General features: G+C 47.3%; 67 protein-coding genes, 2 long non-coding RNA genes and 27 other non-coding genes across 169 annotated transcripts; 46 read left to right on the top strand and 50 right to left on the bottom strand.

The window, feature by feature from the left end:
• Window positions 1-21,972: 21,972 nt before the first annotated feature.
• On the bottom strand, window positions 21,973-25,765 carry LOC120953403 (uncharacterized). The gene is made up of 5 exons (XR_007451920.1): window positions 25,346-25,765; window positions 24,961-25,285; window positions 24,758-24,899; window positions 22,278-24,632; window positions 21,973-22,198 (listed from the first exon to the last, which is right to left on the bottom strand). It is a non-coding gene; the product is annotated as an uncharacterized LOC120953403 (long non-coding RNA).
• An 11,631-nt stretch (window positions 25,766-37,396) lies between these two features.
• Window positions 37,397-41,957, bottom strand: LOC120948403 (hypoxia up-regulated protein 1). Of its 2 annotated transcripts, XM_040364675.2 has the most exons (4): window positions 41,726-41,957; window positions 41,478-41,640; window positions 41,003-41,356; window positions 37,397-40,927 (listed from the first exon to the last, which is right to left on the bottom strand). In XM_040364675.2, the coding sequence occupies exons 3-4, from the start codon at window positions 41,347-41,349 to the stop codon at window positions 38,344-38,346; spliced, it is 2,931 nt and encodes a 976-aa protein (XP_040220609.2). In that variant the 5' UTR covers window positions 41,350-41,356; window positions 41,478-41,640; window positions 41,726-41,957; the 3' UTR covers window positions 37,397-38,343. The 2 variants fall into 2 exon arrangements, with proteins under 2 accessions (XP_040220609.2, XP_040220611.2); XM_040364677.2 differs by lacking the exon at window positions 41,726-41,957 and having other exon boundaries at window positions 41,478-41,719.
• A 2,099-nt stretch (window positions 41,958-44,056) lies between these two features.
• On the bottom strand, window positions 44,057-365,471 carry LOC120948316 (dendritic arbor reduction protein 1). Of its 2 annotated transcripts, XM_049605909.1 has the most exons (3): window positions 365,454-365,471; window positions 52,617-52,970; window positions 44,057-50,845 (listed from the first exon to the last, which is right to left on the bottom strand). In XM_049605909.1, the coding sequence occupies exons 1-3, from the start codon at window positions 365,462-365,464 to the stop codon at window positions 49,471-49,473; spliced, it is 1,740 nt and encodes a 579-aa protein (XP_049461866.1). In that variant the 5' UTR covers window positions 365,465-365,471; the 3' UTR covers window positions 44,057-49,470. The 2 variants fall into 2 exon arrangements, with proteins under 2 accessions (XP_049461866.1, XP_040220452.2); XM_040364518.2 differs by lacking the exon at window positions 365,454-365,471 and having other exon boundaries at window positions 52,617-54,383.
• Window positions 60,904-60,976, bottom strand: Trnar-acg (transfer RNA arginine (anticodon ACG)). Its single transcript has one exon. It is a non-coding gene; the product is annotated as a tRNA-Arg (tRNA).
• On the top strand, window positions 67,555-67,626 carry Trnad-guc (transfer RNA aspartic acid (anticodon GUC)). Its single transcript has one exon. It is a non-coding gene; the product is annotated as a tRNA-Asp (tRNA).
• On the top strand, window positions 79,278-79,359 carry Trnas-aga (transfer RNA serine (anticodon AGA)). The gene has a single exon. It is a non-coding gene; the product is annotated as a tRNA-Ser (tRNA).
• On the top strand, window positions 108,974-109,046 carry Trnar-acg (transfer RNA arginine (anticodon ACG)). Its single transcript has one exon. It is a non-coding gene; the product is annotated as a tRNA-Arg (tRNA).
• Trnaa-ugc (transfer RNA alanine (anticodon UGC)) lies at window positions 124,600-124,671 on the top strand. The gene has a single exon. It is a non-coding gene; the product is annotated as a tRNA-Ala (tRNA).
• On the top strand, window positions 132,901-132,982 carry Trnas-aga (transfer RNA serine (anticodon AGA)). Its single transcript has one exon. It is a non-coding gene; the product is annotated as a tRNA-Ser (tRNA).
• On the top strand, window positions 136,624-136,705 carry Trnas-aga (transfer RNA serine (anticodon AGA)). Its single transcript has one exon. It is a non-coding gene; the product is annotated as a tRNA-Ser (tRNA).
• Trnaq-uug (transfer RNA glutamine (anticodon UUG)) lies at window positions 146,744-146,815 on the bottom strand. Its single transcript has one exon. It is a non-coding gene; the product is annotated as a tRNA-Gln (tRNA).
• Trnas-uga (transfer RNA serine (anticodon UGA)) lies at window positions 151,651-151,732 on the bottom strand. Its single transcript has one exon. It is a non-coding gene; the product is annotated as a tRNA-Ser (tRNA).
• Window positions 152,708-152,781, bottom strand: Trnat-agu (transfer RNA threonine (anticodon AGU)). The gene has a single exon. It is a non-coding gene; the product is annotated as a tRNA-Thr (tRNA).
• Trnap-ugg (transfer RNA proline (anticodon UGG)) lies at window positions 156,025-156,096 on the top strand. Its single transcript has one exon. It is a non-coding gene; the product is annotated as a tRNA-Pro (tRNA).
• On the top strand, window positions 160,863-160,935 carry Trnaa-agc (transfer RNA alanine (anticodon AGC)). Its single transcript has one exon. It is a non-coding gene; the product is annotated as a tRNA-Ala (tRNA).
• Trnap-ugg (transfer RNA proline (anticodon UGG)) lies at window positions 161,373-161,444 on the bottom strand. The gene has a single exon. It is a non-coding gene; the product is annotated as a tRNA-Pro (tRNA).
• Window positions 162,157-162,228, bottom strand: Trnap-ugg (transfer RNA proline (anticodon UGG)). Its single transcript has one exon. It is a non-coding gene; the product is annotated as a tRNA-Pro (tRNA).
• On the bottom strand, window positions 162,970-163,042 carry Trnaa-agc (transfer RNA alanine (anticodon AGC)). The gene has a single exon. It is a non-coding gene; the product is annotated as a tRNA-Ala (tRNA).
• Window positions 203,467-203,548, top strand: Trnas-uga (transfer RNA serine (anticodon UGA)). The gene has a single exon. It is a non-coding gene; the product is annotated as a tRNA-Ser (tRNA).
• Trnat-agu (transfer RNA threonine (anticodon AGU)) lies at window positions 204,480-204,553 on the top strand. The gene has a single exon. It is a non-coding gene; the product is annotated as a tRNA-Thr (tRNA).
• Window positions 205,364-205,437, bottom strand: Trnat-agu (transfer RNA threonine (anticodon AGU)). Its single transcript has one exon. It is a non-coding gene; the product is annotated as a tRNA-Thr (tRNA).
• Trnat-agu (transfer RNA threonine (anticodon AGU)) lies at window positions 206,559-206,632 on the top strand. The gene has a single exon. It is a non-coding gene; the product is annotated as a tRNA-Thr (tRNA).
• Window positions 217,004-217,076, bottom strand: Trnar-acg (transfer RNA arginine (anticodon ACG)). The gene has a single exon. It is a non-coding gene; the product is annotated as a tRNA-Arg (tRNA).
• Window positions 217,780-217,851, bottom strand: Trnae-uuc (transfer RNA glutamic acid (anticodon UUC)). The gene has a single exon. It is a non-coding gene; the product is annotated as a tRNA-Glu (tRNA).
• Window positions 218,562-218,633, bottom strand: Trnaa-ugc (transfer RNA alanine (anticodon UGC)). Its single transcript has one exon. It is a non-coding gene; the product is annotated as a tRNA-Ala (tRNA).
• Trnaa-ugc (transfer RNA alanine (anticodon UGC)) lies at window positions 219,328-219,399 on the top strand. Its single transcript has one exon. It is a non-coding gene; the product is annotated as a tRNA-Ala (tRNA).
• On the bottom strand, window positions 219,620-219,699 carry Trnal-uag (transfer RNA leucine (anticodon UAG)). Its single transcript has one exon. It is a non-coding gene; the product is annotated as a tRNA-Leu (tRNA).
• On the top strand, window positions 220,216-221,657 carry LOC120948324 (N-glycosylase/DNA lyase). Its single transcript, XM_040364537.2, has 3 exons — window positions 220,216-220,388; window positions 220,459-220,932; window positions 221,029-221,657. Exons 1-3 carry the CDS (start codon window positions 220,300-220,302, stop codon window positions 221,606-221,608), a joined length of 1,143 nt encoding a protein of 380 aa, XP_040220471.2. The 5' UTR covers window positions 220,216-220,299; the 3' UTR covers window positions 221,609-221,657.
• On the bottom strand, window positions 221,625-237,045 carry LOC120948322 (uncharacterized). Of its 4 annotated transcripts, none has more exons than XM_040364531.2 (7): window positions 236,842-237,045; window positions 231,168-231,501; window positions 228,446-228,987; window positions 224,593-227,777; window positions 223,307-223,735; window positions 222,276-222,956; window positions 221,625-222,181 (listed from the first exon to the last, which is right to left on the bottom strand). In XM_040364531.2, exons 2-7 carry the CDS (start codon window positions 231,275-231,277, stop codon window positions 221,957-221,959), a joined length of 5,172 nt encoding a protein of 1,723 aa, XP_040220465.2. In that variant the 5' UTR covers window positions 231,278-231,501; window positions 236,842-237,045; the 3' UTR covers window positions 221,625-221,956. The 4 variants fall into 4 exon arrangements, with proteins under 4 accessions (XP_040220465.2, XP_040220466.2, XP_040220469.2 ...); XM_040364532.2 differs by having other exon boundaries at window positions 236,818-237,045; XM_040364535.2 differs by lacking the exon at window positions 236,842-237,045 and adding an exon at window positions 232,614-233,756 and having other exon boundaries at window positions 231,168-231,330.
• On the bottom strand, window positions 239,271-268,365 carry LOC120948452 (ATP-binding cassette sub-family G member 1-like). Of its 6 annotated transcripts, none has more exons than XM_040364789.2 (9): window positions 268,089-268,365; window positions 264,817-265,829; window positions 252,814-253,411; window positions 245,177-245,306; window positions 244,892-245,097; window positions 244,219-244,793; window positions 243,321-244,133; window positions 243,132-243,232; window positions 239,271-243,059 (listed from the first exon to the last, which is right to left on the bottom strand). In XM_040364789.2, the coding sequence occupies exons 3-9, from the start codon at window positions 253,317-253,319 to the stop codon at window positions 242,559-242,561; spliced, it is 2,832 nt and encodes a 943-aa protein (XP_040220723.2). In that variant the 5' UTR covers window positions 253,320-253,411; window positions 264,817-265,829; window positions 268,089-268,365; the 3' UTR covers window positions 239,271-242,558. The 6 variants fall into 6 exon arrangements, with proteins under 6 accessions (XP_040220723.2, XP_040220717.2, XP_040220719.2 ...); XM_040364783.2 differs by having other exon boundaries at window positions 268,079-268,365; XM_040364785.2 differs by having other exon boundaries at window positions 268,075-268,365.
• LOC120950271 (dnaJ homolog subfamily B member 14-like) lies at window positions 275,483-277,491 on the top strand. Its single transcript, XM_040368175.2, has 2 exons — window positions 275,483-275,594; window positions 275,661-277,491. The coding sequence occupies exon 2, from the start codon at window positions 276,038-276,040 to the stop codon at window positions 277,193-277,195; it is 1,158 nt and encodes a 385-aa protein (XP_040224109.2). The 5' UTR covers window positions 275,483-275,594; window positions 275,661-276,037; the 3' UTR covers window positions 277,196-277,491.
• On the bottom strand, window positions 278,938-281,744 carry LOC120952502 (cytochrome P450 4d2-like). The gene is made up of 4 exons (XM_040371862.2): window positions 281,486-281,744; window positions 280,310-280,763; window positions 279,664-280,226; window positions 278,938-279,587 (listed from the first exon to the last, which is right to left on the bottom strand). The coding sequence occupies exons 1-4, from the start codon at window positions 281,643-281,645 to the stop codon at window positions 279,247-279,249; spliced, it is 1,518 nt and encodes a 505-aa protein (XP_040227796.2). The 5' UTR covers window positions 281,646-281,744; the 3' UTR covers window positions 278,938-279,246.
• LOC120950864 (FMRFamide receptor-like) lies at window positions 286,480-352,267 on the bottom strand. 4 transcript variants are annotated; one of them, XM_049605911.1, is made up of 4 exons: window positions 352,199-352,267; window positions 348,828-349,305; window positions 320,809-320,890; window positions 286,480-289,292 (listed from the first exon to the last, which is right to left on the bottom strand). In XM_049605911.1, exon 4 carries the CDS (start codon window positions 288,904-288,906, stop codon window positions 287,425-287,427), a length of 1,482 nt encoding a protein of 493 aa, XP_049461868.1. In that variant the 5' UTR covers window positions 288,907-289,292; window positions 320,809-320,890; window positions 348,828-349,305; window positions 352,199-352,267; the 3' UTR covers window positions 286,480-287,424. The 4 variants fall into 4 exon arrangements, with proteins under 4 accessions (XP_049461868.1, XP_049461869.1, XP_049461867.1 ...); XM_049605912.1 differs by having other exon boundaries at window positions 352,103-352,260; XM_049605910.1 differs by having other exon boundaries at window positions 351,985-352,260.
• LOC120949615 (endochitinase-like) lies at window positions 356,136-358,670 on the top strand. The gene is made up of 2 exons (XM_040367020.2): window positions 356,136-356,790; window positions 356,870-358,670. Exons 1-2 carry the CDS (start codon window positions 356,213-356,215, stop codon window positions 357,423-357,425), a joined length of 1,134 nt encoding a protein of 377 aa, XP_040222954.2. The 5' UTR covers window positions 356,136-356,212; the 3' UTR covers window positions 357,426-358,670.
• Window positions 365,472-381,349: 15,878 nt separating the features above from the next.
• LOC120950217 (uncharacterized) lies at window positions 381,350-386,225 on the top strand. Its single transcript, XM_040368078.2, has 4 exons — window positions 381,350-382,160; window positions 382,229-383,123; window positions 384,394-385,133; window positions 385,200-386,225. Exons 1-4 carry the CDS (start codon window positions 381,529-381,531, stop codon window positions 386,098-386,100), a joined length of 3,168 nt encoding a protein of 1,055 aa, XP_040224012.2. The 5' UTR covers window positions 381,350-381,528; the 3' UTR covers window positions 386,101-386,225.
• A 304-nt stretch (window positions 386,226-386,529) lies between these two features.
• Window positions 386,530-388,880, top strand: LOC120951683 (cytochrome P450 4d2-like). Its single transcript, XM_040370511.2, has 2 exons — window positions 386,530-387,188; window positions 387,269-388,880. The coding sequence occupies exons 1-2, from the start codon at window positions 386,542-386,544 to the stop codon at window positions 388,143-388,145; spliced, it is 1,524 nt and encodes a 507-aa protein (XP_040226445.2). The 5' UTR covers window positions 386,530-386,541; the 3' UTR covers window positions 388,146-388,880.
• A 720-nt stretch (window positions 388,881-389,600) lies between these two features.
• On the bottom strand, window positions 389,601-390,484 carry LOC120950220 (39S ribosomal protein L17, mitochondrial). The gene has a single exon (XM_040368083.2). It carries the CDS (start codon window positions 390,331-390,333, stop codon window positions 389,749-389,751), a length of 585 nt encoding a protein of 194 aa, XP_040224017.2. The 5' UTR covers window positions 390,334-390,484; the 3' UTR covers window positions 389,601-389,748.
• Window positions 390,485-390,868: 384 nt separating this feature from the next.
• Window positions 390,869-456,956, top strand: LOC120950205 (homeotic protein female sterile). Of its 9 annotated transcripts, none has more exons than XR_005751109.2 (8): window positions 390,869-390,964; window positions 391,666-392,139; window positions 400,965-401,467; window positions 408,250-412,289; window positions 425,232-425,408; window positions 446,939-447,122; window positions 447,477-447,848; window positions 453,860-453,950. XR_005751109.2 is itself a non-coding variant. In XM_040368056.2 (8 exons), exons 3-7 carry the CDS (start codon window positions 401,170-401,172, stop codon window positions 447,842-447,844), a joined length of 4,725 nt encoding a protein of 1,574 aa, XP_040223990.2. In that variant the 5' UTR covers window positions 390,869-390,964; window positions 391,666-392,139; window positions 400,965-401,169; the 3' UTR covers window positions 447,845-447,848; window positions 453,860-453,975. The 9 variants fall into 9 exon arrangements, 8 of the variants coding, with proteins under 8 accessions (XP_040223990.2, XP_040223985.2, XP_040223988.2 ...); XM_040368056.2 differs by having other exon boundaries at window positions 447,819-447,848; window positions 453,860-453,975; XM_040368051.2 differs by lacking the exon at window positions 447,477-447,848 and having other exon boundaries at window positions 453,860-456,956.
• LOC120950218 (uncharacterized) lies at window positions 413,218-418,574 on the bottom strand. 2 transcript variants are annotated; one of them, XM_040368081.2, is made up of 2 exons: window positions 413,734-418,574; window positions 413,218-413,610 (listed from the first exon to the last, which is right to left on the bottom strand). In XM_040368081.2, exon 1 carries the CDS (start codon window positions 414,709-414,711, stop codon window positions 413,860-413,862), a length of 852 nt encoding a protein of 283 aa, XP_040224015.2. In that variant the 5' UTR covers window positions 414,712-418,574; the 3' UTR covers window positions 413,218-413,610; window positions 413,734-413,859. The 2 variants fall into 2 exon arrangements, with proteins under 2 accessions (XP_040224015.2, XP_040224013.2); XM_040368079.2 differs by having other exon boundaries at window positions 413,218-413,613.
• Window positions 456,577-457,996, bottom strand: LOC120950219 (uncharacterized). The gene has a single exon (XM_040368082.2). The coding sequence runs from the start codon at window positions 457,747-457,749 to the stop codon at window positions 457,060-457,062; it is 690 nt and encodes a 229-aa protein (XP_040224016.1). The 5' UTR covers window positions 457,750-457,996; the 3' UTR covers window positions 456,577-457,059.
• Window positions 457,997-458,179: 183 nt separating this feature from the next.
• LOC120950206 (dual specificity mitogen-activated protein kinase kinase hemipterous-like) lies at window positions 458,180-467,754 on the top strand. Of its 3 annotated transcripts, none has more exons than XM_040368060.2 (9): window positions 458,180-458,753; window positions 458,837-459,069; window positions 459,162-459,569; window positions 459,643-460,082; window positions 461,563-462,434; window positions 462,507-463,202; window positions 464,149-464,551; window positions 464,661-464,747; window positions 464,826-467,754. In XM_040368060.2, exons 1-9 carry the CDS (start codon window positions 458,519-458,521, stop codon window positions 464,968-464,970), a joined length of 3,519 nt encoding a protein of 1,172 aa, XP_040223994.2. In that variant the 5' UTR covers window positions 458,180-458,518; the 3' UTR covers window positions 464,971-467,754. The 3 variants fall into 3 exon arrangements, with proteins under 3 accessions (XP_040223994.2, XP_040223995.2, XP_040223996.2); XM_040368061.2 differs by having other exon boundaries at window positions 464,170-464,551; XM_040368062.2 differs by having other exon boundaries at window positions 464,227-464,551.
• A 469-nt stretch (window positions 467,755-468,223) lies between these two features.
• LOC120950215 (b(0,+)-type amino acid transporter 1) lies at window positions 468,224-493,363 on the bottom strand. 3 transcript variants are annotated; one of them, XM_040368074.2, is made up of 11 exons: window positions 493,230-493,363; window positions 481,110-481,235; window positions 480,288-480,407; window positions 480,100-480,201; window positions 477,123-477,365; window positions 475,171-475,441; window positions 474,866-475,093; window positions 474,707-474,803; window positions 471,505-471,654; window positions 471,256-471,424; window positions 468,224-470,629 (listed from the first exon to the last, which is right to left on the bottom strand). In XM_040368074.2, the coding sequence occupies exons 1-11, from the start codon at window positions 493,267-493,269 to the stop codon at window positions 470,559-470,561; spliced, it is 1,617 nt and encodes a 538-aa protein (XP_040224008.1). In that variant the 5' UTR covers window positions 493,270-493,363; the 3' UTR covers window positions 468,224-470,558. The 3 variants fall into 3 exon arrangements, with proteins under 3 accessions (XP_040224008.1, XP_040224007.1, XP_040224009.1); XM_040368073.2 differs by lacking the exon at window positions 493,230-493,363 and adding an exon at window positions 483,105-483,757; XM_040368075.2 differs by lacking the exon at window positions 493,230-493,363 and adding an exon at window positions 482,798-482,952.
• Window positions 493,364-494,168: 805 nt separating this feature from the next.
• LOC120950207 (RNA-binding protein RO60-like) lies at window positions 494,169-501,600 on the bottom strand. Of its 2 annotated transcripts, XM_040368064.2 has the most exons (7): window positions 501,509-501,600; window positions 501,328-501,350; window positions 500,599-501,164; window positions 499,496-500,516; window positions 499,055-499,418; window positions 498,800-498,971; window positions 494,169-498,731 (listed from the first exon to the last, which is right to left on the bottom strand). In XM_040368064.2, exons 3-6 carry the CDS (start codon window positions 500,941-500,943, stop codon window positions 498,827-498,829), a joined length of 1,875 nt encoding a protein of 624 aa, XP_040223998.2. In that variant the 5' UTR covers window positions 500,944-501,164; window positions 501,328-501,350; window positions 501,509-501,600; the 3' UTR covers window positions 494,169-498,731; window positions 498,800-498,826. The 2 variants fall into 2 exon arrangements, with proteins under 2 accessions (XP_040223998.2, XP_049462065.1); XM_049606108.1 differs by lacking the exons at window positions 501,328-501,350; window positions 501,509-501,600 and having other exon boundaries at window positions 500,599-501,317.
• Window positions 501,601-502,410: 810 nt separating this feature from the next.
• On the bottom strand, window positions 502,411-505,901 carry LOC120950216 (nucleolar complex protein 4 homolog A). Of its 2 annotated transcripts, XM_040368077.2 has the most exons (5): window positions 505,646-505,901; window positions 505,237-505,363; window positions 503,963-505,113; window positions 503,746-503,892; window positions 502,411-503,635 (listed from the first exon to the last, which is right to left on the bottom strand). In XM_040368077.2, the coding sequence occupies exons 1-4, from the start codon at window positions 505,784-505,786 to the stop codon at window positions 503,773-503,775; spliced, it is 1,539 nt and encodes a 512-aa protein (XP_040224011.1). In that variant the 5' UTR covers window positions 505,787-505,901; the 3' UTR covers window positions 502,411-503,635; window positions 503,746-503,772. The 2 variants fall into 2 exon arrangements, with proteins under 2 accessions (XP_040224011.1, XP_040224010.1); XM_040368076.2 differs by having other exon boundaries at window positions 502,411-503,892.
• A 334-nt stretch (window positions 505,902-506,235) lies between these two features.
• On the bottom strand, window positions 506,236-506,962 carry LOC120953276 (uncharacterized protein C1orf131 homolog). Its single transcript, XM_040373072.2, has one exon. It carries the CDS (start codon window positions 506,865-506,867, stop codon window positions 506,256-506,258), a length of 612 nt encoding a protein of 203 aa, XP_040229006.2. The 5' UTR covers window positions 506,868-506,962; the 3' UTR covers window positions 506,236-506,255.
• A 130-nt stretch (window positions 506,963-507,092) lies between these two features.
• LOC120953274 (serine-rich adhesin for platelets) lies at window positions 507,093-512,611 on the bottom strand. Its single transcript, XM_040373071.2, has 9 exons — window positions 511,492-512,611; window positions 511,078-511,244; window positions 510,616-510,769; window positions 510,271-510,536; window positions 509,825-510,194; window positions 509,541-509,744; window positions 509,340-509,459; window positions 509,077-509,256; window positions 507,093-508,998 (listed from the first exon to the last, which is right to left on the bottom strand). Exons 1-9 carry the CDS (start codon window positions 511,586-511,588, stop codon window positions 508,667-508,669), a joined length of 1,890 nt encoding a protein of 629 aa, XP_040229005.2. The 5' UTR covers window positions 511,589-512,611; the 3' UTR covers window positions 507,093-508,666.
• Window positions 512,612-515,371: 2,760 nt separating this feature from the next.
• LOC120953277 (ras-related protein Rap1) lies at window positions 515,372-548,089 on the bottom strand. Of its 4 annotated transcripts, none has more exons than XM_040373074.2 (6): window positions 547,901-548,089; window positions 539,046-539,395; window positions 517,260-517,367; window positions 517,028-517,156; window positions 516,774-516,926; window positions 515,372-516,689 (listed from the first exon to the last, which is right to left on the bottom strand). In XM_040373074.2, exons 2-6 carry the CDS (start codon window positions 539,118-539,120, stop codon window positions 516,600-516,602), a joined length of 555 nt encoding a protein of 184 aa, XP_040229008.1. In that variant the 5' UTR covers window positions 539,121-539,395; window positions 547,901-548,089; the 3' UTR covers window positions 515,372-516,599. The 4 variants fall into 4 exon arrangements, with proteins under 4 accessions (XP_040229008.1, XP_040229007.1, XP_049462645.1 ...); XM_040373073.2 differs by having other exon boundaries at window positions 547,667-548,089; XM_049606688.1 differs by lacking the exon at window positions 547,901-548,089 and adding an exon at window positions 547,550-547,636.
• Window positions 548,090-548,757: 668 nt separating this feature from the next.
• Window positions 548,758-566,525, bottom strand: LOC120947570 (mucin-19). 12 transcript variants are annotated; one of them, XM_040363002.2, is made up of 12 exons: window positions 565,333-565,892; window positions 563,915-564,854; window positions 559,797-563,839; window positions 557,181-557,311; window positions 556,461-557,071; window positions 553,595-554,100; window positions 553,034-553,501; window positions 552,747-552,938; window positions 552,158-552,671; window positions 551,857-552,082; window positions 551,578-551,772; window positions 548,758-551,505 (listed from the first exon to the last, which is right to left on the bottom strand). In XM_040363002.2, exons 2-12 carry the CDS (start codon window positions 564,107-564,109, stop codon window positions 551,096-551,098), a joined length of 7,491 nt encoding a protein of 2,496 aa, XP_040218936.2. In that variant the 5' UTR covers window positions 564,110-564,854; window positions 565,333-565,892; the 3' UTR covers window positions 548,758-551,095. The 12 variants fall into 12 exon arrangements, with proteins under 12 accessions (XP_040218936.2, XP_040218935.2, XP_049462643.1 ...); XM_040363001.2 differs by having other exon boundaries at window positions 563,912-564,854; XM_049606686.1 differs by lacking the exon at window positions 565,333-565,892 and adding an exon at window positions 566,317-566,525 and having other exon boundaries at window positions 559,797-564,854.
• Window positions 566,526-566,919: 394 nt separating this feature from the next.
• Window positions 566,920-567,930, top strand: LOC120950156 (N-alpha-acetyltransferase 20). The gene is made up of 4 exons (XM_040367967.2): window positions 566,920-567,120; window positions 567,210-567,325; window positions 567,399-567,528; window positions 567,623-567,930. The coding sequence occupies exons 1-4, from the start codon at window positions 567,068-567,070 to the stop codon at window positions 567,843-567,845; spliced, it is 522 nt and encodes a 173-aa protein (XP_040223901.1). The 5' UTR covers window positions 566,920-567,067; the 3' UTR covers window positions 567,846-567,930.
• On the bottom strand, window positions 567,889-570,280 carry LOC120950155 (protein crooked neck). The gene is made up of 2 exons (XM_040367966.2): window positions 570,147-570,280; window positions 567,889-570,076 (listed from the first exon to the last, which is right to left on the bottom strand). Exons 1-2 carry the CDS (start codon window positions 570,180-570,182, stop codon window positions 567,950-567,952), a joined length of 2,163 nt encoding a protein of 720 aa, XP_040223900.1. The 5' UTR covers window positions 570,183-570,280; the 3' UTR covers window positions 567,889-567,949.
• Window positions 570,281-575,583: 5,303 nt separating this feature from the next.
• LOC120953434 (protein giant) lies at window positions 575,584-578,905 on the bottom strand. Its single transcript, XM_049605128.1, has one exon. The coding sequence runs from the start codon at window positions 577,354-577,356 to the stop codon at window positions 575,896-575,898; it is 1,461 nt and encodes a 486-aa protein (XP_049461085.1). The 5' UTR covers window positions 577,357-578,905; the 3' UTR covers window positions 575,584-575,895.
• Window positions 578,906-592,471: 13,566 nt separating this feature from the next.
• On the bottom strand, window positions 592,472-621,914 carry LOC120948108 (40S ribosomal protein S12, mitochondrial). Of its 3 annotated transcripts, XM_040364102.2 has the most exons (3): window positions 621,789-621,914; window positions 621,668-621,723; window positions 592,472-592,996 (listed from the first exon to the last, which is right to left on the bottom strand). In XM_040364102.2, exons 2-3 carry the CDS (start codon window positions 621,717-621,719, stop codon window positions 592,635-592,637), a joined length of 414 nt encoding a protein of 137 aa, XP_040220036.1. In that variant the 5' UTR covers window positions 621,720-621,723; window positions 621,789-621,914; the 3' UTR covers window positions 592,472-592,634. The 3 variants fall into 3 exon arrangements, with proteins under 3 accessions (XP_040220036.1, XP_040220038.1, XP_040220037.1); XM_040364104.2 differs by lacking the exons at window positions 621,668-621,723; window positions 621,789-621,914 and adding an exon at window positions 609,790-609,884; XM_040364103.2 differs by lacking the exons at window positions 621,668-621,723; window positions 621,789-621,914 and adding an exon at window positions 599,618-599,709.
• Window positions 596,728-600,042, top strand: LOC120951184 (aminopeptidase N-like). The gene is made up of 4 exons (XM_049607309.1): window positions 596,728-597,811; window positions 597,889-598,229; window positions 598,296-599,559; window positions 599,636-600,042. Exons 1-4 carry the CDS (start codon window positions 596,769-596,771, stop codon window positions 599,862-599,864), a joined length of 2,877 nt encoding a protein of 958 aa, XP_049463266.1. The 5' UTR covers window positions 596,728-596,768; the 3' UTR covers window positions 599,865-600,042.
• On the top strand, window positions 600,229-603,235 carry LOC120948104 (aminopeptidase N-like). The gene is made up of 2 exons (XM_040364098.2): window positions 600,229-601,609; window positions 601,692-603,235. The coding sequence occupies exons 1-2, from the start codon at window positions 600,262-600,264 to the stop codon at window positions 603,161-603,163; spliced, it is 2,820 nt and encodes a 939-aa protein (XP_040220032.2). The 5' UTR covers window positions 600,229-600,261; the 3' UTR covers window positions 603,164-603,235.
• Window positions 603,893-607,341, top strand: LOC120948102 (aminopeptidase N-like). The gene is made up of 2 exons (XM_040364096.2): window positions 603,893-605,043; window positions 605,430-607,341. Exons 1-2 carry the CDS (start codon window positions 604,007-604,009, stop codon window positions 607,264-607,266), a joined length of 2,874 nt encoding a protein of 957 aa, XP_040220030.2. The 5' UTR covers window positions 603,893-604,006; the 3' UTR covers window positions 607,267-607,341.
• On the bottom strand, window positions 609,946-620,763 carry LOC120948106 (E3 ubiquitin-protein ligase NRDP1). Of its 2 annotated transcripts, none has more exons than XM_040364101.2 (5): window positions 620,656-620,763; window positions 611,937-612,411; window positions 610,401-610,988; window positions 610,152-610,317; window positions 609,946-610,059 (listed from the first exon to the last, which is right to left on the bottom strand). In XM_040364101.2, exons 2-5 carry the CDS (start codon window positions 612,024-612,026, stop codon window positions 609,956-609,958), a joined length of 948 nt encoding a protein of 315 aa, XP_040220035.1. In that variant the 5' UTR covers window positions 612,027-612,411; window positions 620,656-620,763; the 3' UTR covers window positions 609,946-609,955. The 2 variants fall into 2 exon arrangements, with proteins under 2 accessions (XP_040220035.1, XP_040220034.1); XM_040364100.2 differs by having other exon boundaries at window positions 620,443-620,726.
• A 761-nt stretch (window positions 621,915-622,675) lies between the features above and the next one.
• On the top strand, window positions 622,676-634,846 carry LOC120948105 (protein elav). 6 transcript variants are annotated; one of them, XR_005750922.2, is made up of 4 exons: window positions 622,676-623,185; window positions 623,747-625,508; window positions 626,406-626,631; window positions 627,288-634,846. XR_005750922.2 is itself a non-coding variant. In XM_049607897.1 (3 exons), exons 2-3 carry the CDS (start codon window positions 624,325-624,327, stop codon window positions 627,298-627,300), a joined length of 1,197 nt encoding a protein of 398 aa, XP_049463854.1. In that variant the 5' UTR covers window positions 622,679-622,990; window positions 623,747-624,324; the 3' UTR covers window positions 627,301-634,846. The 6 variants fall into 6 exon arrangements, 2 of the variants coding, with proteins under 2 accessions (XP_049463855.1, XP_049463854.1); XR_005750921.2 differs by having other exon boundaries at window positions 622,676-622,990; XR_005750924.2 differs by having other exon boundaries at window positions 622,676-622,990; window positions 624,233-625,508.
• Window positions 634,847-650,083: 15,237 nt separating this feature from the next.
• On the bottom strand, window positions 650,084-653,691 carry LOC120951466 (fumarate hydratase, mitochondrial-like). 3 transcript variants are annotated; one of them, XM_040370223.2, is made up of 3 exons: window positions 653,463-653,691; window positions 650,544-651,687; window positions 650,084-650,466 (listed from the first exon to the last, which is right to left on the bottom strand). In XM_040370223.2, the coding sequence occupies exons 1-3, from the start codon at window positions 653,565-653,567 to the stop codon at window positions 650,204-650,206; spliced, it is 1,512 nt and encodes a 503-aa protein (XP_040226157.2). In that variant the 5' UTR covers window positions 653,568-653,691; the 3' UTR covers window positions 650,084-650,203. The 3 variants fall into 3 exon arrangements, with proteins under 3 accessions (XP_040226157.2, XP_049462571.1, XP_040226158.2); XM_049606614.1 differs by lacking the exon at window positions 653,463-653,691 and adding an exon at window positions 652,604-652,639; XM_040370224.2 differs by lacking the exon at window positions 653,463-653,691 and adding an exon at window positions 652,182-652,410.
• A 75-nt stretch (window positions 653,692-653,766) lies between these two features.
• On the top strand, window positions 653,767-656,026 carry LOC120951467 (telomerase Cajal body protein 1 homolog). Its single transcript, XM_040370225.2, has one exon. The coding sequence runs from the start codon at window positions 653,857-653,859 to the stop codon at window positions 655,165-655,167; it is 1,311 nt and encodes a 436-aa protein (XP_040226159.2). The 5' UTR covers window positions 653,767-653,856; the 3' UTR covers window positions 655,168-656,026.
• Window positions 655,191-671,918, bottom strand: LOC120951464 (uncharacterized). Of its 11 annotated transcripts, none has more exons than XM_040370220.2 (11): window positions 671,773-671,918; window positions 668,935-669,642; window positions 662,002-662,198; window positions 661,713-661,902; window positions 661,048-661,358; window positions 660,914-660,975; window positions 659,471-659,887; window positions 659,070-659,200; window positions 658,568-658,983; window positions 657,393-657,895; window positions 655,191-657,313 (listed from the first exon to the last, which is right to left on the bottom strand). In XM_040370220.2, the coding sequence occupies exons 3-10, from the start codon at window positions 662,185-662,187 to the stop codon at window positions 657,449-657,451; spliced, it is 2,160 nt and encodes a 719-aa protein (XP_040226154.2). In that variant the 5' UTR covers window positions 662,188-662,198; window positions 668,935-669,642; window positions 671,773-671,918; the 3' UTR covers window positions 655,191-657,313; window positions 657,393-657,448. The 11 variants fall into 11 exon arrangements, with proteins under 11 accessions (XP_040226154.2, XP_040226153.2, XP_040226149.2 ...); XM_040370219.2 differs by having other exon boundaries at window positions 657,385-657,895; XM_040370215.2 differs by having other exon boundaries at window positions 657,389-657,895; window positions 671,773-671,917.
• Window positions 671,919-672,244: 326 nt separating this feature from the next.
• LOC120951474 (biogenesis of lysosome-related organelles complex 1 subunit 1) lies at window positions 672,245-673,219 on the bottom strand. Its single transcript, XM_040370235.2, has 4 exons — window positions 673,053-673,219; window positions 672,905-672,977; window positions 672,707-672,839; window positions 672,245-672,634 (listed from the first exon to the last, which is right to left on the bottom strand). The coding sequence occupies exons 1-4, from the start codon at window positions 673,111-673,113 to the stop codon at window positions 672,533-672,535; spliced, it is 369 nt and encodes a 122-aa protein (XP_040226169.1). The 5' UTR covers window positions 673,114-673,219; the 3' UTR covers window positions 672,245-672,532.
• A 116-nt stretch (window positions 673,220-673,335) lies between these two features.
• On the bottom strand, window positions 673,336-677,753 carry LOC120951465 (alpha-(1,6)-fucosyltransferase). Its single transcript, XM_040370222.2, has 3 exons — window positions 675,239-677,753; window positions 675,005-675,158; window positions 673,336-674,923 (listed from the first exon to the last, which is right to left on the bottom strand). Exons 1-3 carry the CDS (start codon window positions 676,354-676,356, stop codon window positions 674,435-674,437), a joined length of 1,761 nt encoding a protein of 586 aa, XP_040226156.1. The 5' UTR covers window positions 676,357-677,753; the 3' UTR covers window positions 673,336-674,434.
• Window positions 677,754-678,795: 1,042 nt separating this feature from the next.
• LOC120951475 (uncharacterized) lies at window positions 678,796-679,919 on the top strand. Its single transcript, XR_005751192.2, has 2 exons — window positions 678,796-679,185; window positions 679,285-679,919. It is a non-coding gene; the product is annotated as an uncharacterized LOC120951475 (long non-coding RNA).
• Window positions 679,920-680,283: 364 nt separating this feature from the next.
• On the bottom strand, window positions 680,284-691,887 carry LOC120951470 (arrestin domain-containing protein 3-like). 3 transcript variants are annotated; one of them, XM_040370229.2, is made up of 4 exons: window positions 691,553-691,887; window positions 681,870-682,013; window positions 680,937-681,755; window positions 680,284-680,856 (listed from the first exon to the last, which is right to left on the bottom strand). In XM_040370229.2, exons 1-4 carry the CDS (start codon window positions 691,587-691,589, stop codon window positions 680,675-680,677), a joined length of 1,182 nt encoding a protein of 393 aa, XP_040226163.1. In that variant the 5' UTR covers window positions 691,590-691,887; the 3' UTR covers window positions 680,284-680,674. The 3 variants fall into 3 exon arrangements, with proteins under 3 accessions (XP_040226163.1, XP_040226164.1, XP_040226162.1); XM_040370230.2 differs by lacking the exon at window positions 691,553-691,887 and adding an exon at window positions 683,951-684,046; XM_040370228.2 differs by lacking the exon at window positions 691,553-691,887 and adding an exon at window positions 682,851-683,935.
• Window positions 684,277-685,996, top strand: LOC120951471 (arrestin domain-containing protein 3-like). Its single transcript, XM_040370232.2, has 3 exons — window positions 684,277-684,519; window positions 684,605-685,582; window positions 685,702-685,996. The coding sequence occupies exons 1-3, from the start codon at window positions 684,399-684,401 to the stop codon at window positions 685,821-685,823; spliced, it is 1,221 nt and encodes a 406-aa protein (XP_040226166.2). The 5' UTR covers window positions 684,277-684,398; the 3' UTR covers window positions 685,824-685,996.
• LOC120951472 (arrestin domain-containing protein 3-like) lies at window positions 686,925-689,283 on the top strand. Its single transcript, XM_040370233.2, has 3 exons — window positions 686,925-687,242; window positions 687,331-688,215; window positions 688,298-689,283. Exons 1-3 carry the CDS (start codon window positions 687,125-687,127, stop codon window positions 688,453-688,455), a joined length of 1,161 nt encoding a protein of 386 aa, XP_040226167.2. The 5' UTR covers window positions 686,925-687,124; the 3' UTR covers window positions 688,456-689,283.
• LOC120951468 (arrestin domain-containing protein 3-like) lies at window positions 689,869-694,642 on the top strand. 2 transcript variants are annotated; one of them, XM_040370227.2, is made up of 4 exons: window positions 689,869-690,147; window positions 690,252-690,422; window positions 691,942-692,940; window positions 693,024-694,642. In XM_040370227.2, exons 2-4 carry the CDS (start codon window positions 690,308-690,310, stop codon window positions 693,179-693,181), a joined length of 1,272 nt encoding a protein of 423 aa, XP_040226161.1. In that variant the 5' UTR covers window positions 689,869-690,147; window positions 690,252-690,307; the 3' UTR covers window positions 693,182-694,642. The 2 variants fall into 2 exon arrangements, with proteins under 2 accessions (XP_040226161.1, XP_040226160.1); XM_040370226.2 differs by having other exon boundaries at window positions 689,869-690,422.
• A 779-nt stretch (window positions 694,643-695,421) lies between these two features.
• Window positions 695,422-711,402, bottom strand: LOC120951463 (jmjC domain-containing histone demethylation protein 1). Of its 4 annotated transcripts, none has more exons than XM_040370213.2 (5): window positions 711,078-711,402; window positions 708,040-708,939; window positions 702,568-702,728; window positions 698,447-700,631; window positions 695,422-698,366 (listed from the first exon to the last, which is right to left on the bottom strand). In XM_040370213.2, the coding sequence occupies exons 2-5, from the start codon at window positions 708,091-708,093 to the stop codon at window positions 696,657-696,659; spliced, it is 4,110 nt and encodes a 1,369-aa protein (XP_040226147.2). In that variant the 5' UTR covers window positions 708,094-708,939; window positions 711,078-711,402; the 3' UTR covers window positions 695,422-696,656. The 4 variants fall into 4 exon arrangements, with proteins under 4 accessions (XP_040226147.2, XP_040226144.2, XP_040226146.2 ...); XM_040370210.2 differs by having other exon boundaries at window positions 711,074-711,402; XM_040370212.2 differs by having other exon boundaries at window positions 711,070-711,402.
• Window positions 711,403-711,529: 127 nt separating this feature from the next.
• LOC120951473 (uncharacterized) lies at window positions 711,530-713,088 on the bottom strand. Its single transcript, XM_040370234.2, has 3 exons — window positions 712,777-713,088; window positions 712,435-712,698; window positions 711,530-712,356 (listed from the first exon to the last, which is right to left on the bottom strand). The coding sequence occupies exons 1-3, from the start codon at window positions 712,833-712,835 to the stop codon at window positions 711,747-711,749; spliced, it is 933 nt and encodes a 310-aa protein (XP_040226168.2). The 5' UTR covers window positions 712,836-713,088; the 3' UTR covers window positions 711,530-711,746.
• Window positions 713,089-713,395: 307 nt separating this feature from the next.
• On the top strand, window positions 713,396-717,086 carry LOC120950479 (centromere protein J). The gene is made up of 2 exons (XM_040368545.2): window positions 713,396-716,464; window positions 716,538-717,086. The coding sequence occupies exons 1-2, from the start codon at window positions 713,580-713,582 to the stop codon at window positions 716,875-716,877; spliced, it is 3,225 nt and encodes a 1,074-aa protein (XP_040224479.2). The 5' UTR covers window positions 713,396-713,579; the 3' UTR covers window positions 716,878-717,086.
• Window positions 716,948-718,204, bottom strand: LOC120950480 (39S ribosomal protein L44, mitochondrial). The gene has a single exon (XM_040368546.2). It carries the CDS (start codon window positions 718,090-718,092, stop codon window positions 717,103-717,105), a length of 990 nt encoding a protein of 329 aa, XP_040224480.2. The 5' UTR covers window positions 718,093-718,204; the 3' UTR covers window positions 716,948-717,102.
• A 568-nt stretch (window positions 718,205-718,772) lies between these two features.
• LOC120953445 (fatty acid synthase) lies at window positions 718,773-726,920 on the bottom strand. Its single transcript, XM_040373357.2, has 5 exons — window positions 726,277-726,920; window positions 723,975-726,181; window positions 721,316-723,893; window positions 720,892-721,241; window positions 718,773-720,804 (listed from the first exon to the last, which is right to left on the bottom strand). Exons 1-5 carry the CDS (start codon window positions 726,541-726,543, stop codon window positions 719,043-719,045), a joined length of 7,164 nt encoding a protein of 2,387 aa, XP_040229291.2. The 5' UTR covers window positions 726,544-726,920; the 3' UTR covers window positions 718,773-719,042.
• A 1,304-nt stretch (window positions 726,921-728,224) lies between these two features.
• Window positions 728,225-730,255, bottom strand: LOC120953447 (DET1 homolog). The gene has a single exon (XM_040373360.2). It carries the CDS (start codon window positions 730,060-730,062, stop codon window positions 728,323-728,325), a length of 1,740 nt encoding a protein of 579 aa, XP_040229294.2. The 5' UTR covers window positions 730,063-730,255; the 3' UTR covers window positions 728,225-728,322.
• A 98-nt stretch (window positions 730,256-730,353) lies between these two features.
• On the top strand, window positions 730,354-734,294 carry LOC120953446 (uncharacterized). The gene is made up of 2 exons (XM_040373359.2): window positions 730,354-730,658; window positions 730,737-734,294. Exons 1-2 carry the CDS (start codon window positions 730,567-730,569, stop codon window positions 734,011-734,013), a joined length of 3,369 nt encoding a protein of 1,122 aa, XP_040229293.2. The 5' UTR covers window positions 730,354-730,566; the 3' UTR covers window positions 734,014-734,294.
• On the bottom strand, window positions 734,069-738,330 carry LOC120953448 (GTP-binding protein Rheb homolog). Its single transcript, XM_040373361.2, has 5 exons — window positions 737,466-738,330; window positions 736,822-736,893; window positions 736,533-736,740; window positions 736,336-736,465; window positions 734,069-736,260 (listed from the first exon to the last, which is right to left on the bottom strand). The coding sequence occupies exons 1-5, from the start codon at window positions 737,512-737,514 to the stop codon at window positions 736,171-736,173; spliced, it is 549 nt and encodes a 182-aa protein (XP_040229295.1). The 5' UTR covers window positions 737,515-738,330; the 3' UTR covers window positions 734,069-736,170.
• A 583-nt stretch (window positions 738,331-738,913) lies between these two features.
• LOC120961320 (malate dehydrogenase, mitochondrial) lies at window positions 738,914-740,912 on the top strand. Its single transcript, XM_040385025.2, has 2 exons — window positions 738,914-739,115; window positions 739,555-740,912. Exons 1-2 carry the CDS (start codon window positions 739,050-739,052, stop codon window positions 740,500-740,502), a joined length of 1,014 nt encoding a protein of 337 aa, XP_040240959.1. The 5' UTR covers window positions 738,914-739,049; the 3' UTR covers window positions 740,503-740,912.
• Window positions 740,913-741,471: 559 nt separating this feature from the next.
• LOC120961315 (zinc finger RNA-binding protein 2) lies at window positions 741,472-752,634 on the top strand. Of its 2 annotated transcripts, none has more exons than XM_040385019.2 (8): window positions 741,472-741,907; window positions 743,545-743,696; window positions 743,821-745,683; window positions 745,765-745,992; window positions 748,742-748,848; window positions 750,046-750,141; window positions 750,222-750,573; window positions 750,663-752,634. In XM_040385019.2, exons 1-8 carry the CDS (start codon window positions 741,858-741,860, stop codon window positions 750,779-750,781), a joined length of 2,967 nt encoding a protein of 988 aa, XP_040240953.2. In that variant the 5' UTR covers window positions 741,472-741,857; the 3' UTR covers window positions 750,782-752,634. The 2 variants fall into 2 exon arrangements, with proteins under 2 accessions (XP_040240953.2, XP_040240952.2); XM_040385018.2 differs by lacking the exon at window positions 741,472-741,907 and adding an exon at window positions 742,388-742,555.
• A 187-nt stretch (window positions 752,635-752,821) lies between these two features.
• On the bottom strand, window positions 752,822-754,674 carry LOC120961318 (tigger transposable element-derived protein 4-like). The gene is made up of 2 exons (XM_040385022.2): window positions 753,902-754,674; window positions 752,822-753,834 (listed from the first exon to the last, which is right to left on the bottom strand). Exons 1-2 carry the CDS (start codon window positions 754,599-754,601, stop codon window positions 752,843-752,845), a joined length of 1,692 nt encoding a protein of 563 aa, XP_040240956.2. The 5' UTR covers window positions 754,602-754,674; the 3' UTR covers window positions 752,822-752,842.
• A 338-nt stretch (window positions 754,675-755,012) lies between these two features.
• Window positions 755,013-763,595, top strand: LOC120961314 (uncharacterized). 2 transcript variants are annotated; one of them, XM_049606604.1, is made up of 6 exons: window positions 755,013-759,379; window positions 759,452-759,695; window positions 759,891-760,172; window positions 760,247-760,627; window positions 760,702-760,818; window positions 760,894-763,595. In XM_049606604.1, exons 1-6 carry the CDS (start codon window positions 755,496-755,498, stop codon window positions 761,020-761,022), a joined length of 5,037 nt encoding a protein of 1,678 aa, XP_049462561.1. In that variant the 5' UTR covers window positions 755,013-755,495; the 3' UTR covers window positions 761,023-763,595. The 2 variants fall into 2 exon arrangements, with proteins under 2 accessions (XP_049462561.1, XP_040240950.2); XM_040385016.2 differs by having other exon boundaries at window positions 759,452-759,665.
• Window positions 763,596-763,701: 106 nt separating this feature from the next.
• On the top strand, window positions 763,702-767,785 carry LOC120961317 (dihydroxyacetone phosphate acyltransferase). 2 transcript variants are annotated; one of them, XM_040385021.2, is made up of 4 exons: window positions 763,702-764,644; window positions 765,062-765,345; window positions 765,423-767,170; window positions 767,260-767,785. In XM_040385021.2, the coding sequence occupies exons 2-4, from the start codon at window positions 765,073-765,075 to the stop codon at window positions 767,393-767,395; spliced, it is 2,157 nt and encodes a 718-aa protein (XP_040240955.2). In that variant the 5' UTR covers window positions 763,702-764,644; window positions 765,062-765,072; the 3' UTR covers window positions 767,396-767,785. The 2 variants fall into 2 exon arrangements, with proteins under 2 accessions (XP_040240955.2, XP_049462570.1); XM_049606613.1 differs by lacking the exon at window positions 763,702-764,644 and adding an exon at window positions 764,656-764,987.
• A 371-nt stretch (window positions 767,786-768,156) lies between these two features.
• LOC120961316 (ribosomal protein S6 kinase delta-1) lies at window positions 768,157-771,591 on the top strand. The gene is made up of 3 exons (XM_040385020.2): window positions 768,157-768,599; window positions 768,718-770,663; window positions 770,741-771,591. Exons 1-3 carry the CDS (start codon window positions 768,492-768,494, stop codon window positions 771,186-771,188), a joined length of 2,502 nt encoding a protein of 833 aa, XP_040240954.2. The 5' UTR covers window positions 768,157-768,491; the 3' UTR covers window positions 771,189-771,591.
• On the bottom strand, window positions 771,384-773,033 carry LOC120961321 (40S ribosomal protein S3). The gene is made up of 3 exons (XM_040385027.2): window positions 772,899-773,033; window positions 772,194-772,390; window positions 771,384-772,102 (listed from the first exon to the last, which is right to left on the bottom strand). Exons 1-3 carry the CDS (start codon window positions 772,926-772,928, stop codon window positions 771,595-771,597), a joined length of 735 nt encoding a protein of 244 aa, XP_040240961.1. The 5' UTR covers window positions 772,929-773,033; the 3' UTR covers window positions 771,384-771,594.
• Window positions 773,034-773,569: 536 nt separating this feature from the next.
• On the top strand, window positions 773,570-774,652 carry LOC120961322 (60S ribosomal protein L6). The gene has a single exon (XM_040385028.2). It carries the CDS (start codon window positions 773,630-773,632, stop codon window positions 774,440-774,442), a length of 813 nt encoding a protein of 270 aa, XP_040240962.1. The 5' UTR covers window positions 773,570-773,629; the 3' UTR covers window positions 774,443-774,652.
• Window positions 774,457-776,301, bottom strand: LOC120951695 (odorant receptor 85c-like). Its single transcript, XM_049606618.1, has 3 exons — window positions 775,276-776,301; window positions 775,030-775,185; window positions 774,457-774,945 (listed from the first exon to the last, which is right to left on the bottom strand). Exons 1-3 carry the CDS (start codon window positions 776,242-776,244, stop codon window positions 774,871-774,873), a joined length of 1,200 nt encoding a protein of 399 aa, XP_049462575.1. The 5' UTR covers window positions 776,245-776,301; the 3' UTR covers window positions 774,457-774,870.
• A 1,205-nt stretch (window positions 776,302-777,506) lies between these two features.
• LOC120961319 (glycine receptor subunit alpha-3-like) lies at window positions 777,507-785,594 on the top strand. Its single transcript, XM_040385023.2, has 5 exons — window positions 777,507-778,586; window positions 781,960-782,045; window positions 782,180-782,634; window positions 782,751-782,986; window positions 783,083-785,594. Exons 2-5 carry the CDS (start codon window positions 781,969-781,971, stop codon window positions 783,644-783,646), a joined length of 1,332 nt encoding a protein of 443 aa, XP_040240957.1. The 5' UTR covers window positions 777,507-778,586; window positions 781,960-781,968; the 3' UTR covers window positions 783,647-785,594.
• A 988-nt stretch (window positions 785,595-786,582) lies between these two features.
• LOC120950517 (hsp90 co-chaperone Cdc37) lies at window positions 786,583-788,651 on the top strand. The gene is made up of 2 exons (XM_040368623.2): window positions 786,583-786,814; window positions 786,959-788,651. Exons 1-2 carry the CDS (start codon window positions 786,782-786,784, stop codon window positions 788,102-788,104), a joined length of 1,179 nt encoding a protein of 392 aa, XP_040224557.2. The 5' UTR covers window positions 786,583-786,781; the 3' UTR covers window positions 788,105-788,651.
• A 531-nt stretch (window positions 788,652-789,182) lies between these two features.
• On the top strand, window positions 789,183-791,125 carry LOC120953193 (gustatory and odorant receptor 24). Its single transcript, XM_040372937.2, has 3 exons — window positions 789,183-789,720; window positions 789,810-790,841; window positions 790,921-791,125. Exons 1-3 carry the CDS (start codon window positions 789,346-789,348, stop codon window positions 791,026-791,028), a joined length of 1,515 nt encoding a protein of 504 aa, XP_040228871.2. The 5' UTR covers window positions 789,183-789,345; the 3' UTR covers window positions 791,029-791,125.
• Window positions 791,126-797,123: 5,998 nt separating this feature from the next.
• LOC120948956 (uncharacterized) lies at window positions 797,124-853,486 on the top strand. Of its 3 annotated transcripts, none has more exons than XM_040365840.2 (14): window positions 797,124-797,866; window positions 802,268-803,280; window positions 838,642-838,873; window positions 838,975-839,134; window positions 841,685-841,718; window positions 845,146-845,293; window positions 845,744-846,873; window positions 846,953-847,053; window positions 847,134-847,383; window positions 847,461-847,587; window positions 847,674-847,920; window positions 847,994-848,453; window positions 848,743-849,155; window positions 849,231-853,486. In XM_040365840.2, the coding sequence occupies exons 3-14, from the start codon at window positions 838,691-838,693 to the stop codon at window positions 851,525-851,527; spliced, it is 5,550 nt and encodes a 1,849-aa protein (XP_040221774.2). In that variant the 5' UTR covers window positions 797,124-797,866; window positions 802,268-803,280; window positions 838,642-838,690; the 3' UTR covers window positions 851,528-853,486. The 3 variants fall into 3 exon arrangements, with proteins under 3 accessions (XP_040221774.2, XP_040221776.2, XP_040221777.2); XM_040365842.2 differs by having other exon boundaries at window positions 848,752-849,155; XM_040365843.2 differs by lacking the exons at window positions 797,124-797,866; window positions 802,268-803,280; window positions 838,642-838,873; window positions 838,975-839,134 and adding an exon at window positions 841,192-841,480.
• Window positions 853,487-854,338: 852 nt separating this feature from the next.
• LOC120951648 (protein male-specific lethal-3) lies at window positions 854,339-856,728 on the top strand. Its single transcript, XM_040370455.2, has 4 exons — window positions 854,339-854,957; window positions 855,032-855,210; window positions 855,299-855,468; window positions 855,550-856,728. Exons 1-4 carry the CDS (start codon window positions 854,850-854,852, stop codon window positions 856,608-856,610), a joined length of 1,518 nt encoding a protein of 505 aa, XP_040226389.2. The 5' UTR covers window positions 854,339-854,849; the 3' UTR covers window positions 856,611-856,728.
• Window positions 856,729-856,861: 133 nt separating this feature from the next.
• LOC120949050 (microfibrillar-associated protein 1) lies at window positions 856,862-858,732 on the top strand. Its single transcript, XM_040366021.2, has 4 exons — window positions 856,862-857,037; window positions 857,131-857,284; window positions 857,350-858,108; window positions 858,188-858,732. The coding sequence occupies exons 1-4, from the start codon at window positions 856,968-856,970 to the stop codon at window positions 858,621-858,623; spliced, it is 1,419 nt and encodes a 472-aa protein (XP_040221955.1). The 5' UTR covers window positions 856,862-856,967; the 3' UTR covers window positions 858,624-858,732.
• A 5-nt stretch (window positions 858,733-858,737) lies between these two features.
• LOC120949052 (uncharacterized) lies at window positions 858,738-862,685 on the bottom strand. The gene is made up of 3 exons (XM_040366023.2): window positions 861,348-862,685; window positions 858,926-859,096; window positions 858,738-858,850 (listed from the first exon to the last, which is right to left on the bottom strand). The coding sequence occupies exons 1-3, from the start codon at window positions 862,251-862,253 to the stop codon at window positions 858,755-858,757; spliced, it is 1,173 nt and encodes a 390-aa protein (XP_040221957.2). The 5' UTR covers window positions 862,254-862,685; the 3' UTR covers window positions 858,738-858,754.
• On the top strand, window positions 859,315-861,302 carry LOC120949051 (protein disulfide-isomerase A6 homolog). Its single transcript, XM_040366022.2, has one exon. It carries the CDS (start codon window positions 859,602-859,604, stop codon window positions 860,937-860,939), a length of 1,338 nt encoding a protein of 445 aa, XP_040221956.2. The 5' UTR covers window positions 859,315-859,601; the 3' UTR covers window positions 860,940-861,302.
• Window positions 862,378-862,449, bottom strand: Trnad-guc (transfer RNA aspartic acid (anticodon GUC)). Its single transcript has one exon. It is a non-coding gene; the product is annotated as a tRNA-Asp (tRNA).
• A 143-nt stretch (window positions 862,686-862,828) lies between the features above and the next one.
• On the bottom strand, window positions 862,829-862,900 carry Trnad-guc (transfer RNA aspartic acid (anticodon GUC)). The gene has a single exon. It is a non-coding gene; the product is annotated as a tRNA-Asp (tRNA).
• A 142-nt stretch (window positions 862,901-863,042) lies between these two features.
• Trnad-guc (transfer RNA aspartic acid (anticodon GUC)) lies at window positions 863,043-863,114 on the top strand. Its single transcript has one exon. It is a non-coding gene; the product is annotated as a tRNA-Asp (tRNA).
• A 2,656-nt stretch (window positions 863,115-865,770) lies between these two features.
• On the top strand, window positions 865,771-868,932 carry LOC120950758 (putative sodium-coupled neutral amino acid transporter 10). Its single transcript, XM_040369036.2, has 4 exons — window positions 865,771-865,999; window positions 866,077-866,194; window positions 866,261-866,660; window positions 866,737-868,932. Exons 1-4 carry the CDS (start codon window positions 865,913-865,915, stop codon window positions 868,652-868,654), a joined length of 2,523 nt encoding a protein of 840 aa, XP_040224970.2. The 5' UTR covers window positions 865,771-865,912; the 3' UTR covers window positions 868,655-868,932.
• Window positions 868,933-947,216: the final 78,284 nt, after the last annotated feature.

Raw genomic sequence — 947,216 nt, forward strand, 5'->3', positions numbered from 1 at the left:
CATTCACCTATTGCATTGGCACTTCGGTCTCTCTATCTCTCTCTCTCTCTCTCTCTCTCTCTCTCTCTCTCTCTCTCTCTCTCTCTCTCTTTCTTTCTCTTCGCCTCCTGTTGGAGATGAAAAATTCAACAAAATTACGCCGTATATTAATCATGCTTCCAACAGCCTCAACAACAGCGACAACAAATGCCGAACCAGGCAGCAAACCTCACACAACCGGGTGTCGTTTATGGACTTCTGACCTGCTGTTGGCTCCCTATATTCCTCTCCCTCCCTTGAAAGAGGTGAACATGTGTACTTGCTAGCCGTTCCACCAAACCGACAGGCATAGGCAGGATGCGCATCCAATGCGGGTGCACGTGTGCTAGCGGGCGAAAACATTCATCATAATTGTGTCATCATTAAAATTGTGTCAATCAATCGTGCGCACCTAGTGACGGTAGGCCTGCTGCGAACTATTCTGGCCTGCTATTTAGTCGTACTTGGGCGTAGCAGCTCAAAACTAAAGCTTTTGCGCTAAGATCCCAAGGGCTTGTCATTTCCATCGCATTACAGCGTTGGCCACCAATCCCTTCGAATTCGTATCTCTCATGTTCACTTTACCTTGACAATTATGTTTTTCTGTGATTTCCTGAGTTACTTCATAGCCAATGCACAATTTGCCACACACTGTGTATGAATCTTTTGTGCATAAATCACAAAAGAAGCATTCCCTGCCAACTAGTTCTAATTGGCCATCCTAACGGAACGATACCGGGCCATGTCCCGACGACGTGATCTATCGTGATCAGGCAAACAAGAGAGAGAGAGAGAGAGATAACTAGAATAGAATGATGAAGTATTGTTACCAACAAAAATACATTGTGCTTGTGCTGTTTACCTCGTCTTGAATGCAGGTTCATCCTACATTTTTCCGTCCAAACTTCATCCCGATTTGCAGCGTGTACAATGCATTCATAATTATTCAGCTAATTTTTCTGAATACATTTTACCCTTGAAGGTATCGTCCCTCGTTGCTAACACTCTTGGGTCGGAGGTTTTTGTAAGTAAGGTAATATCCGTTAACACCGAGCACATCCGAGTTACATTCTCACTGTACATAGATCGAAACAATGTACTGCTTACCTTCTGCTACTTACGGTTCAACAATTTTTATCCACACCAATGAGAACTGGCATACAGGATGATGTGGACGAGAAAAGCTAAAACAAATGTTGAGTCCCATTTGGGAGGTGCCTGCATCGGTGCCGCGTTTCATTCGGCTTGAAGTAATCGGGAATCCACTAAGAAAAAAATGTCTTTCGAAAAACAAACTTTTACCATTCTCACGAGGATTCACTAAGCACAGGGGCGCGAGCAAAAGCACACATTTTTGTGTATGCCATCGGGAAGCCATCCCGAAGTAGTGCAACTGTTGCAACGATCAATGAAGCAAATGCGTTATATCAAACACTGTAACGGGTGCAAGATACATCGTATGGATGAGCAACTAATCAGATGTTTCATCCGTAGCTTTTACTCTTCACATTCATAATCACCGTTGAGATGGAACCCTTTCAATTACAAACCAGAAACATACATTTCAGTTTCCTTACCGTTTTCCTTGCCGTTCTTTTCAAACGAATTGTCAATTATGTCATCCTTATTGTTATAATTTGCAAAATTGGCATTGGATTGCAATTGAAAAGATAATACCCGTGTATAACGACCTCCTTCATCTGGTTTTGGTCATTTTTTTACCTATGGAGAGAGTTATTATACACGCTAAAATACAAAACTTTTCTGAAAGAAATAGAAGAAATTTTTAGGCGCTAACTTTGAAGTAGTAAATAAAAACCTTCAAGGCGACTTACTATTTATCAAGCTGCAATTGAGCAAGCTAATACAACCAAACATATTTTTTTTTTGCATTTTTTTAAATGCATAACAAATATTACCATTGCTAGTAATGATTCCGGTCTCGTAGTACAGCCGTCAACTCGTACGACTTAACAACATGCCCGTCATGGGTTCGATCCCCAAATAGACCGTGCCGCCATACTGCGCTTCCGTCAATCAATCAGTGAAGCCTTCTCAACCAAGTAAACTATCTGTAAATCTTATTTAAATAATCATCAAAAAATTTATAGAGGTTACGCATCAGCCCGATCATTCAATATTACACAACAAAACCCCAGACGAACAAAATCTACATTTTCCAACGAACGACCATGCGCCTCCATCATAATGGATCAGTAACCAAAACACCGACCCCCAAACCTAATAAAGCCTCTGAACCTGCCATTGAGAAGAAAAAAACAAGTGTAAGATGATACAATCGAGGGAAAGGTATAAAACCCTACACGCGTACAAAAAAGGCATTGAAAAAATCTACCTAGCAACAACCGACAATAAACAGCATGTGTGAAAAATAACTTTCCCTAAGCCGACCCTGATATGAAGTTTTCTTTTACCGTCCCTGCAGCCTGCTGGGCTATTTTTTGTTTTCCTCTAACAGTCCCGGTTTTTGATTCCATCTCCCCCAGGAACCTTCCTGTCGTGGTGGGATTTTTGAGCTGTTCATGGGAAACTCCATACCCTCGCGCTAGTTATCACTTAGCCCACAAGGTTTGCCTTTCCCATCCCATGCACGGTCCTGCTGGGATGGGCCACGCGAGGTCAGAGCGTACGGTCGACCGCTCGCACTAAGCTGCTGAACAAATAAAAGCTTTGCAGGCCGTTTTTCTTTTTTTTCTTTTTTAGGTTTGGTACGGCAGTTTTAGGTGCAATCTGGGAAGGAGATGTTAAAATGATGCCGGCAGCGGAAGTCTGTGCACAATTTATCTGTTTTTTTTTTAAGTGAATCGCTCATAGCGGGGGTGTTTTTTCCCTTTTTTTTTTGCTTTCATTCATCACACTATTGAGCGGGTAAACGTTTCCCTTTTATTCTTTAAACCCGTGGACTCGACCCGTCTGCAGGCGCGGGAAAATATTTACAAAAAAAACTGCGCATGAAGAATAGCGTAGCGACTACGCACACACACACTTGTTCGTTATGAATCGAAGTTCCATGTGATAAGCTACGAGCTTGTGTGAAAGTAATCGTTCTATATGTGGGAACAAAAGGGGGGGGGGGGCGGGGAGAGTTTAAGCGGCCTTTTTTCCTTATTTGCCCTGTTACGGAAACACTATGCGCTGTCCCTAAAAGCGTCTCAATTGGTAGTCATCAAATTCTCACTTCACGATCCAACCACATTCACGACCACCGTTTCGTTTGATAAAGGATGACCCAAACTACCTTGTACGGGCCCTCCCCGGAACGATTCAATCCCTTGCTTACCGAAGGGCAAATGGAGTGTTATTTTTGCTTAACATTGAGAAGCATCGAGGGGACCGCTGGTTACACTACAGCACCTTCGAAGTAATGCGCGGGATTTGTTCTACCCCTTCGTTCTACCCATTTTCTGCTGATATTTTGCCCATATGAGTGTGTGGAATTATGATGCGAGGTAAATTGAAAAAAAAAATACAGCTCCAAATTTATAACACCCTATGCCCTATTCACCCCATCGTGAACACGGCAGGCAAGCAGAGCAACGACGAAAGGTGCTATTATAAATTGGACCTTATATCCCATTAAATTTCACCTTTACCATACGCTAAAACCAACATCGCTACCACCAAAAATACAACCCACCATGCCAAGGCAAGCCCAGGGAGGATAAAGTTTAATAAACATGCATCATAAAATCACTCGCCAGGCAGTCAGCGTTGGCGAGCGCATTCATACGGTTGCTTTGTAGCCTGCTAGGGTGGCCTTTAGTTGCGATTTGTGTTGGCAAACGGTGCTTCCGGAAACGGAGGTACGATCCCTATTGCCCTGCCTAGCCTTGCCAAAGCGGTAAGAAATAGACTGGTGAGTGCATTTGTAAACCGAACAGGACAATAAATTGCACGTTTCTTGCCCTGGGCTGCTTTTCGTGTAATGTTTAGCTTACCAAAGGCTTAAGCAAATTCTTACTTGAGAACAATCATGATCTGAACAGATATAACATGCTCATTTTAGTTACTGTTATTGAAGCATATTACAACATTTACTGGACAAACCTGGAAGCAGGAAAAGATTAGATTGGCTCCTGGAACTACTTTGTAGCAAAGAACAGTCAACCAACCTTCCCGACAACTCTTACAACCAACTTGAGATTTAATCTTTCCCCTTCAGTAACCCAGTCACGCATCATCCATCTGCACTGCAATTGATCCATCTGCAGACAGCTCCGCCGGGCGCTTACACGACTTCCCCTGCTTAAGCGACACCCGATAAAAAAAATCACGCCAAAAAAGCAAAGCTCACACCCGAACACTCCAAGTACTGCCGATAAAGACACTTCCTTGCGACACGCTTGCCAGCCCGCAAGAAATCACCTGCACTCCTTAAGCCACCCTACTAGCGGGCTACACATCGCATTCTACACTACTAGCCGAGCCGAGCCGGGCAAGGAAACCGCAACAGCGGTACCCCCTCCCACAAGCCTTCGTTGCTCATATTAAATCATAATGCTCTTTTTTACGACTCTCCACGGGCCCACGGACTGGGAAATGAGCGGTGGCAAAACAGGAAGGGCGGGGCGAAATTACTGCAACCAACCGGTCCAAGCGGTACGTCAACGTTTCGCGTCGACATCGTCACCGGTTTCATAACTCATATTAATGCAATACCGGCAGTATTTTAACTCACGTGTCCTTGTGTGCTGACGCTTTTCTTTTTTGCCGTTTTTTTTTTTTGTTTTTGTTCACAAGTTCCTTAGTGTGGTTTTGGGGGAGAGATGTTTTTTTTTTGCGCCTTCCTGGTAGCCCTGTCTAAATTCGCTAGGTGCGGATAACCACTCATATTCCGTGGCATGAAACCATGGGACGCTCAAAACCAGTGCCCGGGCTGGTTGAAAAGTCATTGGAAGAGAGGATTCGGTAGCTTTGGAGGGCGCACAAGCAATGTATCACTTTTATCATGACCAGATACGATATATTAGCTACATTTTGTTGGGCGAATTGCATATCATCAGGCGCTTTCGAGTAGTTACGATCAATTCATGAAATGACTAGAAAAGCTGAGTTTGTTGGATGCTTTACTTTATGTTTTATCTTGCGATTCTTGCATTTTGTGACCCAACAAACACTATCTTTCCACCCGTACAGCCGTGGCAAGGTTTTTTTTTGTAATGTAAGACATACTTATAAAATTCTTAAACACGACTAATTTCTGACTCACTAAAACAATTCAATAAATTGAAAGAGAACTCTTTGGAGCTGTACCATCAGTTCGCTTTATATTCCACAAACACTTCGGCTAGCGTGCCGAATTCATCGGTGATGCATTTGGTGACCCTGCTTCCGGTGTCCTCGGAAGCGTCATGGGGAGGCTCTACTAAATTGCAGATTTTGGAACAGCGCGAGAAAGCATACCGAAAAGGGACTGTTTAGCTGCCCCTTTTTTTCCCCGCTCATTCGGTATCTGTATCTCGCTCTTTCTCGCTCTCTCTCTCTCTCTCTCTCTCTCTCTCTCTCTCTCTCTCTCTCTCTCTCCGTCTCTCGTCTACATTCGATTAGTCTTTGCACCCCTGGGGGGAGCGGCGGAAGCAGCGGCAACTAGGTGGGGGGAAAAATCCTGACACCGTCCTAAATGAATAAACGCGGCAGACAGGCGGTACGGACGGTACACGGTTGAACCGCACGCGCCACCTATGACCCCTCCGGGGTTGCGACCGTTTGCTCAAGTGCGAAAATGTCATCACCTTCGCCCGCGATGCCACACCAGAAGGAGTCAACCCAAGCCGTGTGTATAGCTCTTCTGGGAAATAACTGGGAATTTTCGTTACCCACCACCGCACCCTGCAGCGGGATCTAAATATGAAACCGTTTCTTGGTGCTTGTTTATGCCCTCGTTTCGCTAACCTCCTACTCACACTCACTCACATACACACACCATCACAACCGACCTAGTGTCGTCCATCGTGCAAAACATGTACCGAGCAGCCCTGCTTTCCCTTCCTACCAGAGGAGCACCTTGCGCCAGAAGTTTATTTCGGCCACACCGAATCACACTAGGTTTTATGGGTGCTTCGAGTGTCATTCGTTGCTCGCCCGGGCGTGTACGAGGAGCAAGAGAGAGAGAGAGAGAGAGAGAGAGAGAGAGAGAGAGAGAGAAAGAACCCTCGGGAGCCCACCCATACTTGTCGTAATTCTGTACTTTTGGTCCTTCGACCACGAAACTGGGGAGACAAAAAAACAGTGCATGGATGTGGAAGGAAAGCACCACAAGAAGAAGACCGGTGTCGCTTTATCTTCTTCGCGGGATGAACTTGCGCCAGAACAAATTGTCTACTTTCGGGTGAACCCTCGCCACGCTGCGCACTTTACCTTCCCTCAGTTGTTTCAGAGGAACGCAACAAAAGCAACAGCAACAAAAAACATTGGAAACTCAAACCCAAACTTGGGACGTGGCAGCTCAGATGAAACTAAGTGAGAAACAAAATTTGTATGTGTTTTAATGTTGCTCGCTGCTCACGCTCGCGCGCAAGCCGATATCCAAAGATGGAAAGTACGTATGAGAGACACACTATGTGTTTGTTTGTGTGTGCGCGCGTGTGTGTGTGTCTAAGGTCCCAATTGTGGGATAAGAATGTCACGGCAGAAGAATTATGTTCCATTATGGACTCGCCGGTCTGCGAGGGTCACACACACACACACACAAACACATACCGGTGCGGAGAAAACCCGTCACCGCCTGAATCGACCCCGAGTTGGAGGTAAGCTGATACGGAGTTAAATGAAATTGAACCGAAGTTAAGCAATGAACATTTCCAGCAGGAGCAATGGAAACTAAATTGAATATAAAACTTGTGCACGCAGCCGTTCTGTTACAAGTGTGATAAGGCCAGAGTGGCAGAGCGTTTTCTGTGTGATGTCGTAACTCTCCTCCCCAGCCGTGATGAAACTCAATTGTACATGAGTTAGTCTGCCCGAGCAGCTAGCTCGCTTGTGGGAACTTTGGTAATGTGTTTTTTTTTTTTGTTCTTTTACATTCGTTAATTTTCCCTTACACCCGTACAGTGGTAGAAAAGCACAACGTGCAGCGGCCACGATGAGCTCGTGTTCTTTTTAGGAACGAATTAAATATTAAAACCTAAAAGCTATTAACGCTCATCGAGCTGTACAGTTGCACATCCCTCCATCCGACGTTCGCATTGCAGCCCGGCACTCCACGTCCAGCGCATGGCCAGGAGTGTTGCAAGCCCGCAACTCGAACCAGTGCGTAAGTACGCCGGCGGCGTACGCACATTCCACCGATTCCGGGAGTTCGCTCGCGGAAGCTTTCGCGAAAACTTTGCCGGTTTACACAACCTGCCAATTCAATTTCGGAAATCCACATTCACAAACGCTTGACGGTGTGCAGGAAGCACACCCGAACCATTGCGCGCTCGTACCATCACTCACAGGCACCACAGCTATGCTTGACGGCACACCCGAACGCAACTGTTTCCGCCCGGTTTCGCCTCAGCACCACGTGCACGAAAGCTAGCTCCGGGCGGTGGCCGGGCCGCTCCGTAATGGGGTGTAATTGGTACTTTGACTTTCACGACCGCAATCACCAATGCTGCAAACCTCCATTACGAGGATACGCGCTTCGTTAGGTGTTTATTTTCCCTCCAGCGCACACCGCTAATTTTAATGCACAAACAGCTCTCTCCCTCTCTCTCTCTCCCTTTGTCTTTGATGTTGTTTTGCCAAATTCCGGCACGAGATTCGATGGCACTTTGTTCGGCGGGGGAGATTTGTTTGCCTGCCGCATGCGAGAGAAGGGAGCTTGCTTCTGCTGTTGGTTGCATGAAATTGGTTGCACATTTCGGAGTAGTAAACATCAAATGTTTTCATAATTTATTAAAGGTCACCATCATGAACATCTCGAAATAAATACAAGGCTCAAAAATAACTAACAGTAACCTTATTATTGCTGTTTGACAGATTGCAGACTTTTGGATCGCATTTGGATAGCAAATTCATCAAAACTATTTCAATTTCATCGGCTAGTCGATAAGCTCATAGATAGGATCAAAAATCCTTCTGAGCATCTTCCTGTCGAATGCGGCTAGGAGGGTTTCGTCAGATTTGGACAGTGACCAGTTCTCAGAGGCATACGTGAGTATTGGGCACTATAAAGGTGCAATAAAGTCCCGGCTTTGTCCGCCGCGACAAATTCTCTGAGGTGAACTACTTTCTCAGGCCACAGGGGTTGGCAGTCAGCATCCCCAGCTGTAGATGGTACTGACCTTTGACCCGAGATAGGAGAGTTTTGGCCGTCCTCCCAATGTGCGTTCTTCTATCCGTACGTCGCCTCTACGAATGTTTACATTTGTTAGTAGGGCCGCTGATGCGCTGAGTAATGTCTTTGCTTGGTGTTGCGGGTCCCGGTAAACAATGACGTTCGGATTGTTTACAACCTTCAACTTCGTTTCGGAGGGTAGGGTTTAAAAACTCGTCCGCTTATTCTGGTGTTCACCGATCAAGAGAGTGATCAAGCGAGCCCGGATAATCGTGATTTCTGTTCTAATCTTCCACTAACGACTTGTCACTTCACGCGTTTACCATAGAAAGCTGAGTTCCTTTTGGGGTATCCTAACACCTCGTATATCTGAGAGATCAATCCAAGGTTCTTAGTCGCCAGCTCAATATAAGAGAGATTCTCGATTCTCGATATTCTCGATTATTCTATACAGGAAATCCGTAGATCAATGATCTTCATATCATCGGTGTATACCAGGGGCCTCCAAACTTTTCAGCTCGCGGGCCGCATTGGTTCAAAAATAACTATGTTGAGGGCCATATGACGCTACTTTTAGCTGATGAGTGAACGTTTAAATCTCGTTTTTATAACAATATACTAACGATACTTGTACAGCTTCGAGTTACTAAAGTTTGATTTTTGTCTAAGAAAAGTAAAAAATACAATTTTATTTGTAAAAGTCAAAATAACGTAATATTTATTTTAACTCTGGCAAAGTCATCGTGGGCCGCATTATAAGCTCTTGAGGGCCGCATGCGGCCCGCGGGCTGTAGTTTGGAGACTCCTGGTGTATAACATCAGCGGTATCTGGATTGACTTAAATGGCTCCCGATAGGATAGGACAATACTAGAAAGGAATCTGGTATAAAACCTGTAAAACAATATATAAATCATGAAGAAAGCTGAAAAATAGTTTAACTACAAAATGAAACCTTAAAGATCGACATCAATACAATCATACATTTCACTTTGTTTGAGGAGCGCACAAAGAACCTGATCTAAAATCCTCTTCTGTTGTGTCATGTTACGAATGTTTTTTTTTTTAAGATACTGTACAGGAATAGCTGCACATTCTGAATAGTTCCTCATCAGACAACAGAGACATTAAACGCATCAAATGTATTTCCATTCCTACCGATAACTGACCGTAAGCTTAATTTTTGCGCCTTAGTCTCCAATCCACCTTTATTCCCGTTCCGTCATACCAATTTTCCAGACCAAGCGAAGGGACGTTTACCACACACTGCTCAACATAGTTAAAGAGAGCAAGCAGAAAAGCACACCCGGACACACATAATAATTTCTCCCACGTAATGGTCACACAAATGGGCACTTTCACACCGTTTTTCCGCTCGACGGAAAAGCCGTACTATTGTCCAGCCCGTGCAACCAGCCCTTTACACCCTGCTCAACAGGTATTGCCACCTTTACGCTTCGGCGTACGATTGCTTGCTCATGGCGGAGGTAAAGAATCCGCTGGGTTTGTAATGCACGCACACACAAAAACGTTTCAAAAGCCCCCCCCCCCCCCCCCATTTCAAAAGCTGTTTTCTTTTGATGGGACACTTCTTCCCATCCCAACAAAGGTACCCCGTCGTCGTTGCCTCATCGCAAGCAAGCGGGGATACGACCGAGACACCATTTCTCGGATGTAAGCTGCAAGAAGAAAAAGTTCTGCTTCCGATACTCCACAACTCTTGCTTTACCACCTCACCTTTCTCGTCTCTCGTCAGTTGTACAGTCTTCCTGAGCTTTTTCCCGGCGGGGGATAGATGGGTGTCTCCTGCCCGGCACCACCCGACGGTACGGTGTGGTTCTGGGAGTTTAAGTGCTGCTGATGGCGGTCTGATGGCGGTCAGAGAGCTTTTAAGAGGTTTTGCTCACCCAGGGACCCACGCCGGTACCAGCAGTTTCCGTGTGCGACCCACCTTACCCGAAAGGCGGGCCGACGACGACTGACAGGCTAATGGAACTCACTGATTACGGTGGCAATTGGCTGAGATGAGATTGCAGCGCAAAACTGTTTTGATCTCACCTGACGACTCCCACCCGCTGGTTCCGATGGACAGCCGTCCCCCCGTCCCCCCACAGGGGTAGCAGCCGGATGAGCAAAAGGGAAACGAGAAGTTTCTTGTTCAACTTTTCATCCATTTTTTTACCTACTCTCCTGTTTGTGTTCATCCTCCTTCTGCCTGCCTGTCCTTTTCCTTCCCACCTAGCTGCCAGCAACCCCAACTGGCCAACTTTTAACCGACCACATACTGTGTGGCCTGCTGCGACGTAACCGGATCGGAAAGGTGAAGCGAACCAAAGCCCGGATGAGCCCATTTGCTCCTATTAGTTTCATTTAACTAGAAAGCGATGGAATTGGCAGGATGGTAATGCGTCGGGAAGGAAGAATGCACAACCAGACAACCGGGGCCGTGGACCCGCGCTGCGCTTGGTACTTTACTCATCGAACGAGGTTGCAAATCACTGTCACCGACCAGTGCCACTGGATCGCGCTTCCCGAACCGTGGAGGAAGGGATGGCAAACTTTGCATATTTGCGGCAAAGAAACGGCACGGCAATGGGACGGCACTGATGCGGGATCAGCTGATGCGCCCGTGGCACACTTGGTAATGGTAATGGTAGCTGTGTCTGTGCCTGTCTCTGTGACATAGCTTGCGGGGGGATGATTAAAAATGATTCCACGTTCTTTTGGTTTTTGAGCACAACAAGAGCTCCCTAGCAATCCTTCCAAAGCCATCACGCTGGAAGTTGCGCTAGTTTTACCGTCGCTGCCGCTAAATTTCAGCTATACGATGTTAGCTTTCGATTGAATACTTCAATTTTTGTCACTGAAATTCCTATTTTGTATCTTTTAGTCAGCAATGTTTGCCTCTATTCATGATAAACTATCTAGAGGTTTGGCCTTAAAACGAGAGCCTTAATACAAATGTCTCTAATTCAATCTTTTTATTGAGATTTTTAATGCTGTATTAAAACGGCATTATTTATACATGGAAACACTTTATCCAGAAGACTTCATTGAAACACTCCAATTTGACATATCAATTGTAATATAGATGTATAAAATACGTTATATACAGTCATCTTATACACAGTTATACACAGTTCTGTTGTCAGTGTTTGTAGCAATACCGCACTGATACGGGTATGGTCTGACGCCTCTCGAAGGCTAATATAGGATCTCCATACCCTACTCCGACTCAATACGTCCACGGCGTACAGAACGGTAACATATTTCTCCAAATATCTGAGCTTGGGTATACGGGGAAACCCAACCCCTTGGGAAGATGGGCTATATGGCTAAATTGAGCGGGGGGGGGATGACCAGCGTCTGTTCTCCATGTTAGGGGCGGCTGGTTGCCCCTTCTGTCCTGGCATCCTACGGGACTTTAATCAGCTAGGATGCGTAGGCCCTACGACGATACTGGAGGTTAGGGGAGAGGCCTTGCAAGCCACCCCTGGAAAAACATAAACGCAACGAAAGGAAACCAAAGAATTTCGAACCGGACCAACCGATACCGACCCACGCAACCGAACAAGGCAAACGATTGGAAACTCGGAACATGGAACTGCAGATCTCTCACAGCACCCGGAAGTACCCGCATTCTTTCGGACGAGGTGAGGGCCCGTGGCTTCGGAATAGTAGCACTTCAGGAGACGCGCTGGAAAGGAGTGACGGAGCGCCCCTATCGTAGCGATTGCACGATCTACCAAAGCGGTGGTGAAAAGCATGAACTCGGTACGGCGTTCCTGGTCATAGGTGAGATGCGAAAGCGAGTGATCGGGTGGTGGCCGATCAATGAACGGATGTGCAGGTTGAGGATTCGTGGCAGGTTCTTCAACCTGAGCATCATAAATGTGCATAGTCCGCACCTTGGAAGCACCGATGACGATAAAGACAATTATTATACGCAGTTGGAGAGGGAGTACGACCGCTGTCCACAACACGACGTTAAAATTGTCATCGGGGATTTTAATGCTCAGGTCGGACGGGAGGAGGCATTTAAACCGACGATAGGAAGTTTCAGTGCCCACCGGCTGACCAACGACAACGGGCTTCGGCTCGTAAACTTCGCCTCCTCCAAGCACATGAACATTCGCAGCACCTTCTTCCAGCACGCACCTCGCTTCAGTTACACCTGGAGATCACCGCAGCAAACACTTTCCCAGATCGACCACGTTCTCATCGATGGAAGGCACTTCTCGGACATAATCGACGTAAGGACCTATAGAGGAGCAAACGTCGACTCAGACCATTTTTTGGTTATGGTTAAGTTACGCCAGAAACTGTGCGTGGCCAACAAACTGCGCTATCAGCCCACCCCAAGGCTCAACACAGACCGGCTGAAACAAGCTGTTGTGGCGAGGGACTTCGCAATCGCGCTTGGGGAAGCGCTGCCGGAGGACACCACTACCGAGGCGATGTCTCTCAATGACCACTGGCGCATGGTGGAGCAAGCCATCAGCAGCACGGCCGAGCGAACAATTGGCCGCGTGACCCATAACCAGAGGAAGGAATGGTTTGATGATGAGTGCAGGCGAGCACTCTCCGAGAAGAACGCCGCGCGGACCCGCATGCTCCAGCGCGAGACCCGGCAGAACGTGGAAGACTACAGACGACTGAGAAGGCAGCAGACCCTACTCTTCCAGGACAAGAGGCGCGGCTTCGAAGAGTCGGACGAGCAACTCATGCAGCAGCTATCCCAGTCGGGGGAAACTCGTAAGTTCTACAGGATGCTGAATGCGGCACGGAGCGGTTTTACTCCCATGACCGCTATATGCCGCAGTGAGGAGGGAGATATCCTGTCGGACGAGCGAGAGGTGATCGACAGATGGAAGTGCTACTTCGACAGACACCTGAACGGAGCAGATACCAGAGCAGACGCAGGAAGCAGAGGAGAGCAACCCTACGACAGCCAGCATGACAATGACGAAGTGCCCCCGCCATCTTTGGACGAAGTCATCAGCGCCATCAAACAGCTGAAATGTAACAAGTCAGCTGGCAGCGATGGTCTGGTGGCCGAACTGTTCAAGATGGGTCCGGAGAGGCTTGCCGTCATCATGCATCGGCTGATTGTTAGGATTTGGGATCAGGAAGAACTACCGGACGAGTGGAAACTGGGTGTCATACACCCAGTGTACAAAAAGGGCGACAGGCTGGACTGTGCTAACTTCCGGGCCATCACAGTCCTGAATGCTGCCTACAAGATCCTGTCCCGAATACTCTTCTGCAGACTTTCGCCTCTTGCTACAGATTTCGTCGGCAGCTATCAAGCTGGATTTGTTGGAGGCAAATCAACTACCGACCAAATCTTTACTCTACGGCAAATCCTCCAGAAATGCCGAGAGCACCAGATCCCTACGCACCACCTGTTCATCGACTTCAAGGCGGCATACGATACCATAGATCGGACCGAACTATGGAACACCATGCAGCAGCACAGATTCCCTGGGAAGCTGGTACGACTGTTGCGGGCCACTATGGACGGGGTGCAGTGCAAGGTGAGAGTGAGAAACATGCTGTCAGAAGCGTTCGAATCTCACCGGGGTCTGAGGCAAGGGGATGGACTCTCCTGTTTGCTGTTCAACATCGCTCTGGAAGGTGTCATGCGAAGCGCGGGCTTCGACATCCGGGGCACGATTTTCACCCGAACTCTCCAATTCCTTGGCTTCGCGGATGACATCGACATCATCGGGCGAACATCTGCGGCGGTGTGCGAGGCGTACACCCGACTGAAACGCGAAGCCGCTAGGATTGGATTGAGGATCAATGCGACGAAGACAAAGTACCTGCTTGCCGGGGGCTCTGACCGTGATAGAGCCCGACTCGGAAGCAGAGTATCAGTTGACGGCGACGATCTCGAGGTGGTAGAGGAGTTCTGCTACCTTGGCACGATCGTAACTTCGGACAACAACGTAAGCAGCGAAATCCGAAGGCGCATTGTTCAGGGAAATCGTGCCTACTACGGGCTCCACAAACTCCTGCGATCCAGAAGACTCCAGCAACACACGAAATGCGCGATATATCGCACACTGATACGTCCGGTGGTCCTCTACGGGTACGAGTCCTGGACTTTACTGACGGAGGACGCCAATGCACTCGCCATTTTCGAACGGCGGGTGCTAAGGACTATCTTTGGCGGTGTGTGCGAGCACGGCGTGTGGAGAAGGAGGATGAACCACGAGCTAGCTGAGCTGTTTGGCGGTGCAGACATCCTGACGGTCATCAAAGCCGGAAGGATACGCTGGCTGGGGCACGTGATGAGGATGCCGGACTCATGCCCCACCAGGAAGGTGCTCGTCAGCGACCCGTTCGGCACGAGGCGTAGAGGAGCACAGCGAGCTCGCTGGCTGGATCAGGTGGAGTCGCACCTGTCGGAAATCGGATGCAACCGTGGTTGGAGGACTGCAGCCCAGGACCGAGTTTCCTGGAAACGAATTGGCGACCTGGCCATGTCTACGAGACGTGCTCATTGAGCAGGCCAAGAAGAAGAAGAAGACACAGTCATCTAGAGGCAACTCAGTTATTGAGGTTAGTGTTGAACTTTCTCTGGTATTTTGCAAAGGATTTAGATGGTTTAATGATACCATTCCGGTAAATCGTGACTGAAAAATCGATTATTTTGATAAATCTATTTTGATTCTACATTGTTTGAAAAATCATCAGGATTTAACAAAAAAAATATATACATATCTAATAACGCTGTTAATGACTACATAAATACGAAATTATTATTTTTTCAACACAATCTTTATCAATGTTACCGATTTACTGAAACTCATTACATATAGGCCCTATTTTCTTATTTTTAAATAATGTTTTTTTTTAACCATAGTGCCATTATAAGTAAACAAAGCGGGCATGTTCCTATAGTGGTTAAAGTGATAAAATCAGTAAAACAGAACATTATAGTTCTAATTTCCTGTAAGTAATTAACCAAACAAAGGGCAACATTTGCACATGTAACCGAGTGAAAATCCACTTCAATTCAAGTGCACCCTTCCAGATCTGGGTTGACTTTGGTCATTACACAGTGCAATACAGTCAATAATTTCATCAATCAAAATAATGCATTTCTCACAGTTAAATTCGGTATTATGGTGGTAATATGAAAACAGGGTCAAAACTAAGTTGATATTATATCCAGTTTTTCACGTATCTTTAACTACTACCACAATAGGAACACACAGGAACCATGGCACAATTATAGGTACAACGAACAAGTCACAAAAATCTGTATTTTTTTGTAAAGTTGTAGAGTATGATGGTAAAAATGGTTGTGGTTGGGAAGATATAACATATTTAAATTGCTATGTGTTAAAATATTTAAATTTTTATCTGCTTTATACTTCAAATTTATTAAAACACAACTGTACCACTACAAATTGCACCACTATTGGTACACTTAAATCATCAATAACAATATTGACTTCGGCTCAAAAGCTGAATGACCCATAAAAGGACAACACATGACACAAGCTGTCCAAAGTTAGTCCTTCGAAGACCAAAATTCCGCATTCCATTAGCGGCTAAATTTGGACTTTGCCAACCCGATTTGGTATCGTAAAGGCTAAATTAAGTGCTAAAGACCACATTCCATAGGCGTAACATTTCAAGTCCTTACTTTTTCCACCAAGAATGCAGCTCAAAAAGCCTTAAAATTAAGCGTTTTGAACTCTTCAACTTGCTCGTTTAGCTATCAAACAAATACTTCACATTTCTATAAAACTATAACACACGCTTGTTATCGCAAAAGCATCATTCGAGAGCAAACCGTTTCTTGCAAGCGACCTAATCCTCACTGCCAACCAGTTATCCTCATTTGCGTTCTTGCTGGTGCCAGCCAATTAACTTGGACACAACAAACCAGCCAGCAAAAAGTCACTCGCTGATACAACAAATAGAGCGCTCCCTCTCTCTCTCTCTCTCTCTCTCTCTCTCTCTCTCTCTCTCTCTCTCTCTCTCTCTCTCCCCGGTTGAAATTACTCAAACCATAGCGCATCAAGCATCATGAATGCCCCTAAATAGACAGCGTAAAAGCTGTGAAGCATGCAGTAAAACACAGAACGACGGGAACGCGCGTACTCATACAAAACAACAAATACACACACACACACACATACACGTATGTGTTTCCCTACCCCTTCCGTGGGGTGGTGCCGGGGCAGGGGCTGATAGTGGAAATACTTGTTAAGTAAATTGTACCATGAATAAGTAATCCACTAGCCAGCATAATGGGCACCGTCCGCTCGAGCGGCATACAAGCGGCACCAGCTCTTCCACTCATGTTTGCTTGCCGAGCGTGACCGCCATCCTTTTGCATGCCCATTACCCATGCCCGTTGCGTTGCCTTTTTTTTTGTCCTTCTTTCTTTCCGTCGCAAATGTACAACACCGAGTGAAACAACGCAACGTCGGAGCGATGGGAGAGGCCCGTGCACGCATCGAAGCGCCCAAGCGCCCAGGTCCCAAGTGCGTGTTGACTCTACCGGGGGTTTCCACGATTCAACACTTCCCTCCTGTCCCGGCCTTACACCGACCCTAGGCGCGCTGTGCCCACCATTTTCATTGCATTTCCTATTCATCGAAAGTGCCGTCGAAAGACAAAACGCAACAAGCCGTGCTCCAACACCCCGACCGTTCGTTTTCTATGGCGTTTTTTGTCCCCTTCTTTTGCTCCTTTAACCAAACCCATTGAGCTGGCGGCTGTGTGGCCCACCGCCACGCTGTCACCGCACGGACAGCAACACACAACCGTTGGCCGTTCACCAGCCAGCTCGGGAGCCTCTCTCCTCTCTTCGCCGACTGTCGCGTATGTCGCGCTCATCCCGTGTTTTAGCTCGCGACGCCCGGTGGGAGTGGTGTGTGCGATCGGTAGCATTCCTAACCTATCTTTCTATTTATACCTCTCCTCCCATCTACCCGAATTGAGGTCACTGCCAATACGGCGGCGGCTGTCCCGCTTTTTCCCCCCCGGCTGCCTTCGCAGCTTTGTTGGCTCGAACCGGTTGAGTTTGAAAAGCTCCACTCTGCTCCGAGCTTTCCTGCTGCTTGTCGAACGGTTTCAGTGGCATCCGTCGTCGTTGGCTTTCGCGCGCGGGGACTTGGACGATACACGACGAGCACGACGGCGAGCGCGCGCATGCCCAATGGCACCCTACGGCATTGAGGGAAGGTTTCGGTTCGGACGCTCGGTCGAAAGCAAACGCCTTCGGTGGCTGGGACGAAAATCGAAAACCAAACACCCGCACACACACACACACACAGCGCCCAATAAACCGATTGAACCGATTCAACGTTCTAATGGAAAGCGAAGCATTGGGCGAGGGTTTATGTTGACGGCGTTGAAAACACACCAGAAAAAACACCACCCCCATCATGCTCCTCGCGGTGTCTTACGTTCGTTTGCATTTATTTATCGCTCTTCTCTCATTTCCGCCACAGGTCGCACGAGGGTGGGTGCGCGGCAATGGAACCCGGTGCCGATGATGGAAAAACAACCCCCGTCCGATTGGGTGTGTAGCGCTTGTTGCGCTTCCTTATCCCGCGCCGTAATGGAGTAAAAAATAACCCCCCTCATTCAGAGCTGCCAGACATCCATCTTGGTTTGATTTCGGGACTCAATCGAATCAGCCGATGAAGCGGATGGAGTAAAAAGGGAGAGAGAGAAAGACACACACACACACACACACACAGAAAACAGATGCAAAATTCAATGGCTAGGGGGAAAATAGGAAGGAAGTTGAGCGGTGTAGGTCAATGTATCGATTATGTGGCCCAGGTCCGGGTTAAAATTCGTGCTCTAGGTCGCGCCCCAAACACTCCCGCCCCGTACAACAGGGCAGGGTAAGCGATATCCCCTCCCTATCTCCCACCTTCCTCCCCCACGGTCAAAGTGAGGGTTGGGAAATGATGTTTCCGAGCGAGAGGCCAATTTTTTTTTTATGCAAATGACTTTTTCGCGGAAATCGAATTCGGATGGACTGCGACAGCAACGGCAAAAGCGCCCTGCCCCCTTGGCCGTCTTGTCGCTGTTGGGGTTTAAATTTTAAGCTTCCATCATCGGTTGAACGGTTTCCTAGTGTTCGATGTTTTTGTGTTTGTATTGCCTGTGCTTACGGGAAACAATACTTAATCGCAGCCACCAATGGGAGCGGGTCGTCTCCATGGTTACTACACGTGCAGCGGATCAGTCCCAGGGAGCGTTGCTCGGGAAATGTGTTTCTTCTTGTTTGGAGGGATGTCATTGGCCTTCCCAAAGTGGCGACGGCTTACGATGAGTTCAAGTGAGTCAATAATAACAATATCGTTTTGCTGTTTTCAAGCCGCATTTGTATGAAAAAAATAATAAGGTAGGTGTTGCAACAGTTTGGAGGGAAGTGTACTTTATACTACTTCATTCCGTGTTTGCCTTTTAATTGCATCTCAGCAATGCTTTGATCTAGCTTTAGCACAAAATTGTTCTGAGTCATTCACTTATTAGGGGGAAATGGGGCAAAATGAGCATGCGGAGCAAAATGGGCACCCTTGATTTAAGCATTAGCCGGTATCGCGAAGCATTTTGGTTTAAACGAGTCCGTTTGTCGGTCATTCATGTTAAAATAAACGATCATCAAAACAGTTAAGTCAGCTGTTCAGTCAACGAATTAAGATTATGTAGAGAAATAATGTAATTTTTACCGATTCGAAAAGAAGCTTCAAGTAATGTTACAGTTGTTTGTCCAGTCATGATATGCCAGAGTTTTACATGGCATATTTTAAAATATATCGTATTTCTATCGTAAATTAAATCAATATTCGTAACTTGTCTAAACAAGTTGAATTATGACAAATGAAGAACCATAGAAAATTACAAATGCTTCACTTGGGGCCAAATGGGCGGTTGGTTTTAACATACGGCGCTTGATGAGGCTATGGTTTGTCAAAACAATCATAACAGGCACAGCTAAAAAAAATCTATTTCATCGATTGAAACGTTTAAAAAGTTTTTTTTTAATCTTGACAATATATTTTTGAACAAATTTGAAGGGCTCTTCTGAACAGCTAATCAAAAATTAGTAACCCCACGTGTCAAAATAATATCACGTGAAACATCATCTTTTATTTTATACTTTTCTTCGTATGTTTAATCCACAGATAAATGGTGGAGGCATAGAATAATGTAAGAATAGCTGTGTTTGGTGGAAAAATCAAATGAATATGCATTAATCAGCTTAACATGCCCATTTTGCCCCGCCCTCCCCTACTGGTTTATGAGTCTATTGATAAGCTCCACAATAGATCCAGATCACAATGCACAAAGAGGTTTATTAATTGCCCTTATATGTAGCACAATTTTGATGAGGAATTTTATTAAACGTAAAAAAAAAGTATGACCCTTTCCATAATTCTGATCGGCGTGGCATCACAATTATCGTACAAAGTGTAATCAGGATAATGCACCCGGAACGCTGAAGTGAGTCCTCATCCTCCGGAACCACCATCTTCATTACAATACCGGCTGCACAATAGAATGGATTGCACAAATACATCTCGACCCATTGCGTCCTCTCGTCCTGCCACAGAGGACAGTCAACAAAGCCGCACGCAAGACGCAGTCGCTTAAGCCCTGGTAAACACTTAGCACGCTGCTTAACTGTAAACAATGCAAAGCAAAGCCCCATCGGCCCTGATCTGCCGCCAACGATTCCTCATTTACAAAGCCCTCTGAAGAGGTGTGGCGCCGATCTACACCCTTTCACTCCGAGGGAGGCTGCACAAAAACACAAAACACTTGCACAAGCTACAGCAGTCAGGAGAAGATTGTTACAGATTGCTTTTGCATTTGCGTTCAGGCATGGGGGGGGGGGGATGTGGAAGAGTTGACCCGTTCCATTTCATCGGAAGTTGTTCAAAGATGTCGACTGCAGCGACAGGGCAAGAACAAAGTAACGCACCAAACCACGCGGTACGTCCCGGGGATAGCGCTAGACGATGGAAAGCGAGAGCAGAGAAAGAGAAAAAACGACTAAAGAATAGCAAACTACACACACACACACACACACACACGTACAAGCGCGCGCGCGTCGCCTCAAGGAAGGTGAAAGAGCAAAAAGTGCCTTCCTGCGGCCTGTCAATAAATCAACCCTTCCCCGAAACCCGGATGGTGGTTGATGCCCCGCCGCACGAGGGAAGGATTATTTATTCCCTTTCACCGGGTATGCTCCCTTGCCACACGTGTGTTTGTGTGCGAGCGAGTGTATGTGTGTGTGTACCAACCATCCCACGGTCGCGTCCCGCGCTCCTTGCCGAGACGACGCAGGTTTCGCAGGTAAAGTTAGCATAAAAGCGAGCGTGTTCTGCCGGCGGCCGAGAGGCCACTTCACTTCTGTCTCGGGCTCACTTTGTCATCAAGTTATGCTTTTATGCCTTCAAGAAACTAGCTCCACGTCAGAAACATTCCTTGCCTCTCAGTCGGCCGGCAAAATCGACACATTCGTAGAGAACAAACAAAAACCACGCACACACACGCGCAAGCAGGAAAAAAGGTTCAAGCAGTGCAGCAACATTAACATCATAGGAATCATACAGGAGTACATCGAAGGCGACTAGCAACCCAAGAGGTGGAAAATTTATTCAACGCCTCTGCATCGACTGCCGGAAACACACACACACACACACACACACACACCATCGCCCTCGATTTACGTACACACCTGCGCGCACGCTGACGCTTGCCGAGACACGGCAGCAAAGTCATTATGAATTTTTGCCTACGGTTTGCCGATTTTTTGATGATTGTGATTAAATTTGCATAATTCTGCATCTCCGGTCGGGACGAGCGCGGTCACGCTCGGGGGTGGTTGGCCGTATCTGTATCCGGCATGCGGTTTTTCCCGTGCTGGCGGCTGTTGGTGGCAAATCGGGGAGGCACCGTGTTACCGTCAGTAGCATCGATTGATCGTTTTGCTTTCAATTGCCTTCCATGTGCTATATTTTGCATTACATTTGTCTGTGCTCTTGAGACGCTTTGCCTTCGTAATGTGCTTGAAATGGGCGGGTTCTGTTGCTGGTAGGTAGGTGTTTTACTTAACATTTTGCTCGTGGCGTACGCTTCGCACTGATTAACAGTCGCTCTACCTTTTTCGTCGGTTTCTTCAATGTCCTTATCTCCTCGATTTATACTACATCTTTTATCTCTTTTGTTCGGATTTTTTTGCAAAGTAGGGTAAATGTAACTACAAATTGTGGGGAAAGAGCTAATATAAATATCTACAAATGCAACGATTTGATGTACTAAAGTGTGATGTACGCTTCTACACCCCTGATCACTAGCGCGTGAACATTTCAAGTAGGTGACGAACCAAAAAGATAAACTGCTCGAATTAAGAACAATGAACACCTGAGCCAAATGAATATTGAACACACTGCATGTAGTGATGGGAAAAATGAATCTCAGAAGGGATTCGAATCTTCAAATCCCAATCCTGGATGAGATTCGAATCTTTGAATCCCAATCCCAATGTAGTACAGCGTTTTATTCTAGTTTGCAGCGGGAAGGGGGGGGGGGGGTGGAATTAGTTAAAGCTGGAATAAAAGATCATTCTGTTTTACTCCAAATTATTTAACTTTGCAGTACTTACATCATGATTAGTACAGATCCCCGAGATACGCGGACCTTTATTCAATATCAAGTCAGAAAAATTTATCTAGTGTCTATAACTTCTCATTAAATGCTACATTACACGAACATTTGCTATATTTTGACTGAAAACTGTGTGAATCGTCTTCCCAAATTAGAGATACGTGGTTTCTTTCGTTCCCACGAATCTTCTTCGTCAATTGAATCTTCGAATCTTCCGAATCCTGAATCACTAACTGCATGATCTAACGATGAAATAAGGATGAAATCATTAAGCATAGCATATTCTAAACATATCAAGTACAAAAGAAATTCTAATCTTACCATAAGCCGCTGTAGAATGCACCAAACATTCGCTGAACGAAAAAGGTTACTTCTTCTAAATTCTTGAACGGAAAGTATATACTGAAGAGAAATAAAGAGAATTTTGTAAAGTGAAATGAAGTCTAAAGTTACTGAAATAAATCGGACTTCTGAAAGTTACATCAAGTGAAAGTCCGCTTCGACGGAAACAAATTGACAACGTTATAAAGGCCAACTGTAGCATATTACAATAGTATAAGCACGAAAAAATCCACTCTTTCCAAACTAACTGGTCATGTGTGTTCATCTTCTTTTCCAGAACAACTTCAACGATACGATGAAATCCCATTGATTCAATTCCACAGTTCGTCTAAAAGCGTTCAGTTCAGGTATAAGATTTACCTCTAAAAATACACTTCCAGAAGTTTTCGTCCACTTGCAGGATTCCCAGAATGTTTCCCGTATCTAGGAGGATTGTTACGATTGTTCAATTACTAGGAAGCACGTGTAGGATCATAGGAGTGTATGTGGGTTTGATTTTTTTCAAACAATGTGCTCCAACGTATCGAAGGAAGTAAGCATCAAATGCCAGCGCTACCGTACATTGTATGCCAGTTTCTTATGTATTGTCTTTCCTCTTGATCCGCACAGCAACCGCGCTAAGCTTGAAATTCTTCAATTGCGTACTCCTTTTCGCAATTAGCAATTAGTACAGACAACACATGAAGCAACTTGTACACTAAATAGTAATGCTTACTATGTATTCATCTTGCTCTACAAAAACATATACAAACTCTGTGGGAAATTTAAAAATTTTCTCTAACATTACTGTCAACCAACAATACTGATCAATGCAAAGCTCCACAGCAAAGAACCCAGAACAGTTCATCAGCCTTGACCGTGCTTTGTTCTTTGAACATGTTTGCTACATTGAACTTGTTTTATATGCGCTTGTTAAGGCTTTTAAGTAGGACCCCAATTTCGTTGTAAGGCTTACGCTTACACTTGAACATCTCTTGAGCTATCTAATTCCATCTCTTAAGGAGCAGACGCCACCAACGCTACAACCAACACACACCCTAACACTCGAGCAGATGCTTTAGTAATTGAGCAACACGTGCCATCATAATAATACTACTTTGCCATTATTCTTCCACATTCCCTTTTGCGAATACTACATCTCAAAGGAATTAGCTGGCACCGTACATGCAGAGCCGTTTTGTTTTTTGTTTTGTTCCTAATCCATTCAAAACGATATAAATAATTTCATAGTCCACTTTATTCGAAACGATTTGCTTACACAACGATTACCCCTGAGAAAGTGGAGCAACGTAACAACCATCCTGGCGGACCCTTCGCACCGGAAAGTGTGCGAGATTACAGCGTAATCGGCAGCAAAAGAGGCAGCTTATTGGCAGAAATGCGTTTTTTTTCTCCTGCTGTAAACTGCCTGAGCACGGGACAGCCGAACAAATCGATTGTCGACCGGTGATTACGCTCATGCCATCATTACCGTGCCGCAGTAAAGTGGCCCAGGTTTGTAAGATCACACAGAGTTCATCGCGCTCGTTGTTGGTGACTTACTTTGCGCGATATCGCGGTATATACAGTAACAGGGGAAACTCCGCTTTCCTTTCACCATACCGAAAAGCAGCGTTGAAAGTGCAGGAAACGGCTTTATAAAGCACGCGTAGGAAGGAGCCAACAACAGCAACAAAAAAACAGGCATTTTTATCCTTCCGGTGTGTCGAGGCAACACACGCGCGCTTACAGTGAAATTGGAAAATTCACTCATTGATTCAGTGCTGCTTTCCGCGTGCACAGCCCCGGCTACAATGGGTTTTGGGAATGGGTGGTGGGATCAAAGCAAAAATTGCTTATCACAATCCCGCTGAAGGTGGATGCTCTTCGCCCGCTCCACAGTTTACCTTCTTCATTTTTTTTCCACAAACCCCGAAACCTTCAAGAAGGATTAATCTAACGACCGGCGAACGGTGGCACACACACACATCTCCTGCCACTGCACACCGTGTGCCCCAAAGGTGGATTGCCGTGGCTTTGGCGAACCATTGATTGAACGGAAATTGTGCCCGAATCGCAGATTAGCTATCACGGCCGTACGGCCAACGCGGGGACGATGCGAATTTTGCACCGTACTCCAAGGGGGCGGGAGAGGGGGAGGGGGGCGGTTGGCGGCTTTCCCAAACACCTCCTCCCGGTCTCCGCTATCACAACATCACAACCAGGTCGCAGCAGCAGCCAGCAGCATTATTCAAAAGCAAAACTTCCGCTCCGTAATCGAAAACGCCAAAGCTCGCCTCCGGACACCGGGTGGCACACCTAACCTTACCAGGCACGATCCTGGGTACGCTGGGGCTGGGAAATAAAAAGAAAACATCGCGGGACGCACCCAACACAGCACACAAACGCCCGCACAACAACATCAACAACTGGATTACTTTTGAATGAGATTTGCGCTCCATACGGTTACCCATCGTTACCTTTTTTGGGGCGGCTACTTTCTTCTTACTCGTCCTCTTCTTCTTCGTCTTCTTCGCCTTCTTCTTTTGCTCGCTATCTAGGCGACCTCCATCATTAGCGAACAATTGAACGGCGGCAGGCTCAGACGGGGAGGTGTATGCCCTGGGCCGGTGAAAATGTATGCAAATTAGATGTTGCTTTGGCAACGACAGTGGCATGGTACCTCTTTTACGTTGTATTTTTGCTTTTTCCGACCACAAATGACAAATGAACGAGTGGCATATAACGAGCAAATCGGGAGAATGTGCCGAATTGATGAGAACGGGTGCACGATAAGGCGAACAAAAAGGGGTTTCTTTTTCTTTTTTTGGTTTAATGGATCAAAATGGTAGCAAATGGTTTTCGCTAGCGAGTGGTTAGAAGGATGGTTTGGTCCGTTGGGTAGATGAAGCCGTCCAAAGGAACAATCGTGTCTTGCCAAGCTGAATGAAATTGATTACGTGCAACGGTTCATCACAGTGGAGCTTGGTGCAGATTCTAAAGTAGTGCTGTGAAAAGAGTTATTGTAATTGTTGCTCGGAATTATGATATTATAATGTATTTCTTACAATGTTTTCCGCGTGAAAAGTGAACGAGGATCCCAACTCTCTCACACTGCTACGGCGTTACAATCATCACCTATCGCTAATAGTAAAGGCCAATTACAGGCTTTCCTACGGTAGGTTTGGCAAAGGTTGCTGATTGTGTTTGGCGCTTGTGGTGACACTGCTCGCTAGAGAGTAAGCTGCACAGATCAACGTTTCACCGCGCGGCTACATCTGACAGGCACAGCTATAGGGTTGGGGGTAAAGATACAACTTCCACTTTCGAAATTCACTTAAAAACAACATCTTCTCAAGCAGAACATTCCTAATTCCTAATTGGAAGAAATGATGAATTATTTACTGAAAATTGCGGAAATACTTAATATTTAAGTCATTTTATGGATTTAGTTGATATTTGTACACGTTATTTGTTTACATTGCACATTAGCTGGTTGCTGTGATGCGTTATCTGACAGACATTTCACCTGTCAAATAGTTCATTTTGCTGTATATTTCACCACCGTGTAGCCGCGCGGTAACGATTCCATTGCGTTTGATAGGAGAGCAAATATTATTGCTTAAATTTATGTTTATGGTAATCTGTTGGAATTTTAGTTTATATAACTAATATTTCGAACATGAATTCAAATTAGAAAGCGCATAGGAATTGGTAGGAACTAAACTACACTTTATAGATTAAACTGCTTGACTAATTTGAACTGCACGAAATGAACTGCTCGAACTACACGAATGAACCTTGTAATGTATTATGTAATGAACTATGGGACAAATGTATTTAACTGAAATTTTGCGTAAAGGTCCCATGAATTAGTTCACTTTTAAACAAATCAGTAGTAACCTGCACAAAACGATCGACTGCTCTTTTTAGAATGGCGCCTATTGTATGTTATGCAAACAAATTCTACAATAAAGACACAGCATCTGTTAGTCCAATCCAAAAACATACGATTTTGTATGTTTTTGGTGCTAAAACGCTAGTTGATTGTTAATAAAAAAAAAAGGTGGAACAAATATATTTTCTCAACAAAGTTATGAATTAGGAATCTATTAAAATATGTTAAAATGAGTTTTGATAATTTTTTGAATCAATTTACTAAGCAAAACCAAAGTGTCCCGAATGGAATGTTGATTTTGAACAAAACACACGTTTTAGGTTTTTCTTGTCCAGCCCAAACAGTTTTTTTTAGTTCTTGCCCTATTCTTTTCTTGGAGTCAAAAGAAGCTTAACTTGAAGACGAAGCTTTTACGCTAAAGTCAGAATAAGATATCGTGCGAAACGTGCCAGGATCAAGCTGACAAACTTCAATAACAGTTGTAAACTGTCATTATATATTTAACAACAAGAAAAAAACTGCAGCGTTTACTGCCATTATCTTTCAAGTAATGATTTGCAGCCAACGTTCAAGCACCTACTTTAAACAGACACACCCCTTGACACTTGCTTTCGGAAAAAGGCAAATGGCAAAAGAAAACCGCTCCCAGCGATGCAGCTACAAATCTGAAAAGCTTCCCGCGACCATTTGGACAACCCCTCTGCAAATCGCTTCAAATTCAAACGGCGCAAATACTTAAACGGTCCCACCGAATTCCCTCCCCTCGGCCGTCTAACGTCGCCGCGATGGCAACCGACCTTCGGCACGTACCGACTGGGTGGAGCGTACCCCGTTTGCATGCTACGCCCGCCGGAAGGACACTTAACACGCTCATCAACTTACCGCGCAACCTCTGTGTGCTGCCCTCGGTCAGTCCCTTCCAACCACTACCCGTGGCTCACAGAATGAATCGTCTCTCATAGAATGAACATCAACCTGTGTGCAATGATGATGCCGCTGCAAGCATCCAAGCACGGGATGGACGGGAAATTGCTTCAAATCATGTTACCTTTGTCGGAATGAGGGGAGGCAGACTGGGGCAATGGAGCTAAGAGGTCATCTTTTTCGGTTGCAACACTTCTAACAAATCGATTACGATCTTTGCGTCCGCACTGGTAGCTGGCGGCAGTGCGTTCAGCGCAGTGTTATTGCAACGTTACAGTCGTTTTGGTTCATGTTGAAGATAAACAATCACTAAATTCAATATAAATGTGTATAAATACACTCAACTATCGCTAAAATCCTCTTTTTTCTGATAACGTGCCCATTCATGAATCGCTCATAAAAGCCACAATGCCATTTAATAGACTACACAATTCGACCCTAACTCGATCGCACATCCCACACTCTTCTAATAAAATCTGCTTAAAAGCACACTTTTTAACCGTTTCTAATTATTTTGATAGGACGGCAAATAGCAGCTTTTTACCCAGCAGCCATCAGCCTTCCAGACCTTTCATGTCATTTCAAAACCCGTCCGAAGCGTCGGTCTGTATTGCATGCTTTACCACCGAGCAGCTGAAGGGCCATTCTTCACCCCATTCGCCCCACTACCCACCCATGGGACAGAGGGGGAGAAAGAGAGCGCGCGCGGTCTAACAGTCCTTCGTAGAAAAGCTGGCCATGCGATGCGAAATTGTCCATTTAATTTCTCCCGTAACTGCCACACATGCACGGCATGTGCAGCTGGGCCCACGTGCTGCCAACGGAGACCTGGCCGGTCTGCTTGCCGGCCTGGCAAGATGAAAGCATGGTCGGCTCGGTGCACTCAAGCGTACCTTCGTGGAACTGGATGGTGGGTTTTAAAATTAGTTTGCCAATCGCCGACGCACTTGGGAAGAGTCGGCCAAGTCGGTAGTCGGTATCGTTTTTACATCGTCACAAGAAATGCATGCAAACTATTAACATAGATTAGCTAAATAAAGCTCAAACGTTTTAAAGTGTGACCTTTGTCAAGTACTAGTTTGTTATATCCTACTTTCAAAAAAAAAACCTTTTCTACATCATCATTTCCTCTTCAGGTGCCACCGAGACATAATTCAAATCCAAAATGAAGCTCTTGACAGAACTGCTGGCGCTTCGCTTTACGCCCCGTGCTGCTGCTAATTCACTAATCAGCAAACCCTCCAAAACGTCCACCTGCCAGCCCAAACAGAAATCCGATTGACGGCCGAACACTTTCACCGGCGAACTGTGCGATTGCGATTGACGTCTGTGAATTTCCCCTGGAAATGAGCGCAGAGACGCAGTCCGGCACACGGCATAGCAAAGTGTCACTTGGGTCGCACCTCTCTACCTGCCACCAATGGGGCATTAATTTTCAATTCAATATATAATCACGAACGCTGCCCGGGACGGGACGGCGTCGGCCATGTCGGAAGCCGGGCAGCGGAACGGAACAGATCCGGCTCGCTCATTAGGATACCTTTCGGGCCCGGGCGGATGGCGCACGTGACCGGGTCGAGCAGCGGCGAAACTTTCGCCAAAACAGGCAATCGGCAAAAGTTGTCACCCAGCAGAGCCCAGCAAAACCGACCACTACCTCCCTCCCTCTCGGCCCGCAGCAGCGGCGAAAACTGCCGGGGAAAAGGGAATTGCGCGTCAATAATTCGGCTCCTTCAACTTCCAAAGTCAAACTTTGTCCCACGCGCTGCAGGGCAGGCACGAGACGGGTCCGAGCTGCCGAGCTGCTGCTGCGAGAAGTATTCGAAGTCAAGTTAATTAAATTTTAAAACTTTATCAACCGCAACTGGCTGCGGAAATGCTGCGGGCAGCGATTGCTGTGAGCGCAGTGTGCTGCTGTCCACCACGGCAACGACAACGCCTCAACGCACCTTTGTACTGTCCGGACTGTCCGGCAACCGGGCGGACGCACTGGGGAATTTGGTCATGTGAGGCTCGTACTGTCCAACCGCCAACAAACCACGCATAAAATGTGGCCAGAGCGCGTAAATATTTTAACAAACTATCGGTTGTATTAATTGTTATTTAGTTACTTCTCTGTTCATACACACACACACAGCCAAAGGAGAGAGAGCGCGCGCGCGCAAGCGGTATCTTGGAAGAACAGACCAAGTTTCGGGGCCCTTTATTCAGCATCTTCCCGGCCGGCTGGTGTTCCGCAGCCGAACGCGCCACAAACTTCTCAATTGCTTCAATAGACCTCATTAGACGCCGGGATGCCGCGTGACACGAGCGTGACTTCCCACAAGGGACAAGGCACCAGTGACAGCAGGCACCGGGACCGGGCTGGGTGCGGCTTGGCAGCGGATTTCGGTGGGATTTCTGCCACCAGTTACCCGCCGGTATATCGAACGGAAAGCGTCGCCTGGTGTGTTGATGATGATGATTTCTCACCGCGCCAGGGAATCCTCCAAGGGACGCCAGCCACATACACACAACAGCAACTCACCACCAGCTTCGCAATGAGAGTGAGAATAGCAGCGGAATCGGATTTGCCGAATGGCGTGTTTCTGCCGACAAGAAGTGCGCGGTCCTTCGCGATTCGAAACACGTATATCTCATTTTTGGGGAAAGTCTCCGATTGTTGTATTGTTGTTACTATTGTTGCTACAACGGTTGCTTTCTGCTCCGATACGGCTGTGCCCGTTTCCCGTTGGTTGCATCCTGCACAGACCTTTAGCCCGAAATTGGTTTATTTAATTTCCGTAGGCGTCTCCGCTTTCGTGTCGTGTTTCGTGCGAGAGAGCGTAGGAGAGAATGTTACAATTAATCTGGGCTGCGGTGCCATTTTCTTTCCCTGCGTGGGCGGGTGGACGTTTGTTGGGCTTTAGTAGGGTAAGCAGGAGCAGAATAGTAAAAAAGGAAGGATGAATAAGGTTATGTTTTTCATCCCAATAAATTCTCTTCCTTGAAGATGCCGTTCTTTTGAAGATTGTACAGATTCTGTCGTTCAAGCATGTCAGAATCTGCTCAATAGCTCATATTTGTACTATTCCATATAAGGGGATGAATTAAACGTCAAACAGAGACACGAATTTTGTGTTATCCAGTAACGTGTAAGGGAGATCTTGCACAACAGACCAAAACGTATTCAAGGAAGGGTAAACGGCCGCTTAAGACCCCAAGGTTATCAAAAAAAAACACAGCTCAACCCCACGCTCACAAACACACGTTCTTATCTCTATCCAGATGAGAATCTTTCCTTCAAACAACCTTCCTTTACGTTGGACACTTCTGCTGGGCCAAAAGATCAGTAAAATATGGCCAGTATCCTAACTTGCAAAGACTTTTTCGAAGAAGACTTTCAATCTCCTTTCACTACCCTGAATGTCTGAAGAAGATCTTCTGAGGAAGAGAAGTTCCAGAGAAACAGATGATCATACACAACTTTTACATGACGATCGGTGATGCTCAGGGCAATACAAATACAACTTCCAGACATCTCAGGCTTCGCAGTTATTGATTTCACACCTGTCTCTAGAGCGTTGCGGTTAGTGCACAGTTCTTAACTTCCTTTAGCTTCCCTTCATATACCGTAAGTCGATGCGTAAATACTCATTCAACATAAAGCCCGGGGGACATTGTCCGTACTCGCTAGTGTAATTTCGTTTTTCACTAGCGCATCTGGTGGTGGCTGACCGAAGCATTTTGCCAAAGAATTTGGAGCTGCTTCATAAAATATGTTGTTTTTCCATTTTCTTTTTTACTTAAACTCTGAACTGGAAAAGCTTTGTAATTGATTGATACATATTCGCCATATGTAGTGCAAGTATTTCAGCCATTATCGCATCGAAAAATTATGAAAATAAAACTTAATTTTGAGATCCGGCATGACCTCGATGATAAAAAAAGTTTCCACCAGCCGCCGCCAGATGCGCTAGTGAAAATCGAAATTACACTAGCGAGTACGGACAATGTCCCCTGGCCTTAACGCCATCATGGCCATCATCTTGATAGTCTTATTGGCCCGTAATATTTTCATTAGCTCTCACGAATTCTTCCGAACTTGTAAACGTGTTTGTCGCATTCCAAACACTTCTTCTACCAAATATTCTCGCGAGTTTACCTTTTTCTGGTCGCTTTCTTCTCCCGAAATCCTTCCCACTAGACTATCGTTTGCCTCCGATCTCACGCTAACCGCAGACACCGGTTTCCGAGGCCGTAAATAATTTATGCTGATCCGTTTATTTAACATCATGAAACATAATATATTATCTGCGCTGGATTTGCATTCTGTCGGTGTTGGTGTGTTCATGAGAAGAGATTTCTTCTACATTCTAACCGAACAGAAACCGAGAATGACGGTGAGGGGGGGGAGGGGAGGAAACAGCCATACATTCCGTAGAGAATGTTTGCGATGATACTATCAGCATGTGAAGCTGCTCTACACCATGGACCGGAGCCCTTCCCAAGCACCAAGATGGGTGGCATCGGCAACAACAAGGAAGCATCAAACAAACCCCCCCCCCCCCTCCCTCACGGAACGATTCTGTTCTTTCTGTTCGGAGTTTACTTTTTTCTCGGCGTGCACGTATAGGTATAAAAGAAGCGTACACCGTTTGTGGTTTTTACTTCCTTTTTTCCCAGCATCCCAACACCCACCCAACACTAATAGCGCCACTCTTTGCCCCCCCCCCTCCGGTTACCTATTGTGAAAAACGCCACCGTGCTTTGCCTCGGGAAGTCTCAACCAACCCACACCCCAACTCCGAACCGCCCGGACCCTCCGGAGCATGAGCGGCGGGGCGAAAAACTTTGCGCCACGAAACTTTGCTCCATCGCGGAAAACCGTTTCCAAACTGACGATCATCATCACCACCATCATGACCGTCATGCTTCCAAGCCCTTCTCTTTTGGTGGGAATCAGGTGGAGAGGGAGGTGCTAATGATATGCTTGGGGATTATATGGGGGAAAAGCAGCGGTGGCGTGCGGTAGAGCGAGCGGATATCGGAGCCGCATTGTTTATGGAAGATTTTTAACTTTTATGCTTTCACTCACAGGGTTTTTTTGCCCACACCCCTCCTCCGCACACACACTGGCATGACGAGGACGCTACGTAAAGTAACCCACGCTGAAAATCCGCTTCCCGCTAAGCAGCGGCCCTAATCTCGGAACGGGCGGGACTAAAACTGATAATCCCGGTTTCGGTTGCCCCGTTCCTCGTAAGGGAGAGGGGAGTTGCATGGGTTTAAAAGTTCGAACGCTTAACGGCATCCGCCGTGTGTCCAGTTACTTTAAAGGTGTGCAGCTTTATTTCCTTTAATATCCCTTCCCCGGTACGGTAGCTTTAAAGGCACAGTGTGCCACAAAGCGCACGAAAAGGAAACAAAGCAACATTGTATGTGTTAATTGCACGAATTATGTTGTGTGAAGTGATAACGGGTTTGATTCATTCTTTCCCCCTTTTCCCATGCTTCCAAATATACTTGTAATTTGGCAAAAGGAGCTCGAAATCGCTCCGTTCAACGCAATGTTTTGCTGTGAACTGTATAGAAATTTCTAACATGTAGCATAGCCATTTTTTTCTTTAACTTTTTTACGACGAAACTCCCTTTTATAAAGCACTTATCGCCGAAGGGGATTTGCGAGTGTTTGCAACGAACTAACAACGAAAACCCTTTAATACGGGGGGAGCTTAAACCCGTTTATGGGTGTATATGTAACAATGCTAGAGGGCACTGGGAATGTTGAAACTGCGCTGCTAAGTAATGTGTAATTTAAGACATTACTCAATAAAAGATTATGTATTTTAAGAGCATCGGGGAGACTACTAGGCGTGAGACACATTTTTAAATGATTGTAGTACATCATGATAATCATTTAAAATTGGCATGGTCATGAGCTGGATATGAAGACACAAACATACTGAATGTCTGGAGTTTGAAGCTGTCCGTGAGGAGAACCATAACGGTAATTGGCAATCAACTACAATTAATGACAACAACTTGGTATATCAAAAATTAATATCTGAGTTAAGATAATTTCAGCAATTTTTCAATTAATTCATCAGATATAGTGTTGGGTTTGATGAATCTTTCATTGAGATTCGTTCATATGAATCTTCAATGATTGCGTGAAGTCAATCACGAGTCGAATCTTCAAAGATTCATGAATCTCTAAAGATTCACCAATCTTCATAGATTCATGAATCTTGAAAGATTCACTAATCTGTAAATATTAATGATTCTCCAAGGCTTCATGAATCTGTTCAGATTCATGAATCTATAAGCTTCATAAGTCTATTAAGATTTATTTATCTCCAGAGATTCATTAATTTTTAGAGATGTATTCATTATTTTTCCAATCCTACCTAAACCATGCCCGTCGTGGGTTCAAGCATTGCATTAACCGTCTCCCCGTAGCAAAACAAACTATCCAGCTGCGTGCTACTTTCCAAGAAGTCTCGAAAGCCTGTATTGGCTGGCATGACCACGTAGGTTGTTATGCCAAGAAGAAGTATAGAAAAAACTCCTGCTTTATGAATTTTTAAGATTTATGAATCCCTAGAGATATGTTAATCATTCGAGATCTAAGAATCTTTTGAGATTCGTGAGTTTTTGAGCATTTATGAATATATGAACATTCATGTATATTAGAGATTCATGAATCTTCCCAACCGAGACTCAAATTCATTGAATCATTCCAAAGATTCATTCAGATTCATGATTCTGAATCAGATTTACCCAACACTAATCAGATCCCAATGGTGAGGCATAAAGAGAGTTTTTTCACTATTAAATTCACATTACAGTGAAGCACCGTTTATCCGGCCTTATCGTGACTAGACTTCGGCCGGATAGTCGATAACGAGTCAAAGGAATATATTTTATCACAAATTATAGCTTTTTTTACATTTACTAAACTCTTTTTAGGTAAAACCTAGCCAGTTTTTATTAACTTTATGTTTTTCCAATGAGAATATTTGATATGTGTCATGAATTATAGCGTTTTTGGTGATGACATTGTGCTGTGACAACTATTTTTTTTTTTTTTTTTCAGATATCCTCAGCACACAATGTCATGCTTTTATTGAATTATCATTTCTCAACAGAACGGATAAACGGACAGCCGGATAAAAGGTACCCCGATAATCGGCGTTCCACTGTACTTTGTTTAACAATTTGAATTTTTTGTCCATTTTTTGTAATACAAAATAAAAGAACAATGAATATTGGAATGCATTGGTATGAATAGACACAACATTCATAATATTGTAGTGTGGTGGTACACAGATTTGTGGTACCCGACCAGGAGCTTCATAACAAACACATCAACAATGCATGTTTGCTATCAAGCAGGAACTCCTTCTGACTGCATGATGCTGTCAGAAGAACATTACATTCATTCTACATGACATAAGACCTTTCATAGGGCATTATTCCTACATTACTCCAGATTTTGATACAATATCTTCTTCTTCTTTTTTCTACGTCTTCTATCTACTTCAATATGTCAGCAGAGCTGTACGACCTGTACCAATACGGCGAGCATTTGTGTACAAACAACTTAACCCACCTCCAAAAACTGCTACTCCCTGGTGACCCGTAGTATATTTGGACATTAATTTACCGGTCACATTTCTTCCCTGTTCAGTGTCCACAAAGAATTCCACCATATTTTATCCCAGCCCTTGCCTCTCTCCATGACCATTCTAATAAAATTAACAGCAGCAGCACCGTAAATAACAAACTCGCACATAAATAATCATACACGAAAAGCTTACCGCCCGAAGCTACACCGTAGAGCGCATATTAAAATCAATTTGCACCAGCAATGAAAGCAAAACCATACGGAGCGCAGGAGTACGGGCCGTTGACATAAGATAGGCAACTCCCATTCGCTACTCGCCCCAGCTTCACATCTCATCAGGTTCTGGGGCGAATTAAAACCATTACGCAGTGATTTCCGCATCCGAAAAATCCCCTTCCACCACCAGCACCACCGCGGGCAACAAGATGTTCCCTCAACGGCTATCAACGGGGCCTTAAAAATGATGACATCGGCAAAGGACTTCTCCTTTAGCGGGCTGCGGAACCTGGGAGACAGAAGAAGCGCCCAGGGCCATTAATCAACCGACGACGAGGACGAAGACGACGTTCGACGCACTTCATGCGCTGGTGTAATGGTAAAAGTTTAACGATGAATTATGTCAAAATAGACTCATCCCGAAGGGGTGGGTGAAGATGGACGCACACATACGGTTACATACCGCTCCTTCGCTATCTCCATTTTCGCCAGCATCCAGGCTGGCGCATGATGCCCAGGGCTCATAGGCAGGAAAGATCAAAATAGTTTGACGTGTCGGTTTTAATCTCCTTTCATCTTTTCTCGAACGGCGTACACAGCGTTCGTTCGATTTTGTGAGTCTTGCAATTTTTCATCCACTTTCGTCAAACACTTTGGATTGGTAGCGGGAGTGGGCACACATAAAAAAGCAGTCCCTGACGGTAAGCCCCCTATCGTGCAAAGATGCAGAGAGCTTTTCCTAGCCAGCAATAGGATATGCGGGAGGTACGGCGTGGAAGAAAAGTCAATTTAAAAGTGAAACGAAAATGTGACAGAACAGAAATCCTACCGTTCCACAGTAATGCCCGGCGTCGTATCGATGCCTCGTGGCAATGTGGCGCAGCAGTGTGAGCAGTTGTATGGGAAAGTTTTTTTTCTCTCCCTCTCACCTGCTAGTTGCCACATTGGTTGTGCCTTTTGGGAAAGCTAAAGTTTGCATTTTCGCTTTATGCTCCGCAATACTTGCCGAAGGAATAAGTTTGAGAACAAAGTTCAAAATTTGATCATGCCTGTCAAGCGGCAGTGGAACTAAAAAACTCACTGGTTGTTCCGGCGATCAACCAACTTTCGGCTGCTGGCGGAAATATGGACCTCTGGTTAAGGAATGTCGGACAGATCGAGCGGACCATTTAAGAAGAGAAGGTAACTCCTAGTACGGTATTTTTACATGTGTAAAAGCTAATTTGTCTCCTACATTGATGCTGAAGTTATGAAAACGTGTGGTCTGATAAGGCCAGAACACAATTGGCTAGAACATATACTTGTACATGGATCAGCCAACAAAAAATCTTTAGTATGCTCGACCCTAGTTGGCTGCTTCCCATCCATGTAGGTTCTGAAACTCCGACAGACTCTTTTGGAAGCACGAGTCGAGCATGCTCATAACATACATCAGCATTCGTATCCTACCGGATTTCATCACCGTCAGAATGTCCGATAAGGCGTACATCTCCGCATGCTCATGGTACATCCTTCGCCACCACACTCCATGCTCGAACATACCACAAAAGAGCATTTACATCCTCCACCGGGATGATTCAAGACTCAGCGGTGGATCTAACGGTAGGCAGACTAGACGGTCGCCTGGGGCCCCGCCGATTTAGGCCCATCACCCCTTGCCACCTCAGTTTGGGCCTAACACGCCTCCTGTCCACAAGGAGACGGTCTATAAAGACGTTACGGACTGGGTCGTCCGTTTCGATGCGTACAACATTGCCAGCCCACCGGAGCCTTGCGAGCTTGATACACTGCACGACAGTGAGGTCGCCGTACATCTCGTATAGCTCGTCGTTATAACGACTCCTCCATTGTCCTTCCGCACATACGGGGTCAAGTATCCTTCTGAGCATCTTCCTCTCGAACGCGGCTAGGAGGGTTTCGTCAGATTTTGACAGTGTCCATGTTTCAGAGGCGTATGTGAGTACCGGTGCTATAGACACTATATAGTCCCAGCTTTGTCCGTCGCGATACGCTCCAGTTCCACTGTCTTCAAATTTTGAAGGGCCCTGCTGAAGTTTCTTCGTTTTCGAAGGCAAAATTACCACGTTTGAACCGAGCAAACCTCTTGCTGACACGACGTTCGTTCCGCAAAAGAATCTCTCTTTCTCTCTTGTTGGCCTGCTCGCGATAGAGCACGTTGTCGTGACATGGCCCAGTCTACAATCATTCTCCAGGATGATCGATCCCTGGCTGGGGCGTCCCATCTTTGCAGACACCCGAATTCCGCCTGGTCTCGCTTCACCTGATCTAGCCATAGAGTTCGCCGTGCTCCCCTGCAACTCATACCGAACTGGGGATCGCTTTCGAACACCTTCTTGGTGATCCGCCAGAGCATGGGCACCCTTTAACTTCCACTAAAATACATACATAAAATACATTAATTTCTTTCAACAAAACATAGTGATAAAAATAAACCAACAAAAACACTCACCCTGACGTTTACCGTACGATCCTTAAGTTCGCTATACTTTATCACCAATTGTCCGGCTAACGTTCAGTTTTCACGCTACCCTACGTCCGCGTGCAGCGTGCGCTTAATGTAAGGTTCTGTTCTGTTCTGTGCTGTTGTTTTTTTTCCTATTCCTTCTGCTCCTGCTAGTAGTAGTAGTAGTAGTAGTAGTACTAAGTTTGCCTCTTTGTGTAGGCCGTAAAAGATTGCACCAACCGAAGGACGAAATCAAAACAAGCGACCACATCTCTTTCCTTTTCGCAGCGTTAAACCACTATTACACCTATTGCCTACAAGGCGCTCAAACCGTCGTCGGTTTTGATTCAGTTCAATGCAATGTCAGTTCCTAGTTCTCGCCCGATATCGGGACGAGTGTCTGTGTGTCGTGGCCTATCCTCGTACGGGTATGAACTATTTTTTTTTCTTCTATTAACTACTACTTCAGGGCCTAATCACCAGTTTGGATTTTAGAAACTCCCTTTCACATCCTCTTGTTTCTAAATGTCTTTCTCTCGCACACATCTCTCCTCGTCATAAGCAAACGCAAAGGAATGGTTTTCATAGTCGTCATAGTTGAGCAGCCCTACGGTGCATTTCTTCTCTACGCTCTCTACTACGGCGCACACTTTTTGCTAATGAATGAAAATAAATACAGAGGGGTAAGGGAGTCAGTACCGCGGACAGCAACCAAATCTTGTCTTGCCGCGCACATTTCGGGATCGGGAACGGAGGGAAGGCATGTGGAGTTTTATCTTCTGTTGCGTTTTTGTTTGTTGGGTGTGTGTTTAGAAACTGTGAATACATATGGGCTCTATGGGAAGGTGAGCTGAAATGAAGCTGTGACGGGTGCTTCGGTGAGATGAGTGCTAAACCAGTGTGTCCGAATTGTGCTATCAATCCTTCACCCGTTCCCCCTATTTCGCTGTTGTCTCTACAGCTCCGTATGATCGCCGCTCTCGCCTGTACGGTCCTGCTGCGTTGCGGTCGGATCGATCGTGGCGCCCTCTTCCGTTTCGTCCGCATCCTTTTCGGGTGTCTGCTCCAGCACCGGTTCCGAGCCGGGCAGCTCCTCGCTGGACGGTGCTTCCTCCTTCTGCTCGCCCTCCTTCTTGCCGGCGGTCGTTTTTTCCGGCTTCGGTGGCGGTGTCGGTTTCACCTTCGGGCGCCACAGCTTCAGCTTGTTCACCAGATACTTCACCTCGCGGTCGAGCAGACCCATCCGATCGGTAATGTCCTTCACCGTCAGCCGTACCGGCGCGTTGCGGGCGAGCTTCTCCTGCTCGGCCACCTCCGTATCGCGCCACTCGATCGTGCTGCGGATCGCCTTCTCGAGCGTTTCAATCTCCACCGCGGTGAACACGTCCTTTTCCGGGTTGGTGTCCTTGGTGAGGTTGCGCGCGCTGCGCAGGAACCCTTCCGAACCGTTGATCATCTGCTTCAGCGCGTTCAGCGCGATCGGCCGCTCCTGGTGCTCCCAGTGGCGGGCGTACACCTCGTTCGCGACGCCCCGCAGCTCCTCCAGCTTGGTTTCGTACGTTTCCGCATCCGCGTCGGACCCGTCCTCGTACAGCCATTCGGAAATTTCTCCGCACCGTTTGCGGATCGTCTCGATCTCGGTCTCGGTCGCGCACGACGCGTACTCCTGCTCGTCCAGCTTCACCTGCGCATCGATCACGTAGCTTTCCAGCGCGTTCAGGGCCGTCTCGCGGCGCTGCTTCGCCTTGGCCACCTGGTCCAGCGCGGACAGCCGCTTGGCCGACGCGTCGAACAGCTCGCCGTCGAGCGGCACCACGTACGCGAGCTCCACCTTCGACGGGATCGGCTCTTTGAGCGTGACAATCTTTGGTTTCACGGTGGCATTCTTCGCTTCCGTGCCTTCGTCCGCTGCCTTTTTATCCGCCGGCTCACCCGCTTCCGGCTTGGCGTCCTTCGCTCCACCGTCAGCCTCTTTGTCCTTTCCGGATTGCTTCTTGCCCTCCTGCTGCTGCTGCTGCTGCTGCTCCTCCTCCGCCGACTCTTTTCCCTCCTTTCCACTGGCCGGCTCTTCCTCGTCCTTCGCTTCCGCGCCGCCCTCGGTCGGTGGTTTCTCTTCCGCCGGCTTGTCCGCGCTGTCGCCCGAGAACAGTTTGCTGATCGTGTTGCCAATCTTCTGGAACGTGCTTTCGTCCTCGTCCTCCTCCTCCTTGGTGACCGTCTTTTCCAGCACCAGCTCGACGTTGGCCAGCGAGAAGATGCCCGAATCGTCCAGCAGGAAGTGCGCCTTGATGCCCTTCGACTCCACATTCTCCGCCACACTCGCCTTCAGCCGCTTGGCCACCTCGCTCAGCTGCACGCGGGCCAGATCGGGCGAGCCGAGCGTTTCCGTGTCACCCTTCAGCACCGCATCCAGCTCCGCGTACTGCACGGTAAACTCAAAGTCGTCCGTGTGCTTGTTGAACGTGATCACCTTCTTCTGCGGGTACGAGTTCATCGAGCCGAAGAGCGTGCGGCGCACCTGGCGCGTCGCCCCGCTCTCGCCCTCCCGGTCGAACACGACCTGGATCGGGAACAGGACCGCGTCCTTCGTGATGAACTTCTTCACCTTGAAGCCGGTGGCCAGATCGGCCGCCCGGTACACCGCCCCCATGCAGGCGGCCTCGTCCGCGTTCAGGTTCTTCGCCAGCTCCTGCCCGATGTGGGTGCGCAGTATGTCCTGCACCTTCGGCACGCGCGTATTACCCCCGAACAGTACCACCTGGTTGATGACGTCCAGCGCCAAACCGGACACGGCCAGCGCCTTGTCGAGCGGGGCCGTCACCCGCTCGTACAGATCCTTGCAGAGCTCCTCGAACTGTTCGCGCTTCACCAGCAGCCGGAAGTCCTGCTCGTCCAGCAGGCCCTCGATCTGCGCGTAGTGTTCCGTGTTGGCGCTCAGCACGTTCTTCAGCCGGCCCGCCTCCTTGAACAGCTTCGCCATCGCGCGCGGATTGGTGAACACGTCCGTCTTCGTCTTGCCCATCTTGTTGAACTCACGGCCCAGGTAGTCACGCAGCCGCACCTGCATCTCCAGCCCGCCGAGCGTCCGGTCGTACCCGACGCCGAGCACCTGCACGACCGGGTGCGTTTCGCGCGTCGCCTTATCTTTCACCAGCTGGTAGCTGACGACCGCGGCGGACGTTTTGTACGCACCCATATCGTAGAACAGGAAGTACTGGGCCGTTTCGTTGATTTCCTTCCGCCGGAAGATGCCGTAGTTGAGCGCCACCGCCGTGTAGTCGTTGATCAGCTGCAGCACCTTCAGGTTCGCCAGCCGGGCGGCCGCCACCAGCGCGGTCCGTTCCGCCTGCCCGTAAAACCCGGGCACAATGAGCACACACTCCGTAATCAGCTGGCCGGTGCTGTCCTCTGCGTAGCTCTTTGCCACCTGCAGCAGCTGCGCGATCAGTTCCTCGATCGTGTACTGCTCCTCGCCCGACCGGAACACGACCGTGCGCCGGACCGGATCGGCCACGATGTCGTAGTATGGGAAGCGTTTGCTGCAAGCAAACAAACGTCATTAGCAGGAGCGCCCACCACCCAGCACTGGTATACCTCTCCCCCACTCTACTCACCGGTACAGATCCACCATCGGATTGTCGACCGTTTTGCCGAGCAGATCGGTCAGGTAGCCGAAGCTGTTCGAGGGAAACCGAACGCCCAGCGTCTGAGCGTCCTCGCCAAACACGCGATCCCCGTTCCGGAACGCGATGGTGGTCGGCGTTTTCCGCTTCGACTCCTTGTTCAGCGCGATCTCCATCGGGACGCCGGGCGATACGACACCGACCTTCATCCACTCGCTGCCGAGATCCACCGACATGACGGCGGCACTGTTGGCAAGCGTCGCGAACAGGGCCACCACCATCGGCAGCACGATCAGCAGCATTCTCCCATCCGACGGCAACCAGTGACGTGTACCCATGGCTACCCTGCGGGGTGGTGCGGGACAAACGAAAAGAAACGAACCGGAAACGTGTCAGTAGCTCGCGGGGTTTGCCGAAACCGGCAATGAAACTTTGCACCCGCGTAAGGTGAAAGTGGCCAAATTACCTTCTTTTCACCCGGCCCCGCACAGCAGCCGTTAGTCCAGGGTTAGGGCGCTTCGGCAAAATGCTGACCTACACACACACGTACGTACGCAAATCGATTCCACCCCGATACTGCCAAGAAGCTGCCACCTGGCTGCGGTGCGTTTTGATCAATGAGACGAGAGCTGAAATCGAATCGAAATCCAGACCGTCGTCGTTTTACCGTTCCTGCTGCTCCCGGGGGTGTGTGAACTGATGGCGTGGACTTACCGCGTTGTGGCACGTACGGACCTCAAGCTTCAAAATCGCACACCGGTACACCCGTGAGCGACACTGCTGCAACAGCGACAGGCACACAAAAAAAAATATTCACCGTTCGTTTTCACTGACGTGGTCCTTCCTTGACGGCATTGCCGAGTTGTTGTTTACGTTGTCAGTGTGCGTGTGCGGATTCCAGCACAGCGGTTTAGCGAAAACAGTTTGCTATCCTTTTTACCCTTCGGGCGCCGCATTCAAAATAAGCGAAAAAATTCAGAATAATTATTCTCACCTATAGCAATGCGTTACTTTACAATTTTAAGTTAAAAACTTGATAAAGTATTATTTTACAAACGGCGGCTGTCATTTGGTGTCTTATTTTGACCAATTCACTGCTGTCAAGTGCTCACTATGCACTCAGAACCGAACAGTATGAGCAAGCGAGAAAAAACTATACCGGTGAGATGAGAGAAAGAGATGCAATTGAAATCGAGTTTACACTACCGGACAGCATTGTTCGACAGCAACTCACAGCTGTTTTGCTCAAAACAAGTGACAGCACACGGCGGTTGTGCGAGGATTTAAAAACAAAACACATTTTTGGGACTTTTTCAAACGTTTTATCGGTTTAATATAAAGCAAAAAAAATCATTTATTCGTAATAATATGTTCCATGTTCATAAAAGGGAAAATTTAACGCAAATCAAGATGCAGAAAGCACTCATGGGTTCATACAACCGGATTGTTTTCGCCCGAACGCCACTGACAGCATTGCATTTGAAATGACCGTTTTCGGGATGCTGTGAGAAATTACAATCATTTTCTAATATTTTTTTAAGTCGTTTTAATTTTTTTTTTCATATTTTTTTAAAATATCATACTACTACCTTTGACAATAAATTGAATTAATTATATGATAGAGCGAAGATGTAGGTTTTTACTAATGGCCAGTATTAATGGCTAGCGTGTAGAGCTCTTACACTGTCGGACGTATTCCTATCCCCATTCGGATCAGTCTACAATCCTTGCGTTATTGTCAATCATTAGTCGAATATAGGTGAACATATTCCCCCCATACAACAACAATGTGTACATTTCTCAATTTTCAATCCAAACTTCCAGCAATCGTTAATCGTAAGGAACAAAGGAACGAACGTTAAACAATTTAATTACCGTGTTGGCCATGTTTGCCAGCGCATCCTGTCTCCGCGCGCAAAAAAAACTTGAGCAACCCTCAACCCCTCGGCCACCCGCACTCGACCAATAATCGAACCACAACACCGCACCTTCTTCAGGGTACGGTATGCGCACTCACCCTGTCGCAGGCGACTATTTTTAGCACAACTCACCCTCACCGCGTCCCTTTTCGACGACTTTTCAGCGCAAAACCACACATAGCGCGCTGAAAATAGATCCTTCCACTTCGATGGACATCTACAGACCCAGCCCACTACCCACCCAGCCACCCACCCGCCAACCGCTTCCCGTGATCGTGACCTTTGACGCGTTTCGTGTTCCAATACGGAAGGAAGTAAATCGTTCACCTGATAAGGAGTTTCCTTCTAAACCGCACCGCAAAATCCCACGCAATACGCAACCGAAAGAACGTTCCGGTAAGCGCTGGGAAGGAAGCTCGTGGGACTCGAAAGCGAAAGAAAGAAAAACATCAAGAGAGTGGGTAAGAGAAGAGAGTCGAAGTTCGTTCCTTCCACCGACTTCACGATCCAATCCAAGGCGGCGTATCTAAAAATACAACCCACTGGAATAAAATATATGACGCGAACCGCGCACCATCGCAGTATCCTAAGATGGTTTTGCTAATTTCTTCGTCGAAAAGCTTTCGTTTTAACCTCCCCTTTTTGCGTCGGTTGGTGGTAGTACGTCATACTGCGTACTAATTTCGGCGTTGCGCCCTTCTGGGTTGAGCTCAATTTGGACTCGATTTGATGCGTATTAATAAATCAGTGGAACATGTTTTCTTTCACTTTTCCCCCCTTTTTGGTATCGAAACCCACACAATACAGCAATGAAATGACACAACCAGTTTTGTTTTTAATATGTTTTTTTTTTTTTCATTTTCTTCTATTTCATTATAATAATAAGTCAAAGGAGTTTATACACTTTATGGATGAATGCTCTACTTCCCGGGTAAAGGGGAGGGGGAAAAACGGAGGAAAAACAATCGTCCCTACGGTTAAATACAAACGTCTGTGACGCTTGTGCGCGGTGTTCAGAGAGAGAGAGAGAAGCAAGGAAGGAAAGCCACGATTTAGAAGGGATTTTCTTTTCCCATTTGTGTGTGTTTTTTTGTTGTTGTTTTTTTTTTTCTCACGCAATTAGGATTGGTTTTGTTCTTATCTAGCTTTCCTCCACCCTGCTTACACCCAAATGCAATTTGCTTTTGCTCATACACGCGCGCACCTCCTCGTCCGTCCTACCTACTTGCTTCCCTCTCGCAAACCGCTTCGTTCATGTGTGTTTCGTGTTGTTTGCTTGTTTAATTAATAGTATCTTTTCATTTTTTGTTTTGATTTTATCCGTTTTCTTTTTTTCTCTGCTCCTTCCTTCCCTTCCTTCTTATTTATTATGCGTTTGTTGTGTTATCAACTGTCGCCATCTGCTCTTCTTTCACATTTTCAGCACATTTTCTTTGCCATTTTCTGTTTTGTATATTATAAGTGACGTTTTTTTTTTCTTATGTTTTTTTGTTTGTATGTTTTTATTTAACGCTATGCAGTAAGTGTTCACACTGTCTTGCTTTTTTTTGGAGGGGGAAGAGGAGAGGGGAGATGACCCCGCACACACATTTGCATACTGCGTTACTTCACCCGCTCGATACACGCACACACGCACGCACACCGGTTTATGGTCCTTTATTCCATTATGCCAAACGTTGCTTTCTTCGGCTCGTTTTTCGGTTATCGGTCTTCTCACCACCCCCCCACCCATCCCCCCCCCCCCGCCGAGCAGTGTCTTTCATTGTATTGTATGCACTTTTATTTTCCATCTCGCCTGCTACGATGAGAATGCACAGTGTTAAGAGTCACTTGCTGCTTCTGCTTAACGGCTAATATCACAGTTTTTGTTTACTTTCATTTCTTATCTTCCCTCCCCGTTATAATTTTGTTGATGTTTTGTTGTTGTTGTTGTTTTCTTCTCTTTTGCATATTTTCTTTTTTCTCTCTCTCATTCTCTCTCTTTCTTACGTTTTTTGCTTTTTGTTCTGGGTTTGTTTGTTTGCTTTCCTATATCCTTTTTTTTGTTTTTTTGTTTGTTTTGCATGTTCCTATATAGTTTATAGTACTTGGTATGACTGTTTAACCACGGTTGAACCACGTTTTAAAACGATTTCCGTTCGATTTAGTCGTAACAGCTTTGTTTGTTGCTTTCCCAACCCTCTCCACCGTGCGGACCGTGGATGTTTGTTTCGTTAGGAAAGAGGCCACTTCTCGATTGCGAATGCATTTTTCTTGCTGCTGTGTTACTATATACTGCTGCTGTTGCTTTTTTCCTCTCCCCCTGTTCCCTTTCTTTTTTTCTTGTATAAAGAGAGTATTTGTTCCTGATGTTTCATCTTTGTGTCCGTGTATGCATGTGCACTTGTTTCGATTCTCTACTCTATTAATGTACTCCCCCCCCCCCCCTACTCAGTTTCTACTGTTTTTCACTACTTGATCTATATGACTTTTTTTTTTACAATGCTGCTTCCATGCTTTTTTTCCCCTTCTTCTGTTTTACATTATTATTTGTGTGTGCTGTTTTCTTACATATTAAGGGGGGGCGAGCGGGGGGTCAATATTTCGTTAATCTAGCTTGTGTAGGTATGGATGCAAGAGTGCTTCGATTTGTCTGCTAAAAAGTGCCAAAACCGAAGCCGGAACATTCTGCCCGCGAGTGTTAACGAGAGTGTGTATGTGTGTGACTCGGCACGGTCTTGCCGTGAGATGTCGCACCTCCTTCTCCACCTGTCTTGGTACCTTCATTGGTAGGTTCGGTTGCAACCAACGCTACTTCTTCTCTTCTCTAACTACTTTAGTGCGCATTGTAAGAGTTGGCCTATAAGCGTTTTCACGTTTATATTCTTAAGAGCGATATTGTTGTTGCTGTTTTTTTCTATTTTCTTTGTTTTTTTTTCATCCATCGGCACAATTGTTTTGCTTTGTTTGTTTGTTTGTTTCTGTACGCCATGTTTACATACGTTTTACACCCTTTTCTTGCTTAACGTACACAACTTTCTTTGATTAACTTTTGTTTTGTTTTGTTTAGTTGCTTCTTCTTGCTTTCACACATTGCTTCCAATTGGTTTGTAATTGTTTTGGTTTCAGTTTACCTGCCCTCCATCTCCTACTTTAACTGCTTCAAGATTCCAATCGTGACGCCTTGTTTTATTATTTTTTTGGCCACAGTAATATTCAATCGACACATGGGAAGAAGATAAGATACGAACAAAAAACACCCGAAACCGAGACAAATGGAAACATCAACAATTCGGTGGCGCTTCTTTGTAGCAAACACTACGAACAGGGGAAAAAAGCACATCTGAAATAGCACAAAAGCGCTACGGAAAAGTTCGTTTGAAAAATGAAACGAAACCAAGCAAGCAAAAAAAAAAAACTTGAAACAAACTTATGCACCCAACAGCAGCCCAGCACCTGGTTGGCTGGAGTAGCTTTGTAACCACCCTTCCGCGTTCGCCCGTCTCGATAGCGAATAAAGAGGCAAAAGCGAAAGCAACAGGAAAATAAGATGGAAAATCAAATCACAAAAAAAAAAACTGGAGAGTAGGGGAAAAGTGAGAGAGAGAGAGAGAAGAAAGGGAACAGCAGTAGCAACAGCAACCAAATCAATCGAAAAACATTCAAAAGCTCTACCGCGTTGTGCGCTCAAAACAGTGGTTGGAAAGAAAATAAAGGCAGCACGAACGGAGGATTGGGGGAAGGAGGGGTAGTCTACTCCCTCCACACCTCCCGTCTCTGAAGGCAAAAGGGGTAGTGGGTAAAGAAAAACAACCACCAGAGGAAAAGAGTGAGAAAACTTTCAACTCAACCCCGAGGGACCGACGAAAGCACCGCACTGCTAAAAGGGAATGCAGCGGGGAGGTGGGAGCTGGAGGGGAGGGGGAAAAACAACGGGTGAAAAATTTGATACGTTACGAATTACACACACACACACACACACACACATAGACACAGACTGAGCCCCACACAGCAAACGGTACATTATCTTCTTCGCGTTACGCGTCCATCCCTGCCGTGTCTTGGCGTTTTTTCCCTTATTCTTCTTCTTCTTCTTTTTCTAGGGCAAGGGAGGGGGAGGGGAGGTTTTGCCACCCGCCGATGTTGGAATTCGTTTTCCACTGGTGGAAAAGGGGATTCGCTCCGCTGAATCATTTGAAGCGGGGAGGGAAGCGGTAAGCTTTGAAGTGGTGTACTATCACTGACCAACTTGGGAGAGAGACAGAGAGAGAGAGCATAAAGGACTGACAAAGGGAGATAGAAAAGGAGAGAGAGAGAGAAAGAGAGACAGAGAGAGAGAGAGATAAAAAAGAAACCATTCATGCAACACGTGCCATTCGTAGCTGTTGGTTTGAGCTTTTCGAAGTTTCTGGTGATGCAAAAGTTTGCAGAAAAGAAAAAAAAACACCTTCAAAGCCTGGGCACGTACATGGGGAGCGACCAACATTGTATGGTGTGCGCGCAAAGAGAGAAAAAAAAACAACACAAATCGAGCAGTAGTGTAATTGCTGCTCCTTCTGCGGGTGGACACACAACTAGCCACAACCGATACAGCGAGAAACGGCTAGAAGCGTCCCCGCGCGCCCTCTAAGTCTCTAAGTAACCTTACGGCGGCTCCAGAAGCGTTTCCCCGTCAGATGGAGCCACCACAGCCACTCAGCAAGCAACACATTGGCAGGCATCATGGGCACACACACCGTCGCAGCGCATAATAATCGCAGCCACGGTCGGCCCGAGCGCTGCGAGTGTGCGATTTAAATCTGAGTTTTTCCTTTTCCTTACTTCTGCTCTGCTGTGTCTATGGGTGTGTGTGTGTGTCTACCACCACCGCCGTACCAGCGTTCACCGAGGTGCCACTTTCACTTATTTTATGTCTCACTTTGGCCCCCTACCACCTACCAGTGCACAGCGCGCGGCACCTGAGCGCGCGCGCGCCGCCAAGCCGTTGTTGCGTGATGACCGTTAGACGATCTCAAAAAAAAAAAGGGAGGGGGAAGGTAAGGGAAAGAAACAGCCATGGAAGGGGAAACATGTGCGGCTGCTTTAGTCTGGGCTGGCCGTTTGTGGACGGCCTTTATGAAGAAGATCTGCCGGAAACGAATTCCAGCACTGTGTGTTCCACTGTGTGTGTGTGTGTTTGGGAAGAGGCGTAATGGACTAGGAGGAGAGGAGGCATCCGTGAAGTGGCGGAGGAGCGAAAAATCGGGTCAGAAAACTTCTACCAGAGCTTGTTGGAGCCCTTTTTTTACTGGTGAGCTACTTGGTGCTATGTCTCTTTGTTTGCACATTAGTAAATATTTGCACATAATTTGATTGCCTCCCGTTTTGCATGAGAGAGAGAGAGATCAACAGCAACACACGCGTTAAAGTAGTGTGTGTGTTTGTGTATTTCTGTTGCCTACTGCGATTGCACACGCCACACATTGCTGCGCATTATTAACCGTCGTTTTTGTGGCGCCCTAAAGCTTACGCGAATCCAACTTCGCGCAAACACACATCTTCTGTGTGGATGATAGGCTTCACAAGCTGTGTGTGTGTTTTCGGGTTGTTTGTTAACAGCTAACCCAGGAATTTTCGCAGTGAGAAGAGGGGGGGGGGGATTTGGTGGAGATAAAATGGAGGAGATGGTTGAATGAAATCGAATTCATACTAAAATTAGGACAAAGATCAGACAGCGCATAAATACACTTTAAAACAAAGCTAGTCCCAACAAACCCTTCCTGCCCTGGCAAGAAAGCTTTCGGTTTGTACGCTCTTTCTCCCTATCTCTCTCTCTCTCTCTAGGCCATGAAGAACGGTCGAGTAGGAGGAAAAGGAGAGGATGCGGTCATGAATGATCGTTTTGGTGGTAGGAAGCAAATTAAATGATCTTTAAAAAAGGGGGGGGGGGGGGCTTTCCTAAACAAAACAAAAAAACTTTGCTAAACTTGGCGCTAAACAATAATAATAATAATAATAATAATAATAATAATAAAAATATTTATAATAATAATATTAATAATAATAAAAATTGGTCTAATTACCGACGGTCGCCGTCGTTTGGTGCCTGGGTATGTGTGTGTGTATGTGTGGGTACCATTACGGTGGCCACCAAACTCTCCTTACTTTTTTGCTTTGTTTCGTAGTCTGCCCACTGCCGCAACCACGGTGTCTGTCTATCCTTCTTTCCATCTTTTGCGCGCGTCACCTCCTCTTGGCGCTTATCATTGCGCTACCTACCAGCTGGAGGAGGAAGTGAGGGGAAGCGCAAAAGTGAAATCAATTTCCCGTTCCGAGAGAGAGAGAGAGAGAGCGTGCGCGCAGTTTTGGGGGAGGGTAAATAAATTAAGAATTACGTTCGCGTGTTTATCGCGCTGAATGGAGTAGACGGGAGAGTGAGAAGGTGAGAGGGCCGATAGTGGCCACACCACTAACCACTGAAGTAACCCCTCACACACACACACACACACACACACACACATAGGCAACCAGAGCATCCACGACGACGACGCCGCCGACTTCACGGCCGATGGTGGCCTACTTTCAAGTTTCCAGCGACGTAACGACGAGATTGTGGAACACGCTGGCCCCGCCGTCCGGGCCGCCCATCAGCATGGCCGCCTGGCCGCAGGAATCGACGGCACCGCCCGCTCCGACGCCGACCCCGCCACCGCCCACTACCGTCCCCTGGCAGGAGGCGGGGCCGACGCTGGCGGACGGGCCGTTCCCACTGCCGGCGGCACTGCCGGCCACAACACCGCAGCAGCCCATCATCGCCGTGCCGGTTGCGTTGCCGGTGGCGGCAGCGGCCGCCGCTGCCGCTGCCGCTGCGGCTGCCGCCGCCCCAGCCGCCGACGTCGCGGCGACGACGGCCGCCGCCGCCATCGCCCCGCCATTGCTGACGCCCAGCCGGAGCGCGTCCATGATCACCTCGAACTCCTTCTGGTGGTGATGGTGCACCTGGTAGTCGAACCCGGCCAGATCCGGCAGCGGATGGAACGGGTGCAGGAACGGGTGGGAGAAGGAGTGCAACTGCTGCTGCTGCTGACTTTGGTGCTGCTCGAGCAGGTCGCCAATCTTTGGTCGTTTCGGTGAGATACAGTCGGCGGCGGCGGCGACGGCCACTGCTGCAGCGTCGCCAGCGCTGGTGCGCTGCTGCTGCTGCTGCTCGTCCTCCACCCGGCGCTCCTCGGTCGCCGGCGGACAGTCGTCGATGCCGGTCAGCAGCCGGCCGGCGCTCGGGAAGTAGATCTGGGACAGGGCTTCCCGCACCAGCCGGTCGCTGTCGTCGTCGTCGATCGAGGCGAACTTGCGCTTGCGCGACACCATCGCCTGCTCGAGCTGCTCCGCGCCCTGCGTGATCTCCGGGTCGACCAGCGGCATGGCCGCGTCCAGCGCGCACAGCTCCCGGTCGAGCGTCTCGAGATCGGCCTCGACCGACGAGGCGGCCGCCGGCTTGCGCTGGCTGACCGGGCTGGACGGGGGCCGGTCGGCCGCGCCGTCCGAACCGCCGTTCGATTCCGGCGCGGCGGCGGCGGTGGTGGTGGTGGTGGAACCATTGGACATGATTGGCGACTGGGCCAACCGCTGGTGCAGGGCCTGCAGGTGCTGGTGGTGGCTGAGGTGGTTGTGGTGGTGCTGCGAGGCGAGGTTGTGGTTGTGCTGCAGCTGGCAGTTGTTGTTCATGTTTTCATTGTTGTGCACGAACTCGCCCAGCTCGTCGTGATGGTGGCGATGGTGATGGTGGTGGTGATGATGATGGTGGTGATGATGCAGATGGCTGCCATTGGTGTTGTTGTTGCTGCTGCTGATGTTGTTGTTGTTGTTGTTGGCATTGGTAATGTTGTTGTTGTTGTTGATGCAGTCCTCCGACGAGACGTCGTCCTCGTCGAGCTGCTTTCTGCTGCTGTCAGTGGATCTGTGGGTAGGATGGGGAGGGGAGAAAGAGAAAAAAGAACAGAAAAATTAGATTGAACTCTCTACGAGCGAAACGACGTAAGCAAAACCCAACCAAACGCAGCTGACGTAGAAAGAAAAAAACCCCTACATGACCAGAAATAGAACTGCGAGGAAAACCCCTGCTGCTGTTGTTGTTGTGATAAAAAAAAACCCTCCACAAAACGGGTGTTGAAGCTCTGCAAACAAAACCCCAACCCCCCGCGTGTGACGTTGTATGCTAATGTCAATCGGTGACGTCACTGAAACGATGGCAGCGGCGGCGCCTACTACGCGAATGAGATACGGTGGGAACGAGTTCATATTCCTCTCTGTGTGTGAGTGTGTTGGTTTGGCAGACGAGGGGTAGAACCACCCCTCAGGCAAAGAGTGCGGAAAAGGTACACAGCGTATGTGTGTATGTGTGTGTGCCGATATGAATTGCCGATTGATAGTGTACACTTATTGTAAGCTCACTACTACTACCACTACCATATCACCATGACGCGTTGTTTGTGCTGTATTGGTTGGCGATGTACGACGAGCACACCACCTTGTGCGTGATTTCTAATCTTACCCCAAATAGCACACTCAAAATACGTCACCACTGTACGCGCGACGTCATCAATCCCCCCTCCGCCCGCTGAGTGTCCCTGCGTTAAGTATCGTTGGGGCGTGTGTAGGGAAATCTGGTCTAAAATTAGCCAACGAGTGATTTTTTAGCAAACGGTTTTTGTTTGTTTCTGGTACAGAGCACGGCACGATTGCCGATTGCAAGCGGCAGCATGTCAATAAGAGCATGGCGAACAGAAACCACCATACGCGCACATCTTGTGGGTGGGTTTTCCACGGTACTTTCCGGGAGACGGTCGGACTTGGTTGTGCTTGGTTGAATGTTTAACACCAAAAAAGCCACAACGCCAACATAAATCCCTGTGACACGGAAGCAAACCGATCAAACACACACACACACACGCGAGTGGTGAACTCGAAACTTTAAACAATGTTTTTTGCTTTTTTTTTTGTGCGGAAAAACTGTTCCATCATTTGGGGCTCGTCGCTTGCATCCTCGGACCGCCGAAAATGGAGGCGCCGCCGCGGTCTGTTGCGGTGGTAATAAACAATATCGTGCTTTTCTTTTAAATGGACCACAAACCACCTCACAAACACACATGCACACACACACACGCTCGAGAGCATGAAAATTCTCCCAACGAATTGCTCTCCTCCAAAACACTTTTAATTCACTCTCCGTTCTGTCTCTCTCTCTCGCTCCGTCTCACGCACTGGCATAAAACCGTTATGCTTGCTCACTGTCGCCTTTTGGGTTTCTCCCTTCCTTACTATCACCCTCTCTTTCTGGACCACTCTCTCTCTCTCTCTCCGTCTCGCTCGCTCGCTTTGCATGCGTACTTATGTACGCACAAACTTTTTTACACATCACACAGCGGTCGAGCGTGCACGTAATTTTCACCCCCTCTCGCCCAAACCCCTGCTTATCTCACCCTCCACTATATACCAAGGTGTAGTAGCACAATGTCTATTTAATTTCTTTTTTTTTGTTTTTCGTTTGCTTCCCGACACAACGCACGCAACCCGTACAACACGCACACAGTGGGAGAGGACACTTGACCACACAAACACACGATATTTCCTTTCTTTTTTGGGTGGTTTAAAAAGGCAAAAACAAAACAAAAACACCAACAAAGCACCAACAAACCCATCAAACACTACAAATGCAAATAATTACTCACTTGGCGAGATTGGAGAGCATCAGCAGCTTGTGCTGCTTCTCGCGCCGTATGTCGTCGGTGAGGCGCGAGTACGTGTTGTTGATGCACACCGAGCGGCGCAGATTGCGCTCCGAGTCCTTGATGCGCTCCAGCTTGTGCACGCACAGCTGCAGTATCCGCTTGCGCACCTCGCGCTGCTTCAGCTGGGGCGAGATCATCGGCACCTTCGGCCGGTTGCGGCGGATCGGCGGCGACGAGTGGGGCGGCCCAAACATGTCCGAGTCGTCCTCGGCCACGGTGGACGTACTGTTCGTTGGCAGGGTCATGGTGAGATCAGAGGAGCGCACGAAACGAACGAACAGACCGGGGGTACAGCTACTCCAAAGGGAGCCGCTTTGACAGCACTGTAAGGTTTGTGCTACGTTCACTAACAATTGTCACACACACACATGCACACAGACACACACACGGTGAATGAGAGCACCGATTGTCACCACAGTGTTGCGAGGAGTGGAAAATGCAGATTTCGCTTTCTTTTTTCCTTTTCCTTTTTTTTGTTGCTGCACAAAGACACACGAACACACGTTACGCACTCGTTATCTAGTTCACGCTCTAAATTCTCACTCACTTTCCGATGCACGCGCACAACGGCGAAACACTACACTGCGTTACTTAGGAGCGCGAGCGCGATGTGTTACTAGGGGTGACGACGTTACGCAGCGTTACACACGTGGGCTTTCTTTCTTGGCCTTTCTTTTCTCGCAGCGGGTTGTGCTCGGGCAGGCTCGGGCAATTTGCTGCACGTTGCACTTTTTTTAGGAACGCACACACACACATACACAAGACGCACTACAGGCACGCGTAACCACAGGTAGCGGAAAACTCGTTTCTGTCGCCGTCGATCGAAATGCCGTCGACGACCTTGCCCCGCGCAAAGTAGGTGCAGGCCGCGCTGGAAGGGACGGAGCTACTTTAAAAGTCACTCCAAACGCACACACACACACACACACGACTTTGTTGGAATGGTGGCTCTACTGTTGGCCGTTAGGAAGCTCCTAGGACAACACCGTGCTTGTGCTGGCCACTGTACGAAGTAAAGAGTACACTAGCACACCAATCGCACTTACTGGTTTCGTTGGCACGTGCGAACGAGCGTACGAGCGGGGAAGTGTAAGAGCGACACCAAATTGACACGCGACCGTTGTTCCTTCTTGGTTCGAGTTCACCCCGCACTACAGCAACTTTAAGTCGTCGGTGCCCTCCAACGAACTATGTTTATCTTTATGTTACGCTGCCACTGATCTGGTTTCTGTGCTGTTTTACACCATCTTATTCCTTTATTTTTGATTTTGGCAGATTGCGTTCACTTCACTGCGACGGGAAGGATAATTAATTGATAGAACACCTTTCGCGTTCGCTTTCCGTCCGTAAGGATTATTCTTTTTTTTTCTTCTTTTATCGACCACACACACACACACACACTGCACCGTTCACTGGCACTATTATTTAATGTCTTGTGTTGTACATCAAGCGGTGTTTAACACTATCTCTCTCCACTGTATGTCTTGCTGAACGACCGTGCAATCCTGGGTGATACTGCATGCGACCACGCGTGTGCTGCACGCTCGAACGCCGGAACGAAAATGAAGCGAGTGTCCCCGAGCGACCGGGAACGCACCGTTTGCGAGCAGCACCAGACGACGGACCGCACCGTGTGTGTGCGCGCCACCGCTCGGGCCTCTGTGTGAAGCGCGGCTGCAAGCTCGCGCCGTGTGCCTGCCCGTGCTCCAGCGCCAAAGCGAGAGAGAGAGAGAGAGCGCGCGCGCGCGCGCGAGCACACACTCGTGAGTGACCCGATTGGTGTCGCGCGCGCCGTCCGTCATTCTACATCGTTTACAGTGTGTGTACAGCGCGCGTGTACGGAAGCAAAAACGGGGCCGGTCACTCACGCGCCAATCCGTGTACGGATAGAGGCTATCGTGTACGTATATGAACGCACACACATGTACACTGCTCGTGAAGGAAGCGGATTTTCGGAATCAGCTGTGCGGGTGCCGTACGCTAAAAGCGAGTGAGAGAGAGAGAGAACGACAGAGTAAGTGAGAAGCAGTGTGAGCGTTTTTTTGTGAGTACGATTGGAGCAAAATGGCTACAGCAGGGTGAGTGTGCCGGCGGGTGTACGGGAGGGACCGAGAGTGGTAGTCGATTCTTTTGTTTCTTTATTATGTAAAAAAAAAAAACCGATATCGTTCACCACGTCTCGCTCCTTCCGGCGCTTCCTTGCTGCTCTGCTCCTCGTTTCTTCTCACCGCACCGTAATCCAATGAAATTGTGTCTCGAGCGGAGGCAGCACTCTGTGCGCTCTGCTCACTATGCGTAGTGATGAGCTGTGAGCGGTGCGGCTAGCTCACCCGATGGCCGTAGTGACGGAGAGAGGAAAAGCATTTATCGTAGCAGGGCAGCGATTGATGGGATTTGCTGTTTTCTTTTTCCGCCTGTTGTCCTCTTTCGTGTGCTCCTCTTTACAGTGTCGATATGCTGGTGTTTTTTTTTCCTCTCGCTCTCTTGTTGTTGCTGTTTTCACCCCTCCGTGCTGGTGCAAAATATGTTTAGGGGAGCGCAACGCACCACCACCGTGGGGGTCGTTCGGTATCAATTTACCGTCATCCCCTCTCATCAGTGCACACAGAGATACACACACATACACACACACGCAGACAGGCTACTAAACAAAGCGCGGCCACTGTGGTCCTACCGAAAGAGGAAATAAAAAAATAGCCAAGACACAATAAAACCATCCCCAACCAGACACACACACACACACACACACACAACCGTGTGCCGTGCCGTTTATCTCACACCCTGTGTGCAACGTGCAGGGAAACCAAAAAAAAAAAAAAAAGAAGTAAAACAACTCGCAACGCAGCAGTGCAACACGGTTGTGTGTGCATTTGCAAACCGATTTCTACCCCCTCCATTACAGCCCTCGTTCTACCCACGAACGCACGGGGGCAGCACCGAGCGAACAATATTTAAAACTCAAGGGGGAAAAAATGCCTCCAACCCCGCTCTAAGCCATGCCACCACCCCCGGGTTCAGTCGAAGGTCTCGCGTATCGGCTGCGCGAGCAACCCGTGAAGATGGTTGATGACGACGACGACGACGCTGATGATGATGATGATGATGACGCTGAGGATCGTGAGCGGGTGATGATGGATGGATGGATCGGGGGTTCACTCTCATCGTGCGGGGAGCGGAGGGGGCAAGGGGTAGGGCGGTAGGTTGGGTTGCCCAGCCCGTGCGCGTTTAGCGCTCGCGGAAATTAAGCTACGCGTACGCGCAGCAAGCGGAAAATCATCAGGGGAAACTCGTTGCTTGCTCGTGGCAAAAGCGAAACGAAAACGATAACTCGCCGCCGGACGGGGGCCGACACACTTGCTTTGACAGCTTCATGCGTGTGGGTAAGTGTGCAGCATGCAAATGTAGTGCGAATTTCCACCACGGTGCGAAAACCAACGGTGGTGGAATCCTCCCATGCAACCAGAGCACGTTGGTACTCTGACGGCTAATGTGTTTATCTGTATGTTGGTTCAATTTTGTTGCCTATTGTACATTCCATTTACCCACTTCTCTCTTTACCTCTCTCTTCTTCTTTGTTTAAATACCGATATACACGGCGTCTGTCGTGCTCTGGCACGTCTGTTCTGGTGCTAAAGTTCAATCATTCTTAGGCTTCTTCGCTCTTTCGCCACCGAGAACGACCGGCACAAGGGTAGCGACGGGAAACAGCTGTCCTGGCCAGGTCGAAGACGCACCCGAAAAGACGCGGAGAATCGGAGAAGAGAACCGTAACGACAGCCACACCGCTACAGTAGAAGAAGAACGAGGAGCAAACAAATCACAAACACTCCCGAGGGCTGCCGAGGAGTGGGAAACCGAGACGAGAATGAGGTGGTAATGGATGGACATTCTGGCATTTCTTTTTCTCTCTCTCTCTCTTGCTCTTTCAAAGCACAACATTTGAACCCGTTTTCTCACGCACACACACACACACCGAGCGCACGCGTTCGAGCTAAGGGTCCGTGCGTGAACATGTGAGCGCGCGCGATGTGTACGTTGGGTGCGTGCTACCGCGAGCATATGTTAATGATTTGTTATCACCCGCCCCATACACACACACACACGCACACTCGGGAACACAACTGTTGGCGGTGGCAGTTGGCGTTAAATGCGGATCATACGGCGCACTTAAAGCGAGAGAGAAGCTCATTAGCAGCGCGTCTCACGCCATCGCCATGGCAAACACTGCCTTTTTAGGGGCTGAGTGTGGCCGATTTCGTTTTCGCAAGCGAATTGTAGCTCTCTGGAAGCGTTATCAAATCGTGTGTATCAAATCTTACAATGCAAAAGGCAGGAGTCGTTCGGGACACTTACTGCGGACACTTACAGCCGGAAAGGACACAACGAGGATAAGCACGTATCGATGTGTGCCGCTGGGGGACTATGCTTTTCCCAACCTGTCTGCACCACGACGCAACGGAGAAAATTGTATAAATTGTATAAAAAAGCTTCATGAGGGGCATGGGGAAATGCTTCCCACACCACCCCCATCGTGTCAATGTTTCGCTCGCAACGATAGTACGCGAAGAGTTGGCGCTGTAAGTTGCCGTAGTAGTAGGCGCTGAGTCTTTTTACTCTATCTTCGGGAGAAAGAGAGACAAAGACAAGTGCGTGTGAGTGCGATTGGTGAACAAAATCACACTCCCTGTCTTCGTACTATCGGTTTGGGGTGTGTTTGTGTGTGTGGGCCATACTTTCCACACACTCTACCTCTCTACACAAGAAGGACTTCCCGTTTTCCAGGCATCGAAGGATATTGTTTTTTTTTTTTAATTCTCACCCACTGCTTTTCCTCTTTTCTTTATGCCAACTCAACACGCAACACACATCCTACCTCTTCTCGCCCCCCCCCCCCCCCCACAAAAAAACCTAAGCCGCATAACTTTACATACAAACACACACACAGCCACAGACAGGCTTAAAGATCGAGCCACTATGCGAAATGGATGGGGAACGAAAAATAAAATCCCCCCATCACAAAAAAAAATGCTTGCGTGTGGTAAAGGCACGTACGCCAACCAACCCACTTCGCTCCGCGTGATGGTCGTGGCGGTGGCGCTATTTGCTGCGTGTTGCCATCGCCGAAAAGCTCAATTTTGCACAGTATTTCAGGGTTGATATAAGATAGTACACAGAGCATAAGACGACAAAGTAAAGTTTTCATTATGATAAAGTAATGATAAAACAAAAAACTCGAGACAAAACACATCCACGCAGCTACAGGAGTGTTAAAGGGTATTGGTTATTCTCCAAAAAATAAAGGTTTCCTTTTAAAATTTAAAGGTTTGCCCCATTGCTAAACCTTCGTTCTCAAATCCACGCTAATTGCAGTTTAATGCTCAACCATTTTTATTGCTCCGTGTCACCCGCTAAAGCTTGCTCTTTTCATAATCAAACCGTTTAAAGTTCTGTTCCCGGTACCGATTCCAATAAAAAGTTGCTACCTTCAATACCCTCATCGGATTTCCTCCCGTCCTGCGATTGAGCGTCTTGTTTGTTTCTCCCTTTACAACAAACACACAGTCAAACATGGACAGAATTTGCCTTCAAAATCCCTAACATAAGGGCTCATTGTTGCATTTCCGTACCTTTTTCTTCCGTCACCGAGGGACGCAAATGGACAATTTATCGCGAGAGAGAGAGAGAGAGTGAGAGAGTGAGAGAGATTACAGTGTGTCCCTCGTGAATGATCCTTTCAAACTCGCGTGACTCAACGGCCTTTGCTTCGGCAAACGTCAACGGCAAATGGGTAAAACACCGACCCGACCAGGCGTCGCTAGCAGGGTAGAAGGGAAATTTCGCCGTAGCGCTAGAACACCCACCCCACAGTCTGACCGACCGACCCGGGTCTGTGAATCATCGATCGACGAGAACGATCATGTTGTGTGTGTGCCTGGTGTGTGGTGTTTCCCCGTTGCGGCCCGGGTACCGGGTCCACCGGGTCCGGGGAATACTGACTCTGACTAATGCCGTATAGAGTGTATGCCCGCTGAACAGAACGAGCCGAGATGCGCAGCCGTCTCAGTCCCATCATCGATCGTACGGGTCGTTGTCAACAAGATAACAACGCGAAGCGTGCATGAGTAATGCGCGCGCGCGCCACATACCATCGGTGAAGGTGAATTAAACCTGTTTTAGCAAGGATTAAACCGTTCCGATTGTCCCTTTAACTAAATTCTCTGTAGGACAATTAAAGAACGAAACATCAATTGCTCTGTATTCGATTGGTTTAAAAGGCTTGGCACTGCACACTATTGTAAAACATACTTGTACGTAGGCTTGCTGCAGCTCTATCGCCAGCACAGGTATTGGTAGGGATACCGATAGTTTCACGCATCACGCCAAGGAAGGCACAAACAAACAAACAAATTTCCCTTTGAATGAAGTGGCCCATCCATTAAAACCGTCACAAAAAATAAAGAGTGACGTTATCGGACGCGTTTCCGGGCACAAATTGGCGTGGCAAAGGATCGTTCAGTCGGGGGACGCGTGGACAACAACGTAAAACCGTCGAATGGAGCAAACAAAAGGCAACACACACACACACACACACACACACACACACACTGCAAGAAGTATTTTCATTTCCTGTGGCCGCACCATTCCGTTGGTGGGAAGGTATTCTCGAGGCCAGCAGTAGGAGAAATGGTAAAGGATTGCTTTCCACCATCTACAGCAAAAGGGAAGGTGTGGCTCGCCCCACTTTTAACGGTGCTTGCTGTTGTGAGTGTGTGAGTGTGTTTGAGCATTAGGGAAGGTCAGCAAAGAGGGAGGAGGAGGAGGGGGGGGAGGTATAGCTGACCCTTAACGTAATTTTTTATGAACGAACCAGTTTGTTGACTTGTTGAAACATTCAAAAATTCAAAAATTTAAAAACATAAACATTAATCGATGTATTAAACAAGCTAGCATGAAAGGGCCAACAGAAATTGCGTCAAACACGGTAGTTAGCTGTTGGATAGCCAAACAACCCTCCCTCCACCAGCCCCATAACGTCACCGAGAAACAGGAGCAAAATTCCTCGGATTTGGAGTGTTTAGTTGACAACACACACACATACACACACACACACACACAAGGGGAAAAAGCAAACAAACAGCCACCAATTCCGTACCGAATGTGCGGCATAGAAGCAAAACGAACCCTTACCACCACCCAACAAACCCTTCTGGCGCGATGGGTGTAAGGGTAGTGGGGTGTGGGTAAGTTTTACGTGTTTTACGTGTGTGTAGAGGTAGTGGTGAGCCACAACACGCGGCAACAAATGGTTCGCGGCGTTCGGCGGCCACGGCGGCATTCGCATATGTAGATCAATGTCAAATAATATATGAAGCGTTTTTTTTTCTCTATTTCTCTCTCTCTCTCTCTTCAGGTTATGTGTCAGACCCGCCGCCACGGTGACGATGACGGCGATGATGATGATGATGCGGATGACGGCGATTGAATGCGACAACGGAGACGGGGTGGGTGGAAGGTTTTTTTTTGTTGTTGTTTTGCGCGACACGATACTATTGGTTTGACGTAAGCTTGGCCTCGGTTTTGGCTCGGATCTGTGCAGAGGAGGATTTCGCTTCTACTGTTGCACAGTGTTGTGTCTGTGTGTTTCTTCTCTCATTAATGCTAATTTTATTGCTCTCTCACTCACTCTCCGAAACTCACTCTCTCTCTTTCTCTCTAAACATCGAAAAAGAGGGTGATTGTGGCTGGGACTCACTGGCTCAAACCAACGAGAAACAGCAACAGTAACACCCCTCTACTGTGGCGCAGTTTTGGGGTGGAAGACGAGTAGAAGAGAGCGAGCAAACTACCCCTGTGGCAACTTGGTGAGTGAGTGGGAAGGGGGGAGTGGTCTTCGAACACTTACCTACCGTTACCGTTGATGTTGCGCCGCGCTGGCCGGTTTGGTCTACATCGAGTGCGAAGGTGAAGCAGACACAATTGAATAAGGTCGTTAGCGTTTGCCTCCAGTCACTGTTATGGAGAGCAGGAGGAGGAGGGGGGAGAGTAGGGGGTCTAGTGCTACTACCTCGGGGCTCTGTTTCGGCTCTTGTTTTCTGCGTACCATTTAAAGAAGTCTGCTTCAATTATGAGGGTTAAAGAAAACGTTTGCAAATCAAAAAAAGAGAAGAAAATCAAACGATCTTAACTGACGTGTTAATACACAACAACAAAAAAGTTTCGAAGCGAGCGATCCTGCCAGGAGTCGAACCTGGAATCTTCTGATCCGTAGTCAGACGCGTTATCCATTGCGCCACAGGACCCGTTGTAACCGCTGCACGCTAGCAAGCCATTTGATCCGCCAACCAACCAACATTACACGACGCACAACATGCGTTACAAATGCCACTGCGCGACCACTAGTTGGTGGGGGGGAGGGGGAACACCCCACCACACCAGCAAATTAGCTTAGGCGCAGATCGCACATCACACACGCATGCCCAAGCGGCCGTTGCGTAGCCAGCCAAAGCCAAACGAGAGAGAGAGAGAGATGGTGGAGGGTGACTTTTTTAATTGAACGGACGGACCTGGCTGCTCAAAATGCTTAATTTGTGCCGTTTCTTGTGTGCGCAGCAGTGCAGCAACATCGTCGTCCACATGTGTGATGGAATCGGAGAAACGCTCGCGCGCGCATACACGCATCACACTTTGCGATTGCAGCAAAAACACACGGTGCACGCGCGTCGGCAATGCAAAATGCGCCGTCTTTCGTGCGGTGGCTGGCGCTCAACACATATTCTCACAAACACAAACACACACACACACATCATCGAACGATGTTAAGGGGGGTGAAGGTAGATGGATCGTTTGCAATGTGCCCTCCGGGCCGCGGAGAGGTTTTGGGCTCTCTTCTCGGGCCCGTTTGCGAGTTGATTCTCGATCGATGCAAGCGGAAAGGCGGGCTCCGTTGAATAGCAAAGAAAGAAAAAAAAACCAAAAACACCCCAAGCGAGCTGCATATAACTGGTGAACCCCGCGGTGGGTGGGTGTGTGTGTGTGTGGTGCAGCAGCCGCGCGCCACGCTCGTTGCACTCTCGCCCAACGGGGAACAGCACACGGGGCCGCTTTAAGTGCAAAAGAAGCAATAAGCGTGTGCCATTTTGTTGTTGCTGTTGTTGTTGTTGTTGTTGTTATTGGGTTGCTTGCTGTCATTTATTTTTGTGTGTGGTAAAATGTTGGGCTACGCGGTGTTAATCCCGAAGGTCAGGAATGCCTGTACAAATAGTCATTGGCTCTTTTTCATTCCCTTCTAGCCTAACGTTTTCCTTCCTTCTGCTGACCGATTATTCTTGCCTGCTTCAATTATGTGAACTGGCCAATGCCAATGACATTGTTTTGGCTCTTAAAGGCTCACAATTTGTTTTTTTTTTAATAAATAAAGCTCAGTTACTACTTCGGACCTTGTTATCATGCATTACCTAAACATGATTAAATATGATAAAGTTATTACAATCTTACCCCATTACCTCGCCATCGTCCTCATTATTGCTCTATCAAGTAACATTCAAAAATGCAAAAATAAATTAAACCCTTTTCAATTACTATTTACTATGCTATTTCAGCTTACTTCTAGCGTACCTTAAACCAATTCCACAAATTAAGCCAAAGGATACAACTATGCCCAGCTGTCCCGCCAACCACACATACAACCTCTCATCCAGTTACGTGATGTACGTGTAGCTTGGCGGTGCCAATGAACGAATCCACTACGACATTGTAGTTTTGATGCTTGTTGCTTTTTGCCCCTCTTTCCCCATGCAGCGACTCTTGTTGTTGTTGCATCGAAGTAGTTGCACTCTATCGGCAAAAGCTCTCACGTTGGGGTGAATGGGTGTTATGAAGGGTTTTGATTTTTGTTGTTATGATTTGTGATGCCTGCAGGTCACTTTATGTGTTGCTGAAATAAATGGCGACGACAACAACAGCAACAAGATATAATTGAAGGCGATCCATCCGAATTATTACGATTCATTTTTAAAAGCAATGTTTGTAAACTGTTTTTTGTTGTTGTTCAGAAAGTCAGTGTCGCTTGTTGGGCTACTACAATCAATGATTAATTTGTAATAAGTATCGGATTTTACAGAATTTTCTCCCAAACTTTCCACTGCTCACTTGCTGTAAGGTTTTATAGGCTGCGCTTAACCCGCAATCATTATGGCACAGCGTGTACGTAGATTCCGTTGCATTTTCATGCACAATGTTACCAACACCCAACCACCCACCACCACCACGATGTGCCACGATTCCCGAGGCTCACACACACACTCACACACCGGCGACTGATTGATTATTGATAGGTGTTTAATAAATAATCAAGTGCACTGCACAAAACTGTACACACTCCATGTGCACAAAACAAAAACGGAGACACACATATATACATGCTGCTACAAAAGCACACAGGAGAGAATTGAAAAAAAAACACACACACACACACACCTGAACCGCGTGAAAAGCTCATTCACAACGTACACCACCCTACGGGCAGGCTGGGAAATTGTGTATTTTCTGCATGGCTTTTCCATCCTAACCCTTCCACTTCCTATCATACTCCCATAACGCCTGCCCCTTCTCCACTCCCACATATGCTATTGATTTTTGCATCACCACCACCACCCACTGGGAGCGACGACGAGACGGCGATGGAGTTTTTTTTTGCATTTTGGGGTTTACCTCATCGGGTGGAGTGGGTTTTTTTTCTCTGTGTTTTTTCCCGTTTTCCAACTCATTGTTGGTTTGTCACGTACGGGGTTTAACTTTTCTTCATGTTTTTGTTGTCGTTGTTTTGGTTCGGAAAGCCAAGCGCGGATTGTTTGGTCAAATAGATCGAGGATGGCGAAACAGATGCAAACGATTAGGGGGGGTTAGGAGCGTTCTTAATGCTAAACGGTACCGACAGTGCACTGTAGGGATGCACTGAAAGTGTGTTTCAACTCTCAAGCCGCGTCCCAAAACCAGTTTCATTTTGCTAAAAACAAACAATTTGTATTGAAATAGTAAAGTTTTTAGGCATACTTTACTTATTTCCACTGCTTAATGCTACTGTTTTGGAGCTTATGGCAGTTTTCTGATCGTCCTCTTGTAATCCTTTCCTGTACAATAAACCTTTATACATAAGCAGTAACTGTTGTAAAAGCTAAATGAAGTCTTTCTTTTTTTCTTTTTTTTTCCAGAGAAAGTCAGTCAACTCATCTTGCTTTCTGTTAGAACTGTTTGCACAACCCCCTATTTCCATGGTCTGCGAATAATAATAATAAAAAATTAAAAGTACACAATTGCTTCCAAGTTGTGGATAAACTTTAGTTCACCTTTTCCCCATGGTTCTCGACAACAAAGGCAGAGGTTCTCCATTGTTCCTGATTCCATAGCTTTTGTTTCCGGTGCTCTATGTGCTATTGTGAGTTATCCTTTTATATTAGCTGTTGTTGTTTTCCTCCTATTTCTACTACTTTGTCTGTTTGTCGAAATTAGCGTAAGCGACAACTGGTTGTAGTTTATATGCCCGTTGGGGCTTGATACTAACAAACTGCTTTTGTGCCATTCGCACTCGTAGTAGCAGTAGCACTGCGCATAACTCCAAATGCAAACAATGCATCCCGTATTTCAGTTCTCCCGTTTGTGCGAACATTGATTTCCGTTTTGTTTTCCCGAGACTTCCGGTTAGGTGAACGTTTCAAGCTTTGGTTGAAAACTGTGTGTGAGTGTGTGTGTGTGTGTGCTAGGAAAAAAATCCTTGAATACAGTACCAAGTGTTGAAGACTTGTTCTTATTTCCACCATTTTCTCCGACTCATCTCCTTCCCGCAATGGCTAGGACAATGGGCAAACATCATAATCCAATCAGCGAAAGAATCACTCACCTGGACGCACCAACCTCACCTGAAAGAGGACAGTGTGTGTGTATATGTGTGTGCTGCAACGACGATGATGATTTAGGTCAGCCGCCTTAGCAACATTCGATCACTCCAGGATCCTCGTGCACAATGACATCCGGAGGTAGCGGTGGTAGGCGAGGAGCTATAGGAACCATTGGATTGAGAGTACGGCGAGCCCACACAATGCCAACACGGCACGAGGAATTCATTATTTGATTAGAAGCGAAACTAATCGTGATTAATAATATCTGGTGGTCTGGCAAGTCCGGTTCACGACTCCGCCTGTTCCGACTGGCCGAGTGCACACGTGTGAGAAGTACCTGTGGCTTTGGACACTCCTGTCACTCCTGCAAGTTTCATGTGTTCATTAGTTCTCACCAAATGCGCGTCGTCGATGGGTAGAGGGTGGTGGATTAATAGCGTGTGTTGTGTCTACTACAGCCGCATTAGTTGGAGGCATCCGGGTGGAGGGATGTTGGAGTAGTATCGGGCTAGGCTAACCACCACATACAAAGACACAAACACACACATACACACAAAGCCGCCACAGAAAAACCGATCATAAATCATTGTCCAGCTGCGGCGGAATGGAAAGCGTCGAGCGTGTGCTGAGAGGGAAACTTCAAAGCGTTTGCAAAGCTCGCGCACACGGAAGCAACTACCGTTTTTTTTTTTCCACTACCGGAGGGGGCAAGACCGTTGATTATGACGTTTCGGTTTTGCATATAGACACTTCACGGAAGGAACGGAGGGAAGCAGATGTGTAGGTCAACCTTGCGAAACCTTTTCAAACCTAGCTGAATTTCCTTTTTATTTGCATTCTTTATCGATGGGCAATTGATGCGAGAGTCCAGCAGAAGCGTGAAGGGAAAGGGGAATAATAATTGTACTGATAAAACCCGCTACCCCGTCCCGATATTACAAGCTCAACATCTTCATTATTGATAAACGCTAACACCACTCCAACACCGAACCAGTAAACAAAGGCGGGATATCTTTCCAGCTAAAACCACTGCGAACGATACACACTCTGTCAACGTGTTTATTTATCCTGTTTCTTCTATTTCGTGTTTTCTGTTTCCTTATTTCGTCCGCCCGCTTAAAATACAAACAGCACGGGATGACGGGAGCGGGGACCGGCCCTTCGAGCACTGAATGCCAACCGTTTAGCAGTGAGCGGCAGGAAAGGAGGAAAGGTGATATTTTATTAACAAAACAAAGCCGAAAGTGCGGCATCGTTCACTTGATTCAACACCGGATCAGCCCGTTCCGGTTAGCCGTCGTGTGGCCTGTTGGAAATGGGGTAACATGCCGACACAGTCAAACATGCGTACACACACACACACACAGTGTTGGACGCATACGATAGGGGAGTAATATTCGAATAATCCTCCTAGCTCTCTCGCGGCACGGAAAAAGCAGGGTTTTTACTCTTTTCAAACCATTTTCATCCCCTCGAATGAAGGGTACTGACCAAAAAAAAAGAGAAAAAAAACCCTCTCCGTATCTTGATAGTATCCGGATGGAATTGATATTTTTGCCTGACAGTTCGTGTGTGCTGCTCCACACACACACACACACACACACTCCATAAAACATCGCTTCGCAACGTTTATCGCTTTTCCTCCAGCACGAACGATCGACGAAAAGGCGTGAGAAGCGCGGTACGCGTGAGTTTTAGCTCACTTTTGCTCTCAACTCCGCGCTCAACTCGCGCGCGCTGTGCTTCCTTCTCATAGCGCCCCTCCTAACCCATTTAAGACAGAGCGGGACAGCGCAATCACCACCAACACAACTGCTGCTGTTTCGTTGCATAGAAAACAATTTATTTTATGAGCTTTTTGGCTTCGCTGAGCCATTTAATATGCTTTATCTGTTTCAACACCGATATTCTCTTCCTCGTCTCTTCCTCTCTACCAACGGACGGGCGGGTTGGAAGCTTGTGGACGGTTCTCCACCCTCTCCCTCCTCCTTCCCCAATAACGTCCCTTTTTTCTGTATTGAGGGGGGGGGGGTTTATTTACGCGTTCAAACCGCGTTCTCCCTTCCATTTCCATTTCCGCGGTTTGATCACGAACGACAGCAACGAACTACCATCTCGCGCCATCGGTTCGCCTGCTAACGGTTGTTCGACTCGAGACCAGGCCAGGGAGCAATGAAAGTAAGCAATGTATAAAAAAAACACACACACACACTCATAGTCAACCACAACGACTCCGATTTGGGCGCTGATGGTGTGATGTTGGATGTGTATTTTACATTGAGATTTGTTTCCTCCCGTTTTGTTGCTTTTCCTACGCCCTTTCCTACACCGCCACAGTGGATAGGGAACAATAATTCTCCAAACAAAATTGTCTACATCTTGGGAAGCTGCTAATCGACACAATACAGCTCTGCTACACAAAGTTGGTTATCGCTTTTAAATCAACTCTTGTTTTTTCTCTCCGTCTTTTCCCATGCAACATACGCACCCGCGCGTCAGGGTGGTGGCGCACTTGTTTGGGGCCCTGGTAAGCGCAGTGAATTATGCGCGCCCGTTCTTTGTAATCATATCACCACCTACCCTCCCACAACACCCCGAGGTTGGCCCTTTCCGTGGTTCCACTCCCTGTAAACGTCTAAAGAGTTGCCACCTTGCTCGTTTCTTGCAGCCCGCGTAGTAGTCCAGAGCGCACTCTCTCTCTCTCTCTCTTCCGCCGCCGCTGCGGTGTGTTTATATTTGCCAAGCAAACAATCTCGTTTGTTCGTGCGCGCTTGTCGGCGCGATGCTAAATGGTCAGGCCGGTCAGGGTGGATTCCGTCGAGAGTTGGTTGGTTGGTGTAAAGGGGGATGTGAAGATCAGAAATAGAGCAGAAGAGGCGCAGCGTCATCGCGGTGTATCAAATGGCAGCGTTAGAAACAACACACGCCTTAGATGATTTTGTGATCTCGCATCTAATCTTTAATGCGAGCGCTCCTCTCACATGTCCTCGATAGTATAGTGGTCAGTATCCCCGCCTGTCACGCGGGAGACCGGGGTTCGATTCCCCGTCGGGGAGGCAGACTCTTTTTTGTGTGTGCCACTGTGTGCAGTAATGGAAACCATATAACTCCGTGCAGGCTTAATTTGAAGTTCTCACAATTTAGGGAGCTTATCGTTGTAATATTTTATTTTGCAAAATAATGATAAAACATCATGGCGTTCTTCAAACAGAACGAAATCAAACCCCCTACGGGAAGCTTCTTTATCTCACGTACACAATAATCTATCAGCTCTCTATGCCCCTTTAACACACTTCCCAAGAAGTCAGTGCTCTACCGATCCCAGTACGGGTTACACAACATCCAAGCGTGATATTAAATTTGCACGGAAATTTACCAAAACTCATGGCCAAAGTCGCTACTGCTCCGGGCCATTTCGCGAAGGCAAGTTGGGTCCACCACCAACTCACCTTCACGATACACTTCCTCCTTTCGATGGTAAAGTTTCGAGAAAGGCTGGCTGGTTGCTGCTGCTACTACGGTCAATCAACTTTTGTGTCTGTTGGGTGGTTGCGCAGCTACTGGGCGAATTTTAACTATTTTCCGCTGTAGTCACTGTAATTTGCTTCCGGTTTTACGGTGAACCGGTGATTCTAGGAACATGAGGTCGATTGTTGTGCTAAACATCATGCTGCTAAACATCATGCAGGAAGAACGCAATCGATGATAGAATCTCTACCAAAGAGATGTAGCTGCTTGAGAGAGGTTTTTGCTAATTCATTAACACTCTGGAAGGTAATAGGCTGCTAGTGCTTGTATTATCACACCATCACAATCTTAGCAAAACGCCTTCGAGAAATGAACCAGTGTTGGCAATAATGATGCAATATTCGAAAGTAACCCGTAAACCAATCGTGCTTCCACGTGTGAGTAGCATTCTCTTTTCTCGTCTGTTAAAATTGTGATACACTGTTCTTAATCATTTAATCATTGAGTTAAAAAACGTTGTCAGGAAGATTTTCCGCTCACTTTCTATCGATTGTTTTGCCTCAGTCGCACGTACAATGCGCATGGAGCAATGAAACATAGACTACCTAACCGGAAGGCTTCATAGACGATGGGCAATTATTTGCTGCAAAAAAATAAGGATATCGATTGAATGAAGTTGCCAACACACGAAAGGTAGACACAAGTATGCCCGAAAATCGACCAAATCATGCACGCAATCCTTGCCGACGCCCGACGACAGCAAGCGGCAGCCAAACACACCTGTCAAACTCGTTCCGTTTTCGCAAATGTGGTTCTCGTCCGGGCGGTTCGGGTGCTCGAGATAACCGTGTACCGTGTATCATGATGAGCCGCTTCTGACAGGTTGAGGTTTTACATTGAATTTTGTATTTTTTTCTTCCTTCCTGACAGACTCGGCTGTCAATGGTGCGGCAAGGGGACAGATGTTTGTCAGCTTTACCACCAGCCACAGAGAGAATCGCCAAACGCGTGCCGACCAGGACGCGGTGTTTAACAAGCTAAACGCCCTTTAAATTGCTCCGATCGTTTGTGTACAGGGATGTGATGCATTTGATGTGATGTGTGATATGCTTTCGACGGGAGAAAAAACATCTTCGTTCGATATTTTAATCGATGAATTAGCTCAATCTTACACTGATTGTATTGCAATTATTTGATTAAAGGGTTTGCTTTGTCAACAACTCGCTGGAATACTTATTGAAGACTACACACAACAATCAATTATCAGTTAAAATACATTTACTTCTTAATTGAACTTACCTCACGAAGAAGAGAGTGTATTTAAACGTCAAATAGAGGCCCATTCCATCCCTACGCTTCGTTTGCAATAATTGAAAGCAATCTGCTTGTTTTAATCATCGTCCCAACGGAGTCCTCTCGCGAAGTTACAATGACCTGCTGGTCAGCGTACCCTTCCGGTGGCAGTTCCCCGGGTGAGTTGTGTGGGTGAGCCATCCCCATCATCAAACCCTTGTCGCAAAAACGGTGGCAACACACAAACCTTCCCCCAAAGGCTAAACCCGCCTTTTTCTTGGCGTTTTTTTCCATTTTTCTCGCTTTCTGCTCGCCTTATCAGTCAAACAAGCGCGAGCAAACCGAAAACGCTCGAACCGCGATAAGCGCGATTGCCACCAGCCGAACAAGGGAGAAGAAACCGGAGAAGCCGGGCCCAGCTCTAGATTGCGGTTTGGTGCGATGGGGACGCTGATAGGGAAGGCACCAACCGCGCGCGAGGCGATACACGAGAAGAAGTTGCCTCGTCCGTAAGTGGATTAAGCTACTGAGTGTGAATATATGGAAACAAATCGGAAGCAAATCATTTCACCATTCAATTAACGCTTGTCCTTGTTTTACACCCATTTACACACGTTCACAAACACCGGAACATCGGGTACGGCAGCTTAAATGGTTGATTTTAATTAGCGTCAGCTTTATTCCTCTCCCATCGTTCCTGTTGTGCTGTTGATCCCTTTTTATCAATTTGTGTGATAAAAAAACGATGACATCCTCATTTCCAGCGACGAAATATTATTCAAATCCCGTCCCAACGACCAACGGGGAGCATTGATCCTTTCGATTGGTCTACCGTTTGACTCATCGGCTAAATACTTTGAGCCATCTGCCATCATCCTCCCCCGGGGGACGGTGCGTTGACAGCACTAATCTCTTGCTGTGCAAAGGATCAACTGATTCATCGATAACCGATAGGCACTGAGCACGGGAACGGGAAAGATTAGGCCTGTTAAAGGTTTGTTGTGTGCGCACCTCCCCGTACGGCCCGGAAGAAAGGTTTTGCTTTAAGATATGCAAAAACTGTCAGCAGAAATTAGTTCCAGTGGGATGGTACGGTCGATTAGGTTCAACTTAATATTGATCGGCTAAAGCTGCTGCTGTTGTCTGGGAGGGAGAAAGCTCAAACTTCCCGGTTAAGGCCAAAGATTAGAATACTGCAGTGTCAGATTTTATTTCCCAGGTTTTAAAACATTCTCTTCCAACCGTGGAAGCTGCTCCAACATTCATCCTGATTGCCTTTCCGATTTAAAACGCATTGCCATTTTACGCTTCTCGTCTCTCTGCAGCAAATGGCACACAACAAAATCCAGCACACACACACGCACATTTCATTGCATTCACATGTTTCCCACCATCCCCCATTTAGCAAAGGATAATTTATAAAGGCCCCATTACTTTGCCAGCTTTTGTTAGAACGTCGGCTCTCCTTCCCCAATGATGGGGCTTCTTCAAACTTGCCTCCCCGGAGTCGGCTTTTGCACGCCGTTGGCTTAATTACTTCCATGCCGACCCACCCGAGGACCCACCAACGCGCGCGCGGTGTGGTTTTCCAAGTAAATCACCGTCGTAATGAAGTTCACTTTGTGCGGGAGTAGTGTAGTCGAAGCGAGACGAAGAGGATGCTGTCCCACCGCGCATCGCACGGTGCGGGGTTTGTGATTCGCTCTTTAATTTACTGCGAAGGAGAAATCGGCACCAAGGAAAGGCACAAATGCAAATTCCTTCCCTTCGGCTTTGGCTGGCTACTCGTACATTGCAGCGCATTTCATCCCTTAAAGGACAGCCACAATGGTGGGAGGAGAGGAGGAGGTGGTAGTACTCGGCGATGATGGCCGTGGACGAGCGATAAGAAAGGGACTGACACGCGAACATAAAACGCTTCCAGAAAGCGCGCGTAAATACTGGCGCGCAATGTTGGCAAAGTGTGAAGCCAGCAGTGTGAGAATCGGAGATGGAACACTTTACAGAGCGAGAGAAAGAGACCGTGAACCTGGTGGAGAGTAATTTTTGCCATCGTACTAGTAGAAAACAACAAAAAAAAAACCATCCGCACCACCAGTCCCTCTATACAACCAATCGACCGACCGGGGAACGTCACGGGGACGGCTGGGAGTCACAATTGGAGTCGATGAATAATTTAATCGATTTCATAAGTGGCAACAGATTGCCCCAGAGCAGCGACAGAAGCAGTAGCGTGGCGAACGAAACGGCAACGGAGCGAGAGAGAGAGAGCGAGACAGAAAGCAGCAATTGAGAAAAAGAAAGAGAGAAAGAGAGCGAGTGTGAGTGAGAGAATTTTACGTGTACGTGAGTACGTGAGTTGGTTCAGCAAGAGGGAACGGGCGCATGGAAAGGGAAGTGATGTTGATTGCCATGGAAACGCCTAACTCTGCCTGTGAGCGGAGCGGTTTTCCTCTGTGTGTGGAAATTAAAACCACCCCCTAAGCGCAGCACAACCCCAAGCCCCCCATACACACACGCACGCAGCATCCGTTACGTTTGGGGTTGGAGCGTGGACCGTTCTCGCGTGTAAGAGGCCAGGCCAGGCCGACGACGGTGTTGGAAACGGTGAGGTATTTTGCGAACGAGAGAAACACGACCGACACTCGCCGTACGATAAGGTCCAATTCTGTGGACAAGGGGAGGGTGCACTTGAAGGTAGCTCAGTGTGTATCAATCGATGTGAACAAGCGAAAAGAGCAAGAAAGAGAGAGAGAGAGAGAGAAAGAGCGACAAAACCGGAGAGAAGTAAAGAAAAAGACGAACCAAAGCGCAATACTTTGAATGGAAACGGAACCGAGCAAAACGAAAAAAACGAGCCCTTCTTCTTCCACTGACAGCCGAAAAGACCGGAAAAAAGTGCAAGCAGTACTGGCCACAGGGCAGGGGTGGCAGCCGTAGTAACACAAGCGTTAGAGGGGGCCTTGCTCCCGAGCGGAGTGTGTTCGAAAGCGCCTCGACTTGATGCGTTCGCTTCGCTCACGGCACGGCAAGCAGCGGACGTACACATCACTCACCCATATACCCACACACACACACACACACACACACACACATGGGAAGGTGTTTGGTGAAGATTTCCGTTCCGCTAAAAGGAAAAACTGTACCTACACAGCACAACACTGTCGTGAGAATCACTTTTCTACGCCTCGCGCGCTCGCGCCAGGCAGCAAGCAAACGAGCCTAATCCACTTTTCGGCCACACAAAAGGTATTAGCTGCCAAGAAGTGGGCAAAAGCACGACACCTATATGTGTGCGATGCTCGATATTTGCAAGACACACGCAGAACACATGCACACACACACACGCATACACAACCACAACACGGTTCAGATTTTGGTTGTTTGTATGCGAGGAACGACGCAAAACCATTCCCGCTGGCCTGTTGTAGGAGTAAATAATAATAGCGTCGTCATCATTGATTACGATGACGCATTATGTTGCTGTTGGTTTTGCTCCTCAAAAAAACCCCTATCAAAACCCTGTAGCAGACTGTTGGTTGCTTGCGGTGCAGCAACGCAAACGGTGGCCAATTTCTTGATTTGAAGCAGGGGAAGACACAGCCACAGCCACCACCAGATAGCCCAACCCAATTTCCAATGCTTTGGACTACATTTATATGATTCTCTACCCTTCCCAGTTCACCGTTCCACACTCACAGGGTGAGTTTGCGTTAGTAACAGCGACGTTTTGACACCCACAGTCGGCCTTCATGTGCAGAGGTGCAAGAGGTGTTCCGAACATTGTAGAAGACAGCAAGCACTGGCAACACAGAATCAATCCCTTTGCCAGGGATTTGTGCAAGGAACCAGGGTTTCACTTACAAACACCTTCTTCCACAGGCGCTTCATCCGTTCAAATCCGTTCCAAATCAATGCGCGTTCTTCTCTCGCATCGATGAATGTCACCGTCAAAGCATGTTTCGAGTGGGGGGGCCCTGTCTGAAAGGCCGCCCTCCGTCTAGAAGAGGAATGTGACGAGCGCCGACCGTACCCTTCACCCAGGGGGCCGTTGGCAACCTTCAAGCAACCGACACGCCAACCACCATTCCAAAGCATCCCTCAGCGAGAAAGTGAAACCCCAAGGGGAGAGGCAAAACAGACACTATTGCGCACGGTAAATCGGATGAGCTGTGGCCACCGAAGACTACCACCAAAAAAGAGTGTTTTGCAATATGTGTGTATGTTTTTTTCTCTTCTTATTTCTTTCCCTTGCCCTCTTCATCTACTGACGCTCTCCCTTTGCGAGCTATTTTTTGAAAGTCCAGCTTATTCCGCGTCGCATTACTTCGGTGTTGCGGTGGCTTTCACGACACACGACTACACAGTGCGCATTTTCAATCTAGCCGGGCGTGATAAGGGAACCTGTGCGCGGGCGCTCGACTGTCCATCGATACCGCCCCGCCGTTCGAGATGTAGTCCGATTAGTGAGCCACTGTGACGCTTTGTTTTTCAAACATTCTTGGGCGCACTCTCGTATGTGTGTGTGGCTATATGTGTGTATGTGTGCGTTTGATAGAGAGTGAGCGGAGCTTGACCATGACGTACCGTTGGTCTCTCTCACCGTGGCTCTACTTCTCAGCTGTCCGGTGGAATGTCAACGCCATTGATCACCTCGATCGTTTCACTTTTCCACGGCGATCATTGTTTAACTTTCTTTTTCTTCTCCAGCGTCTTCTCTTTCTCTCGCCAGTTTCCTTTCTCTCTCTCTCTCTCACACACACACACAAACTTTCTGCATGTCGTGGCGTACTTGTTTCAATTAACACTGAAACCATCTAGCCTGGCCACATGTCTGGCTTGGAAGAGGATGGAATTTTACCTATTAGAAGGGCAGGTAGTCTGCTGTTGCTGCTGCTGCTGCTGCTGCAATCATGTAGGCGCGAGCGCACTCACACACACCGAAAGCTCATGACGTAATTACGGGCAACGTCGGGGTGAACCTTTCGGGACAGACTGTGGGTCAGGTATACACACACACACACACACATACATAGATGCCTTCCGTTTGCCTGCACTGCGTGTATGCTGTTGCAGCAACAGGTTCCTGCAAAATCCACGATCATCCCTGTGGGAAACACAACGCGTATGCAGAGCGAGACTTTTAAAATGGCCCCTGTTTGCCGTTTCGATCCGGCTCGAAGGACCATCTTCGTCGAGCGGAGATAACGATCGGGTATGTGGTTTGTTGGTTATATTGCGACCGCGCGACGCTGACGCTGAGCGTTTTGCTTATGACCGTAGTCTTAACAACATAATATTTGTCCTTCCCTTCCCTGTTTACCACACCTCTCACGCCGGTAGGGGTCGGCAGAGGGTAGGACAGTTCGTCAGCAAGCGTCAGCATTTGCTGACGTCAAAGAGCTGCCGTGGCTGCCTTGCTAATTGAGGCGCGAATATTACGCGCCTCACTGCGAACGGAACGGTCGGCGGGTATTAAAAAGGGTCAGGAAATCAATCAGCGTGACTGCTTCCAAGGCGCTACCCTCTGATTTGACTGCGTCTGGAGGAGTTTTTTTGTTTAATGATAATTGTATGGAAAGCAATTACAGGTACGGTGGAATGGTTTGTAAACAAGATCTTGAAAGTGACTTTATTTTTGTCTTTAAAGAAGATAAACAAATTAATATTAATCCCTAATCCATCAATACACTTTGACTTGGCAGTTTGTTCCATTCTTTCATAAAATCAAATCTCTTTTGTGTTACATTAAGACATAAATAAGCGCATCTAACCATCCAGCCAAACGCTCACAAATCCAAACAAACGTGGGCAGATTCCTCGTTTTTGCCACGAAAGTATGCATTATCGAGTCCATTCCCCAGCCGCCAGCCCTCCGCTTGCCCTCGGTTAGGACAAGGCCGAACGCGGAAAACGACCGGGGCGGCCAGGTCGAGCCGCCGTCGTCGATTTGAGTGCCACGAGCGAATGTGGTGGCGCCGCGCGTACAAGACGACGTTGGCCCCTACTGGGGCGACTACTTAACGGCCTCGAAACGGTCGCTTGAAACTGGATTCATCGCCGCACGGTATGTGTGTGTGTGTGTGGAAACAGCGAATGGCGTGGAGCGCGAGTCGGAGCGAACAGCTTTTTGGGAAGGTGTTTGTTGAGCGTTCCGACCCAGCATGGCGCTCCAGCCGCTCGCGAGCGACCCAGCAGACCAGATGTGTGCAGTAGTGTATTTTTTTTTTTTTTTGGGGGGTCTTGAGCGCTCGGACAAGCCGCCTCCAACGGTTGTGGTATATGTAGGTCAATACTCTCGGTCAACCGTGTCGCGCTTAGGAGCGCCAACGCCGGTGAGGCCTCGGGGACGGAAAGCCGTTCTCGCTGCTGCGCTGTACCAGCCTGTGAGGGAGTGAAGCCGAGGCCGCTTTTTTAGGGGGTGGTGTAACATTTTTGTCTCATTTTTATTGTCCCCCCCTCCCCGGCGCTCTCCACGTCTCGCCCGTTCGGTGGCTCAATTGTTGGTTGGCACGCATTGTTTTCTATCCTCACAGAGAGGCTTATTGCGGGTAAGCCGAGTGCATGCGAGTTGGCCGTTCTCGTTCGCGACTCAATTGTATCGTTTGTGAAGCGCAGGCAGCGCTGTATGCGTACAGAACAAACGCGTACAGAACAAAAGTTAGCAGAAGCACAACCAGTAGCTTACGCGTATTACCATTTTCCGATAGTGCCTGTAATCGCTTAATCCAGCTGTCATTGGAAAGCATTTAATGGCTTGCGGTGGATAGGGGATGAGCATGTCAACCGATTATGACCTTCTTTAGCAAATCCATGAGGACGGGTAGCTTCTTAGCCAAAATACTAACGAAAACACGCAATCAGGCTCCGGGTGAGAACGTTTACTCGCATTCAATTGACCCACTAACATCAGGATTCGCAAGTGAAGGTCCCCCCCCCCCCCCTGTTGCCACCAATTCGAGCCTTTCTACGTAGTACAGCCGTGGTTCTATCAGTTTCTATCTCCACACACTCTTTGCTACAACGCAAATAGAAGTGAAACGCGATTTCCCGTTTCGTTCGTTCGTTTTGCGCGCTGCCTTTGTGGCCCTTTTGTGAATCGAATTACGCTGCGCATAATTTTCCCATTTATTCGTCCCTTTCGAAAGGGACGTCACCCTCACTTCCGGACTAGGTTTTATAGATTAGGGGGGGAGGGGGAGGAAAGGAGAGGGAGTGCTGTCCGCAAAAGAAAATCCGCATTCGTGCCCGCAATCGGTATCCCTTCGGGGAGTTTGAACATACATTTTCAGTGGCAGCAGTTGCAGACGGGGGAAGTTGAAATCTTGGGGTCGGGGAAGGATACAATTGCGCATTTGATTTGTGTGCGCTTCATGAGGATTTTTCTACGGCATTGGATATTTACCGCTAATATCGCAACAGAATCTTGTTTGCTTGACAGGTTGTTTGTGGAACAACACATTAAACATTAAATGTAAAAACTAAACTCAAAATGAAGTAATATATTAAACTTCAATAAAAAAGGAAGGGCCATCACATTAACAATTAACAGGCCTAAAACGCCATGCCACAACCCTGTCGTCCATCATCGAGAATGGCCATATTTGTTACTGCGCGCGAAAGTCACTCGACGCGTACCTGGATGGACGGTTGCGGGCGTGATTACACTACGCAAAAATGGAAGAACGCCACCACCATTCGCTCACTCTCTCGGTCGTTCTCTTTCCTTTCACTGGTAACATTCCTTCGCCTGTACGTGATCGCACATTAGCACCATCGCTCTCGGGTGTCGCTGACTGATCACTTTCTCTCTCGCTGCCAACGGCTTATCAGCTGCCATTGCTGTCGCGTGTGACGCCATGATCATCGCCAGCCCTAGCCACCATTGTGAATGCATCTTTGCCGGCGTTAACGAACGCGTGAGAGAGAGAGAGCGAGATGAAGAGCCGCGAAAGAGAAGCAAAATGCGAATGGCGTGCTTGTGAAAAAAAGCGCTCGAAGGCAGACCGATTGATCGTCTTTGATTGATTAGCCCGTGTTGATTGAATGACGATAGCGTAATAACAAAAAAAGAAGCAACATATCAGCACTACATAGCGCACACAATCGCACACCAATCTAATCGAGTTGTGATGCGAACTAATACCTTCACACCTGGACTAGCGGTATATTTTTTTATTGTGAATGTGTGTGGTATGTAGTGGTGTGTAGTGGTTGTGCTTTTTATTGCTTTTTTCTTCTACTGTTCACTACTGAACACAACACAGCTGTGTTAGTGCGCTTGCCTTAGCACAAACTGTGGCACGAACAAAAGCACACGCCGCTCTATTGCTTTGCCGTACAAGGAGGGTCCCAAGAGTCTTAGCGCTTCAGTGGTGTGTGCCATACAGGGAGTTTCTTTTTTCCCCTTCCTCCCCCCTTCGCCACTGCATTTCCCACCTTCCTTCCACTTTTCCCCTGTGCGGGTCTTCTCCCTGTTTTTAGGGTAGGTGGAGGAGAATTAGTAACGCGATAGATGTGTGCCTATGCGCCGTCCAACCATTTACCCATCTCAGCATCCATCCATTTTCGCTTTCGATTTCTAACCATTTTCCACCACGGTGCATCGGGGTGGAAAATTCCACTCCCACCGAGGGAGAAGGGACCATCTCCCCCTTTGCGCTGAACAACGGAGAGCTTGAACCATCTTCACAAAACCGTTTCCGTATGGAAGCAGCGCGCTTTTCTGCTCCATCGATGCGCCAGCGTGTTTGTGTTTGTATGTGTGTCGCACACAGCAAAACACAATCATACCGTACTGTTTCCCTGCAGCGGTGCAGGGGATGTTGTACTGGAGCTGTGATTGGTTACTGTTTGATTGGCCTTTTTTATGCGCTCGCATACTATCCCGGGTGTGTAGCAAACGGACGATAAGCAGTGGCGAAGGCGAAAACCTTTTTTTTTTTATCGCAGAATGCGTTTAATTTATGAGCTTTGATTTCATACCACATGATAGTGAATTATTTGCCGAAACAGCGTTGGTGGTAAGATTGTGTGATTAGAATGTTTGTAATCTAACACGAGTAAGCTTGTTCACTGTTAGTATCAACGAAACAGTAAGGTAAACATTTGCACTCATCGTGCGGATTTGAAAATAGAGTTTTGAAAGGGAAAACATCGTTCAATCATATTTACAGATTTCAACCAAATTCATATGGATTACAGACAGCTTCGTATTCCAGACATTCATGATAGTTTTATTTAATTTCTTTGTATTTTGACCCTGACCATGCCACTTTTAAAATTTTAGATGATTGCCATGATGTACTAGAATCAATTAAAAATGTGTCTGATCCCTAGTAATCCCTGATGACACAGTAAATACATATTTGTTAGTAAAAAATATATCTATTTCGCAAAGATATTATTCGGTTCTATGCTTCCACGAACACAAGAGAAAAGCAGCACCCAAACCCCGTTATTTCTGTCGGTCTAGGAGACTCCTACACACAGAATTGAATATTTAGAACATAAAATAAGATATACTAAAAAAAGTGTAGCGTGAGTGTGAATTTGAATAGAATAGACGAAATTTTGAGGTTGTCCGGAATTCGAATCAAAACGTCTGTAATTTGAAACATGAGTCCGGAATATGAATCAAAATATTGTTGTATTTTCATGAATTTTTGCAATTTTTAGAGTTATATTTTTCTCAAATGTAGAAGATTTGCTTTAATAAGGTGAGTTATGCATGGGTTTGACCGATAATAATTGAATTAGTAAGAAAATGTTACATGTTAAAAATGTCGTATGTAAAACGTCTTAATTCGAAGCAAAACGCTATCAAACTGTACGAAAACCAGCAGATTGATTTGCCTGGCGAGCATTGGAAAGTAAAGACGAAAGAGAGCACGATTGTTTCAAATCGTTTAGGTCACTCCTATTGGTTCACCTTCGTTCACAACAAGCAGTCGTGGCCGAGCGGTTAAGGCGTCTGACTAGAAATCAGATTCCCTCTGGGAGCGTAGGTTCGAATCCTACCGACTGCGAATAATTAACTTTAGAAAGAGTTTAAAGAGATTATGATAAAAGTGTATCATGAAATCTCTCTCTTTCTTTTTTTCACTGTGAATATTTTTGTACACTATTAAACGAACCAACTAGCATCGTTCAGCTAAAGCGACAGCCCATTGCTTTTGCAACAATGTTGCTCAAAAAGAACAAAACACCATCAGTTTATCGATACAAACATAACCATTTTCCATCATCGTTTTCATGCCTAGGTGAAGAAAAATAAGCAACAAAAAAAACTTCTCATTACCACCGCAGAGCATCGATCGGCTATCACAATCAACAGTTTTGCAACGAACCAGCTGCATACGTATGCACACGATCGAAACGCATCAAATTGCACACAGTTCGGTAAGGCTAACGTGGGAAGGGCATGGAGGACATGGGGGTAACGGAGAGCGGAGAAGCAAAAGAGCGAACAAATTGAGTGACCGTTTGCCGTTTGATGCGCATCGCGATTAAAAAACCATCCAATATCGTCACCCTACCACAACCACCTCTACTAGAGACCCGGATAGGCGCGGATCGTCGACGATCGCGCGTTAGCATGAGGAGGTGAGTGGGAGGGAGGGCCTCATCAGTGCTCTGGTAAGCATGGCTGCATGCTTTTTTTGTTTGCTGCCACCACTTTTTTTTCTTCACTTCTCATTTTCATTTCCTTCTCGTTTGCAGCACCGACTAGCACCACCTTGCATAGCTGCAACGGAGTGTATATCTCTTGCGAGATGTACAGGTAACAAACAGCCTACTACACAGGGGCTGCACTCGGGATGGTCAGACCCTAAAACCCCCGTGTGGAGCAGCAGTAGCATTGGGGCATGGCGCAAGCTGACAGAAAAGAAAAGTAAATCATGGCACGTTTGAGGCAAACGAGGCAACAAAACCCCTTGCAAAGATGCAAACAACGAAGCGAGTGAGAGACCGACAGAGAGCAACAGCCGAATGAGAGAGATAGAGAGAGAGAGAGAGAGAGAGAGAGAGAGAGAGAGAGAGAGAGAGAGAAAGAGCGTATCCGTGCTAAAGAGGACGCAAAAAAGAAAACGGCCTACCAAAGGGAACCAAAGGGAAAAGAAAAACGGAGCATCGGAGTGTTGTGCTCCGATTACGATCGCAAGATCAGCAAGAAATAAATAAATAAATCGTCATCTCCCGCACTCAGCCGCCTCCCTCTGCGCCACACCCCCTCCCCCCCCAACCCTCATTACAGGGGGAGGAAATCGGAACTCTTTGGACAGGGTTCTCTCTCTTCTCACTCTCTTAAAATCGTGGCAAACGTTATGCGATGGCGCACTCTCTCGCTCTCTCTCTCTGTGCTTACTTTTTGGCCTCGAGTGTGCCACCGTCACATACAGTGTGTGCTGAACACAACACCACCACTACTGCACACGGGCGCAACCATCAGCAAAAAGGGGGAGAAGAAGGTTGTGCGTATGCTGGGCGTGAGATTGTGCTATTTTTTGCCCTCACAAATCCACCCCTCCATTTTCTGCCCTCCGATTTAAACACTGTATGTGTGTGTGTGTGTGTGTGTGTGTGTGTGTGTGTGTGTGCGTATGTCGCCAATTCGACGGGCCACTTTCGGGTTGCGCAACTGTTCGGTAGTCGGCGGGTTTTGCGATGCACGCATCGTCTCTCCCCCCCCCCCTCTCCCCCCCCCCCTCTCCCCCCACCTTGTCTGTGTGCTCTCCAGCTGCACGTGAAGCTGTCACACCTTTCGAGGGGAGGCGGGTGCTGCACCCACCAGCAGCAGCAGCCAGATCACCTGGCGGCTGAGCTGGTGCGCGCTCAGAGTGTCTGTTCTTGGCGAGGTCATAACGCTGGCGGCGGCGGTGTGTGTGTGTGTGTGTGTACGCGGAAGGCAGGCAGCAGCAAAAACTAGTGAGAACGCGTGCGCGCACAACTGAGCGGCAGCACGCGATCGCGCACGGCTCGTGAAGGTTTTTGATGGGTTCGAGGGCTAAAGTCATGAAGTCGATACTGCTCCCACTGCTCCCCTGCTCCTCGAGAGTGCCATTGAGACGGAACAGCCTCCACACCCAGCCTGGTGCCTCGTGTAATCACGTAATCCACTGCTCACGATCGGACAGTTTGTCGCACGTGTTTGCAATGGGGGGATTTTTTATTTTTTTGTTTTACAAACTTCAACTGTTTTCTATTCGGAATTAAGAATTTTATCGCCTGCGAGAGTGTGCTGTTGTGTTTGCGCATCTGTGCGCCAGCAAAAGCGTCTGGCTTCGGCTGTACGCATTCAAAGTTAGGATCCATCTTCCGAAAGTGAAACTTTGCCCGTTTAATTGCAGCTACGCCACAAACCCGCAAAACCCGCAAACGGAGCTACTTCTCTTTTTTTTTTGCTAAATTTAATCTTCACACGCGTGTGCATCTTCCTGCAGCCCCTGCAAGCACGCTTGGACGCTTCCCCCCCTTTGGACCGGGCTCTTTTCTCCCCGTTGAAGCTTCACTTTCTCGGGTGTTTTTTGTTGTTGTATTTTTCGTCACTGTTTTTCGTCGCCTCCACTGTTTGCTGCGCCGTGCTTAGGAGAGAGAGAGAAATAAACCACCGGCACACAGCGAGCAACAAGCGGCGCAGGCAGGCAGACAACAACGGCCTGTTTTGCTCAATCGCGGAAAAGAAAATGCAAAACCCAACAAACGGCCCAACACTGATTTGAATGAAACGAAACCCACACCTCTCCTCGCCATCCCCCCTTCCCAAGAGCTCCGTTGTGTGTGTGTGCGTGTGTGATGGTATGCAATACTAAAGACACACACATTGGGCTGGCGGCACCAACAGGCACGGGGCGGCCGATTGCAAAGCGAGAGAAGCAAAAATGAAGATGCGTCAGATGAGTTGCAAATGTATGTATGCCTCCCGATCCATCTTCGGCAGGGTGAAGATGCAGTTTGAGCCATTGATGAGACGGGGGTGAGATGGGAGGGCAGAAGATGCAGAAACAAAAAGTGAATGTTTCAGATGTGCCTCTCGCATGCGAAGCAGGGGGTACCAATTGCAATAGAAGCAGCTGGCGGGCAACGGGTCGCAAACGGAGCCAAAGTATATCGAACGGGTATCGGGCTACACACAGCCCCCCCCCCATCCCCTTCCCCCGCTCTCGTAAAAACCCACACCATCCACTCCTCTACTAGGGAAGAGACCGTCTTTTCTTTTGTGCATTGTGAAAGCTTCGCTTGTGGCGCACTGAGGGCGCGCTCACGTACACCATCAGCGAGGTGGGACGCTGTACGAGCGATTTCGTAACTATCCACGAGCCGCGAGAACCACCGCCAAAAGGGGGGGGGGGGGGGGGGGAAACACAATAACGCGGAATGCAAAGTGCAGAGCCGCCCACACCGCGAGTGCGTTTGAGCAGGCAGGAAACGCTAAAAGGAGGTCATGGTGCAGTGCATCAATGGCTAAAGCGAAGAGGAGGAGTACTGATGCAGTCATGATGCCTCCAAAAAGTGGGAAATCAGCATGAGCTTGTGCCCAAATGGATGTCATAATAGCGAATAAATGTTCTTGTAACCCAAAAGTCACATCCTTGCATCGCCCATCATACTCGCCCATTGCCACCACCCAAAACCCACGGAGCGGGAGGTGGTAATTGGTCACACTTTCACGAGCTTGACCGACAGAGAGCCACGAATAGGACGGAGGGCATTTTAGGGGGAAGGGGGAATGCATTTCCCACGCTTTTCTCACTTTCTCCTGCGATGCTCCGATCAGAGAAGCTCGCTTGGTCGATTTTCGTTTCGGTTACTAGCGCCATTTCCAGCTCATCTCATCATTCACAGTAAAAAGATTAATCATTTTCCACCCATTAATGAGCAGTGCCGCTACTTGCTACTTGGAGATTTAAGCCGTCCAACAGTTTATTGGAGGTAGAAACAGCCAATCACCCGGCCCGAGGATGTTCACGGCGGTGAAGTTGTCACCTGCAGCAACTGCGCCGCCTCATAGAGCAAATCAACATTCCTCATTGAGAAGGAATCATTGGCCGCACGAAAGATTCCTCAAGATTGCTGACGGCTTCCGCGTATTGTTCCGAGTACGTTACATGGATTTGCAAACAGCAACGATGATGATGATGATGATGATGACGATCTTTGTTTCACCACACAACGCAACCGGCCCGGCGTCTTCTTCACGGTGTGATACGCCTCCGAACGGCATGGCTGCATCGGTTGCTCTGGAGAGGGTGTTTGGTGTGCTTTGCTGCTGGCTTCCTTTTCTCTTTCGTTCGCTGCCCTACCCCCCCGGTAGGCGCAGATTCAGTCACGTGTAGCTAACGCTAAACAGTTAAACGAGCGCACTTGACTGGTTGTGGATGGATGCAAGGAGGGGACGGAAGAGACTGTCTAGCACACTAACGGAGGTTTGGTTTGGAATGGACTGCCGCTACTACTACTACTACTACCACCACTGACGAGTAGCTTTCTGCTGGTCAGCGAGACGGGCAGAGACACTGGCCAACTGGCCGTGTGGTGCGCGTCTGGAGTTGGAAACAATTTTTTGGACCTTCAATTTCTCCGCCCAGAAATTTAGGGCATGCGATTCTCTCACGCGGTTTTATAAATCGTGGAACCATGCTCGAACGGGAGGAAAAAAAACACTATTTAAATGCGCTCATCATGAAAAGGCTCATTTACTCTTGACTCTATCCATCATTCATCGTTCGATCGCATTCCATATCTTCAGACATTGCTCGTCTTGGAAGCAGCATCATTTGTTCTACCGCCTATGGCAAAGAAGACACGGGAGCTCCTCAATTGCTCGCGCAGGAAGAGGCACTTGACACTTGGCCTCCTCGGACACACACACACACACACACAGCCACCGGAAACCAAGTTGACAGGCTATTTTTCACGATGCTTTCACTCACAGCACAACGAAGCGGATGGTGCAAGAGTGTGAGCGGGAGCGAAGCTGTGAAGAAGCTTGTTGTCATCCTGCTGCTAGACGACGCTGATGCTCGCTGCAGCTCTGCCCTCTTCACCTGTGCCGCCCGGGACCGTCGTCGTCAAGTGACAAATGGAGTCACTGCTACTGACGTATGACGATAATAATGACGCACTGATACGGTGTGCAGCGCCGTTGACGTCGTCACTGTGCCTGCCCCCGATGGGTTTGGTGTCTTCGAGTGTATCAATTGCACATTTTGCCACCCTGTTCCTTCCTCCGCTGCTTCCTCCAGGGTTTTCCTCCCTTCGGCGGGATGATGTTTGTGTGATTCTGTTTGTTTGCCATCCTCCTGATCGGGCTGAATTGCGTTCCACAGCGTTTGCAAGCTGTGTTGGTGGTGTGGTATCGGCGGACAGCTTTCACTCTTCAAAGTCGGACACATTGATGGGTCGTGGTTTGGTTGCTTTGGATACTATTTTTGGCTGCTTATATGCTCTGAAAGCTTCTTATGGACTAAACGATTTTATGTAAGAAGACAGCGAATGCGAATACATAAGAGATTATTCTGCCTCTTCTTCTTCTTCTTCTTTTGGCCTGCCTGTACCACTAGTGGGCTTAGCTTTCAGTGACTTATTCATTACCTATAGCGGGATAGTCAGGAATCCATGACCAAGTCGTAACATAAGTGATTTTAGTATTCTAGCAATTCTTGCAGAAATATTTCCGCTGAGGATCAACATTTTTCTTTGCTGTCAACATTTTACTGCTTAATTTAACAACGAGCATACATCAAGCACATCAATTGGTTCCCGGTTTGCAAACGGATAAAGAAACCCCCCGATTTATTGCCTCGCAACTCCAACGAAACGTTAAATCTTCTCCACAAGCCACCTCTCCTGGTGCCAATTCCAAGCGCACCGTGGAGCCGCGGTACGAGCCGCTTGCTTTCGCCGCATTTTCCGCAAGTGCGCATTCTGCGTTTAACCCTGCGCCCCCGGTCCCATGTGTAGCAGCCACCGGCCACCAGCACCACCAGATACCCGGTACCAAGTGGCCGAGGGCCCGTGCGTGTTGTGCATTAATTTTCATTGAATTTCACGCATCGAGTCACGCGCAACGATTGTCTGTGAGCGCACACTGGCGGTGCACCGTTGCTTGCAAGCGCAAGCAAGTGCTCACCTTCCCTCCCCCTCCTAGTGATTGCTAGCTGCACATACACCCCCGTTCGCTTGGCTTTGTCGTGGTGTCTGTATTAGTTTTTCCACCGCCAGCGTTCGTCTCCGTCACTCACTTAGGGCACTTCTTCACGTGCACCGCGAGCGCGCCCGCTGAGCGTTCCCCCTTGCGGATGTATCGGTGGCGGTCTATTTCTGAATGTATCACATTCTTCAGTGGCGAGACCACACTTCAATGCTGAACCGGGCGCGGAAAGAGCAAGGGGAATAATATTGTGATCGGAGCAGGCAGCAACCAACACGGCTTGCCGCCGAGCGGGTGCCAAATGATGACGATGCGTGGTGAAGCATGACGCGATGACCGTTTCGAACCGTCGTTCGCACCGAACATTGAACATTGATTAAACATGAGAGGAAAAGGGTAATCAGAGAAGAGTAATTTGAACAAAGCTAAACCGAAAGAGCAATACAAGTTTATGTAGAATTGTTATTTTTTATATCTGTGATTAGAACACACGTAATCATTACGAATCGGAAGGAAACAACCTATTAATATCCTGATTGATTTGAAAACAAATCCAAATCATTGCTGACTGAACACTGATACACCAAGCAGTAGATAAAATACACTGATTAGACTCTTTGTCGGAGCGGTCTTTATCTCTGAGATTAGTTCTTCCTAAACCGTTCTAATCACAACAGAAGATTCTACAGACGCTCCTGTACACCTCTGTGCGGAATGGCCGAGAGATAGAGATAGAGTGAAAGAGAGAAACAGAAGAGCCGATCCTTCAACACCCCAACAGCCCAGCGAGCGAAGGGCATCGATGCGCGGCCACAGGGGTGCATGAACACAAACACACAAATTAACTTAATTTACGATCATTTCTCGGTAGAGAGCCTCTTGCTTGCGCTTCCTCGCAATCGAACCCTCTACCAAACTCATAAGCGGTCGACTCTCTCTCTCTTTTTCTCTCCCTCTCGTTCTCTTTGTATGACGCTTCTTCCCCATCTGTGCAGTAGTAGGTTGCATCTTCAACTCGGTGCATCGACTTGCAATTGGAAACCTGTGCCGGTGGTGCTTGTGTATAGACACATCTGCCGCAAAGACACGGTACGTACACTGCTTATCTGCTCGTGCCTCTGTTTCTGTCTATGAACGTCTTCGAACCCCACACACACACACACACACTTTCTTTGGGCGTTGTGCTGTGCTGCAGCCTGTGTAGAAAGAGCGGGGCCCTGTGTGGCATATTTTCACCACACCATCATGACGATGTAGGAATGGCGACCGGGCCAGGGGCGCAACACAGAAACGAACACACTAACAGAGGACGGTCGTGGTGTTGAGCTGGTAATTTATGCAGGAAACAAGGGCGACTAAATAGATATTTGGGAGGGTTTTTTGTGTGCGATGTTTTTTGGAAACGTGAGACCCAAACAGCCGAAACCAACGTCCGCCGGATCGCTGCACTGATCGCGTTCGCTAAGCATTTGTCTTAATCGATTTAAATTATGTCATCACCATCATCATCATAAACAGCGCAAGCGTCACCAACAAACAACTCTAGCATGAATTTCAAACAAGCTTTTGTCTCTGTTTCGGGCCGCAGGTTACAAGTTGTGATAGTTTTGTCCACACGAAAAAGAAGTGAAATACGAAGCTAACGAAGCTTTTTAAAAACTGATTAGTTGTACAATGATCATCCCATTTCAACACAACACACCCAGTGCGTAGCTAACCGTATTTTATGATCGTGCTGTGCTGTGCGAAGGATCTTCTTCGAATGTCATATTTGTTTATTGTACTTTTTATCTTTTCTTTCTTTTGCTTCCTCACATTCTGGAATCATCCTTGGGTTGGTTTTTTTTATTTTACTTTTCTGTGTTATTGTTTATGTTGAAGGCGGTTTGTCCGTTAACCTTCTCCACTGTGTTTATGGGTCTATTTTGAAGGTTTTGCGTGATGGCTTTGGGAATAGAGCAAGCAATAGAGCAGTTTCTACGTATCTTTCTTCTTTAAATTGGAAGCTTCTGGAGCAGAGAAAACGGCGCTCAAAAATTAAACAGGCGGGAAAGAAGCGTCAGTTGTGTGGTTCTTGCCGAGCGTTCATCTGCGTTGAAAACTCATGCCATCATGCATTCAGATTGTGGCATCCCTTGTAACACCAACTAATAAGTACAAAGAAAATCGATCCCTTTTTGAAACCAGTTTGAAGAGTACATATGCACCTGTTTTCCCATCAAGACATCATGCTCTCCAAACACACTCACAATCTCATATCTTATCATCTTACCAGAGTGATGCTTTTTCCATACGAAAAACTCTACCCTTATCTTTCATTTGTGAAGATTACAAAACAAATCTGTTACCGATAACGCTTTCTCGAATGATTACACTCCTTCGAGAGCAGTGAACACTATTGGACATGCTGCAAAGTGAGATAAACCTATGCGCTCTTCGTCCAGATGCAAGAGGAAACACAGCAAGCCGGCACAAAGCAGGAACTAATGGGCCACGCTTTGTAAGTTCACGCTGTCGATTGAAGACAACGTACACAAAAGCGAAACAGAAACGAACGGAAGCATTCCAGCAATGTAGCCTTTGCGTGTCCTTCTATTACACCGTCATCCCTACCCGACCGAACCGAGATAAAAACTCCGATGACGACGTGTATGATGAGCACACACAGAACCTACCCAGCGTGTTTGTTGCTTCAAAGCCCGATTGACTTTGCTGTCTCAATTTCTCTATTACCCGGGCACTAATATTTATGACCCCGGTCATAATTTCTTTCCTCTGTGGGAGGGTCCCCGTTGCCCTGCTTCATCGGAAGAACGAACATCTGCATCTTTGGGCCTGCACCGTAGCAGAAAAAGGCAAAAGCGTCCTTCTGCTACGGCTGTTGTGTGTATACGCGTGGTCAACGTGTTTGTGGTTGTCAGTGCGTTGACAGTCTTTGTGTGATCTTTCTTCCGATATACCTCGAGCCGGGAAGTCGTCCTTGCAGTCCCAGCGCTTGTGGACACACGGCGCACAGGGAAGCGAATCGTGCAGTGGAAGGGTTTCGGTTTTCCATCTTGGAAAAACGTGACAGACCTGCGCGACGCTCCGACCACTGTCTGTGTACCCCGTGCGCCTGTCCTCTGTCGATTATTGATTGTGCGACAAATGGAAAGATCCTGTACTCGTCGTCCTGTCCTCGTTTTTTGTGTTTTTTGTTCGAAACGAACGAGAAGGATTGCAAGAGAAAATTGCTTCACCACCGTTGGCCGTTCGTTTTGCTCCTATCACCGTTTTCCTACATCTACTTCTACAAGCACGCACGAACAACGGCAGAAAGTGAGAAAGACATACAAAAACCAACCCCTACTGCTGCTGCTAACCATCCAGGACTGTAAAAGGCTTTGTGTTTTTCCTCGTTTCTTTGTTTTTTACCCCCTTCTTCCTTTGCTGCTTACACGCCCCGTAGAACGTGGAAGGAAATTGCAACCCCGGAGTGAACCCCGGGGCAAGGAAGCAAGGTAATGGACGGCGAAGGACACAAACTGTGTCCTTTACGCTTTTTCCTTCCCCCGACCTTTCCGAGCTCCATCTTCCAGCCGCAACTGTTGATCATAACTCGGGCCAGACCTCCCCCCGCTCCCCACAATTCCGTGCTCGATGGCCATGGCGTACGGTGCAAAAGCTGAAGTGTATCAATCCGGTCGCCACGCAGCGGAGCGCAAGGGTTACAACGGACTGTGCTGTACACTGCCCCAGCAAAGGAGACACAACCCACCGAACGAGTGTCTGAGTGGTCTGAGTGTACGTGTTCATCCCCCTTTTCAAGCCGTGGCGACCGGATGTTCAAGCCAGCATCAAGTGAAAAGGATGGAAGCGTAATGTGATTCCGTGTACCATTCCGGAAGGCACCCGGAAGAAATGTGTCAAAACGATGGAATTGCTTTTAGCGGAGCGGCTAATGGAGAGGAAATGAACGACCCCATACGGCTGGACATTGCTGATGTGTGTGTGTGTGTGTGTGCTGCCTTGCAAAACACATCGACGCATTTTGACACCGATTGCGGTGCGTCGATGGGGCATTCCATTCCGACTGCATACAACAACAAAATGCGACCCACAAAAGTGCTCGTTGAGTCCTCAACACAAAACAAAAACCACACGAACCTTACGGTATTTGGTTAAATTTTTGCACCTGGGTTGGCACCGCCACGGGAACATTCTTTTCCCAAACATTGGCGTTCTCAAAAACCTCCCACCCCGATCGCCGCTGTTTGTGTGTGGAATGTGTTGCTGCTGTCCTCTAGTGATTCACTTCTCACTAATGAATGTAACCGAAAAGTCTTTATCTACAGCCAACGAGCGTAGCCAGTGTGTCGTCCTGGAGCGAGTAGATTCCACCCAGACACCAGACAGCCGCTGCCGGCTGCCTTTCTTTTGCTCCCTGTCCCGTCCCAATGTGCTTCAGGATCTTCAGCACAGCTGCAACACAGATGCCCGGACCGGACGGGTGATAGCTGCAGGAAAATCCGAACGGCACGCGGAACGAACCCACCACCTGAGCGAATGGCGAGGCGAACCTAGACGGCGAAAAAGCACGTAATAAAATCGACCCCGCCAGCATCGGCTCAGTGATGTCCAGGCTCGTCGAACTGGCTTGCTGCATAACCGATTTGAACCTCTACCGTTCACACACACACACCCAGCACAGCCTGAAGCATTTTCGATGGTGCTACGGTACATGGTGTGGAAAACATACCATGGAAAGGTACACGCGAATTGAGCGTGATTTTGTTTTTTTCCCCCCTTAGCCCGCTGGTATCGTCGTGGTTGCGAAGCATTGAGTGGACCTTCGTTCCAGTCAGCGCGGCCTTAGCCGCCGTGAACCGATTTACCGTGTGCCTTCCGTCGTGGACGGCCGTTTAACGGCCAGACGATTGCGCACAGTGTGGTACGAAGCAGTAGCACATTTACAAAAACAAAACAAAAAGCCATCCAGACGATATTCTGGCCGATATTCTGGAGCAAGCTTTCTGCAACAATTATTGCAATTGCAAAGACAGACACAGTTGCAGCTGCAGCAGTGTGCATTTCGGTTGGCAGACACTGTCCACGCTCATGCTATGCCGTCGTCGGCGTACGTACACATCAGCGTATGCCGATTTGCACGCAGACCAAAGAGGCCAAGGGATGCGGGGACAAGCGCAAGCCCCGATGAAAGAGGCACACCGTGACAGTGGATGTAAATTGCTTTTCAAGCTACGCTCGCAGCCGTTTGCAGTTTGCACTTCCCCTTTTTAGCTCATTCCCATCGGCGGGCTGCCGGGCTGGCGTAAAGCGAAAGACAAGTTGAGCCTGAACCGCACTGACGACTGACTGGTGTATTATGACGTCTAGAACCGTGTCGTGTGCGAACGGTCGTGGGACGGATGGGAAGGGTTTGCGAGAGGGGGGAAATAGATAAAGAATGCCGACAGTAGCAGAACGAACACGGCGCGAACGGACGGACGGACCCCGCGCGACTGGACTGGTTGAAGCCCGCGGAACGGAGCTGGCGGAGGACACACTATCTATGCTCCGTTCGGTGTTTGCCACACAAGAACAAGATAAGGCACGCATCGTGCATGGTCAGGGAAGGGGGAGGGGGTCTGCTGATGGAAGGAATTCTTTGCGCTGTATACGCTAACGACTGCTGTTTTGCGATTTGTGGATGATGTTTAAGGGGGGCGCGAAAGCGTCCGAAAAAGCTTCCCAATGGTTTGTGTAAATTCCCTACAACTGTTATATAGGAATGTGCAAAAAAACAAGCTCTGCACTCACACACACACTTGACACATGCACACCCGAAACGAAGAAATTGTGCAACTGCTGCAGGCAAGCAAATAGCAAAGGCACCACACTGCACCACCATCTACCTAGAGAGCAAATTTAATTATTGTAATTTTATTTACATGTCATTTATTCAGCGCCTTCCAAGAGCCTACGATACCGCGTTTCCTAGCTACCTGTCCGTCAAATCGGCATGGAGTATACAGGCGAGTATACGCCTGCCAGCGATGCTCCCGCCTACCAGTTCCATCGGAACGGTCACTGGGAGCGACCATCGAGAATGGATCATCGTTGTCGTCCTTCACCGCAAGAAGACGAACGGACAGACATGCAGCATTCGGGAAGCACAATTACCTCATCGAACGGACTGCCATGGGTCTTAGAGTCGGTTGGAGGACAGTACATGGGTACCCCTCATTGCCACCCGGTTGAAGGTTGCTGCCGTTGCCTTACACACGCACAAACGGCCGGCTAGCGCTTGACGATCGACCGTGTGCGATGGCCTCCGGAAGAACTTTGCGTGTGTAAATCTTCACTCGGGGAATACCCCGATCGTCCACCAGACAGTGGTAAATCGCTTACACTTCTCGTTCGGCTAGGAAGTAGTGTGTACTACTTGCCGTATCAAAACTTTGCCGATCGTTTGGGGGAGCTTACGCAGGTTTACAATCAAACCAGCGACCAAGTCAACGGCTCTCGTTTTGCCACCTTTACTCTCACATTTGACATCCCTTGTTGCCTTAGCCTAGTTGGGAGACGAGGGTGCGTACACGCGCCTGCTGCAACCTTCGGTCAATTGCCCAACAAGAGATTGCCTGTTTTCGGACACTCACCCACATGCTCACGTAATGGTCAGTGCCAGAAAGACCCACGGACCCGTGTACGGTGTACGGGGCCGGCTATGTTGAACACCTTTTAATAACCTAAATTTCGTTTTCAAGCTCCATTGCTGCTCACACAAGCAATCAAACCTGTCCCGGTACCGGCTGGAGTGGAGCTTTGGTACAGAGAATTTGGGGTTTCAACTATGATCGTATCGCTGTCTCGCGCACTCTTGTTCGATATTTCTCGTCTCGTTTGTTATGTTGATATACCTAAGATCCCAGGTAGTTCAGAATTCTATTCATATATCCAAACTTTTATTGAAGTGTTTGATATCATAACACTGATTGGAACAAACCATAGTCGAGCTCTGCGTTTAATGGACGAAACTACGATAACGACCAGGACAATATTCCAATGATTTTATTATTATAAAAGGTTACGTTTCCATATCTTGATATCAATTCCATCTCATTCATAATAACATGTAAAACAGTAGCATTACAATTGTCGCTAACAAACGCCACCCTACACAAGCGAACGACAGCAACCATCCGTTAAACGGTTGTTCGCTTTCCCACATTCTCGAAACCATTTTCCACCTTTGCTTCTTCTGCATTTCCTCCTCTCTGTCTCGCTTGTGAAACGCACCACACCCCGTGTACCACTGCGTGTGTGCGATGAGTATATCTATTTTCATCTAAATTGAGTGCGTATTTGAGGCAATTTGCACCCAGCCGAACTGCGTTGACGGTACACACACACAACACCAGTGCATTCCAGCGCGTACCCTTGTGCCATTGTGCACCCCCGTTTAGCTGGTTTTCCCATATCTTCATCCACTTCGCCCTTTATCGATCGTTCGTTCCTTTTCTCTCACGCCTTTCCGGCAGCCATCGCTGAGTGAGCAGCGCCAGATCTTGATCGCCGGCTGTGTAATGCGGATGATCGCGATTGAACGGAGTGCGACCGGCGCGAGCAAGGTGTACCCAACCGTGTCAAATTGAACCATTCAGTGAGTGAGAGAAGCGGGAGAGCATGAGAGAAGAAGGTGAGAAAATGTGGCAAGGAAAATGTGACACATAAAGTGCATGTTTAATGGATAATTTTAATAAACAATTTAAAGTTCCCGAGCAAGCATTGATCCATTCCATTGACCGTTCCCTCTTTTGCGTCTCTTCGGCGAACTAAGAACTTCCCGACTCCAAACTCAACCGAACAGCACCAACTGGCTTCCCATTCCGACCTCACAACAGCAGCAAAAAATCTCACTCCCAAAAAGAGGCCATACAAAAAGGGATTCAAACGGCACACACCGGTGGTGATGGTGGTGGTGGTGGTGGTGCATATATTTGCCGTATATTCCTGCTTATCCTTCGTCTGGTTTGGTTTGGGCGAGCTGCTGTTTTGTTGTTCTGTGTTTTTCCATTCTGTTGTTTTGCGCTGTAGCACCTCTTCTCCCCACTACCAGGATATACCGTGGCCGGCCGCCGGGCAGTTCAGCCGGTCGGCTTCATCCGGCTCGGGAGTGAAGAACGAAAAAAAAAAACAACACGAAACACCGGAGGAATCTGACATGCCAACCAGGACCGGCAGGAGCAGTGCCGAGAGCTTGTCTGTGTGTGCTCAGTTCAAGATTTTTTGTTTTATTGCACTATTGCTTCCAAATCTTCAAAATCTTCCATCGGTTTCTCCCTTTCGGTGTACCGTGTGTGTGTGTGTATGTACAACGATGATTCTGGTTGCTGTCCGCAGCATATCAGTCACAGATACAGAAACCTTTCCGAAAGCCCGCTTCTTCTGCTACCAGGGGCCGGCAATAAACCAACGGCCCGGGGGAAAGGGAAAAGCACAAACACACACACACACATACACAGAGAGTGCACAGTGCCCTGAGTATGTGGTACGTTGTTGCTTTTCCCTTGCACAGGGAAACCGTATGTGAAGGAATGATCCGAACACTTGCCTTTCGCATTCACTCTGGGGTGCAGAGTGAGTGTGCAGAGAGTCGTTAACAGGGGGTTGTTTTCGGTAGAGCGTTCCATCGCTCGCCGTACGCTCTCCGTACGGGCTCTGGGAAAAATGGAATCCATGGCGGCCCTCTGTTTTTGCAAACCACCAAGAAGACGGTGGCATAATATTTATCCCTTGTTTGTTGCTTGTATTTATTATTTTCTTCCCCTCCGCTCTCAGTCACAGTGTGCAACCACCGCAGGTTATTCAGCCGCGTACGTGCACTGCTCTCTCGTAGGGAAGTAAGCGAACACACGGTACATGGGACAGAAATCGCTTGAACCCATTTAAACGTAACTGCAGGCTGTAGAGATTACTACTACTACCGGCTGCATCGTACATCAGAGGCTGAGAGCGTTGGTTGGCGTGGCAAGGGCACTTGGCATGAAGATGCAGCAGCAAAAGCAGCAGTTGTGCAGGAGATAATTTCAGCTTAACGATTTACCAACGTCAAAAAACCATAAATCAGTGACAAAAAGCTGCTACGAACTTAACTAAGGAGTGAAAGGATAACGGCGGGAACAGTAAAAGAACTTAAAAAAGCAAAAATTAAAACATTGCTCACTCCCAATTTTACATTACATTTCGGGTTTTACTTCATTATTTGTTTACAAGGCCAACAACAGCTTTGGACACTTTTGTGCTGGATTTAACACGCGCACACAGTACACACGCAGGTTACATTTTGTTTTGTCAGCACCAGCGAAATGGGAAGGATGTAAAAGGATGTAAAATCTTCTCATAAAAAAACACTCCTTTGCACCAAATGCTTTCTACACACCAATTGGCCTTCCCAAGCCATTATCCTTCGGTTCGGCTGCCACAACACCCTCAGGACAGGACAAACACGCACCGTGTGTCGACACACGGAAAGTCTGCCGGGACGGAGAGAGCGACAGTATGGCAATTTCGAAACGGGCACGGACACGGGCAGTAATTCTATTACCATGAAAATATCAACCCCTTTCACGCTCACCCGAACGCGAGACCGTGTGAGACCGGCATGAGTTGATTTGTTTTCCCTTTCTTCCTTCCTTGCTTTTGGGCATGGTGGCTCTCCCTTTCCACTCACTTTAAGGGTGTGCTGTTCGATTGCAAATAAACGCTAGCGGATTCGTAGCATAAACCACCGGAACCTACCGTTTCGACTTCTGCTCACTCTTGCTGCTTGCTCCGGTGCTTCTCACCACCAGTTTTTTTGAATCCAGTGGCCCAGAGGCTTCCCTGCACGAGCCCAGGCACAGTGGGAGAGAGAGAGAGAATAAAAAATTGCCCGAAAGAGAGATCCGAAGGGAGGTCCAAAAACCATCAAGCGGAAGATATCCCGAGAAAGAGGGTCACCGTTTTGCTAGTTTATTATTGTTATTGTTTTATTTCTTCTTCACCACGCACACACACTCACACACCCCTCTGGTAAGCTTGTCTTGCGTCTGCATGGCAATGCTCGCACACATAGATGCTCGGCACGTTTTGCCCCATGATCAACAACAACAACAACCACAACAACATCGATGGCAACTCCGACGACGCAACAACGTGCGCGAGGCCCGCTCCACTTTGGTCCGTTGAACGCATTCAAAGCCACCCTTGATGGTGTGCTTGCTCACTCTAACCACCAACGAGAAACGCGCACTGACCTCTCTGTCTCGCTCATTTCTACTTCTTTTGATGCGTTTGTTCGGGCCCTGTGTTCCAACTAAAAACTAAAAAAAAAACACACACGCATTTGGTGCCTTCTGCCGCCTGCCGATGAATGCAATCTTCTTGTGCTTCCGTAAATGTTTTAAATTTTTATTAATGCTCTTGTCTCTTCGGCAAGCCCGTACCCGCTCGTACCGAGGGGTTGCGACCATCAGCAAGCGAGAGGAGTGCACTTTTTGACTGTACACGTGCAGTCCTGTTCGCCCTCTGGAAGCGAAAGCCCCCGATGCAGCCGATGCGTCGATAAGCGCCAATAAGCCCGTCCGGGAGAGGTCCGGGTTTAATTGGGCGTGATTAGAGCTTTGTGCGAAACATTATGATTTAATTTTATCCGAAACCATGAAAGGACAGGGGAAAGATAAGCGAAGGGTTAAACGTTGTGAGCCGGTAGCTAATGATTAATGCATATTACGTGCGTTGGACGCTAATAAACGTATCTCAAATGTTTGTTGATAGGGGCTATTATTAAGACATTGGCGTCTAAAGAGGAGCTTTAATACTAATACCAACATGTATGTAAGTTTTCACGTTGTTGGTTAGACTATTTTTAGTCTCCACGATGCCAATAGACATAAGCTTCCCAAACGGTGGGTTTGTGTTGTACAAACACCGAATGGTAAATCAATATACGTTCACCGCATCGTTTATTAAAACCATACCCACAGACCTGAACGGTTTTCTGTGGATCTTAACTGTGCTCTTCCATCGGCATTCCCAACCGCCGGGTTGGGCACCCAGTACGCGCCCAGCTAAAAACTGCCCCTCTCCGCAGTCACGGGACGTTTGCGATCGTCTCTCATTGCCAATTCCGTCCACCACCATCGGACGTCATCGACACCGACAAACCTTAACCTTAACTGCTCCGAAGAAACCCTCTCTCTGCCAGCTTCGTCTCATAAAAGCCAGCTTCTTTTGCATATTTTATTAATTTACGATTTCTCACTCCGCTGTAAATCAGTCGAAAGCGCGCACACACACACATACACAGAAACACTCCAATCTTTGGCGATCTTTCGGTACGGCGACGTCCTTTAATTCATAACAACCCGCCCTCGAAGTGAGTTTGAGGTTGGCTGGATGTGGCGACAAATGGGGCACGGAATGGGGGCGCGGGTGAACGCAACAAACCACCTACCTCCCGGCCGATGGTGTTTGGTCAGATTCGTCGAGTTCCGTTTCATCAACCGGTTAAATACGCTTAAACAAAGTGGCGAGGGCATAGCACCGTTTTGCACCACCCCTCCACCGGGGGCCCACACCTTTCGCAGACTGGGCCAGAGAGGGAGAGAGAGAGTGTGTGTGTATGTGTGCGTTTGTGTGCGAGAGAGCAAGCCAGCGCTACCTAGGCCCCATCCCTATGGGACTGCCATATTCTGCCCGGTTTTGCTGCGGAAGTTCTCATTGCAAAGGCCTTTGGCGGTATCGTGCGGCGAGGGGGTTGAACACACACACACACACCCTGCGAGGAGGGGAAGCTAGCGGGAGTGGTGAAGCATTCGCATAAACGGTACGGCGAGATTCGTTAATACACAACACACACAGAGGGGTTGAATGAAGTGTTTCCAGCGCAAAAAGGGTGAAAGAAATGGTGAGAGAGAGAGAGCGCGCACAAAAGAGAGGGAGCAATAGAGAAAGGGGTAGAAGAAGTTCTTGGTGGTTTTTATGAGCTTGCTAACCTCATTCTGGAACCGTGATTGGAGGGTGTTTTAGGGCATATCAGCTAATAATGGGAAGGGGGTTCAGCGTTTTTGTGTGTTCGGTGAGCCTGCCTGTGGATTTTCACAGCCCCCGAAACACTGCTGCAATTGTCGAAACTGTTGTGTTTCGATGCGTTTGTTCGAGGTTCGAGATTATAGACACTACCCCGATTTATTCGCACTTTAATGTGTAACTTTTTAATGAAACTTAAACTGTACATCAACGGACACCGGCGTTGTCTTCCACTCGCATGACTTGATGGGATAACATCAGAAGTAAAACACACACACACAAAATGAATCAATTCAGTGAGTCAATAAATAACCTCTCCCCTCGCGACCCTTGCGCTTCCCACCTTCCGGGGGTTGTTTTTGTATCATAAAAGCTACCCTTTATCTTAAAACTTCCCATCCCCGGTTCATTCTTTTGCTCCTATCAATCGTCTAGCAAAAACGCAAAAAAGGCACCCCAACAAAACACAGCCTATCCCCGATTGGAGCATCATCCCTTGCATTCCAGTTCCTATTTTACCTTCTTCTTTTTTTTTTGCAACAACGAAAATAAAAACCTTCCAATCGTCCGCGCAACGAAACACTCAAATTGTGCTCCAAACACCCCTTAGACATCCATTTGCTTGTCGGCAAACGAGGGCGCGAGGGAGAGAGAGAGAGAGCTGGGGGAAGGCCAAAACGATTGCCGTTCGGTTCGTGTGTCATTCCAGCGCCGTTCGTCGTCGTCGTATGCGTCGGTGCACCGTGTGCTTTGTTTCAAAATTCTTGCACCATCAGCGAAGCAACTCCCCCCTTCCCCCCAAAACTATATTCGAAAGGGAGAGGGAGACACATGGGGCTGTGGTCTGCAAGTCAGCCAACCAGTCAGCCAGAGACACGAGCGCCATCTCCAGCATAGAGCCGCCGCCACACTTTTATTTGTTTGGTGCATTCTCGACCACCGTTGTCGGCAGCTAGTAGATCATTTCCACTCCAACACTCGCGCGAGGTCTCTCTCTCGAATGTCTCGAACGTGCGATGGGTGGGAGGGAAGGTGGGAGGTGGGAATAACAAAAATAGGGGGAGCCTCGCCCTGGGGGCCCTGTGGCAAAAGACAGACCGCGCGAAGAGTTACGCCAGCTAACCACCGCCACCGCCGCCAGCCAACACAACGCGTAGCTATACACACACACTTGTTACTGGGCCTACGAGCTGCTGGTAGTGGTGCAGGGCTTGGATGAGGGTTAGGGTAATGCCACAGAGTGCGGTAACAAACGGTCGTATGAAAAGGACTGGGTGACTGAAGGGGGAGAGGGAAGCAAATCGGGAGGAAATCGTGTATGTATAGGAGGGAGTGTGAGAGGTAGAGTTTCTGTGTGAGCGAGAAGCAACGAAAAATGAGGAGACGAATTCAAACAAAAAAAAACACACGAATGCAGTGGGCAAACAGTTGCTATCGGTTTGCTGCGAGACGGGACAGCGCGATTTGGCTGTGAGGCGCGCACGATGGGTTTTGATGGTGGACAAAGCATACTTCAGAGCAGCATTGGGAGATATTTTTATTTATTTACTTATTAGTTTGTAAAGCCATCTTGACAAGACTGGTCTACATAATTGTTAACAGATTTTCAAAAATTCGGAATAATGTCAGACTTAACTAGCTCACAAGTTACAAAGTAGAAACAAAGCAGTTACGCCTCATGATCATAACACTGAGTAACACTGACTCACAGTTTCATGAAATCATTGTACCAGTCTCTCCCCGTTTCAAATAAACCCAACCACGATCGATAAGATGCGCGTATGTCCACACCGAGAGTCCATAGTGCAAAAACGCACCAAATGAACCACCAGAGACAGACAGCGCGAGAGAGAGAGAGAGCCGCGAAACCACCAGGAACTGCGAGGGCACACGTACGTTTCGATACATTCGCTTTGTTGTTCGTCAGTCAGTCCTCCGCGTCCGCTGCTCCACCCTCCTCCCCCTTCCCCTCCCCCCCCCTCTCCCACTTACGAACATATTCCCCAACAATACCGTCTCGGCCCTTCCAACGAGCAGCACCAAACTCCCTGCGTCGAGCTGCACGCCTCACGATAGGAAGCGCTGCAAAGCGTCAAGCCAACATAGAAGCACGAGCGAAAGGCCACCATGGAGCCGCGAGCTGACATACACAAACAACAACGACGACCAACAATAAAAAAACCCCAAACTGAACACAAAATCCATGGCAAAAAAGTGCAACGTGTGTTCAGTCAGTGTGAGCGCGTTTTTAATCGGGCAGTGGAGTGGTGGGAAATCTAACGCCCAATACAGCGGTGTACTGCTCGCGGATTAAGCAGAGTGGATTAAATAAACAAATCCACCGGTGAGATGATGCAAAGGATGACAGGCGATGAGAGAGCATTAGAGGTGTAAATTAGCGTTAGAAGTCAAAGAGGTCGCTTGAAGATAATGTCCCCCAGGGAAGTAGATATCAATCCTTGTTTTTTTTTGAGACTTTAAACACTTACAGCTTGCCTACACTTCATCCATTAGGATAGGAAGCTCCTGTTGTGTCCAATGCTCTGCATTCCGGGGAAGAAATAGCAAAGAATAACTATTACAATTTCTCATTCTTCTCTCATGACGCTACATTCAACATAACGGAGTGGGGGGCAGAGAGACCGGTAATCATAATTTCACCTAGACAACAGCAAAAAGGCGGATGTCGAAGTCATTAGGTAATGACTGCCAAAGAAACAGACATGGCAATGGCATGTCGCTAAACCATGTCTAGCACCCATTAACCGCCCCGAGTGGGAAGCAGGAGCGGGTTTGGGAATGGGATTTTGCACCCAGAACGATGGGAACAATAACATGTCGTTGCATGCTGTCTCCTTCTCTCTCTATCCAGGCTCGCAATTCCATTCTAAGGCACGCCAAGGCTTGCGGTACTTGCGGGACTTGGAAGACCGTTCTGTATCGTTCGTCTCCTAATTTCTGCATAATTATTGCCCCCCCCCCCCCCACGGCTGGGCTGTGGGTGTCAGCGTCAGGTGTCACTGACCAGCCATGTGGGCTTAACCACTGGTTAAAGGCGCGCCCTCGTCATCATCATCATCCGTTGTATCATCTACGATAAGTCCCTCGCAGTTGGCAAATCCGGTAGCAAACCTTCACAGAACGCCACACACGCCACGCCACGCCAGCATTAAGAAGTGGGCAATTTCTGTTCTCTTCCACCCCGGCACCATCCAGTTCGAGCTTGTGCACACACACACACACACACACACACGCGCACACACCCTTTTTTCTGCGTTGATTTGCCGCCCCAAAAGCACCCACCATGCCAGTCCCCCGTCCTTTTGTTTCGCTTGCAAAACTAACTTACTGACTTGTCTGTGGAGCGCCGACCGGGGGCGCCCGCTGGCGTCAATGACTTGCCAGCCGCGTGTCGACGGTTCCGTTTTCAGATATTCTACCTTTGCTGCGCGATGTGTTGTGTTCCTGCCCCTGTTTTACGCCACCACCACCACCACTAACAGCAACAACGGTCAAAAGGAAAAAGGGAGAGAACCTTCCACAGAAGCGCACCGAAAAACGAAAAGGGGAAGGATAGTACAAACGGACAGCAAGCAACAGCGGTGGCGGTGGTGGTACTACGATAATTAACTGTAATTAAAACTCAATTCCTATGCCCGACTGGCCGCCGCGACTGGCCCAGGCTGCATGTAGTGCAGCAGAGCAGGGCCCGCTTACTAACGGCGAAGCAGGGGTTCCTTCTTGCAGACAACTTCCCACCCATTGCACACCGCAGCGTTTTGCAGCGCAGCGGAAGTGCCTGATCGCAGGCGAGGCGGTGAAGAAAAACAACAACGGAAGCAAAAACGGCTTGTTGCGGTAGGTGATGGTTTTGCACCGGCACCACCCCGTGAGCAGCGGGGCGAAACCGAAACGAAACGTGAAAAAAACGGAAAAACCTTAAACTAACGGGAGGTAGCGTGGGTTCGGGGGTGGTGGGTTTATCTGCTTTTCCGAAAATCGCTTCAAAGCTCACACCACACATCGGAAAAGCTACAAAATGTTTTGCTCGGAAGAAATTAAAAAACACACACACACACATCGTCAAGCAAGTACAAATTACTTCGAATGAGAACTTAATCTTCGTAAGGTGCAAATTAATGATGGACTATGCGTGAACCATTGGAGATGGAGCAGGGCATTCATATCAAGATAAAGTAATTAAATTTGTTTGTTTTTCGGAACCATTTTAGCATGGAAATGAATGCAAGGCCCCGTTTTTCGGGTAGGGTTTAAATGAAGAGCGCTCTTACTGGAATGTGGTTGTGGCTTTTGCGCTTGACGGCGGCGCATCGATGTAATCAGTCCGTTAGCACCAATCTCAGGCATAAAACCTTCTGGCCAAAAACTACTTCTCAAAAGCTATGAACCGCTCAAACCGACACGGTCGCTCGGTTGAATGGTTTTGATTGGAGGTGACACATGAAGAAACTCATTGCCTAGGCACAAAGTTTCGGGCGCCACGTGACCCGTTCCGTGGGTGGACAGAGAGAGAGAGAGATGCGAAGGCTTAAATAAAGTTTGCAAAAGTGAGTTTGCATCTTCAAGCTCTCCTATTTGTTGTGATTGATTTAGTACGGTGAACTAATTTCCGTTTTTGAAGGAGAGAACTACGTGAAAGACATCCTTTTACACAATTCCAATCGAAATCGAATGTATCAGGCAAATAAACACACATATAAACATAGACACAGACTGGTGTGTGTGTCCTTTGAAGCGCACCGTATGCCAGCAGCTACCCTTTCCGGGCAATAAGGCAAGTGTTAACCAGGAGATTATATGATCCCTCTTGGCTAAGCACCCCATAATTAAGGGTTTGGATGGAGAGAGGGAGAGAGACAAAAACAGAAATCCTTCGTTGGCAAACAACGGATCACGGGCACACAAAGGTTCTCTTCTGTATCTCCACGCTCTTCCCTCTTACCTTGCCCTCCCTCTTACCTTACCATCGCTCTTGTTCACTCTCTCTCTCTCTATGCATCTCTGCAGTAGTAAACGACCGGCATTTTCCTCGTGGTAGCTCATGCGCATGCGCTCCGAGAGGAAAAAGCTCATGGGAAGCCGGACATAGAAAGGAAGGAGGAGGGTTGTGATGATGGTGGGAAAAAAAAACTACACCACACACCCCAGGATACGGTTTTCCGGTAAAGTTAAAGGAAGGACAAACCTTTTGATGGCATCCGTACCAGAATCTTTCCTCTCAGAGGATCGTATTCAAAGAAGGGAGGGATGTTTTTTTTAAATATATTCTCCACATTGCTGCTGCTACTTCTCGCTACGCTGTGTTTATAAGGCTGAGCAAAATTTCAGTAAAGTAATCGAAGGAATAGACTGAAACGAGGACACACATCCACACACGAACACAAAAACGTGAAGGAAAACGTGTGTGCTTCGTTTAGGTACGTGGTGTACCGAAGAGAAGGATTGCTATTCCGTCAGCCAGCAAGCATAGCACATTGTGCACACCTAAAGGATTCGATATTCATACCTTTCATCCACTCTCTCTCTCTCTCTCTTTCTATCTCTCTTCTGCTCTCCTCTGTCTCATTGCGGAAATGGTTAAACTAAACGTAAATCTTGCATGGGGTGCTCTTTATTCAAAAGCCCTACTTTCTTCCAGTCTTAGAACTCCTGTTCCTCATCTTTCTCCCATTTGTGTGTATGTGTGTGTATGTGTTTCCTCGTCCCTTCCAGCGCCTGTCACCGTGGGCTTATGTCAACCGGGTGGTAGCCTCCCCCTTGGTTGGTGTATGCTTTATTAACCACTGAATAAGTTATCACTTTATTGCAGGAATTTAATCAACTGAACTTTGCCTTTCAGCCCACACACGCTTGCCGGTGCACACACACACATACACACACACATGTGCGCGGTACAAGTGATTGAAAGCATCATTTCCTTCAGGAAGGTGGCCATTTATGAAAGCGCGGCAAACCTGCGCCCCTTCTGCAACGTACACGCTTCATCCACGCTTCAGGATGCGCTTTTCCGCCGTGCGGTGAGCATGATGCTTTTGTAATGCTTCTTTCTACCCCCCAAAAACTGCCAACGATTGTGGGTGGAAACAATGCTGACTCTCGATGTGGAAAATTGAACCACACTGTGGTATAAACACACAGCCCGGGAGGAAAGCTGATGGAAGGTTGAAGTGTTCGTATCCTTCGCTTTCAAAGTAGGGGCGCAAAAGGTTTTATTGATTGTGTCCTGTGTGTGTGTGTGCGTGTGTGATTTGCCTATTCATAATTTAGCGTCAATCAAAGTTTTTCGGTATTCCGAGTGCTCATTCTCCATCGCCACCAGTCCATTCGGCTCCGGACAAGTGGACTCGGGAGACAAATGCTGTCATCTGCCGCTGTTGCCTGTTTAAGCGCGTTTGGTTGTGGGGACATGTTCACCAAGCGACAGCAGCAGCAGCAGCTGGCCAAGTGGTTTAAAATTTCCAATTAACTGCAAACACCTCCCACCAACCCACCACGGGACCGGACTGGGACACCGATCGGACGGATTTGGCAATAAAATGAATGAGACACCTTCCTTTGCTAACCGAGTTCCGTTTTACAGGACGCTGTAAAGACAGAGTGGCGTGGCGTGCCACCTGTGCGGTGGGAGGAAATTACGTGACAGCGTTCGGTTTTCTTGATTTCTTGAGCTATCCGCTGGTTCAGGAGGGAAGGAGCGGGAGCTGTATTATGTTGTGTAGTGAAAGTTTTGTGCATAAATTAGAACATTTGCATTTTACGAGTGATTTCAGTGCTTTGATCGAGCCATGGGAGGTTTGCAGACTTTCTTTATCATGACAGAAGACATTTTAATGTGTATAAATAATTATCTTCTTTGTCATGTTTTCGGATAAAAACTTCTACAAAGCATCTACGTTTACGTGGGAATAAAAATCAATTTTTGAAGTGATACCGGGCGTCATAGTGCGATATACGAACTATATACAGGGTTTACCGGTCCAATAAACAACTGTCCCAAATTCGTCTCTTGATCTATTCACCTCTGTCTACCACTTGTTCACACGTCAGATGAACTACACAGTCCAATTGAATGCACAATCGTCGATTTTAATTGCACAACTGTCAAATTGCGCACGGTCCAAGATCTTCACTATCTTGCAGGCAGATCTTGCAGATGGCAGAATACGGACATAACACATGCAATATCGACGCAATGAGCTTTTTTGAATCCCCGGCCAAACTGATAAGGCTAGTTAGAATGACTATGATCAATGTCATTTGCCAGGTGAAGGTGGATGAAAAACTCGCAGGGCCTTTTGTTACGCGGTCTGCGCCTGGGGGACAGGGTTAGAGAGGGCCATTCGTGACTCGAGGGTGGAGACCACGGGAACCATCCTCTATAAGTCATCCCAGATCCTGGCATACGCTGATGATATAGACATCATTGATCTGCGGCTGTCCTATGTAGCAGAAGCCTACCAATGTTTCGAGCAGGCGGCAGAGAACCTTGGATTGCAGATGAACGAGGCAAAAACCAAACTGACAGTGGAAACCTCAGCGACCCTACCAATAACAAATCCAAACTTACGTAGGCGTGACGTACAGATAGAAGAATGCACTTTTGAAGTCGTCCAAGAAATAATCTATCTCGGTTCAAAGGTCAGTAACGATGGAAAGCATGGAAGCTGAGTGATGCGCAAGGATGCTCATCGCCAACCAGCCATTCTACAGTCTGAGAAAGCAATTCACCTCAAAGATCCTGTCGCAACGGACGAAGATATGACTATACAGGGTTTTCAATGATATTATTGACGTGTTCAGCGAGTTGTTGATTCGTTCGGGCATATAATTGACACTTTCAGCGAGATATTGAATTGTTCGGAAGCAGGCGTTGACAAGTTGGGCGATACTATAGAGCTGTCACTTTCGTACCCCTTGGACTGCAGCTTGGATCATTCTCATCAGAAGGTAAACAAACGGTTTTCGTAAAAATATGTTTGTTTTAACTAATTCATGTATTAAACAGCTTGGGGAATGATTATTAGCTACTTTTAGGACTTTTAAGAATGAAAAATTGAACCCTGCGGCACAGTGTGTAAACAAAACAAATGACAGCACTACAGAATCGCTGAACATGTCAACGTCTGCTTACGAACAATTCAATATCTCGCTGAAAGTGTCAATTATATGCCCGAACGAATCAACAACTCGCTGAACATGTCAATAATATCATTGAAAACCCTGTAAAACACCTATTTAGTACCGGTACACGCATACGGTTATAGCGCCGGTTAAGTAAGTAAGTAAGCTTACACTAACTGAGGTGTCTATTCAAAATGATAAATGTTAAAAACATGTGGACAGGTTTTTATTGGACTGGTAAACCCTGTTATTGTCAAAGTAGTAAGAACTGTGTACAGAAAAGCATATTTTGGGGTTATGTTTCAGAATTTTCCTGATTCTTTTGGCTTACATGTCGAGTTATTTCTAACTTCTTGTTGTACATATTCTTCTTGCCCAAAATATGCACTCTCTTCCATCACACTCCGGTCCTTCGAATCACTATCACCACATGCTTATCATAATTTATCAATTTCATTTCAACAATTTAATCAACACATCTCCTCGATCGCCTACTATCCGGTACGGATAATGATCCATTGTGTGTTACCTTTACCTTGCCGCGATTATTCTTCAAGCGTTAAAGTGGGAGAAGAAGCAACAAACAAAACAATCCGAACAAAAACGAAAAAAAAAACAACAACAGCAACCAAACCGGACATGAACTTTGGCCACGGAAGCAACCCCACTACTGCTGCTGCTGCTTCTCGCACACAAAGAAACATGCTGCGCCGTGAGAGCGTGTGTGCACGGCGTCACGTACACTGGCTGGGCCCCCTTCTCCTCTTTGTACGAGACAGCGGCCGCTCACAGACTCATGTTGCTTCCGTCCGACATTGCGGACGGCTGGCCCTTTCGCCTTCGATTACCGTTACACCCGTTTCAGCGGGCCGATGGGAGGGGAGGCAAATTCTTCTTCTGCAGCCCAATAATTGCATACAATAGAGCGAGAGTGAAGAGGAGGGCAAACATTATCCATTACACCACAGCGCCACAGCTAACCCACTGAGAGAGGTATGTCTCAAAAGGGTTGGTTTGGTATTTTATTCAGCTTCTGTCTACCCTACTGGCGGCTGTTCGTTTACAGTTCTTTTCGTTTGCGCTGCGTATGGGGCGTGCTTGGAGTGGATTGTTCATTAATTTCAGCCACAAAATTTAACTGAGTGTATACTTTATCCTTTGCATGGTTTTTAACTCATAAAAAGGGACACGATCATGTTGATTGGAACATGTTCAACTATTCATAGACACCAATCAGCCAATTGAGACAGAGAAAACATAAGAACTATCTGCTCACCGTACCACAACGAGCATGGTAGGAGAGATAGTATTACAATGGAAAACGGTAACTACAGAACTTGAGAAAAGAAAGATTAAAACAAATTGAGTAGCTAAAGCCACTAAAAAACCCAACCACTGTGTCACTGGCTTTATGTCATATCAATGGGCGCTTTTGAAATGCAAACTTTGCCCCCTCTTTCGCTCTCCCTTCAGCCCGCTCGTTTCAGCCCGAGCACAATGGGCTGGGCGAAGGTGGTTCGGTTGAAAGGAAGCATGCCAACCATATTATGCACGTACTTTTGCAACGTAAGTACAACGGAGCCTAGGAAAGCAAAAGCCTCGCGGCTGAACTGCTCTCATTCTTGCTCCCCACCCTTGAACAATGTCACCGGTGTGTGTATGTGTGTGTGTTTATTCAGAAAAAGGAGCTTTCCCGTGTCCTGTGTCTGCTTCTGTGGATATGGTTTGCTGCTGAAGAAAACTGAACGGCACTCACTGTTGCGAACGGACGCTTGCTTGCAAGATGAAGCCGTCGCGAACGGTGCCACGTTTCGGAACCGAGGGCCCGAAACGAGACAAGCGCGGTGAAGCGGGCCCGTATGCTGGGGTTTGTGAATGTATTTGCATACATTTTCCTATCCACCCACGAGTGCGCGCGCGAAATGCCCTTGGCCAGTGCCGGTTGCGGGCCGTTTTTCTTTCCGTGGGCAAATAATTGTAAAGACGAATCCGCAACGAAAGGTAACACGGGCTATGTTTACCGAGCCCGGTGGTCAATTTACAAATGTGTCGCCGCCTACCCATCATCAATGGTCGTCAATGGTGAATGGAATGAGTGATTCGAATAGTTTCTTTCAATACCAAAACAAAACTACTAACCCAGTTTTTTTTGGAAAAAAATCAACAAAACAAACAAATATAACATCAACTGAATCTTATACACTTTCTAGCGGTTTTCGTATGCGTTAGTGTTCATTTTCTTACAAAAGTGTACTCCCGAGAGTGATTTGGAAGTTTCCCCCCTTCACTACCCAAAAACCCTACTCCTATCGATGAAGACAGATGACAGCAAAATTGAAAAAGGACCAGCACCGAAGAAATCGATACTGGGCGCGCGCGCGATGTTGGAGTTCGGGTCCTTTCCTACGCAGAGCGCTCCATGGCTTCGACGAGTCAGCTGACATTGACATAAATTCGACGAATCGAACGTTTTGTGTGTGTTCTGTGCCATCCTGTCCCGTCCCACCGTTACAGCCCACTTCATCCCTTCGTGGGGGAGGGGTGTAAGATGTGTGAGGGTGGTGGAAAATGTGTGATTTATGGTGCTACTTTACTGCTCCCTTCCTTATCGAAACGGTGGTGGTGGTGTTGGGGCTATGGAGGTGAAATCAATTCAACCAACTTTTTTGTCTGCACTCGTTTTGGAGAGATTTGTTTTTCCGTACTTTCCGCCTTCATGCTGTAAGGATAGTGGGGAAGAGCGTTGCTCGATACAGGCCACGATTTTGCCTTCCTCTACAACGTACACTGTAAGTGTAGCACCATAAGGAAAAGGATTACAGGGAGCTGTGTTCAATGTTAAACTCAAAGGCTCGAAGTACATAATGACACTCTTTCTTTTGATCAGTTGTATTGTGAAGGAGTTATTGAACAAAGTGAAATAATAAAAAAAGAAAAAAAAAGAATTAAAAATATTGAACACTATTGAAATTAATGACATATTTCGGTGATATTCAAACAATCGGTTAAATTAATGAATGTAAGTATCTGAACAATAAATTGTAACACAATAAATACTACGTTCAGTATTTTAATGTACTTGAAAGAAATTTCAGAAATTGCCTATTGCGTCTGAACGAATGAGAGGACAAGGAAATGTGCAACAACGAGTAAAGCCAAAGCGGAAAAAAGAAAACATCCAAAGAAAGAGGATAGAATAAACAAAGAATCGAAGAACACAAACGAAGCAGAAAATTACAAACAAACGATTCTCAAACGCATCAGAATACTTGCTAACACTCCCTTTCCCAACGGGTCCTGTGGCGCAATGAATAACGCGTCTGACTACGGATCAGAAGATTCCAGGTTCGACTCCTGGCAGGATCGCTCGACGAGATTCTTTTTTCCTGCCTATGTTATTACATACTCAACAACACAAACTTCTGTTTTACGTCTTCAACACACGCTGCCTACTCACGGCACCCCCCACCCGCTAGTAACACCAATTAAGCTGTGATCCACAGCCCTTCGCTTGCAGTGCGAAACGTCATCCGCAACAAACAAAGCATGCCCGCCCGGGCACGGTCAACCGTGTGGTGAGACGAGCACTGCGCACGCGTAAACAAATTAAATACCCTGCCTTTCTACCATCTTGCCCACCCGAAAGACGCCCTCCCGTGTGTTTGCGGCACGTGTAACGGGGTGTTGTGCGCTGCCACCGTCTCCAGATAGTGTGTTTGGAGCAGCGTTAGCCATTGAAGGGGGTTGTGTTTCGTACGTACCGACCATGGAGTGGATGGAAAAGAATTTATGTGTATATATTTAACGCTGGCGACAACTAGAGTCAGAATGAAGTTGAGTGTGTGTGGAAGGGGGGGGGGATGACACACAGTCCCGAACTTAGTTGGTTGCGCAGTGGCAAACACACACACAGCACTGATAATAATAAAATCGAGAAAAATGTGCCCATCGCATGCAATTCCCATTGGGAAGGTTGTTTTTGTAGCAGCACACGATTCTCGTTGGGTTTTCTTGTTTGGTTTCCGATCTTGGTCGTTGGTGCGACCTCACGCAAAGCACTGAACCAGTTAATGGTTGAGCCGAGCGAAGGAGAAAGAGAGAGAGAGAGAGAGAGAGAGAGATAAAGCGAAAGGGTAAGCAGCATAAAGCTGTAGCTTTCTGTTACCACTCTGTTAGGGGTTCGATTGTCGATGCGAAATGAACACGAGAGCGATGCGATAAGGAGCACACCGGGGTCGATACAGATATCGGGGATACGTGAGAAGGTTTTGCTGTAAGAATGGAGCACACAATAATTCTCCTTAAAGAGACTGTTATTTGATATTATTTCGGATAGAACGATCCATTGCCATCGGTGAGGGAACGGAACTTCCAACTCGCCAAAAACAAACAGAACAAACAAGCTCTAGCGAGACACACAGCAGAACCTTCCCGTGTTATACTAATTTAAATTAATCACTCTTGTTGTTGTTGTGTCTTTTTCCCCCTTTGTGCACGGCTTTACCAAATGCCACACCGTTCCGTTGAAATGTGTTGAAATCACTCTTTTTGGTGTGTCCATTCCGTCCGAGATCGCGGCCTTCGCGAGTGCAGGAAATCATCGGCAAACATGGCAAAACATGCCACCATCACCACCACCACCGTTGGATGCAGCAGCAGTACTCCACAGCCTTGACCTCTTCCCTCGCCTTCGCCGGATTTGTTCACCTTCTCTGCGAGTGAGTAGATGCGCTTTACCAGCTCCTGTCGTCTCATGGGGCTCACTGCCGCCCCTCCCCCCCATCGGCTGCCCTCTCTACACTGTTCCAGTGAGTGCCATTCTCTCGCTCTCTTTTGGGTTTTACTTCTTTTTTGTTTTGTTTCGTTGTCACACTACACGTGCTACACGTGTCAGGTTCTATTTTAGCCAAACCTGAAAAATGTGACGTTTTTTTTCACTGCCGATAATTTCTGACGAACGTATCTCTCGTGCCGTAGTACCGTACGAGGTGACGGGGGAGGTTGAGCACCGATAGGTGGGTGGAGCGCACGATAGAAACCTGCAGTGACAGGGGGTTGTATGCCACGGGCGGTCACACTGCTGTGTGCATTGTGTGCGCGCGTATTTGGCCGCCTCGTCGCGTATCGCGCGCGCATCGATCACGGAAACGTGCGAAAGATTCGCGACACGTGACCGCGCGTTGAAACTGCGCTGTGGATGAGGTGCGGTAGGATGGGACTGGTTGAGAGGACCCCCCCCCCCCTCCGCAAGGGAGGATGTCAGCCAAACAAAACAACTCAAACTGTGCGCAGAGGAAGAGAGAGAAAAAAAGCAGAGGTAAGAGGGAGCTATCCACTGCGTTTTGGTGAGATGAACGTGAGCCAACTGTATCTCAACTTGTCTCATCAATATTCAGCACCGAGCAGAAAGGGAATTCCCAATTCTCCCCTCTCGGACACTATTTGTGCAGCAAATCATAGCAGAAAGAGACATAACTGTAGTAAGAATTTGCATATTTTAATCGCAAAAATTATATTATTTCATCCTAAAGCACAGAATACATTATTAACCCTTCACCCGTTGTAAGTAGCACACAACCGCACACGATACTGCGTGCGAGCGACAATTATGCTACTGATTACGCCACTTTGCAAAGCACCTCCTTCTCCCTTGGCACCAACACTCTCACCCAACCGAAACCGCCCGAAAGTCGCAAAGTCACAATTTCGATTGTGGCGCGTGCCTTTACCGCGACCAGTTTGCCACGTTAAACACACACACACACACGCTCATTGGCTGGCACAAGCAGCATTCGCGAAGGCATACGATCCCCGCTCGATCAACCCTTCACGCGCTAACACGCGCTGCTCCTTCTTGATCTCTCGGGAGTGCAAAAACAGCGGCCAAACCATCGAGCGAGACGCCGAGCGCGTTGTCGCTATTCTCACAGCCTCTAAAACTTCGCTTCTTCTTTCATCCGTGCAAGTGTGTGTGTGTGTGTCTGTGTGTTTTTTTTGCGCTGCTGTTTTTGCACGATCGCCGTTCAGCTGTGTGTGCCGCGAGTCGTAGCGCAGCAAGCTCTGTGGCCCTGCAAGGTCCTCTCCTCCTCCCTGCAACCACCGTAGATCCCCCCCCTCCCACCCCCCATTACCCTTTTGAGTAGCACACAGCTGCAGCCCTGAAACGAAAAGGGAAGAAGGAAAATCGCGCAAGCACGCGCTAGCAAGCGAGCGCGCGCGCACATACATCGCCAACGCTGCTGTATTGGTGAGTGAGCGGGCGGGCGCGCGCGCGAAACACGATAAAACAAAGGAACGCTTTGTGTCTCGGTGAGCCGGCGATGGGGCGGGAGGGTTTTCGGAACGAAAATCGATTGAATAACGGCAGTGGCTGTGTGCGGGGGGGGGGGGGGGGGGGAGTATCTTGAGCGAAGGGCGTACGGCGCACGGAAGTATACATCGCCGTGCAAGAGCATCCCAGGAACGAATGGGGCGGGTAAGGGTAATGATTAATTTTATTTATGAGCTGAGGGGTTGAGAAGTAGGGACGGGGTAGTGTTTTTTTTTTGTATTATTTCTGCTTCATCTTAGCTTCATCTATTTGATGGTAACGATACAAAGTAGATTTTATTTGATTTGTTGTCGTAAAACAAGTCGACATAGTGATATCATTGAACACACTACAGTCACCGGTAACAGCTTAATAACATCTGTATAAGGGTCAACTGTGAATATCCAAGGCATAGGTTCGAAAGTCTAAATTCAGGATTCATCTTTCAATACATGTATACGTTACATTTACATTTTAAAGTACATTGCCTTATGGGGCGCACTTTTACAGGGTTTCCCACGATTTATTGATCGGGTTTTTGATTCGTTCCCATAATTTGTTGGTATCGTCCGAATGGATTTTAATACAATTGAACCAAAAAATTCTGGGAAATGCCCAAAAAAATGTGGTTACATATCAAAAAATATTTGGGAAGCAACCAAAAAATAATGGGAATAAATCGTGGTGAACCCTGTATTTAATATAAGATTTTGTTAAGGGTTTTTTTTATATGGAAAACAATCAATCAAAACTGAATTCCTCACATCATAGCCAATTGTTAGGATTCTATCACCATGATAAAATTACAGACGAGTAGTCCAAAACGGGACCTTAATTTCTTTCCTAATAAAATTAGTTCTGTGTGAAAAATAACTCTTAATTGATTTATTTCATATTTACTTTTTCTTTATTGTCAATTCTGTTCTTAGTTCTTAGTATCCAATTTACTATGTTAGATGTAACAAAGCCAAGTTTTGCTCATAATTTCGTTACAGTGTTGTAAAGACTTCCCCCGTCTGCCATGTACTTTTGAGTGGATAATGTAACCCATTGGTATTATTCTCTCATTTTGCCACAAGTGTTTTCCGACACTCACTAACTCTTTGTGCGTAATTACAAACAAAGCTCAGTTCAAGCACAAAATGCTCACTGAAAAGGCCCATTTTATTCGAGCCACGCGTTTTTTCCAAGCAATTGTTACCACTAAAATGTAACCCAAAACTAAAACATAGGACAGACCATTTTGCTCAGTAGAAAATCAACCATAACACGTTACATTCAACAGCTACTATTTTCACATGAAAATCTTCACCGGCAACAAAGCGCAACTTGAAGCACACCTTCACACCCGCAAGGAAGGAGGAGAAGGGTAGCCCGTTTGATCTGAACCACCGCTACACCTAAACACTTTACTTATAACCTACAAATTAAACCCTCCTCTCCGAAAGCGGCCGAAACCCTCGAACCAGCGGAAAGTAACAACGTTCGCCAATGTGCTGGCGGTTTTTTTCCCCCCTCCACACGTTTTCTGTCCCTTTGCTGGAGGTTTCGGGAAGTTGTTCAACCGTCCTGCACACACACACACATACACACGGGGAGCAATGCTGCCCCATTCTTATGGATCAAAGGGAAAGGCAGTACGTGAGCTGGCGTCAAGTGGTTGTTACGAACTTTCGGTCCCCACTTCGTGCTGTTTGGGCAAAGAGAGTGAGTGTGTGTGTGTGTTTAACGTGAAGGGGTGGTTTAAGTACAGGTGAAATGATAGGCGACATAATACACACACACAGCACAGCACAGCCTCAAGCATAACCTCTGATAAGAGCGGCCGCCGCCGTCAGTGCAGGTGGAAAATTGGCGATGGTTCCACACCAAAAGCGAGATTCGTTCGCTTTCTCGTTCGACTCTGGTACGACTGAGATGCAAGAGCGTGGCGATTCGTTGTGTTTCAATTACGTCACAGGCTGTTGTTTGGTTACCCCGGATTGGGGGTTGATAACAGCGGAAACTGCAGGATGGAAGGACACTATCCCAACCGTAAGGGTAACTCCCGAATGATGGTTTAATTGTGTATCAAAATCCAACGTGCGCTTTTTGAGCATATCAATATGCGCTCCCAGTAAGCGGCATAAAGCTGGCACTAATTTACTTTTCCACACATACTGTAAACCCTCCCTCAAGTGTCGTACCTCACCTTCCCCCCAAAGCGTCAAGGGAAAGCTTTGTCGACGGGCGAAACCTAAGCGACACAACAAACCATAACCACCGTCAAGGAAAATGCAATCAACTTGAAGTACCCTAACAAGCGCTGACAACAAACGCTGCGGGTGTCGGAGGAAGGTGGGAAAATAAAGTGCACCACCACCCAAAAAAAAAAAAAAAACCTACCAACATGAGCCCGCGCGCACAGTGGACCACGAGCTACGGCGGAAAAGCGATCGAGCATGAGAGCGAAAGCCCCCACGACAGCACCGCGAGAGAGCGAGAAGCGATTGTCTTTGGTCACCGGCGGGTGGTGTGGGGCGCGGCTGGCGGCAACGCAAGCACCCCGGCGACACAAAGGAAAGTAAAATGGGACACACAGCGGCGTTGGAGAATTTTTGGGAGCGAACGGTAAAACTCGGTCGGTCGGCTGTGTGTGTGCGGACGTGTCAAGATGACCTGAATACGCGAGTTTTCGCTAAGAGCGAAGAGAGTCTTTTGCGATTGAATATGATTGTTGTTGTTACTGTTGTTGATCGAACATTGCACACTATTGAGCCGATCTCTGCGTGCCAGTAAGTAAACAAAACAAACACACATTAATCCTCAAAAACACACACAAATGTTGAATCTCGTTCAGCACAGCAGCATAAGCGCGCAAAGGTGAAGCACGGTGCGGAGCGCTCGCGTGAGACACACACACGCACACACACACGATCGCATGCACGCTCTGTCCGTTTTCATTTGTACGACCTTCACCCTGACCAATAAACTCGTCTGAGCGACCTGAGCGGTGGCAAAAGCGGGACGGCAGCAGCGCACGATGAAACGCCGCGAGCGAGAAAACAAACGCATTCGCGTTGCCGCGCTACAACGCAACATTCGCTCCGCGCGCGCGCGCCACCGTTGCGCGCCCGTACGCGTCTCTCACCCCACACAGGCGCGCGTTGAGAAACCATATGATTGCGAGGACAGGAACATTTACTCCCACACACACAACTGCAGGCCCGCAGCCAGCTTTTCGCCGCTTTTCACTCGACTTCCGTTTGGGCCAAAAGGTAATCAACCACCGTGAAAGGGTGAAAGGGGAGGGAGGTGGTGGTTCAAAACACCTTCCCTGACCTTTGTTGTCTTTCAATTCCACCAGACGGGGAGGAGGGTTCGATCAATTGCGCCAAACGCACACACACGGCGCGTTTGGCTTCTTATCGCACGGGCAGTTGCAGGTTGTCGCATGTCGGCCGGGGTTGACCGATAACCGTGCGCCCTTAATCGCAACATTCGTTCCGAGCGATAACAGCGCCATGTGTGCCAAACTGCCCCCCCCCCCCCCCTCCCCATCCCACGCACAGTGACCATCATCGTTGCCGTGGGGGAAATCCACACATAATAAACTAACACCACAATCGGTGGCAAATCAAGACGCCGCTCACCGCTCCGTGGTCCGACACGTTCGTGTCTGGGTAAGTGAGTGTGTGTGTGTGTGTGTGTGTGTGTGTGTGTGTGTGTGTGTGTGTGTGTGTGTGTGTGTGTGAGTGCTTTGTCGATCATACGGTTTGGTGTGCCGTGGAGGGGGAGGTGGAGTACGTGGACGGAGCCGATCGACACTCGAGGCCATTATATTTGTGTGTTGAATAATGCTGACTCGGGTGGGCTGGTTTTATGCAACATGAAGGATACACACAAAACTTTTGTGGTAATTTATTTTCTAAACTTTTTACTGTAGAAAACCTGTTGAAATTGGTAAATTGGAATGCCGTTTTATGAACTGGAATAAAGGAATTTATACATTTCTATGTTAAATATGATAAAGTCCGTGTATCTAAATGTTGTCGCTAAATGTTGCTTCTAAGGCATACATTTCTGACAGTGCGCATCAATGTTTGACTGTAATGCATCAATTCGTGTCTGTAAGACAACAGTTTTGCTGCTGAAGCAATCACAATAAATTTACAAGGTATACCTATTTCGAGAGATTCTTTTTTCCCTTCCAAAACTTCCAAAATTGAGACATAACAATTGTTTTATTTCTATCAATTAGTTTATTATCTTTTAAACAATAATTCAATTTGCAACGCACGGTTTAAGATAATACTTAAAATTTTGTAAATAAAACGATTGACTTACAATCAAATTTTACAGCTTTAGAGACAAAAATTTATGTGTTAGAGGCAAAAATTGAGACACGTTGTCAAAAATTGATACCTTAGAGGCAAGCCTAGGTGTTGTACTTGCAAAATTAGAGCATCAACGACTGTAAAACAGATAATACGTTGCCCTTTGTAAAAGCCTTTTCTTCCTGAATAAATAACACAATAAAATAAGTAAACCAATGGATTGGAATCAATCCGATCAATATTAGATAACAGATAAGCTAGTTATATGTTTTATAAAGCTTTATAAAGCAAAACGGTCCAATTCCCACCAACCGACGTTCACAGCAAAAGTGATCAATTTAGAACCAATAAGCTTGTATGGATAAAAGGAAAAATCTTGTTACATTGTACTTAGAGATGTAAGCTGAAGCTTACTCATCATGCTTTAAAAATACAACCAGCAAACTATTATAAGCAGTGCATTAAACTTTTATGGACGCCGTGTTTTATGGGGTAATATTTCATCCAACTACTTGGTGCAAACTGTTCAGCGTTCTGTTCAGCTAATTAGAAAATTAATATGATGTTCTTTTTTTCTAAAAACAGAAGAAAAACATTATTTAACTAGTAACTGATTGTACCAACGTCCCACTCCCGAAAAGTGTTGTAATGTTTAGAAATATAACTATGACTCACCCAACCTTACATCAAAGCATCAACAAAGACAGGTGAAGCCTGTGATTGGCAAAGTTTTTAATTATTATTAATCTATTAAAATTAGCTATTGGTGTGCACACTTCACAAGGGCACAAATCCCAACGCTGGAAAACTATAAACCGGCGCGTCGTAAGGGCGAAAAAGAAGGTTGTCCGCTTCTCGCTTCTTCCCAAAACCGGCCCAACAGATGATGCGCCTCGCTGAAGGGTAGAGAGGAGTAAGGGGATCACTTTCAACAACTGTGATGCGGAAACCGGGTGGTGGCAGGCATCGCGAACCCACCGCGGACAGGTGTGTGAGGCCGTCCCTGCCGAGATAGCGATAGTGTGTGAGCGAGAGTCAAGTAAGCAGCGGAGAGAAAGAGATAGAGGGCGAGAAGCGCTGTGTTGCTTTTTTATTTTCCAGGTCTAGGCCGGTCGATGCCGCATCCGTGGCCATCACATCCCCTGACCGGTCGCGTCCAGTCGCGATCGCCATCGCTAGTTCCGGATTGGGTATACGGCGGCGGCGTCGTCATCTTGTCATACGGATATTTTGTTTTCCTACACCACCCCTTCTACTGCTGTGTCGGTAGGGGAAGAAGAAGAAGAAGAAGCATAAAAAACCACCCCAATCTGCTCACGCGGACTGTGCGGAGACTCCTCACTCACTCACAACCAGATCCGTGGCTCAGTCGCACGCACACGCACACACACGCCCGGACCATATGGGTGACGAGCGGTGTAAAGTGAGTGTACGCGGTGAAGGCTGCACGAAATGAACTGCATTGAACTGAACCTTCCCTTGCTCCGGGTACGCTGTCCCCCATCACTCACCCCCCTTGCACCAGAAACTGCTCCCCCCCCCCCCTTCCCCTTACTCGGATCTTCGGAGAGACGCGAAAAGTAAAAACAAAACACACAAAAAAAGGTCAACCTATATTGCGACGCCGTCGCAGAGTGCGCGCGGACCAAAAGTTGTCCTTGACGGACAATCAGCGGCGGTGGCGGTTGGCGGTTGTGGGTTGAGATGATGGCGCGCCGAACACAACCGAATGCCACGGCCTTTTTGACAGTGTGTCAGTGTGCGTCGTGGTCGCCGTCGTCATCAATCGGTGCTTCATTGCACGTGGCCAGCGTGGTTGCGTTGCGGAGGACGCGGGCTGTGGTGGTTTACCACCTCAAACAACGCAGATAATACCCTACTTGTTAGTGTGCCAGGGCCGCGTACGCCAAAACAGTAAAACCCGAAGAAAGGTGACCCCGGGGCTCGGGAAAAGTGGAAAAGATTCTCCACAAGACGGCACCGAGCAACTGTTTTCGCTTCTTCAGGAGCAACAGCAGCAGCAGCAGCAACACGATTGAGGTCAAACTTCAAACACACACACACACCCGGAGGGAATGATGCATCACTGAAAAGGGTGCTCTACCAGCAACGGATCGTCTTAATCTTAACGCGCTGAAGCTGACTAATACTGCGGGTGACGCGCAGCACTCCGAAAAGCTCCCCCAGGCCGAGACGACGCGTTTTGCAGCTCGACCATGACCTGATTCTACCGCTCGGAACAGGGTTGGACAAACAAACGTTGATATGCACCGGTAGTGGGATGGGAGCTAGCTGCCCTGCACACCTCCCCGGTGTCGTGAAAGTGTCTCGTTTGCGTGTCTTTGTGCAGAGCGCGCTGGGTGGGAAGAAATAATTTGAACTGTTTACACCGTTTGTGCATCATTTATCGGCAAGCAAAGTTGTGAGGCGAATGTGTCAAACACAAGCGAAAGATAAAGGCGACGGGTCCCTGTTTCCTTCTACTGCAACACACACACACCTGGCAGTGTTTTCTGAGATCTTGTTTTTGTACAGAAATCGTCCAAAGGGGTCCTACGAAGCCTAAGCAAAGTTAATAATTTGATCCCTTGCGTCTTGGTAGCAGTTTCCAAAGTGCACTCACACACACACACTCGTACAGGTAGGTTGGGAAGGGAACGTACCAACAGCATAATACGCAACCCATAGTGCAACAACGCGGAATAATATCGTTATGAAATGCACAATGAAAAGCAAAAGGCAAAATCAGCAGCACCAGCAGCACCAGACTGGCCACGTCTTACCGTCTTACGCGTGAACACGCACCAACACACACAGCAACATCTGTTCCGTTTTTTGTCCTTCTTCCCAGCTGACGCGACGCGGGAAACGGTTACATTTTCTTCGCCTGTGTGTCCTGGGGCCGTACCCCGATGGTTTGACAGTGCTGTTTGTGGGGGGTACTACTGTGAGACGCAGACAGACGAACGGGGAAAGGTTGTTGTTCCCTGTTGCGCTGCGCTTTCACCTCGGTGTGTGAGTGTGTGAGTGCGTAAGCCTGCCTGCACGCGGACACATGGGAACAATTTCCTTCTATTTGGCGTTTATATGATTGCAATTTTCGCTCACATTGAACGCAGAAGCAATAAGGTGGTGGACCTTTTTTTTAACATAAACACGGCACAGCTACCAGCTGGACAAACTGTGCATACCGATGATGTATGTAAACGGGTGCCGGAGCTGTGGATGGGAATTTTGACACATATCTTTTGACAGAAAGTCAATGAAATGATGACGTTTAGTGATGGTTAATATCTTGAATGGCTTCCAAATTCTCCTATTAATCCCTAAAGTCCGGATTACACTTACAGTGTAATTGAGCGTGAAATTTTAAGGTTTTTCTGCTATATTTCGTTAAATATTCATCAGAATACGGTTTTTTTTTTATTCAGAAAGAACGGCTTCGGCCGTATTGCTTAATGTTAGGGTATAATCATACAATTCAAATGATTGCGAGACATTTCCTTCTCGCAATTATGGAAGGACACCTTATTCCGGGTGTGCTTGGACAGTGCAGATATTATCCAATCCAAGTCCAATTCGTGGCAGGGGTCGAGATCGTGTTGTACGTTGTCATCCGGCGTACTTGTCCGGGTCATCATATGGATAGTCTTGGAGTTTTCGAAATATCCATTGCAGGTTCGATCCATTCCGTTTTGAACATTCCAGTAAGCGTCCAGTCCAGTAAGTCTTTATGAAGTTTAGCTTCCAACGCTTTCGAGTGACGGTATGCATCTAGCATGTTTTTAGGAACCTTTTTTTACGAAGGACCTTGTCCTAGCCCTTGGCGAGGATCTATATGCCGGGATCGAGAGTTGAAATCTTTGCAAGGACCTCATCCATGCAAAGATCTATCAGAATACGGTTTATCGTACACCAAAAGAAAGGATATTTAATTCCCTTGAATTGTTTACAAAGAATCATAAGGAAATGCATTTATTTCATTACCTCAATATGCTTTACAGTCTAAATAGTTGGGGAACTGAATATCCTTTCTGTTGGTGTACGATAAGCCATTTAAAAAAAATTAAAAACCACAATTTAAATTCACTTTCACTCAAGGTCTAAGGCGACTCTTATCTTATATACTCTTTGTTTGCATCGGAAATATCATACTTGAACATTATGAAATTTGCCTATATTTGCCTAAATGTTATAAAATATCTTTAAAGTTTTAAAGCATTAATTTTCTATTACGTTTCACACCCGTCAAAATCCCCATCTAAGTGGTAATGATTAATGATTCTTTCCCATTAAAAAAAACCCATATAAATAGTAAAAAAAAAAACAAAATTTTAAACACCATAAAAAGCACATCATACGCCTAAACAGTTTAACAGTGCGCCTCAAGAAAGATGCTCTTAACGCTCGCGAGTTTTTGCATTAGTTAATTAAAAGTTGTACACGCACACACACGCATGAAACGACATCCAAATAGCAAACAATAACAAAAAACTAACCGACATAAAACGTCCACAAAAGGGCCACCAACCTTTGCGCTTTTTGTGCTGCTTTTGTGAACAACAAATAATAATAAATGCCCCAATCGGGTTTAATACACACTCACAGACACCTGTTCAGGACAGTAACAGGATGAAACCGATCAATGTTCGACAGGATGGGGAGGGGAAGAGAAGCGAGCAAAAAAAAACAACCACAATCCTGCCACCCCACGGTCCAAAAGCGGCCAACGGGCAGACGCGCAAACGAAACAAATGGAAATGTATGTGACTGGTTCTGCTGCTGCTGCTGCTGCCACCACCCATAAGCTTTTGTTTGCCACCACAAATTGCAACACAAACACGGGGACACATACACATAAGCTTCACGCGAAAACCCGACACAGATTAAAAAAGCCGTGCTTTTTTGTGCTGTTTTTTGTTTTTCCTCCGCAAGCGACACCTTTGCACGATATGCTCTCGTCGAGTGGCAATGTGTTGTGTGGGCAAGGGTAGTTGACTCGATGGGCTGGGGGGAAAAAGCGTACAAGGGGTTAATTCCGATTTTTTGTTATTTAAATTTGTTGGCGTTTAGTTTTTTAAGCGCTAAACAATTACTTACAGGGATTGTTGAATAAAAAAACAGACCCGAAACGATTTAACATCGACCTTTGGTTTCGACGTTGCAACAGAGAGGAAACCCTACAACAGTAGCGTCTTCACAAAAAGCATACCCGAAACTTGTCAATTTGGGAATTGCCAAGCAAGAGATGTCCCTCACACTCATAACCACACACAACAACACTTATCGCATGGGAAACGGTAAACTGTCGACGTTATTCCCACACAACTCGCTGTGAGCCTTCTTCCCCTTATCAGCCGCTGAGAAGAGGAGAAGGGAAGGAGGGTTTCGGGTTTTCGCGGGCTTCATCAGCGCAAACAAAACGAGAAAGCACGCACATACGGAGCTACTAATGCGCTTATCTACCGAATGGCGTTGGTGCTAATCGTAGTGTACGCTTCTTCGCTGTACATTGTTGCATGCGCGTGCATCATCCAACGCCTAGTAGTGGATGTTCATGTTGCCACCGGTTTCGGAAGCTTGGCTGAGCCTCTTGGTACGCTGATTCGAAGCATCACAACACATACGCCGAAGCCGAACGTGTAGAGGTTTGAGCAATTCATGCTGTTCTCTCGTCCGATCAGTGCCGATAGGTCCTTGGTAAGATCATTTTCACGTCTCCTTTTCTTGCCTTTGCCTTCTTCATTTCTTGCTGTCTAGAACGATCACCTGCGCTCCAGTTCTGTAAACGAATGAGTTCCAAACACAATACTGCTGCATTCAAGAAGTTTCGTTCGAAAAAAAAACACACACACACAGCTATAGGAAGCTGTGCAAAGGCACAGAGGGAAAGCCAAAAGGTCCCTTTCGTCAGGCGCAAGCATTACTTTCTCTATTCTACCGTTTCACCTCCCAGCCTTTAAACACAGGTATGATGAAAAGGCTAAGCCCATAATCCACTGTATAGTGAGCGATTCATCTCATCTCGCATCTTGATTGCGGACAAAGAAAGAACCAAACCAAATCACCATCCTTTATTGCACGTTCAGCTCAGTTCAGGGAAGAATTTTTATTAACAAATTAATGATAAAGTATTGTAGTTCACCTACTCTTTGTCTTACGGCAAGATAATCGCCTGCGAAACGTGAGCGCCACCGAACACTGGCAACAACAAAAACCGGGCCCTACCAACCGCGTCTCGGGCACAAGCGGTTCGCGTGAAGTGATTTAAATTATGCTGTCATGCTTATCGTCTCACCAGGCCCGTAAACCACACCACCCCGCGGGGAGGAGGACATAGCATAAGCCGCTTTTTACTCGCCATCGCGCTCTGTTTTCATCCAGCTCGAGGATGGCTTTTATTTGTTTGCGCGACTCCGCGCTCTCGTACGACTTCAGAGGGCCCCACGGCCTGTGTTGCGTCGTTGTAACGCTCCCGAGGTGTGTATGTGTGAGAGGGAGAGAAGCTGCTTTGATGCCGCTGGTATGTCCCTCTTTGGGTTTGTTTCACTCCGTCTGGTCGTAGAAGCCTCCCCGGCATCTTCGCCAGCGCACACACACCCCGCGGAGATAAGCTCATGTTTTTTTTTTAAATGTTTTTTCGTTCGGGATAATCGACATCGACGATACATACTCTGCGAGAGTATGCTGCCGCCGCTACCAACGGAGAGAACAATCTGTGTGTGTACGTGAGCAAGAGACTCATCTCCTTGTTTCAATGGCGCGATTCATCAACGGCGTGTTTTGCTGCGTTTGATGCCGCTTGTGCGTGTTTGTGTGTGAATGATGCCAGAGGGGGATGATGATGATGATGATGATTGGAATAATAATATCAAACCCCGAACGGAAGCATGACTATATGCCGGTTTTGAATTAGTTTGTGTGTGTATGTGTGTTTTTGGTAGAAGGTGCAAAGGGAAAACGGAATGAAAAATAATACAATAAACCAAAATCGAAACAACACGGATCGAACGAATAGGGTGAGCGAACATACCGAGGAGTATGGAAAGAAATGCATCTTTAACTGCGAGCTAAACGCTATTCTCACCGGTGCAATCGCATGTGTACCGCAAAACGTCGTTTGAAGAGGGTAAAAGCCCCGAAAAGGACGCACACATACACATAGAGAAGGGCAGGCGCGCATGGATCAATGGTTTTCTTTTTCTTTTGCCCCAGCGTATATGGCGGGTTCGTCGTCACGCGGTCGTTGTTGTGCGGGTCGGACGGAATTTCCGGCGTAACTGCTCTCCTTTTGCCTTTTGCCGCGTGCGGTGCGCTGTTGGAGCAGCCAGTTAGCGTTCGTTGGATAGGTCATGAAAGTCTCAAAAAACCCACTCCAGATCTATGACCCCCATCGGAAGCGTGTTTTTTTTTTTGGTTTCGATTGTGAAAAAGGTTAGCGAGCTGGCGGGCTGGAATATAAGCGAAAGGAATAAAGCGGGACCAAATACTGCTGCTTTATGCTTAATCCTGACTGATGTAATGGCGATGATGTCTTCCACGCCCTCCCCGAGTTGTACGACCAGTGCTTACGTGTGCTTACATTCGGCTGGTACGCGTAATCTCAGTGCTCTCCATCACCTCACCTGCGCATCGATCTCTGGGATATTCTGGGTTCATCCCCTCCTGTTGCTTTCCGTTTTTGGCTCTCCATCGCACCATGCAACTGCACCGAACACCGACCGAATCTCTCTCCACAGACCAAGGCCTCATCGATGCCCCAGGGAATGGGCTGGTTGTATGGCAAGCGAAACGACCGAAGCTGGAACACAAATAACAACACCAAACGTACACTGAGAGGAAGCAGCAAAAACAGGGGGAGAGCAATTGCGGGGTGAGGGCGACGGCCCAGGGAGAAAATGTGTTAAAAGATCAACAACATCTGCGAGGGTCAGTCTGGTTGGCGACGAACGACTTTACCTCTAACCGTTTTCCAGCTCGCTTCCCCCACCCCTTACCCAAAGTACGTCACTGCCATCCGCCCAAGCCGCCGCGCGCATTATCGTGCTCATTTTGTGCCTCCTTTTTGCTTTTGTTGCTGGAACAGGAAGCACATATAGCGCACTTCGTTTGACGCACTTGAACCGTGGAGTTATTTGCAAAATAATAATAAAAACACTTCTTTGAGGTGAGCGAGTACGAGAGAGGGAGAGAGAGAGAGAAAAAGATCGCTCAATAAGTGAGAATGAGATCGTTGCCTTCCCCGCGCACTAGAGCTCACCCGTACGCTATTAAGCCGCCTTCTCACATCGGCGGGGATATAGCTCAGTGGTAGAGCGTTCGCTTTGCATGTGAAAGGCCCCGGGTTCGATCCCCGGTATCTCCAGCGAGAAGAGCTTCTTTTTTACATGCTCTACCCACACACACTATGCCATCGAGAACTTCATCCAGTTGGCTCCTCCAGGAGAGGGTATCAAAAACGGGACACAGTTGCGTCACCACAACAGGTCAAGGGAAGAGGAATCGTACGCGACAACACCTGCGTGTGCAACGAGAACTCTGTGAGGACACTCACTTCACACAGGAGATCCGGTTTATTACCCTCGTCGCTGTGTGGCAACACTGGGATCTGGAAGTTCAGCCCCGATCGATGTGTGTAGGAGGAGGTGTTGCTATCCTTTGCTTCCTCTCCCTTGCGTTTTTTTTTTTGATTAATGATCGTCCAATCCCGGGCAGAAGCTGGAACCTCTTTCGTCGTCTTAGTCGCCGCTGTGGCCGTTGTCGGTTCTTGACCAAACCGGCAACCGGTTGGGATTCGCGAAGAAGTTATAAACGCAATTAAGTCACACGGGCCGATGGAGAGTCACCGCCACCTCCCTCCCTCATCAACCCTCCTCCGCCCGGGGCTTGTCTTCGCCTTGTCCTCGCGACTCCATAAACAAGGGCGACTGTGTACTGCCTGCGCGCTGGCTCGGTTCGGTTTACAGCCTGTTTCTGTGCATTCTCATCGAAACGGTTGAATGAACTTCAGCGACCCGACCCGGCAAGGAGGGAATAAAAACCACGTAATATTGAATGGGAGAGTTACAGTGGGCAGGGGGTGTTTTTTGTGTGTAGTTGTGTGTTAAATTTTGTTAAGGTCATTTTTCGTCCCGGCAGCGATTGAGTCCAAAAAGTCAAGTTTATAGCAAATGATTAATTATGTGATTATGTTTCCGGTAGGTGGACCCCGCTAGTTTAAATGTCTCTCTTTCTGTTCAGAGAACCGTACCGTAGAGCTAACAATTTTAGTGGCAAAAATGGCTTCCCTAAACCGTCACAAACCTTCACACAGCTCCATATGGGACGAATGCCGCTAGCTGATGGTTGCCCTGCCGGCTAGAAGCAGCCAACAAACCGTGCCAGAGCTCGCGCCTACACACACGCAAAAGGTGAACGAGAGCGCATGGAAAGGGAACTTGACGAGCGGCAGACGAAAGAACCCAACCGACGACAAATAAGACGACAGGAGCAAGCCACCGCCGCCGCCGACGGGTACTGGCCCAGAAAGTTTGAACAGCAGGTCCGGATGGTCGTTGCCACCTGAAGGGTGTTTCTTTTTGCTTCCACTATCTCTCTTTATTGTGCTCGCTGCTCCGCGATGGCTTGTGGAAGTGAAAAAAGATACCTTCTTCCCGAGTGAGCGGAAATCAAACAAAACTTCCCCAAAAAAAAAATGTACAAAAGCACCTACAACAGTTGTGCAGGGATACGGTGGTGCTCAACAAATGAATCAAATAAACAGACACACAGCCACACAAACACAAACACCCGCACAGTATATGTTTCACTCGTTTCAAGATACAGTCCACGTAGCACGTGGAGTACACCATATGCTGGCTAAGGGTTTATTTCACGCTGGAGAAGGAACTTGATAGGCGTGCAACAGGAAGAAAAGCGGACGTGTATGCCTGCCACCAAGTATTATTGCTATTAACTTATTTTGGTTATGGTTTTTTGAGGGTTTCTTTTGACACATTGACACATACAGATGTCTGACTGACGAATTTGAAAGAAGTTTAATGTACGTAAAGAATTGTTCTCATACTGTTTTGTTATGCTTTTATAATCGGTTACACTTGTGAACTCGTTTCACTATTTATCGAAAGACGTGGAATGTATAACGTGTTCCTTTTGCCCGAAAAAATTAGATCAGAATCGAAGTTCAAGTCGCTATTAGGTTCCTATTTGTACTTAACAATAGTTCATTGTTGGTTGGAGTATGGGAAACTATCGTTTGTGAAATTAAAAAGGATAATTGTAAAAAGTAATAGGGCAAAATGAGCAAACCCGCTTTGTACAGGCAAGACTTCATTCCTTCAGACTTCAGTTGATGCATTCCACTTAAAATTTGGTGTTTTATGCATAACTTTGACCATTCTCAAGTATAAAGAAATACATGAAGCAAAGATAATTAAGTATAGCATGTTTGAAATGTTAGACTGCAGTAGAATTTCGAATGATTTTATTCCACATGCATAGTATGTCTTGCTACTCATGAAATTACATTATGATCTCAAAGGTGATGGTTTTTTTGCTACATTTTTGCTAAAATATAACAGCTAAAGTATGATGACCTTCTGTTCAACTAAAGTAAGCGGGACCAAATACTGCTGCTTGAGAACCACAACCAAATGCTCTGAAAGGTTATCTATCGAAAAAATCAATCTAGCTTGATAAGTGGACAAGTTATTGGAAAAAGAGTACGAATATGTTGATTGTATTTGCTGCTCCCTTCATTGTATACAGGTGTCCCCCGAGCTACGACTGTATTTGGGACCGAAAAAATGTCCCAAAACAAGGCGTAAGTCGAAAAAGTCGTATGTCGAATATCTATGAATATAAAGTTTATAACCGAAGTTGAAGAGTTGGAATTTATAATATCGTGTATTTTATTTAAAATAATGTTCGATAATGTAATAATTATATGTAATAATAAACTGTACACAATATAGATATTCAAGATAGGGCAGTTGTGGAATCTTTGGAAATGTGTGTATAACGGTTATCAGCGCAGATATTCCAAAAAATACATCAATTTCTTGTAGATGACAACTTTTAACTGTCAAAATCAAAATCGTCGTATCTGCGAATCGTCGTAACTCGAGGAGGTCGTAACTCGGGGGACGCCTGTACACAGATGCTGCGCCACTATTCCCTCTTTATGAAACTGTCGAAGTGCTGATATGCTCATATGTACAGTGCATATCTTCCTTCTTCTATTTGGCGTAACCGTCCTACGCGGACTGCCAGGCCTATTTTTATTATTCAGGCTTTCGAGACTTAATTCCTTACCACGTACCAGCCGGATAAATAAAGTCAATCCTTGCTACGGGGAGACGGTCCTCCATTCTAGATTTGAACCCATGACGGGCATGCTAATAAGTCGTACGAGTTGACGACTGTACCACGGGATCGCGTCAACAAAATACAGTGTAGTGCATATATCAACTATAATTTTGTAGATACAGTGATGGTTAGTCTAACTTAAACACACGGAAAATACGGAAAAATGTAGCACACCCAAACATAGTCAATCGATAGCCATGCGGAGTCAAACGTTGGCAAAGAATCAAGACCGAATGGTATTTAACATTTACACCGTGCCACCTTCCATAATCCAGCATCAATTCCAGCGATCTCAATTAAATCCAAACCATCGCCAACCACCATCATATCTCCCCTTTCCCATGCGTGTGAAAATACGTGAGCAGAAGCGGCATTCGCCGAGCGCTAGACAGCGGCAAAATAAGTGGTTTTTAGTACACGTAATAGCACAATACACCCACCACCCCCTTCCAACCAGCCCATCCTTAGCAGCATGTGACTGTGTGCGTGCCTGTGTTTGATGCCGTGCTGACAATCATGCTCGTTTCCGTCTCACCATAAATTTGCATCCCGTCTAATGTGCCCGCGGACGACGCGTCCAGAATTGCATTTTGCATCGTGTTTGTATGGGTGTGTGTATGTGTGTGTGTGTGCATACGGCACACTAACGAATGGTGCTCCCAGTGTCCCGCATATATCCTTACGAGCGGCGTTACGGTACCAGCACCAGGCGAGGTCCTTTGTTCCGCAAAAGCGAACCACACCACACTCGGCAGGATAGATTTTCGATTCGCAGTAGGCCGGTTGCGTAAGCGAGAGCGAGAGAGAGAGAGTTACCCTCGATTGTACGATGTTGTTTGCACTTCCTTTATCCCGATGGTGCTCCGAAACGGCCTGCCAGCCAGCCAGCAACCAGCCAGTGGAAAATGTTCATCTTTTCCCGGCTTTCCGACCCACGATCAAAATCTCCTGTGCCACCTCCACTCATCCTTGCGCCCGTTCCGGTTTCTACAAAACAGCTAAATATTCGTATCGAACACGTTTTCACAGCACCCGCTCTACGCTCCTACTACAACGTCCCAAGAGAGAGAGAGAGAGAGAGAGATAGTGAACGAAACGAAGCGAACGAGCGAGCAGGAGCAAAATGGAGAGACGGAGCGGTAAAGTCCGAGATGCGTGTGATATTTCATCCGACAACGGTTTGAAGTTGGCTAGATTTTGCAGTCGCTTCACGTTCACTCCGCCCCGCTTGGGCACCCGCCTGTTTCTACGTCCCCCCAGCCCGCACACGGTCCCCTCGCTGCACACAGTGATTCTCTCTTGAAACCTTTGAACTTCCTCTTCCTTTCGAGCGCCTGTAAGCAACTTTATGCAAACGACACAAGCCAAAAAGGAACAAAAACAAAAAGACACGTACAGGTAAAATGAAGTATATGTCACTTTGAAAATGGCAGTACATAGTGGGAGAAATCTTCCCGTGAACACTTTTCTAGCACAATATTCAAAGTCATTAAAGTTTAAGTAGTTTAAGTTGTCGATGATTGAACGAGTGGAAAAGTGTACAACAATCTGGAACTAGTTTCGTGACAAAGATGCTCCTGCTCGTCAATATCAAATCAAACACCATCATTGATCAATCTCATCTCAGAGCTTTGCTTTGCTCTCTCACACTCTCTCTCCCTCTTTATCGCTCCTTTTCATCCCTTATTTTCTTCGTTCCTCTTCCCATTTTCAGGACCACCACCGGACCCCCCCCCCCCCTCCTCCCTCAACAGCTTTGGCAGCTTTTCAACGCCGAAATTGTCATAAAAATTGCTCATCGGAGCCAACATTAAACGGTGTGTTGTAGGCGTTGTTTTTTTGGTTCTTTTCTGTACACTTCTCTTTCCTCGTTTGTGTTGGTGGGAAGGAACTTTGCGTTTCAATGTTGCCTTGAGATGGAATGTTTTTTGTTTGTGTCCTGTTCCCTTCTCTTCCTTTTTGTTCTGCTTTACCAAATACAGTGGTGCAGTCGGTGGTTGTTAATCTTTCGTAAAGGTTGTGGGGTGATGTTTTATGCGAAGAAGAATGATCTTTAACAGTGAGGACGCTGGGTATACGAAAAAGACAATCAATTATAAGAGTTTTAAATGGCCAATTAAATATTGGATCAAGACAATCGAGATCTGCTAGACGTCACGCGGTGAATTTTATTAATTGCAACAAATATTGCTTATAAATTATAATACAAAAGCCGCGTGTTTTAACTAATTTTTTGTGCCACAAACTCTTAACACGAAAAACACGCATACTAAAGAAATGGCAATTGTCACTTGCGCAAAGTACCGGAACTATGGGAGAATTGTTATTGAACGCACCCCAACCCAACTCCTCTAATTTGCGCGCCTGTCGGTGCATCATAATCCAACAAAACGCGCCAAAGCGAAAGAATACCAATTAAATAATCAATTCAAATCGCCTAATGGGCAATACACACACATACAAACACATGCTGGTACGTCTGGGATTGATGCGGAGTGGTGCGCCATCGAAGACACCGGAAGATGCCGGTGGAAGCAGGCAAAACGGCTCAGTTTCGGAAGAACATAAAAGCCAAATCAACCGTTGAGCAGCAGGGGCAGCAGAAAGGGGCGAAGGGTGATACAAATAATTATCCCCCTTCGACGAGGAAAAGTAAATAAGAGAGCGCATCATCTACTGCTTGGCCAAGGCAAGCTCCTCCACCGGAAAGTGGGTAGATCTCCACACGCTTGTTCCCGCTCACACATATACGCGAGCGTGGTCGTTCTGAGGCGGTGTTGGTTGGTTCGTTGTTTCGGAAGGAAGTCGTCTCACCGCGGTGAGCAAAAAGGATGAATGAGCAACAGTGAGCGCGGTGTTGTATGTTTTTTTCCACTTCACAGAAACACAAAGAAGGGCACGTTTCGAATCAAATTTACGATTTAGTTTGGGGTTACTTTCGTTTTTTTTTGCAGTATCGCGTTACTGAAATGATTAATAAAGTGGCAAAGCTTATTCAAATGATGGTTAAATGCTTATTTTATTATTTATTTTTAGTAAAAGTCAACTGCAATGAACCCAATCGCATTTTGATCTATTCAAATGATCACTTGTCAAAATGTTATAAAACTACTTTCAACTATTACGATTACTTTAATTAAAAACAAGCACATGCTGAAGCACTTATAACCTATGACCTTTATCAATAATGAACCCATTGGATTATTATTTTGTCCATAAACTATCACGCATCCCTGGCTTTGATCCCGTGTCTCTCCGTATCAAACGCCCCATCAGCGGTGTCGGATGGAAACGTGTTCCGATTTCGGGGAACCGATTTGCTAAATCATATTCCCTTACTCCGTAAAACACATACACACACACGCAAAGCGACACACATGTACGACACGACACATGAGGCAAAAGTGCCGAATTGTCTTCTGTTCGGCCAAACCATGAGCGAGAGACCCAGGCGGACCCCCCGTTGCCCGTTTGCATTAATTTATCAATTCTAAGCGCTAAAGTGTAAACTTATGGGCCTGAAAAAAACGCTCCCAACATCCCCCAACAGCAGCAGTACCCAACCAGATTGATCCAAAAAAAGGCCTCTCTCACACACACATTGTGCTCTCTCTCTCTCTATTTCTCAGTCTCTTGCGCTCTCGCTCGCTTGTTTCTATCGTCTTTTGCTGTGCTGTGGAAAAAGCGGGGAAGCCTGTGGCATTCGGATGACCGTAACGTAATCACTTCCAATTTTACTGCTCCATCCCCTCGCCTGCTGTTCCCTCCCAATGGACAGAAGCATGCCAATCCGACAAACTCCCTTTTTGCCGTTCGGCAAAAGAGAAGTTTTCACTACACCGCAGCGCGCACACACCACCGTGTTTTGTTCCCTTCTATTCTCGGGACGGCGGTGTGTCCGTCTTCTCCCGCTGGCTTTCCCTTCCACCCAACATGTCATCACAATTCGAGCACTCGAAACACACACACACACACACACACGGTGGATATGCGGGCGAGCGGGCAGGCGCGAACGGAACAACGCCAAACATGTTCCTTCCCCTTCTTGTGCTGGCGGTTGGTTATGTGAGCAGCGGGGCGGCGTTCTCGACGACCGAGGTGGAAGTGGTTCCAAGCTTTTCATCTCTCACTTACTCCACGTGGTTTTGGGTAAAATCGAAGCGAAGTTTTCTTCGTAATCGGAAGAGAGGAATCGATGCCGGCTGATCCCGTTTGGGAAGGTTCAAAACCGTACGAGACGCTTTTTAGCCAAACGGCAACCGGCCGGGTAGGTAGGTTCAGGGCACAGCGGCTACACCATCCGGGAGCCGATGCGTGTACACATACACACACCGGCCCGTGTGTGTTCCTCTGCTTGTGAACCTTCCTTTATCATGAACCTCAATTTATTCTTTCCCGTTTTGCCCTCCTCCATTGCACATTAAAAAGCTGGAAGGTATGGCAAACGGACAAAGCACCAAAGGGAAGAAGTGTTTGCAATTTGTACAATTTTTCGAATAGTTTCATAAATGCCTAGGAAAGTATCAGACAAACAGCTTCTAATATGCTCTTCAATGTTTTTTTTCTGTAAGGTTGAAGTATTGTAGGAACCTGTTGAGAATCAACCGGGAAATGTATGTCGTTCTATAATGAATGGAAATAATATGATGTAATTAAACAATTCAAAAAGTAGTACGATAACTCCCAATCGATTCCCAATCGAGCGCAAAAATCGGGTCTTCGAGCTATTTCTCTTAAACTGGCGCCTCAAACTTGCTTTAACTTCACCAGTTTAAAGGAATTTTAGAGCAAGTCCTTTAAAATCGACTGTGATGTGGCTATTTGGTTGGTATCTTCTTTGTTCTTTGGAGAAAAAAAACCTTCCCAATTCTTATCATTGGTCGTGTAGCCATTTTATACTAATAAAACACCTTATTTTCACAAAATTTCGCCGCCCGAAATGTGACTTCTTTGTTCGCCAGCTATCAAAGCAAATGAATGTAAAAAACAAATGGGCGACCATCATCATCCGAGAGAAGAAGATCACAAACACGCACATAGTTTATCACACACAAATCTACAATTGCTGGTGTTTCGAGAAGCATTCGAGCAGATCATGATTAAAAATTTGGAACAAATGTCAATTGGGTTTGGATCAAACAATGAAATAGCTAAAAGAACGAGATTGAACAGTTTCCTTGGCTCTCAAATAACAGCGGAATCGTCTCATTTTCCTGCCCATCACCAAGCAGTCGTGGCCGAGCGGTTAAGGCGTCTGACTAGAAATCAGATTCCCTCTGGGAGCGTAGGTTCGAATCCTACCGACTGCGAAAAATGATATCCGAGGAAAAGAGAAAAATGTAGAGTCTCTTCTTCTTTTTCTCTATTACTCTCAATTAATAAATAAACAAAATTAACTGGAGAGATTTTTATCTGCAAACAAAACAAAAGCCTTTATTTATTGTGCAGAGGAAAAGAATCAATCAAACAAACCAAAATCCCTTCCTGATACGTGCGCAACCACCTCACGACGCTTACCTACAAAAAAAAGGAAAACGTTTGCACAACACCACGCGTTGTCACATTCGCGTGCCACCCAACAACGACACTACTATGCACGATGACAGTCATCTCACGGTCGGTCGTGGTGGAAAAATAGGAAAAATCAACATCAACGCAGCCCTCAGAAAAGAGCCTCTATATAAATTTCTCTCTTTCCCTCTCTCTCTCACTCTCTGTCTCTCCCTGGACCGTTTATTTCCTCTCTTTCACTCGTGCATGCGCGCACCCTCTCTGTGGTGTTGATTTCTTGTCCGCTGGCTGGTGGTACACACACTGTGTGTTTGGAAAAAGAGGGAAAAAGTGCAAAAAGTCAAAATCGAGGAGACATACAGCACCACCACACCACACTGCCTGTAGCTCGGCAGTCTGCGTCCACGACAGCGGGGCATAGTCTTGGGGTGGGGTGAACCCCAAGAAAATCGCGCATCGAGAGACTCCCCCCCCCCCACATTCATCCCTATTCAACCACCATTCTCCTCCCTTCTATCATGCTTGTTTGCGCCCGCCGCGTTCTCTCCTTTTCTCATTTGCTTAACGATTACGTGACCTACCGAAATTATGTGACTTCGTGGCAATAAATGGGAGTTTTTTGTGTTTGTTGGTGGCTCTGGTGTGTTTGCCCCGCTTTTACTCTCTGTGCTGGTCGGTGTCTTTTCTTGGGTTTCTTCGGCGGGCCTGCCAAATGGTACGGACAGCGTGAAGAAGCAGCAGAGACAGCATTTAGTACACACTGCCACTATCATCAGCCCACCCGCGTACGTACGCACCTAACACACACTCCGACACATTTCCGATGTGGCCTTTGTATTCTTGGTTCTCGATTCGATGATTCGTTCACAAGTTAGGTGAGTGGGGTGGAAGGGCCACTTGGGTTTAGGTTACCGTTCCGCACCGTTAAAAAATGGCAAATTGAATAAGCGAATCAGCTGCTGGCTGGCCGATTTGCACCCGTGTGTTCATCGCAGTGAGAAAAAAAAAACAGGGTAGCATTCCACCCAACCCGTTGCTTGTCTCTATCACGGCCGCTTCTCTCTGCATTGCTCTCACCGGTGAAATGAGGGGGGTTAACGCGAGGCGGAAGTCGGTCGGATGCGTAATGCTGTGCGGATCGGGTGCGCGCGATCATGACCGTGGGCATAACTAATCAATCGTGCCGAGGGGGGAAGGAAATTTAGCAAAGAGAGAGAGAGAGAGAGAGAGAGAGAGAGAGAGAGAGAGAGAGAGAAAGAGAAAAGAGCACAGGCAATAATGTGGTGTGTTTTATTGGAATTTAATTTGCAACCAGTGTGTAGCCGATTCAACACTGAACATACCACCAACCACCACCACCTCCCCCCAGACCGCACGTTATCTCTCGGAAGGGCACACCTTCGCTACACACGCACCTGATCCGCGACGTGACTAGACGCGACACAAACGCGTACGCACTTGAACTCCGCTCCGCAGCTCTGGAGGCCGAGCGCATAAATACACACTCGGACGCTTGTTGTTGCGCGATGTTTGCCACACGCCACAAAATGCTGCCGTGTGTGTGTGTGTTGTTATCTTGTATGTGCGCTTCTCTGGCTCAACTTTCCCCCTTGGGGATGACAAGGCAAGTAGTAGTGTTGGGTTTTGGTGTTGGTGGTGGTGGTAGTACTACCACAGCCGACGGATTTCAGTTATTTTTTCGTGGCGGAAGATGGAATCAGAAGAGAACGAAAAGGTTGCTTAGGAATTTTACATTGCAGTCGTCAAATTACATAAAAAAATGAATCCTTATCGATAAATGATGACCACTTCTTAGGACATTTTTCGAATGTAACATTTTCTTACTAATATAAAATTAATCGGTCGTAATTCACTGTACTGTAGTAAGCATTTTAAATTTGTGAAAAACATAAAGAGTTCCAATACTTTTACCCGAAACATTGCAATAAACCATGAAATTGCAACAGTATTTTGATTCATATTCCGGACAGTTTCAAGTTTCCAAATTATGGACGTTTTGATACCAACTCAGAACAGCCTGGAAATGTTGTACACACATACACACACATACTATAACACACACAGATTTTTAGTTTCTAAATTATTGTTACGTCTGTATACTAAATTCTGAGTTCTGGAATAAATATATGTTTTTGTGAATATTAGTGCATAATATTATAAAACGCTGATGTTTTCACGTTGGTAGTAATCTCCACAACAAATTCCAAGGTACTTGAATGGGACCGGACCAGATTTACAGAAATTATCGAAAGAGAAAACGCACCGGCGTCGGTTTTAATAAAAACGGCTAAGAATGCCTCCAGTGATGAACTGACCGCTAGAAAATATGTATTTCTCGTGACATCAGAGCCTACTAGTGCCCCACTTCAAACACATTTTAAAATTGATTCTAGTACATCATGGCAATCATTAAAAAACGGCATGGCTAGTGACCGGAAGTGTAGACATTTCATACAAACATGCTGAATGTCCGAAGTTTGAAGCTGTCCGTAGTCGGCATCGAAACGATATCTGAGTAACTTGGGGAAAAAGACGAACGGAACTGCCGAACTGCGCTTCAAACGAGGAAAAGGTGACAAAGAAAGTTATCGATTGGTGTGTGCACAATGCATAGACAAAAAGTTAATGACTGACCAAAGCAGGTTAGACCCATTTTCACCCCAAAAGGATAATGGCATTTTAAACGGTCTACCTTCTACAGACAAGTTAGCGATTCAGTACCGGACAATGTTTCCCAATAAACAAAAACTCCTTTTTTCGCATGCTAATTCAATCGCATAAGAAGTAATATCTAGTTTTGCCTTTCTATTCTTAAACTTCAACACGCACACACGCACACCCACCAGTTCTTTATGGAGATTTAATTACGCAGCATCGAGAATCAGCAATCCCACAGATGCTACGCACAGAAGAAGCGCTTCCGTTTTTTGTCCCTACCGAACAGTGCGTCGTAGTTCCTAGGTACTATTGCCCCAACTGCCGCCCAAAAGCAGTGCGTTTCCATCCGTCCTTTTGCAGTCGGGTGAGAGGTGTGAGCGCGTTATACCGCCCCGCATTGACGTAACAGCAACGTCACCATCACCGTTGTCGTCGTCATCATTGAACGACCGACGGGAGGAGGGGGAGGTTTGCAAACGCACACACCGATGCGCAGAAAGGTCGCTCGAAAGAACAAGTACTGGGGCGCAAGATTAGGAGGAAAAAAATACTGCCACGTGCTAGGGGAAGGGTATTTGAGGGGGTGAGAAAGGGATGCGTGTTGCTATGGTGGTTGGCTGCAGCAGGGTTGCTTCGGGGTGTGCGGAAAGAAGAGCGGAAGCGTTGTTTGTTTTGCAATGGCAACTTTTCGAGCCTTTGCGAAGGTGTGAGTTGAGCGAAGAGAGTTTTTAAATGCCACTAGACGCCCTCTCCGCAAGCAGCAGTCGTGGCCGAGCGGTTAAGGCGTCTGACTAGAAATCAGATTCCCTCTGGGAGCGTAGGTTCGAATCCTACCGGCTGCGCACCTCCTTTTTGCCGAAAGTGGTGGTAATTCGGCTTTCGATAATTTCCCTTTTTTCATCGAAAATTGCCAGCGTGTCAAGTCAATTTATATAGTTTGCCAATCCAATTAATATCGTTATAAAGTTTGCAATGCTGTTTTCAACTGCAACTACCTTGTAAAGCACCTAAACATTAAGAACAAATCCATTATTCAGATAGGCAATTTCCAACTAAAGTTTATCATTCTCCTGTCGAAAATTTTCGCCACCATTGACATCCACATTTACCAAGTGCGCAAAAGTAGTACGTTTTGCAAAGAAGGTTGCTTTACACACACATACAGCTTGAATATGATGTAGCCTTAAGTTACATACACTCCCTAGTAAATTATTCCAATATTGCAAGTTTCCATTATCAATATGAGACAGTTGGTGTATAGAGAGAAACCCTCCTGACGGTCCAACACAACATACACACACAGGTGGACTACTTTTCGTAAGACCGTCACACGAACAACCCCCCCCCCCCCCCTCCTCCTGTCTGTCTTTGTATTTCCCTTGTCAACCTCAACAGTTCGCATGCACAATACGCCGTGCTTGTGGCCCTTTGTGCGGTGAGCTGCCTGCCAGCACAGCACTATCATTACTTTAGCTTCTTGTTTTGCGTGATTAAAACCCAAACTTACCACCTCGAGAGAGAGAGAGAGCGTGGTGGTTGGAGCGAGAGGGCACAGACGAAGCAGACTTGGGCCGCCACAGTACAGCATAAGCTCGCGCAGCGCACAACAAACGCACGCCACAGCAAGGGCATCCCCATTCCCTAATCGGGGCTTCAGGCAAAACCAACGGTCGCGTCATCAAACAGAATTACCTTTCCACCATGCTCTCCCTTTGCCATTCATCTTAACCCTTCCGCTTCCACCCCCCCTTACGTACGGTTTTCCCATTTTCTGTCCGATCCCGAAATGCAGCAGGCAAAGAAACGCAAACCGTCGCGACAGGGGGAAAAGGGTGCGGAGAGGTTGAAGAGGCGCGCGCGCGAATTCCGTCACCCACGACGAGAGCAGGAATTCCCCTTCACGATACACACACACACACACGCACGCACGCACACTGCGAAATCACCTGCACGCAAAGAAGGAAGCGCGAAGAGCAGCAAACAAGAAGGAAGCAAAATGAAGTGTCGAAGGAAATCGCTCAGCTGGTTTCGGTTTCACTGCGTTTGCGGTTTCTGCTGCTGAAGTGTGCGTGTGTGCGACTGTGTGTGTGTGTGTGTGCGCACCGTTTGCCTGTGTGCGTGCCCCTCACGCACACTGCCGAACCAGTCCAGTCCACCGGCAAGTGGTGGTTTGCTGGTGTGCGTTGTGAGTGCCTTCGCCGCGCGGCTGTGTGCGTGCGTTCGGTTCGCTCAGCTGATTCCGCAGCCGCTCACGGCGTGAGAGGAGCGAACGTGAGTGACGCGCGTGCAAACGGTACCATACCCGCGTGAACAGGGTAGCAATAGCAACAGCAGCAGTAGCAACAGCACGATATTTACTAGTATTTACCACCACTACCAACCCTCCCCCGCGCTCCGGCGCAAACCAATCCGACCCTTGTTGATTTCCTTTTCTTGTAAGGAGAGTCGTTTTTTTTACACTCACTCACTCTCTCTCTCTCTCTCGCTCTGACTGCCCATTGCTCTTTCCAACTCACCACTGTGCGTTCCGTCCCGCTTCCACCTGTGTCTGTCTGTGTCTTTTGCTACTAATGCAACGTGCGGCGTCGAGGTTGGCCACCGAAACCGAGGTTCTGTGTTGCAACGCTGTTTGTCGGCGTTCACCTTCGATGCCGTGTGCCTGCGCGCCAGGGTCTACCCAACCGACCCCCAAGCCAACCCACCGCAGCAATCACGCGCGTCCACCTCGGCTAAAGAACCGCGCCAAAGCAAGGGAACGAATGGGGCCGATTGGTACAAATGGCGAAATTGGCCAGGAATATGATTGAGCTTTGAAGAGCATTGTGTGTGTTTGTGTTCATTATCATAAGCCCACGGAGCTACCCCTTTTCCAGTGCCGCCACAGTATCAAGAAGACGAGAGGAAAGAAGCGAAATTGGAGAGAAAAAAAAGGACCAACCAAGGGAAGTTCCGAGAAATACGTTGCACGTTAGAGAAAGGAAGCTGAGAAGTTGGTTTCAAAACCAGCAAAACGAGGAAACGAACCTAGACGCCGGCAGATGATTCTTCCTTGTCTTTGTTTTCTTTGTTCCTTCTATTGTTTCGCTCATTTCGCCATGCTTTTTCGCTCCATTTTACATCCTATGTCCATATTTTACAATGACATCGTTTTCCATTGTGCGCGCTACAACTGTCATCGTTTCCCTATCGAGCTCTCCTGCTAGATCGAATTGTGCTCTCTCTCTCTTCCTCTAATTCTCATCAATTTGTTATACTCTCTCGCTTCTCTAAATGCGCTCTCCAAATTACGCGCTCTTTCGGCGTTTCGAGTACCGTGCGCACTTTTAATAGTCTCTCCCAGAGCTCCCCCTCCCACCCAACCCGTGCCGACGATTTCATCCAACTTCGCTCTCTTAAACTACCCCTCCCCTCTAACCCCTCCCTTCGCTCCGTTATATCACACCCCTTCAGTTACACACACTCAGTGTGTCCACAACTTTGTAACTTTCACCTTCACCTCGTTGTTCTTCGGTCGGGCGCGGGCGCACACAAACACGCACACACACACACACCATGGCCCTCTGTGCGTGTGGTGAGCCGCGCTGCGCTGTATGGAAGGAACACACCGTCACCCGCAATGGGTAGGTGACGATGACAAATAACGGATAACGACGGTGCGTCCGAGCCAGCGCGGCCGGGTAGGGGTGTTGTGGAGCAGTAGGTTTCAGAAAATTTTCATTAATTTTCCTCCCTCCCCCCTAAACCCGTGGACCCCCTGGGGCTTGCTGGGCGACGCTGCTGCTGCTGCTGCACTGAGCGCAAATCGGTTGGTCGGAGCAGGTTTCGCAGCAGATAGATTCCGTTTCTATTGCCGGTCTCTCGCTCCCCGCACATCGCGTATCATATCGCCCCAATGGTGGTGCTGCTGCTCTACTAATACTGCTGCTGCTGCTAGTAGACGCTGGAGAGGCGCTTTGCCAGGCAGCGCTGCGCTGGTGGTGGCGGTGTAGTTGCCCTTCGGAAAAGGGAAAATTCGTTTCAAGGGTCGATGGCGATTGCAAAACGTTGTAAAGCGAGGCGTCGCCCGTTTGCTTTGCCCCATTCTCTCGCCTGCCGTGATCGGCGGTGGTGCCGAAAGCTGCCGCCGTGACGGAGGTAGCGCGGGCGTGGTTGGGGTTGGCTTTACTGCAAGCGTTAGAAGGCCGTGGAGCGAGTGATAGAACTCGAAGCAAGACATTGAAGGCAACAAACATGTTTCCGTTACTTGAATGTATTTTTTTTTTTTTGTTTTGGGGAGGAATTAAAAGTGGTTCTTTGCTACCCAAAAAACAAAAAAAAGTTCTTCCAAACGGACAGATTTGTTCAAATTTTGATGATAAAACAAAATCAAAATTTAATGCCCTAAAGCCTCATATTGACTGTACGGAGCATAGGCACCACCGACACCACCAACAAACGCAGCCAAGCACCCGCCGCTCGAAGGTTCATAAACGCTGACAAGGGCCCATCATCATCATCGTCATCATCATCCTTACCAGCAACGGTGTGTAGCCCCGCGCCTTCCACTACACTACTACGGCCGGCTTTTCCCATCGTAAAAACGGTGGAACGAAACACACCATCATAAAGCCGTGTAACGGAACGGTTGTACACGGCCGGGTATGATTTTACGATTTTCATCGCACTTTTATATATCGCTGCGCTGCGTCTCCACTTCTGCTCCCGTCGACGACAATCGAGCGGATTTAAATGTGTGGCCGGGGGGAGGGGTGTAGAACATTTACCAAGCATTGGCAACCGCTGGTAGCACACTCTTTTCCTACCTTTCTTGGCGTTGGCCGGGGCTGATTAAAACAAATTAGTGATGGTAGGGTTAGAAGGTGGCATGTGTTACAGTGAGTGAGTGTGTGAGTGCTGGGTCTGGTTACAAGTGATTATTCTTCTTAAACCATTTCACTCCGTTAGCCACTGTGCACACTTTAAGAAGACGTTTTGACGTTATTAAGAAGACGTTTTGACGTTTCCCTTCCCGTACGGAAGCATTTCAACCGTTTTAATTAGCAAACGTGTGGGGCAGAGCAAACAGCTTAATACAAGACGGGGGGGCCATAGTATGCATGATGATAAGGTGTCGCTTTGAGAAAGATACATAGATATAAGCAGTTGAAATAATTAAAAGGCTGACGACCACTAGAGGGATACATTTAAAGGGTGCTTTTGGTTATGGCTAGACAACAAACGTGAAAAAGTTAAAGCTCCTGAACATAGAATGTGTTAGCAGGTGTGAAGGCAGTGCCCGGCAGCTAAAATCATAGGAATGATGAATGCTCGAATCCCAAGAATTATTAATTAATTATTATTTAATACGTCATGTAACAAATATGGCCTGAATCACGCATTAGTTAACCATTCTTAAGACTAAGAGTACTTGAACCTCAACAAAGCTTTACCAGATAGTATTGATTGAACACTAAAAAAATGAAATGCATTGATCAAAATATCCTATTTCTATCCAGCATTGCGTTAAACTAACTTTAACATACCCAAAACAAATGCATATGATTCATAAGAACATTCGAATCTCCAAACAATATAGTTAATAACGATTAGACTTTTATCTCATTTTGTCTACTAATATCTTTAATTGGCTCTTAGCGGCCCAAGACGCACAGCCTTAAGTCCAAAAAAATCAGCTTTCATAAATCACCATCAAAGCGGCAGAGCGTGTCCTCTTCCCTCACCGTCACCTAGTATATCCTTGCCGGAATCAAAAGGTCCAACAGATTCTCACTGTATGGATGAAAACGGATTGTATCGTGCGTTTGCTTCGATTCTTTTCATCGTCACGATCTAAAATATATTCCACCAAACTCCCATCAACTCCCATCAAAACCCGTTCCCATTCAGATGTTTGAACATCCCAATCATCATCGGCTGGCTTGTTTGCTCAGCCAACGGGCTCTGGAAAAGCTCTAAAGGTAGTGCGCTCTGTCGCTGTCTTGAGCGTTGTGGATATGCATGAGAAGAACCTCCGGGTTGAATGGAACACGCCGTCACACGATTAACGAACGGAAACCCCGACAAAGAACGCCAACCAAACAACAATCATTGGCAACAATCGACAGCAACACAACAAATCGAACAAGAAACGCACACACACACACACTGATGGATGGACAAGAGTGACCTCCATTTGTGGCTCATCTGCCGCCCAGCAAACGAAACCTATGGGGAGAGCAGAAAAAGGAGCAGAATGATACACACGGCACCAGCCGTACTTTATTCGAGCCAATTTCGTACGCTTTCCTTCCCGTCCAACCGTTCTCGTACCGTAAGAAAAGCCTTTGCGGGAGAGCAGATTAGTGGGATGAAAAATTGCCCATGGTCCAGATCTCAGCTCAGCGCCCGAACGGACGTTAAGTTTCCAGTGGCGGGTAGGGTACGAGCCAACAAAACCTTCCCTAAAACACTTTGCTTTCAGAGGACGAATGCATGACGAATTCGGCTGTAAGGCGGCGGCGTATCAGCAAAAAGGGAAGCCAAAGTAAGAAGTCATTTCGTTGATTTCGGAACCGAACAAAAACGACCTGGGTTTTATTACACATGCCACTAGGAACATAAAACAAGCTTAAACTCAACCTTCCATCGATTTCGTGGATCATTCGTTGATGTGTGTGTGTGTATGATTGTATGGATAGCAGTCATTGAAAGGAATGTTTGACGCTGTCTTGCCTGATACATTTTCATCACTCCACACGCCGGATGATCCCACGGTTCGCGCACCCATCTTCTACCGAAAATGCTCCAAAACAACGTGCGACGGCAGGTGGCGCGCGCGCGCGCTCACACGCTCTTCTCTCCATCGGCGTCGGCGTCGCTGGGCAATGAAAAATGATCAACGATCGGCTGGGGCCGGGCAGCAAAACGGCAGCATAAATCGGGATGGGAAAAACATCTCAAGTATGCCGCACCGCCGTGTCCAGCCTTTGTTGGGCTTCCAGTGGCCGGAGCCGATTCTTGGCCGTACACCCCAACGACCTCGAGTCGTCTGCCAGTTATGGGCTGCGAGAATTTCATTGATCATGCCACTCAACTACACCTTAACGGTGGTTCTTTTGCTTCCTCTGTCTCTCTTTCTCTCTCTCTCACACATACATTCACTTTACACATTCTTGAGGGATCTATGTGTCTGACTGTACTGTTCTAGTTTTGCCACCCCGGGTCCGGAGGGTTCTGGTAATTTTTCTTAGAATTGGCCATCAACACCACCAGCAAATGGACAAAGCCGGACCGCAAACGGAACGAAAACATTCATTAGCTCAGTCAAGCATCTTTGCCGAATGTTGTACACCTTTTTAGTGCTTGTTCTCGTTGTCCCAACAAGAAGGATAACAATTCTGCAATATGCGGCTAGGTAGTATTAGTGAAATCTTCAATAGATTGCAATATCAAAATGAGTTTGTTTCATCCATCTAATGCTTTGAACCTTTTGCTCCTTGGAAATGGTTTTAAGCTTTGAAGTTGCAAAGTTTGTATACTAACGTGTATTTTATGTTTTTTTGAATTGAAACTATTAACCATTACACAGATTCTAACTAATTAGAAGCCATTTCATTAACCTACAATCTACACCATCTCTGTATTTGTCTGCTTTGAATCAATGTCCAATTCAAAGGTGCAATTTAGTTGCTCGTTATTTCTTTCCCTCATCCTTTCCTTCTACTCCATCCTTGCCATTTGTGGCCTGTGTTGTACCGTGGAGTAATGTATTTACCTTGTGTTTATCGAGTTTTTACTTTTTTCGTTTTTACCCGTGTGAATTTTAGGTAATTTCGTATAGATTTCTGTAATTTATATTAAAAATCTTTTTTTCAAAAGTTTACATACAGTCGTTGCCGCCAAATGTGCGCTCTAATACATCAATTTTTGACTAAAGCACCCATATTTATCTGTAAGTCAACAATTTTGTACTCTTGTAGCTTTTTTGCCTGGGGAGATATTTGAGCAGACTTATGAAAACTTTAATTTGACATTTCCTAAATCAAAGCAAACTTTCCTATATCCTAAAATACTTAAATATATAGATAAATACACAAACACAATATTATATTTCTAACGAGACTATGATTCACTACAATAGTTTCCAATTATGTCGATGTCGTACAACTAGATGTTGTTTTGTAAACGATTCGTTCAAAGTTTTCAAAACAATGATCTTATTATTCATAAAATGTCATCATTTTCAATCATTAAGAGCAAACAGTTTTACCTCAAAATGAATACTCTAAGATGTTTTTAATTCTAAGCAAGCATTTCTAATCAATAAGTTGAAACGCCATTAATCAAAGCGTTTTACCCGTTACATTTGGCATCCTCCAAATTTTAGTCTAGCAAACTAGAAAGGTAATCTAGCAACTAGGATCTGATGAAAAATGTACTCGAATTCCGTATGTACTCGATGTAAAAACCCTAATTTACCCGTGAAAATAACGTCCATTTATTCCCGAAATTGAAAATACCCGTTTTGGTACATCCCTGGTTGTGGCCGGTGCACTGGTGGCCATCATGATCATCATTTAAAGGGTTTCTATTGCACGAAACGTGGTTTGATGCACTGGACCACCCCGGTCGACCGAAGCGAGACGATGGTACGGCAATCATTCGACACCGAAAACATCCAAAGGATGTGCGACCTACGCGAGAAGGGTATCCGATTGCTAGGGCTATGGCAGCAAAACGCCGCTAAATGGCGATAAAATCTTTTGTTCCCATTACCTTTACCCCTTCTCTTCGGCTTTGCTTTGATCGGGATCATTCTCATCGTCGCCAAAACGTTGCTCGCCAAAGAGAGAACACACCCAGACGCATGCAAACACAAACACACATGCAGAAAGAATCGAAAAAAACAAAAACCGGCCACAACATTTTATAAACGCAAGGGAGGACTGAGCAGAACACATAAACTATTCTATCGAAACGATGCTAAAGCGTAACGCGTAATAAGCAAAGCAGCAGCAACCGTAGCCACAAACATGTAAAATGGCATTAAGAATTGAAGCCGAAAGAGTAATGAAAAACGACACAGACGAATGGAGAAGAGGAACAACAGTAACAACAACAACAACAACGAAATACACAAATAAATACACACACGCAAAGGCAAAACAAGCGGCGAAACAAATGCATGAAAGGAGGACGCACATCAAACGCTCAAGATGAGGAGCGCGCAGACAGAGGGAGCGAACACCGTGAGTTGAGCTTAGGGTGAGCAAGCGTGATGAGCGTGAGACGATCCTCCTCCTCCTGCTCATGTCGATCAATCTCACACAGAGAGACGAACGCCAGAAACGATGACCCGCTGTATCAAAGACGGGCGCACGTTCGTTGCCTTCTTCCCTTTGGACAAAAGGCAGGAGGGGGGAGGAGGCACGGCCTGTTGTTCTACTTGTTCTCCCATTCCGGTGCAAGATTAATTTTCATCGAACTTACCGAAAGATGGACAGACAGGGGGAGAAGGAAAGCCACCAACCGTGGGTACGAAAGACGACCGGAAGAAACAGCCCGAGAAGAGAGGTGGCAAAAACGTACAAACGAACGAAACTGAATGAGAGAGAAAGAGAGAAGGGAAGAGCAGGATCACAGAGAAAAAAAGATCGCGCGCCCAAACGCGTGCAGCACACACATATGCAGCAGCCGCAGAGGCAGAGGGACCCCGGCGATGTGAATGACCCCGATGGATTCGGTTGACGGTGTGTGATCCTTCTTTTACGTCTGGGCGCGTCCTTCAATAGGGGTTAAAATCGACTGCAGCTCAAGCCCGCCAAGTGTGAGGAGGTACGGGAGAGTTCTTTTTTTCCCTCCTCCTTTCGTTCAGTCCGGACATCACAGACCTACCAAAACCGAGGACCCTCGCCTTTGGATTTTGGTTTTTTTTGGACTGTGTCTTCTCCCGCTCCTTACACATGTGAACGATCTTGTGTCCTCATCTTCCAAGGTGCTGCAAGCACAGGGCCAAGGGTAAAGATCTTCGGCTCGCTGTTCGGCCGTGAGAGGTCTCCGGCGCATCTGCCATCGACGGTTCGTCCTCCGGCAGCATGCAACCACAGTCAACCAGCCCAAACAGTAAGGGAAGAGTATCGAATGACGATTGTGGTGTTGTGCGTGTACATGTAGTGCCCAAACGATTGCTGTTCCTGGGCATGGAACAGTTCTTTAGCTCAAGAAGGAAAGAAACAAAAAGGCTCCGATTTTCGGATGCGAACGAACGTTCTGAATTGGTCGAAATGGCGGGAGATTAATTATTCCGGGAATACCTGAAGAAATCCCGCAGAAGCTGAGCGGAGCGTTGTGATCGACCGATGCATGCTTTGGGGAAGGTAGATTATACTTGGCTAGTGTGTGTGTGTGTGGCACATACCACAACAGAGTCGACCGTTTTGGAATGAACTATATGAATGTTCTTTGTCAAAAGTAAAGCAGTCTAGAGCTTAAGTTAATTTTATCTGGTGATTCTTGAAAAAATAAAACAAAAATAATATTCAAATAATATTAATAACTGAAATCTACCCCTAATATATTATTCGTCTAATTCGTTACTTTCGTTACGATAATTAGTCATAATCGTTACGAAATATTACTTAGCGCGACTGTCACTGTTAAATGTTAGATAATGTTATAACCAACCGTAGTATGTGTTTGTTTATTTGAGAACAAACCTGTGTGAATATAAGTGGTTTTTCTTTTTTTCTTTGACTATTTATATTTCTTACCTTTTTTGTTACACTCATTAGTAATATTTTTTAACATGCACCTCTATATTAAAAAGGTGTACTTTATAAAGCTTCTATCTAGCGCAGCTATATAATCTTCTGGGGGCACACACCACCATCCAATCACCGCAAAGGTTCCACCGAGATTTGAACTCGGATCGCAGGATTCAAAGTCCTGAGTGCTAACCATTACACCATGGAACCGACGTGCTTGTTCCAGCATCTGGAATCACCTGTTGTGGTAAGGTGGTAAGCAAACCCCTTCTCCATAGTTTATCCAACTGCACATAGCCAGTCGGTTTTGCTTGTTGTTGTTTTCGCTTAATTACCTACGCATTACAGCTCGTTTAGGCCACAGTCGTTCGCCCCAAACCAGGTAAAAAGTAGATGAAACACATCTACCTCAATGAGCCCGATACAATTTGCACCTTTTTCTTTCCTACCACAATGTACATACAGGAAGGGGGATTGGGATTGAATTGTACACGCAGGTGTGATGAATGAAATCGAGACCAAAAAAAGCGGTTTGCGGTTGCAAGCTTTTAGCTGAGTGGGTTAGTTTTTTTTTTTTTTGTGGGCAAAGTTTGGACGAAATGCTCAAAGTCCAAAGCTCATTAAACAGTGACAATTTGTACATCGATTTTATTGGTTTCAGTGAGAAAACTGTGCTTGGAAATTAATTTAGTAAATTGAACTAGTCAAACCCCGCACAAAAAAGGCCAATTTGGGTGATGTGATTTGAATCGGAATGACTTACACATACTGTTCTATCTTTTAGGGGAGTGAGGAGCACGAGTTAATTCTCCTGAGAATCATAATCATTTTGTTACAACAACATATTTAACCTTATCATCATCGAATCGACGGCCCACTTACAATAAGAGCTGTTTAATGAACTCAATTGAAACCTTTTAAACACATTCTAACGCCCCTACGATACGATCCACTCACACGCAAAACTTCAACACAAATCAGATGCTCACAGAATTAAATCATACGTACACATAATACCAGCAGCTACACTAATACTTTCATCAATTCAATTCTTTTGAGTAGAAGCAGCGAACGAGCAGAGAGAACCAGCGAAGCACACACAAAAAACCCCTAATTTCAAAGCGCTAACCAAAAATTCAACTCGAGGATAAAATACAAACACACACACACACACTTACTCCCTGAACATCCCATCATCAGCAAAAACCGTTTTTCCTTTCGGCTCGTGAACCAAAACGCAAAGTGTGGCAGCAAAAAAAGGGGTCTCACTTTTTTCCTCCTTTTGCAACCAAAATGGAACAACGAAGTGAAAAAAAGGTAAGGTTGATGTGAATTCGAGCATGTTTCTCCTCTCCCAGGCGAAACAACACACACACACACCGTGGGTGATGGCAAATACCATAAAATCCGACTGCCATAATCGAGTTTATCCTTCTTGTCGTGTCGACGACGTATGTAAACCAAACGCGCTCACACACATCTACGCAAGACCGACAGGCGACAGGCGTCGTAGCCAGTGATGCGAACCTTTGAAGGGATCGGTTGGTCAGGATAGCAAAAAAAAATTGAACCAAGTGACAGTACAGTTGGCGGGGAGAGGGAGTGCACCACAGTACGGTGGTATGTTAAACAATGTCCTCGCCTAGGTTGAAACCGGGTGGTGGAGTTGTGCTGGGTAGACTCCTCTCCTGACGTTGATGACGATTATGATGATGATGGTGCTGATGGTGAGAATGATTGGGTTGAGATGATTGTCCGCAAGGTGGGAAGAATTGATTGCGGACAACAGCACAGCGCAGGTAAGGTGAATGGGTGTTAGCCAAAGCCTGCCGTAAGCCAAACAGACCGCGCAAGAAAGCAACCAAACCATATCATTGAGGCACGTGTCTATGGCAAAGGGAAAGTATAAGCATTTTTTATGTTTTGTTTGTTGCAAAATTGTAGACCAAAATGATGCTTTAAAATGTTTATCTTTTGTCTAATGCTCATTGATATTGATATAGGAAAGGCAGACATCCCATCACTCCTACATTTAACTTCTTTCTCGGTTCATTTATTAAAGGGATAGCGCATTAATGATGGCAAACATAGAACCTGGGAACACTTCAAACCCCTCCGCATTCCTCCGCTTTCGAGTGGCAACATATTGGCTCAAAATTAATAACCGAATGCAGGAAGAACCCAAAGGATGTATGCAAATAGTCGAGCAATCATTTTCAACCAGCAACCACCGCCGTCGCCGCCGCCGATCTTCCGCTTAAATGTATCCCACCACGACAAGCCCACGCAGGATTCGTTGGGTGCTTTTAGCTTTAATTGGAAAAAAGTGTAATGAATACCAAAATGCCCAAACTACCCCCGTCCTCGTCCTAAAGGAGGGGTGGCGAAGGGTGACAGGCGGGAACGAACGAACGAACGAACGAACCCAGCGAAGCACCAGGTTCCAAAAAGGGGCTTTAGAAAATCGACCCACAATAAAACACACAACATAATATGCCATCATTTTGCCACTCTCGAGACTCTAAGCGGTGGTACGGCCGTACTCCTTCCCCTCCCCAGCACCCGATGCTGTTGCGTTCTGCCATGCTGCGGCGACCCACCGTGGCATTTATGCTCGCGCGTACGTGATAGAAATCACGTTTCCCAGTGCAGTTTTCAACAATCCTCCCGTAGCGTGTGCGTCGAACGACCGAGAGAAAGAGAGAGAGAGGGAAAGCATGCTATTCTTGTACTCTTTCACTCGTTACAAATCGATCCATATGCTGGCGTTGTTACTGCTGCTGCTGTTGCTGCTGCTGCCCGCCGATGACGGTTAGAAGCGATGGTTTTTGTTACTCGATGGCACTTTTCTCCTGCCCTTCCATGTCCATTCCGTCTGAGTGTATGTGTGTGTGTGTGCGCTTGGGAGAAGCAGTTGGGTGAACGATTTTTCAATAAACTTCCTTGCTTTAATGTCTATCCGCACGTGAACGAGTGGGAGAAAGCTTACAATCTCCTCTATCTCTCTCTTTTATACCTCATAGCTTCTAATGCAAAGGACGCTTGGATGTCATCCCTCCAACGCAAACGAGTCGAAAAGCCTTCGATGAGCGCGTACCGAGCGAAGAACGCGCGTTCTTTTCTATCCTGTTCACTCGCCAACCAAATTTCCTATCTCTCTCTCTCTCTCTTTTTCGCATATCTCAGCACTCATTTCACTATCGCTCTCTTTCTCACTCTCATTCACAAGGACTCGGAACGAAAGGACAGCGCAGAGACAGACAGGACAGACAAGTGACAAGGGATGGTGGCTTGTTGGATTCTTGCTTCTAGGCAGATTTCTACCGTCTCCGGGCACAAACCTCGAAACGAAATGCACCAAACATGCAAGGGGCGAACGACGATGAGCACGAAAGCGGATGCGCAGCAAGGGTACACAACACACAAATGTATCTACACAAATAAACATATGCGAATGACACCACCATGCTGCTCACTCATACATCGTGGTTTTGCTAAAGCCTGATCCTCCAAGAGGTGTCTCGTGGCTTTCCGAACCACCAAACAGCAACAGGACCATCACCACCGCATCTCACTGTTTCCCTGCGTTCGCCTGCGTTCCGTTCGTTGACCTTTTTTTTCCTTCGTGTTGCTTCATGTCGGGGTACCGGCCTCCAGTGAACCTCTTGTGCCTATATTTCAGGCACGGCCAAAGGGTCGAGTGGTTAGTGTTCCTGGGCAGTGAGGCAAATCAGGCAATTGGTTCGGGTGTGGAACCGCCGCCGGAACTTCATCTCGATTACTGACCATAAGGATGTTAATCCTCATCTTTTTATGGAATATTTTTTAACCTTTTCCAAACAAATTTGCGCTTGAAAGTGAACAACTGTGGTCCATTGGCCAACCCACTTCTTTGTAACAAGAATCAAGCGATAATCAATAATGCATTCCACTTAAACTTGTTATATTTCCCCCCATTTATCGTATTCTATCCAAATCTCTCAACCATCAACTAATTCCGCTTAGCGTACGAGCTTTTTAATAAGAATGGACAAGCAATATGAAAGTTTGCTGTCAAAAATTCCCACTTAACTGCTCACCGTTTCCGGGCGATCCGGCCCGGGTTGCATCACAGCCCGGGGACGGACGGGTTCCAGTAAATCAGTCCAGAAGCACGGGAAATAGCTCCCGGATCAAGTTCCTTCGAAGCATCCTTGAACAGTAGTAGCACTTTCAACGCCTTCAAAAAGCGACTAGAAAAACGTGACGTGCGGGCAGAAATCGTCATAAATACATCCCACGCGCTCTCATGGAAGATTGTTCCGCCGCTTTTGGTATGACCTGCGGCACACACCGTGAATCCACCGCCAACAACATCCTTTCGGAAACATTCGCGAATAATTCTGTGAATGTGTATGTGTGTGTGCAGGTAGGACGTGCGTAGGATGGCACAACGTGCAAACAGTCGCGGGGGCAGCGTTGGGCAGCGCTTCACGTTTATTTTTCCCTGGCGCGTTAGTGTTGGTAGGCGTTGTTGTTGTGTGGGTCATGATAGAATCGTCCTGTGCGTGGGTTTTCGCCTTAGTAGTATTGAACGTAGAAATGTGCGTTCGAAGAAATGTGGTGTAGAAGGGACGAGAACGATGCTTGTGCCTTCCGGAAATGTCAAAACACATTTACGATGAACTTTCCGCTCACGGTGGGAAAATGTCGCTTCGCGACGATTGAATGAAGCAGTGTGCGGAACGACGGCGGCATTGAACCCGCGCGCCCGTCCGTTGCTAGGGGAGATAAATGCAAATGTTTTTTTTTTTTGCTTTGGAGATTAAACTCTCCATTTAACTACTGTGTCCGGTGTAGGTGTGAGAATGGGTACGTACCTTGATAGCAATTAGAGATGGAATTCACGGAGGGATGGTATCGAATATCGTCATTCCTAGGAAGTCAAATGAGTGGAAAGGTTGTTACTATTCTGTCTTAATTGTTGCTAACGTTTTTAATTCTTCCTTACAACTAAAAAACAGTCGTTGAAACACTTCCCACATCTCAACCAACTTTCTCGCAGACGCTGTAGACAGGATTCGAACCTGTGCGGGTAGAACCCAATGGATTTCAAGTCCATCTCCTTAACCGCTCGGACACCACAGCTGTTGTGACAGACAGCCATCTGGAACGAAGGGGGAAACTCCAGACTTTGTTGTGGAAAATGAGCCACTCATGGAAAATGTGCGTTCTTAGCTACAGTTCAGGCCCAGCTGTACAAATATTAGTTAGGATTACATTGTGTCTACTTCATGGCAAAATGGAAATGGTTTGTTCACCAATAGCAGAGCCAGTTACTAGTTCTGAGTAGGTATAGTATCGGTTCCTAGACATAGGAAGGTTTGCTAATCGTTTCTTGACACAGACTGATACTGGTATATTTTCTGAATAAAGTATAGCTAAAATAGGGAAATATGCCAGGACCAGTAGAAGCTCAGGAGCAGTCAAAGGGCCTCTGTGGATTATGTATCAATTCTAGGACCGGTATGCGTTTAGGATCATTTACAACACCAAATAGGATTCAGAATCAATTACATGTCCTGCATGAGATTAGGAGCCATTTCATGACCCATAGAGATTCAAGATCTAATTCAGATTCTGTATAGATTCTGTATCAATTGAGAATGAATTCCTTAGCCGGTAATGGTCAGAAACAGTTTAACTTAAGTATTGCAAAATTAAATACTCAAATTTTATTTAAAATTAAATTATTATAAGTAATTCATGATATCAGAGTTAAATCACGAACGTGCTGAAGATAAGCTTGATTTGGAAGAAAAAAATGGTTGTACTTTATTTGAAAAAGAACATCTTATAAAGAATCAACTACAAAAATGCACAACCACTCTATCAATAGCAGAGAAGTAGAATTGTAGTGTAATTGAAATAAATTCACTCCTTAATTTCATATAAATTAACTCTCTAATTATACGGAATTTGTTGTTCTCTTTATGTTTGTTGTTTCTGTTGTTGCTACTTGCAAATGGCGTGTATAAATGCAATGATGGACGTTGAAAGCTCACAATAAATAATGATTTCCCCCTGAGAAGCGTTCTAAAACGAACTTTTACGGGGACTTGAAGGCTCCGGCGAGATTCGAACTCACGATCTCCTGTTTACTAGACAGGCGCTTTAACCAACTAAGCCACGGCGCCTCGTTGAGAAGCACACAACACATTTCACCTCAAAACATGCCAACACCATTTAGACCAAATCTTCAATAAAACAAGCAGTATAAACGGTATCTTTGTCCTTTCACTAGACACCGCACTCCATTGAATTTCAGCAGAGTGCCCCTCTCTCGAAATGAATATGCCGAAAAAAAAACAAAAAAATAAAATAAACCACCCTAAATGCATTTCAGTGCTACCAGCAGCACAGGCCTGTAAACACTCACAGACACAGAGAAAACACACTTAGCGTCGTGCGGTGCGGTGTTTGTATGTGTGTACAGTTGGTCGATGGCCTACTTTTATGCGTGCAGTGGCAACAAATCAAAAGAGCTCCCCCCAGTAGTGGCAGTCTCCGGGACACTTTGCTATTACAAGACGCGCGATCAACACATACACCCTCCTCTGCCCGAAAAAAAAGTTGAATCTCTGCTCCACTGTAGACGTTTTAGGCCGTTTTGGTTTCGATTCGATCGATTCTAAACAACATGCTGCTCTCTGCACGCGCACCACTACTTCCTGTTATGCAGTGTCGCGGGCACGGAACAGAACATCCAGCAAACGACGACGATAAACAAAGCATGGGGCGTGTACACACCCTCCTTAAGACTGTCTGACCCCTAGACTGCATCTGCTGGTGTTCGGTTGCGTGTCCACCAATCGCTACTAAGTGGCCGATAGCACAGCTTGTCGTATACACATGGCTGGTGATGGTGTGTATAGTTTCCTGTCTCGCGCAGTTGGGAAATATTAATCACTTCCCATCAATCCCACCGATCAATAGAGACGAAATGCGCTACAGGGTTTAATCTCGTTCCGATTTAAATTTTCCCAATTTTCGTGTGATAGTTTTAAGTTTGGACAGCATGGCAACACACAAACAAATCAGTGCCCAACCCGCACCACAACAACGACCATCGTGATACCATCGAGTGAGGGTTTTGTTTTCGCTTTCCAGTAGCACGCTACTACTACCACAGCTGGGAGGGAGAAATGATGGAAACGAAGAAATGAAAATGAATTCCAGTCGCGGCCGCTCTAGCTGCCGGAGAAAGTAGGTGAGATCGTACTTGATCGCCGGCACTCGCGGTATGATGCAACACTGCTGCCGTCTGCTGGATGGGTGGGTTGGTGCATGATATAGTGTTCGCAAAACAGTGCTGCTAGAAAGGCCTTTTTGTCTGTCTGTCTGTCTGTGCCCTTGTCGTTTGCTAGCCTGCACTTTAAACCGCGGGGGTGTAATTAATATTTGCCGCGATGAGGCAGCCCGGTACACACATGCACACACAAACACACACTGGGGCACGCATTCATCGGGTGGTCTCGTTTCCTTTTATATAGCAAAAACCATTGCGCAATGTTGCTGCCACTCGTGAACGGATGATTGTGGGATGAAAAATAGGGCTGAAGAGTATGTTGCTCGATAGTTCAATTAAAGTTTGCTGAAGGAGTACTGAGTTTTCTGCACAGAAATCTGATATTAAGGTAGTTTCATTTATTCAAACAGTCTTGTTCTTTCTGCCACAGTCATTGCCTTTGATAAAATAGATTTAATGATTCATTCATTACTGCAAAATATACGAAACCAAGATAATGAAGCATATAATGCTTTGAACGTTCTACTAGAATAAGGTTTCAAATGATTTATTTCATGATTTATCTCGTCTACAATTAAAAACAACAATAACGGCCAAGATATTTGCAAAACTACTGTGCCAAATATTAACTTTACCATCTACTTCATGAGCCATTGCAGATTAATTATAAAAGTAGCTTCTAATCATTCTAATCATTCTAATCAGTAATAAGCAGTTTGATGACTTTATCAAATCTTCCTTGCTTCAAAAGCACATATCGAACCATACTGGGCGCAAATCAACTAAACGATTTTAACGCTGCAGCCTAAGACACAAACACTCCCGGTAACTAATATCTACCCAAATTTCACATTAAATAAACCTCTACCCGTGCATACGCCGCTAGGGACGGTTTTTGCACCATGTTTAATAATACATTTGTGCCTTTCCTTTCGCTTCGGCCACGAAGGGCGCAACACAGCACAACCGCAGCAGCAGCGATGATGCTGCTCTCGACAAAACGAACCAAAGCAGACGCCACTTTCTCGAGTTATCTATTTCCCTCCTCCTGCTTCCCCAAGCCCACCACCCACGGTTCGCTGGCTGGCTTTCTCGCGACCCACCATAACCATCACCTACTAACAGCAACAACTCCTCCCTCCCGACAGTGCGTTTCGGCGGGGGCTCTGTTGCCCTTCTGCCTTGTTGCAATCTTATTTTATCGTTTATCTTTGCGCTGTTCCTTGTGCACCTCGCGTTCCGAGCGCGAAACGTCTTCAACAGTGGGGCAGAGCGGAGGAGAGCACACACAACAATCTTTTTCGCTTGCCGCTTGCCTTTTCCGCACCATTCCAGTAGGGAGGTTCTTTTTTTCTTTCTTGGTTGCTTTATGATTCCACAACGCAACGCCCTTCCACCGACATGCTTCGCGCGACCGAAAAAATCGCCACCGACCGACTGGAGAGAGGAAGAAGGAATGGAGTAATTTTATTTAACGGAAAATTAACAAACACGACACGACCCGACGAGCGGGCTTCATTGGGCGGCAAAGAGACAGAGAGATTAGGTGAGATACAGCACAGCACATGGCTCAACATCGCGCAGCTTCCGTCAATGCATATCTGTGCCCGGAATATGGCCAGCTGTTGGGGCGGCTGTTACGGTATTGCTTCATTTAAATTAACCATCACCACACACACCTTCGTCCATCCCCTCTACCCTCTCACTGTACAGGTCCCTCGCTTCGTGCCCCGGTGTAAACGAGGGCACACAAAGTCAATAGGTTGTGACGGGGGGAGCGCGCGCGTTTATTCCGTCCCAGCCAGCATTGCTTGGCCAACCGAAGAGCAACGCACACACACACACACACACACACACACACACACACACACACACACACCAAATGTTCTCTATTGTTTTATCAGTTGCTCATTAAATTAACCACGACACGATTGGCATTGAATGACAGCGGAAAGGTTCGCGAGTGCACGGCTTCCTTGTCGTATGCCTCCCACCGCCCTTTCGCGGCGTTTGGTGGGTTTGATGGAGGGAAAAAAGCTTTATCTCTAGGCATGGTGAAAGTGTGTCATCAATCAGTGTACGATCGTGAGTCGATATTTTTGTTGGGGTCTTTTAATTCTCAACGGCAGGTGGCTCAATGGTCTAGGGGTATGATTCTCGCTTTGGGTGCGAGAGGTCCCGGGTTCAAATCCCGGTTGAGCCCGTGAAAACCGCATCCTTTTTAGGTAAGCACGTTACATGATGCAAATTTTAACACTCTCTGCTACAGGAAGGAATAACCACCGTGATCATCGTCCAGTTGTGTTTGGTTCTGTTGTCACCTGCCCTTTCATCATCGGTGAGTGAACTTAATTAGTTGATAAACAAATGAGGTATTTAAAAGTCACCTGAAAGGGAAAGTAAGTGTCCTTTCGTATTTGCATTATGTTGCATTATTGCAGCAATCCTCCGAGTGTCGTCCCCGCAGCAATCCAATGATGATGAAGTTAAAGACTTGTTTCCCTTTCCAATGTTGAATGTTTGTTCTATATCTGATTGCACAACAGTGTTTGTTTATTCACTCACAACAGGCAATGACAGTACAATCCAAGATCCATTATTATAGAATAATGCCTTTTTTATAATATGTACATTATCTAACAAATAGGCAAAATGGTTATAAAGAAAACCTTCTCCTGCAGCACAGTACTTGTACTTGAAGCATAAGAATTTTAAATTGTCGGTTGATTTCAAATTAGGAACCGTTTATCAAAGCATTTGTTATGACTTCCTTATTATTATCGTACCACGACACTTGATTGTTCGGAAACGTATCTGAACATGGTGCAAAATGCGCAAACAGTTAGTCGGCATGAGTGGTGAGCGAGACCCACCGCACGAGTAGCGAGGGCCCCAAACCTGGCCTAGTACAAATAATGTTGAGGCTTATGGTAAAATGACTCAGAAGAACTCCTTCTAAACTGCCCTGAAACAAGGCATGCTTATAATTGTGTCTGAGTTGTCTTTTTCAATATAAGACTTCGCACGATGTTCAATTCTTGCTGTTTACTTAGCTTTAACAAGTAAAAAGAATAGAAAACTTCAGCAAAATCAATACAAACTTACACAAAGTAGCATCGAAATGAAGACATACAAATCGCAACATCAATTACATACACATAATTTGCTCCCCAATAACTGAACAATGGAAATCATTCCCAACTATCGTTGTCCCATCGAACAATAATAAAATAAAAAAAAAAACACGCTTCACTAACGCTTCAATGAAAAACGTTCCATTTATCCTGGCCCTCACTCGTAAACGGTAAAGCCACTCTCGAGGCACATTCAAACACGACCAATAAAAAAGGGCGAAGGATGCGGGGATGATGCTTCCGGAGCATCTACCGGTCCCGACTTGACCCGACACGACCGGATGGGAAGAAAATCAAGTTATCCAACCGTTCCAACACGCCTCCGACCTCGCCCTGATCATCCTTTAACGCAGCGCGATTCACCACCATCCCCGCTAGTCACACCCTTCGCCCTTTTCCCCTTTCCCGAAACAACCGACCAGGCTGCTCCATTTACGGTGTGAAAATTCATGCTCCTGGCGAGTGTGAATGTGTGTGTGTGTGTGTGGGTATGTGCGGTAACGGTGGATGCCTTCGGGCGATAGGGGATATACACAATGTACCACCACGCTCACTCGCTCGCTCGCTTGATTTGCAGCCCCATCCTTTTCCGCACAGAACCAATCTCAAAGACTCGGTCGTTTTATTGGCTTTTCCATCTCTCTCTCTCTCTCTTTCGGTGCAACATACATACACGCTTCCATCCACAATCCACAATTCGGCCGACCAAAAACATTGCGAACGCTTGTGAAGCACTCCGGTAATCCTGGCGGGTTTTCCGGTTTTAAGGATGCTTTACCGCGCCGCCCTTTTTCGCTCACTTCCTTTTACGGATTTTTCGCCCGTTTTCGCTCCCCCCCCCCCCTCCCCCCCCCCCCCCCCCCCCCCGAACCGTCGCTTCCATCATCGCCACCGTACACCGATGAAATGTGAATCCGTTTCGATTGGGCGTTAATTTATTGATCCCCCCGTTCGGGCGAGCGAAAACACATGCGCCCGGCGGTATGTGTGTGTGTGTGTGTGTGGGGAGCGAAGGAAGAACATGTGGTCGTTTTCCACCACAATGTGCACCCGTGTGCCTGTTTAATGTGAGTGGGATGTGACATTTTACCAAACGGTCTCACGGACCTTATCAACTGATTATGGGGCACGCCATAATCGGACACTAAATGATGTGGATTGTGTGGGCAAGTGTGGCTTTGCCAAGCGAAAAGGTGATACCCATACCGGAAATTGAGTGGGCGATTGAATGGTGGAAGGTGGTGGGTGGGAGAGAAGGAGTGTATTTCGAACAACACAACATAACCTACCACGATAAGTGTGGGTGTCTGTGTTCGGGGAGTTGGAAATGTCGAGTTTTCCGTGTCCGGGAACGAGGGAATCTAGATTTTTCCACTCAGTGCTTGTTTCCCGACTGTTTGCCAGTGTTATTTTATCTCTTTTTGACCTTCTTCCTATCTCTTTCTATCTCTCTCTCTCTCTCTTTCTCTCTCTCTCTCTCTCTTTCTCTCTCTTTCTCCCTCTTTCTCTCTCTTTCTCTCTTTTTCTCTCTCTTTCTATCTCCCTTTCTATCTTTCTTTCTATCTCTTTCTCTCTTTCTCTCTTTTTCTTTCTCTCTCTTTCTCTTTCTTTTCTCTCTCTCTCTCTCTCTTACTCTCTTCCCCTCTTGAGTTTTTAATTATTATGACCAGATGTTAAAAGAAACAAAGAATTGAAATGGCAACGAAATTCCGGGAATAAAAATATGCAAAACAGCCTCACACTGCAAAAGGTCACTTCATTAAGAAATGGGAGGAAACTTATTCAACGCAAATGTCCTATCAACATAAATGAATAGACGATCCAGCCAAAGGTGTCAAGAAACTGCAGCTAAACTTGGGAGAATAATGTAAATCACAAGCTAAAAATAGATAAAAACCACTACCTTCATGATAAATTTGAAGTTCTGTTTGTAAATATGAAATACTTTTAGACCATATTCATTCCGAACCAAACAGCGGACAATTAGACCCTTCATTCACGGAAGGATAACCAACCACGATGTCCTCTCATCGCTGTTACACACCCGCCACGATTGATTAGTGTGCGACAACGCGCGCCAAACCGCGCTCGCAAGTTCGAAACACCTCCACCGCGCACGGCAAAAGGCACGGCAAATAAAGACACACACAAAACCACCAGAAAGAGCCGCTGCGTTCGCCCCGCAAACCCCACCACCAAAGTGGGTCCATTAACGGGAAAAAGGTCTTTGCCGAACTTCCGCAAGCAAGCGGAGGACGAACAACAGCAAAGGCAAAAGAGCACGAAGAGCCGAAAAGCAAAACACCAGAAGCCCATCGCAACATCTTCTCGCCGGCAGCCACCAAAAGAACCTTAATCTGCTCTTCCTGCAAAATTCTCCTCCCTCTCGTTCTTCCCACCCTTGTGTGGTGGTTGGTGTTTTCGTTCACTTCCACACTTTGACCGTTGGCGTTGTTCGGTCGGAAAAGCGCGTTGAAGAAGCGCGCGCCCCGAAAAATTGGCCCATCATCATCCGCCACCGGTTTACCGTTTTTGGTGGCTCTCTCACACGCCCGGAGTAGTAGTAAGAGGGGTTTCAGCCTCCATGGCAGCACCCCTTCTCTCCCCTTCCTTTCCCACCAAAAAAAGCACGCCGCGCCCGCAAACAGGTTCAATGAAATATTTCAACGTTCACAAACGTTGCGGCTCCTCACCCGTCGGTCGGTCGATTGCCCTTCTGCGGCACGCACACACATGCACACACATACGCCCCTACCATTCACCTATCGATTCCGAACCGACCACCGTCACGGGGCCGGTAAAGAATGCGTACAAGCATTTCGGTTCGGTGGGATTTCTCTGTTTGTAATTTATTTCTTTCATACCAATCGATGAAGAAGACGCCTCGAATTGGCCACTTTTGTGGTTTTGGGAGAGATCGAGGGAGGGTAGTAGTGGGTGTGCGGTTGCGAAGGAGCAAATGCTTTTGACCGCGGACTGTTTCGCTAGGGCGGTGGACGCTGAAGAAGCGGAAGAAGCGGAACGCGCCGTAAGATTGACTTTGTGTTCCTTTGCCGGCCCAGGGCTGGGGCGTTTCGTTGGATCCGTACCTTCTGGCCTTCCGGTAGTGTGTCCGGCATCGATAATGATGCTTCAATACTCGCACGATTACACACACCCCCAGCAGCTTCCATTACACTCTGCTGGTGTGCCGTTATCGGGCCCGATGCGTTGCCGCCCCGGACATTCTTGGCACCGTGAGAGAATAGCAACCACCAAACGGGGAAGGAGGAACTAATAATGGGCAACATAGACAATCTGAAGCATGAATAAGAGGTGCGCTTGCTGTGCTGGAGCTCGACGAACAGCTGGAGGGAGGAAAGTGGGTGGTGATTATGCAAAAGCAAAAACCACACATTTGTCATCCCTCCCCCCGTATCAATCAGCATTGCACATACGCACACACAACACACACAGCCAAACAGTTTCCTTACGGACACACAGTCTCATTGCCAAATGACTGTAATCATACACTCTCGTAGCAAACCCGGTCGACGTCTCTGCTGAATACATTAATTAACAGATCGTGTAGCAGAATTGTCGACAGCGCATCAAACGGATCATACATAATAGCTCTACCCCACCCCACCGTTTGGCAGCAGTAAAGCATGCAATCAGTCTGTGTTTTGTGTCATCCAACCCTAAGGGCAGGGGGATTGTTGCGTTAAATGACGGATTAAGGGAAAGCATCCGGTTTGGTGTTGGTTGTGAATGTATGCCAGCTGCCAGCATGAAACCCATGCTATGTAGGGCTGAGGTAGATTTTCTAGAGCATTGAGAGCCCTTCACTCACCACGGGGGTGTAGCTCAGATGGTAGAGCGCTCGCTTAGCATGTGAGAGGTACCGGGATCGATACCCGGCATCTCCAACCGACCTTTTTTGCTTCTTTCGTATGTATTCCTTTTGGTAACACCATTAAAAGTATAGATAAAAACATTACATTTTAACTTATAAGATAATAAAACATGGCTAATCGATGCTATTACAGTCTATTCGTTCTAACTGCCTTATTATCTATGTCCATGTTAATTCATCTGTACTTAAAGAAACGAATTAAAAGCCAAAACAAGGAATTCACTGCTTTAAACTATCATCAACTGCTTTAAACTATCATCAACTGCTGCGAATAGACTAAGTCTGAATTAATATATGCAATGGAAGAAGCAAAACACAACAATTGTATAAATAACCGTGGAGTTTTCTCCTAAGAAAAAATGTGAACACTCAATACACGTCTCTTACTCAAAGCATTCAAATCAAAAAGACTACCAACAACAGTAAGCTAGCTGCAGCAAAAGAACTTCAGGGCTCAACCGGGATTTGAACCCGGGACCTCTCGCACCCAAAGCGAGAATCATACCCCTAGACCATTGAGCCACATGTCTCTAACGCCATTTCAAAGCTCTTCTTATATACAGGCCGTTAGACTCACCTCTAACAATTGAGTATTACGAGACATTAAGAGTACGAAACACCCTATTCAGATGATATCTGTCACATAAAGAAATTATCGATCACATAATAAAGTGTTTGGTGCAGTAACAAAGCATCAAATCATCGACCATTTGATACAATCTAACCGATTCATACTATAATATCACTTCTTTTTGTTGTAATCAACATCGTCTTTCGGAGAATGCCATACTTAGGCTTTGCTTTTTGCACGGAAGGTTCAAAACATTGAAGGTTCATGTTTCGTTAAAGAATCATTGGCGGTATCAATGTGCGATGTATCTCACAATTCGCGTGTTCTACTATTCATTGTATATTTTCATAAAGTATGTGTGCACCCTTAGATAATCTTACGACTGTCCCAAATTAGAATAATTCTTTTGCTATCACCTCGGGCTCCTAATTAATGTTCGCAGTCACCAGAGCTTGATAAACATAGCAGTTTAAAATAATTATGAAGAAAAAATCATTCAAATGTTTCCTTGTCAAGCGATTTTAATTACAATTCACATTCAGCTATGAGGATACCAAAACAGATTTTCCGTCGATATCAATTGTTCATCTTTAGCAAACAAACATGTTCATAATAAAAAGTAGTACCACTACAAACGCGTAAGTGCAACAAAAAAGAAATCGCGGGCTCAACCGGGATTTGAACCCGGGACCTCTCGCACCCAAAGCGAGAATCATACCCCTAGACCATTGAGCCACGTGGTTGAAGAGATTTCATTTTCTTTTTTAAATCAAATCATGCTTTCCAAACGAGGCCAATCATTGCCTCCTATGGAAGCAGATAATATCGATTGGAAACAAAGCAAAGATACACACTACTTATCCACACTCCAACCGAACAAAGGCAATTCATTTGCTCGATTTCAATCGTTTCCAGTTTCAGACTGTTAGTTTCAAGGCAAGGTAAATATCAGTGAAAAACAGCATCGTTTTATATACTAATGAGTGAAATTGCTAAAAGAAGGGTTGTATGCAAATGTGAAACAATCTCCCCTAATCTTTATTCTTTAATTGGATTCATTGGATTCGACGGAACCCTTTGAAACACTATTGTATATTAACATTAGCATATACAATTATACAGCTATCTAAGAGAGTTTTGATACTTCAGAATTTTTTTAGTGAACACTACACACTACCAAGTGTTTTAGGCGTTTGTGTAAAAATTGCTAAAAATTGTTTAATGAAACATTCCAACGAGATGAACTTTGGGGTAATAATGTATTTGGAATGCATAATAACGCTAAATTGAAGCAATGTCATATTATGTACTTCGTAAGAGTATGTACTTATGGTAAATGTCTGTTGGAGTTGAAGTGAAACCAATCAAAATTACTGGTTCGGTAGTTTTAGTGACAATAAAGTGTATGATGTAGTTAAGTAATATAGCCAAACATATCTCATCACACAGGTCGAAGAAATAAACAAAAATATCGACTGGAGATGCCGGGTATCGATCCCGGTACCTCTCACATGCTAAGCGAGCGCTCTACCATCTGAGCTACACCCCCTTGTGTCTACCTCACCGTCTACTCTTCATTATAAACACACTTACATCACTCAGATTTGCTCGCAGTGTCACCCCGTCACATTAAACATTGCTTTAACCACCCTCCAACCAACCTAAGCATATTTACCGTTTATCAGCAGTTGTAGTACACTCTTTGCCCTGTTGCACTCCCCACGACTCAGTGCCACGCCGCTTCCGATACGCCGATGAAGCGATAAAAGATACCGACCACCACCACAACACCTCTCTCCTCTATATCTCGATAGAGTTCAGAGCAGCAAAAAGAGTCTGACGAGAGGGGGTTCATCGTACTTTGGTGAAATACAGCCGACCAGGGGGAAGCAAAAAGAAAAGGGAACTCGAATCCCATACTCTACATTCGGGTTTTTCTCATCTTTCTCGCTCTCTCTCTCTCTTTATTCCATCCAAGCTGATTTGAAACATCACCGGCAACCAACTGGGCGCTCAGAGCGTCCTCCACCACTCTTCTAACACGACGACGCCGCATTCAACATCGCCCCAAAGCAGCGCTCTTGAAGCGCATGAACCGGCGTCGTCGTTTGTTGGTTTGCTTCTGATGCTGTAGCAGCAGCTGTAGCTGATGGAGGATGATGCTCACAGCACACGTACAGTACGTGTGTACCGTCCATACCAAGGGATACAGCACCGCGCTGAGACAGGACGGTGTCAGGGCGGCGCCGCGGGGTCGGTTTTGTTGGAGGACCGTTCCGTTCGTTCGTTCTTTGGTTTCAACATCGGGCAAGAATTGTACAACATCGTCTTGATGTTGGCGAACGCGCACATCCCATCGCATTTTGTTCGCCACCACTCTGGATTGGTGGCGGGCAGGGTTGGAATTTCTCTCCGTGCACACAGCAGCAGCAGCAGCAGCAGCAGCAGCAGCAGCATATTCGACGGAAATGAGGGCAGCATTTTTTATGCATTGAGTTGACCCTTTGCACTGGGCGTCGGGGGAGGTGGCGTACGCGGTTGGGTCTGTTAAGCAGTGCGGGCCAAGCGAGCGAAGGCAAGCACACGACCGTAAAGCAGTAGCATAGAGAATTGATATTTCACCGCGTTTTTCCCTCCGTAACTTTGCGCTCGCTTCCGTGTGGAAGTCAACGATTTACACCATGACGATGGGTGATGATGATGCTGAGGTTTGGGCCTTGAGGCGGCCGCCACCAGAAGACCGTCCAGGTGGGAAGAAGGTGGACGCTTCGCATCTTCAAACATTTCGCCCTTCTCTCCCTCTCACCGGCACACAATTTTCGTCCGGGGAGTTAATTTTGATTTGTGAAGTGAAACTCATTAATTTTGGTTTAACATTTTGACAAACGAACTACCCGGAGTCTTCATCAGAGGGGTTTGTGAGAAGCGTTGTGGCTCCGAACTATGTTCAAACCAGGAGCTTCACCGTTCTCGGAAGGATGCTCCGCACAACCACCGACGCCACACGGCGGCACACACAGGTGGTGATGAAAAATTAGTTTTGCCATGATTTGGAGTAAACAGAAACGTTCCACGCCCGAACGGGATTTATCAAGATAAGCGTCAAAGTTTTCACATTTGTGACGTGAATAATGATGCCCATCACCCCACTACTATCATGATACTCACACCAAAGAAGAGCTTCATGCTAATGACACACTAATCAAACGACTGTGAAAAAGATTAAATAATTTCAAATACTATCAAAATTGCACATCATGCCAACATGAAGCATCTCGGCTGGCATTTTAGTTAACCGTTACATGACACTTTTTAACCTTTTTTTATTAACTCTCGCACTGTGAAGTGAATAATTGATTTATTCCAATTGATAAGCTGCCAAAGACTGACCAACGTGAGCCATCAGCCAATGCAACAGGTTCCACGAACTGTACGAAAATTACAACCCACATGTACAGCTCCACCCTTGGCAGGTGCCGGTTAATTATATTCAAAACAGAAGAAGCATAAAATGACCCTCCATCAAAACAATTGATCGATGGATGACGGAAGAAACAGGCGAAGGAAATCGGAAAAAAAGACCAAAAGCACCCGAGCCAGCCGGTTAATTTAATAATACACCTTTCAGATATTTGGCGTTCGCTAATTTCCTAACGGTGCTTTTCTCAACCGTTCTCAAGTAGTTTCCATTTCATCTGCGGTCAGAAGCTCATCACTCATCGGCCACATATTGCGTGAATATTGCAAACAAGCAAAAAGAGCTACGCACATCACCCAACACATTGTCTAACCCAAACAACTGGGATACCAAACTCATGCTGAGCGTGAACGTTGAAGCTCACTAACCAATCTCACCCCGAGTTGGCGACCTCATCCTCCTGTGTCTTGTGCTCCAATAGCACAACTCACGATAAAAAGCACCTGGAACCGTAAGCAAAAGCTACAGAGACGCGGCAAGTAGGGGCTGCGAAAAACTAAAAAATAATAACAAAAAAATGCTAACTGTACTTAATGCTTGGCGATGTAATAACTCTTCAAGCGATGGTTTGGTTTACCTTTTGCTTTCTTCTTCCTCTCCTCCCCATCTTTCTTCATCTTCACCACTTCTCATCAGACCTTACAAACCGATCAAACCTCTCTCGCACAGTCAAGCCCCGCTGTGTTTGTGTGTCTGTGGTGACTTACAAAAGCCCTGCGAAAGGGTTTGAACCACGCGCGGCCCATTCCCGTTTGTTGCCGCCCTTTTGTGTTTTGTTCCGCATTGCACGTCGCGCGTTCGCGCTGCATTGCTGATTGTCGTCATAGTTACCGCACACACGCTACCTCGCGCGGGGTTTTTTTTTTCTTTCTTTTATAAAAAGCCGCTACCGAGCAATAAAAAAGAGACTGGGAGCAATATATAGAAAGAGAGAGAGAAAGACAAAAGACAGCCATGGAGCACAGGTGAGAGAAGGAAAGCTCACACGTGAAGCTGTCCGCGACGAGATGATGATGCTAATGATGATGATGATGCCCGCTGTTTAATCTCCCTTTGGCTTCTGTACGTTTGCATCACCTGATGGTTTATCTTCCTGCTCGGTGGAAGGGGGTAGATTACTGTGATTACTCATTCTTATCATCCGTTTAAATTGCATTGAGTGGAAGGTAAAGGGAAGCATTTAGAATTCACATCGGAATGTTTGTCTTTGCTCTGTAGCGAAGGTTTTTTGTACAATCCAATTCTGCAGATTTGGTGAACGTTGTTACACTTTACAGGTAGATGATAGCATCTTCTTCTTCTTCTTTGGCTCAACAACCGTTGTCGGTCAAGGTCTGTGTCTGTACCACTTGTGGGCTTGGCTTTCAGTGACTAATTGATTTCCCCCCATAGCAGGATAGTCAATCCTACGTATGGCGGCACGGTCTATTTGGGGATTGAACCCATGACGGGCATGTTGTTAAGTCGTACGAGTTGACGACTGTACTACGAGACCGGCTATGATGATAGCAAATGTAATGTTAATTTCGATTACTTACCTTTTGGTTTCTTGGACTGCATCTAAGCCAAAATCTGCAAGCAATGGTTTTCTATTTGTATTCTACTTTCCTGTTTTGATTCCAAACATAGCTTCTCATAGCTCACATTTGTGTAACGTGTGAAGCATGAATAGTAATATATTCCGACGCTAGAGCGCGCACGTCCCAAAACCAAAACGACTCGGCCCAATGCTAATTGGAAAAGTACACAGACACGCCTCTTTCACTCGGAAGCGCCACTAACGTGCTAAATGATGCACCGGCAACACATCTGTCGGTTATTCTCACCTCTGCAACAGCAACAACAACCGCACACTGCAGGAATGTGTTTTCAGGAATTCATCCCTCACCGTAACGCAAGCTTCTGACCAGCCTAAAAAAAGCAAGCACCAAATCGATCGCAACAGATATTCAAGCATTTAGTGATTGAATTTCTCAAACTGGTGCAACTGAAGCAAACCATTTCTTTCCAAATTAAACTCATATGCTTTCCACCAGTGAGTTGAGTTCGTTCCTCAGCATGATCCTGCCGATTGGACATGAAAAAAACGATTATTACACCATTCAAAGTAGGATAAATCAGAATTCAATCGTATATTTCACAAACCCAACCGTTCGAAAATTGTCCGCGACCCGTAACTGGGCGAAATCAATCGACAGCAGCGCACATATAACGCACAACCAAATACATACGTTAACACCTCCAAATCCATGGACATGGGCAGCACTCCTCAACGACCGGGGGGGGGGGGGGGGGGGGGGGTTAATTAACGAGAGACCAGAGAGCATCGGGAGCATCCACCTACATGTGCGCGCGGACTATTGCAAAAGCTTCCAAATCCACCAGATGATGCCGATGTGCGGCTTCACGTCATGCACCGTGGGATGACCGTAATATCGCCGTCGAGTAGCCAGTCATTTCGGTATCCCCTCACCATCATCACTCACCCACCGGTATGACCGCGTACGACCGGTGCACCCCGCCGCAATCCGGGCAGACAATGCAGTTCGAGAGAAAGGGTATTAGTTGCGAAAACGGTTCGAACAAGTTGAGCACAACGTACTACGACAAAGGCGACGGAGGGAGGACATACAACACACCACCCAGGACACACACACAAATTGGAAGGCCATCGGGGTCGTTACTGAGCAGCAAACCGCATATTTCAGCTGCCCGGGGTTGAAGCACACGGCTTGAAGGTGAAATGGAAAACGTCAGTTCCTGCTGCTGCTAATGTGCTATACTAAAATAACCCAACCACACAGACACACACACACGGACAGGGTGAAATGCACAAATTATCAACCAACACGCACGTACGCTCGTTCTGGCGTCTCGTTTTGAAGGAGCGGCTCTGCAAGCGGGTTTGGTTTTAGCTGGAATCAGTAGACCACAATGCATACATAAGCAGCACAGACACACAAACAAAACGCAATAACTGCGCAAAGTTTGAGTAAGATGGAGGAGGAGGGGAGGGGGGGGGGCAGGAGGTCCGCTTGCTGCAAGTACATTATTTGAAAAACGTGATACGTGCACTTTGTGCATTGCAATACACAGCCAGCCAGAGCGAGATTAGCATACTACGAGATGAGCTTTATGGGCGGAAAAGCTATAACGATGTTGCATGTAAAGTTTGAACTTTAATGCAGACTGTTGGATATTAAATATTGTTCCATAAACAAAAACCCTCTTAACTTGAGCCGACCTTGTTAAAATCATATTAAATCAATATACGAAACTGCTTCTCATAAAAAAGTTATTTTGGTGCTAATATATAAGTCAATGACAAACTAAACACATCAACTATCCCACACTAAACACACCCAATCAATCAAAATGATGCACAGCTCAATGACACAAGCAACGTAGCGACAAACAAACGTTCAATAATTAATCAATGACAGCCCGAATTAGTCAACGGAGTGCTTTAAAACGCTCGTTGTTCAAATAAGGGACCCTCTACCTACATTCGACATTGACCTACCCCCTTACCGGTGCTCTCCGAAGTTTTACTAACAACCGAGCGGTGAAAATCTTCCCCTTTTCCCATGGCCCACCACAGCCACACCAAAGGGGGGAAAAGGATGGGCACAAAGCGATCCCGCTTGCAAAGGAAGGCAAGAAAACAGAACGACTGCACAACGACCAACAGAAAGTCAACCTGGTCGCCGCGTGCCAAATAAATTACTTTGCTTATTCACTTTCTTCCCCTCTTTTCTATCCCTCTTTCTCTTCCAGTCTGGGCCGGGGCTGTAAACTTTAATTCACTCTTGCAGGTGGATCGTGGCGCCCCCATCCGATGCCATGGCAAACCCCATTCGCTCACCACAGCACACCATGGAAAGGGGATACACACCATAACCAGCCCGAACCGCAAACCCGATGGGGGATTGAAAGTCGTTTGAAGAAGGTCAGAATGGAGATTTTGGACACAAAATGGCGACTCCACAGGGTCGGGTTTTGCTTTTTCATTGGAGTGCAGGGGCGCTGTGGTGCAAAGTGATACCAGGTAAGGGCTGAGCAGTAAGAAAGGGGTTAAGCAACGAAAGCAATGTTTAGTGGCACGAGACACAGCACACACGAAGCAGTTGGTCGAGAATGTTTGAGAAAACATTAAATATGTACACCCACACCGTATACACACATCCACACACACAAATACATATGCTTATTCTTTATCCTTTTTGGCAAAGAACGGTACTGCTGCCAGTGCCCAATAAAAAGAGAAGCAAACAAGCAAAAGTGGAAGGTTCGCTTCTTGGTGATCCTGGCTGTAATCCTGAAGTGTGTCCCTCCGCTCCATCCACAAAAATTCCATCCCTCTCACGGTCTTCCTCCTCTTTTATTTTCTGTTGCTGTCTCACCTTCCCAGAGCATCCGTCCCGTACTGGCTGGCTGGAATGGCTTGATGAAAGGATCGAAATACAACGACCAGAAGCGTCAATTTGCGGAAATGAGCTTGATTTTGTTAACACACGCGAGAAAAGCCTCCGGTCCTCGATCCAACACATCATCATTATTCCTTTCTCGCTCTCTCTGTCTCTCTGTCTCTCTCTCTCTCACACACACACTTGCTCCCTTTTATTCTCTCTCTCTCTCTCTCTTTTTTTGCAGTAGCACGCCATCCCGGAAATGGAATCGAATAGGAAAGGATCCTGCTATTGAGCGAAAAGAGAGAAAATAAAGCTAAAATGTGTACACCTGCACTAGAGTGAGCGAGAGAAGCTACGTTTGTGAGAGAGAAAGAGAGAGAGAGAGAGAGAGGGAGAGAGTAAGAACGGGAAATTGGGGACGGGTGGGGAAAATCATTTTCATCATATTGAGAGATTCCGTTCGGTAACGACAAAGAGGTACTACAGGCCCGTCGGTCGTGCTGGATTTTCCCTCTGCTTTGCGTCGCTTCATCCCCCCCCCCCTCCCACAGAGCATGCTTTTCTGAGTTGGCAGGGAGGACAAGTTTACGCAACAAAAGCGACGGTTTTCGGGAGGGCATACACGATACGCAACCAAGGACAATGAATGTAGGTGGGCAGGGCGGTGTTTCCATAACAGTGTATAGGGAGGGGGCGCAAAAGTGAGCAACAGACGGCACAAAACCCGACAAAGCGAGACGCAAGATCGCAAGAAGCCAAAAGCATGCTGTGAAAGCGTTCGCTTTTTTGTTTTGTTTTGCTTTTTGTGTTGTGTTGCGTGCAGAGCATGGTTTGCTTGTTCCGTTCGCTATATTGCTCGCATATTTCACGGGCCCGTTTATATGTCCTCCATCCCGTATGTACCTCCTCTTTCCGCGCCGGTCCACGGTGGTGTAGCAGTGTGCGGCGGGACCGGTTAGTAATTCTCTTCCTGTCCGAAAAGCGCCCGGGCTTGTTGATTATCGTTTCACGTAAGCGTGGCAATACGGTGGCAATAAAACAGGCAGATACAAGCACCTCTATATGCATGTGTTTGTGTGTGTGTATGTGTGCATCCTTTCACCATTGCCACAATGCTGCTGCCGGCGGGAAAGTACAGGCAATGTATCAAATTAGTTGCATATTGTTTGAAGTCGCGGGCAACTTAAACCTGCGGCCATACCACAACCGGAGGGAGTAGTTTGTTTGCAATTCAATTACGATTATAGTATCGTTAAAAACGATAAACGAATTTAATGTTCCCCCTCCCCCTATCGCCGGCAGCGTTGTAGGGCAAAGAGGGTGTGCGCTTGGGATGGCGTCAATCAATGGAGACGCCTGGTGGTTGATTCACCAAGCCACACACCGTTGGGTGTGTAAGCGTTTTGTTTCAAACAATCCTGCAACGACCGCGGACGTAACCAGAATGCCGGTGCTTCAAGCATTGCCCGGTTCTATGTTGTCTCTTTTCGTCGCTACATAGGGATAGCGCACTACCTCCACCTGATCACAAGTAGCGCCGCGCTCCCGTGTCTCTCGTTTTTCTTCCTAGTGGTTGTGTGTGCACAGGATGAGACCGTTCCAAAACGCCCGAAAAGACGGCCACATAACACAGGGCCACTCACCCATCCCTTCCTAATCACATCAATAAACGAAACCGGAACACGATAGGAAAATAAAAACCGATCGATGGTGGCATTATTGTTGTGATTGGGGGACCACAAACCAAAACTAAAAACGAACAAAAAACACCACTACCGGTAAAGGCGTCCGTCCTTCTAGTTTTTTTTTGCGGACGTGGAAAGTTTGCGGCAGCAACACGAGTGTGTCCCATATCGATGGCAGATAAGGCAGCAGGAGCGGCAGCAGAGCATCGCCACGAAGGGAAAGCTAAAAATCTTTTCACGCGAAAAAAAACGCAAAAGTGTTAAAGCATTTTTCGCCCGGTTGGGTAGGGGCTAGGGGGTACACGGAGAAAGCACAGTTTTTCACACACACACACACACAGTAGAGCGTAAAAAGAAGAAGAATAATAAGAAAAGGAAGAAGAAGAATAATAAGAATAAGAAGAAGAAGAAGAAGAAAAAGAAAAGGAAGAAGAATAATAAGAATAAGAAGAAAAAGAAAAAGAAAAGGAAGAAGAAGAACAAGAAGAAGAAGAGCACAATACAAAACGGACCAAGAAAGCGCACGGAAAATGGTGTGTCCTTGCATTCTTGCTAGACAAGCGGCACAACAAGGTTGGATCTAGCAGCAGAATGTCCTTTCAGAATGGTGGGCAGTACAACGCGCGCCGGTGTACTATTTGGGATTGCGAGAAAAAAATAATCGTAAAATGTTCAATTATTTTGATAGCAAACACTTGCATCTTTTTCACTTGTGATGCTTTTAATTGTATAACCTTGTTTTGCGGATTGTGTGTTTTGTTTTTTAAGGTCTAGTTATTTGTTTTATAAAATACAGCCATTTCATTATCTATAGTTCCAACCGGTTCCTTCGTTCGTGCAGTTGAAAAACGGTTCAGTCCCAGGGAGAACCTGGTGCCGCGGAACGCTCCGTATCTTCCCTTCGTTCTCGTGCTGGAAAATTGATTCCGAAGCCTTTGTACGCTCTGTGGTCCTGCCCCACAGGAACGGTTGGTTCGTTTGCGTTGAAGCCCGTAACTTCTCTGTATCATTCCCCGATTTCTTAACCCCGATTGGGACAGTCAGGAGCCGCGTGGACGAACTTGTTGCCCACCACATGGCTGCCGGAGGAGTGATTGAAAACATATCTTGAAAGAGAATAAGTGAATTGGTGTTTTGTTTTTACCATTCGAGCACCACAAGTTGTATAATTGTTCAAGCGACATTTAGGTTATGTGAGCTTGTTGAAGTTTGTGGTAAACGTACGAGTTGGTGGGCTTGAAACATTTCAAATTAAAACGGCACGTTTAATGGGATAAATTAATGCACACACACCGTCCAATTGTCGCACAGTAAGCTTCAATTAAAAAGCAAAACAAAAAAAAACCATTAACTATGCCATCGCCACCGGACGCTAGAAAAATTTGAAGAATCTTTCCCCTCTATCTTTCCTCGGATGTGTTGTTTCACGGTGTGCAAACCCCGCAAACAAGCCGGCACACGAAAGTAACAGAAAACCTTCACTTTGCACGTGCAGTTGGTCGCGTGCACAAACCACCCATCACGCGCGCGCACCGTACAAAGACGTTTGCTTCGAGTGGAATAAAAGAAATGGCTACTCTTTCCCTTCTTCTTGTGCTTCTCTCTCTCTACGCAGCCTGTGCTTCGAGAGCCGAGGGCACTCCTTTAACCTGCCGCCCCAAACAAAATAAAATTAAAAAAAAAACGCCACAGCACCGGGTTTCGCATTGCTCCCATTACACCATTGCCATTTCCTCCCCCCACCTCCCCCCCCCCATCACCCCATCCCCCCGGAGGCCGAGGAAAAGGAATCATAAATCTTCATTACATTTCCGGCCCAAAGGATCACTCAGGTCGATGTTGTTGGGGTGGCGCGTTGAGGCGAGGCGAACGTGGCGAGGATGATTTTCCTAGTTTCATCTTCTCCGTTCGGCACACAACCACGCACCAACACATCGGCAAAAACGTCACTTCGATTTTCTCTGCCCTGAACCACTACTACCGGCTTCCCATGCACCTACACTTCCTTTACACGGGGAATTGATCCCGATGGGGAGAGAGAGAGAAAGAGTGAGATACAGAGCGAAGTGAGTGAGTGAGGTAAGCGCGCTCGGTACGGTGGCGTCATATGTCTTATTTCGTTTACGTTTTGTCGGAAAAGCTTTTTTTTATTCTTCGTAGCTTCATCGCTACCCGGCACAAAAAGGACAACATGGAATCCAATTTTGGTTTTCCATCGCTGTTTTACTTTCTACGGAGTTTTTTTTTTTTTTGCTTCATTTAGATGCCTTTAGCGCATAGGTGCTGAATGGGAAAGGTTTTTTTTTCCATACGAACAAGTGGACAGACAAGACACCATTGAACCTAAATCTACCACACACACACACACACACAAAGACTTGGTTGTAGAAAGCAAGGCAATCTTTTACACACCCGAAATGAATGTTCTTGCACATACTAGAGTGTAGGTGAGGGGGAGTTGTTTTCCAATTTTGCTTTTCACCTTTTTGTGTGCAGTCGGTGGCGAGATGACCGCTCGGAGCAGTTTATGTTGTTTCGCTAGTGGTAAGGGACCGGAAGGATGTGGATGGGGATGAATGCCGGTTCACGCTTGACCCTTTTGTTTGCGGGAGGATGTAATTTGGTCGTTTGATTCGAACCCCATCGCTAGTTAATCGGGTATCAAACGCTGTCAGTCATAGCATGGTGGCCTTGGGCAAGAAAAGGCTCACAGCTAATTATTCAATAAAATGGAGCAAATGGAAGTGAAGGAGGAAAGTTTACTTAACAAAAAATAAGTATGAGAGTAATGCAAATTTTCACTAGAAATACCTCTTAAAACATGCAGTAATCTTCCTAATACTGTGTAAAAATGTTTAAAGATAAGACTGAAAGAACAATTTATGTATATTTCCACTTTGTGGGACTACCGGGCTTTGCAATAAGAGCGCGTTTAACTTACCGACGCTCGTGTCGATCAAAACCGTGCTAAATGGGTGTGATGGGAAAAGTGATAGCTAATTCGAAGGGAAAGTTATTGCAGAAAATTCATCCAAAACGAATTGTGACTCGCAGCTTTCAAGGGAAATCCCACCCGAGAACGCCGACCACCGAGGTCCAATAAACGCCCCCCCGAGCAGATAGTTCAATGCAATAAATGAGACCCAATCATGCCAAAACGTTCTACCGGCGAATGGCATGGAGGGGCGAAACAACCACGTGCCTTTTTCGCAGGAAGCCCAAGATACATTGTATATTAGTTTTTTTTTTTTATTATTTCGGTTCACAGTTTAGTTTCGACACAGAAAAGGGAAACAGTGGACGGGGAGCTATAATTTAACCACGCTTGGCACGGTATACGGTCACCACTTCAACAACCTGGGCATAAAGATGTTTTGAGCAGATAAAGCAGGGAAGGGAAAAGGGAAACATCGAAACCTGAAAGGTAGCTCAACAACGGCAAGCAAAACAAACAACAAAAAAGACGGCAGAGTTACTTTGTCAGCAACTTTGTACACGCTTGTTTCTGGTGGCTCGGTTGATGTTTGCCCGTAAAGCTCGACCCGTTTTTGTTTTCTTTCACACTCCTTTGCAGCACGGAAGCACACACACACAGGCTAATATGACATTTGGCTGAAAAGCTTTCCCACAAAATGAGTTTTTTTTTTCTCCCTGCTTTCTATTACTACCCTGTCACTCTTTCAGTGTAACAGTCTCTCTCACTCTCGCTAGTAGTTTGCGCTGGCTCACGCGAAAGGGTGAGTGGCTTGCCGGTGAAACCCCATGCTACACACACATCCACAACTTCCACACAGGGAAGCTTAACAGCACATGAGAAGTCCTTTGCTTCCGTCATTTGTAATGACCAAAAAGGAACCGCTTAACGTATCGAAGAGCTTCTGTGCCCATCACGAAAACTCTGTAGCATTTTTTTTACACCTTAGCTTACATTATTTTCATACACGGTAGTTGCAGTAGGGATATGGAGCCGAGCAATTGCTTGTCGTAGCGCGTCAAGACAAAATGCATCCTAAAATCAAGCCTAAGTATTGGTTGAACTTCCTCCAGTACTAGGGTTACACATCGCCGGCACACAGAAGGTTATGGTGTAAGTATTTGCATGATGAACTGTACCATTGGGTTGCAGGGAATATTTATATGCAAATATGAAAATTAAAACATCAAAAATGATGTATTACAACAAAAAAGCAAAACTCGATAAGTCGGCTTATGCACAGTGAAACAATTCCACCTCTAACACAGTATCAAATCCATTAAAAATTTGAAACGTAAGCAGATGAACCCTGCAATACGATATAATCCCTTTCTAGTCTCGCTTATTTCTCTCCCTCTCTTTCTACCCTGCCGCACGGAAGGAAGAAAAGTCAACTTCAAACAAATATTGAACGCGCCAGAGAGCAGAAGCACGGAAAAGCAGTAAGGCAGCGCGCGCCCGTAGTCTCCTATTTCCACCCTTGCCACGATGGAAGAATGTTTAAAGTGCGGAAAGATACATGCACACAAACACCTACACTAAAAGCACACATACACTCACCCACACACACACACCCCGACACTACAGCGGGTTTGCATGTTTCCATTTTCCGACGACACAAAGGAACCGCCGCCGCTGCTGGATCGGCCCGTCTATGTGTGTGTATATGTGTGTGTGTGTGCATGTAGCACAGGCGACCTGGTGCCACAAAGCAAAACCATTCCCATTTCTATTCAATGCCCCCCCCCCCCTCCCCTCTCCCAACCTGTGAGTAGCAGTGGGCAGAGTGGGTGGCGATGCAAAATTTGCTGAGAACATGCCGAGAATGGGCCGATGAAATTATACAAATCAGTTGCAAAGCGGAAGGGAAGGCGTGGATGGGTGGCTGGCTGCTACACTAGACCCGCACAGCGGAAGAGGAAAATGGAAAACTTTTTGTCCATAAAACAGTAACGGAGCGGGAGCAGCAGCAACAGAAAGGGGATTGGCAAAAGCGATAGAGAGAGAGAGACCCGGGGGGCCCGAGACGGTGTACGTAAATTGAAGAAAGTTTGCCAGAGGGCTCTCCCGAAAGGGATAGAGATTAAATCAGGCACCCGAGAGCCGAGAGTGAAAAAGATAGCAAGAGGGAATGAAACAACGATATCCCTGGTAAGGAAAGTGGTAGAAAGAGAGCAAATCTTTACGAAATGTGATTGTGGTTTGGTGGCCCCACGCTGCACGGTAAGGTGGAAAATGGTGGCTTGCACAGGAGTAGTAGATGTTGCCCGCAGAAGAGGCGATCTTTTATCGTACACGTACGTGCCACCCCCGTCCTGGAGGCTCGACTTTTGCTAGCACATTCTAGCAGCGGCGACGAGAAGAGGCCGGCCGAGTTTTGGTCCTTCGAGCCGGAGAATGATCTCCGCCTAATGGTGGTTCCATTTCCCGGTAGAGGTCGCTAATAAAGTAGCGTTTTATCAACACCATTACCGGAGCGCGTTCGGGCAAACTAGGTTTCCACACCAGTTGTGGGATGACGATGTCGTTCGATTGGAGCAAGGGTTTGGTCATCAAACCAACGGGTTTCGGGTGATATTAGAGTTGACATCGTACGCTTCACGATTAATGTCCCCCGCCCGCCCAATCCGAACGGTAGCGGATGGTTAAATTAATCGAACGTGCGACACATGATTGTCGGATTAGATAACCCCCCCCCCCCTCCCACCTGCATATCAGATGCTAACAACAATAGAGATCACAACGAAAATACGATCACGGGTAATACTTTCATTAGTATTGCTGCTTCCCCCTCACTTGTTACTTGCTGGACCCTTAGTTTTAGTTTCAAAATTGATAATATTGATTTTATCCGATTATAAAGCCATAGAACGTCAAAGCCCCAATGCAGAGGGGATGAAACTAAACGCGGCAAAAAAGGGAACCAACCCCACATACACACACACATACAGTGGCACAACTTTTCACCCACTTTACACCATCGATACCAGCAACCGACCCAGACATATCGCATATGGGAAAAGTTTGTTCCCTACCATCGAAAAACGCCCGAATGTAAGCGGATAAAGAGGAAAATCGACACCCCCAACCATCGCCGGCCGAAAGGTACACGCGCGCGTAACAGGCAATGCAAATGGTTGATGGCGATTAAAGTAACGGGGAGTAGTGTTTACAAACGAACCAACCAAAAAGGAAAAAAAAACAACACGCCACAGGGGCGGGCAAAAAAGGAGAGACGGAAAAGCAATTTCCATTTCATACACTTTCCAAGTGCCGTGTGCCGCTCTCCGTATGTGTGCTGCATTACATATTCATTTCGGTTCGGTTTATGCGCTTCAAAGGCCCTCAACCTTAGACACCCAAAGGGACACTTTTGTTTGCTCTCTCACTCTCTCTCTCTATCTCTCTGTATCCCTCTATCGCATCTTTCTTGAGCATCTTTCTTTCGTGCCTTTACATCGGTGGAAGCCCGTCCCTACGGAAGCCAGGATAAGGGAGGCAAAAACATACCTTTTTCATGAACTTCGATTGATAGTAAAACTTGAAGCTATCACACTGCTAATACCGCGCCAGTGGCTCGTTTGCAGTTGGACATAAGCCTCTCCTCCCCATTCCCCTCAACATCCCGATAGTGGTGCGGGTCGGGATGCTATGAGCAGCAGCAAAAACTTCATCACTGCAGCGCTCAATTGCTACATAAAATCGATCCCAACTCGCCTGATACTGTTGTAGCAGCAGCAGCAGCAGCATGCACAGTGATCAATCTGCTCTGATTTTCAAGCGTCAAGTCACCCAGGCTGGCCGTTGCGACACGTTCCACAGGAAGGGGGCTGATTCCCGACCTGTGATCTCGCCGTCTCTCTAGCCAGGACCAACCCGGGGGGAGGGTTGTTCCACCTATTCGCAGCAGCAGCGCACCCACAGACAGGCCAAACAAAGAAGAGCGGCGCGCGGCCATGCGTTGTGTGCCGTCCGTGTGTGCTTGGGGGACGGGAGCAAAAATCAATGATTTATTATCCGCAATCCGTCGAGGTTTTTCAGCCAGCTTTCAGAAACGGCAAATGGAGCCATACCTTGGGTGTGTTTGTGCGTATGTGTGCGCGTTTGTTTGTGTTGGCTATAACGTTTGATCCTTTGCGCTAGGCTGACAAAACAAAATGAGGTTCTGCTTTTGTGTGCCGCCAGGTATGGGTAAGTGTGTGTGTGTGTGAGCGTGGAAGGTACAAACGAGACTCTTTATGGACTGGTGCGTCAGGTGTAAAATACACTGCCCCCTTACGGGTGTGGAAGCAGTGAAAGTGAAGGCACTTTCGTACAAACAACCAGGCGCTTCCATCGAGTCCATCGCTTTTTGGACTGAAAGCACACACTGCTGCTGCTGCTGCTGCGGCACTATACCATACTATTTCCACCGAAGCCTGAAAATAGCTAATTAATTTGATTTTGATTCGAACAACACACACACACGTCACAGTAAAGCGGCAATTATAGTTTCAGGCTGAAAATAGTAACCGAAGTCAACATTTTGCACACGTGGCGCGCGCATTACTGCACATACACACACACACACGCACACCCCTCCCCGAATATAAACTCTCATTTGTTCAACTAAGCACCGAAAAGCACAGACCCAAGTGGGTGTTCGCTTCAAAAGCTCCCGAAGCACCGCGTTCCGTTTCACCTCGTGCATCGTCGTCGGCGTCGGGTCGTCTCCACCAACGCTTCCCTTCCTTGGGACCACAAACGGTTTGATGATTTATGACGTAAATCTTCTGTGCGTGTGTGTGTGTGTGTGTCTGCGACCCGAGGCTGCCCCGTGTGTACCACCAAAACAGCAACGACAAACCCACTTGCGTACTGTTTCGGTAGCGTGGTGGCGAGCCTACCACCACCACCGTTGACACTTGATTAATTACCGAGACTTATCGTGTCGATTTCGTTGTCACTGTGTTGTTGTTTGACCTGGAAGAGTGATCCCGGCCGTACCGGTAGGCATGGAAGGAGTGTTCGCGCGATGCTGTTGTTGGTTTTTGGAGTTTTTTTTTCCTTTCTATCTTTCTTTTGGCCATTGTCGATTCGGTGCCATCGTTGCCGCTTACGCTCTCTTTGATCAACGTTTGCCTTTCTGTACCGACCGAGAAGAGATGGTTAGCTCCCTCTGGCCCACACCCAAAGGTGCAGGAGAAGTCCCGGCGAAGGTGGCGGGGCTTCGCTGAAGTGTACGCGTTTGTGCAAAAAGGGCGTAAATAAAATGCTTCCCGAAAGTTGATAACACTGTGTAGTGCTGACTGGATTTTTCGGTACGGTGGCTTTACTGGTTGAAAAATCGATTCGTTTTATATATTGTTCCTGCTCATGCCATGGTTTTGGGGAGGGAGGGACGGAAGGAGGGAGGAGAGAGCGGGGGGTGAAGAACGTTCTAAACGGGCACACACACACAAACAAATCTCTACACGCAACCAACTATTCAAGTAATGGTCTGTTTCATTACCGTTCCAGTTCAACGCACAGACACGCACGCACTGACGAACACATATGCCGGTAATAGAAAGGAAGCCGAAGCTGCTAGACAACTGTGTTGCAGCAAACACAGGATATTCATCAACGTCCTGCGCCAATGCCACACGCCAGCCGCCCCTCCCTGTTCAGGAAATGTAAATATTTTGCTAAACTGTCCAAAAAGTGCCGTTTGGAAAATCTAATTTCCAACCCCAAACCGGGGTACCACGAGCACGTTCCCGAGTGGCATCGAAGGGCAACTCCTTTGGCATGCTCACCTGTTTTCCATGTGTGTGTGTGTGTGTGTGTGTGCAAAACAGGGGGAAAAACGTGTGTGTGAAAACCGTTTCATTCGAAATCCTGCACTCCTAGACACAGTAGGACCTTACCCACCGATGGGAAGGGGAGGACCGGGATGACAGGGAAAACACATTTGAAAAGCACATCATGTCACACGCACATACCCATGCACACCTGCACAACCAGCTTTCCAGCTTGTACCAGAGGCAAGCTCCGCTTCATCCCGGTTCAAAAGCAAAGGGCTATTTCGAGGACGACTCCATTTCCGAAATGTCGAGATTTTTCGAGAGCTGAGACTTGAGCGCTGTCGCCCTACTGTTCCCGGATTTTCAACATTGCTGCCTCGTTCCACGGCGTGAGTGGTTGGCAAACTTGTGGTGGGCACGGGCGACGGGCCATCCTGACTTCGGCTGCTGATCCGCATCCACCCTATTTGGCCCTGTCCAACCAAAACCGGCAGCAGAACAGAACAGAAGTGGCAAGCCAAAAATTGTTCCCCTGTCGGAAGTACGGTTGATGAAAGCGAGTCTCCCCGCCGCCCGATGCCCGAGTAATCTAAAGCATGACGATGGTGGCACAACGATTGAAAAGTGCATGGAAAAGCTAATCGATATATACATTTTTTTTTAATTTCTGACTTCAATTTCAACAGTTCTCGCTTACCAAGGACACAAAAAAACAATTGCTGAAGTGACGCTCTAAAACGAAGCAAAAAACTTCTCCATTGACATTGACGACTCCTCAACTTTTCCATCGATGATTGAGTTGACCCGCTCGGTGCACAAAGGCACAGTAAACACCACAGTCGCGTCGATGGTACGTCCAACAGTTCGTCTGCTTGTTGCAAGCAGAATGTTCACGAGCAAACGTCAACGCGGCGGACGAGTAATGGTAGTGCGCGACAGCAAGGATAACGCGGCAGCGGCTGTAATCAAACACTTGACAAAACCCAAACCCCCCCGCCCGAAAAAAGAAATCCGCGGGGACACATCTTTTCATACGCGGCGAAGTGAATAGTATGCGCGTTCCATAAACCCGGTGTACCCCGTTGTACGACGATCGGAGAATGGCATTGCCGGAATAGGCTGAGAGTACCGGCCACTTGAGAGCGAACGCAGCAAATATTCGCTACGTGATGAGGCCTATTCTTTGAGGCCTGAAGGAGAAGATATTAAAAATTAAATATTAGAAACATATCTTTGGCGAGCTTGGAAGCTTTATAGGATTTTTCGAAAATGATTTCAATAACGTGTGGATTAATGAATATTTACTTTGTTATAGCTATAGAAGCTATAGATAGATAATGTATTTTTGTAAACATCCCGTGAAAGGTAATGATTTAGGCTTGCAAAATAAATCTACGACGCAGCCTTACTTTAGTTATCCGGAATACTCGCCATGGCGGATGAAGACATGCGTTTAGGCATGTGTTTAAGTTCTATCTTTGATATTTATAAATTCCTCCTCAGTATTCGCGGCAAAATAGTTGGGCTGGAGCTTTTGCATCATGTTGGTCCAGCATGAGACACAGATGAAACACAGCTGGAGGAATGTTGGAACGCTTCGTTCACTAGGGTGTTAAATTCCCCCGTTTCATTGCCTGAAAAGATCCTTTTGAGATGTGGCGTCATTGCTTGCCGCTGCGAAGCCAGTGGACGCGATTTCTGCTTCTTGATATGGTTTTGTTCCTGTTTCCCAGCTACTTTTTCACTGTTTGACCGGTTGCATCGAGCTCCCGGTCAAGCGAACGCAGCAGTATACCGATTTTTATCACGGTCTTCATTTTCAGCATCATTTGGAGCTTCTTGTCGCTCAAGTTTGTCGGCCATTTGGGACTGGGGTTTCTCTCGATGCACTGATTGTTGCTTAATAGTACCAATATGTTGTAGATGCCGGAAGAGGCTTATACGACGTCCACAAACTACCCACGGACAAACTGCGACTCCCTGGGAAATTGATCCGGCTGTTAGAGGCCACCATGAACGGGGTGCAGTGCAGGTGAGAGTGTCGAACTTGTTGTCGAAATCGTTCAAATCTCACAGGCGTCTGAGGCAAGGTGACGGACTCTCCTGTCTGCCCTTCAACATCCCCATGGAAGGTGTCATTCGATGCGCGGGGCTAGACCACGACATCCGTGGCACGATCCTCTACCGATCTTTCCAAATTCTTGGCTTCGCGGATGACATTGGCATCATCGGCAAGACGACAGCGATGTTGTGTGAGGCGTACACCCGACTCAAACGGGGAGCAGCAAGCATTAGATTGAGAATCAATGCGACGAAGACGAAGGAGATTCAGACCATCTGAGAGCAAGTGTATAAGTTGACGGCGGCAATCCCGAGGTAGTAAAGGAGTTCTGGTATCTTGGGACGGTTGTTACTACGGACAACGACATCAGCAGCGAAATCCGGAGACGCATTGTGCAGGGGAATCGGGCATACTATGGGCTTCACCGACTGCTGAGATCCAGAAAACTTCGAGACCGCACGAAATGTGAGAAAGCATGCATGCGAAATGATTTGTTACGATTTTAGTTCAAAAATTGTCCATCAGATACATACAAAAAGGCAATGTGTCTTTTCAACCACCGTGATAATATCCCTTTAATATCAAGCTTCGTCATACGACACATCGTCTACAACAAATTCATTTCAATCTTTCAGTCAAACCCTAATCCCTAGTCAATTCCTTCTCATTTCGACTTGACCCAAATTTCGCCTTTGATTAAAGCACTCAATATGCGGCAAGGATTAAGTCACCTGGCTGGAGTTCCATGTAAACCAACCAGGTCGGAGTGCTTACAGTGCAAATGATCCATTTAATCAACAAAATAGCGCACGAACGAACAAATATGGGGACGGGGGCCGCATCAGGTTACACAACTGCACGCAACTATCTAATTTTATACAACTCGCTAAACGGGGACCGGCTCCACCACAGACAGGGTCACACTTTTATCTGCCTCGCGTGCGAAATGTAAATAGAACAAGAACGAGAGAACGAGAGCGAACAAACGCAAAATGCAACAAACCTTTCGTTCCCCGATGACATTAGTTATGCGTGGACAAAAAGGGCTGCTGGTGGAGGAGTGAAGGGAAGCAAAGGAAACCCGCTCTTTAAACACAAATAAAGCAAAACAGCAGCAGCCAAACATACACTCATTCGCGTAGGAACGCGGGAGCAGCCGCACTCAGATGAAAATGGGATGTGAGCGCGTGAGTGAGTGCGAACCACTACAAGGAGAGCGAGAGAGAGAGAGAGCAAAGGCGCGCGCCCGCGTGTACGGCGATGTAATTGACGATAAAATTAATTCGAATGCCTTCGAATGCGGTGGCGTGTAGGGGACACGGCTTCTAATTATACAATTAATACGCGAGTACGGTTCTGAACCAGCAAGGCGAGCGCCAACCACCGGCTGAAGGTGAGAGCAAATGAAGCAACGCGAGCTGGCCACGAGAAACCCGCGAGATGGATGTTTGGTAGATCCAATTTCGCTGTACGACGATATTAAAACCATCATAAATTAACCTTTAGCACCTAGCAGAGAACTAAACACTTCAAACTTTGACTCGGCGATCAGTAAAACAAGCAAGAAACCGAGTGAATCCATCATACGTTTTTATTTCCGTCGTGAGATGAGGGACAGAGAGAGGGAGAGAGAGAGAAACACGAAAAAAAGGCGAACGAAAGGTAAGTGTTATTCTATTTGTCACTCCGTTTAGTGGTTTAATTTGTCACCGGGTGTCAAAGCCGGCCGGGCCATGATTTAAACACATCTGTCAGGTTTGTCGCACCGAAATGACGACAACGACGACGAGAACGTTGGACATGTCGACGCAAAAATGGGGAGTCTTTGTCCCCAGTAGGAACGACTACTGAGGGATGATGATGAAGAAGATGATGAAATGTTTTGAGAAACTGAACCCGAACTGCAGCTTGCCCCGTTGGAGATTTATGTTTTAAAAGTCGAGCCTCTCTTCCCTTGAGCAAAGCAAATTATTACACAAAAATGGTGTGATAAATTGCTTCGACTGCTATCTTTTCATATCGTCCGTTGAAGGCCAATTAACAGAAGCATTTTGCCGTACAAAGCACGACTAAATGCAGTAGCGAATCATATCAAACTTCCTGTCAGAATTCGATTCCTGTCAACAGTTTTACAATTACCGTTTTACCATTTAACCAAGAATGCGAGGAATCAATTACGAGAATATAAAAAAAACACGAGAACAAAAGAAGCTAATCGTTCGCCGATTAGCGCATAAGCGACAACAACGGATGGTGCCGGATTTTACGCAAAACAGCAAAAGGATCTCAACATTATTCCCCCGCGATTCCTCAAAAAGCGAAGGAGACGAAAGAGAGGAGGAAGTAGAAAAAGCACACACAATGAACCTGACAGGGGCGAGCCCTTCAACACTAGAAGCAAGGGGATGACTTTCGTTTCACCCCGCGGGTTTCACCAACAGCACCACCACCACTGTGTTTCCGCTCTCCTCATCAAAATTAAAGTCGGTACACCAAGGAGAGCCAGCCAGAGTATTACCGAACATATTATTTTATCATTTAACAGCACGGCATGGCTCGAATGAAATCGGAAAATGCCGGTGAGCGGAAGAGACAGAGAGAGAGACAGAGAGAGAGAGAGAGAGAGCGCGTCCGGAAAAATGACAAAGAGAACGCGTGGTTTGCAATAAAACAACAAACAGATTCACACCGCCGCAGCTTCGATTGCAGAGAGTGAGAAAGGCTGTGTGCGTGAGTCTGAGATCCCTCACGCACACACCGTACAGGAGCTCACACACACTTTAAAAGGAGCATGCCGGAGCTCACTAACACACTTTCCAGTTTTGGGGCACTCACACACACACACAAACGCTCCGTTTAGCTCACATTTTTGGCCCTTTCCCGTCGTACCCTTCCCTTCCTTCGAACAAAACGTCAAAAACGGATAAATTCCGAACAAAAAAATCTCACTTCACGCGTTGTTCACGGTGTAATTTCTCTCTCCCTCTCTCTCTCTGAAGCACTTTCTCACCTTTTGGCTTGCCTTCAGCGTACAAAGCAAACAAGGAGAGGAGAAGCAGCAGCGGCACGGCCGCAACAACAACAAAAGTGCGCCATGTGTAAATATTTAATGAACCGAATTGATACCACACGCTCCAACTCGAGAACGCGTAGTTAGCGCTACACGGCGGGAGCGCGCTGCGTTAAAGGGTGCGTGAAGGGTGCTGCCAATGATGGTGTGTGATCGACTTTTGGCCGCTTCACAAATGTAACCAATTATGCGCCAACGGAGGGGGGGAGGGGGGGGGGGGTGGTTTTCGTCGAAACGCACTCGCATCCATCGCATACCCCCCGCGGGGAAGGGCTCGAATGGTGAGGAGGTGGCGGATGACCCTTAATGTTAGCTTCTTACGTTGCTGGTGGTGGCGAGATGTTTTTTTCCCCACAATCAAACATTATGTCCAACGAGCGATTAGTAGTTCTTAATGCGAAGCCGTTGCTGATGTGTGTACGTTCGTCATATTTTTGCAGAAATCTGGCGACTCATACGCCTGCCGCTTACCAGCCGCCAACTGGATTAACTGGTTGAATCATAAGTGTTTACCAAACAAACAGGAGCGATTCCGGGGACTAGAAATAGTTGGGGAGATTTTAAATCGGAAGCACGATGCACATTGAATTATACTTTGCAATTGTTGAAAATGCACGACTCATCGCATCGTGATTAATAGAGGAAGCTATTATGGGGTTGCTCCAGTTATAAAGGGACTCATGGTTGTTGGAACCATATTCAAAGTTACATTAAAACTGCTCTCGGATAATATATTATGACACAACACAATCAGACAACTATTAAACATGCCAATAAGCAATACAACATAAACGGGGAAATTAAAATCGATATTACTTCCTGTTCTTTTCTCCCTTTTATGAAGAGCATAGCAAAGCCAAAACAAAAAACAAAACACAACCTTAGCACGGTAATTCCAATGTGGCTTCTTCCTAAGCAGCAATCGTTCCGGGTGAGAAAGTACCCCAATATCTTCCCCACTACTAGTTATCGTATTTCCACAACACGATTGTAAATATAGAGACATCACGCTCTACTACACACCGGTGGGGTGGGGTAACAACATAAGCAGTACTTGTCAGTACTACCCCTCCCCGGGTGCAGTTATTGCCGAAACATTAGAAAGACATCTTGCGTGCACATTCGTTAAAATCAATTCGAAAATCGAAATAACTATTGCTCCGCACTTACCATCAGGGTGAAACATTGAACCTTCCTTCTGCGATGCAGCAACAAGGGGTCGTGTGTGTGTGTGTGTGTGTGTGTATTTGTGTGTATCAGATGCGTCCGATGAAGAAGGAGGAAAGAAAGCGATAAAAGAACTGTTCCGGAGTGTATTTGTGCGCACTTCTTGCCTAACACCACCAAAAGCGTACGTAGCAACAGGAGCGGTGAAAGAAGGGCGAGAGAGAGAAAAAAAAACCATGTCAAACACTCATCAGAGAGCACCTACAGTACACCATGAGGGGGAAAACTAGGCAAAGAAACGAAACGAAAACGAAAAAAAAAGACAGAAATGAACATGCACACATTGATGAAGCGGAAACCGTGCCTCACGGAAACGCTTCACACCACTGTCTTTTGGGGCGGCGTGTGTGTTGAAGTTTGGAAGTGGAATCGGGTTCCGATCGTAAAACGGAGCGGATTTATGTTTTGAGTTTTCCCCCCTCACTCCCCACCCCTTCAAATACATCAACTAACGGGGGTGTGGGGGGGGGGGGGGGAATATTTAATGATAAATCTGTAAAACGATGGTACGGTAGTAAAACATTTTTCCGAGACTACCAACCAACTACCAACTGGGAGACTCATTTGCTAGCTTCAAACCTCCCGTGGCCTCGGCTTTAAAGGTCTCGATTCTTTGGATTTGATATGCCAACAGTGAAATAAAGCTAAGCACTCCTTGGGTAGTTCCTTTCCCCCAATGCCAGACGCCCTATGATACGGGGATCCCTCCCCGTACAATGAATAACGAAATATAAATTAACTTTATTTACCAAAAAAAAGGTCATTCCAGTGAGGAAAATAAATAACGATGGAGATACGGAGGGAAGAGAGAGAGAGAGAGAGAGAGAGAGAGAGCGAGAGACAGATCAAACCTGGACAGATGTCTCTACACACACAACCGCTCAAAACACACGCTCGGAGGACACGAAAGATCAGTAGAACTTTACCCCCGTGAACGTGTCAATCGCGGTGTTCATGCTCACTCGCTCGCTGAAGTTATTTCTATTTGACGGGTTTACACACCACACACTATTTTGATCGCCCACTTTACGAACGATTAACGCATGCACGGACACCGAGAACCAAGAACGGGGTGGAGGAAACAGATAATCAAACAGACGCATAAAAAGCGAAGAATTAAAAGCGAGCAACAAAAAAAAAGCAACAGAAAAAGGCGAGAAAGAAAACTTGGAAAACGAAACTCGAAACGAATCGATGAATAAAATTATCTTTTAACCGTGCAATCATCGTCACAAAACCGCAAGCAGAAAGAAAAACGTATGCACAAGCATGGGGCTGAGGGGTGAGAATGATAGTTGAGAGTGTGTGTGATGTGAACTTGCAAATCGAGGATGATTCGGAGATTGGTTTAATTCGGTGAAGCTAATTTCCATTGCGAGGAAGTGCACATTGACCGCTGTGGAACAGGGGGTGTGTACGGTCATGCACACATGTTGAACGTTTGTCTCGGGGTACCAGATGTCGTTGGATGCGTGATTTTAATTGTACAACGTTGTAAAGATGATGACAGAGCCCGACCGAGGGAATGAGATAGATAGAGAGAGAGAGCTGTGGTATTTTTCTAATTAAATTGACTACATCATGAAGATGAAAGACTTTACGTTATTAAAAAAAAAACTGTTTTTGCTTCCAGTACAGCACCGATCTATCATCCATCGATAAATGAATAAACTGATTATTATTTCAGGTAACTCCATCAGTCCTCCGGTTAAACCGGTTTAATTGAAGTTAATTTTAAATCGAATATTTACCTGCCATTTGCAATCGCTCGAATTGTACAAATTTCAACATAATACCAATAGCAATTAAATCAGTAATAAAGGTCGTGGTACGCGCTAAACCAATAAACACAACATGTTACCAATTCCCCATTAAATATAATAAACATGTCAGACACAGCCTTCCATACTCATATCATTCCCCCCCTCAATCATGTTATAAGCGATTGAAAACTAAGCATTTTAAAATCAATTTCATATGAATACACACACACACACAGACACACATACCATTTGCTCCCTCCCCTGCATAGCAAACCTTCTTCCCGCGTTGAAAAGGTAGCGGAACCGACGACCAACATCATACACAAATCTCACACTAACCGTCGCTTTCAGCCGTCTTCTCTCGGTCTTCTTAAAACTTGCAACCATTTACACGGTCAGAAGAGAGTGAGAGAGAGCGGAGAAAGAGGTCGTGGCAACATCACACGCCAGCAAAGGAAGCGCACTTGAGAATTCCTTCCACCCGAAAGTTGAGCGAGAAAAACCTTCCCTTTTTTTTGTTTTGTTTGTTCCAACATCTTTTACCATTCCGCCGTTCGCCTAATCGTGTGGGAAAAGCGGAATGACAAAGCCACATACCCTTCCGCACCCCATCAGGCCTTCATTTTCGTGCCTTGCCACAATCCTTGCCATCCCTTTCTGCTGCTGGTGCTGCTGCTGTGTGCACAATACACTGTTTCGAGCTCAAAAGGGGAAGAGCATAAAATCCCGATAAAAAATAAAACACGAGTACATGGTAAGCTTGTAACACACGCAGCAGCAGCAGCATCCAACATTACCACCAACAAAAACGCCAACACACTCATACAGCACACAGGCAGCTCGACACTCCATTTGATATTCCAAACAAGATTATGTTTTATGAGCTGCACCACACACACACACACACACAATGCACACCTCGCAACCGGTAGCCGGCGACGAGCACAACGCATTCCTCCAGCATTCCTCCGGGCAGGTCCGGTCAGCATCCCACATCCACTCAACATCATCATTCCCATTACGGAAAAATGATGATTGCTCTCTCTCTCTCTCTCTCTCTCTCTCTCTCTCTCGCTCTCTCTTTCGCCTGTTTTCCCCCATTCACAGAAGCGACAGAAAGTGAGATAGAAATATGAGAAATATGGAATGGAATGGAAACATTTCTCACCTCACCGAATCCTTCGCGTTGCTCGTCGCTCACTGTCTCTCGTTCGTGATTTCGTCGCCGCCGATGTTTCGCCGAAGTTGTGGGTGGAACGGAGCGAGGTCAGTACAGTGAAGTGGATCCATTTAATGCTTTCTCGCCCCTAGAAGGACCAAACTTTACAGCATAATTTTGTAGGACGTGTGTGTGTTTGAAAGTTAATTGGATAGAAAGACTTAAAACAATGGATTGGAGAGTATCGGATGGAATTTGACTTGTTTTTTTCAGTTTTCTATTTTTATGTCGTTTTAGACAAGAAGGTTAACACCACAACCTATAGGTATATCTTGCCAAATAGCTCGACATCCAGAATTTGAATTGAAATGGTCTCGGAATGTACGAGTAAGTATTGACAAAGGTATCCAAATAGACCCCATATGTAATGATCTAAAAGCTGCCTTCGACAATGTATCTATTGATATACTGATAGCAACACAAGAAAGGCGGTCATTAGTTAACGTTTAAAAAGCACATGGAAGACATTATCAGCAGAGCCAATAGGACCTTAAGTTTAGTGCGGAAAATGACGAAATAGTCTAATGATCCTTTGTGTATCACAACACTTTTTGACAGTCTAGTTAAAAGTGTAGAAGAATATGGATCAATTGGTAGTGGTGGTGCTGTCCCGTATACTGACCGCTAGATTAAACAGGCCTTGAAATTGATAAAAAAAAACTGACTCATTTCAAAGAGTGACACATTACCTAATAACACAATATATTTCATTGTTAGGTGTAGAATCGAAGAAAGAGAAGCACCGCGAAAAGGCTATAACCAACAGGAATTATGCAGCAAATGAGCAGATGTCATCAAGGCCACGACCGTTTTATATATTCAATGCAGGAGTTGATTTCCGCACATATTAACTACCATTAGTGAAGGTCTGCGCTACATTAATAAGTAAGAGATCACGGTATCTTGTTAAATAAATTAATATAATGAAATACCGAATTGCTTATATCTTACACAGGTAAAACTAACGAAATATATCTGTATTTAAGGTTGTCCTGTAGCCGGATCTTACAATGCTGAACGGGTACTATTCGTCCCTACGTAGCACGAATGACCTGTTATCCCATTTCTTTTAGGACTCATTACAAGTTTAGTATGCCTGTTTAAATAATCCAGAATATGAGCCATCGTTGAGAGTGTAATAATTCGTCTAACAATGCTCATGATAAGTGGCAGGTCCAAATGAAACCGCCAAAGGGACAATACTTCATAAAATTAATATAAAAAAAATCTGTACCTCTTTTAAAACATAACCACTTAACAATTAAGAAGTTAATCTAAAAGAAAAGGCTCACACTATACAAAACAATGAACAGGTCAGAAGAAAGCACGCTAATCCTTACTTTTCTTAACTGCCACAAAAAAAAACAGGCACAAAGTACACGGAAATGAGAAAAAAAGGGACAGCAGCTCAACGTGCCGGATGGTTTCAATTTGATTAGAAACGAATTAATCTCCATCAGGAGGTATATGCGTGTGATTAACGCTGCCACTGCTGCTGCTTCTTCTTTTTAATGACCTTTTGTGGCAACAAAACGCACTAGAAAAGTCAAACAAACCCGAATAAAAAAAAAACTCGTCCTTAAAATAGTAATACGCAAAAAAACAACCTCCCCGCTCAAAACGCAAAACCCCACCCTTAGGGTGAGTAATAAATATTGACAGCCAGAAGTTGTGGAAAATGTGGAGCGCGATGATTATTAATTTACGTTCCTCTCGATTACACTGTTCCGCGTTTCGGTTCGCGCGTACACTTCCGTCGTCTTCCTTGCATCGTAGAGATCCTTTGCAGTGGTTAAGATCATCCCAGGTGTCTCTTTCGTTGGAAACTTTATCTCCCTCTCTTTCGGTCTTCCACGTCATTTAAAGGGTCCTTTTGGGGTGGACACAGTACGCGAACATTAGAATATCGTTCACTTGCTACAGAGTCTGCTCTGTCGCTTGAGCTCTCCTCAATATCAGCGACGGACAGAAGGCAGGAGCAGCAGCTCATTTTCCGCCTTGTCCACAGTCCGGTGTGTACGTTTTTGTTAGAAAATTAACATCCATCCATTTGCTCCAGCTTTCAGCCGTGCGCCTGCTCGGGATTAATCGACAAATTGGGGAAGGATACATGGGTGGCCCAGGGGGGAAATGGGCTTCGTTTCTCGGAAGGACCGGGTCCATGGTTTAACCGGAAGCAAAGATTAGGTCAACCGTAGTAATGTTGGCGGGCACGTTAGGAAGAGAAAGAAAATAAAGGAAAATCCCGACGTGAAAAAGCCAAAAGTTGAGAAAGGGAACCTCGGAATGTAGATTTGTTATCATCATGAACGTCATCATCATCGTCATTATTATCATTACTGTGAAGCGTCATTAGGTAAATGGTGTAACTGTAGGAATAATAATAATAATAATAATAATTGTGTCGTTTGCACTCCCCTCACTCCCCTCACTTTCCATTCTTGTTTTCCTTTCAAAATAGACACACACACACACACACAGACAGAGAGAACTAATTTTCCACCAATTCGATTTCAAAGAACCATTTTTTCCACCACCAAGGGGAGAGGACCCGCAGATCCCAGACGAAAGACGTTTTGCAAATTTCGTTACAATATTTGTCAACTTCCGGTCACACCACATAACGGGTCGCAGAGGGTTTATTTTCTTCTTTTTTGTGTATTAAGTATTTCTTATGTGGATTAAGAGGAAGCGCACACAAAGAAAGAAGAAAAGGTGGCGCGCGGGTGGTGTGCGAGAAGGATTCGTATAACGATTACGGAGGCTCCGGGTGTTCGCAGAAGGTTTCCACTGCCACCAACGCTGCTTTTGCTAAATTATGTAAACTTGGGGCAGCTTTTTAGGAAAATTGTTTTCAAAAAAAAAAAAAACAACCAAACATCCTTCTAGTTTTTTAATCTCGGTACGTGAAGCAAAAACAAACAAAAGCCACACCGAGCCACTGCCAGCACCCTTAGACTCAGACAAAGAAGTTGCTGCTGCAGCAGTGTGTGTGTGTGTGTGTATATGTTTGCATACGCTTGGTGAATAATTTAATCAAGTCAATGCTGTACGAGAGAGAACAGTCACAATGTGTTTTTTCTTTCTAATTCAACTCGCATGATTTGAAATCGAACAATAATGAAGGCTGGTTGAAAGGACTGGCAGATTCAAAACGACAACAAAAACTCCTTTCATGTTACAATCTCATCATATTCTCTCCACAACATCCCTCCGTCATGTCGGTCCGTCCTCAGCCAGCACTAAACGGTGGAAAATCATCCCCCAGCAGCAGTAACAGGACACAACTCACAAGTACTCAAACTCGAAACTTCCCTCCGCAGCGAAAACAAAGGGCTGCTACGTTTCACCGTTTGTTTTGCAATCATTTCGACCACGTCCGGGCTGCCGGGCGGGAAGTATTCCATTGCATCGTTGTTTGTTCATTGATTTTCCCGCTGTTCACCCGCATAGCACCCGCGCAAAAGCTTGATAGAGAGAAGCATAGGGGGAGAAAAAAAACATTCCTATCCACTCCGGTCTCAAGGGTATGCTAAACTTCAACCCAATCCCCGCACTTATGATTACAACCCTTACCAGTATACAATCTTTTAGAGCGTTAGTCAAAATCAAACCAAGGCGGATCCACTTTTTCCCAGCAACAGGATACAACGCATCGTGAAATTCGTCGTTTGCTTTGATTTCTGTAAGTATGTTGTTTGTGTTTTTGTATTTTTCATGTAGGGGAAGATAGGTAAAGACGGACACGGCTGTAAAGATAGACACTTCACATACACACATACTAAAAGTAATTATCGAATAACTCAACAATGTAGCATCAGAACTGAATGGAATGGGTCATATTCATGAACAAAACAAATTTTCATTCATGCGCACCCTTGTGGATCTAATTTATCTACTACGGATCTTGAGTTCTGTAACTGGTTTTGTTTATATTTTGACCTTGTTATTAAATGAATTAGTTGTCGTGATTATTCAGATAAAAACTGGTGAAAGAACAATGGCAATGGAAGCATTAAAAAATTATTTTCTGATGGCTTAAACATCCTGAATCCAAAGTGGGAAAGATGAAACACCGATTTATATTTTTTTTGTTTACTTTTCATGCCAGTTCAAAAGAAGAAAATGCATTGATACGACATCATTCCGAAACAGATAAGAGCTTCTATTGAGTTACAGTTGATTTAAAAATTTGAATTTTGACTTGGTGGAAAAAATGGCCTCAAGGACCTAGCAACAAATCCACCCAACTTGCTGAGGTCATTGGCTTTTGTGACTTCCTGATAGGAAGTCCTAAGCTAATACGAAGTCCTAAGCTGACGTTGTTTATAAGCTGAAGCAACGTCAACTGAAAAGTCCTGTATTTCAATAATGCCTCAGATTCTGTCTTCAACGATGTGTTTGAAGCGATGCTTACAATTCCTAAATTCACGACTGAACGAACTGCCGATGCAAATGACCAAGAAATTGTTATGCACCTACCAAGTAGTAAAAAGCAATTGGTAATGCAAAACTATAGTAAAACTCTTCAATTTGCAAAAATTTCTACAGATGTCTTACTCTTTGTAATGTCCATCATTGCCATAGCATTAGGCTTCTTCCCCGTAGGATAAGACAGACTATCCGAACATTCTAATAAACTATGTTTTTAATTAATAATAAAAGCAAAAAATATGGTAGAAACTTAAAACTTTAAACATATTTCCTGCTGAAAATAAAAATTTCACATTGGGTGTGCACATGTTCACGGTCCCTGTATGTATGTATCCATAGATTTTAAATATTTTCCTTAATGTATCCGTCTTTACCCACCTTCCTCTAGATCGATAGAGACTGGCTGTATCTTCTCCGTTCTATTGCACGGTATGCAAATCACGCATCAGTGCAATGGCAGTAGTGTGTCTACACGGTACGAAGAGCAATCAAACGTTAGAAGAGGAAAAAAAACCCTCACACACTCATCCGGTCCACGCCATAACGAATAGTATTACATTGAGTTCTACAAACGTCGCCACCCGATGCTGGCAACAATGACGAAGACGAAGACCAAAGCAACATAATTTTAGCTCCCCATAGGGCATTTATCCGTAGCGGCAGATAGTGTGGCTACAATCGCAAAAGAAGATGTTATTTCAATTCGTGTAATGGAGTGGGAGATTTTCAAATAATACTTTTTTTGCGCAATGGTTTCGCACATCATACACTGAAAGATCTTTCCACACTGTAGGAGGGTTGCGTTTTATAGTCAAAATACAATTACAAATCATCGCATAGCCATGGATGTCTCGGAAAAAGCAATCCCCTTTGCCAGTGCCATACAATCCAAGCGCTGAGAGTGCGGTGCTGCCACAAGACAGCAAACAAGGGGAAAAAAGAAGCGGATTATGATTTCAACATCCCTTATTCTATTCATCCTGTCGGAAAAAAACGCGCGTCTAGAACTGGCCCCGACCGAGCGATCAGGAAGTCGTAGCCTTTTTGGGGGTAATCAAACTAGGGCCATAATTTCAACAGATATATCATTTCGGTTCCGCCGTTTTCTCTTTGTTCGTTTCTCCTCCCGCATGTATGTTTGGATCCAAGAAAAAGGCAATCCGTTGCCAAAATTTCAATGTTTGTTTGTACACACTCGGGCGGCAGCCTTATTGCAGTGGAGGGTAGTTCCGAGACGGAGTACGAAATCATATCCTTAGAATTGGCAGCGAAGAAGCAACAATCTGTTACTGCTAATGTCAGCTACAGCAACCCTGTCATTTTCGGTGTCCTTGCGCGCCGCACAGCGCGCGATTATCATCATCCACACTGTCGTCTTCATCTCAGAGCCTGACCTCGAGTGAACTGTGCTTTGTAGCGGCAGTGCCCCCAAAGCGAGCAATCTGTTGATAATAGGAGCTAAGATGTATGCTTGTCTTTCGGCTTCCAGCGAATGTCACAACGCCAAGAACGGCTTATTTCGATCAATTTTTATTGGTTTAAAATAGCAAAACTATCAACTTCAAAAAGCTCCAACTATTCTCTTACACTTCCTGATCCATATCAAACAGAAAAACGGAATCCATATCACCCGTGCGTCGATTTCAGCTGCAGCACCACAAGCACTCAGGTGGAAGGTAAATGCTTATCAAATTCTTTCGCTTCGTCTAGCCGCCTCGAACTAATCGTTAAATGGCTTGTCAAACTCAGTGTGTGCAGTTCTCCGCGTACCGAGACCGATGGTATAGGGGTTTGCTGGTTTGGCTTTCTATTTTCAAGCGACAAGCCTTCAAGCATCGTCTAAAGATCGGAATTGGTCGTGTACAGCCCGCACACGGTGTGGTATGGATCGGAATCGGCTGCACCAGTTGCCGAACGTATTGCAAGCAGGGAGAAGGGAGACAATATTGAGCCGCTTCCGTTACCTTTCACTTGCACACGCGTCTGGGATGTTACGACACAATACGAAGTACTGTGCTATGTGAAAACATCTGGATGTGAACAATTTGAGAATGAATTAAATGTACCAGCAAGATAACTAGCACTATTACTGTTCTTCAATCTGATTGAGAAGGCTTCCAGAAAACCGAAAATCAACTTCGGCTAAATCCATCCCAGAGGCATTTCTTTGCATCTGAACTTAAAAGAACAAGCAACTCCAGACGCTCGATAACACAAACATATACTCATTTGCACACGTCATAAACATGGCTAATCTATTGAGTTCCACATCACCGTCAGCACTCGGAGCCCTTTTGCCTAGAGAATGGTCCAATAATTAGTTAGTGAAATGGTAGTACGTTCTGTCAGTTATAACAAATAAAACTGATATCCTATCAAACCCGGCGACTCGGTGTAGCAGTACCAATTCCAGACTCGTTCGCTTTCATAATCCGCCCATCGAATTCACCCGCTATTACACACTACTACTCTCCTCTATCTCTCTATCTCTGTCTCACTTTGGTGTATGCCACAAACTCCAATAGAAAACACACACACACATATATATTGTCGTCCTCATCATGACGAGTAGTTTGCGATTACTTCAACGCCGTGGGGCCACTCCACCAGGGAAGGGAGTAAAACCGCCCATCCACCAACCCACCCAGACAAAGTGAGTGCTGGATCCTTCCTCTACCCTCCATCGAACCCTTTACGCCTCCATTTCCGATGAAAATGTGTGGAAATAAAATAGATCCTCTTGCCCGTGTGACGGCCTCCCTTTTTAGGTCTGTACTGGATCGGGTGAGTTCATGTAACTGCTTCATGTTGGAAAATTGCGAACAAAAACACACATAAGTTTAAGCTTGTTTTTCTTCTTCCCTTGGGAAGTTCTTCCAGTACTGGTAGGCGTTTGGGTCATCGGTGTTGCCGCAGTTTGCCAAAACAGTTTAAATCACGATGGGTAAGGACTTCGAACGGCTCCTTTTTGCTGTCGCTGAGTAAGGACGTTTCACACTGGGACGCACCGTGAATCCTCAGCCGCCACAGTGAAAAACGAGACGCGTTCCCTCTGCTTAGCCCGTTCAGTTTTTCAACAAAAAGTGAAATGGATAAAAATTCGAGAAAGCACATCGATTATACCATTCATTCTTCAACTGTAACAAATTTAGCGTACGAAGAAGTTGTCCAGATGTTGTTAGCCTTAAATTTTGCACCACACTGTTGTTGGCGGACGATTGGACAATCTTTAGCCTATCGTACACCGTCGCCATACGCCAGTCGTCTAGTCCTGAAAGGATCGCACGCAGTTCGGATGGGTAAACGCTCCTCTTCCTGATCCGAACGAACCGCCGTATCGCAGAGACTGGCGTCGCTAGTGCCGAGGCTACTGGTTGTTGTTACTCCAAGTTTTCCATTTTCTTCCTAATAGCACTCCCTCTCCATTGCTCCATCATTTGCCATCCATCCCTCCTCAAAACCCCGGCGGGGGCGTCCTCCATCATCGACATTCTGTTGCGTCGGCTCCATCGTTAGAGCATCGTTGGGCTGCCGTACCGTACACACACCACAGACACTGGCAAAAGGCAATGACAGTGTGGGAGAGATTGTGGGTGTGCGTGTGGGGGTGGTTTTCGGTATTTTGCTCCCGATGTTGTTGGTCCCTCTTCTTGCCGTTCCTTTGTTCTGTGTCGTGCTTGGTGTGCCTCTCCGCATTCCCATCGTTGTAAGGTGGAAGGTCACTACTGTGTTAGACAACATGAAAATGGCCGGACGGGCAAAAGCAAGGCTGAAACAGTAGCACCAGCAACAGCAGCAGCAGTATGAATTTGCGCCCATGGTTTGGTAGATTTTCATTTATTTTCACAAGCATATTTGCAACTAAATCATCGTCTGTCTGCCTGCCCCTTTTGCCGTGTGCTGTCTGTTTCCGTTCTGCTGCTAGGCATCTCGCTTCGGGTTAAATGGATAACAACAGCCAATTGTTGGGGGTTGTTGTTTTTGGTTTTGTTTTGTTGCTGACAAACGGCTTTGCTTGAGAAAAGCTGGCCGATATTGAGGAGCTAAACCCAGTCGAAATGATATGAGAATTGAATCTGCAAAATGCTATAAACTTGTCAATCACAAAAAAACGTGATGTAAATGCAAATTATAATTATATTTTAAACTCACTTCAATCGAGAGAAATACTTCTTCCTTCATTGTCTTTAGCACTTGCGCCTTTTCCACCTGGCCGCAATTTCCATACCGTACCATTTAACCATGTTTCTATTAATTTCACACCGATCCGACCCACAACGGGGCAGGAAAAATTCAATATCCCGTTAAACAAAATCATGTGCGCGAATTTCGCCTTAAACGCTTTCCCTCCACAATCCACTACCTTCACACCCGCATACAACATTCAACCAAAAAGCCAAAGTATCACGCAATCATGTTTACTTGTACTTGTATGTCCTCTGAAGAACCCTTTTTTTTGCTGAAGCTGAAGCGGTTTTTTGTCGCCGTCGTCGTCGTTATTTTACGCCTCTGTCCCTTGAGCAGCATAGCAGCAACGCGGTCGGGTCAAATATGGTAAGAAAATTGGAGTTGGAAATTTTTGCCCTTCAACTGCCACCCGGAGCAAAACAATGCAACGAAACCATACCCTTCCTCATTTTACATCAACACACTGACAATAAAGGGACGTGCTTCTGGTGGCATTTTTGGATTTTTAGTACCCACGGACATCCTCCTCGCAAGGGTGTCAGTTTTTGGCTCCTCCCCCTAGAGCACTGAGTGTGCCGTCGATTGGCGTTTTCCGGAAGAACCGGAACAACCAACCACCCGGAGTGGATTGTCCTTAAGAGCCGATTGTCGGGGAGCCGGACGGGCCCTGGGTAAACGTTCTTTTCACAGGAAGCACTGTTTGTCTTTTGGTTGTTAAGTGAAGAGAACGGGTAAAATCTTCCCTTGATTATCGGCTGTAATTAGAAGTACAAGTGTATCGAAAGGTTCAATTCGGTTTGATTTGTTTGCTATTTGAACGACTGCAATGAAGCACGAACGCCAAGCAATGAATAATTTGGGCAACAATTGTTTAATTCATAATAAATTGCTGGGTTTATTTAACAGTCAAAAGTCAATGTGAGCTCCATAAGTAATTAAAAAGACAAAGCAACGAAACTAATACATTTTGTCATCCCCTAAAGTCTCCACATTATAATCTTTCCTGTTCATTCACAACTGAAAGGCGACGACAAAAAGGGAAATACCTTCCCGCACCCCGTAAGTTCCGGACGTCGAGGAAAACTTCGAACAAAGAAAAATCAATGATGCTTCTTGATGCCCCCCCTTCATACCGCCAAAATGGCTAAAAATAAAAGTCCAACTATGCGATGTAAACAAAGCAAAACGTGTCCATAAATACTCCACCACTAGGCGAACTTGGTCCAACGGTGGTGGAAGTATTAAAAATAGTTCCCATCTGTGAGAGTGTGTCTGCGTGAGTGTGTCTGCGTGTGTGTATGTGTGTGTATATTGAAAAGGAGTTGTTTTGTTTTAGGTTTTGTTTCTCTCCATTGCGAGTAAAGCGACACACCAGAAGGAACGGAAATGAATGAGAGAGCATATTCAGTTCCACCCACCTTTTGGCACATGCGGATATATTTAACACGCTATCGGTTTGAGCGGGCGGTTTTTTTTTCACACGGCTACTGTGAAAGATACATTTTCCTAAAAATATATTCCACAGAAAAGTTTAGCCTGGCTGATTAGCGCACATTTTCTAACCTCAGGAGAGATAACAACAATTGGCATGATTTGTTACCTGTTCGTCTCCTCCTGACGCTTCCTTTCTGCCAAAACACGCTTCAGAGCAGATGAAAATCAGCTCCAAAATATGCGCGGGGCAAAGGAAAGCGTTAAACTTCACACGGTACCGGAACATTTTTTGGAAAGTCGAAAATTTGCCAACACACAAAGTAACAAAATTGGTGGCAGCATTTTTTCACCATTCTCAAGAGACCAAAAAAAAACAATAACAATAATAATAGGATAAATGACTGCAAGCTATCTTCACCGCTACCTCGTTTCCTACCGAACGGGAACGAAACAGAACGCATTCAACCTCCCCTGCAGCAATACAAACACGCAAATCTCAAACCGACCAACCCGCGTGGAAGAGAAAATTGCGACTTACGTTGAACAAAAAAAAAAACCCGATGAACATCAACCGCTTCTCGGGAATCTTCTCTCCCCCTGCCTGGATGGGCTGTGGAAAATCATGATTAAGTAAAATAGAAACAGAACTCCGCCACCACCACCACCTCAGCACGTGCGCACAAACACGTACGCACGCACCATAGATATTAGGGCGGGCCGTTCATCAAACCCAGCACAGGAGCGCGTAAAGACAAGACAAGAGTTTTTATGGTCGAAACAATTCATCACAGCGGAAAAGTTTTCAACAAAAAGAAGAAGAAGTAAAAGCAAAGTTTTTCCTTCCTTATCCCATGTTGGAGGTAATGTTGCGAGTGGGGGGAGGGGGGCATGGGGGCTGTTGATTAAGCTGGAATGTTGGTAACAACAATGACAACAACAAAAATGAAGAAAAAAACACTGACGTCCTCTTGGAGATGGTGGTACTTGAGAGAATTTGATGTCTCAAAATCCGTCCAACACAAGGAGATTTGATGTGTATAAGGGATACGAGGCGCGTACACGGCAAACTGTCACATCAAACGCATGTGGTGAGACAGGGCTACAACCAAACAGGAAGGGAGAATTATCATGAAACAATAACGGGGGTAGTGCAACAAACAATTAAAGCTACTTAGCTTCAACTTTTATGCTTGTGAAGTGAACTTCACTTGCAAAGATCCGTGATTGAGAGATGTTGAAACACACATGACAGGCTACCGATTACAATAGCCGTCATCACAACAATTATATTTCTTGTCACGGTGGTGCATGCTTCTTGGTGTGCAAACCTTAGAACATAGACGCCAGGCATTGCGGGCTACTTTGGTCACGAAAATCTACTTTTTTATGCTCCTGATTGACCTCTCAGGTAACGTGAACTGTCAATACCTACGTTCCCAAGATCTACACATTCCTATAATCTGCCAATAACGCAAATGATAAAAAGCTTCAACAAATACCAAAGGTTCTTTGACTTCAACATTAGTATAAACCAGTTCAAAAAACAATTGCCTTTATTTCCTCATTAATTGTGCTGTAGCTAAGTTTGTAGATAAATTAAGGCTTTATTATATAAGTAAAAGTGTCCCAGCAACCCTATGCAAGATACAAAATGACAAATAAAAAAATAAACAAATAAATATACATCCAGTATTAAATCGGCAGTGTATTTATTTTCCGTAAAGTAACTATAAACGTGAATATATGCAAAAATGCAATGAAAATGTCTCAGAACACAATTTTGAAATTAAAATATGCTCATTTGTTATTCGTATGTACGAAGTTGCCCATCATTTCGTTGCACTTTTATCCCAAAATCTCAACACTTTTCGGCAGTACGATAGTTTTTCAAAAATTGTCGAAGAAATACTGCAGTCCTTGACGATAATTAAAACAGTTAAAAAATTTTACAGCCTATATGGAATAAAAGCAAATAGAAACGTTCTACTTTACTTATCTCCCTTTCTCGCCTTCTACATAAAACCAAAAAAACAATACCGATCGATATCAGTGTACAAAGCATAACAAACAAAATTGATGCTTGTGTACCCATCCGCACCGGAAGCGGGAGGGCACACGGAAGCCGTGTGAGTGGCTGCACCACCGCAGCAAACCCAACTGCTGCACATCACCTCCCCTTTCCGCCCTCTTTTGCACCGCAACGCAATCCAACAGACGGACAACACTTCGACATTGACCTTTTTACCGTTGCTTAAGATAGTTTGCTTCGATTAGAGCTCGAACGGAACGGAAGACAACTCTCGTCCGACGGTGCTGTGTGACAGGAAGTATCCATCGATTCCTCAACTCCGTGCGGGCGGCGTTTCTGGTTTCTGCCCAGTACCAGAACAACAAATGCACATTGGCGCTTGCACCACCGTACACACCACACACCATCATCGAGCGTCTCAACCGATTCCACCAACCCCGGAGAGAACACCGAGAGAATGCACTTCTGTCAAGATGCAAATGAGCCAAAATAAGTAATGACACGCACGGAAAACAAATCGAACAGCGCACGATAGAAGAGACAAACAACAATTCCACACACACACACGCCAAATACTGAAAAGGGGCGACGAAAAGGGCAGTAGGGAAGCATTAATCTTACTGTCGTTTCGTGTGTGCATGTGTGTGTCTCGATGGTCGGGGGATATGATGTGGCGTCACACGTGTGCGTGTGTGTGTGTCGATGGAGACAAGGAGCCCCCTGGTTCGGGAGGTTATGTTTATGAGCGCTATAAAAATCGTCACCGAGTCGTCGCCTTTCGTTGTTCAACGCGGCGCGCTGGAGGGAAAAACGAAGACAAATTATTGTGGCACGGCTGCTGGTAAGCGAGGCAGCAGCAAAGGGGAATGGCCCCCGTTTGGGCGGGGGTCGAATAAATTAGATACAATCGCGTATCAAAGCGCGCCCGCGCACTCGACGGGGTTACACATGGGGTTTTGAAACCGTTTCTTCACGCTCAAAAAAAATTAAAACAAACAGAAAAATGGACAGCCATACGTTGCGACGATGTAAACCACTTGGGAGTGTAACATTAAATCTGGCATTGGGCTAGATCAATCACAATCGATCAACATGCATTTAGAGATTGTTCAATCGACTTTGAAAACGAATAGTGATGGGATACCTTTTTCCACGTGTCTAGACACGTGTAGCAGTTAGCAGACATGAGAAATTTGAGTTTGTAATATATACAAACAAAATACTAACAATATTGAAAACGCTATTAAAAGTGATGAAATGACTTTCAAACTATAGCCTGGAAGCAAAACGATCAATCTCGGACGCGCAAGATGTTGTTTACCCAGCTAGTGGAAGATTTCTAAGAATGGTGACGTATTTTCTCTCTCTCTCTCTCTCTCTCTCTCTCTCTCTCTCTCTCTCTCCCTTGTTCTCTCCGGTACGGCGTTTCTTATCTAAAACACATCCTACAAATGGTCCGAGCGATGAAACGACGAGCGCATAATTACGCTTCTCCCTTTTACTTTCACCCTCCTTCCACTCGCTCCTAACCCCCCCCCCCCCCCCACCCCCCATCCCATCCCTCGCGGACACATAATCGTTTACGCTTTATCATTTTTCCGCCCGGTCAAATCGGACGCGCACTCAATCAATTAGGGATGAGAATGGGAAAACGATAAACGCGAGCGTGCTTTTTCCTTCCGCTCTCGTCCTGCCTACCCCTTCTCGCTGGTGCTAGTAGCTGGACGGAAAATTAACATTTTTATCCCTTGCCGTCCATGTCGTCCCCTCCCTTTCTCGACAGAGACTCTCGCTTCTTCTTGTCAAACACCACCCCTCCTTCGATTCGGTGGATTTCATTTGAACGTTCTTCTCTCCCATATGCCCATCATCCATCCCCTTATTTGTCGCGTAACTTTACGCGGCGCCGAGATGTGACCTTTTTCCCGCGACATTATTCCCCCTTCAACGCCTGCTAAACGAGCGAGAGCGAGAGATAGAGACAAGCAGAACGATATGGTTTAAAAGCACGGTGGAGAGCACGGGAACGAAAAACGAATGAGAAAACAAGAACAGGAGGAGAAGACGGGGATGAACAACATTCAAGCACGCTTGAAATTAATTTTACGCTACACAACTACACGCCTCCGGCTTCAGCCACGTGCTAGGAATGAAATTCGACCGCTGGCTAAGCCATATTGCAAACAACGCACAAAAAGTTTGTATAGTGCATTGAGTGCCTGCTCTCACATCTGCTGTGGTGTCCGAGCGGTTAAGGAGATGGACTTGAAATCCATTGGGTTCTACCCGCACAGGTTCGAATCCTGTCTACAGCGTACTTTCTCCTTTTTTATCGAGTTCGACATTCACAATGCTATTCTTCTTCGCCTTCACTGGCCGCCGCCCTTTAACGCTCGTTTTGCTTGGTTGCCGTTGGCTTTATTCTCTGTTGCAATGTGGTATAATATTAACATTGACAACATGTAGATAACATTTTGCATTTGCAAATACATTTGCTGTATGCGTCGCTCAATATTAAATACTTCCGCAAAATTTCATCTTTGTCTCCCATCGTTTCAACGCAACAAGAACACGCCGACAAAAATGGGTGAGGGGTTACCCTCATCCTCAGTGCTCATTTTCATATCGGATTATTTATGCTCCGTCAAAGCCGTTCTTTCTGAATAAAAAAAAAAAAATTTATGCTCCGTACGTGCTTGGTCCCCTCGTGCTTAGCAAGAAATCGATATTTGGCATGCAAGCAAAAACACACACACACAAGCACCAAATGATAAGAAGCCCAACTTTTTATTTCAATCTAGTTGTTTTAAGACATTCATAATTCTGCTTTGCTTTGCGTTAAAAGTATCACCACTATCTCTGCCTATCTCTCTATCCCTTCATTCCAAACATATATTCATTTCACGTCACGCACCAACAACAATTGGTTGATTAGAGAGATCCAAATAGAGCTCTTATTTACTTTATTGAATGGTATAATGCTCCTATGCCGAAGGAATTACGAATTACCGCACACAACGCCAACAGAACAAGCATCGCAATGAAGTTCCCCATCGCACAAACGCAATATCCATAAGGAGATCGTTTCGTATACGAAGCATAGCGTAATCGGAGGGGAAGAGCCGCCCTTCTATCATTCCACACAAGTTGGTGTGCGTGTTTATCATCGCATGGCGACTCGAAACATTCTAATCAATGTCGTATGCACTGCTACTATACGCCATTATATTTCACTCACGCACACATGGCGCCGTGGCTTAGTTGGTTAAAGCGCCTGTCTAGTAAACAGGAGATCGTGAGTTCGAATCTCGCCGGAGCCTATCACAGAACAACTATCAGGGTCTGTGAGAACTTTTTTAATACAATACTACGTTATGATATGACACACGAGGTATCTCATTTACAGGGTTTCCCACGATTTATTGGTCAGTTCCCATGATTTTTTGGTGCGTTCCCACGATTTTTTGGTCGTATCCCATAGATTTTTGGTTTGTTCCCATAATTTATTGGTATTTTCCGATTGGATATCAATACAATTGCACCAAAAAATTCTGGGAAACGACCAAAAAATCGTGGGAACGCACCAAACAAACATGGGAACCCACCAAAAATTGATGGGAACCAACCAATAAATCGTGGGAAACCCTGTATTCTTCTCCCCTATTTTTCAAACATGCTGAGAGCTGGTCTGGCTGACCAATTTTCCTATCGAACTAATACAGTCAACTTGTACATCTACCAAACACATCCGAGAACATACGTTTTACCATCTATATTGTCTACATTTCCCACACTCATTACTTGCAAACATAAAAGCAAATATTTCCATGACATTATATCGCCCATAAATTTGCTAAATAACAATAACTTACTCCTTAAATCTAAACAAAGCCCTACATGGATATGCATGTTGTTCACATCAAAATGTATCTATATGCTTTGTCAAACAATTTTTTCCGTAAGGAGAAGCCATCGACAATCTAACGCATATACTGTCCGTAAATCGTATAAATGAAAATCAAATTCACCCGATTTCTTTTCGGTTTAATTACTTAACTTAAAAACGAGCCACAAAATGAAGCTGTACAAAAAAAAAAGTTTTACAGAGCGATCATCAATTGTGACACTCTAGGCTCCGGCGAGATTCGAACTCACGATCTCCTGTTTACTAGACAGGCGCTTTAACCAACTAAGCCACGGCGCCAGGCATCTCCTTTCAGCACCAACTCATTATTTGAATATAACCTCACTTCATGCATGTTGCGCCTAAAGACCTGCTTCACCGCACCACTAGCCCAAATGTCACACAACGATCCACATTTTCACTATTCATAGATTTTTTTTCTTTCTTGATCGCTGATGTTGTTTGAATAAGAATCTAAGTCTAGAGCACCATCGGAAAAATGAGATTAATTATATATTTGCTACTCGACCTCGTGTAGTTTGTTAGTGTTGTTATTTAAGCATTATTGTTACTCCTCATAAAAATCTCTACACATATAAAAATCCCGTGTCACGGTGTTTGTTGCCAGCACCCTCCGCGAAACTGCTGGATCAATATCAGCGAAACTTTGCGCACACCTTATGATGGCATCTAAATAGATTTTAAAACTTACAATATTTTCAGATGTTACGCTTTAAATTAATTGCAATTTTCTATCTCCCATACATAGAACAAGATTGTTTATGTTGTTGTATGCAGCACTTTGAGACTCGGTGCGTAGCCGTTTACGATGTTGTCTCAAATATCCCAATCAGCAAGCAAAGCAGAGATGGTATATGTTATTATTCTATTTGGAATGTGGAACTAGGTTTACCGGGCCAGTTAGTTTTATATCAAATAGCTTTTCACAAAACAAGTTCGTAGTGTGATGAATGAGTCACTAGAACCGATTAAATCCGTTATGCGATAGTATTATTTATTTATACAGTTTAAACATATACGAAAATACACAGAAACAACGCTTCGGGTTTACAATTGATAGCAACCTGAACACCAACAAACTCGGACAAGCCAAGAATGTATATTAGCGGCGATGAGGTAGCCATCAGTTAACGTTTTGTGAATTGTACATAACCACAATCCGTACAATCAAAATGAAACAACCATCCCCTCGCTTATTTACGCACCTCAAACACAACGCATGTAAACAAAAACAACAATCCGAACATGTTATATGACTAATTTACCATTTATGTATTGGTTGCTTGAGTACCTCATCGAAAATTTTGTATTTTGTCATACCCTTGAAGCAACGCAATTCGCTTCCAGCAGGTCGAAGTACACAACACAAAATGCAGTTTATTTCTCCCCTGCACACAACTGGCGCCGTGGCTTAGTTGGTTAAAGCGCCTGTCTAGTAAACAGGAGATCGTGAGTTCGAATCTCGCCGGAGCCTATCGCCATCCCGCACTGCCGTGTGAGAGATGGCGAGTAACTTTTTATTTCTTAAATATCAATAAACATTACTAATCGTTCTAATCCAGGTATCTTCAACACTTTTGAAACATTTTTTCTTTTGGATGAAGTATTACACTTCCAAACAGTATTACTCTTACGAAAACTCTTATATTCCCCCAGCTCTCCAGTAACGTCACAACTTTCATCAAATTCCCTTGTGCTTGAAGAAATTAATTCAATACTATTGATCCAACTTATCACGTCGCCGACCCGGGTTAAACACCCGGTCGTACCCACTTTAACCGTCTGCGACCTCACCCCAACAATGTGTGCGTGTGTGTGTTTGTTATGTAGGTGTATACGTGTTGAATGGTTGGTTTTAATCATGCTCGAGCACAACAACTTGAGAAAGGACACACTGCAAGCGACCGTATCGTAGGACAGTAACACCAATAACCTAGAAAAATCCACAGCTGCTGAACCGTTTTTGCTCACTCTTAGCGGAATGTCGGGCATCAGTAGCACGAGCATACACTGAAGTCCTTTTCATCCCCTAACGTCTCCTACTCCATCCTCAGCTTGCCATCCTCCTGTGTTAGAGCAAGAAACAAATTCTAACACTTTTTCTATTATTTTTTGTTTTTTTTTTTTGTACACCATCGTCTGCCGGTTGAGAAGGTCATGCAACGGTGACGAACAGATCTCGGTGAGCGAGGCGCAGCGTTCGATGCAGCAGAGGAGAAAAGCTTGGCAGAACTTTTGCCCAGTGATGCTGCGCTGCCGCCAGGGGAAGGTCCACAGGGTACACCGCAGGGTGGATGGATGATGGTGGTGCGGAGAAGAACGTGGTCGTTGCTTTGAAACGAGATCGTCCAAACGGAAACAGGTCTTGCCATTGCTCGCTCGCCGCCCATCGTTGCTGGGATGGGATTTGGTTTCGCAGACTTTAGAGAGAGCGGGTGAACAAACCAGACGGCAAAAGCCCGACCGAACCCCGAAACTGAACAGTCTCCGAAGCATCGCTTAGCGCTAACGCTAACTAACAGGATGAAGACGACGGGAAGCAAGTGTCTGCCAGTGGGGACAACAAACCAGACAGAGGTGAGTCCTCTAGCATAAACCCAAAGGAAGGAAGCTGCTTTTCCGAGGGAACGCGAACGGCTCTGTGTTCCAAAAAAGCAAAAAGAAAATTAAACGATATCCGCCGTTGTTGTGTGCAGGTGAGAGAAGATGGATACAGTTCTTCAAACAGAGGACAAGAGTGTTGTTGTTGGTTCAGGATTTCATTTGACTGACACGACAACGATACACAAGTAACACGAGATGGATGATGCTGCCTGCCCAGATGGAGGATTGCATCCCCAGCAGCACAGCAGCAAGAACAGCATGGAAACATGTTGAAGAACAACAACTCTCCTCGCGTGTGTGTGGTGTGCAACCCTCGCGCACCTGTTGTAGTGGCGCGTTGGATTTTTTGTTGCTGTAAGTTTTGAGTTCATTCTGGCATCCCTTCGTCCCAGACTGCGCATTTTCGATGAAATGATGTCAATTACATTATGTATCGTGTTGGTACATTCACCGTACAGAAAACGGAGAGCTGGATTTGTGGTCGAACAGATGGGAGCAGTTTGAAAGCTGATGAACGACACAAACTCAGAGAACCCATTATTCCCATTTCAAAACCGTTCGAAAAATGGCTCACCAATAACGTGTTCAGTTTACATACTTTTGGCTGACACTCGTTGATATTGAGGATTAATGAAATGCTCTACACAACAGCCAACTCAACGTACAAAGGGAAGTTAGAAATCGTCCCAGAACATTGTACAAATTCGAAAGAGAGTAGAGAAAAATCCTGAAATATTAGTCAGCCATGGTACTACAAAACCGAGCACCGTGATTGAAAAGTCAACGATATGGAGGTATCTTTCCTTCAAATAAAAGATGGGAAGGGAAATCCCACAAGTCAAGAAATTATAAGAGTTTGCAGGTATCAAAACAACATTGGCACGATGGCATTAAAGCTGATCCTAAATATAGTTAATGCTGCATAACCCATAGTGTATGCTTACTTAAAGTGCAATACCTTAATCAATGAATAGTTGAGCAACATTATGAATGATGACATTAGTTCGTTTTCGAATTTAAAGCACTTTCTTACATAACCTTGATAGATGTTGGTGTTGATAATATTATTTAAATGTAAAAAAAAGTTCACTTGTACTATTCTTTTCACTGCGTTGAACAGCCAGATATACCTATTACCAACTGTTACCCTGAATAAACCCCCCCCCCCCCCTCCTCTCGGACACCTCCCATTGACAGAGTCCTCTGTTCAAGAGTCCTTCACTGAATGAAATTGTGTGGAAATTGTAATAGCTGTAAACCTTGACAATACTCTTCTCCTACGGGTCACACACACACCATCCCTTCGCAGCAAAAGGCGAGCAATCAAATTTAACAAGAAATTTCACACATCCGATCCGAGTGCTTTCTCTCAACCCTAACAATACAATTTCCCAAACATAAAACTACCCCCTCGCTTTTTGTTCCGTCATCGTGAAATCCTTTGAAAGGACTGTCCCTTCAACCCTGACTCATAGGATCTGCCTTCACCCTTAGTGTAAATTGTCTATGTCGGCATTTTCATCCTTTCTTATCGTTGGGGAGTTTTCTCGAGGTTTTTTTTGCACCGTTTTTGTCACCAACAATTGCATAATACGCTTCACCATGTCTTGTGTGAGTGTGATCTTCCCAAAAAAAAAAACGAGGGAAACAACCATCGTAATCAACCAAGTTACTTACCCGCTATAAAACAGGATTTCGGCACGGCCCCTTGTCGCTTCTGCCGGTACCGGTACGGCCAACGTACTGAAGGGCAGCAGTAGAAAGTAGCACCTAAAACGAGACTTAACATCACTAATCAACATTCGTCGTGGGAAAAGTTAAGATGCGGTACGCGTCCAAAAGCTCCCCCATAAGCCCTCCCCAGCTTACTACCAAACACCCGAAATGGACAATTGAGTTCAAAAAGGGATATCAACATCCCGCGCCATTGATGGGAGGGGGGAGGAAATCACGTGAAAACTATACTACCATTACACTGCCGAATGGTGACACCCAATGGAATTTAGTAGCAAAAGAGGGAAGATTGTCAAACGCTCGTTTATCCCTTCGCTAGTGGCAACAAAGCGCAGGACAACAATGCAGAAGAAAGGGATGTGTTTGAGATATCATCCGTGTGAGCTGCAGCCCGTCTCCGGAAGCTGGATGGCTTGTACACGCACGTTCTGTGTGTGTTTGTGTGTTTTTGGCCATAAATCTTGCTCGCATTAACCCGATTCCAAACCCCAAATGATGGTTCTCTCTTTGGTGTCCCTGCTACATCCATTGGACACATGTTACATGTCACGTTCTTGGTCTGTTGTGGCCATGCTTATCATTTCGATACGTGTAATCGATGCCGGCGTGTACAGTTGCAACCGAATGGCTACGGCAACGAACGGTAGCATCCTTCTGCCCTCATCAGTACATCCAATCACCTGCTGGCGACGTTGCATACATCCAGCCCGAGCCGAGCGCTTTTCACTTCATTTCTCAGTGAAGATTTTGGTCAACTTCCAATGTCACAGCGAATGACCATCTGGCAGCGGGGCCTATAGCTTCCCGGAGTTGCAAACGAGTGTCGGCACATCTTCCTGCCACTCTGCACCAATTAACCATCCACCACAAGCACCACCCCGCCCGTCAATACAACAGGTGTGATTGAGTGCATCGCCTAGCAACCGTTCTTAAATGCACCTAAAACGAAAAGAAGCAACAAAGCAACTGTTGAAAATTGTCCCTTTTTGTTTGGGCCAGTGGACACGATGCTCGGAGCAATCATACCTTTCACACCCTCTCTCGCCAGGCCGGCGGGTGTGTGTGTGTGTGTGTGTGTGTGTGTGTGTGTGTGTGTGTGTGTGTGTGTGTGTGTGTGTGTGTGTGTGTGTGTGTGTGTGTGTGTGTGTGTGTGTGTGTGTGTGTGTGTGTGTGTCTGTGTGTGTGTGTGTATGCGCCGTACCTCAAAGCGGCAGAAGAACGAATGCGTCATAATTAACGGCCCGGCTGGCGTGTGCCCTCGAAGAACCAGAGCAGCGCAAGAACAACAACAAGCATGCAAATTATGGCGGAGCTGGTGTGCCGGGAGCACCGGGACCATCGACAGGGAAGTGTGACGCACGCAAGCCTTCTACCGATGACCGATCGACGACGACTACGATGACAGCTTGCTAATGAGACGGTTTGGAAGGGTTTAATTGAGATTACTTACACACTTTTCAATTATGTCCTCCGGTCGGAAGATCGATGCTGGACAGATGATGATGTGCGAAACACTTGCCCGTGCCGGGAAGCTTGCAGAATTGTTCAATTGTGGACAACTACACGCACAAGAACATGCAACTTCTACCTGTGATAGAAAACAGACTTTTTACTACAAATATACAAGCTAATACACCGCGAATCGAACAAATCTGTGACTATTCTATCACACGCTATGTTTTCCCATCGTTGGCTGTAGATCCAGACCTGTTTTAATGAATAATTTTCCTCCAAATGAAGACCGTTTGGAAGCACAAATATTCAAACCAACTGTGTGGACGCCTTTGCACAATGACAGCTCCGGTTGAATCAACACAATCAATTGTTAGCAACTGTCAACCGGGGTGCGTCTGTAGTGGTGCGATGATCCGAGGGGAAGTAATCGAGTAGTCACAGTTCGATTGTCTATTAGTTTGTGAAAACGCGTTCCTCTTCCGGCTTGGGTATTGTTGTGGTCACGAAGTGGAAGGCTCCCTTTATTCGGCGTTAAGAACGTATGCAGCCACTGAGTGACTGATGAGCGGTTAGCAGACGAGAGAGCGCCAGACGCTCGTGGGACACCGTCGGGAACGCAAGGGCTGATCGTGTAATAAAGTATTGTGTATTGTTTATTACGTGTTCGGTGTAAATATAAACTGTGTATACTCTCGGCCATCCGAACACAACAGTGGCGACGAGGAAAACAAAATAGACTTTTGGGAGTTTTTTTTCGAGTAAAGTTTACGTGTTATGCGTGTGTCAGTCATTGCTATAACTCTCGTGCTAGCGTCGCGCGTGTGTATGTGCGTCGCGTGATCGTGCCGCGTCTCGGGTCGTATTTAATTTGTTTTATCGGGTGTTCTGTGCGTACTGCAACAATTCCTTCGTTACGGAAGCGGAGAAGAATGAACAGCCCAGGAGATCAGCCCCCATCGGAAGAGCAGCGTCGAGCATCGCAAAAATTGGTACAGCGTTCCCGGTGCAGCAAGTATGCCGCAGCAGCCGCAGCAGCCATCATTAGTAGCAGTGCCACCAAATCTACAAAGTGCAATGCCCTCAGCATACCAGAATCCAGCGCCATCGCAGAATTTTGTTGAAGGGTCATCGCACCAAGCAGCGTCATCGCACCAAGCAACGTCATCGCACCAAGCAGCGTCATCGGAGCAAATGATGCAACTGATCATTTTAATGCAGAAACAGATAAGCCAACTCACATTAATGCAAAATAATTCGGCAACTGCCAAGCCCCCAGAAAATGTATTAACTTCCGCACCTTTTGCAGAGCAAGTACTCGATTCTTTATCGCACCACATAAAGGAGTTCCACTACGAGGAGGAAGCAAAAATGACCTTTGCTTCGTGGTTTGCTCGATATGAGGATTTGTTTGAACGAGATGCTTCAAGGCTGGATGATAGCGCAAAAGTGCGGCTCCTCATAAGAAAACTGGGCGCAGCAGAATATGAAAGATATGCCAATTTCATATTGCCAAAGAGTTGTCGTGATTTTTCGTTCAGCGAAACGATAAAAAAGCTGTCATCGTTATTCGGAGTGAAAGAGTCATTGTTGCATAGGCGTTATAAATGCTTGAACCTAATGAAACGACGTAGCGAAGATTATCTGGCATATTCTTGTCGTGTGAATCGAGCCTGTGTAGATTTTGAAATTGGAAAATTAACTGAAGAACAGTTCAAGTGTCTGATATACGTATGCGGACTGCGGGACGAAGAAGACGTCGAGATTCGAACACGTCTACTTGGAAAGATCGACGACCGAAACGACACAACACTGGAAAGTTTAACAGCAGACTGCCAGCGTATTTTGAACTTAAAAAAAGACAGTGCTATGATCGAGAAAGCAGCAACCGAACAAGTTTTCGCTGTGCAAAAGAAAACTGACGAACCAAAGTTTTCTGAGCGCCAAAATTTCCAGAGCAGAAAGCACGAATATAAGCGTCCTCAAACCCTACCTGGAAGAAATTGCTGGCTTTGTGGAAAAAATCATTGGGCGCGTGATTGTCCTTTTAAGTCGAATGTGTGTCGTGTCTGTAAGAAAAAGGGTCATAGAGACGGTTACTGTCCAAAACCGAAACGTTATTCAGATAGCCCAACATACAGAAACAAGTTTTCATCACGAGTGGTTTCGGTGAATACAACTAATGTTCAGCAAAGGCGAAAATATATCAATATTTTTATAAATAATGTAAGCACTCGATTGCAGTTCGACACAGGATCTGATATAACGATCATTAATCGAAACGTATGGCAACGTCTTGGAAAGCCTGAACTAAAACGAACAGTTAGCGCAAGAACAGCATCAGGAAGCGGACTCTTTCTGTTAGGAGAGTTTGAAGCGAATGTTACCATCGGAAGCGTAACTCATGTGGCTACTTTAAGAGTAGCACCGGCAGACATACTATTGCTCGGAACAGACTTAATAGACCTGTTCGCACTTGGTTCTACCCCCATGGATGCTTTTTGTAGGCATATTTCATCTGAGGATTACTCTAAGACGGTTGAGCGGAGATTTCAAGAGGTCTTCAACGGCATGGGTCTGTGCACAAAGGCTAGTGTAAAACTGCAGCTGAAGGAAAACGTTCGTCCAGTATTTTGCCCAAAGCGACCGGTAGCTTATGCAGTACAGGAGTTAGTCGACAAGGAACTCGATCGACTAGAGCAGATGAGCATAATATCTCCAACGGATTACTCTGAATGGGCAGCACCTATCGTCGTCGTCCGCAAGGCAAACGGCAGCATTCGGCTTTGCGGGGACTACTCAACTGGACTAAACGACGCGTTGCAGCAACATGAGTATCCTTTACCATTACCTGAAGATATCTTCGCTAGACTATCGCAATGCAAAATATTTAGCAAAATTGATCTATCCGATGCTTTCTTACAGGTAGAAATCGACCCTGCCTACCGATCTTTACTCACCATCAATACGCATCGAGGTTTATTCACCTACAATAGATTGCCGCCTGGTATTAAGATTGCTCCAGCAGCGTTCCAGCAGCTTATCGACACAATGCTGGCTGGTGTAAAAGGAGTGTCATGTTACATGGACGACATCATTGTCGGAGGAGCCACTGAACAAGAGCATGAAGCGAATTTAATGGCAGTTTTGAAAAGAATTCAAGAGTATGGATTCAGCATTCGATCGGAAAAATGCGCTTTTAAGGTTCAGCAACTAAGATATTTGGGTTACATCATCGACACCCACGGATTGCGCCCCGATCCAGCGAAGATCGATGTCATAAAAAGGCTTCCTGAACCAACAGATGTGAGCGGCGTCCGATCCTTTCTAGGAGCCATAAATTATTATGCCAGATTTGTCCCAAACATGAGAGAGTTGCGATATCCACTGGATAACTTATTGAAAACAAATGCACAATTTCGATGGACCGCCGATTGTAAAAGAGCGTTTGAAAGATTTAAATCCCTGCTATCATCGAACTTGTTGTTAACGCATTATGATCCAAGGCATAAAATAATAGTATCGGCAGATGCATCATCAATAGGTATTGGTGCCACTATTAGCCACATGTTTCCCAATGGTACCATACGTGTGGTTCAACATGCCTCTAGAGCACTTACAAAAACAGAAGAAGGATATAGTCAAATAGATCGTGAAGGACTGGCAATCATCTTCGCGGTAACGAAATTCCACAAGATGATATTTGGAAGGCGTTTCCAGCTTCAGACAGATCATCGTCCACTACTGCGGATCTTTGGGTCGAAAAAAGGGATCCCAGTCTACACTGCCAACCGCTTGCAGCGTTTTGCGCTCACGCTATTGTCATACGATTTCGGCATTGAATATGTACGCACCGAATCATTCGGAAATGCCGATGTACTCTCCAGGCTAATTAACAAGCATGATAAACCGGATGAGGATTGTGTAATCGCTTCTGTTGCACTAGAGATGGATGTAAAGTCTATTGCAACAAGCGCTTTAGTTACGTTTCCCTTGAGTTTTAGAGAGGTCGCTCGAGAAACGAATCGTGATCCTATAGCAAGGAAGTTGCATCACTATATAAAAAACGGGTGGCCACGTAACATTGCCCTTGGCGCAGATTCATCTCGTTATCACAGCAGGAAGGAGGACTATTCAACGGTGGAAGGATGTATTTTGGTCGGAGAGAGAGTGTTAATACCAGAGAAACTACGCAAGCAATGTCTGTCCCAGCTTCATCGAGGACATCCTGGTATCCAGCGCATGAAGGCGATTGCGCGTAGCTATGTGTTTTGGCCGTCGTTAAATGAAGACATCATCGATCTCGTCAGTAATTGCCATTCATGTGCTCTGGCAGCAAAATCTCCTGCTCATGCTGATCCTTTGCCGTGGCCGAAGACAACAACGCCATGGGAGCGTGTCCATGTGGACTACGCGGGCCCAATAGATGGAGACTATTTTTTGGTAGTAGTCGATGCGCATACTAAGTGGCCAGAGATCATCCGGACGGCTAGTATCACAGCCCGTATAACCGTTAGCATCTTGAGAGGGTTGTTCGCGCGTTTCGGTATGCCAACGACACTGGTGAGCGACAATGGCACACAATTCACCAGCGGTGAGTTTTCAGAGTTCTGTTTGAGTAATGGTGTGCATCACATTACGTCTGCCCCGTTTCATCCGCAATCGAACGGGCAGGCAGAAAGATTCGTAGATACGTTTAAGCGCTCGTTAACCAAGATAAGAGTAGGAGGAGCACCGCTGCAGGAAGCACTGGACCTATTCCTACAGACATATCGAACCACGCCAAACCCTCAGTTAGAGCAAAACAAAACACCTGCTGAAGTTATGTTTGGACGACCTATACGAACGTGTTTTGATTTACTCCGTCCCCCAAGGAAAATTCAACATGACTTTAGAGAAGGGAATGAAAGATCGTTCGAGCGTGATGACCTTGTCTATGCTAAGGCGTATAGTAGGAACAATTGGCATTGGGTTCCAGGAAGAGTGATTCGGAAACGTGGAAATGTTACCTACGAGGTACTGACTGGTCATCGCAGCGTCATTAGACACATTAATCAACTGAAAAGGCGTGGACCATTCAGCAGCCCGGGTCCCATGACGGAACGTTTCAATCCATTACCGTTGGATGTATTATTGGATTCCTGGAGCATACCCGTTACACCATCAGTGCTCCCAGATGTTTATCCAACACAACTTGCACCGCCAGTGGCGACTCCAACTGAGCCGCCATCTCTTCCCCCACATCGATCCATTCCTCAGCATCAACGTTCACCACGTCGCTCTTCTCGGTCTAGAAGAGCTCCACGTCGGTTCGATCCGTACCTACGCTATTAAAAAGGGGGAGATGTTGTGGTCACGAAGTGGAAGGCTCCCTTTATTCGGCGTTAAGAACGTATGCAGCCACTGAGTGACTGATGAGCGGTTAGCAGACGAGAGAGCGCCAGACGCTCGTGGGACACCGTCGGGAACGCAAGGGCTGATCGTGTAATAAAGTATTGTGTATTGTTTATTACGTGTTCGGTGTAAATATAAACTGTGTATACTCTCGGCCATCCGAACACAACAGGTATAGTTTAATTGTGTACTTTCTGATGCATAATTTGCATTTACTCATATGTGAAATGTTTGTTTGAGGCACGGATAAACCCTTCAACAGTTTCATTTAGCAAATTCGCGAATGCTTGATCAAAAAAACAGCGTCGTTTTCGGTATTTACTTGAGATGCGCGCGCGTGTTGTTTGTGTGTGTTTGTGGTAGACGGCTGAAAAGAGAATGATTATCACAAGATGGCGTTTCATTCGCAAAACTAACGGAAAATCATGCGTGTGCAATCAAATAAGAACGAAGATTATCGCTGAAAGAATCAAGCCATATTGAGTTTTCAGCATTTGTTTGGACTGGTGTTATAAAAATGCTGTCTGATGAGAGATGGTGCTTCGGTATCAAAATGCCGGGTTGTACAGAACAGTTGTTACTTAAAGTGTTCAATAAAAGGAAAAAAGTAAACAGCAATGTGAATTCATGTGCGTGTATAAGTAAAAAAGATTTTCGGGTGCGATCCTGCCAGGAGTCGAACCTGGAATCTTCTGATCCGTAGTCAGACGCGTTATCCATTGCGCCACAGGACCCGGTTAATCAGTGGGCAATGGCAACCGTACATAAATAGCTTCTATGTCACATCGATGAGCTGTATGCGTCTTAGGTAAGTGTATAGGTCAGGGGTGTCTAAACTTCTTATTTCGGGTGTCGCATTGCTTTGCAAATAACATTGTTGATGGTTATTTTGACGTTATCTTTAGCTGATAGATAAACTTTAAAATCTTATGTTGATACAACATTATTCTACTGTTTTAAGACATCTCATTTTTATAGCTTTATATTATAAATGCTTGATTTTTGTCTTTTAAAAGTACAAAAAAAAATTAATGCAAATTGAACAAAAATAACTTTATTTTAACTTTTACAAAGGACTGCGGTCCTTACTTTTGCGACCCCTGTTAAAGAATGTAGTAACATCCAAGAATTTAATTTCAGGTTATAGGCAGTCTTACTATAGAGATTTTGAGTTTTTCAACCATATATTCATCGCTTTAAGTTTTTCAGGTCTAAATCATACTATTATGTCAATACGTTGGTATCAGATTACCCTTTGCTCTTGCACGGCATTGAAGCAGTGCACAATGTTTAAAGCATGTCGTTGCCTAATCCTATTTCCTATATCTAACAAGCTGAGCTTGAAAGGTCTCTAGACTGGCGGAGAAAAATGTGTCGAGTGCTAGAGGGCTCGGAACACGCAAAATATGGTTTGGATTGATGAGAAACAAAAAGTCTTTCCCATACCGGGAATCGAACCCGGGCCTACTGGGTGAAAGCCAGTTATCCTAGCCACTAGACCATATGGGAGGCATGTGAGAGAGCAAGTGTACCGTGTACAAATTTCCAAGAGTAATCGGGCATTAGATGTATTTTGGTTGACTAGTACATCAATACTACTCATTACTTACTTACGTTTACGTTGCAGCAATCTTTCTTTTGAGGCTTAAAGTCTCTTTATTGATCATGTACAACTGCAACTGTGATCTGAAAAGTGATCTAAATTTCAATAAAAAATAACTTCTTCACTCACAAGAGGCCCATCATTATTGTCAATCATTTTCCTAACTTTTGTTTAACAATTAATTGAATAAACTCATACAAATAACAAAATCGGTGTTACTCTAGATTAGCGATCGGCAAAGTACGGCTCGTAAGCTCTTTGAGGCTCTTTGCTGTCTAGAGGCTGCTCTTTGCCGTTCGTATATTTCATTGAACGTTTGAACGTTTTTTCTCATGAATTATCGATTTGGCTCTTGACGTAGAACTGTACGAGCAATTTTGTAGAATTTGACTCTTTTTATCGCAATGATCACCGACCCCTGCTCTAGATAATTAAAAGCCTGAAACACTAACATAAACATGGCAGGGCCAAGTTGGAGCTGTTGAAGAGTTAGTTTGCTTAAATGTGTTATACTAACCCAAGCAAAACTAGTAGCGTTAATACACTGCTGCACAAAATGTTGCAAAAGAATGGTGTGTGTCTGTAAAGAGACGACGACAAGACAAAAAAGTGTTTCTGGAGATGCCGGGGATCGAACCCGGGGCCTTTCACATGCAAAGCGAACGCTCTACCACTGAGCTACATCCCCTGTTGTAGGGGCAGGTCTTAGAGGCTATTTTGTCCTATCTGTGTGTTTGTGAACATTAAGTCGAAGGACCAATTAAACACATGTCACGTTTATTCTTAGCGGAATCCAAAGAGATATTTGTAGTATGATCGAATGTTGTAAACTTGTTTAGTTTTTAGATAATTAATAATATGATGCGTCGTCTTTAAAAAATGCGATTTTCTTTTTGATTTTAACAATAATGCTAATGTTTCAACAAGGTCATGTCACTAGAAAGTGTAGAAAGCTATGAGATATTTCTAGTAGAGATGAAAAGCATTTAGAATTTACGATATGAATTGAAGAACTATTGCTATAGTAGAGATACTTGTGCAATACACATTGCATAATTACCGCTAACGTGGTAATATTGTTAATTAAAACGTAAGACTAGAGTTATGGACATTCATAGGAATCATTGTTATTCTTTTTTTAATCAGAAGGGACGGCTTTGCATTGTTATCCATTGAACGAGAAATCAACAATTACAATTACAATTACAATTACAATTACAATTACAATATAACAAAAAAGATAGTTGTTGTTTTTCTGCTTTGTTTTGTTTTCAAGTTGGTTCATTGCAGTGCTGTTATCAGTATCAGCTGGAATTAGCAATGAAATAGATAAGAAATGGATAGGCCACCGGAGTGTGGATATATGAGGGGTAAAGTGTGAGGGGGATATAGCTCAGTGGTAGAGCGTTCGCTTTGCATGTGAAAGGCCCCGGGTTCGATCCCCGGTATCTCCAGCAAGCTTTCTATTTTTTATAATTTAATGTCTGGAGGAAGGGATACTTAAAACTGAAAAAGCAATTGTTATGAATGCTGCTTGTCTGAATAAAGAAGAGTCAACAAAGTAGCTATCTGCATAACTGCTTAGTAATGTGGATGATCCGGAATTAGAGAGGGGCCAACGCGATTTGCTTTAGCGATGTTTTTAGTAAAGTTGGTGGTCGCAAAAAAGCGTTTTGACAGCGGTGGGATTCGAACCCACGCCATTTCTGACTGGTGCCTAAAACCAGCGCCTTAGACCACTCGGCCACGCTGCCTTCTGCTGAGTGAGGGAGATTGTACGTATTTAAACGGGCTAGTATCAATTAGAACGAAATTTCAAGGATAAATCAATCTTTCAATTAAGTTTTTATTAGTTCTATCCGGTAACCTTAAAAACAATAGTTTTTGTTGTTATTTTAAACACAATATAACATTTACCTTTAGCTGCCCACTGCAATCTCAACGTAGCACAGTATGTAAGTTTTAGTACAGTGGTCTGTAAAATTATTATGTAGGGAAATTATACGAACCGTACTTAGATTATAAGTTTCTGCGATGAACATTTTTGTATTTCAATTTTTTAAATGAAAACGTTCAACTAACTCGATCTATTTCTGGTACAGCAGCACAGATTTGTACAGTTATTCAAAGAAACAAATCGTATAACAGTTTTTGGCTTTCATACTGGGTGGAACAGTGTGCAGTACGCACATTGACAAGGAAAGCAACCCTGCACAAAAAGACCTCCGTCAAATGACATTTGAACAAGTGCGCGCGTAAACAACAAGTCAGAGCAAAATGTTGTGTTTTGCATCGAAATCAACGTTTGCGTGGTAAAAATTTCTGATGATAGTACATAATCCTCTGGCAAGATAATGGCCGCCACTATCAAGTGGCGATCGTTACTTTGCGATTACAATCAACTGCAGCTAAAGGCCACCCTACTAGGAGGACAGAGCTTCCGGTAAGCATCATCTCCGGCGAACTGTTGTCTTCGGATTTTCAATAAACCCTGCCTGTACACGTTTTTGTAGCTGGAAAAATTTTAAACCTACCGCATTGGACCAGCATGAAACCGAATTCATTGGCGTGTTTGCCAACATCGTGTGGGTGTTACGACAAACGGAGCGCGAGCTACAGTACCGTATCGTCGGTGAGCAGCCGTACCCGAACAAAGCGAACAGAGACGTAACAAAATCACCCATCCCCGAGCCGCAGCAGCCCCCGGGCAATGTGCGAAACCTTGCCGAAGTGCGCTTGAAGGTGGCCGAACCGTCCGAGTATGCCACCGGGGGAGAGTTGTTGTATCCGGCCAGCTATTACGAACAGCTGCTGCGCATCTACTTCCGCCTAGACGTAGACCTCGAGCAGCAGTACCAGCAATGGATCCAGTGCCACGAACACTTTGCCACCAGTGCGGCCAAATTCTATGCCGTCCGGCAGCTGGATCAGGATCCGGTGGAGAATCTGTTCTGCTTCATCTGTTCGCAGAACAATAACATCGCACGGTGAGCACACAAACGAGAGCAGAACGCTTTGTGCTGAGCGCCCCCTTCCAATGGTTAATGTCACCATTCTTGTACTCATCCTTTCGTTCGGTTTAGCATCTCGGACATGGTGGAAAAGCTTTGCCGCAACTATGGGGAGAAAATCTGCGAACACGAAGGTACCTGCTACTACAATTTCCCATCGGTGAGCTCGCTCGCTGACCCCACAGTAGAGGGGCAGCTGCGCGAGCTCGGCTTCGGCTACCGGGCCAAATACATTCAACGGTCGGCGGAGAAAATTCTTCAGCTCGGCGATCTGGAATGGTTCCGGCAGCTCTGCCAGCTTGATTACAAAGCGGCTCACAAGGAGCTGGTGTCGCTGCCCGGCATCGGGCCGAAGGTGGCCGACTGCATCTGTCTTATGTCGCTGGGGCACCTGCAGGCCATACCGGTCGATACGCACGTGTTTCAGCTAGCGAAACATTACCTGCCGGCGCTGAACATATCGAAGAACGTGACCGATCGGCAGTACGTCACGGTGGCGGACAAGTTTCGCGAGGTTTATGGGCCTTACGCGGGCTGGGCCCAGACGGTGCTGTTCTGTTCCGATCTGCGCCAGTTTCGCGAACGTACCAAGCGCAACGGGAAGCGTGAGAATTCTTCCAAGCTGAAGAAAAAGCGCAAAAAGAAAGGCTAAAGAATGGGCAAGATGATACGTTTAAAAATGACACTTGTTTTATTGAATACTTAGTACTATTTAAAACTCTTCCATACAAAGGTAACCTAACGTTTAGGAACGTACGATTTTCTAAAACATTATTTGTCTTTTGTTGTAAAAAAATGCATCAAATGCACAAAAGCGATCTTTCCCCACCCCGTAACAATCTCTCTAGCTTCTTCCTCTTCCCACTTTTTATCTATCTATATTATCATCCTCACTTTGTTGTATGTATTAGGTGCATCTCTCTGTGTGTAACCGCGGAATCGAACGCGGAAACTAGAATACTGGCATAGACCACTGCCGGCCATGGCGGCATGCACGGAACTACGGTTCCGAATCGTTCGGCGGTGGAAACGGTGCATTCTCCTCGTAGATCATCACCAGCTTGCTGTACTTCATGTTGCGCTTGTTCACTTTGGCTTTGTCCTTGGTGTCGCAGTCGTCGCTGCTGCTGCCGGAGGTCGCCTCGCTCAGCGACAGCTTCGCCGACAGGCCCTCCAGCTCGAGATCCAGGTACAGCTGACCCAGCTGATCGTTTACCAGGATGGGCTGTCGCGGAAGAAAACGGTAAAAGGGAAAATACTCTTGCGTGTAAGCATCATTGATTGGTATGGTACTGTTTGTGCGCTGCGTGCATCATTACCTGGCTGATTTTTTTCAACGCCAAATTATCCGAATCCAGCAGCTCCTTGAGCGACCGTTCGTTAATTTGATACCGATAGATGAGATCCTTTGTCTGGCAGACGTTATCGAGCCAGGGCGGATTGGGGCGCCGCTTGGCACCGCTGGGCCGCACCAGCGTGCCCGTACCGTCGCCCGCCCCACTCCCATTGCCGCCCCGGTCACGCGCAGCCTGATTGCCGGACCCGTCGCCATCCACGTGCATCCGGTTGGTGGTGGACGTGGCATTGTTCGAACCACTCTCCCAGCACATCTCGCTCGATTCTTTCCGCTCCGCACCGTTCTGTCCCTCGGACGAGTTGTCCGTCTTCAGGAAGCTCGAGTAGAAGCTGGAAAAGCTGGACTCGTCCATATCGTCGCTGACCTCGCCCAGTCCGACGACGCCGCCACCGCCACCACCTCCTCCATCGCGATCACCACCGTTGTTGCCGGCCGTGCCACCGATCCCGGTGCCCATCGGGAGCTTATCCACCTGGCCGGAGCCGGTGCGCCGTGTGCCAGCGCCATTCACCCGCCGGTCAATGCCGGACGCGGTCGTATCGCAGTGCTTGTCGTGCACCTCGTCCAGCGCACAGTCCGTGCAGTCGACGTTGGAGATGAGCGGTGAATCGGTGAGATCCTTCTTGGATGATTCCGAAAAAGCCTGCGGAAGACGGAGAGCACACAACACGGGAGAACATGAGAAGAGGGGGGCAGGAATGTGCTGCTTTTGTGTGCCGCGTATGAGACGACTTGTCACCACTACTCTAGTTATGAGTAAAGTTGTAAAAAATCTGGATTCAAATCCACGCACTAAGCAAACTAAGCGGCCGCGCGGGACCCAAAAAAAGGGACCCACTCCCGCTCCTAATTAATTTTGCTTCTCAATCCTTCTCTTGTTTAGAATTCCTCTTACTATTTCTCGCTCAACACTACAAAAAGGCCTACATTCGTGTGATCGCTTAGGGCCTTCACTCGTGTTAATCCGCCACTGCACACCACTACACTACTCACCCGATTGACGACGATCGAAGCGGACGCGATGCTGCCCAATGCCGAACCCGGTTCCGCTTTGACCGAAGTGGCCTGCGAGGACGGACGCTGGAAGGGTGTTTGCGATTGGGAACCGCTACCGGCCGACGGTGGCACGGTCATGTGTGCCGGATGTTTGCCACCACCACTGCCAGCGTTGGTCGGCACACCTGGCACCTCGGCTGATTGTGCGGAAGGCTGACCGCCGGTCGCCGGTTGTCCGAGACCGACCGCCATCCCGCCGGGGGCTGCTGGCCCGGGACCGCCAGTCGACGTGGTGTGGCCGGGCTGGGGTTGAAGTCGTTGTGCCTGTTGCTGCTGTTGTTGCTGTCGTTGTTGTTGTTGCTGCTGCTGCTGCTGTTGCTGCTGCTGCTGCTGTTGCTGCTGTTGCTGGTGCTGCTGGTGTTGATGCTACGGGGAAGGGATGGCATATGAAGAAATGGGGATTAGTGCAAGGATCTTGGGACGTTTCAACGGTTGCCTTTACGACGCCCCGGGGTCCACAAAACCCACGGTCTCGGACAGGGGAAAGATCAATGCAAGTGCGCCAATGTCATCCGCAGCACAGTACTCAGCAGCAGTACCAAGCGACGAACCCGACCAAATCTGCACCTAAAGAGGGGAAAAATCACCAGTGAACCGAATCCACGATTCTGAAATTCTGCATACCCCTGTTGCCGATGCTGCTCCTAGAAAATAGAAACAGTTCGTACAGATATTTCACCCGAGAGTGTAGTGTCTGCAATGAGTGTTCTACAGCACTCTCCCCGGGCCTCTCCTACACACCGTTTGAGAGTCCCGGCCTAAGCATCCTTAAATGTATGTAGCGACCATCGCCTGCGCGCCACGAAGCGAAAGTGCGCTCCTCATCAGGATTGTTTTTACCTCATATTCTCGTACGCAATTTGATACGCGGGGCGGGGTGGCCGCTTCCTCCCCGTTTTTTGACGTCCCCATCCGTCCCCACGAAACTGGTTGGATGCCGGAAGCAACCCAGGCAGCAGGAGGCAACCACTTGTGGGCTGGCGGCCCTCTTGGCGCCCACCTCTTGCCGTGACACACGTGTCGGGGGAGGTGATGATGGTGGTGGTGGTGGTGGTTGTTGTTGATGTTGTTGTTGTTTGTTGTTTGTTGTTGTTGATGATGAAGAGCATGTGTGCGTGTGTGTGTGTTTGTGTGCGTATGGTTTTGTGTGAACTTGTGTGAATGTGTGTGTGTATGTGTGTCACTTTGGTTTCGCTTTTGTTTCACTACCCCGGGCCACTTACATTTCGGGTGTCACTGTCAAGCCCGCACGGTGGTGGAAGCGGCTGGTAAGGCATCGCGTGGTACATCATCGGCGGGTACAGGAGCGACTGCTGGTGGTAGAGCTGCGGATGCGGATACATGACACCGGCCGCCATGTACGGTACGGTGATCGGGGCGGGCTGGGGTGCGGCCGTTGCGGCCGCCGCCGCCGCCGGGATGTAGTACAGGGTGGGAAATATGCTGTGCGATGGTACGAAGCTGGCGGCACTGGAACCGGCCCCGGCCGACGCTTGCATCGTCGTGACGCTCACGCTGAACGGTGGCCAGAGGTCGCCGGTGCGCCCGGTCAGGCTGCTGCCGGTGGTGTGTGCTCCCCCGTACGCCATCTGGGGCGCCAGTATCGAGGGTGTCGTGAAGGTGGAGCGTTGGTTGCTCCCACCGGCGAGGAGGCTTTCGCCCGCGACGGTCGACTGCACCGGACCGTTGTTGTGGTACGGGCTTTGGTACGGATACTGCTGCTGCTGGCTAGGCGCGGGATGGGAAAGGTGCTGGTGCTGCTGGTGCTGCTGCTGCTGCTGATGCTGTTGATGATGGAGCAGCTGCTGCTGTTGGAGGTGGGTTTGCATCCCTCCGCCCGTCTGCTGCAGTGCGGCCGACCCCTGGCCTTGTAGTGCGTGATGGTACTGCAGCTGTTGCGAGACGTGCTGCGTCTTGTAGTGCATGTGCATGTTCGTTTGCTGGTAAAGCTGCTGCTGCTGTTGCTGCTGTTGCTGCTGCAGTTGCTGTTGCTGCTGTTGAGCTTGCTGTTGTTGCTGCTGCTGCTGCTGCTGCTGCTGCTGCTGTTGGAGCTGCTGGTGTTGCTGCTGTATCAGCAGCTGCTGCTGCAAGGCGTGTGGCGCCACCGGGCCCATCTTCTGCTGCTGCTGCTGCTGCAGCATCGCGGAGCAACCGCCCCCGTCCGGGTTGTGCTGGTGCTTGATCGTTTTGTGTGCGTCCCCCTCCCAGGAGTGGGACGAGCCCCGCTTGACCCCGTGCCCGACCGCGCCGCCCCCGTACCCGGCTTTGTCCGGGGGGCCCTTCTTGTTCTTGTCGGTGCCGCGCGCCACCATCCGCGCCTCCCGGTGCTTCTTCAGCATCACCTTCTGCATGTCCTCGTTGTGCTTGCAGAGCAGCTCCTCCGTCAGCGTCGGCGGCTGGAAGCTGCCCCCGCCGCCGGACGACGTGCCCGTCCCGCCCGTCCCGCCCGTGTTGCTGGTCGTGTTGGTCGTGCTGTCCATCTGCGCGTTGCTTTCGGAGCTAAAATTTCCCGCCGACCCGCCGCTGCCCCCGCCGCCGCTCGCACTAAACCCGCGCTGGTTGGGGCTGACCGCGTGCGACTGCTGCTCGTCCCCGATCGTTTCCGTGTTCGTGCCGCCGGACGAGTCCATCTTCATCTGCTCCTCGATGTTCATGGCCGGCCGGCTGTCGAAGAACCGCTGCAGGTTCTCGTTGTAGTTCAGCTGGTTGTAGCTCGGCGGCGTCTCCGACGAGCTCTTGCTGTCGAAGTACTCGTGGTGGGGCGATATCTCGCCCAGCATCACCGAGTCCCGCTCCGAGAACGTAAAGTCCGACTCGTTCAGCAGGTTCAGCTTGAGCTCCGGCTGGGCCACCTCGTCCATCAGCTCCTCCATGAACGAGGCGAGCGCCTTGCATCGCTTCGACACCTCCTGCTTCACCATGTCGGACGGCTTGGCGACCGGTTCCTTCAGCAGACGCAGTATCTGCTCCTCCACCATCTTCGCCTCCTTGAGCGTGTCGTCGGAGAATTGGTTCTGCGTCTGGCAGTAGAACGGCGACACGGCAAACACGTCCGCTATCGACGGCCCCTGCAGGATGCGATGGTGCCCGATCACAAACTCCAGCTCGCGCGACCACGGATTCACGAAGCTGGTCCACTCGGTGCTCAGCACGATGTAGCACCCGTTGTTCACCAGAAACCGGTACGGCTGGCTGACAAACGAAGCCCCGGCCGTCTGCCCCTTCACCATGACCGTTTCGTACGCCTTGCGCAGGATCGGCATATCGTCCGGATGGTACAGCTCCATGACGGAGCGCCCTAGAATGTCCTGCGGCAGGTAGCCGATCGATTCGACCGAATTGCCATCGACGTAGCTCAGCACCCCGGACGTGGTGTGGCGCGTGCTAAACTTTAGGTCCCGCTCGCACAGCGACTCGTTCGGCTCCTTGTACACGCTCTTGACCGGGGTGGCCGAGATGATGAGCAGTATGCTGCGGCCGCTCATGATCTCCGCATTCTCCGCCGGTGCCTCGCGGAACGTCAGCACCAGCCGGTACGGTTCGTAGTTGACCGTCGTTTTGGTAACGCCAAAGCCGGCCGTCTTGAGCCCCCGGTACTTGCGCAGCATCACGTACAGTGAGTTTTTCTGGTCCTTCTGGCCGCTTTTCGATTCGCCGAGCGGCACCACCACCTTGGACGTGATCTGGCTCGCAAACGTGGCTCGATCCTTCGGGTGCACAAAGTCGATAAACGATCGGCCGAGCCACATGTCCTTGGGGAAGCCGAGGCTGTGCGTAATGCTCGGCGTGGTGAACAGCACGACCCCGTCGTGCATCGAGATAACACAGCAGAAGCCATCCTCCACGTCCGGCTTGTTGGTGCGCGGAGTGTTTGATTGTGGTTGGGCTTGCTGTTGTTGTTGTTGCTGCTGCTGCTGCTGCTGCTGCGGCTGCTGTTGGGGTTGCAGGTGCTGCTTATCCAGCGGCTGCTGCTGTTGATGATGTGGCTGTTGGGCAGAGTGCTGCTGTGGCACATGCTTTTGGTTCGCCAGCGATGGATCCTGCATGGAGGAATGCTGCTGCTTGGGATGTTGATGGGCGCCATGGTGATGATGATGATGCTGCGTTTGCTTCTGTTGGCATTGATTTAACCCACCGTGATGCTGTTGCTGTTGCTGCTGTTGGTGTTGTTGCTGCTGCTGCTGCTGCTGTACCACTCCCAGCAGTGTGCCACTGCTGGACACGGTGCCAGTTCTTAGTCCGGCACCGGTCGCGATCGAGTTCACGATCGAGGCTACACCGGCTGGTAGTGGCGCCGGCCCAGGCAGAATGCTTTGCGCGACCAGACTCTTCTGCCGACCGTCATGCGTTCCACCACCACCCGCACGATGCAGCTGTTCCTGCGACAGGTGTTTGCGGTCATCTTTAGCTGCAAGGACACATTAGGGAAGGACAACATACAGTGTGTTAGTAAGCGTTCAATTGAACCAGCATATTTGGTATGTGTGGACTAGTGCTGGGGGAATCTGATTCAGATTCAGATTGATGAGATCTTCATGGGTCAAAGATTCATTAGTCTTTTGATTCAAATTGAATCTGGAACGATTCTTGAATAAAACGATTCTCAAGATTCTATCTCTCAAAAGATACATGAAATCTCAATGAAGATCTCAGATGATACATGCATCTCAAAAGCTCACGAATCTCTACGGATTGAATAATGTCAAAAGATTTATAGAGCTTGCTCTACGGATTTATGAATTTCGAAAGATTTATAGAGCTTGAGCTTCTTCCTTTTCTTCTTGGCGTAACGACCTACGTGGTCCTACCAGCTTATTCAGGAATTGCGACTATTTAGCAAGTAACAAGCAGCCGGATAGAATTGTCCTTGCTACGAATATATGGTCAAGGCGAGGCTTTTGAACCCACGACGGGCATATTGTTAGGTCGTGCGAGTTAACCAATGTTCCATGAATCTCTACAGATTGATGAATCTTTAGGGATTCATGAATTTTTGGAGTTTCGATTCGAAGATTTAAGCGAATAAATCCCAACGAAAGATTCATGAAACACAACACTAGTGTGGACTGGACTTACTGTTTTCTTCATTAATAATCTGCGCCACGGCGGCTGCGGCCGCCACCTCCACGCTGACCAGCTCGGCTGTCCCATTGCCCCCGGTGACCGGGCCCAGCTCGTGATGCTCATTCGACTCGCCACCGTGGCTCGCCGACTGCATTCCTCCAGCTCCGGCACCAACGGCACCCAGCTCGCCCGATACGCTGGCGACGGAGGAATTGCCGGTGGTCGTTTCCATTGGTTCTGGCTCACCGCAGCCACCGGCTGCCAGCGTCTGCTGCTCGACATCGCTGACGGCGTTCGCGTTGGCAACCGTGCCGGCTGCGTTTGGTGCCGTGCCGGCCGTAACGCCACCGGGACCGGCGGAACCGTTCGGTGCCGGTACGGTGCCACTGTCGGTGGACGTCTTTAGCTTCTTCTTCTTGCGCTCCTTGTCCTTGGTGCGCTTGGCTGCCGCCTGGGGCAGCGGCGCAATGCTGCTGGCCTGCGTAGACGCCTTGCCGCCGTAACCGCTGCTGCCGGACGAGTTGCTGCCACTGTGGCGTGACTTGGAGCTGCCGCTGAAAAGAGGGAACGTTAAATGTCAAGCACGGTTAGCAACGTTGGTTTGGGAGTGCAAAATGGGTTCCGGAAAAAATCGAGCGAAGGTGTAATTTGTGAATGATTTTTGCGGAATGCTTTTTTTTGCTCAGAAAAGAAAACGACATTTCAAAGCGGGGAGTTTAATGAAGCGAATTGAACAAGAAACACCTAAGAAAATTGCATTTGAATGATGGTGCTATGAAATGGGGTTTTAGGTAAAGAAAGTGTCCTCCCCTGTTTCTAATTTGTTTCATGCGCACGTCATTTCGCGTTAACGTATTTAAAAGTTAACTTTGGGAAATCTTCATCGCAATCGTGTCACATCTAGCGATTGCGGGTGGCGTTTGCGCGGCACCAAACACATGCAATACGCGTCCTTCTCTAAAGAGCGGAGCAGAGCAAAAACTTCGTCAACGCCACAACACGTGACACGAGTCCCGTGGAAACGGGCTTCCGAAACGTGTCTGCCAGAGGCGTTAGGGGCTGCTTGATGGGTCTTTTTTTATTTACGAAAGCTGGATGCTCTGCTGCTGTTAATACGTTTTGTTTTTTTGGTGAATGATGGTGTGTTTGTACCAGTTGTTGTCACCCATGTCATTACGCTGCTGGTGCTGCTCTCTTACATACAAAAGTGTTTCTGCTCGGCTTTTGAAAATAAAGTATGTGTTTCGACAGTCATTTTTAGTTAAGCCTTCCATGTTAAACAAAATAAAACCTTTTCTTTCTAATTGCTCGCTTGCATGATTTACGTAATTAATACTAAAATATAACGAGGTTCCATACTGGAAAATGGAACTTTCCCAGAACTCGTGTGTAATTCAAGAACTGAGAAATAACACAAGGCTTCACAAGGATTTTGCAGTGTTTGCTTAAATTTGTTGCAATTGTTTTACGATTTGACCGTTCATTAATATTTTCGTTGAATTGGTTGAAAGTTTTTGTTGCAAAAAATGGAAAACTATTAAAACGCACCAAGTACTGTAACGAAACATGTGACAGATGAAATGTAACGCCTCGTAACGCCTCTAGTTGTGGATATTGATAAGCGTTATTTTTCGGTTATCATTTCGTTTTCGTTACTGTGATTCTTCGGTGTGTATGGCCTCGGTCTTTAAGTTTTAACTTAAACCAAGATGTGTGTATGTGTAGTGTTTGAAATTTGATTTTATTGATATTTTCAAAAGACATCATGTTTTAAACATGAAAGCCATTATCCAAAATGCACAGAAAAAAAAAACTTTACAATGCTTTATAATACTTGTGTTATTTTATAATACATGACAGAGTGCATTTTTTCCTGAAGCTTTCTGTTGTTTCTATGTACTCTGAACTCTAGTTTAGCTTGAGCTTCTGCTTGAACTTCTGTGAAATCATTTCGATGCCCTTTTGCCACCTCCAAGAATTAAAGCAATTTGAATATAGGATAACGGATAGCATTATGTAAAGAGCAAAGCTAAACATATAAGAGCCTTTCAGTGACTTATTGATTACGCATAGCAGAATAGTCACTCCTACGTATGGGGGCACGGTTCTTTCACAAGAAAAATAATTTAAAAAAAAACTGAAAGGTGGCGCCCTCTGGATGCCCAACACCGCAGATAACTAAAGGCCAGGCTACATTGATCGTACTCTCTGGTGTAATTTTGATTTTCACTAGCGCATCTGGCGGCGGCTGGTGGAAGCTTTTTTTGGTCATCGAGGGAATGGTCGTGCCGGATCTCAAAATTAAGTAGTTTTTCCATCGTTTTTTGCCATGAAAATGGATGCAATGCGTGCAAGACATGTGCATCTACCTTTTACAAAACTTTTCTCGTCCAAATTAAGTTAAAAACATGGAAAAAATACATATTTTCTGAAGCGGCTTCAAATTGTTTGGAAAAATGCTTCGGTCAGCCGCCGCCAGGTACGCTAGTGAACATCAAAATTACACCAGAAAGTACGATCAATGTAGCCCGGCCTTAAGAAATCACGTTAGCGATAAAACTAGGGTCAATATTGTACTATAAATATATAAAAAAAAGTTTGACATAAAACAGAAATGCCCGCGCATTGCTCTCAGGTGGACCACTCAGGTGCATTCCCCGCAGACGTGTTATGCAAATGCTATTACTTTACAGTAAAAGCTCAAGATACACATTTCAAGCAAAGATCGACTCACCTCCTTTGCGACTGGCTGTTGCTGCAACTGTTGGAGTAAGCGGAATCGGACACCTTGGTGTTGTGCGTCGAGTCCGCACCCTCAAGGTTCTCCATGCCGGTGGTGGACATTTTGTGTGCTGCCCTGATCAGGCGATTTCTATTGCTTGCACTATCGTTTCTTCCTGAAAATAAAAATCACTGCTCACTCACTAGTGTAAAATTACACTAGAGTTATGTGTTTGTCGTAAGCGTACGACCACTTCGCACTCGGGATTGTACGGTACACTGTTAAACATTAAAACGCACTGCACTGCACCTCGGCACGCGGCTACCGTATGTCTGGTTCTGCTTAGCTATATTAGAAAAGGGTTGGGTACGATAGGAACAAGAATAGCCACACAGATTGGTTTGATTAGTTGAGCGTTTTAACGGCAACGAATGGAGGAAAAGGCATCTGAAGTGTTTCTTCCACAGAGTAAGCACACTTTCATTAAACACTGAGTGCATACATTGCAGGATGCTTTCCGGCGCTTTAAAGTGATTGAGCGATTCTCCAATAAGGTCCATTTTTCTACCACAACACACCCACACAATCAGCACACAAGCGCAGACACAGCAATGTACGTTTTCTGTGTGCACTCTTTGATTAGAAGATGGGGCGGACGTATCAGGAAGTAGTGTAATGTGTGTAGTGCTCTACCTAGATCACACAGGAAACACGTGAACACGACACGACTTATTCACTGTTCTGTTGATGTTTTTAGTTTTGCAACACATTTGAAATATATTTTATCACAAATTTAAACGATTAACCTTCACACTGATTGCACCAACGTCGCGAACGCTTTGCGTGTGCCACCTGTTGTAACTATCACAAACGAACAAAAGCCACCTTTTTTCCACTCTATACCGCATACCGCATCCGAACAAACGCGATAGCAGAGCCCCCAGCGCAATTGCACTAGCGCTAGCAGCACTTTTATTTGCATTTGCCGCTGTACAACACACTTGATCGGTGGTGGTGGTGGTGGTGATGATGATAGTGTGTCTGTTTCCAGCTGTATGGGTGCGTGGTGCGGCGTCATTCGCGCATCGTTCTCACATGTCGCGGCATGTGCCGTCGCCGTTGTTTACCGCTGTCCGAGGTTACCCTCGCTCGCGCGCTAGTCCTCTAGTGCACCGTTGCGCCACCGTGATGCGCGATGATGGCGGCTGAGAGTAGAGAGGTGATAGTGCTGGATGTTTGTTGGGCGGGCGGCGGCTGGCGACCATTACAGAATCGCAGGTGAATTGCGTTTGATTTTCTTGCCCCAGGTCATAGGAGCTTTGGTGTTGGCCCAGTGCAGTGGCGAATGTATTTTTAATGTTGCATAAAAGCTGGCTTGTTTTAAAGCCGTTACAGATATGTTGCTTTTACAGAAATGGTTTATTTCTTTTTGTTGTTTTTTTTTTGTGGTAAACTTACTCAAATTACAATATAGCACATGCTGATGTATAATAATGGCTGTGCTATCTGGATTGTATTCACTTGAAAACTAAGCTAGAAAATTGCACCCAGGATACACTTTGCTTTGAGGGTGCTGAATGCACATCCGTTACGGCCACTGTACGACCGTTGACTAGTTTCTAGGCAGGCAATACTGCCTTTCGATTGCTGCCAGAGAAGCTCACTAGAGGGAGAGGGTGGTATGCGTAAGCGGCAAACGTTCATCATCATAACACACACACACACATATCAAACTCTAAGCTGCTTCTCTTTTCCCTTTTTTGTCCGGATCACCCAGGAATGGAGCAAATTTGCCCTCGATTTTGCTGACCAAAGTGTACAACGCGGGGGCTCTTCCGTTCCTTCTCTACCCTGGGGACTTACTGCAGTTGAAAGAAAAAAAACCCTCACACACATACACACACACAGAGAGCCACGGTGTACAAAATGAAAGTCCAGCCGGGTGAAGTGTAGAACTTGGGGAGGGAACGATGGGAACAGCATGGCGTAGAACGTGTGAGCGAGCGATTGCAAACAGCGCGCCGGGGCTAGCGTTACGCATACCTCCTCACGGTGTAAGACACTTAGTGAGCCTATAGCAGCACACACGATCGATTACGTGGTATGGTAAGCACCCCGTCCAACACCATCCCTCGGTGTGTGTGCTGAGTGGGGGGTAGCTGAAGGGTCCGGTAGTGGTGGGGGTAGTCTCCATAAAAACACACCCTATACCACCACCACCACCGCCACCGGTGTCTTTCATTGTCATGCACCGGAAAGTCACATGTTGCACCACGAGAGTGTCGTAACGGGCGGCCATTGTTAGGCCCGAACACAGACACCGGTAGTTGTGTTGGTGTGCTGCAGGGCGCACAGGCCAGAACGCCAGCCCATGTTCTAATGGAAGATCGGTTGGAAGATGTGCGATTAAGTAGCGATTTCAAGTTCAGCTGATCGACCCAAACGGAGCGTTACGGGGGGAGCGTCCCTCAAGCCACATAACGTAACGCATAACGAGTTACAATAGATGTTGTGATGTCTTTAGCAAAGGACTTTTACAGGGTTTTCCTGGAGTTCTCATAGCTGTGGGACACTTTATTGATTCTTTCTTAAGTGAAATGAACCTAATGTAAAGGGGAATAGGACTCTGTAGCACCCTTGCTGGACAAATCCAAAAGAAATTTCCTGTCCGGATTCCTGTCCAAAAAGGGTGCCATAGAGTCCAATTTCCAACATATGCAGTTCGCTTCCCATAAGAAAGAGTCAAGGAAGTGTCCCACAACAATGAAAACCCCTGGAAAACCCTGTATAGCACCATTGTTGGACTTATCCAATAGGAATTTCCAAGGAGCCTGTCTAATTTCCATCACATGAAATTCACTTCACATAACAAAGAGTTAACGAAGTGTCCCACAACTATGAGAACCCCTGGAAACCCTGTGTAAAACTAGCTTGTTTATGGCATGATGTTATGCGAAACAGTGCCGAAGATGGTGAGTTTTCTCGAGAGCACTCATCTGTTCCCAAAAATTGTACAAAAGTCTGTCCTCCATTCTCCACTACCACTTCAGCAATACACAAATGTGTCCTGGATAGGAATAACCTGTTCTGAAGTAAGTGTGGTTCACTATTTCGGCCTAGATCTTGAAATAAATCAATTGAAAGTTTCTTCAATGAATCCACCTGAATCCAGCATGTCGATTGTGTCCTTGCGTTTAAAATAGTGCCGCTACATCTTCGTCTCGGTTCGATGAAAACATTCTTCACCGTCAGTCGAATGAAATTGTATGCAAACAATGTGGCAATGGTAGCCCTCCCTTCTGCTGTTTTTGTTTTACCCGCAGGCCCAGATCCCTGCTTGCTTGTGTAGACAATTTTCTCGGGGCCGAGCCGCAACGCTGTCCCTTTGCGTTTCCGTGCGCTCCACACCAGGCTTCTCCATTTGCACCGAGCTTTTCCGACCTCCCCTTACCCCCGTATGGTGCGTCGTTCTATCGCTTTTCCTCGTAATCTGAGTCTATGCTCTGTTCCGCGACCCTTCTCCGTTCCCCCCGTGGCGCGTCGTTAGGTAACGTAGCGTTGGTTGGAAAACGTGCGCGTAAAGCTATAGCTGTGTACCGCTACTCACCACACCACTTTTTTCCACTCTGTGCCTGCAAGTGATGCATGTAGCAAGAGTGGGTAGGTTATAAACTTGGTCAGTATCTCACACACACACACCCACGTATGTATGATTTCACGTCCCATCTAGGGATCCGGGAGGAGAGCACAATTGGAACACTTGAACATGCCAAGGGTAATTTTACCGATTTTGTCGATACAGCTCGTGATGCTGTAGTGGTGTGGCTGGGTACAGTGTTATGAACGCTATCATACCCGCTGTGTCCAACTTTCCAACACGCATGGCGGAGGTCGATTGGGGGTGGAATTATGCCACAAATGCGTAGCTATCTAACATTGTATCCGGTGGGTTGTTTTCCTTGCTCCTTGCTTGGAAGGGCGTAATGTCCGGCAGGAGGAAGTCGAAAAGTGTCGTTCTATTTTGAAACATCATGAAAGCGAAAAGTTGAACAAACAATTGTAGCCGACCGTGTATTGCTATTGTTGAAAGTAAAAGCGCAGCGCAAGGGATGAGATATAAATAGCCAACGGTGTGCGGTCTGAAATGATGATGTGACATGATGTCTCAGCCAGTAATGGGTTTAGCTTGATATCAAAACTGGACAGAAAAGAACAAAGATCGCATTAGAATGCAGCCACGATCGGTCCATCGGCTGTGAGCGACGACCTTTTTTCCGCTATCAACCATAGCGACCTTTAGCGGGATGGTCGAGTGGTAGAAGGATATGTAAATCCATCACTGCCCTTATATACTTTATGAGCTGCTGTTGGCTTGGAGACGCCTCGGCATCTTATTTTCGGTTCCATCACGACACGGACGTCATACAATGGCACGCAGCATCCCCTCACTCGTCCCAAAAGGGACGATGTCAGGCTACGCACGACTGTAGTCAGCGTACGTTCCGCTTTTTATATTTAAATGTATAAATCGTTTGCGCATTTGGAAGGATCGATGTGCTCACGTCCCTCATAACCGTCATCAAAAAGAATGTCGAATTTCACACACACCACCATCTTTTTGAATGATCGGTGGGAGAGTCCACCGTTGGAGAGCAGGGGATAGTTGTCCCGTGTCAAACCTCACAATGCAAATGCACACAGCGTCTACCACCAGCGTTTTGGGGGCCGAGCCCGGGAGAAGAGCGTTGGTGGAGCCCGAGGTGTGTGCTCATTTGAAATTCAACCAACCGAGCGAATCCTTAGGGCAATGGTGCAGCAGCAGCAGCAGCAGCGACAGCAGATCATCGTTGATCTTGCCGTCCATGATCGTTGGAATGTTCTAGACACAAACTCCTGCTCCCTGCGGCATTCCAAGCTCTTTCTCTCTCTCTCTCTCTCTCTCTCTCTCTCTCTCTCTAGAGTGATTTACAACAACTGTGAAGCGACGTCAATGGTGTGAAATGTGCTTAACGACTGTCTTTGGAGCTCGCGTCACACGGTTTCTGTGGCTGATGATGCTTCCGCAAAAGCAGTAAATGCCATTACACTTCTCAAGCACACGACGACATGGCGTTGGAATCACTGCTCAATTAACCGTTTCACGGCACGGGGCTCGACCGAACACTTGAACACTGCGGCACACACGGAACCAGACGCTTTGTGCGAGGAAATGAAATCCCGTTTCTAAGGATTCGCATTCGACGCGCGCTTACGCAGTTGCGCGATGGGTGTGCTGATACGTTACTGCATGCTTAAAGTCACAAACAGGACGCCAAACTCCTTTTTCCATCAATGGCTGAAGCCTTGCGGGGAAGTTGATTAGGAATGGTAATTACAACGAAAGGATGGGCTAATGTTTAATAAACGTCCCCAGCGCTGCCAAGACACACCGATGGGGGTTTCATGGCTCTTTTTCAGGTCAAAAGGTGGAGATTTAATTTGCTTCTTATGTTGGTTTTATCACACACAAACACTTAATGAATTTTCATTTCACCACACCATTTTCCACGCACTTCAAATTGCCATTGAATCGGCTCTTTTTGTGTTACGGTATGGTACTTAATATTAAGAAAAACTTCCCGTTTTATTCAATTTAAAAAATCACAAACACACACACACGTACAAGCACTCGCACACCTATCCCTACCGGGTGTATCTATGGTGTGTAATGGTCTTCTAAACCACAAACGTCGAACGAACGACTAACGCGCGCACACGGCTATTAATCAGCGAGAGAGCGGGCTGAAAACCGATCCGTTCCGGACGACTGTTGACAACGGACTGATCGTAGACCGGGCCGTCCGTCCGCCGGTTCCATCATAATCTCTCGGGGCTGTGCTGAAAGGTTTTCCTTCGCTGTTTGTTTTCTTTCCCTACCCCCGCGTTGCCGGTGCTTTCACGTGTCAAACCTTGTCGCTTCGCGTGCAGGAGAGCGAGCTGAGCGAGCGGGCGGTGGGCGGATTGGCTGCCCCTACCCAGTAGTTAAGCTTCGAAAGGGGACCTCTCACTACCTTGCCCACTTCTCCCACTCCCCCACTCTGTTTGGTGTTTGGAATGGTGGTAGCCGACAAATGAATCGGTTGGTGTTCATTCTGTTTCAGTGCGATGACTACTATATCAATTTGTGTAGCATTAGAGCAGGGGGCAATCGTGGGTTGCGCACATACGAGCGTAGTTGCAAGTGGTTTGACAAACCTGCCGCAATGGTAGCAAGAAAATGAACATCCCTGCCGTGAGCAATGAACTTGTGCCGGTGTGTGTGTGTGTGTCGGGTTTCCCGGTTTGGTGGAAAATTTACCAAGTAGAGTGGGTTTGGTAGCGTGTCTGTTAGAAAAGGACTTCTTGGCCGTTACCCACCGTCGCCTTTCTGTTGCACGTTCAAGTGGAGAAGGAGGCGGATTTGGAAGGTTGGTTACGTATTGGACGGTATTAATTTTGTTATGTCTTCTTCGTGTGGTGTTGTTTGGTAAAGAAACGAAAAAGACACACAAAAAAAAACGGAAGAGCCGTTGGTGTGTGTTTATGGTGGCGGTTTCGTTCTCCAGCGGTAAGACAAAATTGCGGGGGGGGGGGGGGGTTTGCTCGGTCTGTCACCGATATTCACGTCTGTTGCAACGTGACCGGTAAAACGAACCGCGACCGGGATGGGTTCATTTTGTGTTGCTCTTCGCACTGGAGGTGCTCGGATGTGCTACTCTTCACACACGCACATGGGGGTTCGGATGTGCTGGAGTGTGCATATTTTGCCGACAGGGTGGGAGGGTGAGAGCTGATGTCGTTGCTGAATCGGTGTCGTGAATGGGGCAGCGTTTTAATTTGTACCGAGAAAAAAAATATTTGACGTTTTTGGGGCAGAAAAAATGCAATAGAGCGCTATCGCAGTACTGATAATTACTCTTCGATCGCTCCCAATGTAACAGGAGTTGAATTATGTTGTGTAATAAAATTAAAACCGAACAAACGGTATATGGTGGGTGGTTTAATTGCAGGTTTCAGTAGTGAAAAGGTTAATATGTTAGGAAATTATTTGATTCATTTTCTTGCGTTCCAACTTAACTTGGGTGATGCCGTATTGCGTGCAGTTGGGATGGTTTAATGAATTCCATTTAGTCAGTTTCGAGCATACAAAGACTTGATTCATTGGAGATTTGAAGGTTTTGATTGGTACAGTTGTGTTGCATTCAAAGCAATATGAATGAATTTCGAAAAATTTAAAATTTTCAATATCATTAAAAAGGTGAATAGTTTAGGTGAATAAATTTGTTTCGCAAAATTCGTTTTTTTTAAGTTTATCGTGTGTCTGGCCCATACAATACACTCAACATTGCATTTTTTTTTACCTATTAAAACCACTTATTTATTCGATGTATTGCATCATTGAAAAGCCGATTCTGTGGTCTGATAATTGTTATAATTCAAAATGTTATTATACATCGATTTGACGTTTAATTTCCATCATTTCTTCTAAATGATTTTCAACACTTACAATTTCAACGAGTAATGTGATCCGGATGAGTGACGCCAGGGAAAACCCGATATAAACATACCGTTAAAGTGTTGAATATCATGCTGAAGAAATTAAAATAATATTTATGATGAAAATGAAATATCATAGTAATGTGGAATAACTTTTTGCACGCGCCGAAACTGATTTGGAATTGGAGTTAATTTCCAATGTCAACAACATTTTTCATTGCTTGCGAGATGTTTTTCAACAAATGTCAATGTTGTATTTGCAATACAAATATTTTGCAATTCTTTCGTATGATTTTCAACACATCACAAGCTGGTTTTGAGTTTGACAGTTCTTTATTATGTGTTGAAAATCATGTGGATGAATTGAAATTGTATTGTGATGCAAACACATGTGACAGCTGTTGAAAAACATCTTGCAAGTGATGAATAACGCTGTGCACATTGGAGATTGGCTTGGAAACCCCTGTAAAGCCAGGATTGCCATTTTGGTTTACCTATAATGTCTAAAATTCGGTATTCACAACAAACATACGTTATTTCTTTCAAACTGTGGCAAAAATGTGAAAACGCCATTAAAACGAAAAGACCACACTCATCGCGATTGTTTCAAAATTTGGGTTCTTTATTTTGTCCATCCCATCATCCCGTTGTTGTTGTATGTTTTTTTCTTCCTTTCCATACCTTCCCAAACCCTAGTGCCCTACAATGTGTTCCTAATATGATGCTCCTAGAAATCCTAAACGCACGAGCGACAGAAAATGTGACACGCGTGTGTACTGATCGTGAGAGCAAATGCGCCTCGCGACGCCGCGTCCTTATCCGTTATTTTCCGTTCCGGTTTCAGAATCCCTTTTCGTCGCCCAAAACCTCTCGTGCACTTTATAACTTGTTTGGTTGGTGAAATCACTTATCACTTATCACACGCAGAAATGGTTTCCCCTTTTTTGCATTGCTACACATACTTCTTTCTGTTTATAGCGCCTTTGTTGCTAGCTTTCGTGCCTCGCGGCAGTAACCTCGGACACAAACTGCCGGGCGCTTGCGCTTCGTGCTTGGAGAATTCATAAAATAAATTACTTTCCTTTAAACATGCTCACACTGGTTCCCTATCACCGTGGTTTTTCTTCTTCTGTTTTCAAATTAGGACACTAAACGACTCCCCGCACGTACACACGGGACAGCTCGCATAACTAATTATCAGCTTAAAATTAGATATTGTACATATGTGTAAGAGTGGTAAAACTACGTAGCATGTGGATAGGCAACTTAAAGCACAAAATATCCAAAGTTTCGCGTGCGTACCATACGGGGGACGATGTTATATAGGTTGAGTAACCCGTACCCGAATCAGAGTCGGTTTCGCGAAAAGATTGTTGTTGATTCTTTAGCTAATGAAAAATAATATCACTTAAAATGCTGACCGTACGGATAGCTACTCAGAGCAGGGGTATAGTTCTGCTCTGCGCAAAAAGATTATATAAAGTAATACGTTTGATAGTGCAAAAAAGCAAAATGGCTTCGTTTCGAAGAACTTTTTTCCTCTCCCCGTACACTCGTAAACATCACACCTTTTGCAGAGCAAACGCAAGTGCACAGGAAAATACTATTAACGTTGATTGATATCGCAAACAGAGAGGAAATAATTAAAGACGAATATAAACGATTCCGAAAGGGGAACAAAGGTCTTTTCTCCCGACGACACATTCCTATCCTACCGTTCCTCGGTTGCTCTACACGCACACTTCGATGGCTCACCCAACCCTCGTTACTTTTCAGCTGTGTTGAAAACCCCTGCCAAATTGCGTCTCTTTTTGCAGTCGGTTCGTTTAAATTTCAATTCCCGAATATTCTGCCGCACCTACCTACACGCCCACGCACGCCCACACGCACACGCTGGGACTTACATACTAAACTAAAGTGGCGTGCCCTTTTCCTATGTTTCTATGTCGGGCGGGAAAAAACAACATGATTCATTCATTGGCTGATATCGTCCAGCTGCTGCCGCCGCTGGCTCCTAATGTGTGGGTTGCGCTGTGGTCTCGCTTTTCTTATTACGTTTGGTTCTTTTTATGCGTACGATCTCTGTTTTGCTACTTTTCTTGCGTAGTTGTGTATGTTTTTGTTGCTGTTTTTTTTGTTGCCGCAAATCGCAAACACCTTAAAAAGAAAGAAATAAAGTTAGGAAAGAAAACGTTTCCTTTCTATAGCACGGACGTTTTTGATGTGATTTTCTTTTACCGAACTGAAATTTTGTGTTAATTTTGTTTCTTAACCATTTCGAAGAAGAAAACAAAAGTTATCTTTTCTTTAGTTTTTCGCTTTGTTTTGCATTCTTCTTCACCTTCTTAATGATTTTCCGCAATCAAGTAACGATTTTGTTTGTTTTCCTAATTCCATCATTTAATTATATTTGCTTGTCTCATTTTTTGCCGAATTGTGTAAAAGTAAAACTTTTTTTTTTACTAAAATTTGCACTAAACTATGTACCGGATAACTAACTTCTTTTTGCACCTCCTCTTGTTGTTTACTATATCGGGTTCCTTCGCTTTTATCTTTTCGCTCTTGCTCTCTCTCTCACTCTCTCGTGCTCCCTCTTTCTCTCTTTCTCGCAATCGTTTGTTTCATCTATATGCTACGCTGTTCTATATACGGTTTTGGTTGCCTATACGAGCGGATTCAAAAAACTTTCTATCCCACCTTATATGCATAAATGTGTTTTGTTTTCGTTTCATTTTTTTTATTTTTGTTTTCTTTGTAACTTTTTTGTTTTGTTCGGGGACTCACCGCTTATGTGATTTGTGTGTTCTTTATGGTTTTATGGTTTCCTCTTTCTTCTTGATTATACGATGTTTGTGTGTGTGTGTGTTTTGTTTTACTATACTTTTGTTTCTAGTAATGCTTGCATGCTATTATTAAGCGCTTTGCGTACGGTTTGACTTTTGCTTTCCCCACTTCACGTCACGCTTCAGAACCGGGGGGAGGTATAAATACTACTGTAATACTTTCTTTTTAAAGGACATCGATTAATGTGACTGCGCGACTGCTTCTAAATGTGTGTAGCCGTTATGGGGTTTGAAAGAGAGAAAGAGTGAGCATGGGTATGTGTATGTGAATGTTTGGGTGTGTTATGTGATTGGTCTGTTTTGTATGGTCTGTTGTACAACAGGGTTGAACATTCGCTATTTAGCCGCCCTAACCATCCCTCTTTTCCTCTATTGCTTGCTATATTGCACTACCGGGAAAAGAAGGGATATTGTCGTCTGCTGGAGGTGCGACAATGCGATACGTTACATAGAGCACGAGCTTCTGTCAGTTAAAATATACATCTAGAGTAGGAAAAGACTTTGCCTTGCTAAAATGGAGACGGGTTGTGTAACGGAGCTGGAAAAGAAACACTCCCACAGCATCCTGGCCCCATGCACAGGCTAATAATAGACAGAGTGGTGCAGAGCGGAGGTGACCCAGATGCACTGTCGCTAGTCTGTCGGTAAATACAAGTACAAAACCGAAGGCGTAAGATCCACCTTCGCTTCCTGCTTCCTTCACGGTGAAAGGCTGTGGTGTGTGTGTTTGTGTGTGTGTGTTGTGTAAGGTTGATGTCGCTCGGGGCGCTACTTTGGCTACTTCCGTTTCAAGTCGGTAGATCGGCGGGGCAAGAACAGCAATATGGGCAGGCAAGCAAGCAACACGTGGTGGTTTTAGCGGTGGTGAGCGAGCTGGCGAGCAGTGTTTAGGGTGCGGGGCCATGGGTACTCCCAACGGTATCCTTCCGTGGAGCACTTGTCCCCTTAGTGCTGGATGATGTGATTTGTTTTACGGTTTGCTCTCTGTCCAGGGGCTTTGGTATCGAGTTGGAGGGGGAGGGGGGGAGCGATTGCGGTTTAACGTTTAACGGATGGAATGCAGTTTCCAGCGCAGCACAAAGTACGCGATGACGCGCAGCGCGATAAAGAAGCCGAACAGGGCGGTGGCATCGATCCAGTACTCCGCGTTATCCATCGACATCTCCTCGAGGAACTTCTTCGGGCTGCGGAAGTGGCAGTAGATTTCGGTGCAGGCTAGCTTCTCCCGCTCAATCCCGTACACCGACACCATCGCGCCCTCGAACCCGTACCGCACGTAGCTGACGTACGTGACCCACTGCAGGTAGCTCGGGATGACGTCGAAGTTGACGAAGAACCCGGAGAACAGGATGATCGGGATGGTGGAGACCGGGCCGAGAAAGACGCCCGTTTCCACGCTCATGCCGGCACCGATCAGCAGCCCGAGGCTTTGGGCGACGAGCGAGGTGAGGATGCAGATCAGCACGAACATGCCCACCCGCTTCGGGTCCATCGGCTGGGAGGTGAGATAGTACACGACGATCACGTACACGCTGGTGAACAGTACCTGTAAGGTGGGAAGTGGATGAGACTGCGCCGTTCAGGCAGCGACAATGTCACAGTATGTAGCAAACCTTACCTGAAATGGAAGATCTGCGATCGTTTTGGCGAAGTAGAACGACTTGAGCGAGTACCAGTAGTTGAGATGCTCCCGCACAAACACAGCCATTTCCGTGGGAACTGAGGAGTGAAGTGGGACAACAAGCAGATAGGATAGGTTAGTTCGGTCGTTAGTATGGTCTTCGACCCGACCTCCCTCCACACTTACAGGTAAGTATCGTCGGCATCATGGCGGTGAACATGGTGAACATCGTGGTGAAGAAGATGCACCCGGCATTGCTCATAATTTTCGACGCGTCGTTCCCGATGTCGTAATAGATCATGCCGATGATCGCGCCGACGATCACGTGCGACAGCAGCCGCATCTGCGTGAGCGTTTGATCGCGCATGATCGTGATCATGGTGCGCTTGAGCAGTATCCAGAACTGCATCCAGCCCGAGGTGGGAAAGCCGGCCTGCTTCTTCGGCACCGTTATGCTGACGCTTTCGGTCGAGTCGAGCAGTGAGGTGGTGCAGGTCGCCTTGCAACCGGGCTGCGTTTGGGCCGGCCCGGCTGGCGGTACCACCACGGCCGGCAGCAGTGGGCCGGTTGCATCGGACGACGGGTTGACCGATGCACCCGTCGCACCGACAGCGGTCGTAGCGGTGGTGGTGGTGGTGGTCGTGGACTGGGAAGCGGCAGAAGCCGCTTCTGCCCCATTGCCAAGCATTGGTTTCCGGTCCGTACCGCCCGCCGGTTGTTTGCTTTCATTGTTCAGCTGTGCCTCGGGTGCTGCGGCGTTGCCGGCCGGGGGCATACTGATGGCCGTGTAGTCGCCAGTGCTGACGACCGTTTTCAGCAGCGCCAGCTCATCCTCCCGCTCGGTCGCACCGGGTGCCGTGCCGTCCAGCGATACGTTCTTGTTGGAGGTGCTCTTGCTTTGCGCGAGCGGTTGATTGTAGTTGTTGCATTTGCCGTTGTTCACCGCGGTCACCAGCTTGCTGTTCCAGTCGCCATGCTCCCCGCACGCCACCTCCATCACTGGGAAAAAAAGGGAAGCAGGAAGAGCCGGTTATTATCATTTGGGCAACGCACGCATAGCAATTGCAAGCGAATTACGAATTACCATAGTTAGCCGGATTGTGATAGCTCGGACACTCGAGCCCGAGCGAGGCCAGAAACGGTACCAGCCCGTTCACGCGCCCCTGATAGATGCACTGTCCCTCCGCCAGCACGTACAGATTGTCGAACAGCTCGAATATCCGGGCGGAGGGCTGGTGGATGGTGCAGACGATCGTGCGGCCGCCGCGCGCCAGCGACTTCAGCAGGGCGATCAGCTGCGAGCAGGTGGAACTGTCCAGCCCGCTCGTCGGCTCGTCGAAGAACATGACCGGCGGGTTGTTGACGAGCTCGAGCGCAATCGACAGCCGCTTGCGCTGGCCGCCGGACAGGTTGAGCGTGAGCGTGCTGGCCGCATCGAGCAGCCCGAGCGTTTCGATGATCTCCTCCACGACGGCCCGCTTCGCCGAGACGGAAATATCCTTGCCGAGCTTCAGGTTGGCCGACACCATCATCGCCTCGCGCACGGTCAGGTAGGGCAGCAGCCGATCGTCCTGCATGATGTAGCAGGACAGCTTGCGGAACTTGCGCAGGTTGCGCTCCTTGCCGTTGATCAGCACCGAACCGCTGAGATGCGACGTTCTGCAATGTTTGGGGTTGTGAATGTTTTGGAAGCAAAAGATATGAGTCCTGGCATTTAAGCGCCCGAGAAGCTAAAGGGGTCAAAGCGAAGTTCTTACTTGTAGCCGGCGAGAATGTTCATGAGTGTGCTTTTGCCAGCACCGGACGGTCCCATGATGGCGGTCAGCTCCCCGGAGCGGAACTTCCCGTTGATGCCTTTCAGTATGGTTTTGTAGCCTCGCTTGTGCCCCTCGGACACCGAGTACGACATGTCCATGAACTGGATGTCGATCGGAGGTCTCTTTGGTAAATGCGTGAGTGATACCTGATAGCCCGGAGCGAAAGTTACGAAAAGATTAGCTTGATCGAGCGAGTAGAGGGGTAGAGTGTCTATCATCGCTTACCATTGGCTTTTTCTGTCCATTTCCATCGCTGTTGTTCAGTACCTTGCGCACCAGCCCGTGCGCCAGATTCGAGTCCTTCGTCTGTCCGTTTGTCATGATGGCTCCGTTGCAGAGAGCGCTTTGGGAGTTCCTGGAGAAGGGAAAAAGGAAAAAAAAAAACAAAAACAAAACCGTAATGAGCGATTAGTTTGATGAATCTTCGATGCAAACCGTGTTTGTTAAAACATGGAAAAGCAAACCCTCTAAAAGCTTTGTTGTGTATTTTGCTTCACGCTTAACGGGTGCGTTATAATGTGAACCTCATAAATGGAGTTGAAACTCTCCTCCCGGTAACCGGTTGCAGGCACCAGCCCGATGAGAGTTTAATGAGCATCAACAATTAGTGTGTATAATATAGGAGGCAAAAAGCACACTTGCCAAGCGTCAATTAATTCGTCATGCCGGGGCGGCAGAACACTCCCGGCATATTAGGGTGCTTAATCTCGATTACCCAGTTCGCCCTGGCCCTCCCCCCCCCCTCTCCCCTTCAATTTTCTGTGGCGTACAGTAACGGTGACGAATTGGACTCATAATAATTAATACAAAAAAAAACCTCCCGCAGGTTTTGGGGGTGTTGAAAAGGAGGCCCATTAGAATTCATTTGGGCGTCGGCAGAAATTGCGTAAACTTTGCGTTTTATCGTCGCGCTTCGAGGCGACACACAATGGAGGATATTTTCATTGCTAATGATTTTTATTCGAATTCTCCACCGGGAAGGGAAGTTTCCTTGCCCTGTGCTAACCTGTTTACGGGCGCGAAAAAGCCGGCCAAAGCATGGTCGGGCATGGTGGTAGCCATCCATAATGCGATCGTTTGTGTGTGTCGCCGTAAGCCCGTTTAGACGGGCATAAATTACAACTCGCTTTCGTCGTTTTCGGCGGGTGGAATGATTTGTATAACGCTTTAACGGTAGGTTTTTCCTCCTCCCGACCTGACGCTGTGAACTGGCACTGGTATGGACCGCAAATCTTTGCTATGGATGCCTTTCGTTACGCAAACAGGCTGACTTCCTACTTTACGGTCTAGCGGAGACGGAGTCACAACAACAAAAATGGATCCTAGCCACGCGACACACTACCGAAACATCGATCTAATTATAAGAGGTAGAGTTTGGTTTGCCCTCTGTCTGTTTGTGTTCGATGTTATGGTAAGCATATGCCAGTAGCGGGGTGGTATACATTATGCTTTGAAAGCTCTGTCTCACTGCCCGTGCGCAGGTTGAGGAGAAGCTTTGCCGTGCGGCGATGGTTAGAATGTTTCCTTATTAATGGTAAGAAAACGATAGAAAGCAAAACATAACTAGAAAGTAATAAATCGATTTCCACCTTCAGCACGCGCGCTCACCCGAAAGGATGTGTGGGTCCCCAGTGGATGAGGTAGAAACATTGAGTGGAAATTTTAATTAACATTATGCCACCGTCCTTCATACCCTGTCAAACTTTTGCCCATCACACCGGGAGGTGGTACGCGTGTGTGTGTGTCCCTGTAGTAATGCGGGAGAGGTGGAATCGTGACCGGAGGCGATTAAATTTCTCCATCCCGAATTCGTTTCACAGCGGATGGACGATTCCGGTCAGCTGGTGTCACACGTCAGTGCAGTTAGCAGAAGCAGGATCATGTATCATGCTTATCCACGCGTTACCAACAGTGACATCATTTCTAATTAGTGTATTTACATAAACACTGCGGCGTTTTTGTTGGATACGATGGGGTCATACCAGAGGACTACTTCACTCGACTTCTCGGAACAGTGTAACAAGCGCTAATTCTTGATTCAGATAGGATGTTTGTTAACATCTAGATGTTTGTACGCGTATTTCCAGATGCTCTGAAGTAGCTCATTAACCCAAAAACTACAAAACAGGAGCATCAACCACAACGTTACACAAGCTCACTTTCAGAATACAACTGTTTTTTTTTCCCACCAACCATTCACCTCACCATAGTTCGGACGGGAGCGTCATTCCGTTTCTTTGTATTTCCCCGCGCGGGTTCGAAATGCCTCAAGAACCGTTTCCGTCGCCTAGCTCTACCTAACGCCACTACAGTCCACACCTTAAAACGGCCAATGGTACACTAAAAGGCAGAGATCGTGCAGCAGGACGCGTCCTGCCGTTTGCTGCTGCTGCTGCTGCTGATAACCATCGACCGCATATTGGGGCATTGTTGGTACTGCGCTAATCGCTCGGCAGCAATTTCTGATTACTTATTGTCGTGGACGGCTAACTCCCCTGCCCGATCACCTGACGGGAACGATGGAGGAGGCGTCAATCAGCAATGAATGGATACTTCCTTGAGCACCTCCAGACCTTCAGAGGCTCTTGGAGATATGTGAAACGGTTTGAAAACGCGATTTTCGCATCACCGTTTTCGAGGAGGTGATGTCAAACGAAATGAATCGATTTGTTAGTGGCAACAAAAAAGCAACGAGGAAGTCCACCGGTCCACCAGGTGGAATGATGATGTGTAAATTCCACCAAAGGGACTCGTGCTGGTGGCTCGGTGCTGTCTCTGGAACCACTGGACCGGGCGCGGTGGGTTTAATGTCATTGCAAGAAGGCCCGTTGATAAGAAGCCGCTTAAAGTTCGCTCACATTACTCAATCGATTGAAATAGAAGACTGAACAATCCAAGACGACGGCTAAGGTTAGGCAACCGAGGAACAGCAAAGCAAAGCACTCGGCATAAAAAACAAAGTCCAAATGTGACCCTCACACGACCACGACCGTGACATGCATTGGAATTACACCAGCAGGACCCGGTAGCTCCGCGGGGTGCGTCACTCAGTGGGATTGTTTTTGGGGTTTGTAAAGCTGCGTGCTTTAATAATGTTTTACTTTTTGGCTTTTTTTTTACTATCGCTCGCGAGCGATTAAAAATTTCCGGTATTCGTTGTTTATGCGTTGCCCTAGGTTTGCCGTCTAGCTCGGTACACATGCACTTCTAACCGAACAAACGTGTTCAAACGTGGAGAGGGGGGGTTTGAGAAGAATGCCGAATTTTAAAAATAAAACCACACCAAGTGACCGACCGTATCGCACCTTCCGCCACGAGGAGCGGGGTGTTCCGGGGGGCCGTTGATGCACTGTACAACTGACGAGCAAAACGAGGAAAAAAAGAGCAAATGAACGGATCGCAACGCCAGTGAACCAACCGACCAGGCGATCGATGGCATGCTGTTTCTTATTTTAATTCTGAAGTATTGTTTTGGGTAGGTTGTGGTTCCTCGCTGTGGTGTGCCATGTACCGTGAAAAGGGAGGAAAAATGGCAAGAAACCCTGAATTGTTTTTGATCGTGTAACGGGGGAAACCAGGTGCTCGATCTGGGTTCATATTGGGTTGTTTACAGTACAATTGAAATGAAACGGTTTTTGGTTAGTTCTTGGTACATATGCTGTATATTGCCCGTAGGAGGTGATTGAAAAAAAGAAGAAGAAAGATATTTGTTTACCTAAAAAATACGCAGATTAGAAATGCTATTGCTTAACGATAAAGTATGGCTACAATAATTAGCCACTAGTCAATACTGGTTGGGTGAATCATTCAACATTCTGTTGCAACTCGTTAAGCAAACAATTAAAAATGAAAACATGCGTAATTTTTATTTGAAATATTGCTTCATGTAAATATTGAAATATTGATACATATTGAAATCATTTAAACAGGGAAAATAACACGAAATTGACGCACTGAGGCTCCTCGATAAACGAACACTAAGCGGGTACGTTTGGCGTAGAAAGTGAGTTCCGTTTTTTTAGGGCAAAGCGCTCAATCGACCTTCCCCGCCGCGAGTAGCATTGACCCGCAGCTTGAGGAACGTGATGGAAATCGTGGACCTTTGCCGTCACGTACCACCCTGGGTGTGTAGGTTTTGGTATGAAGGGGTAGTCTGTTGTGTAGCAAGACATAACATGCTAAACGCATTTGGGTGTCAGCTGGAGGTGCGTACGTCCAATCGGTGTTGATATTTACGTACCCTTTCCAACCCAACCAAGCAGCAGCAGCAGCAGCAGCAGCTTTTCAAACAAATCCTACCCCAGTTCCCAAATTGGGTTAGTCAACCCAGCGGGCAGAGTGTGAGGACATAGCAGTGTGCACTACTTTCTTATCAAATGCACGCACCCAAACACATTATCGTCTGGCACACACACACACCAACACTAGAAATGAGTCAGGGTCAAACTACCTCTTCACCCAGACGGTCGTCGGATGGTTTTTGAAGTTCTTCATGCTGCCCGCATCCGACCCGGAATCGCACCGGTTGGCGTAAAAGTTTAGGTTGTAGTGGTTGTCGCAGCTCAGCTGATAGATCGTCGTCCCTTCGACCGTGTCGTCCAGATCTTCCAGGCTGCTGCATCCCGACGGTGGTAATGCTCCTAATCGGAACGCCGATCCACCCCCGGGCGAAGTTGGACGTACGCAAATGAGTGCGGGCAGCTCACGCACCGAACCGTCCGCTGGTGTTCCACTGTGAGGATGCTCCATGGCGTCGACAGCCACTTCCATGTCCATGTGGTCGATCGCACTTTCAATGTTCACACAACACAACACTTCAACAGAGCACCACCGATCAGCTGGAACCGTTCTAACATACTGTGGTTGCTGCAAAGATTCGATCTGGCGTCCGGGTTCTGTCGCCCGAGATCATGAGTCCATCGTTCACATTGGACTCGATCGCACTCAATTAGGCTCGAGGGCAAGTGGGTGTGTGTGTTGAGTGTTTTTGTTTTAGTGTTTGTGCTGGTCTGGGAAGCAAAGAACTGTTCGTGTGATTTCTCCCGGCAGTGAAAACTACGGCTTCGATTAGTTGTGCCGCATTGGCGTACACGAACCGGGAAGATGTGGTACTGTTTTCAACAGCAGCGAAGAAGAAGTTAACCGAAGTAAAATGAAGCAAGGAATAAGCGAAGGAAGTGCTTCGATAGCTCACCGAGAGCTTCCCTTTGGGGTGGCCCAGCCGGTGCAAAGTAATTGACTTCTGATGGACACACATCACCTTTGGTTTGCTTGATGGCGGTGCATCGCGCGTCAACGGTGTGACACCGTGCCGTGTGTTGGTTTGTTGGAGTCAATTAAACTCAATTTAGATTTAATTTCCTATCGGTGTCCCCGGGTGCGCTGACGACGCGTGTGGGTGGTGGATGGTTGATAGAGCATAGTGCTTCTTGCAGTGGTGCCGGCTAGTGGAGCCAACGGCATACACACCGCACCCAAAAGAGGAACCGCAACGGCTTCAAAGTTCGTACCAAGGTGCACAAAAAAACATCGTTGCATCATAGGTGTGTGATTGTTTGGTTTTAAGTGAGAGTTTGTTATGGCACAAGGTGGTCTGGTAACTTTTAATTGAATAAATATATAGCTGAAGTTTAGATAACGTAGTTAGCGTGATATCATTAAACAGATGATGTTCTTATCTGACAACTGGACAAGTAATTAACGTATCAAAATGGGCATATCAAAGTCTCATCCAACAAAAGCTGCTGTATTGTGATGCCCTACAAAAGTATGTAATTAACGGAAAGAATGTGTCAAAAAGAGCTGTAATAAACGTTTTTGCACGTGCGACTAAATCATATTTTTCCCCCATTGATCGTGCTTATAGCTCTCAACAGCACAACTCAATAGAGATGAGAAAACTTAAGTTTACCTCAAAGTTATGATGCATTTATACGCCGTTGGCTTTCCTGCATTTCCGCCCACTTTCCTTCTTTCCCTATCAGTTTATGCAGTGTTCGCCAAATGACGTGAAAACCTTTGCTTCAACCCATTTCCCAACCCGCCCCGTACACGACTGCACCGTGCACCGTTAGTCGGGACACGATTGCACTCTAAATTAAATTGCAGCATCACCGCTTCCACCGTCATCACCGGTACAATTTCCGGGATATTATTGCGACCATCGGCCGTGCACTTGCAGAGTCACACATGCACACGGCGCCAGCCCCGCACTGCTCGGATCAGAACGAGTACAATCGAATTAAGCGCATCCCCACATTCCCAACGACCTTCCTGGCAAGCGACACAGCGTGCCTAGCAATGTGTCTACCACCATTGAAGGAATCGTGGTCTCAGTTTCAATCGAGTTTCTTCGCTTTGTAGAAACTTCCTGAATGCGTCATCGGTTCTGGACGGACACGTATTAGCTTGTTGTCCAGTCGCGCTGGCTTTTTTCTCTCCCAGCGGTGGAGTTAACTCAGTGTGTCAAGATTTGCATTTTTGTGCTGTTTGGGACTTATGGTTTGTGTGCAATGGCGGCAAAACATGGCGGCATCTATGCAGTGCGGCACCAGGCGTATCCTTCGTGACGGAATTGCATACGCATAGCCCAACATTTAGGAACTATCATGGCTTCATTTTATTTTTGTGATAAAACAAACGGATGAAAATGACATTTTACATCCAGAGTGATGCTTTACATGATGACACAGTGATGATCCACAGTGATACGAATTGCATGAAATCTGCTTTCAAGTAAAATGTGAAGGAAGAAACAGCCTTTCCGTCGATGGCGTCCTGCTCCCAAACTGATGCCGCAGCCCTTGAAGACTTGCCGGACTAACGGGTGCTTTATGTTCGACCGCCGTCACAGAATGTCTTAGCTTGGATACAAGGTGGGCTATTTCCTAGCATATTGACGGTGTGCCTTCATTATCGCTTGCTCTTGTTCTTCCACCTCGAAAGAAAAGGCGAACAAAAAATGGAAATGCTTGGTGAATAATTAAGCGCTAGAGAAAATCTATGTCCCTTTGCGGCAGGATTGTCTTATACCTTATTGCCTGCAAATAGTAAAACGGATTGCGCCACTGATTCCCCAGTACTCTGATGACCGATGCGATGCTATGCTATGCTTTGACTTAACCAAGCTCAAAGTAAGGGAAGTAAAAATCAATCCCAATGGATTCGTTTGAGCAATGAAAAGTTATTACTGTTTATTTTGAAAACTGTAAAGCTACTGCCGCTGATGCATTGCAGACACACAGCTATGAAACTATGTGGGGAAACTATTTTCATCGATCTGCACAAAAAAACGCGGCATTTCTGATGGTCTGTTATTCTCCCTATACAAACACACATTGATTTCCATCCGAGGGAGGCTATAGTGTGAGAAACACTGGAGGCAAATAAGTGTAAACACTGTAGGCTGTACGTGGAAAGAATTGGGTAACTGTGAACATTGGCGTACATGTGTGCTGGCAATTTGTTTTGGTAAATTCTGAATAGCGGCTGCTGGAGCCGACATCTTTTGTAAATAAGGAAAGCATCTTTCATGATTATCATCTTATGCAATATTTGTGCTTTGCAGCTATCTTATCGCAGGGATTTGAGTGTATCGCTTATTTGATGTACGTCTTAATCTCTGCAAGCACTTCACCTGATACAGTGGTTTACATCAGGGTCTACTACCACGGCAGGTAGTGCACTAGGGGCGCATGACTCTATCCCTTGCAGTAGGTCAAGAGCAGCGCTAGATAAAGTACGAAGCTTTAAAGTATGACCTTTGTCAGCCATATTGCATCATCTTCAGCAGATAATCCCACAAAACGCTGCACTACTATCTTCAGCAATCCTCCCATTTGGCATGTTTGTTGTTTGCTTACCCGATTGTCCCGTTCTTTAGATTATCAACCAGCGTCGGTGGGGATTTGCAGCGCACGTTTTGCGTGAGCGAATTGTACGCCACCGCCTGCAGGTCACTGCTGTTGGAGGCGTTCAGAATGTTGCAGAAGCTGGGCACGTGCCCGGGTGCGCTGGCTCCAGTGCCTGGGGCTGCTGTCGCTGTCGACGCGGCCGCTGCCGGTACGATGATCGGATGCACCGCAACGTGTGGTGATATGAGCGGGGCCGATGCGGCCAACGATGCGTTAATGTCCACGACCGACACCTCCGTCAGGCTGTCCGTGGGATGGTGCTGCTGCTGGTGATGATGGTGATGGTGATGGTGCAGATGCTGCTGGGAGTTGGACTGCTGCTGCTGCTGGAGTGATGCCGGTGATGGATGAGAATGCTGTCGCAGCGGATTGTGTGGGTGACCGTGGGTATGACCTATGCTTCCGAGCATAGCACTGTCACTGTTTGTTTTGCCGGTCATCATACCGCTGTCCATCGTGCTGACCGGGCGAGGCGATCGCCACTACACCACCCGCACCGTGCGGCTATCCTTCCAGGATGCTTCACTGGGAGAAGACGTAACGCAGACTGTAACGAAGCGATAGAGAAATATCATTTAATTAAAAAAAATAGAACAGAAAAAGCTTTAAAGCATCGTGTGTGTGGTTTAGTTGTGAACCGCAAAGCTACTCGACTGATGGGCGTATTAATGTAGCGTAACGGTAGCTGCCAGCTGAGGCTCTGTTTATTTAACCGCACGTGCGATTTATGTTAAATTATGCACCACGCCAATAACCAATCACATTGAAAGGATTTTGACGATAAGCATAATCGATCCGCTTTACCCGCTAGGTGAACATGTGTCATAATCAAATATCAATAAACACAGTACTTTGATGTGGGTTTGTTGTTCTTCTATCTGCTGCTTTGTTATAGCAAATTGCAATTATCAAATTGCGTTACTTTAATTCCTGCAGTAAGTAAGAAGGAATGTAGGGGTTTTCAGTTTCGAATGTAAACGTTACTATTCACCGTGTGCATGATGCTAATCTACATCAATCTGATATTTCATTTCCATAATCATAATTTTTAATTTCTGCAGCATGATTTTCAATACGTCTCAAACTGGATTGAATTGAAGAGTTCTTTGTGATGTGTTGAAAATCGTGTGTAAAAACTGAAATTTCATTACAGGGTTTTCCAAGTCACTTTCGAATGTGCACATATTTATTCACCGCATCCTAGATGTTTTTCAAAAGCTGTCAAATGATTTCTTCTTCTTCTTCTTTGGCTCAACAACCGTTGTCGGTCAAGGCCTGCCTCTTGTGGGTTTGGCTTTCAGTGACTAATTGATTTCCCCCCATAGCAGGATAGTCAAATCCTACGTATGGCGGCACGGTCTATTTGGGGCTTGAACCCATGATGGGCATGTTGTTAAGTCGTACGAGTTGACGACTGTACTACGAGACCGGCCTGATTTATTTGCTTCAAAATGAAATTTCAGTTTCAACACATGATTTTCAACACATAAAAAAACTGTCAAACTCAATCCAGTAGTGTTGAAAACCATGGTGAAGAAATTAAAATGTTTTATGATGGAAATGATATACCAGATTGATGTGGATTAACATCTTGCATGCGGTAAATAACAATGTTTACATTTGAAAGTGACATGGAAAACCCTGAAGAAATTAAAAAAAAAAAATTACGATGGAAATGAAACGTCCAATCGATGTGGAATAACATTTTGCACGCGGTGAATAACGATGTTTACATTCGAAACTGACTTGGATAACCCTGTAATGAAGTGCATATTCGAAACTGACCTGGAAAACCCTCTAATCCCGGCGAGTGCTACTGCTCCAATTTCCATGACAGAACAGAAATGAGCATCTTCTACAATATGCCTTACGTCTTATTGAAAGCCAAAGAATATTGTTGTAAAAGGCAGCCTCAGCGGGTTCTCGACTAAGCCTGATCGTTAATGTTTCAAAGCCAACTTTCTTTCCCTCACGCGGTGGGGAGGGGCTTAGTAAGTTCTCCGCACAAACTGCACGTCCGTGTTGAAAGAAATCCAATCACACTGGAAACCACCAGTTGGAAGCAAATGTTAGTAGTTTTAACTTTTCGTCTCTTCCACCGGATCCGCAAAGCCTTGACCCCTGGCACCACGGTACGCAGGAAAGGGGAACTTTATTGCAGCGACAAGTTTTCGATGCAATTTCTCTTTGCCTCTGCTCCAGGATCTCCACACAGCGGGTGCGTGGTGTAAGCAGCATGGTGGCAGCTGACAGTGCGAGTGTGTGGGCGGTATGGTGCGACCGTGTTTTACACACTTTGAAACATGAAGCAATGCCTTCCGCCATTTTTGTTTTGTGTCACAGGCGAAGTTTAGTCAAAGGCGAGAGTTGCAGAAAGAGAACAGGAAACAGTTCGTGATAACGGTGGAGAGCAGCTATGTTTAGGAGGTTCTTGTTGCCTGCTGTGTGTTCGAAAGACGCTGTGAATATGCCCCCCTTTGGGGGTTTACATGCCCATTTTGAGTCAAGTGTCCTTCAGCGTCCGATTGTCGGTTCAGCCAGCATTACAAATGTGGACACAATATAGAAAAGTGATGAAACAAAAAAAAATCATACATTCCGGTAGGCAAAACGGCTCTCCACACATTCTCATTCGCACACATAAGGGCGGAAGGAAACCGGGGTGCTGAACATTGTAGTCGTGCTGGGCGTTTGTTTCGCGTTCTCCTCATTGCGTGAGACGACGTGCGCTTTTGGAGGTCCAGTTTGGAGCCCGGCCGGAAATGCTATCCATTTTACAGAACAAGACAGACCGTGCTTGTGTTGCCGTTCTGTTGCAAACGCGATCACCTTTCCGAGCGGTGCAAACGGAAGGAAATGTGAGCACGGGAAGGGGTAGGTGGCGTGTTGAAGAAGTTGGGCAGGGCAGTAGCTTCAGGGAAGAGGGCGAGAGGGAGCATTATTTGCATATCGATTTGTGTTTTTTTGTTAGACACTGTAATGCGGCCCCGACTTGGAAGCATTCCCACCGGAGGTGCACAAAAAGGGCGATGGAGCTCTGGTAGCGGTCGTTTGTGGACATGTTCCCCATTACACAAAAGGTTCACGAGCACACACGTCAACTCCCCAGCCACCGACCGTAGAAAGACCTTCAGGTGAAATAGTTTTCCAAAACAGTGACATCTGAAAACCGTGTGCTTTGGTACCCAAATGGTGTGTTTAGAACTATTCTAAGAGCAAAATGACTCCAGCCGTTATGCATGCAACAACGTAAGAGAGAGAGAGGATGCATGTTGTTTTCCTACACACACACACACACACACATACACACACACACACACACACACACACACACACACACACACACACGCGCACACACACACACACACACACACACACACACACACACACACACACACACACACACACACACACACACACACACACACACACACACACACACACACATACACATACACATACACATACACACACACACACACACACACACACACACAGATGTGTGGTGCCAAGAATGTACGCCACCGATGCATCCGCTGCATGCAACCGGGCGGCACTTTATTATGCCGTCTAGTTTGCCGATCTGCTATTCATAGAAGCTCATAAAAGCGTATGTCGTTTGGTCGTACGTTCGGTTGGGTAGCGCCTTTTTTTTGTTGGTGCCAACTTCCAACCGGCGCTTGGTCGCGAAGGACAAAAAGAACCCGCACACAAAGTTGAACCAGTCAGCCTCCCGCAGGTCCTTGAACATTGAACTTCAAAACGAATTTTTAGTCGGCTTCGATCGTTAAACCATAGAGAGAGAGAGAGAAGGAGAGAGCGCCCACTCCGGTAGTCGAACTCAAACTAAGGATGGAATATTTTAGCAGGTCCTCCTGCAACCGGATTGCCTGGCGGAAGGGAAGAGCATAGGAGAGCCAGAAGCGGGTTTAAATTCTTTGTTTGCCGATTCGTTCTATTCTTTAACGGTATTGCTAAAGTTTTGCTTTAGAACATGCACATACACACGCTTTGAAAGGAAAACGTATCGGTTCGATCATCCGGAAGATCATCGGAAAAACGACGGGACGGGTGGCCGTACCTGGCCGAAGGGAAACCGGAGCTGACTGACACTGGGTGACAGTGATAAATTTAATAGCGCCGGTTAGACCAACCGACAGCTATCCGCCCCGAGATAGCAGTTTGCCTTCCGTGTTCTGGTTGCTGCTGCCTGCCGCCCTTTACCGTCCCCCTACCAGAGGCTTTACCCAGAAATGGGAAACGTTTGATGACACTTTGCCACTGGCCCAAGAGCGCTGGTGCCATTAAAGCTATGGGTTGGTGTGTGTGTTTTTTTGTTTGTTTGTTTATTTGTTGTACCGTAGCATCGTGCGGCACCAACATGGAAAGATGCTAAAACCGGCATCGAAAGGTGGGAAAAACAGCAGACGCGGAACGTGAAGCACAAAGCGGATGCTTGTGCGAGCGAAGAGTTTGATACAAAAAAAACATGTTTTCAAAAGGAGGAAACCCCTGAAATTGACGTTGGTTAGTGTCACTTTACCCCAAACTGAGGTTGGTGAAAATGGGGTTTGGACACAGCGAGTTTGTGCCCTATCATCAGTTGGACAGTTCCTGTGTGCTCGACCTGTGGCTGCCGATAAAAAGCTAATCGAGGCGTACGATTGAAAGCGGGGATTGGTGGTGTTGTTAATTTTTTAAAAGGTATGCTCGTTTACATTCTCCGCATTCCTTGTTGGCACTGATTTCCTTTCGGTGTGAAAATGAAAGGTTAAATTGATTCTCTGTTCTTCTACATCACGGTACGAAACAGAGCGGAGGATTGTTCCGAGCAGCGTGTTGACGAAGAAACGCGATACTATTTAGAAATGGATGAGCTGAGTTTGAGGTTGAGGTTTGCGAGTTGAGGAAAACGAACAAGCTAGGACGTGCTTAGCTTTAACTGCAGAAAATGTAGCCTCATTCCGGGTTACTTTGCAAATGAATTCAGATTTTTGGTAAAATTCACGCTTGGCTCCAGTTTTCTGGTGATTGAAAATGAGTTAAAGTCACTCGACTCGCGAAACAGTGGGCGAAACAACCACACTAGTGATGGGTAAAGTAGGCAAAAATCTGGAATCGACTCAGATCCGACTCCGATTAATTCGGAATCGACTCCGGAAGATAGGTCCGCCCTGCATCATCCGGAGCCGTTCGGAGTCGTCCGGAATCATCCAGAAACACCCGGAGTCGTCTGAAGCCGTCCGGAGTCGTTCGAAGTCGTTCGGGGTCGTCCGGAGTCGTTTGGAGTCGTTCGGAGTCGTTCGGAGTCGTTCGGAGTCGTCCGGAATCGTTCGGAGTCGTTCGGAGTCGGAGTCTTCCGGAGTCGTTCGGAGTCGTACGGAGTCGTCTAGATTCATCCGGAATCGGCTACAGACAGTGTCATCCAGAGTCATCTGGAGTCGGCCGAGGTCGGCCTTTGAAACAAAGGCCTGTATAAGAAGTGCACGCGCAAAGTGAAAGACAAAAAACACAACGAAAGGAAAGGTCTGATCATACGCACAAAGGCTCCTGTTGACTCCGACCAACTCCGATTCCGGTCGACTCCGAATGACTCCGGACGACTCCGGACAACTCAGACTCCGATCGACTCCGAACGACTCTGAACGACGCCGAACGACTACGAATGACTCCGACGACTCCGGACGACTACCGACGACTCCAAACGACTCCGACTCCGGGCGGATCTAGTTGTTCCATTTTGCCGGTGTCGGAATCGGACTAACAATAGTTGGAGTCGGATCGGAGTCGTGGGTGCGCTCCAGAGAGCACATCACTAAACCACACTTCCACTTTTCCCTGTCTCCTCGGAATAAAGCTTTCCAATTTCTGCACATTTTGCCATTCATTGAAGTTCATTTGAGAGTGCCCTTGAGAGCGTTATCCACGAGCCCCCCCCTCACCCGCCAGCAGATACACGCGCGCCGCACCCACAAGCCGGCAAAACCCAACGGAAAACAAAGAATCGTAAGCAGCCGCCTCTTCCTGCCAACGCCATTGCGCCACAGCATGATGGTAGCACCCAACCAGCACCAACCACCAACATGGACGATAAACTCTCGCGCGCCCCGTTCGGCCGGTTTGGTTCCTGGTGCACCGAGTGCAGCTGCACTCGTAGATCGGGGGTTTTTTGTTCCTGCCCAGCTGTGTCTGAGCCATTTTATCGGTTCGCTCTGTGTGTGTCTTGTTCTCCATTTGCTACGCTTGCAGCACATAGGATGGGGACCCAATTCCACTGGTACGGTTAAAAAAGTGCACACAGCAAAGAGTGGCGTTGCGCTTCGGGTCGGTTTGGGTCGGGGCACAAGGATGGAGGCTGCATGTTAGTCACACGATACGGACGGGGAGTGTACATTCGCTTCCGTTACGCTGTACAACGGAACACAAACACACACACAGACACCCGGGGCAGCTTAGAAACGAAACCAACACAACCCGGCCAACAGAAAAGTGTTACGCTTTTGAATCATTAACGTTTCGCGAAGCAAGTAATTTGTTTCGCGTCCTTCCACTTCTGCTTTGGTATGGCAGTGAAGAAAAAAAGCTCTCACTGTACTGTACCATGCAGGTGGAGGGGAAAGTGTGGGCTTGAGAGGTTTGCACTTGAACTACGGAGGCGGACAGAGCAGATGTTGTGGTGTGTTCTCTCTCTCTTTTTTGCAATTTATATCGTATCCTAAGCTTTACATCGTGCTTCGTGTGCTCTTCTCCGCTTCTCGCCATTCGTCGTATCGCATATTTTTAGCAACCATAATCCTGCAAAGTGCATTCATCTGCATTTGATTCATAGTTTTGGGAAAGTTTTGTTTCAGTTTGATCCTCTCCTGTTGTAGTTTCAGCTTTTCGGTGCAATTGGCACACAAAAAAGTGCACCGAAGTGCAAGGGAAAACAATTATGGAATGTGCTAGTGGGGAGTGGCTAGTTGATGCATGAAAAATGCAAAGCAATAATCCACGCCCTATCTGCCATGCTTGACACTCACTATCGTGTGCCCAGTAAACAGGACACCGCGACGACAAGCCAGAAATCCAACACGCCGTGCCGGAGATCGATTGCATTCAAACAACGGTAGCAAACCGTTTCCTGCCGCGAGCACAAAACAGTTGTGCGATTTTCCCATGATTTGTACCGGCGTACCGTATTTCATCGGAAACGGATGTCTGGGTCTAAGTGGGGATGGATTCGATTGATAGTGGTTAGAGGGTACAGGAAGAAATATGATGCACACGCCGCACGGTAGCTGAACCGAGCAGTGTAGGGGGGAGCTGCGGTTGGTGGTGGAGCAATCAATGGGCAAATTGTTGACTAATCGTTTGTTGAGGTAGGCTAACAAAGCTCGTGATGTGTGCCATACCGCCGGCATGACTAAGTTCGCAAATATTCGTTCAATCTCTCCGCTAGTTGATCGTTGAAATATTATGCGATTGGTTGTGTGCTCGTCTGGGATTTGGGAGGAATTTATTTTCTGACTTCATACTTTGCTTAGTGGCTTAGTTCAGTATCCGCTTCTTTTATTACAAATATATTTATTTGCATTTGTTATTTTTTACATACATTAGCAATAATAGTATAAACGAATTTAAAGCCATTTGGTTTAATCATCGTAACATGACCATTTTATCTATTAGAACCTTAGAATTATAACATTGAAGAAGCAGCATGGGTGTCTTCGAGTATCCTAAGCCCTACAAATCGTATCCTCATGCCCAATACATTGCTTATTAAAATCCTTCCCAGGGTTTCCCTACAATGGTTTCCGAGAAATCGTAATTGACCTTTACCAGTGTTTTAGGTTCCCATTGCAAACCCTCAAAGCTCGGGTGGGTTGTTGGCGAAAGAAATCTTATATCACACCCGAGGACATCTTTTAATTACGCAACGCAAAACGCAAGCAATCTGATGCTCCCGGGAGTGTCCCCTCCACCGCCACCAATCACCGGTGGGCTTAGAGGAGAACGAACAGGAAAATTAACGAACAGAAGCTCGCTGTGAGCAGACTACAGACAGATACAGAACGAAAAACCTCATGTAACGAGCCAACGAGGCAAGAAGTTCCTGCCAACGTGCTCTCGCCTCTAACGGTTACGTTAAAAATGGTCCTCGTGCAAAAGTCATCGGCCCCACACCCCCACCCACCCACGGAACCGGAGCCGCCGCTTGCACATTAAACCGGGAAGCCATTTCGGAACGATAATCGAAGGAAACGCCACAATGGCAATGGGAATTACGTAAAAAAAATAAAAAAATAAAGATGCTAACCTTGCTGCCACGAGGCGACGGTCGAGAAACCCGTACAGGAAAAGCGTTCTTTGCTTATGAACGTTAGGAGGGGCCCAAGGTAAGAGGTTTCTTCGGAGCTGCGCTCTGCTGCTCAAGTGCAAGTGTACTTAGGACTGGAGAAGGTGGCACAAAAAAAAGTGTCAGGCTGTCTCAGACTCGGGCGTAACAGGGAAAAGCGAAATAAGCGCGTAAGCGACCAACGGAAAGCAAAAGTGCGAGCGACGGATTAGCGAGTGGAGGAATTTCGCGCCCGTGCCAGTGACACACGATAGCACAACTGTGTTTCCTGTGGCGTTAAGGTGTCCGCTCTGCTAAACAATGCTCAATCAGTGGAGGGTTCTTTCGACATATACCGTAGGCGGACAGACTGGCGTGAAAAGACGGGGGTGGCATGTACCGTGAGGGCATAATAATTGCACGTTAGCTTCGCCCATCCATCTATATCTAGCCCGCTGGTGCTCGGTGCTTGGACGTTCTTCTGGACGGTGGATGAATGGTCAATAAAGCAAGACAAACCTCTCGTACCGGTCGTTGCAATATCGTTGCCGATAAATCAACCGCAATGGCCACCATTGAGCGTCGATGAATTTGCTATACTGCAGCACTGTGTGTGTCTGTGTGTGTGTGTGGCAAAAAATCGGACAGCTTTATCTGCCGCCGTGTGGTTGTGCTGTTCTCCTATCGATTATCAAATCAATCACGGCGAGAATGGCGTAGAGCGTGGATTTGCTTCATGTACTCCACTTCCTTCTAGGCATGCATATCTGTTGCCCCCGATCCCTTTTGAAGGGGGTTGTGGATAGGCGCCTGTTGTTAAATGGTCTATGAGTTGCCCAATTTTAGTGCGCACCCGCAGGATGGTTGGAAGGCAAAAATCATCAAAATTGATTAAACTCCATCCATGGGCGAGAGCATAGTGATCGTTCGATAGACATTAATATCATCACAACTTTCTTAATTCCGTTAGGCAGTGTTGTGGTTTCTGAGGGAATGTATTTAATCTGAGCTATTTTATTTCAATATTTGCTAACAACATATGCATCAGCCATGTAATGATGGTTCATTTGACATATTTCACCACCTAACACTACTACAAAGCTGTCGTTTTTCAAGGTATTTTTTCCTATCTTTGATTACTCTAATGCATGCTTGGAATCCTCCGTGTTATATTGTGCTGTTAAACTTGTTTATCTTGTTAAATGCTACTATATGGGTGGATTGATATTACTATAATCATTTCTACTGGATACTGATTCAACGAATTCAATCGATAATAACATCAAATATGAAATTCTTGGAAATCCTTTCCTAAACCCTAAAAAAGTCATTCGTCAATTCCAACGTGGTTCTATAATCGATTTCCCACCCTTTTTTGTATGATTGCTATGTATATGCTACTACTAGAGTTGTCTGTTCTGCGAAAACAACAGATTCAGATGCTTGTTGAACTGATTTTTTTTCCGAAACAACAAACATTTCATCGTGCGAGACCGTTCAAATCACCTCCCAATCATTACGCACGTTACTAGGCACACCTGGTGTCCTGGTGCAGCAGTTCCTCTTCCGTGTTTTGTTGCTTATCGATATCAGCTACCACCCAAACATTGGCCGACCGCCATGTGCTGCTTCTCTCGGTGCGCGACGCGGCTCGATAACAGCCGATAACAGTAACAATCACTCTTGCACACGAGCTTAGGGGCCCCTAGGACACACATCACACCTGGCGCACAAGGTATTCCCTGATTTGTGACGCACCTGTGCCGGTCGTGCCATGGTACGGCGCACTTATTTTTAGCGATAGCTCAGTGCACGGTGCACTCGCGGAGCCGGTCAAAGGTTCTGGGGGCTCGCTACGGTGTGCGGTCATTGATGGCGGTAGTACTGGCCGGGTTCTTATCGGTCCATTGACATCGAACGCACTTGTGTGTTTGGCTGCTATCTGGCCTATTATCTTGGTGCACGGTTTTTGTGTTTGATTTTAGATAATAACTTGTGTTGGGAGAAAAAGGACGCCGCAAGAGGTTGGTTGTTGATTTACTGCGATTACATACACACGCACACATATAAACACCGATCATTACGCTGATAATCGTTAAGTGCGATTGCACTGAATTGTTTGAAGAAAGAAGCAAAAAACGAAGCGCAACTAATGATACAGTGCTGCGTAGATAAGATGTACCGGATTCCCTATTCCGCCGAATCTTCGGTGGCGGTCAGTGCGACAACAGGTGTGCTAAAAGTAGGTTACTTATCGCTAACCCGAGCAACCTGAGTTGAAAGTCCTACTCGAGCGTCGTGATATGCGTGAGATGGATTAGCTTAGCGAGCGTTGATAGCAAGCATTTACCAAAGTATTCGTTGCTTTTTCGATTATTGCTGATATAGGTTTCAAGGCCGATCGTGACATAACGCTGGCTAAGAGTTACGACCATCCATTTACGGTCATCGACTCGTGCAAACTGATTGAGGAACAAAGTGCTTCGAACAGCTTCTATCGTTTGATATTGAAACAGATTTAAATGGAATCCAGCTGTGCGCAGAACAAAGCAGAACATCAAAACACATTGATTGGCCATCTTCATTTCGATAGTTCTGAACCGGTTTTTGCGACTTTTTGCGACTGTCCCACCGCTCCCAAATGATTCATTCGTTCGGCGGTGTCTTGATTGGTAAAGGTGACTAGCAAACGAACCCATCACACACTGCCGGGGCTTCACGAACTTACCGGTCATTGTGGCGTTCGTTAATTCCCCGTTCGGCGTTTTGGGGCAATAAAACAGAAAGTTCTCCGCTCCGCCGTGATGGATAGTGAACAGTCGAAACTGTGCAAATAAAGTTTTGGAAGCTTTTAGCTTTCTGCCGCATACATCTTCGTAAGGCATTCGTGCGATGCACGAGATCGGTCGCCTGTTTTCGCCGCCGCAAACAATCGGAACAAAAAAGTGAAATGATGGGAAGAAAATTGTTCCCAAGATGACTCATTCGTCCCGCTGAGATGTGGAGGGGGTTTGGAGGGTTTGAAATGAAATTGCAATAAGCGTAACAATAAGCTACGCTAGGCAGAAGCTGAGCTGGAGACTCCATGATTGAGTCACTATTTGAACGCGCAGGACAATCAGAGGTGGTACATACCTCCCTGCTGTCGGCGTAAGAGTTGATGAGCTTCTTGGAAGAAATACATTGATTAAGGATGGAATTGATTTTATCTGCTATGATCATCTTCTTGACCTGAAAGTGCTTAAATGCTAGAAAACCCAACGTACAGAATGTCTGCTCCCTTTTTGTTGTCTGTCGCTCGAAATGGCAGAATCTGGTAAGTCATCAGATCACATAATCGAATGGCCAGTTAATGTTACGTAGGACGGTTCCGAGATTAGCATCGAATCTTATCAGAAGGCGACGCAACTACGATTTGGGTAGTTTAGTTAACACCGAAGGAAAATATCTACTCGAAAAAGGAATGCCTACTTCCAATCTGCTATAGATGGAGTGTCCTCGCACACGTGCGACAGTTCTCAATGTCCATTTAATTAGGTACATGTTAGACATGTTACATTTCATTATTGCTTCCCATCCCTAATTCCAATCGAGTTCCCTATTCCGAGAAATATAGCAACAAAACCCAAACTTACCTTATAGCAGGAATCCTCAGCTAGCAAAAGGAATCTGGTGTTCGGAAATACACAGGAAAAGGAAGCGTTCCGAAATACACAATCCTTCTTTCGACTGAATCGCTGAATTCCAAACCAACCAGACGGGTGGTGGTGATGGTGGTGCGAAAAGCGCTTTTCCCCCGCGTGTTCGGTGGTTTCCAGGCGCAGCTTTGGCGATTCCCGTTTCCCCGTCCACTAACCTCCAAATAGGCCTGCACACACCTACGCACCACCTCGTTTTACCGGGTAGCTAGCTAACTAATACTGCTGAATAATAAATCGCGTAGCACGGAGTTTTCCCTTCACTTTTATTTCCTTGCTTATTGCTAGCGTAGGTTTTGTTTCTCCACTTCGGGTGGGCGGATTGCTGGCAGTTACCACTGGGTCACTAGCTGACAACACAGCCCGCACGCACATACACGCACACAACCTCCTTGCTGCACAGAGGAAAAAAGGACACTCGCGCATGTGTTTGCGTTGCCGCCGGTACACCGCACCATACACACCAAATGCACCAAAAACCTACACCACCGAGGACGATGCGAGCGGAGTTTTTGTTTTTCTTCCTGTGGTTGTGTTATTAAGCACTTTCTCCTATTTTTAGGTTTTGCGCTGATTTATGGAAAAGGATGCTTCTGGCGTGCTGCGAGCGAACCTGTCATACGGGGAGCACAAGGACGGCAGCACGTTTACCAAGCGTCGTCACCCATTCATATACACTTCGCAACAGGGCTGGGTGGCTGCGGTATGTATGACACACTTTACGATAATTTGCATACACCTCTTGTATGCCACCACTACACTACACTTCCACACACACACATGCACACTCTGTCGGTTGTTTTTACATAGTTTTTTGCATCCTTTGCTGGAATTGCTCGCACCAGTTAACTAAAAACTGAACCCCGAACGTCGATCAACTTTTCATTTTCAATCAGATCGCACACAGCTGCAGCTAACTCACGTGAACTTTTGGCAATGAACTGCAAAACCTATGGGAAATGATGAGGGAAAACAAGAAATAGTTGAACGATTGTTGGTGGCTGCGAAACTCTAAATCCGTAACTAACAAGGAACGCGACCACTTTTTGACAGATCGAATACGTCATGCTGTTGTTGTTGTTGTATCCTTACAAACTGTACACCTGTGTACAGATGCTGACGCCGATGACGATGATGATGATGATGATTCACATAAATTTATGGGAATACATCACGCAAGATATCAGATGGAGATTCGGGACGCTTTCGAAGGAATATTTTTGTGGTCTGAGGCCGTCGGATTGGCTGTCAAAATCGAAATCGTTGCTTTCTGGGGTCCAACATTTCGGGGGAGCGCTTGTTCAAACCACCGTGGACCGATTTTTGCTCGCTCCAAGTTATGAAACTGGTCGCTCTCTTGCGGGTGTTCTCTCTTCGTTTTGGAAGAACTAGCTTCATATCATACATTATCTAGAATCTAGATTTAAATGATCATTTCAACCTGCACGATATGCCCAACTTTCCCAAAACTATGGAATTGTACTCAACGAACTTATTACTAACTTAAACTTTGATGTTCCTCAAACAAAATTTGCAATCGTTTTGACAGCTCCTAAATGAGAGAGAGAGCGAGCGCGTTTGCTTAAGATATGTATGGAAACTACGGGGGATCACAGCTGATGGGAGGTGGGCACAATCGGTAGAAGGAAGCTCGGGACACGTCTTCCCATCATTGCCACCGTTTGCGCAGAGTGGCAGTATCGTTTGTATGCGCTCTCGCTTCATTCCGTTTGCGGTTAGGTACGCAAAGAGTGATTTGTTTTACATCCATCTCGCTTTTACCGAGAGTAAAGAGTTCATCTTTTTTCCGTGAGCTAAATCCGCTCCTCTACTACGGCTGCCTAGCAAAGAGACGCATTCTCACGAAACAACACAAAAAACCAACAAATCGGTCACACATGGATCACAAATTCTTCATCTTTTGATGCCACTGTGATGTAGAACATTTCCAACTAGTAGGGGGTTTTAACCACTCAAGATAGGATTCCCTCTAGAGGTCACTAGAATTGCACACGAACACGCACACACACTCACACACTGTCCCTAAAAGAACCCAGGTCGTAGCAGAGTACGAAAATTGTTGGAAATTGTAAAGAGCATCCTTTCTTCTTCCTTTTCCTACGCAAGGGGATGATGGAAAGGAACACAACTCTCTCCGAGGTTTGAAAAGAGAGAAGATACCCCTTTTTTAAGAGAGCAAAACTCTAACGCAAACTGAAACCATGCCGCGAGAACGCCTGCTTTGTTGTTGTTTTTCAACCCCAGCGGGTTGCTCTGGGAGATGGCCGTAGGAGCATTAGCCCAGCATGGTTAGGGAAGGAAAAAAATGGGGGAAAGCGTATGGAAAAAGAGGGGGTCGATTCGAGTTCGAAAAGCAGATGTTTTTCGACATCCAATCCCAACCAGCAGCTGATGAGCCGGTTTACGGCGGTGGGTGTGGGTGTACTGAAGGAGAGAAATAGAGTGTGTGAGTGTGTATGTTTGTGTTTGAGTGAGATAGAGGGTGGGAATGGGACCAAGCAAACGAAACCCCAGAAGATGTGGATACTTGCAAGACAAAAAGAATGGTTTAGACTGCGTTTCTATTTCTCATTTTTCGCTTCAAAAGAATCGTCAATCAAAACGGATGTTTGTTCACAATAGCTCTAGCTTGTAGTGCACACCTTTAGGTTTTGTCGAAAAAAAAACGGGTTCATTCAATATCAAATCGATGCCATTAAACTCCTTCCACGAACAGAGGGGTACACCGATGAGGGATGGGAGGCCAATGCTGGCCAACGGGAAATGCACTGTTGCGTGCAGCAAAGTATACAGGCGTCGCGCTAATGTGTCTTGCAGCGTCTGCATCCATCAGCCCCCGTTCCCCGCACAGTAGTCACTCGCGACGAGCTACGGCTGGAGGCCAAAACTCAGCGAAAGAAGCGAAAATGCGTTTGTACAGGGAAGGGCTTGTTCCCGAAACACGAACCAAACTGCGTCGCACAAAAATCCATTTCTTCGATGTAGGGTTTTAGAAGAGAGCAAGGGTTTTTCTTTCTTGCGCACACCGTAACCAACGCACACTGCTAGAGCATTGCAAAACGCTTTTCACAATAGAAGACGACGACGACGACGCACCGACGGAAAGGAGAAAGCACACACTTGCACGCACGAAACTTCCCTCCCGAGTGGGATAGAAAAGAGAAAGACACACACACACCGACACGCACCGTGAGATGATCACAACCGTTTACACTGTGGGTTGGGGTGGCGGGGCGGGCTGGGCGGAAGGTTGGCTTTTTGTTGTTGTTGTTGTTGTGGTGATGGTTATGAACTCTTCCTGCTCTTCGGGGCCCGTGTGTGACTGTTTGTGGTACACGCTTGTTTGCCGTGCGTTAGATGGGCTCCGGGGGTTTAGAGACTGGCTGCGCGCACCGAGACAAACACACACGCCCGTTGTGTACCGAGACGAGAATGCGAGACTGAAACTTTTACCCCCGTGGTGCACACGCCTGGACGCAAGGTTCGCGAGCGCTCGCTCACTCGCTCGCTCATCCGCGCACAACAACGCGCGCGTGCACCCGCGAGAGCAATTTTTGCGCGAGAGCACGCCAATAGGAGCGAATGCGAAAAAGAGAGCGAGCACAAAACGCGTTCGGATACGCGCATGTGGAACGCGGGCTCTCTCCCTCTCTCTCTTTCTCTGCTTTGTGTGATTTCACCCTTCGGGTAATAGGGGTTGCAGAGCAGATGGGAATGGGGCGAATGCGCTCCCGTCATCATCGGCACCGTCATCACTGACATTAGTAGCATGCAAAACAAGCGTTTCGGGGAGCACTATGTGTGTGTGTGTGTGTGTGTCTGTGTGCGGTATGGAGCAGAAACAGACAGACTCTGAGGGGAAGGGTGCGTTTCGTGACCTACCGAATAGAGCAAAAAAAAAGAGGAAGAAATGAAACGAGATTCGTGGTAGCTAAACTTCTAACGAGCCGACCGGCCACTTTTAGGTGGATATCACCTGCGGATATCGTCACTTTCGGAAGAGCCAGCCATGGGAGCTGTGATGGTGTGTCATAGGAAGGTTTGCTTTTTGCGTTGACATCTTGAGCAACATGCACCACTAGGATGAGTTTGTTTTTACTTAATTTTAAAATAATTAAATACACCAAATGTGTTTCATCTTTTAAGACAAAACACGTTGAAGAGAATGCAATTTGTTAATGCTATCACACGACTAAATCAATGCATCACAGTTGTAAAACTAATACAGCCCTTCAAAACAGAGACCAGAGCCCTCTGGTCTGGTTCGGATGCAACGCGATCCCGGTGCAGCAAACGTACGGAATAAAGGTGAAGAAACTTAAACGCAAATACGCACAGCCGCCCGCCACGCGAGACAAAGCAAGAGAAGCCAGTCGCAGGCATTGCATGGTGTCCCATAAGCGTGTTGCAGAAGGTTGTGTTTTTTTCTGTTGGCCCGTATTGCCATACCATCTCACTGGATCTCATCCCCCGTAGCCGAGCTAGCGAAGGGCGAATCTCTCATTCTGTTGCACCGCTCCAGTGCCACCTTCGCCCGAAGGACAAAGAATTCCATCCATCCCGTGTTGGTCGGGTTGGAGTTCAACGATCTCACCGTGTGTTTGTGTGTGTGAATGTGAAGTTTAAGCTCCCGTCGATACGAAAGTCTCGGTTGCAATTGCACCGAAGCACGAGAGCAGCAGGGCTGGCAGGAGCTACAGGAGAGGTAGGCAAGGATGCAACGAAAAAGATAAACTTTCGAGGTGGGATTTAACGTAAACTTTTCCCGCATGATAAACTGGCTTGCGTATTGAGGTCATCAGTTTGTGTAATGCATAAATTCGGCATGGAATTTTGCAGCGAACGGCACAAGTTCTTGCACTTTGTTTTACTCTGTTTATCACGTGCAGTTGGGGCGTAATGTTTTTAGTTTTTTGTTTAAAGTCCAGAACAATATAAATGGCTTTCCGACTGTCTAAAGAGATAAAGAGATTATAGAATCCTCTTATCTTTTATTAGCCAGATTGCTTAGTTGTGAAATTCACAAAAAGGGTCTTGGAAAACGAAAGCTGTGCGCAATTGGTAATATGTTTTCTCATTCTACTAACGATAATCTTAACACTAACAACTTCTTATGCAATGTTTATTTCCTAAAAATAAAAGGATCGAAAACAAAACAAAACTGCGTAGACAAACTTTGGACACTGTAACATATCAAAGGGCAAACGTTAAAAACAGCATCAAAGAAACACGAAACAGCGGACTTGGGGTTTTAATTTTACCTTTGTTTACATAACATTCGCTTAGCGTAATTCGAAAGTATCCCCCTCGGAACTCGAGCAAGTTGCGTAAGGCACGAGAACTAAGGAAACTTACTTATTATGATGTGTCCTTTTCGCAATGAATAAAAAAACATGGATACTTCACTTCCAAACTCCATCCTACGCGTGATATTAATAACAACAAACAATTCCACTGACTGATGCATCCTCCCACGTGTACAGTTTTTTTTGTTGTTGCTGGAGACAGGACCTTAGATAATAATAAACATTGCATTGGAAAATATCTGTTAAGTAACGTGTATATCTGGCCTTCAGCTGGAGAAAACACACACACACCTTTTTCCTCGTGCTTGTGATTACGTGCATCAGGATGTGGTTGGGACAGCTTTTAGACACAGGTTATCGCTCTGGAGTGGCACTTCTTTCGGTGTTTGCCTTGGTTTGAACTCATCTGTGTCTGTCACATGCTAATCCAGATGGACCAGTGGGCCTGATCATTCCTCTGTTATTGTGGTGACGGCATTGCATCATTTCGTGCAATGCTTTTTATGCTTTGAGCACATGAAAAGGAGGCTCGGCTATCCGGTATGCTGCTGAACTTACTAACACGTGTTGTGCAATATTGCTTCGATTTAACGGGAAGCTATTTTCCAATCGATCTGTATCATGAGAGTTTTCAGAGGAGCTTTATTAGCTATAACAAAAGCGTATGGTCTTGTTTTGATTTACCCTACTTTACTTGGAACTGCACACATGGCTGATCAATGTGCGTAGTAATCGTCCAACTGTGTTCTAAGTACTTGCCCTCAATTCCATCCCAAAGCTAGCTCACTTTCATCTTACCCTAGACACCCTGGCACCCTTGTACGATTGCTACACGAATCGCTAGCTTAGTTCCCAGCTCAGGGTCAATTTACTTAGCACGCGCGAAGGGCTTTGCGTACGGGGTTGGGTTGACTGATTTGCTACTCGGCAGGCAATTTGGAGCTGCTACGAAAAGTGATACCAACGATCACCGGCCCGAGAGCGTTGCCAACTAAGAAGAGAGCTCTGACCTCAATCTGCGACGGCGATAGTAGAAGCTTAGGAGGAGGAGGAGGGTTGTGTTTGACGTTAATTTTTGGTCCACGTTCACGCCATACGCATACAACCGGAGACGGTTTTGTGGTGATAAAAGGGCGAACGCTGCCGATCAAAGTCCACACGATCGCGGTACGGTGGTACGGTTCAACTTCGATGCAACGCTCTTTGTGTGTGTTTTGTTTGGAGCAGTCGTTGGTGGAGCTGCCAAGATACTGCTGCATGATGGGCGGTTTTAAAAAAGAAAGATACGTTTTAATGACCTCGATTGAGGTAAAATTAAAAAAAAAATGTTTTCCAGTAATAGAACGCAGTGTGACTAACTATTCTTTTGAAAAAATCAAGATAAATTAAGTTTAAGGGCAGTTATAGATGATGCAACCGTATTAACGTGCACAATTTCACTATTACATGTGAAATGAAAGCATGATGAAATCGTTGTTAAACTCTTGTTTAATCCTTACGTGGCGTCGTACAAGTTCGAAGTCAAGCAAAGAAGCCACGGATAAGCGGCGGTACAAAATTAAAACATGAAACTTTCCTTCTTCTACCAGTAGAAACCTTTCTTCCTGATTACCCAATATACACCACTCCCAAAATACACAACTCTCTGCAATACAGGGAAAAAATAAACGCTACAAAACAGCACAAACTCCCGAACCTGTCATTCGTAACTGACCACAGCGCTGCTTCCTCATCAGAATGGACTTAGAAGAGTAAACAGCTCAACAAAAATAAAATAAAAAGAGAGTATCGTTTCATAACGACGCCGCCCCATCCTTAGCGAATGCTGGCGGAGGTTTGCTTAGAGTGGATAACGCCTGGCCGTTCTCCATTAGCAAAGGGTACAAACGTGGAGACCACCTTTGCGTCATCTTCTAAGCCGACGACTTCATCAGGCTTCCGGGTGGAGGGTTTTTTTTTCTCAGTCGCAGTGTGCTTCAACAACAACTACAGGGGCAAAAAACCATTCATTCCGCACTCATTCGTGACAGTATGACCTCTAGGCCCGGGACGTTAGTATCGCCTCCTATCTCTAGTCTGTTTGCACTGGGATTTGAAAACGATAGAGGGAGAGGGAAACAAGAGAGAGAGGAAATAAATAAAACTAAAATCCATGAAGATGACGCTAGCAAAGATGGGGAAAAAATTGCACATCCTACCACCTAAGCAAACCCCCCCCCCCCTCCCCTTCATCCCCGTAAACGTTTGCCGGGGATGAAATCAGCTGAATCACGACGGCTCTACCCAGAAGATTGCCTTCCTCTGGCTTATAATCGCTTGTTCTAGCAGTTTTGTTTTTGTTCTTCTTTCTGTTGCTCCGCGGTGGTGCCCCCGGGGGTTAGTTCTTTGTCTCGATCGATTGCGTGCCTCACTGGGTGAATTGCTAGGAGTGAGGAGGAAGTAGTAGGTTGCAATGCGTTTAGTTAGTGATGTGGAAAAAGTACAGATAAACTAGCCAACGAGGAACTTACTGATGGTCGGCCGGTTGTGTTTGTGACCGTCCAGTGCAGAGTGTGTGGGATGATGATTACGTTAGAAATTCTATTAATTTCACCCTACTGCTGGAGGAAACGTAACACATTGATGGGGGGGAGAAGAGCGCCGGCTTGGTGTTTGATTCGTGACGGATGTACAGGGTGGGAAACATTATGAGAGGGAACCGATTAAACAAAGTGAACGTGTGTCAAAGTAGGCAGCAGCGGCTTATGGAAATGCGTCCATGTGTGAACGGGATGGCCAATGTATGGTAGCAGTGAGAAGCAGGAAAGAGCATTAAAGAGAAGGGCGTGCGAGAGAGACATAGAAGCAAACCAGTGTGGTGAGTTAGGGTGCGTTTGCTGGTGCGTTCGGTACAAGTGTACTTGGAACAGCTGATTGCTCGCTTCAGGGATTCCCCGTTTCTCGGTGCAGCTGTACCGAGCTGCCATTGAATCATTTCGACCGGCTGTTAGCTGGTGGTGTGAACGAGAGGTGGAACCATGGTTGTACGGAGATGGGGTGAAAAAGATAGAACAACAGTAGAAAAGCTGGCAGCAAATTCGTGCAATAGGGAAGGAAAATATGGTTTGAAAGAGCACACACACTGATTCTCTCTTTCAATGATTGCTCGGTGCATGTGTACCGAATGGCACCAAACCATCGAGTTCATGATGATGATGATGAATAAAGGTCAGTTAGGTTGGCACGAAAGATGATTAGTTTGTTCTTCTTATAAGTTATGTTAAGTATTTAAGCCAGTGCGCTCCAACATTTTTAGGACCACGGACCAGTTGTGTATGAAAATACATATACCGTGGCGCACATACATGAAGAGCATATATTTTGTAGACTTTTTTCAAAGCTTTTTGATCGAAAATATGCTTCAATATTATTCCTGACATTCCTGTTGAAAATGTAAACTTTAATGTGAAAAAAATAACGATATGTTATTTGTTTAATTTCATTTCGTTAATCAATATCCGCCATCAAGGCTAAATTACGCAGACTTAAAACTAATTAATAACTAACAAACAAACAAAATCATTTTTGATATACTAAGCTTAAATAAACTAAGCCTGACTCACCAAAAAAATAAAAGAACAAAAAAAAACACAGGTAGAGCGCAGAGATTAACATAAACTTAGAGACAAAATAGAGAGGAAAGGAAACTAAGAAGAAGAATTAATGAAATTAGAAGAAAGAAGACGGTTATGGAAAGAGTTAAGAGAGGAATCGAAATCAAAGAGATAGTAAAAGTGGTTTAACAGCCTGAAACAGGATAGAAGAGGATCATTGAAAGTTTAAAGTGTATGGCGTGTTTCAATTGACAGAGGATCAAGTGGAAGAAGAGAACGCGAGGGAACATATGATAAACGAGAGTAAATCGGGAGAATCAGCTGAAAGCAGTATACCACCAATAAAATATGCTTGAAACACTTCTGAGATTGTTGCGACCAAGAATTTTGCGACCAAGAATTTTACGACCAAGAATTTTGCGACCAAGAACTTTGCGACCAACAATTTTGCAACCAAGAATTGTCGTCCAAGAACTTTGCGACCAAGAACTTTGCGACCAAGAACTTTGCGACCAAGAACTTTACGACCAAGAACTTTGCGGTAAAGAATTTTGCGACCAAGAACTTTGCCACCAAGATTTTTGGAAAGAAGAAAAAATGGAAACAACGGATTTTTATTTTCTTTTTAAGTTCACATTTACAGTGTAGACCTCAATGGTCAGCAAACTAGGAGCAGACATCGTAGATACCATTTGTAAGTTTTGCAGTAGACACCGTAAACGAAATGGCACAAAACAACCAGAGTGGCCAGAAATACTTCAATTCCCTACAATTTTCATATGTAGGGCAAGGTGTTATAAATGACAAGGTGAAGTTGTTCAGAGCAAAATGACATTTCTCGACTTGACATTTCTCCTCCGGGGGCTCTGGTATAAAAATCGGGGAGGGCTGGTGCGGGGTAATGAAATTTGTATGCAGAGAGTGACAGATGTCCCCCACAATGTCGCCCAGCAAAAGCGATAAAAATCAACCTTCTAAATACATTATCCTTGATGTAGGGTTTGAAGAAAGGCCTGTGTAGGAACGAGGTCAAGTAATGTCGAACTATTTGACAAATAAAATAGCCATAAGTGCGTTACAGGCAGTTTGATATCTAAGAGCCCTTTACGATTCAAATATCAATTGTGATAAAAATGATTAATTAGTCTGATCGTCAGAAGAAAATTGTAAATTGGTTACTGAATGTTTCACCAAATATATTGATGCTACTTTTAATAATAATGGTTGTAGGGTTTGATCAAGGTGTATGGATATTAGGAGGTGAAGTGCTTCAGAGCAAATTGACATTTCACGACTTGACATAACAATACTGGGGGCTCCGGTATAAAAATCGGGAATGGCTGGAGGGGGGTATAGAAAATTGTATGCGATTTGACATAACAATACTCAATGATGGCGCCCGGCAAACGCGCTAATAATTCACCTCCTCAATAAATACACCTTGGGGTTTGATGACTTTTCCAGTGCTTTCTGCTGTCAAAAGACATCCAAGATGACCAAACCGATTTTGGCTAATACTAGACCTCGTTCCTACACAGTCCTTAGTTTGAAGGAAAAATCTCAATTTTTTTAATCATTTAGCACCCCCCCTCCCTCCCGCTAAACACTTCTTTTTCTAAGTTAGTTTTGAGTTTTAACCTACCGAAAACTACAGATAAAATGTTGGCGCTCCTACCGAAATCTGCCAAAATAATCTGGCCACACTGAAAACACTCATCTCTTGTTTACTTGTCACAATTCCATTGGAACAGAAATTGTTATCCTCTGCTGTAAAAGTATTTTAATAGCTCTAATTGTATGAACACACTCGAAAGGTGCCGATAAAAACAGTCAACTAATTTCAGTATTGTTTGTCTCAAAGGTACGTGGTGCGTTGCAGGCAGGTTTCGCTTCACCCAGCGAAACAAAAACTGGAGTGTGTTTGCTCATGTGATCCAGTGGCAGAGGAACACAATGACGACATAGCCCGTTGTAACTGATGTAATTGATATCGATTTTTGGCTGTCCGTGTTCAGTTTCACACGGGGGATTGTTTGCATGTGACGAATGCTTATGCGAGGCGAGCCACTGGATTACGGACACGTGTAAATCTCCTCTAGTCACGTTTGAAAGGCAAACACGGCTCGTATCGTGACGGACCCATCGCTCACATCGAACCAATCACGGAGAGGCAAAACATCGTCCCCGAAGTTGCTACACGTCTGCAAAACCTGAGCTAGAAGTGGCAGGCCCGTAATCATGGAGGTGAACAAGGATGAAGCGAAGCGGTGTATCGAGCTGGCAACGGCCGCCCTCAAGATGGGCAATCTGGAAAAGGCGGAAAAGTTGCTGAAAAAATCACAAAACCTCTATCCCTTGGCTCAGGCGGAAGAGCTGCTGAAGCGTGTAAAAGCGGCAGGAACTGGCCCCTCGGCCGGCAGTGCAGCCGGAGGAACCGGAGGCGGGTCCACAAATGGGCCATCCGCCGCCCGCAGACGCCCGGTCCATCGGGAGGAGGAGAAACCGGCCGAACCAAAGCTTAACGTTGACTACACTCAGGAGCAAGCGAACGCGGTCAAACGCGTGCAAAAGTGTAAGGACTTTTACGAGGTGTTGGGCGTCACGCAGGAGGCAACCGATTCGGAGATTAAAAAGTGCTACAAAAAGCACGCGCTGCAGCTGCACCCGGACAAGAACAAGGCGCCCGGTGCGATGGAAGCATTTAAATCGCTCGGCAACGCGGTAGAGACGCTGACCGATCCGCAAAAGCGAAAAGCGTACGATCTGTACCGTACCACGGGCGGGGGGCCAGCCGGTACGCGGGCGCGCGCATCGAACGGTGGCTACACGTACGGCCAGAATGGGTTCAACTTCCAGTCGGACTTCGATACGGGCATAAATCCGAACGATCTGTTCAACATGTTCTTCGGCGGCGGTTTTCCGCAGCAGCAGCAGCAGCACACGCAGCACCATTACTATCGGGCGCGGGCCGGCCGCGGCTCACAGTACGACGACCGGAACGTTAGCCAGCCGAGCCTGATCTTTGGGCTGATCCTGTGCTTCGTCGTCGTATCGCTGCTGTCGACGTTCTTCGCGTCCGATCCGGTGTACAGCTTGCAGCAGACGGGCAAATTTGCGGTCGAACGGCGCACGCTGAATCTGAAGATACCGTACTACGTGAAGAACAACTTCCTGAGCGAGTATCAGGGCACGCTGGCCCGGCTCGAACACTCGGTGGAGGAAGAGTACGTGACGTACATGAAGCGAGCCTGCAGCAATGAGCGCACCTATCGGGACGCGATGATTGGGCGGGCGAAGAGCTTCGGCAGCCGGGCACAGTTCCAGCAGGCCCAGCAGATAAAGATGCCGTCGTGTGAAGCACTGTACCGGTTGGGCATTGGGGTGGTACAGTATTGAGGCGGGCTGGAAGGATAATCATGCTGCCAGGGTTGCGAAAGTACTATCTATCTCTATAGATGGCTTAGCCAGTTTTTAGGATATTAATTTTTTTTTGTCTACATGGTGCTTTGTTCCAAAGGTCGCCGAATTGGTTGTATGAGTTCGTTTTCTCAGTGAGCTCAAGTCATCAGTACCGCTGTAAGAAGCACACAGTTGTAGGACCACACTATTTGTCTGCCGGGTTTGTTCGGATTGGTTATTATTTTTTTATTGGTATCGTCATTTCAATAAACATAAATTGACAGTAAGAAGAATCAATGCTTTATTCATATAAATTCGTGCAGTTCGTCTAAAAAAACTTTACTAGGAGGCAAAGCGTTTGTCTTCAGCCATGAAATCAGACATGAAATCAGTCTAAAACGAAGATAAATGAAGTAATTTAGCTTTCCAATCACGAATAATCCCACTTTGCTGTGAGCAATGCCGTTTGCACCATTAGGATATTGTGAACTTGTTATGCACTTCGTACTGCTTTCATGCTGAATGATGATAGTACGCTATGCTAGCGATACAAGCAAATCGGATTTCAGTGTTCCCCCCTAAAACCAAGATTATCTTTCTCCGAGTGTCCCTTACCACCGACAACACATCTCTCAATAGACAAAGGGTCTTTAAATAAGTTATCTTCATTCCTCGACCCTTTGTCCGTCTCGCTAGCTAGCGATAGTTTGCCTCTTTTATTGGTTATCATTTTTACGATCCCCACTTCCCAGGCACGATCGCAGACGGCAGATGAGTTATAGCTTCCAATTTTCTTCCGCTTAATGTGTGTGTGTGTATGTTTTTGATCACGGAAGAAATGATGAATCGCGGTCCCCGGTCCGGCACTCTTGTTTCATGGTCCAGCTCGAATACCGATCGTTGCTTCCGAATCGAACGGAATGAAACATGCCAACCCATGTGGTGATGTTGTTGTCGTAAGTCAAACTCGTAAATTCAGCTCTGCCCCTTCTGACACGTGCTCTAACCGCGCGCGGTGCTGCTGGATGTAGGTACCGCGGACACACTCACAAACAGAGTCATTTGAAATGTTTATGGGAAAGCGTAATTTATTGCAGACGTTGCCTTGCGTACGTGTGTGTCCTGTGTGTATGCAGATGTAGTAGTACGTTTTGATGCTTCTACCAGAACACCACCCGATGGCGGTGCATTAATTTATGAACTTCCCAATGAACTTCCACGCCACTAATGGGGGGGTGCCCGCCACTTCCTGCTGGTCGCGCAAGTAATTACGTTAATGCTGGAGCTAATTAATTTTTCACACCCGAAGCAGAAGCCCCCCCCCCCCCCACAACGGCACGGCAAGGTGGATTTCGATTTTCGCGAATTGATTGAAAGTGATGGGATTTATTGTCATCTAGGGAAGCAGTGCGCGCGGTCCCGTCCATGCTCTGGGTGTGTGTGTGTGTGTCGTTTGGCGTTAAATGGTTAATTGAATGTTGTCCATATCACGCGGACCACTTTGCAGCCCTCGCTTGTGATGGTTTGCTTTCGTCCGCGCAAGCATCCGTTGCCATGGCGGAGTGAGACATTAAATTTATTAATCATCATTTTTATTGATTGGATCTGGCCGAAATGGAGGGCTGGTGAGAAGCGGGATGAGGTTGGATTTTTTTTTCTTTTTCGGTGGCATCCCGAAACTTGTCACCGTGCGCGAAGCCGAAAAGCCGGACCCATAATTGATATAAAGCGATAATCAATCATGCTTCAAGGACAAAGGAAACGCACGGGATGTGACGCTACCCGGCCGGAACCCGCAGAGAGAGCACACAATCTGGTGGTTTTGCGTTAGCGGTTTGCCGGCGGCAAAGCATGCGTCAGATGGGCATTTGATGGGAATTGATTGTGCGTTCGGTCTCGGTTCGCTTCGGTTGGATTACAGTTGATTCGATCGGGACGTCGATCTGACGATTTCAGCACCCCATGTTTGTTTCGTTGTTTATTTGCACACAAAAAAAGGTAAAAAAATACACACACACATGCACTACATCCTATCGACAGTCTTCGCTCTACTCGCGTAGCACAATTTTCACCGGAATGCCAATGTCCGGACGCAGCACCAGATCCGTCTTGACGCGCAGCTTGCCCAGCGATTCGCCCGGCAGGATGCGATAGTTGGCGATCAGCTTGATCAGCGTAACCTTCATCTCCATCAGCGCGTACCGCTGGCCGATGCAGTTGCGCGCCCCGATGCTGAACGGCAGATAGTCGAACGGGCCGCGCTTCGACTCAGCGTCCTCCGCAAAGCGGGACGGATCGAACTGGTTCGGGTTGGGGTAGATCTCCGGATTGCGGTGGATCACGTAGATCGGCACGAGGACGTTCTGTCCCGCCGGAACTGTGGTCCCATCTGTGGAGGGAAATGAATTCAGGGGGAGCTTATTGAAGGGAAAGTTAAAGGCAAATGAGGTGTCCCATTTACTCACTCAGCTCCAAGTCTTCCACCAGCGCCCGCCCAATAATGCCGACGGGTGGATACATCCGCAGCCCTTCCTTCACCACCAGATCCAGATACTTGAACTCCTGCAGGTTCTGGTAGGTAAGCTCGGCCGTTTTGTGATCCTTGCCGAGGATCGATACGATCTCCTCGTACACGCGCTCCTGCACGTCCGGGTTGCGGGCCAGCTCGTAGATCGTGAACGAGATGCCGCTCGTCGTCGTGTCGTGGCCCTCGAACATGAACGTGTCAACCTCCTCGCGGATGTCCAGATTGCTCAGCGGCTTACCCTCAACCGTGACGTTCAGCAGCAGATCCAGAAAGGTGAGCTTGCGCTTGGAGTAAAGGTTTTCCTCGTTCAAATCGAACGCCACATTTTGTGCCTTCTCCTTGGCGAGCTGTTCGCGCCGGCTTCGTATCACGTTGTCGGTGAACGCGTGCAGCTGCTTGATGACCCTGCGCTGCTCCCAGGCGTTCGGGTGGAACAAGTTGTACAGCGTTGGGTACGGTCCAACGATGCTGATCGTGCGCAGCAGCACCAGCACGGCCATTCTGGGGAATTATTCCGCGTTGTGTATTAGAGAAGTGAGATGATCTTGACAAAAAAAAGCCATGATTCGCGATTCGCTACTTACCGCTTCACGTTCTGCACGTACTGATTGTCCGGATTGTGCTGTGCGTCCACCGTCGTACCCATGGACGTTTCGCAGATGCTGTCCAGCGCCATCAGCGTGACGTAGTCGTAAATGTCAAACTCCTTGCCGCCGACGTGCTTGCGCAGCAGCTGCACCATCGTGTCCGTTTCCGTGTTGAACACGCGCACGAACTGTTCCAGTATCTTGAAGTGGAACGTCGGTGTGATGATCTTGCGCCGCTGGAACCACTTCTCGCCGCTCGCGATCAGCAGGCCGGTGCCGAGCCAGGGCTCGATGAACTGGTACAGCAGCGCTTTCTCCGTCTGCTTTGCCAGCAGCACCTTCTCCACGTTTTTGCGGCTCGTCATCATGAGGATGGTCCAGTTAAACAGGGACCACATCATGTAGTCCTGTCCATGCGTTTGATGCAGCTCCACCACCTTCTCAAAAACGCCTACGTGAGGGAAAAGAGAAGTAGGAGGCAGAAGATAGAGGGGAGGGGCATGACCGATCAGTTATTTTGGCTAGCACTAGTGGCTTAGTAGCTTTACCACCTTTGCCCTTTTCCCTGTCGCACGCGATAAATTGCCATTGTGTGGTGATAAACACCGCACAAATCCCTACGCAGGGGGGCGCTGGCGTCCGTGGGTGTTTACACGCCGTTCCCATCGATAACGGAACGTGACGGGACGAAAATCAACAATCACAGACGATTAAAGGGTGTAAGCGCCTAGGCAGGGGTCGATGGTTACAGGGCTTTCCAGGGGCTCTCATAGTTGTGGGACAGTTCCTAGACTCTTTCCCATTGGAAGTGAACTTCGTACGTTGGAAATTTAACTCTATGGCACCGTTTTTGGACAGGCTCGTTGGAAATTACTATTGGATTTGTCCAACAAGGGTGCTAGAGAGTCCAATTCCCATTACAATAAGTTCATTTCATGCAGGAAAGAGTCAGTAAAGCTATGACAACTCCTGGAAAACCCTGTAAGCCTACTTGTGAACTTGTGCAAAGGAAATAGGTTGAAACGGGCAGTTCGCATGGAAGGCTCTGGAGCTTGCACCACAACATAAGGTTATACAAAGTCCTTTAAAATATCTTCATTATTCATTCCCTTCATGATCTGAGCAACTGTTTTCTACTGCTATATTTAAAATTCTGCTTCCCAGCCTACTTACCGGGTATATCCAACCAGGCAAACTGCAGCAAATTACCAACGACCGGCAGCGGCTTCGGTCCCGGGAAGTGTTTGTTAATCTTTTGCAGCTTCTTCCGCTCGATCAGATGGCTGATCAGCAGATACACGACGCCCGCTATTAGCAAAGCTTGCAGGATCATTATGCTGCAGCTAATTACGCTCTGGAACAGATACACTGCTGTCTATCGCCGATCACGACCTGCACGGTCAACCACTGTGTACACTACTAACCGGCCCCATCCAGCCGGTAGCCATAGTGTTTGCGTGTGCGTCGTGCCATTATCGAATCTTATCAATGAAATTAAAGACTTATCGCTAAAATTTCTGCTAAAATCCAGCACTCTAGGGGGGGAACGACACTTTGGGGTGGGGGGTAGAGTTGTAAATTTTGGGCAAAACAGTGGATTACGATAAGGTGACGAATTGTGCTAGTGTTGGTGACGGAAAGGTGCGTCAATTTTTTTTGTTTATCATGATTGAAGTTTCTATTTTGATTACGGCACCCGGCAGTTATCTCACGCGCTATATTTATGGTCATTAAATCGTAATCACATCGAACGGCACTGTGCCCGAAAATGTGGAGCAATGAACTGTGGTGAGATGGGATCATTTTGGGTACAAATGGACGAGACTTAAGTTTTGAAAAGTGTCCAATTTATTCAATTAAATGTGTTTCCGTGTTGTTTCTTCTTATTCTTCTTCTTCTTCTTCTTCTTCTTCTTCTTCTTCTTCTTCTTCTTCTTCAAAACACAAAGCAATTTCTCATTAGTGCTGTACTGTGTAAATTGTACAGAAAACTTCACCCTGAGCACCCTGAGATTGAAAGCTAAAGAAACGACGACCATACACGACATTTTAACCCAGAGATGTCAAACTGATGGCCCGCGGGTATGATGAAACTAAGCTTTCAATTCCGCACAGTTTTAGTAAAATGAATAAAAATCGATGAAAATTATGTTACAACGCTTTCCGATGATTATTTTTTTGTTAGCTACTTATATTTTATGAACAATTCTTTAAAAAAACAACTCACGATTTAGTATCAACCTCATAAAAAATCGTGAAGGGCTTACTCATATTTATGAAGTTTTGGAATTACATTACTTTTTTATTGTTAAGCCATCAATCAAGTCACAGTTCTATAAGAAAAAGACAAATTAACAAAATCATTCAACCAACAAGAATTTGGCAATTTGGCATATTGTTCAGGAAAAAACTGCAAAACTTATAGAAATCAGAAGAGATCAGATGTCGGCACAAACACGTGTTACTTTTGACAGGATGTCACCAACGATCTCAAGACTTCCATTAGGCATCCTACCAAGACCAATGTGAATAAATTAACTACAGGCTTATGATACTGATTTTGGTCGAACCTTTCTATGGCGATTGACAGAAAAGGAATAACGGGTACTAATGACTTGTGTGAGACCGTCTACTGCTGTGTAAAATGAAGATCTTAACTGGACTGAACGACCTGTTGTAAGTTACTTTAGACAGCATCAAAACTTCAACGCTAGCTCAAAAACATTGATAATCAAAATGATACTGATATCAACTTTACAACAATTGAAAACAATCTGCTACAACTATATATTTTTTTACTTTTTTACATTAAGGTTTTATCTTTTGTAACGTAACTATCATCCCAAAATGAAATGCAAAGAACAGCTAAGGATCTGATTTTTGTATCATATAATATCATGCAAAAACTAGGCCGTGGCCCGAGCTACTATTTTCAGTGGCATTTTCGCCCGCGGAGTCAAATGAGTTTGACATCGCTGTTCTAGCTCGAACTTTGTTACGTTTTAAATTAGTTGCAAAAACCTAAGTTCTATACCACAAAAACCAAAGCATGACCAAGCCTGCCTCACCGAAAGGGAAAAGAACCCCACAAACGAATGCGTCACTCAATTAAAATGAGGTGCCGGGTTCTGTACAACTCAGCTCAAAGTGCAACCAAAGGTAGTACTGTTTAGCAGCTACATGCCCCTGAGTAAATGCAAAGTATCTGTCTGGCCGGAGTGCTCCAAATGTTCCGAGCCGCTGCTTTTAGTGCTTTGGTTTGGTTGGGAAAGTTTAGTCGGCGAAGTAATTTCCATTTTCCAGGTAACTTACTTAATCGATTGTGTAGCTGGTCCGGTTGCAAGGAGCGGGAAGCGTGCCAAGCGCATCCTTGACAGGGCATCCCGAACCCCGTAATGGGGCGGGTAGGACGGACTCGTTTGGGGCACGAAAATAGCGCCGCACTGTGCGAGTGTTGCAGAAACTGGAAATGCAGCTGTAATTAATCAGTCGGACCTGCGCAGCGTGGGACACTCGAAAAACGTAGACATTTTAAGGCGAAAAATGGTTCGAGATGGTGGTGTTGGCGCTTTTGATTGGAATCATGTCGCTCGGAACACGCACCACTCGAAGCTTTTTCCTCTTACATAGATACCTTCGGATTAAGAAAAACTATGAATTTCGTTTGGTTTCTTTTTTTTCTCGGAAATAGTTTTTGTTTGTGTTTCCGGCAAGGGATGTTTTATTTTCGATAGTGTTTTTAGTGCTTTTTTTAAAGTTCTCGTTTTTTTCAAACAATTTAAACAACGGTACCGTTGATTGGTAGGGAAGGGAATTTGTGTCGGTTCAATTCATTCTATCTATTCCCCTGTTTTGAATCTTGCTTTGTAGATGAGAGTGTTTTTTTACTTCTCTTTTTTGTGGTTGAGGAAATTTGAAATAAATATTTTGCAGATTGTTTTTTTTTGTTTTTACACACACACCAACTTATATACATTACCAAAGAATTCTTCTCCTTCCTATCAATAAACATCTTTTAAAAAGCAACAGTAATAGATACAGCAGGATTGAGTGGTGTGATTTATCTCGTTTCCATGTGTGTGTGTGTGTGTGTGTGTGTGTGTGTGTGTGTGTGTGTGTGTGTGTGTGTGTGTGTGTGTGTGTGTATTATTTTCCTTCTCCATGTTTCTAGGTTTGATCGTTTTGCTTTTCTTATCTCGTTACATGACTATTTTGATTTTGGTCTTTTCGCTTGTTTTCCTTAATATCGTCGCCTCTAGAGAGCGCCTTTCTTGCTCGATCGCTTGGTTTTGTTTTCTTAAGCTACTTGTCTTATCAACAACTGTACTTAGGGGGGGGGGATGATTTTCTAATTATCCTTTCTAAAAGATCTCTACCTCTGCACGGTTCGCTGCTACTCCTTCACTGTGGCCTCTCCGGGCGAAGAAAGGGACTGTGTATGTACAATAGGGTCAACAATATTTACAGTAATAGAAACTATCCACTGCAATGAATACATTTCCACTACACGATAGTAACCTTTTTTTTTTGCCACCGCACTTAGCTAATTGAATAGTTTTCATATTTTCGAATTTGAAGTGTGTCTGTGTGTGTTTGGGTGTGTGTGTGTGTGTGTGTGTGTGTGTGTGTGTGTGTTTTATCTGCTCAGGCGTTTGATTTCTAGTGATTTCCTTTTCTCCTATCACCTTTCGCATTTTACCCCACGGAACCGCCACAAACAATTTGCTTCGCAGCATCGCACAGCTGCATAGTTGAAGGTTTGCAGTTTAAAGCAAAAGGTGTGCTAAAGTGGGTTTTGCATCAGCACATATCACGGACGCAAATGGCAACCAAACCGGGGGTGGGTGAAGTTTTGGGTAAACAAAGTGAAAACTCATCTTATCCTACCACTAACTTATGTGATACCGTTTGCACTCAATGCTCGGGCTGATACAGTTTGCTGGAACTACAGTAAACTAATGAGGTAGACATTAACATACTACAAAACTAAACGGAAACAAATGCAACCTACCTATGCGCTACGCAATCGATCATATTGGCGCCACTAATGCGCATTGAGCAGCAGTGCTCAGGGATTTGATTAGCTCTTTTTTCACTTTTTTCTATAGGAACGATTGCAAGTGTGTTGCTATGAAATCAACTCGCAAGCGTACACAGGAAACTTGATCGTTTTTGCGCACTAGAAAGCATCAACTAAGCATAATCACTCGAAATATTCGTCCCATTCTTAGCCCCACTTAGCTTCGCAAAACGTGCAAAAAAATGAAATCAAAATTAATAATCTGATTTTTACTTCCAAGCGAACACTTCACGAGTATCATTACCACTTACTGGCAATGGTCGGTGACAAATTGTTCCCCACCGTTCGCTTGGTTAGATTAAATTCTGAACGCCAAACGGCGTTCAGCCAACTTTAGCTTGCTCAGCTCCGTGTCGACGAGGCAAACAAAATGAATAACACGAAGCGAAATTAAAAACACAAACAAAAAAGAAACAATCTCATTCACAGCACGACACGAAGCCCGCATCCTTTGCGGGGTGGTAAAGGACAGGATAAAAACGCAGGACCTCAACATGTTGAGCGTTGAAAGCAACCGGAAGAGAGATGGTTGTTGCAGCTCCGTTGGAGATATCTCCCACTGATCGCATTTGGTGATGGCTGATGGAGGATTAAAAGTTTTCCTTCTCCCCCTATCACGTGAAACAATCGAGCGAATCAAGAGCCAAAGCCAAAGAAAATGGTTCGTTGAATGTCGAACAGACTTTTTCGTTTGCCGGCTTTCGGTATTTTTATGCTTTCGTGTGAGATTTGATATAGACCAAACATTGGCTGGAGCTGGACCAACGTTCCATTCTATCCCCTTTATGTTAGCCTCACAAGGGAAAAGAAACGACGGCAACGATAATATAGTGCAGACAGGAAGCTCTAGCGAAGGAAAAAAGTAATTTAGAACGGCAATTAGAAAGACGTTTGGTGGTGGTGATGAAATCGGTATTTTCTTTTTTGACTGGGTGAGTGAGACTCGAAGAGAAGAATAACAAATCGTCCATTTCCTGCTGCTGCTGCTGCTGCTGCAGGAAGAAAGCGTAACAAGCGAACGGGAACGTCCAAGAGTAATTTGAGCTACGCAAACAAATTGGGAATTGATGAGCAGATAAAACATCGCATTGGCTACTGGAATACAGTTGGACTGGACTCTTGACTTCGAATGATTTTGGCTAGATAAATTCCAATTTGAAAACGCTGCAAAAAGCGAAAGAAAATTGAACCACGAGTAATAAAGCTACCCGAATGAACGATTCACCCATTTTTTCACGCATAGTGGAAGGATCATCCAATCTTTTCAAGCATTCTGCAAAATTCCACACCAGACGCACTTCGTCTCCGCTTCCGCAAAACTGTGCCAAAGTTTATCTATCAAATAATCACCGTTCGCCAGCATCAGCTCACGTTGGACTGCACCACCGTTGAATAGCTTCCATTATAAAGAGAAAAACCTCATTCCAAACCCAACCCCTCCAAGTTCGATTAGTACCGTTCGTCAGGAGGATGTGCCACGGATTGCAGGACGTGCGCCTCATTAATCACAATTAAGCTGCGCGCCAAAAGGCGCTGAAGTGGAACGCGCTATCAAGGGTTGAAAAATGAGACGAGCACTGTGAAAATGCTGTGCACGCGCATTATGGAGTGCTCCAAAGCACGAGTGCTCCCGGGTGGATAGCAAACGAAAGGAAAACTGAGGTGTACTAATTATCATTCGTTTTGTTCGCTCTTTTGCCTTTCCTCGCAAACGTGTACCGGTTGCGTTAAAATTGTCAGTGCGACTTTCGCCACTTTGAGGCGGATATTTCATCACGTGCTGGGATTGTTCGCAATTGATGACTCAAAAACCTGTACGTCTATCCTTTCGCTCTAACACCACTGCTTCCAACTGTTTTGGGACGAATAGCACACAAAAAACACAAAACAAATACATAAAAAAGCTTCTTCCCTTTCAAACGGGGCAGCTGGCCCACGCGCGGGGGGGCTCGCTTCTCGCTAGGCGTACGGCTACAGATTAAAGCTCGAAACCTCAGTGCTGGTGTGGTGGCGCCCGGCATGCCCGGCAAACTCTAGAACCCGGACGAGGCCATCATGATGCCCCCGTGCGTGCCGTTCTCCCGCGCGCTCCAGTCCGGAAACATCGAGCTGCTGCGCGTGATCGTCGGCGGCTGGGCCAGGCGGGGCAGCGTTTCCCGCGCCGGGTAGTAGACGATCGGGCCGGGCGACGGGGCCCGGGTGCTGCGGACCGTCGTGCGGATCGTGCGCATGCTACAGTTGCTCAGCTTGGTCGAGGTGCTGCGCGTGGTGCCGACGCGCTGAAACCGGCCCGAGTTCCGGTTGCTGGCGTCTCCGTTCGAGAAGGAGCTGTCGTCGTGTATAAGACCGTCGTCCGGTGACTGGCGGCCGCGGGGTTTGCAAAAAAGCAGCAGAAAGATGCGCTTGAACTTCTCGCCGAAGATGACGTAGATGAAGAAGTTGACGCTCGAGTTGATCGTGACGAGCAGGTTCGACACCTTCACCATGTACTCGATGATCACGCTGTAGAACGCCTCGACGATGTTGATCATCATCGCGGGCAGGTTGCAGAGCAGAAAGACGATCACCACGCAGATCAGCATGGTCGCGAGACCGATCTCGCGCTTCTCCGACCGGGACAGCCGCTGGCGCTCCTTGTTCGCCCGGCGCACCTGCCGGTAGATCATCAGGTTGAAGAACGAGATCAAGCTGAACGGCAGGAAGTAGACGAAGATCATGTACAGCCAGTGGATGTACACCTTGATGTACGTCTCGTTCGTGCGCATGTCGGACGCTTTGACGCAGTAGATCGTCAGCCCGGTGTCCGGGTGGGTGGAGGAGATCAGCGTCACCTCCCAGAACCGGGGCAGATTGTACAGGATCGAGAAGACCAGTATGCCGACCACGTACAGCCGGGCCCGGCCGTACGTGCAGAGGGCGCGCGCCCGCAGCGGATGGCAGACGGCCACGTACCGCTCGAGCGTGACCGTGAGCGTCAGGTAGACGCTCGCCGTCTGGGCGATCATCGCCAGCGGGTAGACGACGAGCGAAATCTTCGGAAAGATCTGATAGTGATAGTAGTACAGGTAGCCGGTGTGCGGGTAGATCGCGCACAGGCCAAAGATCAGCACGGAGGTAAGGATCAGCACCGTATCACAGCGGGCCAGCCCGATCAGCAGGTAGTTGATGCTGGAGCGCATCTGCGGCCGGGACAGGATGACCATCGAGAAGATGTTGCCGAGGATGCCGATCAGCGCGACGATGTTCATCACCACACCGCTGATCCAGAACTCGAACTCCACCAGCAGCTCGTTGGGCAGGTAGTCGTCGTAGCAGGACACGACCGTCAGCACGCTCTCGTTCGTGGCGCCGACCATCCGCGCGGTCAGGTTGCCGACCAGCGCGGACTCCTCGCCCGGGCTGCTGGGGCCGGTGCCGCCAATGCCGCTGCCGAGGCCGACGCCGCCGCCGCTGCTGCTGCTCCCATTGCCAAGCAGTAGGTGCCGCACCTCATAGTCCAGGCTCGACGCGTTCATTGTGAGCGCTCCGTGTGCGATGCCGCGCGCATTGACGCTTGCGTTGTATGTGCTCTGGCGCGGTTTTTTTCGTTTCGTTACTGTCCACTGCACCAAGTGCACGGTTTCTAATAGTTTCTACACTGTGCGTTTCGGGAGAACTCTGTCACTGGGCGGCACGAGACAGTTCGTTCCATACCGCGGGCGTTCGATGGTACACCTTGCTTTTCTCCTTCTCCTTTTCTGATGCTCTTTTCACTGGCTGTTTGAGTATGGTAAAAAAACACACAAACACACACACAATTTCACTGTGTCCGTGCAACCGTGGTGAAGTACAGGTCCAACCACCAGCAGAGCCCTTCCAGTGGCAATCTGTTCGCTGTCCCCCTCATGACGGCGGTGGTGCGCTGCGGGAGAGATGAAACGGGAAAAATGCTATAAGTGTACATCATCTATCGGGGGGATCAAGCGAGCTGATGGTAGAGAAAAAGCGACTGTTTGCTTTATGCGACGGAAAATTATGGAATTAAACAAGCGTAAAATTGAAACCTTTTTTCCCGAAACAAAAAAAACAGCATCCATTTCTGTCCTGTCGTTATTGCGCGAGCTTTGTGTCAGTTTTTTTGCTCGTCCTTATATCGTACGACTTGTTTAAACATTGTCCTTCAAGCTCTCAGACCCTCCCCCATGAGTGCAAAATGGGACGGAACGTGTCACTCGACTGGGTACTCTGGCCCGCTCTCTGGACGCTGCTTAAAAGCACCCCAGCACACTGGCGTGTTGTGTGAGCAACCGTGACCATCATACCGAGCGCGTGCAGAGGACTCAGCTGTCGGGCTCAAAAGTATGACCATGAATACAATGAATTTGCAACGAATGTGAAGTGTGTTTACAGTGCATCGAACGAAATCGACCACCGCAATCCTTTTTGGCGGAAATGTGTGGAAAACTTCCATTTTTCGCTGACGCCAATAGTACAAGCGTGTGGATGTATGTGTTTGTGCGTGTGGTTGATAAATCCTTGCTAAAGTACCAGCAGCAGCTCCGACTTGCATAATAATGCGGCGTCCACATAATGATGATTGTGTTCCTGGGTTTTTTTTTGTTTTGTAACGCTTAACCTCATTGCATGAGCATTGCTCGACGGTTAAAAAAATTATAAATTTCGAAAGTCAGATGAATAAAATCAAGCTGCTCAGAATAATGCATGAGCTGTGCGATTTTTGCTTGATTTTTATGGCTGCAAGCAACCGAATTGGGTCGGGTTTCGCGGGGTTTCATGTTTCATGCTTGTTCCGTGGATTATTTCAGACTCGTGTTGTCCTGCACACCCAGCACATATCCAGCACATTACGCGCCGTGTTCTGTTCTGTGCTTCCATCACAATTTTTTGTCAGCCCCTTTGGTCGCTCAAAATGCATCTCATTACGCGCAGTTTTCAGGCGAACTTGCACGGGTGGGACAAGTGCGTCTTTAACGGCTACAAAAAGTGTACTAAAAATAAATGCAAACAAACGCAACGGAGCCGTCGCGCACTGGTGACGGAAAGCGAAACCCGCGAGCACCCCCCCTCCTCTCATCAGCATGGAAAGCATGCAGGAAGGAGGCGGGAACATTAGACGGGAAAAAACACACTTGTGCTTAAGCGGCACTTTAGCACCCTTTGTAGCATTGCGCGCCCACTACAAAGCGCCCAGTTTTGTCATCTTCCATTGCCCCCCGGGAATGGGAGTGGGTGTGTGTGTGTGGGTGGGTGGGTGGGTGGTGGTAGGGCCTCGTCGCGATGATGAGGATGTTTATTGTCGGTGAGAAAATGTCCAGCAAGCAAGTACGGGGCACGCTTGATCCGGGGCGGGAAGTCTACCATTTCCGGTTGCTGCAACTGCCCGGTGCAGGAACTGGTGTCGTAAATGATGATAGAGTAAGCGGCCAGGGTCGTTACCACTTTGCGGGCAAGGGAAGGAGATGCGATGGGTGAAAGGTTGCAAATATCTCTACGCTGCTGTGGTGGCTCGTTCATTTCTTATCCGACGCGTTAATGAGCGGTAAAGTAGGGAGCTTTCGCTGCTTAGCTTCTGGTATGATGTTCCGCGTTAGCCGATGTGTTGAAAGTGTCGGTCGTGTGTGTGCGAATGTTTAAATATATTCTTTTGGTACGCCTACTATTCCAATAGAGTTGGTATTGTTCAGAATCACTCTAAAATCCAATTGGTCAGATTCCAATCCAAATCCAATCCAATTGATTTTGTTTGTCTGTGTAAAAACGATTGTTTAATTTGCCTGTGCATCAAAAATATCTAAATTATTAAACAAAAAAAAAACCCAAAACAACCAACAGAACCTACATTAAACAGCAATCTTCAACCGTTTGTGGAAAATGTAATTAAAAAAAAAAAAAACGACGAAAAACCGTGCACCATTCACCAATGCAAAATTTAATGAGCAACTACAGTTAATGGGCTATTATGGCAGGCATTATTGCAGAACAAAAAACTTAGCCGTAGCCGAATAATACGCTTACAGGTGCAGGGCTGCTATCCACCCCTTGCCTACTGTCTAATTCACCTTTTTTATGGTGAAATTCCTGCAAATAGCATTGCATTGCCTTAAACAGAATCGCAGCAGAATGGGGAGGGGGGAATGGAAGGAATCTTTCATTCACCCAAAAGCACGCCGGTATTGTGTTTAACTTTCGCTGCCCCTTGCGCTAGCTGCTTTGTGCTCGGTGCCAGCATGAATGCCTGCCGGCCAGACAGTGCGCCGACAGTTGGTGCCGCTTGGTACGAAGTTTGCTGTTGTAATTTTATTGTTTCAGTCCCGTGCAGTGCCGTGCGTGAACAACGGGACGAACGGGCACCGCGTGTAAAACCTGCCCTTGCCCGCGGAAAATGATGCTGAGCAATTGCTCGTCTGCTGTCTGATTGTTGTTGACGCGCACATCACTCGGGCCGGAGGAGATGGTGGCAAAAGGGGAAAATAAAAACTGTCATAATGCTTTCTGCGGAAAGAGAAACTGGCGGAAAGCGAGAGGCACGACACAAGTGGCGAGCTGACGCTTTCGGTGCAAATTTGCATCCCTGGCAGGTGATTAAAGAACGAGCGCGGAAAATAATTAAAAAATGTCTTCCCCGAGAGGAATTTCATAAGCGAAACGCTCTGAACTCTGAAGCAGCCTCTTGCAGCGTCGTATGCTGGAAGCATTGTGAGGAAATGTTTTTTTATAACGTTATTGTTTCATCGAATTGTTCCGGCAGCAGTAGTTTGGTTTTGTAGCAATAAGATTACGAACTATTTCTCGCACCATTTTGTAACTTAACAAACAATTTCAAATGCAACAATGGACGTGTTACGCGCTTGCTGCATCAAATCATACTGCTACGGCATAAGTTTTCGCGATGAAACCGGACGAAAGATGCAATTTTCTGCACCAGTTAGTTTGGATTGCTCTGTGAAACAAATCTTATTAGATGCAACATTTGAAGTTTGCATGTTTCGGCTTAATTTAATTAGCTGTCCTGTTTAACATCAAGCCATAATGGAGAGCACTAAATGAAGGGAGTAATTTTCTACCTTCACCTACATTGGAAACAATTTCCTCCGCCTTATCAACTATTTTGTAGCATCGATAACGAGCTACATAAAAGCGGCTAACAGCAACATTTAAACGTGTCAAACGGTGAAATTATCGTGGGAAATATTAAAATGCAATGTATGGATACATTGTATGCAAGCTTTCAGCCTGGCGTTTGACCGGATGCAGTACAATGAAGAGGAGTTAATGAGTGCGCTCTACACGAAGCGCTGCTTTGAAGTTTGATTTCATTTGACTGACGGGAATTGGTTATGCAGAATTAGTAAACCCAGGGCAACTAGAATTGCAGTGTAGTGGTCAAATATGTCGGATCAATGTCAAAATACACTTTCAGATCAGATTTGTAACATTTATTGTTAAATGCGGTTTTACAAATATTTATAAAACATCAAAGAAACTTGGCATTTTTTGTCAAATATTGTGCATTTCTGCCGCATAATCCGTTATATTATTTTCTATAAGAATAACTTTATAGTGTTTTGAATTTTTTTAAACGCAATTTAAAATATGTTGACTGATTCCGTTCAAAGTGAATGGATGTCTTTGGTAAAGCGCCAAAAATTGTGCATCCCAAAATAAGATTTATTTTACTCTGTTAACCATGTTGTATCCATTAAGCTGTTTATTTTCAATAAAAGCTTGCAATTACAGTTTAACTTTTCGTAATTTTGAACTTTTTGTACAAACAAAACACGAATTTTTATCGACTGTTTCTTAAATTGAACTAATGAAGTGGTTCGATTCTATCTTATTACATAAAATGCAAGGCCTTTTTCAAACCTCATCATTATTTTTAGCGAATCGTGCCTATTTTCGGCACTAATTCGTCTTGCTCTGTAAAATATTCTGCGAAGAGTTTAAATAGCTTTAAAAATCAGTATTTTTTTATTACTCGTGTTTTTTTTCTGTCTAAAACAAATGATGATGTTTTTTAAACACATATGATGTATACTAGACCAACATAACATGATTATTGTGTTTTTACCCATATCTAATATATGAAATACGTTAGCTGTTCTCTTTAATTATGCATCAATTGGCAAAGTACTCTTTTACATAAGCATTGTTCAGAAGAACTTCACTTATTTGTAATATTTAATAATAAAGGGAATGAGGAATAGATTTTTCATGCTACTGTGTAAAATGTCAGTTTTGTTATCCATTTAGTAAAACATAATGGAGACGCCTGGTACCTAGTACTTTATTTAAAAAGATTGATAAATATCGTTTGTTGACCTTTCCACAGCTACATTAAATTACTCAAAATGTTGTTTAATTTTTAAACCCTACCATCAGCTCAAAATCAAAATTCCAACTAATAATGAAACAAAGCGACCATCATTGCCTTGCTGCAACGTTGAAAGCAAACCAAACCCGCCCGATGCAGCTCCACAACAATGTACCACATCAAATGAGACCGCGGTGTGTAAGATTGAATTACATTCTACCATTTTCTTGCCAATGCATAGTACATTTTCGTTCCGATGCGCTGTAGCTGTGAAATACGGGTGGGCTTCAGTGAATCCCGCTACACAACACGGATGGATAAACTTTGATCTCGCAACCCATAATCAATCCAAACAACGCATAATGAATCGTACGTACATGCGGCCCCTCGACGGGGCTTTTACAATACGCATGTAAAAGGTATTGAATTGCGCACGGTCCAGGGTTGAAACGATTCGATTCAACGATGACCTCCGATCAGGCAGGCTGACAAGGGCGGCAGGGCGTACGCTTGGGATGCGAACCATCATCCTTATTTTAATTTCGTTTCGACGGGTATTCTTTACGGTGGGATTGGCTTTATAGCGTGCACGCCTCGACGGGTGCTCGACGGGTCCGCTAGCCCGGAACCGGATGATCCTCATCGATCCACGACCGTTGCCGTGACGATACACTGGATGATTGTGAGGGTATGTGCTGATTGTGTATCGAAATGAATACGATCCAACCTACCTTCAGGGGGGACTTGCCGGCTTACGGGCGAGCATTTGTGCCGGTTTGGTAGGAAATTCCAGTATTTGCATGCAAATAATCTCACGACGTTCGCCACGGAACACACGTACATGGTGGGTGGGTGTGTGTGTGTTCCTGCTAACCTTATCTTCGTTCGAAACCGTGTCTTTCTTCCACTTACAGCCGGCTCAAAGATTGCTTGCCTATCGCGTGTACCATTATACATGCCAGGGGGGGTGAGGCGATAAATTTGCCCTCTTTTCCCTCCAAGGACTCTCAGGCGTCTTGAAAGAAAAAAAAAACACACACACACAAGAGTAGGCGAAGGACCTGTTCGGGTCGGAAGTTTACAGCCGGAAGTGCCTCTGAAATATTGATCGTGAAAATGTTTGATGCCGGTGTGATGGGCTGAGCACAGTACGTGGAACAAGAAGAAATTTACCGAGAAAGCGTAAAGAAGCGTAGAGCATTTGCCAACATTGCCCCATCATTACCGCCGCCACAGTGACAGTCAGAGTTCAGTCGCATCACGGGGCTCCGCGTGACAAATGAGGTTATGTGTTTGGGGTGTGAATCGAGAGGCAAGAAGAAAAAAAAGGATTCGGCTCTTCGGGTGAATCAGTTCAAATCGACACTCCTGGAAGCGTTTGAGCACGCCGGGAGGGGTGACACTCGGTCCTGTCACTCTCGTCCCCCGACCGCTGGTGGTGGTGAAAAAACCAAACACACTTCGGGTTTGCTGTTCGCACTCGAACGCGCTGCTGCTGTTCCCTTTACCATTCAAGATGCATACATTATTTTCGTTACATTATTGGTTCGTGAGTGACAGCTTTAACAGGGGCTCTTGTGCGGAGAGAAAAAAAGGAAAACTACAAAAAAGGTTAAAGTTTCCTCCCTCGCAGCCACTTGTTGAACGTAGCACGAGTGCCTTGCCCGGCATCATCAAATCTGAGTGGGCTTTACACGTGTTTTGCCGTTACATTCGGTGCGGTTTTTCCCATTGAAAAGGAATGGTTTCTGTTGCGTATTTTTATCTGCCAAACCCTTTCTGCAGTGCTTTCGTGCTATAGAAAATGTTAAATTTATGCCATCAAGCTCAGCTCAACCCCCTAACAAGCTAGCGCGCTGAGATGTGCGGCTGCGGTGGTTATTGCTTCGATTGGTTCAATAATGCATGCACGCTGGAATTGAATTCGTTAACACGCTCGCACTCTAGCTTGGCGTGATTCTGCTGCTGCCTGCCTGCTTGCTTGTCTCCCGCGTCCGATCGGCCTGGGCACATCCTTGTAGGCTTCCCCGATTCTTGTTACACATTTTTGTAGTGGGCTACACAAGTGGAGTGGGAAGCAAGTGATAAATTCAATACATTTAACAGCAAACACGCGTGGGGGTAGCACACTGCGGTTTACTCGACAATTGGGTATGTGCATTTTATTGAAGAATTATTTCCACCCGGCAACGATGTTGTGCAAATAATTGCACTCGTTAAGACGTGTGTGATTACCATTTGCGGGGTACATAATTTACATAAAGCGCACAATAACGAGGTAATTTTTCCTGCCGTTTTCCTTTACAGTTAATGTTACCAAAATGGTTCTATTTGTGTAATTGATCGCTATTCATTAGCATACAATCGTAGTATAGTTCAGCAGGTGTGGCCGTTGTGGGTTGCCAACAGATAAATACAAAGCATCGATTTATGTTCTATTATAAATAGACAAGTACAGGAAGTAAGAGAAGAACCGACACAACGATAAGCCACTTAGTCTGTAGTTTGACATCGTATTGTAGAAAGCAAAATCATGTTCCGCACCCGAACAAGTTGGCATCGCGGACAAAAAAAAAGCAGCAGCAGCAGCACCTTGAAACTACACAGAAGGCAAGTTAGCAAACACGTTATGTGCGCATCGAAGGCAAAAAAAAACAAAGCTACCGTGCCAAACTTTGGCCGTGGATGAAAAATGGAGATTGAAGAAATACATGAACTAAGCATATTTCCGTCGTTGGTTCCGATACACGCGCTGGTTCTATCGTTGTAGCCACCCATCGTGGCAGCTGTGGCCTGCAAGCGGTGGGATCAGGATTAGGGCCAGAAGGTGGAACGCGCGGAAAACGGACGATGTGTACAACACAGTGCAGCATGTGCAGGTATTAAGAAACTGGTAGCTTCCAAAAAGCACGGCTACATCGAAAGCTGTTTCGGTGGATAATTCTTTCCACTAACAGCTTGCAAGCAGGGGGAAGGTCCTTCGATAGTGGGTGTGTGTTTTTATTTCTTTTTTTTTCTTGCACGGTTCCGAACTTTTCGGTGCTGTCATGTCATTTTAAACAACCACCCGGGACCTGGGGGGGACAGGACACACATCCTGACGGTTTCATATCGCGGTCAGAGCAACAGCACGCTGTGTCACACGAGCGGATCTATGCAAGAATGTGAAACAAGCATGCCTCTTCGATGGTTTTGGCATTGTTTCGGCCCGCAGCTAGTGCTGAGCGGGAAAACGGGGAGGATGTGTATGTGTCCGGGGGTTCTTTGGTTGGAATATGTATGCCCAGCACTTGGTTCGCCGAACTGCCATGCACTCTGTTGGTCTATTGAATTTCAACTTGGCAGCTGAGGGAACACTCCCGAGGATAAGGAGATCGATTAGAGCGAAACATCGGTTTTCGGGAGGGAAGCGGTACATGCGCTGCATGTAGCCATTCCCAGCGCCCAACATGGATTGGAGGGGGGGGGGGGGAATAAAAGTACAAAGCAACCGATTACCAACTGTGCCTATTTTGTTGCGGGGGGGTTTTTTATCGTTTCTCAGTACAGTTTTGCATATCTTCCAGCTTCGAGCTTGTACTACTACGTTCCAGGAGCAGCATGTTGTCGCACACCACTCACTTGTTAAGCGAACTCAAACCGCCCGGAACAAAAACGGCTTGCTCAAAAAAAAAAAGTAAAAACGAAGTAAAACAACCAATGGACCCGCTACCTCACACACACACACACATGTCTGCTAGTGAAAACAAATAAAAGACGGCCGTTCCGGGGGAAAGCAAAGAATTTATTTGGAATTTACGATGCAGCTACTGCTAGTCACGCGGCGACGGGATGAAGGGCGATTGTTACCGTTTCAAAAGCCACCGTCCCTAAATTTGCTTTCCACAGCATAAAAAGGGAAGCGAACGCGCTTTCATGCGCGGCTTTGTTCGCGTCGTTGTACCGTTCTGCCCGTTGTGTGCGTTGGGCGCAGGAGGAAGTGAAACAAGGGAAAATTATTGAATATTTTTGCACGGTAAAATATGCAACATTCAGCGAAGCTTTGGAATACTTTCGCTGGTACTGTCGGTTGGTGGTAGCATAGTGTTTTGAACCGATCAGTCTGACGTAGTCGATGCAGTACGGACAGGAGTATATAACAGTTTATTGTAAATTGATGATGATATTTTGCAGAGTAGTGGAAACTGTTGGTAATGTAAAATGTTAAGGTACTTTTGTTGTGTTATTAAAGTAGTTTTATTGATATTTCATGTCATTACGCAGTCGAACTAACAGGAGCCATAGTGTTTAAAAACTAAGCGAAACGTTATATCTACGCACAATTCAACTTCTAAAGTCGCTTGTAACGTTTGTTTTCCCGTGCATATTTAACGCACAGCAGACTTTACAAAACTGATCAGATTTGAGTCTTAAGCAGACTAGCTTAAAAGCTTTTCCATTAGTGTGAAGGTGTACTACACAGTAAAAACGTAGCATCCGCTGTAGCTCATTTAAAATGAATCGCTCACTTCTTTGATGGCTCACGGGTGAGAGCATCTGGGAGGAAAGAAGCAAATGTTATAAATTGATTTATTCCCGTTTTGTCGTTCCTTTGTGTGTGTTGTTTGTTCTTAAATTGTTCATTTGAAGGTCTATATTTATATTTTAAAATATTTTTTTTTTTTCGTTAACTAAGCCTCTACGTCAAGCAATTTTAAAGCAAATACTTGATTTGTTTGAAATGTAGCAACAGCAAAAAAAAAAACATTCTTTTAATAGAAAATTATTGATGTCGCCTTTCATCGGATGCGGGAATGAAATTGTCATCGACACTTGCACTCAATAGAAGAACACCCGCGGAGTTTGATATCGTTCATTATCTCGATCTCGACGCTCTCGACTCCATTTTTTTGTTGTTGTTGCAGACACCGTCATTGGCAGACCGATGAAAGCGACGCCAGCGGTGGAGGGGGGGGCGATCATTTTTCTTCCTCGAAAAAGTGACACAAAATATTCATTAATCAAAGCTCGCAGCGGGGAGCGGTCGTGGTAGCTGCTTCATGGAATGTCCTTTCCACTTTGCGTTTATCGGCCTTCCTTGGGTTTTTTTTTTTCTTTTCTCCTGTCTGTCGACAAGTATGCTGTCGCACGACAGGCATCTGTGTAAAAGATGGTTTGGAGGGATCGTTTTTGACGAGAAGCATCAGAGACATCGGCTCGCGACTGTGCAACGCTCACAACGCTCAAGCCTAATCGCAAGCAAATGAGTTGTCCGATTGCCATGGATATAGGACAACAGCTGGAAGTAGCAAAAAAAAAACTTGCTTTTGCAAGTGTAGTAATTTTATAGCCACTTTTCTGACGAATGACCCCAGCCGCACGGGTGCGTTACTTCGGAGTTTGTGCCGTTCGACACAATCAAGAAAGAAAATTTGACAATATTAAAAATAGACGAAATACCTTCGACTTTCGGTTGTCCCACTTTTAGGCAAAGAGAGTCTGTTTCACTTTATTCAAAACATTCCATTTTTCCATCCCGAAGCTTGTCCTGCTGTCAGATGCCACCGGCGGCCGCATTGAATCATGGACAGCGATTAATGTATCCCTTTTTCATGCCACACTTTGGGCCCAAAGTCCATCGACCCGCGGCACATTAAATGTTTCCTTTTTCTTGCGAGACGCGCTTTGAGGCTTCAAATGCCTTCAAAATGCCACGCTGCTAAAGTGGTGTCCACAGCTTTACACCCCCGGTTTGATATGAATTATTCAACCATAAACTAGCAGACCAAGCTGACAGTGTGGCGTGCTGGAAAGCTTATCCTATCATGCCATGCTGTGTCAGTGTTTCTCATCATCACTTTAAATGTAAACGCTCGATAAGTGAGCATATTTTACGGTAAAAAAACATAAACAACCGTTTACGTTTGCATTCGCTTGAACTTCACGAACATGATTTGCAATTCATTAGCTGTACATCGTGTTTTACAATTAGAAAAGCAAAGGATGTTGTTAACAAACGAGCTGAAAACTTGAAAAGGCAGCGGTGGGTCTGCAAAAATGAAAATAGCAAAGAAATAGAACCGCGTTCTCTTGTGATGGTCGCTTAATCACTTATGCTATTCAGCAAATGACACGCACAGTTTACGACTGGCGGCAGCGAATAGACGCTTGGGTTCGTTTGGCTCAAACAGTGGAATGAAGATGCCGGTCGATACCGGCAGCTGCTATGGGTGGGCCTCGAACGGAGCGTATCGCTTTTCATGCTGTCATCGTGAGCATCCAAATCACGCTCTTTCTCTCTGGAAGTATGCCGCCGGCCCGGCTTTGAGCGTGAGCCAAATACATTCCAGACACGCAGTGGATGTGCCCGGTGGCATCATTCGAGGGTGAGGCGTGTGTGTGTCGATCATATGTGGCACCCTGTGGAACCGCACTGATTGAATTATTAGCAAATGCTCTCCGGTGGATCATTAAGGCGGACGTTTATGGATACGACAGACGAGCGCTTTGCGCTAAATGGAGCTGGACCTGGCGTGCAGCTGATTTAATGACTTATGGGATGGACTGATTGGTTGCTATGTCATGGGAATGTGAACGGGGTGTGCTTATGGTACAATGTTGAATAAATGTTGATCTGTAAGGGTATGCATGTCGATGACCGAGAGTATCTATGCACAAATGCTATTTTCTTTCTGTTATTGCGTCTTGTATAGTTTGAAATTGTATAAAAATACAGTTAACAGTTTAAAAGGTGTGCATCCTGAACGAATCTTGATGTATACTAAACATTGACTCTTCCAATTCGTGTCATTAAAATAGCAGCATTCTCTAAATATCTATGTCAGCTAGTCTTTGCTCAATATTACAAATGCAAAACTTTCCTTCGCTTGAATTCTTTCACTCCAACAAAGGTGTCCATTCAAGCGATGACAGTGTGCTTGCAATGAAATGTAAAAAAATTAAACAAACTTTTTCACTATAACTCCACTCTTCCTTCCATCGAGCACCAGTGCGCCATCGTAGTTTCGTGCACACTTATCAGATGAACCCATTTGCCAGTGTACCTGTACACCGCCACACTTCACCGATGCAGTGCTTGTAAGTTGAGACGATACTGAAAATCTGTGTTAAATTGTCTTCAAACCCCCCCGCACTCCCTTTTGCTCATCCCGTTACCCACGCTCAGCACCCACCAAAAGGAATTTAATTTAGTAAAAAGGTACCCAGCATCTTAGCTATCGGTGAAAGGCTCCATGGGGACCCATATTAGTGATGGTTCCGTTCCGGCTGTGCCGAGTGGTGCCCGTGGTGCGCTAGACCGGCGACGTTCCCGGCGGTGAACATGGTGGTAGGAGCTTTTTTGCATACTTTTCGCCGTGCGAACAGCACTTCAGAGAGGAATTAAAGATCGTGTTTTACAAAATGTCAGCAACCTGAGGCGCATTTCGGGGTCGGGACACACGGGCGGAAGCGAGCGTCACACTAATATGTGTAACATAGATTTTGATACGACGAGTCGTCTTGAAACATACCGCGTGCACACACACACATATCACACATAGAAGCTCTCGTATGAATATTACATTGGAAGACAATAATCGGTAAAAAAGTTGTCCTTGTCGAAACTTTTCGCCAGACAAAACGTCGTTGTGCGGGTCGTGACGGCGACGAGACAGAGTTTGTCGACTCTTGCCGAAAACAGGTAATGTCTGTTTTAATGCGTGTCTGATTGGAGTTTGGCGAGCTCGAACGGGGAACTGGGGTGGCAAACAGTCCTGCTCTTTGTTTGACTTTCGATTTCTTTGCCAGCGTGTGGGGCCACTCAATAGACAATATGTTGGTAGGAGGGAAATGAAAATCGTTCAAACAGAAAAGCAACAAAACGAAACCAACCAAGAGGAAACGTTCTCAAGTGCAGAGGCTGTTCAATTCAATAATTTAATTTCAAATGCTACGAAAGAAAAGACCAACGCGCAGTTTGTTGACGTTTGGCACTGGAAAATATTTATTTACTGCTTCAGCTTCATCGACGTGCTGAATTGTTTCGAGTAATCGAACTAAAACGCGCTCAATACCGATTTTCGATGAGACAAATATTGAACTGCTGTTATGCTCCATTTAAGAACCGGAGCTGTATCCCCTGTTCCCCGCTGCTGACGAGGACAGTGAATCGTATCGGCACGTTTCGGTATTATTCATCTCACGATTTTCCAACCATTCACTTACACAAAGATACACACACACGCACATGCCCACAAGCTGCCAGTCGAACCTGCTCTGAAAGCGCAATCACGCATTCGCTTGCCAAAATCAATTTATTTACGATCGTGTCAACTTGAAGTGAGGTTAATTTTTGGGAAGCGAGCGTGACTAGCAACTAACTACACCGAACGGTGGTGCTTAATGCATTACCATTTAGTGGAAATATGCCGGTGTGCGCATATTCACGCCATTTGACACTTCAATTGAATTATCGTTTGGTTGTTGTTTTGAGGGGGGGGGCTGGTACGATTTGCGAAAAATGTGCCACCGCTGTACGCTGGCAGCGGGCAAATCACCAATCGATGCAATCACGAACGGAGGTGGCAAAAACGTCTTTCACACTTCTTTCACACCAGCCAAACCAAAGCGACAGTGGCTGGTGTACACCGTTTTCGGAAATGGCATGAAACTTTAATTACGTTCCGGTGCAGAAACCGTCGATACATAAACGTTGCGGGAATAATTTAACGACTCTGCAGCGAAACGTGTGTCCCAGCGGGTGGAAATGGTTGTGAAGCGACCATTCATCTAGCTGTGCTTGCGCTAGCTACTGCGGGATCGATTGAACGCTGATTCGATCGCTATGATTAAGATCTACGAGCGGTTTCGTTTCATGGTGCGTTTACTGCCCCATCAGATGGCGCCACTGTCCCTTGTGACCGAAATGCCACAACCGTAGCCGGCATCTTAGCCATGGCGGCAGGAAAGAAGACGCACGGTCGACCAGCCCTGACGACGATGCAGACGATGCCATCTCTGCTCGCAATGGCATTTACGTGCGTGACGGAGATAAATGGCAATGGGAAAAACGTGCGCCACTTCGGTTCGGTACTTCCGTTAAATTGTAGCCTCAAAAAAAACAAAAAAGCACGACAAGACGGAAAGTCCATTTCTACACTGAGCAGTAGTGGCAGCCGCCACACCGCTTCCTACACACTGGTTTCTGTTTTTAGTGGTTAATTTAGAATTTCTACGACTACGCTTCGGGGCGTAGCAGGAAGGAAGAGGGAACGGTTTGCATGGGTCAGTTTAGTGACCGTGTGCTGGCGTCGGTGCAAAATGGAAGTTGAGTCGAGAGCAGACGGCACCCAGCCGGCCGTTAATTGCATAATGAAGTTTCGCTTCTTTAAAAGACGCTTCCCATTTGCGCTACGAATGCGGACGAACGAATGCTCCACTGTGGCGCGGGCTTGAACTCTCCCACTGGATGGTATTATAATCTCAGCCTGTGGCCTGTAGCAAACGAATGTAGCTTCGGTAGCAAAAAGAAACATCACAAAATAGCCACCAAAGTAAAGCACATCTACTACCCCTTGCCACTGTGGGGCATCCATTTCAATTACATCCTTTTAGCGTGTCCATTCTGCAGAGCGATGTGTCTCGGGGCGTGTGTGTGTGTATACTAGCATACTGCTACTGCCAGCTGTGTGTGTGATTTTACTAATTAAATTAACTTTCAACGTTGTTTGCCTACTGCGGAAGCGTCGGGGAAGCGTGCTGGGTGGAGGTGGTGGTCAATATTTATTTCGATCGTCACAGCCATCGCCCGGCGGGAAAATCGGCAATTAAGCTTACTTTGAATGGTTCTGGTTGCTGTTTGTTTATCGTGTGGGTTTTTTCCCCCTATGTTCAATCCAATGGTGTTAGACTTGAATTGAAGCTGCAAGCAGGTTGCGCTGAAAGAGTTTGTGTGGGAATGTGCGTGAACATGGTCGGTTGTCGTTTGTACATCCTCGTTGGCATAAACAGCGATTGAATGTATTTAGCAATTGGACATGGGCGTTTGCTTCAGACACGGTTTGATGCATTGGTAGATTATGCAGTTTTTTTTGTGTAAATACAAAAAGGACTTATTGCGTTCAATCGATTATTTTGATGATATTTATTATTTAAGCTTGTCATGACTTTTTCTTCTCACACCTACAAATAATCTTATTGGAAACCGGTCCGCACGGGAATCGATTGCAATCGATCTTGTAGTGAGCCCACGCGCCTATTAAACAGACCACCACACCTGGCATGAGTACTTACACATACATTTCCATTAAAAGCTACCATCTATATGACGCTTTAAGCTTAAAGGAGCACATTTACAGCTTTCAATGCGCCTTGCTTCCGCTTTTGACACCGACATGACCTGCGGATCGATAAAATTGTCAGCTTATCAAAGGTAACCTTCCGGGAATGGAAAGATAATTTGGAAAAGTTTTGACATTAGCCATGCTCATCGCTCGGGCTTCTATCCAGGTGTACAAGTGGACTAACGATACCGGGATGTCTTTCTCCCATCAACACCTGTCAGTTTCATGCGCGCTTCAACCGGCTTGTTTTAGCAGGGCAAAACCGTAGTACTGCTACTGCAGCATACTGTTTTCACGTTCATCTTTCTCAAATTGGGAACCTATGCTAATTCTGTCAATTTTCACGATCCTCCATCAAGCGAACCCTAGCCAGCCAGCACCCTCCGTTACTGTGGCACAGTAAGGCATCAAGTATCTTTTGTGTCAGGAGCACATTGTTGGAGCAATTCTTCACCAAAAGCATTCGCTGGAATGTTACAGTTCATGGGTTTTTGATCCTGCTACTTGACGAGATAGTTACGAGATAGCTTTTTGTATACAAACACACACACACACAGACACAAACGATAAGCAACATGATTTCTGAACCTTTTTTTGCCGGAATGGATGAGCTTGCGATGGTAATGCGACACAAGCTGCATGCTACGGTAGTTCCGGTGGCTGGTAGCATATACACTGAAGTGTATCTGTGCAGCTAGAACCGTAAATATTCGGTCGAGCGCTTTTCGCTCGTATGGTAAATGTGATGAAAAAAGAACAAGTCAGTGTTGTGCGTTTAGTATGCTTAGTTTGCTTTGTCTTGCCTTCGTTTTAAGTGTACTATCAATCGCAGCGGAAACGACCACTGCCACTCTTGGTTCGTTCGCTGGTAAAGCATTCTAAGGAAGGGGAAAAACACAATGAAATGCCCAACCATTATCCGCAACTTAAAAACGTTACATTTCAAACGAAAGTTACATTCGAAAATTGAATTTCCTCACCAACAAAGCCCGTGGAAAACGTTACGCGTTCCCTTACACTGTTCTGGGGGCCCCCTGGCAAGGCACAACCAAACGCACAAATAGGCAATTATCATTTTGATTGCAGTTAATCCATTTCGGTTGTGCGGAGAGGCCGGGCAAGCAAATGGAACCAGCCAACCGATGACGGTCGAAATAATAAATACCGAAAGTGGATGTGTTTTGTTAGGGGACGATAAATTTGCTTCCACTTCTTCCACTTTTGCGCTCTCGGGGCAAGTTTGGATCGGAAATCGGATGACGTTCGGCGATGATAATGACAATCATAAATTTCACTACCCCTCCCCCCCCCCCCACCCGTTCCAACGTAATTATTGCATGGCATCAGGGGCCAGGTTCGGAGCCCTTTGGGAGCCGTGCTGCACACAGGCTTGGGTTAGATTTCTCGGGAACCGAGCAGTTAGGAGATGGAACGGAACCTCTACGCGAAGAACTTTGCGTACCGGGCACAATGGGAAACGATACTGGCCATAAATCTGTTGCTTAAGGGTGATGCACAGATTTCATTATTGCGGCATGTAAATGTAAATTAGGGCAATCGCAATTGATTGTTAAATAAAATTTTCAAATTATTTTGAATTACGCACTTTTGAATGAAATTTCAATTTCATAAGCTTAGGTTTTTTTTCCCCCAACAATTGGTTTGCTTTGCAAGCATCGGCAGGATTTGCATGGGACATTTTCTATCGTTCTGCTTCGCAACGGGAATCGCTCATAGTGAATGTAAGCTTTGATTTTGTAATTAGCCAGTTCCAGTGGTAATTTGAAAAACCGGGGTTTTGGGGAACTCCAAAGCACTGCTGCTGGCACCGGCTGTAATTGACACTTGTTCCGATGTTTCGAAGAAATCGAATGCCGATTAGCGTGTGCGCCTCGCAGGTTTCACAAGGGCCTTGGAACGGTGGTGATGGTCGCGTTTATATTTCCATTTATTCTGTCGCTTCTCGGAATGCTTCCAAATACCCACCAAATGGATTTAGCTGAGTTTGGGTATCGAAAACGGAACAGAAAGCAGACAAGTCTTAATATAGCAAATTTATAAATTGATGGAAATTAAATGCAATTTTCAGAGCAATCTTCACCGAGAAAGGGACACATCGATGGCATACGGTACAATCACTTTTTCAGAGTTGCATTTTTTCAACAACTTTTTGGTTATTTTTTTTTGTATTTTTTAAACACCGCAAGAACTCACACAACGACTGGCAACGTGAATTGCGGAAGAGAAGTTGCCGACGTGGGCAATAAAATTTCAATCTGCATTTCTTCTGGTAGGATTTACGTTCCTGTTACTTTTTTTTCGGATGGATTTGCCAACTCTACGATTGCGGGACGGAGTTGTTTGCGTCAGATAAAATAACTCTGGCTTTTTTCTCTTTCTCCAATTCGCTATTGAACGGCTCACTGTCAGATGGATGATGGGCGCGGTTTGTGCGAACGCCAGCGGCAATGAAAGGATTATGGATTTTTATGCGAACAGATTATCTGGTAGCAGCCAGGGGGTTCTTGGAAGGTTTTATCTCCTCTTTGCCGGAAAAGAAATCAATGACGGTTCGATTCGAGAGTGCCACTCATGAATTAAATGATCATGAGATGGTTTACGATTTACGCGGCATTGATTCGGGGGTAAATGTTGGACCGACCGGCGTTGCAAGTTCGGCGAAAGTTCAGTGAAAAGAGATTGTATTTTTAGAGCAAACCGATCGTCCGCTGGTCTGGTTTTAGACTAAATTTGACGGTTTCTAGGAGTTATGATTGGCAAAAGTGTGCTCATTGCCATTGATAAGCGTCATAAGCGTCATCATTTATCGGCAGTGTGTTCACAAACACATACATTACTGTGAAGAAATGTAAGTTTGATGCGGTTAAAGCTGAACATTTAATGTATGATTATAAGAGCGACTGTGTCGCTGCTCCACGCGAATAAAGAAGCCATAATGTGCCACATGTTAAGCGAATTATGGTGACCCTTTAGCAAAGTGTCGCACTATTGATAATACCATTGTAAAACCCCTCATATCAATACCTCGTGGCACCGATAAGCTTCAATGCTGCTCTCCGGTCGGTGCATTTCCAGCGACTTTGAGTGTTACAAGCGCCCGGGCTCTACGTGACGTGTGCTGTTTGCATTCCGGATCGTGAACCACCGTTTCACCATTTGGAACCCTTCCAATCAGCGACACGGCACACGATAATCGGACCATTGTAAAGTGAGTTGATACATTTGCTAAACGTGCCCTTCGGGCTAAAGACCTCACGAGAAGGAGGATTATCCCTTACAGCAGGGTTTTATGCAACGCCAATGTAATATCACCGGCGGTAAGAAAAGATCTTTCCCACACCGGCACTGTGGAATTCTGAAGGGGAAAAGCAGGGGCCAAGGAAAAGAACAATGTGTGAGGTTAATGCATAGGGCACGGTAGCCCGGTGGCGGCGGCACGTCGGCAAGGGCTAGATGTAAAACATCCGCGACCACACCACGCAGTAGCACTAATCCTCTCTAGCCAACGCTTCCTAACCGCCCTTTCCCGGGCCTTAGCAGTACACGCTTTCGCAGAAGTGGAATTTGTGCGATATCTTAGCGGGGGTGCTTTAAGACTCATCCACTCCTGCCAGGAACGCAGCGGAGAGGAAAAGGAGAACGAAAAAAACACACTCCTCTTCGAAGAATGCTACGGTGCTTTGGGTAATCCTGCACAGCACAGTGCGCTGCGAGGGAATTCACAACGGGGTTCTAGCGTGTACGGCGAGCGCCCTAAGCAATGGGGGGAGGAGCGGATCTGATGGAACAAAATGAAGGGATAAAGAGATTAAACTCCGACCGCCGGAAGCATTATCTACAGGCCGTTCAAGCTGCTGGACAGTTGTGGAGCGGGGCGGGAAGCGTAGAGTGGAAGGTAGAGCTTGAGTACGTTTGCATGGCTTTTTGGCTGGCAGAGAGAAGCAAGGAGAGCTAATGACTGGCTGTGGAAAGGTAGAAAGTCTGTTGCTTTCACCGGCAAGTGGATTAATGGAGACGCCTGGTCGGTGGCAAATCGTCGGGTACGAGCCTGATGTGTGATTGAATTCGTACCATCGGGATGATGTTATGGGTTTGCATTATTATGCATTGAATGCGGAGTTTGATTTCGTCGGTATACTTTAAGTATGTAAAACAAATCAATTCAATTATATTTAGCGGCAATATCGAAACTTGTCCAATTATACTTTTACTTACAGTCGTTGTCCTTAAATATTGGCTCTAACTGATCTATTTTTGATATTAATGCATCCATTTTTTAACAGGGCGCATTAACTTTTGTCTCTAAGTCATGAATTTTTGACTTCTTCTTCTTCTTCTTCTTCTTTGGTTCAACAACCGTTATCGGTCAAGGCCTGCCTGTACCACTAGTGGGGGCTTTGGCTTTCAGTGACTGATTGATTTCCGCCCATAGCAGGATAGTCAATCCTACGTATGGCGGCACGGTGACGGGGAATTTTTGACTAAAGTCGCTTTATTTACAATTTTTTTTTGTAATATCTGAAACTGTGTGTTCCGAAATTATTCAACTGAAGTTAAGTAATTATTCATTTAATTGATAGCATTTAAATTATAGAAATTGTCAATTTTGTAAGTTGCAATGTAGTGAAACAAAAAAAGGTATGTATTTTCAGGTGTAAACAATGTCTTGATAATTTATTAAATTTCATTTGTTTTTTTTTTTCACCAAACGACTGTATTCAAACCATTTTCATACTGTTTCTTTTCCATACCGAATGGTAAGTGTAACGTTGACAACAAGGAAGTTATAAGCAGAATCAAATGTACCTTTTTTTGTTCGACATTTTGTCGATATCTTCAGTCACTTTGTTCTGTTATAAGCTTCCGCTAAACAATACACACCAATCACGTCGTGATATTCACGAACAAAAGGACAATGCTGAGAAATTCCCAACAAAAAAGTAGATCCAATCAGTACGGGCGCTTTATCAAACACTGCTGGCGGAAATTAAAATGCCCAATCAAGTTCATCAGCTGCTTCTAAACTTTCCCTTCACCTTCTGGAAGGAATCAAAATGCAGTAAAAAAAAAAAGACAATTCCTTTATTCTACTTACACCCTTAACCGCTAAACAACACGCGCCGCAAAAGGGACCAATATTTGCCCGTGCGTAAGCCGATCATTTGCATCTTGACACGTTTGCTGTTGTCTTACGCGGCAGTGTCGCTGGCGGTCTTTCCACGGAACACCACGGCAGGAAAAGGTTCGCCCTGGTAAATGGCGCGAGCACACTGGTGACAAAATGATATGAATGGTAACGAAGCGGAACAGATTTGCCTCTTCGCGGGAAGACAGATACGGTTGATGGCGAAAGATGCGCTGCCTATTTGCGTTATTTTTCTTCTTTCTTCTCGGTACCTCGTGTCGGGAAGTTAAAGGTAAAAATAATAATCACCTGTCTTGTTCGGTAAAAATCGTGTTCTGCTTCTTTCGGGGGGGTTGACGGATCGTTTGGAGTAATTTTGGCAGTTGACACTCACACACACACACACAAAAACATACCCTAATACCCTGCGAAAACGCGGAAACGTAAGCATTCCATCCGGCATGGTGTGATAAATGGTCGAACGAATGAAATTACACAGAGACAAGCGCAAATAAATATTCAATTTTGGTGCGTTCCAATGGCGGAGACAGCGTGCAGAAGGCAGAGGAGCGAACGAATGCGGATGTAGCTCGATTTATTTACATTCCATTTCCGGTCCCTGTTTGTCACCGTTTTGTCGCACGGAGATGATGGGGCGGATGTTGCGGCGGTGAGGTTTGGATTCTGGCAGTAGCCACGTGCGGTAGGTAAGGCGGGGTGCGATGTTGTGTTTTCGAAGGAAAAATGAGACCGTTGTTTCGGTGTGAGCGCAGATAAGGACGAGATTTTGACGCCCTTTCAATACCTTCAAGTTGAAAAGGTACCGGGGACCGACACGTGCTTGAAGGGGAGCGTTTTGATTGATGAGCCAAATGGGAAGGCAAATTAATATCGAAGGGCTGATTTTAATTGGTTTTTAGTCCTAGGGGTTTCAAAGAACAAAGGTTGAGACGACGTAATGCTTGATGGGAAGGATATAATGTAGAAAAATACCTACTCTTCTGCTTTGTTGTTTGTTAAATTATTTTCCCTGTCCTAGTTGTTGGACTTTATATGCAAGTGCTAATTGATTACTCATTTCTTTCAGTCTTGTGCGTACCGAAGGATGTAAATGAAGGATCTAAATAAAGCATTGGCAACAATTTGTACCCCTGTCTTTACGTTTACTCAACCAAAAGCCGTAAACTTTTTTGTTTTCAAATTGCGAATCCAACCTCCCAACTTCGATCACGCATCACGGAATCACCGGCATCGTTTAAAGTTATGATACCCGGTTTTCAATTAGCAAAAGAATTCAAATTCATTGGAACGGTTTGAGCTGGCACAGCAATGGCGCGGTCTGCGACCAGACGCTGTTTCACTCGAAACACGGCTTCGTGATCGTAATGAAGCGAAGCAATTAAAATTCAATCACCTATGAAAAGGAAAACTTTTGCTGGAAGTTTCTTTTGGCCCCCGCCGAACCGCCGAACGGAACGTGACGATAATGGGGATGGGGTAATTTTCGCGCAAAGACCGCATTTTTGCCACGGAGTGTGTGAGAGAGGGTGTTTTTTTTTATTGGCGCTCTTTGCTCTCTTGTAAAATTCAGTTCAAGTTGTACAGTGCTGAAAGGATGATCTTCGTACGCGCTATGGAAGTGTGCGCGCTTAACTGTCCCTTTCTGTGCGCCCTGCTGGTGGTCGATTGCATTCACGCGGCATCGTGCAAGTATCGTGCGTACCACCGAAAGTTTTGATGTGTTAAATTTGTGCATTGAACTACACACACACACACACACTCACCGTGTCCGTGATACTGGCGTCGGTTTGGTGTACGCCAGAGGGTAGCTGGAGCGTGTTCTGCGACACATCCGGCACAGCGTACCGGAACAAAATCAATCTGATCGAAAGCATCCCAACACACCCGGTAGAGGGATGCGATATGTCAGAGCGTCAGCACCTCGCCTCGACGGCAAGGTGGTTGGGAAGTACATGCGCTGCGAGCGACGAGAAAATATTCAATTTTCTTACCAAACTGCTGTTGGGGTAGAATATCGCATTTCATCACCATCATCATCATCGTCGTCGTCGTCGGCGTCGTCGTTGCCATCGTTGTGATCGTCGTGGTAGGCGAAGAGGAAGAAGGATGTGAGTGCATCCTGTCGCGGTGTTATCGCAAAGCATTTCAATATTTTGTGGCGTGCGGTGTTGCGGAAAGCCAAACGGAACGATGACACGGTGGAGCCGACCGGAAAAAAAGGCGCGAGCTTGGCAAATGCAGAACAAATTGCATTTTCATCATCAGCTCGAGGCAACCACTGATAAGGTTGAACGTTTCAAGCGCGGCAAAGCGTTCGTTTCTGCTATCGATCGAGTGAAATCTCGCCTCGACAGTGTCTTTTTTTTGCTTGAATTTAGTAGCGCCGACTCGGGTACGAAACCGATTCGGAATGGGCAGAATGGCACATCAAACAAAAGTGTACGATTTTTGTTTGTACGGGTTGTCTTGCCTCCGTTTACCCATCAATGTCGATCGATTTTGTTTCAAGCTTCCTCCAAGATTTTGGTTCTCACAAGGAAATAATATATTCGCCATGTGTCCTGTCCTGTGCTGTCCGCCGCTGCACAAACAGCTAGCCAAAATAAAGGAACGATTTTCTTCCCCGCAATGGGAGCTACTCTATGCCAGCGAGCATCAATGTGTGTGGTATGCTGGTCTGCATAATGCTGTCCCCTCCCAAAATGATACATCCCCAAATGTCCCCTAAACGGTGTGACCGAGGGGGGGAGGAGGAGGGGGAAGGGGGGGATACATTAGATCCGGTGCTTTGCCAAAGGCTACACGATTGTTGACAGCGCACAACACAAGGGTACACAGCAAACAAACGGGTGAAAGGGGGACCCTCGGAAGAGACCCCCCACTCGATGGCCGGTGGTGCCGGTCGGGTGCGCTCCGTGTAATGTGTTTTTCGGTGCTCTATTTGTTTATTTGATTCTCTACGCTTGGCAGCTGATGTTGAAGGATGGTAAGGGTCGAAATCGAAATGAGCAAAACAAAAATCATCATCCGTTAAGGGTAGAACTGTACGTGTGCGCTTAACCGGATGGAACAAAAGGGCATTTTGGGGGGGGGGGGGGGGGGGGGGGGGGGTTGAATGCTGAACTGTTGGGATCGGCTGTGACAGTGGTAATGAGCCGATAGCCGCAAGCCATGTGTACTCAGGACGAGAAATAATAAACACGTTGGTCCACAGCACGTTAGAGGAAAAAGATGATAACTCTTAATTTTTTGCAACATAAGTCTAAAATACTTTTCTGTAAGCAGCATTGTGGGCCTAACAAAACCTTTCATTACATCAAAAATCCATTTCATGTAATAAAACTCACCGAAATTCAATAAAAAAAAATTCAGCTCAACCCATGCAAAGTTTGGGTAAGTGAGTAATTGATTACAATTTTACGCTTGTACGCTTGCTTAATAAAAATTCGCTTAATCAAAAAAACATTTCGCTGTGATTGAGACTCGTCGCCGCCCGTTTCTGTACGGCGAGGAGCAGAGAATAATAATTTTAAAGCTCTCGACCGATCGACCGTTGCGTGCCAGTCGTAAAGGCGAAGGAATGTTGGTTAATTTTATGCTTCCCTTGCGAACGGGCGCGCGCTATGGCATTATGAGCAACGATGGTCAAATATTTTACAAGCGATAAATCGAACCAACTGCGCCACGGCTGCGACTAGAGCGCTGTGAGAAATAAAAACATCCTCCCTCCCCCCAAAAAAACAAAATCTCGGCAGGAGCGGAAAATCTGTACCACAACTTCTGGCTGATTGATGGGAAGATGATTTATTGAGTTTCGCTCGCAGCGCGACCCACACGCCACCACCAGCGCACAGCACACAACGCACACAGCTCGCAGCACACGAATCCGCAACTGGCGGATAGGAGATTACGATTGATTGCATTTCTTATGGGATTTTTGGCTGCTCGCGTGGCCCACGTTTCCAAGGGTTCGTCGGTTACCCTGGCCACGGCGGAGCTCATTCACACACATACACACGACCCAGCAAACTATCGATTCGATTCGAAAGGATGCTTCATTGTCTCCGAGCTGTTTATTTATGTACGCCTGGGTGTAGGCGCTTGCAGATCGGGGGCGTAATGAGCGGAACCGGGTGTGTGTGTGTGTGCATACAGCACGGAGCCTAAAAATGGCATTTCTTGTGCTCGTGACCGATCCCTGCCCGAAAAAGGGCACGGAAGGATTAGTGCGGCATTTTGGCACCATCGCTCGGTCGAAGCGTGATGGCTGGTGATGGAATGGGCAGGAGCAGCAAATACAATTCCATGACCACATTCCAGCCCGAGTGTGCTTGAACCAGAACCAGTTCGCCCCTGCGTGCGTGCGTGGTGATGATCGGCAAGCGAAAGACAAAGACAAATGTGGAAGCCGATTCTCCCTTTTTTGATTTGCCGATATTTCCCTTCGAACCGTTGGCATGCAGGGAATGTGCGAGAAGCGATGCAGCCAGCACCATGCGCACAATCGGAGTGTCAATTTTATTGGTACACATCCGTGCGGCGAAGCTTGGCGCTGAATGCCAGCAACACCTCAATTGGCATTCAGTGGGAAGATAGGAAGGATGTTTTTGTTGTTTCTCTTTTTTTTGCGTCGGGAGGAGGTTCGTCTTTTCCCTCTTCACTTTGCCGGCTGCGGGCAAAGCGGGCAAAGCGCGGAGGAATGGAAGCTTTTGTTGCTTTATTTGATTGCTTCGGGCAGCGGAGATTAGCTTCGTTGATGGCATTTCTTTCTCCCGTGCGTTTGCTATTGTGGTGCTGAATGGGTGTCGTAGATACCGCACCACGGTGCTAAAAAGGGGAGAAAACAACCGCGCAAAACCTCACAAACAAAGAGCTTTCCGAGCCTGTGCGACTTCCATCGTTTTGACTAACATTAGCAACCCCGGGGTTAGCCCGGTCCCCGGACGGTATGTATTATCCTGTCACCTCGTAACCTTTCGTGTGCCGTGCGCACTTCTCGGTGGGTATTGCAACGAATTGAACCAATTTGTGCACCCGACGAACACACACACACCCGGGCTGTGGGGTTAGAGTGTAAGCCACACTGGCACGGGAAATATCCATTTCCCATCGTTTGCGTTCGGCAAGGTAAGACACAAATCCGGTCAGCACTGGATGGCAGTAGCGCACTCGGTTGTGTTGGGGGATTTTTTTTCTCTTATTTTCGTCTGTGCAAAATTATAGAAACTTCTCGCACTGGGCGGCTACAACTTGCTTCCGATGGATTGGCGGGGAGGATATAGGGAAGGTTGGATCCCATTAGAATCGGAAACAATTTACATTCGTTTGCATACGCGCCAACTTGCTGCGTGAAACGTGAAAATGTGCAAACACGCGCAAGACATCATGGGGTGGTGCCGTTTATGAGCATGAAGGTGGTAACCGTTGCCGTTGGAGCCTTGAATGGTATGCGAAATTGAACCGAATGAGTTATTTATGGCGTGATGGGTGTTTAAAAGTGAAACAGCAATGCCACTTTGTGGCACTTCAATGCGTTCTTGGGTATGGTTTAAATTTTAAAGTGAATCTTAAATTACATCATTTGAGGTTTCTATTTCAATGTTGCAGACTGTTTTGAAGACCTTGCAATATATTGTAATATAAGTGAATAAATAATAATAATAATATCAACTTAAATATTCACCAATCCATAAAGCTGATCATCGGGATGAATGCGTCACCTGATAATGGGATTGCAAACAATCACATAATTTACAGGCAAAAATTTCCATTACAAGCTTCATTACCATGAGACATAACTCAGGCGCAAATTATGATTCACCTGACTGTAATTAATTATTCCAAGCGCGACAACACCACACAACACTGCTGGTTCTGGGGTTTGATCCACTGTTATCTTATACAATCCGAAGCAAATCGATCTATTGGAATATATTTACACGGTCGCAAGTACACACGGATGGGGGCCTCTCGCACACAGCAAAACGTGATTTATTAAATGTCAACCAGCTCACCCACGGTCGATTGGTCCAATCCAAATAATGCTTGCATTTGCTGCCACCAGCGTGGGAGGAGAGGAGGGGGGGGGGGGGGCAAAAAGTAATGATCCATTAACAAGGTCTGTAGGGTATGGAATGAATAATTAGCAAAAGAAAGTTATCGAAATAATGGTGGATTATTTCAAAAGACGAAAATAACTTATCTATAGTGTTCATAAGTGTATGGCCGTATAGTTGGCCTCGGCACTAACTTAAGTTCAACTATTCGCCGAATATAAAAGAAGCAATTTGTTTTAGAAGTTTAATGTCGACAAATGGATATCTTCAATTTATTCAAGTTATGAAACTTTTTCAAGTTATAGCATTCATTGAAATTTCTCAATAAGATGAGGATCATTGTAACTGTAGATCAGGCGCGAAAACCCGCGGTCTCCTAGAGTTCAACTTGGTGCATACATATTATACATATCCAGCATTGGATGTGCATAAAACACACATACAGAGCCTTCAGGCAAGTCGGATCATAATATCTTTGATGGTTTTACAGATCCAAGAATCCAAGCATTTTTAAAGCTTTGCTAGAGGAGTGTTGGTAGCGACGATTGAAACTCAATTTACTGTTTAAGATAATTGCTATGTCACGTATCTCATTGCTACGTTGAACTATTGAACCTGATAGCTTGTAAGAAAAGTCAATAATCTTCTCTGATCTATGAAATGTTATGACCTCACACTTTTCGATAGAAATACAGAGATCATTTTTAACACACCTATCACAGAAATCTTCATGGATAGATTGCAATGTCAAGCAGTCAGTGTACGAGGAGACATGCAAAATCAGCATACATCATGGCAGGAATCTTCAGGTATCACAGATGTTAAGTCGTTAACATAGAGAGAACATCATAATGTACAAAGAGGCTTCCTTGTCTCCAAGACCAGTGGTACTTCCAAAAAGCCTGAAATAGTAGTAGGCAGCAGACATTTTTGAGGCAGAATCCTTGTTGTTTGGTACTAATAACATACAAACAGCTGTTCATAAGTTATTTGTGTACAATCGTTTTCGCGTAGGTACTTTTCAAATCAAATGTATGATGATTTCCAAGCAAAGCAAACATATTATTAATTTGCTCTTTTTAGTTCAAAGATCAAATGCAGCCTTTTGTACGTCCCCTATAGTGGGTATCAAATAAACATAGCGACATGCTCATGTGATAATACGAAACATGCTGCAATTATGCAGTCGGCGACTAGAAACATACTCAGTTCAAATGAATACAAATATTGCAATTGTTTCAGCTTCCATCTGTGGTTCCACGCATGTGGTGGGCAAATTAAAACAAACTGGCTCTTTCGTCTAATCCAATGAATATACATCTATACCAAGTTGAAACAAATATCGATCAAGTGGCGTAAAAAAAACGATACCTCGAAACACATCCAATTACCTATATTGAACGACTTTGCCACGTGTGTATGTTACTGTTTTTTTTTATTTGTTAATCGCTCTCCATCGCATTTATGTAGAAAACAAAGCTGTTAAACCTTGTTTTGTTGGTGCTCTCGGTCTCACTCTCTAGCTCTATCTCATTTTTAAAAGCGAATAAAGCAGATCAATTGACGTGAAAGCTTGCCGACCTTTCCCGTACGCAATAATTGAACTCGCCGTTCCATTATGCATATCGAACCCGCCGGTGTGGTACCACCCGTGTCAAAACACATGCATGCAACAAAACAAAAAGCGACGTAAAAAATCCCCGATTAGAAGTGCGTGCGTTGAGGTGGTTGGCATGTTGGCTGCGGGTATGCAATGTTGGCGTGTGTGCTGTACTACAGTGCCCCAGTACTTCAGCGACACGGCAACATACATCAAATATTTGTCCAACGTCCATTAAACGCTCTGTGACAGCGCATACGGTGAAGTACTTGCGGTGCGCTTAAATGCGTGTTTTAGAAGCTGTGCCAAAATTTCGTGTGTGTGTGTGTGTAGCTGCCAGACCGTAATGGGAAAGAACCATGCACGCGGAGCGGTAGGGCTAGATATATAGATCATCCTTCTAGTTTTGAAGGTGATGGATCCACCATCAGGGCCATTACCCGTTTCGCTCGATCACGCGTAGAATTTCGGTGGACCTGGGGGAGAAGGTGAATCGGGAAGCGGTGCGAGAACCAACTCATCAGCGGTCGAGCAAATAGAGGCACTATTAATATACCGCGGATCGGGGCCCTGCTCATGTCATGTTTGGCCCCCCTTGGATGGGACCGAGAGTTTGAATTACGGACGAATGGAGCGCATACCGTCCTAGACGATTAGTTTTAGAACGGCCCTGTGCCGGTGATGAACCGCGGACCAACACACACACACACACGCTATTCCTGCCGATGGTGGCGGCCCATGCAACTCTTGTGCATACTCGTGTGCGCAACGCTCTGTCGGCTGGGTTTCGTCCATCTAAACAGTAGCGTTTGATACGCAGTCGATCGGGAAGGCGACTGCGCTGATGCTGCAAGGGAAAACAAACATTTGTGACACGTAGAAACAACACATCTCACAGGGTGGATTAATTACACGTGATGGCGCTTAGAGCAATCAGGGTTATGTTGTGCTAGAATTGTACTAAAAGCATTACTTAATAGGCACGTGTCGATTATGTTTCCGAGTGCATTAGTATGTATTTTTATTGACTCTATAGGAGAAAAAAAATGTGTTTAAAAATAAATAAAAACTACTTAAAACTTGCTCGGTTGTTTGTGTATTCATCTCATGAATCATCGTAGCGCAAACAAGATGAAACATGCAAACATGAGCTTTGACGGCTTCTTAAACAACAACAAGCAATCAAATTGCCAACAGGCTACTCATTACGGTGCTCGTACCAATGTACGAGATAGTTTCATGCTTCTCTTCGCAAACAAACCAATTTTAAAGTTTTTGAGGTCACGGGTTCAACTGGCCGGTGGGGAAAAGTGCGAGGTGAAGGTTTTCTTTTATGCTGTCTCGACGCATCAGTGAACCGAACGGCGGGTAAATGCAATGCATTGCAAACGGACGAGCATCTGTTATCGGAAGAATCAAGACTAGCGGGCAGAATTTCTTGCACAGTTTCATCCAAACCAACTTCCAATCCATCTTGCTAACGAATCGTGAACCGCAAAGAATGGAGCGGATCCCGTACAGAAGTTTGCTATTAATTTGCTCTATGAGAAACAGTTGCGGAATAGAACAAAAAGACTTTTCTCCTCCCACCAATAAGGCAAGGATTGACCTTCGCAAAAGGGAAGTAGTAAACTGTACCAGACGTGCGAGGAAAACAACCAGCAACGTGGAAACTTTTGTCTGGCGAAAAACTAGTGTAGCTTTTTTTTTTTTGAACGTTTCGAGTAGAGTTCCAGCTCAACAAAAAAGGATAAAACTATACAGCGAAAAAACAACAAACTAGACGGTGTGAGGATGAATGTAATCAGTGGCAAACGGAAACCAATGGAAACCGTGATGATCATTTAATTAACGAAAGTGAATTCGCCAACTCGCCGCGCCGCTCCCGCTCTGGCTCGGGAATAAACAAAGCTGAAGCAAACGAGGCGGCGGCGAATGCGAATTTCTGCGCCAATCCAAACCTCACACAGTTTAACAATAAACAAACAGCTCGTGCAAAGAGCATTGCGGGCAAAACACTATTCCCACTATTGCTGTGCTGGGAGCGTTTCTTGCGTGGCGCAGTTCTTTGCTGAGCGTCGCCGGGCTGGATTGATGCGATGTGGCGTGGCGATTCAGTCTGGGGCGAAGGATTTATCAGTGAATTTTAACCACTTCCTGAATGCGGAAACACGAAATGCCAAAAGAAAACGCCACAAACAAAGGCTATGTTTATTCAGGCAGGCAGGCAGCACAACGAGGAGTGGCTCTTATTAGCTGACCGTTCAATGTAAACCCGCCCAAGAACACGCTTGCTGGCGGCGTGAGAGAAATGACGGAGGGTTAGGGAAAACAAAAACTACAGCCAAGCGTGTCGAGTGAGTAAAATGAAACCCAACCAAAAAAAGGTCCGGTTTTAAATGGTGAGGGTAAAAAAAAGTAGAAAAATACATCCAGCACACGCCATCAAACAAAAACCCCTAACCGTCGATGGAGAAGCCTGGTGGCTTGTGGCGAGCGCACAAATAAAAGAAAACAACATCATAATCTCTTCATCTTCTTCGGGAGTAATTTCGTGCGACGTACTACGGCGACAGCGCACCGTAAAAGTAGAACTAAAAAATGGAACGCACACACAAAAAAAATACTCTCAAACACACGCACTGCTGTCACTGCTAGCTGCGGATAGCGTTACTGGCGCTGCGGTACTAAGCTGCAAGGTTCTGATAAATTCTGTTTGGTGTGTGAGCGAGTGAGCGGGGAAAGCAGCAGCATTATTATAATTTTTCGGTTTTAATTTCTTCATTCCAGCACACACCGCTGTCGCAATGTTCCATTTCTCTCACTAATGGAATAGCTTTGTTTGTGCGTTTCTTTTTTGCTGCCGCTACGCTGCCACGGCCACGGCTGCTATTGGGGGGTACGGGGCCGGGTGGGGATGGGTGCAAAAGAAGATTAGTGTCCGCCCATCCTTTCTAATGATTGCGTTCCAGTACGCGTTCGTGCTGTTATTACTGCTGCAACACTTTCAAGTAGTACAAAGTTTAGTTTCTTTTTTCGGGGAGTATCCGCAATATTCGTGCTAGTGCGTGGGGATTTTGGGGTTGCGTGGAAGGAAGGATAAGCACACGCAAAACGAAACGCAAATCCTACCAAAAGCGCAGGTTGCGTGCGACGGTCGTTCGCTAATCCGGGCTAAATTTATATGCAAAAATGTTCCCTAACCTTCAGGAAGCTTCAGCAAAGCCTAAAAAACGTGTTCAAAAATTTGTTGTGGATTGAGTGTGTTGATTGAAAATTTGAGTGTAGAAATGTTCAGAGCAATAATCCTCTGGATGGGTATATTTCTGGCTAATTAAATTGTTTGCTCAATGCTCACAGTACAGTGCATAGTTCGGGAGCAAATATCTGTCACTAAACTAAGTACTAACTCATTTCACTAACGCTAACGACTCAACAACTAGTTTTTGCTAGAGCAATGAAGTTATTCAATTATTCACACTGAAAAGCTACATTTACGGAGGCGTAAGGCGCGAAAAGTGCAATAAATTTGAAACCTGTCACCGAATATGGTGCGGTTTCTCCAACCAGGACGAAGCAGGACAGTCTACAGCAAATTTAACTGTACACAGTCGTTTTGTTTTTGTTCAGTTTTAGGCTCCAAACTGTAGCTTGGGAATGTGGATTCCTTCTTTGCCATTTGAAAAATGTGTGCAACATGCTGCTGTTTGAGTAATTCAATTTTCAGCATTTTTCCCTTTTTATGCTTGTTTTTTTTTTCTTAGCTTCACATTCACTGGCACACGTCCAACAATACCGGCAACAGTATGTTGCTGCGTTGATTCATGCGCAATGGGACGTTTTTCCTCGAATGTGTGCTCCTGTCTAAGAACAGGCTGGCAGAGTGGCAGGAGAATGTATCTGATCTTCGCTGTGTTATGATTTTCGTCTATTGATGTTGAACACTCGCGAGACTTACCTACGAATTGCACCGGGTGCGGCTGGGTGTCTGCAAGCCTACAAGGCGAAGACGAATCGAATGCGAACCAGGGTTTCAATACCTGTATTTGAAAAAAGGGGGAGAAAAAAGCATAGTACCAGTAAGAACGCTGTTAATGGTGGTTTCGAGAATTGTTTGTCGTAAAAATGCGCATCACGATAGGCTTCCCTTGCTTTCCGAGAAGAACTTAGATGGACGCATTTTTGGCAGCTGCCATGCGATAGATTTCGATGAACATGAATTTCACATACGGGAATTAAAACATTCTACGGCGTGTTTCTAGATGCAATTACCGATTCGTGGTAGCTTTCAACGCATCGCAGTTCGCAGAATATGGTACGACATTTAATGAAAACATCATTGGGGTGTTTAACATTGAGATTGGTTTTCAATACAAGGTTTCCCACGATTTACTGGTTGGTTCCCATCAATTTTTGGTCCAATTGTATTGATATCCAATCAGAAAATACCAAAAAAATATGGGAACGAACCAAAAATCTATGGGATACATAAAAAATCATATGAACTGACCAATAAATCGTGAGAAACCCTGTAAAAACACTTTTTGTAAAATAAAATATAGTAAAGTGTGCAGCTGTACGTGCTGCAAACTTCTCCTTCCCTAGCTTCCATTTAAACCCGATATTAAAATAATGCCATTCATAGGTATTGGAAATGTATGCGATGGAAGTAATGTGAATGAATCAAATGAAACCCGTATTCACCACACCAAGGAAAACCATCGGATTGAGAAATTGATTTTTTCCAAGCGAATAGACGGCAGCCTAAAGCGCCGCTTTTACGTGCAATAAATTTCCAACCATAGTTGGAGTTTGCACTTCCCCGGCGCCATCTATTCATTGCACCTTAAACACATTTCGTTTGTATTTCTTTTTATCCGCCACCAATACCAATGGGCAAAAGTGTGACACCTGAAATTTAGCGCTCTTCCATTGGCCGCTCGCTTAAGTAGCACCGTACCCGACCCCGTACGACCGAAAGCGACACAAAATGAGTCATCATAAAGTAGGGAAATTTACGAGATGCCTCCGCCCAAGTGGCACCGCACACGAAGAAGTGCAAAACAAAGTGGGCGCCCGCGCGCGCGCTGCCCAACTCTTACCCTATTACACACAAGGGCGCGCTGTGACGGTTGCTTGCCTGCTTGCCAGTGCGAATCGAATAAAATGTACACTTTAAAGCGTGCTGCGGGCTTCCGAAAGCTTTCGCGACTATGGCACTGTGTGTCTGTGTGTAGCACACACGCTCTAGGGTGTAGCGTATCATTTTGGGCATCCATTGCCCCATTGTCCTAACCCTAAAGCATATGTCCGGACCCCCGGATGCTTCGGACCGGGGGTTCGGGCACGGGTGCTGAAAGTTCGCATCCGCTCGGACGGCTTGCCAAGCTTGCTGGCACTGAGCTGCTTTCCCCGAATGCGCCAAAGCGCTCGGTCATATCTGTTCCACTAATGGTGAAATATATATCTATCCGGAGATCAGGCGAATGTCCCGTTCCTGTTAGTTCGTTTCCAGCAAGACGGGGCTTCCCGGCACTATTACCGGCTTGCATTGTGTCCGCCGTGGGGTTTTGGGGCGGAGGTTGTGCCGGGGATTTTGCGTCATCGAGTGAGCGCGCTTTGAAACATGCCTCCGGAATGCGTTGTATTTCATGTGATTGCTCACCATGGTTGGGTTCGGGTTTTTGTGCGAAACGGAGCGCACCAACGTGCCCATGCTTCAGCACATAATTCGCACAGAGAGCGCCTTGCGTTCCTGCAGCAAGACTTACGGAGCTCAGTAAACGGAAGAACAAAAAGCTCTGTGCTTCCGAGGAAATGCAACCATCGCAATTTGTGGCTTCTGCAGGGTTGAATACTGGCAAACCGAAACGAGTGAAGAATTGAATTGTGTGCGGGTTTTTTTTTTTTGTTGTTCTTTGCGGTATCGGTTCAGGGAAGGGCAAAAAAAGAAGATCAGATCTCTTTGGCACCCACCATGACCGTTGTAAAACAAAAGAGCAATTGAAAATGGGACGGTTGAAAAGGTTGCAAAATGCTCTTCACATTATAGACGATGGGTAAAAGTAGATGGGTATTAAATGCTTCTTACATCGTTTTTGTGTTAAGTGCAGCAGTTGAAGCATGTTGAACAAATATGCTCCAACTCCAATTGTTGCGCGATGTCATCGTTTGCAATTGGTAAACATCGTTCGGCATACTTTTTAAATAGCTCGTCGTTTTTTAATTGCTGATGGCTGATGTTAGTTTATCCCTTTTAAGCTTATTAACATGAATTGCAAGCATCGTTGACATTGGTTTTTGCTAGTTTAAGTAGTGTTTTATGCTATAATAGAAACAAATATAAAACAAAAGTTATCCTTGAATAAGTTAACAAAAAAAGTAGTTCACCATTGAATACGCTCTCCGTCCATGATGACGCACAATGAGATTGCATCACCATAATCTCGCTTCACAACTTCAACTCCAGTGCGCTGCAATATGTTCTGGTTGAGTGCAATTGCTCACGATCTGCTTTGATCTTGGCCAGTGCAATGCCATCAGCAAACCACTCGGCTCCGATTAGCTAGTTGGAGGTACAGTGAGGTAAGAAAAAAGTTCTAAAAACCTGCCACTCAAGCGGGTTATCATCTCTCCTCTGATCTGCATCGCTTTCAAAAAAAGAACAACCGGGTACGAGGAATTTGCGAGTCCCGTTTTCTGTTCGTTTTTTATTATTGTTTTTTTCGTTATCTCTTTTTCCGCCCTCATAATAATCCATAATCTACGTACGACGGCACGAGAGGCACAGCCAAAAAAAAAAAAGACATTGTAACTGTAATTCCTATTGTACAATTGCCACACAATTCTATTTTACTCTCTCGCCCCCATTCGTGGCTGCCTTCGTGTGTAGCTGGGAAATCACATTTCTGCCACATCGGCGCGCTAATGGCACTCCGGTGCCGTTATTTTGCCCTTCGCCGAGCGGAAAAATATAATCCTTATCTGTTGCCGCTGGCGTTTTCCCGTTGGGCACCAAATGCAGAAGCAAAGTGAAGCTCTGTCCCCCCCTCTGCCAACAAGGCTCCCATGGAGTGTCTTAGTGAAAAAAAAAGATGCAAAAGCAAGCGAAACCATCGCCCCAGTAAAAAGGCTATGGGAGTTCCGGCCATAGGGCGCACCAAGAACGCAAGCTCACGCATAAAAGAAATATTAAATTTTACAAGATTGACATTGATGTGTCCTTTTTTCGCCATTGGTGCCACGTGTTCCTACCATATTCTATACCCACCCGGTACCCGTCGCTGCGCGCACTGGCTTGCTTACTTTGCTTGCTTACACACCTCTCCGTGGAGGTTGATAATTTGCTTCGAAGCGCTTTTCCTGGAACGCGGGATTCTATGTCAGGTCGATTTTACTTCCTCGCCACCTTCTGGGGCAGCGTTGCAAAGAGGAGTTTGATAAAGTCGAATGCGCTGTACCTTCCGGCGGCGTGGCTTTTTGAGTAATGCTCTTACGAAGTCGCACAACTTCCAACCCTGCATGTGTGTGTGCGTGTGTGTGCGTTCTTCACGTCACTTGCAAAAGGATTGGATTGAAAAATTAGCTGTCAGTTCATGCTGGAAGGCACACGGGTTACACCTACTTACCCGTGGCGTATCTTTCAGCTTCTCACTAATCTACGAAGCCAGCGTACGTCATTCCGAGCTTCATTAGTTTTGCTTGCACGAAAACAAACTAATGCCAGTTTAAACCGTTCAATGGGATGGGAGTTCACAAAGGATCCGATTCACATTCACGGGACCGGTTGCCTTCGACCCTGTGTGACCAATAATGCTTGCGAAACCCTTTCTTCAATAGCCAGACAGTCCTTGCAAAAGGTTCACACACCAGCAGCCGGACCGGAGCGAATGGCATTTGTTAGCACGAAGGGTATTTTATTCAGTCCCCGAGCGCTGTTTCGAATTCATCCCACTCGCATCGTGCTATCGCATGGCTGTAATCGTACGTAGAATCATTGTGAACCGATTACAGTGACCCACCGGTTTCCAGTGAAACCATTCTTGAGTTAGGTTAAATTGATTGGCAAACGAATAAGGCCGGATCGTAATGGGATATTGGACACCTGGGAAATGGAGCAGGTTTTTATACCAGACGCACCCCGGTAGGATCGTTGGGATGAGCAGAATGCGACACTTATTGGCAAGGCTTCTATATCATTTGGAAGAATCACAGGTGTGAAGAATTAGCAAATAAACCAACCTGGAGCGTTGTGCTGGACAAGGTTCAATTTAAGGCAGGAAATTTGGTACTAAAAACATTTCGCAGTTTTCATAGAAAATAATCGATAATGAAACTTTTCTCGTTTCAAAGATGATTATTTTCCAAGAATGAATCTTTTTTATATACTACAGCCCCTGGAACTGGTAAAGAAATGTAATTTTAAACTGTTTCCTTGATCATTTTTAGGAAACGGATACTCAATACCTGCGAAGTATTTTCAAAGATATAATTTCAGAGGATTCCACGAAAAAAAAATTTTACAAATTGAAGATTAATTCAACTGTACAGAAGATTTGTAAAGATGCTTCTTTCGCTCTTAATTGACCACTCGCCGGACTCGCAGCGGGAAACCTCGTCTTTTTCTCCATCCAAAAGTCGATCTATGTTGATGGGAATTCCAAGCGAAAAGAAGCCTAGACGATGTAGAATCGTAAGTGAAACCAAAATCCATCCAACGCTCAAGTGTCCATCTGTGGCGGTAGTGGATTTTACGTTACCTCATCCGCTCGAAGGCTAATCCGACGGATCCGGAGCTTCCAATTGCTTGGAGTTTGGCCGCACATTACTCCCGGGATGAGTTTGCTGACGACTGAAAACCATCAAACGCTTCATCTTTGCGGGTAGGGCTCAGGCACAATATTGCCTCCAAGTAAAAGGAACCGACGCACAACAAAAAAGGAAAGATGCTACGTTCTCGATTGGCATACCCACGGAAGCGGATGTAAGCGAATAAGGCGGGAGTTCGCCGTTCTGCGATTGTCGGCCAGTCCGCTAAAAGGGCAGCATAGCTTCCAGGGCAGAGGATATCGAATGCTTCCCAAAAAACGGGGGGAATAAAACCTCCTTCAACCCACCGGACGGTAATCCTTTCATAAAAAGCCACAGTTGATGATTATTGTCTGGGCAGGTCAGAGTCTGAGGATCAATTTCTTGCTGACACAAGGCCAATTTGTTCGGTAGGGATGTGAGCCGCAACTATCGCACACAAATGGGCAGTCTGTTTTTACCTTTCCGTTGTTCACCTGCTCACTACAAATCGTATATTTATTTACCCGTGGCAATTACGCGGTGGGCAATTTGTACCAGCACTGAAGCGCATGCTACACATTTTACTTACACACCAGCGACATCGACTCTCTACTTTATTGCCGTTTCATTTTCCACTAAGAGAAAACGCTTTCCTTTTTGTGACAGATTTTAGTTTTGTGTTTTTGTAGGCAAACGTGTCTTGCAACATGACTGCAAACCCGGAAAGGATGCTCATAACATCGAGCGAGCGACAAAAAAAAACGTAATGGTTGCAATAAATCATGCTTCTCTTATTCATCACCACCGGATGAAATGAATTCGTTTGCAGCCTTTTTAGATCTTTGTGCCTTTTTGCGGAGAAGACAAAAAAAAAGTTAATCTCACTAAGATATCATAGACCGGGCCCGTCATCTAGCCCATCTGTTATCTCGCAACGTCGGGTGTGCGGGTTTCGGGGTTCCGGGAAATGTGTCCAATAAAATGGCACCACCAACACCAGTACCAACTGGAGAACGATTGTGCAGATTACACACAGTGTGTTGCGCAAAGAGGGGTACACGGTCACTACCGGTCATCCGATCCGGTGACAACCAGCTGAAAAACGTCGTTTGACACACACTCACACAACTGCCGTGTCTTCCGTGGGAGCTTTTCATGAGCGGGATGTCGGCAAGCTCTCATTTGTTTGACTTCTGCTGTCCTTTATCTTAACTGCCGTTTGGCAGAGCGGCACCTACCTACGAGCATCTTAGCCACACACACACACACTCACACACACACACGGCAGGCAGATTATGGAAATTCGTTTCGAAACGGTGTCACATGGGACAGATAAAGTGTTATAAGTGGATCTTCCCGCTATCCGAAACCTGTGGCATATGGTTTTTTTTTTATTCTTCCTCTTATCGTACCTCTATCTCCAAAGCTTCCCGAAACCCGGATCCGATGCCACTTTGGCCCCGTATATAGCACGCCTGGATTAAATCAGGATTTAAGCGTACCCAAGGCAACCCCGTCTTGAAGGGTCTCTCCACCAGCAGCGCGGAGAGTTTTTTTTTTTTTGGAAGGCAATGTAGTTGGAATTGTTATTGGATTTGAACCCATTTGGCGTTGCTCTTTCTTCTTTTCCCCTTTTTGTTACGGGAAAGTGACTTTAGATGCGGAAGTTAAGCGACGCAGCAGTGAAGTTTTGTGTGCGAAAGTTTGCCGCTTATCCTATGCCGCTCTTAGTGTCCTTCGTACCGTTTCCTGCGAAGAAAGTTTATCTGCCTCAACCATCATTGTGGATGTGTGTGAAGTGTGTGAGTGTGTGTGTGTGAGAGAGAGAGAGAGAGAGATAGAGTATGTGTGTGAAACCGAACCATCGAAGCACCAACATCGCGTGCTGAAGATGAAGCGATGACAACCGGAAAGAAACTGAGAATAGCAAGAAAAGGATAATTTCGCCCGCAACGGGCTACGGGCCATCCGGAATAGCCAACGGCAGGCAAGTTGTTTGTTCCAAATTTCGGTCGAATTGTTTTTATGGGCGATTCCGAAGTTTTGCTAAGAAAAGGGATCCCAAACCGAGCCCGCTGGCGTTCGGTTTTGGGCTGGCAAAAGCGTCTCCACCACGACCAAAGCCCGAACCGATTAGCTCTGGGCAATTGTTTTTCGGGGGCGACATTTCGTACTCTATTTCAACTCCTCCGCCCATTTCGTTTCCCCCCGGGGTTATAGGAACGAGTTGATGTTCGGTTGTTCAAATAGAGGTAATTTGAGGCGGGAGGGGGTGAAATTATACTTCAAATTTCTTAACGTCACGAACTACCAGTGCCCTCTCGCTCCGGGGGTGGTGGATCATCGTCGAGGGCTAATAGCTTTCCGGGAGTGTGGTTTATGATCGATATCGCTGAAACTGGTCGATGGGTAAATAGCTCACATCGAGTCATCAAATCAACGACTTACATTGGAAAATGGCATCAGCCACGCTAGGTGCGCGGAGGGCACCTTACCAGGAAAGCCTCACCGATCGCAGCCCTGCCCAAGGCCATACCGTGACGAAGTGAAATGTTATTGCTTTGTTGTTGATTTGCCCCACTGTGGCGGGGGTGTCCTGCACACACTGAAGGTAATGGATTCCTGAATGCTGAAAATACACACGTTGCATGCTTGCCAGAGCCCCGGTCCCCGGTGAGGTGAGTGATTGGTGGATTGCATTGCGCGTACGTACGCCCCGAAGGGATTGGCTACGTGATTGAAATGATTTTTTACTACCAATTTGCTGGGTGAGTGTTTCCTAGCGACTTCGCGGGAGTTTCACCTGCACAGGCAGGCAGAAAGGTGCAATCAAATTTAAAGTTTGGCCTGTTTTTATGGATTGCAAACAGTTTACCGTTAGCATGATATGTTTGCGTTTGGAGAGCCGACCATGTGCAGGGTGTCCTTTGGTTAATGCATCGGAAATATTGGAAATACAATGTTCTTCCATTTATCATAACAATTTTTCCATATTCTCCTTGAACATCGTGTGTTATCAATAACAATAATAAAACATGAAATATGAAAAGGATGTGAAACATTGTTTGCTGATCGCTTGCAACAATTATTATTCAATGTTAACAGAGCTTTAATATCTAGCCATTGAATGCAAGCATAACCATGTTCGTGTTAATCGTTCTTCATGCTCTGTTCACCTGCGCCGGTGCGCCGGGAAACAAAGAAGCGCAAATTGAACCATAACATTTGGGCAAATGAAAAACGAACACGAGGAACGCCTGCCCATGCAGCACCCATCGGTCAGTTCGCGCGTACGTAAACAGTAATTGGTGATATTAATTATGCTTTTGGCGGTTCTTTCACCACTTTCAACCCTGTTATCTATCCACGGGATCCATTGATCGATTGTTTGATTTTATTTTTTTTAACCAAATGATTGCACTGATGCCGTGCACCTGTGGACCCCGTTCTTGTGTGCGTACCTGTGCACAAGTATAGGGGTGTGCGATAGAGCGCATCGGAACAAATCATGCGCACCTGTGTTATCCGGTTTTGCAAACATAATTATTAAACGATCGCCATTAAAGCGGAAAGATTTCCCTATTGAAGAGTTTTTCTGCTCCCCTTTTCCTTCCTCTACCATTCTGTCGACCAGGTGTCGCTTGAGGTGCAGGTAAACGTGTTTGCAAACATGTGTTGCGCCCAGTTGCGGTGCAATTGAACTTCGGCGCACAATGGGAATGCGGATGCAACCGAGCGGACTAGGACTTAATGCACAACAATCTGATGAGCGAAAATGTTGTAAAATCATCAAAAGATTTATTTTGTAAAACAAAACACAAAATAAAAGGGATAATAATGGTTCTACAACACACTTTGCTAACATTTTCATCGTAAAATAAAATTCAATTTTGCATTGTTTTGTCCTACGCTACGCCCACTGCCCATCGTCAATGACCGCTCTGCTGAAATCGATGGAATCGGAGCAAATATCCTCTGGGCTGCTTTCAAGCGCATTTCCGGCCATGACCCGGACACAGCCCGGATGCACGATGCACAGCCGCCCAGCCGTGGCGCCCAGTGGACAACGATGCACGTGAAAGAGCGTTATGAATTTTCATCATGTCGCCAGGGGAGATTGTGCTGAAACGTCCAAGTTCCTGCTGGAACACCGAGTCTGCGGATCTATTTTGCCGAAACGCATAAATATTTTTCAATTTGCCCCAACATGTTGACGCTGCGTGGTGTGCACTTCTTTCCCTTTTCCTAATGGGCGGAGGCGGAGATACGGCGAGACAGAATCGTCCGTACGGGCGTGCGAACGGTCTTGATCGAATCGGGAATCAATCTGCCGTTTGGGCCCCTTTGCTGTGGGCTGTATGGTTCAATGATTTCGGCACTACGGTTCCGTCATTCCGTCACACGGACACTTCCCGGTGTAGTGGAGGGGGGGGGAGAGGGATGAAATGGGTCGGTGTTCGGTGTTGATTGGTCCGAGTGTCCGGTACACAGACAAAATGATATTAAATTTCGGAACGATGCTTCTCGTCGCCGACTCGTTTCGCCAATCGGGCTGGACTGGACAACCAGCACGCCGCTTGGTCGATGGTGCACAGACAGAAGCAACAAACCGGCCAAGTGTGTAAGAATTGACCGAAATTGGTAAATGAAATAATGCCATCCCACTTGAGCTGGATGGGTGATGAGTGATGTGTTACGTTTCGGCATTGCTTTTAGGGCCGTGCTGTGCGGTAAGTGCTAAAGAGTTACGCTATTCGTTACCGATTCTTTGCGCTCAGACGGAGGGGGGTGAGGAGGTGTTTTGTGATTCGTTTAAGGGCAGCTGCAACAGTTGAAGTGATGAGTAGAGCCTAAGTGACACATTCTTTCACTCGTTTAGTGTCAATCTAGCGGCACGGCAAGTTTGTAGCAAGATTGGCACGATGCAGTACGGTAAGTATGGGTCGTCCCTTCCTGTTGTTCGCCGGTGCGGTACATTTGCTGAGGGTTTGAATACAGTTGAGGGTTTGCATGATCGTAATCAAACGCATCAGTTATGCGGGAGTCGACGAATTGGTGAAAATGAACCATACACAACTACTGATGAGCTTCAAAACCTATTCAAACTACTCGATGAGGCAATGCTTTCGCAACTTAACATTACTTTATAATCCATGCTTTATGTGAGCAAAAGTTGAACAGTAATGTACACCACCGTCCCAGACCAAATTGGCTTCGGTCGCTCTGTCATCGGGCAACTCAGCACAAAAAACTACAAAAAGCAAAAGAAAAAAAATCACTTTAAAGTTTTCGCCCACGTGTCCCTGCAATACGACCAGCATAAGCAAACATCATAAATCTTTGTTCGGGGAACTTCGTTTTTGTAAAATTACTCACCCGCGCCCTGTCCATCTCCGCATTTCCGCTTCCGTCCCACTTTGCACCGCACTTTGGCGCTCCAACGACGGCCCCTATTGTAGAACCCGCCCGGGGCTGTAGTTGTCCTCGGGCTAGAAAGTTGCATACCACGATGACTCAATTAAACTTTTGTTCATCTCGCCGCATCTTTTTGTTCGCTCGATAATTTACCTGCGCCCAGCGCTACAGCACCGACAGGCGACAGGCGGGAACGTCAGCTTCAGCGTGTTCTAAAGAGTTTGTGGAAGGTGGGTTCTTTTTTTTACTATATTTTTTTTTTGCTTTTTACACCCCTTCCATAAGAAACTCCACCGCAAGCCGTTCGGCAACGTTACACGCCTGAGCGAAGCGAAGTAGTTAGCGGGAGTAGTGTGCAAAGAAACAAAGCGTGCTTCTTACCCGGGACACGATCCCTAAGCGATCCTCACTCATGGGTAAATGTAATAAGACTGGCGCATTGGGGTCGGGTGGGAAGGGTGAGTGAGGGGCATTGTACACAAAACCGAAGAGCGGTGGAAATATTTCATCTTCACACATGAATTATTTCGTCATTTTTCATTCGACGCTGGTGAAAAATGATCGTGCGGGAAGAGATGGTACCAGGGGTGGCGCGGGAGCAGCCGGGACAGGCAAGCGAGAACCACGCCGTATCAATTTCACTTCACAATGTTTTTGCCCCGTCTCCCCCCCCCCCCCGCCGCGTCAAAGGAGCGAAAGAGCGAAAACCCCGAGGCCAAAAGTCAAACCAAGGAGAGTTGGCAAGGGAGTAACCTCACTGCGCCGGGTGCGCCCCTCGGGGGAAAACGTTTACATTTTTCGTGATAAACTCTGGCTTACGTTACGTTTTCATCACCAAGGGTGATGCCGTTCTGTTTTGTTTGTTGCTAGCGCCGGTACAATCCAATCTCGACTAGCGCCGGAGGGGAATTTCACCCTTGGCACCGAGCGCCATTTGCTCCAGTGGCCCAGTGGCGCTGTGGGAATAGGTGGGTACGCCCTTTCAGTACGCCGAACACGTTGAACCCGAAACCTGCTCCTGGAGCTGGACCAATCACCCCACCACGGTCCACCACGGTCCACTCTTGCCGCCAAAACTTGCTCACCCAAAAGAAAAGAAGAGAAAAAAACCACCGCTTGTTCTCGACCTAATGATTATTTTATAGTCCTCTAAAGATTTGCCAACGGTACCGTCTTGTGCTTATTGCTTCGTTAGTTTACCCATGCCACTCTCACTCCCGGTGCACCGCCTGGCAGCGGGTGTGGAAATCATTATCGAGATAGTTTGCCGTTGATAAAATTGGTCCACTTTTCTCTAATTTCGCTCCGTAGTCCTTGGCAGCGTCGCACCGTCGTTTATCTGCGTTGATCGTGTCCGAAAGCACAAGAAACGCAAACGGCTCCCTCCTATACAGCACCGTCGAACTTTCCACAGACCAAACACGGTGCGCCGGGAGTCCGAAATGTCACGACCGTGCATGCGGTCACGTGCGACCGTATGCAATCGAGTTCGTGCAGCAATTCGTGCTGAGGCGAAAGATTATGCTCTCGAAACCGCAACTGGGAGGAAGCTTTTCCGTTCTATCCTTAAACGAATATTTGCAACGCGTGCGCCAACGGATTCGGCATGCATTAAGACCGATGCGATGGGAAACCACCGAAACGACCGATGCCTTGAGAAATCAGATCCCCTTAGCGAGATATAAACATTGATTAACGTTTTGCCGTCATTTCAGTCGCGTCGCGTTTGGTGCCCGACTCGAACAAGCAAACGAGCAAGTAAACACACCTTTTGTGTGGGAAATTCATTCAGCGGCAAACCCTTAAGATAACGCTGCCGGAGCAGCTTGAGGCGGAGGTTCGGGATGGTTTGGTTCAGGTTGTTTTGCAGGTGACGTTCAGTGCCACTGATGGTGACACTTCTCACGCCATCTCCATTATTTGTGCGCGTTTCGTGCAAAACGTCCTCTGACGGGTGCTTGATGGGCGCTAAGCTGGGGAAAATTCTGCTGCAGCTCGCTGGCTTATGCCGCTAAAAGAGTGTATGTGTATGTGCGTGTTTTTGTGTGTAGTGAAATGTAGCCAGCCAAATGGATAAAGGATTAAAAAGTTGTGCTACGCGGCTGAGCCAGCGTCAGCCAACGCGCGCTGAGATGGAGAAACTTTAATTCAATATTTACCAACTTTTGAATTTAATTCTATTGCTGCATGGCTGCGAGCGATAGTTGGATAGACGGTATATAGTTGGACCGTGCCAGTTGAAGGCGTTGGTTGAAGCCGTAAGAGTGCGGCATGTTTGCGCGATTGCTTGCTGTGCTGGAAGCTACAATATGGTTATGAGGTTCGTCATTTAAATAGGAAGAGGTAAGAAGTAAAATATGATAATTAACGGATATTTGCTTGGTTTAGTGTTGACAATGTTAAATCTCTCTATGTTTCACGTGTCTGATTAAAATGATCAGTAGAGTGATCTATAGGCAGAGAAAAAGTTAATTACTAGTTGCGAGCGTTTGCTACATGCGCAATGTTCTCAGACGAACCAAGGGTAATTCAAAGCTTAATTTGCAATAGACTATTTTATCAAACTTTAGTAGTTAACCGTCTGGCTGTTTTGGATCCTACTCGAATCTTGGATATTACGGTATGCCACTACTATCGCAACCACAAAGCGCAGCTTTTCTTTAGGTTATTTATTTATTTAGTAGTTATTTGTTTAGGTTATGTATTTATTTATTTAGTTTCTTTAGGTTATTTATTTATTTAGTCCAATTCCTCTGCGAATATTTGCTGTAAAGCTCGATAATTTTTTTAAGATGTTTATGTGGTGAAGGCTTGATTTTTATACTTATCGAATCGCGTGTATGTAAGCTAACTGTAAGGGGAAAACATCAAAAGACCCAATTCTCGCTAGACTTACATCATAGGCTCGTGCCTAAGTATTTATTTGTAATTCCTCTCCAATGTCTTTACCAAGTTTATACCAAGCCTGCATATAAATCGTTCTTGTAATGTTTAATGATCATTCCATTTACAAAATGACAGCAGACATAGTACAGACGGGTAGTATCCATTGTGGCTTTAAATGGTAGTCCTTGTAACAATGACAGGCATACACATACTACGAGCGTATGATTTACAAATCATACATCTCTTCAGTACTGTCAAGCTCCCTCAATTACTTGCTCAATTTATCTAGCCGATACTATCGGACCACCCAGTCGAGTTGGCCATAAACCAGTGGCGTTACCGAGTCACATTGTTACCGTTACGGCTGAGAACTGCATCGTCCTGAAATGCCAATGCCAAACGAGATTTTATATCTACACGGGAGATGCAGACCCCAACACACACACACAAAAAAAAAGAATCCCAATGATCTCCCACCGTTCCGGTGTCATGTACACCACCGGCTTACGTGTGTTATTTTTGTAACATTTTACAGTTCCGCGCGGAACATCAGGGGACCTACCTTCGTCCCGTTCCCTCTGGTGATGATTTCAATCCTCTTTACACAGTCGATCAACGCAAAGATCACCCGTGTGTGTATGTGTGTGTGTGTGTGTGTGTGTGTGTGTGTGTGTGTGTGTGTGTGTGTGTGTGTGTGTTTGTGTGTGAACGTTTGCACTTGGTCGCATCTGTTTCCACTAAAGTGAAGCCGTGCATATACACATATACACACACCACCCATGGATTTCACTCGCCGATCTCTACCGCTCACCAGCTTGACAGTGCTTTTATGGCCGCGTGTGGGGGTACGGTGACGACAATGACAACAACAACAACAACCACTACAATACCAACAACAACAGGGCGACAGGGCCGGCCCCAAAAAACCACCTTGAGTGAGGATGGATGAACCTGTGACGAAAACCTGTCACTTGGTGTGCGACATTGCGCGAGTCTCCCGCGCGACCGAATGCGGGTGAACGCCTGGGACCGAGTCGGGTGAAAATGATTGCCCTCTGTAAGCAAAAAAAAAACGTGTAAAAACGATGCCATGGTCGCTTGCTTTGGGTTACAAAAAGGTGATATTCCGATGCCGTTGGTTGGTAGTGGTGTGTGAATGGTTAAAAATCCGTGTGAAAAACTAACCAATTCGCGACGCCCACCTTTGCACGGCTCGCGCGCTGCGTATTTTCTTCCGATTCATTCTTGTCAGAGTATGCATTTACCCTGTTTTTCCCCTTTTGCACCTCATCTGGTTGCGATGAGTGCGCACGGAAATGAGATCGAAAAGAAGCGAATGATGATGATGATGATGATGGAGAATTATTGCGCAAAAGGAACACGTGGCAATCTTCATCTTGCGACGCTCCATTTGGTTGATGGTGGATTTGCAAAACAACGCGGACCCATCTTACCTGCCCCGCGACCCCGCACATCGATCGGTATTGCATTTAGCGGAAATGAAAAATGTGTTGTGCGTATACAAGAATAAAACACAACAACAAATGAACAACAACAATATGGTGGTACAGTTTGAGTGGTTCCTCCTTATCCGAATGGGAGAGATGCACAGCGGAAGCGGATCTGTGAGAGGTAATTTGATATTTTTCCTTGCCGTATGTGCCGGTGTGTATGTGTGTGCTTCGTTTAAATAAATACGCCAACTGACAGTAGAAACATCAGGGGCTTCCGGACTGTGGGCTGTGTTTTATCGCGCAGCCCACCTCCCCCATAAACCGTGCGGTACAAGATGTTTTATTTATTCATTTTGTGGACCGCTTTTCTCGGAAGCGGAGAAACTTTTTGCCATTTGCCATAAGCGCACAGCACGAGTCACGGCAGTGTTCTCTTTTTTTTGTGCGGCCTCCGTTTCCGGTTTCGAGTGTAAACGCATGTGTGACAAAATAATTCAGTGCAAGCAATCTGGCCCAGGGTGAAGGGTAGGAGGGAAGCCAAAAAAAGGGAAAACACCAAAAAACCACCATACGATGTTTACATCCATTTTTTGGGCTGGGGTACCGCTGGGAATGGGTCGAATGATGAAAATGAAGTGAATCTTTTGCCTCGCCGATTTATTTGATTGAGTAATGCGATAGGGAGGTCTGTCTGTTTTTGTGACATTTTGATTTGCGAGCGTCGTCGTGTCAGTACGTGGTGCTGTTGTTGAAGATTGGTATTTTCTCGCGCACCAAATATTGGCAGGTGAGAATGGAAATGATTGGTCCTGTCTGTCCAGTGCGTAGGTAGCGTTGTCATCTTATCGTGTGTAAGCATCGTTGGTCAACTGCCAGAGCGCAAGAGTGGTATTGTCTGTTTTGTGATGAATTTTGGGGCGTACGATAGTAAAGCCACTGAAGTATGTCCCTAGTAGATGTTGCTACTACGTTCCAAGAACTGTACAAGGTTCGCGTACAAGGAAAGGAATGCGAGAATTCGTGTGGTGGTGTTGTGTAGCTGATCACTATCATACTTTGCTCAAGAACTGCTAATAAGTCGTAACTGTTTAGCTGCTTTGAAGTAGAACCGGTCGGAGATGGATGGAAATAGATGGAATTCCAAACATACGATTTCTACGAATTGCTGTATAATTATGAAGCTTCTATGATTTGGGTGGAACGAAACATGCCATTGTTTGGTGGAGATGAATAATAGGCCAAACCAAGCATGACATGTGGATGTTTAGGTGCTCAGATTGAAGGTGTGTACGTACAGTACAATTTAATTAACGCGTCAAGTGGTACTCCAACAGTTTTCGCTCCATTTTATCGCCCCATTAGAACATCATCGTTATTAAATATCATTTAAATGTGATTACATTAAGAGTTGCCCTGTTTTCAATAAATGAAAAATCATTTTCCACCGTAAACTCCTTTCCGAGCATGCTAAATGTGAGATGAATGAGCACATCAAAGGCAAACTTTATTTGCCACTTGATTCTGTTTGTTTATTTCTGCAACCATTCAGCAATCAACCAACTCCATAACACACGCTCACACACACTTCCGAAGTGCTTTTAACTGAATTCATTCAATAAATACAGAAGGCTAAGCAAAGCATGAGGCACTCCGCTTTCATCAGCTCATAATGCTGTTTGTTTGGAGTAAATTTTAAACGATCACTACATCACTTAGCCGTTTTTGTTGTCCTTAATGGACCAGCTCGGAGCGTCGGTGCAAACGGTGGAGAGAGGGGGGGGGGGGGGGGGGGTTGAAGAAAGTGAACGATGGCGATATGGAAAGAATAACGTTCTCGCAATTGAAGTTGTACGTATTTTCCAACGTATAAAACATCCTTGCCACCCCTTGCCCCCGTGGCTGTGTGTGTGTGTGTAACGCGTCCATTGGAGCGACCGTGTACACATCATATATAATATAATGACAGTGGCTTTTCTCTTCCCGTTTCTCCCTGCTAGTTAGGGAGTTGGGTGGTGGTGGTGCACGATGATGGTCTCTATAATGGCGAATGTGATAAAGTTTCTCCCATTTTGTCATCAATAAAGTGTACCGGACGCTCCGTGCACGCCTCTCACTCGCTCGCTTGTTGCGTCTCGCTTGTTGCGAACGTGTGGCAGTGCTGCGGCACGTTTTCCCTGTTTAGAAAACTTTCGTTTTCTGCCTTTGCTAGGGGGTTTCGATCGAGACGCAAACGGGTCCGATTTTCTTTATGAAGCTTTACGCTAAGGAAGGATGTTTGCGGATGGTTAATGCGTTTTTTTTGCTTCTTCATATTGGTCGCTTCAAGCTCGGCAAGTTCATGCTGTTGAACTAACCTTCCTGTCGTCGGGCAGTGAACGAGATTGTTTGCACTTCTGTACAGCAAAGTAGTAGTGGTTGGACAGATGATTGGTTCGTTTACTCGATAAAAAAGTTGATTAATGGATGAGAAGAGAATCTCTCCATAAATTACGCCACTATATTTCTTTGCAATTAAGTTAATGAAATATTTATTTAAAAAGGGCTCCCTGGACTGGCGGAACATCCTCTGAACACATTTATAAAATAGTTATAATGAGTGTTCGATGTACGTTTCTGTTTATTTTTTCTCGATATTGCCTTTCTTTGCCGTACCCAGAAGCCTCTGAATGAAATGGGAACAGCCGTTGTCTAAAGGGTGGTAGGGCACGGCTAACAAGCAATCGTATACCGATAGCGTTCAATTACAGCATTTCCCCTTACAGCTCCCACGTGGTGGTGGAGTAAGCAAAACGGAGCAAGCTTATAGTAAGATTTATAGCACTGTGGCCACCGCCCACATTTGTCCAATCCTTTTTCTCCCATTCCGATAAAACCTCGTTACCGCCCGCAGCACACGAACGGTTGCCAGGAGTTGAAAAGTGCACTAGGTAATTGAAAGGATGCACCCATCGGAAGGTTACATTGTCTCGACCCATGCGACGTGTGTGAACTTTGCAGAACGTCGTATTAAAACACTTCTGCAAGGCTGGGCGTTCTGGGGTGGAGTTTCTTTGCGGAAGAGTTTTAACCTTTGCTCCTGCATTGCTGCGTAACCCTTCCGCAAAGATAACGCTCGGGCAATGGCATGACAGATAAGGGCACATACCACCATTCCAGGGAATCTGTACAGCAATGGCTTTAATGTTTATCGATACGCACCGATGAAGTAAGGGTAGCTAGACCGCACACAATCGGCAATGCTAAACGTATAAATAAGAAGCAAATCCTTGCGCAGCTGCCATTCGGCCAGCGGTCGAAAGGGGCTGCTAGTCTAGCCGCAAATAAACAATGTTTTACATTGCCTTTTACAGTGTGCGTGTGGTTTTGCATGGAAATGCATAAAAGCAGGAAACTTTTTCTCGGGAGACAAGCACAAGGGGACGCTGCACACCACATGGCACATGTGGTGGTGATAGCTCGCAACAGCTGAAGAAAAGTAATTTACAACATGTAATAATGCTTGTAGTTTTGAAGCAAAAGTTCTTCCTGCAAACAACTACGCATCGGGCCAGTCTATGTTGTACGGTGAGAAAGCGTCCTACGGCGCACCAAGAAGCGATGGCAAACACACAGGAGAACATTTCCGAAGCGCCTTGTTTTACATGCTAATTACTGCGGGCTGTGTACCAGTAGTTTGCAGTGCAAGCGTCTGTAGAAATGGTCATCTTTTTCCTCGAATTTAAATTGAATTTATAGTCTTTTGCGATGGTTTCTCAGGAAGAAAAGAGCACAACCAAGCACCACGAATGTGGAATAGCTCAGCTAGAAATTCTCCTACTTTGAAGAAACAGTAGTGGCCTGCTGCAAAAGTTGCACACCCTAATTGTCACGCCTCAGAAAGTTAAACAAAACTCTTTTAATTGGCAACTTACATGGTACGGTTCGGAAGTAGTTCATTGATTCTCCCCCCCAAAACAGGACGGAATACAGTGTAGCAGTTTGGGACGATGATGCGTAACCCACTAATTGGCTCAAGTATGTATGCAGTCGTAGTTTTATCGCATGAATGATTGGCCCGTGGGATAGAGGTCTCGGAACACACACACACACACAAAAAAGCGCGCTGCCACCCGCACTAATCTGTGCGCTGTCACTCCGGAGGCCAGTTTCACCACAAGAGATTAGCACAGAAATTACATGTGTGCGGTGAGGGAGTGTGCACTACGAGACGGCAATGAATGGATCTGATGACCTGCTTACCTTTCCCTCATCCCCCTCACACTCCGATCATTCTTGGACCCTTCACATCCCAGAGTACTGAGTTCTTTACTTGTCCACACGACTTTTGCTTTCGTTGTGTGGTTGCGTCAACTCGTGGAACCAGATCGTGGCCAACCGTTGGCAAACCGTCTGTGTTGACCGGCAGAAGTAAACCATACTGTTGTTTTGCACGTTGTCGTCACACACACACACACACACACACACACCCGAATGGATGACCTGCCCTTGTCAACGGTGCGTAATTGATGGCGTAATCATATGTGAGGGAGGGGTAAGCAGCTACGTTGCGGGAACGGTTTGGGAACGGGATCAGAAAGAAGCGTCCTGTGGGGCGGGTATCGTTTGGCACCGGAGCGACCGTACGTCCCTTGGGTAGAATCAACCGCCTTGTAATGGCAACGGTAGAAGCTTTACCAGCTTCGCTACGTAATTGATGACTGTTGCAGTTTCGGGGAGATGATTTCAAAAGAAGGATCAACCTCGGGATAATGTTTGGTTCCGTATATGCTTTATCGAGATAGCTATATCTATCTATAATCTTGAGGTGAGGAATCAATGGTATAGTAATTTCAAAATATCATGTTTTTAAGAAAGCGTTGTGCAGTAACTGGAGTTAACACTTAATGGCAATAATACCAGACGTGGATCGATTTTTTATGTGGTTTATCACATGTATCAAGGACAATGAGGTCTCGCTGTACTGACGTGCACGTTGCACTGTCAAAGACGAAGAATATTGTATTCAGCTCAGTAACATCGTATGTTTAAATTAGCATCTAATTGGAGTAAGCTCGGTGTACATGAATAATAATGTTCAGCGGTTCACTGTAATCTTTTCTCTTGCATTTAATTGCCACAGCAAGATACGGTAGAAAAGTTCTAACTCGATAACGAGCACATCTCATCTGGGCCACAGAAAAGTTTGTCCCCAAATTGGCACATCTCACTCATAATAGAGTAAACCAGATGACAGTGCCAGTCGTTCATGCAGTATCTCCCGATGGGGGTTCATAGCTCTGCTCTTTCAGTTGCCAGTGCTGCCGATATTTTTACGGGTAGAAGAATTTATTTCATTCGCCATTTGACGCTAGCGTCACAGGGGAATAGATAGAGCAAACCATCCAGAGTATAGAGACACTCCAAGGGGAATAAATTGTACCCCAGCACCGGGTCTCCCTTTGCTTAATACGATGCAATTCTTTGCGTATTCCATTCGTTTTTCCGTCGTTCACAGCATACGACCCTGCGCTGATCAATCACGCCACTATCGTCATTGAATCTGTGTGTTATTTGAACCTTATTACATATGCAACAGCGCTTGACGCATGCAAGCACAGTGCGGGCAAGCAGTGGTATCGCGGCTAGCATTCCGATAGCACCATTTTCCACGATCGATGGTGGTGTGCATCGTATGCAAACATTTGCATCCTAATGCAAATCAATCGCCAACAGGCACGTCCTTAGGGTTAGGGACTTTATGTACCAGCGAGCAAGTACGCGGTAGCTTCATCTCAGCCCTTCTTGGTGGATTTAACCCTTGTGGAAGCGGAAAATGTGCACAAAAAGAATCAATCCGTTGCAAAACGCTGACACACTGAGTGGATTCGCTGAAAGTGCCACTGTGCCAAAAACGGTCGCTAACGCATCTCTCGTGCGAGGTGGCTGGCTTCTTTCGGTTCCCCCTTTGGGAGTGTAGTTTGGTGAACCTTTTCCCCACTGCACGAAATGTTCAAATTTGTTCTTGTGGAGGGTGTTTTTTTTCATTTTTATAAAAGTGTAAAATAGCAAAGGAATCTTACCACTCCACTCTCCATCTCGGGAATGTTTTACCTTTTATGGAGGTCTGGGTGAAAGGTGAAACACGTGGTGCATGTGTGTGTGTGTGTGCCATGGACAGCTTAATAAATTTAGCCACCGGCGTACCGTAATCCGGCTGGAGCTATAAACGCGAACAGGGTTCCCTAAATTTCGTTTCGGTCGTTCCTCAAACAGCGTTTCTCGTTCTCGCTCGCTGTCGAAAAGGCAGAAGCACAACTCCTGCCCCTAAAATGTTGGTTCGTTCTTTCTGTGTAGCTTTGTGGTTCCTTTTCTTTCTTTTGAAGCAACCCCACAGTCGTAGTAGATCAGCTTTTATACCGGCAGACAGCAGTACAGAAACAAAACTCGCCGTAAACGATGCGTGCAAGGTGCGACGGAACGGAGAGTAGTGAAAATTACGACCTTCCCATTGGCCGGTTCCGGTAACGCGCGGGCTGCCCCTACCGTGCCTGGAGGTGGTGCCGGATGGTGTGAAAATCTGGCTGATGATAGCAAATAATAGCGATCAAACGAGGGCGGCACGTTTTGTAGATCTTTGGACCATTCTGGATCGATTTGCGTCGTCTCTGTTTGTTTTTTTTTTCTTTATTCAGCTAAAGCTTATGTTGCTGTGCGGGCTCGTACGCAACAAAACTCTCCGCCTGCGGCAAGGGATGTTTAAGGTGAACGTTTTTCCTTTTATCTGTCCACTTGATTTACTGACCTTAACCGAAGGGCTCATGAAAGGATGTTGATTTTTAGCGGAGGCTTAATACTACATGCTTATCCATTGATATTAGGTTCGTCGTCTGGTGTTTATTTTCTCCTCCCTATTCCTATTCCAACTCTCCTGCGTTACCCTCCTACACGTGCTGGAGCGGAAAGTCTTTATTCGTTTAAAAGCGAGCAGAGAGCGTCTGGGTTAGTATGTGGTTAGTACGGTGAGCTGGGGACCACGTTATGGCTCGCTGTCCTTCCGGGCAGGCGGCGGTCTGCAAAAATTAACGACCCGTGGCGGCGGTACACCCACCGAAACCAACCAAAAACAAACCATTTGGAGAGCAAAAAAACAGGGCCAGCAGGAGTGTTTTCCGAGAGCTGTAAAAATTCGTTTGAATAGAAGCCCTCACATCAGTCAGTCTGTGTGGTTTTTTCTTTGTCCGGGGAGCCCATTTCCTTCCCAGCACACAAGATTGATCTCGGCAGTGCTGGCGGATGTTTAGTTGCAAAACCGCGCTGCTTGGCTGCTTCCGGCGGGATGGAGCCAGCGTTCTTCAAACCTTTGCCATGGTACCATGGACGGAAAGGTTTTTAACCCTCCCAAAGCGGCAATGGTGGCGCTTTAGTGTGTAAGTAAACATTCGGGTAAAGGTGGGTAGATTTTGGGTACTGTGTAGGAAGATGTTTTACGAGCAAGTGTTTTGTTGTCTATAGTTGGTTGTAGTTTAACTAAAAACGATGAATCTTTGACGAATTTTGCAGGTAGTTATAACAAGAATTGATACATCAGCTAAGCTCTACAGCGCAACAAAGGAACGTTGAAGTACCAGTCTCACTGGTACATGTGCATACTATTGAAGAGCTAATGTGCTTGCTGTCCGAAATAAAGCAGACAACATTTATCTTCCCTGATCTTGCTGTGTAGTTATTCGCTTTGGGTTGAATGTCTAACCACAACCTTTCGGAACCTCCACTACGCCATGTTCGTTCTCTGGGCTCTCTGGGCGCGACGGGCAAACAAGCAAACAATTTAACCAACGCCGCCACCGTGGAATGGAATTTGCAAAAACTTTCACTGCCAAAGGATTGCGAGGGTTTTTGGCGCACCGGGGCTGAATGTTTGCTTGCGCAAGGCCACTGAGTCCGGTCGTGAATGGAACGTTTGTTTGAATAAAAAGCATGGCATCGGTATGGAATTTAACAACATTATCCTGCCCTGCCGTGGATAATCGTTCATCCCGTCTGGTGCAACATCAATAACGCCATCAAGCATATTAAATCATTTAATGTTTCGGAGAACGTCAAACGATTGCAGTGGAATAATTATGCCCATTGTTGACCATCTTTTATCGTTTTTGTATTGATTTTATATCGTTGCAGGTATAAAGTTGAGCCTTCTATCAAACCAAATCCCTTCCAGGAAAGCTTAATTACTTTTAAACGTTTATGGTTCATGCTTATATTTGTATAGATCGGCTCAAGTAGTAAGAATTTTCACCCAAAACTCTGCTCGAAGTTCGAATCAAGCGAAGGATGCGAAAAATTAATAAGTTTGATTTGCGCCCACGCCCAATATTGTGCATAATGTGCTTGAGATTATGCAAAGCAGCATGTTGTTTCGTCTTGCCAGATGCCGCTGTGATTGAAAACGAAGCGGCATAATAAAACAAGCTTGCTAGCCAAGGATTAGAATAGGCTGTAAAACATCCTGCCCGTTACGGTAGAAAGCTTTTTCTAATAATCTTTTTTGCATAATTTCTAAGCAGCAAGTTTGGGAGAAAAGGGAAAGGTTCTAAGGTGCGCAAGATTTTTTTTAGCAATAAAACTTTGCTCAATCAAAACTACCGATGAAAGGGGGGAGTAACTTTGCTTGCCTGGTATGGTCAAGTTTCAACCAATGGCAAAGGTTTCCCCTACAAACTGGTGAACTGTATTAGCCTCTATTGGTACTTCATGTGAAAGTTTTGCCTGCATTGGTCTGAGAGGCAGAAAGCATTTAAAAGTTAGTTCCGGTTAAAAATTAGAATGTTTATTCTTCTATCCAAGGATGCTACTAAGCAGAAGATGTGTGTTAATAGTGCAGTACGGCTTTAGCAAGAGCTCAAAAATTAATGCACTGGAACTATGAATTTCAAATCATCAACAATTCGCTTTCAATTCATTCACGATGATTCTTCACCAAATCATTCTTTACCAAAACAACAAAGTAATTTATAAATTCGTGCCCATCTTAAACTGATTCACTAGTTTTTATTTCCAATTGATTGGCTACACTTCGTACAGTAGTCAGCTTATGGAACTTACTGTACCCTTTCCGATGCAAATATTGTGCACTCTTTGTAAGCAGCTTAGTGATGCTTAAGAATCAAATGCAAATGCACTTCCTACAGACCAGTGCAGTCCCACTTTTTTCATTATCACAGCGACAACAGTTTTGCATAAGCTACGAGCGGAACAGCACACGAACTAATTGATTCCACAAAGTAATTGAAGTTAGAAAACTATCTGCCAGTCGTTACCCATTTTCGATGGCTTCGCATCTCAACGAAACAACAAACTCTGACGAAACAAATGAATTATGGATGGGCATTTAATGTCGACCTTTCGGAGGGCTGCGTTTTCTAACCACAGCACACTGACTACTATCGACCCACGTGGTCCTGTTATTAGACCGCGAAAGGTCGAAAACAAAAGTCATCCCTTACGGGCAAATCAGCTTTCCGGTGTTATCGCATTTCAGACGGGGATAGAACGTCCTTAAATCCTGGCATTGATCCTCGGAAGTGTGGAAGAATGTCCCGTCCGTTGCGTAAACAGTCGAACATCAACAGCCAGCTGTGATTGATGAACGGAAACCACACAAACGGAGCAGAAAATGTTACAGTGTCGTTTCTAATTAGAAATTTCGCGGTATTGTCAAATGCTAAATTGGCTGGATGTGTTGTTGTTAGCGCAAACAGTTCGCTTTTTTGTTGGTTCGAGCAAATGGACAGGAAGACAGACTGGAGGACGGACAAGCTTGATGTAAGCCGGTGGTTACCGCCGTTGGAAAGGAATAAAACTCAAGTAGCATTCTTGAACGTTTTTTTAGAGCAGACCCTCAATCGTTCCTCCTTTTGGTGTGGACCGTAGTGCTTTACTTTGTGGAAGTTTTTGTGTGGTATTATGGTTGTTTGACAGACTTCCTTTTTTTGTACCATCCCTAGGATGCTGCTTTGTTATGCTTCGTCTGTAAACCACTCGAACCGGATTAGAAGCAATTAGGGATATCCTTTTTTCATCGAACAGCGGATGGTTTTCGAACGGTTTTACGCTGTTTTTCTTTAACGCTTTGCGAATCGAGCGAAGAGGATTGCGGTGGTTAGCGATTCTAAAAGAAAAAACTCAATAATCATCTACTAATTTGTGGCTGTTTGAGCTGTGTTTGGGTTGTCCAAAACCTTTGTACTTTTTGGTGGTTTGGAATGTTTTAACTGAGGAAGTCTTCACAGCGCCCACTCGTGGGTGGTTTCTGATAAGCCTGTAAAAAGAGTCTAAGCACCAAAGATGAACTTCATTACTATTTATGTAAAACTGAATCTACACCAACCCTTACAGGAACATAATTTTAGGCAATAACAGATTCAATTTAAAGGATTTGTTTCTCATTCCGGTTTACAACCCTTAATGCTTCGAGCTTGAACGTGCTGAAATGTCCTAATCCCATCACATTCTTTGCAAATAATTGCAAACAATCTAATTCGCTGAAATGTGCGGTAGCATCGGAGCAAATGTTAAAGTACAGCTTACAAACATTAGACACAAAAAAGTAAGTCCACATGCACGCAGTCACGCAATTACATGGAACTCAACCGCAACATCGTTAATTACTTTCAACCGCCCGGTACAAACGTGGTCAAATCACAAGGCTAATCACATCACTCGACGTGAGTGTCTATCTGAAATGGCGGAAAATTAATTACGCCAAATTTCCCGCGGCAACATATTTGCGTGAGTCTTTGTGTGTGTGTGTGTGTGTGTGTGTGTGTGTGTGTGTGTGTGTGTGTGTGTGTGTGTGTGTGTGTGTTTTGGGACGAGTAGGGCGAGTACGAAATAGAAGAAGAAGTGAAAATGTATGTAGCCTCCAGTGCCTGGAAGCAGTCGTGTGGTCGGTTGTTGCGGACTCGTCACTAAATTGCCACAGTGAACGAGAAGCGAACGAGCGCGCAATGCCGATGGAAGTAACCCGCAAATGATGTCACAAATGATTTGTTTGCATGCACCTGTGCACTTTTACAACCCCTCTTTGATGGAAACTAACGAACGGGGTTTATCATCGGTCCCATCAGCTGCCGTGCCGTCCTTTAATGGTAGTGCCCTGCTGCGGTCGAACAGATCGTTAGGCAAGCCGTGAATTGGCGTTAGCATCGTTACATACGGCCACAAACACGACGCTCCAGACACGATAATCGCCCTACACCCTACACCTCAGCCTGTGCTTGCAAGCCAATCTACGATGCTTCGATCAAAAAGTTAGACCGCTTGACAAATTTGCCAATAATACTTAGCTAACAAAGCGGAACGGCGTTTATTACCGCACGCAGGAAATGACTCCGGAAATGTTTCCTTTCTCCTAATAATATTGGTTAGTTTTCTTTTTTTTTCATTCCACTCTGGATATTCTTGTCCCTATAACGATAAAGATAAAGCGAAAGCGGTACGTGCTAACTCACGCTTCAAGCTTCAAGTTCTACAAGTCGTTCGCGGTCCCTGTTGGTCGTGTGTTTGCTACCCGCCGAAGGTGAAAGTCGCTTTGATTTACCCTTCTTTTTATTGCATTCTTATCAGCGATCTTTGCTTTAAGGATTTCGCCGCTTGCTTTGTGTCTGTGTCTGATGGAGGGGGAAGAGAAGTTTTATTTACTCAAAAACTCGAAACAAACCGAAAACTCTTTTGGGCCATCTGTAAACTTGCAAGTGGTCAGGAAAGTTTGCCAATCGTTCTAGAGTTTCGGTAATTTTTCTTCTTTTTTTTTGGTTTTTTGTTCTTTGTTATGTTTTTTTTTTTCGATTTCTCGCTCACATACACACACACCTTTTATTGGTATTTGAAAAAAATAAAATGAAATTACCAACTGGGAAAGATTTGTTGTTTGGTGGCCTTAAGACGATCAATTTTGCTGTAGGTTTAAACTGATTGTTCAGGGACACAGAACGCGAAACACTCCATCGAATAAACAGTATGTGTTTTATTTCATAAGACGTGAGTGGCGCCATAAGGAATTCCCATAAACAAGATATATGGAGAAGTGTAAAGGTTTAATTGGATACGATTTAACCAAATGATTATGTGTCAACACAGCTAAGATGAAAGTGAGTGTAGATAAAATCGAATATGCTCAAGGTGCGCTTTCCTTCCGTCAAACGATTGTCAAAACAATTCAAAGCATGGAGGCTTCCGTTCGGCTTGTGTACCTTTAGCTTGTTACACTCCTGCTCGAAGAACGACTATCATCTAGACCAAGAGTGCCAAAGAGTAAATAAAAAAAATAAAGAAAACGAATGCCGTCAGCATAAAATACAGCCACTATTTATAGATAAATCATTCTTCCGAATATAATGTCGCGTCAAGTGGTTGAGAACGTGAACAACCTGGCGTCTCCATTGGTATGGGTGCGAAACTTATCAAAGCATTTCGGTGGGGTTTGGTTTTATTTTGAGCGTGGCAATCAAAATACTTAAATGGTAGTTATTTGGTGTTTGGTTTTTGCTTTCTATGAAATTTATGATTCTTTTGTGGTACTTCAATACTTGTTTTTAGAGGTGTATGCCTTAGGTGTAATGGTATATCGTGTCGTTCAGTTCAAGTTCATTTTATGCGTGTGTTTGCTATATGGAATGGACAAGACAATTGTTTCAATCCAGGTGTTACCTTAATGAGAAATTGAGCTTAATTTGTATAGATATGTTGTACCATACAAACTTTAAAATACAAATGATGGCATCTTTGAGAACAAGGGTCTGGCGAATTTTAAGACAGCCAAGTGTAGAACCCTGTTTGAGAGAGGTTGCTTTTTAACATTTGTTTTTTTAAATTCAGCCAATATTTATTCAACCTTACAAAAAAGAAGAAATATCAACAAAAAAAGACAAAAAACACACACTATCTACGGTTACCATCGCGGGCGCTATCTAAAGGTCGCTTTCTGCCTTGCTACATTATCTTAATGGCATTGCAATTCACCCTATGCAGAAGCCTTCTTTTTACCCTAATTAACGGCAGCCTGCGAAGGGAAAAGATGTTGCCGAGCAGGGTTCAAAAATGTGTGTGAAATGTTTGTTGCAGCAACCAAAACAAGCACCAAAAATTTCATAAAACCGTTTCGCTCAAAAACCAACCCTTCCGGGCAGAAATGCGAGAAGCGATAACCGAAACGCAGTGTGAGATAATCATTTCTTTCATTTGTAAGTCGCACCCAGATTTTTAACCCCGTTTGTGTTTTCTCTCCGTTTTGCAGTTAATGGATGGACTGTGTGAAGATGAAGCCAGCTGCGGCACTCCGGGCAATTCCGCTCAGGTAAGTGGAGATGTTATCCATCCTCTGTTGCTGATGTTTAACCTTTGCCTAATTATGATATTTTTTGTTCTTGTTTGAAATCAACTCGTAATAACTTACCTGTTCGTTGCCGTCGTTTCGGTTCGGGTGGTTTGTATTTTCATTTCTTTAGAGCTGATTGGGCGCTTGTTGGGGAGGTGGCGATCCAAGCTGCTTCCAAAATGATGAAAAGCACGGCAAGTTAGCAAGAAGACACTTTTGCCTGCTTCACGCGTAACGCATTTTTCGGTTTTTTTATCGCTCTTCCGCTTCTACTATACAGGCAGACACTCTAACAAACACACTTTGCTCAATGGGCTTAAATTTATGATTATTATCACTCGTTTTTATTAAGTACGCGCACAGAACACAGATTCAATTTTTTGCAGCAGTGCTCCCCCTCTAGCTGGCAAATCACTTGTTACATCGTGGCTGATTTATGGTTGATTAGTAATTCAGGGCAGGCATTTGCTGCGGACATTTTGACACAAACACACACACACGCGCACACACAGTGTCAAAACCGTGGTACACAACGGAAGCCAAAACAACTGCTAGACTGGAAAGACGTAAGAGAAAGATGAAATAGAACGGAGTGGCGTGTGAATTTGACGAAGTGTTTCCTTTTACAGCAAACTGAAATAAAACGGGCTCATAACCAGTGCTGTCCCATTCAATCGTTCCATTCGTTCCATTCGATCGTTTGTACACATTGCGTTTGTAAATCTTTAATTGACGCGGCACATCATTAGCTACCAACAAGGACAGTGTATCGGGCAAATGGCAACACTTTTACGAGCCTTTCGAGCAGCTGGTGCCAGCCAAGCATGTTTCGATGCTGCGGTTTCGCTTTCGCATTTCGAGCCACGGCCACGAACTGCCGCGGCCTGTGGCCTAACGAGCAAAAGTTAGCTCATTGAACAGTATCGCACACTAGCCGGCGCTGCCTGATGGGAGAAATTCGAACCATTCGAACGCACTCACGAACACGACTATGCCAATACTGCGTCTTCCTTCATCCTGCTCTTCCCATCGGCAAACGACCGACACTTCCGGGAGATGGGAGCTATTTCACTGCACCAGCACACTGGAGGACACTACTTTTTTAATTAAAACTACACCACAAACAGCAATCATCGGCCTCGGGCCCGATCATCGTCTCCGGCTCGCAACTTCACGACACACCATCGGACGGGGTTCTTCAATGCCGCCCCGTAGCAAAGATATTGCGATCGTGGATTGGATTTGCAACCTAAACTAACTCGCTGGTGTCGGGTTGTAAATAGTTAGGGCTTGCACGGCCAAACTGAAAGTAGTAGGATTTAATCATAAGCTCTTTTTTCCACCGCATTAAACCCACTTCGTGAATCTATCCCTTTACTACCGGATCCCATTCCTTTTCGTGTTCATTCCCTTAAGCCGAGAAAGGGATATCCATTCCGGCCGATTAGCTAGCGGCCAATTGCGTCCCCTCGATACTTTCTGAATGAAACAATAACACTCGATACACACGGGGGTGCCGTTGGTGAGAGGAATCGGTGACAATTAATTCGTCTGTTTTGTTCGTGAGCTTTGCTTTTCTCTGTACGATTATGTGTGCGCCTCCGCTCCACATCAAGGGCAAAACTATAACTCGATGGTTATGGGTTTGTTGATGTTCTGTTGTTACTGACACTTGTATTTATATCCGTTGCTCGTTTGTTGACTGCCATTTCGTTTTTTTTTTTTGTTTGGTTTTGTTCGCTCGTATTTCACGATATGTTTGTGCTGCAGTGGATTTTTATTTTCACCCAAAACCAAACTCATTCTTCATGTTATTTTTTATTTTTACTTTCGTTTTCTCTGCTTCTTTTTTTAACTCTCGGCAATTGTTTACATGTTATTAGCAGATTGTTTCATTGCTTTTTGATGTTTTTTTTTGTGTGAAACCACGCGAGATATTTTGAGCTTTTCATCTTTTAAACACATCACTCAAATCGTTTCCCGCTTGTTATTGGCCATGAATATCGTTTGGATTGAGGAGCATCGTTTCACACCGCAAATCACTGTGTTTTTTCTGCATTTCTGCTCGCCCCACCCCCCAAAAGATCACACCAAAGATAACGTATTCATCGCAAGGACAAATGCAAACCATCCAAGTATCGGGGAGCGCTCACCGTTTGCTAATTATTTTTATTCATCATCCACATCGTACCAGATAGCAAGAGCAAGAGCAACAGCATTTGCCATCGGTTGGCGAGTAGCAGCGTGCGACACTTTTGAAGGAAATTAAACAAAACGAAGAAAAATAAAACACGCACACACACGCAAATTAAAAATCGAAACGAAAAGGAAAGGTTAAGGATCAGCAAGAGCGGCAGCAAAAGGGGCACAAAAATAGAGACTAATATTGAAGGAACGAAAAAAAAACACACACACACACACACACACACACACAGAACGTTTGTATAAATGCAAACACACCAATATATTACTACACAGTGTTACAATTCGCGGCGCTTTGACACGCCCAGCTAAAAATAGTTGATTTTTTCACATCGCGCCTCATATTTACACAGCAAAGGAGGATCCCTTTTGGGATGATTTAAAATTACGCGAAAATAATAAAAAAGAACACCCCCAAGAGCACCAGCACTGTGCAGATCAAAAGGAAGTTGATTTCGAATTCCACCGATGGTAGAGTAACTGGCAATCAAACTAATCACTCGTTTGCATACTTCACTGGGCAATGAATCAATAAAAGTGTTGATTATGTTTCGCTCTTTCTCTCTCTGCTCTCGCTCTGGTATCCCGCTTTTTAAACATACGTTCGATAACGAACGGAGTAAAAGCTAAACCATGTGACGGGCGGATTAGTTGGGAAATTTCTAAAAACACACATTCCGCCCGACGGACACTGACCGAACGACGGACACTCGGATGACATTTCCCGGGAGGGGGAGCGGAAGGAGGCGGCGGACGTTGATCGAAAGCGTTCTAGGGCAAGGAGCAGTAAATCACACAATGTTATGTCACCGTCACTGCTTCGATCGAACGTATCAACCGCGGTACGCGGGCAATCATGACGATGATCACAAGGCGGCAAATTGATCACTTTCTTGTTTCCGGTTCTGCTTTTTTGCTTGTTTCATTTTTTTTTTAAATTTCATTTCACATCCAAATTTGCCACAGCACCAAGCCCATACTTATAAATTTAAATATACACTCAGACGGTATTCTCCGCACGGGACTAGCAAACCTTTCTATCTAACACACACGACGAACAAGCGGGCCACTGTCATGGTCAGGTTTTCTTCGCCTCCGCCAACGGCAACGCCTTTCTTTCACCTCCCTCAACAACTAAGCAATTCTCTGACCCAGTCGGTACGTCAGCAGCTGGCAAGTGATCGTGTCCGTAGCCGCCAGTATGTTTGTCGTTATTTATTTTTTTCTTCCTAATTTGTGACACGCACCACCACCGAACGGGGCAGCACACGGTAATATCCGATCCGTCCGCACCGTAGCGCGTTGGTAAGAAAACTGGGGCGCTCACGGTGCTAGAGTGCGGTTTGAAATTCAAAAAGGGCACTCACCGGGCGCCGCCACTTGGTGAACGCGGTCCGCGCTGAGTGCCCACTTCGGATGAGTGGGAGAGCGAGTGTTCGGGTTTAATTTTACCAACCAGCTGATGAACCAGCGCGCGTTTCGTTGCTTTTTTATCATGCACAAAACGATCACTGTTTTGGGTGGGGGGGGGGGGGGGGGTGATTCGAAATGGGCTGCTGCCGGTTCGTCTAGTTTGTTTGCTACGAGGCCGCAAGCGAAAGCGTCGTGATCAATGCGACGTGATAGCGGAATGGATAGGGCAGCATTTGAAAACGTGAAACATAAAAACAAATTCGTTACTACACACAGAAACCGGCAGCGCAACCCAGCGATGATGTGGGGCACGTGGCTGTTTATTTTTCTGTTGATCAGCTACGATCGGTTCGCCTTTGCGGAACGATTAATTTGAGGTTTTTTTTTTCGTCGTCTCATTGTGTGGTGGGAGGCTGTGGTTTGGAGAGTCTGTTTTCGTTCGACATCGTTTATCGACTAGTAGCGGAAGCTTGCTTATATTGTTGGAAATGGAAAACAAACATATATTCTAGACATTTTACGTCATCCTGCATTAAAATAGATTATTTTTCGATGTGGGTAGATTGAAATGTACTACAAGCGAATAAAAAAAAACTTTTTTTAAGTTACATAAGTTACATAAAACTAAAGACGAACATGTTCTAGTTCTTGTGTTGGCCGCACAGAACAGAATATAATAATTAGACATTCTAGAGATCTGTTTAAAATACGTTGATTAAAAAAGAGCACTGTGTAATTTCAAACCATGTCGCTAACCCTGCAGCAAGCTTTGCTTATTCTGTTCCATCTACGCATCCCCCAACTTGCTGCCCCAGATCAGACACTCACCAGTGTAAACAAACGGCCACTCAAACCGACGACTCCGCGTGAGTGTCGTGTTCATTTTCGTCCGCTTCGTGTTTGCGTGAGTGCACGACAATTTTCGCGCGCATTTTGTTGAAGAAGAACCGCGTGGTGTGCAGCGTTTTGGATTTCGTGTCAACAAGCATCTGAAACATGTATAAAATTAGTAGTTTGTAGTAGTTTTTGCACGTAAATGGATTAATCTGACTGAGATATACTAAATGCATGAGCTTATGGGTTGGGAATAGATTGTTTGACGCGGAACAAGCGGGAGTAATTTTCTAATTAAGCACTCGACATAATTGTTAAGAATGGAACCATAAAAAGTACCCCTTCATAACGAGTCTTTCGTATACCGAGTAAATCTAAATGCTCAGCAAATACCTCTCTTAACCAGTAAAATCTCGAATTACTAATAATATCGTTTGTGTTTCTGATGCAATTTTTGCTTCCGATTTTTCCGAATTTTCATTATTGCTCAGTCAAATGAGTTTCAAAACTAAGAATCATTTAATATAAAACTTTTGCCAGGAGAACAATAGCGTCGCAAATATTAGTATTATGAAGACATTTTTCAGTTTTCCCAATGCATATATGCATTTATACCAACTTATTTTGGGTCCTGGAACCAATTTTTTTTATATTTTGATAAAATATATGAAAAAGCGTCCGTCCCTCGCCTTATGTTTTTTTTTTTTTTGCAAAACGAGTAAGTCAGATTTTATTCCGGATTTAATTCTGGAACGGATTGACGGTCGTTATGCGGGGTTGCACTGTATTAATAAAGCTAACAGCATTCAACGATTATTTACATTTTATTTTAATCAAATTTCTATGAACATATTACATCATTTTGAATTTTACTGATTAGACAAATGACACAAAATTCGAACCGTCACTTCAGCTTTCATCAAAACAAACTAACCGGTACTATCTACAAATTAGTCTAGCTACGATGACCTCTAAACTTTCGCTGTCCGTTATAATCTGACCATATGCCACCCATACTGGACGATAACACTCGATTAGCTGAAGCTGGCAATCGCCATTCAGTTGCTTTTGAGACGTTCTAACGTTCGGTTGTAGGTTAGGCTGTTCTGCCTTGTCTAGAACGATGTGTTGGGCTTTTACCGGGTTTATCCTTACTGTGCTAGCAGCTTCCAAGGTCTTCGTTGAGGCCGAACGTGTTGTGTGCTCCTTCACGAGTGGAGCGGTGTACAGAAGGGGCGAGTATGCGTTCCAAATGACAGACATACCAGTTTCACTGTGTACCCACGTCGTCTACGATCGTTTGGCAATTGATTTGTATTCTAAAGACACTCCGTACTTCACTCTCACCAATCCCGACGCCGATGAGCCGTTCGATGAATTTGAAAAGTTCTCCGCACTAAAGCGAACCAACCCGCAGTTGAAGTTGATCATTTGTCTGCGCAGTATATTTATCGCTCAAGTTGCGTCGGAACCAGACCAAAGAAGAGCTCTTATAGAAAGGCTCGTCCAGTTCATGTCAACGTATAACTTGGATGGTGTTGAACTGTTTTGGGCTGATGAAAGGTTCAAATCTGAGGAATCGCTCTACCTTTTATTAGAGGAGGTTAAGAGTGGCTTCCGGGCAGCCAATTATCCAACGTGGGAGGTGACCATACTCATTGATATCGACCATCGCGGTCTCGATCATGCACGGTTGTGTAGGTGAGTGACATGGTTTTTAATTGAGACAGTGTAAATCTGTGAAAAGTGAAGCTGCTGTCTGACAGTTTGATTGTTTTAGGCATCCTGACTTCGTACACATTGTAGGTGCGGGTGAGCGTAATCCAAAATATCACAACAAAAATACGAAACCGTCCGCCAACGCATTGATCAATATAGATGGCAAGACAAATTTTACTCTGGACGGTGCCCTGCAGCACTGGATCGATAAAGGCTGTCCTGCTCAAAAGATCGTACTTGGGGTGACGTTTATAGCACAAGTCTTCAAATTGGAGAAACCGTTTTTTAGACCTAACTTTTATGTTAAAGACTTAAGAACATTCTGCACCCTAACGGAGGATAGACCGTCTTGCTCTTACATAGAGCTGTGTCCGTCGTTTAATAAAGGCGATTGGACGATGGGCTGGGACGATACGGCAGGACTGGCACCGCACGCGTTCAGTTCCAGTTGGTGGATAGCTTACGAGAATGAGGCTTCAGTTGGCCGAAAGGGTGAGATCGCGCGAGAGAAAGGTTTGGCTGGGGTGTACGCTGTCACACTGGACATGGACGACTATCGGGGCAAGTGCGGGACTGTGTACCCGTTGATGAAATCATTGAGCGGTTCATTTAGGAAGAAGGCAAAGAATTAATTAACACTGTTTGTATTATTGGAAGTGATAGAAATTCATGTTCAACCAACAATACATAAACGGTTGATTAAACGATTCAATAAATGCAAATGCAGCATCAAACTATGATATCAACGCTTTGCTTCTTGCTGTTTATTTAGTACCATAATTAATTTACTAATAATATGGCCTCAACATATAGCTTCAATTTTTACTTTTCAAAGTCCCTTACTGACGGAAAATTTGAATAATTCCTCCTTTTTTTGTACAACAATTTTAAATTGTGCTACAGGATTGGCTCAAATATTATCAAAAGAAAAAATCTAGGTGAGTTCCTAATTGTTACTCATTGCTTTTTTGCTTTAAAATAAAAAGAAAACATAAATCTTCTTTCTTTTATAAAACGTAGAGTACAGGAATATGAAAGAAAAACACGAAACAACACATAATTCGAGTCATGTGAATACACTTGAAATGTCATCAAAACAAACAAACCGGTACTATCTACAAATTAGTCTAGCTACGATGACCTCTAAACTTTCGCCATACTTTATAATCTAAACATTTGCCACCCATCCTGAATGATAACACACGGCACGATTAGGCGATGCTGGCAATTGCCATTCAGTTGCTTTTCAGACGTTCGAAAGTACAGTTGTAACAGGTCCTGGTCAATCTAGAACCATGTGTAAGGTTTTTGCCGGGGTAGTGCTTATTGTACTGGCAGTTTTCAACGTCTTCGTTGAGGCCGAACGTGTTGTGTGCAGTTTCTCAAGATCAGCAGCAGATAGAACGGGCGAATATGCGTTCGAAATTACGGACATACCAATTTCACTCTGCACCCATTTCGTCTACGATAGTCTACAATTGGGAATCGCAGTCCATTCGGACGACACTCCGAACATCCTGCTCGTCAATCGCGACGCGGCGGTTGGTGGTTGGCGAAAGTTCGCCGCACTAAAAAGCATCAAACCAGAGTTGAAACTGTTAATCAGCATTCGCAATCCATCAATTGCTCAAGTCGCTTCGGAATCCCACTTACGTAAAGAACTGATAGAAGTACTGATCGAGTATATGGCAGAGTATAAACTGGATGGTGTTGAACTGTTTTGGGCTGGGTATGGAATACAATCTGAGCATTCACTCTACCTGCTGGTAGAGGAGCTCAAGAGCAGCTTCCAGGCAGCCGGCCATTCGACGTGGGAAGTGACCATACTCGTAGAAATCGATCACGAGGGAATCGATCATGCACGGTTGGGTAGGTGAGTGACATAGTTTTTAGTTGAGATAGCATACGGCTGTGTGTAGTGGAGCGTCTGTCTAGAATTTCCATCTTTTCAGGCTACTTGACTACGTACATATTGCAGGCGCGGGCGAGCGTAAACCAAAGTATGGCAACAATAGCACGATGCCGTCCGCCAACGCGTTGTTCGATGTAGATGACCAGACAAATATGACCTTGAATGATGCGTTGCAATACTGGATCGATAAAGGCTGTCCGGCGGACAAGATTGTGCTTGGTGTGGTCTTCATTGCACAAGTCTTCCAATTGAAAAAACCGAATACCGTTAAAACGCCAATGACATACTGCACTGTTCCGGAAGATGGACCGTTTTGCGCTTACATTGAGATGTGTCAGAAGTTTAATGAAAGCGATTGGACGATGGGCTGGGACGATACGGCAGGTCTGGCACCGCACGCATTTCAGACCGATTATTGGGCAGCTTACGAGAATGAGGCCTCGGTAGGCCGGAAGGGTGAAATCGCGCGAGAGAAAGGTTTGGCCGGGGTGTATGCTGTCGCGCTAGATTTGGACGACTATCGGGGCAAGTGTGGGCCCGCCTACCCGTTGTTGAAATCGTTGTGCGGTTCATACAGACAGAAGGCAAACAATTAATTAAAATGAAATAAAAAGAATGTTCGTGTGCTTGGTAATGGTGCAATGTGGGTACAGATGTCGATACGATTCGTTAAAAGTTTCAGCAAATGCAAAGAAATCATCCTTAATTTAATCAATACTATTAATTCATTCAAAAGAATGCATGAATTCTTCTTTCTTCTTTGGCTCAACAACCGATGTCGGTCAAGGCCTGCCTGTACCCACTTGTGGGCTTGGCTTTCAGGGACTAATTGATTCCCCCCCATAGCAGGATAGTCAGTCCTACGTATGGCGGCGCGGTCTATTTGGGGATTGAACCCATGACGGGCATGTTGTTAAGTCGTACGAGTTGACGACTGTACTACGAGATCGGCCAATGCATGAATACATAACTGCAATTTGCACTCCTCTAATTAGATGCTTGATGGACTCTTTCGTTTGATTTATGTGACGTTCAATAATCAATAATCATTTATACTCAGTCATCGTCGCTTAAAGAGTACTGTTTACAGCAACACCGAAAAAAATCTCCTGCACTGAGCCATGATAAGGATGGCCCACCAACTGGACAAAGAGCAGCATAAGTTTGAACGACAGCAAACAAAAAAAACCGTTTCCCTTCCCAAATGGTGGCAATACTTATCGCAACGAAACACATAAACAAACACTCCTTACCTCGTCCCATTGACTCGTCCCACATTTTCACCCTTGAAAAACATACGCTGATGAATCGTCCGTGACGGCGGAGCGCTGCAAGGACGGGTCCAACTGCCGAAATCGCTACCGTCTTTCTTCACCACTACCAACACCACCACCAGTACGTGCGGATATGAATGAACTAAGACACAAACAATGAATGAGCCCCAGACCATAAGAGGGGAAGGTCGACATGCTGTCGCGAATGTTGAACGGCGCGTTACGCTACGCGCCAAACTTTTTGGCAAATTGCCATAAAGAATGTGCGACTTTGAGCGGGTGCGAGCGGGTTTCGGTTTCGGTGGGGAAGGGTGGGTTGTACACTGCGAGCTACTGCGAGACCATGGATGGGGTCATCGCCATACGAGATTCGCATCTTTCTTGGACGCACGCTGCTGCTGCTGCTTCCACTGATGTTTAGGAAAGATGAGTGAGTTCTCCCTACTGTGCGAGGCCGCTGTTTGGTGTGCTGTTCGCGTTGTGAAGTTTCTGGGTCACAGTATTTGGGACCGGACTCGGTTTTGGGGGTTTGTGTTTGATAAAAAGAAAGTCTTTGAGCTGAGTACGAACGAAGCGTGTGGCGAGAAGCAATGCAAAGGAAGCTTCCGCATCTTGCTGCCGCAGTTCACTTATCGTTCGAATATGGAAAATGTAACTCCATAAATAACAACGGCGGCATACATGCTCGCCTAAATGCAATCGATTCTGCCAGATAACACGACTGACTTACATTCACACACAGACACAAACACACACACACACACAAACAGAAACATACACACACTAAAATTAGAAGCCAAAAGAGCATCTAAGTAGCATCGTTGCTTCAACGCTCGGCGAAGGCGGGAACAAGTTTTGCCTTGCTGCTGACATAGATAAATATATTCATTTGTTAACACACTGTTTAGCATAAGGCAGAGACGCAGCGGACGGTCGAGTCTGGCGACTGTAATGAGGTTCATTTGTGAGTATTTCGTCGTGGTTGTCTATCTTACACTTTTTTTCTCGCTGCCTGATTTTGATGGAATAGAAGCAGCAGTGTGATGATAACCGAGCAGTATGATCCTTGGAGAAACTGCTGATATAATAAGAAAAATTCATCATTTATGTTGCTCTAATTGGAGCAGAGATTTTGGAGGTTGATGATGACAAAAACAAAAAGCTTAAACTGTTTCAAAGGGATTGGCACAATGAGCAGTAGCAGTTTCGTTGAACGGGGCTTCTATGAACGCCTTTTGCATGTTTAGTGCATGCCAAACGGGATGGAACACAAAACTCACTGAAAGGGCAGAGCGTTTCTGGAAATACATAAACCTCTTTGGAGTTGTATTTCTGTCGATGGCGGGTGTGACACCGTGGACAAGAGCCTGCTACACAAACCTCCACCCATAGCGAGATCCATTGGCTTCCGAGAAACCCACAAACAGTGCATTTGTTTGTGCATATCTATATTTGATCAGTTCGCTCGGTGGTGCATCGGGCCGGTGACGCAGAAAGTGCAGTTGTAACATCTTCACGGGACGGTGTGCAAAGTAGGAGGCAACATTCAAATAGAATGCAAACAAGGTAACCGCTTCGCTGCACGGTACATTTTGCTTGGGACAATTTCCCAGCGCTACAAAACACTACCGAACACGAGCGGTTATCAATTTCCTTGCCCGGCTAGAGTGTCACTAGGGATTGGACAAAAGGGAATGCTACGGATAGTGTATGGTAAAACCGATCGCCCACGTACACAGTGTATCTCGATGTTGTTACCATTTTTTTCCTAGCACCAAAGACAATTGTATCATGTGCCATTAATGCTATACCTTAGAGAGGTTCTTTCTTTCTTCTGGATGGAAACTTACTCTGCAGTTATAATATTGAAGAGTTGTTTATTTATTAAGATTTGTGTTACTTCTGAGTTATGACTCCTTCAGAATCGCATATAGAACATGATATCACAAATAGATAGTCAATAAGCTTATACTAGATTTCAATCTAGGTGCAAAACCGGCACATGCTGTCTTCCCATAATGCTGTATATCAGAAAACCGTCTTCAAGATTACCATCATGATGCCGTTTAGAGGCTTTCGATATCCTGTTGTTGCTCCTGTACATCGAAAGGCACAAGCAGGGCAGGATATATGACAAGGGTCATACATACATAGACACACAAAATACATCGCAATCCCACACAATACGGTGTCGGCTTCCAACCGTCCCCAACCATGCCGTTTACGTGCTTCCCTTTGCGAATTTAATGTACCCAAACCCCGCTCACCCAAAACATGCAACTGCAGAGCGAAGGGAAACGACAAAGACGATGACATTGTTTTGCTTCTCACGTATGCCGAACTGTGCGGAATGCAGTGCTTCTAAAATGCATAGAATCCTACCCTCCACCACTAGCGCACCGTCCATCGCAACTAGAACATTGCTTTGCAAACAATCCCACCGAAGCCTCACCGTACTTCTTCTCCCTTAAATCGCTTCGTGTTCGCAATCTTAAGCAGCAACGTCCATATCCTGCTTAGGTCCTTCTTTCCCGCACTAATCCTTCTGTTCTCACTCCACTAACGCTCCACTGCGTGAGTGTGTTGCTCCAATCTGCTCCTACGGCACGTATCATTTCGAACCGCGGGCGCGACTGCACGCTCACGCTATTTTTGCAAACATCCTTGCTCCGGTTCGTTTAAACGTTCTCATCCATTAGTGCACCACGGTCCACGGCCCGGTGGATGCAGGGGTTAAAAAGGAAACAGTCATCTTTAGTGCATCAATTCTCTGCTTCCCTCCCACCCACGCTAATCTACTTGACGATGCCTTTTTCACTTTGCCCACTCACAGCAGGGCGGCTAGATGGCGGCTCATTTTGTCATGCCTAAGCTAGCAACACGCCAACGCGAACGCGTCTTTTTTTTACTTTTTCTTTAGCACGTTACCACCCAATGTGCATCATCCCCAAGTAAGGCACACTGGTGCTGTTCGGTCATGCGGTAGGTTTAAACAACATCCGTCAATGGAAGTGAGCTCCCACACAAGCGCGCGCGACCGCATCGGAATCAAAGCTACGTCATCAAAGTTTTATCCTCTAACTCTCTCTCTCTTTCTCTCTCTCTCTCTCTCTCTCTCTCTCTCTCTCTCAGACACACACACACACTCTCTTTGTGTGTACTTCTAAAAGTGCAAAATGTTTCCGGTTTCTATTAAAACCTTCAACACAAAGAGGCAAGCAAGCAAACAGCTGCAGCTGCAGTATCTTCTTAAGAACTGTCCCCTGCCAGGGATGGTACGCTGGTGGCCGTGGTCACGAGCACATTGATAACTCCATGACAGAGTAATTAAAACTCGACCCCGTCATCGTCAGCCCTCGGCGGCAATGGGGCGGCCACCGCGAAAGGCAGCTGATGTGAAAATTTCTCTTCCCTTTCTTAAACACCAGAACACACGAGGGGCACCACGTGCCACGCGAGAGTGGGTGCAGGAGAATGCCATTATAATGTTTTGATGGAAAAATCACACTGTGAGGTTTTTTTTCGCTCCTTTTTTTTTTTGGTCATGCACACGTTTCCGTGCTGATGCCACACTGAAGGGGTTATAATTAAAAGGCATGTGCTTGCTGTTTGGGTGAAAGCAGGGAGTTACTTACAGCGATCATTGTATATGTGTCGCGTGTGGTTACGGGTGTGTTTGTTACCGCTATGATATTTTTAATGCGGTTTTTTGCTGGTGTGGTGTGGAGCTTGTATTCGCACAGGAAATGGATACTTGTGGTTACTGTACAGGTAATTTGATATAAGCTCTTGTGGCAATTATGCTATCCTACGATTAGCTCAATTAATGCTGCTGACATTGGAGTATGATCAAAGTGTAATGAAACTAAGCGAAGGAATATCTAATTACAAAACCCAGTGCAGCGATACCTGTTGTAGTTTACAATGTTGTGGCACTGCTTAACATAGAGTGGAAATCTCAACTAAACGCTTTTTAAAATTGCATTGATGAGCTTTCGTTTTTATACGTAAAAAGGAAATGAATGGCAAGAATGACATTCTATCCACGTGCGCTTATTGTGCATAATGAACTCATTTTTTGATCTCTCTCTCCCCCGGAGGAATAAATTCTCTTGAGAAATATGGGTAATGTAACGCGACGTTCCACACTCCTTCCCTGTTTGTTCCATTCCCGTTCGCTCGCATCGAAAGCGGGGAGGAAACACGTGCTACACCCGAAATAAAGCCTTTTCCCACACTGTCTCCAATTTACAATCCGTCACCATCGCAGCGTCTTCCGTTGGCGCTTTATCTTTTCCCACGCTCCCCATGCACGATGGCACACACACATACACGCGCTCGGGCATAAGGTTAAGATTAGCTTCCTAATAATGACGCTCATTAGTCACCACTAAGTAGGCTGCCTGGTCGTGCTGCTGGTGGTGCTGGTGAGAAGGAAAGTGTGTAGAAGGAGAGTGGGAAAATAAATCCTTCCCACAGCAACGCCAAGCAACGCCCACTTGTGACGTCACAGAGAGAGAGAGAGAGAGGACGAAAGTACGTGCCGGGAAAGTGTATGGTGGGGGGGTGGGGGGGAAAGGCAGTGGTGTTTGTGACCTTACTTGCCGTGACGTCCGCTGTCATCAAGGTCGCGAGAGACCGGGAAACATGAAAATCAACAATGTGAAAAGCATATTGCGTGAAGGAAATCTTTAAAAAGCATTATTTTTCGCCCTGCCTTGTTTATGTTTTCACTTTTGCTTCACTTCCCGGTTTCTGGTGTTTTATTTTTGTTGTTGACATCTTTCATGGAAGATTGTCATGAGTAGTTAATTCAATATTTGTCTGCCAACATAGTGAAGTAAGAAAAAAAGACGGAACGATGCGCTCGGAATTGAACCATTCCTGCGTCCTGTTGGGCAAGCTGATAAATGTATTCCAGACGTGTCCTAGCAGGCGTACACTAAAGCGCCATTCCATTGCCACCCAGGACGCCGGTGGCAACGTACCCACTCTTCACCTTCGTTTGTTTGCGGAGCTATTTTCCTGTCCATTCTTGAACAAGCGGCCAAAGCTTTCGGCCCGTCAACTCCGTCAAGGACGTGGTTGGGAGCGTCGTTCAGCCTCCATCGAGCTCAGCCGGCCAATCCAGCTTTCGGAAAGCAATTTCGAAGCTTTATTTTTTGTGCTCCCAACGTTTGGAGTGCATCGGGCTCGGGAAAGGCGGCCTGAAGCTTGTCTAACTTTTGACAAGTGTTCGGACAGATACGCACGGCGGATGGAAAGTTGATTGAGGTTAGGTGTAATATGATTTTGTCATGTCGCTTCTTTTTTTTTTTTTGGTGTGTGCTCAAGTGTAGTGGTAGTAGGCGGCAAACGGCTACAGGATGATGACGAGGGACCAAAAGCAGATGTGTTTGTTTATTTCTTTGTCGAGGTTTTTTGGTATGTTTTTTTTCCAGTACCTCGTCTTCACCTTTTCAATGTCAATGTCAATTTTTACATTGCATTCGCTACAGTTTGCTAAATTTAGAAAAGTTCACTATGGTATGTAATGTCTTTTGAACGCTTGTTATATTGCTCTTCTACTGAATTGTAGTGATCATTCTCAGTCATGTTTAAATTATATGTTAAATTATTGTTTTGTTTTATTATAATTAATTATAATGTTGTAGTTTTCAAATATTTTCTTTATTTTCAACCCATGCAAAACCTCTTTCTTTTCACCTGCCTTAGATTCAACTTCGTATTTATGTGACATTATAACTTTGTTCTGTTTTACACATGGAAACATGTAACAAGATAGGCAACAGACAATGCACAACGTTAAAAAATGAACGATTGATGGTTTCATAAATAATAAAACCAAACCCGTCAGTGACGTACATGATGATTCCGGAGCTTCCCCAAAAATAAAAGATAGCGTATTGAGTGCCTCGCAGCCCAGCAATGCTGTGCTTCATCTTTGCTTTTCGCGCATTGGATAATTTTTCAAACTTCCCCACAGCGAACAAAGAAGGATTGACACACCACTTAGTACCGACACATCCGTGTGAAAGGTTATCAACTTTCTCCCAACGGCCAGCTTATCCCCTTCCCCCATCGTAGCTACTCATGCGAACGATAATCTCCGAACGGCGCAGAACCGACGGTCCGATTTTTGCGTCACCCAAAAGACGGGGGTGAAGAACGCGATAAAAGTGAAAGTGATATCAATTCCTATATTTCTAGACTGCTTCCCTTTTTTTTCATTTTCCGGGAAAACGGAGACGTTACGATTACGATCCCAGCGCCCGGAAGCTAACGGCAAGAGAGCTGAGCAAAAGTTACAAGCTTTAGTTCGGGAGTGTGGGAAGAGGCAAAACATTGTCCTTCACTTCAGTACCCCGTGCAATGAATCATGGAAAAAGTTCTAGTTAGCCACTCCGTTGTCCCACGCAGACACCACCACTCACACACGCTTTCACACTTCCTGGCGTGAAAAATGAGATATTCCGGTAGCGCAGGAAGCAGCGGCGGCGGCGGGAAGTAGCACAGGGTCTGTGCACAGTCCAGCAGCGAGGCAAGGAATGCCGAGCGAAGCATTAAGCTTTGCCACAATTTATGACCATATTTCACGAATCCTTTCCCTTTTTCTTACGCGCTCTCTCCCACTCTGGGAGAGGGATGGGTTGTGAATTGTAGTAAAAGTAAAAGTTTCAGTATCGCACGTAAGCAATTTGACGGCGACAACAACGTGCGCACCAAAGATGGGGTGACGGTGGTCCGCGTGTGCGCGCCAAGCATATAAATCAATTCCGGCCGATCGAGCGCACCGGAAGCGAGATTCCGTTTCCTACTGCGTCGTCAACGTCGTCGTCGTGGATGCGCCACGGGGGGAGGCTGAAATATGGCTGCATCATCGGCTTTGATGGGGTCAGCTGAACGGCAAAATTGGGACAGATTTGTCGGTCATCATTGCTTCGGGCGATCGATTTCCAATCGACTCGGACCCGGCACTGAACGCATCGAATCGGCCTGGCCTCAGAACAGGTTCTAACCGGTTGATTAAAGTTTTCGGCCGGCGTTATTGAAAGCGTGACCCGAAAAAATGAGCTTTCCGGGAGGCACGTGCGTCGGGCGGTATAATGTAAGCCGCCCAAGACAGGTTTGCTGGCATTCCAACGTGGCCCGCCACCGTGGCCCACTTTAAGCGCCGGAATGAGCAGCGCAGCTGGCTAGAGCGTCGCCTAACTCGCTGAAGGGGGTTTTGTTGTAAGGCGTTGTGTCTTAATATGTCTATTAAAAGAAAAGAAAGAAAAAAAGAGGTTCCACCCTAACTGCCGTTCCATCTTAATGGGCATTTAAACGTCCGCGTTGAACACCCCGAACACCAACTCCATTAGCTGCAGCGAATGGAAAACCAAAACGCTGGCTCAACACATAACTGCCCCGCTGCTCGTGCAGGGTTTGACGGCAGCACTTTATGTTTTATCCCCAGATGATGTGTTTATTGTAAAGTGGGGTGTTTGAAGTTGCATTCAAACTGGAAAGGTACATCCGAAAAGTTTGCACAATGCCAAGTGTGCGAGAGAAGGGTCCAAATGAAGTGAGAATGACCTCTCGGAAGAGTTCATCAGTGCGAAGAGAATCGTAGCAAAGGCATCAAAAAGATATTAAAACACGCTCAAACTGCAATAAAACAAACACACGAGGGTGCAGCGCCGTGGGTACGTTCAACTTTCCCTGAAACATTGAACTTTCCAGTGTAAGTGTTTCCTTCAATTGCGCTCTACCGTGGCGCTTGCTCCATCATTGTTGAGTAAAACTATTCAGTAAACTTAACTTACCATTTGTGTTCTAAATTCTTCTTGACTGATCTTGATGCCGCTCGCTTTAAACTACTGCCATTTATAAGGGAGACGGAATTTTATTACCTAGAAAAACAAGCGCCAAAAAAACGGAAACAGATATCGTCCGCTAGAACGAAGGGAAACGTAATTTTCACGACCTGCTTTGCTCCCAGCCCAGCTCTACACTCAAATGACTTCCCATCAATCGTCCTACTGCTGCCGTCGGGGAGTGGGACGAGCGTGGCAAGGTTTATGATGGAAGTGTTACCGGGCGAAAGTTGAACTTTTCACTCCATAAAGCTTTCCTTCGTGGGTGAGTCAGTTAGGCCACGCCAGTCAGGGTTTGAGTTATGGACTTCTTTTCCTGCTGAGCGTAGCCGTATCCTTTGAAGTTTGACCGGAAGCAAAAGAAGTCTTTCCCAAGCAGGAGATAATGCATACACACATACAAAGCCATATACGCCAGGGTAAACAAACTAGGTCAGCCGGATGGTTTGTTATCAATCATATGTTACGCCTTCGCCACCAAAGTTTGTAGGAGTACGGGAAGGTACAAAGACAACGGACACGATCGAGAGACAGGTTTCAGACGTTTTGGGCAGGCTGTCCGTCAACCGGCCCACGCATTTGGTATACACAAACAAACATACACATACGATAAACTCAGTAAGCCTCAAAGTTGAACCGGTCAGCGTACGGCTGGATGCTTAGCGCCCACAGCCCAATGGTGTCCAAACAGATCCATATCAACCAACGGTGGTAACACCTTACCATGCCGGGGCAATGGCAGAAGAGATATCACCGTCGTCAACACCGACACGTGCCTCGGGAATGGTTTCGTGCGCTTGATTGATTCTTTTTCGCTCGAAAATCTAACCGGGCAATGGCATTGGGGGAGTCGTAGGTAAATGATTTAACCAACCCACAACCTATCACAACGTCCATAAAAAGCTCTTACACGATGCTTTGGAGCTGATATTTTGGAACTTGGCACTGTGTCTACACAGTGATTACAGTGATTTCGCTTGCTGGAAGAAGCCTTGCCTGTTGATGGTGATGTAAATCCAAGCAAACAACAGGTGCGCATTACACGCCCCAAATGCGAGAAGTCTTTAGCCGTACACTGGAAAAGCGTTTGTGGTCAGTGAGCGGGTTGATTGATTTGTGGCGCGATCTGGCCTCTCTCCAGCTTGTCTGTGTAGATTTAAATGTGGCTATGATGTAATGGTAAAATCTTACGCACTCGGCATTTGGGATTGATTTGGAAGAACCTTTACAATAACTCCGTACATGAGAAGATCCGAACAACGAATGGGTTGGGTGGGAGGAAAACCGCAAATAACACGGCCGGCCGACCCGTACATAGATACAGCTTCACCCTCGAAGCAAAGCGTTGACATTTCGTTTGAAGTTGCGTGCGTAGATTACGGGGCTGTGGGTGCAGATGCTGCGGTCTCAAAAAGTCGATGAAGCGATTTATTTTCGTCTTACCTCTCTCGGTTTTCTACCCCGTACAGCCGGAGTACGAGGAGCCGTGTAAGGTAAACTCCATCTGTGTGCCCTTTTGCCGTTTGCGTGCCGAGGTTGTAGATTGATGAGGGTTCATTTATCATGGAGCGAGAAGCCGTGACGATGACGGTGTTGTTGTCGTAAGATTTCCTTCAATGAGAGGCTACCGTTTCGACTTCTCGATTGGGAAGATAATTTCGATTTTCAACACGAAACCCGGGGCTTTGCGGGGTTTTCCCGGAGAATTTCAGAGCATGGCTTAACGGTTTGCTAAACGATGCCGAAATCATGCTGCGGTCTAATGCCAACACGCCCGCTGTGGAGTGTATTGTAGTCGCTAGTCTTTTGGAGGACTCAAATCTCCCCTTGGCTGCACGGTCGTTTCTGCAGGTTAGCTGGCTTCCAATTAGACCGTACATAAGCGCCACGTGACTTTCGACGAAACCACGTGGTAGCAAACCGCTTGGACCGTGCCGGATCATTCGACCACCTGTTACTAACCGGTGACGGTGAGAATATCAATAAATATGTCTCGCTTTGTATATTCGTGTGAAGCAAGCAGATGGTGTGAACAGGCAGCAGCAGCAACATGCAAATGCTTTTTCCGTCCTATGTTGGCGAGGGGAGCAAGGTTGCCCTTCCTTGAGGTCGCTTGCGTAAAGAACCGCCTGCCCTGGGACCGTAGTGGACATTCATCACACAGTGGCATCGGGAAAGGCAGTCAAAAAGCTGTTGGAGAAATTTATTATACCACAAGGTGCGTGATGGCACGAGAATTGCACCCTCACTACCCGGCCCTAGTTGCTCCAGATGGGTTTAGCTTCCTCGAGTATTATTTATCGAAAGGGCACCGAAACTGGCCCGGGAGTGGGTCGTTTTGATTCGTTATGTAAATGTTTTGAAATGGATATGGGGTAGGTTTTTTATGGCGCTAGTTTCTTTTTTATTGCCTCAACTCAGCTGCAGTACTGATGGGTGCAATACATAAAAAAGGGGGTTTGGACGGGCGTGTTCAAAGGCACGTGAATGGGAGTTATTAATTAAGCCCTTTTAGTGTAAAGAGAGAAAGTAGAACGATTAATTTTAAGTAGGACTTTGCTTGGAGGGCCTAGAGTGGAGCTGATTGAGTGTCTAGTCAGCCATTTGAATCTTTAAAACTTGTCGATAGAAACCTATTTCTTTGGTTAATTAGCTAAATTTCATAAAACTTCAGTTAACAAATATCAAAGTCTAGTCAACTGGATCGAATAAGTTCCATGTAGATGACCCTCGCCAACACCTATGAAGAAACCGGGGAGAAACCAGAAGCCTAAGACAATCATAAATGATTGGACCGAATTCCAAATACGTGTGCCGATCAATTCATCTATTGCTTGGGTGACCTTTCAAGTCGTTGTGCTTGAGAAACTGGTTCGAATATTAATTTCCTTCAGCTCACCATGTCGTCCAGCAGTAAGGGACGTAAAGGGAGCAGGGAACTTCACCAAACTTATCTCCGATGTCTCCAAGCGCTTGATAAACTATCTGTCCGTCAAAGCTGCACGTGGTGGAACCATTTGGTCCTCCGCAGTCGGGTAACGAGATTGTGGTTTAGGCTGTGAGACTGTGGGCATTTGGGGTGCTTTCCAAAGGCACACGATCGTACACGATCGGGCGGAGCAGGCTTACGCTTTTCTCCTGCTTTGCAGATAACTTTGCACCACTCAACACGCTGCCGCCTTTTGTGCCACTGGGCTGACGGTTCGCCGACCGGCCGCAACTAACGACAAAAGCCACAAATTAATTTTACAAATCCAAACACACCCCAGCAGCAGATCCTGCTGCTGCTGCTACGTTGCTCTGTGGTTTAAAGCATCCCAAACTCCATCGATGGTGTTTCTCACAATCCGAGAGATCCACTTTTCAGCACTGTTCTAATGAGAACCGGAAAAGCCGCTTCACACACACACTCTGCCGAGCTGCACATGCTTCATTTCACAGCATTCAAGCGCGCTGTCGGAAACGCGCTTAAAAGCTAGCTTCCTGCGTATTCTGGTTAGCTCGCGGCTCGCGGTAGAAAGGAGAGATCCCACAGCAGACGGCACGGTGCGCCATGGTATGGCGTGCTATCGCGATGGTGATGGTGAAGATGATGAATCTCCTTCCATTTCCGACACTTCCGCACCAGAGCATGAGGTTTTGCGCCGAAAGTGGAATTATTTTAAGGACGCGAGAAGTTCTCCATTTAAACAACTGGGAACAAAATTGCGAGCAAAACGCTCCCAACCGAGTTTCCTTGCATGTCATAACCATCCTCCAAGACAGTGTCAGTGTGTGAAGTTTAGCTTGTGGTACAAGTGGATTAAGATGATGAAGAATTCATAATGCATGCATTTTCAACACACTAGCTGGTTCAATTGAATGCATGAGTCTGGTGTGTCGACACTACAGGTATGTATGTCGGTGCATGTACTGAGTACCATGTACAATACAACCACGACTTCCCTCTTAGTCATGTGGGCAAACGATGTGGGCTTTCACTGAATAAGCGATGCGCTTGGGTGACAAAGCAGCCAGAACAAAAGCATTGGTTGTGTGCTTTACCAATAAAGAAAACAGACACTAACAAATTGCCTTTGAAAGGAAATTTCCAGGACACATTTGACGTCTGTGTTTATATAGATGAGCATAACATACCGTACTGCATCTGTTGCTGGAAATTCTAAAAATAAAATACCAAAAAAAAAACACACTGTACAATCAAAATAAATAGGATCCTGTCCATCAGTGGTTTCTTTGGTATCTATGAATACGAAATAAGTCACGGGATGGTGCATCGCGATGGAAAAGGCGAACAAAACTCTCACACTCACAAAACGACATACTGCTCAACTGCCACTGCTCAAAAGATGATACAAGCATAGGATTTTCAGAAATATAGCTTCTTGTGATACTTTTTGTAAGTTTTTTTTTTTGTCTTTTTGTCGCTCCATGGCTCGTACTTCTCTGTCTCAGAACGGCAAGGCAATGGAAGCATTCACATGAAACGTCTGCTTCCTGGAAGCACATTGAGTTTAGGACCTTCTGCCACTTCAGAACTTGTTGACCGTGCGGTTCCTTTGCAAAAGGAACAAAAAGCTCACACATACACAGAGAGAGAGAGAGAAAGAGAGAGAGAGAGAAAGCGTGAAGACAAACAGCGCAGCGTAGACGAAGGACTAACTTTCTTGGTCACGAATTTTCTCCTAATCCTTGGCGATGCCAAATTTTCATTCGATTGCATTCGATTCTCTGTGTCTGACGCTGGCGGCTTGCATGAAAGCCACTTTGCTCAGCAAACACTACGGTGCTTTATATCCACAGAAATGGGGATGATCTTTGATAGTTTGAATTATGAAGTTTGTGGTTTTGATTTGTCCCAATGTTCTGTGCCCACTAACTAATGACGAATGGTCTCGCAAGCGAATGTCTTTAGTAGGTTTGAGAGCTTTATCCGGTGGTTAAACATTATCGGAAAAGCTTTCGATTGCATGCGACACACACACACAAACACAGAGAAAACTTATTTTTTTGTATAAAAATCTACAGCTATCGAAAAACGAAGGAGCACGGCAAAGGCGTACCAATATCTCTATTCTTATCTCAAGGGTTCCCATAATCCCACCAACAGTTCCACTTTTCGTTAAATTGTCAATCCGACAATATCGGCAAGGGATTTACTGTTTAAATTGCATTGTTCCGGTTTTACGTTGCAATAGCAATAGCAATGGCGTTGTCAGTGTCATGCTTGAATGCAGCTAGAAAAAAAACTAAGAGAGGAAAAAATCAAAACCACAATGCACCCGGAAACTACATCCTTCGACCTCGAAGCGAACTAACGAAGGAAGAGAGAGAGAGAGAGAGTGTGTGTGTGTGTGGGTGTAAATTGGTAAAAAGTGGTTCCATCGGGTTTGAGCATTCAAGGGCTGCCAAGAATTGGTAGGAAATTACAAAACGAATGTGAGTGAAAATGTAGAAAAATAATGTACAGAAACAACGTATCTGTTCAGTTTTTTTTCGCCATAAATGCAACGTGTAACTAAACAGAAAGATTCATCTTAGCTGAATGATTATGTTTTTATTTTCTTTCGTTCGGTGGAAGTTTCAAGCTTTCCAGTTATCTGGCCATTTGGACTATTTTACTACTGAAAACAATCAGTTTTCCTATTTATTTATTATTTGTTGTTAAGTATAATAAGTTTAAAGATTATTCATACTACGAAGGCTTTTCCTTTATCACTTCACAAACAATAGTGTTGGATTTTGGGTGTATATAGTAAATATTTTGAATATGATTTCAAATTAGAAAACAAAAATGAATTAGAAGCTACTAAACAACAGTATACAGATTAAACTACTTGACTCATTTAGACTGCTTGAAGTTAACTGCTCGAACTACACGAATGAACTTTGTAATGAATTATGCAATGAACTATGGGACAAATGAATATATAGTTGCGATTAAGGTGTACCGTTCTCTTATCAAACTTAAACTCCGTTTATATATCATTTCAGTATTTTCCTATACCTTTAACATTAAATACTCTGAAATTTCATCATTAACAAATTATTAGCTCTACGCAACATTATTACATCTAACGTACACGTACATCAAAGCTAATATCCATCATTTTATTGGTTGGTTCCCGTAGTTTTTTGGGCTCGTCTTATGATTTTTTCATCGTTTCCCATAGATTTTCAAGTTTGTTCGTTTGATTTATTGGTATCGTTCCATTGGACAACAATACAATTCAACCGAGCAATCTGGGAATCATCAAAAAATCATGAGAATACACAAAAAATGGGAAGCAACCAAAAATTTACAGGAAATAACCGTAATAACCGTAACCCTTAGGAAACCCTGTAACTGCTTTCTTCAAAGATTTGAGATTAAAGATTCCTGTACAGTTCAAAGATGTGGTTCAACATGTCAACAGGTGCGACGTAAGCCACACAAGAGCGCTCACCTTGCACAGCACCGTTGGCATGTAAGGCGGAACCTATTGCAGCTTCAAAAATCCAATAAGCAAGCAATTAATTTAATCAATTATGCTTCATCATCAGTACACCCATGTGCTTGAAACGGGCCACTTAAAACCGTACACCAGAGCAACAGCAGCAGCAAATCGGATGCTGGTATGTTCTGTGCATTTTTTTCCTTGCTGCCCTTTCTCCCACTTTCTGCCACTGCTACTGTCTACGGCAAATCGATATCCACAGTGTGCATTCCACACCTCACCCTACGCTGCACGTGCTTTTGCGCCCACCGGGCAAATTGGGAAAGGAAATTAAATTGCTTTTAATTCGATTCTCCACAAACACTCTCTCCTCTACGGGATAACGGTGCTACTCACGGGCGCATCGCGAAATTGCTTACACATTGCGCGCCAATACGCCCAACTTTGTTGTGAAGACATTTGCCATGGCTTTGCACACTCCTGAAGAGTACGAACGTAAAACGTACCGTCTTTTGCAACGATCACACCAGTCAAGGAACGTCAAGGTACGGAATGGAAACTAGTGCAAGGATGGGGCCAGCTGCTTTTTACTTTCATTGCATCAGCGCAAACTGCCAGCGCGAATTGACGATGAAAAATCAACATAAGCAAGCAATAAAGTTATTACATTCACACACACACACACACACACTTGCGAGACGAAACAGAACAGTTGTGAGTCTACACCAGAGTGATGAAAAATGGCAGCAATAGCTTCCCGTCATTGTGACGATGGTAATCTTATTTTCGTTCCCCATACTTCCCGCAAGGGAGGAACCCCCAACATTACCATTGAACTGTCGCGGGTCGGATGAGAAATTTCGAACTCGAACAAGTGACGGTTCCAATGTTGACTCCTGCTCTATGATCGCGTCAAATGTGGTTCAATAATTGCACTTTATACAGGAAATGAAGCGAAATGGAAACGCTGAACAGGCAAACCAATTTCTTTTTGGCGCATAAAAGCTGATTTATTTTGCAAAAAGGTGAAATGAAATTGTGAAAGAAGATTGTGGCAACGGCAATGGCAAGCAGCAGTAGCAGTTTGATGGAACGATTGCTAAGCATTGATCGTTTGATCGCGTTTTCATCATAGCTTCTTGAAGAATGTGAAGTCCTTGAAGTGTAGAGGAAGAAGCAGTTCTTAATATATACCACAATAATTGAATTGAATTGAATAGAAACATGTTTAAAAGGAAGTTTGATTTAAATTCACAATGTCCTTGCTTCGAGCCATAATCAAACAAGTCAAAAACTATACAAAATCTGCTCTGGTGTTTCATATTTCTACTCATCTCGTTCGCAAAAGATAAGCTGAAAGGTGTGACAGCCTTTCGGCTAATGTTTACAAGTCAACCCTCTTCTTTTTGACTACTGCTGCCCCTGCACCAGCTCATCGCCCATTCAACCGGTTAATTAAACAAGTTGTGACACAGGTCCATCAGCAAAGCCTGTCTTCCGCGCTAGATATCGGTCACCCAGCAGCCCCGTGTACCCCTAAAGTGGTGCTCATTTTGTTCAAACGGCAAATGCTTATCCGTTTCGGTACAGCACCCCCAGTGTCACCCTTCCCGAGCATTCCCGCCGCCGTGGCTTTCCACGAAATTTCGTTAGTTGACCATGAAAACAAATCGGTTCCAATTAAACCTAACCCTTTTTTTCCTCGCCTCCATTACATCCATGCTCCCTCGCCGGTTCCTTCCATTTCGGGCTGTCACAAAACCAACAGTTAATTGGGGTTTAATTGTGACAACATAGCCGTTACAGTGTTTGCACGCGAGAGTTTGTTCCTTTTTTGTGCTGATGTGCTGAGCTGCTGCTTTGTCAAAGCTGGTGGCATCCGTGGGGCCGTTTCTGTATGGTCTGCGAGATGGCTTCATGCTGTGAGAAGGACTGCCAAGGGACAGTATGGCGACAGCCGACCATAAAGCAAATGAAACACACAATGTGCAAAAGAGAGATGGCGGCAGGGAAGTTTTGGTAAAAGTTTACCCAATTAAACTACGGAGGAGAAAAATGGGAGGGCATGGAAAAAAAATCTACCATTCGAGATGTGTTACAAAAAGTTATAATGAAAAGGTGTCTAAGATTTCGCCAAATCATTAAACACTGTTTGCGTGTTAGATTACCTTCGATCGCTTGGCAGTTGCCTACCGTTTGACCTTTCGCAACCTCGATCCTTCCGGCTGTATCTTTTCTGGCAAACTTTTCACCACATCATCAATGGATTGGCGTTACCAACACAAACCCGTACACGTGATAACGACTGCTTTATTAACGCAACCTGTAAGCTATGCAAAGTTGCGACCATCCCCTTACCAGCATAACCATCATAAGGGATGTTTTTTTTTTGTTTTCACATCCAAATGACGGAACAGACCGGGTGGAAACGAATGAGAAGCGAAAAAGGCGCCTACGACAAGGATGAACGCATTTTGACGGGCGTCTAGGGTGCGATAAAATGGTCCTAGCCGCCAGTGTGCCTCGTCCCGCCTGTGTCAGCAATGAGCCTACGGTGAAACGAGCCCGCCGGGGAAGGGGAAGCTGTATCGTAATAAGCATCAAGCATAACGGAGATCTGCTGAGATCTGGCATGGAGCGCGCACACTCGAACAGCACGTACATTTTTTCCACACTCATGGTTTTGTTGTGTCAATGCTTTAGATGTGTCTGTGCCGCGTTTTTAGCATGAATAGACCGCATCGATTCGATTGAACGGAGGTACCAGTGCGGCAATTCTTTATCTCTATCGTCGCTTCAAGGTCGGAAGTTCGGCTTAAAAGGAGCGCAGCTGAAGGACAGTGGATGAAATAAATGCAATAAATATTCATCATGGATGAGAATATTGGATGTTTGTAACACAAATTTCAATGTCGTTGCTGTCAATCGAAACACAATGATTAAAACTTCGGTGAACACTTCATATACATGTATGTACAAATTAAAATTATTCAAAATATATGAAAGACAATATGTGGGTAAAGAAAATGGAATAGAGAGCTGGTGAAAACTTAACAAAAAGCGTAGAAAAAAAAACGAATAAATGACGATTATTTGACGTCGTGACTGATGGAAGCAAATAATAAAGAACAGAAGAGAACAAACTATAGAACGAATAGAATTACGAAAGAGAAAATCATGACACTCACATTAAAGTTATGTTGAGTGTTTAGAATGAGATCTAAAAAGAAGTTAAAATCAGTGAGTAAGGGCTTTCAAAAAACAGGAACTAAAAGATGTTATATTAAGTGATAAATATAATGAAACATGTCAAAGAAGAAAAGTAGAAAGAGGAAGTAGGCATAACACGTTTGGGGAAATAAATCTTAATTAATACCAAGAAAGTCTTAAATAAATACTGAAAGAAAGAACATAACTACTGAAAAACTAGTAAAAGTTAAATGATATAAAAAAGATACAAATAATGTTAAGTTATGTTGAACAGCAAAAAGCGTGAGAGCTAGAGAAGCTAGCGAAAGTCTAAGCAAAATATGTCAAAGATAGTATAAGAGAAGGAACGAAAATTGATCATGAATCAAATTTAAAACATAAAAATATGTTCGACATTGGATTAAAAACTTATCAAGCGTTTACTAAACCATCAACCACTGTAAATTGAGCCAGCGTACAAGAACGTCTACCCAAAACTCATCCACCGTACACGAATCATTTACAGCTCATTTGAATGGTATATTGTCTGTTCCGGTTTTTTTCTTCCATAATTCCATTTATTATACCAGCATCTTTCCACCGTCTCGGATCGATTTTATTATGCTGACGGGAAGCTTATTCTCGCTAGCATTCTTGAAGGCGATCGGAACAATCGGAATCTTTGTTGGACCTTGAAGAAAAAAGCCACAAGAAAGCAAAACAGTACGTCAAAAGGCAAAACTTTAGCTAAATATTGAAGAAACCTCGCCCGGCCCTCGGTTGATGCTTCTAGGACCTTCCACGGCCGCCGTTTTTATCGGTTCAGTATTTCATTGCCATCCTCCTGATTGGTGCAGGCTTTACGTGAACGGATAACGCAGGACGATGACGCAGGACGGATCGGTTTTGTGCTTTCCTTCCTTCAGCGTCAAACTAATGATGAACGAGTACGCCAGAGGCGCCAAAGGTGTGGTGGTGCGGGTGGATCTATTGAAAATATGCAAACATGTAACGTACAATTTTTGCACCCTTAGCAGGGAACGAAATAGCTTCGCTCTTCTTGTCCACCATTCAATGGGCCGCCGCGCGTCCTCGCTTGCCACTTAAACTTTTGGACGCTTGGCAATGTTTTTTCCCCCCGCTCAAAAGGTGAGGCAAAAAGGTTGAAATGGCTTTTTTCATTAAAAGTAAGTTTCAACTTACCGCAACAAGAATGTTGGACGAGAAGTTGTTGGGCGCGTGATGCTTTGTGTGTGCCTAGAAGAACCGTAATGTCTTAAGGGATGGATCGATTATTATTGTTAGCGAGGGGTGATTGGATTGGAGCAAAAGTTTCTGATCGCTTACGGGGAAACGCACCTTTCAGTCTCCTATCCATTCTGCCGTTGAGATGGCTTTTAATTATTTGCGTGCTTTGGCTTTGCCTGGCGCGGCTAGACACGGTGCGTAACGACCTGACACCAAACTTCAAGCAGCTCGTGCCAAAACAGACAACAGGCTGTGTTGTACCTCGTCTGTCTGCCCGCTAGTGAAGCAAAAAGGCAGGATGGCAGTAATAAGATTACGGAGCCTAAGCCACAGGACAAACTCTCCCCCCATGCTTACCCGTGCTTGGTGATGAGCGGGATTAGCTCGTGAAGCGCACCGAAGATGTTCACGCGCCGTGCTCGAGATTGGAGCGAAGCGTGCCCTTGCGCTTGAAGGAATCAATAATTTGATTTGTTTGCTAAATTACATTCGGTTGTGCTTTATCCGGCTAGGTATACGCACTAACTCGTACCCAGACAACAGCGTCGCCAGCGCTTCCACGGAATTTCAAATCCGTTTTCTTTATCAGATTGCTGGTATTGTTGTTAGCTGGATGTAGGTTTTTTGCTGCTGTTGTTTTGCTTGCCTATCTTGCATACCTTGCCCGTTCTCAAAGGAAAGGATCGGTTTCGGAATTACCACTGCCCCGAGTATCAGCCTTCAATCTATTCGAGTCCCCATCTAGCGTCAGTGTCCCATTAAATAGATCCACGAGAGCAGGAATTAAACGTGACATCAAAGGAGACGGATAAGCTTCGTCTGTCATTCGATCGGGAGGTGTGCGAATCGTGTGGAGCTCGAGCCAGCTGTCCACTAGAAAAAAAGGGAACAAGTCTGGGCCAGTTTCTGGAAATCGGTAAATTTGTTATTTGATTGTTTTCGTCGCTCCCGGACTGCCGAAGCCCTGTCAACCGTGATACGCAACGGTCCCCAACGCCTACGGTTGTCTTTCGTGAAGGTATGACTTTGATTTTTAGGTTTGCACGCCGTCCCGGTGGCACTCGTGTTGAATAATTAGTTTTCTGAAGAGGAGGACGTGCCCTTTCGGACACCTGGTGTGGTTGGGGATTCGCCCTTCTGGGGATAAGCTAGCTAGAAAGGTGTGCGGTACCGTAATTCGGTTAAAAATACGATTCAATTTGTCATTTCAAATGTGGCGCTAAATCGTTTTTATTGCCATTTGCTTGGCCATATGGTTTGCCCCTTCCACTTGCAGGCAAAACACGCACAGTAAGGCTGCGAAATAAGTTCGCAAATGGTTTGCCACCGTTTTTCGAGGAATGATTTATCAGCGCTATTGAACTCACTGCTAATATTTGCCATATTTTCCACTCAATTACCTTATTAGCACCATCGATCAAACACTATCCTCTCGGAATCCTTCACCGAAGGATCACCGGAACCGGCTGGTTTGGGGTTGGAGCCGTGCCACGGGTGGACGAGATGGTCGAAACTTCAACCCCATAAACACCTGACCAACATCGAACACTCGCGTTCTCCTCGTTGGTTGTGGTGCATACATTTTATCCATCCTCCACCTTCGATACCTTCGAGCCACCGTGGGCCAACGAAGATGATCGAAGACAATTGAGAACCCAGTTTTCCTGACGCTTCCACGCTTCGGCCTTGATGGGCTGGGGCAGATAAATCAAACACAAACAACCCAACAGAGACAGGGCTTCTTCTGCTTCCATCACCTCACCCATACTCTCATTTCCAAAGACGAACGGAATCCTGATTTACGGCGATTCTGTCCACCAACAAAGACGCCACCTGCTCGTACCGTGTGACTAGGGTAGCCAGGTATGTTGTGCTAAGGACATCATCGTCCTGGTGTATATTCCGCTGCGGTGTTTCGCCGTGTCTGTGCTTGTGTGTTATCTTGTCCGCTTTCTGTTCGAATTATTGGCGGTTGATGTTATAAATTATAATCAAAGCTTTCCAAGCAATCCAGCTCCAGCCAGCCAGCTAGCCAGCCACTGAGCCAGCCAAGGCGGCCCGAAATGTAACGCCTGGAATGGTGGTGTCTTTGAACGTCGAGGAGCCATCCCGGTGGCGATAACTAAGACTGTATACACAAATACACCAGCGGCCGCCGTTCGATACACAGGTATTCATCATCGACGTCGGTGCAGTAGAAGTAGCAGTGGCAGAGGCTTTTCGATGCTCCAGCCCATTGTTTATGGGCTCAGATTGCGGCTCGCTTTTCGATGATTCGATAAATAATTGCAATAAATTCTGGCACGCGGCACGCTACCCTCCGCACCATTCATCCACCAACAGTGTCCGGACGTCCGGCGCTTATATCGTTAAAATCAGCGTTTCTTCCCCCTTTCGCCTAGGTCCGATGGAACGGCGTGTACACCGGCTTGGCTAACCGATCTATTGGATGGATGTTTGCTTCGCGCCGAAATATCACGCACTGTACATTGCCAGCCGGATTGCCAGAGGGCAAAGACTTCTCAGAAAAGTGGCTCTTTCGACAGCAATTCATCTAGGGCAATCCGCAACCGCGCCGGTGTTGAAATCGACACAAATCGCTTCACTGCAATGCCTTCATGCGTCACAAAGCGAACAACAAATTCATAACCGTACCCTGTATCTTGTATCCGTTTTAGGGTGAAACAATAAATATTCTATGCTTGCAAAGGGGAAATATCGAGTATAACAGGAGTAACACAATAAAATCACATCCCATCCGATGAGCGATGAGGGCATCGCATTTGGAGGGGCTTTTTTATTGATTTTTCCTACCTTCTTACCTTTAGGCGGAAGTGATTTTTGGTAGTTACTGTGTACCCATACGATACACTCCCAAACAACACACACACTCACATAATCTCGAATCTTCAATCTTTCGGATGATTTGATAAATAAAACATTCATCTGCAAAGAGTGGAGTGGCGTCTCCTTTTTTTGGGTGGATCGGCAAACAGACTTTAACAAATGGATGAATTCCTGGATCTTTATTAAGTATGGAAAAAGATAATAAAAAAAGCATTGTACTGGGGGACACCGTTCGTGTACCGTGAGCGGACAAAGATATACTTTGTCCTATTCACACATTTCTTTTATTCAAATATAAAATATCCAATGCTGCACAATATTGGAGTTCCCGAAGGATGTATGCTCTCCCGATAGTAAATAATTCCGTTCCTTAGATTCTATATGATTTGTCTCAGAATTTCGCTACAAAAAACAACCTTGCAAGTTTAAGCTGTACAGGTTTCGAACTCGGTTTCACTTTCTTTCCTTATTATAAAACGTATAGCAATAGATATGATTGTTTGCATGGCCTTTTACTGGTGCAAATACCAATGCCTTGTCCAGCGGAAGTAAAAATTGCAGTCAATTTCTCTACTTACATCTCTACCTACCCATCACATCAACCTTCTTTTTCTCTTGCTATCGTCAGTACCATTTCAATGATTGTTCATATTGTTGTCATACAATAAGAAGGCAAGTAAGCAGGATTCATGTCAAGATACACTTCCGGTTCTGTTATAGCGAATAGCGATACCGTATGTATATTTGATACAGAATTCTAATGCGATGCAGGATTGTTATAAAAGCACAAAATTGCAATAACGAATTATTCACGTGATAAGAACTGTCGCCGTTTTAAGATACAACTAATAAATAAACCCTCATATATCGCGTCGTCGAATTTTAGTAATTTTATTTAATTTTAATATGAATTTAATTGAAAAAATGTATTCAAATCATTTCTACTACGCGAATAATTGTGTAACTGCTGCTTCTATTGTTATTCACCTGATTAAATTATACTCTATTGAAGCGATCTTGTGTAAATTATGACTGTAATGACTGTAAATTAAGCAAAAAGTTATGCATTTTTTCTGTAAGTTTTGGAAACGCTATGCATGACATGCGTACTGGCAAGCAAGATATAGTATCGGAGTGAATAGTTTAATTTGAAATAGCTATTTTTTTGTTTGTTGCAGCTTTAGTTACGTATGCTACCAAATTTAACAAATGATCATTTCATGTAAAGAAATATCATTTCATCATCCAAGATTTCAAACGATTCGACGATAACGCAACACGTTTTAATCCATTGAATGGACTATCGTACTCATAGTTCAGCGTTTCTCAATACATGATGAGCAAAGCTGTTAATTTAAACTTCATTGTTAATACGTTCAAGAAAATTATGAAAAATATCACAATGAATTTATTTCCCTCACTTTTGTAAATACATTGTGTTTAGAGTTCGTGTAATATAAATAATCAAAAATACACATCAATCCAACAAACCACACCTAACAACTGCTGACCTAATCTATGCCTGTTTTGGAACATTCCAAAACAACATATATGCTACCCGATTACACACACACCATCCCCAAAAAAACTGCGCTGTATTGGTTAGATGCGCCGCTACAGACACACACGCAACCAGATAGCAGTACGCCCGGTTTATTATATCGACGGGCACGGCAAACCGCAGTGTCAGTGTTGTGTTTGGTGTGGAACGGCAGCAGTGGTAATAGCAGGTGCCGATGACCGACAGCGCCCGTCTAGCGCTTGGGCTAAGGAATTACATCACGACGCACTTGAGCGCTACAGCCATTCTCTTCCTAATCGCGTGTGCCCTTGACAGTGATCAAGATGTTTCTAGTGCTACTGACGACGCTTCTCGGTATTGCCGTTACCTGGATGGTTGTTACCATCATCCGGAACCGTGCTACCGTAGCTAAGCTTAAGAAGCAGCTTCATAATTTCACCGTCATTCCGGCAATTCCGGTTCTTGGTTCGGCGTACCTCTTCAAAGATCCGACACCCGAAGGCATCTTCCAAACTTTTACCGGGTTCCATAGACAGTTTGGCAGGAATCTCATTACCCAGAGTCTGTTCAACTTTCCTTCCATGCAAGTATGTGATCCGAAAGTGATCGAGCAGATCATGCAAGCGCGCACGATTGAAAAGACGATCATTTACGACTTCATGGTGCCATGGCTTGGAACGGGATTGGTTGTATCTACTGGCACGAAGTGGGCGCAGCGTAGGAAGATCATTACGCCGACGTTTCACTTCAAGATACTGGAAGACTTCCTCGTCATCATGAACCATCAGACGGATGTGCTGATCGAGAAGCTGAAACAAAACGCGAATAGCACGGATTTCGATATTTACGAGCATGTGACGTACTGTGCGTTGGACATCATCTCAGAATCTGCCATGGGCGTGAAGCTGAACACGCAGCAGCAACCCAACTCGGAGTATGTGATGGCAGTGAAAGAGTAAGCTACTATATACACTGAACATGAAGTGCACAAAATGTTTTACAATTTCCCTTGACATGTTTCAGAATATCAGATATCATCCTGAAGCGTCTATTCTCCTTCCTACGCGAGTACAAGTGGGCCTTCCAGTTCACCAAATCCCACCGCCGTCAGGAAGAACTAGTAAAGATTGTACATGATTTTGCTCATAATGTGATAAGCGAACGCAAGAAGCAGCTACAGGACGAACGAGAACAACAGCTCACACAGGAAAAGCTTGAGGAAGAGGACGTCTACGGCAAGCGTCGGATGACTCTGCTAGACCTCCTGCTAAACGTCACGATCGACGGAAAACCCCTCTCCGATTCGGACATCCGAGAGGAGGTTGATACGTTCATGTTTGCGGGTCACGATACGACCACCTCCTGTATTAGCTTTGCCGCGTACTATCTCTCTCGTGACGCTACCGTCCAGCAGCGTGTGTACGATGAGATTCTCGCTATCGTGGGCCCGGATGCCAAAACTCAAGAGCTTACCTACGGCACACTGCAAGAACTGAAGTACCTTGAGATGGTGATAAAGGAGACGTTGCGAATGAACCCATCCGTTCCGATCATAGGACGCCGATCGGCCGGTGATATGCTTATCGATGGTGTTACCATTCCGAAGGGAATGGATTTCGGTATTCTTATCTACGCGCTGCACAACGATCCAGAGCTGTACCCCGAACCGGCCCGTTTCGATCCGGAGCGGTTCAGTGAGGAAGCTTCGGAAAAGCGACAGCCCTACAGCTACATTCCATTCAGTGTCGGCGCTCGTAACTGTATCGGACAGCGGTATGCGATGCTCGAGGTGAAGACTATGCTCGTAAAGCTGGTGGCCAACTATCGATTCTTGCCGTGTGAAGAAAGTAATAAGCTGCGTATCAAAACAGACATGACGCTGAAGCCGGTGAATGGTACGTTTGTTAAGATTGTCCCAAGATAAGGGTGGTTGAAATCGCTCAATGGGTAACGTACGATAAGATACGATTAGGGTAGGAGTTAATCATTGGTAGGCGAAATCCACTTGTGTCGATAAACATGCTATGTTGGAGCCAATCCGGAAATGATTTATATAAAAGAATAAATACATTATTGTATACACTTCGTTTTTGTTTTCCTTTCGGTGTTAAACAGAATGATAATAAAACGATATCTGATGTATAATATGAAAATATCACAGAGCGAGCTGATCACTTGCAGCTGCTGTTTAAATACGGGCTGAACATCTAAAGAGCCAAATGGATACAATTCATAACATAACACCTTTCCTCATGATGGCCGTATTGCGGACAAGAATTATAGTTTGGTTTAAGCATAATACCTTTCCACATTTTCATAGAGTTTCTGCTTAAACAAACTAGGTTTATGCTTTTCAAAATTTTCGAAACTATCTATTGACTGCCAGGCTATGCACTTATTAGGAGTTTAAGAGTTATTTTGGCCGAAAGGACTAGTCTTATGTATATTCGTAAAGCACTATTGTACAAAAACTATTTCATATCTGATTGCGTCAGATCGTTATTGAAATCCATAAAGTATCGCCCCAGCAGCGGTCCCGTGGTACAGTCGTCAGCTCGCACGACTTTACATCAAGTCCGTAGTGGGTTCAAGCCTATAATCCCACCGTAGCAAAGGACTGAATATTCGGCTGTGGGGTACTAAATAAAGTCTCGAAAACCTATGGTTATAAATAGACCAGCGCATGTCCACCTAGGACAATTTACAATTTTATCATCCAAAGCACAGATTTGTTTTTTAAACCTATTAAACTCTCAATGTTTTAAGGAGCATACAAACAGGTTGTCTAGTTGAACAAAAATGCCTAATTTACCTGCAAAGCAATAACCAAATTGAATGTTTAGTGCTGAATACCATCATTCTTCACCGATGTATACTTCTATTTATCACAAAAATGATATTGCGTAAAATTTTACAATCCATACAAGAGAACGGATGCATGACTCGGTCCGAAGCCAATTAACCACGCTAATTGGGATTTGTCTGTATGCTGTAACATTTCGAAACAAATTCTATGCTCCCAACCATACACGCATACACTGACGAAATCAGCTGAATTGATTTGAGCACACCAAAACATAGAAACACACACAACACACATCAGCGTTTACCGAAACACTTTATTGACGGGCTCAGCTAACCGTGGAGTCAGTGTGGTGTTTGATGTCCAATGGTGAGCGTGTCCGTGACGGTTGCCGGCGCCCGGTTTCGTGCTTATCGATTTGACTAAAAACTTACATCACGGAACATTTTCCCACGATTCTGTGCGAGCGTGCGTGACCTTGAATTCGATCACGATGTTTCTGGTTCTTCTAACAACGTTTTTCGGCATCGCCATCACCTGGCTGGCTGTAACCATCATGCGGAACCGTGCTACCGTGTCGAAACTCAAGAAACAGCTTCCCCACTTTACGGTTATTCCAGCGATTCCGGTGCTTGGCTCGGCGTATCACTTCAAAGATCCGACACCCGAAGGTATCTTCAATACCTTTACCGGGTTTCATAAGCAGTACGGCAGGAATCTAATTGCCCAGGGTCTGTTTAACGTCCCTTCAATGCAGATCACTGACCCGAAGGTGATCGAGCAGATCATGCAGGCGCGCACGATTGAAAAGACAATCATTTACGACTTTATGATACCCTGGCTTGGGACGGGATTGGCAATATCGACCGGTGCGAAGTGGGCCCAGCGTAGGAAGATCATTACGCCGACGTTTCACTTCAAGATACTGGAAGACTTCCTCGTCATCATGAACCATCAGACGGATGTGCTGATCGAGAAGCTGAAACAGAACGCGAATAGCACGGATTTCGATATTTACGAGCATGTGACGTACTGTGCGTTGGACATCATCTCAGAATCTGCCATGGGCGTGAAGCTGAACACGCAGCAGCAACCCAACTCGGAGTATGTGATGGCAGTGAAAGAGTAAGCATCGAATGACTCAATATAAAGTACGAAAAATATTTTACAATTTTCTGTAACATCTTTTAGAGTATCAGATATCATCCTGAAGCGTCTATTCTCCTTCTTACGCGAGTACAAGTGGGCCTTCCAGTTCACCAAAGCCCATCGTCGTCAGGAAGAGCTGGTTAAGATCATTCATAGTTTCGCGTATCAGGTGATCAGCGAACGCAAGAAGCAACTGGAAGACGAACGAGAACGGAAACGGACACAGGAAAAGCTTGAGGAAGAGGACGTCTACGGCAAGCGTCGGATGACTCTGCTAGACCTCCTGCTAAACGTCACGATCGACGGAAAACCCCTCTCCGATTCGGACATCCGAGAGGAGGTTGATACGTTCATGTTTGCGGGTCACGATACGACCACCTCCTGTATCAGCTTTGCCGCGTACTATCTCTCTCGTGACCCTACCGTCCAGCAGCGTGTGTACGATGAGATTCTCGCTATCGTGGGCCCGGATGCCAAAACTCAAGAGCTTACCTACGGCACACTGCAAGAACTGAAGTACCTTGACATGGTGATAAAGGAAACGCTTCGGATCAATCCATCCGTACCGATCATAGGACGCCGATCGGCCGGTGATATGGCTATCGATGGTGTTACCATTCCGAAGGGAATGGATTTCGGTATTCTTATCTACGCGCTGCACAACGATCCAGAGCTGTACCCCGAACCGGCCCGTTTCGATCCGGAGCGGTTCAGTGAGGAAGCTTCGGAAAAGCGACAGCCCTACAGCTACATTCCATTCAGTGTCGGTGCTCGAAACTGTATTGGACAGCGGTATGCGATGCTGGAGATCAAAACGGTGCTCGTGAAGCTGGTGGCCAACTATCGATTGCTGCCCTGCGATGAACGTAATAAGCTGCGCATCAAAACGGACATGACGCTGAAGCCGGTGGACGGTTCTTTTATTAAAATTGTCCCTAGATAGAGGCTTTCCAGATTAAGAAATACGTAACATGGAATATGGGGAAAAATACAGACCAAAAATTTTACACTAAATAGTTAAACTAAATAAAGAAATTGAAGTTACTTCTAGGTAGCATTGTCTTAGTATAGTCCAATCTTGCAAGAGATTGTAATAGAAAAATAAAGTAGAAATTCATTACGAACTGAACCCTCCATGCGTTTAACATTGCGGAAGCGATCGATGGTAAAAATGTGCGGATTAACGGATTAACGCGTCATTGCGTTGTCTGCTGTTGCCTTTCCTTCTATCACTTCTAGCGATAACCACCGCTCACCACCACCGAGCGACCAAACTGACCTGAAGATGCAAGTGAAGATAATGCTATAATCACTGCACAGAAAATGCATAAATGCGGCTCCGTGCAGATGCAAATTTCAGTGTGATTGCCCCACACGCCCTGCAATGGCGGTCAGTGTGTTGCTCCTGTTCCTGCTAGCCACCGTGCTCCTACTCTCAGCTCTTTACATCGCACTAAAGGTCGTCCGGAACCGGAACCGGGCTGTAGCGCTGCTCAAACAGTTATCCAACTTCCGTGCCCTGCCGTCGGTGCCACTGTTCGGCAGTGCACACCTCTTTCTGGACACCACACCGGACGGCACGCTGCGCACGATAGTGGACTGCCATCAACGGTACGGCCGGAATCTCCTACTGCAGGAGCTTGGCAACGAGTTCAAGCTGCTCACGTGTGATCCGCGCGTCATCGAGCAGGTCCTGCAGGCGAAAACCATTGTGAAATCGAACTTTTATCGATTTCTGCTACCATGGATCGGATTGAGCAGTGTGGTGGTCAGTGGACACCGGTGGCACAACCGACGGAAGGTGATCAATCCGGGCTTTAACTACCGGATGCTACAGGGGTTTCTGTCCACGATGGACGCACAGGCGGCTGTGCTGGTGGCAAAGCTGGCACCGCACGCAGGCGGTCCGGCCATTGACGTGAACGAGCCGTTGCGTTGCATGGCGATGGACATTATCTGCGAGACGGCGATGGGTGTCCGTTTGGGTTGTCAGTCGAATCCGGCTGTTCCGTTCTTCAAGGACTGTGAAGAGTAAGAGGCGGTGACACGTGTGTGTGGGCGTTAGCCGGGACTCATCTTTATAGCTTATTCTGAATTTCTTCCCACTTCAGATTGCTTGACTTGATATACAAACGCATCTTTAACCCGCTGCTTACGTATGATTTGGTGTACGCATGCACCAGGGCAGGGCGTCGTGCAAATGCCACCATACGGGCGTTGCACCAATTTACCCGTTCCGTGATTCGTGAGCGCGTGAAACAAATGCAAGCCGTCATCCCAAACTCCCAACAGCCCGCCCCGGAAGAGTCGCAGGAACAGAAACACCGTAGCACGTTTCTGGATCTGCTACTGCAAACACGCCTCGCAGGTGACGAACTGCTGTCCGACGATGATATCCGGGGCGAGGTGAACACCTTCATGTTTGCGGGCCATGAAACCGTCACGTCCTGTTTGAGCTTTACCCTGTACTACCTGTCTCGCTATCCGGACGTTCAGCAGCGTCTGTACGAGGAAATCGAGACGATGGCCAGGGCGCCCGAGTTGACGTACGGCGCGCTGATGGAGCTGAAGTACACCGAGCTGGTCATCAGGGAAACGCTACGGTTGAACCCATCGGTACCGATGATTGGCAGAATGGCGGCCGGTGATATGGAGATCGATGGCGTCACGATACCGACCGGTACGGAAGTGATGCTTAACATCTACGTGATGCAGAACGATCCACAATACTACCCGGACGCGGACCAGTTCCGGCCGGAACGGTTTCTGCAAGAGCCACCACCGTACAGCTATCTGCCGTTCAGCACGGGCGTACGGTCGTGCATTGGGCAGCGGTTTGCGATGCTGGAAATGAAAACGGTGCTGGTGCGGTTGCTGTCCCGCTTCCGGTTTGTCCCGTGCGGCGAGGAGAACGCGCTACAGGTGAAGGCTAACCTTACGCTCAAACCGTACCACGGGGCGTTCGTCAAGCTGGTGGACAGGCATTAGACATTAGAGGCAATAGCAATAGCACACGAACCACATTTTGACGAACGTTGTCCATCACCGGGATGGTTGCTTGCCGTTCCATATGGTGTGCTCTAAATCGTGCGTTGGCTGTATTTTAGTGCCCAGGCTGAGTTATGAATGTATGCCCCATCATAATTATGAGACCGTTGCACTTTGTCATAACCGTCGGTCCTCCTCCCCCATCCCCGATGGTGGCTATTGTTGCGGTCTTGTTGGCTGTCTGGTCTGGTTGGCGTCATCCAAAGTCGAGACGAACGAGAGCTGATGGGCACAATTGTCCACCACTCCCGCCCGGTTGTAATCAAATGCGAACATCAAGTACAGACAACTCGCTTTCGGCACATTACGCTCCCAGGACTAGCACCGCCAAACGTCCATCCTCCATCCCACGTGTCTGTGCGTTTGCTTCAATCCAAAAACGAATGCCAAAAGGACAACGGTTCGTCTCCATTTTTTTTTGGGGGGGAATGAGTGGCCCGTTTGTTAAATTGATATCTTGCGGACTTTTTATGAACTCTATCATTCAGGATGTTTTCCCGTCATGTCCTCTTCCTTCTTTTCTTCCCCTCACCCTTGCTTGGCACTGAACGAGGAGTCTATTTACGTGCGTTATGGGTGCAATTTCCGGCAACCTGACATGCTCCGGGGTGGGAAGGCCACGCGTGGACCAAATATAATGAACTGAACATAAAAATGTTGATTGCATGCACAATATTTCCTCTTTTTTTTTGGTGTTTATAGGATGACTCCACGAAACCAACAGTATACTTTGGCGGAGAAGAGAGCAACAAAAAATCACGTTACAGCGTGACGGAAACTTTTTTCCCTTCGCTTTTCAGTATCCAACTTGCCGCCAACGCGCACCGCGTTGAGTATGTGTTGCCTCTTAGGACGGATGGGAAAATTTATGATCAATCAAGCAAGAAACAAGAAGAAGAGGAAAGAAACACTCCCCGCGTCAGCGCATAGCAAAACGCCGCAGCAGCATCTCTTTAACGCCATTCTGCGCCTACGCGGAAGGACCAATTTGCCCGGCCCCGTTGCGCTCAATCCCATCCTCCAGCGGGGATCATGTTACATCCAATTTATTTCATCCCCCTCCGCGTGTTTATCCCATCCCAGTGTGGGAAACCGCAGCATCTACCATCCCCCTCCGCTGACCCGTGAATGTCCTTTCCAATTTGGGGAAACGCACCAGCGAAACAATATCCTTGACACAGATTCGATTGTGTGTCTTCTGTTTGTGTGGTCGATTCGATGGGGTTGTCCCGTGTGTGTGTGTGTGTGTGTGTGTGTGTGTTTGTACCCTACACGCCTATGCGATTGCGTTTCGCGTCCCTAGATAGTGATTGTATGTAATCCTAGCAGCATCCACAACCCGCGCGGAGGAAAAAATCAATAACGGAGCATAACTACCTACGACACCATACTGCATTTGGTTTGAGCGAATGCGAGCAAAACTCGTCGATGCTCGCGCGCCCTTCCTTTTTAAGGGAAGTTTTTTATTATTATTTTCCGTGCGCCACTCTACTTTAACTCTAAACAAATGAATGATACTCTATTCTATGTACACGTGGGAAAACTAAACTGCCTTTGGTTGCTCCCCGCTGCCAGGGACCGCTGTCTCCGTGCCGATCTGTGCCGCTATCTCCGCATACTTCTCCCGCCGGTAGTCCTTCTTCGCCTCGTCCATCAGCACGTTGTGCAGCAGGTTCCGGTTGTTGGACTGGTTGGGCAGCAGCGCCGGGTACGGGTTGCCCCGGAGCTCCAGCACCGCCCGCTTCCGGTACCAGCCCGGGTACTCCTTGGGGGCTTTGTACATACGCGTGGCGGACACCTTGTACTCCTCGAACCGGGGCACCAGCACCTTGAACAGTTTGTGCACCAGCTGCTTCTCCAGCAGCCAGTAGTCGGCCATCTCCATCGTCGGCTTGTGGCAGTCGCCGTGCCGGATCGCGTCCGAGATGAGCCGCTCCGCGTAGCCGCGCGCCTCGTCCGCCCGCTGGTAGTTGAGTTCGATGCGCTCGTGCTTCACCAGTGCCGTCACCGTTTTGCGCAGCTTGGCCAGCCGGCCCTCCGGTCCGTCGATGTTTTTGAGGTTGCGGTGCCGCGGACGGACCGCAATTCGCAGCTGCGACATCAGCTTCGTTACTTCCGCCTGATTCATCGCGAATGGATCGATGCCAAAGCACTTTACTTAATAAGAGAAAATGCACCAATATCCCGGCATTCGGTACTGTTGTTACTCAATCAAAACACACCACATTTCTTTCGCCCGGCTCACGGGCCTCGTTGACAGATCAGCTGTCAAACGCACAGCTGCGCACACACACACACCACAATGGTAGGTCTGTCAGTGGGACGCTTTTTTTGCTTCGCTTTGTACACATTAATTATTTGAAGCTTTTTACGATAATTTGCTTATGAAGGTTCGTGTGTTTACCAGTTTTGTGTGAATTGCATCATGAGCAGTGTAGCACTTAAACTAAATCCGAATAAAAAGCAGTAAAGAACATTGCTGTACCCAAAACAAAACACATCAAATCCATCCGTTGGCCAAAAGTCTACTCACTCTAATCCCATAGTGCAGCACGCAAGCGCTAGCGGTACTCTTCTCGCACGCAGCAGCACGGCTATCGCTCGGCTTCTCACTCTCGCCAACAGTAGAGTCTACCGCTGGCTCCACGAAACGCGAAGCCTGCCGCATGTCTTCCTAATGTTTTCTAATTCAAAAGTTACCAAGCCGCGAACCAGCAACAGTGTGGTGTGCGTCGCCAGTGTTATTCGCTTCTGTAAACGTATGTGCCCTGTAGTGTCGGTATTGTTGTGTAGTGTGTGTGTGCGTGGATGTGAAGAAGGATCAGCAGTGCAAGGCTCGCGCGTGGCTCATGTTAATAGCAACTTAAAAGATTATCAAATTTGATTGTTTTTATATTGTATTCGCTTACTTCAACTATTCATCCTTTGCTGCACATTTCCACACACACACACGTACACACTTGTACACACGCAATCACGTTCTCCCTCTCTCTTGGTGTATCTGTGCGTCCATCTCTCTTTCGCTCGCTTGCTTTGTGCAACGGGGTCCTCGGCTGTGTGTGTGTGTGTGCGTGTCGCGTTCTGTCCGTGATTCGAAACCGGTCAGTCGCCTGGCCAATTCCAGTTCTGCGTTCGTTGCTCGATGGTCCAGCGTGTCGGCCGCGCACACAGCCTCCGTGGAGACAGAACAAACAGAAAATTTCTCTCCCCGTGCTTTGACCCCCTCCCCCCCTATTCCGGAGTAGAACGTCCGAACGCAGGGAGTTGTGCATCCGGTGGTGGTGATGGTGCTGCGCTGCGCGCTGTGGTTTGCTTGTGCCACGGAAAACGTATCGATCCACGCGTGTGTACCGGGGAAGGAGTGCGTTTCTTTTGTGTACGCGGGGCCAAGTTTTTGTTGCATCTCCAATAAAAAAGTTTAATACAAAGGTGTTTTTTTTTGGTTGTTTTGGGTGTACAGTGAATGCACACACGCACACATCCACAAGGGTGGCGGAGGATGTGATGGGAATGTGTTGAAATCTAAAAGTAAAGATCCCAGTGCTGGAGTGAGTGAGTGAGACAGTGAAGTATCAACGTTCTGCGCAACCCCTTTTTGTTGTGTGGTGCCGCAGCGCCAGCGGAGAGAGTGTGTGAAAGAAGTGTTTCTATTCTGTGTACGAGAGTGAGGAAAAGCCGTGAAGACGTGTTTTTCCAGCCAACCAGCAACGTGTGTGTTTGTTGACGTGTACTACCCAGGGCAACAACAGGAGTAAACGATTCAGACGCCCAAGAAAAGCGGCTCCAATATATACTATTGCTTGACGCGCGGGTAGAGAAATCCGAAAAGTGTTCCTGCTGCTGCTTGTACTTGCACGAAAGGACGACAGAGGAAGCGAGGAAGCAATCCAACAATAGCACTGCCTACTGCGTGTGTGTGCACCTTGTGCGACCTGTAAGTGTATCCTTTCTTTCTTGCTGTGTGTTTGTGTGCTTGTAGCCCTTCCAACCCCCCAAAAGGGTTATACTACATGTCCGGGATTGTTGTTCTGATTAGAAGCTTGTGTTTTTGTGTGTCTGTTTGCCTGTGTGTATACGACACACACGCGCGGGTGCCATTTATGTGACGCCTGCCCCAACGTCCGTTAGCAGCACAGACAACCACCATAGAGCCAAGCCAATGGAAAAGGGGGCAAAATAGTGCGAAAGCTGTCACCTTTTTTCCGCTGGTTTCTTCTTCTTCTTGTTCTTCTGATGCTACTGGTGTCTTGGGGCTATTCCGGGTTGCACTTGTTTTAATAGACCCATAAGTATGCAGGGCATACTTATCCACGCACACCCACTAGCGCGGCCAGATGAGAAAGAAAGAGAGGCAAAAGGAAAACGATGCGATGTTAAATCTTCATCCGCTTTATGGCTTGAGAAAATGCTCTAAAGGTGTGTTGGGAAAGCTAACCCGCGCGCTCGTGTGTGTGCCTGTGTGTACCTTAAGTGGGCTGGGAATGAGCGCTCGGGAAGAAAATGCAACACTTTTATTAGAATCGACCCACAAAAAAAAAAGAAAAGACGGAGATTTGAAAACTTAGACGCTTTTATTCAACGTGTACCACGTCTTGTGCAGAACAGACAGGTTTTCTTATGAAGAGGGTTTATTTACGCAATGAAGTGAACGATGACAGATGTAGCAGCACGCGTTGGTCATGCTCTTTTTCAACCCTTTTACAGTGTCCAGACAAAACAAGAACATGGAACGGCCACGCCGAAATCACCGGAAGAGAGAGAGAGAGTCCCCGGGGAGGGAGCAAAGAACCGAAACGACGGAGGCGGGGGCCGCCAATATGCGTGTGCGGCGTGTAGAACACACAATGCAACTCACAACACAAAACCCTCACGCACACGTGGTGGAGTTGGTTGGGGGAGGAGTTGAAGGCAGCGAGGTGAAGCGAGACTAGTTTGGAATCCATCCCAGCAGCCATCGACCCGCGCGGGCACGACGCTCTCTTCCTCCCTTTGTGTGTGGCCGCGCGCGCGCTCTTGCGTGTGTGTGCAGCAAGATGAAAGAGGAAAGCGCGCGCGCGAGAGAAAGAAAGGGAAAGAAAGTGCGCTATTTAGAACGAACGCACGCAATGCGAACGGGAAGCAGGTGTGCGCGAGCGAGAGGAAGGAGCGGTTTAAGCGCTTGATGATGAGTTTTATCCGCCATCGATGATGCTGCTCTCCCTCCGGCGGATACACACCTGTGCGTCCGTGCCGGTGGAAGGGAGATGGCTAGAGGGGGCGGAAGGTTTTTGACGGGATGGAAGAAATTTGCGTGCGAGAGCGAGAGAGAGAGAGAGAGATGCGCTTTTTGTGTGTGTGCTGGGTAGAGGATTTTCCATTCGACCAGCACCGCAGGTAGTACTGAGCCATTAGAACACAGCCACGAATTGGGCAGGAAAATTAGACGACTCCAGACACACTCACACACACACACCCCCACACACACACAATTTACAAGTGCCGGGTTTTTCCTCCACAAGCGCGCGCTAGTATGTGTGGCTGTAACTTGAAGCAGATGCGTGTGTTGGTGAGCCTCCCAGCGAGAAGTGCGCTGAACCCCTCCTGTGTGCGCCATGATGCAAATGCTGTTGTGTTCGATCCAGTTTCTGGTTTGCGTGTGCGTGTGTGTGTGTTGGTAGGCCGTCGAGCGGGAGGGGGGAATAGGGCGCGCGGGGTCCGCAAAAGAGTTGTTTGAACTCTTCAGCTGCTGCGCTGTTGTTGCTGGCTTTTGTTGCTGTTGTTGGTTTCGTGCAATGCTTCGCTGCGCCGTGGAGCGCGCTCTCTCGCTCTCTCTCTCTCTCTCGTGCGCCCTTGCTTGTCGCCCGTTCGGGAATGGGATGCTCTTGCTCTTTCGCGCCTCATGCTGCTGCTGCTGCTCTGTTGTGATCGAACTCGGACTGACACGGCGGCAGCACTTGTTGTGTTTTCCCTTTTTTTCTTTCTTCGTTTTCTTTTCATCAACAAACCGCCCTGTCCAATCCCCCCCCCCCCCCCCCTTGCCACCCACAATACAACCGACCGACCCTTCTATTGCGTGCGATTTTCCACACACACCCAGTATGTGCTCCTTTCCACGCACCCCCCCCCCCCTTCCCTCCCCACCACCACTCTTTCCCTTTTTGCTGTCGATACCGCAGAGCCGGCGCATACACACAAAACACACGGCGGCGGCATGTTTTTCCACCGCACGCTTTTCGTTTGTTGTACACCTGTGTGTGCGTGTGTGTGTGTGGGGGTTGGTGTGTGTTACGAACTTTTGACAGCTTTTTCCCAGCACGCACACGCCATCGCTGTTGTTGGTGGATACGTTTGCTTCTGTGTTTGGTGTGATATTGTTTGCCCACCACCAAACCCACCACCCCCTGGGAGTCGCTACACTTCCTGCCTGTGTTTGGTGTGCTGTTTCGTACGTGTTTGTTTCATTTTCCACCAATGTGGCGTGTGGCTGGGAGGGTGATTCGGTTGTAGAACGGGCCGAGTTTCCCAGCTGGGCGGGGGTGGTAAATCAACACACCCATTTTCCGCTTGCCTTTGGCTCCACCGCCCTTGACAGAGGCTCCGGAAGCAACGAAATGGTGCGATTGTCACTGTTTCGTGACCTCAATGGACAAAAATCGATCGAACCATTTTTTCACCACCTCCGCCAAATGTTGCCAGTTGGAGCGAAGTCGTCCAAACCTAGCCCGATGGCTGGAGCGGTCATTTTGATTTATCTTATCAACCGAACGTGGCCATCATGATTGACAGACGCGGCATGATTTTTCGGGGCCGCCAAATGCGCGCACCCCGGTCGATTGATAACGCGTTCGGCTCTGATAATGCGTTCAATAAACATAAAACACAGACGGCCGTGTCAGCCACAGCCATGCAGCTCGCAGGTGACCCGGACAACGCGGCATTCCTTCGTGATGAAGGAGAGAAGCGAAAGAAATGTTTCTTTTTCGCATGAAAGATGAAAGAAGATCCCTGAAAAGAAGCTGTTAGAAACGTTAGACGTTGCATTCGTCGCTTCCCTGTACCAGTTAGGATTCGCTGTACCCACATCACCCGAGAAGTTCTTTTGTTATTCATGTGTTCTTTTTATTGATTTTTTGTTTGCCCGCTTATCGCTTATCGGAATGATAACACGTGGCGGCTGAAATTGATTAGAGAGACCCGAGACAGCTGCGTAACAGCGGGGTGCAGGTTCCCGGAAGTGTAGGACGTAGGTGTGACGTGTGAACGAACACAGACAGCAGTTCCAGGGGGATATTTCGATGAGAAGGATGAATCATCGCCGACACCTGTTTATTGGTGCCAAAGGGTTAATGTTGCAAGGATTCATATTGAGCGAAGTTCCGCTGGTCCAGTACGTACTTGAAAGGGTCTAATAGAAGTTCTCTTTCGCTGTTTTTCTATGTTAGGATCTTGGGACATTTAAATGCTGCATTTTAAATGTTCCTTAATTAACGATTGCATTTAAAAATGGCTGGCTGGCTGTAGAAATAAAAAAACACGACAGATAATTTATTTCAATGAGCGCCCTTTGAAAGGTAATTTTTCAAGCTTATTAGCAAAAATATATTTACGACCTTGCGAAGTGCCTTTTGTCAGTTATTCAGAATTTCCTCACCATGGTGGAGACATGCGTGTAGGCATTTTTTCTTAGATCTACCTTGGATTGGTATCAATTCCTCCTCAGTTCTTGCGACAAAATTGTTGGAGTAGAGCTTCTGCATCATGTTTTGTCCAGAAAATGTTGATGTTTGTTGGAGGATATTGGACCGGTTCACGGCCTAGGATGTCATATCGAACTTCCACCGAAAGTCGCCTTAAAATGATCGCACTGAGTGTTGGCGTTATTGCTTGCCAGTGGACGCGATTTCTGCTTCCTGATATGTTTGCTCATGTTTTCCAAGTACTTTGTCACTGTTCAACCAGTTGCATCATCTTCCCGGCCAAGCAAACGCATCGATGTAGCGGCTTTTCCCTCAGTCTTCATCGTCAGCTTCCTTTGGAGCTTTTTGTCGGAGCCGTCAGGGCCATTCGGAACTGGGCTTTCTTTCGATGCACTGATTGTTGTCGAATTTGGTGCCGAGATGTTGTAGACGCCGTAAAAGGCTTATACGACGTCCACAAACTGCCGCACGGAGTTCGTTTTAGACGAAGTTGCTTCACCCTTTTTGCAATCATGGTAAGAGTTCGACTGATAGTGGTTGTCCGTTCAAATTTTGTCTGCTGACTCTTGGGATACTATTATTGCAATGAACGTTTCGTTAGTGCGGATAATTCCATAAAAAAATTGACAATTTTTGATATTTTTTTTCAAACGCCTATAAATATTTATATGGAAAAAATGGAGTTCAAACAAGACCGAACGAATACTACAGTAAAATACTTTCTTGTTATATTGTAGCTGGAGTGCAGTTGAGTTAAGCCAAGTTAGAGCCTATTACCTAAACTCTGCGAAAGATTATTTATCACTTTCACTACTAATTAATCATACCGTCTCCGGAAAGCAGGTACAGTAGAGCCCCTCTTCTGTTCCCAATTGGTTGTTGCTGTGGAATGCTGGAATGTAATTGATTTAGTTTTTCCTTTCTGCACCATAGCGTACTCACACCTACCTAAAACCCCCCCACCCCCCCACCCCACTCAAATTGAATCAGCCCATTACGTTACGCCTGGTTCAGTGACTTGTCCATCCTAATGACCGGCAAGATTATCAATTAGGGACGGTGTGTTGGTGGTAGTGGTACATCTTCGCACCCTTTCTACGCCAGCGAGAAGAAGGCAATAAAGTACAAAACAAGCCCCCCCCTCCCAAAAAAAAACCGGAGAAGGGAAATAAAGGAAACGTATCATCGAGCCCTAATGAAACAGCGAATAATCGGTGGATAATATACCCCTCCCCCATCCCACCGGTGGACGGTGGAAATTGATTCCCATTGGGTTTGTGTTTTGTTTGTTGGCCTTTTTTGTTGTTTTTCGCTTGCTCATTACTTTCCTTACGTATTATGAAACAGATTAAGAGAACCGCTCCGCCCCCCTCCCCTCCACCCATCCACGGACACACACACTCGCTCACACTTGATATGGGCTCGAACAAAAAAAGTGAAGTCTGTCTCACCCTCGAGGAAAGCACCAACCACCCCTTCACACCGTTTTTTGGTGTGGGTCTGGGGTGGGCGGCCTGGGTGCTACGTTTTTTTTTTCTTTCTTTTTTTGTATCGCTTCCATCCACCCAATCGCCCATGCAGTAGCAGAACATATTTGTTACGCATGAAATCGCGCATAAACACCTTTACCCGAGCGGGTGAGGGTACTTCTATCTTCTTCGTTTTTTTGCCGCCGGTTTTTTGTCTCGCTTTTTTTTTAAGCCAATAAACTGACCGAGTTGCCGGGGGTGCCCTTTTGCACACAAGGGTGCGTGTCCGGTGCGCTGGCACTGTTTGCCGCCTTGCTGGAGTATGTATGCCCGTCGAGTGGCCATCCAACTGCGAATTGTTGTGAGGAGAGCCGGTGCAGGTGAAAGTACTCTTTGCAAGCCGGGGATGGCGTGCGAGGCGAAGGAAGAGAAGCGTGTGGAGTAGCGCCACCAAACTGTCCTTGAAAATATTTAACCCAAAAAACATCGGAGAGCCGGTTTTTCAGCCAAGTCGTCGAGATGTTGAGAAGGGAAAAGGTTTGAAATTAGCGCGAATCGCGCGCTCAAGCCGCCTGTTTATGCTGACGTGCCATTTTGTTGTTTTGCTTACAAACCGGTCAATGAACGCCGCCACCACCACCACCACCACTGTAAGAGTTGCCCGCCACTACAGCCCTATTGTGTTGAGAAAATGGAAAACAAAAATTCCAATCCACTCTAGCAGCAAAAAATAAATAAACCGGGCTGTACGAAGGGAGGATGCTTTGGTGTGTGACACATTCCAACCGAAGCACCATCGGTGGGCTCATTTTCTGTGTCATCGCACCCCGTCGTTGGCCACTTATCGGACACAAGGGGCAGGGGGTTTGGCATTTGAAATGGTGGAGTAAAGTAGGCAACAACAAAAAACCGTAGTACAAATGATGTTGTAGATCGGCAGCGTACGATAAGCCCCCCCCCCCCCCGCGCCGGCTGGACAGTGACAACACCCAAAATGGTTCCATTTTTTTCTGCCGAATTTTCGGTGCTCGATCGAGTGACATTGTTCTATAAACGATTTTCCCTTCGCCACTTCAATCTACCGACGGTTGTTACGAGTCGTCGAAGGCACTATTTGAAGTGTACCAGCGTCCACAATGGTCGTTGGTTGGTTGTCAATATTGCTTTTTTGTCGATTATGACTTTTTCCTCACACGTCTTTTGTATCAGATTGTCGGGTTTAGTCTGTTTTTTTAGTCTTCAGTAGGTAAATTTGAATTTGATTTTGAGTATTGGATGCAACTGACACATGTGGGCTGGTTGACCCAATCGAAAAAGCTGCTAAACCGTGCCAATGGTTATTTAAGGATATTTTTTTCTGCTACCACTTTACTTCCGCATTACGTTTGCTTAGTGTGTTTCACTGATTTTCTATTTGGTTCTTCTATGAGGAAAATTTTTCCATCAGTTTTCAATCTCTTAGGCACTACAATGGATTAGAGCAGCGGGCGGCAAACCGTTGAGTTAAAGGACCAAATTAAGCAATTGATCCAGAACCGCGGGCCAGAAGAATGCACTGTTTGCATTTTTTAAATATTTCCTCTTAAATGATTATATTATAAAACTTAAAAGAATTATCAAAAAAACATGAATAGGCAATAATTTCAAGCAATACGATTGGTGATAGTGTTGTGTTGCTGCGATCATATCACCCAAGGTTTAAAAAAATGGTAATTCCTATCACAAAAACTAATTGTACAAAATTATTAGTTAAGAATCGGCAACAGAGTGCACAAAAGCAGCAGCGTGATCAGTCAAAACAAAAAAGCAAGAGCAATATTGCTTCTTCGCATGGCGCAAAAATGATTGGAGCTATTCTGGCGATGATTTAAAAGCCTTTACGATTGAACAATAATCGAGTAGTAATTATCAAAATGTTTTAAGTAGCAAAGCCATTCCTCCTGAATAAAACAAATTGCTTTGCGGACAAATAATGCCATGTCAGACAAATTGATAACTGATTCCTTATGAACAAGCTATTATACAGTCGTTGTACTCATAAAAACAACAATCATACGGGGATTTTGACCATAATGGTAAGCCCACCAATCCATATTACGATAATACAAGTTGAAAGACGGTGTGCAATGTCATACCAAAACGAAGTTCAGTGATTTCAATAGATTCTTCTCATCTTTCAAAATCAGGTTAATCCTTTGGTGGGCTGGATTGAATGTGATGGCGGCCCGCCGGACTTTACCGCTGGATTAGTTCATATGAAAACCCATCTCTAAACTATCCTCCCAATCGATCGAGCAAAATTCGTCAAATAAAACAAATCTACTTTGTGCGATTTGCCTAAAAACCCATCGCCACCCTCGGTCTAACTTTCTCCCGCGAAAGCCATCACCTTTTTTTTTTGGGGGGATGGGAGGAGGCTAATTCGTACTTTCCAAGCGGGAAATTCCCTTCCCAAATTGCATTTGTTTTGGTTTTTTTTTTGTTTCACCTATTTCGACCGACGTCCAAACCCACCCACGCCCCGCGGGAATGGTGGAAACGTAAAGCAGCAACCTGCTCGATGATGATGCTGATGAAACTGTTTCCTGTTTTCCAAAGCACCACTGCTGCTGAAAGCTATCACTCGAAGCTTTTCTTAATGAACGGAACCGTTTAAAATATTCCGAAACATCCGGGAAGCGGAGGAGGAAGCGACGTCCACCCACTGGCTGCAATTGCCATCACCGATGACCGACCCTCCCGCCCCCTTTAAGCTATGGCATATCACATTTCACTGCGGGAAATTGGACCAGCAAACAACAACAACAACAGCAACTAATCTGTGTTCTACTCTCGCGTACTCCGCCAGCAAGGCTGCAGCAGGAACCTGCGGATAGAAGGGGGGACTCTCGCTCCGATTTTTAGTAGAAAATAATGACATATTTACATTTGAATGGTTGCAATGCGCCCGGCAGGGGACTGGGGCAGAGGTACAGAGTGAAGAGAGTGTACCACGGTGTACCCCGCCACTTGTGGATGCTGTTGATACGATTATTATTGTACCTTTCTCACGGTTTCATCGAGTGAAAATAGAGGCACTAGTCGGGGCACGCCTCTCTTCCCCGTGGCGTGTGTTAGTTGTTGGTGGCTCGTGCAGCTGGGAAAGAGATCAGATTGAAGGGAGGGGGTGGGGGAGGGGTGGGGGGTAGAGCAAAGAGAATATATTTCAAACAGTGTCAGCCGCACCAAAGTAATTAAGTTTAGGAAAAGCTCGGAAGAGTACAGCAATGAAATTGAAAAAAAACTAGACTTAGTGAAATCAACCCGTCAACAGCGCAGCATTAGCAATAGCTGAAGGGAATGGAACAACGGTGAGCGGGAACTGGGGGGTGGTATGTTTGTGTGTGTGTGTGTAATAGCCGGGACACAAGCACAAACGTTAAAATCAACAACAGCCACCGGGGGATGGGTACGCCGGCGCTACAATTAACCTATTTGCTTGAGACTCTGCCCGTCCGTGTGCTTTTTTTTCTTTAAATGTGAAATGAACCATAAATTAATCGCAAATTTCAATAAACCACCACACCTAATCTAATTGACATTTTCTTCCTCTAATATTTACCCATTACAAACAGCGCTCGTCATTTGCAAGGAACACGGATTTCGCGGTCGCAATCCAGTCGTCGCTACGCCCGCCCAGAGAACGGAGAAGGCGAAAGGATCGATCCTCGTCCTGCTACAGGACGCAGGAGGAGGTGGAGAGGAGAAAAACAAGAAGCCGCGTGGTAGCCGCGTGCCGCACATCCTGCCCTGCGCTGCTGCACTGGCAACACCAGCAGCATGATGGCCGATACGTCCACCAGCAACGGTGGTGTGGCCGCCGGGTCGGCCTCGGTGGTGGGCGGTGGCAGCGGCGGCGCCCTCGACCCGAACGTCATCCCCCAGTGGAAGAAGGAGCTGATCCAGCGGCGCAAGAACCTGGCCAAAACGATCGGTGCCGTCGCGACACAGGTGCACGATTCGGCGTCGACCGTGGCGGCGGCCATCTCGGCTTCCGCCTCGTCGCCGGTGCTGGCCCACCCGCGCACACCGACCGGCGGGTTCCCCGTGGGCAGTCCGTTCTATGCCGGAACGAAAGGTAAAAAAAAACGCTGGCAAATTGTTCAATCTTAATTTATTTGGGTTAATGGTCGTATGTATGTATCCATGTGTGTGATATTACATGTAAATAGAACCATTTTTGGTGGGTCATATTCGTTCTGAAATTTCTTCGTTATAAATCCATGTTTTCCCTCGATATGATAACGCCTCGAAATGGTGTAACAATTTATAATGACGTTTAAGTTAACTTTTAAATGTTTTCACTATTTCGAATTAGTTTGAAAGTTTGGGATTGATAAAAGCGTTATTTAAGTAACATTTAGGTTCTCAATTCAAAAGTTAAGCTCAGAATTTGGAAAGAATTAACGATTTGCATACTTAGTGCAATAAACATATTTTGTGTTGTTCTTCAAAGGGCTACATTAAAATGATTGAAATGAAATCATTTTGTTTGTTAATTGATGTGATCGATTGCATAATTTTTCGTTTTAAAATGATACATGCTTCCAGTTCCATGAGACTGCAATTCATATTCACTTGTTCACTTGTTCCAAAATACTGAGTACTTCACCTCTGATTGAGATTAACGTTATCGGTCCACTACAAACGATGACCGACCAGCAAAAAACCTCTCACCACACCGCAATGAGCTCATCGATTCGTAGACAAACATTAAATCATACATGGTTGGCTTTTGCGCTACTTCCCTTCTCGTGCATAATGTGTGTTGAATTGGGGGGGGGGGGGGGGTTTGGATGCTGCTTGCAATTACATGACAATACTTCGTGCCTGTCTCTGGCCCCCATTATTATCTCTGTGGAGACTAGTGGTGTGCTGCCTGCAGTGCAGCCACGACTCCGTTCCGAATCCGGTTATTTGAAGTAAGATTTTGACTCTGGTAAAGTTACGGCTCCGGAGTCGTGTGGAGTCGTCCGGGGGCATTTCATTTCACGGTGTTTTTTTCTTTATTCATTTTGCTTGTGCATTTTTTAAACACGCTCCGGACGACTCCGAACAATGCTGGACGATTCCGGACGACTCTGAACGACTCCGGACGATTCTGGACGATTCCGGCCGACTCTAGAAGACTTTGAACGTCTCTGGACAATTTCAAACGATTCCGACTCCGGAAGACTCCGGACGACTCCAGATGATTCTGGTTGACTCCGGATGACTCCGGACGACTCCAAACGTTTCCGACTCCGGTCGGACTCCGGACAACTCCAAACAATTTAGACTCCGCACGACTCTGGACGACTCCTGATGATTACGGACAACTCCAAACGATTCCGAATTCGGACGACTCCGGACGACTCCTGATGATTCCGGACAACTCCAAACGATTCCGAATTCGGACGACTCCGGACGATTCCGACTCTGGACGACTTCGACTCCGACTCCGGTCGATTCCCGCCAACTCCAAACGACCTCAACTCCGCACGACTCTGGACGACTACAGACGATTCCGGATGACTCCAGACGATTCCGGATGACTCCAGACGACTCCGGGCAATTCCGAACAGCTCCAGACGATTCGAAACGGCTCCGGATATTGCTGGGCGGATCTACCTTCCGGAACCGTTTCCGACATTTTCGGAGTCGGATCGGAGTTGTCTCCGGATTTTTGCCAACGCTACCCATCGCTGGCAGAAACCATTCACCAGCAAGCTGCTGCTGCACTGACTCATGCATGTGTCGATAATGTATTGCCTGCAGTAATACCTGTTTTATTTTTGCTCCACTCCAACTTTCTACCACCAACCCTTTTACTTCTCTGTCGCCTGTTAAGCCCTTTTTGCGAAGTGACTGCGCCGCCAAACTATTGATCCTTTGCAAGGGCTCGCTTTGCTTTCGGAGGCAAGAGACAAGAGTGAGGTAAGGGGGTCGGGAAGGGCGAGTGTCGCGCAAGTGTAACACAACGACACACAGCGGGCCGTATACGGGGTAGTGATAAGAATCCGTCACATCATGTTTGTTTTTGCTCTTCTCCCGGGTGGCGGCTTAGCGGCGATTATCTTATCGAGCGGGGCGAAAGGGCTCACTTGGATGTAGGTTCGCTTCATTGCCTCCTCGGCTAAGCGCACATTATTATCAGATCCTCCCGGTAGCGGTTCTAACCCTAGGTTTGTAAACTTGCGCGTGATAGCGGTGTGTTGATCCAAGGGTCGGGGTGGGTGGTACATTTCTGCCAGCATCGTGAGTTTTTAGATCAAGTGCGGCTACTACACGTTGTTGAATGGATTTACTGTACCTATTTAATTCCTTTTTTTGCGTAAAGTCCTACGCGGTTTAAAAGCGCAGCCTATTACAGGCTTTTGAAACTTACCTCGGTCCTATTCAACCTTGTAGGAGCCGACGCATCGATCGAATAGACCACTGGAGCGCTGCAATGTTTCAATGTTACTTGTTTATAACAATCCAGAATCCTGCCCTTGTACCTGTTCCAACTATCGGTCCCCTCACAATCCTTAAATCAACTATCGCAACAACTCAGAGATTAACCTTTTAAACAAAACTAATTAGGAAGTGTTCTGTGTCTGCTAACAACTGGCGTCCTTCACATACTCCCCGTCCGTCTCTGAAACCGCATACACGCCTCGTGTGTGTACGATCGTGCCTAAAAAAGCGTTTCATTTCATTGAGCGCGCGCACTAAACGTGTCGTCGATTTGTTTCAATTTACTTCTGGCGACCTAGGCGAACCGGTGTGCAATTCCCGCCCCGTTGCAAAATGTCGTCGAAATGTCTTCGTCGCCGTCACGACGGTGGCTTCGACCTTCGCACGTACCAAAACACATATGAGTGGCGGCATGGCGCGATGTCCAACCGAACAGCATTGGCTCTGGGGGGAGGGGGGGCGCACTCCGGCTGGTTCAATTCTACATTTTTCCGTTTGTTTTCTTTTTGCTGCTGTACTTGGATAAATAAACAAAGAGAGGCAGCGAAACTCAGGTGGACGGCGGTCGAATGGACCCCCCGTTCCCTCCGATTGCCTTCGGATAGAAAGTACGAAATGGAATTTGCGCTTGCTTTGACTTCGAGCTTGCAATTAAATTTGGAGCTCGGCTTTTCCGCCACCACACGGTGCTCTCCGTCGTCAACTCACTTCACTGTTGGTAATTGATTATGCATTTTTTGGAACAATGTTGTGTATATGTGCGTGTGTGCTTTTTTGTGTGTTTGGTTTGCGTTCGAGAGTCGCTGCTTTTCGATGGTTTTTGGTTTTAGCTTTTGTTGTGCAGCGCGCGCAGCCCGACAGCATTAGCGATCTTTTTTTTTCTTTATTTTTTACTGCTGTTGGTACATTAGGTTTATGGCGGTGAGCGCAATGGTGTGCCACATTAGTATAGCAGGATATCTTTCATGTGGTGTGTGGTGTGACGGTGGGGGCGCACGCTCATTAATTAGATGTGTTGGGTGGACTGGTGACCAGGGGCAAACTCGCGTCATCAAGTGTCAAGCGCACGTGGGGAGGGAGGCACAGGGAGGCACTGGTAGGGAAAAATCCAAAGTTCTTCTGCTGAGTGTGATGAAAAATTCATTAGCAGTGGGAGCCTTCCGAGTATCAGTGTCACGGGGAGCTTCATTAAAATTCTGGGAAGAGCGGTGTGCTGCTCTGGCATGGCCAATTTAGTACACGAAGAGGTGTGTTATTTGTTTTAAAGTAAATTAAATTAAGCCACACTTAACCCATTAGTTGGGAGTAACTGTCGTTGGTAGTTTGGAGTGTAATTTTTCTTGTTTTTTTTTTACTGAATTCTTACCAGTCCATTGTTGCTTTTTGTCTCCACTTCGACGCAGATTTCTTCTATTTGTCATGTTTGTCAATTGTTTCATAAAAACATGTCTCTTTTTCCTTCGGACTTTCTGTTTAACAATAGAAATCTTAAAGAAAAATAAATTTCATTCGCATTGCGTTACTTTCAGTTGATTCAATCCAATTGATCTTGCGTTAAATTGATTCTTTTTTGTCATCCTTTCCATCTCGTCAGATGCATAAAACCAAACCAAACCACCTTAAAGACAACCTGTCCCGGTTTTGTTTGATTTCGAGAGTCGCAATGTGTGGACCGCGCATGCTTAGAGAGCTCTCTAACGCCAGCCCCATGCAATAAAAGCAAAAACCTATCACAAAACCAATGCAAATTGGTTGGGGCATGCAAATGCTCTCCACTCTGCGTGTGTAGTGTGTGGCAATCGGCATTTTTTTTGTTTTCGCCGCTGTCATTGTATGTTGTGACAGAAAAAAAAGCAAGCAGCAGTCTGCATGGGCGCGCAGATGATTGGTGAAGCAGGGAAAACGAGGGGGGATTAGTTTTATTTGTTATGCAGCGTTTCGCGAGACGCGTTCATATGCAAATGTGTGTGGACGCGATAGGATGTGCCATGTGTGTTACGATTGTGGAACACCAGTGACCGGGGGGACCAATTGTCGAACCGAAGAAAACGATGTGATGACGAGATATTTCCACTTTATTTTGTTATTTTAAAACCTTTAAAACTGTGCCAGTGATCAACGGAAAGCAAGAGAGACACATTCAGAGAAAGAATGTTTGTGATGCGTGTTTGGGTCGCTGCCGTAGCATTTCTACACACTTTTTCCTTCAAATCTCAATCGATGCCCGCTGTTCAATGGTGCAAAAAATAGTGTACTAAAGTTGGCATTCAACGACGAAAGCATTGTATTCCGGGTAAAAGGGAGCTACGGCTTACCATCACACACACATACACACTTATGCATACATTGGAGCAACAACAACAAAAAAGCACATAAACTCACGCGATTAATCGGATGTTTATTTGTTTGGTTCTGTTGCTCTTTTTTTCGTTTGCATTAAAAAAAAGTCTGCGTGCGCAGTTTTTGTCGTCTTGGTGCTGGTTGGTTTGGAAAGCTGCGTTATTTGCCGCTGCGTAAGCAAAATTGTCCATTTTGCCCATATTTCCAGCGCTTTTGCTGAGCTGTCCATCGCACCTTTGTACAGTTATGGTAACCATTGTTCATAGGTTTATCGAAATGCTTTAATTTAAAATAAGATAATAAAATGTGGAGCTTCTTTTAATTGCGTTTCTAATAAACGGTGCCTTTCAAGCAGCGAACACACATGGTGCAATTGAACGGTGCATCATTTGAAACGTGATCATCTCCTACTTGCTTGAAACACTATGTAAATGGGATAATCAAGAAGGAAAATCAGTCCCAGATAGTGCCGGACTGCTGAGCTAAATGTTATGTAGTATTACGTTAGTTGTCTAGCAGCTCACCGCCTATTTTCCATTGCCATCTTTTCTTAGGACGTTTGTTTTTTCATCGTGCCTTACACAAAGCCCTAGGCTATTAGATGGACATAGCGAACGATCCCTTAATGTGTTTACATTCAATCTAAAAATAAAAGAAGTAAAAATACGACGCAAAACACTATATATATATACAAAAACTCTTCTGGTTTCCCTATCGTTGAAATCGTTCGAGTGAAGTTGAGCGATCATAACAAACCCAATAACATTACACAACCAACGATAAATTATTCACTCAGAGTTGCGAAATTTTGGTTCTATTCTTCTCACTGGGAAAACAACGTGTGCCTACCCTTCCGTTCTGTGTTCATTACCCCAGCGGTGGCGAAAAACTCATTCATTCTGGCGCTCGTTCTGGAGATCGCTTCAATGAACCTGTGCTCCCCAGAGCGCCCCCCACACAGCATCGCCACCGCACAGTGTCGTGCTGCCCTATGCTGCCAAAGCCAATGAACTCAACCAGCGGTACTTTGATTTATGTTTTGATTTCATTTCTCTCGCTCATGCGCGCTTGTGCTGGAGATGTCTTGCTCACGCGTCTGCCCAGGTGCACACGATCTCGTCGTTCTGCTTCAGCGGGTTTTGAACGAACGTTCGCAATGGAGCAACGCCGATCGTGTGCTATAAAACGTTAATCCTCATGCCGGCTTCATTATGGCAAATTGTTCGTTAAAATATTTTTGTTTTATTATTTTGATCATCTTATTGGATTTCATCATCCTATTGGATTTCATGGATTTTTTTCAATGGGAATAACAAATTCCAATAGTAACCTAGTAACCAGATGTTAATGTCTAACTTTTTTCTGTATTTTATGCCATAAAACAGAGAAATTAATTGTTTTATGAAATAAGCGTATTAAGTAATACATCTCAGACATAATGTGTATGCTTCAATGGACTTCCAATATTCACTAATAAATGTACAGCACAAGCTACGTTATCAAATCGAGTGTAAAACATGGAACTTAACGAAGAAATTCATTTGTTTGTGGTTTGTGTCTCGGCTAGTTTATAGCAAACTCCAACACCCCGTGTTCATCATGGTTTTGCCCTGTAACTAATCATTCATTGTTGTTTATTTTCCTCTTCCCCTATCCGTCACCCTGTGGCATTCGGCAATGTGTACATTACTCACACACCGCGCACTCTCTCCCCCTCCTCACTCTGCACGTCGCGCCACGTCGTGTAACAAACTGTACTGTTATCAACACTTCATCCAACCAACGTACCACCAAACGGGGGTCGGGCCTCCCTACATTAATATCTTTATCCAACTACAACTGTGTGATGGTGGTGGTTCTGCTGGCGATTGTGTGATCACTAATACCATCATGCCCCCTAACGCTCCACGTTATGTGTTGCACTTTACTTGCGATCATCTGGTGTTGTGTATGCTCGTCCGTCGCTCGCTCTACCGTTCGCACACGCAATGGAATTTGTTTATTTCCTTGATTGCCCTACCCTACACAACCCTTCCAACGTTATGTTCATTCCATTCAATGTGTGTGTGTGTGTACATGTAGAAAATCAACCCACAAACACAAGCACCCCGCTCGATGGTACAGTGCCCGACAGCGAAACTGAGCACGATAGCCACGGCACCGCAGTGCCAGCGATAGACAGCAGTAATGATTCCCTTCCACCTTCCGTTAATGCTCACACAGCAGCAGCAGCAGCAGCAGCTGTAACATCCCCCACAACAGCCCCCGGATCGTTCATGGGAGTTCATTTCGCGGCGAATGAACATCTGCAGCAGCAGCACCACCAACACCAGCAGCAGGCGCGCGGCGTCGGCAGTAGTAGTGTTGGTGTGCTGCGTGCCAGCGAAGCCGTAGCAGTGGTGGTGCAGCCGTCCTCGTCGGCAAGTGGATCATCGCCAACGTCGGTCCCGACGGCTAACGGAGCTCATTCGCATTCCAATGCCGGTTCGGAACACAGCGGCAGTAGTGCTGCCATCGCAACGAACCGCACGGGCTCCTCCGGCACCAATAGCAGCGTGATCGTCGAGCGTGAAAGTTCGTCCACCGTGTGCAGTAGTGGCGGTCCAGGTACGCATACGACCAGTGGCATTGGCAGTGGCAGCAGCAGCAGCACCAGCGTCAAATCATTAGTGTCCGGTGCGAACGGTTCAGCGCAGCAGCAGCAGCAGCACGGTAACGTGAGGGAGGGCGGCGTCGCAGCCAGGAAGATGGTCGCAGCCACGGCCGCGGAGGAGATCGTCGTCGTCTACGAAAAGAGTTCCGTGCTCGGTGGCCTGGCAGATGCAACTGGCGGTGGTGGTGGCGGCATCGGCGGTGGCGGCGTTGGCGCGGGCGGTATCACTGCGCTCAGCGATGCCGGTGAGGAGCTAAAGTACGGGCCCGGTATCGTGTCACGGTTGCGCTGCCGCTACCTGAGTCTGGCCCTGCGCCAGTCCGTCGCGAAGCAGCGCCCGTCGCTGAACAGTATGCGCCGTGCGACCAGCCTCAACAACCTGCTGGACGAGGAGAGCGAAGATCTGAGCGAACGGGAACAGTCGATCGGCAGCGAGGGTACGGGCCACGGTGGTGGACCGCAGCAACAGCAGCAGCAGCAGCAGCAGAAGAAATATCAATCGCAGAATTATCACTACCAACACCACCAACAGCAGCAGCAGCATCGCGAACAGTACGCCAACGGAAACGGCAACAATCATAACCATAACCATCAGCAGCAGCAGCAGCTTCATCCAACGGTAGTTCTGCAGCCACCGTACCAGAAGCAGCCGCAGCACCATTTCGCCCCGAAACAACAGCCGTGGATTCAGCAGCAGCTGCACAAGGAGGAGGAGGGTGGTGGTGGTGCGGTCAAGACGGCACCGTTTCTGCGCGGCGTGCAAAACAGTTATACGCGAGCGAGCCGCCAGGTGGAGAAGAAGAACGAGTACAATCGCTACACCAAGCATCATCGCGGTGCTGGCGGTGCCGACGCGGTCCTGCTCAAGCGTGCTCGCTCAGTCGAGGCTCTGGTGCGCTACGATCACAAGGCCTGGGAGCGGGACGGCGTTAGCCCAGTCGTCGGACCAGCAGCAGCAGCAGCAGTAACAACAACGGCAGCAGCAGCAGCAGCAGTCGCAGCAGCTCCAACGCCGGCGGCCCTTGCCGTGTCGCCCACTGCCGAGGTGGGCAGCAATGTGATCATACTGGACGAGATCGCACAGGCACCGACGACAGCACAGGCGACAGTACTGCCAGCTGGCGGTGGCAGCGAGGGGCTCGCTACGACCAACGGTATTTCCAGTTCGGTCTCACCGACCGCCACGATGCTGATGAACGGTGGCAAGGGTAGTGGCGCCGCTGGTGGCGGCGCTGCTGCCACACCGACCGAGCTGACGCTGCTGGTCAGCGATTGCGTGACGATCGAGGAGAAGATCATCAACGGGCGCGAGAAGGGCGACCCGAAACCGAAGCGGCTGACCTCGATCATCGACGCTGACGAGCGGCCACCGCCGGACGTGGTCAAGCAGACGATGAAGATCTTCGAGGCGAACGCGAACCGGCGCGGTGGGCGCGGCGTTAACGGGTCCACCAATGGTGGTTCCGACGTGGCGACCAAGGTGGCCAGCTACCGATCGATCATCATCTCCGGGTCGGCGACGGCCGGTGCCACCACGGCGGCGGCTGCCGTCGGGCCGGGCGAGAAACCACCCATCACCCATCCGAAGCCACCGCTCAGTCCCAAAAAGCCAAATATCATGCCGCGCACCGCTAGTCCGAAGCAGCAGCAGCAGCAGCCGCATCAGGTCACCGCCGCTAAGCCTCCGCCAACTCCCAAATCGCTCGAAGCTGTCAACAACCTCAAGAATGCACCGTCGACGGCAGCAGCACCAATCGTCGCCGTCAAAAACAATAACAAAGTACCAATCGGTGGAGGAGGAAGCGGTGCGACGAGTGAGTCAACACCACCGTCTCCACCGGCCCGCAGTAAACATACGGCCGCAGCCGCAGCTGCCGCCGCCGCAGCACTCAACGGTGTTGGTGTTGGTGTCGCCGTCTCGAAGAACATGCAAAGCGACGACGACGGTACGCAATCTGCCGACCCGACGGCGGACGCGAAGACGACGAACGCACTCAAGAACGGCGTAGGTACGGTGCGCGATCACCACCAACACCACGACAGCAGCAGCAACGGCACGACACAGACAGCGGCAGCCGTAACGCCATCGGCTAAGCAGTCGGCTCCAGGGTCAGACGGTGGCAACGGCGGCAGTGGCCACCAACACAAGCACAACGGCAATACAGCACTGGAGGCAGCAGCAGTACCGAGCGCCGCGTCATCGCCGACGACGGGAATTTGCGATTCGCCTTCGATCCAGCAGCTCACGACCAAGCTCGGCAGTCTACATCTGGCGACCTCTACGCCGACTGGCGCTGCGAACGGATCCGCCGTCTCGGTACAGGATCGCCGTAACCTCGAGTACGTAACGAGCGACGAGGAGGAGGAGGACGACGACGACGACGAAGACGTCGAAGAAGGAGAGGGCGACAACGTGGACGGTGAGAACGAGCGTGGACGGCGCAACAACAGCTCCCGGTCCTACCAGGTCAATCCCGAATCGAGCGAGAGCGAGGACGCACGCGACGGTGCGGCCAGTGGTGGCAGCGAGAACGACGCGGACGACGACGAAGAAGCTGAACTCGACGACGACGACGAGCGTTCGGTGCGGAAGATTTCACGCACCGCGATGGAGAACATTGCCCGCGCCGGCACTACGACGCAGTTCCGATTCAATGGCGCTGTCAAATCGTACCTGCCCGGCGGTGCGATGGGGAAGCCCGCCGCTCCCGCTCCGAGCACCAAGGCACCCGCGCCCCCGATCCCGATGTCCCGCGAGAGTCTCGCCGGCAAGGCTAACGGTGCTTCCACAGCAGCAGCAGCGGTCCAGGCGATCGAGGTCAGCGGGCGCCTGCCGCCAGAGGGCGCCGCAAACAACAGTGTAAATGGTGTCGGTGGTGGTGGCAGTGCAAAACAACATAGCAGTGGTTCTACCGGTGCGCTATTGCAGCAGGGCGGCGGTGGCTACGTTGGCTCGTCCACGGCACCATCGCCACCTTCCCTGACGCGGCGCGAGATCGAGAAGAATCAAATCAATCGCGAAAAGAGTGGTGAACCCGCGGTGCCAGCAGCAGCGGCATCATCCGGCACCAATAGCATTAACGGTAGTGTGGCCAGCAGTGGTGGTGTGCAAGTGGCAAGTGCGAATAATAATAATAATAATGCTAACAACGCGAATCCTAGTGGTGCGAGTGGTGGTGGTGGTGGTGGTGCGAAACAGACCAGTGCCGTCGACAGTACCACGTCGTTTGTGGCCAAATGGGGTACCGGTGGGATGGTGGGGAGCGGTGTAGCGGCGGTGGCCACTGCTGGACAGTCGTCGCCCCTGGCCGGGCTGGTGCCGGTGCGCAAAAAGACGAAACCGCCGCCGAGCCACCAGCAGGAGGGCACCAACACGATGGTGTTCAACTTTAGCGACCGCAAGGACGTGCCGGACTATATCGAGAACGATGGTGTCATCATCCGGCCACGCCCGAGAGAGCTGCCCAAGGTAAGTGTGCCCTTTCCGATGCGATTGAACCCGACTCTGTGTGTGTGTGTTAGTGTGCGTGCGATATGGGGGCACTGGCGGGGCCCACGCAATATCCTGTGCCCATGTGTGGTGATAAAGGGCGGCGTTGGATGGATTCACTCAATCACAGCCCAGTGGGCCGACTCACTGAATAGATGGGGAGAGTCAGTGGGCGATAAGGGATCGGGCTCTGGTATCTTATCGACCCTAATTTCTTTCCCCCCTTTCGCAGTGCTTAATTCGGCAACATTCATGCTATGGATGTATGTATGATTGCGACCGCCGTGTATGCGTGTTCTGGCGAGTGGTGCTCATAACTCAGTTCAATGTCGCGGAGCTGCACCTTGTTTGACTAACGCGGTGATTCATAGCGCGAACGTGTTCACCGGAAACAATATCCCCCCCCCCCCTCAGACAGGCTGTGAACTCGTAGAATGGCGGCATTAGATTATGGTTCGAACGCTGAGATTTCGCGATGGTCATGATAGCAACACATGCAGTGTGATGTGTGTGTGCGTGTGTTTTTTTTAACGGTCTTGGATTGACTGGCGACCACCCAGGTATGCTGGTCGAATGATCTGCTTCGGACTGGAAACTACAGGATCTCTCTCACTACTCTGCTCTCAAGGTGTTTATTGATTGCTGAGATGCTCTGGACAGAAATAGACATTCACGATTGTTGTGTTAGCCAGAATAGAATTATCAACAGCACAGGGACAGCTCAGAATTATCAGAGATGATGGAAATAAACAACTGTGAAACTGGTAATAATCTGGTGCAGTATTGCCACCATTTTACTCACCTGGCATGATATTATGGGACGTTTTTCTTTCCCAAAAGATGGCACAGTTAAGATGTCTCCTTATTAATGTGAAAAAAGTTAAAAAATGATTAAGAACCTAACACATAAGAGTTGTAAAAATGTATGCTTCTCTTGAAATCCATTGCAATAGCTGATCGTAACAAAATATTTCAAACATTCTGGTGACTAATTGAATTCCGTCTACCCTATGAACGAAATGCGAAACCCGTAAGGTTATTGGAAATCGTATCCAAAAATGTTAGAGGTCATTGGATGCAATAGATCGTCAGTGCCGAAATGAGTTTGCACAGTACAAAAAAATAGTTCCAAACAAATTTGATCCACTCGGATCGGAAGGAGATTTTTCAAAGCTTTGACCCAACTGAGATGCCTGCCGAAGATGGTGGGTTTTTTTCTTCGCGCGTTATGCATCAAGAAGTCATCAGCTCAGCCTTTTTTCCGCTACCGCACTTCCCGGATGTGTGTTGGGCTTTCTGTCTGCTGAGAAATTACCGCAGAAAAGATCGACACAAAATCAAACGATTTAAATGAAGCCTGACAGACTGACGTGAAGGTTGTCCGTATAGCTACTGAACAACACTCCCACCACAGTACACTTACCGCGCGTTGTTTTCGAACCTACCGCATCGATGGCCATATGTGGACTTCAGTCACGGTCAGTCACTAATATCCACTCTCAACAGATCAATCGACGGTATAATTTGGATGGCGATGACAAGTCACACTTCACAGCGGAGGCCTCGATTGCCGTGCCCGTTTGGCTACTGGGCCCGAGCAGAGGGCCTGCTTCAGTTGTTCCGATGCCGACGGGCTTGGGGGCGAAGAACCCGCCCGGTGCGCTTTTTCGTACTCCTTGATGGTGTTTCTGAGCTGGATCGCTTTCTCCAGCAGATAGTGGAAGCGGCCACACACGCCGCAGCCTTCGCTACGTTTACCTTCCAGCTCCGCGCCGTCGATCGACTGCTGCGAAGCACGAGAACTCTCCGGCGGTGGTGGCGTCAGCTCCGCCATCTCGACCGTGTTGCGTTCCGGCTCCTCTTCTCCACCGGCGCACGAGAACATATCCTCCGTGGAAACGGTTTTCCGTACCGGCGGCAGGTGTTCCTGGTCGCTGGAGTTCGCTTCATCCTGCTGCCCGTCCGGCGATGGCTGCATTTCGTGCGCCTCGAGTTCCTGCCAGGTGAAGTGTATCACACGCATCGGAAAGGTCGGCTCGTGCCGACACTCCGGGCAGCAGTGGCTTCGCATCGTCCAGTTCACGATGCACCGCTCGTGGAAGATGTGCCCGCACGTGGTGGCGTAGATGCGCCCACTGTCCAGCGAATCCCAGCAGATGGTGCAGATGACATCCATGTCCTTCTTGACGGGCGGAGTTGCGGCAGCGTCTCTGGGATTAAACGCGGGAATGGGTGGCTTTTTTGCGGCCTGAAGAATGTCTACTGAGAACATGCAGAAAAAAAACCCAAACCTGTGTTGCTGTGTTCTTGGGTTACTTGGATTATGCAAGTTACAACCGTCACGACGCGATTGTTTACTGGCAGCGCAGAAGTGTAAACAATTGTCAAGATGATTTTGCATTGTGGTGTGATTTGCAGTGCCTAACGTTCGATAAACCGCGTCACGATCAAGATCGATCGTTTGATTAAGGGTCCTGCTGCACGGGACAGTGTCAAAGGTTTCCCAGTACACGCTCCCTTCTACACACACTGTGTAGCAAATGCAAATGTCAAACCATTCCGGGCGTTGTTGCCCCACTGGGTGTGCACTTTTCTCGTGAGGCAAACGTTGAACGTCACCTGCAAACCACTTCCCCTTTCGATGGGCCTTAAACACACTCAAGCAACCCGAGAGCGTGGAGCGATAGATGCTGCGGGCACCTCCTGTGCATCGTTCCGTCACGATTCATCATCATCCGCAAGAATTGTGTTGAGGTTGCCCACTACTGTCGTGCACGACTTTGAGGGGAGAGGGAAGGCGACTAGCATAAGTAGCTGGAAGGAGAAGACCTTTCCGGAGACACCATCGCCAATGGCAACCGCAACACCGCTGGGCGAGTTGTGAAATATGATCTTTACCTTTTTCATGTCTTTCGAAAAGTCAGAACGAAACAGTAAAGAGGCCGTTAAGAGAGAGAGAGGGGATCTTCACATTCCATGACCCAGCGCTGTTTTGAATCGCTGGTCCATTGACGTGCCCAATTTGCATTTCAGATTTTCTGCACACATTCCGTGAAATGTTTTTTTTCTGTCTCTCTCATGCCTGGTTATGGTTGAGTTCTAGCTGCGGCTCTCGATGCGTTTCGGCGTATCATTCATGCGTATCGGCCCCTCGACGTCGCTTAACCAATAAGTTATTCCAGTCACCAGACGGCGGCATGAAAACTATCGAAATGAATAATGTATTCATTCAAGCCGCATGTGAAGAGGTGCGTCTTTGTTTTTGTGCGTTGCGAAGTTGATCGTCAATCTGCAACGGGGTATGCGGGTCGTTTGAACATCGCACCGTTGCGTGCGTTAGAATTTAAATATTTCAAAAACGGCAGTGAAACGGCTTCACGACGAGGCGTTTTGTGCCTAACAGTTTCACTTTCGTTCGATAACTTTGTGGCTAATTTTTTGTTCAGCATGAAAGCCAAAGATGGAATTGTGTTTTTGCCTGTCATCATGTGTGGATTACTCACAGTTTTAACGATAAGCATGGCACAACCTTGGATTTTCCCGGATGAACGCAATTTTTTGTTTATCATCACCAACGGAGAGCCGGGTCGCTTTGTGCCTGTCAACTGACTTTGTGCTGCAGTTCACTGTAGGGCTATTTTTTACTGTCGATATGCATTTTATCGTACGTTCGAGCCACATGCAGGAAGTGTTGAGAAGAAGATAAAATATATTTTAGTAAAACAAGACATCACGTGACAGATCTGCCTGTTGCTGCTTCTATGGCTTATTCTTCGCCTGGATACACAAGCGTTACTAAGATGGTTGTACAGAAGCTTGTGACTTAACCCCCCCTTAATTGGCGTGTGAGTAATGAGCAAACAAAACCCCTTCGCACACCATCATGACGCATCGAATGCTCTGTTGTGTTCTGCGGCAGTTCGATGACTTATCGAGACGCTTTCCTCCGTTCTGTGCAATAGATTGCCCCGTTTCCGCTTCAGTGTGGGCAAACAGAGAAGAAAATCACCAAGTGTGTAATTAAAGCCGATTCTCCGGATCGTGTACGGAACAGATTTTCTACTCCTAGAACTGCTAAAAACACAATTCGCTCCGGAGATAAAATAGCGCCACGTTCTTTACGTGACTCACCGTGTTTGGTTTGACGTAGATCATAATTGTATTTTTAATTGAGTTTTCCGATTTTTTTTCCACAAATTCAATTAATGGATAACTAAAACGTAGCACTTCAAATACGAGTTTCCTGTTTTTTTTTTTTGCACACTGCTATCGTTCTGTACAACGCTGTAATGTGATGGAGCATAAGGTGCCATGCGTTTAATTACTCAACAACGTGTGTGTTTACTATCAGGCTTCGCCAAATGATCGTGTAGCTCATGTGCGTGGGTAAAGTGTGCCGGCAGGAGATAAATGTGTCCACGGCAAATAGTCTCGCCTGGTTGTTTGGCAATAAAAGATATGCTAGTCATAAATATTGTACATGCAAACGAACGTATTGGCCAAACATGCGCTCACCTGTGAAGAGAAATGAGTTGGGAAAAACGCCACCACTTCGACATGAATAAACATACAAACGGTAGGACTTACAACCTGTCTGTAACCCAGAATGTTGTAAAACGGGTAGAGTTGTTACCTACCCTATTCCCATTCCCAATCTGCTATGCAATCACACTTACCATCATCAGGTCCAATTGACGAAGCAAATGGCGCAGTGCACTCACCGCCCATTATTTGTAGGGCGTGGATAGGGTGATAAAGTGCCAAACCCCAAAATGTACTCCCAAATGACAGAGCGAGTAGAGCGGAGTGGTGAGATGATTAGGTTAGCACCTGTTACTGTATAATCAAGCCAGACAGACAGGCTGATTAGCACAGTTAGGGTACACCTTTGGCCCTTTTACTTTGGGTATGAATTAGAAAGTGCCCAGTGGATTTTTGTTGCTGTTGTTGTTGTGTACATTCGGCAAAGGAAAGGCACTCTGGTTCGGGTTCGGTGGGTAATGAATGTAGCATGAAAAATATGTTAAATGTCGTGTGTACAGAAACCTGTTGTACCTTCCGAAACAACCCATCCTTCCCAGCAAGCCAGAACGTCCGTTGAGATATAGGTACTATGACACACATTCTTTCCATCCAATGTGGGTCATCTCGTCGAGTACACATGCGCGCACGCTTCTTACCACGCTGCTCAACTCACGATGCTCTTGAGCAGTGAAAATGCTTGCTTAATCTAATGTTCACCGTGGCAGTTGTTATAGCTCCTTTCCTTAACAAACTTTCCACCACAGCAACGAAAACAATCGATCGCTTCCCGATCTTGGCGGATTGTAATCGCCACTGCTCTCTCTCTCTCTCTATCCCTCTCTCCAGAGCCTTCTTGGGTGCGTTGTGCTGGCTCGGGAAAAGTGGGCCCATCTTCTCGTGTTTTAATTCCACTCCACACGCAAACCGGCCGAATCTTCCCCAATCTCTTGCGGCGGCGGCGGCCGTTTACCTTAGGGCTGAAGATGCGCACTTCTCCGGTCCGTGATTGAATGCTGTGAAAATAAACTCTCCGTTTCTGGTGCTCGGGTGCCTTTTTCCTCAGTCAGTACCAGTACACTTGTGTGCAAACCAGAGGGTAGTGGAAGGAAGTTACGGCGTTGATTTTTTTTCCCGAGATCGATAACCGAAAATGAGCACTCAAATCTGACTTGCGATTATCTTTCTTCATCTTGCTCGCCGATGTAATGCCTTCTTCTTCTGGAAGATGGGGCCGGAGATGATCGGGGGAGCCCAAACCTACGTCAGATCATATCAGTTTGGGTGTGTCGGTGTGTTGATGGGGCTTCCATTACCATAGGAAGGAACTCCAACAATGAGCGAGAGGGCGAGAACTACTGTTCCATACTCCGAACCGGAAGTCAGCGAAGGGGTGGCTATCTCCTTCCCGAGTAGGACGTTGCTTTTGCGCCCGGCAACGATGAACCAGCGGCACCGGCAGCATCTCTAATATCCCGTTTCCTTTTACTTCGTTTGCTGTTTTGGGGTCAAGTGGTGAATGGTTTGCAAATTGGCAACTTTGCATCCGCTGATTTTATGGCGCTCTGCGCTGTGTGTGCAAATATAAAATTTTGACATCGGGAGAAATGACGCTGCTTGGTGTGTGTGTATGTTGGGAAAGTGCGGGAAATTAAACGATGCTAAGCGGGAGCGGTAACAAAGTCATCTGAACGTGCTTTTACTAATGACGTGCTCACTGTGAGCGATGGACAAACTTCTGATGCTTTTGGGATGATCTACTCACCTTCAGCAGAGGATTGTATTCATGTAATTAGAATTTAAATCTTTAACCTCCCCATGTTGGGGGGGGGGGGGGGGGGGGGGGGATCGCCTTGTTACCTACCGGACTGGGAAGATGAAGCTTCCTTGGCCCTTTATCAGTTGCTTACATTCGACTCTCAGTATTTGATCTTCGCAGTAGGACTATCAGCCTTGGTATTAGCCCTTCACTTTGGTGTACTTTAGCACAACACTCTTACAAACAAAAAGGTCCCCGGTGTGTCGCCGTGCTCTGTTGTTTGTGGTGGGGCGAAAATTAAGTTGTTGCCGAGCGTGCGGCAGACAAAGAGACCAACCGGCGGTTGCTTCAAACCTGTTCTTGTTACGGGTACCGGGGGCAACATTCGAATCCGGTTAGCGAAAGATTCTAGTGCAGTGCAAAGGCCAATCTCTACCAAGAGAGACCGGAGGCTGGTCGTCGGCACTCTTTTTTTTGCAACAGTCGCGAGCAGCTGGGGAACTACTGTGGATTCTGTGGATTCTGAGTCAAGGGGGGAGGCTGTGTGTGCGGGCTGGTTTGTTTTATAAGTTCGATGGAGCTGTCACTATTCGCGAGCTTCAAGGACAACGCGAGGTACGGTCGCTTGTCTCGCGAAGCACTTTTTTGGGCTGTCTCCACGCCCTGTTCGTCTGGAGCAGCTTTGCTTCAATTTAATTGAAATTTTGAGACTGGGAATTTCGAGGACATCAAGCTCTTCCAGATCCTCAGCACAGGACTACTTTCAAACCGACTTCTTGGCATTGTTTTTTTTTTACAATTATACACACCATTCTTGGACATTCCCGAGCAACGAAATCGAATGTGCAAGCGTGCTGTTTGTTTTCGCATTTGCCATAATTATAGATTCCACTGCAACAAAGTTGCTTTCTCGATGTCTTATCGCGACAAAGTGCTTCTGAACTCTTGTTCTTTGGTGTTTTTTTTTTTGTCCTTTCAACACGTATTTCCTTTCCCGCCACGCCACGATTCGTAACAATGTATTACGCTGTCCATATATTGCGCAAACCAGTATCGATTCCGAGGAAAGTGCACTGGTTTGTTTGTGTGGTGTACCGTCTGCCTCCTAAAATGGAACATAACTTCCCCTGTGCTGTGAAGCTTTTCTTCAAAGGCCTACATTACGTACAGTGGATTGTTCCCTGCGATTACGTGACATTGTCACATAAAAAAGGGCCTGTAGACCACCGGCCCAGGCCAGGGAAATTCAATGCCACCTTCACCAGTTCAGCTGTGTCACGCCTGACGGGGCCCTTGTTCGATGTGTGTACAGCGGAGTTATGAGCGAGTATGCAACCGCGTATGGTGGCCCTAGTATAGTAGCAGTACAGCCGAAAGGAAGCTATTGCCGCAATTGTGTGTGTCCGCAGTGATTTCAGTCCTTCCGGTTGACGATTCGTGTGCGCCACCGCTGCCTGGTGGGTGGCGGTCGCCGTTACGCACTATAATCTTCCAACCAGCCGAATGTACATACACAGGGCGGGGCGCACTAGCCTGGGTGGGTGAAATATTATTATGAAATTTTGGAATTAGTTACGCATCGATTGTGGCGCTCCACGCGCGCCTGCATGCCTCTGGAAAAGAGAGGCAGGGCGAGCGATGTTTTCCTCCCGGCACCGGGGGCTGCAAAAGCGATGTTGTTTAACAAACCAGGTAATAATGATGTGTACTGGTCGAAGTTGTCGAACTCTCAGTCGCGAAGTCATTCGCTTCACCGCGGCCTGTCTTTGTGCAACTTCAATTGGTGTGGGGGGAGAGAGCTCCACTGAAAGAAACCCTAGCAAAACAACGATATCCGATCTCTGCCCTCTGACGGGGGGAGGGATGAGCTCACATTCGCCCTGGGGCTGTGGGTCAGTCCAAGCTGTAACTGCAGCAGCCTGTCTGATTTCGCCTCTACACCCGCTGGAGGTGCTGGAGGTGCAAATTTCTATCCAATAAAGAAGTAAAGAAGCGACGTGCGTTGCATATAATACGTGGGGAAGATATTTTGCCCTTTTGTGCAGCTTCTGGGCGATGTGAAAAAGGCGGAAACGCTCTCATGAAGCGAAAAAAACACCGATCACTGCGGAGAGAGATATACGGCACAGCAAAGGAAGCGCACTGACTCACACATCATCATCGACAGCGGGCGGGGTGTGTGTGTGGGTACGCATGGCTCTTTGTTCAGTGCAACCGGTTCGAAAAGGGTTTAACACAGTCGCTAGGCTCACCAACACCCAGCCGATGGGTAATAGAAGAAGAGAGCCGGAGTGGATGACGGGGGGAGGGTCGCGAACTGCCTTGAACTTATTTCATATCGGTGGCGCGGCGTGTTGGCACCGTGGACAGGGGTGAGCATAAACTGCAGGAAGGTGGAAGAAGAGATGCTTTGTTGGAAATTGCGGGGCAAAAGTGAGTTTTTACGAGACACAAAGAGATGCTGGTTTTAATGATGTGCTTAGAGATGAATTATTGAAAATTTCAAAAAAGTTTTCAAACGGAATTTGTTTGTTTCTCTTGTGCAATTTCCTTTCTTTGATTGTTAAGCATATTCAATAAAATCAAAAATAAGGTATGGAGTATATTTGTCTGTATATTTTTTTATAATTATTAACTTTTCGCTTAACAGCAAAAATACTCGAACTATAGTTTAGACAGTGCGCTTGCTTTGCTGAATAATGCTTGCCGATCTAAATCCCGTTTTTTTGTCATTACTTAAGCCAACCAGCGCCAACCGGTTGACAGTTCATACTGCTCCATACGCAATTATTGCGTGAGCAAACAACCGCACGCACACACATACAAAATGTGCACCGCCATTGTAATAACGGGCGGCACTGCCTTTGGCAACCTTTGTACCACTTAGTCAGAACGACGGAGAAGAAGGGTATGTTCGTTGCCATTGCTCTTCCCGGTTTGCCTACCGTCCCCATCATCATCCATCCATGTAACCTGCCTGGGTCCACAACGCGACACGCTAATGATCAGGTACTCACAACGCACGCTGATCCGCGATCGGCTGAGCGCGAGAGAGGACAATGACATCTACGTGATCGCGAGGGCTTTTCTACACTCCCCCCCCTCCCCAGGGGCGGCTTATCGTATTCGTGCAGATCTTGTTAAATGTGTCGCCGCCACGATCAGGCCCCACAAACGCACGTGGAAAACACGCAAAACAAATTCGAGGTCGGCATTTTGCCACTTCCATTTGAGGTGATTAGAGGGAAAGATACAGATTCGTCATCCGGTTTGACGTTTAGCCGGAATTGGATTGAGTACCGCTACCATGTCAACGACCTCTGCTTAACGACCCACACATTCCATTGTGTGGGGGACGAGTAGAGGGCGCATTATTTGAAATTTGAAGTATCAAAAATGGTCCTTCGAACCGGATTTCATTAACAAATGCACTATTTCAAGCGATAACCGATAACTCTGAACCATAAGTTGTAATCAGAAGCTGTGTAGAAAAACCAACCGTACAGAAAACAATCAACCGACAATCACGGAATCCATTAGTTTACATTATCGTGCACCACTCACTTCTTTCCACAGCCGAGGAAGCGACATCTTCCTGCCGATTCTCCCTCTACATTGAGACAATACGGCAATACTCTCATCCCTATTCGCGTCTAGGCTATTTATTATGCGCTATCGGGCACTTTCGCACCATTTGGTACCAAACGGGAGATGTCCCACAGGGGCTGGTTTCTTGACAGCCGAACATACAAGACGCGGACGCGCGCGCGCGGCATCCATTAGTCACGTCCGTTTGTGTGACCGGTCGGTCCACTACGACGCGTGCAAAAGGGAAACAAGAAAAAGGCAATGCAAAAGTACATCGCTCAATTGGCAAGGGCTGCTAGGGATTCGCCCACGTTTCCTTATCCTCGCCATATTTAACTCATTGCTTACGTCCGTATGGGGGCTTTATTGCACTGCAATCTCATTCGGACGATTTCATCTTCCACTCGTGCGTGTTTGTGCGACCTAATAGCTAGCTCTGAAGGAGTCTAGCGGAGCTTCAAGTGGTGGCATCGTCCAAAATCCTCGTGCTCCAAAGTGGATCCGATCGCGTGCCAGCTACAATTTGCGTCTTTGCAACATCCAATTTGTATGTGTCCTTATCGTTGTGGTCCAGAACAGGGCGGTCAAGGCGGCAACCACAGCAAACCAGAATAGAATACACCCGAACGCAGGAGGGAAGCCATTTGCAGACAGAAATAGTGTCACGTGAGACTATTTGTTGTAGGGCAAAAGAAATAGACGCACCCCAACACATTGGACACACTTCGGTTTCCATTCGTTGGAATGTAGCAGAAACGTAACACTGCCGAAGTGACCACTGTTAGTGTCGCTTTACTTGGTGTAGTGGCAAAAACTTGAAAAAAAAAGGTTAACAGGGTTACGCGATGGAATGCATCGGAGCACGAATCGATCGATCACATACTGCAGGCACAAAGGAACGGGTGAGGCGTAGTTTTGTTCGCCTTCCGCCTAAACTTGAAGGTGTCATAGGAAATGCTGCCGCTCTCGCACGCGTCGTACCATTAGTTGGAATGGAAGTTTTACGCCAATGAATATTAATTGCTCCATTGCGCCATCCAATGCATAAGGCGGGGAAACCTTCACAACAACACCGCGCTTTCACTTACGCCCAAGTCGGGTGTATATGTATACACATATTCGCAACTCCAAAATGTGTTGATGATGTGTTGTTGCTGTTCACGCTTGTTAGACAAATATGGCCGAGGAGCGTTTGGGTCTCGATCGATTCTGTCCAATGTTTGTTCGTCGCTTGTCGCGTTTCCAAACTTCAAATTGATCGAGTTGGTGTGAATATACGTTTCGAGGGTGGTGGAATATATGCATTGGACCCCCCCAGTTTTATGACGTTCCCGTTCTAGGGCCATAAAAATGATAATAAACTCGTTTCATCGCACTCGTACAATGGAGGACTGTAAAGTTTTCGCGCCGTTGCCCGACGCACTACCCAGTTACACTTCCATTGAACACGGTTATTGTAATCATTTGTACATTTGAACCGCTTGTTACGTTTGGTTACGTTCGTCGTTACGTTCGTGTTAAATTCTGGTACAGTTTCTTTTTTTTTGTGTACAAGTGTTCCGGTTCGATTGCGGTGTTTCTTCTTACTCAAACATGTTGTGTGTATGTGTGTCTTTTTAAACAGATTTTACGCTGTATCCGTAAAGCCAACAAAACCTTGAATGTCGTCTTAATTAAAGCAATACTCAGTCGCTTCTTTACCGATTGGTCTCTCTCTCTCTATCTCTCTCTTGATGGCATAATTAGATTGATAATTATTCTCGCAATTGCCCGCGAGTATATGGGGAACCGTTTCTTCTTTAAGCTAATGCAAACCGAAGGAGATGTTATGAAGCCGCTACCGTCCGTATTACACAAATAACCTTCAATGGTTTGATGATTCAATTCAAAAATGACCATTCTTTGTGAAGTATTGCATTCGGAAAGAAGTAAACAATTTGTATATTGGTACTGTGGGGTGGCCTCTGATGGCTTTGCAATGTTGGTTTCCGGTTTACCGGTAAAATCGAACTGATCTCTACTCTCCATCATTAGCGAGAAGATGGTAGATAAGATGTAGCAGCTTCAGGGTAGTTGTTCCAATCGAAATGAATTTTGACAATTTACCACTTCTTTTTTCCTGTGCTTCAGTTCATTAGTTTTGTCAATTAAGATGTTTTGCTGAGTGCTATCTTTATTTTAACGGCACAGTGTCATCATTTTTTTCACTTTTTGCTCTTTATCTTGCTCGCGCTATCCCTCTCAACCTCGTATCCAAGCCCGCTGTGCCTTGGTTTAGCAATTTAATTTCATTTTAATTAAAAGTCATTTTAATTTTCCTTTTATTTTTCGCCTCACAAAAATGCGCATTCCCCGTCCGTGTGACAGCTACAGTGCCATCGAATCCCCAAGAATCCTCCCCCCGTCATCAAAAAATAAAGAAGCGTTCCATTAAAATGTGCGAATCATTCCCAATGACCGGAAGCAACGACACGAAAACACGAACAGTTCGAGAGGGCGAAAAAGCTTCCCGCCCCAATTCCTCCCCACCATGTCACTGAAAGCGTTAAAAGGCGATTCTGGAACCATTTCCGGGCGCATGTTCCACGAAAACAACACGATCTGACAGGGATCGCCCAAATGGATAAACTGTTTGGGGATTACAGGGAGATGGAATGGGACGTAGGGAGCCAGCGGCGTGTGCCCCCAAACCACACCCGTGACCTCAATTTTATTCGCACGGGGGTCCGCGCTAATTGCTGTTTGATAACTTTTGCTAGAATTTCTAATTTACTCACGGGTTGTTGGTGCCGCAAGGTTTTTCTTTCACCTTTACTTTGTTTCGCGCGCGCCGAGCACTCGATCACAACACCAGCCAGCCCTTCTCGGATGTTGGACAGTGTAATTTGTTGTCAAGTCAGGGGGGGGGGGCGAACTCACACACTTTTATTCGAATTCTTGTTTAGCAAAAAATAAAATAAAATAAAACACCGCTACTATCCCTTAGTGCTTTGAGAAAATACTAATGTCTTTTTTTCTTCGGTTTTTGTCTACTTTCTTCCTTCCTCGTACAGCCTGGCGAGTCCGGTTTCGTGGTGTTGGGTGACCTAACCCTGGAAACGTCGACCGATCCGGACGATGCGTGGGCCGCCGGTCCGCCATCGCCGTGCAACGGTGAATTCGCCAACGCCTACATCGTGATCAATGGCAAATCGAGCATGAGAAACAAGACTAGTAGAAGTAATAATAAGGTAAGTTACACTTTTTGGCTATCGCCCCGTTTTGAAATCCAATTAGTAGCGATTTATGAGCAAGTTTATTGGGGGAAAAAGCAGCCCAAAAAGTTGTTGGTCGTTAAGAGTTTTGGGCAAGCGATTGAGGCGTTGTGGGAAGGAGTTGTTACAACGGCTAAGACAGTCCAACGCCTAGCGACAAGCCCTTCAAATTGTGGATTTTAATGCAAAGGCAATTTGAAAATGAATATTACAAGCATTTTTAGCATGCACATGTGTTAATTGTCTAAAAGACGTGTCATAATTAATATTGAATATGATGTGGTCTAATTCATTTCAAATTTGAAAGCAATCTAATGATTTACATTTGAACATGACCTGAGTTCCAGTGTGACTCACTGCTAAATAGGCAACGGGTTCGTCGTTTAACCTTGCACAACTGTTTAATTTTCTCTTATCATTAATAATTTCGCATCTAGTAAATATAAACAAACGTAAAATTCGCACACCCAAACACAGACACACACACACCCTATCCGAAGGTTGTGCCTTTTTCCTCGCAGGTTTCTATACAATATTTTGCCAATAGCTATGGATTGTTGTGTCAACAAGAAGCAGGACCGTTTGCTGCTATCGCTCTCATTTTCTCCTCAAACAAACGTTTCTAATGGTAAATATTTCTGCTCGTTTTGCAAACAGCGCTTTCAAGAGCTCAAATGCTCCTCTCCTACCCCTCGCTGCAGCTTCATGTTCATCCCCCATTGCACTCGGGTGATTGGATGGCTTTTCAGCACTCTCTCGCTGCGCGATCACGTGCATGTGTGTGAGACGCTGGCAAACATAACCTCCCACCGTTTTGCGTCGTGCCCCTGTCCTCTCCTGATAAGCGCCGGGGTCTGGTTACCATGTCTGCTTCCCGGTGTGTGCACGTAAACGCACTCAAGCTCACTCTCTGTCTCGCACACACATACATTTGCTGCAAGTGATTTGAGATTTGGCGTGCAAATCGTACAGCCAAAGTGAAATTTTTCACCATTCTCACTCCCGGTTTTCGCGAACGTGGCACAGCACAAAACGCTTGGTACCGCCGACGGAAAAGCCATTGCTCGATGGTGGTAGTTGGTGGCCTCCGAGGAAAGGAAAACCAAAGCACCCCAAAGACGCGTGGCGGCGGGTTTGCTACGGTGGAAACCAAAATCAGCAGTGGAGGCAAACAGTGGTGTGAATGTTTGAGCATACATTTGAGTGGGTTAGCCACTTCTGGTGAGTGTGTGTGAGCGAACGGGGCTATACTAAGCGGCTAAGGAGCAAGAGAGGTGGGGTTTTGGGTGGAAAATTGTAACACCCATCGTGCGCTGATGCTTCCCATCTTCCGCTGATGAGAAGAGCCCATCTGCTGTTGGCGCTGATGCTTCCAACATTTGCCGTTTTCAAACCGCTTCAGCACGCATCTGCAGACGCTCTTCCGATGACGGCACCGATCAGGGTGCAAAACCCCTGTGTGTGTATATGGAGTAGGAAGCGAGAAGAAGATAGGAACTGGAAACTGGTTGGGAAAAAGCCAACCACGCTCATCATAACCGTCGATCGCGCAGGCAACTCTCCAGCGCTCTCTTGTCTGGAGATGAAGATGGTTTTACTTAATGAATGTTGCGCCGCCGTTTTTCCACACAGCCGAGATCCCAGGCCTGGCTGTCTCTGTGTGCGTCTATTTTTAGGTGTGCGTGCGTCTGTTAGACCTGTATTTTACCAGCACAGCAGTTGTGTGTAGGGGCTGCATAAGAGCTATGCAATGCCCCAGCCGCGTGTAAAATTCCGTTTCCTTATGTCGGCGTTCGGATTTTCCCTCCCGTTCGGGGTCCGCACATATGGCAGCAAATGTAGTGTAACGAAGACGACTTCCCCGCGAGTTGACGTTCACTGTCGGTGGATTTTGGGCTTGCAAGGAAAGCGAATCGCAGTGGGAGTTTGGGGAAAATGTTGCGGCACCATTTATCCTCGATGGCGATGGCAGTGAAGCTCTGGAGCGAAAAGTTGGACACTGGCATTAGAAGAGCCGCTTGGACAAAATTGGAATCGCCGCTAAAAGGTACAGATGGGGGGGAGCTTTGGGACAGTAGTTCGGCGATGCTTCCAAGGCCACCGCCAGAAGCCAGAAGGAATGGAAGATGCAAATAAATGATTAGGCTTCGGTAGCGTATCGTTGGTAGTTACTGGTGTTTAATGGCAAAGAATAAATTAATAGTATCCAATGGCAGCAGTTTTCTTTTCTTTGGCCCGTTTGCCCACGAGACATTTTGGTAGAATTTATGGCGCACTCTTTATCAGATAGTGAAACAATTGCCATAAATAAGCAGCGATTTAAATGGTTTATTTTTAAGATTAGGAAAGGAAAATGAGAATTAGAAATCAGTTTCTTTGGCTCTGCGAAGGTTAATTATGTTAACTGGAGTTTGAGCAGAACACGAAAAGTAATATTATGAGGTTGGGTGACTCGAAATCAGTCCAAAATATTGATTCGTTTGCTAGCAGATCATTACTAACCATTCCTCCATTCTTTAATTGGTTTTGTTCCTTGTCCATTTCACGTCACGAATCAAACAAATACACTTCTGTGCTTGTGCAAACACGATTGCAGCATCATTCATCTTACTTAACATTCGTGCAGTAGAGATGCACTTGACAGTTTGCTTGTCCGAGTGCGATTCGATTGACATCGAACGCTGGCAAATACTTGCCGCGCATTTCCCAGTATTTGACCACGGTTGACGGTCATCTATCGGCAGTAAAATCTGTGTAAAGCCACAAAAGACTAATGAACTGCGGCGACGGCAGCAACCACTAGCGTTTGGCAAGCTTATTATACATACCAGCAAAACATTTCAGGCTGGTGGGAGCTTAGAGAGGCAAATCCTTCTCTAAACAGTGTTTTCAATTTCTCCTTCAAGAGAGCAATTATTGCCCACCGCCCGCGCTGAGCTGCCGGCAATGGAACGTTACGTCGTGAAGTGTACTGCAACCACACACACACACACACACTTGCACACCGTACCATCTGCTCTTGCGTGTCTGCCCGTGTCTCCGGTGCGATGAACATCTTCGCGAAGCAGAAATAATGTCCAACGCGCCCCGAGGTCGTTCCATCTTGATCGATAGTCCACGGGCTTTGGCGCGTGGACATCTTGGCGTTGGAAGCTGCAGAGAGAAATCCTCTTCGCCCTGCGTCTGTTTGTTTAGCAATTTTCCATCTTTGGTGATCGGATCGAGTGGCCGACACGTGGCTGAGTGCATCTGTCTGCAAAAGGAAGCCCAGAGCGACCCGGACCGGAGGAGTGGCCTGCTGAAGGTATTTGATCCTTGATGGCCCCCGAACCGGTTAACAACTTGTCAATTGAAAACCGATCAACGCTTTATGGCGATGACATTACCCGGGTGAAACTCTTGCACCCACCACCGGCCACGATTGCTTTATTTATTTTATTGGAAAGTGATCGCACAGTGAGCAGTCTTGCCTTTTCAGCACTGGCTTTTATTGATACGATTTAATGGATATTAGTTAAATCTGATACTGCTTTGATTGTCCCATCGTGTCTTGCACCGGCCAAACTGAATGTGAAATTTATGTTGTTATCTCCTCGTTAGACTCATGACAACTCACGCCGTTCCGAGTGCAACTGCGCAGCGGGCAGAACACTGGGATTAAAATTGCAAAAGCCCGCATGTCCGGAAACAGTGACTCGTTTCCCCATATCGTATTCCCATTTGTGTATCAAGGTCCGTTTGGCAACCGCGATGAGTCGTGTTTCAGTGCAACAGGTTTAAACGATTACCGAAGTTAAATCGCGCTCCGTAAACTCCGAACCGACGCATGGTTGCAATATAAATTTAAAATTATTTTCCCGATAAGATCTATGTTCTGAATTGGAATAAAAGCGTACAGAGTACAGTTTGAGGGATGAGGATGAAATAGCCTTGTGAATTCATAACCAGCACTGGCGTTAAAAGCGTTACAAGTGTTTGATTTTAACATATTCAACCTAAAATATAAATATCATTAAGGTACAAACATTAATCATTAAAGCTGTAAATGATTTATTCATGTTGCCATGTGATGTTTTCCATGCATCAAAGACTATCTAATTATGCTCGCGATAAACTCGTTTACGAATGAAACCACCACTAAACAAACGCATTTAAAACAGGCTGATAACAACACGGTTCGTATGCTGGCGGCCCTACAGAGAGCTCATCTTCGTTTCGACATCGGTGTGCTCTTAATGCTCGATATCGAAAAGCTAATCCCTTCAGTGAAAGTGATGATACCGTTCAGAGGCTTCGTGCGCTGATGCGCCTACTTTACAGTTGCATCGTGGCATTCACCAGCACTGAGTTGATGCACCGGATTATTGTAAATCAAAATCAGGTTTTTGATGTCGCGAGCCGCCTTATCCAAACTAAAAAGTCGCGCGTTTGGGTTCAATCGTCACGGATGGGCTGTCGCAGATTTATCTTATGTTTAAGCAGCAATCATTAGTTTAAATAATGTTGGCTTAAACTGTTTCTTACTTAATTGGCAATTTATTTTAATTTCCATGGATCACTACTACCCTGATAGGAAAGCTTCATAAGACCATTCTTCCCTCTAAAGTTAAGATATTTTTCTCGGCGTGGAATGAGCTTAAAATTGCTGCTAAATTTCATGCAGAAGAGTGTTTTTTTAAAATAAATAAATAAAGGGAAGTACCAGTATCTCGTCACATCTATACATCCAACAGACGGCTGCTACCAGCCAAACCGGCAAATTAGTGCAATTGTTACCGTTCGATGGCGGCAGTGGAGAACATACTTACGAAATGCACGTGCACACTACTAGGCAGGGGCGTGTAGTAAATCAACAACCACCACCCGCATCCCGCTCTCTGCGAAGAAAGGTGGAAGTTCGTGCATACGATGAAATAACACACATTAATGCTGCACGCGCGCGCGCGCCTGCTGCACATATGCTTCGGGGGTGTGCGTGTGCAAAGCAAAACATAGGAAGCCCGATGGATACACCACACCCGACCCCCGGTGACGCGCTGTGTAACAATGTTGCTGGGAAAATGCCGCCAAAGCAAAGCAAAGCGCACGCGGCCGGCGCATATACGTGCATATGCTGTTAATTCACCTTCTGCAAAGGGGGAACGATCCGATATTGAGCGTTAATTTTGTTGCAAACCTCTTCCCCCCCAGGAGTTCAATTGAGCTCGCAGGGCTGGGGCGGGCGTTTTTCTTTCGCCAGCCTCGCATCAGCCTTCCCCGTTAACACAAGACACATCACCCCGCTCGGCGGGACAGTGTTTTGGGGGAGTGCGAACTACTCACCGTCCGCCTTGCGCGTCTTTCTTTCCCAAGACATGGGGTACTATTCCACCCCAGACGGAAAGACAGCAGACGGACGGTTTTGTGGTGTGTTAACCCGCTAGCGCAGCTTGGATGGGCTCGGTGCGTGCGAGCTTCGGCAAAGAAAAAGCACACGATGATTACGAACGAATTTTCACGACGTTTTCCGTCTTCCCTCGCCGTATCTTACCATCAGGCATAAGCTGCTTCTTTTGGGAGCTGGGGCTGAATTTTCCATCGCGTTAAATTGCTCTCTTAAAGCATTGTAGAGAGGCTGGTGAAAATGGTCGAAATCGAACCACTAAATAGTGTTTGTTGAGTGCGTCTGTGTGTATGCATGTTTGGGGGTATTTGTGATGCGGAAACGGTGGAATCTGCAACAGCATCTGTTCGTTCAAGACCAAAGAGTTGCGAAGACAGAAGCGGCAGTAGGTGTGTAATTTGTAATGTTTCCGAAACAGCCACTCGCCAATAGCAATAGCAGTGGATCAGATAATATCATTGAGTATATAGTCGTATCAACAGATCGTTAGCGATAATCGATCAGATCACCGATCGGCCGGTCATCGTTCAGGTGAAAGTGTTCGAATGACGTTTTCCTTCACTGAAGCCGCATTTTCCCCGACGCGGCGCAAGAGTTCGAAGGGTTTATGTTGGGCTGGGCTTCATCTAATGTGATTGATTGCATCATGGCAATGATTGCTTTTGGTTAATATCAGTCGCGCGCTCCCCTAGTTTGCGATTTTCTCACCTTCAAACTGAGCAATCGAACAAAAAAGTAAATCCGACCATTGCGCAAGCGCTTGGACGAAAATGTAAAGGTTCCGCGTAGACTTCAGACCGAGCACCACCACCGAGCACACAATGGTGTGTAGCATGACTGCAATTGGGTAATAGAAAAACCTGCATATTGATTGCTGTGGTAATCGGTTGTCTGCAGCACAACTTGGCAGCTTGTCTTTTCTGGTTGCAAAAAAAATGGCGGAAGGAGTGGTAAATATTGTACAAGAAATTGTGTGACTGAACGAGGCCTACTTTTGCGCACTTAACCTATTCGGGCGGAGAGTTAAGAACTGCCGAACGTATCATTCTTATACTCACCCACTCAGCCTTAAGAGCGAGAGCCTAAAGTCATAATGGAGCATCAGTGCAACAAACTGTAAACGCCACAAGAATGAGGTCACGAAACAGCTTTCATATTCGAAATCTGATCTAACCTACAAGAGCTTGTGGATCGAGCAGATCAGACACCAGAAACACGATCACCCAGCAATAACCACGAGAATGAGAAAGCCACATTCTTGCCCACTGCGCATGCATGGCGTGCTTGAGCGATGGGGTACATCACCCTCGTCTCATCACCGCTCCTCTTCCCAAAGGGACAGTTAAATCAGGTTTTGGTTCACCCAGCAAAACCCAACCACAGGGAACTAGGTCGAAGACGAGGACGCACCTCTGTGCGTGCTGGAATGGGCGAGAGAAGCAACACTAAAAAACAAACCCTCTAGTTGCCCTACGTGCAGAGAGAGAGAGAGAGAGAGAGAGAGAGAGAGAGAGAGAGAGAGAGAGATGTATACAAGGGGACAACAATCCGTTCATCGCGAATCATCACTAAGCGAAGAATTAACTCTCCTTTCACCCCGCATGTTACGCATGCCCAAGAGGAAATGTCGCTTAACTCGTTTGAGTGTGTGTCCCATGTGGGGGCTCTGTGTACAGTATTGTTAAATGGTGCTCACTTGTTTTCCGCCTCGATTAGTCGGATGTGCTGCCGCGTCCACCCCGCTACTTGTCCCTGTCCCCGGTGGGGGGGGAAGTATCTTCTACCGATGGCGTAATTTCTGGCCAACTGCTGCTCCCCGGGAAGCCGGTGTGCTGTGTCCAGTCAGATGGAACAGTGCGGTGAGTAAGGGAGAGAGCACCACAAGCACGTGCGTGTGGGACAGAGAAGAACCCCCCAACCCGATTGCTGCCACGTGTTGTTGGGGTGCGGATCGAAAGCAAAAGGCACGCAACCGAGGGGAAAAAGCACCTCGATCGCGTTCGAGAAAGGGTTTTACAACAACAAAAACAAAAGCCAGACGCAAGAAGAAGGTCACTCTGTCGGTGGTGGTAAGCCTCCTCGCCACGCTAACGGGAATGTGATCTGCTACATTTTCATTACCAAACCGAAGAAGCATGGGCAAGAAAGAAAGAGTCAAATCTCTCCCCAAAGGCGAAGGCACGCATCGCCACTGACTCTTGCGCGTCAATCCGGTGGAAGCCAATGTGCCGGGAGAAAGTCAGTCAGAAGGGGATTGTGGGGAGGCGAATGTTGGGCGAGTCGAAGAACGAACGTCTGTAAGCTGATCGCGCGATCTTGAAGACTGTAGAATGAGGGGAAAGATCGTTTTAACCAGCGTTGCTTCCTGGTCTGTGATCGTGTACCTTTCGGGTGAAATCATACCCATGGCTCAAACAAGCTCTGCAGCCCTGTGTGGGTGTGTTTGTGTCTGTTTGGTGCTACGAATAAATACGATCCTCTCACACGCACACACAAACAACTGTTTCGAAAGAGAGAACTTGGAATAAACTCCCTACGAACGGAAGAAGTCAATCAATTCCTGCGGGTCTTCCAGCCCAGAACCCGTTGCACATTTCGTTTGCACATGAAACATTGCCCGCCTATATATGTGTGTGTGTGTCCCAGATGCTGGAAGTTAAGCAATGAGTCAAAAATGAAAAATAATCTCCACAGCGAAACACACACACACAAGCCAGCCCCATTTACATTTGTGCAGCATTTCGCGGTTTGGCGACCTCCGGAGGGCCCCAACTGTTGTTCTGGTTTCGACAGCGGCGCGGCTAACTGTACTTTATCTTTCTACTTGCCAGTTCCATGTTTCGCTGTCTTTTTAGGGCTGAGCAGTGGTGGTGTTGGTGGTGGATCATCTTGGCTTCTTGCTGCTAATAGCAGAGGGAGCAAATTTAATAGCGTGCACCCATTTACGCGCAACGCGCAATAATCTTGACCAGATGGTCGCGAATCGGGATGGCTTGGTAGTATGGATGGCGTCGGCTCGTTGTCTCTTTCTTGCAGAGAAGGGAAATTGCCGTCCTGTCTTCTTCAATGTTTCAAACATGGACTAGACTGGCGCTTTAATGCTAAATAATCACTTCTTATTTTAAAGCTGTTATCAATTATGAAGAAAACTGGGATACTTTCTGACCTTCATTATGTGACATAATGGGACATACACAAAAAGATTTATTACTATACGTAGAGAATTAGAATCAAGATGTCTTTAATTAATTTCTAAAATACTAGAAATAGTTAAAACAAGTTAAATAAGCCTTCAACAATTGTCCAACAGAACTGAAAATGTGAAGAATCAAGCATAAATTAAAGTGACCGTATAATAAGTTTTAACTGTAAAAAATCCCATAAATGCACCGTCAATAGCATACAGTGGCAGGCAGCACCACCATCAAGCCCTGCAAAATTAAAGCACTTTATCAGTGTCCATAACAACAGTTAACTGCCCAGCGCCGCACGATGTGATGAATTACTTAAACGTGTGCGGTTCTGCTTCAAAAGAACGCGCGCCAGCAACAACAAAAAAAAAACATTTTAAATTCGTGTGACAAAAAAAGTGATTCATTTACGGAAGGAAATTGATAGCAACAGAGTGGCAAAACATGGCCGAAAAAATGAGGAAGTGGAAAGCTGACGAAGCAACAGCAGCAGCAGAACTTCGCGTAGTGCAAGAATAACAAAACGAGAACAAGACGTAGAACCACAAAGGGACCAACAAAAAAGTTAAACACACAGCCTTACCTACTAGTATGGCGTAACGGGTGGTCAAATTTGGATTCCGCGAAGGATGATGGGTAGAGCGCGTCATCTGACACGCGTTAATTCGTGTGCTATTTTTTCCTCAGCGTCCATTCGCACATTTATCAACATGTGCTCCTTTCTGTGGCCATTCGTGTGTGTGTAGGATGCTCGCAGCAGAACGGGTTACGAAAACCCTTCTTTTTTCTCTAGCCTTAGTGGTCATGCTGCTGGTCATGCATTTTTATCCACGTCATATTTCAAATGCTCCATGCTGCCGGAACACACTGCTGGATGGAAAAGTGCAGCGAGAGAGAGAGAGAAGGGAGCCTGAAATATATTTAAAGCTCTTCGGTTTTTTTCGTTCGCGCCATGCTCAAAAAAGAGAATTTATATTACTTCATTATCAAACAAGCTGCGGGGCGATTTGTTGTTCCGGTAGTACCACCTGTATTTACACAGTTCAATCATATTTTCGTTCACTGGTTCTTGCGTAATGGGTTTTGACGGTCTATTTTTAAGCTTTAAAAATCAACACGAGAAGCTTTGCATCAATCTGGTATGTTTGTGTGTTAATGGAACATCGAAAAACATGTAACCCGGTGGACGGTGGTAATGTGCAAACTGCATCCTCCCCATACTTCTTCACGTACGCCGAAAACGAATTGCGGAAGCACATGCGGTGCAGCGCACATGCCCCTTTCTTGTCCACTTCCCTCAAACGCTGCCCCCCGTCCCTCCAAAATATCCCAACTGCCCCGCGGAAGTGATGATGGATCCACACCAGATGCAAATGTGTGATGCAAGCACAGCGCAGCGGGTGTGAAAGACGGCAAAATGGTATTCAAAAAATCGCTACCGAAAGCAAACATACGTACCACGCAAAAGTGCGATTAATTTAACACAAACAGTATCGTACGTTTTTCGATTACATAAATTAATTGTGGCTTAATTTGTTTAAAGGGTTGGCCGGTGCACGACGGCTGACGCCCTGGGGGAGAAAGTCGGTGAATTTTTGCCTTGTCTTGTGCCCTCTACTGAATCCCCGTTCCGTAAGAGTGGCAGGTTTGGTGCCGAAAGAATTGGGCCTTTCTATTTGTGTTGCATAAATTCGACTGCAAACGCCATTTGTAACGATACGGTGTGATTGTATGCCAACTTGAGACGCTATTATTATGTGCCAACCTATCAAAGTATAGCTTTCCATCTCATGTCTTTTCACACTTTTCTTTTGACTTTTCACTAACAAACGCAGAGCTCAGGTTTTTTTCCGGTAAAATGGGTCAACAGCCGTCCTGTAACCTGTAGTCTGATTACTATACTTAATCACCATGCTCTTGATCATTGGGTTCACAAAATTTGCCTTCAATTGTGCATCTCCTGCATGTGCACGTGCTTTGGCAGTAAAATATCAGAATCAAATGTGTAGTAGCGTCTGTTGCTAACAGCATCTGCTCTGCATTTCGAGGCCATTCACATCCCATAATGCACGCAATCAAAACGTGAAACCAACAGTGCTTCACATGCTGCAATACTGCATGAGCGTAATGAACACCGAAGAACAACGAGAAAATTCCTTTTTTATGATGGGTTGTTTGACATTCTGCTGCCACGTTGCCACGTATATGGGCACGTGATGGATGCGATGGAGAGAAAGAACATTATGTGTTTGCGTAATGTATGTGTGGTGGAATTCTCTGCTCGTCGTGTATGTGGAAACACATTAATCAAGGAGGAGGGCGAGCACAATTTTATGACTTTACAATGTGCTGTACAAAATGATGCATTGTCGTCATCTTCCTTCGGCCTCTCCTTATTCTGAACGGAGCGTTTTGGGTTGCACCAGCAGAAGCAGTCCTTCTCGCAGAACGACGAAGCACACACGAGACTGGATGCAAATAATAAACCCATGTTCATACACACTTGCTGGTTAGACGGAGGCTGGAACGAAGCTGGCTGTAGTAAAGTGCAGTCAAAATCACTCGCCTCGTTTGATCCATTATGCAGATGATGTAAAGTTGCAGTGTACAACATTCCCTCCCGAGCTATCCAAGAGTCGGCAAACCATTTCGTTACTCTACCTCGGTGTGCGCGCTATGCTAATGATAATGAGCTTGGCAACCGTTGGAAAGTTACAAAATCGATCGTAATGACATTCTAACGCCAGTTTCTAACGGATGGATACTTGACAAAATTATACGTTTCGAAACTATCCAATCCTTTTATAGCCATAACTTTGAAGTAAATCCCGTTCCGCCGTTTCGAGAAGGGAAACAGACCACCGACCAGATGATAAAACTTCCCAGAAACTGCTCCCGTGCACTCAACGCAGGTCCACTAAACAAATTTTATACACTGCAAAACCTAGATGTTCCAACCACGGGATCACTTGTGCGTCATCGTTCAGTAACACCCGCATTTTGAAAAAGGGTGGCATATTTTTGCATAATATTTGGAGCTCTTGCTGCTCGGTGACAAAGTTCAGCCAAGTTCAGTGATCTACGCTCCCAAGCTGTTTCGGCACTCAGACCAGAACACACTGAAACGCAAGGTCAAATGTCAGTAACGAAGCAGAGGCGGACGACGGGGTGTGTTGTTCATGTTCTCATCGTTGGGTTCTGATAAAATCAACTCCTACGAGAAGATGACAGGCCAGGGAACGTCGAACACCAGAGGTCACACCTTCTCTTTTTTTATTTCACATTCATGTTCCCGTGTGCCGTTCTTCACGTTTTCCATGAGAATTCGACCCCGGGAAGGGTTTGTCCGTTGCATTGGGTTTGTTTCCCTCCTGTTGGGAAGATTTTGGTGGGAGTGTTGGCATTCCTTGGCGGCAGTGGCTGGCCCAAGCCCATGTGAGAATTCTCAGTAATGGGAATTGCTTTATTTTTTCCGTCCCACCCGTTGACACAAAGTGGATGGAAATGTTTTCATTATAGTGTCAAAAATGCTCTTTGGATTTTGGAAGAAATTGGGACAGGAAAATGTTTTAGTTAACTTCATTGCTTTTGGGCCATCCTTCGCACAGAAGGTGAGAGACGGCGAGTGTTGTTTGAATGTTATGTGGATGCAATTCTTTGGAAATTCTTCCGCAACTCTTCAGAATGGGTTTTTAAGCTGTATGGGAGTAGAAAATGGTATAATGAAAAGATGCGTGCCAGCCATTAATGTCATATATCTGTAACTAAGATCTTAACGCTGTTGTCGCTGCTCTTAGTTTCGGTCAGGCGTCTTGTACACGTGAAGCATGTTAGTTAATTTATCTGAAAGGTAGCAATAGGATTTATTGCGTAGAAATTTCTTCAGATATCTTCATCAACGAAGATGTCTGCTAAAATAAATATGATACTTCAAGCTCAACGCATATGTCAAACGTGTATCATCCCATGAAATAGGTCGATATGTTTGATTAACATGAACAAAGTTCCATAAGAAAAGCCCATGTAGTGGGCATGCGGTGGAGAATGACATCAGATCTCTAAACAGAAAAGCAGGTGGTAGTGACTGAGGTCAAGACCACACCGCAATCATATGTATTCGGTTAATAAACTATAAACCCATCCCGATACGATACGTGCGTTTATTTTCGGCTTCTGTCCAAAACTGTCAAACCTACACAAACCCCTTCACAAACCCGGTCGGCATCATTCAGACACTTCGTCCGTTATGGCCTTGAGACCTCCAGGCGTCCAGTGGGCCTCTTTTCGAGTAGGAAGACAACTTATTAAGTGGCAATAATCCGTGGTTCTGTAGTGCTTCGAATGTACAGAAAAGGTTCTCGCCAACGCCTCCTATATTTGTTGTCTGCTGGAATCGTGAAGTCGATCAAGTGCTTCGTGCTTCAAGGTCTTTAATTAAGATATGAGATTAGCAGCGCCTTGAAAAACTATTACTCGTGCGCTTTGACAGTAAAGATCTGCTTGCCTGGTGAAGGAGCTAATTATGGTTAAATTTATGGCCCGTTGAGTGAGTTTAATTATTGATCAGTGAGCCTACTGAAGGTCTGGAAGCCTCTTTAATACATCCATTCACAGCTTTAGGTCGTATGCTTTTTAATGCCTAGATACGCTTTAAAACACACATACACTGCTTGGTGCAGTTATTCTAGACAATATTCCATCAATATGAATATTCCTGCAAAGTCATCAATTATCCTACTTCTACTTTATTGCGTCCCACGCCAACCATAATATGCTGATGACATCAAAACCTGCGAATGACATCATCGAAAAATGTAACGACACAAATTGGATCATTGGAAAAAGCGTTCCGTTTGGTTTCTCCATCGGTCCGTTGTGTTTGATTTGTTCGTTGACTTTCCCAGCCTGCTGTTGACTTTGCTTGACAGTGGGGAGGGCAGACACGGCAGTCGCGTACAGACGTACAATGCCATAAAACCTGAAACACATACAATTGTCACACCTGTTCTGCTTTTTGGCGTAGCAGTAGCAGCATGCCCAAACCAACGAAACATCGACGTCTCTTGCTCGCGTAAGGCTCCAGCTAACCACAGCCCAAGCTGTCGAAACGGCAGGAAGTGACGGAGCTGGCTAGGTTTCATTACGACTCTTAGTAGCTTGTACTCTACTGCTCCATTATTGATTGGAGAGTCAGTCTACCATTTATATCCCCCCGCCTTGCGTTATGCACATTATGCTGGGCAGCAACAAAGGGACCGGGATTGCTGAGCTCATGCAAATCATTTGGCGGCGGAGTGCGTCGTCGAGCCACTTCGCGAAGCTTCGGGGCGGGGCTCAATTTGCGTGACGGGCACGAAAATTGCTCTATTTGCAAAAACGAAACGTTTCGTCGCATTTTTGCCACGGCGAACGTGTCTGCTTTGGAGTTTAGGACCGCGGCCGGTGTGACACCTTTCTGTTGTTTTACTACAGCAATACTCTACCACAACCAGTGTCGTGTGGCTGGCGGCATCATTATGATGACGATGATTGGGGGGGGGGGGGAACTGGCCGAAGGCATGCAAATGTCAACACAAAAGCAAAACAACCCCTTCAAAGTACACCGGAAAACTTACTGGGCGATGCAGTTTTGTCTCGTTTTCCTGGGGGAAAGTGGTGTCGTAGACTGGTTTTCCGCCATCCATCTTATGATTGCTTTTGCGCTTTGCTGTGTGTTTGTGTGTGTGTGCGTGTCAGTCGCAACTGTCACCACGTGTCTTTTTCTTCCGCAAAAAATGAACTAAAAAACAATTCAGAGGGGAAAAACAAACCACAAAAAGTCAACCAAATCACACCCGGACGAGCAAAAGCAGCATGTACGGGGCCAGTGTGCTTTCGCATATGCAAATGTTTGCAAAAAGAGAGTTTTATTTTGTTTTCCCTTCTTCTTTTTGAGTGGAAGAAAAAGGAAAGACTTTTTTAATTTGACTGTGATGAGACGTGGGGTGTTTTTTGTTTTGTGAGTTTTAAATTTGCATTCACGTGATTAGGGGTTGCGGAAGAGTGTGGAGTACGTTTCAAAATCGACACAAAAGGTACATTCATCCTGTCGTTGTCATTGTGCTGTCGATTTTGGCTGCATTTGTTTCTGTTCTAAGGCACTGCACTCCTATCTCGTCCTTTCCTTTGATCACATCGCCGTGTGGGTTTCCTTCAGACCTGCGAAACAAAGGGTGTCATGCGCGTTAAGTGCAAATGCAAAGCTCCCCACTGCCAGCGGGCTAGTTTCGTGCCGAAACCCTACGATGCACTACCGTGTCGTCCACGACGAACTGCACTCAACCATAACCGAGCAATCGAGTAATCGAGGAAGAAGAAGGTCCCCGAAGGGTCTTCACTTCTTGAAGGGCACACACACACACAGATCAAGTGGAAGGGGAAGTTAAAGGGGGGCACAGCGTGTCCGTACTCACGGAGAATACATTTGATATGTGGTAATAATGGGTACGCTGCATGGGGCATTGTGCTGCACCAGCAAAAGCATTTATCATGCAGTCGCCTCGCTTTCGAAGCAGCTACAACTTCGTTGATAATTGCGGTAAGCTTGAGGTACGATGGAATGGCCAGGGACTGGCCGTATGGAGGTGGTTGTGTGACAAACGCGCTTTAAATTGAATTGCATTTGGAGGTCGCTTCCAGCGGATTGCAAAATTGGTAGAACGTAGTTGAGAAAGGCCGTTAAGAAATGAAAATTGCCATAGAAATACTGCGTTGCAAAGAAGCTTAATAGTAGAACTAAAAACTCTATGTAAACCAACAAACAGTTTTGAAAATCATTTTAAAAATATTCCTCATAAAATGAATTTTTACTGCCTGTGAGATGGCAACATGAAACTCACAGATGAATCACTCTCTCAGTGTAGACTTACTTCTACGAACGCTTTTCAAACGCCACTTCATGCCATGTTGCCCATTTTAGCATACATTCAAGTGCATCACTTACTCGTTACTGTTTCCCCTGTTTTATTTCGCACAAAGCACTAGACAACACCGCCCGGGACAACTCCCACTTGCTGCCCGTTTTTCGTTCGGTTCATTGCTTTCGCTAAATTCTACAGCAAACAGTATCCAACGAACCTATGCGTCATTATGTGTTCCATTTAGGGAGATGGTGGAGTTCTACTGCTCGAACGACGGCTCCCTCCTTATTTTTATAACACACTACATGCGCCAGCAATGCGAAACCAATGCGCGCCTGCAACCATTTAAAGCCCCTTTTCTTATCAACCCGAACCACACTGCTTCAAGAAGCGTGCAAGGTGAGGTGTGAGGGCCGCGCGAATGGCAATGAATGCTTAGGCTGCAGCAGTTGCATTCGCTTTCATTCGGTAGGCGACCCATTGTTGCTTCCTTCAAGGGGGAGCCCGGCTACGTGTTTCCCGGTGAGGTTTGACTTGACTGGCGTCGGTCGTGGTCGTTACAATTTCGCAAACATGCATTGAAATTGGATTGCAGCAGGGCACGTGCTGCTATGGCACCTTTACACTGGTGGCTCTGAAGTATGCTGAGCGATCGAGGTGGAAAAGCGTCATGCTGTTACGATTCGATCGAACAAACCAGGTGGTTGCCTTTGATACATTGACCAGCTGCTAACCCAATGTCCTTAGTGGCTCTTGATTAAAAATCTGCGGTACCTTTGCTTCCCTCTTACGACTGAAATATCATTCTAGTAGGACGGGCAAACAAACAGGTATATTTTGAGCAAATAGCCAATCCAACACGTTGGACACGTTGTTTGGTATTTCGCGCCACAGAAAGTGACATCAGAGACCAGCCTGGACAGTTCAACAAACTTTCGCACCCAGCGCATCACGAAATTCGTGGCGGGGTTACTACAAAACACGCCCGCCTAGTTGTACTTACCAATTTTTCGATTACGTCAACGTTCATCCTTAATGGCCGTGTGAGTGGAATATGAATGAAAGTCGCAAACGAAGTGCAAATGCGTTAAAATAAATACCCATCGAAATACCAACAAAATATGCCCCCGCTTTGCCCACTTTTTGTTATGTGCATTTATGTTGGGAAAGTTACACTTTGCGGACAGGAGGAGGTTGTGTGTTGGCAATGTAATCGCAACCACTTTCATTTTCCGATCGGTCGTGTGATGAATAGAGATTTGGGGTTTTGCACGTTCCGCCGTCCGTGGGTTACAGTGCAATCGAATTGATTGCGCCATCTCTTACTTTTCGTACCTCTATTCCACCAGTATCAGTGTTCAGCAGCGAGGGCAGGGGTGTGCGGCTGTTGGTTGCGGGTTACGGGTTGTAATAGAGAAGCAGTTTGTAGTACAGATAGCGAGTGCGCAAACGTTCCGATTCCACTTGAACTGTCACAATAGATATCGTCGACCGGGTGGACAAATCGATGCACTTAAGTAATGTCATGGTGCACGGGTGCAGTCCACTCACTCACAACAGCACACGGCTGCATTTGCAGATCAATGGTTTACCCCTTTCTTCCCTGTTTGTTTAGTGCCTCCCCTTTCGTCGCTCTCTTCGCTGCTGGTCGTGATTGAAATCCACTTTTTAAAGTTTTGCTGAACTCTGTCCGCGTGACCAAGCTGCGGGAGCGGGCTTTACTGTGCAGAATCGTATAAATTGTAAAGGAAACACGCTCCCGAGCAGAAAGGTTAGGAGGCACAGGGGAGAGGCGTAAGGCGTAGTCACGTAAGGCGTCGATCCGCGTATACACAACAGCAAATGTGCAAAAACCCCACTGGTTCGAGTTGCGTCAATCGCTCGATCGTGCCTGGGTTGGGAAAATATGGAGTGTCAGAAGAGATTACCATTCTTGCAGGTTGCTGGTGTAGTACGGGACAACAGGAGGAGGATCACATCTAGTGAAGTTGTTTGACCTGTTGTCCACTGGATGGAAATGGATTGCTATGGTATTAAATTGCAGCCATGCGGATCGTTATGAAGGTGTAAAATGTACTGTGATTGGGGTGTGGTGCAGCTGGTTTACTTTTCAATTTTGAAATGCTCTGTTTGTTTGCAAGAAGTTCCCTGTTCAGAATTCAGAATACAATGATTCTTATACAACCAATGAAGAATTATCGTACTACTGTTTCATTTGATAAAATATACCTGAAGGTTGTCCAAAATCTGCTTATTAAATGTAAGTTCAGTCTGATTTATTCATTTCCAAAATGCTATTGCTCCAAAATGCACACTGTATACCGTACACTCGAAATAATTAACGTTCTACTTCAAAATGTGTCGCAACCTCTTACATAAATGCCCTTATTTAATTTCAGTGGAAAAGATGAATAGAGAGCGTTTCCCTTTCGATCTTCCATTTCATGCTATTTTTTCAATTGATCCACCGTTCCACCCTGCATAACTCGTGTTCTATTGAATGATTTGTATGCACTTGCTAGTAGGATTTGTCATCTTGAGAAAAGCAGATTCTTGCCCATAAAACCCCCATCATCATGCTGGCCATTCGTTTCAAAATCAATTCATTCATTTCAGCAAAGAAATCTTATTGATGAGTTCAGCTGTAGTAAGTGTGTGTGCTCACCCGTTTGTCAGGACCCCATTGAACTCTGAAGACGCATCCGAGTCTAGCTGGGAGGTTGTTTTCTAAGAAGATTTTACCGCCATTCACCCAATGCTCGCACCCGGAGCATGCGAAGGAGAATACCGTAGAACAGAATCTGCCTCAAATTGCTGTTCTTGATTGGTTTCCATTTGAATTTTATTTTCCACCCAACTCCCCTTCCCCTTTCGAGGAGAGGGAATGGACGCTAACGAAACCAAATGCCCCCGGGGAGCATAATACCCGTTACATCGGTTCGGTTTTTGTGGTGTGCAAACGGGGTGGTGTGTACACCGATTGACCAAATTGACTTCCAGAGGCACTTTGAGCGTGAACGAGCAGCGCGCGGGTAAAGTGGCACTCATTTGCTCAGAGTGCTTCTAATGTATGCAATCCAATTCGAATATGCTGCTGCACACACATAGCCAGGCGCGCAGTCCTCGATTGAGCTCGATTTTGTTTATTGAGCATCGGTGTGGTGGTCGTAAAGTCAATTATTTTTGCACTTCCGTTTGCAGGAATATTTTACTCTCGGTCGGTTTGCCTAAGAATGCTTTCTAAGTATAATCAATCATTTTCCGGACAATAACGAGAGAGAAAGAGAGAAAGAGAAAAAGACAAACAGAGCTTCTGCAAAAGCTTTTATTAGCTTAGCGTTAGTTTCGGAGAGAAATAAATTTAGGGGCTATAAATTATAATAATAATTGCTAATATTCTGTCAGCAAGCTGCACAGATTTGAAAATGTGCTCTCAAACGTCAATAAAACTGCATCCCCAACATTCTCAACCGCTCTTTGTTTCACTTCCAAAACGTGGCCGGTTTCTGCTATGGCTGCCGGAAACGGGAACATCGCACGAGAGCGTCAGAGAGTGAGTTATGTGTCCTTCCTCATAAACCATCCTAAATTATGCATTTTAATTCCGGTGAAGTATCACTGACAAATAGCCGTCGCCCTGTCTTTGCACTGTATAGTGGAAAAGTCAAGCTGGATCAACACCGGAAGCAGAAGACACAGAGAGAGAGAAAAAAACAAATCAAGTAAAAGGTCATATATTATCCGCACACACAACTACTCACTGAAGAGGAGACGTACTCTAACGCGCACACGCTTTTCTGGCGCAAATGATAAAGTGAATCAAGCGTGTGATGCTGCGTGCGAGGAGGAGAAGAAAGTACTAACGCAGCAGCAGCACCACCACCACGCCCAACAAGGGGGGCGTAAACGAAAACAGTGAAAACAATATAGTAAACAGTGGTAAATTATGTTTTGATAGGTCATAAGCACCCGCTGCTGCAAGGGATGATGGGAAGAAGGTAGAGGAAACATAATCTCTACATTGACACTATTTTCCATCCACAACTCTATACATGCAACCCAATTATGCTGTACACTTCCTATACTGAAAAAAACACGCTCCGCCGAGTGCCGAGACTCATGAAGAGCTGTGATGTGATTTTTCTTGCGCCGCCGCTGCTGGCCTGGCGGAAGTGACCACACAATAACGCAACACAGCCAGTCACACTCACGCACACACACACACTCGACACTATCGGTGGGTTAGCTGTGGATTGTGTGAGGGTGGGGTACCACTGTTTTTTTTTTTTTGCACCCCAATCACCCACCACCCACCCAATGGAGTTGGAACTGGGAAGTGGGTGATAGTTGGATGTGTTTTTTTTCTTTTGTTGCTTCCTTTTCATATGCTGTTTATTGTTGTTTTTCTCGCTCTCTCTCTCTCTCTCTCTGGGCAGAGAAGAGAAACGGGTGGAACCAGCGCCTGGCGCAGCTGGTGGAGGCTTTGGGGGAGCCATTTTGACGCATGGTGGACTCGTTTGTATTTTCCAGCGGCAACCGAACACGCGCGCCTCGGTCTGTGGGCCACACTGCATGCTTGCTTTCCCTACTTCTGTTTTCCACCAATTTTCATCACCACCACCACCACCATCGAGCTTCTCGCCTAGCGCTCTTTTGCGCCTACTCGGACGGCACCACCATCCCCGTTGTTTGGGTCGGTCCCCCCCACCCCCCTTCTCCAGTAGACAACACTAATTGTTTTGGGGCTTCCGAGAGCATGTTGGTAATGCATGCCCCGTGTGTGTATCTCGGCACTCGGTCTTTCCAATGGCTAACGCTGTAACCATCTCACTCTCAACGCTGCGCCGCGCTCGCGGGTAAGCGTGTAATGAGAAGGCAAGCTTTTGCTCGGTATTGTTGCTGCTACCCCCGGTGTGGTGTTGTAATTTTTACTTTTCGCGACCCACATTCAATCATCAGGCAAAAAAGCAGCGATAGACAACAATCTGCCATTGCCCCTCGTTCATCCTCTAGCCCCTGTGGTAGGCGCCAATATGAATGCTCGCTCGCGCACACACAATAAAAACTTCCTTCCTATCGCTGGTGTGCTTTTGCGTTTTTTTTATGTTGTTGTTGTTACCACTCTATGTGTCTCTGAAATCCGCTGTGCCTGCCGCTCGTCCTAAGTTTTGGGTTTTGGTGCGTTGGTTTGAATTTTGTTAGTGCCCCAATTGTCGGTCATTTCGGCCACTCGGGCAATCCGACGCTGAACGTTTCGATGTGTGCGCTGCCGATGTGAAATTGATACCGGGTACAGTGCGATACCCTCAGCGGCCACAACGATGGCTGTGTACACGTTAAAGTATACAGCATTTGCAAGCTTCTGGTGCGGTTGTGCATGTGTGGTGTCATTGTAAATTTACGATCCCCTGGATTTATCACTCTCACCCCCCCCCCCCTTTGTCGTTTTGTGTAAACAATCCATGTGCCGGGTGGCGTGGGTCAGCAGTAATTAATAGTTCAGTTTCTGTTGCATTGCTCTGTTTGCCCTGCCGGGGATTGTTTCGATACGATTGCTTTGGTTTAGTGTTTAATTGCTGTAAAATCAATAGGACGGCTACACCTCAATAATACGAACGATATAATTAATGTTTGCTGTTTGGGTTTTAGTGCACGTGAGCTCAACGCGAACCAACGCGAAAGCGTTTTCCACCCTCTAAATGTGATACAAGGTTTTCCATGAGTTATCATAGTTGTGGGACACTTCCTAAACTCTTTCTTATGGGAAGTGAGCTTCATATGATGGAAATTGGACTACATGGCACCCTTTTTGAACAGGCTCCTTTAAAATTCTTATTTGATTACAACAAGGGTGCTATAGAGTCCAATTCCCATTACATTAAGTTGATTTCAAGTAAGAAGGAGGCAACAAGCACAGGGGTCCCACAGCTATGAGAACTCCTGGAAAACCCCGTAAAACTTGCGTACCATCATAGATCACTATTTCAAAACTTATCTAAATTTTCCTTTTCTCTGCTTTTTTCCCATTTACAGTTCAAAATTCAGTTCGACGATTCGCTTACCTCCACGTACGAGTACCCGTCGGAAACGTCGCTGCTGGAGGAGACGAACGGGTTCGACGGTGTGGACAACGGGACGGACACGAACGGTGCCAGCGCCTTCGCCGACAACGGGCTCCTTTCGCACACGAACAAACTCCTCTCCTCGGTGCCACTTGGTAAGTGTCCGACACCTTCCCATCCCACCAACCGGCCGCCGGTCCACGAACCCTGCTTCCCGCCGAATCCTTCCCGCGTGCTCCAACACGATCCGATCGTTCCGATCGCTCGGATCGGGCAAGCAATAGGCTAAGTCTCACGGGTACACCTGTGTACATCGTTTATCATTATAATAATCATCATCATCATCATCGTCACATGCTCTTTTAGGCAGTAATAGTTGATTTAACATTACCCGTAACAGAAACCGAACAACAAATCCCGTTAAATTGTTTCTCTCTCCACCCTCTCTTTCTCTCTCTCTTTCTCTCGTCCTCTGTTTCCCTTCTCTCGATTATGTCCTGTCACAAAAGTATCCTGCTCCTTTCGCTCCTAGAGTGCGGCTCCCTGGCATGTCTTTACGGACAAACGCACACACACACACACACACCCATACCCACAAAACTCCTCTGCATGTCCTTCCGTAGCAGCTGTAGATCCGCTTCTCCTCCCGTAAGATCCTCCATCTCACCCGTAGAGTAGTAGCCAGACGAGTGTCGTCGTGTCCAGTAACACTTTTGTGCGTTCGTAATTTCGTTTCTACGCTGCTAAACGGCCGTTTGCGTAAACTGTCGGCACTTACTTGCGCGCACCCGAATACTGCCCTACCACCACCACCACCACCCACTCACACTCCTTCCAACCACCATCGCTAGACATTCATTCTGGGATAACGTCGTGATTCGGTAAGCAAATGAGCATAACAAGCACAAACACACACTTAAACATCTGTACTATTGTAACATTCTTATTACACGCTTTAGGTAGAATAGTAACTTTTAGTTTATTCGTTCTTTTCGTTCAGTTTGGAAGAAATAATTGTTTGTTAAGAGTGAGCATCACATTGGATTTGTGTTTGTGTTTAAGTTGTTTTGGATATCAAGATGCGCTGCTTTTTAGTTGTTTTGATAGGTTAAGAGATTGGCCCATGAACTCTCAAGTTCACAAGGCGTTAATGTAATCCAGAATTTGAAATTAATTGTCCAACATATTTAAGATGAAGTAGATGTACGATCGTATGATTAAAATGGTTTATTAACTATCTCTTTATTGCCCCGATAGAACGCCACTCTTACCCCTTACTACCGAGGTAACGTTTAGTTTGCTTCCGGTTTTTGGAGTAAACAATAACGAACACATAAACATGTTCCCAAAATAGAAGCAAACGAAACAAAACTCGATTTTTACTCGAGCATTTTATGTGGCAGTATACCATTTGCTATATTGATTAACGTAAATAAATAACTAAAATATTCTGAAAGTATTTCGGTTTCGTTTTATTCTTATTCTGTTCTACGTGCGAGTGGTACAAAGAACATTCAAATGTGTGCACTCCTAGACGTTTTCTCCAGTAGGATAAAGGTTTTTGCTATAGCTTGAGGTGTTTGGTTGGTTGTCAGAATGTTTCATCTTCCTTTACTGCCATCAGATATGTGGCACGCCATCAGGAACAGCTTCACTTGCACGGTCGCGTCTCGCTGGACAGCCAGCGGCCGCCACCAGCACACACAAAGCGATCATCCGATGATCATCCAGTGCTTATATTCCTTGTGAGAGAGTGGGCTCAATTAATTGCACAACCGCGAGATCCGTATCCCGGGAGCGCGACAGCCCATCCAACCGAAGCTGCTTCCTCCATTGGATGACCGCACACCAAGTGATATTGCAATATTGCATCAGCTGTAATTCGATCCGAAATTTGAGACTGATTGGAACGAAAGAAAGAAGCTGCACAGTACCGTGCTATAACAATGACGGAACCACCCACCACCTATCTATTTGCCTGGCTGTCGTCCGCCCGTCTGTCCGAGATCATCTCCCACCAATATTGGGTTTGGTGGCGAATGTGTCTCGTAAACGAAAATGAAACTTTTATCAGCCCTCCGGTCTGCGGAACTGCGGCCTGCATTTTATTAGTGCAATTGCACCGCCTGCTCGCGCAGTGTGATGCAATCGTAGGTATGTGTGTGCGATCGCTTGCAAACAGAAATTTGGTTGGTGTTTTTTTCTGTCATCACCATCACCGTGTGTGCACCAGCTTGACGTCAACGTCTTTCTTTGTTTTGATTATTATCGTTTCCAATTTTGGCTGCTGACGGTTCAGGTTATTAACTAGTTTTGCGCAGTAGGTGAAGATGTGAAAGAAATTAAAGAGAGAAAGTGCATCCAAAAGGAAGCGCCAATGCATGGTTTTCTTTACGCAATCTGTTTAACGAAAATGTTAATTGTGATGGTTTGTTATGGGTTTGATCAGGAGAAGAAGAAAAAAGATCACTAGGCAACAAGGAGAGGTACTAAAATACCTAGGGGATGGCACATTGTAGTCTGATCACCTGCTGACATATTATTTCGCACGTTGTATGCATGCCAACTGGAATGGTCTTCACCCCCCAAAAAAAACTGGGTTAATGAGCGCAAAATGCGTGTCCAGCACTGCACGGTGGCCACTTCGTTAGGAAGACCGACCGGCCAAACCCGACGGCCGTAAGCTCCGGAACAACGAATGTGTCGGTTAAGCCCGGCCAACTGGGTAGGGAAATGTGTGTGAGTGTGTGTCTTTTTTCCACCCCTATTCGCTATGCCGGGAGAAACAAAATTAGCAAAGAAAAGTCTCATGGAGTGAAAAAAAAGAGACATTCACTGGTCTGTCCGTGTGTGTGTTTCTTTTCTTTCACTTTAAACATTGGCAACAAAACCACGTGAAAGCTTTACGGGCACGTCTACTTGCCGAGTAGAAGCTGTCCCGCACCCAGCCCGTGAAAACTACTGTTTCGCTGTGGTCTTTTGCCGGTTCAGGTTGAGGTTTGCTATGCTATGACAATCGGCACAGGGCACAGTCAGCGCTAAATTATCCACCTCGAGACGGTCGTTCGGGTTGCCGTGCCCCGGGTACTTAAGCGAAGGAAATCGTTCTTCGTTGCTTCCGCCCAAGCGGTCGCCCAACGAGTGGCCCAAAAGCTCTCGGCGTGTGTGTAACATTGACAGGAAGCCCGAGGGTAAGATTGTTGGTGTGTCGCCAAAGCGGAAACAGACCGGATACTTGTTAGTGAGGCTTCCCTTCGACGCACCGCCCGAACACCTCCGACGCCGGGACCATGGCGACACGGTGGGATAGGAGTTCTTTCCTCCATTGCAACCTCGCAACCTTGACGCGTGACGCGTGTGTTGTCTAGGCTGTACTGTGTTCTGTGTTGCATAGCATTTCGGTGACTCATCATTAGCACGTCGCGACCAATATCTCATTAACCAAGGTCCTATTGGTCTCTCTCCTTAACACGGGGATTCCTTTGTCGCCTAGAATATGATGGCTGTCAATCTAAACAGTAAGATGCTTATCGTGCAAAGTTTGCGTGTAAAAACTCATTCAATCTACCTCTTTCCCTTTGATGTAACTGATTTCATTATTTATATCTCTCTCTCACTCTGGAAAGGTTTTTTGTATAAACTCCTAGGTCCATTTGGTACGTCGCATGATCGAGCAGCTTAAAACTACGATTAGATTGAAACAGTAACGAATTGCCCATTAGCAACACATTACCACCAAGACAAACGGAGCTAATTTTCGCCATCATCCAAAGCACGAGCTGTAAATAGTTTGCCTTCACGGTATGCCCATTTGCCAAGTGCTGCTACTGCTGCTGCTGATGCTGCCGGCATGCATCCATGTCCAGCTTTTGCTGCATTTCACTCCCAACAAGGCGGGCCACCACACGAGACACATCGAAAGCTCGCTCACCGGCTCGCCGTCTGTTTGGGAAAATGGAGGATGATGATGCAGTGTGTGAGCTGGGGAGGAAATATGGTCCGGCATTTTAATTGAGCCCTATGTGTGCAGGCGCAGTTTGTTTTTACTCTCCTTGGATCGCGTCGTTGTCTAGCCCATCTTTGGGCGCTGGTGCTGCTGTTGCTGCTGCTTTTGCTCGGTGAGGTCGGTGGCATGCGATCGCGCTGAACGTGTTTGTTTAATTTTCACTTGCATTGGCCAACATCGTCGTCCGCAGCCGCGCTTAGACAGTGAAAATAAAGTATTAGTTGAGAAAGGGAAAAGCACACACACACACACCAAAGTATCGCTTTCCATCGGGAAGTTGGTTAGTTTTGTGTGTATCGCAAAGTACGCGCAGCACAACAACATATCAGAGCCAATCGAGAATGGCGGCGAATACACGGGTGTGTGCTAGGCACGGTGATCGTGTGCGTTTTCTACAACCTTTTGCGCACAACTAAGCTGCAGCAGCTACCGCGCTTTGATCACATATTTGTCATATGGAAAGAGCGCTGCTTGTCATAAAAGTTAGCCAGCAGGCACGCTTGAATGGACGACTCATCAGCAGGTTTGAGGGCAAGGCCACGTCCAAGCAGTGCAGCTTACGGCTTTCACCGGAGAAAATTTCCGTTTCATCTGACCCCCGGACGGGTGTGTATCACAGCATGACAAAACCACAAGAGCAAGGAAAATAGAACGGGATGCATGATGCATGAAGCGACCCCGTGCAGCTCTCCCACCATCTTCTCTGGCCCCACTCGGTTGTGCCTAATTGGTCCCGGTGGCCGAGGAGAGGAGGGGCGAGGGCATTGAAAGAGCTAGAAAACCAACCAAAAAAAAAGAGCTCAAAACGGTACCTTTCCACCAACCGAACGCACGCGGGGCAAGATCATCCCGATCGGTGTTCGATAAATTATGGCTCCACATATTGTGTGTGTGTGTGTGTGTGTGTGTGTGTGTGGGTATTTCACCCCAAAAAAGTACCGTAAATCACTCCGCTTTCCTCCCGATTCTGGTACGCATGAGAAGAGGAGCTGGAAGAGCAAGAGGAAGCTACATTAACATCACCCTTGTGCGCCACACCTCACAACGCGCCGGCAAACTAACATCAGCTTCAGCCACCCACCGTTGTGGAAGCTTTTTCGGAGTTGTAGCTTGTTTGTTCGTATGTGTGTGTGTGTATGTGTGACCGATTGATGATCACTCAGCTGGAAACGGTGATGTTGCTGGCAAACTTCTTCGATGAGGCGGGGCGTAGGGGAGTATGTGTGTCGTGCCCGTTGTTTTGAGGTTAGAAGCAGGTGATTTATCGCATTATTGTGATTGATGTTGCTCCTAACGTGTGTTGCAGTGCTTTGGAATATCATACACTCACACACGAGCTCGCGATTGTGTAAAATTAATCGAACAATATGTCACAAATAAAACGAGCATTGATATCACCCACATCAGCGACATTACGTGTTAATATAATATCCTATCTCTATTCTAAATGACCAAATCAGAAGAGGATTAGTTGTATCAGTAACAGGAAAGGTTTAAATTAGATCTTAATCGTTTGCTAGATCTCAAGGCCCGGTGGTCTGTTGGATAGGTGCAACGAATTCTGCAAGACCGGACAAGATTGATTCTCTTCTGAACCACGGCCGATGTGAATGTCAGATCATACATGATATAATTAATAATTGATAATCTTGTAAGACAATGAAAAAAAAGATAAAGATGGTTTAATGAACATGTTTTCCTGGCCCAAATGTAACTATTTTATCTCATAGTAGTTCTGCTACAATGCATCCCATCGCCTCTCCTGTGTTTTCAATTCATATAGGGGAAACGATCTTGATGCTACTTTTCATGAACATTCTGCTAGTAGTAGCGCTGGGTTGCAAAATATGCCATCCCCCCTCTCTCTCTCTCTCTCTCTCTCTCTCTCTCTCTCTCTCGCTCTCTCTCTCTCTCTCCCTCTCTCTCTCTCTCTTGTGCATCACCTGCGAATCATGATTAAGCACACGTTGGCCATAACGCGCCCTGCCTTTCTAAGCTAATTTCTCCTTCTTGCTGCTGTTGCTCTTCCTTCCTCCCAACATCAACCAAGCTCAGCCTTACCTTGCACACGCTGCTGCGCGCTGCGTTGTCAATCACAAACGCACCGTTTCGCGCGCATACCTTCGGGAATAATGCCCCAGCGAAGAATTTGCTTCTGTGTTCTTTTACTCATACCTGACCTCTTTCCCACACGCTGCCAACGCGTTGTACGCGCGCATCTTCAGCTGTCCTGAAGCGCCAACAACAGCACGGTCACGACCAAAGCATTCCGGGCCTGGCTGGCCACCGTCGCCCGGTGGTGGTGGTGCCTACTGCTGCGCCGCCGCGACTGGTGAAAGCGAGCCAAACTAACCAACAGACAGTAACAGTAACAGGGCCAGCAGCAGCATCAGCACCAACTACTACCACCACCACCACAGCGGTGCGGCATGAAAATTGGTGGGCTCAGCAGAGAGCACGCAACCGCCATCCGCACCGCAACCATCATCCTCAGTACCTTCACCACCAGCCCCTGCGCCAGCATCGTCCAGTTGGTGGCCCGGTGGTGGTAGCGGCACCGTTCGTGCTGCGTGCTCCCGAAACGACCGTGTACTTCCGGACGGTTCGTCAGAAACCGCGGTCTACACTAACTACCACCACGCGGCTAGTCGTTCTTCCAATCGGCAATGAATCGATTGTTTAGAAGCAACGGGCGCCGAACGCGCGTGTGTGTTGGAGTTGTCTTTCGTTGTCTTGCGCATCTTGAAATGAGTTAGATTCTTTTTTTCTCTTGTTTTGCTAATTTTATTTTATTTGTATCAAACCTTCACAATTAGTACATCTTTATACTAATTACACTTTTCTTTTCCCATTCCACTCTCTCTCTCTCTCTCACATCGTTTGCAGGTTCTGCACCGTTCGCTAGCTATACCCCAGTTAAAGCCGCCATAGACACGACCTTCGAGCTGGGTGTGACCCGTACACCGTCCCCGTCGGCAGCAAGTACGGCCAGCAGCACAGGCTCGAACGGAAGCCTTACCTCCGCCTCGAACCACAGCAGCAATAGTCATCATTCCGCCACATCCGCCTCATCCTCCGCCAGCAGTGAGAAGAAGCAGCATTTGCCGCACACTGTACCGAACGGTCATCACCATCCGGTGGACCGATCGAACAGCAACGGTCTGCACAGCAGCAACGGCCATAGCGGATCACCGGACGGTGGTGCCACCCTGCTCCTGAACGGCGGAACCGGCGCAGCCGACGGCGATGCGCTGTTCAATGGGGCAACGGGCGAACCGGAAAGCATTCAGTACCTTAAGCCGGCCTCGGACGAACAGACGGTTAACTGGAGCCAGGGCACGCGCGTTACGGATCTGCTGTTCTAGGGCAGGCACACACCTTCGCACACAGGGTCCAGCACACACACACACACACACACATACATTTTGTACAGAGTTTATGCTTTAGTTTTTAGTTGAATCGAGCTGCAGACGACAGCACACACACACACAGTGTAATAGTGTAGCGCGAGGACAAGCATAGCGGCTCCTCCATCAAGCGAAGATCGCAGATCGCCACATCCGGTTCTCTGTCGGTTTTGTGTGCCGAAACGATACATATACATAGTTTCTTTTGGGGTTTTTTTTTTCATTGGCAAAAGTCGACTTGGAGCAGCGCTCGTGTCGTTGCTTTCCCGGGATGTAAACAGTTTCAGTCTAATAATTGCAAATTTTCCACCATTTTAAGTCCATTTGCTGTGTGTCCCAAACTGCTGGGGCGCACGGGACATGTGGGCGTGTGTCGCTTAGCAGTTGTACTCTTTTGTAGTGGTCTGTAATTGAACATATAACGTGAAAAACATTCCATTTATTGCAGTTTAATGAATTTTTCTCTTTCTTTTCTGGATTATTGTGTTTGGAGTTAGATCTACACATCCCTACTGAAAGAGAGGATGAACACGTGTGTATCCGTGTGCCGTCAAAAAAGAAGTGGCCAAAAATCACACACACACAAACACACACCATCCACACAATGAACTTCCTTCTTTAGTCACCCTCCGTTGTGACATCATTATATGAACTAATTAGAGAGATTGGGAGAGCGAGAATACAGAAATTATAGACACACTGTTACGCTTGTGCATAGCGATCGAGGACGATGTGTTGCATGATCGTTTTCCAGCTGCCCGTCGCTTAGAACGAGGAACAACGCAAAGCAAAAGTCAAAGGGAAAAATACTAAAGTTAAAAACACACATTCCTCGGATATCGGTAGCTGCCTGTGCCCGGGTACATTTAGTAGTCGTACGCACGACGTCTTTTCTTCTCCTTTTTGGTTTGCTGCTTTGCGGAAAGCGAAAAGAGAGAAAGAGAGAGCCATGCAAAAATGCAAAACAAAAAAAACGAATAAACACACAGCTTAGCACGAAACACTGCAACACTATTGTGATTGGTCGTATCGCCCTGTTTTACGATAAGAAAGCGGCAAACGCTTAAGGGCGGAGGTAAGATAAAGAGCGTGTAGCGTTTCCTTCGTAGAAGTGAGAGCAAAACAAGAGTTTAGAAAGGATGTAAGAAGTACTATTGCTACACTATCACTACTCGTAACTCGTATTACTGCTATCATTATATTATAACTATTATTATTGTGAAAATTTATACGGAAAGGGAAGGAAGTTGCGCAAACCAGCTCGATGTTGCCGTGCGCCAATGATGGAAATGATTGATGTCTCTGCGATAGGCAGGTTAGGTTAAGGGTTTTGCTCTTTTTTAAGGATTGGAAATGTATAGAACACAGCGAAAAGAAGTATGCGCCAAAATGTATGGAACCGCTTTGGGACATAAAAAAACACACACACACACGCGCACGCTAATATGCAATATCTGGTAACAGTGCAGATGAAAAGAAAGGAAAGGAACGCAGAAAAAAACAGACCGCAAACATCAGCTTCGTGTGCATCATCATGCTGCTGTGTTGCGCTTACCTATTTGATGCCACAATTATCCATATTACATTTTACATTGCAACGCTTACGGTGCGATATTTGTGTGGTTTTTGTTAACGTACGTGGATTTAAAAAAAAAGGAGAGTAAAAATGGGCTTCGGAAACGATATGATAAGAGGACGATCCCCTCTCCACGATCGACACGTGCGTGCAGTGGTAGTGTAATGTGTGTGGGCGCGCCCTTTTTAGCAGTTAGCAGCAGCAGCAGCAGCAGCAGCAACAGTAGTAGTAGTAGCACCGTTTTGCATATGAACATGTGATTAAGCTTAGGAATTAGAAAAGACAAGTGACGGAGAGGGAGTTTTCGTATTTGTTCGTTGACTTGCAAACCGTTGCTAACACGACCAACGAGACACACACTGGGCGTCTCTGATGATGATCGGTGCTAGTTGTAACACAGACACACACACACACACACATGCCTGCAGTACTGGAATTGAAGCCACGGAAGGAAAGGGAAGAGAGAAGCGAGCATTAAGTACTACCGAAAACACTGCCGGACCAACACCAAGGTGTGGGGTCTGCCGAAGTAATGCTACCCCAAGCCCACCGCCAAAAGTAAGCCTGCTGCTGCCTCTACGACGACGTGTTGTGATAGAGTAGTGAAGACGCTTTTTAAAGGGGGGGGAGTTTTTTTCTCCCTCGGTTTTCGCTTATCAGTGTTCTTGGTCGTCTCCCTCCCTCTTCTACCATACAACTCATATTCCACTCGTATTCGTAGTAGTATGCTAAGAAATTACACTACAATTTTAAGGAAGTGCTCCCCATCCCCGTCTCCTCCATTTAATAGCGGAGAGATGGGTCGCGTGTGTGAAGTAGTGTAATACCTTCCGAGATTGGCGGGAAAACGGAATGTTTCGTTCTAGTGTTGTCGCCACTTCCCGCTCCTCCTTCCGCAAATTCCTTAGCCGTTCGTTCATAGCGTATTTTTACACATATACAATGCATATAAAACGTATACAAAATAAACCTATCGACAAGACAGTCTTAATGCATTTTATGTAAAAAGTGTATTTGTTGCAGACGTGGAACGCGGGAGTTTGAAAGAATCTTCCGGGGAGTACTTAACGAATGCGTAAAGGAATGGCGCTTTTCATGTGTTGTTACACATCCCCACTATTATCATCATCATCATGTTCAGCATCCATCGGTTCGCCCTTGATGTTGCGATTTTGCACCAGTTCCTCTCCATTTAATGTCCCCGTTATGCGGCGGCTAGGCACACTGCCCTCCGCTAGGTGCATATTCAGTGCCTCCTCGTACGTCATGTTGACTTCCCACTTCTTTCTACCGTCCGGTTGCCGGGTCTCATCGCCCGAACTGTTCCGTTCGCTCGCCGCAGACGACTGGTGGTCCTGCTGTTCGCGGGCGTCTTGCTCCTTTGCGGTGATGAATATTCGCTTCATCCGCAGCACCTTATCCGTACTGCCCACGTGCCGGTACAGGTCTTTGATGTTGTTCTCGAACACCGGATCCAGATCCGCCGTCGCTTTGGCATCCTTTTCGAAGAACACGTTCGTGCCGAAGGCGAAGTCCGTTGTGCCCTGGTACACCTCGTCGTTCACCTGGATCACGGGATGTTCGGAATCGATTCCGACCACCTTGATGTGGAGGTTCGGATCGTCCACGTCCAGGCATATGTCGAAATCGGCCAGCAGCGTAATTTCCTCCTCGTAAAGATCGTCGTCGTCGGTACTGGCTTTCGAGGAGCCGGCCCGTGGCTGTGTGTGTGAATCGACCTCCATCTTTATCTCGGACAGTATGGATCGGGCCGTACCGCTGGTTCTATGCATTTTGAAGTTGTTTGTGCTTTTATTTTAGTCTTATTACTACAGAATTAACAGAATATTCGTGAACGAGCACGGAAAGTGCTATTTTGTGTGATTGTTTGTTTACGTTTGTCGCTGTTTTGCAAACACCCGGTCAACGGTCAGCTGTTTATAAGCTACGCTCCAATACTTTGATTTTCCACTGTTCGCGTCATGTGGTAGTTTTTTCACTGGGAATTGCCGTCCTCGAACAATGGACGATTCTCACTTATTTAATTATTCATTTTACTGTTGGTGAGACAAAACAGCTAAAATCACATTTAATTTTTTTATAAAGAAAACATTGGCTATGTTTGTAAGATTTTCATTTTCTTCACATTTATTTCATTCCCTTGTCATGTGCATGTCCACGGGCGCGCCCAGCCCTTCGACTTTGACTTCGCAATGACAGCTACGAAACATCATTGTGTAGAAAAAAAAGGAAAAGAACAAGAAAAGTATATTTATCATATATTTTCGGGTGAAAATCTTTCCTGCTCCCAAAAACGCCATCAATTTCTCCGTGCAGGGTCGGGATTGTGCTTGCGAAACTGCGCCCCGTAAGCCTCAGATGCGGAGTGCCGTGGTGCAGTGAATGCAGTGAGGAGCGCCGCTGGTTTCGTGCCTTTTTCCTCCTCCAACGGGAACGGGGTTGTTCGCTTCGGGTGCTTTGTTTACCCGCCCGTGTTCCGACGTGAGCTCCTCGACTTTGGCCGTTGGTGCCGCCGGGACCAGCAACCCGGACGGAAAGTCAATGCTACCGACGGGTACGCATCCGGCCACCGCACCGTCCGACGGCAGAGCTAGCGAGGTCGGAAAGAACGGTAGCACCACCGCCACCATGTCCGGCAGTTCGATCGACAACCGCATCACGATGATGGAACAGATGATCCAGAATCCCCGTTCCACGCCTTCCCTGTCCCTGCCGATCTCGACGCAGCCGCCAGCGAATCGCTTCAATCGCACCGGAAGCGGTGGCATGGGTGGACGTAAGTGCCGGCGATAACACTGACTCAGCCGTACCCTTCTCCCCTGCTGAACGCCGTCTCTCTCTCACACACTTTTCTTCCAGCCAACCGACCGTCGTTGGGATTGAATCTGCCCATTGTCTCCGGGACGCGGCGGAGTGAATCGGAACTCAAGTTCCAGAAGATCGTAGACAAGAGCGGGCTGCTGAAGATTAACGACAAGATCTACCGTACGCAGCTCAGCGACCTGGAGGATTTGGGCGAACTTGGGAACGGAACCAGCGGGCATGTCGTGAAGATGCGACACAATCCGAGTGGAGCCATCATTGCTGTAAAGGTAGGGAATCTGCCCCAGTGGCGTGTTCGGTGCGAAACATACCCATGCTCGATATTCATTCTTCTCCTTCCTCCTCCTCCACCCCTTCCCAGCAAATGAGACGCACCGGAAACGACGAAGAAAACAAACGAATCATAATGGATCTGGACGTGGTGCTGAAGTCGGAAAACTGCAAGTACATCGTCAAGTGTCTCGGTTGCTTTATCACCGATGCGGACGTGTGGATCTGCATGGAGCTGATGACGACGTGCTTCGACAAGCTGCAGAAAAAGTCCAAAAAACCGGTACCGGAGGAAATCCTCGGCAAGGTAACGGTGGCAACGGTGCGCGCGCTGGCCTACCTCAAGGACAACCACCGGGTCATCCACCGGGACGTGAAGCCCTCGAACATCCTGATCGACGACCGGGGCAACATAAAGCTGTGCGATTTCGGCATCAGCGGCCGTTTGGTGGACTCGAATGCCCGTACCCGTTCGGCCGGGTGTGCTGCATACATGGCGGTAAGACAGGGTAGTCGGCTCGCTTGCTCTATTGCCTCCATTCACTAACCTCTGCTGGACCTTTTTTTTGCAGCCGGAACGAATCGATCCAGCTAAAACGGTGTACGACATCCGGGCCGACGTGTGGTCGCTCGGCATCACGCTGGTCGAGCTGGCTACGGGCGTCTTTCCCTATCGTGGCTGTGTGACCGACTTCGAGGTGCTGACGCAGGTGCTCACCTCTAACCCGCCCCGGCTGCCCGAGGATCAGAACTTTAGTCCGGAGTTTCGCGACTTTGTGCAGCTGTGCCTGCAGAAGGACTATCAGGCACGGCCCAAGTATCCGGACCTGCTGCGGCACGCGTTCCTGCAGCGGGCCGAGCACGACACCACGATCAACGTGGGCGAATGGTTCCGCAATGTGGCGGTTAACTGCGGCATTCAGCTGACCAGCACGCCGCCACCACCGACCGCCGGATCGTCCGCTTCCGTCAGCTCACCCCCAACCTGGACCGCGTCGTCGGAACAAACCAGGTAAGCGAACGCTGCGCGGCCACCCTTCCTTGCTATTTTCCTTGCCAATTTTGGTTTCTCAAACTATGATACACAATTGATGTGTTCCAACATGATGTACACGGTGCCTCAACTCTCCTGGAGGAAGTTGTACCCTTACGCGGAGGTTTGATGCGTTCGCCTCACTCAATTTTTTCCCCGGCTTGTCTCAAAAATAGCCGTTACAAGCGAGTTGTGCACTCTGTATGCTCTCTAATATTTTCACCTCCACAGCGACTGATTTAGGTGTGATCTTTTTCTTTGTTTGTTTGGATTGTATGAAGTTTGTTAGTGTGAGTTTTTCACCGTCCTACACGATTGTTTCACTTTCCCTTAACGATTTCTGCAAAGATACACTAATCTTTACCACCACTGCTTTCCCGTAAAATTTAGAATGATTGGATCATCTTTTTCTCTTAATCCAAGCAAGCATATCCAATCTGTTTGGACGTTTTTCTCGCAGATCCCTCCTCTACCCCTCCTACCCCAGTGTGATGTCACGTTACTTTGCGTTCCGTTTTGCGTTTTTTGTCTGTCTGTTTGCTGTTTGTTTGTTTTAAAACTTGATTTTTCTTATTTGTAGGTAACTATTTCTTTAGTAATTTTTAAGTTGTTCTATGAGTAAGTATACCACACTATCAACAACACTTACGATCACGAATATTATACATGCGTCCTTAACGTCCTTTCGCCTTGCTATTCGACATCACACGCTCACTATCTGTGCACTGATTACATCCAACACAAACACACGCGTACCTGCAGGCATACAAACACTTACACACACACACGCACACAGACATAAAGAGACTAGCTGCTTGCCACCTTCCTGCACGATTCTTCTAAAAGCTTCTTACTCGCTCTATATGCAACTCTCACTTTCTCTCTTTCTCTCTGTTTGTTATACATTTATGTTGCTTTAACTTGTCGGAATGAGTGTCTTTAGTTGTAATCCTACCAAAACCCATGAGCTGACAATACATAATTCGTCTCATTACGTGCATGCTACAGACCCGTTACTAACCCGAAGCTTAGCTATTTGAAGTAGAGTAAAGTGTTTGTACCATGCTAGTTGTAGTCGTTCCCTGTACTTTATCGAAAGCAGGAGGGTTAGTCTTCATTTCGAAAGACGCTGTACAGCTTGCATTCTCCAGAAAAGGCATTTCAACGGTTGCGTAGCCGTACCGTATACAATCCACCTGTACATTTTAGAACCATACCAGCAGGGACAGTTGCATCACCAGTTGCTCTAGTAACTGTACATATCAATGTGGGTCGATTTAAGTGTCGTGTTGCTCCTCCTCTGCGCTAGTTTCACTTATCCTATCCTTTTCTCTTTCTCTTCTTCTCTTTCTCTTCCCCTGCTCCTGCCTCTTCCCTCTTCATCTATGTTATAACTACTCTTTCTTTCATCATCCCGCCTGCTGCGTGCGTGCGGTGGCGTCGGCACCCCCCATTGAAGAATACCGACCCCGCTCGGAAGCTTGACGGAAGTAGTCCAGGCGCAGTCGAACCAGCAAAAGCAAACCATCGCCATCGCCGCCTCGTCGATCCCGATCAAGTCAACCGCGACCATCCTATCCCCCCACATTGCCAACGAAGCACCTAGCAACCTGAGCGACCTGCAGCAGCGGTCGCAGCACGAGCTCAACCAGCAACAGCAGCTGCTCCAGAGCAAACTTAGCAACATTAGCCTAGCGTCCTCGTCGTCCTCCACCTCGGCAGCAGCAGCAGCAGCGGCGGCGGCAGGATCCACACCGGTACCAGCATCCTCCTACACGCCTACCTCGTCTTCCTCAGCGGCGGGGGCGGGTGCGTTCGATACACGCCGCTCGCCCTCCCCGCAGGCCTACTATCTAGCGAAAATGCAGCCAAAAAGTGCCATTACTAGCACCAGCGTACCGATCGCGTCGGGCGGTGGGCCGGCCTTCGAACGCAACGGTTCGCTCGAACCGGCCCGAAAGTACAAACACTCGCCGTTCCTGTCGCGCCGCACCGCCTCCGAGTATGGGAACGGCAGCCCGAAGAAGGAATCGACGCTGAGCAGTTTGGGGCAGAGCATCTTCAAAAACCTGACCACATCACCGTTCGCCCAGCGGAAATCGCTTCCGCCCGGCGAGTCGAAGCTTGCCTATCCGCCCCCGGCCTCCCCCTCGCCGATGCCCGTAGCGTCCGCGACGATCTATGCGAATGGTGGCGGCGGTGGAGGGGCCGGTGCCGGTGGTATGGGCAGCAGTCCTTCCTCGCCGCTGCTGCTGCTCCGGAAGGCACACCACGACGGTTCGGAAACGGAAACGCAGTATAAACATCTGCACGGCAACACTAGTCCAATTGGTGAGTGGACGAACAAGATATCCTCCTGGCTGTGTACCCGCGCTGTAACACTTTTTTCTCACTTTTTTGCAGTTCTTCAGCGATTCTACCACCAACAGAATCAACTGAAAGAGCAACAAAGAGAGGCGCTGCAGCAGCATCATCACCACCACCAACAGCAGCAGCAGCAGCAGCAGCAACAGCAGCAAGTGATTTACGGGTACTCCTCACCATCGCCGATACCCTCGGCAAGCGAAGCGTCACCCCGGCCAATCCGCTACAGTCCGCTACCCTCCCATCGGACCGTACATCATGGGGTGCATCCGGTGCTGAGCAACACCGGCGGCACCACCACCCTTCACCAAAGCGCCATCCCGCTCTACAAGCATCACGAACCGGCGGCTCCGCTAGCACCATCGCAACCTTCCGGGATTCCGGTGTACCAGCAGCAAACCACCGCCAGTCCCAAGCACAAATCCTCCTCCTTCTTTAACACGTTCAGCCGTGGCATGAAGAGCGGTGGTCGGGGCGATAAGGTGATCGATCGGGGTGGCACCGCCGCACCACCGACCATGATGAGTGGTGCTACCGATCGGTCGCTGTATGCCGGCACTACCACCACCAACACCAGTCACCAAACAGCACTGTACCAACATCATCATCAGGGGCAGCCTAATACATCGTCGATGCTGCATCGGCACGGTGCACTCGGTGGAATTAGCAACGGAGGAGGAGGAGGAGGAGGAGGAGCAGGGCTTGCAATGCCGGAAGGCAGCAAAGAAGATGCAGGTAACGTGATTCCCACCGCTTCGTATACACATGTTGCTCCTCTTTCTGCACCATTGCTACAGATGCCGCTTACCGTTAGGCTTCGTAGTGTGGCTTGCTACGTTTGCGGCAAAAGGTCGATAGAGAGTTGGGAAGGTATGTGCGTGACGTTCGCCATACACCTTAGCAACCATCCACCTTTACCCTTTGAACGTCCTGAACCGATTGTTGGATGATGGGTGAAGGGTGTATGGTAGATCGATTACCACTACACGGTTTTCATAGATGTGGGACACTTCCTTGACTCTTTCTTATGGGAAGTGAACTTCCTGTGATGGAAATTGGACTCCGGCACCCTTATTGGACAGGCTGCTTGGAAATTCCTATTGGATTAATCCAACAAGGATCCGATTCCTTCTACATTAAGTGCATTTCACATAAGAAAGAGTCAAAAAAGTGTCTTGGAATACCATGTAAGCCGGCTCGTCGACCTTTTTCCGCTCAAACCGCTCACTCCACTCACTGCACACTCATTCGGAATGCATTCATTTAGTTTATTTGTTTTGTTTTTTCTTCTTCTATCTCGTTTTATTTATCTGTTTGCATCGTTATGTTATGCACTTGCTCGCGCCATGCTGCTCTCGCTCGCCTATTGCGCCGCGCCCGCGATCATTTCGTACGTGGCCAATCGTTGTTGTTGTTGTTGTTGTTGATTATCATTTGCGCTTTTTTCTGTACCCACGGTTGGCCAACTTTCATCTTGCACACTCGTCCGACGTTTAATGCACCATAATTCGTTTAATGCAACACAACAAACCTGCTGCGCTGCACCACATCCACCACTGTGTGTGCGCATGTGTGTGTGTGTGCGTGTATTTTTGCTCATCTGTTTTGCTCGGGGCTCGGGGAATCTGGCCCTATGCCACGTGGGCCAAACAACCGAATCCACAAACAACACAACACACAGGCTGGTTCAATTCCTTTGCAGATATCAAGCGAAAGTTTGCCTCATTCGTGAAGCTAAACCTCAGCAACAATGTTACAGGAGCGAGCGGGACGGGCACGACCACTGCCGGCGACAGGCTAACCCTGAAGGAGAAACATCTACAGCAGCAACAGCTGCTGCAGCAGCAGCAACAGTTTCTATTGCAACAGCAGCAGCAGCAGCAGCAGCATTATGCGTCGTCGAACCCTTTCGATGGTATGACGGCGGGTGGGATGGGTGGGATGTATGGTGCCGGACCGTACCCTTCCGGTGGGTCGTCCACAGCGTCGATAGTACAACCTCCTTCCGCCATACCGCAGCTGGCACATGTGCTCAACAGTCCGGCGACTGATCGGCGCCACCGCAGCCCAGATCCACCGCCCAGGTGAGTCTACGCACGCTCATGTTTGGATTGGCCGCGGAGTGGTTTCTTGTATTTAAAAGATTATCCCAAACCGCTAAACCACCTCTTCAATCGCTTCTTCTGTTTGTAGGTTAAATCGTGGTCAATCGCCACTGCTACTTCAGCGTAAACTGGAACAGCTCGGTCACACCGGCTCACCGCTGATGAATAGAAGGCCGTAAGTATTGCTTCTTTATGCACAGAACATGACAAACCACTTACCACTTACCGCTTTTGGCCCTGCTCTGTTTCGTAGATTCAACTCTACCTCCCCGTCACCTCCCCTGCCGCCGCGGCGCGCGTCGGAAAGTGCTCCCGGTTCGCCGCAACACTTGCGGGCCCGCATCAACTACACCCCGGAACCGCACCGGCGTCCCTATCACACGACGATCGAGCAATGAGTGGGACTGCAAATCCTGGCCATGTGATCGATGTACACCTTTCTGGAGTAGTGGGACAGGCTGGAGAACCCGATGATGGTGCTGCTTTATTCGGACGGACAGAAGTTTGGCTGCTGAGCTTCCCCTCCGCCCTCCTAGCTGCTGCCATTATGCTGCTTTTCAAAGGTAAAAAGGCAAACCGAAAGGAGAAGAACTGACATTGAAAAAAAACGGCTCTCTGTCTCCCGTTTATACTACACACCCTTGCTAAGAAACAATTGTACCAAAACGCGCTCTAGTTAAGTAGTAAGGCGAAGGATGCTCACATACATACAAACAATTACGCTGCCTCTCAGGTATATATAGGATGGAAACAAATTTGTGCGAAAAAAAAACAAACACACTCACGAAATGTCGAAAATCGAATAGAGAGAAGAGAAGCGGACGAAGAAACAACACGAAAGACAACAGCATGAAAACAAAGCAAAAAACGAACAAACAACTCGAACGAACCCAACCACTTCGCCACGTGGGAGAGAATGGAGCTGACGAAGGTGGTGTTGGGAGGTATGTAAACAGTTCGCAAAAAAAAAAAACAAAAAACGAAGCCACCACAGCGCCCATTTACCCCATTGGTAGTAGCAAAAACAAAGCAACCGTAGCTAGAACACGCGAACATTTTGGTGGCGCAAAACCCGCTTTGCGCTATTACGCTTGCAAATGCGCCACAGCTGACAGGTGGCGATCGCGCACCGTCACAATGCATGCGCTACGTTTGTAGTTTATATAGGATACAAAAAAGCGTGTTTATCGAATTGGGAACGAAGTAAGGACAATTCCTATCGCTTTCCTTGCGGCCGATCGCCCATCGCCGCACCATTACCACCACTACCAACCACCCATTAGTACCTGCGCGCGTGTAATTACGCTTGAGCCCGGTGTGGTTATTGTGTTGTTTAAAGTTTGGACACCACCCAATAATGGTGTATCGTTCAGCTTGGAGCTTTCGAGATTTTACCAACGAGACCTTTTTCGATGGTCTGCTTTTTTTTGTTTGTTTTGTTTTTAACATTTATTTTCCTTTGCGGTCCTTTGCGCACGTGAGGATTGTGGCAGGGGAATTATACTCCGTTTGCCTTCCCCTCTTGCTAGCTGTGTGTTTCCTTACTTTTTGCCCGTTTGCTTGTTGCGGTCCGCTTTTGCAGTGTTTCCAAATTCTATCATTACCTCACTACAAATCGTATGATAATCAAAAACAAACAACAAACAAAAAATCGCAATCCGCAGCTCTAAAACAAATGAAACTGTAGTCAATAGCTATATTTACGCAATTGTGCGCTCTTGGGTCCGAAGTGTCCTTCATCATCAATCACGTCGCTTGTACACAATTACACAGAAACACACGCACACACTTGCGGCTATGTTACAATTGTGCAATTAAAGCCTCCCCGGGGTGGGTGTTAAATTTGTAAGAAAACTGTAGTAGAAAAATAGCACAGCTTGTACACATGGCCAACGCAGCGAATCGTTCATCGTCCACACATGTGATGATCGTCCTCCTCCTACTAGGATTGATGAGCGATTGTGTTGTAGTAGCGGTTGCTAAGGTTTCCTCTCCGTTCGCACAGGCTTTGTGCCACTGGCTGCTGCTCGCCAAGACACAGGCGAGCGAAATCGGTAAAGACGACGCGCCAGCGCCTTTCTTGGCCTGCTGTGTGTTACCTTCTGCTGTTTCTTTGACAACGTTTTGTAAAAACGAACCAAGTCAAGTAATGAATGGATAATGGGGGAGCAAAACCCAAAAACCAAAAACACACACACACACACACATATATATAACACACATATAACATTTTGTACAATAGTACCGCATTGCTTTGCTTTCTCACCTTGCATACAAATTACTTACTCACCCCCTATACCTTTTTCCTATACTTCTGTAAAACTGCTACAACAAACATATATAAAGCAAGAGAGTAAGGGGGAAAATCCCCCTCCCCCCAGGAAATAAAGCCAAGACAAAACAAAGCAAGAAATTGAACATGTGTGGAAACGCAAAACGATTAAACTATGGACAGAAAGGAAAGGATAGCTCGGGGTGACCCACGGGGTGACGACGATGGCGGTGGCGAATGTGTTATCAAAACGACGACGAAACGAGAAGAAAAAAAAAACAGAGCGAGAAAAATAGTCATCTATTATTATAATTATTATTATCTAAACGAAATACTATTATTATTATTATTATTAATATTATTATTATTATTATTATGAAATATTGCAACAACAAGCAACAAGATGGAGAAAAAAAAAACGAAACAAAACGTGTGGAGAGACTACTACCATTAGCTCTCACTAGCACAGCAACGAAGGGGCCGCGCAGTGCAGAGTGTGGTAGGACGATTATTTATAAAGGAAAAAAAAGAAAACCACACACACATACACACGCACATAGACAGACAGACTCCGATGGACACACACACACACAAGCAAACCAACATGGCACACTTTTCCATGCGACAGAGTATGTGAGTTTAGATAGAAGCAGCAAAAAGGGAATGTTGAAAACGAAAGATTGGATTGCAATAGTGAATGTCTCTCTCTCTATCTCTCTCTTTCGCTCTATGTTGGTACAGTGTGATGGGTTTGTGTGTGTGTTTGTGTAAGAGAGAGGGAGAGAGAGAGAGAGAGAGAGAGAGGAAGAGAGAGAGAGAGAGAGAGAGAGAGAGAGAGAGAGAGAGAGAGAGAGAGGGAGAGAGAGAGAGAGAGAGGGAGAGAGAGAGAGAGAGAGAGAGAGAGAGAGAGAGGTGGTTTCGTAGCGCTCCTTAGTGGAAAGAGTAATTAAACAGAGAAGGATAGCGAGAGGAGGGACAGAGACATGTAAAATAGGGAAGAAGGAACAGACGAGTGTGCGGAAAAAGCAGAAAGTAGGAGAAAATAAAATGGAAGAATGAGAACAGACAACAACAACAACAACAAAGAAAGGAATTCGTTTTTTTAAGTACTTAGTGATCTCTTAGTGCTACCTACACAAACTAACGTCCGTTTCGGATGGGATGTTGCGCTGGGTTGGCTTGCCATTGCCACACCTCATTATTTCCCTCCGCCATTTTTTTTTCTATATATAAATAACGTCTCTTTATTTCATCAATTTTCCAAAAACTCAAAAAAGAACTACTCGTTAACAGAAAATAATTATCATCATCAGCATCGTCATTTACACTAATCACTTCTTGGTTTTTCCCCTCTCGCAACCATCACTTTCCGTATTACAACACATCCACCACACACACACAGACTCTTCGGGGGGTTGGTTTCCCCTCCCCTTTCTTTTCCCTTTTCTTTTAGCCACTTGTAACGCTCCTTTGCTTCAAATATTCAAAAAGGGAAGGCGGATTGTTTGATAAATTAATGATTGTATATGGGTTTGATTCCTTTTCTTTTTGGTTATCTTTAGTGTCACGTTTCCTCTCCTTCGCTCATGCTTTTTCTCTCCCCCTTCTAGCTGCTTTCTCTCGCGCAGCAAAAGCTTTCTCCCCCCTTTCCCCCCACCTCTGCATCAAAATCCAAATTTCCGTTCCGTTTTGGTGTTGTTTTGTTCTTTGGTTTTGCTACCGCTGTCGTTTTCTACCCCAAACTACTTTCCTCCCGGTGTCTCCGCGTGTGTGTGTTTTGCATCTTTAAGAAACAAAAGCCCCGGGAACTCCAACAGAAAAAAAACCAGCTCTCATTAACGATATTCAATATTTGGAGCTTGTAAGCCAAGATGAGTTTTAAGCACAAAGGAACTCCTCCAATCAAAGGCATTCGAGGGGGGTACATTTTGTGTTTGTGTGTTTGCTTCCGAGATCCTTCGGTGCGGAATGATAGCTCCGTTGGTGCACCGATCGAATCCAAACAAACACACACACACACACAGCATTCCAAACTGCCCTTTTTTCTTCCCTTTCGCAGCATTGGTGGGAGGGCACGTGCTCATCATCGACTCCTGCACTAAGCCGATGACAGAAAATGGTCGTTTCACTCTGGTCCATCATCACATCTGGAGTGAACTCCACACAAAAAAAAACGCCAAAAATAAAACACTAAACACAAAAACGACCATTCGGGAATGATCCGTGCAGCTTTCATAAAGAGAGAGAGAGAGAGTAAAAAGGTTAATTGTGTGTTCGTCGTCCCCCTCTTATTGCATGATTTCTTGATCTTCTCCTTTACCAACTAAATGTAACCTCTGCGCCTTCGTGATAGTGCTGTCTTTATCGTTGTCCTTAAAAACAAAAAACAAAACCAAACAAACGAGTCTTTTGTGGGGTGAAAGCAACTTTTAAAAACACACAAAAACTCCCTTGAAAGCAACTCCGAAAAGTTCTGTTTTACCCGGTGGGATTTCAAATCGAAATTTCCCACCGTAAATGTTTGGCAACGCGTACAGCAGTCGGTTACAACTGTGGTTTGACCCCTGCTTTTCCCCCCAGCAGCTAAAAGAACTCCACTTTTACTGGCGAAAGAAAGAAAGCTTCCTCTAAAGGCCGGGCTACATTGATCGTACTCTCTGGTGTAATTTTGATTTTCACTAGCGCATCTGGCGGCGGCTGACCGAAGCATTTTTCCAAACAACTTGGAGCCGCTTCAGAAAATATGTTATTTTTCCATGTTTTTTACCTTAACTGGACTGGAAAAGCTTTGTAATTGATAGATGAATATGTTGTGCAAGTATTTCAGCCGTTTTCGCATCGAAAAACGGCGAAAAAACTAATTAATTTTGAGATCCGGCACGACCATTCCCTTGAAGATGAAAAAATGCTTCCACCAGCCGCCGCCAGATGCGCTAGTGAAAATCAAAATTACACCTGCGAGTACGGTCAATGTAGCCCGGCCTTAACATCTTCCCGAAACCTATGCTGTTCCCAACCAGTTCAATAAACACTGGATCGTTCCATCATCATCATCGTCACGCTACGTTGCTCCAATAGTGTATAAAGCGAAAGCCATCAATGGTTATTGCCTTCGGGTAGTCTTCACCAGCATCATCAGCATAATCATGGGAGAAGGTATACAGTACGACAGAGTCCATTATTGCTATGTTTTTGTTGCGAATAAATTGCCCATATTGCTCGCGCACACGCACACGCGTATTCCACGCGACGTTGCGCCATTGTCACGCCCAGGAAGAAGCGCCTGAAAGGTTAAGTATGTAGCGCATACACAAACACACACACATATATATAAACTACTGCTGCTGCTGCTGCTGCTGCTGCTGCTGCTGCTGCTGCTGATAGGACGTCGGCTGCTGCTGCTGCCGTTGCTACTACTAGAAAACTACTACTAACATAGCTAAGTATTACTAATGTCACGATCGCAATTGGGGGGGCGGGTGTACCACGCGCAAACACGCGGGAGAAAGTTATGCGCTAGTCGTAGTAGTAGTAGCAGGAGTAGTGAGTGGATGCAAGTTCGTTGGCGATTATAGATAGACGACTTGTTGTTGTTTTGTGCCATTTTGCTGCTGCATTGGATGCATTGAGCAGTGTTGGGAGTTTCTTTTTGTCTGTTGCCCCGGTCTATATGGTGGCGGCGGGGGTGGCGGGTGGTAGTGGTGGTATCCAATCCTAGTCAAACATTGCCATCGACGTCGTGGGCACCACCTCAAACAGCATTTGGAAGAAGAGGGTAACGTTGTCTGCAACAAAAAAAGGTGGAAGAAAAACACGTTAATTTTGCTTTCTTTTATTAAACGAAACAGGTAATTATTTTCCCCCAATGCACACGAATAAAGGTGAAACAACGAAGAAAACAACTTTAAGTAGGCGTCGCTTAAGCGGCACAGTAAAAAAATTAAAATAAAAAAAAAACACGCGTTGAACGTTGCCTAGCAACGCATCGCAAGTAGCACCGCCGTCATTTTCCGCCATTTTCTCATCATTTAATTTCTACACCTGCTGCTGCTGCTGCATTATTTGGGCATGGCACAATTGGCACGGTGGCATGTTGCTTTCCCTCGGTTTGTGCAAAAAAAAAAAAAAAAAACAGTGCAACACACAAACCGGCCCCTTCAACTTGTGCCTTTAAAAAGTCACGAGAGAGGCAAGAGGGGAAGGGTTTAATAATTTTTGCACCGACACACAATAACCTTCACGCGATGATTGCGGTGGGGAAATTGGTTGAGGAAATGGAGGGGAGCGGATGGGGGGGGAGGGGGAAAGACCGGACGGGAAGCAGAATTCTAGAGCTGTGAGAGTATAGTGGCTATTTTTAAAATCACACCTTTCCTTCCCCACCGTAAGCCACCGTAAACTGTCCACTTACCCATGAACTTTGGATGGTAGCCGTAGTGCACGAAGGGTACGTAGAAGATCAGCCCAGCCAGTATGAACAGCACTGCGTACAGGTACTCGATTTGCGGCTTCTCGATGATGGGAGCCGCCACAAGGTAGCCGGAAATGACCATAACCAAAATTGGAATGATAAGTGGGACCTGTTCGAGAGGGAATGGACGAGAAGAGAGAGAGAGTGAAAGGTCTGTGAGTGACGGCAACCAGGAGCGGATCGACTTACTTTGTAGGGTCGGGGGTAGTTCGGTTTGGTGTAGCGCATCACGATCAGGGCGACCATGGCGCCACCGTAGAAGATCCAGGCGGTGAAGCTGAAGAAGTCGATCAGCGAATCGATCGTACCGTACAGCACCATCGCACCGGCAATAAGCGACTGTTGGGGAAGAGAGAGAGAGAGAGGGGTATAAAAAAAATGAGAAATTTTACTTTGAGAATTGAATTTTTACTCAAAATTTTCGAATAAAACTGAACTCCTGTGTCGCATGCTCTCCTGGTACCCGGCTGATCGAAAAATCGGTCAGAAATTTTCGATAAAAAGAAATTGTTCCCCGTCGAGCTTCTCAGTGCGATGCTCTCCTGTTACTTGCAGCACACCGAACGATACGAAAATTTGTGAACATGAAATGTGATAAATGTAGCCCGCTCTATCTCATACTCTCCTGTTACTTTGTGTTTGACCAGGATTAAAAATGCGACATTGTGACTTGAAAATGTTGCCTCCTGTGTCGCATGATCTCCTGTTACGCAAGAGGGACCTTTTGGGATGGTTAAGTATCAGTTCCAGGACCGTTGTGGTTTCATGAGCAGTTCCAGGACCAGTTTGGGTTTAGTATCAGATCCATGATCGGTATGGGTTCATGAGCAGTTCTAGGACCGCTATGGGTTCATGATCGGTTCCAGGACCGGTGTGGGTTTAGTATCAGTTCCAGGATCGGTATGGGTTCATGAGCAGTTCCAGGACCGGTATGGGTTCATGAGCAGTTCCAGGACCGGTGTGGGTTTAGTATCAGTTCCAGGATCGGTATGGGTTCATGAGCAGTTCCAGGACCGGTTTGGGTTTAGTATCAGTTCCAGGATCGGTATGGGTTCATGAGCAGTTCCAGGACCGGTTTGGGTTTAGTATCAGTTCCAGGATCGGTGTGGGTTTAGTATCAGTTCCAGGATCGGTATGGGTTCATGAGCAGTTCCAGGACCGGTTTGGGTTTAGTATCAGTTCCAGGATCGGTATGGGTTCATGAGCAGTTCCAGGACCGGTATGGGTTCATGAGCAGTTCCAGGACCGGTGTGGGTTTAGTATCAGTTCTAGGACCGCTATGGGTTCATGATCGGTTCCAGGACCGGTGTGGGTTTAGTATCAGTTCCAGGATCGGTATGGGTTCATGAGCAGTTCCAGGACCGGTATGGGTTCATGAGCAGTTCCAGGACCGGTGTGGGTTTAGTATCAGTTCCAGGATCGGTATGGGTTCATGAGCAGTTCCAGGACCGGGCTGGGTTTAGTATCAGTTCCAGGATCGGTATGGGTTCATGAGCAGTTCTAGGACCGCTATGGGTTCATGATCGGTTCCAGGACCGGTGTGGGTTTAGTATCAGTTCCAGGATCGGTATGGGTTCATGAGCAGTTCCAGGACCGGTTTGGGTTTAGTATCAGTTCCAGGATCGGTATGGGTTCATGAGCAGTTCTAGGACCGCTATGGGTTCATGCTCGGTTCCAGGACCGGTGTGGGTTTAGTATCAGTTCCAGGATCAGTATGGGTTCATGAGCAGTTCCAGGACCGGTTTGGGTTTAGTATCAGTTCCAGGATCGGTATGGGTTCATGAGCAGTTCTAGGACCGCTATGGGTTCATGATCGGTTCCAGGACCGGTGTGGGTTTAGTATCAGTTCCTGGTTCAGTATGGGTTCATGAACAGTTCCAGGACCGGTATTAGTTTAGTATCAGTTCTAGGATCGATATGGGTTCATGAGCAGTTCCAGGACCGGTCTGGGTTCATGTGCAGTTCCAGGACCGGTGTGAGTTTAGTATCAGTTCCAGGATCGGTATGGGTTCATGAGCAGTTCCAGGACCGGTTTGGGTTTAGTATCAGTACCAGGATCGGTATGGGTTCATGAGCAGTTCTAGGACCGCTATGGGTTCATGATCGGTTCCAGGACCGGTGTGGGTTTAGTATCAGTTCCTGGTTCGGTATGGGTTCATGAGCAGTTCCAGGACCGGTGTGGGTTTAGTATCAGTTCCAGGATCGGTATGGGTTCATGAGCAGTTCCAGGACCGGTTTGGGTTTAGTATCAGTTCCAGGATCGGTATGGGTTCATGAGCAGTTCTAGGACCGCTATGGGTTCATGATCGGTTCCAGGACCGGTGTGGGTTTAGTATCAGTTCCAGGATCGGTATGGGTTCATGAGCAGTTCCAGGACCGGTATGGGTTCATGAGCAGTTCCAGGACCGGTGTGGGTTTAGTATCAGTTCCAGGATCGGTATGGGTTCATGAGCAGTTCCAGGACCGGGTTGGGTTTAGTATCAGTTCCAGGATCGGTATGGGTTCATGAGCAGTTCTAGGACCGCTATGGGTTCATGATCGGTTCCAGGACCGGTGTGGGTTTAGTATCAGTTCCAGGATCGGTATGGGTTCATGAGCAGTTCCAGGACCGGTTTGGGTTTAGTATCAGTTCCAGGATCGGTATGGGTTCATGAGCAGTTCTAGGACCGCTATGGGTTCATGCTCGGTTCCAGGACCGGTGTGGGTTTAGTATCAGTTCCAGGATCGGTATGGGTTCATGAGCAGTTCCAGGACCGGTTTGGGTTTAGTATCAGTTCCAGGATCGGTATGGGTTCATGAGCAGTTCTAGGACCGCTATGGGTTCATGATCGGTTCCAGGACCGGTGTGGGTTTAGTATCAGTTCCTGGTTCAGTATGGGTTCATGAACAGTTCCAGGACCGGTATTAGTTTAGTATCAGTTCCAGGATCGATATGGGTTCATGAGCAGTTCCAGGACCGGTCTGGGTTCATGTGCAGTTCCAGGACCGGTGTGAGTTTAGTATCAGTTCCAGGATCGGTATGGGTTCATGAGCAGTTCCAGGACCGGTTTGGGTTTAGTATCAGTTCCAGGATCGGTATGGGTTCATGAGCAGTTCTAGGACCGCTATGGGTTCATGATCGGTTCCAGGACCGGTGTGGGTTTAGTATCAGTTCCTGGTTCGGTATGGGTTCATGAGCAGTTCCAGGACCGGTGTGGGTTTAGTATCAGTTCCAGGATCGGTATGGGTTCATGAGCAGTTCCAGGACCGGTTTGGGTTTAGTATCAGATCCAGGATCGGTATGGGTTCATGAGCAGTTCTAGGACCGGTATGGGTTCAGTATTAGTTCCAGCGTACTACATTTTGTACTCTTCAACGATTGTACGTCTACTCAATCTGCACCATTACTTACGTGAAAGATTAGCCCAGGCGCCGGTGTTAGACGACGAACGTGCACGTAGGACAGTATGTCCAGCAGGTGGCCCTCGCGGCTGGCAGCAAAGCACAGTCTGTGAAGAGAAAACACCAATGTCAGCACCTGTACAGCTTGATCAGAGCGGCTTCAACCTACCGTCCCGCCGCAAACAGCGTGCCGTTCGCACTGCCAAACGTACTGATGGTGACGCTCAGCGGCATCAGCCACGCCATCACGCCCAGTATGCGGTTGCCGAACGTGACCGCGACCGCTTCCGACTCGATCATCTCCGTCGGCGACATGGCGGCCAGGTAGGAGACGTTGATCAGCGCGTAGCACAGCGTCACCAGCGGGATGCCGATGATGATCGAGCGGGGAAGATTTCTGCAGGTGAAGAAAAACCAAGGTTACGACATCGGCACGAGAAGGGAAAAAGCTACCTCCTCCTCCTCCGTACGTACTTGCTCGGATTCTGGATCTCCTCCGTCACGTAGTTCAGATTGTTCCAACCGTCGTACGCCCACAGGCCGGTGTAGAAAGCGGTCGCGATCGCACCCAGCGACGGCGTAGTGCCGCTAAATGCATTCTGCAGATGCTGCGTGTTGCCCTGGCACAGCTTGTACGCACCGCCACAGATCACGATCAGCACCGCGATCAGCTTCGCCGACGTAAACACGTTCTGCACGGCCATGCCCAGGTTCACGCTGTAGCAATTCACGAACAGGATGCTCACTGAGAGATCGCGACGGGGGGGGGGGGGGGGGAAGGTACGTCGATCGGGCGAACATGAAAAGGGGGGTAAGCGGAACGGAAAGGCTCGATTAGCGACCAGCTCGGACGACTTCCCTTTTGCTGCACGTGTGCACACACACGATAAGCCCGCTCGGAGACGACGCGACGTTTGCTGAGGATGAGTTGAGTGTTTTGGTTTTCGACTTTTTCTCCCACTCCTCTCCTCTATGAATTAATGTGTTGTGAACGTGTGTGTGTGTGTGTGTGTGTGTGTGTGTGTGTGTGTGTGTGTTTGTTTGCAACAAAATAATAACAGTAGAAGGGAGGGTTTTAGCAACAAGGACGCCAGAGAGTCGTTTAAAAACAAAACGGTGCAACAAAAGATTAATGAGATGAGGCGGTGATGATGCGAGTCTTGGGTCTGATCTGCTGTGTTGTGATTCAAAATAGAAATAAATTCACTTCTGCACTTCTGAGCTCGAAAGAAATTCACTAAAAAAACATCAAATTGCGTCATTGACCTGATAAAAAAAAAACAGTTTTCTTAATCAGTTAAAGTTAAATCACAAAAAGAAGTTGCTCAATTAAATGTTCCAAATTTCACACGAATGTAGAAAATGTCCTTTTTGCGCTTAAAACGAAATACATTTGTTAAAACAAAGAAAAACTCGATTTCCATTTGACAATCCACAATTGTTAGGCAATGCACCAATTAGTAAGCAATGAAAACCACATCTTGAAAGCTTTACTTCACTTGTTCCTACTTGTTGCCGGATAGATGATGGATGGTGATGATGGCGAGCATGATGGCAAATGAAAACTGAGCAAAAGAAGCATTTCGCCCCTCCGTTCTATTCCTCCCGTTCGGTATTAACCCGCGTTTGTTCCGGGTCAAAGGTGGCTGGCAGGAAGGATCGACGTACGCATGCACTCGAGCTAGAGCAAGAGCCACACCAAACACGAGAGATAACACACACACAGAGGCGTGGACGATCCAGGATGTGGCTGTGGATGACCGTTGGTCCTCTCCCCTGCCCTCCACCCCATTTTTGCGCGGAAGGGGGGGGGGGGGTGCACGTACCAGATGCTCGGCGGATTCTACAAGAAGAGAATACTTTAAAGCAGCAGAGTCAAGATGGTCGCAGAGAAGACCTTCCGTCGATCACAGCACGGGCGTGCGCTTTCTCTCTCTCTCTCTCTCTGTTCGCTCTCTGTTTGGTGGACTCTGTAAGTCACGCTCATGCGGTGTGTCCTTACTCCGTGCTCAGTGCTCCACATTGGCACCCCCCCGCAGGACTGCCGGATCGGCCTCACGAACATAATGTCTGTGCCCGTGTCCGATGCTCTGGAATGGAATGGGAACGGTTCTACACACACGGCTCTACACAACAAGCAACCGAAAAACGGAAGGCAACAGAACGAACCGAAACGAAACGGATTGCGCGCGCGCACGCACACACACACGGGCGCAATTCCCGGAAGGCGAAGGATGGGTGCCGGGAACGAGCGCGCCAAAACAATCAGCTGTGACAGTGTAACGCGAGAGCAGCCGCTCTCATGTCTCTGTACTCTTAATCTCTCTGTTTCTTTCTCTCTCTCTCTCTCTCTCTCTCTCTCTTTCTCTCTCTGTCCTGCTCAGGTCGGTCGGTATTGGACGGCCAGCGTCCCGTCGCGCACTTACCGATCGCAAGGATCGCAACCATCTTCACCACGCTCAGCGGCGGATCGCACTCGGACACGAACGCCTCGACCGCGTACTGCGCGAACGACAGGCAGATGATCGCCATCTGGGACGGCTTCAGCACCAGCGTCGACACCCACGAGAACAGGAAGGCGGGCCAGGCCCCGAACGCGTCCATAAAGTATGCCCATTCTGCTCCGGACGAAGTATTCATCGTGCCTAACTCAGCGTACGCCAATGCACCTGGTGTGGAGGGAATGCAACAAAAAAAAAAACAGCGTGATAAAGAGGTGAAGAGAGGGTGTAGGTAAAAGTATTCATTTTGTTTTAATATCTAATGGTTGGGTGGATGTATGGTTGCGTGAGTGTGCGTGTGTGTGTGTCGTTGATTGCCTGCACCATGTCTTACCGGCCGTTTGGCAGTGCGACAAGTGCACATGCTTCCGCTGTTCGCCGATTTAATTACTGTCAGCGACGCGTTCAAGCGGGGTAAAAAGTTCCCAAACGATGCCATTTTGTCCCTTTTTGTGGCCGTGTTTGTGGCCCGGGCAATCGGTAACTTTGGCTCGTTCGTTTTAATAGCGTAACCAGAGTGGCAGTTTCGAAATGGAGTTATGGGCCGTTTAGCTATTCGTATGTTAATATGCCGTGCTCACGTGTATCACCACCTTCGCGTTGATCTTTGAGGCTTGAATTAAGCAAGAATTATTACATTTTTATAGCCACCGTTGTGTGCAGTCAGCATCTGCAAAGAGCTTTATTTAATCCCGTTTAATTTGTAGTTTAATGTATGCGAAAACTGGGCAACTTATTACACATGCCCATTCAAATATTTCCTCCAATCGAAGGTTGCATTGCATTACCAATTCCGGCAACAAAACATAACGAAGAGCGATAGAGATAAGTAGCTGGTGGTGCATAAATTAAACGAGCTTCCTCAACTTTCCGAGCACGTCTTTGACAACTTTCCCGGACAACATGTCCAAAATTGGGACCAAGTTTTTGATCCTTTGCTGAGGCGCAACTTTTCCAACTAGCGTGCGCATGTACTTCGCTTTCGGCCCGAATGTTATCGAACTTACTTGCCGACGCAAAGCTTCTCTCTCTCCCACTGTACCCAAAAGTTCAAAGTGCTTTACTACAGAACAGCGGGAGGGGAAAAAATGTCCCACGCCTTCACACATCAATCAGAGAAACATGGGCCTTGCAAGGATTATATGTATATATAGACCCGCACAACACTCTTTTTGCAATTTATTGCACTAATCTCGTCACGCTGTTTCGAGGCAACTCGAAGGGATCGAGTGAAGGCAGCACCCCTGTGGTGCTTCTTGATTTGCAGCCCCACATGATACTACGTCACAACCCCGTGTTACAGCTCGTTCGCTATTAATAAGCCCCTTTTCTCTTCGTTACTGCTGGTTCGGCTAGGCAAATCCGGGAACGAACCCCCGGCAAGTGGCAAGTGTTGATCGTTTGCAAATTCATGTCTCATCGTAAATTTATTTGTAAACATTTACTGTAACGATTGTGATAGAAAAATTTTGAGCCACGACCATTTGGCAGTTGAAAAGAGAGAAACTTTGCGTTCTGCTTTGATCGAGGCGTGTTTTTTTTGTAATTTAATGCACAATTGGTATTAAAATTGTCTTCATTTTAATCTTGCATTTGATAAAAGTAGATTATTTACATAATAACACTTTAGTGAATGTTAAAACGCACCATTATTTTAAAATCAAATATCTTTATATTGCAATAGTTTATAAAAGACTAGGCGTCTCCATGTTGCTGAACCAATCTTTTAAAAATATAAATGAATTAACATTTAATAAAAAAAAAGTTTCGGTACATTTAAATTTACAGTATATAAACTTTTCATCTCATTGCATATGATAAATAAGCTGCAAAGATAAAATAAAAATAACTCCTTTCAAAAGCTTGCTACTGACGTGCCTGTTTATACCGCCCGTTGTGATGGTGTTGTACAAACATCGTTAAGTGTCAAATTTACGTATTCCCCCAAACCGACCGAAGACGAGCCCACCCCGTCGTTCGTGTGAAAAACTGTTCCGCTCATTGAGGAAATTTAAATAAGGCGTAAAAATAATGCATCACATTCTAGAAGGAACCGCAACCGCAAGATTTATCACACTCCCTCCTTCATACGAACCGCGGAGGAAATGATCGTCACAATTCACCACACCAGCCCCATGGCACTCTCGCACCGGCCACATTTCGCATCCATCTTGCGTTGATAGCGCAAAGTCGTCCACCGTTTGACCCTGCGTGTGTGTGTGTCGATGATTTGGCCTTCTTTTTCTTGCTGTGACCGTTTTTGCGAATAAAAGATATCGGCTGCTGTTGTTTTAAAAGGCGCTATTTTTAGCTGCAATTATATCCCGTGTGGCGTGTCACACAACGATACGACTCGAGCTGGCGCGTTCTTTAATGCAACAATTCCCTGCGTTCCCTTGCGAGTTGCATCACTACCGATCTGCGACAGGTTGATCGATAAGCGTCAACACAGTGAAGCATGGATCGGAACAAAACGGACATAACGATCACCTGACGACCCCATTGGGAGGGAATGGACCGAATGGACAGAAGCGGGCGCACTCAGCGGTGAGGCAAGTGACGCACGTACGTACGTGACAGCCGGCAAGCCAAGTGATTCTGTTGTATTCCTCTCGGATGTCGCCTGCTTTCCTGCGCCCTGCAATTACTGTTCCCAATTCTTTGAGCGGCCATTTAGGGAGGCTTTTTAAGGGGAAGAAGCAGATAATTTTCGCACGATTTCAAACGAACGATCCCATGTTTTGGTAAATTGTTTGACAGTCTGTCAACTGCCTATGGTTTCGCGCATGATGACGCAAACAACCGACGGTCTAAACTGGTCACAAGAATAGTGTAGGGAGGTCACAAGAATAGTGTTGTGAGTTGAGAAATGAGTTTTCATGCAAAACGGGGTAGTACTTACCTAACAACGAGAGCAATCCACAGGCCATCCAAATGATAAAGCTCACACCAATGGAACCAGTTCGCACCAGTAAACCAGATGGCGACACGAAAATTCCGGACCCTGGAAGGAAGGCAAGGCATTAGCGTATCAGACGGAAGCATTCGACGCCATCGTCGCAGACCACCGCCACAACTACAACCACTTACCAATCATGGTACCGACAATTAAAGCAACCCCACTGAAGAGTCCCACCCGTCTCTTGAGGTGAATAGCGTCGTTCTGCGCTGAGCCCGGCCCCTCCAACGCGTCCCGCATCCCCCCGGTCCCTGGAAAAGACAGAGAGAGAGAGCGTGGAAATTATGTTAAATAGCAGTTGGTGGGTACACTCGTGGTGAATGTTTGATTTCGAACAACTTTCGCAAAGATCGATGAGAACTATTTTGAATGGCGAACAGTACTTTGATCCTACTTTACTACTTACATCTTTGGGGTGCAATGAAATACGGAGAACTATTTTTGAACATTTACTGCTGCTACGTGTACATTTGTAAACAAAACGATAAACGTCTCGGAAAAACATAGCAAAAATAGTTTCAAACATTCCAAAAATAGTTTTCTTGCTAACAAATTAGAGCCAGCCGCCCATCCAAAACAGCACTCAGGATCCGGATCTTGTTAAGTGGTACGGCGGAAATCGTTCAAACTTTATCCTTCCCCAATTAAAAACAGAGAAACACACCACGCAGGGCGGAATGCAACGAGTTTGCCGGTAAGATAATCTTCGCGATGCCGCTGGAGCTGTACCGGAAACACACTGAAGTTCATGGCCATTACGCTGCTTGAATGAGCACGGCATTCATCCTGTGCCCTCGCTCGCTCGCTCGCTCAACAGTTTTTCCCATCATTTACACACCATTAAGCAAATTTCCGTGCGCGGCACGACGAGCCATCAAGCAGGATGGATCCCTAATCTCGGATCGCGAATCTTGCGCGATACTACCGCAAAGTGCCCTCCACCCCCCACTTACCTGATGAGTCGGTCTCTGCCGTTTCGGACGTCCCTCGCCCGAGAGTCCCGTTGAGCTGCGCTGTTCCGTCCCCGATGCGGGAATTCCAGTCTGTCTTTGATACATCTTTAATTGATCCACTGTGTCCTGTGGACGGGAGAGCGGAGAAAAGAAAAGATTTAACGGTTAGTGAGGATAAGGAAAGTCTCATATGAACCGTACGCGCCCATCGTTGCGCAGTAACACAGTCATCGCAGCTAATCGAACACGGTGACAAAGGATGCAACATTCCTGCCATGCGACATCAATCTTTCAATCGAAACGGACGAAACCGAACAGCCAAACACAGGAGACGGTCGAAGCCACGATCTGGGGACGTGTTTTCATGTTAATTATGGCACATGTGCTTGATGGGTGCTAATTAATTTGCCCGAAGGATATATTTAACAGACTCACGGATGCCACCACATCCGTCGAAGCCACTTGAAACCGGTTTCCGTAAATCATCATCTCGTCGTCTCGCCATCGTCGGCGCGCGGTGCGGCGGGAAGGGGTTCTCGTGTTTGAGCGATCAATCCACACACACACACACACACACACACAAACAGCACACCAAAATTGATCTTAACGAGTCCCAATCGGTTCACACACAATCGTGGGACGGGCGAACGCGTTATTATTTGCCATCAAATTGGAACTGGCGGACGCGCTGTGCCGGGACGATGAACTTTGCCGGGTATGTATTATGCCTCCAGCATCACTGCTCGCAGGAGGATCAAACGCGGCTCAAACGTCACTCCAACAGCATACATTTCGATCGGTCGAACGGGTAAATAAATTAACCATTTGCCTACTCCTAAACACGCCACAACCAACATCATTGGGCGGAACACGATTAGAGTCGCAGCTGGGAGTAGCAACAAACACATTATAGTCTTTTGCTAAATATCAACCCGTCGGCGCATGAGCACGTTTTATGCTGGTGCTATGGAAGGGGAGCACTACTGCGTACGTTCATCTTGTTTTTGTTTTCATTGGCATGATTCACACTACGTTGGCGAGCCGTAATCTCACGATCGAAACCATCACCACCACCACCACCACCGGCCATGAAGGATGGCCTTGAACCATTTGTTATTCTTCATTTATTTCGCGTCACCTACGCAATAGTATTGAGAAAATTCTTTTTTTAGGCATTTAGTTTCGATTTTGCTTTAAAAATATTGAAAACGCGAAATGCCGCATGGAGGCGCCTAGTACTTAACGGTCTATGGCACCTCCAGACGCATAAGCTTATTTCACCCTGACCCCACGGACACTGTCCCACTTTTTGTTAAAAGGTAGACAGACAGGCAGAGGGAGAGAGTGAGATCGACCTCGTTTACACAACGCACGCCGGCATATTACATTAGGTGACCGCTCAAGGAACGAGGAAGACAATGGACGCGCGCTGTGTGTTATATCACCAGAAGCACCACCACGTCCCAGATGGCTGGTTGGTAAACGGAATGGTACACCAACACCCAACCGAAACGTAAACACACATATACACACACACAGAGGAAGAGGATTCAGATAATAATCACCAAAACCACCCTGAATCGCAGTTGGAATAGTGTTCCGTTTATCGTATGTGCGGAAGAAGATAAATAGATCATACACAGACACACACACACACACACACAAAGGGACACACCAACGAAGCATACCAGACACAAAATGGAGCTCAACGACTGTGCACGATTTTCACACTCCTGTCCTAATGGACGTACATCCATCATCGCCCGATCGGTTTCGTCGCAATTGGCAATTGTTTCAGCCGCCAGCTCACGCGAGCCGATCGCGACCGGACGGACAGACGAACGGACGTTTGGCTGTTTGGTTGAACCGCCCGGCTATTTTAGTCCATTCTTAACCTAACAGCCGGCTAGTAGGGCAAACACCACCCGAACCACGGCTCCCGCAGAAGCGAACGCGTCCCCGGGGGATGCGAGAAAGTCGATGGAAAACACGCACCTGCATAGCCGTTAGTGCACTGTGTGGGAGTTCCCGTACCGGCCGCCTGTAGCTGATGTGCGTTGCGCCCTCCGGCATCGTGGTCTGACGCTGCCGAGAAGAGCTGAGAGATTGAGCTGCGCATGGCATGAGCGTCCGGGAGCGAATTGGCTATCCGACGGGTGTGTTGGTCGGCCGTGATCGCGCGGGCAGAATGATGGTGTGGGGATGCTGTGTGATGTCGTTTTGTTTGGTGCGGTCGGTCAAACAAATAGGTTTACTACTTGCACACACACACACACTACACACGGACAAACATTCAACGAGACACGCAACGGAAACACTTTGTCGGTACCGAGCACGACCACGTGGCGCAGCAATTATCCGTCTCTAGTCGAGCGGCAAGACACGTACTACACACACACACGCACACACACAAGAAAGAGACAGGGACATATACGCATACACTCCACAAACAGTCAGTGATTGGCGATCACTCCCTTCTCCCCTGTACCTTTCCAATAGAGAAAGGAACCGATCGTAGCCGAACTTCCTAAAAAGCTTCAAAAACGGACGAACGCTTGCCCAGGATCCCCGAAAACCTTGATCTAGCTCCGGTCGGGTACGAACTTTAACTGAAAAGATTTCTCAGCCGCGATTTTCGTTTTTATAGACCAGGCGGTCGTTCGGGCTGCTCGGAATGAGATCGTCCCCAAAATCCCGAGCAAGACAGAGAGAGATAAAGAAAGAGAGAGAGAGGGGGAGAGAAAGCGAACACACGAAGGAGAGCAACCCGAGACAGAATCGTCACACTCACAGCCCGAAACGGTACCGAGATGGTGCCATCGCCACCCGGCTGCACGGTTCGCCAAACTATTCCGCAGAATTGCCAAACAAGAGGCGCACGGAACAACGGTTGTGTTCGTGTGTGTGGTTGTGGGATAAGAAGTATTTGAACTTCCCCCTCGCAGAAACCTTTAGCCAGTGGCGGGATTTGTGGCGAGTTCAGTGGATTTCAATCGGTCAAAAATAGCCTGACTTGTCTGAGAGCGCGACACCGCACACCGTGTGCCGTGCGCTGTGGCTCTCCGTGCAAACACGATCATGTGGCGCCAGTACGTGGCGGTGTGCGCGTGTGGGGATCTCGCTCCCGTTCCCTCTGCCCTCCTTCCTGCCCCGGCCAGACTAGTCTCGCAGGGGCGTGAGAGATGCATCCGCAGGTGCAGCAACAAGCATTACACGCACCACGCTTCAACCAGCGAAAGGTTGAACACACACAAAAAAAGCAAACCCCACACCTGACGCACACGTCATCGGGGTAGAGTATTTGCTCGTTAGCAAGTACCGGCCACAATCGATGTGTGAATAGCCTACGCTCCCCCCAAACACACACCCACACACCCACACACACACACAAGCTGGTACACTACGAGCAAGAGACATTTTAACAAATCAAGTCGACAGCAGTAAACACGCTTAATATTGTTAAACAAACTGATGATGATGATATTTTGCGACCGCGATCATACGTTTACACCGTATCACATGACGGCATATTAGCTTAATGTTAATGGTAAATAAACAACGTGACATGATCATCAGCGATCATCAAACTGGCTGGGGCCATGCCTGCATCTATAGCGTCTCGTGTTTGTATTGCTTTTGACATGAATTGCTGCTTTTGTGTGATTTCCCTCAACAGAACAGAAAACCGCCTAAATGTATGCAAAATGCAGCACAAAGTTATCTTTTCAATGATTCCTTTTGCAAAAAATAGCAGTAGCTATGCTATTCTTCTCAGTTTTGCTTTTACCACTTCACTGTGCCCAATACAAACCACCTCCTGTCCCGTTTCAAAGCATCACACTCCGATGCGTGCAATCAATTGCTCGTAACACGTTATGGCACCTGTCAAATTCGGTCGCCCCAATGGCGCCCATAACAATCCCGTAGCATGGAAGCAAATTGCTCGTAAAAGGTCACTCTAAAAGCCACCAACCTCCAACCAACCCCAGGGATGCTCTGGCATAATTGATACCGTCAGTAGCGCAACAGATTCGATTCGCTTGGTGAGTAGTGACCGTCGGTATCTGCCCTCGTCGATGTTATCATGCTTCTGCAGTCAACCAGGGATTACAAAATGGATGGAAAGAGCACTTTACCCCGTCAACCTACTCCGGCGACTGGCTCCTGGTCGTCTTTCCGGTTCTTTTTTTTGTTGGTTGCCGGCCAGATGTCAAACCGATTTCAACACCTCTCAGTGAAGCCGGTTCGGTCCGGCGCCTGCAGCATCCTCGCAGCGGGTTAACCGGTGTGTGTGTGTGTGTGTGTGTGTGTGAGTCAGCTTGTGACCGTAGGTCAGCACCAGCTACGCAGGCAACAACGGGCAAACCGAGTAAGCCCGTCCTAAACAAGCAATCGGCCCGTTCTAAACGCACTACACCGTTGCTTTTCTTTCTTTTGTGGGCCACCACCACCACCAGAAGTCACCGTGCCACACATATCCGGTGCACATGAATTAATGAACCCGTCACACCCTTTCGCATAGCATCGGTGGAGGTGTTTGGGGGAAAGAATTTCATTCCTATCGTGCTGTAACAAAATCGTATGTGTCGGTTTGTGTGTGTGTGTGTGTGTGTGTGTGTGTGTGTGTGTGTGTGTGTGTGTGTGTGTGTGTGTGGCGATACTTTTCCCTCAGTTTAACGTATCTTGCGGGGATTTGGACCGGAATGTTCGGACAGCTCATGCTCTGCTCACGCTATGGGAGAGTTCGACCGTGCGTATCTCGTCTATTTTGGGAACCTCGTGACCTACCGCTGCCTCGCCTGGTCGCTTACCCACGATTCCGCTTGTCCGCATCCCCCTCGACATTGGCCTTCTTCCGTTCTTTCCAAGGTTTTACCACCAAGCCGCACCATCGTTCCCCCCCCCCCCTTCCCCACGAAAGACACACTTTCTTACAATTTCACGCAAGATAACAAAAATGTTTGGGGGAGAAACGGGGGAAAAGATCCTCATCATCACCAACACCAGCGAGCAGCTGAATGAAAAATGATCTTCGGACGCATTTGTCACGCCCAAAAGGTTTGTAAGCTTCAGCCCGACGGTAGGCGGATGATTGTGTACTAATGTTTCCCTTTTAACTGTCTGTTTTTATTCCCCTTCGGGTAATGGACACGATCCCTACGATTCATCTTGCAGCACCGCGTGTTGAACGTTCAAAATTCAACTCGTGATTCGGTTGATTGTCCGCTCCCATCCGTCAGAATCATCAAATTCTCGGGGGGAGGGTGAGGGGACGAAAACGCAATCCGCTAGATGCATTCCTCCGAGGTTCGAAGTGCTATTTTCTTCCCCCAATTAATGATTGTCGTCAAAAAAGGGACTGAATTGTCATGTTTATTTTTTTTTTATTATTTTCGGTTTCTCCTCTTTGCTTGCCGCGTCCTTTCGCCGATCTGGTGTTGAATGCACATGACGGATGGGAATAGGCCTGGTACGGGTGTCTAGTAAGTGCCAAGAGTAATTATAAAATTAATCCATCAACCGGGGCTGGTTACGGGCTGCGGGTAAAGCCGCCCATTCCAACCGGTACATCCATTAACACCGCTGCACACATTGATGGGACACAACAATACAGCGCGATCCGATTCAATCGTAATCATCATCTTGTTGGCTCTGTTCTGGTGCGCACACACACATAAAAACGCCATTATCCAAGTGTTTTGTTTTGCGAACCGTTTTTCCGCCCAAAGTCGCTAGAATGAAACAAACGGCGTCATTCAGGCGCAACGCAGCGTGTGTTGTTATTTTATATTTGCGGCTCGCTCGATCGTCACCAGCTATCCCGCCGAACGGTTTGCGGAGCGGTTGGCAAACATCACGAAAAAAAAAAACAACAATTAAAGTACACGCTCTGCCCCTTACTGGATTGATTTACGATAGTTTTCACTTCTGGCAAAGGTAAGGGAGAAAAGCACCGGGGATTTGGTAATGAAATGGCTTACAAAGTCAATATCTGACGTCACATGCCATCGGAAACACACACACACGTACAGCACCATGTGGTTCTACCGCAGCTCGAGTCATAAACTATAAATATCGCCGTTTCCAATCACGCTGATAGTGCTAGTAGTGTTTAATAATATTCTAATTAAGGAAAGCGGCGTTGCCCCATCGCATTCAAAACTTTTCCCCCCCTTTACGTGAACGCCAACAATGACACACACACACACACACACATGCATGGAGTGTCCTTTTGTTGTCATTGAGCATTCTCACAAGCTTACATCGCAATTTGCCAGCTGTAAGGCACGCTGCTGCTGCTGCGATGCGTAGAATAAAACTTTCGCTCGGCGAACGTGCGGTCACAGGCCGAGGATATAGGCAATGCAAAACGTGCTAGAAGCATTCCATACATTACAGCTCGTTTCCGGGTGCGCTGGTTGAAAGCACTGGAGCCAAACAACGATTGAAAGAGCGAGAGGTCGCTCCTAGCTGAGAGCAAATCAGAGCGGCGCTAGAATAGAATGGCGGTTTCGATTTCCATTGACACAGGGCAAGCGCAGGCAGAGAAACCCCGGCAGTCCCCGGTTCAGTGTCCTTGAAGCGTCGATCCGGACATGCTCCTGCACGGCAAGCACTACCACGTGGAACCGGCCATCGCGATACGCCGGCGAGTGTGCAGAAGGGGGCGATACGCGTTCGGCAGACCGAACGAGGCGTGCACGTGGAAGCGGCGCCGAAGCAAGCAAACACATTCCGAAAGGATAACAATTCCATTCGGTACACCGGTCGTTCGGCAAGATGAACGGAAGGATGGGAATGAGAGGGGATGGGAAGGAGGAGGGCAAAACTCACTTCTCACATTCTCATTCTCTCCCGCGAGCTCTTTCCATTTCTCTCGATACAAGGGAGAGTTCGTGAATGTGCTCTTGACGGCGCAAGTCCACAGAGAGAACGTGAGGAAAAGCACAAGAGCGGTGAATTTGGTTTGCCGAAGCTCTTTCTCACCGCTCACCGCTCACCGAGGCGGGCGGCTGGCTCGCGGTTCTCACTTCTCACTTCCTGTCGTGACGGATGGAGGCGCCCATTCCGCTTGGACCGAAGTGGAAACCGTTTGGAGCCGTTTCGTAGAGGAAGGAATGCAATTTCTTTTTTTTACACTCGAACGCACACGCACAATAGGGTTTGTTGTAGGGTCGCTCGTAGTGAAATTGAAATCCAGGATCATACTTTGTGTATTTTTGTGCGTAATTGTTCACCGACAATACAAATGGACTGTTTTTTTTTCTGTGAATTCATAAGATTCTTCTGTGTTACGATTTTACATTTCCGTTTTTTACATGATGCTCAAAGCCACCACCACGAGACTCGAAATGACGCAGTTCATTATCTACCAACGAGTAACGGCTTTTGTTCCCATTGCAGAATCATCATTTTTAAAAGAGTTTCATTTACAAAACTGCAATATGGGAAATATTTTAAGTGACTTTCACAAAGTAATCATAATTGAAGCAGACGCTGTTAACAGGCTAATTCGATTGTTTTACAACACCCGCCAGACATTCCGCATGGATCCGGTACCAGCAGCTCCGCCTCGTCCGCCATTGCGAACGATCGATTTAATTGGATTAGGATTTTTGCACATCTCCATCGTCCGTACACGAAAATCGAATAGCTTTTCCCACTGTAGTGTGCTGAGGCTCGGTGCGATGTGAAGCTTTGGTAGCCTTCGGTACCATAAGGCTAGTGGACAGGAGCGAGTCCCTGCTGGCGCTAACACAATTTACAAATTCGTAGAATCATTGATTGGGAGAAATTTAATTGCGCGGTGCAACATAAAGGGAAAATACAAATGAAATATAATGCTTCTGTTGCATGGAAACACGTGAAATATGATTCCACTGCATACCATGGACATCTGTGTGTGTGTGTGTGTGTGTGTGTGTGTGTGTGTGTGTGTCACGAATAACATACGCCGTTTTGCGACTCATGGCTCATGACCAATTAAGTGGCATTACTTTCATCTCGCGGAAATGCAATTGCACCGGCCCCGAAATCTGACACCTGTCACACCCTCTTTCCCCTCCCATGCTGCATCGAACTCGAGATGAGGAGCGACATTTTGCACTCGTTGTGGGAGAAACTGTGATGAATGGAGCCATGCCGGTTGGCACAACCACACAAAACAACCTGTTTCACACATAATTTGTCGTTCGCTTTTCTCGCATCCTTCCGCATTATGCCTCTCATCCACTTCACTCTTTGCCTGGCTTCCGGTAGCAACGGAAATGTGCAATATACGCTCTATTCATACAGCTGAGTGTGTTCCCCCCGTTTTTTTTAAGACAGTTTTTCCCATTTCACGTCAGTCAGAAGCATTCCACGTTCCAGGTTGCGTCCAATAAAATGTCATTCTAGCGCACCAGAAAACACATGCCGGAACGTCGCTTCTTGACTTGCCATGTATAAGAAAAGAAGAAAAAAAAAACGTCCCGAGAATGTTCAATTAATGGTCAGTTCGGTGGCAAGAAACCTTGCACCTTTTACTGACGATAAGGAAGCTGACGAGGCATTCCGTTGCACGTAATGTGGAACAAAAACGTCACCACAGACATGATAGATGGAAGACATGAGGGGTAGCTTTCTTGAGCTCGTTCAGCTTTCAAATTGGCGTGACATAGAGAAGAAGAAAAAACGGGGGGGAAAGAGGACACACAGCCCCCTCCAGTTTTACACACCATTGCATCCAATCAGATAAATTCATTGCGCGTTCGTCTCTCATTTCGTGCCAGTAAAGAGTTATGGCTTGAAATGCGTTATGCAACACACACCATCAAACACACACACACACGCACACACATACTACGCGGTCGAGAGCTGTGACCGTCCGCAGACGATTGCCATTCTGTAAGCCAGTGTCTGGATGGCAGAGATTTGCTGCGACTACATTTTCGCCCAGCCACAATCAAGTGGAGTGAAATGATGTTGCGCAGGCGTCTATTGACAAAGCGACAACAACCCCCGACAACCACGACTCGGGGCATGGGAAGGCGAGGAAAGGATAAAGCAACTCGTCAATGCTTGTTCGGTGCGCATCAAAGAGTCGACAATGGGTTGCTCATAAAGCGAAAAAGTTAAGTCATTTGAATACACAAAACCAAACGCACTTCGTTTTAATGCTCCGTCGAGTTGTTTGTCTCCATGTTGATGCGTTTTTTTTTTGTTTTGCTTTCCTAGACAAACGGGCGCTAAAGCAAAGTGCCTTGGATAATTTATGTTCTTTCCATTACAAACTGCAGAAGGAATGATGATGATGATAAATGATTTATCAGGTTCAAGATCAAGTACACAAGCCGGCCAATGGAAAGCTCACGTTGAAAGTCGCACACGGGCGGTTTGTGTCGCAAAAGCTTGGCCACGTGTTGGCTCTTACATGGCCAACCATTAGCGCACACATTAGCAAACCGGTGGTGTTGATGGAGATTTACTGACCATCCCGTGACTGGCGCCACGCTATCGCATAAATACGATCTCTACGACACACAAACTGGATGTTATTCAGGTTCACGGTTTAGCAAACGGTATGAGAATGAAAGCGAACAAAAAACCACATAACCTCACCCCCCTGCTTTCGGGCCATTTGACGCCATTTGACAATCGTGTTCGTCGTCGAGCGTTTTGCGTCGATTGGAACCAATTAGTTTTAATTGAACGTCAATTGAGCTAAACGCGGTTCGGAAAGCTGCGCATGCTGGACCATTTGGCATAACGGCCGCCATGGTTTCTGTGTTCGCCTGGTTCTTCCTGGTCATTCTTATTCCGGTTTGGGAGCAGATTTATGGCGAGCGAAATCTCGGGAGGGTAGTGGATCGGGACAGTGTCGCGACAGAGTTGCAAAGAAAGCACGCAAGGGGGGGGGGGGGGGGTACAGTAATATCGTGATTGGTTCTCAATAAGTGTGTTGTCTGCCCCAGTTTCGCCCCCGACCTGTACAACCAATCTGGCGATGGACATTAATCTTAAAAAGCGGAGAGGATTACAGTGTCAGTATAGGTCATATTTCACGTAGCGAATAATGAAAATGGTAATACGCTCCTCCAGAACAATTTGCAGAAAATAATCGTTTCCGAATGCTTCAGGGTGTGCAGTCCTTGCTAGAGCACGTATTCGCTCGTCCAAAATGTGCAAAAACAAACCATGAAACGTGCTTGCCTCGAGTCGCCCAAGGTGTAGAGAGGAACGACTTACATCGTTGCACACACTGCTGGAACCGCGCGACGTTGCCTCACACGGGGTGCCATTTAATGGCAAACAAGAACCTGCCCGCTTGGCAGCTGTATTGCTTCTCACTGGCGGATTTGTGCCGGATTTATGATAGGCAAATCAGATATCACTAATACGTAAGCAAATGTCAAGATTAGAGCGTGTGTTAGGAGAGATTACACAAGGAGGAATCTACGTGAAATTACATTTCTGATTTTGTGGAAAACTAATAGATGAAACGTGAAGAAGGAGCGCGTTGTCAGGTAGTCAATAGACACTTTTACATACATTTTGCAAGCTTTCCGTACAGCTAAAGCGAACCATAAGCTAATCAACCTTGTCACAAACCTTTCAGAAGCTATTGTTATTCCCGTTGTCATCCTACATTCGTCCCTAATAGTAAGCATTTCCCATCAATGAGACCCATAGCAACCAGTTTTGCGTGCGACGAACCGCCCGCACAATCCATTCATCAGTTCCGCGCCAATTGATCCTGCCAATGGTGCGTGGTCCGAGCGGTCACTACTACTTTGGGGGGGGCGTCATAGAATTGCAAGATGGCGGCGGTGCCTGAATACCGAGTGGCGGCAACAGCATTCCAATCATCAAGCACACACTTAATTGATGCTGCCCGTTCAGCCCAGCCAGCTCCACACCGCTCAAAACCTTGACCTACATATCTTGGGGGCACTTTTTGTGGGGCCAGCTAGATCGTCGGATCTAGCATTTGGCAAACACCAAAATGGCGCGTTTTCTTGCCGTAGTAACTGATCCCCCCTCTCCCCCACGCTTTGTAGCGGGAACTAATTTCAATCCATCAGTGCAATTACCAACCATTTCCATTACTTTCGGAAGCTGTTCCACGCTGATCATAATGTGGTGCGGGGGACCAAACCCAATCCGGGGAACGCTTTTCCACGAGGTCGAGTGAAGGTCGCTCTAGAACCGAGCGGCGACAGTTGCATTCGTTGGGTAAGGCCATGTAAGGAAGGAGGATTACACCGCCACATGAAGACCCCCCCCCCCCTCACCGGTGCTAGTGGAGCGTGGCGGAGGAGCGACAAAAACGTGGTGGAAAACGCTTCTCAAAGCGCTTCTCAGCCAAAGGCAGTGAGACGTTGGGATCGCTTCTCACTTCACCGACTATCCTCGGGTGTGAGTGTGTGTTGCTCCCTTCTCGCTACACATTTTTCACCAAATCCACCCACCACCCGCCCAGCGCCTATGTGTGTTTAACCTCACAAATCTGCTACCACACTGAGGAAGCAAAAAAAAATAAAGCCATACCGCCTTACACCGCCTTGCGTCATTATCGAAAGGGCACCCCGCAAAAATTGGTTTACGGCCGGCTTTTTTTTAGAGCAGACCACGCGGGTTCAGCTACATCACCGCTGCCGATCGGCGCTAATTGATGGAGCAAACCGGCGGTCCGCCACAGCAGCACGGCGGCAGTCAGTTTCGTGACGGGTGTCTTCGCTTTTTTATTTCGCTTGCAGTCCGTCACGCGCCCACAGAAAAGACGTCGCACGATGACGTCAAGGAGGAACAGCAGTTCGGCTTGGCCCGGGGGCAACGGAACGACGACGAACCGATGGATTTCTCTAAACTAGCATATTTCAACGCCCACTTTTGCAAAGCAATTCGAATGATGCAATCGAACGCCAAGCCGAGACACACACACACACACACACACTTGGTCCGACGATTACACACCGCTTTTGCACCTGTTCGCGCGCCGAGGTTGGGAGCGATGGGCGTCTACCAGGAGGTAACGCCACGCCACTCAAGGAGTGTTTGCTAATTTACACATTTCGATACAACAATGCCACTACACTACACTACACTACCCCCTCTCTTGCTCCCTGCCCCTTTACTTACCGTTTCCAAATTGATTTGTTTGAAAAGCATGCTGAAACATGTCTTGCACTCGATCACTTTCGATGTCTTTACTCTCATGTCACTCGGCACGGACTGAATGAGCTCGCAGCGCGGAAAAGTGCCGATTATATACTCGGAGCCTACTGAGCGGTTACATACGGCTTCTGCTCGCCTGCTCAGCGCTTCTCTGCCACTCTCTGGACGGCTCCACAGACGCGGCACGGCACACACTCACACCGAGATCATCATCCTCAGCCTACTCAGTTCACCGTTGGCTCGCTGTCGCTCTCACTATGAGGCTCACATTGGGGAGAGTGAACGAACACAGAGCAAGTTAATTGCGCAGAATCGCTCCTCCAGCGCTCCATCGTGCGCGAGAGGACGAAGGACGGGAGGTGCAAGTGAACGGGGGCCACGGTTTCCGTTATTAGGCTTACCCCACACCCCCACCTCCAGCACGCAATTCATTCAGTAATCCGAACGGTGTATTTGCCTTTCTCGCTTTTCGGGTCGGACGGCACAGAGCAGTGTGTTCTCACGTCCCGCTCACGCGTGTGTTTATCTCAGCGACTTGGGCTATCAGAAGCAGCCCTCCTCTGCCGCCGATTCGCGCGAAAACCCTTGCTCCGGTCAAGTGTGTTTGTGCTGACGATTCCTCCTTACGGCTCGTGAGCAAACACACTTCACAGAAGCGTTAGTTTCCTTTTTTACTCGGCTGCGGCAGGTTTACCACGCAATGAATGCACTCGAAAAGATCCCGTCTCGGAAGGAAATGTCGGGGAAGGTTAATGTTTGCAAGCTAACGCAGAGCATTCCTAACTTTACTGTCAGGATTTGATAAGCAAAAGTAAAGTACAAATTATTATGCTAGTATAAAACATTTAAATACATTCTTTCAAAACTTTCCACGTCCAATAAAACGAGCCCAAACTCTGGCGATTTGCTTTTGAGGGTTTGAATTTGTATAAAGCCCAATGTTGTTGTTTTTTTATTATTGTTTTTTGTTCGTTTATCGTAAACTGGTTTTCGTACAAAAATAACATTGTTTTTTTTCTTTTCCTCCATTTTTGGTGGTCTGTTTGACTGGTTTTCTTTTAGTTTGTTTGTTTTTTTTTTTTTGTTGGTTTGCCTTTGTTTAATTTTCTTAACGATTTCAGTTCATTTTTTCTTTTTGTTAGTTCTGACATACTTTCATCGCTTCAAAAATATTAACTATCTCGAGAGGTTATGGCATTTTGTGTTGCTTCATTATCCTTTCGCACGTGTTTCGGGTGCGCAGGGTTAATTTTATTTGCCTAGATATTGCTAGCCAATAGTAGTTTGTAGCAGAGAGTAAGCTATCAAAATGATTCGATTCTTGGTTTAAGGCTACTGTAAAAATTAAAGATTCATATAACGCGGTGGAGCAAAATTAGCAAATTTGCTTCTTCCATCCACATAAAGCACATACTTTTGCAGCCTCGTGCGTGTGAATGTCCTTGTGAATGGTATACGCAAAAGGATCAAATCAGTATACGCCTCGCAGGGAGCGGTTTGAGAGAGAGAGAGAGCGCGAAGAAATAGAAGCACTTAAACGCTTAAAGTAAACATTACATTTAAATATTATTTTCAGCTTCATTTTACTAACCATCTAAATCTTCAATGTGCCAAATTAACTCTAAACAAAAGAAAATTAATCATTCAAACATGGAGAAATCATCGATTCGATTTTCGGTTTAATTTTCCTCCCTTGTTTCTATTATGGTTTGTGTGTTTGAATTGGTCAGTTTTTAGAGCTGTTCACTGTTTCATAAGATTCTTACATTCCTATTCATCGCTCATCCCGATTTGTTTTGTGATAGACGCGGAGTCCTTTGTGACGTGTATGTGGTGCTGGGTATATGAACATTTTTGACCAAATTTCAGTCTTCTTCCAACGTGATGAGCTTTTATGAACAGGTGACGCCTGGCAAATCATACCTGCATATAATTGTACAGTCGTAGCTGGATAGTGTGTGTGTGTGTTCTTCGCTTCGAAAAGGTCGCTTGAATTATCACTTAAAATATGTAATATCAAAACAAAAAACTCATTTCCACAGAGCAACAATAAAACAAGTATGTTTTAGGGATTTCATAACGGGGTTGCTTCCACTTCCTATGTCACTACAATAAAGGTTTAAGCGTTTTCAGGTTGTCTGGTTTTACCATATGATAGGCATGCCTATATTTAAATACTTTCGTGTGCAGTGAGTGGAGAGAAATCGAATATGCTCGAAAAAACGATATTTATCTGTATTGATTTCTGTTCTCGGCGTAACCGCGGGGGGCGAATAGTAATCTCTTTCCTTCGCTGATAAATCAAAGCATAACGCGATCATGGATAGGCTATTTTGCTTTCATTTAGAATTTGTTTGATGCTGCTTCAAAAATATCACCATGCCTAAATCCTTCGATTTGGATTTCGCAATTAATTATTGTTCTATTTAGTTTTCGAATGCAAAAGGTAATTTAACATTTGCTGGTTACTTTCTCCTTTTCCACTTTCTCCTTCTTTTTTTTTTGCTAAATGTTGTATCGGATTTTCCTTTTTAAGTCCGTTTTTGGAGCTCGGAACCGTTTTAGTTGGCTATCTTTTTTTTTGTAGTTGCGTTTTATCACATTCATACAGGGTACAGAGAAATAGAGAGACAGAGCGCGCGCGACGGATAGGGTCTAAGAGTGGGCGAGCGGCCAGCATATAGCTCACGGAGTACGAATAATAAAATGTTGCTCTTACGTTTAAATTCGTGCCTGCTGTACAGTTCTAATTTACATAGTTATCATCAAGGTATACCCGTCTTTTAGTGTTGTGTAATTTTCGTTCGCTGCAAATTTGTGCATCCGGTGCAACGGAAATGGTGTAAAACGAGCTGCCAGAGGGGTACATTTTACATCACCAAATATTGTACACGAACAAACGAAAATTTACATCCTTTGGTTTTACTTTAAACGCTTAAACAGTCTTCTTTTGTTGCGTGGCTTTGTTCGAAACAGAACAAACAAACGGCATTATTGTAACGAATAGCCTGTGTTGCCGGTCTATTTGATACTATCTCACATTCTCGCATTGAACGCTTTTTATCAACTTTTTTGTTGCGCTTGTTTTGTTGCTCTACAAATACTAATAAAACAATACTTGTCGCTATACTTCCGGTCCGCTCGGCCCAACCCTACACCGTACTTGGCAGATGATGATTGGTTTTACCATTGTTATTTTTTTTTGTATCACTATGATTATGATTAAGTCGCTTTCTCTTGTAGTATTGGGTGTGTGTGAACGATTTCAACGTGTTTCACTGGCCATTAATACGATAAAAATGTAAAACATAACAATACACGCCCTTTCAACCATTTCCTCCGGTAGTGTTTCGTTTGATTTGATTGTTTTCGTTTAACAAAATTAGTATCAACCATAGAAAGCGTCTTTGCAGCGGCAGTTTGTGAAGTGCGATTGACTTATTTGTTTCCTTCTTCCAAATTATGATGCTTTCGTTATTTTTCGTGCCATGTTTCGTTTTCATTAATGTACGTTTATGTTGTACTCAATTGAACAAAATTCATCACTACACTGCTGCATGTGTGCCGTTTTTTCATCTCCTTTGATTTGGATATCGTTTAACGGCTGAACGGAATAGTACATAGTACATGGGTTGATATTTTTCAATCTGTTGTTTTGAGATTCGGCTCTAAAACATTATTTAAGAAGCACTTTTTATCGTTTTTTTTATCGTAAACTGTAGCCCAGTTTGGTTTGTTTTAGACCTCGGATTTATGTTCTATTTGCATGTTGCATCTACATACAAAAAAACCTTATGATATCCTACATGAATGCGCCAATAATCTCACAAATTCAAGGGGTTTTCATTCAATTATTACGATCTTAATTCTATTAGAACATTGGATTATTATAAGAGTTGCGTTATTGTTTGAAGAAAAATTTAAAAATTGTAACTATTACATAAATGTAAAAAAAAGAATGAAACATGTCAATTCTAGCAAAAACATACTTTAACAGTGAAGAATACGTAATATAGAACAGTTTACGTGGGAAAAATGGTCGGTAAATTTTTACCATTCTTGTGGATCACAGCATATTATCAATTATTGTATAATTTGATTGAATTCGTTTTGCAAGGTTGGGTATTTTGCTTAGAATTTCATTCCATATGTTCGCTCTCACGATACAAAACCATTACCACTTGTGATTTGTGTTTGTTTTTTGGATTATTTTAAGTCGTTACTTTCTAATTTTCCCTTACATCTAACTAGCCGATCAGTAGAGGAACTAACACATAATTAGTGAATGAATAATAAACACGACAAAAGGAAAGGTGTTCAGCGGAGGTTTGTGCAGGGTTTTGGTGATGTATGCACAGGTTAAGATTGTTTAAACGGGATGCTCATATACGTGATAGCGACGCATTCAACAGACAAACCTATTGTCTTACATTCTAACAGCTAACACACCTCACACGTCCTACACATAATGAGAGAACGTTGAATACTATTCTATCACCATTAATACACACAACATACGCATAGGTGATTTAAGAGGAGCTTAATAAGAGTAAGCAGTTGAAAGCAAATAAACTTTGTTCGAAACATAAATAAACGCTTTCGACCGATGCACACCTTTGACCCATTAACATATGTGTCTATGGATAAACTCACTCAATCTTTTGTTCTATTTGTGTAGACTGGCGGTACCAACCGGCCTCGTGTAATGTGACGATATGGATAGTTCTTTAATAGCATGTCCTTATTAGACATAGTTCAATAACTGACTAGGTAAACAGTTTCATGAAAATGGAAATTATTCAAAAATATTGTACGCAGAGTAAACATAGCCACCAGAACATCGGGATGTGTAGATTGTTGGTGAACAATTCTACGAAAACAATCAAAAGTAACTCATAATTCAATTCAATTCGAAGAAAAATATAGGAAATTATGCAGATTTTAACAATAATATCTGAATTATTCAATTCAACTCTAATAAATGTAAATAGGAAGATAGACCGTGTATTTTTTTTTGCGAACATGATCCAGTTGGACTCAGATTTCAACGAATATATACTTCATAAAAGAAATACAACTAATACCTAATTTATGTTTTAAGGCCAATTCCAAAGATTTGCCATTTGAATGACACAGATCGCACATAATGACGGTAAAACATTAACCCAATTCAACTCAATATAATCTTGGACGATGAAGATTTCAAAACCAAATAAACAGATCAACAGATAAAGATTCTTCGCGTACCGAAGATTGAGAAGAAAAAAGTATTAAAAGGAGCATTTGAACTTAGACATTAACCGAAATTTAATAACCGAATAACGTAAAATTAAACCAATAGAAATTCAGAATTATTGAGTTTCTCAATAACACTTAAATATAGTAAATATAGTACAAGTGGCGCTTAAGGCTCTTCCTGTACGATATCGACGACCATACACGAGCATGTTTTGCCGTGAAATGGAACTTGAATGAAAGAAGAAAAAACAGATTGTTGTGGGCGAGGGAGAGGGTGTGCTTACAGCATGACATACCATATCCATTCCGTTGCTCGCGCCATCCTAGAAGAATTGGTTTTTGGCAAATGCCTCGATCAGTTTGGCATTGCCAGCACTGTGACCAACCATTTCCAAGATTCCACCCGTATCATTGTCGGGGGAAAACTCCAGCGACGGCTTATGATGGCTGAGTGAAATTGCCAGATATCTAAAAATGCATCGAATAAAAACCATCAGTCTTACATCGCCATCCACGTGCCCACAGTGGGCGGAGATGCGTTAGTTACGTACCTGCTCAGTGGCAACTTTGTCTTCTTGCGATATTCCGCCATCTCGGCCACCGGAGGACGCCGGGTTGGATTTACACGAATCAGCGAATCGGTGATGGTGATGAACATGTCCACCTTTACCTTTTGCGCATCGGCGTGCTTGATCGGAGCGGCCAGCGATACCTTCGTTTTGGGCAACATCAAGCCAACGCAATGCTTGAGCGCGTCGTCCCATGTCATGGTCGGTTCAAACGCAACCGGGGCGAGGGTTTGCTCCTCGTCGGTAAACGCCACCACGGTGACGGCCTTTTCCCGCTTGAAGATGCAGAATGCTAGCATTACGCTAGCCTGGAAGCAGGTCACGGCCTCGTTGCGAAATATTTGCTCTAGAAGCCCACAAACGGGAGATTATTATCGTTCGCATCATGCGCTGCATTGGGCTTGAGAAGAACATTTTACTTACTTTTGTCGTGGACGCAACGCAGATCGAGTGCGATGTAGTAACGCACACCCGTCTTGGGATGGTGATCAAACGAATGCTCGAAAGCGTCATTTAGCCCCAGCAGGATGTCCTTCACCGGTGGGCACATTTCCGTCTGGTGCAACGCGTGGAACGCTTCCTTGACATGCGTCGCGTAGCGTCGCCCTTTTGCGTACAGTATGGCCACCGTCTGCACCTCGATGGGGTGGATGTGTTCCCCTTCCAGCGCATCGAGCCGCTTGGTAAGCGAGTCGGCGTACGCTTTCGCGTTAGGCTCACCTTCCTTCAGCAGCCGGAAGTCTTGCAATGGCAGCACCGCGTGCAGCAGCTCGCGATAGCTCAGATTGGCGTACAGGGCCTCCCATATCTTGGCCGAACGGCGCAGGTGTTTCGGAAGCAGTTCCAGCCGCCCCTTTCCGCCATGAAGCTTGATCAGCTCCAGCGCCTTCCCAACGGTCATAACCGATTTAAACTGCAGCAGCACTTGGTAGCGCTTGAACGCTTTCGAAGTGTTTGCCGCCGGAGGCTGCTGCTGTTGCTGCAGTGGGGCAGCGGCTTTCCCTTTCTGCTTCTTCTTCTTGCCCTTCTTCTCGGGTGCTTTCTTCTGCTGCAGCTGGCTCGTCCGCTTGGTGGCCGCATCAATGAGCGTCTGCTTGTCGGCGCACTGCAGCTTCGGATGCACCTTCGCAATCAGATCCTTGTGCGTCCAGCCAGCGTACGCGGTGCTGCGTACGAGCACTTCCGCCAGCTCGGTCGGCGAGAACCGATCGTACCAGCGCGTGATGGCGCTGCGCATGCCATGCCCAAACCCGGCGTGACCGGATTGGGTGGCGAGCTGGATGTAGTACGCGACGAACGCTAGCAGATCGTTTGAGGCGCGGACTAGCTCCACCAGCAGATCGTACACGGTATGCCGTTCCTCGGGTGTCGGAAGGTTCCGCGCACAGTATGCCAACGCAAACAAACACTCATCTGTCCGGCGGAGTGTTTTGCTTTTGTACGTCTACCAACAGAGCAGAGGAAGAGAAAGAGAAAGAGAGAGAAGCTTATAAACACTGTTTGCTTTTACTTGGCACAGTACTTACCGTCTTAATCAACGCAAGCACCGGATGCAGCGGTTTGGCCGGCACCGGTTCTGCCGCATTCGCTGTTGCATCTTTCGTCGTGCTGGGTTTATTTCCCTCTTCCTTTTTCACCCCCTTTTCGCCTTCCTGCTTCACGGTCTTTGGATTGTTCTTTTTCGGGTTGGAGTTTTGCTGCACTGTCTCACCGGTGGTTGATGGTGGTGCTTCCGATTCGGCTGGTTTTACCACTGTTCCAAGAATCTTCTTCCCGATCTCCACATCCAGCGGTTGTGGTGGATCCAGCACAAACGGCACGTCACTGCCGATGTACAGGAAGCGTTGGATCGGTTTCAGGACCGAATCCATCGCGATTCGAAATGGATGGAATAGCGGGACACGTTTCCGGAAGGTCGGCGGTGGTGGTGGTGGTGCTGATGGTTGTCGAAAAAGGTAGCGGAGTATAGCGGGGGACCTCGGTACGAAAGCAAAGCTCGGGCACAGATTCCGCACCTGCTGTCCTCTGGGCGAATGTCGTCGTTAAGTGTGTGCGTGTTACAGGGAATGTTGTTTTCGTCTACTCTACGGTGCTACGAAAAGGGATGAAATCACCGTGAAACTATGTTTGCAGCAGTCGTTGCCGTACGTGCGTTGTTGCCTTGTTTGCGTACTGCCTCTCGCTCTTTTTTCGCTCGTTCTATTTGGCAAAACGTCAAACGTCAAGCAGCGCGCTAGATCTAATTTCTGGCTTACCAATTTGAGCTGTGCGTGTTTTGCTATTTAGAAGAGGATTGATCGAGGGTTATACAGACAAAAGAAATGAATGCTTTAACTTCCATCCAAAAAACACATTTAAGGAGATGAAATATTCTTCAAACATCCCAAAAGTGTTGCGGATTTATATGGTTCATCAAAAAACGAGAATGCTTCTTACCCTGTTCGACCACGTTCTTCACGACACTGCTCTTCTGCTTGCACACGCCGCGAGAAATGCTTCCTTTTTGTGCGTTTTTTGACAGACGTTAGCTAAACACCGACAAACCGACGTGACACTTCGAACAAAATGAGCTTCAAAAGTTGTCTCCTTATTTCAAATGAAAATACGTTAAACAGTAGCGCCATCTCTATAATGATTCGCTTACTACACTGACATAGAGAAGAATCTGTTAAATCCCCTTTTTGTTTTTCTTCGCAAATTCCAATGCGTATTGTTTTATGTACTTCTCACATCTTTTGCGTTGATTTGAAAACTTATAAAATGATTTTCCTGTGTGTTTTGTCCAATTATTCTCACAAAATCTTGCCTCACACTTCCTTCGCCATTTGTATTTAGAAAAGTTGTTTACATCGAAGCAGCAGTGAACAGAGCTTACTTTGACAGAAGTGTTCGCCTCACTGGTAAATGACAGTACTTTCGTGTGGGACACTTTTGAAACGCCAGTGTCACGTCGGTTTGTCGGTGAGCTAAACTTCAGGCGAAATGTTTACCTGCGCTTCCTTGGTCGCTCCATCGCTGTCTCTGTCTGACTGTCTACTCTTATCTTTGCTTTCTTTTCGTTCGTGCTGTTGCTGGTCCCACAGCAACCGCACCACTACTGCCAATAGTTTTCTTTTCTTTATAATGCGCACACACACACACGTGCATGAAACGTATTCAGCGTACAAGGCCTGCTGCCAGCATTCCTAAGATGTCGCTGCCTCGTTTGAATGTCCTGTTTACGGAAGCAGTTGTTTACACATCTTTAAGATTGTTTACCTGTGTTTTAACAAAATAATTAAAAAAAACTTACCATCATTTTTTCACTATTCAAAAGACCACCGAAAACCGTCGAAATGTTCTGGTTATCCTAAAGAATGTGTTTATACTTTATTGTTTCATGCCATTTTCAATGTCCTTTTTTTATGTGGACGATAATGTCGCACTAGCTTTGCTTGGGAGGGGAAGGGCTTCCGTACATTTGCCAGCCGCAAGCCTATCGGTTATTATCACGAATAGAGAGAGAGAGATAGGGAGGAGGAAAACGGGCGAAAATATTTGCTTCCATCAACGCGTGAAGTGTGCCGTCCGCACAATGAACCACACGCAAATGTTTCTATATAACTATGTCACTTATAGTCAAAACCTTCAAATCAGCTTGATCTGTATTCTATCACACATAGCGCATCCACGCTCCACGTTGCTTCCTTATCCCTTTCCACAATGATCCCTTCCCGTATCCTGCTCAGCCTTAGCTCCCACCGATCCACGACATGGCATAAGTTTATCCACTTTTTCGTTTTGCACTTGCTGTTTGCTAAATCAAACTAAGAAATATTAATATAGCCTAGTAGCTAGGCGATCTTCGTTAGACGTTAAAAGATCGCCGAATAAAAAGTAACAAATAATGTGGTTAAAACAAGGATAAAAAGCGAAATGCTTTACGTGTAGCTGACGTGTGGTACAAGAAAAATAAAACAAATCAATCCTGCATAGAATACGGTTGTGTACGAGATTATTAGGAACGTTTTCTGTTTGTTGCGTATGCACACTTTCGAATGATTGTGGCTCCTTAGCGTGGTAGACTGGGTTGTGTTTGCTTGTTCTCTACAAGACAATTTATAGCTCTATACTCGGATTTACAATGCTACAATTCCCGTACACAAACGCTTTGCGTACAGGGAATGTGCATAAATCTGTGGGGTCCAGTTTTGACGAAGCCTGACACGAACAAACGATACCATGAAAGATGCATTCATCTGCATCATTTGAATATTCTAGTACTATCTCTAGTGCTCTTGCTGTGGAGCAAGTCTCCCCTTTTACTGCCGTACTCCGGTTTCACACAAATACACCGTCCCGCAAGATAACACACATTAGCGTTAAGTTGTGGTACCCAGATACGGTGCTGATAAAAGAATTCAAATAAATAAGATGCCATCTTCTCTTTCAGTGCTAGCGTTCATCCAATGACGAAATGGGTTTGCCTCGCGGTGGTTAATCCTTGCCTCGTTGACACACTTTGAATCGTAAGCAGGAGAGTCCTTTTTGGCGATTACAGTCCTTTTGGAGCGTGCATCACTTCTGCTCATATCCGAAAAATTGAGAACAACCAGGACGACGCAGCATTGGAAAGTATAGGTAGGACATATCACCGCGCGACAGACGTGTTTCGCCGAACGCAGCAAACTCACCCATTATCGAACGTGAACAACTACGCTTTAGAATAGCTTCCAGCACTGAGACGCCACCTGACCTCCGCAGTATCCGAACATACCCGTTGGACGATCGATATTAACAAAGAAATCCTGCGTTTTCGACATCATTTCTTTGTGGAAAATCTGCAAAAAACAGAAGGAAATTAGTTGCGTTAGTTGAGGGGTCGCCATGAAGAAAAAACCATCCACTTACATCGTTCTCACTAATCTCTAGCACCTCGGACAGGTCCCATTCGACGCTTGGAAGTGGATTCGAGATGAAGCGTGCCGCCGAAGCGACCGATGGCAGTACGTGGTTTTGCAGGGCCGCAATCTCCCACAGCGAGCTTTCGAGCGCTTTCGATTTCATCGGGTCGCGCTCCTCCATCACGTACGGATCGCTCGACGCCTCGCCGCCGGTCGGGTGAAAGATCAGCCGCTTCAGGGCCGGATGGCGCAGGATCAGGTTGCCGATGAAGCGCAATATGATGACAATATCCTGCGGTGGTGCGATCAGCGACAGCCGTGCCAGCCGCTTCACGAACGCGGCCACCAAACCCTCCGGCAGATGACTAGAGCTAAGGAAGATGTCGGCCAGATAGAACAGCCGGGCCTTGAATTTGGTGTGGAAAATCTCCGGCTCGAACATCGAGTATAGCTTCTCGTAGATGTTCGGGTAGGTAAGGTTGTGCTGCTGGATCAGCACAAACACGCCCTGCAGCGCCAGCACGCTGACCGTGCCGCCGACATCGAGCGAATCCATGAGGAAGTCCGTCAGCAGCACCGGTTTGTCCAGGTGTATGAACACCTTTTCCAGCAGCAGTATCAGCAGCTGCTCGTGCACGGCCACGCTGTGCTGCCAGTTCATCACGAAGCCCCACGTGCGATTGATCTGCTTCCGGACGAGGGTGTAATCGAACCCATCGCCCAGCGGCACGCACAGCACGTTGTCCGCCTCCTTCATCTTCTCCTTGCCGAACAGGATCGCGTCGAGCAGTAGCAGAAAGTTGTGCTTGAACGCATCACTCGGCGGGGCACCGCTGCGCGGTACCAGCGACGGGACCGTTTTCCAGCAATAGAAAATCACGTCCAGATACGACGCGTACTCCAGAAACCGGTTAAACAGATGCTTGTTTAGGCACTCCGTGGATAGCATTGCCGTGAGGATTTGCTTCAGTCTCGCCATCGGGAATTGGTCCGCCTCCGGTCGGTGGTGAGATTCGACCGCGAGCAGCTTCATGGCCGCTGCCAGCGCTTGGCTCGCTTCGCCCTCCTTCTCGTGGTGCATACCGTCGATAATCATATCGAACGCCTCCCCGTAATGAGCCTGCAGCCATTGTTTGTGGTTCGTTTGGGGATCTTTCGCTGCCGGAGAGAGAGGTAGAGAGAGAAGAGAATACAGATTGAAGCGAAAACAAAGGACGATGACATCACTGCGCCTCCCAGTCTCGGGATGGGAAAGGCGAAAGCTGCGGCGTCAATCTTTACCTAAAGGCACATTATTCTGTGCGCCTGTGTCGGCCGGACGTATATCACCGCGACGGATCAGCTCCGTGAACAGATACTCCAGGGTGAGCAGACACGGCGTTATGGGTGCCTTCCGCGCAAGACATTCCTGCAAGGGAGAAGAAAAAGGTCAAACAGGAACGATGCACGTAACCATATGATAATTGAATGTCACGTTTCGTATGAGCATGCGGCAGTCGTCCATCCGACGACCCCGGCGCTCCACTGGCTGCTGTTCAATATGCGTACGCACACACACATACGCGCTTGCACACATACACACACACACACACACACACACATTGCCCCACACGCACATCCTTCGTACAAACCGGAGTCTGAACTGGTTCTCGCTGGTAGCAGCGGAACCGATGCGACAAAGCCCCCTCACCTTAAAGTACTCTAGGATCTCCACGAGGGTTGAGGTTGCACGCGTGCATGCCAGGAATTCGGCAGCTTTCTTTTTCAGCTGCTTCGAGACCGCTTTGCCGGATGGAATTTGCGCAGAGCTGGGAGCGAACGGTAACGACATCTTCCTTTTTCCTGCACGGTAGCACGCACCTTTTGTTACAGCGAGGAAAAAACACGCATTGAACACTTTTCGCTTCAACAAAACCGACCAAGGTAGCTAGAGCACTGTCATGCAAGGTGGTTGGGCGTTCTGACGTTCTGTCATTCAAGTTCGATCCAGCGGGTGGGAGCACTGTTGTGAAGGAGTGGAAACAAAATATTATTTGCGTATTTTTCTTTACGGAAATGTTCCAAGCAGTCCATAATAATTAATTGCGTTTTAATGTCCAGCGGAAATCAAGAACTCCATTATGTCTACAAATACCTTAAAATTTAATCTATTGAGCGTTTACATTGCATGATAAACTACTTGAGTTGAGATTGGGAACAGTGCATTTGTTCGAAACCGATGGAAAATCCGTTCGCAAGAGTCATCATTGCCGTGGGAAAGCTAATGCAGCACAGCTAAAACATGTTTTCCACTAAATTATTTATTTTTTCCCTATACGAGGCTTTGCAATGCCATAATGCTTCATGATCGCGTTCGGGTTTCGTTGCTTCTCACGCTTCCGCTGCTGATTTTTGTTGTATGACTGTATTGCCCCGTAAGCCAGCTGCCCTTGCCTTCTCTTCGTCGCCGTATCTTCTTCCTGCTCTTTGGCCGCCTTCTTTTCCTCCAAAATTTCCCGATAGTTTCGGTACTGGTTTTTCGGCGGCTTGGCGCCCAGCTTGATGGCCAGCCGAACGTTCGCCTGGTGTTTGCTTTCCTTGTCAAACCCACTGAAGCCAAGATTCATGATGTCGCGCCGGGCTTTCGTCATATCGAACACGGTCGGGTCTTCCTTTCGCTTCGGCTTTTTGCGCGGCGCATCGGAAAAGATATCGTCAATATCATCCTCATCGTCGTCGTTGTCGTCCCCGGACTTGTTCTTCTCACTGTCATCCTTCTTGGGCGGCGGTGGTGGCCGGGACCGCTTTTTCTGCAGTGCTGCTTTCTTTGGCTCGAACACCGTCACTTTGAATGACTCCTCTGCCTTGTGCTTGAGCGCAATCGAAGCCTTGGTTTTGATGGGAACAAACGGAACCGTACTTGAGCTGGCCATTTTGGTCAAGATATCATCTCGTTTGAACCAATCTATCGCACCACGTTGGGACGTAAACAACAACACTGATCGCCCTTGGCCAAAACAAGTTTGACAGCCGACAAGCCGCAAGGTGCATATAGCAAGATGACCACGAAAAGGGAAATTGAAGCTTAGAAAAGAGAACTTCACGTTTCGAAATAAGGGATTTCAGGGGATTCGGATATTCAAAGAAAGTCTGTTAAATTTGATTTGTTGACTCGAAATTATTACTATTATGCTAATGTACTTCCCATAAACATATCTCGCATATCTTCTCTGATACACTAACTTTTGCCACGGTCTTTTACTTTGCAAACGATGCCCGCCTGAAACGGACCCAAATATATTCTTGCATCTTCTTAAACCAACCCTTTCACAGTGCGCGCTCTAGGTGCAATGTGCCACGGTGCCTGCCAGTTAGTGGTTTCGTAAAAACTATCTACTATATTTGCTTTTCTTTTTTACATTTGCTTCTATCTCGTCGCTCGCAGATATTTTTTGCCTTTTTGCTGAATAATGATTTGCGTTGCTTTGTTTTGCGTCTTGGCGGTTCATTTCGCTATCTGCATTTGACCTGCTACAAGCAGAACTGCCACACCACTTGGCCGTTTCACACCTATGGACAACTTCCAGCACATATTCGAGCCTGCGCGCAACCAAACCTAATTGTGTAATATTCAAAATTTTGTACGAAACGGACAATAGAAAATTGCTAATTTCCACAAATTTTTACTTTGGCAGTTGTGTGTTGCAATCTAATGATTTGTTTTCTCTTTTGCGAAACGGAATTTACCTGGCGATTCATACGTTGCTACCGACTTAAAATATAACTGTGTAAAATAAACCGTAGATGCATCAGTATCACAATATTTAATCTTTTTACGACGTTATTACTTGTTTTGTTCGATTAGTAAGCTTACATTTCCTTTGCCTCTCTCTCTCTCTCCCTTTCACAGAGCCTTTTGAGCTGCCCTTACCCCTTTTTTTTTTGCTTCACACTGCAGCCCTCGCCTATAGCGTGTTTTACATTTAATTTGAAACCCCCTTTTGCGAATGAGTAGCAGCAACAAAAGCAATATTAAATTAAAACCGCATCAAACTGTTACGGTCCAATTGTATGGTGCCGTGCGCACGCTCCCTTATTGCATTGCATATTAATGTGACGCATATCGCGGAAAGAAACAGGAAGAAAGGTACAAATTGTTGCACGATCGAATAAAATATGGCTAGCGAAAACGAAAGCAAAAAATGCAGTCTCATAATTTTGATTCTCTTCCAATGGTTGTGCAATGCGCGATGCCGCCCCATGCCGCATTTCCCATCTCAACACCTGCGCTTCATTCATATCAATATACTTTAGAGTTCATTTCTATACGCGTACTATTATATCAGCATTATATGGTAATCTTTTTTTTCTGCTTACTAAAACATTAACAATCCAATTCATAGCGGTTCAACGGCTTCACTACTAGACTCACTGGACTACGACTTGAAATTGACTCGATTGATACCACCGATCGTTTTAAACCGTACACCGTTCCAATCGATCACTACTGATCGAGCTCTTGTGCGAAAAGTAAATTCACCTCACGACTAATCACCACTTTCACTGCCCGTGCATCATCAGCCCGAGATAGCAGGTGGGGGTGAGGGGAGGGGGGAAAAAGGGGACGAATGAAGGAAGGTGGAGAAGGAGAAGATCTCACTTTCTGGAAAGAAACGCTCCGACGCAACCGCCGAACAAAAACCTACCTGACGCTGTTGCCTCACGTTCCATCTTAGGTCATAGAGCCGTACCGCAGCGAAGATTCACCGGCCGCACCGGACGATGGTGAAATGTCATCCACGTCGTGGGCGCTCGAGCGCCGGAAATTGAAGCGCGGTATTCTGACCGAATCTCGCAAACTGTCCACCAATCGCTGGTGGAACGTTTTGTACTCCATGTCGTCATCCAGCGAGCTCGTGTCGCCAAAGTTGAAATCGGCCACCTCTACGATAAAGCGGTCCCGGTTTTGAATGTAGTACGCCATCCCGAACACGACCATCAGCACGGCCAGCAGACCGAACGCGATCGGTACAATGATCACCGACAATTGGGACTTTGGTTGATCTAAGGGCGAAGAAGCAAAATGGACAGATTGTAATGTGGGAACCAAAACCAACACGGTGCGCATATCTAGCAACTCACTCTCGTAGAACTGTATGCCAATCTGGGTAAAGTAGTTCGACACCCGGTTGCGTACGAAAATGACGATCGAGTATTGATCGTTGGTGAAGAAGAAACGATGGATTTTGTAGCGACACTCAGCCGTACGCGACGGTTCCCATTCGCTCTTACACGTTTCGTTGCTCGTCATATTGTGCTGGCCTGCGCGGATACGAAAGCAATGGTGTCAAAATCATTCTGGGCATATAAGCAATTCGGTTTTAATTTATCACTGCCATATTTACCATGATTCAAATTGTAGCAAAACTCAAATGGAGGTGTGCCACTGCATTGGAACACCAGATCAACCGGCTGACCCTGTCTGACCCACTGCTGTCCAGACACGTTAAACCTCGCAATGGGATCTGTGGAAAGAGGTAACGGAACGACACACGTTAGTACAACCCATTCCCAACCCAATCCTCCACTATTCCGATTCAACGTACGCTGCACGGTAAAGGTTCGCTGGAAGTATCCGTACACCTTTTTCGGATCGGGCGCAACCATCGAGCTGTTGTCGCAGATGTAAGGTTGGCGCGCGTCTTCCAGATTGTAAAACCTGTCCGACTTTTTGGCGATGCGCAAAAATGGATCCTGGTTGGGGGAAGCTTCCATGACCGTTTCCTTCGACACATCTGGCAGGATAATGTCTGGTGAGTATGTAACAGAAAGGAAAATCGAATACATCAAGCAATGCTTCTCACTCTACACAACGGCAAGCCAAACTTACTATTGCGATCGGTAAGATTCAACAGGGCAGGACTAATGCCATCAAGCACATTCGACGTTTGATTGGATCCAATAAACAGTTCCCTTTCCGTATCACGCTTCCTTCTTGCATCGCTTGGTCCGGTGGACCCAGACCCATCGCTTACCGCCGGCGACTTTGTCGTGCTGGTGGTCGACTTGGGTGTAGTGCTGGTAGTAGTGGCAGGTGTGGTGGTAGATGATGTCGTAGTAGGAGGTGTAGGCGTGGACGTCGTAGTCGTCGTGCTCGTACTTGTAGTTGTGGCTGGCGTCGTTGTAGTTGTTGTGGTCGTAGTAGTAGTGGTGGTAGTAGTCGTTGTTGTCGTCGTTGTGGTCGTTGTAGGTTCCGGAAGCTAAAACGAAACATGCAAATTATTCATCATTTTGTTTCATGTTACGGTCACAGTGTGTGTGTTTTACTTTTCCTACCTTTTCAAACGATGCCACAACCAGAGCTTCTACCGTGTACGTGCTATTTTCCTGGGTGAAATTGCTCAGCGTCGAAAGCTCATCCGAGGTGCCAATGTACTGACAGTTTATGAACCAGAACGTCTGGACGTAAGCTGCTCTAGAAAGCGCACGCTGATCACTCTCCGAAAGGGCGATCGTTTGGTTTAGCGGAAGCGTACTGGACACGTACGTACTGTTGACCACGGTATCGTTCTGCGTTAGCATTAGCTGCCCGTTAAGCATACCTTGAGATAGGTTCGAGGGATTATTAAAGTGCTGTTATTGCTAAAGCCTTTCATAATAGTCACATTGAGGCATACTTACTCGTAAGATTGAACGATATTGTTGCGGACTTTAGCTCGTACGGAATTACGACGAACGTTTTCTTCACCGTAATCGTTGCCTGGTACGTACCAGGTTTTACCGGATGTGCATACATCACCGTCCAGTTGAAGCGGGGAATCTTGGACGTTACACCCTAAAATTAGAGTATCGGATCGATGAGCATGACCTTCACTTGGTAGAAAAGCATTACAACAGGCACACACACAAACACCCAACTCCTGTATGGTCGAACAAATGCCATAACTCTTTTTTAATTAGAAGTATTGTAATCAACACAGTAAAAAGGAAATAAAAAGTAATACAAAAAATGCTCTATTTTGCTGGGACATTGGGGAGAGGGGGAGTTCTATCGCTGGTGTGGTTCCCAATCTTTTTTGCTTTCAGCTTTGCTTCTGATAAGCCATTTCCATGATGTCGTTCTGTCCCTCTGGCCCTACTCACTTCTAGCTTGTGCTGCGGATAAGTGTTGTCCGACCAGTCGACGACATAATCATCCTTCTCCAGTTTCCCGTCCGTATACAGCACGGCGCTGAATTCGATCGTCTGGTTCAGCCCGAGCACTACCGATCCGGAGGACGTCAAGTCTATCCGATAATTGGTGCCATAGGCTGCAATAGGAACAGAATCAGACCCCGCATTCCGGGGTTTTCACAATTAGAGCACACATCAGCAACAAAAAACAACAACAAACATTGAGCATGATAATGCTGGGCTACTATGATGAGTAATGCTGATAAAATGCCCACGCTAGTAGTGAGTAGACTGTACAACACACCACCCGGTTGGTTCTTTTCTTGTTGAAGGAAATGAGACAGTTTTTTCGTCGAAAAAAGACAAGGTTTCAATTTCACTTACCAGTATGTAATAATGCTAGCATAAGTAGCACGATGGGCATGGCGGGAATCGTTTCCCGGCAAACCGATACACGTCGCATCCGGAGTGGGGTACACATTTTGGAATATCGTACTAATTTGCGCCGGAGTGCCACGGAACAGGAGGCACAACGAAAAAAAAAAGAAATCAACACAGCGCCGTCTTGGATTACGGGTTCGAATCGTTCACTTTCACTCTTGAGAGGTTTGACCGCCCGTGTAGCTTGCGATGGACAAATCTGGCGGATCCAACGCTTTCCACATAGATCGCTGGCGACACAAAACACGACCTACAACACTTTACCCTACGGTGTCTAGCGGACGACGACGTTTCAGATTAATGCACGAGTACAGTTAGTTCTTCTTTCCGGGCTTTACCCAATACACGCCAGTGTGAGTCCGACCAGCGGCACTATGAATATGCTTATCCCCCGCTGCACATTCCCCCTCCCAGCAATCCGGTTTTCCCACCTGTGCACTTCACCTGCCCGGAACTCCGCGGGGATCGGAGCCAAAAGGGTCAATATTTACTTTGTAGCCAGCTGCGAAACTATCGCAACCAGAGACGCAATTTCACAACCCACAACAGTCGGACCTTTGGAGCGGCGATATCTTTACAGCACCGTCTGCACTTCAATCGGCAACAGCAACAAAAAAAGGAAGGATACGCTCGAAGGACCACACTAAACACAACGCAAGAAACGCAAACTCATAACCCACTGGTGCTGTCCATGTGTCGCGGGTTTTGTGTGTCACAACAAACTGAATTGCCGAATTTTGCCTTCCCGTCTCGATCCGTTCGATTGTTCCAGCTGTTGTTGCTGCTTTGCGTTGTAGCTCGCAACAAACGTTCCACAATAACAATAGCGCAGTGCAGCCGAATGTGATGCGACGATGAATTGGTGATAAAATTAAATGACGCGAGCCACCGTACACGGCACACACAGAAGAAAATACACCCCTCCCTACATGCACCAACCACAAACACACATACACACCGCAGCACGGAGCTGTCACCGCGGATCGTATCTGTCAAACTGTCCCATTCGACCGATTTGAATTGACAGGTGCATGCGAAAGAGTGTAGTGATTCGCGAAATTAGAAAAGCTTCAAAGAAATGTGAATAAAAATTAGCCTGAACATTTAAATAAATTATACAGATACGTGCTAAGCTGTTTTCGGATCGATAATCAGACAATCAAAAGAAGCTTAGACTCCGACAAGACCGAAAGAAGAACGCGCGCTCCGCTGGTTTGTGTTCCGTTTTGTATATACTTATGTGTATATGATTTTCTTTTATTCATTAGAAAATAGATTGTTTTGTTTGCAGTTGGTTACACAATTAATGATCGATTGAAGTGTTCTTTCCCTTTTTACGTTACCTTTGCGCTCTGTTTCTGGGCTGGTGATAGTCTATTAGTGTACACATACACACCTTACCGATTTAACTCCGAATTAAAGTGTGAGTTGAAGGACTCTGGCCAGAAATCATCACACCGGAGCAATAATGTTTTGCTTTTATTCTATTTAACATACCTACACGCCGATTGCGCACATATTGCATGCGGGGTTCTTTTAATAGTGTTTTTTTTCTTCTCTTAATTATGTTTAACCTTTTCGATACTTTCGATTCGAATGTGTGTAGTAATACTATTCCATCGTACACGTGACTGGACAAGGCAGACATGGAAGGAAAGAGAAAGAGAGAGAGCGAGAGCGAGAGAATGAGAGATAGAGAGGACAGGAAGATAGATAGTGAACATCCAAGAAAACAACTGGTTCTGTTGGGTTCTATCTGTATGTCAAAAACATATTAATGAAAAATAAACTTAAAACACATGACCCCACCATTTTATCATTATGTTTTCGATATTTCTTTCCTTTCGCTAGTCCTTGATGATCGTGAGGGAATGGGCACAAAGTACTATTCCCAAACTCATTACTTAAAAAAAGTAATTGTTCGCTATCTGTGTTGCTTAACATTTACGATACTTCTTAATACATGCAGTTCCTGGATCCTGGTTGAGAACGCTCCATGTGTAATGTTTGTGTATAAATTGTACCATTTCAGCAACCTTTTCGTTTGTTTGTAATGATGATTGAGGAACAGCCAGAAGAGCCAGTAGTGCGTGAGGTTCGGCAAACAACATCTATTCCAATAACGATCGTGTGCCGCCTGCTGGACAGGACAAAAAACGACAGGATTTGAGCTCGAAAACGGGCAACGGTTCTCAGTTAAACTCGGCCAGGGTACGGCAGGATGGGAAAAGATTGTGCCAACAATATATCGGATTTGTTTTGCTGCTATTTTCAGTTTGCACTACAACGAGACGATCACACCTATTACTTTGAGACAGGGCAGGAGAAGATAACTCTTTACCTTGCTGTTTTGCGCTACACCCATCATTCCCTCCTGTATTTTTGTAACATTTTGCTAAGTTTATATTCATAACTGCTATATGCACTGCACTGCTTTGAATGTATAGTAATTGCAATTTGATTCGGTTTGTTTGATCCTAACACCACGTCCATTACACTGTAAAAGATCGCTAACTGCTGCGAGCTCCTGTGCTCCTGTGAAGCCCCATAGAGAATGGGGTTAGGGTGCATTTTACAAGAAAATGGTGCAACATGTAGTACGCGCACAGTCCATCAGTTTCCCCTTTGCTACGATCTTGCTCATGAACAGGAAGAGAAACTGGAATTATAATCATGCTTCGCTTATACATCAGATGGCGCCACCGTTGTTTATAGTAACAGCTAGGCGTTCTCTAACGTTTGGCACCAAACCTCACTATAGATGGTGGGAAGCCTAACAGATTATTGCGAATTAGCTACAACAAAAAATCAAGCACACCAGGAAGGACTACTAACTTTGCTCTTTTTCCCAGCAAATGATCAGCATTTCTTACATCAGTAATGCACTACACATATATTAGAGCTGTGGGAAAGGTGTTTCACTTCCCCTAGGTTTGATTTTAAAACAGTTCCACACGGACGTGGTATCTACCGGCTCACATGTTAGCGCATTAAAATCGACCTTTGGAGTGTTTTATGTAATCAATTAGATGAAAGCGTGGAAACCTTCTTCCTCTGCTTGGTTGATTGCTTTTTGTGATCGAAGCTAACGACAATTTCATCTCTGTCCTCGCAGATTGAATTCACGGTTGCGCACGATCTCTTGCTTATCTATCTGACTACTATTCTACCTCATTACTTGTTCTAACAAATAGAGTAAATCGATTTTATTCAGTCGAAGAAAGGCTGCACGAACAGTTCAGTAGAAAAATAAAGCTTTTGCGTGGTGCGATTGTAAAAAGACCATGGGAACCCTACAACCCCCTCCCCTCTCCCACCTTCACCGTTCTCCATTCCTTCAACCGGCTAACCCTTTCCTTACTTGCAGTTAGCAACAATAACTACGCGTCTGCTGTTATCACACACACACACACACACATACCGTCAATTCCATTTGCCAGGATTCCTCGCCAAAATGCGGCTTGATTTATTATCTCACTTCGTCGGTCCACATAGAGCAAATACAAAATAAAAGAATAAAAAATATATAATCCTATCTGCGCGAACTTTCATCCGAGTGTTCAGGTTTGCAAATATAACGAGAGAGAGAGAGAGAAAGAGAGTGAGAAAAAGATGGAGAAAGAGATAGATAGATTAGTGAAGCAATTGGTCAACTTGAACAACGATCACTTATGGTACAGACACTCACACGATCAGGGTTCTTATTAAGAAAATCTTCTTTCAAAATCAACTTAAAATAAGGCAGAGCAGAGAGAGAGAGAGAGAATGTGCAAGAGAAAGGTAGGGAGAGAAGAAATAGAAATAGAAGCTACATGTATATATGTATAAGGTAGACTGTTTTTCTTTTACTCAACATTCACATTTCGCGGTCGATCAGCGTATTCCGTTTGCTTGTTATTTTGTGTTTTCGTCCTGTGTCCTCTATTGCAACAATTCTTGTGTATTCTAACAGTGGTGAGGGCCGAATCGGCATTCTGCCGGAAGAGAAGAACTACGGATATGGATACACCGGTGTGTGGAGGAGCCGGCACATACGATCGTCGATAACCCTCCATCTTCCCGCAAATGAAAGTTTGTTCTCACCGAAGAACCAAACCTTCACAGTGAGTTGTTTCAGTGTGTGTGTGTCAATGTATTTCTTCCCGTAATAGACTGTTTTATCTTGATTTGTTTGTTAACCGTACTTTTGCTGCTTTCCTCTGTTTCAGCGTCACGATGAAAAACTCCAGTCGATCAATGCTTCGACAGTGTACGGTCCGGTACTACGGTGGTGTTGGGATTGCTTCTCTTGTCCGGTTAATGTGTGTAAACGTTATATGCTTAGTCGTTATGTTCTTGAACCTATTTGTCCACCTCCTCTTTTCTCCACATGAATATGATCAAGCGAGGATGTGTTTGCTCTGCGCGGATGATCCCTTAAATTAACGCTAACACTCTCTCTCTCTACCAAAAGATCCTCATTGTCGTGCGTACTACATTTTTTTATCCTTCTTCGCTTTCCCTACTCTCCGTCCTTCGTAGCGTCTGCTTTTTTGAGTTCGTCTAGTGTTTTGTTTGTGTGTTTTTAGTGTTTTGTTTGTGTGTTTTTATGTATATTTCGGGAGAGTGTATGTGTATGTATGTCAATTGTTTGTGTCCATATCTACCACTCTAACTGCTCTTCTCATCCGTCCTTAAACTTCCTAATTATTTTCGCCATAGTGTGGATCGAGCCCCATAGCTCCTCTTATCTCATCTGGTGCACACGCACATACAATGTACCCTTGCCATGTCCTTTTCCTCCAAATCTCCTCCTAACACGTTGATTATCTTTCTTTCTTACTCTTCATTTCTGCCTACCTTTTATTATTTTGTTGTTTTAAATCCTTTGCAGCACATCTAACATATCTCACCTCAGCAACACACCACACCCCACGCAGATCCCCCACGTTCGATTCCTATGGATTGTTCTTATGCGGCTGCGTGTGTGTGTGTGTGGATTTGTGTGAGTGTGAGCGATTTTGCTTGTGTCCATCAGCTTCTTGACCCTTCCCTTGCCTAAGTAGATCTTTTTACAGCAGCACACATAGCGATTTCTTCTTTTTATTGGGCTTCCGTTCGGGCGATTTCTTGTTGATTTGTTGCACTAAGTCATAGAAGATCTGTGAATGGAGAATGCGAAAAACCAATTAGACACACACACAAACATACACTCCGTACAACAACCATGAGCAGCGGCTACTTACGTCGTTAACATTAATTTTGGCTTTGGCAGACGTTTCCATGAATGCACAATTGAACTGCGCGGCTAGACTCCTGCCCAAATCTTTGCCCACAACTCGCTCGTCCTCGAGATCGCATTTGTTGCCGACCAGCACCATTGGAACGTCATCGGTGTCCTTGGAGGGTGGAAGAAGGAAGAAAGGAGCAGATCCGAACGATTAAAGTGATGATGAAGATGGAAGCATGTTTTAGTCGCTTTTCAACGCCGCCCTTTTACCTTCACCCTCAAAATTTGCTCTCGAAGGTCCTGCAGATCGTTGAAGGTCGACTGTGCAGTGATGGAATATACTAGCACGAATCCTTGGCCATTTTTCATGTACAGGTCTCGCATGGCGGTGAATTGTTCCTGTTGGAAAGAAGATTGGCAAAGCGCGTAGGGAGGGAAGGAGAGCAGATTAATATTAATGTTCCATTCTAATGGAATGTTTTCGTTTCGCTTCCAAACTTACTGTGCCGGCCGTGTCCAAAATTTCCAACATGCATTGCTGACCGTCCACCTCGACCTGTTTCCGGTAGCTGTCCTCTATCGTCGGGTCGTACTTTTCCACAAATATGCCCTGCAAAAGGAGTGGGAAAAAGACAAAGATTGAAATGGCAGGTAGGGCAACAAATTTTCAAAAGATGTATTTAAATTCAAAGGTGACACCCCCGACGATTAAAAGAAAATCAGTTCTAGAGAAATCAAAGTCCCATTTGATGGGGAGTAGCTATCGCTATAACGACGCCATCTTCCGGTTGCAATACATTAAGGCTTTGGAGGCAGTATCTCGCCCACGTGCTATCGAATCGTGTGTAATACATCGGCAATGTGTTGGAGGTACTACTTGAATAGAAAATACCCACGCATTGAGCATGCCAATGCCAAACCGCCATGAGAGCAAATGAGAAGACAGCCAGGATTTATAACGGAAGCCCTTAATAGATGCCACCGACGCGCGTCTTGGCAATATAGCGCCCATGATCCTCATAACAAGCAGGAAAGAGGGGATTTAATGTGGAGCCTATTCTCTCCTGGAATGTGATGTAAATGTAAATAAGAACAGATGTTTCGTGTGCACGCAACAAAAGCCCGAAAGAGTCGGCACTATTCCAGACAAATTAATTAATAGAAAATTAAATTGAATATTCCGTATCCCTATATGTAAGACAAGACACACAAACAACATCCGAAAAGCAATTTGTCGGAATGCATGCACGAGAAAGGTACGACGGCGTATTCAAATGTGGAAAGCCTTTCCTTGACAAATAACGGCTCGGTGTTTGAAGAAGATCTGGTGGTACTGGGTACCTGAAAGCTTACAGAACATCTTGGAATCCTTTTGCAAACCCCACAGCCCCACATCATCGTGCACTAAAGCGTGTGTGTAGTGCCGGGAAAACGTACCTATATAAACTTGACTTGTTGCCGGCATTGGAATGGGACGTGGTTTTTTGGGAGGTCGTTTGGAGGAAGGGGAGGACATGATAGATGGCATAAGGGTTTCAGCAGGATGACAAGAAAAATCGGGACATCTCACCTCACTAAAGGAGCTCGTTAATTGAAGACGACTAGAATTTCCAAACTAGCTAAAAAGGGGAACATAAACTCTTTTGCCCAATCCGCTGAATCAACGGTACAAGTAAGCATTTCAATACATTCAATCAACCAATCACTTATTTACTCCTTTCTATAAGAAACTCCTACCTCTTTCGGGAGTTTCTCTACCGTTGGACATATTGCCGCCACCGTCAGTGGTACCTAAAGCAGCCGGAGCGCGCACGTCAGTCTACTAGCGACTTTTCCTCATTATCGGTTGGATTGTGCTGTGCGCCACCATCATCCACCAATGCCATTCGGCAAATCGTGGAAAACCATGAAGGAGGAGGCCTTGAAGGAGCAGAAAGGCCCAATTATCTACCCCGGGCCAATTACATTAAGAATTTATTTCCTCAACCAACCACAGCATAGATAACCCTCTCCTTCTCGCGGAGCGATTTCCTTACATTTTTATGCTTTCCCATTTCGCTTCCTACCTCCATCAAATCACGATATATCTTTTCTTCCGCTTGGAAGGAAATCGAAATGTCTATCTCCACGGCTTCGGTTCACATTCACTGCCCTGTGTTCATTACTATCAAAAATCGTTGCCATGTGGGTTGTTGGGAGGATGTTGGACATGCCCCTTTGGGGAAGAGAGACAAAAAGAGCCAAACAAGAGTCACATGGAATATATTTTTCCCGGTGAAGATTGCTTTGGATTGGCCAGCATTCTGATAGGGAAACCTTCTTAAAAAAAAGAGCAGTTGCAGTCTACACTGCCCCGCCGCTTTGGCTTTCTTAGGCTTTCCGCACCCAGTCAGTCAGGGCACTACTGCGCCCTGATGTGTGTGAAGGGCTTATCTATGCTTTTAGGCCCGATTGGGCCGCTCCGCAGGACATGGGGTGGAAACGACGACCTACCGAGAGACACGCACACACCAACCAAAGCTGCTCTGACATCTTGTCGTGTGCGTCTTATCAGTTACACAGGAAGAGAGAGAAGCAATATGCGGAGGAGGGAGGAGAGGAAGGAACAACAGCAACAACAAAAAAAGCCCTCAAAGTTCATCATTCCATTTTGTTTGTGTGTGTGTGTGTGGGGGGGGGGGGGGGTTTGTCGGTTCGTCGTATCATCGCCGTTGACGGCCGGCGAAGCGAATCGATTGCAGTACGTTGATAACGAAACGCAACACCACGCGCGCGTTTTTTAGCTCGTTTTATTTTTTATCAGCACAACAACCACCACCACCACCACCACCACCACCCCGCACCCCAACACAGCCATCCTCCAATGATTGCCCTTTGCGTCTGCCCCCCCCCTTTGGAAAGCCCTTTTGTTTGGCAGATGCTAGGCGATGGAATATTTTTAACTTTATAAGTGGAAACGTCACCACTTTGGCCGCCTATTTGCACAATCGAACTTCGGGAGGTTTTGATTCGATTAATAAATTGGCACGTGACGCATTGGCTATTTATGGAAAATGAAAATGTCGTTCACTAAATTACATCTTTCAATCCCATCAACGTGATTTCACTGGAAAACATTCCATTGGCAACGGGTTTTCTCGCAATACATAACAAAATCGTGGAAATTTGCCCCAAAAATGTTTGGAGCCATTTATACGTCCATAGGAAGTAATTGTGTTTCAAAATGTAGATACACCTAATCGACCCCACTAGAGATGGAAATATAAAGCTCGTCTGGAAGCATCATCATTCCATCACACTATTTAAAAGAAATAACCATGAATATTGCATTATTTTCGCCAGTTACATCCCTTTCCCGTTAAAGCCAAAGAGGCCGAAGAGTCAGAAACATGCCGTACCGATCCCAGTCCTTCACACATTCCTTATCACATTGCTGGCATTCACTACACACTTGCACACTACTACTCCCCCCCCTCCGTTGAGCCAGTTGAGCAGCAGTTTGTGAGGTGAATGTGGGGCTTTAAAAATCCCTCACACACAAAAGGAGCCGATACACTGCTACTGTACAGCCTCCTCCTCCTCATGTCCCGCCCGGCATCTCCGGGTTCCCAGCGGACGGCCACCACTGGTGGATAAACAACATCGCATCACATATCCACCCATCTGCGATGAATGAATAAATAATGGAAAATAGATTAAATTTATCGTATCCATCGGTACACACGCGCAGGCACCATCGGTGGTGTCAAGTGGTTGGGCATTAAGGGCGGAGAGAGACCCAAAAAGGGAGAGAGAAAGGGATGGGGTGTGACAGGGCAGTGTCTCTAGGTACATGCGCTGCTAACCTGGTATGGATAGGGCCTGGCTATTGCATCATGCTTCTTCTTTTCTCACTCGTTCCACTCACTTTCTGTTTGCGCCTTTGCGCCATCATAGAAGTAGCATTCCACGGGCATTCCACGGGGCCCTATTTCTTCGCGCGCGCGCTCGCTCCCTTTTATCAACAACACACACACACGTATCGGAACATCACTATCGGGGGTTAGGTTATTGACTGCAACGCGTCTTTTGATGGTCTTGCACACGAAAGGGCACAACCATCAGGGCAGACCGCCGAGGACCGAGGCGCCCGGGATTTAGACTACGCTACACACGACTAACTACGTGTGTGTGTGTGTGTGTGTGTGTGTGTGTGTAAGGCAGCAGGAAGCAGAGCATTAATGGTTAGAATCAATTTGTCTGTATAATAGAGCGAGCGGTTTGCCCTAGTTCCGGCGGCCGATGATGGTGGTACTCGATCGAGCGCGGGGCGTAGTAGTAGCCGCCGCGCTTGTCTTTCCAAACCGAATCCGAAACATAAGCCAGACCCTCGAGCTAGACGTGTGTGTGTGTGTGTGTGTGTGTGTGTATTTGAAGAATATTTACTTAAAATCCCTCCCCAGGTCGGCCATTACATTGAACTCTACTCTATCTGGGCGGTGAAATCACATTGAAACACGCATCAACCCACCACCACCACCCCACAGGGTCGGGGCGAAGAAGACACTCTTCTTCTCAGCCAACCGAAGAGAAACCGATCGGGGGTCGTTGAATATTTCGTTTACTTAAGCTATTAAATAGCCGTTGCATTTGGTAGGCGCAAGTAAAAGTGCAGAGGGAAGGGGAGCGAGGGGGGGGGGAGGTTCAATCATGCACATCACACTGGTTTGTTTGTTGTAAACATGCGCATATGCAACAGGAAGAGATCACACCATTTGTCTTGGAGGAGCGGTGGAACGCAATGCATCAGGTACGAGAAAAGGGAGCAACAAACTGTGTGTGTGTGTTTCAAATGCTCGCCCTTTTACAAGTCATTAACCAAACCCGAGAGGCATTTTTAATGAACTAACTGCCCCGCGGCCCTGTTTAGTATCCAAACAGTCCATACATTTCGGCATGGCTGCGCGAGTGAAGTGAGTGCATATAAACCAAGCCGACGATTAACTTCCAAAACAATGTTGTTAAGTCGGCCAATGCAATGCAGTGTGTGTGTCTGCTGCTTTAACAAACAAACAGTAAGTGACTTTTCTCAGACAAACTACTGAGATAGAGCGATACGATATTGAATTGCTTTGTAGTGGCAGATTCACGTTCAAACTGTACAGGCATGTTGGCGAACCTGGAGGAAATACCTCCACATTCAAGATTAGTTACACATGGTTTAAGGAGGCGAACCGAGAAATAGGAATCTTGCTGTGCCCTGCTGAGGCAACCGGTTAGGAGTAGCGCACTGTGAAAGATGGAAGACGCCTGTGGCTCGTATGTGTATGCGTGTTGAGTGATGATTAAACATTACCCTCAAAGCCAAATTCGAACGCCACCAGAACGAACGAACGCAAAACCCCGCCGACTTGCAAACCTTGTGTGCATGAAAGGGGCAACCGTCAGGCGATTAATTAATGCAATGCACTACCCAATAATGATCCAAATGCAGAGCACCAGCAGCAGCAGCAGCAGCAGCAGTACAAAAACAACAACGAACGAATGAAGAGGCCGCCGCCACCATTCGGCAGATGAACGGCCGATGAAGTTCGTTACGATGAAAAAAAAGAAAACTTTCCCCACTACTTTGAAACTATACTTGTTTGGACCTCCATTGGAACGGATTTTGCAAACCAAGAAGTACGCTTGAAGCTCGCAAAAATCAATACCAATTTGTAGTACACAACACCATCGTGGAGGGTGTGTTTGCTTTCCCTTTCTAAATCGGAAGGAGCAGACTAACAACAACAAAAAAAACACACACACACAGAAAAGAAGAAGAGCTTGAAAACACAAAACATAAAAAGACCCCGTTAAATTAAGTGAGCATGTAAACTGGGGGGATGAGGCGGAGCGCATTGAACAACGTTACACCGGTGTAATAGGCTTTTGCAAAATGGGATCGATGAACGAATGTGAACCTCCCGATGGATTGGCGGCCGAAATTGAATTCCAAAGTAGGAGAGAGAGAGAGAAAAAAAAAGATGATACACGAGGAGTGGGCATGTCCTGTTTTCCCCGCGTTTTCCCCACTCACCCACCCAACCGAACGAACTCACGAAAATGGTGTTTCGTAATCAAGGTTTGAAATTGCATTACAACGCAAAAAAAGGATGCAATCAGCGACACGGTGACTAACTGATTGCTAAGGAATGTTGCTGCTGCTACTGCATGATCCTGGGAGAGTCATGAACCCGCCGGGGGGGCGCGGCCACATACCGCCACCAACACATCACGCCGGAGCAGAGAATTCACATACATCAGTGATTCATTTATATGCCTCTTGCCTTCTTTTTCCACCAACCAACCCGACTGGTACTAGCTGCTGTCGGAGTGAGCTTGGCGGCGCTGAAGACCTGGCAGAAGCGCAGAATAAATCGTGCATGCGAGCCAATTAGGCAGGATCGTATAGAATAGGGAACCGTCACGATTCAATCATAAGTTAAATAGTGAGAGCAAGAGAGAAAGAGAGAGAGAGACACAGAGAGAGAGAGAGAGAGAGAGAGACAGAGAGAGAGAGAGAGAGTCATCGGAATTACGGATTTTGGATAAGGATTAGATACTGAAGTTTGTCAGTTGATATTGCAGTTTTGTTGGTTGTTGGTTCTATTCTAATGCCGTGGCCTAAAACTAGCTCAATCTCTCACTTGTTCGGTGGGCGATGTGATACACATCCCACTCACGCAAAACGTGGCCAGGCGAGTGTGCAGTGTAGATGTGGGACACATACACCTCGGTAAAACACCTACATTGCACAATCAAATAAACCTTTGCGCTGCGCGTTGCACTGTTTCTCGTCCGCGCCATGTGTAACTGGCAGGAAGTTACCGCAATTGGTCGTAAATCCCTGCTCGTATCCCACTCGCTAATCGCTCGTATCCCAAAGCTCGAAAGTTTATTCGGGAAAATATGAACAGATAATCGAGCATAGTTGTCCGAGTAAAAACCAAAAAATCAGCTCCGCAGCTGACCAATGTACATAGTTTTTGGAATGGACTTACAGCCGTTGCCGTCAAATTTTGGCCGTAAGTCATGTATTTTTGTCTCGTAGCCGTCAATTTTTGACAGTGTGCATCAATTTTTGTCCCGAAGGCGTCAATTTTTGACAGTGCGCATCAATTTTTGTCTCGAATGCGTCAATTTTTGTCAGTGTGCATCAATTTTTGTCTCGAAGGCACCAATTTTTGTCTCATGGTCACAAATTTTTGTCTCTTGCTATTTTTTCGTTATTTTGATATTTTAATAATTGCAGAAAGCACAACAAAATTAGAGTGGTTATACAAAGCAAAGGAATTAATTCAGGAATTCTGTTTATTTCACATAGTTTTATGTCTTATTTATAATAATATCAAAACAATTTAGAGAAGATTAATCCTCGATTATTTCTTCATTTTGGCATCGTGGCAAATCTTCTTCTTCTTTTGGCTCAACGACAGTTGTCGATCAAAGCCTGCCTGTACCACAACTTGTGGGCTTGGCTTTCAGTGACTTATTGATCCCCCCATACCAGGATAGTCAGTCCTACGTATGGCGGCACGGTCCATTTGGGGCTTGAACCCATAACGGGCATGTTATTAAGTCGTACGAGTTGACGACTGTATTACGAGACCGGTAATCGTGGGAAATAGTTAAATAAATTCCTAAAATAGTTCTCGCAATCCGTACGGTTTATGTATCATTGTACTACCATTTTCGATTGAGGAGTACAAAGTATATTCATTGTTCAAAAGCAATCAGCTGTGTTGATCTACGTACCTGAAATTTAGTCAAAAATTTTGAAGCATTTTCCTTAAAATCCCCATAAAATATTCATAAACCACAGATTTTTATTGAAATTAAATGTTGCTACAATTAAATAACCCTAATTACGCGTCAAATCAGGTAAACTCATGTTGATATATAAAGAGGCAAAATTTCATGAACAAGCGACAAAAATTGATGACCATGAGACAAAAATTGGTGCCTTCGAGACAAAAATTGATGCGCACTGTCAAAAATTGACGCCTTCGAGACAAAAATTGATGCACACTGTCAAAAATTGGTGACTTCGAGCCAAAATTTGACGGCAACGGCTGTATTTCCCCCTGTCCGAGAGCCTTTTGAGTACGGAGTTCATCTTCTACAAATCCTCTATATTCCGAGCACAAACCATTCATTCAAATTCGATCAACAAACGCTGGTCCTACAAAAAGCCAAAATTGTTGTTGATGTTGATGTGCACCCACCTCTGTGCACTGCTTTGGATGCTGATGATTGCCTTGACAAGATGCGTCAGTTGTAGGACGAAACCTGCTAACCTACAAAGAGCCTTCGAGCGGCACACTTGTATGTGTGTGTGTATGCGTAGGTTTAATCTCCATCAGCTTACAGGCAGCAACGGAAACGAACCTTTGGCTCTTCACTGTTTAAACAACTAACCTATTCACAGGCCAGCTCTCCTCCACCCAAACCCCACCCAAATATTGCCACTATTTGCCTCTCCACCGACCGTTCGCTTCTCTTTCTGCACTGGTTGGCCTGTAGTTGCCGTGTGTGGTTAGGCAGGCGTGAACGTTAAATTAAGTAGTTCTGTTTAGATTCACAATTTCGATCACACACATACACATACACAGTGCCACATGGTGTCCGTGGTTGGCCAGCTGCTTCGTCAGCTTATTGTCATCATTCTCCAATTGACGCCAGCCTTTGGCGGGGCCAAATGGTGGGAGGTTTATTGATAACATGGCACATACACACACACATGGCACGTAGATGTGTGCTGAATCTCGTCCCGGGGATTGTAAAGTAAATATTCATTGGATCAGTTTTCTCTACACCCCCTGATCCACCCATCTCACCCTCGCCCTTTTATGCACCAACGGGAGAAGGTCCAAAACACAGCCGAACCGAAACCACCGGCGGCATTAGCATTCGCACATTGAACTTCTTCCCTCCCTCCTCCCCTTACCACCCCCTATACTCCGGGATGGGAAGCGCCGCCTGAAGCCAGGTACACACGGCGGCGCTACGGTTTCCATCAAATTGATATTCAAATGCGCCTACGACTTCCTGTGTCTTTTCTAGAGGCACCTCGATGCAAATAACCCACTACCCTGTGTGTGTGTGTGTGTGTGTGTGTGCGTTGTCTGCTGTGCGCTGTTGTGTGGAGCGCCCGAACCGAACAAAAAGCCGAAATTGTATGTGCGTGTGTGTGTGTGCGTTGGCGAAATGTTTCACCCATTTCAGGGGGAGTTGGGTGGGTGTATTTTATGCTAACTAGCAAAGCATGGCTTCACAGTGCCACCCTTCTCCTTCTCTTCGGGAATGGGGCGGTTGTAGGTTTGAATGACAAAATCATTAAATCGGTTGCTACGCTACACCAAAGCTCTCCCCACCCCAACCCTCTCTTGGTAGGTGAGAAAGGGGGGAGCGGGGATTGCATTTAATCGAGTTGACTGATGCCGCCGCTGCGGCTGCTGCTGCTGCTTCACCTGCTGCAAGTGATCGGATCGATTATGATAAAATAATGACGATGTAAAACAGCATTCTGGCGTGGCACACGCTTGGGTTTAGAGCTGTCGCAATGGCGATGATGATAAGGCTGGGCAATCGATAAGGTTGTAAAGGACATGTAGTGACGGGGGTTTAAAACTCTCCCCCACACACTCAGCAGATAAAGTAATCGTTGGCTTTAATCACGAAAAGTATGGACATTTATCCATGTTGCAGCGTGTTATCTCTCTTTCTCTCGAGTAGTTTGGCCTAGGATCGCCCCCTCCCCACTCCTCCCCCTTACAACAACAGACAAAACAAAACTTTCTAACATCAATACAAAGTGATGCGCAAAGGTCAAAGCGAATGCAGTACACCACCATCGACGCGCAACATATGGTTGGGTAATGGATTGCCAAAATCAGCTGACGTCTGAGCTGACGTACACGAACGGGGTGGGGATTGTTGGGTGAGAGCAATATTCGTTTGAAGCAAGAGAAGAAAAAAAAAACGAATAACCCCACAAAAATCGCAGAAGAACAAACAACCGGGGGAAGCACCAGCAGAACACAAAAAAAAATCAATCACAGCACCAAATGTACGTACACGGTCTTCTTCCCACGTATGTGCGAGCCCCGCGCGCACATGACCAAATACCCACGGACGAGCCATATGATGTTGATACGGTGCGCAAGCACACACACACACACATTCATCTCCTCCCACACCATCGTGGAGTAGGTGGGTGGGCGGTTTGGCAGCAGACAGTGATTGTACGCGCCGGTTACAATACGTGACGCCAACCCGGGGCGGACAAGATAAAGCAAATATCACTGTTACCCCTGGCATGGGCACTGGGGACAGGACTGCTGCAAAGGAAAACAGTCGCCACAATACACACACACACACAAGCGCGCGCTTGATAAGCGTAGCACAGAGCAAATTGTGCTAATAAATCCCGGCCAGCAAACGTTTACACTGTGTAGGTACACGAAGAATTCGGTAACTTTCCCAGCATATGATCCGATTTTAGGTACGTGTGAGGGAGAGCTAGTTCGCGGAAAATTTAAATTAAACAAACTGTTCAAAGGTCACAGGGCACCAGGTATTGTCGCTCCCCTCTACAGAAGCATTCAAGGAGACCGCGGTCTAAGTCTAGCTCTTTAAGAGGTAAACTAGCAGAAGAAGTTTCCTTAAAATCGTTAGGTTCTTGGAAGACTTTGCCCACGCTGCCCAAAGATTAGCTGAAATCTCTTCTAATGATTTCCCTTCCCCTTCTGAACACATCATCCGATATCTGGCTTCTCTGAGTTTCTGTCCGTAGTCTAACAAATCTCCACAGTTTGCTCGCTGTTCGCATTCCAGGAATAAGAAACATCGCCGCCTGGTACCCAGTTTCCTCAAGTCTTTTACAACCAAATGTACCCGGCTGACGGCTGTGAGCTGCTGCTGCATCGCCTACTGCATAAACTTCACATCACCCAGCAAAAGCCAACCTTGGAAACAGCAGTTAAACAGGAACGACCACCAAAATGTTCGATTGCTCAAAGAACGATGCATCGTCTTCTTGTTTATATCACGCCGCTATCAGGATATGTTGTTGGAGAGGAGGCTCCTCTCGCACACTACACCGTACCACACATAAGCTCTGACCAGACAACAACAACAACAACAACGAAGGGCCAAGGGAACCCCCGCAATGCACTGCTCATCCGGTTCGTTCTCACGGGCGACACACACACACATACGCGCGCTTTTGCACAGCGGTCGTTTGTTCGTTTGTTCGCTCATGCGAGATGCCACCGGGGTGACCTACATCTATCCATTACGGCATCCCCCACAAACACACACAGCACCACACTGTTAAACATAGCTCACACTTGGAACCATTCCCCGGTGATGGTGGCATGGGGCCGCCCTTGCCTAAGAGATGAGGTGGAGGAAAAAGAAAACGGTGACAAACCGTCGTCCTCCTGTGTGCTCGTTACTTCGATGCCGCAGGACATTGCTTAGTATGTTTCTAGGTGTATGTGTGTGTGTGTGTTTCCCTCCTCTTTCACTCTGCCTAACTGCACAGCTTCCGTGACAGGAGCTCATCGCTCGTAGTAAATGCTTTCCCTTTTACCGCACACACCAAGAACCGAGAAAGGTGGGACAAGTTCGCTCAACTTTTTCCCGTCCGAGACCAACACAGAGTTCGACATGGCAACACAACACGGAGGCAGGCCAGCAGCTGCTGCTGCTGCTGCTGCAGCTACTAGACGCGCGTCCGGGTTGTTTCCTACCGTCCCTCCTACCGGCAAGACACGTCCGCGCATATATGTGTGTGTTGATGTAATGTGTACCGCCGCCCCAGTGCCTGCAGTTGTTGGCGCAACCGACACAAAACAGAAGCAAGCTGCTCTGCTGATGAGCAATTACCGTTTGGGGCGGCTGTCGTGACAGGACACAGCCCCCGATTCCGCATCCCCGCTACGATGGCGACGACGACGACAACGACAACCAATAAATCTATCGATTACGATGAAGCCAACCATATGCCGCAGAGTGAGTTTTCTCACCCCCTTCTTCCCACATTCTCTGCACTCTTTTACGACTGTCTGGTCCGAGGACGGGGCTCCGTTGTCTCTGTCTCTGTCCTACTAAAACTTCCCTCTCTCTTCGTCGTGTGTGTGTGCGTGCTTTGCAGAGCAATTGCGTTTGCACGGTAGCAGCCGCCGCAGCACTATTCGTGAATGGCAGTAGTGCGCCGCGCCTGGACGGAAGGGTTGTGGCATAGTGTGTGTGTCCCTTCCACCCCGGATGTATGTGCGGATGACGCACCAGAGCAGAATGTTGTGCGTGTAGACGTCACCACCTTCACATACCTGCTGGTGCAGTGTGCGCGCGTTACCCTTGTCGTTGATATTGACGACAAATGGAACTGACACAAGCATGCTGAACTGACGCTGTGGCGCGTCTTCCCCACAAGGAGTCTTCCCATCACCGATAGCAAGTTATGATTTGAACCGGATCGCTCCTGTAGGACACCGAAGCAACAACGTAAACCATCATCACCGCCAGTCAGCACCAGATAGAGAGAGAGAGTCAATCAAAACACATAGCAATGATCGGTCGCCCTCCGGCACCGGCTTTTGGGTTGAGTGTAACTGACGACTTGCGCTGCTCATCGCACCGGAACCGGCGACCCCACTGAGGCTCGGTAGAAGCGTAGGAGTGGAGCGTACGTGAGGTGGAGCAACAGCAACACGGTGGCCAGCAGGGACAAGATGGTGGTAGCCCAACAAACCATTTGTCGAACCAATACAAATATGTGCTGCTGGTCTGTCCCTCCGGCTGGGAGGATGTTGGTGGGGGAAAGGGGAAGGGTAAAGTCATCTCGCGTACAAATACGTCGGGCAGCACAGAGAGCGTTTGACGGAAACGTTACTGCCTCCCCCGGGGGCAGGGCGCGGGCGTCATTCAACCGTTTGGCCTCAATTCCGGCAGATGGTGTGCGGCCAGTCCCTGCTGACGGAGGTAGCACCGAACCGTGCTCGGAAGAATAAACAATAGTTTACCGACGTACGTAACACAAGGTTAGCAAAGGGGTTGGGGAGAGGCACAAACGTCGAAAAGACATCTAACGTTTTCGCGGAGAACACAACTGCTTCACCAGCAGGACCTAAACTGCTGTGCCGAACGCTCAATGACGAATGAGGTGCTTTTAATTTAACCCCAACAGTTCAAAAGTTGTAAATTGTCGCACAGAGTAATTGAACATTGCACAAACGAGTTTGAATCCTGCCAAATTGTACATCCGCCATCGCAATTGATGTCACAAAGGATGTTTTTTTCAGTGTAAAAATCCAATAGAAACGCCCATCTAAAAACGGATTTATTCGTGTAAAGACTCGACACAGACGTGGCCCCGGATTTGTACGCATGGGGTAAAAGGGTAACGATGATAACAATTGTGTGACTGTCGTCTGTGTCCCTTTACGACTTACGCGTCGCGTCTATCCCTTCCAACACATCCGTCAAAATCGATGCAAATTTCACACTCCGTCAGCCCACACAAAGCCGCTTGATGGGGCGCCATATACACAGTTGGTGGACCGAAAGGCAGGCACCTCTGCTGCACCACACACCAGCACACAGAATATCCTTTTAAACGGATCCCGAAAATCCTTTGGCTTTGCATTAAACGTCACCGCCCTCCATTGCGCGCGGGGAGTACGAGGGCGAGCAACTCGAAGCGTTTGATTTTTTGTGCACACAGCACAAGAACACCTTTTTCAAACGAGATTTCCCCAAATCCACCACCACCAACACCCCCGCCACAAGCCCCGGGTGTGTCCCGCCCGGAAGAGTAAAAATCAACAAACAACGAAATAGAGCACACATTTGTGGGTGTTGCGTTTTGTTAGAGCAGCCCAGCCGATTCCAAACTCAAAGACCACACACACAAAAGCACGCTCCGGAAATGTCGATGATGACGTAAAAATACCACAGAGATGACGCAACTACCTGCTACATCCCCAAGCGCCAGAAAAGGACATACGACCGCCATCGACACCACCGCGACACAGACCGAACAGTTCAATAGATTTGGTTTCCCTTTCCTTTTTTCCCCCTTTTCAAGCATATTTTCTGTCTTTTAAATCTTCCTACTACCTAGCACCTACTGCGCCTACTGGAGCGAACGTGCGAATGTAAGAATGCTGCCCACTTCCGATAGAAGAGTGCAAACGAAACGAGTGTTTTTGTGTTCGTTTCTTGGTTTATTTTTCAAGGGTTTGAGGCGAAAAATCGATGCCGACATTGCGGTCCAGTTCAATGTGTGTGTATGCCCTGTGATGATAATTTTATAGGTTATAGGTACAGGAAATTACCCGAGTAGCCCGCCATGGTTCATTTAACTAACAATGATTTATGAGATGAGCCAGCTCTATAAACATCAACAGATAAAACAATCAATTATTTGCTGATGAACCGCGATTCGTTTCTACACAAGTGCACGGTATAGCAGTATACAGTGGCCGGCAATATAAAGTGGCCACTACTTACAATTTTACATTTTTTCCATTTTTTCCGTGAAAAATGAAGTTACTATACTGCTTTATTTTTTGAAACATTGTTCGTGATATGCTTAAGAATGCGCAGTACCATAGCATGGCAAAAATGAGAAGTTTGATTCAATAAAAAATATTTTTTCCAAAATTGATCAAAATCACTGTGCCAAAATAAAGTGCCCACTTTATTCATTCTATAGAAAATATTTTTCTGAACAAATATAACATCAAATTTATAATTTATATGCGTTCCTCTCGCATTCTTTACATTTTTGAGGATCTTTGACATATTTTTTTTTTTGTTTTATTTGCACATATTTGGCATTTGTTCTTCCTAGGAGTATTTCAGAGCTTTAACATATTTTGTTTTTTCCTAATCACGTCATTCTCACCACATTTGCATCAAAATTTGCACACGAAATCTCGATAGGATTAAAGTTAAGACTAAGTAGAAGCCATTAAAGAAGTTTTATTCGATTTGAATGAAAAAAAATTAAAAAATTCTTTGTTTTAACTTGAGTCGTCTTCCTGTTGTAACATAAATTTATTTACTAACTCCGTAATTTTCACAGAAAACAGATAAATTCACACAGGATGCTTATACAGGTATAAGCTTTCATTATGCCGTCGATTCATACCATGCTCTCCACTCCTCGCATAGAAAACCCCTCTCTGGTCATCACATTGCACTCTTCATACATATTGGTTTGTTGGATCGCGTCTAGATATTTTTGAACATCAGTTCTAATTTGGACTCATCTGTCCAAATATCAGTTTTTCAACAATCTAACGATATATCTGCATGTTCTTGATCATATTGAAGCCAATTGGCTTTGTTAGATTGCTGTAGCTCGAGCGAGGAAGTTGAAGGACGCCACATCTAACGGGCAGTAAATTACGAAAATTGCAATGTGATAGCTAGGGGGTGTTTATCTTCAGGAGTAGCGTAAAAACTGGTGTGAATCGAAAGTACAACTATGGCTGATACCTTTTTTAACATTCTTCATCAATACTTTGGGATATTTCTTTTAAAAAAATGGGGTTTGAAAGCTAAAAACATGTTCCTACAGGCTAACATCTCAACACACACAATCAATACAAAAACATTTCTCTATTAGTATCGTATGAAACACCTTGCATGTCCTCCATGAAGTCTAAATCTTGGTTCCATCGAGAATTTGAGGCAGATTCTATGTGCTAAGGTGGATAAAACTGGTGTCACAAACAAATAAATTGAAATTTAAAGCTCTGGATAACGCTTGAGAAGAACCAGATGCAAAAACTAGATGCAGAACTAGATAAACCTTTAAAAATTAGAAAAAAATACGCCAAAGATCATCGAACATGTAAAGAATGCAAGAAGAACGCATATAAATTAAAAGTTTGATGTTATATTTGTTCAGAAAAATATTTTCTGTACAATGAATAAAGTGGGCACTTTATTTTGGCACAGTGATTTTGATCAATTTTGGAAAAAATATTTTTTATTGAAGCAAACTTCTCATTTTTGTCATGTTTTGGTACTGCACATTCTTAAGCATATCACGAACAATGTTTCAAAAAATAAAGCAGTACAATAACTTCATTTTTCACGGAAAAAATGGAAAAAATGTAAAATTGTAAGTAGTGGCCACTTTATATTGCCGGCCACTGTAGCTCATCAAAAAGGGTAATTAATTACTTTCACTTAGATGAGAGTAGCGCTTCGAATCAACCGAACCGGCGCCGTACCGTGCGCCATTCATTATCATTCGCAATCAGTAAATACCGCTAAAGGTAAATTGTGAAACATCAACAAATCCATAAATGAAAGGATAAAGAGAAGGGTTTTTTAAACATATTTCACACTGTCGGCCACATTAAACTAATTAAAAGCTCGATCATTATCTTCTCCTTCGGTTGAAGCTAATAGAATCGCTGCAAAAAATAAATTAATGAATGAAATCACATTCACAACCCTCAACAAACATACATATATTAGACTGACCACCATTTACCTTTGAAAATGGGGTTTGAAGGACCACATTAGGTGCACACTCGAAAATGTTACCACCAGGTGGTTCTTGCTGCTACCGCACGCCCCAAGAGACTCTAAGAGAAGTTTTGCGTGGGTTACAATGTTTGTTTTTTCATTCGATTCACAAATGGACTGAAGAGCTTTGGTGGATTTTTTTTTAATGTTTTAAAAGGAGTAGCAAAAACATCCCAAGGAAGTGATGTGCTCTTCCACTACACACCAGGACGCTGGTTGTGTCGTCCATTTTTGGTTTTCCATCACACGCACCACAAACTCCGGGGATCCTGCCAGTCACACCAAGTCCCTAGGACTGTGTGCCATCGCTTCCCACACACACAAACACACCCACACAATTCCTTCGCCACCCCCGGGATGTTCCCAATTCTCAGGAAAACTGACCCAACCTCCAAACACTGATAATTCTTGCTAAAAGCAGCATCCTACCACTTTGCCGACTTCCTTTTTCCGGGTTGTCCTGGTTCTGGTTTCCCTCCAGCCTACTACCTCCGCGGATGGACCGTCCCACTGATGTGAGTTGGCGTTCAACCACTCTCGCTTGACATTTACCTTTCGATTGCAATCGAAAGCAGTCGCGGGAAAACGGAAGGAGCGGGATCCATCCATCCCCAACAAGCAGGGGTCGCTTCGTTCGACTGTAAAGCAACTTTTGGAAGGTGAAGGAAAGCTTATAAAGCACACCGACGGGGGGATGTGGGTGTGGTTGTTGCCAATGGCTTTGCTGCGGGCTACAAGATAACAACGCACACACGGATCGATGGAAGTCACGCGTGGATCGATGGCCGTGCCCCCCTCAAAACGTGCCCCCCTCAAAAAAAACCGACCGACACACAATTTTATGCTTCAGAGCAACAGACCAAACAAACAAATCGAACCGTCATTGTCGTCGTTGGCGATGCTCTTCTTCCCAGGTAGCAGCATGCATTATCAGGCAGCTCACGCATGGAGGATCTTAAACGGTAAATAACACACCCACGTGCTAATGTCAATTTAATTTTTTTTCCTTTCATTCACACACACATTTCCATGGCGAGGGGCTCATCGTTCGACTCGTTTGCTTTCCGGCGCAATTTGGCAATTCATTTTCCGCATCTTTCATGTTGTTACACACAAGCTGCTTAGCTGACGAGCGGTCGTCGTGGTGGGTGCTGGTTCAGTTTCCGATACTGGGCCCCGCACTGCTTCCAACCACGCGACGCAACCACCACTTTTCTTTTCCTTTGCAATTTTCTCCACGGTGACCGAAAATCATCATTGCACGGCACACGCGGCCCTCGTGTCGCTCAGAAGGACACACTCACAACCAAGATGAATTTGTATTATAAATAATTCTAATTTCAGATCGCATTACCACACCACCCACACACACAGTCGTTCCACTGCCCGGGGCTCGTTTGCTGGTATTGTTGTTGTGTTGCCTGCTCCTAATGCCGAAGGACGATGAAACTCGAGCCCGGATGAGACAAGAGCACCGAGCACAAACGATGCCCCCTTTTTCCCCAATTTTACTGCGCTTCATCGACCACACCACACCAAAAGGGAAAGGGAAGGCGTTCGTCTATTTGCCAAACGTCTTCATTTGTTTTCCCAGCTCATGCTTGCTCTTTCGCGCGAACGCATCGATTCTTTCACGCCACACAACCGTGTAGGAATGGGCCATACTCCTTCAGCTTAGCACACGACTGCAGAGTATGGCGCAACAGGTCGATCTCCTTCTACACCCCCGTTCGTCGTCAGCCAACATGAATCCGTCCAATCGTCTGTTCCCATTCCAGAAGACTATCGCTTTTCCTTCTTTTATTCCTTTTTCGAAGTATCACATCTCTCTGCCTCTCTCTCTCTCTCTCTCTCTCTGGGGCTCATTTTGACATTAGAGATGTATCTCACGAGGACCATCATCCTCTTTCCGAGAGCCGGATGAGGGAGGCGCTTGTGTGCGCTCGTTTCCGTTTGTTCCGGTGGGGCAGCTCTGCTTCCTCCTGCGAGCTCACTCAGCTCGGGAATATCTCAAAGGACGCCATCCCCCATATGTAAAGTTTTCTTCCTCACACACACGCACACGGTTTTAATCGTTAAAGGGAAGGATGCTGCGGGAAAAACGGAAACGTGGCAAGCGGATTTTGTTTGCATAATAAACATTGACGGGTGCTAAAGCGTGTATTAATTACGATAACAGTAGCGAGCGGCAGCTACTCGGCGCTAAGAAGGGCTGCCGCTGCTTCCTCCCGCTTGGAGAGTAAATCTCTTTTGCTGTTTGATTTGCGGCTTACAGCAGCTCGTGGTCGTAAGCGAGGCAGGCAGACCAGAAGGAGAGACAGATAAGCTGCAGGTAAATAGTATTATTGAAGGGTAATAAATGGTTTTTATAATGACTAAATTCGAGGACGTTGTTGGCAAGCGATAGTATTTTTAGATCACCTTCGAAAAGCAAGAGCAAGAAGAGCAATGAATCAGTAATAGATGTACTTAATTTCACGAATGTGTGTGTGTTCACCTTCAAAGATCCGGCAACACTCAATACAATTCAATGCAAGCCACTGCGACTCCATAACTGCTTTAGTTCAGTGTTCATTAGCTGCGTCTGATAGCGATGTTTGTCCGTCTGAAATATTTGGCAAAGTACACAGACAAATTAGAACAAGCTCTTTCATAACGCTCGCAAAGCAATGGACGCGTGAGATGAGTCATCTGGTGGATAAGTATTTTTTCTCTCTCTTTTTGTGTGTGCAAGCAATCGCCTCCAAACAAACGACAATTTCACACCCAAGCGGATCAACACTTTACATTGAGAGTAATAGCGATTTTTTAGTCATTTAGACCGCTAAAAGCGTGTTATCGTCTTACAGTTTTTGTGTGCCCAACAGCACACTGGCGAAGAACGAATCACCTCTTCTCTCGCCTTAACTATTCCCTCCCCGAACCCACCGGAGCGAACAAGATGACTTGTGTGAAACCGAAACAGTACAACATTAAGTCTGTAAGGGTTAGAGCAAAAGTAACAGAGAGCACACAGTACACAGAGACAAACGACAGAGTGTCACCAGGAGCGAGGAGGAGCAAAACAAGTGCCCAGGAACTGAACTATTAAGTCGAGTTGCAAATGGATGGTTTCCAAACCAGAACACATAATGCAGGGCGCGCGGCAGCAGCATAAAGCCACATCGCGTTGAGACAGACGTGTGCAAAAAGCAGGAAAACGGGCGCGAAAGAAAACTCCATCACATCATACAGCACCAGCACGGCAACATCACTAAAACGAGAATAGTTAGCAGAACAAAAACACAACGCGAACTTTTCCTTTTTCTCCATGTTCAGTCATTTTGTGTGTGTATGTGTGTGTGTGTGTACAATCTTCCCAAGGGAATTTCCAGGCTCGCCTTCCATCCGCTAGTTGCAAAGTCAAGGCAAGTTTTGTGTGCACACTTGATGGCACAGACCACTGGCAGGCGGAGGGGGGGGGGGAAGGCTGAGGGCTGAAAGATGTGTCTTATGAAAGAAATATGGCGTCTTTACATTGCTGCTGCTGCTACACTCACCCAACACAACGAGAGGAGGAGGGCGGGACAGAAGGATTTCACGTCTCTTTGGCCATTGCTTAACAACAATCCTTGCCTGTGTTTGCCCAGTGACAGGCAGCAGTGAATTCGCGTGCACTGAATAATGGTGCTGAAATCACGGAAAAGCAGCCATCATTTCCCACCGCCTTACCCCTCTCTCCTCTCTCCCTCCCAGCACGCTGTGTTGTGCATTATTATGATGTACTTTCTCGGGCCCGAGCCTCACACTGCTACTACAGTTCTGCAGTCCCTTCGGTCAAAGAGTGCAGCCTCCCCTCCCCATTGTCCTGGCTGTCTTGTCCTGTCTCTTTATCTACTGCTGCGCAACTCTGTGAACTATTTTAAAGAGATTGTGTAGAAGAGCTTTTTCGTTGAATTGGATTACGGCAAAAGAATGTTGATTATTGCTGCTGCTGCTGCTGGTGAGTGTGTTGCGGGTTATTGTCTTTTCCTCGTTCTTCTGCACACATTCAGCGATGCTATGGATGGCCAAATGAAGGAGCCCTTTTCTTGCGGAATAGTAAATACACCAAATCAAGTGATCCTTTCAAAAGTGTGCCCGCACACAGAGAGTGGGGCACATCTTTTTGTTTTGCCTTCGCCCATTTCCACCTTCACGATATTTACACAACACACAGCAGCGGTGACATTTTTCATCTGCTCAGCAATTCATTTCGAAATTAGAATTTTGCTGTCAAAAGTTTTGCTCAAACAAACTGGCGAGCGATGGTGCGACCTGAGTTTGTTGCCAAATGCAAATAAGTACCGTTCCACGGATGGTTCTGTGTTCCACCATTTCCCACGGGAACTGGAAACTTTCAGCCATTGCCTCCTGGCTCATAATCTTGCCCCTTTTCCCCCAAAATGACGAACATTCAGAGCTCGGTAGTTAGTGGCTTAATGTGCGAATGTGAAGCACATACTGCGAGGAAAACATTATCTGCAAAAAAAAAATGGTAATGCAACCCATGTATTGACGGGCAGCAGCAGCGGTTGTCGAGTACATATGGGAGGTTAAACTTTCCTACGTGTTTATCTGTGTGAGTGTTTGTTTAACAATACACGCTCACGCATCCACACAAACAAAGCAGAATGTCACTGGTCTCTCTCGCTCTTCAATGTGATCGTCCTTGTGCAGGCTCCCCAGCAGGAACCCGGATAACCTCGCGGAAAGGACTCCACAAGCAGACACCCCAGGTTTGTCACGTGTATCCTTTCGACGAACACTGGAAGAATAAGAAGACGCTCATGAAATTAACCACCACAGCTTCCGCCGGTTACACCAGCAATGTAGCAGCAAAAATGTGCAAACCTCTCTCCCCACATCCTCCTCTTCTTCCTCGCACTCGACCGTCTCCCATGCAAATAGCTCACCACCACCATCCACGACAGCATCGTACAATTTTCCCGGGAGCTTTCCGTGCTGTGTTGGCAACGAATCAAAGTTTTAGCCACTTTCGAAACCCGACCGTTGGTTGGGTTGTACTCTTCTTCTGCTTCGTCTTCTTTTTCCACCCCTGGGCGTGGGTTGGTGGATGGTAGCGGAATTTTCTAAATAGCAGCACAGAGCAAACTAAGTACAGTACACCACCACCCGCCACCCAAGCAGTCGTGGTTGGTTGTGTGGAGTAGCAGGTAGTACAGCAACGGCCGGAGATACGCGACGGCTTAAAGGGTTAGAAGCGACCAGGCGAGCCTCATCGAGAGCATTGATCGGTGGTTTGGCATAGCCTTTGGGAGCTTTTAATGAGCCCGATGCTGGTACGTAACCATCAAAGCGGTTTCTCTGTATTCGATGAAGCGACGGAAAGGCATTCGACAGGACAGATAGAGAGTGGAGTTGAACAGCTGGAGGTAAATATTTTGCAAAACCCCCGTTTACTAGGCTCCTCCACATCCTTGCCTTGTGTGCACTGGAATGATATAGGGTCAGCTTCTAATCTACTATTCCTTAGGTCGGTCCCGTAGTATAGTCGGCAAGTCGTACGATCTAACAAACGTGCTCGTTCTGGCTTCAAATCTCATATCGATCAGTCACAGACAACAACTATGGCACTTTTTGTGTCTCTTCACAGTGGACAGAACTTGAACGACTTCTCGGTCGTTCGCGCGCGCGCGCGCTATTGGGGATCATTCAAACGCTCACTTACCTGGACAAACTGCACTGTCAGGGCCGATTTGCCGACACCTCCGCTACCAAGCACGACGATTTTATATTCACGCATTTTGAGCACTGAGAACACACACTGGGGGGGACGACACTTGGGGCTTTTCTTGCTGTATCTGACCACAATACACCGGCACGGGTAAGGATTCCGTCGTTAGAGAGGAGGCTGGTTGGTGCTCTTATATTATCGTCAGCGTGTTTACGACACTTTTGATACCGACTGGTGGTAACCCCGCACGTTTCGTCCTGTAGGTACTGCACTGTAGATGGCCTACTCTGGCCCTTCTAATGCTTTTTTGACAGGGAATGTGTGAGATGAATAGTCAACAAGATCTGCAAAAAGAGAAGAAAGCACACAAATTAACGGTCAGATCAAATAATGATGATTACTGGATGGTTATGCACGTTTGAGCTTCGCTCTCCTCGAGGAGGAGCCTCCTCCTTTCGCTCCTAGAGGACAGGGGGATGAATTATGAGCGCCCTCAGAGTAGAGGCTTTTTAAATGCGAATCCAAAGGTCATAGGGCACACGAACCGAGCCACAGTAGAACCGAGCCCGAGCAAGTTAGAACTCAATTCGCAGAAGAGCGTGGAAATATTGGCGGACTACACAAAAACAAATGTAATGAGCTAGACGCCTGACGGGGGAAAGAAACGCACGGTTAAAGTGCCTCGTTGGTGGAGAGGAAGATAAAAGAAACAAAAAAAAAGATCAGATTTCAGCTTTATCCGAACGAATTTGAGCAACCAAAACGAATAGAGAGAAAGATATAGAGAGAGCGAGAGTGAGATGGTGTGAAACAATTTTACTGTTTGGCAAACGCCGGTAAAAAAAACCCCCAGCCACCTTGCCGTTGTAATGCCCGTAATTCCAAACATTGCCAAAGTTATGTTGTTTTTTGTTTTACTTCTCCGTAAAACATTACCTCACCTGTATCGGTGCGGGCCTTTGCTGGTGGGTCGATTTTTGTTTTTATTCAACCAAACCAGCAAAGCCGCAACAGAAGCCAAGTAAGGAAATTTTTATGCAATCGAGAGAAAATTAATTTACCTTCATAAAGTTTGCTTCAAGGTAGCCGCATAGAAGCAACAACAGCAAGTGTGCTGCATGTACAATAAACAAATTAAAATGTGATTGAAATTGTTTCACAACATTACCACAGGAAATTTGTTTCCAAAGAACTCTGTCCATCTTGCTTGCCGGTTGGTTTACATTTTACGTCATATTTTAAGTGAAATTTCAATTACAAGTGCTACACATGTTCATTAAAAGATTTTTTCAGGATTAATTAACTACCCCCGTGCACGATTCACCACATTTTTTTAGGTGTTCAGATACAAATTGTGTCCAGTAAGCGAACGCGTGTTTTTGCCTTCCCTTTAGCGCGACAAACGAAGCGAATGGGAATGAAATTCCCCTGAAATGGTGGGAGTTTTTAGTACACGTTGAGCGACTACGGTGGCCAAAGAAACGTACAAATGACGAAAAAGCAGACATGGTTCTATAAGGCACAAAAAAGAGCTGCGTGAGGAGTAAGCATTCGTTGAAAACATCCCCGTTGATTTGTTCGTACAGTACACGCTGGAAGGAAATATCCCTCCCCAAAACTCATCATATACTAGGACGATCATCGCAATATATAAAAGAGCAAATACATTGCATGGCGTTGATGTACCACTACCATGCGATGTGCACAACAACAACAACAACAAAAACAGAGGAATAGCGATAGAGCAACACCTTCGCCACCGAACCCCAAAAACACACACGCGTAAGCTCACCACTTGGCTTTGCGTTACCATCGAATGGGCAAAACTTTGCGCGACCCCCTCTTGCTGCATAGTGCCGAATATAGCAGAACAGTATTAAAAAGACAGCGCCCGGGTCGTGTTTTCTTTTGGTGACAAAAAAGTAAAAAAAATCATTAAACAACGTACGCTAACCACCATGCGCATGGGTTTAGCTTGTGCCACCAGTCCCCAGATATCATAACAAACAATAGGGAACACCGGGGAAGGAAAAAAACGGCGCATAAACAACTCACAAACAGCACAGCAGGATAAACAAAATATGCGCAAACGTGTGCAGAACAAGCACTGTCGCCCGCGGGAGGATAAGAAGAAATTGCCCTTGAAGAGTTCCTCCACTCTTTAGTTGCTCTGTTTTTAGCTAGTTTGTGTGGCGAAGGACAAAACATGTTATAATAACACTGTAAAACTAAAAAAAAACAGTATCGTTTATGCGTTAGTATGATACCTCCTCCACTACCACCGGTTTTTAGACGTGCAGAACAGATTCAATTCCAAAATCAATACCAATTGTATTGCAGCATGGAATGGGCCTCGACTGCTGCGTAAAACTACTGCGGTAGTTACACCAACTAAACACTTAAATAAGGAAATAAAAAATGATAAGCGAAGTCGTTGAAATGGGTCCAAAACCGAGTAACTATCCGGTATAATAAAAAATCGAATATTCGGTAAACATTTGTCAATCATCATGATCACCATGTTATGTTGTTGGTACTGCTGTTCACTGTGCAATATGCAAATGAGTCACGAACGGGCAAGCCTCAAATTAACTCACACACACACACCCCAAACTGTCTGTCTGTTTCGCACACATTCTTCATCCACATACCGATACTCACCATGTACGTGCATCACATCGACGCAGGTGATTAATTAAAAAAAAGCACGTCAACAAGTGTCTATGCTACAAACCCGTGAAGCCAACACACAATCTCCCATGATAGGGTGGAGTTGATAGACGTGCAGCAATGAGAAAAAGAGAGAGAATGAGTGTGTGAGAGACAGAGCGTTAGGGAGAGAAATAGAGAGAGACTGAGAGGGGAAGAGAGAGAGAGAGAGAGAGAGAGACAACTGGCGGAAATGTCTCTTCTCTTGCATCGGTCGATCAAATTGACCACCACCGGAAGTTCGTTTGTGGAATCGTTAATCATTCCTAAGCAGCGTCTACGCGGTTACACCACAGAGAAGGTATGACATCGATGAAATGTTGGATGTAATGGACACACAGTAATGCACATAGCAATGGAAGGAAAATGTGTTATGAGTATAGTTTTAGCGAAATCTTCAACAACCAAACGATCAATTTAAAGGCTAAACTCATGCGATTTCAAATATTGTTATAGAGAAATTGAGTAATTTGTTAATTTGACAGCTTTTAGTAGCAGTAGCTCATATATAACAGAACGCTCCTGTGCTTTGGTTAATAATTCCGTCAGCTAACAAAACCAACGGGTGCAAGATTTATACACCCATTAATCGACATACTATTCCACTCCGTCAATCAACTGGATGGATGAAAAATACTTATGCTTGAACAACAGTAAAAAAGCCATACAAAAACTATAAAAGCTAGTACGACCCTGCATGACACACTAAATCCAATCGCTCTGGCAACAGTCAGTTTTTCTTCTGTCCGTCAGGTCGCACCACAAGCCACCGCCATCGTACAAAAAAGTTCCCACCATGCTCGAAAAGCGGCGGTGCAATATGACCACACAGGGATTGCGATAAAATCGGTCCCCGTCCGTGGGCAGCAGCTGCGCGTTGTTTCCACCCGTCATCTCCTGCCCTCCTGCGATTAAAATCCCTCGTGGAGCCCATCTCCAACGGTCACGTACAAACAAAAACACACACTCACACACATCATCTCGTATCCGTGTAGCAGCCCTTTCCTGGCTGGCACATGATTTAAACGCTTGTGCCCGTGAGATTGGCGCAATTGTTCCTTCCCGGAACCATGTTACGACCATGCTGTTACACACTTTTGCCCATTATTATGACAAGCAAAAGGGCTCTTGTCACTTGGGGGGGGGGGGGGGGGGGGGGGGGGTCAGACGACACCGTCGTGAACCGTGCAACGAGGAAAAAGAACGCACTCTACAAGCGTTCTTCTCTTTTGGGGGCGAGGCGAATTTTCCCAGATGATGGTGGCGCTCAGCAACTCATCCACAGCGAAATCATTTTTGTCGCCGCTTGCCGTTTCTTTTATCGTGCACGACACCTGTACTTCTGTCTCATCCAAGATGATAGCGTTAATTTACTCATCGCGCGTACGACTGGTCTCTGCCGTCCGCTTCTAAAAACAACCTGAGAAGGTGTAAAAGGTAGAGAGTGAAATGTCATGTCAATGCGGGGTAATTCAGGAACCATAGTGAAGCCTCTATTCCATGAAGAGGAAGGTTCAATTACTACCATGACCAACCAAATGATACGAAATCATTTCATAATTTAAATCGTTCATATTTGATGATAGACACCGCAAAGATTGCATGGAGTAAATGAAGATCAAGGTACAAAGTGAGTATACTTTCCATCGTACACCTCTATGCCAAAGACTGACATTCCTGTCCCATGGCTCCAATCCCGGAGGCTACACAACTTCCTGGTGATTTGACAAAAATACCACACAAAAAATATCGTCATTAGTAGCTGCAGTAAGACGAAGGACATAGCGAAACGCACGCAATTTCTCCTCGAGCATAGTCTGACGACGGTTACCGGAAGATGCGTCGTGTGCCCGATATCTAACTTCCCGCAAAAGCTCTATGCCCGCGGCACTTCTACCAACCGAAGCCGAGATAAGCTCATTCTTTGGCAACAAAAGAACAGCCCTGAGGCACCTTTTCTTTTCTTGCTTCACTCTGCGCAACAGGTCCACTACCATTGCAAAAGGAAGAAGGTCAAGGATATCCTTCGTCAACGGGCGACTGATGACTTCCGCAGGCCAAAGCAACACCGTTATCTGCCCCTTTCCAGCATCAGCATCATCGAGAGTCCTTTGAGCTGTGTGAAATAGATGCCTAAATCGGGATTACATCATCATCAATCTTCACGCAGGATTACGCACCAAAATACGTTCCCGTGGCCGCACTCCTTTTAACGCTACAATGAAACGGGAAGGGTGATTAATAGCAAAGGGCACCACAGAATGAATGACGCACCGATCGGGTCGTTTCCCGTATAAAATTGACTTCAAAATTAACAGCTACAATTAGCGTCGGCTTATGCCAATGTCAACGGCACCACACCGCAAGCACACACCTCCCCATCCGGTCAAAGTACGCACACACATACACACATCCGCCCCTTTGCTTAGAGACCCGCATCGTTTAGTGGCGCTCTCGAAACCCGAGGGGATATACACGCTCATAGTGGGCTCATCCGCGACTCCCTCTTTTAAAGGGATAATAGACCAACCCAACACGCATCAATATTCATGAGCAACGTGTCCTGCGCGTCATCACAGCAAAAGGGCAGCAAGCTTTTCCGTGACGGTCCCGTTGCGTTTCCCTTGTGCAGGACAAATATGTATGTATGTATGAAGCACTGCTATGAATCAGTCTCAAATCACTACTCTAGCGAACCTTTTTTTTTGGTCGAATTTGTTAAATATGCTCCCACGCTGATACTATTAATGTACCAAGCGGATGATGAAGTGGGACGTCCAAAGAAATGGATTCCAATCGCATTTTTCCATCGAGTTATGATGACCTATTACACAGCGGAATGACCGATATGAGGAATGCACACTACGGCAATCGAATGATTCATGTGTTAAGAATCATTTTGCTATAATTGCCGCAGTCGTGTGCGTATGCGTGTTTGTGTATGCAATAACGCGTACAACCCATGCAATATTGCGTTATCAGAGGTAGTTTCTCGCTGTTCGCAGATAACGCCAATCTCTGGTGCTCACCCAACTTGCCCAATCACGTGGCGTTCGGGGGTTCTCCGTCTCTACTTGAGCAGTCAACTCCATTTCAACGGTGAATGATAGTGTGAATCCAAGCCCATTAAATGACCGACGGCCCATGACCAGTATCATGATATGCTGAATGGGGAGTGCTGCACATTGATGTGACCTTCTTCTTATCCGCCTCTGAGATGCCGGCAGTTCACGATGGGGGGAGACGTCCCCATTCCAGATTCGCCAAACACAGACCGCCCATGCCATATCCAGCGGCTTGGTTGGCCAGGCATCGTGTGAGACAAAGGATGAAGCATATGGAATGACTAAGGCGGCGCTCTGGGACCAATCGAACGAGACAAACAAACACGACTCTGTTCGATAGGTGCTCTGTCAGCTGTTCGATGTCTTATAGACCTGTCATGATGCACTGCAATACGCCTATCTTATCATCTCGAAAATGAAGCATTTTCATAGTTTAAATGAACATCCATCTGCAGGGGGAAGATTCAACAAATAATATACTAGTTATTCATATCAAAAATAACATAAAAATTATTCAAATTTATTATTGAAAAATGTAAACAAACGTCCATGCCAAAACACATACAGTGCATACACCTGCATTGTGTACACGTAATAGTTTTATACGTTTCAAACCTGTATATTTGATGTTATAATTGATTGTGAAGCATTGCAAATATTATTGATAGCTATTCTAAATATTTTGTACGCAATTTTAAGAAGAAAAAGAGACAAACTACGTAAAAAAACTTAAAAATGTCCCGCATTGAATTCTATCTACTGTAGCTGTGAAGCGTTTGACAGCCAAGGTACTCACAGCACAGGTGGGTATCGAACATCACAGACAGAATCAACTGACATGTTCGATTCGAGGTTTGTCTTGTTTGTTTGTTTGTGTCTGACAGTGCACCTCCATATGATTATATGGGTTTGTTCGTGTCTTATGTCGTGTTCGATTGCTGCTAGAGCGCCGCCTAATTGAATTTGTTCAATTCGATTATCGAATTTTGACGCTGGGCGACGTTCACCACACCACGCTCGATCTGGATGACATGTGCTGGCTGGCTGACTGCTGATCTCGCTTGCTTGTTGAAACTTGAGCATCTAAGCACGCGATGACTTTGTTTATTCGTCGCCTTCTATGTTTTTGTTTTGGCTAGATGATGATGCAGAACTTGAACTGGTTCATTTGGGAAGACTTTCCTATATTGAAGATGATTGTCTAAGCCTTTTTACTCTTCGGTTTGCCGCCATGCCACCGAACCCCCCATGAGGAATATGATGTTGAACTACCAATTTTACTCATGGCAGTGAGTTGCGCCCTGAGCGTGTAGGTTAATTGGTAGTTTTAAATTTGATTTTCAAGCATAATAAAGATCGAAGTGAAGACAATCTTAAGAAAAGAAATTCTACAAACATGTACGTGTAGTCTTGGGCCAAATGAGGAGCACAGCTTAGCTGCCCTTTCTAATTCCATCCTACCTTCTGTTAATTTCTTATTCTCTATTCTTCAACAACACGCACACACCCAAATACCACACAACTCCATATTTCTTTTCGCGCATTCGAATTGCACCTTCAGCAGTTCAGTTCACCCGCGACACACCGAGAATTGGAGTAGCAAAGGAAAAGGAAGCAAATGGCGCATTTTAAAACAAAACGAGAAAACTCCTCCTCATGTTTAGGTATGCTAATAGAAGGACGACTGCAAAAAACCAAACAAAAAAAAACCCACGGTAAGAATTTCGACCATTTGCTTAGGAGCGGTTCATTCTGGATTTTCTGGCGACAAAGTTCTTCTTTTTATCGCCCATTGCTTGGCCTCTTCGCGTTTAAACACTGAGCCACATACATACACACATATACACTCATACACTTTCCATTAGATCCACTGGAGGATCGACGCATGGTTGACTTTTGGCTGCGGTTGTGTGTATGTGTTGCGATCCACCAACAACCGCGTGGGTCCCAAAAAAAAAGATCCATCTCGTTTAACGGCGCTGCTGGTTAATGTGTGTATGTGTGTGTGTGAGTGCGTGCGTGTTTCGTGTGCAACTGACGCTTCATTCTCACCGAAAAACCCTTTCTCATCTCATGGCCCGAGCCTTCTCACCGAGTGGCTGACTCACCGCAAGCGAAAAAGGAGCCAGTTTCATTCGATTCCTTTCTTTTTCTTCGCCTTTTAACCGGGGCAACACCGAACGACTCTCTGCATGTGTGCGATGTGTCAACGCACTCGCGGTTACACGGCGTTCGTTACTTCTACACACAAATGCAAAAACTAAGCAAACCAGTTGAAAGATGGCCAAATTTGCGAACCCGCATCCACATCCATCCAACATCCATCCTCCGGAGCTTAATTAACCCACAACCGCCACAAGTGCGCACATTTTTCCCGTCTTCTAGCGGCTGATTTACCGAATGCAAAACCCACAGCCACACACACGCACACACATTCACCAGCTAAGCAAATGATCTCACTCGTACCTAAATAACGACGGTGGTGGACAAGTCTGCTTGCACGCGGGAGTGTAGTTTTGCTTCAATATTTTCACCTAATTTCGCTACCTTGATCGAAAATTTCACGCTTTTCCCCCACACACTCACACACATTCATACCACAGACCCGCTGTAATACCGCACCCAAGAGGAAGACAACCGACCACCAGCTTCTTCTGTTCACACAAACACACAAAAACACACACACACGTCCACGAGCCCTACTATCTTCGTTTTCTTCCTCACTCTCTCTTTCTATTTGCTGCTCTTCTGCTCTTTGTTTGAATTGCTGCTGGCTGCTGCTGCTGCGGCTGCTTTCAGACTATCTGCGTTTTCTTTTCCTCCGTTTGCCGTATTGCTCACCTTCTCGCTTGCACTGCCGTTTACACGCTCCACTTCAAGCTTCCAGCACGGCTATAGCACGCATCCAACACACGCACGCACACACACACAACACACTCATACAACACACTACGTACGTACGCACGCTGACACACACTGATGTGTCTCACTGCTGCTGCTGCTCGGCGAAAACTTCCTGCAAATGTTGCTAGGCGAAACCCGCACCGATTCACTTGCTGCAAGTTTTATGCTCACTTTTGTTATGGGGCACTTTTTCCCGATACCTCACTCAACCACCGCACACTACTTAGGGGAAGTAACGTATTGGAAGTAATCTCAAATCTCCCAAGCGATTGCACTTTGCGCTCGAGGGAATGCTCACGACGATGGTAATGCACACCCTGCTCGGTCGACAGTTGAAATGAAATGCAAAAAGCACCCAACACACTCACATCCGGAGAGGCAATGACAGTGCGTCAATTTGGACACAGTGACGGACAAAAAGAAGAGCGCGTTTGAAATAACGTACTTTGTGTAGTACGAATTTTCATACTACATTTGGTAAAGAATAGTAAGAATAAACATCTTGATAATTGATAAAATGATCTAAATCGTCTGTTTTTTTTTTTATTTTATTGCAGTACGAAGTAGAAACATTTAAGAAATTCCGGATATGAATAGATTAGTTTTGGTCAGCAGTTGTTTCTCGTTACTTGGGTACGGTACGATTTTTCGCAGCCGTCCGTTGTGTTTAGGTTTGCAGATCGATTTCTTCGTTGAGGCTGCACGTGTGCCATTTCCCATATTCTCTGTGGTCATCATGGCGGTCGACATAAAGGCCGTTATTTTTAAATACGAAACATTGATGAATCTAATTTAATGTCCCGAGTTACCACTAATATAACGTAAACCCTAATTAAACTGTTTTCCTTCTCAAAATCATTGACACAACTTAAACGATGAAAAAGTAAAATAATTTGAACCATGGAACTACGAATTTACAGTTTACAAATTACAACTAATGTAACACCACATGCGTTTCCCAACTGCAACCAGACATAACAAAACTACAAAAGTCATCATGATGGTACTTTCCGTGATAGTGAATCGGATATTTTTTAAAAAATGTATTCGTCAATATAATGCGCGGATTCCAATAAATTACATGCTATCATTGCGTATCTTTTCATCAATGTGCATTGATGCTTCTTTTAACCAATGTTACGTCGTGCATAGAATGCTCCTTGCAAGCCTCAGCACACTCTCACTCTCCATTTTCTACAACTTTCTACGTTTTTTTCGTATGCTTTTCTTCCGAACCGCAGTAGCAGCACTTAACAAGTGAATAATAGCTGATGTTTAGATAGCTCTGTTTAATCCTACGTTAAGAAACGCTAGCTGATAAATTATTACTTGCACTGTGCGAACATTTCGCACCCAATCGCACAATCTATAATTTGCTCTTAAACTTCTCTTTTCGACGCGCCGAATATGTGCATTTACAATATTACTGGATGTACGCATTAATTTTTTTTTGACTGGGGGATGTGTGCTCCTCATATATACAATCTCCACCGTCCGAACACTGCCTTCGGACCTACGGAGACGGGATGATTTGATTGCTTTATTCCTATTAACATGATTTTATCTTCTATCTCGGATATTCAACAACACAAAGCAGCTTACACATTTACAAGTCTCGCGTGTGCCTCTGTGTGCTCTGGGCTACAAGCATTTCTTCTTACACATCTCTCCTGCTTGGGCTCCAGCCATTGTTGTAGATTTGATGCTTTATATCCAGCTTCTACAATGGCCTGGGCGCTTTAGATTTCTAATTTATACAAAAAATAGCGTAATGTGTGCATTGTCACAAAATACAAGTAATAATTGTGTATGTGTGTGTGTGTTTTTTTCTTCTGTTTTTAATTGATTAGCATTAACCTACCGGGCCCGTTACAGTAAGCCATTGAAATCGGGAGCGAGATTCCCCAAAACTAACTAGCGAACAAATGCCACCCTGGCCATCGTTTTTTTCTTCTACTGGTGGCACACGAAAATGCTCCTCAGCAACAACACGTGTCAGAGGAATGGGAATCCATGCATCGTTTGTTAACACACTTAGTTACACATGGTTTTGGGCGCAGGGACCGCGAACACGCTAACGATATCTGATTGTTTCAACAAGGCTCGAAACGTATTACACAAGCATATACACACAACTCTCATATTATGCGCTTAGTCTTGCTGAATCCATACTATACATACGGTCGCCTCCACCGTCGCCTGGTGTAGTGGGATTAGTGGTAATGCTGACAAAATAACACATCTAACTAAATCTAAACGAGAGTCTTACAGAAGACGAGATTAGCAAAGGACTTACAAAGAACTAGCAGATCAGGGGTTATATAGCAGCTGTTCTGTATTCTGTTTTCCACGGCATGTGGAACTAATAAGTCGGGGAAAGCTTTTTCTCAAGCCCCGTTCAACCTAGAACAAACTTAATCTAAACTCTAGCATTAATGCCGCTGGTGTCTATTGTCCCCTCATCAATCATTCTGCCAGTTTCTGTCGACAAGCCTCACCACATTGGACCACATGGTTATATTCAAAGGGGACGACTGATGAAAGTAGAGTGAATGTTCAAGATGCATTGTGACTTACCAAATTACTTGACCAACTAACTAGCACGAGGCCCACGTACGTAGCGTAACAAAATAAAGTTCTAATGTTGCTCCTAGCTTCATAAAATTATAGTAATAATACTAAACACTAGAGCCAAAGTTAATGAAACAAGCCGTTTTTACATCTCCTCCCGTAATTACGAAACGATACTTCTGGATTAATTGCCTAACGAACATGTTTTACGTAACAAACTATTTTCCTACTGCACATACATGTTGGATAAAACCATTAAAAATAATTAAATGAATTAGTGTCTGCCAGCACACATTCGAGCGGCACTGTGCTATTATTAAACAGTATTTCTTCCCCTCGCCGGGCTGTGTATTTACAATAAGGTGGTTGAGTTGGCCTGTACATGCTTTGGATTTAAAAAAAAGAAGAGAAAATTACGCGTGTAGTACGAAGATTCGGAGCTGTTTGCAGGAATCAAAGGAGTAAAAAAAAACAAAACGGAAGCAATAAGCTGCATATAAAAAAAACAAGTCGGATAGCAAACTCAAGTTCAAATTAGTACGATTATTGACTAACATGAATAAAAAATAAAATGTAACCTCATTATGCGAACCTGTCCCTGTCCTTCCATTGCGCTTCTGGTTTGTTTTGTTTCATTTGACCTAACTTTGCCTCCAACCGATAACATTGTGCCATATCAATAGCATCGTCTTCTTAACATCTTTACCACTCCCCAACCGTACCCACCCAGCTGTGGCATAGCAGTAATAATGTTCCCCTTCACTTTTCATGATGATACCCATCCAAGAATTGTGATTATTGTGGTTTCATGGAAACCACACCGCCGGGACCACTAACAACCGGCGATGGCCTTATCCCACTCAACCCCTGAGTTGTTCCTGACAATAGCTTCCTCGGTTCAGTGTTATTATTATTGTTGTGGTTAAGCATTGCCACATTTTCGCTGTTTCCCTTGGGCGGAACTGGCTGCTGCTGTTGTTGCTGCTGCTGCTGAGATTGTTTTCGCTGCCGCACGCAAGGAACGCAGAGCGTTCGCAGGTGCTCCCGTATGTTCGTAAGCGAGTTTAAGCCGTACTCGTGCGTCCATTCGGCGACCATTGCCAGCTGTTGCCGTTGCTGGGCGGAAAGGTGCGGGTTCGGGTGACCTTCGGGCGTTTGGGCGCCGCATAAACCACAAATGGTGCATATGTTGCAATGCCATCGTCCTGTAGAATAATCGATTGGAAGTGGTTTCGGTTAGGCACAGTCCCATTAACATACACAACCAAAAAGCTTACCTTCGGGTAAATTGCGAAGCCCCTTGCAAGCCAAATGGTATCCTCTGTCACACTGATCACAGTACACCATTTTGCTGTCGATTGCTGCCGGTTGCCGGTTGCATTTCATGCACAGCTTGCACTCCGAGCACTGCCACTTGTACTGCTGCACACGTTTATACATCACCGAAGACATACCGATACAGGACGGATGGGCTATTGGAGGGGGTGGAGCGGAACAGAAAACACACAATCAAACATACTGAGCATATACCCCAGTCATAGCAGTGCGATAATTACCTTTCCGACGGCAACGAGTGCAGCGTACAAACAGTTCCGGTTTACTGTACTTGTTCTTATTCTCCGGTCCCATGCAAACGGCGCACAGGAACGGATTCAACGGGGGCCGTTTCACCGGTGTTACAACCGTTTCCTGCATGCGTTTACCACCACCCGCCGAAGGTACCGTACCACCTGTGGCGAGATTATTTTTCTTCTTAACGGCAATCAGCGGAACATCGGAATCCTGCCAAGAACAACAGCACCAGAAACGAAAAATTAATGTCATGCGAAAATGCAGACAACATGCAAATGTACTTACATCTGAATCGGTAGGTTCTTTACACACGACAGTGGGAGGTGCTACTACTGGCACACCGGCACTCATCGTTCGACTCGAACGTCTCACGGGGGTAGCAGCAACGGCCGCCGAAGGAACGGCAGGAGTAGATTCCGCCATGTTGCCCTTACCACCATGCGCAGCACTGGGTCGTCCTTTGCGCTTCTGACGACGTAATTCTTTCTTTACGCTCACATTACCGTCACCTTCATTATCGCTCGAGGACGATCCACTGCTCGATGCCGCGCGTCTACTTCGCCCCCCTTCCGCTTCATCGTCGCTGCTGCTGCTGCTGCTGCTGCCGCTGCTTCCACTGCTCGTGTCACTGTCGGTGCTGCTGCTGCTGTCGTCACTATCACTATCGCTGCTGCTACTGCTGCTATCGTCTTGAAGGAGACGCGCCTCTTCAGCCGCCACCAGCTTGCGATAGCGCTCGGACGAAACAATCTCCTGCAACTCAAACGGATCCAGCAGCACTGTGTTGATTGGATAGCACCTGAAAATGGTCCAAACAATGCATTTAGTTCACTGCACTAGAAAGCATCTACGGATTCCAACGACCAATACTTACGCCAACTCTTCCGGTGTGTAAGTAGTGTAATACTCGCTGAACTGCCCGGGTACAAGCGCCACCGGATAGTTGGTGGGCTGTGCCTTCGGCGTCGTTTGCTGGTGGCCCTCTGGGCGGGTGAGCTCCTGTCGCTTCGGTACCTGCACCACGTACGTTTGCAGATCCATGCACGCTCGCCTCGATTCTCGCCGTCTGTCGGTAATAAGCAAGTAAAAGCATTATGTCAATAGAAATAAAAAGAAAGCAATAGTAAAAAGGCTTTCGTTTCAACGGGCCAATATACTCACTCTTTGTTAAAGCTACAGTTCCAATTAGCAGCCGATTCGATCGCCTTTTCCTTCGCCAGCTGTGCGCGATCCACTGGTGCAGCGGCGACCACCGCACTGATCGCTTCCTGCTGCTGCCGCTGCCGGTTGCTCAGCTCGCGGAAATGCTTTTCGCGCGTGTACCGCGTGTACTCTTCGTACTTGTCCGGATAGTCGGCGCACATGATGTCCAGTATTTCCGAGGCGTACACGGCCGTCAGCCCCAGATCGCACATCTTCTCCGAGGCCAGCCCCTGCTCGAGGATGAAGTTGCGCTCCTCCATGTCCACCGGGCGCCGCATCAGGTCCGGGTACTTGCGCTTGAAGCTCTTCACGCCCAAATACTCCGCGATCTGTTCCTGTATCATGAACGTGTCGGCACCCCGCGTGCCCGGGCTGGGCGGCGGCCACTCGTACTCGGCCAGCAGGTCCACCGTAAACTGAGCACGACTGCAGAGGGGGAAAAGGGAAAAAGCATGAGCGGTAAGTAAATGTTGTCACAATCCTAGAGTGGAGCTGGTGAAAAAAAAACTGTACACTTACTGAGCATCGAGCACCTCCATTTTGCCCTTGTTTGGCCGCCGACTGCTACTGCTGTTGCTGTTGCCGGCGGACGTCGCACCCGAGATGGCTTCCTTTGGTGCCTCCGAAACGTTTGCCTCCGCCGTGCCCAGTTCTGCCCCCGGTTTTCCGTCCGCCGGGGCACCCGTCGCCGCACTCGGTAACGTTTGGTTGGTAGCATCCTGCGTAACGCTGGTGCTACTCAGGTACGAGCTTTGGGATTCTTCGTTCTGCTGCAAACACCCGTCACCGGTGCTGAGCAGCCGCACGGGGGTGGTGAAGTTAAAGTCTCCGCTCATGCGGGTATCCTCCTCGAACACCTGCAGCCCACCGGGCGTGCCGCCGGCACCATCCGCGGTTGGCGTCGTGCGCGAAGGCGTGACGCCAGCAGACGGCGTGTTTTCCGCGCTCGATGGCGGTGTGTTGGTTTTGATCTCATTTTTCGGCGTTTTCAGTGCACGCATATGCAGTTTCGGTCGGTTGGGATCCTGCAAAGAAAACAGAAAGAAAAAAAACATAAAATTTATTTCAATACATTTGTGTCAAGACGACTCTCGTTTACGCGAAAGCAGTAGAATACACCCTTGATGTGGAATGCTTCACACACCCCAGTATAAACACAGCGAACGCACGAATAGAGGCGCACGATTTACATGTGTGTTGGTATTTACTTCCCACCAACCACCCCTATTATCTCACACTCGTTCCATTGCGCTGTGTGTTGGTTTGGGGGGACAGACCGGAGCAGAGCGGCAGACTGGTGTGGCAAGATTGCGTTGAAAATCACAATTGCACTTCCCTTTCCCGTGTGTCATACTTCCTCTTCCTTCCGACTCCCCGTGCCCATACCGGCCATCACATGGGCCAATGCAACGAAACTCGTTTCTTGACACACTAACGCACACACGACGCCACGAGACTCACACAAAAGCAACACACACACGCACCCCATTGCTAGAAAGCTAGAATGGATTGAACTATGTTGCATTCGTCGCATCGACCATATGTAATGGCAAAGGGGCGCATACATAGACGTAAACTGTGGAAAGCATGTGCAACGAGCAGGTGCTCGCGGAAGGAGGCGCTCGAACCTTTACCACTAAAACTATAAGGTTTTCCTTCATCGCTTACCGTTTTTCTGTAAGCAATAATCCCATGTCGGCTACAATTAATGTCATACAAAAATCATCATTTGTTTGTACACCTATGGCGCTTCCGGAACAGTAACATCAAATTGTTACTAATACGAACTAACACAACCACCAGAGCAGTAGCTCATTCATTATCACCCTAAGTTGCACAGACACAGACACACGCACATATATTGGCAAGCAATTGCGCGAGTCAGCACACCACCTGGCGTGTGTTGTGTTTGGGGGAAGGGGAGACTGACTGCTGGCTCCACTCGCTCCGTATTTATTTTTTTATGAAACTCCGACGGTTGTGCAAATGGCAATCGCCTTTCCAACACACAAGGGCGATGATGTAATTTGATCGATTCCCAGCCAGTCTTCAAAAGTACAACTGCTGAGCAACGTCTTCGCCTTTGACGTGCACCATCATCATCATCACTCCATGTAGGAAAGACACGTAAAAAATATTTCCATAAATTGCAACCAATACACACTCGGTTTGTGTAGTAGAGACGATCGATAGCAATCAATAAAGCAAAGCGCCATGCAAACATTATACTGTCGACCGAACTGTCTCCCCCTGTATGTGTTGAAAGTGGATATAAATTAGTTGTTATGTTGTTTTTTTTCTTGTCTAAGTTCGATTTGTTTCAAGGGGCATTACACCACATGTACAAGCACCCCCGGGGGCGCACGGGGTACGATGATTTAGACAAGCCTCTCTCGGTGTCTATTTCAAGCTGGAACGCCCGACCGCAAAGATGCGTTCACCAACAGCCTCTCCTCACTTTCAAGCTTTCTCTCTTTTTCTTTTTCTGCATCTCTCTCTTTCTAGCGTGCGTTAGGTTAATGCACCCCGACATAACCAACACCAATGCAGTAGGAAAATAAGCGCCCCCCAGCAAGGAAGGTTTTCCATTTTCCATCATTGTTTTCCCCTCTGTGTGTGAAGCTATTTCTGGCCAGCACGCTTCAAGCACACTCACTCCCGCACGCCCCGCTTAAAAGACACTGCCGCATCCTTTTCCATTTGACAATCTCCTTCTAAATACGGAATATAATTGAGGTGAAGAAGCTATGGATTCGCATTTATGGACTGCTGTCTTTTAACTGTGCAATCCGTGTTACATACCAAAATGGAAACCAAAAAAAAAAAAACTACAACAAAACCGCCCGATTATCATCACGAATGGTGATGTATGCTACAGGTCAATGCGTTCATTTGCCCGATTCGTCAGCAGTGCGGCGGCTGCAGCCAGCCGCGGCCAGAAAGCCGAGCATTTTCCGAGTCCATCATCGCGGCTTTGGGACAAACGTCGGGCAACAAACCACTCGTACGCGATACCGCGCCGACGATCTGCGAGAAATGTCGACGACCGTACAACACGAGCGTCGAACCGCAACCGGCCATCTCACCCGGGGCTCGGTGTACTCGGTTTCGGAGAATCCACACCGCAACGATGACAGGCAGAGAGCACACACACGATGCGGTTTCGCGTTCGTCTAGCTTTCGTGTGCTACTACCAGGCAAACATAAATTCCCGAAGGAAACCCCAAATGTGTACACTAACCACCACTACCACCCATCCTATCGCCCTTCTACCACGCGCGCTCGGCTTGATTTCAAATCCACTCGAAGCTAGCCGGCGGAGGGTGAGTTGGTGCCTTCGGTTTTTGCATGCGCCGAAATCAACAAATTCGTCCCAACAACTTACCAAACCTCCCGCCATCGGTGTCATGAAGATGGCGTTGTTCTTGCTGTCACCGGGTACGGTTGGTCCCGAGTGTAACTCGCTGGCAGCATTACCGCCACCACCACCAACACCAAGCAGCATCGGCGACTCCAGCTCCAGAGCCTTCCGTCCCCGGCCTGCTTTAGCGCTTCCTCGTACCCCTTTCCGTCTGCTCGCCATACCACTGGTGCCGCGCGTCCCTCGTCCACGGCCTCTCGGTTTTGGCGTCACGTCCACCATAGCAGCGCCTACCGGTGAAAGTGGCATCTGCTGTTGCAGTAGCTGCTCCTGTTGCTGCTGCAGCGCATCGAGCAGCTGGCTCTTTGCCGCCTCCTCCGCTGCCGTTAGATCCGCAAACGAACCAACGAGATCGGCCGGTGGTGTGGCACTAGCAGCGGCCAGCATTGCTGCCATTGCCGCCTTTGCCGCCCCACGACCGCCCCTGGGTGTGCGGGGTCCTCGCGAACCGGCGCCTCGTCTGCCGCCCCGCGAGCGTGCACTACCACCAGCACCGCGGGGCGTTTGAAGGTGACCGAACAACAGCTGAAAGCCTTGCATAGCATCCGCGGAAGGATCGTGGCTGTTTGGCGTGCCTATTACAGAGAAAGTAAGAAAGAGAGAGAGAGAGGAAAAGTATGAAAAAAGGGAGGTAAATCAATCTGTAAAACATATTATGCTCTGGGGGTACAAATTACAACATACCGATAAACAATGGATCTACATTTCCATCGACAGGTGATGCTCCAGCTATGGGCGTACCGCCAAACATACTGGCTGCACCGTCCGCCAAACTCAGCTTTCCTCGACCTCTGCCTCGTCCACGTCCTCTTGTCCTGTGTGAAGAAAATGTTAAAAATGAAGACCTTTAGTAAACAATTTGCGACAGCTATGTTTTATTGCTAAAAAATCCTAATAATTACGTCCAGGAAAATGTTAACTTTTATGTGTAATTTTTCTCGCTCTTTTTATCGTTTTACAAAACAGCAACAAAAAAAAACCCGCAGAGGCACGGCACAACATATCGTGCAACATACCGTTTAGCTCCCTTATCGCAGCATCCTTTCCGCTCTCTCTCGTGCAGAGTTCTCACACAATCTGTATTCCTTCACCCCCTTTTACACAGGAAGAGTAGGCATTGGAAAAATTGCAACACAAAAAGAAGGGCGATGATGGGTGATGAAAGTCGAGAAGTGAACCGACTGCATGTAAACCGGATGGAATCGAGGCGCCGCGCTCCGAAAAGGCAGCGAGGGACAGAGGCAAACAAAAAACGACCGATTGGAAGAACCCACACTACCACCACCAACACCGCCGCCGGTGTTGCGGACCAGCGGGCGGGCAGCCGGGCCCACCGTGTTGATGCCAAGGACATCTACCGATGCGAGCACGCTCAAGCGTCTCGTCAGCTGATGCGTCGGAAATGACCGGGACGCGCGCGTGCTTACGCTCTCTCTCTCGCTCTCGTGTTGCGTGCGTTCACTCTCTTGCTTCTTGCGTTGTTTTTTTGCGTCTGCTGTTGCATAGAAAACCCCCGCCGGTGACAGAGTTCACCGGCGCAGACACGGGCTATACTCGAATGCTGGTCAGAGGCAAATCGGCGTCGCTATTCGTCGTTCCTCCTCTACCACGCACACACCGTCGCTCTCACGACAAATCACGCGGTTACTTCTGTCGGCCGACGACCGCCTTCTCCTCGCACGTGTGCCCGGTGCTGTCGGAATAGTTTTACTCACAATGATGCACAAGTGCTGGAATTACTGCTGGGCTCTTGACTTTAGGCGAGTAAAACGGGTTTCAACCGGGTTGCAGTTGTCGTTCTAAATAAAATAAAATGCCATGCGTTATAGAAAGGGTTTCGTTACTTTGAAAAGCAAAGATCGGAAAACGATTATTCGTCTACAAATCATTCTAATCTGACAATAGAAAAAAATCATCTCGGAAAATCTCTCGTTCCAGGATAAGGTTTTTAGCTGTCTCCGTAGGTTAAGTGACACAGAAGATGTACTCGTCATACGATTGACACGGAAAATGCGTGAAATTTGCAATTCATGTTTTGGGCATTGGGCAAATTTAACTCCTATTTTAGGAACTATTAAAGCCTATTTCTTTATATATTCCCCATTTTAATCAACTTAAAAACGTTATCCCTACGCGTAAGTGGAAAACATTTGATTATTTTGGAAGAAAAAAAGGTAATAGGTGACAAATTTATCACCGAAACTGTTAGTAATTCAATGTAATTAATCCCAAATCAAACGCATTCACTGTTACAAAATAATCTACGATATACACACCAACACTCAGAGGGAAACAAAAAATACCTTTGCTCTTAATTCGCACGAACGGGCTAAAACGGAAGTAGCATGGATTGCACACGATATCCAACAAAAGCTTCCCCCCCCCCCCGTCATCACGCCAGCAGGAGAGTCACGATTCTGCTGCAACCACAACCCATCGCACCAAACAACAACCACGAGAGCACACCAACCGTGCCCCGAGAAGAGAAGTGCGCGAGAGGAAAGAAAAGAAAGAGAGAGAGAGAGAGAGAGCGACCCCCAGCAGCGCGAGTACGATGATACGAGTACGCGTACACCCCGTACACATGCATGTGAGATAGTAGCATGCGGTGATGCGGTGCGGTGCCCAGGGACGACGCACACCGGCTGCTGCTGGCTGGTTCGCTGCCTTAGCCTAACGCTGGGCTGCCTCCTAAACTCTGACGCGGCAAGGTGAAAATTTGTTATGAAAGGAAGCAGCAAAACGGAATCGGAAAAAAACATCATCGCTCCCCCCCTTCCGCCCGGAGGAGATTCAAAATAGGCGGGCGCGCGCGCATCGCCCCAGCAGAAAGCAGCAGCAGCAGCATTCGATTACTAGACACGCACGGGCGTTGGGCGTAGTAAAGGGTGGGGGGGTTTGGAAAGAACCGGTAGAGATCGGCCGCTGCCGGGGAGGTCAAGGAAGCGTGTAATGTGCGTGTGTGTGTGTATATGTGGGGCAGAAGTTGTTTTGTTTGGTAGTGTCTCGGGCGCTGATAGAAATACGCGACACGATTTACCGGTACTAAGTGTCAAATTTGTTGGGAGGAATCGAGCCGGAGGAGTACGCAAAGCGTTAGCTGCGTTATCATAGCCCGCAAAAAAGAAACGATTTGTAGTACTGTCTTATTTTGCGCAAACATTCATCTTATCTTGACGGAGCACTGTAAAGGGATATGCTATCAGATATGTTGAGGGAAGAGTAAGTGAGCACGAGCAGTGTTTGACACATACGTTTAGGCTTAGTTTAAAGATTTACGTTACATTGATCGACACTTACCTTGGCGTCCGTGCCGGCGTCCTGGGCAGTGGCATTATACCTTCCATCAACTGCTGCGCGCCAAGCAACGCCCGATCCTCCGGTCGCAGTAGTGAGGGACCGCCATCGGCGCCTCCCATCATTGCCATCGCCAGCAGCACGTTGTTGTCGTTGGTGCTACCGTCCACTGAGTTGCTGTTCCCGCCGCCGTTCGTTTCCGTCGCGACATCGACGGATTGTTTCTTGGGGCGCCCGCGCGGCCTCTTGGAAGGCGTAGCCCCACCACCGCACTCGCCGTCCGTGCGCGCCTCGTCCACGCCCGAGTCCCGGTCCTGGTGCTTGTTGCTGAGTGCATCCTTCAGCAGCTGCCCAGCGCCACGGCGCGTACTCATGCGCACTCCGGCAGCCGGCGTCCGGCCGCTCGCCACTCCCGCCGGCGTCGCCAAAGCCGGTGCCGCGACGGAGCTGCTAACCGAGCTGGTGACGCTGCCGATCGAACTGTTGCTGGCGGTGCCATTCTTCTCGACCTCGCCACCGCCACCGCCAGCCATCGGGACGCTGCTGTAGAAGCTACTGCCCCCTCCGCTCAGCGATGCAGCCGATGGTTTCGAACCGCCGCGCAGCAGACTTTCAAGCGTTAAGCTTTCACGCAGCCCGGCCGCGGAGGAGGATGTCGGTGCATTCGCGTTCAGTGCGCGCGCCGGCTCATCTACTATCATGCAGTCGGAGCTGGAGCCTTCCTCGGGATCGTCTTGTGCCAGCAGTCCCAGCAGCTGCGATACGGCAGCACTAGCATCCAGCTCCTGCTGTCTCGCTGCAGCAGCTGCTGCGGCAGCGGCGGCGGCGGCGGCTGATCCAGCAGCACCGCGACCCCTTCGCGATTGCCGAGCAGCACCGCGTGGTGTCCCTCGCGTGCGTCTCGATCTGGGGGACGGCGCGGCAACAGCGCCACCGTCGGCAAGCAACGATGCGGGGTACATTCGCTCGGCCAGCTCCCTATCGTTGAGGGCCAACGGATCACCGGCGGACGGGTGGAGGGCTCGTGCAGTGGCAAACTTTTCCCTAGCACCACTCTCCTGCCTCGGCGCTTCGTTCTCCGACTTACTGTCGTCGTCTATCACAATCACATCGGCCACGGCACTGTTCGACATTGTGGCGCCGGTTGCGACCGTTGGTTGCCGCCGGCCCAGTTCCGCGTTTGGTGCTGTCTGTAGCTGATATTGGTGCTGCGATTGAAGCATTGACTGGCGCAGCAGGCCCTTCTGCTGCTCCAGTGCGTCCTGCATCTGCTGGGACAGCTTCAGCTGCGTGTGATCGAGCTTGCTCTTCTTCACCTCGGGCGACCCGGGTTCGCCCTGATCACCGCCACCACCGGAGGACGGCGAGGCAGGATCCGACCCGGCGGACGATGATGTGGCCGATGCCGAAACGGAGGTCGACGACGCGCACGATACCGACGAGGATGAGCCAGACGAGGAGAGCGTTGCGGTGCCTCCCATTGCACTCGCGGCCGGTCGTTTCAGCTCGTTCGCTAGTATGGAAATGCTGCCGCCCGCTGGAGCTACACTCGTTGGCTGTGCAGCGTCCAGTGCGGCACCTTCCAGCTGTTCCGCGCTTGTCGTCGATGTCGTCGTGGACGAGGAGCCTTTGTTAATTTTCAAAATAATTCTCGGCGAATCCGTCCCATCGGGCATACCGGCAGCGGCACTGTTCGTCGGCGAGTGGCCGGTATTGTTAGCCAGAGGCGGATGGCGCTCGACCGGACTGCCCGCAGCATCGTCCTGCGGTTTCGGGATCGGTTTCAAGGTCACCTTGGGCGTGGATAAGATTTCCGTTTCCTGGCCACGCGGATTGGCTAGCGTTTTGATTGTCACCTTCGGTATGACGATCGGTTTATGCGAATCGTCACACGAAGGCGGAGTCGAATCACCATCGTCTGACGTCAGCAGCGAGCGGTCCGTGGCATGCACTGTGCCAGACATCAGTTCCGCGTTTGTTTGGGGAGGAGGAGGCAGAATCGGTTTGATGTTAAGCCTTGTGACAACCGCGGCACCACCTGCCGCTGCGGATGAAGTGGGCGACCCGGCCAGTGCTGTGCTCGCCGAGTGTCCCGCAGGGTTAGTTTCGTGCTGCTGCTGCTGGTGTGGAGCTGAAGAAGGTACCTTGATTGTCATTCTCAGTGCCGTCGTCGGGGAGGTCGTTACCGCGGCCGACGTCGGTGCCGACGAGCACGATGAAATGGGCGATGATTCGAGAGAGTTAATACTGGTCTCACTGGAACTGCTGCTGTCCTCACCGGATTGCTTCGCCGGTGGCAGAATCGGTTTAATCGTCAGCTTCGGTACAGTGGGTGGCAATTCCGCCGTTCCGGCACTACTGCTGCCTTCCGCGGAACAGTTTTGGGTGGTCTCCTTCGGCGGCATCGGCTTGATCGTTAGCTTTGGGATCGAGCTAGAGCTGATGTTGGAGTGCTGATCGCTCGGGGAAGCCGGTTGCTGGGATTGGTGTTGCTGCAGCAGTTGAGAAACGCCTGGCGCACCGCCCGCCCCAACCGAATGGTGCTGCAGCTGCTCGCCGGAACAGCCGACCACGGAAGGAAGCAGCTTGGGCGAGAAGCTATTGCTCGTCGAAGACACCATCGAAACGTCGCTCGTTTCCGCCACCGTGCCGAGGCCAGTGGTCTTGATCGTTAGCTTTGGCAGCTTCGGTGGCTCCGGGAGTGGTTTGATGGTAACTTTGACGCCCTCCAAGCTGGTCAGCACCGGGGAAGACCCGAGTGTAGCAGAGGTGCTACAGTTCGCACCGGCCGACAGGGAGCTATTAACCGCAGTCGTTGTTCCGTCCTGCTGGTTCGTCTTTATGTGCAGCTTTGGAATCGGGCCACCGGGGACGCCTGCCTCAACACCGTCCGCTGCCTCCTTCACGCGCAAACTGTTGTGATGGTGGTGGTGGTGATGATGATGCGGATGGTGGTTGTCCATCTTAATCGTTAGCTTCGGAACTAGCGGCGTTGGCGAGCCGGTTCCACTGCTCTCCCCCCGGCTCTCCCCGACCGAGGGTAGTCCATCGCTGGGGTAGGTCGCTGTGTCCAGCGGACTCTGCTGTTGGTGATGATGGTGATGGTGATTGTGGTTATTAACGCCACGTATCGTTAGCTTAGGCACAATGTGTGGTTCCACCGCTCCGTCCCGGCCGTGGCTTGCCTCCAGCGAGGAAGCGGAACCCTTGATGAGTAGCTTAGGAATAATATGCATTTGCTCTACTGTGGCCGCCGCCGCCGCCGTACCCGTCGCCGACGATGATCCTTCCGTAGCGGTCGGCTCGTCGGCCGGATTGATGATCGGTTTAATGGTAAGCTTTGGAATGCTGCTATACGCAGGTAAAACCGCACTGTAGCCGACACAATTGTTTCCGTGATGCTCGGTACCGGTCAGCGTGGCGGACGATCCGGCCGACGATGACGCTGCCGCTGCTAGCCCGCTGATCGACGGGTTTTCTGCCACCATGGACGGCGGTGGCTTCGGAGGCTTAATGGTGATCTTGGGCGAACCGGGCACGTCCCGGATCGTGGGTGACAGCTGCTGAAAGTGATCCGGCCCACCGGAGCCGGCGGCACCGGACGTTAGCTTGATGACTGTCCGGATCGGTTCCCGGTCGCGGGCAAGGTTAATTTTTAACGGTTCCACCTTCCGCTCGGTGGACGGTACGACCACGCAGTCGCTGTCGTCCTCGCCCGATTCGACCTCCCCGAGCGGTGCTGCCGACGGAGCTGCCCGGTGATGAGATTCCTGAGGATCGCGCATGACGCTATTGCTACCGCTGCCGCCGCTCGTGCTATGATCAATCACTTGCTTCACGCTGTCTGTATGTGGCGCTGCGTTCAGTAGCGATCCGTCCGGTGCGAGCACACCGTTACCTTCCGTTAAAGCGCGCGGTTCGGAATGCTCCACATACTGTGCGCTGGTCGCGTTCGATGCTGCAGCATGGAGGGAGGACCCTGGTGGCCACGCTGGCGATTTCCGGTCGACGGTTGCTCGGTGTGTGCTAATAATCGCGTGGTGTTGCTGTTGAAAAGAACCATCCATTACAATCGCATTAGCATCGTGCTTAAGATTCGCTTCGCCGTATGATCGTACTACCGTTGCCCATTCGTCGGGCTGCTGTTGCTGCTGGTTGTCTAGGTAATGTACTGGTTGCTTTGGGATGCTAATAGAAGTCGCTAGTAGTGCACTGTCCCCAACAACACTGGCTACTTGTTGCGTCCGCTCGTCCGACACTTCGCGCTGAATCCTTCGTCCATCAAATGCTGCCAGATCGTTGTCGCCACTGCTCATCTCTTCCTAGCTGGACGGCGCGCTAGCGACGAATGTTAAATGCTGCCTTGTCGTGTGGTTGTCGCTCGTGGCGTGATAGTACAACTAGCAGGTCTCGGTACCCAAGCTTCCAAGAGGACGAAAAATGCTTGACGATGGACGCTTCCATTGCTTGCCGATGACGTTTGCCACCAAAAGCAACCGCATTGCCCCGCGCGGTTCGTCTACAGACAAGTGAATGTCCTTGCGAGAGATTGCTGCATATCGTCACACACTTTCCAACCAATCAATCACTTGCACGCACACACACACACACACTCGCGCAATACAATTCACACAATTCTTACGTCGTGGGGGAGGAATGCTTCGCTCTTGCTTTCATACTCTTAGGCACTTTTAACGCGAGATTGCGGAATATAAACAAGGACCTTTTGTCCGTTCCGGCACAAAAACACACAAACACACACACACACACACAGAAAAGCGTCACGCGCGTCTCCCCTTCCCAACGAGTTTGCACACTTCTGGTTTCTTCCGTTTTCTTTTCTTCTTTTCACACTGAACACTCCATAGACATCTTCATCATTACGACACTACTACACCACCCGCACACCCGCCGGGGATCGATCGGTCTTTTTGCCTTTATTTTGGGGAAAAATTGCACATCGAAGGTTTACAGCTCCGCAGGGGTGCAACGGTAAGCGCATCAATCCGGCACAGCTCTACACCACCTGCGTGTGTGTATGTGCATATGGAGAGGTCATCACTGTGAATGGGAAGAAAAGGGAAATTATTAGCGATTTCTTGCGTGCCAATTGCGCCAATGTTTCACCACCATCCCCCCCACGCATTCCTTCAACTCTACAACCGTTTTGCCGACCCGCTCTCATCACCACACAATGTCCGCACTACACTGGCTGCTTTATTTTCCTGGACCAGCCAAATCCGAAGCAATGGGTAATAGTAGAAAGAAAAAACACACCGTTCCACCTGAAACAGTACAACGCGCTCTGCCTTTGAGACACGATACGCACGCACACACTCACTCACACACACCCACAGTCAAGCATATGTGTATACACACATGCAGTACACCACACACTCGGGCACACAATTGATCAGCAAATAACGCACTCTACTATTATATTGATTAATGTTTCGCTGTCACTTTTTCCCCGTTTTCCCGTGCGGATAAAGCTGGCCGTCGCTTGGTTCGCGGGTCCGCTACGTCGGCGTTACCACACCAAATAATGCAGGTTGCTGCTGCTGCTGGGCTAACGTTGTCGAACATGGATCGGACGAGTACCGCAAACCCACAGCTGCTGTGCTTGTTGGCTGGGGCAAGCTGCTGTTTGCTTGCGTATGTCGACGACCATTTTCTTTCTGCAGTTCAACCCTCGAACACACCAGCAAAAAACCAACCAACACACCACCAAAAAACCAACACACTGACAGCGCGACAGGCGGGGTTGCTGCTACCTGGTTGAATACTTCACTTCTCGGAACCCGCTTGAAAGCAACCTAACAGACAGACAGTGGCCAATTGGCCCTCCTTGGGAAAAAATGGGCCCGATTTTATACCCGATTTTTGGTGCATCGATGCTGGTACTAGGAAAATGCGTTTTTTTGGCGTACAAAATAAAACGAAGCGCTCTATGAAAAGCCACTCAACCGGATGGTGCGAAAACACATGCGTGTCTACGTACGGAGCGTATGTACGTAGCCCAACACGGCTTAACTTCTTCCCCCGTCTTCAATGTTCCCTACACACAGAGAAACTGCCACCACTCAATACATCACAAATACACACACGCACTAGTGAGGGATGGGCTCGGGAGAAATCGGCGAAAATCACTCGAATTGCTCAAATGTCGCACAAAGGATCTTACAAAAGAAAATACAACAAGCACACCGAAAGAAGGTCGTGGGGATGAATGAATCTCAAAGAGATGCCCTCGATACTTCCGAAGGCACGCACACAAACGCGCGCGCTGACGTTAAGGGAAGGCGCGCTACTCACACGCGCACCGATACAGCCAACCAAGCACACCACACAGCACTGCCTCGGCACGGTCGTCGGCTTTGTTGCTATTGTTTCACCAACCAATTCGAACTGCACGCACGATACCCGGAAAAGAGCGGTCTTTATATTTACCATGTATCCAAATTCCAGTAGGCGACACCTTTCTTCATCCACTTTACGACCTGGTTTTCGCGCTAACTCTCACTTCTTGATCTTCTTCTGGTGCGTTGTATGATTGTCTGGTTTTGGTAGCAAGGATGCTTTATGGGAGTTTAATGATAGTTGCACTGAACTACACTTTTCTAAGCCTCCAACAAGCTAGGAACATGTAGCGCCGTACGGTGAATTCGGCTTTCTTTTCTTCTTCTGTTTCGTGAATGTTGTGCTTCTCTTCATGATCCTACCGCGTTTGGAAAATGTTTGCTGTTTGACGTTTGTTCCGTTTATTGTGCGTCGTTCAGGGCTTCATAACTTGCGTTTCAACGGATTCCACAAAAGGCCATTCAAATGCATTTTTTTGTAAAGAACTCCTAAAGACAGATTTTGTAAATATTCCGTAAAATATAACTTTAATTTTGTCCTTTGCTAATTACCGATACGTTGCCAAAAGGCCTTATCGTTTGTCTCAAGGTGGATTAAATAGATCAGGTTGTGAAAAGCACCTTTGGGCGGTCGCCATAGTTAAAGGATTGTCAAAATGCTCTTTATACCACCACCTGGTTTCTTGAATCCATCTTGGTTCGTCTTCAAGAATAGAATTTAGATACGTTTGCCCAAACGTGAATTAGATCGCTTTGAAAGTGAACTAAATCGCTCGGTGAATAATCGAACCGTATCAACCGAGTTGACAGAAAGTGCAAAAGAAAAACATTGCCAGCCGGCTGCGAGAGCTCGTGCACTTTTTAGTTATTTACTTTTATTGAAATTTCCCAATTAAAAACTTACACCTAGCCAACATGACCACCCTGAGGCCCTTCACCTGCAACGATATGTTCCGGTTCAACAAAGTGTGCGTGCAAAGAGCTTGGCGATGCAGCGCATTCTGGTACAGTGCGTTCGCTAACGACAAGATTGTTCCTTTTCTTCCCCGCCTCACAGGAACCTGGACCCACTGACCGAAACCTACTGCCTTTCGTTCTACATGCAGTACCTAGCACATTGGCCAGAGTACTTCCAGGTGGCAGAATCGCCGACCGGAGAAATCATGGGCTACAGTAACGTGTAACTTTGAACGTATCGCACGAGTGTGATTGTAATGGAGAAATATTTCTACTTCGCTTTCCACAGTTATGGGCAAGGCGGAAGGTCAAGGCGAAAGCTGGCACGGCCACGTAACGGCTCTTACCGTGTCGCCCGACTACCGACGGCTCGGCCTAGCAGCTACGCTGATGAGCTTCCTGGAGGATGTGAGCGAAAAGTATGCACGAGCCCAAACATCTCTCCCAAAACCTTGCCCTGAGTAGTGGTTTTTCGCTAAATCGCTTTCTCTGTGTCTTTTCCTCTTCGTCCAGGAAACGGTGCTACTTTGTAGATCTGTTTGTTCGCGTGAGCAATAAAATTGCCATCGAAATGTACACCAAGCTAGGCTACATCGTGTACCGGACGGTGCTCGAGTATTACGTCGGCGATCCGGACGAGGATGCGTACGACATGCGGAAGGCCTGCTCGAGGGATGTTCACAAAAAGTCCGTCATACCGCTGGAGCACCCGGTACGGCCCGAAGAGGTGGATTGATAACGACCCAAACGAGGCAGCGAATGTGGAAGTGAACAAAAAATAAAGTGCAGCTATTTATTACATTAGCTCCGCCGCAATAGTATGGGAAATCGGTAAGCATCTTATTCGTCCGCCGCTTCATTCGCTTCAGCGGATGGTTCTTGTTCTGCTCCGTCATCGTTAGGAGCTTCATCGTTGGCTGGTTGTTCTTCCTGTTGCTCTTCCGAACCTTCCACCTGCTCTGTCTGGTTCGTTTCCATCGGTGCCGCCACCGGTGGGTCAGTGTCCTGCTTCCGCTTCCAGTTCTTAGCCGCCGCCAGCAGCTTCAGATTCGGGCGTGCCATTTCGTCCTCGGGGAAGATGAAATCGAACACCTCCTCCCAGCCCTCCTCCACGCCCGACTCGGACACGATCTTCTGGCGCTTCTTCACCTTGCGCGGCATCCGTTCCAGCACCTTCTTGAGGGTCGCTTCGTCGCCGTGGTCGCGCTCAAAGTCCCGCCACGCTTCCAGCACCAGCACGCGCGACTCCTTCTCCGCCAAACCCTTCAGACACTCGTTGGCCCGCTCGTAGATGCGTCTTGCCAGTGGGACGTTCAGGCCTTCCTCCTCGTTCTCGGCGCTTATCTCAAACTTGGCGTACGATATCCACACCTTCACGTGGACGGTGCGCTCCAGCAGCCGTTCGTACAGTTGGCGCGCCAGCTGGAACTCGCCCTGTTGCACCTCGAAGTCGATGTAGCTTTTCCACAGCAGCTCGGGCATGTCGAGGCGGGGCTGCTGGATCGCCAGCTCGTAAATGGCGCGCGCCCGATCCGTATCGCCGAGCAGCGACTCCAGCTCGGCAAACTTCATCCACGTGGTGCAGTTCTCCGGTCCAAACTCGAGGAACTTTTCGTACAGAATGCGGCACCGGTCGAACTCGCGCAGCTGTATCTCGAGATCGATGTACCCCCGAAAGAGCTTGTCCCGCGGGCAGCGTCCGATCGCCATGCCGAGCGTTTTGCGCGCGGTTTGCAAGTTTTTGCAGCGAATTTCGAACTGCGCGTACAGCAGCCAGATTTTGCTGAACGTAAACAGCTTGTGCGGTATCAGCTCGAGGCAGGTGCAGTAGATCTGTCTCGTGCGCTCGAGATCCTCCGTTTCCAGCTCCTCGTACAGTGCGTAGTTGATCCACAGGTAGATGTACCGGCGCCACAGATTCTTGTCCTTCGCCGGCGGAACGTTCGCGATCGCCCGCTCGTACGTTTCGCGTATCAGCTCCGGATCGTTCTCGTTCTCCACCAGGCGCAGATAGTCGAACCAGGCGTCGTAGTTGGTTGGATTTTCGTTCACCTCCTGCTCGTACTGGAACTTGCGCTTCGACACGATCACATCCTCGATGCCCGACCGGTCGCCGTACTTTTTCTCGTGTATCGTGTACGCCTTGTACAGCTCCGTCGTGCGATCCTTCGGCAGGTGGTCCAGCGCGTACTTGTAGATGACGCGCACCCGGTCGTGCTCCTTCTGGCCCTCCTCGAAGCGAGCGAACGCGATGAACAGCCGCTCGTCGGCGTGATCGTCGCCGAAGAACTCGATCGCCCGCTCGTACACAGTGCGCGACCCATTGATGAACCCGTGCGCCTCCTCGAACCGGGCGTACTTGATCCAGTTCTTCACCTCCGGATGTACCATCACGAACCGCTCGTAGATCGTGCGGGCCCGGTCGATCTCTTTGTAGCGCAGCTCGAAGTTGATGTACGTTTGCCACGCCTGCTCCTCCGGTTGCCATTCCATCCAGCGCTCAAACACCTGCCGGGCGCCGGCCACATTCTCCAGCATTTCCTCCATGTACGTGTACTTGTACCAGAACTGGTTGACACGCGGCAGTATCGTGACCGCCCGGTCCCACAGATTGCGCGCATGGTTCACCTGCCGGTGCTTCATCTCCATCTCCGCGTACTTCAGCCATATCGTAATGTTCCGATGGTCGTTATCGATCGCACGCTCCCAGATCGACCGGGCGCGCTGAATTTCCTTCTGCGACTCTTCCCACTGGGCGTACTTGATCCAGTTACTGACGACCATGCGGTTTTTGCGCAGATTGTCCTCGAACGTTTTGCGCTTCCGCTGCTGGTAGTCGGCCAGCTCGGCCGCATCGGAAATCTTTTGCTTCGGCGGCGGTGGCAGAATTTCCAGATCACGCTCCTTCGCCTCACGCAGCAGCTGTTCTGCGGTGATTTGCACCTCCGCTGGTGCTTTGTTTTTCACCTACAATACCATTCGCATGGAGACGTGTTACAAAACGAAACTGTTGCCAAACGGCGCAAGCAATACGTACCTTTGCCACTTTGGGCATTTTCTGTGGTTTCTCCATGGTGGTGGATGGTTTTTGTTGAAATTTTTAACGCAATTCACCTGGTTGCGTTGCGTATGGCGCCGCTTCTGAACAAGCATCAAAACAAAGCGACGAAGCTGTCAAATTCGCTACAGTGCAGTCCAAAATTTGCCGCTCGTTTGTTTTCCCAAACATCACACTCTTAGGTACCGCTCTGACAACTGCAAGAAAACCGGTTGTCTGTCAAACACATGCAACATGTTTGCTACCGGTTATATCCCGGAAATGCTGCGTTTATCGTATGTCACTGATTATAGATTGTTTATAATTGAAATATTGATTTGTTTTGGGGATTATACAATGGAGCGCCGGTTATCCGGGCGCATCTGTACTCGACCACGCCCGTATACTGGAATACATAACACGGATAATGAGTCGAAATATATATTTTATCACAAGTTCCTTATTTTTTTTTTGGAAATTTATATTATGTTTTGGTTAAAACTAGGCAGTTATCATTAATTTCATGATTTTCCAATGAGAATATTTGAAATGTACCATGGTTTATAGCGTTTTTTGTTATGCCAACGTGCTGTGCCCAAGTGCCACAAATCCACTAAACGACCAGTAAACGGCTTCTAAACGACTCAAGTTCTCTACCTAAACGGAATATAGAAAGACTTCGTTTAGCAGACGACAAACGACTCATGCATTCTAAAAATAGCGAAAAAACTGGTGGCGCTCTCTGTTGGTGGGATACCCCAACCAGTTGAGCTTCATCGCTTGGAGGAGAGCTTTCTCATTTCCTCTGTACTGTTGTATGGTTTCGCATTGAAGTTATGCATCGCTAGAACTAGAACGGCGATACAATTGTTTAAATACTAAACTCCAATGAAAACTACCAGCACTGAAGCAAGAGATTTGAGTAGTGGTCGTTGGTGTTGATACCCACGTATCTGACCACACGACCATTCATATAGATTTTTGCTCGGAAAGTTAGAAGGCTATATAGGTCATGATAAGGTGAAACTTGTCGAAACACATTGCAAGAAAAGGATAGCAATATAATAATCAGTTTTAATACGCCATCTATTGATCAAACCAATGAAGCTGTGGAGCTTTCATTTTTTTCTATGGATATTCAATTTTCCAGTCGTTTAAGCTTAATCTGTGGCGCTTGGGTGGTAACCGTTTTTTTGCAAATACCCTCCTCAGCACGCAATGTCACTTTTGTATTGAACTGTCATTTCTCAACAGCACGGATAAACGGACTGCCGGATAAAAGGTACCCAGATAAACGACCCTCCATTGTCGTTTAAAAAAATGCTATTATCCTAAAACTCACTAATGGAACAAGAAAATTGCAACCAAACTGTTGTAAATTTTGCTTTGCTGGCGATTAAAGTTTGTTAATGTATAATTTGATTAAAGTTCTGTTACGAAAATTTAAGGGCTTTTACGAAACTTTAAGAAAAATATGTATGGTTTAAGCTCATACTCATTCTGCTTAATCAAATTCAGCCAACATCTTAACCATAGCAGCCTAGTACCTTTCCATCCCACAAACCCTTCCGAATTGTCTCCTAGCGTGAATTGTGAAGCAGACCCCTATTCGAACATTGCTTTTATTACTACGCTATTGTCAGCGTGTGCATCCCGCACACGCGATTTTCGAACGGAATCACTTTTACTCAACTCTTCCTCAATTTCAACCTCATTACGAAGGGCAGCATCACCACTGTTATTAGTAAGGGTCGGATAATCTTGTGGTTTGGCCACGGAAAAGGGTACGCCATCCCTTCGAGAGAAAAAAACCCCTCTAACAGACAGACACTTTCCCTCGCACCGAAAGAAACCTTGTTCGCACCGCACACCGCTCACTCTGGTTCGCGCTCCGGCCTCCTCCGGCAAACCGATCGATCGATCAAGGGAAAAGGGTTATGACGATAAAACGCGACAGGAATACGGAACCTTTCATCATCGTTGTCCTGGGGGCGAGCAGAGTCGCAATTGGTTGCACATCTACGGCCAAGCATCTATGTGCCAGCATGTGAAACAATGAGGAAACTTTCGGTATTGCAGACGACAGCTTCCGCCTCCAATCCGGCAAACGGTGCTCCGTGGACAAACACACAAACGGGGTTTAATGCGAACCAGGAAATGATGCTGTCGGTGGAATTAGTCAGGGGACGCAGACTCTACTTACTGTTCATTCGCTGCATGCCCACGGAAAGTGGAACGGGGAAGTTTACATTACACAGCAGGAATTGCATGCATCGCAACGTGAACGTTTTATTTGGAGGGGCCACCCTTTCATAGCTTCGTTGGGGTATCTTCCCTCGTTTTTGCATCCAAAAACGCGGAAGAAGGGTGAAAAGTAAAGTGATAATGAAATAAAAGAGGCCCATGCTGAGGCTAGGCTTGAGGGCGATGCGCATTTCCACAGAAGAATTAAGCGAAAATGGATAAATTTTCGGAAATGAACAATGGTTTTGTTTTACCAAGTCGAAACAGATACAAAAATATAAATGAAAAATATAACAAAAATAAATTTAATACGTAAAATACGCAGGAGAGAATGGGAACGTATACAAGTTTAACTAAAACCAATAGCAAGATCAAGTGTAAAATACACCAACCATACGTTCCGCCACGGATACAACACTGTAAACTCAAGGTAAAAGGATTAAATCTATCCCAGTTCACATTGGACGCAAAGTCACACAATAAAATGGCCATAGGCCATAGGCACACCATAAAATTTCTCCTCCAGCAACACTCCGGCCCGTAAACCCGCCGTTGACGGGGCTGTGTCCTCGTTTCGGGCATATACATACATATTAACTTTACACCTCCTTCATTAACCCCACGATGGCAACCAAAACCAAAAATGGGAACCGCTTTACCTACGCCAATAAAATGCGAAAAGGTGGGCCGACTTGTTGACTTACCAATGTGGCAATGCGCGGAAAATAATAAAGTTAAACAAATGCTCATAAAACCGTATTGTACCGCCGTCCTTCCTTATTGTCACCAAGAAATCAAGATGGAAGGTAAAAGATTCACAAACTACAAAGAGTGTATGCACGAGAGAGAGAGCGAGAAAGAGCGCGTGTGTGTAAGTGCAATAAGTGAGTTTGGAGGCAATAAACAACTAAAACGCCGCGCCCTACAAAGTGTGCATGAGAAAGGGAAAGGGTGGTAACCAAGGTAACGAAGGAATAATTACATCACCGTTGTGTGGATGGATCCGTCCAGCATCACGGCAATGACCAGTCGTTTATTACTTCACCCATTCCAAACAGGCACACATACACCACTACACACACACACACACACATACACACACGCACACTGGAAGAATGTTGATGATGGAAACAATATTTGCATACCGTAACGAAAAGGATTATGCCGGACAATCGATGGACAGCATGGGAAGGGGGCACCGGTGCCTTAACTTCGTGAGCTGTGTGTCCTTTTAGGGATCTGTTGGTCTTTTTCTATGCTTTTTTTTTCTTTTCTTCGAAAATGTTGCATCTTTCATGTTTATCCCGTAAGCGAACCCCGTAGTGCCTGGGCCTGGTCAAGGTTTGCTGTCCTTTGTAGCCGATTTTAGCCAATAAATGGCAAGATTAGGTAAAAGCGGCTCTAAAGCCGATGGACAACTTGAGTCCTTCGTCCAGCAAACGAAAGCAGTCGAAGGCAGGATCAAGCAAAACGGATTTCTTAGGTTCTTGTTGTCTAACCCTTCCTGTGCAGCAACCAGGCACGTCTCTCTCTCTCTCTCTCTCTTTCTCTTTCTATCTCTCTGGACGAAGCTGTTTATTTGCGTACGGAATACGCACCATTTCTAACTGACCATCGGAAATTTACAGCTTCAGCTCCAGCTGAGAGGTCATGGCACGAAGCTGACCCTACGGAAAGGGTTACAGTTGTAGGTTGGCAGTCATTTCAATTGTTAATGCACAGTACGGTGCAGCGTACGAAGTACGAATCTGAAACACTAACGTTGACTGATCACTTGTAAAAAGCGGAAAATTAGTACAAAATTGTAATGCTTTTGGAAGAAACCATTAGGCGGGTAGGTGTTTCCGCACTCCGTTCATCGCGTCCACTGTTCTCTAGTGTTGCACTATCCTCCAGCAAACCAACACAGCGTTGACCATTCTCTCCTTCCTCTCCCCGAAAGGGGTGGAGGGGTATGGTATGGCAAATGAAAAAAGAAAATATTTATTTAGCCCATTCCGTCAACCAGGGCCTGCTTTTCGCCAAAAACTCTTCACGCAAGCCGGAAACACATACGCCGACGCTTTTGAATAGCAAACATTACCGCCCTTCGTTTTTTCCAAACGCTGGATGGCGTCTGAGTAGGCTTTGGTTTTTGCCGTGCTGTGTTGAAAAGACGCGACAGTTGCAGCAGCGGACTTTGGGATGGCAGAAAGTAGCCGCCACCGCCGCCGCAAGGAACTGTTATGTCAACATGGCACAACAACGGTTGGAAGAAAGAAAAAACGAAATACATCTTTTGTTTGTTCTATTTGTTCACATTTCGTCCTTTGAAAGGGCGCTCAGACCGTTTTCTTTGTTTTTGGCGACAAGTAGCGACAACAGGATCGGGTTTAGTAGGGTTGTTGTTGTTGTATTTGTTCCGCAGTCTGTTTTGTGCATCACGACCACGACCTCCAAAAAAACCCCGCACAAGCACCGGAAGTCAAATGGGGAAGTTATCGCTGCAAAGTGGATGCAATACAAACAAAATTGGAAAATGTACTTCAAAACTCAATATAAAGTACAGTTTGTCCTTTTAATCGTGACCACCACGTGATCGTAACGATCTTGCTAGTAGACTAGAGGTTTACTAGACTTTCTTTATACCATGCGACGGTATAATTGGTTTTTGCTACGGATCGGACTTCTTCCTCATCAAGGAATAATAAGAGCTTATACTGTCTGAACTCACTGGATGACCTTCGATTCCCTGCCAACTATTCAATATGTGTTTTTTAGTTGGCACGTTTTTCCATACAAAAAAATATGAAATTTTTCTCGGCAGGCCATGAGATTTTTGTGAAATTTTCAAAAACCGGTTTTTCCATACAAACGCATGCTTTTTAATTGAACTGTCAGCCAACTATCGAGCGTTCAACTAAAAAGCATGTCAACTAAAAAGCGTTCAACTATTGAATTCTCACTGTATTTCTTAAATTTTGAAGCAATTTGTTTAATCACAAATACAACGTTTTACAATTTAGTAGGCCCATTGTATCGTAGAATGATGTCCATGTGTTGAATTAAATAAAAACACTGACCATTCCAGTCAAACCAATACGAGAGGTGGTATTGGACAAAAATGGGAAAATGTGACCAAATATTCATCGTCCATAACACCATAAAAGTGTTACTTCTAAGGAAATATTAATGTAACAGCCAACAACACGAATGTGGAATAAATTTAAACAAAACATTTTCTGACGAATGGTTTTTCTATTTTCAGTTTTGCGGTTCTTACAAGCTAAATGTGCCTTAACTAGTGAATACTGCTTGCAGGTATCAGTCATCGAAGAGTCGAGGTGAGAAAATCCCCAAAAACACTTCCGCCTACTTTGTTACCACCCTTATTCTAACGCGCTGAATGCGTGCATCGGACGATCGCGTCAAGCGAATGCATCCTCTAACCGCTTTCAGCACTTCACTGTACAATAGTTATTAATTCAACTGTGCCCTCTATTTACACACCCAACTGGCCAATGTCCTACGAAGCGGCAACCGACGTCGTCACGCCGTACAGTGCGAGCTGCTTCCGGGCGGCCGCCAGCTCAAACTTTAGCTCAATGTTTTCCCGCTCGAGAAACGCGGCCCGGATCGCTATTTCATCCTCCTTGATGCGCCGTCGGTCGCGCGACTTTTTCGCGGCCGCATTGTTCTTCTTGCGCCGTTCGTAGTAGGCCGAATCTTTCACCGATGTGCTGCTGGTGTTGCCACTGCTGCCATTGCTTGGTGCCGCTGCGATCGTTGCGCTTGACTCCGCCCCCGACGCATCCGACGAACCAATGACGTCACACGCCGCAGCAGCAGCAGCAGCAGCAGCATCCTTGCACGATGGCGTCGTCATCAGGCGCTGATTGGTGGTTGCGACATGTTGCGCCATTTCACTGCCCGCCATCATACTACGGTGGTGCTGCTGTAGCAGCGCGCGATTCGAGCCCACGTGTTCGACCGATGGCGGTTTTTCATCGCACGATTCGGACGATGCGTCGCTCATCGCGGCCGACGGTGCATTGGAGGAGGACGATTTGCAGGAGGACGCGTTGGCTAGCCGGCGCATCTTCGGATTGGACACGGTCGGCTGGCCCCCGTTGGCGGCGTGTATCTGCTCCAGCATGCGCTTCCGGAACAGGTTGTACTTTTCGGCGGAGTTCGTATCGAGGATGGCGTCGCTGGCAACGAACCCGGCCGCCAGGCTGAGCGGATCGCGCGGGTACGCCTTGAACGGGCGGGACAGCTTACCGTCCCGGCCGACCACCATCGGGTACTGCTGATGCTGTTGCTGCTGCTGGCCGTCCTTCGGCACGGTACCGTCTTCCAGGTCCTTCGGCTTGCGCTGGCTCGAGCTGACAAGGGACGTGCCCTCCGAACCGGACTCGGACAGTGCGTCCAGTTCGCGCAGACGGATCGGGCTGGGAGAGAAGGGTGCCGGAGAGTTCTGCTGGTGTTGCTGTTGTTGTTGTTGCTGCTGCTGCTGCTGGTGATGGTGATGATGAAGCGCAGAGGCAGGCAGCAGGTACGCCGGAATAGGTCCAGCTCGGTGAACCTGCTGCAGAAGATGCTGCTGAAGAATGTCCGTTTCCGGTTTGGACAGGCCCAATCCGTGCCGATGGAACGCTTGCTGGACTGCCGGGGGGAGCTGCGCGCTCGGTGTGTGGTGGTGTGCAAGCTCATCGAACTGGAGCAGTGATTTGGTGGGCGACAGGCGACGAGCTCGCACCAGTTCGCTGTAGTTGAGCAGCAGTGTGCTTTCCGGGTTGTTCGAATCGGTCACTTCGCACTGCTGCGGGGAGCTGTGGTTGCTTGGAGGCGGCGTACCGGCCACCTCGCTGAAGCAGTGGTAAGCGGGCGAGGGCGTTTTGCGGGTAGCGTCCAGCGAGTCGCGCCGCTTGGACAGGTCCAGCACGCCGGAATCGGTCGACTGGGGCCGCCCGTTCGAGTCGGCCATTTTGGGCGATGCGGGCGAGTAGAGCGAGGGGCTGAGGCGCGGTTCTAGAATTGGGAGAAGAACACATGGTTAATACACATTCAACTGGGTCGGAAAATCTTAAGCAGAGGATGCACAAGGATGCTATGGCCACCTTACCTGTTTTTAAGTCCATCATAAATTGAGCCATCATTTTCGCAAACCAGCGTTCGATTGGTTTCACTTCGCTCCAAAACACCACACAGAACGAGTTCACACAAATGCTTTCGACAAATGCTTCCGCACACACCAAACGATTCACCGTTGACGCTCTTTGACGCTTGCGTCCCAATGTCACAAGCAAGAAGTTCTTTCGCCGCTCGAAATCTGAATAGAACTGACCTCCGAACTTGACCACCGGTTTGCTTTTATACCGAGCGTAGGGCCGTCCACCTACACACCAGCCCTCTGCCCCTTCCCATTCCCATCCCCGTTTCGCCCACCTTCCACCATTGTGCCGTGTGCGTCCGACACCTCATCCTTTTCGTATTTAAATCGGCTGCCTGTGGGCAATTCTTTATTCCGCTTTCCCTTCCCGTTTCGCCTAGCAGGCTTTGCCAAAATTGCACTCGTGTGAAACCCTTTCCAGAAAGAGACAGTCCCCTACCCATCTGTGCCACTCCACTGCTGACCGTCGGGTTCGTTCTCCCTTTCGGCACCCTTTTACTCTCGACCAATCCCGGAAAAGGGACCGGCGAAAGCCGGGTAAGTAAAATGGTTCGCCATTCTGCTATCCGCACGATCAACGTTTTCCGTGTTTGTGTGCTGCTGCCTTCTCGCTTGCTCAACGGCTTTGCCATCTCTCTTGCTCTACTGCTTCCACGATGACATCCCTTTTGACATCTCGTTTCTTCTGCGTCTTCTACTATTCAAACATAGCAACCGCGTGCTTTGTTTACCGTCCAGCAGGGGCCCCCCCTTCTGGTGGAAAATGGATTCATCAGCTTCACACCAATGCACCAACACACACACAGACACACACACAGTCACACACGCAGGTACCAACAGCAATGTCAATTGCCCCGCATTTGCCAAAAAGGGTTCCTCCGCAGGGCTGGCGGCGGGTACGATGATGCACTTGAGTCGAAAATAGGAAACTAAACAAAATCGCACCGCTGCTTGCCGGACCGGGACCGGAATCGGAACAGTTAGGTTAGGGGTTCTATGGATTTGCTGAAGGTAAAAGGGAAACAGAGAGATAGAAAGAGAGTAAGAGAAAGAGGGAAGTCAATTACGGAAATATTTTCTCTAGAACGGTTCCGCTTCCGCATGCCAGCAAAAAGGGTTAGCTTGTGTGGGCGACTGTGTGTGTGTGTGTGTGTGTGGGTTGGATGGATTAATCAATCTGATTGCAGGCTATGGGCACATGGTTATTGACAGTTGCATTTTGGAGAGTTTTTGCGGTTACAGAATAGGAGAGATGGGTCGTGTTTCGACCATAATCAAACAATACACGCAATGAAAATGAGCGGGTTGTTTGATTAATAAATTTAATAAAAAGTCTTTGTCTATAAAAATGAAATTACAAAAAATTAACAAACTATATTTAATCATTTATAAAACTAACACTTGAGGGTCTAAAATAGCGGAGACATTGATTACATTTATACAAAAAAATCCAAAGATCTTCCAGGTTTAGTAAACTCTGCACACCTTTCCACAATTTGTGGACAATTGATAATAAAAAAAAAACTCTTCAAACTTGGATTTTTTCCTTAATAGTTGGAAGAGTGTTCTTTATACAAGAGTAATTTGAACTAAAAAAATCAATATATAAATAAACATTTTGCATCATATAAAAAGAAACTAAATTTAATGCATCAATCATCATTTAAGCTAACTTCACAGAAAAAAAACTGATTAATATTGTTCGTCTCTTTTGCCTTTTTAACGATGCTTGATGAATTAAGTACATTAAATTGATTAATTAAGCACGAAACAGTTTTAAACCAATAGGATTTTGATTTGTTTATATGGTTCAATGTATCACACTTCATGGTTTATTATCTTGTGATATAAACAATTTAAATGAAAAGCTGAAAAATGTAGATAAAAAAGAACAACAAACTCTTGCAAATACTGAATGTTTGCTTTAAAATTTGTTATGTAAAATATTGACTACCTAACATTTATTAGCAAACCAGTCACGTGGGCCCTAAAAAGATGAAGCAGTTAAAAAACTCTTAAACAATACAATTTTAAAAGTATTTCATCAAAATCTTAATAATTTGCCCAATATTTCCATACATGACATGATTTAGCAACGTTGCAAATCGGCCAAATGTAACACAAAAATGGCAACAGCTTCCTCTTCGTAATAACCGTACAGTCGCAAGGCTCACACACCCGTACACCCTTGCCCCATAAATCAGCTACATTATGCACAGAGAGCAAAGGGGGTGTGTCCTCAGCGAAGGTCCCGTTTAGTGCTGGGTCGCACGCAGAGAACGCCACGCGTCCCTTGCATCCTTCTGACCCTGACCGCCCGAGCCCGGGACGAAGGAAAAGGGGGAAATCGAGAGCTGGCGGCCTCGGACCTCGTACAAATAATAACAATAAACCCATAACTGCACTGCAAAAGGGGTTTAGCGCGTTTTTCGAAATTGTAACGCTCGACCTACTGGACAGGCATCGAATCCACTGCACACAATGCGCGGCCAAGGTGCCCATCATTGCACTGTGGCCCGGGATGGGAAAGGTCAGTTTGCGCCGAAATTTGTGCGAATATGTGGCCGGTTTAGCGAAAAATTGTCCCACATCCACCTCTCCCGGTCCGTTTTATCCCACAACACCTCCGGGGCGGTTTGCGGATCCTTTCTCGCTCGGCAAGGATCAACACAGGTATTGAAATCGTGGTTTCGAGGCAAAAGGATTCGAGGATTTTACCTTCAAGAAGCACACAAAAAAGGGGTTATGGGAAAGTGTCCGCTCGATAACACCCACGGATGGACGAGTTGATGCTTAGGTTGGCCGCGCGTTGGTCGTGTGATTCGTGAGGCATGAAAAGAAAAGGAATGAAAAATACTTCGCTGGGCCGAATAGAAACATGTATCTAATTAACGGCTCATTGTTAGGGAGGCTGCTCGAAAAGGGAGTAAAAAGTAAAATGAAGTGGAAAAAATGTGGATGAAAGTGAATGAATGCGGCCCTGGTTTCCTGTGGGAGTCGTGGGAGAAGTGGTTCTCCCGATTGTTTTGAAGGGGTGCGGGAAAAAAAATCTTCCGGACACGGTGAAGATTATTAATGTCCACGAGACACAATGTGAGAAGTGCAAAAGAAGTGGAAATCTGCAAAACCTGGGAAAAGTGTTCTGGAAGGAGTAATTGCTTTGAGAAGATAAGGAAAGAAAGTGATTGCAAATAAATTAAAGGGTTTTAATAGATGAAAACGGAACACTTTGGAGCCGAAACAGAAGACTCTGCTATAACTTTACTTCTAAACTCGACATTAAACGTACAAAGAACACTTACTCAACCACTGTTGATGTCTCAATAAATAGCAACACCTCTTATTTCAATGCGAACCAATGGAAAACGAATGGCTTGATCTTGCTAATGAGAGAAGATACCACAAACAACCATACAAAGCAATCGCCCATTTTAGACGCTTTTAAATCCACAAAACGCTCTACAAAACGCTCTACAAACAAATAAACCCTCCACCCGTTGACTCGTGACGTTTCAACGTACGCACACAGCATGGAACATTTGCTTCTGCTATTACTGCCACCGAGTAGAACTCACAAGTAGTAGGCCGTTGTTTTGCAAACGGTAACCAGTCCTGTTTACGTTGCACTTCTTCGCTATTTCTTCCGGGCCGGGGGCTGAAGCGAGCTGCTTGGCCTGCTAAGATCGATTTAAGTGTCTATTTCCGGAAGGTTTTTCGTGCTACACCGCGAGCAGGAGAAAGAACGGAAGGATGAAAATCAGAGGTATTCCCCTCCTGAGCGGTAAAACCGTTAAAGACTTGTTGAGAGTGGAGAGTGCGTTTTTTCTTCTTCTTCTTTTGGTACACAGAAAGGTACATCGACAAGAAAAGAGCGCTCAAAAAAGCTTCAGCTTCAACAACCTGTAGCCCAATAACCGAAGAAATCGTCCCATCTTGGTTAATCTCTTCCTCAAACAATTTGCGGGCCACGCCAGCATACGCCACCGAAAGCATACATGTGTCCGGTGCGCACACTCTGCTGCGCAGCCAGGCGGGCCCGTAAAGCGCAAAAGAAAGGAAAATGGAGACACCTTTTGTGCAAGTGCTGCTGCTGCTTCTGCTGTTGCCTGCCTGCTTCGCACCGTGTCCGTAACCGGAAGCGGCGACACGTTTGGTCGCGTGAGCAGTTTGGCTCACCGGATCGGGTTGATCCGTGTTTCGGGGCCATCTTCGCTTCATTCTGTTCGGTTGTGCGCCCACATTATCCTGCTCTTCAAAATCGCACACTTCGGGAACGGCTTTGTTGTGGACCGCGCGCCCGATTTTGCCTGGTAATTGCCGTAAATCCTATTAGCCAAAGCGCTTCCCTTTGTTTCCCCGTTTTGCCCATCATCTCCGCTGCTTGCTTCCTGTACGGACTGATAACAAAGCTATAGTGCTGCTGCTGCTGCTGCTGCGCCTTAGTACGATGGCGTGCTTCAACCACCACCGGACGAAATCGGATTTGCAATGTTTCATTTTTTTCCGGTGTGTCGTGTTTTGTAGCTTTCGGGACACGGCTTACCTCTGCTACTTGCTGCTCTAAAGCCGCCGTTCGCTTTGTTTTTTGTTTTTTGGTATCTGGCCTTGGGGCCTTTCATAATTTATGAACAGTTTTATGAATGAACCGCACACCATCGGTATCTCACAGTGACCATCTTGCTTCCGTTCTTTATCGTACGGATGAGCGTGCCCCGTACGGAAGTACGGCTCTGGCTTCTGTGTCTTCTAACCGGGCCTAGGGAATTGGGATCGTTCTGCTGGGTGGATTAGAATCGCAAGCACTTTCCACGGTCCGTTGCAAACGCACACAGAAAAGGATTCAGCGGGAGGATTATTAGACCAAAAAAATATGAATCCCTCGTCGTGTCGATTGCCTTTGATTGAGGTACACATTATTTGGCTGCATACCTTAAGGGGATTTTGCATTGCTTTTTGTTTTTGCTGCATTATTTCCAAAGTGCGGGTTGAAAAATGGAAAAATTAAACACATGGTTAAATATTTTGAACGATGAACATGTCTTTAAATGACCAGAGAGAAAGAGGATGGCGTGTTTGGGTACGCCGTGGGCACCACCTTCACTACCCCAGTTTTACGATCTTTCGAGATTATTTATAACTTGGCATCGTGAACTCTTTTCCTTTTATTCTTGTTCGGCACAAGCACAGATTATGTATATGCCGTATGGTTGATCGTGTGTACCTTTGTTCGAGATTTGCAATAGATCTCTTAGATAAATTTCAAAAATGAAATGCAAAAAATCGACCAAATTGTGTTTTTGGTTCATTGTTGGTGAAAGTAAGAGAGCAATGCTTTCGTTACAGCTTATTTATTCACATTTTATGCTATTTATGTTCATCAGTAATGATAGAAGATACCAGACACTGTTGAACCTTCTCTTACAACAGTTGAATCGAATTGACCGGTTAGTTAGAGAGTGGTGATGGGAAAAATGAAGTTTTCCTCGGAATTGATTCCGGCTAGCTCCAAAGTTAGCTGGAATCGATTTTGGTTAGTAGATCCGAAATTAGTTTCCGGAATCGACCTCGGAATTGGTTTTGGAATCGGCCTCGAAACTGGTTCCGGAATCGGCTCCAGAATCGGAATCGACTGCGTAATTGGTTCCGGAATTTGCTCCAGAATCGAAATCGACTCTGGAATCGGAATTGGCACCGAAATCAGAATCTGCTTCGATATCGGAGTCGGTTTCGGCATCTCCATAAGAAGACACTATTGGTAGCCACAAAGAATCAAAATTTTCTTGTAAACGTTACTGAAACTTCTTATTTCAATTCAAGAACTGACTCTCATTCCGGAGCTAATTCCAATTCTGGAGTTAATGATTCCGTACCCCAGCAAATTGCAATTCCCAGGTCGATTCCGATTCCGGAGCCCATTCTGATTCCGGAACGTAATCAGAATCTGGAATGGATTCCGGATTCAACTACGGAATCGGCTCCGGAGTCAACTCTAGAATCGGCTCCAGTATAGGCTCCGGAATCAGCTCCGGAATGAGGATCGATTCCAGCATCGAAATCAACGCCGGAATTGATTCCGAACTAGGAATTGGAATCGGGTAGGTCCGATTCCGAGCTCCTACCACTACTTGAGAGATATAAGTGATTAATCGAAGGTCAAAAACATAGTGTTTGTTGCATCTAAAACCAAAAAGTAGATAATTTCTTTCAGCAGATATTCTCTATAGCCTTAACTTGACAGATTTTGCGATGGAATACGTCGATTTCCTAGTTCCAAAATTAATGCAATGTGAATCACCCATGACTAAGCTCTGGATGTAGGACCATCTTAATGGTATTGACAAGTTTAAGCAGCTATTAGCCGCCACAATCGTTGTCACGTTTGGCCCCGTGGTGCAGTTGTCAACTCACACAACTTAACAACATTCCCGTCGTGGGTTCAAGCCCCGCATGGACCGTCCCCCATACCAAGGATGGACTATATGAGCCTGCGCGCTACCTTAATAAGTCTCGAAAGCCTGCATGATCGCGTGACGACGGGATCGTGACGGTGCAAATAGAGCACATTTTCATGAAAATAAACAAAAAGTTCAAGGATTCTCATTTCATCACATTCTTCTGCTGCCATTTTCTAATAAACTAAGCCTTGCTCTCGAACTGCAACCCTCATTTATGCATAACCCACTCATCGGAGTAACCGGCACACGAGCAGAAACAACACTCGAAGGACACACTGCTGCTGAACACACACACACACACACCTTTTCCTTTTACCGCTCAAGGACGAGGACGTGTGTGCGAATAAAGCTTGGTGCCCGTTTTTGCATTCTCCACCCAAAACCAACATCACCCCGTTGCAACCGAACCTAACTGTACATGTTGTCACCTTGCCTTTCCGTATTCCGGTACACTTCCCGAACGTACCTGCTGCCGTGGCCGGCAACACTCACAGCCAGCCAGTCAACCCTTTGTCAAACCCCCGTTTTGCCACTGGCCTTTCCGAAAAGAAAAAGGCTTGAATCGATTGAATCCATCCACAGCATTGGCATCACCTTTTTCCGAAACCGGGTTCTTGCATTTGTTTGCATTCGCTTGCCTGCACGCGCACACTTATACCCACAACCGTAATAAAGATCCTTTTTATGTTGTTATTTTTCCTCTGCTGCTGCTGCTTTTGCACATTTATATGGCCCCCAGGCGGGAACGGGAACTGGGAGGGCTTGCTAGCCATTCGAAGCCAGTGGCCTGTTGCAAATTTGCCACTCCACTTTGCCCGGTGGGCATGGTCGGCACTCGACAGAAGAGAACCCCTTTTTTCGAACCCCGCCCGAAGGGTTTAATCCCGATCGAATCCCGCAACAACAGTGGGATCGGTCCACGATCAAATATTTGACGAGAAATGACAGTTCCAGCTTTGGGCTTCCGTACCGTTTCGCGTGTGCATTCATCATCATGCCGCATCCATCCGGGTTGTACCGTAATCTTAGGTCCTTCTGGCGCGGTTCCTCACACAAAAGCGCGTCCTCGGCCCGGGCAAATGGGCCATGGGAAAGTGAGATTAACCGTAATGCGAATGCGGTGGCTGCAAAACTCCCGTTAGGTGTTCAATCAAACGGGCCTTGGGAAAGGACCACCTTCTTCACAATGCAATGGAGCACAAGCAAGCGGATTAATATCCATAAACTGTCACCCTTGCCCCCGTTCGTTTTTTCTTCTCACTGTTGCCAGAGAAGGTGTGTTTCTGTTCGTTGTAAAGAGTTTCTATTCTAAAGAGTGCCATCAACAACGGAGCGTGGCTTTTGGGTGTGATGGCTTTGGGATGGCTTTTGGCAACTCTTTTTTTCTATTATTGGGAACAAACGGATTGTGGACGAATTTACGGCGATCAATCTCCGTAAGTACCGTTGATTGATCCTTCAATCTCACTCTTTACTGTTGGGAGCGAAAAGTCGCTAAGAATGAGGAATTTGATGACCTTTTTTGAGGTTGTATTTTAGTGAAGAAATCAGTTACAATTTAAGAACACTTTATAAAGGAATAGCAACCTATTTGATGGCCCACCAAGAAGGTGTTGGACAGCGATCCCCAGTTCGGCATAAGGCGCAGGGGAGCACAGCGATCTCGATGGCTGGACCAGGTGAAACGAGACCTGACGGAGATCGGGTGTCTGCATGAATGGGAGGCTGCAGCCAGCGACCGAGTATCCTCGATTGTTGAATGATTGTTGACCGGGCCATCGACGTGCTCTATCGCGAGCAGGCCAACAAGAGAGAGAGAGAGAGCAACATATTTTAGGGATAAATTAATTAGTTAAACGTCCATTTTTAAATTTAAATTTAAAAAGCCGTTCAAATAGACCCTTCACTCTACAGTCCTTCCAAACAAACAACTCCACAAACAAATCAAGATGTAATGGGTTTGCTCCAGCGCCAATAGCAGCTGATCACAGCCAGCCAGCCAGCCAGCCAGACAGGCCGGACTCGGAGCAAAAAGTAATTAATTACAGCACAACAATTCCTCAAACCTCCTCCTGCAGACAATGTTTAGCCCGATTCTTTCCGTCATTGTGCTTGACCCAAAGGAAGAGCTCAAAGAAAAGGGGTTCCAACAACCGGACAGAGTGTTCGGAAGTGTTTGTTGGATGACAAATTGCTCGAGCCGTCGATCCATCCATCATTCGCAGAGCGAAGCGTCCACAGCCCGGAAGAAAGTGCACCGGACGCACGCAGGAAGAACGGGGGTTTTCCCCCACTTTCTCGGAACTGTTGAGTGAAATTGCATCGGTTTGTTTATTGTTTTTGTAAGCTTTTTTCTTCTACCCTTGCCCTCACTCAGTTCTATCACATTGCTGGCACCCTTACTGGCGGGCACACTGGTGTCTGAAGCTTCCTTTGAAGCCCTGTTTTCGTTACCCATTCTGCAGAGCGACTTAATATTGTCTGCAAAAGTAAAAGTAGAGAATGTGCGCGTTCGGAAACATCTGCATGCGAAAGGAAAGCATTAGAACATTGACGTTTTTGGGAGATATCTAGCAACACCAACGTCAGAGCTAGAAACCATTTTTCATCTTCAAAAGCCTCGCCCTTGAATGGGCATTGGGTTGACCGGTCGCCTGGCAGTCAGTAGAAAGGGTTTTGAAGTAAATCTCGGGAGGGCAATGGCGAGCGGGAGCGCGCGCGCACGCGATGGGCGTTTGTTTATTTGATTGAGAAGAAGTTGCTGCAAACAGCAAACAGGGATCGGAAAGGAAAAAGGACCCGTCCGTCGTGTGTGTTGCTGTATACCCGAAGGAGTGCACGATGATTGGAAGAAAAATAAACCATCCCGCCCGCCACTTGAGGCGTGGAGAAGATTCGTCCGATCGCTTCATGATTTGGCTCGTGCTGGCTGCTGACGCGATTGAAGAAGCCACACAGCCACACACAAACGACGGCAAAAGGAGGGCACAACACAGGGTAAAAGGATACTTTTTTCCCCTGTTGTTGCATGGGATATGTATGTGGCTGCTGGGTGATGATGATGATGATCACGGGACACGATCACGTGCCCGAATAATTTGGGTTGCAGAGAGCGAGTGAAGGGAGCAATGGATGTTTATAAATAAACAGCCAACTATCGTAAAATGGAGAAACGAGACGAATGCATACGGTAGGCTGGTGTGGAAGGATTACAAATTTCCACGAAGGTGAAGTTATACACCAACGGCATTTGTTTTGCTCAATGCTAATCGATACATTCTGCGCCAGATGTGACATTGGAAACGTTTGTTGCACTTCTGACGGCATTTAGGTTCGGAGCTTTGGAGATGCTAGTTCTTCTAGAAATACGAACGGGTAACGAGGTATCATACAAATTGTGCCACATCTTGGTAACTATTGTTACCAAATGAGGAATTTACGCGTACAAGGATCATGCTCGATCTCACTACAATTGTGAAGAAGTAACACTCCAAAGGTAAGACGCATATTGTGCTATTGGTTTATGATCTCTTCCGCACTTCTTGCTTATTCTCTCCCAACGCCACAATGCCAAGCGAATGCCGGCGTTAATGGGCAACCATTGCGGGGCTTAAAATTCGCCACTGGACCAAGAAGCTTTCCGCATGCAAATGATCAATTATCTGCTTTTGGATGCTCCCTTGCCCATGAGCTAAGACAAAGGTTGTGGATAATCCGGTTAGATCTTTGCCCTGGTGGTAGTTGCTCAAGTGCCTTCATGGTGGAGTGCCGTCCTTTTACCTTTCAGCAGCGACGTGTTCCGAACCATCTTAGAAGGGCACAGGCGATTTTGCTTTCCCCAGGACAGTGTTGATCTTTCGTTGATCCTGTCGTCCGTCCTTTGGTTGGTTGGTTGGGTGGTTGCATTTGTCAACCTAGTACCCAGCACAAAAACTGACGATCAGACAGCCTGAATGCTCGGTATGCGCAGGTTCAGGGCAGTAGAGATCAAGCACAGATCTTTAACCACGGCTTACCGTTACGTTTTGTGTGTCTTGTATAGCCGTTTGTACATGAATTGGAAGATTGAGTTGTCCATTTGCTGTGGTTTATCTTCCGGACCGGCGATAAACGAGTCTATTCATCGACGCCCGCAAAGCAACCGTGGGAATCAGGGAAGCGTGAAGACTTCTTTGAACGGAACAAACTCTTCGTTTCCGAAACTGGCAACAATAAAAAACAACATCCACCAAACCCCGGAAGCATGTACCTGCACCTTACTTGCTACCCTTCGGTGACAATGGATCATACGTCGAAGGAAGCTGAAAGCCCGGTAGCCAATGAGGCAATGGACACACATTTGCACTGGTTTGCTCGTGCTCGATCGATCAATCATAATTCGTGTCGCTAATGTTTAACGGCTTCTGCTAGTAGTACCGGCCACACATTCCGGACGGAAGTCGCGTAACGAATTACCACCGTCCAACGTCCACTGACCACCCATGAATGGAGGATCACTTTCACCAATGCCGCCGGTCGTTAAAGCAACATGCACACAGTTCTTTGCAACACTTTCACCCGTTTTGGCTAAAGACATCGCTTAAGAACGGGTTAGGTTGCAATTATGCCGCGCGGGACTGATACGATTCGTTGGAACATTAGACCGTTGCATCACACACTGGCCGCTCCGGCTAGCTAATTAAGGGCGCACAGGTCCCTGCGTCGACCTGGGCCCCGGCGTTCGTCCCTTTTCGACGATCCGGTTCTTGGTTTATGTAACATTTACGGCGCCCTGCCCTAATTTCCCTGAATTATTGAAATGACTAGCCTGGAACGCGTACGTCGCGCACGTCACGTACGCGAACGACTTGCCAACACTGTGCAGTGGGAGCCGGTAGTTTTCATTGCCTGTTAACGCGGTGTTTCGTACACCAATTGGAAAACATTTCTATAAATCTTAAGCCTTTTTTGTCTGAAAGCGTTCGATGTTCGCAGTTGTAGCACGGCAAAGGTTTGGGAAGAGATATATCCAAACAGATGTCAAACGAGAACATAACACGTGTAATTCAATCTAACCTTAGCTCAAGCTAAAACAAAACATCATTAAGGTACGATCGATCGTATGCATCGTTCCTTCGTAAAGCGAGACCAATAACATCTCAAATCACAAAACGATACCGATCGCAAAGGAACTTAAATGATTGTGAAGAAAGAAGATAAACTCTTGCTTGCCTACTTGGAAGAGATTAACTCAACTCTACCCTGTTTCCTACGAGAACACCCGCTGGCAGGAAGATGCTTCTGCCCAATCGTAACCGTGTTCCAATTTTCTGCTCAGCGTCTGTATGACATTTGCCTAAGATGAGCTCGGCTAACACAAAAAACAAAAACACAAAAAAAGGGTGTGCAAACAAGCACAATTCCCTAATCGCACTCGCTTCGTTAACGCCCTCTCGTACCTTTGCCGTTGGCCGTTGTACTGAATGTGCATTTGGTGGCTTTGTTTCGTAGAATCAATAAACAGGGACCCCTTTTTGCCACGAAAAAAGGTGCAAACACACACATTGCACTTGCAAAACAAACAAATATCTTTTATCTTACTGTGGTTCTGAAGAATGGCACAGTAAAAGCATCGTTTTTACGTTCATCCTTTCTTTGCGTTATCCTTTTTTTTATTAGTAAGCAACCAGGTCGTTCTCTGTTGTAAAGAGTTTAATCGTAAGAACGGGTGCACACGGCACAGCTCGGGTGAAGCTAAGCCGCAAGAGTTGACCAAAATCTGCGAATCTGTGTGCTGGTTGCGATCCTCAGAATATCGATACTATGGGGGATTTGTTGGTACAAAAGGTTGTGAGAGAGAAGACTTTGGTGTGTTTTTCTAGAAGCATCTCACGCTACTCTTATTATTTGGTTATTCTGTAAATAAAACAGTGCAAAAATCGATGAAAGATGCTGTCAATAGGTCCTTGAGTTCAATGATATCTTTTAAACAGTGACAAACGTTACGAAGAACCTTGTGCATTGAAAAGTCTTGAAAGGATGCTCTAATTCCATTCGATAATGATCTCTTTGCAACAGGATTTGACCGCTGAAGATGTATTATTAATATATTGTAGCATATCTGCTAAACAGATCACACAGCACATACTAGAGCCAATAGATACACAGAACATACAATGTAAATAGCAAATATACTTTCTTAAACACACCAAAAGCGCAGCGTAGGTAAACACTTAACAGCTAAAAACAGTATATTGAAACCCAAAACAGGAACCTAGCGGCAAGAACCATCGTTCTTTTCAACAATATAAACGGAACTCTTCTTCTTCTTTGGCTCAACAACCGATGTCGGTCAAGGCCTGCCTGTACCCACTTGTGGGCTTTGGCTTTCAGTGACTAATTGATTCCCCCCCATAGCAGGATAGTCAGTCCTACGTATGGCGTCGCGGTCCATTTGGGGATTGAACCCATGACGGGCATGTTGTTAAGTCATACGAGTTGACGACTGTACTACGAGACCGGCATAACGGAACTACCTTGGTGAAAACAATAACATCTTTCAAACCCACACTGACGATAATCCATTATTAAAACCACCACCGATAATGGCATGTCAGAATCGTTCGAACTGTCAGAATAGGACAATACCCTTCCTCTAAAAATCTATTCATCATCTCAATTCAAGAGCATGGAAAGTCCCCCTGGTCCAAGGTGTGGCCTCTTAGCTCAAACACTTTCGGTGAGTGAAGCCTCTTATAGGTTTCCATGATCGCCTGGACGATCAATTGCCAATCCCCGCAACAAAATTTTGGCTTCAGTTCGATCTATGTAAGCAAAAACGGTGTTCAAAGGCCACCAGAGGATCAGCGCGCATTCGATCACAGTACAACCTAATTCTTTGCTTCGTCTGGAAATCTCCTTCTTCAAAGAATCATTCAGTGCCTTCTACTGCATCCTAAACCTCAAACTTGATGTCGAAAACCCGTTATTAAACATCCTGAAGCTTTGTTCGATTAGGAATTGAACAAGAACTATGCATTATTTAGCAAATACAAGAATTACAGTGGGACGCAAGACTTTAAATAAAGCAATATTTTCCACAAAACGATAAACACATCTTGTGACAGACAAACAGATACGCAGTTCCAATGCAGTTGCTCTTGTTTCTTTAAGCGTCCGTTTGTTTGATCTGTGCTGCTCTATCCACAAAACAGAGCCCACAAAATCCCTAACCCAAACACCAATTAAACCGTCTTTCTTGCTGCGCAGATTAGATTCTAATCTGCTCGTTATTGCTTTTGACATAACGTAACGCACCTTGCCCGACAAGAGCAAAGCCTGGATGAGTGAGTGAGTGAGTGAGGAGGAGAACAAGTTCGTCTCTCAACAGTGCGCTTACAACGGTGTAGGCAAGAGGCAACAAACAGAGCAAGAGCAAACTCCAAAAACGTTGACCATTCAATTGACGGGATTTTGTCTGCCTTTTGTCTGTTTGTTGGCAACGTTCCGTTTTGCTTCAAGAAGCCACAAAGTTACGCACGGGTAAAGGTAATAGAAAGGTGCACACAGCATTGCAAGGAAAGGCAAAGATGCAAAGTAAACCCCTAACCCTAACACAAAAAATGGCATAATCCACCTTCTTCTCCCTGCCGCCGGTAGATGCAACACTTAGGAGGTAGAACAACACTTCGGAACAGGGCGATTGTTTGCGGGGGCCATACAGTTTCAAGAAAGTGGTTGCTTTTCCAAGGAAATGCGCAAACACACACACTTACAGCTCCGTTTGCTTGACCATAGATTGCTGGATTTGTTTGACCCCGGGGTCCGAGTCCCTCCGGAATGAGAAGAAATCGGTAAGGAAAGCTGCTTGCTCTTCCGAGCACAATCCCTGCCCAAATCCGTACACCCCTTTTTCCCTCGATCCTTCGATTCGATGGCCAGTTAGGTGTAGAGCTGGGTAGGTAACTAGGAAAGAGTCATAAATGTTGCGGCAAATTGTTGTCTTCCAGTGCTCTGCGCAGCTTTTCGTAATGATTTGCTAATTTTTGCTCAAACAATTACCATTCTATTGACACACACACACACACCGCCTCACCTTCCCCAGAGATCTTGCACGGTGATCTTCTGCGTAAGGTTATCCCCGTAGCGAAGGCAAGCATTTTCATGCAAATGATGTTCTGCGTTTTGCCCGGTTGAGGTTTGATGATGTTCGGACAGCTGGTCGGACCGCTGGGGACGGTAGCAGGAAGATTTCAAAGCGCTACTTTCTTTCTCGAACTGCGACCATTGCGACCGTGAGATGGCAACTTTCTTTCATTGGAATTTCCGTCGGTTTCTTTGGTGCGGAGGTGCGTTTGCTCCTTTACCGCACAATGCGCTTTAAAGCTTCTCTTACCTAAAGCAACGAAACGAACTCATTGGAGAGTGTGTTTTAAAGACAATTTTCCTAAAAAAAATCCTGCAAAAGAAAAACAAACGATCGTCACTCGCTGTGCTGGTGTAGTAGTAATGCTATGCCGGAATCCTTCCAGGATTTATTTTACAGCGTGGCAGTTAACCTCTTCTCTTCTAACGACAGCTTCGCGCGAGTAACTAGAGGTCACTCGCCTAACTCGCCCACAACAATCAAAAGCATACTGGCGCCGCAGTGCAGCACAACTACTTCTGCTTGATCACGTGCGGCAGATCGTACTTGCCGCGGACGCACTTAATCTTCACGCCGGGCAAATCCTGACAGCGGCCCACGCGCACCAGCACGATGTTATGCTCCTGCAGATTGTGCCCAATGCCGGGTATGTACGCTACCAGCTCCTTGCCGGTCGACAGCCGCACCAGCACACACTTGCGGTTGGCGGAGTTGGGCTTCTTCGGCTTCTTGATCAGCGTCTTCAGCACAACGCCCTTCGCGAACGGTTTCCCGTCCAGTGGTTGGCGGGGCGGTCGCACCTTAAAGTGGGGCCCCGTGCGGTGCATCTGGTTAAGGGTTGCCATGGTGCTGCGCTGCAGAAACGAGGAGATCGCTGTAAGAGAAGAAAGGAAGAAAGAGGGTTCATTAAAGCATCACGATACGATCGATCCGATTGGTGGCACGTGTGCGTGTGCGCGCGAGAGGGAGTGCTATAAGAAGCGGAGGTCGCGCGCGCGTGCGTCGTCTATTTGTGTGCCTTTCGTTCCGGGACTTGGGAAGGGTTTTGCTGTTTGGCGAGCGCGCAGCTGCCTTTCGCCTATTCGATCCATGGCGAATGGGATGCTGCGTGATTAATATCCAACAGCCAATTGGGTCTATTGGCAAATAAACTCTTTTGCTGAAGAGGATTAAGATGACACCGCAAGTTTGATTGGGAAGATATATCGTTGAAATGAGCCTAGGTATGATTATTTGGTTATCTCTTAGGTGAAGAATACAGCAAGATCTTCATTGCAAATAGACAGAAGATGGCTGTCGTTGAGAGCTGTTTACAGTAGAGGATCACATGGAAAGGCAAATTTTAAGAAAGTTTATATTACAGGATTACTTCAGGATCAAATTCAGCACCAAATACATCTCTCATAAATTATGTCCAAATAAACACATCGATCACACCCGACCCAACCAAGATCGTACCGGCACGATTGTGTTGGCGGCTTGTCAACGGACTGGCTTGTCTTGTAATCACCATGTTCAACCCGTCTCCTCCGAACCGATCATCTAAATTACGATGGTAGCGAAGAAGGATCGATAAAGGACGACGACAATAAACGCAACACACCAAAGCCCAATGTTATTTCCTTGCGAGACACCGCCGTTGCTGTGTCTTAACCATCGTCCCTTTTGTTCTTACGCTTTGTGGACGCTTTTCTTAGTAGTAGTAGCAGGGCTTGTAAACAAAGCAAAACGCTCCGAAGAAACAATGCACACCACACACACTCTTGACAGATCGATCGATTAGGCACCATTCTTCCCTGGCCCCTTATTACTGTTGGACCCATCGCATCGGACCGTTCTCCTCTAGGCCAGTGGTCCGGTTAATTCGATTTCATTCGATGTGGTCACAAAAGAAAGGACTTGCATAAAAGCGAGAAGAACGGTGCTGCATCATAACCGCACGGGGTGACCAATTTTAGACCACCTCATCCTTTTGTCAAGCCACAATAATAGAGACATTCTCTACGGGGAAACAAAAGCCATATTATGGATTTACTGTCTTTTGTTTGCAAATGCAAAGGGTAGGTGCAATGTGTAAGAAGTGTTTGTGATGCGTCCACCCCCATCGATCGATCAATCGAACGCACGAGCGATCACTATTGCAGTGGAAAGTGCGGAGGAGTGTGAGCGCCACGATCTGAGTGGACACGCCTGCTGCTGGCAGGTACTGGCCGCGGAAACGTAAGCATTATCTGACCGTCACCCAACCGGTGCCCTGGGATTGGATTGTGGAATGCGCACTTTGAAGGAGGTTATGCGCCCTAATCCACAGGACAAACCCTCTCCGGATCCGGATCGAATCCGGGATGGACACAACAAACCGTCAGCTGGGCGCCGCAGGTAGTCGCGCAAAATCGTGATTGAAATCGCTCAAACCTTCGCCCTTTTTGCCAAACGGACAGAAGAAAAAAACCAAAATTAGCAGCCTGACTCGATTGTCCACATTTAGTGTGGCCACGTTCGCCGAGATTCATCTGTCACGTTGCGACGAGAGATCGAGCTTTTGGTTCCTTTTTTGTTTCATCTCCGCTTTTTCATCCTCCAATCCACCTGGCACGTAGTGAAATCAGTAAACCATAACGGGAACTCGCCTGTCAATCGATGCGTGTCCATCGGTGTGTGTGTGTGTGTGTGTGGACACAGCACATCAACGTCCGCAATCTAGAAGGGTTTAAATGCATTCAGCGTCCATCCGTTCCTTTGCAACACGTAGAAGAGCGCGCGTTCCTACGACGTCGGTCCCTTTTTCTTTCGCCATTTGTTGCCACTCTTTCGTGGCATTTTCGGTTGGTGAACGTCCGTTAATCGTATCCAATACCAACATGCTAACCCTCCGCAACGCCATCCTTTCGTGCCTTGACCACCGAATTAGCTATCGGTCAGCATCGTGACGCAGCTAAATCTTGCACAGGACACGCCGCTCATATTGAGCCATTGAGCCGTCCCCCGTTCTTCCTTACCTAACAAAGCTACTAAAGAAAGAAAGAAAAAAAGCAAACCATCAGAAATGGCCGGCTGATATATTCGTCCTGCACACCCGTCCACTGACTAATCCTTTGGCTGGGCAGAAAGTGCAACATAATGCTCTGTTTTCTGTTTTGCAGCCTCCAATCAAGAAGGGGCCCCGGTGGTGTGATACATGCACCGTGTGGTCATTACGCTTCCGTGTACGACACAACGCATCCGTCCGTTGCGATGGCAGATGTTTGGTTCTACCCCGTTGCCGGACAATTGACAAGGGATGTTGATCGAGCAGCCAAACAAATTGCAGAATTGTCCGAAATCGAAGGTAATTGCTTTCTGTGTGACTTTAATTCAATTAAGGTACTAAACTTAATTACAAAACTGACGCGTGAAAAATATATGGAAATAAAGGATTTAACAGCATTCGGAAGACACATTTAGTGACCCAGTTTCACACCCTATCTTTATATCAAAATTCATGCAAAAAATGCAATTTCACAAAATCCTTTCCATTTTCACACGTGCACAAGCAATCCCAGCAACCGACGCGCGTAATGCACCATTGACCACGATTGTCAACTCCATAACAGGGTCAGCCCAATCAATCGAGGCAGAAAGAGGACGAAAACGGCTTTCGTCCAGCTTCGGAGATTAGCCGGTGTGCAAACAATGCAATCCAATCTATATGTAAATGAGTTTTCCGACCGCCAAACATTCCTGCGTTTTCACAGCTTCCTTTGTTGTTGCTGCGTTTTCCAGTTCCAGTTGGATTGTCTTTGCGCGTTTGCTGTTTGGTGCAAGCTTTTGCAAGAGACGGGGTAAAGCTTTTGACACATTGCATACAATCGGGGTGCGGGTGATGGGTTGTTGTTTGCGATTGGTTACGGTGACGATCATTGGTTACGGTGTGCGAGTGTGTGTATGCAGGTGTGCATAATTACACCTAAAAAGGGACATCGCGGGAGAAAGTAGTTAAAGTAGAGTCGGGACGGGGACAAAAGCTGCTCCCAAAATTGACCTATTGATCTGAGTTTGTCATTCTCACTGTGGTCGCTTTTAGCATTCATTTTTTCATTTTTGGTGTATATAAACTGAACTAAAAAGAGCATTAAAAACCATACAATCCCCATCGAATAATTCATTAAATAATCAAATCACGCAATCACAATCGCAAGCACGCTCCTATCCGTTTGTTGAATAATTCCCGAAAGATTAGATACTGCTGTGCAAGATCTCTCCAGTTCAAGTTCAATTTAATTAGCTTACATACATAAGGATCCCCGGACAATGATAGTCCTTATCAGAATGTGTAGCAAGAATGGCGATAATCGTTGCGTTGGACAAGCTCAATACATTGCAGCAGCTTTTGTTTCCCGCGAAGACACCGCATGACGTTAGCATGAGGGCGATCTCACAGTCACACACATAGACTTGTGTTGTTTGTGAGAATGGGAGTAGCCCAAACTACACACTAAAATGGGGACAATCAGTTTCGGTTCGATATCTAAATGATGCATTCCAATTTTATGACTGCATTTAAACGGCGGGCCGCTTGATTTGCTTATCTTGCCCGCGACATGTAGGTTTTAAGTGCCGCACCTGTACGCGAAGCTCGCTCAGTCTCCGTTTCGACGGCTTACAGAATGGTTAAGTGGCATCCTACTGGGTACCGGCGGTGGATTAGTAGTCCGACCGGTTCCGTACTACTGCTAGTGTTATTGGCTCTCGTTGGTGATTACTCCTCTCGTGGTGTATTTGCAGCCAGCCCTCTACCCGACCAAAGTGATGTGCTCTACCACGCCGCCAGTGTGTCCTCGATCGCCGCTACGCGGGACGTAGACAGCACTTACTTCCTGCCGAATACAACCGTCCCAACGCACTACTCAATATCGCTGCGCACCGATATCCACAACGATGTGCGAACGTTTAGTGCCATCACGCGCATCTATCTGACCGTGCTGGCACCTACCGATCTGATCGTAATGCATGTGCAGGAGCTCAACATCGCAAGTGTGGCCCTGTATCGGATTGCTTCTACCGGGGGCAATGAAATCTGGATCGATTCACCGACGTACATGATCGATATCGTCCGGGAGCACGTTACGTTCCGCACGGCCGGCATGCTGCCGCTCGGCAATTACGCGCTAGAGGTCGCGTACACTGGTTCGATGCGCAACTACCAGAGCGGTTACCTGGTGTCGCGCTATCGAAACGAGGCGAACGAGTGGCGCTCGGTGGGAACGACCCACTTCCAGGCGACGCTTGCCCGCCGCGTCTTTCCGTGCTACGATGAGCCGGCCCTAAAGGCGACCTTCGACCTGAAGATCACCCACCACCGGGCGTACACGGCGATCGCAAACATGCCCCTAGCCGGCACGGAGATCGATCCCAACAACAGGGAATATCTGGTCAGCCGGTTCGAACGTACCCCGCTCATGTCCACCTACCTGCTGGCGTTCGCGGTGACAGATTTTAAGACGCTGCGCAACGGCCAGCACGAGATAGTGGTGCGGAGCAATGCGCAGGACGATGCGATGTACGCGCTGACCGTCGGGTCGACGATTCTGGAGCGATTGGGCTCTTATCTGGAGTTGTCGTACTACGACTACATGCCCAAGATGACTTCGATCGCCGTGCCGGACCGTGGGACGGGCGCGATGGAGAACTGGGGCCTGGTGACGTACGGGTAAGTGGTGTCATAATCAAGCGCGGGATTGGTTTTATTAGAACCGATGCTCATCGATAGCGACTGATATATTGCAGGGAACCGTCGCTGTTGTACAGCCCGGCCGTAAATACCTATCGCAATCGTAAACGCGTTACGACCGTCATTGCGCACGAGTACGCGCACCAGTGGTTTGGCGATCTGGTTAGCCCCCGCTCGTGGGACTTCATCTGGCTGAGCGAGGGTTTTGCGACGCTGTACGAGTACCTTGCGACACGGCTGGCCGAACCGGGCGATGAGTACTGGGAGCTGTTCAGTGTGGAGGTCGTGCAGCGAGCGTTCCTTCAGGATGCGAACGAACAGATCCGTCCGATCAATTGGCAGGCGGCGACACAGGCGGAAGTGAGCAGTTTGTTCGATATTATTGCGTACCAGAAAGGTTTGTTGGACAAGAGAATGGAATGCTTTATTGCGATGGGAGTGATTAAAATACTTGTACTTCCAGCCGGCAGTGTGCTGAACATGTTCCGCAATGTGCTAGGGGAAAGCGAGTGGCGCCAGGGTTTGACCCAGTACCTGACTGACCGTGGCTATGACGCTGCAACGGAAGAGAACCTAGCGCTGCACCTGCAGCGTGCCGTCGAGGGGAAGGACATCCTACCGCCAACGGCGAACGTGCGCGATCTGCTTGCCTCCTGGACCGATGCGCCCGGCTTTCCCGTGCTGAACGTGTACCGACTGTACCGGGACGGCATGATGATCCTCTCCCAGGAGCGCTTCCTCGAGCAGAGCGTTCTGCCGACCGGCCACGTGTGGCACATCCCTTTCAACTATGCGTACGAATCGTCCGCAACGTTCTACGATCTCACCACCGCGGGCTGGCTATCGTCCCGGGCGGCCAAACTGGAAACACCCGTACCGGACGATGAGTGGGTCGTGTTCAACAAACAGCAGACGGGCTACTATCGCGTGAACTACGATCGCCGCAACTGGGACCTGCTGGCGCAGGCACTGATGGCCAACCGTAACGCCATACACCGGGCCAACCGTGCGCAACTGATAGACGATGCGTTCAATCTGGCCCGTGCCGATCTGCTCGATATGGCGGTTGTGTTGCGGCTCATGCGCTATCTGCGCGCCGAGCGCGACTATGCGCCGTGGTACGCGGCGGACAAAGTGCTGACCTACCTGTACGACAAGGTGCGTGCCACCGAGCATGAGCACGCGTTTTTGGTGTACGTAGATGAGCTGATCGAGGAGGTTTACGCTACACTTTCGGTGGATACGGTCGGACAGGGTGAGTCGACGCTGTACAAGTACCTGCGGCAATTGATCACCGGCTGGGCTTGTCGCATCGGCTACAAGGATTGTTTGGAGCGATCGCGAGCGGCACTCAGAAAGGAGTTCCTGCCCGGTCAGGGAGAGCCCTCCGTAGCCGTACATCCGGATGTGCGGGCCGTGGTGTACTGTTACGGTTTGCAGCAGGACAGTGCGGAGGAGTTCCAGCTCATCTTCCAGCGGCTGATGGCGTCGCGCAATCAGGCCGAACGGACTGATCTTATAGACGCGCTTGGCTGTGCTCGGAATGCGGACAGCATTACCTCACTCCTAGCGACAATCGTGTTCAGTGCCGCACCGGACACAACGTTCGTCTACCTGTCGGAGGAACGGAATCGAGTGTTCCAAGCAATCTACTCCGGTGGAAGAGCACCGACGCTTGCGCTCATGAATGTGCTGAGTGATCCCGTCTCGGTGCAGCAACTTTTGGCGTATGTATTTGATCCGTTTGTATGCAAAAACTGCTTATTAGGAATGTTTCAACTATACCTCTTTCTCATTCCACAGCATTGTTGGGGAAGGAACGATCACCAATGCCGTCATGAACATTGCCCAGCGCACTAACGGAGCAGAGGAAATGGCCCGTCTCGAAATGATGCTCACGGCAATGAATGGAATCCTTCCGCCAGGTACACTCAATAATGCCAGGGATACGGCAGCTGCACGTCCGCAATGGTTCACTACAGCGGAGGGACTAATCGTGGGCGAGTTTTTGGAGCATTACAATCTTCCCTAGAATGTACGGTTAAGATTTGCTATCTCTCTGGCTGTCAATCTTTAATGTCAACAACTATCAGGCTGTACCTTCTCCGATTGCCTATCACGTGAAGTCAATCGGCGTCTGACTGATAAGGTTGAATCATAATAAAAGAAGCTAGAGTGTGATTTGTTCATAAGCAAATAAGTCGGATGTACACACTGCCTGCCTTATCATTTACATATCCAATGAATCGATCGCGGCCATTTTGAGGCCAACATTGAGTAACAGGGTATCAACTGAGACAACGCTATTGTGTAACCGATGATGTGTCGTCAATCATTCTTTCGATTAGCATATCTTTCACATGATATCACCATGGTATAAAACGTGGTCAATCCTTCGTGGTACACCTCAGTGTCTCGCTCCAGACGAGATGGTGTTACATTTGGGAAAGAACATTGTGCTGCTCTTGCTGGTGGTGTCCAGCTCGACGCTTGCCGTCTTTGGACAGCGATCAGCTGCCCATCCGGAATGGAACAATCGTGAATTTGCACCAGCGCCGGATACTTCCAGCCCTCGGGATGATTCGATCGATCAGAGCTACCGTCTACCGACCGATACCGTCCCAACGCACTACACGATCCGTCTCCATACGGATCTGCACACCGGAAGTCGTGCATTCAGTGGTATCGTGGACATTGAATTCGACGTCATTGTGCCGACTGATGCGATCGTTGTGCATAACCGTGATCTGCTGATCGCATCGGCTGCTCTCTACGCCAAGGATCAAGATGGACTGCTGGTTGAGTTTGGATTCCCGCACCACGAGTTTGACCAACGCACCGAGCAGCTTACGTTCCACCCGGGTCAGGTGCTACCGATCGGCAGCTATGTGCTGACCGTTGAGTACAGTGGTTTGCTTCAAACGTCCTCCAACAGTGGCTTCTTCCTGAAGTCGTACGTCAACGATGACGGTGAGCGTCGGTACGTCGGTACCACGCAGTTCGAGTCGACCAACGCCCGCATGGCCTTCCCGTGTTATGACGAGCCACTGTTGAAGGCTGGCTTTACCCTGTGGATCACACACATTGCCGAATATAACGCAGTGTCGAACATGCCTGTCGAAGAGGTTGTGCCGTCGGAGGAGCACGAAGGATACGTCACGACCAAGTTTGGACCAACGCCCAAAATGTCTTCTTATCTGCTCGCATTTGGTGTTTCCGATTTCGTTGCACTTGAAGATGGCAACCAGCAGTTGTACGCCCGTCCGAATGCGATGGATGAGGCCGAGTTTGGTTTGGAAGCGGGTGTCAAGATATTGGATGCGCTGAGCGAATACACTTATGTGAACTACTATGACTACATGCCGAAATTGTCCCAGATGGCTATTCCCGACCGTGGCGGTGGCGCAATGGAGAACTGGGGACTTGTCAAGTACGCCGAAACGGGACTGCTGTTCGACCCGGCCCGTAATACGTACCGCACGCGCAAGGGAATCGCAGTGGTAGTTGCTCACGAGTTGGCACATCAGTGGTTTGGTGATCTGGTTGGACCGCAATGGTGGAGCTATATCTGGTTAAACGAAGGCTTTGCCAACCTGTACGGGTACATTGGAGCAGATCTGGCCTACCCATCGGAGCGCTACTGGGATCTGTACGCGGTAGAGAACGTCCAAAATGCATTCGGACCCGATGCGACTGATTCCACTCGACCGATGACTCAAGATGCTACGACACCGTCCGCCATTTCGGGACTGTTTGATTCTATCGCTTACGACAAATGTGAGTAGTTTTCATGGAAAAACATTCTTATCGTACTCATGGGGAACACCTTCTGTATTCTTTTCTGTATTTTACTTTCCAGCTGGAAGCGTACTGAACATGTTCCGTATGGTACTTGGTGATGATAACTTCCGCGCTGGATTGAAGGTTTATTTGTTGAACCGCCAACTGGACGGTGCTGTTGCTGACGATCTCTACGCTGGTCTGCAGGCCGCCATCGACGATAAGGACGTGCTCCCGGACGGATACACCGTCAAGCAGTTGATGGATAGCTGGACCACAGAGCCCGGCTACCCGGTGCTGACTGTGCGCCGTAACTACAACGATGGTTCGGCGATCCTTTCGCAGGAGCGGTTCTACGCTGACAAACGTTCCCCGAACGCCAACGTCTGGTACATTCCGTACTCTTTCGCCAGTGCTTCCAACCCAGACTTTGAGGACCTTTCCGACTTCCAGTGGCTGTCGACCAAGGCCGAACGTATTGAAACCGGCGCCTCTGCCGACGAGTGGATCATTTTCAACAAGCAGCAGACGGGATACTATCGCGTCAACTACGACGCACACAACTGGCTGATGATTGCGAACGCTTTGCGCGAGGATCCTTCCGTTATCCATCGTTTCAACCGGGCACAGCTGATCAACGACGCATTCAATCTTGCTCGGGCTGGCCGTCACGACTTGGCCCTCACATTGGACCTGCTGCGATATCTCTCCAACGAGCACGAATACGCCCCGTGGGCTGCGGCCAACGGTGTCCTGAACTACTTCTACAACAAGCTCCGTGGAACGGCCAACTATCACGACTTCATCGTGTACGTCGATGCTCTCATTGGCCCAGTCTTTGACAGCCTCGGTGACATCGCTACTGTGCCCGAGGACGAAACGCTACTCGACAAGTACCTGAAGCAACTCATCTCGACCTGGGCCTGCCGGGTTGGCTACACCGAGTGTCTTCGCCAAACGGCCGAAGCTTTGCATACGGCCGTCGAAACGAACACCCCAGTGCATCCGGACGTGTCGTACGTGGTGTATTGCTATGGTCTCAAGGGTGCTACCGATGACGAGTACCGTTGGTTATTCGACCAGATGATCAACTCCAACAACGAAGCAGAGCGACAGCTGCTGATCGATGCGCTGGGCTGTGCTCAGGACCAATCGCAACTCATCTCGTTGCTTACCGTTGCCATTGGTAGCAATTCCGAGTTGAACAGCTTGCTGAACGGTGAACGATCCCGCATCGTTTCCTCGATCTACTCGGCCGGTCGGTTTGGTGTGGAGGCGATGATTGAGGCCCTGTCGGATCCCTTGTTGGCTCAGGAGTTTGTTGGTCGCTTCGGCCAGGGAACACTGAATAACGTCGTTTCGAATGTGGCCTCGCGTACCAACAACGACGGAGAGCTGGAACAGCTGGAGCAGTTCTTGGCCGCTCTGGGTGATTTGATCAGCCCCGAAACGGCTGCCGCTGCGGTACGTACCGTTAAGACAAATGCCGCTTGGTTCGAAACGTACGAAGGAGTCCTCTCTACGACGTACTTTTCTGACTTTACCAACTAATTTGAACGACACTGATTAGGACAGAGTTTGATTTTGTGTAATGCAATAAAAATACAACTTGATTCAAAAATAGTATAACTTGTAGCGGCTAAAATCACGAGCCAAACATTACTTGATTGTCCTTCGATAGAAACGGTAGCACAGAACATAAATTACACATGACAAGTGTTTCTGCTGCTCTTATCAGGAGCAGTATACAACGATACAAAATTATGCGAACAATTCATTCATAATAGCACAGCAATCGATTAAAAGTCACTTACTTATGAAACAAACAATACAAGCGCCGTGACGGCCGCCAGTGGGTCGAAGACGGCTTTCGTAATCACTTCTTATCTCGCTACTCAATAAAAGTAGCATCATTCGATAACAAGCGGCTTAAGGCAATTGCTTTTCGTTTGTAACTCCCACAAGCATGGTCCACCACATTGTACCAAGCTACTGAAACTTGTGCAGTTAAAATTAAATAGCTATGCATTACATTTACCTTCAAACGGTAGGATGATAAATGGAAATTGCTTGCGTGACGTTTGCATGGACACACGGACACGGGCAGCGCTCTGTTTATATGCCTATCTCTATCCGGAGATCGTCCATCATCCTGTATCTCTCTCTCGCGCTATCTTATCTTTACGATGCACCCGGTACAAGCAATACAATAGTCATACATCGATAGTACAACTGCGCGACGCGCTATCTACAACCCCAAAGCAAGCATATATACTAGGCTACGATCGTCCTCCGATTGTTCAGTTAGTGTTAATCCCGCCAAAGGGATTGATCGAATTGCAAAGTTTGCTTTAGTAGTGTCTAGCCCACCACCGGCCACGGCAAGGCAGCAGGATGGTGGCACGAACCGTACTGATCACCGCTCTGCTCTGCCTATTGGCCAGCCCCACCACATTCGCCACCCGGCCTGCCTGGCAGTGGCTCAGTGAACCTTCCGATTTTACGCTTTCCTTCGAGCGAGAGCTGAGCGACCTGGCGGGTTCGCTTCCGGTTCCCAACCGTCGTCAGGCGGTCGATGAATCCTACCGTCTTCCAAACAACACCTCACCCATCCACTACCATCTCGCGCTCCGGACGGCAATCCACGAAAACAGTCGCCAGTTCAGTGGCACGGTTAAGGTTTTGTTCGAAGTGCTCGAACCAACGACAACGGTGACGCTGCACAACCGCCGCCTTACGGTACAGCGAGCGTTTCTGCACGAGGAAGCGGTCGGCGGTGGGGCCGGTGCGCAGATCGAACAGGTGGCCCACAGTACCGATCCCGACACGGAACATCTAACGCTTGCCGTGTCGCAGCTGCTGCCGGCCGGATCGCGCTACTACCTTCGCGTCGAGTTTGAGGGCGCGCTGCAGAACAACAACAATATGGGATTCTTCGCTTCATCCTATCTTGACAACAACGGAAACCGGCGCTATCTGGCCTCGAGCAAGTTCGAGCCAACGCACGCCCGTTCCGCCTTTCCGTGCTACGACGAGCCGCTCCTGAAGGCAACGTTCGAGCTGGAGCTAACGCACTACAAAGAGTATAACGCGGTGGCGAACATGCCACTGGCCGGTACGCCCACACCCGATCCGGACAATGCCGACTACGTGACGAGCCGGTTCGAGGTTACGCCGCTAATGTCCACCTATCTGCTGGCGTTCGCCGTGACCGACTTTACGATCCGTACCGCCGACCGGCAGACGGTTTACGCGCGCCCCAACGTGTTTGAGGAGACGGCCTATCCGCTCGAGGCGGGCAACCGGATACTGGACGCGCTGAGCGATTATATGGACATTTCGTACTACGACTATATGCCGAAGATGACGCAAATCGCCATCCCCGATCGTGGCACCGGTGCGATGGAAAACTGGGGCCTGGTCGCGTATGGGTAAGTGTTGTCCTGGGAAAAAGTAAATAGTGATAGTCATTTTACGATATGCTGTAAACAGGGTGTGTGTGTGTGTGCTACTGATATACCTTCACATTCATGGGCAATGTTGCTTTTCCGTGTGGTTGATTCTCCAACTGGCAACTCATTGTGATTTGAAGGTGCGCCAGCAGGACACCGAACTGATATGTCCACATGCTCAATATGTTCCACGGGTGGGGTGGTGTTGGGGGACCAATGCTCCTGCGGCGCGTGCAATCGGTGCTTATCTGGTCGTTAACAATCGCATTATTGTTGTACAATCAGCACATCATCCACTACAAGTGCTTCTCAATCGGCCGTTTCTCATATCCCGCATCGCAACTGCTTCCATTTCCCCTTTCCAGTGAGCCCGTCCTGCTGTTCAACCCGGCCATAAACACGTATCGCAACAGGAAAAGCGTTACGACCATCATCGCCCACGAGTACGCGCACCAGTGGTTCGGCAATCTGGTCAGCCCGCACTGGTGGGAGTACATCTGGCTGAACGAAGGGTTCGCCACGCTGTACGAGTACTATGCCGCCCAGCTAGCGTACCCGGAGGGCGAGTACTGGGAGCTGTTCACGGTCGAGGTGATCCACAGCGCGTTCGGTGCGGATGCGAGTGAAACCGTCCGCCCGATGAACTGGAACGCGGCCACGCCGAGCGAAATTGCCGCCCTGTTCGATACGGTCGCGTACGACAAGTCGGGCAGCGTGCTGAACATGTTCCGTGCGGTGCTGGGCGACCCGGTCTGGCGCTACGGCCTGAAGACGTACATGACCGCCCGCCAGCTCGATGGTGCGACGGCGGACCATCTGTACGGCGGTTTGCAGGAGGCGCTGGTATCGCTGGCACCCACCCTGCTGCCCGCCACCGTCACCGTACGCCAGCTGATGGACTCGTGGACGTCCGAGCCGGGCTTCCCGGTGCTGACGGTGTACCGCACGTACGGCGAGCGGCAGGAAGCGATCCTCTCCCAGGAGCGGTTCCTCTCGAGCAAGCGGCTCCCGAGCGGGCACGTGTACTACGTGCCGTACGATTTTACCGGCGGCCATGCGCCCGACTTCGAACCGACCCCGGCAGGGTACGGTTGGCTGGCCGCGAAGGCGGACAAGATCGCCACCGGCGTACCGAACGATCAGTGGATCATCTTCAACCGCCAGCAGAACGGTTACTATCGCGTTAACTACGATGCCCACAATTGGGAGCTGCTGATCGAGGCGCTGCACAACGATCCGGCCCAGATCCACCACCGTAACCGGGCGCAGCTCGTGAACGATGCCTACAATTTGGCCCGCGCCGAGTGGCTTGATTTTGCCGTGCCGCTCCGGCTGATGAGCTACCTGCGCAGGGAAACGCAATACGCACCGTGGACGGCGGCGGGCAGTGCGCTTACCTATCTGTACAACAAGCTGCGCGGTACGGCACACTACGCCCACTTCCAGGTGTACGCCAATCATCTCCTGCTCGACATCTATCCCACGCTGGCGATCGATAGTGTCGCTGCCCAAGAGACGCTGCTGCAGCTCTATCTCAAGCAGTTCATCACCACCTGGGCCTGTCGCGTCGGGCACGGCGATTGTCTGGCGAAAACGAAGCAAGCGCTCGCCGCGGCCTACCAGGCCAGGACGCCGGTGCATCCCGACATAGCGACCGCCGTGTACTGCAACGGGCTGGTCGACGCCTCCGACGAAATCTTCGTCTGGGTGTACGAGCAGTTTAAGAGCTCGCGCAACCAAGCGCACCGCACCGTGCTGATCGACGCGCTGGCATGCTCGCGCCAGCCCGCCCAGCTCGAATCCTTCCTCACGACGGCACTCGGCAGTGGGGCCGAATTTGACGCGCTGCTCGCAACGGAGCGCACGCGCATCGTATCCGCCGTGTACGGTGCAAGCCGCGAGGGCGTCGACGCGGTGCTCGACTTCCTCATGGTACCGTCGCGGGTGACGGAGTTTGTGCAGCGGTTGGGCCAGTCGGCACTGAACAGTGCGGTGTCCAACATTGCCTCCCGTACGAACAATCAGCCGGAGCTGGACCGTTTGAATGCGCTGCTGGTCAGCCTGGGTTCGCAGATCCCTGAATCGGTCGCCACCAGTGCCCGCAGTACGGTGCAGAACAATTTCAACTGGTTCAACACACTGGAGGGTTTGGTGGTGGTAGAGTTCTTGGAGCAGATGGCCACCACCCCCCAGGAGCTGTGAAGCACGGATTTTATTTAAAAAAAAAAAACGTTGACACTTTTTGCTAAGCAATAAAAAGCCTCTTGCCAAAACTCATTTGTGCCTTTTTCTTTATCGCATATATATTCTCACCACACTTGTATTCACCACAAACGCACTAGCTTCATCTGTCGGCCAATAGCGTAAGCTCATTCGTAGTGTTTCGATCCTTTTGAACAACAAGGATTCGTGGTTGAATTCCATCGATTACAAAGCTATCATTATTGTTCATTTATTTCGATTTAAAAATAAACTCCAACCGCTGTTGGGGTCAGTAGCAATAAATAGGTTAAAAAAATGTTTAAATTCACCCATAGGTAGCAAATGTAGTCCTTATTCCGAAGCAAACGTCTTAATTCCATGGTACGGAATAGTATCCCTGATCAGAATAGATGATTCTTTCTAGGTAAATTAGCAGAATCAGAAATTGGGGGCCTTCACGATTCTAGTTAGTTTTTTGTATGGAGTTTGACAGTTGGAGGCTGAAATCATGTAAACACTCCATACAAAACCACACAAAAAACTAGCCTGCAATTTTCAGTCTAGATTATTCTAGCCTCAAAGCTAGAATTAGATTCGAGTACCTGCTCGAAAACACGGGTTTGTTTACATTTATCCCAAGGTGCATTAAAGAGATCACGTGGTGGAATCCAGAATGAAAGTGCATGTAGCCCAGGTGGTCTCATAGCATGTTTTATAACCAAATTTGAATATCACTTTTTGACAGAATGGGTGAAAGCTTTTGTTCAAACAAGCTTTCTGAAGGCATGACGAATACACAAAACACTCTTAAAATCTTCATTCAGAAACAGAAGCGATAAAAATCAGTCTTCAAAATTCATACACCTTGGGATAAGCCCACCTGTATATTATACCCACTTAGATAGCTGCTCGAAAACTTATATACAATGCAAACAGCTGATAGGCTGAAATTTCAGCCTACGAGCTTAAAACGGAAAGGCCCCCATTGACAGAATTATTTACATCGTTAATACACAATAAGTCGAAGTACCAAATAAAACCTTTTCTTTGCAGTTTTCATCCCCACTTGCGGTGGGGGTGTGCATTTATTTGCTTGTGTTTTTCGACATTCTATTCTCAACATAAATCACGTTTTCATTTGACCACTTTTGTGCACTTTCTCGATACACACACACACACGCACGACAAGCGGACTTGCCTCGTTCAAACATTTCATATGCACTCAAAATATCATTCACACATACTCACACATACATCTACACATAGACATAATTATAATGTCTGTCTCTTTCCACCTAATTCCTGCTCTAATTATCGTCTAGTGTTTAATAAAGAGTGTGAATAAAGTACATGCCCAACAGGCAACGGAAAAGTTGCTCCGCTATTCGTCGGTGTTACGAGCAGTAGGTAAACTCGGTAACGGTTTGCCGGATTGCGATAAAAACGGAAGAACAACACTCTCGCCGCGGAGGACTAATGATTCGCTTGGTTTGCTCTTTTCCTTTCCTCTGCGTAACTTATCACACAAACGCTAAAGATAGAGAGGGCCGCCCTTTGTTCTATCGATTGAAGTTTAAACTAAATCTAACCCAACATAACAACGCGCACAAAGCATTATATGATCAGGTTTGTTTTTAGTGGCGGGTTTTCAAGGGCTTAGGAGCGGTTTGTTTAGTACTCTGTGTAAGGCAAGCAAGCGCGATAATTGTATGAGTAGTGGATTTTCCTGCGACGGAATTGTTTAAGAAGCAATGGGGGAGAGGGGGGCGGTCTTCAAAATTTGCAAAATTATATGCAATTTTCTTCTATCGATGTATCCAATTTCAGTTTCTATATGGCTAGGTAAGAATAACTAACACAAACCCTTATTAATCGTGTCGCGACATTTGAGAATTCCATATACAACATTTTTAATTCCCATACACTCTTAAACCTACACTCTGCGCGTCTTCCACTCTGATTCGTCTCGTGCCCAGATACAGGGTTGTGAATTGTAGTATTTTTAGCGTAAATACTTTTGGCTTATGTTATATCTCTCCAATACACACTCGAGACGCACGTATAGAGCAAATTGTAATTAAATCACAAACGGTGTCGAGTGTTGCGCTTGTTATCGAAGCATCCAGATGGCTTATCAAATGTTGGACGTTTTCAAAGCAAACATCTTTTCTCTCTCCCTCTCTTTCTCTTTCGCTTTGGATTCCTTTCACTCCTTAAACCAAAATTGTAAGTACTGCCCGACAGCCCGTGTGAGCCCCGAATTTCCCTACCGAAGGACCGAAGACAATCAGTGAACGTTGCGTGGCGGGAAGTCGGCGCGATTATGAGAAGGTGGACAGGCGCAAATGCCACCAAGAATGGACTGAGTCGCCTGGTAGTAACGCAGCTAGCAGGATGGGAACGGATTTCGCTGACCAAAACCCATTCCGAGATCAAACATTCGTATTAGTCGTTACAAATCAACGGTACAAAGTAAAACGTACATCATACACACACACACACTACAGAAAACAAAACACATACACACAAACGGGCGATGGATACGCAGCTGGCGGGCGGGGAGAAATGCTATCCATTTGCCAGTAGTTTCTCACAAAACACATCCGCTCCCTAGCGGTGCCAGTGTATCGGGGGCATCTTGCAGACGCCCTCAATAGCTGGTGGTGCTAGTCGACTCCCCGCCCGCTAACTATTCGATGCCATGAGCAAATATCATCACCAGTCCCGGCTCCACCATCACGTCCTCGTTCATGTGCGTGTTGTCGCACTGCAGGACCAGCACCGCCTGTTTGCCTAAAATGAAAAATGAATCCAACCAACACACCCGTCAGTAACGCTGCCTTTGCGTGGACGCGACTGTCAATTCTCCAATAGAAGACATTTACCCGGCACTCTCCGGCAGATGTAGTTTTCGTATATCCGTCGATTGTTTTGGCGTGTTTCGAGCGAGCTGAGACCGCGGGGCCACCGACGTTCGTGGCAGTTTTCCATCAGATCGTCCAGTATGTGCGGTGGGCAGCCGGACTCCGAAAGCGCCCGCTTAATCATGAGCTGCAGATGAAACAATCAAAAAAACCAAACCGTTTAGAGCAAGAAGCAAATCTCGTACCGCACACGCGGCACTGCCCATTTACCTGCAGTGCATCGTCCGGGGTGGAGATCATGCCGCCCCAGCGTGTCACGCGGGCCCTTGCCAGCCCGTTGCACCATCGCATCACCTCGTCCCGCTCCATCTGATCCGCAATGGCACGCATGGCAGGGTTGGAGACGCGCATCGCTCGCATAAAGTCCTTCACCAGGTTCAGCTCCCGCTTCAGCTCGTTTATCACCAGATTTTGATCGTTGATTTCGTTCTTCAGCTCGCCCATCTTCTGCTGCTGGCTGTGCACGAGCGACCGCAGCTCCCGGAAGCAGTTGTGGTCCTTGTACTCGTCCTTCGGTATGACGAACCCGCAGCCCTTCTCGCACGGCAGCGGTCGCTTCGGATTGTGCTCGCACTCCTCGATGTGGGCGGCCAGCGTGTCCAGCTTGAGCACCAGCGTGCAGCCGTACATCGCGTTCTCGCACGTGATGTTTAGCCGGGAGAGCAGATTCCGCAGTATTCTCGGCACGGCGCGCAGGTTGTTGTTGGTGATGGGGTTGCGATCGACCGGGCAGGTCGGCTGCCGCGACAGCCATTCGGTGATGCAGCCGCGACAAAATGCATGCTCGCAGGCAACGGCCTGAAAGGGGAGAGAGAAACACATAATTAGTGTACAAGGACTTTATTTTTAATTCGAATATACCGGTGTGCACGCTGTAGCGGACTGTTAAGGAATCGTAGCGCCGGGTAAAAAGCTCTCACAAAGCTTTTCGCACATCAAATATTTTATAATTCTTGTTGGAAAAATTGCGGAACGACTTTGTTCGACTATTAGAAAAAGGGCTTATCGCTAACGATAAAAAACCAGTAAGAAATGTAAGCCATAAAAAACAACAGTAGTGTGGTAGGCTTCTGATGTACAGCTGTGCGGTTAATCACCACAAAAAGCTATTGCTTCTTTCTTATCTCAATCAACATGCTACTCTTATCAGCCTTACATAAAACGATAAATAAAATCTGACTTTAATTATGACTGTAGCTCTAGTGTGAAGCCATACGCTTAAAGCGTACGAGAAAGAATCAATTCAAAAGGAAATATTACAAAGAAAAAAAAACAACATAACAAACTAATTTACTTTCAATACCCTTTTGCTAGACGTATGCTTCTATTGTATGCCAAATTTCCCAATAAACGCGAAGCTAAAGGCAACAGTGTTGGGTTTCACCCTAAAAAGCATCCGGACTATGAGTGTGTATGCCCGTTGCTGATGATCAAACAATCGTGTAAGGCGGGCTACGACCACAACACCACAGCAACCGCCACACGCTAGGAAATTACCGAAAATTGCATTCACTTTCTCTTCCGCAAGCAACAACAAACCACCGGCGGTTTTGCCATCGAAGATGATGAATGCAATAGAAACACACACCCAGGCAGAGTAAAACTAAAAAAAAACCCACAGCACATAATAATACATTGTGGCAGTGGGAACAACCATCACCATAGGAGAGCATTTCCTTGTAGTCGCTGATCCCCAATTCCGCACACACACACACACGGTAACGCGATCAGTTTCGGAACACTCACCTGCAGCGGTTCCTCCAGCACGCCGGAGCATATGGGGCAGATCAGTTCTTCGTCGACATCACCCTGAAAGCGGGCCAGATCGTAACCCATCACGCTGGCTGCACTCGATTGGACGTCACTCACACACACACACACCCACACGCGCGCAGAGACGAACCGGAAAGATGCGTTTGCTGTATGTGGCCACAGCCGTCAGAGGCTGACGTCTCTGGCCACACAAACCGAGCCCGCCCTCGTGCTTAAGCGGTTCCCCGGGTAGGGGAAGGGCTAGTGGAAGAGGCCGGAAGCGAATCACTCTTGTTTGCAAATCACCTTCACTTGCTGCTGTTGTAATTGAGCACTGGACACTTCACTCGTAACACCATAGCAGGACCGGTGTGGGGAGGAGGGAGAGCGGAAGACTCGATCGTTTCAGCACTTCACTACGATCACACACACAGAGACAGATGATCACACAGACGAAGGCTCACGCTATCTGCACAACCGGAAGGAAGAGAAGCAAGGGTACAATAGGGGAAAAGGGCACTACCATAACCGAAGAGAAGCAAACGGTCAACAATTGCAACAAAACCACTTTGGACACTTGATACGATTCATTTCTGTTCCTGGTGCACACAGCTCAAGTGTCTGTTATTAAGCTTCGAACCTCTAAAAAGTGGTTGCAATTGATGATGTTTATTCACAGTTTTTTTTCTAAATTTGTTTTTCTGTATCCCCGACCAGACCAGCATCAAACGCACTACATTGAACAGCAGAGCTCATCTCATCGATTGGAGATGAAAATTAGCTGCCACCCCCACCCCCCATTGTTCCTCCAATTGCAAGACACGCTGCACTTCCGTTAGAAAGAAAGCGGGCGCAGCACTCGCGCAACCCGACCATGCCCGATCGACCGGACGCACGCACACTGATCGGCCAATGATCATCGGCAACAACAAGAGTGGGTTTGTGATGATTTCGCGGTGTGCCAGCGGTTCCTCACCTTTACTCGCGACGGACGAAGAGCACCCGTACGAGAACAAGATCTCCCGCCGGGGCACCCTCTCTCTTTCTTTCTCTCTGTCTCTCTCTCTGTCTCTCTCTCTTTTCTTCTCCAGTAGCTCCAGTTTGATTTCGATCAATGCTCCTCCGGGGAGGTTTGGTAAGATCGCTCTCGCTACGCCATGATGATGATGAGAAGCAGGACCTGAAGGTGGTCGTCGGTGAGGCGGTGGTTGTGGCTCCCGAAAGGGGGGTTTTGCTGCTGCCGCTCATGCCCGCAGTGTGTGTGTGTGTGTGTTGCGCTGTTCCGCTTCACTCCATTTTCGCACGTTCGCACCGCTGTGCACTGCCGGCTGGATTGGGCTGGGGAAGGAGGGATTGGGGTTTCTTGCGGTCTTCCAGAGTTCATTTGCAATGCGTCCACCACCTCCATCACCACCATCGCTTTCCTTTCCCCCTCCTTCGCGTGCAGCAAAACTCCACCGAGAGAGCGGCGCGAGCAGCGTTGGTTGATTTATATGCTTTTCCTCTTTTATTCTGTCTTCCTTTTCGGCAGGTTTATACGGGCAAGAAGTAGCAGCAGCAGCAGCAGCAGCAGCAGCAACTGTAAGCGATGGACAGACGGCGAAGGGAAAACTGCTGCCCCGGGAGCGTGATCCCGCTAGTGGCGATTGCACCCGATGGCGCTGTTGCCCGACCGGATCAGATCCTCTCTCTCTCTCGCGCCATCTTCCTCATTCTCATTCATTCTTCATTGTTTCATCATACTCAAATCGATCCAAGCACACACACACACACACACACGCATCCAGTGTGCTGCTACCGGACCAGAGGGGATCGGGGAGTTCCTCTCTTTCGACTTCATGTTTTGCCCGTTGGCAAATTTCTGCCCCGATGCTCCTTCGCGCGGCATCACCAGCTACTCACGTGTGCTCCTCCCTCCACCATTTCCGCCTCACCAGAGGCTGATGCTTGCTGGGTACAACAGCATATTCGCTTCCTCCTTCGGTACGCGGAATAGACGCGGGGAGGGGACGGCAAGGGAGGAAGGAACGCAGGTTGGTTGATCAGCTCTTGCTCGGTGTTTCTTTGCCGTTTTTACCGGTTCGATTTCTCGGCGTTTCAGAGTGCGATTCAGAGCACACACCTCCGTTTTCTTCACCGCCGCAGCAGGCCGGCCGGCGCTACTTGCGAAACCCTTCCAGGCAACTGTCGATATGATGAACTAGTGGGTCGCTCGGCTTACGTACACATATGCGCGCACGAGAGGTCGCACACGGTGTTTCCCACTGGAGTCGGCGGTGGCCCCAGCTCCGCCAGAGAAGAGTAAAAAGCGGCGAAATGCATTAATGAGCAGCGCGGTCTCTTCTTTTCCCTTTTCATGACTGCTTCCCACCTCCCTCGATCACTGTATGAGTGTGTGTGTGTGTGTGTGTGTCTGTGTGTGTTTTTATGCATGCATCAATGTGTGCGTTTTTGTGTCGTTCCCCATCGTCCCCAAAGTGGGGCGACAAGATAACAAAAAAAAAAACCAGAGGGACGGCTCACTGCCCTCCTGGCCCGTGTAGAGCAAAATGGGCTTTTTGTGTTGTTGTGTGCGCGCGCGTTCGGGACGACTTCCAGTGCCAATCTTCCACAACCCGGAGGAAAAGGATCCCACACACACACACACACACACACACGATGGCGGGGAGAAGCCAAGAAGAGCCAAGATCAAGTTTCCTATTCCTAGTGGGGCGGGGGGAGAGAGGGGGAAAGAGGCTAAAGAGAAAATGACTAAAGCAACCGCGAGATGCACAGGTGGAAGGAGAGAGGCATTTACGTCTTACGAATCGGTCAGATGGGAGGCACAAATTTGCACACATTCGCACCCTGCCATCTTTCGTTCGTTCAAGGGGGGTGAAGGGGAGTAGCCCCACTCCACGAGGGGGAAAAGTTCTCGATTCGAATCGATTCACACAGGCCACAGGCAGCACAGTGTATTCGGCGTTGTCGGTCGTTTCGATTGCATCCTTGTTTTGTCAGCACCACCACCACTACTACTACTACACCAAAACGCCGAGCCGGTTCGACACTTGTCACAGAGCGTGTCGCAGTGTGACCCCCGTCGCCGTCGACCAAAACGAACGTTGTTTTTTTTTTTCTTTTTGTTTCGTTCCAAAAGCGAAACGGTTACCGGAGTCCGGCGGCGACAGCGGATGCACATTCACTCACGTTCGTTCCCTTCGCCGCAGCAGACGGACCGACCCCGGCGGAGGGGCTCTGGAGGAGATAGGGTTGCGCGGTTCGGGCAGGGTTGGGTGGAAGGAAGGGGGTTGAAATTTAGCAACGGCACATTTACACGCGGTTTTGAGGGTTAAGGGGTTAACGAGACCCCACGCCGATGGCATCGGCATCGGCATTTTCTACTGTTTCAACGTTCCCACCGCCAGTTTCTTATCATTTTGGAAACGACTTTTTTGTTGTCTCCACTGTTCTTCACTTGTGCCCCGCTCCAGTGCACAACACAGCACGACGCGGGGAAAATGGGAGGGGTTGAACAAATGATAATTTAAAAAAAAAAAACAGTCCTTCCTGTTCTGATCTTTTACTACACATCATCGTGCGCCAAAATGTCGTCGCATAAACGGAGCTTGGGCTGTCGACAGATGTGACCCGTTTTTGATGCAACTTGCAGCAAACAGCAAAATGTACTACCCATGGCCATTAAGCCCACCTAGCATAGTGTGCAAGGCGTATGTTCTGTGCTTCTAGGAAGCCTCGTTTATGTCAACAAGTGGACAGCTCTCGTTTTGAGCGAGGGTTAGGACTTTCGGTGGGGAAAAAGTATTTTAAAAAAAGTAATCAAGCGAATGAGGCGAAAAAAGCCCTTTTAACTGCCGACAATTACTAGTGCAATGTATGCTTATTGGGCGAGAAAAGCTAATTGAAGCTAATATCCATCGGTGCAGCTGGTTTACTGCCATGCATCAATGGACAAAACATGTACACTGCTCGCACAACACGAAAATGGAGCAAAAAAAAGAAAAGTATCCTAAGATCTTGCCTATACATCTAAATAAAAGCCATTTTCAAACTCTCGAGCGCCAAGTTTCTTCCAAAATAAAAATTCTTCAATTATTAAAACAAAATTACAATATCAACGAGCAAGCGAATGGTGGAGTATAATATAAACTTGACCATGCTTGTTAAGTGGTTTCATTTGTTTTATATGTTTTCCACTGCCTTTCAAACCACACACACTTGCGTACATAATTCGCGCTCCATTGATCACGAAAGCAAGCAACCACAATTTAGTACAAAAGAAGGCAATAAAAGAAACTAAAGCAGAGAGAGGGAGATGGATAGAGAGAGATGGAAAAAACTGGTAACATTCAGCTAACAACCCGGCGTTCGCGATCTCAATCTGCAACCCGCAACAGTGACCACATCTATCTGTGCGCCCGTGTTCTCCTCCTTTCCCTATCTCTCTCTCTCTCTCTTTCTTTCGAGCTTTGGCCCATCACCATTTCCTTCGCACACGACCGTCCCACACAAATGTGCGCGCGCGCGTGTGTGTGGTGTTGGTAATAACTTCTTCAAAGTATACCCCACTAAAGGGAGTGGTGGGAGGGGGGGGGGGGGGGGGGGCGGCCCCCGACAAAACAAACCCCGAACAAACGAAAGAAAGCAACCAAAAAAAAAACCTACCCCAAAAGCACGATCATCGTACTGGCTCGATTGCGAACAATTTGTGACGAACAAACGCTCCTTCTACCTCTGCCTTCTCACACGCAACGCAGCATATCCACCCCAGAGGACGCTGAAAAGCGCACAAAACGCAACCGTTCGCTTGCTGATCATACAAGAGAGGGAGAGAGAGTAAGAGATAAAAAGAGAGAGAAGGAGAATGAATCAAAGAGGACATCATTCCCTCTGCAATTCCTTCTGGTAGCGCGCAGCGGGCCGACGAACCTTTGCGTGTGCACCAGGGCAGGTTGCAGGCACGACGATCGAGAAACGATCAAACCGAATCAAAACATCAAAAGAAGAACGTGCTTTGGCAAACAATAACCTTTCTCCATTTGATTGCACCCTTTCCGTTTAGTTCTGTTCTACGTTCCTAGTCCGAATTTGGTTCTAACGCGTCTCGCACATCAATGACAAAAGGGGATGTCTAAATGACCCAATCACTAATAGTGTGATTTACATTATCAACTAGTGGCGGAGGTAATTAAATGATCAAAAGTAGATTTAGCATGATGCAAACAGGATCACTCCATCACGTCACTTAAGTGATCTCTATTTCAAGATGCAAATACAAAAAACGCAAGATGCCAAAAAAAAGAAAAAGGAAGCGCAACCGAAACGTCATCAACGCTATGCACCGCCCTCCAACCCGCTGGGGCACTTTCTCTCTTCCTTTCTACTACTGCTACTCCTCCTGTGACTTCTCTGCGCAGATGTCTTGCCGATATTCGATTCCCCCCGCAGGTGTGTGTGTGTGTGTGCGTTGGCCTCATTTCGCATTACATGCTGATTTTGCAGTTCCTACCGATGAAGGACGGTTAAAGGGGGAGGAGGTGGGAGAGCAGCAGCGCGTCGTGATACCCTTTTGCAATTTGCAACATTTCGCCGGGCGACAGTTTGCGCAGCATCAGCGGTCGGAATAATGTATTCTGTTGCTTCGTCCATTGGCGTTCGCTGCCAGCGAGCCTAACGGGATCGGACATTGCAGCGAAAAGGAGGCGGAGGAGCTTTTTTGATGAGGGACTGCTTGCAACCCTTTAATTGTAACTGGCGCATATGTTTCTGTCCTTAAAAGGATTTGCGCTCCCGTGGGGGGGGGGGGGGGGCTTCTCTTTTCCTTTTCCTTTTTCGCTGCATACGACAATGCGTGCCGGGGTATAGGATCGACGCTTGTTTCCCATCGAATATTGATCCCTAAAAAGCAATCATAATTAATACGGCCGAGAGGAGCACCGCGGTGAACGATACTAAACGATACTGAAGGGCCGGCAAGTACGAATTGCGACAATTCTTGCAGGTTCAGTGTCTGGCCGTCAGGTTCCTTTTTTCACCATTGGCATCGGTGGTGTGTTCGGTGGTTTGCACACTTGCACACCTGTTTGAATGCACAGTTTAGCCACTGCGCTCCCCCACCGTTGCACGCATGCACTCGGCGTCGACGATGTTTCGAACTTTCGACACGTTTTCGTGTTTCTTTGCTTCGTGTATCGCAATTATCGGGTAGGTTCCTTCTTTCGGGTTGTGGTGTGATGCGTTAAAATTCACGACAGCAAGACTGAATATGGCGTTGAACCACCTTAGACTATGCAGAGGCTACCTCCTTCGTACCGTACGACTGGGTGTGCTGTGTCATTTAGGCATGTGTAAAATGAACGAGAATCGCACCGTTCGAACAGTTCGGTAAAGTGCACGAACGAACGAGGTTCTTAACAAAAAGAACGACCAGGACTTTTGGAAGAAACTGACTACACCGAACGCGTTCGAACGTTCCGTTCAGTGTTCGACGGCACACATAAATGTGGTAATAAAACGTGCAAAATCATATTGCTTTCTCGCTCTTTCTCGCACTGTGCGAACGGGTCGTCAGAGATCAAAATGTACCCTGTTGGTGTTGAAATCATACCCATACAACTCAATTCCTCGAACGCCGTCGAATTTGTCCAGCAGTGTTCGATACGTGTGCTGTTGGTGTGGAAATCGTATCTATACGACTGAATTCATCGAACGCGTTCGAACTGGTGTTCGATCTGTGTTCTGTTGATGTGTAAAGCGTACCTACACAACTGAATTCATCGAACGCGTTCGATCTGATCCGTTAGTGTTCGATCTGTGTTCTGTTGGTGTATAAATCGTACCTACACAACTGAATTCATCGAACGCGTTCGAACTGGTGTTCGATCTGTGTTCTGTTGGTGTGTAAATCGTACCTACACAACTGAATTCATCGAACGCGTTCGAACTGGTGTTCGATCTGTGTTCTGTTGGTGTGTAAATCGTACCTACACAACTGAATTCATCGAACGCGTTCGAACGGGTGTTCGATCTGTGTTCTGTTGGCATGGAAATTATACCTATACAATTCAATAGATCGAGCCCGTCATGTTGATCCATACAGGGTTTCCCACGATTTATTGGTTGGTTCCCACGATTTATTGGTGCGTTCCCACGATTTTTTGGTCATTTCCCATAATTTTTTGGTAGCAACCCACGATTTATTGGTCGGTTCCCAAATATTATTGGTCGGTTCCCAAATATTATTGGTCGTTTCCCAAATATTATTGGTCGGTTCCCAAATATAATATAATATAATACCGACCAATAATATTTGGGAAACGACCAATAATATTTGGGAACCGACCAATAATATTTGGGAACCGACCAATAAATCGTGGGTTGCTACCAAAAAATTATGGGAAATGACCAAAAAATCGTGGGAACGCACCAATAAATCGTGGGAACCAACCAATAAATCGTGGGAAACCCTGTAATTAAGTAGTTTTTTTTTTAAATAGAATCCTTAAGTGTGTATAAGGCATGGGGTACAATATATGCAGGAGACATTTTTGCTCGTATTAGTTTTTTACATGCTAGTTTTTGGTCGGTTTTGCGATGGACAGACCAGACAGCCGAGTGTTTAATGTTTTTAAATGATTGGTTTCAACCGCAGAATGAGTACTTCTTTGGCTACAGTATGCGTCTATGGTGGGTAAATGAAAAAGATAACGAGCGTTCTTTGTGAATAAAAACCTCATGAAACAAAGAACGAAAGAATCGTCGTTCGCGTTCGGTTCTTTTTGGTGAGCGAACTAGTTCGTTCGCGTTCGGTGAAAAGAATCGTTTTGCCCATGCCTAGTGTCATTGATATTTGATGCGTTTTCCCCTCCATCTCGTACGTTTGTGGCGGGGTGCTGGGGGTAAGATAAGGTGCCGGTTCGATGAAGATTATGGTGACTCGCGTTGCCTTGGTGCCTGAAACCATCCTACCTTCACGCACACTCACGCGGGAGAGAGACACAAAGAGAGAGAGACAGAGAGTTAGACAGAAATGCACACCCGGATGGTGTTTAGAGGGAAAACAAAGCAACGTCGGTGACATTCACGAATCGGATCCGGTTGTGTGTATTCCCAATAAAAAGGGATTGCCAGCCCTAGACACATACACACACGAACATGACCCGAGACACACTTTACGCAAGACGGCACGATACGGAGTTGCTTCAGAAGCACATCTTCACAGGGTTGTACGGTGCCATCAGGGAACATTCACGTTGGAAAACAAACACATTTGTGGCTGCTTATTCGGAACTGTTCAAGTGGCAAGACACGCCGCACGGATTTACACTACTCGCAACACAACGCATACAACGCATACACTCTTCCTGCTTCTCGTGCTGTTGGTGCGTATAGCGGTGTGGTTGCAGAAACCGCAGGCACACCACCCATCACCACAGACGCATTTTTCAACCAGCACCACGGGCTATGCTTTTCCCAGAAACGGAAAACCTTGTGTGCAAACCTTGAACATCATCTAGGGCGCACACACTGCACAGCAACAACAACTCTTCTGCACACACACGCACACACGCGCGCGCCCGCTAGGGCTTAGGTGAGGATGCGTTGATGCAACTGCACGGTCACACAGTAGAACAGAACCACGCCACATTCAAGTGCAGCCAAAGCACCATTTTACGTTCACCACGCACACGGGAGATTCACGCTCGTTACGTACAGTCGACCGTTTCGCGATAAACTTCCGTCTCCATGTATCTCACCACACAGCAGAAGGACGGCAAAAATATGAGCCTCTTCTTGTTTTGTGCTTTCGGACAGACACTTTCTTTCCGTACTTCAAAACGGTTTCGATCGCGCCCAGGTGACAGCTGGTTCCACCATTCGACAACGAGCTATTAACAAGACGTTAATAAGGTCTATTTTGGAAACCGTTTGAACGTGTTTTGTTGTTTTCGAAAGGTAAAATGAACAACTTTGCAGTACTTAAACCAAAACAGGTCGGAGTACTTCAATTTACCTTCCAAAACATACAATATTTTAGCGAAGATGTTTCGTTATTGCTTTCGCTGTTTTGGGCTTGCCGTTTGTAGCGCCTGGGTATTTTACGGTTTTGCTTTTTTTTACTTCCTGCACTGACATTCAAGAAGCTGTCAGTTGCAGCGCGCACATTTTACGATCGCGTGGATGACATGTTTGCTTTCGGAAAAGAACTACAATCATTTGCTACGGGCTTAGCTTTTGTTTTAAACGCGGAATTTGACTAATAGTTAAGCGAAATTAAATACATGAAGAAATACACTGACTTGCTTAATTATCTTGCAACGCTAACAACTTCACTTCACATTGCGCAAGCAGCAAATAATCACTGCGGAAGATGGTATACCGTATCAACCATTGCCATTAGAATTAGAAAATGCTGTACCAGCAATACCGAATAGTTTCACTAATCTACGATGTATCGATTGAGATTCATGATCTACGAGGTCGATACCTTGCAACCATTTCCTCAATGGTGATCACACCGGAAACAATTGTTTGCACATGGAGAAATCATTGACATTATTATCACTCGCGTTCGCTATCATCAATAAATTCATTATGTCTGACATATTCGCAGCATCCGGCATCGAATACACACATGCGGAACGTAGATATAATAGCAAGGTGCCGGTAGGTCTATTGTTACACAATCTTCCATGCGCCGCCAATGCTTATTCGCTATCACTTACCTTCGCCGGCGATAGACTTTGTCAGATTGAATGTTTGCCGCAGAAAATTCATTGTTCTGAAAGGATAACCAAACAAAACATTAGAATACAGTCCCACTCATGTTCTGGTAGGTCACAGTACCGTCCTAGATTAATGGTTTCAGTCAGCGAGGCGGATAAATTTCACCTGTTTTTCTCACATGCACCCACCGCAAACACACTCTTTTGTTTTGATAAATATGGCCAAGAAATCAACTCGCCAACCGGGGTATAGACGCAGACGGCTCGATGTTCGAAATCGACAAACAATGATTTCGAATCAAAAAGCCCGAAATGAGGAAGCGTTCTAGAAATGGAATTTGATTTCTACATACTGTAGATAATTTTGCCTTTTTTTATGAACATGATCGTTATCAAGCGATAACACTAAAATATCGTCAACCGCACTATGTGGTTGTCGATGTGATTTGACAACTCAATTAACCTCATCAAAATGCTTTCCCGTAGTTCCCAAGATCCTTGAACTTAAATCATAATCATAAACCATCATCATCGTAAAAGTCTATAGAAACACTAAATTGGTTTATCGGAAGCTTCGTTTTACAAAATTTAAAAATACGTTGGTTTAATGTAGTAATAATAGCGATGTAGAAGATAACTAGAAAATTTGAATGAAACTAATTGAAATCAATTGAAATAAATCAAATTATGATCAAAGAGTGAACGTAGATAAGAAAACATAAAAAATCATTGATGGATGGTTCAATGTTTCGCACTTTTTTATAGGGATTAGGATAGTTAAAAAGCACAAAAGGATGTTTGCACCTAGCGCTGGGATATGCTCTCACGCATGGTCAATCGAACCAAGAACCGTATCCTTGTTTGAAGCGATAGGAGTAAATAGCGTATTACAAAAAAGAGAACCAATTGCTACCTCTTTTGCGCAGACGATAGGATATTGTCGTCCTGACACGAACCTTTTACGAAGGGGATTGCGTTTTAGAGCTCGCGACACTCGCAGGATCTGCGGACACCCTTGCACGTCCTGCTTGTACGTGCGCAAGGATATGTGGCGGATAAAAGAGAAAACCCTATATTCGCACCGACGTGCCGACGAGAAACTGCCAAGTGGAATCACGAACCCTCGAACTCGAAGGTGCAGCGCAACCCTGCAGGCCAGCTTCTGCTCAATTGTATTTCGGCAGTCCTCCGTGTGCGTGGTGTGCGTCGCTCGCTCGCTCTTGGCTCTTTTTTTCTATCGGTCAACCACTACCACCATCCCCATACTACGCCGCATCATCACACATCCGTGCGCGCATCCGTATTGATTGCGCAAATAGCGAGGTTTGTAAAACCGTGAGCAGCAAGAGTGAAAGAGAACGGAGCACACAGTAAAGTGTACTCCCGCAATATACACGCCACACATACATACACATAAACACACACACACAGTGAGCGATTGTGTTCGAATAGTTTGTAGCCGTGTGTGCATAGCGCGGCAGTTTGCAGTAGCAGCATAGAATTGGTCATCTCGTTTGTGTAGGTTTAACGAAGGCATAATTCACCCGTACACCGCACGCGTGTTCAGCAACGGGGCTTTAAAGCGTTTGCATTTGTTGGAGCAAAGTGACGTTTGTGAGCTAATCGTGATCAGAAAAAGGAATAATTTCTCGCTACAAAGTATCGCCTGACTTAGAGCATCAATAGGCATAGGCAGCATCAAGCAGTACCAACACACCATCAGCAGCAAAGTACGTGTACGAGTGTGCGTTGCGCGCGTGTGTGTGTGTGTATCGTGTGTGAAGTAATAGCTGATCGTAGTGTTGGTGCGCTTGGGAATAGTGCGTGCAGTTGACGCGTGTGTCGCGCGAGTATAGAAGAGCGAGAAGCACGGCGAATGGGTGTGATCTCTCGCTCGTCGGAAGGAAGTGAATGTTCTAATCCCATTTGGCAAAGCGAATAGGCAAGATAGCAGAAGTGAGACACAGAGCGAACGAGAGAGGCAGATAGCAAGCATCCGTCGCCGCGTTTGTGTGTTGGTTTTTCCTCCTCTCTGGCAGCAGCCATTTTTTTTTACCACCCTACTACTCTACCCTACAGGGCAGCCAGAAGCAGCAGCAGCAGCAGCAGCAGACATCGAAACACGCTCGAAGGGGGGTGAGAAAAGTTGTGTTCTGTCAGCTTGAGCATTCTTCGCTGCCATCACACACATTTGTTCCGTGCGTTCGGCGCTGGCAGTACCCCGTGTCCCGTGTGTTTGTGTCCCGCTCATCGGTCGGTGTCCGTCCGTCCTGCGTGTGTGCAAAGTGCAAAAACCGCCCCAAAAACAGTGAAATAGTGTGCCACCGAACTGAAGCGGTGCGAATTAGTGGTGAAGTGTTTTCCCTTTTCCCGTGTGGCCCACCACGAAAGAACACGCGCGTGTCGTCTTCTAAACACCGTCGTCGTGTCGCTCTCTCTCACACACATACACATACAGACACGACGTATCGTACAAACGCACAGCTCGGCTAGGCCAACAAACCTTCTAAGGAGGTGTGTAACGGGTTTTTTTTAACGCTAATCTCGCTCTCTCTGGTCTGTTAGCCCACACCCAACACACACACACACCCCTGGTTAGCTCCCGTGCGCTTGGCCGCGGGACCACTTGAAACAGCCTCAAAATTACGACCGTAAACATGACGAACAAGGTGCTGGCGGCGGTGCAGGACCTCCAGAAGCAGCAGCAGCAACAGCAGCAGCAACAACAGCAGCAGCAGCAGCAACAGCAGCAACAGCAGCAGCAGCAGAATGGCGCAAACGGTGGCGGTGGTGGTGGTGGTGGTGAAGCAGGCCAAACGGTGGCCGGCGGTGCGGCGGGCGGCGGTGGCCAAAGCTCGGACAACAACTCGCGCACCAACCTGATCGTGAACTATCTGCCACAGACAATGACGGAGGAAGAGATCCGGTCGCTGTTCTCGAGCGTCGGCGAGGTGGAAAGCGTGAAGCTGGTGCGCGACAAGAACGTCATCTACCCGGGGCAGCCGAAGGGGCAGAGCCTCGGGTACGGCTTCGTCAACTACCACCGGCCGCAGGATGCCGAGCAGGCGGTGAACGTGCTGAACGGGCTGCGGTTACAGAACAAGGTGCTGAAGGTGTCGTTCGCCCGGCCCAGCTCGGAGGGCATCAAGGGTGCGAACCTGTACATCTCCGGCCTGCCGAAGACGATCACGCAGGAGGAGCTGGAGACGATCTTCCGGCCGTACGGCGAGATCATCACGTCGCGCGTCCTCATCCAGGACGGCAACGACAAGCCGAAGGGCGTCGGCTTCATCCGGTTCGACCAGCGCAAGGAGGCGGAGCGGGCGATCCAGGCGCTGAACGGTACCACGCCGAAGGGGCTGACCGATCCGATCACGGTCAAGTTCTCGAACACGCCGGGCCAGAATGCGGCGGCCAAGGTGGTGCAGCCGGCCCTGCCCGCCTTCCTGAACCCGCAGCTGACGCGCCGGCTCGGCGCAATTCACCATCCGATCAACAAGGGGCTGGCCCGGTTTTCGCCCATGGGCGGGGAGGTGCTGGACATGATGCTGCCCGCCGCACCCGCCAACGGCTTGAACGTGGCCCCGTCCGGTGGCTGGAGCATATTCATCTACAATCTCGCACCGGAGACGGAGGAAAACACGCTGTGGCAGCTGTTCGGCCCGTTCGGTGCGGTGCAGAACGTGAAGGTCATCAAGGATGCGGCCACGAACCAGTGCAAGGGGTACGGGTTCGTGACGATGACCAACTACGAGGAGGCGATGCTGGCCATCCGGTCCCTCAACGGCTACACGCTCGGTCAGCGCGTCCTGCAAGTCAGCTTCAAGACCAACAAGTCAAAGTAAATTGATTCTCCTTTCTCTCTCTCTCTCTCTATTCGTTACATTTCCACAAACAAGCGAAAAATACTCCATTCCCCTTCCCCATGCTCCTTTTCCGCGCTACGCCTCTTTGGTCCGAAAGGGCAATTGGATCCGTACGACACTCACAATTGTGCACTGAATAATTCAGCTGCTTGTTGCCGTCTGACGAGAGGCCGTGGTACGCCGAGCCTTTTTACCCACCTGCTCGCTCTTTCTAGCTCAAGTCTATGCCACTCCACCGCTCCACTTATTTCCCGCTTTTGCTAACTTCTATTTGCACTTGCTCCTGAGCTGAACAGCAAAAAAACTAGAACCTTTTATAGTGTCGCTTGCTTGGATCCCTCCATAACTGTCAGTTTGACATGATATTAAACTGGCCGTTCGGTGGCAGCAATGTTTGCCCAATTGCTCCTTTTTATTGGGAGAAAGCAAAAAAAAAAAGTTCAAAAGAGAGCATTACATTCGGTTCAATCTTATCGGGGCGATCAACACCAGCCGCTTCTGCTACTTACTGCTGGGCGTTTGATTCTGTCATCAATATTTCCCTGCATCTTTTACTACTCCACACAGCTCCGCTTTACTGTTCCCGCTGCTTCTAGTCCTCTTCCACCCAATCAGACACAACATACACACATACACAAAAACGCTTCTCGCTCGTCGTCCCATTCAATTTCATCTAATTTAGTGCAATTTCGCCCACCCTCCCTCGGGTGGCACGGCAGCACACCGTGCTCTTTTGGCTCGCTCCGAGCGAGTGCTCTTGCTATTACCCCCGAGCCCCCACCCCGCTGCTGCCCCCGGAGTGTGAATCCGCGTGTCATGTAAATATAATAAATCCAACGTTCCTTCCTTGCTTGCTCCACGATCAATTTCAGCGGCGGCCATATGGGTGAAAACTAAAACGGGGGGCACAGCCGTTGAAGAAACGAACACCCAGAAGCCATATACTCTCTCACATCCCTCTTACCCTACAACAACAACAACAACAACTACTACTACGCACAGACACGGTACAGTACAAGAAGGTGTGCAGGCAAAGGATGCTGCAGGGTGACCACAGAATGATGGAGAAGAATGCAGCGCAAAGGAAGGAGCTAAAGCGTGAGTTGTGCGAAACGGGGACGAGCGATGTCTCTATGTCTGAACACATTGGCACAAATGAGCGGTGGCGGTTATAAATTTCCTACATAACGAGGGTTTTGCTATATTTCCCACTACTTCTTTTCCGTATATCCTCGCCGGAGAGTTGTTGGCGGAAAATGCCGGGGTCTGAAAACGACTTTCTCCTCAGGCCCCCCTAAACCCGACAGTCAATAGCGTAAAAGAAAGTACACAAGAGCGTGTTGTTCGCTGTTGTCCTTTCAACTAACCAACTGATTTTTGCTATTAGTATCTGTTGTCTAATACATTTCTAACCCAAATGTCACTAATCTGTCTAAATCCAAGTAGAAGTTATAGTTCCCAGTCTTCTCGGTTCTCCTTCATTTGTAACCCCTAACAATGTAATGCTCTCTTTTGTCTCTATATCGCGCTCTCCTTGTAGTTCGGGCAGAGTGCAATAGTACGTAACTGTTGAATGCAGATAACATTAACAACACTTAATAACAGAGCGTACTTATCAAATGTCAATTGAAGGAGTTCGCGCAATATTTTTCTAACCAAATTCACTTATCAACAACAATGCCATTTTCTTCTAACCCCACGCTAAATGATATATTTTTCTTTCTCTCTTCAATCCCCTCCCTTCCCCCATTTAGTATGCAACATTAAAGGATGGCAAACTGTTGGGCGCAAATAGCAGGCAAAAAATCACTGAAACTGTAACAAAAAAAAAAAACAATCCAAAACCACACACTATTAGCCGGACAGTAGAGAACGATTGGTGAGTGCGCGGGTGGCGAAGGTCTGGAGTGAAAACCCGTAAACTGCAGTTGTCCCAAGCAGCACCACCAGCAGCAGCAGCAGGTAAACCCCATTAAACTAGCATTTCGTCGATATGTTCGAAGCTGTACGCTCGAAGAAGAGAAGGGAAAAATAGCAAACACTGATCAATCCCGCCACGCGTTTAAAAGCTTCAAACAGTACAGTCCTCTCACCCTCTAATCAAAATGCAAAATGCAAGTGAGAGCACCGTTGCAAGTGTTTTGAATTGGCGGTTAAGAATCGGACCTACTTTCATCAGGATGGCAATTAACATCGGTGCATCTGTACAAGGAAAGCAACACCTACACACAAGTGCTGCAGCGAGAGAGGGAGAGAGACAGAGAGGGTAGTGTGCAGGTAAACTTAAATCTAGTCAAAAGTCCAGCAATGGAAAGAAGCAACACGAAAGCGTCAGGTGACCTAACATTGGAGACAATTTAGAAGGAATAATGATCCCCCGGCAGAAAGAGAGAGGGAGAGAGAGAGAGCAAGTGGCATGCAGAGATGAAACATGCAAGATATGTTTTTTGCCTATATTTTATAAACTCTAGGTTTTTTTTATATATAAAAATATTATTAGTATACTGTACACAGGAAAACATGTGCATTTTTCTAAACGTTTGCTACCAAAAAAAAAACAAGATGGGTAAATGGTAATGATAAACGAAAAACATACACACCAGCCGACCACTCGAGGACAGCAGCATATACCAGAAGGAGGTAGTACATCACAAATGAGCTGATTTATATTGATATCGTTGCAATAGTGGTGTAAGGAATAATTTGAAAAAAAAAAACAATCCTTCACCGGCACATGCAATATATACATATATTATTACCTTTCGTTTACTTAGGAAAATGCTTTGAAAAACAAAGTGTGGACACACTGTTTGTTCGGCAGTGCAACCCCGTGCAACTCGATTGTCGAAATAGTCTATTCAGTTTAGAACTATGGCCCCGGTGGACGATAAAAGTATATGCAGTATATGTATATCGCTATAAACAGATTGTTGGGGAGGGGAAATGCTGGAATTAGGAGAATTTTATTTATTTGCTTAACTTATTTATTTGGGATAACTTGTAGGAAAAGCAAGAGGCGCATAGACAAATGCATCACGTGTGCGTGGTAGGGGGTTTTAGAGGAATTAAAGGGCTTGTCACGACACAACATCCACTATTACACTTGCTGCTGCGTAAGGCGAAAGTACGATCACTGGAGATCGCGAACCCACAGCAGGGGGGGGGGGGGTTCACACGGAAATGGAAAGATTAAATGTGCGGTGTGTCTGATTTTAATTCATCCCCGGACGACGTCAAACCAGTAAAACGAGCCTAAGAAAATGTCCCTTTGGCAAACAAAAAAAAAAACAGAGGAACAATATGGCATACAAACACGATTCAAATCACATAGCGGGAGATTAGCAGTGTATAACGGCAGCGTGTGCAGTATATACAGGGTTATCCAGGAGTTCTTACAGGTGTGGGACACTTTATTGACGCTTTCTTGCGTGAAATGAACATAATCTAATGGGAATTGTACTCTATAGCACCCTTGTTGGACAAATCCAATGGGAATTTCCAAGGAGCCTGTCCAAAACGGGTGCCATAGAATCCAATTACAATCATATGAAGTTCACTTCCCGTAAGAAAGAGTCAAGGAAGTGTCCCACAACTATGAGAACCCCCGGGAAAACCATGTAATGATTACACCTAGTTCGTTTTCTTTGAACGGCATATTATGAATGCAGCAGCACCACTGCAGAGCACATTTACACGCTGACAGACATGGGCATGGGCGGCGTAAATATTACACACACTCTCTCTATGAAGTTAGTATGAGCATTTTGCATACCACAGTAAATGGACACCACCACACCACACATTTAACAGCTGATCTCAAACAGACGCTAGTATAAAATGATGTCAGCGTAAACGGTAGAGAAACTAATGAAGGAGAGGGCTTGTAATGCATCGGCCAAAAAAAGGAGGCCGTTATTATATATGAAGCGCAGAACCCTTAAATCCGAAGTAGTGCAAGAGGCGCGCGCTATGAGATGAAAGCAGACAAACAGAAAGCAAAGAAAAAAACAAAACAAACGAAAACTAAACAGAACGTACTTAAGTAAAAACAAACACGTACTAAAAAGCAAAGGATTCCGCTGGTGAAGCGCTGGTAGCGAAAACTTACTGTTCTTCCCCGTTAGGACAGAGAGAGAAAGAGAGAAAGAGAGAGAGAGAGAGAGAGAGAGAGAGAGAGCAAGGGAAACAACCTAGAAGCACACATTCAACCGTGTTTGCCAATATGTTTGCGGTGAAAGCGGTGATGATCCTCTACTCCTCTCGATTTGTCCATCCATTTAATTTTTGATCTCAACCAGAACGCGAGAGTCTCGAGAATGTTTAAACAAACAAGTGGAAACGATAGAAACATTATACTTTTAGTGTTATGAAAACGGGAAATGGCACAAACAGCTTTCTTCCCCTTCTTGAAGCACATTACTCTAATCTAGTCGAAATGCTGATGAAAGGGCAAGAATTTAGAAGAACAGGTGAAAGAACAAAGATGAATGTGTAGGGATGAAAGCTATAAAGAAAGCGGGAGAGGGGGGGAGAGAGAGAGAGAGAGAGGGAAAGCATGAAGGACAATGGATCGTAAGCATTCTAGTGTAATCTACTTATATTGACTCCTTCGAACTGCTCGTGCTACTTTGAATGTTGAATCGCAGTGAGTAAAACCCACCACCACCACGTTTGGAAACATTATTTGAGATGCGACGACACATACAAAGCCTCGTCACGAGCAGGAAAAGTTGTGTATAAAATTCCACGTTTTACTTGATGATGGATAAAAAAAGGCAAACTTAGCAAAACCACGTACACACACACACACACATACACACACAAAACACGAACGCTGCAATGCAAATGGAGAAATATCGATCTCAATTGTGAAATGAGCTGATCATAGTCCCTTCCAACAGCATCTCTATGTTTAGTTTTACTTTTATTCTCGCTCTCTTTCCCTCTCTTTTTGCGCTCTTTTGCGCGCAAAACCAGGCAAGCAATCAATCCGTTCGCGGCCAAACCACGTGGCCACAGAGTAGTTTACTTCTGCACGACTCAACCTTCTAATAACGTACCACTCCACTCTCTAGCAAGGAACTCGCACAGCGTGAAGCATTTTGCGCTGGGGGGCCTTGCTCCGGCTGCAAAAAAAAAAAAAGAGCCGAGCTCTACTGGCTAAACCCTAGGACAGGACACTCTGAACCTTGGGCAATTTTTTTTTTCTTTTTTTCCTTTTAGTTCGATACCAAAAGTGGAAAAAAGCAGCAGCAGCAAACAAACAAACAAAACACTCACACATACCAGCCACAGTGTGTGTGTGTGTGTAACGCAGGCAACAAACCACAACAAAAATGGTGTTGAACATGATGAATATCGCACAGTAATTTTTAAGCAAAGTGTTGAAACAAACCGAATCCCTCCCTCCGGGCAGCGCATTTTGTGGGCGAAAGCTCGGAAGGGAGAGGCAGTGAGGGGAAAAATGTTATATATGGTATATAATTATTATTCTACATGCATATTATATACATGCTCCTTGCTCTCCCCCGACACTCGTTTGGAGGGGAGGAAAGCAGTTGTTTGGGAGGGGGCGGCAAACGTATAGTCAAAGTGTGTGCTTGCGTGAGAAGGAAGGAAACAGGAAAGCATGAAAACCATGAAATGAAAATACTCTTTCTTAGTGAAAAACAACATCCAAACCGCAGAGCAAGCAGCAAATGTAACGTAAAAAACATAGTTTTGACGATTATTAAAGCAAAAATGGTCCTGAAAAGGGTTAGGAGAAAATAGTAGAAAAAAGGAAAAATCCTTGAAAATAATGGTATTATCCCCCCCCCCCCTTTCTTCCCCCCTTCGTAGCATAGACCTACTAATTAGTATTGAGAGCAGATGGGAATCGGAGGCATCGATGAGGTTTGCTGCTTCGGTTTTTGGAAAACCGGAAAGGGCTAACTAATGTAAGGGCAAACTGTGTTTAGATATAAATTATACACATAAACACATCCCCACACACAAACACACACACACACATACAAAAGCACCCACTGCAGAGTTGGCATTTGATACCCGAATTAATCAAGCATACATTACGAACAAAAGCAAATAAATCATGATTATTATATGTACAGTAAAAACACGCAAACGCAATGAGCCAAACACAGCTCACATACAAACACAACACTCACATACAAGGTCAGGTACGGCGAGAACCCCCAGGAGCGAGCGATATACGGTGAAAATGGGTAGCTTGTTTACTCTCTAGCAGCAAAATAGCCAAATGTCCTGTTTGAGTTCCTTTTTCCTCTGTGAGTTATCAAGCAATCGAAAGAGCGAGAGCGAGAAAGGAAGACATTCTACTCTTGTTGTTTCTTTTTTTTTGGAATGGGATTGAAAATATTACATTTTTTTTAAACAATTGTTTTCAATTGTTCTACGCCGATTGTTGTTTGCTCCAACAATTCACCAACAATGGAAGTAGCGGAGTATCGAAATATGCTCCCGACTTCTTCCCCTATGCCCGATGCCCCTATTTATACGCATGCAGTGCACGAGAGTTTGTCAGTTAAAATTTTGATTGACTGAAACCTTCAAACGATTCCATTTAAAGCTGTGATACGAAAACTCTTCTTTGTAAGCCTCCTCCCTCCTCCTCCCCAGCCAAATTGCATCCGCCGCTCGTATAAGCAGGCGGATGCTTCCAGCTCACAGGCTCTGTTCCGTTTCCCCGTGGATGACTGGGGGGGAGACTCATCATCAATCCTGCCCACCGGTTCCACTCACAGGACCAGTGTTTTGCTCTGGTTCAACGTTGTTTTCATCATTGTTTTTTTATGATTTGCTTTATTTTGTTTTTTTACTCGCTGGGGTAACTTTTTTCTCTCCCAAAAGTATCCCTTTCATCTCACTCGGCTTATGCTTTTACACCCTTTTTATACTTTTGTTAAACTTTACTGTTTTATGTTGCCTCATTCTCTCTCTAACACTTCTAAGTGGTGGTGTTTCAAAAAAAAAAAAAAAAAAACAACAACATTGGTACTTTTGTTTAGCTTTTCGTTTGTTTTGTTTTTTTTTTACTTTCTTATGAGTTTTCATTTTTCTCTTATCTTTTGCGACCAAACATCATATTACTTTAGTGTATTGGGTTTTTGTAACGAGGAAGAATGTTTTAAGATTGTATTAGACAGCCCAAAGAATGAATCGAACCACAGGGTCAAAAAAAAGCACGGACACAGACGCTACTACAAACAAAGCAACTTGGAATAACAGGAAAAAAAGTGGTGTAAACAAATGAACAAGTGAAGTAGAAAATAAGAAGCAAACACACGAAGAAACGATTACTCGAAACAGTAAATGACCAGTTACAGATACCAAAAACAACAGCAACAAAAAAGCAGGAATCAGAAGAAAAAAAAGAAAAAAAACTACAAAAGCATTATGCAAAGGAAGATAGGAAGAGTGTCGTCCTAGGCAGGACGTTGTGGCGGCGCGCGATGATCAAATCACATTCGATTCTACACAACACTTTCACGATTCTCGTAATATTACCCGGGCCCTCCCTTTTAGTTAATGCTTTAGTTTGTAACACAAAACGTTTTGTTTATTTAGTGTGAAAATCAATGTCTAATCATCCTATTCGTGTGTATTAACGTTTTCGTGAGTTTCGTTTGCAATTATGGTTAAGGGGATTTATCATCGAGTTTTATGATTTTTATTTTTATTTTTTCTTAACACTTTGCGATGCGTGTCAGTCTTTCCTTTTTTTTTTTAAACAGATATATTATTTTTTCCAACTATGATGGTACCCACTGTCTGTGCGCTATGGGAGTTTAAGATTTCTTAGTGCATAAATGTGAGGAGTGGTAAAAGGGGGCCAGCAGCGTGTGTTAGCGACACAGCATGGAGCTCTTTTAATAGCAAGTAATGATAGAGGAAGAAGAACGAGAGGTGTGTGCAATAGAATGTTCTTTAGTTTCCGTCATATACACTGCTACTCTATTACTACTACTAGTATACTACTACTACTCCTACTGCAAACAACTACCTACTCTGCCGCTTTTAATCTTATCCAATCTAATTATTTATCGATACCATCTGTGTAGTATAAGGTATTAGTGTTTATTTTGCTCTCCTCATCATTTCGAAGCCGAACACATTGGCGCTTGGGCTTTCCAAGGGAATATTGTTCTGAGGATTGACGCGAATGTGGAGAAGAAGAAATGTGCATGCGTGTGTGCGCGCGCGCGCGCGATAGAGTAACATTGATTGGTTTGATTTTTGTTTGTGTTTAATTTTCTTTTCTTTCTTTCCTTTCTCACTAATTTACAAGATGCTAGAGAGTGTGTGACTATTTATAGTAAAAAATATTATTATTTTTATTGCGAAATAAATCGATATATTTTATCCAGCAGCCCCTGTTTGCGTACGCTGGGGATGTTTGCAAGATTTTCTTTTATTATTATTTATAGTCCTACATACACCCACACAAACACACTGAAGTGTCCAATCTGGGACGTGCAGTAGTAACAAGCAATAGTGAAAAATAGAAAGCGAGCGAGAGCAGATGAGTGAGATTCGGGCAAGAAGAAGCAGCAAGAGGCATTACTAACTGATTCGTTACTAATAATATTGTAGTTTTTTGCAAGCAAAAGCCCAAGTATCACAGCTGTGTGTACACAAGTGAGCTACGGGGGGGCAACCGTCCCCCGCACCACACTTCCAGCACAATATAAGTCACGAATTTAAAATGAGTGTGAACATGTTCAAAATAGCACTGGAAATGCATGGGTCAGAAATATGCAGTGGAGAAAGTTTGCAACGAACCACACACCACCGTCGTATTTGGAGCGGTTCATACAGAATAGAGAGAGTGAGAGAGAGAGTTTGGTTTGGGTTTTGTACAATTTTCTTCTAAAAATCCGTTTCCGTTCCATTTTTTCAACCCGATGTTCTTCTACTGTGTAAATAATTATAAATTATTATAAACCCAACAGCCCAACAATCCAAATAGCTCGATGGTGGGATGGGGGAGAATAATCAAACTCTAAGCTGGCAAAAAAAGGCAAACATAGAACACACAATCCACACAGCCCACAGAAAACAAGAAAAAATACAGCAAAACGCCAGGGGAAAAGAAATAATACACCTTCATATATATCATAATAGAGCAGCAGCAAAACAACAGAAACAAAGAGAAAAATAGAGCGAATAGGTGTGGCGGCGAGGAGTCCCTGATAACCTGGCAAGAGAAGCAGCCGATTAAAAAAAATAAGGAAAAAAGGGGAGAAAAGCAAACAACAGAACAAAAATAAAAATCTTATTATTTAAGTACGTATTCGTTTTTGATTTCCTTTCTTATCATCAAACGTTTTCGGTTTGTTCTTGGTCCTGATTCGGTTTTCTCTCTTCGGTTTTTCGTCTGTTGTGGTATTTAAAATTTTTACACACACACACACTTAACATTACATACATATATTAGACACACACACGCATACACATAGCACACATTGTTTGTATTAGTAGTTTTTCAAACAACTAACTAGTACAATGTACAAGCGAAGACAATTCCTTTTACGATCATCAACACTCGATCATCGACATGAACGATCGCTCCATTTGGTAGGACGAAATGAAGGATGAGGGCCACGAGCTGCTGTTGCCTGTCGTTCAAAATTAGGACACGCACAACCCGTACAACCCAAACCAGCTACACAAACACAGATACGTGCAGGCAGCGACATTCAAAGGACATAAACGACACACCGACACTGAACAAGCGGAAGGTGTATACAAGCAGACCAAAACACCCTCTCTTCTAGTGTTTCTTGTTTTTTTCCATTGTTGGCACCCAGTTTGGTTTTTGTTTTTGGTTTTGGTGAGTCGTACTAAACAGCACCGATCCGTGTGTGTGTCCGTCTTTCAATGTTTTGTGAACGTTTGGCATACACACACAGCTCCAAACTGCTCTGGGGCCAGCCCCAGCTCCAACCACTTGTGTGCACTTGCAATCAAAGTTTGTGTGTTTGTGTGCGTGTGTGTGTGTGTATGTGTGTGACAGAGAGTGTGTGTTTCCTTCTTATGTTTGGGCAACTGCGTGGCCTTCCCATTTGGGCTCTCTTTCCTATCATCACACGCGCGCGAACATTTCACATGATTTTCCGTTCGATTGTTTCCATTGTTCCGTTCTCCATTCTCTGCGCTGCTAAAAATGCTTTGAGATTATTGTTTCACCTGTTTAAACCCCGAGGTTTTCTTTTTGCCTTCTTATCTCGAAAAGTGTGTGTGTGTGTCCTCTATTGGGATGTGCTCCGTGTCGAAGCGTGTCTTATGTTTCTTCGGTTCACTCACATACAAACACATACACACACGCTCCCCGAACTACTACCCCCTGGTCCCTGGTCGGCTGGTTAGTCTGTCTTCAAATTGATCTGAACCGCCATCACCACCAAAAATGTAAAATTTTACAAAAAAAACATATATAAATTTCCATCTCCGTCCCCCACTATGCCATCCAACAATCCGCGGCCATGTTGTTTCCGGTACAAAGAGTTATTCGTTCGTTCGTTCGATCGTTCGTTCCTTCGATTTGCGCTCTCATTTCATTTGGTCTTTTGGGTTCCATTTGTTGTGTCTGTTTCGGTTGTATTTGTGGGTAAGTAAGTACTGTTATTCTTTCTCTTACTTTCAATTCCATTTTATTCTGCTTTGCAAAATATGTATGATATTCATGATTGTATGTGTTGTTATTTTTTAATGAAGCATATCAAATATATAAATATTGTTTTATTTATTGTATTTTGTAAAAGTAAAAACAAAACACACCATCTTCAAACCTCTAGCACCAACATAAACTCTCTCACACACACACACACACTAACACAAACACCCCCCTCCCCCTCCCCTTTAGATACGACAGATAACAAGCGAATAGGGAAAAAGAGAAGATTATACTATGACTAGAAAATGACACCACACAAAGTGAAAACTCGCCATCATTCTCACATACATGCATACATAGTCAACAAGGCACTAAAGCGAATCACTACAAAGAATAAAAAAAAAACAAACTCACAATGTAATCAAGCATGTAGTAAATTTCGTTTCTTCGAAGAATAGAACACAAACAAGAGCAAACAACGCATTTTCACAACGTCACTACTTTTCCACACAGAACACCACCACCTGCTTGTTTTGTATCGTTGGGCCTACACGTTTCGTACCAGAGCTAGTTTTTAGTAAATTCTTTACTGTACACTTTGTTTGTGTTTTTAAAAACTGTATCGTTTAGTGCAAATTGTATGTTTTTTTTTTGTTTCGGTTTATCGCTACTTCGAAAGCATTCAAAGCAAGCAGAGAAAAACTATTTTATGGTACCATTTAATAATTGTTTTGTTTTTGTTAGTAGCTTATAATCGCTTGATTGTTTCTCGTATTTGTTAGTACTTTCTATTATTGTTCAAAACATTGCCTCGAGCATCATATTTGATCAAATCTCAGTCATTTGTTTCCCGATTTCCTTCTCTTCACTTACGACGCGCGAAAGCAACGCATGCCGCGCCCAGCCCTCAGTTCAATCCCTCAGAGCAAAATCATTCCATCCATCCCCAAAAAAGAGCAACATTTTGCATCCTGCAACTTGCCTTGGTCAATGTGTTTCAGTGCAGCTATATATTATTAGTTTCAACCAAGTAACGCCTCACTTACTCTTCCTTCCTTTTTTACACTCGGTGTGTGTGTGTGTGTATGTGTGAGAGTACGTGTGTGCGTGTGAGAGTTGTTCGTTTGTTTTTTCATGTTCTTACTACCTAGTTTCACTGTCATTTACTTCTTTTGTTCACGTTTACTATTTACACCATTCTAATCTAGTCACAAGTATTGTTACTCTTACTTACTGTATTGCTCTTTCATTTACCATTATCGTCATACGTTGTTAGCTGTGTACTTATTGTCGTCATTATTGTTCCATATATCTATATTATGTTTCTCTGCCATCGACTGGACTACTGGCCACAGTATAGCAGAGTGCAGCCCTACAATGCTTGCCGTTGCCGCTGCTCTCTATTATCTTCTTTTCAGTTCAGTTTTTGCTGCGAAAGTTGTTTGATTTTAGCAGTTTCTTTCTTTGTTTTTTTTTGCAAGTGCAGTTTTATACCACCCTAAGTCTGTCTAATTTTCAAAATCAGATAATTTGTTTGTTTGTTTCTTGTTGTTGTTGTTGTTGTTTTCTTTTCACTTTATTTTCAGCAGCCAGTCCAGCCGTTCAAGCGATTTTGTGAAAAGGAGTTGTTCAAAACAGAGAGGTGACGGCTTTAGTACATACCAAAGAAAAAAGGATGTAATACAGTCAAAATCGAGCATTGTGGAACATTATGTATGCATTTAAGCTAGCTGGGCATAGTTTGTACGCTAAATTTTTGCAATTTTCCTTTTTAAACACTTTTCCATTCGTTAGTTGTTGAAATTTTGAAGTGTTCTTGTATCAGACTTGTTAAACAGTTTTTACAGCAGTTTTAGTAAAGGAAAAAAGCGGTGCTATTGTTACAGATTTTCAAAGTTAGGAGGCAAAGTTGTGTACAAAATGTGTTACCTTTATCTACAACTCTTTGCCTGATTGTAGACAATCGTTTGTGTTTTTTTATGTTTGATTGTTTGTACAGTGATTGTCCCCTTCTATCGATCAACACAGTGAGCCCTACTTTTGGTTTGTGTTAGTTTTCATAATTGTCCAGTGAAAAAGTCGTCAGAAGAGTTAATTTTCGTTTGTAACACACAACGGTTTGTTTTGCAAGCGAACAAATGCCAAACGATTAAAACGCAGGCTGCTGCACTCCCCCCCTTTTTCGACGTCCCCAAATAAAAAAAGGCCAGCCAAATGTTTGAAAAACAAAGACTGATTACCAATTATATGATAGCCGCGTATATAGATAGCTAAAAGCAACTGTTGTAGCGGCACGAAAGTGCTGCCACAGGCACGTGAGAATCATTATACATATAGACAAAAGGACGTAAACCATATCTCACCGATAGTACAAACGTACAACAGAAATGGGGGGAAAAAATCGTGTTTATTCGTGAAGAGCGAGAGCAAAAACCGTAATGCCAAAACTCTGTATCATAGCAAGTAAAAACAAAAAGAAGTATGAAATATGAACGTTTTGTAGTCGTTTGTTTTATTGTGGTGCGACATACAGCCAACAAGTAACGTTGAGTAGAAAGAAAATTCTAACATACATACTACGAAAATGAGCGGTTAGTTGTGGAAATGAGGAAAGAAATGCTGTGCAAAAGCAGGGCGCCGGCACCAGCAGCACCAGATTGGAAATGTGAAATAAATATCAATCAAACATCAACGCCGCACGCAATCCTTACCGCTTCAAATTGACTTTTCCTCCTATAAATAGCTTTTCCGGCGTGGTTTCATACCCGGCCCGGCCCGACAAAGGCAACGCATCAGTCGAGCAAAGCAGCAAAAGCAACAACAAAAAAACAACGTCGTCCTCGCTTCTTTGGGTGTGGCTGGCTCTGGTCCTGATGCCTATCTACTACACACACATACAAACACAAGGAAGCAGCTCTTGCACCCACACACATACTAGTTTTGTCTGTGTGAGTGTGTGAGTACTGCGAGAAGTAGCTAGAAAATCGAAATTTTCCAATTTCCCGGGCTTGGCAAAAGCAGCCCCGGCACCGAAAAGGACCTCGCGCGAGGACACAAACTGCGCATGAACAAACCCGGGCAAACGGGCCCTCCTTGTCGTGGTGTGTGTGTGTGCACGCGGCTTGCCGGCACTCCTTGGAGGGCGTGGGCGAACGGATGGGAGTCGGAAAATCGATATTCACGCGGCCGCCTTGCGACCGGTTTCTGCAAGGAGGGTTTTGTGGAAAGCCCGGGCGATTCATTCCACACAAAATGGCAGAATCCGAGAACATGATGAAGCTGATGTCGAGATAAAACGCTGCACACAGGAAAAATGGGATGCTTATAGTCGATTTCAGCGATAAATCCTAGCCATTGCAATTAGCATCTGATAATTATTTATTTAATTATTTATTTTTTAAATTTAATTAATGATTATGTCTCCGCTTTATTGTCGACTTATGTCGAAGTGTATCTCCTTTATTGCAAATAATTATGGAAAATACTAAATTGTTATTTGATATTTCTTTAAACGACATTTCTTTAAAAACAAAGAGTAGTGATAATACTACCCTGACAGAAATATACTGTAAAACCTAAGATCCCAGTAGCGGCGAGAAGCAACTATGCAAACAGAGGAAATATTTAATATAATTTACTGCTTTACACAATTTATCTGAAGTTTTCCACAAAACGTGCAGCTTTCTACGTTATTGTGCGTAACAGATACATAGTACAGTTCCTCAGCAAAAGCAGCATCTGTACGATGCTATTGTGAGATGATGATTTGTTTTCTTTAATGCCGTTTTATTCTCCTCCCAAAAATTAAAAGGTCCATGAACAGCATCAGCCAGGATGTGGCCTCGCGCCTCGTTTAGCATAGGCCGTACCCAGTACGGGTTTCAACTACTAAAAGCAATCGTGTCCCAGTGGGCAGCCTCTCAAACGAACCAGGATAATGCGAACCCGGGCTAAAGAAACCGCTTTAAAAAATGAACACAAAATCTAATTAGTAACAGACGCATGCGCCCAACTGTGTGCTGTGTGCCTGCCCTAAACAGAAGCACAACACGGTGCCATTTAAAATAAAAAAAGCGGGATCGTACACGAGATCCCCGAGAGGTTTCTTCCATTTGGTTTTGTTATGTTTTTTGCTGCATCCACGCATCTGTTCCCGTCGATCGAAGGTACACACAGCCACACACAGCTCTACAAACACCGAGCGGCCTCTGGATCGGCGATCCGTGCGTGTGCACGTGTGGCACGGCAGCAAGAGAGAGGAAGCAAGGATATGGTTCTGTGCCCTGTGTTTTGGTGGCAGAGGCGAAGGGGTTTGTGCGTTCAACGAACCCTTGAGCGCTTCCACCATCCGCCGGTTCCGAGCCGACGTTCAGCGTGCGGGGAAACCTGTTCGCTTAGAACAGAGGGAAGAAAGAAAGTACGAGGGGGTTGAGGACGATAGCGCAGACAGAAACATGCCGGGGGGAAGAATAAAGGACATTGCGAGGGGCTGAACCGAACATGGCGAGATGAAACAATAACCCTCTGACAGCGTAAGGACGAAACAACTTCCCCCGCTGTTGTGTCAAAGCGAGTCGAATGATGGACGGAGGAAAATACTGAAATTGTATGAATTTTGGAAGAATTTCTACAGAAAAAAGAGTTCAATTTCACAGTTCATGGTAGACGCAGAAAAAAGCTGGATAATCTGATTCTGATAAGGGATTAGATATTCCACACACACAAAAATAAGGAAATTCTTTGTCCGAACGTTCATTACAACATATTAGCAAATTAAGGTAGAAATGAGGTCTAGGACCTTACAGCAACAATAAAATTCTAATTGCATTTTAATTCATTTTCCAAATTAATTCTATTGAATTTCTATCCTTCATGTGCACAGTTTCAGGAGCATGTGCTCGAACTGAACCTTTACAATTCAAGCCACATCAAACGCTCATTCTCAGCACCATCCAAGGGTTAATGAGCCACATTTAAAAGGACGAGCGAAGGTCCCATCCATCCCGATGCGGCGACAAGCAAAAGGTATAGAATTAAAAGCAAACTCAAACGAATAAAAACAAAAAACAGCCCCGAAACGGGAAAAGGGTTGAGTGCTGCTGCTATTTCAACCCCGCTGGAAAACAAAAAGCATTTCCCAAAAACTTGTTCCTGCTGTACCGGTAGCAGCAAATGGGACCTGAAACATTCACCAGACCCGGTGGTGTCGTTTCCTACTTCAATATGCGCGGTTTCCTCCATTCGCAGGATCAAACATACAATGCCACCCGAGGGGAGGAAAGCGAGGAGTAGAAAAGAATGCTGCTATCGAGTAGCATTAATACATACACATATGCACATATGCAAACTCGTGCACACTGCAGTGTGGCTGCGGGCGGGTAGAAGGGGGATGGAACATACAAAATGCAAGTGAAAATTTCGTTTTTGTTTTACATATCCATTTCGATTCCGCCGTAACTGTTATTACAGCTGACTCGCTGACGATGCCGCCGCGCTGTGGGCTGGCCGAATTCCATTTGCATTTCCACTGGACCGTGTGTGCTGGGTAGTCATTAAAACGGACCCTTGTTGTCCGTCCGTCTATCCTTATCGTGCCGCGACGACGACAACAAAAAGCAAGGGTGGAAATAGAGGGAAACCCAAAAACTGAATCGAAACGGGTAGGCCATTTAATTTTTGCTCTCCTTATAGAGGTCCTGCGAGACACACACACACATGCACCATGTGCCTTTTAGACCTTATGGGGTTTTTTTTTTTGGCACGGCACACCATTGTGTGGTGCGCACAGATATAACACCTTTTTTCGCCTCGTGCATATATCATATGCAAGAACAATATAATGCACCAACGGAACCGGCGGAACGGGCCCCTTTCAGCTGGAAGGCTTTTGAGCCAGATTGAGCACTCCGGCACGTACTGCTAGCAAAGAGCTAGGAATAGGAGCTATTGTTTTTTGTTTTAAAGAGCGCCTCGTACGATGCACTTAAGATGGCATAAACAATGTAAACTGAAATGGAACTCAGAGCAGCTACTTTCTAGTGTGAAATTCGAGTGCTTCACAAATAGAGTAGTGTATGCTGCTGCTGCTGCTGCTGCCTTCTCAGTTCAAGTAGACACCATCCTCCCGCGGCGTAGTCAAATGTGAGGGGGCTTTGCGTTTGTGTTTCTTCCCCTCTAGGTCCTTAGGAGCGTGGTTGTTCCGCGTTAGCACACACGACTTCATCACAAATCTCCCTGCTGCAGGGGTGGACGAAGGTTTTGCAAATCTCGTCCTGCCGTTTTTTTGTGTGCGTGTGCTTCCTTTTAGCTTTTGATAAGGATAATGTTGTGCGCACGCGCAGCACTGACAAGGGAGCGCAAACACACACACTGGCACTGGGGTGTGGGATACCCGTTCTTCAATGGTTCTTCCGTTTTCTTGTTCTTCTGAAGGGAAATGGACGCACCTAAGATCGAAAAAGGAGGTTCGCAAACAAGCGGATGCTCCTATAGCCGTGTGGGGGGGAAGACTCAGCTTCGATTTGGTTATATTCTCTTCGGCCTGGGAACGTTCTAAGGTTTTTGTTTTTTGGTTCGAAAGGCTTGGTTAGATCAATAAAATTATCATACCAATTTTGAGGTTTTTTTTTTCTTCAATGTAATGGAAACTCGTCTCGCACAGTCAAACTCAAACCTTAACGAGATGGCGAAGAGTTTCCTGCTGATCAATGGAGTAGCGAAAGGGTTGGAGTAACAGGATGTGGCCCGGTTCATCAGCTCCGGAAAACAGGGTGAACATTGCACACGTCCGGGGAGAGATACTTGCTAGACAAAGAGAGGGAGTAAACCGTTGGTCTAAGCGTGTAAGCCATCCACCCGGCAGGAAATAGGATACGGGTTTCCGTGCCACGCTCTCTATTGTTGTGAGCGTTCCATGCTGATTGAATCGCTACGCCAGTTTGAATGCATATACCGGATGGAATACACAGGCACACCGGCGCGGGCACATGCCAGGATTGTGTGCACACACTAATCAACAGGATGCAAGTGACGAACCGCTGCGAAAGAGCGTGTGAAGGAAGCGCATCGATCAATGGTTTTGCAGCTATCGGTTGCAAAGCGCATACATGAGATAATTATGCTTGATATGACTAGTAGCGCTGGGGGAAACGGTCTAATACAATTTTAAATTTTACGGTCCTGTATGAATAAAAAGAAATTATGAATAGTAGTTTAAGAAGGATCTTCTTTTCTCAAATGGTTGCACTACAATTTATTCAATTGGAGTTCGAAACAGTGGATATTCACTCGTCTTTGGACGTCTTTCTCTGGTTCAGTTCATCGAACAGGTTCGAAGGACTTATTGTCTCCGTATTACGCTCTATTCTGTAAAGTGTCTGGATGGATCATGGGTTCAAACCCCAAATTGACCGCGCCGCCATACGTAGGACTGACTATCCTGCTATGGGGGGGAATCAATTAGTCACTGAAAGCCAAGTGGGTACAAGCAGGCCTTGACCGACATCGGTTGTTGAGCCAAAGAAGAAGAAGAAGTCTGGATGGATTCAATAGCAACAACAGCACTTCCAAAATGGCTTCTGTCCCTATAATACAGGGTTTCTGAGTCACTTTCGAATATGCACATCATTATGTACCGCCTCCAAGAAGCTCTTTCAACAGCTGCCAAATGGAGTATTTACATCATAATAAACTTACATTTGATTTTCAACATACCACAATACCATTTTGAAATCAATGTAAAATGTTGAATACTTTGGAAATGTTCTCGGAAAATCCTGTAAGACATTACCAGTACCCGTTCCCTTTCCAGGAAGATGGGACCGAACGTCAAAACTGTGTCTGTAAAGAGTGTGAACACTCATCGCGTGCTATATAAGTACACAGTTTTCAAGCTAAAAAATGTAAAATTTAATTCAAAATTCAACTCTGCTACTAATATCATGCTACCGTTTGTATTAAAAAAGGGACGAAAATTGCCAATTTTTCATGAATTTATCTTCACCCGCACTAACGAAACGTTAATTGCACTTTCAGTAATAGTATGCCACGAGTCAGCAGACAAAATTCGACACCTCGATCAGTCGAACTCTAACCGTGATGGCCAAACCAGTGAGGCAACTTCTTTTATAAGCGTGCGCGATCAAAGAACGAACACCCCGTAGCGTTTAAAACGGACTCCGTGCGGCAGTTTGTGGACTTCGTATAAGTCTGTTCTGGCATCTACAACATATTGGCATATTAGATATTAGATTAGACAACAATCAGTGCATCAAAGGAAAGCCCAGCTCCGAATGGCGGACGTTCCTACAAGAACCTCCAAAGGATGCTGAAAATGGAATCTGAGGGGACAGTCGCTGCGTTCGCTTACCCAGGAGGTCGATGCAACCGGTTAAACAGTGAAATAGTACTTGGGAAACATGAACCAACATATCAGGAAGCAGAAATCGCGTTCACTGACATCGCAGCGGCGAGTAATGAAGCCAAAACTCAATGCGACGCATTATAGGTGAATTTCGGAGGACCCTAGTCCGCGATCAGCTCCAACATCCTTCAACTGTTTTCTGGACAAATATGATGCAAAAGCTCCATCAATTTTGTTGCGAAAATTTAGGAGAAATTAATAGAAATCTAAGGATGACCTTAAAACACACCCATGTTTAAATAAATACGCTTCAAAGGATGTTCATTGAAAGAAACTATCTCGCTTGGTTTGGTTGTTCTACAGCCAGCCGAGAGAAAAGTCTTTGTTTATGCAAACGTTAATTCTGCACCAACACGCTAAAACCTCTGCGCCCATTCTAATGGTAAACCAACAAAAAACACATTTAAAGCGACTTGATTTACTGTACTGAATGAGGATCTTTCATCCACAAAGGGCACGAAACCTGGGGGGGCCCGGTCGGTAGAGGCCCCTGTCATCCTGCCGCGCCGCCTTGACATGTGTAGACGGAAAACTGTAAAACATTACATTACTGCCCGTTGCGGATAACAATCTCGTTTGAACAGCGTTTTATTTTTTGTTCATTCGCTACTCCATTTTCCTTGCACTCTGCGAGACCGAGACGTGAGTGTCCTTTTAATAGGCAGTCCAGCGGCTAGGGTGGAGAGATTGTTCCCGAGGGTGTGTGTGTGTGTGGAATGGAATGTGACGCGCGTGGCTACGTCCAACCACGCCGTCCTAATCAACATTTTAGCAGCAGTACACACGTACACACACACACATACACCGATACACACAGTATGGCACAGGAGCAAAGGATCACCCTCGGGCACCCTCACCGGCTGGCGCTTTGCAAGCGTGTGTAGAAGGGAAAATACACGTTTACGTGTATGCGTTGCGCTGTATGACGGAGCACAATTGATTAAATGGCAAAATGTCTACGTACAACGAAGGGGGGAAAGAGAATGGGCAAGGGACATGGTTGCAAAGCATGATTTTGATTTTTATGTACACGAGCAAATGCAACGCGGAACGTTCCACGGGTATAGGTGACATGTGTGTGCGTGTGTGTGTCTGTTTGAGCATATGTTAGGGTCTTTTAGACAATTTTTGGAAGTAACCGTTTAGCTCATATAAAACCTAATGTCAAATGCTATAAACGAGGAATTCTTTGTACTGCTAGATGTAGCAAATTTCCCAAAATATTTTTAATTTCCAAACAAAATGGAACTTCAACGTCTGCTCTCTATAGAAACAAACAAATTAGACAAACTCCCTCTCAACGGTGCAATAAATCTCTAACACAAAGAATGTCACCGAACGATGCAATTGCATTTCAAAAATACTTTTGGAAATTGCTGGAAATTGCAACCATCAAGCTGGCGTGGGGAAGTACTGTGAAAGGACACCATTGCCACGGTAACCAACAACTCGTGCAACGCGCACGCTTCCTTACAAGCGCTTTCCATTCGCACTGGAAATTGCGTGTTTGCATGCATGGCTCTTGTGGTGTTTCAAGTCGGGGACGAACCAAGGAGGGGGTGGGGAATGCTGAAAGGACACACCACACCAGGGCACTACAGCCAAACGGTGCCAAAGCATGCAACGGGACCGAAAAAGCGTGTTAAAAATTTGGGAAAATGTCAAGCCTGCCACCACACTACGGGAACTACTTCAATTATTCGCCCTCCGCCCAAAACCATACTGCAGTAGGGGGGATGCGGGGAGGGGTGTGCTATGAAAATTTTGAATTTTAAATTAACGAACTACAGCACACAAAAAGCAACAACAACAACCAAAAAAAAGGGAAAAGAAACCCATAAGTGCACCATCGCGTTGATTAGTTTGAGTAGTCGCGCTTTGAAATGAGGCATGACGTGGCTTGACGTGGCGTATAAAGTTTCCCAATTTCAGTTTTCCATCAGCTAGCGTCAATCTCCTTGCTGCTGTTGTTGCTTGTCTTTGCTGAACAACGACACAACTCCGAAGGACACGGATACACACCCGACCCGGGGGCATATTTAGTTACGCACGTTGCGCTGGCTGGCCATTTCATCATGCATTAGAGAGTTTCGCCCTTTCTCTCTAATCTCTGACGGTTCACCACTAAAACAAGCTAGGGTACGAGGGGGGTTAGCCCACCAACAATGTGGTTCATGCATGCAAAGGATACGCGCGCGCGCGTGCTGATCTGCGTGCGTTCTGTGTATCTCGTTAGAATAAAAAGGCCACTAATCATAGCCGGTGGCACAAGCCGGCTGGAGTGTGCTGTAGACTTTTTGACCACGAGCCACCACTGGGGCCACTGGACAACTTCACATTCAACGCGGGGACAGCCCGGAAGCACGCAAGAAAAGCTGCCTCGCATTATACACGATCAGCGATTGTTGGGTGGAAAGCGGGAAATTTGCATGTACAATTTATGGCAGTCTGTCCGTTTTGCATGGAGGCAAAAGTAAAGTGGCCAAGAAACAGCAGGGGTTAAAACACTCTAATTATTACCGTTTGCTCTGGACAATGGAAGAGAAATATTGTATATGCGGTCGTTGGTGGGGCATGGTACATTATATGCTATATGTCATTTATTTTTACTTCTAATCGGAAAGAATAAATTACATATATGTAAGAATCCGTCAGGCTACATACAACATACAGAAGAAAACAGTCTCTTTTGAACAATAGTTCCACAAAATTCATAAAAATTAAAGTCAAAGAGAACTAAAGAAAAATTGTCTTCAGTCTCGGGCCATATAACGGCCCAATTTGTTGACAGGTTTAACTTGTGGACAAAAAGGTGTATGGAATTAATATTACGAAATCTAATTCACACTTAAATACCTATTTTGAATCAAGCTACTTTTTCAATTAAAAAAAACAAAAACAAGAAAAATATCCCAAAAAGAACAAGGTCATTCTAACAAATTAAATTTTCACAAAACTAAACAGGCTACCTCACACTACACAAATCCTCTGCAGTGATATAAATTTGAGTGAGCCAATAATGTGGGTGCTAAAGTATATACATTTTTAGGAGCAATCACTCATCGATTGTATAACATTTAATAATTATTTAATCAGTCGTAAAAAAAATAACGACGAAAGAGTCCACTTGGACCAAAGTCACTATAAACTATCAGCCAGCCCAGTCAGCCAGCTGTAAATAGCGAAAAATTAGAACAATATTATAATTTAATTAATCATCCGAAGAATATTGCAGCACAAAATGACAGCAAAAGTAAATCAACCAAAGCTGCAACTGTAGAATCGTCATAGAAAAAAAGCGTCTACAGTTTACCCTTTTCCCGCCGTGCTATCATACAGTGCAAGCAACAACCACAATAAAAAAAAATTGCCATCGCACAGAGGACACCTCGTTCTAGCTGTCGACACATCGTTATTCGAAGTAAAAGCACGTTTATTTCCAATCGAACCCATCGCACCCGGGGCTCACCAGGCAGGAAGAAGAATGCAAATAGGAAACCTATTTCTCGCCCCAAGAGTCAACGCGTATCATCGAAACAGACGAAACACGATGGTTGTATTCAACCCAAAGCCCCTGATTCGCACAAACAACGCGAATTCGTATCCGTACCGTAGGGTGAGAGGATGGCTTTCCGCGCTCTCCGTTCTCCTCCCCTTCCGCGGTAAGGTACGCGATTGAATGAATGGAATGGAAAAATGAATTTTGATCCTGGCCATAAACCAGCGTATTAATGAGATACGTCCGCGCGCGCGATGGGTTTTAAAAAGACGAACCGGGAATCGCAAACACAGCACGGGATCTGGAAGGCTAAAAATAATGACGAAAAGAAGGTACGAAAGGAACGGAGGGCAACGAAAACGTACATACCAAATCCAACCAAAACTACGCAACGAAAGCGAGAGGGTGCATAGCAAAACCATTACGCTTGCATAAGGAGATTAAGCTTTATGATTTTTTGTTGTCTGTTGCTGTTGCTGCACCATTGCCTCATCCCCCGAACGACGAGCAGCAGGTATGGCAGGGATGCACAGGACGTAACAGACAGGCTTTGTGGATGTAAATCCGGGGCGCATCCAAGCAGGCAGAGCACACACACACACACGGAGAGCATAGACTCGAGCGACATCGAATTGGCGTGGTTAATGTTCGATCCCGTAGCGTGTATCCTTTTTTGTTGTTGCAGGGATCGTTCGCCGTCTAGCAACAACAATCGCACAGCAACAAAACCCCTTCCAATCGCTCACTGGTGCAGCAGTGGCGCACATGTGGTGGCGCTGCTGCACCCTCTGCTGTCTCCTGCATTATTACATTCGATGCGCCGACGACGACGACGAAAAGGACGAATTCATCGCGTTTTGGGGTGCGGGATTGCGCGCAGCATCGGCCGAGGGTGAGATTATGATCGGCGGTGCGTGTGCATAAAACAAACGCACACACACACACACACACACACACTGTCGGCGCGATGAAATTGAAAATGATCCATAGCAGAGCGCACGGTGATGAGGATCGGGCACGTTTGTTGTTGACGGTCGTTGTGACGTAGAACCAAAAAAAAAAAGAAAAAAGGGCGAAATATTTCGTACCGGGAACGGGCCCGGGCACATGGCACCGGAAGAGGTCAATGCTCTCGCGGGCAGGAATGGTGAACCGCACCGTAAAAAGGACGAGGGTGACGATTTGGCTGGCTCGGGCTTTTCGGGAGATAAAACGTGTGCAATAGCATCCTCTCGCTCGCAAAAGGGAAGGGACACGGTAGAGCCTACACGCACACCACAAACACGAACACTTATACCGTGCCGTGCGGGGCAGGATATATTTGTCGGCGAACGTCGGTCGCAGTTACCCTCGCTGTGTAGCTGTGTGGCAGACCCGGGATTTTCCTGATGCGAACACATGCGCACACAAACACACACAAAGACAGGCAAGTAAGTCAAAGGATGGGAGAGGGAAAACTCCTCACGATGAAACAAGTGCCAAGTGTGGCGAAGTTTGATCAATACAGAGTATACACGTTCAACATTAGCAAATTTGTAAAGTTTTATCACACATTGCTATTGTTTAGTAAAGTAACACTTTCATGGTTGGGTAGAAAATGTAATAAAAAGACTATTGTGTTAAGCCACACCAGAGACTGTTTTCACATCGCGCAAGTAATTCTCCTTTACGAATACTAGCGCCATCTATACGACAAAAATGCAACTACAACTAATCCCACTGTTATACAGGTCGCGCAAAGTACAGGTCCTTAGAGCAGATAAAAAGTGGAATACAGTTACTATTTCATGCAAATTGTTAAATAATTAGATCTTCTCCACCACCTTTCGTCCCACAACCGATTAGCCCCATAGTTCGGATATTATAAACCAATTTTAAAATGCAGACTCACCGCCAGATTCTCCATTGCACGTCATCTTCGGCACAGCACCGCAACAATCCAACTTTCTCCACCATGCAGGAATCAAAAAAGTACACTATCACACGTGGTAAATAAATAATTCATTCTTCTACTCGTTCATTTTTCGAAATTGTTGCACCACCGTTGACGACTGTTTGTGATCGGATGAATGTGTTGTGTATTTTGTTGTTGTTTTCTCTTCTTTCAATGACTTCACTTCGGTCCCAGCATGTTCTCCGGTCGGACCCATTCGGTAAACTGTTCCTCGGTCAGGTAGCCCAGCTTGAGGGCGGACTGCTTCAGCGTGGTGCCTTCCTTGTGTGCCGTCTTGGCAATCTTGGCCGCCTTGTCGTAGCCGATGTGCGGGTTCAGTGCCGTGACCAGCATCAGCGACTCGTTCATGATTTTGTCAATGTTGGCCCGGTTGGCCTCGATGCCCACCACACAGTTCTTCGTGAAGGTACGGGCGCTGTCCGCTAGAAAAAGCCACAAAGAGAAGCAATTAATGAACACCCTTACCCTCCGCCTGCCCGGTGCCAGCCCGTTTACTTACAGAGCAGCCGGATCGATCGCAGCACGTTCGAGACGACCAGGGGCTTGAACACGTTCAGCTCAAAGTGGCCGTTCGATCCACCCACCGTAACGGCCACATTGTTGCCCATCACCTGCGCGCACACCATGGTCATCGCTTCGCACTGCGTTGGATTCACCTTGCCCGGCATGATCGAGCTGCCCGGTTCGTTCTCCGGCAGGCTCAGCTCACCGAGCCCGCAGCGCGGTCCGGAACCGAGGAAGCGAATGTCGTTCGCAATCTTCATGCAGCTGACGGCGATCGTGTTCAAGCAGCCGGACACTTCCACCATCGCGTCGCGCGCCGCCAGCGCTTCGAATTTGTTCGGCGCCGACACGAACGGCAACCCCGTCAGCTCGCCGATCTTGGCCGCCACCTTCTCGGCGAACCCGACGCGCGTGTTCAGCCCCGTACCGACCGCGGTACCACCGATGGCGAGCATGTACACGCGCGGCAGCACCGCCTCGATGCGATCCAGCGCGAAGGCCATCTGCTGCACGTACCCGCTGAACTCCTGGCCGAGTGTCAGCGGCACCGCGTCCTGCGTGTGCGTGCGGCCAATCTTAATGATGTCCTTGAACTCGTCCGACTTGGCCTTCAGTGCGTCGTGCAGCGTTTGGATGGCGGGGCGCAGATTGCCCGTCAGCTCGCGGGCCACCGACACGTGGATCGCGGTCGGGAAGGTGTCGTTCGACGACTGTGACTTGTTGACGTGATCGTTCGGGTGGACGGGCGTCTTCGAGCCGAGCTGGCCGCCGAGCAGCTCGATCGCCCGGTTGCTGATCACCTCGTTCACGTTCATGTTCGTTTGCGTGCCCGAGCCCGTCTGCCAGATCACGAGCGGGAAGTGGTCGTCGTACAGCTTGCCGGAGATCACGTCGTCCGCGGCCAGCGCGATCGCGTCGGCAATCTTCGGATCCAGCCCGTACTCCTTGTTCACCAGGGCGGCCGCCTTCTTCAGGATGCCCATCGCAGTGATGACGGGCTGGGGCATCCGTTCGGTCGGTCCACCGATCGGGAAGTTCATCGTCGAGCGTACGGTCTGGGCACCGTAGTATTTGTCGTTCGGCACCTTCAGCTCGCCGAACGTGTCCGACTCCGTGCGGAAGCCTACATCTTTGCTTGCCTACCACCCGGCAGAAAAGAAGAAAAAAAAAAAGAAACAAACGTAAGAAAAGCAATCAGAGTCAGTTGGGAATCTTATCAACGCGTACGGCAAACGTAAACGCCACTATTCCAACGCAATCATCCCCCGTTATCAACTTGCTCGATTTATGTTTTGCTGCTTATTTTACGCTCAGAAAATGAGAATTCAGGTTTAGAACACGAGGGGAATATTTGTCTCAAGTTCACGGTTCATGGTGCTTGGCTTTGATCTAAAAGAAAACAATAATTTATTCGCCCAACACACACACACACATAGCAACAGAACTGATTTGCCTTCCATTCCTTGATGACGCTTATTTGCCCTTCTATCAAATGGGCAAAATCACAAAACATCGCTCCGTATCGAACGACGATCGTTGGCAGTATACATCTCCATGCTGCTTGGTAACACGCTTTTGCACCGATCCGCGGGGAGATGATGTATGTTTTTGCATTTTGCATTTGCATATTTACCATCTTCTACCTGTCACGCGGTTGCCTTTTATCGCAATCAAAACTTGTACAATTCACTTGCTAAATGTGCTGGCGTCGTCCGAGTGATCGTTTGCAATCAAAACAAGGGACAACTTTATATTCCGGTTCGCTTGCTCTGTTGCTCCGTTGCCACGAGTAACTTCCAGAAAGCAGCGCAGTACGCGATTGGATTGCGTCTTTCCTTACGGGCACTTCTTTGCCGACTGAATGGACACAGTGCCGTGTGGCTGAGAAGCTGGCTGAGGCGACGTGTAGCGTTGATGCTGGACCGATCGCGATTTCAGAGCAATTGTATCCACGACAACGAGCGTGAAATGGGGGCGCTGGAGGAGATTGCCTTTGTAGTGGTGATTTTGGGTCGGCGGTTTTTCTTCTTCTGTTTTGTAAAGCGATTTTCGTACCATTTCAACTGTTGCTGCCATCGAACCGGTCTTTCGAGTGTGTGGAGTGTGTAAAGGGTCGCAAAGGGTCGCAAACCGGTGAAAGTGTGTATGTGTTTTTGGTGTTTAACAGTTCAGCTAAGGAGCACGTTAACGGTTTGATGCACAACGAAATGCTTTACTATCGTATCGGTGCTATTCAACACTTTATATTGGGATTGAAGAGCTAAGAAAGTGAAAATAATGCAACCGCAACCAAAAACCACTTCCCCTAACGCTAACATGTGGAACATAAAAATTAACCAAAAACAATTACAAAGTTGTACCAACAGTGCTAGATGTTGCTAGATGTTCACTACGAAGCCAGTCCGGATTCCACCGTCTAACCTCAAAACAAGATATCACCTTATCATATTCAACCTATTTAATTGCAACATGCCACCCGCCTCTTTGTAACTAACCATTCTCCCCCTCTTGATCTCAGGTTCCTCCATTCGTGGTTAACCTTATGGATGTGATAATTTTTCGATCCCAATTACGTGCTAACACGATAAACCGAGCTTCCTCTGGCACAGCTGACAAATGGATATCAAATACAGTCGAAGCATTTTGCCGGGTCGGTGTGGGGAAAAATGCACCGAACGGTGAAGAATAAGAAGCCAATTGGAGTGGATGTGAAAATTCTCACTTTCATCGCCGAACTAACTCGCTACACCTTTCGCGTACACATGCCCATTTTGTCGAGTTATTTAACCGTTCATACGCCAAATATCTCGCCAAGCGAAATGATGGATCCACAGAGTTATGTAATTTTCCCACGTTTACGTTTTCCTCCGTTCGCAAATGGATGCGAGGGGGGCTTTTTCAGCCCAAAACTTACCGCGCGCCCGGTACTAATGTGGCGGCTGGACTGGAGAGCGGCTAGCCTGGCGCAAACCTTCACGTGCGCTTGGCCACGGACAACGAGACGGGACACGTGGAACATCCTGCGGGTTTGAACGTCCTTTTCTCGGCAGCTATCCACAAAAAGTTACGGCACCGCGGTGTGATACGACTTTGTTTTCTTCTCCTAATGCGATCACAGATCTGCATTTACGAGAAAATTTTACTCACACAAACACACACAGGCAGGCAGAAGAAGAGGAAAAAAATCATGGCCTGCTGTCACAACATTTCCGTGCCAGTGTTGCCAGACGACCTGCCGCTACCGGCGCCATTGACAGCTGCAGGTAATTTTTGGCACCGCCGAGCAGCGTTTGTTTACATTTCAAAAAATGAGCCAAGACGAAACGGATCAACATCCCGGTGCTAATGGGCAAGATATTGCGGAAGAAGAACAGGATGCGCCAAATACCCCCGAGCAAGATGTGCCCATGCAGACCGAGGAAACGGATGCGGATGCTGAGTGCAGTCCAGTGGCGGAAGCACATTTCTTCAAAGACGCTGCCTGCATAGAGGTGGCCCGCTGCTCGTGGGATCGCCCGGTGCGACAGAACTATCTGCAAGGCTGCCGCTGGTCGCCGGACGGCACGTGCGTCCTGACCGCGGTCAACAACGATGGAATGCACATCGTCGAACTGCCGACCGATCTGTACGATAAGGAAAGTGTGCCCGAGGAGCGTCCCGTCGATCTGCTGACCTCGGCCGTGCACGTGAAGGAGGGCGGCCTCGTGTACGATTACGCCTGGTATCCGGGTATGAACAGTGGGCGGCCGGAAACGTGCTGCTGGATCGCGTCCCGCCAGCACGAACCCATACAGCTGTGGGACGCATTTACGGGCGGTCTGCGCTGTTCGTACAAGGGCTACGACCAGTTCGACGAGGTGGAGGCAGCCCTCAGCCTCGCCTTCGCACCGGCCGATGGGGCCACAATCTACGGCGGATACAAGAAATCGATCAAGTGCTTCGACATTAACGTACCGGGGCGGGAGACGGGCTCGTGGCGCACGAAATCCACCGCCTCCTGTATGGCGATCGCATCGTCCATGCCGGACACGATCCTGTTCGGCTCGTGGAACCGTAGCATCTCCGCGCTGGATGTGCGGTCCGGCGAATGTTTGCCGGTCGGGAACTATGCCCCCGAGAACAGCCACACGGCGGGTGTCACTTGGATAGGCTTTGCGCCCGACACGGAGGAGCGGTTCGTTACCGGCGCACGCAAGGATCCGAAAGTGCTGTTCTGGGATGTGCGGAAGCTGACGCAACCGGTCCAAACGCTGGTCCGAACCTGTGGCACCAATCAGCGCATACACCTGGCCTTTTCCCCTGGTGGACGGTGGCTGATCAGTGGCGATACTCGAGGCATTCTTCACGCGTGGAACCTGCACGAGACGGACGAAGCGGGCCGGCCGAAGGAGTTGCTGTTCCCGCTGCACTGGGACTGCCTGAACGGTGTTTCGTTTCATCCGCACGGACCCATTATGGCAACAGCGAGTGGGCAGTACCATTTTCCACATTCCGCGGCGAACCTGGACGCTGATGACGGTGAACCAAACCCCGATGAACCGGCGGCCAAGGAACCGACCAAGGTGGAAAACTCTCTCACACTGTGGTGGATCGGCAAGGGTGTGTTTTCGGAGGAATAAACGCAATGGAAATGTGCTCCCAATACACTGGATACGATGTTTAATTTTTCATCTGTTATTGTTTGCAGTCGTTTCGCGTTTGCACTGACTTCGGTCTCCCGTCCCTATACCCCCTTCCGCTCTCAACGGCTCTCTCGTCGGTATCTATGAACCATTTTAAGATTAAATATTGTTCTGATATTAATTCATATTTACAACAAATTGAAATAACAAATTGGGATTAATAAAGAAACGCCCGAGCACGAATACATATCTCTCGTCTGTGGGTTTTATGTGTCTGTGTGTGTGCCTTACTGTCCACCTGCACGTTTCCTTTGCCTCCTGTGGATCGGTCCCGCCAATGCGCAACGTTGGTGCGTAAAGCCTTGCCGCTGTGCACCAATCACCGATCACTGATGGTCCATGTTTCATGGCCTTCTGTTCTGTGACGCTTGCCGCAAATAGGTAACGCACCCGAGTATGCCTCCATCCAGAGCTCGCGTGGCTCGCTTCTTGTGCGCAGTTACTGCGCAACTCTTTATACACACTGATACAACACTGATTTTAAACGGTTTCCCTTTCCCGGATGCGCGCTAACTCACTGTTCTGTCTTATTTGTCCTTTTGTTTTTGCAATGATTGTTCCCCAAATGATTAAATTGTCTATTACCTTCACAAACTGTTCGTCCCCCCTTTCGCCCCGTTTGTTCTTACGCTACTAATGCCAGGGCACCGAGTGTTGACCACACCCGCGTCGATTGCTTTTGTTAGAAGGATGCTACAACATAACGGATCTACACTCTCTTTGCACCGTATAACACGCACGCGCAGTAGATCGCCTTTTCTATCGAACATTGCTTATTAATGGTTACGAGGGGGGGTATGATTTAGATCCTACAATGAAAACAATTCTATGCGGCAATGTTTCGACGAGCCCGTTGCATATCACGCCTTTGACACTGATGCCATTATACGATAGTTTGATCCGATAACAAAAATACAATCCGATAAAATGACTAAATACGTCCACCTTCTCCTCCCAATCGAAATGCAGTGCGCTTCCGTGCGAGAATAATACGAGCTGCAGCAATCTCGAAATGGCTCGATGGCTCGCACAACACGGAAACATCGCCCGCCCCGTGGTGGGTTTTTTTCCTACACATTAGAAGAGGTAAACATGGGTGTGTTGTTGGTTTCGAAAAATGGGATGGAAAAGGGTGTGAAAACGGTCTGAAAACGCTCAGCTATCGAACCTTTTTTTTAATAACAGTGTGTAGCTTTACTCTACGATCTACTCTTTCTTTCCCCTAACCCTAGTGTGTGTGTATGTACGATTAATACAGATAATCCTGCTAAATTTTGAAACGAATCTTCAACTAAAAATCAACAACTTCCGATTGTATCACTATGTACATTTTATACGTTTCTACTTGCTGGCTCCATTACAGTTCATTGCGTGCGATAAATATGATTTCCTCTCCTTTCCTTTTTTTCTTTCTTTCCCTCCAAATGCCAATTACGATAACGTACGACGCTTTCAGTGAATCGTTCACCCTTTTTGTTTTACTGCGTTCGAAGTAAATTTAGGTTTGCTATTTATGTTAAGTAGATTTTAGTAGCGATACTGTGTTGCCTTTTAGTTAGATACATTTAATTACTGCGTTTAAACGTTTGTTTTTCTGCTACTGTTTGCTTATCCTTTGATATGATTTGATGCTTTTCTTTGCCGCTCATATATGTATCCTTTTGTCCAGGAATTTTTGTGTCGATTTTAGTTCTTTCCGCCATTCCGGGTAATATATCGCCTGTGTAACGCTCCTAAGTGTAAAAGGGTGGTTCCTATGTGTGTGTTTTTTATGTGTTGTGTGTGTGTGTGTCTGTGTGCATAATGCATATTTAAATCACTTTTACCTGTTTCACCCGTCCGCGCGCTTCAGGTGCTCGATCGATCAATCGGCAATGTACTACTACAAACGTAATAATTGAGCTTAATAATCACGTGTCGATTTGTTTCTCTTCTTCGCATTGATGTTCAACAGCCACAGGCGTGTGTGTGTTACGGGTGCATCTGAATGCTAATGTGCATCGTGACGTTCGTCTGCGCGTAAATACTGTTTTTGCAACCGGATATGCAGTTCTGCGCTGTTTGGTAGCATCAGGCAAGCGTTCTGCAAATAAGATCGTGACAGTTTTAGTAAAAGACGTAAGGGAAAAAAGCAGTAAAAACATAAACACTCACGCACCTACATCCGTCATCCCGCAGTTAGGTTGGATCGTTTCCCTCAGTGACCGGAGGGCGAATTTTACTGCCGATGGGGCGGTTGCGGTTGTGCGGCACCTTGCTGCTGCTGCTGCTGCTGCCGCAGTTCGCTTTGATAGATTTTGGGCACATTCAGGAACGGTATCGGCTGCGGAAACTCGGTCACCTTGTGGAAGTAGAACGCGTACTTCGCCTCCAGGTCGATCTCTGGCAGGGGCATCTTACTGCTGGTCGCCGCCGCCGACGAACTGCTGCTGACCGACGTTAGCGATGTGTCCTTCCGGTGCAAACTGCCGCCACCACCAGCAGCTGATGTGGAGGTGCTCGTGATAATGACGGTGCTGCTTTGACTATGATGACTCTGATTGTGACTGCTGCTGCTGCTGGTGACGCTGCCGACAGTGGGTACCGCTGGTAAGCTGCCGCCGCTACCGGCCGAATTGCGGATCGACGAAATGCGTTGTGGTGGTACGGGCGCTTCACCCGAGTTCTGCAAGTGAACGGCGAAAAAAAAACACACACACACACGTACAGTTGTTGTTAGATACAGTAGGTACTACGTACGAGACTGACTAGCACATTTAATTTAGATGTCGGTGCGAAATGTGGTCCACCATGGTCACACTCTTCACCATGCTTATCTTATCGCTTATGTACAAAAGGTAGAAGCGGGCCTTAAGCTTCACAACTGCATACACCATGCGGTCTTTTTGTTCGTTTAAAACATCTAGACATGGTATTTTATGTCCAACAATATTTGCCTTAGGTGAAAGTATCAACAGAGTTTTTCTGGGGGTTCTCATAGCTGTGGGATACGTTTTTAACTCATTCATATGGGCAATGAACTTAACATGGGAATTGGACTCTTTGGTACCCCTTTTGGACGGACTCATTGGAAATTCCTATTGGATTTTTTTCTTACAAAAAGAGTCCAATTCCAATCACATTAAGTTCATTTCGTGTAAGAAAGTGTCATGAAAGTATCCCACAAGTATAAGAACCCTTGCAAATCCCTGTAATAGAACAATACAAAGAATGCAAAGAATGAGAATACAAAGATGAAAGGAAATGCATACAAATACCTCCTTACAACTGGCAAAACATGACTTATTGTTAAGCACTGTATTGATGAAAAGGAAATAAACAATCCACCAACACTCACCAGCGTCGACGCCGGAACTGGTGGAGGTGGTGCGGGGCTGGTCCGATGCGGTGGTAGCGGCGGGGCGGCAGTCGTTTTCAAGCTGCCACCTTTCGTCAGCGTGCTTCCACCACCGAGCACGCTCAAGTTGCCGGTCGAAATGGAGTTGGCCGACGAGCCCGCGACCGACAGGTTCACGTTCGACACCTTCGCTCGCAGCTCGTCCGCCAGCGTAAGCGAGGACACGTTGTTGACCGAGCCGAAGGTGGTCGGTTCGGTTGCCGGTGAGCTGGTGCCGCCGGTGTTGTCCTGCGACGACGGTGCCAGACTGAGCGAGGGAGGCAGGTGCGTTAGGTTCGTATTGCTGACGCTCCGCACCGGCGGCGGTGGCGGTGGTTTCATCGTGGGAGGCTTTGGCGGTGGTGCGGATGGTCGACCTGCGGAAGCAATCGTATTCGTTATATAGATTAAGCACACGATCTAATCGCCCCTTGTATAGTGGCGGGACGGAAGGGCCACATACCCGTTACTTCCCGCACAGGTCGTACAATCGATTCCGACGATTGGAACATGGCCGCTGACGAGGGTGGTCCACGCATCGTACCGAAGTGATTGGCAGGGAACGCTGGTGCGGTTTGCGAAACCGGTGGCGACCTAAAACAAAACCAACCGTTCGATTAATGCAACGGGCAAAGCTTTACTTTTCATTACGCGCATTACGTTTCACGATGAGCCCAGGGGTTCATCTTTATTTTATCTTATTTTATTGAAGCTAACCCGCAATCCAATGCAACAAATAGAACACAAAAAGTGATAAATTTACTTCAACCACTGTACAGTAGGAGACAGGGTTGTGCTATTACGTCTCTTCGCAATCGCCTAATCAAATCAATCATAGCAAAGATCTCCTATCGGTGTCCCTACCTTGGACTTCGCATGCTCTGATGCCGACTCACGGTTGGTCGTGTCCCGCTGCCACCGTCTGCGGCCGTCCCACCCAGCTGCATGCCCGGGGGCTTCGGTGCTAGATTTGGTTTGCCATAATTGGGTACCGGTTTCGGTGCTACCGGAACTGCGGCCACCGTCGGCACGCTACCATTACCCATGGCGCTGCTGCTGCTGCTGCTGTTAGCCGTCGTTGGGACCGTCGTCGTCGTGGTACCGCCAAACAGGGCAGATCGGTTCGGGATCGGAGCGCTGCCGCCGGTTGCATTGATGGTGGGACTAGTAGAGGCAGCAGCGGCAGCAGCACTGCTGTGGATAGCGGACATTGGTCCGTTCGTGGCTGACGATGGTTTCGATCCGGCCAGCTTCAGGTGGTTGGGTGTTGCAGGTGCTTGGCTACTTACCGGAACGGTTGGCACGATGATGCACAACAGCCGTGTGGTGACCGATCCGATCCCCCAAAAGCATTCAAAAGGGAACAGGAACGGGAGGGCATACGGTATATGAACACATTATGATACACGGGATATGCAATACAGCAGGATGATGATGGTGATGTTTTTGTTTGTTTGTAGTTGTCAGGAAACAACGCAAAAGAATGAAAAGGGAATGAGATAGGGGATATAAAAACGCAGGATATTAGCAAACAAAAATAAATACAAAACCATTGCGGTGGTTTCAAAATTATGATACTTTACAGTAAAACTCTAAATCCGGGCAAGATCACTTTAAACACTCAACTGAAATCTGTACAAAGCAGCACACACGCACACGAAAGCACAAGCTTTAGAAACCATTTAAGCTAAACAAGCAAATAAACTAAATAAAATCATAAAATTTAAAACGTAGCAAATCAATACATAACATCAGAGATTGTACAGCATTTTCCGCCAATTTGCCAAAAAAAAAAGAACAGAAAATTTGAACAACGCACTATCGTGGAATTCTGCATCGGAAAATAGTATTACCATGTAGAGCACATAAACGCTCAGCGCGCAGAGTCCACCGCAAACGCGTGGATGCGGTAAAAATAGCTCATGTAAACATAAACGCCACCATTCCTGTCTTATTTGCGCTACGGCGAACCGATCGGCTCACCGGGAATAAAGAGAGTGCGAAGATTCCAATGCGAATTAAAAATAAACTCACTTCTCTCTCTCTGTCGTTGCCTTTCGGTCGAGGAGGCGCAAATATGCGCACCTACCTCGCCTCAATCAAGAACGAACACCAACAACGAAATCACATACTATTTCAACTCATTCTGCGCGCGATAAAGGAAGCGGCAATTGAACATAAGATACTTTTAACATAAAAATCGCAAACACAACTGAAACACATGTGTGTGTGGAGAGTGTGGCACCGGGGAGCGGGATTGGGCGCCCGATTGAGTATCACCACCGTCACCGTCACGGAAATACGCACCTTTTCTGACTGGAGGAGGGCGGTGCCGGTGCGGTCTTTGACGCCGAATTGTCTCCGGATGGCTGGAAAGAGGGAAAAAAGGTTATATCGTTGCATTGCACTGTACGATGCAGCCCGGAGCCTTTTTGTCTTACCCGTTGGATCGATGTTGGGGGTTGCGGTGGTGGTCCTCGGTTCAGTCGCAGGTTCGCTTCGTTCGGCACGGTTGGGGGAGGGTTCATGGCGGGAGGTACGCTACCACTACTACTGTTGTTGCTGATGCTCCCCTGCTGTTTCTGTTTTTTGAGCGTTAACTTTTGCGCGAGCTCGTCGGAGAAGTCTAGCGGGGCGGCGGCGGAACCGCCACCATTCCCCAGCCGCCCATTGTTAATCGGCGACCCTTTCGAGGCGTCCGGGGAGGGCGTTTTGTTCTGCTGATACCCAGATGCTGCCGAAGGTGCGTTTCCTGGAGAAGCGGGAGAAGCGTAACACCAACGTGAGCGATATACGTTAATCGTTGCGGTACGTGTGTTTCGGTGTAGAATATCGGCTTCCACCCAAAGCACAACAAAAGGTACGATGATCTTGAACTATATTACATCAACCCTTTCCACTGGAGAGCGCACTGGGAAGGCACACGGACGAGGTGCTCCTAACACAAACGTCAAGCCGACCTTCACAAAATCCCCGAACCAGTCCACATAATCTCGCGGTCGGGCGACTCATATTACCACCACCACCACCGGAGCAGCAGATCTTCTTCCCTCAACTGCCACACAGATCCTGCATACGCCCGGGAGTTCCCAACCCGCTTCTTTACCTGTGCCAGCTCCCGTTCTGCTGCCGACCGGTTTCAATTTCGGCATCGATGACAGCCCCTCGAACAGGCCGCCCAGCTTCGGCTGTCCACCGCCGATTGTCGGCCCTGCTGCCGCCGGCGCACCATCGTCGCCGGTTGGCCGGCCAGGTGCTCGATTGTTGGCCCGCGTCGCTCCTCCATCGGAAGTAACCTGAAAACAACAGCAAAACCAAGGTAAGCAACACTGTAACAGCGGGAAGCAAGAGGAGTAGCTTCTATAGCAACAGCAGCAGCAGCTGGCATGGCTTACCTTGCCCTGAATGGCCGGTGCGCTCTTGTCGACCGTAACCGTCTTTTTGAGCTTCGCACCCTTCTGGATGGAAAGGAGCAGAGCGTTCCGCCCGTCTGCCGACGGTGCACCGCCACCGAGCTTCAGGGCCGGCGGGGGCGGCGGCCCTGGAGGTGGTGGCGGTCCAGGCGGCGGCGGCGGAGGCATTTTTCAGGAAGCTGGCGGGAGGAAAAAAAAGAAGAAAAAAAGAAAAACGGAACGATTAGACATACATCGTAGATTGCGCTTTGCAAGCAAGCAAAGTAGGCGATGACTGTTAAATCATGTTGTGGGTTCAGATCTGCAACTTGTGAGGATTGTGGCCACCTTTTCAATTCAGTCCTTTTCATCTAGCCGAAAAACACGTACAGTTTTCCGTTTTGGGGTGGTGGCCACGCGGTGAAAATTACTCATTGAAAGTTACGATCGAAAGCCGACAGCCTTTCAGTCATTCCGGTGCCGTGAGCTCATGGTGGCTGTTTTGTGTGCATGTATCGGTAAAAGTGTAGCGCACACACTCACACACACCCGGGTACAGGAGATTAGATTGTGAGACGCTGCGCTTTATCAAATATCCTCGCCAACAAAGAAAAGCAAGAGCAAAGTTAGCGGAGCAATAAAGGCGACCGCAGCGGACCAAGAAAGGCGACGAGCACGTTTTGCGGGCCAATGCTGGGGGCCCCATTTTTAGTCAGTCCACGCGGCAAGCGCTTCAACGGTATCGCGTGTATCGCAGCAATGCGGCGCGCGTTTGCGGAAAACTTCCTTCGTGCCGGAATTGCATAAGTGCGAAATATGGGCTGTACAGTTAAACTGTCGGTACGGGTACGCAAAAGACAGCAGCCAGGGAGGGGCTGTGCGAGGTGCATAGAAGCTTGCCAAAAGATTATTGGGATCTGTCCAACCAAGTTACACACACACACTATGTTCGGCCGATCGATCGATGGGGTCACGATCTTATTAAAGAGACGGCCAAAAACGTGACAGATCTGAAAAGAATCGGGGTAAAGGAGTATGAAGTAAAACACGGCACACACACGCCTTCGTACTCCAACAAAATGGGATGCCTTCGCTCATCGGGTCCTATTTATCACCAGGAAAAGAGAGAAAAAAACTCCTACAGCCTACTTGAGAAAAATTATTGGACGACAAAGAAGAATCGTTTCCGATTGCACACCACCACCATACCAAAATTACAACTGCAAATGCAAATCAAACGACCATCGTCCCCATTCTTCAAACGTTGTTTACTCACGGGCCACGTTTATATGGGCAGCAATTCTTTGCCTCTTTTTTACGACCCAACAGTTTTTGGACAGTTCATTTCCCTTTTCGACGTTTGACAATCAAGCGAGATTCCAACAACATACATATTGCCACAATGCTCCGAATCCCATATTCGAATGAATGCGCCTACCGCACACCCCAACACATACTCCAGCCACTTGTTGTTGTTGTTGTTGTGTGATCGCTCATTCTATGCTACATCATCATCACCAGCAGAAGCAGCATCAGCCGCGCGCCGGGTTGTTTTGCTGCCTGGCGGTGTGTAATCGGAGGAATTCCGGATGTCGGCAATCGGCAAAATGCAAAATAAACATGTGACACACATTCGGCCCTTCGGTCGGCGCGACGAGCAACACGATTGGCCGCGATGATGACGAGGGACAGCGACAGCCTCCTCACCCGCACCCGGGTTCTGAGCAAAACAGGCCAGAGCATTATTCACCCGGCACTGGAACGGACCCGACCCCGACGGCGTGACGGAAATGATTCAAATGCAGTTTTCGCCAATCGAGTGTAACGATACTGCTAGCGGCAATGAGCAGAGTTCGTGTAATCTATTGCATGTGTATACATACTGGAATCGGGGGGTGCGCACCACGCCAAGTATTGGGAGGCCATTTTTTTTTCCTCGAAACTTTGTGTAGACAATTAATCATAATGTAAAATGAAATAAAAAATCCATTAAACGGTTAAGGCAGAACTTCGTACAAGCAGAAGATGTTGTTCGGCCGTTTCTTTGATTTTGAAAAGAAACTGAAGGCATTTAGGCGGTCACAATGGTATTTTTTACTAAAGCCTGCGGTCGATCAAAAGCATTCAAATTAGTGATGGTAAAAATGAAGATTTCGTCGGAATCGATTCCGGCTAGCTCTGAAGTTTTCTGGAATCGATTCCGGATAGTAGTTCCGAAATCAGTTTCCGGAATCGATTCCGGAATCGGCTCCGGAATTCGTTCCGTAATCGGCTCCAGAATTGGTTCCAGAATTGTTTCCGGAATCGGCTCCGGATTCGGAATCGGCTCCGGAATCAGAATCAGCTCCGGAATCAAAATCGACTACGGAATTGGAATCGATTCTAGCATCGGAATCGGCTCCGGAATTGATTCCGAACACGCAATCAGAATCGGGTAGGTCCGATTCCAAGCTCCCACCACTACCCACCACTATTATTGACACCCCATATAGCAGGACAGTCAGTCCTACTGTTGGCAACGTATCCATCATTCAGGGTTTGAACTCATCACGGGTATGTTGGTAAGTCGTACGAGTAAATGACTGTATCATGAGACCGTCGTTTCAAGCTAGTCCTTGATACATTTTAAGATACAAGCTTCCAGAAGAATCATCTACAGGAATCACAATTCCAAAGGAAAGTAAATGTTAGGCGCCTCAAAGAGCGGAGCAATCTGGAGCAGTGGAAGACTACATCCACACCCCTTTAAAACAGATTCGATCATACTCGAAGTCGTGGAGATTCTCCAATAAATAACTTCAACTTCAAAAACTTCAAAACTATAAACACAGACATGTGTTTTTACCATTCTTCCTTCTATCGCCTCTGTCTTGCTCAATTTATTGCCAGTTTATAAAGCATTTTACAGTTGAGTTAATATTGTACCAATAAAAGTGTTCACTCGCTGATAAACACCCAACAATTGGTTGATTGACACTTAGAGCCATCGAAAACGGCGGCACAGAGTACAGAGGCAAGACGATGCCGTGGGGCCATCGGACCCCCCTTCGCACGGACCATCGGACCATCGTCAATCCCATGTGAAGAAAGTGGTGCTTCCAAAACGGTGACCAAACGCGGTGGTTTTTGCTTCTCGATCGATCGTGCGTACTTGACCCCACCCCACCCCCTAGTGGCGATCACATGGCGGGTGGCGCGCGCGCGTCATATCAAAGCCGATTGAAAAGAAATCGAAATGCTCCCCCCCCCCCCCCCCCGCCTTCCCGGCGGTGGTGACACTTGCTGCGGCACCGTAAATGACCAGAAGGCGTAAGGGAGCGAAAGAGATATATGCGCCGAGTGAAGGACAAGTTTCCCAATTGAGCAAACAACTATATCCTGTGAGTGCTGCGGGGAGGGGGGATGCGACGGTCGCTTATCTTGGAGTACCAGGGCTACCCGAGGCCGAGAGCGCACCTTGAGAGTGCGAGATAAGATTTCCAAACCCAGATAATACTTTCTCTGACCGTGCACACACCTTTTTAGAGCGGTCTTTTGGAGTCAATGTGTATTGGGGATGGATTCATTCAATCAAACAAAGAAGTAATTGCGATCGACTTCAATCGCTGCTTAAATACATCAGCTGTTGACAGTAGACCGATCTTTGGTCGCGGTTATATTCTGTACATTTACTATTTCTACTCGTAACACAGTAGTAGAAGAAGCATTATAAGAACAGTTTCGAGCGAAAACTTCCTTTACCTGCGTGTGACTAGCGCAAAAACCGTTCCCATATCACACTTACAGGACCATTTTGTTTATCTTATCAAAGGTAGTGTAGAGCTAACAAATAGAAGCAACAGAAATGGCCAGACATTAATCGCGTACCAGCACCGTGTTATCGTCGCCGGTACCACACCGTTAAAGAAGGGTAAAAAACGAGCGTTGGCAAACCGTTGGCGATAACTACGTACAGTCTGCACTGTGCGTGTATTTTTAGGGGAAGCTAGGTAAAGACGGACACTACGGCTACAGATGGACACTTCGTACAAATACATGATAAATGTATTTATTCTTGCTTACTCATGCAGCTTGGAATCTAACCAACCCGATTCCGATTCCGTGTTCGGAATCAATTCCGGAGCCGATTCCGATGCTGGAAACGATTCCGGAGTCGATACTGGAAACGATTCCGGAGTCGATTCCGGAGCCGATTCCGGAGTCGATTCCGGAGTCGTTTTTGGAACCGATTTCAACCGATTCCAGAAAACTTCGGAACTAGCCGGAATCGATTCCGACAAAAACTTCATTTTTCCCATCACTAAATTTGACTACTACGGGTCTTCAGCTCTGTAATTGCCTATGTAAGAGCCTATGACTGACTTCCTTCAGTAATGGCTGATATGACATCCTTCAGTAATGGATAACATATTCTAATGGAATTTCAAAGATCATAAAGTTGAACTTAAACTTAGTGGAAAAAATGCCCTGAAGGGGTTCAATTTTCATCGTTTTCTACAGGTGTCCTTCTTACCCTTCATAGTATCCATCTTTCCTATATCAGGTGTCCGTCTTATCCAAAAATTCCAAAATTGCTCTAAAAAAGGTTTTTAATTGATGACAAAAGCATAGAGTTTGATAGAATCTTAAAAATTGCAACACATTTGTTGATCAATAATAAGTTCTGCACATTTCCATGGTTTTTACATTTTTCCTTCATGTGTCCGTCTTTACCTACCTTCCCCTATACGTTCCAAATGCAGTTAATCCTTATCGAGCCGGACGATTTTGGGGGGGGCTTAGGTTGCAAACGTGTACGCAACAACAACAACAACAAAAAACCCGATCCAATCCAACCCCATCCCCCATTGGCGCATCGATTGGCCTGTGCTGTAAAGGTGCGTGTAACAACCAGCAGCTGTTAGCAAGAAGCATTGGCACACATGCAAACACACAGTATCTAAAAAATGATTGCTGCCACAGGTTATGGGATAATTCGAAGGTTGTATATACTGTCAAGGGCGGGGGGGAGGGTTATGTGGTGCAACCTCGACCATATCTGTAATGCCCGGAGTTGTCGGTGGCGGGTGTGATGAGTAACATCAACTCATTAATGTTGCAAATTTGAAATATTAACCGTACCTTACGCCCCACCACTCGACCTTAACTTCGCATAACTAACAAGCGCTGGCAGTGCTGGAGTCACTACAGAAACACACTATACGCTGGTTGCATTGGATCGGTTTTTTGAGGGACAACAGTACACATTCAATATAAGGATTCCAACAGTGGCGTACGTCATCATTTCCCGGGTTTGGTTAGGAATCAAAACATGTTACTAACCACCCCAAAGAGACATTAAAATACGGACACCTTTTCTTTGCTAGAAGTTGGTTTACGACTTTTCCCCTGCCAATCACACTAAAACTACGTCCAAAGTTGTAATGTCACCCTAATCCGACGAAACGTGGCGACAGTTAAGGTGAGCAGGGGGCAGCACCACACACACGGTAACACACACATGAGATATGTGCATGCAAAGGCGAGAAATAAAAACAATAAAATTATTACACCCCACACCAAACCCCTGGCTTGGCCACCCCCAAATGTTCCTCTTCTTTGGTTGATCAATAATCGTTGCTGGTGGCTTTATCATTGCTCGTCGCGACGACTACTACTGAAATGGCGCGACACAGCACAGCATGCGCAACCGGAAGCGGACGATTGCGTGGCGGGGTTGCGTAGTGATAATGGTTCCACCAGCCCATCCCCCCCATCCCTTCCAGGCGCATGAGTCAATGCGCATATGGGTGTGCCCTTCTCAGGGGGATACCAGCGGATCATTATTACCTTCCACCAACACAAGTGTGTAAAGATGTCCTCATACACGAGTGTGACTAATCGGCGTTGAATTCATTCACAGTGACGACCTGTTTTCTGGCAATGCCCAGAGGTTTTCAATTAAAAAACATAACAAAAAAAATCGATACAAATACCAGCGTTCTGAACCTAAACTTAGGGGAATTGTTTTTTGGCGGGAAAGGCACATAATGCTTATCAATAATGAAGTACCAATATATCTAACCGTAGGATAGCGCTCTATTTTCCCTAATGTACAAAACATGTAGCCGGCAGATGCAACTAGTCCAGATACGAAGTCCGGATCGGCTGTTTAGCACACGAGCGCCATAAAGGATAGGAGAAAGCTCTTTAAAAACAAAAGCGAGCCCGATTTAGGAAGATTCAACCTCAGCGGAAGGATCAATGAAATGGGGCGGAAATTTGCATTTCAAATTTCGCTACATGAGGCTGTTGTATTTTCGCAGCCGTGTGACCGCTAATCCTATTCCAATGCTTTGTAAGAGCTTGTGAGCGCCTCGGTAGAGGATCGGGTAAACACAACAAAGCTTCCGTTCGGTATCTCCATGATGTGTCTTTTGATGAATCTGCTGTCTTAGGCGTTCCATCATTAGTACGATCCTTTCCTCGTACTCTCTGTATGTAGCACCATTGTGTTGCTTGTAGATCGAAACCCCTTGAGAAGGATCAAATTCAAATTCGCCCGCCTAATCTAAGCACACTGTGAGTTACAGAAAACAAGTGGCTTACTGCCTTCTCTCTTTTAGTAGAACATTGCGTACAACAGCTAAGCCTACTTTGCGCTCTCCAGCATTCGTCATCATTTGCTTTATGCTGCGCATCCCGCAATCCACCCGTGCGTACAGTGGGCAGCGTGCGCGCGTGGCCTTCGATCAATGTGGGCGCGACCACGACAACTGCGCGCGACACCATCATGTTGTCATCGTCGCCTCGCGATGGCAAACGCCTTGGAGGATGCGCGTACGCACACACACACACGCACCCGCTAGGTGGGTGGGTGCCCGTGGGCGCCGGGCGCAACGTTCGAAGGTAGGAGGAGGCAGTACCGGTTGCGGGGATGGGGGGGGTATTACTCACCGCCTGGTTTGGCCTTGCTCCTCGCTGGCACCGCAGGCACCACGCTGGTTGCCGCCGTCGTGCTGGTGGTGGTTTCCGTCGCTCGCCGCAACACGAACCGTCCCGGTTCGGTTTGAACGGTCTCAACGAAGCGGCTGCGCGGCGCCGTCAGCTTTGCGGTGTCGGACAACAAATCGCTACTACCTTCTTCTGCTACCTGCCACCTGGCCGGGCCGTGCCAAATGACGCACAACAGAACGGTTGACAGGCGGGACCGAGTGATGAATCCTTTTCGCTAGCGCCTCTGGTCTTGGTACTCTTGGCACTACTACTACTACTTCTACTACAACAATCACTGCACACTACAGCACACACTACGCTTAAGCTGCTTGGAAGACCGGACTGTACCGAAAACAACACTTTTCGGCGGATGCTGCGAGCGGTTGCATTCCTCTAGTTACACGCACTATTTCCAACTCGGGGATGAAGCAGAGAATCACAATTCATGTTACGGATTTTCTGATCACTCTCGTAAGCACACACACACACACACACCGAGACACGTCGACCACTAAACAAGCTCCCCCTTTTTGATAAGCTACTCGTCGGAGTTACTCTTGATCGCTTATCGCTCGTACCGCATATCAGCACTATGGATAACGCACTTTACTCACACACACACACACACCGATCAGCATATTTTACTTCTTTTTGCACACATTATTGAACCTGTGAAAAATAAAGAACCACGGCAAATCTTACATAAATAGCTGAAAACTTGTACAGCTTTTCAAACTTCCACTACAGGACGAACTACTAGTGCGCGCCATGATGCATTGCTAATGGCAACAAACCCTTTCTCCGACGAAACAATTGCCTACTACGTAACCTGATCCCGTTGGAATTATGAAGGTTCCGGACGAGCCCAAAAAAAGCGCCACAGCGCTGGAAAATTTGGAAAAGATTGGACTCGTCAAGCAAAGGGAGAGAGAGAGAGAGCGAGGGGTAAAGTGACTTTTTGCTTATCAGTTGCAAATCACGGTCCCCCCCTACACCGGAGCGATACGTCCACCACACACGATGGACCATTTGTGTGTGTTTGTGTGGCTGTGGTGTGTCGCTCAATCGTCGTTATCAGCACACAGGGACAGGGCAGGGCAAATGTATCCCTCCCCACACAGCCCCATCGCCCCATCAGTTCCCTTCAAGGCGAACTTAACTTTATAGCATCAGAAGTCCTTTTTCGCCTCGAGAACCATGCACAACACTTCTTGGATTCTGTTCATCCATCCGACAATATTTCGCTCAACGTGAAACAAAGAACCATTTGGCATGGCAAACACGACGACGACGACGGGTGACTCATGATTCGGTTCCGTCGAAAGGCGTATGACAAGCGATACAGGGAGCACACCTACGGCACACCACCACAGCACACATCGGGAATTCCCTTCCGCGCGCGGGGAATGGCTCAACAAACGGACGCCCCAAGCTCTTTGAGCCACAAACCCCCCCCCCCCCCCCTTCGGGCACCTTCTTATCGTAATGGAAACGGTTGTCTTGGGGCAGCAGGATGAATGAGGAGTGTGTTTTCTCTCTAGCTCGAAATTAACACGATTTGACAGCATATGCCGTGTGGTGTCGATTTTTTTTTATCATTTGCTTGCTTGCTTGCTGTCCCCCCCCGTGTTTTGCTTCATATGATTTCTTTTCTCTTCTCGCCTCTCTTTCGCACCGTCTTCACTGCGCCCGCGAGACATGACGGATGACGTTTTCTACTCGGATGAAATCTGCTGCTGATGCTGCTGCTGCCATTGTTATTGTTGTCATTGTTGTTACACTACTGAGACACACACACACACACACCGACATATCGGCACACAATCAGTGGCACGACTTCATATGGGAGAAATGACGTCGGATGGGACACTTTTTGCTCTCCTGCCTAAGCCTTCCAGGCATGATGTTTGCTTACACGACCACCGTGTGACCACACAAGTACGCATACTTGGATCACTACAGCACCTACAACACGCACACGCGAGAACACCAAGGCGATTATTTGTGGGTTGGCACTGAGTTTGGCCAGCCTATGCAAAGGCACGGAATGTTTTCATCTTTCGAGGTCACCAGACCCGGGGGGTTTGGTGCAGTTGGAGAGCGAAGGAAGGCAAGAAATCTCGATGCTTTTTCGTTGCACAAAGTGTACACTCGCGAAATTTGCAACCCTCTCACCTCCCCCCCCACCCCATCACCCAAAATGAACGCACACACATACACACTTCGGTTGGGTCGTTTCGCGCGCGCGTGTGTGTGTGCTCCAAATATTTCGCCTTTTTTGCACACATTCGTATGTTTTCTTTTTGCTCACATTTCTTCCTTTGCCTGCCTCTTTCGCACAACGTCACAGCGCGCTGCACAAAATCTCACACCCCACACGGTACAATGTTTCGGGAACACAGGAAGCCAGACACACACGCGCACGCACCTACATACACACACACACACACATAACCACGAGATAGGCAGTGTGGTTTCTGTTTGGTTTTAGGTTTTACTGGCCTCACTCATCTCGCTCGAGCCATGCCATATTCAACACGCACCACAGTAGACACACCACTTCCCCCTGGGACCTGCCAGCGCCTGCCTGGGCCCCAAATTACGGTGCACGGACGGAACAGGTGCGCGCCTGAGACGAGTGGGGAGGAGAGATTTTCCGTCCGCCCGAACGACACGACACCCTTTCGAGACGGATTTGCCGTTTCCGCGTACCCTTTCACGGCAGCCACACACTTGCACGCGTGTCACCCTTTTTTTTTTGGTACGCACAAACACAAGGCGATTCGCGAAATTATTTACCCCACGAAGCAGAGGCGTATGTTGACGGTGTTGACGACAGAAAGTTGCTGGGGCCAGCGCTTGTGCAGGCTGTGTGTGGAGATTTTTTACCCCCCGTGCCGTACAAGTTGGTGGTCGCATTCGTTGTATGATTGCTTCCCATGCGAGCTGGCCCATCTGCCTCTCTTTCGCTTGGTGCGCTGGGTGTCTCGCTCTCGCTTATTGTTTTTGGCATATCGCAACACACACACACATGCACATGCCCACACGAACATACCCATACATGCGCGCACGTACACGCAACAGCGAGACGTCTGGTTCGCACGCAAATGACAGCAACGGGTTTGACAGTTCATGTCGGATGGGGGTATAGTGCCGTGTTCAATACTCGCCGTTGCGTGCGTTGGTCGTCGCGGCGGGAGGTAAGGAGTTTTTCTTTACGATATTCTACGCTGGAGAAGCTTTCTAAAAATAGAGCAGAACAACCTCAAAATGGTTGTTTCGGCTTTTCTGTGCCGGAATATCTGTTTCCAAATTTCCTTTATTCCGTATTCGTGCAATCGGTTTGAAATATTTCTCTTCATGAACAATCACAATTACGTGGACTAGTGCTCAAAAGATGGTAGAGTGCAGATATTAGGTCGGAATGTTTCTTAAAATCATATTTTTCCTAACACTTGCAATAAATAACGTCACAACGCAATACAAAAAATAGAACACACTGCCAAGAAGCTGCTGTAAGCGATGATACATGCTTTGTTTTCGACAAGGGGAGAGAGATTTACTTCTCTCTGCTGGTTTTGTACGCGATTTCTAATGCAGTGGTGATGACATTCATATCGTTTTCGATCGTTTTTGCCCAGTTTTCCACGTCTCCTATTTCCTACAAATTCGGAAACCAATTCGGTATGATGAGAAACAACATCGAAAAGAGCATTGGATAGAGGGCGTATACCTTTAACGATCCGTTGAAATTTTCAATCAGCGCAAGCCACTGAGACGTCTGTTTGGCAAAGTTGGTGGCCCCGACGTGCAGCTGTTTGGCTTCCGCATCCAGCCGCTTCTGGTTAAGGTACGCTTGGGCAACACTGAAAAGGAAAACGGTGCGTGTAGTCGAACAACCTCCTCGAACGGGTGGCATTGCATCCCTTACCCAACGTTCAGATGGTCGACTAGGTTTTGCGTAAGCTCATTCGCAGACATGATTGCTTCCTTTCGGCGGCGCTCTGGATGGGCAGAAACAAAGGAATGAAAGCCAAACACTGTTCACATCCTGCCACCGTATGTCCCACCAATCCTACCTTGATCTTCCTTTTTGGCCGCCTGTTTGGCCTGATGATCTTTTATCATTGCCGACAGCATCGTTTCGTTCCTGTCCGGCAGCCTTCGTAAAACTAGAAACCTCACCAAATCTCTTGCCTTCCCGTGAGCACGACGAGAAGAACGCTGAGCATTTGTTTGTTTACAAATCGGGGTTTTCGCCCGTACATCGAAACGTCAGCTGTCGTTTCGCCCGACCTTTATGTCATCGATTGCGCGCGGTTCGGCCGTTTCTTTCTGATTTTGAAAATAAAATCCCCCTCGTTTTCCTTGCTTTATCATAAATAAACTTATTTTCTTATTCTGCGAAGTAGACATTGCTTATCATACTTTCATTCGGTGTTCATGTTGAGGGCATTGGCTTGTTGTCGTTCTGTTTGCTTGGTTTTCTTCTTCTCTCTTTTGTCACACAATTTAGACAACAACGGGTTTCACGATTTCGGCGGTTCTTCCCTGCAAAAAGGTTAACTAAAAGTTCCGCCACTGTTCAACTATCGGCTCAAGATTCCTGTTCCACCGCTCGCAGGCACACACTCACTTTAATTTACTAGTTTTTTTTTAATGGATTCGCTGCGGATTCCCCTACAACTCTCCTAAACTTAGCTGTATAAAAAAAAACTATCTGTACGCAAATTTTGTCTAGCTCGCTTTGTTTTTTTGTCCTATATACTGTGCATATAGCGATCGGCGATCAATTGTAATTTTGTTCGATTTTCATCCATCACACTGCTTCCGTAATTTCCAATATCTGTGTGCATTATTATTATTATCATTATTCTACTAACAGCAGCCTGATGCTTTGCGAAAGCGTATTCAATACACGCGGTGGCATACAATGAGCAAAGGGGGATGATGGTAATTCTTGTTATATTAATATCAAGTACGTTTGTTCCTGTTGTTTCACACGTGTCTGATCGGTTTTGTTCTTCCGTGACTTTTCTTCCGGGCAACTGTTTTACAAAATGGCTCGAAAGATCATATTTAAATGGAATTTCATGCCAAATGCCAGCCAGCCCGTTCCTGGCTGGTAATTAACCTACTAACTTTAAATCGCGTACTAAAAGCAAATAAAATAGGATAGGGATGTACGGTAAATAACTGGCAATTGGTCTACAAAATTAATAGTCTCAGTATCACACACACTCTCTCTCTCTGTCTCTCACTCACACAAACAACAAAAGCATCATTCGTACAATACGGCTGCACCCGTATGATACGCTTCGTCTCGTATCACTCTCTCTCTCTCTCTCTCGCATACCTGCCATACACACTGTTTGAACTTTCAATCATACAAACGCAAAATAGGATCCATACGTTACAATTCTCTCACTAGCAGACGGCGCCCATCGCCCGGTCTAGGGGACTACTTCACGTACGGATACTTGGGTAGCTCCACGATTTCGATCTTATCGTTCACCTTGAACGATGGAAACAGGCCCACCTGATTGGTGCGCAGGTTCTTGCCCTTCGAGTAGCCGTTCCAGTGGTTGCCGGCAACGCCGACCAGATCGCCCGGCCGTATCTGAATCTCGTCGTGATTTTTCGGCTCGTGCGGCAGCACCACCTCGCGATTGTGCGAGTTCTGCCCGCCGTAGTAGTATATGTCGTCCAGCGACCGGAACCGACCGGACGCGTCCGGGTACATGCTTTGCATGATTTCGTACGCCACCCGGCACACCTGCGAGCTGAACGTGCACACGAGATAATCGCTGAGCGACAGCAGATGTATATCCAGTATGATGCCATTCAGCGACGAATCGGTGTACCGTGTCGATACGGCAGCCATCTTGGCCACGTTCGGATCGCCGATAACCTCGTAGTGAGGGTATTTGGTTTTCGTTTCCTCAATCACCTACAGCGAAGGAAGGCGAGCAAGGAAGGAAGGTCGTGATTAGTCGTGTTGGTTCCACGCAATAACAGTGCCGGTGCTTACCTTCGGGTCGTCGCTTGCCACGAACACGCGCCGTTTGTCGACCTTTTCTGTCAGCTCCAGCTGGTCGTAGTAGTCGTCGACCGCCGTCATGTACTCCTCGATACCGTGGAAGGCCGCTTCCGTGCCTACTTTATCCGTCCGCCGTACGTGCACGCTGCAAAAGGGAAGCAACAAACGCAACAAAGAAATCAATGGCAATCCCAACACCACGCGGTCACGCGCATTTCTAATTACCCAACGATTGGTTTTTTGAACCCAAGCCGTTCGATGCCATTTTCCAGCATCTGTTGCGTCTCGCCGGTCGGCTTGAGCAGGTACTTGAGAAACTGGCCGATCCACCACACGATCGGGTCGCCGTGCAGCTTCATCAGCCGCGGTGCCAGATCGGCCGGTATCGCCAGCGGCAGATAGGGTGGTCGCGGGTTCAGCGAATCAATGATCGGCAGCGTTAGCACCTGCGTGTTCGACTGACCCGGCCAGCTCGCGTGAGACGCACCGTTCGAGTCCAGGCACGTGTCCGAGATGGGCTGAAACACCTCCTCCCAGCCTGCCTTGTGGTACCGCCAGCCCTTCGACTTCAGGATCAGCGTGCGCTCGGTCGCGTACGCCATAATGAAGCAGTACACGACGTGGTGCAGCTGGCACCCGTACCCGCAGCCCTTGTTTAGCCGACACAGCAGCTTCCGTGCTGTTGAGCAGTTTTCCGGGTTCTGGAGGCGCGTCAGCCGCTTCTGCACCAGCTCGCTCAGGTCGGCCGCTTCCCGGTGGCGCCACGCTTCGTACCCGTCGGCCGCCCGCATCCGCTCGATATCGGTCAGCAGCGAGCGTTTGTGGTCGGCGGCGAGCGACAGGAATGCATTCAGCGGTTTCGCCAGCTCCGGCGCGGATCGTAGCGCCTGCTTCTGCACCTTCGTCACCTCGGACTGCAGGAAGTTCCACAGCTCCTGGGTGTTTGTTTCGACGCGCCGCCGCAGCCGTTCGTACTCGAGCGACGGTCCGTTACGGGGCCGGCCAACCGCAAACCAACCCGCGCTGCCGGTCGCGTCCTGCTCCAGCTTGCTGCCCAGCTCGTCGATAAAGTGCTGCTTCCGGTCGGCCGACGTGCCGGCATCGGCCAGATATTCGTCCACCAGCAGGCGCAGCTCCTGGTCGACCTGCTTGGAGCGTTCCAGCTGCTGGACGGCACGTTCGAGCCGCTTGAGCGAATCGTCCCCGCCGTCGGAGGAGCTGCTGGACGCGGCGGACGTGTTCAGCTTCGAGTAGAATATCAACACAAACAGCACCCACACGAACAGGAACGGGACGAGCACGCGGGCCCACGGATTCAGGCCCATCAGTTGCCGGACGATCATGGTAGCGCTGTGTTTGGGAGTGGGGGGAGTGTAGCTCGTTTCTGTTGCGAACTGGTTACGACGCGTTTCTATGTTTTACTAGCGATCGAGCACATTTGATCTTTGCTGCACTGCCTGCCTCGATTTGTCTCGGCCTGCGGCTTGTTCTGCTCGACCTGAGAGCGCGTGGCTGTGCTGCAAGCGATAATCCACTTCTAATCAATCGATGGTGACGTGGAGCATTGGTGTTAGTTGTTCTATTCTTTTTTTTCGCTCTCGCTACGTCTATCGCCTATGCCCCAACCACCGTGGTATGCAACCCACTTTTTCGGACCAGTGCCAGACTAGGTCTGCGAGTCGGAAAACCCAAATCTAGCCGTCAAACTTGTTTTCCGCACTGAATTGAGGGTGAGCAGCATAATTAGCTTCGAAGCAATAAAAAAAAAACACACACAATCGACGCGTTGCGGGTGAGCGACACTTTCAAATGGTTCTGCTGCTGCTAATCTCGTACCCACCACATTCACACCACTTATGCATACGCCTGCTCTGCTCCACAGTGCCCCTACCTTCCCCCTGTTTCACGGCACGATGAACATTGGGGCAGCTGCTCTCCCCCACAAAAAAACCCACCGACCGACACCGGATGCCGGAGATGCGCTTTAATTCATTGATGCCTGACCGGATCCTGATGCTGGGGCACTCTTTTGTCACGCAAATAAATTGCCGTCCGACACCATTTGTTTTGCACACGGACAGATCTTCGCTGGCAGGTGGTAGATACAGATTGGCCGCCCACTTCCCACGCACACCCACACCTGCACAGCGCCCAGCACTCGTTGGTGTTGTTTTGGTGAACCAGCAGCGGCGGTACAGCAGACGGGCAGACCGCCTGTATACGAATAAAATCGATGATGCTTCCCTTTCAATTAAGCAAATTGTTTGTTTGTGCGTAAACAAAGCAATCTTGTGCTGCCCCAAAACTTTTCAGCACAGTCTCCAGTGAAACTCCCAGCAACACACACGCACAATTGTTCTTCACCGCGCGGCTACATGAGGTGAAATATACAGCGAAATGAACTATTTGACAGGCGAAATATCTGACAGGTACAGCAAAAGGGTTGGGGGAGACACAACATCTGCTTTCGAAATTCACTTAAAAATAATATCTTCTTAAGCAGAACATTCCCTAATTGGAAGAAATTGTGAACTGTTGACTCAAAATTGACGAAGTACTGGATATTGAAGTTATTCAATGGGTTTAGTTACGATTTTTTGCACGTTATTTGTTTACATTGCACATCAGCTGGTTGCTGTGATGCTTTATCCGTCAGATATTTCGCCTGTCAAATAGTTCATTTCGCTGTATATTTCACCTCATGTAGCCGCACGGTCAGGTACGGATGCACGGGCAGCGTTTGACGTACCGTAGCGAACCGCCAGGCAGAGTGACCAGAAATACCGATTTATCTGTATTCCTATCGATTTTTGGTGTCGGACGAGAACCGGTGTTTTGAACATGGTATGGTCGTTGACTTTTTTTATAAATGCCTACCGATTCACAGATGAACACCCTAAGGTCGCTGCCAGACACACCGAAAAACCATCGTAACGAAAAATTTGACCTTTTGAAATTGGTTTTCACACTCGATCGAAAGATAAATTATTCTGATTTGCCAATTTATGTGTCAAATCAGTACAATTTGCCCAAATAACTGTCAAATTTAGGAAATCGCGTGTCTCCGAATCCGCGTGTAAGAGGTACCGTGTATTTCGGGGACCGCCTGTACAGATAAATCGGAATTTCTGGTCACTCTGCCGCCACGAGCGCGTTTGCAGCGCGGATCAAGCGGTTTTGGATTTGGTAAACAGGCAGCGGTGGAGCCAACACTTGAGCACGACTGGCGTTATGCGCTACGCCAATCCGTTACGCGAAAGGCTGCGCTGCACATTTGTTGTTTTTTTTCGCAGTTTTTTGGTAATTTATCTGTTAATTCTGATAATTTATCTATTATTTTAATACTGTTATCGCACATCAAATGCTTAATGTTGTTTATTCAAACGTATGCTATAGATGAATTGCGCAAATTTTCTTTTAAAATGAGCAATAACTAGACAAAAAAACCATTCGTTATCGGCTTTAAATAACATATTTATTCGTCCTTCGTGGTTGTGGTTACCGACATGCCTTCAGCCGAGATTCGTAGCACTTCCCATCAATACTTGCCCCTCACTTCAATACCTCACTTGCCGCAGCAACCGCCAGACTTTTCCTTGCAACCACCGCTCGCGCAGGCACACTTGCAATCCGTCGCACAGGGCTGGCCACTGCCACATCCGCTGGTGCATTTGCAATCTGTTGAACGAAAATTTAGCACCAGTTAGCACATGACTCTCTGAACTGAAATAGGGGAGGAGGAGTGAGGCTTATGCTTACCATTTCCACAGCACTTGCAGGGCATCTTTAGGTGCAGTTTTCTATCGGTGCTTCGCAGCGTACAGGAAAAAAGAGGACACTAAAGACCTTGGGCACGTAGTAGTCGTGGTATACTTTCACCCGTTGCTCGTGACAACGCTTGCTTCAAACTAATCACACGGTTTGCAAAATCACTTTCTCGTCGTACCGGTGGTTGCTCTCTCGCTACTGCATACCGGCGTTCGCACGTGCATTCTTTTATATGGCGCGCCTGCTCCGACCGATCTCAATTGTAGCAATTGAGCACCGTTTGAAAGCATGGTCGCGTGCACTTCCGCAAAACCCCGACCGCGCTGGGCGCGAGAGTGTCGTGTGCAAATCATATGATGTGTTTGTGCGCGGTATCGACGAGATCGGTTTCCACTTTACCGGTGGTGTGTGCCCTATTTTTTTTTTCTTATTTGCTGCATCATGCCATTTCAAACTGTTTGACTCTCTCTCTCTCTCTCCCACCCCCATCCACCCTCTCACAGCTGCTGATGCAATTCGTCGCAATAGTAATGCGGGAAAAAGAAACCAAAACAAAACACGTGACGTAGGCATCTCGTGTTTTTCCGTTGTTTTGGTCGTCGAATCGAAAAGCCCTGATCATGCAGTTCTATGCTACACAGTCGGCTACAATTGTTTTTGCCGCGTAAGTAGGCGTAGAAATACAATCCCCACCACTACCAGGCGACAAACGTATGTGTGTGTGTGTGTGTGGGGAGGCATGTTTCAATTCCGTCCCCGGACCTCCCCCTGATATATCTAATCAAGCAGACAAACAAATAATAATCATCGGTCAACGACGCCAACAGCAGACACCACAGTATACACTTTGCACTTCGCCGATGCTTTGCACACAACACCAACATTAGTATGACGCGTACCGCTAGTGGGGCACGCAACGAGAGGCCCCTTTGTTCGGCATGTAGCCCACACTCTGAGGCTCGCATGTGTGTTGCACACGGAAACTAGCAGCAGCAGCAGCAGCAGTAGTAGCTGCGAGTTGCACAACCACCACCAATATAAGAGGCCCGGTGCAACGGTTCGAGTCAAGTCACTAATCAGTTCCTAGCCGAGCAACGACATCGTGCAATATTCGAAGCAATACTTTACGGGGTGTGTTACAATACCAAACCAAACAAAACCAGCTGCAAAAGATGCCGTGCAAAACCTGCGTTGCCGGTAAGTAGTATCGCCAATAGCGGATCTTTCAGTTGTGCTGTGACCTGGGATGTTAACTAACCGAGGGAGCCTGTCTTTCATCACCACAGACTGTAAATGCACCAGCCCGAACTGCGGTGCCGGATGTGGCTGCGAGTCACGCTGCACCTGCCCGTGCAAGGATGGCGCTAAGGAAGGCTGCTGCAAGTAAATGCTAACCCACAGCACGAACCCCAGTACCAACCCAGCCGTTAAGCGCCGCCGGATTTCGGATCCTGCACAAAGTACGATCAAATTGGAACAGTATTAGGCCACGTAGAGGTTCCTTTTTCTTCTTTTAAGTACACTTGTCATTCCCACCAATTCCCTGGTACGGCTGCAGCCCCGTGCAGCGCTTTTAAAACTATGTAAACATGTAAACATTGTAAAGTGAGATTCAAAATATACATCTCTACGGTATGTTGGGAGAGTAGAAGTAAACAAAATGCTCCAAAAAATGCGTCACGCCTAACGAGATGGAAGCATCGCTTTCTGGGTTCACTGTTGTAGATAATGAGGTGTTAAAGATCGCAGATGATCCTCCGACCAGCGTTTGGAATTATTGGAAAAGTTTCATCCACCGAAATTGTCATTAGAGTTTGCCACGTGTCATAGTAAAGCTTTGTAATACGATATAGGGTAAGGTTGGCCCCGACGATGTATCGATCAAGTGGGAGGTCACTGCTTTGGCGGTAACGGTGGCTGCACCGGCATCGGTGGCAGCGGTGGCCACTGGATGTCGTTGAAGTTGTACGATGGGTACAGCGGTACGTACGGTTTGGTGCCAATCGCGTTGGTGTCCGTATCGTCGGTGATTACCACGGCCGCTGCATTCATCGCTTCCTCGTACGTTGGTGGAGCTGTAGAGAGGAAAGACAGAGAGAGAGAGATAAGACATCTTCTGGACATCTCCAACAACCGACGCTGCACGCGCACTTACGCAAATACTCCGGTGGAAGTGTCTGCTCACGCACCAAACCACTGGCGGAAGGTAGTGAGTTGCCGGATGAGTTGCCGAAGCTGAAGCCAGCCTGCTGCCCACTGCTCACACCGACAGCCGTCGCCTGCGGTACGGCAACCGTTGCCGGCTGCTGGAACATCAGCGGAATCGTACCGATAATGAGCGGTATCTCCAGCACCGGATCCGAACCGCAGCCCTGCACCCGCACCGTCATATGCAACCGGTACGCCACCGAGATGAGATTCTGATCGCCGCAGGTCGGTATGACCGTGGGCACCACCAGCCGCTGCTCGTACTGCTTCTGTGCCTCGGGCGCCACCCCGTCCCCGATGTGCTTCACGATCGTGTGCGTCTCGCGGCGCGTCTTGCTCGCCGGGTACTCCGCGTGGTACGTTATCTCCTGCAGCAGCTTCATGTTAACGCCCTCGATGATGCGCGACGACAGGTTGTGCAGATCGATCGTGAGCGGTATGGCCTGCCCGGGCACGTACCCCGTGAACGGTACGGTTACCTTCACGAACAGCGGCTTCGTGCGCCAGAAGCCGCAGCAGAACACGCGCGCATCTTCCATCCGGCTGGGCAGCCGGATCGAGGGCGCCTGCAGGTTCAGATCGCGCGGCTGCACCACGGTAAAGCCGATCTTGTGCGTTATGTTAAACTTCCACGGCCGGTCCAACACGACCTGGGCCGTGTAGCGGCAGTGCCCGTACGTGCCCTCGAACGAGGTGGGCAGATGGGACGGCAGCTCGCACGCAAACTCGTAGATGTGCTCCCCGGCCGGCAGTTCTGTGGGCGTGCCTGTGTGGGATGGGGAGAAACGAATGAGAAGGATTTGTTAATATTATTTTTTTAATGTAAACTATGGGGGGTTCGCGAAACAAGGAGACCAAAAACAGAGCTCCATTTTCGTACCATTCTGTTGCGCACCAACGAGCACCTTCATCGACGACAGGTGGTCCCGTTTGGCGGTGTAGTAGACCGTACGGCGTTGCCTGCCCTGGCCCCGCTTCTCTGACCACTGCACATTGCTGTAGCCGACTATTCGCAGTGTGATTTCTAGATGAGAGAGAGAGAGAGAGAAAGTGAAAGTGAATAAATAAAATAAACAAAAATCGGGGTCCACTACAACACTGTACTCTGATCGATCATGTTTCCTCCAACCAATGTACAGGTTAAAGGTGGGAGCTCGGGATCAGACCTACTAAATCAATTCCGGAGCTGATTCCGATGCAGGAATCGATTCTGATTCCGTAGCCAATTCCGAAACCAATTCCGGAGCCGATTCCTTAGTCGAAATCAGCTCCGGAATCGGAATAGACCTAGGAATCGCAATTAGCTCCAGAAACGGAATCAGAATTGACATTAGAATTGGAATTAGCTCCGGAATGAAGAATCAGTTCTTGAATTAAAATAAGAAGTTTCAGAATCTCTCATGAGTATTGATCGTTTACAAGTAAATAGGACTTCAATTGGGCTATCAATACGTAGCACAATTGGACCAAAATGCCTATTCTTATGGAGATGCCGAAACCGATTACAATTTTGAATCCTATTCTGATTTTGGAGCCAATTCCGATTCCAATTCTGGGGCCGATTCCGATTTTGGAGCCGATCTATCCGGAATCGATTCCGACGAAAACTTCATTTTCCCATCACTAGAGTACAGATCGCGATATCAACATCACATCGCTTCCTTATGGTTGTGGTCTGTTTTTTTTTTGCCGTGGACAAGAAGCTTTACAGAAGAAGGCACATTACACACATACACACTTCACCACACCATCGACCAAAAGGGAAATCTGACGTAGAAAAGTAGAAAGGCTACCCAGCGGACCCTGAGATCGCCCTTGGAAAGAGACGGACCCTCGCCTTCACCACCGTATCGTATCGTACCATTGAACTTCTTCGCCTCAGTCAGCTTGATCTGGACGTGGCCTGTCAGTTGCTGCCCGCTAAGGTACGCTCCCTGCGTGCTGTTGGTAAAGCGGATGTCACAGTGCACTTTCATGATGCCGCTCGCCTCTGGTTTGAAGGGAGCAGTCTCCCTTCCCCTCCCCCTCTGACACGAAACCACAAAAACACGCACGAAACTCTCACAAAACCCTAGACAACGGCTGGCTGGCTGGCTGGCTGGCTACTACCACTACACTGCTCTCTATTATGATGTTCGCTCGTAACTGAACCGGCTCGGCGCGTTGATCGCGCCCTGAAGCTGCTCAGTATGTTTGTTTCAGTGGTGGCGCTTTTTTTTTGGTTAGGGGTGGTGGGAGCATGATGTCATACAGCCGAAGTGACCTTCTCACGAAACCATCACCACCACCCGCGGGTTGGCGTTGTCTGTGTACACGATGATGTCGGGTGCTGTGTTGGTGAAGCCGAGGCCCGGTGGCGTATTGGTGAAGCATAAACTGATTTCTCCCTTCGGAGGCTATCACTGGGGCCGTTAGACGGAGAGGGATGAGGTAGGGGTGAGTTGCGTATCGTTGCGAGTTGTGGTCTTCCCCCTACCCTCATCAAAGAACACACACACTCGCGCAACATCAATTCGGGGCTAACGCTCTCTTCTCGCGATTAGCAAAACTGCCTTGAAGAATTCCGCTTCACGGAATGTTATGGCGTTCCTCTATCCACCCCCCTCCCAAATAGTCCGACCGACTCGGTTTACGTGGTTCTTTTTTCTTTTATTGCCGGGGTAACGATGATAGAGACAAAACAAAACAGCACACCCTAATTCAGATCGGCTCTCATCGTTCAGTCCCAAGGCCAAGCTTCATCTTCGATGCATTATGTTACGCGCGTCACAGCCTTATCATTATCAATCCGAACAGTCGGCAATTCGGCATTAAATACCGATGGTAAAGATTGATGTTGAGATACATTGTAAAGATCCTTTCAATGCACACATCAAACCCTTCTACAATGAGTCACCCATAAACGTTCCTCGCACGGTTGGCAATGCAAACCATCATCCGACCCCTTACGGCAATGCAAACCTTCAACACGCTTCTCCGAAAATCTGCACACGAAAGCTGATTGCTGTTGCAATGTCCGCAGATGCACACTGCCCGCCCAAACTCCAAAACACACAGCAGCACCCCTGATGGCGTGTGGCGAAAGGCGTGCAAACCAACCATTACCTCGATAGTCGATGTTGATGAAATGTGGGGCTTATCTTATCGAAACACCCATTAACAATTGAAAACAGGCCTCGTGGAAGGGAAGCCATCGCCCACCACCAGTCGCTAGTTAGATAAAGTGTTCCGTAGGGCTGCTTCGGATTCTGATAGGAGTTTCCCACCGGGACGATAGACGGGCAAACGGTCGTTTCAGTGCGATTAGAATCGTGTAGGAGTGTGGTGCAGATACCAGATCGTGCAGTGCTTTTCGGAGGCACTGGATCCAGTGGTACATTGTGTCCCAAACCACAGCAACAGCTACAGCATGCCGGAAGCGTCCCAGTGTCAGATACGGTTTGATAATAACCCGTGCGGGGTCTACTTCCCCGGCCAGTCCCTGTCCGGGTACGTGGAGCTGCGCGTACTGGAAGCGTTCAAAGTAAAAGGTAAGGACGGTGGTACTACTGGCTGGAAGTAAAACCAAAAAAATACCCAACATGAGTCACACACGCCGTGTACGCGCATTTGCAGGTGTCAGCCTGCAAATCAAAGGATTCGCCGAGGTGAAGTGGTCGGAGAGCAGCGGTACGGGCAAATCCCGGCGCACCGTGCACTACCACGGCCGGCAAGACTACATCAACACGGTCACGTACCTGCAGGGGTCACCGGAGGGCAACCCGTTCGATATTGCGCCCGGTACGCACACGTACCGATTCGGCTGCCTGCTGCCCCCCAATCTGCCCACCTCGTTCGAGGGCCAGCACGGGCACATACGGTACACGGTGCGGGTGGTGCTGCACCGCCCGTGGAAGGTGGACCCGACGTACAAGGTCGGCTTTACCGTGCTACGGCACGTGAATCTTAACGAGAATGCGCTCACGCTCGCGATGCCCTGCAAGCTGGAGCTGCAGAAGGTGTTCTGCTGCGGGCCGTGCGCCTCGGACCCGCTCCACATCTCGGCCCAGCTACCGATCGGTGGGTACGTGCCCGGGCAAACGATTGCGGTGCGCATCGAGGCCACCAACCGGAGCAAGAAGCGGGTGAGCGAGTTCAGCACCAAGCTGCTGAAGAACGTGTGCTACATCAGCCAGACACCGTACAGCCGGGTGAAGCTCGAGCCGGAGGTGGTGGCGGAGGTGCGCTGTCCGGGGGTGGGGGCCGGCGAGCAGGGCACCTGGGATCAGTATCTGGCCATACCGGCCCTACCCTCCACCAGCAACCAGTGCCAGGTGCTGACGCTTGGGTATGAGGTGGAGGTGGAGGGCAAGATACCCGGGCCGAACATTAATCCGCGCGTTCGCATTCCGATAACGCTCGGCACGGTGCCGTTAGCGGCGCACGCCATCCCCAGGATGGAGATGAACTATCGGCTAGAAGCGCACCCCGTACCGGAGGCAACCGTGCCAGCCCCCGTCCCCGCCGCACAGGAACCATCGGCACCGCCAGTACCGTACGATCAGCTCAAACCCGTCACCCAAGTCACCGGAAGCGTACCCAACGATCAGCTACGTAAGGAGCGGCGCGCACGGTTGCGCATTTGGCAGCAACTGCTACCATGCCCCCCTACGGTTAGCAAACCGAAATTTAACGTAATCCGATTGTTTATCTATTTTTGGTTACCGAAATAGCACCACCGACTTACGAGGAGGCGGTAGGATCCACGCCGGCCAACATACTGGAGGAAGGGGAGGAGAACACGGGCAGCAATAATTTCACACCACAGTACATGGTGTACCGTTTCGGCGAGTAAAAACCCGGTGAACCCGAATGGAGCATGATTCAGCGTTGAAATACTTGAAACACTTACCAATCCACTAGGCAGCAGAACGCACGCGGGATGAGTACTCTTTTGCCGTTGCACAATTAGGATAAGTATCGTCTTTTTTTCTATTTTCCGTTAATAAACGTATTGCAATAAGTAAACACTGCCGTGATTGATTGAAAGACAGCTCTCGACAATTGATTGGTGCAGCATTCCCCTTTTAAGCAATGCTGGCCTAGTGCCAAGTCTACTAAGTCTGCTCTCTAAACGAGGTAACGAGGATGGTGTGCCTACTTTTTTGCGTAAAATGTGAAACCCGAAACTGGCAACACTGCCACTACCTGTCAGGACCTAGCATGCACCCCCCCGTTTCCGATTGGGCCAACACTCCGACAGGAGAGATCCCGAACGCGGCGAGCGCGAGAGCAAATGCTCTCAATTTTTCACCCAAAAGAGCCAAACAAACATCTCATCTACCAGTGCTGCTGCTGCTGCTGCTGCTGTTTGCGTCAAATGTACGAAACACGACCACGAACACAACACCAACCCGAGGCAATCATAGCACGCGACGCCCCAAAAATCCAAAACATCCTTGTGCGATTTACGTCAAACGCAGCTCACAGGACATAAACACACACACACAGACACGCATCAACGGTATCGCATTTCCAAAAAACCCCACCCGGTTTTCCGGAGCCACCACCCCGGGTTTGGGCATCGGCATCGCATAGTTTTTGGCAAACGGAGGTTTAGTGTGCGTGTGTTTGGAAAGAAAAGCGTAACCGCACACGATGGCGGCGTCCCAAGGACGAAGGTTCCGCGGTAGCGCCTCTGTTTCGTACAACCTGTTCCAAGTGTTTTAAGCCCGGAGTGTTCGGTGTTTGATAGTGGGTGCGTGGAAAGGCGCACCCGTTGCAAAAAAAAACCCAAACCCATATCTTAGCAAGTGTCTATAGGACGGATTTTGTTATTTAGCTAAACGGTGAACAGTTCCTAGTTGTTTTTTTTACTAGCGCGAACGATACAGCTAGGGCATTGAGACGTCTCATCTAGCGCTGATGCAAGTTGTGAAGTGGTGAAGTTGTGAGCCGCTGGAGTTGTGAAAGAATTCTAAGCTTCATCTTCATGCCGTCGTGATAGGAATTCGATCGGTGAGACACCATCGATGATTCAATGGTTTGCTAATCGATTCTATCGAAGGCTCCACCCGCCTACTTAGACCATACGAGTGTGACGCATCGAGGCTATGAAGCGCACCGTGTGACACGTGTGGTAAAAAAGAAAAAGAAATGCCCGACCCCGAGTGCCACATACGGTTCGATAACAACCCGTACGGCGTGTACCTTGCCGGGCAGACTCTTGCCGGCCAGGTGGAGCTCCGTTTGACAGAAATACTCAGTGTCATTGGTACGTTTTGGGTGGTTTTACGGGGTGGTATCGTTTCGCCTTGCTGGGCATGCTTGAAAATCCATTTGGATTAATTCTTTTTTTGTAGGAATCTCTCTGCGGCTGGATGGGCTGACCGAAGTCGAATGGTCGGAGGTCATCGAGACGGCCACCGGCCATCAGCCAAGCGGCAGCCGCAAGACGGCCCGCTACCACGGTCAACAGACGCTGCTCAACTCCACCAGCTTCCTGTGCGGCTCGTCCGTCGGACCGGTGCGGGACCTTGCCATCGGAACGCATACGTATCATTTCTCCTGCGAGCTTCCTGCCCACCTGCCGACCTCGTTCGAGGGCTACCATGCACGGATCCGGTACACGGCGAAGGCGTCGGTGCACCGGACCAAGGCACGGGTCGACCCGATCGGGCAGGCCAGCTTCACCGTGCTGCGGCACCTGAACCTGAACGAGCACGGCGAGGTGCTGCTGCTGCCCGCCAAGAGCGAGCTGACGAAGGTGTTCTGCTGCGGACCGTGCTCGTCCGAACCACTATACATATCGGCCCAGATAGCCCGCTGCGGCTACATCCCGGGCCAAACGATTGTGATGAAGATAGATGCGGTCAACCGAAGCCGCACGACCGTAACCGAGTTTCGCGTGAAGCTCGTGCAGAAGCTGTGCTACTCGAGCCAGCAGCCGGCGGTGGAAATGCGCACCGACGCACTGGTCGTGGCCGAGTCGCGCTGTTCCGGCGTTACCTCCGGCGAGGTAGTGAAGCATCAGCAAAATTTGCTTATCCCGGCCGTGCCACCGACCTACACGGACGGTGCGCCCCTCTTCAGCGTCAACTACGAGCTGGAGGTGGAGGCACGGGTAACGGGGCCCAACATTAGTCCGCGGCTGGCGATGCCCATCACGATCGGCACGATAGCGCTGGAGCAGGCGGTGCCGAAGGAGAAGCTGAAGCCACTGACGAAACCACCGTGGGATCCGTTCAGTAAGTTTTGGCAGTAGGAAATCGAGTCCCGAAATTGGTGCCGGCATCATCATCCTAATCGGGATTCTTCCTTCCATACCAGGTCCCCAGCACTACACGGACATAATCGGCACTCGGATACCGATCGGCCATGCCGTCCGCCGTTCGCAGGCAGGCCTGGAGGAACAACTGCCGAACGGTTCGAACAACGTGCGACTCCACTACATTGTGCACCGGAACGGGGGCGAACTTCCGCCATGAAAACTGAGGTTTGAGCAAACCGACACCAGACGACAACCGGCGAGCCGGGAAGAAAGGGAAAGAAGATTGTTGTTAAATTCAGGTTGCTTGCTATTTACACACTCAATTAGGTGTTAATTACGGGTTTTTTTTTATGTTTTTCAATCGAGGAACGAAACAGAACGAAAAAGAGAGTACAAAGTCAAACGAAACGGCGCAAAAAGCTAAATCAAATGAAAAAAAAAAACACGCACATGTCACAGGAGAATTTGCACCCACACTGCCTCTTGCCGCTTTTGGCATGCCTCAGCAAACGCTTACGAAATGATATACAAAAAAACACACACACAAATGCACGCACATAAATCGATCAGCACACATCTCGTGCGAGCCACGGCGTGTGCCTTGGATCGATTGCTTTAGGTTTTTAACAGATTAATATCAAACGCGCGCTAATAAATAGCCAAACTATTGCTTATTGTAATGTGGCGCGCACAGGAGCGCTTGCAACTCTCCCGGCAGAATTAAATTACATCTACTACACCGCGCTCCAATGTATGTATGTATGTATGTATGCTCTTTGTACGCTTTTCCCTGGTGGCTATTATTGTACGTCTTTTTACTACTCGCCCAATTTTAAAACTACTACCGTAACGCTGGGAAGGCGAGCGTGTCTGTGGCGCTAACCTTACGAGCGCGCTTTGCTGTCGAAAACAACAAAAAAACGAACTCAGAAGCGAATAACCTCCGCTAAACTACCTCAAGTGCCATTGAGATTTGTTGCAAATATACATAATTATGTGAACAACATGCTGCTAGCTCTGGAAGAAACGGTGTTTGCTTAATTATGATCTTTTTGTAAAAAAAAAACCGCGTACATCCGAATGTCTGAGCAACTTCTCCATCTTTTAGATTGCACTAAAAGACTATCTAAAACACTAAAAACAATACCAAATTATTCAACATCATTTTCATATTTTTTAAAATCCAATTTTCTTTTCATAGATCGTTGGGTTCTGTCCTACGTGGGGGAAAATGGTCGGTACGCGGATCGAACCACGACCGGCAGATCGGTTGTAAAAGCAGGCATGATTAACCATTCTGGACAATCGAATTGTTGGGTCCAATTGGGAAACAAAGCAAGAACAATAACACCACGATCATTTTCCAAGAAAATCAAACATAAAAACGTACTAAAGGTAATAAAATTCATCTAATCGATGCATTATTGCCAAGGTTGGCAGTTTAAAAACCACTCTATCTGGCAACATTGGACAGGTTGCTCCACCGTTCTCTTACTCACACAACCAAACAAAGCAAAATATCTCACACATACGCACACCGGCACATTCGCCGCTCTTCTTGATCGCTCTCATGCGTGCGTTCGGTAAGCGAGAGAGACGGAGAGCGAGAGCAAAACCCCCATGTCAATACACGAAGTCACGCAACCGGCGAGCGGTCGGACAGTTTCATCCGCGCTTGTTTGGTATTGCAGACGGACGGCAGCACTCGCCAAATTCGAAAACGGGTTCCGTGCACACAGTGTGTCCGTGTGTGTGTGTGTGCCTTCTGGCTGGGTCTTTTCTGAACTCCCCGGTGCCGAAACGACGGACCGAGCGGGTCACACTGAAGTTATTCTTCCGTGTCTCTTGGTGTACCTACCGACGCTGGCCTGGGTTGCTTTGATTCCCGCTTGGAAACGTGGCAAATACGGTGATTTTTGTGTGTGCAATTAAAGTGACGTCCACAAACCTAGTGTGTGTCCGTGTGTGTGTGTATGTGAACATTGCGTAGGTGGTAAATATCTATTCCCTTAGGACGGCAGCATAAAACGTAAGGACCACCACCGACCCACCAACAACACAGCGGAAGGATGGGGCTGAAGGATTGCACGATTGAGTTGGATAATCCGTACAACACGTACTATGCCGGCCAGACCGTGAATGGTCGAGTTACGTTTACGTTCGATTCGCCGAAAAAAATACGGGGTAAGTATGCTATGCACACCCTCCTCCACACCCCGGGGCAGTGATAACAACATATGGTAGTGTCTCGGCAGTGGTATAGGTCGGCCCGCACGGGGCAGGTTGTCTCCGAGAAAAGCCACCAAAGTGATGATAACCTCCCCGGTTTTCGGCTAAATATGCACGAGGGCATCTACAAATTGCGATGACATCATCTGTCAAAAAATGCTGTCGGCTGCTATTAAGGACCACCGCAGTGACGCCAGCAATGGGTGAGGGCAACCCAAAAAAGGGACAGAAAGTTGGCTGGCGGTTGTAACAAATCCATCAACATGCCCGACACTCGCTGATGTTTCAATTGCAATTCCTCTGTGACAAACAGTTGGCAATGGGATATCTAAGTAGGCAAGATTAACACACAGACACATGCACACTCTGGGTGACGATGGCTGCTTAATCATGCTCTTAACCCTGCAGTGCAGTGCACAACAGTACCCCCGTACACATCACACAAACACACTCCTCCCAATTACTTCAGCGCATTGGAATGCGTACGATCTTTGTGCGTTTGGTTGGGGCGCGATCGCTTCTACTTAAACGCTCCGATTGGCCTTTGTTGAACCTAATCATGTGACTTCCAAAAATACTATACCAAGCTATGCTGGAGTAGTGTATTCTTTTTTATGTTCGCGTACCTCCTCTATTGGGTAGAATGATCTGGCGCACCCGAAACAGAACTAGCACAGCGCTAGCGCCTGCCACTTAGTATGTACATGTGTGTGGACAGAGCGCGTGTGTAAATGGTCCCCTTTTCTCCCGCCCCTCCCCTTCACCAAACTGGTTGTGAATAGATGCTGCGGGAAAGCGTGAGCATGTTTATTTTTATATGCGGTTGTATGGGGCCGCTTCCATTGCCTGTCGGAGATTTTAACGCGTTTCACATGCTCGGCCGCGTGTGGGGTATACTTTCGAATCTTTTGCCGAACCAGAATAAGGAAGCATAGAGTAGGTATTAGAAGTTCCGTTTTACAAAAAAAGAAATGGAGCATATTACTTTTACACTAACACCCTTTTAATTTTTCACTGCATAATGATTGGAGCGGTTCCGTTATTAATATTAAACTTTTTACTGATTCTACCTGAAGTATGCTTACCTTGGGGGCACTTCCGTATCGTGTGTTTCGTCAACATGTATTGACGGCTGCACTACTGGCACTTCCTGATGATGGTTTTATTTCAACTGCATTCCAAACCTTCTGAATTCGAATGGCCACACGGTCGTCACGGTGGCGGAAGTAGCGTTTGAAAATGATGAAAATTTCGTTTCCTTATGACATGTCGTTCCATATTGTTTACGAGCTGAATGAAACTGGCACAGTATGAAAACGATAGCAAAGCAATTCGACTAACAGCAACCGTGAAATTGTTTGCGCGCTACTCTTTGCTAGCTCCAGAGCCTCCTTAGTTAATTGTTCTCCTCCTTTCCCCCAGCGAAACAAAACAAACACTCAATGCTAATGTGGCCATTTCGTTCGATTTGCAGGCATTGTAATAAAGTTCGCCGGCGAAGCGGAAACCAAATGGAGCGAAACGGAGACGAAAACCGATCCGAACGGCAAGCAGTACGAGTCGACGACGAACCTGACCGGGCAGGAGGAATACTTCCAGATACAGTACTACCTGCTCGGTGGCAAGAATGCGGCCGAATCGGAACTGCCGGCGGGGATGCACACCTACCCGTTTACCTGTGCCCTGCCGCCAACGCTACCGTCGTCGTTCGAGGGTGAATGGGGTTTCGTGCGCTACACCGTCAAGGTGACGCTCGATCGGCCGTGGAAGTTCGACCAGGACATCAAGATGGCATTCACCGTGATTTCGCCCGTCGATCTGAACTTGAATCCGCGCGTCAAAGACCCGTTCAAGCTGGAGCTGGAGAAAAAATTCTGCTGCTTTTGCTGCGCGTCCGGTCCGCTAAGCTTGATCGTGCACGTACCCGTGACCGGATTCGTTTCCGGCCAGTCCGTCCCGGTGACGATCGAGTGTGACAATGCGAGCAACGTGGGGGTGGAGAAGATCACGATCAATCTGCGCAAGCTGCTGGCCTTCCACGTGCACACGCCGCGGCGCGAAACGAAGCGCAAGAAGGAGCTGGTCACCACCATTTCGATGGGGCCGGTCGAGGCCGGCAACAGCCAGACGTGGCAACAGTTTCTGCAGATACCGCCGCTACCGCCATCGAATCTGGTCAACTGCGGTATCATTGATGTCGATTACGATATCAAAGTGGTTGCGGAAGCGTCCGGCATGCATGCCAACCTGGACGGTAACATACCGATCGTGCTCGGTACGGTACCGCTCGAGTCGTTCCAGGCACCGCCACCCTACACCGATAATCCGCCGGTGTCGAGCGACATCATTGCGACCGAAACGGATCCGTCCATGCTGCCGACGCAACCCGTCAGTCCGGCCAGTCCGCCGAGCAATGGGGCGGGCGGTGCGCTCGGATGGAACGTGGGCGACAACAAAGCCTACCCGAACATACGTAAGTGTGGGAGAGGGTTTTGCAGAATCGAATCGAATCGAATCCAACGGTTAACCCCGCGCGGTATCTCTCTTTGGTTTCAGCTCCACCAACGTTCGCCGAAACTTCGTACAAGGCGCCAACCATTTCGGGCAAAAATGACTCCGAGTTCACGCGCATCGTTGGAGGGATCGAGTACGCGCCCCGGTATCCGACGTACGCGTTTACACCATCGGCTCCACCACCACCACCCAATTATTGATAAACCGGGACAATCCAGTGCGGTCCATCGTATGGTGCCTCGTTTCTTTTTGCACACCAATTTTCACCCTCGAATAGTTGACATCTTTTGCGTACTCATTAAGAGTACGCAGATGTTTATAATATAAATATGGATTCCCTTTTTGAGTTTATATAAAGCACTTTCGATCACAAATATATTGATAAACTGATCGGAAGAGATATTTCCTGCCGGGAATGCACTTTTGTAACTATTTTCCACGTGCGCACAAAATATGCATGCGCTTCTCATTCGCACGCAATCATTTTACACTTCCTGCTATCTCTTTCATATTATGCTTTACTTACACAAACACTCGCTTTTGGTCGATCGTTAACCATACAGTGTAAGCGCAATTGTATTGCTACTGTTGTTATAAACATTAAGCTTGCTGCTTCCTTTTTATTAGCCTGTACCGCGCAAGGCCAAAGGCCATTATAATGCAACATGTAGTGTAAGAAATATACAAAACAAAAAGAACATTATAAACTAGTTGGGCAACGTTATAGCTCAGCACACATTTGAACAGTGCAAACTTATTGCACATACTTTTCGGTTTCTATAAACATACTTTGCAAAATGTAATCCTGCAAATGTAATAAAAATGTAATGTAATTGTGGAAAACTACATCACATATAAGCCCGTATCCTTAGGACACATCCGTCACAATCGTTGTAAGTCAGTTCTAAAGGTTCTTAGTAATTTTGCAAAAAAAAAACTATATCTATCCAACAATTACTTCAGTAAACCAGTAAACCAAGAAGAAGATGTAATGTTGAACGGGATTAAAGCGTGGCCGACACATACACAACAAACCTAGACGTATTAGAATGCAGTTGCCAAAACGAGAATGAGTTCCAGACAGGGCAGGGCAGTATGAAATACTGATAAAGCTACTAAACAGCGAAACAATGAAATACGATACCGTTCACAGCAACAGTGCCTACAAGTTTTATATTAGCTACGCGTGTGAGCACTCGGGAAGCTCAGGAACCATACAAACAACCTCAACTGAAAAGCATAGGACTGGTACGAAGTAACTACACATGTTTCGGCATTTACCGAACAAACTGTCACAATCGAAAGACTGGTTGGATTCTGTCTACGGCGTGAGAATTATACATCTTCCAAACTTGTTTTAATGAATTGCCAGAAATTGTAGGATGCGACAAAGTGATGTTAAAAAAATGGCATCTTTTAAAAGCGCGCCAAAAAGAAATCACAGGTGCTGGAAGGCGCGACAGCGATTGATACTGGCTTCTTGAAATATTTAATGGGGTTCTCTTCTTTGAAATTCAATCACAGCTTAAAACAATATTTATGAACGTTTCTGCAAACGAAACATTATTCGATCAAAATCACACTTATTCGAAGGAAGAAAAAAACACTATATGTAACGAAATGTGTGATGTGTAATAAAATGAAATGACCTATACAACTTTCGTTCTAATAGTTTTCTCAATATTTTCTATACCTTATTTTCATTAGCACGTACGTCCCGAGGGTGGGATTTTTTCTATCATATTTGCAAGGGTTTATTTACAAATGATGTACTATACATTCTTCCATTGCAGTTGAGAGTGTGTTGTGTGTGAATTTAAGATAAATGTCCTCACGCAACTCTTGCTTGTCGCTCCTATTCCTCTATTCTGTACTCGCCCTTTGACTTCGGAGGCACTCTAAATTGGTATGCATTTAGAGTTGCACTTTTTTTCCTACATTACAATATGCTTTCTTACGCCGCTAGATGTGTGTTAGCTTTATTTATCTAAACTCTCCAAACCTATACCCGTTTCACGTGGCCTGTTTTTATCGGGTTTAGAAGTTGCCTGGAAAAGGGGCTGATTTTGTTTGCTGGCGCTGCAGACACACTAGACACTTACAATACGTTTCCAACTAGACACTGTTTTGGGGAGCCACTATACACACTACACTGCAAACATGCATTGCACTTGGTGTTGTAATTTGAGCCAATTTATTCATATTGCATTGCAATACTTACAAAATGTCTGCCTGTATCCATACGTTTGCTTGCTCCTCTTTCTCTCTCTTCATCGGCGTGTTGTGTATTCTACATCATGCAACATCAAATTCTCAACTCTAAACATCCATATTATGCGGGATTATTGATGGAATTGTTTGATCTGGGTATTTTATACAGCTTCATCTATTATCACTACAATACGTGCATCGGGTTTGCTTTTTTATGAAGTAGCTGATGGGGAAAAAACAGCGTTTAATGTTACAAACAGCAATACTTCTGAATACTGTTGATACTAGGACCAACGAACAAACTCTACATTTAAACCGAATTGTGCGCGTTTACGTGTTAAACTGAAACTGAAAGATGTATTTAGTATATCAATAATAATGCATGTTGGAATTTGCTAAAAAAAACAAACTCAAACCACAAACAGGTGAGGTGATTATTGCAATCTTTGCCAGGTTTGTATACACACACACACACACACTCTTTTGCCTACATATTAAACGATCTTCACGGCCGTTACTTGCACTAACATATGGGCTAAGAAAAAAACACATTCCCTATCATATTTTTCGCTTTCGATATCTCGCAAGCATGGTTATGCTATTGCATTATAATTGCACTACCAATCATTGGTTGGTAAATTATTGAAATAAAAAAAAAATGCAGCATAAAAATCAATGCTATTTCTTTCTGCTTCGATTCATGAAACCGACCGACAAAGCTGTCAACTTTAGGAAACTTAGGCCACTTTTGTAATTTTGGGAAGATTTAAAAATGGTTAGATACTAAAAAACGGGGGTCGTATACCTGCCACTCTATTCACCGATGACACACAATCTATCTAGCTTTAGTGTATCTAGCTAGCAACTTTGCCGTGTAAAAGGTTCGCTTTTTACGTCTTTCGATTTCCGTCACAGTGCCCAGATGCATGCATGAACTAGTCCCTAAAGCATGGCCTATCGACGATAAACGTAATGTGTTCTTATAGTATCTAGACTCTATCCTTTCTATTGTTAGCTTAATTCATAAACACAGTTAAATGTAGTAAATGACCATCCACAAGGGATGCTGGTTTGCATGAGGGGCACAGAGTGAGGACTTCTACAAAATAATACATAACTGAACGGACACAACAGCATGCGCAAAACACATGCCTGTGTGTATGTGTACGCCCACAAATGCATGGTTGCTGTTGTTGTTGTGCACATGTTAATCACTTAAACAGCAGAATTGTTAAAACTTAAAAATAGTCTTTGGTTTCATTTCGAAATGTTGATTTCTTCACCTTCACTACCCCGATGTGTGTGTGTGTGTTTGTTTGCTCCTATATTCCGGGGATAGAGTGTCAATAGCTCGTCACCAAGAAAAAGCTCTCGAAACCCTGTGCTGCAGGGTTTTACAGTGTCCTTGGATACCAAGAAGCTCTTGACGTTTGGATGGGGAAAAGAAGAAAGAATACGAGCTTATCACTGTGCCTCTGACGACTGTTGTTGTTGCTGCTGCTGCTGCTGCTGCTGCTGTTGGGAGGCTGGTTGTTTCCGCTTGTCAACTAGCTTAATATCGTGTAGCTGCAGGTCGTTCTTTGAGATGGATGCAAACTTGATCATCGACTGGGTGGAAACCTGCGGCACGTGACTGAGATCAAGCCGCGTCAGGGCATCACACTTTGCCAGATGGTCAAGCGATAGTTCCGTGATCAGCTTGCAGCAGCTCAGGTCCAACTCGACCAGCGTTTTGATGGCCGCTGGCGACGTACCGATCTGTGCGATTGCCGCATCCGTAATGCGCTGGCACGAGCTCAGATCGAGATGCGTCAGGTTCGGCAGCCCTTGGGTGATGTAGCGCAGCGCCACGTCCGAGATGTCCGCCCCGGCCACCTTTAGCATTTTCAGGTTGCGCAGCCTCGATTTCGAATCGGCCAGCCCGGGGCGCGAATCTTTCGGCGGGGAGAGAATCTCCCGGATGGCGAAATCGTTCAGCCCAGCAATAAAGCTCAGATCCAGCACCTGTAGCGGCGGGCACATGCAGGTGTGCAGTCCCAGCACGGCCTGTATGTGTGTGCCCTGCAGGGAGAGATTCTTAAGACCGGGAATGCGCGATATTAGCCACGTAACCTGCCGCTTGCCCAGCCCTATCCAATCCATGATCAAATGTTCGGGCTGGCGGCGCACTATCGCCGACAGCAGGTTCGGCGATAGCTTGTACTCTGCGCAGTTCATCCGCTTCCAGAGCGATGGATCCACGGCTATGTTAGCCCACGTCTTGCACACCATCGTACAGGTCACGAGCGTTTCCGGGGGTAGGTAGCGAAACACAGCCAACAAACAGGGAGCGTCCAGCGCGTAGTTCCCGGACAAAGACATCGTCGGTGTGTGCGCCACCGAAGCCGGGCGGATCGGGTACAGCGGCTTCTTCATCGGTTTCGTCGACGTGCTGTGTATCTGATGCGCCAGCTGCATTCGCTGGGAGGACTTTTTCCTCGGAAGCGAACCACCGTGACTGTTCTTCGTTTCATTGCCATCCGCAGCACCTGTACCGGTTCCACCGCTATGGTGATGTGTGTTTATGGCACCGCCTTCATCACTCTTTCTTCGCTTCACCGCAACACCGTCCGCTGACGCCGCACACGACGATGCCAGCGCCTGCTCGCGCTGCATCTCACGGCCATCTTTAATGACGCTGGTCGCATGGTGATTCGCCGGATAGCTATGATTCGGATGATGATCCAATGGTTCGTCCTTTACCTCCACCTTCATCGAGCCGCCGCCCATCGCCGTGCCCGCACCCGGGGAGGAGTTCAGCGAATGGTGCATTTTCTTGCCCACCCCGGAAGCGTCATATTCCGACCCGCTGGACATATCTTCGTCCTTTATCTTGGGTTTTCGCTCGAACAGGATGTTGCCACCTTTACTCCCTACAATGACCGCACTGCCAGACACCGCAAAATCGTACAGCATATCGTCCTGGAAGCGTGGTGCCCTCGGAGCGGAAACGTTCGCTCCCGCCATCATACCATCACCCGTACTGTTCATCGAACCTTCGCCGCCACTTCCCGCCCCACCATGCCCGCTGCCACCTATCCGACCGAACTCGGCATTGTGGGCTGAGGATGCGTCGCTGCTGCACGACATGCGCCGTATGTCGGAAGATTTTTGCCGCGCTCGGAAGTGTCGAGGCTAAAATGAAAAAAAAGGAAAGATTAACAAATGTCCTTTCAATTCAACAGATCCACGAATTGTGTCACGATCTGTCTTACCCGGTAGTCCGTATTTTTGCCCGACTTACAGCACGACGGACACTCCCAGCTGTTCGGCAGATCGTCATTCACGATGCCCTGCGCCTCCGGGGCAGCACGCTGCGCGCAGTCGGGGTGCGAAATCTCGTAACACACCGAGCACTCCATCAGCGCGGACGGGCCCTCCTGCATCTGGGCCTGCAGTTTCGCTTGCGCCGGCGCCATTATCGGCGCCTGGCGCCATCCATCCAGATTGCAGTGAATGCACTGCGCCGTCACTGGCAGCATCGGCTGCAGACACTGGCGCATCATGCACGTTTGCTTCGCCCGCCCCGGCCCGCCAAACTTCACCATATCGAGGCAGAAACTACACTCCCCGCAATCGGACCGCTGACAGGCTTCGCAGTTTTTGCATCGTGTCCGGCGCCTGCGCGGTCCGTTACCACCACCGTCCCGTTTCTCCCCACCGTGCCCACTGTTGCCGGTGCCGTGCTTTTTGTACGGTCCGCGGCCCACCCCACTCGACGGTAGACGGTTGCCGCTGGTTGGCTGCGGCGACACAAAGTTCCGATCGTCACCGTTGCCGTGATGATGGTTGTTGTACCTTGCCGGCGGTCCCATCGTGGTACCCCCGTTGGAGCTACCGATCGGCGAACGCGAAGTGCCGTTTGCATCACCGTCGGCCGTCTCACCGGACTGCTCCCTACTACGCGGCACCGCATGACTGTGACGACTTTGGGAATGATTTTGCTGCTGATCCTGCTGCTGCTGCTGCTGCTGCTCTACAATGACCTGCCGATGTGGCTGTTGTGCGTGTGGAGATTGTAAATGTGCTTCCGCTACACTTTCACTTCCACCATTCCCCATTCGGTTGTCACCATTTTTGTTTCCCTCCTGCTGCTCCACCTCCTGCAACCGTTGCCGCTCATGGTCCGCATTTCTTCGACGGTTTTCTGCCTCCTCAACGCCCTCCTCGTCGTCCTCCTCGTCCTCATCGCGGTCCCGTCGGCTATCGCGCGGTCCCTCGTTGTCGGTCGTACGGTTTCCTCCACCGTCGCCCGAATAATACTCATAGTGCTCCCGGATGTACGAATTGTTGCTGACGTTCAGGTCAGGATGCAGTACCGGCACACCGGTCACAGCCAGCTCCGGAATGTCCTTACAGTGCCGCTCGACCAGCGTCCGCACGTCCTTGATCAGTGCCACCGGGTCCTTGATTAGCTCTGGCACGTTTTTCTTCTGCGCGGGCAGATCGTACAGGTACATCACGATATCCTTCAGCCCGAACAGCTCGTAGTGCGTCAGATGCACGTGCGGCTTACCGACCAGCTCGTGCTCCCGGCCCGGTTCGCCCTCCAGATGCGAATGGCCGAGCAGCGTGTACACGTACTTCGCCAGCACGTACCAGAGCATCTCGGTGAAGAACGGATAGCGAAACTTTTGCGGCACCTTCGTATTATCCTCGACCTGCGTAATCTTGAGCTGCTTCACGATACCGAACGAGTGCAGAAAATTCCCCCCGAACACGAGCGAATCCGTCGGCGTGTACACGGCGTGTATCCACCCGGTCGGTATGAAGAACGTGTTGCCGGCGGTCAGGTACACCCGGGCACACTTCTCCACCGTGTCGCCGAAGAACACGTCCGACTGCTTGCCGGACAGTACCCACTTCTCGTACAGCTGCAGGTTCTTGTCGGTGGGCGGTATCAGCCAGAAGACCTTGCTGCCGCGCAGTATGTGGTACCAGACGGACGTACCGCCAAAGTCGACGTGAAAGTCGGTGTAGCAGTTCTTCACCGACATCAGACAGTACTTCTGCACCTTCGGGTACATCATGTCGTTCAGCAGGTTGGTCGACTCGACCTGCGATTCCTTCAGCTGCTTCGGCCACACCACATCCACCCAGTCGATCTGGCGCACGATCGCCGGACTCTGCACGTAGTTTTCCAGCTTGGTGTGGGAAAACTCGAGCGAAATCACGTTCAGCAGCTTCTTCTTCACCGGGTCCTCGTAGTACTTCTCCCACTCCTTCATCGTCATCTCGACGTTCTTCTGCGTGTTGACGTCCATCACGTCCAGCATGCGGCGCGACCCGACGCACATCCGGACGTCGCTGATGGAGAAATTGGCCGTCGGCACCTGCAGCCCGAGACCGGTTTTCTCCTTGAACAGTAGCGGAATGTTGAAGCCATTATGTTGCAAAAACCTGAAGGCAAAACGGGAGCATAAAAAAAAACTAACGTAAGAGTAATGTCCACATTGTAAGCAGGCAAAAACATTTCACAACAAACAGTACATCACATAGGCTACCAGGGAGGAACTTATCGAACCAAAATGCACTTAGTTTTACCACCGACATACTCCTACTGCAACTTCGCCTTATTCCGCGCAAGGTGCGACTCGTTTTTAATTAGATTAATTTGCCTAAACAAGCGCGGTCAAACCGGCACAAGCCCCAGCAGGGATTTAAACAGGTCAACAATAAATAATAGGACACCGTTCTGGTGACCGCACATCATGAGCCAATCTGTGCATCTTCGTCGACCCACAGAGAGGAGTCTTGACCCGGTTCAGATTTTTTCCAAAGGCACGAACCACACAACCTAAATGCATTATCGCGTGCAACTTCACCATGGTTCCAAATTGGGAAGCAATAGTTGGTGGTTTGTATTCCTTGCAAAACCAAAAAGTTTGTCCACAAAAAAAAGGTGACGCCCGTCCGCAAATTCCCCAACCAAAATAAAAACAAAAAAGCGCAGCCCAAAGTTGTCATAAAATTGAAAATGTATAGAGGTCATGTTTTTCTCGCCTCTTTCTCTCGCGTGCTCCATTCAGTTTCGTCCGAGGAACGGTTTGGAAAAGGATGAACGAATTCTTTTGCGCCGTGCCCACGGTTACGCCTGACAGCACACACCACTTTCTGGCAAAACACGTGCTGGCGGCGGTACACGGGCTGGAAGGAAGGAAAGAAGGATATAAGTGAGTGGAAGGTTTTTGACAAATCGTTCACACAGATTGCGGCCGGTTTGTTGGACATGCTGTGCTGACAAGCGCACGAGAGAGAGCGCATGTTGGTGCGCGATACGTTATCGATTTTCATTAATTGAATTTTACTAAAAATTTAATCACTAATAATTACATTCACGTCCCGCGTAGAGTCCGCGCGCAGGGAGTTTAACTGATGCGAATAACTTAATCAAGCCATTGCTCTTTGGCGCAGAAGGTGGTTTCTCACAAACAGTAGCGGCAAGAACGTCGGTGTTATTAGGTTCGTATATTAATTCAGCTCATTATTCAGCCCAACTTTTCTGTGAGGGCTTTTGGAACATTTTTCTGTTTTGCGGCCATTTGCAAATGTATTATGTTCGTTTCAGTTCTTTCCTTCGCAAGCCAGCCTCGTGATTCAACACCGCAAGCTTCTCTCTTCGTAGATTAGGTAAGTTTGAAACCCACTTATGGAACCACTTTCGCCCTCAAAGTAGGCAGTTAGAGAAGGGCAACATATAAGAGGGGGGAAAAAACAAGAAGAATAAAGATGAGAGAGCGACCGTACAACACCATCTCCGTCCGACAGTTATCCCATTTTCGTGGAATTGCCATGAAACGAGAACGGCGGGCGTTCGTTCAGGAAAAACCTTGAAAGGAGGAAGTAACCATTTCGAATAGATGGGTAACCTTTCTAGAGAAAAGCCGACACACGGGTACGGAGAAGAAATCATGGTTGGTTTCACATTAGGAAACAAGAAAAAATGCATTCGTACGCTTTGCACCGCAACTCTTGGCAAGAATTGATAAAGCTACCTAAGGAGAAATTAAAATAGGAAATCTGAAGTTAGGTGATTGCTGCAGCAGCACACACTTGTCAGTTCTAATCACACCGAAGCGGGACCTGCACCTAACCAAATTCGTGGCACGTTTCAGCTGCCTCGTGGTGGACAGTTCACGTGTATACCGGTGTACACTACTACTACTGCAAAACGTCTTTAGCCTTCGAAAGACACCAACCATAACGTAATTTTCGCATACAACCGTACCACCACCACCAATGGAAACGCGAAGGCCATTAGACCGGAAAAAAAGATCAACCGGCTACCACCCGCCCCCCTCCCCCCCCCCCCCTCCGCACACCCTACTCTACTTACCCGACGGTTAGATTTTCGCCTTTCATCTCGCGCACCATGCCGGACTGGGCGAATCGTGGCGATTCCAGCTTTTCCGCCACGCTGAATCCCCGCGCCCCTTCGTAATCATCGTCGCCGAGCGTCCAGTCGTCCGAGTACAGCTTCTTCTGTTTGCGTTCGCGCTGTGGATGAAAAGGGACAAGAAAAAGGGAAAACCAAAATCAATGCAAACTGTCTGCTGTCCACTAGATGGTTTCGGGGGGCTTTTCCAACCACATTGTTGTGGTTCCTTCACTCTCTCCTAAAAAGTGTCGCCTGACAGTTTTGACGTATTAATAGTACCTTTTCCTAGGGACACGAGACGGGGGGCACAACCAACGCCTACTGTAAGCGGCATTAAAACGGATGCTTTTTTTAAGGGAAGAGAAAACTCAACAAGCTAAACAAGACACGCGGCAAAAAGGGTAACTGTGATTACAAGCAAGCACATGTGTATTTGCTACTGCTGCCCTTCGATCACCTACGTCATGGCCTCCTCCGTTTTACTTCTTCTTCTCACATGGTCGGGGCGGTTTGTGTACCGTACCCCTCCTGGCGGGCAGACGGCGGCCGAGCCAGTGGTGCAATTCGTGTCTTAATCCCGGCCACAGTGCGCCGCCGTTCGTGCGCCGGACGGGCAGGCAATTTTATGACCGTGAAAAGTGAAAGTCATTCCTCAGCTGTTTCTTGTTCAATTGACGGTCGGTGGCGTTTTTCATACTTGGCGCAAGAAAACTCCCCCGTCACTACGACACACACGTGTTGCTGCGGACGAGTGAAGACGAGTATCAAGTGCGAAAAACTGTCTAAGCCATTACCGTTTGATACATACAATGGGCTTTCACGTACAAGTGCGGTGTTTGTTATCTTCTGATGTCGAACTAACCAAAAATGAGTATTTCTATATTACAATCTTACAATTATTTTAGAGCCGATCCCGTGGTACAATATATTGAAGTTCTTAACAGATCTACAGATGTTTCGAAACAAATACACACCCAACAACTACACTCACTCCCAAAAGTGATTCGATGAAGACAGTTTCTTACGAAATTCCCGATTGGAAATGCTTTCAAAAAAAAAAGGAATATCCAAAATATATTTAAAGAAAACTCCCAACAGGCACACAGATAAAGTACGTCTATAAAAGACGAGAGATCGTCGTGCGAGGATATATCGAAGGTTCCAAAATTGCGATCCTCCAAAAACCTGAACCTGAACAAACCGGTTTCGTAAGCCTGTTTTAGGGCATATGTTGGTTGGCGGCAACAGGCGTTGGCTTTAAATATAAGCTCTCGCGTTGCCAATATTCTAGCGGCAGTACACGAGATTACACGCCGCCTTTGGAAGCGCATCTGCCTGTGTGTGGCACACCTACTACTCTACTTGTTGTTACTGTTAATAAGGCATTAAAAGGCAGTAAAAAAGGGATGATGCTGCCCTTCCTGGCTGGTGATGATTATGATCACACACACAAACACGCACGCAGAGACATTTGGTATTTTTAGATTTTTGCTGCATTTTCCCATTACACTGAAATCGATAAAACCCTTGGTAAAGAGATGCCCCCCCCCCCCCCACGCTACCTACAACAAACATCGATCGGGATGATGTTGGGATGGGGGTTGTATCTTTCATGCCTGTGCTGGAACTTGTTACAGCGGGGAAATGGTCGCTGGTTTTACGCGTCGAAAAGTAAACAAAAGCGAATGGGAAGAGGGAGCGGAGTGGGGCGTAGCGCACACGGTGCAAAGGGAGCACATACCGGGAACCGGGGGCCACCACTTGAGGCCCTTCGGCGCAACACGAAAGCGATGGGGGCCTGTATATCTCGAGTTCGAGTTCTCGTGTATTGGTGCGATGTGCCGGGGGGGTTTGACTGTGTGTTGGTAAGTGTTTGCCATCGTTCGTGTTCTAGATACGGGGAGAAGCTAATCTTATCTATCGCACGCGGATTTAACGGATACGGATTTGGCAAAGTATTTACAAGGGGAAATTTAAAAGGGTTCAAACATCGCCTAATTTAATGTGATCCTTTTGATGAAAATGCATAAAACCGCGTCACCTGCCAGCGATAATCGCGCACCAACCGGTTTACTCACCAAAGTGTCGAGTCGGCATTATTATCAATCGATAATTAAGATACGCTTAGCCAATATAGGGGTTGTACGAAGAAGCGGTGGAGTCACCATGACATCCAATTTTTTTTGTCCATCATTTTGTATTGCTCACACAGGGAGGGCACAGTAAAGTTTGACGTTGCCACACGTGAGGAAGTTTGTCGGGGAACAGCAGCTTTGAAACAGTTTACTTTTCCAACCGGCGGCTGGGAGAGTGTGATTTTCGTGAAACGTCATTTAACGCCGACATGTCATGTGACTCTTGAAGGTGTTTACCGATTTTTCCACAATAACATCATACAATAATGACAATAGCAGCTCTATGCTACACAGCACACATATATGTTTATCTGAGACATACAAGCAAAAGGTAAAATGAAACACCTATCACCATTACGTGTTACATGCAGATCAACATACATAGTAAACATGAAATAAGTTTTATGATTTTACCTTTACTTAAAATCATAATTCACCATTATATCTTAGCAAGATATTAATGAAACTTGTTCGTAACCGAACGTTATAGCCGTTAAAGTGCTTTTAAGCAGTCTGCAAACAATCATGACCTATCTCCTACTATCAAGTTCCTGTCAATTTCATTTGCACTCGGTAAAATTGCTTCCATTCTTTCCACCGTTCAAGTGTGTGTGTGTGTGTGTGTACCGAAAACAACGTATGAAATATTCATTTCCATCTCGAGAAAAGGAACAAAAAAAACTAGGACTAAAGACGATTTCATTCTTTCGCTTTTTTTCTATTTCTATTACACATCCTCATCATCATCCTTGTTGGGGTGAGCAACCGAGGGAATGATCAATACCTGTGCCAGGGAGGGGGGGGGGGGGGGGAGGGGGGAACATGGGCTAGGAAATCATTCCATCTTAGCAGCCGGCCGGTCTCCCCTACTCGTCTGTGTGTCTCTGTGTGAGAACGAACGAGCAAACGGAGAAGAGAAGCTCTAGAACAAGGGCAAAAAACAACCAGCAAACCGGACTGCCAAAGGAAGCTGCTGCGTCCGAAGACACGCCGCCGTACACACGCTCTGGAGCCAGCCGGGGGGGTGGGGGGGGGGGAGGTACATTTCGTTAAATTCAAACCCATCGAAAGAATGCGCTGCGCCTCCCCAGACCGGCCAAAAGCAAACAAAAAAAAAAAAGCAGGCCACAATGCTTCGCTCACCCACATTCGCACGCTGACGGCACAAAAGAGACAGAGTGTGTGTGTGAGAGCGAGAGAGAGCAAGAGACAGGGGAGAATGTATACACGCGTGCGCTGTCCGTTGCGCGTTTATTCGCGCGTCTCTTGACTCGCGCGAAACGCACCTATTGGCATCCTTTTCATGCCGCTTGCCGAATTGCAAACATTACCCGGAATGAAGGGCTGCTCCTGTCTTTATCCTTTTTTTCTCTTTTCTTCACTCGTAGAACGGAACGCGCTACCCCGCAAAAGAGAGAGAGAGAGAGAGAGAGAGAGAGAGAGAGAGAGAGTCTAAAACACTCCAAGAAGAAGCAGGTAGAATGCCGCCGATCCAAACGAAACAAGAAGCGATAGGTGAACGGCGCGCAACCCAGCAAATGGTATGAAATCATCCCCACAAACACACACACACACGCACACGTGCACGCTCTTGACCATATTTTCGCGTCATCAGCAGGATATGTGTTTACAGGGACAGCGGGAGGCTCCTAGGGGGGAGTTTTGGGAGGATAAATGTTAGGGAATGACCAACCAAGCTGTTTCGAGAGCGCGTCATCATGCGCTTATTGTCGCTCCGTTTCATGTGTGCTTTTTGTTGTTGCAAACATCACACACACACACACACACACACAGCGCCACGCTTAGCACACGCTTTTCTGCGCTTTCGCCGTGTGCTTCTACTAGCGCAAAACAACACAATTCCGTTCGCAGCAAGTGTTTCTCCCTCCAATTCTTAGCCAAAAACTTACGCAGAGTTTCCATGCGGGTTTAGACGTTTGGAGGGCAGTGTTCAAACGGAAAGTGGAACACTTTTTCAAAAAGTTGCGACCCACCGGAGCCACGCTGCCATTACATTGCGCGGTTACTGATTCAGCATTATAGCCACTAAACCTCCTTTTACTTTTGCGTCTCCCGTCCAGCTCGGCTGCTCGCGAGAAGTCGACCAGCAAGGTAAAAAGAGATCTTCCCTTCCCTGCTGGCCTTCCCGAGTGGAGTAAAGCACTGAAGTACTTGCCCTAACGCATCACCACTCTACCGGCGCGTGCCCCCCCCCCCCCCCCCCTTCGAGAAGTCTTTTTTTTTTTGGCCAAAAAAGAACGAACCATGATGTGGTGGGTTTTCATTTTATCTCACGTTCTCACCTCATTCAAGACGCAGGAGAAGTCTCTTGCTGACGACTTTCCAAAGACGCGTACTTAACGCGCATTAGATGCCATCCAACACGTCAAACCAGTGGTCTGGCATGAATGGAAGAGCAAGGGATAAAAATTTGCCTATCGTTCCCTTTCCCCGGACATCGTTCGACCCGGAAAGAGAGAGAGAGATAGTTAGAGAGAGAGGCAAAATGATGTTGTAGTTTGATTTCCTTCGTGTTCCTTCGGTACGATCCGAAAATAAACCACATGCCATGCCGGCGGCGGCAGCGGAGGGGCCCACCACCGTGTGGATTGCGTACGCGGAAAGGATTTGCAACAGTAGATGACTGTTTAATCCGCCACTCTCCTGATGTGGTTTGATTGCAACTATGCCGATACAATTTAGCGATAACAAACATATTGCCACATACACACACACACACACACACACACACACACACACACACACACGCGTGCGAAGAATGCCATGATTGGGAAAGATTATTTTCATTTTAAAAAAAAGTATGCCACATCCAAGCAAGCAAAGTCAAGCACACCACACAACTCACGGCCAACTTTGGCGAGCGCAAGACAAACTAGAACGCTTGGCGGCAGCTATTTCTGGAACCTGCGATCGGAACAACTTTTCCGCCAGGTGTGTGCGGAGCAGCGCGTCTTGAGTGTGTGCCTGTGTATGTGCAAATGTCCCACATCCGGCGGGAAAGATGATGTCTTATCGTGCAATGTTCATCTGCACCAAACGGAGCGCGTGTATTTTCCATTCCGCAGAGCGATTGGGGCGCCCTAGAACACCTTCCTGCGACGTGTCCGATCTGCACGCCACCGTCACTTCCGTCAGGGGAAAGGAGCCAAAACCTAACTTTGCTCATATACACTGACTGGAGCTACTCATACATTTTTGCGTTGGCGATAACCTCTTTCTCTACCCAATTTGTAATGGTCGTGATGGGTGCGTTTTCCCCCCTTCGCTAACTCACCAGTTGTCTGCGACTTTTCGATGGCGATATCGGCGGCACCTTATCGGATGACATCGTGCCGCACGTTTTTTACGTACGCTGCCGCTCAACCAAACGAAGCCAACGTGCCGATGTGTTGCCGTGGTTTGTTAATGATGGCAAATGATGATAACGATGACGATGACGACGGTTGCTTATCTGAGCCCTTTTTTGTAACTCGTAGTTCTTGACGCTTCGGTACACGCCACCACTATCGCCGCTTTTCGGTTACACGATGCACACAGACACACACCACGGTCCGTGGTCTGATTCACTTGCACTGAACTTGCCACACGGTAGCTAATTAATTTTACTTATTTTTCACCGACTGGCGCTAGACTGGCGCTGGACTGGCCACTATTCCAGCAGCTGTGTAGGGGCATAGGTGCCGAGCGCCATCCTGGCATATGTTGTTACTTTGCTGCTGACGTCACACATGCACACGCGCGCGCACACACACACAACCGCAGAGACGGTTCACAACAAAACTCGAACACGGTGACATTTACGTTTCACGCACTTGCTCTTCACGCTCTTTTGTCTCTTTAATAACAACACAATGCACGTACACACACACACACACACATACACGCACACCTGCTGATTTTTCCCGTCCGTTTTCTTCCTCGTGCTCGCGCTTCTTCGCGAGCGTGTGCACTCTTTTTATCACTTTGCTCCAGTTACATGCCTCCGCCGCTCTTGTTTCACCCCACTTCCTTCAACCACTTTATGGCAGCACGGCACACTGTGATGACGGATGATGATTGTTTATGCTTTCTTTCTGCACACAGTGGGTCGCGCCGATACCGACTATAGCTTCAACGACGAGAACGACGCATCACACCACATACACACAAACACAAACACGCACGGTAGAACCACCTAGAGATGCAAGGGAAAAGGGAAGAGAAAGAACCGAATGAGATGAGGAAAATGCTGTGAATGCGTAAGCCCTGCGAAAGAGAAGACCACCGACGACAACAAGGAAAGAGACGTAGGCGGTGGAAAAAGGCAAACGCAGCGCAGCCCCGAATATACGTGTAAACGTGCATTCCAATAAACTGCACCCTTGACACTTTCTGCTTTTTCTTCTTCTGCTCTCGCTTCCCTCTCGCTGTGGTGGTGGTAAACGATACCAAACGGAGGAACAAAAAAATACACGACACACACACACACACACGCACACACGCACATGCAGGCGTATGATTTTCTGAGCTATCGTTCTCTTTCGCTCGCTTTTCTTCCGCGCTTCTTTTGCGTTGCTCCCCACCGTTGTTGCTTTTGCTCTTCACGCTTTGCTTCTCACTCTTGCTCGATTCACTTGTCACGGTTGCTGATGATGATGCGGTTGCGTTTCGGTATGGTGGGCCAGAGCCCTCCACTACCCACCCCCCTCCCCACCCCCTCTAACTCTATTTTCCGTGCCTGTTTTCTTCCCTAATTATGAGCTCCCCATTGACACATGGGGAAAAAGGTGGGGCAAAGGTAGTTCTTTCTACGAGAGGACACACACACACACACACACACGCGCGTAATGAAAGATAACACGACACAGAAGCGGCGGCAGCGATTAAAACGTAACAACAGATGAAAATCTATTCCATTTTCCGCCCAATCATATCACATTAGCTCCACACACACACACGTACACTCCCGTTCAGCTTTCGACACAACTGTGCACAGCACACCCAGGCTTGAGCGAGCTCTAGAAGGCTACAGACCAGTGTGCCTGCAAAGTGGTGCGCTGGCTGGCTGCTGGTGACCGGAAGCCCTAGCCCGACCGCAACCTAAACCAATCACTCTGCGGCGGGGAGATATGCCGAAAGACCACCACCACCACCACGAGTCTAAAACGCGCATTCACTTTCAACGCGCTCCGTGCGGTGCGCGGTGCACTGTTGATTGCGTTTTGCTGCCCCGACCAGAAGTGAGACCAGACCTACCACTGCGATGTATAAATGGCGGCCGATTCTGCTGCTGCTGCTGCTGCTGCTGCTGAAAAACCGCACCACAGAACGCGTCCCAGATGAGCCGTCGCCTTCTTTGAGCTGGCACGCACACGCCCGTACTGAACGGAACCGTTTCGACCGGGAAGACCTCGAGCTGCGCTGCGAGCGAGTTTCGGTGCGTTCGGATACCGCGAAGATGACGTCATCGGCGACGGTGGTACGGTGGTGCGTGCGCATCGCACGCGGTGGTCAAAAGTTTTGATACCGTGCTTTACCGAATCGGTAAACTGCTTGCTTAAAGTAAGTGTATATTTACGTGTTAAATCTTACGTCACTTTTTTTTTGAATGTGAAATTGGAAAAATGCGTTCCATTTTCTAATCACAATATTAACGCAATCCAACGGCATCTAATAATGTATCCGCTCGCACGCTCCCACTGTGCCGTTTGTTCGGGGTTTGTTTCGTCGTTTTCGGACTACCCGCGCCGCGCGTTTCCCTCTGCAGGAGGAAAAGAAGCGCAGGCACGATTTGCGGGCGGTTCGTGCAGGCGCAAGACAGAAAGAGAGATACACATTCACTTTTCTGCCACTTCTCGAAACCACACAACGCACACAGCGCGCGACGCTGATGTTGATGAGGCTCGATGTTACGGCGGGAGGAGGAAGGCCACGGTGCGGTGCGACGAGAGCACACTATTCACAGCACAATCACCATCGCCGCTGCTGCCTCCACTGCAACCTCCACCACCACCGCCAACAACTCCCCTACTGGCGCCGCCTTCCATCATTCATGAACACGCCGCACTCATCGCTTGAATATTCTGCCGTCGTCGCCGTGGTCGCAGTTGGCCATTTGCAGGCTGATGCTGCTACACCACTTATTGCTGCTGCTGTTTTTATTTTGTGTGTTGTTGCTGCCTTTTTCACTCACGCACTTTTTGCCACACACCGAACCGTGCGCGTGCATGGGTGTGTGTGTGTGTGTGTACGTGTGCCCGCGTGATAAATAATAAAACTAATTACGTTTTCCCTTTGTTTAACGCTTACACACACACGCGCCTACCTACCCACCCGTACGGGGTCACATTTTCATCGAACCACCAGCGATTAATCGTAAACACGCTGCCTGCAACACCGCACAGAGCACAAAAAAGGTATGCACCCGGATGCCCGCAAGCCGGGGGAACAGAGCGCTGAAAACGGGAAAAAATCTGCAGCTATGTCGTCGAAATTGCACCGACGCAGCGTACGGTCTCACGTGTGTCCGCCCGGATTCACCGAAATCGACTGAGAGCGAAAAAACGATCGCCTTCTCTTTTGCGGGTAATTTTTACCCCCGTCGAACGACGAGCGACGCTCTCGGCGAACATTTCTCTCTCGCTCTCGCTCTCCTTCTGATGTGTCGCTCCCGGTTTGCGGTGTTTCGTAGTGTTTTTTTTTCTTTCTTCCAAAAGCGGTGAATTTACGTTCGGTTCTGGCGGATAAATTTTACAAAATTAATTCCAAAAAATCAGTCAGAAACATTCAAGAAGCATTTAAATTTATTCCTTACTGGCTTACGGACCCTATCGAAAGGACAACATTGTAAAAAGAAAAAAGAAGAAACAAGACACCGCTTATTTTCCTTACATTAATTTTTCTTCGCGCAAATCACGTTAGAGCACGCCAAAAACTGTACAGCATGATTACTTAGGATTGTTACATGACAAAGAGAAGCTCGCCTTTGCATCCCTCTAAAAGCTACATTTCAACGTCCATCGTGGCCGGATCCGGCGCTGCTGATCCCTGCGGCCAGCCCGCGCCGCTCCCGTCCGGCTCAAAATCCAAATCCTCGTCGTAATCGGGCAGATCCGGCAGAGGTTCGTCACTGATGGCCATCGAGTCTGGTGCAGCTTCGCTGTTATTGTTATTTTTCATCGCTTTCCGCTCCTCACGCTCCCGTTCCTCCAACTGTTGGGCAACCTTCGAGAGCACGGACTGCACGCGCTCCTGGGGCGGCTGCCAGATCATCAGCGCAGTGCACGGCTTTTCGATGCGCTGCAGCAACGCTTTGGGCAAGATTTCGCCCCGGCCGTCCAACCGGCGCACCTCCTCGCAGATCGCGATGCGCTGTGCTTTCTTTAACCGTTCCTCCAGCTCCTGCGGCGACATGCACACGTGGTACGCGTCCGCGTCGTCCGAAACATTGCCCGCATCGCCCAACAGCATGTCCTCTTCTCGGCTGGAGTGGGCACGAGGGTCAGCTGTGGACGTCTGCGTACGGATGTCGTGTGCGGTGTATTCGGTGGAAAGGTGCAGATTGTTGAAATGCGACGACATTACTTCCTCGGTGAGAAATTGCTTCGATGGACTGGTGGAGAATGGTAGTAGGGAAAAAAGCGTCACTCGGCTGTTCTCCACACTCTTCAGACGAACGTGCATTACTTACATTGGGATGACGTCGGGATCGGGCTTTCGTTTTCTGAGTTCCGGCAGGAAGGAGACCGGCGCGGGTCCAAACGATGGTGGACTGCTACCGGATGGCATCTGGGGGATGGGCGAGGGTGGTCCCGTGATGGGGCTTGGTCGGATAACTGCATTGAATTCCATCACTTGCCCCGGTTTCATCCCGTACGACCAGGGCATTTCGGCAAAGTTGAACGGTGCACCCGTAGGTGAGGGCATTATTTGTGATGGCAGTATGCTCGGATTTCTAAAATGTATACAGTGGGTAACTAGAGAACCGAAAAACGCTGCACAGAACAGTTAACGAATGCTGCACTGATCGAACCTGATCTTGAGGGGAGAGATCCGCTTCGTTCCCTGGTAGAAACTAGAATGGGATGCCATCTCGATGCGTCGCCGAGCGATGGTGTGTCTTTGTATGTGTGCGTAGTTATGGAAATCCAACCCCGTGGAAGGTGCTCGCACGTTCCAGAACTTTCCCGCAACTGCCCGAACTATTGTATGGCGCTTTTCTTTATTTCAAACATAAATAAACACAGCAAAATTCCACAAATTGTTCGGAGCACGCAAAAAAGTATGGATTTTTCTTTGCCTTTTTTGTTTTGTTGTTTTTTCTTTGACGTGCTGCAGCAATGGTAAATATTGTGAGACCAGTGTGGCCAGATTATACGTTTCACTCTGGTCACTCTGCCCACGGGGCAAGGCGAGCTTTCGAGAGAGAGAAACGTCAAAAACCGCCACAAAAACTAAAAAAAACCGTCGCCAGCGAGGGAAAATCGCATTGACAAACCCTCCAATTTGGCGACGGATTTTTAAGTAATAGTAGATTTCCACGTTTCGAACGAGGGCATTTGAGGGTGGCCGCCAGAAAGCTCGCCTTGCCCTGTGGGCAGAGTGACCAGAGTGAAACGTCAAACGGCGTTTTAATTTCAAAACATTTTCATACAACAGTTCCGCGCTTTCCCATGGCAACTGACGTTTCGTCGAATGTACAACGGTCCTCGTAAAACGATGCTCAGTGCAATATAGGAAACAAGCTTTATTGCGTGTTTTCCATTTAGTGTTATCCTTTTAATATGTCGATCGGCTGCTGATTTAATGTGTAAAGTGAGGTTTTAATTGCGCACCATGGCGGACTCCCCGCGTAGCATACTCGTCCGGCTGGAGCAGCTGAAACAATGGCAGGAGGAGCAACAGCGCGTCCTGCTGGAAAAGCATCTCGCCCAGCAGCAGCTACTGGAACGGGAGCAGCAGAAAATGTACGAAGTGTTGGGACTGCGGCAGCACTCGCTCGATAATGCCGGTGATGACGGTGGTGGCGAGGAATCGTACGCGGAAGATGACAGCGAGCCGGAATACGAGGAGACAAATCTACAGGCGCAGCTAGCGTCCGAGCGGTTACAGCAGCAAGCGGCGTCCGGCAGGGATGATACGACCGTATTCGATTCGGAAAATGAGCAACCGACAGCCGAACAGGCGCAGGCTTTGCAAAAGACGAAAAACGTCCCGAAAAAGCGTTTCTTGAAGCGAGGCGAAGGATTGCGTGCCAGGTTTAAAGTAGATCCGGATAAGTTTAAGCTAGAAAATTTACCTAAATACAAATTTGCTAACCATAACAGAGAGAGAAGCAATCGCAAGGGTGAACCCCGGCAGCAGCAAAGTGATGGCGTTAGTTCGTTGGCTTCGAAAGCCTCTCGCGCGTCAGGCAGCAAACAGGGAAAGGTGGAAGTAAAACAACCACCGGTCGAGAAAAAACTGCGCAACAAGAGTGACCAAGGCATCGTGCTGGACATTAACCGGGTGCAGGATAAAAAGCTCATTAGCACGCGACGCATGGGTGGATCACTTCCTACGATCAATGCCGAGGCGACTAAGCAGGACGCGCACACGAACGAGACCGATCAGCTGTTGGCTGACAGAGTGAAACGGTTTTCAGTTACAGATATGATTGAAAAAATGGTCGAAAAACCACCCGCAAAGCCGAATCTGCCGTGGAAGAAAAGGCTCCTCGATCCAGCGGTTCCACCCAAGGTGTCGAAAGAGCAGCGTGATCTAAACTTTTTCGAACTGCTCGAGAAGAAGGTAGTAGGTAAGAATTTTAGCCCCAACTCGAGTAGCATACTCCGCTTTATAGCGGCAAACGAGTCAACCGCGAACGAAGAAACGCTTACAAATGACGAAAGTATGTACGAGTCGCCAGGAACCGGTACGGCACTGGTACGCCAGGAGGAAGTTATTGTGAAGGATCGGCTTTCTCCGCCACCATCACGAGCAGACCTTAAGGAGGGTGACTCCGATGAAAGCGATGATGACCAGGCACACGTTCACTTTGCTGAGGATGGTTCAAAATGTAGCGCGGGAGAGGACACGGACGTTACCGAACACGAGACGTACCACCGCATGCAACGAATTACGTCTAGCAAAATGTCCACGCCAAATGATAAAATGATTACACGTTCTGAATCGCACGAACAAACAGGCCAAGCTAGCGAAAGTGGCGAGGAGGAGGAGGAGGAGGAGGAGAAAGGGCGGACTAAAGAATGCGCTGAGGACGATGACGACGACGACGCAACGGTGGACAGTGCCAATGGGCAGTCGGAAACCGAGGACACAACGGTGGCGGGTGTAAACGTTGACGATACCCTTCGCAGCGAGATCCTTGCGAAGAGCGAACTGTTGAAGCAGCGGCTGACCGAACTGGAACGGGAAATCGACAACTATCGACGCGAAAACGCGGAGCTTATACAGGCCAAGCAGGAGCACGAGCTGGAGCGGCTCAAGCTGCAGCAGGAACGGGAAGAGCTGGAAGAGCACATGAATGATGAGCGCATCAAGATGGAGGTCTACTTTCACGACGAGCGTATGAAGATCGAAACGGAACGGAAGCAAGCGCTGCGCGAAGCGCAGAAACCGAACAAAAAGGACCGGGAGGAAATTCTGCGCCTAAATGAGGAGCTGGCCGAGATGCGCAAGCAGCAGAAGGAGCGTGAAGCAAAGCACAGTGCGTCGTTGGCGCGGTTTCGGGCGCAGCTGAAAACGGTAGAGAAAGAGTTGCAGGAGGTGCGGCTGGAGCTCGAGGTGACAAAGAAGGACAACCGGCGGCTCGAGACGGAAAATACGCGCCTGAAGCGGCAAAACAACAGTCGGATGTTGGTGGAAATCAATCGCAACATTGCCAAGCTGGCAGCCGGCGGTACCGAGTCCGCCGCCGAACGGCAAGAGTCCAAAGAAGTGAATGCAGCCGCTGCGCAGGATAAATCTAAAAGAGGCTTACAACCGAACCGCCCTAAAACGCAACAAGTTGGTGAGTCGAAGGTAAGCAAGGCGTCGGTGCAGGTTGCGAGGGCAAAGGTTACAAGCCATCCGCCGATGCGGGGGAAAGTTACAATGCGTACTAAAGCTGTCCGCATTTTGGAGCAGCAGGAAGGTTTGAGTTCCGAAACGGACGAAAATAATGGAAATAGGTTTTATGCACAACATGATTCCTCTGATGATGATTCCGATCGTCCTGTGAATGGAAATAAGAGTACCGAAGACGAGGGCGATGATGACGATGACGAGGACGATGACGAGGCGATTGGTGAAAATTCCAGCTCGGCGCAGGATAGTTCTGCAGTGCAGTCATCGTACTTCCCTAAGAATCCTGCCGTACGCAAAACGCTCTTTAACGCGGTAAACCTAAACGAAGATACGGCTGTACCACGGCAAGGCTTGGTGCGCAAAGAAAACCCGCTCACCCAGTGCGATCTACTCGACCGGACACCGGAAGCGGCGGAGATGATCAAGAGCATGAAGCGTGAAATCGTGAATGCGGACGGCAGCCGGGACATTTGGTATCCGAATGGCAATTTGAAGAAAATATCAGCGGACGGATTGATCATACGGATGCTGTACTTCAACAAGGACATCAAGGAAACGAATATGACCGAGGGTACGACCAAGTACTACTACTTCGAGACCAATACCTGGCACACGACCTATCTGGATGGGCTGGAAATACTAGAGTTTCCTGAGTAAGTAGCTCACAGTTCGAGTTCTGCATGGTAAAGGACCTTTTTTAATTTGTTTCTCCCCCCCCCCTTTTAGTGGCCAAACGGAGCACCGTTTTAAAGACGGATCGACGGAGGTTCACTTTCCAAACGGATCTATACGCACAACGAACCCGAACAGTGCAGACATAGCCGAAGAGTGGAAGTATCCAGACGGTACGACGGTAATCATCCGCAAAAACGATGACAAAGAGATAAATCTACCGAACGGGCAGGTTGAGATCCACACCAAGGCCCACAAGCGGCGCATCTATCCAGATGGGACGGTTAAGTTCGTGTATCCCGACGGCAGCCAGGAGTCCCGGTACTCGAATGGACGCATCCGGTTAAAGGATAAAGATGGCCGTTTGATATCCGACACTGGTGGGGGACCTTAAGCATCAACGTGACACACCGCGGTGACGAGATTTAGACGAGAAAGTGCAAAACCTCCCGCTGGATGGTGGGTTAGCGTATTTGATAGGACTAATTTATTCGTTCGTTTCCGGTGTGATTTGTTTTCTGTTTTTGTACAATAAATTACACCACTCTGCTCTGAACGCTGGCGGGATGAAGGCTGGCCACTCAGCAGGAACTGGGAAACACACACCGTTCAATCATTCTCACTGTCGCTTCTCAACCTTACCACTAGCGGAACGGCGTGTTAAATGTTGTGCACAATCCGACAAGGTTAGCGTGAAATCGACCGGTTTCATGTGCAGCTCGGTTCCGAACAGCTGCCGCAGACAGTCCCGAGCAGCCTCCTCCACTGCGACCGTCTGGCTCTCTCCGTAGCCCGTGCCCAGCAGCTTGCGGTCACTGTAAATGCCAACCTGGTGCGCTGCCAGCAGCGTGTTCCTTCCAACATTGCCGATAAGGCGCGGTTCCGGGTCGGCAAGGCCTCGCTCTTTGCAGTACTCCTGCAGCGTCCGAAGCGGATCGGCTATCTCCAGATACTCGTACAGGTCGCGCTGGTTTAGCTGACCGCACAGGAAGTCGCGCACGAACAGGAAGCAACGCTCATCGCCCGAAGAGCGTTGGAGTGCCGCAACGATGGCTTTCAGCGTCGATGCCAGCAGAGCGTCATCGATGGGGAACTCCGCCGCCATGATGATGTCCTTCGTTCCGAGATGGGCCGATACGTGGGCGAGCTGCGCTTCGCTGGTGAGTGCCTCCCTCACGGAAGCGATAAATTGACGCGGTAAGCGTGGCAGCGCCGTCAACAGGAAAGCCTCTACGTACTCCGCAACCAACTGTTCGCCTTGCGCAATCAGCTCCCTGTTGTCGCTCACGCCTAGCACCGGTTGCTCAATGCCAACTGCTGCCTGTTTGCGCGTTTCCTGCTCGATGAACGATTGATGCGTAAAGGCTTGCTGTAGCACGTTTGCATCGAACGACTCTTGCAATCGTTTGCCAAAGGCAAAGATTTCTGCACTATAGTTCCAGTCGGAGTGGGACGATCGGGGCAGCGCAGCTTCCGGGCCCATCTTTTCCCGGCGCCGGCGAAGTTCGCGCAACGTTGGTGCCACCCATCGGTGCACATCCCGGTTCCGGTGAATGTCGAATCGTTGGGCCCCTCGAAGCAGCGTGCGTGTAACACTGAACAGCATCATTGTGGGGGGAAAAACACTGCCTTTAATTGCACAAAATCGTAAAACACAGTGTCCGCGTTGTTCCGGCGATCACCGAAACGCAATGTGTTGTTATTTGTTGTTTTTCTGCGCTGTCAATGACAGTTGCATAAGCAGTGCGTTTGACAGTGCGGGAATGAACTGTGGTAATCTGCAGACTTTTCCACAGCTGAGTGTCATTTTGGTATTGGACTTTGAATCGGCGCAGGCGGCGGTTCAAAAATATCCAAATGTAAATACGGAAACGCCACACGTTGAAGGGAAACGTTGAGCCGGCGAAGGAAATTAGCCATTTTTTCGGCCGATAAATAGCATTTTGTCAGTTGCAGGTAAGTGTTTTGATATCGGAGGTATTAGAAAACGTAGAAAATAGCAAATTTGCTGCGACGGTATCGTCCGGGAATTGTTACAGACATCATAACCTCAACAAGGATAGTTACCGTTTTATAGAAAAATGTAGAAATGTAAATGTATTTCATGCCACGTTAAAGAGGATTATAGGATTAATGACCGTTCGTTACAATCTCATGAGCAAAGATTGCAGCGATTAACATATGCGCTACCGGGCCTTGGATGACGACAATACCATTTCTCACGAGAATCTTTCGCCTACATTTCTTTCATTATCAAACAATTCAAAACACAAATGTATCCAAAAAATGTTGTCTTTAAAATTTCTAAATGTATTGTATTGAGATGATATTTTGTCGCTGTTGGATTCCCTAGCTTCTGTTTGCACTAACTTTGAACAAGTAATTCAAGCTTCAACCCCCCCGTAACAATCATGCACAATCCCCCTCCCTTCCCTCCGGTCGAAAGTAAAGCAGTTTGGCACTGGCAGCGGCACCAGAAGTGTTCCCTGATCCTTCAAAATCGATCCCCCCAGAGTCCCCTTATACTAGCAAGAGGCCAGCACGCTGCCCACTACCGCCTTACTCCGCGACGGAGTTACTCTGCAGGTACTTCTGGAAGCAGCGATCCGACTCCAGCACCGGATCGGAATCGGCAATGATTTGTACAAGCTTCGGGTTGTCCAGCATCGTGATGTGGTTACCCTCGACGAACTTCAGGCTCACGTTGCCGTCGGTGTACCGGGACAGGTCGTAATCCTCCTCGATGTCCACCACCGACACCTCGGTCGGGCGCACGAGCAGAATGGGCGACTGGACCGGCCGCGGATGGTCGAGGTCGGTTTCGAGCGCGATCTTGATGCGGTTGAACAGTGCCTTCGGCATCATGCGCAGGTACGCCTCCGAGTAGAGGTTCTGATCCTTGGACAGCTCGAGCAGCTTGTCGATGCGCTCGTCGAACGTGGTGCAGGCGGCCAGCAGCGGCAGCACGTCCATGTTTTCCTCCGGGAAGATGGTGTTCACGATGCCGGAGGTCAGCACCACCTGTATGCTGTCGTCGGTGTAGTTCTCCGTCATCTGGTCGATGGCAAGCTTGCGCAGGAACTTGGGCGCCCCGTCGATCAGCAGTATCTGGCCGCGCATGCCCGTCTCCTCGAGGATGCGGGCCAGCTCGAGCGTCACGAACGCGCCGAACGAGTACCCGACCAGGTAGAAGTGCTCCGTGCCCTTGAACACGTTCTCGATCAGCTCGGGCGCCAGGAAGCGGCCGATCTCCTCCACCGTCGTCATGTCGATCGTGTGCGTCAGCTGCGTGATGAACGTCGGCAGCGACAGCTGGGCTGCGATGTTGTGCCACGCGTTACCGGCCACCCCCTCGATGCCGGGCATGAACAGCACGCACGCGTTGTACTTCTTCGAGTCGTTCTCCGACTGCAGGCGCAGTATCGTGTGCTGGCTGTTGAACTCGTCGCCCAGATTGCGGAGCAGCATCGCCACGCCCGTGGGCGTTTTCTCGTTGGCCAGCTTCAGCTTGACATTCTCGTCCGCCGCGGCCGCCTTCGCCTCGGTCAGCTCCTGCAGCTTCATGAAGGTGAGCGAGCGCAGGTCCTGCGGCGTCAGGAACAGCTCGTATTCGCGCTCGAGCGTCTGCTTGATCTCGACCGCCATCAGCGAATCCATGCCCAGCTCGGACAGCGTCGTGTCCATCGAGATCGACTTGATGTCGCGGATGCTCATGATGTTCATCACGCTCTCGATGATGTTCTCCTTGCCGCTGGTGCGGACGCGCTTCTCCGCCACCACCATGCTGGCCACGATCGGTTCCGGCGTCGTTAGCAGCGGGTCCAGCTCCTGCAGGCACGAGCTGATGCGCTGCTGCAGCGTACCGCCAATCTCCATGTCCAGCTTGTCCTCCTGCATGTCGGCCACGAGACCGACCTCTCCGACCGCACCCCACTGGACGGCCTTCGCCGGCAGCCCATCGGCCCAGCGCCGCTCGATGATGCGCTCCATCACCGAGTTCGCCATGCCGTAGTTGCTCTGGCCCGCATTTCCCCGTCCGCACGACACGCTGGAGAAGATGACGAAGTATTCCAGCTGCGGGCAGACGCGACGGCTCACCTCGTCCAGGTACTGCGTGGCGATGGCCTTCGGCGCCATACACTCCCGGAACCGGTCCACCGATTGGTTCTCGAAGATGCCATCCCGCAGCTGCACGGCCAGGTTAAAGATACCGCCGACGGGTCCGAGCTTGTTGGCGGTGCTGATCAACGCCTCGCAACCGGCCCGCGTAGCGATGTCATCCGTGCTGATCACCACCTTCACGCCGTACGTCTCCCAAATCCTAGCGAGGGTAGAAAAAAACGGGTTCATTATTACGCTCAGATCGCTAGCGACCCCAACCCCGGTTCGCCCCAAAGATACCACTTACTTGATGCGGTACAGCTGGTAGGGTTTAGAAAGACCACGGCTTGAGCTGATCACCACTTTACGGCAGCCGCGCAGCACCAGCCAGTCAGCCAACTCCAGACCGAAACCGCCCAGCCCGCCGGCAATGATGTACGATCGATCCGGATTGCAGTAGACGCGCGGCAGGTAGCTGATCGGGACCGAGTCCTCATCGTTCGGTGATTCGCGCAGCTTTAGCAACACCTTTCCAACGTGCTTACCGCTGGCCAGGAAGCGGAACGCTTGCTCAATGTCACCGGCAGGGAACACGTTGGTCTTCAGCGGCACGATCACGCCACTCTTAATGTCCTTATCGAGCATGTTGCGCAGTACCTGGAGGAAGACAAAGAGACGATATGATTGATGAACATACTCCTATCATTCAGCCCAACCTCCCCCAGTCTTACCATCTTCTCCTCCTGCGGTGCCGTGAACAGGAAGTCCACCAGAACGGCCGTAAATGAAAGCGCGCGCAGGAATCGGTTCAGTCCGAGCTTGGAGTCGTTGGCCATATCGTACTTGCCGATCTCCAGGAACTTTCCGTACTTGCCCAAGCAGCGTACCGACGCCTGCAGCTTATCGTCCGCGAGCGAGTTCAGCACGTAATCCACACCCTGCCCATTGGTGCGCAGCATAATCATACGCTCGAAGGAGGTGTCGCGCGAGTTGCCGATGTTGTCCGCCTTCAGCTGCGGGAACGTCTGAAGCAGGAAGTCTTTCTTGGCCTCCGTGCCGACGGTCGTGTACACTTCCAGCCCGTACGCGAGACAGACGCGAATGGCGGCCAACCCAATGCCGCCGCTGCCGGCATGGATCAGAATCGACTGGCCCTTCTGGATGTGCGCGTTGATGAACAGCGCACAGTACACGGTCACGTACACGACCGGCACGGTGGCAGCCTCCTCGAGCGACCACTTCTCCGGCACGGTCCACGTGAGCGTATCGTCGCACTCCACGTGCGTTGCCATCGCGCCGGTAGTCACCATGCCCATGATGCGGCGCCCAGTCTCGCCGATGCCGGAGTACTCGAAGCCCAGCTCGCACTGCTGCTCGACGCGGGACAGATTGGCAAAGTCGGACGACAGCTTACCGGTCGCGAACATGACGTCGCGGAAGTTGAGCGAGCTGTACACCACCTTCACCAGCTCGCCCTTCGGCCGGCCATGGTTGAACGGACCGCTGAGCCACGTCATCGAGGACAGATCGCCCTTGACCAGTGCGTTCGCGTAGCAGTGGTTGCGCCTCGGCTTCGACTCAATCTTCTGCACCAGTTGGAGATGTCGGAAGCTTCCCCAGCGTCCTTTACGGTACACGTTGATCGCCAGGCCGAGTTTCAGCTGGCCCTTGAACACGGGACTGTCCAGATCGAACGGTGGCGCAGCCGGATCGTCCACAAACACGCAGCTCACCATGCCACCGTCCGGTTCCCTGCGGATGCAGTTGATCAGGCCCACGATGCCCGAGTTGACGTCACCCTGGGCAACCGCAATCACCGGTCCGGCCTTGATCGCGTCCTTCAGCGTGCCGATCCACTCGTACCGGTCGTCCAGCGGCGGAATGCGCACGATCGTCGGTACGGCCATAAACTTGCGCTTGATGCGCTGCAGCAGCACCAGCGTCTCGTGGTCGGGCACGGGCAGCACGGCCAGCAGCTGGAAGCCGGCCGGCGGCACAATACTATCCACCACGAGGTTGGCCGCCTCGCGGCTCAGCAGGTAGCCGCTCTCGTGCAGGCTCGCCACCGACTCCTCCACAAACTCCGGCCGGCCGAGACAGTTGGTCGACACGAGGAACAGCGAGTTGGTCTGCGTGGACAGCTTGCCGTCCTCGACGTGCACACCACCGAGCGACAGCTGCTGCCGGCTCAGGAACATCAGGTCCGCCGTTACCAGCGGCAGATCGGCCAGCGCATCGGCAAACAGCGGCGTGATCGGGACGCTCTCGCCAAAGTCCACCTCGACCACTTTCACCTTCGGCACGGGAATGTTTTCCAGCGCCAGCTGCACGCACACCCGGATGGCGTCGCCCTTCGAAAGCGTCGGTGCGGGCAGATGGGACACAAACTGGTACGACTCCAGCACCGGAATGCCCGGCGGTTTGCGGCGTGCGACCGTGCTAGCCTGCAGGCCAACGATCTCGATACCGCCGCACCGGATCGTGTTGAGCACGCGCGAGTTCTTGAACTCAAACACCTGGCTGCCCTCCTCCATCGTGTTCGCGATCGCCAGATGCATGCGCGGATCGATGCGCATACGCTCGATGCAGGTGGGGATCATCAGGGTGCGCGTGTCCTTGCCGATGATGCAGCACTGCAGCAGGCAGTCCAGGAACGAGACCCAGTTCAGCTCCCAGTTGATCTTGCCGCACGCACTGTCCGAGCGGGCCTCCAGCACTGAACGGAACGCACCGCTGTAGTGGTAGCCGCGCAGGCGCAACTCCTTGTAGAAGTCGCGCGTCGCCAGCACCGGCATATCGTTCGCCGGTGGGTCGGGAATTTCCGACAGCGTAATGTTCTCCACGTGCCGCACGTACCCGGTGACGACGGCTGCCGTGCCTTCGGTAATTTCGAACCGACCGGTGCCGGGCTGCAGCATCACGGTAAACTCTATCTCCTGATCCTTCGTGATGGAGGTCGCGCGCAGGAACTTGACGTCCTCGAACTCCACCTCCAGATCGAAGTACATTGGGCCCTTTACCATCGCCAGCGTTTCCCAGGCCAGATGCAGGTAGGCCGTGGCGGGGAACAGGACACGCCCGTCAATCACGTGCCCGGCGATGTAGCTGTAATCTTCGTCGTTCAGCTTAATCTTCACCCGCCGTTCGCCGCTCTTGGTCGACTTTTGCATCTCGAACTTGGTCACGAACCAATCTTCCGAATGGTCCCACCGGATCAGGTGCGAAATCATCGGCGTGCCGCGAGACACCGGGAACGCAACCGGCGGATACAGCCGGGCGACCGGAATGTCCAAACCGTTGATATACAGTCTGAAAGCGAGAAAAGAGATATTTTAGTGCGTTGTAGGGTCGGAACCTACAAGCGGAACCTAACAGCGCCCCGTTACTCACTTTCCGAGCGCGTTAAACATGTACTGCACATTGTCCTTGTTGCCGCGCTTGGTCAGCCCAATGTGGATGGCGTTGGGCATGGATTTCTTCAGGATCGCCTGCAGCAATCCGTGCGGCGCAATCTCGATCGTGAGCGCATTGTTCGGCAGCAGGGCGGACGTCTCCTCGAACAGCACCGGGCTGAGCAGATTGTTCGTGTGGTAGTGGGCGGACGAGTACTGGCTGTCCGGCTGGTCCCACCGAATCTTGGGCACCGACGAGCTCAACCACTTGGGCGAGCGCTTCTGCGGCTCGGGAATGACCTCGTTCAGGCGGGCCAGCAGCCTCGGGCCCATCTCCGCGATATACTTGCTGTGGTAGGGAATGTTCGAGCACGGCACCTCCTTCGCAAAGATGCCCTTCTCGGTGAGCTGCGCCACGAACGCTTCGACGTTCTCCTTCGGGCCCGAAATCGTACACGAGTCTGGTCCGTTGTGGCAGGCCACCTCAATGCCGGGCGGTAGCATCGTGCGGATCTTGCGGAAGCCCAGCCCAACCGCCGCCATCGAACCGAACACGGTCTTCGTCTCCAGACTGGCCATGCCGCGCGAGTACGCGGACAGGATCATCTGCTCGGCGGTGAAGCAACGGTCGGCGTACGCACAACCCAGCTCACCGACCGAATGGCCGATCACAAAGTCCGGCTCGAGGTCGAGCGAGCGCAGCACATCCACGATACCGATCTGTACCGCGGCAATGCCGACGAACGAGTGCAGAATGTTGTCGTACTTGCAGCTCTTCGACGTGAGGATCTCGATCAGGTTGAGGCCGCGCTTCTCCAGCACGCGGTGGCAGTGCTCGATCGCCTGCCGGAACACGGGTATCTCCATCAGCGACGTACCCATCTCGCTCCACTGCGAGCCCATACCGCTGAACACCCAGACGAGCGGCCGCTTCAGACCGGTGTAGTGCTGCGTGTCCCGCCCCAGACAGATCGCATTCTCCGTACCGTCCTTCGCGTACAGCCCATACCCACGGAACACATTGCCGGGAATGGATTCGCTCTGCACGTTGTGCAGCAGTGCGACGTACTCTGCGTCCAGATGGCGATTGCTCATGTCCGTGAGCACCGCGTCAATGGCTTCCTCCGTACGGCCGGACCACGTGATCAGGCGGGGCAAGTTGTCCGTTGGCAGCCCGTGGTTAACCTTCTCCTTCGTGTTGCCGTACAGCAGGGCGTGCGCATTGGCCCCGCCGAACCCGAACGAGTTGACGGCAATCAGCGGACCGTCCAGTGGCTCCGTCTCCGACACCACCTTCAGCCGACCCTCCACCAGCGACGGAATGTCGCGACGAATCTCGCGGAAGTTGATGTTGGGCGGGATGAGCCGCGCCTCGAGCGCCAGGATGCACTTGATCAGCGAACAGATGCCCGAGCTCGACTCCGAATGGCCAATGTTTGACTTGACCGAACCGACGGGCAGTGGCTTTTTGCGCCCGGCGCAGAAAATCTTGTCCAGCCCAGCGCACTCCTCCGGATCGCCGACCACCGTACCGGTGCTGTGCGCCTCCACATAGTCGACCGTGGCAGGATCGAGCTGAATCTCGCTGTAAAACTCGGTGAGCAGCTTGCGCTGCATCACGCCCGACGGGTAGGTGATGCCTTCCTCCTTAAACCCGTCGCAGTTCGTCTTCGAGTAGACGACGTTCGCGTACACGCGCTTCGCGTCCTTCGCCTTCTGCAGGTACATCACGCAGATCGCTTCCGAGCGCGTGTAGCCCGATGCGTCCTTATCGAACGGCCGGCAGTACCCGTCCGCCGCCAGCACGCCGAGCCGGGCAAACTGCAGCGTCACGTACGGATGCAGCAGCAGGTTGGAGCCACCGACGATCGCAGCATCGCACTCACCGTTGCGGATCGCGTTGAACGCACAGTCGAGCGCGTACATCGAGCTGCTGCACGCGGTATCGAGCAGGAAGGAGGGCCCGTTCAGCCCCATCGTGTACGAGATGCGGTTCGCCATCATCGCACGGGAGCACCCGGTAATGCCGAACCCGCCGGACGAGATCTTCTCGTAGAACCAGGTCTTTTCCGACTCGGCGAAGCACGCGCCGACGAACACGCCCGTGCGCGAACCTCGCAGCGATTTCGGATTGACGCCCGCATCGATGGCCGCTTCGTACGCGTGCTCGACCAGAATACGACACTGCGGATCCATCGTGTGTGCCTGTGTGGATGAAGGGATGAAAGGGGGAATGGAATCCACATAGAGAAGCGTGTTAGCGTGGGCTCCCGCTTTCGTTTTAGGCACCAAAAACCTACCTGCTTGAAGTGCACACCGAAGAACGTGGCGTCAAACTTCTCGAGATTGTTCACCTTGCCCATGCGGCGCGGAATCTCCACGTTACTGTGCCGCCAGCGCGTCTCCAGATCGTCCACCATGTCGATCTTGTTGAACAGATTGTACCCGTACTCCTTCACATTGTCCGAGTTGGGAAAGCGGCCGGCAATGCCGGAAATCACAATCTCATCCCCCGGGCAGGGTGGTTTCGCTCGGAACGCCAACGCATCCGTATCCTTCGATTCCATTTTCGGTGGCGGTGGTTGGTCGCAAATGTTCACCGCTCGCTTCTCACAATTAGATCGCAGCAGGCTGTGCTACGCTTGTTTAGATCTTCTTTGGCAACCGGATCGTTCGCTTAAAAATCGTCACGCTTTCAGTCTATTTGGTTCACTTTTATTGCACTCACTGCACACGGGCACTGCCGTTCTGCCACGCACCAAACACACACAATCCACACACCTTAGGCCCGAAGGATTACACCCAAAATTGCACTACACCCCACAGGGAAGACGGAAACAGTCCAACACAAAATTAGGCTGCAAAGTACCAACGCGAACCAAACACCATCCAAACTGGCAGGCCACGGAGCTGCGAGTGAACGGCCGTCCCAGGGTTGGGCGGTAGTTTTATAGGTCCTCCGTCCGCGCTCGGGGGGCACCCATCCAGAAATTGTTAGATAGGAGGCACCCGCGGCCAATTAAGCAGCGTACACAACAGCAGCAGCAGCAGCAACCGCCGTGATCGCGGGAAAGGGTTTCGTGAACCGGCATTTGCAATTCCGCATTCGATTAAAGCGACTTCCACCATTTCATTAACCACGGTGACACCGCTAGCTAAGGAGCGCGAGCAGAGGGGTGGCGGGAAGGTTTCCTGGCATATCCATCCAGAAGGAATTTGTCGTACTTTTCGAATACGAATACGAGAGTGGGAGAGAGGTTGCATTTTATGTTGGCGCAAAACACGAACGATCGCGATCATACAACATAAACGTTTTTGAATATGAATGATCTTTACTTGATCACATGTACACCACGCTGCTTCTAATTATGTTCTCCATCCATTTACCCATACATGCAAGCGATTATTCGGCTGGAGCTAAGAAACAGCTTACGAAAGTGGCAGTGGCCAATAAAAGTGCGATCGAAACGACCCGGCCGGTCCCTTTGCGCTTTGTGTGGCGGGAACCGTTGGGTTCCGATTTACATAAAACACGTGGTAATAATCAATCGCTCTGGTACAGGTCCCCGTAACTAAGGCGCTCGAATATCGGTAACAGCTTTACACCTTGTGTAACCCATTGACACTGACCTTTAAAAGCGAGCAGCATTGTGCCTGGTAGACGGGAACGGAGATAGTAAACTCGCCCGCTCGACGCCGTTAATGACGCGGGTCCCTTCAGAAGCCGGACGCATTGTACACACTGTCTATCGGCTTGGCTTATCTTCGCTTTCCTAGCCAACTCTAGCAAACATGATCACGAAGGGCTCAGAACAGCAGATTCGCCCAATCCATCTTGTGCCGGAAGCATTAGCCATGCTCACCTTTTCCCGGTGATATCGCTCCAAACTTGGTAGGGTCGTGCCGGGACCGAAAACCAAACCTAACAGTTCCCGCGTTTGACCCCCGCGCACATGCTCTGGGGGTCAGGCCTGTCCTCCGCAGGTCAACGTACGGTGGTGCGGGTTTGGAAAGTTTGTGTGTTTTAATTTGATTACGCTTACGCATACCCCTACCCGCGTCCATACTAATCTATTTTGCATGAACGAAGGTGTTTTTTTTGTCTTCGGCAAAACCCCCAAAACGCCGTTCAATTGACGGCGCCACACGGTCGCGAGCGATTTGGAAAACAATTGCGCCACCAGTTGCGCAATACCGGCGCGCGCGAAGAAACTTTCGCGGTTGTGCACGGATAGTAAAGATAGTCATACCGTAATGTGGTGTTTGTTTGCAAATGCAGCTTGGATTTGTTTTATTCTATCTATAAAAATCATACGTTTTGTTTTTTCCTCCCTCCCCCCCGTCGGCTACGTCTTGGGCGGCAACGCGTGCTTGCGCTTGGTGCTGGGCACGTGCCGCAGATGGAAGTTGGCAATGTAGTCCGTGTTGATGCGCTGCACGCTGATCGCGAACGGTTCGGTCGGGTGAAAGATAAACGCCACCAGCCGGCGCAGCCCCGGATGGGGCGTGATCTGATGGCCCATCCCGGCGTAGATGCGAAACTTGAGCAGGCCCGAGTCGCGCGCATAGAACCGGATCGGAAACTCGGCGCACGCTTTCGGCCGCTCCATCGCCGACACCCACTTGTCGTCGTAGCTGAACAGGCCGAGGTCGAGGTACGGCGAGCTGGTGTAGCTCTGCGCACTGATCGGCAGCTGGGCGAGGATGCGCTTCGTTGCCTCCACCTCGCTGCCGCCGCGCGCACCAATGATCGTCTGCTTGAAGCGCGTGTGCAGCAACCGGCTGTACAGGTTGTTGCTCGGCGAGCAGGCAAACGGTGTCCGGTGGTTGTGCGACGCGTTCCGAAAGCTGTCGCAAAAGTTTTCGTACAGCTCGAGCAGCTGCGTCGACTGATTGCTGTACACGGCGACGATCTGCATGTCCCAGATGTGGTACACCACGAACATCGAGTACTGGCTGTTCGGTTCGTGCGCCTTCAGCGTGACCACGTCCTCGTGCGCGTACTTGATCAGCAGCAGATCGTCGTCGAGCAGCTGCATCTTCCACATGCGCAGATCCTTGTACTCGTCGAACCGGCGGTAAAACTTGCGCAGCGCCAGCCCATCCTCCCCGCTGTCGACCTGCGCCTTGGCCTGCCGGAACAGAAACACCAGTATGCGGTGCTTCAGGCTGTTTATCGCCGGCTCGCGGAAGGCGCGGGGCGGCGGCGCACTGCCCCGCTCGGTCAGGAACGCGCTCGTGTAGTACCGCTCGTCCTCGCCGCTGCAAAACCGCCCGATCGTACGCTCGGGAAAGAACGTCCCGTCGGCGATCGAGAAGATGTACATCGACTGGTGGTGTATCGACAGGATCGCGAGCGTACTGTTGTACAGGTAGACGCCCTGGTTGTGCGACAGGATGATCTTGTCCACGCGAAAGTCTCGCGCGTGCGAGATGCGCCCAAAGTGCAGATCGATGATGTAGAGCGTGTAGTCCTCGAGCGGGCAGCCGGCCGTCGGTTTGATGACCTCGTTGTTCGTGTACAGCTCGTAGAAGTGGGGCCGGTTTTCCTCCGGTATGAACGAAGCGGCACCGACGATCACGTACCGGCCGTCGTTCGTGAACAGGCTGCACTCCCGGTTCAGATGCTTTTCGTGGTTCTCCAGGTTCACCACGTGCTTCAGCTTGAACAGCTGGTCGAAAATCTTGCCCCGGATGACGCTGCTGTGCCCGGGCTCGTAATCCACCATCAGCTCGGTGTCGTCCCAGCTGCTGAGCAGTTCGCCGGCCGCCGCGCAGCCCTGATACTCGTAAATCTCGAGCGCCGCCTGGTCGGAGGAAAACGCAATCAGATACTTCCCGTCCGGGCTGAACTTTCGCAGATAGCACGGTGGCCGCTCCACATTGACGACGGTTAGGTTCGGGTACACGTTCTGGTACAGCTCGCGGATCGCGTGCCGCGGGGTACGATGCCGGTGGCCCGTCTCCCTACTCCTCAGCCGATGCACTATGTTTTGTGACCGTAGCCGGCGAAAGCGAATACGCTCGGTGCAAAAAGCGTCCGGTACGTTATTGTGTACGTTCGGTTCCATGTCGAAGGGGTTCATTGGAAGCGTTCCCACCCGCGTGCCAATACGATCGAGTGTGGACGGTGACACGCATCCAGCACGCAACAAAGGCTACCTCATAGATCACACTATTTGGGGGATTTATCTCAGTTACGCGAGCGGTACGTTTCGGTGCTATCCGTCGTTCTGTTGCTATTTGTCTTGCGAATCCTTTTTTTCTATTTTTCGCCCGTCCGCTGAAACGAAGTAAACAAACAAACGAACCTTCCACATGACAGCTTACGCGCGTTTGACAGCAAAGCAGGCCGGTTCATTTGTCAACAAACGACGTTTTTTGCGCGGCAACGCAAAACGTTCAACTTTTCCACTGTTTTCCTGCATTTCCCCGTGATCGTTCGGGATCGTTTATCTATTTTTTTGTATTCAATTTTTGTGTGTTACGTGTCGTCCAGTCAAGTTCCGTTGCCAGTTTGATTGTGTATTTGTGATGGTTTTTTAAATTGTGCATTGAACAAATCTGGCAAACAAATCGAATCCAGCGCCATGGAAGCTTACCTAAAGAAGCACTACGCGCAGGAAATAACCGATCTGCTAAACAACTCCGATGACTTGCAGCACGTGTCCATACATGTGAAGTATGAAGCATCTCCACTCGACCAAGTATTGTCGTAGAAATGACCAGCATCGCTTAATCCTGACCCTTTCATTTCCAGCCTTACGCAGCTGCAGCGCGAACAGCCGCAACTGTTTGCACGCATCTTTCAGGACACGCAGACAGAACTGGCCCGCTGGAACGAATGTTTGCTCCGTGCGCAAAAGTCGCTGATCGAAGGTAATCTCTTCCTCGATCCGGGCTTCCAAGTCAAGGAAAACTGCCACGTGCGCTTCGTCAATGTGCCGGTGTCGCCGGCCGAGCTGCGGAAGACGGCCTACCCGAACAACGACAGCGTGGGACAGTTTCTGCAGGTGAAGGGCAGCGTGATACGCATGTCCTCGAGCCGGTTTCTGGAGTACAGGCGCGAGTACGCCTGCACGCGCTGCAAGCAGAAGGTGGTGATCGAGGCGGAGTACTGCAAATCGTACGTGTTCGAACCGCCCGGACCGTGCCCGAATGCTCGCGAGGCCGGCTGCCGTGGCCAGCTGCAGCCAGTGTCGGCCCAACCGCAGCCGGACCTGTGCCGCGACTATCAGGAGATCCGCATCCAGGAGATTATGAGCGAACGGAACGTGCCGGCATCGCTGGTGGTGACACTCGAGGATGATCTCGTGGACAGCTGCCAGCCGGGAGATTGCGTGACTGTGTGCGGTCCGATCGAGCACCGGTGGAAGCCGCCCGCCGTTGGCCGCCGGACCGAGGTGACGATTGCGATGCGGGCGAACAGTGTGGCGCGGGAGGAAAGCAAAGCGAGCTGGGCCAAAGATTTGCCCGAACACCTGCTGTGCGTTCCGGCCGAGTGGCAGGAGGTGCTGCGCGAGATCGGTGAGCTTGCCGCGCGCGATCTGCTGGTGCAATCGATCGCACCCGCCATCCGTGGCATGTATCCGGTAAAGCTGGCCATCGCACTAGCGTTGGCCTCCTGCACGGAAAGGGTGGGCGATGGGGAGCAACAGGCGACGGTACGCGGACACTCCCATCTGTTGCTGGTCGGCGATCCGGGGCTAGCCAAATCGCAGCTGCTCAAGTACGCGTCCGAAATTGCCAGCCGGGCCGTGTACACCACCGGCATGGGCTGCTCCTCGGCGGGCTTAACGGCGGCCGCGGTGAAGGACGAAGGCGAATGGCAGCTGGAGGCCGGTGCGCTCGTTCTGGCCGACGGTGGTATCTGCTGTATCGACGAGTTTAATCTGATGCGCGAAACGGATAAGGCATCGATTCACGAAGCGATGGAGCAGCAAACGATCAGCGTGGCAAAGGCGGGCATGGTTTGCAAGCTGAGCACGCGGTGCGTCGTGCTGGCCGCGACCAATCCCAAAAATCTCTACACCATGTCCGACGGGCTGGGCAAGTCGGCGGAAAACATCGGCATCGGCGGCCCGCTGCTGTCCCGCTTCGATATGGTGATGATCCTGAAGGACGTCCGGGCCGCCGATTGGGACGCGGACATTGCCAACCATCTGCTCGCGCAGGCCCTGCTGGACGAGGAGCGGGAGTGTTTCGAGGGGGAGGGCAACCGAACGGATCGGGTCGCACACTGGGAGCTGGAGAAGCTACAGCTACACTTTGCCGCCATCAAGGACTTTCATCCGCGCGTCACGCCCGAAGCGAACGTGATTCTCGGTGCGTACTATAAGGCGTGTCGGTCGGATCCGTACCGTGATCCTACACGCACGACCGTTCGGCTGCTGGACAGTTTGTTCCGTTTGGCGCAGGCACACGCGCGGCTGCTGCTGCGCAATGAGGTTACACCGATCGATGCGATCACGATCATTCAGCTTATGGAGGCCAGCTGGGGCTTTGGCAAAATCGGTATACCGACGTACGATCTGATAAAGGCGCAGCTGCCCCTTGGACCGGAGCAAGGCACCATCGATCGACTGCTGGATGTGCTAAATCTGCATGGTGTGGTGCAGGATACGGCCACAGTGCGGCCGATCGATCCCAACATACTGCGACGCTATCATCGTGACCTGATCGAAAAACAAAAGAGGAAGCAGCTAATAGAGCAGCGGGAGCAGAGTACTGATACTGGACGGATAGTTTCGGATGGCGATGATCGAAGTCAGCAAATGGTTTCGTCTACGTTGACCACGGTTGAAGACTCTCGGGAGCAGCAGATGAAGACTGTACCGCAGGTACCGCCGACCAGTTCGAAGTACGCGCTCAACCCCAAGGCAAACTTCAAAAAGCTCCGCAAACAGACGACGGCGAAAGCAACATCCGAAGCAAACTCGGAAGATTCTACCTCTCGAGGAGCTAGAAAACGCAAACGTGCAACGAATGAGGTTGAGGAGGATTTGACGCTGAAGGCACCGTTAGACGATGCAGCACTAGGGAACTTACTTGGTTCGTTGAGAAAAAGTTTCGGTGCCTCCGAAGCGCAAGATCCAGCAGCTTCAGCTACCGAAATGCCAAAGACACAAACGCAAAGTAAAGATCTTTCGTTTAGTGCTCTACTGGATACGAGTCAAATATTTGAGGACGATGATGATGACTTCGAGGATGCAACTATGAAATCATCTTCCCGTCCCATTCAATCACTGCTCGAAAAAACGATTGTAATGGAAAGGAACGAACCAACGGATTATGCGCACGATGTTTCGAGCATCGCCTTATCCAAGCCTGAAAGTAGCAATCAGCAATCTGCACGCGAAACAGAGCGAACGATACCCAATGGAAATGCTTCGTTCAGTGCTCTTTTAGAGCAAGCAAACTCTAGCAGAACGTTGGACGAAACCATTGAATTCGATGATGAGGAGTTGTTCGTTGCGTCAGAGACAAGTAAGGGAGTAGCAAATGATCGTGCACCGCTAGACGACACTGTTCCGAACACGATCAGCGCAACGAGCGTTAGCAGTAGTAGCTTTGGGACTAGTCGCACACAGAAAGAAGATCCCTCTAACGTCCACTCTTTGTATCAATTAAAGCGACCGAGTCAGCGCCGGTTGCCCACAGCCACCCAGCGAACGACCCATATGACGCAGCTTACTGAGCAGGATACAGAGGATCTGCTTAACTTCGAAATCGAACCTTCCGGTGAGTTTGCACTGCTGAGCGAATCTGCTGATGTGTCCGATGCGCCTCCGACTCCTTGCGTGCCGGGAGTACGAACACAAGCGCGCCAAAAGCTTCAACAGTTTGAATTTCAACCTAAGCGTGAGGCACGCCCGGTGGACGATGACAGTGCGTACGATTCGATGGTTCGTGATGGAACGGTTAGGCAACAGGAGCGTGGCACCCAGCAGCAGGAGCAGCAGCACTGTACTACCTCCCAGTACAGTGGGCTAGCCGATGAGGATGTGGAGCTTAATCTATCCGACATTGAACTGTAAAGTAACGATGGGCTGTGATATTTATTGATAAGGTTGTGTTGTGTTTCTATCCACTCCCGGGAGTTGTATTGATATCGTGTTCTTTTACAATACAATTTACAATTCTATTGCGTTTTAGTTTTGTTTGTTTCATTATGCACTTCGTCTTTCCCTTTAAACCCCTTTTTCACGGTTGTCCGGATAGCAGTCGATAAAGTTGTGAAACTAAATTTATTAAAAAAAACTTGTTTGTAAAGATAACATGTTGTAATGATGGGTGGATGTTTTTTTTTTTTTTTTTTATATCTGTAGCATTGAAGGGATTCTCTCTAGAAATCTCACCCAAAAATAGGATGAAAATCGATTTGCTGGAAACGTTAGGAAAATGTGTACTGTAGATTAAAATAAAAATCTTCATTGAGTGATAGGCCTTCTAAACTCTTTCAACACCACAGAATAAAGAGCATAGAGCTAACCGCTATGCAAAAGTGTTTACCTTGCGCTAATCCATGGTGTTACATTCTCTTAAAAGATGTAAAGAAATCATTCTGATGTAGTACACAAACCCGACATTCACGTGCTCGTACTGCTAACACTCGCATTCTATGCTTCAGTCATTCCTTAAGTGTTTGTAACAGTTCATTGCATCTTGTTTTTTTTTTTAATTAAATCTCTATATACTTCAACTGACGATCCTCCGCAGAAGCAAAATTCTTAGGTGTCCCAAAATAGGTTCAGCTATTCAACCACACCACTAAAATGAACACACAATTTCTATCCTGCTTTCCTCAAACCCGTGTTTGTTTGCCCGCTTAAATTCATCTGATCATTGAACGATTCTATATTACAAAACCTACAAGAGCCTGCTGCAGCCGCCGGGAAAATGTGGTGCAATTGAAGAGTGTGTGTGTATAATTCCTTCTGCCAAGGTTGTGTTTTGCATTAAACGCCCGTTTTGGACACGAATTAAAATGAATTGTATGCCCGAGAAGATCGTGGATCTGGTTTTGCATGACTATGCCCCTAATGATCTGTTTGTATATTGAAATATAAAGATGCATCTTTAATAATATGTGCGCCAACTGCTGCTATCGATGTTACCCAAATCGGTTGTAATGAAATATCAATTTCACGGACTTACATGATACACAAACCATGTTGCAAATGATGCAGATTACGAGTAGCTTGTACGCTTTGAGGCCATTACGCGCAAACCCATGCAAGTCCAGTGTTTCGTTCAAACATGTTCCAGTTAGCTGTTAGAATTATCCTTTCCAGTTTGCATGTACTAATAGCTCTCGGTTGGCGCGGGAAATTGTATGCCTGGTGTATTTTGCCGCCTATGAGAGCTGCTGTAGATAGAAACTCGGACAATGGAAAACTCGTGGATGCATTTTATGGTGTCTTTTCCATCCGTAATTAGCTACTAGTTTATTTTAAACCGAACTAATTGTATTGTATACTAAATTTCATACCCTATTGCGCCCTGGATCGAACAACCCGCAAAAGTAGTACCTAGTCCCCTCACGGTGCAATGGAATCGAAAGGAGCCATGATTGAGCTAGAGCTAGAAGCACGATCGCGGGAGGTACAGACAGCTCGATCGTGTTGCCTATTTATTGAATGTGGGATATCATTTTGCTATTAGATGCTAAAAAACCGGAGGACTTAATGTGAATGATGCTACCGTTTCATTTTCTTTTTTCATTTTTACCTCGCTCGCCCGGATGTGGCGCGCTTCGCCTTTGCTTGAGTATGATAGGAGGACTTTTGAACAATCTGTGCGCATGGTTGCAAGTGGTTGCTGCTTTGCATTGCTAGGTGGATCAATTCTACAATTCAAAAGTATTTCATTGCATTTCCTTTCCGTTTGATAAATAGTGAATTATAAAAACCGACAGATGCAATCGTTGTAAGGCAATACAATCTTTCTCCACTTTTATCACCCTGGCCCAAAAGGTTTCCGATTGCATTGTGATGAATAAAATAAAAAGCTTGCATTCCGTTTAGAAGCCATCTGCCCACCGCACGCTATACACACTTCCTTGGCTAAAAAGGAACCTTCCCACCCTGCCTGCCCACCATTACCTTTGTTGCGCGGGAACGTGCTCTTGTGATCGCTCTGGCCTTCGTACCGACACGAGGTGCATGCAAAATCGGACACTACCATCAACCTGTTCACGAAACGGTACAGCTGTTCTTTTCGCTCGTGTTTCCATTATCTCGTTCGATCTGGGCAATCAGCAGGGAAAATACATCGGTCACAGACTGTGTAAAATAGAAATGGAACCAGTTATTATCAAACGCTACCAAACGCTACACCCCGACGACGAAAGGTGTTACCTCATTTTGTTTAGCGGAAGTTTCTAAGAACTGTGCTTTCCACGAATCGGCCAGCTTGCGACCTTCCTCGGTAGGCACGGCCCGCTCCTGATGTAGATCCGTCTTGTTGCCGACCAGCACCACCGGGACGCTGAAAGCAAATGCGTGGATCGTTATTTCGTTCGTTCGCTCATTCGTTCGATCGTTCGTGTACGCACTATGCCTTTCCCATCATGTCCAGCAGCTTGTCGTAGATGATTTTTATCACCTCGAACGATCGCTGGCTGGTGATCGAGTAGACCAACACGTAGCCGTGGAAATCCATGCTGTACTGGGCGGGAAAAATGCTGTACTCGTCCTGTCCGGCCGTATCGACTAATCGGATCTCATAGTCCGTCTGGTGGATGCGGGTCTTTTTCGTGAACGCTACAAGCACACGTCAAAACAAGGCAAAGGAAACATGTAGGAAAGAACGATGGGTCACTGGTTGATTGGGAAGGCACTTACTATTTTCTATGGTAGGATCGTACGAGTCGACGAATTGCCCTTCGACAAACTGTATGCTGAGGGAAGATTTTCCTGTAAACGATACAATTTAACACATTAATGGTACAATCATGTATTTTGCTAGGAGTCAATCAAACAATGAATGATTTTAATTTTGATGAGCAAAAAATAATCAAACCCCAAACACTCAAAGGTCGATGATTCACGTTTCTAAGGGGACCGAATGTAGGTAACTAGATCGGGTTCGCTAGTTTCGTTGCCGCCACCACTGATGACGCACTGCCCACTTTCGCTTGGCTGGCGACAGAAAACCGGCGCTAGCAGCGTGAAGGCGCTACCTTCACTATTTAATTACAGCATTGTTTGCACGGTGCCAGAACATACGAACGCTCGCTAACTTCCGCAACAACAATCCTTAGTGGCTGAAGTGAGTCCGATGTGCGGGGGAGGACGGCATGGCATGCTGCAGCCGCACACTATTTTATGTTTCTTTGTGTAATTTTATCTTTGGCGCTGTCTCTCTGCAATAAAAAAATCAGCACCATTCGCGTGTGCCTCACCTGTGTCTGTGTGTGTTTGTGTGTGGGTGTGGATGCGGGGAAAAATATGATATTTAGCGAGAAGAGAAAAGAAATACTACCTACCTACGGAACGGTATCCCATCATAGCCACATTTCGCTGCTTGTACGTCATATTTGCTGTTTTTCTGCTCGATTCACCTCGATGGCTCTAGAATTGGACGATACACTCCGTTCGCACACCCGCGCACTTGTTCGCACCCTACACGGGGACAATGATCGATATGTCGGGGGGAGGCTGATCTGCAACGCTTGGCAGAAGCGGCACACAAAACACTCTTTTCGCAAAAAGCGACGGATTCGCTTCCGTGTTTCGACCCGGCCCGTGGATGGGAGCAGTCAAAACTTGTTCCGAACAAACGACCTAAAAGATGCAACGCAATAATCGAAAACAGAAAGGCGCATCCAGATCCGTACGGTGGGGGAGGGGTACACGTATAGCCAGCACGGGATTACAAAGGCAATTCTTTTCCCACCGTGTCTCACCACGATGGAACCGTGTCCTGTAAGGCGCTGGGCAAATGCGAGGTGGAGGTGGAGATTGATATACGATCAGGTACGAAGCGATTTCCGCAGCCACAAGCTTCTTCACCTTCGATCTTGCTTGCACGGTAATCGCAATTAGCACGCGAGCGAAGGAAACTCCCAGCTGACTTGTTGGTTTTTGTCGATAAGCAAGCACGGCACGGGGATGTTGTACAGCGCCTGGTACTTCACTCACAATTCGAAACACGAGCAGCCGACCGACGACCGACGACGATGATGCTTCTGCGCGCGTGTTGTACTCTTTTTTGCGCGGCGTTTCAAGGGAGCAGAATGTATTTGGTGATGAAGATGGCAGATTTATCAGTCAAAAGGCGAACAAATCCGCGACGTACGACAGAGGTTTGTGTTGGAACAGAATTTACGGATGTACCTGTGTGAGTGAAGGGGCGCAGTGGGTGCGTGTTTTGATTCCAGTGCTGCCAACGCGGACTGACTGTCATGATCGCCGTGTCACACGACTGTCAAATTCAAACGAACCGTTTCGTACTTCAAAATCTTATTGTTCTTTGATTTCTTTAATCTTATTGTTATATTTTCTTGTTCGATGTTTATTAGATTAAGATACTTTAATAATACAATTGCTTAGTAATTCGCATAATGTAATACAATCGTTCAAAAGATAATAGCAAATTCGTAGTGATTTATTATCAGAGCCCTTGCCCGAAGCGCTGGCAACACTTGTTTTAGCATGCATGGAGAAAATCATATCGGCTAAATAATTGCATGAACTCGACCAGTAAATTAAAGTAAATGAAAAGTACACCAAAAATGCGGAAAAACTTATATTTCAATAAGAAAAAAACAAATAAAAATGTCGTAAATTTGGACCAACGTCCAATTTGGTCTGATAACCGACCATTGTCACCTGCCAACCGTCGTTGAAATTTTCTAGATCCGTCTGGTTTGACGTTAGTTGAACCCCTCCCCGTCTCGCATCCTCGTTGGCGCATGTGATTTCCTTCTCCCGCAAAAAAAAAATCTCAAACCCGATCAGCCGATTGTCGTACTCGGTGCACGCCAGTTCCGATTCGCCCGCCCGCAGCTCAGTCTCGCACGAGTTCTACCCGCAACTGAAAGGTCCGCCGCTGCAAATCGTTCGATAAGATGTTTGCCCGTGCCGTGAAAACTGCCGCCTGCCAGGGTGCGAAAAACTTTTCCACCACCAGCCAGGTAAGCAAGAGTTGGCACAATGCGCGTTTCCGCGTTTTTCACCAACCGATCCACAACCGCGTAGAGTGCTGGAAAATCTTAAGGTCACCTTTCCGCGCCTTGACATAATCGCGACCTTTCCCGAAGGCTTCGCGGGGTGGGACGGGGTTCAGGGGAGGGTATTCGCGTGGATGTGGATGTGTGAGTGGATTGTGCGCGTGAGACAAAATGGGCAAAGAATTTGCCAACATGTTTTAAGCGGCGGCGAAGGCAAATGTGTGTTTACGTAATATCGCAAATGGGGGTATTTTTTTCGGGCCAATGAGAAAAAAGTTGTTTCCCTTCGCCCACTCGCCTAGGTATTAAACTTGTACGCACTTTCCTACCAACCTTCCTGATAAGAGATAAGCGAGATGGATAGTGGTTTAATGTGTTTTTCATGCTTTTTTATTCGCAACAGAACAATGTTAAGGTGGCCGTTTGCGGTGCGTCCGGTGGTATCGGCCAGCCGCTGTCGCTGCTGCTGAAGAACAGCCCGCTGGTGACGGAACTGTCGCTGTACGACATCGTCCACACGCCCGGTGTGGCCGCCGATCTGTCGCACATCGAAACCCAGTCGAAGGTGACCGGCTACAATGGGCCGGAAAATCTGGAGAAGGCCCTGAAGGGTGCCGACATCGTCATCATTCCGGCCGGTGTGCCCCGCAAGCCCGGCATGACCCGTGACGATCTGTTCAACACGAACGCGTCGATCGTGCGTGACCTGGCGGCCGGCTGCGCCAAGGCCTGCCCGAAAGCGCTGATCGGTATCATCTCGAACCCGGTCAACTCGACCGTACCGATCGCTTGCGATACGCTGCAGAAGGCGGGCGTGCTGGACCCGCGCCGTGTCTTCGGTGTCTCCACGCTGGACATTGTGCGCGCGAACACGTTCGTCGGTGAGGCGGCCGGTGTCGACCCGCAGAAGATGAGCGTCCCCGTCATCGGTGGCCATTCCGGTGTCACCATCATCCCGGTGCTGTCCCAGACGAAGCCGGGCGTGAACTTCCCGCAGGACAAGATCACCGCCCTGACCGAGCGCATCCAGGAGGCCGGTACGGAGGTGGTGAAGGCGAAGGCCGGTGCCGGTTCGGCCACGCTGTCGATGGCTTATGCCGGTGCCCGGTTCGCACTCGCGCTGGCCCGTGCCATGAACGGCGAGCAGAACGTGATCGAATGTGCGTACGTTCGATCGGACGTGACGGAGTCGAAGTACTTCGCGACCCCGCTGCTGCTCGGCAAGAATGGGCTGGAGAAGAACCTGGGACTGCCGAAGCTGAACGCTTACGAGCAGGAGCTGCTCAAGAAGGCCATCCCGGAGCTGAAGAAGAACATCCAGAAGGGAGAGGAGTTTGTTAAGAAGAACTAAGCTTTGAATGATGGAAGAAGACATACCTTTTTTGTTTGAAAGGCGACTCGGAGCTGAATCATAGCTACGTAGATTGGTTCTTGTAGAGCATTTGTCTAACCTTCAACGCAAATCCATCGCGAACCAAAGTGTTTTCTTATCAGTTTGCCGCCATCAAACTCGTAGCTACAAGCGCCATTCATTCAGCAGCGGAAAACAAACCACAATACCCTCACGAATAACATAACAATAAAACTTGCGGCCAGTGAACAACAAATGCATACCGCGCTCTGAGTCGTGTGTATTTGCTATCAGTCTAGCAAACAACAATCCGGCATCGTGTGTAGACTTCGGCGCGAGACGCACGGGAACGCGTCTAAGCGAAATAAAGCGTAATTTATTTGGTACAAAACTAGCACACTTAATCAAAATATGATGTGTCTTTTTTTGTTCTAGTGCAGCGATCGGAAAGAAAATGATCGTCGGCAGCGTGCGTCATTCATGGTCAGCACTCTGTGGTCCGTGTTTGAGTGGAATATTTGTATGGATGCCAACAGCTGTTTGCGACCAGCAACTATCGCAACGGCCTTGCCCTAAGGTCATTGCTGGGAAGAGTAGTGTTTATCTCTTGACTAGATCGTGCGACACAAAAATAACGAAAGATGATCGTTTAAATAGTTTCCCCAAATTGTGCCAACGAACTCTCTTGGCGCGAAAGGTAATAGTTTATCTTTCCAAGACGTAATTAATTGTACGTAAAGTTTCTAATAATTGGCTGGATAAGTATGGTTCTTATCTTAGCCGGAGAACACATGGCAAGTAATATAAATAGTCTTATTAATTAATAAATCGTAGCATTGAGTAAAAATAGTTTGATTTTTTTTCGAGCAGCTTGTGTGCCTGCTGGGTGGCGCTTCGGCGGAGAAACTGTGTTTTGCTCGAAAAACTTCAAACAGTCAAAATTAAAAAAAAAAAAACACATCCAGCTGTCAAAAATTGCTCTCTCGCACACTGCTGCGCAGCGCTACGCTCACACAGTGCGGCTAGAAAGCATCGAGAAGGTTTGAAACAAAATAGTTTGGAATATCGAACTTACGGGCAAAAAGTCACTAGCTTGCATGGCCCAGCTGTAACCGATCTAACTGGCGTGCTTGGCGGTCACCACATTTCACATCCATATTCCGGTGCAGTGCAAAGCCGTAGAGAAACAGCGTTTGCCAGGCCAGGGCTACGGGGTTCCTCTGCTCTGCGGGCGGAGAAAAATCGTCGCCAAGCCAAGACGAAGAAGTGGAAGACGTCGAGGAACAAGAAGCAGAACAAGTAGCGAGCAATCTCGTTTTCTTCATACACCATAAGCTCACCGTCGTCCGGAAAGTATGGCCACCAACAATTACTTTGGGTTTCCGCACGGAGCCACACAGTATGGGTAAGTCGAATCAAAAGCGCTTGTTGTGTGGGTCTCTCCGAGGTAGGGTAAATGGCTTAAATCGTTTACAATTTCGGAGTAGATTCGGTAGCAAAAGATGACGCCCACCGATAGAAAGTGCGGATAAGCAGGCAGCGGAGCCGGCATTTCCATGTTCCCAGAATGGCACAGTAATCACATGCACATGCCGTGGGAGATCTGCCGGATGAGAGCAAACCTTTTTGCTGCTTCTATCGTGTGCATGTATGTGCGAGTGTGTGTGTGTGTGTGTGTGTGTGTGTGGGGGGGGGGGGGGTTGAATCGTAGTATGCTTAGCTCTCTGTGCACGGTTTGATGCGGTGTGCTGCTTTTGCAGCAACATTTTTCCAACCAACCAAACATGAGATAAATGTGCAAACAGGTGTAGTGGTGGTGGACGACGGAAGCGGACCGCGTGTATGTGTGATGCGGGTCAGTAGAAAATAGAAATTGTGCGGTGTTAGCACGCCGGGCACAAACTCCGAGCATGTTGGGGTGGTGGAGTTTTTTTCTGGGACCGTGGAAAATGTCGTGACGAAACATGTTTTTCCTAGTGCCCCCACCTTCACCGTCGTTTTCACTACACGGCGTGAGAGTTGAGTGTGTGTGTGTGTGTCTGCTCACGAGAAGGTATTTAAAGCGCTTTGTTGCATAATTAAAAACTGTCGGAAGTGTAACGGGGGACAAACGCGTTCGTACTGTTCTGGAACAGTGAAACCCTTCCAATGTGTCCAAGTGCAGTACAGTAAGGTGGTTGGTTGGTTGGTTAGTTAGTGTGATCCCCCGGCCCTGACGTTGGCTACTTGGTGATGGTCTCGCGCACATCGCTTTAGAACGGTGCGTGGGGAAAGGGTGTGAGCGAGTGAATGGGTAACTGCAGCGGTGGTGGGTTGCATCCAGCGCACACAAACACGCACACACACGCGCACACACAGAGGAGAATTCTCAAGTATCAGAGAACAAGAGCGTCGCTGTCGTCTGGTTGTGGAGCAACTATCGGTTGCGATTCCCCATTGTGCCCACAGAGTCTCCACAGGACGGGGACGAACTTCCGGTGTGAGATAGTGCGGTGTGTGCGTGTGTGTGTGTGTTTGCAAAAATCGATGATAATCGCAAAGCCCTCGAAGGTGGTAGTCCCCCCAAGTGCCGCAGGACGCGGTGGGTTGCTGGGCAATCGCTAAAAAGGGGAACAAACCAAAACGAAAAGCGCGGACGAGAACAAGAGTTAATGGTACTCATTCCGAAACACACTTCCTACAGGGGGGCGAGTTGGTTGCACTTTTTGTGCATTCCTGAAGAGAGCGACAAACTTTGCATGGCGTAGAACGGCGTTTTCTCGTCTCTCTCTTTCTCTCTGTGTTTGTTGCCGATGTCAAGAAAGACACGGCTGCCGGATGCGCTGCTATGCTTTCTAAAGGGCAGGCAGTTTCTGCTATCAAGTGCTGGGAACAATAGTGTGCTGCTCGGAAACGTGAGTGATCGTCTTCGTCTTCTCGTCCGTGCCTTCGCCGCAGTGGGGTTCTTTGTCAGTGGAAAAAGCGAACAACTTCGACTCAAACATTACGCTACGGCTCCGCACTGAAAAATAGTAACGTTTCCAAACACGTTTTAATCCGCAGCACGACGGCACCTGGGACCGCGTATCCGACGACACAGACGGGATACGCAGTAGCACCAGCGCCGACACCGGCTGCACCTACTTACGGAACGGCACGTCCAACCGGTTACGACCAGGCGTACCAGCCCGCTGCGACACCAGGGACATACGCAAGTAAGTCGACAGAAAGAAGAAACAAAAAAATGTCGAAGGTTATAAAATGCCCAACGACGGTGTTCCGCTCACTGGGGCAATGTGGTAATTGTGTGTATACTGATTGAACCCCGTTTTATCGTAGCCACGGCAACGGCCGCAACATACGACTACGGGTACGGCCGTACGACGCAGACGTACGATACTTCAAAAACGTACTACCAGCAGGCGGCCGGGGCAACGGCCGGCTACTCGACCCCGACCGGATACGACGCGGGCGGCACTGCGCCAAAGGTCATCGCCGGGTTTCAGCCGGGGCAGGCGACTGCTTACGCACCGCAGCCCGCCCGGGGATCGCTGCCACCGGCAAAGGCAGGTCAGCAGTACCAGCAGACGACTCAACATCAGCCAGCGGCTGCTCCTCAACCCCAGGCCTACGTGCCGACGCAGCCGACGGGCTACTCGCAGACCGTTACCACGGTCCACACGACACCAAAGTCGGCAGCCGTTGCCGGCACCGTGGTGCCGAATAATTCCGCCACCTATCCCGGCTACGACGCGGCACTGTACGGCGCGACCACGATGTACGTTACGCAGCAGCAGCAGCAGCCGCCGCCGAACACGAAAGCACCGGCGAACGTTCCCGGTGGTGGCGGTGCAATGCCAGGCGCACCGGGCGGAGCGGCAGTCATTACGAGTGGCCCGGTACCGGCCGGTGGATCGTGGTCAAACTACAAAAGCGGCAAGGGTGGTATGCAGGGCCATGGTCACGGTCACGGCGGTGGGCCGTACAAGGCGCGCAAGCCGGCCCCGAAGCCGATGCTTATTCACTACTGCGATGTGTGCAAAATCAGCTGCGCTGGACCGCAAACGTATCGCGAGCATCTGGAGGGCCAGAAGCATAAGAAGCGCGAGCTGCTGCTGAAACAGGCCGCCGAACCGGGCGGTACTGCCCCGGCCCGCCCGCCGAACAGTTTGCACTGCGAGCTGTGCGGTGTGACGTGCACGGGTAACGATGCGTATGCAGCGCACGTGCGTGGCGCCAAGCACCAGAAGGTGGTGAAGCTGCACACCAAGCTTGGAAAACCGATTCCGGCGTGCGATCCGACGCCGAACGCGGATGGAGAGAAGAAGGAGAGCGCTGCTGGTGAGTCGTCCGAGGCGGCCGGTGGTGCTGCGGCTGGAGTCAACAACGCCGGTGGAGGCGGCGGTGTTGGTGGTGGTGGTGCAGAGTCGTCGGAAGAATCCGTCCGACCGGTGGGAAGCGAATTTATCGAGGAAATCAAGGACGACGATGGCAAGCTGGTTAGCTTCAGCTGCAAGCTATGCGAGTGCAAGTTTAACGACCCGAACGCGAAGGAAATGCACATGAAGGGCCGGCGCCACCGGTTGCAGTACAAGAAAAAGGTGCAGCCGGATCTGGTCGTCGACATAAAGCCGACGGTGAAGCAGAAGAAAATCGCGGAAGCCCGTGCCCACCGGCAGGCCATGCAGGAAGAGTTCTGGAACCGGCGCCGCATGGCAGACGCAGAGATGGAGGAAGAGCACGGTATGCGAACGTTTGGGCGGCATCCGTTCTTTGGCATGCTGCCCGGGCGCCGTCCGGAGTCATCCGACGATCGGCACGTGGTAGCGCGTCATGCTGAAATCTACCCGAAGGAGGAGGAGCTGCAAACCATCCAGCGCATTGTTTCGCACACAGAGCGAGCGTTGAAGCTGGTGTCCGATGTAATGACTTCCGGGGGCGGCTGTGCCACTGGATCCGTCCCCGCTGCCCAACCGGCCCCGGCAGCTGCAGCCCCGGCCGCTGCAGGCGCACCGAGCGAGCAGAAAACTGAACCGACTAACGATCAATCGAAGGAGCAGGAAATTCAATCGCAGCAACCATCGACGACCGCTGGCAATGGTAATGGCAAAGCGAATCAGATGATTTCCTTCCACAAGGAAACGGAGGGAACCACAATCCGTCTGCTGAAGGGTGTGATGCGCGTCGGTTTGCTCGCTAAGGGTAGGTGTCGTCCGAGAGCATTTGATCCGCTTTTGCCGTGTGCATTTAATCGATGGTTTATTCGTTTTTCGTTTCCTCTAGGCCTGCTGCTACACGGCGACAACTGTGTACAGCTCGTGGTGCTGTGTGCCGAGAAACCGACGACGTCGCTGTTGAAACGCGTTGCAACGGAGCTGCCAATACAGCTGAAGAAAATTGCCGAAGACCATCGTTACACGGTGACAATGGCACCAGTCGAAGGCGCTGTGCTCGTTACCGATGGTACGATTACGGTGAAAATATCTCTCACGTCTCCGCTGCTACGTGAAGGTAAGTTCGTTCATAGCAGCCCCTGTTATTGGAACCGTAAGAGCAGGCGTGTTGGTAACTATTTGTTGTTTTCATTCACATGCATCCTTCATTCCCCCACTCATCGTAATTCTTTTTTGCTCTGAGCTATGAGTGGCTATTCCTATTGGTCGTGTCCTATTGGCTTTTTCAAAGGAGTTGGAATATCAATTCCCGTTTGAAAACACGGCGGCAGGTTTTTATCATGCTAAAGGTGTTAGTTTTTTGTACTTTGACACAAATTAGTGTCAGAGACAATAATGTTGCACACACGTAATAGGGCGACATTGAGATGGTTTGAATTTTGGACGAATATGATATGATATGATGATGGCAGGGTAGCTAATTTGAATTTGCAAACTTACAGGGGCTCTTATTTCAATTCAATATGAATTGATACGACTCACCAGCAGCCGGTCCAAATAGGATGCTGTTCTCTTAAGAAAGTGTCAAAAAAGTGTCCCAACCTTATGAGAACCCCTGAAAGCCTCTGTATAGCATTATTGTATAGTCTTGTAGCTTATAGATTGCACAAAATTCTGGAACCGATTAATTTACGGGTTCTTTATTCCAATTGATACTGAATTCAAATTAGTAAATTGCAATCCGACCCGCGTACTCCGCTTCATTCAACAAGACTCCATTCATTACCTACATTTCATTAGCTCCCGACGGTATTCAACAATTCAAGCAAAAATAATACACTCGGCTGAAGTCAGAGCGATAATGTACAAATACAACCAAGTGCAGTTTGACACTGTACCTTCCTGCGTTGGGTGCAAGCCACTTTCCCCGTCTTAAAATATTTAGTTTTGACCTTCGTCTATGCCTAAGGACGAAATGTGCATATAAATGTGTGTTGCTATTATTTTTCAAAAGCTCATCCTTGAAGATTCCAGTGCAGATCACGTTCTGTTATTTAAAATCCTTCAAGCTGAGCTTAGAAAATAGTGCATTTTTGTTTGTGTTATTAGCATGTCCCTTTGTTCTCCTTATTGCCGTAAGATCTTAATATATTACTTGCAGAAACATAAGCATTGCAGCCGAATTGATCTATGTGTCTCAGTAAGACTGGAAATGCGTGAAGCGAATGTTGCCACATTGTTCAATGTCTAGCTACAAGCATAGCTCACACACATGCTTTACGCAATAGGTTGCGCAACAAATTGTGCCCCATAATGTGCGCGCTTAGTATTTGTTTGGCAAGGATGCTTCACTGTTTTATCCAATGTATTGTTGGGACCCATCTATCTTTCTGGTAGTCTTTTATTCTTGCAACAAATCCTTGATCTTCCTTAAGCTAAGCTATAGATTCGGAGGTCAAAAGTGAGCAAGAAGTTCGCCTTTAAAAGCCTGCGTTAGTTTAGTAGTAGCAAACAATAATTTGGCCGATTGTGGCAGAACCAGACACGACATTATTGTGGCGAGTGGTTGATTGCAAAGGACGCTTCAGGCAGGTTTTTTTTTCGAATGGCTTTGTAAAAGGAACTGTGATGTTCTTTAAAGTATTTTGGTGGGAATTTGTGTCCTGATGCACAATCATGTCGTTGTTGGTTCGTGTCATCGTCGTTTCCCATTTATTCAACTGTGGTGCAACAGTACTGTCAGTGCCAAGATGAAAAGAATGCCAGAAGAATACGGTGGTGTAGAGAAGAATCTAACAGCAAAATAAAGAAAAGTTGAAGAAGAAATAGCAAACCAAACGGCAACGATGCAAACATACTACCCTAAACAGGATTTTTGACCATCGATCGAGTATTTAGTATACAAGAAAGGAAATGAGATGGTGAGCATCAATATTTGCAGTAGAAGAACTGTAGAATGGTGAGCCTCTCTATTTCCTTTCTGTGTCCAGTGAATGCCCAGGTATGATTTCGACCCAAGCAAAGGATGCCCATTAGTGTTGCGGATGTGTACTACGGCGGGACGAGACGTGTCACCTAACCTCTCGAGGCAGCCAAACGTGTGTCTGCCATCTTTTGCTCTTCACGCTTGTCCGCGAGGAGCGGGTTGCACCGCAAGAAGCAATACTGATGGATGCTATCCTTTCTGTTTCGTGCAAACGAAATTCTCGAAAACTAGCAGTGTAACAATAAATATCGTCGTCTTGATCTGAAATGTACCTACTAAATGCGATGATGTTGAAACGGAATGGTCAAACACCCTGTCTAAAATAATTCTTTTCTCTTTTCTTCATTTTATATGTTAAAACGAAACCGAAACTACTACTACTCCTACCTACTACTATTACTACTACTACTACTACTACTACTACTGCTACCGCTACTACTGCTCCGTGCGCATTGTTGTAATGCATAATGTAAACGAAAACAAAAAACGAATCGAATGCAAAAAACATCCAACATCCGCGCCCCCCTCCGCACCATCTGCATCTGGTTTTTGCACTCGAACGTGTTTTGTCGTCGAACAAAAACAAAACAAAAACCAACAAAAACGAAAATAATCGAATCCCCAATCCACCCTGGGGGGGACAACACAAACAAACATAATAATGGGATAAAAATAACACAAACTTATCAACCAAAAAAATCAACGTACAAAACGAAAAATATAAAACGACAAACGCGCGGTATCGTTCCTGTGCCTTTTGGCATGTTGCAATACTGGAATTGTCTGCATATGAAACATATGCATGTGCAAACCATATAAATAAAAAAAACACAACAAAATGTCTGAACAACCAAATATAAAAAAAAATATGAATATGAAGCTAATGCACCTTCAGCGGAGCAGGCTGCTCAGAATACCGAAGATCTGCTGCCACGCGAGCCCTGCCTGCAGGCGCTAGCCGCACTGCGTCATGCAAAATGGTTCCAGGTTTGTGTATTTTTTACTCCAAAATTTTCCTTATTTTTTGTTTACTTAATATCTTTTCTTTACCATCAACGCATACTACCGTAATTACTACATCGATTTAGCCTTTGAATTTCCTCTTTGTTTTAATAAAAAATAAGTCACTCCAAACTGGGGTAGCAGCTGGTAGCCCTCGCTCGACAGAAGTGCAGGGCAGCGCCACACACCCACTTTATCTCTCTATCTCTCTCTCCATCTATAAAACGTAAAGGAAAGTGTCCCGGTTTGGTGGCGAGTGGTTTTTGTTTTACTTAAAATTATAATGTAGCATTACGTAGTGCCCACCTCGAAGCTAAAAACGGTGGTGTAGCTGTGAAAGAGCGTAGGGGAGAGGAAGCGGTTTCGCACAGTTAGATATTATCCGCATTGAAGGATTTTACGTGTAAAGCAAGTTAACAGTTTTCCAAGATTCAAGATGCTCAATGATATTAAAACGTGAACAGCTGCAGCCAGAACAACGGCATATTGCAGCAAGGGCAGGGCCCGTCTGCCAAGGAAAGAGACTCAAAACCAAGTAGTAGTAACGAAAGTGTATAAATATGTTGTTGTTTTTTTGTTTGGTAGGGTTGCAGTTACCTTGGTTTGATGGCATTCGGAAGAACTAAACTAAAACGAAACAAAACAATATTTAAAAAAAAAATGAATGATCTCTAAAGCATGAAAGATGCAGTATGATTGCATTTATGTTGTCGATATTGATTATTGTTAGCTCATGCCGAATGCCATTAAGCGGTGTAACAGCAATATATAGGAACTAAATCGATTGCACAGTGTTAATAGTCTTGTACTTCACGTTTCGCGTAGATGTGTAGTTTTTTTTTTAAATGTTGTATTAAGATGCGGTACGATTACCTTACCATGTCGTACAATCGGCTCTATTCGCTCTAACGGAAGCAGAGAGTACAATGAAATTGTTATAAGTATAAGTAAGTTTTTAGTAGATCTTATTTTTTATGATTTCATCGGGGGAAAATCGCCGACATATATTGTTAAAATGATTTGTTAAGAAGCTAAAAAAAACCCCCCGAACCGAACCAGCGTCATTGAAGTGTGATTGAAGGCATGTTCCGAGAAACATTGAGTAAGTTTTGCTTTCTTTTTCTTCCCCACTATCGTCGGAAATCAATTTGCTGCTGCTGCTGCCGCTGTCGTCTGGTACAGGCTAGAGCGACAGGGCTCCAATCCTGCGTAATGATAATGCGCATTATGCGCGATCTGTGCCAACGGATACCTATCTGGAGCCACATTAGTCAATGGGTAAGTTTAGGGTAGCTATATCTGTACTTGAGTGGATGAATAATATTTCTTGCCCTCTCTTTCATTCGATCACCTTCGAGGCGATGGAGCTGTTGCTGGAAAAGATCATCTCGTCCGCGGGTGAAGTACTCACGCCGGGCGAATGCTTGCGCCGCGTCATGGAAGCGATCTCATCCGCTATCCTTATCAACGGTCCCGGGCTGCTGGATCCGTGCGAAAAGGAACCGGAAGATACGCTGGCCGGTCTGAGCAAGCAGCAGCGCGAGGACATTACCGTCTCGGCGCAGATGTTCCTGCGCTGCATCGCCTTCCGGCAGATCTACAAGGTGCTCGGCATCGAACCGCTACCGCCACCGAAGTTTGCCGGCAGCCGCAACTGGCGCTTCAATCGCAAACGTCGCCGCTCTGGTACGGAGGGTAACGACAGTGAAGGTAAGCGCTATTGGACGGAAGTTGGGAAGGGAACGAGCTCGATTTTCTATACTAACAACGTCGTGTGTACCTTATGTACTTGTTAACAGCTGATGGAAGCAAGATGTTAAAGAAGGACGAATCAGGTGCTTCTTCTGCTTCATCTGGAGCTGTATCGGCGACTGGAACCAACAATGCCACGGCGGGGAAAATGGAAACATCCCAGTAAGGAACCGGTAAAAAGAAGAAACGAATGAATTTCTTTTCCTGTGTGTACCTCATCTCGGTAGTATAGAGTGGGTATCAATTTTATGCAAAAAAACCATCCTCATCCTACTGCTTCGTGCGAGTATTCAGTCTGTCTGTCCCGATTATGTTACACCGCTACTAGGGCTCGGTAGGCAAACGTGTGCAGGCTTAGTTCTTATATTCTATGTACCGCTAAGGTCGGTCCTTTCATTACGACTATTTTAAATTTGTCCTATACTATCCGCACTTCCTGCTACTTTTTAACATTCAACAATGGGCATCGATAAAATTGGGTAGTTGTAATGAGGGAAGAATGCAATGCCTGCCACTATTATAATCTAGCGCCTTCCCGGTGAACGGGAAAGACGTATGTTCAAGTTTGAACCGCACGTCGATAACACATACAACAACAACTACTAGGGTACTAGGTTGGAATGCAAAAATCTCCAGCTCAAAACTCACTAATACACACACACACACATGAAACTATGAGAGCAACGTAAAAGTATTCCAAAACAAAATCATGAAGAAATCCATGTTAACTAACTAATTACATATTGGCGATGCAAAACGGGCGTGGATGATGATAGGTCAGGGAAGTGTAGTAATGTGGGGAATGTGTGTGGGCAGATGTTGCGTAGTAATACAGCAAAACCAACTACTCAGGCACAGTCACGGGGCGCGACGCGAAGAATAGGTTGCTGGATTGTATGGTGAATTTTATTAGAAATATTAATGAATTACCCCGTGTTCGACGTGTTGTTAGTCAATAGGTTTAACAAGGTACTTTCCATCTAACCGTGTTCTGCTAGAGGAAAGAGCAAAAAGAAGGAGATGGATAGAAAACGTTTCGTGAAGAAAAATATTTCAGTTCCTTTCAATCACTACGATTTTTCATGAATTTTATCCTTGGATTTTGGATATGGTTTGCCAGCCATTGAATGCCGCAATTCAGTTTCATCAATTATTGTAACGTGTTTGAGACGTGAAATACAGGAACTAGAGTCAGAAATCGTACCAGGACAGTTAGTGTTTATTTATTTCGTTCATACTTCACACAGTAGTGTGTGTCCTTTCGAATATTAACGACGTGTTGGTGTCAGTTAACAAAAAATAAAAAATAAATTGCATACCGGCATATTAGTTCCTCGTCCAATAGAGCGTACAAGTTAGAGTGTATAGAAACAAATTGAAACGTTAGATATGTTTCTAGTTTGAACGGATTGGCTGAGAGGTGCGGAGGTAGTTTAGTATTTCCCGAGGGTTTTCCTCACCTTGACCGTTTCCGATGCTAATACGATAGAAAGGTTGTAGAAATTAAGACAACACTCTAATCAATAGGAACTAACGTGTAGCTCAACACCCCACCAATGCGCCAGACGCAAAGGTGCGAGGATAACACCGGAATGTGGCTGTCGTCCTCGGCGTCCTGTTTAGCTAGGAAGGATAGGAAGGAGTGAGTTTATGATGCGTGATGGTGGCACCTCTGCTTGCAGAAGGTAACATTAGTAGATGGGCAGCGCTCCCTTCACAACTCACCTAGACGGAGTACTTCAGCAGAATCTAGGCTATGTATGGAATCCATAAATACAAGAATTTTATCGACTATATCATAAGGCAACTAATAGAGAAAGACACCACATACCAACCACAAGTGCGAGAGGTAACATAATACACTCTCACACTCACACTCACACAGCAAAAGCAAACCAACAAACAAGCATAAGGAAAGGGATTTGGGACGTTAGAGAGACTTAGTGTCACGTAATTAATAACTTTCAAGTCAAAATTTGAATTTTGAAATAAAATGCATCGATTACTTTATCTAGCGAACCAGTAGAAAGTGTCTCAAAAACAAATCTGATTCTTGTTGTAGTGTTTGGAAAAAATATTCTTTAGTGTATGTATTTTTCAGACCTTCATTCATTTCAACTACTGCTACAGATTCGGGTATAAACTGTATTGTTGCACTGTTACAGACCCACAGTGAACAGCGATAGAAACCATCGGGTAAAATGTATCACGTTTTTGTTCTACCTTTTTATTTGAAACTATGAATACTGTGTTCCTTGACGCTTTGGACACACCTTTCCAGCTCATACAGCATCTCAAACGTTGTCTCATTCGTATCGTCGTGCCGGTCAAAGAATTGATGCAACTTTTTGATTGCATCCAAAGCGTCCTCTTTTCGTACGGCAGTTTGATGATGTTGTTCAACATCCATCTCGTTCAAAGTTGCCTTAGCTGCAGTGAACTTCGCAACCATACGCTGCTGCTGGGTTCGTTGCCGGTTTGTTTGCACTACGGGAGAAGTTGTTTTCCGTTTTTCGCCCTTACTCACAATCGCTTTACCGACCGTCATCTTGAGCTTCTCGCTATCTGTAGCACTATTTTCCCCGCTCGCACCATCCGTTTGCTCTAGGTTCATAACCATCTCTACGATTTTATCGTCCGTAAGCATACCAGCGACAGCAACATTCTCATCCACTCGCACGTAGTCGCCAAAGTTTGGTAACGGTTTGTTCTGCGCAAGTAGGAGGAGCTGCCTATCCGCCTCATGGGGCCAGATCGCATCCGCTTTGTTGTCGCTCTGCTCGGAACTGTCGCACAGCCCATCCATCCAACAGTGCGGCTGCATAAAGCTGTTCACTATTGTGTCGCTGGTAATAGTGTCCCATGCTTGAGCCGCAACTTGTACAGCGTGCGCTATGCTAACGTTCGGTACGATCGCGTTTTTCCGGCACTCCAAGAAATGGGAGACTAGTTCCGAGCGAAAGTTGCGCTTGAACGCGCGGATTAGTGTGCCATGCGGGCTTTGCACTTCCCCAGACCGTGCAGAGTAAAATATTACTCTAACATTCGTCAAATTGCACAAAAATGTGTGGGCGAAAGAGTGGTTGACGAGTAGCACGATTTGTCTATCAGTCGCTCGCATGGTTTGGTCCACTTTCTTCAACCACGCTTGAAATAATTCCCTTGTAATCCATGCGTTCCAGTTGCATTCATAGGTGGCAATGGTAGGCGGTGGTAGATCTGCAATTGGAAGTAACAGCAATTACGAAACGGGCCGACGAATATGCGATGGATTAACATTGCTTACCCTTTGCAATCGTAGCCCGGCTGGTTTGGCCTATAGCGAGAATTGGAAGCTTATCCGTTCCAGTAACATTACCGCAAAGTAGCACTGTCACGCGATCTTTGCCGTGTTCTCCGTGGCGGCAATCCTTCCCTTGATAGTGGTCGATTTGTTCTGGCAGGCAGCTGTAAAACAAACCAGTTTCCACCAGGCTGTAAATATCGCTCGAGTCACACTCGTCCAGCAGAGCAGTAAAGCGACTAGCCCAATCAACACCCAACCCGTCCGGCCCGGTCGGTAGCGTGCGATGGAACTCCTCATGCTGCGATCGGTTAAAGCTTATGCCGTGTCGCTTCTTAAACCCGTGCAGCCAACCGTTGCTGGCGCAAAAGTCCTCGATGCCGAGCTTGATGGAGAACAGTTTTGCCTGCGCCTTTATCGTGGGCCCTTCCATGGGAAGGCTCTGGTCGAACTGCTGATGGATCCACTCTAGCACGCACCGTTCGACGTGCGGGAATCCAGCGCCCCGGTTCCGTCGAAGATTGCCATTGCCCTGCAAGCACTGCTGTATGATCGAGTCCCTCTGGCGTATAATGCGGTAGAAGCTCGATAGCGGCAGCCCGTACTCACGCATCAGCTCGATGCGCGATTTGCCTGCTTCATGGGCCGCTATGATTTCCAGCTTGTCGGCCTGCGAAAAGCATTTCTGTTTTTTTACCGACATGCTCTCGAACGCACCCGTGCGGGAAGCAGCAGCAGCAGCAGCAAGGAACAAACTGTTTGTTGTTGGTAAACAAACAGCTGAACATGCGAGTTGTCAAACGATGATGGTGTGAGTGTGTCCGACAGATTTCACACCATCTCGTCCATTCTCTCTTTCTCTTTCTGTTTCTCCTATGAAATATTAGAATAATCAACGATTTGTGTAACAGTCAAATATTCTGCGATAATGTGTTTTAAAGTAAAAAGATATTTAAATGTATTAATTTCAAATTACGCACACAGGGACAGACAATTCAAATACGGAGAATAAGCGCCGTGAAGTATGCAAGCATGTCAAAGAAACGTCAAATGGTTAGCTTCCTCTCCTTGTTCTCTTTCTCTCTTGCTCATGCTCGCTCTCTCCCGGTGGTACAACAGAGTGAAAAAACTTGTCATTGAAATACGCATCGATTTTCCACCCAGTTCCGTGTGAGGTTTTCCTCCGTAAGGAAAAGCGCCTCGTCGCTGAGAATACTTACTACAAAAGTTTTGTAAAATCGGTTCAACATGGTGCAAAACACTCAGTGCGTGATGACAAGTGTATGGCGTTGGCGTTCGTAATGAACCCGAGCGAGAAAATAAGCCTCGAGAAAAGTGCCCATCACAAAGAGTGTTGTTTGGTGGACCGACAGCACAAAAGGTGGTCAGCTGCAGCACAGCATGTAATAGAACCGTACCCCCCTCCCGACCGAGTTTGCCTAGATGCCATCCTTGTAGTGGCGTAGTGCGCGAATCGATCGATTACGGGGAACGGAAAAAGTGGGGTTTCCTCGACACCAAGCACCAAGCGTGGGGCGGAACTAGTTCCACTGACCTATACATTCCAAGGCACGCCAATTGCAAATAAACCTTCACGATGGATGTGGCAACGATGCAGCGAGCTGCTGAGGGTCAGGAGTATTTGCACAACACCAACAACAACAACAACAATAATAACAACAACAGCAGCGGTTCGATGGCTTGTGGGTTGGAGGGCAAAGCGAAACAGGCCGCCGAGGTGGTGCCCAATGATGCGCAGCGCGATTTCGTAACGCCCAAGATGAGCTCAAGTGTGGCCAGCATTCTGGACGACACGACGCCGAGTGATTCCGGTGTGCAGCTGCTGGACTCGGAATCGAGCGGGCTGAACGAATCGATGATTTCCAGCGCTGGCGGGTTCGAGTTCGATGGTGGACCGACCCCACCACCGCCACTGCCGCCAGCGGCAGCTTCCGGAGCAGCGACCCCGTTTGGCGAGGAAGGCAAAAATAACAATAACAATTACAACAGCTATCACGACCGCCCGGTCGCCGAGATGGAGGTGGAAGCGGCCGAAGAGGAAGAGGAGGATGACGTTGCGGTGGGCGGGACGGCAGGGGGGGACGATTTGGACGAAGCGGGAGAGGCCAAGCTGGCGGCAGATCAGGAGATTGGCGAGGGGATTGAAATCGAACCGGGCATGAGCACGAGCCAGGTCCCGGACGAACTCATCTCCAGCACCTGCTCGACGTTCGACAGCGAGAACATCGTGTATCGGCGCCGGATTAAGAAGACACCGATGAGCAAAACGCCCAAAAAGCGGGTCTCGTTCCACGAGGACATCCTGAAAAACACCAAGACGGACAATATACACATCGAGCACGGTTTCATCACGTACAAGACGGGCGGTGCGGGCAAGAAGAATGTGGCCAAGGGCCGCTACTCCTGGTGCTCGGAGGATGACACCGGCGGCGCCGGGTACGACTACGACGACGAGGAAGCGCACGAGGGAAGGCAGTACGTGTACCGGAACGCCTGCTCGGATGTGCTCGACTACGGCAAGACGGACGTGTTCGAGAACGTGGAGGACGAGCGGAACTACGTCAAGTACGATAATTCGGGCGTGTTCGAGTACGGTCCCCCGGAGCGGACGACGAAGGTGTCGGATCTGATCGGAGGGGGGAAGGCACTGTACAAGTGTGGCTGTTCCGATTCAAACTCGAGCCTTGACTCGGGCGAAGGAGGCAATACGCAAACGACCAACTATCGGCAGGCAAAATCAAACAGCTGCGAGTGTATTGGCTCGAATGGTGGTGGTGGTGCGACCGGTCGACGCGGTAAACACGGGGGCAATAACAATAACAACATTATCTCGGACAACTGCTACTACAGCGAGCCAAGCATCGAGCATCTGGACGAGTTCAACGGCAACGTGACGGGCGGCGGCGATGGTGGCGGCGCAGGCGAACAGTTTGTAAAGTCGGTGTGGAGTAAGGAGAAGAAACCGAAGAGCAGCTGCCTTAAGAAGACGAAGCGCAACAGCATCTTTACGAACGTGGTCGTGCCAGAGTACGATCTGAGCCGGAAGGTGAAGAAGTTCAACGTGCACCAGCGACTGTCGGTGATCGACAACAGTCGGATGATTTTTGGCTCGCTGAAGGACATCTTCGGTATCGCGCTTCCGGAGCGGGGCGTACCGGAAGGATCGGAAGATCTGTCATCGGTGCGCGAATGCATCCCGGAGGTGCACGATGACGCAACGCTGGAGGATGATTTCACGCTGGTACAGAAACCGAAATCATTCCTGTCGAAGAGCCTGGACGGTGGGTTTCACAGCCGGGCTGGCGGGAGGCCGAATGCCGGGCAGCAGAAAAAGTACGTCCACAACGTGGACGAGCAGTTGCGCCGAAAGAATGACGAGGATCTGTATGCGCCGAGTCGCAAGAACAGTGTGGAGGACGAATTGCCCCCAGCAGAAGCGGTCACCGATGGGGGTAATTGCGGGGAGCGAGAGCAATCGGAGGAAGAGGTGACTTTCTCCACTCCGGATTCGGTTTCGCAAGTGGCGCTGGGTGCGGCGGGCGTCGGTGCCACCGCTGCGTATCGCAACAAGTTCATCATCAACGGCGAAAGCACCGTGTACGAGCATACCGGCGTGTCGTACTGCTTCGAGGACGGACAGGACAAGACACCGCTGGAGGAGGAAAAGGAGCTGCCGGTCGGTGAAACCACAAGCGGCTCGTTCATTGGCAAGACGCAAATCAAAAAGAAGCTGTCCACCATATTTCAAAAGATGAACGTTATCAGCTCGCAAGCGTCCACGCCGAACCCAACGGCTCCTCGCCCCGGTGGCGACGGCGATGCAGAGCGGGGAGGCGATGAAGCGGCGCAGCGTTTGAGAAGAGAATCGGGCAGCTCGGCACTGCCCTCGCCACCATCGCCGAAGCATTCGGAAAAGGTGCTAATGGAAAGCAGCACGATCTCTTCCTGCAGCAGCGAGCATTCCGAACCGCAGCTGGGTGCAGTTGAACGCAAACAGTCCGGTAGTGGATCGCCCCGTGCCAGTGCGGCCAGTGGTTCCGCTTCCAAAGCGAACCGGCATCTGTCATCGCCGCTGAAGAACAGATCGCTCACCACCACACGCATGGAAGCGTCACGCCCGTCACGCATGAGCCCGGATCTGTTTAATCTCGGGGTGGTGCCTCCGGCGCGCAACCTGAGCCATATCATCGACCCACAGCTGGCAGTGGAGTTTGAGGATATACTCACGGTAACGACGACCACACACACCACCAACACCACCACCACCACCGAATCGTTGATCGAATCGGTGGACCAGCACCAGGTGGACAAAAAACCTACGCTCATCGAGGACGATCTCGTGATTGTGGACTATCCTTCCTCGTCGGGTGCGTCGAGCGCAGCCGCACTGACCCCGGTAACCCCCCAATCGGAGGAGTTATTCGCGCGCCAAACAAACCGTACACCGTACCAGCAGCAGCAGCGACACCGTCACAACCCAATGACATCGTCGACGGCCAGTTCCGCTTCGACCGCGTCGAAAAGTTCGCTCATCAACCGGTTCTTGCGCAACGTGACGCAGAAAAAGATTCTCGAGGCGACGATCAAGCAGAATCCCTTCTTCCAGTCGAAGCTGAACGGGGAGCGCAAGCTGTTCGAGAACCTGTGCCCGCGTGGACCGGCGCGCCCAATCAACCGGGAGCTGGTGGAGGATCTGAACGCGGAAATCGCCATGGAAATCGAGCTGTCCTCGTCGGCCTGTCAGCTCGATCGCATCCAGCTGAACGACACGTACGCCCAGTCGGGCGCGGAAAGCGCCAGCCCGTTTGCGCTCGGAGGCGTAAAGTTCGATGGTGGCGGGATCGGTGTCGGCGAGCTACCGGTGGAACTGTTTTCTGCCGGCCCGCGGCTGTCCATCTACCGCAACGACAGCGAGGTGCTGATGAAGGTGTTTAAGCTGTTCAATGGCTACAGCCGGGAGGGGTACATGACGCCGGTGCTGGTGTTTCTGACCGATCGCACACTGTACGTGACGGACCAGGTGCGGAACAAGCTGTGCAATAAGTTTGTGCTGCCGTACGCCGAGCTGGACGTTATACTGGTCGGCCCGTACGGCAACACGGTGCTGCTGAGCAACTCGGCCCGGGACATGCAGCAGGTGCTGCTGGCCGGTGGCCCGTACCCAGCGGAGGGGCTAGTGTCGAGCTTGGAGCTGTGCGCGCGGCGCGGTGGCTCCGTACTGCCGGCCGTCGGTCAGCTCACCCTCGATCATCTGGCACCGCTGCAGGCGTTCGTGCGCGATCACTCGAGCGTCAGCCGGGAGGATTCGTGGAAATATTACGCGGTCGTAAACGTGCCGGCCGGTACGTTGGGTAGCGAGGAGGCACCGCTTGGGCCACACATCAAGGGCCCGCTAATGCATCGGCGAATGTCTCACGCGGGCTTCGTGGACAATTGGTCGGCGGGATACTTTTTGCTGAAGTGAGTAGCAACGAACAGAAAAAGTAACGTTCTGGGATTATAATGAATGGCTTATTTTTATTCTTTTGGCAGAGCTGGAGTACTTTACCTGTTCGCAGATGCATCCCAGAAGCTGCCAACGTGGGCCGTCGCACTGGCCGAATGTCAGGGAGCACGCCGGTCGGTGAATTCGGGCCGGCCGTACTGCTTCGAGCTGCTGCTTCGCACCGGAGCGCTTCAGCTGGCCGCACCGGACGAGTATGTGGCGTCCGATTGGCTGCAGGCACTGGTGCAAGCGGCAAGCGGGGTGAGTGATACGCGGGCAGTCGAGGCACAGGTTTGAAGCACTTTTTTTTTGTTTTTATTTATTTCTCATTATCAAGTCATAGTTGCGTAGCGTTAATCGTTGTACTTAACACTTGAAGCATTAATTGAAGAAGAATTTAACATTTTATTCGCATTCGCTGCAAACAAACCAACCGGAACTAGAATGTAACGATGTTATTTGTTATTCTCGCTCGTTCTTCTTAAGCTGTTTGAGATGCAGGAACGTCGCCGTACACTCGGGTGTACGCTGATCATGACGTCGAACCATCTCCTTACGCTGCGGGAAGACTTCAGCGCACCGTTGCGTCGCAACACCAGCTACAGCACGGTGGGCGAGATAAGCAACCCATCATCGACGTCGAACGCATCGATGCAGCTGCAGCTGTGTCTGTCCTCTCCGTCGAAGGAAAATATCAATCCGAACGCCACCCGTCGGAAGATTAGCAACGTGTCGAGCAGTAATGGTGGGCTGGACAACTTCAGTGAGGTACGTCCTAGATACACACGCGAAAAGCGCAACTCTCTGACACCTGCCTTATGAACGTTTCGCTTGTCTTGCAGATAAGTTCCATTCGGTCCAACTGCAGCACACCAACGCGCACGAACGTTGCTGGCCAGTTGATCAGCGCTGACCGCCGCTCGAACGCATCGAGCACCAGTACACCGACCAGAGGCAGCGCAATGCAGCAGCAGCAGCAGCAGCAGCAACAGCTGCTGAATGCATCGCCGGCCAGAAGCCTTCCACGATCCGGTGCCCTGGCCACCAGTGGACCGCCTTCATTGGTGGACTTTTTCGCTGGCAGCACGGAAGAGAAAAGCTACACCAACATGAGCAGCTTCTATGGGAAGAATTCCGGTGTCGAGGTGCTGACGTGCGCTAGCATCGATGAAATGTCGGCCGTAAAGATACCGGCCATCTCTTCCAACTGGTGGTGCATTCTGGTACGGCTGCTTGGGAGTGTAAAGAGATCGATAGAGAAGCTTGTTCTTTATTTGGTTCTTCTTTTTTATTGCAGGAATTTGAGTGCCAGGAGGTGCGGGAAAACTCGGACGATTTGGTAGTGTTCTTTTCGACCAGCGCAGAGCAGGAACGTTTTCTGTCCATGCTAGAATCGATCTGGCACACCAAGAAGGTAGGGTGACACACTAACTTCGCATTTCTTCCTTTGCGCAGCCACTCAATCGTGCCCCTTCTTTCTCGTCCTTAGAGCGAAGCATTCCCGGCTTCGATCATTAGCAGCGACGATGCAGTGTACGATCATTGCTCTAAGCTGTTCCTAGAAATCAACCGTTCCTGGGAACCGCTGCTATCAGCTGCCCTAGGCTATCCGCAGTAAAATCGACAACGTGTTGTCAACATCACTGAACATCCGCATCGCTGTAACGTCAGGCGAGTAACGAAATGCTGGAAAGCGATGCACATTGCTACTCCCTGTGTAAGTAAGGCACTCCAAAGGCAGCGGTGGTTGATATTTGAGCGCGCAAAAGTGCAATAATGGACAAAAAAGTATTACTAGCTGTATTCTTCAAACTGTTAGGCAATTTTGAATTGAACGTTTAGTTGTCTTGCTCTAGCTATGATGTCAAAAGAAGGAAGCGTCAGCTGGGCCCTGAATGTGGTTGGTTTATTATCTTAAATTTAACATTACCTTAAAAGGCAAATTAAGGTCCACGAAAACGTTAAGAAGAAGTAAGCAGGAGGATTCATTTACGAAAGGTATCTAATTTTCTCTATCAATCGATTTGTTTAAAGTATAAAGAGGTAATTCTATGTTTACCATTTATTTAGAATTCTGCTGTGAACTATATGTTCAACGAAGCATATGGTTTCCATTTGAATGTTGCGATTACATGCTTGAATAGTATTGTACACACACAGAGAGAAGAAATTTGGAACTGGAAAGTAATTCCGTAAATTGTATGATTGCGATTTAAATATCGTCGGACAAAATGTTACCAAAGATAGTGGCGTTAAAGCTGACGTGTGATTTGCTTAAACACGAATCAAGCTAACCGCAATGAAACATGGACAGCCATATAACAAAAAAAAATATCAAAGTGTCTTTCGGTGTAGAAAGGAAGTTCGACATTTGGCCATATCTATTCTATTCTATTCGATACTATGCTTTTCCTTGATATTATAGCCACCCTTTTCTCTCCATTAACATGCTCTTGACGGAGTGAGCATAGTTCTGCTTATGAATAGAGCTTTGTGTCGCTTAATGCCTATTCCCCCCTTCCCCTAGAGCTTTTAATGCTTATTGCAACTGCAGCTGCAGTGGGGACAGTGGAAACATTACAAAAATATACTCAAAAATGTGATTGATTTCTCTCCTTCCCAAAAACAAGAGGTGCAGCTAAAGGGACACACACGTAGTTGAACAAGCTACGTGCTGGTACTATTAGGTGGGTAATATTAGGGAAACCATCTAACTGAAACGTAACGTCGAGGTGATGACATGGTGCACAACCAAAATCAATTGGTCTCAAACACGAAATCTAAATCTAGAAGAAGCACACAACATAATGGTACAGGATTATCGTTGTAAGCTCAGCAAGAATGAGCAAGAATAATAATAAATGTTTGAATTTCAATGCCTTCACACTATCAAACTGCTTGCTACAAAACATTGAAACAAATCTCAATCTCGCGAGGAAATCATAAAACATCCATAACAAATTCCAAAGCATAATTGTTACCGACAAATACGTATAAACACACATTAAATGCTTCATTTTGTGGTTGTTCGGGCAATAGGCCTAGGAAAATGCAATCATATGTAAGATCATTAAGTCATTTTTTTTATTTTAAACGAGTAATTTGAACTGTTTATTTACTAGCCTTTTCGGTTCGCTTAGTTGTATAAGTTAGTTATTATTTATCTACTTCTAGTCATAGATGAGGGTTTACGATGCGCGTTCTGTTACAAACAATACGATATGTGATTTAAAAAATTGCCCTATATATAGTTTAAACGCTAGGTCAAGATCGCTTATAATACGTTCTATGTAAAATGAATATTCCGCTTATGTGTATTACAAAAAAAAAGAAAATACTGCGCTATATTTTGCTTATATGTATGCTCGAACCACGTGATTGGCGAACCTTTAGTGCGATACAGTTAATGCAATCAATCTCTTAACCAGTTCTGAATGTTTAGGATACTGTTACACGATAAGCAAGCTTCTGATATGTACTCACAAAGCATGAATTATACACACACACACCCAGCCTATATTATTCTGTAACAAAACACAATATATACGTGCATATATATATACACACAGATCTTGAAAAAAAGAAAATTTTGCTATTAATAGCCCCACAATGTTATGCCAGTCGTATATACATATATTCTTGTATGATCATTTTGAAACATAAATGAAACAAAAGGCAAATAATGAATGCGGGGGGAGCGAGTAAACTAAACGTGTAGTAGCTGAAGAAATCATTTAGAAGGAGGTTTTCAATCGTCCGGGGGACGAGACCGAGGAGGTACTGACTGAAATAAGAAGAAAAAACAAGACAAAACACGAGACAACTGAGTTGAAAGGGTTACGGAAGGATCGTGCGATGATCTTTTATTGATAGACAAAGTTAATGATAGCATGGTCTAAAACTTATACGTTAGTAAAATTGTACAACCTATTACAACATGGAAAGCTAACTGACAAAACAATAACCAACTGCGCTCCATAACATCTCGAAATAAGGTGTAGAACAACTTGTATCCAACCATCCGGCAGAAAGACATATATCGAATATACTCTCGTTACACTTGATTCCCCAACAACCCCAACAACATCTCAACCAAAACATCTCTGTGCTAGACAAGCACACGGCTACATTAAATTCCAGTCAAGTGTACGAAAATAAAGACAACTGTGTAATCTCATTGGCAAAACGGAAGCGGCTTTGTGGCTTGTGTAGTAAGTGTGTGTCCGAAAGAAGCGCCAGAAACGATACGTTTACTGCCGAACTTCCTGGGAAAGGTGTAACCGTTTATCAACGGCAAAACAGCTGATCACGTTTTCAAAGCTCGCCAGGACACCGTGAAATGTTTCGTGAAATATTTCAACGCACCAAAATCGTAACCCGGCTGGCAGCACTGGTCGCGCACGAACGGTGGTGCATCGAACCGTCATTTTGGATATAGAAACGCACTGTACGCGCGCGCCGCCGAAGAGAAGGTGGAGGGGGGAGAAACGGGTTTTGTTTTGTGTACATTGCGCCTGTGCGGGAGCAGGCGAAACATCGTGGTGCAAACGGCAAACGAAGGAAGGAGCCAATGCTTGACAACTCGCCCCCAAGGCTATGGTGGGACGGCGGACCGGTTCCGGCGAGGAAAACTTGGTCAGCAGTACCAGCAAGTGTGATTGCCCAACACCAGCAGTAGAAGTGAGCGCCGCTTTTCTGTCCCGGCGGTGGTGACGGGCGCGAGCACACGCGTGTGTGGTGTTGCAGAAGCCAATTTGCTAATCTGTGCTGTGTGTGTCCACCTTTCTAGAACTGTGACTGCGCCACTGCGGGGCCCGGAATGCGTGTGCCGGACGGGGTTTTTGGTGGGGTGGTATCGTCGACGTGTTGCGAGAGAACTGCGTGAACACACAGCGTATCGTCCGATGTGCTGCGCAAACTAGGTGATGAATGTCGAAGGCGGCGTGCGTATATGAGCGCTAGCGTGCAGTTTCTGTTCCCTGCCAAAGGTGGCCTACTGTGAACGTAGGCAAAAAAGTGCTAATCGGTGAACGATTTTTGGTGCAAAAAGTGTGTGAAATTAAGGGCAATTTTAGCGGGAGTGAGAAGAGTGTTGATATCCAACAGCAACGGTCGCACGGAATGCACGGAAAGGTCGGATAAGGTCACGATTCCGTGTTGATAAGGTGTGCAGAGAATATAGAGTGGCAAAGTTACCAAAAGACACTGCAACTTTCAAGACAACGCGTGCAAGCAAAACGGTAAGAGTGAAACACCCTCAACGGGGCACCGAGCTCGTTTCGAAGCGGTTGGTTGGGATTGATTGTTATTGCCGGAACAGGATTTCTCACTACATCAGTCGCGGCTGTTGTGTGCGTATGTGTCAACAGCCGCTTATCTAATTGGGTAAGGCGCGTCATCAACCATCCGTTTGCCACACCTCCGTGCGGGGCTTGTCGAGGCATCGTTGATAACGCGCCAGATAATCCATGATCCTTATCAAGGATTAGTGGGGCAAGCGCGCCGGACAGGGCGTACTATCCGTTCCCACAATCACTGCAATGTGCTTCACACGAACGTTGCGCTAAGTGGTTAACACAGCACGTGGGTGAATTTCCGCTTAATTAGCTTATCCGAATTTTAACATCACGCCTACTTTGTTTTATCTCGCAATACAGGGAACAAAGCAATGGCACCGAATCCCAGCAGTGGTAGCGGTAGTGGCAGTAGGCCAGCGAACCACCGCTCGAACGATGTCGTGGTGGAATCGATGACGATAAAGCTGTCACCGGGGAAGCTGGCCGAGTTTCGAAACCTGCTTGCGCCCCAGTACCGCGAGCGCCGCGACATGACGAAGCGGTACAGGGTGACGGTACCCTTCCGGAAGGATCAACCGGTGACGCCGGAAAGGCTGAAGCAGCTCGTACTTGCCAGCGGCCGCATTCAGCTACTGCTCGATGAGGTACAAAAAGAGCGAAAGGGATTTGCAAATTGAATCAATCGCGTATCGCATTTAAACCATTGCTTTCTCAATTGCAGCAATCATCCAACGACAAAGCGAAGCGTGCCGAACTAGCCCGAACCATTGCCGAGCTGCTGGACGAGATTGGGCTGGCGGAAAATTTGCCCGTCATCCGCTCGCTCGGCACGATGCTGAACGCCATCTTCGATCGCATCTACACCGGCGTGTACGTGAACGAGGTGAAGCTGGAGCAGCTGCGGTCGCGGTACGGCCGCCAGACGGTGCTGTACCTGCCGAGCCACCGCAGCTACGGTGACTTCATACTGATGTCGTACGTGCTGTTCTGCTACAACATTGCCATCCCGGGCATAGCGGCCGGGATGGACTTCTACTCGATGGCCGGCATGGGCAGTGCGCTGCGCAATACGGGCGCGTTCTACATGCGCCGCACGTACGGTAACGACCGCCAGTACTGGTACATCTTCCGCGAGTACATGCGCCAGCTGATAGTGGCGTACGACCGGGGGATCGAGTTCTTCGTCGAGGGTACGCGCAGCCGCAGCAACAAGGCGCTGTCGCCGAAGATTGGCCTGCTCTCGATGGCCCTGGAGCCACTGTTTATGGGCGAGGTGCCCGACCTGCTCGTGGTGCCGGTGAGCGTATCGTACGATCGGCCCGTCGAGGAGCAGCTGTTCGTGTACGAGCTGCTCGGTGTGCCCAAGCCGAAGGAAACGACCCGCGGGCTGCTGAAGGCGCTCAGCATTGTGCGCGAGAACTACGGCACCATCTATCTCGAGTTTGGCGATCCGCTCTCGGCGAAGGACTACTTCGGCGAGGGGTTAAACCGAACGCGCCACACCGTCGCGCCGACCTTTGCGCAAACGTTGGCCCGGGAGGAGCGCGATGCGATCCAGAATCTGGCCAACGATGTGGTACATCTGCAGCAGCACCGCATGGTGCTGACGGCGTTTCATCTGATTGCGATACACTACAACTACCGGAAGTACCATGGGCAGACGGTAACGCTTGCCGAGCTGGTGACGGGCGTGACGCAGCTCGGGCGCATGCTCGAGGATCTCGGTGCCGTTACGGAGGTGGAGGGCTGCACGGACGTGCAGCAGCTCTGTCTCGGTGCGCTCGATGTGCACCGGAACGTGTTGCAGCTGACGGGCGACGGGGTGCTGGTGATTGCCCGCTCGTACCACGATTTCAGCCGCGTCGACAAGCGAAAGCTGAAGGGCTACAACCTGTCGGACGGTGTGATGAAGCTGGCGGTGCCAATCTTCTCCCTCCAGCTGTACTGCAACCCCTGTCTGCACTGGTTGGCCGTACCGGCGATGGTGCTGCTGGCAGGGCGAGCCCTGGCCACGGGCGGTACCGCATTGCTGCTGCGCAGTGAGCTGCTGCGAGCGGTGCGAGAGCTGCGGACGTTGTACGGGCTCGAGTTTGTGCTGTACGCGCGCCGCGAAACGGTCGAGTTTGATGCCGCGCTGGAGCATCTGTACCGGCAAGGGCTGTTGCGGTCCAGTCCGGCCGGGCAGGACACGTTGGATTTTGCACCACAGGGCGATCTGGCCAGCGTGTATCTGAGCGCGCTCGGTCCGTTCCTGTGCACCTATCTGCAGTCGGTGGAGGTGCTGGTGGACGAGTTCCGCGGCAAGGCACAGTTCACCGAAAAAGAGTACCTGGCGGCGGTACAGCAGCACGTGGAGCAGCAGCTGCTGCGGCAGGAGCGCAACGTACACCCGTACTGCCTGTCGCTCGACAGCATTAGCCTCGCGCTGCACTCACTAGTCTCGCTCGGTGCAGTGAGGAAATCGAAAAGGTAGCACCATTTGCATCCCTTCTGCTGTACAATGCACGCTCTAATCTCATATCTTCTCTTTCGTTTCTTATCGTTTCTTTTGTTTACAGTGATAATGTGTATCGCTACGATCTGGGTACGGACGGTATGATCGAGTCGATCCACGAACGACTAAAGCGCTACTGTGCGCTGCTTCCCTTCGAGTACCTCACATTCCAGAACGCCGTTACCGGGTGTAAATTGTAATGCTTCAACGTGCGCCACTTGTAAACGAACAACGCTTTTGGGGAGGTATAAGAGATATAGCAGCAGCAACACTGGCAATATTGCTGGAACCCATGCATGCCGCCTAGATTCGGACTCGCTGATAACAACTCATTAATGCAATTGTTGTAAATCTTTGTTTGTTTTTTCATCGTACGCTAGGAACAATTAATTTATATTTACGTTGGAACGGTCATTGGAAGGTAATTGTGTAATTAAGTGCAAAGTAAAAAAACAGTACAGCATTTAGTTAAGGGGAGATTAGTTTGTAGAGCAGCATGTATAATGGGCGTTAGGGAGCTGCGGATGAAGGTGGAATTGAAAGCTTCGACACATTGCAAGTCATACAAATAAAAGACATTCTTCAATGGAGACAGGGAGAAAGCTTAATTCAATTAGAGATGAGGTTGGGCGTTGGTTAACGATCGCCCTTGCCGGTGGTATGGCGGGAGGCTTGCTAGAATATTCCATGATTCGTACGACATATGGAGCGCGTTATGGTTTTCTGAGCAACTTTGGACGTCTTATAGGTGTTATTGGACCTAAATGTAGCATTTTCATCATATGTTTTAGTGGTTTTATCTTTTATCTTAAACAGTCCAGTTTCCACTGTCTGTGGACAGTGTTTCCTAAAAAAAGGGTTTGAATTGTTCACAGACTGCATTGAAATTGTAAAATAGTTGTTGTGTTTGGCAAAGTTTCTTATAAATAGTTTTTAAATTCCCACTCGATTGCAGCTGTAACGTATTTTTTATCGTTCTGGCCGATGCAAGGCGTTTTCCCGCTGTCAAACGGGTTGCTTGTGTGTGTGTGCGTGCGAGTAGCAGAGTGGGTTGTTTGTGTTGTGACAGTTGACAGGCTTTCTCTTTTCTACCCTCTTTCGATACCTTTTGCACTATCGCAGCAGCCCGTCGCTGCAGTCGGGGTCAGTGCATCTGTGATTTTGCACCACATTGGCACGAAACGGCAAACCAGCACCACCAGCAAGCCATTCCACATTTCCGTCGGCGTGTTTCCTCCCGCTGCGCGCGAGTAATGTAAACCCCCACTGTCGACGGTGCAGCGCAAAGGGGAGGAAATGTTGCTAGGGGGCCGCAGGAAAACGGAAACATGGGTGCACAGCTTTTCGGTGGGCAGTGAAACGCGCAAGTACAAGGGCTTCACCATCTATCGCATCACGTCCATTGTAGGTGGCACAGTTCTTCTACCCGTGTATATTATCGGTTTGCTGCACAAAGGATTTGTGCAACTTTGATTGATTTGTGGTGTACATCTTTTTTTGTTGTTTCTTCCGTTCTGTGCAGGTATTTCCACGGTCCCATCCAGAGGGTTTGACGCGCGTCACCTTATGGAAGCGGTTCAGCGAGGTGAAAAAGCTGCACAAGGAGCTCGTCCGGCGGCACCGTGAGCGTCACCTGCCAGGCACTGTGCCGACCCTGGCCGACCAGTCCTACTTCAAGCGGTTCGATCCGGCAGTCATCGAGGAGCGGAAACGGTACATCCTGCAGCTGCTGGAGTTTGCCGGCCAGGAACCGCTGCTGTACCGTTCGCATGCTTTCCTGAACTTTTTCACCCGCGGTATAGCGGTGCCGGAAAAGGAGGCCGGCAACGACGAGCCGGCGGAAGAGCGTGGCGCGGGCAAGCGGCAAAACGGTACGGGCGGCGATGGAGGCGGCAATATAGAGACAATAAGGAAGCAGCTCGGGATCGGGCAGCAGGACGAGCTGAGCCTGATCGATCCGAGCCGGGACGGTCGGGATGGGCAGGATGGATCGACGGGTACGGACGGTTCGTGTACGAGCGGAGACGAGGAGGTGGACGAAGTGGACGCAATCGACTGTCAGTCTGTAGCTCCCGCGCCCAGCAGGGAAGGCTCACTGATCGATTCAATGATATCCGAAACGGGCTCGATGGAAACGGGCCGTGCGGAAACCATGGCAACGGAGGACTATCTCGTAGCCGCCGGGATGGTGTTCAGCAAGGCGGTCGAGGCGGAAGCGAACGGTGACTATGAGCGCGCGTTCGAGCAGTACAAGGCAGGCATCGATCGGTTGCTGAGCGGCGCCAAGGACGACACGAACGAGACCCGCCGCAAAATAGCCAAGGAGAAGAGCTGCAAGTACGTCGCGAAGGCGGAGGAAATCTACGAACGATTCCTGGAGGAGCAGTCGCTGGGTTCGTGCGCGGACGATCGTTTGATGGGGCCGCTCACGTACGACGATCCGAGCTCGCCGATCCAGCTGCTCGAGCGGCCACTGAACTACCTGTCCCGCTACAAGGTGGTGAAGGTGATCGGCACGGTCATGCAGGTGCAGGACGTGACGGACAAGAAGTTCTACATCATGAAGAGCATCCGCCGGCCAGTGGCCCCCGGTGGCGGTGGGCTACCGTTCCCGAGTGCGGCCGTCTTCCCGCCGGACGTGCCTTACATGGTGCCGCTCATTGCCTACTTCCAAGCGACGGACGGGGGCATCTTTCTACTGCTGCGGCTCGTCTGTGCCGGCAAGCTGTGGGATTTCATCCGATCGTACCGGAAGCCGGAAAGCTACTGCCCTTCGCCGGTGGAGAATGATTTCACGGTGGAGGAATCGGACGGGGAGGGAGGTGGAAATGAAGTGGAGAGTAAGCAGGGCAAAGGGAGCGAAACTGATGGTGCGCAGCGGCGGGTTGAACCCAATTGTTCCGGTTATGATTCCGGGTTCTTGGAGTTGGTAAACGAATACAGCAACGGTGGTGGTGGCGGAGTTGAAGCCAGCGATGGAAACTCACCGAGCGCTGCTGACCAGAACGATGGCACGGATGAGGTAGCCGAGGAAGTGCTGCCGGACGAGGAGGAGGAAGAGAACGGGCCGGTCGGGAAGCCGGATGAAGAGCCGGAGCTCGTGATTCCCTCGTTCGATGCACTTTCGAAGGACATGGACGTTCGGGAGTTGCTCTCCTGCAGCCAGCGCCTACTGAAAGCCGTCACACAAACGTTGGAAGAATCGGACGAACATTCCAATAGCTCCGCCCAGATCTCGGCCGTTCCGGCCAGCAGCCTCGAAACGGCAGCGGCAGCCGCCCCTGGCGAAGGTGGGCAAGAAAGTAGAAAATCTCATTCTAGTCAATTAGGTTTAGCGAGAATGTCAAGTATTAGCGAGCCGGTGGACGAGCTGACGCCCGATCTTCTACCGGAGGGTAGCGTTCGTCGGTGGATCAGCGAGCTAGTGATTGCGGTCGATAGTTTACACTTTAATGGAATTGTTTGTGGGTGAGTAGCAGGCTGCATGGAGCCATTCTCGGAGCATCGCATCGTTTTAACAGAATCTTCTTCCGTTCCTCCCACAGTGATCTCACAATGGATAATCTCTTGCTTGGCCCGGAAGGCCAGCTAATGCTGACGTACTTCCATCGGCGGGGTGAATCGTACTTCTGCCAGCCGGGCGGTGCCCATCCCGTTGCACCGAAGCAGTCGGCGATCAGGGCACTGTACGTGGCCCCGGAACGGCCACTCGAGCCCAGGTCGGACTTCTGGTCGATCGGCGTGATCATGTTCGAGATGCTGACCAAACGCAAGTTCGTATCGTGCCATCCGTCCGGCGTGTTCTGCTACCACGAGGTCCAGTATCCCGAGGGCGTGGAGCTGTCGATGGAGGCACGGGAGCTGCTAGAGGGTCTGCTACAGCCGGACGTGGAACGGCGGTTAGATTTTAAGCAAATCATAGCGAGCGCGTTCTTTCGCACCGTCGACTGGAGTGAGGTGAAGCGACGCGGAGTCTCAGCGAACCATCCGTAACGGACGGGGGAATCCGAGGGAAGCGATAGGAGTCCAAGTCGCAGAACAAATAGCGCCAACCAATCTACCGTAGAGAGTGTTTGTGTGTATGTTTATACGTAATATGTGGAACAGCAGTAGAGGGAGGGAGGGAGGGGGGGGGGGAGCGAACCGGCGTTTAGGATGCAACCGTGAACAATAAACAAAACAGTATGATTATGTATTCTCCAAACGGATACTCCCTTGCTGCGTTTTTCTAATGTTTCGCTCCGGCGGTGATCCGTCTGGAAGAAAGCTTATATATTTTCATCCTTCGATCCGCCCTCTCCAAATACGCACATCACGCATTCCCAACAGCGTCACCATGAATGTACACCGCGCCAACATTCCACCGTCATCCCACGACTCACACAGTGTCACACCCCGCTCACGCCTCGACGACGTGCTCCTTCGCTTCCACCAGCGGTTCCGGCACCTTGAACTTGGGTTCGCTGCGCGGCGACGAGTACATGATCTCATCCTTCGGCTCAACCACGGACACGTTGTCGGGCAGGGGCTTCTTCGGGCCGATCTTGCCATTCGGATCCCACGGCAACATGATCTTGACCTTGATGCCCAGCACACCCTGGCGCAGCAGCACGTGCCGGGTGGCGGTGTCGACGTACTCGTTGCACGGATCGCCGGAATGGATCATCAGTCCGTCGACGAACTTCATCGACTTGGCACGCTGACCGCGCAGCTTGCCCGACACCACCACCTCGCAGCCCTTGGCGCCCGACTCCATGATGAAGCGCAGCACACCGTAGCAGGCGCGGCGCACGGCCAGCCCACCGATCAGCTTGTAGCGCAGCGATTCCGCCTGAGCGATCGCGCACAGACCGCGGGTGGCAACCTTCTCGGCGTACAGCTCAACGCTGCCGGGAGCGAATCCGAAACTGTTAAAAAAATAGCAATCGCAACCATCGATTAGGATAAACAATTCCCGTGCGCCGAAATGTAAACGAGGTTGCGGTTGTGTACACTTACCGCTTGCGGACGACGGCGGTCAGCTCACGGATGCGGCGTCCCTTCTCACCCAGCACGTTCTGGGTGCGGGTGGCCATGATGATGATTTCTGTGCGGGTCGGCGTAACACGGACCTCCACGCCGGAGTATCCATCCTCGGCCAGCTCACGAGTCAGGAACTCGTTGAGTTCGGCATGGAACATGCCATTGGCCACAAACTGTGGAAGAGATTGATGTGTGTGTAAAAGGGAACAAAGAGAGTTGAGTTAGCTTCGGGGGATAGAGAATTGTTTACACAAGGATGTTCATTGGTGGCTCCTCCCAAGGATACTGCAATGTTGTAGAGCAACCATCATAGGCTACCCGGAGCGTGAGAGGTTATGGCTAATCACAACAATAATTCCCCGACCGAACCGGACACCACATTGCAACAAATTTGTCGATCGATACACACAATCATAAGGCTTGGATGCTCTTCCGGTGCCGGGCTGCATTCCACTGGGTATTTACAACCGGAAGCATTCCCCCATCGTCACCACACTTCACACACAGGCGGGCTTCGCTTCGGTCAGCAGAGACAGGTAGTCGTCCCGGGGAGGGGTAAACTTTGGTCCATCGTTTGCCGGGGTAAAATTGTTCCGATTAGCCATATTTTTACACCTCTCACTGCGCGAAAGCTTCGGCCATCGATTGGCACGTAAATTGTACGAAAGAAAACGTAATTACCCGGCGTTTTTTCGACACGGTGTTGTACATTTTGTCCGAACCACAACTTGTGTAAAACGTGGTAGAAGCAGAAAAGAAAGATGTCAGATCGGAGCTTTGGACATGTGGATGCGAGGGGACGGGAAGGGTACGGAAAGAAAGCTGGAGAAGGAGGCGAGATGACGGATGACGGACGTAGGTCGACCAAAGTCGACATACGGAACGCATCGAGGCGCCGAACGCATCCTGGTTGCGCACGCAGTTGTCAAAAAAGGCGGGATTGCGTTTTCGCTGAAATGTTTGCCCTTTTTTTTGCAAAAAATGTATTTAATTTATGAAAATGGACTCATAAAAAATGTTTAATAAAAAGATGCAATAATTGAATTGATTTAAAACTTATTTGAATGAAATTTTATGACATACGGTAATTGTTTTGAAAATCATTTTTCATCAAAAAAGAACGTAATGACAACGGATTTTGGATGAAAAATATTGGCAAAAAATTGTGCGATCCACAATTGGAGGAATTTTTCGATAAAATCACAAAAACAATTGTGTAAAATGAATTTCCAATCATTTTGCCGACAAGTATGCGTTTTTGGCCGCTTTGGTCGACTGTCAGGCAAACGTGTTGGCGTTGCACGGGCGAGCACAGCAGCGCCCCCGACACCGACGGTGGCCGTTTGTCAAACCGCTAACCTCAAAAGGTTCTTTTCTAGGAGTGTGTTTCACTTATTTACACGTGTTTCAGGATGGCCCCAAAGGAAACGAAGGCCGCCGCTCCGGCCAAGGCTGTTAAGAAGGTCCGAAAGGCACCGAAAAAGGTGCAGAAGGTCAGCAAGTACCCGGCCAGCCTGCTAACGGCCGGACTGTACCGTGCGGTGCGCTCCCGGATGGTCAAGACGCGTCTGCCCCTCTCCGCCAAGACGGTAGATCCGGCGAAGGTGAAGCCGAAGAAGCCCGTCACCATCGTGAAGAAGATTGGCGGTGCGAAGAACGGCGGCGAGCGTACGGTGCTGCTGCGCAAGAACAAGGCCAACCTGCCGACGAAGCGCTTCGCCCACAAGCGCCCGGCCAAGAGGTGCTTCCGCAACCACAAGCGCAACATCCGCAAGTCGCTGAAGCCCGGCAAGGTGCTGATCCTGCTCGCCGGCCGTCATAAGGGAAAGCGAGTGGTGCTGCTGAAGACCCTCAAGACCGGACTGCTCCTGGTGACCGGTCCGTTCCAGCTCAACTCCTGCCCGATGCGCCGTATCGCGCAGAACTACGTCATCGCCACCACGACACGCGTCAACCTGCGGGGCGTGAAGGTGCCGGAGCACATCGACGATCGCTACTTCCGACGCGTCCACCCGAAGAAGGACTCGCGCACCGAGCGGGACATCTTCGCGCGCAAGGAGTTCAAGTACGTGCCGACGGAGCAGCGCAAGGCGGACCAGAAGACGGTCGACACCGCGGTGATGGCCGCCATCAAGGCCCACCCGGAGGGCAAGCTGATTCAGCGCTACCTGAAGTCGATGTTCTCGCTGCGCACCAACATGTTCCCGCACCGTATGAAGTTCTAAGTTGGTTGGAATTCGGGTGAGGAAGAAGGTGTGAGTGTGAGTGCGTACGCGCGCGTGTAAACAAAGTGCTACCACCACCCCCAGCCATTGTGTCGGGCTACACGTATCGAAGGAGCGCGCGGAATATTTACTTTATAACATCCCACGGCTGGATATTGGATCAGCGTTAAGGAAATAATAAAATTTAAAGATTATCTCTTTAAATCTAAACCCGTGTTCTCTAGTGTTTGTGTGTGCGTTGGAGGTTTAAGGAGATGGAGGAAATGAAACTCCGAAATGTTTTCGTTTGTGCTGTTGAAGATGTTCCCTTTCGGCAGGTTTGCTAACATGATTTTCGGTTTGTATGTTACCGGTGGTTTGTATTTTCGCTTGAAATCTATTCGTTTGCAGCAGAAACGATGACTACTAGATGCGATGTAAGTAACGGTTCACTTCATTTTCTTCTCGTTAGGTTCGTACATAGCTTTCAGTAGCGTAAAGTACGAGAACGAGGTGCTTAGTATCTGTTAGCGGATAAAAAAAAGCAGCAAAATCATTCAGTAACCTTTTTCGCTCTATACCCAAACAGGAAATAGCTCTCCCCCTACCTTCGAATAGCTCGCCAGGGAAACGATGGAGAATTTCAGCGCAGTCAGCTTCTGTACGGTGGTGGAGCGTAACATCACGAACAGCAGCGAACGCTGGTACGAACCGGACGCCCCAATCCAGTTCCCCTCGAAAGCGCTGTAGGGAATTTGCGAGCTCTTTAAGAGAAAAAGGTAAACAAATAACACATTTAATCATCGCTATTGCAACCATTGCTGCTCGCAACTCTGCTGCTGCCTGGAGCGTACCGCAACGATGAGCTTGTTACCATAGTAACACAGCAGAAAGACCTGCACCAGCGACGAGACGAGAAACAGCACAAACTTGAACAGATCCGCCGGCGTAATCCCAGCCGTCGCCTGAAACCCGACCAAACAGATGATGACGGAGCTGCTGAGAAAGTTGACCAGCAGCGAGGGGGAAAACATGTGCTCCAGCTCATTGCACAGCTCGATCACCGCCTGATGGATGCGCACGCACCCGACCAGCTCCTGGTGGTCATCGGGCAGCGCGTGGCTCAACCGGTACGCCACGATGTCAAACTGCAGACAGAGCAGCAGCACGATCGCACAGAACATCAGATCGGTCGAGAGGTAGAACACGGCCGACACGAACCCGCCCCAGTTCTGGTGCAGAAACGTCACCTCGAAGTAGCCGGGCCGGTGCCAATCGTACCAGTACCACATAAAGTACGGCAGCTGCTTGTGCCACGTGCCGTCGCTAACGTAGCCCACCACCATCGACACCAGCGGCAGCAGGTTAAACATCCAGATCAGGATCATGTACAGGATCGAGAACGATTTCATCACGACCTGCGATTCACGGTTGTACTGGTACACACCGTACCGCTGCTGCAGTGCGACCGTGCTCGGGAAGAGCGCATCCAGCCGGTGCAGCATATCGGTCAGCTTCGTCTCGTTCAGCTTGATCGTCATGATCTTCACGAACGACAGCGCGGTAAAGCCCATGCACGGTGCCAGTGCGGTCAGCTGCAGAAAGTTGGTAAAGTTACCGGCCGCCTTCACGAAGTAGATATGCTCGATCACGAGACAGTAGCCGGTATTGATGCACGACGACCAGAAGAGCAGATGCTTCAGGTACGCCCGAAGCGTTCGCTTCGGCTCACCGTACCGTGCCACACCGATCATGGCGAAGAAAATTTCCGGCACACGGATAAACGACTCGAAACGCACCAGCTCGTCCGTTGGTGGGTCCATTTTTTTTATTGCACTTGCAGCAGCAGCTCTCGCTTGAGCCTACGTTGCATGTGTAACCGTCGGCGTATTTAAACGGAATCAGGAAGGACGATTAAATATGCACTGATGACCGCGCGACCGGCGGACTGTTCCCGCCCATTGAATTTGAAACACAGCCGATCACGGCCGTTAAATTATACAGGCAACAAAGGGATGACAGAATCCAAAATGCAACAAAAAGCGGCACGTTCAATGCACCGCTCGACCGCCAATTATTGATTGATTTGCCTGGTTAAACCAGCCCCTTTTCTGGTAGCATAAATCCACCACACACCCTCTCATCCAAGGGGGGTGAGCAAGTCAAGCACGGGGCACGGAGCCGCCCCACGTGACACTAATGAGGTTGAGCGTAAATCCAGCGTGTAAGCTATTTTTAAACCACGTTGTTTGAAGGATGCTCTCCTGCGTGGCTTATTTATGTTACACATAGGTGCTCGAATGTGCCAGGTTTCGGAAGCTGTTTGGTTCCGGTGTTATCGTGGCAGCAGTTCGATTTGCATCGTTTGATCTTACGGCGTATCGGGCTGGTACCCGGCTGAAGATTGTCTATTAATGAGATGCCCTCCTGAGACGCACTCCAAAACTCAACCAAACAGGACGAATCGAGGGCCTTGTGTTGTACACACATACGTATACCTCCCCCGAGGAATGGAGGATAAGCACCACCCACAGCACAAAAGACCAGAAAGGGTGTCGAGTGGTTTTTAGACGTAAATTTAGCAACCGAAAGAGATGGGAAGCGCATACAAAGTATGACAAATATGATACACTTTACATCCTTTAATGCGGAGCTAAAGTACTAGAAAATAACAGTACAGATGATCATCTTAACCTCTTGCCTTTGGTCATGGGGGAGACAATGTTGGTTCGATGGGAGGTAAGAGAAGAGCACTGCAGACTTTTCCGTACAACAATGGCAACCTTTCACCCTTCCGTTTCCGAGCTTCTAAAAGGGTTTCCCCTCCCCTCCCTCTCCCATCATTAGGTGGTTTATTTCGGCAATAGTGCTCTTTTGGTGCATCCAGTGTGTATCGCATCAAAGCTTAAGTGCCCATGGCCCGAGCAATACCCAATATGTAAGGATATTTCTATTTGTGTGTCTGCATGTTTTCCATTTGTTTGTTAGCTTGCCCAAACCCCCCCCCTCCCTCCCCTCCCAGCAGCTTGATCCCACACTGCCTCAGCACTGCAATAATCTGGCTAAATCTCTTTCGCTACTTACACGCCACCACCTTCAAGATCCACCCCATCGTTCCATCCTTTTGTTCGGTGCCACTAACGACCGCGGCACACACACACTGGAGCAAAGGAGGAGTAAAGAATTCTGTTACTCTGTGTCCTGCATCCTTTCCTGCATCGCCAAAAAGGGAAAAGGGATGACAAACTTAAAGGGACTAATGAGCCCGACCGGGACAAACACATTACCACTACAAGCGGACGCGCACACACCCACACACACACATACACCCATAGATACTCTCATGGAAGGTATACAATGGCCCGGAATCACTGCAGTCACTGGCAATGATGAGCTCCAAGCGCGCGCTGATGATGAGAGATCAAGGACACTCGAACGAACAAAGGAGGCGCAGAAGAAAACTGGCTGACTGGCTCGCTAGCAACGGCGAGAGAGAGAGAGAGAAAAGAGCTAGAAAGAGTGAGAGCGAGACAACAGAAGGAAAATTGGCGCATCTCTGGGGGGAGGGTGGTGTCCATCGGTACGGTACGGTAGGATAAAAGTGGACCCCCAGAACCCGCTTGTGCTGCTGCTGCTGCTCCTGCCGCCCCGCCGTCACCGTCAGGGATGCTGGAATCTATTTAAGACCGCGCGGCCACCGGGAAATGGCTCAGTTCAACGTTCCATTTCGGCCGTGAATGATCGCGTTGCTATGCTCGTCATGCGCGTGTGTGTAAATTGTGTGTGTGGAAAATTTAAATTTACACTCTAAGGATACAGCAGGCTTATCGGTTAAAGCAGGCTTCATCCAACCAAGCTCGATCGATCAGGCCCAACAAAAACCTCTAATGATCAACGGTGATCGGTGGGCGTTCGGTCGGTGGTGGTATTGTGCCGGGCCTGCTTCGATCCGGTGTGACCAAACCGTTGCCCTGGACAGATAATGAACCTCTCGCAGTGTTGATGTTGCTGTTGGTGTGCTAGAGAATCATTAAAAAAAAATAATATTTGTGAAACCAAATTGAAACCGCGTGTCTGTGTGTGTGCATTGCAAAACTTCCAGCAGCCAACGGATAGCAATAAGGATAGCAGTTTGTTTCTCCCATCATAACGTTATTATTAGCAGGTGGGTTTTGTTGGGTAATTTTTTGAAACATTTAGGTTAAAAAAGACGACCGTTATGCTTTACCGGGTTTTCCAGGAGTTCTCACAGCTGTGGGACACTTTATTGACTCTTTCATACGCAAAATGAATTTATTGTAATGGGAATTGGACTCTATAGCATCCGTGTTGGACGAATCCAACAGGAATTTCCAAGGAGCCTGTCCAAAAAGCGTACCATAGAGTCCAATTTCCAACATATGCAGTTCACTTCCAATAGGAAAGAGTCAAGGAAGTGTCCGACAAGTATGAAAACCCCTGTAGAACCCTGTAATTACGCGTACTAATTGTATTAATATCAGTATTTTGATACATTCAAAATTAAGTGCAAGTCAATGGAAACAAACGATCTTGGGGAACTACAATATAATTTAAAATAGAATACAGTGGATACCATCGCATAACGAGTTTACACCATTCCGGTGACACACTCCGTTATACGGAAAACTCGTTATGCGATAAGCTGCTTTTTTTTAGTAACATAATTGGCTTTGAAATAATGTTAAAACAACACACTACCGACAGTGGTACACATGGTAGCCGCATCGGATGAATCGATTCTAGACATCAAAACAATGACATTTTTACCGTTTTTTTTTTCATTCTAAAACCATTGGCGTTCGTGATATAAAAAATATGGATAAAAAAACGCGAATTTTGTTTTGGTTGTTATGCAAAATTTTGGAGTAGTTGTGAAAGATTGAAACTTGCACATTATCGGAAGAACTCCTTTTGAGAAGTATCCAATGTACTTTAACCATTTTGGTCTGGCAGGTTTACGGGATAGAAACGTCTGTTTGCTACTAGACCGCACGTGAATCAAATCCAGTGTCCCTCACACACAGAACCTACGGTACATCCTGCTACGGGTGAAATAAATCAAATAAGGGATTGGCGCCAGTACACGACGGGATCAGATGTTTGGTTTCATTAGTTTGATAGTGTATAGTGCAATTATTAAAAAAAAAATATTGAGCCTAAACTTGCTCGCTAATCAAAATGTGAGCAGAGTTAGCATGGTTTGCCAGTTTTAAGTGATTTCTCTCTAACTCTCTCTTTCTCTCTCTTTATTACTTTATTCTTGTGGTTTATGGAACTCTAATCAGGCAATATGGTCTCGTGGTACAGTCGTCAATACGTACGACTTAACAACATGCCAGTCATGGGTTCAAGTCTCGTCGAATGCACCGGTGCCCCCCATACGTAGGACTTATTATACATTGAGGATAATAAAAATTAAGACACTGAAAGCCAAGCCCAACTAGAGTAGTACAGGTATAGGCCTTGACCTTGACCGACAACGGTTTTTTGTGCCAAAGAAGAAAAAGAATCAAGGCAATATTTATATAATTTTTGCAGGTCGCAGAAGAAACGTGACGTCTATTACCCAATTAAAGCTAATAAAGGCAAATGTGGACCAAATGAAGCAGCCCGGCTTTGCGTGGTAATGACTTAAGTCTCGAAAGCCTGTATAGGCCGGACATGTCCACTTAGGACGTGTTACGCCAAATAAAAGTAGAAGAGAACTCATCACGCACCTCTTTCTGGTTACAAAACAGTCAATTTAAAATTTAAATACTTTACTATCCGTTTGTCTGTGAACTTCTTTTCCCTCCCAAAGTGCATCATGATGTTGTTACATACTAGCACATATTAGGTCCTGCTGCCAAACACTCCCATCACCTTCGACTAAACCATCCTGCTGCTACTGCTCTTGCTGTAGCTGTTGTCGTCTCACCTCGACAGCATCCTTTTTTTGTCTTCTCTCCTATCTCCGTTACAAGGAAACAAGTGCACAAGAAGAAAAAAAAAACGCTGCACTCTCCAAAATGCCCTTTTCATCATGTCCCGCAGTAGGAACAGTGGGTGCTGATTTTCAAGTAATTATAAAAATAGGAAACCCCGCTCCCACCCTCCCTCCCTACCCTTCCGGCAACGCTATTACCATCGCGCCCTACAGAAAAGAAGTAGAAGAAGGACGATTTAAAGATACTTATCGAGAGCGGCTTGAGCGTGTGGTTTGATCGACGTTGCGCGCTAGGTACGAGGCTCTCCTCCAACGCCCAAGCACACTGAAGTCACGGTCACAGGAGCCATCCTGTGCCATCTAACCTTCTCCTCCCACCTACCCACCGCCGCTCTTGTGCATTCGCCGTGATTATCGTACCCACTCTATCCATGGCCGATGGTCGGACGAGCAAAACCCCGGGAGGGAAGGCGTGAGCGCTAAACCGGGAGCGCGAACCAGTGCGAAAAATCGCTGACAAGTACGGTTTTGTTCCGCTTCCGTTACACCATGCAATGCGTGGTGAAGAGGCAGGGGGGGGGGGGGGGCGGAAGGTTCCATGGCGCTTGTCAACAGCTTGTACCCTTCGCATGGCATTATGCTCGTTTGCTCACGGTCTATTGTTCTTTTCACACGCGAGGGGAAGTGCATGGTGCCAGCGAACGGTCCAGCCATGCGACCGAGGTGCCCTTGCCCCGCCTCCCTCATATTGGTATTATTCATTACAATCGGGAGGGTCCGGTCATGCTGTAACCGATAATACTTGTCGGTTTTCATAGGGATGGAGAAGAAGACACACACACACACACACACACACACACTCAAGTGGCATCTTCAGCGGGTTTGTCGTCTCGAAGCAAACGAGCGTACCAGCCGGGGCAGTGAGTAGTAGCAGAAGTAGTAGTAGTAGTAGTAGTAGTAGTAAACGGAAGCAGTGTGAGAGCCGTACAGACAGGGCACGGGACACGGGACACGGGACCCACTACTAGTTATGACGTTAATCGCTCGTTTCCCATTCGCCTGCGCTGCTGGGCACGGCCTCCCCTAGGCAAGAATTGAGATAGGTAAAACGGTTCTACAGTACATACAGGATTTTCAGAGTTTTCTCCAAGCCCGAAGCATCCTCATTGCATGGGGCGAACCCGCGGCTAGGGCAAGGGCAATTGTTTCCGTCCCGTCCCGTGAAGCCCCCCGTGTGCACGCGGGTATGCAACCCGATGTTGATCTTCCGATGCGGCGCTATATGCAAAACCGATTACTCTCTGAGCATGATTGTGTTACGACAAACAAAAGAAAGGGAAGAAGGAAAGCGGGGAAAAAGGCATTATCTTGCACTGCAAACAAGATTTGATCATTGTTTGTTACATACACCACAACCGGGGCAGCAAATCATAGGGAGGCCGGTGGAGCAGAACCTGTGTGCCTGGGACATGTCGGATAATACCCACCCACCCCACTGTTTTTTGTTTGATTTCGTGCAGCTGCATTGTGTGTGTACTTTTTCTCTCTTTCTCACACACTGTCTCCGTTTCCTGTATCGCTTCTTCCACAGACAAGTGACATGCTGGTGCAGTATGCGATAGGTGGACTGCTACTGATGGTGGCACAATGCGTTCGGGAAATCAATGGCGAGTATCAGTAAGTCAGCGCCACCCCATCCAATCCGCTTTCTGTGTGCCACTGATCTATGAAGAGAGGAGAAAACAATTATTACATTATTTGTTTGTTTGTTATTTTTCTTCATTACCTCTCCATCAACCCCAAACGCCTAGAACCAGTCTCACGTTCAACGATATCCTGCCGGAGGACCCGAAGCTGTACGACAAGATGCGCCCGCCGAAGAAGGAGGGCCAGCCGACGATCGTGTTCTTCCACGTCACCGTCATGGGGCTGGACTCGATCGATGAAAACTCGATGACGTACGCGGCGGACATCTTTTTCGCCCAGACGTGGAAGGACCACCGGTTGCGGCTGCCGGAAAACATGACGTCCGAGTACCGGCTGCTCGAGGTGGACTGGCTGAAGAACATGTGGCGGCCGGACTCGTTCTTCAAGAATGCCAAATCCGTCACCTTCCAGACGATGACCATCCCGAACCACTACATGTGGCTGTACAAGGACAAAACGATCCTGTACATGGTGAAGCTGACGCTGAAGCTGTCCTGCGCGATGAACTTCCTGATCTACCCGCACGACACGCAGGAGTGCAAGCTGCAGATGGAAAGCCGTAAGTTGTGTTGTCCTGTGTTTGACTGTTGACTGTGTTTCTCTGTGTGTGTGCGTTCGTCCGTAGTACTTACTTGCTTGAGGTCGGCATGGCTTGCTTTGTTTGTTTGCTTTCAGTTTCCCACACGACCGACGATTTGGTGTTCCAGTGGGATTTGGAGGTGCCGCTGGTGGTGGATGCGCACATCGAGCTGCCGCAGTTGGCGCTGGTCAAGAACTATACGGCCGACTGCACCCAGGTGTACTCGACCGGGAACTTCACCTGTCTGGAGGTGGTGTTTGTGTTGAAGCGACGCCTCGGCTACTATCTGTTCCACACCTACATTCCGACCTGTCTGATCGTCATCATGTCGGTGAGTGTTTTTGTTGTTGTTGCTTGGTACACCATTCGGACCAGGAATTTAAACCTTTCTTTCTTTCTTTCTTTCTTCATTCCCCCCGCTTTACAGTGGGTTTCGTTCTGGATCAAACCGGAGGCGGCCCCGGCCCGGGTTACGCTCGGCGTCACGTCCCTGCTAACCCTCAGCACGCAGCACGCCAAATCGCAGGCATCGCTGCCGCCCGTCTCCTACCTGAAGGCGGTCGACGCGTTCATGTCCGTCTGTACCGTGTTCGTGTTTATGGCGCTGATGGAGTACTGTCTGGTGAACATTGTGCTGGGCGATTCGGATCCACCGTCGCCGCCGAAACCGCACCCGCCCAAGATGGACAAGTTTTTCGACTTTACCGCGAAAAACGGCAAGCGCAACAGCAAATCGCACGAGCATCCGCACGACATACCGATCACCACGTTCCAGCGGCAGGAAAGCACGCTGCTGCTGTCGCCCGTACCGCACATCCAGACGATACCGCCACCGCCGTGCAAGCCGGCCTCGGCCATACCGAAGCTGACGCCCGCCCAGATGCGGCTCAAGCGGGCGATCAACATCGATCGGTTTTCGCGCGTCTTTTTCCCCTTTCTCTTCACGCTGCTGAACGTCACGTACTGGATCATGTTTTACGAGTATATTTAAGCACGGGGTTTTTGCAGGTGTTTTAAGGGGAAGGGGGACGTTGGTTGGGGGGGTGCTAAATGATAGATATCCCGCATTCCATGCTTATTTATTAATGTGTTTATTCGTAGCGATAGAGAGAACGCTTGACGGAATGCTAACGAGAAATGGTTATATTACACTAGCTAAAAACAAAAACACTTAGCTTAGATTGTAGAAGCGCACAACGCGCTCACCAGCGGAAGAAGGAAAAGGAGAAACTTGTAAATTATTAAATACACCGTACGCCTCCATGCAAAAGGATTTCAAGTAGTCAAACAGAAGCGGTAGAGTGGTTGCATAAAGATAAGAAAGTAGCATTGATAGGAATCTAGGGACGATGGGGCGAAACCAAACCACTCCAAACACCACTCTGGTGTTGGGTCACGCTCCCCGTTTGAGCTTATGGGAGACCAGGCGACTCCTTCAATCCAAAGTCACCGCGCGGGATAACCCGACATAAGATGCCAAATATTAAGCCTACAGATAAGACGCTCTAGTGTGTTTCATTAGTATATTAGTGCCGTGCAATTGTTACACTTTAAGCAGCTCCAATTGTCCAATGACGCCATTAATAATGTATTGTTACGAATAGAATCTGAAGCTACACGCACATAGGGTAACTGTACCAGTTTTCGGCAGTGTACCTATTTTCGGCAGGGTAGCTAAAAACGTGAAATTCTGCACAAATGCGGTAAAAAATTTCACAAAATACAATTTTGTAGTGAAGGTGTACTTATTTGATATTCACATACGAAGTTTCACACCATTTCATTACGTATTTTCCAAAATATCAAATAAATTGTGCTTTTTTTCGGCAGCTTTGCTGTCAGCCACTCGTTCGGCAGGTTTTGTGATTAAGAGAATCAGAACAGTAAAACAATGAAAAAGTGGTGTATATTAAAGATTTTATGCTTATTTAATTTATTCTAACTTGTTCGGAATTTTAAAATCGCGATAAACAGGTTATTTTTCACTTTAAATGCTGCCGAAAATAGGTACACAGTAAATGTTCATTTTTGACAGCTCAATGTTGTGGGCTCGTGCCGAAACTCGGAACAATAACACACTTTGAATTTGGCTGAATATTCCTTTTAAAATTGATCAGAACACTACAATGCGTATGTCGACACATAATATGACCTTTCTTGTACCAAATATCACCAATTTTACGACAAACAATGCACTAACTTAAGAGAAAAATAAATATTTGTAAGCCAGTTCGCACCGTACGCTATAACCATCAAACTGTCAATGGCTGCTCTGTTTAAACGTCGCATCAAAATGGCTGTCAAAACGGGCCAAAATAAGCAACATAAAATTAATAATTAAAGTGCTTTTTAACACCAATCTTAGGAAAGTAAGAGTGTTAAATTGCTTTAAACATTTTTTTTTGTACATATTCACATTGATACAAACATTTTCTGACCCGTATTCGCGCTGCCGAAAATAGGAACACAGCCTGCCGAAAATAGGAACAAACTGCCGAAAATAGGAGCAAAATCAATGTTTGCATTTTCACGAATATTTATGAAAAAGGACTTTGAACCGGCAAATTAAAAATATTGTAACATACTATGATAGTTTATCAACCAGAATAACAACACTTTCAAGAAAAATAATGAAAAATATTGATGTGTGAGCAATTTTTGTGAAACTGCTGCACTAGCCTGCCGAAAACTGGTACAGTTACCCTACTCACACCTAGTTTGTATTAATTTGTGTTTTTTTCCTCTTTCCAATAGGTAAATATAGTGTCACTGTATTGCACAACCGAGGCGTTGTACAAACGGTTACAAAACAGGCAAAAAATAACGATATTAAACGCAAGCTAAGAATACTACTTACCGACAGTTAAATTGTAAGCGTAGTAAAAACCCATCTGACGCTACTATCGTAACATGATTCTCAATAAAGTAAGAAGAAAAAAACACACACACAAATTGGCTTGTTTAAAGATAGATATATTTTTTGTACAATTTGCCACACATGTGATTGTTTTCTGTTTTAATTTCATTTCGGTAGAAAACGGTTATTTTTTGGAAAATTCCAGAGCATGTGACACCCAGGCAGCAAACACAACACCCAAGCGACAGCGGATACAACCCAGTGGACAAGCTTGTTAGGAGGGACAAATAAGCTGTTGTAGGAAACAATGGAAACGAACACAACTGGTAGCGCTTTGCAGTCTGAACTCCTTGGTTGAGGTTAAACTTTGATTCCCTGTCAACTATTGAATATGGGCTTTTAAGTTGACATGTTTTTGCATGCAAAAATTTTCTTGAGCGTTGAATTACAAATCATGCCAACTAAAAATCGTGCAACATTTTAATTATTACTGTACATTGTCGATATTATGAGCAAAATGCTATGCGATTTGTGATAAATATTTTTGTTTACTTTGTTTTCTCAATATTCATATATTTATTTTATCCAGTTCCTTCAGAGAGAAATGCATTTTTCTCCCTTATCCATTCGCCTAAATATAGTCTAATAATGTCCCACCGTGAAGCGTGAAATCGATGACATGCAATGATATTCGATGAGAACTCCATACATAAACAATCTGTTCCTTGGCGAATATTTTGAAGCCATGTGCGAGTGCGTGGAAAAAATGGCCTTTCATCGAATGCCACCATACACGATGACAGTTGAATACATACATGTGAGCGTGAAATGCTTCAGCGATATTGATTCAACTACTTTTTTCTAGCTACAAAAATAAATGCTGTAGTAAAAGGGTTTATTTAGCAATGAATCGTATATTGCTAGACTTTCCAAACGGAAATTTCAACGTGATTTAAAATTCCCGTGATACGGTTTCGTTGTCAAGGTCTTAATAAGAAACTGTTAAGCTGAAACCGTACACGAACATGTTACCTGGGTGTGTCGTCGTCAAATGACAGGAAACATCTAGAAGGCAAAAAAACACACATCTGTCAAACAGGGAAGCAACAAAAAACAAGAGGTGCAGTGAAAAAGCGCTCATTCCAAGCGGCTAGCGGTTAAATTGGAAGAATTGTGCCGGAAATACGCGATACATCCCAGTCACGAAAGTAAATTTCCAGTAAGCTTTACCTTTTTCGCCGTAGGGTAAAAGCACACAGCGGCATAAAGATGGTTGATTACAGCAAATGGAAAGATATTGAGGTAGGGGCTTCAAATGACTGACGTTCGGGAGACCGAAATGCAGCACGCATTTATCAACAAAACCACCTTGTTGGGGAGTGTTCTTCTTTTTGGCTGTGGCCCTTCGGAGATATCTAACAACTGCCAATCCATTCTGCTAAACAGATCTCGGATGATGAGGACGACACGCATCCCAACATTGACACACCGTCGCTCTTCCGCTGGCGGCATCAGGCCCGCGTCGAGCGGATGCAGGAGCAGGAGAAAAAGAAGGAAACGGTAGAGAAGAAGAAGCAAACGACGGCGGAAAAGCTGAAGGAGGCGAAGGATAAGCTGCAGCGGCAGGAGGGCAATCTGGACGAGCTGAAGAAAATCATCGACGAGCTGGAGAAGGAGCAGGAGCGCGTGCGGCAGGAGGAGGAAGAGCTGCGCAAGAAGGAAAAGTCGCAACCGTGGAACGTGGACACGATCAGCAAGCCGGGCTTCGCCAAGACGGTCATCAACAAGAGTGCAATCAATCGCCGGGAGGAGGAGCTGACAGAGGAGCAGAAGGAGATGAATCTGCGCGATTTTATCAAAAAGTACGAGAAGCAGATGAAGGAGTTCGGCATGCTGCGGAAGTACGACGATTCGAAGAAGTACCTGCAGGACAAGCACCACCTGGTGTGTGAGGACATGCCCAACTATCTGGTCATCTGGTGCATCGAGCTGGAGATGCAGGAGAAGCACGAGCTGATGGCGCACGTGGCCCACCAGTGCATCTGCATGCAGTACATCCTGGACATTGCGAAGCAGCTGGAGGTGGACCCGCGGGCCTGCGTCGCGTCCTTCTTCCAGCGCATCCAGGAGGCGGAGAACGAGTACAAGAACCAGTTCCTCAGCGAGATCGAAGCGTTCAAGGAGCGCATCCGCAAGCGGGCCCAGGAGAAGCTGCAGAAGCTGATCGAGGAGCAGGAGGAGGAGGAGCGCAAGGCCCGGCTCGGACCGGGCGGGCTGGACCCGGTCGAGGTGTTCGAATCGCTGCCCGAGGAGCTGCAGAAGTGCTTCGAGACGCGCGACATCGGCATGCTGCAGGAAGCGATGGCCAAACTACCGCCGGAGGAAGCCCGCGTACATCTGCAGCGCTGCATCGACTCGGGCTTGTGGGTGCCGGATGCAAAGAGTGCCGCTGCGGCGACGTCCGGCAGTGGGGTGGTCGCGGCTGAGGGTGGAGATGATGCAGAGGAGGAGCCGGTGTACGTGGAGGCAAAGCCCAAGAGTGAAGATGCGCAAGCGGAATGTGATAGTAAGGAGCAGGAGGTGGCGAAGTAAGCGTTGTGAGTCATTCTCTGCGGTAAGAACACTCGGTCACAGTGCGCCATGTAGCATATACGTTTACAGAAACAAAACATCCTTTCCCAACGCTTCTCTGCAAAGTTCTAGGCAGCAGCAGCTCTACGCAAGGCCAACTACGCAAGTGCGGGCAGGTTTAGACAGGGCAGGAGAACAGGTGCGGTGTAGTGTATGCGAAAAATCAGTTAAAATGTAGAATGTGTTCAATGCTGCAAACCTCATAGAATGGCCTAGCTTGGCATGTATTCGACACACATACAGAGCAGGCATGTATTCATTGCGTAGAAATAATGTATTTTATCCATCCGTCGTCATCCATACTCCAGAACTACCTAGTTGAAGATATTGTTTTTTCGTAAGAAAACATGCTTTTTCGTCTACAAAATTTGAAGCGACGTTTAGTTTAACATTATGGAAAGAAACTCATTTCGCGTGACCAATCTAACCATCCTATCTTATGTCTTCTTAGAATAGCGTAGTTTTGTATTGAAATAATTGCATACAATATATAAAGAATGCCATAATATTTCCGTTTTTTCATTGCCACTTTTCTCCATGAACAAGAGTTGTTAAAAGGTGTTCCATTATTCGGGTGGACAGTTTTACAACTTAATCAGGTTTTTTATATTCCCGTTTACTACGGGTGATGTTTCTTCCCAAAAAATGCCCCCACGAAACCCATTTTATGTGCATTTAATCTTTGAAGATAAACTTTAAAAGCGGAATAAATCAAAACACCTCTCAGGTGACGCACGAAGACAGGCATTAATAATCCGCTTAAACGCTGCTACCCACAAACGCGTGCAGGGGATCGCCTGTCTTCGTTTGGTCCATTTCTCACTAATCACTAAACAGTACTGCTGATGCCCTTGAAGGACTAATATAGGGGATCGATTTTATGCACTACGTTCGCTAAAAGGTTTAATATCTATGCAGATAAGGCTTCATTGGAGCCTGTGATGATGGTGCATATAGTATTGACTAGAGTGACGAATGGATGAAGCCACTCGTCTCAAGACAATGGATCAATAAAATGCGTCCTTCTTTTGTAGGGCATCTAGGGCACACACACCTAGCAAAGAAGGGCGGCTTACACGGAGAAGGTGCCTGTGATGTGTTGTTGACACTGAATAATTAAATAATTCCATCCATGCCCATGCACAGCTAAAGCGGGCACAGGCATAGCACCATCGATTATCCATTAACCTTCAAGACTGGAAATGCACATTGGGCTGGCGACCAACGCCCCAAAACGGAAAGTGATCGCAGAGTCTGCGAACTCCCCAAAACACATTCCCTTGCAAGACGTCATCCCTACCGGGGGTAAGCTGGAATTTGGACTGGACACCGTTGCCACAGCCATGAGTCTCTACTTCAACGCGGACACGATGCGCATCGAGAGGAGTTCGGTGCACGAGCCAAAGCGCAACCGGAACGTGTTTCTCGACGTAAAACCCATCGCGGATGACGCGAACGTGAACGTGCCACCACGGCAGGCCGCCAGACGGAACGCGACCGTGTTTAACAATCGCGTTGGCTTTCCACCGCTGACACCGAAGGAGGCGTTTGTGGATGCGGTCCCTGCGGATCAAACGGTGAGTTACATGGGAAAACGACTGACTCCATATCACGTGAGGAACATTTCTTGACACTCTAATTGAGGTTTATGCTTCTCCGCGGTTAGTGTATGGTGTTTGAGAGCTCCAAACCGATCTACCTGGTGCTGCGTGCCATCGGTGTGCTGCCGTACACGCGGCTCCCGTCGGGCGGAACCGCTTTTGTCCTTGCCTCCCCGTCGATGACGTACTGTGTGCTGTTTTTCCTGCTGCTCACCGTGTACATTGCCTTCATCCTGCTCAATCGCATCGAGATCGTGCGCACGCTCGAGGGTCGCTTCGAGGAGTCCGTCATTGCGTACCTGTTCATCGTGAACATTCTGCCGATCCTGATCATACCGCTGATGTGGTACGAATCGCGCAAGGTCGTGTCGGTCGTGAATGGGTGGGTCGATTTCGAAACCGTCTACCGGGAAACGTCGGGCCGGGCGCTGGAGTTGCGCCTGCGCACCAAAGCGCAGGTCATAGCGATCCTGCTGCCGATCCTGTGCTCCCTCTCGGTCGCCATCACGCACGTGACGATGGTGGACTTCAAGCTGCTGCAGGTCATCCCGTACTGTGTGCTCGACACGATCACCTACATGATGGGCGGGTACTGGTATATGGCCTGTGAGACGCTCAGCATTACCGCGAAAATACTGGCGGAAGACTTTCAGCGCGCGCTGCGGCACGTCGGCCCGGCGGCGAAGGTGTCCGAGTATCGGTCGCTATGGTTACGGCTGAGCAAGCTGGCACGGGATACGGGCTTTTCCACCTGCTACACGTTCACGTTCATCTGTCTGTATCTGTTCTTCATCATAACGCTTTCGATCTATGGGCTGATGTCGCAAATTTCGGACGGCTTCGGCGTGAAGGACATCGGGCTGGCGGTGACCGCCTTCTGTAGCGTGGGGCTGCTGTTCTACATCTGCGACGAGGCGCACTACGCGTCGTTCAATGTGCGCACCAACTTCCAGAAGAAGCTGCTGATGGTGGAGCTGAGCTGGATGAACACGGACGCGCAGACGGAGATTAATATGTTTCTGCGTGCGACCGAGATGAATCCTTCCAGCATCAATCTTGGCGGGTTTTTCGACGTTAATCGCACGCTGTTTAAGTCGGTAAGTCACGGGTCTGGTGTGGATGAGGGGGGTTTAGTGTCGATTGATGATGTGGGATGTTTTAACACCATATTTCTAGCTGCTTGCCACGATGGTTACGTATCTGGTGGTGTTGCTACAGTTCCAGATCAGTATTCCCGATGAGCCCAGCGCCATGCTGATGCACAGTAATTCGTCCCATTCTTAGGAGCACGTCTGGAGCACGATCGTAAAACGAAGCGTCTGGTAGGTAAGGTGATCAGGACATCCCTAAAAATGCTTAATAAAATCGTATCGTTACACCATCTTTGACAACTTTATTCTTTAAGATATCAACGGTAATCTTGTCTCGATTATCTCCCGCGAATGTTAATAGCACAACTTTGCGTCATTGTGTAGATATTTGTCTTGCTGCCTAATTTTACACTGTTATTTACCCTCCCCCTTCGCGTAATGGTACACTGTCACTGTGACCCATTATTGTACATCGAAAATGGTAATCCCCAGTGTATCCCTCCTGTCTATACGGTCTAGCGAACACTCAGAATCGCCACTCGTGAGGTGGTCTCCGACATGTATGGCGATGTGTACATAAACCATGGCCAGCTGAATGCACATTAACCGCATTATACTTTTACGATCATCCAGACCGCAGTAGCCAGAGAAAAAGCGGGGCTTACACATCATCACCTGGCATCACACCGGGTACGGTGGTCCGAAAATGGGAAAGGTGGCTGATTAAAGTCGGCAACCGATGATGGGTTGCAATTTGACTGGGGGAAATGCAAACCGCACCCAACTGCTGAGTGTACTTTGATTGAACCAATTGGTAATATGCAAATACTTTGAGTTTTGGCTGTTCCTAAGGGTAGTGTTAAGATTTCCAGATCGAGTGTTGACTTTGAAAGGCGAGTGTTGAGAGTCATATCGCAATAAAAAGCAATTGCAACGAAGCGGCTCGGTGGTATATTGCTAAATGCAACGGCTGTTACAAGTCCGGATATGGATCGTTCCTCATGCGGATCGTCCTCGCAGATAACGTACTTGACAAGTCCCCGCATTGAAATTGGTTCACGAAACACACACCACACCATACAGGAGGGAGATTTGCTGACGGTGGAGCTTTTTTCTGTGTTCACCTTCGAATGTGTTGTTTGTGAACAGATTTGTAAACAGCAGCCAGCGATAACCAGTCCGCGTTATATGCCCTTTTCACCAACTACACTCCCTCACCTTTACAGGAAGATATATGTTGTTTTGACTTGCGTCTGTGGCAGCTGAAGTTCCCATCACACTATTGGACTGTTTGGGCTAAGAATTTGCATGCCTCGTGCTTGCTAAATATGCGCGCGACGCCATACCTGAGCTAGTAGGAGCCCGACGTATGGTGTGGCAAAGAGGTAGTTGTGCTGGTTGTGTGCAATTTTTAATATGAAAATTACACTAAAATAGCTGCACCGCTTCAATGGTTCGAACAACAACATTGCGCTCTGGCGTAATTCATAGTAGCCATCAGCCTCCCCTCCCCTCATAGGTAACTACATAGTAACGCGCTCATAAGTAGGCTATGGGATGACGGTGGTATGAACGACTGACGGACGAAAAACTTCACACAAGCGACAAGGAATAGGGCGCCGCGGTGCCGTGGGCAACCGTTTTGTACAAATTTATGTGAATTATCGGCAACTCGGTGACGATGTACTGGCAGCATGGTTTTTGTTTTTTTATTTTTTACTGACAAACTTCGGCCAATCGTTAGACTTCATTGACAAACGACCTCAGCAAACCATCCACCGTAGTGTGCATACACAGCTGATGATCGATCGGTCACGATCAACATTACGGTTTCGGGGTCTGACGCCACTAAGCGCGCGAGGTGGCCGCTATGTGTGACTAAAAATAATCATCAGGTAGACAGCGGTAGTGGGAAGAACTCACTTGAAGCGGGCAAGCGGGGTTTTTTTGTGGGGTTCATGTGTTGATGTTTTGCTGTTATTTGCTGGTTCGCAAGGGAGGCTCGTCTGCTTTTGATCAACCTGTAAGGGGCATACCCAAATGCAGGGGAAAAAAGCATAGTCGTAAGATAAATTTGCAATGCTTTACGGTTGGCTTTGTCCGAGGGGAACTATTTTTATCCGCGTTGCTTCACATTATCCTGAAGAGTTTGGGCATGCAGATAGCTCAGGTATGGCGCCACTCCAGTGCCGTAGTTATTTTGGGAAAAGAAACATGTTGATGTTGATGCCAGTGCCTTTTTTCCCCAATTGTTGTGCAGAAGGACTCATTTCTAGTGGAATGTTGTTGCGCAAAACATTCGATTGTGTTTGGGGCAGGTTAGGTTTTGGCCGTTCTCGTGTCGATCATGAGATCGATGAGTTTGCAGCCCGCGTGCGTGATGTCTTCAGCGGATCTCCTTTCCAAAAAATACTGTCCCCCCTCTGAGAAAAGCTGAAGGTCAGCGCTGCGGTATTGCATGTAATTAAAAGCAGTTTAATAAAAATGATGATGCACCGCACCACTGAGAAGTCAATCAAAAATGCTCTTGTTCCCCCGCGGATTCGCCCAAAAAGGATCGTCACGGCGCGTTTTGATGGCTTTTGGTTTATGATGAGCAGACGCCGCTAAGGACGAAACGAGGTGCATTAGTGCAAAAGTAAGCTTAATTATTGTCGTATGACGTCGAAGGCCAATCGTTCGAAGAACCGGGCTGGTGGTATGATCGTTATCGGGCTGACGATGAGGGAGGAGCTGGCGCCTAGGTGAGGGCGCATTGGGCATAGGGACCATCATCTATCAGCAGGCCGTGTTGTCCCTGTGCTGCATCAGGCATTCGGGTGGCTAAAATATTGCACGATCGATCGATGAAACAGCTGTTCCCCCTCATGCTCCAAGAAGGGCAAACCATTTTTGTACATTGAGTGGACGAACATGTCGCCCTCCGAGAAAGAGAGAGAGAGAGAGAGAGAGAGGGGGGCGTATGTGCGGCGCGCTCGAACCCCTCCAGCCATGGTAGCTGACCCCATCGTTGGGTTTGGGGAGGCTATAAATAACTCGCCAATCGGATAAATCACCATTCTGGCCAAGTGTTTTGTGGCCATTAGCGAGCAAAGACAAGCAATAACAAGAAGAAGAAGAAGGAGAAGAAGTAAACAGAAGGACCTTCTAGGCCCACTGGGGGGATTCCGCTTGCGAGCACTTGCGAATTATAAATTTTAATGTCAAGCTTTTAAACGCACCAAACGCATACGACGAGACCTCGAGCTTTTTGGCCCTTTTTTGGACCCACCTAAGGCGACCAGGTAGAGCAGTACTGTGTTCTCTGACCAGGGGGCACTGTGGCCAGATGGTGCAGTCTGTCTGAAACGTGTCTGTGTGGTCAAGCACGATGCACCATCTTATCATCGCCCGTGGACGATTGAGTGGCGACGGTTCTATTCGTGTTACAGCGTGTCCACCAAAGCCCACCCGGACTGGGTGTAGCTGATGGGGAAAAATCAACGATTGGAGGATGAATTGGGAGGTGCAACGAAAAAAAAGGTGCCCCCGAGTGTCAATTGCTGCATTTAGGAACTGCTCGAAAATGCATCGATCCATCCGATCATGATGGTTGAGATGTGGAGGGCTCTGAGGGGTTGTTTGCGGTGCGGCTCAGAGCGAGAGAGAAAAGAGAGAAGCAATAACAAAAAATAAAATCAGTTGGATATATTGCTCTCACACATTATATGCACAGATTTAATTCATTCATTCGCCATATACGCCAACTGGAACAGGCCGTGTTTGTAGTGCTGAAGGTCGCGCCGCGCTCGCCCGCCATCGTAGTGTCGAATGGCTACGGTGCGGCCGGACGGGCGGTCACATCGGTTACATCGTCGCCGTCGTTGCCACCGCCCCACTGGGGAACCTCTTTACGAGTCGATGAGTTTGCCCCCCCCCCCTCTGGCTGGCCATCGTCGGCCTGCCCCGCGTAGTTGTGACCATCTGTCTCGGAAGGCAGAGATTTCCGTTCAGGAGAGGAGAACCCTTTTTTCTCGGGCACCGATCGAGATGAGTGATCTCTTCGCACGCACTTCCTCATTGGTTCGTCGCGAACGATGTCGAACTCTTGAGCGGAAAGAGTGCTGCTCTGTTTAATTGTATTGCCCGAAAGATGGGAAGAAAGATGTCAAAGCTCATGGTACTGCTTAGTTTACCATTTTATCATACAATAAGCTCGGTTACGATCAGCTGCTCTACAAGTTACGGCCAAAGTGTTTTGTAGAACAAATAGAGTAAACGATCTTGCCCCACAGTAGGCCGCCCGAAAGCGGCTCAACGGGCGGGCGTGTGCATAACAAGTGGGCGATAGGGTGCTCGCTATTAATTAGAAAAAATGTCCATCATTAAACGCAGCTTCCCAGCTCGGGCGGGGGGTAGCTTGCAACCGTTGGGGACGTGGATTGGTTGGAGCGAGGCAGTTTAATTGTATGCATTTGCAACAAACTACAATCGCATACACCAGCACTGTGCGTAGTTTTGTTTTAAACGTTGCGATTAACGTTACGCACGTGGGGTTGATGTTTGGCCGCAGGTAACGTTGCAGCAACGGCATCAATCTTATTACTCCCGCCGTTGTAGTTTACGATGCAGATTATGTCGTTTATCTTTGTTTGGTAAGGGAAGTTGGTGAAGATGAATATTGCATTTGTTCGTAAAAAGCACGACACAGATGGATTTTGTCTGGTCTGGATCGTGTATCGTGTTTAATGTTGAAATTAACTAAAAATAATCTTATTTTACTATACTAAACAGCTAAGATTGTACACCTGATATCGAATCATCTTCAATCTGCTGTACTAAGGCTATGCTGTGTCATTGGACTTACACACCCCAAAAAACGCCTTCCCTTATCTTCCCCTAACTGTTCAAAGGTTGTAGTAACAAGTTGCGTGTGCAGTGTGCTTAGAAGATCCTGCGTCAGTGTGTATCATGCTATCATGCCAACATCGGGAAGCACGAGATGCCACCATAAACGTGGTGTGGTGCGCACCGACTGTAGCGCAAACCCCCGCCAAACCACAAACCTTCAACAACGGCGTCATGTACCAAAACAAACGCAAACGCAGTGATAATCGGATCATTCAATATCGTGCCGATTGGGCTGTCTCGCAGTACCTTCGCATGTGATTTTTTCCCTTTTCCTATGTCTTTGTTTTTTAGCTTTCCTTGCCCTGCACTCTCGGTTGCGCTTTGATTTCTGAAAAGATTCACGTTCTACTGATAGACACGGTGGAAACGGTTCGATGACGCCACAGTTTGCTTTTTGCGGGCTCGGTCAGCTTGGCAGCAGCTTGGGAGGTTTTGCCAATCGTCCGATAACACTCAACCGGCAGCGGGATATATAGTTTGACGTCATACTGGCGCATGTCGAAACGCGCTACCTAAGTCCAAGCGCAGAGATATTGTGGATCTGCACTGGCAAAGGTGCTAGTCCATCACAGACAGTTGGTTGGTACTGGGCGCACTGGGCCCCATTCTAGGCCAGGGTATCAACATCTCGGTGGCCTGTGTGAGTGCGTCTATTTTGTTAATTGAACCCTATAAAAAACACGGAAAAGGGGTATCTTCCAGTGAGTAATCGAAGGGCGTCGGGAATTGTTTTGATCGTCCGACTTCGATGCCGTCTTTGCTGAGGGGAGTGTTGAGTTGATACATTTTTGATAACCCGGGCGGGTAGTTTGCGCTCCAAAGTTGAGGTGTGTGCCTATGGTTGTGATAAGACTGATAAAACGACTGCGAATGACTTACTGTGAACCATCGGTTTGGATCTGTCTGAACTGCTGACTGGTCTTCGATTTCTTCATTAATAAATGGTTGTACAGGAAACACTGCTTCTTTTCATCAACCATGAAGTAGTTGGATGTTATAAAGACACTCCAGGAATTTCAAAACCTGGACCTTGAAAAAGAAAATAGTTCCCCCCACTGGTCGGAGACGCGTTACTCATCGTTTCTCCCCCATTAGGGACAGGAAGCGACGATCGGCTTGTTCATTGACAACCCACAAAAGATACCACATGGTTTCGGCAAAAATTCCACATGCAAAGCCAAAAGGATCGCCAGATGATCGCTCCAACTCCACGGTGTAGCAATACGCACTATGACGGAAGGGCAGAGGAGAGCACACACAGAGTACGGGAGTCCCACACGTCCCACAAGAGCCGATCAGCAGCAGCAGCAGCAGCAGCCGATCTCAACCAGCCTCCGTTTTGAGTCGCCGTCGAGTCGGTGAGCATGCGTCACGTTTCTCGCGAGAGACGTGTGCGGCCGCGCGGTCCAAAGGTCCAGAGCGTGAGCGTGAGAGAGCGCCGTACGATCCGCACCGTGCGTGCGGGTGTGTGTGTGTGTGTTTCGAGCTCGAGAACCCTGCACACCAGCGGCGGGTCGATTCCGCAGCACGGCCAGCGACTATTAGTTTGCTTCGAACCGTCGGCGCGATCAGCTCTAGAGGGCAGTAGTAGCTCGCGTAAACCCCTGAGGAACTGAGCAGCGGAACCGCCACCACACCAACCGAACCTGGCTGGCGGGAACGGCATACTTCCGATCGAAGAGCCCTGTTGCAAGGGCGCCAGAGGTGGCACCCCCATCGTCGGAAGGGTTTCCGTGTTTGCTATACGAACGTTAAATAGCAGAGCAAGTACGTAGGAAAGTGACAAACATGATCGTTAGGTTCGGTGGTTCTTTGAATCCTCACCACGCGGTGAGATGATTGCAGAGTGCGTTTGTGCGATCGTGTCTGTGTGTTTGTGTGTGACAGTAAAATTTTGAAAAAAACAAACGTGAAGGTAACTCCCTAGTGATCCAGTAGGCGAGCCTCTTAAGCCCTTCTCGATTGGGGCGTTTTTCATGCGTTAGGAAAAGTGCTCGAAAACTCGAATCGTAGCGTGCTGTGTGAGTGTGTTTTGACCAGGATTATCAAACACACACACAAAAAGTGCAAACGCAGTGCTGGATATTAGAACAGTTGAAAATTGCGACAAGTGATAAAAGTGTGGGAAATAACACGTAAAAGTAAGTGAAATGCAAGAAGAAATGTTCGGCGAATTCTAAATCCGTTGAAAAAGTTGAGTAATACATTGGGGTTGCAAACGACAGGACCAGATCTCAAATTCGCCTTTGCGAATTAAAACTGTCACTTGCCAAACAGTTACCGCTGGAAGGAAGGCAAACGGGCACACACACACACATGAAATCTCCACGCACCTTCCCTCCAAACACTGGTACGTTTGGCTGGAGTGGAGGTTCTTAGGTCCCCGCGGTTTGCAAAACTTCACATACCAAACGGGAGACCTGCTGCACCAAGTGCCCAGGCCCAAATGAGTGGACCCGTGGTGTGTGTCCACCTGCCATCTTAATAGCAACAGCAACAAAAAAAAAGACACTAGGGGACACACAAAAGCAAGCAGGCCTGGGTGGGTTGTGTTGGCTTTCGTCCCACAACATATCCCGCACGCTCGCGCGCGCGCGAAATCGTACCAAGGTTTGATCGTATTTGAATTTTTATGACTTCGTCGCCAATCGGTGGGTTTTTAGTTTTTGTTTCTGCTTCCCTGTGGCTTCGTCATCCGGGAGAAGTGCACCAGCCAGTTCGGTTGTCCACTTTTCATGGTCAAATGGTGCGGGCTGATGGCTGGAAGAGTTTCGTTTGGGGTTTTTTTGTTGTTGCTGTAACGTTGCTGTTGATGAAAAATGAAATGTGTTTATTTTGGTAGAAAGATATCGGGGCGGGAAAGGATTAGCGGGTAATCTTCACTTTTATCCCTTTTCTACATATGTGTGTGTGTGTGTGTGCTTGATGTATGTTCGTTTCCTGCCCGAAATGAGTCCTATCTTTTCGGTGTGGGGAGAGATTTTTAATGCCGCTAATCTCTGCTTCGCTAAGTCAGGACTAGATAGAGCCTTCTGGTTGGTAGCAGGCGCTAGTAGCGACACTTACATGCAAACCATTACAAGGTGGTTTCAATCCAAAAATAAAAACAAACCACCCCTCGCTCCAATCCTATCGAAACCAATCCACCCACGGTGTATGGGACGGCTGTTTCAAGCAGAAACTACTTTTTACATCAGGTTTCCCTCTATTTGTGCAAATGCAGCTCGCTCGGATACGCTCGGTTTCGCCAACAGTTGCTACGGCGTTAGGTTTTGCACAAGATAAATGAACATTCATCAGAACCATCTACACCCTGCCGAGCTTTTAAGTGCAGCCCCAACTGCTTGCTATTGAAATTAATGACAAACAGTAAAACGAAATGAGTCGTTATTTTTTGGTTCAAAGACGGTTCTCATCGCTTAGTTTAAAATAAAAAAGGCCCGTTTCTTTTTTGTCTTCTATGCTCACCCCACTCGCGCCACATTCCTTAAGGACACTCAGTAAAACGATCGATTTAAATTCGGGTTTACCATAAACACGAGTTTGGGGCGATTTTGCGCAGACAATTAATTGAAATTTATCACCACAACACTGCTCGGTTTGTGGTTAATGGTGCTGTTGGAACTGGGTGGACGTTTCGAGAGCGATGCAGAACCATTTCCCAGTAACAGTCGATCGTCTGTTTTTGGAGGTGTTGAAAACCAAAGTATCCACATATCCACCGCTAAGAAGCGATATCGATATGATTCAGCGATAAACGAGCGGACGATCGCAAGTGATCTTCCTGCTATCGATGCAATGTGGTTAAACCGTTTTCGAACGGAATCGTATCGGTTGGCGCACCGGCGTAACCGCAATCGATGCTGGGATGCAGGAGAGGGTGTTAAAGGTGCTACGGCGATAATGCTCACTGAAGATTGACTTCTCAAGATCATATCTGATGAGGTGTTCGGTCGGTGGTTTATACTGCTCGCAGTGCAGCGCACATTTGTATCAGATAAATGGGTTTAATATCACCCGCCAAGACGGGGGGTGACTACAGGGAAACCAAACACAAAAGGACACAGATATACAACATATAACTTCACTGACATTGGCCAGACACTACACCAAAATGGCTGCACTGGTAAATTGGTTTTATGTATGATAAAAGGGAAAAGGGGCAAAAAACGGAAAACAACAAACACACAATTTTTACAATCGTTTTGCTACATTTAGCTTTCAATTTACGTCCAACGATCCCTTCTTGCTCGATCACCCTTCCACCCCAAAAACACTCCGCGAACCGAAATGTGCACTGAATGAAATCAATTTTTTTCTTCCTGCTCTCCATCATTGTCCGGTGATGAATGTAGTGTTTTGTTGTTTTCGGAACACCATTTCCTTTACCTTTACGAGCTTTTGTATCCGCTTTCCTTTCCACCACGCTCGCAGGGATGCAAAGCGAAATTCGAGAGGTATGTGTAACCCTGTCGAATTCCGCTTCCCATATTGAAGTCACCGCGAGTCCCCAAAAGCGGACCGGAGTCTGATGCTTTGATGCATTTTGGCAACCGGAATGGATTAACGATTTGCAGTGATTTATTGCAAGTTCGAATTTCATTAAGCGGAAGCATGTCGGCGGGTTTTGCTTTGCGAGGGCATTGTTGGGGGAGTTTGTGGCCCAGCATGTTAACGGGATTTGTATGCGGTTGTTGTCGGGAGACAACGGGAAGGAACAAAATTGTGTTTGATTACGATACAATAAAACAAATGAAGGTAGCATGATAAACGAAAGGTTTACGCCCGGTGTAGATTGAATGCACACGCGGCGGCGGGTACATGTAATCCAATTAACAGCGATACAATGCAATCTCCAGTGCTTGGTGTAAGTGGGTCAACCGGGGTTCGGGGTGCGGGCTTTTTGATCGATCAACGTTGCACCACAGGTGATCTTTCCTTGCGCTTTATCTCTCTACAACTCTTCACTCATGAATTCCAACAAGAATTGTTCCGCATCTCACTGGTGGTTCTAGCGAGTGGAAGAGCTAATTACGCTAGAATCACGCAATTCGGAAGATCGCTGCGTGTCGTGAACAGTTAGCGGGTTATAAATCATTCTTGTTCGTGTGCGGAATAATTAACGACCGGATCGATACTAAATGAAAGAAATGAAGCATCATAAACTGCTAGATGAAACCTACCAAAGATCCAGCATTGCCCTAGCGACCCAGGTCTGGGTGCTATATTCTGAATCCTGAACCGACTGGGCGTCTCTGTAGAACCCGCCGAATAGAATGTTTTAGATAGTATGCTCGTGTCATAAAGTATCAGTGATCAGCGCGCAAGGCATTGTGTTGGATGCTCCAAAGTCTTTAGGGTTCCTAGACATTTTAAGATCTCCCACTGCTCCTTCTTTGATTGTACAGTCTATACAACAAAGGAATGCTTCACCCGATCGATCAACAGTTCCGGCGCCCGCACAGGCATTAAAGGAGAAGCTAGCTATAAAATCGTACATTGACCGCCTTTTCTATGATTCCTTGTGCCAGTCAATCGAGTCAGAGACAACCAACCTAGCGCTGGGAGCACCCAAATTGCAGGGGCACCCAAAACAAAAACCCCCGGTTCCCCGTCTATCGTCTCACTGCCAGCGACACGTTGGGCGCCACTCGCTTCCATTTGGGGCAGAGTTCGGGGTTGGATCGTCATAAAACCGCACATTTACTACGTGATAATAATACCATATCGAGCGGTAGAGTGGCCACGGATCCGAAACATCCGCATGTGTGTCTTTTGCCACTTGCGGGGAGAGGAGAAGCGGGTGCTTAGGACAGTTTAGGGCTGCACAAGTTGGTTGGTTTACGACGAGTAGACCAATTAAATCGATTGGTGACAAACGCGAAGTACGGTGCTTGGGTTTATAAACATATGGACAGCGATGCGTTTGTGTGTCTTAACGAATGTGGTTATCTTGCTCACAGGGCCATCATTCCATGACGTTTCTTTGTTCATGATGACGTAGAACGTTCTTTTTGGGAAGCAGTAATTCTTCAAAATATTAATTAAGGAAGAACGAAGAAGCGATCCTTTATTAAGATGGGCTTTTGTTGCAACAAGACGCAAAGGATCTAGCTGCACCGGTTCTTTCCAGATCTTATTATCTCGCCTAATTAATCGAAGGGTTTCCTAATGATCGATTGCAACGCTGTCTCCTAACCTTCAGTCATCCCACCTTTATGATGGCCGAGGCGAGAATCTCGCTTTGCTGAAATGATATGTTTATGGTTAGCGGGGATGTGCATCGGGTTAAACACCACCTTCCGCCGTCTGGTTCGTATTAAAAACTCATTTCCTTAATTGAAAGGTTTCTGATCCAGGGCGGCAAAGATCCAACGCGATCGCAAGCCACGATCGATCGAGCCACAAATTCTCAGAGCTTACACCTTTGGCAGTGTGCAGCGTGTTTGAAACCGTTGATTATGAGTGGTCAAACAAAAAAAAAAAAAACACACACACACATTAATGATAACTTTGTTGTTTCTTTGCTCCGTTTTCTGCAGGCTCCTACACGGTGACGCAGTTGAGGATCATCGGGTGCGGAAGACTTTACGACTGCCACTGCACTCCTTCGCAATCTGATCCCCGAAGGTGGCTGCCAGAAACTGGCAAATCCATTAACGTTTGAATTGCTCTACGTATTCGGTGAAACCGATCCCGACCGATCGATTGTGCACAGATCGTTCGTGCCCGGGTCGAACACGTCGTTGCGCTTGATCGGCTGGCTGCTGGCGCCGCCATCGCTGAAGCCGTTTGAATGTTTGTTTTGCTTAATTGTTATTTGTCTCTGTTTAATTAATAATTACTCCACGCCCGTATAAGGGTAAGCTCAAGTGTTCTCGTGATACGGTGGAAGAGACGAAAAAACAAGCATAACACAAAAGTGCAAAACGTACTTGAGAGCAGCAAAAGTCAACGGATCGTCGTCCTTACGGACGTAAGAACGCAAAATATTTTTCGACCTCCAAAAAAGAGTGAAGCGAGTGCGTGCGCGCTCCTTCGACACACAGGATTGCTGCACTGTTTAAATCTTGAAAGTGTTCTTCAAAAAGTTCAATGATAGGATTACGGGTTTGAACCTCAAAAGTGCCTCCTCAACGTTTCCTAAACCCACCCGAGCGAGTGAATGAGAGTGTTTTCAGTGGAGTGTAATAAAGAAAAAAGAAACGAAGAATTACCTTAAACGTTGTGACACCTCATCGTTCCCTTGACGGCTGTCAAAGCAAAACACGGCACGGGCGAAAGAGCTCAGTCAGTGGCGGCGAGGAGCGTAAAAAAAGCGTGTTACTCGTGACCAAAGTGCCGTAACGAAATAGTGCGTGTGTCGGAAGTACGACCCAGCGTGCCTGTTACCTCGATATCCCCTGTGCACTTTGTTTTCGGAAGCGGAAACGGAGCCAGCAGCAACAGCACCAGTGCAGCGCAACGTACGACACAGCTCAATCAACAGAACGGACGGGACACTGAGTACTCAACCGAATGTCACCGTCCTAATGAGCGGAATTAACCGTTGAAGGTAGGCCAAAACGGGGTACATGAAGTATGCAAATTTAGACACGTATGCTTTCGGGTCTTCGGACCGGATTTGGGAGTACTTCCGCTGACGTGGGTCTCCCCAGTCCCCGTTTGCCGCGTGGGTGTGCCTTTTTCTTCTTCGGGGTCTTTCACTCTACCTAACGCAACACCTACGGTGACGGGTACAGGACAGGTACGGTGGAACCGACGAACTGTGAAGGTGACAACACGTTCTCCTATCATAGCGAACTGGGACGCAGGTGTTTCTGTACAGTTACCCGTAGTAGGTTCCTACCAGACAGCGCAATACTAAGTTAGAATCGAATATCTTTCATTTCAATTGTCGGAAGGCGGCTTCATGTTCGTGATCTGATTGTTGCGAGTGCTGTTTCGTCTATTCTGTAAATCTCATTTGAATGATAAATAAACCGTGTGAGACAGCAGTGACTTAAGGCTGCAGCAGGCTTTGTCCAGACTGTTCGTCTGCAGGCAGGCTGCTGCTGCCCCCTGCTAGGGGTTGGAGGATGCAGAGTGAAAAAGCAAAACTGGTAAACTGGTCATTGCCCTCCACTGATTGGGGTCAATGTTTTCGGGAAGCGCTAAAGATGTGCTGTGAAATGTGTTTTGACAGTGACAGTGTTGCTTAATGTCTCGTTTTAACAACACAACTCGTTGCCGTTCGTTGCTGTCCTATCGGCCAATGTGACAATCGTGCTTAAATGGAGTGTTTCGCTGCTAAATGCATGTTAAATGAGTGATCAATTGAAGCTGCACGGAATGGCTGAAACTCTGGGGTTATTTTTTTTGTAGATCTTCCTGAAGCTGATGCCTAGAATTAGATTAGTCATTCTGCGCCCACCGCATTCGATTTAATCGAATGCCCATTACCTTGCTGTCGATGCATAATTGGTCGCTTATGTAATGATGGACGAATGCCACTTTATCCGCCTCTCCCAAAAGTAAATGCAATCGCCCGTACAGCAATTGTCATTCGAAAAGGAGCAGCCTCATTATTCATTCATGTTTTTCTTTCCGAACTGTAGGATTAAGCCCGCTACTACAGCAATCCCAAGACGGTGTGTGCGTGCGTGTTTGGTTTCGATTGGATATGAATATGGAAAATTGATATTAGTCATAATAACACCCGTGTATTGCGCGCGCGATTGTAAGTCGTAGCCTTCATGCTGTGGCTTCTTCTCTCCCTAAATAGCTCTTCAAATCGTTCGGCGTTTATGTTAATGGTTTATTATTTTTTACACCCCAAAACTGTGGGCGTGTTGTAACCTATCGCACCGGGCTCCACTCGCTGTACGGAAATCATTTGCCATCGGCCTCCAGGTGGCTGGCTGTCGATTGGGCAGATTTCCTGCAAACCCGGTGAGAAATGATCGAATGTTAACGAACGGAACCAATCAATTGAAGTGTTTGGAACGATTTGTTACGTTCGTCGCTGGCGGTTCCTTCATCTGGCTGGTCGGTTCCCAGAGCACAGTGTCTTGTTTGAGGGAGGTTTATTGGACGCTGCATACATTCTTGAGATCTGTGTTTAGATCTGTACACTGAATCTGTTGTTATGTTAAGGCCAGTATTGTATACCACCCACCAGAAGCCAGCACGCCATTCCGGCCGGTCGGTTCCAACGATGGTGGTCCAGGGCGATCAATTCTTCCCTAATCGGGTTACCTTTTCGGGAACCGCCTTATGGCGTCTAGTGGACGGGCTAGCTAACTTATGGGGCTAGCGCTAATAACTAAACAGCGCAAAACGCAACGGCCGAACGATGCGGATGATGAAGTTCATCACATTAGCAAACCGGCAGCAAAGATCACGGAACCGAACACGGGCCAGACCTCTTCGCAGGGATGTCTTGGCTAATTGTGGTTGATTTATGCATGCTGACAGCGGGTGCCTACTTCCTTTGGCGATTCAGCCGGCGAGGATCACCTCGGTGCTGGAGTAAGAGGCTGGTTGTAACGACAACAGACGCTGGTCGTAACTGGAACGCTACTGCGAGGATAACTGCTAATGGCTTCGGGGCGGAAAAAAGCAAATGTACCGAAGCATGCATAACCCTTTTGCCTATAGCTGCGAACCGTCGCGCGCATTGGAATTCCTGAGGGGCGTGAGAATTTACGAGCCCTCAGCGGGTCTCATATCGAGCATGTGCCAATATATCGATGGTTTGATGCATAAATAATGCACCACGTGATGGTGTCTTGCAATCAATCTAGGACACGTTGCGGGAGTATCTTGCAGACGGACTGGCCAGACCCCGGACTGGGTTTTCTGCGAAAATCTCCTACCGTAGCACCTGACTTGATTGAACACACACACACACACACAGACACGCTTCCTCCATTGGCTACAGGTATATTTTATTAATATTCATATATATAGAATAAATCGTTGAGGGTTGTTTCTTGGAAATCACTTCTCTGCGAGATTGCGCATGAAGGAGAGCAAAAAAAAAACTGCCCCAAGGTACGATATGTCGTTTTGCCAATGAATGGATGAGATATGGAATGGGGCATGTTTTGCAATATTTCATAACCACAAACAGCATTATTCACGGCACGAACTACTACCCAGGTCCGTGCTGACATGCAGGCAAATGGAGGTAAATGGAATAATAATTCCGGACCAACCGTCTCGAGGGAGCGGGAGGGAGAGAGATTCCAGACATTGTACTATTGCGGGATCCGATTACCTTACTCGATGGGGGTGATAACTTACTCGATTTTCAATTAGCGTGTGTGTGTGTGTGTGCTTCTCGAGTTGTTATTTCATTCTTATAGCCCATTCAATAAATTCTCACTTGTTGAGCAAAATAGCTTCGGCTGAGTGCAGCATGCAAATGCATACACAGCAATTGATCGCGGTGTCATTTGATTAAGCTCATGATGGAGGTGTTAAAAGAAGTGTTTGGATATCATGCTTTTGTTTGTATACATTCAGGTCGGAATGAGGGTTGCAGTGTATTGCTTTGTGAAGCACACAAGGTCAACAGGGATCTTTTCTCCATATTTTATACCATGTTGCTCTATACCAGGTAACTTATTTTCTTACTGGATACTGCTGGATAATGTTCTGAATCTCCGGAGGCTACAACAGACCCCCTTACCAACGGTAATCGGTATCTCACCATCTCACAACACCGTCACCGAACCGTTTGAAGTGTGCCGTTTCTTTCATCACTATTCGCCATCACATTACACCACGAATCGCAGCCAGCATATTGAACGATCCACACACACACACCACCCGCCAGTTATTGCATCGGGCGCGTTGGGACGCGAACCAAACCAGCATCGATCATCGGACATGTTAAGCGGTTAAGTTACAACGACCTTTGCCGGTATGACCGAAACCTGTCATTTTGTCCACATTGCGCACCGATCATGAGCTGCGGAAAAAATAAAACAAAACTCCTCCAGCCCGAATCTGTGGCAGATTAAGCAACTGTTCGCGATGCCAGATTTTAGAGTGGAAGGGACGACGGGGAGTGGACTGAATAAAATAAAAATCATCATACCATCATTCGCCCACCGACCCAGCTAGCCACACACCCATGGGAAGAAGGACACGTACAACAATGTGGCCGGTTGTCTTACGGTGTGTCGTTGATTTTTTTTTTGTGTTTTGGTATTGTTGGTGGCCTCGGACGATAAACCGCCAACGCATCGTGTTTTGCCATTGACACGCGGGAGGGGATGTGTGTTCTGTGAGCTGAGCATTAGGTTCTCGGGTTTTGCCGTACCTTTCAGTGTGCAAAGCAGTGAGTCTTTAGTGTTTCTTTTCTTCGCAAAGGTTTGTGGTGAAAATTTAAAAATGATCACCAGGCTACGAATGATTCATTGCGCACCCGCAACCGCTGACCAAGGGGGTGAAGGTTTACGCGATTGTGTGTGTGTGTGTGTTGAAGTTTTAGAAGAACCCAACGGAAGAAAACAATCGATAATCTCTTGAAAAGATCCACACTGACACACCGGAGCCCGAAAACGGTCCGGCTGGCTTTAGCATTTTGACGGCTTGCTTCGACGTTCGACCCGGTCGCCGGCGGTGTCGTGCGTGGGCGCGATCGAGTGGTTCTTTTTTGATTTTCTTCACCGCACTCCCATTTTCGGACTGGCACACCAAAACCATCGACCATCCCTGTCATCGGCGTCGTCGTCAGCGGTGTCCGGTCAGAAGGGATCCCGGGTTGCTGCAGATACTCATGTGCAGACATTTGCTCAGCTACCTCAATCTCCGCGGTTTGAAGTTGATTGTTTCAGCCGAAGGTGTGGTGTGATCGCATATCTAACACCTTACTCTTTGAGGGGCGTACGGCGTTTCTTGAGACATTCAATGGCTCTGAAGTCGCACTCCCTGTTTCATGCAATGCTCGTTTCACGTTGAAGCTTGATCGTTAAGCAAGTTGAAATTTCGGCAACATCTCCAACCACAGCATTGTGCATGCGATCAAGTTTCGTCCGTTTGCAGGCGTTGGCGTTGGATCAGAATGAGTCAGAAAAGTTCTTGGCGTGTCGGGCTTTAGCTCCCGGATCCCGTAGTGTGGGACAAGAGGACTGAAAATTGGTAAAATCAATTTTGGCACAACTTTAGCAAACAGCGACGATCGATCGATCGAAGGCCTCCGAGATCCGATTTGCAGCTAACCGTACCCAATGAGTCGATGATTTTATGACTCTCGAAACACGCCGAACACAGCAAAACAGCGCGTTAAGCGAGTTCACCGATTTATAAGAGCTATAAATTTAGTCCCGCTAATAACTGACCGATTGTTTCAACGTTCCGGGTGTTGGCTGGCAGGCTCCGGCTGATTTGCGATCGAACTTGATGGTTTGATAATGATGTTGCCGTTGATGGAGTTTGTTAGGATAATGGTTTTAGTGGTAAAGTCGGCACAGTTTTGTTTCTTGGTTTCTTTGTATGCAAATCGACCGATCCCTCCTTCTTGCTAGACATTTGCATTGAGTGGGAGATGACATTCAGCATCTCTAGTAGACCGTTGACTTTCGCGACATGACAGATACAAGCGATATTTCAAGCAATTTTCCAAAACAAACCCCGCTGGCTCTGCCACTCGATAGTTGACGTTTCCCCGCGTAGTTCCTGTTAGGAGTGGTGTAGCATTGACTTCTTCCAATTCCATTTCTAAAAAAGCTCCCCAAAATAAACCAACCATCTCGAGCGAGGATGGAGGTTGATTTCTTCACGCCTGAAGCCACTTCTGGGCACGATTGTCACCAATTGTCTTCTTGCAACTTGATCAAGGTAAACGAGAAGCCACGGCTCACGGAGGATTCGTTTTGGCCAAATTAAACCTCCACGCCGTGTACTTGATAAAAGCAATCGTGCAATTGTGTGAGTGCTTTTTTTTGTTCCCCTTCGGAGCACGCCTTCCGTCTCGAAGGGAAGCCAGGAAGCAGCACATTTGCATACGTCGAATACGCGATTGTCAACCTTTCACAGCGGGTTTGGCTCCCGTACGCCGAACACCATCCAATTCCCCCAGCGTGTCGCCCAATGTCGCCGCGGTAACCTCTGTGCGGTGCGACTGATTACGCGAACGCTCTCCACCAACGACCTTCAAGGTCGTCTGCCTAGCGCCGGTCATATTTCTTTCAGCGCTGCGCCATCGCACCTTCCGCCGTCGGCTTGCGTCGATGTGGCGAAAACATTTCACCACGACCTCGAACTTCTCCAGCCACACCATCTTTCACGGCGTCACGCACTCGCAGGCTGTGGGTTTTTGTTTGTTTTGGAGTTATTGGGATGTCCGGACGGGAGGCAAGATCACAGACTGTGCGAGACGGGACGTTATTTAACGCTATGTGTACGCATATACTTAGCGACTTGCGGTGCGGTCATACGGTAATAACAACAACAACAACAACAACAAAAGCGAAAAAAGACCCCCTTCCCGAAAGTTGCAGCAGAGCATCGGTGGCCAAGGCGTAAGGCCACCTGGATGGCGCCAGTCAACAGTCGCCAAATGGTCGTTGTAGCCTTGCGGTACACGGGAGCCACCGCTACGATAAAGGTGGCTCGAGATAATTATAAACGTCCCTTTCGCTCCCGTTCTCCCCTTTTCCCGGCAAGGATCGGTACGACCACTTCCAGAACCAGTACGACGCAACGATCTCGATCTCGACTCACTCACAGCCCCTTATACGCTTGGCCAAGTCACCAGTCACCAGTCACACAGCACGACTATAAAATATTACCAACGCAATGAGAGTTGCCTTCAGTTGGTGCCTGCCGTGTAGCTTATTGCTCACTCGCTGGAACAACACACGGGACACCGTTCACCCTCCCCGCACGAGCGGATGGGGGAAAGGGAAACGACAAAACTATGCCCAAATTTGGCACTGCCCAAAGGTCGCGCGCATGTGCACATTACTGTCCCCTCACGACCCCTCCGCCGTTACTCGCAGTACGGGATCTGCCTTTACGAGCCGCTAGCTTCCGATGACTCAGGAGGACGACGACGACGACGACGACGACGACGGTCAGCGTTCTACGATCATCCCCAGAGCGCAACCGTGACGCAGCGCAGATATGGCCATTATGTAATGAGGTTCCATTATGATCCTCCTTCTTCGTATGGAACGTGCGGCAGTGTGTGAGGCGTCGATTACAACCATCGACGGTTGAAGGTTTTAAATGCGATGCGTTTGTTGGTCGTACTTTGTCTGTCCGCTTGAGGACACCCTGTGGTGCGAAAAAAACGCAGCAAAACACAGCCAGGCATGCATTAATCTGACTGCCGCTTTGACAGTTTCAGCGATCAAAGTCGTTGCCTGATGGAGATAAAGCTAGTAATAAGGATAATACTGCCAGCACAAGGGACACACGGCGCTCTGTGCTCTGTTTTTATTTACAACATAAGTGCTAATTGTAACGCTTCAGTGGTACAAATAATCTTTTCGAGGGTACGATCACGATCATGATCTGTCGGTTGCCTCGAACTGATTACCTTGCTATTACGATCCTGATACGTCTGACACGCTGATCGCCCTTAGTAGAGTGTGACGGTAGAATCAAACCGAAGAGGATAAATGAAGTCAGCGGTGTACATTTAACTTAATTGGTTCATGATTATTTACTGGAGATCGAGAATTGAAGCTAGGATAGGATTAAGGGTGGAGACGTAAGGTGAAAGTGCACGTGTTTATGATCTTTAGAAGAAGTTAACGTAAGTGAAGTTCTACCTAATTGTGATCAGGCGTATTATTTTTGCAATCACTAACTTGTGGTCAGCTCGAAGACAAAAAAAAAGCCATAAGTCAGCTAAAACATATGACTCGATCCTGCAGATAGTCTGCTTTTCATTTCGTACGTACTTCCTTGTTGTAGCATCTCGTTGAAGAGCTGCAATAAATCAAACGCTGTCGATACACGTACTACTTTACCAAGCGATGCCACAAATTCTCCCAGCTTCCCAGCACCACAGTGCGATGGGAAACTGCACACAGCAAAATCGGTCGTAAATAGGATTAAATGAGTGCTCAGCGAAGCTTAAGCTGCACTTGCTGCATTGACCTCCACACTTTGTTTCCCCCGTCGTCAGTAACATCTCCAGTTTATAACGGGGTCAAACCGTGAATTGCCTGCCAGCGAAAGGGGCGCACACTACTTCAGAAGATGCCATGCATGCGTCACCATCCTCCCCGGGGTCTGGATTGGAGGAGGATACATTTACGCCAATAAATAAATCGCATCGCCATCGTTACACGTACTGTTATTAAGTAACAGGCCGATATTGGTTTGGAATTGATTGTGTACAGGGGGGCGGGTGGTAGATGTGTTGCCATTGCAAGACCTGTGCACTAGAGATTCACACGGGCAGTAGCATCAGAGTGGGCATTTCAGCATGCAATAAACGTTTGTAGATGCTAATTCACTACTGTCGACGATAATGATGAGTGCGGCGAGTAGATAAGCCTTTTACTTTTTTTTAAAATACACAGTGTGATTGTGTACAGATTGTGCTGACCAGTAGTACTAGTTGGGTCACGCTAGGCATAATAAACACTGCACTACGCGGATTAATGGAAAGAAAGTAACCATTGAGCGTTGATTCAGAACCAAAAGGTCACCTCGATCAGTGCGAGTTCGTCATCGTGGCCTTGCTTGGAATTGATTGATTAATTCAGTGGGTCTTGATGTTCAGGATGCATTATGAACTGGACGATCTCTGAGCATCATCCTCACCAGCAGCAGCAGATTGCCTTCAAGCCGCCTTCGATGTACCCTGTGTCTCGACTGAAACCAGCTATGCAGACAGTGTCCAGACGAAATTCCAAACCTCGGACGTGAGCATATGGTGCATTCTTCGACCTCGGCTTACGTAAGCCGTACTAGGAAGTGGGGAAGAATTCGCTTGCGCTTCTATGCTACGCTCAAGCAGTACTTGCACTTCAGCTTATCGCAAAGCGTAACGTAAACCATAATGGTGCTAATCCTGCTACTGCAAACATATGTTCCTAGAGGCGGTGAGAGCAGTGCGCGCTGAAGTGGTGGTTCGAACCACTAATTGATTGGCCTACTCGCCATATTCAATCGATCGTTCTATTTCTGCGTGCGAACACACACGAGCTCAGCACACTTCAAACCACGGTGGACAATGAACTCTGGAACGCGCAGTGTATCCGGCGGAGTTACGGTGCCGGATGCCACACCTTGGTTAGAATGTTTCTTTTCTGGCCGAGGTGTTTTGAGCTGGCGAATAGATCGATGTTTGCAATAGGCTCCCCGTGTAGGCATGTACGTTGCCCCCAAAAAAAACCCATTAGCATATGTTTGACTTTGAGTTTTGATAAAAATGATGGCGCATTCTTTTCATCTTTTGGGTTTAGGTTCGGACGACCTTGTGCGATTTTTTTTTGCTAGTAAAGCAAACGTATTCTTTTATCTACAAAAGAATACCTCCAGTATGGGTTTACACATAGTGAAGTACACATGTTGAGGTGGCGCAACAGGCAGGTTCCAAAAGATTTTGGGATGGATATATTTTTGTCAACCTCTTTATCTCTCTCTATCTCTCTCTCTATTTCTCTCTCTCTATCCCTCTCTCTCTTAGTTCTACAGACATACAGCCAGCAGCAGCTGCTCGCCAGGCTGTCGACCGGAACTGTTCGGGTCCGGTTCGATCCGGCGTTGGCGCCATGGTCGTTCGCTTTCCTTAAAAGGACTTAGCTCGACTTGATCTCGCGTCCGCGATGTCCGCGAGAGATCATAGCTTGTCTCACCCCCTTCTCTGTACGGGTGCCCTTCTTGTCGATCACCTCCTCATCGCATGTTTTCGCTTTCTCGCTTCCTCCCAGAGCTTGCCCGTAGTCCATCACTGCCCGTTGGTCTCACATTATCGCACCTCGCTAAAGCTGGTGATCATTTCATCCCGCTCCCTATCCTACCCTGCGCTATGCCTATGGCCGGCTGGATGTGTATTTATGTGTGATCATCATGGAGGACAAGGGCAAACTTCCACCTTCGGTTTTTACCTTCGGCTCGAATACTGACTCTGCACAGCAGCAGCAGCGTGCGCTCCATCTTCCGATTGTGGTTGTGGAACAGTGACACAAAAGGGGAGGGGGTGTGGGAGAGATGGAGAGTGGGAGACTCGGGGGAACGAGTGGTGGTGGAGTGCATGCGCATACGATGCTCGCCACAGTTGGTACTGAATTTAATCATCTCCAATCGAGTCCGCAGATCGATAATTTGCAGTTTGTCTGGTGATTTATTGGAGCAACGATGTGTAAAGGCGCGACACGGCCCAACAGTGATCGCGCCTGCGAGCTACAAAGCGTCGGCAAAAAAGCGGTCGCGCCGAGGAAAGGACCCACCGCACTCATCAATTTGGAGGAACGCGGGCACGAGCGCGTGCGTCTATCACGCGCTATTTTGATCGCCCCGCGGCAAGGCTCATTTGTTGCGTACATATTTGCATAGGAACGCGACCGGTGAAGCTGCCAATTTCCACTAGGTATGTGGCTAGATTGGGAGGGAGGGTTTACTGGCTGCCATAGCACGATCAGGGCGCTCCGCTAATCATGGGCTTAAGGAGCTCGAGCTGGCCCGGGTGGTATAGCGCTTGATTTACTAGCTTTCGAGCAACAGGTGTAACCCTAACCCTCGCGCTAACCGTTCAGCAAAGCCAGCTAACTAGTGCCAGCGGGTGGTGTGCTCAATTAAACTAGTCGCCAATTTGTAGACAACCCCGTTAAGGAGCCACGCGGATCAGGTTTCGGTGGCACCGGATTCAAATGAGGGCGAGATTTGATTTTCGTGAACCAATGTGGGTACCGGTCAGCAATTATCAGCTCATTTTCACCTTCGGTAAAGACCAATTGCTAGCCCCTGCCAGGGGCAAGGATGAACCGGTTGCCATCTACTTCAAGGCGAAAAAAAAACACAGACGGACGATTCATTCAAACGCACACTGGCTGTGGTCATCCATCATCGGAGGGACCGGAGGGTACGGCTCAGAGTTCAGCTCAAAGTTCCATCGCGGGACAAGTGTCACCAGATTTGTCCAGCGTCCAGTTTTCTGTTGATGGAGGCGTCCAATTTCGTCCGCTTGCCAATTAAACGTCACACGCGCCCGTAGGTTGCGCTCGGTGGGATACAAGATGGATTTGAGCGATGATTTGCATAAAAGTAGAAAAATAAAATAAATCTTGCTGCTCCCCCGATACGTGAGGGTCCATTGCGCAACAGAAGCTTACGGCTAATTTTGCTGGAAAAAAGCATGCCCCGTAGTAGAAAGTTTCAATTTTTGGCGCACTGATTGAGTAGAGATTGCGAAAGAACCAGTATTGTCCGCTCACGCGTCAACCAGGTCGCCGTGTACATGTTTTGGGGGATTTTTAACAAGTCTCCAAAACACAACACCGGTCCAAAGTCTAACGCACGCACACCCGCAAAGACAGCGCGGGCTGGGAGGCTAATACGGGTGATGTCTCATTACCCCTATGCTATTTCCGGTCTCGCAAACCGGAGCCAACCTGGGTACTGGCACCATAAATGATGTCATACCGATCGTTCCTCGGTAGCAGAGAGAAGAGTGGCCCACAGTGGATGTGGCAGCTGGTGGGGCCTTAACGGGTACGCCAACGCGCACGGTACGCGATACGCAGCCCAGCAGCAGCAGTAGGTGAGGAGGGCCTGTGTGCTGCTACTACCAAATCAAGCTGCCTCTCTACTTGCTGTGCTTAGGTTAATAGACGTAGCCGTTTTCGCTGGCAACGTGAGGGAAGTTGCTTTCGGCTCTATCACTCGGAGGTGTTTGTTGCCTTCAGCACGTGGCCCTGCTGCGCGGCCTGTTCTTGCGTACACTGGGTACAACTCACTAGATTGCGCTTAGAAAGCTTGCCAACTCAAACTGCTGGTCCCTTTTTGCGGCCGTACTTTGCACAAAATGGTTCGCAGTTTCTGGAGCTCCTCATTCATGGATTCGGACGGGTGCTTCAACCCTCCCCCCACGGCCTTCATAGTGTTACATTTCTCTCTCTCTCTCTCTCTATCACTCTGTTACAGGAGACACTAGAGCACGTGTTATCGCGAGTAGGCCGCAAGCATGGAGCGTGAGGTTAACCGGATCGGTCGGTTGACACCGTGCTGCGTACGCAATGTGTGTCTCTCTCGTTTGCCCCCGTTTTTGGGGAGTATCACTTCAAACGATCGCGTTTGATTGGTGGCCACGCTCTGGGGTCACGCATGCCGAAAACTCATGAATGAAATCGATTCGTCACTGGGCACGTTGTGTGGTTGTGCGTGTTGTGGTCACGGGTGTTGAACGTTGGCTCGTTGGTTAATTAATTGTGTGACGTGCGTCTCTGGTAACCGAATGGGGTGCATTTGAAGGGAAACTGAAGCGGTAGGATGTGTCTGATCTTTTCGAGTTTTGAAAAATGGATCATAACTTTGGAGCGATTGAGTTACAATTAGTCACAAGGGGGAGGCCTTTTTCTTCGTGTAGATGGTATCTCGTCGGTTGTTTCGAAACGGATGTTGATGATTCGAGGTCAGATAATTAGCTCGGAACATCATCTATCTTTTCTCTCTCTCGCTCGTAACATAGTGTTTGGTTATTGCGTTTGATAAATTTAACGAATTTTTCTCCTTTACATCTATTTATTGCACCCCGCGTACAGTGAAATCCTCATACAGGAACACAGGATACAGGAAGATCGAGGTAAAATGCACGATTCAATTACTTTACCATCTTTACTTGCACTAAATCATCTCCCACCGGATCATCGTCTTAATGTGAAACAATTGATGCTAATGAAATTACGCTCGCAGCCCACGATAGCCATGCCACAGCCAAGCAATCGGACTCGATTTCACCATCCTCGTTGGCATCTGGAAAAACACGTATGAGCGAGCACCGATGCATGCAACCCTTTTCACACCCAATAAAACCCATTCATCATTTTGTGGCGTCCTTCGAAACCGCCGCTGCTGACCTTTCTGCGCGCGGTGCCCGGGGTGAGCCATGTGCAGCAAATTGGTCACGCCTTTCGCAAGGGGGGGGGGGAGGGTCTGCCGGAGGTAAACTGCAGCCGCGCCGCTTCGATCCGTACCGATCGGAAGATGCTTGCTGTACGCCAAAGGTTACACGCCACTATCGCGCGCAGGAACAGAAGGAATAGAGGAATGTGTCGCATGGAATTGTGCTTCCAGCCCGGGCTGGCACTGGCTGGCGCCTAACCGGGACGGGGGACGGGTAAGGGTTGTCACCGCGCTAAACGCATAAATTACGCGAACGCGAATAAATTAAGTTATTTACATGTGTGTGCCCGCGCACGGTTCTTCGCTTCATTTGCGTTGTTTGAGCTTTTTCGGTCGTGCGATCACAGCAGTGCAAACGGGATGAAACGGTTGAATGTGTATAGCACCGACTGAAAGGGGAGCGTTTTCGTACGCGTACGAGGGTCGGACACCCCTCATCCCCAAGCACCGTGCCGCGCGTAATGCATTTGCAGTGCTCTTGGCGTGCCACAAAACAATGCAGCTTTCGGGGCGTCTAATCTGCACGCGATCGCGTACTACCGAGACAATGGACACACACACACACAAACGCGCGCGTGCGCGTGCACCCACTGGTTGGCCGAAGGGTTTGGCCGATGCAAGTGCAGTGGCCAATGCGGGAGGCATCCGAGTTCGGGAAGGTGCAACACGCTGATTGAAAAATAAATCACCAGAAACACGCAAACTGGCCAATCGTACCGATGGAGGGATGCATTTGTTCCAAAGTCGGCAAAGTTGGCAGCAGTTTATGCCGTCTGCTTGTTTTCCAAAGTTTTGCATAACACATTGGTCAAACACTATGAAGCTGCCAGTGGAACTTTTGGACGAAGTGCATAAGGTTCAAACCATGCTGTCCCCTTCACAACTGCACAAAACGAACGACACATTCGCCTGGGGGTGTAGTTGACGCCCTAAAAGCTTCACGCTTGCAATCCAACCGGCGCCAGGGTGGTGGTCGAGGCCCTCTTTTCCAACGTTCGCAACAGGTGCGGGAGCGCCATAATCGAGATATGCACATCATTGTGATCGGCAATAGCTGTGTGTTGGATGGGCACAACACACAATTGAATGGGCGATAATTGTTGTTCCATGCTTCGCGGATTCACCGCTGCTCACGATTTCCCTCCCGGCTCTGGCGCACCTCGGTCGTCGTTCTCATCCCGCGTACGACGTAGAACCAAAATCGTAGCAACGGGCGGGAAGAACACGGATCGACGGATACGATTGAAGGTTTGCTGCTTTGTGTCCCGGGCTTGGGGTTTGAGACCTCCCTCCATTACTGTATCATTAACCCGATCGGAACCAATTTGAAGTCGTTACGATCGATAGGTTAAGCTTCGGTAATAAATGGCGTGTTTGTGATCGAAGTATATATTCTCGCAGTGACGATCGGTGATAAACCACGCTGGAGTACTACTAGATGAAAAGGAGGAGAATTAAACTGTACATCGATCAAGATTAAAACATTAACATCTACACATTAAATAACAGCGGTGCTATATACTTAAGGACATAAGGTATCAATCAGTTGAAGATGCACCATTTAAGCTGTTGAAATATAGCACACATATAAAGCTTCGAGTATGTTTAACTCCATTGGATGTAACTCGAATCATAAATTGAAATCAGTTCAATAAAATTAAGCTTGCGGGCCTTGTGTCCTATAAGGCAATAATGTGAGGAATTAATAAAGATTTGCACCACCATCGATCCTGTACTAATTAGCGCCTTATATCGCCTGCTACAACTAAGCCCCAAAACACTGTAAACAATTGCGTTTCAATTTATCGTCCCATCTACGGGTAGTTGTTTACACGCTTATACGCTAGGGAGGACGCAATAAATTCTACCCGCGACGCACTAAACTTCTCATAAACTGTCAAAGGACATCCTCCAGCATCCCCAAAAATGGACGGTGAAGGAAGCGTTTAGGGTTGTGAGAAATGTATGCCTTCAACCTTCACCCTGCCCCCGGCGACCGAACCAACACCGTATCGAAGAAGCACGCTGGGTGAGAAGCATAACTCCACTGCTGCCATGATGCCGCCTTCCGCCATTCCAACGAGATATGTGCCTTGACCGCAAATCTCGCCCCCCCCCCCCCCCCTTCCTCCAGTGCACGGTGTTGGACATTTAACAAACACACACACGTTGGCCACCACGATTAAAAGCACACCCGCTGCGCTCTCTTTCCGTCCGTTTCGGCACGATACGGAGCCCCTTTTTCGGAGCCTGGGCCACAGCCAGGGCCATCTCGCGTGAGCTCGCGCGCTCGCTGGTCATTTTGTCCGTTTTTCGCCCGTTAATCATCGGTTCGCGATCGCCAACCAGCCGGGTTCATATTCATATCGTTTTCTTTCGCATGTGTATGTGGCGCCGGGCAATAAATCCGCGCGTGCGACAAATAAACAAAGTTACGAGTCGACCCTTACGGTGCCGGCTAACCTTCAGACAAAGTTTGAGAGAGAGATAGAGAGAGAGAGAGAGAGAGAGATAAAGAAAGAGAGAAAGAGAGAGAGGAGGGTGTGTTGAGGGTACAAGAAAATCCGATCTTCCGGCGTTAATCGTGCGCTCGCGCGAGCCGTCGCGTACAACCTGCGTCCCAAGTCCAAGTTCGCAGTACAACAGACGGTTGCGCTGCCAATGCGAGAAGGGAGCAGTGAGGCACAAGCATGAGGCAAAGGGAGGGGGAGCGCAACACAGAGGGTGAGGAAAAAATCATTCCTTTTAGGGAAAATTCAAGATTTTTAGTGGTTATGCGCAGCCTCCGTTGCTTCGCCCGTCGATCGCCAGCCGGGTGTGCAGGCAGGTATGAATGGCTGAAGGGAGAGAGAGAGAGAGAGAGGGAGTGAGAGATGAGGTACCACATCCTTGTACCACAGTCAGTTTCTCCCCACCGGTGTGAAGGTGAGATGAGCGGCATATGGCCCCGAACTCCATCAATGCGATTCCTGCGAGGCTGCGGCGTGGTTGTTTTGGTCGTAGTTGTTTCCTGTTTTTCCACTCCTCTGTGCAAATGTTTCGCGGTCACTGGACCAGGCTGGTCGGTTGGTGGAAGCAGGGCACGGTCGGAATAGCAAACATGTACAGACCTAACAAAAAAACAAAAAAACAAAAGTTTCCATTTGTTTTGTAGTTGTTTGTTTGGTACGTGAGTGCCAGGACATGATGATGACAAGAGAGCATGATTGCTTATCCGATGAATAATGATAGACTTATTTTTAGGAGCTTACCCCAAGGCCCCAAGGGGTCTGCTAAATGGCAACCAAAAGTGGTAGGATGTATGGTTTTTTTTGTTGTCAAAAACAAACATAAGAACCCATATAAAAAGGTTTCATACACAGCAGCATTTTTTGTTTCATTCATCCTGACAAATAATGCATTCCTCATTGGTGTGGTATGCGCTCAGTTGGAAGGTTCCTTTTAAAGCCCCACCCCAAGTGCAGCGAGCGAAATAAATGCTAAATGCGTTTAACGCACATCTGCACGTGGCCAGTAACCCCCACATATCCCGATCATGTGTCAATTTACGAGCTGCAGAAACCCTGATCCTGCCCTCCGGGAGATGTTTCCCTGTACTGTAATGCCCCGCTCGGCCAACAGTGGCCGTGTACCATTCGTCCCGCATACGAAACCAAAACCACTGGCAGCAAAAAGGTACTCCCTCTCTGCCGTACTCCTTGACGGTTCTTCCTTGACTGCCCCAGCCGTAACGACGTCGAAAGTCTTCATTACAGTCGTCATGGAGACGGGAATGGGACACGAGAGGGCAAGGAAGTATCATCCATTCTTCGGCGCTGCTGGCTCAAGGGGTTATGAAATATGATACACGGGGAAGGGCACATTCGGAAGGTTGCTCATAAATTATGCAGTGTGAAGATGTTGCTTTGTGCTTCTTCCCTTCGACATCATCGCCATCTCTTCACAGCGCGCAGCGCGAGTTGATAATATAATTCCGACGATGCATTTCTTGGCTTTCCTTTCCGTTTCTGATTCATCCAGCCGTCCTCCTCCTCCTCCTCCAAGTGCACATGCTGATCATGCTGCTGCTGCTGCATTTTGCAAGAGAAGGGTTAGGTTTCTCGGTGCGGGCTGCTGGTAGTGCCCACATTTCGGGGGTTTGGACCACCCGAACACGGGGATGCTATTTTGGCACTGTACGTGAATTGGCGTGTAATTGATTCTGTGCCCAATTAAGTGATCGTGCTGGGTAACGAGAACCCACAGCGGAGACGATATTCTTGTTACAGGGAAAGGAAGAAAGCAGTTTTAAGGCTCCGGAGCGTTAATTAATATTACTTTTATGCACAAAATATCCAAATGCCGAAAATATGTGTGCGATCGTTATCCTTCGAAAGGAGCAATATTTTTGCGTGTAAAAGATTTTTCTCTGATTAATAAACGGAAAAATTTTTAATTACTTTTATTTACATTGAAAGACAATCTTGAAATCTTAATTAGGAATAATCGGAAGGGCATAACATCCAATGAAATGCAATAAAGTACGCGATCGGCACATGAAGCGAACTGTGTCCTCCGAAGGACAACATTTCAATTACTTCCCGACAGCCGACAGCTTATTTAATTTCTTTATCAATACCGCGCACCGACCATCGCGTGTTTGTAATGAGATAAGAGGAAAGCGTTTCTAATACCGTCAGCAGTTTTATACACTGAAACAATCGCTCGCTTTGAATAATTCATCCGCTGCCATGCGACAAACGGCCACCCACCACTCCACCCGTCAAGTCGTTTCTAATGAACAGGCCCAAAGAAGTCATTAAGAAGGCGGCAGCTGCCAGAGTGGCCTACCCCTCAACTCGCGAAGGAATGTGCTCGGCCATTCCCCCCCCCCCCCAGCGTGTGAGTGTGCAATCGATGCGTTTGCTGAGTGTGCTGAGGTAAACGTTTGCTTCTTGCCTACTTCCGATTGATCGGTGTGATTGTGATGATCGAAGCGGCCCTTCTCTCCCTTCTTCTGCCTGTCTGTCCATCAATCGCCATTTATCTGTCATCATCTGATGAACAAATTACGGCAAGGACGCGTTGGGACACTTGGGTGGGAGCTATTAGCCAACGTTGCGGTATGTTTAGGGGCAGCTCCGTCGACTGGAAACTGGATTGAATGTCGACGGTCTTCTCAACACTTCTAACGCGAGAAAACAAAAAACCAAGCCAAACTATCTCGGATGGGAGGGGGAAAACAGTGCACGGCGCACACATTTGCCAATGCCATGGCTATCTGTCTCCCGGGATCGTTTCAATGGTCTGAGTGCGCCGAACGTTTAAATTTCATTTTTTAAATAATAACCATGCAATTCCTCGCACACACACACTCACCGGAACAGTGAAACCCCTTTCAGCTTCCAGTTCCTCGTGGTAGAGCTTTAACAGCGACTGCCCGTGAACTGTTTCGAACAGCTGAGAATTGGCAGAATCCTCTGGGCGGCCTCCTCTCACCTGATGCACCTGTTTCGATCGGGCCCATTTCAACGCCCTTCCAGTGCCCGATCGGGACCATATTTGATGGCAGTTGCAGCCTGTCACTGTAAATGTTACGTCCATGCGCCACAAATCCCTCACCGCCGGGTGAAAGTGAAAGAAAAAGCGTCCTAATGCTCGAACCCTAGAACAACAACCCCATACCCCTGGTGCCGTGGTTGAACATACGTACCAACACACCATCACTTTCGCACGGCGGCATTGATTGGCGACGATGTGTGTGTGTGTGTGCGTGTGAGTGTTTTACGTGTTCACGATCAATGTTGTTTAAAGCTGCTTTTAGAATGTAAAAATAGTGAATGAGAGAATGAAAGAGAGAGAGAGAGTCGCGAAGAGAAGCGATTGTTGGCGATTGATTGTTGCGTGAGAAGACCCGTGGCCGCTTGCTATGATCTTGCAGTCGGTTCGTCGCTCGTTGCGGAGTCGCCTCGAGCTCTCGATCACATACGGCTTATTGCAGCGGCGTATCAGCGCCGTGTCAAAACAGCTTGTACGGACGGCTTTACATCGGCAAATAAAGGTCAGAGCGGAGCGGCGGGTAAATTTAAGGGCTGAGAGGATCGTGGCTCCAAGCGGGATTCTAATCCTTGGCAGGGATGTGAAGGTCTTCCCCCGTGCGCCCTTAAAAGGGTCTTCTGGCACATTTTTTCCCCCGTAATTATGGCTAATTGTGGAAGCGCACAATGGTCGGCTCTTCCACAGACATGCTAAACAAGCGAAACCTAAGCGCCACATTAGTTTGAGTTTATTAATAGGTCCGTAATGAGGTCCATTAAGGAGTGTGGATAAGATAAACGGAGCGTTATTAGGCCGTCCCAAGATCCCCCAGCCCATGGAAGGATCTTGAGGGGCGTCGTGCAATTGTGTCACGATCGTCACAAACCGTGCGATACGGCCCGAAAAAGGAACGGAAGGAAATGGATCAGTTCTTAGAGACAACGCTCGCCCCTGCTAGATATAGGGTTGGCCTATATTTGCAAATCCGTGTGCTACAACAAACTCCCTCAAACACACACGAGGCACACGGTCGCCCATTCGCAACAGCACGTAGCGGTGTAGGTCAAGGTCTTGGGCACGGTCAAGATCACGGCGTCAGATCAGGCTGCGGCAGGCCAGCGGCAGCGCGTCATACGGATCACCTTTTTGGCCAGATTTGGAAGAGCACGCGGAAACGGCATGTATTTCCTCCCGTCCGTAGTGTCCGCACACCGTTCCATTGCAAATCCCTTCCCCCTCTCAAGCACTGACGGACTCTGAAGCCGGGCAATCCGGTTCACAACCGAAATGGCAGGCACAGCCACACGTCAGCTAACGAGGGGCATATTTCGCATGGCATTTTCACAAATATGGCTATATGGCGCCATTGACTCGATGAGCCTCGAACGTTGTTAGCCCGGCATCGCGAAATCTCTGGAAGGGTTGATCATACGCCGTAAGCCACCGGTCAGCTGCGGTTGTGACCTTCCGGTTGTGGAGGAGTAGGACCATCATCATCACCATTTGCTGGAATGGTTTGAATTTCTCCCTTTTTAGTGGTTGAGTTTTTCGTATTCGGTTTTACCACCCAGCTCAACAGTGCGGTGCTAATGAACGGCCTTGTCGCGATGTCACGTAGATTTGGCGTGCGGGCTCGATGCGGTAGCGCCGAGAACGCGCTCGCCAACTTCAACTTGACATTGACGGGCAACGAATTTGAGGCCTGTGGTGTGTGTGTGTGTGTGTGTGTTTGCCGGAGTACTTTCGGGTTCGTATGCTAATGTTGCAAAGCGTTGGAGGCGTCGAAGGCCTTCTTCTGGCGTTTGTACTAGGCATGGGACAATTGTGCGAGACCTATGCCGCACACTCAGTTCATTATAGTGTGCGGTTGATCGCCGCACGCGAAAAAGTGAACGGGTAGGTCTTCCGCACGCATACAGAACTAACTGAAATGTGCTCTGAAAGAGATGCAAGATAACTGTCGGTGTCAGAGACTGAACGAAAAAAAAAACATTCGTTTTGGGTCGGCAGAATTTGTCACACACAACGACACAAGAAGATCGATCGCACTTTGCACGAGAAAGAATGCACATATTGCTAGCGTGGTCAGATTGATCAATCGCACACAGCCGCACAAAAAGAACTCCTGCCGCACACTGACCCCATTCTGAGTGAGAAAGAACACTCATAGCCGATGGGTCATTCGCACACAGCCGCACGCGTGTTCAGTTGGGTCAGTCGCACACTACCGCACAAAAAGAACTCTTGTCGCACACTGCCGCACGCGCGTTCTGTTAGTTCGGTCGCTCACTGCTGCACGCGTATTCAGTGGGGTCAGTCGCACACTACCGCACTCGTATTCAGTGGGGTCAGTCGCACACTACCGCACAAAAAGAACTCTTGTCGCTCACTGTCGCACGCGCGTTCAGTTAGTTCTGTCGCACACTGCCGCACTCGTATTCAGTGGGGTCAGTCGCACACTACCGCACAAAAAAAACTCTTCCCAACCAGCATTATCGCGCGATTTTTATGTGTATGTATCATTTTTCTCATTCTAACATTCAGAAAATTTTTCATTCTGTCTTGCTCTTCTGGGTGTTGGTCACTTTTTGCTCGCAACTTGGCTGTGTCACTTCAACCATCCTCATGTTTCATATGGCTCTTCTCTTTCCATCGTTCGAGAGAAACTCTTGTGTCTCGCTTTTCTGGGACTTTTCCAATTTCGATTGCTACACCAAGCGTTCACGCAAGCGATCTTCTCTCGTCCGCTCTTTGTATCATTGTACAGGTACTCCCCGATATACGCTATTAATGCGGACCGGAGGCAATAGCGTATCTCGAATATTAGCAAATGTCGAGTTTTCAGTCAAATTATAGCTAATTTTCATATAATTTTGCATGAAGTGGTAGTTTTTAGCCACTAAATTAGTTATTTGATATGATTTCAACTGAATATTACAATTGTACACCTTATGAAATGGTTTTTAATATTCGACCAAAAGGGAATTTATTTTGAATTTGATATTCGATGTGCCAAATTAGTACTACTTGTTCAAAGAACTTTCAAATTTAGAAAAAAAAGCTTATAGCGAAATCGCGTATATCGAGTATGGCGTATATCGGGGAATACCTGTATAGCCACACGAGGAACGCGCTGCTTCGCGTTCACATGAAGAAGTGGTAGTGTAAAATCAAGTTTGTAAGCAGAAAGACGCGTCGATGCGTGCTCGTTTTTTCTCTCGTGAAACCAGTACGGAAAAAAAACTATTTGGTAAGTACAGCTTTTAATAAAGGATTATATCAATCTGTCTTAAACTGAATGGTATTAATAATTGGTGATATAAAACCAATTTCGTTTTCTATAGCAAATCGTAACACACGCACAAACGGAAGTGAGCACGGACCACGATAGAAGTAATCAATTGGTTGGTAAGTATTATGCTTCGCGTTAAATGGAACAGCGGTTTTCAAAATAGATAATATTTCCCTCTTTCATCAGCAGTGCCAAAAACAAAAGGACAGGAGAGGCAGGAACGATCATTCAACGCGTTAGCGCCGGACGAAGGAGAAGCGGCAGGAAGGCAGGAACGATCCTCCAACGTGCTACCGCCTGGGAGAGGAGAAGCAGCAGGAAGGTAGGGACGATCATCCAGCACGCTAGCGCAGCATCTGGGAGCAGCGAGGGGGAGGCAAGCAGGAAGAATTTTTAACGCGAAGACAACGCTGGATGAAAGGAAGAACGAGGAGAGAAGGCAGGCAAGACGGGTACGTGTGTATCCCGCAACGGGTTTTCGGCAGTGTGAATTGTGTGAGTATTGAAAAGTGTATGTGTGAGTAGAGGTAAAGTGGTAAAATAAAGAGCGAATGTGTGGAATGGAAAAATGAGAGAGAGTCTGTGTTTGTTTTGGGAGAGAGGAGAGAATGAAAGAAATTGAACAATAATGTAGCATACAGAAACTACATGTATGATACACGCTGTTGCACCGTTGCAGAAACGTGCTCTTTAGTGCTGCTAATGAGCACGATTTGAGAACGTTTTGAGCCCGTTTTTTCTCATACAAAATTGTAAAATGTCGCGCGATAATGTCGGTTGGGAATTGTCGCTCACTGTCGCACGCGCGTTCAGTTAGTTCAGTCGCACAAAAAGAACTCTTGCCGCACACTGCCGCACGCGCGTTCAGTTTGTTCAGTCGCACAAAAAGAACTCTTGCCGCACACTGCCGCACGCGCGTCCAGTTAGTTCAGTCGCACAAAAAGAACTCGTTAAGCGCACAGCAACATAAAAAAGAAAGCTTGTAGATTTTACTCGTTTAGATTAGCTTTCGTTACAAATCAACTTAAGTATATACAGTTTGTTCTCGAGCTACGTTTTCTAAGTTCTTGTGTGCAATTAGTATAATTGGCTCAAAGGATTCTCAAATGCAAGATAAATTACTGTTTTACCAAAAATTTTAGAGCCTCTTAAAAACCAGAAATTTTCAAATTTTCTGCATGAATTGTGATACATAAATGGTTTAATGTAAAAACCTAGTTACCTAGTTATGTATGAACCACGTATCTCGGACTGACGGTATTTATAATTAAAAATGCAGCCTTAAAAGCAATAACTTTTTGTTCTTGCATTAAAATCTCGATAAAATTAAACATGATATTTTAAAAAATGGTACTTAGCTCCAATTGAGCGACTGACCTACCGCACGCGTTCAGTTCATCATACTGAACGAACTACATCGCACGCGTTCACTGAAAAGAATCAAATTGCCCAAGCCTAGTTTGTACGGAATATGTGTTATTGCACCCTCAATTCCACTTTGGACAACACGGCATTGATAAGTGGCGTTGCACCGGTAACGTTGGTCGTTTCCCCTTATTAGCGTTTGGTGTGAGTGATGCCGACGTCATCAAAAAACGTTGGGTATGAATCACATTGCTTGGGCGCCGGATACGCTCGATTTGGTCATCAATCAATTGCGCTTGCTTTGGAAGAATTCCATCCTTAAGGGTGTGTGATGCATACGATTGCTGGTGCTGTACCAGTAAATTTGCATGACGTCAGTTTACGGTTGCTCGATTGGACTGGTTTCAGGTGTTTAGCGATTATCTTCTTCAGGCTGCATTCGCCCTTATTAAGCGGTTGTCGTTTACGGAATGGGAACGTGTCATTTAGGAATTAATATTAGAAGCCGTCTATGATAAGCTTTTCTTCGATGGAACTTCAATATTGTTTTAAATAAAAATTTTTTAAACAAATTTAAAGAAGCATTTCAGAACGAACAGGCTCACAAGTCTCTTCTGTTAGCAGTATTGTTGATCAAAAATAAAAACTATTATCAAAGACACAAAAGCAATTGCAAGCTGCAATCGGCCACATTATCGAATTCGAAGATAAAAATTGAAAGTTTTGTTTTATTTTCGTTTTTTTTACAACGCTGCCACCCAGCTTTTAAGGCAAAAGGAATGTTCTTCTACCATCATCATCATGTTGGACTCTGCGCCTTGGGCCATCTCGAAAACTGGCGACCACCACTAACGATGCGCTCTTGTCTGCGAAACCTAGGACCTCTCTATAGGGCCAGCGAACTGATGTTTGGCTTGCGGGATGGGGAATTTGGTTTCCCATTTGCTTATCACCGTAACGATCATCCATCCGAAATATGCATCCCACATTACACACACACACACACACACTCTGTTCGAGCATCAAAATTGTTACGAATGGAAACCCTGAAACGGCGTGAGCATTCCGAAACGAGGGCACTCCAGAGAGAGAGCCTCAACTAGAGCCTCAAGTCGTATTACAGCCCCGGTTTGCTTCCCACATATGCTTCCTGGCTAGTATCGCATAAATCAAGCTACGTTCGCACACGGTGGTGGTGACGGTGGCCAAGAAAGGGCGTCGATGTTTTAGCATGTTTTTCGTTTTATTTACTGTGCAACACCACCACCGCCCTTCAGCCTTTGGGTGCAGCTGCTGCTGCTGCTCGAAGAAAGCGATAGCAATTGGAATGTGTATCTTGCCCCAGTCACACTCTGTGTTGTATGGGCTTTGTTTGGGCTTCCTTTTGTTTCTGTATGTTCCTCCAATTGTACTCGGGAAGGATGAAGCCAACACACCACAAAGTTAGTCCCACAAAGACACACACACACACACACACACGGTCGCCACTCAATGAAACTTTCTCTCTCCCGTCGGCCCCGCGATTGCGCGCGACCAACCTTACACGCGTGCCGTGCAGGGTGGGAACCCAAACACATCCCCGTCATCGGTCCCGCGCCGTGGCGAAGGAAGAAAGTGATCTATCTTCCCGATCGGATCTACCCGAGCAATGCAGGCTGCGGCACACCCCTATGGCAGGACCTGCGCGTACACCGATAGGCGGAAAGGAACGCCCGGGTTCTGCCCGTGGTCTGGTTTGCATAATGATGCACGGCCCGCAACCTACCCGAACCAACAAACAAATGCCAACCGTACGTACGGCGGGAGCAGCGATCGTGCGCTATGCGTTTTGCCCGGCAACAAATTTGACAGGTGAAATCTTGCCCACCCGTCTTACTCCCGCCTTTTTACGCTACTATCACACAGTCCACATCGCGGGTTGGTGTCTTTCGCGCTCGTGACAATCCCTGAGACAGTGCGGAGCCTTGCTGGAGAGTTGCTCCGTACGCCGATGGTGCATTATTCTGTGCGGCCCGTTGTTCCGGTTTTGTCACTGGAATCCACACACACACACACATACTGCTTCCTCATTTGGAAACGGCCACAAAATGGTCAAGATGCTGGAAGTTTGCTGGCGGTTGATTTGGCGCGCCCGTCCGATCTGCCCGGTTTGTCCGTCTGCGAGGTGGATATGCGTTTTGCCGCACCAAATTAAGGCACCGCGTGCCAGAGAGCTGGTGTACCGTTTGGCTGTGTCTTGGAAAATAAAGGAAACACTGTTCTTGGTACCATCGACACGAGCTGTCAAACAGCGCAATCTTAAGCAATCCTAATAAGGGGCAGGTGGTTGCTGGTGTGTGTGTGTGTTGCTGTTAATTACACATCTAGTATGCGCTATGCCAGGACGTCCGTCAACGCTGGCTGTGACGAGTCGATAGACTAAATATTGATTTTCAGTAATTTGACAGCAGTCATTGCGTCGCTCCGGGGGTCATCGAACGGCACGATCGGCTGGGAGTTGTAGCAGGCGTATGATTAATCGCCCGTCCGTGTTGAAGTTCTTGACCAACTCTTCCCAAGACTACCACCGTTTTTGCTAGCGATCGATCGTGGGAGTTTTGGCTAGAACGTGGACCAGTAGAAGCGGGTTGGAGATGATATCTGCCACTGGGTAGGCTATCGATCGTATCTAACCAATTCAATTAACGTTCGTTTGAGAGTAAAGGCTGGCCAAGTTGGCCTAGGCACACTATTCCGTGAAGCTTGATGTGGTTGGGCACCTCATTTCGGACTCGTTCACTGGCATTGACATTTTCGTCACGTCACAGCAGCGTCAAACCGTGTGCGTCATCTCTGTGGGCGTCATTTTGGAGTCCACGCCAGGCCACATTTCACAGTGCAGAGAGCTGCAGGCCCATCCTCATGGTATGGGATGGGGTGTGCCAAGCCTACGGTGTCATGTTCCGAACCGCAGCTTAACGCTATCCACTGCTTATCTTAATCACTAATCTATTCCACATATCTTGTGGCATCGTGTGTTCTCTCGGAGACGCATCGAACGAAAGCAAAAGTGCCCTCGACGAACTGCGCCGCTCGGAGGTTTCACACCTCGCGGCAATTGATGTTCCTTTCCCGGGGGGGGGGGGGGGCCTTGCACCCTTCGTCTATGCGAATGGAATAGAGCTATTGGGTGAGTTATAAAGATGACTCGGCGGTAACGGACGCGCGGATTTAGCTTTTATTTTGTAGGTTAATGTGCGCTGATGACCATTACAGTGGTGTCGCCCGCAGGGATTATTCACGCGACAGTCCGATCCGCGGTACCAGGCGCCGCCGGAGGTCGTACCCCGGGTTGTGGTGTAAGTGAAGCAACAAACCAACGCATAGTGGGCCGCCGCATGGGAGCACGATCAACGCGCGCGAGGGTTCAGATTACAACATTACCACCAGTCAACCATTTGCTGCGTGGAAATATCTTATGTGTAGATGTCGCCGAAGGTCATCAGAAGCCATTTCGTGTCGGATAATATGTGTGCGGGTGGCGGCGGATGTATCATCGTCGTCGTCGGCTACATCTGCGGATGGGCAGCTGCGCTCGTACATGTCGAATGATGCATCGATACACCAGTTTTGGCGCAGGCGTATCAAACGAGGTGCGCGTCGAGTGAGTTATTAAGAGTGTAGTATGATGATCTTCCGCTGATCAGCTGCCATGATCGATGATCGGTTAACTCTATCGAATGGATGTGCTTAAGATGAAGTTTCTTTTTATGTCCACTGTCCATTATTGTATTATCATTTTATTGGAGTTGCTCTAAAGTTTACCCATGTGCTGGAGAGTTATTGGAGCAATAAGTAATCTCCGCTCGACTGGGATACACCTTCGCGCCATTCCTTGATTGAAGTGCATTATTACCACACTGCCTGGTGTGCTGCTCCTTTCTATCAGCTGTCCGCAGCCGAACCAGACACTTGACAGCTGCTCTCGAGCCCCATATTCCACATGACTTGCCGCACACTAACCCAAAGCCTACCGGACTCCGGGCCAACCAATCCCTTGGCAAGGTAAAGCCCTATTTTCGTTCCGCAGTTCGTTAATGGTTTGCACGGCGTGCGCTATATTATGTCACGGCCTGTGGGACCAAGAGAAGGACCACACTAAGTGTCCGTTTAACAATGGAGTGTTCGCACACCTCCTCCTCCTCACGTGTGCGCAACGCCACCGTGCAAAAACTTGCCTGATTAGCTCGCACCACTTTCAAACGATTCGACGCTACGCAAATAATCAGCAGTTGTCAAAATGGAGCGATCTACCCGAGCGCGTTTGCGTCGGATTTCGTCGTCGTCGTCGTCCGCGACCCGCACCCGCGTTAGCGTGTACGCAACGGTGAGTGGCTGGTTCGTGAGTCCCGACTACGTGTGCTCTATGGTTGACTGTTTGCTGTGTGTGTGTGTGTGTGTATGTTGATTCAACTGCCTAGAGGAAGGCGGCTGGAATGTGCACATGCGGCTGGCTAACGCGCGTGACCGGTGAAAGTGATCGATTTACATCTCGATGCACTCGCTCGTGGGGCAGTGGGCCCCCGGGAGCCAGGTTTGTTTGTTTGGCCGATTTCTGCCCTGGCATCTTGGCCGACCTGCATACCTGCCGGAAGTCATAGCGAACCATAACAACAACAACAACAACAATGCGGTGGCGGTCCTAAACGAGAAGCAGGGATGCGAAAGACAATCGCGCATCGCGTGGCGAAGGAGCGAACGCATCTTTCGTAATGGTTTAGTCAGCAACCGTGCGAAGGTGGATCGGATCGATGGCAGGGGGGGGGGGGGGGGAGGGGGGCGCACGGAATGCGATTTGCATAGGTACATGGTGCAAATGCCAGTCTGACCCCCCGGCAGTAGCTGACCCCGTTCCCTGGGTGGTGGTGCATATGGAAAGGGAGCACACGGTATGGGAGCGCTGAACGGCTTGCAGTTTCTGTAACACTAAACGGCATCTAAAACATAAACTTCTGAAACTTATTTCGATGTTGGACAAAGTTTGAGAAGCGAGCGATATTATTAAAAGATCGTTAGCATTCCATTCGCTTTAGCACTCCGGCCAAAGATGTCAAGTTGACAGTAGTTCGACTAATATCTCTTTAATTGATAGTGAGTAGACGTAGACGCAGTTGCAGTGATCGTGCTATCGCACATTGTATCTACTGACAGTTGGAACCGAGTTGGAAAATTCCACCGCCGAGAGTGCCCAAGTCCTTCACACCAACCATTCGATGGAAATTCCCTTTTCTGCACCTAATCGGACCGTAATTATACACGCACACACGATCCCCGCTAGAACTCTACGGTGCATGGCGTCGTTGAAGACTAATGATTGGCAAAATTCTATCGATCGCGCCCCGTTCAAAGTGCTGCCAGCGTAAATTCCATTTTGGTGTAAACATTCTACGCTCATTTTTTTTTTTTTTGTTACGGTGGGAAACTCCGTTGACCCTATGGGCATGAGACATAGGCTCTGTCCCGGTGTGCAGGAACTTGATCGACCCAAGGGGCCGGGGTTGAAATATCGGGCGGTTCTCGTGTACAAATTGCGCAGTAATTGCATCGCGATCGCAATTCCCCGCCGGTGTGTGTTTGTGTCTCGGCCGGGCTGACGAGGTGAGCTTGTCAGATATATTTGCATGCCACCGTTTGAGGTTCACACCAGGTTCGAGGTATGGTGTATGGTGCAGTTACCAGTCAACCGGGATAACGAGATACGTCCCGCCAAACATTGATGTTGGGGCGAGATATACAACTTCGAGCTCCCGGCAGGAATGCGACCATGAATCGGTACCGACACCGGCTGCTGCCGTTGGAAATATAATTAATCGAACAAATTTGTCACAACTTCTCACGAAACCGTGTTTGAGGAATGTTTCAAGTATGCCACAGCGCGCCAGCCGCGCGTGAGGAGAGGTCACAACGTGTTGGTGGACAACGGCGTTATGACACTTTGGCACGGGATGAAGCGGCAGGTTTCAAGCGGGAGAGGCTGAAGACAGTGTCCTAAATCCTATTTAACCGCATGCTTAACGACACCGATTCGCCTTCGATGCCATTGAGTTCGTGCGGCGTGTAGCGTAAGTTTTGCGTAAGTTTGTTTGCACAGTTGCAGCCACGCTTCTTCTTCGGGCGAAAGGACGGACTTCCCTTTTTTCGCTCGACCAAAGGCTGACCACTGTGCGGCAGTAGTACTACCAACGGTCCCCGCAGGCTGTTGTTTGCCCTCGACTCGACTAATTGAAATCCAAACAGTTGATTAAAACGTTTCGCGCGTTGTAATCGCGCAAGGGTTTTGTTCGCGGTGCATATTTACACGCGGTGCTCGTAACGCTCGGCCCGGGTGAACCTATGACTGGTGGTGTTGATGGTGGTGGTGAGCGAAGCGACACAAGCCACGGTTGTGACGGTGGCCACTTCCGTGCAGGGGGCTTGTTACCGCGCTAATAGAACCACTTATCCGACATTTAGGTTGCACCGGTATTACGCACTTGAGTTTAATCACTCACCAGTGCACGGTTGGCGGCCGGAGGAGGGATGGCGTAAGGAAATTATGCACCGGCTGGCGGCACGCATCAAACAAATTGCAAATAAAATGTGGAACAAAAAATGCCGACGACAGGTTGGCCAGCACAATTTCTTCTTCTCGCTGCATTGGTTTTATTGGAGAGACCCGCCAGACCGCTTTTAAAAAAGATCGGTCTCCCTCTTAAGAGGTAAATAATCATTGGGTGGTCGATTTTTGCTTCACTAATCTTTCCTCCCTTGCGCCTGTTTGGCGGAGAATGTGTGATGAAATGTGATTAAAACATTGATAATTTACTACTAATTGTGCGCATTAATAGGAACGTAATTATAATGTTGTTTAGTTGGCAGCATTCTGCAACAATCATCTGTACATAGTTCAAAGTAATCTCCCTCATATTGTAAATGATTCAACTCCCCACACACTGTTGCGCGCTGGAAAAAAGAGCCTCCCGTCACACTTGTCATCATGCATCATCGCACTACTCTCCCAAGTCAGAGTCAGACAGACAGTGTCTGCTGTGGGCATCAATCTTCGATTAATCGTTAATTTTATAGACCAATTCATTTGATCTTAGTTTCCGCCCCTGCACCGTGTCCGGCGACGGACCGTTCTCGGCCGGGTTCTTCTTGCCGCGGCTCATCCGTTGCGCGTCGAGCGAGAGAAAATGCTGCGCCCCCGTTCATCCGCGTGTGTGTGTGTGTGTTCGGCAGCGTCCTGTCATCTTGTCACCCTGTTCGGCTCGTTACTACACACTGCACACTGCACCCGGCCACATCCCGCGCGAGGTCACACGATGATGTGGAGGACGGCTGTGCGGCGTTAATCGAGAGAAATTGAAGTAAAATGTATCGAGTTACGCTCGGCTGTCGTGCCTTGGTTGTACAGCCGCTTTGTAGTGAATTTATTATCTTATGATTTTAAAACATAAACCCGGACAGCATGACGGTGTGTTGCCGCTGTTTGCAAACAAAAACGAACAATTATTTTTGAATAATGTGTTGCAATATCTTTAACACGCTTTTCGACAAACAAAAATGTACATATCCCCCCCATGGCATGGGAAGAATAATCATTGTGTCCCTCACTTGTTGCCAAATAAACAAGCACACATGCGAGCGAGTTCGAACCGCGATCGTTGCTGGTCCTTTTAACCATCTACGGCAACACGGTGGAATTATGGCGCATTATCGCGATTATTCCACCTTCCGCACGCGGTGTGACAAACGGCACCGATTAAGCGATCAACGTGAAGCAGGAACAATGGCAATTGTAGCTCTAAAAAAACCACCCCATGCCCCCCCACGGTACCGGCTACGGTCCCACTGGGACATATCCGTAGGCTGCGGTCAACCAGTGTCCACGGGCTGGCAATCACACGCACACGCACAGACTGCAGGTGGTAGCGTCGGTATTGAGTTACCTCCTGTCGATCAAAACATCGATCGACCACAAAACGGGCAGCTTGCGGGACCAGAACTGTCCGGGCAATGCCGGTTCCGATCGTTTCCGTTTCGAGAGCTAGTGGCGTCCGTTCTTCCCGTCCGCTCGAACGTTTCATTAATGAAATGATCACGAATTTATTACCGTAATCGAAGTGACATGATTTTTGTTGCTGTTGCTGTTGTTGATGCTGCTGCTGCTGCGGTACCTGCCCAGTTGTATCCGTTGCCTTGCGATACGCGCAGGCGCACACAGCACGATCTTGACCTTGACTCTGTCCATTGAATTACGCGCCAGCCTAGCGAGAATGGTGCGGGAGGAGGGCGGGTAGGCGAGGGTCGTCGCATTTTGGACGCTTTGAAGGCAGGTAAGCGGTATGCACCCACGCACTTACTCGGGCTTGTTTGGAGCTTGAACGACGCGCGCGGCGGAGAAGATACTGCGCGTGGCCCATCCTACGACCGGCAGTGAGCCGGGTGGGCATGTGGGCACAGGACATTCCCTAGCACGTAAGCTAGCAATTAACGCGCACCTATTAGCAGACCTGTGCAATGGGGCCACGCCGCGCGGTTCGGTGATCTATGAGTCAGGCGCGAGAGACCCATTATTATCCACTTGTGCCTCGGTGGAGCGCGCTTGTGGAGAGGTTCTTTTTTATGTTTGCTGCTCAAAATTACATCTTTCACCTTTGTGCGCTGGTAACAATGGCAGGCAGCTTGCAGTTAAAGAAGGCCTTCGAACAAAGCAAGGTTAAGGATGGGGGTATTAAGAAGATCGTTAGAAGCTAATTTCCAGACGATCCGGCGTTGGAAAGATCGTACGAAGCGTCGTTTCTATTTTTTGCATCGCGATAACACGATATTTTCATTAGGGACATGGGAGACTTAGTCTCCCAAAACCGTACTGCTAAACATGATTAACGCGTCTTGTTTGTAAGAAAGGTGTCGCCAGACAACCTGTTTCCATCTTGTTCCGCAACCCAAAATACGGCTCCAAAAAAGAATGACACTGTCCGGGGCTCTTAAGATATCTTCACACGACATCTCAATCCACACACTCAATCCAGTGTTTTTAGAACAAGTTGCCGCCGCACATTCGCCAAATTTGTCGCCAGGAAGAAGGGAGGGATCTAACACTTCAAACAGCAACACAATCGCAACAAACCAGCTGAACCTCTTTGCCATTTTTCCTATTCCTATGTGTGGTGAGCAATCTGTACACAATGTCCAGCGGCGGCACCACAAACACACCGATCGGTGCACCCGTTGCCTTTTGCGTCGCCTGTGTGCCGCGCGCGATCAGCAGAGGGTTAGGAAATTTCATCGTCCTTCACACCACGTGCGGCATTGCAATCGCTCGATCGATCAGTTGCGTTCGATTCCCGCCCAACCCGCGAAGGGAGCGAGAATAAATCAATCCAACATCCTACGGTTGTGGTTGCCCCTGTGTGTTGTGGAACAAAGCAGAGCGCCCAGTCAAAGAGACCAGCGTCGTCCACTCTCGGGGGACATTTGCAAGGGGAACAAAGTGAGAAATAGAACCACAACGAATCTCCCCCGTTCCCGGAGGGACAACGTTCGCATTGCTCATTGGAAATTCGTCCATTAATGCATAAATTTGAATCTCGTGTTTGTGGAATTAAGCGGCACCGAAGCTCCCCGCGATGAGGCTTCGTCAACCCGGAGAGGGCTGAGCAATGCTCTGACGCTTACCAACTGGCGGCGCACCATCCACACCCGGGATTGCTGCTTCTCGCACAAAGATGTGTTACGAAATGTAACCATGAAAACCTGGCCGTGTAATGATCGCGTGCTCGCTCCTTCCATTGGTCGTGGGGCGGCGCGCACGTGCGATCGGCGGCATTGTATTATTCGTGCTCATTGGTGCACTTGTGTTCTGCCGTTCTGCAACGGGTCCGGGGCTTCCTACTCGCGCGGGGTGGATGCGATCGATTGAGCAACTGGCGGGCGGACGGGGGATGCGTGCGCCCGGAAAGGGATCCATGGCACGGCACTCCAAATGCCATTACTATTTCACCCTTCTCTCTCTCTCTCCTCTTCCCGTTTGCTGGTTCATCCGGTGGTCGTTCCGTGGTGTTCCAACCGACGGCTGCTGCTGGATGTGAGTGAGTAATGTGTTTATTTTGTTAAACGATTCGCTTTAACACCTACGCGGCACCTTCACTGTGCGATCGCTGGCCGGACCCGGGGTGGTGATGACGATGCCAGCCCCCGCGGCGTTTGAGGCGAGTCTGCGGCAGTACGCCTTCTCGCGAGATCCACGAGAAAGAGAGACCGAGGGACCGATCACTACTCAGCTGGAGCGAAAACGCAAAAACTCTAGCCCCCCCCCCCCCCCCCCCCCCTCTCATGCAATAGAGGCGCCTCCGGTTGAATGCATCGCTCCGCGTGGCCGTCGCGCACGCCCGCAGGTATCGAACGTGGGTTTTGAAGATCAACGGTGTGTGATGGGTTGCAGCAGCCGGTGGAGAACTTTGTTACAGCCGTTACAGCCCGGAGGGTCCACTTTACAAGGCCGGATGGAAAATGGATCTTCGAGAGATCAAAGCATCTTGTGGAGAAAAGCAACACTCAAATGGCCAGGATCCAGGAGGTCGTCTGTTCTCAATATTTGTGTCGAGCCACTTAAACGCTTTGTTTATCTTGCACGCCAAATCATATTGTTGTCACGCCCCACTGGCCACCACCAACAACAATGTTCTAGGGCCGATTTAGATGACCTGCTGACAGAACTCCAGTAGCCGGAATGTGTATCCGCTGGACCTTATTCTAATTTACCGCCGAGTCAAGTATCTTGATTGAAGGGCACCACAACGAACACCCCCAGCAGCTGTTTCAACATCCGAAATTGTCCGTACCCACACACTTCCATCAGTCGCACACGAATGGACGAATCTTTTTTTCTCCCCCCGACTAACCGTGACCCACGATCAAGTGACAGTGGTTGCTTGTTGGTGCTTGTGGTCATCTCTCCCGTCGTGCCATCTGGTTCCACTTAAAGCGCTGCGCCTCAGAGTTTCGTCTCTCACTTCCTGGTGTCAATTTAATTATGGTGGGCCAATATGCACACCCCTTCGGCCCCTTCAGTCGGCGGTCTAGACAGTCTTTCGTTGCTTGTTAACGCCAAAACCGGCGGGAGCAATCGAAGACATCCGGTGAGATGTTGGGCTTCCCCCTGCCGAGACGGCATGTCGTCAAAGCGTTTGATCAACTGCTTGCAACTTCAAACGGAACGTCTTGAAGCAGGAAAGATTTGTTTTTTTTTATCTTGCTGGGCCCTTTCGCCCTCATTCCTCGGGGTGAAGTCGCTGCCGTCTGTTTGTCTACCGGGTGGATTTTACTCCCGGTGACGTATGCAACCATTTGCGTACGTACAAACGGTGAAAAGTATAAGGATTCTTATCGCACTTTTTGTTGCTGGTTATCGTAAGCAGGTAACATCTAACGTGAAACGCATTTTGTCCTCACACGTTGACGGGTTTCAATTCAACACACGTTTATCTGCCCAACTCTGCGCAAATCTCGCTTAAAGCTTCTCACGAGCGAGCAGCACTGATTGAGTAAGTTATCGGTGACACATTCGGAATGTGCCCCTTCCACCCACCTGACTGCACAATCGCACACAAAGTTTATCACTGGCTTAGGAAATGTCCACGCTGATAAAAGGATAGCAGGAGTTGATCTTTCTATTAAATTAGCAAAATTAAAACAGCGCTTCCCGGCGTGCTACGTGCGCGAATTCCGCGCGCAAACCGCATCATGACGCGCCGCATTCTTGCGTGGAATTTGCTGACCCAAACACACAAATTGGACGAACCATGCTACCACCAAATGGCGTGGCAATACTGTTAACGCTTCTAGTCCTACATTTGCCCCATCGCTAACGATCGATATTTAAAATCGATGTCAAGTGTGTCTCCCGATAGTATGTGTTTGAAAGGGCGCAAAAACAAACAACACCAGGCGCACTCACACACTTTACCCGTCCCCCATCGCGCAAGTGTGCGTGAGTGGTACGAAAACAACACCAACAGCCAGCACCAAAAAGCCCCACCCAATCGCCCATCGGGGACCCTTTTTAGCGTGACGCGTACAGTGCAAAAGACCCTTCCTTGCGCTTGTGTGTGCGGGCAAACGAAACGGACGGCAGCATGCGCGTGGGGCCCAATGCTTTACGATGATTTATCTATCGGGCCCATTGACTTGTGCGACTCGGTGTGCGGCGGTACGCTCTTGCGCTCATTTATGCTACACTGGCGTCCATGCTTTCGCGCGAAACGGGTGCGTTACGCTGCACGTGGCCGGGCCGCCGTGCAAGCGAAGATCACGCAACGGCAGTAGAACAAACACGCCACCGAAAAGGGATGATGTTGGGCTAGGAAAGGGGTTCTTTCTTGTTGTTGTTGTTGTTGTTGGAGTTGGAGAACCCTTGCCGGGTGCGGGGAGAGATCAGGGGTCCTAATTTATTGGACCACCAAGTGGGCTAGAGTGTTGCGTGCTAACGCGAGGAAAAACCACATGCGTCTAATGTGACAACCACCATATGAAAAGGGTGGAAGAAATCTAATTAAACTAGAACCTTATTCTACCGTCCTCTCTCGCACTGGCATTGGCATTTTAACGCATTCCCTTTTTTTCGCCTCCCTTTCTTGGCAGAGTTTTGCGAGCCGATCGAGTCAACCGCCACCACCCGCCCGGCCCAAAAATGGATGCCCGCATCGGACTGGAGTACATCATCGAGAATAACGACTACGTGAACAAGCTGGGCCTGGCGCTGGACACCAACAATGTCACGGTTAAGAAGCAAATCTTCGAGCTGCTGTCCACGCTGTGTGCGTTCAGCGCGAACGGGTACAAGCGTGCGATCGAAACGCTGGAACACTACAAAGTAAGTTGGCTCCGTTGTAAGCTGCGTAAGTGTGGACATTAGTCGGTGGTACCCCCCATCTGATCGTGTACTATGTGTCTTCGTTGTCCTCTTCCCCGCAGAGCATTAAGGGTGAGCGGTATCGGCTGCATCTGGTCGTGTCCGAGCTGGACAAGGCGACGGCGATCGAGTACCAGATCGCGCTGCTGGCGTTCGTCAACTGCGTGATCATTTCGGCCGGTTCGCTCAAGGATCGGATACGCATGCGCAACGAGTTTATCGGTAAGTGTGTCTTTTGTGGCAGCCGCGACAGCGAAATCCTTATGTAAAAAGCGCGTTCGATTGCGTATGGTAGGCACGTCTGGAAAGTGCCTGTGCAAAGCATACGACCAGTCACCTTCCAAATGGGCAGAGTGGGAAGAATTGAAGCAGTATAGTTTTTGAAAAGAGGCAACTCCAATCAATCATAATCGAAGTAATATATGTATATGCCCACAAGATCTGGTATACCAAACGCGTCTCATAAATGGTTTTCAATTAGATATTCTGGAGGTTCTTTACATTCTTGCCTTCTTTTAACACCATACAAGGAAGCTGTAGCACATGTAATACGTGTCACCCGAACTCGTTTTGCGTGCCATACCAAGGTACCATACGTTCCATGTGGGGGGCGGCATACATGTTCTGTTAAATACATTTCACGTTTGCGTGTCTGAGACACAGCCCAGACCAAAAACTGGCAAACCAACGGCCCTCCCCGCGGCGAAGGATTGAAGATAAATTGATCGTAATCCTCTGGACACGCCGCATTGCTGCACCCGGTGAGCTATGCGATATCTAACCGTAACACTGTATCGGTGCTGGCAGGTGACCGCAACAAGTGATAGCCACCGAGTGAAAACCGGCCCATGGGACAGCTGCGAACACTTGTGCCGTGACGCTCGGGTGGCTAGAATGTGGTCCTCCGAAACTGCTGGGTAACAGTTCTTTTCTCGGGTGTAATTGCTGTCGGTCACCGGTGGGCAAACCCCAGCGAACCGGGTGGAAGCTGACGGCCATGGTTTGCAATTGATACATTGGTCCGCCACGAATCAATGTCGATGTCTCTCGTGTACAAGGGGGTCCCCCCTGTATCTTTACCGCGTTTACCCTTCCCTCCTTTTGGGTGGTGCGCTGCTCGCCAAGATCAGAAAATAATGGAGTACGATAAATTTGTGCTTGTCCCTTACGGATTATACTGTGCGCCGGTTAGGGTCTGACAGTGTCGGATTAACAATTCCCAATTTCAACTCAACATGCCTTGTCTTGTCGATGGTGGTGGTGGTGGTGCTGGTGGTTCACCTGCTTCGCACCTTCTACCGGTGCGGTAAGCTCACCATGGTAATTGATATGTGTTACACGAAACTGCAACCCAAAAACAGCTATTTAGCTTACATTCCTCACATTGGTTTCCCGATGTTATTGCTGTTCAATCGGTTGAAATTGGTTTCAAGTAAATAAAAAAAAAACAGAATAGGATTAGACACATTTTCCGGTGAAAAAAAAGACTAGCGGAACGTAGTTTCCAGTAAACGTGCGCTTGTCATGGCGGTCCACCGTCATACTACCTTTTAGTAAACAAAACATCGCTTATCTGACGGTGAGCAATAGCTGCCCCGAAACCTGCCCATTACTGCCTATGCGGTACTCCTCCCCTTTGGACACCTTTTACACCGCCCACTGCCTGTCACTAGGGACGCTCTGCGCATAATTGCAGCGTACGCGACCTTGTCGAGGACGCCGCGGAACGATTGTCGCCGTCATCGCCACCGTTGTCGCTTGTACGACGGTGTTGTGTCGGTGCGATGTGATTGTTGTTATCGTGGTTCAATTGTGCCATGCCCTGATCAACAGACACCTAGCGGTCGCATCAGGCTTCGGCCTCTGCAGCGAGTCCAATCTCTGTATGCCATCCGCTACCGATAAGAGACCCGATATCTTTAAAATCGACGATGAGCTCCAGTGGATAAAGCGCTATATGTATATAAAAAAGAAGAAAGTCAACTTTGAGTTGAGAAATACAGAAATAATGTGTAATCGTGCCTCGGACACGGTAGGTGTGGTGGTGACTGCTGATAAGTGTAGATTATGTAGCAGGCGGAAAGGGGTAACCGGGCCCCATGGATGGAAGATGAGACACGTCCATCCAAATCTCGACCTCGCCTCATGCTCACCGCGCTTGATGCGAACGCGTACACCGTTATCGACCATCATCAGGATAGATAAGATTTGCAGCAGCAACATGAGTGTGTGTTTCCTCTTCTTTTTTCTTTTTTTTTTTTGGGGGGGGTGGGCTACGGGTTGCAATGGTTCTGCTCCCTAAGCGTAGCCCCCTCGACAGCAGTTGGTGTGTACACTTGAGCGTGATTTGACGTGAGAGCGTTATGTTGCCCGGATCCGCACACTGAGCAATGGCCGTCATGTTGCAACCGCAGGGTTTGGGGGGGTTTAGGGCCCCGCCCGGCGACGCCAGTTGCGTCAGCAGTCCGCGCATTATGGTGAACGATGTATTTTTTAACTCCGAGCAGGAACTGTCGTCCTTGGAGCACGAGAAGGAGACGCAGGAAACCATCGAGGAGTTTGTGGAAGGTGGGTGAGAGAGAGTGAGAGTGGTGTAGAATAGGGGTCGTGTGTACCCCTGAAGTCCCGAAACAAAAAGTGCAACCCATTCGAATCGCGCTGCTGTAGTTGTCTTAATCAATTGATTGATTGTTCCTTTCTTTTAGCGACAAATGGATTACGGTCATCTAAACCCGTTGGACTAATGCATTGTTTTCTTTTTTTTTGTTACAGGATTAAACCTAATACCAGTATTAAATAATTTAAGGTAAGTGTAGATGTTCTTGGACGAGCTGTTGGCTTGCAGGACACTGTTGTGGAGCAGGGGGGTTAAAGTAGCAGACACTCATCATCAAACCACTCTGGAAGCGCGTTTGCTCCAAGACGCACTCCTGGCAATGATTGCTTTATGACCCATTTTACTCAGTGTGGACGCGAATAGATAAGAAGGTCATAAAAGAATCATCCTTTTTTTGGCTACCCAACCACCCACAATAACCTCTTTTTGCGCGGCGGCTCCAAAAGAGACCGGCGTGAATACAGGTGAACGGATCCGAGTGATCGAAGATAATCGAATTTTATGGATTGGTGCTCATAAAACCGCCAGGATCTGTCGAGTGTGCCCGTAGCGGAAAGACTTCTCTTCATGTTGCCTTAGTGTATCGTTTTACGGTGGATCTCGGATCCGTGACTGTATTGCGCGGTTGGCTGATTGATCGGGAGGAAGTGTTTAAAAGGAGCGTTAATCGGTTTAAATTACTTTATCGTCGTGCCGCTTTATAATCACACTGGATGTGGAGGCGTTGTAGAATCTTTACGTGATGTTGCGGCGGAAGGAAATAGGGAAGTGTTGTGAACATATGTCGCACCCTAGCCCACCCGGACTAGGCACGTCCCAGCGGGTTCGATTAACTACGACCTTTCGATAAGGGAAGTGCGTGAGTGATTGATATGCGAGCCGGAAAACGGGGGGTTTGAAGTGACGACGACACACAAACCTGAAAAGTGGCCGTGGCGAGTGACGGGCAAGTGAACGCTGTGACTAACTCTGTAAATAGCCCTCAATATTACGCGGATTCAGCTGACTGTGTAATCTTCTTGGAAGAGGAAAAACCCCTTCAACCAAGGAACTCCCCAACTTGGTGCACTCAGCCATCAATCATAGCTTCTCAGTGTCGCGGGTGCCGCCTGTGTCTTGCTCTGAGATTGATCTTTGGAGCAAACCACCTTTCCTCGGGGAGGTCCACTGCTAACTCCAGGGTATATCATTGCAACTTGTTCGCCACAGTATGGCGCCTTTAGACCAGAACATATCTGCGTCGTGCACAGACAACTTACCAGATACCGAGAGATGTCGTACCGTGTGTGTGTTACGATAAGAACGCAACAAACCTCAAAATATCAGCACAATGACATCCCAGTGAGAGGGGTGGGTGATTGTTCCCTGCTTTCGTCACGTCGTGTAAAACGTGTGCATCGTGTTTTTTTTTCTTGGTTCCACCACGATAACGTGCGTTGTTATTGTTTATCGTTTGTTAAAACCTTTCCAAGGGGGGAGGTGAACCATCGATGAGGGAGTATTGGACGAACGTTTCTTGCAACCGGAGGAAGAAACTACGATCTTGACACAATATCGAGCCAGAGAGTGAGATGATTGGGTCAGGGTTGTTGGTCGTGTGTGGACGGGTGTATAAACAAGAAAGTTAAAGATAAATTAACAATCGTTCGTGTTGGAACGAGCAACAAAAAAGCACTTCAACCTGTATCTTGTGTTCCTCTCTTTCTCTCTCTTCCTCCTGTTCCTTTGGTGCATCGAGACGCGTGGAACGCCAACAGCAACAGCACGTGGTGCTTGGGTAAAAGATACACGATGTCTACGAACAAGAGCACAGGTTTGGTGCTTTCCATACCGGTGGTGTGTTCGTCCGAATCACCTGTTCGATGAGACACGCCGGTGATGGAAAGTAGTCAAAGCTCACCTTTTGTTCGGTACCGGTGCAAGTGGTATGCCGCACTCGTGCGACACATATTAGACGTCCGTTCAGTGAGTGCGTGAGAGAGTGAGTGAGAGTATCACTAAAAAAAGCATGTCAGCTCTCGGTGAACTTGCAGCGCGAAAAGCACGCGAGAGAGAAATGGCACGCGAGACTCGTCGTGGTGCGCATGTGTCAGCAACACGTGCTCGAGCGAATGTTCGCGGAACACGCGGTGACGGTAGAGCTCGCAGCCGCCACCATCACCACTGGCCGTGGTCGATGCGGACGTTTCGCCCCCCCGGTGAGCTTTTATTACACACGAAGATTGGCTTTCCGTGCTGCCGATGAGCGGCCGAAACGCATCCGATCGCTCACACACACACACACACAGTCAGGACACAATCAGATGTTTTCGCTTGTAACCGGAACTACCGATTGAAGTTAGAAAGGATGTGCCTGCCGTCCTTTGCTCTTTTAGACGGCCACAATGGCCACGATACATTTCAGTAGAGAAAAGTAGATTTCCATTACACAGCGGCTGTAAGGACGTGGAGCACCATAATAGCCAACGCGCACCGAACCTTCCTTTAATTACGTTACTCCAGCGCGCTCGGCCAAAAACGGCCAGCAAAAGAAAGAGACCACACCGGGTGCTGCTTCGGGTGTTTCGGGCGCTTGTAGGTTTGTTTCGCCGCTGCGGCTTTTCCGATCTCGCACACACCACTCGGGCCGGGTGAGGGACTCAGTCGCGTGCCAGTAGTGCAGCAACCCGGAGTAGTGCAACCCCGCTAATATTTCAAAAAAAACCTCGGACTGCGGCACCGGCCTTAGTTTGCTTCCTCCCAAAACTCCACTCGCTGCTCCCCCATCCTCTCTCTCTCTCTGCCGGCCCAACTATCCCCAGCAAGCAGAATACGGAACAGATCCTTTTCCTCGCTCACTGCCCCAACGCACGCGTCCTCACCGTTTCCTTCGTGTTGTGTTGCGTGTTACAGTTTGCGTGTGCTATTTTGGTCCTATTCGGTCTAACAATAATAAAAAAAAAAGAAACAGTTCGCCCATCGCGGAAGGGAAGGCTTTAAGCTAAAGCAACACACAGCGCACACCAGCAAAAACGGCAACGAATTATGACAGTTCGGTAGCACCTCGAAATAGAGAGAGCGAGCGTGTGTGTAGTAGTTTGTGGCGAATTGATTGTGCTTCAACCCATCCGGTGATAGCGTTTTTGCCTCTCTGTGTGTGTTTTTTTTTTCGTTGGTTCTGGCTGAACTGCCACTGAACTGTGGCTGTACACACAGCTTTCGTTGCTGCTGCTGCTGTGTGCCGTGTTACACACAGTCAGCAATTCGCACACGCACTCACTCTCTATCGCTTAGCGTCGTTTTGCCATACACTGCGCGTCTCGACCCGAGTAGAAGGGGACCCTCGATTGTGCTGTGCTGTGAGGCAGGATCGTTCTGGCAACTGCTCAACACTAGAACCCCGGTCTGCCGTGATCCGAATGAATATCGTCCAGGAGCTGAGCGAACTGTGCCGTCGGAAGCTGTCCAGCCTCGGCGTGCGGCTCGCCAACAGTTGAGAACTAAAATTGCGTGATTTGTGGTAAATGGAAGTGTGTTGCTGTGACTGCCCTTTGACCTTTCGGCTCCCATCGTCCTGCTATCTCCCTCCCGGTGTGCTTTTGTGCTTACCCTTCTTCCGTTTCACGCGTGTTTACAGGCGCACGGCCAGCAGCGTTCCCGACATTGCCTCCCAGCTAGAGGTGTTCGACGAGCAGCAGGAATGCGACGTATCCCAGAGCCTCCAGGTGCCGGACGGGATCGATCTGAACTCGCATCTTGATGTCTTCAATGCAATCCTAGCACAGGTAAGTGGAGCTAATCCTTTGGGTGGGTTTCCGCAACAGTACAACACTACCCCATCATACGGGGAGGAGGGATTTTGCAAAGCTCGGCCCAATTGGGATGAATTTTACATTAGTTCTGTTCTCGGGCCCCGCTGCGCTTGACTGCAGAAGGAAGGTTCACACTGTGCAGCAGTGCCACAGTGCTCTCTGGATAGAGGAGGGATTCACTTTCATTAGTACTGCTGCTGCTGCTGCGGATGGAATATTAAAGTGTCATTAGTGCTGTGGCACTGCTCTTTGTAGTGTCGCTTTTGTGTTTCGCCCCGTTCGAGCGGACAAGGTCAACCCATGCTGAATGTCACTGTTTGCTTCGTTTAGAATGCATGGGGGATTCGTTCTTTGTGTGAAGCTGATTGTGGCAGTTTTTTTTTTCACCACTTCACCTTCACCTTCTGCCCCCGTCTGCCACAGGTCGCCGGCACACCGCAAGCAACGCCATTTCTAAGCATACTTCAGCACCTGCTGCAGATTGACCCGAAGGAGCAGATCAGCGACATCGTCTGGGACACGGCGGAGACGCTCGTGCACCGGGCGACCCTGCTCGAGGACAAGGAAGCGTCCGCCCGCCTGCTCCGTGCGCCGAGCGTGCAGAAGTTCTTCACCTGCCCGCACTGCCGGGGCGACCTGAGCGGCGGTCCCGCTCGCCGCCCCTCGATCGGCAGCTCGCTGCAGCCGTCGCCCAGCGCCACCTCCTTCAATCCGGTGCCGGCGCCGGCGCCGCCACCACCGCCCCAGTGCGCTGCGGCCCCGCCCCCTCCACCACCGCCCGGTGGTGGTGGCGGTCCCGCTCCACCGCCTCCACCTCCGCCACCGCTTGGTCGTGCGCCGCCTCCACCCCCGCCACCGATGGCCGGGGGGCCACCGGCACCACCGGCACCGCCGGCCCCGCCCGCCCCGCACCTGCTCTCTGCGCAGCCGAATGCGAACGGGTCGCTCGCCCGCTCGAAAACGCCGGACGAGCAGATCGTGATCGTGAAGCCGCTGCCGCAGCAGGAAACGCCCGTGCCGCGGGCCAAGATGAAGACGATCAACTGGAACAAGATACCGCCCCAGCGGGTGCTGGGCAAGCAGAACATCTGGTCGATCGTGGCCGACTCGCACCAGGACAGCCCGATGGCCGACCTGAACTGGGACGAGATGGAGGGACTGTTCTGTCTGCAGACGCAGATGCACGGTTCGCCCAAGCTCGGCCATCGTGGGGCGGCGAACGGCGGCGAAGGCGGTGGTGGTGGTGGTGCGAGCAACGGTACCGATATGCCCGATGCGCGCAAATCGAGAAAGGAAAACGAAATCACGCTGCTGGATGGGAAGCGCAGCCTGAACGTGAACATCTTCCTGAAGCAGTTCCGCACGACGAACGAGGACATCATACAGCTGATAAGGAATGGCGAGCACGAGGACATCGGGGCGGAGAAGCTGCGCGGCCTGCTGAAGCTGCTGCCGGAGGTGGACGAGCTGGAGATGCTGCGTGCGTTCGACGGCGACAACAACAGGCTGGGCAATGCGGAGAAGTTTCTGCTGCAGCTGGTACAAGTGCCTAAGTGAGTATTGGGGGTGGGTATGTTGAAGTTGGAGTCGGTGCATAGTAGCTGACGACTTTCGCCTCCCGTTTGTTTGCAGTTACAAGTTAAGAATCGAAAGCATGCTGCTGAAGGAAGAGTTCAAGGCGAATCTGATGTATCTGGAGCCAAACATACACGCCATGCTTTATGCTGGTGAAGGTAGGCGATCTGCTGATTGGATCTACTACTCCCCAAGTGGACAACAACCCTCTTTACCATTCTGCTCCTTCACAATACAGATCTGATGAACAACAAGGCGCTCCAGGAGGTGCTGTACATGGTCGTGGTTGCCGGGAACTTCCTTAACTCGGGCGGATACGCGGGCAATGCGGCTGGCGTGAAGCTGTCCTCGTTGCAGAAGCTGACCGACATCCGCGCGAACAAGCCGGGCATGAACCTGATCCACTTCGTCGCACTGCAGGCGGAGAAGAAGAATTCCGCACTGCTGGAGTTCCCCGGCCAGCTTACGATGCTGGAAAATGCGACCAAGTAAGGGAAAGCGAAACCCAAATGCTTCCAAAAAGGATACTACTCACTTGTGTTGTATGCTCACTTCCCACTTCCAGAACCACTGTCGAGCAGATCAGCAACGAGGTGAACGCGATCGACAATCGCATCAAAAAGATCAAGAAACAGATCGAGCTGCCGAAGACGGAGGAAGACATCAAGTTCCAGATGGAGGAGTTCCTGAGCGTAAGAGCACGCGCGAAGGCCTCTGCTGAAGTCGCTCTCGGACGCATTAATGATGATTCGCATTTCGTTTTGGCTTTGGTTTGCAGGCAGCGGAGCAGGACGTAATAATGCTGCAGCGAGCGCTGAAGCAGCTGGAAGCGATGCGCCTCCAGCTGGCCGAGTTCTTCTGCGAGGATATGGGCACGTTCAAGATGGAGGAATGTTTCAAGATTTTCCACAACTTTAGCGAAAAGTTCCAGCACGCGGTGAAGGACAACGAGAAGCGCCGGGTGCAGGAAGAGCAAGCGCTGATACGCAGGAAGCAGCGGGAGGAAACGCTTCGAAGAAGGCAATGTAAGGCATCTGAAGCAGGGAGGGGAAAATGTCCTGTTGCTTCCTATTATACCGACCATTTCTCTTGCTGCAGCGAATCAACCCGGAACGCCCGTGTCCGATTCGGAGGGTAGCCTGCTGCTGGATGCCTCGCAGTACGATCTGCGCTACAGCCCAGCAATGTCCCGGCGGCGTCTCGGGTCGTTCAACAGTAACGGCGACGCGCTGCTGCTGCGGGATGAGTGTGCCTCGCCGGACATCACGCCGAACGGCAGCCTGCGAAGACGCCGCAGCCGCGTACTGTCGGAGGAGGACGAAGGCAATCTCATGGACTTTCTGCGCTCGTCCGGGCACGAGAGCAGCAACCGGGAGCGCAAGTCGGCCGCGTACGGCAGCCTGGACCGGTCGTGGGCGCGTCGGGCCCGCTCGGGCAGCGGCAGCAAGAAGCGGCCGGACCTGCTGAACGTCCAGTTCGGTGCGGACCGGGAACGACCCAGCTCGCCTTCGCCGCTGGCCGAATCGAAGCCGCTCGCGGTGGAAGAACACAAACCAAGGTATGCACACCATCAATCCCTGTATGTCCCGTGTCCTGTGGTGCTCTGCTTTTCTGTGTTTGCCTATCCCCCTCTCCCGAGCTAACTCTTTCATCCACCTTGTGCTAACTCACGAACTCACTGAGAGGACGCGGATGTTCCTCTCGCGTGTCATTATGTCTTACGCGCATCCACATTACGCTTTTACACGTACCCGCTGATTGACACCGCTTTGCAACCCGGGACCCCGGGGGATCGGTCTTTCGTCTCTCGGTCGCCGTACGGTCGCGGTTTTTCTTACACTGTTCAGAATTTCCAGAGAATGGCGGCAAAAGATCGAATCCTGGCTGCAGGCGAACGAGCAGGACGAGCGGCAGAACGACGACTACAAGAAGAAGCTGAAGCGGGTTGCCGCCAACCGGCGCTCCTACGAAACGGACAACGAGAGCGACCGGGGCAGCAAGTTGGACCCGCTGCCGGAGGAGAAACCGCCGACGGTAATGTCGCCCGAACCGACGCCCGGCCCGCGAATGGGGGCGGCGGGCGGACAGGACCGGCCGGCAGCTGCCGCCGCCGCCGGATCACCCACAGCACCCACCGGCTCCGCCGACCAGCAGCAGCTGTTCGGTGGGCCGATGACGTACAAGCGGGTCTATCCGAACTGGCGCCCGGGGACGTCCCTTGAGCAGACGGATGTCGTCGGTACGATAGAGGCCTTGACAGGTAGGTGGCTGTTGACGGTGAAGCCTTACGGAGGACGGCATAGTATTGAAAACTCGTTTTCTTTTCACGCCTTAGGTGCGGCCTCACCGGATGCGGACAAGTCGACGTGGCGCAAATCCGTCCTAAACACCGCCAGCAGCGTGGACAGTGCGGACGACCTGGCGAACCAGCGCTACCGCCGGCAGCGTTCCCGCGAAGGTCCCAACCCGAGCTCCAACCTGCAGTCCATCCTCGAGGAGGACAAGCGCAAAAACATCATCCAGTCGTTGGGCGAGCGGCCACCGTCCGATCGGTTGCAGATCTACATCCGGCGCGGTTCGGACAATCCGCAGGCCACCACACCGTCGGACAGTTCGCCCCCTTCCACGGTCGGTGGCAAACGAGAGACGGGCGGGGAGGAGCACAAGCAGTCGATCTACATTCGACAGCCGGCAGCAGACAAGCAGCAGCAACATGGTGCTTCTGCTGGCACGCCCTCCACCATATCGTCCAGCACGGCCAGCACCATCTCCGGCTCGGAGCTGGCGGTCCCTGGGGGTGGCGATACCAGCACATCGCCCTCCTCGACTGCGGCTGTGGCGCCACCGCCCCGACGCACTCGCCGAGCACACCACGTGTACGACGAGTCCACCAATAACAAGATCGAGATTGATTCGGACAACATCGAGACACCGCCATCGATCCGGCGCAACGTGGGAGGCATGGGCACGGCGACGGGCGGGTCGAGCACTGCCGCCACGGGTGGTGGTTCCTGCCGCCGGTTGCACCATCCGAACGACGCGAAGGATCCGCTGACGGCGCCGGATTCGGGCAAGGGTTCGTCGCTGGCCGGTGACGGTACCGGCGCGGAAGTGCTCGGCGACGGTCAGTTCGATCGGTTCTCCTCGGCCCGCCGTACGCGCCGCTTCAAGCGCCCGATCGATCTGGGCGCGTCCGGGGCGGGCAGCGGCAACGAAACTACCACTACCACGGCTACTACCGCGTCGCCATCGCCCGACTCCCTGCCCGACAGTGCGGCACAGAGTCCACTGCTGGCGGCCGGCAACGGGCCGCCCCTGCCCGCCAGCAAAGACACCACAAAGCACGAGCAGGAGCAGCGCCTGAAGCGTTGGCAGGACAAGCTGAAATCCTCGACCGACGCCGGCAAAACGATCGGGTCCGGGTCGCTGACGGGGCGGGAATCGCCCCGCTCGCACGCCGAAACCGTCCTCAATCGGGCGAGCAAGGTCGGGCGCACGATCAGCCGCATCAGCCAGGAGGACGTGCGGGAAGCGATCCGCAGCCTGAAGTCCCCAACGCCCGAACGCACCTGGAGCCCCACGAAGGACATTCACCAGCAGCAACAGCAGCAGCACCACGTGAAGGGTGCGCCCGTAACGCACGAACTCAACGACGAGGGTTTCGAGGAAACGCAAAGCCTCGTCTCGGACACACCCTCCCAGGGCAAGGACAGTGTGTCGTCCTGCAACGACTACGGGTCCGATACGAAGAGCAAACGGGTCGTGGCGGTGACCGGCTCGCCGGCCAAACCACCCACCACCAACCTGAAGACGAGCCGCACCGGCAGCCCGAGCATGGCCAGCCTGCTGATGGTGAAGAACGGCAGCACGGGGCTGGAGCGTAGCCGGTCGCTGCGTGCACCGCCCAGCGCTGGCAGTCCGGCGCCAGCGTCCAAGAATCTCTTGCCCCGCCGCACGGCCTCGATGCGAAGGAGCGCCACCGGGTCGACTACCAGCGTGGACGGGTCGGCGCCGAGCCTGCTGCGACCGATCGCCCGCCAAGCGCAGGACGTCGAGCGCAGCAACTCGCGCACCAGCCTGCGCTCGTCCCGCTCGTCCCTGAGCAGTGCCGTGTCGACCAATACCGTCCGCAAAGTGCCGCCACCGGTGCGCACCGGCCCTGCCGGCAGCAGCACCATCTACACCAAGACATTCACTCCGCTCTCTACGACCGCGACGTCCACGCTTTCGGCCAACAGTTCGCCCTCGAAACGACCGCTCGGCACCGCTACCTCGGGCAACATCGCGCACCGAGGGGCACCGGCCAGTCGCAGCAGCTCCAGCGGCTCGAGCATCGGTCCGAGCGCGACCGTTGTGCGCAAACCGCCGGCCAAGTCGGCGATGGCGGCCAAGGAGAACCAGCTGCACAGCTCGACGTCGACTGGCCGGTTACCCCCGGGCAGCGGGAAGTCGACCAGCAGCGGCAGCCTGACCGGTTCGGGCACTGGCGGTGGTGGTGGTGTAAGTCCCACGCCAGCCTCCGGGCGTCAGTCGGTCACCGGACAGCATCAGGCGGCGGTGACCGGCCGACGTACCAGCGGCTTCATGCGCCCAACTACCTCCAGTGCCACCAAAGTGAAGGCGGCCAAGTAAGAACGTGCCGCACGCGCTGTGGTGCGGGCCAGTGTGGTCACACCCCTCCCCCATCATCCCCGTTAGTCAATCGATTGTTTTGCTAACCACGTACCAGATGCTTCCCCTCAAAACTGCCCTTCCCTTTAGCAAATACTCCACACATCCGGCCGTATATATTACCATATGCCGTCCACTCTTTTCTATTTGCAATTTGCGTCTTGCAGTTCCGGTTTTGCGCAAGCTCACGCAGCGTTTTGCTGGCTAGCTTTATGTTTTTGGACACACTTTGGAACACAACGCCCCTATGTCCGCCAGGCACGAGCGATTTTGTTCGAGCGATGCGGTGCGCTTACTAAAGGATTTCAAGTGAAAGGGAAGGCGGTATAGGAGGTTTGTTCCTCGTGCGGTGTTCCCTTATTTTCCGACCAATGCCAGTTTTATGCTGCGACGAAGAAGAATGCAGCGTCCATCCCGGAAGTTGAGGCGTCCCGGTCGTTAGTTAGTGTGCTGAAGGCAATAATGATAATGATGATAATAATGATAGTGAAATTGGCGTGCGACGCTACTATGGCAATTATAGTGGTAGTAGTAGACACGTGGTGGTGTGGTGACGCGTGTTACCGGTTTTGTTTCGCGCCATTAGCTACTTTAGATAGAGACGTGTATGTATGTTTGTGTGTGTGTGTCAGCGCGCATATGTGTGTGTTGATCTGTTCGAGAAGATGCGTTATTTATTTACATACATAAAAAACATATATACATATATATATACACACATACACACGCATACATAGATATATGATGCATGTTACGAACGATCGCTTAGCAGAAAGCGCAATCATACTAATTCCTACACCCCTCCTCCCCTCTCCCTGCAAATGTGTTTTTGCTGTTACGAACGAGCGTTAGCGGAAATCGTAAAACTGATAAACTGATAGATTCGCGTTAGGATACAAACAAACAATCTAGTATAGGAAGTAGATTAGACTACTAGTATAGCTAGTTGCGACGTGGTAACACGAACTCAAAAACGAAAACTCAACCCCGGTTTACTTATCCAGCGCGATATGCTGTAGTTGGTCGTGGATAATTAACGCCATTTAGCAGTGTAGATGCGATCGATTTTTTGTAAACTTAAGAGACAAAGAAAAACGGAATAGAACCGCATAGCGCCATAATCCCAAACGCAACCAACATGACGATATATAACTGTATAGAGAGCAAGCGACGAACGTATAAAAACATACACACATAAACACATTACGCATGATAAGCATGATAATGTTTTTCTTTCCCCCAGTGTTACCGGCGGTACGTTTCATCCTTTTTGGCTATTGTTCTTTCGAAAAACGCCTTTGGTCGATGATGATATGCTTCATGTTATATTTATAAAGTTCTTTTTTTTAATTACATTTTTGGGACAGGAATTCAAAATTTATAATCAAAATTATCAAAACTATATTATGTAGGCTTAAACTGTGGGTGCGAGAGTTATGAAAATTATAGAAACACGAAGATGAAACAGGTACGCGCTTTTCTCTACATCCTTCGTCCTTCACGTTCCCGCATAATATTTGCCATAAATGGAGTAATGTTACGTTTAAGATTGAACCATGTTTATAGTACCAGTGAGCAAACGATGTAACCGATTGCGCATGAATCGTTCTGCGCTTGCAAAAAAAAAACACACACACACATTACTAATCCATTTACTAATTCAATTCTACTCTTCAAATGCTAGTATTGCATCGAACACATAGGAAGGTGTTTTAGAATGGACTGTGCGGAAGGAACGGCCTATGTCCTATTCAATGGCTCCTCAAAGTGCTGAGCATGTTTTGTATGCGTTCGTTACATTTTCCATTTTGTACTTGAGTCCCCCCCCCCCAGAAGCCCGATGTTATTGCTCGAATAGTTGACGAATGAAAGAAATGAGAAGCGTTGTTGAAGGAAATAAAGGCAAGATTGAAACATTCATTTTGTACAATAACCACTTTCTCCTCGTTTTTTTTAAATCGTTAAATCGCTTCCGAAACATTTGAACTATCGGTATCGCAACTGCTGAAACATCGCCATAACGGTCATTTTGAACTGTTGTACATCGTCTAGCAAACGTCAAAACGATTGCGCGATGTTTTGATACGTACACACACACACACACGCACGTACGCAACAGCGCCACAAGCAGTGTGGCCAGATTTCGGTTTTCGGTAGGCGCATCAAAATTTTATCGGTAGTTTTCGGTAGGTTAAAACTCGAAACTTAACTCGAGTTGAAAGAAGTGAAAGCGAAAGAAGTGTTAAGCGTGATGCCCCCCCCCCCCCCCATGAACAGTTGCTCATGAACAACAACCTATAGTTATTGATTAAAATAATATTCTACTAACGATTTATCGATTGATTCAAGGTGAATTAATCATAAAACTAGTGGATTATTTAATTTTTATATGAATTTGACATTTCTTAGACCATTATCCACGCAAATCGATTAACCGGCAAACGCCCGGTCCCGAGCTACCCGGATAATCAACGTTCCACTGTATATGCTACAAGACTGTTGTGTGTGTCGGGTCGCAGCCTATGATCGAGTGCGAACCCTCGGTAGCCCGATCGCTCCCGAAGCCCTTAACGCCCATTCGGACGTCGGATGCTGTCAGTTCCACGACACATGAGTCGTTTGCCGTCTGCTAAACGAAGTCTTTCTATATTCCGTTTAGGTAGAGTGCTTGAGTCGTTTAGAAGCCGTTTAGTGGTCGTTTAGCGGATTTGTGGCACTTGGGGGGTAAGCTTTAACCGCCGACAGCGAGATTCAAATTCAAATTTAAATGACTTTCTTTGACGAGAAATTTTCGGAATCCACGCAACTGACATTTTCTACTTATTATGAACATTAAATTTTAACGGATAAAAAGTGCCAGGCAAACAAACGTGCATCAGCGCGTTAAGTAACAAATGTGGTTAACAATCCTTGAAATAGCATCCCAAGCGCCACAGATTAAGCTTAAACGACTGAAAAATCAAATATCTGTGATTTTCGGTAGGATAAATGGAAAATCGGTAGTTTTAGGGCGGTCATCTGTGAATCGGTAGGCATATAAAAAATCGGTAGGAATACAGATAAATCGGTATTTCTGGTCACTCTGGCCTCATGTTCAAGGCCAATGCGTTTTGTTTACCGACAAATGTGACATTCGTCGGCAAACGGAAGACGCAGCAGCTGCACGCCTTTCCACAACACAACAATAATCCGGCGTTTTGTTTCCCCCGCTGTATGCGCCGTGAAACAGTTTTGATACGACGACGGGCAGAACCTGCACGGCTTCAAGATTGAGTCTCCTAGCATGGTCTCAACCCGTGGCCACAACACGAAGTACAAATTCTGCGATGGCGAAAAGGTGCTCTGCTACGAGCCGGATCCGACCAAAGCGAAGGTCCTGTACGACTCGAAGGTAAGCGCGTGTGGAAGGTGACTGACCGGTTGCCATGCTGATGATACTACTGGCCATTTCGTTCCAATGTGAAGGTGCTGGAAGTTTCCGAGGGAAAGGACAAGCGGGGCCGACGCATCGTCGAGTATTTGATACACTTCCAGGGCTGGAACTCGTCCTGGGATCGGAAGGTTAGCGAGGATTTCATCCTGAAGGACACGGAAGAGAATCGCCAGCTGCAGAAGGATTTGGCGGAAAAATCACAGCTTTACCAGTGAGTAGAGGGAATGCTCGGTCGTGTGATGGGTTGAATTACTGCTTTTTTGTTTATGTCTTTCCGCCGTATGTTCCTCGCTCGCCAGAGGTGGTTATCTGTATCGAAAGGAGCGAAAGAAACAACGCGCCAAAAGTTTAACGGATCGAATCGAAAGCTTGACGAGTGCAAAGACGCAATCCATCAATCCCTCGTCGGAGGACGGAAGCTCGTGCAGTAACGGTTTCAGCAGGGACGAACATGAATACCATATTGATGGTAAGTGTAGTAGAGTGTGCCGCGAATGCAACCGAAACACGTGAGCAAAGCAATTAAAAGCACGCTTTAAATGCTTTCCAGACATGGATGAATACTACAGCAGCTCGGTCGAGAGCTCGCACGAGGAGGAAAAGGTGTACCTGCAAGCGGGCAGCAAGTTCCGCAAGCATCTCGACCTCGACCAGCATCTGATCGTGTCCGGCACGATGCTGGTGGAGCTGCCGGCCAAGCAGCCGGTGGTGACGATACTGGAAGATTTCGTGCGCTACTACACCATCCGACAGCTGTTCGAGTGCGGCCATCAGGAGCAAACAAAGTCCCGCCGACGGAACAGCTCCGCCGTACGCACCGAGCACAAGGTACGCGACTACGAGCAGATTCGTACGAACGTCGAGCTGTGCAAGGAGGTGGCGGACGGGCTGCGCGTGTACTTCGACTTTACGCTGCAGGACTATCTGCTGTATCCGCAGGAAAAACCACAGGCTCAGATCGTCCTGGCCGAGGACAATCTGCGTAGCTTCACGTACATTGCATCGCGCAACCTGTCCGTGGACATGCTGGCCGTTAAGCTCGACTCGCCCACGGCGGACGTGCATCAGCCGCTGAGCGAACATTCCGACCAGCAGTCGTCATCGGCAACCTCGGCGGAGGAGCGCCGCCGGCGTCGATTGCGCTCGCACAAGAACGAGGAGAACGAGTTTGTGCTGGACTTTGGAGCGCTGCAGCAAAGTACGGCCCAGCAGCAGCAGCAGCAACAGCAGCAGGGACAACACATACAGTCAAGCTTGGCGGTAGAGTATGGGGGCGACCTTTCGCCGTTCGGTTCGAGCTTGAACATTCTGCGCTCCATCATTCCGCAGAATGTGACCATCTCACGGGAAGCCAAAGAGGTGCTGGACGATGTGTTTCGGTGGCGCATCCTGCCGTCGAACGCACCGGCCGAGCCGTCCATGATCTATGGCGCCGTACATCTGGCACGGCTAATCGTCAAGTTGCCGGAGTTTCTGTCCGCGACCGCCATGGCTGACGACAAGCTGAAGCTGTTGCTCAAATTTTTGGACATATTTGCCGAGTTTATCGAGGAGCACGAGGAATGGTTTGGCAAACAGTTTTACTTCAGCCTAAAGGACAACGACATTTGAACAGATGGCGCCCGTCGACTAGTGGACGGGTATGTTTGGGCTCTTGCACGTGGATGGGTATTTTTCGAAACGAAACAAATTTTCACGCAAGTGTTTGGAATAAATGTGACCTTATAAAAACTTAAAATTAAATATTTTCAATTATTTCCGAGCCACGCCGTTATGTTCCACTGTATGTGTATAAACCTCGTGTGGCACGCTGGCTATAGGAACCTTGTTCGAAACGTCAAACGTCAATTTTGTTTGCGAGATAGTTTGTTTACGTTTTGCTGGTTGCGAGTTTTGCGAGTTGCTTCACTTTCTCCTGCACAAAAACTCATTTTTTTTGTATCGTAAGCAACAGAAAACAGACTAAACATGAGTCCACCAACTACACAGTACGGTATACAAAGTACCGCCGGTGCAGTTCCAGTGAAAAACACAAAGGGTAAGTGTTAAACCATGCCCCGAACATCCTCGACGTGGAACCATCCTTCGGTCGCAAGAACTGCTCCTTATGTTGTTCTGTCGCTTTCTTTAGGTGAAATATCTATGCAAAAGGTGAAAGTGCATCGATACGTGTCAGGAAAACGGCCAGAATATGCACAGTACGCCAGCAGTGACGAAGAGTCGGAAGACGACGATTTCCTGGAGCACCGTCGAGCGAACGAAGAGCAGCAGCAACGGGAAGAATCGTGAGTAGATTATTACCCCTCAACGTTGACGGGAATTAACTAAAAAGTCGTTTTTTTCTCTATAGAGACGATAACGAACTGCCAGACGATGTCGATGATCCCCGTATCCGACGCCTGCAAGCGATTCGCGCCGAAACGCAAGATGACCTGGAACGGGAGCGCAAAGAACGACACCGGACGATACACGAGCCGGAGCTGGTACAGTCGGACGAAGAGAATGACCGTAGCGATGCCAGCGAGGACAATCGCAGACAGCGGTACAGCGACGATGAGCGGGAACAAGCGAATGCGACCTCCCGCCGGCGACGCATCTCCCTTGGCTCCGAGTCCGAATCGGAGGCCGAGCTGAGCGATTCCGAGATCGAGCGCAGGCGCAACCTGCTGAAAGCGAAAATGCTGCAGCAGAAGCAACGCGAGGAGGAGGAATTGCTGCAGAAGCAGGAGGAGGAAGGCATGTCCGATTCGGAAGAGTCGGAGAGCTCCGAGTACGAGGAGGAAACGGAAAGCGACGAGGAGAACGAACCCCGGCTAAAGCCGCTGTTCGTGCGCAAAAAGGACCGCACGACGATCATTGAAAAGGAACGCGAAGCCAACCGCCAAAAGCAGCTCGAGTATGAGTCGAAAAAGATGGCCAAAGAACGACGGAAGCAGACGCTCCGGCTGGTGGAGGACAGCATTAAGAAGGAGCTGGAAAAGACGAAGGTTGAAAACGAACCGTCGCTGAACGACGTCAACACGGACGACGAGAACGACGAGGTGGAGTATGAGGCGTGGAAGCTGCGCGAACTAAAACGCATCAAGCGAGACCGCGAAGAGAAGGAACAGTAAGTATCGAGTGGGAGGCGCCCGTTTAACAGTGCCCAGAATTGAACCTAACCGACCGTCTGGCGTCTCTTGTTACAGGATCGAGAAGGAAAAGCAGGAAATCGAGCGGCTGCGCAACATGACGGAAGAGGAACGCCGGCAGGAGCTGCGCAACAACCCGAAACAGGTGACGAACAAGAACGTGAAGGGCAAGTACAAGTTCCTGCAGAAGTACTACCATCGCGGCGCCTTCTACCTCGACGAGGAGGACGACGTGTACAAGCAGGACTTCTCGGCCCCGACGCTGGAGGACCATTTCGACAAGACGATCCTGCCGAAGGTGATGCAGGTGAAGAACTTTGGCCGGTGCGGTCGCACCAAGTACACGCATCTGGTCGACCAGGACACGACCAAGTTCGACTCGCCGTGGGTAGCGGACACGGCCAACACGACCATCTTCCACTCCGAGCGGGCCGGTGGCATGAAGCAGGTGTTCGAGAAGCCTTCGCTTTATCGCAAAAAGCGCGATGCGTAGAGTTTTATTTCGAGCACATCAAATTCAACCGATCTTGTTTTCATAATAATGCGTGTATAAGTTTAAGATAGTGTAAGCCATAAATATGAAATAAATAATTCTAATAGGATGTAGCATAGAAGTGAAATCACTCACTGTGCGTTGTTGTCCAGCACGATAAACTGCATGGTGGGGAAGTATTTTTCGAGCACGTGAAACAAACTAACGATTCCACAGTCGAATAGTTGCTGCAGGGAGAAAAGACATACAATAATGCATTAAATAAATGTGAAGTTTATGTTGAGTTTCGATATGCTGCTCACCTCAAACGTCTTATCCAACTGTACTAGCTTACAGTTATCGCAATAAAGGAAGCAGAGGAACAGAATCAGATAGGCCAGCTGCCGCTGTTTCTCATTCACCTCTATTTCCGCACCCTCTTCGTTGATGATATGAACGTTAACCGCATTTATGTCATCGATGTTGAAAGGCTTCTGAAGGAGAACAAACGCATTGAAATGAGATTAATAAAATGTGGTATAAATGGAGGATTGTATGATTTATAACGACTAGTTTGAAAATGTAAAGCTTGTTCGAAAGCTGAAGCATGACCATCATTCGAAAATTCGAAACTTCATCCGCTTCGGCTCCTCTTCGGCACCGCACTTTTACTTCTTGGCCAATCGCTGGCGACCAAATCAGAATCATTGTCACCGGTGCATTTGTGTGCGTGTACCACCAGAAGAAGAAAAAAAAAAGTCCTACATAGCGGCTTTTCTGACCTGGGCCTGTTGTTTATGGAGGGTGCAATAATAATCGGCACACGAAACGGCACAGCGGCAACATAAGTTCAGTGCAAACACAACCCGCTCCCAGTTAATCACTGTCAGCCAGCACAATTCGTTGTTTATCAGCGGTCCGATCGATTTGGAGGCGTGCTCGAGACACAACACAGCTACGTGGACATAACGCACCATTCGACATTTTTGTGCGTTGAGGATGATTGCGCGGGCAGCTGAAAGGTTGCTGGTGCTGGTGGGGCTACTACTCTTCGTCACCGGCTCCTCGCAAGCGCTGTACTCATCGTCCGATGATGTCGTGGCACTGACGACGGCCAACTTCGACCGCACCGTAGTGAAAAGCGACGAGGTGTGGGTGGTCGAGTTTTACGCACCCTTCTGTGGCCACTGCCGCAATCTGGTGCCGGAGTACAAGAAGGCCGCCACCGCGCTGAAGGGCGTCATCAAGGTAGGCGGTGTGAACTGCGAGGAAGAGCAGGGTCTCTGCGGGCAGCACGGTGTGCGTGGCTATCCGACCATCAAGATCTTCGGTGCGAACAAACGCTCCCCGGTCGATTACAACGGACAGCGCACGGCCAAGGACATTGCGGAGGCGGCCCTGGCGGAAGCGAAGAAAAAGATCAAGAATGTTCTGGGCGGTGGTGGTGGCAGCAGCAGCAGCGGTGGCAGTGGTAGCAACAGCGGCAGCGGATCCAAGGACGACGTCATCGAGCTGACCGATGCCAACTTCGATAAGCTGGTGCTGCAGAGCGAGGAACCGTGGCTGGTGGAGTTCTACGCACCGTGGTGTGGACACTGCAAAAATCTGGCCCCGCACTGGGCCCGGGCAGCGACCGAGCTGAAGGGCAAGGTGAAGCTGGGCGCACTCGATGCGACCGTGCACCAGCAGAAGATGTCCGAGTACGGTGTGCAGGGCTTCCCGACGATCAAGTACTTCCCGGCGGGCACCAAGGATCGCAACTCGGCCGAAGACTACAACGGTGGCCGCACATCGTCCGACATCGTGAACTGGGCGCAAGACAAGTACACGGAGGACATCCCCAGCCCGGAAATCGTGCAGCTCACCTCGGAGCAGGTGGCCCGGGACACGTGCGAAAAGAAGCCGCTGTGCGTGGTGTCCGTGCTGCCGCACATTCTCGACTGCAATGCCGACTGCCGCAACGGCTATCTGAAGATTCTGCAGGAGATGGGTGACAAGTACAAGAAGAAAGAATGGGGCTGGCTGTGGACGGAGGGTGGCGCACAGCTCGACCTGGAATCGACGCTGGACATCGGTGGGTTTGGCTATCCCGCCATGGCGGTGGTGAACCTGAAGAAGATGAAGTACTCGCTGCTGCGCGGCTCGTTCTCGAAGGATGGCATCAACGAGTTTTTGCGCGACCTTTCGTTCGGCCGGGGCCACACCGCACCGGTGAAGGGTGCCGAGCTGCCAAAGATTCACACGGTCGAGCCGTGGGACGGCAAGGACGGACAGCTGCCTGTGGAGGAGGATATCGACCTTTCGGATGTCGATCTGGACGAGAAGGATGAGCTGTAAAAAAGAGAGCGCCAGACTACTGCCAGAGCAAAACTCGGATGTGGGATGATGGTTTTCCCATCCTTGCGATATCTTCCCATGGAAGCGCTTCGTGTGCTTTAGTTCGTAAGATTAAGAGGAGGCGGAATGGACGGGATATAAACGGCCAAGTGCGCACACGAACACAACACGCTCATACAAAGTAACAGTCATTTGCATTTACCACTTACAGAACTAATTGAAACCATTCCCAGATCAGCCGAATTAGCCGAGATTTAGTTCGTTAGGGAGCGGGGAAATGGTACGACGTTGAAATCCGTATAGTTTTCATTTTAAAACAACCGAAATAAGTGAAATGAAAATAAAGAACTGATAGGAAACTAAGAGTAATTGTTCTTCCTTTGCAATAGCATGCTTGTCCGGACTTACCGCTTCATCCTGCTCCCGGTCGATCGAGACACAACCGAACGTGACCGTTGCGATACCGCCCAGCTCGGGCAGCTCGTTCGAGATGCACGCCACCAGTTGACACACTTGCCGCAGCTTCTGAACGTGCAGCTTGTCGATGATCGGCAGGATCAGATTGTTCAGGCACATCTCCCTAGCATTCAGCCGAATTTTTTCAAGCAGTTGCAGATGCTTTAGCTTGTTCTTCATTTTCACCACTTCGGAGCCCTTCAGTCCTGGCGGCATGCGTCGCAGTTGCTCTCGGGTGCGCCCAATTTTGCCCATCAGCTCATCCGTTTCCACCGCCATTAATCGGGGTTCGGAATATTGGGCCCGTTCTTGTCCGATGGTAGTATTGCCGTGCTCTTGCTGGTATTCTGCAAGGATGGTTTCCGCATGGACTACACGAGTCGCGATTGATCGTTCACGCAGCTCGAGTGATTTGATTTGTTCGTCCAATTCGTGGACTTCTGGGGATGGCTCTTCTTCCGTAGGTTTAAATCTATTACGCACTTCCTCAACCGACGCAATGCCATGTCGAATGGACTCACAACACGTGGTCCAACAGTCGATCAGCTTTTTGGTAGTGGGTGATGATAGACCTGCTGCCATAAAACAACTATTACCACGATGATCATCGTTCCAACGTTCCCATGCGAATTGCAACTTGTGGTAAGCTTCTGCAAGCTGCTTTACGTCATCATACATTTGTTTTCTATTCTGGACAACGTTTTCCAGTATGGTTTTCAGTTCTTCTTGCAAGCGTAATCCATCGGATTTGAGTTGTTCTTCGGTTGGCAGGGGGACATCAGTTTCTAACTGATGAATGAAATCTACCAATGATGCGTGATGTGCTTGCAGCCGTAATTTGTGGTTTTTTACTTTCATAAGCTGTTCAGCATATTTGGGCAGCTCTGAAATTTTTATGCTGGATGTAAAAAAGGGGATAAGTTAGTCTGGGCTATTAGCACATACAAACAAAAAACAGTCATAAAAGGAAAAAAAACTTGCCCTCCCCGACGGGGAATCGAACCCCGGTCTCCCGCGTGACAGGCGGGGATACTGACCACTATACTATCGAGGACTTGAAACAATGAGCCGTTAGAGCGCTATTTAAACTACAGAAACTCACATGATAAACAACTCCAAACAGTTTTTGTACAGTAGATCCTTTGCGATATGAGTAATGTTAGTTGAATCTATCTTTTATATATCAACTAATGGAACTAAGAAGTTTACATGGTTTGTGGGCCAGATTAATTGATGCAAAACTTCAATTTTCATTACATAAATACTCAGACCTGTTAAGAATTAATGCCTCTTTCTTATTGATAATCTTTAGGGAGAAATAAAAACGATATAATTGTATTTTCCTCAATATTGTATGTAACTGAATAGCAAACTGAATTCAACTGTCTAACAACTACAAAACCGTTAGCAAAAAACTCGAAAAAATATTTCTCCTCCCCGACGGGGAATCGAACCCCGGTCTCCCGCGTGACAGGCGGGGATACTGACCACTATACTATCGAGGATATGTTCTTTCTATCGATTCACGCACTTTTTGAAACCACCCCCCTACTTTCTAACATTTCCACCCTTACTGCATGCGTTGCGCAATAGGGGTGAGTAGCAGCATGACGTTTTTATTGTGTACATTTTCCCCTACCCATCACATCCTCGATAGTATAGTGGTCAGTATCCCCGCCTGTCACGCGGGAGACCGGGGTTCGATTCCCCGTCGGGGAGGAGAAGTATTTTTTTTTTACCTTGCTTTTTAAGAATATGTTGAGATGAGCAGTGAAATTTAAAGCAACGGAGTAAAACAAAGCTGCTGCTGTGCGATTCACGATAATCTTTTACAACAAACACGTATAACATTATGACGACGTAAAAATTGATCCCATTGCATGTCTAATAATTTGCCTCATAACCATTAGTTAAAAACATGAATGGTATAAAATCTTTATACTTACCTCGGTACTGGGACGTTACTAGCACTGCGAACGTGATCGAGTTCTGCTATCAGCTCTGCTTTGCTGTTAAGTAGTTGCTCCAATCGTTCACGGACCGACTTCAACTCTTGTGCAGCACGAAGTTGGCTCACCATATGCTGAACGATACTGTTTACTTTTACTACAGTGTCCTTGTAATTCGTGGCGGTAACGCTACTTAGCACTTGCGTTACACTGTCCCGAAAAAAGCTGTTCAAACTTGAACGTAAACGTGTATTCAGTACGATATATGAGAATGGTAAATCGGCACGCATCTGTCCGACCAGCTGCTGCACACGCAAAGCACCGTCTAGCGTTTTAAATATCGCGGTACAAGAGAATCCTTCTATCCATTTTTGGCCGCTGCCAGCCTCTAGGATACGATCATAGACAAAACCGAGAAAGCCTTCGCGAGCATTTGCATCCAGTTGTTCTTCCACAGCAAATTTTACCGCTGCAATGGCTTCCAGCTCGGCGAAAGGGACCGCACCGATGGCAGAAAACTCATGCCAAATCTTTTGCTGAAGCTTTGCAATTGTATCTTCAACGTTGGCTATGACCATTGATGCTCGTACGATGCCTTTGAGGTTGTTGTGCAGCTGACTTAAAATGTCGTCCAAAGGGGGATCGCTGTTGAGTGTGTTATCATTGGCGAGATCATTCATCAGCAAATGCAGATTTTCCATAGCAATGCGTTTTTCATTAGCAGCTCGTTGCACATGCTCTTCAGCAGATTGAATATCGATCGTCAAGGATTGAGCGTGGGTTTGAAGATTACTGAAAACATATGTATGAAATTAGTGATCAGCCACTGAAAAATTGTTCATTTGTACCGAAAGCAACTCTTACCTTATATAGAGCTGCTTGTCGTGTTCGTCGCTTAGCTTACTGAACAGCACCAATGATTGATTGTTTGCAACGGCACACCGTGCAATCTGCATTTCAAACTCCATAGAATCTGTTGCATCCAACCGATTGAAAATGTGCTCAATCTCTTTAACGTACTCATTGAGCTCTCCTAGCTTGGCCTCACACGTTTGCTGCAGCTCCAACTGCATACTCAATTGAACTAATTCCGCCTGTAACTGATCCAGCATGTTTTCAAGCTCATTGCACGTTACATCTACCTTTGCTGCGACAATTTCCCGAACCATTGCCATGGCTGTATCCGTATCATGAACCATTCGTTCCGCTAGAAGCTGCTCCTTTTCATTCGAAACCGATTGCAACATCCGTTTCAGCTGGTTTCCCTGATCCTTGTAGCGCTGCACCTGCCGGGAGTGTACGGTGGCAATCGTCTGCTGTAGCATCTTTTTCAACTGATCATACTTGACCGTCTCTTTGAGCCGTTCCTCCAGCTCCGCTATCATCGGTCGGAAGTCTTTCAGCTGCGTGGCCAGATATTTCCGCCGCATTTCCAGCTTAAAGTCGTCTTGCGTTCTCTGCCGGTTGCTATACTGCCGGCAGAGCAGACAGTCGGACAGGATGGTCCAAAGCGTTGCCGGACTTACGATCTGCTGGCGGAAGCGACGTTGCGAGAGCAGCAGATTGAGGTTAGGATACTTGGCAGTGCCGTAAAACAGCCCCGGACACAGCAGGTAGAATTCTTCGATCGGAATTTTCAGTGCACCATCGATGCGAATAATTCCGCCGTGCCTGACGCTGCGCCGCAGCGTAAACCCTTTGCCATCGAATGAAGCGCTTTTGGTGTGACGCAGGTGCCGGAATGGGTCCGTTGCGCTTTTCACTCGCACGGCGACAGAATTTTCCGCGATAACGCCAAACAGCGGTACGTCCTGGCTGAAAAACCAGGGCAGGATGCCGCGGGCCGTAACGTTGAGCAGGCTGGTCGAAGGTTGGACGAGTATTGTTTGCTGCGTGCCGTCTTCCGCGGTGCAGGTTATCTGAAAATCGATGATAAAGCACTGATTATTAACACTCAATCCCGAATGGAGCGTTGTTTTTCGGCGTTACCCCGATTATATGCATGATTTTGGTTAGAAATAAACAATCAAAGAGTGATTTGAGCACACTGAACACTAAACTATGCAAGACGCCAACGAGCAGAGCCGCTTGTGGAGCAAACGTACTGAGATGGATTCGCAGAACTGGGGAACAATAGGAAAAACCGTTACGAAATCATTCGCAAACAGAAACATTTAAAATCACAGTTATCAATCACACATACCTGACTTTTTCCGCATTTATTTGCAAAATTATCGTAATGTATGCTAATTTAGTAATGAAAAATTGTTTATTTAAAATTTCCAACATTTTTGGCTGTAAAATATTCAAAATAAAACGTACTTTTCTATAATTTCGATAATCTACAGGGTGGCCTGTATATATTTTCCCTTCACACCATCGCTCCATAAACCTTGGGCAGTTTTGACGTTTTGCGAAGAGCTGTTTTCAAAACAAACAACACGTACTGCATACGAATCGCCGCGTACGCAAACAAACCGTGCTTGGCGAAACAATTGTGCAAAGAACCACACTAAATAAGCATCGTGCTTCAGAAATAATGAAACGGAAAAGCATACAGCGTGCGTGATGGAAACGAACACCGTGCAGACGGTCACGCTCACGAACAGTATTATCGGCGTGGGCATCCTTTCTATGCCCTTTTGCTTCCAGAGGGTAAGTGTTGAGATAATGTGGATTTGCTGGGGATTTCCGGTTCTCACCATGCTGCTTTATCGCCGTTTCTGTTTCAGTGCGGGATTGTGCTGTCAATAGTGCTTCTACTGCTTAGCAGCTATGTTACCCGGTTGGTGTGTAGCTACATGGTTAAATCGGCCATCATTTCGAGACGCAAAAACTTCGAACAAATAGGTAAATGGTACGGTCAAGCGTCCCAAAACGCACAAAACTAAAGTAGTGTGTGCATTGTTTTTCCAGCGTTTTATGCGTTCGGCTCTGCGGGGAAGCTACTCGTAGAGCTATGCGTCGTTGGCTACCTGTTGGGCACGTGCATTGCCTACTTCGTCGTGGTCGGTGACCTTGGCCCTCAAATCACGGCGAAAATACTGTCCATGCGCGAAAGCGATGGGCTTCGAACGTGGGTTATGATAGCCGTCACTATCGTATGCATCATTCCGCTAGGTATGCTGCGAAACGTGGACAGTTTGGCGTCCGTTTGTACCGCTTCGCTAGGGTTCTACCTTTGCCTGGTGCTGAAGGTGATTTCGGAATCGAGCATAAAGTTTCACTCCGGCTGGTTCGACCGACTGGACCTGTGGAACTGGGGCGGAATATTGCAGTGTATGCCGATTTTTACCATGGCCCTGTCCTGCCAGATGTAAGTGCACTGTGGACGGGGAGGTAATCCCCAATAGTGAGGAGGTTTACCCATCCTGTCTATTGTGTTTTTGTAGGCAAATATTTGAAGTGTACGCTACGATGCCCACCACCTCGCTGGATAAGATGAGTCGCGTCATCCGACAGTCGACCAACATCTGCACGATGATCTACGTGGCGATCGGATTCTTCGGGTACGTCGCGTTCAACGGGCACCGGTTTTCCGGTAACATTCTGGTCGATTTTACCCCATCGTTTGCGAGCGATATCATCAAGATGGGCTTTGTGCTGTCGGTTGCGTTCAGCTTTCCGCTTGCGATCTTCCCCTGCCGGGTGAGCCTGTACTCGCTGCTGTACAAGCGTGCGTCCGACGGGCACATGTACATACCGGAGTCCAAGTTTCGGCCGCTAACGATAGCGATCGTGGTCGTGGCGCTTGTGTTCGGTTTGCTCATACCGTCGATCGAGGTGGTGATTGGGCTGGTCGGCTCCACGATCGGTGTGGCAATATGCTTGATCATACCGGCCGCCTGCTACATGACGATTTGCAAAACCAACATTAGCGAAAAGCAGCTCGCCCAGGTGATGATTGCCTTTGGGTTCATCATCATGGTGCTGGGAACGTACGCCAATTTGCAGGCGATCGATCGTACGCCGGAGCGGCATGAGCATGAGCCAACCGTTGTGCCGGCAGCGCTGGAAAAGCTCGTGGGGAAGCCACCGGCTCCGCTGGTACCCGAAAAACTGGCAAACGATCTAAAACCGCAAGCACCGGCCCCACCGCCCGTGCTACCGGTGGAATCGGTAACGGAGAAGGTAATACCAAAGATAGAGCTACCGGTAGAGGCTGCTGTAAAGGAAAACCCGGAACAGCCAAGTATTGTTGAGACGGAAGTCAAAAAACCCCTGCCAGAGGGTAAACGAGCCGATGGAGCCAATATCGAACCAAACGCCGTAGAGGAACAGCACAAAGATCCCCCGGTAGCGATCAATAATGAGGCGATACTGAAGGAAGAGCACGAAATAGCGGTGGAGGAGAAGGAAAAAATTGCGAAGGAAATTACCGAGCTGAAGAATGCCAAAAAGGTACTCCAAGCCGAGGTGGAAAACATCAAGGAAGAGCTGGTGAAGAAAAACAAAGAAACGGAACAATTGGTGCTAAAGAAACTGGACGAGATTGTGGTGAAAATAGCCGAGAAAAAGGTTAGCATCGATTCGCAGGAGGTGGGCAAAAAGGTGGAAGGCGGTGATGGTGCTGCTGCTCCATCGAAAGACGTTCTTCCCGAACCCGATGCAAGCGGAAAGAGGGACTACGGCGCAAAGATTCCGAACGATCCGATCGTGAAGCTACTGAAAGCTGGCGGAAACAACAAAACTATCCTTCAAGCGGGACGAGATGCTGCAGCAAACGGTACGGTGGATAGAGAGCGGAACGTTCCCTCACCGGACGTCGATCGGTTGCCGGTCGAGGGTGCAGGGGCCGGCGAGATACCCGCCGAACAAGCGACCGAAACACTCGCTAAGCAAGAGCAGAATGGTAGTGACAGTAAGCCACCAGCAGCTCCGGTAGCAGTAGCGGATAGCGAAAATGAAGCCACACAAAATCGGGCAGTCGCGCCGAAAGTGGATGCAAATGGAAAGGTCACCCGTGTGCCCGAACCGAGCGAGGCGAGCGAAACGAAACAGCAACAACAGCCACCGGATGGTGAGATCAAGGAGGAGGAAAACGTCCCACTACCACCGTTACCGGTGGAGGTACCGGTCGATGTTGCACCGGCCGATGTTGCACCGGCCGCTGAGAAACAGCAGCCCCGCAAGCCGGTGGATACGGCGGCTGAGGAAGCAAAGGCAGGAAAGCGCGATCTGTTGGCAATGCGCTTGAAGCGCGACGTGGTGAACTCCACTGCGGGCGGGGAGGAAAACTGCCCGAAACGCATCACATCCGTAACCGGGGATGCAGCGGATCGGGATGGAAAGATAGCCAATCTCTACTAAAGGCTCGTCCGGACATCGGACAAAAAGGAGTTTGGAGACACTGGGTGGATTACGGTGGGTGTGTGTCAGACTGAACAATGACTGTGCAATACAGGCATGCGGGGAGACGATCTGGCTTAGGAGTGGTTAGTTTTTGGAGATCTTTTTACCCTGGGGGAATTGTAGTAGTTAAATCTTGAAAGTATCTATTCCAGAGTTTATGAGATATTTGAGTGTTGTTAGCATATAATTGACGCGGGGCGAGTGATGTGAAAATAAACTAATTGGTTTCAATGAAATCGAACAACAGAAACAAACGGAGCAAATTATCGACATTTATTCTTAATTGAATAGTCCTTTCATATTCGATTATTGTATTTCATTCATACAGCAAACCGTACAATCAAGAACAGGCAATTTAATTTTGTTGATAAAGGCATTGTGATTTAGAATGCATCGTCGAAGCTCGACCTAATCGCGAGGGGAGGGAAAACTGTGTTGAGAGTGCCTTTTAAACAAAAAAACAACAGCTCTTTGTTTGTCCCTTTTAGGGTTGGAGTGTTTCAGAAGATCCCTATCGGCCATTTACTTGTGTGTTGGTGTGTATGTAGCCTTCCCACGCGGTACATAAGCCCAAAATACAGAAAAAGAAGTGTTTAACCGTTCAATACCCACCACTCAAACCCGTCCTTGTGTGTGATTACGGCTGGCAATCGTATCGAACTGAAAAAAAGGTTAGCATTCCTCTATGTTTGCGTGTGCGCCTTCCTGCCTTGGAGGGATCGGCATGTTGGCAATGCTTCGAATCAGCCAAATGTTTTGTTTCATAAAGTATTTTCCAATCAGTGTTGCGGATTGTCGCAGTGAAATGTTCAGTTAGCTAGAGGGGGAGAGGGGTGGGAGGGTAGCAAAGCGCGGATCGGCCACGGTATGATCGTATGAATAATTGATAGATAAATTGAAATTGATGCCGCACACACACACAGGCACACGTGGCGAATGTGCAGGGCTATGGATGGCATGGTGATGTATGTATTTTTATTTAAACAAAAAAAGAAACGAACAAACGAACAAACAAACTTTGCAAAACAACGCGCATTTTGCGCCAACGTGGGCCACGTGTGCTCCTATCGTGTGGTGGGTTGGGTGGGTGGGTTTGTTTTTGCTCATTTTCTCCTTTTTCTCTGCACCTTCTATGAGCGTTTTTTGAACCTTTGTTTGTTTCATTAGTGTTATGAGTTGTTTTACTAGATTTGCATGAAATTTAAATGAAATACCATCCACCCGTGTCTGTCCTTATGTGTGTGTGTGTTGTATGCAGAAGGATTATCGGTTGACTGTTTTGCAAATGAAAACCCTCCTCCTCCCCTCCCCTCCTACCAGTCTGACCCGTGCATGCATCGTTAAATTATGTATGCTCGTGTCTGTTTTTTCCTTCTTGCACGTTGCACAACAATCTCTCTCTTTATGTGTTGCTTAGTGTTGCAGTTGTCGGTGGGTATGGCTTCTACTATAAAAGTACCTTTAGCTCCTCCGGTACGTCGCTTGCAATGCAGCAAAACATATAAATATGGAATGGCTTCTACATCTTCCACCATCCAGCCGTTGCACACCGAGACGGGAGCATTCTTGATAAAGGGGGCACATCATCGCTTAGAACCCCATCTCCAGAAGACCGTGTGTACTGCTACGGTACGGTTGTTTTTATAGGCAGGATTATCTTCATCGGGTTTAGTTACTTCGAAGTAGTGGCGGAGGGAGGTACATTTAAATGCAAAATTGATGTCAACGTCTCTTATACACAGGGTGTCAATAGTATGGACTGATAGCGGAGTCTGTGGGCTGATAGGATGCCACTGTGTTAGTATTGTGAGCGAACGTGGGCGGTTTAAAGTCTCTCAACACCTTGAGATTGGAAAATTAAGTACAATGTGTGTTGATTTTTCGTTTCGGCTAGGCCTTCTTGCAGTTTTCAATGGAAAATATATAAAAAATAGGTAGGTGTAAGAAAGAAAACTCGATAAAGGGTGGATGAAGTCCTGAACCTTTATGTAAATGTTATTAGGTTATGTGCATCATAGTAGGCCGAAGTTTTACTTCGAAAATATTACAGATCGAAGTAGACATATATAATAAAACTCATTACGTTATCAACCGACTAGCAGAGCAGTAGATAGTTCAGTTATTTGCGCATCTTCCAAATAGCTTATGGGGCCCAGAACGGTACGATATTTGAAGCAGTGTATTTTTCAATCAATAATCAAGAAACCAACGATGAATGCAAGTTCCACTGGCTTCACAAGCGCTGCAGGTAGTGGCATAATTTCGTCAAATCTTCCTGGTATCGAACGTCTTACCGCAGGAGACAATTGGGACACTTGGAAGTTTGCGGTGCAAACGTTCCCGGAGCTCGAAGATATCTGGTGCGAGGTAAGGCCGACAAAGAATGATGACGGAAGGTACGTAGCGCTTCATGTGGTTTTGCTTTCGACTTTATTGTATAGTTAGTAGTGCAGAATATCCCGCTGTCCAATTTCTAGTAAGGTACTGTAGGCACTGTATGAGGTTCCTGGATCAGGATACTTTTACAATCCGTTCCATGGCTAAGACAGATCAGTGTAAAGATTTTGCACCCAAAGGGAACATATGCGTTCGGGATTGTTTAGTTCCGAGAAAGGTTTGTTTATGGTATCAGTTACAGGTACGGTTTTTTTTTTGCAAATAAGATCCAGAAGCGGAGAGGTTTAGGATCAGTTGTAAGCCTGGTATGGGTTGTTGACCGGGCCATGTGACATCGACGTGCTCTATCGTGAGCAGGCCAACAATAGAGTAAGAGAGAGAGAGAGAGAGGGGGTTGAGAATCAATTCTAAGTCCGCCTCAATATAAGTTCGATCCGGTATGGGCTTGAGATATGTTCGAGGCCCGGTATGGATTTAGGATCAATGCTAGAACCATTATAGGTTGGGGATCAGTTGCAGGTATGGGATGGATTCTGGGTCAGTTTTGGTACCGATATGGGTTCAGGATCAGTGCCAGGACCGAACTATAGATTCGTTTCATTAACTAGTGTTTTAAAAATGCTTAAACTCCGTAACGTTCCATCTCTACAATATTTATTACATATCATTTATACCATACATCGTTTGGTTCTGAATGTTTCACCAGTTTGAAATGTAATCTTATCATAACATCGCTCCCGACCATACACCATTGAACGACAGGGCATCGGCCCTGCCACGGTGCTGAACGTTCGATTTTAAAGTTAATGCATAACATATTTGCCAATTTACCCTTCACACCAATCTCCGAGCGATTGGAAGCGACAACGCAATCGCATCAGAAAGACACACAAACACATACACCCAGGGTTGTTGATGGGGCATATTTTACAATTTCATACCGATCTGATTATCCTTTTCCATTTTTCCATCGCTTCCACGCGTCGATGGGAAAAGGAATTGACGCTCGATAGTGTGGTTTTTGTTTCCGTATTCTCTCCCTTTTCCCCTATCACAACACATGCTGTTTGCCATTATTCCCATTTTCCAGTTCCCCCCGTTTGGGCGTTTTCTTGTTGTTGTGTAGTTCTATGAACGATTTTAACCAACGAAAAGCAAAAAAACTCGCATGCTCTATGCATATTTTATAGCGATCCGGCCTTTCGGAACACGGTCAAATAATGCAAATGAAATTTGTGCGCCGTCGGAGCAGGGTTTTTCATTTTATTTCCAATTGCGGCTGGGCCCAACGGGCCTTAAAAGGCCAATTGGCAAAGGGCAAGCGGATAGACTTTTTTGTTTGCTACGAAACAGATGAACTTTTTATCGCTTATTAGGCGTTGGAGATGCGCCTGAAAGTCCCGGCTAAGACCCGTAGCATTAGCCGGAAGGAGAGAAAAGGCGAAAGCTTGCTAGATTGCGATTAATGAGCTTTTGGGCAGGCAAATAGTATGTTTGTGGTTGTAAAAAGATATCAAATTGTAAATTTCTACATTTTTCAAAATTCCATAAACCAAATTTAAAAGAAAAAGGGTAAACCTTGAGGCTTAAGGTAATAAAAAAGTGCCTAATACAGGTGACTGCGTGTTGCTGCAACCTTCTGTCTCGATACCTTCTGTCTGTGGTGCAAGCGTAACGGCCCGACGATCTGCATTGAGAAATGTTTCTGTGCGACTTTTTGTCAATGCAGAGGCCCAACTACTGCTACCTATCTCATAGACGACTCAGCAGTTAATCGACAAAATTATGCTCAAAACTTGGGCGATCTTTTTGGAGCGTTACAGCCAGAGAAAATCAACTGCTTGGCCTGGTTATACGGAGCACTAAAGAATTTCGCGACCCTATATGCGTCTACTGCGTCGCCAGACTGTCTACTGTAGTATCTTACGTTCGGTCTTGGAACAATCGAGCGTATTCTGCAGCTCCACTACTGCGTCTTCAAGGCGATGCCGAACTTGAGGCAATTTAACGAAAGCTTGCGCGATATGCCTTACGCCTACTTTCCTGGCAGGATCGCAGTAATCTTCCTCCGTATGTGGAACGGTGCCGTCTTCTAGGCCTTGAGCCTCTTTCGGTTAGAAGACGCTATTCACTTTTATCGCTAACCTACTTAGTGGCTTGTGGGAGCGATTGAAAGACGATGTACATCGTTCTAAGAGTGAGCTAAGACTAACTACATTTATTCGATATTCAGTATAACCACGGTTGCTGTAACCAATGGCTACTTGATTACAACTAAGATATTGCTATAAGCAATCCACCACAGGCTCAATCGATTAATCGCCTTTGCTACACCACCGCACCGGTCTAGAGAGACTCTACGATTTGCTCAGCCCATTGATGGCCCATTGAAGATTAACTAACAAAAAATAATAATAATAATAATAATTGTTTGCTTCTTTTTCGCTCACTGTTCAAATTGTTGTCACATGGCAATTTTAATTTATTAGCATATTTCAAAATTACTATATTTTATCAACTCCTGATTAAACGGGCATATAAACGAAAAGGATGTTCGATGCACGCATCGATTCGCTGGTTTGGATAGGTGTGAATAAAAAGTGTAGGCTAGAAAATTAATTTTAACTTCCCATCCTAACTCCCCCCCCCCCCCTCCTAAATGTCTTCACCAGACCTTCCCCTTTCCTCACCCCCTGAATCTGATCGCTTGTCCAAACTGTCCGACATTGTTGATGATGCGTGTCGTGTGTACGTGTTTGATCGGAAAGTTTTCCTCCCGCCGACACACACGCAGTCACACATCCTGGCATGTGAAGGTGAGCAAAAAAAAGCTAAGAAGCTAAAGCCCTCTTGCACATGCCTGAGGTAGACGATTGCCTCCGGTGGGTATGGGGTAAGCTAAGCGCCAGCAAGCAAAACCCCGTCAACTGGTACTGGCATCCACATTAGGCCACCGATTGTCTGTTTGGGGCGGGCGGACCGTGTTACCAGCCCGACAACCAGCCGTAATAGAAACTTTTTTACCCATTCACCCGGTCGTTCACGGAGTGTTCACCCTCGGGTTTGGAGGGAGCCTGGTGGGTTGGGAGGAAAGGAAGGAGACACAAAACTTTATCCTTATCATCGTTGTTCGATCGGAAAATTGAATTTCGGAAAAAGGGCTTCGGAGGCGCAAACATGCCGGTCCAGAATCTGCCCGCCCGGGACAAAACAGACCACCCCGGGCCGGGTTAGTAGAGGTAGTAGTTTTTTGGACTATCGGCCTATTTGTTGCTTAACCTGCTCCACCAATGCCTCATGCTGCCGGTACATCCCAGTGTTTGGTTGGGCCCTATTTGGCCGGTGTTCGGTTCGATCGGCTGGGGGGAAAGTTTAGCCGGATTTTGGGAGGATGATATGGCCTTAGCTGACAATTAAAACACTTTCAAACTTCCATCACCCTTCAGCCCCGGGAGCGAACGACGAAGGGGTGTGTGTGTGTGTAGGGGCCTTTATCCGGAGACGTAGGGCATTATTGCTCGAGCGTCGCTATTTTCGGATTAGGGATGCCGGCTCCGTAATTTGGCCAATAGTTAAGGACGTGTCTGTTAAACGAGCGGGGGTTTTTGCCGGGTGTACGCCACCACGCGGTAACACTGTTGCTGACAACTTAACCCCTAGTAGGGGACCAGTTTTTGCCGCTCGATGTTGGGGTCAACACCAACCGCTGGGCGGGCTTTGGAACGGCTCTCCAGATAACGGTGTGTAAACATTTTAAGATCTGCTGGCAGGAGTTCGATGATAAGCATCTTATTCAGATCTCCTGATCCTGTGGAAAGGTGTTTGGAGTCGCATTTGAGCGGCGCGTTGAGCATCGCTAAATGGGTGATGCTGATAAGTTATGCACCGCGCACACCGCGCTAAACAGCTCGGTGAAAAGAAAGTGCCATTGCTTATCAGATTTAATTTTAAAACACATTCCTCAGATAGCGACAACCAATAGGTACACCAGCAGAACCATGGCGAGCGTGCTTCAGTTCGACAACGCAAACGCGATGGATGGTAATGCGTGGGCGTGCTATTTAAAGCTGCTGCTCGGACACGCCAATGATGAATGCAAATTGCAATTAATTAACTGTTCCTGTCCGGTGTCGGTCCATTCAGCAGCAGCTCGCGCGCGGCACGTGCGCCGTGAAGAATTTGCCTTTGCTGTAGTTCGCGGAACATGGCGAAGGCATAAGGCACTTTTGCCCACACTGCGTACCGCGTTGAATGGAATGGAGGTGAGATTCGTTGGCGATTTGGTGGGATTTACATTAAAAAAAAGACGAAAGACGAACCATCAATAAGCTTCGTGATGTAAATCATGAACGAGAACGTGAGCGTGTCGAGAGGAGACAGCGCGTCCTGAGCGCGCGAGTTCTAAAATAAGTTTCTTCCGGGAAATTGGCTAATTTGTTAAGATTTGCTTCATTATTTTGATTTAATGGGATAATTCCATTGTGCGGACATCAGCGACATGTTGAGTGCGTGTTCTAACAGGAAGTACTACCTAATGAACACGCTGAAGAAGGATGTCATTGATTTTTAAGGAAATAAATTAAATAAGCATTTTAAAAATTATACAAAAAACATAACAGCTTTTTGATAAATTAGCACGGGAGTCATGAAACAATTAGCAAGTTAGTTAGTTAGTAAATTTATTTCAATATTTACAAAAACATGCTTACATTTGCGGTGTTGCTATAATGCTGTATTGGGTCCATAAGCTTCTCCCCTCATTTGATTGTTTCCATTTTGTAACTTTAGGCTGATTACTCTCTGCATTGCGTAGTTTTAACAGCTAGGAAGAAACATTGTAAGAGAAAGGTGTTGTAGATAAAAAAAACCCTGACGTGAAAGAAGAAATTAACCTAATTCTAATCTTAAATCATTGCTTAATTCATTGCCTAATCTAAACTTCATCATTGCTTAATTGCTACAGCTAATTTAAAAGAATTACCAAAAATGGTTTAAAAATGAATGTGACAACACAATTGCATACCATCAGGCGCTCAGTAAAACCCAACGATGGTTAATGTTACGCGGGCAGAACCCTCGAACCCTTTGCAGGTAAGTATCCAAAAAGCTTTCTGAGCGGCTTGAAAAAGCTTACATTAATTTTTGTTTCCTTCATAACCTAATTTATGATCTTCGTACTACAAATCTCTATTACCGTGAGCTCTAGCTTTCATCCAAACCAGCTTAATCGCCCTTCGCTGCAGCTTCACATTAATTTTGACCGTTAGGTTCTAGCCATCACTGTAAGCGTCATTCGCCAACAACAGAGTTCCGAAAATTGCACTGACATGGGTAATTTATTTCATCTATCTTCATCCAGGTAACGACGCTCCAGCAAAGGAAGCAAAGGACACCCGCGTGAAGCGATGGCGAACGTCAATTAAAAACACGTTTGCGTTTGTCACCCCGAAACGACGAAACAGAACATGGAAAAGAAAGAAACTGTCGTTTGGGCTTCACTTAAAATTTGCCTTTCAAATCGGGGTAGCTCGGGGGTAGCTAGTTGATATGCTTAGCCGAGATTGATCGTGCGACCCGCTCGGCTCGTGTCGTACGCACTTTTCCCCCATGCCGAGCGGCCCAAACGGTCACTGGGTGCGTTAAATATGCAGCCGGTACATTAGCTACGATCGAGCAGTGCCGGTACCACTTGCACCACCACTACCCGCACCGCTGATTTCCCATAAAAGTGCGATCATTTTCGCGGTCACGCACGCCGTATTTCCGGGCGTGAGTGAAGGTAGAAACAAAAGCAAAAAAAAAGGTACCCAGTACCAGGCACCTCCACCGAAGCGTGTGGGTCCATTTTTTATTGCGTGCTGAACGCTTTGTGGCCAGCGGGTCAGTTTTTCCTACTTTCCTTTCCCTTTTAGGGTTCATTTTCTTAAAACTCTTTCTTCTCAAACATGGCACCCAGCCGAGTGCCGTTTGTAGTGAAATGGAACTTTTGTTTTTGTTGCTCTACTTTCGTACCTTTCGGATCTTTGGAACACTAAAGGACCACACTGAAGCGTTAGAAAGGTAAAGGAAGGAAAGCAATCGAGAGCGGGATAAAAAAGAAGCATTGGTTATTCGTATCATTCAAGGAGGGCGTAGTTAGGACCGGCTCAGGACAACTTTTATCCTTCATCCCGGGGTCGCATAAATCATTTACTCGCACAATTTCTCACTTTCTTGCACGCTTGAACGTTGGAACACATGCCGGCGGGGCGAACGCACATTTAAAGAAAGCATGTGAAAGCAAGGATAACACAGGTTAGTGCCCTTTACTAAGCGGACGTGGCAGCGAAGAGCTTCGAGCTACTCATGAAGGCATAGCAGGGAGATGAGGGGGCATGCTGATATGAAAACAACCGGACTTGAAACAACCAACAGACGCACGAATGGGCGTAAGGACATACTATTGCATGTCGGTGGAACATTTACAAGTTCACAGGTCGTTCAGGTCGGGTTAGTAGTGTGCTACAAGCAGATCGCAAATAGTAGATCGCTATGAATTAAAATAAATGACTAAGAATGACTTTAACATGCCTAAAGTGAGAGAAAATGAGAGCGATTAGAACAAGCAACACACGTTGATAAGAGTATTGTGTGCGTGTGTCTATTCTAGGGAGCGATTTAAGCGGATTTTGAAGAGAATTTATTCACAACTTCCGGTGTCTTATCTGAATTTGTCATGGTATCGGTATGCCACAGTAGCATGCGTTACAGTTAATTTCACTTCTGCTTATCAATCAATGAATGATTCTTTTCAGTACGGAAGAAACCTCCGAACAAGCATATCCGCTTTAAGATGGTTACCATGCCGTGCAAGTTGTTGCATCGCATTAAGTCAACTCTATGGTAGGAAGGAGAAGTGTTGCGGTGCCCTACACAAAACCGGAAACAAGACCAATAAAACTTACTCATCCGTAGTGTAGGAGCGTAGGCCAATGTTGGCGCACGGATGTATCGGTTGCCCTCTGGCAGGCCCGTTCTCTAATCCTTTCCGGTGGGAGGCGGCATCGGCACTTGGGATGCCCGATTAAGCATTGCTGTGGCATTCGATTCAGTTCCGTAAAAGCGCCTTTAAGCTCACGTTCTAAGCACAATGACTATACGCTGTACGGAATCATAATTATAATGATCCTACCATTGGCGATTAAAACCACCAACGGATGGACGTGTTCGTGTGCACGTTCAAGTAGATAATTCAGCAAGCCGTGGGCCAAGCCGTGGAGAGCTTAAGTGCTCCCGAATGTAGTTAATCATAATGGACGAAGCAAATACTACATCGAGCTAAGCTCACAGAGGGTGAAGAAGAGAGAGAGAGAGAGAGAGAGAGAAAAAAAAGACGGATGCAAAACTGCTGACCAAATTTGGGGCAGGCGCATGCTACCGGATCCTGCCGGTTTTGCATTTGGTCAGGTCAGGACTTTCGGGCAAGTGGAAATATTTCAACTCACTTTAGCCGGCTGCGTCACGGAGCCCAGTCCAGTAATGGCCACCGTCTGCCGTTTGCCTCCTGCAACGCAACGCCGACGTGGACACAACGTTCGCGGACATCTGGCGCAATAAATCATGGACCCCATTTTTCGGGCGGCCGTCCTTTCTCTGGGCAACGAGGTAACCCAGTCCAATGGCGTTACGGGTTGTTAGTCTAGTCGGAAGAAGAAAAATAAGCAAACATAGGGCAATGGTCGTGTACACGGGGTACATGTTTTTATAATGTGATTTCTTTTTCGTAACTTTTTTTTTACTACCGGGTCTCCAACGGGTAAGCCCGTCTGGGTTGGGCAATGAAGGGATGAATTGTTTAATATGTCTGTGGTTAAAGCTTTGGCTGAACCGGTTGGTGTGCAGTGTGCCGAACTAAAGTAACTAAATTACATGCAGAAATTAATGGGTCGTGTGCTTTTTTTTGTCTTCGCCGAAAGCTTGTTATTAGGTCCAATTAAAAGGGTCAACCGTCAACGACTCGTTTGTTAGGTAGAAAATCTGAACAAGAAAGTTGGATGATTTGGATGAGCATAATGCATCCATTAAGGATATTTGAAAATATGTTACAAACAATTACAATAAACAAGACAAGCACAATTAATTTCTTCTTTCTTCTAGTGCTGTTGTGGAAGTGTGCCTAAAGGTATGCAAACTGCGTATACTACTAACAGAAAGTATAAAAATCACACGCATTTTGCATACCTTCAGGCGTTTAATGGCCCCTTCAACACAACGAAGCGTTGCCCGCTTGAGAAAATGTACGAATGTGCTTTTATTCCCCGAAAATAGTAAGCCGAGCACGTTGCTTACTCTCTCACATACCCAATCGTTAAGTAATGGTGGCAAAAACTCTACGGAAGCCCTTTACTTTCACACCCATTCCCTGCCAACGCAACGCGACTAGTTCCACTCTGTCTTTCCGCCACTATTCTCAGTCCGAGGCGAATCGTAACGGTAAGCTCGTACAGCTCGTTACTTATGGGTTCAGTTGATTTAAGCCTTCGGGTGGGTAACCAACCGCTAAGCTTTCGGAAGATTGATTGCCAACCCTGCCCCGCCCGGAAACTTTGGACCGGCGTTTGGGGGGGTGAACCGCCTGGTGAGGTTAATCTCAATTTCTCCTCCATTAAAAGGATCGGCTAACATGGTTAAATAGTGTGCAGCGTTGCAGAACAAGCAGTAAAGATGCTAAATCACATCCTGCCTGCCTGTCTGCTGGGTGTGGTGGCGTGATGCCGAGAGCCAGCCATAGTCATTCTTTTTCCAAACATAGATTGTTTACTGCCAAGTAAAGTAGAGTTCTTAGAGTAAGTACAAGTAGTATTTCGAGCCTCACGTAATCATCAAATTGTATGGCAGTGGAAAATAATAAGAAATATCCAAACAGTCTCGTACCTTTTCAAGTGATCTCATCATTGCGCCACTTAGAAACCGCCTCGGTGGGTTCGAACGATGGCAAACTTTTGAGCGTTCCACGTGGTCGTTTACCATGGGAAGGCACTCGTAACTGTCAACTCGTTCAGCCGTTCCCGGCCAAACTAAAGGCGGCGTGTGGTTTAAGCTTGAGCGAAAGTGCCCACGTGCTCGGTCGGTTACGAAAAGGCGTTGCGTCGTCTACTTCTCCGCAGATAAACACTACGAAGTGGAAGGGGTAAAACTTTGCGAAACAATTGTTATCGCCCCGGTTTGCTTTTAGTTACACGAGCTTGAAGTTGTTTGCGAAAACTTACGGGCTGGTTTAGTTTTCGGCCGGCGGTGCCCGCTAGCCGGAAGCCGAACTCATCTCGTAACGATACGTTTAGATACAGCACAGCATGAGGGATGAAACCGACCGAGCGCGTCCCACACATTGCGCCTCACGAATGGTGCATGCTAATTCAGGTATGGCCTGATGTGCTAATTTGTTGGTGAAGCATCAAGGGTTAGTGAAAGGCAAGGTAGAGCGACGGCTATGGTGTAGGATACCGGTGGTTGTTAGTCTACCTAACCAGAGGAAGTAAACGTAGCGTATCTTTCCCAATAAACACCTCACCAGGAGTTTGCATTTTTGTGTTCGTGCAGCAGGGAAGACGGCACACTGGAGCGGTCCTCTGTGGACGATGTTTCGGACGGACTGGACGGATTTGGCTCAATGGGTAAAGTTTTGCAGAGGGATGTTTTAATCGTTACCTTTTTCTAAACGCTTTATGGTGCCGGCAGCTGTCGGTCGGGCCGGCAATCCGCGCGGCGATGGTGGCCGCCTCAACCCGTGCAGACCAGGGACACGCCGGGGCAGATAATAAAGTCCTTTGTCAATTTCAAAGCGCAAAGTTTCAAGCATCGAGGGGGTTGCGAATCCACGCCTTGAAGCGATCTAGGAAATGGAAAGTTTGCTGCCACCAGCACCAGCACACCTTCTTTGGCTGGGAGTTTCAAAGTGTTCAATTACCTTGTTGAGATCGTAACCCAACTCTACCTGTTGCAAACACGGACGTGTGATTTCCAATCATGCTGTAACTTTTCCCATAACTCACTACCCACACACACACGGGTTCTCGGTTGGGGTGTTTCGGCTAGCGCGTGGGCACATTTACTGTCTCTGCTACAGCCAGCGGACGGTACGGATCGTTTGAGTAATGGTATAATGGGCTCAACTCTCCTGCTCTATTTGCACCATCATCCGTGAGCCCATTACGGCGTGATGGTTTTGTAGCAATAAAATGTTTCTGTAGCATTCCGGAAGGGGAAAAAAACACCGGAAAATCTTTTCCACAAATCGTCTCTCCAGCTCAAGGAAGTAACATCCTGCACGCTTGCTCACTGGCGAAGATTCGTCGGCGATACTTGCTGCTGATAGATCCCTTGGGAGGAGGGTTGCTGGGCCGTGGTGTCGCAGTCGAGCTGTGGGCGGGTTGTAAAATAATACCTGGGTCAATAAAAATCGATCACCGATACGTGAGCCAAATGTGCAATGTTCCACCCTGCTCGGGGCCTATCTCTCTGGGCCTATCTATGCTGGCGGGAGGAACTGTATCTTCCTGGAGTTGCTAGACCACTTGCCGTCGGGCCCGGGCAGTGGAGGCCAAGACGCCGGGGCAATCGTGTTGCTGGTGATTGCTGAACATATTTTAAACTTACTTAAATCGCTCTTCTTTATGCCGATCGTCCCTGCATCTTCGTTTGCATTGCCCTCTTCTCTCGAGCACACTCTCCGTTCTTTAAGTAAGTTTATTGAGGTACGGGCCGTAGACGACTGGACCGCTTTGCGTTGCGTTTGTTTCAAAAATCAATAGACATGCCAGCGTCAAAAGCACACTGCCTTGTTGTACACTCCCTCTTGTCCTGTCGTCCAATAACGGGCTCGTTATTCTTTGTCGCTGCTCGTTCCTGGTGGTCCTGGCACTGCGAAAAGCCAAAGATACACGAGGAAAGCGGATAACGTGTCGGGATCGGTTGCAGTTATCGTATTTGCAAAGCAATCCTGTTCACTCTGCCTGGAGTTTCGGTTTAGGATATAAAGTGTGCTACTTCAGAGCCGGTAAAGGGCGATGCTCTATTGAATAGAGTCGAAGGGCCAACATGCAGCTTGTGGTGAGTTGTGGTACAGTGGGCGGAAGATGAGTACATGTCGTCTTCTCGGTAACGGCAAGACCTTTCTAATAGTCCCACTATCGTATCAAGAGCCAGAGAGAGAGCGAGCGAAAAAGAGAGATTTTAAAGGAACAGGCTGGTTCTGTTGCTTATCCGGTACATTTTCCAGTGCGGACGCGTATCGAACTGCGGGATGCGGGTTGCAGCGGCACAATAATCAGGTTATCATCGAAACCTCACGAGAGTGTGGTACGTTGTAAAATTTTACGACAACCAAATTGCGCACGGCATGAGGCGACCATAATGTGTCCCAGTGGTTTCCCACCGGGGCACGGACTACCAACCAAAGTGTGTTGAGTTTTCTTTTCCTTTCCACCTGCCACGTCCCACTTACACACAGACACGTGGCCACGTATCACCCTCTTTGGGTGTAGTTGGCGTTTGCCTTCCGGTTGATTCTTGCGCGCTGTTCTGGATGCAAATTCGATGAATGTAGATTGCGATTGCGGGTACATTGCGGGCAGTCAAACATACACACACGTGCGCGAGCGTGGGCGACATACGACGGATTGATGGGTTTTTGGCGCGAATGTGGCGGATGAATAACTTATGGGGCAAGATTTTACAGGCTGGAAGACTGATTTGACGAAACCGCGTGGGCATGAGGCTTGCTGCTGAGATGACGTGAGTGTACATTAAAGTTTTGGATTGGAAGCTGAGCACCTTCGGTTGTGGTGGCTTACGAAAGGGATATATTAGTGAATCTGATTGGGTCTTGCAGAGGAGAAGAGATTGTGGATGGTTTATAGATTTACAATTTATTTTGGATTAAACGTAATCCTTGTTTTGCAACATATCACACACTCCTAAATATACCTATTATATCCGCGTGTGTATGAGCAATAACCAGCCCTTGTTGAGAGCTTTTCGCCAAATACCACAGCATTCCGTTTCGCCGCATTTCTTCCAAAATGTTTGGAACGTTTTGTTTGCTATTCGGGCAGGTCGTTTCTCCGTATCGACACCGGTAAACCACCACCGCCCAGATACGCCACGCTATGGCCAACCAAATTGTGAAGAAGCATGTAATAAGCTCTTAATAAACACCCGATAACACCCCCTGGGTTCGTGCCGAACTAAATTATAAGGCAATGAAAAGTTATTGGGCGCGAAATTCCCTCCAGCAAACGGAAACGGTTCGCAAACGAAATTAAGCGTTACCGAACTTTGCACCCTCCCAGATCACAAGGGGTTGGGGAAGTGAAAGTGTCCTCAGCATTCAAAGAAAACCTTCCCTTGCGTACGGAGTGTCTTTCTAACCTAGCTTTGGGGAAGTAGAAAGGTCACCGCGACAACAGCACGCACGAAAGGATAACTTCGGGACGGAAGCTGTAGTGGCAATGGAGAGCCGCACCGTTACCGCAAGAGACAAAAGTCATTTTTTCCCCAGAAAACCCATCCCCAGAACCAAACTGCCTTTGGTTTCGAAATTGTTGTTCTTGCTCCATCTCCGTTGGCAACCGAGACCGAGACCGGTGCCGAAACCGTTCCAGACATAACTAACAATCACGGCAAATGGTTTTAAAGTTGATTTTCGTTATCGGAATTTATCACTCATCCCATAGCTCAGCCAGCTCACCCACCCAGGGGTTTTGAGGGTGGTCGGTTTATTTGAATCTTTTCCTAGACTACTGTCTGTCTCTCTCTCCCTCTTTTTCTCCCTACTTTTCTCTCCATCACTTTCTCCATTGACTCAATTTGCACGGTAAACGACGTTCAAGGGGGCACGGGTACGGGCCCTAGGGCAGGGCGGTGGGACGATTATTATGATGATTAAAAGTGATTACTTTGGAAATTGTCGCCCGATAAGGTTTACGGAAAATTTTAGCTGGGGCTGGGGGAAAAGCGATTGGCTATGGAGATACCGAGGTGCAGACGACGATTGACCTTTAGGAAGTAAGTTGATTGGTAGCGGTTGGGTTTGGGCAGTAGTCAAAGTGCGTCCAACACCACATCAAAGCTTGAAGTTACCGAAGCTGAAGAGGAGGCTTCGTTGGGAGATGTAAAAGAATAGGAGATGTTGGGAGTGTTATTACTTAGCCATACATCGAAAGCTTCGCAGGAGAATCACAAAATAGAACGAGCTTTTACAGGATATGTAATAAGTTGAAGAATTTTAATAATATTTAAGATTGTTTTTTTCTGTATTTATTCATGAAGAAGAGTGTTTTTATCCGTTTGCTCGATGTATTAAACAAAAGGAATTGTTAGTGTTGGGATTACTAACAAAAATTGGTTTAAAACAAATAATTTCATAGAAGCAAAATATTGGAATTTTAATTTTTAAAAATTTACAAAAAAAAAATGGACCACAAAAAGCAACCTTCCAAGGCGACTGCCTTGCCAGGTAACGGTCAGGTATCGCATAAGTTAAGTGAGCATAATGTGCATACTTCCCGGAACCACTTGTCCCTTGGTGAAATTAATAACTTATCCACGGCACTGGCTACGAAAGAGGCAAAAGCTCTAATGAATAAATAAACAATCGTTTTGCTGCCTTTCCCGCAAAGATGTGCTACATACACACACAGACACACACATCTTGGCTCCGAATCTAATGCTACCGTGCCGGAAAAAGCCTAATGTACATATCGTTACCGATTGATGCGTTCTACGAATGGGCACGGCACGAAATAGAACGAAACACTGTCGCTGTTTCAGGCTTGCTGTACCCGTCGCTTCACGATAACCATCACCGCATCACAAGCTGCGCCTCCCGAGAATAATGATATGGAAAGCTCATGCTTTTCTTCGGTGCTACTTTTGCGCGCGGCGGGAATAGTAGCATCCTCCCTCCCGCCGGGTTTCGATGGTGTTCAAGTTTCCCGGCGAGCGAAAGTTTTCGAAAGTGATTTAATAACATGTTGCACAAATTTCATCAAAATTACTCTCGTGGGTGTGGTGGGCTGGGAGTGCTAATTATAACGTATGAAGAACTTTTTTTTTGTTTTTGGTTTTGTCCCGCCCACCCCTTCTTTGGAGAAGGATGTAATGCTTTTTGCGCTCATTCCGGGAATTTATTTTCCCTGCCCGGCAGTTAATTAGTCACGGCGTAGCGGTGCTAGGCGTGGCGAAGGAAGAAAAACTCCAACGGGTTGTGCGTCGAAGGTGATAAGTTAATAATGGCCAGCGGGTAGTGTAGGCCATCATCTGATGCATTTTAAAATGGCCCCAGCGTGAACAAAATGCTCAAGAATGGCTCAAGAAAAAGTGTAAACCCTGTGCGGGAGAATATTTTCGGTAGCGTTGTTTTCTTTCTACGAAATTACCTCACGTGCACCACTCGCCAACGTCATTTTTTGTCGGTTGTTGCGCTTCTGGGAGGTCCTGAGAGAGGCAGGGCTAAGAGACGGGGGAGTATGGAAGAAAATTAGCCAACCAACCCGCAAAGTGCGGAGGGCGCATTAGGCCGATGGGGTTGGTTTGGTTGGGAAAAAGTTTCCGACTCTCTCCCCCGGAGGGAATCTGCTTTCCCGGAAGGGTTGTTGTTTGGACCGGGTTCGGCCGATTCGGGCCAACGTTTACAGCGCACAAGTTGTGTGTGTGTGCGTGTGTTTTTTTGTTTTACTACCACCGAGGTGAAGAAATTGTGCACGTGAAGTAGTATGGACAGATTCCGCTGGGTCTCAAGTTTGGTTTGAGCTTCCTATAATTAGTTTAGGGATTTCTCGACGGTTATTTCAGATTTTGAGTAGGTTTTCATTTCATGTTTCGTTTGCTTTATGCATTTTGGTACGCTTGTTTACTCTTCTAGAAGCAATGATTACGTGTTGCCTTTTTTATGGAAAGTGAAAAGTAAAAAAAAAAAAAAAATAGTAGCAAACATTTCGAACGGAATGTAAGTATCCTTATCGAATTACAGCTCAAAATGATGCATGTGCAAGATCAAACTTTCAAATGGTATTTTAAGGTATCTTATGTTAATAACACAAATGCTTTAATACCTGTAATTAGCAAAAGTTTCATTATTGCTTTAAGAAGCCAGCGTTACTGTGTTTTTCAGTGGTACTCATAGTTGTGAGACACTTCTTTGACTCTTTCCTATTGGAAATGAACTACATGTGTTGGAAATTGGACCCTATGGCACACCTTTTGAACAAGCTCCTTGGAATTTCATGTTGGATTTGTTCAACAAGGGTGCTAGAGAGTCCAATTCCCATTACATTAACTTCATTTCACGGAAGAAAGAGTTAATAATGTGTACCACAGCTATGAGAACTGTTGGAAAACCCTGTAATTTGGTATCTAAAAGAAGATTTGTAATGTCGATTGCATACCTGCTAGGCGGTTTGTGGCTCAAATGCGTCGTTAGCGATTTTTATCGCGTCTGAATGTTTTGCAATGATATTCAACAAATAAAGACGGTTAACCGCTTACCCGATAATTACATTTAATCGATTTCAATTAAATTTTTAATAGCTTTCGCAAATGGCGACGAAGATGCGTAAAAGATGGGAATCCAAAACCCATCAAACCGAAAGGTGCTAATGGCTTTGCAGAAACATTCGCAAAGCATGCACACATTCACGCATACGTAAGCAATAATTTGCTCGAGGAAGCAACGACCATTTACGATCCCATTTTTATGCGGCTACGTTTATGAGAGTGCGTGAGAAGCCCGTTTGGTAAATCTGATTTTGCCCATTAATTGAGAGCAATTTAACCCGAAGAGGTGCGCTACCGGGGTTCGCCCTCCGCAATCCAAGCCTGCACTAATCAATTGCTGTAAATGTAGCAAAAACAAAACAAGTTTATTTATTGACGCATATTGCACGCCCTTCGCTATCCTTCGCACAATGAAACCTGAGGTGGTTGGGATGACGCATGAGAACGTTAGCAGCGCCGTAAAATGAAAAGCTGAGGAAAAAAAACACACACATGTACAGGCGTTGTTGAAATGTGGTGTGTAGAGAAGGTAATTCATTCCGTTGATTTGTAGCTACTCGAGGATCGTGGAAAGACGCGATGTCAGCTTGCCACACCGCACCAGGCCGCTTTCCAAGTGTCTCAAACCTCTCAACAGGCCCCTCATGCTGCGGAACGTGGATATGCGGAAATAAATAATATTTTTACGACTCGCCTGGATGGCGTTGGATAGGGTACACCGCGCTTCGTGCTTGTTCGTGAGGTTGATGGGTTTCCAAGCACTCCCGACCCGGGTCGTGTTACATTGTAAAGGCAGGGTGTCCTGTTGAGCCTGTGTGACATATTTAACGCGACCGTAAGCCTTGGAGCTTTTGCGTTGCAGGGGGGCGGGGGGGGGGGGTGGTTTTATGGCCCATGGTTATGTTGCCTGTTGGTTTTGAAGGGCCCGATTAAAACGTAAAATAAATCGTAATGCGAGCGTATACAAATTGACACAAAATGAGAGAAACATGTTAGAGCGTGCGTTGCTGCGTGCCGCTTTACTTCGCAAAATATGCTTACATAAGCTTAACTACTGTTAGTAAGAGCGTTAGAAACCTACAATTGGCGAACCAACGCTGTCAGAAGTGAAACAAAATATGAAAAGAAATGTTTTTATTAATATGTTAAATTGACTCTTCACACTTTCAAGGGTATAAAGAATAAAAGATGATTTACTGATACATCCGTCACACAGTACCACAGGAAGTAACTTTTCCCATGTAAGTTCAACAGTAATGCAGCGTTCCAAGTAATACATCGCTCAGCCATCAATCTTCTGCCCATCGATTGGACACACCTTACGGCTGGCGCTCTTGCCACTTCGGCACTTATGGTCATGGTGATGGCTAGCTAGCTGACCATTAATCGTCCGTACGAGTGCATCCCATCGATGGCAGGATACTCTTGACAGTTCATTTAGATCGACTGCATTGCCCAAGCATGCATACTTATGCTTGGCGTTGGGTAGGTGTTACAACTTCCTGCTGCAAATGAGGTTACCTTCAAACAATGAGCACCGCATGTCCCGATCACAAGCCCCGACCGTTCCATCGGTAGAGCGGGGAAAAACAATCAATGTTTCCAGTGGAAGTGCAAATTAAAAATTAAATCAAATCCACCCGATATACGTTCGTACCCGGTAGCTTTTGCTTGCATGGCGTGTGTTTGCGCCCCCCCCCCCCCCCGTCCAGTAGCTTAGTATGCGATGGTACGCTGTTTGAGTGGATGCAACGGCCACACTGGGCCGCAGTGGACCGGATCAGTCACGAATCGTTCAGTGGTGCTGTAAAATTGGTCCAACACTGCACCAGCGGTAAAGGCTGAACCGTTTTCTCCTACTGTTTGCATAGTTCCCGGCTCAACGGCCGGCTGTACACCAAAAAAAACGGGCTGTACACGCAACAGACACACGAGCACAGCGAGTAGCCCGGGTGAAGTTCCATCAATCACCGGTGCTTGATGGTTGCCCTTCGGCCGGACCATACACGCCATGCTAAATGCAAACAAATGCACTTTTACCCTCCATCCTGGGTGGCGTTGGGTGGGCTGTTTGAACGGGCGAGAACTTTGTGTGGCACGCATGCCACACAATAGAGTGAAGCGAAGCGGCAGCGTCACTAACCGGCACCCCGGTAGTGGGGTACCGCAACAAAGGATTAACGAATAAGGTTGCCATTTTGCTTAGTTCTATTAACAACTTGCTGTGGAATGATTAAAAAGGAGTTTTGTTTAATATCATTTGTCTCCTTTGGTTGTTGGTTGGTGTTGTGAGTTGTATTTAGCGTCTGTTTTATTGTATTTTCGAGCCGTATTATGTACCCCAAAGCCGAATAGTCAGTCCTTTGCTGCACCATACTAGGTCCATACTAGGCTTGAACCCACCACCGGCATGTTGTTGCTAAGTTAAGTTGTAACATGTTTAGCTGTTACTTCCTACTGCGTAGCCAAAATATCCTTCCGTTGGCTGCATTGCACATACTGTTTGCTATCTGCCTCCATTGCCGTCCCAAATAAATTACACGAATTCTGCCTCGGTTGCTGCTTCATCGATCGGTCGTCGGTCGTCGAATACACCACACACCGGGCCCATATTGATGTGTGATGTGCAGCATCGGCGGCCTCCCTTTGGGATGAAATGTGCCGGCCCATCGTTGACCGTTGAGCCTGGCAAGCGTTATTTACCGAAACCGACCGAGATAATCTCGTTGACATGATCGTCGACGAACGACAACGCGGGAAAGCGTTCCGGGCTCGTTTTTCCGTACAATCGAAAACCCGGCCGAAAGCGCCAACCGGTGGTTGATCCGTGTCCGGGAGCGTTTGGTGCAAATGAAATGAATCCCCAAAACTACAGTGGTCTTGGGGAGTTTGGGAAAATGGGAAACGCAACACACAATGCAGCATTCTATTATTTGCACAGGAACACCGGTGTGGTACGCGAACATGTTTCGCGTCGCGGTAGTGGTGAGTAGTAGTGTATTCGTTTCTCGTTTTGCTACATGTTATTGAGCAGGAAAGTAAGTAAATCAAAACATGAGAATAGTTGAACAAATGTTGAAAAAGGCAATGGAATAGACAATGTGTTTGAAAATCGGCACGCGACTTTAAACGTTAAAGTGTACCACTGAGTTACTGAGATGCTTCCACATTAAAGAGTGTGCACTTTCGGGTAAATGCATGCACAAACAGTTCGTAAAACTTCGCCACATCGCCCACGACAACAAAAAACAATCTGCAACTGTTTGTGATAGCAAAATAAATAAACAATAAACGAATGGTGCGCACCCACAGAGAAGTTGCGCGGACCGACCCGACCGACCGACCGAAAGGAGAGATTCGCCACCACATCAAAGTGCCACGGAAGTGCAAATGTCTTCCGTTTGCTCCCCCCCCCCCCCCCTCCCACCACTCTTTGGAGATGTTTCTCCCGTTCTCGCTGGTTGCGGTTGTGTTAGAATGGGGTTCACACATATGCACAGGAAACTTTGAGCCTTGCACCACACTAAGTCCTCACCTCTGAAAATGACAAACCGCGACCGTTCGTTCGCTCGTTCGTTCGCTCGTTTGCGTGCCGAGTAGTTTCGGACGGACGAAAAAGCTCATCATCTATTCCGGTCACTAGTTTTTCGCGTCGACTATTCATCCGTCCGCGCCCCCCCCCCCCCCCCATCCTCAGTAGGAAGCTGGATCGTCTTAGCGGTTTCAAGTGTGGCGGTGGTGTGGTTTGCAGCGGCGGAAGCATCCCCGGAAGTGATTTGTTCTAAGCACTCGGAATAGGAAATTTTCACTTTACCCAAAAACCCTGGCGGAGCTGGTTGGTTTTGGTTGGTCCTGTCGGTGCAGAGAGAGAGATAGTGCCACTGCCACTTGACGCTTCAGCTGGGGGGCTCTTGGAGCTGGGACAGAAAGGACCGGGCAGCTCGCCACCCCAAGAAAGCTGCGTGGAGTGTTGAGCAGTGGTTGTGGCGGGACTCGTTTTTCGCTACGAGTGGACACTTTTTGCCAACAGTGGTCCTTCGCCCCAGCTCCTTGGCCACTTTTTTTTTCACTTCTAAGAGAGTGTTATTTTTCTTCATCTGCCATCTGCATATAAAGTGGGCATCTTCTCCACTGTGTGGGGGGGTGTGTGTGTGTTCCGGCTTTTCCCTACTGCTTTCTTGGCCGATGGAAGATGGTCGATCGTTATCGCACGAGGAAAAGAATGATTACGTGCCGTTGTTAGCATTTATTATTAGCTTAAAATATTCCACCCCGTCTCCTGCATCCCCCTTTTTGGGCGTGGGAAAGTGCCTTTTGCTCCGGCCAAGACATCCCACTCAGGTGAAGAAACTACATGTGCCCGTGTGTGTGTGTGGTGAATTTTTCATAATCGCAAATGTGCCGTCCTGTCATCTCGTCTGGGCACGATTGTCGCGAAAATCATCGCCGCTGCGAGGAAATTGAAAATGCTGACACAATTTACCGGGCCAAAAAGAGGTGTTTGTTTTGAATATTATCTTTCTACTCCTTTTTTTCTTGTTTGCAAAAACTGCCTGGCCTGGAGATTTTGGTTTGTTCGTGGTCGCAAATGGTGCAGATTTTACTTCTGCTTTTCTCCGCTCCGCGCTTTATCAATCGAATTTGAAGTGACAGCATAAATTGATGAGATTGCAGCGTATATCAAAAAATAGCAAAAAACCTCAACCGACGTCCCGCCTGCTATGGCTTTTTTCAATGGGACGTAGAACATTTTCAATTAGTCTAATTGAGTTTGGACGGCAACGGTTATGGAGGATTTTATTCGCCCGTGCTAGAATAGCACGTTCTCGTTCGTTCATGTGTGTATGGGTATGGGTTAGAGAGCTTTTGTGAGGATGAGTTTATGTAGGAAATTATCATATATTTTTAGCAGCTAATTTATTGGGCAGCAATTGCACTTCAATCCAACGGTGGACGTTGATGCTTCGGAACGATTGTGTTGCAAAGTTGCCAGAAAAAAACCGACAATTCAAAAACAATTCATTTAATTATCAAACATCAAAAACAGACATTATAACACATAACAATTGCTGGAAAGTTTTTAGCAGCATTTGCAACGATCCCGTTAATAGGTAAGGTTAATTTTCAATTAAACTACTACGCCAACTTGCCCCATTGCGCCTTAAGCGCGCGGGAAAGCGCGGGAACGCAGCTCACCTTTCTGTGAAAACTTTTCAATTTTGCATTCCTTCCATTCGGGTCCCCCAAAAATACAACTTTTCCAACCGACCGAATGGAACCGCGATGTGGACCAACCAGGTGAGACAAGCGCCAGAAACGCTTGCTGTAACGCGTGTAAAACCGTGTTCTTGTCCCATCTTTTGGCCACCGTCGGTCGGTGTCGAGCGGCGAATATGTCAAGCAGGAGGGAGGGGTGGGGGGGGGGGTGGAAAGGGAGCACAAGCAAGTAAATTGAAAGTTGAGCATGTTGTTGCGCTTGAGTTATTTATCGGTACGATGAACCACTTGCGCAAGATTCCGCACAAACCACCTCCGCTGGTTCGCTTCGCTTTTAGCATATTATTCTGGGTATTTATTTCTATTTCTTTACCGAGCAGGCGAGCTGACAGGCGAGCGGTGGGGCTGGAAGATGAGCGTTATTTTTAAAATGGTTCACAGGATCTTGTCGTGATCCACATTCCACACAGTCTCCGCCCGTCCCCGATGGTGTAAGGTCACGGTGGAGCGGTGCAGCGACAGGCGGGTAAAACACGGGACAGGTGAAGCGGCAATGTAAAGAAATTAGCAAGTGTCACTAGCAGGAGTTTCACAGCAGCAGAAGAAGAAGAAAAAAACAGTTGCCAGCAGGAGGAGTGTGTGAGAGAGGAAGAGATAGAGCGTGAAAAAGTTTGAAAAGGATAAAACAAAACATGACAAGCTCGACAATGTTTTGGACGCACAATAAGGATGAGCAATAATGAAAAAAAAAAAGTTCGGAACAGCAGAGTAAGAAGAAGAAAAAAAAAACGTCCAAAAGTGGTAAAAAGAATACGCCTCTGCTCATGTTTCTTTCTGCTCGATGCGCGAAGCTTAATTTCGTATTCAAAAGTGGGCGTTTGGCGAACTGCTGTTTTGAGGCGGCACGTTAGACAATAAAATGAACTGCCCTCGGTAGCGTATGTAACCTGCCGCGACCTTCCCAAAGAAGTGTGGGAAAAAGTTTTTTGCTTGTACTGCAAAACAAAAAACAAAAGAAAACAGAAATTTCATCTGTTTTACATGTTTCCTTTCATATATCCAAAAATGTACCGTAAAATGAAAACAGCGTATAGTGGGGATAGTTTAGCAAAACTTGATACGCTAAAATGCATAAAAATGGCAAGATATCGAGGATAATGTTAAGCGCTCCCTACCGAAAAAGCGTTTGCCGGCCAAGGATACACCGTACAAGGCGTGACTCTTGGACCATTTCAACGCCGATCACTGTTTCGGAAATCTGCCAAAAATGCCTGAGGGCAACCTTACCAAGATGCAACGTTGAAGATCCTTCGGCTCGGGAGATGATAAGACAAGGGAGAGAACATTCGGTTCGGTAACTTTGAGGTGCATGTACAGCTCAAACGCGCTGGACCTTCTGAGCGTGATCGCCGTGCAAGGAAGATCCTTCAAAGATAGCGATATGACAGCGCAACATCGCCGCAACACGGCATAATCCATCATGTCGACCGATTACAATTGGGGAGGGAATGCGATCACGAACCTGTTATTAAACCTGCTGGCTCCACTGAATCTGGGCTGCTAGTTGCAAATGGTAGGTAGGTCCCAATTTGCTGCGGCTGTACGCCCCAGCCAAGTGTTCTGGCCGCACTGGAGTTGAGTTAGGTACAGTGTAACCGACAATTATCACACCTTAGCTTGGGGAGGTCTTGCGGTTTTCGCTAAACTTTTAGATTCATATCTGTTCTTTGCAGGAACAGCAAACTGGACAACATTTGCAAATCTTGTTATCTGTTTAGCTAATTAAAATAGAACAAGCTGGCGCATGTATCTTACAATCCTAGAATCAAAGTGCCGAACAGGTTCTTTGCCCGATGTTGTGTGAATGGATGATACCAAGCTAAAAACAAATTAACGTTAATGAGCCAGAGCAATTAAAAGGAACAGGTAGTTTCAGTTGATGCAATCATTTGTGCATCTCGTAGAATGAGTCCTAGAAGCAAATGGATCGCGTGACACGGTTCCTCTGCGTGCGTGTGAAACTTGTTTGAATCAATCGCGATACTTTCCCCCATTTATGACCAATTCCAGCATCCTTCAATAAGCTTAATTTCGGTCCCGCTGCTCTTGAAGCGGCTATCGAGCCACGATCTTAAAGCAGTAGTACCCATATCTCAACACCATCAAGCCCGTTTCTTGAAACATCGGGCTATAATATCGATCCCAAGAAGCGGCAGGCAAACGGAAACGGTTGCGCGAGGGACGATGAGATGAGCTAATTAAATTAATTTTTATCGTCCCACAGAAACAGGTTCACGCCCCTGGCGCCCGATTGTGCAGGAAACGGCTATTCAATCGAAGCGCACAGGCTCGGTAGACATGGGCGAGGTCGTGTGCGTGTGTGTGTACGTGCCGTGGAAGGTCCTCGGGCGATATTAACAATCAATGGATTTCGTGGTGCTGGTGCCTCTCGCTACACTCAAACCTTCTTGGCGATGGTAAAAGTTGGTTTATTAATTGGATTTAATGGTTCTCGATCCGCGGTCCCGGATCACCGGAGCACGGGCACGATTAAAACCGACTTAACAAGGCACGGGTACAGTGAACAGGGCGATAAATTTGGAATTAGTACGTTTTGTATGTGTGTGTGTTGGTGTGTTTGTTCTTTGCTTGTATAACTCAACCTGACAATTATTATTCTACAAATGTTACATCGCACGTCAGCCGCATCAAGTTTTAGCAAAGCAATAAAGTTTATATTGCTCAAAGGACAAGGCAAGGATGGAGGGCAAGTTGTGGAGCTGCGTTGTTTATTGCTGATTGTTTCGTGATGAATGTTGTGAAGAAGGCTGATTATAAGGGCAATATTGTGGTTAGTTTGTTGATAATGTGCATTTTGCCTTTTGACAAGACCAGCGCTAGTGAAGTGCTGTAAGTAATGTTTGTTTAATTCTATTAACAAGTGGCAAACGAACAAAAAGCGTACCTTTGCCTGTTTTTGCATGGTCCGAGTCAGCCTTACCCGATCCAATCAGCATCACAAACAGATCATGTTCGCAATCGTACTTTAAAATAAGCATAGCGGCTCGGGATGTAAGATCGGGCCCTTGTCTATGCTAATAATAGAAACCGATGGGACGGACGAAAGCTCACGGAAGCGACAAAGAGAGGGTGCACTGCACTGCTGTTTCAGCACTCAAGCGGCAAACTGAGCAGACGCTGCTGTTACTTTGCATAGCAAATGAATAAGTAAGCAAATAGACGTAGGTTGAACGTGGGGATCAGAGATGTTGCTACAATTAGCCGGGGTGGGACAGACGGACCAGCTGGGCTGCTGCCTCGGGATGAAGGAAAAGCACTGATGAATGATGCATTATTTATGTTTGGTAATGCATCTTTATTGCATCGCATGATCGCATCAGCTATCGGACCGAACCGAGATGCTCTGCGTTTAAGTGCAATGCAGTGTAGAGCGAAAAGTTAAAATGAATGAAATTGAAAGGGATGAAAAGGTAACTTCAGACAATTTTGTGAAAGCTTCAGAAGGGTTTTTTGTATTTATAGAAAATGAGCTATGATCAGCAGTAAAAGCAATGCATTTCAATAAACTGTCGCGTCTCTGGCCCTGTAAGTGACAGATCAATCCATCACACTCGAATTCAGCAAATCAGCACGTTTAAAAACAAATGATTTTGAATAGCTTTGGTGGTCACTTTCAACCAGCAATCGGGTCCGAATTGAAATTGCAACCCTGTCAGCTGGCACCGAGACTCTGCTGCATGTTGCATGAATTAAATCATTCTCCCTGCAAAACTTGCAAAACAAAAACAAAATGCTCCCAACAGCCACATACTAATAAGCGTTATCTGCTGCACGGGCGCGGCACAAATGCTGTTGCTGCTGCTGCTGCTGCTGCCGCCGAATGGCCAGCGTTCTGGCGCCAACGTCCCGTGTCACTTATTTGTTTTGAATATTTTGTTCCGACACACGGCCGCGTTTGTCTGCCAGCAGGCGGCAAACATGGCACTCATTTCGTGTTGCTGAGATTCCGGAATTCCCCGGGTTTTGGAAATGGATTCGCAAGAAGCAACTACAATTTGCATTTTCCATGTTTGTGCGCTGCTGCCTCTTCGCTAGCGCTAGCGCAAGTGTTGACAAGCGCGTGAAGGCAAGCGCCGTGCCTGTTGGGCCAGGGCTGTTGGCTGTTGGCTGTGATCAGCGCTCTTCCGCGGCACAATGGGCCAGGGCTTTGGCACACCATGGTAATGTGATTAATTTGCAGGAATATTATAAAAGCTGTAGGCTGTAACAAAGTGCATTAGCTCTAGTATTTTATTGTGAAAGTCAATTATTATATTTCATTTAAATATTTAATGCCAAATTTACCATCTACTGCTACATTTCTACTGTGCACAAGAGTGGTATTAATTTTGCAAACCGATCCTACCTCTTCTCGTACTAGCAGAAATAGTTTTCTATGATGAAAAATTCTCTCTCTGGTAGTGCAGTGCTCGTGCTCGAAACAATTCCGCGCAGCATTCGGTGGAAAAGACGTCGAAACCATCAGCACACCAGACACGGGCTGGGAAGGGGAAATACCCACTGAAACTAAGACAGCCAGCGGGGATAACGCAAGGGCCTGGAGCGTGGCTTTAAAGTTTCGTAACGTTGTTGCAATTTCCTCTGTAAAACGGACAAACTTGGCGACTTCTTGTCCTATTTCTTGGTGCGCGATTCGGCTTGTTTAACAAAAATGGTAATGTTGTACATTTTTACACATAACCACCAAATCCATAGTACGGTTCAGCTTTGAAACCACTTCAATGAAAGCATATTACTAGCGGCTGTTACTTAAACATGATTTCGGATATTCTTCGAGCTCAACGGACAGTGCTGGCTGGCAATCGGACAGTCTGTCTTGCTCCCGTGGAAGTTTTCCCCGCACATTCCAGAACGTTTCGTGTGCAACAGTCACGAACCGTTGCCGGTTCCTGGTTAGCATCCGCGGAATCCTGGATCAAGTAACTAATTGAAAATTAATTAATTTCATCAAAAATCCATAAAATGTGTTTCGCGTTGTTTGTTTTGCTGGCGCGATACGCCAGCCAGCTTCTTGTGGCTGTGAAAGGTTTCAGTGGAATAGCTTTACCGTTGGGTGCGTGTTGCACGAAGAGAAAACTGCGTATTTTGATGCCGTAGATGGAAAGCAACATCTATCTTCGGGCATTGTACGGCGAAGAGCGCAGTAATTCTTGCGGCAGTTTGGGTTGTTGTTGTTTGCAGAGCAATGTTTTTGTGGGTGCTGATATTAAGTTATTTCGGCACAAATGGTGGTAGAAAGAAAAGCGTAACACTTTCCATTGTGCCAGCACCAGAGATGGATGATCTAGAAGCAGTTAGCTGGGGGCTGATTTTCAACTGAACGTACAGTATAGACTAGAGAAAGTTTGATCCGTTCCAGCTAGAAGAATCATTCAACTTTCGGTGCGTCATTTCAGGCGAACAGTCACACCGTGGTCCGATGGTGCGAGATTTGAAGCTCAAATCTGTAGCCGCTGTACCGCCGTACCGGGAAGTTTTCGTGATGTCTCGATTTGATAAGTTCTTCCAAGTGGTGCAGGAAAGTTCACGCAACATTCCACAGAGTGAGAATGTTCGCCGTGCAGAAGAGCTAGTTTGCAAAGCTTGGAATTGAATTTTGCAGCACAGTTTCAAAGGCTTCGTCCTGGCGTTTCACTATGGACGGGCGGCGGAGCGAAGAAAAAATCTAAGAAGTTGATACAAAACTTTGAAAAATAGCTTTTGCTGTTGTGAAAGATCGTTGCAGACCATGCTGGATCTGGACCGCGTGCCAGAGGAAGTTGTAATTTGATTCTGCAAAGTGTCTGTGCCGGTGTGAAAACTAACGTTTGAAAGAAAAGGTTTGAGTGTGTTTGAGAGCTTTGGTATAGTTGCCTCAGAATGTAGTTTAGCTCTGAAACGACCGTCCAGTAGGTTAAAGTTCCTTTTTCATTCATCCATTGACCATTAAGGGCTGAACTTTCAACGCCATTGAATGTCACGAAAGAAAAGAGGATTCTTCGTTGTGGGTTGTTGCATTTTAGCTCTCGGTTGGTTCATAAAGGGAGAAAAGAACATGAAAACAGTAATTATATGCGGCTATATTTACATGCTATGAAGAAGATGTACAAATTCTGGCTTTTTAATGCATTATTTCCTGCTATGCATACGAGAAGTGCGTTTTGTATTAGTAGATTATGAAGAAAATAAAATGTAATATAAATTATAATGAAAATAATTGAAATATCAAACACAGGACAAACAAATGTCCGCAGCGCGATACAAACGGGACGAATTGAATTTTAGGCAATCCGACCGATTTCGCGTGTATGCTATATTTTATGCATCCAAAAAATCGTGCTCCTTTCCGGAACCGGCAACCGGTTGCAGATGATGATGGGATGAAATATTTGTTTGGTGCATGAAAATAAATGAAATGTGTATTTTTTACGTGTCGTGCTACAATTTATCGGATAGCAAAAACGTTGCTTCACGTTGCTGTTATTTTCCATTTCGAAAAGGGAGTATTGTGTTGTATTATTGCTTTGTTAATAATTTAATTTCTCTTTGCTTAGTGCACTCGGGTCGATTATTTGCAAAGATTTGTTTGTTATTTATTTACGGGCTTTTTTATGCTCACACTTGTGCGTGTTGTGAATGTGAGTTGCCGACCCTTTACCTTCGGCATCGTGTATTGCGTGGAGATAACGAATTTTAATCGATTCAATGGCTACAAAGCAAATACATTATTTTTATATCAAGCAAAAGCCAATGGTGTTATTCATCTGCTTAAGCTAAGATAATCCATTGTCTATCGCTCTGTCAATCATCATTGCGGTGGATTAAAGTAGTTTACTTTGTATAAGGACACAAACATTTTTCCTTTGTTGTAAACCAGCTTCCAGGCGATATTCTTGACGATATTACTACTGCCACTGTACATCACCATGCTCAGCAGCTTGATATTTAGCCAAAAAAGCATTTTCGGTTAATGTGCTCCAGTAAGCCTTCGATGTCACAAAAAAATCAGACAAAAAGTTATATTATTGGACATTTTTGTATAACAGTCTTAAACATCATATTATGGTGTAGAATGTTATTTTTTCTATATTGCATAATACTGCTAAATATGACGCATTTCACAATGTTTGTTTTACGATTTATTCCATCCACCATTAGGATGCGCTGTGGCATTTTGTTGCTGTTTCGTTGATGGATTTTTCATTGCACCGACAGAAAGCATCATACAACATTTATACCAATTTTCAATTCCCTTGCAAGCTTTGTCGTACCAGTTGGTACGATTGTGAGAATATGTTGCATCTGCAGCAGCCACGAAACCATGCCATCATAGCTCGTGACAGGGCTCCAGGGCTAGAAACGCAGTGGTGCAGAAAGAGAAAATGAATCTAGATTGATAATAAGAGCAAAACTATTCCATGCGGTCAAATCTACGGGAACCACAAACTCCCGACGTAATATTTTCACATTAATTTAGCATCAAAATGTTTTCTCTTTTCGTGTTTGTGTGTGTTGCACTACTATTTGGTGTTTGGTTATAATTTTTTATAACTGTTTGCAAATCATTTGTCACAATCCCCTCGTTTTTGCACAATCATAAACATTATCTGTGGGTGCGAAAATGGAAACTAAATAACTGCTACCTAATGTCATGACCGTCTCCGCTCCAACAGCTAAGGTTGGTTACCCGTTTTCCCAAACGAATGCACTACAGCTTGGAGAACGAAAAAAAAACATGAATATACAAATAGATAGTGTGCAGTACTTCACATCGCGAAGAAACGTGCTTCGCTTGCAGTTTCGCCCAGTGCCCGCGAGAAAAGTCAACGCAAGCCAATGGCAAATGAAAAACGTGTTAAGAATTTATGGTACCACGAAATAACATCCCCTTTCGGTGAATAGAAAACAGTCGCAAAGATGTGGAACTCAAGTGCTCTGCCGGGCGAGATGAGTTGCAGGAAGCGGCAGCTTGCCGCTGCGCTTGCTGTGTCCTCTTCATCGTTTTCAATTTGCTGCACTCACTTGAAGACATTTGCAAACCTCTACCGCTTGCATACCGGCAATGGGCCGGGTGGCGCGATGTGTCGCAGCGTCTGGGCGGCGGGTGAAGGGGCTTGACGGTGTGGTGTGGCTTTGTAAGTGGACGTAATAATGCACCCAGGACGAACGTAATTGCATTACGTGCATGTCGGCCGAGGATAAGGAGTGGAGCCATTTTTCTTAGCAGCCAAGTGAATGAAGCTAGGCGTGCGTTGATGATGGAAATCAGAATTCAAAGGAAGCTGAAGTCTATAGGACGAAGGTGTCACCAATTGTATATTGCTTTGAATAATGTGATTATTTTGAAGTGTGTGCGTCTCCAGTAGGAAATCGAACAAAGGTAAAAGGAGCTATTGTGTGATATACATGATTTTGTTCGGAGTTTGATACAAGCCAAATCCTACACCTTTTATCGCGTGTAGAAAGATACATTTTTACACCATCTAAGAAAACGAGCTTGCCTGGGAAATCAATTTCTAGCCCCCCGTCATCTTCCCACCAGCAGAATTGTGCAATACCGTAAGTTAGCATCGACATCCACGGTCGGGCTTTTCTACAATCGACTACGTGATGCTTGGTTGACTGTAAAGGCACGAAAAAAGGACCAACTTTTCTGCAAGTAAAGGCAGTACTTTCTATCCCCTCGGGGCGAGCAGCACGTTCAGACTGAACGGGGCGGGAAATGAAAGTTTGTTTTTGTTTGCCGTGCTGACAATGGTGCCGAAAGCGTTCCAAAGTAGCTAGCAGAGGAGAGTTCAATCTTTAAAAGCGCGAAAAGTTCCTCCACATCCCTAGTGGATAACCGCACCGGTGTTGAATAGAAGGAAGAGAGAGAGATGGAAAGGAAGAATGGCGTAAAGGAATAGTGTACAAGCCAAACGGGGCAGCTTCTTTAAATCTAAACACACCAACCGGAACTGTTCTGCTACAAAGCCCGGCGAAGGTACCGCTGAGGGATTCCATTCTATTAAGATAAAGCCTCATTAAATCCGCTACATTCGCGAACGTGCCCTCCACCGAAGGGCGACAACGTACGATAGCATTGGTAGTGAGTGTGTTTGTCTGTTGTGCGGCGTTGAGAGGACGAGGGGCTGGGAGAGTTGCGCGTAATAACATTTTCATTTATCATAATTATGTTAATGTAATAAAGCAACACAAATTCACTGCCGGTGACGAGACCGGTGGCACGAAATGACGAGCTGCCTCCGTAACGCCCGGGGAAGCCTAAGCTGTCCAATGAATGTGTAATTCGAGTTGTTTGCGGCAACAGTGCGCGTTGCTTGCAGCCCGGTAACAAATAGACACTTACTACGGAAGCAAGTGCTGCGCAAGAGAACGGAAACGGAAATTGTCAAAACGGTGGAAAGCGGCTAATGGCTTAAATTTGTTACACTGTAAATGCGATGTGGAGAGATAGAGAGTTTGGGAAAGTCCGTAGAATGTATAAATCAAAGATAGTATATTTGAAAATAAAAAAAAGAATTACAGAAGTAATAGAAGAATTCGAAGAGTTTAATTAGTAAATTAAATTAAATTATTACAACTTATTTTATGTAGAAGTTAGAAGCTATATTAAACAATTTTGTTGGTAAATGTATTCGATGTATATCCCCTTTACATCCATTGCTATATTCCTGTCAAGTTTAACAATCCTTTATGATTATTGAGCACTCTTCTAGCAGTCCAACGCTGTTTGAAAGCTTTCGAGTAATCCCATCCAGATTTCCTTTAGGTGTTTCATCCCGAGCTTGCAACTATTGCCATGGTCAGTAGCGTCAATGCTACCGCCTGCGATGAGATAATTTAAATTTTACTTCAGTTCGGGCACATAAGTGCGGCATGCTGCCCAGACAAGAACGTGTGCCTCTACATCAGAAGCACCTAAAACTAAGCAACACCATCGTTATCCCTCCGCCGCCACCTGTCAGCCAACAATATGTTGTCCCGGTAGGAAACAATCAAAGCCATAATCACACGTTGCCGGTGGTGCTTGGCAAATCCAATAATAATCTCCTCGGTATGAAACTGCTCCCGTCTCCTCATCACATGGTCGCATCATAGTCATACCTTCCACCCTTTTGCCCATTTCTTCATTTATGCTCGCGTACATTACATGACATCTCGTATGGTGCACACACGCGGCAGGAGCAAAGCTCCAGCATTTCTACTTCCTGTAGTAGCAGCAGCAGCCGACACCAGCTGAAACCATCACCAGCATGTGATGTGCAAAAGGCTTGTCTTCAATTTTCATTGCATCCTGGTGTGCGTTACCAGCTGGAGCTTCACTGCGCGTGGTACCCATTCGCGTGTCCCAGGGTGTTCCTGTCTCTTGTACACTCAGTGGACTGGTTGCATTGCTTCGGCATCGGAATGGAGACATTTTTGTTTCGGGGGGGAGGGATGCAAACGGACGACCCCGGGCGAACGGGTTGCAGCTCGGTAGGGATTTTAATCAATTCCACCCCCGAACACGAACCAGTCGTCACGTACAGGGGGAAACATTGCTAACGAAATACCGCTTCCTTCCGGGGGGCAATGATGTTTGTTTTTACAAGCCCAGCCAACAATGCTATTTCCCTGCTTTCCTTTCAATGCGTTGCCTGTTTTCCTTTGTTGGTGTAGTGTTTGCTCCTCAAAAACCTTCTGTGAAAACACCGTTCTGTTGAACGTTGGTGTGGTTATGAAATGTGGGTTTTTATTGCATGTAAATAACTCGAACCTAAGTTTTTGGGGGTTTTAGGTGGGCGAGTGCATGCCCGTGTTTTGCATTGACAAGTGTGATATTGAATATGATGGGGCATGGGATGGGAGCCTCCTTAAAAATCCTGACCAACAACAACAGCTTGCGGAACATATTTCGTTCAACGTACTGATTGTGGCTCGAGGAACACAGCCTTTTCCATGCTGAAAGACTAGAGTTGGTTTTTAGAATGAGCTTACGATGCAATATGTTTCTGAGAAGAAAAATTCTTTCCTGTTTTTTTTCTTTCTAAAAATTCATTTAAAAAGTAACGAATTGAACAGCAGTATCTACATGCAGAACGTGTGCAAATGATTTGAAATTGCGCTTCTCCAAATCTACTCCCAACAAGTGAAGGAAAAGTGTTCCTTCATTTATCAAGTCATCAAGCATGATAGAGCATAGAACGCTTCGCCAGCGCCCGAGAGCTGCGAAGTGAAAGCGGGTACGCCAAATTACTCAAATTTCATGCCCCATGAAGGACTGAGTAGCGATTTATCACACTGTTTGGACACTTTACCAGGAGCACCAGTATACTGGTGGACTGGCAACTGCGAGTTGTACTGTTGAATCTAACGCTGAGCTCACGATTTGTACGGTACGCTGTGGCGGCTGTGTGTGAGAGCTTGCGCCCGGCAAGTGTTGCATTTCAGGGCAGGGCATCGACGGATCCGGCAGCTACCCGAAAATCTCGAGCCATCAAACTTTAGCCATCTTGGGAGCAGGGAAACTTACCACAGAGAACGTACACATACCACCGCAAGCCGCAAGCCGAAGTTTAATGAGGTGCATACTTTTGAAAAATTAATTTTCACCCAGCATCCAGCCTCCGGTCATTTGGAGCGGGACGCGGGCCCATGCATCAGGCACCGTTCGTTCGCGGGGATGAGGAATTGAAAGAAATTGCTCTTAATAGCGGACTGGGCTTGTCGCAGACGCAAGGAGCAGACAGATGTAGGGGATGTTGATGTGAGGGATACACAAAAGTGGTCCACCCGATGCTGGTGGGTCTTTAAGGTTTTCGCCGGTACGGTACAGTGTGGCCTTGCTGAAGATTCAATTTGATAAAGATGTTTCGGATCTTTCTTGCACAGACTTTGGCAGTAGGCCAATGTGTTTCGTTATTGGACGGTGTAATTGAAGAATTGCCGGTGAATAGGTGTACCCAAATTAAGTTATGCTCGTTTATAACCGAAGTTGAAGAGTTGGAATCTATGATTGGAATCTATGAGGAGTTGGATCTATAAAATACACGATTTAGTTAAAAAAATGTCCGATACTGTAATAATTATATTCCAAAAGCCTTACACAATATAGATATTCAAGATCGGGTAGTTTTGGAATCTTTGGAAATGTGTGTATAACGGTTATCAGCACTGAAATTTAAAAAAAATACACCAATTTCTTCTGAATGACAACTTTTAACACTTTAAGCGCCGTGTCATATAAATTCGCATGACGGTTTTGCTCACCGTTCAGCTTTGCATCTGACGCTCAGTGATTCTCTTGAGAACGAATGAGGTAGGAAAGAGAGAACGAGAACGACATGTGCTACACCGCTTATCGCAATGAAACAAAAGAGTGATAACAATCGCACGAGAAACTGTCGCTCTCATCGCTCTCTTGCCATGCGCTACGTGCTCACTCAAAAACTGTGTCGTCAGGCTGGCGGTCAAAGTGTTAACTGTCAAAATCGTCATATCTGCGAATCGTCGTAACTCTAGGGGGTCGTAACTTGGGGGACGCCTGTATATTAATTTACCTCGAATCCAAAAAATATTCTAAAACGATCACTAAACAACGAAATCCACTACTGTGCTGGCAAAAATGATTTAAAAAATTCAATCTGCTACATCAACCCCACACTCGTTGGTCGCTAATCGGCCACCAGCGTGTGGTTAATACCGCAATCAGTGTCGAAGCAGCACGCCAATATCAAAACACAAGATGAGATTAGTTTAAAATTTATCCCATCAACAAAACGTGCGCCATTGAAATGTTGCACCGAAGTGGTGTACCTTTCGGTAATGACACCAGATTTTTCTACCCACCACAGCTCTAATAATCCCGTCAGTGTACCACCGCAGCGAAGAAGCGTAAAATGAACGCCATTTAACCGATGAGCAGACTCAGCTTCTGCTCTCCGTTGCTCAAGCAGAGCAGGGCAGGGCGGATGGGCGGACCTCTAACGCGTACGGAAGGAAGTAAATTGACTGCTCATCGAGCGAGGAGGGTGCGAGTGAAAATTGGAAAAGTTTTTTAGCATGGTCGAGCTGCGTCAAAGCGAACCCAAAATCGGGCCAGGGTTGTTTTAACCTGGCAGAAGGCACACTGATTCCGTGGTTGTAGCAGAAATAAACTTTTCCACCGTTCCCTTCTGTCTCCGGCTGTCGAACAATTTCTGGGGGTTTGCCGGAGAGTTTGTTTCAATTGCTGCAATTGTTTCACTTGTGCTCGAGTGACTGGGGTTTTTATGTTTTTTACTTTTTTGTGTGCTTCTATTGCTCCTGTTGCTGGAAGTAGTTTTTGCCGATTCTCTCGATACTTCCAATCGGTGGAGCACGAGAAGCTGGGCGTAGCCCGGATGCTGGGCAAGCTTTCGAAGGGCAAAGTTATTTGCTAGATTTAGTTTGTCCGATGATTGAAGCACAAGTTTGTAAATCGTCAGCAATCGTTAAGGATGGCGGATCTGGTGCGGAGAGCGATCTGTGAACTAGGTTAAAAGTACGGATCGGAAAACTTTCACTGTCTCTGAAAGCAAGGCAGGGTTTTGTTTTTGTTAGGTGAACAATCATAGTTGTCGAGCGTACTTATTGCTATACCGGTTTGTGTAACTTTTGTTATGGTTTATAGACTTTTACGCTCTCAGTATTGAATCACTTGTAATTTTCTTCCAGCTTTTTACCATATCTTTTTATATTTGAAGTTGAATGATAGTTGAATAATATTAGAAAGTCATATCTGATTGGGGTATTGTTTAGCGCGGAAATTATTGGAGCTTATTTAAACTATGTTCTCTTATCTTTCAGCGTAACCGTACCTGCGAGTACAGAAGTGCATTCCCAGATATCATACAACGACAGCATCGACATACGTTCAAAGTTTACTTAAAAACAACTTCTAACTTTAGCCCTCTGTTACCTTTTTACCCCATCGCTACATTGCATTTTGCTGCAACCTTCATCGAAAACGAATATTAACGCTGCACTTGAACGAGCTTCTATTATCATTCCATTTACCCCAACTCCGTGAGCAAATGATACTGATTTCTCTTCCATTATTCGTTTGCTCTTCTGCTCGCAAGAGTTCACCTTTCTTCGACAGCTTCAGCAGCTCTTGCTCAACTCCTGGATTTTGTCTGCAGTTTGCTTCCCAGGCGGGATCCTAGTTCGCGATGCTACCGCAAGCTGTAAGTATCTGCTATTCCTCTGCTACCAATGAAGAAGAAGCTTTTGGAGCTTTTCTGATCCTGCTTTTAGCGGAGTAGCGTACATATGGTAACGATGCTCGAGGGAAAGCTGCTTGTTAATATCGGCAAGGAAGGCTGTGGATGCATCCCTTCCCGGAACAATCTCAGAAAGGATCGGATTCGCTCGGAGCGCTGCGTTTGTTTGGTACTGGTTTGGCTTCTGAGGGGTTGGATCTAAGCTAAACGAAAAATGGCCCGTTGCTTCACGGATGGAAGGCACCAGATATGAGCTGACGGTGGTTTAAATCACTGTTTGCATTAACTTTTCGGGCAGTTGTAGGATGTGTTAGTGAATTTTATTAGACCGTCGGTGCAAGCAAGCACAGTGGTTGCGTGGAAGGAGGCACAAAGGTTGGTGCGAAAAATTCAATTTTCCTTTGATTGAATTGTGTAGAAAAAGGAACGGCTTTAAGGTTTTCGAGACGAAGGCAATCTTCCGTATGAAAACCGTACGCACCGTTTTGTTCTGATGAGTTGTATTTTATGAGACATGTAGACAGTGTGGTTGCTCAGAGTTTGGAAACTTTGACGTTGACCCGAATTCTACGAAGGTATGCTAGCGAAACTTGGGCACACATGACTCTTGTCAAGGGCGAAGCGAAAACTTGCCATTTTCTATTCCTATGGTATGATGCAACATTAGCTGTTGGATGTTTTGAATAGTGAATCATTAAACTTAGGTTGTACTTTTGAGAAGAGTGACAACCTTTTTGGGGTCTATAGCAATATGAGAACTTCATCAACTAGTCTTTGTTGGGAACTTATTTGAAAAGCAATTGGCAGGCCAATATGATCGTGTAGGATCATATGTAGCAGTGCATAGAGAGGTAGCAAAATATATTTGAATATAAAATGTAAATTCAAACTAACTATGTCTTCATTTGGGGCGGTCTCGTGGTACAGTCGTCAACTCGAACGACTCAATAACATGTTCGTCATGGGTTCAAGCCCAGAATTGACCGTCCCCCCGTTGCAAGGATTGACTATTCGGGTACGTGGTAATTAATTAAGTCTCGAAAGCCTGTATAGGGCCGGCATGTCCGCGAAGGACGTTATGCCAAATAGAAGATGTCTTAATTTAAAAGCAAAGTTAAGTGTAGTATCAGTTTGGTTTGTCTATCCTGCTTTGCAAATAATGCTCCAAATCGAATCAAAAATCCAATCTACATTTTTCTTATCCAGAATTAACTTCAATGATCTAAGCATTGAAATCCGGTTGGAATTGAAGTTTTAAAGATCTTTTGTTCAAGAGCGGAGAGGTTTGCAATAAATACATGCCTCCCCCTATTAAACGCACATGAAACCGTCCCACAGTTTAAGAACGCACGGGAACAACAGTTTAAGGTAGAGACTTTCTTCCAGTTTGGTAGCCATTGTGGTGATTTCCATCGTTCCATTGAATTGCTTCTTTTTTCAGTCTATTTAATAGAGAAAATTGAATCAATTTCCATTATCTTTGGAATTGGGTACAGTAAGCCAATTGAGCTTTCGCTCAAACTCAAGCTCACGGTGTGAGCTGATCAGCATAACTTAATGCTCATTTAAAGCTACATCTTCTGCGAACGTTTTGCAGCAAATTAAACGATGCAGATCAAAAACCGTACGCTTAAGTGCTGCACCACAACGGAATGACACAAACCAATCCACACTTTCACACCATTACCATTGCTCCCGTACCCCGTAGCAGCGCCCTATCGATGCAAATGCTACTCACGCATGAGGTGACACTGTTGCACACAATCGGCCGTAAATTGGGAAGCAATTAATATTTGATCGGAGGCACTTTTGCGTGCAAAACAAATGGAACCATGCTTTACGCTAAACTGCACAGCTAAAGGCTTCGCCGGAATTGACTCTGCACCTCCACCCCAAACACATTGCACACAACTGTACAGTGCATTTGTGCAGTACGGCGTGACGTAAAACAGGCGTCCCGCTACAGTTCATTAGCTGCAGGAAAACAGTTTCGCTCACGGGCGGTTTGGCGATCCATCATTCGACGGTCGCCGCCGAACCGTACGTGAAGAGAGGTATGTATATAAATTAGTCATCATGCTGGAGACCACACACCACGCACCGCGAGTTAAATGGTTTGTTTCACAAAAATACCAGCAAACGGCAAATAAGACCCGCAACACGCAAGTTTCGGGCCTGTAAAGACGAGTTGCCACTTGTACGATGATTGATAAGATTGCGTCTGTCATCCCGCATGATAGAGGACCTTCCCAACTAACCGTTTATGAGTGTGAAGGGAAGGAAACGCGAAATCATGTGCATCTGTTAATTCTTTTTTAATTTGTCTGCAGCATATATTTCATTGCATTCATTCTTTTTGTGCCCCGAGCCGCAAGGCAATCGTTAATACGTTATTGTTGTTTGCACAGCATGGATGCAAAAGTGGAGTGGGGAGGGTTACCTGTCCATTATACCGCGAAACTGATGACTGATGACTGAGGAAGCAGGTTGATTGTTACGCAAGAAAAATGGTTCCCTGGTCATGATGGTTGGTAGTTTTGTCTTAATCGATCACGATTTCGGGGCGAATAAAATGACTGAGCTGACGTGGAAGTAATGATTTATTTGTCTGAATTAAGTAAATGAAGTGATCGGATGAATTGATGCTAAACGATTTAAATGTGTTTTTAATAATTAGTTTCAGCATTCAATCCTTCTTATACATTTCTATGATAGCAACATCCTGGTTGAATGCAACATAAGGTGCATTATTAAATTACACTGCCTTAGTGTACCATCAGCATCATGCTAACGATCCTGTCATCGTATCATTACGCCAGAGCCATCTACCGGCAACGAGTGGAAATGGCAGACTTATCTATACGATTCGAATTATATTTAAACTTTAACAAAGGTTTAGTAATGTTTTAATGTTTCCCTTGTAGTTGTTTGTTTTCCGTAAACCCCATTACAAACATCCTACCATCTTACAGGCCGTCTCAAAAGAAAGGATATGTTCCAGGTTTACCGTACGAGAGCGTAGCCTTGTTGTACGTGCACCGTTTGCCCTATGCCATCCCTCACCGAGCGAAGGCTTTATTAAGGATAAAAAAGATTTTCCACGCGATTGACTCTCACTGCACGTCAATCCTCTCGCGAAGTTTTCCCCCTTTTTGGAAGGAAAGGAAAGGGCTGGTGCATAAACAATGTGTGTGTGAGTGTATACCCTTTTTAGGCAATGTCTAAGCTCCTACGCAAAGCCCTTTCCATGTTGTAGGGCATTTTCTCTACTTTCCCGGTGCCATGTTCCTGCGAGCTGCGTCGTGGCAGCGGTTGGAGCGGAAATGCGCTCATACATACGTACCGTTTTGCTTGTGGGTGCACTAGAAGGGTGGTGGTGGTGGTGAATTTGCACATAAATTTTCATTGTCTTGCGACGTGCTGCAAGACTGAGCTATGCAGATGAAGAAGCTGGGGCGTAGTAAATGGGAACGGGGTCTTCTTTCGAAACGGGAATGCTTGAATGCCGCGCGCAGGAGGACATATTTTCGGTACGATGACGCGGTGCCTTATTTGCCAGGCAAAGCCGAGCAATGCGCTTTATGTGTGTGTGTGTGTGTGTGTGTGTGTGTGTGTGTGTTGCTTAACAGGAGCAGAAGGGAAAAATTCAAGCAACCTGGATGATAATGCCGACCGGGACGCCAAATGGTACGCCAGAAAATCTGAGGGATTTGTGTTGGATAGGGATCTTTGCTCTCCCGTGCAGTTGTCCCGGGCCCGGGCTTTCAACCAGAGATGAGAGCTTTAAAGAAATATTACACTAAATTTCGAACCATTAGTGCTTCACTGGCAGGGTGAGCAAAATTTAACACCAACCTTCGCAGAAGCACCACACAGGCAGTGGATCAATTTTTCATCCCCATCTTTGTTTCGCACGAATTACTTGGTCCCGGTCGCGGTGGTGCACAAAACGGCCGCGACGCATTTCTTATTTTTCCTTCGTGCGCGCGAAGAAATGCTGGAATCATAATAAGGAAATAAATCTGATTTTGATAGCTGTGGGACTTTGGGAATGTGGCTCGGAGGCGGTGGCTGGTGCCGGTGCTGCCATCTGAGCGGCTGCGGCATGCACGTGCATGATGGGGCAATAAACATAATGGGTGTGGTGATTTGGTGTGATTCATGTCCCTCGCGAGAGCTTTGGTTTGGTTGCGAGAGGGAAATTTTAAACACGATTACGCCGGGAATCACGGCAAATGGATATATTGCTGTGCATTCCGGGATCGGTGCGCCGCCCAAACCCCCCTTCCAATCAAGTTTCAATTCGCTATCGACGACTCCCACCCCAAACTGTGCCTTCTTTCGTCCATCGTGATGGATGGGGCGACGCCACGCGTTTTGTGTTTTATGGTGCTTAGACAAATTTGATTTACGAAATTTCTGCCTGCCGCCCGGTCTCCGAAGCCTTGGCGGGTCGGTTGCGATGGCAAAAATCTGTTAGCGCACGGCTCATTGAGCGCGACGTGCGGATTGTGGTCAATAAAATTTAATTTATGGCCAAATCCGGACGCTTCGGATCAGCGGCAACCGTTTACGGGAACGGGCACAAATCGCGAATTGTGTTGTCTGGTGTGTTGTGGCGTGTCAAACATTGAAGCTTTCATGTAGCGAACGAGGGATGATTTTTTCCCCCCCTCTCTCTCTTTCGCTCTCTGTTTCGCCATGCTATATAGAGCATGCGACTAACATGCAAATTTGCATTCCAGTGCGGCTAGCTGAAGCAGCGAGCGTATGCGGACTTAATGCAATATTCAGATGGCGTTTGCGTTGGTTTTGATGGTTGATTGTCGTTTGATGGAGATCGTTCTTTTTGTGGCGTGTGTGTGTGTGATGCTATTGTTTTGTAGTGTATGTTCAATTGAAAATGGCATTTTGAACCATGCGGCCGTTGTTTTTTTGTTGCGACTGCAGTACAGCTAAATAGAACATTTAAGCTATAATAAAAAATGGTTCTCCATGAGAAAATGTCATTTATTAGCATACATTAATTCATCATCAATTTGCTTTTTGTAGAATCGTTTGTAGTAGAAGGTTATGTATTTTATCAACAGCAATATGCTCGTTTCATTTAGATTTATTAAATTTCATCAGAATTAATAGCTGCTTCACGCCGAAGCAATTTCTTGTGGCATCAAACGTATTGTTTATGCGAGCAATACAACCCCTTTACCTTGCTTCAATGCTAAAGCTAAAGCTACTCCTTCTCTCATCGAAAAAGCCCGGCTTATCCCGGCTGGTGGATTTACTAGACGTCGACTCGGGATAAATCCCGTTTGCTATCCACGCTTGATAATCAACACAAAGCAAAGAATTCTCGGAAAAGACCGGTAGTGTCATATCAAAGGCGGCCAGGAGATAATATCACGACGGTAGTCAGCCAGCCAGAGACAACACGGAATACCTTCAGCAGGAAAAGCTGCCGTCCACCCGACTGGCAATGCATGCCCCAGAGAGTGCATTCAGCATCGGTAACCGTTAAAGGCTGCCAAAAGGCATACGCTCGTGTTGCCATGGAAGCTGTTTGCTTTTGCAGACGAAGAAAAATAGGACCTAGGATCTTTTTGCGCCCAACATTGCGCAGCCAATGGCAGGTGTCGGAACCAGTGTACGAGCACGGGTGGAAGGTGGTGATGGAGATGATGGAAGCAGTGCAGGAACAGCATTAGTTTTTCTTTAGTGAATTGCTAGATTGCATCTTTCCATCGAGTGGTGCACTGTGTCTGTACATACCTTCAGCAACAGATTATCCTTCCCCGAAGGCTAGTTTGTAATCAAATGGGACACTGAGTGCGTCCAACGATTGCATTTGAGGCACACTTTTCCTCAACAAACATGGAAAATAACACACATTATCCTTACTCTCTTGTCAACACTAGGTTGTTGTATCGTGTGGCTGTGTCATAATAGAGACAGCATGGAAACAAATTCATTACTTAATTCACTGAGGATACATTAAAAATTTACGTGAAGCTTTTTTGAAAAGCCTTTTTAATTATATTTAATTTTCCGAAATGCTCTAATTTTAAAACATTACCTGCATAAAATCCCTTCCAGAGTGTGAACGATGATTGCGTCTAAATATAAATGATATCTATTATGAATGTTCCCGTTTTAGCGCTCCTTGTTGTCGGTGTTAAAATCGTTACCTTTCCCAAAGCGTTACGTCGATTGGTGACTAAAAATAATCGGCAAAACGGTATCGGTTGTCTTGTGACCTAAGCGAAATACTGGGAAAAAATACGTTCGTTCCTAAATTTGTTCTCCGAATTTGTTTTCTACACAGCGCTCCACTGCACTGATTCAAATGTCTTGTTGAGAGTTTCCTTTCGTTTGGCGTCGTGTTTCTGGCTTTTGTAGCATATGCTTTTTTGCACTTAAATTTACAACACAGATAATTTTAAACATGGGTCTGTAAAATTGTTTGATGTTTTCACGGTACTTTGGACTTATTTTCTTACTTTGAATCTTCCATTTATCATCCATGAGTAAAATGTATTTCAATTGGTCTCGCCGCGTTGTAAGGTTATGTTTTAGATGGATACGTAAAGTGGCTAGCGTTTGAAAGGTTTTCGAATTGCCTTACCCAGGAGACTGTCTACGGTTGAGTGCACAAAATGACGGCCAATCCAAGGTATGAGCTTAATGCACTCACAATCCACTGCACATAAAGGGAATCAAGTAGTACCCTTTAGGGGACTGTTCTTGGTGAAATGCAGCGACTCAAAACGAACCGGTACCATCTGTCGAAAAACTTTCAAACCATCTGGGATTCGTCTCGCACGAGGCGTACCAAATGATACGAAATAGTTCGACGAGCGCTGTCGTAAGATTTTCACCCGGAAGAAGTGATCCTGAGTGTAGTGTGTGATGCTCCACCCCGAGCGATGAATTTAGCTGATGCAAACGAGAACACAAGCTGAAGTCAACTCGTTCGAAGCGATTGTAATCGCTTCCCTTGGGAGGTTTTGTTTCGCAAAATATCGGGTTTTTCGGTCAAAAAGGATCTTTTGTGTGATGGGAATTTTGAGTTGATGTGTGAGGCACATTCAGCATTTTTGTGACATGAAGAAAATGTTGTTTGCTTCCCCTGGTTTCATGTTGGAATCGTTATATATTTACCTTTTCCCACGCAAACCAGCGACTGTGAGCTATTCATGGCCTAATAGAAAAACAATTTTTTATTTAGTTTGCTTTACTGGAAAATGAAAAGAAACTTTGCTTTTGTTTTATTGTGCATATTTTATACATATAAGTAGTAAACTCTGAACTCACTCCTGAACAGCAATCATCGCACGTGCTTCTCATTCTTACGCTTTTGAGCTTTTCCGCTAGAGGGTTAGTAAAAATGTGTATCGATGGGAAAAAACAGGCTGCTCTTTTAATGTGAATTTCATATTTACACACAGGCCACGTGTTTTGCAGCAACAAAAAAAAAAAAACCCTCATCGAACCACATTTTGCACTGGTGTACTTCAGCATTTGCCTGATTTGACTTTTGTTTGCATTACGGCACGAGTTTCTCAAGTAAAGGGCTTTGCTTTGAATGTCTGATTAGTTTATGATTTGTGATTGCGTGACGGGAAGGTTGTTACAGCGCTGCCATCATACGAAATGCTTCACTTTCTTTGTCGTACCTTTCTTCGGTTGTTTTTCGTCCGGGTGTACTAACAATATTGCTCCATAGGATGTCAAATATCTGCAATGGGGAACCGGTCTTAATTGCAGCCAAATTGGCACTAAAAGTTTTGTTTTTCAAGTGAAAGGTGCATTGTGGCGTGTCCCGCTGCTTCGTACATTGTTCTTGATTAGTACTTAGTAGCCTGACAATATAAGCTTTGCAACTAGTACTTTTTTTTAGTTCAATACTACAAAGTAAACAGTACTAATGTTGTTGTTTTAAGAACGTGTCCATTCAAAAGATTAACCACGAGAAGTTAATCGCTTTAACAGAAGCAGGTTTGTACGCGCGAAAATGTTGGAAAATGGCCATCGAATGGTTCGGCACGGGTGACGTTCCCTGTTGCATTCCCGACCGTCCGCTAGGAGCGGAAGTGGGGGTGCATGTAAGCCTTCGCCGATCATTACCTTTGCCCTCTCTGATACCAAGACACGACACAAGGGTACTAATCGGATTGGTACCCTCATTTGACGGGGCTTTGTGAACGACTTATTGGAAAGCAGAAGGTAACTTATTGTGTTCGATCCGTGGGCAAGCCCTAGGGCTTGGGAGCAAAATGTACCGCATGTACTTGGCTGTTGTTATCGGTTTACTAGTGGCCTTATTTCTTGCAAATGGTTCACTATACGGGCTGGACGCTTGTTGGCGGTCGTTTAGCTGCTGAGCATTGTTTAATGGACAGCCGTAGGGTGCGCAGCGTCATGAAACTGCCACAGTAAACACGACATTTGTTTATAGGCAAAGAAAACGTATGTAATCGTTAGATTTGAACCATATTTCGATAGTAAGATGATTTGGGTCTATTGAACAGTAGAGTTTTGAGTAGACAACATACTAAGCTGGATCTCTCATAATCTTATAAAAACGGTGATTTCGTTATATACGTGCATAAGAATGATTCGTTTATTGCATCTAGATACGTTGCAAAATGATTCGTTTATTGATGATGAATATAAATTATCGTTTTTTTAATAAAAAAAAACTTTTGTTTAAATTGATTTCCAATCCTCATTAAACATGCATAGAGTACCGCATCACAAAAAATTTTATCGGTTTTTCCATATCAGTACTATTGAATAATATTATAAACAATAGCATTATCAGCAGTATGAATGAATGAATGCCGTGGCATGAAAGAGTGTTAACGTTCAAATTCAATATAGGCGTTTTTCTGTACACGTTCCGGTACGCAGAATGGTTTTAATCGCTACAAATTGATGCTAATTGAATGTGTAGTTTACGCATGATGTACTTTTAAACACACTGTTTACTAGTTTTTGCTCCATTATTATGAAAATGGGATTTATTCAAACAAAGGTTTATGCAATAATTGCAGTAGCGTGTTTATCGCTTGTAACAATATATCATTAGAACAGATTACAGTGGAGAGCTACTGTCCAAATACACAATCTATGATGAATAGATATTGTATGCATTATGTGCATGACAATAAAAAAACTATTATTTTTTTCATTGTGCAATAACTCTGTTCTAATGCACGATTTAAATGGTATTGTATTGTTGTACTATTGATATGATTGTACCATAGTCCTTTATATAAAAAATGTTGCATTTCCATTGAATGAAGTAATATTTAGTGCCAGTACAATAAGAAAACAGAGGACAAAAGCAAAATCTTCAAACAGCAAAATGGCGAGCTTGTATGAGCATGCAGGCTATTCTTCCGAGTCAAAAAGAGGTCATGCCTTAAACCATAGCTATTGGTAAGAAAACAAACTGGCGAAATGCGCATACCAGCAGGATGGCATCCATCCCAGTATACCAGTGCCCACCGTAAAAGTATAATGCAGGTGACCGGCCATCAAATGAACGCCGTGTGCTGAACACACTTGAACGTGTCAGACGCTGCTGAAAAGTCATCCCAAGGCTAGGATGGAAGTAAATCCAATTCAGCTCGCAAGAAGTTTACGAGCAGAATGTGGAAAGCGAAATCTGTTTATTCTGCAATCATTGCAAATGCGCTTTCATGGGGAAGGGAAGCCACTTGCTTGGTTCTGTTTTCTGCCAACGCCGTTGCGAAAATGATACTACCACAGATTGAAGGTAAGTTTGTTTACTTGGCTGGGAGCGTATGATGCTGACTGGAACTGCAACTGGAAGCATCGGCCAGCTGTTTGTATTATGCATGATTTTTATTCCTCATTTATGAACATGTTGGTTTCTGCTTGTTTGCTCTCGTGGTAAATATGCTTGACGAGTAAATAAATCACACTAGGGTTAGCTTGAAGAAGCAAAGAGTTAGTGGATGTCATTCTTAGTGTGGTGCATTTTACGTCATGTTTTGAAACATTTCCTTCAAACTGAAACTGGTAGTTCTGGTGGAAGTATTGGTATTGGTATTGGTATGGTTCTGTTCAGTTGACATTCAGTAGAGCAACTGGAGTATACAAGAGATGAGGTCCACAATGTGACCAACGAAAGGTGAAGCACCAGATCTTCATTCTCGGTGGTCAAACGTCAGCATTCGTACGTTGGCCATGACATGTGATTATAGCACGCATCGCACGGACAATGTGTTCAAGGTTCAAGGAGCGGTGGCTCGATCATTGTCAAATATACCATCGTTACGGGTTTACCACGAATTCTAGCTGATGTTTAACCATCGTTCAGCTCAAGGATGTTATAAGCGACCAGGTGGTGGAATGTAGAGCATTTCGACACACCGCCTCTTACCCTGAAAGGATCCAGTGAGAGTCGCTTTCAAAATTCGTATTTAAAAATGGGGGAACCTTGAGTATGCGATTGCTTCGAATTGTGTGCAAAGTTTTATTATTAATAATAGTCAATAATAGACAATCAACTATGGTATTCCTTTGCCTCAGTTGCCTCAAAATGGAGTTAAGAAATGGGCGACTTAAAGAATCCTGATATGTTTTCGCTTACACACAAATGGAGTAGTTCATTTTAATAAATGCTACAATGATTAACATTTATAATTTTCTGCATTTTTTTCGTCAGAATGTTTGAGAAAAACTCTATCCTTTTATCAAGAAGCTGAAAAGACATCGTTGAACTTTTCCCCCATTCCCACTGCAGTTGTCGTAAAATTGCTGTTAGAAAGAATCCTTACTTCTACTAGCACACACTCACTTACACACACATTCAAGCTTTAAGTAAGTTGACCTAAAGAGGCAAGATATTTGCGGGTCTTGCGGTGCGGTTTTTGTTAGTACCAAGCAGTGCCTGGTTTTTTTATGAACAATTTTATATCCTGCTTGTGGCATTTCTCTGCATTTAGCCAGCGACGAGCAACGTTCAGTCAACAGGCCATCCCATGATAATGCTACTGGACAAATTACAGTTATTTGCGGGAATAAGATGGGGTAAAAAACAGCAATCCTCTTACGAGGGAAATGGAGGAATACAAGACGGACTACACGACGGTTTAAACCATTCCGCGAGCATGCTTCTTCCTTCTGTCTGAAGGAATGTGTTAAGAAAGTATCATAAAGCAGCGGTCGTTTTGAAGCTAGTTTGCGACTTCCATTCTGTTTTGCGATGGAATCCGGAAGTACTAAAATGAAGCAGGGAATAGAGAGAAAAAAAACACACACACATCTACTGTAATAGTTAACGGCTTTGTGGCGAGCCAAACAGAAATGACGAATTTACTGACGACAGTGATAAACCGTCAAAGGAGCTGAATAAAAGTGATGTATGCGCTAGCCGTGTACCTTCTCGCATGACAATGCGTCATGTTCTAGACACTTTTGTTAGTTTATACCACAAAATAGCTTAGCAACCCCATTTTAGCAACAGTGATCTTGTCAGCGTTTGAAGTATGGCGCCATCTGCTGGAAAACATTACCAACATACTTTAGTGTTCACCCAAACAGTGAGGCAGGTGAAAAAGAATGGCCCGTACTTGAAACACTTACAAACGGTGGGCTTGCCGAAATGTCACAGAATTGTTTGACACACGATGAATAATTACTTGTTTCGGCTGGATGGAGTGCATTGAAAATGTGCCGTTAAAATACTTTACCCAGAATAAAACACAAAAATCTCGGTAAATCAGCTCAACGAAGCGAATAAAGTACGGTGGCGTAAGCTTTCCACAGCATATTTTCCATCCATTTAATTGCCCTGATCTGTGGTAATACGCTTTACGGTGGTGTGATTTTAATAACGTTAATTAGCCAATCGGCGGTACACTTTTTCTCGCATTTCCTCCTCCACCAGCGGGACAAATAAAAGGACCGCTGGCTGCTGGAGAGCAAAAAAAGAGTCATTTGCATCGTTTTAAATGTGAGAAATCCCTTACCAATGCATCGCTACAAAACGCATTATTGCATTGATTTTTAATCACCGGCAGTTGGGATGGGCTTGGTGTTTAAATATGTTCGTTTTTGTTGGTTTCCTTTATTCCTGCTTTCGTTTCTGTACTTTGCAATTCACCAACCGGCGGTCACAGTTGGAAATGAAAGTTTTTATTGTTTTCATTTAGCAACAATTACGCTGGTGGGTGTATCCATGGGTGCGGTTGCGTCGTGGAGGAGGAAAACTGTGGTGAATGAGTTTCCCCCGGCGTTGTGTCGTCGTACCGCGTTTTACCTTTTGAAGCTGGAAATGGATTGAAATGGTCGGTTGGTTTGAGATTCGGTTATTGAATCACGGTGATTGTGCGAACGCGTGGCGTGTAGATTTGATGCGAATGATTTTTTTGCTGACTTTTGAGTTGAATTGACTGCATTATGCAGAAATTACACACCATGAGATGCATTGTCCGTGGCTTGCAGCTAAACAACAAAGGAATAATACATATGGTTTTCCAAGAATCACTTATTAATGTCTTTTCATTTAAGATGTGACATATAATAAAAAATCCACGACAAGGTATTATACGACCACGTGCTTAAACGATCGAACAAGCGAAGCATCTGCTCGAAGTTGTCGAAGTAATGTAACGTTCATCTTGTGTTTCAATGACTCTTGAACTGTCGCTGCCGCTCTTCGGTCAAGTGCGATTGTACTTCACCGCTGTCACTTCACTGCTCATGTCTACTTAGTGCAACGCACACACACAAAACCACACACAGATGCTGCAACACACGTCGATTTGCCAAAGTAAAGTTTGGGTGGCGCTCAGGGATTAATGGTTACTCACTTGACACATCGCATACATCGAGCGACATTAATTGGACAACCCTCTTGAGTGGGCGCGCTGTGGTGGTTCTGGTTTTGGGTTTCGCATGCATGTACACTTAGTGGACGAACGCGTTGGAGGGAGCGAAAGGAAAGGATAGCTTCGAAAGCAATTATCGTCATGTGAAGCAATTGCTTAATTATTATTAGGGCATCAAAAAAGTCCCTATCCATTGCGATGAGCGTTAAAGGTATTAAAAAAGGGAAAGCATAAGTATTAAAGCAACATTAAAGCTTTCATAATTATTAAGCTGCACTGTAGAACTTTCATGTTCTTATTGCTACGTTTTTTCCGTTAAGCTAGTAACATGTACACAGGCCTTTAAAGTAAAATGAACTTTATTTTCATAGCACTGAAGCCATTAATTGATTGTTAAGATCGATCCATTATTTTACATTTAATAATTTGCCTTTTAATGGAAGGAAAAGCTCTCTATTGAAATGTTATGAAAATAAGTTATTAATATGGATTGAGCGTCGAGGTGTGTTGAAGGTACAATGTTTTCTACAAAGAGCTTAATAATTCAATACAATGATTAATCTCAAACGAATGAACAAAAGATCAGTTGTTTTCGATTCGCAAAGCTTTTACATTACCAGTCCACCGCTAGGGTTAATATCACACTTCGTTTGCTTTTCCATTGTGGGCCGCTTTGCTGCATTCGTAAAATCCCACTCAAGGGATCAAAGTTTCGACGCGTTTGATGGTGTTACTGCACAAACATGTCCCTGTTCGGCTGCATAGCTGCAAAGTGCTGCCAAACGAAATGAACACAGGGTGGAAGGAATGGTTTTACTGCCCCAACCCCTGCACTGTGGGCACATGCCGGTACGGTGCTGATGCTGTTCGTCCCGGTTTGTGCAAAACTTTGCCCGAGTGCAAATTATCTGTCTGTCACCTGTAGGCAAAACGTTTTATCCCACATACACAGAGAGAGAGAGAGAGAGCAGCAGAAACCCGGGCACAGAGAACATCAAGACGGGAATACGGGTGATAAAACCTGCTGTCGGTGGAAGATGAACCGCACGCGAAACATTCTCACCAACTGACCCAGAATGCAAATATTTGCATGCATATTTTACCCCACCCATAATGGGGCGAGGAGAAAGAGGGGTAGGGGTGGTAGGGTAGGAGTTGCCCCACGCTCACACCGAGGGATTGTGTCCCTGCAGGAAGTCCCACCATCCTTCTGCATTACGTGTACGAGGGGCGAGCATCCGCATACACTGTAAGCTTTCCCTTACACCCGGGGAGAGTATTGGAAAGGAATCAATTAATCATTCATTTTTCATTCATTTTTACACCACTCAACGAGAGGTGTGGGGAGTGTGAGCCGACTGAGGTGATAAACAAACAGACACCGCACCGTGTAAAAACTCGTCCCACAGTGGACATTCGTGGCGCCTGGAGCGAAGACTGTGTTATTGTATATTTTATTTTTTTCCATCCTTGTCGTGCCCCGGTTCCAAGCTCGAGCACCGAAAATCCGATATCAGATTGAATATTAATTTATTTATAGGTGAAATATCACCCCGCGAAAGCCATGTAATGTCCCGTGTCCTGCGCGCCGGCGGTGCGGCAGCGTAAAGAGAGAAGAAAAAAGCCCGTAATGTAACAGCCGGTAATGATGGATGAAAGATTTATTAGCGTGCGGTTAATTTATTGTAGCATTTGCATTGCTCGTGACACGGTTTCGCGCTTCTTGCTTCTTTTTGTGCTGTAGGGAATTAAACACAAACAAAAGACACTTCGGTGACCTTATTTTGATGCGTCATATTGGCCGTAGCCTAGCTAAAGCCAATCATTTGCGTAAGAAACGTTGCATTGAATGTACAACTGGAATTGAAACTCCATTTTCCACCCAACTGTGAATCAAATCGAGATATAGATTTCATAATTTATTTCCTCTCATCTACTGTCACCGCTGTGTTCCACGGAAAGGGCAATATCTGTTGCAATATGTTACGATTATGTGCACTTGCCGTCCAACAAATTGGAAAACCATGTCCTTTGTAGGTAATTTACCTTTTCGAGGGAAAATTTTGTTTGCTTCCATCAGGTGTGTCGGAAGTCGATTATCGCTCGGCAAATCGATCCTTCCCGTACCAGGGCGTCTATCTTCGGGCAAAACACAATTTAGTTACACATCTGAAGCCAGGCTCTTCCGACTACGGACGGCTACGGACAGATGGTTGACCTCAGCGTTTAGGGATGGAATATTGTCAATTTAGAAAAAAGTGGGGGAATCACCCGATGGTACGATGCCTATCCGAAGAATCCATTTTGCCTCATCGAAAGTTTCCTGTTTATCAATCATGCTCGCTTTTGGGAACACCCCCCGGGGGGAGACTCCCTATACCAGCCAAACGATGGACTCGTCGTTGTGTTGGGCAACGGGTTAGACTGAGTTGAAGTGTCAACTGGTTTGCTTGGGAATTGGTTATCATCGGAGAGCAGCATCGTCCCGGAACCGTAAAGTGAAACAACGGCCATAGGAACAGCAAGGAAATGGGAAAGCGAACACAACTGGGCACTTGTTCCTCGTACACCTTCCACATCCCTCGCCTTCCAACGGGAAATTGCGTAGGAAAGTGTTTCGTAACCCTTTCGGTGTTTGTGTGACCTATGGTCCGTTTCATTGTCCCGGGGTAGCTTTACTGGTTGGTAACGATGGTCCTAGAATCTTACTCCCTTGCTGTAACTACTTTTTGCGAGGATTTACGTTTGATTAACTTCTGCCTGACACTTGATTCTGGCCGGAGACTACCAACAAAAGGGCAGCTGTTGGCTGGATTGCGTAAAATAAAGGAAACGGGCGAGTGTTTCAGGTAACGAGAACGGAGAGTTTTGCAGTGCAACTATCGATCAGTGGCTTTCGTTGTTAGGGGAAAGGGAGAATGATAAATTGAAAACTATTTCAGAAACCGTTATGATTACTCCATAATGGGACAAGTTTAGGAAAGCCAAACTAACGTTTAGGTGAAATTTGATGTACTAAAATCTCATAAACAACTCCGAACTGTTACTTTACTGAGTGCTAAAAATGTTTAAAGAAGTAGAGTAAAATCAGATACACCCATGGGTAAAAGTTTTTTTGTAAATGAGTGAAACTCGTTAAAAGCTCTGCATAATATGGCACATTACAATGCACGATACAACTTGGTTGAATTTTTTACTAAAATGTCAAGCAGAAATAAAAAGAAAAGAGAAACAAACTTCATGCAGCAAGTTTCATTTGTTCTGTACCTCACACAGTGGTAGATGGGTTACAGTTTGAAGGAAAAGTTACTATTCCTTGAAAACTAACGTAAGTAACATGGCATTTGCATTCCTACTTCCTTGTGCACCGTGTAACGTAAGCAAGGCGACAATGTAGGATTGTTGTGGATTGTTAAAATACGACAAGTTTACTGCAGTGGTTCAGTTTGTTACCATGTTCGGTAACTACAGCGTTGTAGTGCCGTGGGGTTGGCGAAAACTAAACAAAAAAAGAAGGTTTAAGAAACTAGCTGAGTTTAACTTAGAATAGCAAACTGATTTCATCGGCCCCGACTGCGCACTTTAAATTATCGATCGAGTTGAAATGCAAATGCAACTAACCCACTTACACACACACACACACACGAATGCATAACCACTTTTGTTTCAATTCGAACACGATCCAATTAATCATTTACTGTGGAGGACATTGCCTCGCATGTTCTATTAGCAATTAAAATACCAGCACAATTCAGTTTTCACTGCTGGTTCACTGTTTTTGTACACGTTTTCAAAGGATGTGAGTCCCGCAGCTTTGCGAAGGGAGAATCATCTACAAACACTCAGCTGTTGCCGCGTGCTGTTCGTGCCGTTTGTAAGTGCATGTTTTTAGCTCACTCATGCACCACCATCATCGGCCCTCCGACCGACTCCCAAGTCTGATAGTCGTGCTGAAGGAAGAAATGAAGGGAGTTGAAGAGAAAGGGCTGCACGAGGTGAAGCTTTCAACCGGTGCCTTATGCAGTTCACGTACCGCTGTGACATGCACGTTCAGTTACAACAAACGCGTCCGCACATAAACTACTCACACTTACTGTGGGGATGGGCTGGCTTCTCCATTAATTTTTTTTTGTTACGTTTGTTTGCAACCCCTAGTTTATTTTTTCTCGCCACAGTTTCTACTTACTTTTTGTTACATTGGCCGTATTGTACATAGTTGCGTGAGAAGGGTATGCTAAGTAAAATGCGAAACAGAGGGGGAAAAAACTTACCCACACACACACACACACACACACACACACACACACATACACACACCCAAACAAAGAATAACGAAAAAAGGCACAATCTACACGGAGGGAAAAGGGTCGTCGCTCGTGATTATTCGTGGGCGAGAATGTTAGCATCACTCTACCAGTGAAAGTGGCGGGGTTTGGGGATGGAGAGAGGAAGAGACTGAAATGGGCTTTTAAACTGTTGCTTCGATGCTCGAGCACGGCCAATTAAACATTTCACCAGCACCGGTGCAGTCTACGTTCCATTCGCAGACACAACGGGTGTAAACCCGCGTGCGGTGAAGAAATAGAGAAATAAAGGCAAATTTAGCATTTCCCTAAATGGAGTCCCTATTTTCTGCTGCGTTGGTATTATTCATACAGCTGGAGAAGGAGGGGAAAAACTATCTGTTGGCGAAAAATGGGGATAGTACATGGTCAGGCAACCAAACAAAAAAAAAGGAGGTTTGTCTACAACTTTAACTTCAGTTATGCTTTTTTTGGTTCGCTTTTTTAATGCACTTTCGGTGTGCTGTTCTTTTGTTTATCTGCATGAAAACCTTTGGCAACATACTCTTCACCCTTATTTGAGTTGAAATGTATGTATGTGAGTGAGTGTAGGTTCATAATAATTTAACCATAACATTCATGAAAAAAGCGTAAAAGCTCTGTGCTTAACCGATATAATATTTTGATTAGTGGGGCCCTTTGCGTTTTAAGTTCGTAGGCTAAAATTTCAGCCTGTCAGCTGTTTGTATTGTATAGCAGTTTTCGAGAAGCTATCTAAGTTAGTATAATATACAGGTGGGCTTATCCCAAGGTGTATGAATTTAGAAGGCTGATTTTTATCGCTTCTGTTTCTGACTGAAGATTTTAAGAGTATTTTGTGTATTCGTCAAGCCTCCAGAAAGCTTGTTTGAGCAAAAGCTTTCACCCGTTGTATCAAAAAATTCAAATGCAATGAAAGAACCTGGACTACATACACTTTGATTCTAGATTCCATCACCTGATCTCTTTAATGCACCTTGGGATAAATGTAAACACTACCTTGTTTTCGCCATCTTTCGAGCAGGTACTCGAATCTAATTCTAGCCTTGAGGCTAGAATAATCTACACTGAAAATTGCAGGCTAGTTTTATGTGTGATTTTGTATGGAGTGTTTAGATGATTTCAGCCTCCAACTATCAAACTCCATACAAAAAGCTGACCAGAATCGTGAAGGGCCCCAGTATTAGAAATATATAATGGTAACAATCGACAGCTTTACCATAGTTATTAAGCTATGTATTGACATTTAAACATTTTGTCCAAATGCTAGTGGAGGGATTTTACTTCATTTTGATTCGCTTGGGTTTTGTGATAGACTTTGCATAATATAATCTTTATCACACTACTACATTCCATACATTCAAGCATTCTAACAAGAACTTATTACCAACTTACTTCATCATAAGTCCATTCTGAGGGCCATCATAAGGCCAAGATCGTCCCTTTGTTCTCTTCCGGTTTTGAATATCATATCACCCTTTGTACCATATCATAGACGGAACATAATATCGAGTCAAATCGGCATCCATTAAACGCCATCCAGCTAGTCCATCGACGAGGCGAGCTGTCTCATCTACCGCCAATTATGATCCGCCTGGTAAGGTGCAATCGGTATGAGCCGTGGTCGTTTATGTGCGAAGCACCTCCAATCCCGGCTCGAACAAACAGCTCATCAGCCATTCACTTGTCACCGGGTTGGAATGCAGCCATCATTTCCACGCCACGCGTAGTACCGCCCAGCTTCATCGTCCTGTAGTAAATACTGCAGTGACCTGCAAGCGTTTCACATCGACGTTAATGTATTCCATCTGCTAGCCGGTTCCAGCTCCTTACGCTCGGTATCGCTTTCAATAACGATCCAATTAAATTTGACGATGAGCAGGCGACTGCAAATAAACAGCGACACACACACACACACACACATACAAAATCCCAGTCCAAGAGACTGGCCGTACGTCGATGAGAACGGATGAAAATTAAATGAGCTTGCGATTTGAAAGGCTTGCATAAACTCTTAAGATGATTACAGCGGCAACCCAGCACCCATCGGTATCCGAAGCTGCTACTGGTGGTCCTGGTGGTGGTGGTGGTAGTAGTGTTGGTGCTGGTATCATCATAATCGTCCCTGACGCTCCCAATCCTTGTGCGAAAGGCGATGTTTTGGTGATGAATAAACTTTACAACAAGGGTTGGGTTTTGGGAGCTTTTTTCGGGAATCATCCTTTCGAGCAGTTGTGATTGACACCGTGCGGCTGGGTGGGTTGGCATGCAGCATGAAGCGATGCTGCCCCTGAATATTGTATTAACATTTCATCCTCCCTACCAGACCGTGCCGTGGGGCGGCTTCTGTGTTTGATTATCAAAGTCATAAAACGATACACTGTAAACTTGCAGCTGACTACTTGAGCATCACGCACAAGAGACTGAGATAGAGAGAGAGAGACAGTGAGAGGCATCAAGCACGGCTAAAGCGCACTATCAACTGCTGTTCGGGGTGGTGTCGGCGGCTGCTTTCCGTCGGATCACCGCTGGAAGGGCGAAAGGCTTGCTCTGCCAAGGGCCACGCGAGTGTTTTGACGACTTGACTAAAGCACGTTGTCTTCTTATGATTGATTACCACTCAGCACGATGACAGCCGCGATGCTGCCCGTGCTGGGATGGCATGAAGATGCGCTGTTTTTAAGATGATTACTCCTCCGGCTCCTTCCATGCACCGGCTCCATTCTTTCCATGTTTGCCACCCGATAGCACAGACTCCACCGGGGAGCGCTTGTTTGATTAGCAAAATGTGACAGAACACTTTGACTTTGGAGTTGGAGGGTGCGCGAGCGTGTGATGGTGAGGGACGAACAGTAGCAGAAGGTGTAGTAAATAAAATAAATGAATCATTCAACAAAACACCCCTTTGCAAAATGGGGACGGTGGGTTAGCAACAAGTCGAGCTGTGAGGGAGCAGCAGTTGAAGAAACCGGCGGAGAAAGCAACACAGCAGAATACACAAAAAATGCGTAAGCGTTTCCCAAAAAATGGATAAGTGATGAGCGACGTTGATTAGATTTTTGCGCTCATCGTCGTCGCGGCATCGTGCCGATGTGGATGAATTCTGTAACGTTCCCGTGGCCAGGCCGCACCATACGACAGGCTGCTTGTGCTAACACGATCGCGACCCTACCCGACGATTCGTTTGCATCGGGCGTAGGGTTGTCTCGTCTTTTGGCGTGGGAAAATGAACTTAACCGATGGCAAGACAGCGCCTCTCAATGTGCCTGTTGTGTCAGAACTGTTGATAAATGAAATTTCGGGCCCCCGATCTCATTAGGGTGAATTAATTTCTCTCGGTCCCATCGGACAAAAAATATTTATTGCACTGATAGGCATTTAAAGCTCGGTGAAGTGCGGGATGGGGAATGGAGGCGTTCAAGCATTTTGGTTCGGAAATCGTTTGTCCGGGGAGTAGACTAGACGAGACTCAGGCTGAAAGGATGTATTCAAAGAAACAATATTTAATGATTTATGATTTGGATCCTTGCAAATGGATCACTTCAACCACATAACATAACTGTATTGTTTACTGCTTCGACTGCTTTAAAAACTGTTTTATAGAAGTCATATGTTAGGCTGTAACTGTTGTGGAAGCACCAAACAAAATAATGCACAAACACTTCAATTTCATTCGTGATTAAAAACCATGCTCAGAGCCGTCGTTATCCTGTTTCATATGTGCTCGTTTAGGTTGCAGCTTAACCTAACACTCTCTGCTATGGGTATAAATAATGGGATTGCCTTCAACACGAGCATCCCCATTTCATAGAGAACCACGCAGATCGAGGAAAACCATTTTCGACTGACGCTGCCCACCCTTTTCAGGCAATCAGTTACAAGCTTTCATAGCTGCGATCCCATCCAATGCCAGCACATGATAAGTTGGGATTGCTGTTTTTTGTTTTGTTATTACCATTCTCTGCTAATGCTTCACTTCGAGACCACCGATTTCGATTGACCATGCTAAATGCGTCGCGTGCGGATAAATAGTTTGGTCTGGAGTGTGTGTGTGCCCATTTTCCGCCTCCAGACAAGTCAATTCCACTGTCAACCTTCCGCTCGCGGATGACAGGACGGTTTGGCAGCTTTTTGCATTTCGGTTTTGCAATAATTCGCTGCCGGCAATCCAATTCACCCTCGCACACACACACATACACACCGGGAAGCAATGGGCAATGGCTTATCAGCTCGATACCAGGCAAAACCAGGATCCATATCTCATCTCGTCTGCGTATAATGGTTTTGCCTCTTGGGGGCGACATCGATCGGAAGGATGCAATCAGTGGGCGGAGAAACAATTTGAACGCTTTCCCACGACGTCCCCCACAACGCTCAGCTCCCAGTAGTGGGGCGTGCACACACGTGTATGACGATTTACTCGCAAATAATCCCCCTTCCCGTGCTCGGCAGCTTGGCTTGGCGAGCACGGCAGGCCGTTGTCGTAATTTGGACACAATTTTGAATTGTGTTTTGCCTGCAGTCCTGGCCTGGCGCTGGCGTTCCGTCGTGGAAGGTTTGGTAAAGCTGCTTCCGGAGTCTGGGCGCGCGCGTACACTGGTTGTGCATTGCGGCGTTTTCGCGGATTTGAATGATTACACCGCCCCGGTCGGTTCTGCGGGACAATATTCATCTCATTCGTGGCGATGATTTTGGGGAGGGCGAAAGCATATTTGTCATCGAGCCAAAAATAAAAGCTCATTGCGGAAGATTGCATTGCGGTGCCAGGGCTGCCGTACCAGTGGGACAGGGGTAATCATGATTATCGTACCGCCGGGCAGGGATTCAATGTTGTTATAAGTTGCTCTCCATGCGTTCAATGCGGTCCAATCGATTGGGTATGGGTATGCCATCGTTCCTGTATGATCGATTAGCAGCAGCATGAATGTGATGTAGAGTTACAAACAAAGCAACACCTCCTCCGGGTTGAGTAATGAGTCACCGTGGATCTGAATAATACAGACAATTTGAAATCCTTCCGGTAGCGGTTTCTCCCATACACATTTACACATTCGTTCGAGCATAAGCAATGGAAACGTTTGCGGACGGATTTTCATACTAATGAAGCGAACCGTGAAGGCAAACAATATCGTCCAATGACCTCGTTTCGCGGGCAATTCCGGTCGAATTGGTAGCATGTAATCAGCAGAAAGAATTTGTAAACGTTCGACGACCAATCAACGCACCCCTAGACGTGCGATTAATTCCGTCCGGCTTAATCAAGGTAAATCCTCGATTTATGTGCTTCAGCTTGCATACACAATTGGAATGTGTGTTATTTGTGTAGCGAGTGGTTGTGAAAGATTGTTAATTTGATTATAGCTATGCAAAATTTTGAAATGTTTGAAGGCATTTTAAATAAAAAAATTGAGAATGCAAAATCCCTGGATATTGTATGGTTAATAGTATTAGCTATCGTATGGTTAGATTTTAGTGAAATTTTTAGAGAATATTAAAAGTGTCATGCTTATGAAGATAGCAGAGACTAGGTAGACATAATTAAAAGGAAGATACAAACGTGGTGTAGTGGGGCAGATTTGGAAGAATTATCCTCTTGTATAAAGAGGAAACACTGCAGGGGTTTTCAGGGGTTCTCATAATTTTGGGAAATGACGAAAATATGTTTATGACGGGAAGTGGACTTTGCAGCACCTTTTTCGGACAAATTCTATAGGAATTCCCAATGTTACTGACGTGTGCCTGGGACTGTAAACTACGGCTTTTTGCTGGCGAATGTTTGTGTATCTTTGTCCTGGTAGTAGCCGGCTAGTAGTCATGATGTAAATAGTTTGTGCGTGAACTAATTACCTAAAATTGAAACAAATTTAGTATCTTCCACAACAGTTTAAGAGCTCGGATTTTTGATACTTTTCTAAAACAGCTCTTGAGGCATTTTTGCTTTGTTACAAAGAAGCTTTTTACGCAAAGTTTGTGCATGCCCACCCCACCCAGCTCGTCTGCCAACAAAACACAATCTTCAATCAAGGGATACCTCTACAACCGCTGCCAAAACGCGGCACCGTTGGCAGAAAGCTTTCATTAGGTCCTTTTGCCCATCTTTAGAACCGTTGCGTGACTGAAATAAATATTAAAGCCTCGCAACGAAACATCGTGAACGAGGCCGTTTGGCGATGATGTTGGCGAAATGTTTCGGTTATCAAAACAAACTCTCTCCCACATTTCACTCTGCACAGCTCTTCGGGCTCGTGCTCTCTTTTTCTCGTGTCTACTGCTCTCTCTCTCTCGTTTTTATTTACGTTTTACTAATGCGTGAGAGTGCAAGAGAGAGAGAACAAAATGAAACCCGAAGCGCTAGGATTAAGGGTGGGAAAATCAAGGGCGAGAGCGACCATTTTCCAGCAAAGTGCAGCATAGTAGCCGAACGATAGTTTTTAGTACAGCTCAGGCGCGAAGAGCAAACGACGCTCGGCTGATGATGCCGGGCGATGCGTTTGTCCGCCGCCGGTTACTCCCGGGGACGTAACCGAGCCATGCTACTGCTACGCCAGCGAACTTGGGCAGCGTGCCGTTAGTCAGTAGTGTGCCGTATTGTAGCAGAGAGCGCGCGTACCTCGCCTCGGTCAGGGAGTGTCCCGAGAGCGATGTGATCTGCGTGACGAACTAACACAAAAAAAGCAGGGCGGAAGCGTTCGGTGGCAGCGAACGCTTCCGCCGGTTTGGTTCTTTGTTCCGTCATTAGCTTGGTTACTGAGTTTAGAAATATCTTTTCATTTTGAAAGTCGTGTAAACTCCACCAACACTGATCGGGTCCGGTTTAATTCTAGTCAGCGAAGGTGACGTAAGGTGCAGAACAGTAGGTAGAATACCGTAACCAACGACCGAATGCAACGACAACGAGCGACACAAGCTTGCTAGCTAACCGGTAAGTGAAGCATGTGGTTTTACAATTAGGGAAAATTAAAGCTACTAATTAAATTATAGTGTTTGCAAAAGATAGTTAAACATACATTGAAGCGTGCGGAACAACTTTTTGGGCCGGTGTTTTCGTTGTTGTTGGTCTTCTAACCAACATAATTTCCACTGCAGTGAGCTATTAGCATACTCATAATTATAATAAACACATAAAAATAATCACACTGCCGTGCTGCAGCAGCCGCCCAGTGCCCTCGTGGGTACCATTTGCTGAGTTTTGCGACCCAGGGCCCGGGACCACGCACGCTAAACTGTCACACAATCACAGTTCTCAGTTTAAATTACGACCCACATTCGCTTCACATCCTTCCCATCCTAATCTGGTTGCTGGTACAAGCACACATACGTAGCCTCGTTGCTGGAATAAGGCTGGATGGATGGATGGATGGGGACAAGGTCTCAAAATGTGCCCATAAAAAGTGTTATCCACAGCAGTTACAGCAAAACAAAAAACGTAATGTCACGTAAATAGGAAGCAATTTCCCGGCAAGCGGTCCAGCAACCGGTGTTGGAGTGGGTCGGAGGTAGACTGCGGTTTAAGTTGCTGGCTTTTCCGGACAGCATAGAATTTAGCGCAATTATAAAATACGGGCAGCTAATAGCATTATTAAGCAAAAGTAGGTTAAGGTAAGGTTGCTTAGCTTTCCCCTTTTTAGAAACACAAAACAGCATGATGAGGTTAAGGTTAGAGGAACCTTCTTTTTTAATGTATCGCGTTCTACCGGACCTGGCCATTTGTTGATTGCGTGATACGTATATTGTGTGTATAGAATTAAAGTTGTTGTAAGGGGCAGTCCAAAAACATACCCGCTTTCCCTATTATCAAGCGGGCGAAAAGACGGTTTACGGGCAACGTTACGTACCTTTCCCCGAACCATATCACTCCGATCGCCTTAGAAAGAATCAACTTCGCCCGAAGTGTTCCGTAACGACGAGAGAAAGTCTTCTAACTTCTAATGAAACGGTCAATAAAGAGCAATCACGGGGTGTAAAAGGGCAGAGAAGAAGAAGAAGAAGAAAAAAACACTGGGAAAAAGGGTTGTCTATGGTTTCTTAATTTCCTCAGCTTACAAACCAACTGCGGTGGCAGTCCGCAACGGGCTGATGGTTGAGACGTGTCAACAAATTACCCTTCCATCGCGTTCACTACGTTTCCGTACAACCGATAAAAGGGAACGACTGATAATCGGACGGACAGAATCTGTTTATTCTCGTGTTTTGCTCTCCCTGCTGCCCGAACAAGGTTCGATTTTTATTGATTTCGCATAATGAACTCCCCCAAAGCCCATCAATGCCAGAAGGTCATTAAAACAAGTTTGGGTATTGGGGAAGGTTCTTCAAAGCCCTACCATAAGAACAAACGGGACGACTTCGACTAGCGACTAGGACGCCGCGGGTGAATCTTCGGGATACTAAGAAGAACAACTTTCACTGTTTTTGTGTGTGTGCATTACGTTTATCGCACAATGTTCTGCGCCCTATTTTGCATTGCCATCAATTGAGCAAATGTTGACAGAGTAGGGCAACCTCGAAAGTGGAAAAGAAAATAGCCAATTGCCACCCCAAAAAAAAAGACACCCCAGACAGACGGCTGAGCAAACGGATCGATAGGGTGGAGTTTCTTTTTGATGCAGGTTAAAAATAAACCTTCAATACCGTCGCAGGACATTCGACAGAAAAAAAGGCCGTCACCCATCGGCGCCCCAAGCGGAGCACACTTGCTTTGTGCGCTGGCTTATTTGGCAAAGGTTCGGCCGTCATCCACCGAATTCCCTCACCTCGGGGAGGGGAGTTTTGATCTCGCATCAAAACAGCAAATAATTTATTAGCAGATATTGGATTCGCCAGGGGGTGGGGGGTAAGCAAGTGGAAGAAGATGCCTAAAAGCTCCGGCTGCAAATATTTGACCCAAGTCTAGCTTGCTGTTCCGGTACCGCACACGATCAGCATACGCACACACACACACACACCAGGAACAATCAAAGCCAATGCCCGTAACGGTACGGGAAACCGGAATCAACAACATTTGGATTCGCACACATCCTGCCCAGGTTGGTAGATAGAGAGGGGGGGGGGGGGGAGGTAGGAGGTAGGGAAAGGCATGGAAGAAGTTTCCCGGTGTCGAGTGCGATGAATAATAGATTTCTCAATTTCGAAAAGCTTTGCGTGATTATCAATCTCATCTGGCGTCGTCGCTCGAACGATCGAGGGTGGAGATGCGCACCGGTTCAGGTTATGCTTACAAGTTCCGAAACATCTATGGCTGTTTGTGTGTGTGTGTGTTTGTGTGTGTACGTGTGCGTGTTGGAAGGTGAAAATGAATTACAACCGAATTTTCATCAATCATTCAGCGCGGGTGCGTCCGAAGGATGGATGCGTTCCGCTGGGAAGGATTACATGGGCCGCAAACTGTCTTTTGCACGAGCCTGCTGGTGATGGTGACCCCGTACTGGCTGGCTGCACGGGAGAAGCTGTTTGTCTCAATTTGGTGATGTCATTGTATTTAATTTGGTGAGCTTTTAGATGAATTTTTGACGTTGCTTTTGCTTTTGGGTGATAAATAATTGACACTATGAGTGTCGCGGAGCGGCAGACAGGGGACGGTGCGACAGGCAGCAGTAGTTTGGAAGCCTGTGGCAGATATCATGCTGGGGTTGTTTGGGAGCAAGCGAATTTAATTGTCCTTCAATCAGTGGAAACTCGGTGTTAAAGCATCAAAGAACTTAAATTAAGAAATGAAATATCGCTAGAAGGTCATGTTGCAATTAACTTAAGTATAGAGCAATTATTGTAATAAATTACTATTGTTGGATCCAGATAAGGATTGTGTCAAGTAGAGTTTGTTCATGCATTGCTGAGGCGTTGCGGAGTCGTTAGCACTGGTCAATCGAACCGGATTGAAATTGAAGATTTTGATAGTCTTACGTTGGTCATGAAAAATTTGGAGACTTCAATCTTGAAAAAAAAAATCACTCTTTCAGGAGAGTTTTGCTCGAAGTAATCGATGGTTTTCATTTCTGCTGTAAACTTATCTGGTAACTATGTTAAAACTTATTCAATTGAGCACAATTTAATGACTTTTCTTCCAAAGAGTGAAACAAAGCTGAGCTTCAGGTTTCCTAAGAATATCGGGATAATCAACGTTATAAGTTTCAAATTCTAACCAGTCATTAACTAGCTCACACGAATATAAACCCACGACACGACTCAAGAAACTTGCCACAAAACTTCCCAACCCACCACTCCAATTGCAGTGCAGCGGGTAAGCAAATCATCTGTAAGCCTCCAATACTTCATACTCGTGTTCGTTTGAGTAGGATGGATGTTAGAAAAGTTATCCTACATACGAGAACATGTTCTCGTGATCTCGTCGTGCTTTGCTTCTGATCCGTCATCACATACCTACACACTGAGCTGGAAAGTTATTCACTAGTCTAGGGTATCTTTCCAGCCGGTGTAAAGGAACGTGTAGCTCTCTGTAAGCCTCATGGCATGCGGAAAATATACTCCTCGACGTGGAGAGGTTACACATCAATGGCGTGATACGGCCCACCGTTTGGCGGGTTTTGGGTTTTGCGATAATGTCCTTCAAAACGCAATTGATTCGAGGCTTGACGGGGGCTTGTGATACCGGTGGGTGCCTGCCTCACTTCATGCGAGGGTGTTTTTCACGGCTCCAGCAGCCCACGTCCATAGCCCAAGCGCGTTCGATGTTTGGCGTTTGCGTCCCATCAATACACCGAATGAAAAGCGAATGATTGATGCGTCTGATGGTTGACTGCTGGCACCTGGTTGGTGGGCAACTACCCCATATGTGTGTGTGTCTCCGCCTCCGTGCGAAGGCGAATGGAAATCTTCCGAGTAATGGTCTAGTCAGTTTTGTCTACAGCAAGGACGACCAGTTCCCCGGGCCAAGTGTGGTTCAGTGCAGTGATTCAGCAGTCCCTGCGATCCCTGCTGGTAGTCACTTGGCGGCGCCAAACATCTCAACCTCAGCCCGCCTAATAAAGACTTAACAAAAGCGCGTACGCGCCAGCTCATGCTCTAGCTCCATGCTCTAGAACCGTCCACTCCAGATAAGCAGATAATAAAGCGTGCTACCGTGCAGCCGGGCAGCCGTTTTTCGTGGAACAATGTTATGATAAAGATTGATCGTTCGCATTTCTAGCGCTTACGCTAATAAAGTGGCTTGACAACCGCGCAAAGGTTGAAATCCTTTCTCTGAACTGTGGCAAGACCACTTCACAACACGTGCGGTGACGCATTATGACACTCCCGGAGCAGCCGGTGTAGCGAGGGGCCGAACAGGGGTGCAGACTCCCGCTCGACGAATTTGATACGAAACGAATAAATCCTTCCCGCCAACTGCCTAGCTGCCGGTCGGTGTGCAAAGTAATGCGCTCAAGAGGAGTGTTACGTCCTCGGTTCCACCAATCCACCGTACCACAGCCAGACTGGTGCGGTGACCGAAATTACGCCAAACGCCCCATATTCACAATCCATCATAGAAGCCTCTTGAGGATTTCAGACCCCATTCAGCGGGCGTATCCGACGCTCGCTCTCTCTCTCTCTCTCTCTCTCTCTCTCTCTCTCTCTCTCTCTCTCTCTCTCTCTCGTTCTTGCTTCCGTTCCGGGCCAGAACAGTGAGTTTAACCGGGCAAAGTATTCTCATTATCCTTCCACTTTTGCTTGCCTGCCTTACCGAGAGGGTGGGTCCCAGCGGCTGGAACAGGGTTAGCTTTGTGTTTGGCTTAGGAGCATTGAAAGGCTCTCCACCGTGTGCCGTAAGTGGGAAGAGATTGTAGGCCGAGTGGTGGAGTGTTCCTTCATAGAATTCCTAATGACAGCGGCAGGCATTAATACACACATACACTCGGGAAGAAGTAAAACAAGGACTCCCCGTGCCTGGCCTTTTGGAGCGCAAGGTACAAGGGTGATCCTTTCTATCCCGGTGTGTGTGTGTGTGTACCGGCTGGTTTGTTTGGTGAGGAAATTTTAAATTAAGCACGAAAAAGAACAAAACACGGAAGGTTGTTTGTGTGGCTGGCGGGGTTTGTAGCTGGAAAGGCTGGGAAAGGGGTCGTGCTCTTGTGTGAGTGTGTGTGTACACTATGGTGACGCTATTGGAAACACCCGGCACCGGAAAGCATGGCTAGGTGAGCGACTGGAAATGTTTGGCTTGATTACAGGGCTCAGAACTTTTAAAGTCTACCCTGGAGGTGTTGAGATCCTGTGACTCGGACTTTGGGATTCGGGCGGGTTGGAGTGAAGTGTCACTGGCACCAGGAACTGCTCTCTTCCCTTCCGTAGCTTACCAGGCCGCCCTCTGAATGGTACACATACACATACGTACATCTACAAAAGTCATCCGGTTTTTATCTCAACCTTTCTGAAACGGGAAAATAATGAATGGAACAACCGGCAACGATAAGGATCTTTGTTCTTAGTTTTCCCGCTCGCTTCTTGGACATGCCGCTTCCCTCCCTCTCGAGGTTAGAGACGTGGTGCGCTGTGTCTGTCTTCCGGCCGGGCTTTTCCAACGGAACGAAGGGCAGAGTGTGGCAAATTTGTTCCGGCAGCCACAGCATTCACCGGCCCAAGTGAACGTTTGGCCGAGACAGCCATTTAAAATGGATGCTGGAACTGGTCTCCTGGAGAACATGGTGGAAGAAGGTCTCCTTTTCCTAGCCCGGGGTGCGTCTTTGAGTGCGTCTTGTACTTCTAAAGAAAGTGAAGAAAAAAAAAACAATGGGCTGACAGCTGGGAAATTGTTCCACCATGTATGGGGAAGCGATTCTGATCAGCCCGTTTGCTCACATGCTCTCCCTCTTGCTGATGGCGTTGAAAAGCGGCAGCACTTTCATTGTTTTGGTCCCGTGCTGTGTGACAAGAATTTTCCATTCATTGTTTGTGTGAGAGAAAACGAGAGCAGTACGCTTATGACACGCTGCTGTGCACAGAAACGAACGACCCAGCTTTCGTTCAAGAAAAGGAACAAGTTGAATGGAAATGATTTATTTAAGCATCATGCAGATCCTTAGCAAGAGTGTTCAATCGTTCTGTAATTACTTTTTTATTGTTATTTTAAGAGGAAACCAACTCTGACTGCATGCCCACAACAAACAAAACTGAAGCTCCATGCACTCAGCACTGCATATTGTGGTCCGTTTTGTTTAACGTCTTCTCGGTTCAAGAGCTCTTGCTGGTAATGCAATCTCAACACACAAAGTGACACCCACCCATCTCATCCGTTACATTACAGTGAGGAAGATAAAATGCCACGTGTGAATGGGCAGTAAATCGAACCACTAACTGTCCAGTGTGCTCAATTTATGTGTGCCAAGGAGGGCCAATGTTGCCACCGGAAGCTCTCTGAACCAACAGCGTTGCTATGTAAATTACTTGCAATTACTTCGTGCCAGGGTATGTAAATCAGATCCATGGTTGGGATGGGATGTGGTTCTAGTGCGCCAGCTTTCTTTTTTCCATGTTGCCTTAACATTGTTTCGAATATCGAGTGGACGATCGCGTGCCGGAAGGACATCAGGCCGCCGGTGGGCGGTTGCTTTTGTTTTGCTGGGGGATGTGTTTCTTTTTTGTGGAGGCTACTTTTGCGCCCGAATTATCTCAATTGTTCCAAAAGTATGGAGAGGTTGAGTTAAAGTAAGTTGATGGTTATAGAAGAGTTCGCTCATTATCATTATTGAAGTGATTTATTTCGAATTTATAGACAAAATTTGTTGGGTTTTTTTAATTTGCAAAGTGAATGTCTTGAAAGGGTTGTAGCTATCTAGAGAAATGACAGAATTTTTCTTCTTCTATTTGGCGTACCGTCCTACGCGGACATGCCCGGCATATACAGGTTTTACAGACTTAAAATTCCGAGATTTTTTAAAGACTACAAAAAAATAACAACCTTAAACAAGCTAAAAAATGATATCAGTAAAAAAGAGTAAGGTAAACAATAAAAAATAACAACAAAAAAGTAAAGCTATCCTGCTTCACCAGCTCATTTGCATATTAATAATAAATATGGTGCAATTTTGTGACGAAAACTCCACCAGACAGTGGAATATTCACGAAGCATATCCACTTTTTCCACTTCTAGGGAGCTCTTAAGCGAAACAGAGAGAGAGAGAGAGAGAGAAAGAGGGAGACAGAGAGAGAGAGATAGAGAGAGAAAACAACCCGGAACCAGGAAATGCCACTTTCCGCAGCGGATCAGATTCTCTCCTGTCAGCTTCAGTTTATGGTGCGTTTTTTTGAAACGCATCATCCCTGTCAGACGGGCTGCACATCAACTTACTCGGTGGGCAGCACCAAACGCTATAGCAGCTGTGCTTTTACACAGCAGTGGAAACAATGTGTGCGTGATTTTTTGTTGTTGCTTCCCCTTTGTGTTTTGTAAATATTGCCTCACATCAACCGAAGCTTCCAATTACAGTTTCCCTCACGCCATGGCAACGGCACAACAGTGCAACAATCCGGTAAGTGTTGGGTAGCACTGGAAGGGAGAAGGAAAACCCGCCATCAGCATAACCGTTTCTTGGCGAGTGCTTTAAACATACGAGACTGTATGGTCAGGACGATAAAAGGATACGACCAGCGGTTGACAAATGTGAAGAATTTGTTTTTTTTTTGGTTTGGTGCACTGTCGCTACCATACTGTCATGAATATTTGTTAGTTATTTTAAATGAAATACAGACAAGGGAAGAATGTGACGTGTAACGTTGCAGCCACTTTGTAGCGGCTGCAATCACCGCAATGCACTACACAGGCTCAGGCGGAAAAGCGAACAGATGGAGAGATGAGGTGGTTGTTTTTTTATTTGCTTTTTTAATTGAATTCTTTGCCACAAAGGCATGGGCGGAAAGACTTGTTTTGTATCATTTCACTTTCAACAGTGAATGAGTGTAGAGTTTTTATGCTTGTTTTGGACACTATTTACTTTGGGAATAGTTGAATAATCTCTTCTTCATAACGCTATCATCGGTGTGCAGTTCAAATTATCATATAGATTGCATATATCCAGCTTTGTTATTTCCCGTCTATGCGTTTTACGCACATATGTATAAGCAAAATTAAACGAAGTATATTGTGCAGTTGCGAAGCACTAGTGTGTAGCTTTGGTGGCATCTAGATGAAAAGTACATCATTCTTGACCTTAGCTCGACAAACGAACCGACAGCAATAATCTTAGTGACAGGGAAACATCAACTTGAAATAATAGCACCATCCTCATGGTGTAATGTTAAATAATGTAATGTTTTCAGCACTTAAAGCCACTGTAAAAACCTGGCATTGTGCCGCATTGTGCGATAAGGGGACGCAACAATGTCCACCGGACCCGGTAGGAAAACACCGGCTGAACTTTAGAATGGTTTACGAGAGGGCAAGAGGAGAGCATTATCGTTACAATTTAGAGGAAAAATATGAGCAGCATTTCCCGCAAGACAGTCTGCAAGACGGAAGTAAAGTTATCATTAGCAGTAAAATCTTACGACGTGTTGGCACGGCATAGGCCTCGTTGGCCGGATAGGGCACCACAGTGAGTGCGTTTGTTTTTACGTTCTGCGGGGAATGTGAACGGCGTTTCCCTACCTAGATGACTGCGAGATCGTCGCAATCGATAGAACGATGGTGTATCATTTTGGTATGTTATGCACATTGAATTGGTATGCCAAAATGCTAAACACTCTAGAGTAAGTTAGCTTTAGCTGTCTTGTATATTTCTAGTATGGTAAGGTTACACAGCCTTATCCACTGTTCTGCTCTCCCACGTGATATTGTTTGCGTATTTACTTTTCACCTAACACAACAGAGATGTGGTACGACCAACCGAGCAACCGGGATCGTATTTCAAATTAGTGCTCACATCATTCCTCGTGCCCGTTTCCTTCGTAGTCCTTTGCTCCTGCTAAGCAACCCTACGGTATGTTGCCATTGGCTAATTAAACAAACAGTCAGATACACACACACGTCACCATCCTTTTCCGGAATTTGGCACACTTTTCTGCGAGTGTGTGTGTGTGTGTGGCAAAAGCAGGAAAGGCAAAGAAATTATACAAAAGTCCATATCACGTTGTGCATTTGCTAATTAAACTGGGTGATGGACGATTTCTTTCACTTGCGCCCGGACCGAGTATCCCTAGGGACACAGCAGAGCTGCCTTTGCTCTGATGGGATGGGATCGGACCATTGACCGAACACCAAATTTGTCCGTCCCTGTTAGTCCGAATAGATGAGAGGCAAGTTTGGTATACATTCGGGGAATGTCTACTCAAATTCGGGCACCCTGTAATTTCAAAAAATGAGCTTTAAAAACGGGGCTCCCAGTAGATGTGAACAGATGAAAATCAGTTCAGCAACTGCACCGTGCTCATGATCGTAATAATTGGCTGATTAAAACTTTACCGTTGGATAACGAGGTTTGTTAAAAGTTACACAAAATTATTATTAAAACAAGCATGGCTTTGTATCCGGAACTGGGAACTAACAGGGAAGCGTACCGCTGCAGCGTGCAAACTTTGTGCGAACCCTTTATTAGCCGCGAAATGGTGATTAAAAGCTTGTAAACCGATGCGCTTTCTGCGTAAATCGTCATTCAGAGTAATTGCGATTGCTGTTTGAAGGAGATAGTCGTTGAAAGTTGTTTTACGTTTCAATGCCATTCCAAATTGAGTTGAGATTTTGCGAAATGATGTGCAGTATGGCAGCTGAAAACATGCATTTGACAGAAATATATCAAATCTTTTGAGTTACTATGGTTTTCATTGCAGCCCAAAATTGCACCAACATTTCCCGGGTTGAAGGTTCGTTACAGGAATGTTATAACGATATGTTGTGGACCAATCGCTATCAGGTGAATGCATCGTTAAGTTTTACCATTTAAATAATTTGCCGCTTCAAACGAAACAGGCTGTAAATATGTATACGAACCGATTTCTATAAACGTTAGCTCTTAACAAATCGTTGGGATTTGCCCGAAATTTCACGTTCATGTCAACTTTCCACCTAACGAATTGTTGGAACCTGCGAGTTCAATTTACCACTTGCCGAGAAATCTTCTTATCATACAATATGGGCTTCTGTTCAATCGAATCCTTCTCCCCAGCGCACGAGAAGTTGGAACTGGCACGACGCATCGGTTTTAATGAATTCTCCTTAAAGCACCACACACACACACGTGCGTGTAGAAGCAAGGAGCTTATGCTCAGGGCTGGTTTCGAAGAAAACAGCGCACCCTGTACCAGTGGGCGAAAGAGCAGCAGAATGCCCTAGAAGCACTAGCACGCACAATTTGTGAGGATGTTTGACATCCTGTTTTGGCTGTTTCGTGTTTACGTGGAGGGTTTGAGTTTATGTTTTTGGCCTTAAATGTCAACCGAGACAGCGGCAGTTCCCGCTGGCACTGGCAGGCACTTTGATCGTTGCACGCGCTCTGCCCGTAGTACGACAAACGTCCTGCGAGCGCGCGCGTGTGTGTTTATTTTATGTCTGTCTGTTTGTTTGTGCTTCTTTAACGGTGGCGGGAGAAGGATGGGGTAGCGAACGTTCGCGAATATGCAAATAAATTAAGTACGATGTAAAGGAAGCACCAGCAGTGTTGCATTGCTCGAGCAGAGTGAATAAAACACGGGCTTGGCTGTAGCGCAGAGGAGGCAGAGTAAATCATCCTTGGGGCAGTGATGCTGAAGCACAGCCTTTCGTCACGATTCATCAAATCTCGCTCCATGGCAATGTGTTCTGCAGCGTAATCTGCACAAAACGGATGGTTGGTACTGTGGAGGCATTTATTCCGAGCAAATCACAAATTTAGATCTCGCTTATCGATACACGGTGATCTGCCGAAAATCTTTCGTACGGTCGGACTTTGTTTTCCACTGCTTCCACAACAAGGGGAAAACAACAACGTCTTCCGAACGAGAAGATATATCGAATGGAAGGCGTACCCACGGTACTCGGGAGGGTTGAATGCTGTTTATCCCATTCCGTTTACCCGGTACCATCGTGTGCATTCGACAGGTTCGTCCTTGGCAGCGACGTACGTCAATATGTAGATTAATGTTGATTTTGAATAATTTACCAAACGTCGAACCGCTGTTTAACGTTCGGTTTGGGGGATTTTTGTTTTCCTCTGTGTGTGTGAGTGTGTGTGTGTGTGTGTGTGTGTGTGTGTGTGGATTTCGTTAATTTAAATTCTATATCGTTTACCACATCACTGCGATGCTGTCATTTGATTCCGCACTGACAAAACGAACGGAAATTGGGCTGGGATGGGCTATCGGTATGCTAAACAGAACGTAAACCAATGTGAAACGCGCTACGCGTACGGTGGAGGGCAGATGCTGATGGGATGGAATTTTGGGGTATGAGATTAGGAATGATCGAGAATGCTGATAAGCGTTTGACAGTGGGTAGGGCTGGTACTTGTAGGCAGGGCGAATGGGTAAGCTAAGCGCAGATGTGCTTTCAATCGCTTGTCAAGGGACGAAATGAGTAGCAATATTAATGGACAATAAACGGCTTGTTTAACGGCTTTTAAATTTTAAATTGTTTAATTTCATTAAGAAACGACAAAAAGGATTTGTTGATGCATAACTTCAAATGAAAAAGAGAGCTAGCAGGATTTATTCGCAACTCTACGCACCTAACATCACAACGTGAGTCAATAGGAACGGCAGAAACGAAGAAAAAAAAACAACAACCAAGATCACATACTGTTGACGAAAACTGTCACCTGTCTGTAGCAGGCATCCATGGGCGGAAATTATGTTTCCGCAGAGTTTTCCTTCTCCTCGGAAGCGTCCAGAGGGCAAAAGAAAAAAAAAAAAGAGATCGGCTACGGAAGCCGGTTCGTTGATCTCGATGCCATATTTCCGGCATGCCCTTGTTCCTTGTTCCCGGTAGAGCGCACTGTTCACATGTGGATGAATGACAGCTTCCCCCCATCCCCCCTTCCCTTATCAACTTCTTCCTCAACGTGAGATAAACCATTTTTAAACCTTTGGTCGATATTACTCTGCTCTGTTTCTTCACAGATCCACCTTTGGCTGCCAGATCTGCTGCGAATCGCATTCCTTCGATCCTGAGCTCCAAACTGAAGCGAACTGCTGCGGAATGGAGCAGCAAATGGATGAAGCCGAGCAAAGTCCCAAGCCAACGCTACAGCGCCCTGTGCACGGCGAAAGGTTTCCGAAAGCGCTTGGGAATCGGGTCCGCAATGAAGGAGGTAGCCCGGCTGCCACGGCGAGATGAAGCTGTCAGTATTAATCAGCGAAGCGACCTTCGCTAACCGTAAAATATCTGCTCGCGATGGAGCAGGGAGCGCTAGATAGGGCAAGTGTAAGGAACTGATATCTCTATCTCCCACTTTCGGTCGCATCTTTTAGCATTAGCGTTAGGTCGGGGCTACACACGTACGCTTTAGTGTGGTGCCACGGCACTGTACTTGCTTTCGGAAGCGCGTTTCGGAAGGCTAGGGCCACTTGTAAATTTGCCAACTGTTTCACAACACAACGAACTTACCGTGCGGCCGCACCAGAATGTGGATGGAGCCTGCCCGGTTCCAGCCCGCCTGATGGGCAGGTGTCGCTTTTAGGGCTACTAGTAGTAGTAATTGTGCGCTTTTTTCCAAACCCTTTTTTCCCTTTCTCAATGTGCATGTCGGACGAAATGATGTAACGAAATGGTGTAACAAGAAAATAAACGACTTCTATGTGTGCTTTGGATGGTAAAAGGAGTGTGCATTTTTTTATTTTTCTCGCATTACACAACCTTGATAAAGATGCAACTGGCTAAACGATACTCGACATTCCATCATTGTGTCAAGGTTTCAGAAGTTAATTATTGATTTTTGCACAGTTAGAAGACACACACTCGCCCGATCGCAAAAGTGCCCACGTGCTCCGGACGTTGGTGGCAAGATATCAACGATTAATTAATCCAATCAATTTCCTTCATCCACGGTGCTGCTCGGAGCTGTACGATACTCAACACACGCTGCTGCAAGGCCACGCCAAGGTGCCAAGATGGAGCAACTTTTACCCCGCTCGATCAAGGCCAAACGGAATGTGTCACATCATGTGTGCTGTTTGTACCAAGGGATGAGTGTACCGAGAGAGAGAAAAAGGATTGTTATCGGAAAACGTGTCATCCCGCGAGGCATTGCGAAAAGGGTGGTAAGTAGATGTGGAACGGCTTCGTTGTGATTACGTTCCACGCAAGTTTGCGCGGGGTGGGCTGGCGTTTCAGAAATTTTCAGCTCGATAAAGAAAAATCAATTACACGCTCAATTAACTGCGTGTCCCGAATTGGAATTAGCGACGGCTACACTCCCCAACACGTTGGAACGTTTTGCTGCTGCTGTTTGGTACAAGGTTTTTTTTGGAGAAATAAAAGGACAAAAAATCACACATTGAGTGTGTCAAATTTTATATATATTTTTCCACGTTTTCCTTTGATGTTTCTTGCAAATGGAGAGCTATTATTGCTACTTATTTGGAGAGATGATTACGTACCCATGAAGCCATTACATTTTCAGGTGTACATCATTACCGTATATCACAATTTGAAATGAAGGTACATCGAAAAGACTTATAGCTAGCTAATGATTGGCAATTTTACGCATTAGTACAGATGTATTTTTACATTGTATTTATTTCAAAAGGAGCTAATTTTATTACATTTTATACTACTCATGTTTCTCATAAACAAAACACAATTAATAAGATGTACAGCTTTCGCTGGAATTCATAGAACAAATCAAGCCACATGTTCGCCGGAACTTCGGTACCGAATTGTCCAACCGTTAGTTTGTGATGAATCACTTGCAATTTTGTTGTACCCAAGCGTTTTGCCCGAGCACTAGCGTGTGCGATACTATCGCCCACACCCGATAGCGCTACAAGTTATTCAATTATGCAAATGTGCAGCCATTTCAAAAACTAATGAATTCAACTGCGTTTCTTGGAGGGACACAGTGGCGAAGAAATGCCCGTTGCCCGGCTGCACCAAACGCATCAATTTTGCGCACCCGAGCCACAGCCGTCACAATTTTTTCTCTTCACGATCGTTACTGAAAAGAAACCTCCGGTACTCGGGCAAGATGGTACAGGTTCTGCGTTTCGAGCAAGAGCGAGTCCTTTTTCCACTCTTCACCCCACTTCCCGCTTTTCGCACTCATAGTTAGCTCCTCTCACTCTCTCTCCTTTGTTTCTTTCTAATAACACTAGCGCACGAGCGCACGACGGGACGGACGGATAGTAAATCATGCGGTGGCCAATAAATTTTGGTGAATATCTATTGTACCTTTTTGGGGCAGAAACTTATCCTTCCCTGGAACGAATGCCACCATCAGTTGCCGAACATTGAAATGAGACAGTGCCGAATGCCGAGTGAAGTAACGGTTATGGGGGGGAAGAATAAATTACATTTGGCCTAGAGATGGAGAATGGAAAGAGAAGAAAAAAACTCAAGTGTCTCTGAAGGGCAATGCTGCGGAGGAGAATTGAGAAAATGTTTAAATTTCCCTGAAGAAATTATGCACCATTGCTGCTCGCGCTGCAGAATTGGAGGGATATAAACGGCGCGCCGAATGTTGCGCGATTGATAACTATTGCACTACTTTACTTCATTGCAGATAGCCGTATTACCGAAAAAGGATAGGAGTCTTCCTGAAGCTAAGAGTGCTTTTTTTTGCTATTTCGTAATCGTTTCTTTTGGCTTAAGATATAGAACTAAAATCTTAACCATCTCAACAACTTATCGACTAAAGCAGGGGTCTCCAAACTTTTAAGTTCGCGGGCCGCATTGCTCCACAATTAACGTTGTTGAGGGCCATTTTGATGCTACCTTTACTACAGGTGAAATTTCAAATCTGATTTTAATTAGAAAATATCTATTAAATTTATCAAATTTATTTTATTGAATCTTAATTTTCGTATTTCAAAAGTAAAAAATTGAATTTTGATGAATTAGTAAAATATAAGCTGTTTATTTTAACCTTTTTATAAGCCATCTCTGGCTGTATTACAGGCTCTTGAGGGCCGCATGCGGCCCGCGGGCCGTAGTTTGGAGACCCCTGGACTAAAGCATACCAAAAGGAGGACAGAAAAATGTCTGAGAATTAAATAATGTGAAGAAATAATAAATAAAGCAAAATAAGAGTTTATGCAAGGAAAGAACTAAAAGGAAAGGTTGAAAAGGAAAGTAACAACAACAAGTACAAAGGTTATCAATCATTCAAATACTACGGAATTGACTCAGAAATAATTCGCACATGTCTTTCTATCATAAATCACAAATATGCACTTACATCCTCAGGCATAGTTTGATTTCACCAATATCAGTCAAAGCGGAGCAAATAATCTAATTGTCTTCATAAACACACATACACACACACACGTGCGCAATACCAAGCGACATTGATTGCATAATGACTAATAAACAACAGTTGCCGGTTGCGGTCTGCAGGCGCGACGTAGGCGTAATTGGTCGCGCAAAACGGACGCACATTATCCTGCCAAATTAGCTTGCCGATTAACTCGGCTTGGGAGACGATGTTTATGTTTTCAATTACGCACTACGCACCGAAGAGTGTTGCTTCTTCGCCGGGCGTCGGATGGTGAGACGAGAAGGGTTGAGAGGATGCTTAAAGCAAATCAATATGTGTGGACTCAATTGGTGCAATGGTAAGCAGTCTATGGCCTGTGACCGGACACGTCGATGATTTATTGATACTTGTACTTCAAATTGCATTTGTTACACCTTCATTCACTGCTTTGTTCTGCAGCTCTGGTAAACGAAACTCACTGTTTATCCATTAATTATGGTTTTGTTCGCCTTGTCCCGCACGTCGAAGAGATAGTAGGAAACTATCAAAGAGGATTCCGAAACGGAAAATCAACCACTGATCAGATCTTCACCATGCGGCAGATCCTGGAGAAGATGGCTGAATACAGAAACGACACATACCATCTCTTCATAGACTTCAAAGCCGCATACGATAGCATAGCCAGGGTAAAACTGTACGACGCTATGAGCTCATTTGTAATCCCGGCCAAACTGATAAGGCTAGTTAGAATGACTATGACCAACGTCACATGCCAGGTGAGGGTGGATGGAAAACTCTCAGGACCTTTTGCTACCACCAAGGGTCTGCGCCAGGGGGATGGGCTTGCCTGTCTCCTATTCAACTTGGCGCTAGAGAGGGCCATCCGCGACTCGAGGGTGGAGACTACGGGAACCATCTTCTATAAGTCAACCCAGATCCTGGCATACGCTGATGATATAGACATCATTGGTCTGCGGCTCTCCTATGTATCAGAAGCCTACCAAGGGATTGAGCAGGCGGCAGAGAGCCTCGGATTGCAGATAAACGAGGCAAAGACCAAACTGATGGTGGCAACATCAGCGGACCTACCAATAAATAATCCGAATCTACGTAGGCGTGATGTACAGATAGGTGAACGCACTTTTGAAGTCGTCCCAGAATTCACCTATCTTGGGTCAAAGGTCAGCAACGACAACAGTATGGAAGTTGAGTTGCGCGCAAGGATGCTGGCTGCCAACCGGTCATTCTACAGCCTGAAAAGGCAGTTCACCTCAAAGAACCTGTCGCGACGGACGAAGCTGGGACTATATAGTACCTATATAGTACCAGTACTCACATACGCCTCTGAGACATGGACACTGTCCAAATCTGACGAAGCCCTCTTAGCCGCGTTCGAGAGGAAGATGCTCAGAAGGATACTTGGCCCGGTATGTGTGGAAAGACAATGGAGGAGCCGCTATAATGACGAGCTATACGAGATGTACGGCGACCTCACTGTCGTACAGCGTATTAAGCTCGCCAGGCTCCGGTGGGCTGGACATGTTGTACGCATGGAAACGGACGACCCAGCCCGTAAAGTCTTTTTAGGCCGTCCA

Source organism: Anopheles coluzzii, chromosome 2 (genome assembly GCF_943734685.1).
Source record: "Anopheles coluzzii chromosome 2, AcolN3, whole genome shotgun sequence".
NCBI lineage: Eukaryota > Metazoa > Arthropoda > Insecta > Diptera > Culicidae > Anopheles > Anopheles coluzzii.

Bases quoted from the DNA above. Each gene is read 5' to 3' on its own strand.
- LOC120952502 (XM_040371862.2), bottom strand. From the start codon at position 281,645: ATGATCCTGCAAGCTTTGCTAATAGCGGGCGTCGTGTATCTGCTGATC. The intron at 280,764-281,485 runs GTAAGTAGGCTG...TCCCTCACGTAG, and splicing joins TGCCTGGTTGGATATACCCG to GCGTTTTTGAGAAGGTGGTG. The intron at 279,588-279,663 runs GTGAGTAAATGG...TTCCCTCCACAG, and splicing joins GGTGGAAGACTTGGAGCTGA to ATGGGACCACAGTTCCGGCG.
- LOC120950864 (XM_049605911.1), bottom strand. From the start codon at position 288,906: ATGAACGCGTCGAGCCTGGACTATGAGGTGCGGCACCTACTGCTTGGC.
- LOC120948104 (XM_040364098.2), top strand. From the start codon at position 600,262: ATGGTGTTACATTTGGGAAAGAACATTGTGCTGCTCTTGCTGGTGGTG. The intron at 601,610-601,691 runs GTGAGTAGTTTT...TTTACTTTCCAG, and splicing joins TTCTATCGCTTACGACAAAT to CTGGAAGCGTACTGAACATG.
- LOC120948322 (XM_040364531.2), bottom strand. From the start codon at position 231,277: ATGTCCACCACCGGCATGGAGAACCTTGAGGGTGCGGACTCGACGCAC. The intron at 227,778-228,445 runs GTAAGTCCAGTC...GTGTCCTTGCAG, and splicing joins GATTATTAATGAAGAAAACA to CTAAAGATGACCGCAAACAC. The intron at 222,182-222,275 runs GTAATGATGCAC...CTTCCGCGACAG, and splicing joins CGTTGAAAAAAATCAGCCAG to CCCATCCTGGTAAACGATCA.
- LOC120961320 (XM_040385025.2), top strand. From the start codon at position 739,050: ATGTTTGCCCGTGCCGTGAAAACTGCCGCCTGCCAGGGTGCGAAAAAC. The intron at 739,116-739,554 runs GTAAGCAAGAGT...TATTCGCAACAG, and splicing joins ACTTTTCCACCACCAGCCAG to AACAATGTTAAGGTGGCCGT.
- LOC120948105 (XM_049607897.1), top strand. From the start codon at position 624,325: ATGACGAACAAGGTGCTGGCGGCGGTGCAGGACCTCCAGAAGCAGCAG.
- LOC120948102 (XM_040364096.2), top strand. From the start codon at position 604,007: ATGGTGGCACGAACCGTACTGATCACCGCTCTGCTCTGCCTATTGGCC. The intron at 605,044-605,429 runs GTAAGTGTTGTC...TCCCCTTTCCAG, and splicing joins TGGGGCCTGGTCGCGTATGG to TGAGCCCGTCCTGCTGTTCA.
- LOC120953276 (XM_040373072.2), bottom strand. From the start codon at position 506,867: ATGGCCAGCTCAAGTACGGTTCCGTTTGTTCCCATCAAAACCAAGGCT.
- LOC120948452 (XM_040364789.2), bottom strand. From the start codon at position 253,319: ATGGACAGCGGTATGATGACCGGCAAAACAAACAGTGACAGTGCTATG. The intron at 244,134-244,218 runs GTAATTCGTAAT...TTTTTTTCCCAG, and splicing joins TCACAATCCGGCTAACTATG to TGATGGAGGTGGCGTGCGGG. The intron at 243,233-243,320 runs GTAAGTGTGGAG...TTCACTCCTCAG, and splicing joins GATGCCGACGATACTTACCT to TTCCCACGGAAATGGCTGTG.
- LOC120948106 (XM_040364101.2), bottom strand. From the start codon at position 612,026: ATGGGTTACGATCTGGCCCGCTTTCAGGGTGATGTCGACGAAGAACTG. The intron at 610,318-610,400 runs GTAAATGGGCAG...TTTCATCTGCAG, and splicing joins CCCCGGACGATGCACTGCAG to CTCATGATTAAGCGGGCGCT. The intron at 610,060-610,151 runs GTAAATGTCTTC...TTTTCATTTTAG, and splicing joins CATCTGCCGGAGAGTGCCGG to GCAAACAGGCGGTGCTGGTC.
- LOC120950156 (XM_040367967.2), top strand. From the start codon at position 567,068: ATGACCACCCTGAGGCCCTTCACCTGCAACGATATGTTCCGGTTCAAC. The intron at 567,326-567,398 runs GTAACGTGTAAC...CGCTTTCCACAG, and splicing joins CGGAGAAATCATGGGCTACA to TTATGGGCAAGGCGGAAGGT. The intron at 567,529-567,622 runs GTATGCACGAGC...CTCTTCGTCCAG, and splicing joins CTGGAGGATGTGAGCGAAAA to GAAACGGTGCTACTTTGTAG.
- LOC120953193 (XM_040372937.2), top strand. From the start codon at position 789,346: ATGCACATTGGGCTGGCGACCAACGCCCCAAAACGGAAAGTGATCGCA. The intron at 789,721-789,809 runs GTGAGTTACATG...CTCCGCGGTTAG, and splicing joins CGGTCCCTGCGGATCAAACG to TGTATGGTGTTTGAGAGCTC. The intron at 790,842-790,920 runs GTAAGTCACGGG...CCATATTTCTAG, and splicing joins ATCGCACGCTGTTTAAGTCG to CTGCTTGCCACGATGGTTAC.
- LOC120953277 (XM_040373074.2), bottom strand. From the start codon at position 539,120: ATGCGTGAATATAAAATCGTCGTGCTTGGTAGCGGAGGTGTCGGCAAA. The intron at 516,927-517,027 runs GTAAAAGGGCGG...CCACCCTCCAAG, and splicing joins AGCAAATTTTGAGGGTGAAG to GACACCGATGACGTTCCAAT. The intron at 516,690-516,773 runs GTAAGTAGCCGC...CTCCATTCACAG, and splicing joins CCAAAATTAATGTTAACGAC to ATCTTCTATGACTTAGTGCA.
- LOC120950218 (XM_040368081.2), bottom strand. From the start codon at position 414,711: ATGCAAAATCATCTTGACAATTGTTTACACTTCTGCGCTGCCAGTAAA.
- LOC120950205 (XM_040368051.2), top strand. From the start codon at position 401,170: ATGATGGCCGATACGTCCACCAGCAACGGTGGTGTGGCCGCCGGGTCG. The intron at 412,290-425,231 runs GTAAGTGTGCCC...TTCCTCGTACAG, and splicing joins GCCCGAGAGAGCTGCCCAAG to CCTGGCGAGTCCGGTTTCGT. The intron at 447,123-453,859 runs GTAAGTGTCCGA...CATCGTTTGCAG, and splicing joins CCTCTCCTCGGTGCCACTTG to GTTCTGCACCGTTCGCTAGC.
- LOC120948108 (XM_040364102.2), bottom strand. From the start codon at position 621,719: ATGAATTTTCTGCGGCAAACATTCAATCTGACAAAGTCTATCGCCGGC. The intron at 592,997-621,667 runs GTAAGTGATAGC...CTTCTCTTACAG, and splicing joins AAAGTCTATCGCCGGCGAAG to CGATCTCCTCGTTTCTGCAG.
- LOC120951648 (XM_040370455.2), top strand. From the start codon at position 854,850: ATGGTCTCAACCCGTGGCCACAACACGAAGTACAAATTCTGCGATGGC. The intron at 855,211-855,298 runs GTGAGTAGAGGG...CTCGCTCGCCAG, and splicing joins GAAAAATCACAGCTTTACCA to AGGTGGTTATCTGTATCGAA. The intron at 855,469-855,549 runs GTAAGTGTAGTA...AATGCTTTCCAG, and splicing joins ACATGAATACCATATTGATG to ACATGGATGAATACTACAGC.
- LOC120948324 (XM_040364537.2), top strand. From the start codon at position 220,300: ATGGCCGCCACTATCAAGTGGCGATCGTTACTTTGCGATTACAATCAA. The intron at 220,389-220,458 runs GTAAGCATCATC...ACGTTTTTGTAG, and splicing joins CTAGGAGGACAGAGCTTCCG to CTGGAAAAATTTTAAACCTA. The intron at 220,933-221,028 runs GTGAGCACACAA...CGTTCGGTTTAG, and splicing joins CAGAACAATAACATCGCACG to CATCTCGGACATGGTGGAAA.
- LOC120951466 (XM_040370223.2), bottom strand. From the start codon at position 653,567: ATGTTCCACGTGTCCCGTCTCGTTGTCCGTGGCCAAGCGCACGTGAAG. The intron at 651,688-653,462 runs GTAAGTTTTGGG...GCCGGGTGGTAG, and splicing joins ACATTAGTACCGGGCGCGCG to GCAAGCAAAGATGTAGGCTT. The intron at 650,467-650,543 runs GTAAGTAAACGG...GGCTTTTTCTAG, and splicing joins GCGATCGATCCGGCTGCTCT to CGGACAGCGCCCGTACCTTC.
- LOC120950155 (XM_040367966.2), bottom strand. From the start codon at position 570,182: ATGGAGAAACCACAGAAAATGCCCAAAGTGGCAAAG. The intron at 570,077-570,146 runs GTACGTATTGCT...ATGGTATTGTAG, and splicing joins AAATGCCCAAAGTGGCAAAG to GTGAAAAACAAAGCACCAGC.
- LOC120961315 (XM_040385018.2), top strand. From the start codon at position 742,467: ATGTTTTTCCTAGTGCCCCCACCTTCACCGTCGTTTTCACTACACGGC. The intron at 750,142-750,221 runs GTAAGTTTAGGG...ATCACCTTCGAG, and splicing joins GGAGCCACATTAGTCAATGG to GCGATGGAGCTGTTGCTGGA. The intron at 750,574-750,662 runs GTAAGCGCTATT...ACTTGTTAACAG, and splicing joins GGAGGGTAACGACAGTGAAG to CTGATGGAAGCAAGATGTTA.
- LOC120950206 (XM_040368060.2), top strand. From the start codon at position 458,519: ATGCTACCGACGGGTACGCATCCGGCCACCGCACCGTCCGACGGCAGA. The intron at 462,435-462,506 runs GTGAGTGGACGA...ACTTTTTTGCAG, and splicing joins CGGCAACACTAGTCCAATTG to TTCTTCAGCGATTCTACCAC. The intron at 464,552-464,660 runs GTGAGTCTACGC...TTCTGTTTGTAG, and splicing joins AGCCCAGATCCACCGCCCAG to GTTAAATCGTGGTCAATCGC.
- LOC120950207 (XM_040368064.2), bottom strand. From the start codon at position 500,943: ATGGATTCGGTCCTGAAACCGATCCAACGCTTCCTGTACATCGGCAGT. The intron at 500,517-500,598 runs GTAAGTACTGTG...CTCTGTTGGTAG, and splicing joins TGCTTGCGTTGATTAAGACG to ACGTACAAAAGCAAAACACT. The intron at 499,419-499,495 runs GTAAGTAAAATG...GTGGGCTTCTAG, and splicing joins GCGTTGCGTCCACGACAAAA to AGCAAATATTTCGCAACGAG.
- LOC120950217 (XM_040368078.2), top strand. From the start codon at position 381,529: ATGTTTCTAGTGCTACTGACGACGCTTCTCGGTATTGCCGTTACCTGG. The intron at 382,161-382,228 runs GTAAGCTACTAT...GACATGTTTCAG, and splicing joins TATGTGATGGCAGTGAAAGA to AATATCAGATATCATCCTGA. The intron at 383,124-384,393 runs AGATAAGGGTGG...GCGTGTCCGTGA, and splicing joins CGTTTGTTAAGATTGTCCCA to CGGTTGCCGGCGCCCGGTTT.
- LOC120951184 (XM_049607309.1), top strand. From the start codon at position 596,769: ATGGTTAAGTGGCATCCTACTGGGTACCGGCGGTGGATTAGTAGTCCG. The intron at 597,812-597,888 runs GTAAGTGGTGTC...GATATATTGCAG, and splicing joins TGGGGCCTGGTGACGTACGG to GGAACCGTCGCTGTTGTACA. The intron at 599,560-599,635 runs GTATGTATTTGA...CTCATTCCACAG, and splicing joins TCGGTGCAGCAACTTTTGGC to CATTGTTGGGGAAGGAACGA.
- LOC120951464 (XM_040370220.2), bottom strand. From the start codon at position 662,187: ATGCCTCCGCCGCCGCCGCCTGGACCGCCACCACCTCCAGGGCCGCCG. The intron at 659,888-660,913 runs GTGCGTATTTCC...TCCGGTAAGTAG, and splicing joins CCCTCCTCCAGTCAGAAAAG to CCAAGCACCTGCAACACCCA. The intron at 658,984-659,069 runs GTATGTGGCCCT...TTGCTTCCGCAG, and splicing joins ACCTGTGCGGGAAGTAACGG to GTCGACCATCCGCACCACCG.
- LOC120961314 (XM_049606604.1), top strand. From the start codon at position 755,496: ATGGATGTGGCAACGATGCAGCGAGCTGCTGAGGGTCAGGAGTATTTG. The intron at 759,696-759,890 runs GTTTGAAGCACT...GTTCTTCTTAAG, and splicing joins CGCGGGCAGTCGAGGCACAG to CTGTTTGAGATGCAGGAACG. The intron at 760,819-760,893 runs GTAGGGTGACAC...TCTCGTCCTTAG, and splicing joins CGATCTGGCACACCAAGAAG to AGCGAAGCATTCCCGGCTTC.
- LOC120950479 (XM_040368545.2), top strand. From the start codon at position 713,580: ATGGCGGACTCCCCGCGTAGCATACTCGTCCGGCTGGAGCAGCTGAAA. The intron at 716,465-716,537 runs GTAAGTAGCTCA...CCCCCCTTTTAG, and splicing joins GAAATACTAGAGTTTCCTGA to TGGCCAAACGGAGCACCGTT.
- LOC120950220 (XM_040368083.2), bottom strand. From the start codon at position 390,333: ATGAATCAGGCGGAAGTAACGAAGCTGATGTCGCAGCTGCGAATTGCG.
- LOC120949051 (XM_040366022.2), top strand. From the start codon at position 859,602: ATGATTGCGCGGGCAGCTGAAAGGTTGCTGGTGCTGGTGGGGCTACTA.
- LOC120951465 (XM_040370222.2), bottom strand. From the start codon at position 676,356: ATGATCGTCCGGCAACTGATGGGCCTGAATCCGTGGGCCCGCGTGCTC. The intron at 675,159-675,238 runs GTAATTAGAAAT...TCCCTTTTGCAG, and splicing joins TTCAAAAAACCAATCGTTGG to CGTGCACGTACGGCGGACGG. The intron at 674,924-675,004 runs GTAAGCACCGGC...CCTTCGCTGTAG, and splicing joins TGGCAAGCGACGACCCGAAG to GTGATTGAGGAAACGAAAAC.
- LOC120953434 (XM_049605128.1), bottom strand. From the start codon at position 577,356: ATGGCCGACTCGAACGGGCGGCCCCAGTCGACCGATTCCGGCGTGCTG.
- LOC120950480 (XM_040368546.2), bottom strand. From the start codon at position 718,092: ATGATGCTGTTCAGTGTTACACGCACGCTGCTTCGAGGGGCCCAACGA.
- LOC120951471 (XM_040370232.2), top strand. From the start codon at position 684,399: ATGCCGGAAGCGTCCCAGTGTCAGATACGGTTTGATAATAACCCGTGC. The intron at 684,520-684,604 runs GTAAGGACGGTG...GCGCATTTGCAG, and splicing joins GGAAGCGTTCAAAGTAAAAG to GTGTCAGCCTGCAAATCAAA. The intron at 685,583-685,701 runs GTAAGGAGCGGC...TTACCGAAATAG, and splicing joins CGTACCCAACGATCAGCTAC to CACCACCGACTTACGAGGAG.
- LOC120950517 (XM_040368623.2), top strand. From the start codon at position 786,782: ATGGTTGATTACAGCAAATGGAAAGATATTGAG. The intron at 786,815-786,958 runs GTAGGGGCTTCA...TCTGCTAAACAG, and splicing joins GCAAATGGAAAGATATTGAG to ATCTCGGATGATGAGGACGA.
- LOC120953274 (XM_040373071.2), bottom strand. From the start codon at position 511,588: ATGTGTACCCCACTCCGGATGCGACGTGTATCGGTTTGCCGGGAAACG. The intron at 510,195-510,270 runs GTAGGAAAAGTA...GTTTCGTTTTAG, and splicing joins TTGTGGCATCGTTTGAAAAG to CTTCCGGAACCTACAACGAC. The intron at 509,257-509,339 runs GTAAATATGGCA...GTATCCGCGCAG, and splicing joins TTGCTACAATTTGAATCATG to GCCAGCACAATATGACGAGC.
- LOC120948316 (XM_049605909.1), bottom strand. The intron at 50,846-52,616 runs GTGAGTAATTAT...TCCTACCCACAG, and splicing joins ATGCTCTCCAATCTCGCCAA to ATCCACTGACAGCAGCAGAA.
- LOC120951470 (XM_040370228.2), bottom strand. From the start codon at position 682,965: ATGAAAGTGCACTGTGACATCCGCTTTACCAACAGCACGCAGGGAGCG. The intron at 682,014-682,850 runs GTACGATACGAT...TCTCTCATCTAG, and splicing joins TGAGGCGAAGAAGTTCAATG to AAATCACACTGCGAATAGTC. The intron at 680,857-680,936 runs GTAAGTGCGCGT...TCCTCTCTACAG, and splicing joins ACTTCCACCGGAGTATTTGC to CTCCACCAACGTACGAGGAA.
- LOC120953447 (XM_040373360.2), bottom strand. From the start codon at position 730,062: ATGAACCCCTTCGACATGGAACCGAACGTACACAATAACGTACCGGAC.
- LOC120950216 (XM_040368077.2), bottom strand. From the start codon at position 505,786: ATGTCGTTACCGTTCGCTCCCAGCTCTGCGCAAATTCCATCCGGCAAA. The intron at 505,114-505,236 runs GTAAAGATTGAC...TCTCTCCGGCAG, and splicing joins ACAGAATAATGTGCCTTTAG to CGAAAGATCCCCAAACGAAC. The intron at 503,893-503,962 runs GTAAGTGGATGG...TGTTTTTTGCAG, and splicing joins TAGAGATTAGTGAGAACGAT to ATTTTCCACAAAGAAATGAT.
- LOC120949052 (XM_040366023.2), bottom strand. From the start codon at position 862,253: ATGAAAGTAAAAAACCACAAATTACGGCTGCAAGCACATCACGCATCA. The intron at 859,097-861,347 runs GTAAGTCCGGAC...GTTCTCCTTCAG, and splicing joins ACCGGGAGCAGGATGAAGCG to AAGCCTTTCAACATCGATGA. The intron at 858,851-858,925 runs GTGAGCAGCATA...TTCTCCCTGCAG, and splicing joins AGTTGGATAAGACGTTTGAG to CAACTATTCGACTGTGGAAT.
- LOC120953448 (XM_040373361.2), bottom strand. From the start codon at position 737,514: ATGACGTACAAGCAGCGAAATGTGGCTATGATGGGATACCGTTCCGTA. The intron at 736,894-737,465 runs GTAGGTAGTATT...TATCGTTTACAG, and splicing joins GATGGGATACCGTTCCGTAG to GAAAATCTTCCCTCAGCATA. The intron at 736,741-736,821 runs GTAAGTGCCTTC...GTGTGCTTGTAG, and splicing joins CGATCCTACCATAGAAAATA to CGTTCACGAAAAAGACCCGC.
- LOC120953446 (XM_040373359.2), top strand. From the start codon at position 730,567: ATGGAAGCTTACCTAAAGAAGCACTACGCGCAGGAAATAACCGATCTG. The intron at 730,659-730,736 runs GTATGAAGCATC...TTTCATTTCCAG, and splicing joins CACGTGTCCATACATGTGAA to CCTTACGCAGCTGCAGCGCG.
- LOC120951463 (XM_040370213.2), bottom strand. From the start codon at position 708,093: ATGTCATCCGATAAGGTGCCGCCGATATCGCCATCGAAAAGTCGCAGA. The intron at 702,729-708,039 runs GTGAGTTAGCGA...TTTCATCCACAG, and splicing joins CGAAAAGTCGCAGACAACTG to CGCGAACGCAAACAGAAGAA. The intron at 698,367-698,446 runs GTAAGACAGATC...TTTTCATTTTAG, and splicing joins GCAAAAATACGGACTACCGG to CCTCGACACTTCCGAGCGCG.
- LOC120949615 (XM_040367020.2), top strand. From the start codon at position 356,213: ATGTGTAAGGTTTTTGCCGGGGTAGTGCTTATTGTACTGGCAGTTTTC. The intron at 356,791-356,869 runs GTGAGTGACATA...CCATCTTTTCAG, and splicing joins GATCATGCACGGTTGGGTAG to GCTACTTGACTACGTACATA.
- LOC120950215 (XM_040368073.2), bottom strand. From the start codon at position 483,228: ATGCGCAGCTCAATCTCTCAGCTCTTCTCGGCAGCGTCAGACCACGAT. The intron at 477,366-480,099 runs GTAAGTACTACC...CCTCCACACCAG, and splicing joins TGGATTGCTCTCGTTGTTAG to GTGCATTGGCGTACGCTGAG. The intron at 471,655-474,706 runs GTAAGTAATGGT...CTTCCCCAACAG, and splicing joins CGCCTGGGCTAATCTTTCAC to TCGCTTATTGCCGGTGCGAT.
- LOC120961317 (XM_040385021.2), top strand. From the start codon at position 765,073: ATGGCACCGAATCCCAGCAGTGGTAGCGGTAGTGGCAGTAGGCCAGCG. The intron at 765,346-765,422 runs GTACAAAAAGAG...TCTCAATTGCAG, and splicing joins TTCAGCTACTGCTCGATGAG to CAATCATCCAACGACAAAGC. The intron at 767,171-767,259 runs GTAGCACCATTT...TTTTGTTTACAG, and splicing joins GCAGTGAGGAAATCGAAAAG to TGATAATGTGTATCGCTACG.
- LOC120948403 (XM_040364675.2), bottom strand. From the start codon at position 41,349: ATGGGTACACGTCACTGGTTGCCGTCGGATGGGAGAATGCTGCTGATC. The intron at 40,928-41,002 runs GTGAGTAGAGTG...GTTTGCTTGCAG, and splicing joins CCGATGGTGGATCTGTACCG to CAAACGCTTCCCATACTACG.
- LOC120950758 (XM_040369036.2), top strand. From the start codon at position 865,913: ATGGAAACGAACACCGTGCAGACGGTCACGCTCACGAACAGTATTATC. The intron at 866,195-866,260 runs GTAAATGGTACG...TTGTTTTTCCAG, and splicing joins CAAAAACTTCGAACAAATAG to CGTTTTATGCGTTCGGCTCT. The intron at 866,661-866,736 runs GTAAGTGCACTG...GTGTTTTTGTAG, and splicing joins ATGGCCCTGTCCTGCCAGAT to GCAAATATTTGAAGTGTACG.
- LOC120948956 (XM_040365840.2), top strand. From the start codon at position 838,691: ATGGATGCCCGCATCGGACTGGAGTACATCATCGAGAATAACGACTAC. The intron at 847,588-847,673 runs GTAAGAGCACGC...TTTGGTTTGCAG, and splicing joins AGATGGAGGAGTTCCTGAGC to GCAGCGGAGCAGGACGTAAT. The intron at 849,156-849,230 runs GTAGGTGGCTGT...TTCACGCCTTAG, and splicing joins TACGATAGAGGCCTTGACAG to GTGCGGCCTCACCGGATGCG.
- LOC120951468 (XM_040370226.2), top strand. From the start codon at position 690,308: ATGGGGCTGAAGGATTGCACGATTGAGTTGGATAATCCGTACAACACG. The intron at 690,423-691,941 runs GTAAGTATGCTA...TTCGATTTGCAG, and splicing joins TTCGCCGAAAAAAATACGGG to GCATTGTAATAAAGTTCGCC. The intron at 692,941-693,023 runs GTAAGTGTGGGA...CTTTGGTTTCAG, and splicing joins CAAAGCCTACCCGAACATAC to CTCCACCAACGTTCGCCGAA.
- LOC120949050 (XM_040366021.2), top strand. From the start codon at position 856,968: ATGAGTCCACCAACTACACAGTACGGTATACAAAGTACCGCCGGTGCA. The intron at 857,038-857,130 runs GTAAGTGTTAAA...CGCTTTCTTTAG, and splicing joins TCCAGTGAAAAACACAAAGG to GTGAAATATCTATGCAAAAG. The intron at 857,285-857,349 runs GTGAGTAGATTA...TTTTCTCTATAG, and splicing joins CAGCAGCAACGGGAAGAATC to AGACGATAACGAACTGCCAG.
- LOC120961319 (XM_040385023.2), top strand. From the start codon at position 781,969: ATGCTGGTGCAGTATGCGATAGGTGGACTGCTACTGATGGTGGCACAA. The intron at 782,046-782,179 runs GTAAGTCAGCGC...CCAAACGCCTAG, and splicing joins GAAATCAATGGCGAGTATCA to AACCAGTCTCACGTTCAACG. The intron at 782,635-782,750 runs GTAAGTTGTGTT...GTTTGCTTTCAG, and splicing joins CAAGCTGCAGATGGAAAGCC to TTTCCCACACGACCGACGAT.
- LOC120961318 (XM_040385022.2), bottom strand. From the start codon at position 754,601: ATGTCGGTAAAAAAACAGAAATGCTTTTCGCAGGCCGACAAGCTGGAA. The intron at 753,835-753,901 runs GTAAGCAATGTT...TTCCAATTGCAG, and splicing joins CCGGGCTACGATTGCAAAGG to ATCTACCACCGCCTACCATT.
- LOC120961316 (XM_040385020.2), top strand. From the start codon at position 768,492: ATGTTGCTAGGGGGCCGCAGGAAAACGGAAACATGGGTGCACAGCTTT. The intron at 768,600-768,717 runs GTAGGTGGCACA...CGTTCTGTGCAG, and splicing joins TCTATCGCATCACGTCCATT to GTATTTCCACGGTCCCATCC. The intron at 770,664-770,740 runs GTGAGTAGCAGG...TTCCTCCCACAG, and splicing joins TTTAATGGAATTGTTTGTGG to TGATCTCACAATGGATAATC.
- LOC120951472 (XM_040370233.2), top strand. From the start codon at position 687,125: ATGCCCGACCCCGAGTGCCACATACGGTTCGATAACAACCCGTACGGC. The intron at 687,243-687,330 runs GTACGTTTTGGG...CTTTTTTTGTAG, and splicing joins AGAAATACTCAGTGTCATTG to GAATCTCTCTGCGGCTGGAT. The intron at 688,216-688,297 runs GTAAGTTTTGGC...CTTCCATACCAG, and splicing joins ACCACCGTGGGATCCGTTCA to GTCCCCAGCACTACACGGAC.
- LOC120950219 (XM_040368082.2), bottom strand. From the start codon at position 457,749: ATGCATAGAACCAGCGGTACGGCCCGATCCATACTGTCCGAGATAAAG.
- LOC120950271 (XM_040368175.2), top strand. From the start codon at position 276,038: ATGGAGGTGAACAAGGATGAAGCGAAGCGGTGTATCGAGCTGGCAACG.
- LOC120951683 (XM_040370511.2), top strand. From the start codon at position 386,542: ATGGCGGTCAGTGTGTTGCTCCTGTTCCTGCTAGCCACCGTGCTCCTA. The intron at 387,189-387,268 runs GTAAGAGGCGGT...TTCCCACTTCAG, and splicing joins TTCTTCAAGGACTGTGAAGA to ATTGCTTGACTTGATATACA.
- LOC120951467 (XM_040370225.2), top strand. From the start codon at position 653,857: ATGAGCCAAGACGAAACGGATCAACATCCCGGTGCTAATGGGCAAGAT.
- LOC120953445 (XM_040373357.2), bottom strand. From the start codon at position 726,543: ATGGAATCGAAGGATACGGATGCGTTGGCGTTCCGAGCGAAACCACCC. The intron at 726,182-726,276 runs GTAGGTTTTTGG...TCATCCACACAG, and splicing joins TCGGTGTGCACTTCAAGCAG to GCACACACGATGGATCCGCA. The intron at 720,805-720,891 runs GTAAGTGGTATC...TACCCTCGCTAG, and splicing joins TACCAGCTGTACCGCATCAA to GATTTGGGAGACGTACGGCG.
- LOC120951695 (XM_049606618.1), bottom strand. From the start codon at position 776,244: ATGGACCCACCAACGGACGAGCTGGTGCGTTTCGAGTCGTTTATCCGT. The intron at 775,186-775,275 runs GTACGCTCCAGG...TTTCTCTTAAAG, and splicing joins GTAACAAGCTCATCGTTGCG to AGCTCGCAAATTCCCTACAG. The intron at 774,946-775,029 runs GTAGGGGGAGAG...ATCCGCTAACAG, and splicing joins CCCTGGCGAGCTATTCGAAG to ATACTAAGCACCTCGTTCTC.
- LOC120961321 (XM_040385027.2), bottom strand. From the start codon at position 772,928: ATGTACAACACCGTGTCGAAAAAACGCCGG. The intron at 772,391-772,898 runs GTAATTACGTTT...TCTCTTCCACAG, and splicing joins CCGTGTCGAAAAAACGCCGG to TTTGTGGCCAATGGCATGTT. The intron at 772,103-772,193 runs GTAAGTGTACAC...TTTTTTTAACAG, and splicing joins ACCGCCGTCGTCCGCAAGCG to TTTCGGATTCGCTCCCGGCA.
- LOC120961322 (XM_040385028.2), top strand. From the start codon at position 773,630: ATGGCCCCAAAGGAAACGAAGGCCGCCGCTCCGGCCAAGGCTGTTAAG.
- LOC120951473 (XM_040370234.2), bottom strand. From the start codon at position 712,835: ATGGCATCCCATTCTAGTTTCTACCAGGGAACGAAGCGGATCTCTCCC. The intron at 712,699-712,776 runs GTTCGATCAGTG...TATACATTTTAG, and splicing joins ATCTCTCCCCTCAAGATCAG to AAATCCGAGCATACTGCCAT. The intron at 712,357-712,434 runs GTAAGTAATGCA...ATTCTCCACCAG, and splicing joins GATCCCGACGTCATCCCAAT to TCCATCGAAGCAATTTCTCA.
- LOC120947570 (XM_049606686.1), bottom strand. From the start codon at position 564,109: ATGAGCAGTGGCGACAACGATCTGGCAGCATTTGATGGACGAAGGATT. The intron at 557,072-557,180 runs GTATGTTGTAAT...TCTCTGTAATAG, and splicing joins TGTAGATCCATTGTTTATCG to GCACGCCAAACAGCCACGAT. The intron at 552,083-552,157 runs GTAAGTACATTT...TGTTCTTGGCAG, and splicing joins AAGAACCTACCGATTCAGAT to GATTCCGATGTTCCGCTGAT.
- LOC120951474 (XM_040370235.2), bottom strand. From the start codon at position 673,113: ATGCTGTCGGCAATGATAAAAGATCATCAGGCCAAACAGGCGGCCAAA. The intron at 672,978-673,052 runs GTAGGATTGGTG...CTGCCCATCCAG, and splicing joins GGCCAAAAAGGAAGATCAAG to AGCGCCGCCGAAAGGAAGCA. The intron at 672,840-672,904 runs GTAAGGGATGCA...TTTCCTTTTCAG, and splicing joins GTCGACCATCTGAACGTTGG to TGTTGCCCAAGCGTACCTTA.